This window comes from Elephas maximus, chromosome X (genome assembly GCF_024166365.1).
Source record: "Elephas maximus indicus isolate mEleMax1 chromosome X, mEleMax1 primary haplotype, whole genome shotgun sequence".
Classification (NCBI taxonomy): domain Eukaryota; kingdom Metazoa; phylum Chordata; class Mammalia; order Proboscidea; family Elephantidae; genus Elephas; species Elephas maximus.
In genome coordinates, this window is record NC_064846.1 from 22,799,069 (window position 1) to 23,952,501 (window position 1,153,433).

Genomic DNA, 1,153,433 nt, shown 5'->3' on the forward strand with positions numbered 1-1,153,433 from the left:
GAGAAACCACACAGACTTTACTCATTGCTGTACCAAGTGGTGCCAAGTCCTGAGTTCCACATGGTGCTGATGTGAAGCTGGAGTGGGTCAGTTGTAACCCAGGCTGGCAACTACATTTCCTCTCCTTTCTCTTCTTTTTCTGGTAAAGGTGCAGAAGAAGAGGGAAAGGGCCAAAAGGTAAAGAGAGCAAGAGGGAGAGGAACAGGCAAGTGTTGCGTGGTTCCTGCACAGGTGCAACCCTCTGTTGGCCGTGGTTCTCTGGAGGGAGAACAGACATGTCGTAGCAGTGTGAGCAATGAAACCGTGGCTTCATTGTCATGTCTCCTGGCTGCCTGTGTAAGGAAGTCTAGGTGAGTGATGGTTGCATCATCGCTCCAGATCTTTCTAGTGTTCTAGCTCTCTGATAGGACCTCCAGTCGCCTCTTTTGAGACCCTGACTCATGGTGACCCCATATGTATCAGAGTAGAACTGTGCCCCATGGGGTTTTTAATAGCTGAGTTTTGGGAAGTAGATCACCAGGTCTTTTTTCCCAGCCACCTCTGAATGGACTCCAACCTCCAACCTTTTGGCTAGTAGCCCAGTGCATTAACTGTTTGCAGCTCCCAGGGACAACCTCTGTATTAGCACAGTTTTAAAAAAAAAAGCGTGGCAACCCCATGTGTGTCAGAGAAGAACTGTGCTCCATAGGGTATTCTCCCCCCTCCCCACGGATACATAGGGTTTTCAATGACTGAGTTTTCAGAAGTGTATTGTTGCCAGCCCCTTCTTCCTAGATGTCCCTGGGTGGATTTGAACCCCCAACCTTTCCTTGAGTAGCTGAGTGCTTAACCATTTGCACCACCCAGGAACTCCAGAGACAAAACAAGGCCTTGGAATTTTGATGAAACCTCTCTCTAGCAATTGGTATTCCTCCTCAGACCCACCTGAAAACACTGCTCTCTCTAAAGGAGATAGAAAGTGCAGGGATCTGCAAAGTAAACAGTCCCACCTTCCTTCTGGGGACGGGAGCACTGTTCATACAGAATGCACACCACCTCGAGGACGTCCGGCTCATCGACAGTATCACTAACATTCCGTTTTAGCTGATCACAGCTTCAGGATTGTGTCTCTAGGCAGCTCCCTGTGTTGCTGTGTCACCACGTCATCCTTCTGCTCTTTGCTCCCTTTCTGGAGATGCCAGCTCAGATTTCGGTATGTGCTTCACTCCTGCAGGGGTTGGGAATCATGGCAGTCTTCTTTTGACCCCTTTCATTTATTTTTATCTTGAGCTTAAATAACTCTGCTGAAAAACAAACAAATAAATAAAGACTCAGAATGTAATGCACATTCAGTTCTATTGGTGTCGCTCCAGGTTCACTTCTGATTTTGGCTGATGTACAGACGGGGTTCTGGGAGGGCGGTAATCAATGTGTACAGACTGTTTCACTTAACATTATCGTATATACACATTTCCATAGATCAACAGAATCTACATACTTGTCATCTTTAATGGCCACCAAGAGTCCCGCCACGGAACGGCAGCATTGTAGAAGATACTGCATTTGCACATTTTCCTACTTATGGGTAGCACTTTAAAATGTACTAGCTGCCAAGAGAGCTCTGCTTAACTCTGGCCACAAATCAATAACGAGACACAACGTGAATTCAGTTACATCGGAACTGAGCCTCACCAGGTTGGATTTCATTAGTATATATTGTTATGGGGTCGTCTATTCTCTGCTGGATTAGGCCCCTGACGTTTCCAGGCTCCAGTTATTATTCACTCAGCCGAGCATAGAAGACATGAATTTAAACAAGCCTTAGCTGTTTTGGACAGTGTCTCAGCAGCAGCAGGGAGAAGTCCATGTAGGCATCAGGGCCTATGGCGGACAGCAGCGAGCACACAGTGCTGTGTCCGTAGTTGTCCTGGTAGCCAGGGTCAGCCCCAGGCTGAAGTAGCAGGCACGAGGCAGGGACAACGTGGCAGGCACAGGCCCAGTGCAGTGATGGGGGCTGCCCAGCATGTATGTCCAGAACTGGGTGTCACTGGAGGAGGGCCTGGGCCCCGACCAGCCATCGTACAGACAAGTAACGACAGAAGAGACACGCTCAGCATTGGCAGCGGGAAGTAGAGGTCATGGGCTGGCAGACAGATGTAGAGCTTTCTCCCTCGGAGACCTGGAGGGAAGGGTTACTCATCAAACCTGACCCCCCACCCATCCAGGTCCCAGAAGACCATTCAGAAACTGTTGCAGCAGTACATCAACAGGGAACTGCCAAAAATTCAAGCCAAATTCAGAAGACAACATGGAACCAGGGATATCATTGCTGATGTCAGATAGATATTGGCTGAAAGCAGTGCATACCAGAAACATGTTTATCTGTGTTTTATTGACTATGCAAAGGCATTTGACTGTGTGGATCATAACAAATTATGGATTACATTTCAAAGAATGAGAATTCCAGGACACTTAATTGTGCTCATGAGGAACCTGTACATAGATCAGGAGGTAGTCGTTCGTACAGAACAAGGGGATACTGATTGGTTTAAAGTCAGGAAAGTTGTGCGTCAGGGTTGTATCCTTTCACCATACCTATTCAATCTGTATGTTGAGCAAATAATCCGAGAAGCTGGACTATATGAAGAAGAACAGGGCATCAGGATTGGAGGAAGACTCATTAACAACCTGCGTTATGCAGATGACACAACCTAGCTTGCTGAAAGTGAAGACGACTTGAAGCACTTACTGATGAAGATCAAAGACCACACACAGCCTTCAGTATGGATTGCACCTCAACATAAAGAAAACAAAAATCCTCACAACTGGACCAATAAGCAGCATCATGATACAGGGAGAAAAGATAGAATTTGTCAAGGATTTAATTTTACTTGGATCCACAATCAACACCAATGGAAGCAGCAGTCAAGAAATCAGAAGATGCATTACATTGGGCAAATCTGCTGCAAAGGACCTCTTTAAAGTGTTAAAAAACAAAGATGTCACTTTGAGGACTAAGGTGAGCCTGACCCTAGCCATGGCATTTTCAATCACCTCATATGCATGTGAAAGCTAGACAGTGAATAAGGAAGACTGAAGAAGAATTGATGCCTTTGAATTATGGTGTGGGTGAAGAATATTGAATATATCACGGATTGCCCGAAGAGTGAACAAATCCGTTTTGGAAGAAGTACAGCTAGAATGCTCCTTAGAAGAGAAGGTTGGCAAGACTTTGTCTCATGTACTTTGAATATGTTATCACGAGGGACCAATCCTTGGAGAAGAACATCGTGCTTGGTAAAGTACAGGGTCAGCAAAAAAGAGGAGGACCCTCAACGAGATGGATTGACAACAGTGGCTGCAATGATGGGCTCATGCATAACAATGATTGTGAGCGTGGTGCAGGATGGGGCAGTGTTTCATTCTGTTGTGCATAGGGTTGCTATGAGTTGGAACCAACTTGAGGGCACCTAACAACCACAACAATAAGCTGTTTTGGAAGAGTCCCCGTGTGGTGCAAATGGTTAAGCACTGGACTACTAGCTGAAAGGTTGGTGGTTCAAATCCGCTTAGAACTACCTTAAAAGTAAGCCCTGACAATCTCCTTCCAAAAGGTCACAGCCTTGAAAACCCTGTGGAGCACAGTTCTACTCTACACGGGGGATAGCCATGAGTCAGAATCGACTCGAAGGCAACTAACAACAACAAGCTATTTTGGACACTGGTTCTAAGCGAGCTTGATTCTCATTCATCCTCATGACCCCCCTGCTCTCCTGGGTTCCTCTGCTTGGAGCATCTACATTTATACCACAGGGAACGAGGTCTATGTGATTTTCCTTGAAGCGGCCATGCCTTTCCCATTTCCTAGGTGTTGTGCTCTGACAAAGCTCTCTGACCCATAGCACTGTGAAATGACCACGTTACAAGTTGGTGAGATACCACAGTACTTTAGTCTTCTCGTTACTGTTTATTCTAAAGAGTGTCAAGAATACTTTGCTACTTTTTTTTATCACGGTGCTTTTTAGTTGAAACAAGCAATTTTCCTTTCCAGAATCTATTTGTTTTGTGTCTCTTGCCAGTTGGAGTTGGTACTGGGTTCATTTCCTTCTTAGTGCAGGGTAAGTATATGGTCTGCTACTGGGGACAGACTGAAAAAAAAACCCATACCTGTTCCCATCGAGTTGATTCTAACTCACAGTGACCCTATAGGACAGAGTAGTGCTGCTCCATATGATTTCCAAGGAGTGGCCTGTGGATTCGAACTGGTGACCTTTTGGTTAGCAGAAGAACACTTAACCATTGCATCACCAGGGCTCCTAGAGATAGACTACCACTGCCGTTGAGTTGATTCCGACTCGTAGTGACCCTATAGGTAGCCCCATAGAGTTTCCAAGGAGCACTTGGTGGGTTTGAACTGCCGACCTTTTGGTTAGCAGCCATAGCACTTAACCACTACGCCACCAGGGTTCCGGAGATAGACTAGTCCCCTGGATATTGTCATTTGAGGCTGTTCAAAGCCTTTCAACTTATCTACCTGTTTCAGCTGAATTCAACTTTGGGACCTCACTTACACTTTGTGTCTGTGACAGATTCTAGTCCAGTAGTAGTATCTCTACCATCTGGAAATAACCAGGAGAAAGGTCTTATTGTTTGCAAGATAGGTCAGATGGATGAGAGAGGCCACTGATGTGTTCGTTCAGAGGGAACTGTTAGTAGCCGGGGGCTGCACATTGTCCATGCTGCCTGAGTGATTCGCTTCAAAGCAGTGGAAGTCATTAAGGACAACACAGTATCCCCTGTGTTGAGAGTGGCTCCCGTGGACGCTCGGCCCACAGTCATCTCTGGCAACTTTCTTTACACCTGGTACCTTCAGAGAGCCAGGAGACTTAATGCCCAGTCCCAAGATGAAGCTCCCAACTGACTGTCAACAGGACAGTTGGTTCTATCTGCAGAAATGGGGATGGGCTTCTCCAGGCTCATACATCTGACAGCCTCTTGTAACAACTGGCTCACACAAGTTACTGGGCTGGAGTTAGTGATGCATTCTTTGGGCAAGCTACGATCAAGTGAACTGGTCTACATGAAAACTAAGCCCGTGACCTTGACCTCCTCTTAACCTATAGTCCAAGCAGCCTAGCTAACCAGTTCCTGCTTACAAGCCATTCCTGCAGCTGGAAAAACAATTCATGCCCATTTCCTACTGATAACAGGATGCAATAAACCAGTACAGTAGGTGGTCCAGGAAATTGGTCTTTGCAAGTCTGAAGAGGCAGTAACTAAGGCGGAAGTCCTTTGAATATTTAAGAAACTCTATTTGTCAAGCATAGGAACCTTGCACTAACCAGGTTGCATCCTTCCTTTGCTCATTGATTTATGAATTCATTAATTTAGTAATTCACCGATTTATTCATTTACCAAATATTTATTAAGTACCTTCTGTGTGCCAGGTATTACAGTAGACTTAGAGGCTATAGAAATAAATAAATAAGACAGCTTCTCTTCTGGAGGTCCTTAAGAGGTCCTTACATGTACATTAATACAACCATTGCTAATAGTGGTAATATAATTACTAATTATTGTTTTTGTTGTTTTAGGATTATAGTGTAATAAATACTAAAACCAAGGCATACGCATGTACTATGGGATCACAGATGAAGATGTGACTAATTCAGTCTTGGGGTGGAGTTGGGGTGGTCAGGGAGGATGTCACAGACTTGGTGTTGAAGGTTGAGTAGGAGTTCACTAAACACAAAAGGAAGAATTGCTGCAGTAAAAGAACTGAACAGAAGATTTCAAAGGGCGGCTCAAGAAGACAAAGTAAAGTATTATAATGTCATGTGCAAAGAGCTGGAGATGGAAAACCAAAAGGGAGGGACGCTCTCAGCATTTCTCAAGCTGAAGAACTGAAGAAAAAATTCAAGTCTCGAGTCTCAATAGTGAAGGATTCTATGGGGAAAATATTAAACGATGCAGAAAGCATCAAAAGACGATGGAAGGAATACACAGAGTCATTATACCAAAAAAAATTAGTTGATGTTCAACCATTTCAAGAGGTGGCATATGCTCAGGAACCAATGGTACTGAAGGAAGAAGTCCAAGCTGCTCTGAAGGCATTGGCGAAAAACAAGGCTCCAGAAATTGATGGAATATCAATTGAGATGTTTTAACAAACAGATGCAGCGCTGGAGGTGCTCACTTGTCTATGCCAAGAAATATGGAAGACAGGTTCCTGGCCAACTGACTGGAAGCAACCCATATTTATCCCTATTCCCAAGAAAGGTGATCCAACCAAATGTGGAAATTATAGAACAATATCATTAATATCACACACAATCAAAATTCTGCTGAAGATCATTCAAAAGCGGCTGCAGCAGTATATCGACAGGGAACTGCCAGAAATTCAGGCCAGTTTCAGAAGACGACGTGGAACCAGGGATATCATTGCTGATGTCAGATGGATCCTGGCTGAAAGCAGAGAATACCAGAGGGATGTTTACCTGTGTTTTATTGACTATGCAAAGGCATTCGACTGTGTGGATCATAACAAATTATGGATAACATTGGGAAGAATGGGAATTCCAGAACACTTAATTGTGCTTATGAGGAACCTTTACATAGATCAAGAGGCAGTTGTTCAGACAGAACAAGGGGATACTGATTGGTTTAAAGTCAGGAAAGGTGTGTGTCAGGGTTGTATTCTTTCACCATACCTATTCAGTCTGTATGCTGAGCAAATAATCGGAGAAGATGGACTATATGAAGAAGAATGGGGCATCAGGATTGGAGGAAGACTCGTTAACAACCTGTGTTATGCAGATGACACAACCTTGCTTGCTGAAAGTGAAGAGGACTTGAAGCACTTACTAATGAAGATCAAAGACCACAGCCTTCAGTATGGATTACACCTCAACGTAAAGAAAACAGAAACCCTCACAACTGGACCAATAAGCAACATCATGATAAAGGGAGAAAAGATTGAAGTTGTCAAGGATTTCATTTTACTCTGATCCACAATCAACAGCCATGGAAGCAGCAGTCAAGAAATCAAAACATGCATTGCATTGGGTAAATCTGCTGCAAAGGACCTCTTTAAAGTGTTGAAGAGCAAAGATGTCACCTTGAAGACTAAGACTAAGGTGTGCCTGACCCAAGCCATGATATTTTCAATCGCCTCATATGCATGTGAAAGCTGTACAATGAATAAGATAGACTGAAGAAGAATTGATGCCTTTGAATTGTGGTGTTGGTGAAGAATATTGAATATACCAGGGACTGCCAAAAGGACGAACTAATCTGTCTTAGGAGAAGTACAACCAGAAATTTCCTTAGAAGCAAGGATGGCGAGACTGTGTCTCACATACTTTGGACATGTTGTCAGGAGGGATCAGTCCCTGGAAAAGGACATCATGCTTGGCAGAGTACAGGGTCAGCGGAAAAGAGGAAGACCCTCAATGAGGTGGATTGACATAGTGGCTGCAACAATGAGCTCAAGGATAACATCGATTGTAAGGATGGCGCAGGACCGGGCAGTGTTTTGTTCTGTTGTGCATAGGGTCACTATGAGTCGGAACTGACTCGATGGCACCTAACAACAACAACAAAGAAAATAGGCTCGTATTTTTTTCCTAACTTTTGTACCTATGTTCATTCACTCACTCATTTATTTAACATTTACTAAGTATACTGGTTTTTTTAAGTATACCCTATGTGCTGTGCACTATTCTAAGGAGCCCTCGTGGTGCAATAGATAAGTGCTCAGCTGCTGGCCCGAAAGGTTGCTGGTTCAAACCCATCCAGTGGCTCCACAGGAGGAAGACCTGGCAATCTGCTCCTGTAAAGATTCCAGTCTAGGAAACCCAAACGGGGCATTTCTACTCTGTCCTGTAGGACTGCTATGAGTCAGAATGGACTTGATGGCACACAACAACAGAAACATGTACTATTCCAGGCACTGAGGATTTAAAAAAAAACAGACCTGCTGCCAGTTGAGTCAGTTCAGACTCATGGCAACCCTAAAGGACAGAGTAGAACTGCGCTGCAGGGTTTCCGAGATTGTAATCTTTACCAAAGCAGACTGCCGCACCTTTCTCCCAAGGCACTGAGGATACACCTCTAAAAAAACAGATAAAAATCCCTGCCTTCCTGGAGCCTATCTTCTATTAACTAAGGAGACAGATAATACATTAAAGAAATTAGTGAAATATGTAGTACAGCAGATGATAAGTTATCTGGAAAAAAATAAACTAGTAAAGGGTCAGCAAAAAGAGGGAGACCCTCAACCAGTTGGTTGACACAGTGGCTGCAACAATGGGCTCAAGCGTAACAATGATTGTAAGGATGGCGCAGGGCCAGACAGTGTTTAGTTCTGTTTTACACGGGGTTGCTATGAGTCGGAACTGACTCGATGGTACCTAACAACAACAACAAGTTAAGGGACATAGGGTGTGGGGTGTTCTCACTTAAATAGAGTAGTAGAGAAAGGCCTTGCTGAGAAGGGAGCATTTGAGGTGAGGGGACGAGTCATCAGGCTATAAGGAGAAGAATGTTCCAGGTTGGTCCATGTGAGGAGAGTAGAGTGGGAGGAACAGCAGCAGGAAATGAAGTCAGAGAGGTAACAGAAGGGCAAACCGTGCAGGACCTCGTAAAATATACTAAATTATCTGGCTGTCACTCTGACATAAGAAGCCACTGGAAGCAATAAAATCATGGATGCTGGTTGTAAATTTTGCTCTCAGACTCTTGGGAAACCCCATCAATGAAACAAACATGAACATTTTCCAACAGAAACAATAAAATGTATTTTGAAAAGCTTTTTTGCAGTAAAGGAGTTGGAGAGTTACTTAAAAAAAAAAACCACTTATAACCTTAAAACATTAGGAGATTTTTATTAAGGTCATTATTTGAGAAGCTTTCCATCTGTAACTCAGCATTTCCTGTTATTATGACTTATTCCTGACTTGAATGCTCCCTGTACTGCACCTTCTCCCACAGGTAGAAAAGTCTGTGTGTGAGATTACCAATGCCAAGTATACCACTAGCTCGTTGTGCTAAAGGAAAGGGCAGAGAGTAGAATGACGTCCCAGGGAATGTGTTGGGGGATCTCGAGAGAGAAGACACTTGCAGAAGAATCTCTGAAGCTCTTTCTGAACCTCTGGAAAATACCCATGAAGGGAATTGAAATAAATAGTTCAATGAGTTGGACAATTACAAGATCCCATCCTTGTAGACTGTTACTGCTTAAAATTGAATGACACATTAAACTAACATGGATTTCAACATGCTTTCTTGTTTTTTAACTGAGAAGGGAAAATATAGTTTAAGTATTTGCATCTGGTCCTCCCTAAAAATACTAGAGAGTTCACAGAACTGGCAGCTCTCTTCTGGGTATTTCTCCAAATGGCCACTGAGTGGCAGTCCAGGTAAAATGATCATAAAACACAACGTTGCTGAATACTTATTTATTAATTGGAACTAACAGAATGCTGAGGGTGAAAACGTTTTCTGCCCCCAAATGCTGCAGCCCTCTGAGTCCTGCTGTGGACCCGCTGGAGACAACGCCAGGGTCGTTTGTCAGTGGCCTGCCATTAGCGAGGGCCACACATCTTTCACGGCCCCTTCGGGGACTGTGTGAGGGTGTTTTAAGCAGGTCTGTGTGTATGTATATGTGTGTGTCATGAACATTAATCTGCAGGTGCTATTCAAATGACATCCCCAGAGTTTCCTGTTTAGTTGCATAATGTACTCTTTAAATAGAACTAAACCAGTTTGGGAATACAGCCCCACTCAGCAATTTGGTGGGATATTAGTGAGAAAGAAGGGAAAGAAATAGTTCTGCCAGAATTTAATAGTGGGATGGAAATAACAAAGGCCCAGAGATGGCAGGGAGGGGCCTGCAATGGAAGCTATTGAAATGTACTGCTACTTACTTCCAGAAATCAAGGCAAATCCTTATTTCATCAGCCTTGTACACTGGCTAGCCCCTGGTACACCACGAAAATTGCTGTATCCTAGTGTTTTATCTCTGAATGCCACTCAGATGCAAGCATTCCCAGAGGTTCAAACCTTGGCCTTTTTCTTTTCTTCTATAGTTTCTCTCGGAAGCTTTTGTTGGCTCTTTATTATGGAAAAGACTCCCAACTCCAGCCCTGGCCTACCTGCTAGAAGATATCTCAACTGGATGCCTCACAAACACCTCAACCAATATAAGCCCTAAACCCAACTCAATTTCCCTATTTCTTAGTTGATGACATACATTCCTATTTGGTACTTGACCAAGGCTAGAAACCACACAGTCATCTTTGTGCCCTCCCTCTAATTCTCTTCTCCCTCCGGGTCTTGTGCTTACCACCATGTAATGGGACCCCAAGGAACCCTGGTGGCGCAATCCTTAAGCACTTGGCTGCTAACTGAATGGTTGGCACTTTGAACCCATTCAGCGTCTCCGTGGGAGAAAAGACCTGGCTATTTGCTCTTGTAAAGATTAGAGCATAGAAAACCCTATGGGGCAGTCTACTCTGTCACATTGGGTCACTATGAGTTGCAAATCAACTCAATGGCACCCAACAACAACAAACTCTATCTATTCTGTTACTGAAATAAGTCCAAAATCCACCTTCTCCATTCAGTCCTCACTTCCACCTTATCTCTCATCTAAACTGTGCAAAGCGCTCTTAAAAGTAAATTTTAACCACTCATTTCTCCCCTCCTCCATCTATTCTTCGCTCTACCACCAGTTAGCACTTTGGATGAGAGAAGCAATAGTATGATTGTACATTAATGGGAATAATCCAGTTGTTGCTGTTAGTTGCCATCGAGTCAGCTCCAACTCATGGCAACCTTATGTATAACACAACAGAACATTTCCTGGTCCTGCACCATTTTCATGATCATTGGTATGCTCGAGCCTATTGTTACAGCTGTTGTGTCAATCCATCTCATGGAGGCTTTCCCTTGTTTTCACTAACCTCTCTTTTTCTAGTGTCTTTTTGTAGTGATTGGTCTTTCATGATGATGTGTCCAAAGTAAGCAAGACATAGTCCGGCCAGCCTTGCTTCTAAGGAGCATTCTGGTTATATTTCTTCTAAGACTAATTTGTTCGTTCTTCTGGCAGTCCATGGTAAATTCAATATTCCTCACCAATACCAAAGTTTGAACACATCAATTCTTCTGTCTTCTTTTTTCATTGTCTAACTTTAGAGATGGGGAAATGATGATGCAGGAGAGAATGTCTGGTGTAATGACCTGGTGGAAGCAGCAATCAAGAAATCAAAAGACATATTCCATCGGGCAAATCTGCTGCAAAGGACCTCTTTAAAGTGTTGAAGAGCAAAGATGTCACCTTGAAGACTAAGGTGCATCTGACCCAAGCCATGACATTTTCAATCACCTTATATTCATGTGAAAGGTGGACAATGAATAAGGAAGACCAAAGAAAAATTGACGCCTTTGAATTGTGCTGTTGGTGAAGAATATTGAATATACCATGGACTGCCAAAAGAACTAAGAAATCTGCCTTGGAAGAAGTACAACCAGAATGCTCCTTAGAAGCAAGGATGGTGAGATTGCTTCTCACATACTTTGTACATATTATCAGGAGGTATCAGTCCCTGGAGAAGGACATCAGGCTTGGCAGAGTACAGGGTCAGCAGAAAAGAGGAAGACCCTCAAGGAGATGGATTGACACAGTGGCTGCAGCAATGGGCTCAAGCATAACAATGATTGTAAGGATGGTGCAGTGTTTCATTCTGTGGTACATGGGGTCGCTGTGAGTCGGAACTGACTCAACGGCACATAACAACAACAACAAATGATCTGGTGTGGTTGAGATGGGAGAGGATCTAGTACACATGTATGCTAACATACAAGAGTGACCTTAGGAACGTAGACAGCTCCTCTATAGTTACAGGAGGGAAGGTAGAGAATACAGGTACAAATGCAGGCAGAGTTGTAGATTCAGTGGTGCTAGCCTGCAGAAGTTCTCTTTTAACTGCTTTTATTTTCTCAGTGCAAGAGGAAGCAAGGTCATCAATCACCTGAGAGTGAGAATGGTGAGGACAAGAAGCAGGTTTGATAAAGGAAGAGAAGGTATGTTGTATGGACTGAATGGTATCCACCCCCCAGAAAGTATGGAATAGAATCCTAACCCCTACACCTGTGGGTGTAAACTGATCTAATGTAATGTTATGACCTTCTATAATACAATCTAATATAATGTAATCAATCAGTTGAGGTCATACCAGTGTAGGGTGGCTCCTAAACCTAATCATTTCTGAGTGATAAAAAGAGCAGAATTGACTCAGACACGCATGTACAAACGAGGATAGACATATGAGGATCACCAAGGAATCAAGCAATAAGCAAGACTACATAAAAGGAAGGAATCCATGGGGCCAAGACCCTGATTTGGACTTTTTGTCTCCAGAACTATGAGACAGTACATTTCTTGTGGTATTTCTGTTACAGTAGCACTGGGTGACTGAGACAGTGTGAAATCATTGTATAGGAAAGCAGGAGAGTGGCTGGCCTGGGGAAAGAGAGCATGATGCTGGCAGCACCAAGGGCCCACTGGAAGTTTGTAGTCTTGGAGGTAAAGCAAGAACTGCCAGCATAGTTTGGTGCTTTTCTCCAGCCACACGGAGCTGCACAGCTACAGGCCCAGCACTGCTGAAGAGGTGGATTTAACCAGATTGGGAGTTTGCCAGGTGGGTATGACATTAGAAGAAGGAGACAAGAGAATTGAGGCTGTATTCAAGGGAGCGACCATAATGATGTCGTCGTTGTTGTTGTTGGGTGCCACTGAATTGGTTTCGACTCCTAGTGACCCAATGTACAACAGAACGAAACACTACCTGGTCCTGTGCCATGCTCACAATTGTTGCTCTGCTTGAGCTCATTGTTGCAGCCACTGTGTCAATCCATCTTGTTGAGGGTCTTCCTCTTTTTCGATGACCCTCCACCAACCATGATGTCCTTCTCCAGGGACCGGCCCCCCCGATTACATGTCCAAAGTATGTGAGATAAAGTTTCGCCATCCTCGCTTCTAAGGAGAATTCTGGCTCTACTTCTTCCAGGACAGATTTGTTCATTCTTTTGGCAGTCCATGGGATATTGAATATTCTTTGCCAACACGACAATTCAAAGGCATCAATTATTCTTCTATCTTCCTTATTCATTGTCCAGCTTTCACATACATATGAGGTAGCTGAAAACACCATGGCTTTGGTCAGGCACATCTTAATCTTCAAGGAGACATATTTGCTATTCGACAATTTAAACAGGTCTTTTACTGCAGATTTTGCCCACTGCAATGTGTCTTTTGATTTCCTGACTGCTGCTTCCATGCAGGTTGATTATGGATCCAAGTAAAATGAAATCCTTGACATCTTCAATCTTTTCTCCATTTATCATGATGTTGCTCATTAGTCCAGTTGTGAGGATATTTGTTTTCTTTATGTTGAGGTGCAATCCATACTGAAAGCTGTGGTCTTTGATCTTCATTAGTAAGTGCTTCAAGTCCTCTTCACTTTCAGCAAGCAAGGTTGTGTCATCTGCATAACGCAGGTTGTCAATGAATCTTTCTCCAATCCTGATGCCCTGTTCTTCTTCATACAGCCCAACTTCTCAGATTATTTGCTCAGCATACAGATTGAATAGATATGGTGAAAGAATACAACCCTGACACACACCTTTCCTGATTTTAAACCAATCCGTATCCCCTTGTTCTCTCTAAACAACTGCCTCTTGATCTATGTAAAGGTTCCTCATGAGCACAATTAAGTGTTCTGGAATTCCCATTCTTCCCAATGTTATCCATAATTTGTTATGATCCACACAGTTGAATGCCTTTGCATAGTCCATAAAACACAGGTGAACATCCTTCTGGTATTCTCTGCTTTCAGCCAGGATCCATCTGACATCAGCAATGATATCCCTGGTTCCACGTCGTCTTCTGAAACCAGCCTGAATTTCTGGCAGTTCCCTGTTGATATACTGCTGCAGCCACTTTTGAATGATCTTCAGCAAAATTTTGCTTGTGTGTGATATTAATGATATTGTTCTATAATTTCCACATTTGGTTGGATCACCTTTCTTGGGAATAGGCATAAATATGGATCTCTTCCAATCAGTTGGCCAGGAAGCTGTCTTCCAAATTTCTTGGCACAGACGAGTGAGCACCTCCAGCGCTGCATCTGTTTGTTGAAACATCTCAATTGATATTCCATCAATTCCTGAAGCCTTGTTTTTCGCCAATGCCTTCAGAGCAGCTTGGACTTCTTCCTTCAGTACCATCGGTTCCTGATCATATGCCACCTCTTGAAATGGTTGAACATCGACTAATTCTTTTTGGTATAATGACTCTGTGTATTCATTCCATCTTCTTTTGATGCTTCCTGTGTCCTTTAATATTTTCCCCATAGAATCCTTAGATATTGCAACTCGAGGCTTGAATTTTTTCTTCAGTTTTTTCAGTTTGAGAAATGCCAAACGTGTTCTTTCTTTTTGGTTTTCTATCTTCAGATCTTTGTACATGTCATCGTAATACTTTACTTTGTCTTCTGGAGCTGCCCTTTGAAATCTTCCATTCAGCTCTTTTACTTCATCACTTCTTCCTTTTGCTTTAGTTGCTCAACGTTCAAGAGCAAGTTTCAGAGTCTATCATGACATCCATTTAGGTCTTTTCTGTCTTTCCTGTCTTTTTAATGACCTCTTGCTTTCTTCACCTCTTGCTTTCATTCCACAACTTGTCTGGTCTTCGGTCGTTAGTGTTCAACGTGTCAAATGCGTTCTTGAGATTATCTCTAAATTCAGGTGGAATATACTTTGGCTCTGGTAGACTTGTTCTAATTTTCTTCAGTTTCAACTTGAACTTGCATAAGAGCAATTGATGGTCTATTGTGCAGTCAGACCCCGGCCTTGTTCTGACTGATGATACTGAGTTTTTCCATTGTCTCTTTCCACAGATGTAGTCAATTTGATTCCTGTGTATTACATCTGGTAAGGTCCACGTGTATAGTTACCGTTTATGTTGTTGAAAAAAGGTATTTGCAATGAAGAAGTTGTTGGTCTTGTAAAATTCTATCATGTAATCTCGGGCATCATTTCTATCACTAAGGGTATATTTTCCAACTACCAATCCTTCTTCATTTCCAACTTTCACATTCCAATCACCAGTAAAATATCAGTACATCCTGATTGCCATGTTCAGTCAATTTGAGACTACAGAAGTTGGTAAAAATCTCCAATATTTTCATGTTTGTCCTTAGTGGTTGGTGCGTAAATTGGAATAATAGTTGTATTAACTGGTCTTCCTCGTAGGCATATGGATATTACCCTATCGCTGACAGCGTTGTACTTCAGGACAGATCTTGAAATGTTCTTTTCAACGAAGAATGCAACGCCATTCCTCTTCAATTTGCCATTCCTGGCGTAGTAGACCATATGATTGTCTGATTCAAAATGAGCAATACCACTCCATTTCAGCTCACTAATGCTCAGGGTATCAATGTTTATGCGTTCCATTTCATTTTTGATGATTTCCAGTTTTCCGAGATTCATACTGCAGACATTCCATGTGCCAATGAATAATGGATGTTTTTTAAAAAAAAAAAAGCAAACTTCTAGTGCTGGCAATGGAATTCAGCAAAAATGAAAGGCGTTCATGAAGGTAATGCTGATTCTAGATGTTCTAGATGTTTCTACAACACAGACGCTTTATGAGGGAAATCATGTACTACAGTGATATTTGGGAACTTGGGGATTCCTAAGGGAATGCCCAGGGCCTCCTATATAGCTATACAGAAGAAATCCAAGTCTGCATATTTTTTCTCAAACTCTTTTGCTCTGGAATAGGCAAAACAAATACATGTGTACACCTCCCTCCTTCATAATCTCCCGCCCCCCACTGGTACTGTTTGCAAATAAAGTACAACACCAAACATTTGCTTCATGTAAAGAAAAATAAAAACCACAATAGTTGGCTCTCCTTGTAACAGTAGGCTTCCTTCTCAGGGAGTTTAGGATAAAACTAGCAATTTTGGTGTCTCGTCAAGCTTGTTAAAATAGGATTCTACCTGTACAGGCAAAATCTCACAAAGGCCAAAGAAAGATTTAGGTCAGATGGAGGAAGACTTTAATTATTAGCTGTGCGCATTTTCAGTTCTAAAAGCCCTTTGTGAAATCCCCAGGCTGCCTGGCCCAGGTAACTACTCTATTATTGAAGTGAGTTGGAGAGGACCTCTTCAGGGAGAAATTATAATTGGAAGTGTCATTTATCCTAAACTTCTATCCTAAAAGACAAGATCCTAGGCACAAAGCCAAGAACCCCATATATTTAGAATATTTTAAACCATTCGAACAAGGAAGTGTGCCTTGGCTTAAAGTTTAATGTTCACGGTTCTCTTGAGACAACATTTTTTAAAAGGAGAGCAAATAATAGGTACTTAACTTTATTTTAATGATATCTTTGTGGAAGTCTCTAAGGCCCCTTCCAGCCCTAAAATCCTATAATGCTAAGTCTGATGAAATCATTTTAAAGGGGCTCACTTCAAGAGACAGCGACAAATGAGCTGCCTGGGGGGGGGTGGTTTTAATGATCCATTGATCTGGGTTGTGAGACCTATAAGACCACATCTTGAATTTTGGGTCAAAGTTACTAAAAACAAAATTTACTCTCAACCCAGAAAACCTCTCCGCAAAAATAAAAGAGGAAGACAAATTTTATTCTTGAATAAGCATTAAACCAGAATGTGATGCATCACAGGCTACCTGCTAAGAGATTTCAAAGACTGGAAGGACTCTGACCCTTTGTATAGTCAAGTTGATACAACCATACATTCATGTTTAAGATCAAACTGCTAATTTTCTAGTATCTTTATGGCAGGATATCTGAAGTTATGTTAATCTCCATCCAGGAAACAGGAAAGTAGGGGAGGATCACCTAAAGTTACATTTCAAAGAGATAGCTGCCAGATCTTTGAGGAGACCTCTTAGATTTACACACTTTTCAGAGGGACACAGAAAGAATTTACAATGATGAGTTATTTAAAGTGAACTCCAAAAGAATGGGGGAGAAGGAAAGCCCCCTCCCTTATTTTCAGTAGTGAGAATTAAAACCTCTTATTTTTCATTTGTATTTTAACTTGTACCACCACAGGGTCTATCAGGAAGTTCAAAACCAAAACCAAACCATTGCCATCAAGTCAATTCCACCTCCTGGTGACTCCATGTGTGTCCTAGTAGAACTACGCTCCATAGGGCTTTTAGTGGCTGATTCTTTGGAAGTAGATAGTCAGGCCTTTCTTCCAAGTCAACTCTAGGTGGACTCAAACCTCCATCCTTCTGGTTAGCAACCAAGCATGTTAGCCATTTGTACCACCCAGTAACTCCATCAGGAAGCTAGGCCTATAGAATTTTATTGAAGTAAGCCCCTTGTTGACAGACGACTTAAGAAGAGTTGAAATTGGGGGCTGTTGCATTAGTTTTTGTGAGCGGTCATAATGATGAACTGTAGAATCACAGATCTTCAAAAGGTTGACAAGACTACTGGGACCACCTATTCTAGTGTTTTACATTTTTTTTTTTAAGCCATGGGACCCTTTCTTGAAACATGTTAGTTTGTTTGCATTGGGGATGCAGATCCTGGAGACTTAGGCCTCTGCAGAACACAATTTGAAAAAACATTGACCTACTCCAATATTCTCATTCAAGGGATAGGCTCACCAAGGCCCAGAGAGGGAAAGGATGTTGGTCAACGTTACACAGTGAATCTGTGCTGCAGCCCAACAGTCTCCTTTGACTCACGGCTTCTCCTGGTTCTGTCACAGATAGTTTAGTTCTTAAACAATCAGGCCCAAGGCCTGTGTGCATTTGATGATCAGATCTGAACTATTTTCATGTATCTTTTCGTCTTTATTTCATTTGGGGAAGTCTGAATTCCATGGGTTATTTGACCTGGACTCTAGCTTTTTAATGGTCTCTCCAACCATGTAAAATCCAATATTGAAGGACAGAGTCAAGAAGCAATATGAATGAGTTCACTGCTCTTTTTTTTCTGAAGTTCATAATCACTGAACTTCAGGGAAAAGAGAAGACCTCATTGTGAACCTAATGAAAGCAAATTAAGACAAATAAGAAAGGACTGTGTGTTCCATGAGGGCAAGGATATTGCCTGTTAGCTCACTACTCTATTCCCAGCACTTAGTACAATGCCTAACAGACTAGTAAGTGTTCAATTAGTTTTTTTAGAATGAGTGATGACAAACACCTGACCTTGATGGTTTCTGGAATAGGAAAAGGCTCACTTATTCCCCAAGACTATATGAATAATGAGCATGCACCTCGTGTGTCTCACCTTGTGTCAGATACTGGCTGGGGCACAGGGGGTGGAGCTCCAAATGTACAAAACATGATTCTCGCCTTCAAAGAACTTACCGTAGGCATTGAAATAATTTGAAAAGCCATTAGTGAGTACCCAAGAAACAAGTTGTTGTGTTGTTAGGTGCCGTCTAGTTGATTTTGACTCATAGTGACCCCATGTGATAGAGTAGAACTGCCCCATAGGGTTTTCTTGGCTATAATTTTTTTTTCAAAATGGAGTTTATTTTAGATCTGGGTCAGCCATCTTATGCCTGCCAAGTACCTCGGTGTTGGGGTCTGCATACATCACCTAGGAGTGGAATTGCTGGGTCACATGGTAGTTCTATTCTTAGTTTTTTGAGGAGCCACCACACTGTTTTCCACAACAACTGCACCATTTTGCATTTCCACCAGCAATGAATAAAAGTTCCAATTTCCCTACATCCTCACCAACATTTGTTATTTTCTGTTTTTTTTTTTAAACCTTACCGATCCTAGTGGGAGTGAAATGGTATCTCATTGTGGTTTTGATTCATATCTCTCTAATGGCTAATGATGCTGAGCGTCTTTTCATGTGTTTGGTGGTGGCCATTTGAATGTCCTTTTTGGTGAAATGTCTATTCAAGTCCTTTGCCCATTTTATGATTGGGTTATTTGTCTTTTTGTTGTTAAGTTGGTAAAGGTTTATATATATTTTGGTTATTAGATTCTTGTCAGATATATGGTTTCCAAAGATATTCTCCTAGTTGGTAACTTGTGTTTTAACTTTTTTGGTAAAGTCTTTTTTTTTTAATTAATTTTTATTGTGCATTAAGTGAAAGTTTACAAATCAGGTCAGTCTCATACAAAAATTTACATACACCTTGCTATACACTAATTGCTCTCCCCCTAATGAGACAGCACAGTCCTTCCCTCCACTCTCTCTCCTCACGTCCATTCGGGCAGCTTCTGGCCCCCTCTGCCTTCTCATTTCTCCTCCAGTCAGGAGATGCCAACATAGTCTCATATGCCTACTTGAGCCAAAAAGTTCGTTCTTCACTGGTATCATTTTCCAACCCATATTTCAGTCCAATCCCTGTCTGAAGAGTTGGCTTTGGGAATGGTTCCTGTCTTGGGCTAACAGAAGGTCTGGGGACCATGGCCTCCGGGGTCCTTCTAGTCCCAGTCTGACCGTTAAGTCTGGTCTTTTTATGAGAATTTGAGGTCTGCATCCCACTGCTCTCCTGGTCCCTCAGGGGTTCTCTGTTGTGTTCCCTGTCAGGGCAGTCATCAGTTGTGGCAGGACACTACCTAGTTCTTCTGGTCTCAGGCTGATGTAGTCTCTGGTTTATGTGGTCCTTTCTGTCTCTTAGGCTCATAATTACCTTGTGTCTTTGGTGTTCTTCATTCCTTCTTGCTCCAGGTGGGTTGAGGCCAATTGATGCATCTTAGATTGCCGCTTGCTAGTGTTTAAGATCCCAGATGTCACTCTCCGGAGTGGGATTTGGTTGTAATTTTTATGGGGCCAGATCACAAGGTCTTTCCCCTGCAGAGCCACTGGGTGGATTCAAACTGCCAACCTTTCACTTAGCAGTCAAGTGCTTAGCTGTTGCACCACCCAGGGCTCCTTAAGAAACAAATATGATGCAATAAAAGCAAACTGGCATTATTAGAAGGGCTAGGGTATAAAGGTGTGTGAGTAGAATGGAGAAGAGACTGCAGAGGGAGGTTTCCTGGAAGACATCTGTTTGAGGCAGACTCTTGAAAAGACTCAATGGCCAAGAGGACAATGTTCTGAGTTGAGGGTCCAGACTGGGAAAAGGTGGTGAGGTGGAAAGGAGCATGCTTTGTTCAAGGAGCAGTGAAGGGAATCATGTGATAGGAGGCATGAGATCCTTCTGGGAGAGAATGAGCGATCAGCTTAGAGAGGCACAGTGATGGCACCTAAGGCAAGCTGTAACTCCAGGCCTAAGGAGCTTGGGCTTGACCTGATTGGCAGTACAAAACTTATATATTTTTATGCAGGGAGTGCCATAATAAAAAACAGAGCTCAAGATTAAATTCACTGGGATAGCTAGTAGAGGGTAAACCTGGAGTCCAGGATTCCAATCATTTGGGTGAGAGGAGATGTGGTGCCCTAGGTCTGGTTTCCTAGAAGCACAGCCTTGTGCAAGAGATTTACTGAGGAGGTACACTCAGAAGAGACCTAGAAATTAATGAGGATATCAGGATAGGGCAAGCGAAGAAGCTAGGCAAAGACATGGGTTGAGGGAAAGTCTAGTCTCAGTCTGATCCCATAGGGAGCTCTGGAAGGTGAATTGTACCAGAGTTTGTCTGAGGATGGTATTCATTCAGCTGGAGACAAGAGGGCTAGACTGTTATTCCTTCACATGTCAGTCGTTGGCCTTAGGCTACTCCCCATGGGAAGCACAGTGGCTCCCACTGGCTAAAAGCAATAGTCTAGAAAAGGGTGCAGGTGTGAACTGCTAGCAGCCAACATTCACAGCAGCTAAGGGGTGAATGCTCTAACCTGCTAAAAGGGATCTAGACAGGACACCTTCCGCACCTGTTACAGGTGGAAACCATAAGCTTGATACCAAACAATAGCCAATAAGAAAAGACCAACCAGGGAGCTGCTTCTTTTTCAAAGATGTATGTAGTGAAAGAAATTAACTCTTCACTTTTGATTGCATTTAATCTGAGGACGGTATTCATTCAGCTGGCAACCATTTACTGAGCAGGACTTTGACAAGTTTCTGGGAACAAAAAGAGGAATAAGACATAGAACACAGACCCTGCCCTGAAGGAGCTCATATCCTAGTGAGGGATGTTGTTGTTCTTAAAGTGCCATGGGCGTTGACTCTGACTCATAGCGACCCTATGTATAACAGAAGGAAGTGTTGCCCAGTCCTGCACCATTCTCACCATCTTTGCTAGGTTTGAGCCCACTGTTGATACAGACAGGTAAATAGGCCATTATAAGGCACAATGATTAGTGGTACAGAGAAGCGTACAATGAGAGTGAGAACTCTGATTGCAGTGAGGAGCATACATTGTAGGGAGCAGAATAGGAACTGGGTAGGTCAGTGGGAAGTTGTTGACGCTAGCCATGAAATGCAGCTGAAACTAGTAGCAGCCATGGGGCTGCAGAGAAGTAGACAGATTTAAGACATTAAGGAGGAAGACTCCTCAGGACTTGGTGATGAATTTGCTTTGGAGAGAGGAGGTGTAGTCAGAAGAAGAGAGAGGAATTAGAAATCACTTATTCCTGGCAATTGAACGTAGTTGTGCTATTTGCTGAGAAAATGGCCACAGGAGGAGGAGGAGGAGAAACTTGGTGGGAGAGGATAATTTCAGTTTTGGACTTATGAGTTTGAGGTCCACTTGAAATATCCAAGAAGAAATGTATGGAGCTCAGAAGAGAAAACTGAGCTGGAGATCTCAATTAGAAATCACCAGCATAGAGATGGCAGTAAAACCAGGAGAATGTGTGAGATGGCTCAGGGCAATATGCGGTGTGACAAGACAGAGGTGTAAACACAGGATCCTGGAACACTGACATTGGAGAAATGGGCTGAGGAAGAGAAGTCAGCAAAGAAGACTGAAGAGTCTACCATGAAGGTGAAGAAAAACCAGGTGGGTGTGATGTAAGAAAAGCCAAAAGAAAGAGTGGTGGACAAAACACCACAGAGGGGGGTCAAATGAGGTCAAGACTAAAACATGTCTATTGAGTTTAGAAGGAATGAGGTCTTTGGTGACCTTGGAAAGAGCAACATAATGGAGGTGAAGTGATGAAGCCTGAATGAGGCGGGTTAAGAAGTGAATAAGGAGGCCTGGTGGTTCAATGGTTAAGCACTTATCTGCTAACCAAAAGGTTGGCGCTTAGAACCCACCCAGTGGCTCCACGGGAGAAAGAACTTGGAAATCTGCTTCTGTAAAGATTACAGCCTAGGAAACCCTATGGGGCAGTTCTACTTTGTCACATGGGGTCCCTATGAGTCAAAAATAGACTCAACAGCACCTAACAACAAGTGAATGAGGCTTTTTACATTTTTAATCCAATAAGCGTAGAAAATAACTTAATTGGTTTCCTTTAATTTATTGGTATAATAAATTAGCTGATATTTAATGTGTAGCTTTGCCTCTTTGGGATTATGCAAATCTAATTACAGAAACTGTAATTATATAATATTGTATACAGTTTTCCTTTCTCTTCTAAAAACGCAGCATTAACTTTTTATTGGTTGTAAACGTCCATTCCTTTTCTTCTGCATTCAAGAAGAGAGTCAGTAAATAACCTTGGTGGCACAAGGGTTAAGCACTCGGCTGCTAACTGAAAGGTCAGCGGTTTGCACGCACCAGCTGTTCCATGGGAGAAAAGACCTGGCGATCTGCTCCTGTAAAGATTATGGCCTTGGAAACCCTGTGGGGTAGTTCTACTCTATTAGGTAGGGTCGCTATAAGTCAGAATTGACTGGACACCTGATAGCAACAGCAATCAACTGACCTGATGGAAGGGTAGGGTGATAAACTGGGAGAAAAATCAAGACGCTCATATGAGAGGTTTCCATGTAACTCACACCCAGTGTCCCCTACGAACATCTTACATTTGGTATAATTAATGAGCCAATATTGACACATTATTAACTCCAGTCCATAGTTTATTTAGATTTCCTTCAGAATCATGGAGGATGCTTCTTAAAAAAATCTAGATATATAGGCTGTACTACAAGCACTTCTGATATAGGAGGTTTGGGTGGAACTTAGGAATCTATATGTGAAAGTTCTCTGGGTCATTCTTAGGCAAAACCAGGTTTGGGAACAACTGGGAGAGGGAATTCAAGCCTCAGATAGGGAGTTTGGACTAACTGTGAGCCCTGAAGCTCAGTGTGATCCATGGGCCAGCAATATCAGGTTCACCTGGAAGCTATTAAGGAGCAAGCCTCTCAAGCCCCACCCCAGCCCTACTGAATTTGAATCCGCATTTTATTAAGATTCTCAGATGATTGTATGCACTTTTAAGTTTGAGAAGCACTGGATGCCATGATTTTTGAGATCCCTTCTAACCCTGAGAGACTAGGAATCCATGATCTCTTGTCGTTGCATCTGGTAATTGTGTTACTTCATGGTAATTAACTAGAAACTCTCCGTGTTACTGGATAAGTATTTCCTATGGCCATAGTTGAACTTTCAAATACAGACATTGAATGAACATTTTCTAGGGAAACGAACACAACCCTGCTAAGTCCAAGGGGTGCTAGGCTTACTTTGGCATCCTTGGGTGGTATAAACGGTTAACACGTTTGGCTGCTAACTGAAGGGTTGGCAGTTTGAGCCTACCTAGAGGCACCTCAGAAGAAAAGCCTGGTGATCTACTTCTGAAAAATCAGCTATTGAAAATGCTATAGAGCAGTTCTACTTTGACACACATGGGGGTGCTATAAATTGGACTAGACTAAACAGCAAGTGGTGGTGGCGGTACGCTTGCTTTAACTGGCCATTTAAGGCCCAGAGTGCTACCCTAGGAATGGGGCCAACCGGGACTCCCTACAATAGTGGTTCTCAAACGTGAGCCTGAGTCACAGTCACCCAGTTGTTGTGTGCCATTGAGTTGATTCGGGCTTACAGTGAACGTATATGACAAAGTAGAACCGCCCCATAGAGTTTCCAAGTCTGTAATCTTTACAGGAGCAGATAGCCTGGTCTTTTCTCCCACACAGCAGCAGGTGGGTTCGAACCGCCGACCTTTTGGTTAGCAGCTTAGCTCTTAACTGTTGTGCCATCAGGGCTCCTGGGGAAAGTCTTGGGACCTGGAAATTCATTTTCTAGTCCTATGTTAAATGATTATTCAAGCTTGTTATTTCTCATATCTCTGTCTTTGTTGTTGTGTGCCATCGAGTCGATACTGACTCAGCAACCCCGTGTGACAGAGTAGAACTGCCCTATAGGGTTTCCTAGGCTTTATGGGTGTCTGTGGCCTGTGGATGTGAAGGGCTAGGTATGTCTGTCCTGGGATTTGAGGAGTCCTGCGCAATGAGTGTGACCTGTGCTGGTTTTCTGGCTTCCCCAGATGAACTGTAATATTCAACAGAACCACCTACTCCTGCACAATATCCTGAGCCTTCAAACACTAGCCAAAAGATTGGTGGTTTGAACCCACCCAGAGGGACCTTGGAAGATGGACCTGGTGATCTGCTTCTGAAAGGTCACAGACAGAAAAACCCTATGGAGTGCAGTTCTACTCTGACACACGTGGGGTTGCCATAAGTCGAATCTGGTTCACAGCAACTAACGACACATGTGTATAGAGTGCTCTCAAAGGGAGTTATTAAATCCACTTATAATCATAGGTGAACTTGGCCTTTATTACATACTACCCTTTTGAAAGCCACACAATCGGAAATGCCCCTCGTCTTTTTTGACTCATTGGTTTCACAGCCCCCAGCCTTCTCTTTTCAACAGTAGTCTGAATTCTGAAATAAGGCTTTTGCATTGGAGGAAAGCTGCCTTTCTGTGATCTTCTTGCAGAAATAGGCCAATCTCTAGGAGCATCTCTCTGCAATATGTCTTTGAATTTCTCAATTTCCCTGAGCATGTTTCTTTCCCCAATGTCTTAACTGAAGTGAGTTTTTCATATCAGCTCTTTTCTGCCTTCATCTGCTCAAGGCTTGTGGCTTTGCCTCTGCTTCAGCTGGTTCTATTCAAGCCCTTCAAGGTGAAACTGGAATGCAAGGATTGAATTGTGTTCCTCCAAAGTATGTGTCCACTTGGCTAGGCCATGATTCACACTATTGTGTGCTTGTCCTCCATTTTGTGATTTGATGTAATTGTCCTATGTGTTGTAAATCCTAATCTCTGCCTCTGTAATATTAGGCTATGTTAAAGAGGCTCAGTTAGGGTGGAATGCAACACCCTTACTCAGGTCACAGCCCTGATTTGATGGAAGGGGAGTTCCCCTGGGGTGTGGCCTGCATTGCCTTTTATCTTGTTGTTGTTGCTAGGCGCCATTCAGCCGGTTCCCACTCATACCAACCCTAAGCACAACAGAACAAACAGTGCTTGGTCCTGCGCCATCCTCACAATTGTTGCTATGCTTGAGCCCATTGTTGCAGCCACTGTGTCAATCCATCTTGTTGATGGTCTTCCTCTTTTTCATTGACCTTCTACTTTACCAAGCATGATGCCCTTCTCCGGGGGCTGATCTGTCCTGATAACATGTCCAAAGTATGTGAGACATAGTCTCACCATCCTTGCTTCTAAGAAGCATTCTGGTTGTACTTCTTCCAAGCCGATTTGTTCATTCTTTTGGTTGTCCAAGGTATATTCGATATTGTCCGCCAATGCCATGATTCAAAGGCATCAATTCTTCCTTGGGCTTCTTTATTAATTGTGTACCTTTCACATGCACATGAGGTGATTGCAAATACCATGGCTTGGGTCAGGCATACCTTAGTCCTCAAAGTGACATCGTTGCTTTTCAACACTTTAAAGAGGTGTTTTGCAGCAGATTTGCCTAATGGAATACATCATTTGATTTCTTGACTGCTGTTTCCATGGGTGTTCATTGTGGCCCCAAGCAAAATGAAATCCTTGACAACCTCAATCTTTTCTTCATTTATCATGATGTTCCTTATTGGTCCAGTTGTGAGGATTTTTGTTTTCTTTATATTGAGGTGCAATCCACACTGAAGGCTGTGGTCTTTGATCTTCATTAGTAAGTGCTTCAAGTCCTCTTCACTTTCAGCAAGCAAGGTTGTGTCATCTGCATAACGCAGGTTGTTCATGAGTCTTCTTCCAATCCTGATGCCACTTTCTTCTTCATATAATCCAGCTTCTTGGATTATTAGATCATCATACAGATTGAATAGGAATGGTGAAAGGGTACGACCCTGACACACGCCTTTCCTAACTTTAAACCATGCAGTATCACCTTGTTGTGTACAAATGACTGCCTCTAGATCCATGTACAGATTCCTCATGAGCACAATTAAATGTTCCGGAGTTTCCATTCTCTGCAATGTTATTCATAATTTGTTCTGATCCACACAGTCGAATGCCTTTGCACAGTCAATAAAACACAGGCAAACATCTTTCTGGTATTCTTTGCTTTCAGCCAGGATCCATCTGACATCAGCAATGATATCCCTTGTCCCACATCCTCTCCTAAATCCAGTTTGAGTCTCTGGCAGTTTCCTGTCAATATACTGCTGCAGCCGCTTTTGAATAAGCTTCAGCAAAATTTTGCTTACGTGTGATGTTATTGATATTGTTGCATAATTTCCACATTCAGTTGGATCACTTTTCTTTGGAATAGGCATAAATATGGATCTCTTCCAGTCTGTTGGCCGGGCAGCAGTCTTCCAAATCTCTTGGCATAGACAGGTGACCACTTCCAGCACTGCATCCATGTGTTGAAACATCTCAGTTGATACTCTGCCAATTCCTGGAGCCTTGTTTTTCACCAATGCCTTCAGTGCAGCTTGGACTTCTTCCTTCAGTACCGTTGGTTCCTGATCATATGCTACCTCCTGAAATGGTTGAAAGTCGACCAATATTTTTGGTATACTGGCTCTGTGTATTCCTTCCATCGTCTTTTGATGCTTCCTGCATCATTTAATATTTTCCCTATAGAATCCTTCAGTACTTCAACTTGAGGCTTAAATTTTTTCTTCAGTTCCTTCAGCCTGAGAAATGCTGAACATGTTCTTCCCTTTTGGTTTTCTACCTCCGGGTCTTTCCACATGTCATTATAATACTTTGTCTTCTCGAGCCACCCTTTAAAATCTTCTGTTCAGCTCTTTTACTTCATCATTTTTTCCTTTTGCTTTAGCTACTTGTCGTTCAAGAGCAAGTTTCAGAGTCTCTTCTGACATTCATTTAGTATTTCTCGTCTGTCTTTTTAATGACCTCTTGCATTCTTCATGTATGATGTCTTTGATGTCATTCCACAACTCGTCTGGTCTTCCGTCATTAGTGTTCAACGAGTCAAAACTATTCTTGAGGTGGTGTCTAAATTCAGGTGGGATATACTCAAGGTCATACTTTGGTTCTTGTGGACTTGTCCTAATTTTCTTCAGTTTCTACTTGAACTTGCATATGAGCAGTTGATGGTCTGTTCTGTAGTCGGCCCTGGCCTTGTTCTGATTGATGATATTGAGCTTTTCCATTGTCTCTTTCCACAAATATAGTCGATTTGATTCCTGTGTATTCCATCTGGCTAGGTCCATGTGTATAGTCGCCGTTTATATTGTTGAAAAAAGGTATTTACAATGAAGAAGTCATTGGTTTTATAAAATTCTATCATGCAAGCTGAGGCATCATTTCTATCACCAAGACCATATTTTCCAACTACTGATCCTTCTTATTTGTGTCCAACTTTTGCATTCCAATCACCAGTAACTATCAATGCATCCTCATTACATGTTCGATCAATTTCAGACTGCCAAAGTTGGTAATAATGTTCAATTTCTTCATCTTTGGCTTTAGTGGTTGGTGTGTAAATTTAAATAACAGTCATAGTAACTGGTTTTCCTTGTAGATGTATGGATATTATCCTAGCACTGATAGTGTTGTATCCTGAGGTACCTTTTATCTTCAAGAGATAAAAGGAGAGAGAAATGAACAGAGAGATAGGGACCTCATGCCACCAAGAAAGAAGTGCCAGGAGTGGAGCACCTCCTTTGGACTGGGGGTCTCTATGCTGAGAAGCTTCTAAACCAGGGGAGATTGATGACAAGGATCTTGCCTCAGAACTAACACAGAAAGCCTTCCCTTAGAACTGGCACCCTGAATTCAGACTTATAGCCTCCTAGACTGTAAGAAAATAAATTTCTGTTAAAGTCATCCACTTGTGGTATTTCTGTTACAGCAGAGCTAGATAACTACGACACTGGGCAAGTAACTTTGCTCGTCAGTCCTTGAAAAGGCCAGGTTTGCAAATGATGGGTGCATATTGTTATATACAAAGTTGATGATTTAGTGATTCTGAAAGCACAGAGAGGTGTTTTTTGATTGTTTTGAGGTCTGGAGCAGGGTAAATGAAGGATATTACTCTAATAAGGATCTTGTTTTAATTAAAGGGCATATGAGTTATCTTTTGCTGTGTAAGAAACTACCCTAAAATTAGTGGCTTAAAACAATTCAGCACAAATACTACTCAGCCCTAAAGAGAAATGAAGTCTGGATGCCTTACCACGCAAGGATAAACCTTGAAAATATCATGCTGAGCAAAATTAGTTGCAAAATTTCAATATATTTCAATGAGTAAATATATAGAAAACAAAGATGATTAGTGGTTACAATGGGTGGAAGGGAGGGGAGAAGGGGGAGTTTTTGCTTGGGGGGCACTGAGTTTAAGTTAATGGTGGTAGAATCATTTGGAAAAGGATAGTAAGAATGTTTCCACAACTTGAAGAATGAAATCAACATCACTGAATTGTACGTGTAGAATGAGATGGCATATGTTTTGTTATGTATATTTTCACCACAATTTTTAAAAAATTTAGCTCAATTTCCTGAGTTGGTCATTTGGGCTGGGCTCAGCCGGTGTTCCTCTTCAGGGCTTTGAACGGTTCCTTCCAGTTGAAACCCCTGCTAAGAATGTGCATTTCTAACAAGTTCCCAGGAAGTTATACATAAGAATCTCCTGGGGATCCCATTAAACTGTAGATTCTGACTCAGTATATCTGGGGTGGAAATACAAATTCGCAGCAGGAGTTCTAAATGAAAGAAACCAGTTCAAAGCCCTGGTTCTCCTGGCCTTGGCTGGACTTCCTCTTACAATTGTTGTCAGCTGCCAGGTCAGGCTACCATGACAAGCCTCAGCTGAAATGGCCTGTCTCCCACGGTCTTTCATCCTCAAGGAGACTCATCTTGGCTTGTTCAACATGGCAGCTGGGCAGGGTTTCAAGAGAAGGAGACATATGCAGGGTCTCTTGAGGCCTAGGCTCTGAACTGGCACACTGTCACTTCTACGATATTCTATCGACCAGAGCAGATCACAAGTCCAGCCCAGATTCAAGGAGAGCAAAAATAGACATCACCTCTTAGTGGGAGGAGCTGAAAAGTCACCTTGCAAAGGACATGGGTAGAGGAAGGAGAGAAAGATTATGGCCATTTCTGCAACTGACTACAAAAAGTCACCTCAGGTGTCTGGAACATGCTGGTCTTTCTTGCTGGAACTCTCTTTTCTTCACTCTTCCCATGACTGGCTCCTTCTTATATTTCAAATCTCAGCTTAGTTATCACCTTTTCAGAGGGATCTTCCTAGCACCCTGCCCTACTATTCTCAGTCAAAATCCCTGATTTTCTTCGTTCATAGTGCTTATCTCATTTTGTAATTGTTTTATTTACATTTTTTAAAATTTCTATCACCCCACTAGGGAGCCCTGGTGGCACAGTGGTTAACCACTTGGCTGCTAACTGAATGGTCGGCAGTTCAAACCCACCAGCCACTACATGGGGTGAAAGATGTGGCAGTCAGCTTCCATAAAGATTACAGCCTCAGAAACCCTATGGGGCAGCTCTACTCTGTCCTAAAGGGTCGCTATGAGTCGGAATCGACCTGACGGCAATGGGTTTGGTTTTTTTGATATCACATCACTAAAGAGTTAAAGCGTTCAGCTGCTAAGTGAAAGGTTGGCAGTTTGAACCCACCAGCAGCTCCATGGGAGAAAAGACCTGGCAATCTGTTCCCATAAAAATTACACCCTAGAAAACCCTATCGGGCAGTTCTACTCTGTCACATGGAGTCGCTCTGAGTAGAAATTGACTCAACAGCACACAGCAACAACATCACACCACTAGAACGAAAGTTCTGTAAAGTCAGGGAACGAGTTTGTCTTTTTTTTAAATTTTTACCATTGTATTAATAGTATTGAGCATAGTGCTTGATGCAGTTCACCCTCAATAAACATGTGTAACGAATGAACTGAATGAAACTTTTTTTACCAATTCTACCAGTAAATCTTACCATGCCTTTGAATCTTATCCTGAAATTATGAACAACATAAAACTTCACATTTTCAAAATCTAACACCAACTCCATCACAAGCATGGGCAATAGTTCTTCTATGAATAAATCTTACAGGATAGTGAAGACATTATCATAGGTAATACCTGGATTCGTTCATCCTGAATGAGAAAAGGATTGTACTTGGCATCCTAGCCCTTACACCCACTAGAGAATTAGCTTTCCAAGTGTAGTGAATGGTCTAAGTATTCATACAAAAGTCTTAAAAGTATCTATGTAGTGATGAACATAAAGAAACCAAACCCATTGCTGTCACGTCAATTCTGACTCGTAGTGACCCTATAGGAACCACCCCATAGGGTTTCCAATGAACAGATGGTGGATTCGAACTGCTGACATTTTGCATCCAAACTGCTGAGCTTTTGGTTAACAACCATAGCACTTAACAACTGTGCCACCAGGGCTCCAGGTGATGGACACAGAGAACAACTTCAAGACCTTACCAAAGGTGTAGCTGTCCTTACTGCAACTTATGGAAGATGACCTGCAAATAAGTAACTTTGTCAACCTGAAAAGTGTGATGTACTCGATCTTAGACATAGCAGATAAGATTTTGGACATGAGATCTGAACCACAGATAATGAAATTTTTTTTAGATGTGCTCCCAGACATGCAGACTGTTAGGGTAAGTGCAACTTGGCCAGACACGGTCTATTGACTTGTGTAATCTTTGGCAGTTGGAATCCACCAGGCACTCCTTGGAAGCTCTGTGGGGCAGTTCTACTCTGTCCTATAGGGTCGCTATGAGTTGGAATTGACTAGACAGCAACAGACTTGGTTTTTGGTTTTGGATGATAGTATAGGGAGCCCTGGTAGTGCAACTCTTAAGTGCTCAGCTGCAGACCTAAAAATCGGAGGTTCAAACCCACCCAGTGGTTCCTCGGGAGAAAAGACCTGGCAATCTGCTCCCATAAAGATTACAGCCTAGCAAACCCTAAGGGCAGCTCTACTCTGTCATACAGGGTTGCTGTGAGTCGGAATCAACTGGAAGACACACAACAACTGTGATGGTATATGTTGGGACTTTGGGTCTAGTAGCTGTAAATACAGTGAAGCAAAATAAAGTCATGTGTCAACTGTCATGATAAGTTCTGTGAAATAGGACATCATGTGATTTGGGCATTGTGAGAACACCATATTATGTAAGGCAGTCCCTGGGTTATGTGCCCAGCCGCACCTGCTGTTCTACCCACCTGAAGAGCAGGAGTAGCCCAGGCTGGCAATCAAGTGATCTGAGTATCCAAAGCATGCCAGTACAATCTCTCAGGGTACCAGAGAACAGAGATATTGGGTGAACATTGAAAAAACAAAACAAAAACCAGTTGCTGTCAAGCCAATTCCAACTCAAGGCGACCTCATTATGCGACAGTAACACTGTGCTCCACAGGATTTTCAGTAGCTGTGATTTCTCGGAAGTAGATTGCTAGGCCTTTCTTCTGAGGTGCCTCTGGGTAGATTCAAGCCACCAACCTTTTAGTTAGTAGCTGAGAGCTTAACTGTGCCACCCAGGGACTCCTGAGTGAACATTAGAGGACTATAAAGGAGAGAAAGTGAGAATACTAATTGCTACTGATTTAGCATTCTGAGTTCCTGATGTTCATGATGTCACACATGTCTGTAACTATAATTTCCCCCAGAATATTGAAGAATATGTCCATAGATTAGGGCATACTGGAAAAGCAGGCAGGATTGAAGTATCATTTACCCTTATGACTAGACTGGAAGATTGCCAGTGAAGTTTTGAAAAGAGCAAATCAGAATGTCTTAGAGGATCTTGATTTAATTGCCAAGAGGTGGAAGTTATATAAACAAACTAAAATAAGTAGGAAAAAAGAGGAAAATCCAAGGAATTTTACTGATGTCTATATTATAATGTGGTACCAGGCCATTGGAGGATTCAAGATTTCTTTTAAAATATATAATATTTTAAGACATATATGGAAGTATTGGAAGCATACTAGCGGTTGAAGAGGCTTGACCTATTCTTAAAATAATACTATCTAAAAATATAGAATTCAGTACTGTGCACTTTATTTAATAAAATCAAAATATATAAAAGAGACTATGAAAATAGTAAACCCGTTGCTGTCAAGTTGATTCTGACTCATGGCAACTTGTAGGAACCCAATCGGTGGCATCTAACAATGTAAATAATAAATATGGTGTGTTGGTTAAACACTAAAGTTTCATTTATATGCCTGTCATACCCATCTGGGTGTCCTTGAAAAGACTGGGTGGGAGACAATGATGTTGTGTTTCTTGCTTTAAAATAGTTGTACTGAATTGAAGCAAATTTGTCATTGAGTTTGTCCCCATTTGGGCCAGACCAGGATCCAAGAGAGCTGAGACTAGGGCAAGGTAAGGGAGGCCAAGTTGTGCAAGTGCAGGATTGGATTCTGTCTTTAGGTACAATTTTGACATTTTGCTCATTATTGATTTTTTCATTACTTTTTATTTTTAGAAAATATTACACTCTGATATTTATCTTGATTATTGAGGCTTATGATGCCCCTTAGATTTTACTCCCTAGGCAAGAGCCTCACCGGTGCACCCTAGTTTGGCCCTGTTTCAGCCTTTCATGTTATCAAATGTTGTTGTTAGGTGCCTTCCAGTCAATTTTCAACTTATAGTGACCCCATGCATTATAGAGTAGAACTGCTCCATAGGGTTTTCTTGGCTGTAATCTTTAGCGGAAGGGCTCAACGGGTCTTTCTCCTGCAGAGCCACTGGGTGGGTTTGGACCACTAACTTTTTAGTCAGCAGCCAAGGGCTTAACCATTGAGCCACCAGGGCTCCTTTATCAAACTTTAGTCACCTTTCTACTCCATGGCACAATATATTTCGCTTTGATTCTGAGCTCACTTCAAAGCATTATATTCTACAGAAGTTACAAAAAAAAAAGGGGGGGAGGGGGAGGTGCAGAGGTAGGTAAGAACAAAGCTCTCCAGTCCAGTAGCATTCAGTTGTTAGTTGAAGAGGAGTCAGTAGATGAAATGGTGTGTGAACAGCATGTTCTGCAAAATGCTTCTATGTCCAGTGCCCATGGATGGGGGAGGTTCAGCTACACAATGAATGTTATGAATGGGTCTGAGACTAGTGTTCCCACTCGACTAAGATTATCATTCAGTGTTCCCACAGTTGTTTTTTTTTTTTTAGTTATTTCTGTCCTCCCACCATTAAAACAATTTTAAATTGGCTGCCTCCCAGAGCTGGAGGTCTTTTCTAGAGATTATCTCCAGCCCCTCATTTGACAGACAAAAGAGCTGAAGCCCAAAACAGAGGAGAAATGTATTTTATAACGTAAAGCTGGAACAGCAACCCAGGTCTCCTGATTTCCAGGCCAACATCTACACTGCACTGCCTCTGTTTGGCTGAACATCTTTCTAAATTCAATTTACATACTTTTTAAAAACTTGGAAAATAATCGAGGAAGTTACATTTCCTTTTGTTTTTCATGTTTGGGAAGCAGTACAGTGAGAAGTCCCTGGGTGGTGCAAACGATTAACACAAGCAGCCACTAACCAAAAGGTTGGAGGTTTGAGTCCACTCAGAGGTGCCTCGGAAGAAAAGCCTGGTGATCTACTTCTGAAAACTCATCCATTGAAAGCCCTATGGAGCACAGTTCTACTCTGACACACATGGTGTCACCAGGAGTCAGAGTCAACTTGATGGCAACTATAGAGTGAGATAGTCAAGAGCCACAGGCCTTGGAATGAAGCACACCTGGGTTCTCTTCCAAGCTCTGATCTTTACGAGCTGTGTGCCCTTGGCCTACTCTTCAAGACTCTGAGCTTCCATTCTTTCATTTTTTAACAATGTAATAAAAGACTTATCTCATGGCGATGGTTGTGAGGGTTTAGTGAGTTCCTGCATGCAAAGTGCTATGAACTTGCTCAATAAATCATATCATTATTATCATAAGCTAGGCTACATCTCTGCCAGTTGGAGGGCTATTCAGAGGCTCTTGTGCTGGGATGGCACTTAGTCTATGAGAGCAGCTTTTCAGCCCCTCTCAAAGCTCCCTGGTACCCTGAAACTGGTACCTTCTGGCTCTTCCTCTCCAAGTCCACATACCTTGTTCACTGCTGGCACAACCATTTTAAAGTCCTACACAGCCTAGTTTAATAGAAAGAACCAGAACATCTCTTTTTCAAACCCCTGTCTCTCCCACCTCTACCACCTCAAGGCCCCCACCCTAATATCTGCTTCTCTTTGTCCTAGGTACTCCTAGCAAAATGTAATTGGGGCTTCCAGAGCCTCAGGCTTTTCCCTGTGAAAAGAACTAGAGAGGTGATTTTCACTCTTGAGCATCACATTTCACCCTTCTCCCTTTACCTCCAATACTAAGGCCTCAGAATCAATCCCAATCTTTCTCTCCCTCCCTCCTCCTCCTTCTTTCTCTCATTTGAAGATGAAGGGTAGGAGCCAAGTATTTGATATGCAAATACCCACTCTTTCTAGATATTCTCACACAAAGGCAAAGAAACACTATATGGGGAATCACCTTTTTGAAGGGCTTTTTTTTTTTATTGTGTTGAAAATACACACACCAAGACATTTCCCAGCACAACAACTTCCACATTACAATTTAATGATATTAATTACAATTTTTTCTGTTGTGCCACACATTTTCCGAAGTATTCCACCACCCTTAACATAAACTTTGTGCCCACCCAAACAAAAACTTCCCCTTTCTCCCTCCCTCCTGCCCCTGGTAACCATTAATATACTTTGGTTTCTATTTATTTGTTTATTTCATTACAAAGACTTTTAAGCTTCCCAAAACAAAACAAAATTTCTAAACCGGAAAACACAGCAGACATAGTAGAGAATAACTGGTTAGAAAAGAAGGTAGGGAATAAGGCAGCAGGCCTTAACGAGACCCACTGCATTCTGGTAGTACCTGGGCTGAGGAAGGAAAAGATAGAAAGGGAATGGAAACAAAATGCTAATTTGACTGCTATAAAATAAAGATAGATAAGGAGCCACTGTAGTGAGAACTGTAAGGACAGCAGAGACAATGGGGTGTTTCACATCTATCCCAAGGCACTTTATCCTCACAACCACCCCAAGAGGTAAGTCTTTTATGATCCCATAGAAAAATGAAATAGAAGCTCAGAGGCTTGAAGAGTTGGCCAAGGACAAACCGCTCGTAAAGGTCAGAGCCTGGAAGAGAACCTGAGTGTGCCTTATTCTGAGGCCTGTGGCTCTTGACTTTCTCACTCTATTGTTGCCATGGAGTTGACACCGACTCATGACGAACCCATGCGTGTCAGAGTAGAACAGATGCTCCACAGGGTTTTCAATGGATGAGTTTTCAGAACTAGATCCCTGCTTACCTGGGCTTCCAAGAAGCTTTGAAGGGTTGGAGGTTTTCTTTTTTCTCCAAGATTGGAGGTGGTTCTCTTCCTCTCAAGGAGCCCTGGTGGCACACTGGTTAAATGCTTAGCTTCGAACCAAAAGATTAATGGTTGAACAGACCGAGCGGCTCCATGGGTTATCTGCTATAAAAATTATAGCCTAGAAAACCCTATGGGGCTGTTCTACTCTATCTAACATGGGATCACTATGAGTTGGAATCCGCTGGACGGCACCCAACAGCAACAAGTCTTGCTCTCTGCTTCTAAATGTCTCTCTGTCTTTGTCTGCCTCTCTGCCCTCAGACCTACATTGTTGTGGTCTGTGTCTGCATTTCCAGTGTGAATTTAGCTTGCAGGCAGCCATGCCATATTACACAAGCCTACTTGTTCTTCCTACCTTTGCTGGAGGGGAGCAAGTTGGGGTAGGGGGAGTGCTCAGAGAGATTTTCTTTGTCGCGTGTCTCAACTGTCCATCTGGCTTCAGTTGAACGCTGAAACTATGCATCTCCAGTGCGTGACACCGTGTAAAACAGCAGTGGGTTGACTTCAGAGAGCTATGTGCTGTTCTCGGTGGGCTTTGGAGGCATGCAGAGAAAATAGCAAGATGCATGCAAGGCCACATGCAAGACTGGGGGTGTTAAGAGGGTCTGAAAAAGCAGGAGCAGCACAGCTGGAGTACAAATTCTGTCAGGAATGTGGCTGTGACATCAACAAGAGAGCCATGTTCCCAAATTCTCGTTAAAAGACCAGACTTAATGATCTGACTGAGACTAGAAGAATCCCGGTGATCATGGTCCCCAAACCTCCTGTTGGCCCAGGACAGGAACCATTCCCGAAGACAACTCATCAGACATGAAAGGGACTGGATAATGGGTTGGAGAGAGATGCCGATGAAGAGTGAGCTACTTGTATCAGGTGGACACTTGAGACTGTGTTGGCATCTCCTGTCTGGAGGGGAGATGGGAGGGTAGAGAGGGTTAGACACTGGCAAAACGGTCACGAAAGGAGAGACTGGAAGGAGGGAGTGGGCTGACTCATTAGGGGGAGAGTAAATGGGAGTATGTAGCAAGGTGTATATGGGTTTTTGTGTGAGAGACTGACTTGATTTGTAAACTTTCACTTAAAGCACAATAAAAATTATTCAGAAAAAAAAAAGAGAGAAAGCCATGCTGTAGACTGCTTTTCTGGCCGGCAAAGAGTCTAGCAAGGTATATTATAATATGCCAGTAGTTTTTTAAAGAAGATTCTAATTCCTCCTTGCTCTCCATAGCGTACAGAGCAAGGCCCAAAGGAGAATCTCCATTCAGCAGAAGCCCCTCATTACAATGTCTCCTTCTACGTGGTTCCATTAGTTCCCATTGTCTATATCCATGGAAATCAGATAGATCAAAAGCACTCATGGCTGTGTAAATACCAGGTAACTTCTTCCCAGGCATTTCTTTTGCTCTTGACTTAATGAAAAGCCCAGGGTGGTACAAATCGTTTGCACACAACTACTAACTGAAAGGTTGATGGTTCAAATCCACCCAGCAGAACCATTGAAGAAAGGCCTGGTGATTTGCTTCCCTAAAGATTGCAGCCAAGAAAACCCTATGGAGCACCTCCATTGTGTAACACGTGAGAATTGTCATGAGTCAGAATTGACTCCACAGCAACAGGCTTGGTTCTGGTTTGGTTGACTTGAGGGAGGGCTCACTCCTGTTAGTAATTGTTAGCAAAGACAGCCTTTTGGAGAACCCCACCATGCTCGCTGTGGCTGTCTTGATCCCTGGCTTTCTCTGCAATTTTATCCACTGATTGTTTTGCTTTCATAAAGCTGCACTAGGAAGTTTACATTTTTGAATGAGTCTAGGTGTTAGTTTGGGTTTAAAGGCTCCTGCAGTGTGCTCTCATTGGGATAGCAGGAATAGCAGAAGATGGGCGCTTCCCAAGGTGTTGATTGCGCTGATGGTGCCTTTCCAAGATCTGGCTGTCAGGAATAGCAGGCCAAAGGGTGTACTGTGTTTTTACGCAAATAACACACATCTTCTACGTTTGTCAACTGTAACCCACCCCACCCCCCACTGCTGCTATGCCAATTTTTTTACACGTTGCTGTAAAAAAATTAGCATAGCGTGCTTATGAAAATACCTGGGGGGCGGGGGGGGGCCCTGGTGGAGGAGGGCAGATTGGCAAACAAACGTAGAAGGTGTTCATTATTTGCATAAAAATACCGCACATCTAGAAATCCTTCAACACCTGACTGAACTGATTTCCAGCAATGGGATCTAACACCATGACTGTCATCAAGAATCACAAATTTCAGGTTATGTTTTCCTCCGAGCTCATTGCTTGTTGTTGGGTGTTGTAGAGTCGGTTCTGACTCACAGTGACCCCCTGTGACAGAGTGGAACTGCCCCCATAGAGTTTCCTAGGCTGTCATCTTTACGGAAGCATATTGCCAGGTGTATCTCCCTCCCGCAGAGCTGCTGGGTGGGTTCCAACCGCCATCCTTTTGGTTAGCAGCCAACTGCTTAACCATTGCACCATCAGGACTCCTAGTGGACACCAAAATAGCTCAGCAGACTGCTCTTCCCACCGACCCCCCCCCCCTTATTCTGTGTTTTGTTCTAGAGGAGGAAGTGGCAGTTAATTTATGTTTATACTTTTCAGTTATATGGCTGAAGAGGACTGGACCTATATCTCAGAGTGAATGTGATAAATAATGTTAAACGCATGTGAAGTCTCTGTAGTTTTTCTCACCAGGATATTAGTTCCTTAAAATGATGGGAAATCGGTTTCCTACTTCACTCCAGTGGATCTTGACCCTTAACATAGGAAACCAGAAATTGCTTTCTCCCTCCCCTCTCTTCTTTTCATCAATATCCTCCCTTTCTCACCCCTCCTTATTTTTTTGTTATTTTTCTTTTACTTTTCTCATCATATATAATTTTTTACTGATGTAAAATTCACATAACATTAACCATTAGCTGCTTTAAAGTGTACAATTCAGTGGCATTTAGTATATTTACAATATTGTGCCTTTATCATCGCTATCTCGTTTCAAAACCTCTTCATCACCCCAAAAGGAAACCCCATACCCATTAGCAGTCACTTCCCATCTCCTCCTACCCCTGATAACCACTAAAAACCTTAGGTCTGTATACATTTGCCTGTTCACATTTGCCTGTTCTAGATATTTCATATAAGTGGGATAATACAATCTTTGTCCTTTTGTGGCTGACTTATTTCACTCAGCATAATGTTTTCAAGGTTCACCCATGTTGTGGCATGTATCAGGACTCATTTATCTCCCTTGTATGTATGGAACACATTTTGTTTATCCATTCATCTGCTGGCAGACATTTAGGCTGTTTCCATGTTTTGGCTCTTGTCAATAGTGCTGCAGTGAACGTTGGTATCTTAGTCATCCAGTGCTGCTATAACAGAAATACGACAAGTGGGTGGCTTTAACAAAGAGAAGTTTATTCTCTCACAGTAAAGTAGGCTAAAAGTCCAAATTCAGGGTGTCAGCTCCAGGGGTATGCTTTCTCTCTCTCTCGGCCTTCTCATCAATCTTCCCTTGGACTAGGAGCTTCTCTGTGCAGGGATCCTGGGTCCAAAGGACACGCTCTGCTCCTGGCACTGCTTTCTTGGTGGTATGAGGTCCCCAACTCTCTGCTCACTTCCCTTTCCTTTTATCTCTTGTAAGATAAAAGGTGGTGCAGGCCACATACCAGGGAAACTGCCTTTACATTGGATCAGGGATGTGGTCTGAGCAAGGGTGCTACATCCCACCCTAATCCTCTTTAGCCACAAGCAGAGATTATGATTTATAACACATAGGAAAATCACAAAATGGAGGACAACTACCCATGGCCTAACCAAGTTGACACGTATTTTGGGGGGACACAATTCAATCCATTACAATTGGTGTACAAGTATCTGTGCTCTTGCTTTCAATTCTTCTGAGTATATACCTAGGAATGGAATTGCGGATCATATAGTGATTCTATGTTTAGCTTTCTGAGGAACCACCAAACTCTCCTCATATATATGTATTTTTTTTTCTTGCTGCATTTTTCTCATTTCTTCTGGTCTGTCTTCCTTCATTCTCTCTCTTTTTCTTCCTTATTTTCTTTGTATCACCTCTCCTTTTTTCACCTCCCATTCTCCTCTTATCCCCTCTACTCTCTGTCTGTTATTTCCTTTTCCTTTTCTTCTCTTATTCTCTGCATTCGTCTATCTCTTTAAATTTAGGAAGCTTATAAAAGAATCCTATTGGGCTACTGTTGAGAAGCAGATTGCCAGGTCTTTCTCCCACAGAGCTGCTGGGTGGGTTCAAACTGCCAACCTCTTGGTTAGCAGCCGAGTGCTTAACTGTTGCATCACCAGGGCTCCTTAAAGGAATCCTGAGGGTGTAAAATAATCACTGAACTAACACCTTTGTATCCACCGGTAGGAGAAAGGCTGCCTAGGTGTTACGCTTCCTTCTAAGTGGTAGGAGGTACAAATAATTGGTCTTTTACTTTGGAGGGCTTATTCTGGCATATCACAAACTATTGGGCATCTGAAAATGTCAATGATGTGGCAAGTTCTCTGAATTTTCATTGTGTTTATCTCCTATCCTCTGGGTATCAATGTGTTTTATGAAGGCCTCCAATGGACTTGCCACTTTTTGCTTATCTGATCCAATTAACATGATGTCATTACAATAGTGGACCAGTGTGATGGAATTTCCAGGTGGTCTAGATACCTTTGGACAGTATTAAGACAGAGGGCTTGAAAGTTAATATAGCTTTGGAACAAGACCTTAAGTGCATGCTATTGTCTTGTCAATTCCATATGTGAACTGTCTTTGATAATCCTTGCTAATAAAACCCATTGCCATCAAGTCAATTCCAACTCATAGCAACCCTAAAGGACAGAGTAGAACTGCCCCATAGGGTTTCCAAGGAGTGCCTGGTGGATTTGAACTGCCGACCTTTTGGTTAGCAGCTGTAGCTCTCAACCACTACAGCCACCAGGGTTTCCAATCCTTGCTAATAGGGATGGAAAATAATGTAATCTTCAGATCTCAATGATCCCATACCATATGCCTGAGGCTGTGTTAATTTGCTCTAGCAAAGATACCATATCTGGCCTAGCAGCTAAAACTTGGTTGAGTTTACAGTAGTGTACTGCCATTTTCTAGCATCTGTCTGGTGTTCGTAGGGTCCATCTGGTGAATTAAATGGGAATATGATGGGGACAACCACCCCCACATCATTTAGGTATCTAAGGGTGTCACTGATCTTTGTAATTCATCCGAAGATATGATAGTATTTTAATTGACCATCTTGACAGGGTTACAGGGCAGGTTCAGTAGTGCATGTTGACTTATATGGTAGTGGTCTCTTCATCATCTTCAAGTCAGGGGTGGGGGGAGCACTAACTTTTTGCAGGGCAGAGTGGGCCACTTTGCAGCCCAGTGGGTTGAGAGGAATCTGAGGAGTCAAGATTTTTGAGTGAATTAATCCAGATGCCACCAGCCCAAGTCTATGGGTCCTGCTCTTTCCTAATTAGGGCCTCAACCTCAGCATATCAGACCTGCTGGGGTTGAGGACTCAACCTTCTCTGGAGATTTGCAACTCTTATAATTAAGTCTTGGACCTGATATTTAGCTGGCTTTCATATTACATGAAGTGCAACATAAAGTTCTAGACACCTTAATATGAGTTATTTTAATTATATCATCTTTCACCCTAGCAACATGATAAAGAATGGCATGAGAATACCAAACTTAAGACTGATAGAAGGGTGGAACTCAATGTAAGGATGTGGATAAAGAAAGAGGAGGCAATAGGAGAGCATGGGTGGACAGAAAGTACCCAGAAGAAAAACTTTAGCAACTTGGCAATTTTTGTTCTGTTGTAGTGTTAGACTCCATCTGCAGCTGTGTACTAACAAGCTAGGCTGTCACAAAGACCCAGCCTTGATGGGTGAAGAAACACCAATCTGCAGCCCTGTCAGGGGCCCTGTGGGAGATCAAGCTTTGTTTACTGAGCCAAGGAACCCATACCTGTCCTGCTAGAATTCTTAGCCTGAAGGCGGGAGTGAGCTCTAAGTACAGTAAGTTGTCCCTGATTCTGGTGCTGTCTTAACAAGTCATTTACTTTGGGTTGGATTTTGTTTTTATTTTCATAAATAATCACTCTCACTCTCTGGAGAAAGCAAATCTGGACACTATTATGGACAAACGAGTATCTTGAAATACTTTCTTGAAACTGCCCACCAGAAAGAAAACATCCAAGGTGGTAAGCCTCTCACTAGATTACAGAGGTAACGTGGAGGCCACCATGAGCTCTAAAACCAACAGGTGATCAAGTGGCCTTATTGTCTGACCCCTGATGGGAGTAAGTACAGGTAGCAAAAAGAATTTGTTAATCTCATGTTCTTTTTTGTTCTAATCAAGAAGAACATGATATACTCACTCAAACATTTATCGTGTCCATTCCTACTACTACTGCCCCAGCTCAACTATTCTTCAGCCTTCTCCTGGACCACTACCAAAAATGAAAAAAAAAGTTGCCATCAAGTTGATTCTGACTCATGACAGCCCTCTATGTGTGGCAGAGTAGAACTAAACTCCATAGGGTTCTCATGGCTGTGACCTTTTGGAAGCAGACTGCCAGCGCTTTCTTCCAAGGCGCCTGTGAGTGGGTTCAAACTGCCAACCTTTTAGTTAGCAGCCAAATGCTTAACCATTTGCACCACCCAGGGACACCAAGACCACTAAAACAGTCTCCTAATTGGTCTTCCGGTCACCAGTCTCATTCTCTTTGAATTTTTCTTCCCAACTGCCCCATATAAATATTTCTGTACCACAAATGTCATTTTGAGTTATGCCACATCAGCAAATGAAGGTCCTGAAAGCTTGACTCCATTCACATCGTTAAGGTCAACTCTACTTTGAGGAGGCAGCTCTTCCCCAGTTGTCTTTCGAGTGCCTTCCAACCTGGGGGCCTCATCTTCCAGCACTATATCAGACAGTGTTCCGCTGCTATTCATAAAGTTTTCACTGGTCAATTTTTTTCAGAAGTAGATCACCAGGTCCTTCTTCCTAGTCTGTCTTAGTGTGGAAGCTCTGCGGAGACCTGTCCACCAAGGGTGACCCTGTTGGTATTTGAAATACTGGTGGCGAAGCTTCAGTATCACAGCAACATACAAGCCCCCACAGTACGACAAACTGACGACGCTATGGCTGGACTTCATGTCACATACTTTGGACTTGATATCCAGGAGGGACCAGTACCTGGAGAAGGACATCATGCTTGTAAAGTAGAGGGTCAGCAAAAAAGCTGAAGACCCTTGATGAGATGGGTTGACACGGTGGCTGCAACACTAGGCTCAAGCATAACAATTTTGAGGATGGCACAGGGCTGGGCAGTGTTTTGTTCTGTTGTACATGGGGTCACTATGAGTCAGAACTGACTCAAGGGCACCTTATACAACAACATACCACAAACCAGCCCAGGTCCTGCCCTTCCTTAAATCACTTCAGTAGCTACTAATTGCCTACAGGATAAAACTTGTTAACGTGTCATACAAGGCTCTCTAAGTTTTGGCCCTACCCATGGCTAGCACTTGTATTGAACAAATACTATGTACTGGCAGCATGCTAGCTGCTTTTCCAAAACGAAAAACCCATTGCCATCGAGTGGATTGTGACCCTATAGGACAGAGTAGAACTGCCCCATAGGGTTTCCAAGAAGCAGTTGGTGGATTCGAACTGCTGACCTCTTGGTTAGCAGCTGATCTCTTAACCACTGCACCACTGGTATCATTTATTTTAATCCTTATGACAATCCTAGGAAATGAGTACAATTATTACTGCCATTTTACAGATGAGGGAATTGAGTCATAGAATCCTTAATCTCCTTGTCCAATGTAACAGACCTGGGAATTGGCAGAATTGATACTTGAACCCAGATTTCTCCAATGCCAAAGCCCATAGCCATAACCCCACACTATACTTTCTGTCCTTCTAGCTTCATTTCCTGCTATTGCTGCTCCCACTTTACTCTCTAGAAACACCACTTGTTTATTCTACACCCTGTGCATCATGTCTTTGCTCACACTGTAATATAAGCAGCCTTTGGTCTTTTCTCTTGATCTTGAAATTCTTACAACCCGAAACCATTGTCTTACTTACCTTTTATTTATTGCTATGTGACAGTATTACCCCAAAGTTAACATCTTTAAAGAGCACACGTTTGTTATGTTACAGTTTCTACAGATCAGGAATCAGGGCACAGCTAAGCTGGTTCCTCTGCTCAGGGTCACACAAAGCTGCAATCAAGGTGTTGACTGGGGCTGGCATCTCATCTGTGGCTCGACTGGGGAAAGTTCTGCTTCCAAGATCATGTGGTTGTTGGCAGGATTCAGTTCCCTGTAGGCTTTCAGACTGAGGGCCACAGTTTCTTTGTTTTCTTTTTTTTATGGTAGTGAAAATATGCTTAACAAAACATACACTATCTCAACAGTTTTTACATGTGCAATTTAGTGGCATTGATTACATTTTTCAAATTATGCAACCATTCTCGCTATCCTTTTCCAAATCATTCCACCACCATTGACATAAACTCAATGCCCTCTAAGCAAAAATTCCTCCTTTCCCCCTCTCACCCCTGGTAACCACTAATAAGCTTTGGTTTCTATATATGTGCTTATTTCATACAAGTGAGATCATACAACATTTGTCCTTCTGTGACTGACTTATGTCACTCAGCATGATGTTTTCTAGGTTCATCCATGTTGTAGCATACATCAGGACTTCAATTCTCCTGATGGCTGAACAGTATTCCATTGTGTGTGTAGACCACATCTTGTTAATCCATTCATCTGTTGATGGACATTTCAGTTGTTTCCATCTTTTGGCTATTGTGAAAAGTGCTGCAATAAACATTGGTATACAGGTTTTTGTTTGTGTTTCTTCCTTCACTTCTTCTGGGGGGTGCGGGGGGTGGGGCAAAGTTTCTTGCTGGGTGTCACTAGAGACTTCCCTCAGCTTCCTCTCCATATGGCAGCTCACAAAATGGCAACTTGCTTCTTCAAATCCGGCAAGCCACAGGTTCCACCACCAATCAAGGGGAGGGAATCACACAAAGTTGTGAATATCAGGAGATGGGGAGCATGGAGGTCCACATAGAGCCTGTCCACCACAGTATCTTACCACCTAGACTTAGAGCTAGAGACTTGGTGGCACAACAGTTAAGTGCTTAGCTACTAACCAAAAGGTTGGTGATTTGAATCCACCCAGCAGCTCCACAAGAGAAAGACCTGACAATCTGCCCCCACAAAGATTAGCCTAGAAAACCACATGAGGCAGTTCTGCTCCATCACATGGGATCACTATGAGTCCAAATGGACTCGACAGCACACACCAACAGACTTAGTAGCTACCAGTTTCTTGGAGTTGTGCATTATGTCCATCTTTTACTAAGTAAACATTTGCTGGCTGGGAGAACAAATAAACCACGGATAGACCAGCTTAGGAATGAAATATAATGGTGTAGCATTATAGAAAGAATTTTAACACAGGAACCCAGAGTTTTCTGTCTGGGTCTGAGTTTCTTTATCTGTAAAAGGAGTGGGATAAACCAGCTCATCTCTAACATCCCTTCCAGCTTTTAAATCTGGAAATTCTAGAGCTTCTGTTTCTTTGCATTTTCATCTATCCCTAACTTCTTCATGACATAATAATAGCTAGTGCTTACATAGCACTTACTATGTACCAGGCAGTGTCTAAATGCTTTATATGTTTTAAGTAATCAAATTCTCATAACAACCCTATGGGGTTGCACCTATTATTTTCCCCATGGATGGATGAGGTAACTGAGACTGGAGAGTGAAGTAACATCAGCTTGGGCCCAGAATGCATGCACTAACCCCTGTGTAGTACTGTCCCTCTTTTTAGAGGGAAGGAGGGAGAAGAAACAAATTTCCAAGGATTGGCTGGTTATATTGAGGATTTCCTTCAGTTTCAAGGTTGAAATTTGGGGTTTAAGCACCGTGAGCCTGGGGAAAGGAAGACCAGACATTTATTACAGGTGCCAGAGGAGGAAAAGGGAATTGGTGGACCCAAAGCTCAGCACAGCCAGCAAGGAGCAGTGTGGGTTGGCGGGGAGCATACCGAAGGGCAATAACAGGGAATTAGAGGACTCAGCGTGGAATCCCCTCTCTCTCCTGCCCCAGGCAGTGATTGGCAGGCACCATCTCCCTTTCTTTCATTCTTTCTCTGCCTTGCTTGAACAAAGCCCCTTCTTTGTTGGGAATTTTCAAGTAGGAAGATAAGTAGGTAAGAGTCAGGCTGGTTTGGATGGTGGGAGGGAGTTTGGGTGAGAAAGGCAGTAAAGCAGAACCTACTCAAGAATGACAATTTCTTATTCATTAAATTATCAACTCCCTGACAGAACAGGCTGTGTCAAAGTCAATCCTTATTAGGCCTGAACTCCACTGGCATAGTCCTGACTCTGTGCTCTATAAGTCATTCTTTTATCTCTATGGCAGAATCCCATATCAAAGAGCAAGGTGCATTCTGACTTTTTATTACTTTCCTGTGAAGCAGTGGTTTCCGGTGCAGGGAAAGGTAGAGGGCTCAATCATTCATTGTGATCTCTCAACCCCTTTCTAGATTAAATAGAAAGCCAGAATCAGGGCAAGCTGCCTACTTTGTCCCACCGTTAGAGACAACAGTTCAACTTTTATGAAGTGGAATCAACAATTTAATGGTGAGAAATAAAAATTTATGTCCTTAATGATCACCTTGGAGAGAATGAAAATTCTGTCAACCTCCTTGACCTAGTCTGCAGACACAAAAGGGGGTGCGTAGACTGGCAATGCATTCAGGCAGCAACCTGCGGTGCGGGGGCCAGGGGAGGGCAGAGCGTGGGCTCTGAGGCTCTGGGGCCACCCTCTGTGTACTTAGTTAGCAACGGCACCTGGGCGAATTAGCTGTGGGAGGCAAGGTAAGTTGTTGCAGTGTTTCTGAACCCGCTGCCTGTTTTTTTTTTTTTTTTCCCTTGCCTGAAAATAACTCACAGAGGTTTAAATTTAATGGGGGAAAAGAAAGTCCTTCTGTTTGGATGAATCATTAAACTGCTACTTGGAATCTTGGAAGGAAATTTGTTTACTGCTGGATGTTGTTCCTTTGAGGGGGGCCCCTGAGTTCCAGAAGATTTTCATAATAATGAATTCAGAAATTCCAGCCTGCCATCATGGCTAAGTAACATAATGGCCAGGAGCGTGGACTCAAGCTAGACTGTCTGGGTTCAAATTTGTTTGCTCCCACCCACTAGCTGTGCAACCATGGGCAGGTCACTTGACTTTTCTGTGCCTCAGTTTTCTCATCTGTACAATGGGGAAAATAATAGAACCTATACCAGGGAGTTGCTAATGAGGGATTAAATGAGTTAAAATTAGTAAAGTGCTTAGAATAGTGCCTGACACGTTGTAAGTATTAACCTGTTGCTGCCGAGTCAATTCTGACTCATATCGACTCTATAGGACAGAGTAGAACTACCCCATAGGGTTTCCAAGACTGTAATCTTCACAGAAGCAGACTGCCACATCTTTCTCTTGCAGAGCAGCTGCTGGGTTTGAACAGCCAACCTGTCAGTTTGTAGCTTAGTGGTTCACCACTGCATCACCAGGGCTCCTTATAGTAAGCATTATGTGAGAGTAAAATAAATAAAGTAATATTTATTCACTGCCTATTAGGCCTTATAATATAGATTTTTCCCTTTTGATTCATATTTTCCCTTTTGATTCACACAACTACCCTGAAAAGTAGGTCTTTCCATTTATTGATATGGAAATCAAATATCAGAGAGGTTACATGACTTCTCTAAGGTCACGCAGGTTGTATGTTTTAGGACCAAGATTCAAAATCAAATGTGCCAGATTCCACAATGAAGACTCCTTCCATCACATCCCAAAAACTTTCCCTTTGTAGCTCCACGGGTCTTGGCTGTCCACCCTTCTTGAAGGAGGTGGACCTTGACCAAACATCTTCTACCAGCCTTTCTAGCTCTCCTTGAGCAGTGTCTGCAGGGGCCTCCATCTGCCACATATCTGGGTACAGGTAGTCCCTGGTTTTGTTACTTCTCATTTTAGAGAGATGTTTGTGGAAAGCTAGAAACGTTCTCAAGCCCATAATACCAGAAAATAAACCAAGCCCATTGCCATCAAGTTGATTCTGACTCACAGCAACCCTATAGGACAGAGTAGAACTGCCCCATGGGGTTTCCAAGGCTGTAAATCTTTATAGAAGCAGACCACCACGTCTTTCTCCCATGGAGTGGCTGGAGTGTTTGAACTGCCTACCTTCGGGTTAGTAGCCGAATACTTAACCACTGTGCCACCAGGGCTCCCATGGAGCCCTGAGTAGGCACACATAAATGAATCTATATCATCCCTTTTCCCATAAAAGAACTTGGGTAGTTGAGTCTGGTCTAACTTCTGCTTAGGGAAACCGTATTGACTTTCTCAAGCTGGTGACATTTAATTACCTATTGCCACTGAATCGATTCTGACTCACAGTGACCCTATAGGACAAGGTAGAGCAGCTGCCGCATAGGGTTTCCAAGGCTGTAAATCTTTACAGAAGTAGTCTGCCACCTTTCTCCTGCAAAGCAGCTGGTGGATTCAAACCACTGACCTTTCTGTTAGCCACCAAGCACCGAACCACTGGCCACCAGGGCTCCTCAACATTAATTACAGGCTCATCACAGCTGTTTACAGATTTTGTTAGTTGGCCTGGTACTCAGCAGCCTGTATAATCTGATCTGCTGCTTCCCAATCCTTATTTTCACTGTGGGCCTATTAAACCAAAAACCAAACCCATTGCCCTTGAGTCAATTCCAACTCATAGCGATTTACTGGCCCTAAAAAATAAGCAAACAAGAAAAATCACACAGGTTGCCATTGAGTTGATTCCAACTCACGGCGACCCCATGTGTTTCCGGAGTAGAACTGTGACCCACAGGGTTTTGAATGACAATGATCTTTTGGAAACAGATCGCCAAGACTTTCTTCTAAGGTGCTTCTGGGTGGCTTCAAACTGCCAACCTTTTTGTTATTATTGGAGTGCTTAACTATTTGCCCCACCCAGGGACACCTTAGACATCAGCAACTGGGACCCCTTCCCTGGGCCCTGTGCTTTGGAGAACCCTTCTCTGGCTCCCCTCATGCTAAACCTCTCCCAACAGGACAAGGATTCTGTGGGGCCAAGAAAATGTGCCTATCTGAGGCCCATGCTCCTATTCTAGATCATTCTCTGAGTACCCAGGACCATGATTCTGTCTTGCCTAAATGGTCATGAACCCTCTTTAAAATCCTATGTAGGCTGTGTCCCTGGGTTCATGCTCCTAAGGGCAGATCATACTGAGTTACGAGAGTGTGAGCACCATCAGGGGTGGGAAATGACCAAGGGGAAACTCTTTGCAGGGTAGGGGAATGTGGACTGAGTTTGGATATGTGGGTGAGGTGTACTCGGGTATGTTTTTTTCTTTTTTAATAATTTTTATTGTGCTTTAAGTGAAAGTTTACAAATCAAGTCATTCTCTCACACAAAAAAATTATATACACCTTGCTACATACTCCCAATTGCTCTCCCCCTAATGAGACAGCCCCTCCCTCCCTCCACTCTCTCTTTTCCTGTCCATTTCGCCAGCTTCTAACCCCCTCTACCCTCTCATCTCTCCTTGAGGGAGGAGATGCCAACATAGTCTCAAGTGTCCTCCTGATCCAAGAAGCTCACTCCTTACCAGCATCCCTCTCCAACCCATTATCCAGTCCTATCCCTGTCTGAACAGTTGGCCTTAGGAAAGGTTCCTGTCCTGGGCCAACAGAAGGTCTGGGGGCCATGACCACCAGGGTCCATCTAGTCTCAGTCAGACCATTAAGTCTGGTCTTATGAGGATTTGGGGTCTGCATCCCACTGCTCTCCTACTCCCTCAGGGGTTCTCTGTTGTGTTCCCTGTCAGGGCAGTCATCAGTTGTAGCCGGGCACCATCTGGTTCTTCTGGTCTCAGGATGATGTAGTCACTGGTTCATGTGGCCCTTTCTGTCTCTTGGGCTCGTAATCACCTTGTGTCCTTGGTGTTCTTCATTCTCCTTTAATCCAGGTGGGTTGAGACCAGTAGATGCATCTTAGATGGCTACTCTCCCACGTGTCTGTCAGTGTGTCATACTGTGGGGCCTTGTGTGTTGCTGTGATGCTGGAAGCTATGCCACTGGTATTCAGATACCAGCAGGGTCACCCACGGAGGACAGGTTTCAGCTGAGCTTCCAGACTAAGACAGACTAGGAAGAAGGACCCGGCAGTCTACTTCTGAAAAGCATTAGCCAGTGAAAACCTTATGAATAAAAGCGGAACATTGTCTGATATACTGCTGGAAGATGAGCCCCCCAGGTTGGAAGGCACTCAAAAGATGACTGGGGAAGAGCTGCTTCCTCAAAGTAGAGTGGACCTTAATGATGTGGATGGAGTAAAGCTTTCGGGACCTTCATTTGCTGATGTGGCACCACTCAAAATGAGAAGAAACAGCTGCAAATGTCCATTAATAATCGGAACCTGAAATGTACGAAGTATGAATCTAGGAAAATTAGAAATCATCAAAAATGAAATGGAAGGCATAAACATCGATATCCTAGGCATTAGTGAGCTGAAATGGACTGGTGTTGGCCATTTTGAATTGGACAATCATATCGTCTACTATGCTGGGAATGACAACTCGAAGAGGAATGGTGTTGCATTCATCGTCAAAAAGAACATTTCGAGATCTATCCTGAAGTACAACACTGTCAGTGATAGGATAATACCCATACGCCTACAAGGAAGACCAGTTAATACGACTATTATACAAATTTACACACCAACCACTAGGGCCAAAGATGAAGAAATAGAAGATTTTTATCACCTGCTGTAGGCTAAAATTGATCGAACATGCAATCAAGATGCATTGATAATTACTGGCGATTAGAATGCGAAAGTTGGAAACAAAGAAGAAGGATCAGTAGTTGGAAAATATGGCCTTGATGATAGGAACAATGCCGGAAAACAAATGATAGATTTTTGCAACACCAACGACTTCTTCATTGCCAATACCTTCTTTCACCAACATAAACGGCAACTATACACATGGACCTTGCCAGATAGAACACACAGAAATCAAACTGACTACATCTGTGGAAAGAGAAGATGGAAAAGCTCAAGACCATCAGTCAGAACAAGGCCAGGGGCCGACTGTGCAACAGACCATCAATTGCTCATATGCAAGTTCAAGCTGAAACTGAAGAAAATCAGAGCAAGTCCACAAGAGCCAAAATATGACCTTGAGTATATCCCACCTGAATTTAGAGACCACCTCAAGAATAGATTTGATGCAATGAACACTAGTGACCAAAGACCAGATGAGTTGCGTAAGGACATCATACGTGAAGAAAGCAAGAGGTCACTGAAAAGACAGGAAAGAGAGAAAAGACCAAGATGGATGTCAGAGGAGACTCTGAAACTTGCTCTTGAGCGTCGAGCAGCTAAAGCAAAAGGAAGAATTGATGAAGTAAAAGAACTGAACAGAAGATTTCAAAGGGCCTCTCGAGAAGACAAAATAAAGTATTATAATGACGTATGCAAAGGGCTGGAGATGGAAAACCAAAAGGGAAGGACACGCTCGGCATTTCTCAAGCTGAAAGAACTGAAGAAAAAATTCAAGCCTCGAGTTGCAATAGTAAAGGATTCCATGGGGAAAATATTAAATGATGCAGGAAGCATCAAAAGAAGATGGAAGGAATACACAGACTCATTATACCAAAAAGGATTAGTCCATATTCACACATTTCAAGAGGTGGCATATAATCAGGAACTGATGGTACTGAAGGGAGAAGTCCAAGCTGCTCTGAAGGCATTGGTGAAAAACGAGGCTCCAGGAATTGATGGGATATCCATTGAGATGTTTCAACAAACGGATGTAGCGCTGGAGGTGCTCACTCATCTATGCCAAGAAATATGGAAGACAGCTTCCTGGCCAATTGATTATAAGAGTCCATATTTATGCCTATTCCCAAAAAAGGTGATCCAACCAAATGTGGAAATTATAGAACAATATCATTAATATCACACGTAAGCAAAATTCTGCTGAAGATCATTCAAAAACGGCTGCAGCAGTATATCGACAGGGAACTGCCAGAAATTCAGGCCGGTTTCAGAAGAGGACGTGGAACCAGGGATATCATTGCTCATGTCAAATGGATCCTGGCTGAAAGCAGAGGATACCAGAAGGATATTTACATGTGTTTTATTGACTATGCAAAGGCATTTGACTGTGTGGATCATAACAAACTATGGATAACACTGCGAAGAATGGGAATTCCAGAACACTTAATTGTGCTCATGAGGAACCTTTACATAGATCAAGAGGCAGCTGTTCGGACAGAACAAGAGAATACTGAGTGGTTTAAAGTCAGGAAAGGTGTGCGCCAAAGTTGTATTCTTTCACCATACCTATTCAATCTGTATGCTGAGCAAATAATCCGAGAAGATGGACTATATGAAGAAGAACGGTGCATCAAGATTGGAGGAAGACTCATTAACAACCTGCGTTATGCAGATGACACAACCTTGCTTGCTGAAAGTGAAGAAGGCTTGAAGCACTTACTAAGATTACACCTCAACATAAAGAAAACAAAAATCCTCACAACTGGACCAATGAGCAACATCATGATAAAGGAAGAAAAGATTGAATTTGTCAAGGATTTCATTTTACTTGGACCCACAATCAACAGCCATGGAAGCAGCAGTCAAGAAATCAAAAGACGCATTGCATTGGGCAAATCTGCTGCAAAGGACCGCTTCAAAGTGTTGAAGAGCAAAGATGTCACCCTGAAGACTAAGGTGCGCCTGACTCAAGCCATGGTATTTTCAATCGCCTCATATGCATGTGAAAGCTGGACAATGAATAAGGAAGACTGAAGAAGATTTGACGCCTTTGAATTGTGGTGTTGGCGAAGAATATTGAATATACAAGGGACTGCCAAAAGGAAGAACAAATCTTTCTTAGAAGAGGTACAACCAGAATGCTCCTTAGAAGCAAGGATGGCGAGAGTGCGTCTTACATACTTTGGACATGTTGTCAGGAAGGATCAGTCCCTGGAGAAGGACATCATGCTTCGCAGAGTACAGGGTCAGCGGAAAAGAGGAAGACCCTCAACAAGGTGGAGTGACACAGTGGCTGCAACAATGAGCTCAAGCATAACAACGGTTGTAAGGATGGCGCAGGACCGGGCAGTGTTTTGTTCTGTTGTGCATAGGGTCACTATGAGTCGGAACCAACTCGACGGCACCTAACAACAACAACAGATGGCTGCTTGCTAGCGTTTAAGACCCCAGACGCCACTCTTCAAAGTGGGATGCAGAATGTTTTCTTAATAGATTTTATTATGCCAATTGACTTAGATGTCCCCTGAAACCATGGTCCCCAGATCCCTGCCCCTGCTACCCTGGCCTTCAAAGCATTCAGTTTATTCAGGAAACTTCTTTGCTTCTGGTTTAGTCCAATTGTGCTGACCTCCCCGTTTTGTGTGCCGTCTCTCCCTTCATCTAAAGTAGTTCTTATGTACTATCTAATTAGTGAATGCCCCTTTCCTACCTTCCCTCCCTCCCCCCTCCTGTAACCATCAAAGAATATTTTCTTCTCTGTTTAAGCTATTTCTCAAGTTCTTATAATAGTGGTCGTATACAATATTTGTCCTTTTGCAACTGACTAATTTCACTCAGCATAATGCCTTCCAGGTTCCTTCATGTTATGAAATGTTTCACAGATTCATCACTGTTCTTTATCGATGCGTAGTATTCCATTGTGTGAAAATACCATAATTTATTTATCCATTCATCCATTGATGGGCACCTTGGTTGCTTCCATCTTTTTGCTATTGTAAACAGTGCTGCAGTGAACATGGGAGTGCACATATCTGTTTGTGTAAAGGCTCTTATTTCTCTAGGATATATTCCAGGGAGTGGGATTGCTGGATCATATGGTAGTTCTATTTCTAGCTTTTTAAGGACGCGCCAAATCTATTTCCAAAGTGGTTGTACCATTTTACATTCCCACCAGCAGTGTATAAGTGTTCCAATCTCTCCACAGCCTGTCCAACATTTATTATTTTGTGTTTTTTGGATTAATGCCAACCGTGTTGGAGTGAGAAGAAATCTCTTTGTAGTTTTGATTTGCATTTCTCTAATGGCTAATGATCGTGAACATTTCCTCATATATCTGTTAGCTACCTGAATGTCTTCTTTAGTGAAGTATCTGTTCATATCTTTTGCCCATTTTTTAACTGGGTTATTTATCCTTTTGTAGTTGAGTTTTTGCAGTATCATGTAGAATTTAGAGATCAGGTGCTGATCGGAAATGTCATAGCTAAAAATTTTTTCCCAGTCTGTAGGTAATCTTTTACTCTTTTGGTGAAGTCTTTGGATGAGCATAAGTGTTTGATTTTTAGGAGCTCCCAGTTATCTAGTTTTTATTCTGCATTGTTAATAATGTTTTGTATACTGTTTATGCCATGTATTAGGGCTCCTAACATTGTCCCTATTTTTCCTTCCATGATCTTTATCATTTTAGATTTTATATTTAGGTCTTTCATCCATTTTGAGCTCGTTTTTGTACATGGAGTGAGATATGGGTCTTGTTTCATTTTTTTGCAGATGGATATCCAGTTATGCCAGCACCGTTTGTTAAAAAGACTGTCTTTTCCTCATTTAACTGTTTTGGGGCCTTTGTCAAATATCAACTGCTCATATGTGGATTGATTTATGTTTGGATTCTGAATTCTGTTCCATAGGTCTATGTATCTGTTGTACCAGTACCAGGCCGTTTTGACTACTGTGGCGGTATAATAGGTTCTAAAATCAGGTAGAGTAAGGCCTCCCACTTTGTTCTTCTTTTTCAGTAATGCTTCACTCTTGCCCTTCCATATGAAGTTGGTGATTTGTTTCTCCATGTCATTAAAGAATGTCGTTGGGATTTGGATCAGAATTGCATTAAATATGTAGATCGCTTTTGGTAGAATAGACAGTTTTATAATGTTAAGTCTTCCTCTCCATGAGCAAGGTATGTTTTTTCACTTACGTAGGTCTCTTTTGGTTTCTCGCAGAAGTGTATTGTACTTTTCTTTGTATAAGTCTCTCACATCTCTGGTAGGATTTATTCCTAAGTATTTTATCTTCTTGGGGGCTACTGTAAATGGTATTGATTTGGTGATTTCCTCTTTGATGTTCTTTTTGTTGATGTAGAGGAATCCAACTGATTTTTGTATGTTTATCTTGTATCCTGATTCTCTGCTGACCTCTTCTATTAGTTTCAGTAGTTTTCTTGAGGATTCCTTAGGGTTTTCTGTGTATAAAATCATGTCATCTGCAAATAGAGATAATTTTACTTCTTTCTTGCCAATCTGGATGCACTTTATTTCTTTATCTAGCCTAATTGCTTTGGCTAGGACCTCCAGCACAATGTTGAAAAAGAGTGGTGATAAAGGGCATCCTTGTCTGGTTCCGATATCAAGGGAAATGCTTTCAGACTCCATTTAGGATGATGTTGGCTGTTGGCTTTGTATAGATGCCCTTTACTACGTTGAGGAATTTTACTTCTATTCCTATTTTGCTGAGAGTTTTTATCATGAATGGGTGTTGGACTTTGTCAAATGCCTTTTCTGCATCAATTGATGAAATCATGTGATTCTTGTCCATAATGTAATATGATGGATTAGGTTAATTGTTTTTCTAATGTTGAACCATCCCTGCATACCTGGTATGAATCCCACTTGGTCATGGTGAATTATTTTTTTGATATGTTGTTGAATTCTCTTGGCTAGAATTTTGTTGAGGATTTTTGCATCTAAGTTCATGAGGGATATAGGTCTGAAAATTTTCTTTTTTTTTTTTGCGGTGTCTTTACCTGGTTTTAGTATCAGGGATATGGTAGTTTCAAAGAATGAGTTTGGTAGTATTCTGTCCTTTTCTATTCTCTGAATACCTTTAGTAGTAGTGGTGTTAACTCTTCTCTGAAAGCTTGGTAGAACTCTGCAGTGAAGCTGTCTAGGCGAGGGCTTTTTTTGCTGGGAGTTTTTTGATTACCTTTTCAATCTCTTCTTTTGTTATGGGTCTATTTAGTTGTTCTACCTCTGTGTTAGTTTAGGTAGGTAGTGTATTTCTAGGAATTTATCTATTTCTTCTAGGTTTTCAAATTTGTTAGAGTAGAATTTTTCATAGTAATCTGATATGATTCTTTTAATTTCGGTTGGGTCTGTTGTAACATCACCCATCTCATTTCTTATTCAGGCTATTTGCTTCCTCTCCTGCTTTTCTTTTGTCAGTTTGGCCAGTGGCTTATCAATTTTGTTGATTTTTTGAAAGAGCCAGCTTTTGATCTTGCTAATTCTTTCAATTGTTTTTCTGTTTTCTATTTCATTGAGTTCTGCTCTAATTTTTATTATTTGTTTTCTTCTGGTGCCTGAGGGTTTCTTTTGTTGTTCTTTTTCTATTTGTTCAAGTTGTAGGGATAATTCTTTGATTTTGGCCCTTTCTTCTATTTGGATGTGTGCATTTATTGATATAAATTGACCTCTGAGCACTGCTTTCGCTGTGTCCCAAAGGTTCTGAGAGGAAGTGTTTTCATTCTCATGGGATGCTAGGAATTTCTTTATTCTATTTTTTTTTATCCTTAACGTCTTCTATAATCCAGTCTTTTTTGAGCAGGGTATTGTTCAGTTTCCAAGTGTCTGATTTTTTTTCCCCTGCTTTTTCTGTTATTGATTTCTGCTTTTATGGCCTTATGGTCAGGGAAGATTCTTTGTAATATTTCAATGTTTTGGATCCTCCTAAGGCTTGCTTTATGACCTAATATGTGTTCAATTCTAGAGAATGTTCCATGTGCACTAGAAAAGAAAGTGTACTTTGTTGCTGTTGGGTGGTGTGTTCTGTATATGTCTATGAGGTCAAGTTGGTTGATTGTGTCATTTAGACCTTCTGTGTCTTTATTGAGCTTCTTTCTGGATGTCCTGTCTTTCACTGAAAGTGGTGTGTTGAAGTCTCCTACTATTATCGTGGAGCTGTCTATCTCACTTTTCAATGCTGTTAGAGTTTGTTTTATGTATCTTACAGCTCTGTCATTGGGTGCATAAATATTTAATATGGTTATATCTTCTTGGTATATTGTCCCTTTAATCATTATATAGTGTCCTTCCTTATCCTTTCTGATGGATTTAACTTTAAAGTCTATTTTGTCAGAAATAATTTTGCCACTCCTGTTCTTTTTTGATTGTTGTTTGCTTGATATATTTTTTTCCATCCTTTGAGTTTTAGGTTGTTTGTGTCTTTACTAAGTCTAAGGTGTGTCTCTTGTAGGCAGCATATAGACGAATCGTGTTTTTTAATCCATTCTGCCACTCTCTGTCTCTTTACTGGTGCATTTAGTCCATTTATATTCAGCATAATTATGGATAGGTATGAATTTAGTGCTATCATTTTGAGGTCTTCTTTTGTCTGTTGTTGACCATTTCTTTTTTCCACTTCATTTTATGTGCTGAGTATATTATTTTTACATATTGGCCTTTCCTCATATTCGTTGTTGATTTTGTTTCTGCTGAGTCTATTTTTTTCTTGTGTTTTATTTTGATCAGTAGGATAGTTTGTCTCCTTTGTGGTTACCTTACTATTTACCCTTATTTTTCTAAATTTAAACCTAACTTTTAATTCTTTGTATCGCTGTATCTTCCTCTGCATTTGGAAGATCTATTACCTTTCTTAGACCCTCTTTATTGTTTTTATGTTGTCTTCTTTTATATATAATAACATCACTGTTACCCTGCTTTGAGCTTTTTTTTTTTTAATCTTGCTTTGTTTTTGTGATTTCCCTGTCTGAGTTGACTTCTGATTGCTCTGCCCAGTGTTCTAGTCTTGGGTTGATACCTGATATTATTGATTTTCTAACCAAAGAACTCCCTTTAGTATTTCTTGTAGTTTTGGTTTGGTTTTTACAAATTCCCTAAACTTCTACCTATCTGGAAATGCCCTTAATTCACCTTCATGTTTAAGGAACAGTTTTGCTGGATAGATGACTCTTGGCTAGCAATTTTTTTCCATCAATTTTTTATATAAGTCATCCCATTGCCTTCTTGCCTGCATGGTTTCTGCTGAGTAGTCCAAGCTTATTTGTAAGCTCGCCTTTGTAGGTGACTTTTCACTTATCCCTAGCTGCTCTTAAAATTCTTTATCTTTGGTATTCGTAAGTTTGAGTATAATATGTCTTTGGTGACTTTCTTTTAAGAACTACCTTATGTGGAGTTCGATGAGCATCTTGGATAGATATCTTCTCATTTTTCACAATATCAGGCAAGTTTTCTGTCAACAAATCTTCAACAATTCTCTCTGTATTTTTGTTATCCCTCCCTGTTCTGGTACTCTAATCACTCGTAGGTTATTTCTTTTGATTGAGTCCCACATGATTCTTAATTTTCTTCATTATTTTTAATTCTTTTATGTGATTTTTCTTCAGATATATGGGTGCCAAGTCGTTTATCTTCAAGTTCACCAGTTCTGCCTTCCACTTCCTCAATTCTGCTCCTCTGACTTTCTACTGAGTTGTCTAATTATATAATTTATTGTTAATCTTCTAAATTTCTGATTGTTGCCTGTGTATGGATTTTTCCAGCTTATTAAATTTTTCATTGTGTTCCTGAATAATCTTTCTAATTTGGATTTTTCCAGCTTATTAAATTTTTCATTGTGTTCCTGAATAATCTTGCTAATTTCTTCAATTGCTTTATCTCTGTGTTCCTTAGCTTGTTCTGCATATTGCCTCATTTCCTTCCTGATGTCTTGAAGGGTTCCATATATTAATCTTTTTTATTCTACCTCTTGTAATTCCAGGAATCCACTTTCATCTGGAAGATATCTGGATTCTTTGTTTTGAGAGCTCGTTGAGGTGATCAGGGTCTGTTTCTTTATGTGACTCGATATTGACTGTTGTCTCTGAGCCATCTATAAGTTATTGTATTAGTTTATGCTTACTTACTGTATTGTAGCTTCTTGCCTTATTTTGTTTTGATACGCCCAAATAGGTTGCTTGAGTGAACTAGCTTGATTATTTTTGCCTTTGGAACCCTGACATCCTGTCCCCAGCTTGCTAGAACTGTTATCAGGTGTATCGGTCTAGGAGTCCATTCACTTTTCTTGTATGAATTTGGCTCAGGTGGCCAGGTAGCTGAACATCAAGTGTGTGGTACAGGCTCTGTTCTACAGGCTTGTAGGGGCAGGGGTGATTGGTGTAGGCACCGTTATCTTGTTGCAGCAGGGGCTCATACTCTGAACAAGGTAGGGGGCTGAGAATTGTCCCCCACATGTCTCTGAGGAAAACACATCCCTGTTCCCTAGAGTGTGCAGGTGGGTGGGTTCTGCAGACGGACCATGGGCACCCGATGTTTTTAGTTGTAAGGACTGGGAGGTACCAGTTATCCTTGGACCCCTGTCATAGGTGGCTGGGTGACCTGAGTCCTTAGGCCCCTGATGTGGGTAGGTGAGGACCCTGTTTAACAGGCAAAGCAGTGTCAAACATCAACCACCCACTTGTCCACCACACAGCTGAGACAGTTGGAGTCTGCCAACAAGGGCCTAGTTTCCTGAAATAGGCCCACACAGGTTCATGCAGAAGGGAAAGGTGCTCAAAGTCCATGGACCATTTATGCCTGGCTAGGAGCCTCTTCTGTCCTGAGCTCCCCTGGTTAGTGGAGCTGGCAACTTATCTTTTCCCCCAAATGCAAATTTTTTCCTTCTCCAAGGCCAGGAGGATGGCTCTAGGTGCTCAACAGAGCCTATCTCAGGCCCAGGGAATTCAGCCACTGAAGCCGGCTTGGGGTGGAGGGGGCAGTAAAATATACACAAGTACTTAGCTTTTGCCGAAATCACCATTATTCTCTGGTTCTAGAGGTGTGAGTAGGCTGTGTGGCTGGCTGCTTCTCCCTGAGGAAACTGTAGCCGAACGCTAGTACCAGCCTGACGCCGCAGCTCCATGAATGGTGCCTGAGGGCTCCCCGTGATTCAGGTCCGGTAATTCCTCTCTGCTTCTGAACCATCTCCTTCTCCCCCTGCCCCTCTGTTCAGTTTCTAAGCTTGCCTTTGATGCTCAGGGCTCCTAGCTCGTCATAAATATACTCATTTCACTTGTTTTTTTTTGGTCTTTGTTGTAAAGAGGGCTCGTCGGAAGCGTCTATTCCACCATCTTGGCTCCACCTCCCCTCAGGTATGTTTATAAGAGCCCTAGAGGTGGAGGAGAAACCTGGGGATAGAAAAATGAGGTGGGTAAGCTGAGGCTGGGCTTTTCCATTTGTATTTTTGCTTTGGGCCTGGAAGATGTCAGGGGCAGGCCTGCTGTGAGCAATATAGTAGCCCACTGGTAGTTAGCAAGGAGTTGTGCAGTGCTTCTCAAACTTTAATGTACAAGGGAAGTGCCTGCTAACCTTGTTAAAATGCAGATTCTGATTCAGTAGGTCTGGGGCAGGGCCTGAGATTCTGTATTTCTAAAGAAGTTCCCTGGCAATGCTGTCACTACATGTTTATGGGCCACACTTTTGAGTAGCAAGGGTATAGTGGACATGGAAAGGGTTTTGGAATTGGATATACTTGAATTTTAAGACCTGATCCACCTATTTAATAGCTGTGAATACTTGGACAAATAAACCTAATCTTTCTGGACCTTAGTTTCTTCATCTGGAGAATGGAGGAAAAAAAATCTAGAAGTGCTGTGAAAAGTAAATGAAGTGGTGAATGTAAAATTTCCATAAAAGGTCCCATATTGGATGAATTCTTTCATATGAAATGTCCAGAATAAGGGAAGCTACAGAGACAGAAAGCAGATTAGTGGTTGTCCAGGGCTGGGAGGAGAGGTGAATGGGGACTGACTGCTTAATAGGTATGGGGTTTCCATTTGGAATGATGAAAATATCCTAGAATTAGAAAGTGGTGATGGTTGCACAACACTGTGAATGTACTAAATGGAAGTGATACTAAATTTCATGTTATGTGTTGTTGTTGTTGTTAGGTGCTGTCGAGTAGGCTCCGAGTCATAGCGACCCTATGCACAACAGAACAAAACACTGCCCGGTCCTGAGCCATCCTTACAATCCTTGTTATGCTTGAGCTCATTGTTGCAGCCACTGTGTCAATCCACCTCATTGAGGGTCTTCCTCTTTTCCGCTGACCCTGTACTCTGCCAAGCATGATGTCCTTCTCCAGGGACTGATCCCTCCTAACAACATGTCCAAAGTATGTAAGACGCAGTCTCGCCATCCTTATTTCCAAGGAGCATTCTGGTTGTACTTCTTCCAAGACAGATTTCCTCGTTCTTCTGGCAGTCCATGGTATATCCAATATTCATCGCCAACACCACAATTCAAAGGCATCAAGTCTTCTTCGGTCTTCCTTATTCATTGTCCAGCTTTCACATGCCTATGATGTGATGGAAGATACCATGGCTTGGGTCAGGCGCACGTTAGTATTCAAGGTGACATCTTTGCTCTTCAACACTTTAAAGAGGTCCTTTGCAGCAGATTTACCCAATGCAATGTCTCTTGATTTCTTGACAGCTGCTTCCATGGCTGTTGATTGTGGGTCCAAGTAAAATGAAATCCTTGACAGCTTCAATCTTTTCTCCGTTTATCATGATGTTGCTCATTGGTCCAGTTGTGAGGATTTTTGTTTTCTTTATGTTGAGGTGCAATCCATGCCAAAGGCTGTGGTCTTTGATCTTCATTAGTAAGTGCTACAAGTCCTCTTCACTTTCAGCAAGCAAGGTTGTGTCATCTGCATAACCCAGGTTATTAGTGAGTCTTCCTCCACTCCTGAAGCCCCGTTCTTCTTCATATAGTCCAGCTTCTCAGACTATTTGCTCAGCAGACAGCTTGAATAGGTATGGTGAAAGAATACAACTTTGGCGCACACCTTTCCTGACTTTAAACCACTCAGTATCCCCTTGTTCTGTCCGAACAGCTGCCTCTTGATCTATGTAAAGGTTCCTCATGAGCACAATTAAGTGTTCTGGAATTCCCATTCTTCGCAGTGTTATCCATAGTTTGTTATGATCCACACAGTCAAATGCCTTTGCATAGTCAATAAAACACATGTAAACATCCTTCTGGTATCCTCTGCTTTCAGCCAGGATCCATTTGACATGAGCAATGATATCCCTGGTTCCACGTCCTCTTCTGAAACCGGCCTGAATTTCTGGCAGTTCCCTGTCGATATACTGCTGCAGCCGTTTTTGAATGATCTTCAGCAGAATTTTGCTTGCGTGTGATATTAATGATATTGTTCTATAATTTCCACATTTGGTTGGATCACCTTTCTTGGGAATAGGCAAAAATATGGATCTCTTCCAATCAGTTGGCCAGGAAGCTGTCTTCCAAATTTCTTGGCATAGATGAGTGAGCACCTCCAGCGCTGCATCTGTTTGTTGAAACATCTCAGTGGATATCCCATCAATTCCTGGAGCCTTGTTTTTCACCAATGCCTTCAGAGCAGCTTGGACTTCTTCCTTCAGTACCATCGGTTCCTGATTATATGCCACCTCTTGAAATGTGTGAATATGGACTAATCCTTTTTGGTATAATGAGTCTGTGTATTCCTTCCATCTTCTTTTGATGCTTCCTGCATCATTTAATATTTTCCCCATGGAATCCTTTACTATTGCAACTCGAGGCTTGAATTTTTTCTTCAGTTCTTTCAGCTTGAGAAATGCCGAGCGTGTCCTTCCCTTTTGGTTTTCCATCTCCAGCCCTTTGCATACGTCATTGTAATACTTTATTTTGTCTTCTCGAGAGGCCCTTTGAAATCTTCTGTTCAGTTCTTTTACTTCATCAATTCTTCCTTTTGCTTTAGCTGCTCGACGCTCAAGAGCAAGTTTCAGAGTCTCCTCTGACATCCATCTTGGTCTTTTCTCTCTTTCCTGTCTTTTCAGTGACCTCTTGCTTTCTTCACGTATGATGTCCTTACGCAACTCATCTGGTCTTTGGTCACTAGTGTTCATTGCATCAAATCTATTCTTGAGGTGGTCTCTAAATTCAGGTGGGATATACTCAAGGTCATATTTTGGCTCTTGTGGACTTGCTCTGATTTTCTTCAGTTTCAGCTTGAACTTGCATATGAGCAATTGATGGTCTGTTCCACAGTCAGCCTGTGGCCTTGTTCTGACCAATGATATTGAGCTTTTCCATCTTCTCTTTCCACAGATGTAATCAGTTTGATTTCTGTGTGTTCTATCTGGCGAGGTCCATGTGTATAAATATAGTTGCCGTTTATGTTGGTGAAAGAAGGTATTTGCAATGAAGAAGTCGTTGGTCTTGCAAAATTCTGTCATTCGATCTTCAGCATTGTTTCTATCACCAAGGCCATATTTTCCAACTACTGATCCTTCTTTTTTTTTTCCAAGTTTTGCATTAAAATCACCAGTAATTATCAATGCGTCTTGATTGCATGTTCGATCAATTTCAGCCTACAGCAGGTGATAAAAATCTTCTATTTCTTCATCTTTGGCCCTAGTGGCTGGTGGGTAAATTTGAATAACAGTCATATTAGCTGGTCTTCCTTGTAGGTGTATGAATATTATCCTATCACTGACAGTGTTGTACTTCAGGATAGATCGTGAAACATTCTTTTTGACCATGAATGCAACACCATTCCTCTTCGAGTTGTCATTCCCAGCATAGTAGACGATATGATTGTCCAATTCAAAATGGCCAATACCAGTACATTTTAGTTCACTAATGCCTAGGTTATCGATGTTTATGCCTTCCATTTCATTTTTGATGATTTCTAATTTTCCTAGATTCATACTTCGTACCTTCCAGGTTCTGATTATTAATGGACGTTTGCAGCTGTTTCTTCTCATTTTGAGTGGTGCCACATCAGCAAATGAAGGTCCCGAAAGCTTTACTCCATCCACATCATTAAGGTCCACTCTACTTTGAGGAAGCAGCTCTTCCCCAGTCATCTTTTGAGTGCCTTCCAACCTGGGGGGCTCATCTTCCAGCACTATATCAGACAATGTTGCGCTGCTATTCATAAGGTTTTCACTGGCTAATGCTTTTCAGAAGTAGACTGCCGGGTCCTTCTTCCTAGTCTGTCTTAGTCTGGAAGCTCAGCTGAAACCTGTCCTCCGTGGGTGACCCTGCCAGTATCTGAATACCAGTGGCATAGCTTCCAGCATCACAGCAACATGCAAGCCCCCACAATACGACAAACAGACACGTGGGGGATGTTATGTGTATTTTACCACAATTAAAAAAGGAAAATGTGTGGCTTTTTGTGCCATGACTTTGGATGCTGTAATTGGTCTTCCTTAGCTTGGGACCAAAATGTTGCTTCCTGTTCCACATTTGGAATATGAGAAATATGAGGTCTATCCAAGGAACATACATACATGAATCCTAACATGAATGGCATGTGTGAGATGCCATTCTTCATTTATTCATCCAAAAGTTATTGCCTGCCATGTTTGCCTCAAGCATAGCACTCTTATAAAATATTATTTATACGAATGTAAACCGACAACAGTTAATCTAAAGCACACATGAGAAATTTAAGTGCAGAGAGCCTAAATTAATGTGATGGAACAGTGCGAGTAGAGATAGTGAGAATGGTGACAGGAGATGAAGTATGTAACCAATGTTGTTGAACTGCTCATGTAGAAACTGTGAATGGATATATGTTTGGCTGTGTATATTGCCACCAAAAATAAATAAAATGTTATATTTTAAAAAGTTATTGTCTCCCACCAGTGCCAGTCACTGTCTTTAAATACCAAACTGGTTCTTCTCTCAGGGCTGAAGTGCTCATTTGGTGTGAAAAATCCAAATCTTCAACATGCTGTACTAAGACTGGTTATTTCCTTTCTTGTTCCACCATTGTGGGAGGTCTCAGGCCATACAGCCATTAGTTTGAACATACACTTACGTAAATGTAATCCAGCGTCTTGCTGAATTGCAGTAAGAATGTCCACTTTATGCCCAACTCTTATGGTTGGAAGGTGCTGTTGAGTCTATTTTTCGACTCATAGTGACCCCATGTAACAGAGTAGAACTGGCCCATAAGGTTTTCTAGGCTGCAATCTTTACTGGAGCAGATTGCTGGTCTTTCTCTCATGGATCTGGGTGGGTTCGAACCACCAACCTTTCGGTTAGCAGCCCAGCACTTAACCATTGTGCCACCAGGGTTCCCTTTTATGCCCAACTAGAAATTATCATTTGTCCCTGACTCTGTGACCACCTTCTCCTTAGCAACGGAATCTACCTGTTGAATGCTTTAATTCTGTCTCCAGCCACTGAGCTGCACGAAGGGAAATGAAAATACTATTTTAGACCTACCCTAAATGAAAACCTTCCCTTGGAAAACACAATCCTCATCTTTAATTATTGTTCACTTTACTGTAATTGGGTGGGGAAGTATCTGATCAGACATAGCCAGACTTTTCAATCGCTGTTAAATAGTTGTGAATAAGAGAACATTTGTTTTTGGGGCTAAGGAGCAAATGTTCATTTGAGTTTGTAAGATTTCATTGTTGCAGAGAAATAATTAGAAAACTGCATCTGGAAAGTAAAGGATCTGTAATGAAAAGGCATTTGAATACTGACCTACTCAGTGCAAGTCTGTGCTCCACTGTTTCTTTACTCAGCCTGCCTCTCTGACCCATTTCTCGTTTCTCTAAAGGACCATTTCCCTTTTCCCCAAACACCGTGCTCAAAGAATAGAGAAAGCAAGCCTGTGATGCAGGCTGCTGCATCCTGATCTCACTGAAGCTACAATTCATTATTTTCTTCCTGCACTTATTCAAGAAACCATTGTTCATTGCTCTTTCATCATTCTGTGACTAGAACAATTTGTATGTGTCCCTTGTACATTGGCCAGATAATGAAATTATCATTTGTTCATCTCCACACTATTTTACACTTATTCTTCACAGTCTAATTCACTCTGGAAGGTCATTTTATCATTCTCTAACAAGAGGGATCTTGGAGGCATCTGGACAATGGGGACAGTTATTTTTTAATTTGACAAATATTTACTGAGCATCAACTGTGTTGCAGGCATTCTTCTAGGCACTGAGAAAACAAACAAGAAATCCCTGTCTTCATGAAGCTGACGAGCTAGAGAGGGGAGCCAGGCAATAAACTAGTAAAGAAATAAAATATGGGGTATGTAACAGGGTGAAAAGTGTATAGAAGAAGTTAAATCTAAGAAATGGGAAAAGGAGTGCTGAGTGGGAGGTGCGTGCAATTTTAAATAGGGTATTGCAGAATGCCTCACTAATAAGATGAGATTTGTGCAAAAATGTTAAGGAGATGAGGGGAGGGATTAAGCCATGTGGATACCTGGGAAAGAGCATTCTGGGCAGGGAGAATAGCAAGTGCAAAGGCCCTGAGACAGGAGTGTGCCTGGGTATGTCTGAGGTACAGCAAAGATGCCATGTGTCCAGAATGGAGTAAGATAGAGGAAGAGGAGTGGCAGAGATGAAGTTACAGAGAAAATGTGAAGCGGGTATCATTTAGGCTCTTATTAAAAAAAAAAAAAAAAAAGACAAAACAAACCCATTGCCATCAAGTCAATTCCGACTCACAGTGACCCTACAAGACAGACCAGAACTGCCCCATAGGGTTTCTAAGGAGTGCCTGGTAGAGTCGAACTGCCAACCTTTTGGTTATCAGCTGAATGCTTAACCACTAGCCCATGGTAAAGGGCTTTGTGTTTTTTTTATTATTATTTTTTTAAAATAATTTTTATTAAGCTTTAAGTGAGCATTTACACATCAAGTCAGTCTGTTACATACAAGCTTCTATACACCTTACTTCATACTCCCACTTACTATCTCCCTAATGAGTCAGCCCTTCCAATCTCTCCTTTCGTGACAATTTTGCCAGTTTCTAACCCTCTCTACCCTCCTATCTCCCCTCCAGACAGGAGATGCCAACACAGTCTCAAGTGTCCACCTGATACAAGTAGCTCACTCTTCATCAGCGTCTTTCTCCTACCCATTGTCCAGTCCCTTCCATGTCTGATGAGTTGTCTTCGGGAATGGTTCCTGTCCTGGGCCAACAGAAGGTTTGGGGACCATGACCGCCGGGATTCCTCTAGTCTCAGTCAGACCATTAAGTCTGGTCTTTTTATGAGAATTTGGGGTCTGCATCCCACTGATCTCCTGCTCCCTCAGGGGTTCTCTGTTGTGCTCCCTGTCAGGGCACTCATCGGTTGTGGCCGGGCACCATCTAGTTCTTCTGGTCTCAGGATGATGTAAGTCTCTGGTTCATGTGGCCCTTTCTGTCTCTTGGGCTCATAGTTATCGTGTGACCTTGGTGTTCTTCATTCTCCTTTGATCCAGGTGGGTTGAGACCAATTGATGCATCTTAGATGGCCGCTTGTTAGCATTTAAGACCCCAGACGCCACATTTCAAAGTGGGATGCAGAATGTTTTCATAATAGAATTATTTTGCCAATTGACTTAGAAGTCCCCTTAAGCCGTAGTCCCCAAACCCCCGCCCTTGCTCTGCTGACCTTTGAAGCATTCAGTTTATCCCGGAAACTTCTTTGCTTTTGGTCCAGTCCAATTGAGCTGACCTTCCGTGTATTGAGTATTGTCCTTCCCTTCACCTAAAGTAGTTCTTATCTACTAACTAATCAGTAAATAACCCTCTCCCACCCTCCCTCCCTCCCCACCTCGTAACCACAAAAGAATGTGTTCTTCTCAGTTTTTACTATTTCTCAATCTTATAATAGTGGTCTTATACAATATTTGTCCTTTTGCCTCTGACTAATTTCACTCAGCATAATGCCTTCCAGGTTCCTCCATGTTATGAAATGTTTCACTGATTCGTCACTGTTCTTTATCAATGGGTAGTATTCCATTGTGTGAATATACCACAATTTATTTAACCATTCATCTATTGATGGACACCTTGGTTGCTTCCAGCTTTTTGCTATTGTCAACAGAGCTGCCATAAACATGGGTGTGCATATATCTGTTCGTGAGAAGGCAATTATTTCTCTAGGGAATATTCCGAGGAGTGGGATTTTTGGGTTGTATGGTAGTTCTATTTCTAACTTTTTAAGAAAACGCCAGATAGATTTCCAAAGTGGTTGTACCATTTTACATTCCCACCAGCAGTGTATAAGAGTTCCAATCTCTCCGCAGCCTCTCCAACATTTCTTATTTTGTGTTTTTTGGATTAATGCCAGCCTTGTTGGAGTGAGATGGAATCTCACCGTAGTTTTAATTTGCATTTCTCTAATGGCTAATGATCGAGAGCATTTTCTCATGTATCTGTTAGCTGCCTGAATGTCTTCTTTAGTGAAGTGCGTGTTCATATCCTTTGCCCACTTCTTGATTGGGTTGTTTGTCTTTTTGTGGTTGAGTTTTAACAGAATCCTATAGATTTTAGAGATCAGGCGCTGGTCGGAGATATCATAGCTGAAAATTCTTTCCCAGTCTGTAGGTGGTCTTTTTACTCTTTTGGTGAAGTCTTTAGATGAGCATAGGTGTTTGATTTTTAGGAGCTCCCAGTTATCTGGTTTCTCTTCGTCATTTTTGGTAATGTTTTGTATTCTGTTTATGCCTTGTATTAGGGCTCCTAACGTTGTCCCTATTTTTTCTTCCATGATCTTTATCGTTTTAGTCTTTATGTTTAGGTCTTTGATCCACTTGGAGTTAGTTTTTGTGCATGGTGTGAGGTATGGGTCCTGTTTCATTTTTTTGCAAATGGATATCCAGTTATGCCAGCACCATTTGTTAAAAAGACTATCTTTTCCCCAATTAACTGACACTGGGCCTTTGTCAAATATCAGCTGCTCGTATGTGGATGGATTTATATCTGGGTTCTCAATTCTGTTCCATTGGTCTATGTGCCTGTTGTTGTACCAGTACCAGGCTGTTTTGACTACTGTGGCTGTATAATAGGTTCTAAAATCAGGTAGAGTGAGGCCTCCCACTTTCTTCTTTTTCAGTAATGCTTTGCTTATCCGGGGCTTCTTTCCCTTCCATATGAAGTTGGTGATTTGTTTCTCCATCACATTAAAAAATGTCATTGGAATTTGGATTGGAAGTGCATTGTATGTATAGATGGCTTTTGGTAGAATAGACATTTTTACTATGTTAAGTCTTCCTATCCATGAGCAAGGTATGTTTTTCCACTTAAGTAGGTCCTTTTTAGTTTCTTGCAGTAGTACTTTGTAGTTTTCTTTATATAGGTCTTTTACATCTTTGGTAAGATTTATTCCTAAGTATTTTATCTTCTTGGGGTCTACTGTGATTGGTATTGATTTGGTTATTTCCTCTTCGATGTTCTTTTTGTTGATGTAGAGGAATCCAAGTGATTTTTGTATGTTTATCTTATTTTTTTTTATCTTATAACCTGAGACTCTGCCAAACTCTTCTATTAGTTTCAGTAGTTTTCTGGAGGATTCCTCAGGGTTTTCTGTGTATAAGATCATGTCATCTGCAAATAGAGATAATTTTACTTCCTCCTTGCCAATCTGGATGCCCTTTATTTCTTTGTCTAGCCTAATTGCTCTGGCTAGGACCTCCAGCACAGTGTTGAATAAGAGTGGTGATAAAGGGCATCCTTGTCTGGTTCCCGTTCTCAAGGGAAACGCTTTCAGACTCTCTCCATTTAGAGTGATGTTGGCCGTTGGCTTTGTATAAAAAAAGGAATTTTCCTTCAATTCCTATTTTGCTGAGAGTTTTTATCATAAATGGGTGTTAGACCTTTTCAAATGCCTTTTCTGCATCAATTGATAAGATCATGTGGTTTTTGTCTTTTGTTTTACTTATGTGGTGGATTACATTAACGGTTTTTCTAATATTAAACCAGCCTTGCATAAAGAAAAAAGTACCTGGTATAAATCCCACTTGGTCGTGGTGAATTATGTTTTTGATATGTTGTTGAATTCTATTGGCTAGAATTTTGCTGAGGATTTTTGCATCTATGTTCATGAGGGATATAGGTCTGTAATTTTCTTTTTTTGTGATGTCTTTATCTGGTTTTGGTATCAGGGATATGATGGCTTCATAGAATGAGTTAGGCGGTATTCCGTCATTTTCTATGCTTTGAAATACCTTTAGTAGTAGTGGTGTTAAATCTTCTCTGAAAGTTTGGTAGAACTCTGCAGTAAAGCCATCTGGGCCAGGGCTTTTTTTTGTTGGGAGTTTTTTGATTACCGTTTCAATCTCTTTTTTTGTTATGGGTCTATTTAGTTGTTCTACTTCTGATTGTGTTAATTTAGGTAGGTAGTGTCTTTCTAGGAATTCATCCATTGCTTCTAGGTTTGCAAATTTGTTAGAGTACAATTTTTCGTGATAATCTGATATGATTCTTTTAATTTCAGTTGGGTCTGCTGTGATGTGGCCCATCTCGTTTCTTATTCAGGTTATTTGTTTCCTTTCCTGTATTTCTTTAGTCAGACTGGCAAATGGTTTATCAATTTTGTTAATTTTTTCAAAGAACCAGCTTTTGGCTTTGTAATTCTTTCAATTGTTTTTCTGTTCTCTAATTCATTTAGTTCAGCTCTAATTTTTATTATTTGTTTTCTTCTGGTGCCTGATGGATTCTTTTGTTGCTCACTTTCTATTTGTTCAAGTTGTAGGGACAGTTCTCTGATTTTGGCTCTTTCTTCTTTTTGTATGTGTGCATTTATTGATATAAATTGACCTCTGAGCACTGCTTTTGCTGTGTCCCAGAGGTTTTGATAGGAAGTATTTTCATTCTCGTTGCATTCTATGAATTTCTTTATTCCCTCCTTAATGTCTTCTATAACCCAGTCTTTTTTCAGGAGGGTATTGTTCATTTTCCAAGTATTTGATTTCTTTTCCCTAATTTTTCTGTTTTTGATTTCGACTTTTATGGCCTTGTGGTCTGAGAAGATGCTTTGTAATATTTCAGTGTTTTGGATCCTGCAAAGGTTTGTTTTATGACCTAATATGTGGTCTATTCTAGAGAATGTTCCATGTGTGCTAGAAAAAAAAGTATACTTTGCAGTAGTTGGGTGGAGTGTTCTGTATAAGTCAATGAGGTCAAGTTGGTTGATTGTAGCAATCAGGTCTTCCCTGTGTCTGTTGAGCTCTTTACTGGATGTCCTGTCCTTCTCCGAAAGTGGTGTGTTGAAGTCTCCTACTATAATTGTGGAGGTGTCTATCTCACTTTTCAGTTCTGTTAAAGTTTGTTTCATGTATCTTGCAGACCTGTCCTTGGGTGCATAAATATTTAATATGGTTATATCTTCCTGATCAATTGTCCCTTTTATCGTTACATAGTGTCCTTCTTTATTCTTTGTGGTGGGTTTAACTTTAAAGTCTATTTTGTCAGAAATTAATATTGCTACTCCTGCTCTTTTTTGCTTATTGTTTGCTTGATATATTTTTTTCCATCCTTTGAGTTTTAGTTTGTTTGTGTCTCTAAGTCTAAGGTGTGTCTCTTGTAGGCAGCATATAGACGGATCGTGTTTCTTTATCCAGTCTGAGACTCTCTGTCTCTTTATTGGTGTGTTTAGTCCATTTACGTTCAGCGTAATTATAGATAAGTATGTGTTTAGTGCTGTCATTTTGATGCCTTTTTATGTGTGTTGTTGACAATTTCAGTTTTCCACTTACTTTTTTGTGCTGAAACGTTTTTCTTTGTAAATTGTGTGTTCCTCATTTTCATAGTATTTGACTTTATGTTTGCTGAGTCGTTATGTTTTTCTTGGTTTTTATTTTGAGTTATGGAGTTGTTATACCTCTTTGTGGTTACCTTAATATTTACCCCTATTTTTCTAAGTAAAAACCTAACTTGTATTGTCCTATATCACCTTGTATCCCTCTCCATATGGCAGTTGTGTGCCACCTATATTTAGTCCCTCTTTTTGATTATTGTGATCTTTTACATATTGACTTCAATGATTCCCTGTTTTGAGCTTTTTTTTTTTTAATGAATCTTAATTTGTTTTTGTGATTTCCCTATTTGAGTTGATATCAGGATGCTCTGTTCTGTGACCTTGTGTTGTGCTGGTATCTGATATTATTGGTTTTCTAACCAATTTCCATTAGTATTTCTTGTAGCCTTGGTTTGGTTTTTGCAAATTCTGTAAGCTTGTGTTTATCTGTAAATGTTTTAATTTCACCTTCATATTTCAGAGAGAGTTTTGCTGGATATATGATCCTTGGCTGGCAGTTTTTCTCCTTCAGTGCTCCATATATGTCATCCCATTGCCTTCTTGCCTGCATGGTTTCTGCTGAGTAGTCTGAACTTACTCTTATTGTTTCTCCTTTGTAGGAGAGCTTTCTTTTATCCCTGGCTGCTTTTAAAATTTTCTCTTTATCTTTGGTTTGGGCAAGTTTGATGATAATATGTCTTGGTGATTTTCTATTTGGATCAATCTTAAGTGGGCTTCGATGAGCATCTTGGATAGATATCCTTTTGTCTTTCTTGATGTCAGGGAAGTTTTCTGCCAACAGATCTTCAACTATTCTCTCTGTGTTTTCTGTTATCCCTCCCTGTTCTGGGGCTCCAATCACACGCAAGTTATTCTTCTTGATAGAGTCCCACATGATTCTTAGGGTTTCTTCATTTTTTTTAATTCTTTTATCTGATTTTTTTCAGCTATATTGGTGTCAATTCCGTGGCCCTGCAGATCTCCCAGTCTGCATTCTAATTGCTCGAATCTGCTCCTCTGACTTCCTATTGTGTTGTCTAATTCTGTAATTTTATTGTTAATCTTTTGGATTTCTGAATGCTGTCTCTCTATGGATTCTTGCAACTTATTAATTTTTCCACTATGTTTTTGGTTAATCTTTTTGAGTCCTTCAACTGCTTTATCAGTGTGTTCCTTGGCTTTTTCTGTAGATTGCCTTATTTCATTTCTGAGGTCATCCCTGATGTCTTGAAGCATTCTGTAAATTAGTTTTTTATATTCTGTATCTGGCAATTCCACGATTGTATCTTCATTTGGGAAAGATTTTGATTCTTTAGTTTGGGGACTTGTAGAAGCAATCATGGTCTGCTTGTTTATGTGGTTTGATATTGACTGCTGTCTCCAAGCCATCACTACGATATTGTAGTGATTTATTCTATATTTGCTCACTGAGTCTTATCTTATTTTGTTTTCTTTCAATATACGGAGATGGGCTACTAGATTGTGCTGTCTTGATTGTTGTAGCCCTTTTGTCACTTATGTCCCATTACCAGCTGGCTTGGGCTGTTACCAGATATATAAGCCTGAGTCCATTCAGTATTCTTGACTAGAATCTGATTTTGGGTCATCAAGTGTGTGGTGCAGACTGTCACCTATCCACCTAGAGAAGTAGTGGTGGTAGTTGTGTGCACCAGATTGTAGTAGCAGCAGGGGTTCACACTCCAGGGAGGGCACGATGCTGACAGGCTTCCCCCAAGTGTCAGTGAGGTAGGTGTGTCTCTATTCCTAAAGCACCTTGGTGGGTGGGCTCTGCAGCTGTACCTTAGGCCCCCAATGCAAGTACCTCTACAGATTGGTAGGTGTCACCCTCCTTAGACCCGTAAGGCAGGAGGCTAGGTGGTCTGGGGGGAGCTTCAGCCCTCAGTTCCGTGTTGTGGGTCAGTGAGGGCTCTGTTGAATATGCAGAGATATCAGACCTGGGAAACTTGTCTTTCCAGTAATCCGCTAAAACAATTACAGTCAGATCCCTATCAGAAATGCCTTTGCATTATAATAGCCACCTTGTTCCCTGTAGGGATGAAAGCCCAAGACTGTGGATCACATATGCTTGGCTGGAGCTGGTTCTGTGTTTTCAGTCCAATTAGCGGAGGATTTTTGGTCCCTGGGTTTTTTGTAGCTGCTTCTCTCAGGCCAGGAGAATGGGTTAGGAAAAGACCAAAAAGAAAGAAAGAAAGAAAAACTGCAATGTAGTTCACTCTCTGGCTCAGGAAATTCCAGTGTTAATAAAGCCGCCTGGGAAGGGGAGGGGAGGGGAGGGTTCAGATAAACAGGAGAGAGTAGCACCCCGGAATATAGCCGAAGTTACTTATCTTGCTTGGGATGAGTGTTTTATCTGAGATTGCTGAGGGGCGCATTGACTGTGTGTGCTGGCTGCGTAAAGCTTGCTCCCGAGGATAAGGCCCACGTCCCGTGCTTGCCCTGTCTCAGAAGCCATGGTTAGTTCCTCCGCTCCCAGTCCAAAGCCCCACGCCAAGGTTCCCTGGCTGGGACGCTGCACTCCTGGCTCCAAAACCATTCGCTGCCTCCCAGTGTCTTCTCCTCCTGTCAGCCGCGTCGCTGCACTGCCTGCGTGCACTGGCTGGGCTTCCCCTGAGGTCAATTCTGGGGGCTAGGGCTGCATCCCATGTTTGTGCCGTCTCAGGATGCTGTGCTCAGCTCCCTTTCGCCGAGTCCAAAGCCCGGCACCACGGTTTCCTGACTGGGACGCTGGCTCCAGGCTCCGAAAACAGTCGCTGCTTCCCCGTGGTTGTTCGTTCTCAGTCTCTGTCACTCAGGTCAACTCTTTAGATCTGTGTTTGATGGTCAGGGTTCGTAGATTGTCATGTATGTGATCGATTCACTTGTTTTTCCAAGTCTTTGTTGCAAGAGGGATCTGAGGTAGTGTCTACCTAGTCAGCCATCTTGGCCCCCCCCTCGGCTTTGTGTTTTATGATGAGTGAGAAGGGAAGCCATTGGAGGATTTAAGCCAAAGACTGATATAATCTTACATTTGAACAGAATCACTTTGCTTGCTGTACTAAGAACTGACTACAAGGGAGTAAGGCTAGAAGCAGGAAGACTAATTAGGAGTCTACTACAATAATCTAAGTGAGAGATGATGGTGGTTTGGACGAAGGAGGTAGCAGTGGGTATGGTGAGAAATGATGGGATTCTGAATTTATTTTATACATAGAACCTGGAGGATTTGCCAACAGATTGGATGAAGGGTGTGAGGGAAAGAGGAGTCAAGAATGGGTCCAAGATTTTGACTTGAGCAGTTGGAAGTATGGGGTTTCTGTTTACTAAGATTAGGCACCGTGTGTCTGTCAGATTGTCCTAGTATGGTGGCTTGTGCATTGTTTTGATACTGGAAGCTATATCATTGATATTTCAAATGTCAGCAGGGTCATCCTTGGTGGACAGGTTTCAATGGAGCTTCCAGACTAAGACAGACTAGGAAGAAGGACCTGGCAGTCTATTTCTGAAAAAATTGGCCAGTGAAAATTTTATGAATAACAGTGGAACATTGCCTGACACAGTGCTGGGAGATGAGCCCCACAGGTTGGAAGGTACTCAAAATGCAACTGGGAAGAGCTGCCTCCTCAAAGTAGAGGTGACCTTAATGACATGGATGGAGTCAAGCTTTTGGGACCTTCATTTGCTGTGGTGTGGCACAACTCAAAATGAGAAGAAACAGCTGCAAACATCCATTAGTAATTGGAATGTGGAATGTATGATGCATGAACCTAGGAAAATCGGAAGTCATCAAAAATGAAATGGAATGCATAAACATCAATATCCTAAGCTTTAGTGAGCTGACACAGGCTGGTATTTGCCATTTTGAATCAGATAATCATATGGTCTACTATGCCAGGAATGACAAATTGAAGAGGAATGGCATTGCACTCATTGTCAAAAAGAACATTTCAAGATCTGTCCTGAAGTAGAACACTGTCAGTGATAGGATAACATCTGTACACTTACAAGGATGATCAGTTAATATGATTATTATTCAAATTTACACACCAACCACTAACACCAAAGATGAAGAAATTGAAGATCTTTACCAACTTTTGCAGTGTGAAATTGATCAAACATGCAATCAAGATGCATTGATAATTACTAGACATTGGAATTCCAAAGCTGGAAACAAAGAAGAAGGATCGGTAGTTGGAAAATATGGCCATGGTGACAGAAATGATGCCAGAGATCTCATGATACAATTTTGCAACACCAATGACTTCTTCATTGAAAATGCCTTTTTCACCAACGCAAACAACCAATACACACGTGGACCTTGCCAGATGGAATACACAGGATTCAAATCGGCTACATCTGTGGAAAGAGATGATAGAAAAGATCAATATCACCAGTCAGAACAAGGCCAGGGACTGATTTTGGAACAGACTATCAATTGCTCAATTGCAAGTTTGAGTTGAGGTTGAAGAAAATTAGAACAGGTCCAAGAGAGCTAAAGTACAACCTTGAGTATATCCCACCTGAATTTAGAGACCACCTCAAGAATAGATTTGACGAGTTGAACACTAGTGACCAAAGATCAGCCGAGTTGTGGAATGACATCAAGGACACCATACGTGAAGAAAGTAAGAGGTTATTAAAGACAGGAAAGAAAGAAAAGACCAAAGGGGATGTCAGAAGAGACTCTGAATATTGCTCTGGAACGTTGAGTAGCTAAAGCCAAAGGAAGAAATGATGAAGTAAAAGAGCTGAACAGAATATTTCAAAGTGTGGTTCAAGAAGACAAAGTATTATAATGACATGTGCAAAGACCTGGAGATAGAAAACCAAAAGGGAAGAACACACTTAGCATTTCTTGAGCTGAAAGAACTGGAGAAAAAATTCAAGCCTGGAGTTGTAATAGTGAAGGATTCTACAGGAAAAATGGAGCCCTGGTGTTGTAGTGGTTAAGAGCTCAGGCGCTAACCAAAAAGCCAGCAGTTCAAATTCACCAGATGCTCGTTGGAAACCCTACAGTGCAGTTCTACTCTGTCCTATAGGGTTGCTATCAGTTGGAACCGACTCAACCACATCTAACAACAACAACAACACAGGGAAAATAGTAAATGAAGCAGGAAGCATCAAAAGAAGATGGAAGGGATACACAGTCACTGTACCAAAAAGAATTGGTCGACATGTTCAGGCATGTCAGGAGGTAGCATATGATCAAGAACTGATGGTACTGAAGGAAGAGGTCCTGAAGGCATTGGTGAAAAACAAGCCTCTAGGAATTGATGGAATACCAACTGAAATATTTCAACAAATGGATGCAGTGGTGGAAGCACTCATTTGTCTATGCCAAGAAATTTGGAAGACAGCTACCTGGCCAACCTCAATCTTTTCTCCATTTATCATGATGCCACTTATTGGCTTAGTTGTGAAGATTTTTGTTTTCTTTATGTTGAGGTGCAATCCATACTGAAGGCTGTGGTCTTTGATCTTCACCAGTAAGTGCTTCAAATCCTCTTCACTTTCAAAAAGCAAGGTTGTGTCATCTGCATATTGAAGGTTGTTTATGTTCAAGAGTTTCATTTTATTTGCACTCACAATGAACACCCATGGAAGCAGCAGTGAAGAAATCAAATGATGCATTGCATTGGGCAAATCTGGTGCAAAAGACCTCTTTAAAGTGTTAAAAAGCAAAGATGCCACCATAAGGACTAAGGTGCATTTAAAGGCATGATATTTCAATTGCCTCATGCATGTGAAAGCTGGCCAACAAATAAGTAAGACCAAAGAAATGATGCCTTTGAATCATGGTGTTGGATTGCCAAAAGAGGGAACAAATCTGTCTTGGAAGTACAGCCAGAATGCTCCTTAGAGGCAAGGATGGCGAGACTTTGTCTCATGTACTTTAGACATGTTATCAGGAAGGACCAATCCCTGGAGAAGGACATCATACTTGGTAAAGTAGAGGGTCAGCGAAAAAGAGGAAGATCTTCAGCAAGGTGGATTGACACAGTGGCTGCAATGATGAGCTTAAGCATAACAACAATTGTGGGGATGGTGCAGGACCGGGCAGTGTTTCAGTCTGTTGTACATAGGGTCCCTGTGAGTCAGAACCGACTCAACGACACCTAACAACGATAACAGAGATTAGACATTATCTAATACAACTCCTTTTTTGGTGAAAGGATGAGGAGTTTCTTTTTTGGCAGGTTAAGCTTGAGACTTAACATGTATTAGATTCCCAAGAAGAGATATCTAGTAGGAAGCTGATTATATATGTCTGCTTGTATGGGAGAGTTCAGGGCTGGGGATAGAAAATACGGAGTCATCACCGTATGTTGCTGTTGTTAGTTGCTGTTGAGTTGATTTTGACTCATGGCAACCCCATGTGTACAGGTGAGAACTACTCCATAGAGTTTTCAAGGCTGAGTTTTGGAAGCTGATCACTAGGCCTTATTTCCAAGGTGCCTCTGAGTGGGTTTGAACTGCGAACCTTTAGCTAGTAGTCAAATGCTTAACGCTTTGTGCCACTCAGGGATACTCATTGTACAGTTGGTATTTAAGCCATGAGAGCAGATGAGATCACTAGAGGGATAGGGGTACATGGAGAGGAGACCCAAGACCTGAGCCTTGGGCATTTCAATGTAAGGGAGAAGCAGGAACCAGCAAAGGGCACTAAAAAGATGCAGCTGGTTGCAGCTGTTTCAGTGTTGCCACCCACAAATGGACAAAAGTGTACATGACTGGAAGATTCTGTTACTTGGCAAATTTAACTGATGCTGTAACAAAAACCCTTCAGTGGAAGGGAAAGGAAGAAAAGGAAGCAAAGTGGCTTTTTATAGTTAAAACACTAGTACTACAGAACCTTTGAATTCAAAGGGGCTTTTAGACATCATCTAGCCCAACTCCTTCAATGTATAAGTGGGGACCAAAACCAACCAAACCCAGTGCCGTTGAGTCGATTCCAACTCATAGCGACTCTGTAGGAGAGAGTAGGACTGCCCCATAGTTTCCAAGAAGTGCCTGGTGGATTTCAACTGCCGACCCTTTGGTTAACAGCTGTAGCACTTAACCACTACACCACCAGGGTTTCCTAGAAGTGGGGAAACTAAGGTCAAAGTCACAAGGCTGCTAAATGCAGAGCTGGAAGTCAGGCTCATGCTCTTCCCAGAGTACTAAGGGCGAGAGTGTTGTAGTAGATGCAAACTGGGAGGAGAAAACGAAGATTTCCCCCCCAGTGTCAGGAGTTGAGGTAAATAAATTATTATGACATCAAGGAGGAAGATGACCAGTTGGTGTTTCCATTTCCTTTTTATAAATCTGTTTCTAATCAGTTAATTAAAAAGACATATGTTTTGGCCTCCAGGTAGCACGTTATTATGTAAAGGCAGGCTTAGCTGTTACTTAGAAAAGGTCAGAGCCTGCATTTTAATACTGTAGTGAGCTACTATTTCCCTTAGAGGCTTTTTAATCACTCGTTCATTGAAATCTTACGATGCTAAGTGGTTTCTAGGTCAAAAGATTAGATGTCATCGTTTGCTAAGAAATTGCTCATGAATGACAATGTCAATTTATTCTTGGTCTTTTGACAGTTGTTGAGGGAGATGGGTCAGGCCATCTGCCTCCAAGAGAATGAATTTTTCTTAGCAAGTCCAAGCAGGCATCTTACCTAACACATAGCGAAATAACCTGAACAGTGTTCTCACTGCCTACACCCTCCTTTAGAGTAGCACATGATCACAGAATAGGAAAAGAGCTTTAATGTTCCGGAATAGAGTTTTGGCTTAGGTAGCACTTAGAGGTCCAGAGCTGAACAGAGCTCTTAAGCGCAGAAGGATCGGTATGAATCCAATCTCCAAAATGCAGGTTGGATTGATCCAGTCCTCATATTCCCAGCCCTATAGCACTTTCTGCCTCTCTCTGACCCTAGCCGCTTGTAGCTAGGTTACAGCTCACAAGTTAAAAGGTCAGCCTCCTTCAGACTGCCAAATAGGCAGACACCAGCTACAAGTTTGGGGAGTCCACACAACACTCCAACCTTCTGATCTGCTGGCTCATCCTGCCCCTTTGGGCTTGATGATTCCCTGGAGTGACTCAGGATTCACGAATAGTATACTATACATACAACAGCAGATTTGTTATAGCCCAAAAGGATACAAATGAAGAGATACATGCAGCGTGGTCTGGGAGGGTTCCCAACCGGAAGCTTCCATGTCCCAAGGGACACATTATTCTCATGAGAGTGGATGTTCTTGTCAACCAGGAAGCTCTATGAATCTCCTAGGTGAGTCTGACCAGGCTCCACTTGCCAGCAGAAATTCTCAGGTGTGGCCTTAAAATCCCAGACTAAGGCACCCCAGTTATTTCAATGATTTTGTCTCTGTAAGAAAGGACAAAGACTACCTTACTTAGGGTAAAACTAGATCCTTTACCCCTCTGGCTCTAATTTGATTTTTGCCTTCTTCCCACATATTGCTGACATAGCCATGAGTAGTCCTGAATAATTCTGAGACTGTTGTGAAGTAGTGAAATTTTCCCTTTTCATGGTATCAGATTGTACTAACCATCTGCTTCATTCCTATCTCCCAGAGAAGCCTGAATTCTCCAGGGGATTACTTCTCTGAAATCCTTGTCAGAACTAGGGCAGAGCTGAGCCTCTGCTGGCCAGGGGTCATCTAATCAAGTGTGACAGACGCTGGATTGGGCCAGGTGAGGGCAGCAAAGGGCTGATCATGGAGCATGATTTGTGTCCCACATCAACTAATCAGCCCAGAAGGCAGATGAAAAGAGGTGCATGCCTGATCCAAGGTTTTTACTAGGAAGACCAAAGTCACCAGAGTTAGGTGAGGTGGGCAGGATGTGGGGGCTGTTCCCGAGAGAAATGAAGGCAACTCAGGGGTACAAGCAAGGAAGAAACTGTAAGTACATGGGAGCCAAACTAAGCCAAGAGAGCAGATGAGATTACTACATAAAAAATAAAAAAAAATTCATGGGTAAGAGTAAGTACAGAATAGGCTCGAGACCTGAGTCCTGGGCACGCCAATGTTTAGAAGGAAGAGAGAAATGGCTCTAGTGTCCCTGTGAGTCGGAATCAACTCGACGGCAACAGGTAGGGTAGTAGGTAGTAGCAAGGAGCCATAAAAAGGAGCAGCTAGTTGCAGGAATATAAATTATATAAACATATATAATTTATATATTTGTATATATACACACACAGATGTATGTATACGTGTGTATAGGAAATGCTGGTGGTGTAGTGCTTAAGAGCTCAGCTGCTAACCAAAAGGTCGGCATTTTGAATCCACTAGCTGCTCCTTGGAAATTCTATGGGGCAGCTCTACTCTGTCCTATAGGGTTGCTCTGAATTGGAATCGACTCCATGGCAACAGGTTTTATACATGTATATATATATAAAAAAACAAACCAACTGCCATCGAGTCGATTCCAAGTCATAGCGACCCCATAGGGTTTCCAAGGCTGTAAATCTTTGCGGAAGTGGACTCTTTGCGGAAGTGGACTGCCACATCTTCTTTCTCCCACTGAGCATCTGGTGGTTTCGAACTGCCTTTTGGTTAGCAGTCGATCACTTTAACCACTGTGCCACCAGGGCTCCTTAATATATATATACACACACACACATAATTATATATTTAGTGTCATAAGTTGTATATTCTATAACACTAAATTATAAATTATTGTAAAATATATAATTTAACGTATGTATGTTTTTTTATGTTTATGTATATATATATACATAAAAAGGAGTCCTGGTGGTGCAGTGGTTAAAGGACTTTACTGCTAGCTGAAAGGTTTGCAGTTCGAAATCACCAGCGGCCCCATGGGAGAACAATGTGGCAGTTGGCTTCCCTAGAGATTTACAACGTTGGAAACCATATGGGGCAGTTCTACCAGAGAGGTGTTTACCTGTGTTTTATTGACTATGTGACGGCATTCAAAGGTTGGAGATTCCAGTCCACCCAGATGTGGCTGGGAAGAAAATCCTGGTGGTCTACTTCCGAGAAATCAGCTATTTAAAACCCTATGGGGCACACACTTTCCTGCCACACATATGGTGTCGCCATGAGCGAGAATCAACTCGACAGCAGCAGCTAGCGGTTTTGTGTAGACATGTGTATGTGTACAACCCTATGCATATATAAGTACGTATGTCGTATGCATGTATATTTATACACATTACATAATACATATTTATAATCCTAAAAAGGCTCAGAATGTATGTATTATTATTCATATTTTTAGCTGAGGAAACTGAAATCCAGAAAGCTTAAGTAATTTTCCCAAAGTCTCACAGTAAATGGTTAAGCTGAGACACAAACTCACAACTTTCAACCATCTTAAAGTATGTCATTCGGTGGCTTTTATTACATCCGCAATGTTGTGCAATGATCACCAGCATCTAATTCCAGAGCATTCTCATCCCTCCAAAGGAAATCCCGTCCCTGTGAAGCACTTATTCCCCATTCGCCCATCGCCTGACTCCCAGCAACCGTCAACCTGCTTTCTGTCCCTGTGGATTCTGGTATTCTCCATATTCCATAGAAATGGAATCATACAGTATGCGTTCCCTTGTGTTTGGCTTTTTTCACTCAGCATCACGTTATCAAGGTTCATCCGTGGTATAGCGTGTAGCAGAATTTCATCTCTCTTTACGGCTGAGCAATACTCCGTTTTATGGATGTCCCACACTGTGTTCATCCGTTCACCGGTTGATGGACATTTAGTTTCTTATACATTGTGACTGTTACGAATAATGCTTCTGCGAACATTTGTGTACACATTTTTCTGTCAACATACGGTTTTAATTCTCTCAGATATTTACCTAGGAGTGGAATCACTGGGTTTTATGGTAACTCTATGTTTAGCATTTTAAGGAACGGCCAAATGCTTTTCCAAGTGGCTACGCCATTTTACCCTCCGACCAGCAACGTGTCAGGTTTCTCCACATCCTTGTCAACACTTGTGACTCTCTTTCTGACTGTCTGTCTTTGTGAACCTTGCCATCCTAGTGTGTGTGAAGTGGCATCTCACTGGGCTTTTGATTTCCATTACCCTAATGACTAATAACATTGGACATCTTTTTGCATGCTTACTATCCATTGGTATATCTTCTTTGGAGAAATTTCTTTTCAGGTCTTTTGCCCATTTTTTAATTGGGTTGTCTGTCTTTTTGTTGACTAATAAGAGTTCCTTGTATATTATGAATAGTAGACTCTTTTCAGATATATGATTTACAAATGTATTCTCCAATTCTGTAGATTCTCTTTTGATTTTTAAAAAATTTTTATTGTGCTTGAAGTGAAACTTTACAAGTCAGTCTCTCATATAAAAATTTATATACGCCTTGCTATATACTAATTGCTCTCCCCCTAATGAGACAACCCACGCCTTCCCTCCATTCTCTCTTTTTGTGTTCATTCTGCCAACTTCTGACCCCCTCTGCCCTCTCATCTCCCCTCCAGATAGGAGATGCCAACATAGTCTCAAGGGTATACTTGATCCAAGAAGCTCATTCCTCACCAGCATCTTTTTCTATCCCATTGTCCAGTCCAATCCCTGTCTGAAGAGTTGGCTTTGGGAATAGTTCTCATCTTGAGCTAACAGAACGTCTGGGGACCATGACCTCCGGGATCCTTTTATTCTCAGTCTGACCATTAAGTCTGGTCTTTTTACAAGAATTTGAGGTCTGCATCCCACTGCTCTCCTGCTCCCTCAAGGGTTCTCTGTTGTGTTCCCTGTCGGGGCAGTCATTGGTTGTGGGCACGTACCATCTAGTCCTTCTGGTCTCAGGCAGATGTAGTCTCTGGTTTATGCGGTCCTTTCTGTCTCCTGGGCTTGTAATTACCTTGTGTCCTTGGTGTTCTTCATTATCATTTGCTCCAGGTGCGTTGACACCAATTGATGCATCTTAGATGGCTGCTTGCTAGCGTTTAAGACCCCAGACACCACTCTCCAAAGTGGGATGCAGAATGTTTTCTTAATAGATTTTATTATGCCAATTCACTTAGATGTCCCCCAAAACCATGGTCCCCAAACCGCCGCCCATGCAATGCTGGCCTTTGAAGCATTCAGTTTATTCAGGAAACTTCTTTGCTTTTAGTTTAGTTCAGTTGTGCTGACCTCTCCTGTAGTGTGTTGTCCTTTCCGTCACCTAAAGTAGTTCTTATCGACTATCTAATTATTCAATAGCGCTCTCTCTCCCTCCCTCTCCCCTCTTGTGACCATCAAAGAGTAGTTTCTTCTCTGTTTAAACTATTTCTCGAGTTCTTATAAAAGTGGTCTTATACAATATTTGTCGTTTTGCAACTGACTAATTTCACTCAGCATAATGCCTTCCAGATTCCTCCATGTTAGGAAATGTTTCACAGATTGATTACTGTTCTTTATCGATGTGTAGTATTCCACTGTGTGAATATACCATAATTTATTTATCCATTCATCCGTCGATAGGCACCTTGGTTGCTTTCCATCTTTTTGCTATTGTAAACAGTGCTGCAGTGAACATGGGAGTGCATATATCTGTTCACGTGAAGGCTCTTATTTCTCTGGGATATATTCCAAGGAGTGGGATTGCTGGATCGTATGGTAGTTCTATTTCAATCTTTTTAATGAAACGGCAAATTGATTTCCAAAGTGGTTGTACCATTTTACATTCCCACCAGCAGTGTATAAAGTGTTCCAGTCTCTCCACAGCCTGTCCAACATTTATTATTTCCTGTTCTTTGGATTAATGGCAGCCTTGTTCGAGTGACATGGAATCACATTGTACTTTTCATGCGCATTTCTCTAAATGCTAATGATCATGAGCATTTCCTTATATATCTGTTAGCTACCTGAATGTCATCTTTAGTGAAGTGCCTGTTCATATCCTTTGCCCATTTTTTTAATTAACTTTTATTAAGCTTCAAGTGAACGTTTACAAATCCAATCAGTCTGTCACATATAAGTTTATATACATCTTACTCCCTACTCCCACTTGCTCTCCCCCTATTGAGTCAGCCCTTTCAGTCTCTCCTTTCGTGACAATTTTGCCAGCTTCCCTCTCTCTCTATCCTCCCATCCCCCTTCCAGTCAAGAGTTGCCAACACACTCTCAAGTGTCCCCCTGATTTAATTAGCTCACTCTTCATCAGCATCTCTCTCCCCCCCGCTGACCAGTCCCTTTCATGTCTGATGAGTTGTCTTCGGGAATGGTTCCTGTCCTGTGCCAACAGAAGGTCTGGGGAGCATGGCCGCCGGGATTCCTCTAGTCTCAGTCAGACCATTAAGTCTGGTCTTTTTATGAGAATTTGGGGTCTGCATCCCACTGATCTCCTGCTCCCTCAGGAGTTCTCTGTTGTGCTCCCTGTCAGGGCAGACATCGATTGTGGCCGGGCACCAACTAGTTCTGGTCTCAGGATGATGTAGGTCTCTGGTTCATGTGGCCCTTTCTGTCTCTTGGGCTCTTAGTTGCCGTGTGGGCTTGGCGTTCTTCATTTTCCTTTGCTCCAGGTGGGTTGAGACCAATTGATGCATCTTAGATGGCCGCTTGTTAGCATTTAAGACCTCAGATGCCACATTTCAAAGTGGGATGCAGAATGTTTTCATAATAGAATTATTTTGCCAATTGACTTAGAAGTCCCCTCAAACCATGTTCCCCAGACCCCCGCCCCTGCTCTGCTGACCTTTGAAGCATTCATTTTATCCCGGAAACTTCTTTGCTTTTAGTCCAGTCCAATTGAGCTGACCTTCCATGTATTGAGTGTTGTCTTTCCCTTCACCCAAAGCAGTTCTTATCTACTGATTAATCAATAAAAAAACCTCTCCCTCCCTCCCTCCCTCCCTCCCTCCCCCCTTCGTAACCCAAAAGTATGTGTTCTTCTCAGTTTATACTATTTCTCAAGATCTTATAATAGTGGTCTTATACAATATTTGTCCTTTTGCCTCTGACTCATTTCGCTCAGCATAATGCCTTCCAGGTTCCTCCATGTTATGAAATGTTTCACAGATTCGTCACTGTTCTTTATTGATGCGTAGTATTCCATTGTGTGAATATACCACAATTTATTTAACCATTCATCTGTTGATGGACACCTTGGTTGCTTCCAGCTTTTTGCTATTGTCAACAGAGCTGCAATAACCATGGGTGTGCACATATCTGTTTGTGTGAAGGCTCTTATTTCTCTAGGGTATATTCTGAGGAGTGGGATTTCTGGGTTGTATGGTAGTTCTATTTCTAACTGTTTAAGATAACACCAGATAGATTTCCAAAGTGGTTCTACCATTTTACATTCCCACCAGCAGTGTATAAGAGTTCCAATCTCTCCGCAGCCTCTCCAACATTTATTCTTTTGTGTTTTTTGGATTAATGCCAGCCTTATTGGAGTGAGATGGAATCTCATCATTGTTTTAATTTGCATTTCTCTCATGGCTAATGATCAAGAGCATTTTCTCATGTATCTGTTAGCTGCCTGAATGTCTTTTTTAGTGAAGTGTGTGTTCATGTCCTTTGCCCACTTCTTGATTGGGTTGTTTGTCTTTTTGTGGTTGAGCTTTGACAGAATCATATAGATTTTAGAGATCAGGTGCTGGTCGGAGATGTCATAGCTGAAAATTCTTTCCCAGTCTGTAGGTGGTCTTTTTACTATTTGGGTGAAGTCTTTAGATGAGCATAGGTGTTTGATTTTTAGGAGCTCCCAGTTATCTGGTTTCTCTTCGTCATTTTTGGTGATGTTTTGTATTCTGTTTATGCCTTGTATTGGGGCTCCTAAGGTTGTCCTTATTTTTTCTTCCATGATCTTTATCGTTTTAGTCTTTATGTTTAGGTCTTTGATCCACTTGGAGTTAGTTTTTGTGCACGGTGTGAGGTATGGGTCCTGTTTCCTTTTTTTGCAAATGGATATCCAGTTATGCCAGCACCATTTGTTAAAAAGACTATCTTTTCCCCAATTAACTGACACTGGGCCTTTGTCAAATATCAGCTGCTCATATGTGGATGGATTTATATCTGGCTTCTCAATTCTGTTCCACTGGTCTATGTGTCTGTTGTTGTACCAGTACCAGGCTGTTTTGACTACTGTGGCTGTATAATAGGTTCTGAAATCAGGTAGAGTGAGGCCTCCCACTTTCTTCTTCTTTTTCGGTAATGCTTTACTTATCCAAGGCTTCTTTCCCTTCCATATGAAGTTGGTGATTTGTTTCTCCATCACATTAAAAAATGACATTGGAATTTGGATCGGAAGTGCATTGTATGTATAGATGGCTTTTGGTAGAATAGACATTTTTACTATGTTAAGTCTTCCTATCCATGAGCAAGGTATGTTTGTCCACTTAAGTAGGTCTCTTTAGGTTTCTTGCAGTAGTGTCTTGTAGTTTTCTTTGTATAGGTCTTTTACACCTCTGGTAAGATTTATTCCTAAGTATTTAGGAATAAATATTTATCTTCTTGGGGGCTACTGTGAATGGTATTGATTTGGTGATTTCCTCTTCGATGTTCTTTTTGTTGATGTAGAGGAATCCAAGTGATTTTCGTATGTTTATCTTATAACCTGAGACTCTGCCAAACTCTTCTATTAGTTTCAGTAGTTTTCTGGAGGATTCCTTAGGGTTTTCTGTGTATAAGATCATGTCATCTGCAAATAGAGATAATTTGACTTCCTCCTTGCCAATCCGGATGCCCTTTATTTCTTTGTCTAGCCTAATTGCTCTGCCTATGACTTCTAGCACAATGTTGAATAAGAGCGGTGATAAAGGGCATCCTTGTCTGGTTCCTGTTCTCAAGGGAAATGCTTTCAGGCTCTCTCCATTTAGAGTGATGTTGGCCATTGGCTTTGTATAAAAGATGCCCTTTATTATGTTGAGGAATTTTCCTTCAATTCCTATTTTGCTGAGAGTTTTTATCATAAATGGGTGTTGGACTTTGTTAAATGCCTTTTCTGCATCAATTGGTAAGATCATGTGGTTTTTGTCTTCTGTTTTATTTATATGGTGGATTACATTAATGGTTTTTCTAATATTAAACCAGCCTTGCATACCTGGTATAAATCCCACTTGGTCGTGGTGAATTATTTTTTTGATATGGTGTTGAATTCTATTGTCTAGAATTTTGTTGAGGATTTTTGCATCCATGTTCATGAGGGATATAGGTCTGTAATTTTCTTTTTTTGTGATGTCTTTACCTGGTTTTGGTATCAGGGAGATGGTGGCTTCATAGAATGATTTAGGTAGTATTCCGTCATTTTCTATGCTTTGAAATACCTTTACCAACTGATTTTTGTATGTTTGTCTTGTACCCTGATACTCTGCTGACCTCTTCTATCAGTTTCAGTACTTTTCTTGAGGATTCCTTAGGATTTTCTGTGTATAAGATCAAGTCACCTGCAAACAGAGATATGTTTACTTCTTCCTTGCCAATTTGGATGCCCTTTATTTCTTTATCTAGTCTAATTGCTCTGGCTAGGACCTCCAGCACAATGTTGAGTAAGAGCAGTGATAAAGGGCATCCTTATCTGATTCCCGATCTCAGTGGGAATGTTTTCAGGCTCTCTCCATTCAGGGTGATGTTGGCTGTTGGCTTTGTATAAATGCCCTTTATTATGTTGAGGAATTTTACTTCTATTCCTATTTTGCTGAGAGTTTTTAATCCTGAATGGGTGTTCAGCTTTGTCAAATGCCTTTTCAGCATCAATTGATGAAATTGTGTGATTCTTGTCTTTTGTTTTATTTATATAATGGATTACATTAATTGTTTTTCTAATGTTGAACCATCCCTGCATACGCGGTATGAATCCCACTTGGTCATGGTGAATTATTTTTTTGATATGTTGTTGAATTCTCTTGGCTAGAATTTTGTTGAGATTTTTGCATCTAAGTTCATGAGGGATATAGGTCTGTAATTTTCTTTTTTTTGTGGTGTCTTTACCTGGTTTTAGTATCAGGGATATGGCAGTTTCAAAGAATGAGTTTGGTAGTATTCTATCCTTTTCTATGCTCTGAAATACCTTTAGTAGTAGTGGTGTTAACTCTTTGAAAGTTTAGTAAAACTCTGCAGTGAAGCCATCCTGGCCAGGGCTTTTTTTTTGTTGGGAGTGTTTTGATTACCTTTTCAATCTCTTCTTTTGTTATGGGTCTGTTCAGTTGTTCTACCTCTGTTTGTGTTAGTTTAGGTAGGTAGTGTGTTTCTAGGAATTCATCCATTTCTTCTAGGTTTTCAAATTTGTTAGAATTTTTCATAGTAATCTGATATGATTCTTTTCGTTTCAGTTGGGTCTGTTGTAATATCACCCATCTCATTTCTTATTCGGGTTATTTGCTTTCTCTCCTGTTTTTCTTTTGTCAGTTTGGCCAGTGGTTTATCAATTTTAGTGAGTTTTTCAAAAAACCAGCTTTTGGTCTTGCTAATTCTTTTAATTGTTTTTCTGTTTTCTATTTCATTTAGTTCAGCTCTAATTTTTATAATTTGTTTTCTTCTGGTGCCTGTGGGTTTCTTTTGTTGCTCCCTTTCTATTTGTTCAAGTTGTAGGGATAAGTCTTTGATTTTGGCCCTTTCTTCATTTTGGATGTGTGCATTTATTGATATAAATTGGCCTGTGAGTACTGCTTTTGCTGTGTCCCAAAGGTTTTGACAGGAAGTGTTTTATTCTCATTGGATTCTCTGAATTTCTTTATTCCATCCTTAATGTCTTCTATAATCCAGTCTTTTTTGAGCAGGGTATTGTTCAGTTTCCAAGTGTTTGATTTCTTTTCCCTGCTTTTCCTGTTATTGATTTCCACTTTTAGGGCCTTATGGTGAGAGAACATGCTTTGTAATATTTCAATGTTTTGGATTCTGCTAAGGCTTGCTTTATGACCTAATATGTGGTCTATTCTAGAGAATGTTCCATGTGCACTAGAAAAGAAAGTATACTTGGTTGCTTTTGGTTGGACTGTTTTGTATAGGTCTATGAGGTCAAGTTGGTTGATTGTGGCATTTAGATCTTCCGTGTCTTTATTGAGCTTCTTTCTGGATATCCTGTCCTTCACCGAAAGTGGTGTGTTGAAGCCTCCTACTATTATTGTGGAGCTGTCTATCTCTCTTTTCAATGCTGATAAAACCCGTTGTTGAGTTTTTTTTTATTATCTTGCAGCCCTGTCATTGGGTGCATAAATATTTAATATGGTTGTATCTTCTTCATTATATAATGTCCTTCCTTATCCTTTCTGATGGATTTAACTTTAAAGTCTATTTTGTCAGAAATTAATGTTGCCACTCCTGTTCTTTTTTGATTGCTGTTCGCTTGATTTTTTTTTTTATCCTTTGAGCTTCAGTTTGTTTTTTTCTCTAAGTCTAAGGTGTTTCTCTTGTAGGCAGCATATAGATGGATCGTGTTTCTTTAATCCATTCTGCCACTCTCTGTCTCTTTATTGGTGCATTTAGTCCATTTACATTCAGCTTAAATATGGATAGGTATGAATTTAGTGCTATCATTGTAATGTCTTTTTTTGTGTGCTGTCAACAGTATCTTTTTGCCACTTAATTTTTTGTGCTGAGTAGTTTATCTTTATATATTGTCTTTTCCTCATATCTGTTGTTGATTTTGTTTCTGCTGAGTCTCTTATTTTTTTCTTATATTTTATTTTGATGTGTAGGATAGTTTGTCTCCTTTGTGGTTACCTTATTTTTTACCCCTATTTTTCTAAATTTAAACTTTTATTTCTTTGTGTTGCCTTGTCTTCCCTCCATATGGAAGATGTATGTCTATATTCCTTAGTCCCTCTTTATTGTTTTAACGTTGTCTTCTTTTACGTAATGACATCGCTGTTTCTGTGTTTTGAGCATTTTTTTATCTTGATTTATTTTTGTGATTTCCCTGTCTTCTGATTGCTGTGTCCCATGTTCTAGTCTTGGGTTGATACCTGATATTATTGATTTTCTATCCAAAGAACTCCCTTTAGTATTTCTTGTAGTTTTGGTTTGGTTTTTACGAATCCCCTAACCTTTTACCTGTTAATGTCCTAATTTCACTTTCATATTTGAGAGACAGTTTTGCTGGGTATATGATTCTTGGCTGGCAATTTTTTTTTCCTTCAGTGCTTTATATAAGTTATCCAATTGACTTCTTGCCAGCATGGTTTTTGCCGAGTAGTCGGAGCTTATTCTTATTGACTCTCTTTTGTAGGTGACTTTTCATTTATCCCTCGCTGCTCTTAAAATTCTCTGTTTCTCTTTGGTTTTGGCAAGTTCGATTATGTCTTGTTGACTGTCTTTTAAAATCTACCTTATGTGGAGTTTCATGAGCATCTTGGATAGATATCTTCTCATCTTTCACGATATCAGGGAAGTTTTCTGCCAACAAATCTTCAACAATTTTCTCTGTATTTTCTGTTATCCCTCCCTGTTCTGGTATTCCAATCACTCGTAGGTTATTTCTCTTGATAGAGTCCCACATGGTTCTTAAGGTTTCTTCATTATTTTTAATTCCTTTTTCTGATTTTTCTTCAAATATATTGGTGCCAGGTGCTTTATCTTCAAGTTCAGAAATTCTGCCTTCCACTTGCTCAATTCTGCTCCTCTGATGTTCTATTGAGTTGTTTAATTCTGTACTTTTATGTTAATCTTCTGAATTTCTGAGTGTTGTCTGTCTATGGGTTTTTCCAGCTTATTAAATTTTTCCTTATGTTCTTGAATAACATTTTTAATTTCTTCATCTCCTTTATCTGTGTGTTCCTTGGCTTGTTCTGCATATTGCCTCATTTCCTTTCCGATGTCTTGAAGGGTTCTGTATATTAATCTTTTGTATTCTGCATCCGATAATTCCAGGAAGGCACTTTCATCTAGAAGATCCCTTGATTCTTTGTTCTGAGAGCTTGTTGAGGTGATCATGGTCTGTTTCTTCATGTGACTTGATATTGACTGTTTTCTCTGAGCCATCTATGTTACTGTATTAGCTCATTTTATGTTTGCTTACTGTATCGTAGCTTCTTGCTTTGTTTTGTTTTGATATGCCCAAATGGGCTGCCTGAGTGAGCTAGCTTGATTATTTTTGCCTTTGGAGCTCTGACATCCTGTCCCCAGATGGCTAGAGCTGTTATCAGGTGTATCAGTCTAGGAGTCCACTTGCTTTTCTTGTATGAATTCAGCTCAGGTGTCCAGGTAGCTAATCATCAAGTGTGTGGTACAGGCTCTGTCCTACAGTCTTAGAGGGGCAGAGGTGATTGGTTTAGGTACCGGTATGTGGTTGCAGCAGGGGGTCATGCTTTGAACAAGGCAGGGGCTTGAGAATCATCCCCCAAGTGACTCTGAGGAAGGTACATTCCTCTTTCCTAGGGTGTACAGGTGGGTGGGTTCTGCAGACTGACCATGGGCACCCACAGTGTTTGGTTGTAAGGACTAGGAGGTACCAGTTATCCTTGGATCCCTGTCACAGGTAGCTGGGTGACCCGAGTGGTGCCACCAGTCATTAGGCCCCTAATGTGGGCAGGTGAGGACCCTGTTTAATAGGCAAAGCAGCATCAAACATCAAACACCCACTTCTCCACCAAACCACTAAAACAGTTGTAGTCTGTCAACAAGGGCCTGTTCTCCTGAAATAGGCTCACACAATTCCATGCAGGGGAGAAAGGTGTTCAAAGTCCGTGGACCGTTTATGCCTGGACAGGAGCCGCTCCTATCCTGAGGTTCCCAGGTTAGTGGAGGTGGCAAATTATCTTTTCCCCTAAATGCGAATTTATTCCTTCTCCATGGCCAGGAGGATGGCTCTAAGTGCTCAACAGAGCCTATCTCAGTCCCAGGGAAATCAACGGCCGCTGAAGCCGGCTTGGGGGCTGGGGGGCATGGTAAAATATACTCAAATACTTAGCTTGCCAAGAGGGCTGTTCTTCTCTGGTTCCGGAGGTATGAGTAGGCTGTGTGGCTGGCTGCTTCTCCCTGAGGAAACTGTGGCTGAACGCTGTATCAGCCCACCACAGCCACTCCCAGGAATGGTGCCTGAGGGCACCCAGCGATTCAGGTCTGGTAACTCCTCTCTGCTTCTGAACTGTCTCTTCCTCTCCCTGCCACTTAGTTCATTTTCTAACTTAGCCTTTGATGTTCAGGGCTCTTAGCTTGTCATAAATATACTCGTTTCACTTGTTTCTTTGGTTTTTGTTGTAAGAGGGCTCACTGGGAGCATCTATCTATTCCGCTATCTTGGTCCTGCCTCCTGATTTTCTTGATAATGTCCTTTGATGCACAAAATTTTAAATTGTGATGAAATTCAATATATGTATTTTTTCTTTTGTTACATGACCATTGCCAAACCCAAGGCCATGAAGAATTACCTCTATGTTTTCTTATATACCAGTTGCCATCAAGTTGATTCCGACTCATGGGAACCACATGTGTGTCAGGGTAGAACTGTACAGGATTTTCAGTGGCTGATTTTTGGGAAGTAGATTGCCAGGCCTTTCTTCTGAAGCACCTCTGGGTGGAATCAAATCACCAACATTTTGGTTAGCAATTGGATGCATTAACCATTTGTACCACCCAGGGACTCCATGTTATCTTCTATCCTCCCGTAATTCCTGCTTTCTGGTATCCACAACTTTGTGTAATTCCATCCCACTTGTGGGCAGATGAAAGCCATGACTTGCTTCTAGCCAACACACCATGGCAAAGGTGAAGGAATTTTGCAACTGTAATTAAGGTCCCTAATCAGTTGAGTTTGAGATAATAAAACAGGAGATTATACAGAGTGTGTCTGACTTAGGAATTCAATGAGCCCTTGAAAAGAGGGTCCAGACCTTCCCTGAAATAAGAGATTTAAGCAACAGAGTGATTCTCCTGCTGACCTTGAGGAAACAAGTTGCCATGAATTCTGCAGCTGCAAGGAAATGAATTCTGCCAAAAATCACAGGAGCTTGGAAGAGGACTCCAAACGTCATAACCTAGGGCTGAGGATAATACCCAAGAAGGACAAAATTGAAAAGGAGGCTCCCTCCTCAAGTCTGAGATTCAGATTTCATTGGAGAAAGTGTGATTGTAGCCCACTGAATGGTGGAAAAGTTTACTGGGATGCCTGGGCAAGAGTTGGTCCATAGTCACCAGGCAAGAAGGAAACAACTCTTCAATGAACACATGAGCCACAGGGCATGCACACACAACAAATTGGGACACTGTTGTGGGCATAAAGCCTGGAGCATGTGGTGTTCATGTAGAGAGGGCCGTAGGAACAACCCTCAGTGATACAGGAGACCAGGGGCTAGAGGGTAGATGCACAAAGAAAGTTGGGGTGCCACCGTGGGTGCAAAGCCTGGAGCACATGGTGTCCAGTCAGGACAGTAGGGATGCACAAAGGTGGTCACTAGTCTTCTGGTCCTAGACCAGGGCTGCATGGTCACTGAGTAATTATGTGTTTTGGATGCGAAACTAAGGCAGGTTACCACTGGATGTTGCCATACCCCAAACTGCTGACTCTCAGCAAGAGCAGGAGGTGAGAGAGAGAATACTAAGGAACGCTGGAAGCACGACGAGAAGCTTCTTTCCTTCTGCAATGTCCCTCCACCACCCTCTACTGATAAAGCTTAACATCGCGTGCTTCTTAAAGAAGAAATGCTGAGTCCAGCCAATATTGATTTTTCTCATATCTCTTGGATGCTCTGTTAATTTTTTTTTCACTTTTATCTATTTATATTTCAGTTTGGATAGTTTTTTATTGGCCTATCTTTCCATTTACTGATTATTTCCTTTGCTGTATTGAGTTTATTGATGAGCCTGTGAAAGGCATTCTTCATCTCTGTTACCTTGTTTTTCATTACTAGGATCTCTTTTTTGTGTTTTCTTATAGTTTCCATCTCACTGAATATTCCCCATCTGTTCATGCGTGTTGTCCCCCTTTTCAACTAGAAACTTTAAGATATTGATCATTGTTATTTTAAATTCCTTTCTGATCGTTCTAACATCTGGTTAATATCTGAGTCTGGTTCTACTGATTGCTTTGCTTCTTGACAGCGTGTTGTGTTGTTGTTTTGTTTGTTTGTACCTCTTGAAAATTTTGGTTATAAGCTAGAAATCTTTTTTTAAGGTAGATGAGACCGAGGTAAATAATATTTACACTTGGAAACATGCACATTCTTTTTCTGCTAGTACTTAATGTGGGAAGTTGAATCAATCTAATGAGATGCTGAGCTGAATATTGGGTTTTGTTGTTACCCTCAGTGCACCACAGCTTCAAATTTCTCTAGTACTACCTTGTGCTTTCTTTGGAGGTTAGGTTGCTGTAGGGTTTTCCTATTTCTGTTCCACCCTCAGATTGAGGGTTTCGCTATATACCTGTGCTTCAAAGAGGTTCCCTCTCCACAATCTTGCTCCTCTTTCAGCAGTAGACTGCTGTTACTGGTTACTCAGTAACTCTTGGCGTAGTTGTGGGGGCTAGGGGAGTTCTCTGTTGTCCTTGTCCCTCTTCAGTCTTACACAAGCCCTATGTCCCTGGATCTCTGGTGTTCTGCCTTTCTCCCAAGGATTGTTATTGTTGTGTGCTGTTGAGTGGATTCTGATTCATAAAAATAGTGACCGTATAAGACAGTGTAGAACTGCCCCATAGAGAGGGTTTTCTAGGTTGTAATCTTTTTTTTCCAATTAAAAAAGATTTTTATTATGCTATAGGTGAAAGTTTACACCTCAAATTAGTTTCTCATTCAAAAATTTATACACATATTGTTTTGCGACATTGGTTGCAATCCCCACAATGTGACAGTACTCTTCCCCTTTCCACCCTGAGTTTCCTGTGTCCATTTGTTCAGTTCCTGTCCCTTCCTGCCTTTTTGTTTTGCTTTTGGGCAGGAGTTGCCCATTTGGTCATGTATATTTGGCAGAACTAAGAAATCCATTCCTCTCATGTGTCATTGTTTTATAGGCTTGTCTAATCTTTGTCTGAAAAGTGAGCTTTGGGAGGTGGTTTTAGTTCTGAGTTAGCAGAGTGTCCGGAGGCCATAGGCTCAGGGGTTCCTCCAGCGTCTGTCAGACCAGTAAGTTTGGTGGGTTTTTTTTTGTGTGTGTGTGAATTTGAATTTTGTTCTACATTTTTCTCCTGCTCTGTCCAAGACTCTCTGTTGTGATCCCTTGTCAGAGTCGTCAGTGGTGGTAGCTGAGCACCATCTAGTTCTTCTGTGCTCAGGCTGGTGGAGGCTGTGGTTCATGTGATCCTTTAGTCCTTTGGGCTAATATTTTCCTTGTGTCTTTGGTTTTCTTCATTCTCCTTTGCTCTGGACAGGATGGGACCAATAGATGTATCTTAGATGGCTGCTCAAAAGCTTTTAAGACTCAGACGCTACTCACCAAAGTAGAATGTAGAACATTTTATGAACTATGTTATGCCAATTGACCTAAATGTCCCCTAAGACGATGGTCCTCAGCCCCTTGAGGTGTTTGGATGTGTCCAGGAAAGAGTTTCCTAGGTTGTAATCTTTACAGAAGCAGATTGCCAGTTCCTTTGTCCCACAAAGCCGCTGGTGGGTTTGAACCGCTGATGTTTCAGTTAGCAGCTGAACACTTAACCAGTGCGCCACCAGGGCTCCTCTCCCGCGGATAGGGGACTTGTAATGGTCTGGACTCTGAATAGTTTCTTGCCTGTCCTCTGTGGGTAGCTTTATTTTTTGTTCCCCTCACCCAGCACCAATGGGCCTTTACCTGTGCCATGAGGACAATAGGATGTGCTGCATTTTCCCCAGTGCCTTAAGGGTTTTGTGGCTGATGCTCACCTCTGATAGGTCTGTACCCCCTCACCGTGCCCCCAATATTTATAGTGACAGTCTGGCGAGGTCCAGTAGAAGAGCCTGACCCACTACCCATTGCCATCGAGTCAATTTCTACTCATAGCAACCCTATAGGACAGAATAGAACTGTCCTATAGAACATAGGGTTTCCTAGGCTGTAGTCTTTATGGAAGCCAACTGCCCCCATCTTTCTCCTGGGGAGCAGCTAGTGGGTTTGAACCACCAACCTTTCGGTTCACAGCCGGGCACTTAACCGTTGAGCCACCAGGGCTCCCTTAAGAGTCTGACAGCGCGTGAGAATTCCTCCTTCGTGTGTGCCTTCCAGAGAGTCTATTCCCATGCTACTCCACACACTCGACCTTTCACAATTCGTCAAAAATTGTAGCTGAATTCTTACTACCAGCTTGTATGACACCTGGCATCTCTTCCTCCCATGCTCTGCCCCCATAAAAGTGAGTACTCACAGCCAAACTTTCCTTGGATTGCCTGTTTCTACTTAGATCCAGGCTGCTTGCCAGCTTTCTGATGCATTCAAGAAAAGTTATGATTTTGTACATTCTCCAGAGTTTTCTTGCCGTTAGTTGGGGACGATGCTTTTTCCTGTTTTCTACATCTTAAGTGGAAGCCTCTGCTTTTAATGTTATAGATGTCAAATGTTTTACATCTATATAAATTCAAAACACTGCCGGACAACGTTATACCCGTTGCCTTATACAATTACATGTTTAAAAAAAACACTTTGGAGAAAAAAAACTCTTTCATATTGATTCAGATAGTTACTATTTCTTTTGCTCTTCATTTGTTCCAGAATCTCCAAGTCTCCCTCTTTTATCAATGTCCTTGATCCAGAGAACAAAGTTAGTATTTTTCGTAGAACAGATTCGCTGGCAACAAATTGTTTTTGTTTTCCTTCATCTCAAAATGTCTTTATTTTACCACATTCCTGGTCTCCAAGATATCCTCATCACCCCCTGACCCGCAGTAGCTTCTTTACCTGGTTCATCTGGCCAGGAAGATGGTGGGATGTTTGCACCCTGAATATGTGGCTCTGTAACTGGGGCCTACCATTAGAGAAGAGCTACGAGAGATTAAAAAGAAAGAAAAGAAAACATGGCTGTGCAGGTTGCTTCTCCAATTTTTGATTCCCTGCTACAATCTGCCTCCTTTATTTGTTCATCATTGTCTAGTAGTTTTTTTTTTTTAATTCAGAATTTATTATTGAAATCAGCAAGGAGGGATGCAGGCCCTCCTGCTGGGAGGAATCTAATACTGCTTTTGCAGAAGTGGAATCTCCTTGTATAATTTTTTTTAGGTAAAATTTACGTATAATGCAATACAGTAATGGTAAGTATCTTTTATTAAGTTTTGGCATATCCATGCAGCAGTGTAACCAAAAGACAAATAACAATATAAAACACTGCCATCACCCCAGTAAGTCCTGACATATTTCTTTCTAGTCAATCTCTACTCTCACTCCCCCAGATAACCCAGTTCTGATTTTTCTTTAACACCATAGTTTGGTTTTTCCTGTCCTAGAATTTCATCTGAATATAATTGTGATGGAAATTGATGGTTGGTTCTGTTTTTTACCACTTCAATGTACCATAAAGCAGGGTAAAAAGAGAAGCTTATTTTCTTACGAATATATGTTTGTCTGAGTTAAAAAATATCTTAAGGGCAATAGTTAAATGATATGCATTTATTAATATATTTGACTTTTCACAAAAGAAATTTGATCAAATATCAAAAATTCCTGAAAGATATTTTGTTAAACCAGAAAAGCTGCAAGCTTCCCAGGAATCTCTTATACTTTACTCGCTTAAAACAGTTATTCATTCTTTTACACAAAAATTGATTCTGTACTATTTTTATTTTTACAAAATTTGTCTGGAAACCTGGTAAGTAATTCTCTACTGTTAGATAATTCAAAAATTTTTTGATGCAAAAATATGCACACATATTTAATTGTTAAGTATAATTTATACAGATATGTTAATTTTAGAATCTATCAATTATTATATATTATATTTAATTTTAGAGGTTTTTTTTAGGTTGCACAAGTGGTTTCCAACCAGCTGCTAACCTAAAGGTTGATGGATGAACCCACTCAGTAGTGCTGTGGAAGAAAGTCCTGGCACTCTGCTTCCATAAAGATTACAGCCAAGAAAACTCTATGAGCACACAGGGTTGTAACACTTGGGGTTGTCATGATTCAGAATCGACTGGTTTAATGGGTTTCTATTTAATCTTATTAAATATTGTATTAATTAACAAGAAATATATTTTAAATTTATGCTAAACTTTTTAAAATATATATTTTAAATTTATATTAAACTTTTTTTACAAGAAATATATTTTAAATTTATACTAAATATGGCATCTGAAGAGGCAAATGGCATGAAGAAACATGCATGTGAAAATGGATAAAAATTATAAGGGACAGTGACAAGTTTGGCTAGAGAAACACAACATTGCAGCTACTGAAAATTATTAGATCTCTAACATTACATCATTAGAACAGAATTACCATCAAAATCAGAGTGGACTGAAGAATCTCCTTTGAACTGTGAGGAAACAAAAGGAAGGGAAATTTGAGAAACTATTGAATATGAGTATGAGCAAGAAAGTAAAAAGATGCCGTTTGAAATAAATGTTTTAAATTCTCTGTCATGACCTCCATCATAATAAGGTAAAAATTATTTTAATAGAACAGGGACCCAAACAAAGAACAAGTTGCAGATTTTAGAAATCTATTTCACATGATGGCCAAAGATTTTCAAAATAATTTTTTTAATATTATAATCGAGAGTTGATACATTGTGAGTGAATCATTGAATCCAAAAAATAGTGTCTTTATTTTCTTTTCCATCCTATTTTTTTGTAGCAATACAACAGAATCAAATATTCGCAAATCAAATAAAGGTTTCAGAGATTGTAGAAATTTAAAGAGAATTTGTGATCACAAAACTTCCATGTTTTATTGTGATGCTTTCTAAAATAAATGTGTTTAAAAATTATTCAAACTAGTAAATTAATGAATTTTAAAATTTTAGTCATTCTGGTGGGTATTGGTGGGTATACAGTGCTATGTCATTACGGTTTTAATAAGCATTTTCCTGATGATTAGTGAATTGGGCATTTTTTCATATGCCTACTGGCCATTTGCATACCTTCTTTGAGAATTGTCTGTTAAAATTTTTGTCCATTTTTAACTGGGTTATTAACTGGGTTAATTGTGTTGAAATGCACACACCAAAACTTAGCCAATTAAACAATTTCTACATGCAAAACTCAGTGACATTGATTACACTCTTCATATTGAGCAATCATTATCACTATTTTTTCCTGAGTTATTCCAATTGGGTTGTTTTTATTATTGAGTTTTAAAAGTTCATTATATATTCTGGTTACATGTTCTTTGTCAGCATGTTTTCCAAATAGTTTGTTTTTTTTTTTTTACTAATTTGTACCTTGTATTTTCATGTTCTGATGGTGTCTTTCAAAGGGCAAAAGTTTTTTTTTTTAGTTTGATAAAGCCCAATTTATCATTATTTTCTTTTATGGTTTATGACTTTTGCATTTATCTATGCACTCCAGGAAAAAAATCTACCTATATTTTTTCCACATGAAAGTCTAATTATAACAGCAGCATTTCTTGAAAAGACTATTCTTTCCTCATTTAATTATCTTGGCACCTATGTTTAAAAAAAAAATCAATTGACTTTATATATGTGGCTCTATTTCAGGATTCTTTTTTTGTCCTACTGATCTGTATGTATCATTATGCCAATACCACAATATTTTGATCACTATAAGATTACGGTAAGTCTTGCAATCAAGTACTGTAAACCTTCCAAGTTGTTCTTTTCCAGATTGCTTTGGCTATACTAGGTCCCTTGCATTTACAAATAAATTTATAATCATTATGTTGATTTCTCCAAAAAAATTCACATGGGATTTTGATTGGGAATTGGGAGATGGGTAGCATCTTAAAATACTGAGCTTTCCAATCAATGAAGCTGGTGTATCTCTCTACTTAGGTCTGTTTTAATTTCTCGTGGCAATGTTTTGTTTTTGTTTTCAGTGTAGAGATCTTCTGCATCTCTATTAAATTCATACCTAAGTAACAGTAGTTAAGAGCTTGGCTGCTAACCTAAAGGTCAGCAGTTTGAATGCACTGCAGCTCCTTGGAAACCCTAGGGGGTAGTTCTACTCTGTCCTATAGGGTCGCTATGAGTCAGATCTACTGGATAGCAATGGGTTTTATTGTAAATAATACTGATTTTTAAATTTCATTTTCTATTTGTTCCTTACTGGTATATAGAAATACAATTTTTATATTGTGCTAGTATCCCACATCTTTGCTAGCTTCATTTATTGGTTCTAGTAGCTGTTCTGTTTGTTTACTTTTGGATACCTTAGTATCCAAAATGCTATTGGCCATTTTGAATCAGAAAATCATACGGTCTACTATGCCGGGAATGACAATTGAAGAGGAATGGGGTTGCATTCATTGTCAAAAAGAATATTTCAAGATCTATCCTGAAGTACATTGCTGTCAGTGTTAAGATAATATCCATACACTGACAAAGAAGACCAGTTAATATGACCATTATTCAAACTTACGCACCAACCACTAAGGCCAAAGACAAAGAAGCTGAAAATTTTTTTCAATTTCTGCAGTCTGATATTGATCAAACATGCAATCAAGATGCATTGATAATTACTGGTGATTGAAATTTGAAAGTTGGAAACAAAGAAGAATGATCAGCAGTTGGAAAATATGGCCTTGGTGATAGAAACGATGCCACAGATTGCATGATAAAATTTCGCAAGACTATTTCTTCATTGCAAATACCTTTTTTCAACGATGTAAACAGCAACTATATACGTGAACCTTGCCAGATGGAATACACAGCAATCAAATGGACTACATCTATGGAGAGAGACAATGGAAAAGCTCAATATCATCACTCAGAACAAGGCCCGGGGCCAACTACGGAACAGATCATCAGTTGCTCATATATAAGCTCACATTGAAACTGAAGAAAATTAGAACAAGTCCACGAGAGCCAAAGTATGACCTTGAGTATATCCCACCTGAATTTAGAGAACATCTCAAGAATAGATTTGACATGTTGAACACTGATGACCAAAGACCAGAGGAGTTGTGGAATGACATTAAGAACATCTTACATGAAGAAAGCAAGAGGTCACTAAAAAGACAGGAGAGAAAGAAAAGACCAAAACGGATGTCAGAAGAGACTCTGAAATTTGCTCTTCAATGTCCAGTAGCTAAAGCCAAAGGAAAAAATGATAAAGTAAAAGAGCTGAACAGAAGATTTCAAAGGGCAGCTGGAGAAGACAAAGTGAAGTATTATAATGAATTGTGCAAAGACCTGAGTTAGAAAACCAAAAGGGAAGAACATCCTCGGCATTTCTCAAGTTAAAAGACCTAAAGAAAAAATCCAAGCCTTGAGTTGCAATAATGAAGGATTATATGGTGAAGATACAGAACGATGCAGGAAGCATCAAAAGAAGATGGAAGGAAGACAAAGAGTCACTGTACCAAAAAGAATTGGTCGACATTCAATGATTTGAGGCGGTAGCATATGATCAGGAACCGATAGTACTGTAGGAAGGAGTCCAAGCAGCACTGAAGACACTGGTGAAAAACGAGTCTCCAGGAATTGATGGAATACCAACTGAGATGTTTCAACGAATGGATGCAGCGCTGGAAGTGCTCATTCATCTATGCCAAGAAATTTGGAAGATAGCTACCTGGCCAACTGACTGGAAGAGATCCATATTTATGCCTATTCCCAAGAAAGGTGAGCCAGCCAAATGCGGAAATTATCGAACAATATCATTAATATCACACGCAAGTAAAATTTTGCTGAAGATTATTCAAAAGTGGCTGAAGCAGTACATTGACAGGGAACTGCCAGAAATTCAAGCCAAATTCAGAAGAGAATGTGGAACTAGGGATATCATTGCTGATGTTAGATGGATCCTGGCTGAAAGCAGAGAATACCCAAAAGATGTTTATCTGTGTTTTATTGACTGTGCAAAGGCATTCGACTGTGTGGATCATAACAAATTATGGATAACATTGCAAAGAATGGGAATTCCAGAACACTCAATTGTGCTCATGTGGAACCTGTACATAGACCAAGCGACAGTTGTTTGAACAGAACAAGGGAATACTGTGTGGTTTAAAGTCAGGAAAGGTGTATGTCAGGGTTGTATCCTTTCACTATACTTATTCAATCTGTACGCTAAGCAAATGATTTGAGAAGCGGGACTAAGTGAAGAAGAACGCAGTATCAGGTTTGGAGGAAGACTCATTAACAGCCTGCATTCTGCAGATGACACAACCTTGCTTGCTGAAAGTGAAGAAGACTTTAAGCACTTACTGATGAAGATGAAAGACCACAGCCTTCAGTATGGATTACACCTCAACATAAAGAAAACAAAAATCCTCCCAACTGGACCAATGAGCAACATCATGATAAACGGAGAAAAGATCGAAGTTGTCAAGGATTTAATTTTACTTAGATCCACAATCAATGCCCATGGAAGCAGCAGTCAAAACATCAAGTGGTGTATTGCATTCGTCAAATTTGCTGCAAAAGACCTCTTTAAAGTGTTAAAAAGTGAAGTTGTCACTTTGAGGACTAAGGTGCACCTGACCTAAGCCATGGTGTTTCCAGTTGCCTCATATGCATGCGAAAGCTAGACAATGAATAAGGAAGACTGAAGAAGAATTGATGCCTTTGAATTATGCTGTTGGGCAAGAATATTGAACATACCGTGCACTGCCAGAAGAATGAACAAATCTGTCTTGGAAGAAGTACAGCCAGAACGCTCCTTAGAAACGAGGATAAAGAGACTTTGTCTCACATGCTTTGGACATGTTGTCAGAAAGGATCAGTCCGTGGAGAAGGGCATCATGCTTGGTAAAGTAGAGGGTCAGCGAAAAACGGGAAGACCCTCAATGAGATGGATTGATAACAGTGGCTGCAACTATCAGCTCAAGCATAACGACGATTGTGAGGATGGCGCAGGACCAGGCAGTGTTTCCTTCTGTTGTACCTAGGGTTGCTATGAGTCAGAGCCAACTGGATGGCAGTTAACAACAACAAGTATTTTCTAGGTATGTGATCACATCCTTCTTTTCTAATCTGTATGTCTCTTCCACCTTTTTTCTTTTTTCCCTTATTGGTCTATGGTTCTATGTCCAAGTGGCGAGAGTGGGCATCCTTATCTCCTTTCTAACTTGGGGGGGGGATATTTAACATTTTATAATAAATTATGATATCAGCTATAGGTATTTCATAGGTGCCCTTTATCAGACTGAAGAGGTTATTTTCTATTTCTAGGTTTTTTTTTTACACATGTGTAAATACTTTATTTATGTGTTCTTGTCAAATTTTTCATCTATGTGATTAATGAAATCATTCTAAAATCTAGGTTGTTTTTGGACAAGGAGGTGAAAACTGAGTGAAGTAGCTGATCCTGTCAAGCAAATTATTGTTTCAATCTTTGACAGATATACTCATATTAGTGTTAAAATATAACGTGGAGGTTCTGTAAAATAATCTAGAAATTATTCCAAGTCAGGAGGCATGGAAATGTTCCAATTTTTTTCATCCTGTCTGTATGATTTTGAGTAAGTCATTGGTTTTCTTTGAATATATATATATTTTTTTAATAATTTTTATTGAGCTTTAAGTGAACGTTTAAAAATCAAGTCAGTCTGTCACATGTAAGCTTATATACACCTTACTCCATACTCCCACTTACTCTCCCCCTAATGAGTCAGCCCTTCCAGTCTCTCCTTTTGTGACAATTTTGCCAGCTTCCAACCCTCTATACCCTCTCATCTCCCCTCCAGACAAGAGATGCCAACACAGTCCCAAGTGTCCACCTGATACAAGTAGCTCACTCTTCATCAGCATCTCTCTCCTACCCACTGTCCAGTCCCTTCCATGTCTGATGAGTTGTCTTCGGGAATGGTTCCTGTCCTGGGCCAACAGAAGGTTTGGGGACCATGACTGCCGGGATTCCTCTAGTCTCAGTCAGACCATTAAGTCTGGTCTTTTTATGAGAATTTGGGGTCTGCATCCCACTGATCTCCTGCCCCCTCAGGGGTTCCCTATTGTGCTCCCTGTCAGGGCAGTCATCGGTTGTGGCCGGGCACCATCTAGTTCTTCTGGTCTCAAGATGATGTAAGTCTCTGGTTCATGTGGCCCTTTCTGTCTCTTGGGCTCATAGTTATCGTGTGACCTTGGTGTTCTTCATTCTCCTTTGATCCAGGTGGGTTGAGACCAATTCATGCATCTTAGATGGGCGCTCATTAGCATTTAAGACCCCAGACGCAACAGTTCAAAGTGGGATGCAGAATGTTTTCATAATAGAATTATTTTGCCAATTGACTTAGAAGTCCCCTTAAGCCATAGTCTCCAAACCCCCGCCCTTGCTCCGCTGACCTTTGAAGCATTCATTTTATCCTGGAAACTTCTTTGCTTTTGGTCCAGTCCAGTTGAGCTGACCTTCCATGTATTCAGTATTGTCCTTCCCTTCACCAAATTTTTTTTTCACCTAAAGTAGTTCTTATCTACTAACTAATCAGTAAATAACCCTCTCCCACCCTCCCTCCCTCCCCCCTTCGTAACCACAAAAGTATGTGTTCTTCTCAGTTTATACTATTTCTCAAGATCTTATAATAGTGGTCTTATACAATATTTGTCCTTTTGCCTCTGACTAATTTCACTCAGCATAATGCCTTCCAGGTTCCTCCATGTCATGAAATGTTTCACAGATTCGTCACTGTTCTTTATCGATGCGTAGTATTCCATTGTGTGAATATACCACAATTTATTTAACCATTCATCCGTTGATGGACACCTTGGTTGCTTCCAGCTTTTTGCTATTGTCAACAGAGCTGCCATAAACATGGGTGTGCATATATCTGTTCCTGAGAAGGCAATTACTTCTCTAGGGTATATTCTGAGGAGTGGGATTTCTGGGTTGTATGGTAGTTCTATTTCTAACTTTTTAAGAAAACGCCAGATAGATTTCCAAAGTGGTTGTACCATTTTACATTCTCACCAGCAGTATATAAGAGTTCCAATCTCTCCGCAGCCTCTTCAACATTTCTTATTTTGTGTTTTTTGGATTAATGCCAGCCTTGTTGGGGTGAGATGGAATCTCATGGTAGTCTTAATTTGCATTTCTCTAATGGCTAATGATTGAGAGCATTTTCTCATGTATCTGTTAGCTGCCTGAATGTGTTCTTTAGTGAAGTGCGTGTTCATATCCTTTGCCCACTTCTTGATTGGGTTGTTTGTCTTTTTGTGGTTGAGTTTTAACAGAATCCTATAGATTTTAGAGATCAGGTGCTGGTCTGAGATGTCATAGCTGAAAATTCTTTCCCAGTCTGTAGGTGGTCTTTTTACTCTTTTGGTGAAGTCTTTAGATGAGCATAGGTGTTTGATTTTTAGGAGCTCCCAATTATCTGGTTTCTCTTCGTCATTTTTGGTAATGTTTTGTATTCTGTTTATGCCTTGTATTGGGGCTCCTAACGTTGTCCCTATTTTTTCTTCCATGATCTTTATCGTTTTAGTCTTTATGTTTAGGTCTTTGATCCACTTGGACTTAGTTTCTGTGCAAGGTGTAAGGTATGGGTCCTGTTTCATTTTTTTGCAAATGGATATCCAGTTATGCCAGCACCATTTGTTAAAAAGACTCTTTTCCCCCAATTAACTGACACTGGGCCTTTGTCAAATATCAGCTGCTCATATGTGGATGGATTTATATCTGGGTTCTCAATTCTGTTCCATTGGTCTATGTGCCTGTTGTTGTACCAGTACCAGGCTGTTTTGACTACTGTGGCTGTATAATAGGTTCTAAAATCAGGTAGAGTGAGGCCTCCCAATTTCTTCTTCTTTTCCAGTAATGCTTTACTTATCCGAGTCTCCTTTCCCTTCCATATGAAGTTGGTGATTTGTTTCTCCATCACCTTAAAAAATGACATTGGAATTTGGATCGGAAGTGCATTGTATGTATAGATGGCTTTTGGTAGAATAGACATTTTTACTATGTTAAGTCTTCCTATCCATGAGCAAGGTATGTTTTTCCACTTAAGTAGGTCCTTTTTAGTTTCTTGCACTAGTATTTTGTAGTTTTCTTTGTATAGGTCTTTTACAACTTTGGTAAGATTTATTCCTAAATATTTTATCTTCTTGGGTGCTACTGTGAATGGTATTGATTTGGTGATTTCCTCTTTGATGTTCTTTTTATTGATGTAGAGGAATCCAAGTGATTTTTGTATGTTTATCTTAGAACCTGAGACTCTGCCAAACTCTTCTATTAGTTTCAGTAGTTTTCTGTAGGATTCCTTAGGGTTTTCTGTGTATAAGATTATGTCATCTGCAAATAGAGATAATTTGACTTCCTCCTTGCCAATCCGGATGCCCTTTCTTTCTTTGTCTAGCCTAATTGCTCTGGCTAGGACCTCTAGCACAATGTTGATAAGAGCTGTGATAAAGGGCATCCTTGTCTGGTTCCCGTTCTCAAGGGCAATGCTTTCAGGCTCTCTCCATTTAGAGTGATGTTGGCCATTGGCTTTATAGACATGCCCTTTATTATGTTGAGGAATTTTCCTTCAATTCCTATTTTGGTGAGAGTTTTTATCATAAATGGGTGTTGGACTTTGTCAAATGCCTTTTCTGCATCAATTGGTAAGATCATGTGGTTTTTGTCTTCTGTTTTATTTATATGGTGGATTACATTAATGGTTTTTCTAATATTAAACCAGCCTTGCATACCTGGTATAAATCCCACTTGGTCGTGGTGGATTATTTTTTTGATATGTTGTTGAATTCTACTGGCTAGAATTTTGTTGAGGATTTTTGCATCTATGTTCATGAGGGATATAGGTCTGTAATTTTCTTTTTTTGTGATGTCTTTACCTGGTTTTGGTATCAGGTATATGGTGGCTTCATAGAATGAGTTAGGCAGAATTCCGCCATTTTCTATGCTTTGAAATACCTTTAGTAGTAGTGGTGTTAACTCTTCTCTGAAAGTTTCGTAGAAATCTGCAGTAAAGCCGTCGGTGCCAGGGCTTTTTTTGGGGGGGGGGAGTTTTTTGATTACCGTTTCAATCCTTTTTTTTGTTATGGGTCTATTTAGTTGTTCTACTTCTGATTGTGTTAGTTTAGGTAGGTAGTGTTTTTCTAGGAATTCATCCATTTCTTCTAGGTTTGCAAATTTGTTAGAGTACAATTTTTCGTAATAATCCGATATGATTCTTTTAATTTCAGTTGGGTCTGTTGTGATGTGGCCCATCTTGTTTCTTATTTGGGTTATTTGTTTCCTTTCCTGTATTTCTTTAGTTAGTCTGGCCAATGGTTTATCAATTTTGCTAATTTTTTCAAAGAACCAGCTTTTGGCTTTGTTAATTCTTTCAATTGTTTTTCTGTTCTCTAATTCTTTTAGTTCAGCTCTAATTTTTATTTTTTGTTTTCTTCTGGTGCCTGATGGATTCTTTTGTTGCTCACTTTCTATTTGTTCAAGTTGTAGGGACAGTTCTCTGATTTTGGCTCTTTCTTCTTTTTGTATGTGTGCATTTATTGATATAAATTGGCCTCTGAGCACTGCTTTTGCTGTGTCCCAGAGGTTTTGATTGGAAGTGTTTTCATTCTTGTTGCATTCTATGAATTTCTTTATTCCCTCCTTAACGTCTTCTATAACCCAGTCTTTTTTCAGCAGGGTGTTGTTCAGTTTCCAAGTATTTGATTTCTTTTCCCTAATTTTTCTGTTATTGATTTCTACTTTCATGGCCTTGTGGTCTGAGAAGATGCTTTGTAATATTTCAGTGTTTTGGATTCTGCAAAGGTTTGTTTTATGACCTAATATGTGGTCAATTCTAGAGAATGTTCCATGTGCGCTAGAAAAAAAATGTATACTTTGCAGCAGTTGGGTGGAGTGTCCTGTATAAGTCAATGAGGTCAAGTTGGTTGATTGTAGCCATTAGGTCTTCCGTGTCTGTATTGAGCTTCTTAGTGGATGTCCTGTCCTTCTCCGAAAGTGGTGTGTTGAAGTCTCCTACTATAATTGTGGAGGTGAGCTTCTTAGTGGATGTCCTGTCCTTCTCCGAAAGTGGTGTGTTGAAGTCTCCTACTATAATTGTGGAGGTGTCTATCTCACTTTTCAGTTCTGTTAAAGTTTGTTTTATGTATCTTGCAGCCCTGTCACTGGGTGCATAAATATTTAATATGGTTATATCTTCCTGGTCAATTGTCCCTTTAATCAATATGTAGTGTCCTTCTTTATCCTTTGTGGTGGATTTAACTTTGAAGTCTATTTTGTCAGAAATTAATATTGCTACTCCTGCTCTTTTTGCTTATTGTTTGCTTGATATATTTTTTTCCATCCTTTGAGTTTTTGTTTGTGTCTCTAAGTCTAAGGTGTGTCTCTTGTAGGCAGCATATAGACGGATCGTGTTTCTTTATACAGTCTGAGACTCTCTTTCTCTTTATTGGTGTGTTTAGTCCATTTACATTCAGCGTAATTATAGATAAGTATGTGTTTAGTGCTGTCATTTTGATGCCTTTTTATGTGTGTTGTTGACAATTTCCTTTTTCCACTTACTTTTTTGTGCTGAAACGTTTTTCTTTGTAAATTATGTGTTCCTCATTTTCATAGTATTTGACTTTATGTTTGCTGAGTCACTATGTTTTTCTTGGTTTTTATTTTGAGTTATGGAGTTGTTATACCTCTTTGTGGTTACCTTAATATTTACCCCTATTTTTCTAAGTAAAAACCTAACTTGTATTGTCCTATATTGCCTTGTATCCCTCTCCATATGGCAGTTCTATGCCACCTGTATTTAGTCCCTCTTTTTGATTATTGTGATCTTTTACATATTGACTTCAATGATTCCCTGTTATGAGCATTTTTTTCTTTTTAATATTAATCTCAATTTGTTTTTGTGATTTCCCTATTTGAGTTGATATCAAGATGTTCTATTCTGTGACCTTGTGTTGTGCTGGTATCTGATATTATTGGTTTTCTGACCAAACAATTTCCTTTAGTATTTCTTGTAGCTTTGGTTTGGTTTTTGCAAATTCTCTAAGCTTGTGTTTATCTGTAAATATCTTAATTTTGCCTTCATATTTCAGAGAGAGTTTTGCTGGATATATGATCCTTGGCTGGCAGTTTTTCTCCTTCAGTGCTCTATATATGTCATCCCATTGCCTTCTTGCCTGCATGGTTTCTGCTGAGTAGTCTGAACTTATTCTTATTGATTCTCCCTTGTAGGAGACCTTTCTTTGATCCCTGGCTGCTTTTAAAATTTTCTCTTTATCTTTGGTTTTGGCCAGTTTGATGATAATATATCTTGATGTTTTTCTTTTTGGATCAATCTTAAATGGGGTTCAATGAGCATCTTGGATAGATATCCTTTCGTCTTTCATGATGTCAGGGAAGTTTTCTGCCAACAGATCTTCAACTATTCTCTCTGTGTTTTCTGTTATCCCTCCCTGTTCTGGGACTCCAATCACACACAAGTTATTCTTCTTGATAGAGTCCCACATGATTCTTAGGGTTTCTTCATTTTTTTAAATTCTTTTATCTGATGTTTTTTCAGCTATATTGGTGTCAATTCCGTGGTCGTCCAGATCTCCTACTCTGCATTCCAATTGCTCAAGTCTGCTCCTCTGATTTCTAATTGCGTTGTCTAATTTTATCTTTAATCTTTTGGGTTTCTGAATGCTGTCTCTCTATGGATTCTTGCAACTTATTAATTTTTCCACTATATTCTTGAATAATCTTTTTGAGTCCTTCAACTGCTTTATCAGTGTGTTCCTTGGCTTTTTCTGTAGATTGCCTTATTTCATTTCTGAGGTCATCCCTGATGTCTTGAAGCATTCTGTAAATTAGTTTTTTATATTCTGTATCTGGCAATTCCACGATTGTATCTTCATTTGGGAAAGATTTTGATTCTTTAGTTTGGGGAGTTGTAGAAGCAATCATGGTCTGCTTGCTTATGTGGTTTGATATTGACTGCTGTCTCCGAGCCATCACTAAGATATTGTAGTGATTTATTCTATATTTGGTCACTGAGTCTTATCTTATTTTGTTTTCTTTCAATATACGTAGATGGGCTACTAGATTGTGCTGTCTTGATTGTTGCAGCCCTTGAATCACTTATGTCCTATTACCAGCTGGTTTGGGCTGTTATCAGATATATAAGCCTGAGTCCATTCACTATTCTTGAGTAGAATCTGATTTTGGGTCATCAGGTGTGTGGTGCAGACTGTCACCTATCCACCTAGAGAAGTAGTTGTGATAGTTGTGTGCACCAGATTCTAGTAGCAGCAGGGTTTCACACTCCAGGGGGGGTAGGATGCTGACAGGCTTCCCCCAAGTGCCAGTGAGGTAGGTGTGTCTCTATTCCCAAAGTACTTTGGTGGGTGGGCTCTGCAGCTGTACCTTAGGCCCCCAATGCAAGTACCTCTACAGATTGGTAGGTGTCACCCTCCTTAGACCCCTAAGGCAGGAGGCTAGGTGGTCTAGGGGGAGCTTCAGCCCTCAGTTCCCTGTTGTGGGTCAGTGAGGGCTCTGTTGAATATGCAGAGATATCAGACCTGGGAAACTTGTCTTTCCGGTAATCCGCTAAAACAATTACAGTCAGATCCCTATCAGAATTGTCTTTGCATTTTAATAGCCACCTTGTTCCCTGTATGGATGAAAGCCCAAGACTGTAGATCACATATGCTTGGCTGGAGCTGGTTCTGTGTTTTCAGTCCAATTAGGGGAGGATTTTTGGTCCCCGGGTTTTTTGTAGCTGCTTCTCTCAGGCCAGGAGAATGGGTTAGGAAAAGACCAAAAATAAAAAAGAAAGAAAGAAAGAAAAACCCGCGGCGCAGTTCACTCTCTGGCTCAGGAAATTCCAATGTTAATAAAGCCGCCTGGGAAGGAGAGGGGAGGGTTCAGATAAATAGGAGAGAGTAGCACCCTGGAATATAGACAAAGTTACTTATCTTGCTTGGGATGACTGTGTTATCTGAGGTTCCCGAAGGGCGTGTCGACTGTGTGCGCTGGCTGGATAGATATTGCCCCCGAGGGTCAGGCCCGCGTCCGTGCTTGTGCTGTCTCAGAAGCCATGGTTAGTTCCTCCGCTCCCAGTCCAAAGCGCCGCGCCAAGGTTCCCTGGCTGGGATGCCGCACTCCTGGCTCCAAAACCAGTCGCTGCCTCCCAGTGACTTCTCCTGTCAGCCGCGTCACTGGCTGCCTGCGTGCACTGGCTGGGCTTCCCCCGAGGTTACTTCTAGGGGCTAGGGCTGTGCCCCGTGTTTGTGCCGTCTCAGGATGCTGTGCTCAGCTCCCCTATGCCCAGTCCAAAGCCCGGCGCCAAGGTTTCCTGACTGGGACGCTGGCTCCAGGCTCCAAAAACAGTCGCTGCTTCCCCGTGGTTGTTCGTTCTCAGTCTCTGTCACTCAGATCAACTCTTTAGATCTGTGTTTGATGGTCAGGGTTTGTAGATTGTCATGTATGTGATCGATTCACTTGTTTTTCCGAGTCTTTGTTGCAGGAGGGATCTGAGGTAGCTTCTACCTTGTCCGCTATCTTGGCCCCGCCTATTCCTAGGTTTTTAAGAATTATTTTTCATGAATGGATACTGAATTTTCTCATACTTTTTTTCTGCATCAATTGAAATTATCATATCATTTTTCTCCTTATTTTGTTATTGTCATGAGTTACATTGATTGCTTTTAAACCATTAAACTTATCTTGCATTCATGGGATAAACCAGTGATATATTATCTTTTTTATGGTGCTGAATTAGTTTTCTTAATTCACTGTTAAGGATATATGTGTGTGTGTGTGTCTGTTGGGTGGTGCAAGCGGTCAACTTGCTAACTGAAATGTTGGAGGTTTGGATCCATGCAGAGGTGCTTAGGAAGAAAGGGCCTGGTTATCTGCTTCTGAAAAATCAGCCACTGAAAACCCTGTGGAGCACAACTCTACACTGACACACAAGGGTCCGAAGTAAATCAGAATGGACTTGCCGACAACTGGTTTTATATATACGTATATAAGTGTGTGTGTGTGTATATATATACACACACACACACACACACACACACACACACACACATATGGACCCCTGGTGGCACAGTGGTTAAGAGCTTGGCTGCAAACCAAAAGGCTGGCAATTTGAATCCACCAGCTACTCCTTGGAAACCCCATGGGATAGTTCTGAGTCAGGATCGACTCAACGGGAACGGTGTTGTTGGTTTTTATAATTTTATATGTATATGCTGTTGTTAGGTGTTGTCGAGTTGATTTCAACTCATAGTGACCCCATGTGACAGAGTAGAATTGCCGTATAGAGTTTTCTAGGCTGTAATCTTTATGTGAGCAGATCACTAGGTCTTCCTCCCGCAGAGCCACTGGGTGGGTTAGAATTGCCAACCTTTCATTTAGCAGCTGAGCATTTAACCATTGCGCCACCAGGATCCTTATATGTATATATAATATATAATACATAATACATAATATATAAAAAAAAGATATGTAGGTAATATAATGAAAACCAAACCCTTTACCATCAATTCGATTCAGACTCAGCGACCCTACAGGACAGAGTAGAACTGCCCCATAGGGTTTCTAAGGAGCACCTGGTGGATTTGAAATGCCGACCTTTGGCTTAGCAGCCAAACTCTTAACTGCTACATCAGCAGGGTTTCCGTATATAATATATGTGCATATAACATATATGTAGTATATGTACTATATATAATAGAGTGCACAAACATGTATGTATTACGTGTTATAGATATTCAGAAGAGGTATTGGGCTATAATTTTCTTATAAGTCTTTGTCAGGATTTTGTATTAAGCTAATACATAAACCAAGTTCAGGAGTGTTGCCTCCTCTTTCTTTACTGAACCAGTTTACATTAAGATTAGTGTTCTTTCTTTCTTAAATGTTTGATAGAATTCTCAGGTGCAATCATTTGGGTCTGGAGTCTTCTCTGTGGGAAGGTTTCAGGTAACAAATTCATTTTTTCCAGTAGATACACAGAAGTGGCGTTCCTCACCTTGTATTCTTTCTTGTTCAGGATTATCTTCTCGTTTTCCAGCTGCTGTGGTTGCCTGAAATACTAATCTCCAATTCCAGTTTGACTAACCTCTGTAGCCACTATGACTATACATTTCAACCTGAGTTTTTGTCACCCTGAATGATGCAGACTCAGGCCTTCCCTCAGGTTAAAAATCTTTTAAAAATAGGCAACTCACATAATTTCATTCCCTTCTTATAAATATCAGTGCCCCTACAGTGTGTTCATGGGTTTAATTACTCTCTAGGGCTTTTAAAAGGCTTCCCTGGATGGCAAGTGGTTTATGATCAACTGCTAACCTAAGGTTGGTGGTTCAAACCCACGTAGTGGTGCTGCAGAAGAAAGGCCTGGTGAATTGTTTCTGTAAAAATTACAACCAAGAAAACCCTAGGAAGCAGTTCTACTCTGTAACACATGTGGTTGCCATGAGTCATAATTGACTGGACAGCAGTGGGTTTGATTTTGGTTTCTAGAGCTTTTGATTTAGTTCTTGACTTTTATGTTGGCAAGAATTTATACTTGTTATCTGCGAGAAGTTTGGTTTGTTCAAAGTTACTTGGACATTACTGGAAACAGAACCTATTTTCAGCATTAAAATATTCCAAATTACCTTTTTGCTAGTTTTTATATTACATTTTGTGATTGCCAATATCCAGTGTGTAAAAACAAAAATGATTTTTGTATTACTATATTTCTCTTATAGCCCCCAAAGCTACAGAACTCCTATATTTAAAGTAGATTAATTATAGATTATCTTGATTCTTCTATAGAGACAATCATGGTGTCTGCAATTAATGACAAAATTGTCTCCTTATTTCAAATACTTGTCCTTTTTTTAATCAATTCCCTAGCTACCATCTCCAATATAATGTTGGATCTTGGTAGTTACAGCAGTTATCTTTATTTTATTCCTGTTTTTAGTGAGATTGCTCAAAATTTTTTGTCATTGAATGCAGTGTTTTTCAAAGGCTTTATTACATATCCCTCATCAGTTTAAAGAAGTTATTATCTATTTCTAGCTTGCTAAGGCTAGGAGCCATGGTGGCACAGTGGTTAAGAGCTCCGCTGCTAACAGGAATAGCTGGTAGATTCAAACTGCCAACCTTTTGGTTTGCAGCCTAGCTCTTAACCACTGTGCTACCAGGACTCTACACACACACACACACACACACACACACACAAAACCAGTTGCCAGGGAGTCAATTCTGACTTACAGATTTGTTCGTTCTTTTGGCAGTCCATGCATGGTATATTCAATGTTCTTCGCCGACGCTACAATTCAAATGGTCAAGTTAAGGGACCAAAACAACAAGATAATATAAATTCCAGAGTCTAGCAACTGCTGGACATTGCCTGGGTAGCACAGTCTGCACTCTTACACTAACCTAAAGGTTGTCGGTTAAAGTTCACCCAGGGGTGCTGCTGAAGAAAGGCCTGGCAATCTGCTTCTATAAAGATTACAGCCAAGAAAATCCTGTGGGAGCAATTCTACTCTGCAACACATGGGTTTGGTATGAGTCAGAATCAACCCGAATGGAATAGGTTATTTGTTGTTGTTGTCATTAGCAACAGTTAGAAGCCACTGCTGCCACTAGACATAAAGGTGCAATGGAAGGGAGCAGTGTTATTAGAATGGGCAACATATGTAGTTATGGAAGATGGGCTTCCTGCAGGAAATTTTACCCTAGGTAGGACAATACAGACACTGCAATGATCTCTTTCTTGTCCTGCTCACAAGTTTCTCAAGAGTTTCTCCCTGTGGCTGAACACAACCAGAGACAGAGGGCAAGGCAGTCCGTAGGGGGCAGCCCTCCAGGTTATAGAACCAGGTAGAGAAAGTAAAGAACAGCTCTGGTGGGTAAATGCCGCATATGTAGCTCAATGCCTTTATGAACTGGATTTAGGATAGATTTTACAAAGTTGAGCTATGCTTCTATTAATTGGATAAACTCTACCTGGTTAATATGATGATGTATTTAATTTGCTAATGTTTTATTCAGTTTTTTCAGCTTGAGAAGAATTGATGCCTTTGACTTATGGTGTTGGCGAAGAATATTGAATATATCATGAACTGTCAGAAGAACAAACAAATCTATCTTGGAAGAAGTACAGCCAGAATGCTCCTTAGAAGTGAGAATGGCAAGACTTCGTCTCACGTACTTTGGACGTGTTATCCTGGGACCAGTCCCTGGAGAAGGACATCGTGCTTGGTAAAGTAGAAGGTCAGTGAAAAAGAGGAAGACCCTCAAGGAGATGGGCTGACGCAGTGGCTGCAACCATGGGCTCAAACATATAGAAGCAGATTGCCAGGCCTTTCTTCAGCAGCACCTCTGGGTGAGTATGAACTGACAACCTTTTGGTTAGTGTAAGAGTGCAAACCATTTGTGCTACCCAGGGACCTTCCAACAGTTGTGAGGATGGTGCAGGACCAGGCAGTGTTTTGTTCTGTTGTACATAGGGTTGCTATGAGTCGGAACCAACTCAACAGCACCTAACGACAACCACAACAATATTTTATGATTTTAGCATCAAATATTTATAATTAGTTTGTCCTGTAATATACTTCATTTTGCTTTAGGGTTGCCAAGTTGGCTTTCCAATTTTAGTGTGCATTTAGCCTGTTCTGACCAATCAGGGTACAGGTATAGGTTACTCTCTTGTTAGTTTACGCTGCCTTTCCAGAATTTCTGCAACCTCCAAGAAGTGCAAAACTTTCAAGTGCAAGCCTTGCATCCTTCCCACCTCGTGCAGCCCAGTGCTAACTGCCCCCAGTGCCTCCAACACTCCCCTGCACCTCAGCACCGATGTTCCCCCATGTCTCCCATGACAAGCCAGCATTCCTCAGTCCTCTCTCTTACTCACTCAACCCCCCAGCCTCTTCCCCGCGTTTTATGACATACCCTCCACCCAATTATGCATGCTCAGTTAGTTCCTCATTCGGTGCATCTGGTTGTCAGTTGCTGCTGCCCCCGCATACATATCTTAGATTAATATGCTATGTGCAATTGTTAGTGGGGGTATTGGGGGTCACAATTTTCTCCAGATCCTTGCTCTGACATCATCTCTATTCCTTCTTCCCAAACATAGTTGCTGAAGGGGGCTAAATTCTCTGCCACAACCAACCTGATTCCAAAGGCAAAATGGAGGGACGAACTTTCTAGATGGAGATAATGAAAGGCAAAAAAAATTGAAAAGTGCGGCTGGGAGTTGTTCGAATTCATTGCTGGAACCAATCAGGGAGTCTGGCATGAGTTACTTTGTTGTCGATTTATCCCACAATTCCTGCACACCACAGATCAAGTGCAAAGATGCCAAGTGCAAACCTTAGGACCCTCCCACCACTTCTAGGCCAATAAGGAGCAAACACCTGGAAATACGGGCAGGTTTTCTAGGAGGGAGTAGACATTACGCCTGTCAATCATGTTAGCCCAAACCAGTCAGGAACTTTTGAAGGCGGGGCCATAAACTTGCTATAAAAGGAGCTCATCTCCCCGTGTTTAGGCCTTTTTATCCTGGGTGTGCGGGGGGTTTTCCGTTCAGGGTTCACTCAGAAATGGGGGAACAAGAGGGCTGTTGTCTTATGTAATCCTGAAGTTGTAAGTTTACTACTTAACTATCATAATAGTTGGCTATTTGCTGTGTGATTTTTATGAATGGATATACTCCGTATAGGATGTAGTATAATGTTTCTGGAGGACTTTGGGTTTACGGCAGTGTGCGTACCTTAGCCGAATTTGGGTGTGGTGATTTATTTTACATTGTGATGGCTCTTTAATATTGTTTTATTTATTTGAATATTGGCCTTGGTCCCCTTTTTCATGTGGTCTTAAGATTTTTGAGGTGTTTTTGACTCAAAACTGTGCCATAGTAGTTAAGAGCTACGGTCGGTAACTAAAAGGTCGGCAATTAGAATTTACCAAGCGCTCCTTGGAAACCCTATGGGGCAGTTCTACTCAGTCCTATAAGGTCGCTGTGAGTAGGAATCAACTCGATGGCAGCGGGTATGGCTTGGTTTTTTTCTTTTAACCACAAACAGAGCAAATCGGTGGAGCTGTTGGCTGAGCAGGTGCACGACAGCATTGGGTGCCAGGTAGTGGATTTGGCCTTTTTGAAATCTTTGGGGCTCTTGCTGTTGTGCACTTGTTTGAATCTTGGCCATAGCTCTTAATTTCTGTTATTTTCAACCCGAGAAGGAGAAAATTAACACTGAAGGGAGGCGTATGGGATTAGCACTGTTAAAAGAGGTAAATTTCTTTTGAGTGCAGTTTCGACTTCCATTTTACAGCATGACTATATTCAATATTTTTTGTGTAGTTAAATCCTGGCATAAGGTATCTTTACACACTGACTTAAAAGGGGGAAAAAAGTTTACTGGTATTTTTAACTTGAAAATGAAGAAATGGGTGCTCTGGGCAATTGCAGGGCTTGTTGCTGACGCCTTAAGTCGCCTCCAGCCTCCCTTGTCCAGTTCGGTATTTGTATGCAACAAACTTTTCACATCATTGTATTCGAGCCTGCTCCTAACATTTTTTATGCATTTGTTTTTTTTTAAGTTTGGTCTTACTTGCACAAACACTGTAAAATGCCCCTTACGTGCTCTCATCAGCCAAGATTAGACTCAATTTGGCATTTTATTTTAGGTTGCATTATTTAGTGTGGGTCCTGATCTTTTTCATGAGCTTTGTGCAAAAAAAAAAAAAAAGTTTTGTTACCTGCAGCTCATGTATCAGGAAATCAGTTTCCTAATTGGAAGAAACTTGGGTGTTGATTTCAATGTCAAAAAGCGCAAATTGACCATCAGACTGGCCCAGTGCTTAGCCAAAGCCGGTCACTGATCGTCTTTAGGGTTTCATTTCCCCAGTTGCCTGGTGAACCTCACATTATTGTATTGAATTTTGTCCTGATCTTTTTCATGCTTTTACTTTGAAAAGTACACAAGGGGTATGTTCAATTTAAAAGTCGGGAATTAATGGTCAGAATGCGCGGGCTTTGTACTTTGAGGCAGTGAAATGTCCTTGCAAGTCATGTTGCATAGTGTTGAATTCTTTTACAGTATAATTGTATATTTCACATTATGAGTCTCTTTTTTAGCCTCAGTCCTCCTTTATAGGTATTCTTCCATAGAAGAAATGATTTCTGGTAACTTCTATTAAAAACCGTTAGGATGGGCGTGTTCTGGAGCTAGGCTGGCTGGCACAGAAAAGTCGAGAACGTGGCCCCACCCTTGGCTCCACCCTTGGCCCCACCCTTGGCCCCACCCTTGGCTCCACCCTTGGCTCCTAGCGGCTCTGGCCCCCACTCCTGGGGCCGTGCTCCTCCTCCCCGAGCTGCGTCCGTCCATCTTAATGCTTCAAGTGCACGCATGCTGGCGTCCATTTTGTTATATATTTGTCTCCCTTTTGTGGAACCTGAGGTACTTTCAAAGGGAGAATTAAGGAAAAGTCTTCTCTTTTTCAAACCTGATTATAAGTTACTGAGAGTAGCCTGGTACTTGCTTTGAGGTAAAATACAAATACTTCCTTTTATAGGGGGACTGGTTGAATTTTTGTCCGTTTTTTATAATAACTTGGATTAAGTATGTTGCCTGATACCTACATGATTCACTGACGTTTTTATGGGTAGAACATAGGCGTTCTCCAAATACTATCTTTAGAAACCAGAAAGATAGGTTGCCGATACCTGAAGGATTGAAAGCTGCATATGTCCTTGCTATTAAGAGGCACAAAGGATTTAGGAATTAGGGATTTGTACTAACTTTACAAATTGTGACTTTTCAGGGCAGAGCCCTAGAACTTGAACAATTTATAATTGGAATTTTGGTGCCAGCCTCAGGCTTGAAGTCACTTTGACTGCATCCCATTTGCCCATACAATCCTAGAGTAAAAAACCCAGACCCAGTGCCATCAAGGAGTAATAACATGTCAATTAAGAACAAATTCACAAAATCTATAGTATCAATTGTCAGTCCCCCCCCCCCCCCGTTATTTTCTGGAAGATCTATGCACATTGTCTGATGGTAGTAATGTTTAGTGTTCGGAAATTTTTATGAAATTAAGTGACACTTTTCTTTCTGGTGTCTCCTATTTTCTAACGTGGTATGTTACTAATTACTGGTACTAATATGTTAAGAAATGCTGTTGTACAACCTGGTGACTTAGCCTCCCATTTCTAAGGTTTATTACCCATAGTCCTGCATGAGTTCTTAGCCATGGTACTGAATAAACTGACTTCTTTCAGATCCCCCCTTTCTAGAAATTAAGGGATTTCGCCTACCAGCATATTTCCCTTATGATGTTTGCTTGAGGCATGATGAACATGAACTGTGGTTCATTTTGAAGGGGAATTCAGGCCTCTGATGTAGCTGACTTCTCTGATCCTGTGGTTGGATTCCGGCAGTCCTCGTCTCAAATTGGAGCCCTGGTGGCACAGTAGTTAAGCACTCAGCTGCTAATGGAAAGGTCAGCGGTTGGAACTCGCCAGCAGCTCCACAAGAGAAAGATGTGGCAGCCTGCTTCGTGAAGATTACAACCTCACATTATCTTTCACGTTTTGGCCTGCCTCACACAGGGTGCATGATTGGGTCCTGGTCTCACCAAGCATATTTGGAAGCTCCCCTAAAAGAGAGAAAGGAAGTTTGCCCCAGCCGCTCAGTTTATATGATAACTGCACTTCCATTTTTCTTGTAGTGGTTCTAGACCATCCACCCACAGGCAAGTCACCTTTTGTACAATCACCGTATCCTTTAGGACCTGTGATGGGAAAAGGCGAGCACTGCTCAATCTATGGCCTGTAAAGTGACCAGAGTGGAATCAGAACCAGTTTTTAAGACCAGCCAGCCAATTAGGGACATCCTTACGTTGTGTGAGGTGACAGGTGTTTTGAATAGGGCTGCCCCCTCCACCACACTGCTGTCCTTAAAGATGATATTGAAACTCCTTCCTGAAGTCTCCAAGAGATAGGATCTACCAACAGTGGCAGGAGCTCTCCCTCCTCACTGCTAATTAACTTCGTATTACAGCCTTTATTTCTAAAACCGATTAATTAGGCAGGGACATCTTTTTCCAGTCCTTATTTGTTTAGCTCTTGTACACTATGGGGCCGCTGTTTCAGAGACTTTCGACATTATTGTACTGTTCTGATTTAAAATAAGCCTGACCTTGATTATTCAACACAAATGTTTTGATCTTTTTTTTTCTTTGTTTTTGAAATGTCTTACAGTAGCAGTTGGATGGGCTGAACTGGATTCTAGAAAACATCAGGAGTCTAGGGTTGGTGGCAGTGCTGCCCAGGTGCCTTTGATCCAGGGCTGAGAACCTGGATGTGAAGGTAATTTTAAAGCCAGGTCCGTCTATGAAAAAGGGAATGATGGGACCCAGAGACCGAGTGGGGGCAGGGAATGGCAGTCGGCCCCCACAGAGGTGGGGTGGGAATTTATTTGGTGTGGGTCCTGATGGCATAGGGCAACCATCAAAGTGATAATGTAGGTCAGTGCGCCTTCAAATTTTCACCCTTCTATCCATTTTTGGTCATTCCCTCGGCTTTGCCAAAATTATTGGGACCAAACACCATATTTAATACATAATGAAACTCCAGTCTCTGAGTCTGAAAGACACTTGGCTCCCTTTCACCCTAAGGCAATAATCTGGCAGCTCAACTGGTTTCATCATATTATTTCAGTGCTTTGTGCCACTGTTAAAATTTGCCAGTGAATTCTGGTGTTGGAAGCTGGGGGCAAAGTTTTGGGATTTGTATGTTAAAGCTCCCCAAGTTCTTTGTTGCCTGTCCCAGTACAGAAAAGAAGTACAGTAGGATGAATGGATTGGGGTGAGTTCACCGTGACAGAAAAGTGCTGACATCTCTTGGGTTACATCGAATGCTTCTCTACAATAAACGCTCTCTCTCTTGTCCCTGTCCAGGTCCCAGTTTGTTCAATACAATAGACAAACGACAAGGCTTGATCGGTAAGCATTTTGCGTTTTTTTCTGTCGGGAAAAAAAAGAATTTTGATTAAAAAACACTCTGTAATATGCTCTTATATTCTTTAAAAATAACTTCAAATTACAATTGTAATATGTGCTTAAAGAGAAAGTCTAGAGATTATAAAAAATGGTATCCCAGTAAATGTGTAACAAATGGCTCTCCAAAATAAAAAACAAAAAAATCCTGATTTGTAGCACTTGCTAATTTCTGGGGTGTAAATATTTCCACCATTGTCAATTTCGAGCTACCAATGTAACATCATTGAACTCAAATTTGGGAAGAGATTCACAGTATTGGCTCATGAGCCAGCATCTGTACAGCATGAAGTGGATTTTAAAATCACTGAAAATCCAACTATTTAGAGTTAGACCACTGCTGACATTTTGGACTTCCTTTGAAAGTATTTTCTGTGATACTGATACTGGTTTTGACTATTTTTTTTTTCTTAAACAATTTTTACACGCATAATTCAGTGGCATTGATTATATTTTTCTGGTTGTACAACCATTGTTGCTATTCTTTTCCAAAGTATTCCACCACTCTTGACACAAATTCAAATGTTCCCTAAGCAAAAACACCCCCTTTTCCCCTCCTTCCCATCCCTGGTAATTAATATTTTTTGGTTTCTGTGTATTTGATTAAGGAGTCCTGCTGGTGCTGAGGTTAAGTACTTAGCTGCTAAACGTGAGGTCAGGGGTTTGAACCCACAAGCTGCTCCACAGAAGAAAGATGTGGCAGTTTGCTTCTGTAAAGATTACAGCCTTTGAAAAACCCTATGAGGCAGTTCTACTCTGTCCAGTAGGGTCACTATGAGTCAGAATCGATTCAAAGGCAGCGGTTTATGGGCTGTGTATTTGCTTATTTATTATAAGTGAGATCATACAGTATTTTGTCCTTTTGTGACTGACATTTTGCTCAGCATAATGTTTTCAAGGGTCATCCATGTTGTGACATGCATCAGGACGTCATTCCTCTTTATGGTTGAGTAATTGAGTATTACAGGAGCCCTTGTGGTGCAGTGGTTAAAAGGATCGGGTGCTAACTGAAAGGTTAGCTGGTTCGAACCCACCATGTGTTCCCTGGGAGAAAGCTGTGGCAGTCTGCTTCCGAAAAGATAAGAGCCTTGGAAACCCCATGGGGCAGTTCTACTCTGTGCTGTTGGGTTGCTGTGAGTCAAAATCAACTTGATGACAATGGGTTTGGTTTTTGGAATTGACTTGGTTTTTTAGCAGGTACATTTAGAAATTGATAAATTTTCCCATATGGACATTATCCCCATGCAGCGATCCTATACTGAAATATTATGTACATACTTAGCAAACGCATCATGGTACAGTGAATTTATGTAAAACATCCTGTCCTCCTAAATTTCATTTAGTTTGTTGGTTGTTGAGAGTATACACAGCAAAACAAACACCTTTCCAACAGCTTCTACATGTATAATTCAGCAACATTGATTACATCCTCAGAGTTGTGCAGCCATTCTCACCCTCCTTTGCTGAGTTGTTCTCCTTCATTAACATAAACTCAGTGCTGCTAAGTTCCCTATCTGATCTTTCGAGTTGCTGTTGTCTATTTGATCCAATATAGATAGATCTTAAAAGAGCAAAATGCTCAAGGGAGACCTTTTTTTTTTTTTTTAACTAGTTAAGCTAAACTATTGTTTAGGAATACTTCAGGGGATATTTATGTTAAAGATTTTAAGTTTTGTTAAACCTAATGCTCTGAAAACCATAGTACAGTGTGACATTTTAAAAGCTGTATGGGTTGATACAGATTTATTTTCTGTATGACTTCAATAACAGCGGATCTAGGAGTAGTAAAAAGACGCTGGTGTTACAGGAAGATTTGCAGTTCTCTTGTGTGGCTGGATGCAGGCTAATTGTATCTTTGGCCTGTAGAAAGGTAAACAGAAGTGAGAGAAGGGGATCTCTTTGTCCTATTCATATTTGCATCCCAGTGCCTGGAATTGCTTCTAGGAACAAACTGACCCTAGTAAAGGACTTCTGAGGCTAGATGAGGTGTCAGAAGAAACAAGAGGCACTGTATTTTGTCTGTATAGATATACAATTCAAGATGTTGTGTGCAGGGCCTAGAAGGAGCTGATGAGGTTGTCACTCCCTCACTAGAATCCCTAGATGGCTCTGCTGTACTACCGTATAAGGTTTCTGGAGATCCATGAATGCCACAGGACAGCCTAGTGGCTGCTGGATATCTAAAGAGCAGACCTATTGGCTCTCTCTAGAACTGTTTTCTCAGAATCAAAATGGAGGCTCTGCTGCCCTTCCTTGGGTCCTTCTCACATCTCTGTTGGCTGTGATTGATACCTGGAAAAGGACTTCACTAGAAGTGAAGAGATGCTTGCTAGAACCATGGTGGGACAGGAACTGAGAGATAAGCAGGACCCTTCTTAGTGTACAAAGGGATGTGTGTAACCTGCCACTCAGTGTGACTTCTGTAAATGTGATTTTTACCCAACAGATGCAGTTTATTGTTTTCATTGTTTGCACCGGGGCCCAGAAGTGCCTGCCTTTCTGAGGATCTTTGTGGAGGTAAGGGTATGTGAGAGTCACAGAAGAGAAGCCTTGTAGAAAACACTGTTTTGATGTACAAAACAAACAAAATGTCTGCTGGTGAAGATTTTCACAGCTTTTGTGAGTGTTAATTAGAAGCCTTGGCTGTGAAGAGGGGTCTGTTTAAATATGTACTTAAAGAAAATGGGTCTTATCAACTAAAGCCATGGCTGGCACGCAACCACCAAGAAACCCCAAACCCAACAAACCACCTGTACCTTGAATTTTGGGTCAAAATAAAGTCACCCCCACATGCATAGTTAGTATAAGTGTAGATAATTTGGCTACTTAAACCCAATAGAAATTTTTATTCCTCCAATAAGCAGAAAGGATCTGGTGGTATAGTGGTTAAGTGTTTGTCTGCTAACCAAAAAGTCGGTAGCCGAATCCACCAGCCACTTCCTGGAAACCCTATGGGGCAGTTCTAGCCTGTCCTGTAGGGTCACTATGAGTTGGTATTGAGTCAATAGCAACAGTTTTTTAGTAAGCAAAAAAACACTTTACAGCTACATATTGTCAGCGTCTCTCATTTTCTGCTATTCCATAAATCTGCCCTTCATGCATACATGTAGTTAGGTGGAAATGTCAAGGGACCACGGGATGTTTATGAACTTCCGTACAAATACACATTCACGAAACTGGTTATTGGTATTCCAGAGGAGCTGCTAATGACTTCTTTTCCATTTGAATCTGCTCCTCGCCCCCTCCCCATCACCTTGAACTTTTGCTTGAGTCTAGGAATCAATTTTGTCTAATTTCCAAATGTTGCTGGTCGGTAGTTTGGCTGGATCCATTATACATGTACTTAGAGTAGAAGGTAACTTGCTGCATCTTAATGATAGAAATACCATCTGTACCCTGAAAGCTTGCATTCTCCCTCCCTACTCCTTTGTTTTGTCATTTCTTAGCAGAAGGAAGGGATGAAATGACCTCTTAGTGAAATGAAGGCTTCTCCTATAATATTGTGTAGTCTTGTATAAACTCTGCTCATCACACGTAGGCATTTTTTGGGACTCATATTTTTCATGCCATTGTCATAAATCAAAAGTGGTCCAGAAAAGGCTGTCCCTTGGTCACTGACTGTCCGACTGTGGGACTGACATGCACTCCTGTGGTCCTTGTGTGCAGAACTCTTCAGGGTAGAGATTAGCTGGCTACTCACTGGGTGTGCAAACCCGCCAGGAAACAGAAGTCTGTTTTGTTTTTATTTTTATCAAACTAATACATGAATGGAGTTTAAAGAAGCAACTAGTTCTGTGTGGTTTATTCATAAAAAACAGTAGTTCCTTAGCCAGCAACCATTCCTCCATTGCCAGCTCACCATGGCTGGCAAGTGCAATACCGTGTGATGTTGCAGTTGTAAAAATAGCTGGTGGTGAAAAAACGCACAGAAAAAAGATGAGAGAACTAGAAGAATTTGAGGTATGGTTACCCGCTTTGGTTGTATTTCTAAAGGTAGGAGAAGTAACAGAGGTAAGAGTCTCAGAAAGGAGTCTGTAGACTCAGGCGGGAAGAGGGAGGTGACCTGTGGCTCTCTAGCGTAAAGCAGGGGCCTTGGGTTTGAAAGATGTGGTGGACAATGTGTGTTCAAGGGAGTATCTCCTGTCTCTGCTCCTCATTGTGCTTCAACATATCTCCAAAGGGATAAACAATCTAATGGACAATGCCAGTCTGGGAGCTTAATTACCCTGGCCTGATACATAATCAGAATTCATGGAAGAACATACAGTACTAGGCAAAGTGATCATATTTGCAGGGTCTACCTCTCCGATGGGAATTCAGCTTCAGGATACAGACTTACAAAGGATACATCTAGCACTGTTGCCATGGATTTAAAAAGAAAAAAAAACTTCCCATGTGTCTTCCCACCGTTTCCCTCAAGTTTTGATTCAACTACTAATGAATAATACTTTAAGGCTTTAAATTTCAATACTCTTGAAGGCAATCTCAGTTTGAAATGCTTCATTTAAATGTGTATTCCATATATGGTATCTTTTAAACACTTGGCCAAAGAACTGGTAGCTCCATGCTCTCAACACTACCATATTTCTTGGTCTGTTATTAAAGTGACAGACCGACTGAGTGCTCTCGATACACGGGGAAGGGAAAGATGGTAAGTAGCATTCACATCATCTTTTTATTATTCAGAGCTCAAGGGAAAAAAAGCCTTTTTATTTGCAAAAATACAGAAGAGATTTGTACTCTCCAGCAAGTATTTTTAAAGAAAATTGTGAAAACATAACGTAAGAAAACTTGCCAACTCAACAATTTCTACGGGTACAATTTGGTGATAACCGATTACATTCTTCCAGTTGTGCAAGCAATCTCACTGTTTTTTTTTTCTAAATTATCCCACCTCCGTTAACATAACTCAATGACCCCTAAGCAGAAACTCCCACTCACCCACCCCTGGTGAGTACTCATACTTGGTTTCTGTATATTTACTTATTTCGTATAAGAGAGATCATAAAGTATTTCTCCTTTTGTGACTGCCTTATTTCACTCTCCGTGATGCTTTCCAGGTTCACCCATGTTGTGGTCCACAGCAAGTTTTATAATACTAATTTCTTTGTCGTAGTTTCTCAGCCTAGAAAAATAATAGCTTGAAGTCTTCAGTGTGTACCACCTTCCTGAGTCCACAGAAGGCCAGAGGGAGAAAGGCCAAATTACGCAGTAGGAAAAGGAGTGAAGGGAAGGTGTGTGAGCTGGGGTGTTCTTTAGGGCAAGCCAAAGCCAATCCATATGTAGGAGGCCACCACCTGAAAAAGGAGCCCAGGTGGCACAACGGTTATGCACTTGGCTACTAATCAAAAGGTTGGCGGTTCAAACCCAGCTGGGCATTCTAAGGAAAAAAGACCCGACTATCTGCTCCCGTAAAGACTACATAGAAAACTCTATGCAACAGTTCTGCTCTCTCACATGGGTTCACTATGAATTAGAATCAACTCCACAGCACCCATCAACCACCAGCACCTGAAAATCTTTTACTTCTCAGAAATTAGTTTTATTTATTTGATTAATTTCCTTCCAAACACTTTGAGCTCAGTGGAAACGAGTAATTTGGAATTGGATAGAATTGTCTTTATTTATAACGGTGATGTGGAGAGAGCATCTAAGAATTGGAGAGAATGAACGGTCGTCAGTGCAACGCTCCAAATGTGTGTGAGGGAGAAGCAGATACCAGTGCTCATTTCTGAGTAGATGAAAGAGTACTACCGTCTTGTGGAGTTGAGAAATTGGTGATGGGGGCAGCTGTTTACTTCCTTTTTCCTGATAAATTCTGTAACTCTGAGCTGGTATAGTCTGCTGCCCCTGCATCCTCTTGGGGATTTTTCTTAATGCTTGTGAAAAATGGCTTTGGGGATAGGTGACCTCTCAACCCTCTCATTAGTTTTAGGGAGTTACCTGGAACAGACATCAGAGAACAATCTCTTGAAAATGATGTTCAGACATATTCCTCAAGACACTGTTTTCCCTATTCCTTGTCTTTCTGCTATTACTTAATCTGCTGTCGTGGGCATGCCTATAATTCGTTTCCCTCTTGTGGTCTCTCATGGTTTTCAGGAGGCTCACAGCTGAATTTCTAAATGCTAACTCCTTACATTGGTCACCTTTTTTGTTTTACGTATGCCTTCTTTTCTTTGATTTCCCCTTGTTTTCTGGCTCAGACCTTTGTTTTCTGAATATATTCTTGTTTGTGGAGTCTTAACCGTAATGATGGAAACCCTGGTGGCGTAGTGGTTAAAAGCTACGGCTGCTATCCAAAAGGTCAACAGTTTGAATCCACCAGGAGCTCCTTGGACACCCTGTGGGGCAGTTCTACTCTGTCATATAGGGTTGCTGTGAGTTGGAATCGACTCGATGGCAACGGGTTTTGGACTGTAATGATACTTGAATAATTGATGTGTTTTGTGTCTACCAAAAAAATCCGTAATTTGGCTAAATCCTGTCTTTTCCCTGGACACCGTCAGGCTTGGGTATCCCCTGTCCTTGTCCTTACTGGCTCCCCTTTATCATGTCTCATCTTTGATGGGCTTTTCCTTAGGGTTCTAATTCCATACATTTCTCTGTCATGTTCCCTCAGGAACCATGCAATTCCTATATGTCCAATGACAGTAACTGTCACTGCAAAATCAGTAAGGCTGTATTTAATGCTGATATTACTGAGTATTCCTTCTCATCCATCTAGGTTTTTTGTTTTAATTTTGAAGTTTCTTAATTGCTATTTCGGTCTAGTTTATCTGTAGCTTTACAATGTACTTCTTAATTATTTCCTGTTTCTTGGCTCTTTAGCGGGGCCATAATTCTACTTTGGAGCCCTGGTAGAGCAGTGGTTAAGAGCTATAGTTGCTATAACCAAAAGGTTGGCAGTTCAAATCTGCTTCCTGGAAACCCTATGGGGCAGCTCTCTGTCCCGTAGGGTTGCTGTTAGTCGGAATTAACTTGATGGCAACAGGTTTGGACTTGGTTTTGGTTTAACTCCACTTTGATGTCTGAGTTCTTGTCTCTTTTCCTTTGTTGGCTTCTTGCACCCTGGTCACCCTTCGTGATCCTGAATATCCCTCCTTATCTAGTACACTCTGGAATTCTGAAGTGAATAGAGACTGGGGTGCATTTCTATGTGTCCTTCCTGGTCTTCAGATGCTCATCTTTTTATCTACACAGACTGGCCTTTAAGATCTCATACTTAATATCTGAAGAACTCTTACTTCTGGGTTAATCTGTTTTCTTCTATAGATTTAAAAAAAAAAAACTCTCACTGCTCATGTTCTTTGGTAGGTTACTTAATTTCTCCACAGTTTAGTTTCCTTGCGTATAAAATGGAGATAATCTCTCTCCCAGCTTCTTAAAGGGGCTATTCTGAGGGCAGAATGAGATTAAGAGTTTTATTAAATGTTGGGTCCTCAATATTACCACCAAAGTAATTTGTTGCTAAGGCAAAATGGAGTTTATACTTAGTGCAGTGAGGAAGAGTACTACCTTGTTTTTTAGTAGCATCTCAGGGGTGGGGACAACCAAAGTGGGGCTGTTAATGAGATTTTCGGATCTGGTTTAAAGCTGCTCTCTTGCCTGCAGAAGCTTGGTATTAAGATTGGATAAAGATGGTGATTTAATAGCTAAGCGTTCGTGGAACCAACAAGGGGAGGAATTTGAGACAAGAGCTTTGATTTTGATCCTGTATCCTGAAATCTCTGCTGGTCATTTGAGTTTTTTTCCTAGAAGCTTCTGGAATGAACAACAGTTTTTTAAAACTCTTCTCTTTCCAGGCAAGAGTTGACTGGAATAATAAAGCCAAGTGGATGACTACAGTAGAGTAGGACAGTTAATAGTAGTGAAGACAGCCTAGAGTATAATCCCGTTAGTGTAGACAGTGAGTCATGAGGGTGTAGATGCTTGTAGTTCTCAATATGCAAAGCATTTTGCAAATGATGATTACTGTATGTCTGGTGGTGGTGGTATTTAATAACCTAGCTTGAAAAATTCAAGCGCGTACCAGCTACATAATTTTTCTCCACTCTTCTGGAAACTGACTAAGTCAGGAGACTTAATGGATGGCATGTCCAGAGATGTTTTCGTTCAGATTAATCCTTAAAAGTGAGATAAAATATTTTGGGCAGGTATAGTCCCATATGTTCACAGAGGCAGCCTTCTCCTTCGTATATCTGAAAATGAAATCTTGGTAGCTCTTTCCTTTTAGGCTTTCATCCTGGCTTTTATGCTGGTTTCCCAAGTTAGCTCTAGCTACACAGTATATAGGCTATATTTTTGAAAACTCACTGTTCCATAAACTGGGGAATTGGTTGCTTAGCCTGGGGATTACTGTAGTTGAAATATCATAGAATTATGTTTAAAATTGAGCTAAAAGTTAAAATTTGGCACTCTGAAAAAAAATAGCTCCAAAGTCCAGTATCTCTAGGATACACACATATTATTGTTGTGTCCTATGGAGTCGACTCGTACTCATAGCAACTCTACATAACAAATTAGAACTGCCTCATAAGGTTTCCCAGGCTGTAATCTTGACTGGATCAGATCGCCAGGTCTTTTTTCCTGTGGATCCACCAGTGGGTTCAAACCATTGACCTTTTGGGACCTTTAGGTTAGCAGCTGAGTGCTTAACCATCGTGCCAGTAGGGATTCTTACAAATCAAGTCCAAGTCGATATTACCAATTAATCTTTTAATAATCAGGTATGATTTCCTCCTAATGGTTCTGGCATCGTATGAAATAAATGAACACAGGATAAAACATTGTCCTTTGGCAAATGTTATGGCTTCTTAGTAACCTAAAGCTTGTGTATTAGTTCATTAACTTTGAAGGACTCTTGGGTGTTGGGGGGCGGGTAGGAGTGGCTGCAGGAAGCCATTCCCAGTATTTAGTATTGGTTACTATTCCAGATGGATGCCTGAATTAGTTATCCTTTGATTTGTAAGAAATTACCCCTAAGTTTAGTAGCTTCAAAAAATAAACATTTGTTATTTCAAAGTTTCTGTGGGTCCGGAATATGGATGTAGCTTTTCTGGGTGCTGGCTCCGGGTCTCATGACAGTGTGATCAAGGTGTTGGCTGGTGCTACATTTATATCAAGGCTCAGCTGGAGAAAGCTCTGCTTCCAAGCTCAATCATGTGGCCCTTGGAAGGCCCCAGAGCATTGCTGGCTATGGCTAAAGGCATCAGCTTATTGCTACATGGGCACCTAACTCATAACATGGCAGCTGGTTTCTTTCAGAAGGAGTGTGCAAGAGCAAGACAAGATGCCCAAAATGGAAGCCATAGTCTCTTGGTAACCCAGTCTCAGAAGTTGATAATACCATCACATCTGTTGTGTTCTCTGTTAGAAGTTAGTCAAAAAGTCCAGCCCACCCTCAAAGGGAGTGGATTATGAAAGTGTGAGTATCAAGAAGTGGGCATTACTGTGGGCCAGCCATCTTAGAGGCCGCTGACCACAATAACTGACTTAGTCCTACAGTTACTTCAAGGGCTCAGCAGTCTGCAGTGCTGTCTTCGTTGTAAGTCTTGGGAACTTGAGTTAGCCTTTATGTATGAGTCTACCACCGTTGGGGAAGAGAGAAATTTATAGAATCACGAAGCCATTTTATGTTCACGTTAGAAGGACTAGAGCTATATCACCTTGTTTAATGCACTCCAGCATCTAGAGCACCAAGAAATGATTTGATTGTTTTACCCATGGATTTCATGTTTGGTAAGGTTGTATGATCAAATAAACTATTATTAAATGCTAATTTGGTTTCTCATCCTGTAGAAATTTTACACCTTAGAGACTATCAATAAGTGCTTCTGATAACCTGTGTTAATCCACTGAACTGAAAAATTTTGCTTTTCTACCTTTCCTTGTGGCTGTATTCATGTTATGCAATCTGTGTATCTTAAACTACCAGATTTGGGCAATATAAATCTACCTAGTCATACTGGGGAGCCCTGGTAGCTCAGTGGTTAAGTGTTTGGCTGCTAACCAAAAGGTTGGCACTTCAAATCCACCAGCCGTTGCTTGGAAACGCTGGGGGGCAGTTCTACTCTGTCCTGTAGGGTCGCTGTGAGTCAGAATTAACTCCATGGCAATGGGTTAGTCATGCTGGGGGTCTCTAGTGCAAAAGGGTTAATGCACTCAGCTGATAAACAAAAGGTTGGAGGGTTGAGTCCACTCGGCGGTGCCTCAGAAGAAAAGCCTGGCAGTCTCCTTACTAAAAACCAGCCATTGAAAAACTTCATGGAGCACAGTTATACTCTCAGACACGTAGGGTTGCCATGAGCCAGACATGATTCAATTGCAACTTTTTTTTTAAACTCTGCCTGTTGATTTCACAGAATTCAGTAAGTTGATATAACTCAAAAAAAAAAAAAGAAGGGGAGAGTGACATGGATAAAAGGTACTCAGATGGTCTTGATTGTGTATTATGATTTAAAAAAATGCCATCCACTATGGGATTTTGTCCTTGTCTCATTTCCTCTTCTACAGCTAAGGGGCCATGGATTCAGGAACAGTGCTTACAAGGTAACAGCTGCTTGTCTCAGTTCTGTTCAGTGCTGGTGACCTGACAGACTTGGCTGATACTTTTTCTGTTTCCTATTCCCTCCCAAGACTCTGGGCCTCCTTTGTGCTCACCAACTATTTTCCAGATACATACCAAATACTTTTTCCATCTCGGAGCTTGTGCGCTTGGTGTTTTCTCTGCCTGGAATTCTGTCTAAGCCATCCCTGGCCTGCTGCTATCTGACCATCTATAGTCTTATTTCAGTGCACTATTTGCACACTGGAGTACAAACCTGGACCATGATGAAACAGACCGAGAAGGGGCCTCAGAGGCCGCATAGTAATTTTCCTCTCATTTGGTAGACAGAACCAGTGAAGATCAGAGAGGGGAAAGGATTTGCTCAGCATACAAAGAGTGTATCCCATACCTAAAATTTACTCAGGGCAAGGCCAGATATTGCAGAGAATGTGGGAAAAAAACGTGGCAAAAGAATGATCTTTTCCCCAGGAATCTTACCTAGTTAGGCAAAACTAACTTAGGATCAAGTAACCTGTATAACGAGTTGAGGGAAAGGAAACATTCCAGTTCAGGTAGAAACATCTTAGAAATCCCTAATGGGGGGTGGTGCGACTTGCGCTGGTGGTTAAAGGATAGAGCAAGAGGAGACATCCATGGGTGGGGGGATACTCAGGAGAAGGGGAAGGTGTGAGGGAAGGGGACAGAAGTGGGAGGGAACAGATAGGCCTGTAGTCTTCAAAGGTGATTTGCTGGCTGCCATGTGCTGCTGCCACCAGACTTGCATCTTTCCCAGCCCTGGTGCAACTTGGCCCTGAATAGGCAGAGGTTTTGTGGGATTATTGTGTCTGTGACACTAGCTATTAGTCACACTCAGCCATAAGACCTGGTAATATAATGATGTTCTATTCTTTCCTCTGTCTTGATAAGGTCCCAGAAGTACTGAAAGTATGATCAGAAAATTAATTTCTTTGCATTTAGACAAGAAGGAAAAGGACAGGGAATAATTGTGTTGAGGCTATAAATCATCAGAATTGTTTAGAACCACTTTGTTTGAAGAGTCGGGCTGAATTCTGCATTAAACTTTGCTACTCCTTCCCAGAGGAAGTGAGAGATGCCTAGCCAGTGCACGTTAATGTTGTTCAAAGCTAGCTGCACGCACACACACGTGCATACAGTTATAAGATGATTTTACAAAGTCAGAAGTGGGCTGGCTGTTTGGTCGTTGCTTTCCAGAATATGCAGACGTAACTAGCTGTGACTTATTTTATTGCAAAAATGTACGTAACGAAACACATACCAGCTCAACTACTTGTATATGTACAATGCAGTGACACTGATAATATTCAAGTTGTGCAGCCATTCTAACTGCTTTTCCAGACCATTCCACCACCATTAACATCAGTGCCCCCGAAGCAAAAACTCTCCTACATTGCCAGCTACTTTTCTATCCAAATTTCTCAGAGGAGTTTTTCTTAGAAACCTTTTGATGTGCGGTTGGAGTCTTCAGCAGAGTATTCGATGAACTATTCCAGTGCACTCTGGAAATAAACCTAGTACCTGGAGGTTAAGGAGACATATTCATGTACAGAAAGAGGGATTGCATCTACTGCTGGAAAATGTACACACAGGAACCCACTGTCCTATTGAATTTGTGATAAGATCTGTTAGGTCGTATTCGTGGTCTTCCTGATACTCTTCACTAAGAGTAAGTCCACAGTCTTAGAATCTCAGAGCCAGGAAGGCCCTTGGAGATCTCCCACTGTGTAAGTGAAGAGATGAAAAGTTGGATAAAGATCACACAGATCGTGATGCCCGTTCCTGGCCTGTTGTCATTATTTCCATTCCCCTGTGTACCTTTCCTCTGAAAAACGCAACTCACCTTTCAGGGATGTCCATTGTTAAACAGAGGCAATCAGTTAGCCCCCTTTGCAGATGGAGGAATGGAACCACAGTAACCTTAAATGATTTGTCTACAGCTACAAGGCCAGAAACGGCACTAGGTCATGAGTCCACGTCACCATGCTCTAGACATGGCTCTGCTTGAAAACCACGTCCCTGTTCAGGAAGAAGTGTCGTGTAATTAGATGGTTCATGTTCTCATCACTTAAACAGATAGGTATTGCATGTGACTTTCAGCCATTAGAAAGGCTTTGCCATCCTTCCTGAACCCAAAGTTTTGGATATCTTATATGCCCGGTTGTCCAGCTCTAGGTTAGGGTTAGAGTTCAGGCCCGAGGTAGGTTGGGAAGGGGAGAGTGATGCAAATGTGTGTACGTGCTTTGATAGGGGTTTAGCCTTCCAGCAGCTTCTGAGCATGTAATAACTTGTTTTATAAGCATATAATTATAAGGTAGCAGTGACTGCTAAGAATGCGGTTTGGATCTGAATCTGACGCTTTCTGTCAGGACTTAGAAGTGTTAGTAGAAAGCCTAGAGACAAGGGAGCCTGTTTCTCAGGCACATGTTTTCTGTGAAGTTGGGGGACTCATTGGGCAACATGGCAGATAAATAGGACCATAGATGCCCTTGGAGAAAAGTATATATATTTAGATTCTATGGAGCAGCTTTGGAAAACTATCGTTCCTTTGTTCATTGACTCAACAAACAAGTATAAATGAGAGCTAAGTCCAAAGCCAGTGTTAGCTCTGTGGATGGGCTCTCAGTTTCCTATTTAGAAATAGTTTCCAATCTCAGCTTTCCCACTGAAAGCTACAATTAGCGTGAATGTTGTCCTACACTGCTTGCCATACTGCTTGCAGTAAAACATCACCCTCGTTAATTGCAATTTCTTTTACAGTCTTACCATTTGAATTATTTGTCCTAGTTTTGAAGGGATTTTATGCAAATCAACCACGTAATAAGTACTTGTAGTACTTCCTCAACAAACTATATCCCAAATCATTTTATAAAGTAATGTGAAAACAATCAAACCAAGTAGGTTGTCTGTCTTCCTTACTGATTGCTAACTCAGGCCAGTCTGTATTCACAAGCTCTCAAGAATGTTCTGAGAGGGTTTCCTGAAGATGGTGGGAGGTTAGCCCAGGTGACCTGTAAGGTGTCTTCCAGCTCTTGAGTATATGATTCTGTCAGTGGCTAAATTTCTGGTAGATAGATAGAAACCATCTGCAAATGATATTTAAAGGGCTTTGAATTTTTTTTTAAGAGCTGATAAAGACCAACATGCTTCTCGCCAAAGAGCACAACCTACCTTCTTGTTTATTGGCAGCCATTATTCGTTTGTTACACAATTTGAAATGATAGAATTATGTTCAACTTCACAGTGCCATTCCTTTAAAAAAAAATTTTTTTCTTTACATGCCTGCCATTCACAGAGGGCTATTATACTTAACCCTTGTATTGTTAAAAGGCAAAAGTGGACAAGAACGTCACCAAGGTCCTGTATCTGTGGATGTATCCAGTTGAAATGCCTGAGTGGAGAGCTAAAGGAGCGGATAGTTGCCTGTCTGTGAGGAATGCTCTTCTCCATCCAGTATTCACATGTGTGTACACACACACACACACACACACACACACACACACACACACACACACACACACACACACACACACACACACACACACACACACACACACACACACACACACACACCAGGTTTATCGGGCTCTCTTTGTAGGGTAAAACGTACGTTTACAGGTTTTCAGTTTTCAGGGGGTTCAGGGAGTACCCCTGGGACTCCGGTGTGTTCTTGTTGTTAGGTGCTGTCAAGTCAGTTCCGACTCTTAGCAACCCTATGTACCACAGAATGAAACTGCCTGGTCGTGGGCCATCCTCACGATCATTGTTATGCTTGAGCCCATTGTTGCAGCCCCTGTGTCAATACATCTCATTGAGGGTCTTCCTCTTTTCACTGACCCTCTAACAAGCCTGATGTCCTCCTTCAGGGACTCATCCCTCCTGATCACATGTCCATAGCATGCGAGACAAGTCTCGCCATCCTCATTTCTAAGGAGAATGTACTTCTCCCAAGACAGACTTTATCGTTTTTCTGGCAGTCTGTGGTATATTCAGTGTTACCCAGGCTAAAAATTCCTGTTAGTGTTAGCTAAGCAGGTATTTTTTGGTCACAAAACATTTGACTGTCTACCATGTACTCTGGTTGGCACAGGACTGGGCAGTGTTTTTTTCTGTCATATGTAAGTTCACCTTGATTCTGAGATGACATGAAGGCAGCTGACGACAACAATAACCATGTGTTGGTCCTGTGGCACCTTTGCGTGGGTTTGAACCACCAACCTTTAGGTAAGTAGCCCAGTGCAGATCTTTTGCACCATTCAGGGACCTTAAATCTAGTGCCAGTTCTCCACTAATCAGCTAAGTGACCTTGAGACCATCTTTTTCCCAGCCTGGATTTAAGCTTCATATAATGTAAAAATTGGAGCCTTGGTGGCACAATGGTTAAGACCTTAGCTGCTGACCAAAAGGTTGGCAGTTCAGATCCACCAGTCACACCTTGGAAACCCTCTGGAGCAGTTCTGCTCTGTCCTATAGGGATGCTGTGAGTAGGAATAGACTTGACTGCAAAGGATTTGGTTTGTTAGTTTATAATGTAAAATTAGAGTGCCCTAATGAGGTGATCCTCACAGTCCCTTGTAGTGCTTTATGTCCTCAGCCCTGTCTAGGCGCTGAAGGGAATGAACTGTCCAAGCCATCCGTAAGGTAGTACAGCGACCAGAACCAGGCACAAGAAAGAAGCAAAGGGAACAAAAGCTCCTGTTTAGATGATCACAGGTCCAATGGTACTGTGGCCACCAAGTTTGCCTCTGTGTGTGATACTTGGGTGTTTTGTATTAGAATAATAACGAAACCTTACTTTATTCTCTGAAATGAATGCGGGGTTGTTTTACTTCGGTTGCTTTTCAACTTTCTTTTGAAAAAGTGCATCTTTTTCAATTAAGTATTGAAATCAGTTGAATTGCTGTTGTCAGACTGAGGTGGTACCGGATGTGACCAAGATGTGAGTGGAGTTTCACGCAAAGCCTTTGAAGTAAATCACATGTAGTATGTTGACGTTATTACAGGCTCCGCTAAAAACATTTCCAAGGCTCTTAGTAAACATGTCCCTAGGCTGCTTGTATCTGTATTTATTCAGCCTTTGGATATTAATTTGCTCACGTTGGAGTATGTTTTAGTTTTTATCCAGTGTGATTTAATTTTACAGTCAAGCTTGATATAATGGAGACTTCAGACTTGTACCAGGATGTCCAAATAAGTTCATTAATTCTGTGAGATTTTCCCCCTAACAAGTAAAAATTTATCACTATGGAATAATGACATCTTAAACCTATTAAATTGAAAATATCTTTACACCCACCCTGAAGCTTAAACTTGTCAGCCAATATAATAATCAAATGCCACCGAAACACAATTTTCTGAGAGGAAAAAATTAGCTGGTTTTAATATGTCTGGAAGATAAATCAGGCCATCAGCATTCTGTCCCTCATATGAGAAATTTACATAACTCACATTAAACACATGAGATCAACTGGAAAATTAATTAAATGTTAGACAGGGGGAAGGATTATATGAGAAGAGCAATAAAGACTTGGTATGCCAGGAATGTTGCCGTGGAACATACCCTCAAGCCCTGGGAGAAGTTGTAGACCAATAGAGGGTGTGATGGGGTGAGTAGGTTCCCTGCAGTTCTTATGAGTAAAGAGGGGGAGCCCAAGGTATCCAGATTCTTAGCAGGTGAGCAGCAGGCCCAGCATAGGCCAGCACAGTGGAGAAGAGAACATATGCCGTAAGGTTGACTTTATTTCTTTTTTATTTAAATGAAAAATATTTTAATTAAAAAATACAATATCCTTTAAAATTAAAACATGGATGGATAGGTTTGTGATGAAGAGCGACCATCTTCTTCCCCATGTTTCTCTATCCTTCCCACTTTTCCTATGTTTCTGTTTGTAGATCTTAATGGCTATTTATGTATGTATACTGTCTTTATAGCCGTTGTTTACAATTTTACTTTTTGAGATCGTCGATTGTGTTCTTGCTCCAATATCTCATCTTCCCTCTTGTCTCTTTACCAAAAATTGGTATCACTACCGATTTCGCTGCTAGTTGCCTCTTCAGCTTCAGCTGCTATACGTTACCCTCCATCTGTTGCATCAAGACTCCTTGCCCTGCTTGAGAGATTCATTTATTTTGCACTTCTGTCTAGTCTCTCGTGAGGCAGTAGTGGTACAGTGGTAGAATTCTTGCCTTCTGTGAGAGAGACTTGGGTTCCCTACCTGGCCAGTGCACCTCATGTGCAGCCCCAAGTCCTTTGTCAGTAGAAGCTTATGTGTTGCTCTGATGCTTGAACAGGTTTCAGCAAAGCTTCCAGACTAACACTAACTAGGAAGAAAGGCCTGGTGATCTACTTCAGAAAATCGGGCAGCGAAAACCTCGTGGAGCACAATGGTCTGATCCCATTGTGCGTGGAGTTCCCCGTGAGTCAGGGGCAGTCTCAACAGCAGTTGAGATCATCATCTGTTATTCCTGTAACTTCTCTCTCACTTTCAAATTCTGCCCTTTGTTAGCTGTACATTTGCTTTGACATTATCAAGATTGTTAGGAACACTCTCTATACTTCCACTCACGTTGCTGGGGCCGAGCATTAGATAGTCTCCTAAGGAAAGTGTGTGAGAGGCAAAGTTTCCAAATTGTTGAATATTTCAAAATATATTTATCCTGACCTCATTTGATTGATATTTGATATAGAGTTCTAGGTGAAAGACCATGAACTCTGCTTGGTTATTCTATCTCTTTGCTTCTTTTATTACTCAGGTATTGGGTCTGTGGGATAGATTCTGTAATATTTCCTGATAACACATATCTATGACCTTTTGCTCCACATTCTCTTAAAAACCCCTTAAGACTCTGAACCTCATGTTTTATTGGACACCCTTTTCTAGGCTATAGTAGACTCCCCTCCACCTGCTCCACCCCCTCCCCCCAGACTCTTCTAGATCCTAGTTTTATTCTTAATCCAGGATCTGGACTATATGAAGAACACGGAGCATCAGGATTGGAGGGAGACTCATTAACAAACTGTTATGCAGATGGCACAACCTTTCTTGCTGAAAGTGAAGAGGACTTGAAGCACTTACTGATGAAGATCAAAGACCACACAGCCTTCAGTATGGATTACACGTCAACATAAAGAAAACAGAACTCCTCACCACTGAACCAATAAGCAACATTATGATAAATGGAGAAAAGATTGAGCGTGTCAAGGATTTCATTTTACTTGGATCCACAATCAACACCCGTGGAAGCAGCAGTCAAGAAATGAAAAGATGCATCGCATTGGGCAAATCTGCGAAAGACCTCTTTGAAGTGTTAAAAAGCAAAGATGTCACTTTGAAGACTAAGGTGCACCTGACCCAAGCCATGGTATTTTCAGTCGCCTCATATGCATGTGAAAACTGGATGATGAATAAGGAAGACCAAAGAAGAATTGACGTCTTTGAATTATGGTGTTGGTGAAGACTATTGAATATACCATGGACTGCCAGAAGAACGAACAAATCTGTCTTGGAAGAAGTGCAGCCAGAATGCTCCTTAGAAGCAAGGATGGCGAGACTGTGTCTTACATACTTTGGACATGTTGTCAGGAGGGATTGGTCCGTGGAGAAGGACATCATGCTTGGTCAAGTAGAAGGTCAGCGAAAAAGAGGAAGACACTCAACGACTTGAATTAACACGGTGCCTGCAACAATGGGCTCAAGCATAACAATGATTGTGAGGATGGCCCAGGGACCTGGCAGTGTTTTGTTGTGTTGTACGTAGGGTTGCTGTAAGTCGGAACTGACTCCATGGCACCTGAGAACAATAGCATTCTTGATAGTCCCTCTCATGGATTGAATTATGTCCTCCCAAAAATGTGTGCATCTTCTGGGCTGGGCCACGATTCCCAGTATTGTGTGATTTTCGTATATGTTGTAAGTCCTGCCCCTAGGATATTAATGAGGGAGAACGGGCAGCAGTTGTGTTAGTGAGGCAGGACTCAGTCTGCAAGATTGGGTTGTGCCTTGAGGCAATCTCTTGAGATATAAAAGAGAGAAGCAAGCAGAGAGACATGGGGACCTCATACCACCAAGAAAGAAGCACCAAGGGCAGAGTGCGTCCTTTGGACTCGGGATCCCTGCGTGAAGAAGCTCCTAGTCCAGGGGAACATTGATGAGAAGGCTGTCAGAGTGTCTTTCCCCGGAGCTGATGCTCTGAATTTGGTCTTTTAGCCTACTTTACTGTAAGGAAATAAATTTCTGTTTATTAAAGCCATCAACTTGCAATATTTCTGTTATAGCAGCACTAGATGACTAAGACGGTCCCTTTGTGACTCCATTGATGGTGAGAGTAGACACAGATGTCACTTTTCTAATTTTCAAGTTTATTCTTCAATAAATAGGAAATGCACCTTCCCCTTCTCTCTCTGCCCTCCCCCATAACTTCTCATGAGGATTCACCGTCTCTGTCCTTTGGTGTGTCATTAGACAGCAGAAGACACCAATTACAGCCTTTCTTCTTTATGAAAACTGCTGCTCATGATTCCAAGCTTGGGCTTTGAATAGAATTTATTTTGTGAACTTTTGCCACAGCTGATTTCTACACCATTTCTTCTGGAATATGGGTAAATAAAAATAGCACAAGGCATTAAAAAAAAATGTCCCAAGTAACAAATAGGGGAAGAGAGATAGGTTACTTGTGTAAGAGTCTCCCTATCCAGAAAATTATAAATTTAAAAACCTAAACAGTAAGCACGGTTTTCATGAGTTGCTAATTAGCCTGTTCTTAATAGGCAGAATGCCCCGAAGTACTGCCTGAATAATCTAAATAGTTTTTCTTTTAATATATTCCAACAAGTCATTTTATTTAAACTCTACACGTTACTCCTTAAAATGTATACATCGCTTATGTCACGTACATTCTTAAGAATTTCCTTGTTCTAACGCTGTGTTAGGAACCCTTGGTGGTACGGTGGTTAAGTGCTCAGCTGCTAACCTAAAGTTCTGTGGTTCAAACCCACCAGTTGCTCCATGGAAGAAAGATGTGGCAGTCTGCTTCCTTAAGGATTAAAAAAAAAAAAAAATTTTTTTTCTTTTTTTAAGGATTATAGCCTTGAAAATTATGGTGCAGTTCACCTTTGTCCTGTAGGGTCACTGTGAGTCAGAATCGACTCATCCGCAATGGGTTTGGTTTTTCGGGCAGGGTTTTAATGTTGTGTTCTCGGCCCTAAAAAAAAAAAATTTTTTTTTAAGACTTATGTTGGCTGATAGGCTCATCCAAGCAAGATTCCACTTGCTACAAGATCCCTGACACACTTAACCTACCAGCTTCTCCTGCCTGGTAACCCACCAAATCCTTCTGACTAAATAGTACATATTGTCAGTTAGTGGGTACAGGCAGTGGGTCAATGGAAAGATATTTTACTCCATTACAAAATTTTTCTCAAGACGTATAAAGCAAGACTGAGGAAGAGGTGAGCCTTCTGTTCTTAGAAGATCCTAGATTTTGGAACTAGAAGGCCCTGTTTCTCTTAAGAACTGTTTCCACTATTTTTATCATCAGTTCTTCACATAAGCAGACCTTACTAGGGCAAAAGTTTCACATAGTGTTGTAGCTACCTAACCTGTGCAAGCTCCTGCCGACTGTAACTTCGGAAGTAACGGATGGGAGCATGTCTTTCATGCTTAAAAATGATGGAGGGAAATAGGACTCTAAGCACACATTCCTGTATGTTCTGCATCATTGGAGCATTCATGAAAAGATTCTCAGAGAAAGGAACGGGTTGTGCTGTATTGGATATAAGAAGCGGAGAGGGAGCTCTAGAGGACAGTATCTTAGGATTTAGGAAACCATCAACCACAAATGCCCAGTCAATTTAGAGTTTCCTTGTACAGTTGTGTTTTTAACGAGTCAATGTTGTTAACAGAGCAGATTTTGTTGTATTTAATATTTAGAAAGCACATCCCAATCATTTATTTTTACTACATTCTGAGGCTGAATCTTTAAACCATCTGAGAGGTGTTACGATCAACTTTGTGTAAGGTTTGAACACAGCTTGCCTTTAAGATCACCCCAGTGCATTTACTAGTGAATATTTTCATGAATTACCTCAACTTTTCAAAGTCTTTTTTTGTAAAAATACGTGTAACGTAACATTTCCCAATCTAACAGTTTTCAGATGTACAGTTTAGTGACATCAGTTGCATGAATCACGTTGAATAGACATCACCGATATCTGTTAATAAATTTGCTGTCACCATACACAGAAACTCAGTGATCGATGCAACTTTTAAAGCAACATTCGTTTTTACTCTAACCATAGATGCAGTAATAGTTGGTATATAATACGTTCAAGCATTCGAAGCAATTATAAAAGTATCTTTACTATTCAAGAAGAAAAAAGTAACATTAGGCAAATAACATTAAAGTAAAATGTTCATATTGTGGAGAATAATAGTTTCTTTCTTATCATTGGTTTTATTTCCAAGCATGGCCTGAATCTGGTCTGTTCTCAAACTTCCTTGTTCTGACAATACTCTGCAGAACAATACATTTCGACAGAGGGGAACTATAAGGGGCACTGGGAATTACTAGGATGCTTGTGTGTCACACTGTTTCCTGCCACAATAGAAGTGTTTCAAGCTCTTGGAAAAATGCTTGGATGAAACTCAAAATTTTACTATCCTACACTAAATCGTCATTTCACTGCCATATTGCATCCCATTGTGATTAATTCCTGCTTCTTTTTTTTTCTTGTCATGGATTGAATTATGTGCCCCCAAAATGTGTGTGTCAACTTGGTTAGCCCATGATTCCCAGTATTGTGTGGTTGTCCTCCATTTCGTGATTGTAATTTTATGTTAAAGAGGATTAGGATGGGATTGTAACACCACCCTTACCCAGGTCACATCCCTGATGGAATGTAACGGGAGTTTCCCTGGGGGGTGGCCTGCACCACTTTTTATCTCTCAAAGAGATTCAAGGAAAAGAAAGCAAGCAGAGAAGGGGGGGCTATATACCACCAAGAAACCAGTGCTGGCAACAGAGCTCATCCTTTGGACCTGGGGTTCCTGTGTGAAGAAGTTTCTAGTCTAGGGGAAGATTGATGACAAGGACATTCTCCCAGAGCCGACAGAGAGAAAGCCTTCTGGAGCTGACATCCCAAGTTTGGACTTCTGTCCTATTAGACTGTGGGAAAATAATTTTTTCTGTGTTAAAGCCATCATCCACTTGCGGTATGTCTGTTATAACAGCACTAGATAACTAAGAGAAATTTGGTACCAAGAGTGGGGTGTTACTTTAACAAATACCTAGAATGTAGAAGCAGTTTTGAAACGGAATGGATAGAAGATGGGGAGCAGCAGCAGAACTAGGAGGCTACCGCCAAACAATGCTGGAATCAATCCATGGAGCGAGAGAGCTGAGTCCCTTTGCACAAGAGGCTTTACTGATGGAGTGGAGTTCTCTGGATACTTACCGGTAGAGCTAGGCTTGCCAACTCAGGGAGCAAGAATGCTTGCGTGTTTTCCAGCCGAAGTTTACTGGTAGAGTGGGGTGCCTCCAGGCACTGATACGTGGAGCTACAGAGCTTTGGAATACTTGTCTTAGCAGGGTAGATGGGGGTGTGAGCCCCAAAGGTCCAGAGACCAAGGAACCAGAAGCTGAAAAGAGAGACGAGGAACAGAGGAAGCTAAGCTGCCTCAGTCTCAAAAGGTATGGCCTCAACCTCTGGGGGTTTCAAAGTGTGGAGCCATGGCCTCTGGTGTTTCTAAGGGTGGAGTTGCCACTCAGATGAACTAGGAGAATGGTGCCTGCAAAGCCGAGGAAGCAGAGTTGCTGTCACAGTGGGCCTGGAATGCGGAGCTAAAGCCCAGAGCCCAGGGGCCTCCACTCAGAATCCACACAGTGTGGCCAATACCTAAAGTATGGAGGGCAGGGCCATAGTGTAAATTCTCTGAGAGAAAGAGGATTATTTGCAAAACCTTGAGAGCTAACATAACGTGTTCTGCTGACTTGCTTGGTGCCTGTTATGCCTTCTGTCCCTCTAGTGTCTCCCATCTGTAATGGAAATATCTAGCTTGTGCCTGCCTGTTCTTCCATTGTACTTTGGAAGCAGGTAACTTGTTTTCTAGATTTCACAGATGAAGAGGAATTTCTGGACTTTGGACTGGGAACCGGTTAAATACTTTCGCTATGATACGATGAGGTGAACGTGTCTTACGTGCAGCAAGGACGTGAAATTTTGGAGGCCAAAGGGTGGAATGTCATGAATTGTTTTCCTCAAAAATATGCATCAACTTGGGTAGGCCATGATTCCCAGTATTGTGTGGTTGTCCTCCATTTTGTGATTGTAATTTTCTGTTAAAGAGGATTAGGGTGAGATTGTAACACCCTTACTAAGGTTACATCCCTGTTTTAGTGTCAGAGGAGTTTCCCTGGAGTGTGGGTTGCACCACCTTTTATCTTAAAAGAGATAAAAGGAAAAAGAAGGTAGCAGAGAGGGGGGGACCTTATGCCAACAAGAGACTAGCACCAGACTCATCCTTTGGACCTGGGGTTCTTGCTTGGAGATATTCCCAGTCCAGGGGAAGACTGATGATGAGGAACTTCCCCCAGAGCCAACAGAAAGAGAAAGCCCTCCCCTGGAGCTTACGCCCTGAACTTGGACTTCTAGCCTGCTAGACTGTGAGAATATAAATTTGTTTGCGAAAACCATCTACTTGTGGTATATCCGTTACAGCAACACTAGGTAACTGAATTTTGTACCAAGAGTGGGGTGCTGCTCTAAGAGATACCTAAAACGTGGAAGCGGTTTTGAAACTGAATGGATAGAGGACCGGCAATGCCAAAGAAGCGGTAGTGGCAGAACCAGGAGAACATCACCAGACGGCGCTGGAGCTGACCCATGGGGCAAGAGAGCTGAGTGCCTTTGCACAGGAGGCTTCCTGGTGGAGTGCGGTACCTCCAGGCACTTATTGGTGGAGCTACAGAGCTTTGGAACACTTGTGCCAGCAGGGCAGATGAGGGCGTGAGCTATGAGGGCCCAGAGGCCAAGGAACCAGGAAGCAGAAGCTGAAAAGAGAGACAAGGAACATGGGAAGCTGAGCTGCCTCAATCTCAAAAGTTATAGCCTTGACCTCTGGGGGTTTCAAAGCATTGAGTCATGGTCTCAGGTGTTTCTAAGGGTGGAGTTGGTACTCAGATGAACTAGGAGGATGGCGCCTGTGATGCCGAGGGAGCAGAGTTGCTGTTCCAGTGGGTCTGGAATGTGGAGCTAAAGCCCAGAGCTGAGGGGCCTCTATTCAGAATCCACAGTGGTGGCCAGTACCTAGAGTCAGGAGGGCAGGGCCATAGCGTAAATTCCCTCAGAGAACAGAGGGATTATTTGCAGAACCTTGAGAGCTAATGTAATGTGTTCTGCTGACTTGCTTGGTGTCTGTCATGCCTTTTTTTATCTCCAGGTTCTTCCATTTGTAATGGAAATGTCTAGTGTGTGCCTATTCGGCCATTGTACTTTGGGAAAAGATAATTTGTATTCTAGAATTTACAGTTGAAGAGGAATTTTTAGATTTTGGGCTTGGTGTTGGTTAAATACTTTTGCTCTGATACGATGGGGTGAATATATCTTATATGTAGCAAGGATATGAGTTTTGGGGGGCCAAAGGGTGGAATGTCAAGAATTGAACCATGTTCTTAAAAAATAATGTGTGAACTAGGTTAGGCCATGATTCCCAGTATTGTGTGTTTGTCCTCCATTTTGTGATTGTAATTTATTGTTAAGGAATATTATGGTGAGATGTAACACCCTTATTACTAAGCTCACATCTCTGATCCAGTGTAAAGGTAGTTTCCCTGGAGTGTTTCCTGCACCACCTTTTTTCTTACAAAAAAAGCAAGCAGCGAGGGGAGATCTTATACCACTATGAAAGCAGCACCAGGCTTGTCCTTTGGACCCGGGGTTCCTGCTTGGATAAACGCCTAGTCCAGGGGAAGATTGATGGCAAGGATCTTACCCCAGAGCCAAAAGAGAGAGAAGAGGCCTTCCCCTGGAGCTGATGCCCTGAATTTGGACTTCTAGCCTACTAGACTGTGAGAGAAAAAAATTCTCTTTGTTAAAACTATCCACTTCCGGTGTATCTGTTACAGCAACACTATATAACTATGACTTTGGTATCGAGAGTGGGGTGGTGCTGTAACAAATACCTAAAATGTAGAAGCAGTTTTGAAACAATGGATAGAACCAGGAGACCAGCACCAAACAGTGCTGGAGCCGACCCATGGAGCAAGCGAACTGAGTGCCTTTGCACAGGCTTCCTGGTGGAGTGAGGTGCCTCCAGGCACTGATTGGTGGAGCTGCAGAGCTTTGCAACACTTGTCCTAGCAGGGTAGATGTGGGCGTGAGCCCTGAGGGCCCAGAGGACAAGGAAGCAGATGCTGAAGAGAGACAGGGAACACAGGACGCCGAGCTGCCTCAGTCTCAAAAGGCATAGCCTCGACCTCTCCGAGTTTCAGAGTGTGGAGCCATGGCCTCTGGTGTTTCTGAGGGTGGAGTTGCCATTCAGATGAACTAGGAAGAATGGTGCCCGTAAAGCCGAGGGAGCAGAGCTGCCGTCCCAGTGAGCCTGGAATGCGGAGCAGCTAAAGCCCAGAGCCGAGGGGCCTCTACTCAGAACCGGGAGAGGTGGCCAGTACATGGAGTCTGGAGGGTAGGGCCATAGTGTAAATGGTCTCAGAGAACAGAGGATTATTTGTAAAACTGAGAACTAATGTAATGTGTCCTGCTGACTTGCTTGCTGCCTGTTTCTCCTTCTTTCCCTACAGTTTTTCCCATTTGTAATGGAAATGTCTAGCTTGTGCCTATTCTGCCATTGTACCTTGGGAAGTGGGTAACTTGTATTCTAGATTTTACAGATGAAGGTGAATTTTTGGATTTTGGACTTGGAGTTAAGATTTTTACTGTGATACAATCGGGTGAATATGTTTTGTATGTTTGAAGGGTGTGATTTTTGGGGGGCCAATGGGTGAAATGTCATGGATTGAATTATGTCCTTCAAAAATACGTGTCAATTTGGTTAGGCCATTATTTCCAGTATTGTGTGGTTGTCCTCCATTTTGTGATTGTAATTTTCTGTTAAAGAGGATTAGGTTGGGATTGTTACACCCTTACTAAGGTCACATACCTGATCCAGTGTAAACGGAGTTTCCTTGGAGTGTGGCCTGTACCACCTTTTACCGTAGAAGAGATAAATGGAAAAGAAAGCAAGCAGCAAGGGGGAAGCTCATACTACCAAGAAAGCAGTGCCAGGAAGAGAGCTTGTCCTTTGGACCCGGGGTTCCTGTGTGGAGAAGCTCCTAATCCAGGGAAAGATTGATAACAAGGACCTTCCCCCAGAGCCGACAGAGAGAGAAAGCCTTCCCTTGGAGCCGACGTCCTAAGTTTAGACTTCTGCTAGACTTTGAGAAAATAAATTTTGCCTTTTTAAAGGCATCCACTTGTGGCATTACTGTTTTAGCAGTACTAGATAACTAAGACAGCCCCTTTCAGCCATTCAGTGAGGATCCCTGGTGGTACAGTAATTAAGCGCTCAGTTGCTCACCTAAAGCTCTGTGGTTCAAACCCACCAGCCTTTCCCCGGGAAAAAAGATCTGGTGATGTGCTTCCGTAAGGAATACAGGTTACAAAACCCTGTGGGGCGGTTATGTTGTATCCTAGAGGGCTGCCGTAAGTTGGAATCCACTGGACAGCAATGTGCTTTGCCTTTCAGCATTGAACAACTGGAATTGGCAGGATGCTGGGTTGCAGGGAAGGAGTGGGCAATGGCTGCCATCTGACTTCTGTGCTTTCCCGTTATTCTCCTGTACAGAATGCATTTCAGAAGAGCAGAATGATAGGTTATTAGGAATTATTTGGACTTCTCCACTACCAAGGGCCTCGTTCTTGCATTTTACATCTTGGATCAGTCTTTGCTTTTTAACAATTTTTTAATGGTTGATGTGTGTGCTTTGAAGGAAGAGGCAAAAGCCCAGTGGAGGGTAATCAAGAGGAGATGCCATAAGCTTTCGTTGCAGGAAATCCTTTGCTAGGCCCTGGACCTATTCATGCAGTTTCCTGGGATTTTGCAAGCTTCGATGGCACTCAGTGGTAGTCCTCGCAGAACTTTGTTTTAGTGGAGAGAACTTGCAGAAACTATCTTAGTGGACAGTTTTCCAACTATGACTTTCCCTTGGAGCATAGGGAGCCTCCAAATCTAGGACAGATGGATTATTATTTTTTTGTATTGTCAACTTTGTCACCAGGTTTTGGTTCTGTGAATGGCGGCAACAGTAACAATAAAAATTAGCATTTGATGAGTGCTTAGTATCTGCCAATCAAAGTACAAATAACATTAAATTTCTAAAGCCACCTGATGAAATAAATAGTAAATCTCCTTGTATAAGGGAGAGATAAGGATATTGGGGCTTATAGTGGTTCAGTTCTTGCTCACCCGGGTGGGCTTGGATTCAACCCCAGGCAGTTGGATGTTAGAACAGATGTTCTTAACTGCTAGGTGTGTCGTGTTGTCTTCTGCCACAGTAAAATGATAGGGAGGGACACAACTTTAATGTCTTAAGAGTGCCTGAATGATTGGTCTTATATTTCAGGCAGACCTGCGCTGCAAGAATCGTTTAGAAGTTCTTCAGGGAGAACGAAGACAATTTACCTGTGAAAAAGCAGATCTACGTTAAATAAGGAAGAGTATCCGAGAAAGAATAAACAGAACATAAATCTTTTCATAATTCGTAATTGACCTAACAGGTAATAGTTTGTTCATATACTAATAACAACAGTGTGTGGGGGTGATGATAGCGTACGGGTAAGTGAAATGGATAGTAGAAATATTATAAAGGAAGGAAGAGATTGGGAATCATTTGTTAAAAAGTACCTGGATTACCTGTGACGTGGTGTGGTTATTTGAAGGTGGAATCAGACTGGTTTTAAATGTATATTGTCAGCTCTAGAGGAACCGCTAGATTTTTTAAAAATAAAAGCAATATACTAAAAGAGGAGGTAAAATGGAATCATGCAAAATGTACAATTAAAACAGTAAAAAGAACTGTTGTTGTTTAGTCGATTCTGACTCATAGCGACCCTATAAGACAGAATAGAGCTCTGCCCCATAGGGTTTCCAAGGCTGTAATCTTTACAAAAGCAGATTGCCACATCTTTTGCCCGTGGAGTGGCTGGCAGGTTCCAACCGCCGACCTTTCTGTTAGCAACCAGGCCCTTAACCGCTGCATAACCAAGGATTCTTACTGAAGCCATAGAAGGCTTTAAACAGGTAGAAAAAAAGTGCAATAATAGGAAACGGATACCAACATAGTAGACATTAATCCAGCTTACCAGTAGTTGCTTTAAACGTGGATGTTTTAAGTATACCAATTAAAAGATTGTCATCATTGATTAAAAAAAAAAACACTATGTTGTCTACAGGAAGCCCACTTTAAAGAATCTCAGGTAGTTACAAGTAAAGGGATGGAGAAAAGTGCGAGTAGGAATCAAAGGAAAGCTGGAGTAACTATAGTATTTTCAGATAGAACAAACAACAAAACAAGGAAAATGACCAGGGATAAAGACCCTCAGTGCATATAATAATAAAGAGATCAATTCTCCAAGAAGAAATTAAAATTGCACCTAACATCCCACCCCCAAAACATATAGCCTCAAAATATTTGAGGCAAAAACTGAAAAATTATGCAAATAGTATATACCCTCTAGGTTGTAGGTACTGTCTGGTTGGATTTCAATTTATAGTGACCCCATGTTGACAGTAGAATTGCTTGCCCTATAGGGTTTTTTGAGGTATAATCTTTTAAAAAAAAAAAACAGTTTTAGTATGCTTTAGGTGAAAGTTGACAACTCAAGTTAGTTTCAAATTAAAAAATGCATACGCATCTTGAGACATCAGTGGCATTGCCCACAATGTGACAGTACTCTCCTCCTCTTCCTTTCCACCCGGGGTTCCCCTTTTCCATTCATCCAGTTTTCCTTTCCATTTCTGCTTTCTAGTCTTGCTTTTGGGCAGGAGTTGCACGTTTGGCCTCATACTTGATTGAACTAAGAAGCACATTTCCTCACATGTGTTATTTTTTGTTTCATAGGCCTATCTAATCTTTGGCTGGAAGGTGAACTTAGGGAGTGACATCAGTACTGAGTTAAAAGGGTGTCCAAGGGTCGTAGTCTCAGTGTTTTTCCAGTCTGTCAGACCAGTAAGTCTGGTCTTTTTTTGTGTGTGTGTGTGTGAGTTTGAATTTTGTTCTACGTTTTTCTCCTGTCTGGGTCTCTATTGTGGCCCTTGTCAGAATGGGTGGTGGTGGTAGCCACGCTGTCTAGTGATGGAAGGCTGTGGCTCATGGGGTCTATTAGTCCTCGGGGGCTATTATTTTCCTTGTGTCTTTGGTTTCCCACCCCCCCGCCCTTTGCTCTGGACAGGGTGAGACCAGTAGATGTATCTTAGATGGATGTTCAGAAGCTTTTAAGACTCTAGACACTACTCACCAATGTAGGATGTAGTACATTGTCTGCATGAACTATGTTATGCGACTTTATGTCCCCCAAGACCATCGTCCTCAGCTCTCAGCCCCAGCAACTCGGCCCCTCAAGGTGTTTGGATGTATCTAGGAAATTCTATGACTTTTCCTTAGTCAGGTTGTTCTGAGTTCCCCTATATTCCGTATTGCCTTTCCCTTCACCAAAGTTGATACCTGTCTACTGTCTAGTGATTTACCTTCCCCGTCCCTCTTCACCCTCGTAACCATCAAAGAATTTTTTTCCTGTGTGTAAACCTTTTCTTTGGTGTTAATAATAGTGATGTCATGCAATATTTGTCCTTTTGTGATTGACTTATTTCAGTCAACATAACACCCTTCAGATTCATCCATGTTGTGAAAAGTTTTGCAGATGCATCATAGGGCGTAATGTTTATGGAAAGAGCTCACCAGGTCTTTCTCTTGTGGAGCTGCTGGGTGGGTTTGAACCTCCAACCTCTGGGTTAACAGCTGAGCACTTAACCATTGTATCACGTGAGCTCCTTAATGCATCATTATTGGTTCGTTAATTCTAACGAATGTACCATACAAATGTAAGATGCTCACAGGAGGAAAAGGTGTATGTGGAATATATGGGAACTCTACAGTTTTTCTGTAAGTCTAAAACATCTAGAACAATAGTCTATATAAAAGAGCAGTTCAGAATGGATTATGATTAGGGGCGTGCTGAAGGATACGGCTTCTATGTAGGTGGTAGAAAGTGCATTCAAAGACTGAGCTTACAAAAGTTTTCGAGGTTAGGGAAAGGCGATGATCAGCCTGCTATGGCTGCAGTGCATAGTGGGACAAAGAATTTAGAGAGCTGAGCTTAGCCAGGCCTGAGAATGTCTTTGGGGCCCATATTTAATTGACACTTGCCAATCTCAGCAACTCTGTTGAATTAATACAAGTATTGGTAAGAACTGAGGGTAAATTTCTCAAGATTGGACAAACTTCACATTTACCTTTGATTTTTCCCTTAACGGAAACGGGACGTGGTAGTCAGTAAAAGGCATAAAGATGGAAAATGTTGGTAAGGATAATATCGGCTAATAGTCACCACATGTCTACCAGTTTGTTGTACCGTGGCGGCTTGTATGCTGCTGTAATAAGGGAAGTTTTGCCACCGGTATTTCAAATACCAGCAGGGTCATTCTTGGTGAACAGGTTTCAGCTGATTTTCCAGAATAAGACAGTCCAGGAAGGTCCTGGCAGTCTACTTCCAAAACAGTTGTCCAGGGAAAATTTTATGAATAGCAGGAGAATGTTGTCTGATATAATGCTGGAAGATGAGCCCCTAAGATTGGAAGGCACTCAAAATGTGACTGGGGAAGAGGTGCCTCTTCAAAGTAGAGTCGACCTGAATGACATGGATGGAGTGAAGCTTCCGGGACCTTCATTTGCTGATGTGGCAGGACTCAAAATGAGAAGAAACAGTTGCAAACATCCATTAATAATCAGAACCTGGAATGTACGAAGTATGAACCTAGGAAAATTGGAAATCGTCAAAAAGGAAATGGAACACATAAACATCGATATCCTAGGCATTAGTGAGCTGAAATGGACTGTTATTGGCCATTTTGAATCGGAAAATCATACAGTCTACTATGCTGGGAATGACAACTCGAAGAGGAGTGGTGTTGCATTCATCGTCAAAAAGAACGTTTCAAAATCTATCCTGAAGTACAGTGCTGTCAGAGGTACGATAATATCCATACACGTACAAGGAAGACCAGTTAATACGACTATTATTCACATTTACACCCAGCAACCAGTAATGCCAAAGATGAGGAAATGGAAGATTTTTTTTCAATAGTCACCGTGCCTCTATTGTTATTTTCAAAGTCCTGCTTTGTGCCAGGGCCTTCTCAGCACATCCTGTGTACAAAAAAAGTAAAAGCAAATCACTTTTGAGTGGTCTCTGGGTCACTGGGCTGCTGGCCTACCTCCTAAACAAAAAGTCAGACCATTTGTCCTTGAGTTGATTCTGACTCTCATAGTGACCCTGTAGGACAGTTAGAACTGCCCCACAGGTTTTTCTGACTCATAGTGATCCTGTAGGACAGAGAAGAACTGCCCCACAGGTGTTCCTAGGCTGTAATTTTTACAGAAGCAGGCTACTACGTTTTTCCTCCCTCAGAGTGGCTGTTGGGTTTGAATGGCTGACCTTTTGGTTAGCAGCTTAGTGCTTAACCATTTCGTTACCAGCGTTCCTGTTGTACCTCCTGTCAAAGAGAAATCCCTTAATTGTTGCTTCTTAGGAATCTCTAACTCTTGAAGACCCTGAATTTCAGAAAGCCAATTCATGAGTCAGAAAAGAGTGAGAGGGTGGGAAATGTCATAGGATCCAGGCAGGAGGAGAAAAAGGGCCCAAACCAATCATCATGTCTTCTTTATAGGGAGCAAGAGATTGTGGGAGAGAAAAGGTAGAAAATGGGTGTGCCCAGATATTTGAGAGGGAAGGCTGAAGTGTTCACAGTTTGATGGCACCTGAACTGCTACTGCCAAGATGACTTAGTTCATGTCTTAAAATAAAATATTGCTGTCAAGTACTGAGTACTAATACCTGTTTTGCACCGATAATGGCTTCAATTGATAATTAGCCATGGGGCTCATTCCCATGTAGAACGAGAGATCTGACTGGGAAAAAGTAATGATCCTGGCAATCTCACAAGGCATCACTTCCATCCTTCTTTCTCTAGTCATCGAGATTCAGTGGGGTCAAGAGCTGCAGAACATTGCGTACGAGTGTAAAGCACAGATTAAGAAATGCCCTGTGTGGAAGCTTTGCGTTTACAATGGTTTAATGGGCAATTTTGATTCTCTTCTTGTTTTAATAGCAGAAAGGCATTTAACATAATACTTCAGCTCCACTGGTGCCTCTAATCTGGGTCTGCAGATGGAGGTTTGCATTTGTTGCGTGTGATTTACATCACCTGACACCTAATGTAACGACTTTTACTGCAAGGGCCATTGCTGAGATGGTGTGGTTCCAATATGTCACTGACAGCTCTGGGTGTTGGGGTACCCCGTTCAATCAGTGAACTGGTGCTCTGCTTAAGGGATTACGTTCTTAACCCCCACCCTTACCAACTGCTATATATCACTTCCAGCTCAGTGAAAGCAGTATTTTTCTCATAACCCTCTTCTAGTAAATGCAAACTTGTCTGGGGAAGCAGTCAGTGAAACATTAGGGTTTTTTGTTTGTTTCAAGTATTCATGAGTATATTTTCTTGGAAATTTCTAATGCCTTCTTTTTAGGATGTCATTAGTACCTGAGCTCTCTACTAACCAGCGAATGCACTTCAGGATGATCTGTGAAGCTGGAATTCCAGCCATCTGTATGTGAGCAGCAGCCATCGCTGTGGTTGTTTCCTAGGATGGTAACAGATGTTTTAGCTGGTAAATAAAAAAAAAACCTGTCATTTTCCGATCAACACTGCACTTCACTGACGGTACCTAAGAACCACTTAATTCTGTGGCTTAGGCGGAAATGATAGCCGTTTGGGGTAACAGAATGTGGGGCTGGAATTTCGAGGGCAAGATTCAGTATGATCCTTTAGGTTGTGTCAGTAGGCATTATTATGCTAAGTAACTAATCCAAATGGATGGTCTTTAATTTTCAAGTCCCTTGGATTTTGAGTGACAGATAAAAGAATGAGGTTCATTATGGGCAGTGAGAAGAAAAACGTACATCAAAAACTTGGAAAAGAACAGAATCTTAAAACCAGCTAAGCCCATAATGCATTCCAGTGAATTGTTAAGATGCTATTCTCACGTTAAGAAGTTGTCTGCTTTCCTATAAAGGTCTCCAAGAGTATTTTCGGTTGGCCATTAAGTCAGAGTAAGGCAAACCAGACAGCAATTGTGACTTGAATGCTTAGTCCTGTAAAACGATTCTGTGATTCATTTCAGTTTCCGTGTGGAAGTTGATGGTGCCTCACCTCAGTGCTGTTTGCATCATTAAAAAGCAGGAGGGAAAATGTATAGTGAGTGGAAGACAGGAAGGTAAAGGTAATTGATGCTCTGAAACCAATGACATTCCCACCCTGGAAGCGGTGTGTATATTTAAAGAATCAAATGCTGTCTAGAAAACTGTGAAGGAGCCCTGGTGGTGCAGTGGTTAAGAGCTCAGCTGCTAACCGAAAGGTCAGCAGTTTGAACCTACCAGCAGCTCTGTGGGAGAAGAATGTGGCAGTCTGCTTCTGTAAAGATTTACAGGTTTGGAATCCCTATGGAGCAGTTCTCTGTCCTGTAGGGTTGCTATGAGTTGGAATCAACTCAACTGCAACAGGGTTAGAGGATTCTCGAGGAGTCTCTTCTTGTGATTCTCTGGAAGGCTTTCAATCTCCTGCCTGCGTCTAGGCTGTGGAGCGCCTGGAAACGATTCAGACTCTTAACTCCACACTCAAAAAGAAATCAAGATAAAGCAGGACGTTATCGAACTTATCCAGGACAGTTTACTTATTGAAAGAAATACCCTCATGACCCAAACACTCCCTTCCAGCCCAACCCACTCCTTGTGCGTTCTGACCTCTGTACAGCTCTCTATGCCTGGAATGCTTCCCCTTCTCCTGCTTAATGAGTGAAAAGGCTTGGCCCAGATTCCAAGGTATGCTGGTAAGAAGACAGGTCTGGGCTTCATAGGAGGTTTGGGTTCTAGTCTTGGCACAGTTACTTTACCCGTGCGAACTGAATTTCCATATGTGACAAAGTTGATTGTGTGGCTAGACGATCATTCATGTTCCTTCCAGCATAAAGGATTCTTAAGTCTGCTTTTAAGCAACCTCAGAGAGGCCCCTGCTGAGTGGTTCCTTGGAATGTGGAAGGTGACAGGATTTACTTACATCTAGAAAAAAGCACTGACAAGACTTCTGAATTTTCACGTTAAAAATCAATCCTACTTACTCTTTGCTTCTCTCAGGTAATAGGAATCTGTTTTATGTCAGCAATAGGAAATATTAGTTCTACACTTTTTTTCCAAGGAGCTCTGGTGTCATAGGGGTTAAGTGCTCAGCTGCTAGCTGGTAACTGCAAAAGGTTGGCGTTAGTTGGAACCTACCCACCAGTCCATGGGAGTAAGATGTGGCTGTCTCCTTCTGTAAAGATTACAGCTTTGGAAACCCTATGGGGCAGTTCCACTTCTTGTTATTCGGTTGCTGTGTCAGAATCTACTCGATGGCAGTGGGTTTCTTTTTTCTGGACACTTTTTCTTTGCATATTTTTTAAGAAGAAATGAGAACATACTACATTCATGGTTAATACCCTGATTTGTTAATATTATACTCATGTCATGAGCTACTTAACCCAGTGCCATCAAGTCGATTCCGACTCACAGCAGCTGTAGGACAGAGTAGAACTGCCCCATATGGTTTCCAGGTAGTGGCTGGTGGATTCAGACTGCTGACTGTTTTGGTTAGCAACCTGAGCTCTTAACCACTGTGCAGCCATCAGGGCTCCCGGGCTGCATAAAGCAACTATGTTTTCTTTTGGTTAAAAAACGGTTTATTATGTTTATAACGTGAGAGTTTACACAGCAAACTAGGTTCTCATTTAACACTTTTTACACATATTATTCAGTGATAACTGGTTATATTTTTCACAATGTGTCGTCATTCTCATTCATGCCATCTAGTTGCACCATTTCCAGTACTGTAGTTTCCTTTCTCATCTTTGGTTTAGAGTATTTGTGACTATTTGGTTTCTAGTAGCCATATTTTCTTAAGGGAGGTATTATATCACATGGTGTATTGGGATCACTTTCAATTGAAAAAAAAAATTATTGAAGATGTCTTTTATTAGGTAAACAATCTCAGTAGACTCCTGCTGTTGTCTTTGACAGCTGTGTCGTATGTCCTCCACACTCTAGAAATGGTTCTGAAAAGAGATGTGGATGGGAGGTGCAACCAACCTTACAGTATTTGCTATGAAGAGGTCAATCTATCACAATAGATTTTACAGAATTGATGTTTTATGTTTTTTGTTTTCTGTTTGTTTGTTTTTAGCTTTTATTGTACTTGAAGTGAGAGTCTACCAATCAGGTCAGTCTCTCATACAAAAACCTATACACACCTTGCTATATACTCCTAGCTGCTTTCCCCCTAATGAGATAGCATACTCCTTCCCTCCAGTCTCTATTTTTGTGTCCATTCGGCCAGCTCCTATCCCCCTCTGCCTTCTCATCTCCCCTCCAGACAGGAGCTGCCCACATAGTCTCATGTGTCTACTTGATCCAAGAAGCTCACTGCTCACCAGTATCATTTTTCATCCCATAGTCGAGTCCAATCCCTGTCTGAAGAGTTGGCTTTGGGAACAATTCCTGCTTTGGGCTAACAGAAGGTCTGGGGAACATGAGCTCCAGGGTCCTTCTACTCAGAACTGATGATAATTTTTACAATCACTTTATTTTATACATTATGGTGTCTAGTAGGAGCCCTGGTGGCACAGTGCTTAAGAGCTTGGCAGCTAACCAAAGGGTCAGCGGTTTGAATCTACCAGGCACTCTTTGGAAACCCTATGGGCAGTTGTTCTTTGCCCTGTAGGGTCACTATGAGTCAGAATCGACTGGATGATAATGGGTTTGGTTTGGTTTTGGCGTGTTGTCCAGTATCGTAAGTATTAGCTATGTGTAGCTATTTAAATAATATTTTAAAAAATTTAGGTCCTCTGACTCACTAAATGAAAACTTTGTCATCGAGTCAATTCCAGGTGCCACATAGGGTTTCCAGAGAAGTAATTTTTATGATAGTAGACTGCTACATTTTTCTTCTGTGCAGTGACTGATGGGATCAAACCGACCTTTCGTTAAGCAGCCTTTGGGTTGGCAGCTGAGTGCTTAACCACTCCACCATCAGGGCTCCTTTCAGTCTCACTAGCCACATTCAAATAGTGACTACCATATTGAACATTGTAAACGTAGAACACTGCCATCACTGCAGAAAGTTTGGATTAAAATAGGGTTAGTGAAGGGGCAGAGTTTGTTCTCAGAGCTGGCTAGTAGTGAAGCAGAGACTAGACACCTAATCTTCTGACATTCAAATAAATATTCTTTTAAGTAGATATGGCGTTCTGCGTATTTCTGTCATCTTAATATCAGTGTGTCTCATTTTCAGTGAATTTTAGCTTTACTTTGTTCAATGTTCTAGTGTTTATGAGTGGCTGAAAACACTGACATGGGTAGCCTGTGGTGTTCTCATTCGTAATACATGGAGTCGCTTCATGTTACAGTATAGCGGGGTTCTAAAAGACCATAAAGAAGTTGGTCGAGACTTAAGTAAAAATTGTGAGAATGAAGAAACATGTTTTATTTTTAATTCTGTGTTTTAGTTTCTGTGGTGTCTAAAAGGCATTGTCCTCTTAAGAAATCAGATGATAAAATCAAGTACTTAAGAGGCTTTCATGGGTAAATCAGGAGTAACTAGACGCACAAAATGTTGCATCATCTTTAAGAAGTATTTTAGACTCTTAACCTGCAGAAGGGCTAGAATGGAAGAACAGTGGACATGCTAAATTGTTGGAAAGACTAACAAGAAATAGGTCGGTATGACCTGGATTCTATGTAATAAAAGCCAGAATTAGTTGCCATCGAGTCAGTTCAGACTCATGGTGACCCCCATGTGTTTCAGAACTGTGCTCCGTAGGGATTTCAGTGGATAGTTTTTTGCACGTTGATTGCCAGGCCTTTCTTCTGAGACACCCCTGGATGGACTTGTACCTCCAATATTTTGGTTACTGTCTTAGTTTTGGAAACCCCGGTGGAGTAGTGATTAAGTGCTACAGCTGCTAACCAAATGGTTGGCAGTTCAGTTCCACCAGGTGCTCCTTGGAAACTCTACAGGGCAGTTCTACTCTGTCCTGTAGGATCAGGATTGCTTTGAGTTGAAATCGACTCCCTGGCAATGAGTTTTTTGTTTGTTTGTTTGTTTTGGTCTTAGTTATCTTGTGCTGCTTTAACAGAAATACCACAAGTGGACGGCTTTAACAAGGAGAAATTTATTTTCTCCCAGTCTAGTAGGCTACAAGTCCAAATTCAGGGCATCAGTTCCAGGGGAAGGCCTTCAGTCTCCGTTGGCTCTGGAGAACAGTCCTTGTCTTCAATCTTCCCCTGGCCGAGGAGCTTCTCAGGCGCAGGACTCTGGGCCCAAAGGACGTGCTTTGCTCCCGGTGCTGCTTTCCTGGTGGTATGAGCTCCGCCACTCTCGGCTTGCTTCCTTTTGTTTTTATCTTTTGTAAGATAAAAGGTGGTGCAGGCCACACTCCAAGGAAACTCCCTTTACACTGGATCAGGGAGGTGACCTGAGTGAGGGTGGTGTTACAATCCCACCCTCATCCTCTTAACGTAAAATTACAATCATAAAATGGAGGACAGCCACACAATACTAGGAATCATGGCCTAACCCAAGTTGATACATACATCTTTGGGGGACACAGTTCAGTCCATGACAGTTCACCCTTTGTACCACTCAGGAACTGTCTTTCTAATTATTTAGCTTTATATAAATGAAAACACCTGGTTTAAAGTGTATGTAAATAGCCTGGGTGATGGAGGGAAAACAAAGGGCATTACTTTAGAAAAATAGGGAGTGTTAGAAGTATTAGACAAGAGTATTCCATATATGTAAATTTTAAAAAATCATTTATTTAACTGGTTATTCCACACAATGCTAAATGAAAAACAGTAAACTGATTGTTTTATTATCTGTCTGAAAGTGTCTGAGTACATTCATCTAGTTTATCGCTGCCGTTCTTGATTTGTTGATACAAACCAAGTTGATTTGCTTGTGCTGCCTCAATTAGACATCATTAATGACCTGTAGCTATTGCCAGAGAAGAAAATCAGTATCTGAGAAGATTAAAATCTCCTGCTTGTACCTGGTCTTCCTTTCTAACCACCTTTATATCGAGAAAATCACAACACTGAAAACCAAATACTTGGTGGCAACAGACTCAAACACATTTTTTAGGACATATCCAGTATTCTTGAACATCGTTCTCATGTTTTTCATACTAAAGAAGTCTAGCCTTTCCCATAACTCATTCCCTTGTTTCACTCTGTCTCTGTGTAGGTCCTTTCAATAGAGAAGTTAAGTAATCACTTGGACATGTATTGTTGCCGGCGGCTCTATGCATTTAATTAAATAAGGTTCTTGACTCTCACTGGTCAAGAACGAACAGGTAAGGCACAGAGAACTCTCCACACAAGCAAAGCTTTATTAAAAGAGGCTTGCAAGCGGAGACGAGGAGGGCCTAGGCAACGCTTATCCCTGTCTCCCAGAACAAAGGATTTGCATGGGTTTTTAAAGGTTTTTGGAGGAGAAAAGGTTTATGTTTACTTATAGGTATAGGCGGGGTTTTCCAAGAGGTGGCCCATCTGGCTGGAGATATGTTACCTAGTGTGCACATGCAGCAGCTTTCTAAGATGGCTTCAAGATGGCTCCTGTCCCGGAGGCCTCTGGGATTCGTAGCAGGACTTATTATGGGGTGTCGGGCCTGTACAGTCTCTTGCTCTCCGAAGGGCTGCAGCCCCTCACTGCCCCTGGTGGAAGGTCAGAAAGTCGTCACAGGTGGTTGTTCTGCACATGTCCCTGGGGCTGGTTTCATCCAGCTGCTTCTGAAAGACAACTTTAAGGAAGTTTTCAGGCTGTTTTCTCATACCCTGCCCCATTGTTCCGTGGAATGGCTTCGTTTCTGCCCCCTGGCCCATTTCCTGTTTCTCTGTTAATTTATGTAAATTGCAGATTTGTGGGCCCCTCTTTTCCCTGTCTTACTATGAGTTGAGAAGATCTTGGTTCCTTCTGGAGATGTGTTTTAATTGAATTGTTTTCACATCTCCAAGAAGACACAAATGGACAACCTTTACCCTGTCTTGGAAAAGTTCTCCAAAGGTCGTTAGTTGGAGAATCTGAGTTCAGGTCCTAGCTAAAACAGTGGTGTGTGGTTTGACAAAATCTGCATTGTATTGAAAGAGTATAAGGGAATTAGCTTTGTACCCCTGAGCAAGTCATTTATTGATAACAGGGCTTATTTTTCTTCTTTGGAAATAAGGAGCTTGGCTAAATTCTTTATGGTTGCAGATTTCATGATTCTGTATTGGAAATATCCTGCCTCAGTGTTTGGAAATCGTTAAATGTGTCACCCCTGAGCACAAATAAGAAGTACACTGGAAATTGCTGAAAACACTGCAGTAGTAAATGCCCAATACAACTCATTGTCCCTTTCAGGGAAAAAATTGCAAGTTCTCAAGGAAATTCTCGTGAATTCTGATCCTTGTCAGAAAGCACAGGTAAATCAATGTATATTGATTGATTTGCCGTCATGAGCCTATTTTTCTTTCCTCCTTTCTGTCTCTATACCTATATGGTGAGTGACATATCCAGTAAAACCCTGCAGTTACCCAGCAACTCCTCAGAGAAGCAAGCAAAGGTGGCTCACCAAATTCCAGAGGTATTTTGCTTGTCAAGCGGAAAAAAGTTCATTCTAAAAAAAGGAAAGCAATTGTTACAGTAGAGAGTTGGCTTTCAGTTTTCAACGACTGTAGAGTGTGCTTGCTCTGTCACATGTGCTATCATGTGTCCAGTCAAAGGGTTGTAAAATTAAAAGGTATAAAGGGGTCATTATGCAAATAGTGAAAAAAAATGTAGTCAAATCCAAATCCCTTTCAAAGGCTTTAAAGTTAATCCCCAAAGTAAGAATTTTTTTTTACAAGTATACAAACTAATTCCATCCTTTCAATCCATGATTTAGTTTATTTCACACTTATCTAATGGGTATATATTGAACGGTGACTCCCTAAAATGTCCAGAGAGCAACCTGTTGCCAGGACAATGTTGAGTTTATTGCTTACCATTTTAAGGCTGGTGAGACCTTTAGTTTGAGAGAGCTTGATAGCTTTTTAGGAGGGGAAGGGGAAGACCCAGGATACTGAGACTAAGGTCTAGCTTAAAGGGGAGGGGTCATGATTAGGTTTGGGTAAAGATCATGACATAATCTTCAGAACTGGTGGGCCTGGCAAAATGGAGATTTTAAGGCAAGAGGTTCAAAAACTTCTAGTTAATGCCTTTTATTGAAGATTTCCTTGAATGAACAATAAAGCTGTGTGTAACTTTTATCTCCCTGGGCAATAGTCTCATGGAATAGTAAAGTCCTGTTGATGAATATAGTGGAATAGTAGAATCATGTTAATGTAGACAGTAAGCTGTGTGCAGGCAGACAATTTTTGTTCTCAGGCACATATGTACTGGGAGTATATGCTCTGCTGCCCTCCAGGTGTTTACATTTTAAAGTTCACAGAGGTGAGAAGCAAAAATTGAAGGAAGAGAGGGATACCCTTAGGTCGGGAGAATGATAGATTCATGGAGGAAGTAACATTTGAGGTATACCTGATCACTGGATAATGTTTAGATAGTGTGGTTGGTAGCCTACTGTTTAATGCTAAAAGTTACTATTGGTTCGCTAGTTGTGACTTGCATTCTTCCTTAGGGTTTGAGGCAAGTAAAGACATTATTATTTTGCCATAGTACTGTAGAAGGAAAATGGAAGCAGAGTCATTGAGGGAGATACGGTGCTCTATGTGTGAAGGCTCTTGGGTCCTCTGCAACAATATGTCATGTTTCTTTTTTTGTTCTTTTTATAAATGAAGCTCAGAACTTGGGGTAGAGCTCAGTGATGAGCTCTTTGCCTTGTTATTGAGTATGGCCTCCATTAGCACTGTGTAAACATCACTTAAATGTTAGAGAAATACAAGGGTGATGTGGTTTGTTGGACTCTTAGGGACTTTGTTCAGGGATTCAAGTCTGAAGCAGCTTCTCGTTTTCTCATCTGAGCTTCAGAGTTATCAGTTCCTTTTTCTTCCAAGATGGCAGAGCTCAAAGCCAGAACCCTGTTTCTGTTAAGCAGTGGGTTAGCCACTCCAGGAGGCAGGAACTTAAAAGCTCGAAATAGGTATGGGATTGAAAAAACTATTCACAGTGGAAGCACTGATCGACTTTGATTCTTGCAGAGCTTGTATCTTCTCCCTCCCCCAAACTCTTCTCTCTGTCTCACACATACTTTTTTTTTTTTTAAATGACCACAAAGAGGTAAAAGATCTGCTGTGTAGGATGAGGGATCACTTAAGTTGGGAGATGAATGAGACTCAACTCTGTTTAGGTGTTAGACATATGATGTGAGGCTTGGGGAATCCAGTTTTAAGGGTATTTCTGTTTAACAGAAATAAATGAACAAATTAGGGCAACTTTGCATTCCACCTCTTCAGGGAACTGAACCTCTACAGACGATAGATTGGTGTTTTGAAGCCATTTGGGGGATTTTCATCCTAGCACATGCGGCATTGAATATGTTATCAAGTTCATTTTCCAAATAAGTGGCCATGTAAAGTTCCCTCAGAGCTCTTAACTAGGCCTAGGTCACGTTTACCCTTAATCAAGTTGAATATGCATTGAGGTATTGCTGCCCTCATATAGGGTCGCTATGAGTCAGAATCGACTCGACGGCAATGGGTTTGGTTTGGTTATGTTGGAAAGGAGGATGTTACAGCTCCCCCTGGTGTTGTGTGAGGCCATAAATACTCACAGTTAATCCATAGCAGTAGAATTCATTCTAAAAGTATCTCCTGAAGGTTTTTTTGGGGTCTCCTTTTTTAGGACCATGCTATAAAGGCAAGCACGAAAGGATCCTTGCAAGACCACACCAAAATATTCCAGTGATGGCTTCTATCATATTTAGTGTGTTAAAAAAGGAAATCGCCCTCTACTCTGAAGCAAGAGCTTACCCTTTCCAATGTTCTCAAACATTCTTGAACTAAACCATGCCCAGCAGTACTTATTAATTTCTTGTAGGTTCCTGTCCACTCTCTCGATAAACAGAGGGGATTAGATCATTAGACCTGTACCAGTGGGGTTATATATGTTCTCGGGATGCTTTTGGCCCAGCAGTGTACCCAAGAGCCTGTTTCCTATAGGGTTACTTTTTCTCTGAGATAGTTCCTTTGGGGTGGTGTTCGTCATAAGGTTATCTTCCACATGGAATTGTGTACCATTTTCTCTCCCAGTAGAAGAAGTGGAAATTGTTTTCACTATTGCCCTGCCATGGGGGTAACTTCATTTTGTATCATGACTTCTCAGCTTGAGTTAGGCACTAGTTTCTCTGCCTCTGTATCTCCAGAGTAAACATGTTATGCTTTCCCAAGCCACTCTCAAACTGTACTACATGAGCTGGGCCTACATGTTTCTGCTTCTCAGTAAGTATCCAGCCAGCTTCAGAGATGCAGTCTACTATTTTTTTTTTTTTTTGCAGTTATCCGATAAGTGGTTTTCTCATTTGGCTTGGACATGGGAAAACCAGTTGTTGTCAAGTCGATTCCCACTCAGGGTGACCTGACGTGTGTAGAACTGCACTATGTCAGGTTTTCAAGGCTGTGACCTTTCGGCAGTGGATCAGGAGACCTGTATTCCTAGATGCCCCTAGGTGGGCTCAAACCACCAACCTTTGCGCCAATAGTTGAGTGCTTACCATTTGCGCCACTCAGGGACTACAGCTTGGATGTGGGAGTGGGGAAATACCACAGCGCTCCCCATTAATGGATTTCCTTCCTGAAAATCATCATTCATATCTCTTGAAGGTAATCAGTATTGTCAATTGTGAAGCTATGAGGAAAATACCCTTGGCCACATGTTTAGCAATTCTTGTATTATGTGCTGCTTGTTTTACCACGTTTATACTTCTGCCAATATCATGAGACAAGCAGAAAAGTCCCTTTTTATAAGTGTTGCCAGATTATAGAAGTAGAAGGTGGTGATTGTCAATAGATTTACACAGTTTTGCAATTAGATCTGCAGGACAAACACCTTAGTAGAAGCTAATTGCTTCATGAAGATGTGCTTGCATTTTACATTTCTTAAATATTGGCCTTTATATGTTTAGTCACCTGTCTTATCTAAATTGACCTTTACATTATAGTCAGCTTGATGTTCCAACCCATTTAGTTGTACCCTTTCCTGCCCTGCCAGCCCTTATTTGAAACTTCGAACATAGTTTTCATTGGGAAACTTCAAATTATTGCTTTTTTTCCCCCAAAGGGAGCTTTTTTGAAACTTAATTTTTTTTGTGTGCTTTAGGTGAAAGTTTACAGAGCAAATTAGTTTCCCGTTTGATAGTTTGTACATAAAGTGTTCCATGACATTGTGTGTATTCCCCTCAATGTGTCAGCACTCTCCACATTTCTGCCCTGGGTTCCCTGTGTCCTTCCGGCCTGATTTTCCATCCCTTTCTGTCTTCCCATCTCTGCTTTTGGAATATTTTGTCATTTTCATCTCATATAATTGATTGTTCTAAGGAGCATACTCCTCCTGGATGTGGTTGTTTATTTTACAGACCTCTCTGTTATTTGGCTGGAAGGTGGTCTCTGGGAATGGCTTCCATTCCATGTCAGAAGGGTGTCTTAGGACCATAGTCTCAGAGGTTCCTCCAGTCTTTGTCAGACCTGTGAATCTGATCCTTTTTATGAATTTGATTTTTTTCTACATTTTGCTCCCGCTTTGTCCGGGACCCTCTCCTGTGATCCCAGTCAGAGTGATGGGTAGTGGTAGCCAAACACCATCTAGTTCTGGTCTTGTAGTCATGGAGGCTGTGGTTCATGTGGTCCCTTAGTCCTTTGGACTAAACTGCTCCCTTAAATCTTTGGTTTTCTTCACTCTCCCTTGCTCTGGATGATAAGAAACCAATAGTTGTATCATAGATGGTTGCTCACAAGCTTTTAAGACCCTAGACGCCACTCACCAAAGTAGAATGTAGAACATTGTCTTTATGAAATATGTTGTGCAAATTGATGTAAATGTCCCCCAAGTCTATAGTCCTTAGCCTTTGCACCTAGGAACTTTGTCCTGCAAGGTGTTTGGTTATGTCTAAGAAGTTTCCATGACTGTGCCCCTTGTGTGCTATATTGTCTATATTAACATACACACAGCACCCACAGTTATATATGTAGAAATTTTCACAACCAAACTTATATATGCAATAGGGTGTCTTCCCTTTCATCTCTTTAGCAGATCTGCCTACCTATGTTTGTTGATACCATCGTTCAGGATTGTCTGTGTTACGGTAATTACCATAATTGCCATTTATGCTTGTGTTCTTCGCAGTGTCTTCCTATGCCTTGGTCATGCTGACTTCCCTCATATTTTATATTGCCTTTCCCTTCACCAGTATTAACACATGTCTTCCATCTAGTTGATTCTGCCTCCTTCCCTCTCCCATCCATGGTAACCATCAAAAAAAAAAATCTTTTTCTGTGTATAAGCATTTTCTTGTATATTTCAAATAGTGGTCTGATACAATATTTGTCCTTTTGCAGTTGACTTAAATCACTTAAGATGTTAGAGGCCATGGTGTCGGTTCCGACTCATAGCAACCCTGTGCACAACAGAACGAAACACTGCCCGGTCCTGAGCCATCCTTACAATCGGTACGCTTGAGCCCATTGTTGCAGCCACTGTGTCAGTCCACCTCGTTGAGGGTCTTCCTCTTTTCTGCGAACCCTGTACTCTGCCAAGCATGATGTCCTTCTCCAGGGACTAATCCCTCCTGACAACATGTCCAAAGTATGTAAGATGTAGTCTCGCCATCCTTGCTTCTAAGGAGCATTCTGGTTGTACCTCTTCTAAGGCAGATTTGTTCGTTCTCCAAATTCACCCACGTTGTGAGATGTTTCACTGATTCTTTGTTGTTCTTTATCATTTAGAAGTATTCCATTGTATGTATGTACCACAGTTTATCTCTTCATCCATTGATGGGCATCTTTTTGCTATTGTGAATAAGGCTGCAATGAACATGGGTGTGCATATGTCTATTTGTGTCATCGCTCTTATTTCTTTAGGGATATATACTTAGGAATGGAATTACTGGATCATACACTATTTCTAGCTTTTTAAGGAAGTGCCATGCCATTTTCCATAGTGCTTGTACCATTTTACATTCCCACCAGCAGTGTATAATCGTTCCAGTCTCCCCCCAACTTTGGCAGCATTTCTTTTTTTGAATGATGACCAGTAATATCAGGGTGAGATGGTAATCTCATGGTAGTATTCCCAAGAAAGGTGATCCAGTCGCATGTGGAAATTACCAAACAATATCGATATCACATGCAAGTAAAATTTTGCCGAGGATCATTCAAGAGTGGCTACAACAGTATATCAACAGAGAGCTGCCAGAAATTCAAGCTGGATTTAGAAGGGAACATGGAACCAGATATATCATTGCTGATGTCAAATGGATCCTGGCTGAAAGCAAAAGAATACCAGAAAGATTTTTACCTGTGTTATATTAACTACGTAAAGGCATTTGTGTGGATCATAACAAATTATGGGAAACATTGCAAAGGACGGGAATTCTAGGACACATAATTGTGCTTATAAGAAATGTGTACATAGATCAAGAGGCAATTGTTTGAACAGAACGAGGGGATACCACATGGTTTAAAGTCAGGAAAGGCTTGCATCAGGGTTATATCCTTTTACCATAACTATTCAGTCTGTATGCTGAGAGATAGTCAAAGAAACTGTACTATATGAAGAAGATGGGGCTTCAGGGTTAGAGGAAGGCTCATTAACAACCTGCATTATGCAGGTTACACAACCTTGCTTTCTGAAAGCGAAGAGTGCTTGAAGCACTTACTGATGAAGATCAAAGACCACAGCCTTCAGTATGGATTACACCTCAACGTAAAGAAAACAGAAATCCTCAAAACTGAACCAATAAGCAACATCATAATAAATAAAAGATTGAAGTTGTCTAGGATTTCGTTTTACTTGGATCCACAATCAGCACCCATGGAAGCAGCAGTCAAGTGATCCAAAGACACATTGCATTGGAGAAATCTGCTGTAAAAGACCTCTTTAAAGTGTTGAAAAGCAAAGGTGTCACCCTGAAGATTAAGGTGTGCCTGATCCATGCCATGATGTTTTTTATCACCTCATACCCATACAAAAACTGGATGATGAATAAGGAAGATAGAAGAAATAATGCCTTTGAATTGTGGTGTTGGTGAAGAATATTGAATGTATCACGGACTGCCAAAAGAACAAATCTGTCTAGGAAGAAGTACAATGAGAATGCTCCTTTAGAAGCAAGGTAGGCAAGACTACACATACTTTGGACTTGTTGTCAGGAGGGGTCTGTCCCTGGAGAAGGACATCGTGCTTGGCAAACTGTAGGGTCAGCGAAAGAGAGGAAGATCCTCAAGGAGATGGATTGACACAGTGGCTGCAACAGTGGGCTCAAACATAAAAACAGTTGTGAGGATGGCACTGGACCAGAGACAGTGTTTCGTTCTGTTGTACATTGGTTTGATATGAGTCAGAACCGACTTGATGGCACCTAACAACAACAGCTAATGATTGGAGCATTTCTTCACGTGTTTGTTAGCCACTTGAAAGTCTTATTTAGTGAAATGTTTATTCATATCCTTTGCCTATTTTTTAGCTGGATTTCCTGTGTTTTTGTTGTGGAGGTGTTGAGGTTTTCTATGAATTTTACAGATTAGTCCCTTGTTGGATATGTCCTAGCCAATAATTTTTCCCCAGCCTGTAGGTTCTTTTACTCTTTTAGAGAAGTTTTTTGATGAGCACAGGAGTTTACTTTTTTGGAGGTTCTGTTTATCTTTTTTTTTTATGTAGTTCGTCTTCTGCTGTTTTGTGCATTTTTAGTTGTGTATAGTATTCTGTTTATGCCATATATTAAGGCCTATAACTTCCCTATTTTTTCTTCCGTTGTCTTTATCCTTTTAGGGTTTATATGTGGGCCTTTGATCCATTTTGATTTTGGTTTTGTGTATGGTGTGAGGTATGGGTGGTACTGTTTCATTTTTCTAGAGATGGACATCAAGTTTTGGCTAGCACCATTTGTAAAAAAAAAGGGAGACTGGCTCTTCTCCCCTATAATGGACTTTGGCCCTTTGTTGAAGATCTGCTGTCCATAGGTGTGTGGGTTTACGTCTGGATTCTCAATTGTGTTGCATTGGTTTGTGTTCCTATTATTGTGCTATCGCTAACTCTGGAAAGAACTCCTACTTGTCCAGATTTCTTGTTTATGATTTCTCTAGTCAAAGGAACGCTTCACTCCGAACACAGGAAACAAAATTCATCGTTCTCTGATAGCTATCAACCTAGCCGTCGAGTCACATAGAATAGCGATACAAGGTAGCTCAGGCTAAGTGACAGACTGCTAGAAAGTGATAGCTGTGTGAATCCTGAGGCAGGAAAAGTTAAACCAGGTAATCTTCTGAATGAAGAGAGACTCTGACGGTATTAAAATGAAGGGTCGAATTAAACAATAGAAAGGAAATTACTAGAGAATTACAGGCTGAGAGGAAATGCTGGTGCGAGAAACTCAGATGGCAGAAAACACATAGACTCTTTAGGTAACTTTAACTGAATTTTCAGGAGCCCTGGTGGCACAACAGGTTACGTTCTCAGGTGCTAATGGAAAGATAATGGCGGTTTGAACCCATTAATGGCTGTGTGGTAGAAAAACCTGGCAATCTGCTTCCATAAAGATAACCAAGAAAACCCTTTGGGGCAGTTTTACTCTGTCATGTAGCATCTTTATACATTGAAATCCACTCGACTGCAATGAATAACTAAATTTTACTCATCTTAACACAGTTTCCCTTGTACTATCATTGTATATTCATCTTACACCTCTGAGGTAGGAATTTTTACTGCTTCATGTTTGCATCTTGTTCATAGTTGACTAGGAATCAAATATTTTGATGAGTAAGTAAATGGATGCAATATTATTTATTGGTGAATAAAGGGCTACAGGATATTTGAGGATTGTAATAAGAGAAAAGGAGGGGGCAGTCACTAACTAGATATAGTAGACAAGTGTTAACTTCGGTGAAGGGAAAGACAACATACAATATAGGGAAAGTTAGTACAACTTGACCAAGGCAAAGTCATAGATGTTTCCTAGACACATGGAAACACTTTGGGGTATCGATTTATTGGAGCTGAGAACTGGGACTATGATCTGGGGGTCACCTATGTCAATTGGCATAACATAGTTTATGAAGAAAATGTTCTACATTCTACTTTGATGAGCAGCATCTTCCATCTTAAAAGTTTGGAAGCTGCCATTTAAGTTAAATCTCTTGGCCCCATCCCATCCAGAGCAAAGGAGAATGAAGAAAAGCAAACACAAAGTATTAGTCCAAAGGATTAATGAACCACAGCCTCTACCAGCCTGAGCCCAAATGAACTGTGTGGTGTCTGAACACAAACCCTGACCACTCTGATGGGGATCATAATAGAGGGTCAAATTCACACACATAAAAAAACACCAAACTTACTGGACCCATTTATTGGAGTTGAGGGCTGGGGACCATGATCTGGGGGAAATCTATCTCAATTGGCATAACATAGTTTATAAAAAATATGTTCTGCATTCTACTTTGATGAGTAGTGTCTTGAGTCTTAAAAGCCTGTGAGCAGCCATCTAGGATACTCCACTTCTCTCACCTCTTCAGGAGCAAGGGAGAATAAAGAAAACTAAAGATGGTGCCCCGCTACCATTGACTGCTCTGACAGGGATCACAATAGTCTTGGACAGAGTCTGAGAAAGATATAGAGCAAAATTCAGATTCACAAAAAAAGACCATACCAGACTTACTGGTCCTACAGAGCCTGGAGGAACCCCTAGAACTATGGCCCTTGGACACAGTGCTAACTCAGAACTGAAGCCACTCCCAAAGTCCACTTCTCAGCCAAGGATTAGACAGGCTTGTAAAACAAATAATAACACATATGAGGAACATGTTTCTTAGTTCAATCAAGTATGGGAGACCAAATGGGCAACACCTGCCCAAACGCAAAGAGGAGAAGGCGAGAAGGGAAAGGTAAACTGGAGTAATGAACACAGGCAACCCAAGGTGAAAAAGGAAAGAGGATGCTGACGCATTGTGGGGATTGCAACCAATGTCACAAAACAAATTGTGTGAAAGTTTTTGAATGAGAAACTAAAGAATGCTGTAAACTTTACCTAAAGCATGCATGCCCACATACACATACACACAAAGAATAGAAGAAAAAAAGGAATTAATTTTCAGGAAACTCTTAATTGATCGTGATTTCAGTGTAACACACAATGATGAAATATTTACGTTTTGGAAAATCTGTGCATTATGTTTTCCTAATCAACTAGCATATAATCAGTTTAAAAGAATGAAGAAAAAATTGCCAAAGTTTGAATAGTTCATGGGAACCATTTGCTAGCCTTGAGAACTTTTGCCATTTTGGCCAGGGCCTCCTGTGGAGAGATTTATGTGCATGGTATATCAAGAGGCAAAATAATGGCATTTCTCTACTATGCAATGACTTGAACATTTGCTGAGTACAGCAAGGCACCTTTAAACCAGAGAAAGGAGCCAAGGGTCTGCCAAGATCCAGACCTTTTGAAAAGCCATGTGTACTGAAGCTGAAACCAAACATAAAGACAGGATTTAATTGCTGTAGAGGCAGTGCTCTTCTTGGCATGTTGACCTTTAACCCAGACTTGGGAAGGGGAGGGTCAGCCCTCAGCATCGGATCAAGCCTGTCTCTAACCCTGTCCACATATCCCTACCTTTCAACTCTCCACTTCCAGCTTTGGCCATGGGGAGAATAAATAGAAGAACAGAAAGGAAGGTGGGAGGAGAATAGAAGGAATTCTGCAAGCAGTTGACAAATGCTTAGAACAGGGGTCGCTATGAGTCGAAATCAATTTGAGGGCAGCGGATAGAAGCAGGGGGCAGAAGCATAGCCATTGAAGTGAGAGCTGATGTTCTACCCCACCCCCCATTATTTCATGATCTGTAGACCTTTTCATTCGTTTCTGTGCTCTTCTCTACACCTTCAGCTACCTTTCTCCTCTTACTTGATAAATTATCAATGTAAAGTTTCCAGCCAGTTAAATTCAAAGCCATGCCTATTACACACTTGCACCATAGCAGCTGGCAGCTGAATGTGGCTGGAGAAAAGTACAAATGGCTGATGGGTCTCACTGTAAATTCAAAACCACTAGCCTTAAGTAGGCCCTTGGTGCTACCCAGCAATGTTACTAGTTCTAATTTTCCCTTTTTTTGTATGTGAAAACCTACATAAGAAATTTTACACTATTTCAAAACTTTTTACATGTCCAGTTGAGTGACATTGGTTACAGTCATCAAGGTGTGCCACCATTCTTGCTATCTTTTTCCAGATTATTTCACCACCATTAAACTCAATTTACTTGCTGTTTTCTGAAACTATTTCGCATCTTCTTTGTCCTCAAAGCACTTAACAGTTCTCTACACTGGCCTCTTTTGTGTTTCTCATGTGTCAAGAACCATTCCACCTGAAGGTTTGGTAAATAACTCTTTGTCTTGCTTGGAGCACTCTGCATTTAGATATTTGCTTTCTCACTTCCTTCAGGACCCTGCTACAATGTCCTCACTATCAGCCAGGCCCTCCCTGAGCACCCATAAGGTAAAAAGTACATTTCCACCACCCTGATCTCCTAGCTGTTTTCTTTACCAGTTACTACCATCAGGTATTACATATATTTCATGTGGGTATGTTTTCTATTCCTCTGCTAAAATTAGTTTTATGAAAGCATGGAGTTTGTATTTCTTTTTTATTCTTCTATATCTGGAATTTAATATTATCCTTTATAGTACTTTATAATATTTGTTTAATGATTGGAATGAATAGGTGAATACACATTGGCTTTTGAGAATTTCCTCTTTGAATTTGCCAAATACAGCATATTCATCTTTTCCCCTCCCCCCCGCCCTGAATTTTTTTAGTATGATGACTGTAGTTTCCAAACCCAGATTCAATGCCTGTCTTCTACTTATTGGAGAAAATCTTTTTTATTTGGTCAGTCTTGGGAAATCCAGTGTGCTTATTAAGTATATGGAGGTAGTGGTGGTTCAGTGGTAGATTTCTAGTCTTCCATGTGGGAGACCTGGGTTCTTTTCCTTGCTCATAACACCTCAAGTGCAGCTACCACCCATCTGTCACTGGAGGCTTGTGGGTTACTGTAATACTGAGCAGACTTCAGTGGAGCTTCCAGACTTGAGAGGGACTAGGAAGAAAGGCCTAGTGTTAGCCAATGAAAGTACTATGGAGCACAAAGGTCTGATCTCATTCTGTATTGGGTTTCAGGTCACCATAACCTAGAGGCTGACTTGAAGGCAGCTGACGGTAGCATAGATCATAGTCTCATAGAAAGAAGTCCTCAAAGGCAGCTTAGATGATCACTTTTCAGTTAATTTAATGGACCCTGGCAGTGGAATTGGCTTGTCCAAGGTCACTAAGCTATGTTTGGTTTAAAATCAATGTGATTTGAGGTTGATTTGCTTTTCAAAGCTCTTCCAGAAATTGCTGGAAATTGCCACTGGGCTGTAATTCCCTCCAAACATTGTGAAACAGGTGGTTATCTGTCTTCTTAAAGCTTCATCCATTTAACCAGAATACTTGAAAGAAAATAATTCTTCCATTGAGCTTGCTTCTTGTTATACTCTTTTCTAATGGACGCTTTGGGAGTGAGAAATGCACATTAACATTTGAAAGGTGTACACATTTGTTTTCAAGTTTTTCTTGCTCTGGAAATAAATCATGAATAGTGGGAGATAGAAATGCAGGTAAATACTCCAAAAGTAGTACAAGTTCTCACTAAATTGTTGTGACGTAGAGTTAAAAATACGGGCTGTGGGGTTTTTGGCCTTGCTGGCATTCTTTGCAAGGGCCAGTTTTTTTCTTTCCCTAAATTTTACTCATTTTGCTGTTGAGCATATACGTAGCAAAACATAGAACTCACCAGTTTCTGCACATGCCAGTCAGTGACACAGATTATGTAACCTTTGAGTTGTGTAACCGTTCTCATCCTCTTTCCAAGTTATTCCCTCCATCATTAACATAAACTCACCGCCCCCTAAGGTGGTTCCTGTTTTATCTTTCAAGTTGCTGTTGTCAGTTTGATCCTATATAGGTAGTTCTTAAAAGAGCACAATAGTCAAGGCAGGCTTTTTTTTTTTTTTTTTTTTTACTAGTTAAAGCTAAATGGATGTTCAGTTTTATGATGACTTCAGGGAATATTTTTGTTTAAGGATTAAAGATACTCTCGACAATAGTTTCAGGGGTTCATCTACCCTCTATGGCTCCAGAAAGTGTTGAGTCCATGAGAATTTGAAATGCTGGTCTACATTTTCCCCCTTTTGATTAGAAGTCATATATGGAATGTTTGATCAGAATGTTCAGTAATGTTAGCCAGGCACCATTCAGTTCTTCTTGTCTCGTGGCAAAGAAGGGAGTTGTTCACGGAGACAGTTAATGACACATCACATATCCTCTTTGTATTCCTGTCTTCTCTGTCCTCTGTTATTCCAGGTGAGTAGAGACCAATTTGTTGAGGTTTGGGTGGCCGCTTGCAAGATTTTAAGTTCCCAGGCACTTTGCAACAAACTACGAGGTAGAACACAAGTTATTAGTCCACTTAACTGGGATGTCCCGTGAAACCATGATCCTAAATCTCCAAACCAAGGAACCAAATCCCATGAGGTTTTTGGTGTTATCACAAGCAGCCTCAGTAGCTAAGAATTTTTTTTGTTGTTCTTGTTGTAATTGTATCATACAACCTGTCCAATTAAACTTTTTACAGGTGTACAGCTTACTGACAGCAATTACAATAATCATCTGTGCAGCCCTACCCTTAATCAATGTAATCTTTCTATCACCATTAACCGCTTTTTTTTCTGAATCACTTTTTTTCTCCTCCCTCCTGTCCCTGGTCACAACTAATAAACCTTGGTCTCTATTCTTTTGCCTTTTCTTGCCTTTTTATATAAGTGAGGTCATACAATATTTGTCCTTCCATTTTTGGCTTATCTCACTCAACATAATGTCTTCAGGCCCCATCCATAGTGTAGCATGTATTAAGACTTCATTTCTACTACTGGCAGAGTAGTGTTCTATTGTATGTATGTACCACATTTTATTTATCCATTCATACCCTGATGGGTATTTAGGTTGTTCTCACTTTTCAGCTGTTGTGAATAGTGCTGCAGTGAACATTGGTGTACAAGTCTCTCTTTGAGTCTCTGCTTTCAAGGCTTTTAGGAGTATACCTGGAAGTGGACTTGCTGGGCCATAGGGTAGTTATAGTTTTAGTTTTTTGAGGAACCACTGCAGTGTTGTGCACAAAGTGTGCACCGTTTTTCAGTCCCATGAGCCCTGGATTAGTGGTTCCAATTTCCCCACGTCTTCGCTAACATTTTTTTTTCCAATGTTACCCATTTTATGTAGCTACTATATAGGACAGAGCAGCAGAACTGCCCGATAGGGTTTCCAAAGAGTCTGGTGGACTCTAACTGCCGACCTTTTGGTTAGCAGCCAAGCTATTAACCATTGTGCCACCAAGGCATCATAAAGTGGGAGTAAAATGGCATTTCATTGTGGTTTTAATTTGTATCTCTCTGGTAACTAATGGAAACCCTGGTGGCGTAGTGGTTAAGTGCTAAGGCTGTTAACCAAGAGGTCGGCAGTTCGAATCTGCCAGGCGCTCCTTGAAAACTCTTATTGGGCACTTCTGCTCTGTCCTATGGGGTTGCTATGGGTTGGAGTTGACCCTACCGCAGTGGGTTTAGTTTTGGTTGGTAGCTAATAATGTTAAGCACCTTTTGATGTGGTTGGTGTCCATTCGAATGTCTATTCAAGTCCTTTTCCCATTTTATAATTGGGTTATTTGTCTTTTAGTTTTTAAATTGTTTTATATATATTTCAGTTTTAGATTCTTGCTGGTTATATGGTTTCTGAAGATATTCTACCAGTTGATAGTTTGCCTTTTCGTTTCTTTTATAAAGTCTTTTGATGAATGAATGTTTTTAATTTTTGAGATCCCACTTATTTGTCTTTTGCTGTTCGTTCTTTTTTTATTATTAGATAGTCCATTGTTGCACCTGATTGTTGTTCTAAGAGTTTCCTGGTTTTATTTTTCACATTTAGGTCTTTAACCTATTTTGAATTTGCTTTTTTTTTGTACCGTGTGAGGCATGGATCATATTTCACTTTTCTGCATGTGGAAATCCAGTTTTCCCAGCATCATTTATTGAAGAGACTCTTCTTTCCCCATCAAATGGAATTAGCACCCTTGTCAAAAATCAGTTAACCATAGATGTGTGGGTTTATTTCTGGACTCTCAATTCTATTTCATTGGTCTATGTGTGTCTGTTGTTATACTAGTACCAGGCTGTTTTGATTACTGTAGCTATATAGTATGTTTTAAAATGAGGAAGTGAAGTCTTCTGACTTTGTTCTTCTCTTTTAACATGGTTTTAGCTATCCAGGGCCTCTTGCCATTCCATATAAAGTTGAGGATTATTTTTTCTATTTTTCTTTTCACAATTTTCTGTTTATCCTTACTTCTTGAGAGCTTAAGTATGGTATGTCTTGGTGTAGATCTTTGTGGGTTTATTCTGCTTGAGGTTTTTTGAGCTTCTTGGATTTGTAGATTTTGTCATTATTGAAATATTCTTTCTATCCCTTTCTCTCATCTCCTTCCGGAATTCCCATGATGTGTATGGTACGTCTCTTGTTGTTGTCATCCCATAATTCCATTAAACTGTGCTGAGCCTTCTTGAGCCTTACTTCTTGTTGCCCTTCAGTGTCTATAATTCTGTCTTATCCTGTAATTTGCTGATTTTTCTGCCTGATTAAATCTGTTGATAAGTCCTTCTGTTGTAGTTTCTCATTTCACTCATTGTCCCTTTCATTTGCAATATCTTTTTAGATCGTTTTATTCTTGCATTATTTTCCTTATTTCTTTTAGCTCTTTTTCTGTCTTTTCCCTTAGTTGTTTAATTACACTTAATGATGTTGTCTTCTTGCATTTTTTCCCCTTATTTGGTAATTCCTACATTTGCTTTTGAGGATACCTGATGGTGAATGATTTGAAGCGCTTGGCTAACTGGAAGGTTGGTGGTTTGAATCCACCAGCTACTCCACATGAGAAAGCTGTGGCAGTCTGCTTCGGTAAAGATTCACAGTCTCAGAAACCCTGTGGGGGTAGTTCTGCCATGCCGTATAGCGTCTCTGTGAGTTGGAACGGACTTTTGTGCAGTGGGTTTGGTTTGGGTTAGATGTGATTTTGCTCCTTTTGTTGGGTTCATTTACATGGGTTATTGTTTCTCTGTTCTTTGTGCATCTTGTGGGTTTTCTTGTTGTGGAATTGGAATTTTCGAGGGTGTTAAGTTTCTTAGTTTTCCCCAGTATTTGGTGTTTTTTGTCCACGGTACCTTCTGCAAGAAACTCTTAGGTGGGCAGAGCCTTCAGCCTTTGCTTATTGTTTTCTCCTCCTCAGTGTGATAGTTTCTTTTCCCTCCCTGGTTTAATTGGTATTTGAATGTTCCAGATTTTATTTTTCAACTCTCAGTCTCTCCCATACACACCAGAGAACCTGCTGTGGTCAGTTTGTCCTCCTGCAAGCACCGCCACTTTGGTGAGATGCCATGTACTAATCAGTCTGTCCCCAGTGGGCACCATCTTCTTTTTCTGGTTATTAATCCCTTCCCTTCTCTGTTTTTGCAACCATGTTTTTAGTCAGAAAACCCATACCTAGTGATTCCCCTTTGTGGATGGGTGTTGCTCTCTGGTTTTGCCCAGGGTTTCCTTCCCTGCTCTGTGGGGACTGCATATATCTGAGCTGGTATTCAGGTGAAGCACAGGCTGGCTTTCCTCTGTTTCAGGAGGAGGAGAGGCTTGCACTCCCTGAAAGGATCTCTGGGAGATCTGTCTCGTTAGTTTCAGAGCCCCAGTAACCCTGTGGTAGGAGGGGGCTGTCTCTACTTAGGTAGCATACCTCTTGATTCCACTATAAGGAACCTTCTGTAATAGTCCAGCAGCTGATAGTTACTGGTTGGGTGGGGATAGTTATACACCAAAGGGGCCCCCAGGGAGATCTGGCTAGTTGCTTCAGAATCTGCCCAGTAGTGTGTTGGCTGTGGCTTTAGCCTCCACTCAGGATGCCTGCTTCCTGGCACACAGCAGCCTTATTCAGCAGCCCTCAGCACCTAATGTAAGGGGGGAGTAGACAGGTCAAAAATGATCCCCAGGAGGTCTGTGCTGTTGGTTTCAGAGGTCCGAGTTTTGGGGTACACAGGGAACCAGGTAGAGTGCTCATTATGGGAGCTGATTGCATTACGGGAACCTTCTGTAGCAATTTGCAACAGCATGGCAACCAACAATTAGCAGGTGGAGTTTGTCATGTCAGATCCCCATGGAGGTCTGCGTTGTTGCTATTGGAGTCACCCTGGTAGATTGTTGGCTGTGAGTTGCAGCGTCCACTCTACACTCCTGCTTCCTAATGCACGAAGACCTCGCTCAGCAGTCCATAGCGCCAACTGGAAGTGGGGGCAGACTAACCCTAACCAATCCCCAGGAATGCTTGTCCTTTTGGTTTCAGGGGCCAGAACCATGGGTTATACAGGGAGGCGGGTACAGTGCTGACTGTGGGAGCAGACTCTACTTAAGGGCCCTTGTGTAGCAATTCACAGCAGGCTTGCAGGTGACAGTGTGTGGGTTGGCAGGGGTGGGGGACTGTCACACTCCAAACAGACCTACAGGAAGGTCTGCTTTGTTACTATCAGAGCCCTCCCTAGAACATGTTGGGTGTGAGGGTAGCCTTCACTAAAGATGCCTGATTCTTAGCACACAGCAGCCTGTAAGCAGTCCCCAGCCCTGACTGGAAGGGGGAGCAGACAGACCAGAACTGAATCCTGGGAAGATCTGTCCTGTTGATTTCGGAGACCTGAGCTATGGGTTGCGCAGGGAGGCAGGTAGAGTGTTGACTGTGAGGCAGACTCCACTGCTTGGGCTTTTTGTAGCAGTTTGCAGTAGTCTTGCAACCACCAGCAGTGTCCAGGAAGGGGTGGTGCTGGCATACTCCAAATGGACCCCTGGGAAGGTCTGCATTGTTGATATTGGGACAGAAGCTTGAGGTTCTGCCTCTTTGTACAGGCAAAGGCTATGGTGATTAGGAAAGAGGCTCTTTTTCTGAGGCCACTACCACAGTTCATAGTAATCTGTGGACTGTGTGGCTGGGGGAGGGGCAGGGACACTAGGAGGAGCAATTTTCCTACCAAATGTGACTTGTTTGTTGATTCTTCCCTGTCTACAGTTCCTCACTGCTTTCCTCTGCTCCCAGATTCCAAGTCCCTCAAAGCTCAGTACCGTTTATTTTTTATATTTTTTCTTGTATTTGTGGGGGAGGGTCAGAATGATGGTTTGGCTGTGCTGCCACCTTCCCGGCTAAGGGTCTGTTTGTTTATTCTGCAAAGCGTGAGGCTAAGACAGACATTTTGTGGAATTAAGGTAGAGCCCGAGAAACCTTGCTCCGGTAGAAACCTGTCTTTTACAAAACACTGCTCACATCTTAGGTGTGTGTCGTCAAACCTCATAAAATGACAATGAAATGATATTTTCCAGATCCTTTGTCCCCACCAGAAGGAAACCCCTTTAAGATTATAATATTGACACAATGTGTGGCATTTAAACCGTTTAGATGCAGTGAATGCTCACCTCTCTTTTTCCCTAATAGCACTGGGAATAATACCAAGCATAGAGGAGACACTGGGCAAATCATATTAGGCAGCATAGAGTAGATGCTCAGCAAGTATCTTAGCGACCAGGTAGATAAATCATTGTAGTGTGAATTAGTAAACTCAGGATAACACTGACGTTTCCAGTAAGGATTTTTTTATCCTGTGGCTAGCCCAGTGTATTGTCCTGTAGGTGATCAGTCACATTTAATGGATTGAGTTGGTAGGTAAAATGAAAGGAAAGCACTTTGGTTTCAGTAACTTTAGAATGTAGTTGTCATTTATGAGTTTTGAATCTGGTGTTAGAAAAATCCCTTGGGCGGGGGTAGTGAGGGAGAAGAAATATCACTGCTACTGAGATTTATATTAGGTTGCATTAGGATACTCACAAAGCGCTCTTCAGTAGATCTTGGAGAAGTGTCATAAACTTTAGGTTAAAATTATCTAAAGATGAGTAATGAAAGCAAGCTCCAAGTGTCTGGAGTGAAGAGACAGAATCAAGAAAGGGAATGAGCTTTGAGAATGGTCTAGGAAAGTTAATAGTTGTCAGAGCCCTTAGGTATACATGAGCAAGGTGGTTAATTCTCACTTTCCCCGCTTAGTAAAGTACAAAGAAGTCTCCTTTATTCTGGAATGAAATGTAAGCAGGTTTAGCAGTGAGGAAGGAAGGATGGATAAAGACATTGTTTTGGAAAACATGTCTCTCAGCTGCTTAGCCAACATAAAGAGACTCAAATACAGAGGGCACAGAGTAAATGCCAAAGAGGGTCTTATTTCAGATACCATTTTTAAGAATAGATGACCATTTTTCACAATTCTTAAAATACTTTTGTTGTGAATATACCAGTTCAACAATTTCTAAATGTACAATTTAGTGATATTCATTACATTTTCAAGTTGTGCAACCGTTCTCACCCTGTTTTCCCAAATTATGCCTCCTCCATTAACAAAGTCACTACACCATAAGTTTTCTGTCTAATCTTTTTAGTTACTGTTTTCAATTTGAAGCCATATAGCTAGTTCTTAAAAGAGCACAATGCTCAAGGCAGACCTCGTTTGCTGTTCAGCCTAAATTATTGTTTGGTTTTAAGAAGACTTCAGGGGGAAATTTTTTTTTATTGTAGTTTGGGCGAAAGTTTACAGAACAAACTAGCTTCTCATTACACAGTTAGTACACATATTGTTTTATGACCTTGATTAACAACCCCATAACTTGTCAGCACTCTGATTTTTTTATCTTGGGTTCCCTGTTACCAGCTTTCCTGTCTTTTCCTGTCTTCTAGTCCTTACACCTGGACTGGTGTGCCCCTTCAGTCTCATTTTGTTTTATGGGCCTGTCCAGTATTTGGCTGCAGGAGGAGCCTCAGGAGTGACTTCATTACTGAGCTGAAGGGGTGTCTGGGGGCCATAGTCTCAGGGTTTCTCCAGTCTCTGTCAGGCCAGCAAGTCTGGTCTTTCTTTTTGAGTTAGAATTTTGGTCTACATTTTTCTCCATCTCTGTCTGGGACTCTCTATTGTGATCCCTGTCAGAGCAGTCAGTGGTAGTAACTGGGCACCATCTAGTTGTACTAGACTCAGACTGGTAGAGGCTGTGGTAGTTGTGGTCCATTTAGTCCTTTGGCCTAATCTTTCCCTTGTGTCTTTGGTTTTGGGGCAGCATTTTTGATTGAAGTTTCAAGGTTTAACCCTTTCATGAATTTTTGGGGGGGTTGGGAGAATTTTTTGGTGATGCGATGTTTTTTCACCAATGCAATGGATGCTGAATTATTGTTGGTGGTAGTTGTTTATTATTTGAACAAATGGGGTGCCAATTGCCAGTGGATCATATCAGACCCATGTTCCATGAAGCATATTACACATGGAAGACATATCGGTCCCATGGTGCATCACATTTCCTGGTTACACCTGAGCCATGAAATATCTTACTCAGCTTTCCAAAAATACATACGAAATAACTAAATAAACATTGCAGTTGTTGCACATAGTTGTTATCAGTTTGATTTAGAGTGGGCCATATCCGTACCAAGCTCCATGAAACACCACACACAAGGGACATATCAGTCCCATGACCCCAGAAGCACATCACAAACTGTTTCCACTCCAAAAATAACTCATTTTCTTGAATACTTCCGAATGTCGGTAACCGAACCTTCCCATTAACACTAAAGAAATAGTGAGCACACTTGCAAACCTTATCTCACTGTGCAGAAGCCAAAAGACACAAAAGTTTCACACAGTCACTCCTCCAGGAAGCAACTCCTCATACAAATGGCTCTCAGCACTGAAATCTCACGTAGACCAACTTCCTTATTTTTTTGGCGGTTGCACAAGCATCTGCCTCAACAGCAGAATATACTGAAATGTCCCAAATGTCTGCCGATAAACCTTCAGGAGTAGAAAATATAATACTAGCGTATATATCCCATGGTCCATTAAAGGGCTAAAGATTATCTCAGAGCAGTTGTTTCAGGGGTATCCCACCCTCCATGGCTTCAAAAAGTCTAGATTTAATGAGAATTGAAATTCCATTCCCTGGTTTTCCCCTTTTGATCAGGATTTTTCAATTAACTCTTTGATGAAAATGTTTAGAAACGTAGCTGGGCGCCATCTAGTTCTTCTGGTCTCATGGCAAAGGAGGCAGTTGTTCATGGAGGCAATTCCCAACACATTCCGTGTCCTCCTCCTATTTCTGACTCTCCTCCTTTCTCTCTAGTTCCAGGTGGATAGAAATCAGTTGTTGTACTTTGGATGGCAGTTTGGGATTTCAAAATTTTTAAATGCAGACTGGAAGTGGTTGAAATAAGAAGAAACAATTAAGATTTTGTCCTTCGTGGAGAGGAAATAGTTTAAATTTTTACATAGCATCCTACAGTAGGACGGTGAACTATAAATAATTCAGGAAACTTGAATTTGCTGTTATGCTTGAATGTTTTTATGGCTCCATTTCCACCATGATAAATACAATCACTCTCACTTGAATGCACGTGCACTTTTTTATATGGATGGGTGGAATTCCTACTTCATTGAGCATAGGTTGATAGATAAAGTTCTGTAGAAAACACAAATTTCATTAATTTATGCTCTACCAGTTTTGCATTTTTGGTCATTTCAACAGGGACCGAGCAAGAGTTTCCTTCAGTATTACCTCTAAAGACAGGGCTTGAGGAGCAAGTTAATAGCATAGAGTATTCAGGAGGTATCTGATACAAACATTTGTAGTGCTGATAACCTGTTCATTAATTGAGACTGATTCACCACAGATTGACTTGACATTGTCTAAATTCTGGGTGATTGTGTACAGCTAATCCTTCCCTATTGGTTCTGAGTACAGGTTATGGAGTTTGCACAGGTTATGGGAGCCCTTTGGCCAGAGCTGGCTGCGGGAGCCTCTAGCCTGTATTTGGTGGGTAGGAAACTGTTGTTATTTATACTTTTTTATATCAGTGAGCCAGATACCCTAGCATTGACCATGGTGTCAGTGGGATGCTAGATTCTAACATAACTTCTTCAGAGTCACCAGGCACAAGAGGGGGTAAACATTGCGCAGAGGCGATTTTAAGGCCATAATCTTAATGATCTCTGATAATTCATAGCCTAGGGGTTTGGACTGGGCTAAATGGTCAATATGTCAGGAGCATCAGTAGACATTTGTTTTCCATGTACCATTTAGTGACAGTGGTTACATTCTTCGAGTTGTGCAACCATTCTCATCTTCCTTTTCCGAGTTGTTCCTCTCGCATTAACATAAGACGTTTGTCTTTTTGAACGTATTTTACAGTGCTTGCTATCAATGGCCTTATACTGTTGACCACTGGAACCAAAAACAAACAAAGACTCAAACCAGTTGCTGTCAGCCGATTCTGACTCACAGTGGTCCCATGTGTTGTAGTTAGTATTCAAGTCTATGTATGACCTTTTGGGAGTAGATCGTCAGGCGTTCGAGTTGTGCAACCATTCTTATTTTTCTTTTATGAGTTGTTCCTTCCCGTTAACATAGGACCACCTCTGAGTGTGTTGTCTCTGCTGACCTTTTCGTTTAGTAGTTGAGCTACTCACCTTTTTTGCACTACCCAGCGACTCCACTAAAAAGAGCCATTTTATTTTAGGGAGAAACATTCATTACCAGCAGGACTGCATCTTGGTTGTTGGAGAGTGGTGTATCTGACATCTAACTTATTCTCACCTTAGAACATTTAGAGCTTTGGGAATGGTTACCGTGTTACTTGGTCCTCAAGAGTTTATACTTGCCTTGTACCCATCACGCCTTCAATGAGTGTTCACATAAGATGTTTGAGACATTTTTTGGAAAGCTGGGGCATTTGGCTGGGAGTTTTTGTATTCTGAGGTAGGTTGACTAGCAGAGGTGCCCATAATGGGGCTATTTTATTCACCTTTTCTATCATATTCTTGGAGGGTAGGGTGATGATTTCGGTTCTACCTTAACTGCTAACATCTAGGCTCTGGTTGTCTCATTGCATCAGGCTGATGGGTTTCCTCACATCCTGACAGAGCTTCTTCTGTTCCCCTACATCAATGACTTGCTGTCTCCTTTTACTCACTTTCTGCTAGAGTTGTTTTAAGGACACCACAGGATACCAGGCAGAATCTGCAGAGATGTCTACTAGCTCATCCCAAAGCAGGAAGTGTGTACTTAGAAAGTGTTTATGCAAAGAATTGGGATTTCAGATTCATTCATCACTTTGTGAGTGAGACCAATTGCAACATGCTAAGGTACCTTCTGAAACCCTGTGTGGTGCAAACATGCTAAGTGAAAGGTTGGAGGTTTGAGTCTGCCCAGAGGTGCCTTGGAATACAGGCCTGGCAATCTACTTCTTAAAAATCAGCCACCTCACGGAGCTCTACTCTTGACACACGTGGGGTTGCCATGAGTCAGAATCTACTCAATCTAGATTTCTGTGTATCAAGGGCTATTAATCTGTTTTTGTGTTGAGGGCCATGTTGTGCCTACCACTGTGTTAATCACTTACTGAGCTTAACCAGGGGGACATTTTGTGACAGTAGGATTAGCATTTTATGTGCAAACTCTTGAAACATTGCTATTCAGTAAGCTTTTCAGATGTGTACTGAAAGTCTTCCAAGTGTTTCATGCTTTCAGTTGAAGTGGGGAAATGAGAATGGAATCTGGTATTGGGGTGGAAGGGAGATTTATTTTATGGGAGTACAGTTTTGAGTTTTATCCAAGCATTTCTCTGATAAATAACTTTTCTTGATTTTTACAACAGTGGCTTTGCCTTAGGAATCAAGACTACACCTTCTTGTGATCACGGACAGCTATCAAAAGGCTTTAATGTCATCAGTAAAGAGCTGGATATCCAGAACTTGAAGAGACTCTGATATAAAACCAACACTGGAAAAACAAGATCATTGAAGATAGGTGTCTAAAGAACTGTTTATTTGGCATTATCTTCAGAGGTGAACTTTAAAAAAAAATTGGGACTTAAAGATTGTCAGTAATTCAGACTGGTGTGTTTTATTTGTAACAGAAAGATGACTTCTCTACTAGTACCTGGTTTTGTCCAAATTTGGAGCAAGAAGACTGGGATGACTAAGTCAAAAGAAGCATTCATTGAAATAGTGGAAGGAAAAAAGAAAGATAAATTGGTGATCCATTTTAGCGCTGAAGAAGTTATAAAGGCGTTTCAGCTAACTAATAATATTAGAAACATCGTCTTTAGATTCTTTGGAGGAAACCAAAATCACTTCCATGTAACTTTCCAAAACAATAGCTTCTTGTTTATTGACAGATTGTCCTACAGCGATGCCGAACAGTTGAAGATGTTCCTGGACAAGCATCAAAACAAGTTTCAACCATCCATGGAACTTGTTAGAGACGGGGGTATCTTTTCCGGAGCAATAACACAAAAGGAAATCGAAACTACATTTCACAGTGTTTCTAAGAAGACACATACTGGATCCTTGGAGACAGCTAAAGGAAGTGCAGCAGCTATCCTTCAGAATTTGCCTTCATTTACATCAATATCATCAACACATTCCCTTACAGGGTTATTAGAAAGTGGACATAAGAAGAGCAAAAGAAAATCATCTCGTCCAGAAAGCAATGAAGACTTCTTGAAAAAGGATAACTCTGTATTTGACAAGAAATCCATTGCATATCCCTTGAGGTATATAAGCCACACTCAGGAGAAACCAGTGGATTTAAAAGGGTTAAAAGATAAGAGGAAAGTTAAATTTGGAACGTCATTTGAGACCAGGCCTACTGGAAACTGTCACTTGCACAGTGTTCGTTTTATGAAGGCATTGTCTCGCAAAAGCCTTCTCACATTTTTGTTCGAACCCAAGTACAACCACGATGGCCTAGAAGAATGGGAGGAGCATGAACTGTCCTTTGACTTCTTCCCAGACAAACAATTGCAAGGCTTCCCCAATTTGGGAAACACTTGTTATATGAATGCAGTTTTACAGACCCTATTTTCAATTCCATCATTTGGTGATGATTTACTCTATCAGAGCATCCCATGGGGTAAAGTTCCCTTCAGTGGTCTTATCTTGTGCCTGGCACAGCTGCTTGTTTTGAGAAACTTGTATAACATAAGAGTCAAGGAGAAACTACTACTAAATATTAAGAGAGCTATTGCAGCGGTTGCGAAGATCTTCTCTGAAAATATCCAGAATGATGCTCATGAGTTTTTAGGCCACTGTTTAGATCAGATGAAAGAGAATATGAAAACATTACAAGCAGTTTGGGAGAGTAAATGTGAATTTGAGAAAAGAAATTCACCTCAACAGGCTTTTGCTGATAGTGCTGCTAGTAAAGTGCTTATTTGTCCTGTCACTACAAATTTCGAGTTTGAGTTGAAGTGCTCTATTACTTGCAAAGCCTGTGGTCAGGTTGTTCTCAAGACAGAACCGAGTAATTATCTCTCTATCAACCTTCCCCAAGGAACAAAAGGGGTCCCAATGTCTCTTCAGTCCTCTTTAGATCTTTTCTTTGAAGCAGAAGAACTTGAGTATAGGTGTGGGAAGTGTGAGCACGAACGTTCACTTGCGACACACATATTTAGTAGGCTACCCAGGGTCCTTATTGTTCATCTGAAACGCTATGGCTTTAGCGGTTCTTTGCCTTTAGGAAAGGATGAACAGAATGTAATTGTTCCCACGTACTTAAACTTGTCTTCTCATTGCAATGAAAGCACCAAACCACCTCTTCCCCTGGGAAGCTATGTCTATACTGAGAATTCTCAAGCTGAAAAAGTCTCTGAAAAAATGAATTCTGGAACCATCAGCCCAGTGATGCCTTCGACAAAGTTGGCCTCAGAATCTAAAGATCCCTTGACTCTCTGCCTTGGATCAGACAAGGAGGCTGAGACACAAAAATGCCAGGGAGTCTTTAAAGGGTTAAGCAGAGAACAGCAGGATAAAAACCCAGGAAAAGATTCTAAGCTCAATATAACAGAATCAGAATTGGTAAGCTCAAGATTACGAGCAGTCAGTGAAAAGGAGCTGCTAGCAAGAGCCTCAGTGACGTATGAGGAAGACCTCTCCCTTTCTCTGATCCGTAAAGATGGAAATAAAACCATCAGCAGCCTAGGTGCAGGTCTTTCCCAAGTTCATTTTCAACGTGTGTCTGAAAATCCAGAGCTTACAAAATACAAGAAACCCAACATGTTTTCAGAGTTAGATTCTGACTGTGCCAGAATTCCAGAAGGATTCCAAAAAGTGGTTGTACAGCCCGGCAGTTGTGATGGGGTGAAGCTCTGTGGGCATTTTTCTGAGCAGGCATGGTCTCCAAGCCCTCAGAAACCAGCCCAGGGGCACACAGATAATCTTAGAAGACATACAGAATTAAGTCTGCAAGAGGCTAAAGTGAAATTACTGGGTGCACTGGGTTCCTGTAAGAACTCTGGAAACACAGACATTTTAGATAGGAAGAACAAAGAAGCTGAAGCTGAAGAACAAGAAAAAGCTCAGAAGATAGATCCTCATGCCTATCGCCTCATCAGCATTATCAGCCATCTTGGAAGTAGCCTTCATTCAGGCCATTATGTCAGCCATATCTATGACTTTGAGAGGCAGCTCTGGTTCACCTTCAGTGATTTGCAGGTAACAATTATGAAAGAGACCCAGAGGAAAGGCGGGGAGAGGCTTTCCACAGGGTACATCTTCTTTTACATGCACAATGAGATCTTTGAAGAGCTTTCAAGAAGGGAAGAGAACTCCGAGCTTCACAGCACAAATGCAGGGGAGAACTGTCAGGAGGGGTGACAAACAGACTTTTAGTTACACAGATCTGTTTGACTGACTCTATGCAAGAAAAACTGTGAGCTCTATCCAGAGATGAAGAGGCAATTAGCCCAGGATGAAAGTTCATACAGAAACACTTATAAATGAATCTCTGTTCTAATCTGCCACAGACGTATCAATCATATATCGTCAGGCTGATGAGCACCCTTCTCCCTTACCAAAGTAGAGTAGTGCTGTCCATATTCTAATACAGTGGTTTTAAAAGTCCGTTCCTCCAACCAGCAGCATCAGTATCACCAGGAAACTCATTAAAATCACAAAAAACGCACTGCTGTCGAGTTGATTCAGACTCAATAGTGACCTTATAGGATAGAGTAGAACTGCCTGATAGAGTGCCCGGTGGATTCGAGCTGCCAACCTCTTGGTGTTAGCAGCCAATTAACCACTATGCCACCAAGGTTTCTAGATACTCATTAGAAATGCAGATGCTTAGGTCTCACCCCAGTGCTACTATAAATTGCAAACTCCAGGGCTGGAGCCCAACATTATCTAATGTAGATTCTGATGCTCAATAACGTTGGAGAACCATTGCTGTAGTGTGTAGAGTATTTGCTTATGTATGTTTGAATTGCTTGTTTTGGTAAAGTGTTTGGTCACGTTTATTGTGTTTCTTCTATTCGTGTAGGTCTTTTAAATATACAAAAGCCAAAGCACACAAAATCTCTCTCTGATGAAAATACTCAGAGTTCGGTGGAGAAGAAAAAAAAAAGTTTCTGGGGTCTTGGCAAAAAAAAAAAACAAAACAGTAAATGAGGCTGGTAACTTTTGAATCCTCTTGGGCCTGTGTAGATAGGTCTGAATCCCAGTTCAGGTTCCAGACTGGGTGCTGGAACCCCTCCTTTTCCTCAATGCTAAAGGGGTCACATGCTGTCAAGCTTTGGCTGCCTAACTTTCTGAGGAAGGAGAAGTTAATTTGCCCTCAAAAGAACAGTTCTTTTCCTGTTTATCTGCTAGAAAGGCATTGGCTGTTAGTGATTTCAGCCCATTTTGTTGTTTTTATTTTGCCAAAGCAGTACTGGTATTGCCTTAATGGAGCGTTGTTTACCAGAATTTTATCTGGCACTCCTTGGACAAACTACATTCAACTTGAGAAAACTAATTCCGGATTTTAAAAAATTTTCTGGCCCTTAGAGCATAGTGACCTTGTTCTTTTAAGGAGTAAACAGTACATGCCTTAAGTGGACTTCTAAGATTTGAAAGTCTTACTTGTTATTAATGTCAACAAACTTACAGAGAAATTGTCTGCTCCAGGTTAAAAGACTTACGAATCCTGGGGTGCATACATATTTGGTTGGATCTCCATGCTCTTCAGGCTTAACACTGTACCTGAGGTTTAGCGTGTGTCATCTTTGTAACATTGAGTTGTCCTGCTTTCATAGCAGGAAACCTGTTGGCGCCTTGCACCTTTGTTTGACTGAATAAGTTGTATAAGAAAGTTTTTTGAAAAATTTTTTTTGGAATTTCAGTACTTTAATAACTTGGATAAGCTGGCTTTGTGTATGAAGTATGGTGTTAGTGTTGCTGTCTCAATCCGAAAGCTTGTTGATTCTCTTAATCCCAGGAATGTAGTGATGTAGGGAAGTAAAGTAATGGCCTCTAAGGGGAAACCTAGGCTGTAAACTCCACAGGAGATTACAGCCTAGGAAACCATATGGGGCAGTTGTACTCTGTCCTCTAGGGTCACTATGAGTGAAAATCCACTTGACAGCACCCAATAACAACAAGGGAAGATCAGATTTCAAAGCTTGGGAATTCTACCGGAACATACTGCATCCAGAAGGAGGTCTGATGGGGACCTGAAAATTGTTGAGGCAACTGGCAAAGCATCTTGGAGTGAAGCCATCACTCTTGTGGAAGAAGGTATTATAGACTCAACAATGAAGGATTTATTCAATTCGTACAGTTTCTCAACAGCTGGCATGGTTAAAGGATAAGGCTAGAGTTGCATTTAGAGGAGGGGAAGGAGCAGTTTGGTCTCCTACTTTTCTGCTTTAGAACAGTTACAGTTTTAGATTTAGAGTTGTATGCTCTCCAAAGAGTTGGAGTAGTCAAAGCTGAGCCCAGTCATACAGGAGTCAGAAAAATTGTTGAGTGAAGACACAGTTGTTTTTGACAAGGAGTATGAAGAAGCAAGTATGTTAAGGGATATAGAAAGTTCTGGTTTGAGGTACAGAGGATTATACATCCAGGACATGATATTCCTCATCACATAGCACGTCCAAATGCAGGTCAAATGGGAAGGTGAAGATGTAGGAGTGTCCACGGAAGGGTGGGATCCTGGGTGGAATCCATCGTTGCCCTGTGAAGAAATTCTGAGCATATAAATGACTGGTTGTATACAATTTACATGGTATGTTACATTGTTTATTTCAAATAAAAAACTCAAAAATGTTTTCATTGACTCTGTGGGTGTTATTATGGATGTAAATTGGTTTTCTAATTTATGGGTCAGGTGTCCAGGTGACTTTGGTCAAAAATGTCTTTCAACATTTAGTGTATTAATTTTCCACTTCTCTTGTAACCAATTACCAGAAATTCAGTGGTTAAAAAAACTTACTATCTAATAGTTGTGGATATCAAAGTCCAAAGTACATATCACTGGGTTAATACCAAGCTGTAGGTAGTGGTACATCCCTTTTAGGGGATAATCTATTGCTTCAGCTTCTAGAGGCCACCCACATTCCCTGAATCATAGCCCTATTTTCAAAGCCACCAGTGTTGACCCAAGTCCTTAACATTACCATCTCCCTGGTTCTCCTCCTCCTGCCTCCCCAACACTACAAGGACCTTTGTGATCACAGTGGGCCCACCCAATAATAATAATTTTCCAGGAAAATCTCTGTTTTAAGGTCAGCTGATCAGCAATCTCAATTCCATCTTCAACCCTAATTCGACTTTCTCTGATAACAATATATTCATAAGTTCTGAGGATAACCGAGTTGTGGTGCCATAGTGGTTAAGAGCTTGGCTACTAACAAAAAGTTTGGCAGTTGGAATCCACCAGCTGCTCCTTGAAGACCCGATGGGGCAGTTCTACTCTGTCTTAAAGGGCAGCTATGAGTCAAAATCAACTCAAGGGCCATGTTTTTTTTTAAGCATTAGGTCAAGGGCATCTCTGAGGGAATGGTGTGGGGGGACACCCTGCCTACCACACATGCACACAAGATTTTTATCAGGTGCTACAATCTGAAACTGATCGAACATGCAATCAAGATGCATTGATAATTACTGGCAATTGGAATGCGAAAGTTGGAAACGAAGAAGGGTCAGTAGTTGGAAAATATGGCCTTGGTAATGGAAACAATTGCAGAGATCGAATGATAGAATTTTGCAAGACCAATGACTTTTTCATTGCAAATACCTTCCTTCACCAACATAAACAGTGACTATACACATGGACCTCACCAGATGGAACACACAAATCAAATTGATGACATCTGTGGAAAAAGACGATGGAAAAGCTCAACATTATCAGAACAAGGCCAGGGGCCGACTGTGGGACAGACCATCAATTGCTCATATGCAAGTTGAGGCTGAAACTGAAGAAAATCAGAGCAAGTCCACGAGACCCAAAATATGACCTTGAGTATATCCCACCTGAATTTAGAGACCATCTCAAGAATAGATTTGATGCATTGAAAACTAGTGACCAAAGACCAGATGAGTTGTGGAATAACATCCAGGACATCATACATGAAGAAAGCAAGAGGTCATTGAAATGACAGGAAAGAAAGAAAAGACCAGGATGGATGTCAGACAAGACTCTGAAACTTGGTCTCACACGTCGAGCAACTAAAGCAAAAGGAAGAATTGATGAAGTAAAAGAACTGAACAGAAGATTTCAAAGGGCCTCTCGAGACGACAAAGTATTAGAATGACATGTGCAAAGAGCTGGAGATGGAAAACCACAAGGGAAGAAAACGATGGGTGCTTCTCAAGCTGAGAGACCTGAAGAAAAACTTAAAGCCTCGAGTTGCAATAGTGAGGGATTCCATGGGGAAAATATTAAACGACACAGGAAGCATCAAAAGAAGATAGAAGGAATACACAGAATCATTATACCAAAAAGAATTAGTCGGTGTTCAACCAGTTCAAGAGGTGGCATATGATCAGGAACCGATGGTACTGAAGGAAGAAGTCCAAGCTGCTCTGAAGGCATTGGTGAAAACAAGGCTCCAGGAATTGATGGAATATCAGTTGAGATGTTTCAACAAACAGATGCAACGCTGGAGGTGCTCACTCATCTATGCCAAGAAATACGGAAGACAGCTTCTTGGCCAACTGACTGGAAGAGATCCATATTTATGCCTATTCCCAAGAAAGGTCATCCAACGGAAATGTGGAAATTATACAACAATATCGTTAATATCACACACAAGCAAAATTTTGCTGAAGATGATTCAAAAACGGCTGCACCAGTATATCGACAGGGAACTGCCAGGAATTTAGGCCGGTTTCAGGAGAGGACGCGGAACCAGGGATATCATTGCTGATGTCAGATGGATCCTGGCTGAAACTAGAGAATGCCAGAAAGATGTTTACTACCTGTGTTTTATTGACTAAGCAAAGGCATTTGACTGTGTGGATCATAACAAACTATGGATAACATTGTGAAGAATGGGAATTCCAGAACACTTAATTGTGCTCTTGAGGAACCTTTACATAGATCAAGAGGCAGTTGTTCGGACAGAACAAGGGGATACTGATTGGTTTAAAGTCAGGAAAGGTGTGCATCAGGGTTGTATTCTTTCACCATACCTATTCAATCTGTCTGCTGAACAAATAATCCAAGATGGTGGACTATATGAAGAAGAACAGGGCATCAGGATTGGAGAAAGACTCATTAACAACCTGCATTATGCAGATGACACATCCTTGCTTGCTGAAAGTGAAGAGGACTTGAAGCACTTATTAATGAAGATCAAAGACCACAACCTTCAGTATGGATTACACCTCAACATAAAACAAAAATCCTCACAACTGGACCAATGAGCAACATCATGATAAACGGAGAAAAGATTGAAGTTGTCAAGGAGTTTATTTTACTTGGGTCCACAATCAACAGCCATGGAAGCAGCAGTCAAAAAACAAAATGACGTATTGGGCAAATCTTCTGCAAAAGACCTCTTTAAAGTGTTGAAAAGCAAAGATGTCATTACTTTGAGGACTAAGGTGCACCTGACCCAAGCCTTTGGTGTTTTCAGTCACCTCATATTCATGCGAAAGCTGGACAATGAATAAAGAAGACCAAAGACAATTGATGCCTTTGAATTATGGTGTTGATGAAGAATATTGAATATACCATGGACTGCCAGAAGAAACAACAAATCTGTCTTGGGAGAAGTACAACCAGGATGCTCCTTAGAAGCAAGGATGGCGAGACTGCGTGTTACATGTTTTGGACATGTCATCAGGAGGGATCAGTCTCTGAAGAAGGACATCATGGTTGGTAAAGTAGAAGGTCCGTGAAAATGAAGAGGGCCCTCAAGGAGATGGACTGACAAAGTGGCTGCAACAGTGGGCTCAAATGTGGCAACAATTGTAAGGATGGTGCAAGACTAGGCAGTGTTTAGTTCTGTTACGCACAGCATCTACAACAACAACATTTAAAACATGTTTTTGGCGGGGGGGACAGAATTCAATCCATAACACCTTCCTCCTGCCTGTTGGTTCAGTGGCAGACGAAGGACAAAATTTCCAGGTGGCAGTCTCAAACTTCTTACTCAGTGGAGCCATCATTGTTGTGGCCCCTGGTGAAAGCATTCTCCCCTTAAGAAGCAATGTCTCCAAACTAGCAGAGCTCAAAAGTGCTGGAATGAGAAACAAAAATTTAGCATCTGGGCTATTAAATACAACAGTGAGAGGAGCCACTCCCACTTCCACCCTTGATTGCTGGATCTATGTATTCTGTGTATGGGGGAGATAGTACTATATAATGTTCTCTGACATAAAGCACCATCTTCATCCTTTAGGACAGAATCCCATCCTATCAGTGTTTTCTTCCAATTGGTGAGGTTAGTGAGTATTTAGGAAGCCATTCCACCTTTCAATTAGGCTAGCTACCTCCGGGTTATGGAATATGTCATGAGACCAGTTATTTCCATGGCAATGAGACCATTGCTGCACTTCCTTTGCTGTGAGATGAACTCCGTGATGAAATACAAGGCTGTGTGGAATACCATGATGGTGGGCAAGGCTTTCTGTGAATCCATGGATGGTGGTACTGGCAGACACATCGTAGGAAGGGAAGACAAACTCATTTCCAAAATATGTATTTATTTCAGAGAGGACAAATCTTGCACCCTCCATGATGGAACAGTTCAGTTTGGTCAGCCTGTCTCCAGGTGGCTGGCTGGTCCTCCCAGAGAATGGTGCCATAGCTGGCGTTCAGTCCTAGTCTCTGCTGTCAGCAGATTAGATACTCAGCAGTAGCTGTAGCCAGGTCAGCCTTCATGAAGGCACGTCAATATTGTTGTGCCCTTGCAGAGCCTCCATTCCTGCCACCGCAGCCACTTTGTTCTTGAGCCCATTGAGCAAGCACTCGGGGCTGGAGAAAGAAACTGACACCTACAGAGTGCATGATTTTGTCCAGCTGATGTCTTCACAGCCTGTGCCCGTTGTGAACCGTCTGTCCACGTACTTCTTCCCCAAACTTCCTCGGATCCATACGTTTGACCCAGTGTGCGGCTGCCGCAAACAGAAGAGGCCCTTGCTCCTGCGGTGTCACTCTAGTGCCCTCTACTGGTAACACTCGACATTGTGCTCACTCTAACGGAGAAATGGCTTAAGGGTATTTTATCCGCTCTTTGCAGAGCATGGCTTGATGGATGAATTTGGAGCTAAGGGGCAATGCATTGATAACTGGCACAGCCTCGTAGCTTCAACATTATCAGGACTCTGCCTATTTGGATTAAGATTCTGTGTGAATGTTGAGCTAGTACATTTCTGAGCCTCAGTTTTCTGACCCTTGGAAAAAAGCTCAAAGGGCATATATTCCCCAACCTTGGATACATCTATAATGTGAAGGGCTTCATATCTGTATGTTTTCAGCAACATGCTCCCCAAATACTTGAAAGTGAATAGATCCCTTCAGAATCTTGCCTCAAATCCTTAATCCCTCTTTCTCCTGCCCAGAGAACACTTCATTTAGAAATTTAAAAACAAGTTATACATTCATTGTGCAGTCGTGGATGCTTCTGAAAGCGGATTAGGGTCGCTCCTTTTCAAGCTTAAGGCTTTAAGGTTCTACTGAGGAAAAAAGACATGAGGGGTTTTTATCCTAACGCCTCCCTCCCCCCAGCCCCTTCCCTTCTAGCCTTTTCGGTGCAGAGAAGGTTGAATGGTTTGCATTAGGAAAGAATAGCTGATGGTGATGAAAGTGCCAGCAGCTGGCCTGATGCCACAATTACTATACTGATGATTTTACTACTGCCACCCTGGCACCCGCCAGCTGCTCTAGGAACACAGGCCGCTGTCCCCAGCACCACGGCAGGGCTGAGGAATGGGGATAGTGGCCCCTTGTCACATGTGGCTCACCTACAGAAGATTAGTTGTCTGTGCCTTCGTCAAGTGCTCCCCTGGTTGATTCAAGTGTCTGATTAGGTTGCAGAGTTTTAAAACAGTTAGTTGCAAGTGCTCTTTTCAGTGCCACGGTTGCTTTGGTGGAGGAACGAACCTCTGGAGCTTCCTTCTCCATCATTTTGTGTGGCGTCACCCCTTTGTGCAGTTTTGAGGCAGTTTTCTACTCTGCAGAGTCAAAAATGCAAGCCCATTGTTCTTCAGCCCCTCTGTCTGCAGCAGCTTCGCTCATGGGCACCATTACGTAATAGGCCCCTTTTGTTTTGGATTAACTCCTTCCTTCTCTCACAGTTCACCTTCACGTCTACTTTTTACCTCATTCAGTCTCTAAAGCCTCTCCATTTATTAGCACCTTCAATTCAATGCCTTTTCTCCAAATACCACATTCTCAGATGGCCTTTTATTCTCTTTTGCTCCTCTCTCCTCTATCATGAAAACATTCTTTTTCTCAGAAGACCAGTTTTTGCCAAGTAGTGATAGCAATTAAATTTTCCAGGTGAATCCTTCACACACTGCAGCTTAGCTGTCCTCTCACTGGTGGCATGTTGGGTATGGGGTGAGGAGGTTGGGAATTGGGTTCTGAAATCACTCCTGACTCTGGTAGGAATAAGGCATCTTTCATTTTGTCAGCTCAGCCACCTGGGTTTTGCTCTAATGTCCCTAGTGAGGTTGATTTTTCCTTGGGAGATCATATCAGTAATCCTGAGGGAGAAGTTGGAGATCAGCAGAGAGAACCACAAGTGGGGAATGAGAAGCCTGTGAAGCCAAGACGCTGCTTTTGCAATCATTATGACCCTTACTGAATATGATTATCTTCTCTATAGGATTTTCACCTTCCTCATTGAGAAGCTTCTCATTTTCTTTTTGCCCTTTTCATGTTACAAATAATTATCTGTAAGTGCCACTGAAATGCCTATCTGAGTTGTTATTTTAAAATTGAGAACTACCAAGTCTAAGGAATAAATGTGACAATTGATAATACCTTTCACATGCTGTCTTTTTTTTTTTTATTAACTTCTATTGAGCTTCAAGTGAACGTTTACCAATCAAGTCAAACTGTCACATATAAGTTTATATACACACCTTACTCCTTACTGCCAGTTGTTCTCCCCCTAATGAGTCAGCCCTTCCAGTCTCTCCTTTCGTGACGATTTTGCCAGTTTCTAACCCTCTCTACCCTCCCATCTCCCCTCCAGACAGGAGACACCAACACAGTCTCAAGTGTCCACCTGGTACAAGTAGCTCACTCTTTGTCACCATCTCTCTCCAACCCATTGTCCACTCCCTTCCATGTCTGATGAGTTGTCTTCGGGGATGGTTCCTGTCCTGGGGCAACAGAAGGTTTAGGGACCATGACCACCGGGATTCCTCTAGTCTCAGTCAGACCATTAAGTCTGGTCTTTTTATGAGAATTTGGGGTCTGCATCCCACTGATCTCCTGCTCCCTCAGGGGTTCTCTGTTGTGCTCCCTGTCAGGGCAGTCATCGGTTGTAGCCGGGCACCATCTAGTTCTTCTGGTCTCAGGATGATGTAAGTCTCTGGTTCATGTGCCCCTTTCTGTCTCTTGGGCTCATAGTTATCGTGTGACCTTGGTGTTCTTCATTCTCCTTTGATCCAGGTGGGTTGAGACCAACTGATGCATCTTAGATGGCCACTTGTTAGCATTTAAGACCCCAGATGCCACATTTCAAAGTGGGATGCAGAATGTTTTCATAATAGAATTATTTTGCCAGTTGATTTAGAAGTCCCCTTAAGCCGTAGTCACCAAACCCCTGCCCTTGCTCCTCTGACCTTTGAAGCATTCATTTTATCCCGGAAACTACTTTGCTTTTGGTCCAGTCCAGTTGAGCTGACCTTCCATGTATTGAGTATTGTCCTTCCCTTCACCTAAAGCAGTTCTTATCTACTAACCAGTAAAAAAAAAAAACCCTCTCCCACCCTCCCTCCCTTCCCGCCTTATAACCACAAAAGTATGTGTTCTTCTCAGTTTATACTATTTCTCAAGATCTTATGATAGTGGTCTTATACAATATTTGTCCTTTTGCCTCTGACTAATTTCGCTCAGCATAATGCCTTCCAGGTTCCTCCATGTTATGAAATGTTTCACCAATTCGTCACTGTTCTTTATCAATGCGTAGTATTCCATTGTGTGAGTATACCACAATTTATTTAACCATTCATACGTAGATGGACACCTTGGTTGCTTCCAGCTTTTTGGTATTGTAAACAGAGCTGCAATAAACATGGGTGTGCATGTATCTGTTCGTGAGAAGGCAATTACTTCTCTAGGGTATATTCCGAGGAGTGGGATTTCTGGGTTGTATGGGAGTTCTATTTCTAACTGTTTAAGATAACGCCAGATAGATTTCCAAAGTGGTTGTACCATTTTACATTCCCACCAGCAGTGTATAAGAGTTCCAGTCTCTCCGCAGCCCCTCCAACATTTCTTATTTTGTGTTTTTTGGATTAATGCCAGCCTTGTTGGAGTGAGATGGAATCTCATCGTAGATTTAATTTGCGTTTCTCTAATGGCTAACGATCGAGAGCATTTTCTCGTGTATCTGTTAGCTGCCTGAATATCTTCTTTAGTGAAGTGCGTGTTCATATCCTTTGCCCACTTCTTGATTGGGTTGTTTGTCTTTTTGTGGTTGAGTTTTGACAGAATCATATAGATTTTAGAGATCAGGCGCTGGTCTGAGATGTCATAGCTGAAAATTCTTTCCCAATCTGTAGCTGGTCTTTTTACTGTTTTGGTGAAGTCTTTAGATGAGCATAGGTGTTTGATTTTTAGGAGCTCCCAGTTATCTGGTTTCTCTTCGTCATTTTTGGTGATGTTTTGTATTCTGTTTATGCCTTGTATTAGGGCCCCTAAGGTTGTCCCTATTTTTTCTTCCATGATCTTTATGGTTTTAGTCTTTATGTTTAGGTCTTTGATCCACTTGGAGTTAGTTTTTGTGCATGGTGTGAGGTATGGGTCCTGTTTCATTTTTTTGCAAATGGATATCCAGTTATGCCAGCACCATTTGTTAAAAAGACTATCTTTTCCCCGATTAACTGACACTGGGCCTTTGTCAAATATCAGCTGCTCATATGTGGATGGATTTATATCTGGGTTCTCAATTCTGTTCCATTGGTCTATGTGCCTGTTGTTGTACCAGTACCAGGCTGTTTTGACTACTGTGGCTGTGTAATAGGTTCTAAAATCAGGTAGAGTGAGGCCTCCCACTTTCTTCTTCTTTTTCGGTAATGCTTTACTTATCCAAGGCTTCTTTCCCTTCCATATGAAGTTGGTGATTTGTTTCTCCATCACATTGAAAAATGACATTGGAATTTGGATCGGAAGTGCATTGTATGTATAGATGGCTTTTGGTAGAATAGACATTTTTATAATATTAAGTCTTTCTATCCATGAGCAAGGTATGTTTTTCCACTTAAGTAGGTCCCTTTTAGTTTCTTGCAGTAGTACTTTGTAGTTTTCTTTGTATAGGTCTTTTACATCTTTGGTAAGATTTATTCCTAAGTATTTTATCTTCTTGGGGGCTACTGTGAATGGTATTGATTTGGTGATTTCCTCTTCGGTGTTCTTTTTGTTGATGTAGAGGAATCCAAGTGATTTTTGTATGTTTATTTTATAACCTGAGACTCTTCCAAACTCTTCTATTAGTTTCAGTAGTTTCTGGAGGATTCCTTAGGGTTTTCTGTGTATAAGATCATGTCATCTGCAAATAGAGATAATTTGACTTCCTCCTTGCCAATCCGGATGCCCTTTCTTTCTTTGTCTAGCCTAATTGCTCTGGCTAGGACCTGTAGCACAATGCTGAATAAGAGCGGTGAAAAAGGGCATCCTTGTCTGGTTCCCGTTCTCAAGGGGAATGCTTTCAGGCTCTCTCCATTTAGAGTGACGTTGGCTGTTGGCTTTGTATAGATGCCCTTTATTATGTTGAGGAATTTTCCTTCAATTCCTATTTTGCTGAGAGTTTTTAACATGAATGGGTGTTGGACCTTGTCAAATGCCTTTTCTGCATCAATTGATAAGATCATGTGGTTTTTGTCTTTTGTTTTATTTATATGGTGGGTTACATTAATGGTTTTTCTAATATTAAACCAGCCTTGCATACCTGGTATAAATCCCACTTGGTCGTGGTGGATTAATTTTTTGATACATTGTTGAATGCTATTGTCTAGAATTTTGTTGAGGATTTTTGCATGTATGTTCATGAGGGATATACGTCTGTAATTTTCTTTTTTTGTGATGTCTTTACCTGGTTTTGGTATCAGGGAAATGGTGGCTTCATAGAATGAGTTAGGTGGTATTCCATCATTTTCTATGCTTTGAAATACCTTTAGTAGTACTGGTGTTAACTCTTCTCTGAAAGTTTGGTAGAACTCTGCAGTAAAGCCATCCGGGCCAGGGCTTCTTTTTGTTGGGAGTTTTTTGATTACCATTTCAATCTCTTTTTTTGTTATGGGTCTATTTAGTTGTTCTACTTCTGATTGTGTTAGTTTAGGTAGGTAGTGTTTTTCCAGGAATTCATCCATTTCTTCTAGGTTTGCAAATTTGTTAGAGTACAATTTTTTGTGATAATCTGATATGATTCTTTTAATTTCAGTTGGGTCTGTTCTGATGTGGTCCTTCTCGTTTCTTATTCGGGTTATTTGTTTCCTTTCCTGTATTTCTTTAGTCAGTCTGGCCAATGGTTTATCAATTTTGTTAATTTTTTCAAAGAACCAGCTTTTGGCTTTGTTAATTCTTTCAATTGTTTTTCTGTTCTCTAATTCATTTAGTTCAGCTCTAATTTTTATTATTTGTTTTCTTCTGGTGCCTGATGGATTCTTTTGTTGCTCACTTTCTATTTGTTCAATTTGTAGGGACAATTCTCTGATTTTGGCTCTTCTTTTTGTATGTGTGCATTTATCGATATAAATTGGCCTCTGAGCACTGCTTTTGCTGTGTCCCAGAGATTTTGATAGGAAGTATTTTCATTCTCGTTACATTCTATGAATTTCCTTATTCCCTCCTTAATGTCTTCTATAACCCAGTCTTTTTTCAGCAGGGTATTGTTCAGTTTCCAAGTATTTCATTTCTTTTCCCTAATTTTTGTGTTATTGATTTCCACTTTTATGGCCTTGTGGTCTGAGAAGATGCTTTGTAATATTTCAATGTTTTGGATTCTGCATAGGTTTGTTTTATGACCTAATATGTGGTCTATTCTAGAGAATGTTCCATGTGTGCTAGAAAAAAAAGTATACTTTGCAGCAGTTGGGTGGAGAGTTCTGTATAAGTCAATGAGGTCAAGTTCGTTGATTGTTCTAATTAGGTCTTCCGTGTCTCTATTGAGCTTCTTACTGGATGTCCGAAAGTGGTGTGTTGAAGTCTCCTACTATAATTGTGGAGGTGTCTATCTCACTTTTCAGTTCTGTTAAAATTTGGTTTATGTATCTTGCAGCCCTGTCATTGGGTGCATAAATATTTAATATGGTTATATCTTCCTGGTCAATTGACCCTTTTATCATTATGTAGTGTCCTTCTTTATCCTTTGTGGTGGATTTAAGTTTAAAGTCTATTTTGTCAGAAATTAATATTGCTACTCCTGCTCTTTTTTGCTTGTTTGCTTGATATATTTTTTTCCATCCTTTGAGTTTTAGTTTGTTTGCGTCTCTAAGCCTAAGGTGTGTCTCTTGTAGGCAGCATATAGACGGATCATGTTTCTTTATCCAGTCTGAGACTCTCTGTCTCTTTATTGGTGCGTTTAGTCCATTTAACATTCAGGGTAATTATAGATAAGTATGTGTTTAGTGCTGTCATTTTGATGCCTTTTTATGTGTGTTGTTGACAATTTCCTTTTTCCACTTACTTTTTTGTGCTGAGAAGTTTTTCTTTGTAAATTGTGTGTTCCTCATTTTCATAGTATTTGACTTTATGTTTGCTGAGTCGTTATGTTTTTCTTGGTTTTTATTTTGAGTTATGGAGTTGTTATACCTCTTTGTGGTTACCTTAATATTTACCCCTATTTTTCTAAGTAAAAACCTAACTTGTATTGTCCTATATTGCCTTGTATCCTGCTCCATATGGCAGTTCTATGCCACCTGTCTTTAGTCCCTCTTTTTGATTATTGTGATCTTTTACATATTGACTTCAATGATTCCCTGTTTTGAGCTTTGTTTTTTTTAATTAATCTTAATTTGTTTTTGTGATTTCCCTATTTGTGTTGATATCAGGATGTTCTGTTCTGTGACCTTGTGTTGTGCTGGTATCTGATATTATTGGTTTTCTGACCAAACAATTTCCTTTAGTAGTTCTCGTAGCTTTGGTTTGGTTTTTGCAAATTCTCTAAGCTTGTGTTTATCTGTAAATATCTTAATTTTGCCTTCATATTTCAGAGAGAGTTTTGCTGGATATATGATCCTTGGCTGGCAGTTTTTCTCTTTCAGTGCTCTATATATGTCATCCCATTGCCTTCTTGCCTGCATGGTTTCTGGTGAGTAGTCTGAACTTATTCTTATTGATTCTCCCTTGTAGGAGACCTTTCTTTGATCCCTGGCTGCTTTTAAAATTTTCTCTTTATCTTTGGTTTTGGCCAGTTTGATGATAATATATCTTGGTGTTTTTCTTTTTGGATCAATCTTAAATGGGGTTCGATGAGCATCTTGGATAGATATCCTTTCGTCTTTCATGATGTCAGGGAAGTTTTCTGTCAGGAGATCTTCAACTATTTTCTCTGTGTTTTCTGTCCTCCCTCCCTGTTCTGGGCCTCCAATCACATGCAAGTTATCCTTCTTGATAGAGTCCCACATGATTCTTAGGGTTTCTTCATTTTTTTTAATTCTTTTATCTGATTTTTTTTCAGCTATGTTGGTGTTAATTCCCTGGTCCTCCAGATTTCCCACTGTGCATTCTAATTGCTCGAGTCTGCTCCTCTGACTTCCTATTGCGTTGTCTAATTCTGTAATTTTATTGTTAATCTTTTGGATTTCTACATGCTGTCTCTCTATGGATTCTTGCAACTTATTAATTTTTCCACTATGTTCTTGAATAATCTTTTTGAGTTCTTCAACTGTTTTATCAGTGTGTTCCTTGTCTTTTTCTGCAGTTTGCCTTATTTCATTTGTGGTGTCTTGAAGCATTCTGTAAATTAGTTTTTTATATTCTGCATCTGGCAATTCCAGGATTGTATCTTTATTTGGGAAGGATTTTGATTCTTTAATTTGGGGAGTTGTAGAAGCAATCATGGTCTGCTTCTTTATGTGATTTGATATCGACTGCTGTCTCCAAGCCATCACTAAGATATTGTAGTGATTTATTCTATATTTGCTCACTGAGTCTTATCTTGTTTTGTTTTCTTTCAATATACGTGGATGGGCTACTAGATTGTGCTGTCTTGCTTGTTGTAGCCCTTGACTTACTTATGACCTATTACCAGCTGGTTTGGGCTGTTACCAGATATATATGCCTGAGTCCATTCACTATTCTTGAGTAGAATCTGATTTTGGGTCATTAAGTGTGTGATGCACCCTATCACCTATCCACCTTGGGAAGTAGTGGTGATAGTTGTGCGCACCAGATTCTAGTAGCAGCTGGGGTTCTCACTCCGGGGGGGGCAGGATGCTGACAGGCTTCCCCCAAGTGTCAGTGACGTTGGTGTGTCTCTATTCCTAAAGCACCTTGGTGGGTGGGCTCTGCAGCTGTACCTTAGGCCCCCAATGCAAGTACGTCTACAGATTGGTAGGTGTCACCCTCCTTAGACCCCTAAGGCAGGAGGCTAGGTGGTCTGGGGGGAGCTTCAGCCCTCAGTTCCCTGTTGTGGGTCAGTGAGGGCTCTGTTGAATACGTAGAGATATCAGACCTGGGAAACTTGTCTTTCCAGTAAATCCGCTAAAAAAAAATGCAGTCAGATCCCTATCAGACAGAAATGCCTTTGCATTATAATAGCCACCTTGTTCCCTGTAGGCATGAAAGCCCGAGACTGTGGATCACATATGCTTGGCTGGAGCTGGTTCTGTGTTTTTAGTCCAATTAGGGAAGGATTTTTGGTCCCTGGGTTTTTTGTGGTTGCTTCTCTCAGGCCAGAAGAATGGGTTAGGAAAAGACCAAAAAAAAAAAAATGGAGAAGAAAAACTGCAGAGCAGTTCTCCCTCTGGCTCAGGAAATTCCAATGTTAATGAAGCCGCCTGGGAAGGGGAGGGGAGGGTTGAGAAAAACAGGATAGAGTAGCACCCCGGAATATAGACAAAGTTACTTATCTTGCTTGGGATGACTATTTTATCTGAGATTCCTGAGGGGCGTGTCGCCTATGTGTGCTGGCTGGGTAGAGATTGCCCCCGAGGGTCAGGCCCGCTGAAGCCGTGGTCAGTTCCTCCGCTGCCAGTCCAAAGCCCAGCGTCAAGGTTCCCCGGCTGGGATGCTGCAGTCCCGGCTCCCAAACCAGTCGCTGCCTCCTGGGGACTTCTCCTCCCACCAGCCACGTCGCCGCGCTGCCCACGTAGACTGGCTGGGTCCCCTCCCGGGGTCAGATCAGGGGGGTAGGGCTGCGTCCCGTGTTTGCACTGTCACAGGATGTGGTGCTCAGCTTCCCTGCGCCCAATCCAAAGCCCCACGCCAAGGTTCCCCGGCTGGGACACTGTACTCCCGGCTCCAAAACCAGTCGCTGCCTCCTGGTGACTTCTCCTCCCACCATCTGTGTCGCCGCACCGCCCACGCTGACTGGCTGGGCCCCCTCCCGAGGTCAGTTCAGGGGGGTAGGGCTGCACCCCATGTTTGTGCCATCACAGGATGTTGTGTTCATCTCCCCTGTGCCCAATCCTAAGCCCAGTGCCAAGGTTACCTGACTGGGACGCTGGCTCCAGGCTCCGAAAACAGTCTCTGCTTCCCCATAGTTGTTCGTTCTCCATCTCTGTCACTCAGGTCAACTCTTTAAATCTGTGTTTGTTGGTCAGGGTTCGTAGATTGTCATGTATGTGATCGATTCACTTGTTTTTCCAGTCTTTGTTGCAAGAGGGATCCCAGGTAGCGTCTACCTAGTCAGCCATCTTGGCCCCCATCTGTCTTGGTGTTTTTGTTGTTGTTAAGGGTGCAATTTCTGTAAAGAAGGAGAACAAGCCATGGTGTTTGTTTTAATTATAAAAGATTACCCATTTCTTTTTATAAGTCGGGGACCAACAGCCGCTGAGAAAAACCTGCTTTGTGTCTGTGGCATTGCCCCAAACCAGTTGGGGTTGCAGCGTGGAGAGTCATCAAAGATTTTCATTTCCATTAGGGGCAAGTCCTGAAGCTGCCTTACCTTGAACAAACTATTTCATTTCTGAGCCTCAGTTTCCCAGTTTGTAAAACACACAAAAATAATTTCTTTATCACTGAGTGATTTGGAAGATTAAATGAGATAACCTGTGCAAAAATGCTACATAACCTCTTAAAGTATTAAACAAGGTGGCACCTGTAATGGGATTACTTGGTGGTTATGAAATCAATTTTAAGAGGCAGGTTAAATCACACTAAACATTTCCTTCCCAAGTTGTTGATATCTTCGAATTCTAAAGCTTTTGGTCCCTGGGGAAATTCAGGTGTCAAAATTAAGATTTGACAGGTTGGTAAGCAGTTACCAACTCTAAAAGCTCATGCTCTTCCCATCTCCCTTCTCCTTCCCATCTCTCTTCCCTGTGGCACACCCACCCCTTCTTCCAAGACCATTTCTGTGTCAGAGTCTAGACAGTTTCTGCGTCAATTGCTTGAGCCTGGCTTCCTGGGAAATCTAGATGGGACATATCCAGTGGTGTGCTGGAGCCAGAGTGTAGTGGTGTGAGATGATTGTGAACATTCCTTCCCAAATCCACATTTAGTGACACCTGTGGATAGCTTTTGAAGGTGGCCATGGATATTGGCAGACACTATCAATCGGGTGTTTTCTTTTTAGAGATTGGTTTGTTAAACATTTATCAGCATACCACTGTACATCTCCCTTCTTTCCGGTTCTCATCTGCTGAGAGAGACATTGACTCTAATGCTGAAGCAGGTAGGAGTGAAGTTGGCTGCACGTATTCGCAAGTCAACAATGGTGTAAACCCATCTGCCTCATAGCAAGTATTACTGGAGATTGTCCTGTTTGTGCTACCTTGGCTCAACTATCCACAAGGAGCTACACTTTGGCAGTTGTTCGGCTCCTCCTTCCTTAGCATGCTGGCCCGTGTTTCCTCCCTGTAACCCAGGTATCGCACTCCCAGACAACACATTTTGCACAGAATCGGGTCACATGGCTACTGATACTCTGGAAAATTATATGTAGGTTTTCAGCCTCTGTGGTAGAGAAAAGCAAGAGAAGGCTCATGGGATTTTTTTGGGGGGGAGCCATTCTGCAGTCTCATCCCCCCCCAAATTCTCTTATGGTTCTTTGTCCCCCGAAGTCAGTATGATTCAGTCAGTACGAGGAACAAGTTAAAACACAAAATGGGTGAATGCTATTACTTTGTTTCCTCTAGAAACGTGGTGGTCCCAAGCTGGTTCCACAGAACATACCTGGATTTCCTCCAGTGCTCCAAGTGTAAGCTGCTCCTGGCTCCACCATATGTTGTTAGTCACAAGATTTTGTTTCAGGTCTGTGACTGGAGATGTGGGTCATTGTGGAGGCCATCACAGAGCCACAACAGTTGTCTGTGCTAGTATCCACATGCTTTTATAACCCTCGAAGGAGCCCTGGTGGCACAGTGGTTAAGCACCCGGCTGCTAACCAAAAGGGCGGTGGTTTGAACCCACCAGCCGCTGCCTGGGAGAAAGATGTGGCAGTCTACTTCTATAAAGATTCACAGCCTTGGAAACCCTATGGGGCAGTTGTACTCTGTCCTATAGGGTCAGAATTGACTCGATGGCAAAGGATTTTTATTTGGGGTGGTTATATTAGGGGAGGGTTATTCAATAAGCAAGGTAAGCACAGTGCTTACCTTGCTTACCAGATCATCTGTAGTGAACAATTTCACTACAGATTAGTAAGCCTGCACAAGTAAGCCCGTGCTTACCTTGCTTACTGGGTCACCCACCCATGTCAGGGACTGTCAATTCAAAAAGAGGCTTTGATTCTATAGGAAGGTGCTGTTGGGTTTTGAGAGAGACCGATGCCAGCCATACGTAGAAGCAGAATCTTTTATGTGATGAAAAAATGTGACCACTGTTCACTACCGATGATCTGGTAAGCAAGATAAGCACTGTGCTTACCTTGCTTATTGGATAATCTGCCCCTGGGTTATATGCTCCTTGGTCTGGGGTCACTTCTCACACATCAAATGCCCTTTGATCCCAGCATCTGCTGTCCAGGCTAGGTAGTGGTGAGTCTGAAAATTGGCCATTCTCCAGAGCCTGTGACTCCTTCTCCACGAGCCTACTCCCCAAAGTACAATGTACAATGTGGGGTTTGGTTTCCTGTTTTGCATAGAAAAGCAAGCTTGATAAGGCACCTTGTGTTCATGGTGGTCTGTGTTTGAGGTTGCTTTCTGTTACAGATTGAATTGTGTCTTCTGAAATTTGTGTTGGAATCTTAACCCTTACCTGTGGACATAATATTTGTCATGGTAATAGGGCCATGTCAATGTAGGTTGTGTCCTAGAAGGAGCAGCCTAGACACAGAGACAAGAGAGCACAAATGGGGGAAGGTGGATGACATGTGAATATCACCAAGGAACCAAAGAACACCGGGACTATAGATTCTGGAAGAGACCAGGATCTTCCCCGAGAGCCAACAGAGGGAGAGCTGTCCTCTAGAGCCAGTTGCCCTGAATTCAGACCTTTAGCCTCCTGAACTGTGAGAAAATAAAATTCTGTTCTTTAAAACCACCCCCTTGTGGTATTTCTGTTGCAGCAGCACTAGCAAACTAGACACTCTCTCCAAGGCAGATTACATTTCACAAACTCGTCCTGGAAATGTTCAAACACGTGAAAGTTGAAAAATAAATACAAAAATTGCATCATGTATCTACAACAATTATCAATCCATGGTCAGTCGTGTGTAATCTCTGCCCCCTTGCTTTGTTAAAGAAGGAACTGGATCCTTTATGAATGACTTTCATTAAATATGCAATTTCCAGCCTGCTTGGGGCAGAGATGTTTTCCCCTTTTGTGGGGGCAGGGTGGGTGCAGGTACAGAAAGAAGAAAGGTGACAGGTTTTGACTATAATATTTTATAGAGAGCCTTGTTCTTTCTTTATGTCACACATATTTGTTATCTTGATTGTAAACTCCTTAAGAGCTTAGCTTATTCACGCTGTATCTTCAGCTTTGCAAGAAAGTTTGGTAATTTTTCTGAAACTCCAGGCCCGTGACATTCCTTATCTATTCCATTTTTCTATGGTATCAGCCTTGTATGGAGCCCTGGTGGTGCAGTGGTTAAGAGCTCAGCTGCTAATCAAAAGGTCAGCAGTTCAAATCCACCAGCCATTCCTTGGAAACACAATGGGGTGGTTCTACTCTATAGAGGTTGGCTATGAGTCAGAATCGACTTGATAGCAATGGGTTTGGTTTGGTTAGCCTTTTTTATACATAGTTTGTTGCTTTGTGCTGTGTGCAACTCATAGCCAACCTATAGGACAGAGTAGAACCGCCCCATAAGGTTTCCAAGGAGCACCTGGTGGATTCGAACTGCCAATCTTTTGGTTAGCAGCTGAGCTCCTAACCACTGCACCACCAGGGCTCCATACATAGTTTAGTCTCCTTTATCTATTATGTTTTTTTTTTGTTGTTGTTGTTGTTAGATACCGTCAAGTCGATTTTCGACTCATAGCAACCCCATGTGACAGGGTAGAACTGCCTCATGGGGTTTTCTAAGCTGTAATCTTTACAGGAGCAGATCACTAGGTCTTTTCTTCCTTGGAGCAGCTGAGTGGAGCAGCTGGATGGGTTTGAACTACCAACCTTTAGTTAACAGCCAAGAACTTAACTGTTGCACCACCAGGGCTCCTTATCTGTTTGTTATATACCAGTGTTTCAAAATGGTGTTAATTTACAGGCTTCAATATTGGAAAATAAATTGCAAATTTGGGAACCTTATTTATAATTCTAACTCTGTGTTCTGTCTATTAGACTATCCTAGGTTCTAGTATCTGGTAATAAGTTGTCTTCTTTATTAAAAACAACAACAACAAGAAACAAAAAATCAAGACATTGTTAGTGGTGTTTTTCCAGATGAAATGAATGGATTAAATCAGCTTTTACCTTATTACACGGTTTATTTTGGAACAGTAAATGGGGGTCATAAGACCCCAAGAACTGGGAGTCTTCTGGAACAATTTAATGACGTGGTTTCCTTTGAGATAAAGCAGCTTGGGCCAAAGTTACTTTGTTCTCTCTGACCGAATCCGTACCTGGAGGCTGTGCTGATGACGTGCAGCACTTGCCTGTCTTACAGGCAGCTTGTGATAAAGTCAGCTAGTGGTAAAGTGAAGCATCTCATGCTACTGAGCGTTAGCATCATAGTTCATATTTTACAAAGTGCTTTTTCATTATTTATTCCTCAAGATCTACGTATGAGATCTCCTAGCTGTCTGATCTCCCATATTGTGGCTGAAATATGGCCAACCTATGTTCATAAATGCTTCAAGAAGCTGAAATGAATATAGGTACTTGCTGACATATAAACGCCCAGCATTCAAAATGGTCAGCCTATCCTGCCCTTGGGAATGGGGAGGCAGCTCCCCCAGAGAGTGGAAAATAATTCCATGTTTCTGTGGGAGCAGTACTCTCTGGGACAAGAGAAGAGGGGAGAGAGGGCAGGTGATTATGCTCTTATTCTGCCCAAAAGAGAATTCAAATTTGCATAAAAACATTTTTATACCTAGAGCTTCTGTGCTCAGACCAGTTCACAAATGTCTGTGTAACCCGCGATGTGCTTCTGCTTGCATTTCAGTTAGGGTCTATCATGGCTTTTGTGATTTGGTTTGAATATGATGCACTTTGGAGCCCCTGGGTGGTACAAAAGGTTAAGCGCTGGACTACTAAATGAAAAGTTGGCAGTTCGAATCCACCCAGAGGCACCTGGGAAAAAAGTGATCTACTTCCAAAAGGTCACAGTCTTGAACACCTTGTAGAGCACAGTTCTACTCTGAAACACATGGAGTCACCACGAGTCAGAGTCAGCTGGATGGGAACTGCTTTTTTTATAATACATTTTTGACAATATTGGAGCCATGCGATCATTTACCTGTAAAAATTGCCCACGTGATCGAAGGGCATTTTGGCATGGTTGCAGCATGCATGCATGGGAGAGTTATCTGTTTGGGAGTAGCTCCCTTTTCCTTTTTCTAGAACTGCCTATACTGATACTTAGTCACATTCTCCTCCCTAGGTGTTTCCAGAATAGGGTAGCCTAGGTACAGTCTGATGCGGTGACACAGTGAGAAGTGGGTGACCTCCATCTAGTGCATGGCTGCCAGAGTGATCATGAATATGACATAGAATTTTACTTAGAGCCTGTTTGTGCTTGGTATGCAGCTAGGTGCCATCTCAACAGAGCTAGGTTGCCATGGCTTCAGACTGCTTGTAGCGTGTGCAGTGTATGCCTTCTAGCAGTCTGGTACTTTCCACTAGTTGGTTGCTTACAGACCGGTGCAGCAAAACTGAAACTTCAAGCTAAAACAAGGAAGGAAGATAGACACCTGTTTACACTACATATGTACGTGTGTGTGCATGTCTGTGTGTGTGTGCGTGTGTGTATTCCACTGGCTTAGTAATACTCCATTGTGTGTATATACCACGTTTTGCTTATCCATTCTCTGGTGATGGACATTTAAGTTGTTTCCACCTTTTGGCTGTTGTGAAAAGTGCTGCAATGAACATTGGTGTACATGTGTCTGTTTGAGTCCCTGCTTTCTAGTCTCTTGGGTATATACCTAGGAGTGGAATTACTGGGTCATATGGTAGTTGGAATTGACTAGAGGGCATTGGGTTTTTTTTTTTTTTTATGGTAGTTCTATGTTTAACTTTTGAGGAATTACCAAACTGCTTTCCACAGTGGCTCCATCATTTTATGGGACTGAAGGAGTTTTTAAATATTATTATTATTATCTTATTGATTAACAAGAGTTTTTTAAATAAAAATGATGAGGAGAAATCAACTTTATTTTTGCCATCTAAATCCAAACACCTTTAAGGTTTTGGTGTATTTTCATTTAGTCTTCCCTTTGCCGAGTGGTATTTAAATATATATTTTATGTATGTATCTTCAAATTCTACTGTGTATGCAATTTGTCTTTCTGTGTTTTTCTACTCAACCTAGCACAGTGTTCCATATGTTATTACTGCAGTTTGTAACCTGCATTTTTTATTTCTTAAAAAAAAAAAACCTTTTTTTTATTATAAAAAATGATCTGTTTCTTACTGAAGAGTATCGAATTTTGGAAAGGCACAAAAAAGAGAGTAAAGAATTAATTCTAACTTCGCCATCCAGGCAAAACCACTTTAAGGCTTTTTTTTTTTTAAGACACTTGAAAAATATTTTGATATACTTCCTTTTAGTCTTGTTTTCTCTACACATAAGCACATTTTTCTTTGGACAGAATTGGGATAATAGTGTAAATACAATATTTTGATCATGCCTCTTTTCACTTAAAATATCGTAAACATTTCCCTATGTCATTAAAACGCCATTTTTCTGTAATTCATTTTTTATTGTGCTAAATATATATGTAACAAAACATGTGCATTTCAGCACTCTTCAGTGACATTAATTATGTCTATCATGTTGTTTAACTACCGCCATTACCTGATCCCAGATATTTCCATCACCCTTAACAGAAAAAAAAGAAGCTCAAAAAAAAAGCAAATGAACAAACCAACCCATTGCCGTGGAGTTGATTCCGACTTATAGTGACCCTATAGGACAGAGTAGAACTGCCTCATAGGGTTTCCAAGGAGTGGCTGGTGAATTCAAACTGCTGACCTTTTGGTTAGCAGCCAAGCTCTTAACCGCTGCGCCACCAGGGCTCCAGAAGCTCAGTGTCCCCCTAAACAATGACTCCTCCTCTCCCTGTCTGTCCTGCCCACCTCTGGTAATCAATAATAAACATTGGTTTTTATAGACTTGCCTGTTCCAGATTTCATATAAGTGGAATCATACAATATTTGCCTTTTTGTGACTGACTTATTTCACTCAGCATAATGCTTTCAAGGTTCATACATGTTGTAGCATGTATCGGGACTTCATTTCTCCTTGTGGCTGAGTAATATTCCATTGTATATATGTACTATATTTTATTTATCCATTCATCTGTTAATTGACGTTTAGTCTGTTTTCACCTTTTGGCTATTGTTAATAGTACTGCAATGAACATGGATATACAAGTATCTGTTGTATTCCTGCTTTCAATTCTTTTGTGTATGAGTGGATTGCTGGGTCATACGGTCTATGTTTAACTTTTTGAGGAACTGCCAAACTGTTTTCCACAGCAGCTGTATCATTTTACAATCCCACCAGCTATGGATGCGGGTTCTAATTTCTGCACATCCTCGCCAACACCTGTTGTTTGCCATTCTTTAAATCATAGCCATCTTGGTGGGTATAAAGTGATATCTCATTGTGATTGGGATTTGCATTTCCCTAATGGTGCTCCTTGGAAACTCTATGGGGCAGTTCGACTCTGCCCTATAGGGTCGCTATGAGTCAGAATCGACTCGACGGCACTGGGTTTGGGTTTTTTTTTTTAAATGACTGATAATGCTGAGCATCTTTTCATGTGCTTGTTGGCTATTTGTACTTCTTCTGTGAAATGTCTATTCAAGTCCATTGCCCATTTTTGATTGGGTTGTTTGTCTTTTTCGTTGCTGTTGTTAAGTTGTAGGAGTTCCTTATACATTTTAGATATTAAACCTTATCAGATATATAACCCAAAACCAAACCAGTTGGTGTTGAGTCAATTCCTACTCATGGAAACCCCATGTGTTTCAGAGTAGAACTGTGCTCCACAGTTTTTCATGGCTGTGACCATTTGAAAGCAGATCACCAGGCATTTCTTCTGAGGCACCTCTAGGTGGGTCCAAAATGTCTACCTTTAAGTTAGTAACCCAGCACTTAACTATTTGCTCCACCTGTGGACTTCTTTCTCAGACATATGGTTCCTAAAAATATTCTCCCAATCTGTATTTGTCTCTTTACTTTGTTGGTAAAGTCCTTTGATGAATCAAAAAAAATTTTTTTGATGAGGTCCAATTTATCTGTTTTATCTTTTGTGGTTTGTGCTTTTGGTGTCATATCTAAGAATCTGTTGTTAAAAACTGGGTACTGAAGCATTACCTGTGTGTTTTCTTCTAAGAGTTTTATGGTTTAATTTCTTACATTTAGGTCTTTGATCTATTTTGAGTTAATTTTTATATATGATATAAGATAATGGGTTCAGGTCCATTCTTTTGTCTGTGGAAATCCAAGGAAGTGAAAGATTTGTACACTGAATGGTATAAACATTACTGAAAGAAATTAAAGAAGCCCTTATGGATTGGAAGACCTAATATTGTTGAGATGTCAATACTACGTGAAGCAATCGATTGATTCAATGCAACACCCAGCAAAATTCCAAAAGCATTCTTTGCAGAAATGGAAAAGTCAGTCCTCAGAAATTTATACAGAATCGTGAAGGACTCCGAATAGCCAAAGCTATCTTGAAAAAAGAGGAACAAAGTAGGAGGATTTATGCTTCCTATCTCAAAACACATTACAAAGCAGTCTGGTACTGGTCTAATGATAGACTTATAGAGCAATGAAATAGAATTGAGAATCCAGAGAAATAAACCCATACATCTATGGCCAGCTGACTTTCGACAAGTGTACTAAGTTCATCAAATGGGGAAAAAAATCTCTTTAATACACCATTTTAATCGCTGCGTGATATTATATAGAAGTACCATCATTTAACACATTATCTAATTTTGAACTTTTCATTTCTTTCCAGTTTTTCATTTTTTAAGTACTGTTTTGATAAGCAGTTTTCCCAAGTTTCACAAGTTATTACCTGTATTCATTTCCTAAGGCTGCCATAACAAAGTCCCACAAGTGGGTGTCTTTAAACAACAGAAATTTTTCTCTAACAGTTCTGGAGGCTAGGTAGGGCCATGTTCTCTCCGAAGTCTCTAGGGAAAGATCCTTTTAATTACATGATCTCTAAGCTTTTTTTAGCTCTTGTTATTGTGTGCAGTCGAGTTCATTCCAACTCATAGAGACCCTATAGAACAGTAGAACTGTCCCATTGAGTTTTCTAGGTTGTAATCTTTATAGGAGCATATCGCTAAGTCTTTTCCCCATGGGGCAGCTGGTGGGTTCAAACTGCCAACCTTTCGGTTAGCAGCTGAGCCCTTAACCACTGTGCCACCAGGGCTCCTCTTTAACTCTTAGGTTTTGGGAATTAAAATGGAGAAAGCTTCAGAAGTCACAGTCAAAATCAACTTGCTAATATTCCTTTATTATGTTTTGACTATCAGAATCAGCTTAAGAGGGTTTCTTAAAAGGCGAAGCGCGGGTGAAATAAGTGGATTAACTTACCGTGTCGTGTGAAGTCATTTCATTTTCATTTTTTCTGCACTCTCAGGTTAGGGAATGAACAGTAATCAGTGCGAAAACTTCCAATATAACAAAGATAAGTTGTCATTTACTCAAATTCCAATGTCTTTGTAAAACTTTCATCTGTCTTACTTATCCTCTGTAGCTACCTTCCATAAAACCATTTTAAATAGAATGCACAAAAAGCCGGTTCTTTAACTGTATGCTAGGTATGCATTACCCATGAAATGCCCAGGGAAAGTACAGGAGGCCTGGGAAATGGGAAGTGGTTTAACATGACAGTCTTTGGAGCCCCAGGAAATCCTGGTGGCATAGCGGTTGAGTGCTATGGCTGCTAACCAAAATGTTGGCAGTTTGAATCTCCTTGGGAACTTTATGGGGTAGTTCAAGTCTGTCCTATAGGGTTGCTATGAGTCGGAATTGACTTGACAGCAACAGGTTTGGTTTGGTTTTTTGGTTTGGGAGCCCCACCAAACACCAGCCCTTCTTCTATAAGAAGGTTGACCCCTTTCCCTGGTTTCCTATTACAGAGCGCTTCCTAGGGCCATTTTTGCCTCTAAACCCAAGAAAGCATGCACAGTATTTAATCCAGTGTCTCCCAAACCCAGCTGTGCCTCCAAATTACCTGGGGTAGGTGGTGTGTTTGTGTGTAAAAATACAGATCCCCATGATTTACATGTAGGGCCTGTAAATCAAATCAGCATTTGCAACAGGCTTTCTAGATGATTCTGATCCAACAGGTCCATGGACCAGCACTTGGCAGCCATTGACAAGCTACAAATTTTGCAGATGAGGAAAGTGAGGCCAAGAAAGCCCAAAGGGACTTGCGCAAGTCACAGCTGTGAAGACTAAAACAACTCTTTGTTTCCTCCAATTTGACAATGAATAAGGCAGTGGCAATGCCCCTGAGTTAGTGGCGCAAGGGGTTTGTGCTCCAGTGTTAATGTAAAGGTTGGTTATTTGAACCCGCCCAGTGGCGCTGCAGAAGGAAAGCCTGGCAATCTGGCTCTGGAAAGATTACAGCCTTGAAAGCCCTGTGGAGGCCTTAGGGGGCAGTGAGTTCATGTTAATGGGGTAGGAACAATTCGGAAAAAGAGGGTGAGAATGGTTGCGCAACTCCAAGAATTTAATCAATGTCACTGAATCGTGCGTGTAGAAACTGTTGAATTGGTGTATGTTCTGCTGTGTATATTCTCCACAACAACAAAAAACCTATGGAGCAGTTCTACTCTGTAACACGTGGGGTCAGCATGAGTTAGAATTTGTATGCTACAGTCAATCCTTGAGTGTGAAGGTTCAAACAGAAACACAGCCTTCCTGGAGGGACAAAACTAGAGAAAGTTCCGAGTGGGGGTGGTGGAAGAAGAATCAAAGTGTTTAACATTTCACTTTAACCCCATCTGAACTATTTTTTCCCCATGAATTGTGCTCATTTGGATGACTGGCCTAAATTCCATTTTGGCCAGCTTCCCGCTTTGAATTTCAGAGGTAGTCTGTGGCTTACCATGGTGTTCCATTCTGATGACTCTGTTGGGTAAGTCGATTCTGACATAAATTGAATACCTCTTTTTTTTTTTTTTTTAGTTTTCTTTATTATTGGCTTTTATTATCAGTATCTTTATAAATCCAATTTTTATTTTGTCTTTGGGGGTTGGAGACATTACATATAAACTTACAGATATATTTTAATAGATACATACACACATAAAAAATATACAAATCATAAAAATTTACTCTGGCGATGAAGAAGGGTTGGATGATGTGGGCATTTTGTCAGTTGCGGTTATAACTCCACTTGTGGAAGGTTCTGAATTATCCCTGGAATTGGGGATGACATTTCTAGTCAGAAAATTAGTGACAGTTGTCTGTATGACCCTTTACTTTTTTCTTCATATATTTTGCAGTAACACCTCACTGCTTCCCAAATCTGCCTATTGACTTTAGCAAAGTGAAAAGCGTTTGGTTCAAGCAACTGAAGCCTGTGATTTAGTTTAGAAAATGAAATCTATAGGGCAGTGTTTGAACAGTAAAGTATAAAATTGAATATCTGCGAGTAAACATCTGAAAATGATAACATCAGCGAATTATGCGCGGCAGCATTGTATAGAGTACATACTGCTAATGACAAGATGTACAAAACGAATGTAAGTGGTTCGTTGTAACTGAAATACATCATAAGTCGGGGGCTACCTGTAGAACTTTTTGACAGTAATTATTTGGCATTATTCAAAATCAATGGAATATTTATTAAGACGACATGATGACTCGTTGCAACGTGGTTCCTGGATTGCATCCTGGAACAGGAAAAAGAAAACGTTAGTGTAAAAACCAATGACAACTGAATAAAGTCTGTAGTTTAATAGTAGTGTACCAATGTTAATTTCTTAGTTTTGACAAAGGTATCAGGGTTATAGAAGTTGTTAGTTAACATTAGGCGTAACTGGGTGAATGGTATACAAGAACTCTGTACTATCTTTCCACATCCCTGGGCGGCACAAATACTTCACGCTCAACTACTAACCTACAGGCTGGTGGTTCAAACCCACCCAGTGGCACCACAGATGAACGTCCTGACTATCTGCTTCCATAAAGGTTACAGCCAAGAAAACCCTTTGGAGTAGTTCTCCTCTGTAACAAATGGCGTCGCCATGAGTCAGAATTTACTCAATGGCAATGGGTTTGGTTTTGGCTTGGTATTATCTTTACAACTCCTCTGTAAACCTAAATTATTCTAAAATAAAAAGTTTATTAAAAAAAAAAAGTCCTAAATAGGAACAAACCGGAGCAGTTCAATGATGCAAAGACAAATTGCTAAGGAAGTACTGATTCCCTGCATTTCCTTTAGGGAGCTGGTACTATTGTTGCTGTTGTTACTTGCCTTCACGCTTCTTCCTACTCATGGTGACCTTATGTGTAACAGAACAAAATGTTGTCCATTTCTGCACCGTCTCCATGATCGTTGGTGTGCTCGAGCCCACTGTCGAGGCTATTGATCCATCTTATTGAAGAGTTTCCCTCATTTTCATGAACCGTCTACTTTATGAAACATGATGTCCTTTTCTAGCCATTGGTCTTTCCTGATGATGTGCCCAAAGTAAGCAAGATAAAGTCTCACGATCCTCACTCCTAAGGAGCCTTCTGTTGTATTTCTTCTGAGATGGATAAGTTCATTTTTCTGACTTCTTGGTTTGTGTGAGAAAGTTACTTAGGAGAAAAAGCCTGTTAAATCCCAGAAGATAACCTGGCTGAGTGGTGAAAGAGAAAAAACCAAAACAAAACCTGTTGCCATCGAGTCGATTCTGACTCATAGCGACCCTATAGGACAGAGCAGAACTGCCCCACAGAGTTTCCAAGGAGCACCTGGTAGATTCAAACTGCCACCATTTTGGTTAGCAGCCGTAGCACTTAACCACTACTCCACCGGGGTTTCCGGTGAAAGAGAGGGGTGCTCGATTTTAGGGAGAGTCAAATTGTGGTTTTCTTCTTTGACAGCACATTTTGTTTGTGCAATTTTCTTTGAGGTAATTGTTTCCCACGTAAATAATTAACAAAGACTGGAATCACCTTATAATGGTGGATGTATGCAGTAGGCTTAAGTGCATAAACAGCTTAACCTGAAAGACAATTGTACTACTCATATGCGTTCTGCAGCAGCAAATACAATATAAAAAATAAGTTGTAAACAGTAATCTCATTCTCATTGTTCTGGTTTGACCTACCTAGAGGAGGTGCCTGCATTCCATGCTGTAGGATGTGAGGGGACTCAAAAGGCTTTCAAGATCAAGCCTGCCTCCCAACTTCCTGCTAAAGTACCAGGAGTATCTTCATCGTTCATTCCTTCATTCAATAAACATTTACTGTGTATGTTAATAACGGCTAACACCCAGGGGAACAATTATTACGGGCCAGTTTATTTGCATGGATTCTCTTTATTCTCAAAACCATCACATGAGGTAATGATTAGTTGTTATCTTTGATTCAACCCGACTCAGAGGGTTAAGAAACTTGCCCAAGGTCTCACAGGAAGTATGTGGCAGAGCTGGACGTTGAGCTCAGTTCTATCTGATTCTCTGTGAACCATAATAGTAAAATACCTAGCACTCTAGTGAACCATGTCACAGGGGCAGAGGGCAAAGGGCCAGAGAGGGAAGGTTATTCGTGCATCAGTGGAAGAGGGGAGAAAGGGGCCACACAGTTGACTTGTGTCATACATTTAAGAGTCAGCCACAGAGACGTGGTCATCTAAGTCGTGGGAAAGGAAGTCATCTCTGAGGGGGAGAACAGTAAAGCTGATGGCAAAATCTTGAAGATACCCACATATAGGTGGCAGGAGACAGAGAAGTAGTTTGTTAAGAGACATAAGTGGTGGCCAGGAGAGGTAGGTAGATGTCTGGAACACTAAGTGAGGAGAGAATTTCAAGAACTCGTCAGGTGCTTCAGAAAGGTCAGGTGTGATGGAGAACTCAGAAGAAACAGTGGCATTTTAATACTGAGATGTTTGTCCATTGAACACAAGCCAATACGTTGGTGGCATCAAATTCAGACTCAGACAATGAAAGAGTCAGGGAGGGGAGAGGAAGCAGAAGGGGCAAGTACAGGGCATGATTCCCATAAGTTTGATGGGGGTTATAAGGAGTGAGGAAAGACAGTGCAATTTAGAAGACGTTTTGGAAGCCAAGAATCTCTGAGAGGTGGAGGATCTACTGTTGACTGACAGAATGACGATATGCAAAAAGCAAGATTGTTGACGCGGCAAGAACCAGAGCAAATGAGACGGCAAGGACAAAGGGCATAGTGAGTAGACAGAGGAGCAAGCAGTTGCTCCAGTTGGGGTTGGGAGCATTTGTGGAAAGGTACGTCAAATAGAGCTGTTTGTTCATCCTTGAGAGACCATTCCTTTCCCTTGCTCTTGTGGGCTCCCTTCTCTCTCCCAGTTTCTGCATAAGACAGGTGGGCTCAGAATTGCCTCAAGGTCTGGGGTAGAGTGGACTCTACACAGCAGGGGGCAGAATGAGGACATTGTCCACCTGAAGCCTGTGGCAGAGGATGGGGGCAGAGACAAATGTCCCCTCTGTCTCCATTTGGGCCCTATTTCAGGTCCAAAACCAAAACCAAACCCAGTGCATTCGAGTATTTCAGGTCAGTGGGCATGATTTTACCAAGGGCCTCTGCTTTTACCAACACCACAACATTGCATTATCCCACTGATCATTAGATTACTTTCTCTAACATCATAATCACAATTGTATATCCATATATATGTCACCATTCACTTACAGTAATCAGTTTTAATGACATTCACTACAGTTTCTTTCATAAATCGTGTGCTTTTATGGGATAATGGAGGAGAAACATCTAATTTTCATCTAAGACAAATGAAAAGTGAGTGCACGTGTTCTTTAAATGTATTTTTGGTGACTTCCAATGTCCATTACTTAAAGGGAAAAGAATGCCTCTTGACTTCTCTTTTAGAACTAAATGAGGCAAAAGTACAGTGGGTTTTGAATACCAAAGCATTAGCCCTAATGTACTGTGAACAAATAGTAAACATAAGTCACCCTTAGTAGGCTTTGCACAGTCTCAATGGAATGGAAATCAATGGCTGTGAGCAGCATGTGTGATATCTTCCCAAAGTCCTAAGGAGGAAAATCTTAACACCCTGCCCTCTTTACAGGTGGTTGTTGTTGTGTGCTGTGTGCTATGAGTCAATTCTGACTCATAGAGCCTCTATAGGACAGAGTAGAACTGTCTCATAGGGTTTCCTAGGCTCTCATCTTTGTGGGAGTAGCTTACCAGGTCTTTCTCACAAACAGCCACCGATGGGTTCGAACTGTCCAACTTTTGGTTAATAGCTGAGCGCTTTAACCACTGTGCCTCCAGGCCCCAGAGTGGAATCAAATTTTGAGCCTCCTATTTTGTGTGCACAAAATAGAATAGCAATTTCTTTCATCCAACAACCATATATTAAATTCCTACATGCGCCAGGCAATTTACGGAGATGAATACAACATATTCGCTGTGCTTGAGAAGATGGCATCTCCTAGCTGAAGAGGCAGGTGCCTATACAAGTTCATTTGCTAGATAGTGCTTTGTTGTTGCTAGGTGCCATGGAGTTAGTTCTGACTCACAGTGACCCTGTATGCAACAGAACGAAACACTTCCCAGTCCTGCACCATCCTCATAATACTTGCCATGCTTGAACCCGTTGCTGTAGCCACTGTGTCAATCCATCTCATTGACAGTCTTCCTCTTTTTTGCTGACCTTTTTCTTTACCAAGCATGACGTCCTTCTCCAGGCACTGGTCCCTCCTGATAACATATACAGAGTACATGAGACAAAGTCTCGCCATCCTGCTTCTAAGGAGCATTCTGGCTGTACTTCTTCCAAGACAGATTTGTTCGTTCTTTCGGCAGTCCGTGGTATATTCAATATTCTTCGCCACCACCATAATTCAATGGCATCAATTCTTCTTCGGTCTTCCTTATTTCTTGTCCAGCTTTCACATGCATATGAGCTCATTGAAAACACCATGGCTTGGGTCAGGCGCACCGTAATCTTCAGGGTGACATCTTTGCTTTTCAACACTTTAAAGATGTCCTTTGCAGCAGATTTACCCAATGCAATGGGTCTTTTGATTTCTTGAGTGCTGCGTCCATGGCTGTTGATTGTGGATCCAAGTAAAATTAAATCTTTGACAACTTCAATCTTTTCTCCATTTATAATGATGTTGTTTATTGGTCCAGCTGTGAAGAGTTTTGTTTTCTTTATGCTGAGGTGTAATCCATACTGAAGGCTGTGGTCTTTGACCTCCATTAGTGTTTCAAGCCCCCTTCACTGTCAACAAGCAAGGTTTTGTCATCTGCATAACACAGGTTGTTAATGAGTTTTCCTCCAATCCTGATGCCCCATTCTTCTTCATATAGTCCAGCTTCTCAGATTATTTGCTCAGCATACAGATTGAATAAGTATGGTGAAAGGATACAACCCTGACGCACACCTTTCCTGACTTTAAACCAATCAGTATCCCCTTGTTCTGTCTGAACAACTCCCTCTTGATCTATATAAAGGTTCCTCATGAGCACAATTAAGTGTTCTGGAATTCCCACTCTTTGCAATGTTATCCATAGTTTGTTATGATCCACACAGTCAAATGCCTTTGCATAGTCAATAAAACACAGGTAAACATCTTTCTCGTATTCTCTGCTTTCAGCCAAGGTCCCTCTGACATCAGCAATGTTAACCCTTGTTCCAAGTCCTCTTCTGAATCTGGCTTGAATTTCTGGCAGTTCCCTGTCGATATACTGCTGCAACTGTTGCACATCCTAGTTGAAGAGGCAGACGTGATACAAGCTCATTTGCTAGATAACACTAAGATCGAGGATAAAGACAATTACAAGGTGCAGTGAGAACACTGACAGGAGGGTGATGGTAGTATTTGAGGTGGTTCTGTACTGATAGCCCTATGGAGCAGTTCTACTCTGCAACACATGGGGTTGCCATGAGTCGGAATTGCCTCCGTGGCAACTGACTTGGAATCTTTTTCCTATACTGATAAATTGGAATCCCTGGGGAAAAAAAGAAGAAGGACTTCTTGCCAGTCTTTCCCCATCTATAGACTGTTCTACTCACTGCCCTTGGAGTTAACTTTCTCCAAAACTCAGCCCAAACTCAGCATGGTGTAGAAGGTGCTTTAAAATCTGGGACCCTTGGGTTGCGCACTCCATGCACCAGCCACAGTGAACTCCTCTCAGTATTTTCAGAACACACCCTTTCACAGTTTCTTTCCTTTGCATTTACTATTCTCATTGCCTGCAATGCTCATCTCCCTGTTTCCAGCCTGCCAAGGTAACCCTTGTCGATCTAGGACTCAGAGCAAGAGAGAGCACCTTAGCAGCAACCCTTGGAGCTCTATGGAGCTACCATCATTTTCCCCTTGGTGGAGACACAGGTTGGTGAGCCCACTAAGGGTGGACCACTCTCTGTTTTCTAACTGATCTGATGGGAAATAGTCCTGCCGGCCAGGTCTTCTCCATGAAGCGGTGGCTCCTAAACGTGTTCTGACTTCCATCTGTGGCAATTCTGAACCCCTTTATTTTCAGCCTTCCAAAGCCAACCCCTATGGGAAACTGAGGCAGAATGACTGTTTCCTCTGCTTTTATCACAGGTTAGGCAGATTATAACTTTCTGTTAAAATTGCCCCATCCATTTCAGCTTTCTTTCTAGGTGCCCATTATGTCCTCCTCAGGGTTTGCTGCAGTAGCATTCAGCAAAATAAGTTAATTATTATGGCGTTGATATGATGGACGTGGAACAATAAGACTGGAGTGAAGTTTTTTGAAGGTTTATTGTTCTCTTTGTAATAGGCTTTACAGCATTTAAGAATTAGAAAGTGATGGTTCCCACAATTGGATGAATTACGTAAGTGTGAATGTCAACATCAGACATCATTTACAAGAGACATAGGGAATCATTTTCTGTTTTTAAATGTCAAAATCATTTCTGATCTATCAGATAATAACTTTTCAACTTTCTTTTCACAAATACAGTACAATGTGAGCGCTACTGAAGTCATAATTAATTTCACAGCAATGAAACCATGGGAAACCAAAGAACCTTTATTATAAGATAGAACTGGAAAATCTGAATAAGACACCACTTCCCCCCCACCAAGAACCACAAGATCAATGGATGACTGATGGTGCTGTAGCAAACAGCTGAACCATACATCTACTACATAATCTTGACTTTGGATGAGCGCCAGATGGCAATGAAGTAGGTCTTAAGTGACCACCAAGGGCTCAACTGGGATGCCTAGTAAAAAACATGGGTGCTTTCAATTAAATGTCAAAGACAATTACACGGAAAGCATCAGTGAGCTTCAGAAGTAGGGCAGAAAGATTCCATTTCACTGACCTAACACTTCACTATGGAACTTCCTGTCTTTTGGAGTTTCGACAGAAACTTGGTTGTTCCAGGAAAGCATGACATTCCACATTCATGAAAAGGCACAATAAAAAAGGCTTTGGAGTAAATGTCACTTTCCAAATCCTGTGTGGGTGACTTAAGGCCATGGAAGTGTGAAATAGCACGATTCTTCAGTTTTTGATCTCTCACCCAGAACTGTCTGTTGAAATCCTCCAACCTGGCATCATTCTTATGGTAAAAATAAAATAAGCCGAGAATTAACTGAAAAATAGACAAACCCATACTTGGCCATTTTCACTGGATCCGTTTTCCCCCTCTCCCCAGTCCCACCTATCATTGATTATTGATGAAATGCCTAGGGGCTGTGACAATCTCAGCCTTCAGCCTTTGGGCATCATATAAACGATTGGGTTCTCCTGGTGACTTGGAGGACCCTGGCTGCTTGCCCTCTGGATTCATTTTAAAAGAGTTAGATAAGACACAGAAAAATCTCTGTTCACAGTTAGACAGGCCAAGGCAGCTTTGAAAGAGTCTATATGCTTAAGTGAGGCCTGGCAGTTTTTCTACTACCCTCAGAAAAAAAACCAAGAAGGTGGTTCAGATCATGACCAGCCCAGGGTCAGTCAAGTCAAACTTGAGAAGAAGGGACAATGTCCTTGTAGTCCCTCTGCCCATCCTTTAGGGACCCCATCATTTCCCTTCTGTGTCCTAGGCCTGAATACTCTGCATTACCACCTTAAGTGATAGGGCCATATTTCCCAAACCCTTTCAGGGAATACCAGATCTATGTGATATTAATAGGTATCTTGTAAGCAAAGTACTCCTTGACAAGCAGGTTTGGGAAACTCTTTACACCGTGCTATATCTTCTTTTTTATATCGCCTTTTTTTATGGTAGATAATGGTAGATGTACAATGCCCATCAGCGCCAAAGACTCGAAGAAGTCCTGCAATTACAGATACCTGTTTCTTTTATTTAAGTCACGTTTTCCTACATTTATTTAACCATAGAGCCCTTCCTTTCATGGAATAGCTGACAATGGATTGTGAAACTACTGTTCCACAGAGTTCAGCTACAGAGTAAGATGAACTTCCCAAAGGACGTGCGAGCATTTTGATACCACTTAGACATTTTGTGGGGATTGGCACCTTCTAGAAGATTTGTGATTTCTTCACTCAGCTGTGAAGAAATGTAAATTTATTTCTCTATAACTGATCTCAACCTTCTTGTGAGCCCCCGTTTCCACAGAAATTACAAAATGATGCCTCTTTAAGATGACTCAGTCTCTTCTGGTTTAAAACTTAATCTCATTTGGGTAATTGATTACTCATTTGGTTCTGCATTTCAACTCAGTCCATTCAAAGTTCAATATTCCTACCAGGGCTGCTCTCAACTCTCAAGAATTCTCTTCCCCCCCTCCTTCCCCTTCTCCTCCCTTTTTCTTTCTCCTCCTCCTCCTCTCCCTATCTCCTTCTCTTTTTCTGTCCTCCTCCTTCACTCTCCCCTCCCCTCCCCTTTCCTGCTCCTCTCTTTCTTTTCCCCCTTCTTTTCCTCCTCTTCACCTCTCAAGGGCTGTGCAATTCTGGAGGAATCAGAGCCCCGCTATGCAGGTAGCCCGTCTGCCACATTGCATGCCAGAGCCGAGTGTGTCATTTTGAGACTACTGTATCCTTCAGAAGCGTGCGGGGGAGTCACGTTCCTTGGGTTTTTGGCATCAACCTTTCTCTCATCTCCCACCTCGCCTTCTCACGAGCCTCTCTTTAAACTGTTTTCTAGCATTTTATCCACTTGAGCTTGTTCTGCCCTTATGGCTCTGGCAGACTGCTCTCTGCTGCCCCCACTTGGTCAAACTGGCCAGGACCTCGGAAAATTTCTTACTCCCCGCCCCCCAAAAAAAACCAAACCCGTTGCCCTGGAGTGGATTCCGACTCATAGCGATCCTATAGGACAGAGTAGAACTGCCCCATAAGGTTTCCAAGGAACACCAAGTGTGTGTAATTACTTGGGCAATCTCCACTGGGAAAACACTTAGCCATGCCTGTGGTTTCAGAAGGCATTGGGGTGGTGGTTCACCCCTGTGGGCGTGTAATTACATGACTTTATTTCCGGAACTCCAGAAAAGGCCTTGAAATGGAGAAAATTCTACTGTTGGATGCCCAAGATGTTACACTCAGAAAGCAATCCTTTTTAAGTGAAGACTCTAATCCCTGTGCAAATGTGCGTGGGCTAAAGAGGATTATCACTCACATACACATTAGTACTGAAGAAGATCTGAGGATGGGCTTTGGTAGAACAAAAGGAGGAGAACGGAGGGTACTAATCCCATGAGTAGGGGCAGTAGGGAAGTAGATCCACTCAGGAGGTGCTGAGTGCGGTGGAGTGAGCAAGTGAACATAAACTTCTGACTCGCCACTTTTGCACAGGTTCATCTGGCCCTGGGTTGTCGAGTTGTAAGCATGTTGTGATGGTATCATAAGCACTTCCTGCTCTGTTCCTTTAAGTTATCCCTGGCAACGAGGAACAGTGGGAAGGACGAGAGGCAGCTGCTTAACAGCCAGGTCTCACTGTTTTGCTGAGAACAGAGGGGAGGGAGTGTAAACTCATCTATACTGACCACTCAGTTACCAGGGATGTCCACAGGATATCACCATTAGCTCCTGAGGAGTGGAAATAACCATTTAAGCAGAGCCAGGGCACGCTGAGAGAGAAGGGAAACTAATTCAGAAGTTAGTGAGAGCCAGCCCAAAATCATAAAGCAAGCTCACTTAGCAACCCCGTCCGCTTCTTTATTATCTCCCTTTCAACAGATGTGAAAACTGAGAATTAGGGTAAATGACTCTTCCAAGATCCCACAGCTAGTTTATGGGAGAGCTGAGTTTGAGTTCTCTTCTGTCAGGGGAAAGCCACACACAATTCTTATACCACCATGTCATGAAAAAGGGAAGAGAGGGATACCAGCCTTTGCTTGGGCATATCTGTAAGTGGATGTCAGATATTAAACTACAGGTTTATATATATATATATATATTTCAAGGTCTCTGGGTGGCGCAAACAGTTTGCACTCAACTAACCTAAACTTTGGACATGTTATCACGAGGGATCAGTCCCTGGAGAAGGACATCATGCTTGGTAAAGTACAGGGTAAGCAAAAAAAAAAAAAGGAAGACCCTCAACGAGATGGATTGACACAGTGGCTACAACAATGGGCTCAGGCATAACAGCAATTGTGAGGATGGTGCAGGAGCAGGTAGTGTTTCGTTCTGTAGTACATAACGTTGCTATGAGTCGGAACTGACTCCACGGCACCTGACAACAACAGCAACAGCTTAAAGGTTGGCAGCTTGAACACACCCAGAGGTGCTACAGAAGAAAGGTCTGGCAATCTGCTTCCAGAAAGATTATAGACAAGAAAACACTATGGACTAGTTCTACTCTGTAAGACATGGGGATGCAATGATTTGGAATGGACTTGACAGCAACTGGATTGGTTTGTTTATATATATATATATATATATAAAATCAGGAACCGATGGTACTGAAGGAAGAAGTCTAACCTGCACTGAAGGCATTGGCAAAAGGAAGTGACGGAATATCAGTTGAGGTGTTGCAACTAACAGATGCAATGCCGGAAATGCTCACTCGTCTATGCCATGAAATTTGGAAGATAGCTATCTGGCCAACCGACTACAAGAGATCCATATTGATGCCTATTCCCAAGCAAGGTGATCCAACCGAATGTGGAAATTATAGAACAATATCATTAATATCACACGCAAGCAAAATTTTGCTGAAGATCATTTAAAAACAGCTGCAGCAGTATATGGACACGGAACTGCCAGAAATTCAGGCCAGTTTCAGAAGAGGACACGGAACCAGGGATATCATTGCTGATGTCAGATGGATCCAGGCTGAAAGCAGAGAATATCAGAAAGATGTTTACCTGAGTTTTATTGACTATGCTAAGGCATTCGACAGTGGGGATCATAATAAATTGTGGATAACATTGTGAAGAATGGAAATTCCAGAACACTTAATTGTGCTCGTGAGGAACCTGTACATAGATCAAGAGGCAGTCATTTGAACAGAACAAGGGGATACTGCGTGGTTTAAAGTCAGGCAAGGTGTGCGTCAGGGTTGTGTCCTTTCACCATACCTATTCAATCTGTATGTTGAGCAAATAATCTGAGAAGCTGGACTATATGAAGAAGAACGGGGCATCAGGATTGGAGGAAGACTCATTAACAACCTGCATTATGCAGATGACACAACCTTGCTTGCTGAAAGTGAAGAGGACTTGAAGCACTTACTAACGAAGATCAAAGACCACAGCCTTCAGTATGGATTGCACCTCAACATAAAGAAAACAAAAATCCTCACAACTGGACCAATGAGCAACATCATGATAAACGGAGAAAAGATTGAAGTTGTCAAGGATTTCATTTTACTTGGATCCAGGATCAACAGCCATGGAAGCAGCAGTCAAGAAATCAAAAGACGCATTGCATTGGGCAAATCTGCTGCGAAGGACCTCTTGAAAGTGTTGAACAGCAAAGATGTCACCTTGAAGACTAAGGTGCTCCTGACCCAAGCCATGGTATTTTCAATCACATCATATGCATGTGAAAGCTGGACAATGAATAAGGAAGACCTAAGAAGAATTGATGCCTTTGAATTGTGGTGTTGGTGAAGAACATTGAATATACCATGGACAGCCAAAAGAACAAACAAATCTGTCTTGGAAGAAGTACAACCAGAATGATCTTAGAAGAAAAGATGGCAAGACTACATCTTATGTGCTTTGGACGTGTTACCGGGGGGATCAGTCCCTGGAGAAGGACATCATGCTTGTTCAAGTAGAAGGTCAGCAAAAAAGAGGAAGATCCTGAACGATCTGAATTGACAGAGTGGCTGCAACATTTGGCTCAAGCATAGCAACAATTGTGAGGATGGCGCAGGACCCGGCAGCGTTTCGTTCTGTTGTGCATAGGGTCACTATGAGTCGGAACTGACTTGATGACACCTAACAACTAGACTCGATGGCAACCTAACAGCAACAACAAATATATGTATATATTCCCAGAGGAACTCAAATGAAAAGGTGAACAACTTATGTTAATGGCGGTGAAATAATTTTGAAAAGGATAGTGAGAATGGTTGCACAACTTAAAGAATGTAATCAATGCCACTGAATTATACATGTAGAAATTTCTCAATTGGTGTAAGCTTTGCTGTGCATATTCTCACCACAATAAATAAAAAGTTAAAAAAAAAAAGTTAAACACCGTGGGATTGAGTGTCCCATTCCTCCTTGGCAGTTGCCAATAAGGAAGAAAAATAATAATAATAAAGGAAAGAAAAAGAAAGAAACCAGGGCAACCAAAAGACATACATTTCTGGAAAGCCTAAAAGATACAAATGATATTCTAAATTGGAATTTATCTTAATGAACAAGGCTCAACCAATGGAAAGTGACAGATGGGATGAAGTTCAACTTTCCTTCCTGTTTCTTTGTATGAAAGACAACCAACTTTTTGATCATTTTTTGCTCAGGTGTAATATTCTGCTGCATAAAGAAGATTGAACACTGAATACCACATTAATATGTTATTGGCATCTTTCTTTTCTCATATCCTACATGTTGATTATAAAACCATCCAGGGAGACTGATAGCTGTAATATATTACAGTTTCTCAACTTCAATTTAATTTCATAACAGTAGGGTACAGCCAGATATTCTCTGCTCCAAGAAGTTTCTCAAAATAGGTAATATTCTTTTCTTTTGCTCTTTTGAAACCCCAGGTCTGGTTATTTTATTTATTGGCTAACCTATCTAGACTTTATTTCCTTATGGTCCATGACCTGCTTCAGTAATTACCACCACCTCTGAAATGTCCAATCCTCCAGCAGGTAGATTGAATGCCTTTCTGCATGTGCCCCCTGGGTGAGCTGCACAAAGCATAGTATGAGCAGGAGAACTGTGTGTAAGATATGAAATCCATGTCTCCACAATTCTCATTTCACATCCAAAGTCCCAGCTTGTTTATTCAAATGGCCAACAAACACATGGAAAGATGCTCAGCATCAATAGTCATCAGGGAAATGCAAATCAGAACCACAATGAGATTCCACTTCACCCCCATTAAGATGGCTATGATCCAAAAAAATGGAAAGTAACAAGTGTTGGTGATGATGTGGAGGAATTGGAACCCTCGTGCCCTGCTGGTGAGAATGGAAAATGGTGCAGTCACTGCAGAAAAGAGTTTAGTGGTTCATCAATAACCTAAACATGTAATTGCTCTCTCATCCGGTATTTCTGCTTTACTGTACCTAAGAGAAGAAAAAACATGTATTTTTTTTAACTTGTACATGAACGTTCATAGGAGCATTATTCATAAGAGACAAAATTGGAGACAACTCAAATGTTCATCAACTGATGAAGGGATAAAAGAAATGTAGTAGATGCATGAATTGCAATATCATTCAGCCTTAATAAAGAATAAACTATTGGTATAGCCTACAACATGAATAAACCTTGAAAACGTTATGCTGAGTGAAAGAAGACAAACACAAAAGGACAAATATTATATGATTCCATTTATTTAACATATCTGTTGTTTTTATGGAAACCCTGGTGGCGCAGTGGTTAAGTGCTACGGCTGTTAACCAAGAGGTCGGCAGTTTGAATCCACCAGGCGCTCTTTGGAAACTCTACGGGGCAGTTTTATTCTGTCCTATAGGGCCACTATGAGTCGGAATCAACTCGACAGCAGTGGTTTGCTTTTTTGGTTGTTGTTAGGTGCCATCAAGTCAATTTCAACTCAGAGCAACCCCACACGAGAGAATAGAGCTGCTCCATAGGATTTTCTTGGCTGTAATCTTTACAAAAGCAGATTGCCTGGTCTTTCTTGAAGCTGCTGGGTTTGAGGCACTGACCTTTCGGTTAGCAGCTAAGTACTTAATTGTTGTGCCACCAGGGCTCTTTCATATAGGTAAATTAAATAGATTAGAGGTTACCAGGGGTCGTGGGAAGGGAGAATGGGGAGTTATTGCTTAATGGATACAGAGTTTCTGTTTGGGGAAGAAAAAGTTTTGGAAATAGCAGTGATGATTGCAAAACATTGTGAATGTAATTAATGCCACTGAAATATATGCTTCAAAGCGGTTAAAATGGAAAATTTATAAGAATTTTATCACAATCATTTTTTTTAAAGTCCCAGCTTGACTCAGTGGGCCAATGTAGACACAGCTCATACCAATGACCAGATGAAGGCACAAGCCAAGGTGATGTTCTGTGACAACAAGGACGCTAATTGAACCTGTCCAAAAACATGCCATCCTCTCCTCCAGCCCAAGCTCCCCTACCTGAACAGAGCTGGTAAAAGTACTCTGACTTTTCTTCTTCGTCCCTTGGAGGAAGGGGTTATGAAGAAAGAGAGATGGCACACTGCTCTTTCACCTGTGGATCTCAGGATCCCTCTAGCTGCCACCACCAAAGAATCAAAGTGGGTCCCACAGTTCCCAGTCCCAGAGATGTGCTGTCCAATACAGTAGCCACTACCCACATAATATAGCATTTAAATTTAAATTACTTAAAATTAATTCAATTAAAATTATTTAAAATTTAAACTGAATTCAAATTCAGTTCCTCAATCACAATAGCCACGTTTCAGGTGTCCAGTAGGCACATGTGGCTATCATATTGGAAAGTGCAGATAAAGAATAGTTCCATCATTGTATAATGTTCTATGGCACAATGCTGCTCAAAACCCCAGCTCACCCCAATCTTCAGGAAGAGAAGAATTTTGATGAGTTACAGGGAGAAGGGACACCATTCTAGGAGAAAGGATGTGCAAGGACAAATGTCCCGTGTTTTGGTATGGTATAATGCTCTATGAAGAAAGCAGCTTTAAATCTCTGGTTCTCTGCAGGAGTCTCAATTTTATAGGAAAGTGCGGAAAGAATTTAATGTATCCTAAAAGATGTCTAATACGACCAGGTAAGCAAAATAAGGAGCCCTGGTGGCAGAATGGTTAAGCACTCAGCTGCTAACTGAAAGGTTGGCAGTTTGAACCCCACCTCCTCCCCAGTGGCTCTGTGGGAAAAAGATCTAGTGATCTGTTCCTGTAAAGACTACAGCCTAGAAAACCCTCTGGGGCAGTTCTACCGTGTCATACGGGGTCACTAACCCAGAACCCAGTGCCGTCGACTCATAGCGACCCTATAGGACAGAGTAGAACTGCCCCATAGAGTTTCCAAGGAGCGCCTGGTGGATTTTAACTGCTGACCCTTGGGTTAGCAGCCGTAGCATTTAACCACTATGCCACCAGGGTTTCCCATGGGGTCACTATTAGTTGGAAATTGACTTGATGGCACACAACAACAACGAAGTAAAATAAAAAATGAGGTAGAGGGAGCAGGACAAAGGAGTTTCAACAGATATAACTGCATAATTAAATATTTTCCCACGTTAAATTCAGAAAACTCTTATTTTCAGACAGTATCCTAACTGAGGTAGAAAATGTGGTCACTGTATGACAATTAACTTAATTTATCACCACCACTAATAATAATACAATATTCATACATTGGGTTAATATTTTTTTATTCAACAGATACATTTAAGCCCCAGCTATATACCAGACACTCTTCTGGGCACTTGAGATATAGCAAGAGACTAACAAAGACCCCTGTCATACAGAAGTTTATGGCCTAGTGACTAGAAATAGAAAACAAACAATAGACATCATTGACTAGTAAATATATGGACTATTTGGAAGTAATAAGTCCCATGAACCCCCACATGTCTGTCAGCTTGTCATACTGTGTGGGGCTTTGTGTGTTGCTTTGATACTGGAAGCTATGCCACAGGTATTCAGATATCAGCAGGGTCACTCATGGAGGACAGGTTTCTGCTGAGCTTCCAGACTAAGATAGACTAGGAAGAAGGACTGGGTAGTCTACTTCTGAAAAGAATTAGCCAGTGAAAACCTTATGAATAGCAGCAGAACATTGTCTGATATACTGCTGGAAGATGAACCCCCCAGGTTGGAAGGCACTCAAAAGATGACTGAGAAAGAGCTGCCTCCTCAAAGTAGAGTCAACCTTAATGACGTGGATGAAGTCAAGTTTTCGGGACCTTTGTTTGCTGATGTGGCAGGACTCAAAATGAGACGAAACAGCTGCAAACATCCATTGATAATAGGAACCTGGAATGTACGAAGTATGAATCTAGGAAAATTGGAAATCATCAAAAAAGAAATGGAACTCATAAACATCAATATCCTAGGCATTAGTGAGCTGAAATGGACTGGTATTGGCCATTTTGAATTGGACAATCATATAGTCTACTATGCCGGATATGACAACTTGAAGAGTAATGGTGTGGCATTCATCATTAAAAAGAACATTTCGAGATCTATTCTGAGGTACAATGCTGTCAGTGATAGGATAATATCCATACGCCTACAAGGAAGACCAGTTAATACGACTATTATTCGAACTTATGCACCAACCACGAAGGCCAAAGATGAGGAAATTGAAGATTTTTATCAGCTTCCGCAGTCTGAAATTCATCAAACATGCAGTCAGGATGCATTGATAATTGCTGGTGATTGGAATACGAAAGTTGGAAACAAAGAAGAAGGATCGGTAGTCGGAAAATATGGCCTTGGTGATAGAAACACTGCCGGAGATTGAATGATAGAATTTTGCAAGACCAACGACTTCTTCATTGCAAATACCTTTTTTCACCAATGTAAACTGCAACTATACACATGGACATTGCCAGATGGAATACACAGGAATCAAACCGACTACATCTGTGGAAGGAGATGACGGAAAAGCTCAATATCATCAGTCAGAACAAGGCCAGGGGCTGACTGTGGAACAGACCATCAGTTGCTCATATGCAAGTTCAAGTTGAAACTGAAGAAAATCGGAGCAAGTCCACGAGAGTCAAAATACGACCTTGAGTATATCCCACCTGAATTTAGAGAACATCTCAAGAATAGATTCGACGCATTGAACACTAATGACCGAAGACCAGATGAGTTGTGGAATGACATCAAGGACATCATACATGAAGAAAGCAAGAGGTCATTAAAAAGATAGGAAAGAAAGAAAAGACCAAAATCATTGTCAGAAGAGACTCTGAAACTTGCTCCTGAACATCCAGTAGCTAAAGCTAATGAAAGAAATGATGAAGTAAAAGAGCTGAACAGAAGATTTCAAAATACAGCTAAAGAAGGCAAAATAAAGCATTATAATGAGATGTGCAAAGACCTGGAGTGACAAAAACAAAAGGGAAGAACATGCTCAGCATTTCTCAACCCGAAAGAAGTGAAAAAAATTCAAGCCTTGAGTTGCAATAATGAAAGATTCTATGGGGAAAATATTAAAAGATGCAGGAAACATCAAAAGAAGATAGAATGAATACACAGAGTCAGTATACCAAAAAGAATTAGTCAATGTTCAAATATTTCAAGAGGTGGCATATGATCAGGAACCGATGGTACTGAAGGAAGAAGTCCAAGCTGCTCTGAAGACATTGGTGAAAAACAAGGCTCCAGGAATTGACGGAATATCAATTGAGATGTTTCAACAAACAGATGCAGCGCTGGAGGTGCTCACGTGTCTATGCTAAGAAATATAGAAGACAGCTTCCTGGCCAACTGACTGGAAGAGATCTATATTTATGCCTATTCCCAAGAAAGGTGATCCAACCGAATGTGGAAATTATAGAACAATATCATTAATATCACACGCAAGCAAAATTTTGCTGAAGATCATTGAAAAACGGCTGCAGCAGTATATTGACAGGGAACTGCCAGAAATTCAGGCCGGTTTCAGAAGAGGATGTGGAACCAGGAATATCATTGCTGTTGTCAGATGGATCCTGGCTGAAAGCAGAGAATACCAGAAGGATGTTTAGCTGTGTTTTATTGACTATGCAAAGGCATTCGACTGTGTAGATCATAACAAATTATGGATAACATTTTGAAGAATGGGAATTCTAGAACAATTATGATGCTCATGAGGAACTTGTACACAGATCAAGAAGCAGTTGTTCGGACAGAACAAGGGGGTACCGATTGGTTTAAAGTCAGGAAAGGTGTGCATCTGGGTTGAATCCTTTCACCACACCACAGCCTTCAGTATGGATTACACCTCAACATAAAAAAAAAAAAAAATAAAGGAAACAAAAATCCTCACAACTGGACCAATAAGCCACATCGTGATAAACGGAGAAAGGATTGAAGTTGTCAAGGATTTCATTTTACTTGGATCCACAATCAACAGCCATGGAAGCAGCAGTCAAGAAATCAGAAGATGCATTGCATTGGGCAAATATGCTGCAAAGGACCTCTTTAAAGTGTAGGAAAACAAAGATGTCCCCTTGAGGACTAAGGTGCACTTGACCCAAGCCATGGTATTTTCAATCGCATTATATGCATGTGAAAGCTGGACAATGAATAAGGAAGAGCAAAGAAGAATTGATGCCTTTGAATTGTGGTGTTGGCGAAGAACATTGAATATACCGTGGACTGCCAAAAGAATGAACAAACCTGTCTTAGAAGAAGTACAACCAGAATGCTCCTTAGAAGCAAGGATGGCAAGACTTTGTCTCATGTACTTTGGGCGTGTTATCAGGAGGGATCAGTCCCTGTGGAAAGACATCATACTAGGTAAAGTACAGGGTGAGGCAAGAGAAGAAGACCCTGAAGGAGATGGATTGACACCGTGGCTGCAACAATGGGCTCAAGAATAACAATGATTGTAAGGATGGCACAGCACTGGGCAGTGTTTCGTTCTGTGGTACATAGGGTTGTTATAAGTTGGAACTGACTCAACGGCACCTAACAACAATGGCAAGTCCCATGAAAAAAATAGAACAGAGTTAGGGACATCTGAAGTACAGGGTGATAATGTTAGTAGTGGGGCAGACAGGTGGTAAGACAGCAGCCAAGTGCTTCTGAATCCTCCTTAACCTGTTACTCTTGAATCTATTCTGACTCATGACAACCCAATCTGCGTCAGAGTAGAACTATGCTCCATAAGGTTTGGCTGATTTTTTGGAAGTACATTGTCAGGCCTTTCTTACTAGGCTCCTCTGAGTGAATTCCAACTTCTAACCTTTTGAGTAGTAGCTGAACGTGTTAACTGTTTCCACAGCCCAGGGACTTCTGGATCCTCCTTAAAAAACAAAAACAAACAAGCAGGCATTCCAGTCGATTTTGACTTATAGCGATCCTATAGGACAGAGTAGAACTGCCCCATAGGGTTTCCTAGGCTGTAATCTTTACTTGGATCCACGAACAATGCCCATGGAAGCAGCAGTCAAGAAATCAAATACTGAATATACCATGGACTGCCAGAGGAACGAACAAATCTGTATTGGAGGAAATACAGCCAGAATGCTCCTTAGAAGCAAGGTTGAGGAGACTATGTCTCACATACTTTGGACATGTTACCAGGAGAGATAAGTCCCTGGAGAAGGACATCATGCTTGGTAAAGTAGAGGGTCAGTGAAGAGATGAATTGACACAATGGCTGCAACAATGGGCTCAAATATAGCAAAAATTTTGAGGATGGTACAGGACCGGGCATCGTTTTTTTTCTGTTATAGATAGGGTCGGTATGAGTTGGAACAGACTGGACAGCACCTAAGAACAACAATCTTCACAGAAGCAGATTTCCGCATCTTTCTCCCATGCAGCAGCTGGTGGTTTCGAACCACCAACCTTTTAGTTAGCAGCCGAGCACACTTAACCACTGCACCACCAGGGCATCTTGGATCCTCCTTACACGGGGTAAAACACTTATTTTATAGGTGTAAGAAATAAATCCAGATTGGCCAAAATTTACACACACACACATTAACCTGTGTCGATAAGGATGGGGCAAACGCGGTACTCTCATACGATATCTATTGCCCTTGGTCACAGCATTTCTGCTTCCAGATTTCTGAATCAGTCAGGATAGGCTGGGTTATGTTGTGGTAACAAAAAAGGTTGATTTCTTGTTCACCAAAAGATCTGTTCATAGGAGCACTATTCATATAGCCCAACACTTGAAACTAAGGCAATGCCCAACAATAGTAGAATGAATGAATAAAATGTGGTGTGTTCACAAAATGGAATACTTCACAGCAATCAGAATGAATGAACTCTACATCCTCACATTATGGATAACTCACATAGTATTGAATGAAAGAAGCCAGACATAAAAGAATATATATTGTATGTGGTAGGCAGAATTCTTAGATGCTCCTCTAAGATTTCTGGACTCTGGTATACACATACCTTCTCCCAGCTATTCAGTCAAACACTAATCTAAGTACTGCTGTAAAGAAGTTTAGCAGATATAATTAAAATCTCAAATCAGCTGACCTTAAGATAGGGAGATTTATATGGTTGGGCTTGACCTATCCATGTGGGTTCTTTAAAGGCAAAACATGTTCTTCGCCTGGTTACAGAAGAGAAAGTCAAAGAGTTGAAGGACAAGGGAGATTTGACATGCGAGAAGTTTTATTGGCCTGGCTTGAAGGTGGAGGAGGCCATGTGGCCTCTCGGAGCTGAGCGTGATACTTGTTTGACAACCAGCAAGAAAACAGTGTCCTTGGTACTACAACCAGGAAAAAAAAAAGAATTTCGCCAACAACCAGTAAGCTTGGAAGAGGACCCCAAGTCCAGGTGAGATCACAGACCTGGCCGACACCTTCATTTCATCCCTGTTACCAAACCCATTGGTATCGAGTCAATTCCGACTCATAGTGACCCTACAGGACAGAGTAAAACTGCCCCAGAGGATTTCCAAGGAGCACCTGGTAAATTCAAACTGCCAACATTTTGGTTAACAGCTGAGCTCTTAACCACTGAGCCACCAGGGCTCCTCAGCCCTGTCATACCCTGAGAAAAGAATCCAGCCATGCCGTGCCTGGGTTTTTGACCTACAGAAACTGTAAGACTATAAATTTGTGTTGATTTAGGCTGTGGAGGTTGTGGTAGTTTGTTGCCCAGCAATATATAACTAATACACGGTATAATTTGATTTATATAAAATACAAAATCAGGTAAAATGAATCTATGCTGATGTATGTCAGAATTGTGGTCACTGTTTGGGAGTTTATTGACTGAAAGGGGCCCAAGGGAGGCTTTTGGGTGATAGTAGTATTTTTTGGTGAGTGCTGATTACATCTGTGTTCAGGGTTTATCATGTGGATTCGGCTTGCTCTCTCAATATGATCCCCACCATGTATTAATAACCTTGGTTCAAGCACCGTAGACATGGAAAATGAAATTCAATCCCTGCCCAGGAGATTCTAGTTCTCAAGATATAAGGGCCAAGCCATCCATTGAGTTGCAAAAGACTTACAATAGAGGCAGCTGACTGGAGCCTGGACTTGACTTGGAATTCACTGAATACCGGGGACTATGCCTGAAGCCTGACCTGCGGCCTGCTTTGCAAAGGCTCTGGAGGTTATGGAAAGAAAAGACCAAGGGCCTGTGCAATGGATTTCAGAAGTGGGAAGGACAGGAGAAGGATTTGCTCAGAGCACCCTGTTTCTTTGGCTTTTGGGGAGTTTTTTTTTTTTTTTGGTGAAAATATACACAATAAAACACACACCCATTCAACATGTTTTCCATATACAGTTCATTGGCAGTGGTTACATACTTTACATTGTGTCACCATTCTCTCTATCTCTACCCGTATTATTTCACTACCCTTATTTTAGACTCTCTGCCTCTTAAAGTTCTCATCTGTGTTTCAGAGCTGCTGTTGTCCATTTAATCTCGCATAGGTAATTCTTTAAAAGAGTGCAATAATCAAGGTGAGCATTCTTTATTAAATGAGCTAAATTGTTGTTTAGTTTAAAGATGACTTTATGGGTTGGTTTCATTCAAGGCTTAAAAGTTGTTTCTGGGCAATAGATCTGGGGGTTCCTCCAGTCTCAATGGATCCAGTAAGTCTGGCGTCCAATAAGAATTTGAAGTTCTGCTGCACATTTTTTCCTCCTTTTGATCAAGATCCAAGTATTGGGTCCATGATCAAAATGTTCATTGAGGAGGTCTTATGTTCATTTACATGAAGAATGGTCTTTCAACACACAATACAGGGGAGATCAGCACAACTGGACTAAACGAAAAGCAAAGAAGTTTCCTGAATAAACTGAATGCTTCGAAGGCCAGCGTAGCAGGGGCAGGGGTTTGGGGACCATGGTTTCAGGGGACATCTAAGTCAACTGGCATAATAAAATCTATCAAGAAAACATTCTGCATCCCACTTTGAAGAGTGGCATCTGGGGTCTTAAACGCTAGCAAGCAGCCATCTAAGATGCATCAATGAGTCTCAACCCACCTGGATCAAAGGAGAATGAAGAACACCAAGGACACAAGGTAATTACGAGTCCAAGAGACAGAAGGGGCCACATGACCCAGAGACTACATCATCCTGAGACCAGAAGAACTAGATGGTGCCTGGCTACAACTGATGATTGCCCTGACAGGGAACACAACAGAGAACCCCTGAGGGATCAGGAGAGCAGTGGGATGCAGACCCCAAATTTTCATAAAAAGACCAGACTTAATGGTCTGACTGAGACTAGAAGGACCCTGGTGGTCATCGCCCCCAGACCCTCTGTTGGCCCAAGACAGGAACCATTCCCAAAGCCAACTCTTCAGACATGGATTGGACTGGACAATGGGTTGGAGAGGGATGCTGGTGAGGAGTGAGCTTCTGGGATCAGGTGGACACTTGAGACTATGTTGACATCTCCTGCCTGAGGGGAGATGAGAGGGTGGAGGGGGTTAGAAGCTGGTGAAATGGACACGAAAAGACACAGTGGAGGGAGGGAGCAGGCTGTCTCATTAGGGGGAGAGTAATTGGGAGTGTGTAGCAAGGTGTATATAAATTTTTGTGTGAGAGACTGACTTGATTTGTAAACTTCCACTTAAAGCACAATAAAAATTACATATATATATATATATATAAAAGAATGGTCTTTAAATCTTCCTAAGAGAAGTCATTTCAGACTAGTTTCAGGTGGATTTAGGGGAGAGGCAATCCAGCCTGAATCTCCTACCACAGTCTATTATCCGAGTATCAGACTACCAACTCTAGTGTATGTTAGAGGACAAAGGAGGTTTGGAGAATAAAATAACATCTTTATAGAGAATTGTTCATATCATGCTAATTCTTCCTCATTGTTTGGTAAAATCGGACTATGTCAGCTATACCAAACATAAAATGTCTCCCTTTAGGATGTTTGTTATGGATTGAGTCGTGTCCCCCCAAAATGTGGTTGTCCACCATTTTTTGATCTGATGTGATTTTCCTATGTGTTGTAAATCCTAACCCCTATGATATTAATGAGGCAGGATTAGAGGCAGTTATATTAATGAGGCAGGATTCAATCTACAGAATTAGGTTGTATCTTGAGTCAATCTCTTTTGAGATAGATACAAAAAGAGAGACTCGAGCGGAGAGGCCTCATACGACCAAGAAAGAAGCACTGGGAGTGGAGCGCATCCTCTGGACCCAGGGTCCCTGTGCTGAGAAGCTCCTAGACCAGGGTAAGATTGATGACAAGGACATTCCCCCAGAACTGACAGAGACAGAAAGCCTTCCCCAGGAGCTTCTAGCCTCCTAAACTGTGAGAGAATAAACTTCTGTTTGTTAAAACCATCCACTTGTGGTATTTCTGTTATAATAGCACTAGATAACTAAGACACATGTCATAGTATGCACATCTAATGTGGATGATAAATCATATCTAGCCATGTTTCCACGTTGTGGCCAACGAAGAAACCAGCCTGTCCTGCATTCTCGACCCATGATCATATTAGTGTATTGTTGTTGTTGTTAGTTTGCTACCTCTGCGGCATCTTAGCACCTCAACTGGCCTAAGATTTGTCCTTGATAAGAGAGCCAGAAGCCATTCATTTAGTAATTCATTATCTGGCTCTCTTCCAGAAGACTCTGAAACACCCAATGTCAGTTTCTGCTTTGACTTGCTACGGAACTGCTGGCAAGATCTAGAACTGTGGAAACATTTCAGGTGAAATGCCGAGTACCTTTTATTTTACTTAAATGCCCTCTATCCTCCTGCCTCTTCTCCTTGTGAAAAGCAGCTTATTGACTTGCTCTAAAAAATCAACTATTTGTTTTTCAACTGGGTTGTGGATGTTGACACAGACTGTACTGTGCTTGTGAGACCAGACACTGTTCTTCTGATGAAAGACCCCACAATGTCATGCTCTCAGCACAGACTGAGGGTGGGATTTGCAGTTGGGGAGAGCAAGGACACTTTTTATACCACCTCATGGACGAGGAAGGGACTGGATGTGCTGAGCACAACAAGGAAAGGCAGTCAAAACAGTTTCTGTCAAAAAAAGTTCCTCTTTCTGGGACCAAGACAAAAAAAGGGAAGTTGGCCCACTGTGGACAGTCCTGAGTTTTCACTGCACTAGAGCCAGTGTCACAGATTAGTCACTTGCTGCTCTCGAGTTCATGCGTGTTAGCTGTATTTCCTTATAGCAATGATAAGTTCTTGGAGAATGTGGGCCAGTCTCTGGTGAAGATATTGGGGCACCCGATATGATGTAGTTAGTGAAAGAAAACAACATTTTTAGTCATAAATTGGCAAGTAAGGGGAAAACTAACATCTCTTGGGTACCTACTCTGTGCCATGTTCTTTGTGAGGTAACCTGGGCATCACCTGATATCGGCATATGTGCTTTGTGGGGCTTGAGCATTCATCAGTGGCAACCCTGTACAAACTGAGTGTCCCTGGCCAGGTTCTTTCAGCCCTCAGAGGCTCTGTTTCCTCATACATGTAGTGAGGCCCATATCAGCGGCTTCACAAGGTTGTTATGAAGGTCCAGTCAATGTCCGTGAAAGTATTTGGTAAGTTGTGAAGCCCTAGACCAAATATTGTTGTTATTGGGCACTATGGGGAACTTTAAAAGTGAGGAAACCGAGGTACTAGCCTTCAAACTTTAGTAGAATGGACAAAGTTACTTGTGGCACTTCCCTACCCCTCCAAAAGAAAAACAAAACAAGTGTCAGATAATGTGGGTGATGTTCCACAGCTGTATATCTATTGTCTAGTCCGTGCTATCTCAATCTCTGCTTCCCTCTACTAAAATTCAGGCTCTGGACCTTTGCCAACTATCCCCTCAGTGCTCTCTGAGCATGTGCACAACTTACACGTGCACGCACACACACCACACACACACACACACGCATACACACACCCCATGATCTTCCTCTGCCCTGCTCTCATGCCTAGGATGAGGACTTCCTGAATCTCTTGATAGTCCATCTTGCGCTAGGACGTCGCATACTCTCCAGCCCATGCCCAGGAACCCTGGAGCTGGAAGATGACCATGGGGCCTCAGAGTCAGTACAGCCTGTGGCGTCAGACAGATCTGGGTTCAAGACTCTGTTCTACTACTTCTTAGTTGTATGGCTATAATTCTGGACCTCAGTTTACTCATCTGTAAAATAAGTACAACAGAAGTAACTCCTTCACTGGTTTGCTTGCAACCTTCATTGAGATAGTGCATATCAAGTTGCTTAGGAAAGTACCTGAGCATAACAGATGTTTAGTATGGGAGCTGGTATTGGCATTATTTGCTAATGCCTCACCATGGCCAGCCATCCCTGATTACCATGCAGATTGTTGGGTTTGCCCCTTGATAATGTATCAAGTCCCCACCCTCAGTTACATTCCTAACACTTCATTCAGCCCCACCAACCAACCATATTTTGTCTCTTCTCATTGATGGTTTCAATATCATCTTCTGCTTCATCTAAATCTTCCACGAGATGATACCCATTAAGGTGACTTTCTTTAGTATAGAAGATGAATGTTCAAAGTGCCTTTTACCAAGTTCATTTCCCTTCGCTCCTTTAATGTTGTAGCTTTCTGCATTTTAATGCCTTTGGTGAAATGTGGATTTTGAAAACAGGTACAAAAAAGAAAATCCTTTCCCAGGTTTTGCAATAAAGCCCAGTTACGGACTCTAGTCACCTCTAGTCTTGCTCTCTGTTATTAAAAATTAATTTTCATTTAGTTTCTGACATGTATGGTTTCTCTAATTTTCTCTTTTCCTCGGTTATTCTTATAAGATATACCTATCCCCTTCAAGTCCATTTGCCTGACAAAGAAATCCTTTTCCTGGGAGCAACTTTGACCTAGAGGCCTGCTTCCTCCAAATCCTTCTTGTAGATCTGAGATGTTATTTTTGGCTCCTGTATTTTATTATTCAAAGCTAGAGCAAACTCCCAGGGAGACCAGTCAGGTGATGGGCGATGGGTGTGTTCCTCTCTTGCTGAGATCCCAGAGTAAGAAAACAAATGGGAGACTGTGGGCCAGGCAAGGCCATTCTTGTCTTCATTATTATCATTATTGAAACCTACATAGGGCTTTTGTGTCAGCTGGAGGTCAGCTCTCCACCCGACTTTTCCCCAGCCTTTCAGTTTTGACTTTACCAAGTGTCATGGATTGAGTTGTGTCCCCACAGAATATCTGTCAACTTGGCTAGGTCATGATTCCCAGTATTGTGTGATTGTCTACCATTTTGTCATCTGATGTAATTTCCCTATGTGTTGTAAATCCTATCACTGCGATGTAATGAGATGGATTAGCGGCAGTTATATTGATGAGATCTCTAAGATTACATAGTGTCTTAAGCCAATCTCTTCTGAGAGATAAAAGAGAGAAGTGAGCAGAGAGACAGGGGGACCTCATACCACCAAGAAACCAGTGCCTGGAGAAGAGTGCATCCTTTGGACCTGAGGTTCCTGAGCTGAGATGCTCCCAGACAAAGGGAAGATTGATGACAAAGACCTTCCTCCAGAGCCGATAGAGAGAGAAAGCCTTCCCCTGGAGCTGATGCCCTGAATTTGGACTTGTAACCCACTGGACTGGGAGAGAATACATGTCTCTTTGTCAGTGCCATCCACTTGTGGTATTTCTGTTATAGCAGCACTAGGTGACCACTGAAAGCAGTAAAAGCCCAGAAGGCTGATTTTTCAAGTTTTTGACTTACCCATACGATCTGAGAAAGTTTGCTCCTCATTTAAGTCTTTCTTCTGCTTTTCTGCCTCAGCTACTAGTGTCTTCTTGGTGGTAGTTTTTTTCTGACACAATGGCCAGAGAGAGCCCTTCTTGTCACTAGCTATAATGGCTTAGATCACAGCAAGCTCCTGCTGGGAAGGGCCTTCAGGGTCATCTAATACAAAGGCTTATTTGACCAAGGTCAGCAACTAAATCCCAAAGACATCAAGTGACTATCCCAGGGTCACACAGTGAGCTGAGGCAGAATTGGGACTCAGGGATGGATTTTTTGGCACCAAGCTTGGTGCTCTTGTGATTTATGCCACTGTGGGCTGGTGCTGCCAACCCAGGGCTCAGCTGCTGGAAGGGCTGGCCCAGCTCTGGCTCATGCAGGTGAATGAGAAACTGATCTTGTTTTTTCAAACTGACTGCTCTGGCTTGGCCAGCTGCTCAAATCAAAACCCCTCTGGCCAGATCAACCATTAACTTTTGAAGTGAATGGAGCTGAAAATTACTGTTAAGAGTTTAGAGCAGGGCTGGCCCTATAAGGTCTCCTCTACACTTACTGACAGCTCGCTTAGACCCTCCACCTCAGCTCCCTCAAGCGTCTTCCCCACTGCCCTGTTGCCCATGTTTCACGGTATGGTATCCCATCGAAGGGATCATTCATGAGGGTTAAGCATTACCCTCTTGCTTTTCTCTCGTTGATGCCTCTTGGGAGGGGTCATGTATACATGTCCCACTCCTCAATGGGACTGAGTGGGTCAGAGGCTTTCTGCTTCTATGGGACACCAGCCAGGAGAGTGATGGAAAGGCACAGAGAGAGGGTGAGAAAAGAGAGCAGACAAAGAAATGGGATGGGAGCCAAAGCCAGCCTAGGTCACAATTAGGCCCACAGCCAGCCACCTGTCATTAAATATGTGTATGTTACTGTTGTGGAAAATATAACGGAGAGCTCAAAACCAAAGACATTCCGAGTTATAAAGGAAGAGAAATGAACATTTACTGAAGGTCTCTTTTTCCAGGAACTAGGCTAAGTGCTCTCAGCAGTTTATCTTAGTTAACTCACATGACAACTCAGTGAGGTTGTTATCATTAGTCCCATTTTCATGGATGAGAAAACTGAGGCTCTGAGAGAACTCAGGGGGCTCTGATTAAAACTCAGAGTGACCTGCTCTCTGAACCTTTGCTCTCTCCTCTTTACGAAAGCTCATTTGAGATTGGATTCCTCTTTACAAAACCCCTAAAACCAGTTTTTTTGGAGGCACCTGGTCAGGCTGTTTTATAAGAGGGGAAACTCAGAGAAGTGAAGGAACTGTCCTGGGAGCAGTGTCTGGCCTGTTGCCTATGGTTGCCTATGGTTGCCAGGCCTCGACTTAAACTGTAGCTTTAAAATCCCTGCACGAACTGCCATTTCCATTCACTGTCAGCGAGAAGGGGGAATTTTCTTGTAAGGGTGAGGTCAGAACCCCTCATCAGGAGAAGGATGGTCATTGGTCTGCATGTTCAGAGTGAGGGGTCTACTATGAACCCCATTCTAGCTTATCTTGCCTTTGCAGCATCCATGTGTTTAGCATACACATCACCCTAGCATTATCTTCCTCTTTGAATTCTTTGAGGCCCATGAATATCTATGTTTTGTAAGGCTAGACAAATAAAGACTCAGTGTTTTGTGGGGGGAATAGATGACTGTTGTGAGTGATGTATACAGAACACACCCAACCTGTTTATGATGTGAAAGCTTGAATTTTAGAACTGTGTTTTCATTTAGTACCACTGTTCATACAGTTTGGAGCGACGCTTGAAAACAGGAACGAAATGACTCAATAGTTTGCATGCCTTCAATCTTTGTGACAAAATTGCCTATTATTGAGAGTAGGAACATTTTTTAAAAAATGAGAGACAGCTGGAAAGACAGGGTTGAGGAGAACGCTCAGTCAGGCTAAGGGGGAGAGCATACTTAGTGTTTTATGCTCTCTTTAAAGAGTGCCAGCACTTTTTCTGATATTTGGCTGCCACTGTATCTGTTCTGATTTGAACAGGGGGCATTGTCACCCCTGTAATGTAGGCTCTGGGTGGCATAAACAGTTTGCTTTCGACTAGTAACCTAAAGGTTGGTGGTTTACACCCACCCAGTGGCACCACAGGGGGAAAGCCTAGAGATCTGCTTCTGTAAAGATTACAGCCAAGAAAACCCCATGGAGCAGTTCTAAGCGGGAACACGTGGAGTTGCCATGAATCAGAATTGACTTGAATTTTTTTTTTGGAATGTAGGTCCAGAATAAGTCCAACTGCTGATTGTCTGGTAGGATCAAATGATATGAATGTTACATAAAGTATCGTGGACTAGACCTAAGATTTTCTCCCTGGGATGAAGACCTGAGTGTTTGGGCAGCACTTCGGCCCTTAAGGAAGACAAGAAAGAAAACACTTGGCTTAGAATGTTAGATCAGGAAAGTGCCCTTTGGATCACAACATGGACTTCACCATTTTACAAATAGGGAGCCTGAGCCCGAGCGTGAGGAAGTGGCTTCCTCACAGTCATACATTGTCTAGTTAGTAACAGAGCCAAGACAAGAACCTGGGTCTCTGTCCCCCTGCCAAGGCCAGTGCTCTTTCAACTACCTCCCCCTGTCATCTCAAGATGACAACAGCCAAATGCATATCTGGAAATGCACTGCTTACTATGCAAGCCAAGCTGACCTTTATGCTCCCAGAATCATCAACCTTTTGTGGAAACCGTGGAAGGATGGTTCCGGAAAAATGATGGAAAATCATACCACACTGTGGAGACAGCCAGAAACCCTGTTCAGACTGCAGAGTCCTCCTCACCTTGCAAGTACCGAATCCCAAATATACACGCAGGAAGCTCAGGCTGGTCTAAGAAATAAGGAGTGGGAAAACCAAAGACCTGCCAACTCAGCCAGTTCTGTTCCTTTTTTGTACCCCACTCCTGTTATCCCCCAAAAGGGCCAAATTCTGCAGCATCAGGGCCTTTGTTGATCGATTCCTGGGAGGAACCAGTTACTGGGAGCTGGGCCCAGCCCCGTACTGCAAGAGGCCTTCGGAACAGCCAGCCAAAGCCTAGGCCTGGCCCTGAGAGAACAGGCCCTCCGGGCACATGTAGGAACAATTCCCTATTTCTTCAGGGAGCCTCTTCACCCCAGGAAGGATCCTCTGAGACTTGTGGGAGCCCCAATCCCCCCAAAGATAGCCTCCACCATGAGATAAATTAACTCCACCGTGAGAGAGTCAGGTCTTTGTTCCCGACAACATGAGGGAGGTTGCAGAAGGGTTTTTAAATGCAAACGTCCTCCAGTGAGCTGTTGCATATATATCTGCAGTTGAGTGTTAGTGACATAATCTCAGACACTGGACTTTACAGCTCTACCTGTCCTCTTTTACTCTCCAGCTACCGGCCTGACAGCCCCTTTCTCTGAAAGTCAGACTCTGTGTGTATGTGCACACGCGCTGTTCCTTTTCACCACCTTAAATGAGTAAATCCGGATTTTTCCTTTTTCTTTGTATCTCCCCCCAGGCACTTGTCCTACTTCCAATCCACTAATCCCTTTTAGAGTAGAAACTCCAGAGTTAGTTGCTGGCGGCTTGAATATTTCTGGTTCCAGAAATATTTTCCTAGGGACCCACTGAATGCTATTAGAATGGTAGTATAATTGGAGTGAGATTTGAATACTGCATCACAAAGAGAGCCACCTACTGGGGTGGCTAAGGAGGACTGTGCTGGTGGCCAAGGAGAAGGCAGGCATAGCAGCCTGGCTCAACTCTTGGCCCCTCCCCCCATGGCTTCCCAGTCCCCTAGATCACCCCCCTCATCTACCCTCAGGGGGAGGAGGCTGTGTCTCACAAGCGTGGGGGCACCAGGGGAGCTCTCTGGGAAGCTGCAGGGTCTGTCTTGTATGTTGCTGCATATGGCTCCTTAGCCCAAGTTTGTTCGTCAGCATGTCCCCCTGGAGCCTAGGACAGGCAATGTCTGGAGTGCCTGAAATGCAGGATTCCAAAGAAGCCCGCTGTCCCTTACAGCTGCAGCTGGACAGAGGGCCCCTCACTGTCCCAGGAGAGTTGGGGGCACAGGAAGTGCAGCCAGGGCTGGGAAGTGTGAGGGAAGTAAGGGCAGGGGCACAGCTGTGAAGTCACCTGAGAAGGGGCCTTTCCTTACTTGGTCTGTAGCTACTTTGGTACATTAGAGCTTGACCCAGCAGGTAAACCAAAACCCATTGCTGTCGAGTCGATTCCAACTCATAGTGACCCTATAAGACAGAGTAGAACTGCCCCATAGAGTTTCTGAAGAGCACCTGGTGGATTCGGACTGCCATTCTTTTGGGTTGGCAGCCTAGCACTTAACCACTACTCCACCAGGGTTTCCAGCAGGTAAACACAGCCTCCCGATTGGAGTTGCCCAAAGGTTTCTATATTTCATCTTTTCAGTGTCCCTGATGGTCAGCACAGAGGACATTAGTTGTCTTATTTTACAGAAGAAGAAAATACGGCTCAGGCGGGGCTAGTGATTTTCCAAGGGCCACCCAGCAAGGAAGCGGCAGATTTCTCAGGACTCCCAGACCAGAGAGAACAAAAGAGGGGACGGGAGGTGGAGGAGGGCTCAGAGAGGGAAAAATGCTCCCTGGGAAACACTGGGAGATGACCCCACCCCAGAACTCTGCTCACATCCCCTCCCCTCGCCCCCCTCCCCCGCACCAATTGCGCTGCTCTGAAACACCCCTACGACTTCCGCAGCAGTGGGATTGGTGGGAATGCAAGCCCACTGGCTGAAACCCAGTGCCCTGACGCACAGCAAGCTCTGCCTGGTCAATCAATCAGATCAGCCCGAGTTCCGGGTTCCCTGGGCCGTGTTCTAAAGGGACAGCCCTTCTTCCCGCCTTAATCCCTACAAAAAACAGCCTTTGGACACCAGTTGTTTCAGGATAATCTGCATCTCTTTATTTGCAAAAGACCTGTTAAGTGCCAGGAAATGGGTGGATGGGACCTGGTTTCCTGAGTTCAAACCCTGAGGCTCTGCTTTGTGACCATGGGCACCTCCCCCCCCCCTCAGGGCCTCCGTTTCCTCATTTGTCACCTCACCCTGCAGTAGATGGTCCCACTCTGATGTAAGGTTTAGTCATGACTCCATTCATTCAATAAACCTTAGGTGAGTGAAGCCCTCCTGCCGGCACGGGGTTTGCTGCATGCGTTCAGCAAGAAACGGAGGTAGAGAGAGTCTGTGCTCTGAAAAAGCTCAGATTCACGTTCTGTAAAAAAATTTTTTGGTCATGCTTTCTCCTTCCTGCTGGCTTACCTTTTCAGAAAATCCCCCCGCTTCCGCTGGGGAATGGAAAGAAGTAAAGAGAGAGGGGAAAGGTCCAGTTTGCACCTTGCTATTTTTTTATTTAGGGGAGGTTGAAATGACAAGCCCAAGTGGAGTGATGTACTCGCAGGAGTGACCTCCGTTTCCCAAGACAGGAGGAAACGCCAAGTCCTCGCCTGTGAAGTGGCTGAAGCTCTTGGACGTGAGACCATTATTACATAAATTCAGGCTCGCTCCTGATCCTTAGTACCCTGAGTTGCCTGAAGGGGGGAATGGCACTGCCTGCGTGTGCAGCCCCGGAGCTCGGGCCGCCGCTGCAACCGGAGTGAGGAGCGCCCGCCCGCACCACCTGTCCCCGCCGGCATTCCAGAGTGGAGGCCGAGTTGGCAGCGAGCCGGCCCGGCTCGGCCGCCGCCTCAGTCCTCGCGGGCCCTCCTAGGGGTGTGTCTGGCGGATTCAACTCCCGGCCGCTCCTGGACGAGCCCCGAAACGCGTCTTCCTCCCTGGCGGGAGCCGCGCGCACCCCGCTCTTCGCGCTGCTGCCCCGAGGCCGCCGCAGGCGGATGCACGACCTCAGGCGACGCTGGGACCTGGGCTCCCTCTGCCGGGCCCTGCTCACTCGGGGCCTGGCCGCCCTGGGCCACTCGCTGAAGCACGTGCTCGGTGCAATCTTCTCCAAGATCTTCGGTCCCCTGGCCAGGTACGTTCTCTGCGACCGCGGCGCTAGCTATCCCGGGCCGGGGAGCGCAGGGACCGCGCGAGGCGAGGCGGTAGCGGCAAGAGAAGGGAAGGACGCAAAGTTCCTGCGGCCCACGGCGGCCGGGCTCTGGCTCCCGAGGGGCGCGGCGCGCATTTGGCCACGCCACGGTTCTCTCGCTGCCGATCCGCCGGCAGCGGCGCGAAGCGTCTCCGCTGGCAAGTCGGCCTGCCGGCGGGCTCCTTCCCCAAAGACTCAGAACGCCCGGCTCCGCGCGCACTCGAGGCGGTCTCTAGGGTGGACAACGGGGCGCGGGCCAGTGGAGGACTTGGGGGCGCGTGGGAAGGGAGCCGGCGAGGCAGGCAAACGGAGCGCGTGCCCACGGCTCTGGGGCAGAGCCCGGAGAGACCCCGGTGGGGGAGCGGGATGGGAATGGGAGCCACGGTGCCAGCGGGAGGGGAGCGAGACGCGCGGGAGCCCGGCCCCAGGGCCCGAGTTGTGGAGCGGGGCGGCGGGGGCCAACGGGGTCCCGCGGGTCCAAAGCCCCGCGCAGGGGCTCCGGGTGCTACGGTGGGGGAGGGGCGGGCGGCCCGCGGGAAGGAGTCGGGGGGGGGTGTACGGCAGAAGCCGCAGCGCTGAGCCTGTCGGGAAGGAAAAAAGCGGGCCGGCCGGCCGCCGCCGCCGCAGCCGCCGCCGCCGCCGCGGAGGGCTCGGTGCGGAGAGGGGAGAGGGTCGCGACAGCAGTGCCGCGAGCGGGGGCGGTGCGGGTGCGCAGCGGCGCGGCCAGAGCTGCGGGACTGACGTAACGAGCTTGGGTTTCCCCTAGCGTCGGGAACATGGATGAGAAATCCAACAAGCTGCTGCTGGCTTTGGTGATGCTCTTCCTCTTTGCGGTGATCGTCCTCCAGTACGTGTGCCCCGGCACAGAATGCCAGCTCCTCCGCCTGCAGGCGTTCAGCTCCCCGGTGCCGGATCCGTACCGCTCGGAGGATGAGAGCTCCGCCAGGTTCGTGCCCCGCTACAATTTCAGCCGCGGCGACCTCCTGCGCAAGGTAGACTTCGACATCAAGGGCGATGACCTGATAGTGTTCCTGCACATCCAGAAAACCGGGGGCACCACATTCGGCCGCCACCTGGTGCGCAACATACAACTGGAGCAGCCGTGCGAGTGCCGCGTGGGCCAGAAGAAATGCACTTGCCACCGGCCGGGTAAGCGGGAGACCTGGCTTTTCTCCAGGTTCTCCACGGGCTGGAGCTGCGGGCTGCACGCCGACTGGACCGAGCTCACCAGCTGTGTGCCGGCCGTGGTGGACCGCAAGCGCGACGCCAAGCTGAGACCGGCCAGGTAAGTGTGCGCCCGCGCCCGCGCCCGAGGGCGGCCCGAGGGTGGGGAGGTGCGCCCAGCCAGCGGGGACGCAGGGTGCTCTGGTGGCCTTAGGGAACTTGTCGGCTGCGGCCCGTGTCGGCCCGTCGGCCAGTGGGAATGCGCTCTGGGGACGCGGAGCCCTGGCACCGCACGCAGAGCCTGCCCTGGAGCGCTCTCCGTGCCGCGCTTCCAGTGCCTCCTCTGTCCCCTCCTCTCTCTCCCTCTCTGTTCTGCACCCCGGCACCGAAGTCTCCTGTCCTTGCTGTCGGCCTCCTTCTCGCTCCTGCATCCCTCTCCCCCCTCCGTTTCTTGCTTTCGTTCCCTCTTGCTTGCTTTTCCTGTAGCGCTCCCGATCTTGACCGGGCCCGGCGACTTGCTGTTTCCTTCTTCCTCCTCCCTTTCCTTCTCCTGCTTTTCTTCTTGCTCTTTCCCTATTACCTTTTCTGTTTCTCTCTCCCCGCCTGACTTTTCTCGCCTCTCCTCTCCCTTTCATCTTCTAGGTTGACTCTCCTGGGGCGAGTGGGTGTCCCTCTGCCGCTATTCTTTCCTCCTTCCTCTTCCATTTCCCTCTGCCTTTTGTCCTTTTGCTCTTTTCATTTTATACTTTCTGGCTTGACCCTTCCGGGGAGAGTGGGTGTTCCCCTGCCACTGTTTGGAGACACCTCGGGCGAGCTGGTGGTGCCTAGCCGGCGCCTCTCTACAGGCTGCACAAGAGGCCTCCGCGGCGCTTGGCGGGGCTGGATGGCACCCCGCGGGCCAAGGGGCAGGCTGAGCAGACTACATGTGTGATGGGGACGCTGCCCCGGACGCCATGTGGGGTTCTGTCGTGAGGAGCCTCACTTGATTTACAAAAGCCTGTGGCCAAGCGCGGCGTGCCGCCAGCCCAGCTGCCGGGAACCAGAGGCTGACGCGGAAAGGGGCTGATTTATGAAGAGCCGGTAGCCAGTTGTTTTTGAATTGAGATTTTCCTCCCTTCACCCGCAGTGCCCGGTTGCTTGAGGCCATAGAGTGCAGTAGGGGAGGCGGGGCGGAGGGCGGAGTTGGGGTGCAGTTGCTCCAGCTAGGGCTCCGGTTTCACCAGTCTCCCTAAAACAAATCTGGGCGGGGGCGGGGAGTCCCAGGAGTGGAAATAGTGAATCTAATTGCCAGGGAATCGCTGGAATGGGGCCTCTGAGCAGGCAGGCCGCGCTCCCTGTCTCCCTGTCGGGTGACATCAGGGGCTGCCGCTGGGACTACCTGCCCGGATCCCCTCCCGCCCCCGCATGGAGGGTACTCGGTGTCTGGACAAGGCAGCATTTGTTGGCTTGTGGCTCTTAGTCGCAAAAGCCAGTGAGGCTTCTTCTGTCCAGTCGCAGGCGAGCGGAGTCCTCCGACTTTGTGGTCGTTACCATTGAGATTTAGAGGAACTATTATCACAACCGAAGGAGCCCACGTGGTGCAGTGGTTAAGCGCTCGGCTGCTAACCAAAAGGTCAGCAACTCGAACCCACGAGCCTCTCCATGGGAGAAAGATGTGGCAATCTGCTTCTGTAAAGATCACAGTCTTGAAAACCCTGTGGGGCAGTTCTACTCTGTTCTATAGGGTCGCTATGAGTCGGAATCGACTCCGCGGCAATGGGTTTGGTTTCCGGTATTATCACACCCAACCTCCCCTCCTCACTTTACCTCCCTCTGTTTATAGTAGTGGTCCTTCTGGAATGCTGCAGTTCTGGCAGCGTCTGTTCAACTTTGACTTCCTTTCCAGCTCTAACAGCTTTTTTTGTTTGTTTGTTTGTTTTTTCCCATCCCAAGAGAACCTGGCCCCAAGAAGGTGGCCACCCCAATCCACTGGTAGAATTGTGTGAGTCGTTGTTACAGCAAGGTTCTGGTGTTTAAGAAGCTCCTAGACAATTTGACTATATTGAAAATAGTCTTTCTTGCTGTTGGAGCTTGTAGGTGTAGTGAAGGGTGGTGATAAAAAAAAAAAAAAAAGAAAGAAAAAAAAATGTCTTTTGGACCAAATTAGGATCCCATAGCCGTGACTGTGGCAGAGAAGTAAAAACAGGCCTTGGCCCCCAGAGACGTTGTGGCTGTGTCTGGAGTCCCACAGGGCACATGTGCTTTTACAATTTCTTTTGAACACGTAGGTCGGGTGTAATGTGGTCTATAAACACATATTATTAACTTGGTCTCTGTTATCTGTTTGGTGGCTCCTGTCCTCTGGTGCATTTCTTCAGACTCTTTCTGTAGGATAACCACCAAAACCCATCAAAATGAAGGTTCCGGCCTTTTGGATTCTCTCAAATTGTGCCAAATGATTTGAAATGAGATGGGATTTCCTTGGTCATAAAAAGGGTGATACCACAGTGCCATCTAGTCTTATCAAAGAAGAACCACTTAAAAAAAAAATCAGAGTCACTGGGTATTTGTGAAAAGGAAATCAAATTTGCCAGAGAAACACATTTTTACCCCAAAGGCATCTTTTTATTTCATTAATTCCTGCTCACCTCCAGAAAGCTTCATCTCTAAAAATGGTGATAGCCTGAGGGTTCCAGAATGTTGACAAGTCCCTGCTGGCAGGACCGGTTCTGTGGGTTCTGATGATCTGTACGAGCAAAGGTGTGAGAGTGTGTGTGTATGTGAGTGTGTGTGTGCGCGTGTGTGTGCAAATTTAGAAACCATGGCAGCTGTGCTGGCAGTGATACATGAGGGTGAGGGTCTGGTCCCAGGAGATGAATCAACCGTGTGAAGCAGCCACTCCATGCCAGCTGGTGGTCTCTGTGCTCTGCTGATCTGAGGGGAACAGCAGCTCTGTCTGCTTGGCCTGGGAGTCCAGACACCTGGACCTTAGTTCCAGGCCAGCCATGAACCAGCTGTGTGACCTTGGACCAGAGCCTGACTGGAGAGTGCTCTCTAATGTATGATGAGTTTTGTATCCTTTATCTCTGCGCATTTCTCTGTGAACTTGTACTATCCTGGGGAGGAGGACAGGGTAGGCCTGAGTATCCCCATTTATCAGATGAGAATGAGGCTCAAAGAGACTGAAGGACTTTCTCAAGGTCGTTGAGCTCTTTAGTGGCATAGCAGGAATCTGATTCCAAAGTGTCTGACTCCACACTCTTTGCCCTGTTGGCTGCACCTTGAGGGTGTGAAAACACAATGAGGTAATTAATACATGTTAGTATTTATTGCAAGGTGAGCACTCAATGAATGTTAGCTGATCTTGTTATCACCTGCGTTGTCTCCATCATCAGTCATTTTATACATGGGAGGTCTGATGGGGGATGTTGTCAGATTCTTTGGGTGAAGAGCAGATTTTTTCTACATCTGTGAGGCTTTATGCTTACCAGGAGTAGCTCCGGTGGCCAGAGTGCGAGGGGGCCTCTTGTCACCATGTTGGAAATCCTTGCAAAACTGGGCAGGAAGGGAGGAGAATGAGGCCTGGTGGATAAGGGGTAGGAGAAGGCCTCAGCGGCGCCAGGTACCACCCCCTGACTCATAGCCACCTATCCGCATGTGGGGAGGGGGCATGACAGGCGGTCATGGCAGCCAGCCAAGACCCTGAATCCTGCTCTCAGAGCTACATTTGAGATACTGCCCTGCCTCGGCTGATGGTCGAGCGCTTGGGTGATATATACTGCTGAGTAGAAATGCATATAAAGCACATTTCCTGGAGAGGACAAAGAGAGTGTGCTTGGCTGACAAAAGGCTGAGTTGTTTTTTAAGAATAGCATTTCTTTAAATGAATTAGAAATTGTATTTCATGTGTCTTTCTGCCAATATGTTGTTGGGGCTCAGAGCGGGGTTCTGCTCTTTTTGGAATTTCTAGAGGCCATTTTTGAAAATGTATCAAAGCATTGTTGCTCAGCAGCTATAAAAACTTCCAAATTCTGCAGGCTTTTCTCAGGCCAGAGTCTCTGAAGCCAAGTCTACTGCGCAACTTGTACCGTAGGAAGAATTCAGACCTGGGCCCAAAGAAAGTGCATTGGCCTCATCTTCACTATGTACCGTGCTGGCTGCCACACACAGGGATTGGAGTGTGCGTGGGGGCTCATGGTTCCAGGACTGTACAAGTCATAAAACTTTTCCATTGACAGAATATCATCATCATATTCATGTTACATCCCAGATTTTTAGCATCTCTAAATTTTTCATCAGCCATACTGAAGAGTAATTAATTATCATCTAAAATCCAGTAGGATATTACTAATGTGGAAGGGCTAAAACGTATCAAGATGGAGAGAAGCTTGCTTGCTTTCTTTTTAAATGGTGGGTCTCTTTTGAAAGAGGTATGTCTTATGTCTTACTCTCTCTCCCCAAAAAATCTATTGGCATCGATTCCTACTCACAGAGACACCATAGGACAGAGTAGAACTGCCCCATAGGGTTTCCAAGGAGCTGCTACTGGATTCAAACTGCTGACCTTTTGGTTAGCAGTTGAGCTCTTAACCACTAAGAGTGAGATAGTGCATGTGCCTGATCATGCCTCACACTCACACGCCAACCCACCCACCACTTCCCTTTTTTGATTTTGCTGGGACACAGGATGATGTGGCAGGCTTGTGGCCCAGGGTGCAAGAGGCAGCAAGTGGATGGCCTGTTACAGCCAGCAGTGCTGCCCTTGTGGTCTTTCGGGCCCTAGGTTGGTTGGGCTCTCACTGGGGTAGCTTTGCATGGCTAATGATGTATTTCTACAGCCTTTTTTGATGGGAGTTGTTATACTCTCCCACCTGTTTTGCAAGAGGAGAGAGGCATCATCATGATAATATACATAGGATTTTTTTTTTTTTTTAGCACATTTGGCATTGCTGCCTGGATGGCAAGTATGTTGTCGGAGTCCCAACAGAGCTCTAAGTTCTCAAGGTAATGCAAGAGGCTACTAGAATTAGTGTTTCTTAATAGTAATTTTAAAGAGCCCTGGTGGTGCCGTGGCTAAGTGCTTGGCTGTGAACCATAAGGTCAGTGTTTCTAACCTATCAACTGCCCCTTGGGAGAAAGAAGTGGCAGTCTGCTTCTGTAAAGATTTACAGCCTTGGAAACCCTCTGGGGCAGTTCTACTCTGTCCCGTGGGGTCGCTATGAGTCGGAATTGACTCTACAGCAATGGCTTTGATTTGGTTTTGTAATAATAATTTTAGATTAGCGCTGTTATGTGACAATTAAAAAGTCAGAGTTTGTTTTTGACGGAGATCCGTAGTCAATTTCAGTAGTATGCAACAACGTTAGAAGAATAGCTCTCCCTTCCTTCATTCCTTTATGAAACAAGATTGTGTGAACTTCCCATTATATTCCAGGGAAGACACATCTTTCTTCCTTTCAGGGAGCTTATAGTAGAACAGGAAACTCTGGCGGCATAGTGGTTAAGGGCTACGGCTGCTAACCAAAAGGTCGGCAGTTCGAATCTACCAGGGGCTCCTTGGAAACCCTATGAGGCAGTTCTGCTCTGTCCTCTAGGGTCGCTATGAGTCGGAATCGACTCCACAGCAATGGGTTTTTGCGGGGGGTAGTATAGTCAGCTGGTGGGGGAGGAGTGTGTGATTCGGACAATTCCTTCCCCATGTCTGGCACTATGTGTCCAATTATGTAAAATGAGAGACTTAGATAAGATACTTTCTAAGTCTCTTGTCCTTCTAAAGCATGACAAACAGGTCAGAAAAGAGGGAGATATACTCAGGAAGGCCTCTGGGAATAAATGGATTCTAAAAGAAAGACAGCATTGAGGATGGGTGTGGCATCCTCATGCCATAGTGTGGTCCATCAGCCTCTCCTAGCCTGGTCTGGCCAGAACTGAGAAGGTTCATGCTTGGGAAGGGTTGAGGAGGCCGCTAGAGTGGGACACAATTGAGGAGGGTTTTGGAGTGACAATGACACGGTTGAACACCAGTGAGTATTAGTAGCCCTTGGATGGAAGAGAGGTAAGCAACACAAAGGTAAAAGGAAGGCTGGAGCCCAGTTAATGGTACTTCCAGATTTTTGGTCTGGAGTAGAGGTGGTACCATTGACCAAATGGGGAGGTTGAGAAGGGGATCTAGTTTGGTCTGGAGGCTAAGGAGCTGTGACTACTAGCCCATGTTGTCTGGAACTACAGGGTGGTGGGGACTGGGGCTCAGGGACAGATTAAGGCTTAGTTGCATAGTGGAAGTCTATGAACCCCATTAACCTGAATTCATAATTGGTGTTATTATTTAACTGATAGCTGCAATTTACATGTGGGGCTCTTAGCCAAGGAAAAAGATGTTTGAATAAAGGAAAAGATCGACAGTTACGATCACATAAAAATGACGAATGTTTATCCGTCAAAAAAGAGCAAAAATGAAAAGGCACACCTCAAACCGGTGAAAATATCCACAACAAATACGGCAGACAAAGCCTGACATCTTTCCTGTATAAAGAAGTCCCATGAATTAATTAGGAAAACAAAGAACGTGAACAGATAGTTTACAACAGGGAAACACAACTAGTTTACGGGCATGGAAAACCATCATATACAAACTTAAACAGTAATGACTTACCTTTTTTGCCTATCTAATTAACACGATTTAAAAAAAAATACATCACCACCACCACCACCAAACAAAAAAATAGTACCCAGTGCTGCCAAATGTAGTATAATGATGACTGTAATGAAGAAGTGCGAATTTGAATTTGAACGACCCTTTTGGAAATAAATAAGATAACAGAAATTGAGAGCCTTAAGCATATTTATATCTTTAACCCATAATTTCCTCCCTGGGTGTTTACTTAAAAACATTATCCTATAAATGCATTTAATTAATTAAACAGACATTTATTATTGGTTATGCACTAGGCACTGTGCTCGTGCTGGGGACACTGTGAACAACCAGAAAGAGTGATCCTTACCGTTGCGGAGCTTAATATGTAGCAGGAGAGTGAGCGGCATGAAACATGATTGATTACTTTAAATGGTAAGAAGTGCCACAGGGGAAAAGTACAGGGCACTATGAGGATGTATACTAGGAGACTAACTGGGGTTATTTGGAAGAGCAATGCATTGGAAATAACCTGAATGTTCATACAGGGGAGAATGGTTCAAGGAATCTCAATACATCCACTTGAGGGATTATTACAGAGCCATTAAAAAGCCCTTTTATGGAGTATAAGCAAAAAAATGGAGTATAGGGTATGAAAAATTGCTAGTGCTTGAATGCTAAGGGGAAGAGAAAATTGTGGAGCAAGTATGACTATAATAACTATGTTAAAAAAAAAACAAACAAAACAGAGATGAATGAACTTTTCACAACCCCCGCTCCCATTTAAGCACAAGAGGAAGACTGGAAGGAGAAATACCAGGATATTAATAGATCTATGGTTAATTAACCTAAAAAAAAAAAAGGCAATGTTGCCATGTTGCCCTCAAGTGAATTTCAACTCATGGTGACCCCATGTGTTGCAGAGTAGAGCTGCTCCACAGCGTTTTCTTGACTGCAGTCTTTACGGAAGCAGATCTCCAGGCCTTCCATCTGAGGTGCTGCTGGGTGGATGCGAACTGCCAACCTTCACGTTAGTAGTTGAGTGCAAGCCATTTGTGCCACCCACAGACCTAACTGATCTAATAGTGATTTATTTTCTTTTTCTGCTTTTCTGAAGGTTTTGAATTTATTTTATGAGTACATACTACTTTCATAATAAAAGCAAACATTTAATACTTTAAAACATGATGTTTCACTGTGGCTGTGAGAAATTACACTTGTGTTTACTTTTTGGTTCTTGAAGACGATGGCTGGTTGTTTCATGAGCCTCTTGATATCCTGGAAGCCCTTAACGAGGCAAGCAGCACCAGTCAAATAAGCCCTCAGACTGAAAGGCAAAGGTGACGAGTCATGGAATCAGCAGTAGGTTTTTCAGGTGATGGGCTGTTGTCATATCTCCGCCAAAGCCATGAGGCTCTTACACCCGTTCAGTACAGGGACATTGGAGTGCATCGTTAGTGTTTCTTCTCCGTTTAAAAATTAAATGAGACATGAAATTAATAGTGGTTCACAGTTGGAAATAAAAGGGGACGAAATTAGTCCAGTGAAACCTGTCTATCAGTCCTGGTGTTCCTCAGGGGCTCCCAGATGGTTTCAATCCACCAGCTGTGTAGGAACATAGTTAGTGAAAAGGAGCGCGTGCAGGCGTACTCCTAAAAAAAAAAATTTTTTTTTTTTTTTTTTTACTCCTAGCCAAGAGCAAACAGGGGTGGCCTGCGCAAAACAGGCAGCAGGCCTGACAACAATTGGCTCCAGTCAGCCTCTTTTCTGTTCCTCTTTGATTTGCTTTTAGTGGATTCTACTGGGGGTGGAGGGGTGGGGGTTGATGTCTGCATGGATTTGCTTATTGCAGAAGGTTGTTTATTCTCGACTTGGGATAGGGAACAAAAGGGAATTTGTCAGCAAATGTGAAGAGAAGCAGTGAAAAATCTGAGAGCCAAAGAGAATCCTGGCCACTGAATGATTTTGATAATTTTAACTGGATAATTTGTTTTGATAATTATTAATGCAGAAAAATTAGCATAGGCCTGTTTTGCCTAAAAAGACCAAATCTCCTCCTCTGTTCTTTTCTGCTCCGTATCAACAAGCATGGATAATTCCTGTATTTTTTGAGTCATTGCGAAGATACTATTTGGTGTTCTTTTTGATTTAGCATTATCTTGCATGTGCCGTTCCGGGGATTGGTCATCTCACATTTATAATTTGGAGTGCTTACATAATATTCTCACTGATTGATACACTGTGGTTCATTTCACCATCCTCTGATTATTAGGTATTTAGTCGCATCCAGGTTTTTACTATTATAGGCTGCTTGGTACAAATAGCCTACTTATCTTTCCTTTTGAGTTTGTTTTTTTCTTTTTGTGATATATTCCCAGAAGTGGGATGCCGTTCAAAAAGTACGATGGCCTTGAACAGTATATTGCCAGGTTGTTCTCTGGAAAGACTGAAAATTCACGATGCCGTCAGTAGCACATACTTGGACCTGTTTCTCTTCGGCCGTATCAACCTTGGGTTTTATTGGTTTTGATTGTTTAATGTATTTGAGGACGTTTCTTGGAAAAATTTAAATATTCATGAAACAGTGTATTTTTTTTAATACCTATTTTCTATTGTATTTTCCTATCGTGAATGGTTTGTTCATTTCCATGCAGAGGACATGGGCACTGAAACTTTTGGAAAATCCTGTACAACTAAGTAAGGGGTCAGGACACAAAGGCATTTGATTCACAGCCTTGCAAAGCTCCTGTGTTCCACCTTAGCTTTGGTTCTGATTTAACTGTTTCTGTGCTTGGCCACCAGAATCACCGTTTGGCTGTCTGTTCAGCTTCGATGTTAATGGCTAATCACTGCCCAATTGATAAGGGCAATCTGAATTTTATGTTAAGAGGACTGAAACAACTGGACCGTCCGCTTGTTTATTGTGGTTATGTACATGGAGCCAAAGCTACTGCACTTTTTGCAATATTCTGAGTTTCACTGAAGACAAAGCATTCAGTAGGTTTAGTTTCGCAGGACATCTTTTTGCTACTATGTCATTCTAACGAATTAGTAGACAAATAATAGAATATAACCCTTTGTGTATATTTGATATTATGAATTTTAAGACTTTTTTGCTGGGTACCTTGACTTTGGTCAAGTTTACCGCAATATTTATAAAACATAAGAGGGGTTCTCCCAAATGATTACACCTATTATAGGAATATCCTGGTTGACTAAGTCCCTGGGCAACTACAGATTCCAGTCAATTGGAATGATGCTAAACTCTGAAGTTACAGGTGGAAGCCAGGGAGAGGATATCTTGACCAGACCTCCCTCACCCCAGGTTTTGCCTTCTTATCTGAAGCTTTCAGAAAAAAATAATTTAGCATCGAAAACCATCAGGGGTTGATCTGGGGGAGGGGAACATGTTTTGTATCTGAGTGGTTTTCTGTCATTGCCTAAGCACATATGAGGCGTATTTTCTGCATGAGATTTTGATATCCAGTGCCTACCCTTTCCCCGGTTTATTTTGCTCAGACAGAGCAGCCACTGAAGACAGCCTGGATTTGGGGTCTTCATAAACCTCTAAGCGCACAAAGGAAACCCTGGTGGCGTAGTGGCTAAATGCTACGGCTGCTAACCAAGAGGTCGGCAGTTCGAATCTGCCAGGTGCTCCTTGGAAACTCTGTGGGGCAGTTCTACTCTGTCCTATAGGGTCGCCATGAGTCCGAATCGACTTGATGGTAAGGGGTTTGGCCTTTAAGTGCTCAAATGCTAGAGCTGATGATGTGGCTATAATAGTGAAGTCTTGGGTTGGTAAAGGGCTATAGTTCTAAACATCTCTAACTGAGCTCGGATCCTGGAGAGAAGTGGAGCCCACTCTGCTGGGGCAGCCTCACCGGGAGGAGTATTACCCTTGGTTAACCACAAATTAAGTGAATTAGAACAGTTCATCCCCCTCACCTATTCTGGATGGCTGACCTTATTGTTCAAACTCCATTGAAACTACCCCAGAGGTACAAGTTATTTTGACAGTATGAAGAACATGTTTCACAGTTGAAAATCTAATATCGATATTCCCTGACAAATAAAATGAGGTATTTTGTCATTGAGTTTAGAAAAAAAAGTATGGATGGGAATTTCCCCATCCGTTAAATCATAATGGATAATACACTTAATGGTATACACCATCTAAAACGACGTCCTCAAAGCTTAGAGATACATTTGTCTAAACTATGGTGAAATATTTATTGGCAAAAGAGCTTTTATAATTTTGCTAGGTATTGAACTTGGCAGATTATTCAGTTGGTCTTATTGCATTCCATTTGTTATTTCTGCCATTTTGCCTCTAAAAACAGTGTTGAAGACTTTGACACATTTCAGAGCATTACACTAAATAAATCTGTCTTGCACATTCCGCTGTGCTTTTTCTGGAATATTATAAATATTCAAATATAGGCACACATGCAGATTCAAAATAAAATCCAATACATGCAAGTTCTGCATAAATTCCACATTTATAACTTAGCAATAGTTTTGAACTAGTTATACTATGATACAAAGATATCAAATCGGAGCTCATGGGAATTACCAATAAATATATTTTTCTGATTAAACTGTGGGCGCTTTTTCAGTCACAATTTAAGCTTCAATTCTGGGTTATATTATAAGAGAATAATTTGCCCTTCATTTACTCTGAATTGTCAAGACTCCTGTTCTTCCTCGATGTAAATGTCTGCAAAAAGGACTTACTCAGTTTGACTGCTTTTTAAATTTTACTAGCAGAGATGCCCTAGTGAGCCTAAGAGAATTGGTCTGTTTCTTGTGAAGAGTTTAGCTCTAATGAATCACTTCCATGCACTTTTCTGAAGGAATACAGAGCAATTGAAATGTGCACTGCATTGATTTACAGCAAATGGATTAGGCCTGTGTGCACCATTCCTTGCATTAATTGACTTTCTCCGGTAACTGTACTAATAAAGACAAATCTTCAGTGTAGTATCAGCTCCAGTTCAATCATGGAGCTCATTGGGCTTTTGCTAACTTCCTACAGAAGAGAGGATGCAGGCAAAGAGTATTCAGAAATTGATTACGGTGACCAAGTTAGAGCCAGGCAATCCAGAGAAACTTTTAAAAGGCCCATCGATCATGGCAGCTAACTCCTCAGTTACTACAATAAATAGAAATTGACCAAACTCACCAGTTAAAAGATACAGATTATCACAATGCATGAAGATACAAAATCCAGCTATAGGCTATGTGTAAGAGACAAAGCTCAAACATAAGGACACAGAAAGGTTAGAAATGGATATACTATGCAAACACTAGCTAGGGGAAACTGATGTAGCTAAATTAATATCAGACAATAGGTTTTAAGGCAAAAAGCATTATTGGGGATAAACAGAATCACTGAATAGTGATAAAAAGTTCGGTTAATGAGGAGAAAATAATTCTAAACCGGTATACGCTTAATATCATAGTTTTGAAATTTATAAAGCAAAAGTTGACAGCTATGAGAGGAAATTATGAAATCTTAACTCCTTCAGCAATTAATAGATAAAATAGACAATAATAATAATAATACAGAAGTTCCGAAAGACATGATTAACAAGCCTTATCTAATGTGTGTGTGTGTCCCAGTCATTAAGTGCTGGGCTGCTAACCGAAAGGTCAGAGGTTTGAGCCCACCAGCTGCTCCTTGAGAAAAAGATGTGGCAGTCTGCTTCCATAAAGATCACAGCCTCGAAAACCTTAAGAGGCAGTTCTACTCTGTTCTATAGGGTCACCATGAGTTGGAATTGACTCAACGGCAATGGGTTTGTTTTTTGGTGTATATATATCACACACAGGAAGGATAGAAATGGTTATACTACGCAAACACTCACCAGAGGAAACTCATGTATCTAAGTATATATATATATATATATACACACACACACACACACACACACACACACACACACATATTGTTCTTAGGTGGTATCGAGTCAGTTCAAACTCATAGCAATCCTATGTACAACAGAATGAAACATTGCCCAGACCTGCGCCGTCCTTACAATCATTGTTGCAGCCACCGTGTCAATCTGTCTCATTGTGTGTCTATATATATATATATCCCATACTCGTGCCATTGACATAACGGATTTTCTCATTGAATCCTCAGAACAATCCTCCAAGGTATATGTTTGAAAAACCCATTTAAAGATGAGAAAACGGAGCATTGGAGAAGTTACATGACCCACCCAAACCTATCCATCCAGTCAGTATTGAAACTGACATTTACAACCAATCAGGCCCCCTGGCCTGTCTGGTATATGTTATTATTCACTAAATTCCCAGACAACTCTCCAGGCGCCTTTATCTTTTTTGCGTGTCCGTGTGTGTGTGTGTGTGTGTGTGTGTGTGTGTGTGTCTATACAGGCTAACTGGAATGGTAAACTGAAGTGACTATCTGGATATATCAGCATCCAACATGTTAACTGATTTTTTTAAAGCACCTTTTTCAAAAAAAGTTGAATTCACTCTTCAGAAGTGAACTTCATAGCTCTTTTTGCTCTCTTAAATAAAGATTTGGATAGCCAAGTTATTTCCAATGCTTTCAACACACATTTAAGCAGAATAATGTTTTAGGGGACATTAAAAAAAAAAAAAAAAGATACCTGTTAGCAGGAAGATTTGGTTTCTCTGAGATAAGGAAAATTAGGACCTTAACTGTATTTTAATTTTTACCTTATGTGGTCTTAAAATATGTGCCCACACTAGAGAACATTTGTAAGGGGCCACACATCTTCCTCCTTCAGGAATTTTGGAGATTGTCTCACTGACAGTGCCAGTTGTACTTCTTTGGCCCGTTGTGGCCTGTTTCTTGGATAAATGACTCTTGTTTTTCATAGCATTTGGTCTGTGTAGACACAGTCTTTAGAAAGGAGTGAGCTAGGGCAGCTCTTGTAATCTGGGAGTACAAGAAGCCAGGGAAATAAAGACACTGTCTCTCAAAACCAAGTGACGGGACCTGAGAAAACGAATCCAGGAGCCCGTTTAGTGAGTCCTCTTATCCCAGGGGCTCATCATGCAGGTAATAAAAATGTATTTTGTTACTGAAAAAAACAAGTGAGGGTAGCGAATCCCCACAGAAGTGACCATCCTCTCCCCTTTGGAAGAGACAGCTTTAGAAAAGTGTCATTAAAAAAATTAGCATGGGCCTACCTGTGCAAAGAGCTGGAGATGGAAAACCAAAAGGGAAAAACATGCTGGGCGTTTCTCAAGCTGAAAGAACTGAAGAAAAAATTCAAGCCTCCAGTTGCAATAGTGAAGGATTCTATGGGGAAAATATTAAACGACGCAGGAAGCATCAGAAGAAGATGGAAGGAATACACAGAGTCATTATACCAAAAAGAATTAGTCGATGTTCAACCATTTCAAGAGGTGGCATATGATCAGGAACCGATGGTACTGAAGGAAGATGTCCAACCTGCTCTGAAGGCATTGGCTAAAAACAAGGCTCCAGGAATTGATGGAATATCAATTGAGATGTTTCAACAAACAGATGCAGCGCTGGAGGTACTCACTCGTCTATGCGAAGAAATGTGGAAGACAGCTTCCTGGCCAAATGACTGGAAGAGATCCATATTTATGCCTATTCCCAAGAAAGGTGATCCAACTGAATGTGGAAATTATAGAACAATATCAGTAATATCACACGCAAGCAAAATTTTGCTGAAGATCATTCAAAAACAGCTGCAGCAGTATATCGACAGGGAACTGCCAGAAATTCAGGCTGGCTTCAGGAGAGGATGTGCAACCAGGGATATCATTGCTGATGTCAGATGGCTCCTGGCTGAAAGCAGAGAATACCAGAAGGATGTTTACCTGTGTTTTATTGACCATGCAAAGGCATTTGACTGTGTGTATCATAACAAATTGTGGATAATGTTGTGTAGAATGGGAATTCCAGAACACTTAATTGTGCTCATGAGGAACCTGTACATAGATCAAGAGGCAGTTGTTTGAACAAAGGGAATACTGAGTGTTTTAAAGTCAGGAAAGGTGTGCATCAGGGTTGTATTCTTTCACCATACATATTCAATCTGTATGCTGGGTAAATCATCTGAGAAGCTGGACTATGCGAAGAAGAACGGGGCATCAGGATTGGAGGAAGGCTCATTAACAACCTGCGTTATGCAGATGACACAACCTTGCTTGCTGAAAGTGAAGAAGACTTGAAGCACTTAGTGATGAAGATCAAAGACCACAGCCTTCAGTATGGATTGCACCTCAACATAAAGAAAACAAAAATCCTCACAACTGGAGCAATGAGCAACATCATGATAAACGGAGAAAAGATGGAAGTTGTCAAGGATTTCATTTTACTTGGATCCACAATCAACAGCCATGGAAGCAGCAGTCAAGAAATCAAAAGACGCATTGCATTGGGTAAATCTGCTGCAAAGGACCTCTTCAAAGTGTTGAAGAGCAAAGATGTCACCCCGAAGACTAAGGTGCGCCTGACCCAAGCCATGGTATTTTCAATCGCGTCATATGCATGTGAAAGCTGGGCAATGAATAAGGAAGACCGAAGAAGAGTTGATGCCTTTGAATTGTGGTGTTGGAGAAGAATATTGAATATACCATGGACTGCCAAAAGGACGAGCAGATCTGTCGTAGAGAAAGTACAACCAGAATGCTCCTTAGAAGCAAGTATGGCGAGACGGCGTCTTACATACTTCGGACATGTTGTCAGGAGGGATCAGCCTCTGGAGAAGGACATCATGCTTGGCAAAGCACAGGGTCAGCGGAAAAGAGGAAGACCCTCAACGAGGTGGACTGACACAGTGGCTGCAGCATTGAGCTCAAGCATAACAACGGTTGTGAGGATGGCACAGGACCGGGCAGTGTCTTCTTCTGTTGTGCATAGGGTCGCTAGGAGTCGGAACGGACTCGACGGCACCTAACAACAGCAACAAGAACACCTGCCTGACATTATTGGGGGGGCGGAGACTATAAAGAAATTAGGTTGAGGGCATAGAAGAATGGCAAAAAGATTCCTGTCTTAGTTGCTGTAAGAGAAATATCACAAGCGGGTGGCTTTAAGGAAGAAAAATTTATTTTCTCACAGTTTAGGAGACTAGAAGTCCAGTCTAGAGTGTGGCTGTAGGGAGAGGTCCTCCTTTGTCTATTTCAGCTTCTGAAAGTAGTGCACAGTCCTTGGAGTTCCGGGCTTGTGGATCCATCTGCCTCCATCTTCAAGGTAGCGTTTGTCTTCCCCCGGTATGTGCTTGCTTCTCTCTGTGTCTTTGTTGTTAGTTGCTGTGCAGTTGATTCCGACTCATGGTGACCCCATGTGTGCAGACTAGAACTGCCCCATGGAGTTTTCAAGGCTGTGACCTTTCAGAAGCAGATCCCCAAGCCTGTCTTCCGAGTTGGCCCTGGGTGGGTTTGAATTGCCAACCTTTTTTCCTAGTAGTCAAATGCTGAATTGTTTATTCCACCCAGAACTCCTTTCTGTGAGTAGGCTGCTCTTTTTATTATTCAGAGGTGATTAAGTTCAGGACACACCCTACACTGATCTGGCCTCACTAAAGTAACAAAGAATTCCAATTCCCAAATGAGATTACACCCACAGATATAGGGGTCAGGACTCCAACACATATTTTTCGGGGACATAATTCAACCCGTAACAATTCCCAATACAACCGGGAGACCTCATTTTGTACCGCTTCTATCCACTGGGTCCCTGGATGGCATAAACGGTTTGCACTTGACTACTAACCTAAAGGTTGTCATTCGAAGCAACCCAGTGGTGCCTCAGAAGAAAGGCCTGGCGATCTGCTTCCATAGAGATTGCAGCCAAGAAAACCCAATGGAGCAGTTACATTCTGTAAACATGGAGTCACCATGAGTCGGAATTGACTCGAAGGCAATGGCTTCTGTTCTGTCCACTGATGGCCACCTCAGCAGATGCCTTATGATTGAGACTTGGCTAAGTGGAAGATTAACTGGCTGAACATCTTAAAGATTGATAGAGTTTTCCAGTATATTTGCCAAGATATGCTAAAAAAAAAAAGATATGCTACGCAAGGCAAATACATTCATTCTTTTTGTGTTTGGCTTTGTCAGGAGTGGTACGGCATGTTCTAAGAGCATAATAGGCCAGCTCCAACTCATCTAAGCGATATTGACATGAAGCATACTGGGATGAATGATGTGTGGTAGGTTACTTACGAATAATTACTTCAATCAAATTTTGAATGGACACATAGAAATGATTTTACCCAGGAACACGCTGTAAAATTTTAATGAAAGAAAATTAGACTAAGAGGAGAATATGGACTTGAAGCATTGTGATTTTTCAAAATTTTTGCATTGGTGGAGAAATTGTGTGTGTGTCGCCTTGTAGCTGAGAATCCATTCTTAGCATCACCCTCAGGTTCTTTAGAGCGACTTGGAAGCAAAACAACAAAAAAAAGAAAAGCGAGATCATTTTAACGTTGTTGCTGGGTGCTGTCGAGTCGATTCCAACTCATAGGGACCCTGTGTTTTAGTGTTAGTATAGCATTTTACAATCCTCTGGCAGCTTTTGTATTTATTGCCGCATGGGTGTCCATTAAATCTGCATCTTCCTCTCATTTATATGTTTGTGAAGTTATAAAGACATAGACATGTGCACACAAAATAATTCAGCAAGTGATGTGTGTTGACAATGTTTGGTGATTAATGCCAATTAGAGGGGGTAAGAAAGAAGAACCTTGCTTTTCTAATCCAGCTGCTCCTGTGCTTTTTGGTTTATGCACTTAAGGACGGCATCCATTTAAAGTGCCAGCATTTGCATACATCTTGCTTTGAGTGAAACATCTATTTCTTCCAAATGGCCTTGACAAATTATTAGTGAAGGGCCTAGAGACCTGCATGTCATGAGATCCATTAGGATGAGTCTGAACTCACTTCTTGGTTTCCAGCAGTTCCTCCTCCTGTACAGGAGGGGGTCTGCTTTTAACCTGATGGCAGCTACAGGTATGCAGCTCAGCTAGACTGTTTAATGCAGCCTGATAAGCTCAGCTCAACCCGGGGCGGGTAGCGGGGAGGGGATATACTGTGTTGCAGGCCCTTCTCCTAGCCCCCTTGTAGGAAAGTGCCACGGAATTTCCAAAATCCAGGTGAATGTTAAATAAAAGGCTGTAGGCACACATCCCTTATGCATACAGGGTTGGTACGCATGAAAGTTAGCAGTTCTATGGACAAACTCTCCTTTTTAAAAATTGGATTGAATTGGAAACAGCAGAATCGCAATCCACCCTGCCGCCTCGCCAAATGTCAGGTTTGTTTGGCTCTTTTTTTTTTTTTTTAATAATTTTTATTGTGCTTTAAGTGAAAATTTACAAGTCAAGTCAGTCTGTCGCATACAAGCTTATATGTACCTTACTCCATACTCCCACTTACTCTCCCCCTAATGAGTCAGCGCTTCCAGTCTCTCCTTTCGTGACAATTTTGCCAGTTTCTAACCCTCTCTACCCTCCCATCTCCCCTCCAGACAGGAGACACCAACACAGTCTCAAGTGTCCACCTGATACAAGTAGCTCACTCTTCATCAGCATCTCTCTCCAACCCATTGTCCAGTCCCTTCCATGTCTGATGAGTTGTCTTTGGGAATGGTTCCTGTCCTGGGCCAACAGAAGGTTTGGGGACCATGACCGCCGGGATTCCTCTAGTCTCAATCAGACCATTAAGTCTGGTCTTTTTATGAGAATTTGGGGTCTGCATCCCACTGATCTCCTGCTCCCTCAGGGGTTCCCTATTGTGCTCCCTGTCAGGGCAGTCATGGGTTGTGGCCGGGCACCATCTAGTTCTTCTGGTCTCAGGATGATGTAAGTCTCTGGTTCAGGTGGCCCTTTCTGTCTCTTGGGCTCATAGTTATCGTGTGACCTTGGTGTTCTTCATTCTCCTTTGATCCAGGTGGGTTGAGACCAATTGATGCATCTTAGATGGCCGCTTGTTAGCATTTAAGACCCCAGACGCCACATTTCAAAGTGGGATGCAGAATGTTTTCATAATAGAATTATTTTGCCAATTGACTTAGAAGTCCCAGGGCTTTGTTTTGTTGGGAGTTTTTTGATTACCTTTTCAATCTCTTTTTTTGTTATGGGTCTATTTAGTTGTTCTACTTCTGATTGTGTTAATTTAGGTAGGTAGTGTTTTTCTAGGAATTCATCCATTTCTTCTAGATTTGCAAATTTGTTAGAGTACAATTTTTCATAATAATCTGATATGATTCTTTTAATTTCAGTTGGGTCTGTTGTGATATGGCCCATGTCGTTTCTTATTTGGATTATTTGTTTCCTTGCCTGTATTTCTTTAGTCAGTCTGGCCAATGGTTTATGAATTTTGTTAATTTTTTCAAAGAACCAGCTTTTGGCTTTGTTAGTTCTTTCAATTGTTTTTCTGTTCTCTAATTCATTTAGTTCTGCTCTAATTTTTATTATTTGTTTTCTTCTGGTACCTGATGGATTCTTTTGTTGCTCACTTTCTATTTGTTCAAGTTGTAGGGACAGTTCTCTGATTTTGGCTCTTTCTTCTTTTTGTATATGTGCATTTATTGATGTAAATTGACCTCTGAGCACTGCTTTTGCTGTGTCCCAGAGGTTTTGATAGGAAGTGTTTTCATTCTTGTTGCATTCTATGAATTTCTTTATTCCTTCCTTAATGTCTTCTATAACCCAGTCTTTTTTCAGCAGGGTATTGTTCAGTTTCCAAGTACTTGATTTATTTTCCCTAATTTTTCTGTTATTGATTTCCACTTTTATGGCCTTGTGGTCTGAGAAGATGCTTTGTAATATTTCGATGTTTTGGATTCTGCAAAGGTTTGTTTTATGACGTAATATATGGTCTATTCTAGAGACTGTTCCATGTGCGCTAGAAAAAAAAAAGTATACTTTGCAGCTGTTGGGTGGAGTGTTCTGTATAAGTCTATGAGGTCAAGTTGGTTGATTGTAGCAATTAGGTCTTCTGTGTCTCTATTGAGCTTCTTACTGGATGTCCTGTCCTTCTCCGAAACTGGTGTGTTGAAGTCTCCTACTATAATTGTGGAGGTGTCTCTCTCACTTTTCAGTTCTGTTAAAGTTTGTTTCATGTATCTTGCAGCCCTGTCATTGGGTGCATAAATATTTAATATGGTTATATCTTCCTGGTCAAATGTCCCTTTAATCTTTATGTAGTGCCCTTCTTTATCCTTTGTGCTGGATTTAACTTTAAAGTCTATTTTGTCAGAAATTAATATTGCTACTCCTGCTCTCTTTTACTTATTGTTTGCTTGATATATTTTTTTCCATCCTTTGAGTTTTAGTTTGTTTGTGTCTCTAAGTCTAAGGTGTGTCTGTTGTAGGCAGCATATAGATGGATCGTTGTTTGGCTTTTAAACCACGATGATGTAACTGCTATTCATCATAGGAAGGTTAGGGTTCCAGTGTCCAGGGACTGGACAGGGGGTTTCAGGTTGTGACCTTTGGCTGGGAATGTCTTCCCTAGAGAATGTCACAGAGGTCAGGTTTCCAGGCAGACATCACCCCAGCCCGGGACCACAAAACCCAGTTCTGCTTTGCTGGGGTCTGACTTCAGGGCTTAGCACTTTCTTGTTAATGGAAGGGAGCTCTCGTATGCAGTGAACCTGGCGCAAAGCCCAAGGTGTGCACAGCTATATCATTTGGCTGTTTCGCACAAGAAACCCGGAAGGAAGGAAATAAATGGCCCTCAAAAGTTCAAGCAGGTAGACATACTCAGATGGTAGGAGTTTGAGTTGAAATGGCAGAAGCTAAGATTAGTCCTGAGAAAGCAAAATTCCAATGGGAAAGCATGGGTTGAAGCAATCTGGTTTAAAGGGGGAATCACGAAAAGGTAAGTGATTGCTAGGATTAAATGGCAGGTTGCCTCTTAGTGACTCTGCCCTCCCCTCCCAGATGTAGCAAATGTTCTGACTGCGCTTGCCATGGCTGAAGAAGCTTTGAGGACCCTTAGTGCACTGATTTTGGCAGCAGAGTAGAACTGTCCCATAGAGTTTTCTGGGATGTAGTCTTTACGGGAGCAGATTGCCAGGTCTTTCTCCTGCAGAGCTGCTGAGTGGGTTCGAACCTCCAACCATTAGGTTAGCAGCCGAGCACTTAACAGATGTACCACCAGAGCTCCTTCTTCAGGACTCCGGGGGAGGCAATGGCCCCAGGTAAACAGCAGCAGCTTTAGCGGTGAGAAGTTCAGGCTTTCAGCTTGGACTGCTGGGTCACCAAGGTTCAGGTGGATCCGGAGTGAGAGCTGGTTTGGGGTGCCTCCTGTCATTCCACACAATTCCCTCAGGATTCATCCAGGCCGTTGAGTGTATCAATAGTCTGTTCTTTTTTATTCCTGAGTAGTGTTCCATGGGATGTATGGGCCACAGCTTGTTTAACCATTCACCTGTTGAACATCTGGGCTGATTCCAGTTTTGGGCTGTTATGAATAAAGCTGCTATGAACAGTCTTGAACAGGCTTTTGTATGATGTTAAGTTTTCATTTCTCGGGGATAAATGCCCAGGAGCACAATTGCTGGGTCTTAAGGTAGTTGCATGCTTAGTATATTTTAAGAAATTATCGAACAGTTTTCCGGTGTGTTTGTACCACTTTTCATTCTCAACAGTAGTGTATGAGTGACCCAGTTTATTTGCATCCTTGCCAGTATTTGATGTTGCCACTACTTTTTAATTTTTATTTTGATTGGTGTGTAGTGATACTCAGTTGTGGTTTTAATTGACTTCTCCCTGATGCTTGGTGATGTTGAAAATCTTTTCATGTGTTTATATGCCACCTGTGCATCCACTTTGGGAGCCTTGATTGTGCAGTGGTTAAGCACTTGACTGCTGACCTAAAGATTGGGAGTTCGAACCCACCAGCTGCTCCATGGGAGAAAGATTTGGCAATCTGCTTCCATAAAGATTCACAGCCTAGGAAACCCTATGGGGCAAGTCTACTTTGTTCTAAGAATTCTTTGCCAAGCCCTTGATCTTGAAGATTTTCTTGTTTTTTTTTTTAAATAAAAGTTTTATACTTTTGAGTTTTAAGTTTAAGTCTATGATCCATTTTTAGTGTGTTTTTATTGAAATAAAATTCATATACCATAATACCATAATATTCACCCTTTAATATAGTTGCTAATGGGAGGAATTGGAATGGAAGGAGGGCAAGTAGATAAGTGGGAATAACTAGTAATGAAATGCCCGTAATTACATAAACCAAAACAGGGCTCCTGCAAGAAGCAGTTGAAAGTGTGACATCAGTTCAACCCATTTTACCTTTAGGCATGAAAATCATAGCGAATTTGAAGTCTTACTTTGATTTGGATCATCTAGTGGTGATGAAAATTGAAAAAATACAATTTTAAGTAAACCATGAGACTCTCTTTTTCTCACTCCAACTGTGATGGCTAGGGTTGTGTGTCAAGCTGGCTGGGCCGTGAATCTCAGTGGTTTGGCAGTATGTAATGATGTAGCTTGGCAGTTATGTAATGATGTACTTATCCTTCATTTTGTGATTCAGTGTGATCACCTCCATGATGTGACCTGATGTGATCAGCCAACCAGTTGTAAGGGAAGTTTCCTTGGGGGTGTGGCCTGCACCCAATATGTGTGGGCATTGTGGCAAAGCTCTCTGGCTTTTGCTCTCTGTCTGTGAATCCTGCATCTGGCTCCTTGTCATCTGACCTCTGGTTCTTGGGACTTGAGCCAGCAACCTACCATCTTACCTGCCCAATCTTGGGTTGATCAGCCCTTGCAGCCACTTGACTCAGGAGAAGCCTCCAGCCTGATGCCTGACTGACTGACTTGGAACTTGTCAGCCTCTACAGCTGACCAGCTACATGGCTTGGCCTGGCCAGGAGTGTGATGCTACGGAGCTCTGTCCCTCAACCTTGGATGAGCTGTCTTGGAGACGGGCATGTCCAGAGCCAGACATGCCCCTGGACCTGAACCAGAAACAGGCCTGGGCTTGGGCCCTTGATAACTTTGATGTGCTGAGCCACCACTCTTATGATGGCCCTCAGTTCTGCCGGGATGTGAGGTACAGTGCATGTGGGCTCCTGTGCTCGGCGTTACTGGGGCATGGAGACGTTGCCAAAGTTGAGAGGGGCCAAAGACGCTGCAGAGACCTGCTTGCCCTGGAGCCGATGCTTGAAACCGAGAAGGAGCTACAGTTACCTCCAAAAGAAGTGGATGCTACCGACAATGAAACCAAATGGGGACTGAACCAACCAGGAGATGCCAGTGGAGGTGGACAGACACAAACCCAGAGTGGCTCGGGGTGCCCTGGCCTCCACTGGAAGCTGCTGAAAACCAAGCCTGAACCTCAGGAGAAAGCCCAAGAACTCCTCATTAATTGTCCTAGCCTTTTTCAAGGCTCACAGCACCACCCCATTCAACCTATGCCCTGGAGGGAGCCTGAGACACCCCTATGGGGCCCTCATACTGTCCCGGTGGTCTGCTCTGCTGTGATGCATCCTGCAACCTAGGAGTCCTGAAGTCTCTGCATGGAGAGCATTCCTCACGTTGTTCTTCTTCCTCTCCTGAAGGTCTTAGCGGTTTTTAAGTTAGACAACTACTTCATAATATCAATGATATGCTAAGGAACCTTTGTTTTAGATAGAATTGTCATGGTTCTTGTCTTATTGAAATAGTATACAATGATTAAAGCTTTTTTTCTTAATTAAAAAAGTGAATTCAGTAGTTTTTAACATATTCACAAAGTCATGCAACCACCACCACTATCAAATTCCAGAATATTTTCATCACCCCACAATATAACCCCATACTCATTAGCAGTCACTCCCCTTGCCCCTCCCTCAGCCCCTGGCAATCACTAATCTACTTTTTGTCTCAGTGGATTTGCCTACTCATACAATATGTGGCCTTTTATGTCTGACTCCTTTCACTTAGCATAATTTTTAAAATAATTTTTATTGTGCTTTAAGTGAAAGATTACAAAACAAGTCAGTCTCTCACACAAAAACCCGTATACACCTTGCTAAAAAAAAAAAAAGTCATATACACCTTGCTACACACTCCCAATTACTCTTCCCCTAGTGAGACAGCCCGCTCCCTCCCTCCACTCTGTCTTTTCGTGTCCATTTCACCAGCTTCTAACCCCCTCTACCCTCTCATCTCCCCTCCAGGCAGGAGATGCCAACATAGTCTCAAGTGTCCACCTGATCCAAGAAGCTCAGTCCTCACCAGCATCCCTCTCCAACCCATTGTCCAGTCCAATCCATGTCTGAAGAGTTGGCTTCGGGAATGGTTCCTGTCCTGGGACAACAGAAGGTCTGGGGGGCATAACCACCGGGGTCCTTCTAGTCTCAGTCAGACCATTAAGTCTGGTCTTTATACGAGAATTTGGGGACTGCATCCCACTGCTCTCCTGCTCCCTCAGGGGTTCTCTGTTGTGCTCCCTGTCAGGGCAGTCATTGGTTGTAGCCGGGCACCATCTAGTTCTTCTGGTCTCAGGATGATGTAGTCTCTGGGTCATGTGGCCCTTTCTGTCTCTTGGGCTCCTAATCGCCTTGTGTCCTTGGTGTTCTTCATTCTCCTTTGTCCAGGTGGGGTGAGACCAATTGATGCATCTTAGATGGCCGCTTGCTAGCGTTTAAGACCCCAGATGCCACTCTTCAAAGTGGGATGCAGAATGTTTTCTTAATAGGTTTTATTATGCCAATTGACTTAGATGTCCCCTGAAACCATGGTCCCCAGACCCCTGTCCCTGCGACGCTGGCCTTCGAAGCATTCAGTTTATTCAGGAAACTTCTTTGCTTTTGGTTTAGTCCAATTGTGCTGACCTCCCTTGTATTGTCTGCTGTCTTTCACCTATAGTAGTTATTATTTACTATCTATAGTGAATGCCCCTCTCCCACCGTCCCTCCCTCCCCCCCCCCTCTCGTAACCACAAAAGAATGTTTTCTTATTAGTTTAAACTATTTCTCAAGTTCTTATGCTAGTGGTCTTATACAATATTTGTCCTTTTGCAACTGACTAATTTCACTCAGCATAATGCCTTCCAGGTTCCTCCATGTTATGAGATGTTTCACAGATTCATCACTGTTCTATATTGATATCCACTGTGTAAATACACCAGAATTTATTTATCCATTCATCCGTTGATGGGCACCTTGGTTGCTTCCATCTTTTTTAGCATAATGTTTTTAAGGTTCATCCGTGCTGTTGCATTTATCAATACTTCATCCCTTTTCATTGTCAAATAATATTTTTTGTATGAATGCACCACATTTGTTTATCCATTCATCAGTGTATAGACGTGGGTGTTTCTATGTTTTTGGCTATTATGAACAGTGCCGTTGTGAACATTTGAGTGGAAGTTTTTGTTTGAACACCTGTTTTCAATTCTTTTGGGTATACCTATGAGTGGAATTGCTGGGTCATATGCTAACTCTATGTTTAGCCTTTTGAAGAACTGCCAAAACACTGGCAAAGCAACTGCAGCATTTTACATTCTCATCAGCTATTTATGACAGTTCCAGTTTCTCTACATCCTTGCCAACAAATGGTATTTTCCATTTTTCGTTTTTGTTTTTATCCATTCTACCCTACCCGTTGCCATCAAGTTGATTCCGACTCATAGCGACCTTATAGGACAGAGTAGAACTGCCCCATAGGGTTTCCAAGGAGCGGCTGGGCTGTCGGATTCAAACTGTCGACCTTTTTGGTTATTAGCAGCTGAGCCCTTAACCACTGTGCCATCAGGGCCCCATTCTGTTAGGTGTGAAATGATAGCTCATTGTGGTTTTGATTTGCATTTCCCTAATGATTAATGATGTTGAGCATCTTCTCATGTGCTTATTGGCCATTTGTTTGTATTCATATCTTTTGCATATTTTTAATGAGGTGATTTGTCTTTCTATTTTGAGTTGAAATAATTTTTTCATATATTCTGGATACTAGACCCTTCTCAGATATATAATTTGCAAACATTTCTTCCCATTATCTGTTGTCTTTTTACTTTCTTGATGGTGTCATTTGAAGTTCAAAAATTTAATTTTGATTAAAGCCAGTTTATCGATTCTTTAGTTCTGTTGTTTGTGCTTTTGGTGTCTTAAGCTAAGAAACCATTACCTAATCCAAGGCCACAAAGATTTACACCTCTTTTCTTCCAAGAGTTTTAAAGTTTTAACTCTAATATTTAGACCTTTGATGCTTTTTGAATAAATTTTTTATATATGGTGTGAGGTAGGGTCCCAACTTCATGTTTTTTTGCAGGTGGTTATCTGGTTGTCGCAGGATCATTTTTTGGAAAGAAAATTCTTCACCCATGAATTGTCTTGGTACTCATGTAGAAATAAACTCACTGTAAATGTGAGTATTTATTCTGGACTCTCAGTTCTATTCCATTGATCTATATGTCTATCCTTATGTGAGTACTACACAGTCTTGATTACTGTAGGTTTTATTAAGTTTTAAAATCAGGAAGTATCTTAGTTATCTAGTGATGCTATTACAGAAATACCACAAATATGTGGGTGGCTTTAAGAAAAATACTTATGTTCTCACAGTTTAGGAGGCTTGAAGTCCGAATTCAGGGTGCCTGCTCTAGGGAAAGTCTTCTTTCTGTTGGCTGTTGGGGGGAAGGTCCTTGTCTCTTTTTATCTTCTGTTCCTTGGCTCCTTGGTGATCTTGTGGCATGGCATCTGTCTCCCCCATCTCTGCTTGCTTAATCTGCTTCTTTTATAGCTCAAAAGAGATTGACTCAAGACACATCTTACACTAATACCACCTCATTAACATAATAAGAAAACCCATTCCCAAATGAGATTATAACCACAGGTATGGGGGTTAGGATTTAGAACACATATTTTTGGGGGCCAGAGTTCAACCCATAACAGGAAGCATCAGTCTTCTAACTTTGTTCTTTTTAAAAAATGTTTTGGCTATTCCAGATCCCTGACATTTCCATATGAATTTTAGAATCAGCTTATCAATTTCTGCAAAAAAGAAAAAAAAAGCTGGGATTTTGATAAGGATTGCATTGAATCTGTAGATCAGTTAGGGGAATATTTCTGTCTTAGCAATATTAAGCCTCCGATCTAAGAATATGGGATGTCTTTCCATTTATTTAGGTCTTCTTTAATTTCTTTGAATACTTGGCAGTTCTCAGTGTAGAAGTCTTACATTTCTTTTGTTAAATTTATTTCTTAGTAGTGTATTCTTTTAAATGTTATTGCAAATAGGTTTTTTAAATTTCATTTTTGGCATGTTCATTGCTACTGTATAGAAATAAAAAAAATATATACAGTTGATCTTTTCCCCCAACAATTTCTACAGGTAGAATTCAATGACATTGATTACTTTCTTCAATGTAACTGTGCACCCATTCTTATTATCCTTTTCCAAATTATTTCACCAGCATTAACATAAACTCCCTGCCCCCTAAGCAAAAGCTTCCCCTTGCCCCCTCCTTCCACCCCTGGTAACCACTAGTGGCACAGTGGCTAAAGCGCTCAGCTTCAGATCGAAAGGTTGGTGGTTCAAACTTACCACCTTGCTCTGTGGGAGAAAAATGTGGCAATTTGCTTCTGTAAAGATTACAGCCTTGGAACCCCTATGGGGCAGTTCTACTCTGTCCTATAGGGTCGCTATGAGTTGGAACGACTCAAGGGCAATTTTTTTTTCAGGGGAGGGGGTTTACATATTTGCTTATTTCATATAAGTGAGATCATACAGTATTTGTCCTTTTGCAACTAATTCTGTTCAGCATAATGTTTTCAAGGTTCATCCATGTTGTGGCATGCATCAGGACTTCATTTGTCTTTCTGGCTGAATATGTATATATCACAGTTTTTTTTATCCATTCACCCATTGATGGACATTTTAGTGGTTTCCCCCTTTGGCTATTGTGAATAGTGCTGTAAGGAACATTGGTGTACATGTGTCTGTTCATGTCACAGCTTTCAGGTCTCTTGGGTATATAAGAGTGGAATACCTGGGTCATATGGTAATTCTATGTTCAGAGTTTTGAGGAGCCACCCAACTGTTTTCCACTGTGGCTGTACTATTTTACATTCCCTCCAGCAATAGATGGGGGTTCCAGTTTCTTTAGGACCTCACCAACACCTACTGTTTTCTGTTGTTTTGATCATTGCCATTCTAATAGGGGTTATGGAGGTAGTATCTCATTGTGGTTTTGAGTTGAGTTGGAATCTACTTGAAGGCAGTGGGTTTGGTTTTGGTTTTTAATAGCTAATGACGTTCGAAAAAAATTTTTTTTTTTAATGACATTGAGCATCTTTTTTGGTGAAATATCTCTTCAAGTCCTTTGCCCGTTTTTTGATTGGGTTGTTAGTCTTTTTGTTGTTAAGTTGTAGAAGTATTTTATATATTTTGGATATTAAATCCTTATCAGATATATGATTCCCCCAAATTTTCTCCCAATCTGTAGGTCGTCTTTCACTTTTTTGATAAAGGCTTTGGTGAGCAAAAGTATTTAATTTGTGTGAGGTCCCATTTATCTGTTTTGTCTTTTGCTGCTCATGCTTTTGTTATCATATCTGATAATGCATCATTTAAAAACTAGGTCCCATAGCTTTGCCCATATATTTTCTTCTGAGAATTTTATGGTGTTCATTTTCACATTAAGTCCTTAATCCATTTTGAATTGGCTTTTGTGTATGGTGTGAGGCATGGATCCTGATTCATTCTTCTCATGTGGAAATCCAATTTTCCCAGCATCATTTGTTGAAGAGACTCTTCCTTCCCCATTGTATGGATTTACTTCTGAACTCTCTGTTCTCTTCTGTTGGTCTATATGTCTATTATTATACCAGTACCAGGCTGTTTTAATTAGTGTAACTTTGTAGTATGTTTTGAAATCAGAAAATGTGAGTTGTCTTACTTTATTCTTATTCTTCCAAATTGCTTTATGTATTTGGGGTCCTTTGCCCTTCATTATAAATTCGAGGATCGGCTTTTCCATTTCTGCAAAGAAGGCTGTTGGAATTTTGATGAGGATTGTATTGAATTTATAGATTGTTTTGGGTAGTATTGACATCTTAACTATACTAAGCCTTCTAATTCATGAACACGAGATGTCGTTCCATTTATTTGAGTCTTTTTAAAAATTTAGTAATGTTTTATAGTTTTCTGTGTACAAGTCTTTCACCTTCCTGGTTAAATTTATTCCTAGTATTTTAATCTTTTAGGCACTGTTGTAAATGGTAATGTGTCCTTAATTTCCTTTTTAGCTTGTTCGTTGCTGATGTATAGAAACCTGACTGATTTTTGTGTGTTGACCTTGTACTGCCTCTTTACTGAATTCATTTATTAGTTATAAGAGCTCTCTTGTGGGATCTTCAGGGTTTTCAATAGATTCGTGTCATCTGTAAAAAGGAATAGTTTCACTTCCACCTTCCTGATTTGAATACTTTCTTCTTTTTTTTTTTTTTTCCTTGCCTAATTGCTCTGGATAGAACTTCAGAACAGTGTTGAATAGCAGTGGTTAGAATGAGCATCCTTGTCTCATTTCTGATCTTAAAGAGAAAGCCCTCAGTCTTTCTTCATTGAATATGATGTTAACTATGGGTTTTTCATATATGACCTTTATTATATTGAGGAATTTCCTTTCTAGTCCTATCTTGTTATGCTTTTTTTTTTTTTTTTAACATGAAAGGGTGTTGAAGTTTGTCAAATGCTTTTTCTGCGTTGATTGAGATAATCATGTGGTTCTTTACCTTTATTCTATTAGTGTGGTATATAATGTCATGTGATTTTCTAATATTGAACCACCCTTGCATTCCTAGGATAAATCCCACTTGATTATGGTGTATAACCCTTTAATATGATTTTGGATTCAATTTGCTAGCATTTTGTTGAAAATTTTTGCAATTATGTTCATTAGGGATATTGGTCTGTAGTTTTCTTTTCTTGTGGTGTCTTTTCTGGCTTTGGTATCTGGGTAATTTTCACCTCACAGGATGAGTTAGGAAGTGTTCCCTCCTCTTCTAATTTTTAAGAACATTTAAGTGGGATTGAAGTCACTTCTATAAATATTTGGTAGAATTCCCCAGAGAAGCCGTCTGGACCAGGACTATTATTTTTGTTGGGAACTTCTTGATTACTGCTTCAGTCTATTAATTTGTTATGGGCCTGTCAACATCCACCGTTTCTTCTTGAGTCAATGTAGGGAGCTTGTGTTTCAAGAATAAAGTTTATTTTTTTAAATAATTTTTAAATTTCAAGGTAACTAAGGATTGATTATATCCAATTTTATACCCCAAGCTTATAGGCACACACTTGATTGATGACTCACTCACTGTTTCAAATATGCATATGTAAAACCTAAAATGTGTCAACTGCTGTGATTTTATAGCTATTGTTGCTCTTCTCTTTAACTTTAAATGTTTTAATGGTCTCAAACCATTTATATTACCTGATTTTTACATATATTAGCCAAAGCTTGGTATTATTAGTGGTCTTAATGAGTCCCATAAATATTCCTGTTTTCTAACCTGAGAAGGATTTATTGGGAATAGACAAAGCTCAGCTATTGTGCCTTACCTACAGAATTTGAGGTATTGTTACTTGCTTTTAATCATGTGAGACAGCTGAAGAACAAGGCTTTTCCCAATGATACATTTTAACTGGGGAATAGTTATTATAAGAAGTCTTGTCATTGCAAGATATTCAATCTAGTGTTGGATGCTAAAGGGAGAGTTTACATTTTTGCAGAAATCCAGACACTGCAAGTATTTTATGGAGCGCTGTGGACATTTCCTGATGCCTGGTAATTTTTTTTTTTTTTTTTATTGTGTGACTGTCATGAATTATGTCCCCCCAAAAATGTGTGTATCAACTTGGCTGGGCCATGATTCCCAGTATCGTGTGATTTTCCTATCTGTTGTAAATCCTGCCTCTATGATATTAATGGGACAGGATGAACAGCAGTTGTGTTAGTGAGGCAGGACTCAATTTACAAGACTGGATTGTGTCTTGAGGCAAACTCTTTTGAGACATAAAAGAGAGAAGCAAGCTGAGAGACGGGGGAACTCATACCACCAAGAAAGCAGTGCTGGGAGCAGACCGCGTTCTTTGGACCCAGATTCCCCGCGTGGAGAAGCTCCTAGTCCCGGGGAAGAGAGAGAAAACTTTCCCCTGGAGCTGACACCTTGAATTTGGAGTTTTAGCTTACTTTACTGTGAGGAAATAAACTTCTCTTTGTTAAAGCCATCCATCCACTTGTGGTATTTCTGTTATAGTGGCACAAGATGACCAAGACAGTGTCTAAGTAATGTATTTACAAATAATGGATGGCACTGTCCCTTGGAGTAAGGGTACCCAGGTTCCATTCCAAGCTCAGCTGCATTACTCTGGGCAAAGCCCCTCAAGTGCTCTCTGTTTATTCTCCTTAATGGCAAAAATGGAAATGAATACCTGCCATCACTGAACTCATGGAAATTCTGGACTGATAATAGGTTATGCCTTAAAAGCATTTGGAGCTCTATTGACACATACGCTGTTCTCAAATTAAGTAGAGTCTATGGTTTTGCAGGTATAAATATATTGCCAAGAAATGAGTCACTGGGGGAGCAATACCCACAGGGCAAATAACAGGGGTTAAAAACAACAGTAAATAAACAGAGATGGAAAAGAGGACATTAAAGAAAATGAAGAGGAAAGTGTTGATCTGCTAACAGAAGTGAATCACTGAAATGGTGCACATCTTTGGACAAGACCATGGCCCTGTGACTCCAGTGACTTTTGCTCACTTCTTGGCAATGAGTTGAAATTGAATGGGGTGGAATAACTGGAAGGAACCAGCATCAGTACCTGTGAACAGAGAAAAGCCCTTTTGGTCAAGCCAGGGTGCTGCTCCCATATCTGCCCAGTGAGTTTTTTTTTTTTTAAAGAATGTTTGTTTTTAAAACAAAGCTGCTGCTGTCTGTCTACAGCTTGCTGACTTTAATTTTTTAGAATTTGCCTTACCAAATGTGACCTCTCTAAGGCCAGGAACTGTGTCTTTCATGCTTGTCTTCCCATGTCTTTGTCCATTAATATGTGTTGAATAAGCAAAATAATAACTTTCGAGTACCATAGATTTAACCTGCCAAAAGCCAAACCAAATTTTCTATTAGTGCCTGGCACCATAGTCAGCCTTTCTAGGAACATGAATATTCTCAAAATCAGCACTTCTCAAATCTTAATGTACACATGAATCACCTGAGGATCTTGTTAAAATGAAAACTCTGATTCAGTGGCTTTTTGGGATAGGTGCTAAGAGTTTGCATTTTTAACAGTCTCCCAGTCGAGGCTGATGTTGCTGGTCTGTGGACTACACTTTGAGTAGCAAGGGTCTAGACCCTGCCCTTGGCCTCACCTCTAAAATCCATCACCAAGTCTTGCTGACTATCTCTTCTGTCCCAACTCTGACCACTCTGCTCCATTTTTCTTGCCACCACTTCAGCTAAAGCCTTCCGCATTTCTTGCATGTATTATTGCAGTGGAAACCCTGGTGGGTAGTGGCTAAGTGCTATGGCTGCTAACCAAGAGGTCGGCAGTTCAAATCCACCAGGCGCTCCTTGGAAACTCTATGGTGCAATTCTACTCTGTCCTATAGGGTCGCTATGAGTCAGAATTGACTCGACGGCAGTGGGTTTTGGGTTGTTATTGCAGTAGCCTTTTATCTAGTCTTCCTGGCTCTTTTCTGTCCACTCTAGTCTCTACACTGCAACCAAGGTAAACCAAAACCAAACCCGTTGCTGTCGAGTTGATTCCAACTCATAGCGACCTATAGGACAGAGTAGAACTGCCTCATAGAGTTTCCGAGGAGCATCTGGTGAATTCGAACTGCCGACCTTTTGGTAGCAGTTAACCACTAACTGCCGACCTTTTGGTAGCAGTTAACCACTAACTGCCGACCTTTTGGTAGCAGTTAACCACTACGCCGCCATGGTTTCCACAGCCAAGGTGATATTTTTCAAATACATCCCTGGTCATGCCAGTCCCTCGTTCAGAGACCTTCAATGCAGGATAAAGCAACTGCCCCTCTGTGACTAGATTGCCTTTATATTGGTTCAGAGCAGAGTCACGGACACAATGTGTGGCCAAAGGACCTAAAAATGCTGGTGGACCAGTATTAGGGGCCAACCCATGCGGACAGGGCTGCCTACAGATGTTATTCCATCTACTCATTCGTCTATCCAGCTCTCCAGCCATCCACCCTTCCACCCACCCACGCACCCACCCACCCAGCCAGCCAGCCACCCATCCACCTATCTACCTATCTACCCATCCACCCACCTACCCATCCATCCGTCCGTCCATCTGTCCACCCACCCGTCCACCCATCCATCCCTCTGTCCATCCAGCCAGTAAGCCAGCTGGCCAGGTGACCAGGCATTCAACTTGCTGTGACTGTTTAGTTCCAGGACCAGACAGTCAAATAAGCTTTTTCATGTCATTTCTAGTAAAATCTCAATAACCTGATATTCTTTCTTTAAGATTCTCTGGCAGACGAGTTGCATCACTGTTGTCTAATGAAAATATTAGCTAGTCTGGGCTCAGTCAGTCCCAGATCCTTTTTCATTTGAATTACTGAGAATTTTAGTGTACACTGAGCAATAATTTGTTACAATTTCTATTCCTGAAAAGTCATTATGCAATTTCGTTTTCCTTTCAGATTTCTCTGACTGGGCTTTCAGCTGGAGTGTGGTAGATGGAGGGTGTGTGCACATTTTCATTGTGATGTAAGCCTCGCTGATACTGAATAGAATGGAGCTGGGCTTGCAGCAGTTCCTGGGGTGGTTGTTGCTGCAGCCAAGGGGCATGCTTCCAGGAATGGAACTGTGTTTGGGCTTGAACAAAGGCACATGCTCTGCTTGCTGAGACTTACTGTACCTGGACTAGCTGGACTGTAGGAGATGGACGGAAGAGGTCTTTGGGTGGATAGAGAAAGTGGGTGATCTATCTCCCTGCTCACTTTCCACTCTTCAGCCATCCCATTCCCCACCGCCAACCCCACCCCCATCCAGGAGCTCCCACCGCTGGAGTGCGGCTGCATTCAGGGAAGATTGCTGAGCTCTGTTGACATTTGGTAGAGTTCAGTTTGCTTCCCCTTTTAACTTAGTAACTCATTGCAGGGGTTGTTCTTTGTTCATCTTTCCAGGGTTTTCCGCATGTTAACTAATGCTTACATTTGGCTCTCTCTAGAGAAAAGTGCTGGGAGGATCAATCAAATGAGAGCTTAAAGGGTAAATCAGGTTTTCAAATGTGTTCAGGCAGCTTCAATTCACTTCAGTTGAGAAGAAAGACAGAAATTTGCCCAGTAAAGTGCATCCCTTACAGCAGAGCAATCACACCTTGGCTGGCTGTTTTGCAGCCTGAATATCCTGTTCTGCTTAGATTTCAAATGGCCCCTTAAAGCTCCAGAGTGAGGGGGGAAATGAGTTGCATTTGACCTGATGGAATTTGCTAATGGAAGATCAAAGTTGTCAAAACTGTACTTTCCAATATATTCTTGGAGATTGTGGGGGGAGGGAAGGAAAGGGAAGCTGCACAGATATCCCTTTTCAATAATTGCAGATTTTCTTTAGTTTTCAGCTTCTAGAAATAAGCTCAAGAAACAACTGACATGAAACCTATCTATATTTCAAGAAAAATTCCAGAGAGTCTTCCTTAGGCCTTTAGAACTCAGTATTGTTTTTCCCTGTCTTCTTAGAAATTCCCAAACAGGATGTTTTATCTTGGAAATCAACTCATTCACAGCAGAGAGTTTAAAAAACCAAAAACCAAAAGAAAAACCATTGGGTATAGCAAATTTGAAAACCATATCTCATCTTTTATCCTCTATTATTACATTAAACTATGGTAGTGCTTTTAGGATGAAGTGAATACACCTTCTCCTCACTTATTGACTATCTCATTATCCGACATTTCACATTTGCAATAGTAAAAATCTACTCTCCGACTATTTTGTGCATTAACGATGTACGTCTGGCAGTGATGAAGGCCAAGGTGAGAACTGAGAGTATAGCTGGCTGTGATGGTTAAGGTTATGTGTCAACTTGGCTGGGCCACGATTCTCATTGGTGTGGCAGTTATGTAATGATGTAGTCATCCTCCATTTTGTGATCTAATGTGGTCATCCTCCATTTTTGCACAATGCAGATTTTGCATAACGACTGGTCTTTGGAGCCTAACCATGTTGATAAGTGAGGAGAGGGTGTAGTATAACCACTTGCATTAAGAGATTAGCCACAGCCATAACATAGTGATGTTTGGGTATTGTTACTAGTCCTGTGGAGATGGAATCAGTTAGCAGTTAACTATGGGGGATTGGTCAGAGATGCCCCTCCGCCATTATATACATCTCCTAAAAGGCTCTCTGCCACTACCACACCAAGGGGCTCCTGTTGTTGTTGTTGTTAGTTGCCATAGAGTCAGCTCCCACTCATGGCAACCCCGTGTATAACAGAAGTCCTGTGCCATCTTCAGGATTTTTGTGTACTTTTTTTTTTTAGTCTATTGCAGCAGCCACTGTGTATTTTGAGTGCCTTCCAACCTGAGGGGCTCATCTTCCCACGCCATATCAGAAAATGTCCCGCTGCTATGCTATTCGTTAGGTTTTCTTTGGCCAATATTTTTAGAAGCAGATCACTAGGTCCTTCTTCCTAGTCTGTCTTAGTCTGGAATCTCTGTTGAAACCTGTCCACCATGAGTATTTGAAATATCAGTGGCATAACTTCCAGTATCACAGCAACACGCATTCCATCTACCATAGTATATGATAAACTGACAAATGGTTGGTGCTCTTAGGGAGTAACAACTCATTTCCGTGATATTTAAAGAAATCATAATTGGGAAGGTAATTTTGTAAAACATTCAACATCATCCAGTATGGGTTATCCTTTCATTATCTGATTTTCTGAACAGTTCCCTGCTGTTGGCAGAAACATTAAGGACTGATTGCAGTGGGGGCCTAGGGTCATTCTGAAGGTGGGAGCAGGAGAGTTAGCAAGTCTTCCTTATTCTGAGGTGCCCTGTCATTTCCTGTAGAACAGGAACCATTAAGCTGAGGGTGACTATTGGGCTGGCTGTCAGTGGGCTGCGGAGAGCTCTTTTCAGAGCAAATAGAGCTATCAGCAGGGCTTCACTGAAGACCTGTAAGAGAGATCATATCTTACCCGATCACACTCCAAGAAGGAGCCAGAGGGCGCCAAATGAACTGCATTCCTTAAGGCTTTCTTTTGGGGAAGGAGTAGGGGAAAAAGCCCTCCATCTTGAAACTTATGCCTCTTCGTGGGCTGTGTAGAAACCCAGCTGCTCTCAGATCTAAGTTTCCTAGCCTTTCGTCCACCTATGGCCATCAGAAAGACAAGCCTGGGACCCTGGCAAGCCTGCCTCTCAGGGTCAATGGGCCTTGGCAGAATCATGCTGCCAGAGCAGTGTCTATGTATCTCTTTTCTAGACTAAACAGTCTGGACAATTTCAGAGCTCCCGTTAATTTCAAAGGGCAGATACAGACCAAAGGAATTAAACCCTCCACACTTGGCCGAGAAAGCGGTGTGGAAATTACTGCTCAAATAAGCCCCTGGTTACAGTGAACCTGATCCCAAGCAGGGCTAAGGTTGCTTTGAGGCTCCATTTCCATGGCTGATTTTTTGGACAGAGATCACCGGGCCTTTCTTCCAAGGCACCTCTGGGGGTACTTGAACCTCCAATCTTTTGGTTAGCAGCCAAGAGCGTTAACCGTTTGCACCACCCAGGGACTCCATCTGAGCTCTAGTTACCCCATTTTCCCAGGGCTGGGCAGGCCCAAGACTTTGCTAAAGCTTTTCTCATCTTAATGCTGAAACAAATTCCCTGTCCTGTAGCACACACTGGCACGGCTCCATTTAATCAATAGTAGCTCAAAATGAGAGGTTCACTTTTGGAGAAGTCACCTTGGGAGGATGCACAGCCTTTCCAACCTTGTAGAGGTGGCTCCAACCTTTTGGGAATGGCTCCTTGAAAATTACCTTCAAAACTGGTCCTTTGAACTACACAAACAATATCTTTCCATATGGTCACTCATTGAATATGCTTGGACAGAACCTTGGCAGCATTTCTAAGAGTTACTTAAGGTATTCAAACCATAGAATCTCACACCTACAGTGGCCCTTAGAGAACTTCTAGACCAGTGGTTTTCTGTGTACCTACAACCCAGGTGCTTAGAGAAGGGACATCAAGGTCCGGAAGGCTCCGAAGCACCGTATATCATTGGCACCAAGATACCTTTAGTTGTGGTTTACAACATCAGTCTACTATCTGTACTTCAGGAATATTAAAAGACTGTACATAATCATTCTAAGACCCATCCTTGTTTTAGATACAAATTAAGGATAAATACAGCCCATCTTAAAATCAAGGAAATACGGTGTTTCCTGCTAAACAGTGAAAGTTGACACAGTTGGAAGGACATTATTTCTTTGCTCTGATTGTATGTTGGGCTCATGGCTATGGTTGCATGTGACAGAGATATGCCCTTACTGACTTTGCAGATTGATCTAATCCCGCTTGTTCCTTCTGCAGAAGTCCAGGGAAGAGCTCGTATAGTTAGTTAGCAGCAGGGGTGGAGCTAGAACTCAGGCTTCCTGGTCTGCCAGTCAGGTTCTCTTCGCAGTGTCATAGTGCCTCTTGTCCATAGCCATATTTCATCTCCAATAAGCAAACCTTGGAGCCCTGGTGGTACAGTGGTTAAGAGCTATGGCCGTTAACCAAAGGGTCAGCAGTTCGAATCTACCCCCTGCTCCTTGGAAACCCTGTGGGGTAGTTCTGCTCTGTCCTCTAGGGTTGCTATGACTTGGAATCAACTCAACGGCAGCGGGTTTGGTTTTTGTTTTCTTTTTAAGCTTGCATGCAGGAAATATAAACTCATTAAAAATTAGCAACAAGAAGACATTTTACATTACCACAGCCTTTTGCAAGTTACTGAGACACTTCATATAACCCTCTCCTCCTTCCACCTTTACTACAGCTTGTAGGGGAGGATACAGTTATTATTACTATCCCTCCATTCTACCTATAAGGAAACAGATTCAGAGAAGATAAGTCACTGGCTCAGAGTCATTCAGACAGTGAGTGACTTAACTGAGACCACCTTCCATGGGTCCCCGCTTATTCAGTGTTGTTACACGGCAAAACAAAACATGAATCTTAAGTCTGTAGAAAAGAGGAGCTTGCAGGAACACCATCTGAGCATTGAGTACAGCTCCTCTACACCAGGGAGGTTGAGTCGCCGATGTCCCAGAAACCCCCATTCACTGGGTAATTTCACCTACAAGTTGTTGCCATAGCCTGAGCCCTGAGGACAGCATTACACGGAGCCTTGGGTGTTTCTAGTAACTGGGACTGCTAATGTTCAACCACGGGCTAAAGGCCAATGGCAGTGCTCCCTACAATCCCAGTGAGAGTGCCAAACCAAGGAGCTGCCGGGGCTGGCCCAAAAGGCAAGTAGGTTGCCTGCCCAATGGCTAAGGTGGGGATTAGCTGTTGCTTTTGTTACTTGTCTCCAGGTCAGGCTAGTACCTCAAGGATTCCTTTCACTTTGCGGCTTTCTGCTGCAGTTTCCCTCTTTTAAAAGACATCTTTCCTTTTAAATTAATTTTTATTGTGCTTTAAGTGAAAGTTTACAAATCAAGTCAGTCTCTCATGCAAAAATTTATATACACCTTGCTATATACTCCTAGTTGCTCTCCCCCTAATGAGACAGCAGCACACTCCTTCCCTCCACTCTATTTTCGTGTCCATTCGGCCAGCTTCTGGCCCCCTCTGCCCTCTCATCTCCCCTCCAGACAGGAGCTGCCCACATAGTCTCATGTGTCTGCTTGATCCAAGGAGCTCACTCTTCACCAGTATCATTTTCTATCCCATAGTCCAGTCTAATCCCTGTCTGAAGAGTTGGCTTTGGGAATGGTTTCTGTCTTGGGCTAACAGAAGGTCTGGGGACCATGACCTCCGGGGTCCTTCTAGTCTCAGTCAAGACATCTTTCCTTTTAAAAATTTAATAAGACAATGTTACTTTTCCAAAGTTTGAAATGGTTGATCATTTTTGAGCTGGTGTAGAAATGTTTATAAATGTTAACCCTTGACAATAAGTAATGGGAAAAACAAAAACTCTTCTCAGTTTTTTTTTTTTGTTTAAGTCACTCTTTTTTTTTTTTCTTTTTAAATTGTGGTGAAAATATACAGAACAAAACATATGCCATCTCAATAATTTTTACATGTATAATTCCGTAATGAGCACATAATGTACTTTTCATTTTATAATTAAAAAAATTAAAAGGCAAAGAAACAAAAAGACCATAGTAAAAATTTTTTCAGTTCATGTAATTTAATGGAGCCCTTTCGGAATTGACTTGACGGCAATGGGTTTGGTTTTGGTTGGTTTGGTGGCTCAGTGGTTAAGCGTTCGGGTGCAAACCAAAAGGTCGGCAGTTCGAATCGACCAGCCACTCCTTGGTGACCCTATGGGGAAGTTCTACTCTGTCCTATAGAGCTGTTACGTGTCGGAATCAACTTGATGGCAATGGGGTTTTTTTTTTTTTTGATGCATAATTCGGTGACATTGATTACATTCCTGAAGTTGTACATCGCCACCATTAACACAAACTTAACGCCTCCTAAGCATAAACCCTCCTCCTTTTCCCCTCTCTTCTACCCCTTTTAAGCACTAATAATCTTTCATTTCTATATATATTTGCTTAATTCATATAAGTGAGATCATACAGTATTTATCTTTTTCTGACTAATTTTGTTCAGCATAATGTTTTCTGGAAACCCTGGTGGCGTAGTGGTTAAGTGCTACGGCTGCTAACCAGATGGTCGGCAGTTCGAATCCACCAGGTGCTCCCTGGAAACTCTATGGGGCAGTTCTACTCTGTCCTATAGGGTTGCTATGAGTTGGAATCGACTTGATGGCACTGGGTTTTTTAATAATGTTTTCTAGGTTCACCCAGGCATTGGAATGCGCCAGAACTTCATCGTTCTTTCTGGCTGAGTAGTAATCCCATTGGGTGTATAGACCACATTTTGTTTATCCATTCATATGTTGATGGACATTTTGGTTGTTCCACCTTTGTGGCTATTGTGAAAAGTACTGCACCTGCCCACTTGTTTTGTCCTTTCTGTGAGTGGAGCTGGTGCCAGCTCTGGTTTTGGGAGTGCAAGGACAGCTCAGCAGTCCTTTGGATGTCCATTGAGATTCAGAAGGCAAAGACTTGGTCATACCAAGAAACTGGACTCTCTCCACACTGGCCAGAGGCTCTTCGGTGTTGGAAAATGGTTATGTCACTCCCCTGAGTTTCAGTTTTGTGATGAATAAAAAGCTCCTAACTGTAGAGCTGGCAAGCTGGCAAGCTCCATCGTGTTAATTTCGGGGGGGGGGGGGGGAGGAAAAAAGGCCAAACACACAATTGTAAGTAAACCATTCTGCAAACAAGCTTAGGGTTTTAAGTCCCACTTGGCGGTTATGCTGCGATTTTATAGGCTGCGATTTCTCCCAGTTCTGAACACAGACAGGCTTCAGAGCCAGCAGTTACAACAAGATTTGGTGCTAGCTGGATGAGGGCCCTTCTTCCCCTTGCTCACCAGTAGATGATCAGGGTGGTAACTGTCAGTAAATTCCATAACTCTGTGGCCAGTTTTCAGCATTTATATTTGGATTGTTAAAATGATCATACCTGCAGAAAGCACAGTGCCCGGGAAGTAAATGTCACAATGGCACTTTAATCATTTTCTCCCTTTGGGAGAGAAGATTGGAGGAAACACAGGTCTGCTTGTTTTTATGGAAGCAAAAAATTTGCATTTTGTCAAAGTTAAGATGTTTAGTCAGTGAGTTTTTTTTTTAATTCAATTGAAATAATTCCGTAGTGACTTCATAAGCAAAAATTTAAAAGAGTGGGTACAGGGAAAACATTTCAGAGAAGGCCATGTGAGGCCTGAGGGAGGGGACAGGCAGAGAAAGAAGAGAATAATCAGCCCCTATTCGCCAGGACATTATATAAGCATGTTTGATTTGGTTTTGTTGTTGTTAGATGCCATGGAGTTGATTCTGATGCCTAGTGACCCCATGTGAGAGAGTAGAACTGCCCCATAGGGTTTCCTAGACTGTAATGTTTATGGGAGCAGATCACCAGGTATTTCTCCACCGGGTGGGTTCAAACTGCTAACCTTCAGTTAGCAGCTGAGTGCTTCATTGCTGCACCACCAACAGGTTTTTTTATGGGTAATGTAATTCCAAACCCAGATCAGAGACTACTGGGTCATTTTTATAGATATATTCTCAGATCCTAGTACAGGGCCTGGCATAGCCTTGGGGCTGGGTTGGGGCCCAGGCATAGGGTTGGCATAGTGCTGGTTGACTGAGCGGGGAGGAATGAGTCTTGGAGGGTGTCACCCAGGGTAATGAAAACTGGCAGTTCATATAGGAAAGGCAGGAAAGAGAGGCAGGAGGAGAAGCAGGATAGAGTCCTGTCTAAAGCCTTGGGTCGAGAGATTCCAGAAAAGGTCAATGATCATCACATGGTGGAAGAGCACAAAGATGAACATTTGGATGTGGCAAGAAAGTTCCAAGAGAGATGTTAGTTGAATTCTGGGCCACAAACCACAGATGTTAGTAAGGGCCCCTGGCTCTTTTGCTGGTTCTAAAAAAAACACCCTTCCAGCCTCATTTACAGTTAAGGCACTACAGCCTGCACTTATTATTATTATTTAAAGAATTTTTATTGTGCTTTAAGTGAAAGTTTACAAATCAAGTAAGTCTCACACAAAAACCCATATACACCTTGCTACCCAGTACCCAGTGCCGCCGTCGAGTCGTACACCCTGCTACACACTCCCAATTACTCTCCCCCTAGTGAGACACCCCACTCCCTCCCTCCACTCTGTCTTTTTCTGTCCATTTTGCCAGCTTCTAACCCCCTCTACCCTCTCATCTCCCCTCCAGGCAGGAGATGCCAACATAGTCTCAAGTGTCCATATGATCCAAGAAGCTCACTCCTCACCAGCATCCCTCTCCAACTCATTGTGCAGTCCAATCCATGTCTGAAGAGTTGGCTTTGGGAATGGTTCCTGTCCTGGGCCAACAGAAGGTCTGGGGGCCATGACCACCGGAGTCCTTCTAGTCTCAGTCAGACCATTTAGTCTGGTCTTCATACGAGAACTTGGGGACTGCATCCCACTGCTCTCCTGCTCCATCAGGGATTCTCAGTTGTGTTCCCTGTCAGGGCAATCATCGGTTGTAGCCGGGCACCATCTAGTTCTTCTGGTCTCAGGATGATGTAGTCTCTGGGTCATGTGGCCCTTTCTGTCTCTTGGGCTCCTAATCGCCTTGTGTCCTTGGTGTTCTTCATTCTCCCTTGATCCAGGTGGGTTGAGACCAATTGATGCATCTTAGATGACCTCTTGCTAGCGTTTCAAACCCCAGACGCCACTCTCCAAAGTGGGATGCAGAATGTTTTCTTATAGATTTTATCATGCCAGTTGGCTTAGATGTCCCCTGAAACCATGGTCCCCAAACCCCCGTCCGCTGGCCTTCCAAGCGTTCAGTTTACTCAGCCTGCATTTATTAAAACTGCATTGTTTTGAGTTGTACTGAGTAGTGTTTCAGAGAAGGATGGGATGCATCGAGTGGTCCCAAGAAATCCTAACCTGGGACCAACAACAGGACAGCTGTACACTTTGAATAGACTGTGGGATGGAACTTGTTAATTGCCTTCAGTCAAGTGGAACTGCTCCATAGGGCTTTCAAGGCTGTGATGTTTTGGATGCAAATTGCCAGGCCTTTCTTTTGAGGTGCCTCTGGGTGGGTTCAAACCACCGACATTTCAGCTAGTAGTGGACGGCTTAATCATTGGTGCCACCCAGGCACTCCTTGGGAAGGAACTGGCCATTGAAAAACTGGGGGAAGTCCTGGCTGAGAGTACAGCAGTTGCTTAGGCCTTGAGGTTGATTCTCCCTAGTGACTGTTGATGAGGCCTTTGCTTTAGCTCTTTTTGGACAATTCTTTGACAGACCCATTGCAGCCTGGAGCCCTCCAGTGGGCAAACGTTACTTTGCCGGCGTATCTGTCTACCTCAAGAGTAAAGCTTGTCTGTTTGCCTGCTGAGTTTTTGGTAAGAGCAGGATAGATCAATGGAGCATAAGAGGGGGCCAGACTGGTGGGAAGGGTGTGAGTTACAAACGGCCTTCTAAATGCCTGTGAGACTAAGTTACTCATAAAATATACTAACAAATATGTTCCCTCTAAGACTTAATGTGTGTCATGCTAGGGGATTCCTAGAAGTATTTTTCTTGTGTTCATCAGAAGCTTGTATTTACTGAGGCAACTGGATCAAAGGCAAGGAATTACTGGCTGCTGGAAACATAAATCCATCCCTTTGTGGGCTAGGCTAAAAAAAAAAAAAGGGACAAGGCAATCCAAAGCCAGTGTTTGGCCTCCTGCTCTTGAACTCACTTGCCTTTGACTTTGAAAGTCTTACTTTCCTGCTTTATGTGTGATATATATAAAATGTTCATACTTCTCCTTTCTAACACAATTTTAATTTCACCAATGGGATCAGTGAAGTCATTAACAAAGTCCAAATCTCAGTAGTACTGCTCATCAAGGTGTACGTTGTTACTGGTTCTTTCAAGGAACACAACTGAGAAAAGATAATGGAGCCCAAATCTAGGTTCCTTGCTTCCTCCTTTTTTTTTTCTCTTGGTGATCATGCTTTCCAAGGCTACATTCTTTGATATTCAATACTGATATTCTTGTTTACCAGTTCTGTATGGTGAACATTGATATTCAGTGTTGACCATACAGAACTGGTAAACAAGAATTGGTTATGAAATTATTTGCTCCTGCTACAAAGTAGAAAGCATTTTACGAAAATCAAATCCTTAGATTTGTTTAGATCTGAAAGTTATTGTTTACCTGAAATTCCAAGAACTGTAGGTGACAGTCAAAATTCATAGCAACCAGTTTTCACAAGACTTAGAAAGAAAAGAACAAAATTCTCTAATTATGAGACCCAGAACCAAATTCGAAGGCTTTCAGTATTCCAGGGTGACAAATGGTGGCGTGAGAGTGAATGTATTAGGGACGCATGTTCATCATATTCTGTCCAATTAAGAATGGCATTTAGACTGTGGGTGGGTGTGTCTGATATGCTCATTTACTACCACCTTTTTGTGGCTGTTTAAGTGATGACCATTCCTGGTGGTGGGGAAATTATAATGCATGAAATACTACCTCCCTATGGACCTTGCAGGAGCCCTGGTGGCACAGTGGTTAAGCACTTGGCTGCTAATAGAAAGGTTGGTGATTCAAACCGACCAGCTGCTCCATGGAAGAAAGATGTCGCAGTCTGCTTCCTTAAAGATTATATAGCCTTGGAAATTCTGTGGGGTAGTTAGGGAGGGTCATTATGAGTCAGAATCGACTGGAGGGCAACGGGTTTGGTTTTACCGGTTAAGGACCTTACTACAAGACAGAGGTGGTGGTGTTGTTAGGTGCCATCGAGTCGCCTCCGACTCATAGTGACCCTATGCACAAGGGAATGAAACGCTGCCGGGTCCTGCGCCATCCTCACAATCGTTGTTATGCTTGAGCCCGCAGTTGCAGCCACTGTGTCAATCCACCTCGTTGAGGGTCTTCCTCTTTTCCGCTGACCCTCTACTCTGCCAAGCATAATGTCCTTCTCCAGGGACCGATCCCTCCTGACAACATGTCCAAAGTATGTAAGACGCAGTCTCGCCATACGTGCCTCTAAGGAGCATTCTGGTTGTACTTCTTCCAAGACAGATTCGTTTGTTCTTTTGGCAGTCCATGGTATATTCAAAATTCTTCGCCAACACCACAATTCAAAGGCGTCCACTCTTCTTCGGTCTTCCTTATTCATTGTCCAGCTTTCACATGCATATGATACGACTGAAAATACCATGGCTTCGGTCAGGCGCACCTTAGTCTTCAGGGCGACATCTTTGCTGTTCAACACTTTGTAGAGGTCCTTTGCAGCACATTTGCCCAATGCAATGCGTCTTTTGATTTCTTGACTGCTGCTTCCATGGCTGTTGATTGTGGATCCAAGTAAAATGAAATCCTCGACAACTTCCAACTTTTGTCCGCTTATCATGATGTTGCTCACTGGTCCAGTTGTGAGGATTTTTGTTTTCTTTATGTTGAGGTGTAATCCATACTGAAGGCTGTGGTCTCTCATCTTCATTAGTAAGTGGTTCAAGTCCTCTTCACTTTCAGCAAGCAAGGTTGTGTCATCTGCATAACGCAGGTTGTTAACGATTCTTCCTCCAATCCTAATGCCCCGTTCTTCTTCATATAGTCCAGCTTCTCGGATTATTTGTTCAGCATACAGATTAAATAGGCAAGGCGAAAGAATACAACCCTGACGCAGACCTCTCCTGACTTTAAACCAATCAGTATCCCCTTGTTCTGTCCGAACAACTGCCTCTTGATCTATGTAAAGGTTCCTCATGAGCACAATTAAGTGTTCTGGTATTCCCATTCCTCGCAGTGTTATCCATAGTTTGTTATGATCCACACAGTCAAATGCCTTTGCATAGTCAACAAAACACAGGTAAACATCCTTCTGGTATTCTCTGCTTTCAGCCAGGATCCATCTGACATCAGCAATGATATCCCTGGTTCCACGTCCTGTTCTGAAACCGGCCTGAACTTCTGGCATTTCCCTGTCGATATACTGCTGCAGCCGTTTTTCAATGATCTTCAGCAGAATTTTGCTTGCATGTGGTATTAATGCTATTGTTCTATAATTTCCACATTCAGTTGGATCACCTTTCTTGGGAATAGGCATAAGTATGGATTTCTTCCAATCAGTTGGCCAGGAAGCTGTCTTCCATATTTCTTGGCATAGACAAGTGAGCACCTCCAGCACTGCATCTGTTTGTTGAAACATCTCAATTGATATCCCATCAATTCCTGGAGCCTTGTTTTTCGCCAGTGCCTTCAGAGCAGCTTGGACTTCTTCCTTCAGTACCATCGGTTCCTGATCATATGCCACCTCTTGAAATGGTTGAACATCGACTAATTGTTTTTGGTATAATGACTCTGTGTATTCCTTCCATCTTCTTTTGACGCTTCCTGCATCAGTTAATATGTTCCCCGTGGAATCCTTCACTCTTGCAACTCGAGGCTTGGATTTTTTCCTCAGTTCGTTCAGCTTCAGAAACACCGAGCGTGTTCCTCCGTTTTGGTTTTCTGTCTCCAGCTCTTTGCATACGTCATTATAACACTTGGTTTTGTCTTTTCGAGCTGCCCTTTGAAATCTTCTGTTTAGGTCTTTTACTTCATCAATTCTTCCTTTTGCTTTAGCTTCTTGACGCTCAAGAGCAAGTTTCAGAGTCTCCTCTGATATCCACCTTGGTCTTTTTTTTCTTTCCTGTCTTTTCAGTGACCTCTCGCTTTCTTCATGGATGATGTTCTTGATGTCATTCCACAACTCGTCTGGTCTTCGGTCACTAGTGTTCAATGCTTCAAATCTATTGTTTACATGGTCTGTAAATTCAGGTGGGATATACGCAAGGTCATATCTTGGCTGTCGTGGACTTGCTCTGATTGTCTTTAGTTTCAGCTTGACCTGGCATACAAGCAATTGGTGGTCTGTTCCACAGTCGGCCCCTGGCCTTGTTCTGACTGATGTTATTGAGCTTTTCCATCGTCTTTTTCCACAGATGTAGTCAATTTGATTTTTGTATTTTCCATCTGGCGAGGTCCATGTGTATAGTCGCCGTGTAGGTTGGTTAAAGAAGGTATTTGCAATGAAGAAGTCGTTGGTCTTGCAAAATTCTATCATCCGGTCTCCAGCATTGTTTCTATCACCAAGGCCATATTTTCCGACTACTGATCCTTCTGCTTTGTTTCCAACTTTCGCATTCCAGTCGCCAGCAATTATCAATGCATCCTGATTGCATGTTCGATCAATTTCAGACTGCAGCAGTTGATAAAAATCTTCTATTTCTTCATCTTTGGCCCTAGTGGTTGGTGCGTAAATTTGAATAATAGTCATATTAACTGGTCTTCCTTGTAGGCGTATGGATATTATCCTATCACTGACAGGGTTGTACTTCAGGATAGATCTTGAAACATTGTTTTTGACGATGAATGCAACACCATTCCTCTTCATGTTGTCTCTCCCAGCATAGTAGACTGTATGATTGTCTGATTCAATATGGCCTGTACCAGTCCATTTCAGCTCACTAATGCCTAGGATATCCATGTTTATGCGTTCCATTTCATTTTTGACGATTTCCAATTTTCCCAGATTCATACTTCGTACATTCCAGGTTCCGATTATTAATGGATCTTTGCAGTTGTTTCTTCTTATTTTGAGTGGTGCCTCATCACCAGATGAAGGTCCTGAAAGGTTTACTCCATCCATGTCATTAAGGTCAACTCTGCTTTGAGGAGGCAGCTCTTCCCCAGTCATCTTTTGAGTGCCTTCCAACCTGGGGGGCTCACTTTCCAGCACTGTATCAGACAATGTTCTGCTGCTAGTCATAAGGTTTTCACTGGCTAATGCTTTTCAGACGTAGACTGCTGGGTCCACCTTCCTAGTCTGTCTTAGTCTGGAAGCTCAGCTGAAACCTGTCCTCCGTGGGTGACCCTGCTGATATCTGAATACGGTGGCAAAGCTTCCAGCGTCACACAAGTCCCCACAGTACGACAAACTGACAGACACGTGGTTGCGAGAACAGTGTTGTTGCTGCTGTAATGCTCCTTATACAAAGATTAAATCACAAGATGAAGTAATGTACATTTTTGCCTTTGAAAAGTGGTTGGAAGAAAGCCAGGAGTTAAGCTATTGCAAAGTGAAATATAATGTTCCTAAAAAAAAAAAGAGAGAGAGAGAAGATATTGTAAACTTAAAATCATTACTAAACTGACCATCTGGGTTATGTATTAAGCCCCAGCAGACAATTTGTTACGGACTGAGGAATGACTTCACAAGGTCTGCCCCTCTCCCCCTACCTTCCTCAACCTCAGGAAAGCATTCTGTTTTCATTAGTGTAGTTAGCAAAAGATTGGCCATAACTTCAGTTGTATTTTTTTTTAAAGTTCAAATCAATAGTTCACAGGAAAGGCACTGTGTTTGCTTACCACTTTGCACGTAGCCTTGCTGTATACTGTTGCATTGCTAACATCACGTTGCCGTCGAGTCAATTCGGACTCATAGCGATCCTATAAGACAGAGTAGAACTGCCCCATAGGGTTTCCAAGGAGTGGCTGGTTTATTTGAACTGCTGAACATTTTTTTTTTTTTTGGTTAGCAGCTGATCTCTTAACCACTACGCTACCAGGGCTCTGAATTCCACGTTAGCTGTGGCAAATACACCAATGTGTAGCCACTGGGTCACGAGATAAATCAAATCAATGCAGAATCTGCAAACTTTAGGTTAGAAGGCACTCAAGATGATCAAGATGGCACGGGATTGGGCAATATTTCGTTCTGTTGTACATGGGGTTGCCACGAGTCAGAACTAAGCTGACAACAACTAACAGCATGTAAATCACATAGCCTAGTGCCTGGCAGGTAGGAAATATTTTACCCATTCCCGTTGCCATCAAGTCGATTCTGACTCATAGCGACCCTGTAGGACAGAGTAGAACTGTCCCATAGGGTTTCTAAGGCTGTCATCTTTACGGGGAAACCCTGGTGGTATAGTGGTTAAGAGCTAGTGCTGCTAACCAAAAGGCCTACAGTTCGAATCCATGAGGCAGTCCTTGGAAACTCTTTGGGGGAGTTCTACTCTGTCCTGTAGGCTTGCTATGAGTAGGAATCTACTCGAGGGCAATTTTTTAAAAATCTTTCCGGGAGCAGATTGCCACATCTGTCTCCCACAAAGTGGCTGGTGGGTTCAAACCTTTTGGTCAGCTGCCAAGAGCTTAACCACTGCACCACCAGGGCTTTTGATAAATGCTAACTGTTATCGTTACTCTCTAGGCGGAAAACAATATGTCCTCTTTAACAGGATCAGTAGACTGCTGCTTATGAAGCTGAACTCTTTAAATTGTTGGTGGATGTCTTAGCCATTAAGTGCTGCCATAACAGAAATACCACAAGTGGATGGCTTTAACAAAGAGAAATTAATTTTCTCACAGTCTAGTAGGTTACAAGTCTAAATTCAGGGCGTCGGCTCCAGGGGAAGGCTTTCTCTCTGTGTCGGCCCGAGAGGAAGGTCCTTGTGTTGCGTCAGTCTCCTGGTGGTCTGGGAGCTTCTCAGTGCAGGAACCTCAGGTCCAAAAGACGAGCTCTGCTCCCGGCACTGCTTTCTTGGTGGTATGAGGTCCCCCTGTCTCTCTGCTTGCTTCTCTCTTTTATGTCTCAAGAGATCGCCTCAAGACACGATCCAGTTCTGTAGGTTGAGTCCTGCCTCACTAACACAACTGCCACCCATCCTCCCTCATTAACTATATTTTTTGGGGAACATAATTCTACGCCTGACAGGGGAGAAATGAAAAATCTTTGTGTTACTTATGATAGTCTCTTTTTCCACCCTTCACCTACGTACTTCCACCGTGATGATGCTTCTCATGCCATTTTGCTACCCTCCTAGATTGATGACTTGCGTTCAGCTCCATTCACCTACCCACTAGCAAGGTCACACATTTGATCTTATACTTTTGTATGTGACTCCATTTTAAGACTTCAGCCTCTGACGACCTTCATCTCCGACCACATCCAGCTCTTCCTTTCACTGTTTCTGAATCTGTTCTTGGTACCCTTGGGCTCCTTGGCCTTCATGCCCCACCCCTTGACCCAGCATGGCAGCTCACCCCCAGCCCCATGGATTCAAGTTCTCCTTCTCTCTTCTGGCCCACATTGTCAGCCATGTCAATAAATGTCTCATTGCTCTAAAATCCCTCACCACATTAATCTCATGTCATTTTTGATCCGATTCACAGCCTGTTTGCTGTCCGTGTACCAGGTGTTACTGGAGTAAGTCACAAAATGATGCCCACTGGCTCCACAACATAGAATGTTTTCTGATCTTAGCTGGGCCCTCCATACTGTTTGAATGCACTTGCCAGCTGCTAAGAGGCAGGGTGGCACAGCTGTTAACAGTCCAGGAACTGGCATCTAATGAAACCTAGGTTCAAATCCTGGAAAATGTACCTATCTTCCTACACTTCAGGTTTTCTCATGTGAAAATTGGGAATGATGGCAGTCCTCACCTCAGAGGGTTGTTTGTGAAGATTGAATTGGATCATGTTTGGAAAGCACTGAGGACAGTGACTAGCACATATAGTGTCAGTAAGTTCTATCTATCTCTGTTTTTTTTTAAAACAGCTTTATTGAGGTATATAGTGTAAAATTCACACATTGCAATTGTGCGGTTCAGTGCTTTTAGCAAATATATAGAGCTGTGTGACAATCACCACAATTCAGTTTTACATTTTCATTATTCCACAAAATTCCCTTGTGTCTGTTTATAATCAGTTCCTACCCCTGGCCACAAACAACCACTGATACTCTCTCTATTCTTGTCTTTTCTGGACATTTCATACAAATGAAATCATATAGCATGTAGTCTTTGTATCTGACGTCTTGTACACAGCATTTTGTATCAATAAATGCACACATACAAAAAGAAGAGAGAGCCAAAATCAGAGAACTGTCCCTACAACTTGAACAAATAGAAAGTGAGCAACAAAAGAATCCATCAGGACCAGAAGAAAGCAAATAATAAAAATTGGAGCTGAACTAAATGAATTAGAGAACAGAAAAACAATTGAAAGAATTAACAAAGCCAAAAGCTGGTTCTTTGAAAAAATTAACAAAATTGATAAACCATTGGCCAGACTGACTAAAACAAATAACCCGAATAAGAAACGAGATGGGCCACATCACAACAGATCCAACTGAAATTAAAAGAATCATATCAGATTATTATGAAAAATTGTACCCTAACAAATTCGCAAACCTAGAAGAAATGGATGAATTCCCTAATATAAGGCATAAACAGAATACAAAACATTACCAAAAATGACCAAGAGAAACCCGATAACTGGGAGCTCCTAAAAATCAAACACCTATGCTCATCTAAAGACTTCACCAAAAGAGTAAAAAGACCACCTACAGACTGGGAAAGAATATTCAGCTATGACATCTCAGACCAGCGCCTGATCTCTAAAATCTACATGATTCTGTCAAAACTCAACCACAAAAAGACAAACAACCCAATCAAGAAGTGGGCAAAGGATATGAACACGTACTTCACTAAAGAAGACATTCAGGCAGCTAACAGATACATGAGAAAATGCTCTTGATCATTAGCCATTAGAGAAATGCAAATTAAAACTACGATGAGATTCCATCTCACTCCAAGAAGGAGTCTGTTATTTTTTACTATAATTTGAGTTCTGCACCCCACTTTTCTCCTGCTCCGTCAGGGACACTGTTGTCTTCCCTGTCAGGGCAGTCATTGGTGGTAGCCGGGCACCATCTAGTTCTTCCAGTCTCAGGTTGAGGGAGTCTCTGGTTGATGTGGCCCTTTCTGTCTCTTGGGCTCATATTTTCCTTGTGTCTTTGGTGTTCTTCATTCTCCTTTGCTCCAGGTGGGTTGGAACCAATTGATGCGTCTTAGATGGCCGGTTGCTAGCTTTTAAGCCTCCAAACGCCACTCTCCAAAGTGGAATGCAGAACATTTTCTTAATAAACTTTGTTATGCCAGTTGACCTAGATGTTCCCTGAAACCATGGTCCCCAGACCCGCACCCCTGCTACTCTGTCCCTCAAAATGTTTGCTCGTATTCAGAAAACTTCTTAGCTTTTGGTTTAGTCCAGTTGTGCTGACTTCCCCTGTATTGTGTGTTGCCCTTCCCTTCACCTAAGATAATTTTGTCTACTATAGTGGTTAAGTGCTATGGCTGCTAACCAAAAGGTCGGCAGTTCGAATCCACCAGGCGCTCCTTGGAAGCTTTATGGGGCAGTTCTACTCTGTCCTATGGGGCTGCTATGAGTCTGAACTGACTTGACGCAACGGGTTTGGTTTTTTTTTGTTTTAATCAAGTTAGTGAATTCCCCTCTCCCTCCCTACCCTCGTAACCATGAAAGAATGTTTTTTCTGTGTTTAAATCTTTTCTTGAGTTCTTATAATAGTGGTCTCATACAATATTTGTCTTTTTTTGACTGACTAATTGCTCTCAGCATAATGCCTTCCAGATTCATCCACGTTATGAGATGTTTTTCAGATTTATCGTTGTTCTTTATCCTTGCGTAGTATTCCATTGTGTGAATATACCATAATTTGTTTATCCATTCGTCCATTGATGGGCATCTAGGTTGTTTCCATCTTTTTGCTGTTGTGAACAATGCTGCAATGAACGTGGGTGTGCATATATCTATTCATGTGATGGCTTTTACTTCACTAGGGTATATTCCAAGGAGTGGGACTGGTAGATCGTACAGTACTTCTATTTTTAGTCATTTCAGGACACGCCAAGTCGATTTCCAAAGTGGGTGTTCCATTGTACATTTCCACCAGCAGTGTATAAGTAAGTGTTCCATTCTCTCCACAACCTCACCAACATTTATTATTTTGTGTTTTTTGGATTAATACTAGCCTTGTTGGGGTGAGATGATATGTCATTGTAGTTTTGATTTGCATTTCTTTAATGACGAATGATCGTGAGCCTTTCGTCATGTATCTGTTAGCCACCTGAATGTCTTCTTTGATGAAGTGCCTGTTCATATCCTTTGCCCGGTTTTTAATTGGGTTATTTTGTCTTTGCGTTGTTAAGGTTTTGCAGTATCCTGTGGATTTTAGAGATTAAACGCTGATCGGATATGTCATAGCCAAAGAGTTTTTCCATTCTGTAGGCTGCCTTTTTATTCTTTTGGTGAAGTCTTTGGATGAGCATAAGTGTATGACTTTTAGGAGCTCTCATTTATCTAGTTTCTCTTCTGGTGTTTGTGCATTGTTACTAATGTTTTGTATTCTGTTTATGCCATGCATTAGGGCTCCTAGTGTTGTCCCTATTTTTCCTTCTGTGATCTTTATTGGTTTAGATTTTATATTTAGGTCTTTGATCCATTTTGAGTTCGTTTTTGTGCATGGTGTGAGGTATGGGTCTTGTTTCATCTTTTTTTGCAGATGGCTATCCAGTTATGCCAGAACCGTCTGTTGGAGAGACTGTCTTTTCCCCATTCAACAGACTTTGGGCCTTTGTCCACATGTGACTGATTTTATTTTCGAAATTTATTTTGCACGCTTCTCCAACACTCCAGAGCTCATTCTTTACAACTCCTCACCTAGATTCCTTAGTCCTTTCCCTGTGCCCAGATCAGATGTGTTCGTTCTCTCCTCTGTAGCATTTTGTACTATTATGATGGTACTTAGGGTCTATTCTTTGGAGTAGTTATTTGTGTCTTAGTTGTACTTTCTTTATGACCACCTGGAGACAAGAATGATTTCTTACTCATTCTTAGATCCTCAGAACTGGCTGGAATAAGATGAGATCATAGAGGTAAAAAACATTCAGTAAATCAATAAAAAATACATCTGCATATTTGGGTTTGGTTTTGATTTTCAGAATTTATTCTCTCCCTCCCTCCCTGCATTCCTCTCCCTTCCTCCTTATCTTTCTTCTTGCCAATATGTTTAACTCTCTCTCTCTTTCGTTCTCTTCTTCTGTCACTACCAACTTCATGCATAAAAATGATTCCTAGTTACATCCTTGATATGTGTTAGGTATTCAAAAAATTGTCGGTTAAGTAGAAGCTGTGTTGAATTGTCAACAGTCTCTAAACCTTTTTACCACCTTGATTTTAATGGGGGTGGGGGAAGGTAGCAAGATGCAGAAGGAGAAAGGAAGGCATGAAGGTATCCTTGAGAGAGAGAGAAATTGATCAGTGAATAAATACTTAGTCAGAATTTCTGATGTAGTGGGAAGTCCGGGAGACGTTTTGATCAGCCTTGGAGTATCCCAGCAGAGACTGGGCACCAGTCACTTAGCAATCATTTTGCAGAGGGGCTCCTGTGTTTGGTGCCGGGTTGGAGTCAAGTGCCCTGAAATTGACTTCAGTGTGCCTTTTAGAAAGCCCTGGTGGCACAGTGCTTAAGAGCTTGACTGCTAACCAAGAGGTCGACAGTTCGAATCCACCAGACACTCCTTGGAAACCCTGTGGGGCAGTTCTACTCTGTCCTGTACGGTCGCTATGAGTCAGAATTGACTTGACAGCAACGGGTTTAGTTTTCTTTTTGTTGTTGTTGTTCAAATGGGCAAGGAGAAGCAGTGGAGAAGTGCCAGGAGAGCTGTAGTCAACCTTGTAGGTGCCTCAGCTCCAAAGGAGGAGCAGAGAATCTCATGGCCCCAGGTCTTTGGCTTCAACTTGTATTTCCAGTGTCCAGAACAGAACATTGTACTACGAAGACGTTCAATTGGTCAGGAGTGGATCAGAATAAATTGAGTTGAAGACTGAGTTGACCTCCAATCTCTAAGGTTCCTTCTAACCTGAAAATTTGGGTTTCTCTGATTTCAACCATGACAGGTCCATCTAAGCCTCCCTGAGGGAAACCTTGTGCTCTCTTTGTTTTAACTCCTCTTTGTGGTTGACTAGTATAGGTTTTCAGTCAAGTCCTGGGAGGGTGTCAATTTCCTGTTGTACTTCCCAGGATGTGATAGGATTTCAAACAAGACTCAAAGAATACCTTTCCAGGAGTTGAGATATAGCCCCATTTTCTGCACATACAATGGTCTGAAAATATGTTACTGTTCAGAGCAAACATTCTTCTTTATGATGAACAGAATTTCTTCATGGGGTGGCTGTTGGGTGAGGGGGGGTGGGGGGTGGCACATTTCAAACCTCAGTTTGCAGGACTCCAGTTACAGGGTAGAATCCCTCTTGAGGTTAGTGCGTGCAGTATCAGCTACTTTGCAAGTGGTTTAAGTCAGGACCATGGAACTCATCATTCAGCTCAGGGAGCGGAGGTTGAAGGCCCTTGCAACTGTGCGTTTTGCATTCCAATTTGCTAATTAAACATAGATGTTAATTCTTTAAATGCTTGTAATTAGCAATTCGTGCTTTGTATTGGTTTTTGTCAAGCAATCTGCTTGGGGAACTAGAAACAACTGGGGTATTGCTGGCTTTGCTGAAGTTTATTTAATTTCTTTTTATGACATTCTTCATCTTGGAAATGGGATTTTCAAATATTGCTTTCCCAGGCATCATTACTGATTTGCTGGTTTTTATTTCAGGGCTGGAACTGGCTCAGGGTGCTGGGGAAGCATTTTGTGGTGCTGTGTATTAAAGTTATAACATCGAAGAAAATTGTCTGATTGTATGTGGTGTCTAGGAAGTGGTACCTTATTGAAAATGTTTCAGATTTTGACAATGTGATAGGTTTATTATCCTTGATTTATACTCCCAATGATCTTATTTTCTTTAAATTAATATTTTGTGCAATCTTTGAGATTCTTTTTAGCTTTCTAGTGTCATTTAGAAGCATTTCAGTGGCATTTGCTATCATTCACCGTCTTCAGACATTAAAAACAAAAACACTCCTTGTGTAGTACAAAGTCTCTTTTTGTTTTAAAATTCACATCGTACAGGAACCAAACCAACTGCTACAGCTTAGGTAGCAGCAGTAATTTTACAGAGGCCCATTATTTGGAGGAGTGCATCTTGCTAGATATTTTATATCTTCTCTCTCAAGTCGCCATTTTGTTCCTTCTTCTTTTAAACATTTTTATTCATGCAGTTCTCTTCTCTTGCAGTTAAGTCGTTCAGCTTCTTCTACTGGATTTTCGGGTCCACCTCCTCCATGAAGCCTCTCCCCCCCACATACACCCCTGCAACTTTTCAAATTGATGACTTTGCATGGGCTTCACTAATGCCTTTCTTATGCCTTTTGCCTAGGTGTGGCTTTCTGTAGGACTCAATGAGTTCCTGGCCATTGCCCCCACTAGATGGAAGCAAGTATGCAGTTTGAATGTGATTTCCACAGTGTCTTGCACGCTTGGTGCATTCGTGTTTACTGCATGAACAGCCTTCTCTATTATATCAAGCTGATCCTTTTGGGGAGTGTTGAGTCAAACGGCCGGTGTGAAATAGCCTCTGACCATAAGTGGACAGAGCAAAGAGCCTGAAGTAGGACTTTCAGTTACTTCACTTTTCGGTGTCTCAGTTTCCTCATTTTACGTATCGAAGTATTAACAATAGCCAAATTACATAATTTTCAAAGGTGCTGTGAGGATTAGACGAGTGTAAGTGCAAACACATAGTAGTTGGGTTCTACTTTTAGAGCCTCAACTTTCCTCATCTGTAAAATCAAGTGTTAACACCTCCCTTCCTTTACTGGGTTATTATGAGGATTAGGTAACAAATAAGTGGAAGTAAAGGTCCCTGGGTAGAGCAAATGGTTGGCACTTGTCTACTAACCCAGAGGTTGGCAGTTCAAACCCACCCAGTGGCACCATGGAAGAAAGGCCTGGCAATCTGCCTCCATAAAGATTACAGCCAAGAAAACCCTATGGAGTTTTCTGGGGTCCCCTGAGTCTGAATTGATTCAACAGCAACGGTTTTTTTTTTTTCTTTCCGTTATTGGATTATTTTGAGGATTAAGTAGCATAACATATGTGGAAGTGCTTAACAAATAGTAGGTGCTCAGTAAGTGTTGCCTGGATATGAATTCTCCTCTGTGGGCTGTTTTGTGGTGGGGCCTGTGGGCTGTTTTGTGGTGGGGCCTTCCTAGTCCTTGGGGAATGCCTGTGAAGTCAGGCAGCTTAAACCTGGCAACACTTTTTTTTTTTTTTAAGCCTTGCTAGTTCCAACGTCCCAGCTCTAAAATGCAAAATAATTAAACCTGCTAGTCAGTGTTTCCAGGTCTTTGAATGGCAGCCAATAAAAAGGGCTAAATATTATCCTTTTAGAATTCATGTTCTTGATATGAAGGAAATATCATATTTACTTACACATATTCCTGCCTCGGATTTTGAGGAAAAAAAAAAAAAAACTCAAGAAAAATGTTTTCCTCTCTAAATTTCCCACTTGAAGGTGTTGTCTATATTGAAACAGCAATAGCAGCTGCCAGCAAAGGAGCTTGAGTGTCGCTTGCCAAGGTAAACTAAGGGTTAAAATCGAAGCATAATGGGGCCCCAGCTGGTGGGCTGAAAGGGGGTGAATTCCTTAGCAGTCATTCATTCCTCTGCCCCCTCCGCTGCCTCTCACCTTCCGCCCACCTTAAAGGAGAAGGTGTTCAGGGCTTTTGTGCTCGCCGCCCTCCCCCACCCCTCGATTCTCTACCGACGACGAGCGTACTTCCTAGAACCGCTCCACCTGTGACTGATCTTTCTTGCATGGGCCCAAAGGCAGTTAAAAAAAAAAAAAGACAACCCTAAATGTAAACGCCCCCACCCCATGTCAATTACTTGAAAATAAGCTCTGTTTTTCTGTCTCCACATCACAAATCACCTCACTTCAAGCTCTACCACTGAAAGCGCTCTTGAAGGAGAAAGGAAGGTGAGAGGATCCAGAGTCTAACGAACTGATTAGCCCTGAAGGCTGTGTAACTGGGAAAGGGTCTCAGAAAACAAAATGCCTGTGTAAAACTAAGTGTCCCCCACCCCACCTCCCAAGCAGAGTTTTTGTGATCTTGCAAGTTTGCTGGATATTAACACAAAACATCTACTTCTCCTTCAGGCTTTGGCCTTGAGTGTGTTTTTCTATAGAGGTGTTAACATCCTTGTTTCTAGCAGCTCCCGAAAATGAATTCATTCAAGGTCTCCTTTGTCATTCACCAAGGGCTAGGATGTGGGCCCCCAGGGGAGGAGCTTTTCTGAAAGGCCTGTGCTAATTGCAAGCTAACTAGAATGCTCAGGCATCTTGGGTGGTGCTGACAGAGACGGAGAGCCATAAAGGAAGCAGTTGGCTGGGATACTTACCTTTTTTTCCCTCACACTCCTGCCGGCCAGCCTTTGCTGATCTCCCAACCTTATAAGAAGTTGATCCTCAGCAATCTTCATCCAGTAAAAAAAAGACTCCTGCAAACAGAGAGAATTTTACTGAAGATGGGGCTGTGTTCAGTGGAGCCAGCGGGAGGACTTTGAAGACCACTCGTTAGCTCTCAAACGGGACCGGGCTTTCAGGTACCAGGGTACCATATCCAGAGAGTCAGACTCTAACCTGGGGCCCTCAAACCGCTTACATAGTTGAACCTTGAACTGTTAAATGTAAATCTTATGTTTAAAATCACTTTGACCTCTTCCCCACTCTTCTCCTAGGGATGTATTAGCACCCTGTGGTCCTACTATGACAGTAACCTTGGCAGTAAATGCCACATGCTGCAAACAGAGTCTCCAAACTGAACTCCTACCTCAACCACCTCCCCCGCCCTGGGCTTTCGCACCCCCTGCAGTGTGATTCATGTTTTTTGTTAGAGGGTGGCCAATAGCTTTCTTGTCACTGGGAAGCAGATTTCATTTCCTCCGCTGCCTCTCTGGGATCCATGGCCCTCTCTGAGATGGCAGAGGCACAGAGATCATCCCCAATTCTTTGCTGCCCATGTTCTCCCATGGGCCCCCTTCCAGAGAGCGGGGTGGGGGAGAGCCTCTCCCATGTGGTGAACCAGCCAGCCAAGTCCAGGGGGGGCCTTTGGCAGTCACCTTGGCCCGGATATGGTACTGGGCCAAAGCTGAGCTGGGAGTTGGGTTTTCCATTCTCACATAGCCGGTTTGAGGGGGTGGAAGCCCGCGTGGGGTCTGAGGACTCTCTTCAGAAGTATTTGGTTTGAACCTTTCCAGAGCTTCCATCAGCACCTCTGGCATCCTGGGCTATATGTATGAAGGTCTTTGCCAGGCAAGTCTCTTTAGCTTCCCCTTTATTTCAAAAAGAAATAAAGTTGCATTGTTGGTTCTGCTTATTGATTCAAATTCTCCCTTTTTGCAGGGGCATCTCTAGGAGAAATTCTTATGGATCACTTGTTTGTCTAAAAGTACACACAGCTAATTCCCAAGGCCAGAACAAGAGTGCTGGCCAAGTGCCCTCTCTGATCTAGGGCAAGTCTGAGCTATAGGGTTATCGACAAATCTGGCAGAGGGCAGGGTACAAAGCAGTGTGTGGGCTGCTCTCAGAAAGTAGCAGGGAGTTGTACAAGCCTGTCAGGGGCAGAAAAGAGATGTCTTATCAGTGAGGAGATGCTTTGTCTGCTGGTAGGACAGTGAAGCTTTGGCTTCATTTCCCAGGAGCCTGCATTGAGTGCTGCTCACAATTTTACCCTAGGCCCTGGCCAGCCTTCTCCTTTTCAGGTCTCACATCAAGTTCAGGTTCCTGATCATTCAGTAGATCATACCCCTGTTGATGCTTTTCTTTTTTAACTGATGGCTGCTCATTAAGAGTCCCTGGGTGGTACAAATGGTTAAGCACCCAGGCTGCCAACCAAAGGCTGGCTGTTCGAATCCACCTATAGGGCGTCTACTTCTGAAATGTCACAGCCATTGAATACCCTGCGGAGTGCAGTTCTACTCTGATACACATGGGGTCACCATGAGTCAGGGTCGACTGGATGGCAGCTTATTTGTTTGTCTGCTTTTGATTCATGTCTTTAAAGGCATTCATTTATTTACTCACTCCCTTGTTCATTCAGCCATGTGTTTTGAAATCAAGTCTGTGGGGGAATTCAGAGATAAATAAGACACAGATCTACTAGATTGTGAGATTCTTACAGTCAGGGAGTGCATATTTCATTTATGCATACGTACATAGTTTCCAGAAGAATGAATGGATGCTTCAGGCAAGTGCAGTTTAATGAAATTTGCCACCAAGGCTTCTATTTCTCAGGCCAGATGTCGATATTTTACTGTCTTTTCATAACCAGAGGTCTGAGGCAAGGTCACATTGCTGGGAATGAGAGCTCTGGACTAGTATGATACTAAGATAGATTGTGATGAGTTGTCTTCGGGAATGGTTCCTGTCCTGGGCCAACAGAAGGTTTAGGGACCATGACCGCCGGGATTCCTCTAGTCTCAGTCAGACCATTAAGTCTGGTCTTTTTATGAGAATTTGGGGTCTGCATCCCACTGCTCTCCTACTCCCTTAGGGGTTCTTTGTTGTGTTCCCTGTCCGGGCAGTCATCGGTTGTAGCCAGGCACCATCTAGTTCTTCTGCTCTCAGGCTGATGGAATTTCTGGTTTATGGGGCCCTTTCTGTCTCTTGGGCTCATAATTACCTTGTGTCTTTGGTGTTCTTCATTCTCCTTTGCTCCAAGTGATTTGAGATCCATTGATGCATCTTAGATGGCCGCTTGCTAGTGTTTAAGACCCCAGATGCCACTCTCCAAAGTGGGATGCAGAATATTTTCTTAATGTATTTTATCGTGCCAATTGACCTAGATACCCCCTGAAACTATGGTCCTCAAACCCCCACCCCTACTACACCGGCCTTTGAAGCGTTCCTTCACGAAACCTCTTTGCTTTTCGCTTAGTCCAGTTGTGCTGACCTCTCCTATATTGTGCATTGTCTCTCTCTTTACCTAAAATAATTCTTGTCTACTTTATCTAATTAGTGAATATGCCTCTCCCTCCCTCCCTCCCCACTCTTATAACCTCCTCTTGCCAGCAAGTTTTTATACTGGAAAAAGGGCTATATGGTGTATATGTGAAGATTTTTATTTATGGAGTTAGCCATAATTAAAAAATCAAACCTGTTCCATCAAGTCGATTCCGACCCTAATAAAAAAAAAAAAAAAATAGCGACACAAAAAACCAAAAACCCCCAGCGAGGTGCCCTTGAGTCGACTCTGACTTACATTGACCCCGTGTGTGTCAAAGTAGCACTGCGCTCCAGAGAGTTTTCAATGACTGATTTTTCTTAAGTAGATTGCCAGGACTTTCTTCTGAGGCACCTCTGGGTGGACTGAAAACGCCAACCTTTTGGTTGGTAATCAAGCGCTTTAATCATTTGCGCCACCCAGGGAAAGAAAGGGAAGCAATATAAAATGCCCAATGATACATATACTCCGTAGAATGTTAACCATCTGTTAAAATGATAATTACGATGACTATGTCAGAGCATGAAAAATGTTCATAATGGCAAATAAAAAAAGGAAAATTGTGTCCAGCGTACAATTCTAGCCATGTCAAAAGATAGGTACGCATACGGACCCAGACCAGAAGGGAGTGCAGGAAAAAGAAAACAGTTGGTTTATTAGGGTCATGGGATTGTGGGTGATTTATTTTTATTTACTGTCATTCCATTTTGGCAATAAAGAAGAAAGAGAAATGAAAACACGAACAAGTAGCCACAGAAATGAATTATTTTCATAAAACGGTTTTTCTTGTTGAAAACGGCACACTACTCTCCCTTTGCCCACAAACCCCTACTCATATTGATTAGCAGCAAGTGATCGGACATAACCCCACCTAAGGTCAGCCCTAGCCAACAGAAGCAAGTACTGCTTTATGCAAAGAGATTTATTCCCTGATGGTTGGCAGAAGAAAAGATGCACAAAGAGTACGTGGGCAGGTTGCAGCAGAGGTAGTGGAACGGCAAGAGGTAGAATGTGCTGTGGCGAATCAAACCGCATATTGTGAACATGAAATACCAGAAGAAAATACAAATGCACTGGGCCTGGAAAAGGCCCTGCTGAAGAACTAGAAACAAATCAACTACGGACTGATAATATGCCACTCATAAGCTCAGATCTGCCCATTACCAGGGAGACCATCATTCAAGCCAGATTTTGCAGACCGTGTTCTAGGTGGATTTCCCTTAGGGGAAAAAACCCAACAAACTCTTCTCCACATACACAGATGCCTCAGACAGAGCTACTGTTGCAATGCATATGGGCAATGCAGTAAATGGGTAATGAACAGGAAGGAGGTGGTTGGTTTCTCCAGACTCACATTCATTGGTGAACTCTGACCCTAAACCAGACAACCAGAGGTGCCTATGCTAGAAGGAACTGTCTCTCCCTCCCTCCCTGCTTTTCTCTCCTTTTTCCTCTAAGCACTCCATGCTTTATCCTTTAGCCTGCATCTCTGGACTTTATAACTTCACACACCAAGTTGATTCCAACTTACAGCAGCCCTACAGGACTGAGTAGAACTGCCCCATACGGTTTCCAAGGCTGTTATGTCATCTGCAAATAGAGATAATTTTACTTACTCCTTGCCAATCCGGATGCCCCTTATTTCTTTGTCTAGCCTAATTGCTCTGGCTAGGACCTCTAGCACAATGTTGAATAAGAGTGGTGATAAAGGGCATCCTTGTCTGGCTCCCGTTCTCAAGGGAAATGCTTTCAGGCTTTCTCCATTTAGAGTGATGTTGGCTGTTGGCTTTGGCTTTGTATAGATGCCCTTTATTATGTTGAGGAATTTTCCTGCAATTCCTATTTTGCTGAGAGTTTTTATCGTGAATGGTTGTTGGACTTTGTCAAATGCCTTTTCTGCATCAATTGATAAGATCATGTGGTTTTTGTCTTTTGTTTTATTTATATGGTGGATTACATTAATGGTTTTTCTAGTATTGAACCAACCTTGCATTTAAAAAAAAAAAAACAGGACTTCTGCTTTTCCCTACCTTTCCTACTTTGACTGCTTCCATTAAAGTGTTAATAAATTTGTCATGATCTTTGTCTATAGCAAGTTCTTTCTGGTATTTCAAGTCCTGTTATGACAGCTCAACTACAAATGTACTTTTTTGTTTGTTTTTTAATTTTTATTAAAAAAAATTTTTTTTAAAGTTTACAAATCAAGTCAGTCTCTCATACAAAAATTTATACACACCTTGCTATATACTCCTAGTTTCTCTCCCCCTAATGAGACAGCACACTCCTTCTCTCCACCCTGCATTTCCATGTCCATTCAGCCAGCTTCTGTCCTCCTTGGCCTTCACATCTCCCCTCCAGACAGGAGCTGCCCACATAGTCTCATGTGTCACTTGATCCAAGAAGGTCACTGTTCACCAGTATCTGCAAATGTACTTTTATTGACCTATAGTTCTGCTGTGGCTTTGGGGCTGGTTTGGTTTTCTTTCCAAGGAGAGAACTACATGCGGTGGCTTGATTGAGGAGGTGCGCAAAAAGGAGCCCTGGTGGTGCAAAGGTTAAGCGCTCAGCTGCTAATCGAAAAGTTGGTGGTTTGAATCTACCCATAAGCTCTGAGAGAGAAAGAACTGGCGATCTGCCTCTACAAAGATTACAGACTAGAAAACCCTATGGGGCACTTCTACTCTGTCACATGGGGTCACTGTGAGCCAAAAATAGACTCTACAGCACCTAACAACACAAAAGGGAGGGAGTATATATGTTTGAAGGGCCATTTCCCATCTGGCAAGAAGAAGCACAACAAATCCTAATGGGAGGTGGCTTTAGACTCTGTAAAAGGAACCAGTTGCCTTTGGGGTGACTTCAATTCATGGTGACCCCATGTGTGTCAGAGTAGAACTGTGTTCCACAGGGGTTTTAATAGCCTTTTTTTTTTCCCAGAAGTAGATTACCAGGCTTTTCTTCCGAGGTGCCTCTGCATGGACTTGAACCTATAACATTCCAATCAGATTAGGGTATTCGCTAGAGAGTCAAACAAACAAACCCAAACCAGTTGCTGTCAAATCGATTCTGAGTCCTGGTGACTCCAAGTGTTGCAGAATAGGACTGCTCTCCATAGGGGTTTCAAGGCTGTGACCTTTCCGGACCAGATTGTTAGGCCTTTCTTCCAAGTCACTAGAGGATAATTCTTCTCATTTTGCTATCAGAAATTCCTTGACCGTGCAGTTCATAGCTGAGTCTCTCTTCATAAAATCCTTTGCAAGGCTGACATCTACACCACTCTTTTGCACTCTGTTTGGTAGGTAGTTAGCCTTTTATGTGTATATCTTGTTTACCTCAAATAGACAATAAGCTCCTGGAGTCAGATGCCATGCCATGTACTCTTGGAATTCCCCATATGACAGTGTGCAATGCATTCCTTTTGAATGGAATTTAATTGATCTGTCCTTGTTCCCTCCCTTCTTTCGTCCCTTTTTCCTTTAACAAATATTTATTTTTCTTAAGAATTCATGTATTTGTGTATCCCTGGGTAGCACAAACAGTTAAGTGCTTGGCTGCTAACTGAAAAGTTGGCAGTTCGCACCCACTCAGAGGCACCTCGGAAGTAAGGCCTGGCTGCTTCCAAAAGGTCATAGCCTTGAAAATGCTATGGAGTAGTTCCACTCTGCACACGTGGGGTTGCCGTAACTTGGAATTGATTCGACGGCAACTAGTGACAACAACAATGTATGTATTATCTATCTATCTATCTAATGAACAAAACAAAAGTCCCCCTGCCTTCTTGGAGCTTACTCTTCTTGTCCAGATCTGCCATTTACTAGCTGCATGTGGCTTCAACCAAATCACCTCCCTCTCTGAGACTAAGTCTTTCTTCCTGTGTACACTGAAGATTTCTCAAATGTTCCCATCTTTTCTTCCTATTGTTTTTTACTTCAACTATCCTTTCCACCTGTCTTGATCATCTCATTATTTCCCCACAACTCAAAACATTGAGCACTGTAAGGAAAATAATTAGCATGCCTTTTTTCTTAATGGCTCATATTTGGGCACTTGTGTGTCCATGTTTGCCTAGCTCATTCTTCTTTTTTTCCAACATGGGCTTGTTTCGCCAAAAGACATTGTCTGTCTGTTTTATCGCCACCTTGAGTGCCCAGCTCACAATGAGGTTTTATTCAGTTTTTCAAGTATTGCACAGATTTTCTCCCATTACAGCATAGACCTTCTTTTGTTTATTTCCTTTAGTCATCTGTCCTGAGAGCGGCTCCCAGAGTTATAGCCCGGGATGCTCCAGCTGCAGGAGATGGCCTGTTTAACCATGATAAATCCTTGCGAGAAAATTGGATCTTTTTTCTTCGATAATTTTATTTGTTTAAACCTTGACTGCTTATAGTAAGTATCCTCTCGAAGGTAATTTCATTTCCAAACAATTTGGTATCTGATTTTGATGCAGCTTGAGTGTTTATTTTGGGGATATCATTTTTCTTTTATAATGAGTTTCCCACAATAGCTTTGTTTTGGTGTTTTTACATTTTCTCTTTGCTTGGCTACCAGCAGGATCATAGTTGGCTTTCCTGGAGGAATATTAGTTTACTAATGGTAATGAGCTCTTAAGCAACTTCTTTGTTGGCAGTAGCACTGGATCTTTACTGAAAAGAAGAAAAAGTAGGGCTTTTCAAAAAAAAAAGGTGTTTATTAAAAAAAAAAAATCAAAACAAAACATCTCTTAAGGAAAGATGATAGATTTACTCGTGTACTTTTTTTTTTTTTCTTAACTCCGGTGTGATTTTTATGGTATTTGCAGTCCAGTGATAATTCTCGTATTATTTAGGTTTCAGTTTCAAGATCCCAAGCTAAGATTGGCATTACCGTATTGTCTAAGCAAGGCAACTAAATGTGTTCTTTTAGGAATACATACTAGTTGAGGCTTAGTTATTAAGTAGGATTGGTCTAGGGAGATGGCAGTTCTAGTTTCAATCCATTATTTCACCACCCATATCAAGTTTGAACTTACATGAAGCTCTAATAATGGCCTGTCTTTGGCTGTTATTTCCAAGATATTGTGAGCGTTGTAAATAGTGTTAAGAAAATCACTGACCAACTCAGGGAACCACAAATTAGTTGGCTGGCATGGAAAAAACGCTTTGTTTCACAAAGTCACTTCTTTCCATGAGTACGGAACAGTGAATCATTTTAAACTCCTGCCACCAAATTCCAAATGGTGGCTGGTTTGGGTGGGTCTCGATTTGGGCTGGGTCAATTCGCAGAGTCTGGAAACAGCGGGTTGAAGTCAGTCCATCAACTTCTCAATTTTCTAGTTAGTAAACGGCAGGGAACTCTTTACTATTATTAATATTAATTAAAAAAAATCATTTGTTTCACTTGAATACATCATTCCCTCTTCGGTCTAACAGCCCCACTAGTTTTTGTATGTTGACACAGCCATTTGCTCATTAAAAAAAAAAAAAAAAAACCCATTGCTGTCAAGTTGATTCCAACTCATAGTGACCCTATAGTGCCATTTTAGTCACTTGGTCACTAAACAAATATTTATGGCGTGGCTACTATTTTCCAGATACTACATTAGGCACTTTGGGGATATGTTGGTGAATAAAACAGACGTGGTCTCTCTCTGCTTTCATGAAATTTACGATCTAGTCTCCTTAAGCAAGTCATTTCCATTCTCTGAGCCTTGATTTTATCATCTTAAAATGGGCATAAATGCCTACCTTGAAGGATTGTTGTTACAATTAAACAAGATCATGCATGTAAAGCACTAGCATGACGTTTGATACACAGGACATGGTAGAACCTCAATAAATTGTAGCTCTTATAATCATTGTGAATGCTGGAGAGCCCCAGTACTGGTAAATGGAATAAAGTGCTATTGAAAACCTCCTGGGTGAAGATTCACTGCATGGAATATGTGAGAATATTTGAAGGCTACAAGGGTTGACCTTTTTCCAGGTAGGCATTGTAGAACTCCATTCAAATACATTTGAATGAGAGAGCAAAGTACATTAAGCGTGGCATCTCTGAAGCTAAGCAGGGGAAATTTAAAGATGGCTGTTTCCTCTGTCCTATAGGGTTGCTATGAGTTGGAATCAACTCGACGGCACTGAGTTGAGTTTCTGTTTCCTCTAGCATTTGGGAAATTATCAAAAAGGCCAGACGGAATGAAAGGTTCACTTCTCAGCTTCCAGAAGTGAGGGAGGGACTAGGTGGGGTAGAGTGATTGGAAATCTGTTCCTCTGTGTTAGAACATGTCAAAACAATCCTGTTAATTTTAGTCAGTTGAAGCTAGAATAAATGGTAAAGATTTGTAAGGGCGTAGCAAAGCAACATTCTTTTTTTCCACAAGGAGCACTTTCAGGTGGGTCTTTTTGAAGAGGTTCTGTAATGCAAAGTCTTGCTACAGTTTTTTTATGAAGACACTGAGGAGTAGAGACTTATCCAAGGTTCCACAGTTTGTAAGAGGCAGTCTTGTGTTACTCTACAGCACTTGGCCATGGCAATGACTTTTGGCTCTTTCACTTACATTGGCAGGAATGGATTCGTATCAAAATCCTTTAAGACAGATGAGAAGTAATTAAGTCCAAGTTGCCTGAAACAAGATATCCATCTCTAAAGAGATGGATGGGTGATTGTAGGGCCAGGAAGATGGCAGTCCTGAAAAACAACTCGTGAGAGGATAGTGTTTCAACTATCGACCGAGAGAAAGCAGTGAGAATTGCAGCCTCCAAAATGCTCTTAAACCAGTCTGCTGACCATCTTTCCAAATGGAGATTGTGCTTAGATGATTTCCGGGTACTTGCACTTTTGATGAGGAGCCCTGGTGGCTCAGTGGGTAAGCGCTCGGCTATGCTCCGGAAAGTGGGTGGTTCAAACCCATCAGCTGCTCTGAGGCAGAAAGATGTGGCAGTCTGCTTCTGTAAAGATTTGCAGCCGTGGAAACCCTGTGGAGGCAATTCTACTCTGTCGTACATGGTCGCTATGAGTCAGACTCGACTCCATGGCAATGGGTTTAGTTTTGGTTTTGGTACTTTTGATGAGGGACCCTGGTGGTGCAGTGGTTAAGTGTTTGGGTGCTAACTGAAAGGTTGGTGGTTTGAACCCACCAGCCGCTCCGTGGGGAAAAGATGTGGCAGTCTGCTTCTGTGAAGATTACAGTCCTGGAAACCCTATGGGGCAGTTCTATGCTGTGCTGTATGGCCGCTATGAGTCGGAATTGATTCGATGGCAATGAGTTTGGTTTTTTTAGTTGGGTGCTTTTGATCTGCCTCAGTCCCTAAGTGGCTCTTGAGCTCAAACTTCATGGCTACGGCTCACAACGCCTTTCCCCAAGGGACGCAGTTCACTTAAAATCACAACGTAACCTTTCAGAAGAGTTGCTGTGTCTGGGTAACAGTGGGTCTGCCTCTTGATTATTTAGAGTCTGATTATCCTTACTGGAGAGCCTTCTGCCTCGTTTTACTTCTTGCTGTCTGCGTGCCTACCTTTGGCCTTTGTAAGCTCCAGATTTGGAGTTTGTATAGAATTGGAAGGGGAGGTCTGAATGGAATCCATTTTACATTTTATCTTACAGTTTCTACATGTGGAACAGATAAATGAGGAAGGGGCTGACCCTCTTGGCTATGATGTGTTGGGAGATTGTGGATTTCAATTATCCATGCTCATGTTGTCCCCCAGGACCACAAATTATAGGCAGTGAGCTATAAATGAAAGACTAAATAAATCTCCAATTGAAGTTACCTAGTATCGCCAGGATTGCAGGCAAGAGCACAGACAGGTGGCAGAGCCTGGGCCGATTGGCTGTGTGTTGACCTCCCATTCAGAACCCCTCTCCCAAATCAGAACCCTGACACTTAAGAGACTGAACTGGCTGTGGCATCCATTTATCCATTTCATAGAATGGCTAGAGGTAACTACAGGGCTACAATCTGAATCCCATACTGGGATTGGGTCCCCAGGCTCCTTAATTGATGACAGAATAGGGGAAGACTTTGACACGTACAGGTTCATTAGAGACAGCTGTATGGATTTATACCAATGAGGTCACCCTTGAAAACTTGATGAATTTCTGTGGGTAGCTAGCAATGCAAATAGGCCAGAATGAAGCTTTAGATTTAATCTGTATCTGCTTCAAGAATGTTTTGATATAGTACTTCCTGGCCCAAATCCTGATTGAGAAGGTAGGTTGAGTAAGGTATTGCTATTGTCTTTCTGAAACTGATTAGAAATAGGGCTGGAAATCAGAAGCTGGTAAGAGGAGCGTACAGTGATTTATAAAGGTACCCACACACAAAAAAACAAAAACCCAGTGCCGTCGAATCGAAAGGTAGACCCCAATAAATAGAATTTTCTATTATATTATAAATAAGGACAAAGTCATGTATTTATACAACATATTTTATCGTACATAATGTTAAAACTTCTCTTTGGTTACTCCTACCCCTTGCTACTGACACCCCTGAAGTTTTTTGGGGTGCTAGTATGGGAAAATAGTGTCAAATATGTGAAAATTTCCAAGAGTGCCTTTTTCAATAATGCATGTAGATTAGTGTTTTGCAAACTTTTTTTTCCCTTCACTATCTTCCCTATAAGGAGACAATGAAATTAAACTCTCCCTAACAAGAAAATTAAATACTGAGGAATATGATTTGGGGGGGTAGGATTAGACTTTGGAGGGCTACAAAGCACTGTAGTATCTAAGACTTTTGTTGCCTTCTCTCAGAACCAATTTGCAACTCTTTGTGGGTGATGTCACTCTTGTTGAGGTGCATGATGCAGATTTGTGAAACCAGGCAATTTCTGTGGCAATGTTAAAATTGCCCTGGTTATGGATATTGCTTCATTTAATCCTCACGACAGCCCTCAAGTTGAGAGGGTGACTGTCCCAAATTCATGCTGTGGCCAACTAGGGCTTGAACCCAGGTCTTTCTGATGTCAGAGCTTATGATATTTCTAACATTTATTCTTTTTAAAGGGGCATCGCAAGGTGTGTCTGTGTAGGAAGGATATAAAGGTGGGTGTTTATTTCTAAAGTTGATTTTGAAGTCTCTGGATTACATTTTGGCTACCCTCAGGGAGAATACAAAAGAGGAATTTGATTAAAACTAAATCTTCTCTCCCTTTATGGTTTGGTGTGTGTTCCTTAATAGCATATGGAAATCACCTTGGCTTCTTGGTAACATTTACACAATAAAGGTGCTTAGACCTAGGAACTCAATGGCCTGCACACAGTGGCTGAGGCTAATGACATTCATTCTTAACCCGGACTTTACAGATCGTATTTTTTTTTATGCTAATCTCCACCTAGATTAATGGCTCTAAATTGTTACCAAAAATAGACTTCCAAGTGGAGCTTGAAAAAGGACAATAGATGCCAGAGAATGTTAGGCAAGTAGAAGAACAATAGTCATTTGCACAGGATTGGCAAAGAAAGGGGGAAAAAATAAAATGATTTTCAACATGCAGCGCCTGAGAAGTAGCTATGCACATAAAAGCAAGCCAGGATGCTCTGACCTGGCTCTGGGCAGAGAATATACATCAGGTTGTAGTCCACTGGAGTGTATGTGGTGTGTGCCTCTGTTGTGTGTATGTGTATGTGGAAAGTCATCTGAACTTTAGCCTTTATATTTTGAGTAAATTATGTCCATACATTTGCGTGTTTACACTTCCCACCTGTCTTCAAACAGATGTTTTCTCTTTCACTTTCCCCCAACGCCTTCTCTTTCCCCAATTGGCAGTGGTACAAGTAAACCAAATTAGGACAACTTGGTCCCAGAGTAACTAGTAACTGCTTGCTAGGGTCTGCCCTTGTTTTAGAGGTGGAGAAGTTGAGGTCTGGAGAAGTCACACAAACTGGAGCTCAGATTGCCTGACTTGAAATAGTATGTCACATTGTCCGTCAGCCATCATTGTTCCTGGCTCTTTGATTCGTAGAGAGAGAGTGCAAGAATTTGTTGGCAGCTTCATCTGGTGGCCAGAGACCAAGTCTGGAGCAGAGGTAGACTTTAAAGAGGTAAACCAAAAAGTGGGGAAAGCTGGCTTACCAGAGCATGTCATTCTTTACATAATAATACATTGGTTAGAAAATGGATTAAAATGAAGATCTTTCTAGGAAAATGGTTTAAAAATAACTTTTTAGGGAACGTTATAAAACCACTCACTGTGCCTTGCCCCAAACACAAAATCCCACTGAAATTTGACATTTGTCTTCTTGGATGCAAAAAGTCTTCACGTAGGAACTGGGGAGGCATTCTAGTGGGTGGAGAGAGCCTTCAGCTAGAAGGTGCTGGACCTTGGCTCCTCCTGTTCCTTCCATGGACAAGCTGTGTGACCTTAGTCAAGTCAGATCACCTTGCTGGACTTTGATGTCATCATCTGTAAAATAAGATGGAACCCGGCGATTCCTAAAACACCTTCCAGTTCTGAGAGTCTTTACTAGTAGGAAGACAAATGATTTATAGTCTTGCAATGTTTAGATGGTTTAACACTGCTGTTTTCAAGCTTCTGTGTATCACTCCCAAGGTGTCCTGATTTATGATAGGCAGTTTTGTATACCAAGTTCATTTCATAGATGACAACGTAGCCTTGGTTGACGGGAGGTAGAGAAAATAAATATACATATCACGCCTTGTTATTTGTGTGTTAGATACAGTGGACGTGCTGGCATTTGTGGTGTCACCACGTGAGTCATTTATAAAGTCAGGTGCCCCGCTGAAACATTTCCACCTTCCCCAGATGGTTTACTTTATTGAATTCTTGGGTTCTGCAGAGGATGAATGCTGAAAGGTATTCTTTTTCCCATGCTAATATTTGCAGTACACTAAGTTTCCCATACGTAGGAGTGATTGTCTGATATCGTTAGCATAACCTCTATCATCTCATGTAGGCTTCTGTGATTAAAATGATTTTGATTTGAAAAGTCAGTTGTGTTTGGCTGGCAAGCTCCGGACGTGATTTTTTTTCCATATCCAGCTCTTTGTCTGCTCCCTGGAAGCCTTGCAGTACGGTTTGTATAGTTGGAGTACCTTCTGCTTCTTGCACCCAGGGTTTTAACTGTGCCTTCGCGTTGCCAACGAGAGGACTGGAGAGTTAATACGTGGTGTTGCCTCAAGGGATAAAAGCCTAAATTATTTTTTGCAATCAAGAATCACCAGAAGGAATTTATTATAAATTATAACGGCAAGAAAAGCAGACGCTAAAAAGAGATTTTTATCTTGGTTTGCTCCTTTGTCTCAGTGACTTGCTGAGCTTTATGTCTTTAATGAAGAAAGAAAAAGAAGACCTCCAAACCATGTGCTTGAATCTTATCTAGTTACCAAGCTTCCCCCCACGCACGCTCTTTTTAGCCTGACTGGCTCAAGGACAAGACGATTTCTCTTTTTTCCCCATTTAATATATGCTGTATGGGAACCTGGACACATTTGAATGTGTGAGCATTCAGCTACATTCATCTGTACTGTTTAGAAAGCCGCGAGTATTCTGTGAGCACACATCTTTCTAATCGCCGTTGGCCCTTCTATCGTTTGCTTGTGACTGATTTTGCTGTTGTGGGAAGGTTGGTGTCTAAGGAGGATGCTGTTTTCAGAGTCAGAAACCTCCATATTCTTATTCGAATGCTGTTGGCTCTCAGTGACAGATTTCAGTACGGATGCTCATGGGGTCTGCATAGAATTTTCTTTATAGTCCCAGTGAGTGATTACAAGCTGTCTATCCTGCCCCCCTCACCTGTGCTGGGGAGTGAAGAGACCTCCCTTTTGTCATCCCTAAGAGCCCATAGCACACATCTATGAAAATGGCCCAGTGACAGCCAGATAAATGTATGCTGAGTGCCACTGAGGCCAGGTGCCAGGAAAGTAGAAAGTACCATCCTATGGAAGAGAGCCAGGAATGGGAAAGAAGAATACTACTCCTTGAACAGAAAGAATCTGGCATTTTCAGCAGGAAGGAGTTTTCTTTGCGGTTCCATTTGAGTAGGTGTTGGGCATGTGCTGATGCCAAACAGTGTACTATGACAGGTGCGCCACTATCGAGCTACCCTGGATGGGGCACATCTCAGGGCATCGAGGCACTGCTGGGGGAGGCAGGTAGGAGGCTCATGGACTTCATGTTTCCCTGATCAGACATGCCCTATTCCTTTTAGAAGTACCGTGAGAACAGGTGATCTTCATGATCCCCTGGTAAACACTGGGGACTGGGGAAGGTAGGCGTTCTCAGTCTGTATGCTTTTGTGTACTGCCTTCTTAGCCTGCTCTGGAAAAAGGACAGTGTTGGCAGCATTCTCTTTGCATTATCGTTAGAATCGCAGGGCTTGAAGAGCTCTTAAAAGTCATCTACTCCACCCACCCACCCCCATCTGATGTACCAGCTGCTTCTACAACCAAGTTGTCATCCCTGCCTATGCCTGAGGCTTTCAGAGACAGGGGCCTTGGAGCCCATTCCATACAGCTAGTTGAAATCTACTTCCTTAATCCTCTCATCTATGGGTGCTAGATGGGTTTCCTGGCACCACACAGAACCAGTCAAATTGTTCTTCAGTATGTCAGCCCTTCAAAGCTTTGAGTGACATCATTCCACTCCCACCCTCCTTCTAGCCTTCTACAGCTCAGGTTCTTTCAAACCCATTGCTGTTGAGTTCTAACCCATAGTGACCCTGTAGGACAGAGTAGAACTGCCCCATAAGGTTTCCAAGGAATGCCTAAAAAAAAACCCCAGTGCCGTTGAGTCAAGTCTGACTCATAGCGACCCAGTGGATTTGAACTGTCGACATTTTGGTTAACAGCCAAGTTCTTAACCACTGCGCCACCAGAGCTCCTTTTACTTTATATATATATATATATATATATATATATATAAAACCCAAACCCGTTGCCGTCAAGTTGATTCTGACTCATAGCAACTCTAAAGGACAAAGTAGAACTGCCCCATAGGGTTTCCAAGGAGCGCCTGGTGAACTCGAACTACCAACCTTTTGGTTAGCAGCCATAGCTCTTAACCGCTACGCCACCAGGGCTCCTTTTACTTTATACTACCTAGGCCCCGGTGCCGTCGAGTTGATTCCGACTCACAGTGGCCCCAGAGGACAGAGTAGAACTGCCCTGCCCATAGGGTTTCCAAGGAGTGCCTGGCAGATTCAAAGTGCTGCTTAACCACTGCGCCACTAGGGCTCCTTTTACTTTATACCGCCTAGACCCCAGTGCCGTCGAGTTGATTCCGACTCACAGCGACCCCAGAGGACAGAGTAGAACTGCCCCATAGGGTTTCCAAGGAGCGCCTGGCAGGTTCAAACCGCTGCTTAACCACTACGCTGATTACTCTCAAAGAAACAAAGGAACAAACAAGAAAACCTAACCCATTGCCATCGAGTCAATTCTGACTCATGGTGAGCCCGTGTTACAGATCAGAACTGAGCTCCACAGGGTTTTATTGGCTGTAATCTTTTTTTTAATTGCGCTTTAAGTGAAAGTTTACGAATCAAGTCAGTCTCCCATACAAAAATTTATATACACCTTGCTGCTATATACTCCTAATTGCTCTCCCCCTAATGAGATGGCACGCTCCTTCCCTCCACTCTCTCTTTTTGTGTCCATTTGGTCAGCTTCTGGCCCCCTCTGCCCTCTCATCTCCCCTCCAGACAGGAGATGTCTTGGCTGTAATCTTTAAGGAGTCCTGCTGGTGTAGTGGTTAAGAGTTCGACTGCTAACCGTCAGCCACTCCTTGGAAACCCTCTGGGGCAGTTCTGGTCTGTCCTATCTGGTCGCTATGGATCAGAACCGACTTGACGGCACCTAACCACGGCAACAATATGGAAGCAAGTTGCTAGGCCTTTCTTCCGCAGCATTGCTGGGTGGGTATGAGCCACCAGCCTTTCCGTTAATAGCTGAATACAAACTGTTTACACCACGCAGGGACCTTAGGGTACCCCTAGACTTTCTGAACAGACAACTGATGTGATCTAGAATGGAATTTTTGTCCACCCCCACCCAATCAGATTAGCAAGAGAGAGTTTAGCTAAGCACAATTGCTCTGCCGATGGAGTCTCCAAATGCCACATCAGCAGGAGGAAAAGTATTGACCCCCATAGAGCCTGAGGGAAAAAAGACCAAGGATGACTAGATTGCTGCTTGGTGAAATCCATTGACTCCAAGTGCTCTTAGTTTCACATGCCTAGACGAGATGGAGAAACCACTGCTAATGCATGGCAGATCCTGCTGTCTCTGATGTGATCTGTTTGAAGGGAAACGTTCTTGCCTCTATTTTGATTTCTGCGTCAGGCTAAGCAGTGCTCCATTTGCTAGCTCAAGGACCACATTGTCCCCACTGTTGATCAAGATCATTAGCGGCTCTCATTTCAGTGTTCAGTTATATTGTATTCTATAAACAGATCACATGAGAAGAGCTTGGTATAAGGATCCTACTAAGGAGTTCTGATGTCATGGTGATTGGACATCACTAGAGAACAAGATCTCCTATTTGGGGTGAAATTATCAGATAATGGAAATGTTTGGCTTCTGGGGGCCAAATGTGCAATATTTGATACCAAGGATCAGAGCAGGGGTCTCCAGACTACAGGCTACAAGCCCCATTTGTCTTGTGTCCTGTCTTTCTATGGCATGTGGTTTTTACATGTTTTTAATGGTTAAAAAAAATCCAGATCAGATTATTTTGTGAATCGTGAACATGATGCGAAATACTGATTTCAGTGCCTGTAAATAGTTACCTACAATTGCTAACCAAAGGGTTGGCAGTTCGAATCCGCCAGGTGCTCCTCGGAAACTCTGTGGGGCAGTTCTACTCTGTCCTATAGGGTCGCTATGAGTCGGAATCGACTCGATGGCACTGGGTTTGGTTTGGTCTGGTTTTAAATAGTTACCACGGCACAGCCATGCTTGTTTTCGTGCTGTCTATTGCTGCTTTCTTGATAGAAAAGCACAGTTGAGTATTTGCAGCAGAGACCATATGGCCCGCAAAGTCTAAACTATTTACTGTCTGCTGGGTGGCATGAATGGTTATGCCCTCGTCTACTAGCCGAAAGGTTGGCAGTTCGAACCCACCCAGAGACACCTCAGAAGAAAGGCCTGACCATCTGCTTCCAAAAGGACACACCCTTGAAATCCCTGTGGGGCAGTTTGAAGGCCTGTTTTCAGAATGCTCACTGAAGTTGCCAGGCTGGGGCTCTTTGGGTTCTTTTTGTGCAGACTTAATAGTCTGTCAATCCAGAGTTGTACAATAACTTCTAATTTTTATGGGCTTTGTCAAGGATTGCCTCCCCCTTCTGAGTAGACCCGAGGCTTGTTCAATTATTCACATTCACCCAAAAGAAATATTCTATACTTCCTACATGCCAGACAGACAGCGCTAAATGTGTGGGGCCTTTTCCTGCATGTCGAATTTACGGGGGCTTCTTCCTCAATTTTCTTGCAATTAACCTGATGTTAAAGTATGTTGTTTTGTTTTGACTTATGACCGTTGTCTCTTTCCTATACATAGGTATGTTATAAAGCAAAGTTTAAAAGGTCAGCTGCATACATACGTATATATATATATGTACGGAAACCTTCGACGGCACTGAGTTTTTTTTTTTACGGAAACCTTGCTGGTGCAGTGGTTAAGAGCTACAGCTGCCAACCAAAAGGTCGGCATTTCTAATCCACCAGGCGCTCCTTGGAAACCCTATGGGGCAGTTCTGCTCTGTCCTGTAGGGTCGCTATGAGTTGAATCGACTCGACGGCAACGGGTTTGGTTTGTTTTGGTTTTATACGTGTGTACACACACACACACACAATTTATATATTACTTATATCACTATGTTGTTGTTAGGTGCCTTCAAGTGGATTCTGACTCATAGCGACCCATATGACAGAGTAGAACTGTCCCATAGGCTGTAATCTTTATGGGAGCAGGTCACCAGATCTTTTCTCCCACGGAGCCCCTGGGCGGGTTAGAACCACAGACCTTTGGGTTACCAGCCAAATGCTTAATGGTCGCACCACCAGGGCTCCTTACATATATCACTGTACATAATAGTTACGTAAGTAAAATTGTATATATATTTCTGTAAAATTTGTAATTCTGTTTTGGCGAGAACCTTGACTATAAGCCCCAGAGAGACTATCATAACGCTCAGAACATTATAGTTTAGCAGTTTATTTAGGATATCAAGACTAGTTTATTCTCTTCTGTATCCTCAGCGTCAAGTGCCGTGCTCAGCACTGAGTAGATGCCTGTTAAGTACTTATTCGGTTGAACTAAATTGCCTTTAATTGAGTGAATGCCCTTGAGATTTCTTCATCTATATAATTTTTATCCTTAGGATGAGATTAATCAGTGATTGAGATACATCTTTTAAATATTTCTTGGCAGTTTCACAAATAGCATCAAGTGCGTGTTTATGCTAGCCTGGCATCAGGTAAGTGGGTGTTGATTCCACTTACGAAGTCCCTGCAGTTTTGACAGGGGGTCAGGGGAGTAAAGAGTGGTCACTGGGGAGTCAGTGCATTAGCCAGGGCTCACCCCTCTGGCAGCTGCCCTGGCTGAGCACCCCGTTCAGATACGGTGCTGAAGGCAGAGGCAGTAGTGGTGCTAAGAGAAATGCCAGGGGAAGAGGAGGAAGGGATTATGAGCTAGAGAAGGCAGAGCTTTCTGAAATTTAGATTTAGAGTTTGGGTTCAGAACTTAACATACCCAGGAAGATGAGAAACACTGTTTTCATTTGTTCCTGCAGATCCGGACCCAGAGGACAGGAGAATCATGGAAGGTCCAGGGTGGAGTAGACTTTAACCAGTTGTTGTTGGGTCGATTCCAACTCATGGTGACCCCATATGTGTCGAGAGTAGACCTGTGCTCCACAGGGTTTTCAGTGGCTGAGTTCTTGGAAGTAGATCGCCAGGCATTTGTTTTGAGGTGCCTCTGAGTGGACGCGAACCACTAACTTTTCGATTATCATGTTGATCATTTGCACCATCCAGGGACTCCAGAAGAGACTTAGAGACCCTGTTTTTTCGGTCCTCTAGAGTAGGCGTTCTTCTTAACCTGCGTTAGTCTGTGGATTCCCTGGAAAAGTTATGTGTCTATGCATTTTTCTGGAGAAGGGGTCCAGAGCTTTCATTATTTTCTAGGAGGAGTCCAAACCTGTTGCCACTGAGTCAGTTCCAACTCATGATGAACCCATGTGTTACAGAGTAGAATTGCTCCATAGAATGTGCTTGGCTGTAATTTTTACAGAAGCGGATTGTCAGGCTTTTCTTCCATGGTGCCCCTCGATGGGTTCAAACTGCCAACCTTGAAGTTAGTGGATGAGCACAAACCATTTCTGCCACCCAGGGACCTAGGAGAAATACAGGACCTCCCCCATAAAAAGGTTAAAAGCCAATTTACTAGAAGACATGTAGCTTCTCCACAGGAATTCTGATAAACAGTTATTGAAGTATCTCATTTAAACCTTTCAGTAATGGTGAATGTATGGCTTCATGAGGCTGGACTGCTGGAATTGTTCCTCACATCGAGTGGAAATTTCTCTCTCTACAATTTTCCGCAAGTTCATTTTAATAGTTTGGTTTCTGCCCTCTAAAGTAACTGAAAATAAGTTTCACCCCTCTGCCACATCACATATTCCTTTATGTAAGCACACAGCTTTTTATGCCTTTTTCAAGGCAACTTCCCCAGGCAAAGAGCCTTTCCAAACTTTTCATGTAGATCCATGGCTTATAGCCTCTTCGCCATGTTGTTTGTTTCTGTATAGCTTATCATTGTCCCTCACAAGATCATGGCAACTCCAACTGTATATAGATAGCATTCCAAGGGTATTCTGACCAGCATATCAGAACGCTGTCATCATCCCGTTGTTCTAGATAATAAATGTCTATTTTCATGACATTATCCAGACCCTCAACAAGATGCATTGACACGGTGGCTGCAACAATGGGCTGAAGCATAGCAATGATTGTGAGGATGACGCAGGACCGGGCAGTGTTTCCTTCTGTTGTACGTAGGGTCTCTATGAGTTGGAACCTACTCGATGGCGCCTAAGAGCAACAATTAGTTTTTCTGATAGCCACTTCATACAGCTGACTCAGAATGTTGATTTGACTACATCTTCTCCCACCTGTGGTTGTAGGTTTGACTTTTGGATCTTTTTACACCCACGCTCTTAGATTAAAAAAGGCCTCACACTGAGGCCCACGTTGGGGCAGTTACACCCACATATGTAAGTAAGTTTTCCTTTAGGAATTTAAAAAATGCTCATTTTACCTGTATTATTCTTTTTGCTTTGCAACTACGAAAAGAAATCCTGATGTTTTCAGAGCGATCACTAAAACCCACATAATGGTACAATGCATAGGAACCATGCTCAGACATCGAAATGCGTAAGTGACTTGCTTATTAGATGATCAATTATTTACTTTTGGAAGTGTTTCTAACGTTTGTATTTGAAAGCTCTGGAAGGTCCCCGGGTGGTGCAAACAGTTTGCACTCAACTACTAACCTAAAGTTTGATGGTCTGAACCCACTCAGCAGTGCCATGGAAGACAGGGCGGACAATCTGCTTCCGTAAAGTTTACAGCCAAGAAAACCCTATGGAGCATAGTTCTACTCATGGGGTCTCCATGAGTTGGAATTGACTCAACGGTAATGGGTTTGGTTTGTTGTGCAAAACATCAGTTCAGGTAGCATCCAGCGCTTTTCATGCATATAATAATTATGAAGAATTTATTTGTGGCAGAAAATGGTCACTTGTCATTTATAAGATGAGGAAAGTAGTGTGAGCCAAGCAGGAGAGATACCTTCTGTATACCAAACAAAACCAAACCTGTTGCCCTCGAGTCGATTCTGACTCACAGCGACCCTATAGGACAGAGTAGAACTGCCCCATAGAGTTTCCAAGGAGCGCCTGGTGGATTTGAACTGCCAGCCTTTTGGTTAGCAGCCATAGCTCTTAACCACTACCCCACCAGGGTTCCCACCTCCTGTATAGAGATGCCAAAAGGGGTGACTGCCATTAGGGGCTGCTTGGAAATGGAACTGATGAAAGAAGCACCCTGTGTGGAGTACGTGTACAAAGAACTGTAAGTCAAAAGCAATAGCTTCCTTGTGTAAATAAATGTGTGGTGGCTCTGCTCCCTGGAGAAATTGAATGGTTTCTTAATGTGATTTTATATATATATATATATATATATATATATATATATATATATATATATATATATACACACTGCTGTTAAATCAGTAGTTAAAAATCCAGATATTTGTAAGGGAGCTAGACATTTCACTCTGGTCCCAAGCCTATAATGAATTACAGGTAAACACTGAGCAGGTTTGATCATCCCAGGAATGACAGAACCCTCACGCAGTAACAGTGGAACCAGGGTCTGAATGCTGCAGAAGCTGTTCCCACTGGATGCACTGATTTCCAGTGAGCATATTCGACTGTGTGTGTTGTTACAAGGAGGCCCCCCCCCACCCCTGCCTTCATCCACAGAGCAATCCTAGCCTGCACCAGGTCGGGGGAAAGTGAGGAGAGCATGCCGGCCTCGCAACTCTTTTTTCTCTCTGCCCTTCTCTCTCGGGAATAAAAAAAGGAAAAGATTTTTCCTGATAGTTTGGCAAAACATTTCATTAGTGGTGGTAATGAAAAGCCATTATGATAGCACAATGCCTGTGTATTATGAGTTAGCCTCACATATTTAAGGATACTTGCTCGCAAGCTGTTTAGTGAATAGGGACCAATCCAGTGAATGTGAGAAATAAATAAACAAAGACTGCTGGGTGAAAATGAATGTGCTGAAGTCAGGCTGCATATAATTGCTATGAAACCAAAATTCAGCAGAGGTGGTCCCCACGGAGAGGCGGGAAAACCTTGTCAGGAGAGCCTTGTCGGGAGAGTGTTAGGCATCCCGAGCCCTGCATGCAATCTGCTCAAAGCTGAGGCAGGCCGCTGTGAAGTAGTAGGAAGAGTTGACAAGTTCAGTCAAAACTGGTTGATATACCGGAGTGGCCAAATTTCTCAAGTGCCCCCCCACCCCCCGCTTCACATAGACAGAGCCCTGGTGGCACAGTGTACGGCTGCTAACCAAAAGGTTGGCAGTTCAGATCCACCAGCCGCTCCTTGGAAACCCTGTGGGGCAGTTCTGCTCTGTCCTGTATGGTGGCAATGAGTAAAAATCGACTCAATGACACCAGTTTTTTTTCTCACGTAGGCAAGACCTCTCAATTCATTGGGTTGAATTTTTCTAATTTTTAATTGTTTGTGTTTGGTATCATGCTTTCATAATCTGTTTCCTCCTTACTCGATTTTGTCTCATCTTCAATCTTCTTAGACTTTAAGAGATACACTTACTTCATCTCTCTTTTACCCATCATCTGATGGGTGTGTCAGCTGTGCCCTTCGGTTTCACCAAACTCTTTCTATGAAAGCACTTGGGAAAAATTAACCTATTATAGCGGGCCCCCAGTGGCAGAACGAACGGTTAAGTGCTTGGCTGCTAACTGAAAGGTTGATAGTTAGAACATACACAGTGGCTCCATGGGGCAGGTAGTTCTCCTGTGTCACGTGGGGTCACTGTGAGTTGGATTGGACTCTATGGCACCCAACAGCAACAACATAGATTATGAAAGTAGGTACCTGACTGGTGCAAATAGGTTGTGCTAGTTTCATTACCTAAAGGTTGGCGGTTTGAACCCAGCCAGTGGTGCCATGGAAGAAAGGCCTAGCCATCTCCTTCTATAAAGATTACAGCCAAGATAACCCTATGCAATAGCTCTACTCTTTAAAACATGGGCTCTTTATATAAGAGTGCTAGGTAATTATTTCAATGACAACCGAGAGACTATCGAAACATGAAATTTGGTGAGTATATGAGATCATGTGATTTCATTTCTCTCATTTGTTCAGGGCTTTCTCACCATTTATAACTAGAAGCTAAGAGCAACTTTGTTGTTCTTTTAAAAAAAATCTCTAAGTGCTGTAAGCCTACCACTTTCTACTGACCCACTGCAGTTTTAAAATTGCTTTGGGATTTTGATGACCCATCCCTGTGAAGTTCATAAAAAACAAACACGGTATACATTACATATGAGAGAGAAAGAAAATGTTCAACATAACCACTTACAACGTTAAGGACGGGAAGCATGAACCTTGATTTAAGGATAAGTGCTAATATTTATGCATCTTTAAGTCTACATGTATATATTAGTATTAATTTCAGCTCCCAGCCATGGCCAGGTAAGGAGACCAATAGCTGTAGAAAGAATGAAGTGGAAAGAGGAAAATGGAGGAAGGGAAGAAGAGTAAACGAGTATTTCGTGAGCATCTAAAATGTGTCAGGCACTGTGCTTAGCATTTTCACACACACACTTTCATTTACTCATTATTTTTGCAGGGTAGAAGCTTTAAAACCCTGATAATATTAATAAAACGTGTGTCAGAAACTTTTTTTCTAAGTGAGAGGGGGAAGAAGAAGGAGTAGGAGGAGGAGGCAATGGAGGGGAGGGAAGAAGGAGAAGGCGGGAGGGAAACACAAAGCCTACCTCATTTCAAAATGCCTGAAGGTGACTTTAGGAACCTGCATTTATCTCATTAGTCCTACCACCACTAAATCTAGCTGGGTCTGGGAGCATACTACAGAATAAGAACTAAAAAAGACTTGTTTCACAGTCAGTTCACAGCTCTTCAGCTGCTTTTATTAGCCCTGCAGAGGCTCTGTTCTAAAGCTTGCAGTTGGAAGCTCCTTTTTACCCGTCTGTGCTGGGGCCAGAGCATCATAAGCTTGAACAATTCTTGTTTGCTATAGGAAGCAAGTTTACTGGTGGTGGGAGGTGGGGTGTTCTGTGCTCTTGACTTGCCACCTATAACTGCAATTTGCAGCTGTTGTTGTTAGGTGCCGTCGAGTCCATTCCGACTCATAGTGACCATTCCTCTTCGAGTTGTCATTCCCAGCGTAGTAGACTATATGATTGTCCAATTCAAAATGGCCAATACCAGTCCATTTCAGTTTGGTAATGCCTAAGATATCGATGTTTATGCGTTCCATTTCATTTTTGACGATTTCTAATTTTCCTAGATTCATACTTCTACATTCCAAGTTCCGATTATTAATGGATGTTTGCAGCTGTTTCTTCTCATTTTGAGTCGTGCCACATCAGTGAATGAAGGCCCTGAAAGCTTTGCTCCATCCATGTCATTAAGGTCAACTCTACTTTGAGGAGGCAGCTCTTCCCCAGTAATCTTTTGAGTGCCTTCCACCCTGGGGGGCTCACCTCCCGGCACTATGTCAGACAGTGTTCTGCTGCTATTCATAAGGTTTTCACTGGCTAATGCTTTTCAGACGTAGACTGCCGGGTCCTTCTTCCTAGCCTGTCTTAGTCTGGAAGCTCAGCTGAAACCTGTCGTCCATGAGTGACACCTTTGGGGACAGAACTGATGACTCTCCCTGGCATTAAAAGGGTGGGGAGGGCGGGGGGAGAAGGAGTGTGTTGGGGAGCTTTGCTATAGATTCACTAGAATCTGGTGAAATGTGGAAAGCACTTGTTCACAGAAGAGTCAGATGGCTAAAGAATCTATGATAATTAAAACGATATTTTTGTGTAAGTGTGGCAGAATACAGCCATGAAAACACAATTCCTGCAAACTATGCTGCATTAGACCCAATAGCCACTTGACGACTGCTGCTGTGTCCGTGCCATAACGAAACCAGTGCTTTTGTGAGGGGTTAAAAAAAAAAAAAAAAAAAAAGATATTATGTCTATTTGCATACTCATGTTTATTGTTCACTGCAAAGCCATTAATTAAACAATGAAATCTTACTGGATAGGGCTGGATGAAATAATACACCGAGTGCAGCAAACAGTTTTCAAGATGAGAGGACAATTCTGGGAAGTGGGTTCAAGTGAAGAACTTGCTGGGCTCCCATTGGGCACCTGTACTCCCAGTGCTAGAAGTGGGTAGAACAGTTGGACTGAGAGGTTATATCTGAGTTTTCTTTTTGCAAATGCTACTTTCTAAAGGATGATTTGCCTGGATACATAAGAGAAATGTTAATGGAGGGAGACAAGAAGGACTGTTCCAGGTGAGTTAGCCACAGGGGACCCCATGTGAGTCAGGAATTTAGGGTTATTGCCTGGAACGCGATTACAGGGAAACTGAGCTTTCTGCGTTTTGTTAGCAGGCTGTGGCCAGTGGGGCAGCATCAGCCCCACAGTGGCAAGGAGTCAATCTTCCAAGAAGTCACGGGGCTCTTTTTGATGAATCAGGTAGGCAGCTGAATGGCATGTATGTACGCACATGCAGGCCTTTGCTGTGTTCCTGGACAATAGTTTTTCCCGCATTTCCTGGAGGAACTACTGGAATCACAAATCACAATTTGTGGCTTGCTCTGGGTAATGAGTCATTGGAAGGAATTTCATTTGGTGGATTTAAAGAGAGTTAGTGTTGATCTATGAAGCCAGATGATCTAAGAAATTGAAGTAGTAACAAGTAAATTGCTTTTCTCTTGTACTGCAAAATGCTTCCTAGGCGTTCTTGGCTTTTCTTTTTAAAATGGATTTATAATACCATTTCTCTCCACCTAAAGGCTCAAGTAAGCCTCTTTGCTCTGATGAATCCTAAATGGCTCCTCATTTCCCACAAACAGATTGTCCAATGGAATTTTTTAAATATTTTCTTTTAGACAGTGGTAGCTAGAATTTTTAATTTTCTAGGAAACATAAATGAATATATATTTCCATTTTGAGGCTTTATTTCTTCTGTCTTCTCTCATGAAAAAACGTTGTACAACCCACTTCAAACTTCTTAGTTGTATAATCAAGGTAGCGTAAGGTTACTATCCGTTGGAACTGACTTGATGACAATGAAGAACATAATCAACCCACACTTATCTGTCTTTGTTTGTTCATCTGGCAAGCGATAGGGTGGGCTTAGGATGGGCCAGGCAGTGTGCTAGTTGCTAGAGGGAATATGGAGAATGAGCCCAGCTGCTTCCTTCATGCAACTTACAGGTCTTTGGGCAGGATGGACACTTAGAGGAAAGGAGAGTTTGTCTGCCTGGGAGAGTGGCTTCAAAATGGCCCTGTGTGTCTTCAAGAGCTGCCTTTCCAGCCTTCTCTTGTGGACACACACCCTCTCTGCCAGCAGTCCTCACATCAGTCATGGTTAGAGACAGATCGCAAGTGACACAAGACAAAGGTCAGCATATTAACTGTCTTAACTTCATGGAAACTCCACAGAAGTGCAGCCAATTTGATTTGAGCACCTTGAGGGCAGGGACTGGGTGACTCAATGTTTATAACTCCAGAACCCAGCACAAAGTGTTGAAAAAGGTTGATGTTCAATAAGTATTTCAAGCTGCTGGGGAAAAAAAGTGCTATGAGAATGTGGAAGAAGGGACAGCTATCTCCAGCTAGGAGATAGAGTTTTGCAGAAGAATGTGTAGAATTAGTAAGATCAAGAATTTGGAAGGGTACTCTTGCCACTGCAATATGTGATGCACTGAAACACGGGAGCAAAATGATTATGCTGTTGTGAGCTGCTGTAGAATCGGCCCCCAACTCGTGGTGACCCAATGCGTGATGGAAGGAAATGCTGCCTGGTCCTGTGCCAACCCCATGATCGGTTGTGAACCAGACCATTTTCACTGGCTGATTTTCAGAAGTAGATCGCCAGGCCTTTCTTCCTAGTCTGTCATAGTCTGGAAGCTCTGTTGAAACCTATTGAGCATCATAGCAACACCCAAGCCTCCACTGACAGACGGGCGGTGGCTGGGCATGAGTTGCATTGGCCGGGTATTGAACCCGTGTCTCCTGCAAGAATTCTACCATGGAACCAATAACATGGATTAAATTCATACAGATACAATTAGAGGATGCCCAGGAAGATGTGTAGCTGAAGAGTGATCATTGGGTATTGGTTAAGCAAGTAGCTGCCATTATGGGGTTGGTGTCAGAGGAGGGGGTGGGAGGTTCTGCAGGATGCCTTGTAGGTAATTGGCGTTCCTTCTTCCTGTCTTTCCTGATGCTGCTCATCCATGCAGCTTTACATCTCTCCTGTATTTTCTACCACTGCCTTTGTAAGAAAGACATAAGGTGAACAAACTGCTTATTAAGGGAGGACAATGGAAGCCCCATTTTAAAAAAGGTTAAGATGTACTCCAAAGTGTCAGCGCATCCCGGGAATCATTAAGAGCACACAGAATGCACAGCCTGGTATTTTCCAAAGGCCACACTAACCTTTTCAAGCGTGGAGCAGGCTAAAAGGAATGGATTTCTTCACCATTTGATGAGAGAAGAAATCTTTTAAATGCTTATTTTTATTTGCTTGCTGAGAATCATCTCTGTGGAGCTCAGCGCGGGGAAATGAATCCTGAACATTTTAGCAGCTCACTTAAAATGCCATTAGAAAGCACTTGGGTTATTAAAAGCTGAAAACAAAGGACGAGGAGCCCTCTGGCGCTAATAACACCTAAAGAGAAAGGCAAGAGCCACCTATGCCCTCATGTTTGCCAAAAATGTCTTGGAATTTAAACTCTTCATTGTTACGAAGGGAAGCTTAAGTTTTGCCAAACCTTTTTCTTTCCCCTTAAGTACACCCACTTTTCCATGTAATTGGCTCAACGCTGCTATTTGCATAATTGTCATATTTTTCTGCTTCCCAAGAGGTCTGTTAAGCGTAAAGGTGAACTACAAAGCTTTGACAAAGTGCACATTTATGTGCGATGTGCAGTTCTCAAATTGTGAGTTTATCTTATATCTGGAAACCAAGTATTCCAAATGCATGGCTCCCCGAGATTGCCTGAACCTGCTTTTCTTTAACGTGGCCAAAGAGCCAGCTCCTGAGCTTTGGGTCTTCAAATAAGGATGTCGCCATGGGGCCCTGACTTTATCAGTGACCTAAAGTAAAGGCATTGTCCTTTAAGCTTTGCTTTAATAAGATCTTTTAGGTGGAGGCAGGGATTTAATCAAAGCTGGACCATTGAATAGTTCTGAGGCCTTGGACAAATCATTTAACCTCTCAAAGCCTTGGCTCGTTTAACTGTCAAATGGGGATAACCTTAAGGCACTGAGATACTGGGAAGCATGTCATCCAGGGCTTGGCACACACTAGGTATTCTAATAAACGCATCCTCTTCTTTGGTAGCCAGTGGCTTTAAGTGAATCAAAAAGCTTGAACTTTGGCACGGGGTTGACTTGGATTTGACTCCTGCTTCTGCCTGTTTTTTGAGGGGCGAGGGGGGTTATGCGACCTTGAGTAGATGACTTAGCTTTGGAGACTCAGTTTCTTTATATGCCAGATGGGAATAGATAATAGAAATGTGTACCTCCAAGTTTGTGTTAATGAGGATTAAATGAGATAGTGCATGTAAAATGCCTAGCCTCAGCCCAGGAACAATGTAAATACTCAGTGAACGTTCCCAGTTCCAGTCCTAGCCGCCTTCCAGTCAGTTCAGACCCACAGTAAGCCCATGTGTGTCAGAGAAGAACCGTGCTCCATACGGTTTTCAAGTGGCTGATTTTTCAGAAGTAAATCACCAGGCCTTTCTTCCCAGGCACCTCTGGGTGAACTCAAACCTCCAGCCTTTCTGTTAGCAGCCAAGCACAGTAACCATTTACACCACCTGAGGACCAATGAATGTTACCTACAGTTATTATTATGTCCTCAAACGCAGTCATTGGCAGGTTGGGATACCGCAGATAGTGACCCGAAAACTCATGTTCCCTCTGGATTTGCTGTGCTTTGGCTCGTCACTTTTCCAATTCGGGGAGGGTGGAATGTGCTGTCCCTCTTCCTGTGGGTGCCCCTGGAAGCCTCCTTCTGAGTGGGGTGGGGCCTATATTCTCACACATTTCCTGATTGCTGGGTGCTTCTAGCAGCAGCCCGAGGGCATCAGATTGCACTGGAGGAGGGAGGAACAGTCTTCAGGGTGTGATAGTGATCGGATCAGGAAGATAACAGGACATCAGGCATCCGGCATATGACAGCTTGTCACCCGGGTCACTTTTGAACCCTCGTTTTCCATTGACAAGGTTAGCCACTCCATGCCAATGATTCCATAGGCCGATTTCTGCCTGAGCACTAAACCCTGACAAAAACAAAGAGGGAGAAATATAGGTTGGCAGGAAGGCTGGTGTGGCCCTAATGGCAGAGCTGGCGTTTGCATTCGTATGAATGAATTTCTCATCAATTGTCACCTGCATAACGCAGGTTGTTAATGAGCCTTCCTCCAATCCTGATGCCCTGTTCTTCTTCATATGGTCCACCTTCTCGGATTATTTGCTCAGCATACCGATTGAATAGGTATGGTGAAAGGATACAACCCTGGTGCACACCTTTCCTGACTTTAAACCACGCAGTATCCCCTTACTCTGTCTGAACAACTGCCTCTTGGTCTCTGTACAGGTTCCTCATGAGCACAATTAGGTGTCCTGGAATTCCCGTTCTTTGCAATGGTATCCATAATTTGTTACGATCCACACAGTCAAATGCCTTTGCATAGTCAATAAAACACAGGTAAACATCTTTGTGGTATTCTCTGCTTTCAGCCGAGATCTGTCTGATATCAGCAGTGATATCCCTCATTCCACGTTCTTCTCTGAATCCAGCCTGAATTTCTGGCAGTTCCCTATCGATGTACTGCTGCAACTGCTTTTGAATGATCTTCAGCAAAATTTGACTTGTGTGTGATAGTAATGATGTTACTCGATAATTTCCGCGTTCTGTTGGATCACCTTTCTTTGGAAGCATAATGTGCCCCAAATTTACATGTCTTGATTTTAAATCCTTTTCATTAAAATTTAAGCAGTAATTGTATTAGCTTTTATCAAAACATTCAGAAAAGCGATCTTGAAATGACGAGTACTTAAGTACTGGTGGGAGATAAACTTTTTCAAGTGAATAATTTGAAAAAACCTAATCTTTCCATTGAAGCTTAATTCTGAAGCTAATGACTCCCTTGCTGTTTTTCTCTGCCATGATAACCCTTATTATAATCCTTTGTCTCCTATAATTTTGTCGTCTTCTTCGGCCCACCTAGAGCATAAAACTTTCAGTAGCTCTGTAACTTGTTCAGTTAAATAACTCAAGTGCTAAAAACTGCAGAGAGATGAGAATGTGCAGAGTGATCATATTTATGTCCCACCAGACCCTTTTCAGCATTACTGCCATGCTTTTCATACTGACAGGCCAGGAACAGCTGCCTTGCTCTACTTTGGTGTCCAACTCAGCTGTTTCATATTCATCCTGTTGCTTTAAGCATCTGTTGACAGGTGGGAAAGCTCACTGTGAAGGCAAGCATTGTTGCCTTGGGTGGCTTCTGCCTAAGACAGGCCTGACCCCTTTGTTTGCCCCGGAACAGAGCGTGTACGTACAGCTGTTGGGTGCATTTTAGGAGATGAGAACCATTTCCGAAGCAGCTCCGTTCTGAGAACCGAGGGGCAGTGCCCAGAATGTGGTTTGACAGGGCCTGTGTGCTGTGGAATGTCTGTAAGTAGCTGCGGCTTACTGAGGAGAAAGAAGCCTGCTTGTTGTTAGTCCTCCTTGCCTCAGAAAGAGCCTTCCTCTTTAATACTCTCTTTGGCTCCCATTTGTACTAGAGAACCTGGCAACTGAAAGGCTCTTTTTTGGAGCCCTTCATTTTACAGTGAAAACCTACTGCCATTGAGTCGATTCAGACCCATAACTAACAGCCCCATAGGGTTTCCAAGGCTGTAATCTTTACGGAAGCAGACTGCCACATCTTTCTCCCTCAGAGCGGCTGATGGGTTCCAACTGCCTTTCAGTTAGCAGCCGAGCAGGTAACAACTGTGACACGAAGGCTCCTTATTTTACAGATGAGGGAACCAATACCTGGGTTAGTTTAATGACTTGCTTTAGGCCACAAAGTCTGTCAGTAGCATTTAGTCTGCCTATTATATACAGTGAGGGAAACCCTGGTGGCATAGTGGTTAAGTGCTACAGCTGCTAACCAAAAGGTTGGCAGTTTGAATCCACGAGACGCCCCTTGGAAACCCTATGGAGTAGTTCTACTCTGTGACACATGGGGCCGCCATGAGTCGCAGTCATCTTGATGGCAGCAGGTTTGTTTGTTTGTTTGTTTTTTTAACGAAGCATATTGAAATTATAGATACATTTAGGTTGTAATGAGGACAGACCATAGTTCACAAGACTTATAATTAGGCCTGAGAGATCTAAATAAAGAAAAATTCTAGAAAAATGAAAGTCCTGAGACAATTTCTTGAGACATAATGTTCTTGGAAATTTAAAACATAAAACAAACCCCATTGTCCTCCTTGGTAACCCACCAGCTCCTCTTGTGTTCTGCCAGTGTAACCATTCCCATGCAGTGGCGGAAAGGTGTGTGTAGATTAATGGAATTGATGTATTTGCTGGGGACTTTCATTTATGGAGTAAAATGCTCTGGGAATCCCTGCATTGGGTGTAAAAACTTGGGCCTGGGGACATCACTAACGACTTTTCAAGAGCAGTTCTTTACAGAGCCCAAGTCTTCAATCTTGTAACTGGACCATCAACCCCAGTGACAGCCCACTTTGAAGGAGGCCTCAAAAAGACAAGGTTCAGGCTCTTTCTAATGGCTTTAGCTAATGGAAAACCTGGAGGGAAAAAGTAGAATCATCCTCAAACTTCATACAGGTAGAAAGAAGATCTCTAGGAGTTCTGAGAAGTGACAGGAATTTCATATTTTGGGTTTGAAATGCAAGAAGTTGCAGGGGATGATGAAAAGCACTTGAGAAATGGTTGACTTTATGATAGGCCGTGGAAAAAAAAAATGTGAGTCTCAACTTGCTTGCCTCGGGCTCACTCACCTAGAAGGATAATCAAGGCTAGAGGCACACAGCAACAACACACAGCAGATCAAAATTTCTTAAGGAATAGCAGGAATCTGAAGAACCAAATCAAACCCACTGTCATCAAGTTGATTCTAACTCATGGCGACCCCATGTGTTAGAGAGTAGAACTGTTCCATAGGATTTTCTTTGCTTTAATCTTAACAGAAGGAGTTCATCAGGCTTTTCTTTGACGGAGCCTCTGGGTGGGTTTGAACCACCAACCCTTAGGTTAGTAGTCAGGCACAAACTGTTCGTGGCACCCAGGGAACTTATTGGGAGGACAAACTTGGGCCTTTGAAGCTTTACCTCTACAGTTATTTCCCCTTTCCAGGCACTGGGTATCTGGTCCCATACCCATCCTAGTGGGGGTCTCTGTGCTTCCTAGTACCGGCTAAGGGATCCAACCCAAAACCAAACCAAACTCATTGCCATTGAGTCTATTCCAACTCATAGCAACCCTATGGAACAGAGTAGAACTGCCCCACAGGGTTTCCAAGGCTGTAATCTTTATGGAAACAGACTGCCACATTTTTCTCCCACAGAGCGGCTGGTGAGTTCCAACTGCCAACCTTTTGGTTAGCAGACAAGTGCTTTAACCACTGTGACACCAGGGCTCCTTAAGCGATTCAGAGACCCTTTCAAATTTGAGTTTTCATCATTGCCTCTTTCTCTAAATTTGATGACTATATGTAAAAGGTTTTGGAAAATATTTAAAGCATGGCACAAATGTAAGCCAAATCACATAGAGTGTGGTATTACTTTGGGAATTATAATTTTGTTAAGCTAATGCTCATCTCTTTGGCTTGACATCAGAGAGTCTGGTGCAGTTGTTAAGGGCATGATCATCCTGCGACCACTTAAAAAAATAATTTAACTACTTTATCTAGGAAACACAGACAGTGGATGTGTTGTGCACATGTACAAAGTGATCCTAAAACAACCTTAGGGCAGTGCCTCGTAAAAGAAAACACCTGAAATTCCATCATCATGACATAGACGTTGGCATCATTTTGTAGTACTTTCTGTCTTCTATGCTTGTTTTTGTCAGGACAAATTATAATGCCCCAGACAAATTATTGGATCTTGATTTTTTAACCTGACGTATTCATGGAACATAACCTTGTCACAAGCATGCAAGTTCGTCTATTCATTTATTTGTTTGACCAACATTATACTATGATGACCATAGTCCTGCATGTAGTTTTTCTCATGTTTCAGATTATTTCCTTAGTATATAAAAAAAAAAAGACACCTGGAAATGGGATTACTGACTCAAAGGTTTAAACCTATTTTAAGGCTCATGATATATGGTGGCAAATTGCTTCCAAAAGGGCTGTGCCAGTTGACATAGCTGGCATCAGCAAGGTATTGACTCTTTCTCTGAGCAGGCACATAGTACAGTTAATCGTTTAAAAAAATACTTTTAAAATGAGGGTTAATGTACGTATAGTAAAGCATCCAAATTTTCTGCACCTACTTTGGTGAATTGTTACATATATAACTGTTATCGTCAAACCATCTCTGACCTGTGGCAACCGTGCTCCATAGGGATTTCAATGGCTGATTTATCAGAAGTAGATCGCCAGGCCTGTCTTCTGAGGTGCCTCTGGGTGGGCTCGAGCCTCCAACCTTTTGGTTAGCAGCTGAGTGTGCTAACCATTTGCACCACCCAGGGACTCCTCCTACATATGTCGTTGTTAGGTGCCGTCAAGTTGGTTCTGACTCCTAGTGACCCTATGTACAACAGAAAGAAACACTGCCTGGTCCTGCTTCATCCTCTATCGTTGGTAGGCTTGAGCCCATTGTTGCAGCCACTGTGTCAATCCATCTTGTTGAGGGTCTTCCTTTTTTTTGTTGTCCCTCTACTTTACCAAGCATGTCTTTCTCCAGGAACTGATCCCTCCTGACAACATGTCCAAAGTATGTGAGATGTAGTCTCGCCACCCTTGCTTCTAAGGAGCATTCTGGTTGCACTTCTTCTAAGGCAGACTTCTTCGTTCTTTTGGCAGTCCATGGTATATTCAATATTCTTCACCAACACCACAATTCAAAGGCGTCCATTCTTCTTTAGTTTTCCTTATTTGTTATCCAGCTTTCACATGCATATGATGCGATTGAAAATACCATGGCTTGGGTCAGGCGCATATTAGTCCTTTAAGTGATATCTTTCTTTTTCAACGTTTTAAAATATGATGTGATTGAAAATACCATGGCTTGGGTCAGGCGCATATTAGTCCTTTAAGTGATATCTTTCTTTTTCAACGTTTTAAAGAGGTCTTTTGCTGCAGATTTGCCCCTCATACATATATAAACCCAAAAAACCAAACCCGTTGCCATTGAGTCAATTCCGACTCATAGCGATCCTATAGGACAGAGAGCGGCCCCATAAAGTTTCCTTACATATATATATATATAAAAAAAAATTTTTTTATACCCATGTAAATACTACCTAGATTAAGATATAGACTATTTTCATCACATTCAGAAGGTTCCCTCATGCCTCAGTCAGTATTGCCCCCAGAGATAATCACTGTTCTGAAAGTCCTTCATTTTGGATTGGTTTCTTAAAGAAAGTTTTTCTTCTCATCTGAGTGGTTTGAAGGGTAGGCTCTGAGGGAAGACCTCCATGGCTTTGGGGCTTCCCAGACTTCTGCCATCTCATATTAGCAGCCCTGAGGAGATCTACCTGGCCTTTATTTCATTCTTACCCAGATGCCTGTACTGAGTGTAGTTTCTTCCTTGCTCAGATTGTCTTGGGATCACATTGCAACTGTGCGCAACATACTCACTACTTGAAAGAAAAAAAAAGTAGTGAGTATGTTACGCACAGTTGCAATGTGGCAGTGCGTTTGTTAATTCTTGAAAGAAAAAAAAATTAAGAAACGCACTGCCACCTGTTCTGAACCATGTGAGGTAGCAGGTAGGGGTGGCAAGGAAGGTGTGTTAAACAGATATAAAGCAGGAATGATGCCGATTTAAAAAAAAAAATGCTGCTGGCTGTCTTCTTTCTAAATATGAGTTAAAACAGAGGGTGTGAAGTGCTTGGTTGGCAGATCTTGCAATACTTTGCCAGGGCAAAATTGCATTTTACCCTGCGGTCCTTAAGAAGTAGATTTAAAATGGAACTCCCAGAAGCGGAGCCAAGATGGCAGAATACACAGACGCTTCTGTGGAGCCCTCTTTACAACAAAGACGTGAAAAACACGTGAAACGAGTATATTTGTGAAAAGCTGGGAGCCCTGAGCATCAAAGGCAAGCTTAGACAATGAGCTGAGGGGCAGGAGAAGGAAGAGACCTTGGAGAGGAGTTGCCGGACCTGAATCACGGGAAGCCCTCAAGCACCATTCCCTGAACGGCAGCAGTGGGCCGGTCCTAGCGTTGGGCTGCAGTTTCCTCAGGGAGAAGCAGCCAGCCACACAGCCCACTCACACCTCCGGAACCTGAGCAGAAGGGCACTCTCAGCAAAAGCTAAGTACTTGCATGTATTTTACTGCGCTCTCCCCAAACCCCCAACCCAGCTTCAGTGGCTGAATCCCTAGACCTTGGTGAGCACCTGGAGCCGTTCTCCTGGCCTTGGAGAAGGAAAAAATTTCCAACTGGGGGGAAAAGATACTTTGCTAGCTCCATTAACTGGGGGAGCTCAGGACAGAAGTGGTTCCTGTCCAGGCATAAACCGTCCGTGGACCTTGAGCACCTTTCCCTTCTGCATGAACCTGTGTGGGCCTATTTTGGAAGAATAGGCCCTGGTTGGCAAACTCCAACCATTTCAGCGGTGAAGTGGAGAGGTGGATGTTTGACGTTTGACATTGCTTTGCCTATTAAACAAGGTCCTCACCTACCCACAACAGGGTCCTAAGGACTGGTGGCTCCACTTGGGTTGCCCAGCCACTTGCGACAGGGGCCCAGGGATAACTGGTACCTCCCAGTCCTTACAGCAAAATCTTTGGGTGCCCATGGTCCCTCTGCAGAGCCCACCCACCAGCATGCTCTAGGGAACAGAGGTGCGTTTTCCTCAGAGACACTTGTGGGTCGGTTCTCAGCCCCCTGCCTTGTTCAGAGTGTGACCCCTGCTGCAATCAGATACGGGTATATATGCCAATCACCCTTGCTCCTCTAAGACTGTAGGACAGAGCCTGTATCACACACTTGATATCAGCTACATGGAAACCTGAGCTGAATTCATACAAGAAAACTGAATGGACTCCTAGACTGATGTACCTGATAACAGCTTTAGCCAGCTGGGGACAGGACACCAGAGCTCCAAAGGCAAAAATAATCGAGCTAGCTCACTCAAGCAACCCATAGGGGTATACCAAAACAAAACAAAGCAAGCAGCTACGACACAGTAAGCAAGCATGAACGAATACAATAACTTATAGATGGTTCGGAGACAACAGTCAATATCACGTCACATAAAGAAACAGGCCATGATCACCTCAACAGGCTAGCAAAACAAAGAATCCAGGGATTCAGTTAATTGGGGAAAAGACAGCCTTTTTAACAAATGGTGCTGGCATAACTGTATATCCATCTGCAAAAAAAAAGAAACAAGACCCATACCTCACTCCATGCACAAAAACTAACTCAAAATAGATCAAAGACCTAAATATAAAATCTAAAACGATAAAGATCATGTTAGAAAAAATAGGGACAACGTTAGGAGCCCTAATACATGGCATAAACAGTATAGAAAACATTATAAAGAACGTAGAAGAAAAACTAGATAACTCGGAGCTCCTAAAAATCAAACACTTATGCTCATCTAAAGACTTCACCAAAAGAGTAAAATGATTACCCCCAGGCTGGGAAAAAGTTTTTAGCTATGACATTTCTGATCATCGCTTGATCTGTAAAATCTACATGATACTACAAAAAGACAAATAACCCAATTAAAAAATGGGCAAAAGATATGATAGAGACTTCACTAAAGAAGACATTCAGGTAGCTAACAGATACATGAGGATAATGTTCAGGATCATTAGCCATTAGAGAAATGTAGATCAAAACTACAATGAGATTTCATCTCACCCCAACAAGGCTGGCATTAATCCAAAAAACACAGAATAGTAAATGTTGAAGAGGCTGTGGAGAAATGGGAACACTTCTACACTGCTGGTGGGAATGTCAAATGGTACAACCACTTAACAGTGGTTAAGTGCTAAGCTACTAAACAGAAGGTCGGAAGTTCGAACCCACCAGCCGCCCCTCGGGAGAAAGATGTGGCAGTCTGCTTCTGTAAAGATTATGGCCTAGGAAACCCTATGGGGTAGTTCTGCTCTGTCCTGCAGGGCTGCTATAAGTTGGATTCGACTTGGTGGCAACAGGCATGGTTTTGGTTTTACAGAGGTGGTGGGCACTGAACACTCAACAATTCCTAGGCTTGAATAATGCTGTGGCCAAGAAGAGAGTCTGGTTAGGGAAGGCAGCTTCTATAGCTGCACTCTGCATAAAGGTACACATGATCTTTCTGAATGGACCCAGAGCTCCTGAGTGATTCTTGATCAATGGAAGCTCCTTAGTTCCCCAGTGGCTGTCTTAAAATCAATATCATTATCCAACACTCATCGTTCAGTTTTTTCCTTTTTCACCCTAGCCACTCTCATGCATAAACCATTTGGGCATATTTTATGTTCGTATTTCACCAGGGAGCTTTCAGGTTCTTTAAGTAATAACAAAAACACATCAAGCAGGAAAGAGATGGCCTGACCCTAGCACATTCTTTTACCAAGTACTCTATAGATAGGTCCCCATCTGGCATATGCATCAGGAGTGCCCAAGCTCTCCGAGGCCCAGTGAAGAGCTCACAACTAGGGTGCTACGTTCAAACAGACATGAAATTCGAACAGTGGTAAAATAATTAGTGCATCTAAAATTATCAACCCTGGAGGGGAGATAAGAAGGCAGAGGGGGACAGAAGCTGGCTGAATGGACATGGAAATAGAGGGTGGAGAGAAGCAGTGTGCTGTCTCAGGGGGAGAGCAGTTAGGAGTATACAGCAAAAAAAAAAAAAAGCAAGGTGCAGATAAATTTTTTATGAGAGACTGACTTGCTTTGTAAACTTTCACTTAAAATACAATAAAAATTAGAAAAAAATAGAGGTAAAATTATCAACCCCCTTACATATTTTTTCACATATTTTATATTTTTAAAGGGCCACAGAAGTGCAATATTATAGAAATAGAATGCAAGCTACCTATACCATTTAAAAATTTTTAGTAGCTACATCTCTGTCCCTGTTGCCAATGAGTTGTTTCAGACTCATAGTGAAGCCCTATAGGGCAGAGTGGAGCTACCCCATCAGGTTTATAAGGCTGTGATCTTTATGGAAGCCGACTGCCACATCTTTGACCCCACCAGCCTCGCAAGGGAGAAACTGCTGACCTTGGGTTTAGCAGCCGAGCACTTAACCACTGCACCACCAGGACTCTTTGTAGGTACATTAAAAAAAAAAAAACCCAGTGCCGTGGAGTCAATTCTGACTCATAGAGACCCACCCTACAGGACAGAGTAGAACTGCCCCTTTAAAAAAAAAAAAAAAATTTTTTTTTTTTAGCTACAATAAAAAGAAACACGGTAGATCAATTGAATAATGTTCTATTTAACCTAATATATCCAAAATATTATTTCAACATATGATTAATATAAAAGATATTAGTGAGATATTTTACATTCTTTTTGGTACCAAATCTTCAAATTCCAGTGCATAATTTATACTTAACAGCACATCTCATTTTGGGCTAGCCATATTTCAAATGCTCAACAATCATATGTAGCTTCTGCTATAAAATGAGTTTTTGTTAAGTAGCCTTTATGCTCTTAGAGATTTTGATACAATCAGAAGTCCTTCAAATGGAAGAAAACATGTTGACCTTGCCGAATATAATAAAATCGCACCTCTGATCATAAATGCAGAAAATCATTTATACTCACCTTTTGGAAAATGACTTTGTGCGTTAAAGCTGTGGTACATTCATAGATTGGTCCATGCTGACTATTCCATTTCTAAATTTCTCATGCAGGGACAAGATGGATCTCAGTTTATCTCATGCAGGGACAAGATGGATCTCAGTTTATCAAATGTTTAAGTTCCCTTTAAGCAGGAAGAGCACTTTCGTAGAGGAATGTTCCTACAGTGGGTGGCCATCCTGTGAGATTTGCATGTTAAAAAGAACAGCAGTTCCTGGTGGCAACAGGTGGAAAAGGATAGCGATCATGGCTGCACTACATGAAGAATGTAATCCGTGTCGCTGAAACATAAAAAATCAGTGTCACCGAAACATACAGGAAATTGTGGAATGGAGTATATAGTGTTTTGTATATTTTCACTACAAACAAACCAAAAACCTCCAATTAATTCCGTATCTGCCTTTTTGGAATTTGAGAGGCATGTTAGCTTTGAGAAGTCTCGCAGCTTTGAAACTTTGACTTTAACCCAGTATTAATCAAACCCATGGGCTTACAGAACCATTATTTCAAGAGTTTAGCTGCTAACCAAAATGTGGGCAGTTTGAATCCACCAGCTCCTTTTTGGAAACTCTATGGGGCAGTTCGACTCTATCCTATGGGGTCGCTATGAGTTAGAATCGACTTGTCAGCAGTCCGTTCTTTTTATCCCATAGACCTAGTAGTGTCTGGCCAAACACACATTGGGCTTTGGTGCCCTACAGTGATTATCCCCTCCCCCATAAAGGCTAAATGCCTGACTTGACTACAGCTCTTTCACTACCCCCCCACCCCCACCAGGGCCTTTCATATGGGACTCAAGCAGGAAGTAAGAAAGAGAAAGCAGAGGAAGTTATTTTACCAAAGGGCCTCTGAGGGAAGCACCCTCCCCGCGTGTGGTTGATAAACATTTTCCTTCTCTTAAGGGAAAATCATGCACAGAAACAAGCACATATAATTTACCAAGCTGTAATATGCCATAAATAACAAGCCTACTAAATAATGAATTAACCCAACTGCTGATTCATAGGTAAATGTCTCTTGTAAAGCAGCATTTTTATAGATTTTACAGCTTAGTTAATATCCACTCATATTTCATTAGGATAGTTCAGGTGAAGTATTGGGGTAATAATCTGAATGTATTTGAAAGTGATAGAGCACACATCAGGAGCCCAGGCAGAGCTGGGGAGCTGCCAGGAACCCTTCTTTTCAGCCAGAACACAAGGGCGCTTGCACTGGGCCGTACCCTTCTCCTTCCATGGTCTCTCTCTGTCCAGCTCCTCAAGTGCAAGCTTTAGGTGCTGAGAGGGACGCAGCTGTGAAATCAGAGAGGGTGTCCTCTCTGAGACCATGGCAGGGATGAAGGTAGAGATAACCCTGGACTAGTGGAGGGAAAGGAGTCTGAAATCACTTTGGCCTACTGGACAGAGCCAGCTCCTCTGAGATATCATGTCATAGTGGTTAAGGACAGACTCTAGAGCAGAATTTTGGGTATATGACTCTTTACCATTTATTAACTTTGTGACCTTGGGAAGGTCATTTCAACTCTCTGTGGCCCAGTTCCCTCATCGATAAAACAGGGACCCCCCTCATTGGCTGCTATGAAGATAAAATGAATTTCTATAGTTAAGTGTCAGAACATTGCTTGGCATACAGTAAGAGCTGTTATGGTCATTATAACTTGACTCATTTAGACCCTTCATCCTGGCTTTCTCCAGCCCCGCCGTTGGACTCCGAGAACCTAGCTCCTGGGGGAGGGGCAGTTGGAGGGCCTAGGTGGGAGGCCACTCATATGCCTCCCAGTGGGAAGCCGGAACTATAATTTAACTGTTGCTATTGTTGTTGTTAGCTGCTGCTCAGCTGCCCCCCCCCCCAACACCGGAGGACCCCATGCACAATGGAATGAAATTCTGCCCTGTCCTGCATCATCACCATAATGGCTGGAGATCAGATCATTGTGATCCATAGGGTTTCCACTGGCGGATTTTTTCAAAGATCACTAGAGCTTTCTTCCTAATCTGTCTTAGCCTGGAAACTCCACTGAAATCTGTTTAACACTGTAGCAACATGCAAGCCTTCACTGACAGGTGGTGAATTGGCCAAGAATCCCACCTGGTTCTCCCACATGGGAGGCAAGAATTCTACCACTGAACAACTGGTGACCTTATATGATTTCATTAGAGTCAGAGAAAAAATGCTTTCAACTAACTTTCAGTTATTTAGAGTAAGAGCTGTTCCTTTACTTACAGCAGTACCTGTCTTTATAATTGAGGGATTTTTTTCCGGAGAGGAGTGACAAGCATTCTCAGTCAAATCCCTTCGAAAAGAAGGAGACCCGAATTTTGCAATCAAACCTTAATATGTTACTGAGAACTGATTTCACAAAAAGATGCTACCCTTCCCTACTTGCAGTGGTACTGAGTGCCCTGGCATAAAGCCAGTATGGGGGTAGAAACAAGACATCCTTATTGTTCTGGTTCCCCACAGGGATGGAGTTGGAGGAAGCGCCCTGCCCGGTATGACTGCAAAACAATACTGTGGAACCCTACCATCAGCCTAATGGCTGCTCCATTATGATGGAATGGAAGAGCCGCTCAGGCCTTTTGCCACCGTCTGGCTGATTATGGGCCGGTGATCTTGCCCCCAACCCCCAACTATTCGTATCAATTACCAGAGCAGGCATCCATGCTTACACAGCATCAGAGATTTCACTCACTATATCCCAATCGACTCAAAAGCACTGGGTTGAGTATAGTGATTCTTGTCAGCAGCCATCTGAAGCCCCCTTTGCCCTTACTTCCTTGGATCACTCTGCCATTTCTTTGCTTGCTAGTCTTTTGGTTTGTTCTTCAGCCTTTTCTCTGTTCCCGTATCCTACATGTCCCATGGACTTCCTCAGATGCACATGAGGAAGGTCACTTTTCCAATCTTCTTTTCTCTATCCTCTGGCTTCAAAAATCTATAAAGATCATTTCTGGGTCCTGTGACTGTTCCCTCCTCCCAACCACATACCCTAGGTATAGGGTACACCTACAGCAGTGCCCAGCTTTCTGCACTTTCAGGTGGGGGTGTTCACCTTGACTTGGGCCCTGTCTTTTGAGACCTTTCACCTGTCTGTCTGTTTTGTATAAAGCCAATAACAAGCGAGAAGGGGGCCTCTGGACTGACAGAGGTGAACTCTCTCAACGTTTTTTTTTTTCTTAAATGCCTGGCACTAAGAGGCGTAGGCGGCTTACCTTTAATAGACCTCAGGCTGGAGAGACTTGAAGCGCCTTCTAGGGTGGCTGGGCTGCCCAGTAAAAAAAAAAGCTTCTGAAAAAGAGCAAAATGCTGGTGCCTTGTCTCCGTCTCCCTTTGGCTTTGGAATGAAAGGCTTTGCAGCTCACTTTTAACATTTGGCCCACCCCCCTCCTCAGCCCCACCCCCTCAAAGCAGAAAGAAATACGTGGCCTAACAGTCACCTTGATAAAGCTTTTTCTTTTCTCTACTTCTCAAAAAAATTAAATTAAAAATAAAAACAAAAACAAAAACCTAAAGGAATAAAAACAGTTGCTAAGCTACTGGGTGGGCTCTGTCAGTGTGTTTTGTTGCCATTCCGGCATTAAGGACTCATGTTATCGTATATTCAGCAGCTTAAACTAAAGAATAGAGGAAAAAGGGTGCTGGACAGGGCTCTTTTATAAGTTCTGTTATTTGTCTCAGGTCAAGTGCTTACCTATGGAAATACAGGTGACTTGGAGCATGTCAACTAAAATTCTGTCTCCAGGTAGGAAAATGGGAGGGAGAATTCAGTCCCAATTCTTACACTGGTTCAAAGGGACTGATGATTTCGGGCCTTGCCTTTTTTTTTTGGTCATTTATTTCAGAAAGGTTGACTCTTTGAGTTTTCTAAGCGTTGTCTTTTGCATACATCACATGCAGTTGGTACTACTGATGGGGCCTAGTCTCCAACTGGCCCTGGTGAGCTCCTATCTGAATGTTCCAGAAAGCCTACAAAACCCGTCTGTCTCTACCCTTAGCCCAGAGTACAGTATTGTTTTGTATTTTGTCTTTTGCCTCCATCATTTGCTTTCCAAAGCTGGGCGAATCCCAGGCTAAGCAAGTCCTCATTTAACCATATTCAATTAACCCCTAAATTCAGCATGTTTGGCACCTGTCAGTCCTATCTACTGTGTGCAGACACCAACCACCAATTGATACTGAGGAAAGCTTCCCTTCTCCAAGTCCAAAGGCATTACCACTGAGAATGATGCAAAGAGAGGATATTTTCCAATACCGCTTCACAACACTGTCTGAAATGTTCAGAATGGTCTAATCTACTCACTGCACATTGGTTCTCAGTGTGGGGACCATGGGAGCATTACTGACTTTAGACTCGTTTTCATCAACTAGCTCATTATGTGTAGACTTGGGCTTAGAAAAGAAATCTTATAAAAATTAATGCAGCCTGGGACACCCTTTGTGGAGGATATATTGAAAATACATCTTAAATAAAAACCCAGGAAATTGTCCCTTCTCTCTTTCCTTGTCAGGGTCCTCAACAAAATTCTATAGCCCATTCAGTGGCATATTTACCTAAGCAACTTACCTGCTGGATGTGCTGGGGGTTGCCTGACAGTGCCTTTCTCTGTTGATTTGCATGACAAAGGATGTGCTGAGGTATTCAGCAGTTGGATGCTTTGGAAAGAAACTCCTAATTGCTCACACCTACCTGTTTGTTTTTTTGTTTTTAATAATTTTTATTGTGCTTTAAGTGAAAGTTTACAAATCAAGTCAGTCTGTCACACATGAGCTTATATACACCTTACTCCATACTCCCACTTACTCTCCCCCTAATGGTCAGCCCACTCCCTCCTTCCAGTCTCTCCTTTCCTGATGATTTTGCCAGTTTCTAACACTCTCCACCCTCCCATCTCCCCTCCAGACAGGAGATGCCAAAACAGTCTCAAGTGTCCACCTGATACAAGTACCTCACTTGTATCACTTCTACCAGAAGGTTTGGGGACCATGACCGCCGGGATTCCTCTAGTCTCGTTCAGACCATTAAGTCTGGTCTTTTTATGAGAGTCTGGGGTCTGCATCCCACTATTCTCCTGCTCCCTCAGGGGTTCTCTGTTGTGCTCCCTGTCAGGGCAGTCATCAGTTGTGCCCGGGCACCATCTACTTCTTCTGGTAACAAGATGATTTAAGTCTCTGGTTCATGTGGCCTTTTCGGTCTCTTGGGCTCATAGTTATCGTGTGACCTTGGTGTTCTTCATTCTCCTTTGATCCAGGTGGGTTGAGACCAACTGATGCATCTTAGATGGCCGCTTGTTAGCATTTAAGACCCCAGACGCCACATTTCAAAGTGGGATGCAGAATGTTTTCATAATAGAATTATTTTGCCAATTGACTTCGAAGTCCCCTTAAGCCATAGTCCCCAAACCCCCGCCCTTGCTCCTCTGACCTTTGAAGCATTCAGTTTATCGCGGAAACTTCTTTGCTTTTGGTCCAGTCCAGTTGAGCTGACCTTCCCTGTATTGAGTATTCTCCTTCCCTTCACCTAAAGTAGTTCTTATCTAGTGTCTAATCAGTAAATAACCCTCTCCCACCCTCCCTCGCTCCCCTACTCATAACCACAAAAGTATGTTTCTTCTCAGTTTATACTATTTCTCAAGATCTTATAATAGTGGTCTTATACAATATTTGTCCTTTTGCCTCTAATTTCGCTCAGCATAATGCCTTCCAGGTTCCTCCATGTTATGAAATGTTTCACAGATTCGTCACTGTTCTTTATCGATGCATAGTATTCTATTGTGTGAATATACCACAATTTATTGAACCATTCATCTGTTGATGGACACCTTGGTTGCTTCCAGCTTTTTGCTATTGTCAACAGAGCTGCAATAAACGTGGGTGTGCATATATTTGTTCGTGAGAAGGCTCTTATTTCTCTAGAGTATATTCCGAGGAGTGGGATTTCTGGGTTGTATGGTAGTTCTTTTTTTAACATTTTAAAAAAATGCCAGATAGATATCCAAAGTGGTTGTACCATTTTACATTCCCACCAGCAGTGTATAAGCGTTCCAATCTCTCCGCAGCCCCTCCAACATTTATTATTTTGCCTTATTTGGATTAATGCCAGCCTTGTTGGAGTGAGATGGAACCTCATCATAGTTTTAATTTCCATTTCTCTAATGGCTAACGCTCCTGAGCATTTTCTCAGGTATCTGTTAGGTGCCTGAATATCTTCTTTAGTGAAGTGCGTGTTCATATCCTTTGCCCACTTTTTTTTTCATCCGTTTTTCTTCTTTTTTTGAAATATCACATAAATACAGAGCATTGGATAAGGCAGATATTCATATTTTGAATAATAATGAAGTACACACCTTGTAACCACCACTCAAGCTAAGAAGCAGCACATTTCCAACACCCTAGAAGTAACCTTGCCCCGTTCCCTTCTCCAAAATAAACGTTCCCTCTCCACCAGAGTTAAGCAGTATCCTAACTTTTGTGAAAATAATTTCATAGTTTATCCATCCCTATAGAATACAGTTTTGCTTGTTTTGTCAATTCTATGTGAATTAAAAAATTGTTACACTGTGTATTCTTTCATGTCTTAAGTCTTTCATTCAGCATTATCTTTATGAGATTTACCCCAGCTAAAAAAAAAAAATATTTTTTTTTTCCTATGAAGTTTGTTTATATGTACTGGTGTATGCTAATGTGCTAACCCATTCGCTCTGAGTCAATTCTGACTCATAGTGACCCTATAAAACAGAGTGGAATTGCCCCATAGGGTTTCCAAGGCTTGAATATCTACAGGAGCAAATTGCCAGGTCTTTCTACCACCGAGCGGCTGGTGGGTTTGAACCACCAACGTTTACATTAGCAGCTGGGTGATTAACCACTGTGCCAGCAGGGCTCCTACTGATATACTCTATGATGTATATTAATTGCTGTTATACCAATATATTACATGAATAGACCCAATTTATGTATCCATTCTACTCAAGATGGATATTCAGGTTGTTTCCTATTTTTTTTTTTAAATAATCTTTATTGAACTTTAAGTGAAGGTTTACAAATCAAGCTAGTCGGTCACATGTAAGCTTATCTACACCTTACTCCATACTCCCACTTACTCTCCCCCTAATGAGTCAGCCCTTCCAGTCTCTCCTTTCGTGACTATTTTGCCAGTTTCTAACCCTCTCTACCCTCCTATCTCCCCTGCAGACAGGAGATGCCAAGACAGTCTCAAGTGTCCACCTGATACAAGTAGCTCACTCTTCGTCACCATCTCTCTCCAACCCATTATCCAGTCCCTTCCATGTCTGATGAGTTGTCTTTGGGAACGGTTCCTGTCCTGGGCCAACAGAAGGTCTGGGGACCATGACCGCCAGGATTCCTCTAGTCTCAGTCAGACCATTAAGTCTGGTCTTTTTATGAGAATTCGGGGTCTGCATCCCACTGTTCTCCTGCTCCCTCAGGGGTTCTCTGTTGTGCTCCCTGTCAGGGCAGTCATGGGTTGTGGCCGGGCACCATCTAGTTCTTCTGGTCTCAGGATGATGTAAGTCTCTGGTTCCTGTGGCCCTTTCTGTCTCTTGGGCTCATAGTTATCGTGTGACCTTGGTGTTCTTCATTCTCCTTTTTTTTTTTTTAGGAAAAAATGATCTTTTTATCAAATGAATTTAAATACATCTTCCCTCACATCAATACATTTCAAGATGTCTAATTTTTGTAAAAGAATGTAGGTATTACGTGAAAATGCATTATCAAACAGTCTTTGCACCCCCAGATTCTTTATTTCCTGGGTTGCTCTTACCCTCTACCCTTATGTTATAATTGTCATCAGTATTACATCTACAAATATGGACAACACCAGACGATGTTGTAATTTTTGCTTTCAACAACCATACATATTGTAAAGAATTTGAGGGAGAAAGTATTCTCTTTACCCAGTAGTTACCATTGCTGTTGTTCTTCCTTCATTCCTATAGTGTCCCTCTGGTATAATTTCTCTTCAGCCAGAAGAACTTCCTTTAGCACTTCTTTTTGAGCAAGTCTGCAAGTGACAAATTCTGTTTTTTCCATCATGTGATATAGATATATGGATATAGAATTCTGCGTTAATATTTCTTTTCTTTCATCTCTTTCAAGATGCTGTTCCACTGCCTTCTGGTCTCCATGGTTTCAGATGAAAAATCAGCAATCATTCAAATGGTTGTTCACCTATATATAATGTGTCATTTTTTTTTTTCTGGCTGCTTTTGAGTTTTTTTTTTTTTAAATAAATCTTTGATGTTCAACAGCTTGATGTATCGGGGTATGGTTTTCTTTGCATTTATTCTGTTTTGGGTTCCCTGAGCTGCTTGAATCTGTGGATTTCTGTTTTTCACCACCTTAGGGAAGTTTTGTCCATTATGTCCTCAAATATTCTTTTTTTTCTTTTTGTTAACTTTTATTGAGCTTCAAGTGAACGTTTACAAATCCAATCAGTCTGTCACATATAAGTTTACATACATCTTACTCCGTACTCCCACTTGCTCTCCCCCTAATGAGTCAGCCCTTTCAGTCTCTCCTTTCGTGACAATTTTGCCAGCTTCCCTCTCTCTCTATCCTCCCATCCCTCCTCCAGACAAGAGATGCTAACACAATCTCAAGTGTCCACCTGATATAATTAGCTCACTCTTCATCAGCATCTCTCTCCCGCCCACTGACCAGTCCCTTTCATGTCTGATGAGTTGTCTTCAGGGACGGTTCCTGTCCGGTGCCAACAGAAGGTCTGGGGACCATGGCCGCCGGGATTCCTCTAGTCTCAGTCAGACCATTAAGTCTGGTCTTTTTATGGGAATTCGGGGTCTGCATCCCACTGTTCTCCTGCTCCCTCAGGGGTTCTCTGTTGTGCTCCCTGTCAGGGCAGTCATGGGTTGTGGCCGGGCACCATCTAGTTCTTCTGGTCTCAGGATGATGTAAGTCTCTGGTTCCTGTGGCCCTTTCTGTCTCTTGGGCTCATAGTTATCGTGTTACCTTGGTGTTCTTCATTCTCCTTTTGATCCAGGTGGGTTGAGACCAACTGGTGCATCTTAGGTGGCCGCTTCTTAGCATTGAAGACCCCAGACGCCACATTTCAAAGTGGGATGCAGAATGTTTTCATAATAGAATTATTTTGCCAATTGATCTAGAAGTCCCCTTAAGCCGTAGTCCCCAAACCCCTGCCCTTGCTCCTCTGACCTTTGAAGCATTCATTTTATCCCAGAAACTTCTTTCTTTTGGTCCAGTCCAGTTGAGCTGACCTTCCCTGTATTGAGTATTGTCCTTCCCTTCACCTAAAGTAGTTCTTATCTACTAACTAAATCGGTAAATAACCCTCTCCCACCCTCCCTCCCTCCCCGCCTCGTAACCACAAAAGTATGTGTTCTTCTCAGTTTATACTATTTCTCAAGATCTTATAATAGTGGTGGTCTTATACAATATTTGTCCTTTTGCCTCTGACCAATTTCATTCAGCATAATGCCTTCCAGGTTCCTCCATGTCATGAAATGTTTCACCGATTCGTCACTGTTCTTTATCGATGCATAGTATTCCATTGTATGAATATACTGCAATTTATTTAACCATTCATCTGTTGATGGACACCTTGGTTGCTTCCAGCTTAATACATCAGCAAACGTTTAATGAATGAATAAATGAATGAGTAGATTTTTTCATTTGCTGATAACTTACTCCTGGTCTTAGAGAAAAGAGAGTAGAATAGGGCAAGGTATACGAAAAAAAAAAAAACAACAAAAAACCAGTTGCCCTCGAGCCGATTCTGACTCATGGCAACGCCATGTGTGTCAGAGTGGAACTATGCTCCATAGGATTTTCAATTGCTGATTTTTCAGAAGCAAATCGCCAGGTCTTTTCTTTGAGGTACCTCTGGGTGGGTTCAAACAGCGAACCTCTTGGTTAATAGCGAAGCCCTTAACCGTTTGTGCCTGCGCCACCTAGGGACTCCTAAAAAACAAAAATCAATTGCCTTCGAGTGTGTTCCTAGTAGGCTAGAATACAAGTGCCCCATAGGGTTTCCAAGGAGCGGCTGGTGGATTCAAGCTGCCTGCCTTTTTTTGTCAGCAGCCAAACTCTTAACCACTGTGACATCAGGGCTCCTCCCCACGCCCAGTGCCGTCGAGTCGATTCCGACTCATAGCGACCCTAAAAAATAGCAACCCCATCCACCCATAAATCCTTGGGATCTGGCAGAAGCAGAGTCCCATGGGAGATCTTCAAGCTACCGATCCATCGTCACCAAGCTGGCCTGTCACCTCCTCTGTATCTCTTCCTGACTGCCCCCCTCAGCTATTACATAGAATTCATGGCTTTGCCTAGTGTGCTGCTGTAACATTTCATACACATCTTTATTAGAACGCTTCTCATGAGTGTGTGTTCTTTTGAGTCTGTCTGTCCCATGAAATCAGAAGTTCTTCACCGAAGTCTATGGGCTTTGGGAAATCCACAGCCCAAACCCAGTGCCGTCGAGTCGATTCCGACTGAAATCCATAATGACCTTAAAATTAAGTGGAAATGTTTCTGTATGTAGTCTGAGGAAATGGGCCAGAGTTTTCATCAGGTTCTTGAAGAAGTTCATGACACAAAGAGAGTTAATAAGTTTCATATATACCCAAAGTACATACAGCGGCACTTACTGTGTGCTTGGCACATGGTGCTTTATTTACAGGAAGGTAACGGAACTTCATTTATTCTCACCACAGCCACATGAAACCAAAATGAAACCCACTGCTGTTGAATCGATTCTGACTCATGGCAACCGCATGTATTACAGAGTAGAGCTGCTCCTTAGGGTTTTCTTGGCTGTAATCTTTATGGAAGCAGATTGCCGGGCCTTCCTTCCATGGCACCACCGGGTGGGTTCGAACTAGCAACCTTTAGCTTAGTGTTGGAGCACCCAAACCCCCTGCTGTCGAGTCAATTCCGACTCATAGCGACCCTATAGGACAGAGTAGAATTGCCCCATAGAGTTTCCAAGGAGTGCCTGGCGGATTTGAACTGCTGATCTTTTGGTTAGCAGCTGTAGCTCTTAACCACTAAGCCACCAGGGTTTCCGTCGAGCACGCAGGGACCTTAAATATGATTATCATGCCCAGAAAGGGAAGCTGAAACTGAGAGGTTAAACAACTTGCTCAAAGTTAGGAAACTAGTAAGTGACAGTGCTGCGATTTGAAGTCAGGCACTGTGGCTCCTCTGTCTTGGCTTCTAACCACTGTGCTCTCCTGACTGTTGACTGGAAGCTGGTCTTCAGTTGTTTGTATATTGCCTAGCACAGTGTCTGGCACATAGTGGGTGTGTATTGATATTTGTTGAATTGAATTAATTTGCATCCTGCCTGCTCTGCATAGATTTTGTCTTGGGAATCATTCTCAAAGGTCTGAGACACGTGGTAGGGACTACATAAATCTTGGCTGGATGAATAAAGAAGGTCAACATGGGCAAAAGAGAACTTTGCCTCGAGACGGGTGGACTGTCACTGTGTTTCTGGGATGGAGCCTTCTTGAAAATCAGCATAATGGGCCATGATTGTGATGAGTGCATAGTGAATTGGCGAGCTGGTGAGTAACAAGGTAGAGCAGCGTGCGTTTTTAACCACCTCAATTACATGTTCCAAGGTTTAACTCTGTGGCCTCCACTGTTGGCCTAATTTTACTTGCTGTGATCTTCTTTTACTTTTCATTTTCTTCTCTAATCACTGCCAACTAGAGCCCTGAGTCCACGCTAGTTCTGTTGCCTGCCTCTCAGACTAATGGGCCTCTTTGTACTGAGGCACAGAACCCAGCTGGCGGCTGAACTTCCTAGGGCCCGGAAGCTTCATTCCTCTCCGTGGGCAGTAAACTCCAAAGTTATCAGCTTTGGAGTTGGATTTTCTCAAGTACAGTAGCTTAACATTTGATTTTAAAGTTGCTGGTTTTTTTTCTTCCTTTTCTCCTAAATTCATCAGATGCATGAGCTAATTATAAGCCAGCAGATATTTTAAGAAAACTGCCCTCCAGTAGTGACCCTTGTGCAAACTGTGCAGACTGTTTTCTCAGTGATTAATATGCTTCTTTTATTTCTTTTGAGGTGGAAAACAGTTGTTGACAATGACTCCCTACCCATTTGGTTCAAGTAACTGATTTTGCACCTGAAGTACTAATTAGTGTAGTGACACCATCTTTCCCTCTTAGGTCTCTCACTTGAAGAACTCTAAGTCATTTATCACCTTGGAATCTTGGGGACTAGTTTAATCTGTTTGTGGGCAGCAGAACAGTGAGCACTGTGATCAGAAACATAGTTAAACCTCTTTAATTGCGTCTTTATTAATTCCAAAGGTAATAATTCAGACAGTGTGAAGAATGAATTTAATATATCAATGACAAGAGGAAAGTAAGTTGGCAAGGGGGTTATTTAAACTGCCAAATAGAACACAGTTTTAGAAGTTCCAGTTTGCATGCAAAGGCCTGGTAGATACGTACAAACCATTCCATTAATAGAAGCCATCTGAGGGTTAAAAGTCATTTAATCCAACTATTCATCACTCAAAACACATTTCTTGAGCAATGCAATATGCTAGACCCTGGGATACATCTTTTTTTGTAAGCAGCAGGCTGTATTGGGATATAATTCACATGACATCAGTTCACCCATTTAAAGTGAACTACTCAGTGGTTTTGGTATATTCACAGACTTGTGTATCTGTCATCACCATCAATATTAGAACATTTCCAGCACCCCAAAAAGAAACTCTGGGCCCTTTAACTGTTACCCTCAATTCTCCTGTCTCCCTTCAGCCCTAGGCAACCACTATGGGGAAAAGAAGATTGACTAAAATACAGGACCTCCCTTTGGGGATTCACAAGCTATTGAAAGAGACATCAGGCAATAAATTGCGCCTCCAATAGCATCATAGAGTGTTGATGCTGAGGGAGACCAAGAAGATCATTGGCTATAATCTTCTCATTGGACAAATGGGGAAACTGAGGCCCAGAGAGGGGATATGAATTGCATAAATATACACAGTGAGCATAGCCAAGAACTCATGTATTCTGCCATCTTAGCCTGCTGCAATGTTAATGACAGTACAAACTTTTGGCAACGTTGTTGTTGTTATTAGTTACCATCAAGTGGATTCCGACTCATGGTGACCCCATGTGTGCAGAGGAAAACTGCACACCATAGGGTTTTCAAAGCTGATCACCAGTCCTGTCTTCTAAGGTGCCACTGAAAAAAAGAACAAAAAACAAACCCACTGCCATCGAGTCGATTCCACCTCATAGCAACCTTATAGGACAGAGTAGAACTGCCCAAGGAGTGGCTGGTGGATTCAAACTGCCCACCTTTTGGTTAGTGGCCACTAGGGCTTCTGAGGTGCCCTTGGGTGCGTTCAAAATGCCAGCCTTCTGACTAGTCATCGAATGCTCAGCCATTTGTACCACCCAGGGGCTTTCATGAAGGTCCCTGAGCCTCAGTGACCTCATTTGTTGAATAGAAATGATAATTGTACCCACCTCACAGGACTGTGGGGAAGATTAACTTACCTAATATATATAAAGTGATTGGCACAGAATAAGCACTACATAAGTTTTTGTTAAGATTATTTTTATTACCTAGCTCTGGAATACAGAAATACATATCCCATTAGACTCTAAAGATTGCTTTTCATATTTGTTCTTCAGTTTTTAAATCTTGATGATCCTGTACGGAGATTTTATTGTTTGGTCCAATATATATTTTTGAGTGTTAGGTGCTAGGGATAAAAAAAAAAAGGTATCACAAGATAGTCCCCACTCTTAAGGGGTTCACAGTCAAGCAAAGAAGGCAGGTGAACAAATAATGTAGCCATAAATCATGGCCTGCCGGGGGAACTACCCATTGGAGTAACCGTGAAGCCTGGAGGGTACTGGAGAAGCTTCATGGAGGCAGTGGCATTTGATCTGGGTTTTGAAATATGAATCGGATTTCATCAGACTGAATGGATGAGGGATGACATTCCAGGCCAGGATAACAGCGGAAGCAGAGGAAAGAAAGTATAGTGCCATCGTTGCAGAATGGCTAAGTGTTTTATGTGTCCAGAACATGGTTTTGAGAGATGTCATAGGTGAGCCTGAGAATGTACATTGGGGCTGTACTGTGTAGGAAAAGGAAAGAGAATTGATATTTATTAAACCATCTACTAGGCTCCTGGGTGGTGCAAATGATTTGTGCTTGGCTCGTAACCGAAAGCTTGGTGATTCAAACTCATATCATCTAGCAGCACCGTGGAAGAAAGACCTGGAAATCTGCTTCCATAAAGTTGCAACCAAGAAAACTCAGTGGAGCAGTTCTACTCTGTAACGTGGGGTCGCCATGAGTTGGAATCGACTCGATGACATAAGACAACAACAACAATATACCAGGTTCTATATAAAATAAAAAAATAAAATAAAATAAAAAAATTTTTTTTTTTTTAAATAAAATACCAAGTACTGAACACAGTAACTGTCTGGGTTATGAACTTCCTTCAGACTTACTGACAACTGGTATTTGCCCTTTAATGTTATGTAGATTTTCCCTCAATATGAAACAATTGACCCAACCCCTATTAGCAACAAATTCTTCATCACGGTCACCTTCACTTGCTGTAAAAGCTTTTAAATCACTGAAAAGTCTTCCAACGCTGGTGGCCCAATGGTTAAGAGCTCAGCTGCTAACCAAAAAGTCATCAGTTCTAATCCACCAGCTGCTCCTTGGAAACCCTATGGGGCGGTTCTACTCTGTCCTATAGGGTCACTATGAGTCGGAATCCACTGAATAGCAATAGGTTTGGTTTTTTCTTTGGTTTTTTCTTTGGTTTTACAGTAAGGCTAAATAAGAACCGTATGCACCTGTTCCAACTTATCCACAAATTCCATTAAAAAACACACTTAGGAATGGATCTCATTCATAACGGGGGTCTGCCTGTATGCAGAAGATAACTCACTTGATTCTCACAAGCATCTTAAGGAAGCAGGTGCAGAGAGGTGGAATAAATGGATCGATGTCACACCCACCAAAATGTAGACTCTAGATTCCAACTGTGGCTCCACCCTAACGCCCATGTTCTTCCTGTCCACATATCCTATCAACCCTTACACTTGTGTATGGGTTTGGACGTTATGGGAAATGGGGAGCTTTGAATCTTCTTTAACATGGAGCAAACATGTTGTTATGGTAGTTTATTTACTTATTCTTTCACTTATTTGTTCATATAGTTAGATGCTTTCTCTGGGGCTAGTAGAGAGGGTTACTTAGGTAGAGGAGGAGCCAGAGACAAATCAATTATGAGGCATTTGAAGCAGGGAAAAGGTAGTGAGGATATGGATTAAGGCCATGGCAAAGAAAAGGAGGGGACACATAGAGAGGTTGACTAGACAGGATATGACCAATCGGATGTGGCCAGGGCAGGGGGAAAAACAGAGTCGATGATGAAGGATGATGAAGCCATTGTTTCCCAGCCTGTCTGTTGAGGAGGATCATAATGCCGGTCACTTAGCTGGGACAGGTGGGAAGAGGCATGGCCTTGGAGATGGAAGGAAAGTGAGTGCAGTTTTCTTCCATTTGAACTTTCTCCGAGTCTTCCAAGTGGAAATGGCCAGTCAGCAGACGGATATGTGGGTCTGAAGCTCAGGGCTATCAACAACAGAACCCTGAGGGATATCTAAATATGTCATCTGGCCAGGAGGAATGACGCAAACAACAGGAAGCAAAAGGAAGCAGTTGGAGGAGTAGCAAGAAAACGCAGAGCAAGTGAAAGAACACATCGATCATGGGAGAAGGACATCTAACAACAGTGACAGCTGTCTAAGAAGGACCCTGGGTGGTTCAAATGGTTTCTGCTTGACTACAAACCTCACACCCATGTGTCTGTCAGTTTGTCTTTCTGTGGGGGGCTTGGGTGTTACTGTGATGCTGGAAGCTATACCACTGGTATTCAAATACCAGTAGGGTCACCCATGGAGAACAGGTTGCAGCTGAGCTTCCAGACTAAGACAGACTAGGAAGAAGGACTCAGTGCTCTACTTCTGAAAAGTATTAACCAGTGAAAACCTTATGAATAGCAGTGGAACGTTGTCTGGCACAGTGCCAGAAGATGAGCCCCTCAGGTTGGAAGGCACTCAAAAGATGACTGGGGAAGAGCTGCCTCCTCAAAGTAGAGTCGACCTTAATGACGTGGATGGAGTCAAGCTTTCTTGTTGACGTGGCACAACTCAAAATGAGAAGAAACAGCTGCAAACATCCATTAATAACTGGAACCTGGAATGTACAAAGTGTGAATCTTGGAAAATTGGAAATCACCAAAAATGAAATGGGACACATAAAGATCGATGGATATCCTAGGCACTAGTGAGCTGAAATGGACTGGTATTAGTCATTTCGAATTGGACAATCATGTGGTCTACTATGCCAGGAATGACAAATTGAAGAGACACTGAAGTACAGTGCTTTCAGAGATAGGATAATATCCATATGCCTACAAGGAAGACCAGTTAATACAATTATTATTCAAATTTATGCACCAACCGCTAAGGCCAAAGTTGAGGAAATTGCAGATTTTTACCAACTTCTGCAGTCTGAAATTGATTAAACATGCCATCAGGATGCACTGATAATTACTGGTGATTGGAATGCAAATGATGGAACCGAAGAAGAAGGATCTGTAGTTGGAAAACAAGGCCTTGGTGATAGAAACTATGCCAGAGATCACACAATTGAATTTTATATCATTGCAAATACCTTTTTCAACAACATAAATTTAGACTATACTCATGGACCTCACCAGATGGAATACACAGGAATCAGATCAATTGATCAAACACACAATCAGGGTGCACTGGTAATTACTGGAGATTGGAACGCGAAAGTTGGTAACGAAGAAGGATCAGCAGTTGGAAAATACGGCCTTGGTGACAGAAACAATGCCAGAGATCAAATGATAGAATTTTGCAAGACCAATGACTTCTTCACTGCAAATAACTTTTTTCACCAACTGTATACATGGGCCTCACCAGGTGGAATACATAGGAATCATATTCACTACATCTGTGGAAAGACACAATGGAAAAGCTTAATATCATCAGTCAGAACAAGACCAGGGGCCGACTGCAAATCAGACCATCAGTTACTCATAAGCAAGTTCAAGTTGAAACTAAAGGAAATTAGAACAAGTCCAAGGGAGCCAAAGTACGACCTTGAGTATATCCCACCTGAATTTAGACACCATCTCAAGTATAGATTTGACACATTGAACACTAATGACCGAAGACCAGACGAGTTGTGGAATGACATCGAGGACAGTATCCGGGAAGAAAGCAAGAGGTCATTAAAAAGACAGGAGAGAAAGAAAAGACCTAAATGGATGTCAGAAGAGACTCTGAAACTTGCTCTTGAAGGTCGAGTAGCTAAAGCAAAAGGAAAAAATGAAGTAAAAGAGCTGAACAGAAGATTTCAAAGGACAGCTCAAGAAGACAATATTATGATGACACATGCAAATACCTGGAGATAGAAAACCAAAAGGGAACAGCATGCTCAGCATTTCTCAAATTGAAAGAACTGAAGGAAGTAGTCAAGCCTCGAGTTGCAATAGCAACTGATTCTACAGGGAAAATATTAAACAACACAGGAAGCATCAAAAGAAGATGGAAGGAATACACAGAGTCGCTATACCAAAAAGAATTAGTCAATGTTCAACCATTTCAGGGTGTAACATATGATCAGGAACCGATGGTACTGAAGGAAGAAGTCCAAGCTGCACTGAAGGCATTGGTGAAACACAAGGCTCCGGGAATTGACAGAATATCAATTGAGATGGTTCAACAAACGAATGCAACACTGGAAGTGCTCACTCACCTATGCCAAGAAATTTGGAAGACAGCTACCTGGCCAGCTGACTGGAAGAGGTCCATATTTATGCCTGTTCCCAAGAAAGGTGATCCAACTGAATGTGGAAATTATCGAACAATAATATCATTAATATCACATGCAAGCAAAATTTTGATGAAAGTCATTCAAAAGCGGCTACGACAGGACATTGACAGGGAATTACCAGAAATTCAAGACAAATTTAGAAGAGGACATGGAACCAGAGATATCCTTGCTCATGTCAGATGAATCTTGGCTGAAAGCAGAGAATACCAGGAAGATGTTTACCTGTGTTTTACTGACTATGCAAAGGCATTTGACTGTGTGAGTCATAACAAATTATGGATAACTTTGTGAAGAATGGGAATTCCGGACCACTTAATTGTGCTCATGAGTAATCTGTACATGGATCAAGAGGTAGTCATTCAAAGGGAACAAAGGGACACTGCATGGCTTAGAGTCAAGAAGGGTGTGCATCAGGGTTGTATCCTCTCACCATAGTTATTCAATCTCTATGCTGAGCAAATAATCTGAGAAGCTGGACTATATGAAGAACAAGGCATCAGGATTGGAGGAATACTCAGTAACAGCCTGTGTTATCAGATGACACAACCTTGCTTGCCAAGACTGAAGAGAACTTGAAGTGCTTACAGATGAAGATGAAAGATCACAGCCTTGAGTATGGATTGCACCTCAACATTAAGAAAACAAAAATCCTCACAACTGGACCAATAAGCAACATCATCATAAACGGGGAAAAGATTGAGATTGCCAAGGATTTCATTTTACTTGGATCCATAATCGACACCCACGGAAGCAGCAGTCAAGAAATCAAAAGATGCATTGCATTGGGCAAATCTACTGCAAAAGACCTTTGTGAAGTGTTGAAGAGCAAAGATATCAGCTTGAAGACTAAGGTGCGCCTGATCCAAATGATGATGTTTTCAGTCGCATCACATGCCTGTGAATGCCGGACAATGAATAAGGAAGACCAAAGAAGAATTGAGGCCTTTGAATTGTGGTGCTGGGGAAGAATATTGAATATATCATGGACTGCCAAAAGAACGAACAAATCTGTTTTGGAAGAAGTACAGCCAGAAATGCTCCTTAGAAGCAAGGATGACGAGACTGCATCTCACATACTTTGGACATGTTATCAGGAGCTATCAGTACCTGGAGAAGGACATAATGCTTGGTAGAGGGTCAGTAAAAAAGAGGAAGGCCCTCAGTGAGATGCCTTGACACAGTGGCTGCAGCAATGGGCTCAAGCATAGCAACAATTGTGAGGATTGTGAGGATGGCACAGGGGACTGGGCAGTGTTTCGTTCTGTTGTGCATAGGGTCGCTATGAGTTGGAACTGACTCAAGGCACCTAAAAATAACAATGACAACACTAACCTAAAGGTTAGCAGTTTGAATCCACCCAGCGGTGCCACAGAAAAAAGGTTTGGCAAAAATGCTTCCGTAAAGATTACAGCCAAGAAAGCCCTATGGAGCAGTTCTATCCCATAACACGTGCGATACCCGTGAGTTGGAATCAACTGAATGACCGTGGTATAGGGATGGGTAGTTATCTAAGAAACCTTGCTCCTATTACACCATACAGTATCATTATGAGGCTGCCCTTTTACCTTGAGTTGGATCTCTTGAGTTGTTCACAGAGTAGTGGCTTTGCCCACCTCTGCCAGATAGCATACCTTGTGTAAGAGCTACCTCCCAGCAGAACTTGGTTCTGGTTTATGTGTGTAATACCATAATACCAGCTGACTCATCACTTTCTTTCTCACTCGTGTACACAGTCAAATTTGAATGTGCATGAGAATCAGTCACTTGGAGAACTTATTAAAAATGTGGATGCCTACTATAACATAGACAATCCTGCAACAATGGTATTAACAAACAATAATCTACAAATGGATAGATAGATTAGGTGGATGGATGGATGGATAGAAGGAAGGAAGGAAAGAAGGGAGGGAGGGAGGAAGGGAGATAGATGAGGGAGGGGGTAAGGGAGCACACCTACTGGCAGATAGAGATTTGGTGATGGACATTTCTACGTACATGACTTAGGTACTCCTCATATATTAATATAGACAATAGAGCACACAAGTGGCACACTCAGAGAAACCTCTTAGACGTAACTAAACACCTCAAGGGATGATGTTCCCAGGCTCAAAGGCAAAGGATCATAGACATCTATATCAATTGACACAACATAGTTCTTAAAGACAATGTTCTACATCCTATTTTGGTGAGTAGTGTCTGGGGTCTTAAAAGCTTGTGAGTGGCCATCTAAGATACAACTATCGGTATCTTCTAGTCTGGAGCAAAGGAGAGTGCAAAAAAAAAAAAAACTAAGGACTCAAGGGGGCAATTAATCCAGAAGACTAATGGACCACATGAACCACAGCCTACACAACCCCGAGACAAGATGAACTAGATGGTGCCCAGCTACCACTAGGGACCTCTCTGATTGGGATTACAACAGAGGGTCCCAGACAGAGCTGGAGAAAAATGTAGAACAAAAGATGGAATTCACAAAGAAGACTAGACTTAACTGGTCTGACAGACACTATAGGAACCCTTGAGACTATGGCCCCTGGACACCGTTCTGAGAACTGAAATCACTCCCAAAGTTCACCTTTCAGCCAAAGATTAGGCAGGCCTATAAAACAAACGATAACACACATGAGGAACGTGCTTCTTAGATCAATCAAGTATACAACACCTGCCTCAAAACAAAGATGAGAAGGTGGAAAGGGACAGGAAAACTGGGCAAATGGAATCGAGAACATGGGGTGGAAAGGGAATTGGGGAAAGTGCTGACACAATGTGGGAATTGCAACCAATGTCGTGAAGCAGTTTGTGTATAAATTTTTGGAATGAGAAACTAATTTGCTCTGTAAACTTTCTCCTAAAGCATAATAATAATAATAAAAAGCAGATGCACAGAACTGCCTCTTCCACCAAACTAATTCAGTTGGTTTATCAGTTAGTTTTCGCTGTATAATAAAGCACCCCAAAACTTAGTGACTTAACATAGAAGCTTCACAGACACATCCAACTGCCCTGAGCGACCAAGCTACTAGGCTGAGGGCTGGGAACCACGGTCTTGGGGGACATCTAGCTCAAATGGCATAACATAGTCTATAAAGAGAATGTTCTGTATCTGACTATGGTACGTAGCGACCAGGGTCTTAAAAGCCTGCAAGCAGCCGTCTAAGATACATCTACTTTTCCCATCTCAGCTGGAGCAAAGGGGAATGAAGAAGACCGAAGACACAAGGGGAAGATTAGTCCAAAAGACTAGGGAATCACAACTACCACAACCTCCACCAGACAGAGCCCAGAAGAAATAGATGGTGCCCAGTTACTACCACTGACTGCTCTGTCAGGGATCATAACAGAGGGTCCCAGAAAGAGTAGGAGAATAATGTAGAAAAAACTCACATTCACACACACACACAAAAAAGACCAGGCTTGCTGGTCTGACAGAGACTGGAGAAACCCGGAGAGTATGGCCCCTGGACACCCTTTTAACTTAGTACCGAAGTCACCCCTGAGATTCACCCTTAAGACAAAGATTAGACAGGTCTATAGGGCCAGCGGTAACATACGTGAGGCATGTGCTTCATACATAGTTCCATCATGTATACGAGGCTAATGGGCACACCAGCAAGGACGAGAAGGCAGGAAGGGATAGGAAAACTAGATGAACGGAAACAGGGAACCTGGGATAGAGAAGGGGAGAGTGTTGACACCCAGCTGGTTGGCAACCAGTTTCACAAAACAACTTGTATATTAACTGTTTAATGAGAAAGTAATTTGTTCTGTAAACTGTCATCTAAATTACACACACACACACAAAACCTTAGTGCCTTAAAACAACCATTTTTTATTTCTCATGAGCCCATGGGTCAGTTGGGTGGTTCTCTTGACCCGGCCCAGGATTATTCTGCTATAATCATTTGGACGGTCAGCTGGCAGTTGGTCTTTCTAGTATGGCTCCTGTTGGTTGGTTGCATCCTCTAGAAAACTAGCTCAGGCTTGTTCTCATGGTGTAGTGTAGGTCTAAGCAAGCAAGCCCATTGGAACTACACATGTGCTTTTCAAGTCTCTGCTTGTGGCCAGTTATACCAACATCCCATTCGCCACCGGAAGCCACATGATTGAGTCCAGCTTCAGAGTGGGAGTGGTTTACAAAGTTACAGGCAAAGGGCAAGACTATGGAAAGGCCATTAATTGGGGCCACTAATGCAATTAGGAAACCCTGGTGGCACAGTGGTTAGGTGCTACGGCTGCTAACCAAAGGGTCGGCAGTTTGAATCTGCCAGGCGCTCCTTGGAAACTCTGTGGGGCAGTTCTACTCTGTCCTATAGGGTCGCCATGAGTCGGAATCGACTCAATGGCACTGGGTTTTTTTGTTTTTAATGCAATTAATGTACTACAGTAGGTTTAAGTCAAATCTGGGAATGTGCATATTTAACAAGTATCCCAAAGTGATTCTGATGCATGTGATCCATGGATAACATTTTCAGAAATATTAGTCTAGTGTTTCTTGGCACCAGGATTGGAACTACCGTCATTGGTAGTTTCAGGAAGCTGGGGGTGGTGAGTGGGGGAGCAGCTGTCCTTTTCTTTAGTCCAGTTTATGATCAGGCCCCTGGTCTTTGCAAGGCAGAAGCTTAAGCTACAGCTGTTTTCCAGACAATCACATCTAGTCATTTACTTGTTACAAAGAACAGTCCATTTGGGTTAAAGTTGATGAAGCATTCTGTTTCAATGCAGGTCCAAAAGGCATTGTTGGTTTGTTTTGTTTTGCTGATTATAATATGTATTTCTGTCCTGGGGAAACTCATAGTAATGTAAATGAAGCATCCAGGTGGTTTATAGGATCATAAAGTTGAGAATGTTGCTTGTACAGGACCTTTCTTAGACTAATAATCCAAGGAAAGAAACTATGATCCGGACAGAAAAGACGCCATAGAAGAAATTCCAGTCATTTAGCCAATTGTATGAGGTTTTTGTTCCTCAGGCCATTAGTCAAAATGTGAGATTAGAGACATAGTTGATGATATCTGCCCACAATGCAGGTTCGAGTGATGCTCAAGTTAGGTGACAGCAGGAATCATGTCATGTGTATCCCCACAGTGCCTGTCACAGAGTCGGTGCTTAAAACTTATTTGTTGAATGAATCTCAGCAGAACCCCTGGGATTCACTCCCTGGGATTTTGACTGAGTAGTGAGGTCAGTGTTCCTCACAATGTGGTCCCTGAGCCATCTGCTTCACAGTCACCTATGGAATTTGTTTAAAAAGCTAATGTCCCCTCCGCTACTAAACTCTGATCTCTATATATTTGCCTATTGTAGCTGCTTTGTATTAGTGAGGTCACACAACATTTGTCCTTTTGTCATTGACTTATTTGACTCCTCATAATGTTTCCAAGGTTCATTCATGTGGCTGGCATGTATCAGGACTTCATTTCTCTTAATGGCATGGTTACTGTTCTGGAAGCTTTGAATTTCAGTTTAAGGGGATGGAAAATTTGGCAAATGCTATTGGTGATAGTTGCACAACATGATGAATGCCGTTGATCTGACGGAACTGTATATGTGAGAGATATTGAATTGGCAAATGTTGTGTTATCTATATTTTTACAATAATAATAATAAAAAGCTGATGCCTGGGTCCTGCCTTCCACTTCCTGCGTTTGATGGATGAGAAATCCTACTTTACACGTTTATGAAATCCGTGAATAGATGTTGTTCTGTGCCTTCAAGGCGATATTTGACTCATAACGTTACCCCCTGTTGTCAGAGTAGAACTTTCCTGTAGGGTTTTTTTTTTTTTTTTAATAATTTTTATTGTGTTTTAAGTGAAAATGTAGAAATCAAGTCAGCCTCTCACACAAAAACCCATATACACCTTCTTACACACTCCCAATTACTCTCCCCCTAATGAGGCAGCCTGCTCTCTCCCTCCACTCTCTTTTTTCGTGTCCATTTCACCAGCTTCTAACTCCCTCCACCCTCTCATCTCCCCTCCAGGCAGGAGATGCCAACATACTCTCAAGTGTCCACCTGATCCAAGAAGCTCACTCCTCACCAGCATCCCTGTCCAACCCATTGTTCAGTCCAATCCATGTCTGAAGAGTTGGCTTCGGGAATGGTTCCTGTCCTGGGCCAACAGAGGGTCTGGAGGCGATGACCACTAGGGTCCTTCTAGTCTCAGTCAGACCATTAAGTCTGGTCTTATGAGAATTTGGGGTCTGCATCCCACTGTTCTCCTGCTCCCTCAGGGGTTCTCTGTTGTGTTCCCTGTCAGGGCAGTCATTGGTTGTAGCCGGGCACCATCTAGTTCTTCTTGTCTCAGGATGATGTAGTCTCTGGGTCATGTGGCCCTTTCTGTCTCTTGGGCTCATAGTTATCGTTTGACCTCAGTGTTCTTCATTCTCCTTTGATCCAGGTGGGTTGAGACCAATTGATGCATCTTAGATGGCCACTTGCTAGCATTTAAGACCCCAGACACCACTCTTCAAAGTGGGATGCAGAATGTTTTCTTAATAGATTTTATTATGCCAAGTGACTTAGATGTCCCCTGAAACCATGGTCCCCAGACCCCTGCCCCTGCTACGCTGGCCTTCGAAGGATTCAGTTTATTCAGGGAACTTCTTTGCTTTTGGTTTAGTCCAATTGTGCTCACCTCCCCTGTACCGTGTGCTGTCTTTCCCTTCACCTAAAGTAGTTCTTATCTCCTATCTAATTAGTGAATGTCCCTCCCTCCCCCCTCTTGTAACCACAAAAGAATGTTTTCTTCTCAAACTATTTCTCAAGTTCTTATAATAGTGGTCTTATACAATATTTGTCCTTTTTTAAAAAAATAACTTTTATCATGCTCTAAGTGAAAGTTTATAAATCAAGTCAGTCACATATAAACTTATATACACCTTACTACATACTCCCATTTACTCTCCCCCTAATGAGTCAGCCTGCTCCCTCCTTCCAGTCTCTCCTTTCATGACCGTTTTGCCAGTTTATAACCTTCTCTACCCTCCCATCTCCCCTCCAGATAGGAGATGCCAACACAGTCTCAAGTGTCCACCTGGCACAAGTAGCTCACTCTTCATCAGCATCTCTCTCTTACCCATTGTCCAGTCCCTTCCATGTCTGATGAGTTGTCTTCAGGAATGGTTCCTGTCCTGGGCCAACAGAAGGTTTGGGGACCATGACCACCGGGATTCTTCTAGTCTCAATCTGACCATTAAGTCTGGTCTTTTTATGAGAATTTGGGGGTCTGCATCCCACTGTTCTTCTGCTCCCTCAGGGGTTCTCTGTTGTGTTCCTTGTCAGGGCAGTCATGGGTTATGGCCGGGCACCATCTAGTTCTTCTGGTCTCAGGATGATGTAAGTCTCTGGTTCCTGTGGCCCTTTCTGTCTCTTGGGCTCATAGTTATCGTGTGACCTTGGTGTTCTTCATTCTCCTTTGATCCAGGTGGGTTGAGACCAATTGATGCATCTTAGATGGCCGCTTGTTAGCATTTAAGACCCCAGACGCCACACTTCAAAGTGGGATGCAGAATGTTTTCATAATAGAGTTTATTATGCCAATTGACTTAGAAGTCCCCTTAAGCCATAGTCCCCAAACCCCCGCCCTTGCTCCTCTGACCCTCGAAGCATTCAGTTTATCCTGGAAACTTCTTTGCTTTGGGTCCGGTCCAGTTGAGCTGACCTTCCCTGTATTGAGTATTGTTCTTCCCTTTACCTAAAGTAGTTCTTATCTAGTGTCTAATCAGTAAATAACCCTCTCCCACCCTCCCTCCCTCCCCACTCTATTAACCACAAAAGAATGTGTTCTTCTCAGTTTATACTATTTCTCAAGATCTTATAATAGTGGCCTTATACAATACTTGTCCTTTTGCATCTGACTAATTCCTCCATGTTATGAAATGTTTCACAGATTCGTCACTGTTCTTTATCAATGCGTAGTATTCCATTGTGTGAATATACCATAATTTATTTAACCATTCATCCGTTGATGGACACCTTGGTTGCTTCCAGCTTTTTGCTATTGTAAACAATGCTGCCATAAACATGGGTTCGCATATATCTGTTTGTGTAAAGGCTCTTTATTTCTCTAGGGTATATTCCCAGGAGTGCGATTTCATGGTTGTATGGTAGTTCTATTTCTAACTTTTTAAGAAAACGCCAGATAGAATTATTTGTCCTTTTGCAACTGACTAATTTCACTCAGCACAATGCCTTCCAGGTTCCTCCATGTTATGAAATGTTTCACAGATTCCTCACTGTTCTTTATCAGTGCCTTGTATTCCATTGTGTGAATATAGCATAATTTATTTATCTATTCATCCGTTGTCGGGCACCTTGGTTGCTTCCATGTTTTTGCTGTTGTAAACAATGCTGCCATAAACATGGGTGTGCATATATCTGTTCGAGCAAAAGCTCTTATTTTTCTAGGATATATTCCAAGGAGTGGAATTGCTGCATCCTATGGTAGTTGTATTTCTAGCTTTTTAGACCCAAAACAAATGCATCAATTCTGCCCAGCATGACTCCTCTTTTAGGCTGGGGAGCTTTGTGCAGCCACTTAAGAGCATTCAGGAGCCTTCCCTCTAGGAGCAGATGGCCAAATGCTGATGCCGAGTGTCTCCCAGCAAAAGCACTCTCTGCCATGCCCTTCACCTTCCTCTCACAGAAGCCTTTTAGCTCTGATGCTGCTCTGTTCTGCGGCCCAGCATCCTGTGCCTTCAGTCTCTTTCCTCAGTTCCTTTTGCATTGCCGGCACTTCAGCCCAAAATCATGCCTTGTGACTTTACTATTCCTAGTGTGCTTGCTTCTCACAGTGAGGAATCTATCAGCTCTTTCTTGAATCGTTTCTTTTGTGTCTTTTGAGGTGTTAACATTTCCAGTTTTGCCACCATCAGCAAATTTTGCCTGCCCTGACAAGAGCCTGATAAAGAGCGACAGAAATTGAGTAAAGTCCTAGCAGGACTCGGTAAGCATGAGCCCTGTCGCTGGGCACGCCCTTCTCCCCACTCAGCTCTCTTCAGCTCTGCTCATCTGGCTCCCTTTCTCCTAGGCTACCTTTATTATTTTTTCTCCATCAGCTATGAAGAGAATCAAGCATTTTAAATGCTTTCTTGACAACTTAACAGAAATCAAGTTTCAATTCCTTAGATTTTAATTGAACCGTGGCCATCATAGGCCCACTAGTTCATTTACCTGATGTTATTTTCATATTAGTGTCATTGTATTCACTCCTTTCTGAGGCAGGATTTCACACTCTTGGTGTAGTTTAAATAGTACGGAGTTGGCAGCCTTATTCTATAGAATGTTTGGTAGTGCTAAGGAGCGTATGCCTTGGAGTAAGTTCTATGTGGTTCAGCCTTGCTTCTACTACTTAGTAACCATTAAGCTTTGGGCAAGTCATTTCATCTTACTTGTGTCTCAGTTCCCTCATCTGTAAAATGGGGGCAGCAATAGTCTCAGCCTCACAGCTGTGAAGATTACATAAAAGACTCTGTGTGAATTGCTTACCATAGTCCCTGGAACATATCATGGACTCAGATATCATCATCATTATTTCTTCACCCCCTCAGATAGGATTAGCAGAGGGGTCTACACATTGTTCCTCTAGTTCAAAGGTGGCAAACCATCACCCACAGGCCATATCCAGCTTGCTGCTTGTTTTTATAAGGCCTGTAAGTTAAGAATGGTTTTTCCGCTTTTAAATAGTTGGGAAGAAATCAAAACAGGAGTACTATTTCATGGCATGGAAAAATTACATGAAGTTCATACTTCAGTGTCCATAAATAAAAGTTTATTGGAACATAGCCATACCCATTCCTTTACCTATTGTCAGTGGACGCTTTTGCTCTACAATAGCAGAGTTGAGTATTTGGGACAGAGGTCATACACCCCGCAAAGCCTAAATATTTAGTCATACCAGCCCCCCACTCTAGGGCATTTAGCTGTCTCTGTGGAATATTATGGGCATGGATAGCTCAGAACTTACTTTCAGAATGTGATCTCCACCATCCCAAAACTCCGTGTGTGTGTATTTGTGTGTGGAGAGTGATTTACAAGGGAAGAAATCATGCAAGTCCATGTAGGACAAATGAGACAAGATTTTTGTGCCTTTTTAAGCTAAGTGTTGACTTTGCGCCTTTGAGAGATCAAGGAGAACTTAAATGTAGTGGCTGCATTGGTTAGATGAATTTAGAGTTTCTCTTGTTTTCTTTCCTCCATCAAAACCTTCTCTGCAAGGAGTAAATGATTAATTTTTCTTTGTAAGATGGATTTAATTGCTCTTATTAGGCGTACCTTGATTCTAAGGAGTTGACTCTGAATATGGTACACTGAGGCAAATTCTCATCTCAACAAATACCACCGTAGCACCCTTTTCTCCCTAAGAAGGCAATTTCTGTAGAGAAGCATAAAATTTTAGAATGTTAACATTGGAAAGAGTCTTAGAGATCTACAGGGATGATATTCGTATTAATTTCACTCTGCTGATGCAGATACAATATCCTGTTTCAAGGCAAAATATTGTATAAATGAACAAGTCCTAGTCCATTTGATCTATTCAGCCAAGATGTCCTTTAGTGGGTGTTTATGCACTGGAACTAGATTTCAGTATCTGGAAGATATTAAATTTCATATGCTGTACAAAATGAAGTTACTGAGACACACAGACATAATAATACCCAATTTTGAATGGTAGGGGTCGGGTGGGATAGGAATGTTTCCAGTTTAGGGGGTAGAGGCTGTAGAGTTCTGGTTCTCAGATCCATCCTCCTCCTGGCCTGTGGCCTTAATGAAACACCTCTTCAGTAGGAATGAGTTATTCATGGGGCCGGGAGGGGGCAAGTGAGAAGGGAAGGTCTGGCCTTCCAGGGGAAGGTGTGGGCTTGGCAGAGCTATGCAGACATACCAATCTGGGCTTCTCTGTTATGGCGGAGCCCTAGACTGGAAAGACTGTAGGTGGGAGAAGGGACCCTGGACTGCCCCAGAGGGGAAGGAGGGAGACAGAGAGGCAGGAGAGGAGCGAGCTCTTGGGCCAGATTGTATGGGGAATATCTCGGAACCTTTGACTTCTCTATCCTCTGTCTCCCTTCCTTCACTTTGGGCTCTCACACTGGGACTAGTGTTAAGAGAAGATGTACTTTTTAAAAAAAATTCTTATTGTGCTTTAAGAGAAAGTTTACAAACCAAGTTAGTCTCTCATACAAAAACTTATATACAATCCATTTGCAAAAGAATGAAACAGGACCCATACCTCACACCATGCACAAAAACTAACTCCAAGTGGATCAAAGACCTAAACATAAAGACTAAAACGATAAAGATCATGGAAGAAAAAATAGGGACAACCCTAGGAGCCCTAATACAGGGCATAAACAGAATACAAAACATTACCAAAAATGATGAAGAGAAACCAGATAACTGGGAGCTCCTAAAAATCAAACACCTATGCTCATCTAAAGACTTCACCAAAAGAGTAAAAAGACCACCTACAGACTGGGAAAGAATATTCAGCTATGACATCTCAGACAAGCGCCTGATCTCTAAAATCTACATGATTCTGTCAAAACTCAACCACAAAAAGAAACAACCCAATCAAGAAGTGGGCAAAGGATATGAACACACATTTCACTAAAGAAGATATTCAGGCAGCCAACAGACACATGAGAAAATGCTCCCGATCATTAGCCATTAGAGAAATGCAAATTAAAACTACGATGAGATTCCATCTCACACCAACTAGACTGGCATTAATCCAAAAAACACAAAATAATAAATGTTGGAGAGGCTGCGGAGAGATTGGAACTCTCATACACTGCTGGTGGGATTGTAAAATGGTACAACCACTTTGGAAATCCATCTGGCGTTATCTTAAACAGTTAGAAATAGAACTACCATACAACCCAGAAATCCCACTCCTCGGAATATACCCTAGAGATACAAGAGCCTTCACACAAACAGATATATGCACACCCATGTTTATTGCAGCTCTGTTTACAATAGCAAAAAGCTGGAAGCAACCAAGGTGTCCGTCAACGGATGAATGGGTAAATAAATTGTGGTATATTCACACAATGGAATACTATGCATCGATAAACAACAGTGACGAATCTCTGAAACACTTCATAACATGGAGGAATCTGGAAGGCATTATGCTGAGCGAAATCAGTCAGAGGCAAAAGGACAAATATTGTATAAGACCACTATTATAAGATCTTGAGAAATAGGAAAAAAGGAGAAGAACACATACTTTTGTGGTTACAAAGGGGGGAGGGAGGGAGGGAGGGAGAGGGTTTTTTATTGATCAATCAGTAGATAAGAACTGCTTTGGGTGAAGGAAAAGACAACACTCAATACAAGGAAGGTCAGCCCAATTGGACTGGACTAAAAGCAGAGAGGTTTCCGGGATAAAATGAAAGCTTCAAAGGTCAGCGGAGCAGGGGCTGGGGTCTGGGGAACATGGTTTGAGGGGACTTCTAAGTCAATGGGCAATATAATTCGATTATGAAAACATTCTGCATCCCACTTTGAATTGTGGCGTCTGGTGTCCTAAATGCCAACAAGCGGCCATCTAAGATACATCAATTGGTCTCAACCCACCTGGAGCAAAGGCAAAGGAAGAACACCAAGGTCACACGACAACTAAGAACCCAAGAGACAGAAGGGGCCACATGAACCAGAGACCTACATTATCCTGAGACCAGAAGAACTAGTTGGTGCCCGGCCACAATCGATGTCTGCCCTGTCAGGGAACACAAGAGACAACTCCTGAGGGAGCAGGAGACCAATGGGATACAGACCCCAAATTCTCATAAAAAGACCATACTTAATGGTATGACTGCGACTAGAGGAATCCCGGAGACAATGCTCCCCAGACCTTCTGATGGCACAGGACAGGAACCATCCCCGAAGACAACTCATCAGGCATGAAAAGGACTGGTCAGCGGAGGGGAGAGAGATGCTGATGAAGAGTGAGCTAATTAAATCAGGTGGACACTGGAGAGTGTGTTGGCAACTCTTGACTGAAGGGGGGGGTGGGAAGATAGAGAGAGAGGGAAGATGGCAAAATTGGCACGAAACAAGAGACTGAAAGGGCTGACTCAATAGGGGGAGAGCAAGTGGGAGAAAGGAGTAAGATGTATGTAAACTTACATGTGACAGACTGATTGGAATGGTAAATGTTCACTTGAAGCTTAATAAAAATTAATAAATAAAAAAACTTATATACACCTTGTTATATACTCCTAGTTGCTCTCCCTCTAATGAGACAGTACACTCCTTCCCTCCACTCTCTATTTTTGTGTCCATTCGGCCAACTTCTGACCCCCTTTGTAGACAGGAGCTGACTACATAGTCTCATGTGTCTACTTGATCCAAGAAGCTCTTCACTGGTAGCATTTTCTGTCCCATAGTCCAGTCTAATCCCTGTCTGAAGAGTTCGCTTTGGGAATGGTTCCTGTCTTGGGCTAATGGAAGGTCTGGGGACCATGACCTCTGGGTTCCTTCTAGTCTCAGTCAGACCATTAAGTCTGGTCTTTTTATGAGAATTTGAGGTCTGCATCCCACTGATCTCCTGCTCCCTCAGGGGTTCTCTGTTGTATTCCCTGTCAGGGCAGTCATCGATTGTAGCCGGGCACCATCTAGTTCTTCTGGTCTCAGGCTGATGTAGTCTCTGGTTGATGTGGCCCTTTCTGTCTCTTGGGCTCATAATTACCTTGTGTCTTTTGTATTTTTCATTTTCCTTTGTCCAGGTGGGTTGAGACTCATTGTTGTGTCTTAGATGGCTGCTTGCTAGCGTTTAAGACCCCAGATGCCACTCTCCAAAGTGGGATGCAGAATTTTTTCTTAATAGATTTTATTATGCCAATTGACTTAGATGTCCCCTGAAACCATGGTTCCCAAACCCCTGCCCCTGCTACTCTGGCCTTCAGTGCGTTGTTTATTCAGGAAACTTCTTTGCTTTTGGTTTAGTCCAGTTGTGCTGACCTCTCCTGTATTTTGTGTTGTCTTTTTTTTTTTTACCTTCACTATAATAGTTCTTATCTACTATCTAATTAGTGAAAACCTCTCTCCCTCCCTCCGTCCCCGCTCTTGTAACCATCAAAGAATATCTTCTCTGTTTAAACTATTTTTTGAGTTCTTATAACAGTGGTCTCATACAATATTTGTCCTTTTGCAACTGACTAATTTTACTCAGCATAATGCCTTCCAGATTCCTCCATGTTATGAAATGTTTTACGGATTCGTCACCGTTCTTTATTGATGCATAGTATTCCATTGTGTGAATAAGAAGTACTTTTTAACATTCGATTTCCCCATGGTGTGCTCCATGTTTCTTTGTACAACCAGCAGGCTGAGTTGACAAAGACACATGAAGGCCAACAGCAGCCATGTGTGTATAGAACTGGCACTTCACGTTCATCGATATGCAGTCCTCACACCCTGATGTTTCGTATCTTATCCTTCTCTGCGGTGCTGATTCCAATCCGTTTTGCCCTTTGGTCCTCTTTCCCTTTCTTTTTGGCCCATAGGAGCCGCATTGAACATCCGTGAGCAGCAACCATCAGTAGTAAAGTATATCACGATTTCCTCTTTGTGCGCTGCAGTGGTGGCTTTCCATCTGGATGAGGTTTGGGTACAGCGTAAAGTAGACATCTGGCTATCTCATCAAGCTGGTTTAAAGGGGATTCATTCTGAGTGTTCAAACTACCTCTCTAATATGAGAACAACAAAGCCAATGACCTTTGGCTTATGAAAGAATTAAGCAGGAGAACAGAAGTGGGCACAGCTAGAGATGTTCGCACCATGTAATATAAAGACCTGTGGACCTCAGCTCCTTCCCCCAGGATGAAGCCAAGAAGAGCTCTGGGGTTTCCAGTCTCTGGTATATTCGTTAACTTTTGCCTGATGGTGGGTGGTGTCCAGGCGTCCCCTTGCCTGTTCATTGCAAGGTTTTGAGTGGTGGATGGTGGGAATGGACCAGGCCAACACAGAGGGAATGTTGGCACTGTCACTGAGCGGACATGTTGGTAAGTCTCTTAGAATTGTTCAGCCTCCCAAGCTCAGGGAAGACGCCTGAGTAAGAAAACCACATGTCAACAATCCTTTTGCCATATTTATCCACTGGAGTCATACTTTTATAACACGCGTAGTCTTAAAAGTGTAAGTAAAGCCAGTTATTTTAGTTCACTATTGATTTTCATATATAAGTTACCAATATAGTTTTGTTTTAATAATAAAAATAATGGCCTGGAATTTTATGCCTGGCCATGGTGGTTATGCAGTCGGACAGTGAGAGCCCCCTGCTGTTAGGCTGTCTCTTTGCACAAGGAAGCATGTGTTAAAGTCATGCCAGCTTATTAATAAAAGCTACCATTTTTGAGTACCGTCATGTGTCACTTAACATCCATGATACACTGTGTGAAAGAGGACATTATATGATTTGGATGTTATGCCAACACTGTATTATATACAGGCAGTCCCCAGGTTATGAACATCTGATGTTCATATAACTTATAGTCCTGTAAAGCCTATTATATTAAAAACTATAGACATATATGTGGTTGGACATTGCCACAATGGACGTTATGTGGCACATGAATGTACTTATTTTGTGTGCCAGACATTGTACAAAATGTTTACAAACATTATCTCATTTAATGTCTGTGATAATTCTATGAGGTAGATTATTTTTATACACATGTTGCTGTTAGTACCATTGAGTCGATTCCAACTCATAGCGACCCCAGGTGAGTAGAACTGCCCCATAGGGTTTTCTTGGCTGTAATCTTTATTGGAGCAGATCACCAGGTCTTTCTCCTGTAGAGTTGCTGGGTGGATTTGAACCACCCACCACTTAGCAGCCGAGCGCTTAACCATTGTGCCACCAGGGCTTCTATATACATGTTACTTTCAGGTGATCATTTATACGCATGTGGGATGTGTATAAACAGGAAACTGAGACTCAGGGAACCACTGGCCCAAAAGCCACAGCTGGTAAACAGACTGTGGAATTCCAAGGCAGATCTAAAAAAAAAAAGTTGCCATGGAGTCAATTCCAACTCCTGGTGACCCCATGTGTGTCATAGTAGAACTGTGCTGTATAGGGTTTTTAATGGCTGATTTTTTGGAAGCAGATCGCCAGACCTTTCTTCCAAGGTGCCTCTGGGTGGATCCAAACCTCCAATCTTTCAGTTAACAAACGAGTGCATGAACTGTTTGTACCACACAGGGATTCCAAGGCAGATCTGCCTGACTTCATATGCCATATACTTCTCACCATGTACATGAGTTTCTGTAGGGCACTTTTATTGGAGGGGTGTCCATTAGGCAATATCTCTCAGTCTCGGACAGCTATTTTACCAGAGTAGGAGCAGGAAACTAGGAAAGCAGGTCCAATGGAGCTGCTTCCCGAGAGACTAGGAGAACTGAAGAGAGGAAGTCCTAGCTTGTAGAGGGGCAATGAAGGGAAAAATAAGGAAAGAAGCTGGCTGCTTAGCTAGCCAGATAGAGATAGCCTCAGGCCTCGAAGCAGGTGGGCAGAGCATCCGTAAATGGGCAGAGCTGGCTCAGAACTGTTCCATGGCCTGTCATGATTTCCTTCAAGTGTCTCTTTTATCTGGATTCCTTCCTACAGCTGCATGCAGTCAAGTGGCTTCGGTGCACAAGGCAGCTGACCACCTTCCTGAGGAAGAAGGGGGTGGGGCGGGAGGTTCAGCTCATTCTTGAGGCTGTATCCTCTAGGGAGACGCTGTAGCTTGATGGCTACAGGGAAGGCGAGTTGGAACACTGCTCCACCCTGCCCCCTGGTGGACCCTCCTCCACCACCACCTCCCTACCCCCACTCCACCCCCTCCTGATCTCACCCTCCTCAGTCCTAGTTCTGGTCATACTTAAGGTAGCTCTGAGTAGCTTTGAAGCCACTCTTCGTGTATCTTGGAGACTGGAAAACGACGACAGCTCAGTTTAGTGTTCGTGTGCGCAGAACACTAGGCACAGGGGCTAAGGGGCATTCATGGTCCTCGGCTGTTTCCTTGGGCTTGCCATCAAAGTGAGTTTTCACCTGTTACTACTGTCCTTTGAAATATTTAATTAGCTCCTCAGAAGTTTAGCAACATGTCTTCTTACATGGGGAACTAGATGGTCTCCTCTGTTTTTTGAACCTGAAAGTTGATTTTGGAATGAAGGGTTGTTTTCCCAGGCAAGTGTTACTACTTTACAGTTTCCTCCTCATCTCTGAAACCAGAGAGAAGGCAGGTGGCTGGGCCGCATGAGCAGACCTCACCCTTCAAGGACAGAGAAAAGATGCATCCAATTTCCCTTTTCAGTCAAAGACGACTGACAACAAAGTTAGGATGCAACCCTACTGAGATATGTTACCACCATTGTGCTGTGTGTTTTTAGGCGAAAACAATAAGCAGATTCCAGGAATGACCGACATTACTTCTACATCGCCAACGTTTCGTTTTTCTCTTCTCACTTGGTTAGTTTTCCATTAACTGTAAGTGGCATCGGTCTGATCGTTTTCTTCAGTTCCTTGTAATGGCTTCACTCATCATCACCACCATTCAGCACACCTCCATTAAAGAGTTAATTTCTCTAATTACGTGTTATGTAGGTATTTGGTGTTACAAACCATGTTTAATTGTCTTCATTGACAATAAAAAAGTAGCAATTAAAACCTATAAACCCCTTAAGCCTCTAGAAAAGATCCACTTTACAGCTTAGCACTAATATTTACCCTAGAGAGGAAAACATCTGTATTTTTCTGGTGTATCACTTTTGTTGTCAGTAAAAACAAAAGCCACATGTTTAATTGGATCCTTTAGGTATCCGTTAAAAACAAATAAGAGTGCGATTCGTAGCTTGCCAGAATGACAAGAACATCCTAGACACATCTTTTGTTTCGAATCCTTTGTGGAGGCAGGCACACATTTTATATTTCCCTTCCGACTACCATGCTGTGAGCTTACCAAATGGTACACAATCAAGCGCAGGCCACAGAAGTCCTCTGGGGGGATAGAGACCCACAGTATGCAAGGGACCAGAGAGAGAGCCACCGAAAGCTCTTTTCCGGTGTTGGGCAAAGGGAGGAAGGAAACAGGATCAGCCACCTGGCACCGAAATCCTGCTAGCCTGGGGGCCTGGGCTGTTGGAAATTTGCTATGCAGTCTTCCAGAGGACAAGCCTGCCAAGTCCTCTTTTTTCAATAAAAAATGTTAATACTTCTTTCCATACTTTACCTCATAATCAATATTCAATTTTCAAGGCAGTGAAACTAATCAAAGAATATAAAATGCATGTAGCCCAAGAGAAGGGAGGTAGCATTCGCGAGCTGCAAATGGAGTTGAGGGAGAAAAGAGAACATTTGTAACCACGGGATGTTTTCCCTTTGGGTTGATTCCTGTGGCATGGGCTGCTGAGTTTATCCCTTCAAACACCAGAATCAGAAATCTGGAAAAACACTGGGTTAGAAACCAGCCAGGTTTCTTGCGAAGGCTCTTTTCTCTGTGGTGTTGGGATGCTCTGAGTGATGAGATTGGGCGCGTGATCCCTCTGGAGTCCATACTTGCAGACCAAGGTGTGATGAAGCTGTCCTGTACTAAGAGGCGGGCTGTGGGGTAGCAGTCAGCATAGAAGATGGTGGGAGGGAGGCACTTTAGAGCACTGCTCTGGCATAGTCTGGACTCTTAAGAACTAGTTTTCTCTCCCACCCGATGTCACCTTCATCTCTATTGTGCCCTTTCGGTTTAATCTTTGCAAGCAGGTAAGGAGAACAATGTGTCTTGTGAGATGTCTAAAAGAGAAGCAGAGTAATAGTGTGAATTTATTGAGATCTTTTAGAATGTACCATGGGATAATCTCACACACATCTCATTTAATTTTCCCCACAATGCTATGCGAATGACAATGATATTATCCCCACATTATAGATGGAGAAGGTGAGGCTCAGAGAGGTTAACTTAGCATACCAAGGTCACAAAACTAGTCAGTGGCAGAAGCAGATTCAACAGGTCAAAGGTGAAAGAGGACATGGTGTTTTATAGGGAGATAAACATTGAAACAGTTGGCGATGAAATAAAGCAACCCATTTATCAGGGTTTAGGGGTTTACATGGGACAACACTGTCCTACTCCACAGCACCTCCCCTGTCTAATGAGTGATATTTTCAAACAGAGGTGTATTTCTGGAAACATCGTAATTCTTCCAGATTTGAAACACCAGCTTCTTTGAAGGGACTTCTTCCAAAAAAACCCACAGCTGTCAAGTCGATTCTGACTCGTAGTGATCCTATAGGACAGAGTAAAACTGCCCCCCAGGGTTTCCAAGGAGAGGAGCGGCTGGTGGATTCGAACTGCTGACCTTTTGGTTAGCAGCCAAGCTCTTAACCACTGCATCACCAGGGCCCCGAAGGGACTTGTTGGACCTAGAAATTCACCTCTAGCTAGTGGTGCTGATCTTCCTCTTAAGGATCCTACCCTTGGATCCAAGTCACTGTTGCCAGGAAAGAACCAAGACGGTGCCTTGCTTTTCTGATCAGCCACTAAAAAACATAACCTATTGCTGTCAAGTTGATTCTGACTCAGGGCAGCCCCATGTGTTATCGGGTAGAGCTACTCCATTTGCACCACCCAGGGACCTGACGGGTCACTAGAAAGATTCAAAGATCGTTAAGCTCAAGGACAGAAATTGGTCATTATCCAGAGCCTGGCGGAATGAATGGTGGCTTGCAAAACTTTGTGAAGTGGAAAGATGCTATTCTAATAATTCATTTAACAAACATTTACTGAGTCTGGGTCAGCCCTCTTGTTAAGCTCTGGGGTACAGAGATGAGAAGATCCTGGCCCTTGAGATCACTGTCACCTACGGGAGAAAAGAAGTGAACAGATAATTGTGAAACCCTAGATAAATGCTATGATGCAGGTTCTGCGGGTACTTGGTACATTGAGGCTGAATAATGGCAGCTCTCATAGAAGATTCTGAGGCTTGTCCGCATGGGACTTGACATCAGTTGAAAGCCAAATGCTTGTCTTCTAAAATGATTTTCTTTCAACGACAGCAGCTTTTTATTATGCTAACTCAAAAGATGTATTCTGTAGAGGTTTCCTGAACCTCGTTTCCCCTCTTTAAAATAACTATATGTTTTGACATGCTTCAGGGGATACTTTTTATAAAGCAGCACAGATAGGACAATATTGAAATACATCAGTGTGCTGTGAGGCCTGACTCAGTAATAACACAAACAACTGTACCTTAAAACATAGAAGGAAAAGCAAAATGCTAAAAATCATTAAGTACGAAGAGGCAGGGTGGTATAGTGGAACAAGTGATGACTTAGTGATAACAGGGAGACAAAAAGTGATGTCAGGAAGACAAAAGGTTCACTGCTGGCTATCCTGCTGCGTGACCCCAGTAGGTCCCTGCTCATCTCTGGACCTGGTCTGTAGAATGGCTGGGAGGTGTTGGATTAAATTATCGGTCTCTGAGTTCCTTTTTCAAGTTGCTAAAATCTCGGACTTCTCTGGTAATACTGCATCATTCTGAATTCCATACCGTAGTGTGCCATAGGTGCCCCTTCGGCTTCCTTCTTTGCATCTGCTGGGCAGTACCTCCTGGGAGCACCCAGCATTGGGATGTACGGGGTGTACTGAAGGGAAAAGCAGCTCTCCCTTGTGAATGGAACTTTCCCTTCTCACTTTTCCAAACTGGCTGTCTTCCAGAACCTTCCCTCTAGATGGCCAACTAGAATTCTATACTCGGATCAGCTCCTCTTTCAGAAGAACAAACGAGAACTTGCCTGTTCTTCCCCATTTCTTGCCTGTTCTTCCCCATTTCTTCGTCTCTTAATGCACACACCCCACCACCATCAATAGAGAGAAAGAATTGGGCCCCAAACCCCATTTTCACTCAGGATCTCAAAGTGACAGCTATACTTTTACACAGTTAGGTATTGAATGGAATTCTATTCTCCTTATCCAGTCTCAGACAGGGGAAAGAGCCCAGAATTCCAGTCATGATGGTGTTCTTGGCAATCTTCAGTTAGTCAGTGTAAAGGCTTCAGTTTTCATCTAACTTGGAAAATGGAAGGGGCTTAGTATTATGGCTTCCATCCCTGTGACTTTGCTTTGAGCTTAATAGGCTTTTTTCTTCAATTATGGACCTCTCTTCATCCACCAAGTGCCCACTGTAAACAAGGAGAACGGATATGACAGATTAATTGAACCTTCATGTGTTTTTAGCATTGGTGGGCCACGAACTTCTTGGGCTTGGAGTTACTTTTATTCCTTTGAATTCAGCTCAGTACCCTCTTTCACTTGGGGGTACATTTACATCCCCAGAATCCATTAGTTAGGAACAAGCAGGTGAGCTGCTCACCGGGCGCTGAAGTTTTCTGGCTCAACGAACATAATGCAGTGTGTTTGCAAATTCACCCCTTCATCTCTGCCCTACGTTTTCTTTTCCTTTCCTTGTTTTTTAGCACTTCAGGTTTACATTAAGCTTTCAGCTCTTTAATGTAGGCTGAAAAAAAAAAGAGGAAGAAAGTGTGGCAGAGAATCACACCCTCCTCCCCGACAAAATAGGAGCTAATTGACTCCAAGGGATCCTTTCATCTCTTGTCCCTTTCAGAGAGCTTGACAGGTCTATTGACTTTGCTCCATAGTTGGAGGCTGCATCTGTAGACTTATTGCCATACGGGCGAGGGGGTGTTTGGAGGGTGGTTGTCAGAGCCTAGTGCTCCACTTGCCATGGAAGGCCTACTGACTTTAATAGTGACCATCTGGCCCGACACCTGAGAAGATGTCTCAGCTAATGCCCATTTCATGAATGGACCTCTATTTATTTCAAAGTCACACTGCTGTTCAAACGTGAGCAGTGCATTTTATGTGCCAGGCACTGAAAGTACAAATGAAAGTCCTTTAGAAAACACTCCCATTAAATTTACCAGTTTGTGGGTGATTGGTACTTTTCCTACAATCAGTGCGCAGCCATTCCATTTTATTGAAAGCATACGGTATGTACTTAGAGTGGCCCCTAGGCCAAACCTAGTAGTAGTGCCATCAAGGAGAGCAGAAATTAAAAAGGGGGAAATGATGTCCAGGTGGCAGGAGGAATTCAGTATGTGGGCTGGGAATTATTTGTCATTAACAAGTTTTTATAAGGCGAGCAAACATGAGTTAGATGAGGTTTGCTGGTCCAGAGGCAGCCAGTGTCTGCCTAGGTGAGGGGAAACTTGGAAAGGATTCTGAGAACTGTGGCTCATGCTTGACCCAAACCCCCTCCTGTCCTCTATCTTCCCCCTGAACACGCTCAATGCTTTAAGAATTTATTTTAAATAATACCTGCCAATGGTCAGAAAATGGTCAGGCATGGTGTGAAGAGTTTTTCTCACGTCGTTTCTCATCATTCTCACATGGATCCTGTGAGGTACATGCTATTATCCTCATGTTACAGATGAGGAAACTGAGGCCCAAAGGTTAAGCTGATTGAGGCCACACAACTAGGAAGTCTCAGAGCTGAGATTTGTTTCCAGGTCTCTCTGACTTTGAGGCCCTTGCTCTTAGCTGCACCACTTTACTATTTGGAAGTCCAGCAAGCAAGGAAAGGCACTGGTAAGCTTGATCAAAGGATCGCAGCTTCAATGAGGAAGGGCTTTGAACTTGGCTATGGGGGACAGGTATGGGAATGGTCGTGGACCCTGTGCAGCCAGCAAGACCTGGCTACACAGCTCTTGCCATCAGTGAGAACACAGGTCTCTCGCACACATTCCTCCACATTCATACAGCCCCTAGTAGCACAGTCCAGGAGGGGTAGGAGGAATGCAAGGGGTAGCTTTAAGACACCTTCGGAAAGGCATCATCATCATCCCCTTTCCTCCCAATTTCAGTGGAGGGAAAGGGTGGGCCCACCTAGGGAGAGGAGGGGGAACACCCTAAAGACAGATTCATCTTTCTCCCAGTTTAACTACCTTTCCCTTCATCCCTCTATGAATTCCACTGCCTGCAGGTTTTTTTTTTTTAAAAAAAAAAGAGGCTATCAAACAAGGACTTCCATCTGCAGGTGTGCTTCCAGGACAAACGAGGACAGGGCGCCCCTTCTCAAATGGCTCCCAACACATTGAGGCAATGGAAAGGACCTTGAGCTGAGTGTTAGAAGATCTGAGATCAAGCCCAGCTTGCCATCTTTGAGCCATGGGACTATGGGCAAGTCACTTAACTACAACTTCTACATCTGTACGATGGAAACCATAATTCTTTCTTATTATGCATTGCTGGGTTGTTGTAAAGATTAAGTGAGGAGATGTATGTAAAAGTGTTTCAAAAAGTTGAAAACTCCACATAAATGTAAGTGATGATGAGATGTTTCCGAAAGGGTGGCGTGATTTTTTATATGAGAGAAAGTTGGCGCTCTCCTCCCCCTCTGGTGGATAAGGTTCTTTGTCCTTAAGGCACATTCCCAGAGCAGAAGGGAGCCTTCAGCCAAGCCCAAGTGCTACATTTCTGATATGAGAGCAAGTTTGAGATTTAAATTAACCTTGTCTCTCAAGACAAAGCTTTGCATCTATTTTGCATTCAAATTTATTTATTTAGAGACAAAATTGTGCATTCTTTAATTCTACTCACAGCATATGCAAGCAGATCAAATGAGGTGCTGATCCAGCAAAACAGCAAGTAGCCTTTTGCTTCCTTGAAATTGCTAATTTTACAAATGGCAAAGTGTTGAAACGTGGCATGGAATATCTGTTTTACCAGAATCTGGCAACATGGGCACATATGGTCTTGTCAAGAATAAATCAAACACAATTCCAGGATTATAATTAATTAGTTGAAATTCCAAAAGGAATAGTTTAACATGAACAAAGTCAGATTTCGATGGCTTTTTCTTAGTTTTCGCTCGGGCTCCTTCCTTGGCGTGTTATAGGAAATGTAGCTACTTTGATTTCATGCACTGAGAAATGTTTAATTGTAAAACCTCAAACATCTTCACCCAGGATCTAATTGTATTGGATTTGATACCTGTATACTGTTCTTAGTGTGATGTATTTCATGGAATGAACAGGATCAGGCACACAGATCACGCCAGATGTCCCTATGTAAACTATGTAAACTTCTGACCAACTTCCTAGCAGGCCAACCAAGATGAAGGAGGAAGATGGGAATTAATATGCATGGAAACTCTCTCAAGCTCTCTCTCTCTCCATATTCTTTCTACCTAAAGACAGGGACCATAGCTCATTCTTATCTATAACCCCAACATCTAGCATAGGGCCTAGCATATAAAGAGTCGATTTGGGGATATGCAACCTATCTCCAGGAAACATTTCCAGGGATTCCCCTGGAGTTGTTTTGAATCTTATTTTGAGTCCAAGGTGATAAGTCAGCATCTAAACCTTAAAAACACATGTCAGAATATCATCTTCTAGGGTTTGGATTTAAAAAGCCTAGGACAGACCATTAACGTCTTTAATTTCTCAAAGTTTCCCCATATGACCCTCATAGACTGCTGGTGGGAATATAAAATGGCACAGCCGCTTTGGAAAACAGTCTGGCATTCCTCAAAAAGTTAAACACAGAGTAACCATTTGACCCAGCAATTCCGCTCCTACGTATATATCCAAGAGAGATGAAGACGTATGTCCACAGAAAAACTTACGCGTGAATGTTCATAGCAGCATTACTCATAATAGCCAAAAAGTGGAAACAACTCAAATGTCCATCAGCTGATGAATGGATAGAAAACAGTTGGGTATATCTGTTATACGTAAAGTCGCTATGAGTCGGAGCTGACTCCATGGCAGCTAACGACAATATCCATTCAATAGAACATTATCCAGCAAGAAAAATTAAGTACTGATACATATTACAAGTGGATGAACCTTGAAAACATTATATTAAGTGAAAGAAGTCAGTCCTGATAGATCACATATGAATGTATTTACATGAAATGTTCAGAACAGGCAAATCTACAGAGACAGAAAGTAGATTAATAGTTGCCTATGGGTTTTTTATGGGAGGAGAGTGACTGCTAATAGGTATGAGGTTTCTTTTTGGGGTATTGAAAATATTCTTAAATTGATTGCAGTGATATTCACAACTGTGTGAATATATTAAATGCACTGAATTGTACACTTCAAATGGGTGAATTATATGGTATGTGAATTATATCTCAATAAAGCTCTTAAAAGAGAAAAAGCTTTCCCAGATGATTCTGATGCATACTTCTAGTTCGGAAGCCTCAACTAGGTAGATAGATCCCAACCTCCGTTTTGGCTCCTAACCCTTTTGTCTTCTCAGATCTTAGGACCTCCAGATTCCTCCCAGCCCGACTTGCTGCTCCCTAGCTCAGTTCTATGACCCAGAACAAAGACCTCTCTGGAAGAGGATTGATGCCATGGTGAAAGAGAGGGAGCAAGAAGGTTGTTTCAAGCTGTGTCTACCCATAAAGCCCTCCTTGGGTAGGCATTCTACCATAAGGGTCAGCACTTAATTATTCCCACCCTTGTGTTTTCCCAGGGCTTTGCAAAGCCTAAATCAGGTTTTGCAAAGCCTAAATCGGGTTGTGAGTTTGAAATGGCTGCGTAAAATGCAGTAATTCTGTTAACAAAGTCAGCTGCAACAAAATAATTTTTCTATTTCATAGAGGAAATTATAACTTTCAAGAAAAATGAGAGCATTTTTCTAAACCTAGTTTAACGCAACAAACTTAAAACATTGAGCTATACACGTTTCGTTGTCTCCTATTTCTGCTTATTTAAAGAAAGGAAAAGAAAAACTTTCTTGCTCGTTCAATCTTAAGACAACTTCCAATTTCTTACTTGAAAAGGAACCAGTCCAAAGCAAGGAAATATTATTTTGACAACTGAAAAAGAAAATACTATTTTTATCAACTGGGTGGGGATTTCAAACCATCTTTGGTGGATATAAACACCTTCTGTTAAAAAATTGTCAATAAGCACATACTTCTAGGAAGCTCACGTTGTGATTGAAATTATGAAAAAGATGCTAGAGGCCTGTGCCAGAAAGCCAGTGTGTCTTTAATTCAACTAAAAAGTATTTATTCAGCAGCTAAAAATTCACTGGGGTACCAAGAATTTAGATTTTGTCAAAATAGATCATGGTCTACTTATAACATTTTTCCTAGGTTGGTTCCCTGAATATATTATCAAAAAATACTATATCATTAGAAGTGATAGTCCCCATTCCTTATCTTTGAACTTTAAAGTATCTTAATATAAGCTTTTCTTTGTTAGAATATTTTTTTAATCATTTAATCAAAATAAAAAAAATCAATATACATTTTAAAGTTTGTCAGCCACCCTTTCAATGCCTCCCCCCAGGTACCCAGGGAACAGTGCTGTATTTCCCAGAACCCAGTGAAAAGTATTTAGAGAAACATATTTATTGTCTTAATTCCATTTTGGTTGCAAAGAATTATTGTTTTACAATCAGCATCAAAAAGATCTAAATAGTGAGTGAGACTTCAAGGATAATTTCAAATACCTGGTAAATAGTTTCCTGTCCCAAAGGGGAGGAATGCATTGAATGAGTGAAGGGATGAATGAATGAATGAGAAGGTAGAGGAATGTATGACATGCATTCATTCAGCAAATACTTCTGAGTACAGAACTCAATTTCAGGAGTGAAAAATGCTATAAATGGAGAAGAATCAAGTGCTATGAGAATACACATATCAGGGACTTCTGACCTAGCCTGGGATGTCATATTTAAGCTGAGACCTGAAGGTGAGTAGGATCTAGGAGGGGCCAAGCTGAGGAGAGGGTCCAGATAAAGGCAACAGGTCAGCCCAAGAAGGGAGGACAAAAGGAATAAGAAAGTAATCGAAATAATAAGGAAAAAAGAAAGACAAGAATGACAAGGATTAAAGGATCATCCTGAGGATGGTAGGACAGCAGGGAGGAGAGCCAGCAAGCTGGGGGCTGGTGGGGGACAGCTGAGTAACTCCTGAGCAGATTTGAGGTACTAACCCTTTGTAATCTGGAAAGGTCGGTTAACCAGAATGCCTTACTCCTCAACTATGCCACATATCCAGATTTTTACTGGAAAAGCAAGCAAGCTGGCCCTGGCCATTCTGAGCACAAGCTGCTGCTTCTACTTCATCTGACCACGGTCTTGACGTCAGATAAACAGCACAGTTATTGAGCTGGAAGGGAGTTTAGGAGTCATTTAATCAACCCTTCATTTTACTGCTAAAAAAACAGAGTATTGATAGCTAAAACTTACACAGCAGTGCCCATGTGCCAGTCCCGGTTCTAGTTGTTTAATACATACTAAGTCATTTAATTCTCAGAACAGCGTTATGAGGTAGAAATTGTTACGGTCGCCATCTTACAAATGAAGGAACTGAGGCACAGAGAGGTTAAGTGACTTGCCTATGGTCACACAACACCTTAGTGGCCCCAGAGACACTGGACATAATCACTGAGCTGTGCCACCTCACTGCTTTGTATCTCTCAAAATCATACAGCTAGTTAGCATCAGATCCAGGAATGAAGCCCAGATCTGCTGCCTCCCATGGCAGTACCCTTTCTTCTTTGCTTGTCAGAACTATGGTGCTCCTTTAGTTGGGCATCAATTGAACAAATGACGTTATAATCCCACCGTAATTGCAAGGATGAAAACAAGCTCTTCAGTCTTCCTGTCTCCACTTTTCCAATGGTTCTACCTCAGGAGGGTAGCACTCAGCCTACTTCTGGGGTCGGGCTGCCCGAAATTCTGCCCTCCATCATGGCCTTGCCATTTGAGCAGTGAGTGTCTTGGACCTGACAGAAGAGGTTTTGCTCTTCAGTTCAATTCAACAGTCACGTTAGAAACCATCCCTCAAATGTCCAACGAAGTTAACGTGTCCCTTTGTGAGTGATTTAAAGGTAAATGGGCTGCATTATAGGGTGATGTGCTCAATAGGAGATCGAGGTATGAAAAGCAATGCTAGAGATTAGATTTCAAGGGCGTTGGGTAAACCTGCTGTCGGGATTTCCAGGGAAGATTTGATTGGGAAGAAAAATGCATCTTTGCTTCATCATTTCAAAGCAATTTCATGTGTCAGTTCTCGACACGTCTGTCATCTGAACACCTGAGGGCCACAGTTGGGTCTCAGCATCAGCCTGAGGTCTTGTGTAATGGAGCCTCCATGCGAGGGCGCTCAGGGAGTTATGTAGAAAGCTACACGATACCACTTGACTTTGATAGAACATTTAATCATCTTCTTTTACCTCAATTAAGTTGAAAAGACTCAAACGCAGCTTTTAAATTGTAAAGTGTAACTAAACGAGAAGGCTTATATCAAATATTGGAAGGCTCAGAGAGAGCCCACAAATGTCTTGGCAGTGACTATTACAACTGGGGCCTGCAATCGAGAGGGACTCAGGGGTCCAGAACTGTGGATAAGGATGTTGGCTTCTCTGAACTAAACCAGGGAGGGGGTGGAGTGGGATGGAAAAGGACAGATACCAGAGAGCCTTCTCAAGAGGGTGTCTGGCGCCTGGTGGGTGGTTGAGTCTACTATGTAAAGATTTCAAATACCATCTGGGCATTTCCTTAGGACCTTGTTTGACGGTTTGTGGGCTTTTTCTTGATGTGGTGCCAGGCGAACCCGATGTTGTTTCCTTCAGTGGTGTGGTTGGTGTTTGCTGAGGAAAAAGGAGAAGGGGATTCTCGTTTATTCCAGACTCATTGTTTGCTAGGCACTGTGCTTGGGTGCTTTACATGTACTAGAGCAGAGTTGTCAACCCTGGCTGCAAGTTCAGATCACTTGGGGACCTTTACAAACATATGCTAAGATTTGAATTCGTTTGATCTGGGGGAGGGGTTCTTGGCATTTGTATTTTTAAAAGCTCCGGGGGTGATTAGCGTGTGCAGCCAAGGTGTAAAACCGCTGACTTAAGAGTGTCTCATTGAAAAAGAATTATTTTCAGGAGTGGGGTCCTCCGTCTCTGCTCACTCGTCCTCTTCCAGCTTAGGGGTAGAATCACACTCTTCCTTGTGACAAGAATGAGAAGTGTGTATGGTTCCCTAAATGCTCAGAAGGCGAGTGCCAGATTCCTTCAGCACTTTAGATCAGTGGATTGAATTGCTTCTCTTTCCCTATTCTGTTTCCAACTAGTGTTTTCTAGCTTTCCAGAAGAGTATTTTTAGCAACCTTGGCCTTCCTTATTTAGGTATACCTTCGAAGGAATTTCTTACCTTTATCGTGTGGAGGGGAAGCTTTCATTCAGGAGGCCCCAAGCTAAGAAGCCTTTGCCTTCCATTCAAGGCTTCATTCCCAGGCATCTACCCAACGATACAGGCCTTCTGCACTTCCTGGAGAGGATTTCCAAAGGCAGAGCTGTTGGGGCCTGAGGGAGGGTTCCTGGAGAGCAACAGTTCCAGACTGAAATTCCCTGGCTCAGTGTCTCCCTGGGAGCTCCCTCAGGTGGCCCAGGTGTACACCCACTGCCCCAGTGAAAGAAAGCTATTGCCAGGAAGTTTGCTGTGCCAGGGACCTCAGGGCCCAGTTTCGATGTGCGGAGGTGACGACGAAGGGAAAGTTCTGGCCGCTTCAGATGGCAGGTGAATGACCTTAGCAAACAAGGTCTGGGGCTTTGGAGAGAAGAGTCAGCACGTCCCTGTGCAGGTTGCAGCTTCCTGACAAAGAGAAAATTGCCAGAGAGATTTCCAGACACCCATCACACACATCTGTATCAAGATTTTGAGTTTGCCAAGCACTACAGGCATTAGCTCATTATCTCTGTGAATTCGGAAGTGAGACTGAACACCTGTGGAGAACCTTCTATGTGACAAGCTGCAGGCTAAGTCTTTCACCCATATGCTATGCTAATAAATACTTTAATCCTTACAGTACCCCATGAGGTGCTCATGTTTACTATCTCCATTTTGTAGATTTGGAAACTGAGGCTCGGATTGTCGGCTTGAGGCCACACAACCTGGAAAAGAGTTTTGGATCACCTGACACATAGTCAGAGTCAGCTACCTCTGGGAAACACAGATTAGCTCTCAGCCCTCTTTTACACCACCTGTCACGACCCCCTCCTCCCTCATGTCTTCTTTCCAGGATAAACATCTCCTGTTTCTTCAGATTATTTCTTCTAAATACTGCCTACGTATTTCCTCTCCATCATCTCACCTTTCTTTCTTCCTTGGTCCCCTGAAATTTGGCCATCTAGCCTCATGTCTCCAATGAAACTCCCCTCCCTTAGGTCATCAGTGACCAGATTGTCAAAACCCATCCTTACCAGCCCTAATCCAACCTCTTCATACCTTTTAGCACTAATGCTGACTATGCTTTTGAACTTGGTGATCTTATCCATTCCCTTTGATGTGCATCTATAAGCTGGCAACTTTCAAATGTACCTCTGCAGCCCTGACCTCTCTCCTGAGCTTCAGACCCAGCCAATTCAACTGCCCACTGGACATCTTCATTTGGAATATCCCACAGGTACCTCAAACAGTGATTAAGCGCTATGGCTGCTAACCAAAAGGTCAGCAGTTCGAGTCCACCAGCCACTCCTTGGAAATCCTATGGGGCAGTTCTATTCTGCCCTGTGGGGCTGCTATGAGTTAGAATTGACTCGACGGCAACGGTTATGGTTCAGGCACCTCAAACCATGATCTAAATGTTCTGTATTGGTAGCCAGGCACCACCCAGTTCTTCTGGTCTCGTGGTAAACCCAGGCTCCTTCTTTAGTTGAGCATCCCTTACCTAGATTTTTACAAGACCTTCCTAATGTGTCTCTCTGACTCTGCTTCACCGTACCAGTCTGTCTTCCACACTACTGACAGGGACCTCTCAAGATTCTATTTAAACCGCTCAACAGCTTTTTGAACCTTTGTTTCCAAAATATATTACAGTCTATCCTAGTTTTATGGGATGCTCTGTGAAAAATGGGACTATGGTCAAGTAACTTTGGGAAACCCTGCATACTATTCTTTTATTGTCTTGGAGATTCAAAATGCGTATTAAATGTTCTGAGAAGTCCTTCAGTTAAAAACATGTCTAACTTTGTATAGTTCAGCATCTCAAATAGATTTCATCCCAGAATCACCCACATACACTCATATTTTAAAGAATAGGGCCCACTAACATCCTTTTGCAGAACACTCTTTGAAACCACAGGATGAATACACTGCTCATTGGTATGGCATACAAGGCCATTCTTCATCTAACCCTTGCTCACCCGTCTAGCCACCCCTTTTTAAAATTCTCACTACTCTCACCATTCTTGAGAATACCCTTGCATACCTCAGTGTTTTTGTGCTTGCTTTTTCTTTGGCCTGAAAAGCCATTCCCCTCTTCTCACCATCTCTATCAACCTTCAACTCATCCTTGGAGACCCAGCCCAGTTGTCTTCTCTATTAAGCTTTCTCGTATTGCCTCCAAGGGAGAGTTTGCTCACCCCTGCTTTTTTTTCCCTTCTGTTCTTTGTATTGCGTTGGGCAAATCTGTTGCAAGAGACCTCTTTAAAATGTTAAAAAGCAAAGATATCACTTTGAGGACTAAGGTGCACCTGACCTAAACCATCGTATTTTCAGTCGCCTCATGTGCATGCGAAACCTGGACAATGAATAAGGAAGACCAAAGAAACATTGCTGCCTTTGAATTATGGTATTAGTGAAGAATATTGAACATACCATGGGCTGCCCGAAGGAGGGTAAATCCATCTTTAGGGCAGGGAGGGAGATTACAGCCACGCATAAGAGCTCTCGATGGGAGAAGGGCTGGCCAGAAGGAGACTGAGAAAGGCCAGTAAAGCTTGGCTGCTGTGCAGGTCAGCGATGGGTTCAGCGCGTGTGTACTCCATGCACCTGACCTTACGTGGTCAGGCTGGGTTCTGCTGCCTTCCCTGTATGGTAGCTTCCTCCACTCCTTTAAGAGAACTACAGCTGATGGATGTGGGAGACCATCTCGGGAAGGGAAGCAGGTGAAAGTGGGTGGCTGATGGGGAATAGAGCTTACAGCCAGGGCCTCTGGAGTCAGACAGCCTGGGTTGGAATTGTGACTCTGCCCCTTGCTAGCTGTGTGATTTTGGGTCACCCACTACCCATCTAAGCCTCTGTTTCCTCATCTGTAAGCCGGAGATAGTAACTGAGTATCTAAATGGTTTGTACTCAACTTCTAACCTAAAGGTTGGCAGTTTGAACCCACCCAGTGGTGCTGTGGAAGAAAGGCCTGGTGATCTGCTTTCCAAAACATTACAGCCAAGAAAACCCTATGGAGCTGTTCTAATCTGTAGCACATGGGGTCACCATGAGTTGGGGGTCAGCTCAGAGGCAACTTTTTTTTTTTTTTTGGCCTACTTCATAGGGTTATTGGGAGGAATAAGGGAATTTCTCCATGTAAAGTGCTTAGCCCAGCCCAGGCACATAGTAAAGGCTCAAGAAATGCCAGTTATTGTAATCATTATCACGCTTGCTGAGATGGGGCGAGACGAGTGTGAAGGATCAGAGAGGGCTTGCTGAAACAATCCCAGGCTTCATACCAAATGAATCTTTCCCAAATTGACTTCTGCAAATATTGCATTTGCCGCCATTAATTAAAAGAATCTTTGCTCTCTTCTCTTTCAAGTTTGTTTTGTGGCTCAGTTCATAACGAGCTTTTAAAAAGACTGTAGAGGTTTTGATCCAATTGAAAAGCATCTTCTAAGATAGCCACATCTGACAGTTCTACTGTACTCCTTTGGGTTTTTTACTTGAAATGATTGCACTGTGGTATTCGTATCTAGTGAAAATTATGAGTTTTCACTAATTCTTAGATTAGACGAGGCTTTACTGCCGGTTCGAATGCACATTTAATCTACTTGCAAGTAGCTTCATTTTACTAGATGGTCCTCGTGGGTTTGGGAACAGGATGTAAAGTATCGTCAGTGAGGTATGCAGCAGGTTTTAAAGGACGGGAGTCTTTTGTTTTCAAAATGGATTGAACTTCTGCTGAATTGCAGCCTCTGGCCAGACAAACACAGTCCTTATCCCAGCCTGAGCTTGACTTAGGCCTCCTTTCCCTGCTGGCAGTATGGGTACCCCCTTGCTTCGCCCTGTGCTGCTGGGCTAGGTGGCCGCTGCCCAGTTACACACCCACACAGCAGTTCTCTCTGCCTCATCTCTCCATTCTAGGATATTCTCTTATACTTGTTTTAATCATTTTGTGAAACAGGTTTTGAAGCACCTTTTGAAGAAAGGTCAGTGCTTTGATGGCTTTTCTGGAAGTACAAAGTGTTCTGATAACTGTCAGTCAAGTGTCAAGAAGCCCCTGGAGAAAAAGAAAAGGCTACTCCAGCATCCTTAAGATAACTTTTCAAAGAGATTTAGGGCTTTACGTTCAGCTCTACAGCACCACCACCCCTTATTCTAAATTCTTGTTATTTGGTGCCATCGAGTCAATTCTGACCCGTAGCGACCCCAGGTGACAGAGTAAAACTGCCCGCTAGGGTTTTCTAAGCTGTAATCTTTATGGAAGGAGCCCTGGTGGTGAAATGGCTAAGCACTACGCTGCTAATATTAAAGGTCAGGGTTTGAACCTACCAGCCACTCATCGAGGGAAATCTGCTTCCATAAAGGTTACAGACTTGAAAACCCTATGGGGAAGTTCTACTGTGTCCTATAGGGTCGCTACGAGTTGGAATTGACTCAACGACACACAGTAACAACAGTCTTTATGGGAGCAGATCATCAGATCTTTTCTTCTGCAGAGCCACTGCGTGGGTTTGAATCGCCAACCTTTTGGTTAGCAGCCGAACGCTTAACTGTTGCCCCACCAGGGCTCCTTACTTCCAAATTAGTTGAAGGTAAATACATGTATCTCTCAATCCTGTGTCGGATAAACATTTCTTATAGCTAATGTACTAGGTCTGCGTTGAATTTATAATTCAGTGGAGTTGTATTTTGCACGTTGAATGCATACATAAAACATCGTATCCGGTGTCCATTGTGTGCCTGAAGGATTTAGAGAACAATATTAATTTATTATAGAATCTATATTACAATTTATTTATCCATGCCTTTATGGCACATGCATAATTACATCTGTGATACAGTTGATGCCTGTAGAGTCGCTACGAGTCAGAATTGACTTGACGGCAATGGGTTTTTCAGTGGATTTAATCTCTGGCAATCAGTGCAGAATTGTTTCTATGGGAAAATATATGCTGTGCCAGGGACATGGCTTCTGGCATGTCCTGGCTTCCAAAGATTGCATTGCACTGAAACCTAAGAACTGAGCCTAGCCCAGTGTCTGCTACACAGTAGGAGTCCATTCAATGTCTGTTGAATTCCTGAACTAATTGTCTACATTCTGCTCAGCCACAACTGAGTGGGAAATGAAACACTGAGATATTTATTCGCTCTAGTACCATCATAACTGACAATTTTGGACAAGTCATTTAACTGCTTGCTGTCTCCATTTCTTTACTAAGAGCCATCCATCTCATAAAAAGCTTAAGAAAGGAGGCGGGGCCAAGATGGTGGACTAGGTGGGCACTACTGCGGATCCCTCTTGCAACAAAGACTCGGAAAAACAAGTGAATCGATCACATACATAACAATCTACGAACCCTGAACAACAAACACAGATTTAGAGACGGAGAACGAACAAATATGGGGAGGCAGCGAGTGTTTTCAGAGCCTGGAGCCAGCGTACCAGTCAGGTGACGTTCGGCACCCGATTTGGGGCAGAGCCCAGGGGGGCAGACGGCACAAACAAGGGGCCCAGCCCTGGCCCCCGAACTCATTCCGGGAGGGGGCCCAGCCAGTTCGCGAGGGCAGCATGGCGACGCAGCCGGTGGGAGAAGTCCCCGGAGGCAGTGACTGGTCTTGGAGCGGGGAGAGCAGCGTTCCAGCCGGGGAGCTGTCTGGCGGGGATTTTGGCGGGGCGCGGGCACGGCATAAGCGCGGAGAGCAGCTCCACCCCCCTGAACTGACCCCGGGGGGGGGGCCGATCCGGATCGCGCAGGCGGCGTGGCGACGCAGCCCGTGGGAGAAGTCCCCAGGAGGCAGTGACGGGTCTTAGAGCAGGGAGAGTGGCGTCCCACCCTGGGGAACCGTCCCGCTGGAATTTTGACTGGGCGCAGGCACGGCATAGGTGCGGCGAGCTGCTCCATCCCCCTGAACTAGCCCCGGGGGGGGCCCAGCCGGTTCGCGCAGGCGGCGTGGTGACGCGGCTGGCAGGACGGGGAGTCCCCAGGAGGCAGCGACTGATTTTGGAGTCGGGAGTGCACCATCCCAGTAGGGGAACCTTGACGCTGGACATGGGGCTGGCAGCGGAGGATGTGACTGTGACTCCAGCGGGCCAGACCCCCCCGGGGGCAATCTCCACACAGCCAGCACACATAGGCGACGCGCCCCGCGGAAATCTCAGATATAATAGTCATTCCAAGCAAGACAAGCAACTCTGGCTATATTCTGAGGTGCTACTCTCCTATCTCTCTGATCCCTCCCCCACCCTCCCCAGGCGGCTTCATTAACATCCGAATAGCCTGAGCCAGAGGGAGAACTCTGATAGGGATCTGACTGCATTTTTTTTTTAGCGGATTTTCTGTAAAAACTAGTTTCCCAGTGATGGCTCGGAGACAGCAGTCCATATCAAACCACATAAAGAAACAGATCATGACAGCTTCTCCAACCCCCCAAACAAAAGAATCAAAATCTTTCCCAAATGAAGATACAATCCTGGAATTATAAGATACAGAATATAAAAAACTAATTTACAGAATGCTTCAAGACATCACAAATGAAATAAGGCAAACTGCAGAAAAAGCCAAGGAACACACTGATAAAACTGTTGAAGAACTCAAAAAGATTATTCAAGAACATAGTGGAAAAATTAATAAGTTGCAAGAATCCATAGAGAGACAGCATGTAGAAATCCAAAAGATTAAAAATAAAATTACGGAATTAGACAACGCAATAGAAAGTCAGAGGAGCAGACTCGAGCAATTAGAATGCAGACTGGGACATCTGGAGGACCAGGGAATCAACATCAACATAGCTGAAAAAAAATCAGATAAAAGAATTAAAAAAAATGAAGAAACCCTAAGAATCATGTGGGACTCTATCAAGAAGGATAACTTGCATGTGATTGGAGGCCCAGAACAGGGAGGGGGGACAGAAAACACAGAGAAAATAGTTGAAGATCTCCTGACACAAAACTTCCCTGACATCATGAAAGACGAAAGGATATCTATCCAAGATGCTCATCGAACCCCATTTAAGATTGATCCAAAAAGAAAAACACCAAGACATATTATCATCAAACTCGCCAAAACCAAAGATAAAGAGAAAATTTTAAAAGCAGCCAGGGAGAAAAGAAAGGTTTCCTTCAAGGGAGAATCAATAAGAATAAGTTCAGACTACTCAGCAGAAATCATGCAGGCAAGAAGGGAATGGAACGACATATACAGAGCACTGAAGGAGAAAAACTGCCAACCAAGGATCATATATCCAGCAAAACTCTCTCTCAAATATGAAGGAGAAATTAAGATATTTACAGATAAACACAAGTTTAGAGAATTTGCAAAAACCAAACCAAAGCTACAAGAAATACTAAAGGATATTGTTTGGTCAGAAAACCAATAATATCAGATACCAGCACAATACAAGGTCACAAAACAGAACGTCCTGTGTCCTGATATCAACTCAAATAGGGAAATCACAAAAACAAATTAAGATTAATTAAAAAAAACAAAGCTCAAAACAGGGAATCATTGAAGTCAATATGTAAAAGAGCACAATAATCAAAAAGAGGGACTAAATACAGGTGGCATAGAACTGCCATATGGAGAGGGATACAAGGTGATATACGACAATACAAGTTAGGTTTTTACTTAGAAAAATAGGGGTAAATAATAAGGTAACCGCAAAAAGGTATAACAACTCCATAACTCAAGATAAAAGCTAAGAAAAACGTAACGACTCAGCTAACATAAAGTCAAACACTATGAAAATGAGGATCTCACAATTTACTAAGAAAAACGTCTCAGCACAAAAAAGTATGTGGAAAAATGAAATTGCCAACAACACACATGAAAAGGCATCAAAATGACAGCACTAAAAACTTATTTATCTATAATTACGCTGAATGTAAATGGACTAAATGCACCAATAAAGAGACAGAGAGTCACGGACTGGATAAAGAAACACGATCCATCTATATGCTGCCTACAAGAGACACACCTTAGACTTAGAGACACAAACAAACTAAAACTCAAAGGATGGAAAAAAATATATCAAGCAAACAATAAGCAAAAAAGATGAGGAGTAGCAATATTAATTTCTGAAAAAATAGACTTTAGACTTAAATCCGCCACAAAGGATAGAGAAGGACACTATATAATGATAAAAGGGACAGTTGATCAGGAAGACATAACCATATTAAATATTTATGCACCCAATGACAGAGCTGCAAGATACATAAATCAAATTTTAACAGAATTGAAAACTGAGATAGACACCTCCACAATTATAGTAGGAGACTTCAACACACCACTTTCGGAGAAGGACAGGACATCCAGTAAGAAGCTCAATAGAGTCACGGAAGACCTACTTACAACAATCAACCAACTTGACCTCATTGACTTATACAGAAATCTCCACCCAACTGCTGCAAAATATACTTTTTTTTCTAGTGCACATGGAACATTCTCTAGAATAGATCACATATTGGGTCATAAAACAAATGTTTGCAGAATCCAAAACATCAAAATATTACAAAGCATCTTCTCAGACCACAAGACAATGAAGCTAGAAATCAATAACAGAAAAACTAGGGAAAAGAAATCAAATACTTGGAAAATGAACAATACCCTCCTGAAAAAAGACTGGGTTATAGAAGACATCAAGGAGGGAATAAGGAAATTCATAGAATGCAACGAGAATGAAAATACTTCCTATCAAAACCTCTGGGACACAGCAAAAGCAGTGCTCAGAGGCCAATTTATATCGATAAATGCACACATACAAAAAGAAGAAAGAGCCAAAAGCAGAGAACTGTCCCGACAACTTGAACAAATAGAAAGTGAGCAACAAAAGAATCCATCAGACACCAGAAGAAAACAAATAATAAAAATTAGAGCTGAACTAAATGAATTAGAGAACAGAAAAACAATTGAAAGAATTAACAAAGCCAAAAGCTGGTTCTTTGAAAAAATTAACAAAATTGATAAACCATTGGCTAGACTGACTAAAGAAATACAGGAAAGGAAACAAATAACCCGAATAAGAAACGAGAAGGACCACATCACAACACAGCCAAATGAAATTAAAAGAATCATTTCAGATTACTGCAAAAAATCGTACTCTAACAAATTTTAAAACCTAGAAGAAATGAATGAATTCTTGGAAAAACACTACCTACCTAAACTAACACATTCAGAAGTAGAACAACTAAATAGACCCATAACAAAAAAAGAGATTGAAACGGTAATCAAAAACTTCCAACAAAAAAAAGCCCTGGCCCGGACGGATTCACTGCAGAGTTCTACCAAACTTTCAGAGAAGAGTTAACACCACTACTTCTGAAGGTATTTCAAAGCATAGAAAATGACGGAACACTACCCAACTCATTCTATGAAGCCATCATCTCCCTGATACCAAAACCAGGTAAAGACATTACAAAAGAAGAAAATTATAGACCTATATCCCTCATGAACATAGATGCAAAAATCCTCAACAAAATTCTAGCCAATAGAATCCAACAACACATCAAAAAATAGTTCACCCTGATCAAGTGGGATTTATACGAGGTATGCAAGGCTGGTTTAATATCAGAAAAACCATTAATGTAATCCATCACATAAATACAACAAAAGATAAAAACCACATGATCTTATCAATAGATGCAGAAAAGGCATTTGACAAAGTTCAACACCCATTTATGATCAAAACTCTAACCAAAATAGGAATTGAAGGAAAATTCCTCAACATAATAAAGGGCATCTATGCAAAGCCAACAGCCAACATCACTCTAAATGGAGAGAACCTGAAAGCATTTCCCTTGAGAACGGGAACCAGACAAGGATGCCCTTTATCACTGCTCTTATTCAACATCGTACTTGAAGTCCTAGCCAGGGCAATTAGGCTAGACAAAGAAATAAAGGGTATCCGGATTGACAAGGAGGAAGTAAAGTTATCACTATTTGCAGATGACATGATCTTATACACAGAAAACCCTAAGGAATCCTCCAGAAAACTACTGAAACTAATAGAAGAGTTTGGCAGAGTCTCAGGTTATAAAATAAACATACAAAAATCACTTGGATTCCTCTACATCAATAAAAAGAACACCGAAGAGGAAATAACCAAATCAATACCATTCACAGTAGCCCCCAAGAAGATAAAATACTTAGGAATAAATCTTACCAAGGATGTAAAAGACCTATACAAAGAAAACTATAAAACTCTGCTACAAGAAATTCAAAAGGTCATACTTAAGTGGAAAAACATACCCTGCTCATGGATAGGAAGACTTAACATAGTAAAAATATCTATTCTACCAAAAGCCATCTATACATATAACGCACTTCCAATCCAAATACCAATGTCATATTTTAAGGGGATAGAGAAACAAATCACTAATTTCATATGGAAGGGAAAGAAGCCCCGGATAAGCAAAGCATTACTGAAAAAGAAGAAGAAAGTGGGAGGCCTCACTCTACCTGATTTCAGAACCTATTATACAGCTACAGTAGTCAAAACAGCCTGGTACTGATACAACAACAGGCACATAGACCAATGGAACAGAATTGAGAACCCAGATATAAATCCATCCACGTATGAGCAGCTGATATTTGACAAAGGACCAGTGTCAGTCAATTGCAGAAATGATAGTCTTTTTAACAAATAGTGCTGGCATAACTGGATATCCATTTGCAAAAGAATGAAACAGGACCCATACCTCACACCATGCACAAAAACTAACTCCAAGTGGATCAAAGACCTAAACATAAAGACTAAAACGGTAAAGATCATGGAAGAAAAAATAGGGACAACCCTAGGAGCCCTAATACAAGGCATAAACAGAATACAAAACATTACCAAAAATGATGAAGAGAAACAGATAACTGGGAGCTCCTAAAAATCAAACACCTATGCTCATCTAAAGACTTCACCAAAAGAGTAAAAAGACCACCTACAGACTGGGAAAGAATTTTCAGCTATGACATCTCAGACCAGCGCCTGATCTCTAAAATCTACATGATTCTGTTAAAACTCAACCACAAAAAGACAAACAACCCAATCAAGAAGTGGGCAAAGGATATGAATACACATTTCACTAAAGAAGATATTCAGGCAGCCAACAGATACATGAGAAAATGCTCTCGATCATTAGCCATTAGAGAAATGCAAATTAAAAGTATGATGAGATTCCATCTCACCCCAACAAGGCTGGCATTAATCCAAAAAACACAAAATAATAAATGTTGGAGAGGCTGCGGAGAGATTAGAACTCTTATACACTGCTGGTGGGAATGTAAAATGGTACAACCACTTTGGAAATCTATCTGGCGTTATCTTAAACAGTTAGAAATAGAACTACCATACAACCCAGAAATCCCACTCCTCGGAATATACCCTAGAGATACAAGAGCCTTCACACAAACAGATATATGTACACCCATGTTTATTGCAGCTCTGTTTACAATAGCAAAAAGCTGGAAGCAACCAAGGTGTCCACCAACGGATGAATGGGTAAATAAATTGTGGTATATTCACACAATGGAATACTACCCATCGATAAAGAACAGTGACGAATCTGTGAAACATTTTATAACATGGAGGAACCTGGAAGGCATCATGCTGAGCGAAATGAGTCGGAGGCAAAAGGACAAATATTGTATAAGACCACTATTATAAGATCTTGAGAAATAGTAAAAACTGAGAAGAACACATACTTTTGTGGTTACGAAGGGGGGAGGGAGGGAGGGAGGGAGGGAGAGGTTTTTTTATTGATTAATCAGTAGATGACTGCTTTGGGTGAAGGGAAAGACAACACTCAATACATGGAAGGTCAGCTCAATTGGACTGGACCAAAAGCAAAGAAGTTTCCGGGATAAAATGAATGCTTCAAAGGTCAGCGGAGCAGGGGCGGGCGTCTGGGGAACATGGTTTGAGGGGACTTCTAAGTCAGTTGGCAAAATAATTCTATTATGAAAACATTCTGCATCCCACTTTGAAATGTGGCGTCCGGGGTCTTAAATGCTAACAAGCGCCCATCTAAGATGCATCAATTGGTCTCAACCCACCTGGAGCAAAGGAAAATGAAGAACAGCAAGGTCACAGGACAACTAAGAGCCCAAGAAACAGAAAGGGCCACATGAACCAGAGACCTACATCATCCTGAGACCAGAAGAACTAGTTGGTGCCTGGCCACAATCGATGACTGCCCTGACAGGGAGCACAACAGAGAACTCCTGAGGGAACAGGAGATCAGTGGGATGCAGACCTCAAATTCTCATAAAAAGACCATACTTAGTGGTCTGACTGAGAATAGAGGAATCCCGGCGGCCATGCTCCCCAGACCTTCTGTCGGCACAGGACACGAACCATCCCCGAAGACAACTCATCAGACATGAAAGGGACTGGTCAGCGGGTGGGAGAGAGATGCTGATGAAGAGTGAGCTAATTATATCAGGTGGACACTTGAGAGTGTGTTGGCAACTCTTGTCTGGAGGGGGGATGAGAGGATAGAGAGAGAGGGAAACTCGCAAAATTGTCACGAAAGGAGAGACTGAAAGGGCTGACTCAATAGGGGAAGAGCAAGTGGGAGTACGGAGTAAGATGTATGTAAACTTATATGTGACAGACTGATTGGATTTGTAAACGTTCACTTGAAGCTTAATAAAAGTTAATAAAAACAAATTAAAACAAAAAAAAAGCTTAAGAAAGGACATTGAACATTAGCGTAAGGAACATTCTTTAAAAGTGATATTTAAAAGCCATTAGATCAAAGTAGCATAATACCAAGCCTGTCATTTGAGCTTAATTTTTCTTCTTCTTACTCAGTCTTATACATGGTGACATGTAATCAACAAACATTACATTTATTGAGGAATGCCGTCATATGTACTCAGAACTGTGCTAGGCACTGTGAAGGACAACGTCCCTGGGCAGACAGCTTCCAATCCAGCTGAGGGGACAACACTTGTCGGAACTGACTCGACAGCACCTAACAACAACTCCTAGCGACCCTTCGCACAACAGAAAGAAATACTGCCCGGTCCTGAGCCATCCTTACAATCGTTCTTATGCTTGAGCTCATCGTTGCAGCCACCTGTGTCAATCGACCTCGTTGAGGGTCTTCCTCTTTTCTGCTGACCCTGTACTCTGCCAAGCATGATGTCCTTCGCCAGAGACCAACCCCTCCTGACAACTTGTCCAAAGTATGTAAGACACAGTCTCGCCATCCTGGCCTCTAAGGGGCATTCTGTTTGTACTTATTCTAAGAAAATCTTGTTCGTTCTTTTGGCAGTCCGTGATGTATTCAATATTCTCCGCCAACCCCACAATTCAAAGGCGCCAATTCTTCTTTGGTATTCCTCATTCATTGTCCAGCTTTCACATGCATATGATGTGATTGAAAATACCGTGGCTTGGATCAGGCCCACCTTAGTCTTCAAGGTGACGTCTTTGCACTTCCACACTTTAAAGAGGTCCTTTGCAGCAGATTTACCCAATGCAATGCGTCTTTTGACTTCTTGACTGCTGGTTCCATGGCTGTTGATTGTGGATCCAAGTAAAATGAAATCCTTGACAACTTCAATCTTTTCTCCATTTATCATGATGTTGCTCACTGGTCCAGTTGTGAGGATTTTTGTTTTCTTTATGTTGATGTGCAATCCATACTGAAGGCTGTTGTCTTTGATCTTCATTAGTAAATGCTTCAAGTCCTCTTCACTTTCAGCAAGCAAGGTTGTGTCATCTGCATAACGCAGGTTGTTAATGAGTCTTCCTCCAATCCTGATGCCCTGTTCTTCTTCATATAGTCCCCCTTCTCGGATTATTTGCTCAGCATACAGATTGAATAGGTATGGTGAAACAATACAACCCTGATGTACACCTTTCCTGACTTTAAACCAATCAGTATCCCCTTGTTCTGTCTGAACAACTGCCTCTTGATTTATGTAAAGGTTCCTCATGACTACAATTAAGTTTTCTGGAATTCCCATTCTTCCCAATGTTATCCATAATTTCTTATGATCCACACAGTTGAGTGCCTTTGCATAGTCAATAAAACACGGGTAAACACTCTTCTGGTATTCTCTGCTTCCAGCCAGGATCCATCTGACATCAGCAGTGATATCCCTGGTTCCACATCCTCTTCTGAAACCAGCCTGAATTTCTGGCAGTTTCCTGTTGATATACTGCTGCAGCCGTTTGTGAATGATCTTCAGCAAAATTATTATTGCATGTGATAATAATGATATTGTTCTATAATTTCCACTTTTGGTTGGATCACCTTTCTTGGGAATAGGCATAAATATGGATCTCTTCCAGTCAGTTGGCCAGGAAGCTGACTTCCATATTTCTTGGCCTGGATGAGTGAGCACCTCCAGCGCTGCCTCTCTTTGTTGAAACAGCTCAACTGATATTCCATTAACTCCTGTAGCCTTGTTTTTTGCCAATGCCTTCAGAGCAGCTTGGACTTCTTCTTTCAGTACCATCCGTTCCTGATCATATACTACCTCTTGAAATGGTTGAATGTCAGCTAATTGTTTATGGTATAATGACTCTGTATTCCTTCCATCTTCTTTTGATGCTTCCTGCGTTGTTTAATATTTTCCCCACAGAATCCTTCACTATTGGAACTTGAGGCCTGAATGTTTTGTTCACTTCTTTCAGCTGGGAAACGCCGAGCGTGTTCTTCCCTTTTGGTTTTCCCTCTCCAGCTCTTTGCACATGTCATCATAATACTTTGTCTTCTCGAGACGCCCTTTTAAATCTGTTCAGCTCTTTTACTTCATCAATTCTTCCTTTTGCTTTAGCTGCTCGACGCTCAGGAGCAAGTTTCAGAGTTTCCTCTGACATCCATCTTGGTCTTTTCTTTCTTTCCTGTGTTTTCAATGACCTCTTGCTTTCTTCATGTATGATGTCCTTGTTGTCATTCCACAACTTGTCTGGTCTTCGGTCACTAGTGTTCAATGCGTCAAATCTATTCTTGAGATGGTCTCTAAATTCAGGTGGGATATACTCAAGGTCATATTTTGGCTCTCGTGGTCTTGCTCTGATTTCCTTCAGTTTCAGCTTGAACTTGCATATGAGCAATTGATGACCTGTTCCACAGTCGGCCCCTCACCTTGTTCCGACTGCTGATATTGAGCTTTTCCATCATGTTTTTCCACAGAGGAAATCCTGGTGGAGTAGTGGTTAAGTGCTAGTGCTGCTAACCAAAGGGTCGGCAGTTCAAATCCACCAGGTGCTCCTTGGAAACTCCATGGGGCAGTTCTACTCTGTCCTATAATATTGCTATGATTCGTAATCGACTCAACGGCACTGTTTTTTTTTTTTTTTGTTGTTGTTGTTCTTTCCACAGATGTAGTCATTTTGATCTCTGTGTGTTCCATCTGGTGAGGTCCGTGTGTATAGTCGCCATTTATGTTGGTGAAATAAGGTATTTGCAATGAGGAAGTCGTTGGTCTTGCAAAATTCTATCATCCGAACTCCGGCATTGTTTCTGTCACCAAGGCCATTTTTTCCAACTACTGATCCTTCTTCTTTGTTTCCAACTTTCGTATTCCAATCGCCAGTAATTATCAATGCATCTTGATTGCACGTTAGATCAATTTCAGACTGCAGCAGCTGATAAAAATCTTCTATTTCTTCACCTTTGGCCTTGGTGCTTGGTGTGTAAATTTGAATAATAGTCGTATTAACTGGTCTTCCTTGTAGGCGTATGGATATTATACTATCACTGACATACTTGTACTTCAGGATAGATCTTAAAATGTTCTTTTTGACGATGAATGCAACGCCATTCCTCTTCAAGTTGTCATTTCCAACATAGTAGACTATATGACTGTCTGATTCATAATGGCCAATACCAGTCCATTTCAGCTCACTAATGCCTAGGATATCTATGTTTATGCATTCCATTTCATTTTTGATGATTTCCAGTTTTCCTAGATTCATACTTCATGCATTCCAGGTTCTGATTATTAATGGATGTTTGCAGCTGTTTCTTCTCATTTTGAGTCATGCTACATCAGCAAATGAAGGTCCCGAAAGCTTGACTCCATCCACATCATTAAGGTCGACTCTACTTTGAGGAGGCAGCTCTTCCCCAGTCATCTTTTGAGAGCCTTCCACCCTGGGGGGCTCATCTTCCGGCACTACATCAGACAGTGTTCCGCTGTTATTCATAAGGTTTTCACTGGCTAATGCTTTTCAGAAGTACACTTCCAGGTCCTTCTTTCTAGTCTGTCTTAGTCTGGAAGCTCAGCTGAAACTTGTCCTCCATGGGTGACCCTGCTGGTATCTGAATAGCAGTGGCATAGCTTCCAGCATCGCAGCAACACGCAAGCACCTGCAGTATGACAAACTGACAGACACGTAGGGGAGACAGCACTTACACATGTGTAAATCAGGGTTTCTCACTATGGGCCTTGCCATTTTGCAGCCATTTGGTTTGTTCCAGGTACTCAAATAAGAAGTCCCTGCATTCTGTGCAATCATGTTGCTACCCTGAGGTTTCATATACTTGCATTTAACTGTTGGTTACATAGAAGTGGTCTTTCAGACTCATCCCTAAGTTATTAAAATGCAAAAGCACAATGATATACTTTATGAACAGTCTACATGCCATAAAGTTGTTGATCTTATGAAAGAGAACACTATACATTTTGAGAAAAATTAACTACAAAGGAAAAGTTTTCTTCAGGTGCACTGAACATGGGTATGCACATGAGGTGGGTGGTTAATCAAATAATGTGCTACCATATTATTGGAAGAGAGCTAGTGTAGGCAAAATTGAGAAAATTCTGGAAGAAAGATGAGAGAGGTAAAATACGTCTGAAAAGAGAACTGTTAAGAATATGGATTTTAGCCCTTTTTTTTTTTTTTTTTAGTTAATCTAAAAGACCTAATGAAGTATATTAATGTGAAGAACAAGGCAATTACTTCCAAAGACAAATCTGTAGCATCTACAACTTTTGATCTTCAAAACTGAGGCAAAGAGAGAGGAGGAAAAAAAATTCTGCCGAGCCCACGCTATGACGTCGATGATCTGTTGTCCTGGGCTCATAAAACCAAGAGGTGCTATGGCTGTATTCGGAATCTGTGCTCTCTATTTCGACTGGGTTTAACCCTCTCTCTTTATAACAGTGAAGGATGAAATGAGGGCACAGCCTCCTCCTGTCCATCCTCCCTTCAATTCATCTCACACACCACAGTCAACTTCACTTCCCAAATACCTCTTATATCCCACATTACTCTTGTGTCTGAAATCTAGTGGTGCCAACCCATTAGTCTGGCATTGAAGTTTCCCATGCAGAGCAAGGCTTGTATGGGCTGGAAAGTTGTAGAAAGTTTTCTGGAGGACATATCACTTATACTGGACCTTGAGGAGTAACAGGGAGAGAAAGAGTGGGCATTTTGCGTAGTATGAGAAAAAAAGTAGCATGGTGTCTGTAAGGAAACGCTGGGCGCCCTATCCAGCTGGTGCAGAGAAGCGGTGTATTTAGGGAAAGAGAGGAAGCTAAGGTTGGATGGGCAAGATGGCCATGGCTCTGAAGGTAGGGCCTTGGAAAACAGACCACTCAGTGTTGTTGGAATTGTTAGCCATTGCAATTTATCCAAGAGCAACAGCTGCTAACCAAAAGGTTAGCAGTTTGAATCCAACAGCTGCTTCTTGGAAACTCTCTGGGACAGTTCTAACTCTGTCCTATACGGTTGCTATGACTCAGAGTGGACTCCATGACAGTGGGTTTGGTTTTTTGGGTGGTTCATAGAGCTGATATGAGCCATGAAGAAAATTGTACTTTGACAAGGACACTCCTTTTAAAAAGAAGCAGTTCTAGAGAGTTCTATAACCCAAGTTTAAGTAAAATTATGAGCTATGATTCCTGTAGCTGTAACTCATGCTGATCAGCTTATTGAAGGTGCCGAAAAACCAAACTCAACTTCAGTTGCCCGTGCCTTTCATGACTCAATTTATGCCTTTTGCCTTTCCCCAAGAAGATGACGTGTCCGTGCATGAGGAGCTGGGACTTAGCTTCATAGCAGTTTTGAGCAACTCTCTATAAAAGCTATTGTTTCTGGAAGCAGGACTATTTGTACTATACTAAAAATAAATGGGGCAGAGAACAGAAAAGTGCAAATAGCACTCATTTGGAAATGAACAAATAGGGTCTGGAGCTCTTCTCTGAAACCCCAAAATCATCTACCAGGAGTTTGTCCAAACCTAATGTAACACGCATCTGCCAGATCGTGTAACGCTGGGTTATTAGAATGTCAGCCTCATGAGGGCAGGGACTTTGTATATTGTGTTTATTTCTGTCTCCTCAGCTCCAAGAATAGTGTCTCTCACAGTAGATGCTCATCACTTCCCCCTTTGAATAATGTGTTGTTGAATGAATGAGTTTTCAGCTTTTGACATAGATGCTATTTGAATAATTCTCTTTAGTTTCAGCCTGTCCATTTAATATTGAGTTTTTTAAAATAACAGTTTTATTCAGATATAATTCACATAACATACAATTCACCCTTTAAAGGGTACAATTCAGTGGTTTTTAGTATATTCATAGAGCTGTGCATCTATCACCACTATCTAATTTTAGAACATTTTCAGCACCCTCCAATTGAGAACCCATACCCATTAGCAGTCATTCCCCATTCCCACCCTGCCTCTAGCCTCTGGCAACCGCTACTATATTCTCTGTCTCGATGGATTTGCGGATCCTGGATATTTCCTATAAATGGAATCTATTAGTTTGTGGACATTTAAGTTGTTTTCACTTTTTAGCCATTATGACTAATGCTGCTATGAATATTCATGAACAAGTTTTTGTCTGGATGTGTGTTTTCATTCCTCTTGGAGAGAAATTGGAGTGGAATTGCTGGGTCATATGGTTATTCAATGTTTTACTTTTTAAGGAACTACCAGACTGCTTTCCAAAGCTGCTTCACCATTTTACAACCCTACCAGCAATATATGAGGGTTCCAATTTTTCTACGTACTCACCAACACTTGTTATTGTCTGTCTTTTCGATTATAGCCATCTTAATGGTTTAACATTGAGTTTTGACTATAAGTATATGGTATAAATATACCTATGGAAAACAAATGTGAAAGGTTTAAACTGGTATTTCTTTGCCTCAGAAATGGTGTTGCCGGGTACAAGACCTTTTTTGCATCTTTTGGTTTGGGATGGTGGTATATTTCCTCACAGAGAAAATGAAAAAGAGGATTGGTGATCTCTTAAACCAGATTTTAGCCCTTTTGTGATTCAGAGTGTGGTGGTCATGACAAAACACACATTGGTCCTTGGGATGGCATGGAAAATTCTAGAACTATATATCATTTTACAATATCTGTGCAGAAACCCCTTCTGTGCCAGTGCATTACATTTGAAATGGCATTTTGTGTGTGCTCAACTTTTACACAGATCTTGAGAAAATGAAATTGAATTTTATGCCCCTTTAATTTGATTTGAGTCCCTGACCAGGCCATTTCTTTATAATAATGACAAGAATGTATCCAATATATGACTTTCATCTTATAGTAATCACCACCATTTACCATTTATAGACCATGTAGTTTAGGACACCATAAGTCACATTTCATGCTAATCACTGTTCTGAAAATAAATGGACACTGGGTATTGTACACATACAAGAGCAATGATGGGGAAAGAGAAAATCAAGTGTTACGTCACATCAAAGAAGAGATCAAAATGAAGACCTCAAATATATGCCAGAGGGTCTCATAAATTACAAATTGTGAACTCCCCCCAAACTTGATTTTTAGGCAAGGAAAATATCTTGAAGTCTCGTTGTAAAAGCTACTTCAGAGATGATTTGGTATGACAGTATTTTCCCTGAGGCTTTGCCTGTTTTAACACGCCAAAGGCTTACCGTGTGAGCTGGGTTCCATGGGGCCCAAGCCCTTTCAAGCATCCAGCTTATACTTTGAGATCTGAGCCTTTCTTGAGGGACAAGAAGCCCATTTTTGTGATCTGCTTCACGTTTCCTTCTTTGGGGACTAACTTAAGGATTAAAACTTGTCTTCCTTTCTGAAGTTAAATGTAGAACACAAAGAAGGGGCTTCAACAGCTGCTTCTTGTCAGTCTATAGAAAAAAAAAAGTCTTCTAAACTGGAAAATAGCCCCAAGTCCTCCAGATAGTTCTTATGTTTCTCACTCATATTTTCCCTCCCACTAACAGGTTTGGCTCTCCCCCCTTTTCTGTAAAGTCTTCCTTTTTAAATACTAAAAATAATACATTGTTTATTAGAAAACAAAGTGAACAATCCTGAAAATATAAAAAATAAAATCACCAGCAGTTTCACTACCCACAGAGCACCATTTTGGATTACTTCCTTATAATCTTTGTTTACTTACATTCATTCATTCCACAAATATTTACTGAGCACCTACAATGTGCCATGCACTGTGTTAGAGTATAAACTGTACATGTAAAACCCATTGCCTGGTGCCTGGCTACTACCACTGACTGCTGTGACAGGGATCACAGTAGAGGGTCCTGGACAGAGCTGGAGAAAAATGTAGAGCAAAATTCTAACTCAAAAAGAAAGATCAGACTTGCTGGCCTGACAGAGACTGGAGAAACCCCAAGAGTATGGCCCCCAGACACCTTTTTAGCTAGTAATGAAGTCACTCCTGACGTTCCCCCTTCAGCCAAAGATTAGACAGGCCCATAAAACAAAATGAGATTAAAGGGGCACACCAGCCCTGGGGCAGGAACTGGAAGGCAAGAGGGCACAGGAAAACTAGTAATGGGCAACCCAAGGTTGAGAGGGAAGAGTGTTGACATATCATGGGGTTGTTAACCAATGTGTCATAAAACAAAATGTGTACTAACTGTTTAATGAGAAACTAGTTGTTTTGTAAACCTTCATCTAAAGTACAATTTAAAAAAATCTTAGAAACGGAGGCGGGGCCAAGATGTTGCCTAGGTGGACGCTACCGCGGATCCCTCTTGCAACAAAGACTCGGAAAAACAAGTGAATCGATCACATACATAACAATCTACGAACTCTGAACAACAAACACAGACTTAGAGATGGAAAACGAACAAATACGGGCAGACAGCGACGGTTTTCAGAACTAGGAGCCAGCGTACCAGCTGATTACCTGGAAAATCTAGTTTCCCAGTGATGGCTCGGAGACAGCAGTCCATATCAAACCACATAAAGAAACAGACCATGACAGCTTCTCCAACCCCCCAAACAAAAGAATCAAAATCTTTCCCAAATGAAGATATAATCCTGGAATTATCAGATACAGAATATAAAAAACTAATTTACAGAATGCTTCAAGACATCACAAATGAAATAAGGCAAACTGCAGAAAAAGCCAAGGAACACACTGATAAAACTGTTGAAGAACTCAAAAAGATTATTCAAGAACATAGTGGAAAAATTAATAAGTTGCAAGAATCCATAGAGAGACAGCATGTAGAAATCCAAAAGATTAACAATAAAATTACAGAATTAGACAACGCAATAGAAAGTCAGAGGAGCAGACTCGAGCAATTAGAATGCAGACTGGGACATCTGGAGGACCAGGGAATCAACACCAACATAGCTGAAAAAAAATCAGATAAAAGAATTTAAAAAAATGAAGAAACCCTAAGAATCATGTGGGACTCTATCAAGAAGGATAACTTGCATGTGATTGGAGGCCCAGAACAGGGCGGGGGGACAGAAAACACAGAGAAAATAGTTGAAGAACTCCTGACACAAAACTTCCCTGACATCATGAAAGACGAAAGGATATCTATCCAAGATGCTCATCGAACCCCATTTAAGATTGATCCAAAAAGAAAAACACCAAGACATATTATCATCAAACTTGCCAAAACCAAAGACAAACAGAAAATTTTAAAAGCAGCCAGGGAGAAGAGAAAGGTTTCCTTCAAGGGAGAATCAATAAGAATAAGTTCAGACTACTCAGCAGAAACCATGCAGGCAAGAAGGGAATGGGACGACGTATACAGAGCACTGAAGGAGAAAAACTGCCAACCAAGGATCATATATCCAGCAAAACTCTCTCTGAAATATGAAGGAGAAATTAAGATATTTACAGATAAACACAAGTTTAGAGAATTTGCAAAAACTAAACCAAGACTGCAAGAAATGCTAAAGGAGATTGTTTGGCCTGATGACCAATAATATCAGGTACCAGCACAATACAAGGTCACAAAACAGAACGTCCTGATATCAATGCAACTCAAATAGGGAAAGCACAAAAACAAAGTAAGATTAATTCTAAAAAATAAATAAATAAACAAAATAATACACATAACAGGGAATCATGGAAATCAATAGATAAATGATCACAATAATCAAAAAGAGGGACTAAATATAGGAGGCATTGAACTGCCAGATGGAGAGTGATACAAGGCGATATAGAACGATACAAGTTAGGTTTTTACTTAGAAAAATAGGGGTAAATAATAAGGTAACCACAAAAAGGAATATCAATTTCATAACTCAAAAAAAAAGCCACGAAAAACGTAACGACTCAACAAACATAAAGTTAAACATTATGAAAATGAGGATCTCACAAGCTACTAAGAAAAACGTCGCAGCACAAAAAAGCATGTGGAAAAATGAAATGGCCAACAACACACATGAAAAGGCATCAAAATGACAGCACTAAAAACTTATTTATCTATAATTACGCTGAATGTAAATGGACTAAATGCACCAATAAAGAGAGAGTCACGGACTGGATAAAGAAACACGATCCATCTATATGCTGCCTACAAGAGACGCACCTTAGACTTAGAGACACAAACAAACTAAAACTCAAAGGATGGAAAAAAATATATCAAGCAAATAATAAGCAAAAAGGAAGAGGAGTAGCAATATTAATTTCTGACAAAATAGACTTTAGACTTAAATCCGCCACAAAGGATAAAGAAGGACACTATACAATGATAAAAGGGACAATTGATGAGGGAGACATAACCATATTAAATATTTACGCACCCAATGACAGGGCTGCAAGATACATAAATCAAATTTTAACAGAATTGAAAAGTGAGATAGACACCTCCACAATTATAGTAGGAGACTTCAACACACCACTTTCGGAGAAGGACAGGACATCCAGTAAGAAGCTGAATAGAGACACGGAAGACCTACTTACAACAATCAACCAACTTGACCTCATTGACCTATACAGAACTCTCCACCCAACTGCTGCAAAATATACTTTTTTTTCTAGTGCACATGGAACATTCTCTAGAATAGACCACATATTAGGTCATAAAACAAACCTCTACAGAGCCCAAAACATCGAAATATTACAAAGCATCTTCTCAGACCACAAGGCAATGAAGCTAGAAATCAATAACAGAAAAACTAGGGAAAAGAAATCAAATACTTGGAAAATGAACAATACCCTCCTGAAAAAAGACTGGGTTATAGAAGACATCAAGGAGGGAATAAGGAAATTCTTAGAAAGCAATGAGAATGAAAATACTTCCTATCAAAACCTCTGGGACACAGCAAAAGCAGTGCTCAGAGGCCAATTTATATCGATAAATGCACACATACAAAAAGAAGAAAGAGCCAAAATCAGAGAACTGTCCCAACAACTTGAACAAATAGAAAGTGAGCAACAAAAGAACCCATCAGGCACCAGAAGAAAACAAATAATAAAAATTAGAGCTGAACTAAATGAATTAGAGAACAGAAAAACAATTGAAAGAATTAACAAAGCCAAAAGCTGGTTCTTTGAAAAAATTAACAAAACTGATAAACCATTGGCTAGACTGACTAAAGAAATACAGGAAAGGAAACAAATAACCCGAATAAGAAACGAGAAGGACCACATCACAACACAGCCAAATGAAATTAAAAGAATCATTTCAGATTACTGCGAAAAATTGTACTCTAACAAATTTGAAGACCTAGAAGAAATGGATAAATTCTTGCAAAAATACTACCTACCTAAACTAACACATTCAGAAGTAGAACAACTAAATAGACCCATAACAAAAAAAGAGATTGAAACGGTAATCAAAAAACTTCCAACAAAAAAAAGCCCTGGCCCAGACGGCTTCACTGCAGAGTTCTACCAAACCTTCAGAGAAGACTTAACACCATTATTACTGAAGGTATTTCAAAACATAGAAAAAGATGGAATACTACCCAACTCATTCTATGAAGCTACCATCTCCCTGATACGAAAACCAGGTAAAGACATTACAAAAAAAGAAAATTTTAGACTTATATCCCTCATGAACATAGATGCAAAAATCCTCAACAAAATTCTAGCCAATAGAATCCAACAACACATCAAAAAAATAATTCACCCTGATCAAGTGGTATTTATACCAGGTATGCAAGGCTGGTTTAATATCCGAAAAACCATTAATGTAATCCATCACATAAATAAAACAAAAGATAAAAACCACATGATCTTATCAATAGATGCAGAAAAGGCATTTGACAAAGTCCAACACCCATTTATGATCAAAACTCTTACCAAAATAGGAATTGAAGGAAAATTCCTCAACATAATAAAGGGCATCTATGCAAAGCCAACAGCCAATATCACTCTAAATGGAGAGAACCTAAAAGCATTTCCCTTGAGAACGGGAACCAGACAAGGATGCCCTTTATCACTGCTCTTATTCAACATCGTACTTGAAGTCCTAGCCAGGGCAATTAGGCTAGACAAAGAAATAAAGGGTATCCAGATTGGCAAGGAGGAAGTAAAGCTATCACTATTTGCAGATGACATGATCGTATACATGGAAAACCCTAAGGAATCCTCCAGAAAACTACTGAAACTAATAGAAGAGTTTGGAAGAGTCTCTGGTTATAAAATAAACATACAAAAATCACTTGGATTCATCTACATCAACAAAAAGAACACCGAAGAGGAAATAACCAAATCAATACCATTCACAGTAGCCCCCAAGAAGATAAAATACTTAGGAATAAATCTTACCAAGGATGTAAAAGACCTATACAAAGAAAACTATAAAACTCTGCTACAAGAAATTCAAAAGGACATACTTAAGTGGAAAAACATACCCTGCTCATGGATAGGAAGACTTAACATAGTAAAAATATCTATTCTACCAAAAGCCATCTATACATATAACGCACTTCCAATCCAAATACCAATGTCATATTTTAAGGGGATAGAGAAACAAATCACTAATTTCATATGGAAGGGAAAGAAGCCCCGGATAAGCAAAGCATTACTGAAAAAGAAGAAGAAAGTGGGAGGCCTCACTCTACCTGATTTCAGAACCTATTATACAGCCACAGTAGTCAAAACAGCCTGGTACTGGTACAACAACAGGCACATAGACCAATGGAACAGAATTGAGAACCCAGATATAAATCCATCCATGTATGAGCAGCTGATATTTGACAAAGGACCAGTGTCAGTCAATTGGGGAAATGATAGCCTTTTTAAGAAATGGTGCTGGCATAACTGGATATCCATTTGCAAAAGAATGAAACAGGACCCATACCTCACACCATGCACAAAAACTAACTCCAAGTGGATCAAAGACCTAAACATAAAGACTAAAACGATAAAGATCATGGAAGAAAAAATAGGGACAACCCTAGGAGCCCTAATACAGGGCATAAACAGAATACAAAACATTACCAAAAATGATGAAGAGAAGCCAGATAACTGGGAGCTCCTAAAAATCAAACACCTATGCTCATCTAAAGACTTCACCAAAAGAGTAAAAAGACCACCTACAGACTGGGAAAGAATATTCAGCTATGACATCTCAGACCAGCGCCTGATCTCTAAAATCTACATGATTCTGTCAAAACTCAACCACAAAAAGACAAACAACCCAATCAAGAAGTGGGCAAAGGATATGAACACACATTTCACTAAAGAAGATACTCAGGCAGCCAACAGATACATGAGAAAATGCTCCCGATCATTATCCATTAGAGAAATGCAAATTAAAACTACGATGAGATTCCATCTCACACCAACTAGACTGGCATTAATCCAAAAAACACAAAGTAATAAATGTTGGAGAGGCTGCGGAGAGATTGGAACTCTCATACACTGCTGGTGGGATTGTAAAATGGTACAACCACTTTGGAAATCCATCTGGCGTTACCTTAAACAGTTAGAAATAGAACTACCATACAACCCAGAAATCCCACTCCTCGGAATATACCCTAGAGATACAAGAGCCTTCACACAAACAGATATATGCACACCCATGTTCATTGCAACTCTGTTTACAATAGCAAAAAGCTGGAAGCAACCAAGATGTCCGTCAACGGATGAATGGGTAAATAAATTGTGGTATATTCACACAGTGGAATACTACGCATCGATAAAGAACAGTGACGAATCTCTGAAACATTTCATAACGTGGAGGAATCTGGAAGGCATTATGCTGAGCGAAATGAGTCAGAGGCAAAAGGACAAATATTGTATAAGACCACTATTATAAGATCTTGAGAAATAGAAAAAACTGAGAAGAACACATACTTTTGTGGTTACAAAGGGGGGAGGGAGGGAGGGAGGGAGAGGGCTTTTTATTGATCAATCAGTAGATAAGAACTGCTTTGGGTGAAGGGAAAGACAACACTCAATACAAGGAAGATCAGCCCAATTGGACTGGACTAAAAGCAAAGAGGTTTCTGGGATAAAATGAAAGCTTCAAAGGTCAGCGGAGCAGGGGCTGGGGTCTGGGGAACTTGGTTTGAGTGGACTTCTAAGTCAATGGGCAATATAATTCGATTATGAAAACATTCTGCATCCCACTTTGAATTGTGGCGCCTGGGGTCTTAAATGCCAAGAAACGGCCATCTAAGATACATCAATTGGTCTCAACCCAGCTGGAGCAAAGTCAAAGGAAGAACACCAAGTTCACACGACAACTAAGAACTCAAGAGACAGAAAGGGCCACATGAACCAGAGACCTACATTATCCTGAGACCAGAAGAACTAGTTGGTACCCGGCCACAATCGATGTCTGCCCTGTCAGGGAGCACAACAGACAACTCCTAAGGGAGCAGGAGACCAATGGGAATCAGACCCCAAATTCTCATAAAAGGACCATACCTAATGGTATGACTGTGACTAGAGGAATCCCAGAGACAATGCTCCCCAGACCTTCTGATGGCACAGGACAGGAACCATCCCCGAAGACAACTCATCAGGCATGAAAAGGACTGGTCAGTGGGGCGGAGAGAGATGCTGATGAAGAATGAGCTAATTAAATCAGGTGGACACTGGAGAGTGTGTAGGCAACTCTTGACTGGAGGGGGGATGGGAAGATAGAGAGGGAAGATGGTAAAATTGGCACGAAAGGAGAGACTGAAAGGGCTGACTCAATAGGGGGAGAGCAAGTGGGAGAAGGGAGTAAGATATATGTAAACCTACACGTGACAGACTGATTGGAATGGTAAATAATCACTTGAAGCTTAATAAAAATTAATTAAAAAAAAATCTGAAAAACTATTTTGCCATCAAATGAATTTTGACTTATAGCAACCGTATAGGACAGAGTAGAACTGCCCCCATAGGGTTTCCAAAGAGCAGCTGGTGGATTTGAACTGCTGACCTTTTAGTTAGTAGCTATAGCTCTTAACCAGTGCACCACCAGGGCTCCTAAAACTGTACATATACATGATCCTAGTTTTCTCTGTAATAAGTGTGTTTACAGTGTTTGTGTAACATCTCTGTCCTCTGCTAGAGGCTATTCTCCAGAACCACCTTATTCAACAGACATCATGTCATTAAATATTCTTCAAAATTATTAGTTTTGATGGCAGCATAATATTCCACTTCATGGTTCTACCATCATTTCCTATTTCCCTATTGTTGGCCATTTAAGATAATTTCAATGTTTTTGCTACTATAATGAAAACAGTTGTGAACATCGTGTCAAAGGGTATACTCATTTTTATGGCTTTGCTTACAACAGCCAAACTGCCCCCTAGAAAGACTAGACCAATCTAAGCACCTACCAGTACTGTAAGTATATTTCTCATTTGTACTTAAAGGGAGTTACCAAATGGCAGACCTAAGGAACTGGAAGATTCACATAGCCCATCGTTTGCCTTCAAGAAGAGTCAAAATGACACACACTACCACTAGAGTGGAAGCCAGTGTGTTTAAGAGAATTCAAAAACACCAGGAAGAGCTCTCTCAATTTCGTAGCACAGGAATTTTTGACCAGGAATAGGCAGTGGTGCCTATTTAATACGTTTGTAAATTATCCGGAGTCTTGGGTGGTGCAAACAGTTAAGGGCTCAACCACTAACCGAAAGGTAGGCAATTGGAACTCACTCAGAGGCACCTTAAAAGACAGGCCTTGGGTGTCTGCGTACAAAAAGTCACAGCCTTCAAACTCCTCTGGAGCAGTTCTACTGTGCACGCATGGGTTCTTTTTTCCTAGTGTTAGTCTGGAAGTTGTTGAAACCTGTTCAGTATCATAGCAACATGCAAGCCTCCAGTGACAGAAGGGTGGTAGCTGTGCATGAGGTATATTAGCTGAGGATTGAACCCAGATCTTCATCATGGGAGGTGAAAATTCTACCACTGAACCTCTACTGTCCCCACACATAACACAGTAGCACTCAGGAAATGATAGCTACCAATTCTTTGGTTATATTTTTCCTATCTTCCAAAGATTTTGTGGGGATTAAATGAAATGATACATGAAAAACATTTTGTACTACGACCTCAAATGAAGATGGTGATGATGATAATAATGACAACTCTTTTGATGAAGAACAAGAAAATATATCATAAGGGAGTTGTGCCAGTCGTAAAAGAGCATCAAAATGGTAGCCATCCCTGTCTCAGAGAAGATGGGACTTGGCACATATTTTGCAGAAGACAGTGTTGGCTCTCCCAGTCCTGTGACACCAAGACTAAGGAAGATCAGTTGCTCAAAGCCTCTGCAGATTCTGATCTACTCAGCCGTTGGTCCCCTCTGCCCTTTGCACCCACCTCAATCAAGGCACCCTGATCCATTTTGTATTGGTGGAATTGTGAGAGGTTGCCTATTCTTGGCCTTGATTTATTTGCCAGGCCAAAGCTTCTTAAGAGTGGGTGGTATTTGTCTCTTGTGCCGTCTCTGAAGAATGATTCCTGTAGTTTGCAGTTAGACAGGACATTCAAGAGCTTTAAGTGTCCGGTAAGAGAAGTCAGAGGCTGGAGAAGCTGCAGTGGTTGCCTTGAAATGCAACTGTTGAACCCGCTTTCCCGCCCTGAGCCACTTGCCTGTTATGGGGAGGAAGCTGGTCTATTTTGGTGATGTGTGCTAACTTCTCCCCTCCTGGAGCCCACACATTCAGTTCCCCCAGGTTTAAAAAAGAATAAGGACGAATTAACCGTTCTTCCAAGGTACTAATGCCGCAGGCCCTCTTGAAATAAAACCTTTGCTGAATGGAAAATATGATTGTGTTCCTGCTTTTAAATGTTACTTGTTTACCTATGCCGTCGAGTCGGTTCCGACTCATAGCGACCCTACAGGACAGGGTAGAAGTGCCCCCATAGAGTTTCCAAGGAGCGCCTGGCGGATTTGAACTGCCGACCTCTTGGTTAGCAGCCGTAGCACTTAACCACTACGCCACCAGGGTTTCGTGTTGCTTATAAAAAAAAAAAAGCACATGGTAATTCGTGGTGGGTAAAAGATGTTCTTTGTCTGATGGGTTTCATTGCAGCACCACAGAGTCCCCTGAAGATTGCAAAGCTATTCGATTACTACGCATTTATAGAGCTCACCCGGAGGAAGGAGAATTAGTGTCTAGTAATACCTTCCTGCCTGCCAGTTTTACCTCGCTGATTCAACCTTTGGAACTGATGTAGTCAATGGATCAGCGCATTATTCAAAGGGGGGAAAGTTATTACAGAAGGGGGTTGATGATTCATACAGACACTATTTAGGACTTTTAATCACATGAAAGAAGCACATTTGAATGTTGCTTATGCCTGGAATTTTGATGTAAAGTAAAATATTAAGGAGTACTAGGAGAAGCCCAGGGCTTGGATTTATGTTTTCAGACATTTCATCTGAGGGAGAAAACTCAGAAATTTCTAGAATAAGGATCCATTAAAACCAAATCACACCAATGGGCAAGCCCAATGAAAGTGAGAGAGATGAGAGTCATGAAGCTGAAGTGCTGGGCCTTTTCTCCCATGGTCAGTGATCTGGGCTTGTATACCTCAGTTGTTGAGCAAGTGAATATGTCTGAGGCTCATTTTCCTCATCCTTCAAATGGGTTAGTAGTATTTGCCAAGGTGTTTGTGAGGATCATGATTTGTAAGGATTTTGTCTGCTTTTATTTTCTTTATAGCACTTACCAGTGTGTGCGTGTTGGAATGTTTTAAATTATTTCTCTCTGCACACTAGAATGTAAGTTCCATGGAGATGGTGGGTCTGATAAAGTATTTGGTATCTTTTACCAGGCAGGTCCCACTCACCCTGAGGGTTGACCTCAGTGGAGCCCAGGGTAGGCATGAATGCCTTGGGTCATCACCAAAGCCTTCTGCGTAGAGAGGGAGATCTCTCGTTTCCAGGAGAGTCTGGCTGGGTCTGCTCAGTTAAGTAGAAACACTACAACATCGTGGTTAAAAGCACAGGCTTTGTGTTCAGCCAGGTATGGGTCTGAATCTCAGCTCTCCTGCTTATTAGCTGTATAATCTTGGGCCAGTTACTTAACCTCTTTGTGCTTCCGTTTCCTCAAAGGAGAGCGGTGAGTGTTAAATGAGATGGAGTACTGATAGCGCAGAGGCTTCGGAAAGGGCAGCTGCAAGAGTGGCAGCGGCAGCAGCAGCATTGCCCCTTGAGGACACAAGGCCTTTGTTATCCAAAATCCACTGGAGCAATAGCTTCATTGGTGCTCTTTTTGGGGAGGCCGCATGTCTGGTTCCTGGCCTTTTCTGTCTGCCTGGAACCCGGCTGACCTTGCACTGACGGCTGCAGAACCTTTGTAATCAGGCCTTTGAGGTTAGACTTAGAGTTCCAGTCCTGGTCTGTCATTTTCCAACTGTGTGACACTGGGCAAGTTAAGTCACTTAACCTCTCAGAGCCTCATTGTTCTCACCAGTAAAATGGTAATAAAATAATTATTTACTGCATCGGTGGTTGAGAAAATGAAATGGAACAGTCCCTGTCATAGTACTTCGCCCAGTCACTGGAACATGCTACATGCCCGAGAAAGGTATCTTCTGAGACATGGAAGCAAGATTTCGTTGCATGCGGTGTCATATTTTAGAATTGAGTGCATTTCATTGTATTTAAATCATGTGAGAATTGGTGATAAGTACGGGGCAACCACATCACCACAGAATGGTTTTGAACTGCTCATTTTCCAGCCGATACGGATAAAGAGGAGTTTCTTTATAGCTCCATTAAGTCTATGTATTCATAATATAAAGAGAATGGACTAGATTCTTGCTACTCAAAGTGTGGTCTGTTGATCTGCCACGTGAGAAATGCAAAGTCTCAGGCCGCACTGAATCAGAACCTGAATTTTAACAAGATTCCCAGGCTGTTGTCTTCTAATCCCAGGATGTCATTGCTACAGTGTTCTTCTTTGGTTTATTCTCACTTGTTGTTTGCTGTCAAGTTTATTCTGACTCAGGGCGACCCCATGTGTTACAGAGTAGAACTGCTCCATAGGGTTTTTTTTTTTGGCTGTAATCTTTACAGAGACAGTTCACCAGGCTGCTGAGCGGGTTGGAACGGCCAACCTTCAGGCTAGCAGCCGATCGCAAACCACTTGCAGCACCCTGGCTCCTCGTTCTTTCCTAGGGCACTCTTTTTTTTCTTCCAATTCAACAATTTCTACAGGCACAATTCAGTGACATTGATTACTTTCTTCGTGTTGTCCCACCATTATCACTATCCTTTTCCAAATTATTCCACCAATGTTAACATAAACTCAGTGCCCCCTAGGCAAACTTCCACCTTTCCCCCTTCCTCCCATCCCTGGTAACCACTAATAATCTTTGGATTCTATATATTTGCTAATTTCATATAAGTGAAATCAAACACTATTTGTCCTCTTGCAGCTGACTTACTTCACTCAGCGTGATGTTTTCAAGGTTCATCCATGTTGTGGCATGCGTTAGGACTTCATTTCTCTTTGTGGCTGAGTAATATTCCATTGTGTATATATACCATATTTTGTTTATCCATTGATCTCTGGGTGGACATTTCGGTTGTTTCCACCTTTTAGCTATTGTGAAAAATGCTGCAGTGAACATTGGTGTGCAAGTCTCTATTTGTGTTCCTTCCTTCACTTCTGGGTGTATACTTAGGATTGGGAATGCTGGGTCATATGGTAATTCTGTGTTAAATTTTTTGAGGAACCCTGTGGTTTTCCATAGTGGCTCTACCATTTTGCAACACTCACCAGCAATTGATGAGAGTTCCACTTTCTCCACAACCTCACCGTGTTGGTTGTTGGTTCTTGGGTTTTTTTTTTTTTTACCATTGCCCTCTTAATGGGGGGTGAGGTGGTATCTCATCATCCTTAGGGCACTCTTCTTTGATGGCCACAGTGCTCTGTTTTTTTGAGTAGCATGTGCTACATCATATTACCCTTCTTTTCCAAGAAAAGAGTGACCCCTAGTGTTCTGGGTCAAATGGCCTGCTTAGTGGGAAGGCCAGGACTAGACTGCAGAGGACCCCAGGATTCCAGTTTCTGGCACTGCCCTCCATAGCCACTGCCTGTTAAACCTGATCTGCACTCTAGTGTCTGCCATCCACTTATCGCTTCTTTTTTCCCCCAAATCCCAGCTGGCCAGCCTTTTAGGGCTGCCTTTTTTCTCAGTTATGTCATCAGGGCAAAATCTAAACGACTTAGTAAATTAGTGATGAAACAAATTTATTTACCAATAATATTGATTGCTCTATATGTGTTTTTGAAATCCCTGTACGATTACCCCAGCTTTCTCGGTGCAAATGAATGCTCTAATGCAGTGCTTTTCACACTGTAATTGCTTTCGTTTCACCTGGGGGTCTTGTTTAAAATACAGATCCCTGGGCCCCACACCAAGAAATTCTGGCTCCTGGGTTTGGGCTGGGGCTTAGGCTTGGGTCCTTTAACAAGCTCTCCAAGTGATCCTAAGGCCGATAGTATGCAGACCACTCTTTGAGTCTGACTACTTGGCTTCAAATCCAGGCTCTGCCTGCAGCTCACTGAAAGTCCTTGAGCCTTATGTTCCTTGACTTTGAAAAGGGAATAATGAAACCTACCAGTCAACATAAGAATGCGATGAGGATTACACGAGATAATGTGAAGCACTTAGCATAGTGCTGAATCCACCATTAGTACTCAAGAAATGTTAGCTAGTATGATTTTGAAATCTGGGATGTGGTTTTCTGGTTGTTAAATGGTAATTAGTATTAAAGGAAGATTCTCCCCGCGTTAACACGCATGCATCTCCAAATAAATTGAATCACCCTTTAAAGCTGAGTGCTAACATTCCCTTGTCCTTGAGGTGTTTCTGATCTTCCTCCAAAATGGAATAATTTTTCCTTTCATAGCTCTCCCGTTTGTGCCTCCCGGAGAAGACATTGTGTTCTGCAACAAATTCTAGGATGGAGTTCGCGTGTTTCTTTCACTAGCTTACAAGTTCCTTAAGGACAGGCAAGCTGTGGTAGCCATCCTCGCTACCCCTCACTGCACACAGCTATACCTCCTACACAATGCTTAAGTTCATACACAGTGATACTCAAAACTGGAAACCCTGCTTGGCATAAGTGGTTAAGCACTCAGCTACTATTTGAAAGGTTGGTGGTTCGAACCCACCCAGAGGCACCTCAGAACCAAGGCTTGGCGATCTGCTTCTGAAAAGTCACAGCCATGGCAAACCCTATATTAGAGCACAGTTCTACTCTGCAACAAAGAGGGTCACCATGAGTTGTAGTCAACTCGATGCCAATGAGTAGGAATCGACTCAACACCAACTGGTTGGTTGGTTGGATACTCAAAATTGCATTTGGTATATTGACCTGAAGTTCTTGAAGTGTGGCACTTGACCGGAAAGATTCCAGACCAGAACTTCTCTACTCTTTCAGGCTTCAGCAAGTGGGAGGTAACAGATTAAAATGGAGGGATGTTGGGTTTTTTCTGGCTTGTTTCTTCTGCAGTAGGATTGGAAGGAAATCCCCACTCCCCCCACCCCAAAAAAGTGAGATTTGGAGGAATACCACCAACAATTAGTGCCTCTGTTTTTTAAAATCATAATCAGATGGAGCACATTTTCTCAAACTGTGTTTTTCGTTCTTAGAAGTAGGAAAAAAATCGTTGTAAGTGGGTGTCCATGAACTTGGTGGATGGGGGCAACTCAGCTTGGCCTGGCCTGGGTGCGGTTTCTACATGGGCACTCAACGGACAATTAAATGAGGGACAATTCCCTTTAGGACACAGGAGACAGGATGCTGGTTAAATTTTCCACTTTTCAGCTTGTTGCTTGAGGATTTATAGATAATGTGCGACTCCAGATTCTACACTTCACGGAAAAGGGCTTCAGTCCCTGAGAAATGCAGTGAAAATGTTACATCATAAGCTCATTGACTACCAATGCTGAAGGGGTTTTAGCAGTCATCTAGAAAAAGAAGCTGGACGCACACACCATTGTTCTTTTAGTGTTTTTGCAAAAACATCAGCAGTTGTTGAAATGCTTTCATTTGCTTGTCTCCTGCATTATGTCCCATTCCAAAATGATTAGCATTTCTTGGATCCAAACCTCAGCTCTGTTACTGAAAGAGCACAATGCGCAAGCAACTAGAACTTTACAAAGTGATCTATAACCTTGTGGAAGAATGGGGAGAGAGAAGAGGTAGAATGTGATTGTTTCAAGAACTTGGGGTGGAAGTCATTTCAGACACTTAATAAGCACTTTGAACCTGGCCCGGGATTGCCACTTACAAATACATGGTTGAATGAAACATAGCACACCACCCCCACCCCCACCCCCGCCCCCGCCCCGCGCCTCAAGGAGCTCAGAATCCAGTAGCACTAGAATGATCATTGAACCTGAACATTCAGTTTGGCTTTAAATTCAAGCAAGGACAATAAGCAAAACGCGGTGGGTTTTTCTGGTACTCGTTGATAAATGAAGTTGTATCTGTTCTTCAGAAGAGGTAAGCTTCTTTATAATGCTGAATAATTGGGATAAATTATTATTTTATATCAATAATAGCTAGTATTCCTTGTTAAACACTTTGCCTATATTATCTCTTTTAATCCTCACAAATATCCATATGATATATGTATAATTACCCCATCGTACAGTTGAGGAAGTGAAGGTGAGAAGGAACGGTGAGAGGTGGACCCATATGTAATATAAAGGGTGATATCTTCCATGGCTCATAGTGACCCCATGTGACAGAGGAGAACTGCCCCATAGAGCCTCCTAGGCTCTAATCTTTATGGAAGCAGATCGCCAGGTCTTTCTCCTGAAGAGCTGCTGGGTGAGTTTTGATCACCAACCTTTTGGTTAGTAGCCAAGCGTGGGTTCAGTATGAGTTGAAATCAACTTGACAGCACCTAACAACAACAACATCTACAGTGAAGTTTTTGGAGAGGACTTGGACCTGGTTTTCATCAGGCCAAAGCACACATCACTCTTCTGTTTCTGACTTCACAGTCATTCTGCAGGAAGTAGCCACGAATATACTGTTCTCCAAAGGCAGTAACTGCAGCCATTCTCCTTGGGTATTGCCAATCGGGACTTGAAGAAGCAATAATTCTCCTCACATGGACCAATTACTGAAAAACTGCCTCTGTAGAGCAACAGCATGAGCCAGAACAGGGACTTGGTTATCTGCCTGTGCCCACGGGATAGTAGAGATGCTGGTGAAAGAATGATTGCCAGGGAAATGGCAGGGCTTGGAATCCAGGCTTTCAGGGTCAGAGGCTGTAATGCCCACTTCCAGGATTGGCTTCCTGGGATGCCCTGGTGCTTGGTAGCCCTGTGCTGAGGTGGGCTCGTGGGGTTTTGTGCTCAGTGGGATCCCATTGGCGGCCTCTTCCCTCCTGCAGCAGCAGCAGACCTATTGACTTCTGGGCAGCTATTTCCCAGGGCCCCTTTCAGTCCCTGGAAGCCAGAAGTTCTTTTCACTCTGGGAGTTTGCAGATGGAGCTGTACCAAGGAGAACAGATGTACTTTTCCTGTGGAGTGCTTTAATCTAGTGAACTGTGCTCTCACAGGTAAAGGGTAATTTGGCTGTTTTTCCTATATCTTTCTGAAAGTTTCTGGGGTCAGTTAGCCAAGGCTCTTCAGGCTTCTCTGCTCCAAAGCAGAAGTAAAAGTCCTTTTCTTTATTTCTTGCATGAGATGGAAGAGTCAAGAAGAAAATGTTAACCCCTCCCACCCCCATATCTCATCCCAGGCAATAAAGGCCTTCTTTTTAGTTAAGCTGATTTAAGTACAAACCCCATCACCCCAAATGGAATAGTTGTGAGTCTTGTTAGTTATCAGAGTTTTCTTGAGCTTTATTTCTTACCTACGGAAAATTTTGGTAAAAAAGCATAGTGCCTTTGGCCTGTGTCTCAGATTCCCCATTACCTCCAATAAACACACTTATAAGGCGCCCTCATGGTGCAATCGTTAAGCGCTCAGCTGCTAATCGAAAGGTTGATGGTTTGAAGCCACCCAGCGGTTCCTTGGGAGAAAAGGTCTGGTGATCTGCTCCCAGAAAGATTATAGGCTAGAAAACCCTACAGGAAAGTTTTACTCTGTTGCATGGGGTTGCTATGAGTCGGAATCGACTCGACAGCACACAACAAGCGCACTCATAAGTGAGGGATGGTTAGGTATCAAGGGCAAGTGTGTGTGTATGTTGAGGGCAGTGTGGGAGGGTGGGCATTTACCAACCCTGCCTCCCCCCGCTGGACTGAATAGTTTTCTAGACTGAATCATTCTCGCTCTCTCCCCTTTCCTTTTTGCTAACAACTTTCTTCCTTTTGCAGACACACTCCCCCTACCTGTACCCTACATTTCTGCATTTGGTTGCCAGTGCTACTGTCTTCCTAACTAGTTCTGCCTTTTCTGGTGTGTGCCATTTCCGGGAGCTCCCCTTAAAACCTCAGTTTTCATTCAAAGCAATCAAGCTTTTATGGACAGAGAATTTTTTTCCTCTTGTGTGCGAACTGACTGGTTATATAGCCCTCAGCTGTCGCTTATTAGCTGTGTGACCTTGAACATATCACTTAATTTCTCTGAGCCTCAGTTTCCTCAGTGAATAATAAATAGAACTTACCTCATAGGATGGTTGGGTGAAGTTCCAGTGAAATAAGCCCTGTAACTAGGCACAGTTCCTGGTCCGTTGTTGTTAGCTGCCATCAAGTGGGCGCCCTGACTCCTGGAGACCCCATGCCCAGTGGAACGAAACGCTGCCTGGTCCTGTGCCATCCCCATGGGCAGTTCTGAATGGGACCACTGTGAGCCATAGGATTTTCATTGGCTGAGTTTTGGGAGTAAATAGCCAGACCTTTCTTCCTAGTCCATACCCGTTGCCGTCTAGTTGATTTGGACTCATAGCAACCCTATAGGACAGAGTAGAAATGTCCCATAGGGTTCCCAAGGCTGTAGTATAATCTTTACGGAAGCAGACTGCCACATCTTTCTCCCATGGAGCAGCTGGTGGATTTGAACCACCAACCTTTTGGTTAAACAACTGAGCACTTAACCAATTCATCACCAGGGCTCCATTCCTAGTCCGTTGTTGTTGTTGCTAGGTGCTTTCGAGCTGATTCTGACTCATAGCAACCCTATGGACAACAGAATAAAATAGTACCCAATCCTGCACCCATCTCATGATCATTGTTATGCTTGAGTCCATTGTTGCAGCCACTGTGTCAATCTGTCTCATTGAGGGTCTTCCTCTTTTTTGCTGACTCACTATTTAGCCAACCACAATGTCCTTTTTTAGGGACTGGTTCCTCCTGATAATATATCCAAAGTATGTGAGAGAAAGTCTTGCTTCTAAGGAGCATTCTGGTCGTACTTCTTCCAAGACAGACCTATTCATTCTTCTGGCAGTCCATGGTATATTCAATATTCTTCACCAACACCATTAAAAAAAAAACAAAAAAACGAAACCCGTTGCAGTCAAGTTGATTCTGACTCATAGCGGCCCTATAGTACAGAGTAGAACTGCCCCATGTGGTTCCAAGGAGCACGTGGTGGATTTGAACTGCCACCCTTTTGGTTAGCAGCTATAGCACTTAACCACTATGCCACCAGGGTTTCCACCAACGGCATAAATCAAAAAACAAAGAAACCCGTTGTTGTCGAGTCGATTCCGACTCATAGCAACCCTATAGGACAGAGTAGAATTGCCCCACAGAGTTTCCAAGGAGCGCCTGGATTCAAACTGCCGACCTTTTGGTTAGCAGCTATAGGTCTTATCCACTACGCCACCAGGTTGTCTACCAACACCATAACCTTAAAAAAAAAAAAAAAAACCTAAACCCAGTGCCGTCGAGTTGATCCTGACTCATACCAACACCATAGTAATCGATAAATGCTGGCTTAGCTGTTTCTGTTATTTAGGATTTTGCATCTTCTCGGTTCTGTTCCTTTGCTGCTCAGCACTAAGAACAAACTTCTCCATCACCAAATTATTTCTTGTTATTGTTTTTAAAAATTTATCATGGTGAAATTCACATCGCATAACATTAACTATTTTAGAGGGTACAGTTCAGTGGCATTTAGTACATTCGCAATGCTGTGCGACTACCACCTCTGCCTAAAACATTTTCCTCATCCCAAAAGGAAAGCCCATACCCATTAAGTAGTCATTCCTCATCCCCTCCCAGCCAGTTTTGTTTTTAAATTTCTGTCTTTCAGGTCATAAGCCATTCCAGAAATAGGAGGGAGCTGAATTCTGGATAGTGAAGTGTTCCCAAATGTCAATCAGAAATTCATTCCTAAATAGAAGAAATATACTGTGACATCCTGGGGCTGCCTTATCAGGGAAGGAAGTGAAAAATCAGAACTTACATACTCTTATAAACCCTGGTGGCGTAGCGGCTAAGTGCTGTGGCTGCTAACCAAATGGTCGGCAGTTCAAGTCTGCCAGGCGCTCCTAGGAAACCCTATTTTATTTTCATATACTCTGACTGGCCAACACAGAGATTGCCCCTCTGATCTTGTCCGCCACATTTCACATTATTTTCTTTGTCTTGTGGCCTGAAAGAGAAAAGGGGCTTGAAACTCTGAGTAAGAGGAGGGATAAATTTTCTAAAGCCCCTGTAAACAAATGAGGAAAAAGCTGGAGAAGAAGGTTAACAGGTCAGCCTCTTTGCATTTCATTTTCATCCTGCCACATTCCAGGAGAGGCATTTTTGTCTTTGGGAGGTATATTCCAGATAACCCTCAGGGAAAATGTGACCGTTTGAAGTTTCTGGTTGTCTGTTTCTGCAGCTGCTGAGCTACTTACAGCACCAGGGTCCGAGGGGCTCAGCTCATCAGCACTCAGGTGCAGCCTCTCTGGCCAGCTGTTTGGGCGGGGGGATAGATTTATAGGCTTCCTGTACAAGACTGTCAGAGCCCTGGTGCACAGTGGTTAAGAGCTGTGGCTGCTAACCAAAAGGTTGGCAGTTCGAATCCACCAGCTGCTCCTTGGAGACCCTATGAGGCAGTTCTACTCTGTCCTATAGGGTAGCTATGAGTTGGAATTGACTCAATGGCAACAGATTTTTACGGGGATACCATACTGTGTGAGGAGGAGATAAGGCTGAAGAGTCCACTGCAAATGATGAAGGAGGAAAACTCTAGTTGGCTCCACACTCAAGGAAGAATTTCGGAAAAGGGCAAATAGTACAGGGGTTGTATTGGTGAAACTTCTGTGGGATCTGGTAAATGTGTGGGGTGGCCTGCCTGAGAAGGCTCCTGTTGCCCCTGTTTGCTGTAGTTAATGTGAGGCAGGTTTTCTGCTTGTGTGGAGTTCGGGGCTTCCAGTCAGACCTCTTTGGTCACTATGTTGTCTCTGAAAGAACAACCTCTTCTTAGGAAACCATGTAACTGCCCTGGGCAGCTCTGCCTTGTTTATTTAATTGTGTTAAAAATATACATAATAAAACTTTTGCCAGTTCAACAATTTTTACACCTGTTGCCTTAGTTTTTAAGACCAGAACTCGAAGTGGGGAAGACCAGCGCACTTTGGCAGTCTGATGCCTGCTGAATGGAGTTGCTGGCCTCAACTGTAGAAGCAGACCTATGTCTGTAATGTAAATGTGCTCCCTCTGCTGTGTCTTGCTCTAAGTCAGTTGATTTCACACTTCAGCCTGTACTAGTTTTCACCGGAGGTGCTTGTTCAAAATTCAGATTCCTGGGCCTCACCCCTCCTGAATCAGAATCACTGGTGAGACCAGGGAAACAACTCTTGAGCAAGCTCCCTCAAGTGATTCTGATATAATTTGTCTTTGAACTAAATTTGGAGAAACTCTGCTCTTGGGAGTCTTGTGGGAGGGGGAGAGGAGTCAGAAAAATGTGATTATTCACGGAAACTGTAACAGGAAGTTACCATGAGAATGGGGTGACCTTGAGGTAGATCGAGCTTTACACTCATTTTTGTTTATGTTCAGTTCCTACTATGAGCGTTTTAAGTATGCGGCCATAATGTTTGAGATTAAAAACACACTAAGTGAAGTTGTAGGACTAGTTTTATTTTGAAAGTTTTGAAGTCAAACATGATGAGGTTAAATGTGAATAGTATTCTTGAATACTCTTCTTTGGGTTTTAATAACTAGGAATATCCAAATGTTTCATGCCCAGGCAATTGTGTTTTCTGATGTTTGGGTCAAACTGGGAAAGAACCAATTTGGCCTCCACATCACAGGGTAGGAGACTCAGTGGATCGCACTAAATTAGCCCTTTCTGTTCCTGGAGGAAAGTGTTTAATAAAATCCAGACTACACACCAGAAGTGGAAGTATTTTTTTTTTAATTAATTTTTATTAAGCTTCAAGTGAACATTTACCATTCCAATCAGTCTGTCACATGTAAGTTTACATACATCTTACTCCCTTCTCCCACTTGCTCTCCCCCTATTGAGTCAGCCCTTTCAGTCTCTCCTTTCGTGACAATTTTGCCATCTTCCCTCTCTCTCTATCTTCCCATCCCCCCTCCAGTCAAGAGTTGCCAACACACTCTCCAGTGTCCCCCTGATTTAATTAGCTCACTCTTCATCAGCATCTCTCTCCCTGCTGCTGACCAGTCCTTTTCATGCCTGATGAGTTGTCTTCGGGGATGGTTCCTGTCCTGTGCCATCAGAAGGTCTGGGGAGCATTGTCTCCGGGATTCCTCTAGTCGCAGTCATACCATTAAGTATGGTCTTTTTATGAGAATTTGGGGTCTGTATCCCATTGGTCTCCTGCTCCCTCAGGAGTTGTCTGTTGTGCTCCCTGACAGGGCAGACATCGATTGTGGCCGGGCACCAACTAGTTCTTCTGGTCTCAGGATAATGTAGGTCTCTGGTTCATGTGGCCCTTTCTGTCTCTTGGGTTCTTAGTTGTCGTGTGACCTTGGTGTTCTTCCTTTGCCTTTGCTCCAGGTGGGTTGAGACCAATTGATGTATCTTAGATGGCCGCTTGTTGGCATTTAGGACCCCAGACGCCACATTTCAAAGTGGGATGCAGAATGTTTTCATAATAGAATTGTTTTGCCCATTGACTTAGAAGTCCGCTCAAACCATGTTCCCCAGACCCCAGACCCCAGCCCCTGCTCCGCTGACCTTTGAAGCTTTCATTTTATCCCGGAAACCTCTCTGCTTTTAGTCCAGTCCAATTGGGCTGACCTTCCTTGTATTGAGTGTTGTCTTTCCCTTCACCCAAAGCAGTTCTTATCTACTGATTGATCAATAAAAAAACCCTCTCCCTCCCTCCCTCCCTCCCCCCTTTGTAACCACAAAAGTATGTGTTCTTCTTCGTTTTTTCTATTTCTCAAGATCTTATAATAGTGGTCTTATACAATATTTGTCCTTTTGCCTCTGACTCATTTCGCTCAGCGTAATGCCTTCCAGATTCCTCCATGTTATGAAATGTTTCAGAGATTCGTCACTGTTCTTTATCGATGCGTAGTATTCCATTGTGTGAATATACCACAATTTATTTACCCATTCATCCGTTGACGGACACCTTGGTTGCTTCCAGCTTTTTGCTATTGTAAACAGAGCTGCAATAAACATGGGTGTACATATATCTGTTTGTGTGAAGGCTCTTGTATCTCTAGGGTATATTCCCAGGAGTGGGATTTCTGGATTGTATGGTAGTTCTATTTCTAACTGTTTAAGATAAAGCCAGATAGATTTCCAAAGTGGTTGTACCATTTTACAATCCCACCAGCAGTGTATGAGAGTTCCAATCTTTCCGCAGACTCTCCAACATTTATTATTTTGCGTTTTTTGGATTAATGCCAGTCTAGTTGGTGTGAGATGGAATCTCATCGTAGTTTTAATTTGCATTTCTCTAATGGCTAATGATCGGGAGCATTTTCTCATGTGTCTGTTGGCTGCCTGAATATCTTCTTTAGTGAAATGTGTGTTCATATCCTTTGCCCACTTCTTGATTGGGTTGTTTGTCTTTTTGTGGTTGAGTTTTGACAGAATCATGTAGATTTTAGAGATCAGGCGCTGGTCTGAGATGTCATAGCTGAATATTCTTTCCCAGTCTGTAGGTGGTCTTTTTACTCTTTTGGTGAAGTCTTTAGATGAGCATAGGTGTTTGATTTTTAGGAGCTCCCAGTTATCTGGTTTCTCTTCATCATTTTTGGTAATGTTTTGTATTCCGTTTATGCCCTGTATTAGGGCTCCTAGGGTTGTCCCTATTTTTTCTTCCATGATCTTTATCGTTTTAGCCTTTATGTTTAGGTCTTTGATCCACTTGGAGTTAGTTTTTGTGCATGGTGTGAGGTATGGGTCCTGTTTCATTCTTTTGCAAATGGATATCCAGTTATGCCAGCACCATTTCTTAAAAAGGCTATCATTTCCCCAATTGACTGACACTGGTCCTTTGTCAAATATCAGCTGCTCATACATGGATGGATTTATATCTGGGTTCTCAATTCTGTTCCATTGGTTTATGTGCCTGTTGTTGTACCAGTACCAGGCTGTTTTGACTACTGTAGCTGTATAATAGGTTCTGAAAACAGGTAGAGTGAGGCCTCCCACTTTCTTCTTCTTTTTCAGTAATGCTTTGCTTATCCGGGGCTTCTTTCCCTTCCATATGAAATTAGTGATTTGTTTCTCTATCCCCTTAAAATATGACATTGGTATTTGGATTGGAAGTGCGCTATATGTATAGATGGCTTTTGGTAGAATAGACATTTTTACTATGTTAAGTCTTCCTATCCATGAGCAGGGTATGTTTTTCCACTTAAGTGTGTCCTTTTGAATTTCTTGTAGCAGAGTTTTATAGTTTTCTTTGTATAGGTCTTTTACATCCTTGGTAAGATTTATTCCTAAGTATTTTATCTTCTTGGGGGCTACTGTGAATGGTATTGATTTGGTTATTTCCTCTTCGATGTTCTTTTTGTTGATGTAGATGAATCCAAGTGATTTTTGTATGTTTATTTTATAATCAGAGACTCTTCCAAACTCTTCTATTAGTTTCAGTAGTTTTCTGGAGGATTCCTTAGGATTTTCCATGTATACGATCATGTCATCTGCAAATAGTGATAGCTTTACCTCCTCCTTGCCAATCTGGATACCCTTTATTTCTTTGTCTAGCCTAATTGCCCTGGCTAGGACTTCAAGTACGATGTTGAATAAGAGCGGTGATAAAGGGCATCCTTGTCTGGTTCCCGTTCTCAAGGGAAATGCTTTCAGGTTCTCTCCATTTAGAGTGATATTGGCTGTTGGCTTTGCATAGATGCCCTTTATTATGTTGAGGAATTTTCCTTCAATTCCTATTTTGGTAAGAGTTTTGATCATAAATGGGTGTTGGACTTTGTCAAATGCCTTTTCTGCATCTATTGATAAGATCATGTGGTTTTTATCTTTTGTTTTATTTATGTGATGGATTACATTAATGGTTTTTCGGATATTAAACCAGCCTTGCATACCTGGTATAAATCCCACTTGATCAGGGTGAATTATTTTTTTGATGTGTTGTTGGATTCTATTGGCTAGAATTTTGTTGAGGATTTTTGCATCTATGTTCATGAGGGATATAGGTCTATAATTTTCTTTTTTTGTAATGTCTTTACCTGTTTTTGGTATCAGGGAGATGGTGGCTTCATAGAATGAGTTGGGTAGTATTCCGTCATTTTCTATGCTTTGAAATACCTTCAGTAGTAATGGTGTTAAGTCTTCTCTGAAGGTTTGGTAGAACTCTGCAGTGAAGCCGTCTGGGCCAGGGCTTTTTTTTGTTGGAAGTTTTTTGATTACCGTTTCAATCTCTTTTTTTGTTATGGGTCTATTTAGTTGTTCTACTTCTGAATGTGTTAGTTTAGGTAGGTAGTATTTTTCCAAGAATTTATCCATTTCTTCTAGGTTTTGAAATTTGTTAGAGTACAATTTTTCGTAGTAATCTGAAATGATTCTTTTAATTTCATTTGGCTGTGTTGTGATGTGGTCCTTCTCGTTTCTTATTCGGGTTATTTGTTTCCTTTCCTGTTTTTCTTTAGTCAGTCTGGCCAATGGTTTATCAATTTTGTTAATTTTTTTCAAAGAACCAGCTTTTGGCTTTGTTAATTCTTTCAATTGTTTTTCTGTTCTCTAATTCATTTAGTTCAGCTCTAATTTTTATTATTTGTTTTCTTCTGGTGCCTGATGGGTTCTTTTGTTGCTCACTTTCTATTTGTTCAAGTTGTCGGGACAGTTCTCTGCTTTTGGCTCTTTCTTCTTTTTGTATGTGTGCATTTATTGATATAAATTGGCCTCTGAGCACTGCTTTTGCTGTGTCCCAGAGGTTTTGATAGGAAGTATTTTCATTCTCGTTGCTTTCTAAGAATTTCCTTATTCCCTCCTTGATGTCTTCTATAACCCAGTCTTTTTTCAGGAGGGTATTGTTCATTTTCCAAGTATTTGATTTCTTTTCCCTAGTTTTTCTGTTATTGATTTCTAGCTTCATTGCCTTGTGGTCTGAGAAGATGCTTTGTAATATTTCGATGTTTTGGATTCTGCAAAGGTTTGTTTTATGACCTAATATGTGGTCTATTCTAGAGAATGTTCCATGTGCACTAGAGAAAAAAGTATATTTTGCAGCAGTTGGGTGGAGATTTCTGTATAGGTCAATGAGGTCAAGTTGGTTGATTGTTGTAAGTAGGTCTTCCGTGACTCTATTGAGCTTTTTACTGGATGTCCTGTCCTTCTCCGAAAGTGGTGTGTTGATGTCTTCTACTATAAATGTGGAGGTGTCCATCTCACTTTTCAGTTCTGTTAAAATTTGATTTATGTATCTTGCAGCCCTGTCATTGGGTGCGTAAATATTTAATATGGTTATGTCTTCCTGATCAATTGTCCCTTTTATCATTATATAGTGTCCTTCTTTATCCTTTGTGGCGGATTTAAGTCTAAAGTCTATTTTGTCAGAAATTAATATTGCTACTCCTCTTCTTTTTTGCTTATTATTTGCTTGATATATTTTTTTCCATCCTTTGAGTTTTAGTTTGTGTCTCTAAGTCTAAGGTGTGTCTCTTGTAGGCAGCATATAGATGGTTCGTGTTTCTTTATCCAGTCTGTGACTCTCTGTCTCTTTATTGGTGCATTTAGTCCATTTACATTCAGCGTAATTATAAATAAGTTTTTAGTGCTGTCATTTTGATGCCTTTTCATGTGAGTTGTTGGCCATTTCATTTTTCCACATACTTTTTTGTGCTGAGACGTTTTTCTTAGTAGCTTGTGAGATCCTCATTTTCATAATGGTTAACTTTATGTTAGTTGAGTCGTTACGTGTTTCTTGGCTTTTTTTTTGAGTTATGGAATTGATATTCCTTTTTGTGGTTACCTTATTATTTACCCCTATTTTTCTAAGTAAAAACCTAACTTGTATCGTTCTATATCGCCTTGTATCACTCTCCATCTGGCAGTTCAATGCCTCCTATATTTAATCCCTCTTTTTGATTATTGTGATCATTTATCTATTGATTTCCATGATTCCCTGTTATGTGTATTATTTTGTTTATTTATTTTTTAGAATTAATCTTACTTTGTTTGTTTTTGTGCTTTCCCTACTTGAGTTGCATTGATATCAGGACGTTCTGTTTTGTGACCTTGTATTGTGCTGGTACCTGATATTATTGGTCATCAGACCAAACAATCTCCTTTAGCATTTCTTGCAGTCTTGGTTTAGTTTTTGCAAATTCTCTAAACTTGTGTTTATCTGTAAATATCTTAATTTCTCCTTCATATTTCAGAGAGAGTTTTGCTGGATATATGATCCTTGGTTGGCAGTTTTTCTCCTTCAGTGCTCTGTATACGTCGTCCCATTCCCTTTTTGCCTGCATGGTTTCTGCTGAGTAGTCTGAACTTATTCTTATTGATTCTCCCTTGAAGGAAACCTTTCTCTTCTCCCTGGCTGCTTTTAAAATTTTCTGTTTGTCTTTGGTTTTGGCAAGTTTGATGATAATATGTCTTGGTGTTTTTCTTTTTGGATCAATCTTAAATGGGGTTCGATGAGCATCTTGGATAGATATCCTTTCGTCTTTCATGATGTCAGGGAAGTTTTGTGTCAGGAGTTCTTCAACTATTTTCTCTGTGTTTTCTGTCCCCCCGCCCTGTTCTGGGACTCCAATCACATGCAAGTTATCCTTCTTGATAGAGTCCCACATGATTCTTAGGGTTTCTTCATTTTTTTAAATTCTTTTATCTGATTTTTTTTCAGGTATGTTGGTGTTGATTCCCTGGTCCTCCAGAAGTCCCAGTCTACATTCTAATTGCTCGAGTCTGCTCCTCTGACTTCCTATTGTGTTGTCTAATTCTGTAATTTTATTGTTAATCTTTTGGATTTCTACATGCTGTCTCTCTATGGATTCTTGCAACTTATTAATTTTTCCACTATGTTCTTGAATAATCTTTTTGAGTTCTTCAACAGTTTTATCAGTGTGTTCCTTGGCTTTTTCTGCAGTTAGCCTAATTTCATTTGTGATGTCTTGAAGCATTCTGTAAATTAGTTTTTTATATTCTGTATCTGATAATTCCAGGATTGTATCTTCATTTGGGAAAGATTTTGATTCTTTTGTTTGGAGGGTTGGAGAAGCTGTCATATTCTGTTTTTTTATGTGGTTTGATATGGACTGCTGTCTCCGAGCCATCACTGGGAAAGTAGTTTTTCCAGGTAATGAGCTAAAAAAAAATGCAGTCAGGTCCCTATCTGAATTATCCCTCTGGTTCAGGGTATTCGGATGTTAATGGAGCCGCCTGGGGAGGGTGGGGGAGGGAGCAGAGAGCTAGGAGTGTAGCACCTCAGAATATAGAGCTGATCCCCGCGTTCACGCTCCGCCGGCGTCTGCCAAAATCCCGGCGGGACGGCTCCCTGGCTGGGATGCTGCTCTCCCTCCTCCAAGACTGGTCACCTCCTCTCGGGGACTTCTCCCTCTGGCCCGCCGCTCCGCTCGCACGAACTGGGTGGGCGTCCCCCTCACGAATAGCTGGGCCCGCCCCCGGGGTCTATTCAGGGGAACAAGCTCACGCCCCGTCCGCGCCTGCCAACATCCCAGCGGGACGCGGCTCCCCGGCTGGGATGCTGCTCTCCCCGCTCTGAGAGCACTCACTTCCTCCCGGGGACATCTCCCTCAGGTGTGCTGCACCGCTCGCGTGAACTGGGTGGGCGTCATCCGCACGAACGGCTGGGCCCGCCCCCGAGGTCGCTTTAGGGAAATATAGCTGATCCCCACGCTTGTGCCACGCGCGCTTCCCGCCAAACTCCCGGCGGGATGGCTCCCTGGCTGGGACGCTGCTCTCCCCGCTCCAAGATCAGTCACTGCCTCCCGGGTGCTTCTCCCACCGGCTGCGCCGCTACGCTGCCCACGCCAACTGGCTAGGCTCTCTCCCGGGATGAGTTCAGGGGGTAGGGCTGGGCCCCTTGTTTGTGCCGTCTGCCCCCCTGGGCTCTGCCCCAGATCGGGCTCCGAAGGTCACCTGCCTGGTACGCTGGCTCCTGGTTCTGAAAACGATCGCTGTCTCCCTGTATTTGTTCGTTCTCCGTCTCTAAGTATGTGTTTGTTGTTTAGAGTTCGTAGATTGTTATGTATGTGATCAATTCACTTGTTTTTCCGAGTCTTTGTTGCAAGAGGGATCCGCGGTAGTGTCCACCTAGTCCGCCATCTTTACCCCGGAAGTATTTTTTATACTGCTGCAGTTAGAGGGATTCCTAGAAATGAACCCAAAATACACTGGTTACATCTTTCTTAAAAGACAAATATTTCACACAAAGGGGAAGAATTCCTGAGCAGCCCGTCTTATTTTGGTGCCTGGCGTGTATTTATCTTAAAAAGACTTTCAGAAGTATCAGAAAATACTAAGAAAAAAAAAAACCCCAAACCAAACAAGTTGCAGAGTCAGTTCCAACTCATGGTGAACCCATGTGTGTCAGGGTAGAACTGTGCCCCGTAGGGTTTCCAATGGTTGATTCTTCAGAAGTAGATCGACAGGGCTTTCTTCCAAGGTGCCTCGGGATGGACTTGAACTGCCAAGATAAGCTAAATCATCCCTTCTGGAAACTGGATCTTTAGCTAACATTTCACTTAAGGAAAAGGGATGTAGGCGAGAGAGCTCTCATGCATGTGAGCAAGCAGCCCCCACCTGGGGCCCCCTCCCGTTCCTCCCTGTTTCTCTCTCCAGGATGTCCTTACCTCTTTCTGTAGTCTCACTACACCCACACAGAATCCAGCATCTGCCCACGGGCCGCAAACCATGCTCCAGCTCTGCTCCCTGGCAGAGAGAAGTTTCCGGAGGTGATTAAGTGAGCCTTCCAGACTGCCTTGGTGCCAAAAATCAAAGGCTTGTCCAATGACTCCATACTTGAGATGGGTTTCTGAAATCCTATAGCAACTCCATAGAAGTCTCTCCTCTCTGCTGGCTGCTTCTCAAATATGCTGGCCTTTCTACTTTGGGAAGCTGCTTTGCTGGTAACACATCTGACGTGAGTTAAGACATCTTCCTTCTTCACCATCAGTTTCCTGTTCCTAAGGATGAGTTAGACAATCAGTCCTAAATAGCCCCAGCTATTTGGGCTTCCCAGGGGGATGCTCCTTGCAAGTGGTTTTCCCCTTTGGTAATTGCGGTGGTCTCTAATGAGGCTGCCAGCTTTTTCTGTAATAGACAATGCTAGATTGCACATCTCTATCTTGATAGCACCTTTTGCCCCAAGGATTTCAAGCAGTTTTCTGAGATTACTCTTGAGAGCCTTGGACCCAATGGCATTTTCCTTATTGTGGATGGAAAAAAAAAATCCTTTCCTATTTTCCCCACGGATCTGGCCTAGATCTTCTCCTGCTCAGGGGAACTCTGTGTGTTTAGGGAAATGGCTCTTTGACTCTGAAAAGACACACACACACAGGAGGCACAAGGGGATGAGAGAGCAAGAGTGTGAGAGAAGGAGCAATGTGGGGGGGTGGGGAGAAAGGTAAGGAGACAGCAAGGTTACAATCATCTGGGAGAAGAAGACAGCCAGAGAGTGTGGGGGAGATAGAGAAGAAGTGCGGGGGGAGAGCGAGGGCTTGTGCAAGAGCCAGAGCACACTCAGGAGTGGGAGCTCAATGAGAAAAGAGAGCACTAAAGAGAACAAAAATAGGAATGGGGCAAGAGCCACAGAGCAAGATAGAGATCAGAAGATAGGGAGATAGGGAGAGGGAAATGGCACACTCAAGGTGCAAATGAGTGAATGAGAGTGGTCATCTGGTATCTGTGGTCTGATTAAGAGAAAGTTGAGAATGAGGAGCCACCCCCCTCCCAACTTGCTCAGTCCGTGCAAGAGAAAGAGAAGCTGTTCAAGGCACAGACTTAGTTCAGCGTCCCTGGAAGCCCAGGGGAAATTCTGGGAACTCCTGACACATACCCTCGGAATCAATACCACAGAACCACTTTAAAGACCCGGATCCCAATTGGAGCCACACATATACCTCCCTCCTGCTTCAATATTATTTGACATTTTAAAACAAATCTCATTATTAAAAACAAAGGCAAGCACAGTCATTTTAGAATACGCTTTTTTCAAACCACCTCCCCATCCACAGACTGGCATTGGGTGGCTTAACTCAGTGGTTCCTAAACATAAGAACTGTCATCATGGGCTCCTTGTTCAAGTGTCAAGTTCCTGGACCCCTCTCCCAGGAAGCCTAGTTCAGGACCGGGCTGAGGCCTGGGAATCTGTAGGTATAATATTCAGCTCCTCTTGGTGATTCTGATACCTAGGCAGATGTCGGCCTTCGACTGCATTCTTTCTTAGGACGAAGTCACAAGTTCAGTTTGGGCACTAACCCTGAACCAGATTGCTCTCTAACAGGGCCCAGACTAAGGTGAGGAGAGTGAGGCACTCACCTTGGGTACAAAACTCAAGGGGATGCCAAAAAATTTCAGTCATCAGGATAAATAATATTTAAAGCAATATTTTTTAAACATCAAAATTAATGCAAAAAAATCCATGGTGAACAAAATATCAAACCTTTAAATAAAGATAAGGTCCAACTCTGTGCTTCTATGACTGCTTCACTTACCTCACCCTAATCTTGGCCCTGGTTCCAATAAAACATTATTTACAAAAACAAGCAAGCAGCCTGCAGGCTGTAGATTGCTGATTAGATTTTTAAAAATTGCATTAAAACATTATTTATCCACCTATCACCCAGATCTTGGTTTCTCATACAATTTTCCAATAAAAGGAACCAGTGGCTGATTTTAAGATTGGGGCAAGAAATATACAAGATGAACTTGGAGCATATTGTAATGCCAGAAAGTAAGGAAGGGCTATAAAAAAAAAAAAAAACAAACCCAAAAACCTACGTCAGGGTATATGTCAACAGAAGCCAACTGAGATAGTTCCCAATGGCCAAAGCTGGAAAATTTGAGCTACAAAGTCAATAAAGTAGTATTGGGTTATAACCGAAAGTATAAAATAAATATCCATGAGTCCATTCTGATATAAATAAGTGATTTAATAAACTCATAAACTGGGGAGAAGAAACAACTCTCCCATGCAGGAGAATTCCAAATAATTTGTGTAGATGCTCTGCCATATTGAGGGAGGAAGAGAATTTGACAAACACTAGCTCAGCCAGGTGATCAAGGTGATGAGTCATATTGATAGTATGTACCTTCCATAGGATGTGATAAGAATTGCACTTTACCACAATGGTCTTCCTCCCAAAGACATATAACACCAGTCTAATAAGGATTAAAAAAAATAATAAAAACAGGCAAATTCCATTAGAGAGGTATTTTGCAAAATACTTGACCAGTCCTCCTCAAAACTGTCAAGGTCATAAAAATAAGGAGAGTCAAGGCAGGGAGGGATAGAAGCTGGATGAATGGACACACAGGGAATCTGGGGTGGAAAGGGGAAGAGTGCTGTCATATTCTGGGGATTGCAACCAACGGGAAACCCTGGTGGCGTAGTGGTTAAGTGCTACAGCTGCTAACCAAAGGGTCGGCAGTTCAAATCCACCAGGCGCTCCTTGGAAACTCCATGGGGCAACTCTACTCTGTCCTATAGGGTCGCTATGAGTCAGAATCGACTTGACGGCACAGGGTTTGGTTTGGGTTTGGTTTTGCAACCAATGTCACAAACAATGTGTGTATAAATTTTTGAGTGAGAAACTAACTTGAGTTGTAAACTTGCACCTAAAACACAATAAAATTAAACAAACAAATAAACAAACAAACAAAAAAACCAAGGAGAGTCTGAGAAGCTCAAGCGAAGAGGAATCTAAGGAGATGTAACAACTAAATGTGCCCTGGTATCCTGGGTGGGATTCTGGCGCAGGAAACAATAAAAACTCAGTGTGTTGTTGTTGTTAGGTGCCCTCTAGTGGCTTCTGACTCATAACTCAGTGCCGTCGAAGCGACCTTATATGTACAACAGAACGAAACACTGCCCAGTCCTGTGCCATCCTCACAATCAGCTATGCTTGAGCCCATTGTTGCAGTCACTGTGTCAATCCATCTTGTTGAGGGTCTTCTTCTTTTTTGCTTACCCTCTATTTTACCTAGCATGATATCTTTCTCCAGGGACTGATCCCTCCTGACAACATGTTCAAAGTATGTGAGATGTAGTCTTGCCATCCTTGCTTCTAAGGAGCATTCTGGCTGCACTTCTTCCAAGACAGAATTCTTCTTTCTTTTGGCAATATTCTTCGCCAATACCACAATTCAAAGGTACCAATTTTCCTTTGGTCTTCCTTTATTCATTGTCCAGCTTTCACATGCATATGATGTGATTGAAAATACCATGGCTTGGGTCAGGTGCACCTTAGTCCTCAAAGTGACATTGTGTCTTTTCAACACTTAAAGAGCTCTTTTTCAGCTGATTTGCCCAATGCAATGCGTCTCTTGATTTCTTGACTGCTGCTTCCATGACTGTTGATTGTGGATCCAAGTAAAACGAAATCCTTGACAACCTCAGTCTTTTCTCCATTTATCATGATGCAGCTTATTGGTCCAGTCGTGAGGATTTTTGTTTTCTTTATGTTGAGGCGTAATCCATACTGAAGGCTCTGGTCTTTGATCTTCATCAGTAAGTACTTCAAGTCCTCTTCACGTTCAGCAGGCAAGGTTGTGTCAGCTCTATAACGCAGGTTGTTAATGAGACTTCCTCCAATCCTGATGCCCTGTTCTTCTTCATATAGTCCAGCTTCTCGGATTATTTGTTCAGCATACAGATTGAATAGATATGGTTAAAGAATACAACCCTGACGCACACCTTTCCTGACTTTAAACCTTCAGTATCCCCTTGTTCTGTCTGAACAACTGCCTCTCGATCTACGTAAAGGTTCCTCATGAGCACAATTAAGTGTTCTGGAGTTCCCATTCTCTGCAATGTTATCCATAATTTGTTATGATCCACACGGTCGAATACCTTAGCATAGTCAGTAAAACGCAGGTAAACATCTTCCTAGTATTCTCTGTTTTCAGCCAGGATCTATCTGAGACTTTAGCAATGATACCTCAGCTTCCACATTCTCTTCTAAACCCAGCTTGAATTTCTGGCAGTTCCCTGTCGATATACAGCTTTAGCCATTTTTGAATGATCTTCAGGAAAATATTGCTTGCATGTGATATTAATGATATTGTTCAATAATTTCCTCATTTGGTTGTATCACCGTTCTTGGGAATCGGCATAAATATGGATCTCTTCCAGTCAGTTGGCCAGGAAGCTGTCTTCCAAGTTTCTTGGCATAGATGAGTGAGCACTTCCAGCGCTGTGTCTGTTTGTTGAAACATCTCAACTGGTATTCTGTCAATTCCCAGAGCCTTGTTTTTCGCCAATGCCTTCAGAGCAGCTTGGACTTCTTCCTTCAGTACCATCGGCTCCTGATCATATGTTACCCCTCAAAATGGTTGAATGTTGACCAATTCTTTTTGGTATAGTGACTCTGTGTATTCCTTCCATCTTCTTTTGATGCTTCCCAAGTCGTTTAATATTTTCTCCATAGAATCCTTCAGTATTGCAACTCGAGGTTTGAATTTTTTCTTCAGTTCTGTCACCTTGAGAAATGCTGAGCATGTTCTTCCCTTTTGATTTTCTATCTCCAGGTCTTTGCATGTGTCATCATAATACTTTGTCTTCTGGTGCTGCCCTTTGAAATCTTCTGTTCAGCTCTTTTACTTCATCATTTTTTCCTTTCAGTTTAGCTACTCGACGTTCAAAAGCAAGTTTCAGAATCTCTTCTGACATCCATTTAGATCTTTTCTTTCTCTCCTGTCTTTTTAATGACCTCTTGCTTTCTTCATGTATGATGCCCTTGATGTCATTCCACAACTTGTCTGCGTTTTGTTCATTAATGTTCGATTCATTAAATCTATACTTCATATGGTCTATAAATTCAGGTGGGATAAATTCAAGGTCGTACTTTGGCTCTTTTGAACTTGTTCTAGTTTTCTTCAGTTTCATCTTGAACTTGTGTATGAGTAATTGATGGTCTGATCTGTAGTCGGACCCTGGCCTTGTTCTGACTGTTGATATTGAGCTTTTCCATTGTGTCTTTCCACAGATGTAGTGAATATGATTCCTATGTATTCCACCTGGTGAGGTCCATGTATACAGTTGACATTTATGTTGATGAAAAAAGTTATTTGCAGTGAAGAAGTCATTGGTCTTGCAAAATTCTATCATCTGATCTCTGGCATTGTTTCTGTCACCAAGGCCGTATTTTCCAACTGCTGATCCTTCTTCTTTGTTACCAACTTTCGCATTCCAGTCTCCAGTAATTACCAGTGCATCCTGATTGTGTGTTTGATCAATTTCAGACTGCAGAAGTTGGTAAAAATCTTCAATTTCTTCATCTTTGGGCTTAGTGTTTGGTGCATAAGTTTTAATAATAGTCCTATTAACTGGTCTTCCTTGTAGGAGTATGAATATTATCTTCTCACTGACAGCGTTGTACTTCAGGGTAGATCTTGAAATGTTGTTTTTGACGATGAATGCAATGCCATTCCTCTTCACGTTATCATTCCTGGCATAATAGACCAAACGATTGTCTGATTCAAAATGTCCAATACCAGTACACTTCAACTCACTAATGCGGTAGGGTATCAATGTTTATTCATTCTATTCCATTTTTTTACAATTTTCCCAGACTCATACTTTGTACATTTCAGCTTCCAATTATTACTGAATGTTTCTTTTCATTTTGAGTCCTGCCACATCAGCAAATGAAGGTCCCGAAAGCTTGACTCCATCCACGTCATTAAGGTTGACTCTAGTTTGAGGAGGCAGCTCTTCCCCAGTCATCTTTTGAGTGCCTTCCAACCTGGGGGGCTCATCTTCCAGCACTATATCAGACAATGTTCACCTGCTATTCCTAAGGTGTTCACTGGCGACTGCTTTTCAGAAATAGACTGCCGGGTCCTTCTTCCTAGTCTGTCTTAGTCTGGAAGCTCAGCTGAAACCCGTCCTCCATGGGTGACCCTGCTGGTATCTGAATACCGGTGGCATAGCTTCCAGCATCACAGCAACACGCAAGCCCCCACAGTACGACAAACTGACAGACATCATACATGAAGAAAGCAAGAGGTCATTGAAAACACAGGAAAGAAAGAAAAGACCAAGATGGATGTCAGAGGAGACTCTGAAACTTGCTTTTGAGTGTCGAGCAGCTAAAGCAAAAGGAAGAATTGATGAAGTAAAAGAACCGAACAGAGGATTTCAAAAGGCCTCTCGAGAAGACAAAGGAAAGTAATATAATGACATGTGCAAAGAGCTGGAGATGGAAAACCAAAAGGGAAGAACGTGCTGGGCATTTCTCAAGATGAAAGAACTGAAGAAAAAATTCAAGCCTCGAGTTTTCAATAGTGAAGAATTCCATGGGGAAAATATTAAATGACGCAGGAAGCATCAAAGAAGATGGAAGGAATACACAGAGTCATTATACCAAAAAGAATTAGTTGATATTCAACCATTTCAAGAGGTGGCATATGATCAGGAACTGATGGTACTGAAGGAAGAAGTCCAAGCTCCTGTGAAGGCATTGGCAAAAAATAAGGCTCCAGGAATTGATGGAATATCGATTGAGATGTTTCAACAAACAGATGCACCGCTGGAAGTGCTCACTCGCCTATGCCAAGAAATGTGGAAGACAGCTTCCTGGCCAACTGACTGGAAGAGATCTATATTTATGCCTATTCCCAAGAAAGGTGATCCAACCGAATGTGGAAATTATAGAACAATATCATTAATATCACACACAAGTAAAATTCTGCTGAAGATCATTCAAAAACGGCTGCAGTAGTATATCGACAGGGAACTGCCAGAAATTGAGGCTGGTTTCAGAAGAGGATGTGGAATCAGGGATATTATTGCTGATGTCAGATGTCTCCTGGGTGAAAGCAGAGAATACCAGAAGAATATTTATTGACTATGTGTTTTATTGTGTTTGACTGTGTTTTATTGAGTATGAAAGGCATTTGACTGTGTGGGTCATAACAAACTATGGATAACACTGCCAAGAATGGGAATTCCAGAACACTTAATTGTGCTCATGAGGAACCTTTATGTAGATCAAGAGGCAGTTGTTCTGACAGAACAAGGGGATACTGATTGGTTTAAAGTCAGGAAAGATGTGCGCCGGGGTTGTATTCTTTCACCATACCTATTTAATCTGTATGCTGAACAAATAATCCGAGAAGCTGGACTATATGAAGAAGAATGGGGCATCAGGTTTGGAGGAAGACTTATTAACAACCTGCATTATGCAGATGACACAACCTTGTTTGCTGAAAGTGAAGAGGACTTGAAGCACTTACTAATGAAGATCAAAGACCACAGCCTTCAGTATGGTCTGCACCTCAACATAAAGAAAGCAAAAATCCTCACAACTGGACCGGTGAGCAACATCGTGATCAGCGGAGAAAAGATTGAAGTTGTCAAGAATTTCGTTTTACTTGGATCCACAATCAACAGCCATGGAAGCAGCAGTCAAGAAGTCGAAAGATGCACTGCGTTGCGTAAATCTGCTGCAAAGGATGTCTTCAGAGTTTTGAAGAGCAAAGATGTCACCCTGAATACTAAGGTGCGCCTGTCCCCAGACATGGTATTTTCAATTGCATCGTATGCATGTGAAAGCTGGACAATGAATAAGGAAGACTGAAGAAGAGTCGACGCCTTTGAATTGTGGTGCTGGCGAGGAATATTGAATATACCATAGACTGCCAAAAGGACGAACAAATCTGTCTTGGAAGAAGTGTGGCCAGAATGCTCCTTAGTGGCAAGGATTGTGAGAGTGCGTCTTACATACTTTGGACATGTTGTTAGGAGGGATCAGTCTCTGGAGAAGGACATCATGCTTGGCAGAGTATAGGGTCAGCGGAAAAGAGGAAGACCCTCAGTGAGGTGGATTGACACAGTGGCTGCAACAATGAGCTCAAGCACAGAAAGGATTGTAACGATGTCGCAGGACTGGGCAGTTTTTCGTTCTGTTGTGCATAGGGTTGCTATGAGTTGGAACCGACTCAAAGACACCTAACAACAAGAACAACACTGAGTGTTTTAGTGCCTTCTTAAATTTTACACCTGAATGAAGTCACAGTCACTCACCCTGGTCCTGGCCCTGCTCTCTAAACGGGGAACAAATAACACCTTATTCCTAGTGGTAAGTTTCCTATGAGAGAACCACTCGTGCTGCCCTCGTGGCCTGCATTTTCTTTTTTTGTATATAAATAAAGCCATAGCACTCTATACCCACAGCCTTCTGCTCAGAGTAAGCTGAATTAGAGTCCTGGGCCTCTGGCTGCAGCCTAGTGCACACTTCCCAACGTCACAGCCAGACAGATCTCTGAACAGGAGAGTCAGTGGTTGGAAGCCTAAGCCACAGAAACCGAGTGTGGGGTCCCTGGGTGGGGGGATCTGTTACAGCACTCAGATGCTCACTGAAAGGTCGGTGGTTTCAGTCCACCCAGAGGCACCTGGGAAGACAGGCTTGGTAATCTATTATTGAAAACTGAACCACTGAAAACGCTGTGGAGTACAGTTCTGCTCTGACACACATGGGTCAACTTGACGGCAGCTGGTTTTTTTTTTTTTTTTTTTTTTGTCCAAGTAAGGCTGCCATTCTGTGTCTGGCCAACCAGAGCTTCTCCCGTGGCGGTTTTATTTCCTTAAAGTCAAGCCGTCCTCGCCAAGAGCACTGACCTTCTTTGCTGCCTGGGCCTGTCTCCCAGGTAGAGCTCTGGGGGCTTGGGCTTTTGTTCTAGAAGGTGACAGGACCAAAGTAGGTTACTTCATTCCCATTGCTCTCTTTTCTCCTTTCCCTCTTTTCACATCGATACTGTTAACAGAGGGCAGGTATCCTTTTAAGCCATCATATCACAGATGTAGCCGTCTCCTCCGCCCCCTACCCGTGTTCCTAGGAGTGGAGAGGCTGCCAGCCTATGGCAGGAAGCTGGATAGAGAGATGGTGCTTTCTCTTTATTCCCTCAGGTGAAACCACATGATGAGAGCACAATATTGAGCTGACTTGCGCTTTTCCGGCCTCTGACTTGACTTTGGTGGAAAGGTTTGTTTCGAGGGGAATTGGGATCTGGAAGTCAGTGACTGTGACACTAGCTCACAGAGTGTGCCATCTCATCTCTGACGGGCATCTCTGTAAGACGAGCCTTCAAAACGGATTTGATTCCCTTCGGAGTAAGTGGCTGAGTCTGGTGTCTGTTCTTGAACAGCACTGCCACTTTGGGTTTAGCAGGGGAAGTGCTAGAAAGCAAATGCCAGAGACTTCATCCGGTTTCATGTGTAAGAGTCTTGGCTCCAGCTTCAGACAAACTTGGGTTTGGATCTCAGCTCGAGCATTTCTTAATTGTGTGGCCTATGCACGTCACCTAGCCAAGCAGAACCTGTTTCCTCATCTGCATAATGGGGGTGCTAGTAAAGTTGGCTGTGAGATTACACAAGCCAACACTCATCAAACACAGCCCAATGCCTGGCACAGGAAAAGGGCCTCAGGAATGGGAAGCACTACCATGGAAATTCTGCTGTTTGGGGCAGGGCGGAGGGTGCTTCCACTATAGTACAGACCCAGGAATTACTCTGGAGACATGTTACAGGAGGCCTGCCAGCTTTGCAGGAGTGTTTCTTTCATGCTGATTAAGAAGTGGGAAGTGGCTCAGGCAGAAAAGATTGCTCTTGGGAGAATCCTGGAAGAGACAGCATGGAAAATAATGGGTTTCCGAAGTGGTGTCCCACAGGCCTGGGGTTTCATGCCCTTCCTGTTCGAGGCCCTTGGGAAGGAGGGAGGGCTCCTTGGTCAAGAAGGTGTTTCCAGAAGAGAGCAACCTTAGAGGCTTGTTTCTCCTTTCTCCTGTGTCTGGTCAGGATGCATATTGAATTCGTTGCCTCCGGAATGTGCCATGTCCCCTGTCTGGCTTTGCACTCAGGTCCCTGGGAGCCAGGGCAGCCCTGAGAAGGGGCAGCCTCGCGCGTCTGCCTTCCCAGGTGCAGTCCTGAGAACGCACGCGTGAAGTTTAGTTTTCATAACAATCATAACTCGAGAGGCCTGCTCTTTCCCTTTTTTGATTGTGCAGCTGAAGACTAGATGACCTCATTGAAAAGTGGGGGAGAGAGGGGGGTGAGAAGCAGCTGTTGCCACAGGAAACTAGGCCCCCCTTTGGGGGGCACACAGCTCCTAAAGGTTCTTTGGGGTGGGATGGATCCAGAATAGCAGCTGTCCTCTACCCAGATCTTTCTTTGTGTACCCAGAGGTTGGGCTGAGCTGTGGGTGACTAGACTGTGGATTAAGAAGCCATGTAGGGAGTTTCCAAAACAAATTCTTGGCCTGTGAACTCTCCAACTAGTTTGCTCTACAGGAGGGCCTCATGTGTCTGCAGCTTGCCTCCTCTCCCCTTTTGGATTAGTGTCTGTGTGCCCTGGACATCATCTTCTGGTCAACTTTCTGTTACTACCACTGTCTGGATGGATGGAGCTGGTGGCCAGGGTCTTAAGGATCTGAGTAGCCAAGATCATGCAGTCTGGCACTTGTGGCTCACTATATACAGGTAATCCCTGACTTACAGTGTATTCAACCACACTTACAAGTGTTTTTTTCTTTTTTTGTACATCTTACTGTTAGTACTATGTACTGCATACAATGTTGCAGCATGTAATTTGCTGATGTTGTCGTTCTCTTGCCAACTCCCAAAAACAAATACAGATCAGATTTATAAAGATACTGATAAAAAAAGGCAATAAGCATGGAAAAAAAATGAAGTATTCGACTTACGTCAGAACTGACTTACGACGAAGTCATCAGAATGAAACCCCATCATAATTCGGGGACTACCTGTATACTCCCGATTGAATAAAAATTCAAGAAATATGTATTAAGCCTTCAAGCCCAGGGCTGAACACTTAAGCCAAAGGCTTAGTGTGCTAATGGTATCATTTTAGGTACCAGCTGCAGGCTGGGGATGGTGGTGCGGGGTAGAGATTTGGGGACGGGAATTTTCGTGGGTCTCTGTTAAGTCACAGCATTTCAAGAGCTCCTTTTTCTTCTGCAGATAGTTTAGACTTGTCTGCGAGACTGCACATATATGTGCCTGTTATGCTACCCAGTTCTCAAATTCTTCGCCCATTACACCACAGAAGTAAAGTACTGGAGCCAAAGAAACCCCAAACAGATGTCTGTAGATAAAAACAAACCTAGTAGCACTACTGTACAGCTCACATATTGTTGTACTTTTAAAAATAGATTGTTGTGGCTTTAGGTTTACTTGCTCACTCTTTACCCTTTTTCTTGGTGGTTTGATACCAGGCAAAGTGGCGTGCAGTGTTTCTGTTGGGGTTTTTTTTTTTTTTTGGTTGATTGGCATCTTTCATTTCTAAAAACAAACAAAACACCTACTCCAGAAGTTCAAGTCCATCAACATTTATTGGGCACCTACCAGGTTCACGGTCCTGTTCCAGGCAGTGGAATCAGAAGAGGGTGTTCCAAGTGCACATGCTCAAATTGGGCCATGGCCAGTCCGGAGGTAAGCCCTGGTCCCCACAGATTGTGCTGGGAGGCTGGCTGGGAAAAGGCTGTTGGCTCCTGGTGTTTCACAGGGAACTTTAAGAAGGGAGCTGGGGAGTGTGGCCTCCTAAGCCCCCCACCCTGGTTAATTTGCTTTCTTTCTGAAACATGCTGACCGGTAACCAAATGGGCCCAGCTCATGTTCAAAGCTGCGTGCTGAAACTTCATTAGCTCTTTTCAAAGCCCTTTTCCTCTTGGTATAGAGGTTCCTCTTAACACTGCCAGTTTCCTTGAAAGGTTTGTCAGCTGCTCCTGATAGAATCACTTCAAATTAAAATGCTTCGTTCCAGGGGTTATTTTATTTACAGCCAAGCAACTGTAACTAGTGGCACTCCCCTCACCAGGCTGCAGCAACTATAGATCTTTGATACTGCTGAATGAATCTGCTGAGAGTTCCAGTTTGCTTTTATCCAAGTGAATCACCCGATTCAAAATAAATGCACCCGGGCCACCTTCCTCTTTTCCCCATCCCTGCCCCCCGCCATCATGCTGACCCCCATAGGCATGTAGCTCACAGTGCCAGGGCTGTCTGCCTAGCACAAGTGTATCACAGTGGTCCACCTTAACCAACTAGTGTTTATGCTGGATTGTGAAATATCTTGTGAGGTAACCAGTAAGCCAGTTGCCATAGAATGTGTTCTGAGTTATGGCGATCCCATGGGTGTCAGAGTAGAACTGTGCCCCAGAGGGTTTTCAATGGCTGTGATCTTTAGGAAGTAGATTGCCAGGCCTTTCTTCTGAGGTGCCTCTGAGTGGGTTTGAACCGCCAACCGTTTGCTTAGAAGTCCAGTGCTTATCTGTCTGCACCACCCAAGGACTCCGAGTTTAACTCTACCAGTCTCATGTGGCCAGAATATGTACCTTTCTAAGCCCTGAAGACAAGTTGTTTGTGGGGCCATGTTTCATTTGTGGAGCCATCAAATTTTATAGCTCTCCAAGACAGTTTTATGACTTCACTGCTGAAGGCTGCATTCACCCCTATTCAGTTCAAGTTCCCAAAACTTTTATAGAGTGAGCCCAGGGCTAAGTGTCCCCATACCAGTTGTAGCCCCTGTCCTCAAGAAGCTCACATTCTCTCCGAGGTGACAGGCAGGTCACCAACTGGCTCTAACGTAATGTAAGAAGAGCCATGATAGCGGCAAGAACAAAGTGTGCCTTGAGAACCCAAAGGAAGGAAGGATTACTTCTGTTTGGGAGGGGAGAGGGTCAGGAAGGGCTGCTCAGAGGAGGTGATATTTGAGCCGGATCAGATGGAAAAGTTATTCCAAGCAGGGAGAATCATGTGGGCAAAGGCATGCATGCATTTGGTGGTTTTGGGGGACCTCGAATTGTCCTAGGTGGCTAACAGATGAGAGGCCTCTCATGGACAGCAGTTTTCAGAGGAATGGATTAAATAAAGAACATTCTGGCTGTGAAAAGGTTCTTCCCAACTGAGCTGCATTAGGCCCCAGCCCTGTCCTGGTCAGCAGTTGTAGATGGGCAAGTATGAGTAATTATGTACAGCTCTTCTTGGGCACCAGAGGTTGGTATGTGGTCACCTTCCCTTAAATGGTGGCAACAGTGGTGGCTGCCAAGGCCGGCGGCTTTGTGGGAGAGAGGAATTAAATCTGAGAAGATTTATTTTGGTCCCATTACCAGCGGTTCTTTTCTGACGGAGGTTTAACAAGAGGCAAACTCCTAACGAACTCCTCGGTATCCTGAAGTGTTCAGGGTTGGCTTGAAACTCCAAAGAAGATGAAAAGAAAGAAAGAAATCAAAGGGCCCTTCAAAAGAAAAGAGGCAGACAGTAATGGCTACAGGATTTGGAAACGCTTTTTTCCTGATTGGCAGGTTGGAATTGTGGCTTAGCTCTGTTGAAGGGTAGTTCCCCTTTAATGCTCTCATTGATACTAGACTCCCTGTTCTCACAGAGAGAGCTATGTTGAAGAAGAAAGAAAATATTTGATGTCGCATTCGCGGGCTTGCTGACTGGCCCATGCATTGTAGCAGAGAAGCGGCGGCTTTATTGTGAAAAATGTCAACTCTTTTTCTTAAACCAGAGAAAATTGTGTAGGGTTTTTGTCACTAATGGCGTGCCTTTCACGTGGCTTTCTTTTCCAAATCTTACATGCTTGCTGTTCCTTCATCGTAGTGAGGAGAGCATCAGCCTCCGGTCCAAACAGTGTGGAGCCTGGAGAACCAGCATCCTCTGGTGGTCTTGGCAGCCACGGAGAGATGACAGGCGATTATGCTGACTGACTTCGTTTGTGTTTTTAGCCCATACCTCTCTAACTTGGGGTAATCAAGGAAACCCAGAGCTTCAGTGCTGGCAGGGGCCTTGGAGAACACTGAGTCCAGCCCCTCCTTGTACAGATGGGGAAACTGAAGCCCAGAGGGAGGAAGGGACTCACTCATGGTCACATAGCTCATTAAGGCAGAGCCAGGATTAGAACTCAGCATTCTTTCTCCTAGTCCTCTTTGCACCAACCACAGGTTATAACTCCTCTCACATAAGCAGGTAGGTGGTGGTGGTGGTCAGCTGCCGTGGAGTCAGCCCCCAGCTCATGGCAACCCCACGCACAAGCAAACGAAATGCTGCCTAGTCCTGCGCCATCCCTGTGATCAGCTGCAGATGGATGGTTGTAATCCACAGGATTTTCACTGGCTGATTTTCAGGAGTAGTTCTCCAGGCCTGTCTTCCTAGTCCATCTTAGTCTGGAAGGTCTGCTAAAACCTGCTCAGCATCATGGCAACACACAAGCCCCCACTGACGGATGGGTGATCATTGTGCATGAGGTGCATCGGCCGGGCATCAAACCCAGGTCTTCGGGGCAGGAAAGTGCTTTAGTTACTGCCCATAAATTGTTATGGAGTGAAGGGATGTGCCTATTTGCTGCCCACCCCATCCTCCCTTCATATATGCCTTCTGAGTAGCAAACCAATGAACATCCTCAGCTACAGAGGAGATTCAAGTGTACAAAGTCATGTTACAGACCTAAGCCTTCCTTTGGCATAGGTTTTCTCCTTAAACCACCAATGTGGATTTTGAAATAGGAATACCATTAAGCATCACCTCCTCCAGGAAGCATTCCCTGATTTCCAGTGACATCCTTATCACACTGGATGTCATTGGTCACACATATACTTCCCTCGCTGGACTCTGTACTCCTTGAGGACAAGGACTATATCCTCTCCATGTTCCCAGTACATAGCACAGGGTCTGGCCCAAAGCAGACAACAAAAGTTTCTTAAATGAAGGAGGGCTCAGATTTCCATGATAACAAAGGTTGACTCTGTTTCCTCAACAAGTTTTTAAAAAACCAGCCACTCCAGGGAGAGAAATAGGACATCCAAATCAACTCTTTGTTACTTGCTGGGCATGATACTTCCTGGGATTCAGCTAGCTGAAGCCCTGAATAGCTTTTCTCTGTGGTGGTATGTTGGCCACGGGCACACTGGTACAATCCTACAGTTTTTTTTGATACCTGTGACTACAGACTTCAGGAAACGGGGTGTAGCTTGTTCAATAGATTTTAGTTATACTAAAGGGCCACGGAGACCCTGGGTGGTGCAAACTGTTAATACGCTCGGTTGCTAGCCAAACAGTTGGAGGTTTGAGTCCATACAGAGGCACCTCAGAAGAAGGGCCTGGCAACCCACGTCCAAAAAATCAACCACTGAAAACCCTTTGGGGCACAGTTCTATTCTGACACGTATGGCGTCGCCATAAGTTGGAATTGACTCAGTGGCACCTGGGGGAAGAGAAAAGGTCCATGACTGAATTCTCTTGTCTTGCACCTGAACGTTACAGAGGGGGAGAGACATCTTCCAAGGCCAAGGTGGTGGGATCAAGGTGGGAGGGGGGTGCTGTGAGGTGGTCAGAGGTTGGAATATGTTTTGCCTCTTAACAAAATGAAGCTTGGTGTTTGTTTACTCTCCGGCCTTATAGCTAGTAGTCCATGTTTGCATTTAATGGTATTCCTGTTTCAAAATCCATGTACCTCTGTCCATTTCCAAATTTTTCCAGATGGTAGTGGTGATGGTTGCATAACATGATGGAAGTACTTAATGTCACCACTGAGTTGTACATGTAAAAAGTGTGGAAATGGCAAATGTTTTATGTAAAATCGATGGCAGTGGGTTTTTTTTTTTTTAAGTATGCGTATATATACCCCCAAAAACCAAATCTTTAGGGAAGCAGACTGTCACATCTTTCTTCCATGGAGCTGCTGATGGTTTCAAACTGCCAACCTTTCGACTGGAAATCAAGATATATATAAAATATATGTTGTTGTGTGCCATTGAGTCAGCTCCGACTCCTAGTGACCCCATGTAACAGAGTAAAACTGCCCCATTGGGTTTTCTTGGCTGTAATGTTTTTGGAAGCAGATGGCCAAGTCTTTTCTCCCACAGAGCTGCTAGGTGGGTTCAAACCGTCAGCCTTTTTGGTTAGCAGCCAAGTGCTTAACCTTTACACTACCAGGTCTTTGTGTCTCTTGGAAGCCCCGGTGGCGTAGTGGTCAAGTGTTACAGCCGCTAACCAAAAGGCCAGCAGTTTCGAATCCATCACACACTCCTTGGAAACCCTACGGGGCAGTTCTACTCTGTCCTATAGGGTCGCTATGAGTCGGAATTGACTCGACAGCAGTGGGGTTTTTTTTTTTTTTTAATGTATATATATTCACCACCCAAAATTAATTTTTTAAAAAGCCACAACATCCTTGCTGGATTCTTAGTCTTTGGAGGCAATATCAGCCATTTTGGCTTAGACTCATTTGCCCTTGAAAATGGGCAAAGCATCTTCTTCTTGCACTCCAGCTAAGGCTGTAGTAGGCAGGGACAGCTGATGGTAGACTGTAAGAGATGACTGGCTTGCTTTCAGATTCTTACTCGTCTGTGTCAGTTGTTCTCAATACTTACTGCACGTTTGAAACATTTTATACAAAACTGGAACTTTACCAAAGATTTTAGGTCAGAAAAAATAAAAACCTGATACTAGAGTTAATAGGAAAAAAAAAAAAAAAGTTGATGCTGAGGCCTCATCCAGGCCAATTACGTCAGAATCTCTTGGGTCAGGCCTAACCGTCGGGATTTTTCAAAGCACTCATGATGACCCCAGTGTACACTCAGAGCTGAGAACCACTGGTCAAAGTAGAAGGTGACAGTGTGTTCACTCCGCCTTCTCAGTTGCTTTCTTGTTGTTGTATGCCATGCAGCCGATTCCGACTTACGGTGACCCTGTAGGACAGAATAGAGCTACACTATAGGGTTTCCAAGGCTGTAATTTTGACAGAAGCAGACTGTCACGTCTTTCTCCCTCGGAGCGGCTGGTGGCTTTGAACCACTGACCTTTCAGTTAGCAGCCCAGCTCTGGGGGGTTCTAAAAGCAGGGGGACCTTTAAAGCATAACTGTCAGGATTTCCCCCAACTCTGTGAAGGTTTGAGACACAACATATTTTGAGAGAGACACAAATTCTGCTCTTACCTGGAACTTAGCTTCAGTTCCCATTGTGTCTGAGTGGACATCAGGCATGGAGCTGGAGGTTGGGGGCAAGGGTAGGAAGCATCCCGTGAGGCAATTCTCTTCCCTCCATGCCTTCTCTACTAGCATACCAGCCACTAATGCTTTTGCCTTTGACCTCACTGGTCAGTCAGAACATCTGATTCTTCTTTATTACCCCATTTTGCATGTACTTTTTAAAAAATTGCATCCAAAGTGTGTTCAGAACGGTAGGGTCAAAGCAGTTTTATGGTGAGGTTGAAGTAACTATAAAGTGTAAATGAGGGAATGTTTGTTGTCTGCCTTAGAGCTCTGCATTCGTTTCTTTGGTCCAAAGGTGCGGCTGGCACATAGTGGAAGCAAATCATTGGCTTTGGAGCTATTGAGGTTTGGGTTTAGAGAGAGTTCCTACTGGGGGTGGGGGCTCTGTTTTCATGGCCTTGAGTCATCCCTTCAGTGTAGCCTGTGCAGTCAGACAGGTCAGTGGAGTGAAAAAAACAATGCAGCCAACTGACTGATGGACTGATTGGTTAGCCGATTGACTAGGCTAATGGAGTCACTCAGGAAGGCTGAGCCAACTGAGGCTGAAAGTTTCTGCTTAGCAATCATTGGAGCCCAATTGGCTCAAGCCATTGGAACCAGATTTGATAAAGGCATCAAGTGCACTGGCGCAACATGAGGCTGGATGAATTTTGTCCGTCATCATACGGCACTCTTCAAATTCTCGAATCCTCCTAGCTCATTTCCCCCAAGTTTCCTCTGGAGGAAGGAGAGAGGAAAGCACAGGCCACACGAGTCAGACTCTGCAGCTGTGCTAACTTAAACGAGTGTCTTGACTTCTCTGATGGTTTCTTCCTCTATCCATCCACCACCACCAGTTGCCCTTGAGTTGACTCTGACTAAAGGTGACCCCACATGGGTCAGAGTAGAACTCTGCTCCATGGGGTTTTTGGAGGGGAACTTTGGGGGGTTACATCAAGGCTTTGGGCATGTTACCAGAGGGGACCAGTCCCTGGAGAAGGACATCGTGCTTGGTAGAGGGTCAGCGAAAAATAGGGAGAAGCTCAAGGAGATGGACTGACACAGTGGCTGCAACAATGGGCTCAAACACAGCAATAATTGTGAGGATGGTGCAGGACCAGGCAGTGTTTCGTTCTGTTGTACATAGGGTTGTTATGAACTGGAACAAACTCTACGGCACCTAAAACAACAACATATTGAGGCTAGATGAGAACATACAATGGCTCGCTCAAATTTGGGACAATCCTTGATTTTTTTTTTTTTTGGATGGCCTTCTCGTATGAAACAGACTCTATAAGTGATCAGCTGTGTGGCAGCCTGCATGGGGGGTACAATATAATAGGAGGAGCTCCCTGCACACCGCTTCCTCACCATTCAGACCTTAGGGTCTGGAACCCATTTGCTGCTATTCAACTGACTCTGTGACTTTGGCAAGCCATTGCCTGTCTATGGGCCTCAGTTTCCGGAAGGGGTTGAATTCAAAGGTTTCCTCCAGATTTGACCTTTGACTGGTCTAGTGACTTCAAGAGAAATAGCTGAATCCTTGGGTGATCTTCTTTCTCAAGCTTGGGCCTTTAAAAAGAAACAAAACTACATTGTGGCTGATGGCCACAGTTTGGAAGAGCAGATTCCATCTTCAGATTATGTCCTGTGATAGGTGCCCCAGATGTTCACTCTTTCTCAGATCTAGTTAGGTCCAGGGACCGGCTGGCTGCACAAGGACCATTCCGTCTGTCTTGGTCATCTGGTGCTGCTATAACAGAAATACCACAAGTGAATGGCATTAACAAAGAGAAATTTATTCTCTCACAGTCCAGTAGGCCAGAAGTCCGAATTCAGGGCGTCAGCTCCAGGGGAAGGCTGTCTCTCATTGTCAGCTCTGAGGGAAGGTCCTTGTCATCAGTCTTCTCCTGGTCAAGGAGCTTCTCAGCTTCTCGTTGCAGGAACCCTTTCCATTGTCTGTTCCTAGGAACTTTGACCCTGCTTTTCTGAACAGTCCCACCAGCATAGCCAGCCAGGTTTGGGCAAGTTCATAGCCCTTACAGTGCAACAGGGGAGCATTGGTGGTTCAGTGGTAGAATTCTCACCCTCCACTTGGAAGACCTGGGTTTCATTCTTGGCCTATATACCTTGTGTTCAGCCACCAGCCATCTGTCAGTGGAGACTGGTGTGTTGCTATCATGCTGAACAGGTTTCAGCAGAGCTTCCAGACTAAAATGGACTAGGAAGAAAGGCCTGGCAATCTACTTCCAAAAATCAGCCATTGACAACCCTATGCATTATAACAATCCAGTCAGCATCCAATAATGGGGGTGCCGCAGGACTGGGCACCATTTCACTCCATTGTGCATGGGGTTGCCATGAATCGGTGGCAGCTAACAACACAGTGCAGCAGCATCCCCACTCCTGCAGCTCGGGAGAAGCACAGTACGTACTGACACTAACAAGCCCAAAATAGGTAATTTTGCTTTGTCAAGCACAAAGAAGTAAATCAAATGATACCCAAAATAAAGCAGAGGAAAGAAGGAACAAAGTACAAAGAAATGCACTCTCCCTTCTCCAACCCTCTTCAGCTAATTTCGACAAAGTCTTGTGGTCTATGATTCAAAATTTTCACTTTTCATCTTCGTGCACACCAGCGATCCATGTACCCGCTGCTGTCTAAAGGCCAACTGTATTTAACTGTAAGCTGCCTTGATGCACCTATCTCTTGGTTTCAGCAGCTGCTTCCTCAGTTTCCCTAGCCTTGAAAATGATTAACTTTTTGCCTAACCAGTAGACGGTTGCCATCTAGCGGTACACATTGGGAACTGCATGGCTTTTTTTTTTTTTTTTTTTTTAATTACTGTCTTCTATTTTTTTCCCCTTGCTAAAGGCGGACTCCATCCATCCCTGCAACCTTATTTAAGGGATTAGCCATGCCCTTTCTTCTCTTTTTTCTTAGTCTTTTGTTGGTTTTGTTGCTCATTAGCTCTTGTACAAGAAGCAGAGCTGGGGAAGCAGAGGCAGTGAAACACAAATCACTGACTCATGTCAGTCCTTCCCCCGCCCTCCCCGGCTGTTGGCAGTGGTTTGCTGGGAGAGAAGCTCTAGGAGCTTCCATGGGTTGGGCTCATTCAGAACACTCCTGTTTCCCTTTGGCATTGATGGCTCACAACTGATTACATCTGCAGAGCAGTGTGAACTGTGTGTCCTAAAAAATACAAAGGGCAAGTCACAGTGGATTACCCACCTAAATGCAAATAAACAAAAGGCAAAAAAAAATCAACTGTGGGTAGTAATCAATGAAGTGTAAATGAAAACTTATAATGGAAATAATTTGTACATGTAAAATTGACTGAGAATTGTTCAAGCCAAATTCCCAGGGTCAAAGAGGACTCAGTGAAATGTTTGATGTAGTGCTGGTAAGAGTCATAAATGACTCACAGCCTTTCTGGAGAACAAACACGTTCGTCATGTGGATCAAGAGATTGACCCTATAGCTTTACTACTAGAAATTTCACCCGAAGGAATAATCAGACACAAATATTTATCTGTTATGTCTTCATTGAAACATTGTTTATAATAGAAAAAAAAATTACAAGACTCTAAATGTCTAAGCAATGTTACTTAATTTAAAGTATAACCATAGACTAGAATACTATTTATCTATTTATTGAGAATTATGTTCTTAGCGATTATTTAAGGATGTAAAGTTATAGGAAAATGCTTATGACATAGTATTAAAAAAATACTCTCACATGCCCCCCCCATTTTGTAAAATATTCCAGTTTTGAAAAAAATCATAAAATGCATAGGAAAACATGACTGGAAGTAAACTTAAAAACTTATTGTGTGAATAATGATTATCTCCAAGAAGCAGGATTATTGATGATTTATGTTTTCTTCTTTATACTTTTCTGTGTTCCCCAAATTTTTGACAGTATGTATTAATTTTATAATCAGAAAAAAAATGTTAGAAATTTAAAAAACATGGCTAGGAGCATGATAGCTCAACTCAAACACATGGTCAACACTAGGAAAATAATGATAAGCCTGTACATTCCCGACTCACAGAGAATTAAAGTTTAAAAGGACCTTGGTGTCCATTGAGTCTCAACCCTACCAGTGCCACTGAAATCCGCTTAGTAACTTCTGGCACACATATTCGGGCCAAAACAACAACAAAAAACAAACCCGCTGCTGTGAAGTTGATTCTGCCTCACGGCGACCCCATGTGTGTCAGAGTAGAAAACTGTGCTCCATAGGGATTTCATGGCTGGGACCTTTCAGAAGCTGACTGCCAAGGCTTTTGTCCGTGGTGCCGCTGGGGTGGGTTTGAACTGTCAGCCTTTAGTTTTGTGATCAGGCTCAAACCACTTGCCCCAAATGCTTTGCTTAAGAAATTTGCTGCCTCTGACAGCTGTTCCTTCAAAGTATAACAATACTGATAATCGCTTACTTACATCTAGTGCTTTCTAGTCTGTGAAGCTTTTAAAGGTACCTTTTTTTCTCAGAACACCTCTGGGAGGCAGGCAGGGCAAGTATAATTATTTGCATTTTCCACAGGTGGATCTGGAGCTGAAGTGACTCCCAATGGCAAAGTGACTGGTGGCTACCCATTGCCGTCAAGTCGATCCCGACTCATAGCGACCCTACAGGACAGAGTAGAGCTGCCCCATACAGTTTCCAAGAGGCACCTGGTGGATTCAAACTGCCAACCTTTTGGTTAGCAGCCGTAGCTCTTAACCACTACGTTACTAGGGTTTCCGACTGGTAGCTAGTCAGTAGCAAAGGCAGTACTGAAATCCAGGTATCTGACTCCCAGTCTGGGGCTCAGTCCATCCTTTGACAGTGTTCACTGTCTAGTTTCAAACAAGTACCTCCTTTTATTGGCCTTCTCTACCCTCCCCCCTCCTCATGGCACCTCATGCCTTGTCTCTTGGGCCCCAGAAGATGTGCTTGGGCATAGGGCTACCTGCTAGCTAAGGGCCAGAGTGGAGCAAACGTGGAAAGAGTTCGAGGAGAATGACGAAAACAATGATTCCCCTTTTCTATGAATCCTGGCGGTCTCCACTCAGGAACCTGCAACGTTGTTTTCATAAACTGCTGGTTGTTCAATAAGGCAGAAAATAGCCAGCGTGAGATAGTTATTTGCCTACAAAATCATTTTTGCCACAGAGCTCCAACGTCATAGCAGTTACTGCATTTCGTTTAGCTTCTTAAGAGATGTGATACAGTAGATTAACTGTTGATATCAAAATGGAGAGGTTCCCTTAAAGCTTCCAGCAATCTTGTTCCATTCTTTTCCCACAGCTCTGGTTAGTTAAACTGGTGTTTAGGCTGAATTTATTATGGAAGATAGACTTGGAGGGCCAACAAAAAAGCAACAGGCAGGAAGACAACTTTCTTTGATCTTGGGAGAATATCTGTGAGTTGGCCAAAGTTCCTGTTGGGATCCAAGCAGAAATTCAGTTCGTGGTGGGTTATCTCTGTACACAAATGGTACCCATCCCATCCCAGAGGCTGTGAAGATATAAGGAAGTGTAAGGAAGACACAGTGAAGTTTTAAGTCTAGCGGAAGAGGCAAGACAAAGGCACAAGAAGGGAAGTACAAGCCAGAAAAGGCAGTATAGACTGAGTGTTCTGCGTGCCCTGAGAGTTCCAAGAAGGAGGTGACTCACTGAGGGCTGCCGACGCAGGTCAGAAACTGCTTTGGCCTAGTCCCAAGGATTGCTGGAGAGCAAAACCAGCTCAGTGGGTTTGAGAACAGGATAGGCACTGGTAGCGGAAGCCAAGGTAGTGAGGTTCTGATCAAACCCTGCTGGCATCTTGCTTGGTGCAGAGGTGCCTACTTCCAGGAACTCAATCTCAGAACTCAGCAGGAGGCTCCACCAGCCACCCGCCCATGCCTAATCTGCCAGCTGCTACAGCTGGCGCTTCTGTGCCCTGAGTCTGCGGCCCTGTCTCTTACCCTAGGGAGTCAGAGCATATTAGAGCCAGATAAGTGCCCCAACAGCTGTACTTGCCCCCTCCACTGGTTTGAGTTTTCCCAGAATTGACCTGAGGGACACAGTGTAGTGATTCAGAGAAACCATTGGTTGATTCAGTTAGAAAGTTAGTTCAACTGGTCTTCAGGCTGAATTAATTGTGGAAGATAGTCTTGGAGGGCCAGGCCCGTGACCATCTCTCTCCACTATCTTCCTAAGGTGGGAGGAGAGGAGGGGAAAAGGAGGGTCCCAGTGGAAAACATGGAGACAAGAGAGCCTTGTGCATGTTTGCTGCCACTCTGCTGCTGTCGGCCCACTCCTTGCTCACCCTTAGACCCCCGTTAACCCCAGCCCTGCTTAGCAAGTTGTCACAACAACACACTTATCTTCTTAAGAATGCTAGAACCAGCTCTCAAGCAGATGTGAAGATAAGTAATGGGCCAAGTCATTTACACAAGAAATGACTCTTATGCTTAAACATGGATATAGAGACTAGCTTTTCAGCTGTTTTTCACTCTTCCTTAGTTTGTCCAGAAACCCTGGTGGCATAGTGGTTAAGAGCCACAGCTGCTGACTAAAAGGTCGGCAGTTCAAGTCCACCAGGCGCTACTTGGAAACTCTGTGGGGCAGTTCTACTCTGTCCTATAGGGTCGCTATGAGTCAAAATCGACTCTACGGGAACAGGTTTTTTTTTTTGTTTGTTTGTCCGGGTTCCTGGAGCCCAGGTTGAAGGTTTCTTTTGCTTGGCGCCCCAGAGAAAAAATAGTTGCCATCAAGTTAATTCCAACTCATGATGACCCCATGTGTATCAGAGTAAAACTGTACTTTGTAGGGTTTTCAATGGCTGATTTTTTTGAAAGTTGGTCTCCAGGCCTTTCTTCTGAGGTCCCTCTGGGTAGATTTGAACCTCTAACTTTTCCTTCAGCAGCCAAGTGCATTAACCTTTTGTTCCACCCAAGCTATTTGACATTGGGCAAGTGACACCTCCCTTCTGGGCCTCAGCGTCTCGATCTATAAATGAGAGTGTTGAGCCAGATGACTCCATGGTAACTTCCAGCTCAAGTATCTATTCTGTGAGCTGGGTTTGCCCTCTTTTGACTCAAAACTGGAGTTGCTTTCCTGGGATGCCTCGAAGTCTCATCTCCTACCGATATTCTTACAGATTCTACTCTTTTTTTATCTTTTTTTGTCCCCTACCAATCTGGATACCTGGATCTTCTTTGTCCCTTTCACAAAGTAGGTCTTCTGTGTTGAGGTTTCTTTCAGGAAGGACAAGGAGGAATCTAGAATTTATCTAAAATGCTCAGGCCCATCATCATTCTTGCATCCCGAGCTTGTCTGATCAGTCGTTCCTTTATGTGTTCACTTGTTCATGCTCTCATTCAGCCATATCAGCGGAGTACTTACTTTGTGTCTAGTGTTGTTCGGGGTAATCCACATGCATAAGAAGACACAACTCGATCAGTTTTTGTTGTTTGTTTATGCCTATATTTTCTTATACTTTATTCTTTTGTGTGTATGTGGTGAAAATATACACAATCAAACATACAGCAGTTCAGCCATTTCCACCTGTATGAAACAATTCATTGACGCTGATTATGCTCTTCAAGGTATACAATCATTCTACAACATGATCAGTTTTGTGACAAATCACGCCGTCATTTTGAGTTGTCACCTTGCTGGGGTCTGCACTAATACATACCACCTCTGTTAGTATATTAACTTCTTAGGGCTGCCTTAACAAAGTGCCACAAATTGCTTGGCTTATTTAAAAAAAAAAAAAAAAGAACATTGCTTTTGAGTCATTCTAACTTATAGCGACCCTATAAGACAGAGTAGAACTGTCCCATAGGGTGGCTTATAAGAACAGAAATTTCTTGTTCTGGAGGCTAGGAGTCCAAATTCAGGGTGCTGGTGTTCTCTCTGAAGTCTCTAGGAGGAAGATCCTTTCTTGTCTCTCCTGGCTTCTGGTAGCCCCAGGTGTTTTTTGGCATCCTTTGGCTTGTAGATGCACCTTCACGTGGCTGTCTTCTTCCTGTGTGTCTCTCTGTTTCTCTTATCCTCTCTGGTAAGGACACCACTCAGACTGGATTAGGACCCACCCTACTCCAGTATGACATCATGTTAACTAATAACATCTCCAAAGACCCTATTTCCAAACGAGATCATGTTCACAAGTACCAGAGGTTAGGACTTCAGCATATCTTCTTGGGGGGCATAACCCAATCCATAACAGTCAAGGTCATCTATCTGTATTTAATAGTGTTGCAAATGATCAATTCATAGGCTAAGCAATCTAGAATAGGGCTTACTTAAAGGATGTTAAACCTAAAAAAAAAAGAGAGAGAGAGAGGAAGTGTGCAAATCAACTAATAGAAGCTGTATGTGTGTGTGTTTTATTCCCATGATGGTATGTCACACAGTGTTTCTCACTTGGGAGACTTTAGAGCATCAAACCTAGTATTAACAGGGCTATTGTTATGTTCTGGACTGAACAAGTTTAACTTGGAGTCAAACACTCTCAAAGATATTCTAGTCTAATTCCTACCACCTTACGGGATTTTACAGCAAGGTAAACTGAGGCCATGTGTGACCTTCACTATGGTATCTGCTTGCTCAGAATATAGTTGAAGGGCAGTGAAATCCTTGCTTTAGGGAGATGGTGATTGGTATCTAACCATGAATTTTTAGGAGAAGCCACAGGGCCCACGCTCTCCAGCCACAAACCATTCCTTCCCTACTGTTTCCTCAGGCCCAACCCAAGCCATATCCCGTCTCCATGGCCTTCCATAGAAAGCATAAATGGAGGAAGCCTCAGGACCAGGCTTCATTTTTTAGCTCTGACGTTTGGTGCCAGGAACTCCCCTCATGTGGCTGTATTTCATGTTGCTTGCTTGCTCAGACCTTTACAACTGCCTGACCCCACAGGCCTGATTAACTACCTGAATTCCTTGTCACTAGCTGATTTCTGGTATCGAATCAACTCAGTGGCACATCAACTTTGACCTTCTAGATGCTTGACCTCTTGCCATCTGATTTCTGATACCCGAGACATGGGTCTTACCTATGGGAACCTACTTCTCAGCCTGCCTTACCTTTCTGCTGCCTTGATGCCATCCCCCACCGGTGTAACAATGGCCATTCTGGGCACGTACAAGCCTTCTTCCTGGGAAGCTGGAGCACGCAATGACAGCTGCTTATGAGGGGTGACTCTGTTGACAACTGATTCAGGACATTGACAAGATCTTATTAGTTTTTGCTCTTGTGTTTACATCTTTCGAGTATGTTTGGAAAATCAAGAAAACCATACAATTTGGTCTCCCAAATTGAAATGATAATGACATTGCTTTTTTATTTAGTTAGTTTTTATTGTTCTCATCTTTTCCCTGGCCTTTTTCCACCATTGCCCCCACCTCCACCTCCCCACCAACTTTCTTCCTGGAAAAGACATGATCCATTGTAGCTACGCTGATCTCAGCTCACATACTGTATCTTTCCAGGACTTTCTGTCAGTGCCTTTTCTAGTCTCATTTATAGATGATACAGCTAATAATGGTATCCAGGCCTGTGCAGATTTGGTTGAAAGAGTCAAGAGAAGATTACATGACATGTTCCTTTCATCAAAATTGCCCTTTGACTTGTAGCCGCTTTTGCTGCTGCCTCTCTGCCTTTCCGGAAACCCATTGCTTTGCATATAAAGAGACAGGAGACCCATTGCTTTGCATAAGAAGAGATGGCCTTTAGGGCTGTGGTGATTCAAACTAGTCAGTTAGTCAGTCCTGTGTGGTTCAGTCCAGTGGAAGAACATTGAGTGCCTACTGCATCCAGGACATCCAGAGAAAAGTGGGGCTTTGAGCTTGCCTTGGGAGCCCATGTGTGGAGAAGACATGTCTGCAGAGAGGGGAAAGGGCTCTGAGCATTCAAAAGCAGGGGTGACGCACCATCTCTGACCACCTCACTGTACCTCCCATTTTGAAATCTTGTCTACCCTTAGATTGATTGACATGCCACTATTTTTTGTCTCTCTCTCTCTCTTTTTTTTTTTTTGCCCCCCTTTGTTGCCAGGTCTTCACTTTTCTACCCTCTAACTGAGATTTCTCAGAGGACCAGTCCTCTGCTCATGGCTTTTCTTTCTCTCTACATTCATTTTTAGATCTCATAGATGATCTGTGCTATGAGGAGAGCTTTCAGTGTCTCCAGCCCAGACCTGTGTCCCAAGATCTAGTTCAAAGGCCTCATGTATATTCCTATAGGCATGTGTTGCTTGCCTTCCAATCCTATCAAGCTAAAACCAGATTCATCATTATACCCTCCCTTGTTATGAGTTGGACTCTACTTGATGGCAACAGTTTTTTTGTTTTGGTTTGCTTAACCCGTTTGTTAATGACAATGCCATTTTTTTTCCCAAGATAGAAACCTCAACATCATCTTGGATTATTCTATCACCAGCATCATTCCCCCATCTGCATATATAATCAGTTTGCAAGTTATATCGATTCTATTGGGGTCAAAGGGTTTTAGAGCTGGCCATAACCCTAAAGTTTGTCTAGTGTGGGCTTTTCTTCTAAAATAAGAAAACCGAGGCTCAGAGAGTCAAGAAGAGGGTTAGTAGTAAGGCTGAGGCTAGAACTGAAAATTTCTAGGTTATTGCTTTCTTAACAGCACGCTACCCTACAGCATAGGGAATGTTCATAGGCTCAAATCCCCACTCAGCTCGGCCATTTGCTAGCCTTCACCTTGGATCTCTGTGCCTCATCTGTAAAATGGAGATAATAATACCTTATTTTGAGGTATTGTTAGGAATACATGCGAAAATACCGTAAAGCACTTAGCGTTAGCCAGAGGTAGTTCCAGATCCACTGCTAGTACCCTTCTAGAATTTTCCATGCCCTGACTATTAAATGTTCAGTCTTTCTAATATGGAAACTTTAGATTTTAACATCTTTTCCTGCTTTGAATCCTATTAGCCCAATCATTTAAGGGATTCAAATCGAATCAAAGTTTTAACACATTTTGAAAAAGAGTTTTTGAAAATGTTAATACCTCTGATTAAAGAAGATAAAACAGTGAACCCATTAGTAACTGCTCGTCAGTAACTTGCAGAACTCTGCTTTGTTAACCTTGAGAGGCCAAAGAAAGAGACCCTGAACCAGTCTAGACATATCCCCTATTAGCAAGAGTGGGCCGATTGTAGGGATGGAGGGAATAGCGTCATCCTGTTTAACAACTGGTTCTGTATTTCACTTAACAATATATCTTGGTCATGTATTGTTCCCCAATGAGCCCTAGTATATATGCAGATTTCCTGGGGGAACCCTCAGAGACTAGAAAACACATAGGAAGAGTGGATTTCTGGGACTAGGGAGGTGTCAGAAGGAGTGGGAGTGAGCTTGGAGTTATTGAGAAAGGGGCTGGGAACAGCTGACATCTTTCTGAGTGTGGAGAGGAGAGAGAGAGGAAAGCCAGAGGGAGAAAAAAAAAAAAAGAGGGAGAAGGTTGCCTAAAAACGCATGCATCTAATTTTCCTGCTGTGATTGCTTAGCTTAAAGGACTCCAAACCGGCTTTCTAAGACAAATCTATGTCATTTAAAATCCGCCGTACCAGTTGCCATCCAGTCGGTTCCGACTCAGGGCAACCCCACGTGTGTCAGAGTAGAACTGTGCTTCACAGGGTTTTCAGTGGCTGACTTTTTGGAAGTTGATTTGGAAGTTGATTGCCAGAACTTTCTTCTCTGGTGGCTCTGGATGGACTCAAACCTCCAACCTTTGGTTAGCAGCCAAGAGATTAAAATCACCTCTAGAGATAGCCTTTTTATGTCTAGTTACCTTATCCTGTCAGAGACTGAAAGAGATATCCCTATATAGATAAGGAAACTGAGGCCCCAAGAGCAGAGGAAACACAGGCAGTCCCTGACTTAACCATGGGGTTCTGTTATGACAATTTCTTCATCGTAAATTGGTTCCGACATAGTCAATTTTTTTTTTAGTTTTCATTGTCATTGCTTTTTTTTTTAATTAACTTTTATTAAGCTTCAAGTGAACATTTACAATTCCAATCAGTCTGTCCCATGTAAGTTTACATACATCTTACTCCCTTCTCCCACTTGCTCTCCCCCTATTGAGTCAGCCCTTTCAGTCTCTCATTTCGTGCCATTTTTGCCGTCTTCCCTCTCTCTCTATCTTCCCATCCCCCCTCCAGTCAAGAGTTGCCAACACACTCTCCAGTGTCCACCTGATTTAATTAGCTCACTCTTCATCAGCATCTCCACCCCCCCCCCCCCCCCCCGCTGCCCAGTCCTTTTCATGTCTGACGAGTTGTCTTCGGGGATGGTTCATTGCTTTTTATTATCAGTATCTTTATAAATTTGGTCTTTGAACATCTTCAAGTGAACATCTGAGAACGATAACAATGTCAAATTAACGTGTTGCAACATATAGTACATATTACTAAATGATAAGATGTACAAAAAAAGGTCATAAGTCCGATTCGTCATAACTCGAATATGTTATAAGCATGTCATCTCAATTTTTCAATCCAAAATGACATACTGAGCACTAACCAACTGGCCTATTTGTATGTGGAGAGGGCATGGATGAATCATTTCTATTATCATATTCACACCTAAAGAAGTTAAAGTGCCTGTGCATTTAAGAGGAAACCCTGGTGAGTGTAGTGGTTAAGTTCTACAGCTACTAACCAAAAGGTTGGCAGTTCGAATCCACCGGGCGCTCCTTGGAAGCTCTATGGGGCAGTTCTACTCTGTCCTATCAGGTCGCTATGAGTCAGAATCGACTCAATGGCACTGGTTTTTTTTTTTTGGTGCATTTAAGACAAAGGGAACCAAAAACTTGGTTCTTCTCTTTTAGAGGGTGGCTAATCTGGAGTTGCAAGCCTACTTCGGCTGACCTTTTTAGCCTTGATAAAGGCAACCTTGATTCATGATGCATGTGCCTGGACCTTTGAAACCAATAAATGGTTTGTTCATTGAACATGCAAACAAATTACTTTCCAAGGGCTGAAATTCAAACTGACATTAAGCTCCAAGAACATCTATATTTAATTATACATAAAGGCCAGAAAACAATTTGTAACCTGAAAATAGTGAAATTAAAAAAGAGAAGTCCCACCTATGCAAATAATTTATTCCATTGCAACCCTACCCTTTAGCTTTGCCGTCATTTGTCTATATTAGCAGTGCTGGCTTCACCAATATTTCCAGGGCGGCCCTGAAATATGAGCTTGGATTGGAAATAAGCAGTCAGAGCAGCTCCCAGGGCAGGCTGTGCTATAGAACAGGGCAGTTTGCTGGCTTCTAACAAAGTTCGCTTTTTGGTAGGAGGAATAATAATGAAATACACTCTACGGTAATGTTGTTTTCTCAGGATGAGATTTAGGGGTCAAAATGTGGTAGGAGGAACACAAGCAAGAAAGCACAGAGATCTGGGTTCTAATTCTGACCTGGCGAAATTCCCTTCTCCACTCTGGCTCTCAGCTTCCTCAGCTATAAAGTGAGAGGCTTGGACCCGATGACCAAGTTGGAAGAAGAGGTGGAGAGTGTGAAATGAAAAGCATGAATCAAATGAAAGTAGCATGGTTATTTTTTATGACTCGCCCACCACGGCCCCCCCCCCACCTATCGCATGTGCGCATGTCCCAGCTTTCCTCCCGCGATCGGGCACAGCCTGGTGTTGTGGAAAGAGCCTTGGACTCGGGGTCAGGACACCCAGATTCTCCTCCTGGCTCTTTCTTTAACTCTGTGTCCTTACCACTGCCAGTTGCTATGGAGTTGACCCTGACTCATGGCGCCCCCACGTGTGTCAGAGTAGAACTGTGCTCCATAGGGTTTCCCGTGGCTGATTTTTTAGGTCACCAGCCCTTTCTTCTGAGGCTTCTGTGGATGGACTCAAACTTCCAACCTTTCGGTTAGCAGCCAAGTGTGTTAACCGTTTGCACCACCCAGGGACTCCTGTGCATCCTGAGACTACACTCTTTTCCCTCTCTGTCTGTCAGTTTCCTCATTTGCAAAGTGAGGGAGTTGGCTTCTCACTGCGTTTGTACCAGGAGTGTAAATCCCAATTCCCTCTGTGGCAGGGCCCTGCAGGCTTGTGTGGTTTCAGGCAGGGCTTTGAATCGGTTCATTCGGCTCGAACCCCTACTGAAAATGTGCATTTCACCAATATTTGAATCAGAATCTACATTTTAACGAGATCCCCAGATGGTTCCTATGTATAATAAATTTTGAGAGCCACTGTGGGGCAGTTCTACTCTGTCCTATAGTGTCGCTATGAATCGGAATTTGCATGAGTCGGACTCAACAGCACTGGGTTTTAGCAGGCAGAGCAGAGGCGCACCCAAGTGACGAGCTTCCCAGGGAATTCCGATTGTGTGGTTTAGCACCCCGGCTAGCCAGTCTCCGTGGGCCCTCTCTGCTCTGACGTTCTGGGAGTTGGGTGAGACTGTAGGCGTGTGTCCTTTTCAGGCACTGTGTGCCCCGCCCCCTACCCCGACAGTATTTCCAGCTCGCCCCTCCCCAGCAGAGTCTTTCAAAGGATGGGAGGTGTGCCGAGGGCAGGACGCAGAAAGGCAGGAGTCAGCACGCGACAAGCTGTCAAGATGCTGCTCTTAACTTGCTGGTTGTTGCCCATGTGGGCCTCTCTTGAGCTATCCAGGAGACTGATTAAATTAATTGATTCCTGGGGTTTGAATAATCCCTTCCCTGGTGCGTTGCAGCTGCTTATCAAGATGTGCCCAGGAAGCTGGTGCCAAGTTGAATTCTTTGGATCAAGAAGGCTGGAGTGGCTTGATTTAGAGATGAGTGTTGCTGGCTTTTCTCTCTGTGTTGCTTTAGTGAACGGGAGCGTTAGAGACCAAATGCGCTTACGGAGTGGAAACCAGGAGGTGCTGGTAGAGGCTCCATCTGGATTTTAAAAGGGGGAGGTGCTTAGCACAGAGACAAACACAGAGGGCAGAGCTCAGGGCACAAAGGGTTAAGCACTCGACTACTAGCCGAAAGGCTGCTGATTGGAACCCACCCAGAGGCACCTCGGAAGGCAGGCCTGGCAATCTGCGTACAAAAGGTCACAGCCTTGAAAATCCTATGGAGCGGTTCTACTCTGTACACATGGGGTCGCCATGAGTCGGAATCGACTGACGGCAACTAACAACAACAACGAATTGTTATTTTAGTGGCAGACCTGCAGGCAGAAGGACCAGCGTGTAACCCCAGCTTGGTTCTTAACTTGCAAATCCATAACCTTCTCCTGTCCTAAGTTTCCTGTCTCTAAAATGAGGCGGCTGCACTCAACCAGTTATTTTCAAACTGGGATCCTCAGGGTTCTGAGAGCTTCCCAGGGGCATGGAAGGTGAGGCAGGAGGCTAAGCAGGCAGAACTCAGACCTTCTAATCCACTACCTAGGGTGTCAGGGTTTCGCACGACTCCTTTTACATCATATTCTATGTCAGTGGTTCCCAAACTTTTTTGATCTGAGGATCCCTTTATATGGTTAAAAATTATCAAGGGCCCAAAAAGGCTTTTATGTGGGTTGTATCTATAGATATTCACCACATTAGAATTTAAAATTGGAAAAAAAAATGTGTTCATTTACATAGTAATAAACTTGTTACATGTTAACATAAATAACATACTTTATGAAAAATAACTCTATTTTCCAAAACAAAAAAAAATAGTGAGAAGAGTGGCATTGTTTTATATTTTGCAAATCTCTTTGATATCTGGCTTTGTAGAAGACATTCAGATTCTCATTTTGGCTTCTGCATTCGATCTAGTGCAATACTTTGTTTTGGTTGAAATATCTGCAGAGAACCCATCCTCACACAGATGTGTAGTCAGAAAATGGAGGACCTCATGGACCCCCTGAATGGGTCTTGAGGACCCTCAGTGTCTCTATCAATGGAGCTCCCTGACGTTGTGCACCCATGGGTAGCAGCTCTGCTTTCACCCCACCCCCTCCATTCTGTCCCCTCTTCATTTACAGCAGCTGAGATTTTATGTGTGTTATATCATGGACTGCCAAAAGAATGAACTAATCACTCTTAGAAGAAATATAACTAGAATGGTCCTTATAGAAGCAAGGGTGGTAAGACTTAGGCTCGCTTACTGTGGACATGTCATCAGTAAACGCCAATCACTTTTAGAAAAGGGCATCATGATTGGTAAAGTATATGGCCAACGAAAACTAGGGGAACCCTCAATGAGACAGATTGACACAATAGCCTCAACAATGGACTCAAACATACCAATGATCATGAGGATGGTACAGGATTGGGCAGCGTTTCCTTCTGTTATACATAAGGTCGCCACGAGTCAGAGCCGACTCAATGGCAACTAGCAGTACTGATATATAGCAGAGTTCTTGTAAGATTTAGTTTGAAAAGAGGGCACTGCTTCTAAAAGTGTTTGAAATCTACCCACCTAAATCTTAGGTTACTGAAGATCTGAGCATTTGGGAGCTGCTTGGGATCATTGGGGTCCCTTCCCCAGGCCTCCTTTCCCCTAAGGGCCCTTATAGCTCCCAAACTCTCAGGCCTTGAGGAGGCAGTTTGGGGACCATGTCTCGGCTCTTTCCAGACAGTGGCATGTCATCTTGAAAGTGACAGTCTCAGCTCAGAAAAATGGCATCAGAATAGCTTTAAAGATTTAATGCCACTTCAGAATGGTGCCGACCTGCCTAGGGATGATATAGTCTGGAGGAAGTGTGAAATCAGTGTTTGCTGAGCTCTCTGATCACTGGGGGAGAGACCTGCCAGAAGGGCAAGTTTCAGTGATATACTTACACCTTGTCATCTTCAGAGCTAGACATCCATCATGATTATTTATTTCCTAGATTTATGTCTAACCGTTATTCCAAGGGACAGTAGACAGTGCCGAATACCAAGGAAGCTCTGTGCGCGCCCAACCCGTTGACACTTCTTCCAATTTCTCAGGTAATGGAGAAGGCTGTGCTGTTCTTTCCCTTACTGCCAGAATCATTATTGATTTAATGTCATTCTTTTCATAAAATCGCCTCTTGGGGCTTGCTGGGCTTGGCCCTTTTTTTGCAGAGAATGTTCTCCTCCTGGTCCTCTGCTGAGCCTGATGCTGTGAATGTCATTGATGTGGGTCAGGGGATACTTCTTCAGCGATCCTGTTGACTGTCCCCTTTAGGCTATGAGCATGTGCAGAGGCACTCCAGGCACTGTGGAGGAGGGAAGGCAGGGCCCCTTTCTGTCCTTATTTCCTATGCTTCTCAAACAAGCCTAGGCATTAAGAGGCCCAACCTCACATGCAGAGCATTATGGTCAAACATTTGGGCTAATTGGAGGTCTCCAATTTAATGGAACTCTTTTCTGGGAGTAAGAAAGAAAACTGAATCCCTGGGAGGAATTGGAACCCTTGCACATTGCTCATGAGAATATATAATGGTGCACCCACTGTGGTAAACAGTTTGGTGGTTCCCCACAAAATTAATTATAAAATTACTGGATGGCCAAGCAATCCCACTCCTAGGTATATGCCCAAAAGAATTGAAAACAGGTGTTCAAACAAAAACCTGTACATGACTGTTTATAGCAGCACTATTCAGCGTAGCCAAAAGGTGCAGACAACCCAAATGCCCGCCAACAGATGGGTGGATAAATAAAAGGTGGTATATCCATACAGCTTTGTCCCTGGGTGGTGCAAATGGGTTGTGTTTGACTGCTAACCAAAAGGTTGGTGGTTCAAACCCACCCAGCGGTGCGCTGGAAGAAAGGCCTGGTGATGATCTTCTTTCATAAAGATTACAGCCAAGAAAACCTTATGGAGTGCAGTTGCACTCTGTAACTCATGGGGCTGCCATGAATCAGAATCGATTCGATGGCAATGGGTTGGGTTTTTGTTTGTTTGTTTTTTGTTTAGATTTGTATAGTGGAATATTATCCAGTCATAAAAAGGAATGAAGTACATGCTACCGTGTGGATGAACCTCAAAAACATTATGCTAAGTGAAGGAAGCCAAACACAAAAGGCCACAAATTTTATGATTTCTTTATGGGAAATATCTAGAATAGTACCGTCCATAGAGACAGAAAGCAGATTGGTTGTTGCCGGGGCTGCGAGGGGGGAGGAATAGGGAGTGACTGATTAATGGGTGCAACGTTTCCTTTTGAGGTGATGAAAATATTTGTAACTAGATTGAGGTGATTGCACAGCATCGTCAATGTACTAAATGCCACTGAAGTGTATACTTTAAAATGCTTAATTTTATGTTAATGTGAATTTCACCTTGATTTAAAAAAAAACATGAAAGTAAAACCACAACTGAATTTCTAGCTGCTGCCCCCCCTTGAGCTAGTTCCTCTCCTGAATGTCTATGGGATCGGAACCTGACCCTGGGTTGTGCAAGCCTCTCGAGTGGGTAAATGGGCTCAACAGAACTTGTGGGTAGGTACCTTCAGTAGCTAGGTCATGTGGAGGCTACGCAATCTGATGCACCTACCCTCGCTGTGAGCTTGAGGAAGGCAGGAACCAGGTCTTGATCACCCTTGAATTCTGGAGCACTGGTTAAGTACTTGGCTGCTAACCAAAAGGTCGGAGGTTCAAACCCACCAGCAGCTCTGCGGGAGAAAGATGTGGCAGTTTCCTTCCATAAAGATTGCAGCCTTGGAAACCCTATGGGGGCAGTTCTACTCTGTCCTGTAGGCTCTCCATGAGTTGGAATTGACTTGATGGCAGCGGGTTTGGTTTTTTTCTTTTTTGGAAGCACCACTGTTGGCACATGGAATGCACTCCATAGATGTTTGTTGAACAAACAAGTGAATGCGCTTGTTGCTACTCTCTAGAATGTAAGCTTCTTGAGGGCGCTGGCACCCCCTTCCCCATCTCTACATCCCCGCACAGTGCCTAGTAGCAGGTCTGCCACAGCAGGTGCTTAGGACAGATCTGTGGACTTGTCTAGTGGGTAGGGATGAGTTAGTTTAGATGCATTTCACTTTTTTAAAAAAATGTGGATAAACGTCAGAAGAGTAAAGAATAACATTTGAATCAAAGACAGATATGCGCTGGCTTTGGGAGAGACCCGCATCCCACATCTAAAATAACTGCCCAGATGTATTTAAAGGGTTCCTTTAGAGAAACCTTTCACCCGGGCGTCCCTTACAGCAACAACTCATGTGGGTTTCCAGACTATTACCTACCTGATGAGGAGCTGGGGGCAGAGTAGCTTAAAGCTGGAGTGTGAAGGGCAGCTGCCAACTGCTGGACGGTTGGTGGTTGATTAGAATGGAAGTTGGTGGGAAACCAGGATTCTGTTTCCACTGGTGATTTCCCTAGTGCCTGTAGGATATGCACTGCCTACCCTCCCACCTGAGTTTGGATTAGGAAGCAATTCAGCAAGGCCAACTTGGACTAAGCAGTGCGTAAGTTTTCCTCCTACTGCTGGGGCCTGTCACCACTCTTCCAGTGCCCATCAGCATTCTTGATGGAAGAGGTGATTGGCTGCTGCTACAAGACTGTCATGGTGGGGCTGAGTGGGGCTCCCAGGAGTGGTATGTACGGAGACAACCACCGCCTTGTGCAGACTTCAGCTGGATCCCCTTGTCTTTAGACACCAAGGATCTCCATGGCATCATCTCACTGGATTGACATGATCAAAAAAACAAAACAAAACAGTTACCATTGAGTCAGTTCTAACTCATAGCAACCTGATGTGTGTCAGAGTAGAACTGTGCATCATTGAGTTTTCAATGGCTGAGTTTTTTAGAAGTAGATTGCCAGGCCATTCTTTGAGGCACCTCTGGGTGGATTCGAACCTCTAATCTTTCAGTTAGCAGCCGAACATGTTAGTCATTTGCACCACCGAGGGACTCCCATGCCATGATCAGTGCCTTCTTATTTCCTAGGAGAAAAACCTCAGCCACCTAAGATGGCACCACCAGCTCCTTACAAAGCCCTCTGGGGTTATGAGGGAATTGATGGCTTCCCATTTACCTTTGGCCCTGAGGCTGAGGGCAATCCAAAGGTGCTCATGGCACCCCAAGAACCCCTTAACCAGACAGCGGCCTAGGTTTTCTTTGATCTGGATTTGCAGATGAGGACTCACCCCATTTCCACTATAATCGCAAAAGATGAACGCACTACAATTTGCCTGCAACTTGGAAGGGCCTCCTTTCTATTTGGGAGATGGCCACAGAGAGATTAGGAGTACAAAATATAGCTAGGGTGAAACACACATGAGCTTTGGAGTCAGGCCAACCTTCCAGCCCCATTCTCTCCAATCAACTGCAATGACCTTGAGTAAGCCACTTCATTTCTCTGAGCCTCAGTTTCCTCACATGTAAAATGAGATTGGAAAACCATTTTAGAGGGTTATTGTGAGACTTAAGCAACAAAGCCTAGTCCTCTTGCCTGGATCCCTGCTGCTATCTCCCAACTCGCTTTTTTATCCACATCCCTCTAGCATCGGCTGCCACATTCATTTCCCTATAGAGGACCCTGGTGCTTAAAAGAGTGCTAAAGTGGAAGTCTTGAGGTCTAGGAGTTGGCTGTGGCCCTGCTAGGAACTAATTGTGTGACCCTGGATAAATCCCTTTCTCTCTCAAGGCCTGTAAAATGCAGAGAGGATAGGTTTTTAAGCTAGGTCAAGGTCAAATTGTGAACAGCCTGGCTCACCATGCTAGAGGATGGACTTGACCATTAAGGTAACACAAGTCTTTCTCAAGGCAACAGTTTACCTCTTTCCACTGTAATTACATGGGCCTTCTTAGAAGGAGGCACATACCCTTGTCCTTGGTCATCTTGCCTCAGACTTTCTGGATTTTGCTTATTTCTAGTTTAATTGTACTTTCCTATAGATAGGAAATACAGGTATAATAGCAAGAAGCACCCCCCGCAGCTCCACAGAGACACCTGATCTGCCTGCCAACTTCCCTTCCCCCCCCAGGCTCCTTGCCCCTCCACTGCAGCCTGATTTATGTCCTAGGGGAGTCACATCACCATGATGAAGATTTACACCAGGTTTTCATCTTCAAATGAGGTAGTACCTCTGTTCCTTGTGTATTCAAGAGCTTGGCAGTCCTAGCCTGTGAGTTTATCCTGGAATTCAAAATAAAAAGTAGTCTTAGGAGGAGCTTGAAGCTTTACAAGGAAGTGTTTGCAGGCATGCTGCAGCTTGGTACAGTAACTAGGGTTCAATGCCTAGCTCTCAGTGGAGGGGAGATATGCCCAGACAGACTCTATACCACGATCCTTCCCACATTATTGCCTCATGAAGGCATGACACACGACGCAATGAGGAAGTCACAAGATTCAGAGTCAGAAATTTTTAAATATTCCCCTCTCAGCACCTTCATTTACTAGCTGTGTGACCTTCAGCAAGTTATCCTCTGAGCTGCATTTGACCTTACCTGTCAGGTAAGAATGAGAAGATGCTGCTTACCTCACAGGGTTGCTATGAGGTTAAAACAAACTATAAGTCGTACAGCTTATTTGGTAATGTGCTTGGGTACTGGCATCCCACAGCTCTGGATTTGAATCCACCTCTACCACTCATTAGTTATGTGAGTTCCTCTGAGCCCCAGTTTTCTCATCTATATAATAAGTATAGAGTTTTGTTCAGGATGAAATGAGAAAATGCCTATAAAGTGCTTAGCCTGGTTCTTGGCATATAGGAAGTACTCATCAAATGTTAGCTAATGGTATGATCCATTCATGAGAAAAAGACATCATGGTTGACAAAGTAGAGTGTCGTGGAGAAGGTGAGGGAGGCCCTCAGCGAGATGGATTGACGCAGTGGCCAAAACAATGGACATACCAACGATCATGAAGATGGTGCAGGACTGGGTAACTTTTCATTTTGTTGTACATAAGGTCACCATGAGTTGGAGCTGACTAGATGGCAACTAAGAACAACGATGGTGTGTTTATTATTGTTTGTCATTTAGATCTAATATCCAATTACTCTAGAAGAAGATACGCTGAGTACTTCTCTGCATGTTTTGACAATCTTGTCCCAGGCTTTGTGCTCTTGGGGTAGAAGTACATGGGGGTATTTTGGGGATCTGGTTTTTGAACTTCAGGATAAGACACCAAACTGAAAAGCATGCAATAAAAGGAGACATGATTTTTCATGGAAACAAAGGTTTGCCCTAAGAATAGTGCTACATTTTCACAGTGAAAGGTGGCCAAAGCCCGTAGAACTGTTGAACTGGTCATGATTTTTCAAAAGCAGCATGTCCAGCATTAGCAGCAAGTAAATCTAATTGTGAAGATTACACCTGCCAAGCAGAAATAACTGTTTAGCCTGGGTTCTCAAGCGCAGCCCTGGACATTTGGATTTGTCTCATTGAAAAAAAATTTTTTTAATGATAGCAACACAGATGTTTCACCGAGATTAGCAAGATCTATATGGCAAGAGCAACAGTGGTTTACAAAGTCTTCATTTCTGATGTTGACAATGAAGTCTATTATCCAGATGTTTCATTTACTTGACTTCAGACTCTAAGATCTTTGGAAACACCTGGACAATGGGTGGCATTTTTTTTAATAAAAATTTTTTGTTATATTAAATTCAGCAGGTTTTATTGGCCACCTGGTTTATGCCCTGCGTTAGGTATTATTGGAGATCGCAGTTCTGTTAAGAAAAATGAAGCAACCAAAGAAAGTTTGAAGCAACCAAAGAAAGGTGGAAGATCTGGGGTTTGAACACAGGTCTGTCGACTCCAAAGCCTGTGCTCGTTCCACTCAAGCATATTGCCTCTTTGTATACCCACCATTTCACCCTTTGTTTGGGACTGCCTTGAGGGGGCCTTTCAGACCACATCCAGTGGTTGCCACCATGCTCTGCCTTCGGCAGAGACCTAAGCTCCTGGCGGAAAGCAGGCAACATATGTCCAGGGACTATTCCATATGTCTCTACCGTCTGACCCCATTCATGACTTTGCTGAACATTTCTTGAGAAGGATGTCCATCATTATTTTAGCACTGGCCAGATCATTACTTGTTAGGAACTTTGTCATGATCTGTGCTTTAAGCATGTTAATATGTGAGTGAAGCAGTTATAGCTCCTGTTGGCAGTTTGCCGTGTGTTGTGTCAGCATAAAATATTTGAGATTTACTAGAGTAGCAGTATCTTGTGAAGCTGAATGTAACGGGTGCAGTGGAAGCCTTCCTGGCCGATTTGAACCAGTGCTAAAGTAGCATTCAGTGTGGGCCTTTCCTACCCTACAATCTGAAACATGGAGGCAAAAGGGCACAAAATAAACTACATACACACACTTCATATTTATATTTATATTGTGAGTAAAACTTTTCAGGCCCTTATATCTATATATGTATCTTTGCTGTTGAGTTGACTCCGATTCATGGACACCCCATGTGCGTGTCAGAGTAGAACTGTTTTCAATGGCTGTAATCTTACAGAAAGGAGACCTGGTGATGCAATGGTTAAGTGCTCGGCTGCTAATCGAACAGTTGGTGGTTGGAACTCAGCAGCCAGTCTGTGGGAGAAAGATGTGGTGGTCTGCTTCTGTAAAGACCACAGCCCTGGAAAACTTTTGGGGGTTGTTATGAATTGGAATCCACTTGATGGCAACCAATTTTATTTATTTATTTTGGTAATTTTATAGAAGCAGATCACCAGGCCTTTCTTCCATGGTGCTGTTGGGTAGATTTGAATTGCCAACCTTTCAGTTCATTGTTGTTGCTGTTAGGTGCCATCGAGTTGATTCCTACTCATGGCGACCCCGTGTGACAGAGTAGAACATCCCCATAGGGTTTTCTAGGCTGTCATCTTTATTGTAGCAGAACACCAGGTCTTTTCTAATCACCAACTTCTCGGTTAGCAGCTGAACACTTAACCATTGAACTGCAATGGCCAATTTTTCCGGTTAGTAGCCGAGTGTAAACTGTTGGCCCCAACCAGAGACAACCTAGAATTCCTAAGGGTTTCTGAACAGTTCTTTCTTCAAAGGAAAGGAAAAGTGTATATATATATATATATATATATATATATATATGATATATATTTTTTTTAAAGAAAGAAAAATTTGATTACATATATACATATAATTTGATTATATATATACTATATATATTTGGTTAGGACAGAGTGTAACCGCCCCATAGAATTTCCAAGGAGCCCCTGGTGGATTCGAATTGCCGACCTTTTGGTTAGCAACTGTAGCTCTTAACCACTATGCCACCAGGGTTTCCTACTTGATTTTATATATATATATATATATATAATCAAATTGAGAAAATGCATGGCTGGTACCTACCATACACATACAGTTGTTTGCATTTGGGGAAATTTAAACACACGAAAATCAATGTCAGCGTTCCCTTGATGGAATGCTGTCTGTGTCTGATACCTTAGTTTAATTACTCCAACAGGACCTTTGAATCGTAAGTGGCGATGCTTCTCAAGAGGGAGAACAAACCAGATTTTCTTTTATGGCCCTTGATTTTTTGTTTTGTTTTGGTTTTGTTTGTTCAATGGCAACATACCCCTTGCAGTGCTTTCTCAAAGACTTAAGTTGTCAAGTGGGTGTTGTAGAAATGCTTTCAGAAAGAATAAACCCTGCCATAGTAGAGGACAACTTATAGCCAAACCCATTTCCCACAGAAAGGGGACTCCTTGTCCATAGATTCTGAATTAGATCAGCACTAGAGGGCACTCTTATAATGCCAAAATGGGAGAATTTGACTGAAATCTGATGGCCGTGGGGGAGGGAGGGCAGTTATAGATCACAGAGGAACAGCTTAGAGAAGACCTCTCCACCTGAGAACTGACTGGCTGGCCCACAGATAAGCAGGCACTTTTTGCAAAGGGCTCTTCTGTAATCTTCCTCATCAGACCCTTTTGGTTTCCAAAATGTGATTGGGGCTTTGGCGATACATGCTCCAGGTATTAAGCATTATTTCTCAACATGAAAGGGGTCTGAGAATCGCTGACTGTTACCACGTGATGTAGTAAAAGTGCATTTAGGCAGAAAACAAAACAGGAGAGGAAGGCTTAGGAGAATGTGTTTATAATTTAGCAGCTACTGGAAAAGAAGAATTTCAAATCCTTGGGGGTCCTTTATGGTTGTTTTCCCAGACTCTTGCAGTCCTTCCTCTTTGAGTTGTTCCAAAAGGTTGTGTGATTGTGTCTGGGAGAGCAATTGGCTGCTTGCCTGTTGCCCCTGGGCAGGCTCTGGTGGACACAGGGTGGGGAGGGTGCCTTCAAGGAAAGGGATCAATAAACTTGGGTCGTTGTATGGGCTCTGCACTGATGTGCTCTGTGATCTTCGGCGAGGCCCTGCCCCCTTGGGGCCTCAAGGGTAGGAAAGGGTTGTGACGCTAACCAGTTGCCACTGAGTCAGCTCTGACTCATGGTGACCCTGTGTGTATCAGAGTAAAACTGGGCTCTGTAGAGCTTTCAATGACTGATTTTTCAGAAGATCTCCTGGCATGTCTTCCAAGGTGCCTCTGGGTACACTCTAACTGCCAACCTTTTGGTTAGCAGCCTAGCATCTTAACCATTTGTACCACCAAGGGACTCTGGGGGTAACGCTAAAGGGTCTCTAAGATATCACTAAAAAACACCTCCCAGCCCGCAGAGTCTATAATTGATGATTGCAGAAAGAGCTTTCAATAGCACTTGCTTTTTTTTTTTATAGCAGCCACTTGAGTCCTGAATCCAACAAGGTATAGTAAGCACCTCCGGACAGAAGGTACTCCATGCTATCAATAGAGACAACACAGGAAGGATTTGCCAGCCCAGAGAGACTGACCTGCTCATATTAGTCACTCTTTTAGGTTTAACCCTGGTGGCGTAGTGGTTAAGTGCTATGGCTGCTAACTAAGAGGTCGGTAGTTTGAATCCGCCAGGTGCTCCTTGGAAACTCTATGGGGCAGTTCTACTCTGTCCTGTAAGGTCGCTATGAGTCGGAATCGACTTGACAGCAGTGGGCTTGGGTTTTTTGTTTTTTAGGTTTAAGGCCCAATCTAAATACAACCACAGAGAGTTACCGCACCAAGCCACCCATCAGTTGTTGTTAGCATCTCTCAAGTCAGCCCCCACTCATGGTGACTCCATGCACCACGGAACAAAATGCTGCCAGGTCATGCTCCATCCCCATGATAGGTTGCAGATCAGCCCGTTGTGATCCATAAGGTTTTCATTGACTAATTTTCAGAAATAGATCACCAGGCCTTTCTTCCTAGTCTTAGTCTGGAAGTTCCACTGAAACCTGTTCAGCATTATAGCAACACACAAGCTTCCGCTGACAAATGGGTGGTGGCTACGCATGTGGCACATTGTCTGGGAATCGAACCCAGGTATCGCACATGAGAGGCGAGAATTTTACCGCTGAACCACCACCAGTAACTGGTTTATTACTTCCAAGTGATGTGACTCCTATCTGGAGCTTTAGGTGCTGGACAAAATCTCAGGACTGATCACGTGCATTTCCCTGAGGAGCCAGTAGGGTGGGGGCTGGGGACCTCATGGGAATGATGGGCCACAGAAGACAAACTTGCCTACCCTGCCTTTGGCCCCAGAGGGCTCTTAGAGCAATGCAGGAGCTTTTCTCTCTAGGCCTTTGCTTATAAGAACCCAGGCTATACTTCATGGGAATGTTCTTGACGGAGTGAAATTCATTATAATCTCTTAAAATATCGTAGTGAATAGAGACCTTTGGGAGGGCACCTAATCCAACACCCTCACTGTGTATTTAGGGAAACAGAGCCATCTTCCCCATTTGGGGAAGGGCTTGCCAGTTAGTGGCAGAGTTGGGATGAGGCCCTCGATCTTTTAACTTTCAATCCAGGCCTCTTTCCATTAGCTTGTGCTGTCTTTGTCTCTCTCCACCCACATTGACTCCAGGGACTAAGACATCAGTGGCTGTTAACCAGAGGGCTTTTGACATAACTATATATTGTGTCACTTGTTGTTAGGTGCCGTCAAGTCGGTTCTGATTAATGATTCACAGCGACCCTATGTACAACAGAATGAAACACTGTCTGTTCCTGTGTCACCCTCACAATCATTGCTACGCTTGAGCCCATTGTTGCAGCCACTGTGTCGGTCCATCTCCTCTTTTTCATTGACCCTCTGCTTTACAAAGCATGATGGTTTTCTCCAGGGATTGGTCCCTCCTGATAACATGTCCAAAGTATGTGAGATGCAGTCTCGCCATCCTTGCTTCCAAGGAGCATTCTGGCCGTACTTCGTCCAAGACAGATTTTTTTTCATTCTTTTGGCAGTCCATAGTATATTCAGTATTCTTTGCCAGTACCATAATTCAAAGACATCGATTCTTCTTTGGTCTTCCTTATTCATTGTCCAGCTCTCGCATGAATATGAGGCAATTGAAAACACCATGGCCTGGGTCAGGCACACCTTAGTCCTCAAGGTGGCATCTTAGGTGGTATAAATGGAGAGGTGTGGGGACAAATATTTATCAAAAATATCTCCCTTCTAATTGTCATAGTACTGGAGACTGAACCATAGAAGGTCATTCCTTTAGGTCTTAGAAGTCCTGTAGTCTGAGGATGCCTTTGCCCAAAGATGAGGATAGGATTGAAATCCTTGTCAGTTGGCAGGAAAAGGATAGAAGGGTGGGTCTGGAACTCAGGTTCGGTATCTTGTGGAGTGGGGCAACTATGAAAGCAGCTGTCAGAACAAATTCAAGGGACTTCACAGCTGTGCCAAAGACTGTCCCTCATAAGGTTAAAACAATTCCTTAAAGAATAAAAGTTAGAAAGGATTTTCTGGATTCCAGTATTCTCAGATAGATCATAAAGATCGTCCTCTCATGGAATATGCACGATTTCTGGTGGGCTTGCCATGGAACAAGGAAGAAAGCAGAGCCGTCAAACATAGATGTTGGGGGACACCCCTCCTCCATATCAATAAATGCAGATGCTTTCCATGCAGGTGTCTTTGAGTACTAGCTTTGAGTAGCGGGTTCAGTTCCCAGGGTACCAAGATGGTTCAGCAACAGGGGTCTGAGAGTCCTGGGCCAGGCTTGTCACAGACTCACTAACGTGGACAATTTTCTTACGAGTCTTCCCTAGATTTAAAAAAAAAAATCATGCATAAAATGTACGGAGTACTAACTCTGCTACAAGCTTTACATGCATGATCTTGTCTAGCCTCACAACCAACTTGAGAGGCACACATTGGCCTGCCCACACTCATTATTTAGAGTTGGCTTCTGTTCTGATTGGTCAGCGCCTGTGCTATACTGGTTGTTCAGTATGTTGAATACCATCCCTGCTGTAGGCACTCTCCTTGTCGCTATTTTGTAGATGAAGAAATCAAGGCCAAGAAGTTAAGGAACCTTTGCAGCATCACTTGGTTAGTAAATGAAAGAGCATGGACTAGAGCCCGGGTCTGTGAGACTCCTGGGCTTTTCCCATGATCCCATACCATCTCTTATTTCTGTGCATAGGCAAGAGGTGGAGGCCAAACATTTTAACACTTTGCCAGTAAAGAAGACATGTAGCTTTTGTCTGGCTCCTCCATTATCTTCCACCAGTTTGAATTAGACTCATTGGTCTGGGGCTTTGGAGGCATGGGTTGTTGTTGTTGTTGGGTGATGTCAAGTTAATTCTGATTCATAGTGACCCCGTGTGACAGAGTAGAACTGTCCTATAGGGTTTTCTTGGCTATAATCTTTACGGGAGCAGATCACTAGGTCTTTCTCCTACAGAGCTGCTGGATGGGTTTAAACTGCCAACATTTTGGTTAGCAGCCGAGCACTTAGCCATTGTGCTACCAGAACAAAAACAAACAAACGAACAAACAAACATTTGTCAAGTCGATTCCGACTCATAGCGACCCTAGGGGACAGAGTAGAACTGCCCCATATGGTTTCCAAGGAGCACCTGGTGGATTCGAATTGCCGACCTTTTGGTTAGCAGCAGTAGCACTTAACCGCTGAACCACTATACCACCAGACCCCGTCCCATTTAGGGAGACCAGATTTAGCATGCAGAATGGTAAGCTTTTTCACCAGGATTTATTGTATTTGACCTTCAGAGACCAAATGAGGGATGTGGCTTGAGATACAAAAGGAGGTGATGCGTTATTGAGCAGCAACGTACCAGGCCAGACCAAGATGAAGGTGGAAGGGCATCCTAAGCGGGGAGGAGGTGAAGAAATCAAAGGCATAGCAGCTCTTACTGTGGGAGTTGGAGAGAGAGTGAGCAAACTAGTCGAGTGTCAGAAATCAGAGAGGTTGAGTGGGCCATTTGCTTGGCAGCTCTGGAACAGTGGTAGGTAATTGGTTCCCACGGAGTGTATTATCTGCCACAGATTTGCAATCAGAAACACTGTTGGTGCATGTTTTTTTTTAATTGGCTTTTACAAAAGCTCAGCATCTCTAGCCTTTATCTGGGAGTGTGTGGCTGTGGAAGCCTCTGCTGCTGGACAGCCATCACCACCATCCCAGGCTCCTGGCAGATGAAGAAGCTGCAGGAGCAGAAATAGAAACTGGGGGTCAGTTGTTCATCAATTAGATTTCCTTTGTTATTCTCAATTAAGTTTCCTTGTATAACTTTGCCATCATAAAGAAGAAGCCAATCTATATTTCAAATAAACAAAGTTGTTTCCCTGGACAGAATGGTATTCAGCTGCCTTGCACCATGGCCATGGGTATTGTTTTGGCCACGCTCTCATTGACTCATCAGCTCAGAACACCAGGCTCCAGGCTCTCTGAACTGCCAATGGCACGTTGTACTGAGAAAACAACTAGAGATCTGTGTACTTTTAAAGAACTTGGCACCAAAATGAAAGGCAAAGCTATTAGAGAATTACAGAATGTTGGAACTGGAGGGATTTTTAGAAACCACCTTGTCAAACTCCTTCATTTTATACAGCTCCCTGAGAGAGTAGGCAAGGAAATTTGCCCAAGATCAAATGAGTCATTGGTACAACCAGGATTAGAAACCAGGGATCCTGATTTCTAGGCAAGGCTTCTCGTATTTTTGTACCACACTTTTTTTTTAAGGTCTTAATTTGGGTCCTTAATATCAAAGTGAATAACTTCGCTATTTCTGGAGCCCTAAGCAGCAATCCTGAGAATATAAATGTCAGGGGGTTGGGAAAGTAGCAGGCGGTGTAATCGTTTGAGGTTCCCAAGAGTCCCCAGCTGGCATTTTGGGGTTCCCAAATTGCCCCCAAATTCTTATTACTCCAACAGCACATGTGTGTTTCCTTCATTTTCATCTTCTCCTTTCTGTGCTAATTTGACATTGAGACAGTAACTGTCATTTGGGGGATATTTAGTCACATCTTCTCAAACCTGGGCCCAGAGTAAGACTATTCCTACTTCTTCTTCCTAAGCCAGTGTCTGGATCATGTGTGTGATAACCACAGCTCCTGGCTCCTACCACGTGCTGTTGTTATCCAAGGATGTGGCTTGCTAAGGGAAGATGAATCCAATCTGAGTGTCACCTAGGCCAGCAGTTACAAAACACCACAGCCATCAATGAGACAAAACTGTCAGGGTGAGGGCCTGAAGGATTATGAAACTACCACTTGCAGACTTCTTGTTTTTACAGCTTTTCAGGGTGCAAGCACATGGAGTTCAATGGGCAGTAAAGGGCCCCGCTGAAAAGAAACTTGCCTCCTACAGCATTTTGGGTGGAGGGCTTTATACAAGAACCCCAAAAAAGAACCCAAACCATTGCCGTAGAGTTGATTCCGATTCATAGCAACCCTGTAGGACAGAGTAGAACTGCCCCATAGGGTTTCCAAGGTTTCCTTTTGGTTAGCAGCCAACCTTTCAACCACTGTGCCACCAGGGCCCCTAAACGCATTAAAAAACCCATTTCCGTCGTGTCAATTCCAACTCATAGCAACTTTATAGGACAGAGTAGAATTGACCCATAGGGTTTCCAAGGAGTGCCTGGTGGATTTGAACTGTTGATCTTTTGGTTAACAGTGGTAGCTCTTAACCACTGCGCCACCAGGGTTTCCTACACGAGGACAAACCATGAATTTATAATGTCCCTTCCAATTGGAAAGAGAATTCTCTCTTAGAAATGTTGAACCTGATGCCATTATGTTCTCCATACATAAATAAAAACATAAGTAAAATGGGGCGGGGGGGGGGGACTCTTTCCTAGAGTTAATGGCATTCCGTGTATTTCTGTGGAACTCTTTCAGGCAGATGATCTAAAAACAATTCCACACCATTGTAAGCTCCATGAAGGCAGAGATTTTTGCCTGTGTTATTCACTACCGTATCCCTAGTACTTACAACAATGCCTGGCACAGAATAGATAATAAATCTTTGTTGAATGTAAAACATCATGATTACAGGGTCTTTTTAAAAGATGCCATTTAAGAATCTTTCAGAATGTGTGTGTGTACACATATGTATAAAATGCTTTCTTAAAATTAATTTGTTGTTTCTAATCGGTATGCCTCTCCTTTTTTTTTATCCTTTTCCCACGGCCTTTGGTCCACTTCTAATGAACATCAACCATTTTAATTGATGCTCCTGTAACATCTGCACGGATCATCACTGAACATCCCACCTCTGGCAATCTAAACTCCCAGGTAAGGCAATGAGCTCCCAAAAGTCTTCTCAGTGCAATCACTGGAAAGACTTTAATAGGCAGTTGAGAAGTTTACCTAGAAATAAAAAGCAATCTCAAGAGACAATAGTTCTCCCAATTAAAGTTAAATTGGGTCCAGTCTCCATCTAAATCAATTATGCACATACTTATATTATTTGAGGATTTATATCAGAGTTTGGGGAAGTGTTCCGTATTTGGCTTTAGAATTTTCTGGTCCTGAGAATCAGTATATGGCTTTATGTTTTTTTCTTTCTTTTCTTTTCCTTCGAAGTTGCGTTATTTTTTGTGCATGAGGATGAGTGCAGTAAAAGGGCCCTTGCCCCTCTTCACCGTGCAGGGACTGTAGGTCACAGGGGAGGTCAGTACACTCTAGATTACTTCTTTCTTGCTGCCGCAGTGGAAGAACAGCATATTGGGCCCCAGATGGTAAGTCCGCTAGTGGGAGCATATTGTCTAAGAGTTCTGATGTCAGGGCTCACCAAGTACATCACTTTTGGTTTTCCTAACGCTTGCTCCCCCAGCAGTATTAACAACTCACAGAATCAGGCAGGGGGCACTTAACCACCCCAGGAACTGATGATAGCTGATTCTTACATTGCTTCTTAAACGATGCAAGTGTTCTGCCGCCAGCCATGTGATTAAAAGACTCTCTTAACTCACCTCAAAAGCCTCCAGACTTATGTGATGTAAAGAAACATTTCTTTCAAGGAAATGCACAGCCCAGATAACCTGCTTTGAGCATAAAGGCATTATTACATTGTAATATCCCTTGTTCTGGCTTAATGTAAAACAGAAAGCTAACCGAGCCCATTTGAATCCTCAAATTAACAACTGACCCTGGCCAACGTCACAGTCCCTTGTTAATATCAGAAACTCATGTAGTACAATTAGTGTTTTGTGACTCCGAAGACATATATTATGAAAACACAGCTAAGTAAGTTTTTTTGATTGGAGAGATGCTGCTTACTTGAGTCCAGGTGGAAGAGACAGACGTTGTGTGTGCTTTGAATTTTCATGTTTTTGAAGAGCTTCAGCAAAGCCTTAATTGTTCTTTTCTTTTTTTGTTTTTCTTGTTTCCTTTTGTGATTTGTGTTTCCTGTAGTCCTGATAATATGAAAAATCCCTGTGAATTCCTTCTGGTTCCTTCCAGTCAGACATTTTCATTTCAGTGGTGCCATAGGGTTTGGTTTCTTTTGGCTTTTGTTTTATTGGCTTTTGTTTTTTGCTGAGTTCATCATTGTTATTTGTGAAAGGGAATGGAATTAACATGACTGAGTGGTAGACCTCTCATTCCCAGAACATATCCATGCAGAGATCTGGCTTTGGGTGCTTCCTGCCCGTTTCTGCCCTCTGCCTCAGAATCTCCTCAACTACTTGAGGGGAGCTAATGGGGAACAAAGTGGGGGAGCCATCCATGAACTCTCTCTTTGCATGTTGGGAGACTGACAAAATAGGCTAGCGAAGCAAAATGGAAAACTTGTATTACTTTAACTCGTCTCTTCCAAGCTCTTGCTAGCGACTGGTTTTACTGTTCCTTCAACAGGTGGAGGATTTTTCAGATTCTAGATGCGGCACGGTAAGTGACAATGCATTTTTAGTTTAACTGAACTCAAATCACCTAGGGTAAAAAGGCCGTGCAATTACCTATCAGTTAAATTTCAATGCAATGAATGGTTAGATTTTGGGCTTGGAAAAATTATTTCCAGAAACAGCTGGAAACCACCCAGGCCTATATAGTCTCAGGTCGGAAAGTTGACCTAGTTCCAAAGTGGGATGAGCGTTCAGGGCCAGCACCCCAGACAGCTGGGCCATAGCTCATTGGCTCCTGTTTCTCTTTTTGCTGAAATGGGATGACACAGTAGAGTGTGCTGTTAAGAAGACCCCACTGTAGACCAAGTGTTCTTCATGGAGCTTGAGGAACACCTGCCTGTCACTAGGCTGCATGATAGCTTAGAGAACAGCTAGGTCAGCATTTCTTTGGAAGGAAATCGATTATTTGAAAACATCAGGGCTTTTAAAGTATGTAAATATGTAGACTTGCAAAGTAGATGAATCCCACAGGCCAGGGGCCTTTATGACATGAACCCTGCAGCAGGGCAAATCTAATCATATGCCCCAAAAGTTCATAACTGTGAGGAGGGGGTGGTCCTGAGAATGCTCCAAGATGGTGCCCTTGCAGGCAATGACTGTTGCCACCAGGTGTACCATCATATTGCCATTAGTGCTGAAGAGGTGAGTGAGAATCATAAGCCATTTTGTCAGTGTGTGCTCTAGTTGCATGAAAATTGGCTTGACACATTGTTTTCTAAAGGTCATGATGTTCACCAGTACTGTCTTTGGCCTGTTGTAGGCTTCTTGGCTCCAGGAATATTTACTAGTGGCTCTTCTTTTCTTCCTACCCATCTGCATCCTATCCTATGCTCTCAGGCCAAATAGATTAGTGAGATCAAAGGCTGTAGCCTTGGGCATTCCTCTCCAAGGACAGATTCTCATTAAAATCGAAAAGATGGGGCATCTAAAAGATGATTTTTAGATGGTTGGTTTTCAGTAGCTGAGCTTTCTATTCTCGTTAGGGACCCAGGGGATTTATTTGGCGTTTGAGAATAGTAGATTCAGTGTTTAATTTCATAGCCACATTAGAATTCTTTTAGATAAATGTGTAGACACATATAAACACTGAATCACACAATGTTAGTATCAAGAGAACATTTAAGTATCATAGGTGGGATGTGACATGGTGGCAAGAGTACTAGGTTCTGCTACTAACTAGTGGGATGACTTTGATCAAGTCCCATTTCTGCCCTGAGCCCAGATTTCCTTATCTGTAAAATAAAATAGAGTGGATAATTGTTAAGATGCTTATTATCCCTATAAGGCAGGTCCTTGGGTAGTGTGAAGGGTTTGTGCTTTACTACTAACCTGAAGGTTGGCAGTTCAAAGCCACCTAGTGGCTCCATGGAAGAAAGGCCTGGTATTCTGCTTCCGTAAAGATTACAGCCAAGAAAACCCTATGGGACACGGTTCTACTCTGTAACACGTGGGGTCAATAGGGGTTGGAATCGACTTGACGACAACAGGTTTTTTTTTCTTTTTCTTTTTTTTGGTTTTTATTATCTTTATAATTCCTTTTATGGGGGAAATGTTAAAAATTTTGTTTTGTTTTTGCTTTTCAAATTTGCTGCATGATAGCACCATCTCTCTGTAACAGTTTTGCTATGTAACAAAACAAATCTTGACACAGTCTTTATTTTTCTAATGGTGCTGATCAATTTGACCAGAAGTTGTTATAGGAGTAATGTAGACCTGATCTTAGTGAGAAGGGAAGAAAGAAATCCAGATGGTACAGATGGGAAAGAAGCAGCTTTGGTAAATGTCGATGGGGCCATTTTTAAATTCTGGTGGACTGAATGATGTATGAAAACTATGTGCAAGACTAGCAAAATTTTCAACCACTAGTAAAATAATAAAACAACAATCCATTTGATAATCCCCATTGTACATGCAGTTTCATAAATACATAAGATTATGATTATCTCTGTCTCATAGTTAGCAATTTACATAAGTGTTTGCTATTATTTAGCTGTCTGAATGTATTTTTGTGATCCAGAAAAAGAAGGGGACAATCAGTGGAAGCCATCCCAAATGCCTAGTATTGTTGCTATGCACATGCACAGTTAACAACAATGCTAATTGTTTCAGACCAGAACCTCATTTGTTGTTCTATAGACAGAAAGAACATTAATTGCCAGAGTGTCTGTCACTCTCTCTCTCTCTTTTTCCTATAGCTAGCCCTATCATAAGGTCTGCAGTTGGTTGTAAGCAAGTTAATTTGGTTGAATTTGCAGTGTATCATTTTGTGATGGCGTTTCCAAGCTTCTGTTTAAGCTAGCAATCAATGTCTTGAACAGCCAAAGACTATTTTTATGGTATTATAACTGTAGGCCTCTATATATTTAAGGCATAAAAGGAGGCTGATATGCCAACCAGTTCTGCTGCTGCATTTACATTCTACTCCATATTGCAAATCTTTAAAATTATTGGCATTAGGGCTGCATATGAGAACCCTAGAAAGTCAAGGCTGGAGGGGGCCTTTAAGATCAGCCTGTCAAATTCCCTCAGTTTTCCAGATGAATTTGATTGTCATGTAATGTGAACGTCAGTAACAACCACCAAATCAATGATACCACACCTTTTTTTTTTTTTTTTTAACTTCCAAACCATTGGGAGCTACTATAGTAAATACATTTGAATTATAACTCGTTGTTTTGGAATCATGGCTTCAGTGAGTTTTCTGAAGTGCTGAAGCAGAATTCTTTAAATATGCCTTCGTGGGGTTTACCAAAATACAGCCATGATGTTGATGGTATAGGTGTGAAAGGAGATGTTCTAGGCAAAGCACCTTGCAATAGGAGACTGTTAGTCATCTAGTGCTACTATAACAGAAATATCACAAGTGGACGGCTTTAACAAACAGAAATTTATTCTTTCACAGCCCAGTAGGCTAGAAGTCCAAATTCAGGGCGTCAGCTCCAGGGGAAGGCTTTCCCTCTCTGTCAGCTCTGGAGGAAGGTCCTTGTCATCAATCATCCCTTGGTCTAGGAGCTTCTTAGTGCAGGAACCTCAGGTCCAAAGGATTCACTCTACTCCTGGCAATGCTTTCTCGGTGGTATGAGGTTCTCTGTGTCTCTCTGTTCATTTCTCTCTTTTATATCTCAAAAGAGATTGGCTTAAGACACTACCTAATCTTGTAGACCTCATCAATATAACTGCTGCTAATCCATCTTATTACATCATAGTGATAGGATTTACAACACATAGGAAAATAACACAAAATGGTGGACAATCACACAATATTGAGAATCATGGCCCAGCTAGGTTGACAGATATTTTGCGGGGAGGGGGGGGACACAATTCAACCTATGACAGAGACCCTCAGCCAATATCTCTTCCCTTCACGCATGGATTACCTGACTAACAATAGCATAGTGGAAGTATTGTGCAGTGACTGAGAGTATAGGCTTTCAATGTCGAAGGACCTCAGGTCCAATCCTAGTGCCACCGCTTTCTAGCTGTGTGACCTTGGGCAATTTATTGAACCTCTACAGGCCTCAGTTCCTTCACATGTCAAACGTTGTAGAGGCCTTTCCGAGTTGTTGCGAGGATTAAAATGAGATCATGCATGTGAAGGGCTTAGCACGTAGTGAATAGTCAATAAAACGGTAGTGACTATTCCCATCATTGTCTTGAGCACCTAGTACCAGCCTCATTCCATACTAGTATTAATCTTATAGTTTGAGTACATACATATGCACCAGTACACATCCATGTGTGGGGCATGCAGAGTCATCACAACTACTTTCCCAAAGGTTATCTGTGACCACCATGTTTCAAAGTCTGATGGCTTCTTCTCTGGCCTCAGTCTTTTTTTTTTTTTAATTTATTTTGTTGTTGTCGAGAATATACGCAGCAAAATGTACACCAATTCAACCGTTTCTGCATGTACAATTCAGTGACATTGATTACATTCTTCAAGGTGTGCAACCATTCTTACCCTCCTTTTCTGAGTTTTTCCTCCTCTGTTGACATAAATTCACAGCCAGATTCTTAAACCAGCATAATGCTCAGGGCAGACATTTTTTACTAGGTTAGCTAAACTATTGGCTGGTTTTAAGAAGACTTCACGGGATATTTTTGGTTTAAACTTTAAAGATTATCTCAGGGCAATAGTTTCAGGGGTTCATCCAGCCCTCATGGCTCCAGAAAGTCTGGAGTCCCAGAGAATTTGAAATTGGCCTCAGTCTTCTTGATCTCTTTGGACATTCTAGCACTTTTGTGCATCTTCTTGCTTGAAAGCGTTCCCTCTCTCGGCTTCCATTTTACTCCTGATTTATCTTGGTTTACCTTCTGTCTTTCCAACACTCCTTAGGTCTTCCTTATTGGAATCTCATTCCCCATACACACACACACCCACACCCACACACACACTCACACACACCCTTTCCCTCTCCTTCTCCCCTTTAAATGGAAGAATTCCCAAGGTCCTGTCATTGATCTGCTTCTCTTCTCTTGCTATATCCACTCCCTGGGTAACTTCATCTCCTCACATAGCTTCACCTTTCACCTCCACACTAATGACTCCCAAATTGACCTCTCCAATCCTTAACTCATTCCGGATCTCCAGGCTAACTCCAATTTCCACTTGCCTGCTGAGAATCTCCAGGGCAGGATATCCTAGGAGGCTGCAAGTGTAGTCTGGCTTTTGTCATCCTGCCTCAGGAATGCAGATGGGGGAATTTAGCTTCAGAAGTTTCAGGAGTTGAAAACCAGGAAGAAGTGCTGGGTATTAGTCTGAACAGAAGTAAAAGTGGTTTGGAAAGTGGTTCAAAATGGGCTTTCCAGGGAAAGTGTGACAGGTAAATTATGCATTTCTGTTGTCATGAACTAACTGGACATTTAAATTGGCAACTGAAGCTTTAAAAGGCATATGCTTTCTAGGGAAAAGGGAACAGCTTTCCTAATGAAAATTGAGTTCAATTTTTAGGTGCTGGATGATTGGCGTGTTTGAGGAAATACTAATTAAAGTCATCTTTCTTGGGACGATTACTGTGGTCAAACTTGTTTCAGGGTCTTGTTATACAAACATACATGCCAAGGGGAGTGGATAATGTATTCAACTTGAACAATGACCATGTGGGCAAATACTGATGCAATTTTGGGAGCACATGCATACATAGACACATACGCACATGCTGGATCAGGCATGCCTGAGACTTTGAAAGTGTGCAGATAATTTTATCAGGGTGTAGATAGGTCTTTTAAAAAGTTCATTCTGCAAATATTTACTGAACATCTACTAGATGCCAGGTTCTCTGTGGAGCAGTGGAGCTGTGAATATGGCACATATAGGGTCTCTGTCCTCAAATAGCACATTTTTCTTTAGTTATATGCAGACACACTGAGAATTTAATTTGGTGTAGAAATATCTGCAGCATGTGAAAAACTCGTCAGTGACTATAACCTTGCTGACAATCTTAACGACCAAAGAGGAACTTAAAGGAAATAAGACAGTGCTAAAAATGGGAAAATGATGTACATAAATTTGAGTTAGGAGTAGATCACTTCCTTTAAATTTAGTAAATATTGAATTACATTTCAGTTTGGCTTGTCAGTGTTTCAGGCTGGAGTAAGAATGATTATGTCTAACCCTAAAACTTAATTAGAGCAAAGAGATAGCCGAATCTTGGTCAATGTGTGCCTATCATTAGGAGAAGTTTTTGTAAACATGTTATTCCTATGGAAACTATAGCCCTAGGGCTGATGATATCTTTAGCACAGAGAACAATGTCTCTTTTGCAGAAGGGTGAGCCCATTTTCCACCTTCCCAAAATGAAATATAGTCACTCCTAGTTGAGTTACTACCATATGGAGTATCCAAAACCCATTTCCCCTCCAAATCAGACTAGCCTAATTCCGGGAAAGTTTCTTGCCTTCATGGGTACACCCTATCCTCACCTTTTAGAAATGTAAAGTGGCTCTTTGAGAGTCTTAATCCCAAGTGTTCTTAGTCCCAGCTATCAAAGTCCCCTTCAGGGTTACTCTTACGTCCCAAGTATCCCTCATTGCATGTGTAATCCTGGAGACCTACCTTGATGCCCCAGAGCTCCTGCTGTGCGTATGCCACCTTCCCCAATGCCAGCACCCACATCAGGACCCTCTAACACAACACCTATCATCATAATGATGCACATATTGACTAATGTCTGATACCCTTCACCCTGAGTTAGAGACATTGATGTTCCTTCTGTTTTCTTATTTTAATCTTTCCTGAGGAATAATTCACATAAAATACAATTTACCAATTTTAAGTGGACATTATGATAATTTTTCCCCTGTTCACCTCAGCTCCCTACCCCCTGGTAACCACCAATCTTCTTTTGTCTTGATGCATTTATCTACTCCAAATAGTTCACATAAGTGGGATCATAAAATATTTGTTCCTTTTGTGTCTGACTTGTATCACTCAGCATAATGTGTTCAAGGTTCGTCCATGTGGTAGAATGGATTAGAACTTCTTTTCTCTTTATAGCTGAATAATACCCCATTACGTGTTGGTTTTACTTCTCTTTTTATGATTGCAAGTAGGAATAATAAAAGCATCCTTGAATTTAGAATCCATATCCTTTCCTATACTTGTCAGTGCGGTCTTGAACGTATCAACCATAGTCTAACTTCTTTTACTTTAGGCAGATTCACTCATTTGATATTTATCTATTGAGCACTTACTATGTTCCAGGCACTGTTCCTATAGTGTTGAAGGTGTGTTTGTGAGGGAGAATGAAAATAAACAAGTACACAAATAAATGAACAAACCAGTCTCAGAGAGTGTTAAGTGCTATGAAGAAAATAGAACAGATGGGATAGAGAATGATTGGATTGGTGGGGGTGGGGGTGGGGGGAGAGGTGATCTATATAGTCACCTCCGAGGAGGTGATGTGTGCTTTTTACTTTTGTTGATGTTGTACAGACTTCACTAACACTTTGTGTGAGCCCTTTAGTTTCCTTTATTTCCTGCTTTCCTAGATCCAGTACCAACTTGAATCTTGCTGGTTTCAGTCAGCCTATCAGTAGGACTACTGGACCTTAGCTAACCCTGAAGCATAACCCAGTGTACCCACCCGCCTTATGAAACTTCTGTTCCTTACTTTTCTTATCCTTCTCAGCATTAGAATCCAGCAGGTTCACCATCTTCCTTGTAAAAGAATACAAATGGATCTGCTTGTCCCTTAAGGATATTTCACTTGATTACTTAAAGCATTTTTGTCACTCAACGCAAATTACATGTTGAAAGAAAAGTACAAGCTTTAAAGGTTAGTAATTGTGGTGGCATTTGGCTTTGCCTACTTTTATAAAGGAAAGAGCCCTAAATTGGGAGTCAGAATACCTGGCTCCCACTTGTAACTAAACTCATTTCCTCCTCTCTCTCAGCCTCGGTTTCTTCATTTATAAAACCAGTGTTTAAACTCAATGGTCCTTAAGGTTCTTTCTAGCTCTGAAGTGGAACAAGTAGTTGTTTTCAAAGACATGGGCCAAACTTTCTTCCTAACATTTTGCTTAACTTTGTAAAGTAGATGTGTGGGAACATTTTTCTGTGTGTCAGAACTGCTTAGATTAAGCATAAGTTTTCCGGCGAAAGCCAGTTTTACAATTTTTGTAAATGTCACAAGAAGTTAAAACGTTGTTTCTTGTTTTAACCTCCACCAGCTAGGGCCACAATTCAGCACCGCAGATGCCATCGTTAACTTCTTAAATGCAAATATCTGAAAGTTCACTGTCTTTTTAGCTTGGCCATAAGGAATCTTCAGACAGAACCAAATAGCACTAGCCTTAAGAAAGGCCTTCTAAGTTACTCTCAAAAGTTGCCTGCCAGTGAGTTAGGTGCTAAAAGGAGCATGCTAACTCTTAGAAGGATTTTTCCAGCCATTATTGCGTTATCCTCTCAGCACCTCTTTGAAGCCCAGTTAGGGACTGAGGTAGATGCTAGAAAGCTGGCATTCCCCAGCTTTCCCCACATCTTACTACATCTGCCACACGGAGCTTTGTGGGAGAAGATGGCAAAACAGAAAGAACAGGTTTGGAGAAGGTGGAACAGAAAGAAAGTTGCCAACATCTGAAGCACCCTTGGGCCTCCCCTCTTAAATTTCTATGCTGCTGTCACTTACGATTTCATTTATTATTCAACTACCTGGCTATGTTCTAAACACAAGAATCAGCTCCGTGACTACATTTTAGGAAGACAGTCTTTCAAAAATCCAGGGAAAAGCCGGACATGATTCTGTGGTAAGGCACTCTGAAGGAGAAGAGCCAAGAGGGTTTGGAAACTCTCAAAAACGCCACTCTGATTTGTAGCCACAATTGATCTTGATGTAGAAGAGTGAGCCTTATGAACAGAATTGAGGAAGACAGCCCAGGGAGTTCCCCCAAGGCTCTAATTTAAAAGGGCCGGTATGTTTTGCAGGTGAGGAAACACATACCCACCAAGACAGTGACTTATCTAAGCACACGTGGCCAGTTAGTGGCAGACCCAGGACAAGAACCCAGGTCAGCTGAATCCTGACCAGTACCTTGATTTGTAATTACCTATACACTTGTTGGTTGCTTCTTTGCTTGCTTATGCTTCTTAATTTTTGGTGCTGCTTCTGTTGAGAGCACTTATTTTCGTTACTCTCAAAGAACTTCATCAACAAAGGTGGGCAAAATCCCTTAGGAATAGGTAAAGCACATTTTGTTTTGGAGGGTATGGAGCCAGCTGAGTGGCAAAAATAGCTAGGTACTTGGCTACTAACTGAAAGGTTGGCTGTTCAAATCCACCCAGAGGCACCTTGGAAGAAAGGCCTGGCAATCTATTTCCAAAAGGTCACAGCCATTGAAAAGCTCTATGGAGTGCATTTCTACTCTGAAACACATGGAGTCACCATGAGTTGGAATCAACTCAATGGCAACTGGTTGGGGCCAGCTAACAGAAAGTACAAGGTTCCATAGAGGAAAAAGTGGCTGGATTGAAAATACAACCTAAATCTCAAGACTCAGTTGAAGTAAATAAAGAAAGAGAGGATTGTGGCTATCCACAGTTAAATGTATAAATCACCTCTTTAATAAAAAAAAAAAAAAAATTTTTTTTCCTCTTTAATACTCATTCTTAATTACAACTGTAGCCCTTTCTCCATCAAAAGATTTAAATGTCTTTTATTTTAGGCTCTCAGTACTTTGAATCTTTTTCCGGGCATATTTGTGGCCTCTGCCTTTTTCTATTTCACTATTCTCAATGGCTTTTGTCTGTAATATTTCCCTGTAGTTTGGCCTCACTGTCTTGTCCAGAACATTTGTAGTACAACTGTATATCATAGCAGATCTTATGTGCACATAAAATGGAGAACACTGTTTCACAACTTAGAAATTGCTAGATTATTTCTGTTCCCCTTCTGGAGTTGAAATATTTTCCTACTTGGCAAATGGCCCTTCTTCAAAATCCTAAAATTGCACCTAGGAAAAAAATGACTGTCAGCGTGGCACCATGGGGCTTCCTGACCCTTCACTTTCATTGGCTTACTGTCCAATTTGCTTCATTGATTTTCCAGACAGCTCAGCATTGCCTCATCAGCCAGACACTGGAATTATAAGGGGGCTTCATCAAGGCCTTGTGTGGTTTGAAAACTTTTCAACTTTCATAATTTTGGCCATGGGTATGCTAGAAACCATCTGTAAATGGCATTTGGCGGCACATTGGTCTTTCATCTCACAGCTTCTGCAATTTCCGACTTGATTTCAGCTCGCCACAGGGCACAGTTTACCTTTTCTTCTCTGGGAGCTCTCGTTCATTTGTCAGGAGACCGAAAAGAAGCTGCTCATGTATAGCCGTGGAATGTCAGAGTCATCCTAAACTGGCATAAATGGGCCTTTAAGTGCCCTGTACTGATTGTTTCTATATTAAAATGTAAATGCACATGTGACTTTATGAGAAGCCCGTGCATCGTCTTTCTCCCATTTTTTCATCTGAATTGACTTGACAATGTCAGAGATGATGCAAGAGGCAAAATAAAGAGTTCCTCAAATCTGTTACAGCTTGTTTGCATGAAAAGGAATAAAAGCAACTGGGAAGAAATAAATATTATGCGGTGCTTCAGGCAGCAGCCATTTTCTAACTCACAAACACCTTTTAGACACGAGCTGATCTTCTGAGCCTGTGCTGGGGAGAGTGGTCATTGTGACATTCTTTTGCTCAAATGACCTTACCTTACTAATGAGTGAGAATTAATTTCTAGTTACATAGGAGGCACAGAAGTGTTCTAAAATTCATAAGGGGCAAAATAAACTGAGAGAGCCTCAAACAAGTAATTAGTTACCATTATAAATGCTGGCATCTTAGATGAGAAAATTAAATAGGATAGGCTAGGAGTTCTGTAATGCAGATGCTCCGAAAGCCACACAATGGCATATCATTGAAGAGCCTGTGATTTGCGACTTAGTGATTGTGAAATCTCCCGTCAAGCCATCCCCCAGGAGAGTTCCATACTTCCCCATTTTATTCCTCTGTATATGAGCACCTTCACTGTCTCTTTTACAATGCTAGTAAAATATTTATAAATAAGATAAAAGTCTTGGAGTTGATTTTAATTTCAGCCCGCATGAACTTGGAGTTGAAGTGTGAGTATCTGAATATTGCCTTCCTAATCTGAGTGCAAACTGGAAGCAGGATAACTAGGGGAAGGTCCTCTTTCTCAGCCTTCTGTCGCACAATAATCTCAGGCACAAGATCTCTGATTTCTTTTTCTCATGGAAGAGGGGTTTCCCATCTTGGCTTGGGGTCCTCTTGCTCAGTTCTTTTCATAGCCTTCAGTTATAGTGGGTTGGCACTGAGTCATATTGAGACAGAGGGAAAGAGGCAGTGGCCTTCAGTAGGTATGGGGAAACGAAGACAAGGCCTTTAATTTGGGGATTATCTAGTCTGTGGTAGAGGACTTACTATCAATTGATTAATTCACTCAGTCATTCCAGATGTTTTTATTGAGCACCTGTCATGAACTTGGCACTTTTCTTAATACTAGAGATAAGACAGTTGGATAAGACAGTTAACGTTCCTGCTTTCAGGAAGCTTACATTCTAGTGATGGATATAGACAATCTCAAGCAAGTCAATAAAACATGTCCAAATTCCAATCCAAGTTCCAACAACATTTCTTAATGAGATGGAGAAACAAATCACCAACTTCATATGAAAGGGAGAGAGGCCCCAGATAAGTAAAGCATTACTGAAAAAGAAGCACAAGGTGGGAGGACTCACTCTACCTGATTTTAGAACTTATTATACTGCCACAGTAGTCAAAACAGCCTGGTACTGGTACAACAACAGACACATAGACCAGTGGAACAGAATTGAGAACCCAGATATAAATCCATCCACGTATGAGCAGCTGATATTTGACAAAGGACCAGTGTCAGTTAATTGGGGAAAAGATAGTCTTTTTAACAAATGGTGCTGGCATAACTGGATATTCACTTGCAAAAAAATGAAACAGGACCCATACCTCACACCATGCACAAAAACTAACTCAAAATGGATCAAAGACCTAAATATAAAATCTAAAACGATAAAGATCATGGAAGAAAAAATAGGGACAATGCTAGGAGCCCTAATACATGGCATAAGCAGTATATAAAACATTACTAACAATGCAGAAGAGAAACTAGATAACTGGGAGCTCCTAAAAATCAAACACCTATGCTCATCCAAAGACTTCACCAAAAGAGTAAAAAGACTACCTACAGACTGGGAGAAAGTTTTTAGCTATGACATTTCCGACCAGCGCCTGATCTCTAAAATCTACATGATACTGCAAAAAGTCAACTACAAAAAGACAACCCAGTTGACAAATGGGCAAAAGCTATGAACAGGCACTGCACTGAAGAAGACATTCAGGTAGCTAACAGATATACGAGGAAATGCTCACGATCATTAGCTCCTCCCTTTCAGAAACATTGATCTGCTCAATGGATGTTGACTTGAGCAACTATTCCTTGCCAGACACTGACAGGCACCGGGGGGTACGGAGGTAAATAAGGTAGAGATCCTGCCTTTATGGAACTCACAGTTGAATTAGGGAGACAGAAATATACATTGTTCTGTAATATCGTGCATGATAATATAAAAGTACACACTTTGGCTCAAAGAGCAGACACTAGGTTGAGGTTGTTGGGTCAGAAGCTACTGGGGCAACTCTTCTATGAGTTGCTATAGGAAGTGGTGGAGCAGATGCGTTCATTTTCTTTACCTCAAATATCAATCTCTTTGCAGCCCTGGCTTGATTCACATGAATACATATTAAATGCCTTGCCAATTTTTAAAGGCAGGTAGAATGATGAGATACAACTTCAAAGTAGCTTTTATGGGGAATATTCTATAGTTTCTTCTTGAATGAAGAACCAGACTGGGTCAGAATAACTCTCATCTGACCTGTTGTAAGAAGCTGGCCTTAATTTTCTTTTCTTTCTTTCCTTCGTCTTTTTGCAATGTGAGCTCCATTTCTAGCTGCAACTGCAGCTGAGCCAAAAGTACCGATTTTGTCCTGCTTGCATAAGACACTAAGTAGGCACTGAACAGAGGGTTAAGATAGCCCTGTTTTCTGGGAGTTTATAATCTAAAACAGACAACAAACTGGAAAGACTATCCATCTCACCTGATGTGCTTATTTCCCTCCTCATATCAAGCCAAATAAAACAAAGTGGCAAGGTGCATTCTACAGGATTTGCGAAATTCCTTAGAGAGTATTCTCTCTCTTTTTGTGACATGTCAAGTTGAAATCATTTTGAATGTAATATACAATAGATTGCACAGTTATTTTTAAAGGTGGAGATGAGAAAGCAAGCAATATTCTTTTTCTTACTATTAATATGTTAATTGGAAGGTATGGATCAAATTAAAAGTGAATTCTTGATTTGCCATGGGAAGATATGTGCAGTATTTCAAATACACGAAGGAGCCCTGGTGGCGCAGTGGTTAAGCGCTCAGCTGCTAACCAGAGGTCGGTGGTTCAAACCCCACAGAAGCTCTGTGGGATAAAGATGTGGCAGTCTGCTTCGGTAAAGATTTACAGCTTTGGAAACCCTATGGGGCAGTTCTGTCCTGTCATACGGGGCCGCTATGAGTCAGAATCAACTCGATGGCAATGGGTTTCAGTTTTTTTGTGTGTGCGTTTGTTTTATTTCAAATGCTGTAAGGTCAGGATCAACTTGGGGGTAGAAGAGGTATCATGAAAATTAATTTTAAAAAGTAGCCTTGAGGTATTTCTTAGTTGTTATAAAAATATATATTTATATTTTTTATCATCCCATTGGTGGGAGGGACATCTGTGGAGAAATAAAGGTGCTTGATGTGACCTTCTTAGGAAAAGAAGATATTACCCAAAGATGATCAAAGCTTGGAGCTGAGGCAGTGCAGTAAAATAATAGGGATCTACAAAGTATTTAAAGAGCCTGGCTTGTGCAACTTTTAAGCACTTGGCTGCCAACAGAAATGTCAGTTTGAATCCACCCAGCAGCTCTGTGGGAGAAACATGTGGTGATCTGCTAACATATAAAGACTACAGCTTAGAATGCCCTATGGGGCAGTTCTACTCTGTGGGACAGGTCACTATGAGTCGGGGACTGACTTGATGGCACCCAAAACAACTAAGTATTTATGTTATAGGGATATATACACTTGTGAGAAAATGGTGAAAAAGCACATGTACCAAAGCAATATGAATTTCCCAGAGCACGTGTGCACACACCTGTGTGTGTGTGTGTGTGTGCGTGTGTGGAAGAGAAAGAGAGACAAAGACAGAGAGAGGAGCGAAAATGCAAAGATAAAGCAAAAGAAAGAGACAAAGTAGCAAGAGACTGAGCCAGAGATGGACAGAGACCAAGAACCGAAAATCAGCCAACCTGGCATTACTTGGCCATTAAGATTCACTGTGAGACCTTAGTTAAGTCACGCCTTTCTGCGGCTTGGTTTCTCCATCTGTAAAATAAAGGAGTGTACTAGAAGCTGACTCAAAGAGTTTACCAACTCTCAAGTTTTACTACTGAGTGGTAGGTAAGTTAAAGGCAGGCAGACGGGTAGGTAGGAAATAGATAGGCAAGCAAGCATGCAGACAGACGGACAGACCAACAGGCAGCTCGCATGGTAGCTTAACGAAAATAGGACGAGACCTAAATCATGGTGGGCCAGTAAACCATGAATCAGAAAGAGCCTCAGTCAGATCCAGCCAATCTTCTCATCACTTTTGATATTGCTGTGGTGACCTGAGGATTTGGCAGCTTTCCTTTGTCTGGCACTTGCCCAGCTTTTTGGGCCACCGCTGAGTCTCTTTGTGACTGGCTTGGCTGACTCTCTTTCCTCCATATGCTCAGAAGAGTAGTTGTATAAAAAAAAAAAGGACCTGTAAATGACCTCCCATGCCCCAAATGGTAGGAGAACTCAGCTGTCAGGCTTTGTGCTTCTGCACATTATTCCAGGTGCCCCAGTAGAACCTCCTGTCAGAGGGAGAGGTTGAGAGAGTGCCTACTCTTTTAAGTCTTAACACTTGAGGATGAGGAAACTAATTACCTACCATGCATGTTCGTGCCCAGCTTTCTGTCTGGGTACCTCTGTGTGTTTGTAAAGCTCTGTGGATAATTTCAAACACACTGTTTTCCTCAGGCTTATAAATTGTACCACTTTTGAACTTTAGTGAGTCTTGTTTGCAAGGTCAGGAAGCTGATGGGAGTAATTAGTACTTGTCAAGCTCCCAGCCAGAGAGTGACTTTTGTAAAGAGTGAACAATCTACCCAGTGGACAAAGGGAGTGCAGCAAAAAAGATGAAGCCTCACAGACAGGTTTTAGTGTCTGGTTTATTTCACTTTCATTGGTTTGGGCCAGAAACACAACACTATAATTTTCTACCTTTGACTGCTTACAATTTACCAGCCCCTCCAAAAAAAAAAAAAACCCTACAAGTTTAGCCTGAAGGCATGTCGGCGGTAGTAGTTCCCCCTTCAGGCAAATTTGATTAGGAGTTGGTCTCTGGAGAAACTTCTGTGGCATCTAGGACACCATTTTGAATACATCTAGATCTTCATATTCTAATGCTAGCACATGCTCAGAAGGACCGGTAAACGATCTCTAATGCTCCAATTAGTAATACATGTCAAGAGGGTATATGAAAAGTAACTCCATCAAGTGTGTTTCCTCAGTGAAATATGGCTTATTAGGATAATAGAACCCATATAGCACCCATCGCTATAGTACATTCTAGAACCCCCACCTTTCCAGAACAAGTTACCCCTGAGAACAAAGACCAGCAGGAGCATGGTATGTTGAGGAGAGGATGGTGAAGAAGCCAGCTCTGGCTGCAGTGAAGCTGGCTCTTACACCAAATGGCTGATAGTGTTGGTTGAATCACGCGGACTCTGCACGGAGAGTGCACTGAAAGGTGGGCAGGCCGAGAGCTTTGGCTTCCACGTGCATCTCCAGCCTGACTATGCCCCTGGATTCCACATTCATATGACCAGCATCCCACTGCACATTTCCATTGGGATTTTGATTGGCATCTCAAGCTTCATGTGCCTGACTTTTCCTCTCAACAACAACAACAACAAAAAACAAAACCCATTGCCATTGAGTTGATCCTGACTAGTAGCAACCCTATAGCATTTCCAAGGAGTGGCTGGTGGATTCAAACTGCCGATCTTATTTTTGGTTAGCACCCAAGCTCTTAACCAGTGCACCACGACGGCTTCTTCCTCCCAACAAGCTCCTGACTTTTCCTACCAACATGTTCCTCTCACTGTTTTTCATATCTTATCAGATGGCAACTCTGCCCTTCCATTTGCTCAGATCAAAATCCACGGTATATCTTTCACACTTCTTTTTCTCTCCCAGCCCACATCACATTCATTATACCCAATTTCTATGTATTTTGCCTTCATGATGTATCTGCAATCTGACCATCTCTCAACACCAGTGCCTCTGCCACCCTTGGCCAAGCTGCCATCATTTCTTACCCGGGCTACTGTCATAGCCTCCTGGCTGGCTCCCCAGCTTCCACCATTGGCCCCCTACAGTCTTTTCACCATATGGTAACCACAGTGATGGTCCTTATAAAATATTAATTCAGGTCTTGCCACTCCTCTCTCCAACACCCTGCTGTGGCTCCCTGTCCCACTCAGAATACAAGACGGAGACCACCAACGACCTGCCCAGTCTGGCCCCTGTTCTCCCTCTGCCCTTATATCTTATGACGCTGCCCCATCCCAGTTCTTCATGAATCATACCAGTCTCCTTGTCTCTCCTCAGGTACATCAGGCCCACTGCTCCCTCACAGTCTTTAGACTTGCTTCTCTATGCCTGGAAAGCTCTTCACCTAGATATCTGCAAGGCTCAGTCCTTAAATTCCATCAGGTCTTTCCTCAAATGTCACAGGAATAAGATTGCCAAAGGGTCTGGTTCTTGAAAAGAGGTCATGGATGACCTCTAAGTGAGGAGTTGAAGTCACAGAGTGGAAGAGGAGCCAGGGTGCTTTTCTAACCATCTGTATTCCTTACTGGAGTCCCTGAGTGGTGTAAAACGGTTAAGTGCTTGGCTCGTCACCAAAAAGGGTGGAGGTTCAAGTCCACCCAGAGGCACCTTGGAAGAAAGACCTGGCAGTCTACTTCCAAAAAAGCCAGCCGCTGAAAACACATGGGGTCACCATGAGTAGGAATTGACTTAATGGCAGCTGGTTTTTCAGTATCCTTTACTAGGATGTGTGCTGTTAGAATTTGGTGCTGTTGTCTCTCTTGTTCATCTGTGTGTCTCCACGCACAATGCTTGGCCTCTGGTAGGTACTCAGTGCATGTTTCTAGAATGAAGGCACGTGTCTTATTTTTAAACAGTTGGTTATGTTCAAACACACTGAGATTGCTGAACATTCTGGTTGCTGTCTGTTTTCCTCAGGGAACACGATTGGAAACGAAGTGTGCATATGCATTGCAGATCCATTCCCTGAGTCCTTACATGTGACACAGCACAGAGCGCGTGATCCATAGGTTTTCCGTGCACACCGGGTTGGGAGAGAGAGGGGAGGCTGAGACCATCCTAGGTCTCTTAGGGAGATAATAAAGCTCAATCTCTGCTTGTGTATTATAACCAGCTCACTTCACTTGTAAATCCCCCTTTTAACACTGGAAGGTTTGTTGAAATTCAAAAGCTATCCATGAGGTCAAGCAAAATCTTCATAACTTTAGGGACGGTCAGAGAGTTAACATTGAGCTGGTGATGAAAAACTAAAATTTGAATTGGGCTCCACCTTGATCTCCTTTATCTCCCTTCCTTCATTTCACAGGGGTGCTCAAGTTCAAAACCCAAGCATAGGATTGGCTTTTCTTCTCCTATACTGTTCTCTCAGGCTCTGCCCTCAGAGCTCTTTCCCTAGATGCCTGCTAGAGAAGTATGGCTTGCCTTGAAACTCTTCATCCCTACATCCTGTTGACACCAACAGTAAATCTTGGTTTCCTTTGCAGAAGTGGCCTTCATACCATTCTCAGACAGCAGGAAAGTCACTTGTGCAGCATGGGCTTACAGTGTCCTCCAAGCCAATGGCTAGGAACATTTTGGCAGGAGTCTGCTCCCATTTCTAGTATCAATCTTAAACCAGCTCTACCTGAAAATGACAAGAGTTTATAGACTTCATACCCTCTCTTTCCTGAAAGTGATTGTGACTCGTAGCCTATTATCCAAGTCATTCTCCATGGTCTGCCCTGCTCTGCCATCTACCATGCTTATCATGTGAGTGTGGCCAAGAACAGGTAGACAATCTGTGGTCCTTAAACGTCATAGCATACTCATACAAAAGAGAATTTTTCTATGACTCCCTCTGCTGTAAATCAAATGCATACTTAACTGTTAAATGTCATCCAGACTCATTCATCCATTTATTCAACAAACATGGCTGAGTGCCACTCAGCCTGGGTGGAAAGGAGATGAAGGGAAATGCAGAGATGAAACATGGTCCACACCCTCAAAAAGCTCACGATCCACAGAAGGTGGAAATAGAGATACACATGTAGACAGAACTTATTTTTTTTTAATAATTTTTATTGAGCTTTAAGTGAAAGTTTACAAATCAAGTCAGTCTGTCACATGTAAGCTTATATACACCTTACTCCATACTCCCACTTACTCTCACCCTAATGAGGCAGCGCTTCCAGTCTCTCCTTTCATGACAATTTTGTCAGTTTCTAACCCTCTTTACCCTCCTATCTCCCCTCCAGACAGGAGATGCCAACAAGTCTCAAGTGTCCACCTGATTACAAGTAGCTTGATCTTCATCAGCATCTCTCTCCAACCCATTGTCCAGTCCCTTCCATGTCTGATGAGTTGTCTTCGGGAATGCTTCCTGTCCTGGGCCAACAGAAGGTTTGGGGACCATGACCGCCGGGATTCCTCTAGTCTCAGTCAGACCATTAAGTCTGGTCTTTTTATGAGAATTTTCGGTCTACATCCCACTGTTCTCCTGCTCCCTCAGGGGTGCTCTGTTGTGCTCCCTGTCAGGGCAGTCATGGGTTGTGGCCGGGCACCATCTAGTTCTTCTGGTCTCAGGATGATGTAAGTCTCTGGTTCATGTGGCCCTTTCTGTCTCTTGGGCTCATAGTTATCGTGTGACCTTGGTGTTCTTCATTCTCCTTTGATCCAGGTGGGTTGAGACCAACTGGTGCATCTTAGATGGCCGCTTGTTAGAATTTAAGATCCCAGACGCCACATTTCAAAGTGGGATGCAGAATGTTTTCATAATAGAATTATTTTGCCAATTGACATAGAAGTCCCCTTGAGCCATAGTCCCCAAACCCCCACCCTTGCTCCGCTGACCTTTGAAGCATTCAGTTTATCCCAGAAACTTCTTTGCTTTTGGTTCAGTCCAGTTGAGCTGACCTTCCTTGTATTGAGTATTGTCCTTCCCTTCATCTAAAGTAGTTCTTATCTACTAACTAATCAGCAAATAAGCCTCTCCCACCCTCCCTCCCTCCCCCCCAACTACAAAAGTATGTGTTCTTCTCAGTTTGTACTATTTCTCAAGATCTTATAATAGTGGTCTTATACAATATTTGTCCTTTTGCCTCTGACTAATTTCGCTCAGCATAATGCCTTCCAGGTTCCTCCAGGTTATGAAATGTTTCACAGATTGGTCACTGTTCTTTATCGATGGGTAGTATTCCATTGTGTGAATATATCACAAATTATTTAACCATTCATCCCTTGATGGACACCATGGTTGCTTCCAGCTTTTGCTATTGAAAACAGAGCTGCAATAAACATGGGTGTGCATACATCTGTTTGTGTGAAGGCTCTTATTTCTCTAGGGTATATTCCGAGTGGGATTTCTGGGTTGTATGCTAGTTCTATTTCTAACTTTTTAAGAAAACACCAGATAGATTTCCAAAGTGGTTGTACCATTTTACATTCCCACCAGCAGTGTATAAGAGTTCCAATCTCTCCACAGCCTCTCCAACATTTATTCTTTTGTGTTTTTTGGACTAATGCCAGCCTCGTTGGAGTGAGATGGAATCTCATCATAGTTTTAATTTGCATTTCTCTAATGGCTAATGATCGAGAGCATTTTCTCATATATCTGTTAGCTGCCTGAATATCTTCTTTTGTGAAGTGTGTGTTCATATCCTTTGCCCACTTCTTGATTGGGTTGTTTGTCTTTTTGTGGTTGAGTTTTAACAGAATCATATAGATTTTAGAGATCAGGTGCTGGTCGGAGATGTCATAGCTGAAAATTCTTTCCCAGTCTGTAGGTGGTCTTTTTACTCTTTTGGTGAAGTCTTTAGATGAGCATAGGTGTTTGATTTTTAGGAGCTCCCAGTTATCTGGTTTCTCTTCATCATTTTTGGTAATGTTTTGTATTCTGTTTATGCCCTGTATTAGGGTTGTCCCTATTTTTTCTTCCATGATCTTTATCGTTTTAGTCTTTATGTTTAGGTCTTTGATCCACTTGGAGTTAGTTTTTGTGCATGGTGTGAGGTATGGGTCCTGTTTCCTTTTTTTGCAAATGGATATCCAGTTATGCCAGCACCATTTGTTAAAAAGACTATCTTTTCCCCAATTAACTGACACTGGGCCTTAGTCAAATATCAGCTGCTCATACGTGGATGGATTTATATCTGGGTTCTCAATTCTGTTCCATTGGTCTATGTGCCTGTTGTTGTACCAGTACCAGGCTGTTTTGACTACTGTGGCTGTATAATAGGTTCTAAAATCAGGTAGAGTGAGGCCTCCCACTTTCTTCTTCTTTTTCAGTCATGCTTTACTTATCCGAGGCTTCTTTCCCTTCCATATGAAGTCAGTGATTTGTTTCTCCATCACATTAAAAAATGTCATTGGAATTTGGATCCGAAGTGCATGATATGTATAGATGGCTTTTGGTAGAATAGACATTTTTGCTATGTTAAGTCTTCCTATCCATGAGCAAGGTATGTTTTTCCACTTAAGTAGGTCCCTTTTAGTTTCTTGCAGTAGTACTTTGTAGTTTTCTTTGTATAGGTCTTTTACATCTTTGGTAAGATTTATTCCTAAGTATTTTATCTTCTTGGGGGCTACTGTGAATGGTATTGATTTGGTGATTTCCTCTTCGATGTTCTTTTTGTTGATGTAGAGGAATCCAAGTGATTTTTGTATGTTTATCTTATAACCTGAGACTGCCAATGTCTTCTATTAGTTTCAGTAGTTTTCTGGAGGATTCCTTAGGGTTTTCTGTGTATAAGATCATGTCATCTGCAAATAGAGATAATTTTACTTACTCCTTGCCAATCCGGATGCCCTTTATTTCTTTGTCTAGCCTAATTGCTCTAGCTAGGACCTCTAGCACAATGTTGAATAAGAGTGGTGATAAAGGGCATCCTTGTCTGGTTCCGGTTCTCAAGGGAAATGCTTTCAGGCTCTCTCCATTTAGAGTGATGTTGGCGTGTGGCTTTGTATAGATTCCCTTTATTATGTTGAGGAATTTTCCTTCAATTCCTATTTTGCTGAGAGTTTTTATCATGAATGGGTGTTGGACTTTGTCGAGTGCCTTTTCTGCATCAATTGATAAGATCATGTGGTTTTTGTCTTTTGTTTTATTTATGTGGTGGATTACATTAATGGTTTTTCTAAGATTAAACCAGCCTTGCATACCTGGTATAAATCCCACTTGGTTGTGGTGGATTATTTTTTTGATATGTTGTTGAATTCTATTGGCTAGAATTTTGTTGAAGATTTTTGCATCTATGTTCGGGAGGGATATAGGTCTGTAATTTTCTTTTTTTGTGATGTCTTTACCTTGTTTTGGTATCAGGGATATGGTGGCTTCATAGAATGAGTTAGGTAGTATTCCGTCATTTTGTATGCTTTGAAATACCTTTAGTAGTACTGGTGTTAACTCTTCTCTGAAAGTTTGGTAGAAGTCTGCAATGAAGCCTTCCGGGCCAGGGCTTTTTTTTGTTGGGAGTTTTTTGATTACCGTTTCAATCTCTTTTTTTGGTATGGGTCTATTTAGTTGTTCTACTTCAGATTGTGTTAGTTTAGGTAGGTAGTGTTTTTCTAGGAATTCATCCATTTCTTCTAGGTTTGCAAATTTGTTAGAGTACAATTTTTCGTAATAATCTGATATGATTCTTTTAATGTCAGTTGGGTCTGTTGTGATGTGGCCCTTCTCGTTTCTTATTCAGGTTATTTGTTTCCTTTCCTGTATTTCTTTAGTCAGTCTGGCCAATAGTTTATCAATTTTGTTAACTTTTTTAAAGAATCAGCTTTTGACTTTGTTAATTCTTTCAATTGTTTTTCTGTTCTCTAATTTATTTAGTTCAGCTCTAATTTTTATTATTTGTTTTCTTCTGGTGTCTGATGGATTCTTTTGTTGCTCACTTTCTATTTGTTCAAGTTGTAGGGACAGTTCTCTGATTTTGGCTCTTTCTTCTTTTTGTATATGTGCATTTATCGATATAAATTGACCTCTGAGCACTGCTTTTGCTGTGTCCCAGAGGTTTTGATAGGAAGTGTTTTCATTCTCGTTGCATTCTATGGATTTCTTTATTCCCTCCTTAATGTCTTCTATAACCCAGTCTTTTTTCAGCAGGGTATTGTTCAGTTTCCGCGTGTTTGATTTCTTTTCCCTAATTTTTCTGTTATTGATTTCCACTTTTATGGCCTGATGGTCTGAGAAGATGCTTTGTAATATTTCGATGTTTTGGATTCTGCAAATGTTTGTTTTATGACCTAATATGTGGTCTATTCTAGAGAATGTTCCATGTGCGCTAGAAAAAAAAGTATACATTGCAGCAGTTGGGTGGAGTGTTCTGTATAAGTCTATGAGGTCAAGTTGGTTGATTGTAGCAATTACGTCTTCCGTGTCTCTATTGAGCTTCTTACTGGATATCCTGTCCTTCTCCGAAACTGGTGTGTTGAAGTCACCTACTATAATTGTGGAGGTGTCTATCTCACTTTTCAGTTCTGTTAAAGTTTGTTTTATGTATCTTGCAGCCCTGTCATTGGGTGCATAAATATTCAATATGGTTATATCTTCCTGGTCAATTGTCCCTTTAATCATTATGTAGTGTCCTTCTTTATCCTTTGTGGTGGATTTAACTTTGAAGTCTATTTTGTTAGAAATTAGTATTGCTACCCCTGCTCTTTTTTGCTTATTGTTTGCTTGATATATTTTTTTTCAATCCTTTGAGTTTTAGTTTGTTTGTGTCTCTAAGTCTAAGGTGTGTCTCTTGTAGGCAACAAATAGATGGATTGTGTTTCTTTATCCAGTCTGAGACTCTCTGTCTCTTTATTGGTGCGTTTAGTCCATTTACATTCAGCGTAGTTATAGATAAGTATGTGTTTAGTGTTGTCATTTTGGTGCCTTTTTATGTGTGTTGTTGACAGTTTCATTTTTCCACTTACTTTCTTGTGCTGAGACATTTTTCTTTGTAAATTGTGTGTTCCTCATTTTCATAGTAGTTGACTTTATGTTTGCTGAGGCATTATGTTTTTCTTGGTTTTTATTTGGAGTTATGGAGGTGTTATACCTCTTCGTGGTTACCTTAATATCTACCCCTATTTTTCTAAGTAAATACCTAACTTGTATTGTCCTATATTACCTTGTATCCTGCTCCATATGGCAGTCCTATGCCACCTGTATTTAGTCCCTCTTTTTGATTATTGTGATCTTTTACATATTGACTTCAATGATTCCCTGTTTTGAGCGTTTTTTTTCTTTTTTAAAAAATTAATCTTAATTTGTTTTTGTGATTTCCCTATTTGAGTTGATATCAGGATGTTCTGTTCTGTGACCTTGTGTTGTGCTGGTATCAATATTATTGGTTTTCTGACCAAATAATTTCCTTTAGTATTTCTTGTAGCTGTGGTTTGGTTTTTGCAAATTCTCTAAGCTTGTGTTTATCTGTAAATGTTTTAATTTCGCCTTCATATTTGAGAGAGAGTTTTGCTGGACATATGATCCTTGGCTGGCAGTTTTTCTCCTTCAGTGCTCTATATATGTCATCCCATTGCCTTCTTGAATGCAGAGTTTCTGCTGAGTAGTTTGAACTTATTGATTCTCCTTTGTAGGAGACCTTTCTTTTATCCTTGGCTCCTTTTAAAATTTTCTCTTTATCTCTGGTTTTGGCAAATTTGATGATAATATGTCTTGGTGAGATTTTCTTTTTGGATCGATCGTAAATGGGGTTCGATGAGCATCTTGGGTAGATATTCTTTCATCTTTCATGATGTCAGGGAAGTTTTCTGCCAACAGATCTTCAACTACTCTCTCTGTTTTTTCTGTTATCCCTCCCTGTTCTGGGACTCCAATCACACACAAGTTATTCTTCTTGATAGAGTCCCACATGATTCTTAGGGTTTCTTCATTTTTTTTAATTCTTTTATCTGATTTTTTTTTCAGCTATATTGGTGTCAATTCCCTTGTCCTCCAGATCTCCCACCCTGCATTCCAGTTGCTCCGTTCTGCTCCTCTGACTTCCTATTGCGTTGTCTAATTCTGTAATTTTATTGTTAATCTTTTGGATTTCTGAATGCTATCTCTCTATGGATTCTTGCAACTTATTAATTTTTCCACTATGTTCTTGAATAATCTTTTTGAGTTCTTCAACTGTTTTATCAGTGTGTTCCTTGGCTGTTTCTGTAGATTGCCTTATTTCATTTCTGAGGTCATCCCTGATGTCTTGAAGCATTCTGTAAATTAGTTTTTTATATTCTGCATCTAGAAATTCCAGGATTGTATCTTCATTTGGGAAAGATTTTGATTCTTTAGTTTGGGGAATTGTCAAGCAGTCATGGTCTGCTTCTTTATGTGGTTTGATACCGACTGCTGTCGCCGAGCCATCACTAAGATATTGTAGTGATTTATCCTATATTTGCTCACTGAGTCTTGTTTTGTTTTCTTTCAATATACGTAGATGGGCTACTAGATTGCGCTGTCTTGATTGTTGTAGCCCTTGAATCACTTATGTCCTATTACCAGCTGGTTTGGGCTGTTACCAGATATATAAGCCTAAGAGTCCATTCACTATTCTTGAGTAGAATCCGATTTTGGGTCATCAAGTGTGTGGTGCAGACTGTCACCTATCCACCTAGAGAAGTAGTGGTGATAGTTGTGTGCACCAGATTCTAGTAGCAGCAGGGGTTCACACTCCAGGGGGTGGGCAGGATGCTTACAGGCTTCCCCCAAGTGCCAGTGAGGTAGGTGTGTCTCTGTTCCTAAAGCACTTTGGTGGGTGGGCTCTGCAGCTGTACCTTAGGCCCCCAATGCAAGTACCTCTACAGATTGGTAGGTGTCACCCTCCTTAGACCCCTAAGGCAGGAGGCTAGGTGGTCTGGGGGGAGCTTCAGCCCTCAGTTCCCTGTTGTGGGTCAGTGAGGGCTCTGTTGAATATGCAGAGATACCAGACCTGGGAAAATTGTCTTTCCAGTAATCCGCTAAAACAATTATAGTCAGATACCTATCAGAAATGTCTTTGCATTATAATAGCCACCTTGTTCCCCTTGTAGGGATGAAAGCCCAAGACTGTGGATCACATATGCTTGGTTGGAGCTGGTTCTGTGTTTTTAGTCCAATTAGGGAAGGATTTTTGGTCCCTGGGTTTTTTGTTGCGGCTTCTTTCAGGCCAGGAGAATGGGTTAGGAAAAGATCAAAAAAAAAAAAGAAAAGAAAGAAAGAAAAACCATGGCGCAGTTCACTCTCTGGCTCTGGAAATTCCAATGTTAATGAAGCCTCTTGGGAAGGGGAGGGGAGTGTTCAGATAAATAGGATAGAGTAGCACCCGGAATATAGACAAAGTTACTTATCTTGCTTGGGATGACTGTTTTATCTGAGATTCCTGAGGGGCACGTTGACTGTGTGTGCAGGCTGAGTAGAGATTGCCCCCGAGGGTCAAGCCCACATCCTGTGCTTGTGCTGTCTCTGAAGCCGCAGTTAGTTCCTCCGCTCCCAGTCCAAAGGCCAGCGCCAAGGTTCCCCAGCTGGGACGTCGCACTCCAGGCTCCAAAACCAGTTGCTGCCTCCCGGTGACTTCTCCTCCTGTCAGCCCCGTTGCTGCGCTGCCTGCGTGCACTGTCTTGGCTTCCCCCGAGGTTACTTCTGGGGGCTAGGGCTGCGTCCTATGTTTGTGCCATCTCAGGATGCCATGCTCAGCTCCCCTGTGCCCAGTCCAAAGCCCGGCACCAAGGTTTCCTGACTGGGACGCTGGCTCCAGGCTCCGAAAACAGTTGCTGCTTCCCCGTGGTTTTTCGTTCTCAGTCTCTGTCACTCAGGTCAACTCTTTAGATCTGTGTTTGATGGTAAGGGTTCGTAGATTGTCATGTATGTGATCAATTCATTTGTTTTTCCGAGTCTTTGTTGCAAGAGGGATCTGAGGTAGCGTCTACCTAGTCAGCCATCTTGGCCCCACCTAGACAGACCTTTTGATTCAATGTGATATAATCACGTCTGAACAAAGTAAAGCCAACATGAAAGAATTGTTGCTTCCTGGGACTCCAGAGAAGACTACACAACAGAAAAGGCAACTGAAGGTTTTAAAGAAGCAGAAGTTTGCCATTAGGAGAAGATGGGGAAAGATAATCCAAGCAGGGGAAACAGTGTTCACTGCAAAGGCACAGAGACAAGGACAAGTGTGAAGTATTTGGGAAGGGCAATGGTTTAATGTGAGAGGATGTTTAAGGCTGGGTTCGATCATGAAGGGTCTTGGAAGCCATGCTAAAGTTTAGACCTGATTTAGTAGTCAATAAGGAGCCATCTAGGTCCATAGATGGTGCAAATCATTTGTGCTTGTCTACTAACCTAAATCTTGGTGGTTTGAACCCACCCAGCAGCGCCTCGGAAGAAAAGCCTGGCAATCTGCTTCCTTAAAGATTATAGCCAAGGAAACTCTGTGGAGCAGTTCTACTCTGAAACACATGGGGTCACCATGAGTTGGAATCGACTTGATGGCAATGGGTTTGTTGTTGTTGTTGTTTTTAAGGAGCCATCTAAGGTTATCAAGTAGGGAAGGAATAAGACAGCTGGTCCCTCCCTCCAAAAGATAATAGTGGCAGAAATTTGGAGGGTAGAAGGGAAGGGGTTGATGCTGTGATGGTTACTACCATACCCTCACCATCACCACACTGAGAAACAACTATTAATGGGAAAGGGGGGCACAGTTCTAGTCCAGTGGGCTGTGTTGCCTGGGCAGAAGAGCTGCAATCCTTTCTCTTGCCCTGGTCCCTCATAGGCTTTGGTGGGACCAAAAAAAAAAAACAAAACCAAACCCAGCTCTGTCGAGTCGATTCCGACTCATAGCGACTCTATAGGACAGAGTAGAACTGCCCCATAGAGTTTCCAAGGAGCGCCTGGTGGATTCGAACTGTCGACCCTTTGGTTAGCAGCCATAGCACTTAACCACTACACCACCAGTGGGACAAGAGCTACTTATTCCTGGGCACAAAAGCTCAGTAGGAGACCTTTTATAATTATGCCTCGAATTATTTCATTATTGGAACTTGTGTTTGATCTCTGAATTTGAGCTGGATTAAGAAATCAAGTAATCAACCATTTGAAATTGTAACCCTAAATTGTTTTATAAACAACCAGCTTCCCCTGCTTCCCCTACCCCATGTAACAAACTTGAAAACAGATGGTTTTCCTGCCCCCGCCCCCATGTTTTTTTCGCCAGTGCTTTTGAGTTTTGCACAAGTGGGAGAGCAGTGCTTGCCAGCCACAATGCCCTTTTCATCCTTACATATGGCTCACTCGTGTTGTGCCTGGTCAGACTAAGACAGGGCAACCAGGCAGTGTGGATCTGTTAAAAATATGCATCTTATTAAGATTCGCCTAGTAAGGTGAAGAGGTTCACTTTTACTACAAGAATTGAGGAGAAACTGCCCGGATTCAAGATGAAGAGTTGTTATGAAGAAAACCCTCAGAAGCTGTTGTATTTTGGGTGATTTGTTGAAAGTATCCTTTGTCCTGAAGGGTTTTAGTTGAGGCCAGAGGCATTGAAATACAACGGTCCAGAGAGATGTATTTCTGTAAAACAACCTTAGGGCTTATTGACTTGTTCTTGTCTGGGACTATACTGTGCTTAACCTTCTAGATGTGTAATAAATAGTCATAAATTAAAAGTAAGAGCTAAATTTCATTTTGGAAAGACTGTATCAGCAACTGAGGCAATAATGGTTGCATAAAGCAACTGACTGTGCAAGAGAAGTGTAACTATGACCTACTTTGCTCACATAATGCCTAGGGACAACCAGACAGAGCCGCTTTTTTTGCTTGATCGTTTCTATGATGTTTCGAGGTAGTGCCTTAAGTTGCTCAGCAGTTTCACTTTTCTCCCTTGTTTACATTACAGCTCAAAACACTTACAAAGCATAACATGCAAGCGTCCTTAGGGATCGGTCCAAAGTCTGCCATTTTATGAAATGAGGGGCAAAGGCTTACAGAAGTTAGGTGACTTACCCTTTATCCTCAGCTAGTCATCAGCAGGAAACCGTGGTGGCGTAGTGGTTAAGTGCTACGGCTGCTAACCAAGAGGTTGGCAGTTCGAATCCACCAGGTGCTCCTTGGAAACTCTATGGGACAGTTCTACTCTGTCCTATAGGGTCGCTATGAGTCGGAATCAACTCGAAGGCACTGGGTTTGGGTTTTTTTGGGGTTTTAGTCATCAGCAGGAGCAGAGATATAATCATGTCTGTAAGCCAGGTATTTTGCTTTTATTAGGTGAGCTTAGTCTTTCGCCCGTCCCTTGGGAATAACTCTTGTGACTAGCCCACTAATAACACTGGCCCTTTTACAGAAGTTCACTTTGACAAGGATGCATGCATCCTTGGCCCTTGGTGTGATAATACCAACAGCTATAGCTAACACTTGTAGCGCTTTATGGTTTGCAAGGTGCTATTCACCGTAACATCTTGAGTGTGACTGGCAGTGTTGTCAATGGCTTTATTGGTGACATTTTAAATGATGGCTAGCTGTAGACTCAGATCCCTTCTCTGAAGAGTTTGAATCCTTTTCTTGAAGAGGACTGAGGAAGGTTTTATTTTTACGTTCTCATCATTTCCTAAAGGATTTGTGAATGGAAATTTTAAAATAGTCTGCGTGTGAAACACAATTATCTCAGAATTAGAATGGACGGATGGATGTGTGGTGAGCAGTTCTATGAGATAAGTCAGTGGAAGATTCTAGATCAGGAACACTGAAAAGAAACTGTGGTTACTGAAAAAACAGAAGGAAGAGAGAAGGGAGAAAAGTGAAGGGAAGAGGCTGAGGCCAAATGAAGAAGGGAAGAGAAACCTCTGTATGAGGTTGGGACTAAAAAAAGTTATGTCTTTTCCCTTAATGCATACATTCACTGAGGTAAATAGCTGATTATTTGAACATAAAATACTTGAATCTCCCAAAGCTTCAACTACTTTCTGCCTGGAAGTTAGTGCCTTGGAAAACTGAGGATTCTTTGTTTCCTAGGGAGGTTGCTGATTTAATGCTCTAATTTCAGAATCAGCAAATCACCACCTCTGGGCCAAATCCAGGCTGCTGCATGTTTTTATATGGCCTGTGAGCTAACAATGGTTTTTACCTTTTTAATGGTTGAAAGAAATTAAGGAGCACAATATTTTGTGACACTTCGAAATTTTATGAAATTCAAATTTCAATTTCTGTAAATAAAGTTTTGTTGGAATACCAATGCAGTTGCCATTAAGTCTGACTCATGGTGACCCCATGTATTTCAGAGTAGAACTGCACTTCATAGGGTTTTCAATGGTCGTGACCTTTTACAAGTAGTTTGCCAGGCTTTTTTTTCTGAGGCACCTCTGGTTAGATTCAAATCTCCAACCCTTCAGTTAGCAGCTGAGTGCTTAACCATTTGCACTGCTCAGGGGCCCCTTTTGTTGGAACACAGCTACACTCATTTGCTTACATATAGCTGCTTTCATGTGGCGACATGGAAGAAAGGCCTGGTGATCTGCTTCCGTAAAGATTACAGCCAAGAAAACCCTTCGGAGCAGTTCCACTCTGTAACACATGGCGTCTCCATGAGTCGGAATCAACTCCACAGTACTGGAAATGGGGCTTCCGTGCAACAATAGCAGGGTCTGCAAATCAGAAAACATTTACTATTTGACCCTTTCACAATAAAAAGTTGTCAGCCCCCACTTTAAATGGAAGTAGCTTCAGGATCTGAAAGCGTTAAAACAACTTTCTCTGGGGCCCAGCTCTTAACCAGGGAGGAGCTTAGACTATGGTTCAGTATAACTTAATTCACTGACTTGCACTCTTAACCACAGTAGTTTTAGAGTCAAATTAGAAAAATGGAACCTTATGCTTACCATCTAACTATGAATTGTATTCTGTAGGGGTATGTCAGGTGTTTAATTTTCTAAAAATGTAATATGAAGTTTCCCGATAACTCCAAATGAGATTAGGAGGAAATTTTATCATTTGCCCTTTGCAATGACCTGCTTCATATAACCAGCAGCAAGCAATTTGGGGGCTGCAGGCTGTTGGAGGACACATTTTTTATTGATTAGCTGAACTTTAAGCCTGAATGGTTAAGTCAGCAATTTGACTTAAAAAAAAAAAAAAAAGCTGTAGATTCTAATACCTGTACAGCAGCAGCTTTGCTGTTGGGCAGCTTGTGGGCACAGGCAGTTATTTGTTAGTACCAGTTTCTGGCTAATTACTTAACAATTCGTTGTGGCATCTCCCACCAAAACGCCCTACCAGGCCGGACTTTCCAAGGGCAGCTTTGAATAATAGAATTCAGGCAGGAATCTAAATGCTCACCCAAATCTTCGCTCTGGATCTCTTGTCACTAAGGTGAGGGGAGGTCGTTCCTGGCTTGGGACAGAGGCCCAGGACATAAATGCAGGGGTGGAGGATGAGCCCTGGAAGGCAGGAAGGGTATATTTTGTACGTGAGGACATCTGCTCTCGTCATTTCTCAGCCATGTCTCGTGCAGTTTAAAGACATATTTTACATTGCTTAGCTGTCATTTAAGCCCATACAGAGAAGGCAGTTCTCTGCATCTTTCCTGAGTACCTGTATTAGCTGCAGGTTAGATCTCAGTGAGAGAGATGGACTCTGTGCCCAGATGAGATTTATTCTGCTAGCTAAGGGGGCCAAGGACCTCTCAGCTTCACATTTCCATCATAGCCTCTTTGAACTAGATTACTTTAATGAGCACTGTAACTGGTAATTTTCCCATTTAGCTTCTTATATTTCTAATCAATAGTTTCATACAACTGCAACCTTCTATTTCCAATTACGTTTTATTTTGGAGATGCTTGCCATTTTTCATGAGTTTCTTTAACTCTCTTGCTTTTGACTCTTGTGCAGTGTTGGAGAAAGTGTCCCTCCACCCCACCCCCAGGCTTTTCTGCTCTGCTAAAATCATTGAAGCCAGCTTGGATTTTTATTTCTGGAACCTTCTCTGATAGGGCCGAATTAAGTCATGTGAGGGCCCTAAACACTGATAATCTGTGGTGCCCCCTCCTCTGCTTACATGTATATATATATACATATGTGTTTGTGTTAGCTATCCATGATGTAACTTCTTTGTAAATGTGACTGTAATATTAGCAATTGAATACAAAAGTGGCGTATGCCATTTTAGCGGAATGAGATGAACTGGATCATAAAATTTTTAGTGGATGCGGGGAACTAACATTTTTACTGTATACCACATTTTCTACCAAAAGAATATTCCGCATATTATACAACAAAGAAATGAGTCAATGAACTTAGTTGTTTCAACAATCAATGTAAATTCTGTTGCTTTCTCACACACAGAAAAAATCGATTTTCACAAATTTTGTTTTAAATGGCTCATACTTCAGTTTTGATGCTTGTTTCTTAATAAGTGCTATACAGGCAGTCCCAGGTTACGAATGAAATCCATTCCTAACTCTGTCTTTAACTCTTTAAGTTGAATTTGTAGGTAAATCGGAACAGGTGCATACGGTTATTTCAGTTGGAATCGACTCAACAGCAACGGGTTTGGTTCAGGTTCTTAGTGTAAGAAAAGCCTCGAAGTTTTTCAATGATTTAAAAGCTGTATGTGCAGCAAGTAAAGGTAATTGTGATGAAGACTTCGTTGTGAGTAGGGGTTGGTTCAGTCATTTCAAAGTGAGGGCAAATTTACACAACGTTAAAGGGCAAGTACGAGTTGTCCGTAACTCGGTGTTCGTAACCCAGGGACTGCCTGCAATTATAAATAAACAAATAAAAAGTTGTCATAAAAGAAAGTCTTAATGATCAAGAAACAAATATTACAACAAATTACTATATTTTGTTTTTAGATAGATCTTTCATCTCTAACATGCTATAATTTAAAAAATTTTCTATTCTTTGCTCTTACAAATTCTTCTATGATTTCATCACATTTAAGGTGCCAAACAATACTTCCATACATAATAAGGATAATAAATCAAGTCTTTCTTGAATCATTGTTGTGAGCTCACTTTCCTTGTGTCCTCTCTGCTTGGCATCTATGGGTCTTTGCTCTGGACAACTGGTGCCCCTGTTTTGTTGATGCCCTAAGCTCGTGCTTACCTTGCTTATTGGGTAATCCATCCCTGTTCTCCAAAATCAAAACAAAGCTTTCTTCTAGTAATGCGGGGTCTGGCTACAAGACTGACGATTTGTGAGGATTATCAGAAATGTTGGCGGATGTTTTCTGTTTGGGTAGGTTACAGACAAAGCAGCTTTTGCTGTGGTTTCTCGTACGGTCACCGGTATAAATTCCGAAGTGTTTCACCTGCATACTTCAGAAACAGCCATTTAGCTGACAACCTTGAATGATTTCTAGTCAGCCCTTCCTTATCCCAAAGGAGTGTCACTTATGATGAAATTCATTCAGAGAAGTATTGATTTGGCAGCCATCACACTCCATTGACTAACTGCTCCCCCTTCCCCAACAGCAGAGCAAGTGTCCTTCATATTGCCTCTAGGTATGATTGTTTATTCAGCAAGGGCCTTCATTAAGCCAAGCAAGACTATAAGGTAATGAGGCTGCTGCCTTAACAAACATAGAGCTTATACAGCCCTATGAGCCCTGGATCCCAGGCTCTCATTTTCCATCACTCTGCCTTTTCCCAAGCCAACAAAACCAAACCCACTGCCATTGAGTCCATAGCGACCCTGTAGGACAGAGTAGAACTGCCCCATAGGGTTTCCAAGGAGAGCCTGGTGGATTCAAACTACCGAACTTTTGGTTAGCAGCCATAGCTCTCGGAGGGTACATCACAACCCCTTCTTTCCCCCCTCCCCCAGCTGCTGAGTGCCCCAAAAGACGTGTCCTCAACTCCTATTCCAGATGGCCCAGAAAGGGAAATGAAAGTGGTTAGACCGCATCTAGGCAACAGGGCAAGAAGCCCAAGAGTGGCACAATAGGAGAACTTCTAAATACAGTGAGCAAGAAAGAGGACTTCCACTGGTGTGTAAGGGACACATAAAGCCAGAGGGGGGAGGTGTGAACAGATTATTTCCTTTATTTCTCCTAAACATGCAATGACAGCTTCAAGGGCAAAGAAGAAGGCTCATTTGAGTGTCCTAGGATTTGCTACTACAATTCAATTACTTCTTTGAGAGTACCAAAAATCAGTTGCCATAGAGGCGATTCCAACTCATAGTGACCCCGTGTGTGTCAGAGTAGAACTGTGTTCCATAGGGTTTTCTGTGGCTGGTTTTTTTTAAAATAATTTTTATTGTGCTTTAAGTGAAAGTTTACAAATCAAGTCAGTCTGTCACATGTAAGCTTATATACAACTTACTACATACTCCCATTTACTCTCCCCCTAATGAGTCAACCCGCTTCCAGTCTCTCCTTTCGTGATCCTTTTGCCAGTTTCTAACCCCCTCTACCCTCCCATCCCCCCTCCAGACAGGAGATGGCAACACAGTCTCAAGTGTCCACCTGATACAAGTAGCTCACTCTTCATCAGCATCTCTCTCCAGCCCATTGTCCAGTCCCTTCCGTGTCTGATGAGTTGTCTTCGGGAATGGTTCCTGTCCTGGGCCAAAAGAAGGTTTGGGGACCATGACCGCTGGGATTCTTCTAGTCTCAGTCAGATCATTAAGTGTGGTCTTTTTATGAGAATTTGGGGTCTGCATCCCACTGTTCTCCTGCTCCCTCAGGAGTTCTCTGTTGTGTTCCCTGTCAGGGCAGTCATCGGTTGTGGCCAGGCACCATCTAGTTCTTCTGGTCTCAGGATGATGTAGTTTCTGGGTCATGTGGCCCTTTCTGTCTCTTGGGCTCATAGTTACCGTGTGACCTTGGTGTTCTTCATTCTCCTTTGATCCAGGTGGGTTGAGACCAATTGATGCATCTTAGATGGCCGCTTGTTAGCATTTAAGACCCCAGACGCCACACTTCAAAGTGGGATGCAGAATGTTATAGTAATAGAGTTTATTATGCCAATTGACTTAGAAGTCCCCTTAAGCCATAGTCCCCAAACCCCCGCCCTTGCTCCCCTGACCTTCGAAGCATTCAGTTTATCCCGGAAACTTCTTTGCTTTTGGTCCAGTCCAGTTGAGCTGACCTTCTCTGTATTGAGTATTGTCCTTCCCTTCACCTAAAGTAGTTCTTATCTCCCAACTAATCAGTAAATAAGCCTCTCCCACCCTCCCTCCCTCCCCCCTCTCATGACCACAAAAGAATGTGTTCTTCTCAGTTTATACTATTTCTCAAGAACTTATAATAGTGGTCTTATACAGTATTTGTCCTTTTGCATCTGACTAATTTCACTCAGCATAATGCCTTCCAGGTTCCTCCATGTTATGAAATGTTTCACAGATTCGTCACTGTTCTTTATCGATGCACAGTATTCCATTGTGTGAATGTACATAATTTATTTAACCATTCATCTGTTGATGGACACCTTGGTTGCTTCCAGCTTTTTGCTATTGTAAACAGTGCTGCAATAAACATCGGTGTGCATATATCTGTTAGTGTAAAGGCTCTTATTTCTCAGAGTATATTCCAAGGAGTGGGATTTCTGGTAGTTCTATTTCTAACTTTTTAAGAAAATGCCAGATAGATTCCCAAAGTGGTTGTACCATTTTACATTCCCACCAGCAGTGTATAAGAGTTCCAATCTCTCCGCAGCCCCTCCAACATTTATTATTTTGTGTTTTTTGGATTAATGCCAGCCTTGTTGGAGTGAGATGGAATCTCATCGTAGTTTTAATTTGCATTTCTTTAATGGCTAATGATCGAGAGCATTTTCTGATGTGTCTGTTAGCCGCCTGAATATCTTCTTTAGTGAAGTGCGTGTTCATATCCTTTGCCCACTTTTTGATTGGGTTGTTTGTCTTTTTGTGGTTGAGTTTTAACAGAATCATATAGATTTTAGAGATCAGGCGCTGGTCGGAGATGTCGTAGCTGAAAATTCTTTGCCAATCTGTAGGTGGTCTTTTTACTCTTTTGGTGAAGTCTTTAGATGAGCATAGGTGTTTGATTTTTAGGAGCTCCCAGTTATCTGGTTTCTCTTCATCATTTTTGGTAATGTTTTGTATTCTGTTTATGCCCTGTATTAGGGCTCCTAGGGTTGTCCCTATTTTTTCTTCCATGATCTTTATCGTTTTAGTCTTTATGATTAGGTCTTTGATCCACTTGGAGTTAGTTTTTGTGCATGGTGTGAGGTATGGGTCCTGTTTCATTCTTTTGCAAATGGATATCCAGTTATGCCAGCACCATTTGTTAAAAAGACTATCTTTTCCCCAATTAACTGACACTGGGCCTTTGTCAAATATCAGCTGCTCATACGTGGATGGATTTATATCTGGGTTCTCAATTCTGTTCTACTGGTCTATGTGCCTGTTGTTGTACCAGTACCAGGCTGTTTTGACTACTGTGGCTGTATAATAGGTTCTAAAATCAGGTAGGGTGAGGCCTCCCACTTTCTTCTTCTTTTTCAGTAATGCTTTACTTATCCGAGGCTTCTTTCCCTTCCATATGAAGTTGGTGATTTGTTTCTCCATCACTTTAAAAAATGTCATTGGAATTTGGATCGGAAGTGCATTGTATGTATAGATGGCTTTTGGTAGAATAGACATTTTTACTGTTAAGTCTTCCTTACCATGAGCAAGGTATGTTTTTCCACTTATGTAGGTCCCTTTTAGTTTCTTGCAGTAGTACTTTGTAGTTTTCTTTGTATAGGTCTACATCTTTGGTAAGATTTATTCCTAAGTATTTTATCTTCTTGGGGGCTACTGTGAATGGTATTGATTTGGTGATTTCCTCTTCGATGTTCTTTTTGTTGATGTAGAGGAATCCAAGTGATTTTTGTATGTTTATCTTATAACCTGAGACTCTGCCAAAGTCTTCTATTAGTTTCAGTAGTTTTCTGGAGGATTCCTTAGGGTTTTCTGTGTATAAGATCATGTCATCTGCAAATAGAGATAATTTTAATTCTTCCTTGCCAATCCGGATGCCCTTTATTTCTTTGTCTAGCCTAATTGCTCTAGGTAGGACCTCTAGCACAATGTTGAATAGGAGTGGTGATAAAGGGCATCCTTGTCTGGTTCCCGTTCTCGAGGGAAATGCTTTCAGGCTCTCTCCATTTAGAGTGATGTTGGCGTGTGGCTTTGTACAGATGCCCTTTATTATGTTGAGGAATTTTCCTTCAATTCCTATTTTGCTGAGAGTTTTTATCATTTATGGGTGTTGGACTTTGTCGAGTGCCTTTTCTGCATCAATTGATAAGATCATGTGGTTTTTGTCTTTTGTTTTATTTATGTGGTAATTACATTAATGGTTTTTCTAATATTAAACCAACCTTGCATACCTGGTATAAATCCCACTTGGTCGTGGTGGATTATTTTTTGATATGTTGTTGAATTCTATTGGCTAGAATTTTGTTGAAGATTTTTGCATCTATGTTCAGGAGGGATATAGGTCTGTAATTTTCTTTTTTTGTGGTTTCGGTATCAGGGGTATGGTGGCTTCACAGAATGAGTTAGGTAGTATTCCATCATTTTCTATGGTTTGAAATACCTTTAGTAGTAGTAGTGTTAACTCTTCTCTGAAAGTTTGGTAGAAGTCTGCAGTGAAGCCTTCTGGGCCAGGGCTTTTTTTTGTTGGGAGTTTTTTGATTACCGCTTCAATCTCTTTTTTTGTTATGGGTCTATTTAGTTGTTCTACTTCTGATGATGTTAGTTTAGGTAGGTACTGTTTTTCTAGGAATTCATCCATTTCTTCTAGGTTTGCAAATTTCTTAGAGTACAATTTTTCATAGTAATCTGATATGATTCTTTTAATTTCAGTTGGGTCTGTTGTGATATGGCCCATCTCATCTCTTATTCAGGTTATTTGTTTCCTTTCCTGTATTTCTTTAGTCAGTCTGGCCAATGGTTTATCAATTTTGTTAATTTTTTCAAAGAACCAGCTTTTGACTTTGTTAATTCTTTCAACTGTTTTTCTGTTCTCTATTTCACTTTTTGTTTAATTTAATTTTTTATTTCACTTAGTTCAGCTCTAATTTTTATTATTTGTTTTCTTCTGGTGTCTGATGGATTCTTTTGTTGCTCACTTTCTATTTGTTCAAGTTGTAGGGACAGTTCTCTGATTTTGGCTCTTTCTTCTTTTTGTATGTGTGCATTTATCGATATAAATTGGCCTCTGAGCACTGCTTTTGCCGTGTCCCAGAGGTTTTGATAGGAAGTGTTTCCATTCTCGTTGCATTCTATGGATTTCTTTATTCCCTCCTTAATGTCTTCTATAACCCAGTCTTTTTTCAGCAGGGTATTGTTCAGTTTCCACGTATTTGATTTCTTTTCCCTAATTTTTCTGTTATTGATTTCCACTTTTATGGCCTGATGGTCTGAGATGATGCTTTGTAATATTTCGATGTTTTGGATTCTGCAAAGGTTTGTTTTATGACCTAATATGTGGTCTATTCTAGAGAATGTTCCATGTGCGCTAGAAAAAAAAGTATACATTGCAGCAGTTGGGTGGAGTGTTCTGTATAAGTCTATGAGGTCAAGTTGGTTGATTGTAGCCATTAGGTCTTCCGTGTCTCTATTGAGCTTCTTACTGGATATCCTGTCCTTCTCTGAAACTGGTGTGTTGAAGTCTCCTACTATAATTGTGGAGGTGTCTATCTCACTTTTCAGTTCTGTTAGTTTGTTTTATGTATCTTGCAGCCCTGTCATTGGGTGCATAAATATTTAGTATGGTTATATCTTCCTGGTCAATTGTCCCTTTAATCATTATGTAGTGTCCTTCTTTATCCTTTGTGGTGGATTTAACTTTAAAGTCTATTTTGTCAGAAATTAGTAGTGCTACCCCTGCTCTTTTTTGCCTATTGTTTGCTTGATATATTTTTTTCCATCCTTTGAGTTTTAGTTTGTTTGTGTCTCTAAGTCTAAGGTGTGTCTCTTGTAGGCAGCAAATAGACGGATCGTGTTTCTTTATCGAGTCTGAGACTCTCTGTCTCTTTATTGGTGCGTTTAGTCCATTTACATTTAGCGTAATTATAGAGAAGTATGTGTTTAGTGTTGTCATTTTGATGCCTTTTTATGTGTGTTGTTGACAATTTCGTTTTTCCACTTACTTTCTTGTGCTGAGACGTTTTTCTTTGTAAATTGTGTGTTCCTCATTTTCATAGTATTTGACGTTATGTTTGCTGCGTCGTTATGTTTTTCTTGGTTTTTATTTGGAGTTATGGAGTTGTTATATCTCTTTGTGGTTAATATTTACCCTGATTTTTGTAAGTAAAAACCTAACTTGTATCGTCCTATATCGCCTTGTTTTCCTCTCCATATGGCAGTTCTATGCCTCCTGTATTTAGTCCCTCTTTTCGATTATTGTGATCTTTTACATAATGACTTCAATGATTCTGTTTTGAGCATTTTTTTCTTTTTAAAATTAATCTCAATTTGTTTTTGTGATTTCCTTATTTGAGTTGATATCAGGTTGTTCTGTTCTGTGATCTTGTATTGTGTTGTTATCTGATGTTATTGATTTTCTGACCAAACAATTTCCTTTAGTATTTCTTGTAGCTTTGGTTTGGTTTTTGCAAATTCTCTAAGCTTGTGTTTATCTGTAAATGTTTTAATTTCGCCTTCATATTTGAGAGGGAGTTTTGCTGGATAAATGATCCTTGGCTGGCTGCTTTTCTCCTTCAGTGCTCTGTATATGTCATCCCATTGCCTTCTTGCCTGCATGGTTTCTGCTGAGTAGTCTGAACTTATTCTTATTGATTCTCCTTTGTAGGAGACCTTTCTTTTATCCCTGGCTGCTTTTAAAATTTTCTCTTTATCTTTGGTTTGGGCAAGTTTGATGATAATATGTCTTGGTGATTTTCTTTTTGGATCAGTCTTATATGGGGTTCGATGAGCATCTTGGATAGCTATCCTTTTGTCTTTCATGATGTCAGGGAAGTTTTCTGTCAGCAGATCTTCAACTACTCTCTCTGTATTTTCTGTTATCCCTCCTTGTTCTGGAACATGAATCACACGCAAGTTATTCTTCTTGATAGAGTCCCACATGATTCTTAGGGTTTCTTCATTTTTTTTTCTTTTATCTGATTTTTCTTCAGCTATATTGGTGTCAATTGCTTTATCCTCCAACTGCCCCACTCTGCATTCCAGTTGCTCCGTTCTGCTCCTCTGACTTCCTATTGTGTTGTCTAATTCTGTAATTTTACTGTTATAATCTTTTGGATTTCTGAATGCTGTCTCTCTATGGATTCTTGTAGCTTATTAATCGGTGGCTGGTTTTTTGGGAGTAGATCACCAGGTCTTTCTTCTGAGGGCCTCTGAGTGGACTTGAACCTTTTATCTTTTGGTTAGCAGCCAAGCACATTAACCATTTGCATCACCCAGTGACGATTCTTTGAGAGTTACTGTTTTTAGGTGCTGTTGAGTTGGTTTAGACTCATTGTGACCCTATACACAACAGACTGTAACACTGCCTGGTAGTATGCCGTCCTCACAATCGCTGCTATATGTGAGTCCATCGTTGCAGCCACTGTGTCAGTCCATCTTGTTGAGGGTCTTTCTCTTTTTCACTGACCCTCTGCCAAGCATGATGTCCTTCTCCAGGGACTGGTCACTCCTGATAAAATGTCAAAGTGTGTGAGACAAAGTGTCCCCATCCTCGCTTCTCAGGAGCACTCTGGCTGTACTTCTTCCAAGAGAGATTTGTTTGTTCTTCTGGCAGTCCGTGGTATATTCAACATTCTTCGCCAACACCACAATTCAAAGGCATCAATTCTTCTTTGATCTTCCTTATTCCAGTCCAGCTTTCACACACATATGAGGTGATTGAAAGCACCAAGGCTTGGGTCAGGAGCACCTTAGTCCTTAAAGTGACATCTTTGCTTTTTAACGCTTGAAAGAGGTCTTTTGCCACAGATTTGCCCAGTGCAATGCGTTGTTTGATTTCTTGACTGCTGCTTCCATGGCTGTTGATTGTGGATCCAAGTAAAATGAAATCCTTGACAACTTTAATCTTTTCCCTGTTTATAATGATGTTGCTCATTGGTCCAGTTGTGAGGATTTTTGCTTTCTGTATGTTGAGGTGTAATCTGTATTGAAGGCTGTGGTCTTTGATCTTCATCAGTAAGTGCCTCAAGTCCTTTTCGCTTTCAGCAAGCAAGGTTGTATCTTCTGCATATCGCAGGTTGTTAATGAGTCTTCCTGCAATCCTGGTGTCACATTCTTCTTCATATAGTCCAGCTTCTCAGATTATTTGCTCAGCATACAGATTGAATAAGTATGGTGAAGGGGATACAGCCCTGCGGCACACCTTCCCTGATTTTAAACTGTGCAGTATCCCCTTTCTGTTCAAACAACTGCCTCTTGGTCTATGTACAAGTTCTGCATAAGAACAATTAAGTGTTCTGTAATTCCCAGGGTAGGGAGCACTTAATAGTTACCTTTGAAGCACAAGAGCTTTGCCCATAGCAGGTGGTAAGTGAGTTGTTGTTGAACCAACTGTAGATTAGAACTGTGAACTTGTACAGTAAGGCCTATACTGGTATAATGAGCATAAAACCAGAATCATTGCCACATATTAATTATACAGATAAATTAATGTTATTATATTCTGCCATTTCCTATTTATCAGCACTAGTACTCTATGAAATCAGGTGGCAAGAGCACGTTATTTTTACCCCCATTTTTCATTTGTGTGAACTAAGGCATACCAATCAATTGCGGAACTCATGTGGTTTAGAACAAGAGTACCCCAGTTTTCCAACTCTGCATGTGGCGCTCCTCAACTCCTATTCCAGATGAAATCAGGAGGTAACATCGATCTCAGGTGCTGCTTGCAAAAGTCTAATTAGTACCTCTTACTCCCTCCTGAGATACTTCTTTTGACTCCATAAACAAGCAGAGCCAAGCAACTGACGTCAGAATGCCAGAGTGAATTATCGGGCTTGTGTCAACCTAGGCGGGGATGAAAAATCACCTCAGTGAACTTAATCCAGGAGAAATCAAAGGGCCAAAGTTTTAATTAGTGAAGGTTGTGATTTACATTTGCAATCAGCATCCTGAGACTGCATTCATTTTTAAACTCCTGCACTCTCCTGGTTGTTGTCTGACACTGGTTAAAATAACCTTATGTTTAATGGACCTTTGAAGGCACTGACGTATGAATCCATTTCCTGACCTGTCAACAGAGCCATTTCCATTAGAGAAGTCAGTGGAAGATCATATGTTGAGAGGAGGTAAAAAAAAAAGGGGGGGGGTGGCATTTCAGCTTGGTACTTGGTTCTTTCACCTTTATCCACTGAGAAAACTCAGAAGAAGTTATCTAGAATGACTGGTACTAGGATTCATTTCTAACTAAAGCCAGAATGAGTCCAAAGCACTATAATGAATGAAAGAATGGAACAGATTTATTTTTAACAAACATAGCCGAACTGACATATGGAAAAGGATGCTGATTTCCTCAACATATTTAGCCTTTCATTGCTGCTTTGGTTACTCCATTCAGCAGCTGTAGCATATTCTCTTGACCGTGCTCAGTGGGAACACATCTTTGTCCTTGAGGGTGGATTGGATTATTGGGATCAGTCAGGTGTCATCAGCAGGTGATTAGAATGTACTAATTGGATGATCAGACTGGGTCGTATGGTTGGGGCCAAAAGTGAGGTGTGGCTACACAGACATGAGTGATATTTCTCACATGTCTCATAACTGTTTGTGAAGGCAGCTCTCAGAGAAGAGCTCTGGAAATGTGGACACTGGCAGCATCCTAGGAATCTGTCTGCAACTTCCCCAAGTGACAACTCTTTAAGGAGGCCAGCATGCAATGTGTATCATATAGGCCCTGGTAGGCTTGCCAAAGATTTGTTTCATGACTCTGTTACACCTCCTACATGGGCCCCTTACTTGCCAAGTTACCCTGAGCATGGTTCTCCTTCCAGCAATCTGGATGGAACAAGCATCTTTGATGAGCGCACATTTACAAAAGTCTAATTAATACCTCTTGCTTGCTAATGAGTTATTCATTTTGACTCTGTAGACAAGCAGGGCCAAATACGTGATGTCCTAATTCCCTAAGTGAATTATTGAGCTTGTGACAACCTGGTCTGAAATAAAAAATCACCCCAGCATACTTAATAAAGAAGCAATCAAAGGGCCAAAATATTCACTAATGTGGGTTGTAATTTGTTAGGGCCTTGAAAGTGGGAGTTTCTTTGTTTGCCTTGGTGGTTTTTTTGGTCTTCTCTTTGTGTAGGGTTGCTATGAGTCAGAATCGACTTGACGGCACTGGGTTTGGTTTTCTTTGATTGCAGGTGAATATGCCTTTGGGGAGAGATATCTATTTCCTTATGCTGTTCCTTGGTAACCTATGGGCAAGAGAAGGTGGGTTCTGAGTCTGCAAGGAGCAGCAAATCATTGGATTTGCAGTTCAGGTGCCCTGAGGAACGCCCTCCTGAGGAATTGGTGAAAGGCATAGAAGGAGAATTGCGGATAGTGGGAGCAGACTGGAATAAAAAAGAACTGGCGCTAGAGTTTGCTGAGAGAGCAGTGCCCCAGGAGTCCTAAGCAAAGAGTTAGAAAGAGGCCCAAGGGGAATGGGGAGATGTGCTTCTCTTCTCACCCTAGTTCCCAAAAGGATGTAGACAGCAGATCCAACTGCGGATTTGGAGGCAGGATCCAGACAGACGAGCTGGGCAAGGGAGGGGGCTGCCAAGGAAAGTCCCCAACCTTCTATAACAAGACAACTCAATGGGAACAATTATCCCTGGTGCCCAGTGAGTGGGCGGGCGGGTGAACAGCTTGCTCTAAGGCCCATGTTCATGTTCATGCATCCAGGTTTTCTCCCCTCTTTCCCAGAATCAGGTTAGTGCCTGAGAAAGACTGTACCTGCGCACATTAACTTGGCTGCCTACATAATTCTGTCATTGCCTTACCTTCTAATATGGTTGCCTCCACTGTGATTAAAAGTTAAACATGGGCGAATTTTATTGTATGGACGTTAACCCCAATCAACTTGACTTAAAACGAAGAAAAACTACATAAGATAGTGTCGTGTGGAGAATGCTCCTACATCTCCTGTAAAATTGGTGCTTCTTAGACTTGAGTACCAGAAAGCAAACCAGAAAGTTTGACTCCCCTGACAAAATCATACCCTTCCTTTTTAGCAAAACCTGAGCATGCTATATTACCCAGCATGTTTCCCTTATGGCCTTGGTTGCTAGGAAACTCCAAGCTAACTCTAGCCCTCAATTCCAGTAATCCTGCTGTCCATGATTTTGAAGATGTCACTCTTCCTGTTTCAAATCTTTCTATTGACCTTGTTCTCCCCTAGGGTCATATTATATGTATACTTTAGGGTCATATTATATGTATACTTTAGGATAAGCTGCCTCAAATTAGGGGGAGTAGGTGAGTTATAAATTATGAAAAATATTGCTCTGGACCAGCCTGAGATGGTCTCACACCAACCTTAGTTCTCCCAAGCCCAAGCTATTCACTGTGACCTGGGCTCCTTTGAATAAACTGGGTTTCTGTTAGTCACAGCCCTCATTTTCATGAAGATTTTCTCCTATATAAACCTTCAATCATAATTTCTCTGTGCCCTGAAATGTCAGGAAAAGTTGGGCGGGTTGGGGGGAGGGACAAGGAGCAGCATGTACCTCCCTGTTTTGTTTTGTTTTTTTCCCTTATCTCTGGAGTCAGTTGTATAAAACTGACAAAAAGGAAATTTCCAGTTAAGCCGGAACCTTCCAGCATGGGGATTGCTGACCTGTGGCAGTGTTTTAGTTTGCGCCTTACTTGACTCTCAGCTTGTGACCATTACTTGACAGAATTTCCAATTGATTCAGTTCTATCTGCCCAGTTTTTTGAAGGGACCAATCTGTTCCAGAGGGATGTTGTCCAGAAAACTGTAGGCTCTGTACTATGCCCAGAAACAAAAATTGGATGGGCCAGGGCCCGTGCCTGCAAGCTGTTGGCTCCCTACAGCCCGTAGTCTCCCATAGGCCATGGATAACATTTCTCTAGAACCATGGGGAGTTGGACAGTGTGCCTTGACAAGGTCTGGCTGAGATTTGACATCCTGAAAAGCAGGCAGTAAAGGACATGTCCCCTTTATGGAGACAAAATGTCTACCCAGGCCTTAAGGGATGAGTAGAGCAAGAGCCTCTAAGAAGGATTTCAAATAAGAAATAATAACAAACTTTCTGGAAGTGAGAGGATCACACTTTCCCCCGGGATTCTTTTTTTTGAGTTACTGGAACTTTGATGCTAAGGCTGCTCTCCCGCAAGCCTTAGACAAGCTGAGAATGTTGAAAATAACTTTAATAAACTGTGCTAAAAAAAAAAAACATAATTGGCATAGAGTAGACTGGGTCACAGAATCCCTGTTTCCAAGAATCCCAGGTAAAGCATTGAACAGCTTTTTAAAGCACGTTTTCTTTGCCCTCAAGCCACAAAGAATTTAGACAGCTGTCTGGATGCCTCGCCTCACAATTCTGGGTTTCTCTGAGATAAATACCGTTTAGTTTCCATTTAAGTGTCAACTTTGCTTTCCCTAGTTGGAGTCTCCTGTGCTACTTCTAGGGCCCTCCATTTCCAGATCCAATCTGAAGGACTCTTCTACTTCCCAAAAGTATGACAATTGACTGAACTTCTTGAGCACCAATGATGGTTCTAGCCATTCACAGCCTAAGTCATCTGCTTCTTTCATATAAACATAGACTCATTTTTTATACCTCATCACTGAGATGTCCTGACCCATATGCCCCCATTGGGAGGGGCCTAGTAATCCTTTAATATGGTTTATGGCATCCCTTAATGGACGGTGTCAATAATAGAGTGAAGAAGCTAATTTTTTTGTAATCCTCCAGAAACGTAGCTTTTTTTTCTTTCACTTTAGATGAGGTTTACAGAACAAACTCGTTACTCATTAAACAGTTAGTACACATATTGTTTTATGACATTGGTTAACAACCCCACGACACGTCAACATTCTCCCTTTTCAACCTTGGGTTCCCTATTACCAGCTTTCCTGTGCCCTCCTGCCTTCTAGTCCTTGTCCTTAGGCTGGTGTGCCCCTTTAGCCTCCTTTTGTTCTATGGGCCTGTCTAATCTTTGGCTGAAGGGTGAACCTCAGGAGTGACTTCATTACTGAGCTAAAAGGGTGTCCTGGGGCATAGTCTCAGGGTTTCTCTAGTCTCTGTCAGACCAGCAAGTCTGGTCTTTTTTTTTTTTTTTTAGTTAGAATTTTTTTCTTCATTTTTCTCCAGCTCTGTCTGGAACCACCTATTGTTGATCTCTGTCAGAACAGTCAGTGGTGGTAGCTGGGCACCATCTAGTTGTGCTGGACTCAGACTGGTGGAGGCTGTGGCAGATGTGGTCCATTAGTCCTTTGGACTAATCTTTCCCTTATGTCTTTGGTTTTCTTCATTCATCCTTGCTCCCAAAGGGGTGAGACCAGTGGAGTATCCTAGATGACTGCTCACAGGCTTTTAAGATCCCAGATGCTACTCACCAAAGTAGAATGTAGAACATTTTCTTCATAAACTATGTTATGCCAGTTAAACTAGATGTTCCCTGAGACCATGGTCCCTACAGCCCTCAGCCCAGCAGTTTGGTCCCTTAAGGAGTTTGGATTTGAAGACACTCATTTTCTCACAAAGGTTGAGGAATGTACATAAGGGATAGGGCAGGCTCTTCCCATAGTAGGATCTGCTTCCGACTAGTAGTGAAGACATTCTCCACAAGGACGTTGTTGTTTACTTCATTTAGACTTTTGCTTTAATAAGCTTCATGTCTGACTTTCATGTTTTTACCTACTGTAGTTCTCTACCTCTCCACTTCTCTATATTCCCTAAGCCCAGAACTGTCCCAGACAGCGTGATCTTGCATTGTGATTGCAGTGTTTGCTGTAAAGAAATGGATGCACACCCAGTTTGTTACAGGTTTAAAGTATTTATTAAATAGGAAGTTGATAGTTTGGTGGCTGGGAAGACCCAGAGGACTGTTGTTTCAAAGCACAGAACCTATATTACAAAGAAGTGTCAGAGATAATGTCATGGCTCTCGGGAAGCCCAGACCTTCCCAAGTGCAAAACTAATGGGCCTTGACATAAGGCTGACTCGAGTTCTAATTATTCCAGAGCCAAGATGTTCTCGAATTTTTCAAGCCAAGGGGAGAGCAATAAGGCCCAGTTATGCTTTTGCACACAATAGAGGAAGCAAACAACAGGAACAGTAATCAAAAGCAGATGAGTTGTTTCTTTGGGAGATTATAGCCATATTTGCATAAACTTTAGTATAGTTGCTGTGTCTAGCTTAAGCACTACAACATAGTTTCTTGTTTTATTGGCTTTTGTTGCAATAAATAAGGCCAGACTGGAAAAAAAAATATATCTAAAGCTTGTTGTTGTTGTTGGTAGGTGCCATCGAGTCAGTACCCACTCATAGCGACCCTATGTACCACAGAACGAAACACTGCCTGGACCTGCACCATCCTTACAGTGATTGTTATGCTTGAGCCCATCGTTGCAGCCACTGTGTCAATTCATCTCCTTGAGGGTCTTCCTCTTTTCCGCTGACCGTCTACTTTACCAAGCATGTTGGCCTCCTCCAGGGACTAATCCTTCCTGACAAAATGTCCAAAGTATGTAACATGCAGTCTCGCCATCCTTGCTTCTAAGGAGCATTCTGCTTGTACTTCTTCCAAGACAGATTTATTCGTCTTTTTAGCAATCCATGGTATATTCAATATTGTTCTCCAACACCACAATTCAGAGACGTCCATTCTTCTTTGGTCTTCTTTATTCACTGTCCAGCTTTCGCATGCATATGATGTGATTGAAAATATCATGGCTTGGGTCAGGTGCACCTTAGTCTTCAAGGTGACATTTTTACTGTTCAACACTTTAAAGAGCTCTTTTGCAGCAGATTTGCCCAATGCAATACATCTTTTGATTTCTTGATTGCTGCTTCCATGGCTGTTGATTTTGGATCCAAGTAAAATGCAGTCTTTGACAACGTCAATCTTTTCTCCGTTTTTCATGACGTTGCTTATTGGTCCAGTTGTGAGAATTTTTGTTTTCTTTATATTGAGGTGCAATCCATACTGAAGGCTGTCGTCTTTGGTCTTCATCAATAAGTGCTTCAACTCCTCTTCACTTTCAGCAAGCAAGGTTGTGTCATCTGCATAATGCAGGTTGTTAATGAGTCTTCCTCCAATCCTGATGCCCGATTCTTCTTCATATAGCCCAGCTTCTTGAATTATTTGCTCAGCATACAGATTGAATAGATATGGTGAAAGGATACAACCCTGATGCACACCTTTCCTGAATTTAAACCACACAGTATCTCCTTATTCTGTCTGAACGACTGCCTCTTGATCTATGTACAGATTCCTCATGAGCACAGTTGAGTGTTCTGGAATCCCATTCTCTGCAATGTTATCCATAATTCATTATGATCCACACAGCCAAAGGCCTTTGCAAAGTCAATAAAACACGGGTAAACATCCTTCTGGTATTCTCTGCTTTCAGCCAGGATCAGTCTGACATCAGCAGTGATATCCCTGGTCCCACGTCCTCTTCTGAATCCAGGCTGAACTTCTGGCAGTTCCCTGTGGATGTACTGCTGCAGCCACTTTTGAATGATCTTCAGCAAAATTTTGCTTGCATGTGATATTAATGATATCGTTCAATAATTTCCACATTCAGTTGGATCGCCTTTCTTGGGAATAGGCACAAATGTGGATTTCTTTTATTATAAAGCTTATAAATATGAATTGGTTTGACACAAGATGCTTCCTTCACCGTACTTCAGAGCATCCTGGCCAGGAGTTGATGAGAACAGTTTGCATGTGATCAAGAATGCTGCTTCTCTATCAAATGCCCTTGGCATTATATAGGACAGCATGACCAATGAAATACCATAACTAATCACAAAAATGCAGTAGGAGAAAGCAGCATGTAGTGGTTGGAGAACCAAGACAAAAAACTGTCTTGTATTCAACAGATGATTCTCTTGTGATTGAAATACTCATGCCCTCAGGTCCAGTTTCTCCTTTGGCCTGCATGACATTGCTTTCTCCTCTCTGGCTTGCCCTTCTTAATTTTCTTCCCAGGCTCTTATCTTCTCACCCTACACACTCTCCTTGGGTAACCTTTTCTGCTGTAAGGGTTTCAACTACCACCGTCATGCCAAAGACTCACAAATCTCTCGAGGCTCTTCTTCAGTTGGGATCTCTATATCCAGCTAAGCTCTGCATCCACGTATCAATTGTCAACCAAACATCTTCATCTGGAGGTCCCACAGACACCCAAAACTCAACATCATCATCCATGTCACCCAACCCCCCACCCCACTACTTATTCTCTTACTATTTATTTTGGCAAATGATGCCACTATGTGTTCATGCTGTCTTATCTTTGATCCCAACCTTCCTGCCTTGTTCTGTATTCAATGGGTCTCTAAGGAACCTACCATTTCCACCTTTTTATATGTCTTTCCCTAGTCTGGGGTGGGGTAAATTTACTAAAGACCCTCAATCTCTGGCTCAGCTAAGTGTCTTGGGTTTGATTACAATGTTATTAAAAACTCATGTAAGTAGAAAGAAGTTTATTGTTATAAATTATACAAGGCCTAGCATTTAGCAGTGATTAGTGTTTTTTTTTTTTTTAGTGTGTGATATGAACATGATGTGCTTTGTTTCCATGGAGTCTAGGGATTTTAAACCCTCTATGACCATGCACACTAAAATAATGCTCAGTTTTCTAAATTGTAACACATCAGAGAGAAGCTGACCATTGAGTTTCATTTGGAAAAGAAAATTGAAAGTAGTCTACACAGCTCATACCACACCAAACCTGTTTCTGTCGAGTCGATTCTGACTCATAGTGACCCTACAGGACAGAGTAGAGCTGCCCTATAGGGTTTCCAAGGAGTGCCTGGTAGATTTGAACTGCTGACCTTTTGGTTAGCAGCTGAACTCTTAACCACTATGCCACCAGGGTTTCCATACAGCTCATAGAACAGATAATAATTGCAAAAGAGACTGTACTTAGAACTAACATGCATTCCAACAAATATGTGATGCCTGAATGTGTGATACCTGAGCAATTTAAAATTAAAATATTTTTAAGCTTTAACTGCCCCTCTAAATATAAATGAAAAGAAAGGTATAAAAAAAACCTTTGGTTTAGAGGCTTAGTGCTGTTAAGAGCCACCTTGGAGCGTGGTTTAGGGAACTTGTCTTTCCTTACCACCCCAGAAAACATTTTTCAGCACCTTGTTAACATGGCCCTTCTATATGATTTCTAAGGAGCCAGCTGCACTTAGAAATCCTGGATACATTTGCCCCTTAGAAAGCATTTAAGATGCTGAGTTCAGCAACAAGGAGGTATTTGAATGTTCTTGGCTTTGGATGCCAATACGCAGCTAGCAAATTGGTGCCCTGAAGCCCTAGTTTGAGGTCAGAGGCCTTTGTTGGGCAGGACCAACCCTGCCTAGATGACCCAACTTGCCAGAGATCCTCCACCTAGAGACAGAATTTTACCCCAGCTCAGCCCCAGCAGTGCCCAGGCTCTTTCCACAACCCTGGAGTTGCCTCCAGTTAGACAACTCCATTCTCCAAAGTCCTGACTCCCACTGGTTTTACTCTATTTGAACTTCATCTAGAGCTCAGAAGTGTTGGCGCAATAGGCTGTCACCTTTTGTAGGCATACAGTGTGATCTGATATAAATTATTTGAACTGAAACCAAGCGACACAACACAGTTAATAAACCTCTTACCTAATAGAACACAGCTCTACTGTCCAACACATGGGATCGCCATGAGTTGCAATTGACTTGATGGTAAGAGATTTGGGTTGAGTTTTTTAATCTGTATCTGTCAGTCAATTCACTTCAGCAAACATGTTAGAAGCCAAACTTATCAGGTATGGCTGTCAGTCAACTGGTATTGAAAACCCTCTATATGACAAATGTTATTAGAGACTTTGTGAGTGGATACAAATAGTATTTGTTCTTATCCTCAAAGAAGCTAATGTGTAATGTGCAGGCAGCGTGGACATTCTTGAAAATCCCAGAAGAACATAGTAGAAAGTAAAAGCAGTTACTGTGATTCTTTACCAAGGAGAAGGAAATGAATAAACAGTTTCCCCCATAACACCCTTGGTTCAAATCTTTTCCTCATAATACAGCGAGAATCTCACTTTGAAGTAATTGACTTCTCTTTTTTCTGTGTGCTAATTCCTACCACAATAGTTGGCTCCTTTGGTTTTTCCTAAAAAGTTCACTGAGACTTTCTGGCCTACTCTGGGGACTCCCTAATGTATAATGTTCACCAACTAGACTCCAGTTGTGAATTTTTAATTATGCCAGATCATTTTCAGTAAATAGGACTTCAGGCTCAATTAAGGCCGTCAGATCCAATTTTTGTCTCACCTGCTGTTGAGCTCCACTCTGTGGTGTTTGCAGTAATTGCCACTTCCTCAGGAAAGAGGAGCTTCTCCAGAGATGAATGTTGGCAGTCCTTTGCGTCCCCATCTCTCCTGCCTCAGGAGCAGCATAGTGGGGACACTTCCTCTGGCAGATTCTGAGTGTGGTTTTTGGAAAGTAGGGACAATGGATAGGTAACAATGGTTGTTATCTCTGTTTCTTGTGAGACAGCGTGGTCCCCAGAACAGCATCACCTGGAAGCTTATTAGAAGTATAAATCCCCAGGCCCCACCATAGACCAATTGCATCAGAAACCCTGGTAGTGCATCCCAGCAGTCTGTGGTGTAACGAGCTGTCCAGGTAATCCTGATGTAAGATTAAGTCTGAGAGCCCCTGCATAGTGGTTAAGAGCTTTGCTGCTAACCAAACGGTCGGCAATTTGAATCCACCAGCTGCTTCTTGGAAACCCTGTGGGGCAGTTCTCCCCTGTCCTATAGGGTTCCTATGGGTCGAAATTGACTCGATGGCAGTGGGTTGTTTTTTGTTTCTGTTGCAAGATAACTAACAGGTTCACAGCAAGAGTAAGCATAAAGAACCAGTTGCCGTTGATTCGGTTTCAACTCTTGGTGACCCCATGTGTGTCAGAATAGAACTGTGCTCCATAGGGTTTTCAGTGGCGGAGTTTTCAGAAGTAGATCACCAGGCCTTTCTTCTAAGGCACCTCTGGGCTTACTCGAACCACCAACCTTTTGGTTAAGAGCCGAGCACATTAACCATTTGCACCACCATAATTTCGTTCTATTTTGTGTACATTCTCATAGCCCAGAGTTTATTTTTTGATTTATGATTTTTTCATAGAAACTGAGAATCGTCATTTTCATAATACTAACTCTGCTTTACTCTGCCTTCCCTGATTCCCCCAGGCAGTGGCTGTTGTGCCTGTTTTATTTCCCTAGCACTTTTTCGTACTCACTTTGTCTCATTTGGTACATTATGTTGTATTCCGTCTGTTAACGTACTTGACTCCTCCACTAGCCTTTGGGCCACTTGGGGGCAGGGACCTTGTCACACTCATCATTGTATCCCCAAGGCCCAACATGACGAAGGGCTCACAGTAAATGTGAGTGAATGTTGAATGTTGAATGAATATATCAGCTAACGTTTTTTAATTTTCAAAATTATGCTATGGCCTTAAGAAGTAGGACTGGCAGATGAGGAAACTGAGACCCAGAGGCGTGAAGGGATTCAGTGGGTAAGCACAGAGCCCACAGAGTGCGTAAGGCTAAAGCTCAAAGTTTACATCAAAGTTTGGATAGATCATGGCCACAGGTCCCTAAACATGCCATAGTGAACTAAGCTCAACTCAAGAAGCCTGGGATGTTTTGGCTCTTCAAGGACAAAACCTTTGATTTGTTCCCAGGCAGGCTGCCCTCAGCCTCAACTGTGGTGATGTTATTAGCTGTGACAGCCTCGTACCAGCTAGGATGATATGAGAGTTAGTGAGGCATCGGAAAAAGGAAGGGACTCATGTAGGAAAAATAGGAGTAGAATTTAGCACTCTTGGAGGTACAGTTCCTAACATTTGGTGGTGGTTGTTGTTAGGTGCCGTCGAGTTGATTCTGACTCATAGTGACCCCATGTGACAGAATAGAACTGCCACATAGGGTTTTCTATGCTGTAATCTTTATGGAAGCAGATCGCCAGGTCTTTCTCCCACAGAGTCACTGGGTGGGTTTGAACCGCCAACCTTTCAGTTAGCAGCCAAGCGTTTAACATTTGCACCACCAAGGCTCCTTAACATTTGGTCAGTCTTTGGTAAATGGGAACAAGAAAGAAATGATGTGAGCTGCAACTGAAGCCATGGTTTAGAGCTCAATTTTGTGCATCTGCCAGGCTGGCCTCCTTACATCAGCATGGAACAGCATGGAATATACTTTGTGAGTGAATAAAGGTAATAGGTTGGCATTGATTGCCACCCACTTCTTGGCACTCATCTCACCTTGTCATCTTGTAAGCCATCCGGCCTGGCTAGAGAAATGGGGGGAGGTGGCTATGGGCCTGAGATGAAGATAGCCACTGGTCTGCGCAAGGATCGAGGCCTACAGTTTTCTTCGTTCCCACCTTAGCGTTGAACTGTCTACAACTGAATTTTACTTGGACCACTGGAATATAAAACTTCGTAACACATTCCCCATACACTTGGGTGGAAGTAAACTGATTCTGGCATCTGCTGCCCTGAAAATGTCTGCTCGTTAATCATGATGGGTGGCTGTCCCGTCAGGCCTCACTGCTTATCTCGTAGCTTTGACTACCACTTTGGAGCAAAGACCGTACATCTGACCCTGTCTTTTTTCTTGAGTTCCAGTGCCATCTCTCTAATTGCCTGCTGGACACTGTCCATCAACACCCCAACTCAGTATGCTCCAAACCACATTTATCATCTTCTCCTCTACTCCACATCCCTAGCCCAACTAATCTGTCTCTGTCACTGGCACCCCTGTTTTCCCAGTCATCCAGCTTCAACACCTTCTCAGTATCTTTCATTTAGACTTTATTCGCATTCTCCAGATGCAATCGATCCCCACATTCTTTCAGATTTCCTTTGGATATGCCACACATGGTTTCCTTCTTTTCATGCCTGTAACTACCATTCCATCCCATACTCTCATCATATTTCTCAATCGCCCCAAACCATCCAACAACCGAACTAGGAGTTTTTGTTCCCTCAACCCCCATCTGATGGAGGAACCCAGCGCTAGGTGTGAATGCAATCATTATAAAATACTAGCACCATTTCATTTACTGGTGTCCTCTGATAGTCTATAATTTCAGTCCAAGCTTTTGATAAAGACGTAAGTGAATAGCCAGCTAGAACGAGAAAATAATATAATTTAGGAACTGACTCATTTTTCTTCCTTGATCCCAATGAGGCATTCAGGGATGTGACTGCCACTCCATGGGCAGAAGCAGCATGTGACAAGAGGTGAAGAGAGCAAAATAGCAACAATAATCAATGAGCGCATCGCTCCAGTCCCTGGTGCCCTGTGGTGAGCTGTTAGAGTGAAAAGTTAATGGAAGGGGAGAGGGCCAGCTAATGCGAGTGTGCCCCATCTGCCTTTTCTAAGAGCTGTGCAATTACCAAGTAATTGTGAGCTTATCTGTGGATGGTTTACCTGATCAGTTTCATTCCTTCTGTTTTATGGATGAGATTCCAAAGGCGGCACCAAGTTAAATGCCTTACTGACAGCCCGGATTAGAAGTCAGGATGCTTTGAACTTACAAAGTTGCAACTGAAAGATCATAGTTATACTGGGTTTCATTGCAATGAAGGTGAGCTTTTTGCCTTCTCTTCTAACAAACCTCAGTCATTCTTCATAATTAAGCAAAGGGAAACTAGGAAGGGAAGCTAAGAGAAAGCACATCATAGTGAACTGAGCTTTCTTTGCTGGAAGATTAAACAGAAATGTAAATAAGAGGCATGGGGCGCTTACAGTGTAGGGTCTGGACTCCTGTGTAAACACTTTGGGATAGAGAAAAATGAAATGAGTTTGGAGCAAAGAAAGAAAACCACTCAGGACCTAACCTAGCAAGACAGAAAAATGAAATAAAGAAGTCTCATCAGCTCTAATTAAAGGAAATCAATATTTGAAGAGCTGTCTTGCTGAGGAACAGAGCAAGAGGAAAAATGCTTCAGAAATGTGAGCTTCTTGGAAAATAGAAAAGCAGGCTTTCCTGGGGAAAAGGTCATGATTTCAAAGCCTTTCCAAAGATGACCACTTGGTGGATATGTTGTAGAGGGGACTCAGTCACCCGTTGGCGACCTCAGCTCAGTGAACTTTAAGATCCCTTCTTTCCCCGATAAGGTCTGTACATTTAAGTGTATTTCCAGATCCTGGGAACTTTGAGGAGCTCAGGGCCATCTCCAGGGAACGAAGAACAGCTGCCATTCCCACAAGAAGAGACTTGAAACAGCTCCTTACATTTAGCAATAACTTGAGTTTCAGCTCACTTATCACTTACAGGAACACCCCTTGGAAAACAGCAAGAGCTATGCAAACACAACTGATTTACTATTGGTATCCGGAGGCACATGCAACCCTCCAAGAAAGCTTGCTTGAGAATCTTTTCTGAGCTCCCCTATCTAGTGTGATCCACGTGATGATCGACCTTCAGTAACTAGAATCCAATTCTCCTGGACCATTCTTCTTCAGGAACAGAAAATATGTGACATGTGTATCACCACTTCCCTCTGTCACACCGGTGGCAGACATTGATAGTCAGCCACCGCACTCCTTTCAAATGCAGCCTTTTCATTTATTTGTTCAGCAAATATTTGTTGAGCACCCACTTAAGCTAGTTGGAGAGGCATATAAACAATAAAATATAAACAGCACTAAAAGCACCACATGCTAAGTGCCAGGTAAAAGATCGGTAGAAAGCAATATTATATCCCAACCCTCTCTTCAAAAATGCAATTTCCTTTCCCTGGAACCCTGAAAATTAACAATTAAAAAATTTTTATCGTGTTTTAGGTGAACGTTTGCACAACAAATTAGATTCCCATTCACCAATTCATACACAAGTTGTTCGTGATGTTGGTTATAATTCTCGCAGTGGGTCAGTGTTCTCACCATTCCCACCCCACCTGCCCCGTTTCCGTCCATCCAGTTTCCCTGCCCCTCTTTGCCATCTCGTCTTTGCTTTTAGGTAAATGTTGACCATTTGGTCTCGTATAGTTGATCGTTCTAAGGAGGACATTCCTCACTGGTGTTATTGTTTATTTTATAGGCCAATTTATTATTTGGCTGAAAGGTGACCATTCTTTTTGTTCTGTTTCCATTAATCTAGCTTCTCTGCTTCTCCTTAGCTTCTCATCTTTGTTTTAGGGTAAATGTTGACCATTTGGTCTCATATGGTTGGTTAATTTAAGGGAGCACAGTAATCATGGGTGTTATTATTTATTTTATAAGCCTGTCTCTCTCTTGTGTTGATGAAAGTTGACCACTGGGAGTGGCTTCAGTTCCATATTAAAAGCATATCTTAGGGCAATAGTCTCAGGGGTTCCTCTAGTCTCTGTCAATCCAGTAAGCCTGGTCTTTTTTATGAGTTTTGAGTTTTGTTCTACATTTTTCTCCCATTCAAACCGGGACCTTCTATTGTGTCCCTGATCAGAATGATCTGTAATGGTAGCTGGGCACCATGTAGTTCTTCTGCTCTCAGGCTAGAAGAGGCTGTGGTTCGTGTGGGCCATTAGTCCTGTGGACTAATTTCTTCCTTGAGTCTTCGGTTTCCTTCATTCTCCTTTGCTCCAAATGGGAAGAGACTAGTAATTATATCTTAGGAAAATTAACTTTTAAAGTTCCAGAGCTGTCGTACATACAAACCAAACCCTTTGCCGTCTAGTCGATTCTGACTCATAGCAAGCAAGAAAACTATCTTTTGTAGGGTCGAAGATGAATTACTTCCAGAGAAAATTTACAAAGTAGTATAGGAAGTGCAGAAGTATCTGTATGCCACCCAGCAGGAAAGTGAGTTAGTTGAGTGCGTTAAACCACTAGGTTCTTCTCCCTCAAGTACCTCTCTGACCTAAGAGAAAGATCCAGATTGGAGTGGACCTGATTGCCATTTTGGTTTAAGTACACGTGATGCCATTTCAGCATCAAATTCTTCAATCAAAAACACTCTGAAAATGCTGAATAGTCAGGTTAGTCACAGTTTTCCCACCTGAGTACAACGTGCATGATACTGCCTGTTTTTTTTTGTTTTGTTGTTGGAGACATTGCTGGATCTGGTGGAAAATGGCCTCCTTGATAGATGGAGATGGACAGCAGACCAGGCAGACAGAAAGGAAGCTGGCCCCCATGAACTTTTCCTAGCAGGAACTCACCTGGAATTGTTTTCATACGCCTTTGTTGAGGCTTTGTTGTGAGGCGCTGGAGGGAGGAAATAATCTCATCCACAGAAAAGGATAGCTACTCAGGATAGTAGACTTATGTGGGGTGCTGCTGGGTTAGGTTAGTAGTCAACCGCAAACCATTTGCACTACCCAAGGACCTTGGTCTAGAGACGGATCAAAATAATGACAACTGTGTACGCGGATAGGTTTATTTCAGATAAATAGATTAGGAACTAGCTCCAATCCAAGGCATCCCCTCCAATCTTATATACTCCAAATTACCGTCTATATATTTTAGGAGCCAGCAAGGCTTATTCCTGTATGTCCTTCGGATCGCTGGCTGCTTCAGCGGCCAGGGTTCTTGGTAGCAGCTTAATCTCTGGGCCCTGATCTATGTCTTCCCAGCTCTTCAAGGCACCCAGATGTCTGCAACGGCAGCATTTTCTCTTTATATCTCACGGGGGCAATTCTGGAAAACTCAGCTTCTTTGCTATCACTGCTTTACATCTCCTCTGTCTCCAGGTTCTGGAATTATAATATCTTGTCCAGGCTTTTCTAGCCAGCCTGGATCTTTGGAGAAGAAGAGCAATGACTCTGTACTTCAATGAGATTTGGTAAACCTTTCTGTGCAGCCAAACCCATCCTTTGCTGTCAAGTCAATTCCAACTCAAGGCGACCCCATGTGTTACAAAGTAGTACTGCTTTCTTGGCTGTAATCTTTATGGAAACACCACCAGGTTTTCTTCCGTGGTGCTGCTGGGTGGGTTTGAACTACCAACAGAGGCAAACTATTTGCACCACACAGGGACCTTCCTGTATACAACAGTCCTTAGTATATCTACAAAATTAAACTTCTAAGATCCAAGCAAGGAGCCCTGGTGTCACACTGGTGAAGTGTCTGAGTGCTAACTGAGAGGTTGGCAGTCTGAACCGACCCAGTAGCTCTGTGGGAGAAAGACCTGGCAATCTGTTCCCATAAAGATTACAGCCGAGAAAAACCCATAGGGCAGTCCTACTCTGTCACATGGGGTCGTTATGAGTCAAAGGTAACTCGATGGCACCTCATAACAACAACAGGATCCAAGCCTGCCGCAAGGTCTACTTCCCCCTTTCTTCCCCATTTCAGATGCATTTTGTCGCTGTGAATGGATCTGTTATTTCCATAGAACAAACGTTTTTGAGTTGACTACTTTCCCCTTAGTCTTGGTGCCACACCTTCTCATGTGGTTTTTCCCTGAGAATTTTTTGCCTTTATTCCCCTCCGATCTGCACTTGTGGGATTTGGCGATAGATCTGAGGGGTCCTTATTCCTATCTTTTAAAGGCTGACTGCTCCAGGAGTGCCCTTACCCCGCAGGGCAGCAGCAAATAATACTAAGGCCGCCACTGCCAGCTGACAGCTTTCCGGGATGTCCTATGGTGCTCTGCATTGTGCTTAAACACAGTCACTGGTAATGAAGGTTACAATGGGCCCTCTTGCTCGAGGCACAGAGATGGGATGGGAATTCCGCAGTGCGAATGAGTGTTCTTTTATTCAAAAGATCATGGATGCCTGGGGTTAGTGACTCAGCGAGTCTTGAATGACTACCTACTCCCAGCCCAGCCTTGTTCAAGATAAACATCAAATGATCCCTTGTTTCAGAATGCTTCCGACAGTTTCCCACCGCATACGATTTGAAGCACAGTGGCTAAGAGCTGGGCTGCTAACCAAAAGGCTGGCAGTTCAAATCCACCAGCCCCTGCTTGGAAATGCTATGGGGCGGTTCTACTCGGTGCTATAGGGTCGCTGTGAGTCCGGGTTGACTCAACGGCAACGGTTTTTTTTTTTTTTTAAACGATTTGAAGAGGAAAACTCAGTGGCCAGTGGCCAGTGCGTGGAAGTGAGGAAGTTGAGACCTGCTTGTATTTTTGCAACACATAGCATATTGTGTCCTCTGCCTCAGGCTCTGGGCTCTGCTAAACCAGTTGCCATCAAGTCGACGCTGACTCATGGTGACCACATGTGTGTCAGAGTAAAATTGCACTCCATAGGGCTTTCAGTGGCTGATTTTTTTGAAAGTAGATCGCCAAGCCTTTCTTCTGAGGTGCCTCTGGGTGGATTTGAACCTCTGACCTTTTGGTTAGTAGCCCAGCATGCTGTTTGTAGCACCCTAGGATATCGTCTATGTTAAGCATAGTTTAAAAACCAAACAAAAAAAAACTAGTTGCCATTGAGTAGATTCTGACTCATGGTGATCCCATGTATGCTAGAGTAGAACTGAGCTCCACAGGATTTTCAATGGCTGATTTTTTAGAAATAGATTGCCAGGTTTTTCTTCCAGGCACTTCTGAGTAGACTCAAATTTCCAACCTTCCTGTTAGCAACCGAATGTGTTAACCATTTGCACTACCCAGGGACTACCTGGGCTCTGCTAAAACCCCCAATATTACTGTATTGATCTCCTGCAAGATACAGTTCTGAATTCTTCTGAGTTACAGTCTTTTGTCCAATGGTCCAGTGTTGTCACCTAGTTTCTGGGCTGCTTCTGGATGAGGAGGGAGCTGGGGTGGTCTCAGGTATGGCTAAGGAGTTCTTTGCCAGGAAGTCATAATGGAAGAGCTGAGGCAGCATGGGTGAGCTCTTGAGTCACCACTCACCAGATAGCCACATTCTGGTGGGTCTGTGAGCAGCACAGAGAAATGGTCCCAGCACTGTGTCCTGACAGGCTTCTGACCCCTCCAGCATAGGATGTGTGCCCACTCTGTTGAGAGCGACCCACCCGGCAGGTAGCTTCTGCCTCAGGATCAGAGCTCACCTTGGTGTCTCCCACTTCGAAGAGCTGCTTGTTGAGCCTCCTGGACACTAAATCCTACCTGAAGGCTTTTCCTGACGAGCTCTTATATGTGCCCACACACATCTTTATTACCTTTGCAGTCAACAAGAACCCATGATTAGCTCTTGTTCCAATCCCATCCATGTAGCCATTTGAAGCTGATGGGTCCAGGGCAGAATATCTTTTGTGCCTCTACCTGCACCCCCACCCCACATATAAATACAGGTACTTGCACACACTTATTTCTGAGGTCCTTAGAAGATTCATAAATATCTGGAAAAGCTCTTTGACATTCTCGGAGACCAGGCTCTATGCCATTGGTGGGCTCTATTATAGACATTGAAAGCCAGGATCTGCATTTATCTTTCTTACCTTCACTCTGTATAAAAGGTTATGCTGACGTAGATCTTACTAACAAAAAAAACCTCTCTGATGAAATCAGGATAAATAATTCCACACATCATCAAGTGGAGAGAAAGGCTTTGAATTGGTTTCCATGGAAATCTGAAGATGAAGTAAAGTAATAATTTCAAGGCAGAACAGCTGAATGGTAAAATAGTTTGATAAAGGAAATAGAATAAAGTAATCAAGAAGGTTCCTTTTTTTGTTTACCTTCAGGTGATTAATTTGTCTGCGTGAGATTAAGCAGACCTTCCTTGTGATTTATTTCGTAATTGTTTCCAAGGTTTGACATAAACTGTGGAGTTATTGAAGGTGGAGATTTAAATTCAATTACTCCTGAAGCAGGTGGTGCTTCTCCTGAAAGAATATCTGAATTCATGGGCTTCCCATGCTAACATTATGAGTGAAAATTATTAATTCATCTGATGGTATCTGCCAAAGACTTTTAGAAGTCATTTGGTATGCTTCACTTAAAGTTGGCAGCTTCAGAACTGAACTTGTAATACAGAGGATCCAGTGGCTGGAAAGAAAAGATTTCATGTTAAAGACTAGTAATTTTTATGGAATTTCTTTTTACTAGAGCCTCCCGTGAGGCCTGGGCTGTGGCGCTATCATGAATGGAATCTACTAGCCCATGCTGTGAATACCAAAAAGATAGTCTTCTTTGAACTTGACCAATGGTTCCCACTCTCTTCACCTTTGATGGGCATCACTGGATAAGACCATGCTTTATTTTGACCAGCAAAAGAGAGAGAGAGAGAGAGACCTTGAAATTCTTTCAATGATGTGACTAATTGCTTTTTGTCTCTGTGGTTGTTGCTGTGTATGTGTTTCTATTCTCTCTGTGGGTATAGTAAGGATAGACGGGGTTCTCCAAACACTAATCCAGGCGTCAACTCTCCATCATCCACAAAGGCCCGGAACACATCTAAGAGTGGGAAGTAAGTGAAAAGTGCCCCCGTGCATCTGACATAGTTGTTGCAAAGCCATGTGCTGTCCTCATTGTGTCATTCATGCACATTCATTCAGCGAAGATTTGCCAGCTACCTTCTGTGTGCCTCATGCTGGGCTGATCACTGGGCAATGGAAAGGAGTAAGGCATGTGTCTGTCATATTGGGTGCATGTGGGACTGGAGAAAGGGGGAAGGGAGATGAGTTTGGAAAGATAGCTGGCTGTGAATGGCAAGGACTTATGGCAATGCAAGATTGGGACTAAGAGTTGCAAAAAAATTAGAGAAAGGAACAGCAGCAGTAGTGATTCATCATGTTATGATTGGCACAGTCCATGAACATGGATCTTCGAGCCATACATTGAGATTTAGTAGTTAAGAAGAACCTGGAAAGTCATTCCATGAATTTCCTGGTTTAAACGTATTTAAAACTTAACTATATCACGGATTTACATAATATGTGTGTTCTTTTCCTAGTAACTAGCATGTGCCATGTCCTACATAAAACTCTCCTGTGTGGTATTGCCAAACCGTGTATTAGCTGAATATTTGTGATGTTCGATCTACCTCCTTGGGCTTATTCCAGATGACAACATTGACTGATCTCTCCCTTTGGATTCAGCAGAGCATGGCAATCTGAGGCAGTGTGCTTCCATGTAGATGACATACCTCCAAGTAGGCACTTCCCCTTCGAAGTGGCTGCAGCTCTTTGGTGAATGAACTCAGGTTCTCTGTAAGGTCTCTCTTCTAGGGGTGTGGGGCATGGAGACAGGCAGAAACACAGCCCCGAAGAGCACACAGCCTGCATCTTGTAGAAGATGACAGATGCCTTCATCATGCTAACAGCTCTAATCTAGCAATAAGATATGTCACTACAAGAGCTTGGCTTTGCAATGAAAGGTGAATTTGTAATGGTCATATATTTTATGTATTCAGCATTGGACTGTAAATGCTGCACTTTGAATATGATCTTATATTCAATTCCCAACATGAAAGATCTATTGGCTGCCTTTTTTTCCTTCTTCTGAATGCCATTTTGGGTTTGCATATAAAGTTGAATGTGGCCTATCTTGGAGAATATAAAAAGTAGTGGTGAACATATAAGACTAAATCTCTGAGCAGTTAGAACTCGTTTCAGTTATTTATCACTGAGTACCACAATCAAAATGCTGTCTAAATTATGAAGGAAGGGAGTTGATGCACACATCCTCAAGCAGCTGAATGTTTCCAAATTAGTCCCAATTCATCGTCAGCGCACACTCTCAGTTAGCAGCGATGGCATTGGAGGATCACATTTAACTCCCTGTTTGCAGAAATAACAGGCCGCGTCTGGGCACCTTGTACACGCCTGTCACACTGACAACTGCAGGGTGCAATCTCCATTTATCAGACCCTGACGTCTAATTGTGGATATTTGCAATTTCCGGTTGCATTTTGAAAGGGATGCAGTTTTGTTTCTTTGGGCTTTGCAGAAACCTAGTCTCTTCCCTCTTGAGGGAAAAATCGCACTGTGATCCACAAAAGGAGCAGTTGGTAGAATTTGAGTTATGATAACATAGAGAATGCATGTACCCCTAATACTATACCCAGGTTGTTAACAATAGGGGGCCTTAATAAATGCATTCTTAAGTAGATGAACCTGATTATATCTCACACTTCTTATATGTGGATGCATTGTCAACCTCTGCCATGGCGAGGGCCTCCCCCCCGTGCACTTTCCGAGCTGAGTCTCTCTTATTTGCCATGCTTAGTGATTCACACATTGAGCTACCCAGTGCCGTCGAGTCAATTCCGACTCATAGCGACTCTATAGAATAGAGTAGAACTGCTCCATAGAGTTTCCAGGGAGCGCCTGGAGGATTCGAACTGCCCACCTTTTGGTTAGGAGCCATAGCACTTAATCAGTACACCACCAGGGTTGAGCTAGTTCTTTTTAATATTTTTTTTGGTTGATTATTATTGAAAAAAAATTGTTCTCCTCTAATATCCTCTTCATGGGTATGTAGGCCGGGTCCCCTTCCACTGGGCCCCTCCTCTTATTTATCCTCCATAGTCTTCCGGAAGATTTTTTTTCTCTGCACATTTTCTCCTTCACAGGATGTCTGTGTCAACAAGAGCAGTACTGACCTTCCATCGGTGTGGTGAGCCCATTAGGGGCATTTTCACACTTTCTAGAACAGTGCCTATCAACATTTAGGCACTTTTTTAAAATTATATTTCAGGGAGAGTTATTTACAGTTCCTGCAATGTTGTCTGTTTCCTTGGTTTGGGTAGGTCAGTGGCGGTGGTGGGATAGGTATCTCTCTGCCCCCCCCGGCTTTTCCCTATGGTGCATTTTTTCACAACACCAGCATGGAGGGCGGTGTTCTGCTGCTTCTTCTGATGCTATTGGCCTAGCGATAGTAGGATGTGGAGCCATTATAGAGAGTTTCTCTATGTTATTTTGAGGCCAGATACAGGCTGGGAGGTAGAAGGAGTATTCTTTTTTTCTCTGAAAAGAAATTGGGCGTTCTTGTTTCTAAAGAAACAAAAAATGCAAAAGTCAGGCTGCATCAAGTATACATCAGGACTAGAAATAATAACAACTAACCGTGTTAAGTGAGTGCTTTATGGGCCAACCTCTGTAGTGAGCACGTAATGCATTTTGTGTCATTAATCCTCATCCACCCTATAGTCATGAAATAGACACGATTATTATAATTTCTGTTTTACAAATGAGGAAACTAAGGGCCCGAGAGGATATAGTATACTTATATGGGGTCTCCAAATGAACAATACTGGTAAAAAAAAACCTTCTTTACCACCATCACAACCACCACCACTACCACCACCAACAATAATAATAGCTCGATATGTTGAGCATCTACTTTGTGCCATTTTACTTGACCTTGGGCTATATAGACAAATATAATATGCAACAGCTGCCCCCAAGGAACTCATAGTCTTAGTAGGGGAGACAGAAGTCAGAGGAGAGAAATGCAAGTCCATCACTAAAGTGGGCAGAATCCTCTCTATGTTGGTCAGAACCAGTTGGAGTTTTGGATAAGATCAAAGCTAAAACAGAATAACCAATTCCGCCTTTTCCCACTTGCAGTCCATTTGGGGGCCAGCTGAGATGCAGGGTAGCATGCCAAGGAGTTTACGAGACCTACAGCCTGCAAAGTTGTGTCAGTTCTGCTTGCTCTGTTTCATTGCCTAAATCTGAAGCTGGGCAACCCTCTGTTTCAGGGAGGAACAGATGGAATGGGGTATGTCTGAGCAACAGAGCCAGACTACCCTGGCAATGACTTTCAGGGAGGAAGGAGCAGTTTCTTCCATGCCAACAGTGAGGCAAATTGACAAGACAGAAAGGAAAAAAAAAGATCAGTGCAGAGATCAGGATGCATGGGTTCTGCAAAGATTGACCCAGGACCCACTAGACCAGGCAACTGCATTTAACCTCACGCATGGGCACAGAGGTTAAGAGCTTGGCTGCTAACCAAAAGGTAGGCAGTTTGAATTTACCAGCTGCTCCTTGGAAACCCTATGGGGCAGTTCTACTTTGTTCTATAGAGTTGCTATGAGTCGGAATCGACTCGACAGCAACAGGCTCAGGTTTTAGGGTTCCCATTGGTAATGTGATTTTATTATCCTGTCCAGCACAGTAGGCCACAGTCAATCCATTTGCTCACCCATTGTATTGCCCCCAGAAAGCACTTAAACTGTCAAGACTGAGCATGTGTGGTAGCCAGCCACAAGGGCCCTTCGCAAGTTTTCAGTTTTGTATCAGAACACTTTTATGCTTTGCATGAGACCAACCGTTTTGCTGAGCAGATAAGGCCACTAAGACTCAGGAAGAGGAAGTCACTTTCCCAGACTCATGGACTGAGTTAGTAGCAGAGGTCAACCTAGAATCCTAGCCTTTTCATACCTTGTCCAATGCTCTTTCCATTAGAGTATATGCTACAGTTCTTCTCCCAAACAGCAAGATACTTCAGCTCATTGCACCAAAGGAAACTTGGAGCCAGGTCTCTGGATGGCCCACCAAGTGCACTGCCTTCCATGTCAAACGATGCCTGTGGGGCTGGCTTCTGTGTAGGCACTGCAGTAATGGAGACTTCAGAGAAACTTGAATCTTTCCATGTCTTAAAAATTTAGCAGTAATGGTCATGAAGGGAAAAAGCAAGCCCTTCACTTTTTCCCTAAAATAATGTGGTTCTGGTATTGTTTGGCCAGCCACCCTTTCTCTACTTTATCATTGAGCTATCTGCAGCCTTTAACACACCTCTTCATCAAGGGAGCAATAAAAAGAACTTGTAGATCACAACAGCCGTTCTCGGTCACATTAGCCAACCAGCACGAACAGTCACATATGCACACACGTACATACACATAGGCATACGCATACGCCTGCAACCTTCAGAAGCATCGATTTAAACATTCAATTGCAACTAGTTACAGTTGAGGATGGTAATCAGTCACTCCTCTCAGCCCGAAATGTTTTTCACATAGGCTCAGGCTAAGGAGTGACAAGGACCAAGTCCAATTTTCAAATACCAGTGAAGGCCATGAATATTAAAGGCCTGGGGCATAGCACCCAAGCACAGTGACTGCTAAATGATACCATGAACATAGAATGAAGCACCATAAATATTGGCTTAAATGAATCAAGGCGGGGGGAGGGAAGGGGTGGTAAGATAGAGAAAAAGGAGTACAGAAAGATGAGAAAGTCAAACCTTGCTTGCTTCCCAAATCTACCTGGGACCTATCCTGATGGCAGATGCCACTGGAAGACTGGCTGTAACCTCTCTTGGCCAAAAATGCCTCATTGCAAACAGGCATGTTGATCTGTTCAGCAGTCTCTGGATGGGTACAGTCACGAGCACATGGCCTCACAAATAAACTAAACATAGCGGCGCCCCTTTGGTTTTGGTTGGCAGGAACCCAATGAAAGACTTTCCTGCTTTCAAAAGCAGAGGCAGAATCATGTTTGTTGTGTATGAACTCAGCATGGTGCAGTTTTATGATCACGTTCAGCTGTTTATGTGTTCATCATTGGAGTCAGAGCCCTGCCTATTGTATCATGATTGTGTTGTTTCCTCTAATTTAGAGCCATGTAGTTCTTCTAAGACAGTAGGCTGTGACTGCCGCTAAACTAACTGGTATTGCTTCCGTGTGTGTGAATGTGTGTGTGCTTGCATTTCAAAATGATTGTATGCTATTGAACATAGGAATCAAATGGCCAAGCATTCGAATATTCAAATAGTTGCTGTAGTTTTATGTAATGACAGTGTCAATAGTGTCTTATTTAGTTATTAGACTAAATCTAACAGCATAAGGAGGCAGTGGTGGTTCAGTGTTAGAATTCTCGCATTCCATGCAGAGGACCCAGGTTCGATTCCCGGGCAGTGCACCTCAAGTGTGGCCACCACCACCCATCTATCATTGGAGGCTTGCGTGTTGTTATGATGCTAAACAAGTTTCAGCAGAGTGTTCAGACTAAGACAGACTAGGAAGAAAGGCCTGACAATCTACTGCCAAAAATCAGCCAGTGAAAACCTATGGATCACAACGGTCCTATCTTCAACCCATCATGGGGATGGCACAGAACTGGGGCAGTCTTTAGTTCCATTGTGCATGGGGTCGCCATGAATTGGACAGCAGCTAACAACACCAACAATACCGTAAAGGCTTGTGATAAGCCAAAGGATTAAACTGAGTGATTTGGCAGGGATGGGGGCAGGGCACAGTTGCTCCTGTGCGGGGGGAGAATTCTAAGAACATAAACTGATGTCAAAGTGTATTCCTAAAGAAAAAACGACTTTTAATAGAATATGCCTGGGACCAGTTCGCTTGTGGCCTAATTGCCTTTTCCTTCCATATTGTCCAGGATAGTGTGGGATCTTTGGTCAAGACAGAAAATATCAAATCTATCCAGTAAAGAGAATTCATTAATAAGGCAGGAAAGTAGCCCAAGACGTTTGAAAAAAACTTTCAATAACAAGGGGCAAATAATATAGGCTTGACATGCTTTGGGGTTTAATCTTTTTACCCAGCTGCAGCACAGGGCTCTTCAAAGATCTCTTTAAATAAATTAATCATGCAGCCTTGTGTGTATTTGAAAGAACATCCACTTTGGAGTCAGCTAGACCTGGATTTGAATCCTGCCTCTGTCACTTAACCAACTTTGTGCCCACCTCATTGGCCTGTTGTGAGGATTAAATGGCATCATCCAAGTAAGGCTCTCATAGTGCCTGGCACATGGCAAGTGCTCAATGAATGTCGGCCAGTAACTAGGCTTGCTTCAACTGCCAACATTTTGCAGCTGCAGACAGTGTGGCCTGGCCAGCAAAACTCTGACCAAATGGGAGCTCTGGGTGGCTCAGCTTGTCCAGTTATCTGCTTTGCCAGCTCCTGAAAGGGAAAGCAGAAGCTGCAGTAGCACTGGCACTCTATGGATAATGCCCACAAGAAAGATGAGACAAGAAGTTCGTGGCAGATCCAGGGAGAGACAGTTGTTGTTAGGTGCTATCAAGTTGGCTCCAACTCATAGGAACCCTGTGTACAACAGAATGAAACACTGCCCAGTCCTGCACCATCCTCATGATCTTTGTTATGCTTGAGTCCATTGTTGTAGCCACTGTGTCAATCCATCCCCTTGAGTGGCTGCCTTTTTTTCCCTGACCCTCGACTTTACCAAGCATGATGTCCTTCCCCAGGGACTGGTCCCTCCTGATCACATGTCCAAAGTATGTGAGATGAAGTCTCACCATCTTTGCTTCTAAGGAGCATTCTGGCTGTACTTCTGAAGAGACAGTACAGACACAGAAACATCTCCTGGCGGGTACTCATGTATCTCTGTGATGGGTAGGATGGAGAGGAGGTCAGCCTACAATCCTGCTTTCTCATACCTCGTCCAGTGCCCTTTGCACTAGAGCTTGTGCTACAGTTCTTCTCCCAGACAACGAGATACTTCAGTTCATCACACCAAAGGAGACTTGGAGCCAGGTCTCGGGATGCTCCTCAAATTTGTGACTGTCCATGCAGGTCACTCAGGTTTGACAGCTTAGTGGAGAAGCATGTTCAGCTCATGGAGTCTTGGAAAGCAGGAGATATTTTTCTCCCTTCCCAGCTGCCATACATAAGCATGGAGCCAACATGCTGCTCTTTAGAACAGGAGTCCTCAATAACTCCTCTTTTCCTCTGTGACATACATGGTTGAGAGCTCTCGTATGCATGGCAGTACACTCAAATAAATGGTGGTTAATAAAAGCATTTATTATGTGAAGTCCTGTTCTAATTGCTTTACATGTAATAACTCATTTAAATAAATCAAATATGTCCTTAAATGTGACTTTTCAGTGAGGTCTCCCCCATAACTTTATTTAAATTAAAAAATTTCCTGCCCCTCCCATACTCCTTATCCCCCTCCCTCTCCTTCTTTCCCCCTTATGACATATTCCCTTTGAAAATATATTTTTCTTATTCATTTAATGACTGTAAAGACAGGGAATTTTGCCTATTTTGTTCCCTGGTGTAACCCCTGTGTCTAAAACAGTACCTGGTACTTACCAAGCATTCATTAAAATTTGCTGAATGGATGAAGAATTTAATCCTGAAAGAAACCCTATGAAGTAAGCACTCTCAGTATCCTCTTTCTACAATGAAGAAGCACACACAGGGAGATTAAGTAACTTTCCCAGGGCAGTGCTGGGATTCTAAAGCAGTGGCTGGGCTCCAAAGTTTACCTTCATAACCATTAGACTCTACTGCCTCTTTTGGAAAACCTAGGAACAGAGAGAGACAGACAGACAGAGAGAGACTGATCATTTCTCATTTGGGAGAAATGGAGGAGTCCTCCAAACCTGTTTACCATCACTCTTGCTTGCATTTGAATAGGCTTTCTTGAGTGGAAGAGCCAGGGGTGGACTTCCAGCCAGCACCAGCCTCCACTGACAGAAGTGGTGGCTGTGCGGGAGGTGTAATAGCCGGGACTTGAACCTGGGTCTTCTGCCTGGAAGGTGAGAACTCTACCACTGAACTTCTAAACTAAGGCAGTTGAGAAATGAATATTTGGGGAAGCACCAGGCATGCAGCTGAGCAAGGGCATGATGGTCTGTGGGAGAACAGGGACAACCAGAGCAAGAGGCTTTACCTAATAATAGCTGGTTTAAACATTACAGTAGGCCTGTAGAGCAGTTTATTATTAGCTCTTTTTACTGACAAGGAATGAGGTGACATTGAAACATTGACTTATTCGAGGTCTCTTAGTAAGTAGGTGATAGGTCGAGGACTCAGACCATTTCTGGGCTTGTCTCATGAGACTAAGCTCATTTATTTACTCATCCATTCCTTTTGGAGACACCCTTTGTGCTTAGGGACTATGTTAGACCTAGAGCTGGAATATTGGTCCTTGCTATTGGAAGCCTTAGTAAGGAGGAATAGTGTTGGCGGGGTAGAAGCTTCTGCGGGGGGCTTGAGGGTGGTGAAATCTCACCTGTTCCTTAGTATTTCAGCCTGAAGTTCAGGGTGGTCTTGCTTGAGATGCCACCTCCAGCACCTGGCTCTGGCACCTTCATTCCTGGGTGTGTGTTGTGTAAGCCTGAGGAAGGGGGTGGGGGTGGGGGTGGGGGTGGGGGTGGGTGGGTGGGAAGGACCGAAATAAAACTACATTATTGGTCAATGGCTATTACTTCACATTACAAAAGATGCTTTGGCTTCTCAGGATGGTTGCTTGCTAAAGTTTAAACAAAAAAGACAAATGAGGCAGTACTCAGCTCACTGATGAGTAAACTATAAATTTTGCCTGGAAAATGCTGGCGGTGCTATAAAATTCAGGCCACCATCTGTTAGCGCTCGCTTGAAGTAGCATTTGTACTGGATAATTAAGATGTCACATGCATTTGAAGCACAAATCATGAGTGCACGGGTGCCTAGCATCTTTGGAAAGATGGTGGTTGGTGAAGATGGTTGGAGAAGAGCATCGTGTTACTTGAACGGTATGTTTATATAATATCATAGGAACTGATGTTTTGGGTCACTAGAGTGGGGTTGGTGGAGGAGGAGATGGAGACAACTGAGAAAACTGCTTGCTTGAATTAATTGGGTATATTAATGAAAGTGATCAATTGGCTAGCCCTGTACAGTCTGACAAGGAGCCCTGGTGGTGCAATGGTTAAACGCTAGGCTGCTAACCCAAGGTCTGCCATTCGAACCCACCTGCAGCTCCACCGGAGAAAGACCTGGCGATCTGCTCCCCTAAAGATTACAGCATGGGAAATCCTGTGGGGGCAGTTCTACTCTGTCCCATAGGGTCGCTGTGAGCTGGTATTGACTCAATGGCACACAACACCACCACAGAGGAAGGGCGTGGCAAGTGCACTGCAATGGCTCTATGAGCTCAGCCGGCTTCTTTCTCTTTTACACTTGATCTTAGCCAAAAGGCTGAGAAGCGATAATTAGACCTCATTTAGCGTTTCTTCTTCTGCTAGAAGCCAAAGTGAAAATGGGGACTGGTGATTGGCACAGATTCCCCATCAGGAGGCATTTGCAGAGCACGGTGGTGGAGGAAGGAGGGAGAGTAAGCCTTTCCTCTTGGTACTCCTATTGCCAATCACAAAAGCCCTGCCCATTGTAGACATTAAGTAATGAATGGTAACACTGACTCTCATTTTATAAGAAAGAAAAAGAAAAAAGAGCCATCCACAATACTATGCATTTGTTGCTTCCTTGCTACTGAGTGGGTGATAGAGACCCAGATACTCAGGCAAAGAAATCCACAGTTCCCAGACTTTATGTGTTTACCAGGAAAAAGCTGGGTATATCTAAGTTGTTAGCTGCTGTGAAGTCAGCTTCCAACTTATGGCGACCCCACGTACAATGAGATCAGACCACTGTGGTCCATAGGGTTTTCATTGGCTGATTTTTGGAAGTAGATCGACAGCCCTTTCCTCCTAGTCTGTCTTAGTCTGGAAGCTCCACTGAAACGTGTTCAGCACCATAGAGACATACAAGCCTCCAATGACAGATGGATGGTGGCTGTGCGGGAGGTGTAATAGCCGGGAATTGAACCTGGGTCTCCTGCATGGAAGACGAGAATTCTACCACTGAACTTCTAAAGAAAGGCAGTCGAGAAATGAATATTTGGGGAAGCACCAGACACGTGGCTGGGCAAGGGCATGATGGTCTGTGGGAGAACAGGGACGACCAGAGCAGACTTGGTCTGAAGATGGCCAGAGGACATTCTCAGGGACAAGATATATAGCCTGTCAACCCTGCTTAGATGAAAACGCACTTTTCCCCAAAGTTCCTGAAAACGGCTAGAAAGGGTACACACAAGACTAGCTTTTTTTTTTTTGCAAGGCCTTCAGAACATTATATTACTTGTTTTCACACCCTTCAGGTGATCCCAGGAGAAGTGACAAGAACGATTATCTGCATTTCACAGAAGGAGAGGGAGCAGTCCTGGGAGAGAAATGTGGGTGGGTAGTGGCAGCATAGGAAGACTGAAGAAGAATTGATGCCTTTGAATTGTGGTCTTGGCGAAGAATATTGAATATATCATGGACTTCCAGAAGAACAAACAAGTCTGTCTTGGAAGAAGTTCAGCCAGAATGCTACATTGGAAGCAAGCATGGTGAGACTTTGCCTCACATACTTTGGGCATGTTATCAGGAGGGATCAGTCCCTGGAGAGGGACATCATGCTTGGTAAAGAAGAGGGGCAGTGAAAAAGAGGAAGACCCTCAACAAGATGGATTGACACAGTGGCTGCAACAATGGGCTCAAGCATAGCAATGATTGTCAGGATGGCACAGGACTGGGCAATGTTTTGTTCTGTTGTACATAGGGTCGCTATGAGTCAGAATCGACTTGACAGCACCTAACAACAGCAGTGACAGCATACTATTTTCTGACAAAGATCACAATTGAAGCAGGTGGCCTGGTGCCTACTGCGAAGGCACAGAATATCTTGATCACCCTTGATGGTTCCATAGGCACGAATGGAGGAAAGGAAGGTAAACATGCAGCAACTGGGGAGAGAGCATCTCATTAAAGTCCATGGAGCATACGTCTCCTACCCAACAATGATGAGAAAGAGAAACACCCTTGAGGGCCACTGGAAAGCAAGCCCAGTATTCCTGGTTCTGTCAATTATGATCTTAGATGCCAAAAAGCAAAACACTTTAGACTCCAAGGCCTGGAGACTTGCTACCCTGGTTCAGCTCTATAGCACACTAAGAGCCTCTCTCTGCTGAAGGCCCACGGATATCCACCCCAAAGAGAAGCTAGTCCATGGCTTCTGGGCCATTGATACAGTCTCCTTGAACCCAAGTCCTGGAGTTGTTTTCAGGATAAACGAGATAATGCATGCATTTAAAGCACTTAGAACAGATCCTGGTTCATAGGAAGCAATCAATAAATATTATTTCTAGTTATTTTAAAATTTCTAATCTTCATTATATTTGGCAGATCTTTACCACCTTTGTTGAAAATGACTTGTGTAAATCTGTACATTCTCTACCTGTGTGTGTAAGGTATGCTTTTTTTGATCAGCTATCCTATAATTATTTGACTCAGATTTTAGAGTGGTCTGCTCCTGGGCCCTATGGAGTAGGGAAAGTAACAGAATTTAGAATTAAATGGGCCCTGGTTTCTATCTTGGCTCTGCCACTTATTATCTGTGTGGCTTTGGGCAAGATGTATCATATCTCTGAGCCTTAGTTTCCTCATGTGTAATTTATAGATATATTCCCTGCCTCATAGTATTGTCAGTGAAATTAAATGAGATAATGAATCAGAAGGCTCTTTTCAAACTATGAAATACTATACAAGTAATATTGTTTGTTTATTATTATTAGGAATTTCAGACTTACCAGATTTGCCTCTTATAAATCCCCCAGTTCACTCTGAGCGTTACAGGTGGTGGCTAAACATAGATCTGTCAGGCTGCATGTTGTCGTTGGTGTGCTGTTGAGTCAATTCCGACTCATAGCGACCCCACATGCCAGAGTAGAACTGCCCCATAGCGTTTCCCAGGCTGTAATCTTTTGGGGAGCAGATCGCCAGGTCTTTTCTCCTGCAGACTCACCAACCTTTCGGTTAGCAGACCAGTGTTTATAATCTATGCTCTGTGCAGTCCTTGGGTTCAGAGACAGGACCTTAGTACCAGTTGCCTTCAAGTTGAGTCTGACTTGTGGTGACCCCACGTGGTTAGTAGTCAGGCAGTTAACTGTTTGCCCCACCCAGGGACTCCTGCCAGGATTTCAGGGCCTGCTGTAAGTGGGGGTTGTGGAGAGTCTAAAGTGGTAAACAGATGGGGGTCTAGGCCCTCACTCCACCTCTTCCTAAGCAACCCCATTTTTGGGGGGAGGGGGATCATATTGACCAGTAATAATTGTTAAAAAACGTGGTGAAATACATATAGCATCAAGCTTACAAATGGGACCATTTTAAAGTGTGCAGTTCGGTGGCATTAAGTACATTCCTGATGTTGTGCAGCCACCACCTCTGTCTAGTTCCCAAACATTTTCATCACCCCAAAGGGTGAATGACTCCATTTGAATTTATTTTATATATTGGGAGCTGCCTCGATTTCTTTTTGAAAAGCCCTGCTGCTCAGACTGAGTCTGGTAACTAGTGGTGTAGACCTAGCCTGAGAAGACTCCAGGAGCAGAGTATGTGATGGCAGCCATTAGCCACCATGGCCCAGCTCCCCAGTGACAGGCAAAGCAGCCCTGGCTATGGGGCAAGCCTACAGTTCCTTCTGTCACTTCTGCAAGCCCTTCCCCGCCCTCCCCCGCCCTCCCCCCCCAAAAAAAAAACGGAGAAGAAGGAAGAAAAGCTGCCCTTCGTATGGCCAAATTGCTCCAAAAAGCTGAAAGGCACCAGACTGACAAGTGATTGATCACTGAGATTACAGCTTAAACCCAGGCTGAACCTGAAACACTGGGAGAAATGAAACAAACAAAATACCACTGGTTTTCAGTAATGCTCCCCAACTGGCTTCTGATCTGAAGACCAAATGAACACACACTATTTCCACTCCATTTCCTTAAACTGGCCTCTGTGCTAGCCTGTAATGAAATCTGTAGGAGAAGAAAAGACCATTAACTCGGGGAGAAGATTATTTTAGTTGCTTAAGCCATCCTCTTCCAGAAGATAGTCAGGCGAGTGTTTAGGCCAAAGTCTGCATTGTTCATTTAAATGCCAACATTAGAAGGCCTGTGGGTGGGTGTTTCTAATATTTATTCATTGTCGGTATTTTATATAATCCCATAAACAATTTTGTTATACTTTTAAATCTCTCTCTTTTATAGTATGCTCACTGACTCATTCAGCCTTTTCACCAGCTGTATAGCCCCAACTCTTCCCTTGGTGATACTGGCCTCCTCCTTGTCTTCCAAATGCCTTTTTTTTTCATACCATTGTACCTATCTTGAATGACCTCCATTCTTCAACTATACCAAAACCCAACTTGTTGCCGTGGAGTTGATTCCAGGTCATGGTGACCCCATGTGTTCCTGTGTGCATCCAAGTTTATTGGAAAGAGTTCAGACTTTTGAAGTAGATAGGCATGGGTTTATATGCCAGCTCTTGCACCTCGGACAGCTACTGAACTTTGAGCCTCAGTCTCCTCATCTGTAAAGTGGAGATAGTGACTGAGCTTCCCTAGGAGAGATTCTTTGATGATTCAGGGAGATAACTTACGCAAATCTTCTGGTATAATATTGGTGCTCCGTAAATGGATTTATTGATATTATTACTCATATTTCAAAACAATGAATAGGCTACCTCCTCCTTCATGTCTTCCCTGATGTAGACTCAAGCCATCCCTCCCTCATCTGAACAACATCCATTTAGCATTTTTTTTAATATGCAGCATTCATTTGTTCATTATTTCATTCAGCATTTAGTATGTGATGCGCACAGTGGCAGATGCTGGGGTGGGGTAGGTGTTGACAGAAGTGAGAGAAGGAGGGGAGAAGGTGAAGATAGTGAGGCTAAAGCAAGGACAAGTTCACTCCCCAGCTCTTAAGGATCTTATTTTCTAATAGAGAAGATGCTCATATACACAAATAACTAGAATGCAAGGAACGAAGTGGTGTGTTTTGTGAGGAAGGTGCAGCTGAAGACGGGATGGGAGATGTGTGGATGCTGGGCAATGAAAGAACAAGTTCTGGGAATGTCAGCTCTGGGCTTTCTTGGTAATGTCCCCTCTGTTTGCTTGTCTCTCCAGCTACGTAACGTACGTCATGGCTATGGCTCCTTAAAGAAGAGCAGGCATAAGGTTTTCATCTTCCACAGAGCCTCTCAGAGTACATAATGGCCCCTCAGTGTATGCATGGATGGGCAACACATCCGCAAAGGGCCTATAGCACACAGAATACAGTGTCTTCAGTGCACCCTGCAGAAGACCATCTATTCTCTCATTTCTTCTTCTAGAAAGGGCAGGAAAATGAAGGCACTGTAACTCTAAATGTGAACAGATTAACATGATGTCTCCCTATTTTAAAAATAAATAAATATTAAATAAGTAAATGCATACCTACCTACATAACCAAAACCAAAATCAAACCCAGTGCTGTTGAGTAGATTCCGGCTCACAGCGACCCTATAGGACAGAGTAGAACTGCCCCCATAGAGTTTCCAAGCAGCGCCTGGCAGATTCGAACTGCCCACCCTTTGGTTAGCAGCCGTAGCACTTAACCACTACGCCAGCAGAGTTTCCCCTACCTACATACATTAAAAAAAAAAAATACATACATACATATATAAAAATAATCCTTCTCCTTGGACTTTAAAAGGTCCTTGGGCTCTTTTCTAAACCCAGAGCATTGTGTTGGTGGTGTTAGTATTGAAAAGAATAGAGGACCCACTGCATTCCCCTGAGCCCTTGATATTACAGACAGGGGTAGGGAGCACCTCCAGGATGTTTTTCTCCAACAGGCCTCTCTATTTTAACCCTCTGCTTTTCCCTGCCTCTCCAAACTGAAAAAAGGAAAAACCAAACCCGTTGCCGTCGAGTCGATTTTGACTCATGGCGACCCCATGTGTTACAGAGTAGAACTGCTCGAGAGGGTTTTTTTGGCTGTAATCTTTATGGAAACAAATTGCCAGGCCTTTCTCCTACGGTGCCACTGGGTAGGTTTGAACTGCCAACCTTGCGGTACCCAAGGACTTCTTTCCAAATTAGTCTCTGGGAAATTGGGATCATTATTACTTTTGAGGAACAGCCCTGGTGTCACAGTGGTTAAAGAGCTTGGTCACTAACCAAAAACGTTGGCAGTTGGAATTCACCGGCTGCTCTTGGAAACCCTAGGGAGCAGTTCTACTCTGTCTTATGGGGTAGCTATGAGTCGGAATTGACTATACAGCAACAGGTGTTTTTTTTTTTTTTCAGTTGGGGATGCAGGTTTAGTGCTTTTGATGGGTATTAGAACCATCTTCCCTAGCCTGGTTTCAGCCCTAGCAGGCTGCTACAAGGCCTGTTGGAAGTCAAAGGCCCTACCCCATCTCAGCACACAAGTCCCCTCCCCCGATCAACTTCCTCCCCGCTGCCCACATGGTGGCCCTTTCATTACACGAGCACCTCTACTGGCTTTTTTTTTTTTTTAATCCCAGCAGTAACTCAATGTAGACCAAGTTGTTTATTCAGTAGTGGCCTATCCCTTTAAGGCAGATTCCAATGACTTGGAATTTGTCCTAATTGACACCGGGCTGGGGACCAGCAGTTGCCATGGAGTCGATTCCGACTCATAGGGACCCTATAGGACAAAGCAGAATTGCCCCATAGGGTTTCCAAGGAGCACCTGCTGGATTGGAACTGCTGACCTTTTTTGGTTAGCAGCCGAACGCTTAACCACTGCACCACCAGGGCTCTGGTCACCGGCAGTGGTGGTGGCAGAAAAACAAAAACAAAAAAACCCCAAAAACCTGGGAGTTGAAAGGCTGGACTTCTAGCCCCAGACCTGCTCCTGACTCGCTCTGCCACCTTGAGAACGTCACTGAGCCTCTCTGAACCTCTGTTCCTTCTGCTGACTAAAGCAGAAACAAGAGCTAGACAACCCCCCATCCCTGCACTCCACATAGAGAATGGAGCTAGGAATGCATTGTTAAGGGTGGTGGGCTGGGAAGATGAGTTGTAAAAAGGGGAAAAAAGGAATTCCTATCTCCCAAGCTAGTGTTCGTAATGACCTATTAAGAACACATTGAAAAGAAATGTCCTAATTCTGTAGTCCTCTACCCAGGACAGCAGGCCACTTCAGTCAGAGTGTGTTTTGGATAGGCCCATAAGCAAACCCCTTTCGGTGAAACCGAGAGCTGCGCTGCAGAACACAGAAGAGTGGAGTTGTCTCTTAATTTAAAAATGGTCACTTCACCGTTGCCAAACTTCATTACCACTCCCAAGAGCTAAAGCTTTCAGATTAATGATGCTCATCCCAAAGAAAAGGCAGAAACTGTTAAAAGGAAAAGAAAAAAACAAACCTGGCCAGCACATGCTATTTACTATTCTGTATTCTTTGAGAATTAATGTCAATAATACTGTTGCAACATTTTTCAAAATAAAGGATAGAGTTTTCTAATTGTCTGGGAAAAAAATTCGAGTCTGAATCCCCAGAGAAGAAGCCTGAGTTTAAATCATTAACACCACAAATCTCTGATAATTGTGGAGTGTTTGTAAGTGCCTTAATCAGGATGGTATGTCTGAGTGGCTCGTTTTAATTTGATCACACTGATTAAGTTTCTGCAGCTAATATATGTTGCATTTCCAATTCAATTAAATGAGAATCTCCTGCCATTACTAGATATGACCAAAATGCCTTGATGGGTGAAGACTAGACTTGGTATTTTCAATTGCTACTGACTTCCTGCTTATATAATCTTCCTATTAAATGAAATCGATGAAAGCACAAATTAAATTCCACAAACTTTAGGGAGTAAATATGTTTGCCCCATACTTTGGGTTGTATTTTCACCTGGAGGTGTGAACCCTATTAGTTGGAACTCATTGATTACCTTTAGTGATAAATTTTTCTGGGCTTGCTCCCCTCATATACCAATTCCTAGAACAGTCTGTCGTGTTCGAAGGCGAGGTAAATGTGGGTGATGAATTGGCCCTCTCTCTTATTATGTATGTATTATAGTTGTGCCTCTTTCGGCTGTAGATAAGAGCTATCTTATGTAAATGCAATTGCTTTGTAAATGTAAATGCCTATTGGGTCATCGATCACTCCAGTGATGGAGGAAACAGAACAATAGGGGGAGGTGTGAAAGAGACTGTCTAGGGACAGAAATGAAGAAAATTGCTAAGTGGGGACCAGATTGAATCGATGGAGCTGGAGAGCTTTGTGGAGGGGGCTGGGGTGGAAAGAGCAGCCAGGAAGCTACAGGGAGAGCGGTGTGGGAGCTGGCCCTTAGCTTGCACCTGCAGAGCCCTCCAAAGGCCTTGCTTTCTGGAAGGCCTGGGTACTGGCCACTGAAAGACAAATAAACCCTCTTCTGTCGAGTCAGAATACGCCTAGTCAATGTAGGTTTGGAGCAGAAGGGGCTGACGAGAAAAGTCAGACTTAATTGTTAAGTAGGGCCAGGGCCGGAGTCCCCAGGAAGCACAAAGAGTTAAGTGCACGACTATTAGTCAAAAGGTTGGCAGTTTGAACCCACCCACCCAGAGGTGCTTTGGAAGACAGGTCTGGCAATCTGCTTCTGAAAGCTCACAGTCTTGAAAACCCTATGGAGCGGTTCTAACCTGACACATGGGGTCGGCATGAGTCAGGGTCAACTGGACGGCAGCTAACAACAACAAGGACCAGGGCTGCAGGTGCCTGTCTTATACTTGTCCACATTAGGTTTGGAATCTCCCAAATCCTTCCCCCTTTCAACAACTCACAGTCACCTGCCTCCCTCTGGTGGAAGAGAGTACTAAAAAGATCCAATACTGCTAGTTCCTAAGCCCTAGCAGTCCCCTGGAGCCCTGGTGGTGCAGTGATTTAGAGCTCAGCTGCTAACCAAAAGGTCCTTGGAAACCCTATGGGGCGGTCCTACTTTGTCCTGTAGAGTGGCTATGAGCAGGAATTTTTTTTTTTAAGCAGTCCGCTGAATTCCTTGGTATCAAGAGGCAGGCAGGCCCAGCAGTGAACACGGGAGCTGTCTGAATGAGAAAAAAAAAAAAAGAAAAAATCTCTTTTTTTTTCTAAGGCCCCAGAATTTTCTTACAATATGTTAGGGCCTTTTTATGGGTTCTGGATTTCAAAACTTGCTGTAAGCCAAATGTGTGACTCACAGAGTAATAAAGCCCTCTAAATCAATTTGTAAGACATCTTGAAGATAAACAAGGGGGAAAGGCTTTCTATTTTTGCCTTGCATTTTTTAAAAATATCCCGCCTACTTCCAAAGAGGATTTGAGGTGACTTCCCAAAGGCTTTCTTACTCATGCCTAGAAATGTTTGAGAGCGAGCTCTAAAAGTTGAGTCCATGTGTATCATATAAATAGAGAAGAATGATTATATAAAAACATGAATATATCAGGGATCTCTAGTGTTATAAAATAGGTAAACTCTGGGGGAGTTATTAAGTAAGTGAAGTATTTTGGGCACTTACTTCACTTGGGTGTTACTTCTGTTCTTTCTTCTAGCATTGGCATTCTCCAATTCTCCCAAGCAAAACTTAACCTACTGTGTATCCCATACCTCAAAGGATCTTTATTTGCTTTCTAATAAGGTAGGTACTAATAGATATGAAATAGTGATTACAAGCTCGTGCCTCCCCCTAAAAAAAGCAATCCGAGAAGCTGACTATATGAGGAAGAACAAGTATCAGAGTTGGAGGAAGATTCATTAACAAACAACCTGTGTTATACAGATGATACAACCTTGCTTACTGCAAGTGAAGAGGACCTGAAGCACTTACTGATGAAGATGAAAGACGACAGCCTTCACTATGGATTATACCTCAACATAAAGAAAACAAAAATCCCCACAACTGGACCAATAAGCAACATCATGATAGACGGAGAAAAGATTGAAATTGTCAAGGATTTCATTTTCCTTGGATCCACAACCAACACCCGTGGAAGCAGCAGTCAAGAAATCAAAAGACACATTGCATTGGGCAAATTTGGTGCAAAAGACCTCTTTAAAGTATTAAAAAAAAAAGGTGCCCCTGACCCAAACCATGGTGTTTTCAATTGCCTCATATGCATACAAAAACTGGACAATGAATAAGGAAGACGTAGAAGAATTGACCCCTTTGAATTGTGGCGTTGGTGAAGAATACTGAATATACCAAGGACTGCCAGAAGAACAAACAAATTTGTCTTGGAAGAAATACAGCCAGAATGCTCCTTAGAAGCAAGGATAGCAAGACTTTGTTTCACTTAATTTGGACATGTTATCAGGGGGGATCGGAAACCCTGGTGGTGTGGTGATTAAGTGCTATGGCTGCTGACCAGAGGGTCAGCAGTTCAAATCTGCCAGGCGCTCCTTGGAAACTCTATGGGGCAGTTCTACTCTGTCCTATATAGGGTCGCTATGAGTCAGAATTGACTTGACGGCAGTGGGTTTGGCTTTTTTTTTTTTTGGATCAGGCGGGATCAGTCCCTGGAGAAGGACATCATGCTAGCTAAAGTAGAGGGTCAGCGAAAAAGAGGAAGCCCTTAAAGAGGTGGATTGACACAGTGGCTGCAACAATCAGCTCAAGCATAACAATAATCACGTGGATGGCACAGGACAGTGAGGTGTTTCATTCTATTGTACAGAGGGTCACTATGAATCAAAACCGATTTGACAGCACCTAACAAACAACAACAACAGTGATTATAAGAGGCTTAATATGTCAGTTGGCCTGATGTTCAAAGCATTTCCTGTAATGGCAGAGAGATCTAGGGCCAGAGATTATGCTGCAGGAGTCCATCCCAGCCCACAAAAAGTATATACTGTAGTTACAGACACAAGTAATAGCATATGGAAGAATTCAGGGAAACAAGACAGGTACTGACTCAAAGTGCACTTGAGGCTCAGAGAAGAAGAGCAAGGCCATCTCAGTGGCGTCCAACAAGGGGTCAGGGAAGGCTACTAGAGGAGGTGAAAGCCCCTGGGTACAGGGTTAGGGTGCACAGAAAGGAGGAGGGGGAGCATCTCCATCTGCCTTTCCCCTCAGTCTTCCTCTCTTAGAGTCCTCCACAGCCCCACCTCAGGCCAGTTATATACCACCTCTTTCCTGCTTTCTCCTCCCTCCCTGCACTTTTCTTGAGTCTTCCTTCATCCTTTCCTGACTCCCTGCCTCTCCTTCCTCCCCCTCCATCTTCTCCATCCCTCCAGCCTCTCCTTCCCCTCCTTCTGTTACTCTGATGAGTCTTCTTCACTTCCCTGTCTCTTGGGTTTACTTCAGTCAGTTGCCAGATAAGGGCCAGAGGGGAGCTATGGGACCCCAGGAACCCTGAATATGAATACTCCCAAAGCTGGAGCCTGGTGGGGGGCAAGTGGATCCTCAACACCCCTTGGAGAAGTCACTTGACCTCTAGCTCCTCTGTTGGAGGGCCTGGATGCTCCTAGGTAGGCATGATCTTTGGCCAAACTGTACCTTTGGCACCCATCTCCCCCCATCCTTTGACTCCAGCCTTATCCTTCTAGCATCTGTGTAACCACTGTTAGGAAGTGAATTCAGTTAAGTCATTGGGTGCCAAAAAACTAACATGGGCCAGGAAGAGAGTGAAGTTTTACCAAAAACCTCTGGAGAACAAGAATGCCTTCTTCCTACAGGGATGGGACACTTGAGGAAGTATGTAGGTAGCAAGTCCAACATGAGAGGACTTAAAAAAAAATTGGACTTTATATATATATATATGTATTTTTTTTTAGGCAAGGCATTATAGCATAGAGGTTAAGAGCATGAGATTTGCAGCCACCCTGTTGAGGGTTTGAATCTCAGCTCTACCTTTTACTAGCTGTGTGACTTTGGGAAATTTGCTCAACCTTTCTGTGCCTTAGTTTTTTCATCTGTAAAATGAGGGTGATAATACTAGCACCTGCCTCACAGGGTGGTTGTAGTAATTAAATGAGCTACTACATGTTAATCACTTGGAATCATAGTACAGGATCAATGAGCACTTGCTATTATTATTATTTGAGTTTGAGTACATGCAGGACTTCTCTCAAGCCTTTAAAGACCGCCTGAGTCGTATGAATCAGACTTCCCCACACAGTTTTTGCAGAATGCTTTTCTCAGTGCTTGAAGAAGCTGACCCACAGTCAGGTTGGGGCCACTCTAACCTATTTCCAATGTCAAGGGCTGTGGTGCCTGCCCCTTGCCCCCAGGAACCACACAGTCTGCATGTGTATCTTCCATAGGATGCAATGCATGTGGACCCGTGAAAACTGCCCATAACCTGGCCAAGGCTGACCCTGAACGCACAGGTCCCTCTACATGGCCATAAAGATCACCCATACCCTCCAGCAACTGGGTAGCCCCAGCAACTTGGGCTTCTGATGCCATTTAACGCTGAAAATTGCACCCAGAAAGAGACAAAGAAATGCTTGTGTGTAAAAATATACTGAGCAAATTGAAATCGTAGGCAGATCTAGAACAGTCTAATTTCCTTTGATAAGCCTTCAGCTTCTGGTCCTACCTGATCTATACCTGTACCTTTTCTGGCTGGTTCACAACTCCACAATGCAGTGGAATTCTCGAACTCATTTTCCTAGATTCCCTTCCATGGCTTTAACCTGGTGGCATGGGAAAGCATAGTTCCAGCTTCCAGCCCAGCACCGAGTCAGACATGAGTTAGACCATGGCTTTGTCTTAAACCCAAGTCTTGGTTTGGTCAGAGGAGGTGTCCTTGTGAATGGCAAACAACTAAATAGCTCAGTCATTATGGTCCTGCAGCCCTGGGAGGGGGTGTTCTGAGCCGTTTTCTTAAAAGATCCTGAAACGTGTGTGGGGTAACACATATTTTATCATAGTTATTCTGGCTCCACGAGTGCAATGAAAATGTTAGCCTTGGCATATCAATCGTGTTTTACAGATGACTGTAATTTCCCGAATGTCAAAACTCCAAATTTTTCTACTAAGCAAACTTTTCAGTGGCAAAACAGATTGCCTCCATAATGTATCACTGTGGGCTGGAAAAACGAAATCTTTATGCACTGTATTATGAATCAATGAGGCATTGAGATTCTTGGAAGGGTGAGTGGACTCTGGGAAATGAAAAACTGCCACTATTCCATCTCTGCAAACCACTGCTCGTGGAGTGGAGGCTTCGGCAGCAATCAGCATGTGGGCCACAGAAATAGTAGATTGGAGCTGAAACCAGTTCCCATCTTTCCCTGCATTTTGACCGGGTAAATGGTGCTGTAAATACAGTGTGAGTCTGGGCATTTAACAAACCCTTGTCCAAGAACCGCCTAACGCGACTCCTTTTGCTTCTGGTATAATGGCTCTGTTGGATTACTGATAGAGGGAGGCTGAAAAGACTGCAAATTTCATTAACAGAAAAATACTATTAGCAGTGAATAATTGTGGAATGTGTGCCAGGTGCGCTGTACTATGCTAAGCACTCTACGTGGGTCATATCATTGAAAATTCACAACTCTGTGAAGTGGGTGCTCACAGATAAGGAAACCAAAAGTTAGAGAGGTTAAGTAACTCACCCAAGGGCACACAACCAGTAAGCGGCAGAGCTGAGGCTTGCTTCCAGAACTTCCCCACTAGAGAGACAGAGCTCTTAACTACAAAGCATTTATCAGTGGCTGTATTTCAAGACTCTGGGCTAGCTAGGTCGATGGGCAGAGGGGAGAGGAGATAGAAAGATGCTTGCAACCTTAAAGGGAAGAAGACACAAGACATGAATACCCACATCACACGCACACACAAAAAAAACCCCGTTGCTATCGAGTCAATTCCGACTCATAATGACCCTATAGGACAGAGTAGAACTGCCCCATAGGGTTTCCAAGGAGCAGCTGCTGGATTTGAACTGCCGACCTTTTTGGTTAGCAGCCCAGCTCTTAACCACTGCGCAACCAGGGCTCCACCCATATCACAGAAGTCGGATATTCAGGGCCCTCTAAGGGAAATCTAGGGGCCCTGGTGGTGCAATGGCTAAGTGCTTAGCTGCTCACCTAAAAGTTGTCAGTTGAACCCACATAGTGGCTCCGTGGTAGAAAGACCTTGAGATCTTCTCCCATAAAAATGACAGCCTAGGAAACCCTATGGGGCAGTTCTACATTGTCATATAGGGTCACTATGAGTTGGAATCTACTCGAGGGCACCTAACAACATCAGCAACAAGGGAAGTCCAGACAACTCATTCTGGAGGTTTAGAGGAAGGCATGGCTGCTCCAGCTGGAGGCATCAGGAGGAAGAAGGCCTTGAGAAGACAGTGCTATGGATAGTCAGAGAGAGAGGAGCAGGCAGTGTTGTGACTGGTGGGAACAGCATAAGGAAAGGAAGAGACAAAAGCATGGGGCCGCAGTGCAAGGCCCAAAGAGTAGCTTGGTTTGCTCAGGGTGTGGGAGCCAATGTGCAGGGGAGTGGTGATAGGCTGGAAGATAAGCCTGGAATAATAACTTAGTGGAGAATTGTGGACATTATTCAACTACAAACCAGTCCGCTGATGTTCTCTGCAAAGCCTTGTGCTTTGCCACTTATATCTTTCCTGCCACAATTTAATTTTCGCCCAGAGATTCCTGACAAGTCCTTACTAAAACCCAAGCCCATTGCTATCAAGTTGACTTTGACTTATAGCAATCCCATGTGTGTCAGAACAGAACTGCACTCTGAATTTTTGGATGTAGTTTGCCAGGCCTTTTTTCTGAGGCACCTCTACGTGGGTTCGAACTGCCAACCTTTTGGTTAGTAGCTGAGCACTTAACCATTTGTGCCACCCAAATGGGTCCTGACAGGCCCTTTTGTTGTTGTTGTGTGCCATCGAGTTGAATCCAACTCATAGAGGCTCTGTAGGACTGAGTAGAACTGCCCATAGGGTTTCCAAGGCTGTAATCTTTATGGGAGCATATCACCAGGTCTTTCATCCTGCAGAGCCGCTGGTGGGTTCTAACTGCTGACCTTTCGGTTGGCAGCTGAATACTTAACCATTGCACCACCAGGGCTCCTTGACAGGTCCTTAGCCCGCGGAAAATTCTAAGGTAGCCAAATTTGCCTTTGGTGTCTCCAGCTTTCCTTCCTTCTCAGCCTCCTTTTCCTTGCCCAAAACTCAGTGCCTATCTCTATGCATGCCCTGTGTCCTCCCTTGCCACAGGTTCTGATTTTTTTTTTAATTTTTATTGTGCTTTCAGTGAAAGTTTACAAATCAAGTCAGCCTCTCATACAGAAATTTATATACACCTTGCAACTAGGAGTATATAAAAGAAAAATGGGTTTTCTTTTATATACTCCTAGTTGCTCTCCCTCTAATGAGATAGCACACTCCTCTCCACTCTCTATTTTCATGTCCATTCGGCCAGCTTCTGACCCCCTCTGCCCTCTCATCTCCCCTCCAGACAGGAGGTGCCAACATAGTCTCATGTGTCTATTTGAACCAAGAAGCTCATTCCTCACCAGTATCATTTTCTATCCCATAGTCCAGTCCAATCCCTGTCTGAAGAGTTGGCTTGGGGAATGGTTCCTGTCTTGGGCTAACAGAAGGTCTGGGGACCATGACTTACAGAGTCCTTCTAGTCTCAGTCAGACCATTAAGTCTGGTCTTTTTATGAGAATTTGAGGTCTGCATCCCACTGCTCACCTGTTCCATCAGGGATTCTCTGTTGTGTTCCCTGTCAGGGCAGTCATCAGTTATAGCTGGGCACCATCTAGTTCTTCTGGTCTCAGGCTGATGTAGTCTGGTTTATGTGGCCCGTTCTGTTTCTTGGGCTCATAATTACCTTGTGTCCTTGGTGTTCTTCATTCTCCTTTGCTCCAGGTGGGTTGAGACCGATTGATGCATCTTAGATGGCCGCTTGCAAGCATTGAAGATCCCTGACATTACTCTCCAAAGTGGGATGCAGAATATTTTCTTAATAGACTATTATGCCAATTGACTTAGATGTCACCTGAAACCATGGTCCCCAAACTCCCTCCCCTGCTATGCTGGCCTTCAAAGTGTTCGGTTTATTCAGGAAACTTCTTTGCTTTTGGTTTAGTCCAGTTGTGCTGACCTGTCCTATATTGTGTGTTGTCTTTCCCTTCACCTAAAATAGTTCTTGTCTACTATCTTCTCCCTCCTTCCTTCTCCAGTCTCATAACCATCAAAGAATATTTTCATCCCTGTTTGAACTATTTTTCGAGGTCTTATAATAGTAGTGGCCTCATACACTATTTGTCCTTTTGCAACTAATTTCACTCAGCATAATGCCTTCCAGATTCCTCCATGTTATGAAATGTTTCACAGATTCATCATTGTTCTTTATCGATGCGTGGTATTCCATTGGAAACCCTGGTGGCATAGTGGTTAAGTGCTACGGCTGCTAACCAAGAGGTTGGCAGTTCAAATCCGCTAGGTGCTCCTTGGAAACTCTATGGGGCAGTTCTACTCTGTCCTATAGGGTCACTAGGAGTCGGAATCGACTCAATGGCAACGGATTTGGAGTATGCCATTGTGTGAATATGCCGTAATTTATTTATCCATTCATCCGTTGATGGGCACCTTGGTTGCTTCCATCTTTTTGCTGTTGTAAACAATGCTGCAGTGAACATGGGTGCTTTTTAAGGAAGCGCCAAATAGATTTTCAAAGTGGTTGTACCATTTTACATTCCCCCCAGCAGTGTATAAGTGTTCCAGTCTCTCCACAACCTCTCCAACATTTATTATTTTCTGTTTTTTGGATTAATGCCAGCCTTGTTGGAGTGAGATGGAATCTCATTGCAGTTTTGATTTGCATTTCTCTAATGGCTAATGATCGTGAGCATTTCCTCATGTATCTGTTAGAGGTTCTGATTTTAAACTCATAGGAGGGATATCTTGGAGCCCTGGTGGCACAGTGGTTAAGAGCTGCTAACCAAAAGGTCTGCGGTTTGAATCCACCAGCCTCTCCTTGCAAACTCTATGGGGCAGTTCTATGCTGTCTTATAGGGTCACTATGAGTTGGAATCGACTCAACTGCAATGGGTTTGGTTTGGTTTTGGTTAGCAGTGATAACTTAGAAGTCATCTAATCCCTCTGCCCATCATCATTTAAATGACTGATAAGTCTTAATGGATTCTACCCCCCGTCCGTATCTTCAGATCCTTAAACCAAAATAATAAATCATAGATAGTGGTTTCCTGGCCAACTCGGGTATATGTGTGTGTATGCGCTCTCAGCACCCCTGAAATCATGCCACCCCACATGCCTGGCCCTGGTTGCACATTCTTTTAGGGAGTTGCAGAAAGCTCTGCACTGCCTCACACAAAATTCCTTCCATTTTAAAATAAAATGAGCAACGTGGCCTTGGGTAGCAAGACAAGTCCAGGCAAGACATAGTGAGACGTGTGTTGAAGACACACACGACTTGCTCACTTCCTAGCTGTGTGACCTTTCGTCTCTCTGTGCATGAATGTCTGCATCCCAGAAATGGACTTGGCCTGTCTATCTCACAAACACATTGTGAGGATCGGATAAAAGAGAGAGAGACTGACTCTGGCTTTGTTAAAAAATCTTTGCCATAGAGAACTTTTCAGAAGGAGAGAAGAAAGGGTGGAATAGGGTGTTAAAACCTCAAAAAGGTTTGGCATCATCACTCTTTAAACCATGAAAACTAACAGAGAAATAGAAATATTTCTAATTATTTAGGACCCTTAAAGGTGACTCACTTGTCACCTGAATTGTGATTGGTACATGGAAATGCAGCAACACCGGCCTTTCCAAAATGTACCTGCCCATATTTCAGCTGTCAACACATTCTTTCAGCCATGGAGAAGGTAAAGGTCGATGTGTCCTCCCCACTCACATTTCTAGTAACACCTTGGCTCATGAATGTTAAATTGAAGGAGTTGGGTAGGGAAACAACAGGACTTCCACAGTAGCCCTGGGGAAATCAAATCTTGTTTTAACTTAGTGCGTTCATGACTGATTCATGATTCTGGAAAAAAAAAAAGTTTGATCAAAACTGTCACCAAGTGGCCTCATTTGAAATTCCTGCACTTGGTTTGAGCGGAAAGAAGCAGGCTTCCTAGTGATGACTACTGAAGCAGCCTTTCACCTGAGCGCAGTAGCTAGTCATCTACAGGTCTTGACTTCCGGGCCTAAGCAACGCCTCTGCCCCATAGTATTTGCCCTACTGTTGCCTGAAATTCTACTGTTAAGTGAAGAGGGATCAGCATCACCCATTAGGAGATGCCTCTACACAAGTCCTTCTGGTGGTGGTGCTAAGCACGTGACACCTTGGCGAAATTTCTTTTTCTAGTGCTTACCTTCTAGAGCTAAGTGTTTGAGTAGCCAAAGTCTGGGAAAGCCCAGTGAGGAAAGGCTGAAGGAAGGAGGAGGTATAGGACAAGGAATGCAGAAGGTCAGAGGGCAAGGTCTTCTGGTCACCCCAAAAGACTATTGCCGTCGGGTCGATTACAACTCATAGTGACCCTATAGGACAGACTGGAACTGTCCCATAGGGTTTCCAAGGTTCTAAATCTTTGGGGAAGCCAACTACCACATCTTTCTCCTGTGGAGCTGCTGGTGGGTTCGAACCATTGACCTTTTGGTTAGCAGCTGAGCGTTTCACCACTGTGCCACCAGGGCTCCTTTTCCTCACAGCCATCAAGGACAAAAGAAAGAGTAAGAGTGGAATTTACGGACTCAGTGGGGAAGTGTTTAGGGAAAGAGGGCTTCTTCATTGTTCCAGGTTATAGTATGTGTGCACCGTCTCTCCTGGTTGGGGAAATGCCAATGCTGGGGCCCATGGAGCTGCAACAAGTCAGAGGCAGGGTAATGTTGGGGGTAAGGGGCCTTGTGTGGCTTGAGGGATAATGCCCTTGGCTTCTGACTGGTAGTGAATAAGCTAAGAGGAGGAGTTGATGTACAGCGGGGAAGGAGAAGGCCCAAAGGAAACATCTTGAGTAATTCCAAGGCCTCATAGTAGATGTTCCATCAATTTACTCACCAGTGAGGTGCTGGGCCCTGTGCTGAGGGATCTGAGGGATGCCACTTGGTCCTCAAGGAGCACACAGCCTAGTTGGCAGGACAAGACAAGAGAGACGGACTGTACAGATATCCATTAGGGACTTAATGTGCAACAGAGAGTAGTGGGAAAAGCACTGAATTGGGAGTTAGGAGACCTGGGTTTTGGCCCTAGACGCACTACTGACTAGCTGTATATTCTTGGGCAAGTCGCGTCCTCTCTTTGAGGCTCATTTCCTCATCTGTAAAATGGAAATTCTATTTCTTGTCCTGTATACCTCACCGGATTGTGTGAAGGACTAAGGATAAAACCCCTTGGAATTTCTGATTGTCTTTAAAACAGTTGCTGTCGAGTCAACTCCAACTCATGGCAACCCCATGTGTGTCCGAGTAGAACTGTGTTCCATGGGGTTTTCAATGGCTGTTTTTTTTTTTTTTTAAGTAGAATGCCCAGCTTTTCTTCTGAGGCACTTCCGGATAGACTCAAACCACGAACCTTTCAGTTAGCAGCTGAGTGTATTGACCGTTTGCACCATTCTGATTGTAATTAACCCACCTTTATTCCTTCCATTCTTCACTCCTCCCTTCCTGATATCAATGGATCTTCTTCAGATGACCTTTCTGAAAAACCATTGTGGGAGGGGGGATGTCATTTAGAGTAATCATCTGTGATCTTAAATCCAACTCATTGTGGTCACTGTCTCTGAGCATCAGCCTCAGTTCCAGAGAGAAAAGGCAAGCGAGAGGACAGCTGTGTAGGTGTGCTCGTACAGCACATCAGTGAATCTGACTTCCCATTGACATGTCTTCAGAGTGAATGATTAATGGAAGAGTCTGAGGATGGTGCTTCCCTCCAGCATTTGCCTTAAGTTGGAAAGTCAGCTCCAGACATCTCTCTTAGGCTGTGCATTGACCTTTAGTCCTTCTTTATGGGTTTCAAGTCGAGCAGTGGAGAATAAATGAGCTTCTACCAAACAGAGAGGCTGCCTTCTGCTGAAGCTAATTCCAGTTTGTGGGTAACCTTGGACATGATATTTGGAAAACTGAGCAAGGACCTTGGTGTTGTTGTGGGTAAAGAAATTGGACCAGGTGACTTCTGAGGGACCTGCCAACCCTACTATTCTGTGCAAGTATGGGTCTGTTGCCATCAACTGTGGGTGGTCTCCATTAGTCCCCTTCACAGGAGTCTTGCCTTTCAGCACATGGGCTGGTTTCCACACGTGGGACATGGTTCTCACCCATCTAGAGAGCAACTGAGAACTTGATCTATGCATGGAGTGAGGTAGGGAGAACTCCCAGGCACCTCATCTGTAAACCACTCCCCACCTGACTTAGGAGATGGCTTTGCCCTTTTTCAGTCACATAGAGTCACGTTTTTCACACAATGGTGCTTGTAAATTGTCATTCTTTTTTTTTATTTTAAGTTTCTCTCCTGTCGAAAAGTGTGCGATATTTATGCTTTCACCAAACATGGAACCGTGACTTCTATTTCGTAACACATACAGCTGATTTCATATACTATAGGTTTTCCCATCCTGTCCCATTTTGGACCAAACCACCAAGGACAGCTACCAAAATGTCTTTTCTCTAGGATTCAGGACATCACAGTGTTATGTTAAATGGTGACCTGGAGGATGGGGGAGTGTGACTGGGGAGGCCACTTGCCTCTCTGGCTCCCCAGTGCTACACCATTGACTCCAGGGCAGCACCCCTTTTTGCCTTAAAGGGGAAACACTGTTGTCCAAACTCTCTGATCTACAGCATGAAAAAGAAACCTGTGACACAGAGAACTTAATAGAACCCTTGTAATCTGTAGCACCAACGTAAACCTCCAAAATAAATCCTTGGGTTCAGGCAGGATCGTTATGTCGTCATTGTCCCTCCCTGTACTCCCTTCAGATTCTTTTGTAGGTAGGGAGGTGGAGTTGGCTAATTTTTTTCATTCCCAGTGTTATCATTGGAAAGAAACAAGGCTGTGCCTGTTGCTGCATATAGTGCCTATTTCCACACCCATGCAGCGCAGCCATCCATGGTATTCAGTAATTGTGCCTTTTGTGGCCCGAATACCTAAAGAAAAATCTCTCCCAGGGGAAAGAAAGCATGACCCTGCCAGCCCTCGAAATTCTGAATGGCTCTAGTTCTTTACACTTTAAATGGTTCACGGGGTCTGCTTCCCCCACAAAAGCCAGGGTTTGCACTTCATCTCTCTCAGCACCTTAAACCAATATTAGAGCTCATTAAAATCAACCCAGGCTCAAGAGGGGCAGTCTTCATTTAGGGGGAAAAATGTCCCCTGTGCTGTTCTGGAAAATAGCACAATGCTGAGAACAGGCATGTCCTGACTGGGTTTCCACTAATGATTTCTCCAAAGCACACTCAGGGACCTGACTCACAGCAGGCCCAGGTGAACGGTGGGATGCTGCAGCCTGCTCGGAATGGCCTCAAGTAATAGTTCTTGACCACCTACCATGTGAAAGGAAATCCTGGTGGCATAGTGGTTAAGACTTGGCAGCTAACCGAAAGGTTGGCAGTTCGAATCTACCAGGTGCTCCATGGAAGCTCTATGGGCCAGTTCTATGCTGTCCTACAGGGCCACTATGAGTCGAAATCGAAGTGATGGTAACGAGTTTGGTTTGGTTTACCATGTGAAAAGACCCCGTTACTTGACTCCTTGTCTTTGTGTAGGTCCCTGAAGAAATGATTCCACGTGTCTCTGGATTTCTCACAATCCGGAGATGGCAAGCTAGCTGGCTATCTGGTTTCCTCATCTGTGGAATGGGAAACTTGGGCTAAAAGGATACTTTGCCTCCTCCTTGTGCATGCTTGTTCCTGAATTGACTGTCAGGAAGCTTCTAGTTTTCTTACCTCCTGGTTGAAAACTGAATATGCAGTGTTTTGTAATGGATGTGTTGGCCAGTAAAGCAGAAGAAAAGGAGCCATGGATCCCCATGACAAGAAGTATTAGGGATATCCACCTAAACAGCAAGACATTAACCATTATCACCCCAGTGGTGGCACTTAGAAATTTCCTCAGCTTCCTCTGATCCCCTAGCAGTTGGAGCTTACCATTCCTCACCTCTATCCACTCGTGTTGTGTTAAGGGTTGGGGAAAGGAAGAGAACCAACCCCTACCCCTCAGGGGATAGCAGTTTGACAGGGAGATGCCACAAAGAAACAGTAAGCTGAGAAGTACAATGTGGCTAGGGAGGGAAGTATGGAAGGGAAGTCCGGGAGCCTGGGTTTGTTAATTAATGGCAGAATGGGTCTCCGTGCGATTGTGATTTGGGAAGATCATATCCCTTCATGGGGCCCTACCTACCTCATCTACACACTGAAGGGGTTTTTTAAACTAAATATTACTACCTCGAAAACATACTGAATATCAAGGAACCAAGATGCACAAAATAATTTTAGAATGCAAAAATTTTTGGGGGGGTGCGGGGGAATGGGAAGTGTGTAAGCTACAAATATTTCCATGATGCCAAACAATTAAGTGAACTCTGGGTAAGGGCTGCTGACTAGGGGTCATAAAGCTTGGAGTTTCATATCTTGTTAAGAACTAAGCTTTCTCACTGTTTGAAAAAGTCCTTAGATTTATGTACTTTGGAGCCTATTGGGCTTTGGGAAGAAGGACAGCTAGAGTTCTTAAAAAAAAAAAAAAAAAAGAAGAAGAAGAAAGAAAGAAGTAAATATCACCAGGACTTATTGTGTGAAAAATTCCACCTTGGGTTGAATTTACAGACATTAGAAATCTTCTTTTCTTCCTTTTCAACTAAGAAAAAAAATCATTTTCTTGCCTTATAAAGAATGAAGAGAATGGCATAGAAAAACATCCTGCTGTTTAACAAAAGCTAATTTTGCTCCATTGAATGGTTTGCTACAGTGCACACAGACAGGTTAAGCTTCGGTTAACCAGAGAAAAAAATGTCAATTAATTAAGGTATTAATTAAAGTGTTGCTTTATATACACAGAATCATTCTTTTGGTTGAGGTATGAAGAACAGGACTGGATAGCTGGTTTGGTGGGTGAAAGAACTTTGGTGTTGGTGTTTTGTCGAGTAGATGCTGTACCTACCATGGGCATGCCGGGCTGAGTCTAGTCACTACCTTGCAAGAACCAATCAAAATCTTGGTTGTCTTACTGATCGGTGGGATCCCAAGGGTTGATCCTGCTCCCTATCTCTTGTGGATTGCCCAACAGAGCTTGGCTGAGTCATAGCCCACAGCATCAGCTTGAAAGGGGAAAGGGAGAAGTGTCAGGGGCCAGATCATTTAGGTCTTTCCAGTGTGGTAAAGGGTCGGTATGAGTGGGAACCTACTCAACGGTAGCTGACAACAATAGTGTGGTAAAGACCAATGAAATCCTTGACTCATTCACTGACTCATTCAAGTCAAATCCTTGATTTGATTCATTCACTTATGCACTTTGTAACTACTCTATGTGAATATGATGGCTCATACTTCTTACTAGATACTCCAGAAGGAACCCTGGTTGCCCAGTGGTTAAGCACTTGGCTACTAACAGAAAGGTTAACGGTTCGGAACCACCCAGCGGCTCTTCAGGAGAAAGACCTGGCAATCTGCTTCCGTAAAGATTACAGCCTAGAAAACCCTATGGGGCAGTTTTACTCTGTCCTATAGGATCACTGAATACCCTAATGGCGTAGTGGTTAAGTGCTATGGCTGTTAACCAAAAGGTTGGCAGTTTGAATCCACCAGCTGCTCCTTGGAAACCCTGGGGGGCAGTTCTACTCTGTCCTATGGGGTCGCAATGAGTCGGGGTCGACTTGACAGCAACGGATTTTTGTTGTTGTTGTTGTTGTTATAGGATCACTATGAGTCAGAATCGACTCGATGGGCATACTACAGGTAAGCCACCAGACTGTTGTGCAAAATGTACCTAAAACAACACATCTAAAAGAGTGTCCACCAGACTTCTATGAGACTGCTGCCATTGATGATCACAGCATTTATGAAACTCCTCTTTGGGGACTGCCAGTATATGAGCCACACAAAAAAATCACTTAAAATGGCAACTTCAGGGCTCAAAGGATCCAATCCCATTGGAGGCATATTTGCCTTTGATTCAATTAATCATACTTTTATTTAGTCTGTGTGCACATATTAATGTTCTTTGATCTGAAAGCCATTCTCCTTGCTTTGACCTAGTCATTTCTATGTAATAGAAAGATCCATGCAGTTGATTTAGACATTATTCACTGAGGAAGGAGACTAGACCTTCAGCATTCATGACTCAATGTCATATACAACCCCTAGTCTGCCGAATTTACTTAGAACCTCCAACCTCAGATCTTATTTTTCTACCTCTTACTATTACTCCAAGAACAGAATGTGCAAAGGCTGAACTTAAAAAAAAAAAAATACAAAACTAAACTACAGGTGTAATAAAATGTTCACTCCTATTGATTTGGGCTAAGGATTTGTTTCCTTTCTTAAATTAACTTTTTATTGATCACTGCTATGACCTTAACTTGTACAGTTTTGTTGGCCTTTTTCCTTAAAAAAATGGCTCTGATATTTATTTCTCTTTTGAGTAGTATGGGAAAAACCTTATTGTGACCTTTCGTGAGCCAGTGACCTCAAAAGAAAGTAAATATTTACAGCACGATCCTCATGACTTTGTTCAGGTGAAGTTCTCTGGACAGCAGTGGGCATCCCCAGGGCTTCTCCAAGGAGTACAGGCAGGGGCTTGGGCAGGATATTGGGCACTGATTTGGTTTGCCCAGTGTGGGCACCTCCTGGGATCTCAAACCAAATTTTGGTCTCTGAGACCAAGTGCCTAGAACAGTGATTCTCAAACCCGAGCATGCACAGGCATCAGAATCCCCCTGAAGGGCTTGTTAAAACACTGATTGCCAGCCCCAAAGTCTGAATTTCTGATACATCACACACACACAGGTGAGCCTGGAATTTGCATTCCTAACAAGTTCCTAAGGATGCCGATGCTGCTAGCTCTGGGAGCACACTTTGAGAACCACTTCTTCAGGTTGTTCCTAGAGACAGAAGACCTGGGCTTGTGTCCCAGCAGTAGGATGGAAAGAATCCAAGTTCTGGAGATAGAACCAGATTCAAATCTGTGCACCCCTACTTACTTGTTGCCTGCCCCTTGGGCCAAGTCTTATCTCTCTGAGCCTCAGTTTCTTCATCCTCAGAATGGGAATGATAACGTCTGCTTCCTGGGGTTGTTGGGAGTTAATGTACACGTGCCAGGCACAAAGAGCCCCCAGCCCCAGGAGCAGTAGTATGGCAGCTCCTGGCTATGCAGTCAGTGTAAGGAAGCGCCCTCTCTCAGCAGTCAAATGTTTCTGCATCATGGGAGTTCCTGAATTCTTTCAGGCCTGGTTTATTGAGCTATTCTAGTTAATTAACAGATACAAAGACAGGGTCTCCTAAAAATATAGGCCTTCAGCTCAACGACCTTCCTCGCACTTAGATTAATTCCTGAGGGCTATTGGCAATGTGTGACTTGTGAGCATGTCCTCACCTCTCTCAGGGCCTTGATTTCCCTGTCTGTAAAAAGGAAGGGGTTGAACTAAATGATTTGCTATCTCAGAGGTTTCTTCTTGCTCTGACAAGTCTATGATTGTTTGACTTAGAACTCAGGGCATTTATTTCAGGATAGTCTGTTGAAATAAAAACGAAAACAAAAAAAAAGGCCCTTGGTTTTATCCATTTATTTATTTTTAATGTCCTTAAACTTCCCAGCCCTCTTTAACACTGGGCAACTGCACAAGAATTCAGACAACAGGAAGCATAGCTAGACAGCCTTAAAATGCTCCACCATAGGGATAGAAATGGTTTGTCTGTTATTTAATAGTGACATCTAGTGGCTTTTCCTTATAGAAGACTAAAAAAAAAAAAAAAAGCAACCTAAAAAACCAAACCCATTGCCATCGAGTCAATTCCGACTCATAGCGACCGTATAAAAATAAGGGTAAAACCACCCCATAAAGTTTCCAAGGAGCATCTGGTGAATATAAACTGCTGATATTTTGGTGAGCAGCTGTAGCACTTAACTGCTACACCACTAGGGTTTCCTATAGAAGATTAAGTTGTGCATTTTCCTGTTGAGTCATCCTAAGTTCAGCTGATTCTATTGCAAACATTCACTCAACAATCATCGCTTACTTTATGTCAAACATCATGCCAGGCCCTGAGGGGCTTATAGCAATAAATGATACATGGGCCCTGTGCTCCCAGAGCTCACGATCCAATGGGGGAGGCAGACGACAGTCACAGCGTGTTGTAATGAATGCCCCAATGGGAGACTGCCAGGGCAATGGGAGCAGAGGAGGGATGCTTAACTCTGCCAGGTAGGTCAAGGAAAGTTTCATGGAAGAGGCACTCTTTCAGTAGAGTTGTGAAGGAGTTTGCCAACTAACCTACAAAGATCAGGTAGAAGTCATTCAAAAACAGTGGGCCCACCAGCTGGAAAGGCAGGGGGCCTGCAGGACCATTGCCTACGACCAATTTGGAAAATGAAGAGTACTTCTGTATACCTGGAGCATAGAGTGTAGAGCAGGGTTTCTCTGCTTGGCACGGTGGACATTTGAGGCCGGATAATTCTTTGTTGTGGAAGGCTGCCCTGTGGATTGTCTGATATTTAGCAGCATTCCTGGCTTCTACCTGCAAGAGGCCAATAGTACCCCTCCCTAGTTGTGACAACCAAAAATGTCTCCAGATATTGCCACATGTCCCCTGGGGGGCAAAATCGCTCCTGCTGTAGAGGGAGCTTGCTAGAGGTAAGGCTGGAGACAGAGGTGGTGACTGGGCCCAACAGAGTTATGTCCAGCATGTGGAGAAGTTTGGCCTTTGTTCATAGTTGATAGGGAGCCATTGAGAGATCTTAACTAGAGAACGACAGGTGAGATATGTGCCATGGGAAGGTGTGGAGGGGCAGGGAGGCCGGCTGTGAACCTGCTGCAGTGATCCAGTAGAGAAGTGACGAGGGCCTGAACCTACACATTGGTGGAAAGGATGGCAAGTTAGTAAGAGCTGGAGTCAACAGGGCTTGGGAAATGTTCAGATGTCTGTGGTGAGAAGAGAGAAGTCAAGGATGACCCCTGGGCTTCTTGCTTGCACAACTCTTGGTTGCGATAGTTGTTTCCACAAGTGCTTATTAGTGACAGAAAAAAGTTGGCCTAGACTTGTAGAGGGCAGCAAACCTTTCACTGTATTATACCTCTAAAGGCCCTGTGGGCATACAGAGACATCAAAACAGTGAGTCATTAAATTTACCCAGGTAACTGGTGGACTGTCATGACTCCAATTTAAAGATACGACATCTGGTCATCTTAATTAAGTGCCAGTTTGGTCACGAGCTAGTTCTGTTTAATTACCACTAACTGAAACAGGCTGAGATGTGAGTATGATTTTCCTGCTGCTGAGTTTGGCTCAGTTATTTAAAATGAAATCAGTCCAATCAGCAGCACCCTTCAGTTTTGTGTCAACCTGAAGGAGGTTTCCAGAAGCTACTACAGCCCTACTGTCACCTGCATCTTGCTCTGTTTTGATCCTTGCCTGGATATGGGCATTGCCAACAGAACAAGAAGGTATAGTGGAGATATTGGGGGATAGAATCAGAATCCAGATGTGTTGTGACAGGCTTAGACTTACTCTAACTAGAAGAAATTAAACAGGGCCACAAAAACAACGGCATCAGTCCAGGGCAAAGTGGTTTTGATTTCAAAATAGCACATGTGTGAAAGAATAGAGGATTTTAGTTGACTGTGTATGACCGATGTGGCCTGGCTGCCAAAAAGGCTGATGCGATCTGAGGCCACATTAAAAGAAATGGTGTCTAGAATGAGGGAGGTGATAGACTGCCTGCCCCCTTCTTGTCAGAAGTTACTTGTCAGACCATGGCTGAAGGGCCATGTTCAATAAAGTAGAATACATTCAGAGGCAAACAGCAGTGTAGAGATTAGTCAAAAAACATTTAACACAAAGAAGAGAAGCCTGGGGAGGGGGCATAAATGTTGTTTTCAAATATCTGCAGCCATGCATGTGGCTCCCCTGAAGTAGACCCACATGATCTAGAAGTACCGCTTGCCGCTGATACTGCTGACAACTCCCATAGCTTTACCTTAAGCCCACACGGCTCTCTGAGTGCTAGATCTGCCCACTCCACTCCCTACCAGCCGTCTCCACTTGGATGTCCCACGGGCACCTCAAACCTTCCCCCAGAAACCTGGGAGGCATACTTAGCCCTTCCTCCTCCCTCTCCCCTACATTCATTTTACCACCAAATCTTGTTAATTCTACCTCCCAAATCTTTCTCTGGAGTCCCTGTGTGGTGCAGTTAAACACTCAGCTGCTAACCAAAATGTTTGGAGGCTTGAGTCTGCCCAGAGGCACCTAAGAGAAAAGGCCTGGCAGTCTACTTCTGAAAAATCAGCCATTGAAAACCCTGTGGAGGCAACAGAGGAAAAAGGGGAGTCAGGAAGAGGAGGAGGAAACGGAATATGTGGCTAGTTGTGTACATAAACAACCGCCTCCTTTGCCGTGAGACTGGAAGAACTGGATGGAGACCGGCTACCATTACTGAACACTTTGATCAAAGATTCTATGTAAGAATCCTGATCAAAACGGAGAGAATGTGAAACAGAATTTCAAATTCTAAACGGACTCCGGACTTTCTGGAGCCATGGAGGCTGAATGAACTCCTAAAACTATATTGCTCTGAGATCATCTTTAAACCTTAAACCAAAAATATCCCCTGAAATGTTCTTAAAACCAAACAATAGTTTAGCTTAACTAGTAAAAAAAAAAAAAAAAAAAGTCTGCCTTGAGCATTATGCTCTTTTAAGAACTGTCTCTACGGGATCAAACTGACAACACCAACTCTAAAGATTAGACGGGAATCTTAGGGGGCGATGAGTTTATGTTAACGGGGGTGGAACAACTCAGAGAGGAAGGGTCAGAACAGCAGCACCATTTGAAGAATGTAGTCAATGTCACTGAATCGTACATGTAGAAATGGTTGAATTGGTACATGTTTTACTGTGTGTGTTCTCAACAATGACAACGACATAAATAAAATTTAAAAAAGAAAGAGAAAACCCTGTGGAGCACAGTTCTACTATGACACACATGGAGTCATCCTGAGTCAGAATTGACTCAGCAGCAACTCCAAAAACCAAAACCAAACCCTTTGCCGTCGAGTCCATTCCGACTCACAGCGACCCTGTAGGTCAGAGTAGAACTGCCCCATAGAGTTTCCAAGGAGCGCCTGGTGGATTCGAACTGCCGACCTTTTGGTTAGCAGCTGTAGCTCTTAGCCACTACGCCACCAGGGTTTCCCAGCAGCAACTAGTTTTTAAGAAATATTTCTCTAGTCTGCCACTTCTTCCTCTTTTGTCTCACCTTCTGTAATAGCCTCTTAACTCATTTTCTACAACTCCATCTCCACGCACGGTACAAGGTGATCTTTCTAAGGCACAGATCTCATCATGTCACTCCCCTGCTTAAAACCGGTCAACGACCTCCCTGTTGCCTACAGAATAGTCTAAATTCTTTAATATGGCGTCTGAGACCTTCCACGACCAAGCCTGGCTCGCTGTCGATCCTCAGTCCCTGCCACTGCCCCATTACTCCCCAGTCAGACTTATTCAAAGTGCTTCCCCCACACACAGCAGGCTAGTGCGTGCCTCTGTGCCTTTGCTCATACTGATCCTTCTGCCTCAGACTCCTTTCCTCTCTTCTTGCCTAGTTCTTACTTGTTTTTCAAGTTAAAGCACTAGGACCGCTTCCTGTATCTTTAGTCTAGGCTTGGAATTGCTACCAGGGGCTTTCTTTTCACCCTGTACTTGCTCCAATCATTAATTAAACATTATATGGAAATACTCTCCTTAGGTTCCCAGGTCTTATCCCTGTCTGTGAACCCAGTGCCTGACTCAGTGCCTGGCACACACTAGTTGTTGAGAGTAAGCAAGGCTTGCATTGAACTGATCATTGGCAGAGGGCCACCCATGTCTCTGTGCCTACTTGCCTCCCCAACCACTTTCCTATCAGGTTGTGCTTTCGCATCCTCCATTGTTCTGGGTAGGAAGGTCACTTCTCTGACATTTTCCTAGCAACTCTCCTCTCAGAATCATGGGCATCCTGGATCCTTTGTCCGACCAAACCTCCAAGATGTTATCCGCCCACCACCAAGGCACAATGCAATTCAGAAGGCCACTGGACCCTCCTGGAGGCCTACCCTTCACCATCTCTTCCTTTTCACCCATGGAATCATTTTTTCAAGCAGCATCAAGTGATTCCAGTTAAGGCATTGTGGGTCCCCAGGACTATATTCCCTGAAAGAAAAGGGCAATTACTGAGTCCTCAGAGCAGCTGTCATCTTGATACCTAGGGTAGCTGTGTGTGTGTGTGCATGCATGCATGCGTGGTACCTGTTGCCGTTGAGTTGATTCCAACTCGTGGTGACCCCAGGTGTTAGAGTAGAACTGTGCTCCATAGCGTTTTCATGACTGTAATCTTTATGAAAGCAGATTGCCAGGTCTTTCTTCTGGGGCACCACTAGGTGGGTTTGAACTGCTAACCTTTAGGTTAGTGGTAGACTGCAAACTGTTTGCAGCACCCAGGGGCATGTGTGTGCAGGCCCCTCTAACTTCTCCATTGCAGTGACAGTCCTTACAGTGTAGAGACTGTGGCTGCCCACATCAAACCACCCTCAACATATGGGTGCTACAAGCCCTTTAGATTGAAGATGTACTGGATTCACACATCCCTAATACTAGAGACTCTCTGAAGGTCTGTCTCTGCCTCTCGGTGTTGCCTCTTCTTTCTCTCTCTCTCCATATGGGAGTGGTGCTTACAAAACCCTGATCCTGACCGTGGCTGGCCCTGCTGCTTGGGGTCTGTCTGCTCTGAAAGACAAGGATGAGTTTGTAGGAAGGACAGCCTCAGACTTACACTGTGGTGCAGTCTAGGACTTACCAGAAGATGTCACTGTAGGCTTAAACCAGGAGAACAAGTTAGGTGAGGACTGCCAGTTAAGCGTGAAGGTGACTCCATAGTGGGGTTTTTAAACACCCAGCACTCCCATTACAATGCATGCCCGGAAAAACTGGTTGAAAGGTTAATCCAAATGTGTCACTGGACTTAATAAATTTCTTTTTTCCCAAATGATCAGTCTAATTGCCACTAAACTACACCTCAGGCCTACCATAAAGGCTTCAAAAATATTTACTAAATGAATGAATGAATACCAAAACTGGGAGTGGAAGGAGGGAGCCCATTGGTCTAATAGCTATCTTTGTTGACAAGGTCTATCAGGGAACAAAAATTGCTACTCTTTGGTGATGGGTTTTTACAGAGATGAATATTAGTGACACCAGCAAGGTCAGGTCTTAGAAAAGGAGTTAGATAGTGAAGGTGGCCTTGGACCTTTTCTATCCTTAGTTCCAGAGGCTTCTTCTGTGCCCAATGCTTGTTTACTCCAAAAAACTTATAAGACAGTTAAAAAAAAATCCTTCGTGTGATTTTTTTCAAAGCACTTGAAAGATTACGTAGTTTTTATATAATGAGGCATGACCTTCCCAGTCCCCAACTGCCTCTTTCCTGCTCCCCAGAATAGTTCATTAAATAGGCAATTAAAGCAGTTATTGAGATTCTGCTCTGTGCCAGGTATAAAAGCCAAGGTGCAAAGCCGGAATTGATGGGATGAACGTTCTAGAAGAATAGGACAAAGCCCGTGTCCTGTAAAAAAGAGTTTAAGAGAAAATACAAACAAGCGATTACAATTCAATATCAAAAGTTTTAACAAAGGCCAAGCATGGAAATGCCGTGGTGACATGGAGGAAGAAATGACAGCTGGCAGCAAGGGGTGGGGGTAAATTGTTTAAAGAAGCAATGGCACTTGAACCAGAACTTGAAGGATGAGTAGAATTTGCCAGTCAAAGAAGAGGGAAGGCCATACCAGGCGAAGGGAACACCATGCATAGAATAGAAGCATTTCTTTCCCAGGATGCCTGAGTTGCTGGAAGCCCAAGACTGGGAGAAATGTTTCCTCAAAGGACCCCAGCCAACAGACTCAGCCAGTTAAGTAGGTTTTTCTGGCTTCACATGCATGTATCCAGAACCACCACGCTCTCAGATGGTATCTTAGTTTCCTGGGGCTGCCGTAGCAAAATACCACAAAGTGGGTGGCTTTAAAGAGAAGGAATTTATTGTCTCATGGTTCTGGGGGCCGGGAGACTGAGATCAGGGTGTCAGCCAGGTTGATTCTTTCTGAGGCTCTGAGGGAGAATCTGTTCCATGCCTCTCTCATAGCTTCTGGTAGCTCCACGCATTCCTTGGCTTGCAGCTACAGTTTACAAGGCATCCTTCCTCTGGCTCCCTGTGTCTGTGTATAATCTCCTCTTTTATAAGGACACCATATAGAATTAGAACCCACTCTGCTCCAGCATGACTTCATGTTAACCTAACTGATAACATCTTTCTTCAAAGACCCTATTTTCAAACAAACTCATGTAGACAAGCACCAGAGGTTAGGATTACAACATATCATTTTGGGGGGAGGCATAATTCAATCCATAACATGGCAATGAATAAAATTCAGAAAAGCTGCAAGCCACTCCTCAACTTACCTTTGTTGAAGAAACTAAATGCTAATATTTAATGATTATTGTTGTTTTCCTTTCCCAATATGGTTTTCCATGACTTCATCCTTCATGCACTGTACCTGAGTGGAAACTCGTTTCTTACTAAAAACACAACTCCAGGGTTGTTTCTCCCCTTGAATGTGCCTGATCGCATCATAGATCTCAATGTATCTGGTGTGTGTGTGTGACTCTGTGTGTGGAGGCGTGGTTTAAATGTTTACTGGTCCACTGCTTGGGTACCAGAGTTTCTCAGTTTGCAGCTCAAAAGAAAAGATAGCTGCACAACAAAACATCCACATTTGCCGATACCCGGGTGTCCTTTCAGTGGGTAAAGAAAAGGAGCATTTTGGAGGTGATAGAGTTAACTTTCCTATGCTAGGAATATTCTCATGTGAGTGAAGGCTGAAAACTAAGGTAGTAGCTTACATAGATGCCATTGGCAGCTACCATGTCTATTTCAGTCAGTGACTAACCACGATGTTTATTTCTGGAGGCCCTGGGCTGCCCTGCCTATCTTTACATTCCACTCCCATAACGTAGGAGCTATGATGTTACTCCAGCAGCCAGAATCAAAAGCTTCATAGTAGGCACGCCGTCATCTGAGTTTTTGTTTTTTAATAAGATATCTAGATTAGACCGGGTATTGGAAAAAATGCTTTTATATATTTAGTAAGAAAGATTAGAATTTGAACTCATTTTATCAAGTCCATATCACTTCAATAAATCACTTGCTTCACTGAGTCTCCATTTCATGATTGGTTGATGGGAGTTTAGGGGTGGGGAGTGTGAAATAAAATGGTGGCCTACTTCCCTGATGAGGTCATTAGGAGGATTTTGTCATTGGTTGAAGGGGGAGGACAAGATACTTCCGTTACCTGCAGTATCAGTAAATTGGGTGAAAGAAATAGCTATCTGGCGGGACTAGTGGGACAGAGAGAGGGGGCCTCAGTGCGATTCACAGGACAAATGCCACGAGATACCCATCATCCTCTGCTTGCCTTCCCTACTGGTCGGTGAGCATCACATATGCCATGCACCTCCCTGACTCCACCTAGGTCACCCATATCCCTGACTATTGGTCTTTGTGCTTCTTCCATAGGAACTTCCACTATATCACCATCCTCCGAGACCCAGTGTCCCGCTACCTGAGTGAGTGGAGGCATGTCCAGAGAGGAGCAACATGGAAAGCATCCTTGCATGTCTGCGATGGAAGGCCCCCAACCTCTGAGGAGCTGCCCAGCTGCTACACTGGTGATGACTGGTCTGGCTGTCACCTGAAGGAGTTCATGGACTGTCCCTATAATCTAGCCAACAACCGCCAAGTGCGCATGCTCTCTGACTTGACCCTGGTAGGCTGTTACAACCTCTCTGTCATGCCTGAAAAGCAAAGAAACAAGGTCCTTCTGGAAAGCGCCAAATCAAATCTGAAGCACATGGCGTTCTTCGGCCTCACTGAGTTTCAGCGGAAGACCCAGTATCTGTTTGAGAAAACCTTCAACATGAACTTCATCTCACCATTTACCCAATATAATACCACTAGAGCCTCTAGTGTAGAGATCAATGAGAAAATTCAAAAGCGTATTGAGGGACTGAATTTTCTGGATATGGAATTATACAGCTATGCAAAAGATCTCTTTTTGCAGAGGTATCAGTTTATGAGGCAGAAGGAACACCAGGAAGCCAGGCGGAAGCGCCAGGAACAACGCAAGTTTCTGAAGGGAAGGTTCCTTCAGACCCATTTCCAGAGTCAGGGTCAGAGCCAGAATCAGAGTCAGAATCCAAATCCGAATCCCACTCAGAATCTGACTCAGAATCTGCCTCAGAATCTGCCTCAGAATCTGCCTCAGAATCTGCCTCAGAATCTGACTCAGAATCTGACTCAGAATCTGACTCAGAATCTGACTCAGAGCTCGAATCAGAAGGAGAGCCAGAAGGAGAACCGGGAAAGCCAGAAGCAGAACCCAGGTCAAGAGCAGAGCGATGGCAACACCAGCAATGGTACCAATGACTACATAGGCAGTGTAGAGAAATGGCGTTAAATGGCTCAGACAGGCTTTTGCCCACTTCTCCCAAAGCGCCAGTAAAAATATGGCAAATCTCAAAAGATGAGAGTGTCCAAACACATCCTGCTTCCTTAATTTGGGAAGTTAAAAAGTTATGTTGCCTTTACAGTTGCCTTTCAATTAAATGTTATACTGCGCGCGGGTAAAACAAATCTCAATATGTAATTAAATTGTCTTCTTTTGGTTTTGGGGACTATTTATGAAATCCAAAACCTAAACCAGACTCACCAGAAATTGCTGTTTAGATATTTTGAGAAGTTCTTAAATTAGTTACGGAGACAAAATGAAAACATAAAATGTTACCAGTTAATTTATGGCTGAGAAATGGACTTTAAATGATCCATAATGCACTGTTAAAACCCAATCATAGAAGCAAACAGTTTTTCCAGGGGTGAGCATGAACAGAAGCATAAAATAAATTAAATACAAAACCTTTTGTTTTCTTCTGATTTGTGACGAGGAATCTATTTAAATAGAATAACTGCTAATGGCAAATTTTACCAAACTGTAAAAAATAGAAAATTTCTCCCCCACATAAGGGTGATTTTATGTAAAAATATTGGCCTTTCAAGTAGAACAGAACTCATATCTTGTTATTTAAGAGATGTTTAAAATTTTGAACTTTTTCTACCTTCTGCTGTTTAAAGGTTTTAAACAGGGTGTCTCCCATATTAAACAAAATATTCCCCCCCCCAAATAGAATATCAGTGTTAAGATCTAATTTCCAGACACTTTTGGGGCACTGTAATTTCAACAACTCTGAAATCTTTTTGGCGCTGCTTCTCATTCATTTTAAGGCTTCTCCGATTTGTGCTCATTCCAAATTAACCCATTTATAGAATCTTTCTTCATCATCTAAATGGTGTGTTGCTGAATTTATCGTGGTATATAATCCTGGATTAAAGTCAGGAATTTCTTTCTATAGAATTGTCTTATCAATGTTTGTGTAGTGAGGTCCTTATCAAGAAACTCTTGAACAGGAGAATGTGTCCTAAAAGATTGTTGAATTCATTCTTGATCAGATAGAATTGAACCTGAATGTGAACTGTTATTTACTTTTTGTACATCTTTATTGTGATACTTCCAGATGGACTGGCTATTTCTAGGCCATTGGTTCTTTTTCATGTTGACAGATGGTAGGCAATTCCAAGAGCAAAAATGGTAGAAGCAGCGGTAGGATAGCCAGAGTTCTTCAGGAACACCAAAAGCTGTACCTCAGTATTTTGGGTTAAGCCTTCTACCAGATTTTGTTTGAAGGAAGGACGAATGGAAAGAATGTTCTGCCTTGAGGTTAAGTAGCAGGAGCGTATGAACTGAGCAGAGTGATTTGGTGTAGTGTAAGTCTATGCAAAAACCCTTTTAAGTTATCAGTTATGACTTGAGCAAGGTAAAAAATGATATGTAGTTTATTGTGCTATCTAGCATCCTGATTTTGGACAGTTTCCATTTTGTAGGTTTTGCTACACTTTTGTAAGGACTTACACTGACCCCTTGGCTATCAAGCAAACAGGGCGACTGAAAGTGGCATTTCTGTTTTCAGGAAAGAAGCGCTTAGAGGTGTGACCATGAAGTCACATCTTGTACAGTCTGCTCATTCGCATGATCTAGTTTCATCTGTAATAATATGGCCACAAACTGGACAAAAAGCTGAGCATTTAGATTTAAAAATGGATTTCCTTGACTCCAAGCTTGTAGCAGTAGATCTAAATTTTGTTCAGTCTGATAGTATTGCAGTCCTGGGAATTTTGAGAATTGAAAAACTGGAAGGAAATTAAAAAAAAAAAATCAAACATACCTTGAAGTCAAGGTGTTTTCAAGTGAAATATTTTGTGTACAGTGTGTTTTTACAAATAAAGATTCTGTATATCATTATGGTATTTCGATTTTGTTTAGTTTTAATTGAAAATGTTTGTTCTTAAAATGGAGAGATACTGTTGGAAAGCAGGACGAAGCCCGAGCCAGTGGAAACGCTTGTTCCGGAAAAAGTATTTTGTGTTATTGCTGTGGTGTGCATGGTTTGCAGAGATTAAGTGCATTTTCTCTGTCTATACTGATTATTGTATATAGGGGATGTTATAAATATGCATTTTTGTCATCATCATGTAAATCCCATGGTTTCAACTGTAAACATCTGTCCAATGGTGTAGCTTTACAAATCCTTCACTGATTTTGTGTAACTTAACAATAGATATGAAATAAAGTTTAAATTACAGGCTCTGCGTAATTTCATGATTTCAAGGTTTGCAGCCACTAGACTTTGTGACATCCCAGACAAGCACAAAATTCTCTTTTTCAAGTTTTCTTTTTTCTCTTGGCAGCCAGACATGGAAATGGGACAGCCTATTCTAATCCTCCACACTAGAATGGCCTTGTTGTTGTGTGCCTTCAAGCGGATTCTGGCTCATAGTGACCCTACAGGACAGAGTAGAACTGTTTCTTAGACTGTAATCTTTATGGGAGTAGGTCTTTTCTCCCGTGGAGCCACTGGTGAGTTCCAACCACCAATCTTCCAGTTAGCATCTGAGTGCTTAACCATTGTGCCACTAGGACTCCTAAAATGGCCTTAGTTTTGGGTATTTCTTTGTGGGAGTCATGCTCTTTCCTCTTTTGAGTAAAGCGAAGTTGTCAATGAAAGACAGAGCTTGCTATGCAAACGTGTGTATGTTTTAATTAGCAAATTAAATACTTGCATATCTAGGAGCATGTAGAAAGGCAAAATAGTGTTCATTTCCTATCTGTCACCTCTACCCACAGCGTGGAAGATAAAGATAAGCATTAAAGTATTGGCTTTTAAAGTCATTAACACAACTTGCTCTAATTATATTCAATGTACATATTTTTTCAAGCACACTCTTGTGGTTATGACTCTGGAAAGGAAAGATTAGTCCTTGCTCTTTTTCGAAGGGAACTTAGATTCCAGTTCCAAGAGACCAGAGGGAAGGAAGCCACAAATTTGGGGACGGAGGTTAACTATACTAAGCCTGTAAACTATTGGTACATATGAGATTTTACCCATCAAGTACTTATTGAGCAATGATTGGGTGGCCGAAGGTCTTGATGTATAAAGGTCTCGGGCCCCTTAAGACCAATGTGGGAGCCAAGATTTTGAAATATTTAGCAAATAAAGGTTGCATTCCTTCTCCCTAAAAACCAGTTGCTATGGAGTTGATTCCTGCTCATGGTGACCCCATGTGTGTCAGAGTAGAACGGTGCTCCATAAAGTTTTCAATGGCTGGTTTTTTGGAAGTAGATGGCCAGGTCTTTCTTCCCAGGTGCCTCTGGGAGGACTCCAATCTCCAACTTTTCGATTAGTTGCCAAGTGTGTTTATACCACCCAGGGACTTTTCCTTCTCCCTGTTGTTGGGTGCCATCAAGTCGATTTTGACTCATAGAGACCCCATGTGTGACAGAGTAGAACTGGCCGATAGAGTTTTCTTGGCTGTAATAAGCAGATCACCAGGTCTTTCTCTCATGGAGCTGCTAGATGGATTCGAACCGTCAACCTTTCAGTTAGCAGCCAAGCACTTAACCACTGTGCCACCAGGGTTCCTTTTTTATTTCTCTTTAGAGCACTCCCACTGAAGTGGGGAAAAGGTAGAAGACCTGCACGTTGCTTCAGGATACAGTGTCAGGGTTGGCTGCTAAGGAAATGGGCTATTGAGGTAGCCCAGAGAAGAGCTGCAATGACGAAATAATCATTTGGGCCAATGCCTGAGGACTTGAGTAGGATTCTCAATAGTAGTTATAAGCAAATAAGAGCAGGGCTACCTTTGGTGGTAGGAGATGGTCTAAAAGCTGTCACACTTGGAGGGAAGGCGTCTTCCATGGGGCTTGAAAAGTAGCATTAAAGGACCACGAGACAGGCTCAGGACAGTTGCAATCTCACCATGCCTGAGATTTCAGGTGAGAAAGCAAGTAGCCAAGAACTGCAGGATAGTCTAGGTTGGTTGTGTTCAAGCCCCAGCTTTCTTACACTGTTCTAAAGACGTTGCTGACGCTTGAAAATTGGGAAGGTGGACTTTGGAATAGGATTAACACTTTCAGTGTAAGTGGCCATCTGCAGTGGTTGGGAATGCCTTCTCTCTTGCCTTCACCAGGGATTAAATTAAGCAAACAAGCAAAAACTGGATGTTTTGTAGAAAATGCTAACAAGAAACACTGTATGCTGACTCCAAATGTAACCCCACCTGGGACTGTGGAATAAAGCAATTATAGTTTATCAAAAATGAACCCTGGTGGTGCAACAGTTGAGTGCTTGGCTGCTAACAAAAAGGTTGGCGGTTCAAACTCACCCAGCAGCTCTGTGAGAGAAAGACCTGGCCATCTGCTTCTGTAAAGCTGACAGCCTAGAAAACCTTATGAGGCAGTTCTACTCTGTCACACGGGGTCACTATTAGCCTAAATTGACTCAACAGCACCTAACAACAAGAAGTCTCTCAAATAGTAAGAATGAGGTGACGTGATGGTTTTGAATGTCAGAGGAATTGGATTGACACCTCAAAATCTCCAAAGTAAATTTATAACATACCGCTCAGCACTCAGACCTTCATAAACGTGTGGAGCCCTCAGAACATCAGGAGAAAATGATCTTGAAAACACAGCAAATCTGCTGTTTCTCAGTGCAAATTGCCCTGCTCTGAGCAGCTAGAGCAGGGGTGCACAAACTCTGGCCCTGGGGCCAAAAGCAGCCCTCTCTCTGTTTTTGTAAATAAAGTTTTATTGGAACACAGCCATACCCATTTGTTTACATATTTTTCTGGGATTGCTTTCACGCTATAGTGGCAGAGTTGAGTATTTATGACAAAGACCACGTGGCCCAAAAAGCCTAAAATATTTTGTATTTGGCCCTTTAGAGAGAAAGTTGGCAAACCCCCAAGCTAGAGAGCTAATCGAAATTTCCCAAACAGTAAACACTTGAAATAGTTTATTATGACCCAAGAATCTGAGTGAATAGACGGGTGCAACTCAAACAACCTACTTCCCAATAACACAACACAACACGAACAACATTTATTGAGCACCTCTGCATGCAAGTCACTGTATTAAGCCTGATGGCAAAGGAGAACCTGATCTTTTTTCTCAGAAACGGGGAAATCAAAACCAAAATCTGTGGCCGCAAATGTAGCTAAAATCTCAATTAGCTTTTCAGTAGTCTTAGGTACTTGACGTCCACCAGTTTCATGGTGCGTGTGTGAGTGTGTGTGATCACATGCCTGTAAAAAATGAAAATATAGAAGTATGTAAAGTAAAAAAGGTACCTACACAACTCCCACTCCCCAAGAAAAACCGAGGTAATCATGTGATTTCCTTCAAACGTCTTTGTTCTATTTACATTCAAATACAATCTCTCTCTCCACACACACACACATACACAACCCCCATGCATATATAACATCTACAACAAAAATGACACTATATTGTTACTTAGTTTTTTTTTTTTAGCTCACCAGTGTATCGTGGTTTTCCTGCTAAACAGAAATAGAGTGGATGGTTTACCCAATGTCTCCCAAATGATGTCTGTTATAGGTTGAGAGTGTAAACTCTGAATCCGGACTGTATGGGTTTGAATCCCAGCTCCACTACTTGCCAGCTGTGTGACCTTGGGGAAGTCACTTAACCTCTCTGTGCCTCAGTTTCCTCACCTGTAAATGGAGATAGTAATGGTACCAGTCTTAGAGGGAGGTTATGAGGATTAAATGGGCCAATATTTTTAAGGACTTAGAACAGTGCCTGGCGCAGAATAACTCTTATGTGTGTTAGATAGTATTCTCATTATTATTGTTGTTAGCATGAAGGCTAGATGACTACTGAATGCTTATGTCTTCAGCAGCTAAGGACAGACTCTGAGATCAAGAATTGAAAACACTGGCAAGATAATAAGCAAAATATAGTATATGTCCTATTGTGACTAAATTAAACTTCTAAAAAGATTAAGTGAGCCACGGATACTCTTTGCAACAATGAAAATATATAATCTGATGTCCTTTGTTGATTTGGGACCTACTTTACCGTGCTTAGAGCCCTGGTGGCACAGTGGTTAAGAGGTACAGCTGCTAACCAAAAGGTCAGCAGTTTGAATCCACCAGCCGCTCCTTGGAAACCCTGTGGGGCAGTTCTACTGTGTCCTATAGGGTAACTATGAGTCAGAATCAACTTGACAGCAACGGTTTTTTTTTTTTAATTACGCTTGGAGCCCTGGTGGCACAGTGGTTAAGAGCTACAGCTGCTAACCAAAAGGTTGGTAGTTCGAATCCACCAGCTGCTCATCGGAAACTCAGTGGGGCAGTTCTACTCTGTCCTATAGGGTTGCTATGAGTCAGAATCCACTCAACTCCAATGGGTCTTGGTTTGGTTATCACATTTAGACAAGGATGACTCACTTCCAGCCACCGCCCCCCACCCCTGGCCCCGCCACATGCACCTCTCCTCCCAGCCTTGCCAGAAAGTGGACCTGTCTGCAGAGGAGATCCGAGAGGACTCCAGTGGGCTAGCTGCCTCCCTGGTGGGGCTGGCATGGTGCTGGAATTTCCATTCTCCCAGTCTCTACTTTGAGTGAGAGCAGCATGTCCAGAAGACCCTATTAAAATGCATATATGCCACCCAACAGGGAGGGGGGAGAGTAACTCATTAAAAGTTAGCACGTATTTGTTTATCAGATTAGCAGTCACGAAAGGCCCTCGGGGAAGGGGACACACAGCTCTAGTAAATTCAGTTATCCCACTTCAGTTTAAAAAAAGAAAAGCAACAGAAAGGTTTGCTTATATTGCATTTGAATTTTTTAAATTTTGGTCTTGTTGCCTTAAGGGCAGGATAAGGTTCAATAATCCTCATCAAATCTCATTAAGTTGTATAAATACTATTTTACTAAAAAAACTACACCTGGTTAAATCTTGTGACTTCAATAATCTCGGCAAGATTTAATGACTCCTAGCTGGGCCTAAGAAAAGTTTAACAGTTTTTGTGACTTAAAAATGCTTAACTGAATTTCATGTGACTTATGAGGACCTGGTTGTGTAGTGGTTAAGTGCCATGGCTGCTAACCAAAAGGTCTGCAGTTCAAATCCACCAGGCGCTCCAGTCCTACTCTGTTTTATAGGGTCGCTATGAGTCGGAATCGATTCAACGGCAATGGTTTTTTTTTTTGGTTTATGAGGACCTGAGAGGAATTGTCAAGTCTTAAAAGAGGGTGCTATTTCATAGCTAAGGACCCCTGGTGACACAACAGTTAAGGTTAAGTTCTTGGCTGTTAACTGAAAGGTTTCTTGAGAGAAAGACCTGGCCATCTACTTCCACAAAGATTGTTGTCTGCCATCGAACTAATTTCCGAACTGTAGTGACACTATAGGACAGAGTAGAACTGCCCCATAGGGTTTCCAAGGAGCGCCTAGTAGATTCCACTTGCTGACCTTTTGGTTAGCAGCCATAGCTCTTAACCACTATGCCACCAGGGCTCCAACATTGACTAGTCAAGATAAATGGAATTTATCAAGAATGAACTTCGCCTAACAAGCACTAACAGGCATCGGTACTTCTCAAACTTTCCGACCCTTCCCAGTGACTGTTCCAGTTGAAAACTGGCTTTCATCCAAACTCCCAGGAGCTTTCCAGGGCAGTCTTCGCTTTGATTTCCTAGCACTCCTAGTCAGGCCTCTACGTGGCTCACCGAAATGGCCATAATAGCTTCTTTCCTATCTTCCTGTCTTCAGCCTATTTCTTGACCACTAGGCTCAGCTTCCGAAAACTATTTCTCGATACCTGAGCTGTGGACTTGGGGCCTCAGAATTCCCTTTGTTGTGTTAGTTTAAAAATGCACGTGTCTTGGGCCCCTCTACAGTCGCAGTCGCTCTGAATCAGAATCTGGGGGCTATGAAGTGAGAGACTCTGCCTTTTCAGTGACATGCCAAGTGATTCTATGATGCTCACAAAAGCTGGGGAACTGCTGTCCTAAAGCATAGCTCTGATCAGAGCACTGCCATCCCCAGACAGCTTTGGAGCTATCCACTGCCTGCAGACCAAAGCACATCCCCCTGAGCTCAATGCACAAAGTTCTCTACAACCTAGGTCCCTGGGTGGCACAAGCGATTTGCAATCGGCTGCCAACCTAAAGGTTGGTGGGTCAAATCCACCCAGTGGAGTCACGGCAGAAAAGCCTGGTGATCTGCTTCTGTAAAGACTGCTGTTGCATGCCATCAAGTTGATTTTTATTCGTTGAGACCCCGTGTGACAGAGTAGAACTGCCCCATAGGGTTTCCTAAGCTATAATTTTTATGGAAGAAGATCACTAAGTCTTTCTCCCACGGAGTCACTGGGTGGGTTCGAACCGCTAGCCTTTCAGTTAGCAGCCAAGCACTTAACCATTGTACCATCAAGTCTCCTTTTCGTAAAGATTACAGCTAGGAAAACCCTATGGAGTAGTTCTACTCTGTAACACATGGGGTCACCATGAGCTGGAATCGGCTCAACAGCAATAAGATTGTTTTTTTTGTTTGGTCTGTACAACCTCATCACCACTCTTGTTCCAGGCTCACCATTGAATATCACCCTACATGAACCTTCTTTTCAAGCGAAAGTGCTTTACTCCTTGTCCCAGGCATGGACCTTCCAAAATGAATTTGACTGGGAGTTCATCAGGTATCATGGCTATACAAAATCTTAAGTAGGCTGATTAACATCTTAACAGAGTTTCAAAGAACTCTGATAAGTCTTGGCAGGTCAACAGGAAGTGGCAACCAATTGCAGCAAGCAAGTAGAGCAGGTGAGACTTCCCACCCCTGAATGCTCCCCATACACAGCAGAAGAAACCAAGCCCAGGTAGACACAGTCCAAACTGGTGGAGCCTCCGTGAGGTATGAAGATTTGTGGGTCACGTGGGTCATATTGTCAGCTCTTCTGTCATTCCCTGCTTGATTCTAATACCCGGGGCCTCTGCAATCGATGGGTATAAGACTGCAGACCAGTCCCAGCCTCTGAAGCAAGCTCATCCTGAGTCTGGAGGCGTTTACTTAACCAGATTCAGCTTCCTGACCCTGTGTCCAGCTTCTGGGAACTTGATTTCTGTTTGTCGCCCATTCATTTGACAAGTCTACACAGAGTGCTTTACTGGGATGCTAGCCCAGTGCAGCAGGAAGCTGTGCGAGAAGGTCAGAGGATGACTTAGCAAGAAGGTGATTTGTCACGAAGTTGTACCCCTGTGCCCCATTCCTGGGGCCAACAGCCCTGCTCTAAACCCCCGTGAGTGAGGCCCTAGTAGAGTTGCCTGCCTTGTTGACCTCCTGCTCACGGGGTCCCTATTGCTGACCTGTTTGTTAAACTAGCTGCTTCTTCTGAGTGGCCCTTCCTGGTTCCAGGGACTTGCCCACATGAAGCTTGGCTCTTGGTGGTAGAGTTTTAGACCAATAGTTCTGTGCTTTGCTTGCTGCCAATATAATTCTTGGTTCAACCCTAGGGTTTTAGAAATTATTTTTCATGTTTAAAAGAATAGTTTTGGTCTCAGGTCTGAGTTGGGCCCTCTGCACTTTATATACTACATTTCTTGTTAAAGACCATCGTTTGAGCATCAGCCTATACACTGTACTTTTGTAAACAGAAGAGGTGGTCTCCGCACCTGATGGTGAAATGCATTAGGAGAAACAAAAATTCTTTTGAAATCATCAGAATCATTCTTTTCAGTTTCTCTCAGCTCAAACACCACCAGGCAAGCCCATGTTACTTTTCTACCCCTCTTCCACTATTTTACAGGTTTATCTTGAGGCTCAAAGAGGGCAAGTGACTAGCCTAAGGTCACACAGGGAATTAGTGGCAGAGCTGCGACTCAACTTCAGGTGTCTTTGAGTCTGGGGTGCACAGCAGTTGCCTGTTTTAATAAAGATTTTCAGCCTTTTCCTTTTATTTTTCTCTTGCACTCTCTCTGTTTCATTGCCCATTGGCTTTCAACCTAAAAAAAGAACCTTTTCTGGGATTCCGACTACTACGGTGTAGTGGTCAAGAGTTCAGTCTCTGGAGTCAGACTCCCCGAGTTCACATAAACCTGGCTCTACTTATTAGCTGTGTGACCTGGGGAAAGTGACTTCATCTCTCTGGGCCTTACTTTGCTCTTTGCTAAAATTTGCTGTTATTGTTAGTGGCCTTTAAGTCGATTCCAACTCGTGACGACCCTGTGTGGTATAAATAGTTAAGCTCTGTAATACTAACTGAAAGATTGGCAGTTCGAACCCACCCAGAGTCTTCTTGGAAGACAGTCCTGGCAATCTGCTCCTGAAAGGTCACAGCTTTGAAAATCCTATGGAGTACAGTTTGACTCTGCACACACGGGGACTGCAGTTTTACTCTGTATACACGGGGTCGCCATGAATTATCCCATAGAGTTGTGGTAATGACTAAATACGTCAAAACATGCAAAGCACTTTAGATGAGAGTTCTGGTGCTTAGCAATTTGTTTGGACAGATACAGGCAAACATTTCTAGCACTAAAGCAGTTGCTAATTATTTTTGACTCATTCAATAGAATTTTATGGAACAACTATACTGTTTTCCTTAGTAACATTTTACCTTCTTTTTTTTCACATTCATTGTATTCTGATAAAGTTACCAATAATTAAATTCACTCTAACTAAAAGGAAACACTTTCATCTAAGATTTGTGCGGAAACTAGATTTCTGTATTTTTTTTTTTTTTTTTACTTTATATCTTTCTACCACTCTCTCCTCAGGGATTCCAGTGCTGTGTTTTATATATAGTGGGCATTTCGCTGAACATAGTAACATCTGCCTGAAGTTGGCAGATTCCCCTCCCTTTTTTTTTGATGAGTAAGAACAATGCCAGTGTTTATTCTCAACAATACCAGGAGTTAGTATTTAGCAGGTGCGCTTTGTGTACACAGCTCTGTACTGGGAATTCCTGGTGTGTTGAATACAGCATAGGTGATATATACACCAACCACATGCTCTGCATTTTCCATGACTGTCGTGATTTTTATTGTTCAATTCCATTGTCAGAGAGCCCTGGTGGCACAGTGGTTAAGTGTTTGGCTGCTAACCAAAAGGTCAGCAGTTCAAATCCACAAGCTGCTCCTTGGAAACCCTATGGGCCAGTTTTGTTGTATCCTATAAAAAAATTTTTTTTTTTTTATAGGGTGGCTATGAGTTGGAATCCACTTGATGGCAATGGGTTTGGCTTTTTGATTTGGCTGTGAGTCAGAATCAACTCCACTGCAACGGGTTTGGTTGGTTTTTTTTTTTTTTTTGGTTTGTCCCATTGTCAGTCTATATGTTTCTGTTTTTGTTCTAAAAAATATGGCTGCTTTTGGTATTAGTATTAAATGTAAATATTATTTTATGCATTTAATTTTAATGCCTGATAGTGTATAATCAACAAAGTGGTATCTTTTTTTGTAGATAAAGCACATTCAGTAAATATCTTTGAGCCTCATTCCAAATTCTCCAGTCTGGCATTCAAGGCCCTTCACGACCTGGACCCTGCTGACTTGCCCGTCTCATTTCTCAACATTTTCCCCTCTTGCTCCAGGCACCAACCAAGAGAAGCTAGTTGAGTTCTCCCACCATGACATCATCTCTCCTTTCACCTCCAGGCATTTTTCACATGCTGTTCTTTTTGCCCTATATGCTATTCCTTATCCTTCTCACTCTCCCCTTCTGTATTATGATGACATGCTCCCCCACCCAATAATACACACCTACCCTCCCACCCACCCCTCCAACACCCCCCCCCACACACACACATATACACGCTTAGGAGAGTTCATCCCTCCTCTTCCTTCAGGAATCAGCTCAGATGACACTATGTCTGGAAAGTCTTCCCCAGCCATCCCCAGGCTGGATTTAGTTACTTCTCCTTTGTGTGCCCCTCACAGCATATGTTAACCCCCATCCCAGAACAGGAAATTGCCTTTTGTATGACTGGCTGTGATCTAGTCCTCTTTGACTTATACATACTTTAGAAAACTTGAGAGCGGCAGGTGTGTCTCTGGGAGGTGAAGAGTTGGGCTGTCTCTGGTCATTTCTAATACGGTTGCCTGGTTGTTTCTTCCCTTCTCCCCTAGACTGTGAGCTCCAGGAAGGCAGGGATGTGGCCTGTCCCAGTCATCTTCATAGTTTCAGCACCTTGCACTGTCCCTTGGTATTCACTCATTCATTTCTTCATTCTTTCAACAAATATTTACTAGGCACCTAAGTTACTGCATTCCAGGGCCTGTGCTCATGCTGCACACGCAGATGTGAATAAACAAGATATAATGCTTACTCTCATGGAGCTGTAGTCTTCATGTGGTGCAAACCATTAAAGCACTTGGTTAAAGCAACTGGAAAGTTGGAGGTGCAAGTCCATCCAGAGGTGCCTGGGAAGAAAAGCTTGGCAATCTACTTTTGAAAAATCAGTCATTGAAAACCCTTTGGAGCACAATTCTATTCTGACACACATAGGGTTGCCATGAGTTGGAGGAAGTATATGAACTTTTTTTTTTCTCATGGAGCTTACAGTGTAGCACTGGAGACCGACAGGAATCAAAACATCTCACAAGTCCATTATAATGGCAAACCATGCTAAGTGCCATAAAGGAAACGGATAGAGGAAAGTGATAAAGGGCAACAGAGGGGACATAGTTAAGATGATCAAAGAAGGCTTTTCTGGGGAGGTGACATTTAAACTGAGACATGAAGGATGAGAAAGAGCTGGCCTTGCAGAGAGGTACAGTGTTATGGGAAACCACCAAAAACAAAAAACAAAAACAAACCCAAACCCATTGCCATTGAGTTGATTCCAACTCATAGCCACCCTATAGTTATGGGAAAGAGGAGGCATATTTTAGATACTCAATACATGTTTTTTAAACAATGAATTAGTGAATGAATGATGAACATTTAAAGGAATTCTGTGGCAAAGGCTTTTCTCATGAAAAGTCGCTTGTAATAGGAATCATCACACCCCCGATCTCCATATTCTCTGATTTTGGATTTTCTTTTACAGGCAGCCGTGGACTTTCAGTGGTATAACTTCAGTCCTTCAGCTGGTAGTCCCTGAGATGATGGCAGGTGCTTTCTGCTAGGAGTACCCTAACTCAGTCATCCACTCAGCCCACTTCCTGACTGGCTCCAATGCACGTGACCCAACCACCTGGCCCCTGGCCTTGGGCAGCCTCCCAATCTGACAACTCCTCTTCACAGCTCTTTCATCAACAAATAGCCTTTTATGTGACTGGTTAGGATGTCAGTCCTATCTGATTTATATATACTTTGGAAAACTTGAAAGCAGAAGGCATTTCCTCAGAGATGAAGAAGTAGGGTGTTTGTGGTCATTTCTATCACAGTGAGATATCAGATCCTTGATCAGGAAGATAACCTGACAACACTTTGAACCTCTCTTACAAAACTTATCACATCCCGCCTTGAGTTTTATTTTTTGTCCGCATGCCTTATTCTCCTTGCTGAACTGTCAATGTATCCCTTGGGATAAGATTGTGCTTTGTAGACTTTTCTGTCTCCCATTAGTGACTCCCCCAAAAGCTTTTCTTGGGTCTTCTTTGTGTGCAGCCCAGGGTTCCATCGAAGAAGCAGAACCACAAGGATATCTATCAGTAAAGAGATTTGTTTTAGGGATCTGACATTGTACAATTGTGGGAACTGGTTAAGCAGTCTCTGTAAGGTTGTTGTTTTCACACCTTATGCTGAAGCTTAAAGTCCATAGGTCAGGCAGTTGGGATGACCGACGTAAAATAAGGAAGAGCAAGGAAACACTGGAACCCATAAGCATAAGACGGAGCCCATGAGGATGAACTGAAACCCATGTCAGTGCTTGTTGTCTTGACCTTGATGTCACGGGTGTCCTGCAGAAGCTGGGAGACTTTGTCACAGAGCTAAATGCACACACCTGGCCCAGGAGTTGGAGAAAGTGGAGCAGTTGTAGGCCAGCCTCACACCAACAAGGTGAGCCAGCAAATAATCAGCAGTATGTGTGAGCTACAAAATGAAAGCTACTTCCCTTCCGCCCTCCAAATCTCCCCACAAGAATCTCTCTTATGGCCCCTCTCACCGAAACATACATGGTAGGGAGTTCTGGGAAACAGTTCAGTCTAGCCAAGTCAACACATTACAAAGTCAATATGATAGTCTTGACTTAGCCCTTACTCTTTTGAGTCTCCAAGCTATCAAATGCCGTTTATTCCTCTGTAGTAGAAAATGGTGACCTGTTTTCGTCAGCTCTAAGTGTGTCATAACTGCCTGTTTGACTAAATAAGCCTCAGGGTACCTTGACACAAAGGTTGTTACTCCTTTAAATATGTCACGTTGTTGCATTCTTTCAGAGACATGCCGTTTTACTGACTTAATAAGGTAATTTTTTTCTGCAGTGTTTAAGACTATTTTTGGGAGGGGTGTTTGTTTATTCGTTGCTTTTGTTTTAAATGAGAGCCTTTCTTTGGGTCAAGAGGCCCTGGTGGCACAGTGGTTAAGCACTCAGCTGCTAATCCAGCTGCTCTGCAGGAGAAAGATGTGGCAGTCTGCTCCAGAAAAGTTTACAGCCTTGGAAACCCTATAGGGCAGTTCTACTCTGTCCTAGAGGGTTGTTATGAGTCAAAATCGACTCAATGGCAACGGGTTAGGTTTGTTTTGTTTTTTTCCTTGGGTCATTTTTACTGAGGAAGGAAAATGTATATGACTACCTGTACCTCTTAATACCTCTTCTGGGGATATATAGTATCACAGGGGAGTTGTTCCAAAAAAAAAAAAAAAATCACACCTAAACCTGCTATTTGGAGTAGACGATGTCTTTTCAAGAAATTATGGGTGCTATGGAGATCGAAGGGAATAACTTTGTGGAAATTTTTTCTGGAAGTCTCTTTACCTGATTTCCAGGATTTCTGATGAGCTGTTAGAATTTGAGGTATTGAGGCAATCCCAATAGGGTGTGTGCGCGCACACACACACACACGCAATGAAAGAAAGAGAAAGAAAAACACAGTGGGCAAGACTTACTAGCGTAACCTTTCCTTTCCAGTTTGGTGGCTGAAAAGAGAATAAGGGAGGACAAAATGGTGATGGACCCCTTGCAAGGTTTCAGCAGAGGATCTTGGCTGGCTGCCTCCTAGCAGGAAATGTGCAGTTCACAGGCATGGCCACAAGATGGTGCCGTGACTGTACATATGATGTGCACTTCGGCGGGGAAACCAAAGGCCCTCTAACTCTTTAATGTTCTTACTTTTCCATGTGGGGCCTAAGCATTTGGAGGATAGCAAATGTGGAAAGAGGCCAGGGCATTTGGGTGTTTAATCAAATATTATCCTAAGTGTTTGAGAATGAAGAAAACCTGTTTACACCCATACTTGGCTCTGAAATCCTGGTGATGGGTACCGGGTATGCCGTCTGTAAATCTGTCAGCTAATTATGAGCTCTTTGCTTTGTCAGTTATACAGCAAGCCAATAAACAGTGACACAAATTGGCAGTTCTTACGCGACAGACTCTGTTGCCGTTGGACATGCTCGGTGGGCTGTTGGGTGGAACGGGACACGGATTTTTTTTTTTTCTCCTACCACAGACTTTTCTCTTGAGGCCTGGATTATGAGGTTCATTTACTTTATGCCATTTCAGTCGTGTAGAAGGTGGTGAAAAAATAGCGATGTAAGATGGTTAAAGAGCCTCTGGGTGGCTCTCAACTACTAGCGGAAAGGCTGGTGGTTTGAACCCACCCGAAGGCACCTCAGAAGAAGGTTGGCAATCTGTCTCTCAAAGGTCACAGCCTTGAAAGCCCTATACAGCAATTCTACTCTGTACACATGGGTCATCATCATGAGTTGGAATCAACTCGAAGGCAAGTAACAACAACAACAACAAAGCTGGTTTAAGAGTCTCAATGTTGCTGCCTTATCTGCTTTGGGCTTAACAAAGGTAGGTGGGTTCATGTTGTTGTTAAGTGCCGTGAAGTTGGCTCAGACTCACAGCGACCTTATATATAACAGAAGAAAACGTTGCTCAGTCCCGTGCCATTGTCACAATAGTAGGTATGTTTGAGCCCATTGTTGCAGTGTCAATGCATATCGTTGAGGGCCTTCCCCTTTCTCCCAGACCATAGTATCTGTTAACAGCATGATTCCTAAAGGTGGTCATGTGACCTGTAGAGCTTGGCTAAAATTTCCCAAAATAATAGGATTTCAAAGTGATTGCAAACTATCTTTAAATCCATTAGAAAGGAATGCACAGCTCAACAGATAAAGCCTGGTAAGGAAGAGCAGAAGTGTGTGTGTGTGTGTGTGTGTGTGTGTGTAAATATACAGAGACAGGCCTGGAAGGACATACTCCAAACTGGTAATACTAATGAGCTCTAGCTTTAGCTGTCCTGTGGAGGGGATTTAGATTGGCAGCATGAAGGAGCACTACCATATTTTGCTTTATACATTTCTCTATATAATGTATTTTTAATAATGATCAGGTATTAACGTTTTATGGAATGTAAAAATAAATTTATTTTAAAGGATATTACTAGGATTAGAAAAGTTACAATTCTTCTTCTCAAAGCTTCGCAGGTGCCCAAATAATCCTCAATAACAAACCAAAAAGCTAAGACCTACATGAGATGGAGATTAACAACTGTGGGCTCCTAATACCCCTTAATTTTGTTCTTTTCAGGCCCACACCACTCACTTTCATTACATGTTCTTTCCTGGCTGTCATCTGGCAGTAGCTCTCCGAGGGACAAACCGTGTGAAGGGCTGGGGTGGAGAACAAGAGGGGTGGCTAGAAAATCGTGTTTTTCTTTCCTTTAGCCTCCTTTGTTGCCTTAACTAGTTGAAGAATGTTTTCCTCTTTACCTTCCATGTTCTTTCTCATCTTAGAGCTTTCCCAATAACACTAATACACACTCATACACTTTCCAGTACTTGTCATTAGGGTTTCCTGATCTGGCTGGATTGGGACTTTGGAACACTCCAATTTTCTTTCCAGGGTTCTAGGAAATTCTTACATCAGCCAACTCTACTTGTTGCTCTCTCCTTCCTTCCCAGGGACTAATAATGACATAATCCCTCCCATTGCTATTGTTGGTTGCCATCCTATGATTCTGACTTGTGGCAGCCGCATGTGTGTGGAGTAGATCTGCTCCGCAGGGTTTTCCAGGCTGTGACCTTCTGGAAGTAGATCGCCACGCCTGTCTTCCGAGGAGCCTCTGGGTGGTTTCGAACCACCAACCTTTTGGCTAGTAGTCGAGCGCTTAACAGTTTGTTGCACCAAGTGCCCCCACACTTCCCTCACAACTACCTGAGGCCTTCTATCATGGTTTTTGGCTTGTTGAAAACATTTGCCTTTCTCTCCTACGTTTTCTTTAATGCTCCTGATTTTGGAGTATTCTGTATGTTCTTACACCATGGTAGCACCCATCAAAGCTCCATCCATCTTCAACTCTTTAACTATTTACCCTCACAGAGAAATTGCCACTATCAATGATATCCATTTTAGCGGATTACTTCACCTTCTTTGCTGAGCAGTCGCCTTGAACAGACTCCTAGGGGATATTTGGCAATTTGTGGCCAACAGGCGTATGGATTGCTAGTCACACATCACCATCAGACTCTGACCTGAAGTTATATTTGTAAATGACTTGTCAGCCTTCTCCATTAGCTCCCCTGATCTGTATATCTATAATGAACTCTTACTCTGAAATCCCAATCATTTATTTGCACTCCCACCTTAACTCTCTATGACCTGCTTTTTGTCTTCTCCTAGAAGGTGGTGTGTGTCATAGACAAGTGTCTTATCGTCCTCTGCTCATCTAGTCTATACTCTTCTAAATGCATTTTCTTTTACTCTTGGAGGTGGAGGATAAAATTAGCTGCCATCTATCAGGTAATTTCTTATCCCTGGGTTAAAAACCTTCTTCACTCTATTTTTCCTATAGTTAACAGGCATACTTTCTCTTCCAGGCCCTAAAGTATTGATGAGAAGATTAAATAATGGCAACCTCAGGTCAGTTCCTGGAGAAATACAACACAGTGTGCTTCCCCGCCTCTGGTTCTTATTGAACGATCAAAAACGATTTTGTCAATATCATCCTCTAGCACCAATTGTATATGGTCTGCACCATATTTTTCAAGCTAGTTAATGAGTAGGTCATGGCTGGGAGCAGAAGCAAAAGGCTTTCTAAGGTCAACACATATTATGTTGTTTGCTACCCCAAATCCATTAGGTTTTTCATCTGTTACCAACAAAAAATCAGATTGAGTCAGCATGATTTTTTTCTTCATAATGTAGTGTTGGTTGTTACTTGGCACTCTGTGCTGTCCTTACCTTTCTGTTTATTTTTATCGGGGAAAATGATGTTTTATAACGTCAGGGTCCTATATCTGTCCTGTGAACAAGATTAGATTTATTTAACCTTTAAGTTCTATGTTGGTATTTCACCCTTTTTTAAAAGATAAATGGAGCACTTGTCCTTTTTCTGGCCTCCAGAAGCTCTGGCTTCCAAGAACTTCCAAGGATGGTACAGTAATTCTTCAAAGACTCTAGATGACTCTTTAAAGATTTTAGGGTGAAAGTCTTAAGAAACTGTCGTTTTGAATGCATGCAGATTGCTCAGTGTCGATTCTATGCACACGGGGAGTTAGGCAGCCCGTGTTGCCTGCAACAGTGTGTTTATGTGTGTAGAAGCACAACTGTGTGTATGTGTGTGTGCACTCGAGGTTTCTTTAATGTTTAATGTCATGTTTTCAATTACCTTCCCACACAATGAAATCACCACAAGATTTCCTCTTCCTTCTATGCAATACGTAATATTTTCCTATACAGCTGTTGCTAGCAGGCTCTTATTCCTTGCTTTGACTCTCTCCGTTTTATTTTTAAATGTAGCTGTTTCAAAATTTTCTGGGCAGGAAAAAGGTATTGAGAAATAAAGACACTTCCTAAATGTTCACCTAGGTCGATTTGGCACAATCCACTTCTGCCAAGGACTGCTGTTGTTAGCTCCTGAGAGGAGTGCTGGGGAAGGGGGATAATGCCTGGGAGAGTCCTCATCTAATTTCACAGTGGGGCTCAGCATCTGGAGTTTAGATGACTAATTTCCAGCCACGCAAACTCCATGTCTTTCCATAGTACAAGTCTTTTAAAATAAATGTGTAAGAGGAACCTGTTCTCTGGCCTTTGCTGTTTCGACTTCCCCTTCCTTTATATCACGATTCTCTTTTCATTAATGTAATAAGTCCAGTAAAAATGAAAGAAGTGATTTTGTGGGTGCAGGCTTACCATCCACCAGATCCTCATATCTGGGCATTCAGACAAAATCTCTGGTGGGAAATTTTTTTCTATTCATCTTTGTTTTCTATGTGAAATAGAGGGGAAAGACAGCAATACTATTACTGCCCATCATGTCCTTTTTGTTGTTAGCTGCCGGCAAGTTGACTTTGACTCATGGCCACCTTATGTATAACAGAAAAAAATGTTGCCCAGTCCTGTGCCATCCTTACAATTGCCAGCATGTTCAAGTCCATCGTTGCGGCTATTGTGTCAATACATCTCACGGAGGGTCAGTCTTCCTTACCCTCTTTAGCCTCCTACTTCACCAAACACGATGTCCTCCTCCAGCAACCGATCTCTCCTCACGACATGTCCAAAGCAAATGACTCACACAATGCTCTGTTGTGATCTGTGGGGTTTTCATTGGCTGTTTTTCAGAGATAGATAGCCAAGCCTTTCTTCCTAGTCTGTCTTAGTCTGCAATATCTGCTGAAACCTATTCGCCATGGGTAACCTTGCCGGTATTTGAAATACTGGTGGCAGAGCTCCGTCATCATAGCAGCACACAAGCACCACAGTACAACAAACTGACAGATGGGTGGTGTACTACCAATAATACCTAACTTTTATTGAGCGCTCATTATAAGCCAGACTTTGTGCTAAGCTGTTTCGTGCAATTAATCCTTGTTGTATACATGGATTAAATGGAAGTTCAGAGAAGTGAAGTGACTTGCCCAAAGTCATAGGGGTACACAGTGGCACAGTTGGCCACTATTTATGCCACTTTTTAGTAGAACAAGTGTTAGAAAGTTCTAAGGTTTTGAAGTAAATTTTTTTTGACATTTTATTACCCATGAAATCAGCATGCATCTGACAATTGCTAGCATTTTTGATTCTGTTAAATACAGTATTTTAAATAAACAGTATTGTATCTTTTATAAAAGAAATAGCTGCTCGTATTAGACAATTCAGAGAAAAATTCACACCCAAGTCCCACCCTTTTGTCATAATTTCCCACCAATCATTCTTATACACAATGTCTCTTATGGTTTATTTGTTTTACATGGTTGTGAGAATATTCTACATACAATTTTGCACACTTTGAAAATTTATCTTTGTAATATAAACATTTTCTCTGCTGTTATTTTTTAAAGGCTACATGGTAAGTGATTGAACGCAGTGGATAGTTAGCCTTTTCCATGTTGTTTAGCATTTAAGCTGTTTCTGTTTTCATTATTTAAATATCATTGTGCATAAAGCTTTTCTGTATCTTGAATGATTTCCTTGGAGATTTCACAGAAATGAAACTACTGGATTGAGGAATGTGAACCTCTTTCAAATTCTCGGTGTATGTTGCCAGGATTCCTTTCAGAGCTGGTTGTACCAATCGACAATCTCAGGGCATGATAGAGGGATGTCAAGCAACACATTCTTCCATAGCTGCTGGAAGCTGTGCCTGAAGGTTCACTATTAGATTCATTCGTAGAATCATAGAAGGTTAAACCTGGAAGGGATGCTAGAAATCGTACATCATAACCTTTCTTTGTATAGACAGTGAGATGCAGAGAGGTTGTGATTTATGCAAGTTCTCCTAAGGAGTTAGAGGAAGAGCCAGGAATTGAAATTGGGACACTAGGTTCCCAGTTCCTTTTTTTTCCCCACTACTTTTTCACATACTCTGATCCTTGAATCGTGTCTCCTTTTCCACTCTGTGAGGATCCCATAGGTTATTGACAGAAGGAAACGCCTAAGACAGACATAGATGACTAATGGTGAAGTGCCTGGCCCTGGTAAGGGAAATATTTGGGGCACAGAGATTTTCTTGGTCATGTCCAATTGTACCATGTCAACTGCTACCACCTCTGCCAACACACAAGGCTTACTGTATTCAGAAATAGCTCTGAGAGAAGCTCAGCTCTGCCCTTCAGACATCAGGTAATCATTTGGCTCTTTTCATGGGCTCCTTGTGAGGGAATCTAAGAAATGGAAAACAGAATCCTGCCTTCAAGGACCTAACAATGGAGTGGAAAAGGCAAGAATTGCATTCATGAAAAAAATTAAAGAGATGTTAGAGTGTGTACTACAACTAACTCGGGCTTTAAGAAAAGTTTAGCTTGGTGAGGGTATGTGGAAAAGCCTCTCTACAGGAGTGGAGTAGAACAAGTCTTTAAGAGATAGGCAGGAAGTGAATGGAGGATATACCATAAATGTGGAGGACAAAGCTAGAGGCCATAATTCAGAGAATACGGGTGGCATATTATGAGGATCTAACCATAGTCAAGGAGATATTTAGGTTGGAGAGTAGGGCTAAAGGACCCTAGAGATAGTTGAGAACATCTGGTCCATTTTCCTCATTGACTCGGTAATAATAACAACAGCATACATTTATATTGCACTTCCCAGGTTAGTACTGTTCTAGGTTCTTCACAGATATTAGATCACTTAATCTGTATAACAACTTTACAATCATTATTCCCACTTTACAGATGGGGAAACTGAGACATGGGGAGATTAAATAACTTACCTGGATCACAGAGCTAGTAAGTGGTGGCACAGTATTTGAACCCAGACATCGGACAACAGAGCACATGCTTTCAGTACCAACACTGTGCTGCCTCACATGCAAGTGAGAAAACTGAGGCCCAAGAAAAGGGAAATAATTTACCTGCTTGAGATAAAAAAAAAAATTTTTTTTTTTGAGATCACCCAGCAAGTTCATTCCAGAGTTGGGATTAGAACCCAAGTTTCTTGATGTCCAAATTAGTGAATTTCCTTCACTTACTATACCTTGAACCATTTGGCCCATTCAAGTAGCAATGTGGAATCAAAGTGCTGGCAGGTAATCAACCAGAATGTTATTGTTGTTAGGAGTCATCAAGTTGGTTCTGACTCATAGCTACCCCATAGGACAGAGTAGAACTGCCCCATAGGGTTTCCAAGGAGCAGCTGGTGGTTTTGAACTGCCGACCTTTTGGTTAGCAGCCAAGATCTTAACCATTGTGCAACCAGGGCATACATCCCTCCTATTAAAGCGAAGAGGGCCCCTCTGTTACCCAAGGCTTCCTCATTCCTCCGTGAGAATCTGAATACAGTACCTGGGGCTAGGAGGTGTTCCCCTGGCCGTGGCTAGAAAGGCAGCATGGCTTCAGAGGTGGCACTGGCTGAATTACTCGCTGCCACCACTCTCCTACTCCACCCCCGCTATCCTATGAAATTAGACTTTTCCTTATTGCCACATGATAGCTGGGGCATGCTTCCAAAAACGAATGAGCAATAGCTTCTATTGCTTCATAATCTCCTTCCTAGACAGCTCCCTGTTTTTTGAGTCTATAATGATACCGAGGAATAGGGGCAGGGAAGCTGGAAGAAAAAGAAAAGAAGTGGGGAGCATTTCTGAAGATTCAGGAGACAAGTGACTCAGACTTCTGAAATGTTTTTGATAAATCAGCAGATATTTTAATGATTTATGTCCCCTGTTCTCAAGCTTCCTTACCCGAGCTGCTACAACAGCGTCTTTCCTAACTGGCCTCCCTACCTCCAGTCTTGATCACCCTCTAATTCAATACTGGTGCCAGAGAGATCTTTCTACAATATAGAACCAATCAAGTCACTTCCCTACCACAAGTGCTTTCAAAGTTCTCCATTCACCCAGGATAAAATCTAAGCATCTTAACATGGCCTCCCTCTAGCCTAGTTTTCCTGCACTTCCCAGGCACATCCTAGCCCCACTGAACGGTCAATATTTCCCCAAACTTATCATGGTTTTTTATGTCTCTGGGGAATGGAATGGGCTTTGGAGTCAGCACACCAGGGCTCCAGTTCTAACTTTATCACTTACACAGCTCTGTTGAATCTCTGAAAGCCTCAGTTTCTTCATTTGTAAAATGGTCATAATAATGCCTCCTTTACAGGGTTGTGTGGGGATTTTAAATAACATAGAAAGCATCTAACATAGGACACATCACATAGAAGGTTCTCAAGAGATGATGAGGAAGATGTACATGAATGTTCATAGCAGCATTATTCATAACAACCAAAAAGTAGAAACCACCCAAATGTCCATCAACAGATGAAAGGAGAAACAAAGTGTGTTATATACATACCCAGCCCCCCAAAACCAAACCCACTGCCATCGAGTCAATTCCGACTCATAGTGACCCTGTAGAACAGAGTAGAGCTGCCCTCACAGGGTTTTCAAGGCTGTAATCTTTACAGAAGCACACTGCCACATCTTTCTCCCATGGAGTGCCTGGTGGATTAAACCATCGACCTTTTGGTTAGCAGTCAAGCACTTTAACTGCTGCGCCACCAGGACTCCTTATATACATACAACGGAATGTTATTCAGCTATAAACAGAAATGAAGCTCTAATACACGCTACAGCATGGATGGACCCTGAAGACATTACACTGGGTGAAAGAAGCCAGACACAAAAGCATAAATAGTGTATAATTCCCTTTATATGAAATATCCAGAGTAGGCAAATACATAGAGACAGAAAGCAGATTAGTGGTTGCCAAGGGGGCAGGAGAAGAGAGGACTTCAGAGTGACTGCTTAACAAGTACAGAGTGTTCTTCTGGGGAATGAAAAGTTTTCCAACTAGCGAGAGAGGTGGTGGTTGCGCAACAAGGAATGAGTGTGGTAAATACCACTGAATCTTTCACTTTTAAGTGGTCAGTTACATGTTACATGAATTTCACCTCAATCAAAAAAAAGTTTTGAAGCCACTAGGCTCAACAAAGATTTATAGATTTTTCTAGTGCAGAGCTTCTCAGAACTTCTAATGTACTCATGTGGACTATGAGCCTCCCCAAAGGCTGTGTAATATGCAAATAGCATAAACTTAATTGACCTGTATGGCAAACCCCTATGTTTTTTATTTCTTTGTTTTGTTTTTTTTCTGACTCCTTTTACCATCATGTGGAACTAGTGGCCTCTGAACGTACTTTGGGAAATATTGATCTTCTCCAACCCTCCTCATTTTATAGTTTGGGAAACCGAGTTTCACGGAGTTTGTTACTGTTATGCTGTTGTTAGGTGTCATCGAGTCAATTTCGACTCATAGTGACCCCATGGGGCAGAACAGTACGGTCCCCATAGGTTTTTCTAGGCTGTAATCTTTACGGAAGCAGATCACCAGGTCTCTCTCCCATGGAGCTGCTGGGTAAGCTCAAACCACCAGCCTCTGGTTAGCAAGCCGAGAGCTTAACCGTTGTGCCACTAGGGAGCCTTCATAGAGTTTATGCATTGTTATATTTAATATCTTAGATTTGTGTCCACCTATGAGGTGTGACTGTAAAGTAATATGATTATAACCTTATGAGCATAGAAATACAGCTTATGAGCATAGAAATACAGCTTAGAGATGAGCGTAAAAACAAAATAAAAGATTCACATTCCATGACTTGGTATTCTGAAAAGGAAGATATTTCCAAAGCATTGGGAAGGTCTCAGAAGTAAAACACATTTGTTGTGGAAAATTAACAGCCACAGAGACACATGGAGAAATTTTTTTTTTAAAGAACAGTTAAGTATAACCCCGGTTAATATTTTTATGTTTATCTCTTCCTAGATTTTTTTCTATGCATAGATAATTTTTGTTTAGCAAAATGGGAATGGTACTGTAATTATAGGCATTGTAACCTATTTTTCTTAAATTAACAATAATCTTGAATACCTTTCCATGCCATCAAATATTCCTCCACAACATAATTTCTCACACTTGTCAAAAATGTAATTCTGACTGTACCACCACAAATGATCTTGATAAGAAAAAATAGGGGGAGGCACCCACAAGAAACTAATGTGTTCGTGTGTGGAGCCCTTGGGTGAGGTCAGCTTTGAAAAGAGACACACTCCAAACCTGGCAGGACAGGATTCTGAGCATTGTTTATCTGTGTCACCTGCCTATTCAATCAATTTATCTTCTAGATATTTTTCCACCCCATTGGCTGTGGTGGCCATGATAATATATGTGGCGCCCATGATAAAGAGAATCGCAGATCTCCAACGACAGGCAATATAATTGACCAAGGGCTCCATCTACTGTGCTCTGAGATCCCCAGCTACGTATGACTTCTCTCCTTCCCTTCATGGGGTCAAACTTGCCTTGTGGTCTAAGACACTCCCAGCCTGTTTGGTTCCCTCCCTGTCTCTCAATATCACCACCGCCACTCCTTGCAATAATTAAAATAAGAACTAACATTTATGGAACACTTAATTTGAGCCAGGCACCATGCCAAGCACTATGCATGGATTCTATTTGCTTCTCATAGCTACTCTACAAGGTAGGTCCCTTTCCCCCAGAGACATTTAGTGTTTGCTGAAGGTCACAGAACTAATTGATAGCAAAATTTATAATCAAATCAATCTCATTTCACAACTTGTGCTCTTAACTGCAATGAGCATACCTGGAACACACTCACGACAGCTCTTCCTGCCAGTGATAGGTCAAGGTCAAGTCCTCAGGCTTTACTCAGTCAACCTGCTAGCTCAATTGTGACCTTCCTTTCCCAGCCTGATTATGCCCTGAATCTCACTCCAGGGCTGTCAGTGGTGCTGGACTGGGGTGGACTTGGGTAAGGGGTTGGATCTAAATTCCCGTGCAGAGAAGTTTGTGACTAAGAAGACAGTAGCTGTGTGCTCTAATCTCGATGAGCCAGCTGGTGGAGGAGCTGGGATTAGAGGATGGCCTGTCCATTTTCCTTTTTACATTTGGGGAAGACATGCTCATGAATGATCTAATTGAGCAATCATGGACTGCAAGGGCAAAAAGTAAACAGAAATTATTTAGGCAGGGCTTCCCCCCCTCCATTTCTCTCAAAAGTCCAGGCTGATTTTACCCAGACACTGTCCTCATTTGTTCTGTTAATACCATTTCATGGCATCATCACAGTCTTAATTGCTGCCATTCCTCCTGTGGCAGATGAAGTATCTATTCTTTGACGACCTGTGAGATACATGAGAATTAGCAAAATAGCACCACCGCCACCCTGATGGCAGCTGCCCCAGCACTCAGGCACAGGCCAAGCATCATTTCAGTCAATTAGGAAACTGCTGAGTGTCTCTCCAGTCACTCAGTCCACGCTGATGATGGGTACTTGTTAGTTCAGTATTAGCACCATGGCTGCAACTGATGGCTGTGTCAGGGCTCACTGCCGCTCTGTCCCTTTCAGGAGTGCGGTCACTAAGCTGGCCTTGCTTCAGGGAATCCCCTTCTGATGACATTGAAGTCAAAGGGGCTGCTGGCTGGATCTCCACCCCAGTAGCAATAAACAAGATGGGTCAAGCCCCATCAGCTTTCTAGCTGAGAGGCTCTGCCACATGCATTCAAGTGGAAAAAGACACTGAGTCCCAGACTGGGCTGGAGTCCAAGGCATTTCTAGGGAGTGAGAATCTTTGGGCAATTATCATTATTTTATAAATAATTTATTATTATTTATATACATAATTATTATTATGTACTTGTAACTGGGCTAAGTGTTGAAGGGAGGAGGTAGAGAGAGAGGGAGGAAATTCATCATCACAATGATCATCATTATAACCAGTACTTGCCATGGTTTTGTTGATTCTTTCTATTGTTTTTCTATTCTCTATTTCATCTCTAATTTTCATTATTTCCTTTCTTCTGGTGGCTGTGGGCTCTTTTGCTCTTCTCATTTTATTTGTTCGAGTGGTAGGGCTTACGTTTTGATTTTGGCCCATCTTTCTTTCTTGATGTGTGCGTTTGTTGCTATAAATTGACCTCTGAGCACTTCCTTTGTTGTATCCCAAAGGTTTTGGTGTGATGTGTTTTCATTCTCATTTAATTCTAGGAATTTTTTCTATTCCCTTCTTGATTTCTTCTGTTACCCAGTTGTTTTTAAGCAAGGTGTTATTCAGTTTCCATATATTTGATTTTTTTCCTTGCTCTTCATATTATTGATTTTTGTTTTTATGTTGTAATGATCAGAGAGAATGCTTCGTATTATTTTGATGCTTTGGATTTTATGGAGAGTTGCTTCATGGTCTAAAATGTGGTCTATTCTGGAGAATGTTCTATGTGCATTGGAAAACAATGTATACTTTACCGCTGTTGGGTAGAGTGTTCTGTGTATGTCTCTGAGATCAAGTTGGTTGATTGTGGCCTTAAGATATTCTGTATCCTTGCTGAGTTTCTTTCTAGATGTGCTGTCCTTTACCAAGAGAGGTGTGTTGGAGCCTCCTACCACTATTGTGGAACTGTCAATTTCTCTTGTCAGTGCTGTTAGTGTTTGTTTCATGTATTTTGGAGCCCTGTCATTGGGTGTGTAGATGTTTATTATGGTTAAGTCCTCTTGGTGGATTGTCCCTTTAATCATTACATAATGTTCTTCCTTGTCTTTTATGGTTAATTTTGCCTTAAAGTCTATTTTATCTGAAATTAACTTTGCCGCTCCTGCCCTTTTTTGGTTACGGTTTGCTTGATATATTTTTTCTCATCCATTGATTTTTAATATATTTATGTCTCTGTGTCTAAGGTGTGTCTCTTGCAGACAGCATATTGATAGGTCGTGCTTTTTTTTATCCATTCTGCCACTCTCTGTCTCTTTACGGGTGCACTTAAAGCCATTTACATTCAGTGTGATTATCGATAGCTGTGAGTTTATTGCTGTCATATTGTGGTGTTTTTTGTTTTCTTTTTTGTGGTGCTGACGTTTTCTTTGTTCCTCTTACTTGCCTGTGTTAAGTTCATTTTGTTTGTAGATTTTCTTCTTCTCCTTTTTTGTTATTTATAGACTTTGGTTTTCTTCTTTTTTATTCTGATGAGTAAAGTAGGTCTGTTTACTTTCTTTGTGGTTACCTTGAAACTTACCCTTATCTTCCTAAGTTTGAACCAGTCTTTTATGACTTGATATCACCTTGACTTCCTCTGAGAGAGGTATTTATTGTTAGTCACTGTTAGTTGTTGCTAGTTGCCATTGAGTCGGCTCTACCTCATGGCAACCTCATGCACAAAAGAACAAAATGTCACCTGGGCCTACTCTATCTTCATGATTGTTTGCATACTGGAGTCCATATTATTGTGTACTTTCTATTTGTTCCATCTCTCCTGTTTCTATTGGTACCAACTGTTCTGTGTTTCCTTCCTCATTATTTTGGGTGGATTTAATATATGTTATCATTCCATTTCCCCCTCTACTAATTTGGAAGTTATACACTCTGTTTCTATCCTTTTAATGGTTATTTTTGAAATGGCAGCGTGCACGGTTAACTTATCAATGCATATTTCGATCCATATTTTTACTGTGCCTGTGGACAATTCTTAGACCTTATAACACTAACTCCTTTTCCCTTCTCCTGATTTATATAGTTCCTATGTTTAGTTCTATCCTGTTCTTTCAACTCCAAAAACATTATATAATCTGTATTAGACCCCCGCCCCCCCCCCCCGACCTTAGAAGGCCCTGAGCTAACATTCTGTCACCCAGGGGCAGATTATCCAATAAGCAAGGTAAGCACGGTGCTTACCAGGTCATCCGTAGTGAATAATTTCACATTTTTTCACCACATCAAAGATTCTGCTTCTAGGTATGGCTGGCATCTGTCTCTGTCCAAACTCTCCAGTCCCTTCCTACAGAATCAAAGCCTCTTTTCAAATTTATAGTCCCTGACAAGGGCAGATGACTCAATAAGCAAGGTAAGCACGGGCTTACTTGTACTTACTTACTAATCTGTAGTGAACAAATTCCCATGGGTTAAACTACATCCCTGTGCTCACCTTGCTTATTGGATAATCTGCTCCTGCTGTCACCCATACCCCAGGAAGCCATAAAAATTCAAATTGAGATTGCCCAGGCTCAATAAATGCCCTTAGCTCAGTACTATTAATGCTCAGCTACCTCTCTGAGCGCTGCCCTTCACTTGTTTTTTGGCCTGGTAACTACTCTTTGATGCCCTTAAGATGTTTTGAATATTTCATTCAACATTTTTACTTAAAGAAAAATTATTATTGAGGCAGGAGGATCAGTCAAGATACCTTTCCTTCCAGATGGCTAGAAACAAAAGTTGACTTTGTCTTTATTTATAAAATTTCCTTTTAGTCTCTTTTGTAAACTTTTGAGCATAACTGATTCAACCACCTTTTTGTTGTTTCTTTCTTTCCCAACTCTTGAGAGAGTTTATCTTAGGAAAGTTTCTTTTCGTCTCCTTCTATACTCATCTCATTTGTGTGTCAAAAAAAAAATGACCCCAATCATGTTTAAAATGTGTGAGAGTAATGCTAGTGATGCACTTGAATCAAGGGGAACTTCATACATTATGATATGAAATTATACAAAGAACTAGTGCCCTAATCTACTAAAGTCCTTGAAACTGCCCAAAGACCCCTTTAGTATCTCAACAAAAGTACCTGTCTACCTTTCTCATCCTTCTCTAATTAAACCTGCTTTTCCTTAAGTACTACCAGCTTTCAACAGAGGTAAAAAACGTCTCTCAATTTCATTTGTTCCTAGTTTATTGCAAGAATGTAGTTTTACTCTGCGGTTCTACTGAAAACTCAGTGTTTTAGTTGAATTTTGGTTAACTCCAGTAGGCTATTTTTAAATAATTGGAGACTTCCCACAAAATATAAAATATTTTGTATATTTTGATATACCAGTCAGGGGACTTACAAATGAACCCCAGGATGATCTAAGGTTTATTTTATTTTATTGTGGTGAAATTATACATGACAAAACATATGCCATCTCAATAATTTCTACATATACAATTCAGTAGCATTGATTACATTGCTCAAGTAGGATAATGTGTTTTTGAAATAGAGTCCATTTGTAATTAACTTTTTAAAATTTAGTAAAATAATATTATAACCACATTGAAGGACATTTTAGGAGAAAGTGTTTTCAACTTCTACCAACTAAATATAACCGCTTTCGTTTCCCCTCATTTCCTTCCAAACTTTATTTATATATTTACATAACTTAGTAGTGATCATGGTAGATATACAATGCTGCATTCTCCTTTTGGAACCTGTTATTGTATGCTATCGAGTCAGTTTCTACTCATAGTGAACCTATAAGACAGAGTAGAACTCTCCCATAGGGTTTCCAAGGCTGTAATCTTTTTTTTTTTAACATAGTCATTTTATTTTATAAAATATAAATAAAATTTCCAGGACTATTGACATGAATTTTAGTCCCTTCTTCCAGACAAAGAAAAGAATTTATCCTAATATCCTAATATGAAATATTCAACAGTTTCTTTAGTGAGGGCAGGAAAAATCTAGACAAAACTTCCCAGCCTTTTTTCCCCTTTAGCTCTGCCATTTGTGCAGACGAAGTTGAGCAAACAAGATTCACCTGATCCCTCTCCCCTGAGCACAATATAATCAATAGGAACTCCAATGTTTAATGGACAGAAAAGGATTCCAAATAGCATATGGTATGAAAGAGCCGTTCACTATTATCTCAACAGAATGAATACCGTGAGAAATGATACACTGCAGAACAGTAAATGCAGGGCTTATGTCACCTTTCCAAGCAAACCAGGTAGCTACCAAACTCCCGTGTAAGATGGCTTTCTCCTCAGTAAGTAGTGTTCATTAAGATAAATGAATAGTTTTTAGAACATTTAGCATAGAACTATATTTATATGCAGCCGTCCTAGAGAACATATGTAGCACTGTATACCAAGTGGATAAAGTAAAAAAGTAAACAATAGAAGAAAAAAAGAAAGAAAAAGAAAAGCTAGTTCTCTGTATTTCCTGGGAAATTCTACATGGTACAACTATTAGAAAACCAGGCAGTGGTGTAGAAAGAGTGATGTGGGAATGAATAAATAATATTATGCCAGGAATTAGGAGCTGGACTCTTATTTTAATAAGGAAATAAAGCCTTTATAAACATGGAAAATGGACGGAGGAGGAAAATATGAACACTCCCTTTTTGGGAAATATCAAATCATGTTCTCTTTTATGTTTTTTTCCCCCCAAGACCAAAAAAAAAAAAAAAAACCCCAACTCATAGCGACCCTATAGGACAGAGTAGAACTGCCCCACAGAGTTTCCAAGGAGTGCCTGGCAGATTCGAACTGCCGACCCTTTGGTTAGCAGCCGTAGCACTTAACCACTACGCCACCAGGGTTTCCTTCCCCCTAAAAGAGATCCAAAAAAAGACCATTAAAGGGTTAATGAATTATTTTTTTATGACGGATTATGACTATAATAGAACACATACTTGTTTTGTGTCTAGTCCTAATTTCAAATCTAAGGCTGTAATCTTTATGGAAGCAGACTACCACATCTTTCTGCCAAGGAGTGGCTGATAGGTTCAAACTGCAGAACTTTCAGTTAGCAGGCCCGTGCTTAACCACTGTGCCACCAGGGCTCCTTTAGAACCTACTAGTGTTTCATAAATACTCCTTCCCTTTGCCACACAATTTCTTGCCTATCATTTTCAATGGTTGCCTACAATTTCATCAAGCTGATATGCTATAATTTGCTAAATAATTTCCCTATTGTTGGATTTTTAAGCTATTTCAATATTCTTCCCATCATACTATTACAAACATGTTTCTGCATATGTCCTTTTTCTTCTTTTGAATTACTGCCTTAGGAGAAATTTCCAGAAGTAAGTTTAGTGGGTCTGGGGCTAGTAACATTTTATGGTTTTTGGTACAAAGTGAGCCCTAAAAATATTGTAGGAATGTATAATGACATCAGTAGCTGATGGATATGCCTACATTCTTTGACAACAATCTAAAAATTGTTTTTCTTTGTTTTTTCCTAGTTGACTAATATGTATAAATGGTTCATTTACTCAACATACTTTTATTTAACTCTTAATGAGTTGGGCATTGTGCCAGGTGCTGTGGACATTAACAGTAATAAAATACGGGCACCATCTTTGAGGAATTCACAATCTAGTGGGGTAGATAAGAGAATATGGTAAGTGCTATAACAGCCACCTATATACATTTCCATAGAAACACAAATGAGGGGTGGATTAAATATACGAGCTTACTTCTGTTTTTGTGGATCATAGGCAGACATGTTTAGAGGTTGCTTCTTATGGAATATGTAGGAATTTCTGAAACCAAGAAGGGGCACTACATTTTGTTTTTTGTTTTAATCTATATTCTTTTCTTTTTCACATTCATTCTCAGGGTGTGTTTGCTTTTTGTAATTTCTCTTATATGATTTAGCTGTTTGCTTTATTGTATTTTGAAATAGAATTAATAGTGGTATTTGTAGCAACTTAGTGTCACAACAAAGCAAATCAAACAAAGATAATAATGTCACACTAACCATTTGCTGGAAGAAAAAAGAGAAAGGATCATTATGCTGAGTTGAGACGTGAAGGCATTTGGAGGAGAGGATGATTGCCTATCTCTGCAAGAAAGGTGATCCTCCCTGGTTAACTCCCAAGACAGGAAGAGCCATTTTGATAATGACTTTCAAGAAAAGACATGTATAGTTTCTTCATGAATCCATAGTTCAGTTGTACTACTTGGTTTTAAAAATCGTTTTATAATTCACACCTGCTTGAAATGTGGCAGAGTGTTCCAAAGCTCTGGGCCAAATTTCATGGAATTCAGCATGGATAAATGATAAGCAGTATAATGTAGTAGAAAGGGCATGGACTTTGGAGTCAGACAAGCCTGTGTTCAAGTCCTGGCTTGACCATTTACAAGCTGTGTTACCTCGTTCATGTTTCTTATCCTCTCATTTGTTAAGTGGGGGCTAATCACACCTGCAGGAGTCCCTGGGTTGTGCATACAGTGTGCACTCAACTATTAACCTAAAGACTGGCTGTTCGAACCCACCCAGTAGCACCACAGAAGAAATACCTGGGTATCTACTTCTGAAAAACAACAGCCTTGAAAACCCTGTGGAGCACAGTTCTACTCTGACACACATGGGGTCACCATGAATCCAAACTGACTCAATGGCAACTGCAACTGGTTTGGTTTTGGTAATCATACCTACACCCTAAAGATAGTGTTAGGTCAAGTTAGATAATATGTATAAAGCAATTAGCTCAGCACATAGAACATAGTAGATATTCATTAAATCCCCAGTCTTTTCCTTCTTGTTGTAACTGGGTTGGGAAGGCAAGACACTATTCTAGGAAGGACTAGTACTGTTTCCTCTTGTTGATTGTAACATGAATTAACTAAAGAATCCTAGCAAGGAGACCCCCCCTCCACTACACACATACCACAAAAATGGGGAAAGTTGTGTTATGAATCCATGAATAACCTGGTAAATAGATAATGGAGGGCGACTCTAAAACACTTTTTGGGCAAGGAGAGTGTTAGGGTGCCATTCCCATACGTTTGCATGTTGAATAAATCCAGAGGCCACCTTAGTGTCTTTTGCTTTCCATCAACCGATAAATATCATGTCTTAAGTGTGTGCTTCAGTAATGTCATCTCTCCATTTACAAATGGAACAGAAGCTCAGGAGTATTGAAAATCAGGGTTGCAAGGACTAGACCTTCAGGTTCTCAAGCCCAAGCTTCTGATTTTCCAGAGAAGGGTATGGATGTCATCGTTGGCATTACCCCTTCTACTTAGTGGAGTTTGGAGTCAGAGAGAAAAAAAATGGACTTTCTTACTATCTAGTCTGTTTCCATTAGATCAGTGGTCACCAACCCTTGGAACCACAAAGAGATTGAGAATTTGTTGGAAGCACCATGGGGCACTTGGAAAATGGGCTGAGAACAATCTCTGGGTAAGTTTTGGAGTGGTTGTTACCAGGCGGGGATGAGTCCTTTTTGTTTTGAGTCTCTCGAGTGAAGAGGCCACTTTGCATCACTCTCTTAGCTGCAGTGAGACCACCATTACTTTTCATTAAATAGGTACTATTTGGAGCAATCCACTTCCTCATCATTAAGGACCATTAGTAGCTACTCTTTGTCACACATAAACCCTAATGGAGCTCTATCAAGGGCTTTACTAAAGATTTGCTAATTTTCAAAGCGAAAATTAGTAATACTGGCAGCAGAATTTAGATTTCCCTCTAAAGCTCTTCTAAATATCCCCCTGTTCGCCTCTGCCCTAGAAAACAAAGCAGCCTCACAGTAATTATCGCGAGGCTTTAGCAGGAAGAACCTCTGGGTCCCTTCCCCTGTGGCTGCAGTTAGGTCTTTTGTCACAGGGGAGGACACTGATCTCTCCATTGGAAGACAGAAAACCTTTTCTGACTTCTCTGGTCTTTCTGGCTCCAAGCCCGTCCCATTTGAAAGCCAGCTCATTTAGTGGGGCCAGAAGGCAACAGAACAGTCTACCTTTATGCCAAGTGAATACCAACTCTTATCTGTCCCAATATTTCCATAGGAAGAGATTTCCCTAGGACAATTCAGAAACTCAATTGTAAAATGAATGGATTTGGGGGTGGCTGTGACAACAATTGTTTTTATTTCCTGATGGCAAATCTGCTTAATGGGGGTAGAGGAGTCCTAGTTAGCAGGCATGGCAGAGAGATAAGGTGGCCTACCTAGATGACATCTAGGTAAAATTCGGGAGCATTTTCTCCCTACCTCCACTTGAGATCCATTCCTTTGGGTTAATTAACATCCTCTCTCAAATTGGAAATTCCCCTAGATTTTGCAAAGCTTGGTGTAAATTGGGTTGAATAGATTATTCTGAAAGTTCCAGCACAGGCATGGGTGTTATTGCTTGGCTGGAGATTCAGAGATAAGTAGGACCAAAGAGTAAGAAACTAGAGGAAATAAGAGCAAAAAAAGCTTTAAATTGCCAAGCGTATTTTTTTTTTTCCCCACTAATAAGCCTGTAGAAAAATGTACTTTATTGCTGGTCATCTTGCCTATAATCAATTTTGTTTTTGGTTTTGACATGACAAATAACAAGCCAGTGAGCGAGTGACTTTAGGTAGATCCTGTTTCCTTTGCTGGGTTCAGGATTAAGAGAAAATCCTGAGACTGTTCTTTGGTATATTCTCAAAAGCACGTAGACATTAAACTCGTCAAGAGGCAAGCCACTCTGTGTTTGCCAGAAGACAATTCCACTTGCAAATGCTTTTTAATTAACAGAGGCTTTGTATCAGCTTTCCTATGTGCTCAGCTAGAGCTCCCGTGTCTGGGCAGGTGCATCCTGTTGTGTATTACAGAACAACAAAGGGGCATGCAAGGGCAGGGACGCTTCAGACAATTCTTTCAAAATGAGCATGCTTCCCTGCTCCCTGGGTCCTGCTGCTTCTATTGCTCCTTCTGCTGCATTGTCCAAAGAGCTTTCCTTTAAGAAAACTGGAGCTCCCGTTGTTTGATTGATTCTTCCCTTCAACAAACATTTACTGAAAACCCACTCTGGGCACTGTGCTAGGCCCTACGTATACAGTGTTGAACAAGGAGGACTCACCGTCTGAGATGGAAGACAGTCATTCATCAAAGCTTCATGGCAAAGTCAGGTGAACATCTTAATGCCGGAAGTCCTGGGAAGTTTTTTCACAAAGATCGACCACCCCTTTCCCCCAGTAGTGCCTCTTTCATTGTCTTTCTGAGTCTGCCTCTCAGATAAAAATGAATTACCCCACTCTGTGTTGTCATGGAATCATAGAGAGGATGCCACTGCCAATCCTACCCAACACTTTGATGTGATACGGAGTTCTACCAAAGCCAAGAACTGGCAGCATCATAGAACCCAGAGTCAGACTATTGGTAAACATGTTTTATACAGCACACAGGCAACTGGACTTGGCACATGGGGCCAGACTGGGATAACAGTCTTCCTAGTTCTGCATTTTACCTATTTGTCCTTATCAGAAGACTCATCAAAGTCCCATATCTAGGGCCAATCCTGGCCTAGCAGGAGGAGAAGGAGAGGTGAGGGAGAGAGTGAGTGATTAAACATAAGGATCATAGAATTTCAGAGCTGGTAAGGTCCTCTATGCCCTTGATACTCATAGTATGGTTCACGGACCAGTAACATCAACATTGCCTGGGAGCTTATGGGAAATGCAGAACCTCAGGCTTTACCCCAGACCTACTGAACCTGCATCTGCATTTTAACAAGATCCCCAGGTGATTTATAAGCACATTAAAGTTTGAGAAACACTGCGCTAGATCAGTGATTTTCAACATTTTCCCCCTGACACCCACACATTGGACAATACTGTGCAGCACACATTTCCCTAACTATGGCAAGGTTGTGAACACTTCCATACCATTCAGTACAAATCATAGGAGAACGCTGCAATAACCAATGCCACATCCCAGTTTAGAAGAACTGATCTACCTTAGCCCTGCCATGCTATAGATGAGTAAATTGTCTAGGTCCCATACTGTAAGCTCAGAGCAGAGCTGGAGCCAAGAATCCAGGTCTTCAGCTGTCTTTTGGATCAGCCTCGAGTCAGGGGCTTCCTGCTCTTCCCTTATGATCCAACTCCTCGGGGGCTGTGTTTTTGTCACTTGTGTCCCAGGTTCAAGGTGCCAGCCACTGATATCTACAGCCAACTAGCATGACTGCTTATCCACTTAAATTAAAACAGCTTGGTAATCTTTATCTCTGTTGGTCACAGCAAAGCATTTGCCTTCCTGTGGCACCCTTTCGTCTATAAAGACCATTCTCTTCTTCCCTTGACCTCCCAGTTACCTTGCATAGAGCTCTTGACCTCTGGGCTTTACCTTGACCTCTGTGAAGAGCACAAACACTGCCTAGTAGTTTTCTTTGAACTAGCTGTGTGCATTCATATCACCATGTGATCATTCCCCATAAAGCAGAGTCTACAGTGAGGCCCCCATGTTTAGACTTTTTCTACCTGGGCTCTGGGCTCTGAGTCCTGATTTTTCTGTTTAGTCTCATCTAACCTCCATCTGACATCACTAAGGTTAGATCCTGACCCCCATTCTTTATTATTTTTTTTTCAAAGAGTGTGCAAACTACAGTGGCAAGGAGAAGAGAGTCTGGAAAACAAAGATGGAAAGAATCTTCAAATTAGCAAGGGGTGGGTAGAAATTAAAAAGAAAAGATTTCCTTTTCCAAAGAGGAAAATAAGAGGGCCTCTTTCTTATGTTAAGGGTGTAATTCAATATCATCCAGACTAATTTAGTATTGAAAGACTAGATTCTCCAAGGTCAGCATTTAAAAAAGAAAAGACTGTGGGTAGATGAAATCTTCATTCCAAGGCAATATATTTCCTCTCAAGCCTTCATATTTTTGTTATTAATGAGGAATGTGTCCTTGAACCCCATATTTTTGTTATTAATGAGGAATGTGTCCTCGAACCCAACTCTAAGAAAAAACGCAAAGTCCTTGGACTGCCTCATTTATCACTTGGGAACCAAGGTCTGCTTCAGGCAACATGAAAAATAGGTGAAGCTGATCTATAACATCCTCCTCCTATAGTCACTTATTTTGGGGCTCTTGCCCCTTTTGGTAAGGTACCTTTTTGGCTTGGTTCTCATTGCTGTCATCCTAACTACTCTCTTCCCTAGCAAAGAAAAGGTCATCTGCTAGAAATATCCAATGCTATGTAACCCATTGCTAGAGTATCTGTACAGAAAAAGAACCATGGAGAGAACAAAATGTAGCCCAAAGGAATGATTGCTCAGTGGAATTTGAGACATTAAAGATGGAGGAAGTCTATTGACAATGGGGTCTTCAGGTGCCCTTCAGATTCCATCAATAGCTGCTTGTCTGCTTCTCTCATAGATAAGGTCAACTCAGAGGAGAATGACACTTGCCCCTTCCTTGCTTCATAAGGGGATTAGTAAGGGTAAAATTAGGCCAGAGATTTTAAAGTGCTTTTGACACAAATCAGATCAGAGCTTTGATTTTCTTAATCTAATCCAGCCACTGCCTTGGGGTCAATTTCTGCCTCAATCTCTCCATCTTCCAAAATGAGAATACATACTCTTGAACTTCTTTTGCAAGGCTGCTGGGTGTTTATTGTAATGCCCATTGGATCAAAAGATGTGTGAGTCGATTACCTTAATGGGACCAATGGCATGGCAGAAGGAACAAGTGATTGTTTTCAGCCTTCATTTCAAATTGGTCTTGAGCTAAGCAATGCCCAGGCAGGTGAACATTTGGTACCTTGGAACCACTCACCAGAGAATTGAATACTTCTGTGTTTGATGGCTTAAGGAAGGAAATAATTCCACTTTATTTTTAGAACAGACCCCAAGCCATTTACTTTGTTTCTTTTCTCAAAGCTAAGCCAAATGCCTTCAGAGGACAAAGGGAGTGACTCCATTGTACTGTTTCTGAAGGTGTGGTCTTCTGGCCGGCTGCATCAGAAGCACGTGCTTGTTACAAATGTAGAGTCCTGGCCCTGGCATCTCATCAAACCCAGCGATTCAGGATCTTTTGGGATGGCACAGAGGAAGCCATATTTTAAGCAAAGATGGCTCTCAGTGATACTAACATGTGTGACCTACAATAACACAGCACTTGAATCCCACAAATATTACTGTAGGGCAGTGGTTCTCAACCCTAGTTTCACATTAGAATCACCTGTCTAAGTGTATTAGAATCTGTAGTCTAGGTCCCTGGATGGCGCAAATGGTTTGCACTCTACTACTAACTTAAAGGTTGGTGGTTTCAACCCAACCCAACAGCTCCACAGAAGCCAAGATTATAGCCAAGAAAATCCTATGGATCAGTTCTATTCTGCAACATATGGGGCCACTATGAGTCAGAATTGAGTCTACGGCAATGGATTTAGTTTCGGTTTTTGGAATGTTAGTAAGAAACACCTATGGCTAGTCCCACCCCAGACCAATTAAATAAGACTTTTCAGGGGATGAGGCTCTGGCATCTCCATTTATGAAGCTCTTCTGCTGACTTTAAGTGTACAGTCAGGGTTGAGAATCTCTGATGTAGGGCCATAATTGTGCCCACCCCACCGCACACTCCAGGGCACTCACAGCAGAGGTTCCCTGACTCCCAGCTTTGCTCGAACTTCTTTTCTGCTGATCCATTAAAGGTCAGAAGAATCTACAGAGCACCAACTGTGTGGTCTGTATATATTGAGGAAATCAGCAGTAAGCACAACAGAAATAGATTCTGCCCTCAAGGAGCCCACAGTCTAGTGGGAGAGACAGACCCAAAGGCAAAAGGTGAGAAACATTAATCCCTCTTGCTTCTCCCTGTAGATCATGTGTTGTAGAAATGAGCCAAAGATGGCCTCTGTGAATTGGTCCCGGTTGTTTACCTCTTCATAGAAAGTAGAGGCCCCCCTTGACACCCCCCCCCCCACAAAAAAGCTTCCTAGGCCCAATTCGTATATATCTAATTATTTTTAAAAGAGTCCTAATAAGCGTATTGTTAACCACTTAGAGGCTGCCTGCTTTACAGACACCGCAACAACCAACGTCTGCTAGCCGTGTTGTTAGGTGTAGTCAAGTTGGTTTCGAGTCATAGCAACCCTATGTACAACAAAACGAAACACTGCGTGGTCCTGTGCTGTCCTCACAATCATTGCTGTTTGAGCCTATTGTTGTAGCCACTGTGTCATTCCATCTCACTGAGGGTCTTCCTCTTTTTTGCTGACCCTGTGCTTTACCAAGCATGATGTCCTACTCCAGGGACTGGTCCTACCTGATAACATCCAAAGTATGTGAGATGAAGTTTTTTACCATCCTCACTTCCAAAAAAAAAAAAAATTTTTTTTTTTTCACTTCCAAGGAGCACTCTGGCTGTATTTCTTCCAAGACAGGCTTGTTCGTTCCACTGGCAGTCCTTGGTATATTCAATATTCTTCACTAACACCATAATTCAAAGGCATCAATACTTCTTCACTCTTCCTTATTCAATGTCCAGCTTTCACATGCATGGGTCAGGCACACCTTAGTCCTCAAAGTGACATCTTTGCTTTTTAACGCTTGAAAGAGGGCTTTTGCAGCAGATTTGCCCAAAGCAATGCATCATTTGATTTCTTGACTGCTGCTTCCATGGGTGTTGATTGTGGATCCAAGTAAAATGAAATCCCTGACAACTTCAATCTTTTCTCTCTTTATCATGATTTTGCTTATTGGTCCAGTTGTGAGGATTTTTATTTTCTTTATGTTGAGGCATAATCCATACCGAAGGCTGTAGTCTTAGATCTTCATCAGTAAGTGCTTCAAACACTCTTAGCTTTCAGCAAGCAAGGTTATGTTGTCTGCATAACACAGGTTGTTAATGAGACTTCCTCCAGTCCTGATGTTGCCTTCTTCTTTGTATAGTTCAGCTTCTCGAATTATTTACCCAGCATACAGATTGAATAAGTATGGTGAAAGGATACAACCCTGACATACACCTTTCCTGATTTAAAAGCTTGCAGTATCCACTCGTTCTGTTTGAAAGACTGCCTCTTGGTCTACCTACAGGTTCCACATGAGCACAATTAAGTGTTCTGGAATTTCCATTCTTTGTTGTCCATAATTTGTCATGATCCACAAAGTTGAATGCCTTTGCATAGTCCATAAAACACAGGTAAACATCTTTCTGGTATTCTCTACTTTCAGCCAAGGCCCATGTGACATCAGCAATGATATCCCTCATTCCACGTCCTCTTCTGAATCTGGCTTGGATTTCTGGCAGTTCCCTGTCAATACTGATGCAACCGTTTTTGAATCATCATCAGCGAGATTTTACTTGTGTGTGATGTTAATGATATTGTTCAATAATTTCTGCATTCTGTTGGATCGCCTTTTTTTGGAATGGGGACAAACATAGATTTCTTTCAATCAGTTGGCCAGGTAGGTGCCTTGCAAATTTCTTGGCATAGATGAGCGAGCCCTTCCAGTGTTGCACCCGTTTGTTGAAACATCTCAATTAGTGTTCAGTCAATTCCTGGAGCCTTGTTTTTGCCGATGCCTTTAGTGCAGCTTGGACATCTTCCTTTAGTACCATTGGTTCTTGACCATATGCTACCTCATGAAATGGTTGAACATCGACCAATTCTTTTTGGTACAGTGACTCTGCGTATACCTTCCATCTTCTTTTTTTTTAAATTAATTTTTATTGTGCTTTAAGTGAAAGTTCACAAATCAAGTCAGTCTCTCATACAAAAATTTATACACACTTTGCTATACACTCCTAATTGCTCTCCCTCTAATGAGACAGCACACTCCTTCCCTCCACTCTCTCTCCTCATGTCCATTTGGGCAGCATATGACCCTCTCTGCTCTCTTATCTCCCCTCCAGGCAGGAGATGCCAACACAGTCTCATGTATCTACTTGATCCAAATGTCACCAGTACCATTTCCCATCCCATATTCCAGTCCAATCCCTGTCTGAAGAGTTGGCCCCGGGATGGTTCCTATCTTGGGCTAACAGAAGGTCTGGGGACCATGACCTCTGGGGTCCTTCTAGTCCCAGACTGACCATTAAGTTTGGTCTTTTTATGAGAATTTGGGGTCTGCATCTGACTGCTCTCCTGCTCCATCAGGGGTTCTCTGTTGTGTTCCCTGTCAGGGCAGTCATCGGTTGTGGCTGGGCACCATCTAGTTCTTCCGGTCTCAGCCTGATGTAGTCTCTGGTTTTTGTGGTCCTTTCTGTCTCTTAGGCTCATAGTTACCTTGTATCTTTGGTGTTCTTCATTCTTCCTTGCTCCAGGTGGGTTGAGACCAATTGATGCATCTTAGATGACCGCTTGCTAGCGTTTAAGACCCCAAGTGCCACTCTCCAAAGTGGGAATGTTTTCTTAATAGATTTTATTATGCCAATTGACTTAGATGTCCCCTGAATCCATGGTCCCTAAGCCCCCAACCCCGCTTCACTGGCCTTCGAAGTGTTCAGTTTATTCAGGAAACTTCTTCGCTTTTGGTTTAGTCCAGCTGTGTTGACCCCTCCTGTATTGTGTGTTGTCTTTCCCTTCACGTAAAATAAAACTTATCTACTATCTAATTAGTGAAAACCCCTCTCCCTTCCTACCTCCCACCCACCTCTGGTAACCATCAAAGAATATTTTCTTCTCTGTTTAAACTATTTCCCAAGTTCTTATAGTAGTGGTCTTATGCAATATTTGTCCTTTTGCAACTGACTAATTTCACTCAGCATAATGTCTTTCAGATTTCTCCATGTTATGAAATGTTTCATGGATTCATCATTGTTCTTTATTGATGCGTAGTATTCCATTGTGTGAATATACCATAATTTATTTATTCATTCATCCATTAACGGACACCTTGGTTGCTTCCAACTTTTTGCTATGGAAACAGCGCTGCAATGAACATGAATGTGCATATATCTGTTCGTGTAAAGGCTCTTATTTCTCTAGGATATATTCCAAGGAGTGAGATTGATGAATCGTAATTCTAGTATTTCTATTTCTAGTCTTTTAAGGAAGTGCCAAATCAATTTCCAAAGTGGTTGTACCATTTTACATTCCCACCAGCAGTGTATAAGTGTTCCAGTCTCTCCACAAACTCTCCGACAATGATTACTTTGTGTTTTTTTGGATTAATACCAGCCTTGTTGGAGTGAGATGGAATCTCATTGTAGTTTTGATTTGCATTTCTCTAATGGCTAATGATCCTGAGCATTTCCTCATGTATCTGTTAGCAGCCTGAATGTCTTCTTTAGTGAAGTGCCTGTTCATATCCTTTGCCCATTTTTTAATTAGGTCATTTGTCTTTTTGTAGTTGAGTTTTTGCAGTATCATGTAGATTTTAGAGATCAGGCACTGACGGGAAATGTCATAGCTAAAAACTTTTTCCCAGTCTGTAGGTAGTCTTTTTACTCTTTTGGTGAAGTCTTTGGATGAGCATAGGGGTTTGATTTTTAGGAGCTCACAGTTATCTAGTTTCTCTTCTGCATTGTTAGTACTGTTTTGTATACTGTTTATGCCATGTATTAGGGCTCCTAGCATTGTCTCTATTTTTTCTTCCACGATCTTTATCGTTTTAGATTTTATATTTAGGTTTTTGATCCATTTTGAGTTCATTTTTGTGCATGGTGTGAGGTATGGTCTTGTTTCATTTTTTTTTTTTTTTTTGCAGATGGATATCCAGTTACCCCAGCACTATTTGTTAAAAAGACTGTCTTTTCCCCAATTAACTGAATTTGGGCCTTTGTCAAATATCACCTGCTCATATGTGGATGGATTTATGTCTAGATTCTCAATTCTGTTCCATTGGTCTATGTATCTGTTGTTGTACTAGTACCAGGCTGTTTTGACTACTGTGGTGGTATAATAGGTTCTAAAATCAGGTAGTGTGAGGCCTCCCACTTTGTTCTTCTTTTTCAGTAATGCTTTACTTATCCAGGGTCTCTTGGCCTTCCACATGAAGTTGGTGATTTGCTTCTCCATTTCATTAAAAAATGTCATTGGAATTTGGATCGGAATTGCATTGTATCTATAGATGGCTTTTGGTAGAATATGCATTTTTACAATGTTGAGTCTTTCTATCCATGAGCAAGGTATGTTTTTCCACTTATGTAGGTCTCTTGTGGTTTCTTGCAGAAGTGTATTGTACTTTTGTTTTTATAGGTATTTTACATCTCTGGTAAGATTTATTCCTAAGTATTTTATCTTCTTGGGGGTTACTGTAAATGGTATTCATTTGGTGATTTCCTCCTCGATGTTCTTTTGTTGGTGTAGAGGAATCCAGCTGATTTTTGTATGTTTATCTTCTATCCTGATAATCTGCTGAACTCTTCTATTAGTTTCAGTAGCTTTCTTGAGGACTCTTTAGGGCTTTCTGGTATAAGATCCTGTCATCTGCAAATAGAGATACTTTGATTTCTTCCTTACCAATGTGGATGCCCTTTATTTCTTTATTGAGCCTAATTGCTCTGGCTAGAACCTCCAGCACAATGTTGAATAAGAGTGGTGATAAAGGGCATCCTTGTCTGGTTCCCGATCTCAAGGGGAATGCTTTCAGACTCTCTCCATTTAGGATGATGTTGGCTGTTGGCTTTGTATAAATGCCCTTTATTATGTTGAGGAATTTTCCTTCTATTCTGATTTTGATGGGAGTTTTTATCATGAATGGGTGTTGAACTTTGTCAAATGCCTTTTCTGCATCAATTGATAAAATCGTGTGATTCTTGTCTTTTGTTTTATTTATATGATGGGTTACATTAATTGTTTTCCTAATGTTGACCCATCCCTGCATGCCTGGTATGAATCCCACTTGGTCATGGTGAATTATTTTTTTGATGTGTTGTTGAATTCTATTGGCTAGAATTTTGTTGGGGATTTTTGCATCTACGTTCATGAAGGATATAGGTTTGTAAATCTCTTTTTTTGTGATGTCTTTACCTGGTTTTGCTATCAGGGATATGCTGACTTCATAGAATGTGTTTGGGAGTATTCCATCCTTTTCTATGCTCTGAAATACCTTTAGTAGTACTGGTGTTAACTCTTCTCTGAATGTTTGGTAGAACTCTGCAATGAAGCCATCATGGCCAGGGCTTTTTTTTGTTGGGAGTTTTTTGATTACCTTTTCAATCTCTTCTTTTCTTATGGGTCTATTTAGTTGTTCTACCTCTGTTTGTGTTAGTTTGGGTAGGTAGTGTGTTTCTAGGAATTCATCCGTTTTTTCTAGGTTTTCAAATTTGTTAGAGTACAATTTTTTGTAACAATCTGATATGATTCTTTTAATTTCAGTTGGGTCTGTTGTGATATCGCCCATCTCATTTCTTATTTGGGTTATTTGCGTCCTCTCCTGTTTTTCTTTTGTCAGCCTGGCCAGTGGTTTATCGGTTTTGTTAATTTTTTCAAAGAACCAGCTTTTGGTCTTGTTAATTCTTTCAATTGTTTTCCTGTTCTCTAATTCATTTAATTCTGGTCTAATTTTTATTATTTGCTTTCTTCTGGTGACCGAGGGTTTCTTTTGTTGTTCTCTTTCTATTTGTTCAAGTTGTAGGTATAATTCTTTGATTTGGGGCCTTTCCTCTTTTTGGATGTGTGCACTTATTGATATAAATTGACCTCTGAGCACTGCTTTCCTGTGCCCCAAAGGTCCTGATAGGAAGTTTTTTCAATCTCACTGGATTTTATGAATTTCTTTATTCCATCGTTAACATCTTCTATAACCCAGTCTTTTTTGAGCAAGGTATTGTTCAGTTTCCATGTATTTGATTTCTTTTCCTTGCTTTTTCTGTTATTGATTTCTAGTTTTATGGCCTTATGGTCTGAGAAGGTGCTTTGTAATATTTTGATGTTTTGGATTCTGCCAAGGCTTGCTTTATGACCCAATATGTGGTCTATTCTAGAGAATGTTCCATGTGCACTAGAAAAGAAAGCATACTTGGTTGCTGTTGGGTGGAGTGTTCTGTATATGTCTATGAGGTCAAGTTGGTTGATTGTGGCATTTAGATCTTCTGTGTCTTTATTAGCTTCTTATTGGATGTCCTGTCCTTCACTGAAAGTGGTGTGTTGAAGTCTCCTACTATAATTGTGGTGTTGTCTATCTCAGTTTTCAGTGCCATTAGAGTTCGTTTTCTGTATCTTGCAGCCCTGTCATTGGGTGCATAAATATTTAATATGGTTATATCCTCCCTGATGTATCATCCCTTTAATCATTATATAGTGTCCTTCCTTATCCTTTGTGGTGGATTTAACTTTAAAGTCTATTTTTTCAGAAACTAATATTGCCACTCCTGTTCTTTTTTGATTGTTGTATGCTTGATATATTTTTTCCATCCTTTGAGTTTTAGTTTGTTTGTGTCTCTAAGTCTAAGGTGCATCTCTTGTAGGCAGCATATAGTTCGATCATGTTTTTTTTTTCCATTCTGCTGCTCTCTGCCTCTTTATTGGTGCATTTAGTCCATTTACATTCAGCGTAATTACAGATACGTATGAGTTTATGAGTTTAGTGCTGTCATTTTGATGCCTTTTTTTGTGTGTTGTTGACAGTTCATTTTTCCACTTACTTGTTTTCGCTGAGAAGTTTTATTTTGTAAATTGCGTGTTTCTGTTTCATTGTAGTTGAATTTGTTTTTGCTGAATCTTTACGTTTATCTTGGCTTTTATTTTGAAGTGTGGGATTGTTAGTCTTCTTTGTGATTACCTTAATATTTACTCCTATTTTTCTAAGCATAATCCTAACTTGTATCTCCCTATATTGCCTTGATTTCTTCTCCATATGGAAGATCTATGCGTACTTTATCTAGTCCCCCTTTATTAATTATTGTCATCTTTTATATGATGACATCACTGATTCCCTGTTTGAGCATTTTTTTTTAAATCTTATTTTATTTTTGTGATTTACCTGTCTGAGTTGATATCTGGATGCTCTGTTCTGTGTCCTAGTGTTGTGTTGATATCTGATATTATTGATTTTCTAACCAGGGAGTTCCCTTTAGTATTTCTTGTAGTTTTGGTTTGGTTTTGCAAATTCCCTAAGCTTGTGTTTGTCTGTAAATTACTTATTTTAGCCTTCATATTTGAGAGACAGTTTTGCTGGATATATGATCCCTGGCTGGCAATTTTTCTCCTTCAGTGCCATTGCCTTCTTGCCTGCATGGTTTCTGCTGATTAGTCCAAACTTATTCTTATTGATTGCCCTTTGTAGGTGACTTTTTGCTTATCCCTGGCTGCTCTTAAAATTTCCTCTTTATCTTTGGTTTTGGCCAGTTTGATGATGATATGTCTTGGTGACTTTATTTGGGGATCTACTTTGTATGGGGTTCGATAAGCATCTTGGATAGATATCCTTTCATCTTTCACGATGTTGGGGAAGTTTTCTGCCAGCAAATCTTCAACTATTCTCTCTGTATTTTCTGTTATCCCTCCCTGTTCTGATATTCCAATCTCTCGCAAGTTATTTTTCTTGATAGAGTCCAACATGATTCTTAGGGTTTCTTCATTTTTTTTAATTCTTTTATGTGATTTTTCTTAAAATATATTGGTGCCAAGTGACTTATCCTCCATCTCCCCAATTCTACATTCCAGTTCCTCACTTCTGCTCCTCTGATTTCCTATCGAGTTGTTTAATTCTGTAATTTTATCATTAATCTTTTGAATTTCTGAGTGCTGTCTCATTATGGATTCTTGCAGCTTATTAAAATTTTCATTAATTTCTTCAACTGCTTTATCTGTGTGTTGCTTGGCTTTTTTTGTATATTGCCTGACCTTGTTCCTGATGTCTTGAAGGGTTCTGTATATTAATCTTTTGTATTCTGCATCTGGCAACTCCCGGAATACATCTTCATCCAGGAGAGTCCTTGATTCTCTGCTTTGGGAGTTTGTTGAATCAATCATGGTCTGCTTCTTTTTCTGTTTTGATATCAACTGCTGTCTCCCATTCATCTATAATTATTGTAATAATTTATTTTATGTTTGCTCGTTGTGTCCTATCCTCTTGCTTTGTTTTGTTTCAGTATACCCACATAGGCTACTAGAATGTGCTAACTTGATTATTGGAGTCTTTGAAGCACTAATGTCTTGTTACCAGATGGTTAGAACTGTTACCAGGTATATAAGCCTAGGAGTCCATTCACTATTCTTGTATAGATTCAGCTCAGGTGTCCTGATAGTCAGTTACCTATTGTGTGGTGTAAGCTCTCACCTACTGTCTTAGAGGAGTGGTGGTGATGGTTGTATGCTCTGGTTTCTGGTAGCGGCAGGGGGTCACAATCTGAGGAGGGCATGGTGCTGACAGCTTCCCCCAAGTGTCACTCTTCTCTGGTGGGTGGGCTCTGTAGCTGTACCTTAGGCACCCAATGCTTATACATGTAAAGACTGCTGGGTACCATTATCATCAGACCTCTTTCATGGGTGGCTAGGTGGCATGGATGGAGCCTCAACCCTCAGGTCCCTGTTGTGGGTAGGTGAAGGCTCTGTTTAATAGGCAGAGAGGTATCAGACCTCCAAAACCTGCCTTTCCACTGCACTGCTGAAACAATTGCATTCAAACCTCTAACAGATTTGCCATAGCGTTGTAACAGCGACCTGGTTCCATGTAGGGGTGAAAGCTAAAGTCTGTAGGTCACTTATGCCTGGACTGGAGCTGCTTCTGCTCTGAGCTTTCAGTTTAGGGGAGTTGGGAAAGTATTTTTTCCCCTTTTGTTAGTTTGCTCCTTCTCCCAGGCCAGGAGAATGGCTCAGAGAGAGTGCAGCATGTTCTATCTCAGGCCCAGGGAATTCAGCTGCTAATGAAGCTGACTGGGATTGGGGGTGAGGGATCAGATAGACAGGAGAGAGTACTTTCAGGAGAAGGAGATATTAGATCCATGCAGTAAGTTAGACAAAATCCTTATCTTGTGTTGAGAAGTACTGTTTCATTTCAGATTCCAGAGGTGTGTGTAGCCTGTGTGCCCTGGCTGGGTCCCTGCCGAGATTGCCCCAGGAGTTTAGGGCTGTGTCCTGCACTTGCTTTCTTCAGCTGAAGCAGCTTTTTTCCTAAACCCCACAGCCAGACCCATGGCCGTCACACTAGGGGGTCAGGGTACCGGCACTTCATTTTCCTTTTTTCACTGAAGCAGCTGCTTCCTGAACTCTGTGGCCAGCCATGCTGTAGACATGCCACTGGGTCAGGAGTGCACCACTTTGCTTGCCTTCTTTTGCTAAATCTGCCATGTCTCAGGAAACTACCATCAGCCCCACTGCATTCGAGCTAAAGAATGGCGCCAAGGCATGGCACGGGCTCCGCAACTCATTGCTGCTTCTGCACTGTCTCTCGCTCCCCTGTCACTCAGATCGATTCCTTAGTTCTGTGTTTGATGCTCAGGGTTCGTAGATTGTCATATATGTAATCGATTCACTTGTTTTTTGGGGTCTTTGTTGCAAGAGGATTCAGTGGAAGCTTCTGACTAGTTAACCATCTTGACCCCGCCCATTCCATCTTCTTTTGATGTTCCTGATTTATTCAATATTTTGCCCATAGAATCCTTTGATGCTGCAGTTCAACACCTGAATTTTTTTCTTCAGTTCTTTCAGCTTGAGAAACGTCGAGCTTTTTTTTTTTTTTTCTGTTTTGGTTTCTAACTCCAGGTCTTTGCACATTTCATTATAAAACTTTGTCTTCTTGAGCTGCCCTTTGAAATCTGTTCAACTCTTTTACTTCATCATTTCTTTCTTTTACTTTAGCTGCTGGACGTTCAAGAGCAAGTTTCAGAGTCTCTTCTGACATCCATTTTGGTCTTTTCTTTCTTTGCTCTCTTTTTAATGACCTCTTGCTTTCTTCATATATGATGTCCTTGATATCCCACAGCTCATCTGGTCTTGGGTCAACAGTGTTCAGTGCACCAAATCTATCCCTGAGTTGGTCATACTTTGGCTCTCATGAACTTGTTTTAATTTTCTTCTTCTTCAGCTTGTACTTGCATATGAGTAACTGATGCTCTGTTCCATGTTGACCTCTGGCCTTGTTCTGACTTATTATATTGAGCTTCAACATAGTCTCTTTTCATATATGTTGTTGATTTGATTCCTGTGTATTCCATCTGGCAAGGTGCATGTGTATAGTCACTGTTTATGTTGTTGAAAAAAGATATTTGCAATAAATAAGTCATTGGTCTTACAAAATTCTATCATGTGATCTCCATTGTTGTTTCTATTACCAAAGCCATATTTTCCAACCACAAATCTTTCTGTGTTTCCAACTTTCACGTTGCAATCACCAGTAATCATTAACGCATCTTGATTACATGTTTGATCAATTTCAGACTTCAAAAGTTGGTAAAAATCTTCAATTTCTTCATCTTTGGGCTTAGTGTTTGCAAAAATTTGAATATTAGTCTTCCTTGTAGGCATATGGATATTATCCAATCACTGACAGTGTTGTACTTCAGGGTAGATCTTGAAATGTTCTTTATGATGATGAATTTAAGCCGTTCCTGTTCATTTTGTCATTCCCGGCATAGTAGACCATGTGTGATAGTTTGATTCAAAATGGCCAATACCAGTCCATTTTCAACTCATTTTTTTTTTTTATTAATGCCTAGGGTATTGATCTTTTTGTGTTCCATTTCATTTTTGATGACTTCCAATTTTCCTAGATTCGTACTTCGTATCTTTCAGGTTCTGATTATTAATGGATGTTTGCAGCTGTTTCCTTTCATTTTGAGTTGTGTCACATCAGCAAATGAAGGTTTTGAAAGCTTTACTCTGCCCATGTCATTAAGGTCAACTCTGCTTTGAGGAGGTAGCTCTTCCTGTATTTGAGTGCCTTCCAACCTGAGCGGTTCATCTTCCCACACTATATCAGACAATGTTCTGCTGCTATTCATAAGGTTTTCACTGGCTAAATTTTTCAGAAGTAGATTGCCAGGTTCTTCTTCCTAGTCTGTCTTAGTCTGGAAGCTCCATTGAAAACTGTCCACATGGGTGACCCTGCTGGTGTTTGAAATACCAGTGGCATAGCTTCCAGCATCATAGCAACACTCAAGCCACAACAGTAGGATAAACTGACAGACAAGTGGTGGGTATCCATAAAAAGAAAAGTAAAAATTTATTTATTTTTTTACTTTTCTTTTTATGTATCCATAGATAAGATGAAACCCTGTAGTTATAAAGACCCCAAATTGCTGTTGCCTTCAGAATTCTCTGACCCAGAGGCTCCCCACCTTGCTGTAGGAGGACCTCTCAATGGCACATGTAAGCCTCCCCCTTCTTTCCTTGGGTTTCATACTCTCTTCCCTTCTGGTAGTTCCCTGTGTCCTTGCTTCTGGAAGACCTTCTGTTGTGTGAGACCTTTTCCTGCATGTGGCTGTCAAGGTGTTGGCCTCAATCAATATGTTGTTGTGCGAAATTGCTATCTTGTGGTCTTATCTTGTTCCTTGACCAGCCCCAAATTCCTTCAAACTCATTATCCTTCTCTGGTCCCTACGAATAAAGGCCTTGTTCTCCTACACTCCAGAGAATTGCTTCGTCATGAAGATTCTTTGCTTTACCCTTGCCCTTTCTCCTTGCTCAAAACATCGTTAAAAACGTCTGATTTTGATAGTTTCTAGAGGGCAAGGTAGTTCTTCAGATATTTTGGACCTTTGTGAGTTTCTTCCCAGGCCCCGAAGGTTCTCTCAAGTATGAGTTGCAAACTGTTAAGTCTCACCCCTTATGCACTTGGTGGCCTGTGAATATTGTAGCATAATGGTAGTGGATTGGTGAGTCCTCACTCACAGGGTTACAGAATGAGCTACTCTTTCCTCTTCCAAAAACATGCCTTCTCTGAATCCAGTGCCTAAGAAATGCTCTTTCTTAAAATCATTTTTTTAATTCTATCTGGAGATGACAGAGCTTTTAGAAAGTTATTCCAGTTCATGTTAATGTATGGAATAAGGTGGAATCTACCCCCCCTCTTACACAAAAGGACTTAATTAAAGTTACAAATTTGCTGTCAAGTCATATAAAAACATCTGATGCAGAACACAAGGCCCGGCCATTAGACAGCTCGAAGTATCAAAACGTAGTGCCTTTAAACTGGCAGCATAGTTAGAAAAATGTTAGCTTTTGCTTCATTCCCTTCCTGTAATAATTTACTTCTCATAATTCATCAGTTGGTAAATTATCTACATATTTTTATGTCATGCCAAACATAATACCAATATATTCTTTTCATACAAAGGGAGACATTTTCTGGAATTGTGATCTTTTTTAATCTGACTTCAATGGAGCCAGAAATGAACCTTTCCTATTTCATTTTCCATATCCATATGCTGTCCATCTTAACCTGTTCTGGTATACCTTTCTGAAATCTAGTTTTGTTAGAAAAGAAAAAAATATATATATTTTATCAGCCCCGCCCCACAAAATGTTTGCCTGCAATAGATAATTTAGGCTCGTAGCTTCTCATTAGGTCCCTGGATAGTGCAAAGGGTTTGTGCTTGAGTACTAACCTAAAGGTTGGCAGTTCAAACCCACCCAGCAGTGCTGCAGAAGAAAGGCCTAGCAATCTGCTTCCGTAAAGATTACAGCCAAACACAAAACAAACAAACAAGCAAAAAACCTATGGAGCAGTTTTACTGTGTAATGGGTTTGCCAAGAGTCAGGTTTAGTTTGGTTTTAGCTTCTCATTTAACATTAAAGCACATTTCGTTTATTTATACCCATTTAGAGAATGGTTACAGGTTTAATTAAAAGCAATTTGAAATTCATCAACTATTTGAGAGGGGGAAAGTGGCATTAATGCTTGATTGCAGAAGTAATGGTAGGCTGTCACAACTGATCTAGGCATAGTTATAAACTGTGCAAAAGGACACTTGGGATGAGCTGGCACTCAGGAATATGAAGGAAATTAATTAACCTATTTGAGGATAACCAGTGAGGAACTTATTCTGATGATTCTCTGAACATAAGGCAGAGGGATTATTATTGTTGTTTACAAATATGTAATGACAAGGATTACCTTTCTGCTTTCATTTACCTAATTAGTTATACCACCATACATGGTAAGCAACAGTGGTGAAGTTGTTCAGGAGCAAAATAAACATTGTAAATTCCAAGACTGAAAAACCAAACCAATCTCAGCGCCTTCAAGTTGATTCCAACTCATGGCGACTCCATGTGTTACAGAGTAGAGCTGTGTCCACAGGGTTTTCTTAACTGTAATCTTTATGGAAGCAGATCGCCAGGCTTTCTTCTGCGGTGCTGCTGGGTGGGTATGAACCACCAAACTTTAGGTTAGCAGTTGAGTGAAAACCATTTGTGCCACCAGGGACCTAATTCCAAGATAGTAGTTATAAACAGAATATGCCAATGAGATTTTTTTTACCTCTATTGAGACATAATATACATACAATATAGTTCACCCTTTGAAGTATACAATTCAATGGTTTTCAGTATATTCACTGAGTTATAACACCATTGCATCTATCTAATTTTAGAACATTTTCATCACCCCTAAAGGAGAATTCATACCCATTAAGCAGTCACCCCCCATCCTCCTGTCCCCCCAGTCCCGGGCAACCACTAATCTAATTTCTGTTTCTATAGATTTGCTTATTCTGGACATTTCGTATAAATGGAATCATACAATATGTGGTCCTTTGTGACTGGCTTCTTTCACTTGTCATAATGTTTTCAAGGTTCATATGTGTTGTAACACATATCAGTATTTTATTGCTTTTTATGACTCAATAATATTTCTCTATATAGATACACCATTTTGTTTATTCATTCATCAGTTGACGGACATTTTGGTTGTTTTTACTTTTTGGCTACTATGAATGGTGCTGCTTTGAACATTTGTGTACAAGTTTTTATGTGGATATATGTTTTCATTTCTCTTGGGTATATACCTAGGAGTGGACTTGCTGGATTGTATGGTACTCTATACTTATTTGGCCAGTGATTTTTTAAGCCATGATTTTTAACATTTTTTTTTACATTTAATAGAATTTAAAGAGATTGTAAATGAATATGCTACATAGGCTTAATTGAGTCTAATTTTTTTCCTGGTACCATTTGTGAAGTTGGATTTAAAACTCAAATTTCATCCAAAAACATGAACCATTTAATTTGACTCTGAAGGAGATGGTTAGTCATATATGTACATTTTAATATTTCATGCAGATACAAGGTCTGGAAAACAAGACCATTATCTGCTTGATAATGCTCATGTTAATTTCTACAGTTCCCTGGATGTTTTTCCCTTAAGGTAAATTTGCCTGGAGAGGAAGGAAGGAAAAAAAAATGGCTTTCCCTTTTGGCAGGTAAACAGTCTGCTATTTTCCTTGTTGTTATGGACACAGGTGTGACAATACAGGAGCTGGGGTCCCTACTAAAAGGTAGTCAAGTCAGATTCAAGTGGTATGAAATCAAAGCCATGGTAGCAGAGGAGGATTTGGAAATCATAGGTAAAACTGGGCCAACTTTGAGGCTTATCACTCTGCAATGACAATTTTGGTGGATAACATCCAGGAAATAGCAATAGCTTATTTACTGGTGCATTTCTATGTGCCTGGCACTGTGCTAAGTGCTTTACATGCATCATTAAACTCATTTCACAAACGGGGAAATTAAGGACTGGTGGTTAAGTAACGTGCTCAAGGTAACACATATAAGGAGTAAAATTCAAAACCCAATTCTGTCTGAATCTAGAGCCCACACTCAACTATCTAAGCTCTACTGTAACAAGACCATAACTTCACAGCTAGATCACTTCTAAGTCCTCTAGTCTCCCAACCAAGAGCTTTAGCCTCTTGAGAATTGTTTTTTCTTCCACACATTCTGGTACTCCTGATTACCAAGTGGCAATGAAAGTAGTTGGTCTCAAAATAGCCCTACTATTTATCAGAGGTACCGTATAAACAGCCTAGAAAGGGACAGCATTCTGTTCCTCTGGCTACCTGGATTTTTTGGTAAAGGAAGAAGAGGAAGAGGAAAAGAGAGCCTTCCAATATTTTTCCCACCTACATTTCCATTCTCATTTCCAGCAAGTCCCTCTTTCACACATTTTGCTATGGCAATACCCAATGGTTGTAGACCTTTGCACACACCGTGCTGTTTCTCACCCAGGGCTTCCAACCTATTTGTTCTAGTTTGAATCCCTGTTGAGAATCTGCATTTCCACTCCCAGAGATACTGAATCAGAATCTACAGTTTAACAAGACCTCCAGGTGATTCTTTTGTATAATAAATTTGAGAACCACTGCTCTACTAGTGGTTCTCAGAACTGATCCCTAACCAGCAGCGTTAGCATTGCCTGGGAACTTGTTAGAAATGCAAATTCTCAGCAGGGGTTTGAACCAGAACGAACTGGTTCAAAGCCCTGTTCTCACCTCTGGTCTTTGCTGGGGTTGCTTCCACTATGTGAAATGTCTTTCTCCCCCCCCCCTTCATCTGGAAAAGCTCCCAATTAACCATAAAGGTGTATCACTTCTTTCAGGAAGCTTCCCCTAGTCCTTCTTCTGTTCCTTCATGGTAGTCTATGCACAGCTTTATATTGTTGGAGTTTTCACATTGTCTCTTAATTGCCTGTTTCTGGGTCTCCTTGTCTTAATTGTGACCTCCTTAAGAGTGAGTACTTTATTGCATTTTTCTTTGTAGTCTCATTACCTAGCACAGTGACAGCACAAACACGGAGGGTTCAGTTGATGTTTTTTGAATGAGTACGTGAATGAATAAATGAAATAATATTTGCAGCATCTATTAAAGGCCAGACCCTTTACAAATATTAGTTCATTTAGTTCTTAAAACAAACCTGGAAGGTAGGTAGCAATATGTTGATGGTAATAGGTGAAAAAAGTACAGATCACTCAGCTAGTGGTAATCCTGGAATTTAAACCCAGGCCTGAATAACTCAAAAGGCCTGCCCTGTCCACGTGCCCTTACTGCCTCCTACAATAGAACACTGGCTCCACATTTCAACTATCTGTTTTCTGGCACCATACGCTGTGGAAATGGCCCCCAAGTTCCAACATTTCCATGTACAAGTTGCATCTCTCATATGGTTTCTCATCCTCAGAAGCAGCACAAAATACCTCTTTTATGCAGCATACCGTGATTTTTATATGTTACTATTGTGAATATGGTCACAGAAGCTGCCTAGAAGTCAAGACCTGACCCTTTATGAAGCTCTATCATCGAGTGCTTTAGACTGAGATTGGTCACCTCATTGTGCCATTTTTCTCTACATGTTAAAGGCAAGCAAAAATGACTTTCTACTTCTTATAAGCATGGAAAAACAAGGTCTAAAGACCTTAGCAAAATATAACAAATGAAATTCAAGAGAGATGCCATTACTGTTAACACTTTATAGGATTAGTCATAGGTACAGAATTTACTTTTCATTAATTCACACAGACTCTAATTTCATCATCCAGTTGATGAGCAAGGGCTCCTGAAAAGGCCCAGAGGCTTTTAGAAGCTATAACATCTTGTACACCCCCCCCTTTCTGATGTCCCTGAACATCTTCGCCTGATGCTATGAAGCAGTAATGGAACTTGTTTGTGATCTCTGAAGCCTCACTGGATACCCCCAAATTGGTTCTAAATAGTTCACTTTGATGTACATCATGGCATTCACTACGCACAGACCTCATTCTTTTCTGATCTAAACAAGGTATCATCTCAGGCTACCTTCATTTATTATAAGCAATGAAGCTATGTTCCTCTAATTTACTAAGGGCACTTGCCTTCCTTTTTCCTCCTCAGACTGTGCTCAGGGCAAAAACATAAGTGGCAGAGTTGGAATTGAATGCCTTGTCTGACCCCGAAGCCTATGTCCTTTCCACTACATTAAGCTGCCTTCCAAGTCCAAAATTCGTTGTCGTCCACACAAACCATGAGTCCCCCAAGTTAAAACATGTCAGTGTGCAAACTACCTCTTCCTGTGATCCCTTCATTCTACAAAGAAACAGGAAATATCCACCATGCTTCTCTTTAACAGGAAGATTTTGTTATGCCATTCAGAATTAGGTTTGTTCTGCTAGCCATGGCAGTCAGATATTGATATTAATCATTTTAAGTTTTCTTGAGGACTCTTCTAGGATTATTGCATAGGATACTTCATCTAGCTTGTCACATAGATGACTTCCTGCCCAACTGTCAATGTATCTTTTTCTAAGGATAGGAATGCTAACACTTTATTCCCATCTTCAGACATCTGCAACTGTGCTGTGCTATCATACTTGATCTGGTTTTATCCAGCCTTGGCTGTGTTTTCCTGCATTAGAGCAGGAAGTTCACTTTCTTTTGATTTTTTAGTCTATATGTAGTTCTCTACTCCCTACCTGAAGTCCCTGGGAAGTGCAAATAGTTAACATGCTTGACTGCTAACTGAAAGGTTGGAGGCTACAGTCCACCCAGAGGTGCCTGGCGATTGACTTCTGAAAACCCTGTGGAGCATAGTTCTACTCTGACACACACACGACTAGGAAGAGACTCTAGTCTAGCTACTGGGTTTATTATTATTATTGACTACCTAGAACCAGATAAGTCTGTATTCGGGTAAAAAGCTTTGCATTATAGGCATAGGATGGGGACAGTTGTTGAGGAAAAAGGAGGAGGAGTTTCAACATTCCATTCTCCCAAATGATGGGGAAAATGACGTGATGCTTATAAATATCACAGAACTGTCAAAAATACATGGAATCAAATGGCCAACAGACACATGAAAAGATGCTCAACATCATTAGCTATCAAAGAAGTGCAAAGCAAAACAATAATTAGATACCATTTCACTCCCACTAGGGTGGCCAAGATTAAAATAAAATAGGAAATAACAAGTGTTACAGGGGATGTGGAGAAATTGGACCCCACATCCATTGCTGGTGGGAATGCAAAATGGTACAGCTGTTGTGGAAAACAGTCTAGCTGTTTTCCTCAAAAAACTAGAGGTAGAGCTGCCATATGACCAACAATTCCACTCCTAGGTATATACCCTAGGGATCTAACGGAAGTGGCATAAACCGACATATGTACAACTATGTTCTTTGCAGCACTATTCAGAATAGCAGAAAGCTGGATACAACTAAGTGCTCATCAAGGGATGAATAAATCAAACTCCTTGACATCGAGTCAATTCCAACTCATAGAGACACATTAGGGCAGAGTAGAACTACCCCATAGGATTTCCAAGGAGTAACTGGTAGATTTGAACTGCCAACCTTTTGATTAGCAGCTGAGCTCTTAACCACTGCACCACTAGGGATCCTAAGGGATAAATAAAAAAAAATACATACAATGGAATACTACTCAGTGATTAAAAAAAAAATGAGTTCCCAAAACATTTTGGAACATAGATGAACCTGAAGGACATCATGTTGAGGAAAATAAGCCAATCATGAAAACACAAATATTGCATGTTCTCCCTTTTATGAAATGACATGAATAAGTAAATATACAGAAGCTAAATTTCACTAGTGGTTACCAGGGATGGGGTGTGGGGCAATTCACTCTCTAGATAGTCCCACCAAAACCAAACCCACTGCCGCTGAGTTGATTCCGACTCATAGTGACCTTATAGGACAGAGTAGAACTGCCCTATAGGGCTTCCAAGGAGCACCTGGTGGATTTGAACTGCTGACCTCTTGGTTAGCAGCTGCAGCACTTAACCACTACTCCACGAGGGTTTCCCTCTAGATGGTAGATACTAGTTATTTTTGGTGATGGGAAAGGTAAAACCGAACGAGGGAGAAATGCACACAGATTGATGAAGGTAAATGATGTCACTAAAAAGTAAGAAAAAAGGACCTTTTGGTAATTGCTATGGTATATACAATTTTTTGAAACAACAGCAAAAACATCCTAAAATATATGTGCAGGTATATATGTACATATGTATGCATATATGTGTATAACTCATTGCCGTCGAGTCGATTCTGACTCATAGCGACCCTATAGGAGAGTAGAATTGCCCCACAGAGTTTCCGAGGAGTGCCTGGTGGATTCAAACTGTTGACCTTTTGGTTAGCAGCTGTAGCACTTAACCACTGCACCACTAGGGTTTCCATATATGTGTATAGGTATGTATATTTGTGTGTGTGTATTTTTTGGGTTATATATGTATATATATGTATATACATGTACATATATATATATATATATGCTGCTTCCATGGCTGTTGACTGTGGATCCAAGTAAAATGAAATTCATGACAACTTCAATCTTTTCTCCGTTTATTGTGATGTTGCTCATTGGTCCAGTTGTGAGGATTTTTGTTTTCTTTATGTTGAAGTGTAATCCATACTAAAGGCTGTGGATATATATGTATATACATAGGCAAATGTATATGTGTCTCTGCAACTGTACGCACATATATTCGTATATATAATAAAGCACATAGGGAACACAGTAATGGATACCTCTTAGACATAACCAAACAGCTTGCAGGATTGGATTTCTGGGTTTGAAGGATTACGACCATAGTTTCATGGGGCATGTCTGTCAATTGGCATGATATAGTTCATAAAGTTACGTTGTACATCCTAGTTTGGTGGGTAGTGTCTGGGGTCTTAAAAGCTTGAGAGTGGCCATCTAAGATACAACTATAGGTATTTACTCATCTGGAGTGAAAGAGAAATAATGAAACCAAAGACTAAAGGAAGAAACCCGTCTACAGGAACCACAGTCTGATCTACCCCAAGACAAGAAGAACTAGATGGTGCCCAGCTACCACTACCAACTGTTCTAATTAGGGCCAAAATAGATGGACTCTGGTAGAATGGGAGAGAATTATGGAAGAGAACCTCAAATTCTTAAGAAAAAAAAAAAACAGACCTACTGAACTGGTTAACTCTGGAGGACTCCCTGACTGAGACTATGGCCCTGAAATACTCTTCAGACCTTGAACTGAAACTAACCTCTGAGGTTACCATGTAGCTAAATAACAAGTTGGCTCACAAAATAGTGAATATCACCCATAAGCACTGTGCTCCTTTTAAAAATTCACCTATATGTGACCAAATGGTCCAACAATTACTTTAAAACAAAGACTAGAATGTTTAAGGGGCAGGGAAACTAGATTAATGGAATGGAACAACAAGAATGGAAATAATGAGAATGTTCACACATTGGGAAGAATGTGACCAACATTATTGAATAGCTTGTGTAGAAATTGTTGAATGGGATTCTAAACTACTGTGTAAACCTTCACCAAAAATACAATATTATTATTTTTTTAAAAGGGTCATGAAACTCAAGGGAAGACTGAAAAACTCACATATTGGAGGAGACTAAGGAGATGTCACAACAAAATAAAATGTGGGAACCTGGGTTGGATACTGGACCCAAAAAAGGATATTAGTAGGAAACTGATGAAATTAAAATAATGTCTGTAGTAGCTTAGTGAATAGCAGCATAACAATGTTAACTTTCTAGTTTCAATAACTGTACCATGATTACAATGGTTTGGCAGCTCCGACCAACCCAGTGATGTTGCCGAAGAAAGCCCTGACGATCTGCTTCCATAAAGACTACAGCCAAAAAAAATCCCTTTGGAGCAGGTCTACTCTGTCACATGGGGGTCACTGTGAGTCAAATTGACTCAGTGGCAAAGGGCAGGGACAGATTACCCAATAAGCAAGATAAGCACGTGCTTAGGGCATCAACAAAACAGGGCACCAGTTGTACAAAGCAAAGACCCATAGATGCCAAGCAGACATGACACAAGGAAAAGCAAGCGCCACAGTGGAACAGAAACTGGCAGGGCACGAAATGAAATTGATACCAGCTTCAGTGCCTGAGAATATGCTGGCTGGAAATAAAATTCACACAGAGTCACAAGGGCACCCATGTGCAGGGTTGTGTAAGCTATGAGGTCCGTACCACTTCAACACCTTCATTGACATACGCCAATTTTACATTCAATTGCTAATATTATAGTCACATTTAAAAAGAAGTTGCATCATGGATAGCTAAGACACACACACACACACACATATATAGATACACGCATGTATATAACTCACATATCCTGTTTGAATGCGTGAGTAAACAGAGGGGAGGGCTCCACAGATTATCAATGTTTAGGGCCCTCACATGCCTTAATCTGGCTTTGGCAACGGGCTTGATTTTTTTGTTTTATGTACGATGTTAACATTAAAGGAAGCTGGATGAAGGGTATACAGGAGACCTATGTACTAATTTTGCAACTTTTCTGTGTCTAAAATTATATCAAAATAAAAATCTGTTTTTGAAAAAAAAAAAAGTACGCAGAACAAGCTATATACAGCGTGGTATTCTTCCCATCTACTAATTGATTCAACAAATATTTGAGTGTCTAATATGTGTCAGGTTCTATTCTAGGTGCTGGAAATACATTAGTGAGCAAAAAATAGCAGAGATTCCTGCTCCCATGAGCTTATATTCTGGCAGGGAGGACAGAAAATAACATAAACATATCTAAAAGAAGTAAATTATATCACATGTTAGAAGGTTATAAGTGCTATAGAAATTTTAACAAAAGGCAGAGTAGAGTTAAGGGGAACAGTAGTGCTGGGTGGGTTGGGCAGGTTGCTCTATGGAACAAGATGGTCAGTAGACCTTATTGATAAAGTGACATTTGAGCAAAGACCTGAAAGGATGGAAGAGTTAGGCACCCAGATATCTAGGGAAAGAAGGTTCCAGGGAGAAGGAAGAGCCAGGAACAGTGCAAAATATGTCAAATTTCCATCAAGATAGACAAACAAGGTAATTGGGGTCTTTGTCCCCATTTACATATATATATATTTTTAATATATTTATATATATTTTTTATGCCTATATTTAAAATTCCAAAGATTTTAGTTTGTTCCTAAAACTGCCATCTAAAAGGCTCAGTCTCTCTTATCTTAAAATGACACCTAGGTAGAAACGAATAGGTTTTTTCAGCAGACATGCCCGTGGTCAAGGGTGTTGACTACTCAAATTCTTCTTGTAGCTGTTGATGGAACCAGTTTAAATCAGATTTTTCAGCCCATGAGGATCTTCCCTACCTCTGTCATGACTGAGCCTCTTATGTTATCAGAGAGTTGATCTCAGTTTTATTTTTCTCATTCTCTGAAACAGGTATAGCAAGCTTAGAGATGGTTGCTAGGAATTCCAGATGAATGCAAAATTGAGAAACCACCCTTCTTAGTTCTGTGTCATACTTTCCGGACAGTTTTCCTCAGGCTAACATATCTGCTTCTGCAATCTATCACACCACTCCTTCAGCTTTGGGAGCACTAATTGCTAGTTGTCTTCTGCTTGCCTCTGGGGGTGAATCCCTCCCCTATCCCCTCTCCCAGGTTCTTACCCTATCTCCCCTGCACTCTCATTCTCTTAGCCCCGACTGTGTGTGTTCCTCTATGTCATCACCACATCTCTGCTTTCCCTGGATCCAGTCTTCCAACCTGCTACAGAGTCTCAACTTGAGAACGCTGTCCCACCTACTCTCACACTCTTCCCCCAAATGAGCCACTCCATTGGGATTCCCTCTCCATATTGTGCATATGCTCTTTCATCACCAATATTATTCTCTTTTTATTCCTTTCACTAGTCTGTCCTAACTGAAATGGAGCTTTCCACAGATACGATGACATCTCCCAGACTATTTATCTAACACAACTATTCTGCTTTTACTAGTGTGGTGTGTGGGAGTGTGCGTGTGGGAGTGCGCACGTGCTCCTGTGTAGAGGAAGAGGAAGTTTTGGATTAGCTCTGATTCTGTTTTGGATTTGGATTTTATATTATTTGTTTTGTTTTGAGATATAATTCACATATCAAAATTCATCCCTTTAAAGAATACAATTTCAGGTGTTTTTTTTTTTAATATATTCACAGAGTGAGCCACCACTAATATCCAGTTTCAGGACATTTTCATCACCCCAAATGGAAGCCCCATACCAATTAAGTAGTTTCTCCCCATTCCTCCCTCCCCCCAGCCCCTGACAACCACTAATCTGCTTTCTGTCTATGGATTTGCCTATTCTGGATATTTCATATAAATGGAATCACACAATATGTGGCCTTTTGTGGCTAGCTTTTCTGACTTACCATAGAGTTTTCAAGGTTCATCCATGTTGTAGTATTTATCAGTATTTCATTCCTTTTTTTTTGTTTGTATAACATTCCCCTATACAGATATATCACATTTTGTTTATCCATTCACTAGTTGATGGGCATTTTGGTTGTTTTTACTTTTTCACTATTGCAAATAGTGCTGGCATAAACATTTGTGTAGAAGTTTTTGTTTAAATACATGTTTTCAGTTGTTTTGTGTATATACCTAGAAGTGGAAGTGTTGGGTCATATAGCAATTCTATGTTCAACTTTCTGAGGAACTACCAAACAGATTTTCACAGAGGCTGCAACATTTTTCATCCCCACCAGTAACATATGAAGATTTTAATCTCTCCACATACTTGCCTGCACTTGTTATTGTCTGTCTTTTTGAAGATAGTCATTTTAGTTAGAGTGAAGTGGTATCTCATTGCAGTTTTGATTTATTGGTCCCTTTTTTTTTTTTTTAGTGACTTGACTAGTGCTACCACTCATCCGTCAGTTTCACGTCCTATGGTGGCTTCCGTGTTGCTGTGATGCTGGAAGCTATGCCACTGGCGTTTCAAATAAGGGCAGGGTCCCCCATGGTGGACAGGTTTCAGTGGAGCTTCCAGACTAAGACAGATTAGGAAGTAGGACCTGGTGATCTACTTCTTAAAAATTGGCCAGTGAAAATCTTATGAATAGCAGTGGAACATTGTCTGATATATTACAGTGTTTTGACAACTGAAGATGCCTAAAGTGTGCCTAAGGTGTGCCTGACCCAAGCCATGGTCTTTTCAATCATCTCAAATGCATATGAAAGCTAGACAATGAATAAAGAAACCGAAGAGGATTGATGCCTTTGAATTATGGCATTGGTGAAGAATACTGAATATACCATGGATGGCCAGAAGAACAAACAAGTCTGTTTTGGAAGAAATACAGCCAGAATGCTCCTTAGAAGCAAGGATGGCGAGACTTCATCTCATGTACTTTGGACATGTTATCAGGCAGGACCAGTGCCTGGAGAAGGACATCATGCTTGGTAAAGTAGAGGGTTAAGGAAAAAGAGGAAGATTGTCAATGAGATGTATTGACACAGTGGCTGCAACGATGGGCTCAAACAAAGCAACAAGTGTGAGAATGTTTTGTTCTGTTGTACATAAGGTTGCTATGAGTTGGAATCAATTTGATGGCACCTGACAACAAAAAAAAAGAAAAAAGAAAAAAAATTTTCTTTTTTTTTTAACAACGAGAAGTGACTAGTGATGTTGAGCATGTTTTCATGTGCTTATTGGTCATTTGAATCTCTTTGGGAAAATGTCTAGTCAAATAATTTGCCCATTTTTTAAATTGGATTATTTATCTTTTTCTTACTGAGTTATAACATTTTTGGGTATATTCTGGATGCCAGTCTATAATCAGATATATTATTTATAAATATTTTCTCCCATCCTGTGAGTTGTCATTTCACTTTTTTGACGGTGTCCTTTGAAGCACTAAAGTTTTTTTATGATGTCTGATTTATCTATTTCTTCTTTGTTGCTTTTGTTTTTCATGTCATATATGAATCCATTGCCTTATTTTAGGTCACAAAGATTTACACCTCTTTTCTTCTAAGCATTTTATAATTTTAGCTCTTATATTTAGGCATTTGATTTAGTTTGAGTTAATTTTTGTAGGAGTTCAACTTCGTTCTTCTGCGCGTAGATCTTCAGTTGTTCCAGCACCATTTGTTAAAAAGACTACTCTTCCCCCATTGAATTGTCTTGGTACCCCCGTCAAAAATCAACTAACTGTAAATGCTAAGGGTTAATTTTTGGATCTCAATTAAATTTCCTCTTTGTTATACGTTCTGAAATCAGAAAGTGTGAATCCTCCAACTTTGTTTTTGGTTTTCAAGATTGTTTTGGCTATTCTAGATCCCTTGAATGAATTTTAGGATCAGCTTGTCAATTTCTGGGGTAAAAAGGCAGCTGGGATTTTGGTAGGGATTGTATTCCCTGACTTTATTTTCCTATTCTGTCCCCATGAATATCAGCATTTCCAAAAGTTCTGTCCTATGGCTTTCCATTTTTCTCTTTTTATATTCATTTTCTCTAAGAACGTATGCATCCCTACTACCTCAACTATCCTCTATATGTAAAACACTTGCAATTCTTTCTCCTCACACCCACTGTCCCTTCTGTGCTCAAGCCTATGTGTCCAACTGTGTGCTAGACATTTCTATTTAGATGCTTAATGGATGCCCCAAAACACACATGTTGAAAACACAGCACATCAATATTTGCTCCACTCATACACTTTCCCATTTTTATCAATGGCACCACCACCCTGTAGGTTTTACTGACCCGAAACAATTCTTTCCCTTAGCCTTCCTAACTACTGTGCCACCAAGCCCTGTTGTTTCCAAATCTTCCATTGAAATAATGGTCACCTCTGTGTATCCTTTATTTCAATTACTACCATCATCATTTACATTCAAGTCCTTGTTGTAATATGCTTGAATTAATCAACTCATCTTCTAATTAGTTCCCTTGCTATGTTGTTGTTATGTGTCCTCAAGTCAGTTTTTTTACTTATGGCAACCCAGTGTGACAGAGTAGAACTGCCCCAAAGGGTTTTCTAGGCTGTAGTCTTACAGGAGGAAACCCTGGTGGCTAGTGTTTAAGTGCCACGCTGCTAACCAAAGGGTCGGGAGTTCAAATCTGCCAGGCGCTCCTTGGAAACTCTATGGGGCAGTTCTACTCTGTCCTATAGGGTCGCTATGAGTCAGAGTCGACTTGACGGCACTGGGTTTGGTTTGTTTTTTGGTTTAGTCTTACAGGAGCAGATCACCAGGTCTTTTCTCCTGCAGAGCCGCTACCCACCCACTGCCGTCGAGTCGATTCCGACTCATAGCGACCCTATAGGACAGAGTAGAACTGCCCCATAGAGTTTCCAAGGAGCGCCTGGTGCTAGGTAGGTTCAAACGTTTGGTTAGCAGCCAGGCACTTAACCTTTTCACCACCAGGACTCCTCGCTATAGTTTCTCCGATATCCTTGTGCTTCCTGCACAAATCCACCAGGTGTTATTTTTTTACACTGACTTGACCGTGTCACTTCCCTGCTCAAAAAACTTCAAGGACTCTCTATTGGATAAAGTACAAACTTTTGGGGATGCAGTTTGAAGATCCTGTACTTTCTAGACCCACCTACAGCACTTTGTTCACACATCCCTTAGAGCCCAAATTATGTTGTCAGGTAATTATCCATTCATGTGCCTGTATCCTGCACTGAACTGTGAGTTCCTAGAGACCAGGAATAGCATTGTATTTATTTTGTAGCCCAAGGCCTAGCTCATACTGGTTGTTCAACACACAGAAGTTACCTTGAATAAAATTGTGCTTTTGGATCATAGAAGTTACACGGAGAGTGTGGAAGGTGGTTGGGTGTTCGCTATGGAACTTGTCCTTTGTAGTGGTGGTGCCCTTCTTTCTCACTTTTCTTCCTTTCTCAAATTGATACCAAACATTAGATTGCAGTATTTCATTTTACTGTTTTGGGCTTTCCTACCCTGCCTGGCTCTGGCACATCCGGTTGTTCCTCACTTGACCCCATAAATGTTCCCTCACCAAGCGAGATTGCCAGAGAGTGGTCAGGATATTCTGACCAGCAGTCTGTAGGACACTCTGATTGTCCACATCCATGAATGGCTCTCTGGAAGCCACATTCACACTCTACGTTTCACTAAACATTGACTAGCATGACCATCTGCAAGCCTGAAAGTATTGATGGCATCACAGCCTGGATGTTGCTATTGAATTTGAACTAATTTTTAAGGTTCAGTCATGGTAAAGAACTAAATCTGTATATTTAATAGCCAAGTGAAAGAAAAGTTCTAAGATAATTTTTTTTAAAAATCCAGTCTTGAGAATTTCCAATGATTTTGCAACAGGCACTCTTTATAGTAACTAGTTTAAATCTCCATATTACTGCAAATGAATCTAAAAGTGATAATGAAAAGATGGCAACAATAACACTCTCTCCCATGTACTTTGACAAAGGCTGTAAAATGTAATTATAGGTGGGCCCTAATCTATGAAAATCTGATATAATAAACTCTGAATTGATGAAATAGATAAATCAGAAAGGACAATCATTTGTATTAAAGGAGGATTCGTCACTTACACTAGAAAGTTGCTGATCTCAAACTTTTCTGTGCTTTGCCAGCATCTTTACCCACGTGGTGTCACCATGAGTAGGAATCAACCCGATGGCAACTAACGGCAACAATCCCTTAAAATTATTAAAGTGAAATACTGGGTAAGACCTCTGATTCTTGTGAGTCTTCATCGACACCCCATACTTTATGTTAGCTCAAGGTTATATTAAAAGTTTTGCTATTAATAAGTAATGTTTCATTTAACAATCTTTAAAAAAACGAACAAATGAAAATCTGCATTTGTTTCCATCTTTTTCAGAACAAGCCTATAGATAAGGTGAGACTTCTGGTACGATCGTGTTTATCTCTTTAGTCCTAACAACAACATGGACGTATTTTGATTTAACAGATGAAGAAAATGAGGCTAGAGAAGTCAAATGATTTGAGTAAGGACACAGGGAGACAAACCTAGGTCTATCTGACTCCAATATCTAGGTTTTTCTCTTCTGTGACAGTTGTTGTATGCCATCGAGTGGATTCTGACTCATAGCAACCCTATAAGACAGAGTCAAACTACCTCATAGGGTTTTCTAGGTTGTAATCTTTATGGGAACAGATCACCAGGTCTTTTCTCCCGCGGAGCCACTGGTGGGTTTGAATCATTGACCTTTCGGTTAGCAGTTGAGCACTTAACCGTTGTGCCACCAGGGCTCCTTCTTCTCTGACTACTCCTGTCTTATTGTGGGCTCCTTTTCCTCTACCTATCCTTTATATAATGATATTCCTTCCATTTCTATCCTGAACCCTTGTCTCTTTACATTCTATAACTCTCCCCTAGGAAATGGTCATCTTTCCCAAGGAATAAAAAAAAAAATCAAACCCATTGCCATCGAGTCAATTTCTACTCATAGCGACCCTATAGGACAGAGTAGAACTGCCCCACAGGGTTTCCAAAGCACGCCTGGTGGATTTGAACTGCCGACCCCTTGGCCAGCAGCCATAGCTCTTAACCGTTACACCACCAATAGAATTAGTTACCAGTTATATACTGAGGACTACCACCTCAATGACTACAGCTTAGACCTTCCACCTAAGTCCCAGCCCCATGTGGTCAACTGCCAAACTGCATATATCTCCATTTGAATGTCCTGTTGGCACCTCACCTCAAACTCTACATGTCTCAAACTGAACTTATCACCTTTTGCCCACACCAGACCTGCTCCTTCTCCTGCGCTTCCTGCCTCAGTGAATGCTGCCACCATCCACCCAGTTGCCTGAGCCAGAAACCAAGGAGTCTTATTGGGCACCCTCTTGTCCTTCACCCCTCAATCCTATTGATTGTCTCTCTTAATATCTTTCTTCACTTAGATCTATTCCCCAGTGCATCCTCTCTTACTTGGACCACTGTGGCACCCAGGTAATTGGTCCTCCTACATCTGCTCTTGTCTCCCCACCACCTCCAATTTCTTTGCCACATAGTCAGTTATTTCAGCATATCATTTTCCTGCTTTTAACCCTTAAATGGTGTCCCATCACCCTAAAGATAAAGCCCAAACTCCAAAGACTGGTATGCCTTTCCCAACCCCCTGGGGCAAACCTTCCTGTGTGCTCCCCCAGAATCCTGTGATTAGTTACCCTGCTGAGACACTCTCAACTTGGATTGAAATTTGCTAGTTTGCTTGTCTTGCTCCTTGACAAGGCTGAAGACTGGTATTTGTGTTGTGTTCCCAGGACCCAGTCCAGTCCTATTAAATGCTTTGTTGAATGAAGTAACTCATACAATTGTCTATACTTATGTATTTCTCTTTGTAATACTCGTTTGGATTAAATAGTCCTTGGGTACCCATTAGTGGCAAAGTCTGAGGAGGCAAATGATTGATGGTCTTGAATTGTTTAGTCACTAGTGATTGGGCCAGGAAACAGAAGAAAGATGCTTTGCTTTCAAGAGTTGAGGGATCAACTCTTGGGCCCCTACTGCCAGTTCAGAGCGTTTAGTGGATGTGGGGAGTTGTATAGTTAGTACTTTCTGGAATCTTTTGGGTTCTACATGAACACAGATTATAAATGCCTCCTTGCTGAATTAGCATAACTGAGTAGTGAAAATCTCTCCTAGCCCTCTTCACTTCAGCTTCCCCTGCAAAAATGTCAAATATACCAAATAAGTAAGAAATCATTTGGCAAAAAACAAGAATAGAATGAAAAAAAATCCATGAACAAACCTGTATGAGAAATGTGGGAATTTTCCACTCCTCATCTATAAAAAACAGTTAACATCCAGTTACATAACTCAAGTTGTAGAAAATTGAAACTTTCCCCCTAGGGCTGTATTATGACCATGCCAATGAAAGCATATGGTTGGGACATGCCAATGTGAGGAAACCACAAGTGACAAATTATATCAGTTCCAGTGATGGAGACTGCATTAGCTTGTCACTAAATAGAAAGCGTCAAGGTAGAGTGTATGTGGGTGTATTTTCAAACACAGAACTAAATGAAAATTAAATCAATTATCAGAATAATTTGAGCCCCAGTTCCCCAAGGTTTGCTTCAATTAGATAATTGGTGCAATTAGGTGAAAGGTTTTGGGGTAGATTTTTCGGGCCTGAATTATCTCAAATTACTTTAATTCTCCACTTCACTTTGATTATGTAGACCTAGCTCATGCTTGAGTGTAAATTTAAGTTACAGTTATGCTGTTAGTTCAGGAAATTCCTTGCTATATGGGCATTTTTTTCTCCCATCAAATGTGTTCTGCACACTAGGTTTAGAAACCAAGTTCAATTACAAACCACCGCTTTATAGAATAAAAGTGTAGGACTTTCTACTTAACACATAATGGGAAACAATGACTGGAAAGGAGTACTTTAATGAAACTCTCTGCTCAGTAGTAAGCACTGCTGCCTCTAATACTTCCTTTTTTGTTGTTGAATCGGCTAAGCTTGAGGAAAAAAAAAGTTGACTCAAGGCAAATAATACTTTATGTAGACTTGGCCTTAACTGAAATTATTTTAAATGGTTAAAAACTTACTGTATCGTAGTGGAAACACCTTGATTATCCTCAGGTCAAATTCTTAGCAATTTCAACCAACTTCGTTGTTGTTAGTTGCTGTCAAGTTGACTGACTTAGGCTGGGTTCTCTAGAGAAGCAAAACCAGGAAAGTGTATAAATATGTATATATTCTTGTTGTTCGGTGCCATCAAGTCAGTTCCGACTCATAGCCACCCTATATAAAACAGAACTAAACACTGCCTGATCCTGCACCATCCTCACAATCCTTGTTATGCTTTAGCCCATTGTTGCAGCCACTGTGTCAATTCATCTCGTCAAGGGTCTTCTTCTCTTTTGCTGACCCTCTACTTTACCAAGCATGATGTCCTTCTTCAGGGAATGATCCCTCCTGATAACATGTCCAAAGTATGTGAAACGTAGTCTCACCATCCTTGCTTCCAAGGAGCATTCCGGTTGTACTTCTTCCAAGTCAGATTTGTTCCTTCTTTTGGCAGTCCGTGGTATATTCAATATTCTTTGCCAACACCATAATTCAAAGGTGTCAATTTTTCTTCGATCTTCCTTATTCATTGTCTAGTTTTCGCATGCATGTGAGGTGACTGAAAACACTACAGCTTCTGTGAAATGCACCTTAGTCTTCAAGGTGACATCTTTGCTTTTTAACAGTTAAAGATGTCTTTTGCAGCAGATTTGCCCAATGCAATGTGTCATTTGACTACTTTTTTTATTTTTATTGTGCTTTAAGTGAAAGTTTATAAATGAAGTCAGTCTCTCACACAAAAATTTATATACACTTTGCTATGTACTCCTAGTTGCTCTCCCCCTAATGAGAGCACACTCCTTCTCTCCACTCCCTATTTTCATGTCCATTAGGCCAGCTTCTGACCCCCCTACCCTCCCATTTTTCCTCCAGACAGGAGCTGCCCACAGTCTCATGTCTCGACTTGATGCAAGGAGCTCGCGCTTCACCAGTATAATTTTATATCCCATTGTCCAGTCCAGTCCAAACCCTGTCTAAAGAGTTGGATTTGGGAATGATTCCTGTCTTGGGCTAACAGAAGGTCTGGGGACCATGACCTCTAGGGTTCTTCCAGTCTCAGTCAGACCATTAAGTCTGGTCATCTTACAGGAATTTGAGGTCTGCATCCCACTGCTCTCCTGCTCCCTCAGGGGTTCTCTGTTGTGTTCCCTGCCAGGGCAGTCATCGGTTGCAGCCGGACACCATCTAGTTCTTCTTGTCTCAGGCTGACGTAGTCTCCAATTTATGTGGCACTTTCTGTCTCTTGGGCTCATAATTACCTTGTGTCTTCAGTGTTCTTCATTCTCCTTTGCTCCAGGTGGGTTGAGACAAATTGATGCATCTTAGATGGCCGCTTGCTAGCGTTTAAGATCCCAGGCGCCACTCCACAAAGTGGGATGAAGAATACTTTCTTAATAGGTTTTATTATGGCAATTGACCTAGATGTCCCCTGAAACCATGGTCCCCAAACCCCTGCCCCTCCTACACTGGCCTTCGAAACATTCAGTTTATTCAGGAAACTTCTTTACTTTCGGTTTAGCCCAGTTGTGCTGACCTCTCCTGTATTGTGTGTTGTCTTTCCCTTCACCTAAAATAGTTCTTGTCTACCATCTAATTAGTGAAAACCTCTCTCCCTCCCTCCCTCCTTTTTCCCTCCCTCCCCCCTCTCGTAACCATCAAATAATATTTTCTTCTCTGTTTAAACTATTTTTTGAGCTCCTATAATAGTGGTCTCATACAATATTTGTCCTTTTGCAACTGACTAATTTCACTCAGCATAAGGCCTTCCAGATTCCCCCGTGTTAAGAAATGTTTCACCGATTCATCGTTGTTCTTTATCGATGTGTAGTATTCCATTGTGTGAATATATCATAATTTATTATTCCATTCATCCATTGATGGGCACCTTGGTTGCTTCCATCTTTTTGCTATTGTAAACAGTGCTGCAATGAACATGGGTGTGCATATATCTGTTTGTGTAAAGGCTCTTATTTCTCTGGGATATATTCCAAGGAGTGGGATTGATGGATTGTATGGTAGTTGTATTTCTAGTTTTTTTTTTAATTTTTATTTTTCTTTAAGAGAAAGTTTACTAAACAAGCAGGACTCTCATACAAAAATTTATAAACACCTCGCTATATACTCCTAATTGCTCTCCCCCAATGAGACAGCACACTCTTTCCCTCCTCTATTTCTTTTCGTGTCCATTCGGCTAGCTTCTCATCCTCTCTACCCTCTCATCTCCCCTTCAGACAGGAGATGCCAACATAGTCTCATGTGTCTACTTGATCCAAGAAGCTCATTCTTCACCAGTATCATTGTCTATCCCGTAGTCTAGTCAATCCCTGTCTGAGGAGTTAGCTTTAGGAATGGTTCCTGTCTTGGGCTAACAGAAGGTCTGGGGAACATGACCTCTGGGGTCATTCTAGTCTCAGTCAGACCATTAAGTCTGGTCTTTTTATGAGAGTTTGGGGTCTGCATCCCACTGCTCTCCTGCTCCCTCAGGGGTTCTCTGTTGTGTTCCCTGTCAGGGCAGTCACTGGTTGTGGCCAGGCACCATCTAGTTTTTCTATCTCAGGCTGATGTAGTCTCTGGTTGTTGGGGCCCTTTCTGTATATTGGGCTCATAATTGCCTTGTGTCTTTGGTGTTCTTCATTCTCCTTTGCTCCAGGTCGGTTGAGACCAAGTGATGCATCTTAGATGGCCACTTGCTAGCGTTTAAGGCCCCAGATGCCACTCTCCAAAGTGGGATACAGAATGTTTCCTTAATAGATTTTATTATGGCAATTGACTTAGAAGTCCCTTGAAACTATGGTCCCCAAACCCCCACCCCGGCTACGCTGGCCTTCGAAACATTCAGTTTATTCAGGAAATTTCTTTGCTTTTGGTTTAGTCCAGTTGTGTTGACCTCTCCTGTATTGCGTGTTGTCTTTCCCTTCACCTACAGTAGTTCTTATCTACTATCTAATTAGTGAAATCCCCTCTCCCTCTCTCCTTCCCTCCCCTCTCTCATAACCATCAAAGAATATTCTCTTCTCTGTTTAAACTATTTCTCGAGTTCTTATGATAGTGGTCTTACACAATATTTGTCCTTTTGCAGCTGACTAATTTCACTCAGCATAATGCCTTCCAGATTTCTCCATGTTATGAAATGTTTCACAGATCCATCACTGTTCTCGATGAGTAGTATTCCATTGTCTGAATATACCATAATTTATTTAGCCATTCATTCATTGATGGGCACCTTGGTTGCTTCCATATTTTTGCTATTGCAAACAGTGCTGCTAAAGGTTCTTATTTCTCTAGCATATATTCCAAGCAGTGGGATTGCTATATCATATGATAGGTCTATTTCTAGCTTTTTAAGGAAGCACCAAATCGATTTCCAAAGTGGTAGTACCATTTTTACATTCCTACCAGCAGTGTATAAGTGTTCCAGCCTCTCCACAACCTCTCCAACATTTATTATTTTGTGTATTTTGGATTAATGCCAGCCTTGTTCGAGTGAGATGGAATCTCATTCTAGTTTTGATTTGCGTTTCTCTAATGGCTAATGATCGTGAACATTTCCTCATGTATCTGTTAGCTACCTGAATGTCTTCTTTAGTGAAGTGCCTGTTCATATCCTTTGCCCATTTTTAAATTGGGTTATTTGTCCTTTTGTAGTTGAATTTTTGCAGTATCATGTAGTTTTTAGAGATCAGATGCTGATTGGAAATGTCATAGCTAAAAACTTTTTCCCAGGCTGCGGGTAATCTTTTTACTCTTTTGATGAAGTCTTTGGATGAGCATAGGTGTTTGATTTTTAGAGCTCCCACCAATGACATTTTTTAATGAGATGGAGAAACAACTAACCAACTTTATATGGAAGGGAAAAAGGCCCCAGATAAGTAAAGCATGACTGAAAAGGAAGAATAAAGTGGGAGGCCTCACACTACCTGATTTTAGAACCTATTATACCGCCACGGTAGTCAAAACAGCCTGGTACTAGTACAACAACAGATACATAGACCAATGGAACAGAATTGAGAATCTAGACATAAATCCATCCATATATGAGCAGCCAATATTTGGCAAAGGCCCAAAGTCAGTTAAATGGGAAAAGACAGTCTCTTTAACAAATGGTGCTGGTGTAACTGGATACCCATGTGCAAAAAAATGAAACAACACCCATACCTCACACCATGCACAAAAACAAACTCAAAACTGATCAAATACCTAAATATGAAATCTAAAATGATAAAGACCATGGAAGAAAAAATAGGGACACCGCTAGCAGCCCTAATACATGGCATAAACAGTATACAAAACATTACTAACAGTGGTTTTTGAGCAGGGGATTGTTCAGTTTCCAAGTGTTTGATTTCTTTTCCCTGCTTTTTCTGTTATTCATTTCTACTTTTATGGCCTTTTGGTCAGAGGAGATGCTTTGTAATATTTTGATGTTTTGGATTCTGCTAAGGCTTGCTTTATGACCTAATATGTGGTCTATTCTCGAGAATGTTCCATGTGCACTAGAAAAGAAAGTATGCTTGGCTGCTGTTGGGTGGAGTGTTCTGTATATGTCTATGAGGTCAAGTTGTTTGATTGTGGCATTTAGATCTTCTGTGTCTTTATTGAGCTTCTTTCTGGATGTTTTGTCCTTCACCAAAAGTGGTGTGTTGAAGTCGCATACTATAATTGTGGAGCTGCCTATCTCACTCTTCAATACCATTAGAGTTTGTTTTATGTATCTTGCAGCCCTGTTGTTGGGTGCATAAATATTTAATATGGTTTTATTCTCCTGGTATGTTGTCCCTTTTATCATTATATAGTGTCCTTCCTTATCCTTTGTGGTGGATTTGACTTTAAAGTCTATTTTGTTAGAAATTAATATTGCCACTCCTGCTCTTTTTTGATTGTTGTTTGCTTTATATATTTTTTTCTATCCTTTGAGGCTTAGTTTGTTTGTGTCTCTAAGTCTAAGGTATGTCTCTTGTAGGCACCATATAGACGGATCATGTTTTTTTATCCATTCTGTCACACTCTGTCTCTTTATTGGTGCATTTAGGCCATTTACATTCAGCATAATTATGGGTAGGTATGAGTTTTTTTTATTTTATGAGTTTAGTGCTGAGCTGAATCCATACACGAACAGTGAATGGACTCCTAAGCTCATACACCTTATAACAGCTCTCACCAATTCTGCGTTCCACTTGCTCAAATCTGCTCCTCTGACTTTCTATTGAATTGTCTACTTCTGTAATTTTATTGTTAATCTTCTATATTTGTGATTGCTGTCTCTCTTTGGATTCTTGCAGCTTATTAAATTTTTCATTATGTTCGTGAATAACCTTTTTAATTTCTTCAACTGCTTTATCTCTGTGTTCCCTGGCTTCTTCTGCGTACTGCCTTATCTCCTTCATGATCTCATTCCTAATGTCTTGAAGAGTTCTGTATATTAATCTTTTGTATTCCGCTTCTGATAATTCCAGGAAGCCCCCTTCATCCATAAGATCCCTGGATTCTTTGTTTTGAGAGCTTGTTGAAGCGATCATGTCCTGCTTCTTTATGTGGCTTGATACTGACTGTTGTCTCTGGGCCATCTATAAGTTATTGTATTAGTTTATTTTATGTTTGCTTACTGTATCCTAGCTTCTTGCTTTGTTTTGTTTTGATATGTCCAAATAGGTTGCTTGAGTGAGCTAGCTTGATTATTTTTGCCTTTGAAGCTCTGACATCCTGTCATCAGATGGCTAGAGCTGTTATCAGGTGTATGAGCCTAGGTCCATTCACTTTTCTTTTATGGGTTCAGCTCAGGTGTCCAGGTAGCTGGTCATCAAGTGTGTGGTACAGGCTCTGTCCTACAGTCTTAGAGGGGTAGAGATGATTGGTTTATGTACAGGTATCTGGTTGCAGCAGGGGGTCACGCTCTGAACAAAGAAGGGAGCTGACAAATGTCTTCCAAATGTCCGTGAGGAAAGCACATCCTTGTTCCCTAGAGTGCACAGGTGGGTGGGTTCTGCAGGCAGACCCTGGGCACCCAGTGCTTTTGGTTCTAAGGACTGAGAAGTACCAGTTATCCTCGGACCCCTGTCGTGGTTCACTTGGTGACCTGAGTGGAGCCACCAGACCTTAGGCCCCTGATGTGGGTAGGTGAGGACCCTGTTTATTAGGCAAAACGGTGTCAGATATCAAACACCCACTGCACAGCTGAAACAGTTGCAGTCTGCCAACAAGGGCCTATTCTTCTGAAAGAAGCCTACACAGGTCCATGCAGGGGGCAAAGGTATTCAATGTCCACAGACCTTTCATGCCTGGACAGGAGCCACTTCTGTCCTGAGCTCCCCAGATTAGTGGAGCTGACAGGTTATCTTTTTGCCTAATTTTGCATTTATTACTTCTCCAAGGCCAGGAGAATGGCTCAGAGCACTCAGCTGGACCTATCTCAGGCCCAGGGAAATCAACAGCCAGTGAAGCTGGCTTGGGGGCTGGGGGTGCGGTAAAATATATGCAAGTTCTTAGCTTTTGCCGAGAGCACCGTTCTCTGGTTCCAGAGGTATGACTAGGCTGTGCATCTGGCTGTTTCTCCCTGAGGAAACAGGGGCCTAAAGCTACCACCAGGCTGCCGCTATCACTCCCGGGATTTGTGCCTGAGGGTTCCCAGCGATTCAGGTCCGGCAATTCCTCTCCACTTCTGAACCATCTCTCCCTCCCTCTGCTGCTCAATCTGTTTTCTAACTTTGCCTTTGATGTTCAGGGCTCCTAGCTTGTCATAAATATAATCATTTCACTTGTTTTTTCGGGCCTTTGTTGTAAGAGGGATCACCAGAAGCATGTGACTACTCCGCCATCTTGGCCCCACTTCCTTGTTTGACTTCTTGACTGCTGCTTCCATGGGTGTTGATTGTGGATTCAAGTGAAATGAAATCCTTGGCAACTTCAATCTTTTCTCCGTTTATCATGATGTTGCTTATCGGTCCAGCTGTGAGGATTTTTGTTTTCTTTATGTTGAGGTGTAATCCATAGTGAAGGCTGATGCCCCATTCTTCTTCATATAGTCTAGCTTCTCAGATTATGTGCTCAGCATACAGATTGAATAAGCTTGGTGAAAGGATACAACCTTGATACAAACCTTTCCTGACTTTAAACCATGAAGCATTCCCTTGTTCTGTTAGAACAAATGCCTCTTGATCTAAGTACAAGTTCCTCATGAGCACAATTAAGTATTCTGGAATTCCCATCCTTGGCAACGTTATCCATAATTTGTTAGAATCCACACAATCGAGTGCCTTTGCATAGTCAATAAAACACAGGTAAACATCTTTCTGGGGTTCTCTGCTTTTAGCCAGGATCCATCTGATATCAGTATTGACATCCCTCATTCCATGTCCTCTTCTGAATCGAACTTGAATTTCTGGCTATTCCCTGTTCACATGCTGCTGCAAGCATTTTTGAATGATCTTCAGCAAAATTTTACTTACATGTGTTATTAATTATATTGTTCAATAATTTCTGCATTCTGTTGGATCACCTTTCTTGGGAATAGGCATAAACATAGATTTCCTCCAGTTGGTTGGTCAGGTAGCTGTCTTCCAAATTTCTTGGCATAGACTAGTGAGCGCTTCCAGTGGTGCATCCATTTGTTGAAACATCTCAATTGATATTCCATCAATTCCTGGAGCCTTGTTTTTTGCCAATGCCTTCAGCACAGCTTGGACTTCTTCCTTTAGTACCATCATTTCCTAATCTTATACTACCTCCTGAAATGGTTGAGCGTGGACAAATTCCTTTCTGTGTAGTGACTCTGTGTATTCCTTCCATCTTCTTTTGATGCTTCCTGCATCGTTTGATATTTTCCCCATAGAATTCTTCAATACTGCAACTTGAGGCTTGAATTTTTCTCTTTAGTTTTTTCGGCTTGAGAAATGCGAGCATGTTCTTCCCTTTTGGTTTTCTAACTCCATGCCTTTGCACATGATATTGTAATGCTTTATTTTGTCTTGACAGAGCCGCCCTTTGAAATCTTCTGTTCAGCTCTTTTACTTTATCATTTCTTCCATTTACTTTAGGTACTCGATGCTCAGGAGCAAGTTTCAGAGTCTCTTCTGACATCCGTTTTGGTCTTTTCTTTCTTTCCTGTCTTTTTAATGACCTCTTGCTTTCTTCATATATAATGTCCTTGATGTCGTTTCACAACTTGTCTGATCTTCTGTAATTAGTGTTCAATGCATCAAATCTATTATTGAGATGGTCTCTAAATTTAGGTGGGATATACTCAAGGTTGTACTTTGGCTCTCGTGGATTTATTCTAATTTTCTTCAGCTTCAACTTGAACTTGCCTATGAGCGTTTCATGGTCTGTTCCACAGTCGACCCTTGGCCTTGTCCTGACTGATGATATTTAGCTTTTCCATCATCTCTTTCCACAGATGTAGTTGATTTGATTCCTGTGTATTCCATCTGGTGAGGTCCATGTGTATGTTGCTGTTTATGTTGTTGAAAAAATGTATTTGCAATGAATAAGTCGTTGGTCTTGGAAAATTCTATCATGCAATCTCCTGCATTGTTTCTATCACCAAGACCATATTTTCCAAATACCAATCCTTCTTCGTTTCCAACTTTTGTGTTCCAAACATCAGTAATTATCAAAATATCCTGATTGCATGTTTGATCAATTTCAGACTGCAGCAGCTGATAAAAATCTTCTATTTCTTCATCTTTGGCATTAGTGTTTAGTGAGTATATTTGAATAATGGTCGTATTAACTATGGTTTTCCTTGTAGGTATATGGATATTATCCTATCACTGACAGCATTGTACTTCAGGATAGACCTTGAAATTTTCTTTTTGACAACTAACACGATGCCACTCTCCTTCAATTCGTCATTCTTGGCATAGTAGACCATATGATTGTCAGATTCAAAATGGCCAGTACCAGTCCACTTCAGCTCACTAATGCTTAAGATATCGATATTTATCCATTCCTTTTCATTTTTGAGGATTTCCTATTTTCCTAGATTCATAGTTTGTACATTACAGGTTCCAATTATTAATGGATGTTTGCAGCTGTTTCTTCTCATTTTGAGTCATGCCACATCAGCAAACAAAAGGTCCAGAAAGCTTGACTCCATCCAAGTCATTAAGGTCAATTTTACTTTGAGGAGGCAGCTCTTCCCCAGTTATCCTCTGAGTAATTTCCAACCTGAGGGGCTCATCTTCTGGCAGTATATCAGGCAATGTTCTTTTACTATTCATAAGGTTTTCACTGGCTAATTCTTTTCAGAAGTAGATCACCAGGTCCTCCTTCTTTCAGGTCCAGCAATGTGGCTCCATCACTTTTCTCAATAGGAATACAATCACCAGCAAGTTGCAAATCATTTGGCTAGGTAAAATTTATTATCTGTCAAAGTTTTCTCTGACTTTAGTTAGTAATCAAGAAAAGGAGACTAAGAGTTAAATGCCAGTGACCAATAAGAAAAAATGTGATCTAGTGTGCTATGTGATTCTGAAAACTCAGCTGAGCCTGCGAACAACGACCAAACTGCTCAGCCCTTAAAAAAAAGTGATCAGAGATATTTTCAATCTATACTCAAGTCCCTTATTAACACTTTTGAGGTTGTTTCTTGGCAAATGCACCACAACACAATGGTGTTATGTTAGGTGCTGTCTAGTCAGTTCTGACTCATAGTGACCCTACATACATACAACAGAAGGCAACACTGCCCAGTCCTGCACCATCCTCACCATCATTGCTATGTTTGAGCCCATTGTTGGCAGCCACTGTGTCTGTCCCTTTCATTGAGGGTTTTCTTCAACATGTTACTATCTTTTATTTATGCAGAAGATGACTGTATATAAAATTATTTTGCCTTTAATGACTTTAAACATCGTGTCATTACTTAGCCCATTTATGGAGCCCACATAAAGAATGAGCACTGAGCTGGGAGTCACGAAGCCTGTGTTCTAGCCTTGGCCCTATTTCTTTCTTGCTTGCTGTGTGTCCTTGGGCAAGTCAGCCTTATTTTCTTTATCTGCAAAATGAAGAGGTTGCCTATGTGAGATTAAGGTTTCTCTCAGTTTTAACAGTCTGTATTTCAAGTTCACTGACACAGTTACCAGTTTACTTCTTCACAGAAGCTGCCTACAGGGAGAATCTGGCAGGTCTTGCCATGCACGTTAAGTGGAGTAAGCACACACCGATATTGGTTGTGTATTTCATGCCCAAATGTGACTTTATAGGTGGTACACAAGTTTCCCTATCTATTAAAGGATGACTGATTGATTGTTATTGAGTTTGACAGTCCTACCCAAAGTAAGCTAAGGAAATTCCCAAAAGGCTTGGCTCTCCTTTTGCTTTAAAAGTGCATAAAGTACTGGCTGCACCCTGTGTCACCGGGCATATGTCTGACTGACTTAAGAAGAGCCATAATATGAATTTTGGATAGAATCTGGAGAGTAATATTAAGCTGAACAAACCTAATACTTAAAAAAAAAACTAAAATTGAAAAATTTCATGATGTTGAATTTTTTTGTTTGTTTGTTTATATAGATGAAGAAATATACATTGAGAAGAGACTCCGGGAGTCTAGAGTTCCTATTAAAATGAACAAAAATAGGATAAGAAGTTTGACACACTTGATTATTTCATATGGAAAATGACTGTGGGTGGTAGGCTTAAGGAATGGCCAGGGACCACAAAAGGCTACGAAAGTGAGGTTGTATGTCTCTATCTCCATTACTTTTCCAATTCCTCCATATTTGCACTTCCTACTAGGCACAATAATTCAAGATGAAATGTCTATAATTAGTTCACAAATCAAAGAGCAATTCTAAGGTATTAAAAATAATGTCAGATCGTTAGCTTTATAAATTAAAGGCTTACATAATAATATCTAATTTGGCTCTTTATAAATTTAAACTAGCAGTTTCACGACCCCAGAATATGTGACCTTCAAAAAATTAATCACTCTAAAAGAACTCTGGGCTATAGAATGTAGGTCATGTTATTTTCATGTCTGCTGCTGACCAGTACATTGAGAACATTGTTTTTGTTGCAGGGCCAAACCCAGGATTATGAGGATGTCTCTAGCAAAGCCTGGGTCTCTCTGTATCTGGAGAAGGAGAGAAAGAGAGAAAACTATAGTCATAAAAAAAAAAAGTCATATGCCAGCTAAATCAGGCCAAAATGTGCTGATCCCTAAACTATGCTGAAGTGGAAGACAAAATGGATTTGAATCGATATTTCATGTCTCAGAAAACTGCCTAACTTCTTGATTCCTTAGTATTCACTTATATAGTTGGTGACAGGATGGGCCTACACATTTAGCAGCTTTCTGTATTATATCTAGATCAAGAATCATGCTTATCCTATTTAGTCTTCGCAACAACTCTACGAGGTATGTACTATTATTCCTATTTTACAGATGAAAAAACTGAGGGTCACTTAGGTTACCTTGTCCAGGATCAATCAACTGAGTAAGATAGCCAGAATTTGTAACCTAGGTCTGTTGAGTTCTTGCTAGTAATCACCTTCTCTTTACTTCCACTGCAGGACTTGATCGTTAGCTTATGGTAGAAACTTTTAAAACATGACTTTTATAAAGATTTACAGAGTATCTCCTGAATGTGAAGGAAATGTATGTATCAATGTAATAGATCCTTACAGTACTCAGAAGTATGGGCTAACCAAGGAGGGGAAGAGGCAGTTCAGGTATACAGGAATATTCTTTATCATCTTGAACAATGTTCTATGAAACAACAGTGCTTTTTCACTTGGATTTAGGCATGTGCACATTACTTTGCACACAGTAGGTGAGCAGTTAATATTTCACGAATGAATAAAATACACTTACTTCAAAAGCCTTCTTCATTTAACCCAAGAAGACCGAGAACTTTCAACTGGGGATGATGCTAAAGGTTGACGTTAATAGAGAGTATGCTATGAGCCAGGCACTGTGCTAAGTGCTTTTTTCCCTGCATTATGTCATTTAATTTTTACCATCACCATGTGTAGTTAGTAGCACTATTATACCCATTGCACAGATGGAGCAACTGAGGCTCAAACACTTAAAGTGTATTGTCAAAGGTGTAACACCCAGAAAGTGGTAGAGCCGGGATTCCAATCTGAATCATACTCTAAAGACTTTACTGTCAGCACAAGCACCTTCTAAAAAAGTTGGAAAAGTCAGAACCCATACAAAATCTTTTCAAAGAGTCAGGATATCAGGCATTTTCAGGATTCATTCATTGAGCAAACAAGATATTTGTTAAATAACAGTTGCTACTTGTCTTAGGTAACAGTAACTCTAGATAACACCAGTAAAGATCCTTGCCCTCCTCTTGACTTTCCTGATAGTCGGAAAACCTCTGCATAAGTTACTCTTTCACTGTACCCTTTCCTGGTAATGAAGCATGCCAGTTAAGTCCTGAAATACTTTGCATGGTACAAAAATCACGTCTCCCATTGCCCACAAAACACAACAAGACAAAATTTGATGGGTCTCATTGCCAGCCAGGTTAAATGCTAACGGCACAGCCTAGAGTTAAAGAGCCTGCACAATCTGACCTCATCATCCTTTCTAGTCATATGACCCCTATACCTCCTCTCCACCCACCCTCCAGGATCCTGTTGTTCCCTGTAGATGTCGAAAAGAATATCCACAATGATTTGAGATGGCTATTAAAATACTTCTCTCTTTCCCAATTACGTATCTTTGTGAGGCCAAATTTTCTTCATATACTTCAACTAATGAAACACTTCATGACACACTGAATGCCGAAGCAGATCTGAGGACCCAGCTTTCTTCTATTTAGCCAGTTGTTAAAGAGATTTGAAAAACATAAAACAATGCCACGCTTCCCATTATTTTGTTTTTGTTTTGGAAAATATAGCTAGTTTTTACTAAAAGTGTTATTTATGTCAACATGTAATGGGTCTATTATTGGTTTTAAATGAATAAATATCTATCTATTTTTTAAAATCTCTAAGCTTTAAATTCTAATACAGTAAATATCAATACATATAACTCATAGCATCCAAGGATTTTTGGAGTCTTCAATAATTTTTAAGAGTGTTAAAGAGGCTTTGAGACCAAAAAGTTTGAAAATCACTATCTTGGAAAGAAGACCAAACTTTTTACTATGGCCTGTAAAACTCCTCGTGATCTCGCTTCAGCTTCTCTCTCCAGGCTTGCTGGAGCACAGTGGCTTTCTTTTAGTCCTCAAACTTCCATGCTTCCACCTGCCCAGGAGCTATGCACAAGTTAATCCATTTGCCTCTAACTGCCTGTCTCCTTCATCGCTCCAGCCTTCTCCTGACAGACACTTACTCAACCTTCAGATTTCAAATATGTATTCGGTTTTCATTGCTGCTAACATAAGTGCCAGTAATCAAGCAGCTTAAAACAATGTACATTGATTATCTCACAGTTCTGTAAATCAGAAGTACAGGTGCTTCAACCAATTTCTCTGCTCTAGGTCTCACAAGGCCAAAATCAAAGCGTCGGCAGGGCTGGCTGTACTCCTTTTGGGAGGCTCTAAGGGAAAATCCAGGCTCATTCAGGCTGCTGGCAATATTCATTTCTATGTGGTTGTAGGATTGAGGTCTCCGTTTCCTTGCTGGCAACTGGTCAGGATCATTTTCAGCTTTTAGAGGCCACCCACATTTCTCGCTGCATGGCCCCCTCCATTGTCAAGCCAAAAATGGTGTGTCAAGTCCCCCTTGTATTTCAAATCTCTTCCACTTCTTCTACCCCATTTCTTTTCCCTCCAGTAGGGGACAGTTCTCTTCTTTTAAAGGCTAATGTAATTATATTGGGCCTACCTGGATAATCAAAGATAATCTCCTTGTATTAGTATCAAATCAAATCTACTACATCTGTGGAAAGAGATGATGGAGACACTCAGTATAATCAGTAAGTACAAGGTCAGGGGCCTACTGTGAAACAGACCACAATTGCTCTTATGCAAGTTTCAAAATTGGTGTTAATGAAGAAACAATCATATAACTAGGTTGAAAATTGGTTTCAACCAGGATATATATCCTTCCAAGCCAGGGTCTTGGAGGATGAGCTAGCCCAAATGAACAAGTAGTGGCAAAGCCGGATAGGTTTGGGGTAGGCAATGAGAAAACAATGGTTGAAAGCAGGTTCTGACCCTTACCTATGTTGAAGAGTGTCCATTGCTAATAAGTAATCCCACTTATTTGGTGAAGAGCCCTGGTGGTACAATGGTTAAGCACCTGGCTGCTAACCAAAAGGTCAGCGGTTCACTCACCAGCCACTCAGGGAGAGAAAAGACCTGGCGATCTGCTCCCATAAACATTACAGCCTAGGAAACCCTATGGGGGAAGTTCTACTCTGTCATATAGGGTCCCCCCATGAGTCAAAATCAACTTGACAGCACACAACAGCAACAGCAACAACCAGCATTATGCAGTCCCTGGGTGACACCAACAGTTAAGTGCTCAACTACTAGCTGAAAAGTTGGTGGTTTAAGCCCACCCAGAGGAGCCTTAGAAGACAGGCCTGGTGATCCACTTCCGAAAGGTCACAGCCTTGAAAACCCCATGGAGCTGTTCTACTCTCCACACATGGGGTGGCCATGAATCGGAATTGATTCGACAGCAACTACCAACAACGACAAGCATTGTAGTATCTAAAAGGGAGTCACTGGTCATCACAAATGTGCCTTTCATTTGTTAAAAAAACTATATACTGAACATCTTCTATGTAACAGGCACTGTGCCAGACACTGAAGAAACAGCAGTAAAGAAGTCAGGCATACTTTCTGTTCTCATGGAATTTTCATTCTGGTTGGGGAGAAGGAACAATCCCAGTTAAACAATAACATAAATATGTAATTCCAAATGGTGGTAAGTGTTCTTTTACTTAGGGTAAAGGCTATGCTGCTGTAACAAAGAGACCCCATAAATCACAGCTTCAATAAGATGTTTATTTCATGCTCATGTAATAATCTCGAGGTGAGAAGTTCTGGTTTGTGAAATAGCTCTGTTCATGAGGGAGGTTGTTCGGAGAACCATATTTCTTCCATCTTGCTATTCCATCATCTCTCAAGACCAGCATAATTGAAGCTGGGTCACTGGCATGTTTGCATTCTGGCTCCCGGGAAGGGGAGAAAAGAGGAAATCTTTTATTTATTAAAACAATTTTAAGCAAGTGAAGGAGAAGATGCACGTATCACTTCTGCTCGCACTCAATGGGAAAGAATTCAGTCACATGACCAGATATTCTCCTTGATGTAAAGAGTTCTAATGTTATTAGTCACAGGCACAAGTTTGTCTTCCTTTCCCTAAGGTACCTGGTCCAATGATTTAATGTAATCATTGAGGTTTCAAGATAATGGCTGTGACTTTTTTTTTTAATCCTCAAAAGAAGTAACATTCACTAATGTTTACAAGCTATTTTTCCCAATACAGTGCCCTAAAAATCAGCATAGTTCTCACAAAATCCTTGAATATCTGCTAATTTAAAAGAAAGAAAGAGAAAAAAGAAAGGAAGGAAGGAAGGATGGGAAAAAGAAAGAAAGACAGAAAGAAAGCTTGGAGAACACATAAACTTATATTGCTGGAAACCTCAGTACCTTCCGCTTCAGTTACCAGAGCAAATGAGAAGTACAATTACATCAAATCTGTGGATAGGGTGAAGTATTTAAACTCTTAGTTTAATACAAATTTAAGTTTATAAATATAAATTTACCTGGCACTAGGGTAGGGTAGGTTTGATTCTTTCATTCCTTTATTCCTTCCTTCCTTCATTCTACAACTATTTACTGATTGATTTGTCTATGCATAGTACTATGTAAGATGCTGTGGAGGATACAAGGAAATTTAATGAAAGGCTAATTCCTGTTAATGTTCTGAAAAAAAGTCATTAAATGCACTTGTGGAAACAGGAGACACACAAATTTAATTAAAGTTTGTCAGGCTTAGGGTTATTCATGCTTCAGAGGACCTAGTTCTCTGAAGTCCAGATTATGTGACACTCTTATGAAACATTAGTTGCTGGGACACCAAAAAAAAAAAAAAAGCTTCACAAATGTCAGAAAATTACAAAGTAGTGCTTGTAGAATTCACTGTATTTGAATAAAGCCCCACCATTTTGAATTTGAATTATATACCCTGGCTACCTATCAAATACTAGACTTATTTTTGTTGAATGTTGCTCAAACTTTCAGACAGTGCACATTATGTATGTATTCACCCATCCTACGATGTGCCAGGCAGCATCCTTGGTATTGGGGATATAGCAGTGATCAGAAGTGACAAAAAATTCCTGTTCTCTTGGAGCTTACCTCCTAGCAGGGAGTGATAAACAATAAATCAAATAAATAAATGATTTCTCAGATAAGGATGTGTCATGCTATTATGAACAAAATTGGTGTGCTCCTTCTCAGGGTAGGGGAAGAAAGGTGTGAACCTCCACATATTAGCTCTTTTTGCCCATCACCCTGGAAAAAGGTAGAATGAAAATTATAATGGTTTCATTTTTCTCACTTTGCTCTCATCTTTACCGTTAACAGATTCTCTACCCAATAACCAACACCCCTATTTGAGGGGTGTTTTCATAGATTCGAGATTCAAAGGAATATAACCCAAGTGTCCCAGATTCCACTAACCCAACTCTACTGAGATCGCATCATTAGTATTTAAATCTTGCCAGCTTAACCAGATCTCACCTATTTGTCTATATAATTAATACAGTTTTTGACAGATACATCACATTCTTCTGAGAATTCCCATAGGTGCTGACAGTTGTTGACAAAGGAATTCTGATTGTCAATAATCATATCAGCTATCACAGCTTAGCATTCACAGATGCAGGTCCCAAATGGCTCCATCAGCCTTCTCCTCTGAGACTCGAACTGTGCCATAATCACTGGCATCACTATCTCTCCTAGACATTGGTGGAGCTGGAAATCTACTATACTTGATACTGGCGATGCTGAAATATAATGTGGTACCCTGATGATGGGGATCCATATCACTGTTTTTGCAAAGTGAGAGCAGTCTCCCCATTATTAACATCAGTTTGAGAGGCTGCCCACAACAAAGTTCCCTCCCCTAGGGCATGCATATTTGTCAGGGTGGTATCCTGAATCACTCTTCTTCTCTAAGACAGATTCTTTTTGGGAATATGCTCAACATTATAGATTCCTTATTATTTTATACTAACATCTCTCTTGGGATCTCTTACTTCTCCTGCAATTTGGCCTAAATTAGGGACATCCCAGTCCATGACATTACCCAAGCAGTAGACATATGTTAAGTTAGTTTCTTCCAGTAAAGCTCTTCAGCCCTTGTAGTGAAAACGTGTTGTTTTTGGATTTTGGCTGCTCAGCATGTTGATTTCCTTCTAGAGAATTATCTCTTCCTATGGGGTCACTAGGAGTCAGAATCGACTCGACGGTAGTGGGCTTGGGCTTGGGCATAATCTGTTATCTTGGAGTACCTTTGCCCAAGAGGTAGGCATATAACACAAGTTAAGTCAATTGGACTCTCCCAAGAATACTAATCTTGAGAGGAAAGACTCAGGGGTGGGAAAAATGGCTAGAGTTCAGCTATTTCAATGGAAGCACCCTTACAAGCCTGTTGAGCAGTTCCTGATTCCTACCTCTGAAGCTGCTTATTTGTTTCTTTTTTTTTTTTTTGGGAAGGTTGGTTCTCCATTGGTACTACGAGCTATTTTATATCTCTCCAATAGATTAATTTTCTACCTACATTATCCAGAGTTGGTTTCTGTTGTTTGCAGTCAGGGAACCCTAACCAATACAGTTCAATTGTAAATCAGTTAATTCAAATAAATATATGACAGCAAGGATGCCTCCTGTTTCTATGCACCAGAAACATTCCAGCCACAATGCCTTCCCAATGAAAACACCGTGCTACTAAATCTCAGAGCCTGAAGATCACTTAAAAGCATTGTAATCCAAACCCTTAATTTCATAGATAAACTAAGGCCTATAGAAAGGAAGAGATTTACCTAAAGTTGGTCGTTCATTCTACAAACACTAAGAGTCTATTGGGCACAAGGCACTGTTGAAAGTGCTGAGGGCATAGGTGTTAAAAAATGAGATGAAAAATTGTTGTTAGGGAGCTCAAAGTTTTCTGTAGCACATAAGTCATGTATTAAGTCATTGACAATTCATGGTTCCAAGTGCGAAGTATCAAAGAAGAGGCACGGGTAAAGTACCCTAGGAGCTTTGCCATGGTAGGAAAGGTTTTAGTTGGATGCGCCAATTGAGCTGGCAGTGGAAGGATGAATTGGAAATGAAGGGAAGGGTCATCCAGGCAAAATATAAGCAAAGGCATGTACTAGGAATGGGGCAAGGTGTGTGAGAGGGAAAGACGAGTAATCCAGTTGGATTGTCATCAAAGGTGCATGAAGCAGAGTAGTATGAAACACGGTTGGATAAAGTGGGTTGAGGTCAATAAAAAGGGGTCTTGAATGTCAGCCTAACAAGTATGGTTAGTGAATAAAATCAGTAGGGACATGGAAGTTTTTTGAAACTTGAGGATGAACTAGCAAAATGAAATTGCAAATAAAGAGAAGAGGATCAATAACAGAGATTTTCAGAAGGTAGAATTGAGGAGTAGAATGTGTAGGATAAGAGAGATGGAGGAATGATAGAAGATTCTGGGTAACTAGAAGGGTGAGCCATTCAAGGAGAGAACAATCACAGAAGGACAAACAGTTTGTAGGGAGAAGATGTTGAGTTCACTTTGGGATGTTCTGCAGTTGAGGTGCTAGTGAGACATGGAACCGAGGGACTAGTGCATGACAAAAAGGACAGGGGTAGAGATTTTAGAACCATCTTCTTGCAAATGATATTTGAAGACATGAGATTGGTGAGTTCATTCATGAACAAAAGAAAAGCCAAGGACAGAGTCTCCAAGGAAGGGGAGGGAGGGAACAAAGTCAGAGACAGAGAGAGGGCCTATAGCCAGAAGTGGCAAAGCCTGGACTTTGGTTCTGTATTCTACACTCCATACTGCTGCCAGAATTGCTTTTCTAAAATACAAATATGATTGTGCCATTCCCCTGTGTGAAATCCTTTAATGGCGATGTTGGTAAAGGTGTGGTCTGAAGATAACATGGATCAGAAGCACCAGAGTGTTGTGAAAAAGGTGAAGTCCCAAGCCCATCTCAGTGATCATGATTTCTATCCTTAAGGAACCCCTGTTTTTCAAGCAATGGAAGGAAAAAAGAAGATTCATAAAGAAGCCTGAGGAAGAGTATTAAAAAAGAGGAAAACTTATTGTTTCTCAAAGTGTGGTCTAATTTTATCAGAATGACCTGAAGGACCTGTCAAAATGCAGATTCCTGGGCTCCACCCGTTATTTACCAAATCAAACTCTCTCTGGAGGTGGGGCCTAGGAAATAGGCATTTTAAACAGTGATTCTGGTTTTGAAAGCCTGACCACCTCAGGCAGCCGCAAAAAATAGGCATCTGTGTTGGAAAAGAGTGAACAGGTTCTTGGTTCAGTTCGTGGTCCGAGAAGTAGGGTTGGAAAGTAAGCCAAGGTCCCTATCGAAAGGGCAAGATACAAACTGGGGAGATACCAAAAAATCACAGCTGAGGATCAGGAACTAGCAGAAACAGCCATGGCATTTTTAATCTTGTGGCCATTTTAAACAGGCCATTGGCTGCCCTCTGGCTGTTGCCCTGAAGCCCCTTAAAGACATTGCCTAGCAACCAAGATAAGGTCCCATCTCACTTCAAGATTCTCCATCGTTGAACCCTAGTTTTCCATTGATGATGATGCTTTTTATTTTCTTCACAACACATGATGAGCACTTAGAGTGCTAAAAGAGCAGTAGGGGGCACTGGCTATGATTCTAAGGTTAGAAAGTATAAGATAAAACCAAGAACGCTGCTAAATTGAAATGGCAAGTCAGCTTCTAGGACACAATCTTATGAGAGAAAGGAAACTGGGGTGCAAGGGGAGTGTGACGGCAGGCACCTGTGGAAAGAAATCCATTAAATATAGAATGTTGTTTATGGACATGTTCAATTTCAGCTGGGAATCTCCTGATTACAAAGCCCCATGTGACATTTCCTTCAAAGCCTAAACAAGTGCACCAAGGCCGGTGTTTCAGTAAATGCTAGTGTCCCAGGGCCTGTGGAATTGTTGGCAACACAGCAACAGGATGTGGGGAAACCAGAGGTTTAGGTGGAGAGGAGTCCAGGAAAACAACGGGAGGGTTAGCAACTCTCCCAGATGCTTCTGGATAGGAAGTCCCATGACCAGTTCCACCAAGCTTTTTTTGACAAGTAAAGGCTCTGTCTTCCTATATCTCCAAAGCATCATGCAGTCAGGAGGGGCCAAATCCTTCCCATCAAGAGAAGTAATGACTATGTTCTGTGGCGGGGTGGCAGAGGGATTTCAAGGACATTTTTCTTACATTGTTCAGGAAGTGTGTTGAAGTTTAATAAAGAAACACCCTTCACAAAGGGGAATGGATCACAAGTTTTCCTGGACTCCCACTGGTTCCTCATCCTGCTATCCTTGTCAGTGTCCAGCACTGGCTACATAAATCAGGGGTGGGAAACTTTTTCTTCTGACGCTGACCCACAGGGGGAAAAACACTTCAAGTTCGCATAAGTAAAAAGCAGCTCTTTTCTCTCCCAAGAGGAACAAATATAGAATTTTCTAGTCATCTGGTTTTTAAATTAAAAAGTTTCATTATACTTATGGATGATCTCCCCCCTCCACACACACACAAAAAAAACCTTGCTCTATTTACAGCCAATTAATGGAAGGTGGGGAAAGAAGGATAGAGGGAACAGAGCTGGTACCAGAATAAGGTCTGGCTGAGAAAGAAAAAACCAAACCTGTTGTTGTTGAGTAGATTCAGATGCATGGCGACCTCATGTATTACAGAGTAGAACTGAGTGTCATAGGGTTTTCTTAATTGCAGTCTTTCTAGAAGCAAATCGCTGGGCCTTTCTTTCTTTCTTGGTGATGCAGTGTGGATTTGAACTGTCAGCCTTTTGGTTTGCAGTCCAGGGCAAACTCTTTACACCACCCAAGGACCTTGGGTGAGAAAGAAAAAGGGACAAATATTCACGTGGTAAAAAAGGCATGAGATAAAAAGACAGGGTTGGAGATTGGCGGGGAGGACAGGAAAGGGGCTTCCCTGAGTGTCTTGGTGTGGCCCCTGGCCTTTGAAAAGTTAATGAGCATTTTAGCAGTTTGAAAAACATCTACCAAATGTAAACTCTCTTTTCTGCATTATAAAATCACATTTCTGCCTTTATTTTCAATTTCCAAAGCTGTTTTTTTTTTTTCTCTCAGAAGATCAGAAAGGTTTTGCACGTGTGAAGAAGAATGAGTTAACTGTTGCTTTTGGAATCTTAGAGATTAAAAAAAAAATGTACTAGCTATTCCAAAAGTCTTACTACTGTGAAAATAAATTGCCTAGTTACCTTAGTGGAGCCCTGGTAGTACCATGTTAAGAGCTATGGCTGCTAACCAAAAGATCAGCAGTTCAAATCCACTAGGCACTCCTTGGAAGCCCTATGGGGCAGTTCTACTCTGCCCTATAGGGTCACTATGAGTCGGGGTCAACTCAACAGCAACGGGTTTAGTTACCTCAGTATTTTTTTTCCCTCTGTTTTCATTTGTTTGCTTGTTTCGTTTTCTTTCTTACTGGTTACTTGTGTAAAAACAGTGCGAATCAAAATTGAAATAAAACTCACTATAATCACATTTAAGATCAGGTAGGCATTTTCATGACTGGATTCCATGAACTAAAAATCTTTGCTCTGATAAGACATCACTAGATTAGTGATGTTTATGAACACTCAACAGTCTAGAGGTGGGTTAGCGTCTCCTTGGTACCACACCTGCCATTTAGGTCACTGCTGTATCAGTGTCATCTGTCAGTGTAGCATACGTCTCTGCACTTCAACTCTCCTCAGGATTACAGAATTGAGAAACAAACTAAATAGATGCGATTCAACCAGGTGTTGCTCCTCTTTTCATCTCTTCTCATCTCTGTACTCTGCCCTTCCCTTTTCTTTCTTTTTTGAAACTATCTACTAAAAATAGCAATATGAAGAGCCATCATATGAATAGACATATGCACACACATGTTCATTGCAGCATTATTCACAATGGCAAAAAGATGGGAACAATCTAAATGCCCATCAACAGAAGAATGGATAAATAAACTATGGTACATACACACAATGGAATACCACGCAATGATAAAGAACAAGGATGAATCCGTGAAACATCTCACAATGTGGATAAATCTGGAGGGCATTAAGCTGAGTGAAATAAGTCAGTCACAAAAGGACAAATATTGTAAGAGACCACTATTATGAGAACTCAAGAAAAGGTTTACACACAGAAAAAAGCATTCTTTGATGGCTATGAGGGTGGGGAGGGTGAGGGAGGGAAAATCACTAACTAGATAGCAGACAAGTGTCAACCTCAGTGAAGGGAAGGACAACACATAATATAGGGGAAGTCAGCACAACAGACCAAAGCTAAAGCTAAGAAGTTGTTTAGATATATCCAAATACTTGAGGGACCAAGTAGCTGGGGCTGAGACCCGGGGACCATAGTCTCAGGGGACACCTAGGTCAACTGGAGTAACAAATTTTATAATGAAAATGTTCTACATCTCACTGAGACCAGAAGACTAGATGGTGCTTAGCTACCACCAATGACCACCCTGACAGGGATCACAACAGAGAGTCCCAGACAGAGCAAGAGAAAAATGTAGAACAGAATTCAAATTCACGTAAAAAGACCAGACTTACTGGTTTGACAGAAACTGGAAGAACTCCTGAAACTATGAACCCCAGGACACTCTGCTAACCCAGAACTGAAACCATTCTTGAAGCCCACTTTTCAGACAAAGAGTATACGAAAAGAAAACAAAAAATAACACACGTGAGGAATGTGCTTCTCGGTTCAATCAAATATACTAGACCAAATGGGAAACATCCACCCAAAAGCAAAGATGAGAAGGCAGGGAAGGACAGGAGCTGGATGAGTGGACACAGGGAACCCGGGGTGGAAAGGAAGAACATGCTGTCACATTGTGGGGATTGCAACCAATGTCCCAAAATGGTATGTGCATAAATTTTTGAATGAAAAATTAACTTGAACTGTAAACTTTCATCCAAAGCACAATAAAAAATAAATAAAAACAATAATATGGCTATTATCTTTAGGAGGTAAATAAATGTAAAAATGTAACAAGGAACATGACTTTGAAGATACAAAATATGTAGGTAAAAAACGATATCTTTTCTTTAATCTTAAACATTGAACTCATTCTACCCTGGATTCCCTTTCTTGGCTAAGCCATAGCTTCTTTACACTCATCTTGATCTTCCACTCAGTACAGCTGTAGTTCTACCATTGCTAATCTAATCCCTGGTTTTCCTATTCACATAAAGGAGAAACTTTGCCTGATTTCTCCTTCTCCTGGAGCAATAAAGCCTGAGAAATACCCACTTTATTTCACTTAGGACATCATTGCTTTTATTGCCAGCTTACTCTATTCATCTCATGGGGCTACTGTGTACACATTCAGGGCCCTCTGATTCTATGCTGCCATGATATTCCCTCTTAACTCCACTCCATAACCAAAGAGTTACAGAAAATTTTAGAGAAAGACCTGCTTTACTAGTCTGCAATGCTTGAAAAATGTAAAACCTTGTTCTGTTACCAGAAAATATGTAAGGCTTACAAGATCTTATCTTTTTATTTTCACTTTCCAAGCTTTTAAATTATTTGAACACACCAAAATATTTTTACAACATAGTTTCTAGTTAACGCCCTCACAATGGGTATATATAATTGTGCCTATCAGTGCTTGTCCCATTGGTGGAGTGGAATTAAGTTAAAACTTGCATTTGACATTTGTCCTGCAATTTTGGTCATCCATTGTGTCTTTCAATCCTTTGCCTTTATTCTGCTGCTCCTTAACAACACATATTGCTACGGCAACTGTGGCGACCTCTCTAAATAGTCCAACTGAACACCCACTAAAACCCATCTTTGCATCCTCTAAGTGGTATCAGATGAACCTGTACAGGCAGGAACTCTTCCACAGTACTAATATTGGTTTCCACTCAGAGAAGAGTCAATATTTGCAGAAGTCAAATCTCTCATTTAGCCTAAAACTTAATGTGAACATCATAAATACCTGTGCTTTAAAAGAGAGTTTCTAAGACTGGGAGCAAGAACATCATATTCATCTCAGTTAGAGAAATAAAGGGGAGCCTTCTCTAGTCTTTTATCCCAACCCCATCCTGTCCAAGCCCATCCCATTCTTCAACCCAGTGTATTTCTCCAAAAGGACAGAATAATTTGCTGTCTCCCTCAAACTCCATTTTTGCAAAGGAGAAATGAAGAACACTTTTCAAACAGTTGTCTGAACTACATGCCAATAGACATGTAGTTGCCTACATTCCCATGAATTTCTGAGTTGCAGATGCTTTGAGATGGAATTTGAATTTTTTCTTGCTCTTTAATTGACCAAACCAAAACCAAACCATGGCCATCGAGTCAATTCTGACTCATAGTGACCCTGTAGACAGAGTAGAGCTGCCCCACAGGGTTTCCAAGGAGAGGCTGGTGGATTTGAACTGCCGACCTTTTGGTTAGCAGCTGAGCTCTTAACCACTGTGCCACCAGGGCTCCTTTAATTGACCAGGAAGGTTAATTCCCTATTAATGAACATTTGGGTTTTTCCCAGGGTTTGGCTATACAAACAAAGCTCTTATGACGATTCTTATACAATTTTTTGTATCAAAATATCCTTTCACTTCTCTTCAGAAATAATAATATCTAGGACTGGAATGGCTCAATCACAAGGTAAGTACGAATTTAACTTTTCAAGCAACTGTCAAACCATTTTCCAAAGTAGTTGTACCATTTTAAGTTCCCACCAGAGCTTTGGGAGAGTTCCAGTTCTTCCACATCCTTGCTAACACTTGGCATGGTCAGGCTTTTTTTTTTTTAATAATTTTTATTGTGCTTTAAATGAAAGTTAATAAATCAAGTCAGTCTCTCACACAAAAACCCATATACACCTTGCTACACACTCCCAATTACTGTCTCCCTAAGGGGACAGCCCGCTCTCTCCCTCCATTCTCTCTTTTCGTGTCCTTTTCGCCAGCTTCTAACCCCCTCCACGCTCTCATCTCCCCTCCAGGCCGGAGATGCCAACATAGTATCAAGTGTCCACCTGATCCCAGAAGCTCACTCCTCACCAGTATTCCTCTCCAACCCATAGTCCAGTCCAATCCATGTCTGAAGAGTTGGCTTCGGGAATGGTTCCTGTCCTGGGCCAACAGAAGGTCTGGGGGCCGTGACCACTGGGGTCCTTCTAGTCTCAGTCAGACCATTAAGTCTGGAAGAGGACCGTTTTTAAAAAAATAATTTTTATTGTGCTTTAAGTGAAAGTTTACAAATCAAGTCAGTCTCTCACACAAAAACCCATATACACCTTGTTACACACTCCCAATTACTCTCCCCCTAATGAGGCAGCCCGCTCTCTCCCTCCACTCTCCTTTTCGTGTCCATTTCGCCAGCTTCTAACCCCCTCCACCCTCTCATCTCCCCTCCAGGCAGGAGGTGCCAACATAGTGTCAAGTGTCCACCTGATCCAAGAAGCTCACTCCTCACCAGCATCCCTCTCCAACCCATTTTCCAGTCCAATCCATGTGGTCAGACTTTTTAATTGTAGCTGTCCTAGTGGATATGAGGTGGTATCTTATCGTGGTCTTAATTTGCATTTCCCTAATGGATAATGAGGAAACCCTGGTAGCATAGTGGTTAAGTGCTACAGCTGCTAATCAAAAGTCAGCAGTTCGAATCCACCAGGCACTCCTTGGAAACTCTATGGGGCAGTTCTACTCTGTCCTGTAGGGTCACTATGAGTTGGAATTGACTCAATGGCAACAGGTTTAAAGAATAATGAAATCATGCATCTTTTCATGTGCTTATTTCCTATGTGTATATCCTTTTTGGTAAAGTGTTCAAATATTTTGTTCATTTTTTTAACTGGCTTGTTTGTTTTGTTATTTAGTTTTGATAGTTTCTTACATATTCTGGTTACAGGTCTTTTATCCGAATCCTAGTTCCTATAATTGGCCCCTGCTGTTCACCTCTGCAATATATACCGTGTATGAATATTTTCTCTGAGTCTATGACTTGTCTTTTCATTCTCTTCACAGTGTCTTTTGAAAACAAGTTTTTATTTTTTGTTAAGGCCAATTTATTACTTTTTTCTTTTATGGATTGTGCTTTTGGCACTGTAAGAAATCTTTGCCTACTTAAAAATTTTAAGGTTTTTATTTATAAATAATTTTTAACATACAGAAATGTTACAAGCATAAGAATAGTGAAATGAATACCTGTATATGCTTTCTAGTTTCACCTCTTGCTAACATTTTACTTCATTTGCTTGATCATTTACTTCTCTCTCTCTTTCTGATCCATTTGAGGGTATGTTACACGTATCATGTAACTTACATATATCATACGCCTTTACCCTTAAATACTTCAGTGCATGTTTTGTGAGATTTAAGTGATCCTCGTCATAAATTTACATTAATATAATACTTTTATCTAATCTACCATCCGTATGGAGCCCTGGTGGCCCAGTGATCGAGTGTTCGTCTGCTAACCAAAGGGTCAGCAGTTCAAATCCACCAACCGCTCCCTGGAAACCCTGTGTGGCAGTTCTCCTCTGTCCTCTAGGGTTGCTATGAGTCGGAACTGACTTGATAGCAATGGTTTCTTACCATTTATATATGCATATTGAATTTTTTTTCAGTTGCCCTAATAATGTCCTTTGTAGCATTTCTCCCTGCCAAAACAGGATGTAGTTTAGGGTCAGGTATTGCATTTAGTTGTCACATTTCTTTAGCCTCCTTTAATCTGGAACATTTCTCAACCTTTTTCTTTTTTTATGACATCGGCATTTCTGACATTTCTTCTTAGGGGAGTTGTCTGATGTTGCTTCATGATAAGTTTCAGGTTATGCATTCTAGGCTGGAATACTGCATAGGTGATGTTATGACCATCCCAGGGTACCATATCTGGAGGCACATGTTTATCTGCCTCTAGTTAGTGATGATAATTTTGCTCTCCTAGCCAAATAGCAGTCAAGAGTCCTACACTGTATAATTACTATTTTTCACCTCTGCAACTGATAAGCAGTTTGTGGGGAGACACATTAATTCCATGCAAGTATCCTACCCTTCATCAAAATTTTCACCAAGATTTAGCATTCATTGATGATTCTAATTTTATCCAGTCTTTACTATAATGGTTGCGATATACTGACTTTTGATCTCCAGTACTTCCTCCATATTTACCAGTCAGCATTCAGCATTTAACTGTAAGCAAGAGCTTTTCCTTCTCATTAGCCCTGGTGGCACAGTGGCTAATCACTCGGCTGCTAACTGAAGGGTTGGCAGTTCCAACCCACCAGTGGCTAGTTGGGAGAAAGATGCAGCAGTCTGCTACCATAAAGAATACAGCTTTGGAAACCCTATGGAGCACTTCTACTCTGTCCTATAGAGTCACTAGGAGTTGGAAGCAACTCGATGGCAGTGGGTTTGGTTTTGTTTTGGTTTAGTCATTTATTTAAGGAACCCTGGTAGTGCAACGTTTAAGTACTTGGCTGCCAACTTAAGGGTGATGGTTCGAACTCACCCAGTGGCTCCACAAGAGAAAGACCTGGTGAACTGCTCCCAAAAAGATTTAAAAAAACCCTATTGGGCAGTTCTACTCTCACATGGGGTCGCTGTGAGTCAGAATCAACTCAATGGCACACAACATTTATTTTTATTGATATGAGCTCATGATTTTCTCTCTTTTCCCCCCAATGGTTTATAATTATTTCTTAGTTATTTTGATGCTAAAATTGTCCTGGATTTGGGCAGTGGGAGATCCTCCAAGCTAGCTCTCATGTCCTTGTAACATGCCCCCATTATTTTTTGAACACTACATTGCTTCCTAATACAAGATGACTGAGGCTCATCTGGTACCTGCTATGCCCTAGCCCTGGAATCAGCCATTTCTTTGTGTTAGTCTAGTTCCCGTTGGTGGAGAATCGTGTTAGAGTCCAAGATCTAGGCTCAGCTTTTTAAAAATTGCCAGTATTTATTATCTTACACATCTTAGTTTACAGATGTTAAGTCTAAAGTAACTGCTTGGAGAGTTACTAACCTAATCTGGTGACATATGTATTTACAACAAACCATATTTTATTCTTGTCAGAGGCCCTCTGAAATAATATAATTAGCCTCAATTGACCTCAGTGTTGCTGGCACACTGAATCTGAGAAAGCAGAGCTTCAAGTGCACTTTGTGATCAGCTACTCTATCACCTCATTTTATAAATGGTGCAACTGAGACCCAGACAAGGTAAGAGTCTTGTTAAGATCATAAAATCAGCCAAATGGCCAATATCATCTGACTCCTGTTGCTATTTTCATGACACCATGTTACCTGCTGCATTTTCCTTCACGGAAAAAAAATCATAAAAATTAAAAAAAATCAAAATTAGAAAAAGGAAAACTTCTTCAAATTCTAATAGCTACACACTTAAGTTCTAGTCTAGGAGTAGCCATCCACTGAGGGGTCAGTATTGAGTATGTTGTCTTTAATAACTTTATTGATGATTTCAAAGAGAAGGAGCCTTTAGAACATATAAGTTCAGATCTAGGGTTTTAATTAGCTAACCCCCACAGCAACCCGTCAAGTGCTTTTGCCTCCATTTACCAAACAAGGAATGGAACCCCAAGGAGCTTGCAAAACTAGTCCAAGAACAACAAGTGGAATGACAATAAATAGCACTTGAGGTGAGACCTGGGGTCTCTAAATCCTAGTTCCTGTAACTGGCCCCCTGTTGCTCACCTCTGCAACATGAGGGTGGGGCTCAGAGGCTATCTCTGGAATGACCTGAATGTATTGGCTCAGGGAGAAGCAAGAGGCCTGGAGAAATGAAGGACAGCCCCAAGTGACTGCCTTTCTTTGGCTGTCTCTGATGTCTGAAGCTGGTAAGGGGCCTAAAACGGAGGAGCTATGAACTGCTGCAACATTAGCTTGTGGAATGAAAAGGTCAAGTCTGTGAGGTCTCCTTTGCTGGAAGTGTTTAGGATAGGTTACATAACCCTCTCTGGAGTTGCTTAAGTGAAATTTACCTGGGGCTACAGAGCTCCTGGGGAGTGCGGGTGGTATGGGTTTGGCAAGGTTGCCTAGACTTACATGCCCAATAAATGTTCTCTGGAGGTTGAATTTAATACATATCTCACCTATGCTAGTCTCCTATTTTTCAAATGTATCCAGATGTTGTTGTGATTGATATACAATTGTTACTGAATCTATAGTAGTTTTTTTTTTGCCATTGTACAATTTCTCATTCAATGGATAGCAAAGGTCCAAATACTATTAAGAAAAAAAAACCAAACCTGTTGCCGTCGAGTTGATTCCAACTCACAGCGATCCTAAAGGACAGAGTAGAATTGCCCCATAGGGTTTCCAAGGAATGGTTGGTGGATTCGTACTGCTGACCTTTTGGTTAGCAGCCGTAGCTCTTAACCACTGCACTACCAGGGTTTTCAAATACTGTTATGGAGGATCCATAACTTTTCTCATGCTCATGCTCTGAAAGGCCAGTGTCCTCAGGACTGTACAATTACCAAAGTTTCCTGTGCAAAAAAGGACATCTTCTCGTTCCTAAACACATTTCTGGAGAGTTCCACAGAATCTACTTCTGTCCCTGAAATAGCAAATTAATTGTTCAGGACTCTTCAGGACCAGAAAGATGGAACAAATTAGAGAGTTTCAGAAAGTGCAAGAGCGTGATTAAATAAGAGATAGATTACTGAAGACTTCTTATAAGGAAAATTGAAGTGGACATGAGTTTGTATAAGCACCAGCAGGGGGATAAACAGGGAAAGGATGATAGCATCATGATTACCTGGGAGATGTAAATGGCATGAATACAGAAGTATTATTTTGCTGCATAGGAGATGTCGCTCTGAGATTAAAGAACAGGAAGTTTGCATTTCCCATAGGTACTTGCGATTTCACAGTGATCATGACACAATGAAATTCAGATTGGAAAAGCAAAGAAATAAATTTATTGTGTATTCAAGTTTTGGAAACGGAAACCATGGAAAAACTGTGGATGTCAAGGAAAAAAAACTGAAGAGAAGAGTTTATAGATTCAATAACTTAGAGGATGTCTGAAGACTGTTTAAAAGCAACGTATTGGAAGCTCAGAACAAATGTATGCCAGAGTTCAAAATTACCACATGCTTGGAAAAGAAACTCTTGCATGGCTTGAAGGGATGTGAGAGACTGTCTACGTTTTTCAGTTTGTTTTTATGTGTGTATATATGTAAAATATATGTAACAAAACATTTGCCATTTCAACCCCTTTCATGTGTACAATTGAGGGACATTAATTACATTCACCATGTTGTGCAACCATCACCAATATTCATTTCCAATTTTTTTTATCACCCTTAACAGAAACTCAATGCCCCTTAAGGAATACCTTCCCATTTCCCCTTCCCACCTGCCCCTGCTGTTGTTAGTTGCCTTCCAATGAGCGACCCAACGTGTCCAGAGTAAAACCTCTCCGAAGTGTTTTCAAGGCTGTGACCTTTTGGAAGCAGACGGCTAGGCCTGTCTTTGGAGGCACCTCTGGGTGGATCTGAACTGCCAGGCTGTTGGCTAGTAGTCCAGTGCTTAACGGTTTGCACCACTCAGGTACTCCACCTGCCCCTAGTAATCACTAATAAACTTTGGTCTCTATACATTTGTCTATTCTAGATATTTCATATAAGTGGGATCATACAATATTTGTCCTTTCGTGTCGGGCTTACTTCACTCAGAATACTGTTTTCAAGGTTCCTCCATGTCATAGCATGCATTAGGACTTCATTTCTCTTTATGGCAGGGTAATAGTCCATTGTACAGATATATCACATTTTGTTTATCCATTCTTCTGTTGATGGACATATGGGTTTTTTCTACCTTTTGGCTATTGTGAATAGTGCTATGATGAACATTGGTGTAGAAGTACCTGTTTGAGTTACTGCTTTCAAGTCTTTTGGGTATATATCTAGAAGTGGAATTCCTCGGTCATATGGTAATTCTATGTTGAACTTTTGGGTAATCACCAAACTGTCTTCCACAGCGGCTGCACTATTTCACAATTCCACTATCAATGGATGAGTCTTCCAATTTCTCCACATCCTCGGTGATACTTTTTTCCCCCATTTTTCTGATCATTGCCATCCAAGTGAGGGTGAAGTGGTATCTCACTGTGGTTTTCATTTGCATTTCCCTAATGACTACCGATGTTGAACAACTTTTCATGTGCTCACTGGCCATTAGTATGCCTTCGTTGGTGAAATGTCTATTCAAGTCCTATGCCCATTTTTTTTTTTTAGTTGGGTTGTTTGTCTTTTTGTTGTTGAGTTGTAATGACTAGGTTTCTTACCTGTATTTTTTAATTTGGGACTTAATCCATTTTTATAAGCAAACTCAACTATCTTATAGAGGATCAACTGTTTAAAAATGGCTTTTTCCCCTTTCAAGAAAGCAAGCCAAAAACAAAACAAACAACCAAAAAAACCCACTACCATCACCAAAATGAAACAAATAAGCAAAACAACCCTAAGCCCGCACTTGAGTATTCTATCACCAAACAGCAGTAGATCCTCTGATCACTTGTTAAACTATGAGGCCTATGGTTAGGCTTTGTCTGGGAAAGAGAGGGGGTTTTATGCTCAAATCGTATAGATTCATAAATAAAAATTTTCTGTAAATTCTTATCATCAGAGTTATCATATAAGTCTACTTTCAAAACAGTTGGATAATAATAGCCTAGGTAGAATTCAGGTCATTTTGGCAATCACTTCCTTCTACACCAGGGGTTGCCAAGTCTGGCCAAGTATCAGACTCCTCTAGGACTCTTTGAAAAAATGTGGATCCCTGATTCCCACCCAGATCTACTAAATAAGAAACTCCAGGTTTGGGAACCACTGCCTCAGTCTTATCCACAGGCTCTGACTAGAATGTACTGTAAGTCATTCAGTTATTCTCTTTTGTTTTCTTGGAGTCTACAGCCCTTCCATGAAGTTTATTTTCACCCTTTAGGATTTTTTTTTTTTTTTTAGGATTACTCAATATCCAAGAGCTTCTGGCTTTTTCTTTATGAGTCACAGATATAAAATTGTTAATTCACTATGGCTATGATTTGTCCCTGGGGGCTCTTCCTTGTTAGCTCTTCATCAATCTGGGCTTTCTCTTCCAAGCCCACTGCCCATTGCTCTCCACAGCCATCCTTGACTAGTTTCGTTATAACCCCCAATACAGTGCCCTCTGTTCCCTTCTCTGAATCAGATCCTCTTTGGTTCTCAAGGTGGCAATTAGTTAAGCTGATAAATTATTCACTGAAATGTGTCTACAGGTCACCCTTCTGCTCTCAAGTGACATGTTCCTTTTGGCAGAGGTTTTTGGAGCCTTTGTCTTCAGAATTTCTCTCTCTCTTTCTTAAAACCAGCACCATTTTTTTTGGCTCATCTGAGAATTATGTCCTAGGATAGATGAGAAAGGGAGGAGAGAAAGATTTAATATCTTTCTCATTATGCTTTAAATAATCAAATCCCTGGCCTACACTCATCCGTACCCAGCTACAGATGTTCTCTAAATTGTCACATGTTTGTCATCTCTTCACTCTCCCTTAAATGTTCCCAAACTAACAGGACATTAAATGAGAAAATGCCTCTCCATCAAATTTGCTTATTTTACTATTTGTCTCCCTCAACATAGCATCTTTCTGATAATCTGTAATGTGCAATCAATTTCATAACCCTGGAAAGGTTGTTCATTGGTCATTTACATGATTAAAGAATGGAGAAAATGAGACATTTCAAAGAACAGAGGTGTTTTAATAACCACCAATTTGAATCTCTTCTTGCCATCTACCCCCTACTGACATAATATAGCAAATTTTGCTATCTTCACCTTCTCTCTGAAAGGCGATTTCAGATTTTTCCCTGTGCAATGTACTATTTTATTTATTAAGGATGCCAGGAATATGCCAGGCCATTAAGCCCTATGGGAATCCCTATTGTGGCTGAAACAGGAAGATCACCATGGATACATCTCTACTTCACTGTATGATTGGCAACAGCTGTTGAACCAAGCTTGGGAGCCCTCCCATTCTGCTTATCAGACAAATTGCATTAGGTAAAATCACAAATGCCACATCTCACTTAATGCCATGCGAATAAGTTATACTTTGCCTGAAAGTAGTCAACAGTTTCCAGAATCTCCCATACCTATTTGAAATTCCCTGACCTTCTGTGACTGTCCTTACTATCAGTTTGATAGATGGAAATCCTCTGTAATCGACATCCACCCCCCAAATCACCCCAAGTCCTAAACATCCCTATTAGCAAGAAGGTGGGGGAATCAACTTCGGAGAGCAGCTTAGAGTCCTTGCTTCCTTGATATTATAAAACATAAATATGTGGCTTCTGCCAAATATGCAATAAGCCTTATAGGTGTGCCTGATGTATTGTGACCCACTTGCTGTCCACGAATATGGTGAACCTTGCAGAATCTAAACTGAGTTGACAGCCACCAAAGAATCAAAAGGCACTGAATGCTCTGGAAGAGTTTGGTAGGCAATTAACATGTATAACATGCACAGGGAGCTCCAGCCCCAGGCTGATTTATTTTTAGGCCTCACTACTTTTGTTGTGCTTTGTATTCCACACAGCCTGAGCTCCACTCCAAGCAAGAGTTTCTTCTGTTGGTAAGGAGAAAAACGGTACTGGGTAGTAGAAAGTGACGAAGCTCATCTCAGAAATACCAAATGAATAAGACCATATTTCAGATTAAAGATTAACGCTTAACTGCCAAAGGATTCCAGGCTCAGGCTTGATGCAAAGGTGGAGTCTGGATTTTTTGCCATAAAGTCAATGAAAGGCAATAGAGACCAGTTCTTCTCATAGCTGTATCCCCACTGAAGGTCTTTCTTGAGAGCATGATTGAGTAGAGTTATGGATTGAATTGTGTCCCCCCAAAATGTGTGTCAACTTGGCTAGTCCATGATTCCCAGTATTGTGTGATTGTCCACCATTTTGTCATCTGATGTGATTTTCCTATGTGTTGTAAATCTTACCTCTATGTTTATGAGGTGGGATGAGCAGCAGTTATGTTAATAAGGCAGGACTCAATCTACAAGATTAGGTGGAGTCTTAAGCCAATCTCTTTTGAGATATAAAAGAGAGAAGCAAGCAAAGAGACATGGGGACCTCATGTGCTCTGCTCAAAGCAGCACTGTGAGCAGAGCACATCCTTTGGACCTGAGGTTCCTGCATGGAGAATATTCTAGACCAAGTGAAGATTGATGACAAGGACCTTCCTCCAGAACCGCCAGAGAAAGAAAGCCTTCCCTTAGAGCTGGCACTCTGAATTTGGTCTTCTAGCCTCCTAGACTGTGAGCGAATAAATTTCTCTTTGTTAAAGCTATCCACTTGTGGTATTTCTGTTACAGCAGCACTAGATAACTAAGATGATGCTCTAAACCCTGGTACCTGCCAATGTAACCTTATTTGGAAATACGGCCTTTGCAGATGTAGTTAGTTAACATGAGGTCATACTGGAGTAGGGTGGGCCCTTCTCCAATATGACTGGTGTACTTATAAGAAGAGACACAGAGACAGAGAGACATACAAGGAAGCTGGCCATGTAAAGACGGAGACAGAGATTGGAGTTATGCTACCACAAGTCAAGAAGTGCCTGGGGCTACCTGAAGCAAGAAAAGACAAAGAAGCATCGTCCCCTAGAGCCTTTGGAGAGAGCATAGCCCTGCCATCACATTGACTTTTAGCCTCTAGAACTGTGGCACAATAATTCTGTTATTATAAGCCAAGCAGTTTTTGGTACTTTGTTACAGCAGCCTGAGAAAATTAATACAGGTAGCTTACCTGTGCACCTTAAAACAAATTCCAGATTGCCATCTATGTGTATAACTTTGTACTAGGCACTTCTATAAATAAGACCTAATAAAAAGAGCTAAGACTATTAAATAATGGGACAGTGTTTGTGGAGATAGCCAAAAGAATAGAGAAGTAATAACTAAAATAAAAATATAAACAAACAAATCTACAAAAGAAAAGGTCAAGGAAGAAAACACATTAGCAGGAAAATCAAGAATACTCCCGTTTTCTCTATAAACAATGCAATCAGAGTTCCCTCTGAGTGAATACAACAATGCTGAGAAACCTGAGAATTTCAAGAGCTCCTAATGAGAAAACACAACCTGGAAAAGACATTCAACTAAGCCAATTTGTTGTAGAAAAACTTTAGCAAATCCTCAGTCCAGTTACTGAATAATCGACAAACATCGACTCAAAGCTTTGGGCTGTAACAACCAGAACAAAAGAAACTATGTGTGGAGATAGGATTGGCATGAAAAGGAAGTCGTAGGTTAAAAGTGAGAGAAGTAGCTCTAAGCTTCAAGTTGAAAAACCATAATCATAAACAAAGGAAGGGTTGTCTGTATTTCTTAATTAGAAAAAGAAACAGAAAAAAACATATATGCACTCTAATAGCAAACTGTTTAGCACAAATCTTGCACTGGGAGGAAAAGAAGCCCCAATGAATAAACACCTACTGAGTGGGAGCTTTATCATCAAAGCTCAGTGCACGCCCAAGGGACATTTTAGCAAACTTTTTAAACGCAAGGATCAAAGACAAAATCCAAAAGGAAGCAAAACATAGAGGACTCTTACAATACCAAAATAAGCATATTGCTCTATTTCAAGATATAGCATAAGAAACATTAAGAAAGGGACAGGAGATGAAAGAGGCAACTGAAATCCAAGTTGTTGCACAATCTTGAAGAACTTGTAAGTTTTCCTTTTTGACTGTGGACTCAACACAACAGTGATACTTTATCTACAAAGTTTCCCACACTGGCATGTATAATTTTTTAAACCTAGGAACACGGCCAGCTTTATGGGCATGTGACCTTCACGGTCACACAGGGCCCCATGCTTAGTAAGGCATCGTGCTTGGTTTAATGTTCTGCTGTTGCTGTATTGAAATTTATAACAATTTTTAGCAAGTTAACATACATTTTTATTGTTCACTGGGCCCTGCAAATTATGTACCCTGTCCTTGCTAGGGAGATCAAACCCAACGAATTTTGGAAAGTGGGAAAAATAGGAGCCAAGGAGAAAAACATGGCCTGATAAAGACAAAACTAATAGAAAGTTGCCATTATTATTATGTTCTAGCTTCTGTAACACTTACGATAATACTGATCCATGAATTGGAAAAAATCATTCCAGATTAAGAAACTTACTTTTTGACTTCCTCATTTCCTTCACTGTTAGGAGGCTTTTTTTTTTAGGTGAATTTATTTTTGTTTGTGATTTACATTTTGAAATCTAGTTTCTAATATTTTTGGTACCGAAAATAAGTTTATAACCAAAGAAACATCAATTCTTTTATTAAGTAATATTTGAGGATTTAGAATCTGGGAATGGGAATGGTTGAAGTCATCATAGGATAATTAAAGAATTTCTAAAGGAAAACCTGATGTGATTGTGTTACAAAAAATACACAGAAAATTGTCCTCTTAGCCATTACTGAATTACAAATAGTTTAAACATCAACTTACTGCTTCAGGTCGCTCAAAAGCAAGCCTCCATTCTAATTGCTTAAAAGTTCCCGTTTCAGAGGCAGAGCCAAGAGTAGTCAGACACTTCCTGTGGTCCCTCTTACAACAAAGACCTGAAAAACAAGTGAATCGATTATACATTACAATGTAGGAGCCCTGAACATCAAAGGCAAAGTTAAGGAATTGGACTGAGCAGCAGGGGGAAGGAGAGACAGTTTAGAAGCAGTGAGGAGTTGCCAGGCCTGACCCAGTGAAAGCTGGCACCCTGCAGGCTGGATTGGCTGGTGTGCATGGTGAGGCAAGCAGTGGTGTTCAGGACACGTTTTCCACATCGGGAGAAACTGAACAGCAGAGAGTCTACTCAAGGCTCCAGAACCAGTGAGAAGTGGCACTCAATTGACAAAAGTATATGTGTCTAACCTACCACACAGATCAAAGCATACCTCCTATGGGAAGAAACTTTCTCCCACTTACCTGCCTCCTCCCCGCTCTGTACCAGGTCCCGGGCCAGCTTCAGTGATTGTTGTGTCCCCTGGGCTGGAAATAGGACCCCTCATATGCCCTGAGCCATTGTCCTGGCCTTGGAGAGGGAACAAATTAACAAATAGGAAAAAAAAAATCTGCCAGCTCGTCTAAGCCAGGAACTCAGGGCAGGCACAGCTCCTTCGCCTAGGCACAATCATAAGGGGTCCATGGGCTTTGAATGCCTTTTGTCCCTGCATAGACCTGTGTGGGCCCATTTCAACAGCATACACCCTCATTAGCACAGTACAATAGGGTATATATCTGAAGCCTATTTTCATCTGTATCAGCTATAAGGGGGAGTGGCAGATTGGTGACATTTGACACTGCTCTGTGCATTAAGCAGGGTCCTCACATATGCACATCAGGGGCCTGAGGACTGGTGGCTCCACCCACTCCACCTAGCTATCCCCGATAGGGGTTCAAGAACAAGTGGTGCCTCCCAGTCCTTGCAGCCAATAGCATAGGGTGGCCATAGTCCAGCTGCAAAACCCACCCACCTAGGTGTCCTAGGGAACAGGGACATGCTTTCATCACAGGCACTCAGGGGCAGCTGTCAACCCTTGCCTTGCTCAGCATGTAACCCCTTACTGCAGCCAGAAACCTATGCTTACACCAATCTCCACTGCCCATCTAGGACTGTAGGTGAAAGCCTGCATCACGCACTTGGTGACTGACTACCTGGACACCTGAGTTGAAATCATAAAAGAAAAGTAAATGGACTCCTGGGATCACATATCTAGTAACAGATCTAACTACCTGGTGACAGGACATTAAAACTTCAAAGTTGCCAATAATCAAACTGGCTCAGATGAGCAGCCTTTCTGAGCATATCAAAACAAAACAAAACCAGAAGCTAGGACACAATAAGAAAACATTAAATAAATAAATATAATAACTTACTGATGGCTCAGAGACAACAGACAATATCAAATCACATAAAGAGGCAGACCATGACAGCTTCAGCAAGTGCCCAAAACAAAGCATCGAGAAACCTTCCAGTGGAAGAGAATTTCTTGGAATTATCCAAGGTAGAATTCAAAAGATTAATATACAGAGCTCTTCAAGAGATGAGGAAGGAGATCAGATGAAAGTCAGGACAAGCCAAGGAACACAAAGGCAAAGCAATAGAGGAACTTAAGAAGGTTGTACAAGAGCATAATGACAAATTTAAGAGGCTGCAAGAATCCATAGAGAAACAGCAAACAGAAATCCAGAAGATTAACAGTAAATTTTCACAATTAGAGAACTCAGTAGAAAGTCTTAGGAGCAAAATTGAGGCGATGGAAGTCAGAATTAGTGAGATTAAAGGTAAAGGACTTGACACCAACTTATTTGAGGAAAAATCAGAAAAAAAAATTTAAAAAATGAAGAAAGTCTAAGAATTATGTGGGACTCTATCAAGAGGAATAACCTATGAGTGACTGGAGTACCAAAACGGGGGAGGGGGGAAGGGGATAACAGAAAATATGGAGAGAATTGCTTTTGTTGGCAGAAAACTTCCCTGATATCATGACAGATGAGAAGATACCTATCCAAGATACTCATTGAACCCCACACAAGGAAGATCCCAAAAGAAAGTCACCAAGACATACTATAATCAAACTAGCCAAAACCAAAGATGAAGAGAGAGTATTAAGAGCCACTAGGGATAAACAACAAGTCATCCACAAAGGAGAGTCAATAAGACTAAGCTTGGACTAAAAAAATTTTTTTTTTGACTACTCAGCAAAAATCATGCAGGCAAGAAGGCAGTGGGATGACATATATATGAAGCTTTGAAGGAAAAAAAATTGCCAGCCAAGAATTATATATCCAGCAAAACTGTCTCTCAAATATGATGGCAAAAGTAGGGCATTTCCAGACAAACAGAAGTTTAGGGAATTTGCAAAAACCAAACCAAAATTACAAGGAACACTAAAGGAAGTCCTCCGGTTAGAAAACCAATAACATCACAAAACGACCCAAGACTAGAACACAGGACAGAGCAACCAGATATCAACCCAGATAGGGAAGACACAAAAATAAATCAAAGATAAAACACTGAAAATAGGAAAACAGAAACTTCAGTATGTAAAAGATGATAACATTAAAACCAAAAAGGACTAAAAAATGTAGTCATAGATCTTTCATATGGAGAGAAAGTCAAGGCAATATAAAGAAATAAAAGATTGGTTTAAACTTAGAAAAATAGGGGTAGATATTAAGGTAACCACAAAGGAAACTACCAATCCTACACATCAAAATAAAAAACAAGAAAAACATGAAGTCTCAGCAAACACCAAAGCAACAATGAAAAAGATGAAAAGAAAATGCATAATTAAAAAGACTCAGCACAGAAAAAAAAGTGGAAAAAAGAAACTGTCAACAACACAAAAAACACTAAACTCTAACCTATCGATAATTACGCTGAATGTAAATGGACTAAATGCACCAGTAAGAGAGAGAAAGTGGCAGAAAGGATAAAAAAAAAAAGAAAAAACAAGATCCATCTATATGCTGCCAAGAGACACATTTTAGACTTAAAGGCACAAACGAACTAAAACACAAAGAATGTAAAAAAAAAAATATATCAAGCAAACAACAATCAAAAAAAGAGCAGGAGTGGCAATATATATTTTTTAATTTTTATTGTACTTTAAGTGAAAGTTTACAAATCAAGTCAGTCTCTCATATAAAAATTTATACACACCTTGCTATATACTACTGATTGCTCTCCCCCTAATGAGACAGTACACTACTTCCCTTCGCTCTCTCTTTTCTAGTCTATTCAGCCAGCTTCCCACCCCCTCTGCCCTCCCATCTTCCCTCCAGATAGGAGATGTCAACATAGTCTCATGTATCTACGAGATGTCAACATAGTCTCATGTATCTACTTGAGCCAAGAAGCTCACTCTTAACCGCTATCATTTTCTATCCCATTGTCCAGTCCAATCCCTGTCTGAAGAATTGGCTTTGGGAATGGTTCCTGTCTTGGGCTAACAGAAGGTCTCGGGACCATGACCACCTGCGTCCTTCTAGTCTGAGTCAGACCATTAAGTCTGGCCTTTTTATGAGAATTTGGGGTCTGTATCCCACTGCTCTCCTGCTCCCTCAGGGGTTCTCTGTTGTGTTCCCTGTCAGAGCAGTCATTGGTTGTAGCCAGCCACCATCTAGTTCTTCTGGTCTCAGGCTGATGTAGTCTCTGTTTTATGTGGCCCTTTCTGCTTCTTGGGCTCATAATTACCTTGTATCTTTGGTGTTCTTCATTCTCCTTTGTTCCAGCTGGGTTAAGACCCATTGATGTATCTTAGATGGCCATTTGCTAGCGTTTAAGACCCCAGACGCCACTCTCTAAAGTGGGATGCAGAATGTTTTCTTAATAGATTTTTTTATGCCAGTTAATTTAGATGTCCCCTGAAACCATGGTGCCCAAAACCCTGCCCCTGCTACACTGACCTTCGAAGTGTTCAGTTTATTCAGAAGACTTCTTTGCTTTTGGGTTAGGCCAGTTGTGCTGACATCTCCTGTATTGCGTGTTTTCTTTCCCTTCACTTAAAATAGTTCTTATCTACTATCTAATTAGCGAAAACAACTCTCCCTCCCTCACTCCCTCCCCCCTCTCATAACCATCAAAGAATATTTTCTTCTCTGAGGAGTGGCAATATTAATCCCTGACAAAATAGACTTTAAATTAAAATCCACTACAAAGGATAAGGAAGGACACTGTATAATGATTAAAGGGTCAATATAGCAGGAGGACATAACCATTTTAAATGTTTACGCACCCAACAACAGGGCTCTGAAATACATACAACAAACTCTAACAGCATTGAAAAGAGAGAGAGACAGCTCCACAATACTAGTTGGAGACTTCAACACACCACTTTTGGTGAAGGACAGAACATCCAGACAAAAGCTCAAAAAAAGACGTAGAAGATCTAAATGCACAATCAACCAACTTGATCTCTTGGACATATACAGAACACTCCACCCAACAGCAGCCAAGTATACTTTCTTTTCCAATGCACATGGAACATTCTCCAGAATAGACCACATATTAGGCCGTAAAGCAAACTTTAACAGAATCCAAAGCATCAAAATATTACAAAGCATCTTTTCTGACCATAAAGCCATAAAAGCAGAAATCAATAACAGAAAAAGCAGGGAAAAGAAATCAAACACTCGGAAACTGAACAATATGCTGCTCAAAAAAGACTGGATTATAGAAGACATTAAAGATGAAATAAAGAAATTCATAGAATCCAATGAGAATGAAAACAGGTCCTATCAGAACCTTTGGGACACAGCGAAAGCAGTGCTCAGAGGTCAATTTATAGCAATAAATGCACACATTCCCAAAAGAAGGAAGGGCCAAAATTAAAATATTAACCCTACAACTTGAACAAATAGAAAGAGAGCAGCAAAAAAAGCCCTCAGCATGAGAAGAAAGCAAATAATAAAAATTAGAGCAGAATGAAATGAAATAGAGAATAGAAAAACAATTGAAAGAGTTAATAAGACCAAAAGCTGGTTCTTTGAAAAGACCAGCAAAATTGATAAACCACTGGCAAAACTGACAAAAGAAAAATAGGAGAGCAAATAAATAACCTGAATAAGAAATGAGATGGGCTATACCACAACAGACCCAACTGAAATTAAAAGAATCATGACAGAATACTACAAAAAATGTATTCTAACAAATTTGAAAACCTAGAGGAAATGGATAGATTTCTACAAACAAAGTACCTACATAAACTAACAAACAGAGGTGTTGTTGTTGTTGTTGTTGTTGTTAGGTGCTGTCGAGTTGCTTCCGACTCATAGCGACCCTGTGTACCACAGAACAAAACACTGCTGGTCTTGTGCCATGCCCACAATCGTTATTCTTGAGCCCACCGTTGCAGCCACTATGTCAATCCATCTCGTTGAGAGTCTTCCTCTTTTTCGTTGACCCTCTACTTTACCAAGCATGATGTTCTTCTCTAGGGACTGATCCTTCCTGACAACATGTCCAAAGTATGTCAGACACAGTCTCGCCATCCTTGTTTCTAAGGAGCATTCTGGTTGTAATTCTTCCAAAACATATTTGTTCATTCTTTTGGCAGTCCATGGTATGTTCTATATTCTTCGCTGACACCACAATTGAAAGACATCAGTTCTTCTTTGATCTTCTTTATTCATTGTCCAGATTTCACATGCATAGGATGAGATTGAAAATACCATGATTTGGGTGAGGCTCACCTTAATCTTCAGGGTGCCATCTTTGCTTTTCAACTCTTTAAAGAGGTCTTTTGCAGCAGATTTGCCCAATGCAATGTGTCTTTTGATTTCTTGACTGCTGCTTCCATGGCCGTTGATTGTGGATCCAAGTAAAATGAAATCCTTGCCCCGTTTATCATGATGTTGCTTATTGATCCAGTTGTGAGGATTTTTGTTTTCTTTATACTGAGGTGTAATCCATACGGAAGGCTATGGTCTTTGATCTTCATCAGTAAGTGCTTCAAGTCCTCTTCACTTTCAGCAAGCAAGGTTGTGTGATTTGCATAACCCAGGTTGTTAATGAGTCTTCCTCCAATCCTGATGCACCATTCTTCTTCATATATTCCATCTTCTTGGATTATTTACTCAGCATACAGACTGAATAGGCCTGGTGAAAGGATATAACCCCGATGCACACCTTTCCTGACTTTAAACCAGGCAGTATCTCCTTGTTCTGTTCGAACAACTGCCTCGTGATCCATATACAGATTCTTCATGAGCACAATTAAGTGTTCGGGAATTCCCATTCTTCGCAATGTTACCCATAATTTTTTATGATTCACACAGTCTAATGCCTCATGTTTTCACCTTTGTTGTCACACTTCTTGAAAAGTCTGTACTCATTGCATATACACCGCCACATCGTCAATTCATTCCACAAGGCACTGCGATGTACTATTCCTCTCACACTGAAATGCTTCTCACCAAGTCATCAACTCTCTTCCCTCCTTTTTAAAATATGAATCAAAGGGACCTATTTAGCCTGATTTTGCTTGACATCTCTGGAATATTTGGCATTACTGACCTTACCTGCCTACGTGAAATTTCCTCTTTCCCTCTTTTGTGTGGTATAACCCTCTCCTGGTTTTTCTCTCTATCCTCTCCTACTTGATCACCCATGTGGGTTCCTCTTAAATATTGATGTGCTTCAAGTTTCTGCTCTGTGCTCTCTCCTATTCTCACTGTGTACCATTATTTTTTTCGAAGTGCAGCTCTGGGAACAATTGAGTCACCGTGACCACAGGTGCTCAGTAAACATGCAAATTTCTCATCCCATTTGCCATCTCAGAATCTCTCAGCGCCCTGAAATCTGCATTTTACCCAGCACCCTAAGTGATCCAGATGTACTTTGAAAGATCTGATCTTCCATGCTGAGAATCAATATCCTATGTACACATTATCCCCTGGGCAGAGTTAATCTTTCCCATGGCTTCAGTTACCAGCTATATACTGGGTGTGGAGGCTGGTAAGTTTCTAGATAGCATACAAGAAAGGTGGGAGCACTTCATTGAGATGGCTTCTATTTTCTCTCTGAAGCAGGAATTGAGGTCATATTCTGAGAATGAAGGCTTAAGTTTGGAGTGGAAAAGAGAGAAACAGCAGACAGGGAAAATACAGGAGGTTTGCTGCATAGTGTGTGTCTTGGTTTTCTAGTGCTGCCATAACAGAAATACCACAAGTGGATGGCTTTAACAAAGAGAAATTTATTCTCTCACAGTCCAGTAGGTTACAAGTCTAAATTCAGGGTCTCAGCTCCAGGGGAAGGCTTTCTCTCTTTGTCAGCTCTGGAGGAAAGTCCTTGTCCTCAATCTTCCCCTGATCAAGGAGCTTCTCAGGTGCAGGGACCCCAGGTCCAAAGGATACACTCTGCTCCTGGTGCTGCTTTCTTGGTGGTATGAGGTCCCCCACCCTTTGCTTGCTTCTCTTTTCTTTTATCTCTTGAGAAATAAAAAGTGGTGCAGGCCACACACCAGGGAAACTCCCTTTACATTGGATAGGGGAGGTGACCTGAGTAAGGGTGTTGTTAAAATCCCACCTTAATCCTCTTAACATAAAATTACAATCACAAAGTGGAGGGCAACCACACATGGCCTCACCAAGTTGATACACAGATTTTTAGGGGGACATAATTCAATCCATGACAGTGTGGAAGCTACAGTTCAGATTGAAAATCAGGAAAGTATCACGTAACTCATCTGGTGGTTGGGAGATTTTTTTTTTAGTAGCCCTTGTGTAGAGGTAGAGATTAATCAAGAAATTGCTTTTGTCAGGAAGTACAAATAAAAAATGTTTCAAGGAGTTAAGGATACTAACAAGAATAATGGAAGCTCTGGATGAAGGAATCTAGGCTACATAGAAGAGAAGTTAATAATGAGGAGAAGTTATAGAGGTCTTGATGTGCCCAAAGTACAGATGTAATAAAGAGAAACAAAATGAAAGAGTTGGAAGAATGGGTGGTTATTGATAGAGTATGACGTCTGACTTTAAGGTTCCATAGATGAAACAGTTCTTGGTAATGACAAAGTCCATGGTGTTGCCATGTCAGTGAGTTGCTGAACACTGAAGAATGGAAAGGCCAGAGTGTTAGAAGTGTTGTCCTTTGTCGACACTGGAGTCTCCAGAGATGATGGCGGCAGGGCTTGGAATGGAGAGGAAGACTGTGAACCAAAGTCTCCAGTGAAATGAGGGAGAATGATTAAGAGATTGGTAGATGGCAATAGAAGGGATCAAGTCTCTTGTTGACTCAGGAAATTGGACTTTTAAGGGCCAAATTCCTATTGTGCTAGCCAAGGTTTTTCATATTCTGGCTTCAACCTAAATTTTTACCATAATTGCACTCTACATACTTTCATAAAACCTCTGTTCAAGTCCCAAGAGGCTACTTATGATTCCCTAAACAAATGAGACATCCTGTATCATCATTTCCTCAGCCGTCCTCTGAACTTCCATAGTACTTTACTGGAGCCACACCTACAGTTTAGGGCTTTTATTAGTTATTTGCATACATACCTTCTCCCTTTCCAGTGTATTTGATTCCAGGGATGATGTTATATACATCCTTGTAATACCTGTCTTAGCACCTGGTACAGTGTCTTTCACATAGTAAGCAATTGAAAAATATTTAAATATTTGTTGAATATTAATAAAGTTGTAAACTTATAACTGGAATATGTTTGGGCCAATTCTAGAACTGCTAAGTAAGTTAAGCAAAGATATATGTTTATTCCTTCATCTAAAAAAAGGAATTTATGTTTTATGGCTGCAAAACTGTGCAAACTAAACAATGGCATCAGAAGAATCTATGCTAAGTCTGGTTCAATAAGATATGAGAGTTTTTGAAAAGAGGCAAATGGTCATAACAGATTAAGACATTCTTGCAATTCCAAGTACAATAGTGATTTCCTAGAATGTTGGCTTCCCTTTAAAAAATGTTATCGACAAGACTGTTTGAAGGTAATCTATATCCTATGAATACATCAAAGAATAATGTAAACAGGATGATATGACATAAAATAAAATGAGACACAAATATCCTCTGTATTATGTTCACTGCACATCATGGTGCCTAATGCTGCCACAATTGTTAAGGTATGTGAAGCAGCTAGGAATTTATATTTCATCTTTTACTAAGAATATAATGCACACACATATACTTTTAATGAAAATATCAGCATCTGGTAATTTTAAGATGAATTCATTCTTATTGGAAATCTAAACTTGTGGAAATAAAAAAACCCAGCTATATTCTCCTTTAGGATTTTTCCTTTCATTCTAGAGGAATCCAGTAATTTATTCAGGAACATTCTCCTTTCTCTCAGAGCAGTTCTGAAGACACACATGCAGGTCAAATCCAATGACAACGAAATCAGAGAGTCTGATCTTTTTATTGTCAACTGTTTGGGTTTTGGGTTGCCTGGAATCAGTCGGCTATGAGCTAGAGCCTTGAAATCGTTCTATTATGGAGGTTTTGTTATAGAGGTAACAATTTGCTAGAGATGGCCTTTAACATGGAGGTTAGTGTTCTCTCTCCCAGAATAGATGCTTTAGCTCCTGCCAAGACTATTAGAGGACCTTGGAACATGATAAGGAAGAGGTGTGGAGGTAGCAAAGTGCCATTTGAGAATTTAAGAGGGAAGTACAGCTTGTAGGATGCTAGAGTTATAAAGGCTACAATTATCATTAGATGAATTAAAGTGTTGAAACCAGGCATTTGATTATATTTAAAGTCAAATATAAATTCCAGATGCAGCCCATCTTGGGTGTTCCTAACCTGTATGGTATCTTTCACATCTGGAGTCAGAAATCATTTAATAACATTTTGTTGAAAATACACCAGGAGTATCGTCTTGGGAATAACTAATTCAAAGGAGCCCTGAAAGCATCCCACAACTAACTCCTTTGCCTATAACAGAGTTGATACCTGCTCTGAAAGAGTATTCTTCAGAAAGATCTGATGACATCACTGCGTGTGGAAGAAGCAGCTATAGGAAAATGGCTGCCACCAAGGCCTAATCAGGGAACTCTTTTTTTTTAAATTGTGTTTTAAGTGAAAGTTTACAACTCAAGTCAGTTTCTCATGCAAAAACTTATACACACATTGTTGTGACCCTAGTTGCACTCCTTAAAATGTGACAGCACACTCCTCTCCATCCTGTATTTCCCGTGTCCATCCAACCAGCAGCTCCTGTCCCCCTCTGCCTTCTCATCTCGCCTCCAGACAGGAGCTGCCCACATAGTCTCATGTGTCCACTTGAGCTAAGAAGTACACTCCTCACCAGTATCATTTTCTGTCTTATACTCCAGTCTATGTCTGAGGAGTTGGCTTCGGAAACGGTTTCTGTTCTGGGCTAACAGAGAGTCCCGGGTGCCATGTCTTCTGGAGTCCCTCCAGTATCAGTCAGACCATTAAGTCTGGTGTTTTTACTAGAATTTAAGGTCTGCATCCCACTTTTCCCCTGATCCATCGGGGATTCTCTGTTGTATTCCCTGTTAGGGCAGTCATTGGTGGTAGCTGGGGACCATCCAGTTCTTCCAGTCTCAGGCTGATGGAGTCTCCGGTTTATGTGGCCCTTTCTGTCTCTTGGGGTCATAATTACCTTGTGTCTTTGGTGTTCTTCATTCTCCTTTGCTCCAGGTGGGTTAAGACCAATTGCTGCATCTTAAATGGCCGATTGCTAGCTTTTAAGACCCCAGACGTGGGATGCAGAACATTTTCTTAATATACTTCATTATGCCAACTGACCTAGATGTCCCCTGAAGCCGTGATCCCCAGACCTCTGCCCCGCTACTCTGTCCCTCGAAGTGTTTCATTGTATTCAGAAAACTTCTTAGCTTTTGGTTTAGTCCAGTTGTGCTGACTTCCCCTGTATTGTGTGTTGCCCTTCCCTTCACCTAAGATAATTCTTGTCTATTATCTAGTTAGTGAATACCCCTCTCCCTCCCTCTGTACCCTCGTAACCATCAAAGAATGTTTTCGTCTGTGTTTAACCTTTTCTTGAGTTCTTATAAAAGTGGTCTCATACAATATTTGTCCTTTTGCGACTAACTTCATTCAGCATAATGCCTTCCAGATTCCTCCATGTTATGACATATTTCACGGATTCATCGTTGTTTTTATTGTTCTGTAGTATTCCATTGTGTGAATATACCATAATTTGTTTATCCATTCATCTGTTGATGGGCACCTTGGTTACTTCCAAATTTTTGCTATTGTAAACAGAGCTGCAATGAACATGGGTGCGCAAATATCTATCCATGTGAGGGCTCTTATTTCTCTAGCATATATTCCAAGGAGTGGGATTGCTGGATCCTACGGTAGTTTTGTTTCAAGCTTTTTAAGGAAGTCCCAAATCGGTTTCCAAAGGCATCCTTATCTGGTTCCCATTCTCAAGGGGAATGCTTTCACACTCTCTCCATTTAGGATGATGTTGCCTGTTGGCTTTGTATAAATGCCCTTTATTATGTTGAGGAATTTCCCTCTATTTTGATGAGAGTTTTTATCCTGAATGGGTGTTAGACTTTGTGAAATGCCTTTTTTGTATCAAATGATAAGATTATGTGGTTCTTGTCTTTTATTTTATTTATGTGATGTATTACATTGATTGTTTTTCTGATGTCAAACCATTCCTCCATACCTGATACAAATCCCACTTGGTCATGATGAATTATTTTTTTTATGTTGTTGAATTCTATTGGCTAGAATTTTGTTGAGGATTTTTGCATCTAAGTTCATGAGGGATAAACCAAAAACCAAACCAAACCCAGTGCCATCGAGTCGATTCCGACTCATTGCGACCCTATAGGACAGAGTAGAACTGCCCCATAGAGTTTCCAAGGAGTGCCTGGTGGATTCGAACCTCTGATCCTTTGGTTAGTAGCCGTAGCACTTAACTACTACACCACCTGGGTTTCCTCATGAGGGATATTCGTCTGTAATTTTCTTTTTTTTGTGGTGTCGTTACCTGGTTTTGGTATCAGGGTTATGCTGGCTTCATAGAATGAGTTTGGGAGTATTCTGTCCTTTTCTATGCTCTGAAATAGCTTTAGTAGTAGTGGTGTTAACTCTGCTCTGAAAGTTTGGTAGAATTCTCAAGTGAAACCTTCCAGGCCAGGGCTTTTTTGGGGGGAATTTTTTAATTACCTTTCCTTTTGTTATAGGTTTATTTAGTTGGTCTATATATCTGTTTGTGTTAGTGTAGGTAGGTCATGTGCTTTACGGTCAGAAAAGATGCTTTGTAATATTTTGATGCTTTCATGTGTAGGATTTTTAGTTTCCTTTGTGGTTACCTTAATATTTACCCCTATTTTTCTAAGTTTAAACCAAACTTTTATTACTTTATATTGCCTTGATTTCCTCTCCATATGGAAGATCTATAAATACTTTATTTTTTAGTTCATTTTTGTTGATTTAATGTTGTCATCTTTTACACGATAATGTCTCTATTTCCCTGATTTGAGCATTTTAGTTTTATTTTTGTGATTTCCTAATCTGGGTTGATATCTGGTTGCTTTGTCCTGTGTTCTAGTCTTGGGCTGTTATCTGATATTATTGATTTTCTAACCAGAAGACTCCTTTTAGTATTTCTTGTAATTTTGGTTTGGTTTTTGCAAATTCCCTAAACTTCTGTTTATCTGGAAATGTCCTAATTTCGCCTTCATCTTTGAGAGACAGTTTTGCTGGATATATAATACTTGGCTGGCAATTTTTTTCCTTCAAGGCTTTATATATGTCATCCCACTGCCTTCTTGCCTGCATGGTTTCTGCTGAGTAGTCTGAGCTTAGTCTTACTGACTCTGCTTTGTACGTGACTTTTCGTTTATCTCCACCCACTCTTAAAACTATCTTAGGTTTTGGCAAGTTTGATTATAATATGTCTTGGTGACTTTCTTTTGGGATCTACCTTGTGTGGGGTTTGATGAGCATCTTGGATAGATATCTTCTCATCTTTCATGATATCAGGGAAGTTTTCTGCCAAGAAAAACAATTCTCTCTGTATTTTCTGTTATCCCCCTGTTCTGGTACTCCAATCACTTGTAGGTAGTTTCTATGGATAGAGTCCCACATAATTTTTAAGATTTCTTCATTTTTTAAAATTCTTTTATCTGATTTTTCCTCAAATATGTTGGTGTCAAGTGCTTTATCTTTATCTTCAATTCTGCTCCTATGACTTTCTATTGAGTTGTCTACTTGTGAACATTTTTTGTTAATCTTCTGGAATTCTGTTTGCTGTCTCTCTATGGATTCTTGCAGCCTCCTAAACTTGTCATTAAGGTCTTCTCTAATCTTAAGTTCCTTAAATGCTATGCTGTGCGGTCCTTGGCTTGTTCTGCATTTTGCCTGATCTCCGTACTGAACTCTTGAAGAGTTCCGTATATTAATCTTTTGTATTCAACCTCTGGTGGTTCCAGGAAGTTACCTTCATCCAGACAATTTCTTGATTCTTTGTTTTGGGAGCTTGATGAAGCCATCATGGTCTGCTTTTTTTTTTTTAATTTTTACTGTGCTTTAAGTGAAAATTTACAAATCAAGTCAGTCTCTCACACAAAAACTTATATACACCTTGCTACATATTCCCAACTGCTCTCCCCCTAATGAGACAGCCTGCTCCCTCCCTCCACTCTCTCTTTTCGTGTCCATTTCACCAGCTTCTAACCCCCTCTAACCTCTCATCTCCCCTCCAGGCAGGAGATGACAACATAGTCTCAAGTGTCCACCTAATCCAAGAAGGTCACTCCTCACCAGCATTCCTCTCCATATCATTGTCCTGTCCAATCCCTGTCTAAAGAGTTGGATTTGGGAATGGTTCCTGTCCTGGGCCAACAGAAAGTCTGGGGACCATGACCTCCAGTGTCCTTCAGTCAGGCCATTAAGTCTGGTCTTTATACAAGAATTTGGGGTCTGCATCCTACTGCTCTCCTGCTCCCTTAGGGGTTCTCTGCTGTGTTCCCTGTCAGGGCAGTCATCAGTTGTAGCCGGGCACCATCTAGTTCTTCTGATCTCAGGCTGATGTAGTCTCTGGTTTATGTGGCCCTTTCTGTCTCTTGGGCTCTTAATTACTTTGTGTCCTTGGTGTTCTTCATTCTCCTCTGGTCCAGGTGGGTTGAGACCAATTGATGCATCTTAGATGGCCACTTGCTAGCATTTAAGACCCCAGATGCCACTTTCCAAAATGAGATGCAGAATGTTTTCTTAATAGATTTTATTATGCCAATTGACTTAGATGTCCCCTGAAACCACGGTCCCCAAGCCCTGCCCCTGCTACACTGGCCTTCGAAGAATTCAGTTTAATCAGGAAACTTCTTTGCTTTCGGTTTAGTCCAGTTGTTCTGACCTCTCCTGTATTGTGTGTCTTTTCCGTCACCTAAAGTAGTTCTTATCTACTATCTAATTAGTGAATACCCATCTCCCTCCCTCCCCCTTCTCGTAACTATCAAAGACTCTTTTCTGTTTAAACTATTTCTCAAGTTCTAATAATAGTGGTCTTATACAATATTCGTCCTTTTGCAACTGACTAATTTCACTCAGCATAATGCCTACCAGATTCCTCTATGTCATGAAATGTTTCACAGATTAATCACTGTTCTTATCGATGTGTAGTATTCCATTGAGTGAATATACCATAATTTATTAATCCATTCATCCATTGATGGGCACCTTGGTTGCTTCCAACTTTTTGTTATTGTAAACAGTGCTGCAATGAACATGGGTATGCATATATCTGTTTGTATAAAGGTTCTTATTTCTCTAGGACATATTCCAAGGAGTGGGACCGCTGGATTGTATGGTACTTCTATTTCTAGTTTTTTAAGGAAGTGCTAAATCAATTTCCAAAGTGGTTGTACCATTTTACATTCCCACCAGCAGTATATAAGTGTTCCAGTCTCTCCACAACCTCTCCAACATTTATTATTTTCTGTTTTTTGGATTAATGCCAGCCTTGTTGGAGTGAGATGGAATCTCATTGTAGTTTTGATTTCCATTTGTCTAATGGCTAATGATCGTGGGCATTTCCTCATGTATCTGTTAGCTACCTGAATGTCTTCTTTAGTGAAGTGTGTGTTCATATCTTTTGCTCATTTATTAATTCGATTATTTGTCTTTTTGCAGTTGAGTTTTTGCAGTAGCATGTAGATTTTACAGATCAGATGCTGATTGGAAATGTCACCGCTAAAAACTTTTTCCTAGTCTGTAGGTAATCTTTTTACTCTTTTGGTGAAGTTTTTAGATGCGCATAGGTGTTTGATTTTTAGGAGCTCCCAGTTATCCAGTTTCTATTCTGCTTGGTTAGTAATGTTTTGTACACTGTTTACGCCATGTATTAGGGATCCTAACATTGTCCCTATTTTTTCTTGCATGATCTTTATCGTCTTATATTTTATATTTAGGTTTTTGATCCATTTTGAGCTCTTTTTTGTGCATGGTATGAGGTGTGGGTCTTGTTTCATTTTTTTGCAGATGGAAATCCAGTTATGCCAGCACCATTTGTTAAAAAGACTGTCTTTTCCCCAATTAACTGACGCTGGGCCTTTGTCAAATATCAGCTGCTCATATGTGGATGGATTTATGTCTAGGTTCTCAATTCTGTTCCATTGGTCTATGTGCCTGTTGTTGTACCAGTACCAGGCTGTTTTGACTACTGTGGCAGTATAATAGGTTCTAAAATCAGGTAGATTGAGGCCTCCCACTTTGTTCTTCTTTTTCAGTAATGCTTTACTTATCTGGGGCCTCTTTCCCTTCCATATGAAATTGGTGATTTGTTTCCCCATTTCATTAAAAAGACTTCGTTGGAATTTGGATTGTAATTGCATTAAATCTATAGATTGGTTTTGGTAGAATAGACATTTTAATAATGTTAAGTCTTCCTATCCGCAAGCAAGGTACGTTTTCCAACTTATGAAGGCCTTTTGTGGTTTCTTGAAGAAGTGTTTTGTAGTTTTCTTTGTATAAGTCTTTTACATCTCTGGTAAGATTTATTCTTAAGTATTTTATCTTCTTCGGGGCTACTGTAAATGGTATTGATTTGGTGATTTCCTCTTCGATGTTCTTTTTGTTGATGTAGAGGAATCCAAGTGATTTTTGTATGTTTATCTTGTATCCTGATACTTAGCTGAACTCTTCTATTAGTTTCTGTAGTTTTCTTGAGGATTCCTTAGGGTTTTCTGTGTATAAGATCATGTCATCTGCAAATAGAGATACTTTTGCTTCTGACTTGCCAATCTGGATGTGCTTTATTTCTTTATCTAGCTTAATTGCTCTGGCTAGGACCTCCAGCACAATGTTGAATAAGAGTGGTGATAAACGGCATCCTTGTCCAGTTCCTGATCTCAAAAGGAATGCTTTCAGACTCTCTCCATTTAGAATGATGTTGGCTGTGGGCTTTGTATAAATGCTCTTTACTATGTTGTGGAGTTTTCCTTCTATTCCTATTTTGCTGAGAGTTTTTATTATGAATGGGTGTTGAACTTTGTCAAATGCCTTTTCTGCATCAATTGATAAAATCGTGGGATTCTTGTCTTTTGTTTTATTGATATGATGGATTGCATTAATTGTTTTTCTAATGTTGAACTATCCCTGCATACCTGGTATGAATCCTACTTAGTCATGGTGAGTTATTTGATCTGTTGTTGAATTCTATTGGCTAGAATTTTGATGAGGATTTTTGCGTCTAAGTTCATGAAGGATATAGGTCTGCAATTTTCTTTTTTTGTGGTGTCTTTTTTTTTTTTTTTTTACCTGGTTTTGGTATCAGGGATATGGTGGCTTCATAAAATGAGTTTGGGAGTATTCTGTCCTTTTCTTTGCTCTGAAATACCTTAGGAGTAGTGCTGTTAACTCTTCTCTGAAAGTTTGATCGAACACTGCAGTGAAGCCGTCCGGGTGAGTGCTTTTTTTTGTTGGGAGTTTTTTGATTATCTTTTCAATCCCTTCTTTTGTTATGCGTCTATTTAGTTGTTCTACCTCTGTGTTAGTTTAGGAAGGTAGTGTGTTTCTAGGAATTCATCCATTTCTTCTAGGTTTTCAAATTTGTTAGAGTACAATTTTTCATGGTGATCTGATACGATTCATTTCATTTCAGTTGTGTCTGTTGTAATATCACCCATCTCGTTTCTTATTTGAGTTGTTTGCTTCCTTTCCTGTTTTTCTTTTGTCACTTTGGCCAGTGGTTTATCAATTTTGTTGATTTTTTCAAAGAACCAGCTTTTGGTCTTGTTCATTCTTCAAATTGTTTTTCTGTTTTCTTTTTCATTTAGTTCTGTTCTAATTTTTATTATTTGTTTTCTTTTGGTGCCTGACGGTTTCTTTTGTTGCACTCTTGTATTTGTTCAAGCTGTAGGGATAATTCTTTGATTTTGGCCCTTTCTTCTTGTTGTATGTGTGCATTGATTGATATAAATTGACCTCTGAGCACTGCTTCAGCTATGTCCCAAAGGATCAGATAGGAAGTGTTTTCATTCTCATTGGATTCTATGAATTTCTTTATTCCATCCTTAATGTCTTCTATAATCCAGTGTTTTTTGAGCAGTGTATTGTTCAGTTTCCAAGTGTTTGATTTCTTTTCCTTGCTTTTTCTGTTATTGATTTCCACATTTATGGCCTTATGGTCAGAGAAGTTGCTTTGTAATATTTCAATGTTTTGGATTCTGCTAAGGCTTGCTTTATGACCTAACATGTGGTCTATTCTAGAGAATGTTCCATGTGTGCTGGAAAAGAAAGTATACTTGGCTGCTGTTCAGTGGAGTGTTCTGTATATATCTATGAGGTCAAGTTGGTTTGTTGTGGCATTTAGATCTTCCATGTCTTTCCTGTGCTTCTTTCCGAATATACTCTCCATCAAAAGTGTTGTGTTGAACTCTCCTACTATTATTGTGGAGCTGTCTATCTCACTGTTCAATGTTGATAGAGTTTGCTTTATGTATCTTGCAGCCCTATCATTGGGTGCATAAATATTTAATATGCTTATATCTTCTTGGTATATTTTCCCTTTAATCATTATATAATGTCCTTTGTTATCCTTTAAAATGAATTTAACTTTAAAACTTATTTTGTCAGAAATTAATATTGCTTACTCCTGCTATTTTTCAAGTATTGTTTGCTTGATATGTTTTTATCCCATCCTTTGAGTTTTAGTTTGTTTGTGTCTCTAAGTTTAAGGTGTGTCTCTTGTAGGGAGCATATAGACGGATCGTGTTTTTTAATCCATTCTGCCACTGTCTGTCTTTTTATTAGTGCATTTAGTCCATTTACATTCAGTGTAATTATGGATAACTATGAATTTTTTTTTATGAATTTAGTGCTATTATTTTGATGTCTTCTTTTGTGTGTTGTTGACTGGTTCTTTTTCCCACTTAACTTTTATGTGCTGAGTAGATTGTCTTTATGTATTGTCCATTCCTCTTTCTCATTGTTGTTGATTTTGTTTCTGCTGAGTCTCTAATTTTTTCTCGTATTTTATTTTGATGTGTAGGATAGTTTGTCTCCTTTGTGGTTACCTTATTATTTACCCCTATTTTTCTGAATTTAAACTAACTTTTATTTCTTTGTATCACCTTGTCTTCCTCTCCATATGGAAGATCTATGACTACATTTCTTAAAAAAAAAAAAAAAGTCCCCTTTTATTGTCTTAATGTTGTCTTCTTTTACGTAATAACATCGCTGTTTCCCTGCTTTGAGTGTTGTTTTATCTTGATTTATTTTTGTGATTTCCCTGTCTGGGTTGACTTCTGATTGCTCTGCCCAGTGTTCTAGTATTAGGTTGATACCTGATATTATTGATTTTCTAACCAAAGAACTCCCTTTAGTATCTCTTGTAGTTTCTTTCAGTTTGGTTTTTACAAATTCCCTAAACTTCTGTTTATCTGGAACTGTCCTTATTTCCCTTCATATTTGAAAGACAGTTTCACCGGATATAAGATTCTTGGCTGGCAATTTTTTTTCCTTCATTTTTTTATATAAGTCATCCCATTGCCTTCTTGCCTGCATGGTTTCTTCCAAGTAGTCCGAGCTTATTCTTATTGGCTCTCCTTTGTAGATGACTTTTCATTTATTCCTAGCTGCTCTTAAAATTCTCTCTTTAACTTTGGTTTTGGCAAGATTGGTTATAATATATCCTGGTGACTTTCTTTGAAAATCTCCCTTATGTGGAGTTTGATGAGCATCTTGGATAGATATCTTCTCATCTTTCATGATATCAGGGAAGTTTTCTGCTAACAAATCATCAATTCTCTCTGTATTTTCTGTTATCCCTCCCTGTTCTGGTACTCCAATTACTCATAGGTTATTGCTCTTGATAGAGTCCCACATGATTCTTAGGGTTTCTTCATTTTTCTAAATTCTTTTATCTGATTTTTCTGCAGATATATTAGTGCCAAGTGCTTTATCCTCAAGTTCAGAAATTCTGCCTTCTACTTGCTCAATTCTGCTCCTCTGACCTTCTATTGAGTTGTCTACTTCTGTTATTTTATTGTTAATCTTCTGAATTTCTGATTGCTCTCTATGGAATTTTTTCAGTTTATTAAATATTTCATTATGTTCCTGAATAATCTTTTTAATTTCTTCAACTGCTTTATCTATGTGTTCCTTGGCTTGTTCTGCATATTGCCTCATTTCATTCCTGATGTCTTGATGGGTTCTGTATATTATTCTTTTGTATTCTGCCTCTGGGAATTCCAGGAATGGACTTTCATCTAGAAGATCCCTGGATTCTTTGTTTTGAGAGCTTGTTGAGGTGATCATGGTCTGTTTCTTTATGTGACTTGATATTGACTGTTGTCTCCGAGTCATCTATAAGTTGTTGTATTAGTTTATTTTATGTTTGCTTACTGTGTTGTAGCTTCTTACTTTGTTTTGTTTTGATGTGCCCAAATGGGTTGCTTGAGTGAGCTAGCTTGATTAATTTCACCTTTAGAGCTCTGACTTCCTGTCATCAGATGGCTAGAGCTGTTATCGGGTATATCAGTCTAGGAGTCCATTCAGTTTTCTTGTATGAATTCTGCTCAGGTGTCCAGGTAGCTGATCATCAAGTGTGGTACAGGCTCTGTTCTATAGTCTTAGAGGGGCAGCGTTGATTGGTGTAGGTACAGGTATCTGGTTGCAGCAGGGGTTCACAGTCTGAACAATGCAGGAGGCTGAGAATCGCCCCCCCCCCCCGTGTATCTCTGAGGAAAGTGTGTTCCTGTTCTGTAGATCGTACAGGTGGGTGGGTTTTGCAGATGGCCCATGGGCACCCAATGTTTTTGGTTGTAAGGACTAGGAGTTACCAGTTATCCTTGGACCCCTGTCGCAGGTGGCTGGTTGACCTGAGTGGAGCCACCAGTGCATAGGCCCCTGATGTGGGTAGGTGAGGACCTTGTTTAATAGGCAAAGCAATGTCAAATATCAAACACCCGTCTCTCTGCCACACAGCTGAAACAGTTGCAGTCTGCCAACGAGGACTTATTCTCTTGAAATAGGCCCACACAGGTCCATGCAGAGGGGAAGTGTACTCAAAGTCCACGGACCATTTATATGTGGACAGGAGCAGTTTCTTTCCCGAGCTCCCCCAGTTAGTGGAGCTGGCAAATTATCTTTTCCCCCAATTGCAAATTTATTACTTCTCCAAGGGCAGGAGGATGGCTCTAGATGCTCAACAGGGCCTATCTCTGGCCCAGAGAAATCAGCCGCTGAAGCTGGCTTGGGGGTGGGGGGGGCGCGGTAAAATATATGCAAGTACTTTGCTTTTCCCAAGAGCACCGTTCTTCTCTGGTTCCGGAGGTGTGCATAGGCTGTGTGGCTGGCAGCTTCTCCATGGGGAAACTTGGGCTGAATGCTAGTACCAGCCCACCACAGCTGCTTCCGTAAATGGTGCCTGAGAGCTCCCCGCGATTCAGGCTCTGTAACTTCTCTCCACTTCTGAACCATCTCTTCTACCCCCTGCCCCTCAGTTCGTTTTCTAAGCTTGCCTCTGGTGTTCAGGGCTCCTAGCCTGTCATAAATATATATGTTTCACTTGTTTTTTCAGGTGTTTGTTGCAAGAGGGCTAGCTGGAAGCGTCTGTCTATTCTGCCATCTTGGGTCTGCCTCCATGGCCTGCCTTTTTATGTGATTTGATTCTGACTGTTGTCTCCGAGCCATCAATAAGTTATCGTATTTATATGTTTTATGTTTCCTTACTGTGTCCTAGCTCCTTGTTTTGTTTTGATATGGCCACATAGGCTTCTTTTGTGAGCTAGTTTGATTATTGGCACCTTTGAAGCTCTAACGTTCTGTCCTCAGGTAGTTAGAGCTCTTACTAGGTTTATAAGCCCAGGAGTCTGTTTACTTTTCTTTTATGGATTCAGCTCAGGTGTCCAGGCAGTCAGTCGGTCACCAAGAGTGTGGTGAAGGCTCTCACCTACAGTCTTAGACAAGCAGCAGTGTTTGGTGTAGGCACAGGTATCTGGCTGCATTAGGGGTCATGCTCTGATCAAGGCTGGGCACTGAGTACTGCCCCGAGTGTCGGCGAGGAAAGCATGTCCTTGTTCCCTAGGGCACCTATGTGGATGGGTTTTGCAGCTGGACTGTGGGCACCCAGTGATGTGGGCTGTAAGGACTAGGAGGCACCATGTATCCTTGGACCCCTGTTCAGGGTGGCTAGGTGGCATGGGTGAAGCCACCAGTCCTCAGGCCCCTGATGTGGGTAGGTGAGGACCCTGCTTAATAGGTAGAGCAGTGTCAAATGTCATGAACTTCCCTCTCTACCATATAGCTGAAAGAGTTGAAGCTAGTCTTCAGGTATATACCCTGTTGTACTGTGCTAATGAGGGTCTAAACTGCTGAAATGGGCCTACACATGTCTATGCAGGGGTGAAAGGCATTCAAAGTCCATGAACCACTTATGCCTGTGCCTAGGGAAAGGAATCGTTTCTACCCTGAGTTCCAAGCTTAGGGGAGCTGGCAGATTATTTTTCCCCCATTTGTCAATTTGTTCCTTCTCCAAGGCTGGGAGCATGGCTCAGGGTACGCAACAGGTCCTGTTTCCAGCCCAGGGAAAGGAGCTATCACTGAAGCCAGCTTGGGACCCGGTGGAGAGCAGCGAGGGGTCAGTTAAATGCAAGAGAGTGTTTTCATAGGGTTGTTTTTTGTTTCATCTGGTAGATTAGATGCAAGTACTTATCCTTCACCAAGAACACCACTTTTCACTGATTCTGGAGGCGTGATTGAACTCTCCACCACTCGGTCTCTCCCAATGTGGAAAATGCATCCCGAATGCCGCTGCTTGCGTCACCGTACTTGTGCCAACAGATCTGGCCTGTGGGGTGCTGGTTCCCATCAGATCAGATCTGGCAACCCCTCGCTGCTTCTGAATGGCCTCTCCATTCCCCTGCTGCTCAGCCTGATTTCTCAACTTTGCCTTTGATGTTCAGGGCTCCTGGATTGTCATATATAATCAATTCACTTGTTTCTTTGGGTCTTTGTTGTAAGAGGGGTCACCAGAAGTGTCTGATTACTCCACCATCTTGGCTCCCCTGGGGACTCCTTTTTTAAAATTATAATAAATAACACCGAAGTTCTCACACTGAAGGGTAGCTGATAACTGTGAGTTGTGGAAAGGAGACATTGGGCAAGTAATTTATCCTTGGTGGCACTGCGATTAAGTGCTCGACTGCTAACCAAAAATTTGGTGGTTCAAATCCACCAGTGGCTCTGTGGGATGAAGATGTGTTAATCTGCTTCTGTAAAGATTATAGCCTTGGGAACCTTACAGGGCAGTTCTACTCTGTCCTACAGGGTCATTATGAGTCAAAATCCACTGGTCAGCAACGGGTTATACATAACAAAACATTTGTGCTTTCACTCATTTTTATATGTACAATTCAGTAACATTAATTACATTCACCATGTGCAACCATCACCACTATCCATTTCCAATTTTTTTAACCACTGTTAACAGAAACTCAGTACCTGTCCTAGTCTGGGTTCTCTAGAGGAGCAAAACTAGTGAAATTTATATACAGATATATATAGAGAGATCTACTTCAAGGAAATGGCTCATGAAACTGTGAGGAAATAGCTCACTCAATCCATGGGTCCGATGACAGGCTGACAGGCTGATAGCCTCCACTGGCTAAGGTGCTTGCAGGGGCTGGTGAATCCAAAATCTGCAGGCCAGGCAACAGGCTGGAGGCCCCTGCTGGCTTACATTCCAGGAACCCGGTTCAGATGCCAAGAAGGCTGCAGGGTTGGAAAAAGAGTGAGTTTTTTTTTCATGGATGCAGGCCACACCTCCAAGGAAACTCCTTTTCCAACTGATTGCTGTTCACATCAGATCACAAAAAGGGAAGTGATACAAAGTATCTGCCAAACCTCTCAGAATTATATAGCCTAGCCAAGTTGACACCCCAGTACCCCTGAGCAATGATCCCCATTTCCCCACCCTGCCCTGTCTTGGTAACCACTAATAAACTTTGGTCTCTATGTGTTTACCAATTCTAGATATTTCACATAAGTGAGAATATACAATATTTGCCCTTTTGTGTCTGACTTACTTCATTTTCATTCAGCATAATATTTTCAAGGTTCATCCATACAGTAGCATTTATCAGAAATTCACTTCACTTTATGGCTGAATAGTATTCCTTTGAATGGGCGTACTACATTTTGTTTATCCATTCGTACGTTGATGGGACACTTGGGTTGTATCCACTTTTGGGGTACTGTGAATAATGTTGCAATGAACATTGGTGTACAAGCCTCTGAGTTCTTGCTTTTACATTTTTGGGGTATATTCCTAGGAATGGCAAATACCTAAGAGCTAAGCTGGCTGGCACATTGACTGTAGCCTTGTGAAACCTGAAGCAGAGAAAGCCTCAAGGCCTCCTGTGCTTCAGACCTACACAACTATGGGGTAATAAATTTGCATTGTTTTAAGCTGCTAAATTTGTGAGAATTTGTGTGGCCACAATAGAAAACTAACAATGGTGTTATGGGAATTTAGAGGAAGGAAAGATGACCCAATGGAAGTAGCATTTGAAGTGGGCCTTATGGTTGGAGGTAGTAATGGTGGTGGGTCAGTCCATGCAGAGCGAAAAACATGAGGAAAAGAATGTAGGAAATCATGGGACATGTGGAAGGAATACTTGACTAATACACTTTGCTCAAGTAAAGGAGAGTTGTATGAAGTAAGGCTGGAAAGCTGGGTTGGTACCAGATCATGAAGAGCCTCAAATTCCTGAAACAAAATAATTTGAGTTTTATTCTGAAGGCAGTAGAATACCATGGAAGGTTTCTGAGCAAAGAAATTACATGATTCAATTTACAGTTTGGGTCCATGAATCTGTCATGGGTGTGAAAGATCTGTATTTGCCTATTTTGAAGACATTGTCCATTTTGTTATCCTGTGTTTCTCTTATAGAATGACTTTGGGATAAATTATTCCTTGAATTTGGTGCTAAGAAAAAGTTTATCTCTGCAGATGAACCTGTACACTTTCATTTTTCAGATAATGTGAATTATACATTTCAACTACTTTCTCTTCTTACCTCAGATGTCAGGAGTCTCCTTTAAACACTCGTACAAAAAAAATAACTCATACCAAGTGAAGCAACATCTTTAAAGTACTGGAAAAAACTCTCAAGGTAGAATTCTATATCCAACGAAAATATCTTTCAAAACAGAAGATGAAATAAAGACATTCTCAGACATAAACAAGCTGAAAGAATCCCTCACCAGTAGACTTGTGTTATAAGAAATATTAAAGAAAATCCTTTGAGCAGAAATAAAATGACACCAGATGGAAATATGGATCTAAACAAAGGAATGAAGAGTACCAGAAATAGTAGCTACAAAGATTAATATATAATATTCTTTCTTATTATTTATATCTTTTTAAAATAAAATGTACTGTTTAAACAAAAATAATAACAATGTATGTGGTGTTTATAACATACGTGTAAGTAAAATAGGCCTACCCTTGTCGGCACAAATGATTAAGCACTGGGCTACTAACTCAAAGGTTGGTGGTTCAAACCCACCCAGAGGTGCCTCAGAAGACAGGTCTGATGATCTGCTCCCAAAAAGTCACAGCCTTGAAAACTCTATTGAGCAGTTCTACACTGTACACATTGGGTCACCATGAGTAGGAATTGACTAGATGGCAACTAACGACAACATAAGTAAAATATATTATAACAATAGAACAAAGGTTGGAGTGAAGAAATGAAAGTATATATGTCTGCGAAGTTCTTAAACTATATAAAAGATGCATACTGTAATGCTAAACCAACTACTAAAATAACAAAGCAAAAAAGTGTGGCTAATAAGCCAAGAATAGAAATAAAACAGAATCACAAATAATACTCAATTAATCCTAAAGAAGGTAGAAGAAAAAATTAACAAAGAACAGATGTAGAAGAACAAAAAATTGCAAGACAACAAAATTAAACTCAACCAAATGAATAATTACATTATATGTAAATGATCTAAATACCTCAATTAAAAGGCAAGATCGCTAAATTGAATTAAAAAAGCAAGGCCTGACTATGCCGTGTACAAGAACTGCACTTTTAATATAAAGATGCAAATAGGATAAAAGTAAAAAAGATGGGAAAAATATATACCATGCTAGCACTAATAGAAAGAAAGCAGGAATGGCTATATTAATATCAGGAAACATATGTTTCAGAGAAGAGAATTATTACTAAGGTAAAGACGGTTATATCATTTTGATAAAGGGGTCAATGCATCAAGATGATATGAGAACACTAAACATATATGCATCTAATAACAGCTTCAAAACACATAAAGCAAAAACAGATAAAACTGCAAGGAGAAATTAGAAAATCCACAATTGTAGTCATATATTTGAATACTTCTCTTTCAATAATTGATAGAACAAATAGAAGATCAGTGAGATTAAAGAAGACTAGAACAACACTAGCAATGACATTGATTTAAATGTCATTTATAGAATACTCCAACTACAGCAGATTACCTATTCTTCTCAAGTGAACACGGAACATTTACAAAAATAGAGGATTTTCTGGATGATAATACAAGTTTCAATAAACCTAGAAGTATTTGAGTCGTACACAGTATGTCACCTGACTAGGATGAAATTAAATTAGAAATAGTAACAGAACTATGTCTGGAAAATCCCTAAACATCTGGAAAATAATAATACATTTTTAAATAACCCATGTATCAAAGAACAAATTAAAAGGAGAATTAGAAATTACTTTGAACTGAATGAAAATTAAAACAGTGTATCAAAATCTGTGGGATTCCACTAAAGCAGTACTTACGGGAAAACTTATTTCACTAAAAGAAGGAAAGTCTCAAATCTATGACCTCAGATTCTACCTTAACAAACAGGAAAAGGGGGGGAAATTAAAGCAAAGTTAGCTAAAGATAGGAAATAATAAAGATCAGCATATCGATCGATGAAACTGAAAAACAAAGAAAATGAATTCAATCAAAAACTGGTTCTTTAAGAAAAAAAACCCATTGCCGTGGAGTTAAGAAGATAAGTAAAATTGATAAATATCTAGCCAGACTGATCAAGAAAAAAAGAGAGAAGGCAGAAATTATAAATATCAGTAATGAGAGAAATGACATCACTGCAGATACTACAGATATTAAAATGATAATAAGGATATATTATGAACAATTTTACATCAATAAATTTGACAGGTGTGATGAAATAAGCAAATTTCTTGAAACACACGAACTATCAAAGCTCATCCAAGGATAAACAGATAACCTAAATAGCCCTACATGTATAAAATAAATTGAATTTGTAGTTTAAATCTTCGCACACACACACACACACACACACACACACACAAACTCCAGGCTAAGACGGCTTCACTTATGAATTATATTAAATATTTCAGAAAGAAATAATACCAATTACACACAAACTCTTCTAGAAAGTTGAAGAGAAAGAAATAGTTCTCAACTCATTCTATTAGGCCAGCATTACCCTGATTCCAAAACCAAAAGCATTACAAGAAAAGAAAGCCACAGACCAATATCCCTCATGAACATAGAAGCAAAAATTACTTACTAAACTTTAGCAAAGTGAATCCAGCAATATATCAAAAGGACAATGTATCATGACTAAGTGGGATTTATTCCAGAATGCTACGTTGGTTTGAAATCAGAAAATCAGTCAATGTAATTCATGATATTAAAAACACAAAAAGAAGGACTATATGATCATTGCAATGTTGTTGTTGTTAGGTGCCATCGAGTCGGTTCTGACTCATAGTGACCCTATGCACAACAGAACGAAACACTGCCCGGTCCTGTGCCATCCTTACAGTCGTTGTTATGCTTGAGTTCATTGTTACAGCCACTGTGTCATTCCACCTCGTTGAGGGTCTTTCTCTTTTCCGCTGACCCTGTACTCTGCCAAGCATGATGTCCTTCTCCAGGGACTGATCCCTCCTGACAACATGTCCAAAGTATGTAAGACGCAGTCTTGCCATCCTTGCTTCTAAGGAGCATTCTGGTTGTACTTCTTCCAAGACAGATCTGTTCGTTCTTTTGGCAGTCCATGGTATAGTCAATATTCTTCGCCAACACCACAATTCAAAGGTGTCAATTCTTCTTCGGCCTTCCTTCTTCATTGTCCAGCTTTCACGTGCATATGATGCAATTGAAAATACCATGGCTTGGGTCAGGCGCACCTTAGTCTTCAGGGTGACATCTTTGCTCTTCAACACTTTAAGGCGGTCCTTTGCAGCAGATTTACCCGATGCAATGTGTCTTTTGATTTTTTTTTTTTATTAACTTTTATTGAGCTTCAAGTGAACGTTTACAAATGAAGTCAGACTGTCACATATAAGTTTATATACATCTTACTCCGTGCTCCCACTTGCTCTCCCCCTAATGAGTCAGCCCTTCCAGTCTCTCCTTTCGTGACAATTTTGCCAGCTTCCAACTCTCTCTATGCTCCCATCCCCCCTCCAGACAGGAGATGCCAACACAGTCTCAAGTGACCACTTGATATAATTAGCTCACTCTTCATCAGCATCTCTCACCTACCTACTGTCCAGCCCCTTTCATGTCTGATGAGTTGTCTTCAGGGATGGTTCCTGTCCTGTGCCAACAGAAGGTTTGGGGACCATGACCGCCGGGATTCCTCTAGTCTCAGTCAGACCATTAAGTATGGTCTTTTTATGCGAATTTGGGGTCTGCATCCCACTGATCTCCTGCTCCCTCAGGGGTTCTCTGTTGCGCTCCCTGTCAGGGTCTTTTGATTTCTTGACTGCTGCTTCCATGGCTGTTGATTGTGGATCCAAGTAAAATGAAATCCTTGACAATTTCAATCTTTTCTCCGTTTATCATGATGTTGCTCATTGGTCCAGTTGTGAGGATTTTTGTTTTCTTTATGTTGAGGTGCAATCCATACCGAAGGCTGTGGTCTTTGATCTTAATTAGTGTTTCAAGTCCTCTGTACTTTCAGCAAGCAAGGTTGGGTCATCTGCACAACGCAGGTTGTTAATGAATCTTCCTCCAATCCTGATGCCCCGTTCTTCTTCATACAGTCCAGCTTCTCCTACTATTTGCTCAGCATTCAGTGTCTGTCAGTTTGTTGTACTGTGGGGGCTTGCGTGTTGCTGTGATCATTGCAATATACACAGTAAAAGCATTTGTCAAAATCCAACATCCATTCCTGAAAGATATTTTGAGCAAACTGGTAGAAGGGAACTTCCCCGACTTGATGAAGAGCATATACCAAAAACCTACCGCTATGGTTAGAGACTGAATGCTTTTCCCCCTCGGATCAAGCAAAAGTCATGCATGTATACCCTCATCACTTCTATTCAACATTGTGCTGGAAGTTATATTCAGTGCAAAGGGCAAGAAAAAGACATAAAATACACACAGATGGGAAGGGAAGAAAACAAACTTTCTTTGCAAATGTTATGATCATTTATAAAGAAAATGTAATGGTTCACAAAAGCTACTGATAAGTAAGATTAGTAAGGTTGTGGGGTACAGAATCAATATTTATTTAAAACAATTGTCTTTCCATATACTATTAACGAATAATACAAAGTTGAAATTAAAAAAAACATTTACAATAGATAAAAAATACACAATACTTAGGATGTATCTGACACAAAGTACAAAACATTGCTGAGAGAAATTAAAGAAAACTTAGATACATGGAGAGATACGCTATATTATGAGTTGGAAGACTTAATTGTGTTAAGATGTCAAATTTTTCAAAGCTGATCTATGGATTCAACGCAAATCCAATCAAAAGCACAGCAGGCTTTCTGTAGATTTTGACAAGCTGGTTTAACATTTACATGAAAGTGCACAGGACCTAGAATAACCAAAATAACTTTGAGAAAAGAAACAAAGGTGAAGGGCTAACACTACCTGTTTTGAAGTCTTAATACAAAACAACTACAATTAAAACAACAAGGTATTGGTGTAATGATAAACAAATAGATCAATGGAACAGAATAGAGTCCAGAAATAGACCAACAGATACATGCTCAACTAATTTTTTTTAAATTGTGTTTTAGATGAAGGTTGACAGAGCAAATTAGTTTCCTGTTCAATAGTTTATACACAAATTGTTCCATGACATATGTTGCACTCCCCACAATGTGTCAGCACTCTCCCCATTACCACCCTGAGTTCCCCATTTCCATTCGTCTGGTTTTCCTGTCCCTTCATGCCTTCTCATCTTTGCTTTGGGGCATTAAGTTGTCCTTTTGGATGATTGTTCTAATGAGCAATTTCCTCACAAGTGTTATTGTTTATTTACAGGCCTGTCTATTATTTGGCTGAAAGGTGATCTCTGGCAATGGCTTCAGTTACGTTGTGACAATTGACCTGGATGTCCCCAGGACTATGTTCTTTAGCCTTCAAGCCCAGAAACTCAGTCCCATGAGGTGTTTGGTTATGTCTAGGTTGTTTCCATGACTGTGCCCCCTGTGTGCTCTATTATGTATTAATATATATGCAGCATGTATGAACAGCTATGTGGAAATAGCCACAGCCAAACCTGTATACGCACGTGGGTGTACTCCCATACGCCTTTCCACACCTATTCAGCATACATATCCACTTATGTAAAAAAAAAAATAGTGCTATCCAGTCGTTTCCGACTCATAGTGACCCTATGCAATGCCCCATAGGGTTTCCGAGGAGCGCCTGGCAGACTTGAACTGCAGACCATTTGGTTAGCAGCCATAGCACTTAGCCGCTATGCCACCAGGGTTTCCTCCTATGTATTCACTCATAAATTATTGCTTGTTATTACTGTTGTTTCAAGATTGTGTAGGTTATAGTATTTACCTTCACTGTCTCTTATTCGTGTGTACCTCTCACTGTCTTCCCCTGCCTTGTTATGTTATGCTGACTCCCTCAACATTGTGTACTGCCCTTCCCTTCACCAAAGTTAACAAGAGTCTACTCTCTAGTTAGTGGTTCTACCTCCCTCACCCTTCTATCCCTGTTGTTGTTGTTGATAGGTGCCATTCAGTTGGTTCCAACTCACAGCAACCCTATGTACAACAAAAAGAAACACTGCCTGGTCTTGAGCCATCCTTACAATCCTTGGTAGGCTTGAGCCCATTGTTGCAGCCACTGTGTCAATCCATCTTGTTGAGGGTCTTCTTCTTTTTCCCTGACCCTCTACTTTACCAAGCATGATGTCCTTCTCCAAGGACTGATCTCTCCTGATAATACGTCCAAAGTATGTAAAACACAGTCTTGCCATTCTTGCTTCCAAGAAGCATTCTGGTTGTACTTCTTCCAAGACAGATTTGTTTGTTCTTTTGGCAGCCCATGGTATACTCAATATTCTTCGCCAGCACTGCAATTCAAAGGTGACAATTCTTCCATCTTCCTTACTCATTGCCCAGCTTTCACACGCATATGAGACGATTGAAAACACCATGGCTTGGGTCAGGTGCACCTTAGTCTTCAAGGTGACATCTTTGTTTTTCAGCACTTCAAAGAGGTCCTTTGCAACAGATTTGTCCAGTGCAATGTGTCTTTTGATTTCTTGACTGCTGCTTCCATGGTGTTGATTGTGGATCCAAGTAAAATGAAATCCTTGACTTCAGTCTTTTCTACATTTATCATGATGTTGCTTGTTGGTCCAGTTGTGAGAATTTTCATTTGTTTTATGCTGAGGTGTAATCCATACTGAAGGCTGTGGTCTTTGATCTTCATTAGTAAGTGCTTCAAGTCCTCTTCACTTTCAGCAAGCAAGGTTGTGTCATCTGCATAACGCAGGTTGTTCATGAGTCTTCCTCCAATCCTGATGCCCCGTTCTTCATATAATCCAGCTTCTCGGATTATTTGCTCAGCATACAGATTGAATAGGCATGGTGAAAAGATACAAGCGTGATGCACACCTTTCCTGACTTTTAACCATGCAGTATCTCCTTGTTCTGTTTGAATGACTGTCTCTCGACCTATGTACAGGTTACTCTTGAGCACAATTAAGTGTTCTGGAATACCCATTCTTCTCTTCATGATGTTATCCATAATTTGTTATGATCCACACCGTTGAATGCCTTTGCATAGTCAATAAAACACAGGTAAACATCCTTCTGGTATTTTCTGCTTTCAGCCAGGATCCATCTGATATCGGTAATGACATCCCTTGTTCCACGATGACCTCTTCTGAATCTGGCTTGAATTTCTGGCAGTTCCCTGTCGATATACTGCTGCAGCTGCTTTTGAATGATCTTCAGCAAAATTTTACTTCCATGTGATATTAATGACATTGTTCGATAATTTACGCATTTGGTTGGATCACCTTTCTTGGGAATAGGCATAAATATGGATCTCTTCCCATCGGTTGACCAGCTAGCTGTCTTCCAAATTTCTTGGCATAGATGAGCGAGCACTTCCAGTGCTGTATCGGTTTGTTGAAACATCTCAACTGGCATTCCATCAATTCTTGGAGCCTTGTTTATCACCAATGCCTTCAGTGCAGCTTGAATTTTTTCTTCAGTTCTTTCTGCTTGAGAAATGCCGAGCGTGTTCTTCATTTTTGGTTTTCTATCTCTAGGTCTTTGCACATGCCATTATAATACTTTAAAAAAGTATCCTATCCCTGATAACTGTCAAAAAATGTTTCCTTCTGTGTGTAAGCCTTTTCTTAACTGTTTATAATAGTGTCCTCATACAATATTTGTCCTTTTGTGATCAACTTATTTCAATCAGCATAATGCCTTCTAGATTCATCCGTGTTATGAGATATTTAGCGGATTCATCATTATTCTTTATCCCATTATTCCATATTATTCCATTGTGTATATCATATTTTGTTTATACATTCATCCATTGATGGGCACTTAGATTGTTTCCATCTTTTTGCTATTGTGAATAATGCTGCAATGAACATGGGTGTGCATATGTCTATTGTTGTCACGGCTCTTATTTCTCTACCATATATACCTAGGAGTGGGATTGCTGGATCATATGGTATTTCTATTTCTAGCTTTTTAAGGAAGCGCCATACCATTTTCCATAGTGGTCGTTCCATTTTACATTCCCACCAGTAGTGTTTAAGAGTTCCAGTGTCTGCACAGCCTTGCCAACATTTGTTTTCTGTTTTTTTTTAATCAGTGCCATTATTGGTACCTCATTGTAGTTTTGATTTGCATCTCTGTAACAGTTCATGATCGTGAGCATTTCTTCATATGTCCGTTAGCCACCTGAATGTCTTCTTTGGTAAAGTGTCTGTTCATGTCCTTTGCCTATTTTTTCATTGGGTTGTTTGTCTTTTTGTTGTTGAGGTGTTGAAGTTTTCTATGAATTTTAGAGATTAGACCCTTGTTGAATATGTTGTAGCTAAAGATTTTTTCCCAGTCTGTAGGTTCTCTTTCTACTCTTTTGATGAAGTCTTTTGATGAGCATAAGTGTTTAATTTTTAGGCGATTCCAGTTATCTAGTTTATCTTCTGCTATTTGTGCATTTCAAGCTATGCTTGGTATTCCATTTATGCTACATATTAGGGCCCTTAGCATTTTTCCTATTTTTTCTTCCAAGATCTTTATAGTTTTAGGTTTTATATTTAGGTCTTTGATCTATGTTGTTAGTTTTTGTGTATGGTGTGAGGTATGGATCTTGTTTCATTTTCCTGCAAATGGATTTCCAGTTTTGCCAGCTCTGTTTGTTAAAGAGACTTCCTCTTCCCCATTATTAAACTTCGACACTTCGTCAAAGATCAGCTGTCTGTAGGCGGATGGATTTACTTCTGGGCTCTCAATTCTTTTCCACTGTTTTTTTTTTTTATGTGTCTGTCACTGAACCAGTACTAGCCTATTTTGACTACCATAGCTCTATAGGAGGTTCTCAGATCACGGAGTGTGAGGCCTCCTACTTTGTTCTTCTTCAATAATGTTTTACTTATCTAGGGCCTCTTTGCATATAAATTTGGTGATTAGTTTTTCCATTTCAATAAAGAATGTTGTTGGAATTTGGATTGGGATTGCAGTATTTTTGCAGATCACTTTGGGTACTACTGACATTTTCACAATGTTAAGTCTTCCTATCCATGGGCATGGCATGTTTTTCCATTTATGTAGGTTTCTTTTGGTTTCCTGCAGTAGTGTTTTGTGGTTTTCTTTGTATAAGTCTTTTCCATCTCTAGTTAAATTTATTTCTATTTTATCTTTTTGAGGAGTGTCCTAGGCTGGGTTCTCCAGAGAAGTAAAACCACTGAAGTGTGTGTGTGTGTGTGTGTGTGTGTGTGTGGAGAGAGAGAAAGAGAGAGAGAGAGAGATTTATATCAAAGAAATGGCTCACGTGGTTGTAGAAGCTGGAAAGTTCCATGTCCGTGGGTCAGGCTGGAGGCTTCTCCTGACTCACATAGCTGCAGAGGCTGGTGAACCCAAGATCAGCAGGTCAGACAGCAGGCCTCTGGTTCACAGGCTGTGGAGGCTGACAAATCCCAAGATTGGCAGGTAACGTGGCAGGCTGCTGGCTCACAGGCTGCAGAGGCTGACAAATCCCAATATCAGCAGGTAAGCTGCTAGCTCAAGTCCCAAGAACCAGAGGTCAGATGCAGGATCCAGAACAAGCAAAAGTCAGTGAGCTTTGCCAGAAAATCCACATATATTGGATGCATGCCACACCCCCAAGGAAACTCCCTTTCAACTGATTGGTTGCTCATCCCAAAACCCAGTGCCCTCATAGCAGACCTCATTATGGAGGTGATTACATTATATCAGATCTCATTACGGAGGTGATTACATCATTGCATAGTTGCCAAACTACATCATAACTACCAAACCACTGAGAATCTTGGCCCGGCCAAGTTGACACACAACCTTAACCATCATAAGGACTATTGCCAATGGTGCTGTTTTTCTGGTTTCCTTTTCAGAGTTCTCTTTGTTGGTATAGAGGAATCCAACTGATTTTGTATGTTGATCTTGGACCCTTCCACTTTGCTGAATTCTTAGATTAGTTCCAGTAGCTTTCTTGTGGATTCTCTGGAATTTTCTACGTATATGATCATATAACCTGCAAACAGGGGTAGTTTTACTTCTTCCTTACCAATTTGTATGCCCTTTATTTTCATTTCTTGCCTTATTGCTCTAGCTAGGACTTCCAGTACAATATTAAATAAGAGTCGCGATAAAGTGCATCCTTGTCTGGTTCCCATTCTCATGGGGAATGTTTTCAGTCTATCTCTGTTGAGAATAATGTTGGCTGTTGGTTTTGCATATAAGCCCTTAATTATGTTGAGGAATTTCCCTTCCGTTCCTATTTTCCTGAGAGTTTTTATCAAGAATCAGTGTTGGACTTTATCGAATGCCTTTACTGCATCGATTGAGATGACCAGGTGATTCTCATTCTTTGTTTTGTTTATATGGTAGATTATATTGATTGATTTTCTAATGTTCAACCATCCTTGCATACCTGGTATGAATCCCACTTGGTCATGTTGTATTATTTTTCTGGTATGATGTTGTATTCTATTGGCTAGAATTTTGTTGAGAATTTTTGCATCTATATTTATTCATGAGGGATATTGGTCCACAATTTTCTTTTTTGCTGGTGTCTTTGCTTGGTTTTGGTATCAGGGTTATGCTAGCTTCATAGAATGAATTTGGGAGTATCCCTTCCTCTTCTATGTTCTGGAATAGTTTAAGTAGTATTGGTGTCAACTCTTCTCTGAATGTTTTTAGACTTCTCCATCGATGCTATCTGGTCCAGGGCTTTTTTGTGTGTGTGTGTGAGGAATTTTTTATGACCCCTTCGATTTCTTCTTTTGTTATGGGTCTGTTCAGATTTTGTACCTCAGTTTGTGTTAGTTTAGGTAGGTAGTGTGTTTCTAGAAATTTGTCCAGTTCTTCTAGGTTTTCAAATTTGCTGGAGTATAATTTTTCATAATATTCTGTTATGATCCTTTTTATTTCAGTTGGTTTTATTGTAATGTCATCCATCTCATTTCTTATTTGAGTTATTTACATCTGCTCCTTTTGTCAATTTGGCCAGTAATTTATCAATTTTATTAACCTTTCCAAAGAACCAACTTCTAGTCTTGTTGATTCTTCTTATTGTTTTTCTGTTTTCTGCTGTAATCTTTATTATTTTCTTTCTTCTGGTGGCTGTGAGCTTACTTTGCTGTTCTCTTTCTGTTTGATCAAGTTGTATAGTGAGGGTTTTTATTTTGGCCCTTTCTTCTTTTTAGATGTGTGCATTTATTGCTATAAATTGACCTTTGGGCCCTGCTTTTGCTGTGTCCCAAAGGCTTTGGTATGTTGTGTGTTCATTCTCGTTTGATTCTAAGAACTTTTTATTTCATTTTTAATTTCTTCTGTTTCCTGGTGGTTTTTAACCAAGGTGTTATTCAGTTTCCAGGTATTTGATTTTTTTTCCTTCTTCTTCTTGTTATTGATTTCAAATTTTATAGTTTTATTTTTGAGATTTTTTTTTTTGTCTTGGTTGGGATCTGTAAGAAGATGCTTCGTATTATTTCAATATTTTTAAATTTGTCGCGGCTTGCTTTGTGGCCTAGAATATGGTCTGTTCTGGAGAGTGATCCATGTACGTTGGAGAAGAATCTGTCCTGTGCTGCTGTTGGGTGGAGTGTTCTATATATGTTTATGAGGTCAAGTTGCATGATTGTGATGTTTAGATCTTCTTTCTAGTTGTTCTGTCCTTCCTCTAAAGTGGTGTGTTAAAGTCTCCTACTATTATTGTGGAATTATCTATTTCTTTTTTTCAATTTTGCCAGAGTTTGTATTATGTATTTTGGAGCTCTGTGTACTCTCTGAAATCCTGGTAGCACAGTGGTTAAGAGCTACAGCTGCTAACCAAAAGGTCAGCAGTTTGAATTCACTAGCCACTCCTTGGAAACCCTATGGGGCAGTTCGAGTCTGTCCTATAGGGTTGGTATGAGTTACTCTGTTTCTCTTGACTGGAGCATTTAACCCCGTTAACATTCACTGTGATTAGCAATAGGTATGAATTTACCACTATCATTTGGTTGTGCTGTTTTTGTGTGTGTGGTGTTGAGAGTTTCTTTGTTCCACTTACTCTTCTGTACTGAGTTCTTTTTGTTTATGGATTTTCTTTTCATATCCTTCATTGTTGTTGATTTTGTGTTTGCTGAGTTTTTGTGATTTTCTTTCTTTTTTTATTTTGATGAGTAGGTTTATTAATTTTCTTTGTGGTTACCTTGAAATTTACCTGTATCTTCCTAAGTTTAAAACAGCCTGTTATATCCTGATATTGGTTAAGAGCTTGGCTGCTAACCAAAAGGTCGTCAGTCCGAATCCACCAGTTGCTCCATGGAAACCCTATGGGGCAATCCTACTCTGTCCTATAGGGTTGCTACAAGTCAGAACTGACTCAGTGGCAATGGGTTTTTGGTTTCCTCTCTATATGGAAGTTCTGTAGAAGCACCATTTATTCCATCTTTTTATTTTGAAGTTGTCATCATTTCCAGATTGATGTCTCTGGTTCCCTGTTCTCAGTATCGTAGTTTTATTTTTGAGATTTCTTTGTCTCGGTTGGGATCTGGGTGACACTGACATGTGTCTTAATCTCAGGTTGTTGTCTGATGATTTTGGTTCTCTGTTCAGAGGACTTCCTTTAATATTTCTTGTCAGGTTGGTCTGGTTTTTACAAATTCCCTTAATTTCTGTTTTTCTGGAAATGTCTCAGTTTCGCCATCGTATTTGACAGACAGTTTTGCTGGATATACAATTTTTAGTTTGTAACTTTTTTCTAACCAGGGTTTTATATATGTCATCCCATTGCCTTCTTGCCTACATGGTTTCTGCTGAGGAATCAGGCCTTAGTCTTATTGGTTTCCCTTTGTAGGTGACAATTTATTTTTCCTGAGTTGCTCTCAGGTTTTCTTCACCTTTGGTTTTGGAAAATTTGATTATGATATGTCTTGGTGAATTTCTTTTGGGGTCTCTCCTGTATGGGGTTCACTGAGCTTCTAGGATGGATATTTTCTCATATTTCATGATACTAGGGAAGTTTTCTGCCAGCAAATATTCAAAAATTTTCTCTCTGCTTTTTTTTTTCCTACCCCTGTCCTGGAATTCCTATCATTTGTGTAAATTATTCCTTTTGATACCGTCCCACATAACTCTTAGACTTTCTTCATTTTTCTTCATTCTTTTTCCTGAATGTTCCTCAAACAAAATAGTATCAAGGAATTTGTCCTCTATTTCACTGATTCTGCCTTCCATTGATTCAATTCTACTCCTATGTCCTTCCATTGAGTTATGTATTTCTGAGATTTCATTGTTAATCTTCTGGATTTCTAGTTGCTGTTTTCGTATGGTTTCTAATCGTCTATTTCACCATTTTGTTCTTGTATTGTTTTCCTGAATTCTTCTAGAATTTGTCTGTGTTTTCCTTGATCTCTTTCTTGATCTCTTGGATGATCCTATATATAAGTCATTTGAATCTTTTATCAGGTAGTTCCATTACTATTTCTTCCTTAGGGAAGTTTTCTGGCCCTTTATTTTCGTCACTTCATTGAGCCATCTTGTCCTGCTTCTTTATGTAATTTGATATTGACTGTTGTCTCTGAGGCATTAAGATATTATTATAGTTATTGATTATGTGTTTGTTTGCTTAGTCCTGATTTCTTGTTTTGTTTTGTTTTGATGTTTCTGGGTGAGTGGGGCAGGTGTGATATGCTGGTCAGTAGTCTGACAGTTCTGGGGACTGAACACCTGTTTCCAGATAGGTGGGGCCATGGCTGGGAGTGTAAGCACAGGTCTCTATGCACTGGCTGTGTGGGGAAGATGAGGGTTGTCTGGGCAGGAGTTGGCTGTTATTGGTACAGTGGTGCAGGATTGGGCAGTGGTGCTTGTGGAGCGGATGGTGGGGCAGGTGTGGTGGGTGTGGTAGGCAAGCGGGGGGCACAGTCATCACTGCTCTCAGGGTGTGGGGAGGGAGTGTGCGGCAGGCCGAAGTGCATGTGTTTGCACACTCGCCACCGCTGGCTGGGTTGGGGGGGTAAGTGGTGGGTGTGCACACATATGGGTGCTCGCCAGGTTTGGGGGGGTGGATGGTGGATGGGTGTGCTTGCAGTCACCCAGTCACCTCCATTCACCAGGTGGGAAGAGTGTGAGTGATGGGTGGCCACACACTGGCATGCAACTGCCATCATTTGCTGGTTGGGGGAAGGAATCGTTGGCAGGTGGGCACACTCAGAATGCATCTTGCAGTTACCACCACCCACCGGGTCGGGGGCAGGGAGCTAGGGACAGGGGCTAGGGAGCAGGTAGGGGCATACTCAGTCATGTGGTTGCTGATGCTTACTGGTTTGGGGGGAGTGGGTGTCAGGCAAGCATGCATATGGTCACACAACATCATTGCTTACCACCTTGAGGGGTGGGGAGTGGGTGGTAGACGTGCACACAGTTGCATGATTGCAGCCACTTGCACGGGTGAGTGCATGGGAGTATGCTTACTACTACTCTTCATGTGGGTAGGGTGGGTGTTGGATGGGGCTAGGTTAGGGTCAGGGCTTGTATTATGGTCTCTGGTTGAACAGGGTGGCAGGGGGTATAGGATCCTCTGCTCTTCCAATAAGGAGAGTGGGAGGAGGGGGAGTGCAGCCCGTTCGGCTAGCAAACGCAGGTGCCTGCGCACTTCCTGTCCACTGTAGTCAGCAGCCACTCCCTGGCTCTGACCAAGTGCAAGGCAGGGGGCTGCCTGGTGTCCTGTTGGGTGAAGGACTTCCTGCCTATACTCCATGATCCATTGCCTTGTGCATGTTACCCACCCTGGACGTTAGGGACCACCACTCGTGAGTATACCTGACTCTGGATTCTGGCTCCCTCCCTACTCTGTGGATGGTAGGATCCCTGGAATTTTTGCCCTCCTTTCTGTGTTTTCTTTCCTTAGATTCAGATCATGATTTGCTCAGCTTGCTTCTCCTCAGATGTGCTTATATATTTTCTCTGTCTTTTATGGGTATGCTGTGAAGTTACCTTCCTGTGCTCCTCACCCAGGGTCACTGCTGGCTTTGTCTCAAGATGGCCACATTGAGCCAGGATGGCTGGCAAAGCCCCTTGCTACATTTCATTCCTTTTTCTTCCAGTCAGTGCTCAATTCAATTCTTTATCCATTCTTTTTGATGTTCAGGGTTCCAGGATTGTTATCTGCATCTGTTTCACTTGGTTTCTCAGATTTTTAGTGTAGAGGGATGGTATAGTGTTTCTGACTAGTCTGCCATCTTGGCTCCTCCACTCAACTAATTTTTGACAGAGATACAACGGCAATTAATTCAGTGGGAAAAGGATAGACTTTTCATCAAATGGTGCTGGAACAATTGGATACCCATATGCAAAGAATATGAACTCTTACCCATATTTTGCACCACACACAAACATTAATTCAAAATAGATCACTGACTTAAATGTAATATAAAACTAAAACTTCTACCAGGAGAAAATATTTGTGACCTTGAGTTAGTCAAAGATTTCTTTGGATATGACACCAGAAATACAAGCCATAAAATAACAAAGAGATAACTCAGACTTCGTCAAAATTTAAAACTTCTGCTCTTGAACAGACACTGTTGAGAAATAAAATACAAACCACAGAATGGGAGAAAATAATTGTAAGTCAAATATTTGCCAAGGGACTTGTATCCAGAACACATAAAGAAGTCTCAAACTTAATACAAAGAAAACAACCCAATTAAAAAATGGGCAAATAGGATATAAAGATGGCAACTAAGCCATGAAAAGATGTTCCACATCATTAGCCACTAGGGAAATGCAAATTCAACTCTGTTGTGATAATACTGGAAAATATGGATAAAAGGCAAAGGAAAAGAAGGAATTGAGAGAAGGAGAAAAGAGGACAGTGTAGGAAAGGAAAAGAAATCACAGAGAATAGGAGAAAGAGGTGGGTGGGGTAAGAAGAGAGGATGTAGGAGATGGAAGCAAGAGAACAAAAAACCCTCATCAGCACATGATCAGTCTTGGCCTGGCAACATATATTAGAGATAGAATGGGGTAGGACCGGAGTTGCACTATCTTCTTTGCTCCCTTGTCTCCCTACTGGGATTCCACTGCAGGCCAATGGGCAGATCTCTGCAAGATTCTCAAAAGCTATGATTTTAGAGTTAGCTGCCTCTTGGATATAGTATTAATCAATTTATGTTGAACAGTCATTTGCACTTGTTATTTTGTAAGAGGAAATCAATTTGAATATACATAAGGTATCAAATGCCTTCATTCTGTTAGACAAAAAGCTAGATAAGCCCCTTGCTTGAATCAACAATTGGGAATGAAATCTCACACGTATGTAACTCTAGTTAATTACATTTTTTTCCTTTCCTCTTAAAGGCACAGGACACAATATCTTCTCAGGAAAGACACTCCCCATTAGGGAGAAAAGGGAGCAGTGGTCTCTCACGAAGCTGAAGATAGGAGTCCAAAATACTCCTCCTTCCATTTGTTTTAGTACGATTACTTATTTGGGAATTTAGAATGGATTTTCAGAGTTTTTTCCTCCTCCAGTAGGGCAAATGTCAGCCAAAATCTTTCATCATTGGCCAGCAAATTATCACAATGTGCTTGGTTGATGCTGAGCTCTGTCGTAAATGGTTTCTTTAGCTGTTCCCTTTAGGGGCCTATATTACATTAAACAGATACTTTTAAAGTAACAAGCAATTAGCCTTGGGAATAAAAGATTTAACACAAACGGAATGTATTCTATACTCACACACATCATTTTAATAGGCAAACAGCTCCAAATGATGTCAGTGGCCATTTCTTGCCCCGGTTTAGAACACATTCACCTGTCCAATAGAAGGCCCAGGGCTGGGGTCGCTCTTGGCATGTGGGTCCTTCCCAAGGTCCAGTTCAGATAGAAGTGGTGCTTCAGCATCCTGTGTGCCCAGAAACACTGCCCTTGCTTCCCAGCTGAGCTCCTCATCAGTTGGCTTCCCTAGGAGTGGCTGTTTTCACTGTCTTCCCAGGTGCAGAGACATAGCTGCTCTCACACTGACCCTGGCCTCAAAGAAGTCCTGGGGGTTGAGCCTGGTAAGTACCCTCTCTTTCCTGTTCCCCTCCCATGGATGTCACTCCAGTGTTGCTGTAGGAAGGTTCTAAACTGATCAGCCTGGACTCTACTCCTCATCCCTGAAAACCCACTCCTAATCTCTCCAGAGAAGTCTCAAGGGTCACTCTGTGTCTGCTGCAACTGCTCCAGTAGCCTCCCTTTCAGTGGCCTCTGCTCTACTCTGTTGGCATGATGCCATGGAGGCAGATGTGTGTTCTGCTGGGATGGAGAGCAGAACACTCCCAGGAATGACTGGGAGACATTCCAGTTGAGCCAGGCTGCCACTGTCAGTGGCAACGCTCAGGAGGAGCGGTCTACCCCGCTGTTTGCTCATTCAGGAGTCTTTGCCTAGGCTATTTGGGTGAAGAATGTAGCTTTAAGGGTAATAAAAATCCATTTGTATGCTTCTTAGCCCATATCATTATGCAAGAGACAGCTTAGTAATTGAGAGCACCAATTTTGAAACTGGTCCATCTTTGTCTACAACTCTGACCTCAAGCAAGTCACTTAACCTCTCTGTGCCTCAATATCCTCATCTATAAAATAAGGATAATAATCATAACTACTTCACAGGGTTGTTGTAAGCATTAACTGAACTAATATATAGCACTTAGAACACAGACTGGACATTTTAACGTTATAAGCACTATGTAATTATTGGTTGTTTTTATGACCCTTGGTGATTTGTCATGACCTCTGTATAAATGTTCAAGGTCACATTCAGAGACCTTCTCCAAAGCACAGGCGCACACACACACACACACACACACACACACACACTTTTAATTCACTCTCAGCAGACTCTGCAGTTCATACCAGTTTCATGACCAAACTCTGAGATTGAGAAACAAAATGTCATCCTAAAACCAAACAACTATTTTGTCAGTTCCTGATAGACATTAACCAGTTCACCTTGGCTGAAGAAAACTGCAATGCATTTCTCTTTTAATGGAAGGAGATGAATCCAGCCCAATCATAACGCACTTAAACTGGACAGATTTATTGGATTGCTTACGTTTTGGGAGATATGAATCTTTAAAAACACATAAAACAATTGCCCTTTGAACTCCAGACTAATAATGTGGTGAATTACTTCACTATTTCTAGATGCTCTGGTAGCTGAGATTAATGGGACAGTCACACAAATGGGCAAGAAACTAGATGGAAGTAGAAACCCCAAATTCACAAGGTAGGACAAAACGACGAGATAAACACACTTTATCTCCAAGGCATTTCTGCTTTTTTAGTGTTATGTAAATTACTAAATTTTATATTATGTAAAGCACAATATTATTTGATGTACTCAGAATGTGCATCAATTGAACAACACAAAATCCAAAAGAGATACCATCAGGGAACAAGAAGCTAAGCAACAATCTGCAGAAAAGGAGCAGTGAGCAAAATCTTGGTAACCAACTTGTCATTTGCTGCAATCATACTAAAGATGCCTTTGAGCCTCTCTTATGTGCTAGGCTCTGTACCCACATGACTATGTTGATTCCTCACAACACTCTGTACAGTATTATTATACCCATTTTGCAGATATGGAAACTGAGGTTCAGAAAAGTTGTTCAACATGCCTGAGAACACCCAACGAGGATGCAGCCATGCTGTGGTCTGAAACGGAGTTTAATGTCGAAGCCTGGATTCTTTTTACTGCACTATGCCACCGGTTCAAAAGTTATGCTTGGTAAACCAAAACTCACTGCAAAGACTTAAAACTGTGTGTGCTTTCTCAGTAGAATAATTGTTCTGGAAATTTCACCATTGCCCAAGGACGCCTACAGTATATGCAAGGGGTGGGATGGTAGCTATAGTGGGGAGAGGAAGAATCAGCAAAGTTGAAAGAAATAACATCAAGGACACGGTACAGATCACTTGACAACACATTATGAAACCAATTTTGAAATCGAGTTGTTAGATCTATCCCATAATTTTTACCCTTTACATGGATTCTATCTACTCAGCTATGGCACAAGCAGAAATGTAAACCACTGGCTCACTGTAATACTGGAAACAGCACTGGATTTTGAGTCTGGCCCCAGCCCCATCACTGCTATAGGCAATTCAGAATTTCTTTTAGTTTTAGTTTCTTCCTCTGTAAAAAACAAGGTGGGATGTACAACCGAACACCTCATGGGATTTGGTTCCATGGTTTGGAGGTTTAGGGTCATGGTTTCATGGAATATCCTAGTTAATTGGCCTAATAAAGTGTCAAGCACTTCTGTTCTACCTCCTAGTTTGTTGCATAGTACCTGGGGTCTTAAAACCTTGCAAGAAGTCTTCTAAGGCAAAACAATTGGTCTCTATTCATCTGGAGCAATAGAACAAGAAGGAGAGTCAAGAATAGGAGAAAGGTATGGAATGTGTGGCTAATTGCCTCCATGAACAACTGCCTCCTTTGCCATTAGACCAGAACTGGATGGTGCCCAGTTAGGACTACTGAACATTTTGATCAAAAGATTCTATAGAATCAAAAGGGGGAAAACGCAGAACCAAATTTAAATTCCCATGGAATCTAGAACTTCTGGAACCATGGAGGCTGGATAAACCCTTGAAACTATTGCTATGAGATAATCTTTAAAACCTGAAACCAAAAATACCCCCAAATGTCTTCTTAAAGCCAAACAATAGTTTAGCTAAATTAGTAAAACATGTCTTTTATGCTCATTTAAGAACTATGTATATGGCATCAATCTGACAACAGCAACTTGAAAAGATTAAATAGGAGCCTTAGGGAGCAGTGAGATTATGTTAATAGGGGATGAATAACTCAGAAAAGGAGGGTAAGAATTGGTGTACAACTTGAATGTAATCCATGTCTCTGAATTGTACATGTAGGAACTGTAGGATTAGTGTATGTTTTACTGCATATATTCTGAACAACAACAAAAAATAAAACAAACAAGGTGGGGGGACAGGTCTTCTGAAATGAGGGAGTAAAGAGCTCAGTTGACCCTCTCGCCAGAAAAACAATAATTGAACTGATGAAGATTATATAACACAATCATTTAAAGTCTCTGGATATTGTCCTAAGTGCATAAAGCAAATGGAGAAACATTCATTCAAGAAAATTTACTAAATCTTGTAAGGACAGCCAAAGACTTTCCCACCCTTCCAAGCTCCATGTTATGGATGCTTTAACCTGGGCATGTGCAACCAAGAAGACAGAGGCTCCCTCTCTCCATAGCTCTCAGTCTATGGATATAGATTCACCCCAGAAAAAGCAATTTTCCAGAGTTTCTCCTCTCCCCCGGGCCAGCAACAACAACAGCAGCATCTTGGAACTTGTTAGAAACGCAAATTATTGAGCCTCACCCCGGAACTAATGAATCAGAGACTCTGAGGGTGAAGCTGATTCAGATGCATCCCAAAGTTTGAGAACAACTGCTATGTAGAAATAAAAAGAAATGAACTACAAATACAAATAGCAATTTGGATAAATCACATATAATAATTAAGCAGAGGTGGGGCCAAGATGGCAGAGTAGTCAGGTGCTTCCGATGAACCCTCTTACAGCAAAGACCCAAAAAACAAGTGAAGCGATTACATTTATGACAAGCTAGAAGCCCTGAACATCAAACACAAAGTTAGAAAATGGACTGAGCAGCAGGGGGAGGGAGAGACAGTTCAGAGGTGGAGAGGAGTTGCCTGACCTGAATCACTGGGAAACCTCATGCTGTGGTGGGCTGATGGAAGTATTTGGCTGCAGTTTCCTCAGGGAGAAAAAGTCAGCTGTACAGCCTACTCACCCCTCCAGAACCAGAGAAGAATGGCACTCTGAGCAAAAGCTAAGGACTTGCAGCTTCAGTGGCTGTTGATTTCCTTGGACCTTAGATAGGTTCTGTTGTACATCCTGAGCCATTCTCCCATACTTGGGGAAGGAATATATTTGCATTTTGGGAAAACATAATCTGCCAGCTCCACTAAACTGGGGAGCTCAGGACTGAGGTGGCTCCTGTCTAGGCATAAATGGCCCATGGACTTTGAACACCTTTCCCCGCTGCATGGACCTGTGTGGGCCTATTTCAGAAGAATAGGCCCTTGTTGGCAGACTGCAACTGTTTCAGCTGTGCAGTGGAGAGGTGGGTGTTTGATGTTTGACACCGCTTTGCCTATTAAACAGGGTCCTCACCTACCCACATCAGAGGCCTAAGGTCTGGTGGCTCCACTCAGGTCACCCAGCCACCCATGACAGGGGTCCAAGGATAACTGGTATCTCCCAGTCCTTACAACCAAAAGCGCTGAGTGCCCAAGGTCCGTCTGCAGAACCCACCCACCTGTGCACTCTAGGGAACAGGGATGCGCTTTCCTCACAGACACTCAGGGGATGGTTTTCAGCCCCCTGCCTTGTTCAGAGCATGACCCCCTGGTGCAAGCAGATACCGGCACCTACACCAATCACCCCTGCCCCTCTAAGACTGTAGGACAGAGCCTGTATCACACACTTGATGACCAACTGCCTGGACACCTGAGCTGAATCCATACATGAAAAGTGAATGAACTCCTAAGCTCATATACCTGGTAACAGCTCTACCCATCTGGTGACAGGACCTTAGAGATTCAAAGGTGAAAATAATCAAGATAGCTCACTCGAACAACCCATTTGGACAAATCAAAACAGAACAAAGCAAGAAGCTAGGATATAGTAAGCAAACATAAAATAAACTAACACAATAACTTAGAGATCGCACGGAGGCAGCAGACAATATCAAATCACATAAAGAAGCAGACCATGATTGCTTCAACAAGCTCTCAAAACATAGACTCAAGGGATCTTCTGGATGAAGGTGCCTCCTTGGAGATGCCGGATGCAGAATACAAGAGATTAATGTACAGAACTATTCAAGACATCAGGAATGAGATCAGGAAGAAGATCAGGGAATACGCAGAACAAGCCAAGAAACATACAGACAAAACAGTTGAAGAAATTAAAAAGGTTATTCAAGAATATAATGAAAAATTTAATAAGCTGCAAGAAGCCATAGAGAGACAGCAATCAGAAATTCAGAAAATTAACAATAAAAATACAGAATTAGACAACTCAAAAGACAGTCAGAGGAGCAGAATTGAGCAAGTGGAAGGCAGAATTTCTGAACTTGAGGATAAAGCACTTGGCACTAATATATTTAAAGAAAAATCAGATAAAAGAATTTTAAAAAATGAAGCAACCTTAAGAATCATGTGGGACTCTATCAAGAGATATAACCTACGAGTGATTGGAGTACCAGAACAGGGAGGGATAACAGAAAATACAGAGAGAATTGCTGAAGATTTGTTGGCAAAAACTTCCCTGATATTGTGAAAGATGAGATGCTCATCAAACTCCACATAAGGTAGATCTTAAAAGAAAGTCACCAAGATATACTATAATCCAACTGGCCAAAACCGAAGATAAAGACAGAATTTTAAGAGCAGCTAGGGATAAACAAAAAGTCACCTACAAAGGAGAGTCAGTAAGAATAAGCTCGGACTACTCAGCAGAAACCATGCAGGCAAGAAGGCAATGGGATGACTTATATAAAGCATTGAAGGAAAAAAATTGCCAGCCAAGAATCATGTATCCAGCAATACTGTTTCTCACATATGAAGGAAAATAAAGACATTTCCAGATAAACAGAAGTTTAGGGAATTTCTAAAAACCAAACCAAAACTACAAGAAATACTAAAGGGAGTTCTCTGGTTAGAAAATAAATAATATCAGGTATCAACCCAAGACTAGAACACTGGACAGAGCAATCAGATGCCAACCCAGATAGGGAAATCGCAAAAATAAATCAAGATAAAAAACACTCAAAAGAGGGAAACAGTGATGTCATTAATAAAAGAAGAAAACATTAAAACAATAAAGAGGGACTAAGAAATGTAGTCATAGATCTTACATATGGAGAGGAAGACAAGGTGATATAAAGAAATAAGAATTAGGTTTAAACTTGGAAAAATAGGGGTAAATATTAAGGTAACCACAAAGGAGACTAACAATCCTACTTATCAAAATAAAATACAAGAAAAAAATAGAGACCCAGCAGAAACAAAATTGACTACAATGAATAGGAGGAAAAGACAATATAGAAACATGAAGTACTCAGCACAAAAAACTAAAGGGAAAAAAGAAACAGTCAACAACACACAAAAAAAGTAATCAAAATGACAGCACTAAACTCATACCTATCCATAATCATGCTGAATGTAAATGGAATAAATGCACCAATATAGAAACAGAGAGTGGCAGAATGGATTAAAAAAAAAAAGATCTGTCTCTATGCTGCCTACAAGAGACACACCTTAGACTTAGAGACACAAACTAAAACTGTAAAGATGGAAAAAAATATATCAAGCAAACAACAATCAAAAAAGAGCAGGAGTGGCAATATTAATTTCTGAAAGAATAGATTTTAAAGTTAAATCCACCACAAAGGATAAGGAAGGACACTATATAATGATTAAAGGGACAATATAAAACAAAAAAATGTAATCATATTAAATATATATGCACCCAATGACCGGGCTGCAAGATACATAAAACAAACTCTAACAGCATTGAAAAGTGAGCTAGACAGCGCCACAATTAAAGTAGGAAACTTCAACACACCACTTTCCGTGAAGGACAGAACATCCAGAAAGAAGCTCAGTAAAGACACAGAAGATCTAGGTGACACAATCAACCAACTTGACCTCATAGACATATACAGGACACTCCACCCAACAGCATCCAAGTATACTTTCTTTCCAATGCGCATGGAACATTCTCTAGAACAGAATACATATTAGGTCACAAAGCATACCTCAGCAGAATCCAAAATATCGAAATATTACAAAGCATCTTCTCTGACCATAAGGCCATAAAAATAGAAATCAATAACAGAAAAAGCAGGGAAAAGAAATCAAACACTTGGAAACTGAACGATACCCTAGTCAAAAATGACTGGGTTATAGAAGAAATCAAGGATGCAATAAAGAAATTCATAGAATTCAATGAGAATGAAAACACTTCCTATCAGAACCTTTGGGACACAGCGAAAGCAGTGCTCAGAGGCCAATTTATAGCAATAAATGCACACACACAAAAAGATGGGCCAAAATCAAAGAATTGTCCCTACAATTTGAACAAATAGAAAGAGCAATAAAAGAAACCCTCAGGCACCAGAAGAAAGCAAATAATAAAAATGACAGCAGAATTAAATAAAATGGAGAACAGAAAAAAAAATTGAAAGGGTTAACAAGACCAAAGGCTGGTTCTGTGAAAAAAATTAACAAAATTGATAAACCACTGGCCAAATTGACAAAAGAAAAACAGGAAAGGAAGCAAATAACCCGAATAAGAAATGAGATGGGTGATATTACAACAGACCCAAATGAAATTAAAAGAATCATATCATTTACTACAAAAAATTGTACTCCAACAAATTTGAAAACCTAGAAGAAACAGATGAATTCCTAGAAACACACTACTTACCTAAACTAACACAGAGACAGAACAACTAAATAAACTCATAAAAAAGAAGAGATTGAAAAGGTAATTAAAAAACTCCCAACTAAAAAAAGCCCTGGCCCAGACGGTATCACTGCAGAGTTCTACCAAACTTTCAGAGAAGAGTTAACACCACTACTACTAAAGGTATTTCAGAGCATGGAAAAGGACAGAATACTCCCAAATTCACTCTATGAAGTCAGCATATCCCTAATACCAAAACCAGGTAATGACACCACAAAAAAAAGAAAATTAGAGACCTATATCCCTCATGAACTTAGATGCAAAAATCCTCAACAAAATTCTAGCCAATAGAATTCAACAACAGAACAAAAAAATAATTCACCATGACCAAGTGGGATTCATACCAGGTATGCAGGGATAGTTCAACATTAGAAAAACAATTAATGTAATCCATCATATAAATAAAACAAAATACAATAATGACATGATCTTATCAATTGATGCAGAAAAGGCATTTGACAAAGTTCAACACCCATTCATGATAAAAACTCTCAGCAAAATAGGAATAGAAGGAAAATTCCTCAACATAATAAAGGGTATTTATACAAAGCTGAGAGCCAACATCATCCTAAATGGAGAGAGTCTGAAAGCATTCTCCTTGAGATCGGGAACCAGACAAGGATGCCCTTTGTCACCATTTTTGTTCAACATTGTGCTGGAGGTCCTAGCTGGAGCAATTAGGCTCAATAAAGAAATAAAGGGCATCCAGATTGATAAGGAAGAAGTAAAAGTATCTCTATTTGCAGATGACATAATATTATACACAGAAAACCTGAAGGAATCCTCAAGAAAACTACTGAAACTAATAAAGAGTTCAGCAGATTATCAGGATACAAGATAAACATACAAAAATCAGTTGGATTCCTTGACACCAACAAAAAGAACATCGAAGAGGAAATCACCAAATCAATACCTTTTACAGTAGCCCCCAAGAAGATAAAATACTTAGGAATAAATCTTGCCAGAGACGTAAAAGGCCTATACAAAGAAAACTACAAGACACTACTGCAGGAAACCAAAAGAGACCTACGTAAGTGGAAAAACATACCTTGCTCATGGATAGGACGATTTAACATTGTAAAAACATCTATTGTACCAAAAGCCATCTATAGATACAACACAATTCTGATCCAAATTCCAACGACATTTTTCAATGAGATGGAGAATAAAATCACCAAATTCATACGGTAGAGAAAGAGGCCCCGGATAAGTAAAACATTACTGAAAAAGAAGAACAAAGTGGGAGGCCTCACACTTCCTGATTAAAAACCTATTATACCGCCACAGTAGTCAAAACAGCCTGGTACTGGTACAACAACAGATACATAGACCAATGGAACAGAATTGAGAATCCGGACATAAATCCATCCACATATGAGATGTTGATATTTATCAAAGCCCCCAAAACCGTTAAATGGGGAAAAGACAGTCTTTTAAACAAATGGTGCTGGCATAACTAGATATCTGTCTGCAAAAAAATGAAACAAAACCCACACCTCACGCCATGCACAAAAACGAACTCAAAATGGATCAAAGGCCTAAACATAAAATCTAAAACGATAAAGATCATGGAAGAAAAAATAGGGACAATGTTAGAAGCTCTAATACATGGCATAAACAGTATACAAAAAATTACTAACAATGCAAAAACACCAGAAGAGAAACTAGATAACTGTGAGCTCCTAAAAATCAAACACCTATGTTCATCCAAAAAAAAAAAAAAAAAGACTTCACCAAAAGAGTAAAAAGATTCTCTACAGACTGGGAAAAAGTTCTTGGCCATGACATTTCCGATCAGCATCTGATCTCAAAAATCTACATGATAGTGCAAAAACTCAACCACAAAAAGACAAATAACCCAGTTAAAAAATGGGCAAAGGATATGAACAGGCACTTCACTAAAGAAGACATTCAGGTAGCTAACAGATACATGAGGAAATGTTCACGATCATTAGCCATTAGAGAAATGCAAATCAAAACTACAATGAGATTCCATCTCATTTCAACAAGGCTGGCATTAATCTAAAAAATGCAAAATAATAAATATTGGAGAGGTTGTTGAGAGACTGGAACACACTGCTGGTGAGAACATAAAATGGTATAACCACTTTGGAAATCAATTTGGTGCTTCCTTAAAAAGCTAGAAATAGAACTACCATACGACCCGGCAATCCCACTCCTTGGAATATATCCTACAGAAATAAGGGCCTTTACACGAACACATATATGCACACCCATGTTTATTGCAGCACTGTTTACAATAGCAAAAAGATGGAAGTAACCAAGGTGCCCATCAACGGATGAATGGATAAATATGGTATATTCACACAATGGAATACTATGCAGCAATAAAGAAAAGTGATGAATCTGAAACATTTCATAACATGGAGAAACCTGGAAGGCATTACGCTGAGTGAAATTAGTCAGTTGCAAAAGACAAATATTGTATAAGACCACTATTATAAGGTCTTGAGAAATAGTTTAAACTGCGAAGAATACACTGTTTTGTGGTTACAAGAGGGGGGAGGGAGGGGGGTGGGAGAGGGATATTTACTAAATAGGTAGTAGACAAGAACTACTTTGGGTGAAGGGAAGGACAACATTCAACATAGTGGAGGTCAGCACAACTGGACTAAACCAGAGCAAAGAAGTTTCCTGAATAAACTGAATGCTTCTAAGGTCAGCGAAGCAGAGGCAGGGGTTTGGGGACCATGGTTTCAGGGGACATCTAAGTCAGTTGGCATAATAAAATCTATTAAGAAAACATTCTGCATCCCACTTTGAAGAGTGGCGTCTGGGGTCTTAAATGCTAGCAAGCAGCCATCCAATATGCACCAATGAGTCTCGACCCACCTGGATCAAAGGAGAATGAAGATCACCAAGAACACAAGATAATAAGGAGCCCAAGAGACAGAAAGGGGTACATGAACCAGAGACTACATCATCCTGAGACCAGAAGAACTAGATGGTGCCTGGTCACAACCGATGACTGCCCTAAGAAGGAACACAACAGAAAACCCCTGAGGGGGCAGGAGAGCAGGGGGATGCAGACCCCAAATTCTCATAAAAAGACCAGACTTAATGGCCTGAATGAGACTGGAAGGACCCCGGTGATCAAGGCCCCCAGACCTTCTGTTGACCGACTACAGGAACCATCCCCAAAGTCAGCTCATCAGACACGGATTGGACTGGACAATGGGTTGGAGAGGGATGCTGATGAGGCGTGAGTTACTTGGTTCGGGTGGACACTTGAGACAATGTTGGCATCTCCTGCCTGGAGTGGAGATGGAAGGGTAGAGGTGCTTAGAAGCTGGCAAAATGGTCACGAAAAGAGAGAATGGAAGAAGGGAGCGGGCTGTCTCATGGGGGGGAATGTAATTGCGAATATGTAGCAAGTTGTCTATAAGTTTTTACGTGAGAGACTGACTTGATTTGTAAACTTTCACTTAAAGCACAATAAAAATTATTTTAAAAAATTACAATGAGATTCCATCTCACTTCAACAAGGCTGGCATTAATCTAAAAACTCAAAATAATAAATGTTGGAGAGGTTGTTGAGAGACTGGTGGGAATGCAAAATGGTACAACCACTTTGGAAATCAATTTCGTGCTTCCTTAAACAGCTAGAAATAGAACTACCCTACTATCCAGCAATCCCACTCCTTGGAATATATCCTAGAGAAATAAGACCTTTTACAAGACCAGATATATGCACACCCATGTTCATTGCAGCATTGTTTACAATAGCAAAAAGATGGGAGCAACCAAGGTGCCCATCAAGGGATGAATGGATATATTCACACAACGGAATACTGGGCATCAATAAAGAACAGTGTTGAATCCGTGAAACATTTCATAACATAGAGGAATCTGGTAGGCATTATGCTGAGTGAAATTAGTCAGTTGCAAAAGGACAAATATTGTATGAGACCACTATTGTAAGAACTCGAAAAATAGTTTTAACGGAGAAGAAAATATTCTTTGATGGTTACAAGAGTGCGGAGGGAGAGGGGTTTTCACTGATTAGGTAGTAGGTAAGAACTATTTTATGTGAAGTGAAAGAGGTCAGCACTACGGGACTAAACCAAAATCAAAGAAATTTCCTGAATAAACTGAACGCTTTGAAGGCCAGTGTAGCAGGGGTGGGCATTTGGGGACCATGGTTTCAGGACACTTCTAAGTCAATTGGCATAATAAAATCTATTAAGAAAACATTCTGCATCCCACTTTGGAGAGTGGGGTCTGGGCTCTTCAGTGCTAGCAAGCCATCATCTAAGATGCATCAATTTGTCTCAACCCACCTGGAGCAAAAGAGAATGAAGAACACGAAAGACACAGGGTAACTATGAGCCCAAGAGACAGAAAGGGACACATCAGCCCGAGACCAGAAGAACTGGATGGTGCCCGGCTATAACCGATGACTACCCTGATGGGCAACACAACAGAGAACCCCTGAGGGAGTAGGAGAGCAGTGGGATGCAGACCTCAAATTCTCATAAAAAGACCAGACTTAATGGTGTGACTGAGACTAGAAGGACCCCGGAGGTCATGGTCCCCAGATCTTCTGTTAGCCCAAGACAGGAACCATTCCCAAAGCCAACTCTTCAGACAGGGATTGGACTGGACTATGCGATAGAAAATGATACTGGTGAAGAGTGAGCTTCTTGGATCAAGTAGACACATGAAACTATGTGGGCAGCTCCAGTCTGGAGAAAAGATGAGAGGGCAGAGGGGGTCAGAAGCTGGCCGAATGGACAGGAAAATAGAGAGTAGAGGGAAGAAGTGTGCTGTCTCATTAGGGGGAGAGCAACTAGGAGTATATAGCAAGATGTATGTAAGTTTTTGTATGAGAGACTGACTTCGTTTGTAAACTTTCGCTTAAAGCACAATAAAAATTTTAAAAAAGAACAAAACAGTACCAAAAATGACGAAGAGAAACCAGAGAACTGGGAGCTCCTAAAAATCAAACACCTATGCTCATCTAAAGACTTCACCAAAAGAGCAAAAAGACCACCTACAGATTGGGAAAGAATTTTCAGCTATGACATCTCCGACCAGCACCTGATCTCTAAAATCTATATGATTCTGTTAAAACTCAACCACAAAAAGACAAACAACCCAATCAAGAAGTGGGCAGAGGATATGAACACACACTTCACTAAAAAAGATATTCAGGCAGCTAACAGATACATGAGAAAATGCTCTCGATCATTAGCCATTAGAGAAATGCAAATTAAAACTACGATGAGATTCCATCTCACTCCAACAAGGCTGTCATTAATCCAAAAAACACAAAAGAATAAATGTTGGAGAGGCTGCGGAGAGATTGGAACTCTTATACACTGCTGGTGGGAATGTAAAGTGGTACAACCACTTTGGAAATCTATCTGGCGTTATCTTAAACAGTTAGAAATAGAACTACCATACAACCGAGAAATCCCACTCCTCGGAATATACCCTAGAGAAATAAGAGCCTTCACACGAACAGATACATGCACACCCATGTTTACTGCAGCTCTGATTACAATAGCAAAAAGCTGGAAGCAACCAAGGTGTCCATCAGCGGATGAAGGGTTAAATAAATTGTGGTATATTCACACAATGGAATACTATGCATCGATAAAGAACAGTGACGAATCTGTGAAAGATTTCATAACATGAAGGAACCTGGAAGGCATTATGCTGAGCGAAATGAGACAGAGGCAAAAGGACAAATATTGTATAAGACCATTATTATAAGATCTTGAGAAATAGTATAAACTGAGAAGAACACATACTTTTGTGGTTACGAGAGGGGGGAGGGAGGGAGGGTGGGAGAGGGTTATTTACTGATTAGTTAGCAGATAAGAACTACTTTAGGTGAAGGGAAGAACAATACTCAATACACGGAAGGTCAGCTCAACTGGACTGGACCAAAAGCAAAGAAGTTTCCGGGATAAAATGAATGCTTCAAAGGTCAGCGGAGCAAGGGCAGGGTTTTGGGGACTATGGCTTAAGGGGACTTCTAAGTCAATTGGCAAAATAATTCTACTATGAAAACATTCTGCATCCCACTTTGAAATGTGGCATCTGGGGTCTTAAATGCTAACAAGCAGCCATCTAAGATGCATCAATTGGTCTCAACCCACCTGGATCAAAGGAGAATGAAGAACACCAAGGTCACATGATAACTACGAGCCCAAGAGACAGAAAGAACCAGAGACTTACATCATCCTGAGACCAGAAGAACTAGATGGTGCCTGGCCACAACCGATGACTGCCTTGACAGGGAGCATAACAGAGAACCCCTGAGGGAGCAGGAGATCAGTGGGATGCAGACCCCAAATTCTCATAAAAAGACCAGCCTTAATGGTCTGACTGAGACTAGAGGAATCCCAGCGGTCATGGTCCCCAAACCTTCTGTTGGCTCAGGACAGGAAGCATTCCTGAAGACAACTCATCAGACATGGAAGGGACTGGACAATGGGTTGGAGAGAGATGCTGACGAAGAGTGAGCTACTTGTATCAGATGGACACTTGAGACTGTGTTGGCATCTCCTGTCTGGAGGGGAGATAGGAGGGTAGAGAGGGTTAGAAACTGGCAAAATTGTCACGAAAGGAGAGACTGGAAGGGCTGACTCATTAGGGGGAGAGTAAGTGGGAGTATGGAGTAAGGTGTATATAAGCTTACATGTGACAGACTGACTTGATTTGTAAATGTTCACTTAAAGCTCAATAAAAATTATTTTTAAAAAAATTTTTAAAAGAATAAAGATGCCCAAAGAAGAATTAATGCATTTGAATTATGGTGTTGGTGACGAATATTGAATAAACCATGGACTGACAGAAGAACAAACAAATCTGTCTTGGAAGTACAGCCAGAATGTTCCTTAGAATCAAGCATGGTGAGATTTCGTCATGCTTACTTTGGACATGTTATCAGGCGGGACCCGTCCTTGGAGAAGGACGTCATGCTTGGTAAAGCAAAGGTCAGCAAAAGAGGAAGACCCTCAACGAGTTGGATTGACACAGTGGCTGCAACAACGGACTCAAACATATCAATGATTGTGAATGGCAAATGACTGGGCAGTTTTTCACTCTGTTGTACATAGGTTCACTATGAGTAGAAACTGACTCGATGGAAGCTGACAATAACAACAATAATACATACATGTGTATATATATAAGTTTATGTACAGGTTGTATACCACACAATTTACAAACAATAACAAAATATTTAATACTCTTTCTTGTAAAAAAATTAAGCAAAAGGAAGACACAAAATAGCATGTATTGTATGATTCCACTTACATAAAGTATCAAAACAGACAAAACTAATATATTGTTTTAGAAGTCATGAGAGTTTTTACCTTTGAGTGGAGGGGAAGGACTGGAAATGGGCGTGAGGTAGGCTTCTGGGGTGGCAGAGATGTTGTTTCTTGATCTAGATGTGTTCAGTTTGTGAAAAGCGTATTTTTGTACACTTATAATTTGTGCAGTTATCAAAAGAAAAAAGTTAGCTAAATATTTTGAATAAGTGACAGACCAGCATCTGAACCCAGGTCCACCTGCTTCCAGGGACAACATTCTGAGTGATCAATATCTTTTTTCCTACCCTTTTCATTTTATGCTGGTTACTTGTTTCAAGAGTCACAATGAAAATATGGGCACCACACTTCCTGATTTCCTAAAAGAGAAACGATTAAAACCCCAGGGTTTCATGACTGCCTTAGAAGAGCAATAGCGGATTTGTTCGTTACTTATAGCCATGATTGCCTCATATATTTGCCAGTTCATCCACTGAAGGAGCAATCTATTTTGAGAAGAGCTAAGTTGTAGATTTCTGAGGCCAGCATTTGGGGGCAAACATTAATTCATATTTTAGAGTTTTAGGTAAGTCATAAATTTAACTGTCATGGAATGTCTCATAAACTCCAATAGCTCTTATCTATCTACCATCACCTTTTCAGAAATTTTAATGTTTAACCATACAAAACTGAGAAAATGATTGAAATAATAATAGTCTAGTTCTAACCAAAGAAAGCAAAATGAAAGGCATAATAGAAGCAAATTATTTCTAGATTCCCCCTAACTCACTTTCAGAGCCCTATTTTAATAGTTTGTCCAGAGGCGGGACTAAGAGTATCAGTTTTGCTCGAGGCAGGCTGCCTAGTAGGTCAGTCTCTCAAATGACTGACCAAAGGCTGGTCATTTTCAGGAATAGGATGGGAAACAAAACAGAAAACGTTATGTCCCATCTCATATATAAAATCATCATTCTGTCACACATGGATCACTATGTGCAGGTCTGAGAAAGATTCAGAAAAGGACAAGGAAATGAGAGTTTCCTCATAGTTTTACATAAGAGGAAGTAGTAAAATTATGTACAAAAAAAGGCCCCTTCAACATGGAAAGGAAAAGAGGGTATAAAAAAAATTCTATAAAACTAAGAATGGTACCGTGTTGAGGGTCACCATGAAATTGTCACCAAATCCTGGAATATTAACGATCTAATGCCTCTTCTTGAAACCTAGAAAACACGGTTTTAGGATACATAATTTTTTTGTCTTTAGTTTGTCGGCATATTGTCCAAATACCATATTCAAAAATATTTGAGTTGGTTTTTTTTCCCCCTTTGCAGTGTGTTTATGTTATTCATTTTGAAATAAGATTAAGTTCGTTTGTTTCTATTTGTATTCTATTTTAGGGTTCCCCCCAATCCATGTTGATTTTCTTTTTCCTTTTTTTTTCGATTATGTGAAACATTAAAATGGTTTCAAAAGTTAGAAATGTTTGATACCAAGTAGAGCACTTTTACACCCACTCCATTCCTGTCTATCTTTTCCACCATGTTTCCGTCCATGTGCTAAAGGTAACCGCTCTCATTAGTTCTAGTTTCTTCTTTGTGTTGTGTTTGCATAAATGAGAAGATGCATGTATGTTTTCTTATTCCCCTTTTTTTCTTAAATAAAATGTAAATACTGCATATGTTGTTTTTTAACCTAATAATATATATTGGAAATGACTCCATTTTAGTTCATGGAGATCTTCCTTAGTCTTTTTTTTTTTTTAATACTTCATAATATTCCACTGTGTGGATGTACCATAGTTTATTCAACCACTACAATATTTTGCAATTACAAACAATGCTGCAACGAATAACCTTATACACAAGTATTTTTGTAGTGGTGAAGGTGTATCTTTAGGGTAAAGTCCTAAAAGTGGAATTGCTACGTTAAAAAACAAAGGCATATATAGCTTTGTTAGCCATTGCCAAAATCCTCTCCGTAAGAGTTGCACCAATTTGCATTCCCACCAGCAATACATGACAGTGGCTGTTTACTCATAACTTCACCAAGAGAGTCAGCCTTTAGTTTGTACATGAGAAATGGTATCTCAGTATAGTTTTACTCTGCGTTTATCTCATACGGAAAATTGCGCATCTATTCATATGTTTAAGGGCCACTAAAATATGTTTAAATTGTTTCTCGATACCATTTGCCCATTTTTCTATTGGGTGCTTGGTCTTTTCCTAAATTTTTAAGATTTCTTTATATTTTAGGGATATTAGCCCTTTCTCTCATTATATATGTTGCAAATATTTTTCCCAGTTTTTCAATTGCTTTTTTGATCCTGTTCATGGCAATTTTTTCCATGCAAAAGTGGGTTTTGTTTTGAGTTATGTGGTCAAATTTACCAATCTTTTATTGCCTTGTATCTTGAGCCATATAGCTAGAAAGCCATTCCCAACATCCAAGTTAAAGAAGAATTCACTCATGTTTTGTTCTAGTACTTGTTTGCCTTCATTGTTTGCATTTAGATCTCTAATCCATGTAGAATTTATCCTATGTACAGTTAGAGAATGAATCTAGTTTCGTGTTTTCCTAAATGACTAATCAATTTTCTCAGTACCATTTATTAAAAATTCCACCTTTCTCGATAGGAACTTACCTTATCTTCATTACATTGATGAGGGGACAGAGGCTTAGAAAAGTTAAGTAACTTACCCAATGTTACCCAACTAATAAATGGCATCAGAGATGGCCCTCTCTGAGGAGGTGACATTTAAATTAAAACCTGGCAGGTGGGAAGGATACAGCTAGTGTTCCATTTTCATCCCCTTGTTTTTTTACTGTGTTTTTTGTTATTTTATTAGTGGTTTCCCTGAGGGTTATAATTGATATCTTAACATAGAACATTCTGTCGTTGTTAGGTGCCGTCGAGTCGGTCCCAGCTCATAGCGACCCTATAGGATAGAGTAGAACTGCCCTACGGGGTTTTCAGGGAGTGGCTGGTGGATTGAAACTGCCAACCTTTTGGTTAGCTGCCAAGCTCTTAACCACTACGCCGCCAGGGCTCCATATAACATTCCAGTTCATATTAATATTGATTAATTTCAATAGTATAAAAAACTTTCTCCTATGTAGCTTTGTTCTCTCCAACCTGTCTTATGCTCTTATTGTCATACAAATTATACCTTTATACATTTTGTGATCAACAACACATATTATAATTATTGCTTTGTGCAATTTTCTTTTAAATCATATCAGAGAAGAAAAGAATTACAATAAAAAAATGCATTTATACTACGTTTTACGTTTACCTAATTTAGTTAACTTTACCAGTCCTCTTCATTTCTTCAGGTGGATTCCAGTCACTGTCTAGTGTCTTTTCATTTTAGCCTGAAGGAGTTCCTTTAGTATTTCTTGTAGAGCAGTTCTACTAATGATAAACATTCAGTACTTGTTTATCTGGAGATGTTTTAATTTTAATTTCTCTATTTAAAAAAAATTATTGTGCTTTAGGTGAAAGTTTACAGCTCAAGTTAGTTTCTCATTCAAAAATGTATACACATATTGTTTTGTGACATTAGTTGCAATCCCCGCAATGTGTCAGCTTTCTCCCCCTTCCCACCCTGGGATCCCTGTGTCCATTCATACAGTTTTCCTGTCCCTTTCTGCCTTCTCATCTTGCTTTTGGGCATGAGTTGCCCATTTGATCTCATGTATTTGAATTAAGTAGCATGTTCCTCACGTGTGTTATTGTTTGTTTTCTAAGTCTGTCTAATCTTTGTCTGAAAAATGGGCTTCAAGAGTGGCGTCAGTTCTGAGTTAGCAAGGTGTCTGGGGGCCATAGTTTCGGGAGCTCCCCCAGTCTCTGTCAGATCAGCAAGTCTGGTTTTTTTCTGTGAATTTGAACTTTGTTCTACATTTTTCTTCTGGTCTGTCCAAGACTCTCTATTGTGATCCCTGTCAGAGCAGTCGGTGGCAGTAGCCAGCCACCATCCAGTTCCTCTGGGCTCAGACTGGTGGAGACTGTGGTTCATGTGGTCCTTTAGTCTTTTGGGCTAATATCTTCCTTGTGTCTTTGGTTTCTTCATTCTCCTTTGCTCTGGATGGAATGGGACCAATAGATGTATCTTAGAGGGCTGCTTGCAAGCTTTTAAGACCCCACGTGCTATGCACCTAAGTAGGATGTAGAACATTTTCTTTATGAACTATGTTATACCAACTGACCTAGATGTACTTCTCCTTCATTTTTAAAGGTTATTTTTTGCCAGATTTATGATTCCTCATTGACTCAAAATTAAGTTTCTGTTTATTTCTTTTGTCCACTTGTGGGTCATGTTTTTTGTTTTTTGCGTATCTTATAATGTTTTGTTAAAAACTGGACATTTCAAATAACATAATGTGGCAACTTTAGAAACAAGATTCTTTCCCTTCCTTAGGGTTTGTTGTTGTTGTTTGTTTGTTTCATGACTTTTCTGAAATAATTCTGTAAAGTCTGTATTCTTTGCTGTGTGTGGCCACTGAAGTCTCTGTTCAGTTAGCTTAGTGCTCAGATAATGATTGGACAGAGATTTCCTTAAGTGTCTGGAAACAATAAGCCTCCCAGTCTTTGCCAAGAGGATCTGTGGGCATGTTGGGGCATGCCTTCAACATTCTGCCAGATAGTTTATAACTATGCTTAGCCTTCACTTCTTGCTTGTGCAGAGTTTCAGTGTCAGCAGAGGTGGAGTTAAGGTCTTTTTAGGTCTTTCCTGATCATAAGCACACCTCATGCCCTTCTAGATTCCCAGGAATATGTCAAAATTTTCAGAAGTCCCTATAGACATCTCAGTTCTGAGCTTTTCCTTTTAAGCTTTTTGTTTTGCCTATTGTTACTCAGACTGTTATCCACCATCTCTGGCACCCAAAAAGCCAATCAATTGCATCTAATTCTTTTCAACAAAATGCCCATGAGAAAAGGCATTTTGCATTAGGTGAATTCTTTGTCAGGTCTAATATAAACAGCCTTGTAAGTGAAGTCTTCCAGAAACCACTAGACAGTTCAAATAATGATAATTCTCTAGGAATGAGGCTTTGAAGGTGCTCCAACCCCACTCTGCCAACTCCAATGGCTGTCTGGGTGCTGGTTTGCATGATATTGGTTTCTTAGGCTACCATGTAGCTGGCAACTGGATGCAGCACTGAGGTGCTCACTCATCTATGCCAGGAAATATGAAAGACAGCTTCCTGGCCAACTGACTGGAAGATATCAATATTTATGCCTACTCCCGAGAAAGGTGATCCAACCAAATGCAGAAATTATAGAACAATATCATTAATACCACACACTAAAGATCATTCAAAAATGGCGGCAGCAGTATATTGACAGGGAACTGCCAGAAATTCAGGCCAGTTTCAGAAGAGGACATGGAACCAGGGATATCATTGCTGATGTCAGATGGATCCTGGCTGAAAGCAGAAAATACCAGAAGAATGTTTACCTGTGTTTTATTGACTGTGCAAAAGCATTCGACTGTGTGGATCATAACAAATTATGGATAACATTGGGAAGAATGGGAATTCCAGAACACTTAATTGTGTTTATAAGGAACCTTTACATAGATCAAGAGGCAGTTGTTCGGACAGAACAAGGGGATACTGATTGGTTTAAAGTCAGGAAAGGTGTGCTTCAGGGTTGTATTCTTTCACCATACCTATTCAATCTGTTTATTCAATCTGTATGCTGAGCAAATAATAGGAGAGGCTGTACTGTATGAAGAAGAACGGGGCATCAGGAATGGAGAAAGACTCATTAACAACCTGCCTTAGGCAGATGACACAACATCAATTGCTGAAAGTGAAAAGGACTTGAAGCATTTACTAATGAAGATCAAAAACCACAGCCTTCAGTATGGATTGTACCTCAACATAAAACAAAAATCCTCACAAACGGACCAATGAGCAACATCATGATAAACGGAGAAAAGATTGAAGTTGTCAAGGATTTCATTTTACTCGGATCCACAATCAACAGCCATGGAAGCAGCAGTCAAGAAATCAAAAGACTCATTGCATTGGGCAAATCTGCTGCAAAGGACCTCTTTAGTGTTGAAAAGTAAAGATGTCACCTTGAAGACTAATGTGCACCTGACCCAAGCCATGGTATTTTCAATTGCATCATATGCATGTGAAAGCTGGATAATGAATAAGGAAGACCGAAGAAGAATTGACACCTTTGAATTGTGGTGTTGGTGAAGAATGAACAAATCTGTCTTGGAAGAAGTACAACCAGAATGCTCCTTAGAAGCAAGGATGGCGAGACTGGGCCTTACATACTTTGGACATGTTATCAGGAGGGATCAGTCCCTGGAGAAGGACATCATGCTTGACAGAGTACAGGGTCAGCAGAAAAGAGGAAGGCCCTCAACGAGGTGGATTGACACGGTGGCTGCAACAATGGGCTCAAACATAACGATTGTAAGGATGGCACAGGACCGGGCAACGTTTCGTTCTGTTGTGCACAGGGTCGCTATGAGTCGGAACTGACTCGAGGGCATCTAACAAGAACAACAACATGGAGCTGAAGAAGAGAAGATGGGAAGAAAAAAAAAAAAAAGAGGACAAGTAAAAATACCACAAAGCTCAAAGTCCTTACTGAGATTCAAACATTTTTCTTGAATAAACACTTCCTGTATTGCTGCAAGCATTTTGTTAATTTCCAGAGTTCTGAAAAAGATTATTTTGATAATTTTTTCCAGTTTTTTTGTTGCTTTTAGGGAGGAGAGAATTTTTGGAGGTCATCATTTTTACTAACATCATTCTTTGACTTCTTTTTAAAAGGTATTTTCAAATTTTCATAAGCATCGGGTTTGTTATGAACTTTAATTAAATTTTAGTATAATTAAAAGTTAATGACTTCTGTTACCGATTTCTGCCTTTATTGCACTATGATCTGAGAACATACTTTATATAATAAATTCATTTTACCATTTGATGGGTGTTTTCTTCTAAAATGCAATTTTAGAATTAGAAGTATAGTTATTTAAGCTGAGGCGGAAGACCGTTTATTTTATTCCTTGCTGAAAATATTCTTACATATTTGAACTAGCTTTCATGACCTACTCTGTACATAGACACTAATGAATGTAATAGAAAATTTCGATGCTGGTTGAGGGTTTTGCAGTGTTCAAGGGTCGTCATTCAAATATGGGCTCTGATGTCAAACTGACATTTATTCAAATTCCAAACTATTATGACTAGCTATGTAACCTTGGACAAGTGACTTAACTTCTTTAAACTTCAGTTTTCTCACCTGTAAAGTTAAAACATGTTGTAGTTGTTATCATTAGGGTAGGTTCAGACTCATAGTGACCCTACCTACAACAGAACAAAACACTGCCCAGTCCTGTGCCATCCTCACAATCGTTGCTATGTTTGAGCCCATTGTTGCAGCCACTGTGTCAGTCCATCTCGTTGAGGGTCTTCCTCTTTTTCACTGTCCCTCTACCAAGCAAGATGTGCTACTCCAGGGACTGGTCCCTCCTGATGACATATCCAAAGTACCTGAGATGAAATCTTGACGCCCCTGCTTATAAGGAGCACTGTGGCTGTACTTCTTGCAAGATAGATTTGTTCTTTCTTCTGGCAGCCCATGGTATATTCAAGATTCAAGATTATACCATAATTCAAAGGCATCAATTCTTCTTCAGTCTTCCTTATTCATTGTCCAGCTTCCACATGCATATGAAACAATTGAAAATACCATGAGCTTTGGTCAGGTGCACCTTAGTCCTCAAAATGACATCTGTACTTTGCAACACTTTAAAGAGGTCTTTCCCAGCAGATTTGCCCAATGCAATACATCCTTTGATTTACTGACTGCTGCTTCAATTGGTGTAGATTGCGAATTCAAGCAAAAGGACCTCCTGACAACTTCAGTCTTTTCAGTTGAAACACCTTAGTTGTCATTCTGTGAGTTCCTGGAGCCTTGTGTTTCACCGATGCCTTTAGTGCAGCTTGGACTTCTTCCTTCACTAGCATTGGTTCATTATTGTATGCTACCTTCTGAAATCATTGGACATCGATCAATTATTTTTGGTAGAGTGACTCTGTGTATTCCTTCCATCTTCTTTGGATGCTTCTTGCGATGTTCGATATTTCGTTCATTGTTATTGTTGTTGTTAGGTGCCATTGAGTCGATTCCGACTCATAGTGAACATATGCACAACAGAACAAAACACTTCCCAGTCCTGCACCATACTCACAATCGTTGTTACGCTTGAGCCCATTGTTGAGGCACTGTCAATCCATCTTACTAAGGGTCGTCCTCTCCTTCACTGACCCTCTACCTTACCAAGAGTAATGCCCTTCTCCTGGGACTGATAACATGTCCAAAGTATGTGAGACGTAGTCTCGTCATCCTTGCCTCCAAGGAGCATTCTGGTTGTACTTCTTCCAAGACAGATTTGTTCGTTCTCTTGGCAGTCCACGGTATATTCAATATTCTTCACCAACACCACAATTCGAAGTTGTCAATTCTTCTTCGGTCTTCCTTATTCATTGTCCAGCTTTCATGTGCATATGTGGTGATTGAAAACACCATGGCTTGGGTCAGGCGGACATTAGTCTTCAAGGTGACATCTTTGCTTTTCAACACTTGAAAGAGGGGTTTTTGCAGCAGATTTGTCCAATGCAATGCATGTTTTGATTTCATGACTGCTGCTTCCATGGGTGTTGATTGTGGATCCGAGTAAAATGAAATCCTTAACAACTTCAGTCTTTTCTCTGTTTATCATGATGTTGTTTATTGGTCCAGTTGTGAGGACTTTTGTTTTGTTTATATCGAGGGTTAATCCATACTGAAGGCTGTGGTCTTTGATCTTCATCAGTAAGTGCTTCAAGTTCTTTTCACTTTCAGCAAGCAAGGTTGTGTCATCTGCATAAGGCAGGTTGTTAATGAGTCTTCCTCCAATCCTGATGCCCTGTTCTTCTTCACATAGTCCAGCTTCTCGGATTATTTGCTCAGCATACAGATTGAATAGGTATGGTGAAACGATACAACCCTGATGCACACCTTTCTTGACTTTAAACCAATCATTATCCCCTTGTTCTGTCAGAACAACTGCCTCTTGACCTATGTACAGGTTCCTCATGAGCACAATTAAGTGATCTGGAATTCCCATTCTTCCCAATGTTATCCATAATTTGTTATGATCCACACAGTCAAATGCCTTTGCATAGTCAATAAAACCCAGGTAAACATCTTTCTGGTATTCTCAGCTTTCAGCCAAGATCCACCTGATGTCAGTAATGATATTCCTGGTTCTGTGTCCTCTTCTGAATCTGGCTTGAATTTCTGGCCATTCTCTATGTACTGCTGCAGCCGCTTTTGAATGATCTTCAGCAAAATTTTACTTCCGTGTGATATTAATGATATTGTTCTATAATTTCCACATTTGTTTGGATCACCTTTTTTGGGAATAATCATAAACATGGATCTCTTCCAGTTGGTTGGCCAGGTACCTGTCTTCCAAATTTCTTGGCATAGATGAGTGAGCACTCCCAGCGCTGTATCCATTTGTTGAAACATCTCAACCGGTATTCTGTCAATTCCTTGAGCCTTGTTTTTCACCAATGCCTTCAGTGCAGCTTGGACTTCTTTCTTCAGTACCATCTATTCCTATCATATACTACCTCCTGAACTGGTTGAACATTGACCAATTCTTTTTGGTATAGTGACTCTGTGTATTCCTTCCATCTTTTTTTTTTTATGCTTCCTGCATTGTTTAATATATTCCCAGTAGAATCCTTCAATATTGCAACTGGAGGCTTGAATTTTTTCTTCAGTTCTTTCTGGTTGAGAAATGCTGGGTATGTTCTTCCCTTTTGCTTTTCTATCTCCAGGTCTTTGCATATGTCATTGTATGTCTTCTTGAGCAGTGCTTTGAAATCTTCTGTTCAGCTCTTTTACTTAATCATTTCTTCCTTTTACTTTAGCTGCTTGATGTTCAAGAGCAAGTTTCAGAGTCTCTTCTGACATCCACTTTTGTCTTTTCTTTCTTTCCTGTCTTTTTAATGATCTCTTACTTTCTTTATGTATGATGTCCTTGATGTCTGGTCTTTGATCATTAGTGTTCAACACGTCAAACCTATTCTTGAGACTGTCTCTAAATTCAGGTGGTATATACTCAAGATCATATTTTGGCCTTCGTGGACCCGTTTTAATTTTCTTCAGCTTCAACCTGAACTTGCATATGAGCAATTGATGGTCTTTTCTGTAGTCGGCCCCTGGTCTTGTTCTGACTGATGATATTGACCTTTTCCATCATCTCTTTCCACAGATGTAGTCGATTTGATTTCTGTGTATTCCATTTGGCTAAGTCCATGTATATAGTCTCCGTTTATGTCAATAAACATATTACATTTCTTAAAGGTTATTGACAGAATTAATTGAAACGATAATTGTCCAGAATGGCTGGAACAGTGGATATGTGAAGGCTAAATCTAAAAATACAGACACATGGGAAGCACCTCACAAACCTTGATTCCTTTCCCTCTTTCTTTATATAGTTATCATACAAAGATTGTAGAAAGTAGGACTTAACGTGAAACTAGGACACCTTCCCCTCCAGAAAATTTAATAGTATATGATAACTAAATTATCTGAGTTACACATTGTTGTCATTTGCTTCTCTCTGAGTAAAAGTTAATGACATCAGCATTTCAGCAACTTGAAAGCTTTAGTTGGTTTAGTTCCAGTTAACTGAGTCTTTACCTTTGATAACTGAAAGTTGACTTTAACTACAGGAAGTACCTCGTTATCCTCTAACTACATAATTTTTAAAGGAAAAGTATTAAGGTTAGTCACTGACTCAAGGGTCCGTGGGAAATTTTGTATTTGACTCTTTATTTTAAGGGCCTTGAGTAGCATCAAGAATTATATTTCTGAAAAAGAAACTCATCCAGTTAAATTTTGTTCCAGTGAACTGTAATTAAGCTTCTCTATTCATTCATTTAGCTTTCCTTGGTTAAATGTGCTTTGTGTTAAAATACCACCATAAGAAGAATAAAAAATCTTAAGTCACTTTGTAGTAACTAGGCACCATTAATAGGTAGTAAGAATTTCCCATTCATTGTCCTTAAATGTGGTCCTGTCTTCAAGGGTTTAACCATTTCTTGATAGCATCATTTGGCATTAAGATTGGAAAAATGAATCATTAGTAAAATTCAAGCCACCACATTCCACTTTTAATCTGTTTCTACTCTCTTAATCTATTTAAGCTCAACCGTTCATTCCTTTCGGTTCCCTCATCTTCAACTCTTCCTCATGTTTCCCTTCTACATACAAGACAGAAATACAATAATACTGATTTTATGTTATATGTAGATATGTATAAATACTTCTACTTATACACATATACATACATCTTACCTTTGAACGCACACTTCAAGGTCTCCAGGATGTACCCATGCATCTCATTTATTACAACAGCTTTTTGAAGTTAGTGTTTTTATCACCATTGTTACCTTCAGAAAGAGGAAATCTAGATTTTTTTCCCCAATTTACGTTTTCTCATACAAAAATTTATGTACACCTTGCTATATACTCCTAGTTGCTCTCCCCCTAATGAGACAGCATACTCCTTCCCTCCAATCTCTATTTTCATGTACATTCAGCCAGCTTCTGACCACTTCTGCCCTCTCATCTCCCCTCCAGACAGGAGCTGCCAACATAGTCTCATGTGTCTACTTGATTCAAGAAGCTCACTCTTCACCAGTATCATTTTCTATCGCATAGTCCAGTCCAATCCCTCTCTGAAGAGTTGGCTTTGGGAATGGTTCCTGTCTTGGGCTAACAGAAGGTCTGGGGACCATGACCTCCGGGGTCCTTCTAGTCTCAGTCAGACCATTAAGTCTTGTCTTTTTATGAGAATTTGAGGTCTGCATCTCACTGCTCACCTGTTCCATCAGGGATTCTCTGTTGTGTTCCCTGTCAGGGCAATCATCAGTTGTAGCCAGGCACCATCTAGTTCTGGTCTCAGGCTGATGTAGTCTCTGGTTTATGTGGTCCTTTCTGTCTCTTGGGCTCATAATTACCTTGTGTCTTTGGTGTTCTTCATTCTCCTTTGCTCCAGGTGGGTTGAGACCAATTGATGCATCTTAAATGGCTGCTTGCTAGCATTTAAGACCCCAGATGCCACTCTCCAAAGTGGGATGCAGAATGTTTTCTTAATAGATTTTATCATGCCAATTGGCTTAGACGTCCTCTGAAACCGTGGTCCCCAAACCCACACACCTGCTACGCTGACCTTCGAAGCATTCAGTTTATTCAGGAAACTTCTTTCTTTTGGTTTAGTCCAGTTGTGCTGACCTCTCCTGTATTGCGTGTTCTCTTACCCTTCACCTAAAACAGTTCTTATCTACTAATTAGTGAATACCCCTCTCCCTCCCTCCCCATTCTCGTAACCATCAAAGAATATTTTGTTTTCTGTTTAAACTATTTTTCGAGTTCTTATAATAGTGGTCTCATACAATATTTATCCTTTTGCAACTAACTAATTTCACTGAGCATAATGCCTTCCAGGTTCCTCCATGTTATGAAATGTTTCACAGATTCATCATTGTTATTGATGCGTAGTATTCCATTGTGTGAATATACCATAATTTATTTATCCATTCATCCATTGATGGGCACCTTGGTTGCTTCCAACTTTTTGCTATTGTAAACAGTGCTGCAATGAACATGGGTGTGCATATGTCTGTTCATGTAAAGGCTCTTATTTCTCTAGCATATATTCCAAGGAGTGGGATTGCTGGGTCATATGGCAGTTCTATTTCTAGCTTTTTAAGGAAGCACCAAATCTATTTCCAAAGTGGTTGTACTATTTAATATTCCCACCAGCAGTCTATAAATGTTCCAATCTATCCACCACCTCTCCAACATTGATTATTTTGTTTTTTTTTGGATTAATGCCAGCCTTGTTGGAGTGAGATGGAATCTCATTGTAGTTTTGATTTGTACTTCATTAAAAAATTTTTTTTTAATGACTAATGATCATGAGCATTTCCTCATGTATCTGTTAGCAGCCTGAGTGTCTTCTTTAGAGAAGTGTCTGTTCATATCCTTTGCCCATTTTTTTTATTAACTTTTATTGAGCTTCAAGTGAACGTTTACAAATCAAGTCAAACTGTCACATATAAGTTTATATACACCTTACTCCGTACTCCCACTTGCTGTCCCCCTAATGAGTCAGCCCTTCCAGTCTCTCGTGACAATTTTGCCAGCTTCCAACTCTCTCTATCCTCCCATCCCCCCTCCAGACAGGAGATGCCAACACAGTCTCAAGTGTCCACCTGATACAAATAGCTCACTCTTCATCAGCATCTCTCTCCTACCCACTGTCCAGTCCCTTTCATGTCTGATGAGTTGTCTTCGGGAACGGTTCCTGTCCTGGGCCAACAGAAGGTTTGGGGACCATGACCACCGGGATTCCTCTAGTCTCAGTCAGACCATTAAGTATGGTCTTTTTGTGAGAATTTGGGGTCTGCATCCCACTGATCTCCTGCTCCCTCAGGGGTTCCTTTGCCCATTTTTTAATTGGGTTATTTGTCTTTTCGTAGTTTACTTTTTGCAGTATCATGTAGATTTCAGAGATCAGACGCTGATTGGAAATGTCGTAGCTAAAAACTTTTTCCCAGTCTGTAGGTAATCTTTGTACTCTTTTGGTGAAGTCTTTGGATGAGCATAGGTGTTTGATTTTTAGGAGCTCCCAGTTATCTAGTTTCTCTTCTGCATTATTAATAATGTTTTGTATACTGTTTTGTGCCATGTATTAGGGCTCCTAGCATTGTCTCTATTTTTTCTTCCATGATCTTTATCCTTTTAGATTTTATATTTAGGCTTTTGATCCATTTTGAGTTAGTTTTTGTGCATGGTATGAGGTATAGGTCTTGTTTCATTTTTTGGCAAATGGATATCCAGTTATGCCACCACCATTTGTTAAAGAGACTGTCTTTTCCCCATTTAACTGACTTTGGGCCTTGTCTCAAATATCAGCTGCTCATATGTGGATGGATTATGTGTGGATTCTCAATTCTGTTCCATTGGTCTATGTATCTGTTGTTGTACCAGTACCAGGCTGTATTGACTACTGTGGCGGTATAATAAGTTCTAAAATCAGATAGAGTGAGGCCTCATGCTTTGTTTTTCTTTTTCAGTAATGCTTTACTTTTTTTTTTTCTTACTTATCCAGGGCCTCTTTCCCTTCCATATGATGTTGGTGATTTGTTTCTCCACTTCATTAAAAAATGCCATTGGAATTAGAATCAGAATTGCATTGTATCTATAGATCACTTTTGGTAGAATAGACATTTTTACAATGTTTAATCTTCCTAGCCATGAGCAAGGTATGTTTTTCCACTTATGTAGGTCTCTTTTGGTTTCTTGCAGTAGTGTCTTACAGTTTTCTTGATATAGGTCTTTTACGTTTCTGGTAAGATTTATTCCTAAGTATTTTACCTTCTTGGAGGCTACTATAAATGGTATGAATTTGGTGATTTCCTCTTCGATGTTCTTTTTGTTGGTGTAGACGAATCCAACTGATTTTTGTACGTTTATCTTGTATCCTGATAATCTGCTGAACTCTTCTATTAGTTTTAGTAGTTTTCCTGAGGACTCTTCAGGGCTTTCTGTGTATAAGATCATGTCATCTACAATAGAGATACTTTTACTTCTTTCTTATCAATCTGGATGCCCTTTATTTCTTTACCTAGCCTAATTGCTCTGGCTAGGACCTCCAGTACAATGTTGAATAAAAGTGGTGATAAAGGGCATCCTTGTCTTTTTCCCGTTGTCAAGGGGAAAGCTTTCAGACTCTCTCCATTTAGGATGATGTTGGCTGTTGGCTTTGTATAAATGCCCTTTATTATGTTGAGGACTTTTCCTTCTATTCCTATTTTGCTGAGAGTTTTTATCATGAATGGGTGTTGAACTTTGTCAAATGCCTTTTCTGCATCAGTTGATAAGATTATGTGGTTTTTGTCTTTTGTTTTATTTATATGATGGATTACATTAATTGCTTTTCTAATTCATACCTGGTATGAATCCCGCTTGGTCATGGAGAATTATTTTTTTGTTCTGTTGTTGAATTCTATTGGCTAGAATTTTGTTGAGGATTTTTGCATCTAAGTTCATGAGGAATAAAAAAAAAAACATTGCCGTCGAGTCCATTCTGACTAATAGCGACCCTATAGGACAGAGTAGAACTGCACCATAGGGTTTCCAAGGAGTGCCTGGTGGATTTGAAATGCCGACCTTTTGGTTAACAGCCATAGCACTTAACCACTATGCCACCAGGGTTTCCATGAGGGATATATGGTTCTGTAATTTTCTGTTTTTGTCGTGTCTTTACCCGGTTTTGGTATCAGGGGTACGCTGGCTTCATAGAATGAGTTTGGGAGTATTCCATCCTTTTCCATGCTCTGAAATACCTTTAGTAGTAGTGCTGTTAACTCCTCTCTGAAAGTTTGATCGAACTGTGCAGTGAAGCCGTCCAGGCCAGGGCTTTTTTTTGTTGGGAGTTTTTCAATTACCTTTTCAATCTCTTCTTTTGTTATGGGTCTATTTAGTTGTTCTACCTCTGATTGTGCTAGTTTAGGTAGGTAGTGTGTTTCTCAGAATTCGTCCATTTCTTCTAGGTTTTCAAATTTGTTAGAGTACAATTTTTCATAGTAATCTGATATGATTCTTTTAATTTCAGTTGGGTCTGTTGTAATAGCACCCATCTCATTTCTTATTTAGGTTATTTGCTTTCTCTTCTGTTTTTCCTTTGTCATATTGGCCAATAGTTTATCAATTTTGTTAATTTTTTCAAAAAAACCAGCTTTTGGTCTTGTTAACTCTTTCAATTGTTTTTCTGTTTTCTATTTCATTTAGTTCTGCTCTAATTTTTATCATTTGTTTTCTTCTAGTACCTGAGGTTTCTTTCATTGCTCTCTTTCTATTTGTTCAAGTTGTAGGGATAATTCTTTGATTTTTGGCCATTTTTTCTCTTGGTATGTGTGCTTTTATTGATATAAATTGACCTCTGAGCCCTGCTTTTGCTGTGTCCCAAAGGTTCTGATAGGAAGTGTTTTCATTCTCATTGGATTCTATGAATTTCTTTATTCCATCCTTAATGTCTTCTATGACCCAGTCTTTTTTGAACAGGGTATTGTTCAGTTTCCAAGTATTTGATTTCTTTTCCCTGATTTTTCTGTTATTGATTTCCACTTTCATGGCCTTGTGTCTGAGAAGATAATTTGTAATATTTCGATGTTTTGGATTCTGCTAAGGCTTGCTTTATGACCTAATATGTGGTCTATTCTCGAGAATGTTCCATGTGCACTAGAAAAGAAAGTATACTTGGCTGCTGTTGGATGGAGTGTTCTGTATATGTCTATGAGGTCAAGTTGTTTGATTGTGGCATTTAGATCTTCCGTGTCTTTATTGAGCTTCTTTCTGGATGTTTTGTCCTTCACCAAAAGAGGTGTGTTGAAGTCTCCTATTATAATTTTGGAGCTGTCTATCTCAGTTTTCAGTGCCATTAGAGTTTGTTTTATGTATCTTGCAGCTCTGTTGTTGGGTGCATAAATATTTAATATGGTTATATCCTCCTGGTATATTGTCCTTTTAATCATTATATAGTGTCCTTCCTTATCCTTTGTGGTGGATTTAACTTCAAAGCGTATTTTGTCAGAAATTAATATTGCCACTCCTGAGAAGAGGCTACTTTTGAAAGACAAAGTTCATTTGGATGTTTTAAGTGCTGGAAGATTTGTTGGAACAAAGTAGTGTCATTGCTTTTGAGGCAGGCAGGGGTCATTACAGGGTTGAAGACCAAGGTGTTTCCTGAGGATTTAAGTATAATTTTGCTTCCACTGTCCTCGACTTCTATAAAATAAAGCCTTCAGCCACTCAGCAGGAGTCACCTATTTTGAAAACGTTTGGCCTGCCTACTTAAATAATACTTGACCCCTTCCTTAAACCAAAAAAAACCCAAACCCAGTGCCGTTTAGTCGATTCCGACTCATAGTGACCCTGTAGAACAGAGTAGAACTGCCCCATAGAGTTTCCAAGGAGCGCCTGGTGGATTTGAACTGCCGACCCTTTGGTTAGCAGCCATAGCACTTAACCACTATGCCACCAGGGTTTCCGACCCCTTCCTTAGGTGGCGAAAAAGGTTTGTCCTTGCCTACTAACCTAGAGGTTAGTGGTTTGAACTTACTCAACGGCACTACAGAAGAAAGGCCAGGTGATTTGGTTCGGTAAAGATTACAGCCAAGAAAATCCTATGAAGCAGTTCTACTCTGTAACACATGTGGTTTCCATGAGTCAGAATCTACTCAACAGTAATATTTTTTTGTTTTGTTTTTTTCAGTGCCCTCAATAGCCGTTATCCTAGGACCAAAATGAAGACTCATTTGAAAGCTCTGCTGATGTAGGGAACATCTTGGTGAAGAGAATTGTCTCTATTGATTGGATTGGGGAATCTCAAAAGTTAGGTAACTTACTTCAAATCTGCCAAGTATAAAGAGCCTAGTTGCTTATGGATTGCACTGCACTGATAGGAATGTTGATTCAATGCAGGACTGAGAAACAAATGCAATCAATGGCACTCAACATCCTTTTAATTTTGGGTGACCACAGTGTTAAAGGACTTTAAACAAGGACGCAGTAACAGAATCATGCTGCAAAATACTTAACAAGATTCAAGAGAAATCATAATTGGAAGTATTAAGGAGTAGTCACAGTTCTGTTGTAGGTTTTTTCTTCATCATGGGGATACAACCACCTCTTGGTAGCGAGGCACGCAGCCCACTTGCACACAGACAGTGCATAGCAGGTGTGGAAAGAAGAGAAAGAGGGGGGATCTTTCAATCCCTTCCAAGACTTGGGCCACGAGATTTTTATATTCCTATGAAGAGATTGGAGCCCTGGTGGCCCACTGGTTAAGTGCTTGGCTGCTAACCAAAAGGTTATGGTTCAAACCCACCAGCCACTCCTTGGGAGAAAGATATGGCCATCTGCTTCTGTAAAGATTACAGCCTTGGAAACCCTATGAGGCAGTTCTACTCTGTCGTATCAGCTCTCTACGAGCCAGAATTGACTCGACAGCAATGGGTTGGTTTTTTGATGAAGAGATCCTAGTGTTTCTCCTTTTAATGCTTTGTTTGAGAAGGCCATGGAACTGGAAATTGACCCAGGGCTTAGTTAGGGTTGGTGGAAGCTACAGAGCCAGCCTTGAGGTTTTTCCATTGTATTGCGTAGTGGCATAATCAGGGGTTTCTATCCTTTGACCATTATGCAGTAAAGGAGCACACAAGTACTCCTTTAAGATTGTCCACTTGTGATTAGAGTTTTCTGCTGTGGCATATGATTCCTTTAGAACCACAGAGTCCCAATGGACCGCAACTACCACAGTCTCCTCCAGAGTGAGTCTAGCACAACTAGATGGTGCTCTGGCTACCACTGACTGCTCTGACAGGGATCCTAATAGAGGATCCCAGACAGAGCTAGAGAAATATGTAGAACAAAATTCTGACTCACAAAAAAGACTGGACTTACTGGCCTGACAAATCCTGGAGAAACTTTGGAAATATGGCCCCTGGACACCCTTTTAACTCAGTAATGAAGTCACTCCCGAGGTTCACCCTTCATCCAAAGATTAGACAGGCTCATAAAACAGAACGAGACTAAATGGGCACACCAACCCAGGGGCAAAGACAAGAAGGCAGGAGAGGAAAGTAAAGCTGGTAGCAGGGAACCCAAGGTGAAGAAGGGAGAGTGTTGACATGTCGCGGGGTTGGTAACCAGTGTCACAAAACAATATGTGCATTAATTGTTTAATGAGAAACTAATTTCCTCTGTAAACCTTCATCTAAAGTACAATAATAATAATAATAAACACAGATTCCCACAGAGGGATGATGTTGGCCAGAGAGGGCCACCCTTAACGTACATTTTGACTTTTACTGGCCAAGGCTGGACTGCTCTTTTCTTTGATCTAAGTCTTAGTCGTTCATTGCATATTGTTATGAACCATCAGTTAAATTCCACAGCCTTTCTTCATACTCTTGTCTTTGGTCTGCCTTTCTAGGTCTCAAAAACGATTGTTTCATAGAAACAGTATTAAGAGAAACTAATAGTCCTTCTATATTTTCATATTTCTCTCCTTCTCAGCCCCATTCTCTCTCTCTTTTTAAGTAAAAGCGCCTGTCTCATATTTGTGAATGTTAGAACTCTTTAAATTTCACATAAGGCCAGAAGTAAAAAAAACAAAAACAAAAGAACACCCTTGATAAATGCATTAAAAGCCAAAAACCAAACCCATTGTCACCGAGTTGATTCTGACTCATAGCGACCCTATTTGACAGAGTAGAACTGCCCATAGGGTTTCCACGGTGGATTTGAACTGCCAATCTTTTTGTCAGCAGCCAAGCTCTTAACCACTGCTCCATATTACAGTCACACTCCCATTTAACTGTCACCCAATCAATCAAGTGGCAGAAGTTGCAGTTCCAGGTAAAATCTGGGGAAACCTACTCTGCCCAGGAGGCCTTCACTCAAAAGCTGGTTGCCTAAGCCTTCAGATACAGAGCGAAAGATGCTGAAGGTGCTCAGCAATGCTTCATAAATACTAATCAATCCTTGTGGAATAGAGGGGAATCTGTGGCTTGGGTCTGCAGCTCATAGCACAATATCGGTTTTTGTGCATCTAGCGGAAAGAGTGTAGGTTAATACAAGGGTTGCATTTACCAAGGAAATACTGTATGATACACGGGCTGTTTTAAGGCGCTAGAAGCTATTTGTTTTAGACTATTCGTTTAGGCTGGTGAAGAAACCCAAATTTCAATTTCTTCTCTTTGACTTAGAAAAGAGGAAAGTTGGCTTCAGCCCATAGGATTAAGGAAACAAAGATGGGAAAAAATTGGGGAAGGCAATATACAGAATATGAGATTTAAGCCACTCACCTATAATGTTTCAAGTCCTTCTGAATCATTCTGTTATCTGTTCTTAAACTTATGCACAATTTGGTTTTAGTCAGGGTGGTGGATATTGATTCAGCCTGTTGTTGAGAGCTCGCAGAAGATATCTAGTCCAACCTTTTTCACTCATGCACTCATTTATTCTTCTACTCATTCATTTATTCATCAAACATGATTTGAGTGCTGACTACATTCAAGATGACAGTGACACAAATATAAGTACGGTACAGTTCCTGCTCTGAAAGAGTTCACAGGCCAGTGGGGGAGCCCGAGATGTAATAGACAGAGTGGAAAGTGCAAGGATTGAGTTGTGACCAGTGTACAGTGGGGAAACAAAGCAGGGGATGATCACTTTTGCCAAGGTAAGTTAAAAAAATAATAATTCACAGAGCAGGTGACACCATGACTGATGAAGAAAGTGAGGCCTGGAGAGAGGAAGTGAGCTGCCTAAGGTTTGGGTGTCCAGAATTGGACACCACCTACTATTGCCATAATGGCCTTTAGGGTCATACTTCAGCACAACAATAACAGGTCAGACTTGCCCCCATAAATACCTAAGGAAACCTGAAATATTTACTCAAAGAACACAGAAGCAAAATCACATTTTTCTGTGGAACATAAGATGTTAGAAAGATTCAGTGCTCTCTCCGCCCTTTTCCCTACCCCCAGGCTTATTTTGCTCAGCCAAAGTCTCCCAAGAGAGCCTCTGATTGGAGTGTTCATGAGCCTCTTTCCAAGTGAGCTGACACCGGGACTAATAGTCTGTCTTCAAGAGTGAAGTCTTGGGGTTGGTAAAGGGCTGCATTTCTTAACCTCCATAAAAAAAAAAAAGGAGAGTTCAAATCAGCTAGCACAAGTGTTGTTCTTGTCTGGGAGATAAGAGGAGTCCACTATGCTGGGGCAACCTCACCAGGGAGCAGTTTTATTGCAAAAAGGGTTGAGACTCTCTCCTCCGCCATTAACCTGAACACCTCATTCCCCAAACATGCCACCTTCCTGAAATGCTACTAAAGTTCAAGAGGATTCTTCAATAAGCCTTAATAAGAGAAATTTTATTTGACAAGGCTTGAACATTAATAAAAACAACAAACCCAATTTGGTAATCTGTATTTACCATTATCTGGAAACCCTGGTGGCGTAGTGGTTAAGTGCTACAGCTGCTAACTAAAAAGGTCGGCAGTTCAAGTCCACCAGGCGCTACTTGGAAACTCTATGGAGCAGTTCTACTCTGTCCTATAGGGTCAGTATGAGTTGGACTCGATGGAAATTTTTTTTTTTAAATAACAATAAAGACAAAGGTAAGACATTATTTGTCTCATCCCTTTCCTCAAACATTCTGAGTATATTTGTGGAATAGGCCCATATACCTTTGAAAGATATCTATGTCAGAAGGAGTAATATGGTGGATAATTTATCTAAGAATACGAAATAAATTGGTAGTCGTGGCGATGGAGAAAATCATGTTGTTGCTGTTAGCTGCCATCGAATCATCCCCAGCACATGGCAAGCCCTTGCACAACAGAATGAAATCCTACTAGGTCCTGCACCATGCCCATAATTCGTTGCAAATCTGACCCTTGTGATGCCTGGAGTTTTCATTGGATGATTTTTAGAAGTAGATAACTAGGCCTTTCTTTCTAGTCTGTCTTTGTCTGGAAACAGTTGAAACCTATTCAGCATCATGTTCTTGTTAGGTGCCATCAAGTCAGTTCCAATTCATAGCGACCCTACATACAACAGAATGAAACACTGTTGGGTCCTGTGCCTTCCTCACAAGCTTTGCTATGTTTGAGTCCACTAATACAGCCACAGTGTCAATCCATCTCATTGAGGGTCTTCCTCTTTTTTGAGGCCCTCTACTTTACCATGCATGACATCTGTTATGGATTGAATCGCATCCCCCAAAAATGTGTACAAACATGGGTAGGCCGCGATTTCCAGTTTTGTGTGATTATATACCATTTTGGTATCTGATGTGATTTTCCTATATGTTGTGGATCCTACCTCTATGATGTTAATGATGTGGGATTAGGGGCAGTTACGTTAATGAGTCAGGACTCAATCTACAGATTAGGCTGTATTTTAAGCCAATGTGTTTTGAGATATAAAAGACAAAAGCAAGCAGAGAGACAGGGGGACCTTACACTATCAAGAAACGAGGCTGGAAAAATAGCTCGTCCTTTGGACCTGGGGTCCCTGCGCTGAGAAGCTCCTTAACCAGGGAAGATTGATGAAAACACCTTCCCCTAGACTGGACAGAGAAAGCCTTTCCCTGGAGCTGGCGCCTTGAAGTCAGACTTCTAGCCTCCTAGACTATGAAAGAATAAATCTCTCTTTGTTAAAGCCATCCACTTGTGGGATTTCTCTTAGAGCAGCACTAGATAAGTAAGACAATGTCCTTTTCCAGGGACTGATCCCTTCTGATAACATGTCCAAAGTACACAAGACGAAGCCTCGCCATCCTTACTTCTATGGAAAATTCAGGCTGTACTTCTTCCAAAACAGATTTGTTCATTCTTCTGGCAGTCCATGGTACATTCAGTATTCTTCACCAACACCATAACTCAAAGGCATCAAATCTTCTTCGGCCTTACTTATTCATTATCCAGCTTTTGCATGCATATGAGGTGATTGCAAATACCATGGTTTGGGTCAGGCACACCTTAGGCCTTAAGGTGACATTTTTGCTTTTTAACATTTAAAAGAGTTCTTTTGCAGCAGATTTGCCCAATGCAATGTTTCATTTGATTTCTTGACTGTTGCTTCCATGGGTGTTGATTGTGGATTCAAATAAATGAAATGCTTGACAATGTCAGTCTTTTCTCCCCTTATCATTATATTGCTTATTGGTCCAGTTGTGAGGATTTTGGTTTTATTTATGTTAAGGTGTAATCCACGCTGAAGGCTGTAGTCTTTTACCTGTATCAGTAAGTGCTTCAAGTCCTCTTCACTTTTAGCAAGCAAGTCATGTCATCTGCATAACGCAGGTTGTTAATCATTCTTCCTGCAATCCTGATGCCACATTCTTCATACAGTCCAGCTTCTTGGATTACTTGCTTAGCATACAGATTGAATAAGTATAGTGAAAGTATACAACCCTGACGCACAGCTTTCCTGATTTTAAATCATGCAGTATCCCCTTGTTCTGTTCAAATGACTGCCTCTTGGTCTATGTACAGTTTCCTCATGAGCAAATTAAGTGTTTTGGCATTCCCATTCTCCACAATGTTATCCATAATTTGTTATGATCCACACAGTCGAATGCCTTCGCATAGTCAATAAAAATAGGTAAACATCTTTCTGGAATTCTCTGCTTTCAGCCAAGATTCCTCTGACATCAGCAACGATATCTCTCATTCCGTGTCCTCTTCTGAATCTTGCTTGCTTGAATTTCTGGCAGTTCCCAGTCAATGTACTGCTGCAGCCATTTTTGTATTATCATCAGCATAATTTTACTTGCATGTGATATTAGTGATACTGTTTGATAATTTCCACATTTCTTTGGATCACTTTTCTTTGAAATAAACACATATATGGATCTCTTCCAGTCGTTTGGCCAGGTAGCTGTCTTCCAAAGTTCTTGGCATAAATGAGTGAATGCTTCCAGCGTAGCATCCATTTGTTGAAACATCTCAATTGATATTCCGTCAATTCCTGGAGCCTCGTCTTTTGCCAATGCCTCCAGTGCAGGTTGGACTTCTTCCTTCAGTACCATTGGTTCTTGATATACGCTACCTCCTGAAATGGTTGGATGTCTGTCTACCAATTCTTTTTGGTACAATGACTCTGTGTATTCCTTCCATCTTCTTTTGATGCTTCCTGTGTCATTCAATTTTTTGCCCATAGAATCCTTCCATATCGGAACTTGAGGCTTGACTTTTTCCTTCAGTTCTTGCAGCTTGAGAAATGCTGAGTGTGTTCTTCCCTTTTGGTTTTCTAGCTCTAGGTCTTTGCACGTTTCATCATAACACTTTACTTTGTCTTATCAAACCACCCTTTGAAATCTTCTATTTAACTTTTTTACTTCATCGTTTCTTCCTTTTGCTTTAGCTACTCTACCTTTAAGAGCAAGCTTCAGAGTCTCTTCTGACATCCATTTTGGTCTTTTTCTTTTCTATCTTTTTAATGACCTTTTGCTTTCTTCATATGATGTCCTTGATGTCATCCCACAAATCATCTTGTCTTTGGTCATTAGTGTTCAATGCATGAAATCTATTCTTGAGATGGTCTCTAAATTCAGGTGAGATAAAATCAAAGTTGTCCATCACTCTTCTGTCAGTTTGTGGTGGCTTTTGTGTTGCTGTGATGCTGGAAACTATGCCACCAGTATTTCAAATACCAGCATTGTCACTTGTGGTGGACAGGCTTCAACAGAGCTTCCAGACTAAGATAGACTGGAAAGAAAGACCTGCCAATCTACTTCTGAAAAAAATTGGCCAGTGAAAACGTATGGATAGCAGCGGAACATTTTCTGATATAGTGCCAGAAGAGGAGCTCCTCAGGTTGGAAGGCACTCAAAATATGACTGGGGAAGAGCTGATTCCTTGAAATAGAGTTGACCTTGAAAATGTGGATGGAGTAAAGATTTTGGGATCTTCATTTGCTGATGTGACACAACTCAAAATGAGAAGAAACTGCTGTAAACATCCGTTAATGATTGGAATATGGAATGTACAAAGTATAAATCAAGGAAAATTTGAAGTGGTCAAAAATGAAATGGAATGTTTGAAAATCAATATCCTAGGCATTAGTGACCTGAAATGGACTAGTATTGGCCATGTTGAATCAGACAATCATATGGTCTATTATGCTGGAAGTTACAAATTGAAGAGGAACGGCATCACGTTCTTTGTCAAAAAGAGTATTTCAAGATCTATCCTGAAATGCAATGCTGTCAGCGATAGGATAGAGCCCTTGTGGGGCAGTGGTTAAGAGTTTGGGTGCTAACCAAAAGGTCGGCAGTTTGAATCTACCAGCTGCTCCTTGGAAACCCTATGAGGCAGTTTTACTCTGTCCTATAGGGTCCAAGTGAGTCTGAATTGACTCAACAGCAGTGGGTTTGGTTTTGGTTTATAGGGAATACCAGTTATTATGACTATTATTTAAATTTATGCACCAACCACTAATGCCAAAGATGAAGAAATTGAATATTTTTACCAACTTCTGTAGTCTGAAAATGATCAAACATGCAATCAATATGCACTGGTAATTACTGGTGATTGGAATATGAAAGTTGGAAACAAAGAAGAAGAATCAGTAGTTGGAAAATATGGCCTTGGTGTTAGAAAGGATGCTGGAGATAGCATAATAGACTTTTGCAAGACTAGCCACTTATTCACTGAAAATAATTTTTTTCAACAACATAAATGGCAGCTATACAGATGGATCTCACCAGATGGAGTAAACAGGAATCACACCAACTTCATCTGTGGAAAGAGATCACGAAGAAGCTCAACACCATCAGTCAGAACAAGGCCAGGGGCCAACTGTGGAAGAGACCATTATTTGCTCATGTTCAAGTTCAAGTTGAAGTTGAAAAATTCAGCATCATAGCAACACCCAACCCTCCAGGGACAGATGGGTGGTGGCTGCACACGAGGTGCATTGGCCTGGATGGTTCAATTCTTGCATAGAGGGCATGAGTTCTACCACTGAACCAATGGAGGCAATGATACAGACTCTCAAATCAGGATTTAACTTCTTTTGGGTCACAATTAAAAAGTAAGTGTGTGCATGCATGTGTGCTTTTGTGTATGTGTGTGTGTGTGCACGCGCATGTGCATGCACACATATAAATATGCAAACGAATATATGCCAGGTGTCTATATTATGTAGCTAGCCAACAAGAGGAATATTGTAATACAAAAATCCCTTTTTTGGATTGTGTCACTTTAATGGGAATGCTAGCTGCACAAAATGAAAGAAAATTACAATAATGTTTATTAGCATTTTCTCAGGTTATTTTTATTTATTTGGAAAACACTTATGTAGGGCTTCCTGTGTGCTTACAGTGCTCTAAAAGTTGTAGTCATTTATTCCTCGCAACCATCTTTTGAGGTAGATGCTATTATCCCCATTTTATAGTTATTGAGCAGAATTTTTGTAAACTCAAATTTACTAAAAAAGAGTAGAAACACTTGTATGCTTATCTCCCATCATTAGTGAAACAGAATGCAACCATTTTTTCTTCCAATAAAAATGATTAGGAAAAAAGAATGATTAGGACAAATCGCCAATTTCCATTTTTCTGGGAAACCAAGGCTTATGATATGTCCGTGATCTTAATCTACCTCCCCTTCCTCCTCCCGCCCCCCCATCAAAGAAAGATATTATTATTGGCTTATTGGAAAAACACAGTAACTACACTGTATCACAGACTATGTTTCAGGAACAAAGTGGACTTGGAGGTCCCTTACCATGATATATCGGATCTGAAAGTTAGTTACAGTTCTCCTTCCCAAGACTTCCGCTGCCTTTTTGGCTAATTTTAGTTGTGTGAGGGAGGAAGACTGAAGCATCCAATCACCAAGACAGACAGTGCAGACATGCAGTGCCAGGCTCATGCCGGAACTAGTGATCACACTTCTGTAGAACCTTGCAACACATCTTGTAATCCCAGCTGGGCCTCCCCTGAGCAGAGACAGCAATTATGTGTAGTGGTTTTCAGATGTAAACAAATGTTCATGGGGGACTGACTTATAATCAGCCAAGCCATTTCATGTATGGCTTCAATCAAATGGGAATGAAGGGCTCTAATAGGGGAAATCAAGCACATTCATTTGTTGTCTCAGCAAGTGTTTTTAGAATTTAAGGTACATTTCTCTTTTCCTTTAGAGATATGACTGTACGGTATATTTAAGGCTCAGAAAGCACTTTAGAAAGACAATGCACCTTAAAAAAAATCTCTACAGCTCCTTTTGTACTTAGCTCAAGTATACCAGCGTGCATATGCCCACTGTTATGGATTGAATTGTGTCCCCCCAAAATACGTGTTGTGAATTCTAGCCTCTATGCCTGTGGTTATAATCCCTCTTGGGAATCGGCTCTCTTTGTTATGCTAATGGACAGGATTAATGTGGGGTGTATCTTGAGTCAATCTCTTTTGAGATATAAACCCATTGCCGTCAAATCAATTCTGACTCATAGTGACTCCACCTGACAGAGTAGAACTGCCCCCTAGAGTTTCCAGGGAGCGCCTGATGGACTCAAACTGCCAACCTTTTGGTTAGCAGCCATAACTCTTAACCACTACGCCACCAGGGTTTCCTCTTCTGAGATATAAAAGAGATTAAACAAGCAAGGGAGCAGAGGAGAGATGAGGTAAGATAGATGCCAAGATACATGGAAATCTTCAAGGAACCAGGAAATCAACCCAAAGAATCAAGGACTTACTTCCGGAGCTGACAGAGAGAGAAAGCCTTCCCCTAGTGCTGGTGCTCTGATTTTGGACTTCTAGCCTCCTAAACTGTGAGAAAATAAATTTCTGTTTGTTAAAGTGCTCCACTTGTGGCATTTCTGTTATAACAGCACTAGATAACTAAAAGACCCATTTTCCATTACTATTATTTCTTCTGACTCAGTGCCATATGCTTGAAAGAGTATCATAGAAAATTACGTTTACAAGAACTTTGGTGGTACCATACTGCTATTCTTCCTCTCATCTTCCTCTTCTCTCTCTCACTATACTTCAGCAAATGCTTCAAAATGATTGTTGAGAGAATCATTTTTAAAAATCTAGAAAAAAAAAGCTGAAATTTTATATAGAATCAATTCGAAACGAGAATGTCATTTCTTTCAGTCATTGGATAGTGTGAAACCAAAACTGTGACAATGGATGGACAGATGTGGAGAATGTGGGCTACATAAAACCAAGGAATTCCAAGCCACTTGATTGGGACAAGTATGCTTCTCCCATCCAAAACTGTGTAAGACCATTCACTCCACTGAAGAGCGATGGGCAGGATCTCAATATAAAAAACAGAGGAGATGTTAGGCACTTTGGGAAACAAGATAATGCACAGGAAAATTGCACATTTCAAATCATTAGGCAAGTAGTCTGAGATTATACGGAGTTCTCAGGGAAAGTTTCCTGGGGGATTGGGGACTTATACTGGTCTTTGAAGAGAAGTAAGATTCAGGCTCCATGTAGGAGGTAGGGATTGTGTTAGAACTGAAGGAGAGGATTTGAACCTGGCCTCAAGTCCTGCCTCCCCCCTTTTTTGTACTAGCTGCATAACCTTGGACACATTCATTTTATTTATTTAACAAGGACTTATATAGTGCTCCCTATGTAACAGGCACTGTTTTAAGTGCTTCATAAATATTAACTCATTTAATCTTTATGAGAATTCTATAAAGTAGGCATTATTATTATCCCCATTTTTTACCAAGGAAGAAACTGAGGCACAGAGAGTTTAAGTAACTTGCCCAAGACCATGCAGCTAGTGAGTAGCAGAGCCAGTATTCAAACCTAGGCAGTTTGGCTCTAAGTCAATGGACTTTTATACACTACACCACACTGCAAATTCCTCAGGTTTTCTGATTATCAATTTTCCTATTTCTTAAAAAATACTTTTGCTGTGAGGATAAAATGAGATGAGGTCAGTGAAAATATCTGGCACGAAAAAGGCACTCAAGAAAGGCAGTTTCTTTTTTCCATTCCCCCTTACTTGGAAACTTAGCCTTTCCTGCTTCTTGGAATCAATCCTGCCTTGCTACTTTCTTGAATGTGTACTGCCTCTCTGCTTGTAGTTTCTAACCCTGCTTGATTCTAGAGTGCCCATCACGATACTCCATCTGCTATTTGAGTAGCTTTCTTAGAACATCTTATGTTCCTGGCCAATTCTGGCCCCCTATAAGTGCCTGCCTCACCCGAAGGAGCAGGTCAATATAACCCCTCCTAGTTTTTTTTTTTAGTTAGTCTGTAGTTCCGCCACACATTAGTCAGTTTGCATGTTACTATGATGCTGGAAGCTATGCCACCGATATTTCAAATACCAGTAGGGTCACCCATGTACACAGGTTTCAACGGAGCTTCCAGTCTAAGACAGACTAGGAACAAAGGCTTGGATATCTATTTCAAAAATTTAACCAATGAAAACCCTATGGATCACAAAAAAACACTGTCTGATATAATGCTGGAAGAAGTCACTCAAAATACACAGTGGCCACAACAATGGACTTGAGCCTACCAACAACCATGAAGATGGTGCAGGACTGTTCTGCTGTACATGGGGTCACCATGAGTCAGAGCCAACTCCACAGCAATTAACAACACATCCGTAGTTACTGAGTCATGCCTAGTTGTGTTCAAGGCACGACATCCCTAGAGCAACTGGAGACTTCTGTTCACCATAAGCACTTATTCACTCAGCAGGCACTTCATAAGTACCCGCTAACTGTGAACCTGGCCCAATGATGGGTTATGTACAGTACACAAAAGAGGAGGGGGAGGCAAAATAGAATAAAGGGAGTAGGGAAGGCAGTATGGGTATGGGAGATCTATGCTCTATCCAGGGGACCACGCAGATCCTGGCTGTGCCTGGTTTTAGTCCCCAGTGGTCCTCAGGCTGTCTATAGATGCCCTTTCCCTATTTCCACCCCGCCTCCCAGCACCATTTATCCATCCTTTATCTACTGGCCTCAGGGTGCAGCTTCCAGAAGCTAAGTAATCTGATAAAAGTAATCTCTGCTAAAGTGCTCATTCAGCTAACAGGTTAATGTGTTATCCTTCCTGTGTAATTTGTTCATTTTGAGAGGGGTTTTTTGAAGACATTAAGGCATGATGGCAGGAAATTTCAGTCCTCATTGCAGCCTGGAGAGGAAGTGAGTGCCTCACACAACCAGGCTTTCAGGATTAGCCCCAGTCTAGTTTCTGTGGTCATTTGCAAAGTTTCCTCGGTGCCAAAGCCACTGTCTTATGACTTTAAATATGTCCCCCACAAGTTTTGGATCAAAGATAAAATGCATAATTCTCCTTTTTGTATCTGTACCCAGGAAAAAATGTCTCATGATCAAAAGGGAAGCTGAGGAATGGACTGTTTGTACATGATCTGGTAGGTGGCATTCTGAGTGTTTTACATACATGATCTCACTTAATTCTTACCACAAACCCCATGGGGTAGGTCTTATCATCACCCCCAGTTTACAAATAAAGAGCTGAGGCACAGAGAGGGTAAGTAACTTATTCAAGGCCACAATGCTAGTAAATGAACCCAGGCAATGTGGTTGTAGGGTCTGTGCCTTTAACCGCTATACTATACCAATCAGTGTCTCAGGTTCAAGTTCCCCTTTCCTGCATAGCATCAGAAGATAGACCAGACACAGTAAACTGCTCATAGAGACTCGCCATCGTGGCATGCACTCTCATTCCATGTCTAGGCTACTGCAGTCATACCTCCTTTTGGCAGGGCAGAGACAAGCTTCTGATCTGGTACTGACTCGGCACACAAGAGCCTAAGGCACCCTCTTCCTTGTCATGCTGCACAAGGTTGACAAAGAAGTGCCTCTCAAGCCCTCCCCCCCTCACTCCACTCACCCCCAAAGAGGAACAAATGCTCAGACCTGGTGGCTGCTCAGAAGGTTTTGAAAACGAACAGTTGAAGTGTCACTAATCCTATTTTCTAAAAGCAAAACAAAGATTCACTAAATTAACCCTCTCATATAGTCAAGCCAGTCTCTTCTCTGTCCCCAATATGCCCTCTGAATTCTTGCCTGGAAGCCAATGTGCCTCCAAATCTGCAACACCCTCGCCTTCTCACACCGATGGAGCACTTACTGTGTGCCAAACACTGTTTAAAAAACCCATTGCCGTTGAGTCGATTCCGACTCATAGTGACCCTATAGGACAGAATAGAACTGCTCCATAGAGTTTCCAAGGAGCACCTGGTGGATTTGAACTGCCAACCTTTTGGTTAGCAGCAGTAGCACTTAACCACTAAGCCACCAGGGTTTCCAAACACTGTTAAGAGCTTTCAAAACCTCACCATATTGAATCCTACCATATATACTACAAGAAATATGCTAGTGTTATCTTCATTTTATTTATGAGGATATTGAGAGAGACTAAGGAACTTGCCCGAAATCACTATACTACCAATGCATATTTTTTTTTTTAGCTTATCACTCATATTCTGCATTTGTGCGTTACCATCCAGTTTCACTTCGGGTTTCAAGATTAAGGGTACCCATTCATACTGAACCAAAACCAAACCCATTGGCCCTCGAGTCAATTTCGACTCATACAGAACTTATAGGACAGAGTAGAACTGCCTCATACAGTTTCCAAGGCTGTAAACCTTTACAAAAGCAGACTGCCACATCTTTCTCCCACGGAGCGGCTGGTGGATAAGAACCGCCGAACTTTCAGTTGCAGCCAAGCAGTTAACCACTGCACGACCAGAGCTCTTCATTCATACTGAAGTACCACAATATTATGAGTGTAAAATTCAAGAGATGGTAATTATTGTGTCACCATGTTGCATGAGGGTTAGAGCATGTTGTAGCATGACTAAAAGTCATATATTTGAAAACTCAGTAATTAGAATAGCAAGGGTGTCCTATACTTGCAAATGGAAATCTTTGATGTTTATGTTCAGCTTTTTTTTTTGTATGATAAATCTAATGGAATTATGTTATAGAATGTTTTCCACTTGACATAGTTTAGGGCCTTGCAGAAGTTTTCAATTTGGCCTTGGCCATGCATAAATAATTAAAAGACAATTCAAGTTGGGTGCCTTGTTTTTAAGAATTTAAACATAATGAATTCAGCTCACTCGCTTAAACAGAACTGAAGTTTTATTCAACAGATAAATAAAAAGAAATACATCAAATAAAATGCATTTCTGTTGCATATTTTAACCATTCCAATAATGGAGGATAATAAGTACAACCAGAATGCTCCTTAGAAGCAAGAATGGTGAGACTACGTCTTACATATTTTTGACATGTTATCAGGAGGGATCAGTCCCTGGAGAAGGACGTCATGCTTAGTGAAGTACGGGGTCAGCGGAAAAGAGGAAGACTCTTGATGAGATGGATTGACACAGTGGCTGCAACGGTGGGCTCAAGCATAACAATGACTATGAGCTTGGTGCAGGACCGGGCAGTGTTTCATTCTGCAGTGCATAGGGTCACTATGGGTCGGAACCAACTCCATACCACCAAACAACAATAAGGAAGGCACAAAAAGAGCTAAGGAGAAGAAAGGGGGCAAAAAAGTGGAGGAAAGTGGGGGCAAAATAAAAGAGGAAAAGAAAGATAACTGGAATAGGGAGAAATGGAGAAAAAGACAAAAGACCAGAGAAATATTAGTAGAAGGAAAAGAACAAATGTTGACAGATGCGGGGCAAGAGAAGAAGAAATGAAAGAAGGCGAGAGAAATAGAAGTGCTTTGTTTGAAATAGAGGCCTATTTCTCATGTAAAAATATTCATTTTTCTAATTTATGGGGACTTATTTTCTTTTTCTTTTCTTTTTTTTTTATTAGACATTTTGTGAAAATAAGAAAATAACAAAAACCAAAATCGTTGGGCTCTCCTGATCATTATCCTCTAGAATACACATAGATGCAAAGTGAAGAAAATAATTTTGCATTTTAACCTTTTATTAATGTTTTTCCTATACCATTTTCGGAGCCCTGGTGGCGGGTGGCACAGTAGTTAAGAGCTTGGCTGCTAACCAAAAGGTCAGCAGTTCAAATCCACCAGCTGCTCCTTGGAAACGCTGTGGGACAGTTCTACTCTGTCCTAGAGGGTCACTATGAGTAGGAATCTACCAGACGGCAACAGGTTTTATACCATTTTCTGTCTTTCTACAGTGTTCAAATAATTCCGTTGCCTCATTCCTCTATTGTTGGATATCCAGGCTGTTTTAAGGCTTTTGATATTCAAACTAAGGTGTCTTTTTCCCTTCTGTTGAGTTATCACCTTAGGATTGGGATCCCTGAGACAAGGGCTATGAACGTTTTTGTGATTCTTGACACAGTTTGTAATGCCATCAGCAACTTGAATGATTCCTAAATCTCCTACAGCCTGCATAGTATTGGATTTTGTAAAATGCCTTTATTTTTGGCAATTTAACCCTTTGGTGACTCGATTATTTTTTGCTTTGAATTTTTTGTTAATACCCCATGCATGTGTCAGTTTGTCGTATCATGGTGGCTTGTGTGTTGCTGCGATGCTGGAAGCTATGCCACGGGTATTTAAATACCAGCAGGGTCAACCATAGCAGACAGGTTTCAGCTGAGTTTCCAGACTAAGACAAACTAGGAAGTTCCAAACTAAGACAAACCCAGTGGTCTACTTCTGAAAATAATTAGCCACAGAAAACCTTATGAATAGCAGCAGAACATTGTCTGATATAGTGCTGGAAGATGAACCCCCAGGTTGGAAGACACTCAAAATACTACTGCAGAAGAGCTGCCTCCTAATAGTAGAGTTGACTGTAATGATGTGGATGGAGACAAGATTTTTGGACCTTCATTTGCTGATGTGGAATGACTCAAAAGGAGAATAAACAGCTGTAAACATCCATTAATGATTAGAATGCGGAATGTACCAACTATGAATCTAGGAAAACTGGAAATCATCAAAAAGGAAATGGAACACATAAACATCAATGTCCTAGGCATTAGTAAGCTGAAACAGACTGGTATTTGGCCGTTTTGAATTGGACAATCATATGGTCTACTATGCTAGGAATGATAACTTGAAGAGGAATGGCTTTGCATTCATTGTCAAAAAGAACATTTCAAGATCTATCCTGAAATACAATGCTGTCAGTGATAGGACAACAACCATATGCCTACAAGGAAGACCAGTTAATATGGCTATTATTCAAATTTATGCACCAATAACTAAGGCCAAAGATGAAGAAATCGAAGATTTTTACCAATTTCTGCAGCCTGAAATTGATCAAACATGTGATCAGGATGGATTGATAATTACTGGTGGTTGGAACGTGAAAGTTGGAAACAAAGATGAAGGATCAGTAGCTGGAAAATATGACCTTGGTGATAGAAACCATGCCAGAGATTGCACAATAGCATTTTACAAGATAAACAACTTCTTCCTTGCAAATACCTTTTATCATCAACATAAATGGTGACTATACACACGGACCTTTTGCTTTAGCTGTTTGATGCTCAAGAGCAAGTTTCAGAGTCTCCTCTGACATCCATCTTGGTCTTTTCTTTCTTTCCTTTCTTTTCAGTGACCTCTTGCTTTCTTCATGGATAATGTCCTCGATGTCATCCCACAACTCGTCTGGTCTTCGGTCATTAGTGTCCAATGCATCAAATCTATTCTTGAGATGGTCTCTAAATTCAGGTGGGATATACTCGAGGTCATATTTTGGCTCTCGTGGACTTGCTCTGATTTTCTTCAGTTTCAGCTTGAACTTGCATATGAGCAATTGATGGTCTGTTCCACAGTCGGCCCCTGGCCTTGTTCTGACTGATGATATTGAGCTTTTCCATCATCTCTTTCCACAGATGTAGTCAATTTGATTTCTGTGTGTTCCATCTGGTGAGGTCCATGTGTATAGTTGCCGTTTATGTTGGTGAAAGAAGGTATTGGCAATGAAGAAGTCATTGGTCTTGCAAAATTCTATCATTCGATCTCTGGCATTGTTTCTATCACCAAGGCCATATTTTCCAACTACTGGTCCTTCTTCTTTGTTTCCAACTTTCACATTCCAATCACCAGTAATTATCAATGCACCTTGATTGCATGTTCGATCAATTTCAGACTGCAGCAGCTGATAAAAATCTTCTATTTCTTCATCTTTGGCCCTAGAGTTTGGTGCGTAAATTTGAATAATAGTCGTATTAACTGGTCTTCCTTGTAGGCATATGGATATTATCCTATCACTGACAGCGTTGTACTTCGGGATAGATCTTGAAGCGTTCTTTTTGACGATGAATGCAACACCATTCCTCTTCGAGTTGTCATTCCCAGCATAGTAGACTCTATGATTGTCTGATTCAAAATGGCCAATACCAGTCCATTTCAGCGCACTAATGCCTCAGATATTGATGTTTATGCGTTCCATTTCATTTTTGATGATTTCCAATTTTCCTAGAGTCATAAAAAAATCATACTTCGTACATTTCAGGTTCTGATTATTAACGGATGTTTGCAGCTGTTTCTTCTCATTTTGAGTCGTGCCATATCAGCAAATGAAGGTTGCAAAAGCTTTACTCCATCCACGTCATTAAGGTCAACTCTACTTTGAGGCGGCAACTCTTCCCCAGTCATCTTTTGAGTACCTTCCAACCTGGGGGGCTCATCTTCCAGCACTATATCAGACAATGTTCTGGTGCTATTCATAAGGTTTTCACTGGCTAATGCTTTTCAGAAGTAGACTGCCGGGTCCTTCTTCCTAGTCTGGATGCTCAGCTAAAACCTGTCTCCCATGGGTGATCCTGCTGGTATCTGAATACCGGTGGCATAGCTTCCAGCATCACAGCAACACGCAAGCAAAAGGAAAAACAGATGAAGTAAAAGAACTGAACAGAAGATTTCAAAGGGCCTCTCGAGAAGACAAAGTAAAGTATTATAATGACATGTGCAAAGAGCTGGAGATGGAAAACCAAAAGGGAAGAACACGCTCGGCATTTCTCAAGCTGAAAGAACTGAAGAAAAAATTCAAGCCTCAAGTTGCAATAGTGAAGGATTCTATGGGGAAAATATTAAACGATGCAGGAAGCATCAAAAGAAGATGGAAGGAATACACAGAGTCATTATACCAAAAAGAATTAGTGGATAGTCAACCATTTCAAGAGATGGCATGTGATCAGTAACTGATGGTACTAAAGGAAGAAGTCCAAGCTGCTCTGAAGGCATTGGTGAAAACAAGGCTACAGGAATTGATGGAATATCAATTGAGATGTTTCAACAAACAGATGCAACGCTGGAGGTGCTCACTCATCTATGCCAAGAAATATGGGAGACAGCTTCCTGGCCAACTGACTGGAAGAGATCTATACTTATGCCTATTCCCAAGAAAGGTGATCCAACCGAATGTGGAAATTATAGAACAATATCATCAATATCACACGCAAGCAAAATTCTGCTGAAGATCGTTCAAAAAGGGCTGCAGCAGTGTATCAACAGGGAACCGCCAGAAATTCAGGCTGGTTTCAGAAGAGGATGTGGAACCAGGGATATCATTGCTGATGTCAGATGGATCCTGGATGAAAGCAGAGAATACCAGAAGGATGTTTACCTGTGTTTTATTGACTATGCAAGGCCACTTGACTGTATGAATCATAACAAATTATGGATAATATTCAGAAGAATGGGAATTCCAGAACACTTAATTGTGCACATGAGGAACCTTTACATAGATCAAGAGGCAGTTGTTTGAACAGAACAAGGGGATACTGCATGATTTAAAGTCAAGAAAGGTGTGTGTCATGGTTGAATCCTTTCACCATACCTGTTCAATCTGTATGCTGAGCCAATAATCTGAGAAGCTGTATTCGATGAAGAATGGAACATCAAGATTAGAGGAAGACTCATTAACAACCTGCGTTATGCAGATTACACAACCTTGCTTGCTGGAAGTGAAGAGAATTTGAAGCTCTTACTGATGAAAATCAAAGATCTCAGCCTTCAGTATGGATTACATCTCAACGTAAAGAAAACAAAAATCCTCACAACTGGACCAATAAGCAACATAGTGATAAACAAAGAAAACATTGATGTTGTCAAGGGTTTCATTTTACTTGGATCCACAATCAACAACCATGGAAGCAGCAGTCAAGAAATCAAAAGACGGGAGGCAGGGCCAAGATGGGGCAGTAAGCAGACACTTCCAGTGGTCCCTCTTACAACAAAGACCTGAAAAAACAAGTGAACTGGCTATATATGACTATCTACCAGCCCTGAACATAAAAGGCAAATTTGAGGAATTGGACTGAGGGGCAGGTGGAGGGAGAGATGGTTCAGAAGCAGCAAGGAGGTGCCAGACCCCACAGGTCAGATCCACTAGCATGAGCATGGTGAGACAAGCAGTGGCATTTAGGACACGGTTTCCACATTGGGAGAGACTGAGTGGCGGAGAGTCCACTCACACCTCCTGAATCACTGAAAAGTGATGCGCAATTAGCAAAAGATAAGAACTTGGATCTAATCTACCGTGCTGAACAAAAGGCATCCCTTTGGGAAAAACTTCCTCCCATTTACCTGATTTCTCCTCGCTCTGCACAGGTTCCAAGTCAGCTTCGGTGATAGGCAGTTTCCCTCTACTGGAATTAGGACCTGTCACAGGCCCTGAGCCATTCTCCCGGCCTTGGAGAAGGAACAAATTAACAAACACGGAAAAAATAAACTGCCACCTCCCCTAAGCCGGGAACTCAGGGCAGAAACAACTCCTTTGCCTAGGCACAGACATACGGGGTCCATGAAATTTGCATGAATTTCACCCCTGCATACACCTATGTGGGCCATTTCAACAGAATAGGCCCTCATTAGCATAGTACAACAGGGTAGATACCTGAAGTGTAACTTCAGCTGTTTCAGCTGTATGGTGGAGAGGCAATTTTGTGACATTTGACACCACTCTGCCTAATAAGAAGGTTCCTCACCTATGCACATCATGGAACTGAAGACTGGTGGCTCCGCCCACATCACATAGCTACCCTTGACGGGAGTCCAAGGATAAGCAGTGCCTCCCAGTCCTTACAGCCAATAGCACTGAATGCCCATAGTCAGGCTGCAAAACCCACGAACCTACTCACTCTAGGGATCAGAGAAAAAAAGAAGAAATAAAGAGACAGATTCATTGCATTGGGCAAATCTGCTGCAAAAGATCTCTTTAAAGCATTGAAAAGCAAAGATGTCACCTTGAAGACTAAGGTGTTCCTGACCCAAGTCATGGTGTTTTCAACTGCCATCATATGCATGTGAAAGGAGGAATCATTCCCTGGAGAAGGACATCATGCTTGGTAAAGTAGGGGTCAGCGAAAAAGAGGAAGACACTCAGCAAGATGGATTGACACAGTGGTTGCAACAATGGGCTCAAGCATAACAATGATTGGGAGGATGGCGCAGGACCGGGCAGTGTTTTGTTCTATCGTACATGGGGTGGCTATGAGTAGGAACCGACTCGATGGCACCTAACAACAACAACCACCATGTGTTTTTATTAATGGAAGTATGCTGAATCATTGAGTATGTCTGAATTTTGGTAGGTAGTATGAAATTTTTTTTTCTTACCCCCTCCTTTTTTTTTTTCTCCCACAAGCCTACCCTAGCGTTTAGTGGTACATGTGAAGTACCACTAATTATACCCTAGAGTCCCTACCAGGCCCTGTAGGCACATATGTGTAACAAATAAAATTTTTCAAAATTTCTACTTTTCCTACCAAAAATTCAGACAACTCATACAATACCCTGTAAAAACAGTAATTTGTAGTGCGCACCCATTTCTTCACATTCAAACAGTCATAAAGGCTCCTACCTTGCAGCAGCACTCAACATCAATGGTACAGCACCTTCCCAATAAATCCCAGAGGCTGAAAGAGTTCACGGTCACTACATGCGTCATGGGTCATGAAAGGATTTTAATAAGTATCAAGTTGTAACTAATTAGTCGATACTTTTTTTAATTAGTATATGTTATAGAATGTTTGCCACTTCTCATAGTTTAGGGCCTCGAAGAAGCTTTTGATTTGGCCTTGGCCGTGCATAAATACTTAAAAAAATTATTTATTATTATTTAAACAATTTTTTAAATTCAAGACATGGTAATTATTGTGTCACAGTGTTGCATGGGGGCATTACTAATTAGTAGATACTAACTAGTCAATGCTAAGTAGTCAATACCAATTATTTGAATGGGTTCTGACTCATAGCGGCTCTATGTACAACAGAACAAAACACTTCCTTATTCATCAGCCAGCTTTTGCATGCATACAAGGCAACTGAAAGTACCATGGCTTGGGTCAGGCACACCTCAGTCCTCAAAGTGTCATGTTTGCTTTTTAACACTTTGTAGTTCTTGTTAGGCGCCTTCAAGTCAGTTCCGACTCATATCGACCATATGCACAACAGAATGAAACACTGTCCTGCACCATCCTCACAATTGTTACTATGTTTGAGCCCACTGTTGCAGCCACTGTGTAAATCCATCTCTCTGAGGGTCTTCCTCTTTTTCGATGACGCTCTATTTTACCAAGTCTGATGTCCTTTTCCAGGAACTGGTTCCTCTTGATAACATGTCCAAAGTACACAAGAGGAAGTCTCGCCATCCTCCCTTCTAAAGAGAATTCAGGTGGTACTTCTTCCAAGACAGATGTGCTCCTTCTTCTGGCAGCCCATGGTATATTCAAGATTCTTCAAGAACACCATAATTCAAAGGCATCAATTCTTCTTTGAAAAAAACACCTATTGCCATTGAGTCCAATCTGACTCATAGCGACCCTATAGAACAGAGTAGAGCCGCCCCATAGAGTTTTCAAGGAGCGTCCGGTGGATTCAAACTGTCGACCTTTTTGTTAGCAGCGGTAGCAACCACTACCCCACCAGGATTTCCTCTTTGGTCTTCCTTATTCATTGTCCAGCTTTTGCATGCGTATGAAAAATGAGGCAGCTGAAAATACCATGGCTTGGGCCAGGTGCACCTTAGGCCTCAAGGTGACATCTTTGCTTTTTAACACTTTAAAGAGGTCTTTCGCAGCACATTTGCCCATTGCGATTTGTCCTTTGATTTCTTTTTTTTTTTAATTTGTATTGTGCTTTAAGTGAAAGTTTACAAATCAAGTCAGTCTCTCATACAAAAATTTATATACACGTTGCTATATACTCCTAGATGTTCTCCCCCTAATGAAACAGCACACTCCTTCCCTCCACACTCTATTTTCATGTCCATTCCGCCAGCTTCTGACCCCCTCTGCCCTCTCATCTCCCTTCCAGATAGGAGATGCCAACATAGTCTCAAGTGTCCACTTGATCCAAGAAGCTCATTCTTTACCAGCATGTTTTTCTATGCCATTGTCCAGTCCAATCCCTGTCTGAAGAGATGGCTTTGGGAACGGTTCCTGTCTTGGGCTAACAGAAGTTCTGGGGGCCGTGACCTCCAGGGTCCTTCGAGTCTCAGGTAGACCATCTTTTTATGAGAATTTGGGGCCTGCACCCCACTGCTCTCCTGCTCCCTCAGGGGATCTCTGTTGTGGTCCCTCTCAGGGCAGTCATCGGTTGTAGCCAGGCACCACCTAGTTATTCTGGTCTCGGGCTGATGTAGTCTCTGGTTTGTTGTTGTTGTTAGGTGCCTTCGAGTCGGTTCCGACTCATAGCGACCCTATGCACAACAGAACCAAACACTGCCCGGTCCTGAGCCATCCTTACAATTGTTGTTATGCTTGAGCTCACTGTCGCAGCCACTGTGTCAACCCACATCATTGAGGGCCTTCCGCTTTTCCGCTGACCCTGTACTCTGCCTAGCATGATGTCCTTCTCCAGGGACTGATCCCTCCTGACAACATGTCCAAAGTATGTAAGATGCAGTCTTGCCATCCTTGCTTCTAAGGAGCGTTCTGGTTGTAATTCTTCTAACACAGATTTGTTTGTTCTTTTGGCAGTCCACGGTATATTCAATATTCTTTGCCAACACCACAATTCAAAGGCAACAATTCTTCGGTCTTCCTTCTTCATTGTACACCTTTCACATGCATATGATGCGATTGAAAACACCATGGCCTGGGTCAGGTGCACCGTAGTCTCTGAGGTGACATCTTCCCTCTTCAGCACTTTAAAGAGGTCCTTTGCAGCAGATTTACCCAATGCGATGCGTCTTTTCATTCCTTGACTGCTGCTTCCATAGCTGTTGATTGTGGATCCAAGGAAAATGAAATCCTTGACAACATCAGGCTTTTCTCCGTTTATCATGATGTTGCTCATTGCTCCAGTTGTGAGGATTTTTGTTTTCTTTACGTTGAGGTGTAATCCATACTAAGGCTGTGGTCTTTGATCTTCAATAGTAAGTGCTTCAAGTCCTCTTCACTTTCAGCAAGCAAGGTTGTGTCATCTGCATAACGCAGGTTGTTAATGAGTCTTCCTCCAATCCTGATGCCCTGTTCTTCTTCATATAGTCCAGCTTCTCGGATTATTTGCTCAGCATACAGATTGAATAGGTATGCTGAAAGAATACAATCCTGGCACACACCTTTTCTGACTTTAAACCAATCAGTATCCTCTTGTTCTGTCCGAACAACTGCCTCATGAGCACAATTAAGTGTTCTGGAATTCCCATTCTTCGCAATCTTATCCATAATTTGTTATGATCCACACAGTCGAATGCCTTTGCATGGTCAATAAAACACAGGTAGACATCCGTCTGGTATTCTCTGCTTTCATCCAGGATCCATCTGACATCAGCTATGATATCCCTGGTTCCACATCCTCTTCTGAAACCAGCCTGAATTTCTGGCAGTTCCCTGTCGATATACTGCTGCAGCCCTTTTTGAACGATCTTCAGCAGAATTTTGCTTGTGTGTGATATTGATGATATTGTTCTATAATTTCCACATTCGGTTGGATCACCTTTCTTGGGAATAGGCATAAATACGAATCTCTTCCAGTCAGTTGGCCAGAAAGCTGTCTTCCATATTTCTTGGCATAGACGAGTGAGCACCTCCAGTGCTGCATCTGTTTGTTGAAACATCTCAATTGATATTCCATCAATTCCTGGAGCCTTGTTTTCGCCAATGCCTTCAGAGCAGCTTGGACTATCTTCCTTCAGTACCATTGGTTCCTGATCATGTGCCATCTCTTGAAATGGTTGAACATCGACTATTTTTTTTGGTATAATGACTCTGTGTATTCCTTCCATCTTCTTTTGATGCTTCCTGCATCGTTTAATATTTTCCCCATAGAATCCTTCACTATTGCAACTTGAGGCTTGAATTTTTGCTTCAGTTCTTTCAGATTGAGAAACACCGAGCATGTCCTTCCCTTTTGGTTTTCTATCTCCAGCTCTTTGCAGATGTGATTGTCTTCTCGAGACTCCCTTTGAATTTTTCTGTTCAGTTCTTTTACTTCATCAGTTCTTCCTGTCTCTGGTTTACGTGGCCCTTTCTGTCTCTTGGGCTCATAATTACCTTGTGGCCTTGGTGTTCGTGATTCTCCTTTGCTCCAGGTGGGTTGAGGCCAAGTGATGCATCTTAAATGGCCGCTTGCTAGGGTTTAAGACCCCAGATGCCATTCTCCAAAGTGGGATGTAGAATGTTTTCTTAATAGATTTTATTATGCCAATTGACTTAGATGTCCTCTGAAACCATGGTCCCCAAACCCCCACCCCTGCTACACTGGCCTTCGAAGCATTCATTTTATTCAGGAAACTTCTTTGCTTTTGGTTTAGTCCAGTTGTGCTGACCTCTCCTGTATTGTGTGTTGTCTTTCCCTTCACCTAAAATAGTTCTTATCTACTAATTAGTGAATACCCCTCTCCCTCCCTCCGTCCCTCCCCCCTCTCATAACCATCAAAGAGTATGTTCTTCCCCGTTTAAACTCTTTCTCAGGTTCTTGTAATAGTGTTCTTATACAATATTTGTCCTTTTGCAACTGACTAATTTCACTCAGCATAATGCCTTCCAGATTCCTCCATGTTATGAAATGTTTCACAGATTCATCATTGTTCTTTATCGATGTGTACTATTCCATTGTGTGAATATACCATAATTTATTTATCCATTCATCCATTGATGGGCACCTTGGTTCCTTCCATCTTTTTGCAATTGTAAGCAGTGCTGCAATGAACATGGGTGTGCATATATCTGTTCATGTAAAGGTTCTTAATTCTCTAGGATATATTCCAAGGAGTGGGATTGGTGTATCGTATGGTAGTTCTATTTCTCTTTTTAATGAATTGCCAAATGGATTTCCAAAGTGGTTGTACCATTTTACATTCCTACCAGTAGTGTATAAGTGTTCCAGTCCACAACCTCTCCAACATGTATTATTTTGTGTTTTTTTTTTTTTGGATTAATGCCATCCTTGTTGGAGTAAGATGGAATCTCATTGTAGTTTTTTGATTTGCATTTCTCTCATGGCTAATGATCATGAGCATTTCCTCATGTATCTGTTAGCAGCCTGAATGTCTTCTTTAGTGAAGTGCCTGTTCATATCTTTTGCCCATTTTTAATTGGGTTATTTGCCTTTTTGTAGTTGAGCTTTTGCAGTATCATGTAGATTTTAGAGATCAGATGCTGATCAGAAATATCAGCACTAAAAACTTTTTCCCAGTCTGTAGGTAATCTTTTTACTCTTTTGGTGAAGGCTTTGGATGAGCATAGGTGTTTGATTTTTAGGAGCTCACAGTTATCTAGTTTTTCTTCTGCATTGCTAGTAATATTTTGTATAGTGTTTATGCCATGTATTAGGGCTCCTAGCATTGTCCCTATTTTTTTTCCCATGATCTTTATCCTTATCGATTTTATATTTAGGTCTTTGATCCCTTTTGAGCTCATTTTTGTGCATGGAGTGAGGTATGGGTCTTGTTTCATTTATTTGCAGATGGATATCCAGTTATGCCAGCACTGTTTGTTAAAAAGACTGTCTTTTCCCCATTTAACTGATTTGGGGCCTTTGTCAAATATCAGCTGCTCACACATAGATGGATTTATGTGTGGATTCTCAATGCTGTTCCATTGGTCTACATATCTGTTGTTATACCACTACCAGGCTGTTTTGACTACAGTGGCGGTACAATAGGTTCTGAAGCAGGTAGAGTGAGGCCTCCCACTTTTTTGTTCTTTTTCCGTAATGATTTACTCACGCCTTTTGATTTCTTGACTGCTGCTTCTGTGGGTGCTGATTGTGAATCCAGGTGACATGAAATCCTTGACAATGTCAATCTTTTCTTGTTTATCATTATGTTGTTTATTGGTTCAGTTGTGAGGATTTTTGTTTTCTTTATGTTGAGGTGTAATCCATACTGAAGGCTGTAGTCTTTGATATTCATCAGTAAGTGTTTCAAGGCCTCTTCGCTTTTGAAAGCAAGGTTGTGTCATCTGCATATCTCAGGTTGTTAATGAGTCTTTCTCCAATTCCGATGCCACATTCTTCTCATATAGTCTAGCTCCTTGGATTATTTGCTCAGCATACAGATTGAATAAGTAGGGTGAAAGCATACAACCCTGATGCACACCTTTCCTGACTTTAAACCACGCAGTATCCCCTTGTTCTCTTCTAACGACTACCTCTTGGTCTATGTACAGGTTCGTCTCGAGCACAATTAGGGGTTCTGGCATTTCCATTCTTTGCAATGTTATCCATAAATTGTTGTGATTGTCACAGTCGAATGTCTTTGCAGTCAATAAAACACAGGTAAACATCTTTCTGTTATTCTCTGATTTCAACCAAGGTACATCTGACATCAGCAAGGACGTACCTCATTCCACGTCCTCTTTTGAATCCGACTTGAATTTCTGGCAGTTCCCAGTTGATGTACTGCTGCAACTGTTTTTGAGTTATCTTCAGCATAATTTTATTTGCATGTGATGTTAACGATATTGTTCAATAATTACTCCATTCTGTTGGGTCACCTTTCTTTGGAATAGGCACAAATACGAATCTATTCCAGTTGATTGGCAGGTAACTGTCTTCCAAATTTCTTGGCATACACGAGTGAGCACTTCCAGCCTTTGACCCAGTTGTTGAAACATCTCAGCTGGTATTCCGTTAGTTTCTGGAGCCTTGTTTTTTCCGATGGCTTCAGTGCAGCTTGAACTCTTTTTTTTCCAGCACCATTGGTTCTTGATCATATACTACTTCCTGAAATAGTTGAACATTGAACCAATATTTTTGATACAGTGACTGCATTCTTTCCCTCTTCTTTTGATGCTTCCTGCGTTGTTCAATATTTTGCCCATAGAATCCTTCAGTATTGCAACTCCAGGCTTGAATTTTTTCTTCAGTTCTTTCTGCTTGAGAAATGCCAAGTGTATTCTTCCCTTTTGGTTTTTTAACTCCAGGTCTTTGCACATTTCATTATAATACTTTACTTTGTCTTCTTGAGCTGCCCTTTGAAGTCTTCTGCCCTGTTACACAATCATTTCTTCTGTTCACTTTAGCTACTCTGTGTTCAGGAGAAAGTTTCAGAGTCTCTCCCAACATCCATTTTGGTCTTTTCTTTCTTTTCTGTCTTTTTAATAACCTTTTGCTTTCTTTATGTATGGTAACCTTGATGTTATCCCATAACTGGTCTGGTCTTTGGTCATTAGTGTTCATTGCATCAAATCTATTCTTCAGATGGTCTCTAAATTCAAGTGGGATATACTCAAGGTAGTACTTTGGCTCACATGGACTTGTTTTAATTTTGCTCAGGTTCAGCTTGAACTTGCATATGAGCAATTGACAGTCTGTTCTGAAGTCGACCCCTGGCCTTGTTCTGACAGATGATATTGAGCTTCTCCATCATCTCTTTCCACAGACATAGTTGATTTGATTCCTGTGTATTCCATTTTGCCAGGTCCAAGTTTATATTTATCATTTATGTTGTGAAAATAGGTGTTACATTTCAATAAGTCATTGGTCTTTCAAAATTCTATCATGCTGTCTCTAGCATCCTTTCTATCACCAAGGCCATATTTTCCAACTACCAATCCTTCTTCTTTGTTTCCTACTTTTGAATTCCAGTCACCCATAATTATCAATGCATCTTGATTGCATGTTTGATCAATTTCAGACTGCAAATGTTGGTAAAGATCTTCAATTTCTTTATCTTTGGCATTAGTGGTTCATTTGTAAATTTCAGTAATAGTGGAAGTAGCTGGTCTTCCTTGTAGGCATATGAATATTATTCTATCACTGACACCATTATATTTTAATACAGATTTTGAAATGTTCTTTTTGATGATGAATGAGATGCCTTTCCTCTTCAATTTGTCATTTCCAGCATTGTAGGCCATATGATTTTCCAATTTAAAATGGCCAATACCAGGCCGTTTCAGCTCACTAATGCCTAAAATATCAATCTTCAAGCATGCCATTTCATTAAAAAAATTTTTTTTATTGTTCGTTGGGTGAAAGTTTACAAAACAAATTAGTTTCACATTCAGTAATTTGCACATAAAGTGTTCTATGACATTGGTTTCATTCCCCAAAATGTGTCAGTACTCTCCCCATTTCCTCCCTGGGTTCCCAGATTCCTTTCCTCTAGATTTTCTACCCCTTCCTGTCTTCTCATCTCTGCTTTTGGGCAAGAGTTGTCCTTTTGATCTTGTATAATTCATCGTTCTAAATGGCACATTCCTTTCAGTGTTATTGTTTATTTTATGGGCCTGACGGGGCCCTGGCAGTGCAATGCTTAAGAGCTCGGCTGCTAACCAAATGGTCAGCAGCTTGAATTCACCAGCTGCTCCTTGGAAACCTTAGGGGTCAGTTTTCCTCTGTCCTATAGGGTCTCTCTGAGTCAGAATCAACTTGACGGAAATGGGGTATTTTTGGTTTTATGGGCCTGTCTATGGTTTGGCTGAAAGGTGGTCTCTGGCAATGGCTTCAGTTCAAGTTCAGAGGGGTGTCTTAGGGCCATAGTCTCAGGGATTCCTCCAGTCTCTGTCAGACCAATAAGTCTGGTCTTTTTTGTGAATTTGATCAGTTGTTCTACAGTTTTTCTCCTGCTCTGTCCGGGACCTTGTGTTGTGATCCCAGTCAGAGGTCAGTAGTTGTAGTAATGTACCATCTAATTCTTCTGGTCTTGGGGTTATGTAGGCTGTGGTTCATGTGGTCCATTAGTCCTTTGGACTAATTGCTCCCTTGACTCTTTGGTTTCCTTCCCTCTCCTTTCCTCTGGGTGGTAAGAGACTAATAGTTGTCTGCTCTCCATTTCATCTTTGATAACTTCCAATTTTCCTTGATTCATACTTTGTAAATTCCAGGTTCTGATTATCAATGGATGCTTACAGCTGTTTCTTCTCATTTTGAGTCATGCCACATCAGCAAATGAAGATCCTGGAAGTTTGACTCCACCCACGTCATTAAGGTCCACACTACTTTGAGGTGGCAGCTCTTCCTCAGTCATCTTTTGAGTGCTCCCAACCTGAGGGGCTCATCTTCTGGCACTATATCAGACAATGTTCTGCTGCTATTCACAAGGTTTCCCTGGCCAATTTTTTTCAGAAGTAGATCGCTAGGCCCCTCTTCCCAGTCTGTCCTAGTCTGGAAGCCCTACTGAAACTTGTCCACCATGCGGAGGCAAGTTTACCAGTAAGCAAGGTATGCACAGGCTTACAGTAAACAAGGTAAGCATGAGCTTAATTGTGTTTAGTTACTAATCTGTAGTGCACATTTTCACATGGGTTTCACCACATCTTTGATGTGGTGTAAAACAGGTGAAGTTGTGCTCTACAGATTAGTAAGGAAGCATAAGTAAGCCAGTACTCATCTTGTTTATTGGATAATCTGTCCCTGCCACCATAGGTGTACCTGCTGGTGCTTGAAACACCAGTGACATAGCTTTCAGCATCACAGCAACACAGTAGCCACCACAGTACAACCTGACAGATGAGTGGTGGTTAATCCCCACAGCTGAGTTAAATAGTCTGTTCCTTCTAGTTCTTTTGGTATTTCTTTATTTAACTTTTTAGTTCATGTAGAAAGAATCATGGTGTATGATAAGAGATAAAGGCTTATTTTAATTTCTTTCTATATTAATGACCCCAGGTAAATTTATTAACTGAGTGTTTTTTCCATTGTTTTGTTATGATTTGTTCATCGAGCATTCAATTCTTTTACCTACTAGCGTGTTTTCCTGGCCTCACTATCTTATTTACTAGCGTATATTTCTGATTTGCACCAGAATTCTTTCATTTTAACTATCGTTGGTAGTTGCCATCCATTCAACTCTGACTCAGGATGACCCTATGTATAACAGAATGACACTTTGCCCAGTCCTGTGCCATCCTTACAATATTTGGTATGTTTGAGCCCATTGTTGCAGCCACCACATCAGTTCATCTCATGAAGGATTCCCCTTGTTTTTGCTGACCCTTTACTCATGTTAACTTAGAACACATTCTAATATTTGAGAGTCCTTTTAGAATTTTGTTTCTCTTGGAGAGTTATGTATAATTGTTACTCCAAGTTAATTTTAGGGATAAAATATATATTCATAAGAATTGTCAACATCTATAAATCTTCACACTATTAGTCTTCCCATTCAGAATCATGGTATTACTTTTCATTTATTCCAATTTGTGTTTATTTCTGCCAGTTAGGTTTCATATTATTATTTCTTTGTCTCACAACTGTTGTGTGTGTTGACTTATTTTATATTTTAATGTTATATGTATTAAATTGTATTTGTATTAAATTTTTCTCCTTTTTGTTGGTTATCAGTAGGTATATTATTGGCTTTCAAAGACTACTTATCTTGTGTTTTATGACTTTTTGGTGAACTCTAGTTATCTTTAATCTCTCTTAGTTAATTCTGTGGATTTTCTAGGTATATAATGTCATTTAAAAATCTTCTATTTTTATTTCTTCCTTACCAAAATTTACTTTTAATTTATTTTCTTACTTCATTCATGAACAAGAATTTCTCATAAACACTAAACATATAAATTATTTAAAGCTCCTTTGTTTTGTTCTAGTTTTTATACAAATTGACTTTATTTTTTCATTTGGTAGGAGATCAAGTCTTTGTTTTTTGAATATACACTCTTTATCATGTCAAAACGGTAGTTCACTATTCCTATATTAAAAGACACGTTAACCAGAAATAGTTGGATTTTAATAATAAGTGCAGAATGTCTTTTTTGACATTTACTGGAATGATCATATATTTTTCAATAATACTGATACTTTGTATTTAAATCATCTTTATATTCCTGGGATAAATAATAGTTGATTAAGGCTTAAAATTAGTTTAATACATTTCTGTATTTTATTGGTAGCATTTTGTTTAAAATGTTCACATCAAGAAAGGCAGTGTGATATACTAGAAGGAGTAAGTTCAAAACCAACTGGACCGTATAATATCTTTATTCAGGGTGGTTTAGTAGTTAAAAAATAGACCCTAACATCAGAGAGAACCGATTTGAATACTCCTCTGCCACTTAATAGCTTTGTTACTTTGTTACTCTGGACAAGCCTCACTTCCCTTATTTGTAACATGGGGACATAATAACACTTTACAGGGATTGTTTGTTGTGAGGATTTAATAAGATATTCTGTGAGAGTGGTTCCATATGAAATGGTTGCTGTTATAACTATCTTGCTCCTCAGTGAGAACAGTCCATGCTTTTATTTTTTACATATTCTTACCTTCTTCGTATCAATTTTACCTGCATCATTCTTACCATGTTTCCCTCAGAGGATAATTTTAAGAAATATACCATAATTTTCAATACTCAAGGATAACTTGTATAATATATTTTTCAAAGGCTTGGAGAAAAAAATCCTCTGATAAATACATCAGGTCCAGGTGTGTTTTGGAAGAAGCAGTTTTTAAAAATATTTTCCCTGTGTTCTTCTGTATTTATTAGATGTCCAGAGAAGTCTGACAATTTTTTCTATGTGAAAAAAAAAACCCAAGTTTCAGAATTTTTCCATGTAACCTGAGAATTGTTGATCAATTTATTACCCATGCTTAAAACCATTTTGGCATTCAACTAGTTACTGGATTGCCTTATCTTGCCTTCTTAAAGAAATACAACCTGCATCATTTTACAATGGAGTTACCTTGGAAGCCAACATTCATTTGATTGTCCAAATCTTTTTGACAACCAGATTCTGCCTTTTTTTTCTGTTCATTTAGTTGAGACTTTGTGTGAACTTCCAATCCTGGAACTCCCAACTTTGAATAAAAAAGCTTTTTAGGTATGAATAAATATTCAGCCACCCTTAACTCACCAGAAGTGTCTTCTATACGGAATGACCACAACTGGTTTGTAGCCTGTGAAACCATAGCTAGAACATAGCAGTAACAAGTGCTTGGAATACTTCCAATACTTGGAAATAGGCTGGAAAGGTGAATTCCACAGATTCAAACCAGGAAGAAGATTCTTCACCCTTTGTCCACAGCATGGCCCTGCGCATATGCCCAACGGTATATGCTGGTTGTCTTTCAAAAGATTATTAAATAAGTTATGTGTCTTAGCAGACGAGTAAAAGGATGGTTCTGATAGAATACACTGAAAAATTAAAAATCCCTCGTGCATCACTCCAACAAGGCTGGCATTAATCCAAAAAACACAAAATAATAAATGGTGGAGAGGTTGTGGAGAGACTGGAACACTTATACACTGCTGGTGGGAATGTAAAATGGTACAACCACTTTGGAAATCAATTTCATGCTTCTTTAAAAAGCTAGAAATAGAACTACCTTACGGTCCAGCAATCCCACTCCTTGGAATATATTCTAGAGAAGTAAGAGCCTTTACATGAATAGATATATGCACACCCATGTTTACTGCAGCACTGTTTACAATAGCAAAAAGATGGAAGCAAACAAGGTGCCCATGAATGGATGAATGGATAAATAAATTATGGTATATTCACACAATGGAATAGTACACATCGATAAAGAACAATGATGAATCTGTGAAACATTTCATAACATGGAGGAATCTGGAAGGCATTATGCTGAGTGAAATTAGTCAGTTGCAAAAGGACAAATATTCTTTGAGACCACTATTATAAGAACTCAAAAAGTAGTTTAAACAGAGAAGAAAATATTCTTTGATGGTTATGAGAGTGGGGAGGGAGAGAGGGAGAGGGGTATTCACTAATTAGATAGTAGATAAGAACTATTTTAGGTGAAGGGAAAGACAACACACAATACAGGAGAGGTCAGCACAACTGGACTAAACCAAAAGCAAAGAAGTTTCCTGAATAAACCGAACACTTTGAAGACCAGCACAGGAGAGGCAGGGGTTTGGAGACCATGGTTTCAGGGGACATCTAAGTCAACCGGCATAATAAAACCTGTTAAGAAAACATTCTGCATCCCACTTTGGAGAGTGGCATCTGGGGCCTTAAACGCTAGCAAGTGGCCGTCTAAGATGCATCAATTGGTCTCAACCCACCTGGAGCAAAGGAGAATGAAGAACACCAAAGACACAAGGTAATTATGAGCCCAAGAGACAGAAAGGACCACGTAAACCAGAGACTACATCAGCCTGAGACCAGAATAACTAGTTGGTGTCTGGCTACAACTGATGACTGTTCTGAAAGGGAACACAACAGAGAACCCCTGAAGGAGCAGGACAGCAGTGGGATGCAGACCCCAAATTCTCTTAAAAAGACTAGACTTAATGGTCTGACTGAGACTAGAAAGACCCTGGTGGTCATGGTCCCCAGACCTTCTGTTAGCCCAAGACAGGAACCATTGCCAAAGCCAAGTCTTCAGACAGGGATTGGACTGGACAATGGGTTGGAGAGGGATGCTGGTGAGGAGGGAGCTGCTTGGATCTGGTGGACACTTGAGACTATGTTGGCATGTCCTGCCTGGAGGGGAGATGAGAGGGTGGAGGGGGTTAGAAGCAGGTGAAATGGACACGAAAAGAGAGAGTGGAGGGAGAGAGTGGGCTGTCTCGTTAGAGGGAGAGCAACTAGGAGTATATAGCAGCAAGGTGTATATAAATTTTTGTATGAGAGACTGACTTGATTTGTAAACTTTCACTTAAAGCACAATAAAAATTAAAAAAAAAAAGCCACAGTGCACTGCTACATGAGAGAGTTTAACTTTTCACCTATCCAGCATCTTTAAAAACACAGCAACATCTATTTGGTTGTGGATCACAATAATCCTTTTGTTGCTAAGCCGTTACATAACTTTAGAATTCTTTCCTGCATCGGTCAAAGCTAATTACATTTATTGGAAGAACATGTTACTTGAGAGGCTGCTACATCCTCACCCAGGGTCTTAGTCTTACATTTTTAGGTGTGAGTCTATTCAAGCATGAAGACAGAGCACAGGAATCCTGTTCCCTAAAAAAAAAAAAAAGTATGTTTAAATGTTTGCTTACATCCTTTGATTTGACTGATGGGAGGAGAGGGATAGGACCGAAATATTAAATCCAAGTGTTAGAAGACACTGACTTTTGAAGATTCACCAGAAATAGTGGCTTTGAAACTATCCCAAAACGCAGTGGGGGAACAGGTGTAGGTATTCAGCCACTGTAATGTATGTACATGCATTACTTTAAGAACTCATCTCGTGTACCAGTCAATACACAACTGTATTTTTCCTGGGTCATGCCTCCAATCATGCCTAAGAGGGAAGAACAGAAGATAAAATGTGGGCTAGCTCTAACCACTCTAAGAAAGTGGAAAGTAATTCAAAGGTGAGTCCACCTGACAGAGCAAATGGGCCCTTTCAAAATGCTTGATGGGAGGAAACAGCAATTTCCTACCACCTTTGAAGACACTCCCTGGTGACTTGGTGTCGGGAGAATTTGCCTAGATTCATTTGTGGGGGTCATAACACCCTGGATAAAAAGAGAACAGTTTACCAGGCTAAAATGTGGTTATAAGGTTGCTCTTGCCTCCCTATAAAGAGGTGAAGATAATGAAGTCTTATTTACAATTTTAACTGACCAGAAATTTTCAGCACGAGACAACACTCAAATTATATATCCAAAGGACTAGCAAAATGACGTATTTATGACTGTAAATTAATGATGAAACCATTTTCTCAGCAATTCAATAACAATAAAATGGAGCCAGCCGGTATGGGATTAGGGAAATCTTTAGTGTTCCACAGAAGTGGCTTGCAATGGTGGATGGAGGTAAGAGAACCAGTGTTGACCCAAGTTATAGTTAGTATAAAGACTCCTTTGTTGACTGGCTGTGATAACAGTTCCTCATTTGTTCGATCATTGGGTATAAAGTTATATAATTCAAAAAATAAATAAATAAAGTTATATAATTCAGCCTTGCCCTTCTCTGCAGCCTACTGTGGTAGACAACACCTACTTTTAGTTGTGGTAGTTCCTGGACTGCCAAAGCCCCTTTCTACAAGTGAGACAAATTTGACTTTTAGAGTCGTACAGGTAATTTGGCAAGTTTGAAGGGAGGTAGGAAGGGGTAGTTAAGAATTAGTCTTTTTTCCTTTATTTCCAATATCTAGAAACTTCTGCCCTCTGTTTGACTATGCCACAATTCTACCTATTATCACAAAGTATCAGACACAGCCCCGGCACATCGTCCCGATGACTTTCACAATTCTTGCAAAATGCCATTGGGGGTTTTCTCAATATGAAGGGTAGTCTGTGCCCAGTTTTCTCCTCCCAACCATTATGATCCTGCTCCTATTATCTTGCATTGAACAGAGATTGATTTCTTGCCTAAAATTAGCTGGAGAATTGTATTCGGATCAGTTCAGCAGAATTAAAAAGCATAATTAGCTTGAGAATTCACTCCACTCCTGGACCTAACTGCTGCTTAAATATCTCCCGCAACGTTTTTGCAGAGCAGGTAGCACTCTACCCTCCGGTGAAGCAGTTCACGGCAGGAAAGCTGTGTATGAATTGCTATGAGCTTATCAGCGACGTTTCTGCATATGCATGTGTTACCAAGTACAATTGTCCTGGTAAAATTAAATAAAAAGCACGCATTTATTATTGTGGGGCTCCAATTAAGGGCCAGCTGGTGTTCCTATTACACGTGCATTAAATTAAAACTTGTAATTTAGCTGTCCAGATGCACTCTTTTTAATCAAAATACAAAATTCCATTTGTTTTGTCCATTTCCCATTCAACAGTATCCGGAACCATATCTCAAGACTGCTATCGTTCTAACTCCATTGCACTGATCAACACTTCTCTCTAAAGTTATTCGAGGAAAATCAACGATAGGGGAATTTATAGAAGAGAGAGGACCCAGGAAAGCAGCTGGTGAGTTTTTTTTTTTTTTCGTCCTGCAGTGAGTCGATGTATTTACAAAGGCCGCGTTCGAAATTACCGATGTCACCTCACCTGTATCTGAAGTGAGTAGAATCGTGCAGCTTTGAACCTTACTGCATGTCTCTTTGGCACTTCAGTTCCTGAAGCCGCAGAAACTTTGCTGCCTCTCCGTCCCCTACCCTCCCCGGGGATGTGTGCCTACTCGCTTTTCTCTTTTGTAAAACCTGAATATTATGATCTGCTTCCCCCACCCCTCCTTAATAATGAAACGACAAAGGGCAGCTGCAGCAGAGGCTGGGCCACCCGCTTTGGGGGCGAGGCGCCACACCCCCTGAGAATAAAGCCCGCGCTGCGCTCTCTTAGCCCCGTGCCCAATGAACAAACCACACAAAGACGAATTTTGAGACCCAACAGCGCCCGACAGGAGGAAAGTGCCCACACTCGGGAGCGGGATTCGGAGCGCGACTTTTTGGCGCTCTTTGGGAGCAGCGAGAGGGAGGTAGCGGCCAGAGAGTCGCCGGGCGGGCACGGGCGCCGGGGCAGCACCCGCCCGAGTCCGGCTGGAGCGGCGCGCCCGAGCCAGGTGAGGTCGGCGGTGCGGGCGCGCCGCGTACCTGGCCGGGCAGGGTGCGGCCCAGTGGCCCGGGAGTGGCCGTTTGGCCGGCCGAACCCCCTCGCGGTGGCCCGGCGCCCGGGGTCTGCGCTCTCGGCGAGGGGCCAACTCGTGGAGGGCAGTGGCCCGAGGTGCGGGCGCGGCTCTGGCTTGGCTAGCGGGGTTGGGCCGGCGTTGCCAAGGCAGCGGCTGGCCGGCTGGAGCCCCACGTCCGCCGGCCCGCCCGGGAACCGGCGGGGAGCTCCGAGTGGACTGAACCAAGAGCACCGGGGGGGGGGGGGCGGCCCGGTCCCCTCCCGCCCCGCCGGTCGGCCCGCAGCAGGGAAGGCCCCCCCGGGGAGTCGCGCCCAGAAAACCTTCTTTCCTGGGGCCCAGAGGAGGCTGGCAAAATCGGGTGGGGGAGGAGGGGCAGAGGGAGCGGGAGGGAGTGTCGCCTGGGTAAGCAGTCCGCGTGTGTGTCCCTCGGCTTGACATTTGCTACCCCACAGCGGCCGCCTTGAAGTCCAGGCGTACTTCCCAGCCCTGAAGTTCTGTAGGTGGGGCGGGCTCTAATTTGCTGAGATCTAATGATTGCAGGAGCCTCGCTTTAAAATGGCGGCATTCAGTAGACACCCCTGCTAGAGGCGCGCCCAGCACCGGGGCCACCCCGCGCAGAACTGCTTTTGCTTCTGCCGCTAACAGATGGCATGTGCCGCTGCTGCTGTCCCTGCCGCCTCCGCCGAGAGCAGGGCCCCTTAGCCTCTGGGTTTGCGCTAGCAGCACAAGGTAAGGCTGGAGGTGGCTTGGAATTTGTGAGAGTGGCTGCCTTTCTGGGAAGCCCGCCGAAAGAAAAAGCCTTTTAAACTTTATTTTTTCAAAATGGCAAATGGAAGGAAAAGTGAGCGTTCAACTTACTTTGTTGCGATTCTAAGGCTTTGGTCTTTCTTCTTCCTCCTCCCTCTTCTTCTTTTCCCTTCTTTTTCTTTCTCTCTCTTTTAAAATAATTTAGAAGAACTTATTGCATGGCATCTCATCGCCAAATGCTTTTAACAATCACTTTCCGTGTTTTCCTGCAATATCCTGAGCAACGCCACAGCTTCCTTGCAGAACCATCTCTCTTCCCGCTCCGGTTCAACACATTTGGGCAGCTTGCTTTTACTGCCGGGCTCTGGAAGGCATGAGGGTACTTTAGATTTTAGGAGATTATTAAAAAGGAAGTTTTAGTTTTGAACACTCACACAACCGGCTTTTATGGTAAGAAAACAAAATTGAATCAAGACGTGTAATGAAAGTTGACATTTGCGTGGTTAACTTGTGAAGCTTTCTGATTGCCGTAGTAGACCTACTGTGTGTTTTTCTGACCTCTGTCGAGCGGGTTTTTGGGTCTGTTGAGTGGTATATATAGACACAGCGGTGAGGGTGAGTGCATTGTGTTGCTCTAAGGAGAATAGTATGTTTTTGAGGAGTCCTTTTCTTGTAGATGTTAAATCGCTAATGTTTGTAAATTGGGCACGGATCCCCACAGCCTCTCCATGTGCGTGTGCAGAGTTCACGGGCAAACATCAATAAAAACAAAACTGTTGCAAGATTTAATGTTGAAATGATTGCTGATTTTTCACTTTGCTGGCTCTCTGGTTTAATCAATAAGTCTTTGGGTGATTACTGATAGAATGGTTGGAAAACAGACTGTTGACTAGACATCAGGGCTTAACGCAATTCATCCGAGTTTTATTTGTTTTTTGCTGATGAAGGGCATATTGACACTGAGGCTTACCAGAGGTCTCAGATGTTTTTGACTATATTCACATTTTCTCTTTGGCCTGAGCAAATCTAGTCCTTAATGTTCAAAAAAAATAAATTAAGTTAAAAAATTTTTCTGATGCATTTTTCCTAGCTTTTGGGGGATGCTTGGCATTTATCAAAACTTCCCTAAACATAGCCTAAACCATCTTTTGCCCAAGCCCAGCTGATATTTTTCTAACCCTTTCACTTCTTACCTCTCCCAGACTTGGCTGGCTGACTCTCCTGCTTCTGAAGTTAGCAAGTGTCTGGGGAAGGGGGGAAAAACATTGTTTTGCACCTCTTAAGGCACAGTGCAGTTTTCCTGGCCAGGCACTGTAGTCTACCTAGAAACAAAGAAGCGAAACTGCTGACAATTTATGTAATCAAATTTGGTGTTCATTTTTTCAGATTATTGTTAATTGAGAGAAATGCGTGGGGCGATTCATTTCTTCACATCCAAAAGGAGAGTTTGTGCAGGGAGAGCAATAGCTACATCTCCCATTTTTAGGGATTCCATACTTAGATCTCAGCTCCATAACCTTTCCTTCCTGATGTGGTGCCGTGCTGCTGAATGACTTCAGACCAAATGCATCCTCTTTGAAAACGTGAAAATACTAAACCTTAAGGCCAGAATGTTGTTGTTAGGTGCCATCAAGTCGGTTCCAACTCGTAGCCACCCTGTGCACAACAGAATGAAACACTGCCAGGTCCTGTACCATCCTCACAATTGTTGCTATGCTTGAGCCCATTGTTGCAGCCACTGTGTCAGTCCATCTCGTTGAGGGTCTTCCTCTTTTTTTGTTGACCCTCTACCAAGCATGATGTCCTTCTCCAGGGACTGGTTCCTCCAGATAACATGTCCAAAGTACATGAGATGAAGTCTGGCCATCTTCCCTTCTTAGAAAAATTCTGGCTGTACCTATTCATTCTTCTGGCAGTCCATGATGTATTCAAGATTCTTTGCCAATATCACAATTCAAAGACATCAATTCTTTGAACAAGGGCTTCCTTATTCATTGTCCAGCTTTCACATGAGGCAGTTGAAAATACCGAGGCTTGGGTCAGGCATACCTTAGTCCTCAAGGTGACACCTTTGCTTTTCAACACTTTAAAGGGTCAGAATAGACAAGCTAAACTTGCATCAGAGACATTGGGGGGAAATTTTGCCAGTGAATATTCTGCTACCTCATAGGGCAATGGGATGGGAGACCTTGTATGAAAACATTAAAAGTGAAGGAGTTTGTCAGAAAAAAAAATATTTTGAGAGAGAATTGATATAGTGTAGGGCTAGAGGTGGTAACTGTGTGCTTTCCTCTACTTCTAAGAGCTGCTTCATTTCTCTAATTTCCTTTGCTGTTTAAGCACTCAGTGATTCCTCGGGCTATTATAAAGTACCTTTTTTTCCTCAATTGACCACTCCAGGAATTTCACAGCAGTTGATTTTTAAGGGGGATTAAACCTATGATTATGAGATGGTATTTGGTATTCCCTTGCATCTACCCCTACCTAAACAATGTTTTGCACAAAGTAGATGCCTAATAAATGTTGAATGAAAAAAAAGGGGGGGGGAGTACTTTGTAAACTCATAGAGCAGCAGATTTTGTGCACAGCTTTTAGTTTAAATAAGAGGCACTTTTGTGCACTAGGAAGAACCTAAAAATTTAAAATAGAATGTCTCCCTAATTGCCTGTGCTCCATTTGACTTAATGGGTTTTTTGCCTCTCATTGTACTTCCAGGCACTTGTGTAATTCACTTTTTTTGACCAGTAGGAGTATTATTATTTGTGCAGCTCTACAATATAAAAAAGCAATTGTAGCTGCTTGGGTGGGGGGCTTGGGTAAGGTTTTGTCTTTTGAGTGCCTGCAGAAGGAGCCTTGGTGGTGCAATGGTTAAGCGCTTGGCTGCTAATCGAAAGGTTGGTGGTCCAAACTCACCAGCCGCTCCGCGCAAAAAAGGTATAGCAAGTTTGCTTCCATAAAGATTTACAGCCTTAGAAACCCTATGGGGCAGTTCTACTCTGTCCTATAGGGTCGCTATGAGTTGGAATTGACTGGACGGCAGTGGGCTCGGTTTGGGTTTGGACAGTACTGCAGGTGCAGAACGGTGGCAGTCCCTGGGCTGTTGTGCACATGTTGACAATATAGTCTGAAGTACAGTTTTTGTTCTCCACCCGGCTGTCTTTATTTGTGTGTATGTGTGTAGGGGGAGGGCCCTAGAGTGATGGAGATTTTCATTCCTAAAATTTTACACGTACCCTACTTATAGTAGAATGAATTCAGGAAGGTGGCAGGATGTTTCCCTTTTGAAATAAATAATGTTGCATGAGAGGACTGCAAACATAGGAGGCCTAACAGACAAAGAATATGCAGGGATTAGGGGCATAGCAGACAAGAGTAAATTAAGGTACATGTTTGACACGTAATTCGATCCCGTAATTAAAGTTAGATAATAGTCGCTGGCATGTTAAGACTATCAAGTGTCTGAAAGTACATCCAGGCTACACTCATCTTTACTTCATCAAGGTTCTTTTATGCAGTTAAGGTTTTTTATAACCATGTCTAGTAGATTGAACTGGTGGCTTCTCCGCCCTTATAAACGTACGTGATATCCAGAAAATAGAAATCACAAGTTGTGTTGCTTTGTGGAATTTTTCTGGCCTTCCATAGGTGTGATACAGTTTTCACTTCAAAAAAATAAAAGGAAACCTGTGCCTCAGATAAAATGAAGTGGACATTTTTTCTCTCAGAGAATTAACTGTGTCTGGGGGCAAGTAGCTTAATTGCAACCAATCAACAAAAATTATGACCAAAAAGAAAATAGATGTGCATTAACGTGAGTCCTTAGATGTTAAGGAAACCAGATGGTTCCCTGGCATCCTCTTCTTCCTGAATAGTTATATACTGCCTCCAGACAGCCAAATGACAATATTGGAAAGATGACTTTGAGATTGAGCATAAATAAGGTATCAGTTAAGTTATCAAGTGTTAATGACATGCATGTGACCTCAAAGGTATCAGAAAATATTTTTTTCACATCATTCTAGTAAAGAGACAATATAAATATATTTAATTTTACTTGGTATTAAATTGATTGACAGTGTTTTTAAAAAATATTGATGGGAAATATAATCTAAGAAGAGAGACCTTACTCATTTTTATTTGAAAAACAAAGGTACTCCCAAGTTGTCTGGGCACGTACATAGAAACACACACATGCACACATGTGAAAATTAATGGCTGATGTAGAATAATTTATACAGCCACACACTGATTTGTCCCTGAAAAATTATAGACAACTGTTTTCCTTTACAGCTTTCCTCCAATTCTAAGAAGGAAAGAAAAAAAAAAGGATCACAATAAAGTATAGTAAATATTTAACATAAGAGCCAGGGCTCTGGATATTCAAATCCAGGCAGTTAAATTGCAGAAAAAGGCTACATTGCTCAGAATGCAAGGGGAAGCAAGAACGAAGGGAGGCTTGATTTCAATATAATATTATGTATAGATATATTCTCCCTCTGTATGTATGTGGTGCTTTTCCAGGAGCGCAAACATAGTAATCCCAGAATTCTTTATCACAGCCATGAGAACAAAGTGGTAAGAAAAATAAATAAATAAATAAAAGGGCCTGATTAGAGATTTAGGAATCAATTAGGCACACTTTTTAAAATATTATGTCCACTCGCAAGTCCTACTTCCATAAGCATTAGGTTGGCTAATGAGTAGAAGGAATGATTCGTTTCCAATTTTAGGCAGGGGTTTTTCAGATGCCTGCACAGTGAATGAATTTTGAGAGCCCAGAAAGAAAGGATATCCAGTTGAGAAAAGCAGGCAGAAGAATAATATAGGGGGCTGGCACTAGAGACTTCCCACAGGCTATTTGATCTCATTCGGCCATGGGAGCATCCCAGGGACCAACAGTTCGCTGCATCTTGTTTTCAATTTTGGATCATTCAAATTGGCTTAAAATGGGCCCCATCAGATTCTTCAAATCCTGAGCTTCTAGGCATTGCCTGAAACTGGTGTGGAAATTTGAGAAAAGTTTCTTCAGGCTTATTCAGGTTTTCCTGAATCTAAGAGTGACTGCTTATTAGGCAGGTTCCTGAGTCTCCTGATCTCATATCCCCAGTGCCTGGCACATAGTGGGTTCAGAGTAAAAGTAGAGCCTTTCTGACTTGTGCGTGCATTTTGTGAACACTTCCTGTGACTTAGGTAGCATTAACTCTATTTTTTTTCCCGCACACCAAAAAAATCAACAACAAACGGACTGAACATTAGGATGAGTGCCCTGCTGGAGGCCACTGAAGCAACTCCCTACCAAGTCAAGGGAACTGCCAGGAATGGCAGGCTTTGGGCTCAGACCTCGAGGAGTGGCCTGAAAACCATTTGCTATTTTTCTGTCACCTGTAGTTGCATTTAGTATACCTCCCCCACATTCCAGAGAAACCAGTCCTCAACACAGAATTACGTAGAAAGAGTTCCTTAAACCATTTCACCAGGTAAAAAAGGAAACAAAATAAGAAATACCATGACTCAGATACCTTGTGCCATGTATAGTTTAGAAAGTGATGCAGCCACTGGCGAAAGTCAAAAGGGACAGTGGGCGCGGTCTCATTTTCAGTCAGACACTGCCCATTTAGGGGTTGAATTTGCATAGGTTTTTATTTACCAAGATATAGGTATGAATAGTTCCCCTTTTTACTGTATCCAGAAAGCAAAATCCACACAGTAGAAGAGACAAGAGCTGCCATTGCAGATCCACCACAGTCATCTTTTGTGCCCAGAGGACCATCCGTCTTTAGGTACAGCTTTTGCTGTGGCAGTGTGAAGAAAGCCAAATAAGGAGGTGTGCTGGGGGTGGGGGTGAGGTGGCTTGTTAGCAAAAACCAAGCAAATAAACAAAAAAGCGAAAAAGTAAAAGAACCAGAGAGCTCACGTTTCACCTCTTCTTTTGTAGTCTTCTACCTTGACATGGAAAACAAAACAAAACCAAACAAAAGCACCTTGTGCAATATTAGCTTGGGCATATATCCCACAGTATAATTCCTCAGTTGCTTGCTTTACAAAGTGAGCAAATTATGTTGTCACACAATATTAAGGTGCTCGCTTTATTAAGATTGGATTCATATATAGTGGCTTTTCTGAGTTCCATTTAAAAATAGAGAGCTGGAGCACTCACCAAGACCCATGGTACAGTGCTGGGAATCGTTTTTCTCCTCAGCGTCCAAGTCAAGAGTGTGCATTGGCCTCTGAAAAGTAGGTGCTGTCTCGTTAAAGGGCACGTTGCTGTTTCTCAAAATTCTTGCTGTCTGTGATCAATGAGGAACACAAAGAAGGAGGGTGTATTTCTTCTCAGAAGTGATTGTGAGAAAAATCTCAACTTCCAACTCGTGTATGTCAGCATTTTTCCTAAGTAATTGGACAGCACGAAGAGAAACCTTATTAACATACCCAAAAGTGTGAAGTGAAGAATTGCACACGTCGTGGGTCACGTTTTCTGTCTGAGGGCTTCAGCGGTGGCAACAGGGTGCGGGCCCATGTAATGGGATCTGTTTCAGGATGGCCTGTAGCAGGCTCAGCCACAGACAGAGGCCATGTCAACAATCGCTCTGCAGTCTTCCCTGGCTGGACTCCAATTGACACGCTCCTCAAGGGAGGGAGGCCTTGTTTGAGAAAGACCTTGGATTTTGGCGGGACTTTTGACTGACTGACTAGCTGCCCCTCTACCACTCAGTAACCCTCTCATTTGGACATAGTGAGAGCTTCAGTGTAGCAATAATATGAGGGCAAAGTGCTTTTACTTTCTGACTGTGAAACACTCTCTTCAGAGCTCTTTTGTGATTGAGAAGTTGACAGGCTGGAAAAATGTGGGTTAGAGCTTGGCATTTCTCAGTGCTTGAAAAAGACACAATTACCTTTGTGTTTTGTGAGGAATGTGATTTTTTTTAAAGGGATCTAAGATATGATTTTTTTAAAAGGGATCTAAGATGTGATTTACTTTGAGAGTTCTCTTGCATGCACATACTTTGAAGTTGCAGTAGTTATACTGTGGGAGAGAGAAAGAGCGAGTGCGAGAGAGAGGCCAACTCTTAGAAGCTTTTGCTCAGGATATTGTAGTCTTTAGTTCTATCACTTACTTAATCAGGTGCATGAAAATGGTGGTTCTGAACATTGATCCTGAATGAACAGGGAACAGCTTACTATCTAAAGTCCGATTCTAAACGCTGTTGCTAACATGCTCCGTCATTCCTGTATTTGTTAAAATGACATAGTTAAAGTGACTGGGTGTGTGACCTGTACTAAAGAAATTCTTTTTGTAAAAGTTACAGTTTTCACTTTCAAGCCCAGATCATATAATAGCCCTCCCGATTGCCTTCATACCTAAAGAAATCTCCATAATATTTTTAGCCAGATAAGAAAATAGTTCAGACAGAGGCACTCAGGAACGGTGACAAGCAATGACAGGAAATGCTGTTGCACTGGTCTCCTTCAAACTCAGTGAGGCCACAGCTGGCTGATTTGCTTTTAACTTCCTGTTTGGGGGCTATTTGGGTCAAAAGTAGCAGTGTTTTTCCATATCGAGATATTTTGCTTTATTCTGGAAGTCCATAATAAATCTATCACTAGACTGCATGTTTTGTATATTTTATGGACTGTATCATGTGGTTTGAGTTTAATGTGGAAGGCAGTGCTTTTACAATCAACATTTTCCCCCTACACGTGCAGCTTTGGGGTCTAGTATTGCAGGAGCCTTAGAAAGTTTATGGCTCTATTTACACAATAGTGATTGCTGAGGAGGGCATTTCCTGCCAGTTAATGACTGGTTGGAAGGGCCAACAGTCCAAATCCAGGGAGAGAGGACCATTCATTTAATGCCATGAAGGGACCAGGCTGCCCAGGTCGCTTTTATCATGAAGTAGTGAGGAGAAAGTGAAACCATATTCTGCCATTTGAAGAGGCCAAAGCAGCGTGGGCAGAGCTAGGTATGGATGTGGTGCCTTGTTTGGTATGAAGAACTGAGCTTCTCTTCATGACACAGACCAGCTCACACTTTCCCATGCCACAGGTTGTCAAATCAGGACTTGGCAGGAAGGTCGTTTCCTTTAGGCTGATGGCCCAGTGAAGAGAGATCAAATAAAGATGAGGGTCTTGAACTTGCCAAGTATTAACTTCCTGAAAATGCTCTACCTAGAGGTCATTACAGCTACTTTTAAAATCTTTAAGATCAAATGATTGACTTTTCTAACTGATTGAATAACTGATCATGACTAAAAGAACATGTGGACACTAATGTGGGAATGGAAAGAACAACCTCTTCAAGGTGAGTTCAGCAGGACACAGGTATTCTATTTTTAATGTAGTGAGTGGAAACCCTGGTGGCGTAGTGGTTAAGTGCTACGGCTGCTAACCAAAGGGTCAGCAGTTCAGATCCTCCAGGCACTCCTTGGAAACTCTGTGGGGTAGTTCTACCCTGTCCTATAGGGTCGGTATGAGTCAGAATTGACTCAACAGCACTGGCTTTTTGGAATGTAGTGAGTTGCAACCTACCCGACGGCACCTAACAACAACAATGTAATAAAGCTAAATAATATGCACGAAGAATTCTTTGCCTTTTGTGGAAGTACCTTTGAAGGCTGTAATATTAACCATTTAACCCAAGACATTCCCAGGAAACAGTTTTGTCCCCAGTTATAATTCTTGCCTGCTATAAAGGAGCTGAGGTGTGAAGAATTTGGCATTGATTTAGAGCAAAAACAGAATAAGACGGAGATTGGGTTCACATCCAGGAATTCCTGACTTCCTGGCCTGCGTTTTACTCCCTTAGCTTCCTAAGCCTTCAATTTGCCAAAATGTTAAAAGTTTATGAAAGATAAACATCTGTTCTGAGGTCTTTTAGTAGGTTCCCCTTCACAAAGGAGGTTGCGTAATCCACCTTCCACCCCCTGCTCCAGAACTTGGCTTGGTCCTTTACCTTGAAATTTTCATTTCTTTCATATCTTCCAGATTTGATGGGAGGTGGCAGGGGTGAGGTGAACCTCTAAAATACAAGCAATCGCTGAAGGCAGATACCTGGGTTTCTTCATGGGATTGAGTAAATCTGTCACACACAGAACAAACCAAATATTACATTTCATTTTTAGGTCTGGCAAATGTCACTATATGCTTTTTAAATATTCAGTAATCCAGGGATTACTGGTCATTACCAGTTGACAAAAGCTAAAGGGTTTTCTGAAGTTTAAAACACCCTACAAAGGAGCTGTACACTATTACGGTTGTTAGATGGTGTCTTGAGCAGATTTATCAACATAAAAGTGACGGAATGAACTAAAGTAGATATGTTTCAAAACATGATTTGATTTTTTGAACATTTTAGGCTGCACTAAAATTTTGCTAGTTCAGATTAAAGACATTATTCTGGCTTATAAAATATTTTGAACTAATAGCAGAGAAAGATCTTCTAAGTAGATGTCTCATTGCCGTGAATAATAAGACTCACTTCCAATTAGTGACATAGCTGCATATAAATAATAATCCAAAAACCTTAGAAGTAGCTTGTTATAAGAAGTTCAATACCCCTGCCAGCTTATTGACATTATTATTTTGTTTAGCAAACCCTTTCTTTAGGTGATCTAAAAATATATTTCAAGCTGCTTTGGATTCAGTTACTACAGCCTGGACTAGCGGCACTGAAATTAATGAAGAAGGTTTTCCGTACTATATTTGGGACTAACATCATTGCCTAGTGATTTTAGGAAAGCCTATCTGTTCCTTCTTTTTAGGTTTTCAAATGGTGGGCAAGACTCATTAATGCATAGTGAAATCAATTTAGTAGAATAGACAACAAGAAAATACCAGAAAGTATCTTGTAGTAAGGTTAAGCATTTTAGGTGAGACTGTTATTTCAGATCTATGCACATATGTACTGAGTTAGAATGTAGACTGTATTTCTTACTGTTTGTTGCTGTCAAAAAAGGTTTAAAAGTCAGTATTTTAGCAGATGTTATTTCAAACTGGGTCAAAAATGTTTTTTCCTCTTTTTGGAGGGGAAGGTGGTCAAGGGAGGCTGAGGGCTCTGGTGCTGACATACTGAGGGATGTTGGTTAAGTACCTTGACAGTTATGTATCTGTTTTTCACACTGCGAAGTGAGACATATTGCTATAGGCATGCTATAAAGTTTAATGTCTAAGGCATTTCGTAATTCTGAGGAGAGAAATTGATGTAAGTATTATGCATTTATCAAGTAGTAGAACTAAAACACAAGACACAGAAAATAAAACTAGCTAGGAACAGAAACCAAAAAAGTCTTTAAAAAAAATCTAAAAATCTTGGGATAGTCGCATATGAAATTCTTCAAGTGACAAAAAAATTGGGACAAAAAATTAAATATAGAAAAAAAAAAAACCCGGCTTGTTTTAGGATGAGTTCAATGCAAGTTAAAAGAAGCTCAAAAATTGCTTTTGATTAAAAAAAAAAAATTGAAAACGTTCATATCAAGAGAGAATGAGTGTGAAACAAGAAAATAAGGTGATTCATAAATAAATCTAAGTGTGCGCATTTGCCATATATTGGAAGAAAACCTGCAGTGAACAAAGGCACACATTAAAATGAATTTAAAAATTGTACATGGGGACAGAAACTGAAAGTCTGTGAAATACACCTATGATATTAATGTGAATGATTATGCAATTAAAGAAGACAATAGCCACATGGCCTTTCCAATCTTTTTTTTTTTGACTGAATTTTTTTTATTATTATAATGGTAAATACACACCTCCAAGCATTTTTTGTACGGATGGGAATTAAGCCAAGCAGTAGTAAAAAGACTGACTCATAAGACCAGATATAAGATTAAGTAATGAGGAAAAGTCTGTTAGGAGTTTGGAAACATCCTTAGAAGTCTGGATAGTTTATATGCATTCCTTTGAATTAAATAATTGTGGTGGGGGAAGAGAAATATTGCCTTCTGAGGTACTATTGGAAACCCCGGTGGCATAGTGGTTAAGTGTTACAGCTGCTAACAAAAGGGTTGGCAGTTCGAATCCACCAGGTGCTCCTTGGAAACTCTATGGGGCAGTTCTACTCTGTCCTATAGGGTCGCTGTGAGTCAGAATCGACTTGATGGCAGTGGGTTTTTTGGGGGGAGGTACTATTGCATCTCCAGTAGAATCAAAAGGATCTTGTCCCCCACCACACTCCCGGATCCCTCCCAGCATCTTTAAATCCCTTTCTGCTGTGGACTTGTTTACTTCATTCCCAAAGGTCTTTTCCTGTGGACATTCTTTAGAGCCTTAAAGCACTGCTGCTTTCCCAATTCTGAGGAATTGAAGTACAATGAGACTTTTAATCATAGATATTGAAATGTTCAACTTAAGTTACTGCTTTGAAAATAAAATGCTATCGCAGCTGTAATGAGTTGGTAGCTAAACTCTGTGACTGTAAATGTGCTTTTATCTCCCTCCTCACATTCAAAGCTTGTAAGAATAGAAAAAGGCTTATGCATCTGATGGTGGCGTAATTAGCCACTGCTTTATGAAATGAGATGTAAAACAAATTAAGCATCATAATAAAAAATTACGCCATCATCAAACAAATGTGACAGACATTACTCCATTCATGATGATACAAACTCAAAAGTGTCGATGGGTGAAAGTGCATACACCTCCAGACCCTGGGAGTGACAGGTTTGAACTATTTCTGATTCTGTTTGTTACAGCTGTTTAGAAAGCAATAATTGTATGAAGACCAGAGGATACCTTGGCATATGGCATCTGCTTTACCGTAAACAATGATTACAGAGTAACATAGAGTAGGTTGAATAAGGTGTGGGTGGGTTGAGTGTGAGTTATTTAGAATTTTCAGCTACAGCAAGCATGTGGTTGGTTATGTGTTTTAGGAAAACAAAATTAGTCATTGATTTGGGGTGTCAGCTACTTCTTTCACTTTAGCCTTCTGGTTTTTTTGTTGTGGAATACTTGGCAACTTAATGCCAATAAGCAAAAACTATGTGGGAAGGGGTGTTAAAGCCAAGTTATCATTCATTTCATACAGCGTTCTAGCTTTTCTCAGTCTGTTTGGAAAATATTATGAGACCTTATGTAACACACCTTTCAAATTACATTTGAACCTTTAAGGTATACACAGAACTCAAGGCCTTTGACAGGTGAGTTTATGTTGTTTGCCATGAGTGGAAATTTTCCTCAGGAAGCAATGAGACTGTGGGGGCAAACTCTCTTCTAGAAAGGGAGGAGTGAAGAACAAAGGAAAGAAAGAGATGCAGGATTTGCTAGTCATTTGCTTTGATAATCCCTTATACCATGTTATGGATTGAATTATGTCCCTCCAAAATGTGTGTCCACTTAACTAGGCCATAATTCCCGGTATTATATAATTGTCCACCATTTTGTCATCTAATGTGATTTTGCTATGTGTTGTAAATCCTACCTCTATGATGTTAATGAAGTAGAATTAGAGGCAGTCAGGTTAATGAAGCAGCATACAATCTACAAAATTAGGTTGTATTTTGAGTGAATCTCTTTTGAGATATAAAACAGAGAACAGAGCAAAGAGGAGAGGGACGTCCTATCACCAAGAATGAAGAACCAGCAAGAGAGAGTATCCTTTGGACCTGGGGTCCCTGTGCTGAGAAGCTCCTAGGCCAGGGGAGGATTGATGATAAGGACCTTCCCCCAGTGCCGACAGAGAGAGAAAGCCTTCCCCTGGGGCCACCAACCTAAAATAGGACTTTTAGCCTCCTAGACTGTGAGAGAATAAATTTTTCTTTGTTAAAGCCATCCGCTTGTGATATTTCTGTTATAGCAGCATTAGATGACTAAGACATACCACATTTCTCATTTTCCTGCAATGATTGACTGTAAAACAAAAGCCTGACCATCTCAGTTCCAGGAGAGGAGCTCTGGCTGATATTGTTCCTTATGTTGGATAATGTTTAAACAAACAAATGACCCTCTTGAAATGGCAAGTTTGTTTGTTTTTAAGTGTAAATAAATTGGGTTTCTTTGGATCCCTATGCAAGGAATCTTTCGAAGCATACACCCTGACTTCTGAAACTTCATGCTTTTAGCTTTCTAGAGCAGGACCCACTTAGGGAATAGGAAGTCAGAAAACAAAATCGACAACCATTTCTTCTGTGTTGTTAAGGATCCCTTTCTGGTTTGCTTGGTGTAAATAACCCATTGCTGTCTAGTTGATTCTGACTTATGGTAATCCCATGTGTTACAGAGTAGAAATTGCGTTTTCTTGGCTGGAATCTTTACGGAAGCAGATCACTGACCTTTCTTCTGCAGTGTTTCTGGATTGGTTCAAATCGTCAGCCTTTAGGTCAGTAGTTGAGCACAAGCCATTTGCGCCACCCAGGGATCTTCTTTGGTATAAATAGTGGTGTAGAATTTAACCACATAAGATGTTTGGAACTAGAGATCTCCCTTAATACTTCCTTATGCTGGCAGGCCCAGGCAGGGGTCACGTCAGCTCTTGCAGCTCTCGGGTGGCAAGAGAACTAGTGTTTACAATCACCTTCACCTCCAGGAATGTATTATACTTTTAAATCAGTCTTAATATCTGTAGGCAGAGGTTATGTATAGGAGTAAAATTTGAACCCCCATTTTCACATGCAATAAAAACATTCTATAATAGGTGTTTATTCAGAGTCAACTAACATTTATTGAACAATTATTGTGTGCCAGATGCTCTGCTAGGTGCTTTCATTTTGGTATAACAAGATTTCCGTTAGTTATAAAATACACTTGTTTCTAGCCAGGCAAGTACTCTCTTTGGCATCTAATAGGTATCAGGCTAAATATCCCATCTTCAAGTCTTTGCTCAGCTTTTGTATACAACCCCCCAAAACAAAACAAAACAAACCACAAACACAATAATTTCTTTGCTGTCTGGTTACATTCTCTTGATAATTTAGGGACCATCTTGTGGCCCATGGCTTCCCTCTTTCAGCAATTAAGACATTTCTTCCCATACAAGTCAAAGCCAATACCTATCCTGATCTCCTGTCTCCTACCTATCCTGATAGAACAGCAGGCTGGTTCAGCTATCTGATGGTGTTGCGATAGGATAGGGAATACTAGAAGAAAAGGCTTGAGAGGCAGATGAAGAGTGTGGAGTAAGGAGTTTGAAATGATGTTGAGCGAGAGTGCTGGTGAAACAGCCATGCAGAAAAATCTAGCACAAAGTTGTCTTATACGTGTCCAGAGTACAGAGAAAATAACAGGGTGAGACCTTGGGAGATAATCCCTCACCCCTAGGTGTGGCCAAGACAGCCCAAGGAGAGCAGGTAAGGAGGAATCTTTTTTTGTGTCACAGAAGCAGAGGGTCAAGAAATTTCTAGAAGAGAGGGGCTATCGACAAATACCACAGGGATTATATAAATTGATGCCACTGGTTTTTGGCATTTTAAGAAGACATTTGTTATCTGTGAGAGGTCAGAAGCCAGTTTATAGTGGGTTATGGAGTAAATGAAAAGTTGAAATGAAAGTTGTGATGATCACTCTTGAGAAACTTGATGACGAAGGCTGAAGAACGTTGTGGTAACTTCACAAGGAAATAGGATCAAGGGAGGAAAGATATTGTTGGTGTTATTTTAAGGGTAGTAGGAGTGACTCGGATATGCTTAGAGGCTGATGAGAAGGAGGCAGTGGTAAAAGACTTTGATCTTTGATCCTACTTTGACTCACCAAATGTAGAACATAAGAACTGTCTGTAAATAAAAAAAAAAAAATTTTTTTTTTTTTTTTTTTTTTTACCACAAGCTTAATCCTGTATCTTAAGGGCAAAATGAAGAAACAGGACCCAAAATTCTGGCTCACTAGAGTTTGGAAGGGATTATTTAATCACACTGTACAAATAACACTGTGCATATTGACAGAGATGCTGGGTAAGCAGGACCTAGAGTAGGCACTCAAAATATATTTGCCTATTTACAGGTCCAGATTCAGTTCCCACCCTCTCCATTTTCTCTTCTAGGAGAACTTTTTTTTTTTTTCCTTCTCTCTGAGAGGTTGATGATTATTGGTACAAAATATCTAACTTGAATCTTGAATTTTATCTCTAGGTTGATTTCTAGTCAAAGAGAAAGTGTTGCTGCTTTGAGATTCTGTAAATTCCTTTTTACTGTAAAGAGGGAAATGATGCAAATTTTGTTGCATGTTGAAAAACTTATATCTTTGAAGTTAATTCAGAGGTACTAATTATCTCAAGCAGCATTTCCCAAACTGTTTATTTTGCCACATGTTGGAGGGGGGCTATGTTTCTTAAGTGGAATGCCTAGGAATTGATAGTTGAAACCAATACCACATTCTAAGGATTAAATTGCGTTAAAGCTGCATCCCCCAATATGTGTTTGTGTGTGCGTGTGTTTAATTTCAGCTTTTTAGAACGTTGCCTTTCAACTTTTTTGTGCAAACATTACTGGTTGATAAGAATTTATAAATACTTTGTCAATAAGAATCTACACAGTTTAAAGACCTCTTCATGCCAAGAGAACTCACTGCACAAATTCCACAGTAATTTGTATTAAAAGACCACCCAACACACACACACGCACACCTCAGGGAAAATATTTGTTAAATGTTAAATTTTCTAAAATGACTATGGGAATTTTGCTTTTAATTTATGATTTCTAGTTAAATTTTTTTCCTTACCATTTTATACTGGAGAAAGTAGATTTCCATAGTATCCTAAATACACAGAAAACCAGATGGTTTTACATTTAACCCTTTCATGACCCAATTATTTTTTCCTTTTAATTTTTTGTTGATACTGTGTGTTTTCAGTAATGGAGGACATGCCGAATCATTGATTTTGGTAGGCAGTATGGTTTTTGTTTTATGCCTCATTCCACATATTGTGCCCTTAGAATCCAGGGGTACATATGTGTACTGAATGAAAATTTTCAAAATTTTCCTACCAAAAATTCAATGATTCAGTACCACCTTATACAATACCCTGTAAAAATATTAATTTGTGACACGTTCCTGTTTTTTCTGTTTCAAACTGTTATATAGGGCCCTGCCTGCTGGTAGCTTATAGTGTCAGTGGGACAGTAGCTTCCCGATGAACCCCAGAGGTACAAAAAGTAAGTGGTAGCTATAAATATTGCTGGTCCTAAACGGGCTAAGTTATTGGGGATATCCTTTTACTTTCTTAAAGTAAAAAGATTAAGCAGATCCAAACTCTGAAATAATAGCATGTGTTGGCTTATTATTATTGAACGGTACAGGAAACATCAAAAGAAGACTGAAGGAATACACAGAGTCAATATACCAAAAAGAACTGGGCGATGTTCTACCATATCAGGAGGTAGCATATGATCAAGAACTGATGGTACTGAAGGAAGAAGTCTAAGCTGCACTGAAGGCATTGGTGAAAAACAATGCTTCAGGAATTGCTGGAATACCAATTGAGCTGGAAGTGCTCACTTGTCTATGCCAAGAAAACTGAAAGACAGCTACCTAGGCAACTGATTGGAAGAGATCCATATTTGTGCCCATTCCAAAAAAAGGTGATCCAAAAGAATGTGGAAATTGTTGAACAATATAATATAGGAGCCCTGGTGGCACAGTGGCTAAAGAGCTTGACTGCTAGCCAGAAGGTCGGCATTTCAAATCCACCAGCCACTCCTTGGAAACCCTATGGGGCCATTCTACTTTGTCCTATAAGGTTGCTCTAGTAAAGTTTTTCTGAAGATCATTCAAAAACAATTGCAGCAGTACCTCAACAGGGAACTGCCAGAAATTCAAGCCAGATTCAGAAGAGGACGTGGAACAAGGGATATCACTGCTGATGTCAGAGGAATCCTGGCTGAAAGCAGAGAATACCAGAAAGATGTTTACCTGTGTTTTATTGACTATGCAAAGGCATTCGACTGTGTGGAGCATAACAAATTATGGATAACACTGCGAAGAATGGGAACTCCAGAACACTTAAGTGTGCTCATGCAGAGCCTGTACATAGACCCAGAGACAGTCATTCAGACAGAACAAGGGGATACTTTGTGGTTTAAAATCAGGCAATGTGTGCATCAGGGTTGTATCCTTTCACCATACTTATTCAACCTGTATGCTGAGCAAATAATCCAAAAAGCTGCACTACATGAAGGAGAACACGGCATCAGGATTAGAGGAATACTCATTAACAACCTGCAATATGCAGATGAAAAAACCTTGCTTGCTGAAAACAAAGAGGACTTGAAGTACTTACTGATGAAGATCAAAGATTACTACAGACTTCAATATGGATTACACAGCATAAAGGAAACAAAAATCCTTACAACAGGACCAATAAGCAACATCATGATAAACAGAGAAAAGATTGAAGTTGTCAAAGATTTAATTTTACTTGGATCCACAATCAACACCCGTGGAAGCAGCAGTCAGGAAATCAAAAGATGCATTGCATTGGGCAAATCTGCTGCAAAGGACCTCTTCAAAGTGTTGAAGAGCAAAGATGTCACCTTGAAGACTAAGGTGCGCCTGACTGAAGCCGTGGCATTTTCAATCACATCATATGCATGTGAAAGCTGGACAATAAATAAGGAAGAGCGAAGAAAAGTTGACGCCTTTGAATGATGGTGTTGGCGAAGAATATTGAATATACCATGGACTGCCAAAAGAACAAACAAATCTGTCTTGGAAGATGTACAGCCAGAATGCTCCCTAGAAGCGAGGGTGGCGAGACTTTGTCTCACGTACTTTGGACATGTTATCAGAAGGGACCAGTCCCTGGAGAGGGACATCAGGCTTGGTAAAGTACAAGGTCAGTGAAAAAGGAAGACCCTCAATGAGATGGATTGACATAGTGGCTGCAACAGTGAGCTCAAATATAGCAAAGATTGTGAGGATGGTGCAGGACTGGACAGTGTTTCATTCTATTGTACATAGGGTTGCTATGAGTTGGATCTGACTTGACAACACCTAAAAACAACAACAACAACATGAGCTTATTAAGCCTGTGATCAAAAATTCGCAACTGTTTGCTTGATAATTGAAAAGATTGCAAAGGAAGGCAAGTTCAAATGGTTGATTTAAATTAATGCTATTGTTTTTGAGGGAATCAAAAAACTTGGTATTCAAGTTGGGAACTCTATGCATCTCATCTATTTTATTTAACCTAATAACTCGTCAGCGGCCTTGTTCCACGTTACCAGTTAACTACACCTCATAGGGTCTCAACTCCCCTTTTAGGGCCTGCTCTCTGGTGTATCATTTTGATTCATTATTGGATTCAGTAAAGAAAATGAATTTGCCAATAGATCCCTTTTGGGTTTGATTACTATCAATAATAAGACATTCTTAGAGTCCTTTTGCTCAGTGAAATTTTATTTTTTAACAAGTCTCACACATTGATATTAAAGAAACTGAAATAGCTAATATATAGAAAAATCTTTTTTTTTCTAAAAGTCTTTACTATGTTATATTTTATTTTGGATGGAGGGGGGTTGATTAATATTGTAATAAATACCGAAGAAATGACAACTTATTTGTTGAGCTTAAAGTGGAAAAATTCTAGCTAGAAAGACAGAATTAAGTAATGAGAGAGTATTTCCAAACATAACCCTCTTAAAATGGCTTTTCAGTAAAAGCTTTTGCCTCCTCCTCTGCTCAGCTCCGTTAAGTTGAGAGTAGCATTCACTTTAGAATGCCAAGTACCTTGTGTTTGTCAAAGCTAGGGAAGCCTGGGTTTGTAGGACTTGCTGTCTTTGAGAGGAGGTCTTCAGATTCAAATTCTTGTCTCAGAAGGTAAGCTTACATTTGGACCTTTAACCTCAGTTCCTGGTACATCAATGTTCCTGTATACCCATGTTGACATCCAAAGGTCTATATCCTTTTTTTCTGGCAGGAATTTCATCCTTCCAATTTGTGACTTGACAGTTGTAGCCTTCCATGTGAAGAGCAGTTGGCCAAAAAAAGGGGAGGTGGCGGTGAGGGGGGCAATTTATCTGGCTCTAGTCAACAAGCTACACAAATTAATATGGAAAAAAAAAAAGCAAATCTCCAAATATACATGAGAAAAGGTCAGATATACTGGTAGTGACTTTTGCGCTTGACCTTTACAGAGTGTCAACCATGGCATCCTTCCAAAGCTGTCCTTGCCCAGGCAATCACTATACCCATTAACTTTGGGAGATTGCTTTAGCAGCAAAGTATATTAGATATTTTATCTTCTTTTTGTTTGAAAAACATAAAGACCTTGTATTTATTATGCGTTTATAATAGGGCATCCTACTTCCTAAGTGGCCCCTCAACACATATGCTGCACACATACCCAGTTTATATACAGCAGAGATTGTAGCAGAGTTCTATAGGAGAGACTGCGGTTGTATTATAGATATGTAGTAGCTGTGAATCTTCTTCAATTACATCTTCTGGTGTAATACCCGACCTGAAATAAACCAGGTAGTCATATCTTTTTACACATGTTGTTGTTCCTGTGTGCCATCGAGTTGATTCCAACTCATAGCCATTCTATAGGACAGAGTGGAACTGCCCCATAGGGTTTCTTTATGGGAGCAGATTGCCAAGTCTTTTCTCTCATGGAGCCACTTGGTGGGTTCCAACTACATACCTTTTGGTTAGCAGCTGAACGCTTAACCATTGAGCCACCAGGGCTCCTTGTTTAACTTATCCCTAATAAAAATATTTTTTAATAAAAATATAAATAAAATATACCTAATATATTTTCTATTAATATGTAGTATATAAAATATGTAAATTTGTTGTTAATTTTGTAAATATTACATTTGTAAATACTCATTGATATTTATGAATAAATACAAATATTAATAAAATATTAGAAATTAAAAAGATTAAACTATATTTGTATTAAAAAAAAATAGAAAACAGAAAATACAGGAAAATACCAGTAGTCAGCTTTTACTTTCAGAGCCGATCTAGCTCTTGAATAATCCAATAAGGACAAAAAAAGGAATATTAAGATAATATGAAGAGTGACAGGAAGAGGTGATGTAATTTTGTATTCTTTTCTAATAGTAAACCCATTGCTGTCAAGTCAATTTCAACAACCCCGTAGGGTTTCCAAGGAGTGGCTGGTGGATTTGAACTGCCAACCTTTTGGTGAGCAGCCGTAGCTCTTAACCACTATGCCACTAGGGCTGCTTTCTAATAGTAACAGCTACTATTTTTAAAGCACTTACTATGTACTATGTGCTGCATTAAGTATTTTCCACTCATCACCTCATGGAATCCTCACAGCAACCCAGCGAGTTTGGTCGTATTATTTGTCCCCTTTTTACAGATGGGGAACCTGAGGCTCAGAGAGATTAAGTAGCTTGCCGAAAGACACTCTTGCTAGTAAACAGCAGTGTCAAGACTTGAACTTACCCTTCTAACTCCAAAGCCTGTGCTTATAATCCCTGTTTTCTCGGTGGCTATTTTATGGTCTTACAAAAAAGAGCTTTGCCTGGGAACTTGAATTTGCTACCTATGTCTTTCATTATGTATTAGCCATCTAGGATTGAGGCCCGGATAATGATAGTGCTGCTTGAATGAAGTAAACATCTGGAATGGCCAGATGCTGCTGGCTCTACAATTCACTTCCAATTTATAGAACCATAACCTTTTAAAACTGAAGAGGAGAAATCATTATTCAATTAACAGTACACTTGTGCAATACACAATATTGTCTACACAATATTGTCTAACAGCAACCCTAAATGTTTCTGACTTTTAAAAGGTATATTATGGTGGGATTTACTATTATTGAATAGCTATAGTTCCTGATATTTTTATAGAATCTTTTGTTTAGGTGATTTTCCTGTAAACTGTTGAAGGCATGGAGCTTTTCCAGAAACATTTAAAATCCCAGGTTGGCTTTTCCCTGCTATTTGACTCCCTGGGGCTGTTCCATTCCACCCTCCTTTCCAGCTCACTTTCAGCTTTTTTTTTTTTTTTTTGCATTTTAGTGTTCATTCAGCATACCTTTACTGACCACATGCTGTGAGTCAGCCATGTTCCTAGGTGCTGAGGATATAACACTGAGCAAGTTTTAGGGTAAGGTAAGTCACCTAGACTTTTTTCTCTCTAAAAATTTGGCATCACAAACATCATCTTAATTACCCCAAATGCTCTTCTTTTTCCTAATCATGCTTATTTTAAAATTGTACTCACTTATTCATATTAGCCCAAAAGTGGAAACAACCCAAATATCCATCAACAGATGAATGAACAAAATGTGGTGTATTCATATAATGGAATATTATTCATCCATAAAGAGAAATGAAGTTCTGATACATGATACAATATAGGTGAACCTTGAAAACATGCTGAGTGAAAGGAGCCAGATATGAAAGGCTACATAAGGTATGATTCCATTTTTATGAAATGGCCAGAATAGGCAACTCCATAGAGGAGTAGATTAGTGCTTACCTAGGGCTGGGGGGAGGAGTTGGAGGGGGGGCCCTAGTGGCACAGTGATTAAGCATGCAGCTGCTAACCAAAAGGTGGGCAGTTTGAATCCACCAGCCATTTCTTGGAAACTCTATGGAGCATTCTAATCTGTCCTATGGGGTCTCTATGAGTCAAAATCGACTCAACAGCAATGAGTTTGTTTTTTGTTTTGTTTTAGGGCTGGAGGTAATAGGGAAAATGAGGAGTGATCACCAAAGGATGCAGAGTTTCTTTTGGTGGGGATGAAGGTGTTCTAAAATGGATTGTGGTGATGGATGCACATCTCTGTAAATATCTAAAAATCACCGAATTGTACATTTTAAAAGGGAAAATGTTATGTGAATTATATCCCAATAAAGCAGTTATTTAAAAATTCACTGACTTCAATATGATGAAAGTTACATTATATATATTTTAAGAACAACAAAAGTAAAGTAACAGCTAAATTGAGAGCATTGTTGGTGTATTTTTCAAAAAGGGCAGTGGATTGGAGCAGCTTTGAAGTTCCAGTTATTCTGTGACCTTTCTAGGGAAAGTTCATTCCTTACATGAAGACCTCCACTGACTACCTCTGTTTTTACGGGTTCCTCCCTTACTGGCCTCATTATATACTGGGCACTTTGCTATGTTACCTGATGCACCAACCAAGTCCTTGATCTCTCAGCACCTAGCACAATGTCTTGCGTGTAGCAGATGTCACTACTTCCATCGGTTTAGGAAGTATTTGTTGAGAACTTATTATATATAAGCTATTGAGTCAGATACTGGCCGTAGTAAGACCTGCCTTCAAGGAGCTCAGAGTTAGGCAGACACCTAAGCAGAAGTTCCAGTAAAATGTGACAAGTGCTGAGATACAGATGGACAGACATGTTTGAGGGAATGCCAAAACCCTGAGTATAGTTCTGTGTCTAGATCGAGTCCATTTGCACATCTGATTTGCACATCCCACCTGGCCCATTCTCCCCTACATTTGAACATATCCAGTAACAAGGAACTCATCCTCTATCAAGAAGTTAAAATGCATTTTACGTATCTACTAAATGCTCATGTGTTTTGACATCTAATCGATAAATACAATACAATTATGTATTTCATTTGAAAGTAAAACTGAAGTAGAGCTGTTAGTATTTCTTGGCATCTCCAGAAATCATATTATATGTTAATAGAACTTCGAATAAAATCTGACAATTTTATAGAAAGTGCTTGGATTCCCTATCTACTGAAATCCCTGGTCATGAGCCTACAAATTTGAGGCCATCTTTGTGGACTTTTTTGCCACTGGAGGATTTACAGAGTAGGGATTGACAGCAAGGACTCTGAAGTCAGGCTGCCTGAGTTTGATCCTGGCTCTGCTACTCATTGGCTGCATGACCTTGAACCAATTTACTTAATCTCTCTGTGCGTCAGTTCCTCATCTGCAAAACGGGAAAAATAATGGTATCTGCTTCACAGGATTGTTGTGACAGTGCTAAGAACAGTGTCTGGCACATAGGAAACACAGCCCACATATTTTCAGTTCTACTTTTTCGATTCAACTAAAATTCCATGCTTTATTAATCTGCTCTTCATCAGTCATACCCTGTCACATTTAAATCTCATTCCAGTCATTGGAGACTGATGTGAAGTTTTCTCTTCTTATGTGGAGTCTATAGTCCTTCGAGTCTTTTCACACCAAAAGCCAAGTGGGTTCTCTAGTATCTCTGCTCGGAAATGGGAGGCCAAGTGTGACATTCCATTCTGCTCCTATTGGTTAGCCTGATAAAAACATCTCTGTACCTAACACATTATTGATGGCAAGGGATCAGTATTTTTAGAATGCTTGATATGTAGTTAAAAATCCCCAAGAAATAAAGCATTTACACTTCTTGACCTTATCAATGTCATTCTCTTTGGCAGCCTTGTGATTTGCCTCATCCTGTAGCACCATTGGCTGCATCAAGCCTGATGTCCAGGGGCCACAATTTAGTGGTGACTTTCAGTCTTCTATTGCTAATAAATGTTTTTGGCAGTGTATAGTTCTCCTTGGCCATTCTAAGTTGGCCAAGTTGAGTTCTTCGAAGTCGTTTAGAATAATGCCAAATTAACATTGATTACCGTTTTGCCTTAGTGCAGATTACTGTTAACCTTTCATCTTTCTGTATTGTTCCACACCCATTATTTCCAGAACAGTGATGATACGTTAACCATTTTCAGGATTAAGCACAGGCGACAAGAGTTGAAAATGACCCAAAGGAGAAAGGGAGACAATTTGGCACAGAAAACAGAAGCCTGGTGGGGGACAAGATGCTGGTGTAATCTGGCTCAGTCCAGGGTCCAGGGGAGGTCCATTCTGTTCTTTCAACCTGTATGGACCAAGTTGTTAAAATGTCCCCATCACTGTATTTAGGTTACAGTTTCATCTTTGTCATTAAATGTAAACATATTAATGTGCCCACTGAGAAAACTTCCTCAGCAGCAATAAGGTAATGGGTTAATTATAGCTTTCACACGTAAGGTCATTAGTAATTTTTAATCAGATGAAGTTCCTTTAAATAAAGTGCTTAAGCAGTTCAGTTGGGTTTAGTTAGAAATTTACCAACAAATAGTCCTGATAACCTACTGTAATCATCTCTAAAAATCACAATGTGTGCAGTGACAAACTCTCCAGAGCCTTTTCTAAGATAAATAAGCAGAAGCAGCAATAACCAGTTCCCTTGTATTTATAAATTATTGGCATGCCTTTTAGCCATTTAGACTTAGGAGGGCTCTGCTTCTCTCTAGGAATCCAAACTATGCTTTCTCCTAGTTGGCTCCCTGGAAAACGTAAGCCTCCCTCCCGCTCATTGATTCAAGTCCAACCAACCTCTTGTACATTCCTTCACATTGTGTATATAAACATGTTGAGGGGCTCAAATGTGGGATGCATGCCCAAGCACCTAGCACAGAGTTGCAGTGTGATAGGTAGGAGGCATCGGTATAGCTGATTAGAATACTTAGTTAAAAAAACAACTCTGATTCATGGCAACCGCATGTGTTACAGCGTAGAACTGCTCTATAGGGTTTTCAAGGCTGTGACCTTTCAGAGACAGATCACCAGGCCTTTCTTCCAAGGTGTCTCTGGGTAGATTCAAACTGCCACCCTTTCAGTTGGTTGCCAGCCTTTCAGTTGTTTGCACCACCCAGGGACAGGTTGGTAAATAGGTGCTGCCCAGAGTGCCTTTTCCACTGCTTACTCCCTGGACATCCTCATGATTCTACAACAAAATTGGCAAGGCCTGGCAGAGCAGCATCAGTCCTGACTGGTGTGTACTTGCACTATCAGGGTTGTTTAATATTTTGAATATCATCCCTAGCTCATAGCCTATTGTGAGGTCCACCCCTGTCCTTGTCATCCACCCATGGGAGCTCTATGACTGTCACAATCCTTTCATGGACTGTTTTCCCCTGACTGCATCCTCAATGTCAGCTAAACTTCTGCAACAGGAATTGGGATACTACTTCCAGACCTCAACTTCTAGCAGACATTGAAGGTCTCGTGAAGGCGAGGTCCTAAAACTTTTACAATAGCCAGGACCTAAAGGCCAGGCACTAGTGCTTTTGAACTGTACTCATTAGGGAAGCCCCCAAGGCCGCCTTGGAGAGCCCTCCAGAACCCATGTCTCTTGTTTTTTAACACACAAATCGAACATGTTCGTTGATTCAACATCTTACAGGGAACATTTGGCCACTCCATTTTATTTAATTGAATGTGGTTTTGCTAACCGCAGAAAATTTAAAGGGTGTGTTGGTGGGGAAGTTAGTAGAGGAGGCAGGGGCCCACTGAAGTGATAGCCGATAGAGAGCTGCCAGTGAGAGAGAGGACAGAAAAACTATAAAAAAGTTGATATGAAAATTCCAAACACACAGGCATCTGAAGCCATTTAACAAAGTGCCCACAATACCCTTCAAGGCATTACTAATGGTTCTTTCAAATGATGACCCAGAATTACCAGAGAAAAAAAAAAGAAGTAACCTTTTTCTCCACTGTCCTATCTCTAAGGTAGCAACAAAATTTTAAAAACATTTCAAGAAGATTTCTATCCAGATTGATTAAAAGAGACAAATGGTAATTTTTTGAAATTTTATTTTTATTGATCCCCTCATTGCCTCCCAATCTTCCAAATAAATGAGGTGTTACCCGTGTGAACTTTTTTTTTGGACCCGTGTGAACTTAGGGACTTTTGTAGTATCTGATGGGCCAGCAATATTGTCTGAATAGAAGATTATTTCAGTCCAAGAATTGTGTTGACTGTAACTGTGTTTGCCATGGTAGTGATACCGCTTTTAAATAAAGAAGAATATTTGTGCTCATTACATTGTGAATAGTACAAAAATGTGTGTGGTTATTCCCTAAATGACATTTCCATTTATATACCATTTTATTCCCCTCCAAAAAAATTTTTTTTTATAACACAGGCATGGTATTGTCGGCATTCACATCCACACAATACTTGAAAATCCTCATACGATAAGAGAAATGTTAACTGCTTTCAGTGACTCATAGCGACCCTATAGGATCGCTATGAGTTGGGATCGAATCGACGGCACTGGGTTTGGTTTTTTGGTTTTGGCTTTCAGTGAAAACCCTTCCAAGCTTATACAGAATATTTGTGGGGGGAAATAATATAGAGTATTAATATCCTGTATCCCTTTTTTAAAAGAAAAATGTTTGGATATTTACTAATACTGTTAATAATAGTATAAGGGAGCCAGTTGAAGAGTCTAAAATGAACTGATGTCACCATTGAAAAGTTGTATGTGCAACTTTTCATAAATATGCATTTGTATTTCAGGAGGAAATTATTTCCTCAATATCATATATGCCCCAGAGTACTTGTGCATTATTTAGAAATAGAAATGTAGACTAAAAAAAGAATAAAAATGAAAAACACAATTTTTTTTTGGAGATTCAGTTTACTGGTGTAAGTTTTTTTCAAATATCAATAACATTTCTCTTATCATATGAGGATTTTCAAGTATTGTGTGGATGTGAATGCCAACAATACCATGCCTGTGTTATAGAGGGGAATAAAATGGTATACAAATGGAAATGTCATTTAGGGAATAACCACACACATTTTTGTACTATTCACAATGTAATGAGCACAAATATTCTTCTTTATTTAAAAGCGGTATCACTACCATGGCAAAATTAATACATACTAGACGATGTGCCCTAAATAGAGTTTTCTATGAGTTACTAGACACTTTTGGATAGGCTCCATGTTAGAAGCCAGTGTTTATGTTAACATATACTTTTGAAAGCCTACTATGTGCTCAACACTAACAAATGCATTTTAGTTCTCTTCTGTCTGCGTTGCTTCCTTGCCCTTTTCTTCCTTAATCCTGCTTTAGCATTGAAGCTTGCATCTACTTTTAGAAAATGCCATTTCTGTTGCTTCACATGGTTTTTGAAGCATTCTCTTCTTACCTCTGCTTAGCATAACAAATGCATTTGGATAGCAAATACAATAGGACTTTTTTGAGTGTGTAATTTCATCTTAGCTGATACAAAACCATTCCACTCATCATTTATGGTCCTCCTGATTTTTCTATTTGCATGAACAACCTAGTAAAGAAATACTATATGGAATTAGTGTTTTTCTAGGGTTCTAAGTCTCATTTCTGAGTTTCCACTACATGTGAAAATTGAAAGTCCCTCCATTCTTTACTATTATTTTATCAACCTTTGCAATTGTGATGAAAAAACTTTTTTGATTTTAGCTTAGCACTGTAAGATATATGTCATTTTGAATTTACATCGTAGAAGCATGTTTTTTCTTCTGACTGGTGGCTGCCTATATATTTCCTCAAACACAGTGAAATACCAATTAAATAAAACCCAACTTCTGAAACCCACAGTCAACAAGAGTTTTATTGTGTTTGGTCATTTGGAAAAAATAAAATATATATTTACCAGAGATTAAGTATAAGAAAAAATTATACCTGAGTTGTGGCCTGAGACTAAATCATGTCAAAGCCAAACCCCAACATCTTCTATTAACCTTAATAAGAATTGATGTCCAGGAATGCTGACTTAAGGCAACATAATATCTTCAGTAATGAGAGAAAGATTCAATTATGTTTACTATATGCTGTTTACTAAGGCAAAAAAAAAGAGGACTGGTAGTTTGAAAGATGTCTACCAAGCAAGATTTAAGAAAAAAAAATCACCTAGTATGTTCATTAAATGAATCTACTTTATATGATCTGATGATTCCTGGTAATAATATGCTTTTTCCTTTCATAAATCTGGTAAAGAAATATTTCTTCTCATATATCCATCTTCTGTGTTCTTTATCTCATGCCATATTATTCATCACTTAAAAAATTGAAACCAACAATTTTTAGATACAGTGATGGCTTAACCTTTGTTAAATTTGGTGTATAATATGCATCATGTTTGCATATTTGATTAATAATGAGGAATCTACTCATTTTCTAAGTCTATTTGATTAATGATGGGAAATACACTCATTTTCTCAGTCATACTCATTGATAGGAATTGCTATGCAGTTGATTCAGGTGTTAACAATCTGTATATATTTTAAATACCACCAAAATGAACAAAAATCATTGTAAAGGCATAGCTTTAGTTATTTTGGTGACAATTGCAATGACATGGGATACATATTTCTTCTTAAATCGCATTCGTGAAGCTAGCCTTATGCAGACTATGCCTGCAATTCTGCTAGCTGCCACCAGGTGGTGCTAGGTTGTAAATTGTAACCATCAGCGCTTCCCCATGTGTGGATAACAGTGAGTATAGGATTATAGTACACAACAGGGTCAATTTTTTTTCTGATAAAAATTCATTCTTTATTAAAATGGTCAATATAGACTTTCAATCAGATATTAATTATATAGATTGATACATACTTTTTAATAATATTTGAAGGAATGAAAATGCATAAACATAATATGGTAGAGTATCTTTCTCCCACCAAACTTTGTTATTAATCACTTCATATGCTTTCTTTGGTTTCTTCTTTAAGGAGAAGCTTTCTCTTTTTATTAAAATACTTTGTGTATTAAGAAGCTCTGGGCCAGGCTGGATGAACCCCTGAATCTATTGCCCTGAGATCACCTACTAAACCTTAAACCAAAATATTCCCTGAAGTCTTCTTTAAACAAAACAACCGTTTAGCTTAACTAGTAAAAAATGTCTGCCTTAAGCATTGTCCTCTTTTAAAGAATTATCTATATCATTGCTATGAGCCAGAATCAACTTGACGGCAACAAGTTTATATGGGATCAAATTGATAACAGCAACTGGAAAGGTTAGATAGGAAGCTTAGGGGGCAGTAAGTTTATGATAATGGGAGAGAAACAATTTGGAAAAGGAAGGTGAGAGTGGTTGCAAAACTTGAAGAATGTAATCAGTGTCACTGAATTGTACATGTAGAAATTGTTGAATTGCAAAAGTTCTGCATGTATTTTCCACAATAAAAACAGAAATAAATATATTTCTAAAAAAAAAAATAAGCTTGGGCCATATGTTTACATACAACTTCCTGCAGGCTTTCTGCTTGTAAGCTTTCTCTTTTACTGCCCTAGTTGATGGTTTTGTTGCTAGTTCTAATTGCGCTAAAAGACTGAATGTCTGATTTCTTCAGGTCTCAGGTGAAGCGTTAGTCCCTGGCACTTTCTATATAGGAAAGAACTGTGCCATGTACTCAGTATAATGTCTCACTAGGTTTAGCTTTGTTTTGGTTAACAGAAGTAATATTGTGCCCCCCTCCCAACACACACACACACACACACTGATTTCCAACAGTATAATATACACATGTAGCTATGTGCCTGTATCTTTCTCTGTTCTCTGGAAAACCCTGGGGTGGTCTCTCTTCTACCAGCTAGCTGCCAGCTTCCATAACTCATTCTAATTCCTGCTTTTTTCTGGACTTTGATGCATACATGGGTATAAAAGCTAATTTGCATCAAATAGTAAAGATTATCTATTAACTTCACTAGCAGGTTTCCAGGAGTTTTACAGTTTGTTTTGTAAAAGGAGGCCATTACTCTATTTCTTCTGAACTTTTGAAAGCCTTTATTTCAACTTCCCATACAAATAAACAGAATAGTTTTTAAGTAGCAGCATAGTGGCTTCAGTTCTTATGATCATATATCTTCTCATGCCATGAAAATTAAGAGTTAAACTGTGGGGAGAGAGAGACGTTGATTTTAAAACTTTCTCCAAGGTGTAGAACAAAGTATTCAACTCTGGTGGTCAGAACTGAGCTCTAGTGCTGGCTGTGTCACTAGCTTTCATTGTAACTGTGACCAAGTCATTTATCCTTTATAGTCCTGTTGTCTAAAAAAATGAGGGAGTTGGCCTCTAGGTCATCACCACCCAGGTGACTCAAGGTCTAATTAAAGCAAAAATGTGAGGGAATGCATCTTAGATTCAAGTCAGCTTGAATTCCTCCCTGAACAACTCAACTACCAATAAAACCACAGAGTCTTGTGCATAATAGAAATGCGTAAGTTTGTCCTTTTTCTTTTTGCTTCATTTCCTGGACATGCTGGTCTCAATGTAGTGCTTTGCATATGGAAGAAACTGGTAGATATAAGACTTTCCTATTTGTGTTAAAGGAAAACAAGTGGTTATTTCTTTCATTCACATAGACAAAATCATTGTGATTTACAAGAAATATTACCTTTGGGTAAGAGAGACTATTCTAAAAGGGCACAGCTCCTTATTTTGTATTTCTAGGAGTTCGTGGTTATAATCCATACTCAAAACCCACTGCCATGGAGTCAAATCTGACTCATAGGGACCCTATAGGACAGGATAGAACTGCCCCACAGGGTTTCCAAGGCTGTAACCTTTACAGAAACAGGCTGCTACACCTTTCTCCCATGGAGCAGCTAGTGAGTTTGAACTATGAACCTTTTGGTTAGCAGCCACGTACTTAACCACTGAGCCACCAGGGCTTCTTTGTGGGTATAAAACAGGTAAATTGAGAAACTAATTGTATGCCACCTCTAATAGTTTTGGGATGTGAGATTATCTCCCCAACTGGATCATCAGCTCCTTGAGGGAAGAGACTGTCTTATTTCATTTTGTGTCACCAAAAGACCAAGTGCAGTGCTATGCACATGGCACACAAGTTAATAAAGCACATCCTCTCTGATACTATATATAAAAAAAAAGCTACTGATTCATGACATATCAGGCTTGCATGATGATTTTGAGGTTTCTAGTTCAATTTTTGGGGGGGGGGGTTTGTAGTCCAATTTCCCATCCACTGTGATAGAAATCTAGTAAAAGGGAGGGCACTTCACTGTGTTGAGCTAAAATGTGCCTCTCTATAAATCTCTACGGGTTCTAAGTCAGAGAATAGAGTCCCTGAGTGGTGCAAATGGTTAAGGCACTCAGCTGCTAACCGAAGGTTGGCAGTTTGAGGCCACCTAGAGGTGCCTTCTGGTATTCTCTGCTTTCATCCAGGATCCATCTGACATCAGCTATGATATCCCTGGTTCCACATCCTCTCCTGAAGCCAGCCTGAATTTCTGGCAGTTCCCTGTCGATATACTGCTGCAGCTGTTTTTGAATGATCTTCAGCAAAATTTTGCTTGTGTGTGATATTAATGATATTGTTCTATAATTTCCATATTCAGTTGGATCACCTTTCTTGGGAATAGGCATAAATATGGATCTCTTCCAGTCAGCTGGCCAGGAAGCTGTCTTCCATATTTCTTGGCATAGACGAGTGAGCACCTCCAGTGCTGCATCTGTTTGTTGAAACACCTCAACTGATATTCCATGAATTCCTGGAGACTTGTTTTTCGCCAATGCCTTCAGAGCAGCTTGGACTTCTTCCTTCAGTACCATCGGGTCCTGATCATATGCCACCTCTTGAAATGGTTGAACGTTGACTAATTCTTTTTATATAATGACTCCGTGTATTCCTTCCATCTTCTTTTGATGCTTCCTGCGTCGTTTAATATTTTCCCCATAGAATCCTTCACTATTGCAACTTGAGGCTTGAATTTTTTCTTCAGTTCTTTCAGCTTGAGAAATGCCAAGCGTGTTCTTCCCTTTTGATTTTCCATCTCCAGCTCTTTGCACATGTCATAATACTTTACTTTGTCTTCTCGAGATGCCCTTCGAAATCTTCTGTTCAGTTCTTTTACTTCATCAGTTCTTCCTTTTGCTTTAGCTGCTCAGCGTTCGAGAGCAAGTTTCAGAATCTCCTCTGACATCCATCTGGGTCTTTTCTTTCTTTCCTGTCTTTTCAGTGACCTCTTGCTTTCTTCATGGATCACGTCCTTGATGTCATTCCACAACTCGTCTGGTCTGCGGTCACTAGTGTTCAATGCGTCAAATCTATTCTTGAGATGGACTCTAAATTCAGGTGGGATATACTCAAGGTCATATTTTGGTTCTTGTGGACTTGCTCTGATTTTCTTCAGTTTCACCTTCAACTTGCATATGAGCAATTGATGGTCTGTTCCACAGCCGGCCCCTGGCCTTCTTCTGACTGATGATATTGAGCTTTTCCTTTGCCTCTTTCCACAGATGTAGTCAATTTGATTTCTGTGTGTTCCATCTGGTGAGGTCCATGTGTACAGTCGCCGTTTATGTTGGTGAAAGAAGGTATTTGCAATGAATTTTGGTCTTGCAAAATTCTATCACTCGTTCTCTGGCATTGTTTCTATCACCAAGGCCATATTTTCCAACTACTGATCCTTCTTCTTTGTTTCCAACTTTCCCATTCCAATCGCCAGTAATTATCAATGCATCTTGATTGCATGTTTGATCAATTTCAGACTGCAGTAGCTGATGAAAGTCTTCTATTTATTCATCTTTGGCCCTAGTGGTTGGTGCGTAAATTTGAATAATAGCCATATTAACTGGTCTTCCTTGTAGGCTTATGGGTATTATCTTATCACTGACAGCGTTGTACTTCAGGATAGATCTTGAAATGTTCTTTTAGACGATGAATGCAACACCATTCCTCTTCAAGTTGTCATTCCTAGCATAGTACACTATATGATTGTCCAATTCAAAATGGCCAATACCAGTCCATTTCAGCTCACTAATGCCTAGGATATCGATGTTTATGCGTTCCATTTCATTTTTGACGATTTCCAATTTTCCTAGATTTATACTTCATACGTTCCAGGTTCCGATTATTAATGGATGTTTGCTGAAAGCAGAGAATACTAGAAGGATGTTTACCTGTGTTTTATTGACTATGTAAAGCCATTCGACTGTGTGGATCATAACAAATTATGGATAACATTGTGAAGAATGGGAATTCCAGAACACTTCATTGTGCTCATGAGGAACCTTTACATAGATCAAGAGGCAGTTGTTTGGACAGAACAAGAGGATACTGATTGGTTTAAAGTCAGGAAAGGTGTGCGTCAGGGTTGTATTCGTTCACCACACCTATTCAATCTGTATGCTGAGCAAATAATCCGAGAAGCTGGACTATATGAAGAAGAACCAGGCATCAGGATTGGAGGAAGACTCATTAACAACCTGCGTTATGCAAATGATACAACCTTGCTTGCTGAAAGTGAAGAGGTCTTGAAGCACTTACTAATGAAGATCAAAGACCACAGCTTTCATTATGGATTGCACCTCAAGATAAAGAAAACAAATATGCTCACAACTGGACCAATGAGCAACATCATGATAAACGGAGAAAAGATTGAAGATGTCAAAGATTTCATTTTCCTTGGATCCAGAATCAACAGCCATGGAAGCAGCAGTCAAGAAATCAAAAGACGCATTGCATTGGGTAAATCTGCTGCAAAGGACCTCTTTAAAGTGTTGAAGAGCAAAGATGTCACCTTGAAGACTAAGGTGCACCTGACTCGAGCCATGTTATCTTCAATTGCATCGTATGCACGTGAAAGCTGGACAATGAATAAGGAAGACCGAAGAAGAATTGACACCTTTGAATTGTGGTGTTGGCAAAGAATATTGAATATACCATGGACGGCCAAAAGAAGAAACTAATCTGTCTTGGAAGAATTAAAACCAGAATGCTCCTTAGAAGCAAGGATGGCAAGACTGCGTCTTACATACTTTGGACATGTTGTCAGGAGGGATCAGTCCCTGGAGAAGGACATCATGCTTGGCAGAGTACAGCGTCAGCGGAAAAGATGAAGACCCTCAACGAGGTGGATTGACACAGTGGCTGCAACAATGAGCTCAAGCATAACAACGATTGTGAGGATGGCTCAGGACCGGGCAGTGTTTGGTTCTGTTGTGCATAGGGTCGCTATGAGTCAGAACTGACTCGACGGCACCTAACAACAACAACAGAGGTGCCTTGGAAGAAAGGCCTGATGATCTACTTCCCAAAAAATCAGCCATTGAAAACCCTACGGAGCACAGTTCTTTTCTGACACACATGGGGCTGTTATGAGTCAGCGTTGACTTACTGTCAACTGTCTGGTTATAACTCTATAGCTTTCACCTGTAGATCCTTCTGGAGAAATGGAAAACAAGTAAATTGCTTGCCTTTATTTCTTCCCCTTCAGCTCAGTTCATCGTTAGAGTAAATACATAGGGAAACATTTTTTTTTATTATTCATTGTAAATTAATGGATGGGGGTTTGCCAGATTCCTATTTCCATATTGAACAAAATGAATTCAGGCAATTTATTTCAGAAGCACTTAATTAGCACTAACTTAATGCCAGGCATTGTTCCAAGTGCTTTGTAAATATTAAGTCACTTCAACCTACAAAATAACCCTGTGAGCTAGATACTATTATTGGCACCATTTTACAGATGAGGAAAATAAAGAACAGATCTTTTAGATAATTTGTCCAAGGTCTTTCAACTAGTAGGTGAGAGCTGGGATTATGAACCAGGCCTTCTGGCTCCAGAGTCTTATTCTTGACCACTATGCTATGGTGGATATTTTTCCTGGGTGTTAAAAAAAAAAAAGGCAGGGACGTTTAATTTTTTTCCTTTCTTTCTTTCTTTCTCTACTGCAGTGTTGCACAGCCGCTAATAGTTTCCAATTTTTTTATGGGACTTTATTTTTTTAAGTGAATTTTTCTTTTTAAAGATCTGGAAAGGTTCTGCTTTCAATTATTCTTTGCTTGATTGTGCCATCTTGAAGCACTACACCTTTATGTTGACTATATAAAACTTTGCCCATTTAATTAACTGATGTTGCTAATACCTGGGCAAGTTTTCCTCTAGTCTCTGAGGATGCTGTTACATCAGCTGTGTATTTTGTCCTTCGGGGCAGCTCTCTACTCTTTCCATCTAGGTTCTTTGCACTCTCCCACACTGACTATATTTCAATGTTCTCTTTGGCTGAAGTCAAGCCTAAAACACCAAATAAATCCTGCAATTTGCCCACTTATTTATTTATTTTTCTTCTTCTTTAAACTCCCGACAACCTAGCTACCATGTCAAATACCAGTTCTATATCACTAGCTGATATCTTAGATTTTTTGAGTGCCTACCTCATGCCAGGTGCTGTAACATCTGTTGTATAACTTAATCTTACAGGGAAACTGAGATGCTGAGGTTAAATATATTGACCAAGGTTTAAATCCAGGTCTCATTGTATACACTACATACAAAAAAAAGCCATACCCGTTGCCATCCAGTCAATTCCGACTCATAGTGACCCTGTAGGACAGAGGAGAACTGCCCCATAGTGTTTCCAAGGAACGCCTGGTGAATTCGAACTGCTGACCTTTGGGTTAGCAGCCATAGTTCTTAACCACTACACCACCAGGGTTTCCATACACTACACATCATCTAACATTTCACAACTTTTCTGGGCCTTAGTTTCCTCATCTGTAAAATAAAGTTAAAAAAAAATTTGAACTGAGAGACTACTAAGTGTCAGGCACCATGTTAGATCCTGCTCTGAAGGGGTTTACAGAAATAGATGCACAACTCTGATATAATGGGCTCATGATGGAGAGGGTCTGATCAAAGTGCTTTGAGAACCCAGTGATTCCTTCTACGTGGTGGGGTTGAGAGGCTGGTCCTAGAAGAATGAGTAGGATTTTTCCAAATAAGAAAGGGAGAGAGTATTTCATAGTTCTATGAGACCTTAAAACATATACTTTAAAAGCAAATTCATGTTGTACTCATTTTTGATAAACAAGTTTATTAAATGTGTGGCATCAGAATTACAGTTTGTTAGATTATTAAGGTCCATGAGACCAGGAGCCTTGTCTGTTTTGGTCACAGCTGTACCCCCAATGCCTAGCACAAAATATTCAATACATATTTGGAGAATGAATGCAGGGAAAAAAATTGGTTTTTGTAAATATACAGACTCTTTACATTAAAAAAAATTTTTTTTCTTTTTTTTTTTTTTAACATTACTGACAATTGAAGTCTTTTTAAATGAGTAACTACACTGTGATGCACACTACCACCTTTATTCTTCAGATAATATTCAGCTCTTTTAGCATTTACTGAGAACCTAGGTACTGTGCTGGGAGAAGTAATAGTGAATGTGGTGCTTACAGTTCTAGCAATGTTTAATGCAGATACGTGTTGTTCTTGAATGCAGTCATTAGATTTCGGGCAGTTTTGAAAAAAGTGGTGGGGAAGGAAGCCATATTGTAGTGCATGCAGGAGTGATTGGGGTGAAGAAGAAGAGATATCAGGTAGAGAATATTCCAGAAATGAAGGCTTTTGAAAATAAAATGTAGACACGAGAGGGTGTGACTTATCCATCTTCATAACCTTGACATTTTGTTATGTGGCCCCAAGTTAATCCTTGATAAATGTTTGTTCAGTGAATAAACTTATGAAAGAGAAATTACAGTTAGCTGCTATCAATATAGGGAGCCCTGGTGGTGCAGTGGTTAAGCACTTGCCTGCAACCAAAAGGTTGGTGATTCGAACCCACTAGCTGCTCCGTGAGAGAAAGATGTGGCAGTCTGCTTCTGTAAAGATTACAGCTTTGGAAACCCTATGGGGCAGTTCTACTCTGTCCTATAGAGCTGCTATGAGTTGGAATCGACTTGATGGCAATGGGTTTGGTTTGGTTTTTGGTTTACTATTTTTTTTTTTATCAGTATAGAAGTCCCTGGTGGGCACAAATGGTTAAGCTCTTGACTACTAGCCTACAGGTTGGTGATTCGAACCTGCCCAGGGACGTCTTGGAAGACAGGTTTGGTGATCTGCTTCCAAAAGATTACAGGCAAGAAAACTCTGTGGAGTGCAGTTCTTCTCTGTGCACATGGGGCAGCCATGAGTCTGAATCGACTTGACAGCTAACAACAACAACTATCAATATGCATCCAATAATTGGATATGTGCTATATACCCTAAATGATTTAGAGTCTTTCATTTACCTGGCTGATAGTAATGTGCTACAGTTGATCTTTCAGGATTCCTTCCAACTCTAGAATTCTCAAAGTCTTTATCCTTTGCTGAAAGAGTCTTAATTTGACTTTTGACAAACCTGATTACCTGAGCTGTGTTGTGTTAGTGATTACTAATGTGAAAACTATTTTGTTGCTTGAGGCTTGAGTGTTTTTAGTGGAACAGGTGTTTAGTGGTACATGTGATTGATAATACCTTCCATATTTGGACCCTGGGGATTTTAGGCTCAGCTTATGTCAGTGTGAATTGAAGAACTACATATTATGCTGAGAACCTTTATGATCTTTGTGGGGTTATACTGTTATTTAAAATAGAATCAAGGCATTTTGGTCTCCTTCATCTATATATTGAATTACATGGCTGTCAAATTTAATCATTTAAATCACTTAAACTGGTAATACTTGGTGATACGGGTAATATAAGGTTAGCCTTAATTTCCTCATCACCCTGTAATGTCTACTCACATGATTTTAAATTGCTAAACACAACATGGTAACTAGAGTATAGGATTTCATCAGCTTTCATGGACATTCTGTTCACCTCAGTGTAATGCTTCCATTAACCTACTATTTAAGCCACCAGTCCACTTTTTTTTTTGGCCTAGCCGTATAAGTTGTCTTTTGAGTTGATGCTTGGTGTACAGACTTCCTTGCTGGTTTGATTTCAACATTTCCCTTGAGTGTATTTCCCTCAGATCTTATCCTGAAACTCCCATGTGGGGAAAAGGTCAGCAGTTCGAATCCACCAGCCTTTCCTTGGAAATTCTATGGGGCAGTTCTACTCTGTCCTATAGGGTCGTTATGAGTCGGAATCGACTCGATGGCAATGGGTTTGGTTTCTTGTTATGATTTGCTTAGTCCGGAGTTTGATAGAATGAGCTTGCAAGATAGCCATAGGGGGAGTTGAGTTTTTGAAGATATTGGGTACCATGTTGTAGTATATAGCTTCACAAGGTTGGTATAATTTATAAAATCTTGGTTCAAAGTTTTCAGTCTGATTTGGATAGCCATTTTTTGTAGAGAATTTTTATTATTGGAGGAAGGATTTCCTGTGCCCAAAGGCTTTCATGCTTCCCTTCTACCAGCTGGATGCCAGATTTCTGGGCCACATGTTCTCTTGAATCGGTGATTTTAAACCCAATGTGTCAAGCATTTTCTAACTTAATTGCCACACATGCCTGAGAAGATATATCTAAAAAAAGTGCAAGTAGTTCAGGATCCTCTGACTTCCATGGATAGGCAGTAGTAGGCTTTCCTATTGTAACTGCAGGAAACTTGGAAGAAAATGGAGAATCTGGAGATTTTTTTGATTGGTGTCCATGATTCCCTTATTATGATTTCTGAGAATTTTAAATACAGAAAAATTCAATGTGACTGTTTGATGACAAGCGTAGGATTGAGATTTGTGAGAGGTGAATTTTCTTTTTAAATTAAAATTTAAATTAATTAATTTAAATTTTAATTAAAAAAATTTTTAAATTAGGCTTTAACATTGCATCTTAATAGTGTCTACTTCATAGGAGATTGTTGATGACTTCGTGAGATAATGAATATAAAATGTTTAGCACAGTGCCTGGCACAGAGTAAGAGCTCCATAAATGTCAACCATCATTAACACCTTGGAATGCCAATTATTTAATGACCAAGATACTGGCTTTAGAATACACCATAAAAGCAAATTTATCCTCCTCACTGTGTTTTAGTGGTTATTTTATGAATCGTAAACTCACTCTTGGAGTTCTTATTTAATAAAATTTCCTGTATCACACTTGATTAAAAATTGATGTCTTATATGAAGCCCATTTATCCTGACCCGAGGTTAACAGGGGAAATAGGCTGTCATGGGTAGAAACAGGATAAGAGCAGCCAAAACCAGAAACTTATTTAACAGGAGGAATATGCTAGATCATATAAATTTTGGCTGGCAATGGATTATTGCCAGGATTGTGGTTATAAACAGGTAAGCTGAGTCTGATTATAAAAGGTTTTAGAAAGTAGAGAGAATCAAGCAGAGCATGGTAGAAAAGCAAAGTCCAAAATTTAAATAACCTACAGTAGACAGACCATTGGGATAAAACCATGTGTTCAAAGAGGGTGGTCGTCTCTGAAAGCTGCGTTGAAATTAAGGGAAGACACAGATTCATAGGGGTCAGTAAGTCCCTATAGCAACAGAGGCAAGAGGCTGTCTTTCCTGAGGGATTCTAAGCTACAGAGGGTACCCTTCTGGTTTTCAGTAGTGTGTACAATGCCTCTATAGCCAGGAATTAAGCTCCAACATGGATATGAGTTGTCAATGAAAGAAACAAAATGAACCACGTCAATTGAATTCAACTTTTGGAAATCCACCTACCCATTCTGGTCACAGATTGCTAAAATATCAGCAATGATGAAATTGGATCATGAGCTCTTCATGTGTACACTAACAATTTCAGGTATTTTAGCCAAGTAGATGAACCTTTCTGGGCCTCTGTTCAAGGGCGAAGTAATCAATAGATTGCTCTGTCCATCAGCGGTTTGGATAACTCTGTCAGCTCATTTAGAGTTATTTGGAGTATTTTGATATTTGATGTGCACTTGATTTTCTACTCCTCACCCCTTTTTAAATCTGAAGTCTGGATTTAAATTACACACCTTGCGAAAGTAGGCATATAAATCATTTCCCCATTTATTGAGACAAATTAGAACTGAAATTGTTAGATTTTATAGAATTGTTCTTAGTGAAGATGAGTATTACATTTTGGGGCCAGGTGTTACTTTTTATTTCTGGGGTATAATTAAGCCATTCTTCTTTCTAGATCCCCTCTACTTTGGGGGTTTTATAACCTTTCCATTGAGCATTGTTGAGAGTGGAGATAGAAGAGAACTATGTATTCTATCCAGAACCCTGGTGGCACAGTGGTCAAGAGCTTGGCTGCTAACCAAAAAGGTTGGCCGTTCAAATCCACCAGCTGCTCCTTGGAAACCCTATGGGGCAGTTCTACTCTGCCCTATAGGGTCACTATGAGTCAGAATCGACTTGACAACGATGGGTATGTATTCTCCCGGGGCTCAGAAGGTGACTTTATGATGACTGTATTGTGGCTACATGCCCTTTTTTAGTGTTAGCCCAGGGCATTGAGCACTTGTCTAAAATGCAATTAAAAGATGTTAAAAAGCCAGCCGATTTTATATTTCCTCTTAATTTTCATATAAAGAAAAGCCTGGGATTTCTAGTCCAGTATAAGTCACATTGGAATAGCAAGAGAAAAATGAAATTCTAAATCTAGAGGCCTTTAAGAAAGGCTAATCTCAGACCTGTGTGAAGATTGGGACATGAAGAATTTGAGACTCTGTCCTGCCTGCTCTCCCAACTCTTCACTGCTAACGCTTTACTAAAGCAGTCAGCTTTCCAATTAACTCCAGGCAATTGGTTTATAGCTATACATTTCAGTCATGTAAGAATGTGAAATAATGTTTCTAGCAGCAATAACTTTAGATAAAAGGGGAGAGCTCTTATGTTCACTTTCCTAGAAAACTCCCTTTGGTCTACCAGGTTTGGCACTGATTTATTAAACTACTTGGCCCTTGAAATCAAGGTACATTTGGAACTCTGCCAATATTTTTAGCCACAAAGTTTTTTTCTCTGTCCTTTCACTCATTTTCTAAGTGCTCTGAATAAGGAGTGGTTGCTTATTATTGAGATTGAGAATCTGAATTCATTGGCTATAATGCCAATGATGAATTCAGGTAAGGAGCCCTCACTGGATGCCTACTAGGTACAGTGATGAATCCTTTTACATCATTAAATCACTGAGATGCTACCTACGTTTACCTCTGACAAACAGTCATCCTTATATGACTCATAAGTTTGACGAAAGAGTTACCTGGGCTGTTTATAAGTATTTAAAGGATAAATTAACAATTAGCCATTATTTTACATTATTATTTTGTAATTTGTGTGTGTATGTTGATGTATATTGTGTATGTATGTGGGAGAGGGGGAATGAACAGTGATGTTCAACCAAATCTTATCAATGAGTAAACTGGCCCCTAAAATTCAATTCAATGACCACTTTGGGAAGAGCATGAACACTTTCAAGCCACTGGGGTGCTGGTTAAAGCCCTGTAGCAGGAATTTACAGGATGCTGTTATAGCCAAAAAGAGCCCCAGTAGCACAATGCTTAAGTGCTTGGCTGATAATAGAAAGGTCAGTGGTTTGAATCCACGTGCCACTCCCTGGGAGAAAAGACCTGGTGACCTGCTCCCGTAAAGATGACAGCCTTGGAAACTCTATGAGGCAGTTTTACTTTGTCCTGTAGGATAGGTATGAGTCAGAATTAACTCGAGGGCACATAACAACATTGTAGCCAAAAAGGTTACTGTCTAAACTGGCCTCCTGACGTGAATTTATTCTGTAGCAAAGTTTAACCGAAAAACATCCTAGTTAAAATTTTGACTATGTTTTTAAAAGAAATATCTATTATAGAGATTAAGATTGGAAAGTATTTGAGTCAGTTCAGGAAATAGGAATGCAATTATGTATCCTCAATGACTGGAGTCAATAAATAGCAAACTGCAAATAAGAAGCTGCCCTTTTTGTTTCCCTACCCACTTTTGTTGCTGCCATTCTGGCTTCCCAGAGCCTGTGAACTGGAGAGAAACTCTCTGACCTTTAGCCACTTCCACTTCATCTTTTGTTCTTCTAGAGTATGTTGGACACACAGACTTTGCTCTGATTGTGTATTATGGGCCCCTTAAACAAAACAATCTTCTAAGGGCAGGTCATTGTTAACATACTACTTTTATGGCCTCTAAGTTTCTACTCTGTTTAAGATCTTTGAGAGAAGCTCTTATTTCTATAACAAATAGACACTTCCTTGGGTCACTTTCAAGGTCCTTCAGAAACCACCTATACATTATTTCTCTTTGTTCCCCAATATGAACCATCCCATACCTCCTTACTCATACCCTTCTGAGCTTCTTGCCCTCATTCCTGCTGTTCTTCTTTCCAGGAATGTTCTCTGCCCCTCCTCCTTCACTTAGGCCCTTCTTATTTTTTTTTTTTTTTTACTGCCTAGCTCCACTTCCTTCTTGAAAACTCCCTTGACTACTCCAACCAAAAAACCAAACCAAACTCATTGCCATCAAGTCAATTTTGACTCATAGCGACCCTATAGGCGAGAGCAGAACTGCCCTATAGGGTTCCCAAGGAGCAGCTGGTGGTTTCAAACTGTCGACCTTTTTGGTAAGCAGCCAAGTTCCTAACCACTATACCACTAGGGCCCCATGACCTTAGTGAGGTTCTCTTTTCACAATTCTCATAGCATTTGTTGTTAACGCTACTGAATTTTGCCCTTAATTGTCTTGCATTGTTGGCTTTAATTTCAGATATATTGCTCTTACTTCCCCAATTAGATTAGAGGTTTCTTGAGTACAAAGACAATGTCTTAAAATTCTTCTGAGTCCTCAGAAGCACCTACACAGGCCTGTGCACCTAAAATAATGCTTGAGCCATAGTAGTTGCTCAATAAATATTTGCTGAATTAAACCATCAACAAAGTCACCCTGCATGTATTAAATGCAATAAATCTTGTGATGTGTTTTATATTTCAGTTATGCCAAATGCTTGAACATTATAGACTTGAATTGCTGAATATGTTAAGTTCCTGTTGTCTTCAAATTTGAATCTACTTTTTGGTGAATGAAGATCTTGTAATGTTACTGGGACTCCTGTCCCATGCACACAAGCAAACACTGAGCCAGTGTTGTTTAGTAACAATCATATTTAGGGCCTTTGGTAGTATGGCAGATTTTAATTTTTTTTCCTCACTGGATTTAGCTTAAAATATTTAAATGGCATTTATTAGCAAGCTATCAGAATTTAGTATATTATTAAAAAATACATACTTTTAAAAAAGATGAGCTCCTTTTGACAAACAAAACCAGTCACATACATTGCTAAAGCTATGTTTGAAGGAGACACTGTAGTGCCTGTGGGTTATTTATTTATTTATTTTATGACCATCTGTGTGAACTGAGGTGGGCTGTTTAATTGCTTTATGAAATGGAATAACTTTACCTGCTTTTTGAAAGGGTATATTAGATTTATTATCTCAGGTGTATTGTGAAAAAAATGTGTGAATCTTTTCTTTAACTTAATGAAAAAGCTCTGTGCATAGGCAAAATATTCTTATTTTTATAGCCATTTATTTTTCTGACAGAAAACTGGGATTTCCATAAGATGCTATGAAATCATGGTTTCCATCTGCCCTACTGAGAACCTCTCACGCACCTTAAAGAACGTGTGTTGGTGGACCACTAACCAAAACATAAGGGAAATAGAACTTGAAGCAAATTCGAAGACTTGAAAGCTTTTTAAATCTTGTCAGCCCGCCAATTCAAGCTGTGTGTGGCAGGTGTGTCATATGTTCGTAGAGCCAAAATAAATGGCCACAAGAAATTCAGAGGTAATACAGATGTAAGGAAAGCTTAAACTGCAAAGAAAGAAAACATTGTTCAGGAGGTTGATAAATGCATTCAAAGGAATACCTCTTCAGATGCTGGCTTAGGTGCCAAATAGTATCTTTGTGATCTTCTGGACCAGGCATTGGCAGCGTTTCTATGTGTGGTGGCTTGTGGAGGGAAGGGAAAAGAAAGGAGAAGGAAGGAGACAAGGAAAGTATAGGAAAAGTGAGGCAAAAGTAGCTGCTGGCAGTAGCCTTGCAAACAGCTCTGAAGCAAGTTACAGTTTCCACTAGTCAGTAGAAAATATTTCTTCTTTTCTCTTACCTTCAAGATAACTCTAACACCTGTTGCCAGCAAATTGATTCCGACTCATAGTGACCCTATAGGACAGGGTAGAACCACCCCATAGGGCTTCCAAGGAGCAGCTGGTGGATTCAAACTGCCGACCTCTTGGTTAGGAGCCGAGCTCTTAACCACTGTGCCAGGGCTCCAAAACCAAACAAAGTAACCCTTTGTGGTCAAGTCGATTCTGACTCATAGTAACCCTGTAACTTCCATCAAAAAAGTAATAACCCTTAAAAAAAAAATCTACTTTTTCAAAAAGAGTTCCCTTAGTAACAAATCTAGTGTGTATGTAATTTTAAAATAAAAATGTTTTTATTTTCCTTACTTGAAATATTACCTAGGATTCTTATAGCTAAGCATCAATTAAAAGTCAAAATTAATTATTTTTTTTCCAAGGAAAAGTACTTAAGGAATGTTTCTTTCTATGGCCCAAAATGAAATCACCTCTCCACCATCACCAGTTTCGTTACACCCATTGTTGGACAAATACATTCCAATGATTAACCTACTAGGCAATGATATGGATAGAAATCATTTGAGTATCCCACATTTTTACTCTAAATCCCGGATGAGATATTGCTGCTGCCAAATGAGGAAGAATCTTTCTATGTGATAGTGTTTGGGTGTGTGCTTGAGTACACTTTTTAAGTCAAAGGACTTGGTGTACATCCATTGGGAATTAGACCTTTGTTGGAGTCAGAACACCTAGTGTCTGCTTCCAGCCCCACAAAAACTCTCCATAATTGTTTCACTTCTATGCCTTCAGAGTCTTCTCTATTTAAATGAGCATAAGAAGTCCCACAAGAGCAGGAACCTTATTAGATGTGTTCAGTGTCTAGAACAGTGCTAGGCACATAGTATGTGCTGGATAAATATTGGTCCAACCCAACACAGGTATGTTATAAAGGTAATGATACAACAGGCATGAACATGCTTTTGAGAAGGAACCATAAATAAGTACTATACAAAAATGACTGGCTTTTCTTGGTTCAGATTCCTAAGGGAGATAAGAAATGCCCTCTAACACATTTCTCTGTCAGGATCTAAGCATGGAATTTGGAGTCAGAGGATCTTGCCTGGAGTTTTGGCTCTCTACCACTTAAGGCTTTGTGTCATCAAACAAGCAATTTAGCCTCCGTGAGCTTGATTTGGAAACCCTGGTGGCATAGTGGTTAAGTGCTACAGCTACTAACCAAAAGGTTGGTGGTTTGAATCCACCAGGCGCTCCTTGGAAACTCTATGGGGCAATTCTACTCTGTCTTATAGGGTCGCTGTGAGTTGGAACAGACTCGACGGCAACGGGTTTGGTTTTTCTTTTGGTTTGAGCTTCATTTCTTTCATCAGTATTTTTGGGTAATTCCTATGCCATTCCTACTTTAGAGTATTTTGTAGAACTCCAAATATCAATGAAATAGTGTAAACATTATATAAGTACAAATGTACTAAGAAATAGTGACTTTTCATATTCATTTTCTTTCTTTTATATTGTTGTTAGTTGTCTTTGAGTCTGAGCTGACTCATGGCAACCTTACGTATAACAGAACAAGAAGTTGCCCAGTCCTGTGCATCTTCATGATGGCTGTTATGTTTGAGTCCATTGTTGAGGCTATTGTGTCAATCCATATCATTGAGAGTTTCCCTCATTTTGCTGGCCCTCTACTTTATCAAACATGATGTAGTTTTCTAGCAATTGGTCTTTGTGATGATGTGTCCAAAGTAAGTCTTGCCATCCTTGCTTCTGTTGTTGTTGTTAGGTGCCATCAAGTCGGTTCCAACTCATAGCAACCCCATGTACAACACAACAAAACACTGCCCGGCCCTACACCATCCTCATAATCATTGCTATGTTTAAGCCCGTTGTTGCAGCCATTGTGTCAGTCCATCTTGTTGAGGGTCTTCCTCTTTGTACCTGACCTTCTACTTTACCAAGCATGTTGTCCTTCCCTAGGGACTGGTTCCTCTTGATAACATGTCCAAAGTGCATGAGACAAAGTCTTGCCATTCTTGCTTCTAAGGAGCATTCTGGCAGTACTTCTTCCAAGAGAGATTTGTTCGTTCTTCTGACAGTCCATTGTGTATTCAATATTCTTCACTTCTAAGGTACAAAAGGAGTTCTGGTGGTGCAGTGCTTAGCAGCTCAGCTGCTAACCAAAAAGGTTTGCAGTTTGAATACAACTGCCACTCCTTGGAAATCCTATGGAGCAGTTCTATTCTGTCCTGTAGGGTCGCTATGAGTCGGAATTGACTGGACGGCAATGGGTTTGGTTTTTAAGATTAAAAAAATTATACATTAAAATCCCATACGGTTTCCAAGGCTGTAATCTTCACAGAAGCAGTCTGCCACATGTTTCTCCCATCGAGTAGCTGGTGGGTTCAAACCGCTAACCTTTCAAAGGTTAGCAGTCAACCACTTAACCACTGCATTACTGCATTAAACCCAAACCCACTGCCATCCAGTTGATTCCGACTCACAGTGACCCTATAGGACAGAGTAGAACTGCCCCATAGGGTTTCTAAGGCTGTAAATCTTTACAGAAGCAGACCGCCACATCTTTCTCCCACTGGTGGGTTTGAATGATCGACCTTTCGGTAATCATCCAAGTGCTTTAACCACTGCACTACCGGGACTACTGCTACTAAGACTATAAATTATAAAAAGCTAAATTGTATTCCTAATACTCAAGTCTAAGGTAGCAAAGATAAAACTGTGTTGTCCCCAAAACAGAGTTGATCTTCTTAAAAATACAGGAAAAAAAAGAAAGCACTCCGTGTCTTTTCTACCTTGTCAGTCCAGTTGCAAAAAATAGTTCCAGTCTGAAGACATGTGCTGGCTAGAAATGCTTTGAGCAATTGTCCAGGGTTCCATAAGATGTTACAGGCCAGAAAAAGAAGAAAATTCCTTCTTCTCCCATCCCTGGTTTTACATAAAACATGTTGCCAAAGACCAATTCCTGTTTCCATTTTTCATTTAGAAAAGTTCAAAATTCTAATTTATTATTTATCATCTGTTTCTGTACTTGATAAAAACTAGTGCCATCATAGACCTCTGTAAAAAAAAAAAAAAAATCTTTCCCCAAACCCTCACTGTTTATGTTCTGAGCAAATGCTCAACCCTTATCTATATTCCTTTTTTGGTTATTTTTCTTTCAAATGTGTTCAGGCAGCCTATAGAATTTAGTTGTAGAATTGAGTTTGAATATATCTTTAAATATAAACTTGCAGACTCCCAGAGCATAAATGTAACCATTGTCCTTTACTGCTTCTTCAGAGTGTTTTCCATAATACACTAAATCAGTTCCAGTATGGAAACTAATTTACTCTTCAACTTCTGCTTAGTAACGCTACTTAGAAGAGTTTGTGTCTAAGAAGAGTCTTAAGGAGCTTGAGGCAGCCAGTCCCATCAGGCTGCTGCTTTTTTTCTTTTTTGGTTTTCATATCTCTTTAGTTTTTTTCTCTCTCTCTTTTTTATAACCAGTTTATAGAGATATGATTCACATACCATACAATCTACCCATTTCAAGTATACAATGCAATAGTTTTTAGTATATTAAAAAGTTGTGCAACCATCACCACAATCAATTTTCAAACATTTTCATCACCCCAACAAGAAAACCTATACCCTTTAGCAGTCACCACCAATCCCTCCATCCCCCACCCCGCCCCCAGCCCTAAGCAACCACTAATCTGCTCTGTTTCTATGCATTTGCCTATCCTGGGTATTTCATATAAATGGAATCATATAATATGTGGCCTTTTGTGTCAGGCTTCTTTCACTTAGCATAATGTTTCAGGGTTCATCATGTGGTAGCATGTATCAAGCACTTCATTAGTCTATATAGCTGAATAATACTCCATTGTATGCATATGCCACGTTTTGTTTGTCCACTCATCAATTAATGGGCATTTGGGTTGTTTCCACTTTTTGACTATTAATAAAAAATGCTGAGATGAACATTCGTATACAAGTTTTTGTGTGAACACATGTTTTCACTTCTCTTGAATGCATACCTTGTAGTGGAATTGCTGGGTCAAATGGTAACTCTGTGTTTGAACGTTTGAGAAACTGCCGGACTGTTTTCCCAAACAGCTGCACCATTTTTGTTTATACCTGCAGTGTATGAGGGTTCTAATTTTTCCATATCCTTGCCAACACCTGTTATTCTCTCTCTTTTTGATGATAACCATCCTAGTGGGTAAGAAGTAGTATCTCACCGTGGTTGTCATTTTTCTTATCAGGCTTTTTAGAGATGTGTATTTTTTAAATATTTTTCTGGAGGTCATATTTCTGACAACCTTAACCCTGCAGGACACAGTCCCACATGAAATGGAATGCAGGAGCATTCCAGAACAGTAAGAGAAGTCATAGAACTTCTGCAGGAAAGCCACACATTTTGCCCTTTAGGCTCCACATTCAACAGGTTGCTAACTCTTATTCAGTATTCATTTCTTATCATGATTGGCTCTTAGGTTTTCCAGAAGGGATCTGGATAGTCCACTATAGCAGATATTGTGACAGTAGAAGTGACAATGAACAGGCTGCCACTGAAGGAGAAAAACTATACTACTTTCCAGACATTGATGACCCCAAGTTTTCAACCAGAGGCGAAATTATATTCAGTGTTTTTTTATTTGTTTGTTTTATAATGCAAAGCTATATATAATACATATATTTTAGAAAGATCTCTACAAATAATGGCTAAATCAAAAACATGTTTTGCTCTTGAATGGAAAGATAAGCTTGCTTGAATTTTCTAGACACTTAATTTCCCAATGGTATCTGAAAATTCAAATGATATTGAGTTTCTTTTTGAATGCAAAACGGACCAGCAGAATTCAGATTCTGCAAAGTTACTGAAATTATTGTCTAAAAATTCAACGAAATGTTTTCAACAACTTTTGTTCTGCTTTCATGACACAGTTAAGAATTAGTTAATTTGTTTGACAATCAGAGCTGAGTTTATTTTTTGCTGTGGAAAATCCCTGTTATTTCAGTATGCGTTCGTGGCTTCTTGCCAGTCAATTAACCTTTCATATAACTTCTCTGCTGAGTTGCTTGAAATTGTTGCTGAATGACACGGGGTTAAACTGCAAATCTTAAAGGTAAACAATATTTAAAGTGTTACTGAACAGCGCTTTCTGTCTCACTTCATGTACATTGAAACCTACTTCTGAGTTGTTCAAATTTCTCTTTGTAGAGACTAAAAGGGCATACATAGAAGAAAAGTCCAGTATCTTTTCAAAGGCATTTTTTCTGTTTGTCTGAAGCACATTTTACATTTCCTTCCTCCACCCTACCTCACATACAGTGCATCGCCAGCTAGTTGTATCAGGACGGTTTCATGTGATCATCAACAATTACATTTCAAGCACACACGCGGAATTACCTCTCAGAACAATTTATAATCTGTTTTCTGGATTTTGAGAGCAGATAATCAAGCCTTCAATAAGACCATAGTAAAAAACAAAACAAAACAAAAACCATTGCCATCAAGTTGATTCTGACTCATGGCAACCCCATGTGTGCAGAGTTGAACAGCTCCATAGGACTTTCAAGGCCGTGACCTTTTGGAAACAGATTGCCAGGCCTGTCTTCCAAGTTGCTAGTGAAGTCAGTTTAAAGGCAAGTCTTTGGTAGCCTTTAAAAACTAGAGACACACAAGTGGATCATAAATGCATAAGAGACTGTCACATCAGGCTGTGGCATTCTCTGTGCAGTGGACCCCAAAGTGAAATTTCTGCCCCAAACAGATCAAAATAAAACTATCTTTTTTTTCCTCTTAATTGGGTTGTTGCCCAATCTTGTACTGCAACAGTAAATCTAAGTGGTTACTTCCTTTTACTATGCACAGTTCTGCATTGGGAAATGCCGTTTTTATTGACAATAGCTGACTGTACTATGTTGCATTCTCTGTATCTAGCTGCTTCCTGTTTTAAATAGGACATGGTAACTTCTTTTTCAAAGTTAGAGCTTAAAACAGAAGCATGGTATTATTTTAGCTAATTTTACAAACTTTTTTTTTTTCTTGCAGGTTTCTGAAAAGTGCCTTTTCTGAAAACTGCTGCTTGAATTCTGCTCCAGAGCTGCCTCTCTGTAATCCCCTCTCCCTACCACATCTCCATCAAAACACAAACAAACTTGGTGGGTTTGTAAGTTCACTGTCAGTATCTTGTATAGGCTTTTTATTTGATTCTCAATTATTTTCCCTCCCCTTGATTTTGTAGGACAGCTTTTATTTTGTTTTACTTTTTGTGCAAACAGTTGCAACACCCTTACCAATATTAATCTTTAAAGCCAAGAAATGGGGCGGGGGGGAGACTTTTCTCCCCGTGATCTGAGACTGTTCTACAAATTAAAGGGCAGCCAGCAGCATATGTCTTTCGCAAAAATAATTGAAAACAGAAACTGGAAAGCTCAGAATTCTTTTGAAAGTCTGCCAGTTATTTGAAGTAACTTCAGTAGAGGAACAAACTACAACACTCAGTATCTTAACCTTTACCATTGCCTTTTTAGGAGTTGGTCTCTAATTTAATTTTTAATTATTCTGATACGATTTTTATTTTCTGACTGGCTTTTTGTTTGACTAGGTTGGATTTTACTTAAATGAAAGCCTAAGTGCTGGCAAATTGACATTGTACCAAAGGAACCTGTTCTCTTGTCGTATTTAGTGTGAATTAACTTTTCTCACCTTTTAACAATCAGCAGTGACATGTCCCAAAATGGGTGCACGTGAGTTGAATTTTCCTTTCAGAAGAGTGTGCACTTCATTTTAATTTTCCTTTCAGTATGACGGCTATCAATGTTACCATGATTCGTGATACCAAGTGGCTGACTTTAGAAGTCTGTAGAGAATTTCAGAGAGGAACTTGCTCTCGAGCTGATGCTGATTGCAAGTTTGCCCATCCACCAAGAGTTTGCCATGTGGAAAATGGTCGTGTGGTAGCCTGTTTTGATTCTCTGAAGGTGAGTCCCATCTGAATGCACATAATGTTTAATTTAAATTTGTTTATTTCTATCTTTTTTGAAATATGATGTGCTTTGGTGGTGCAGTGGTTAAGAGCTTGGCTGCTAATCAAAAAGGTGGCAGTTCATATCCACCAGCTGCTCCTTGAAAACCCTATGGGGCAGTTCTGCTCTGTCCTAGAGGGTCGCTATGAGTCGGAATCAACTCGACGGCAATGGGTTTGGGTTTTGTTTTTGGTGCTTTGAAATGAGTAAAATTCATAATACCATGAAACTGTTAAGTGTTGTTTGTTTTTTAAGACCAGATGTAGACTTTGTGTTTACAAAACTAAGCCAGTCATAAGCTCACCCTACCAAAGCCAACTTATCAGATAGATACACTTAAAGAATAAAAATTCAAGAGTTTTTGTAGGTGTGAGGTACTTCAGCCTTACCTTGGTTTATTTTTATTTTTGTATAAGTTTTTGGATTCTGAGGACAGTGATCGTAATCCCCATATAATGTAGAGAAGCTCTTAATTAGCTTATCATTCGTGCTATCAAAATGCGCTTGAGAGGGACCAGCCAGTTTTCAGAAAATGGAGCCCGGAGGGATTATCAACTGAGAATATCACTATCCAGGAGGAAATTGGTGGCATTTTGAGGTTCCTTAATCAAAGCATATTTTGAACCTTTAACTTAAACATATTGCTGCAAATCTAAGCTCACATACTATTCTTTGTGGATAGCATATTGACCAATTTCAGGTTTGTGAGCACATTTTGTAAGGAAAGTCCTATTCCCAAGGTCATCAAACCTGAATATTATGTACTAGAGTATAAACAAGGTATGAGGGCAAATGAGGTATTATGTAGAATAGAACATATATGATTGCAGAACAAGCAAATGCACTGATTTTCGTGTTTTATTCATAATTATCCTTAAATGAAGGATAAATATGTACAAATTAAAGCATAGAATAAAAAATGGTAATAGATTCCTGGTTTAATTAATAAGATTTGCTACCATGCATTAGAGCTTTTCTCCCCAAAATAGATCAAAATGAATTAAGCTTAACAAGAACCCTTTCAATTTCTTGTCATTGTTTTACCCTCATCATGATCAGTTTTACCTCATTAACGTTTTTATTTATGGCTGCATTGATTAATAGAGACATATTCCTTCATGTGATCATTTCTTCAGAAAACATTTTATAGAGTGATAGACTATTTAAGTAGCTACTTTCTCTTATCTCTCGGTTACTAGTTTTTTGTTGCAGACCAGTCAAATTCAAGAATGGACACTTAGCATAAAAGTAAAGGTAATTCCTACCTTTGAAAATGTCTGAATTGCTCTTACTTGCAGCAGATGTGACTAAAGAGAAAATGTTTTCTTCATTTTTGTATCATTAAAATTGCATTTGTAATTATTTTGTGTATTATTTAAATCTACTGCTGCAGGACTGGGGAGTGTCTTGAAGTAGAAAAGAGCACTGGGCTAGTTGGGAAAAGAAAAGGAAGTGTCTTTCATCCAATCCATACAGTGGGTCAGGCGGTGTACTAGGCACTTTACGTGTGTTGTTTTGGAAGATCTGAGGTGCAGTCCCAGCCCCACTACTGTACCTGACCTTGGGCTACTTAATCTCGCAAAACTTGAGTTACTTTATCTCTAACAGATGGATAATATCTTCTTTACCTAACTTCGATTATTATGGGGACTCAAATGAAAAACCATGTGCCACTACAAAAGTGAATTAAATGAAAGATTGTCATCTTACTATTAAGTAAGATGCTTGCATTTGGAATTCTTCAAAAAGAGTCTATTTAAAACTACAAATGCATATTCCAAAAGGACATGTCAAATCCAATTGCCCTGGCTGTGATATTAGTTCTTCAAGCTAAGTATCACTGTTTTTATGGTTTACTCTTTGATATTGAGTTCCTTGCAGGCCTTGCAAGCTCTCTTAGAATGAGGAAGGAGATGTGTGATCTTCCTAATCACTGATATACTTCAAGTCATTTCTCCCATTTAAAGGCAAAAGAGAGCCACAATACAAACATTTTGAAGAAAAATAATATGGAAGGTGATCGTTAAGAAAATGTGTACTGCACTACCACTAAAGCTGGAAAAATGTTTAATTCAGAGACTAACTAGATAATGCCCAATGACTATTAATAAATCACTTAACTATTTAAATAAGCTGTCTACTCACTGTGTCCAATGTTTTCAAAATAATTTCCCCATTATGTTAATATCTTGATGACCAGTCATACAGCATAAAGATGCTTTACATAGTCTTTACATTCACAAATTTTAATGAAAACCTTAATATTTTCAACTATATAAAGCCCTTCAAACAATTAATTTGTTATTTAGATAACATATTCATCAGAGTCCCACGTCTGCCAAAAGCTTTATAGTTCTTTTATATTATTCCTTATCCATGATATGCATAAAAGCTGTACTAAGTTCAGGGTGTGTATGTGGATTGTACTAATATTATGTCTGTAATACACAAATAACATACCTCAATGGTTATTGCAGTATTTGCTACTCCCCTTGAGTCTGTACAATGGAAAGACTTTGAAATTCATCTGAGGACTGTGTTTCTTCTTTCATGAGTAGTTAAATAACTGCAGGAATCATTTGATGAGTTTTGGGCATCTGTTTTTGTTTAGTTTGTAAGGATTCCATTAGCACTAGGTACTCTACCAGATGCCAGTTCTTTGTCTTCCTAATAGATAGAAGAGATACAATGTCCTATATGAAAGGAAACAACAAATGTCCTATACTCACATCATAATGAGGGGGTGTTATGAGACTAAGAAGGGCAAGCTGGATGGCCGATAGTGCATTGTGCTGAAGTGCTGTGCCCATCCTTTCATGAATGTTGAGTGTCCAGTCATGAATGCCACACCATCTTCAGAGAGAAATCTGGTAATTCATAGAAAGTGCTCCCCACAGATCAATTTCTGGCTGTAAAGAAGAGTCTTATGTCATGTTCGCATACAACTTGTTTTTTTGTTTTTTTACTCAATTGCCTCATCTGCTTGGCACAATTCATGTTCAAAGGTTTTTTACAAGTATTGCTTAACCCAATTTTATGCCAATTTCTTGATATTGCAGTTTGCCATTGATCTAGGCTGGTGTTTTTAGTGAATGTCCCTTGGATTTAACAGAAGATCATCATATTAAAAACCAAATCAATCTTTGTAACGGTATTCATAGCCAAGATTATTATCTTCATGTTATTCTGCTTCAGCAATGTTGTGATGTCTTGACCCTCCCCCTTCAGACTTGAAGCAGTATGATAACAACCACCTCTTATCCAGGAGGGATATAAATGTTATGAATATTTCATTATAAAAAAAAATGAAGCCCAAGCTGCTCTGAAGGCATTGGTGAAAAAGAAGGCTCCAGGAATTGATGGAATATCAAATGAGATGTTTCAACAAACGGATGCAGCGCTGGAGGTGCTCACTCATCTATGCCAAGAAATATGGAACACAGCTTCCTGGCCAACTGACTGGAAGAGATCCATATTTATGCCTATTCCCAAGAAAGGTGATCCAACCAAATGTGGAAATTATAGAACAATATCATTAATATCACATGCAAGCAAAATTCTGCTGAAGATCATTCAAAAAGGGCTGCAGCAGTATATCAACAGGGAACTGCTAGAAATTCAGGCTGGTTTCAGGAGAGGACGTGGAACCAGGGATATCATTGCTGGTGTCAGATGGATCCTGGCTGAAAGCAGAGAATACCAGAAGGATGTTTACCTGTGTTTTATTGACTATGCAAAGGCATTCGACTGTGTGGATCACAACAAATTATGGATAATATTGCAAAGAATGGGAATTCCAGAACACTTAATTGTGCTCATGAGGAACCTTTACATAGATCAAGAGGCAGTTGTTCAGACAGAACAAGGAGATACTGCATGGTTTAGAGTCAGGAGAGGTGTGCATCAGGGTTGCATTCTTTTACCATACCTATTCAATCTGTATGCTGAACAAATAATCCGAGAAGCTGGACTCTATGAAGAAGAACGGGGCATCAGGATTGGAGGAAGACTCATTAACAACCTGCGTTATGCAGATGACACAGCCTTGCTTGCTGAAAGTGAAGAGGACTTGAAGCACTTACTAATGAAGATCAAAGACCACAGCCTTCAGTATGGATTGCACCTCAACTTAAAGAAAACAAAAATGCTCACAACTGGACCAATGAGCAACATCATGATAAACGGAGAAAAGATTGAAGATGTCAAAGATTTCATTTTCCTTGCATCCAGAATCAACAGCCATGGAAGCAGCAGTCAAGAAATCAAAAGACGCATTGCATTGGGTAAATCTGCTGCAAAGGACCTCTTTAAAGTGTTGAAGATCAAAGATGTCACCTTGAAGACTAAGGTGCACCTGACCCAAGCCATGGTATTCTCAATCTCATCATATGTATGTGAAAGCTGGACAATGAATAAGGAAGACCGAAGAATTGATGCCTTTGAATTGTGGTGTTGGCGAAGAATATTGAATATACCATGGACTGCCAAAAGAACGAACAAATCTGTCTTGGAAGAGGTACAACCCGAATGCTCCTTAGAAGCAAGGATGGCGAGACTGCGTCATACATACTTTGGACATGTTGTCAGGAGGGATCAGTCTCTGGAGAAGGATATCATGCTTGGCAGAGTACAGGGTCAGTGGAAAAGAGGAAGACCCTCAAAGAGGTGGATTGACACAGTGGCTGCAACAATGGGCTCAAGCATAACAATGATTGTAAGGATGGCTCAGGACCGGGCAGTGTTTCGTTCTGTTGTGCATAGGGTCGCTATGAGTCAGAACCAATTCGACGGCACCTAACAACAACAACAACAACATTTCAGTATAACAGGTCAAGACCCACAACATCTGCCCACTCAACTCAGCACTTTGTGTAGTTTTGTGACAAGAATTTCGTGGCAAAGACCTTGGCAGCAGGCATAGTCAGAGGATAGTCATGGCAACCCATGTATGTTCCTAGAAGATAGGAAGTGGGTGAGGAAGGCACATAAAACAACCCTACATTGTGTCTTCATGCCTTCCTACATTACATATGATCAGAGACATAATAATATTTTGACAAGCAAAACCTGTTGTATAGGTATATGAATGTGAATCCATTCTTGGAGATCAAATTGGCCAGAGTTACCAGTATGTTCCGTACTAGTATCACTAGTCACAGGTTTTCACTAGTTTAAAATTGGACTTTTTTTTTTGACTGAGTATTTACCTCATCCCTGTTTGCTAAGAGAAAATTTATCAGGAGCAGAAAACTCCTAGCAGCATAATCCCTGGGGTAGCTGAATTATGCAAGACTTAGCACCATTTATAAGCTCCGTAAGAGAGGTCTGCCTACAGTATTAAGACACATAAACAGCACCTGTCGTCATGAGACTAAAGGAAAATAACATCTAACTTAAGGATATTTATCTTCTGTAATACTCTCCTTAAAAAGGATGTATCTTTAACTGGTAAAAGTCAATACTATTTTGGATATTTGAAAAAACCACTTGTGACAGAAAAATGGAATTACAATCAATAGCCAAATAAATATATGCTGATAGCTCAGTCATACCTTTTAACTTTTTATTTTGAAATAAATTTAAACTTGCAAAAAAGTTGAGAAAATAGTTCAGGGAATTCCTGTATCCTCTGCACCCCAACCCAACCCAACCCACTGCTGTTGAGTGGATTCCGACTCATAGCGACCCTATAGGATAGAGTAGAACTGCCCCATAAGGTTCTCAAGGCTGTAATCTTTACAGAAGCAGCCTACCACATCTGTCTCCCACCCCCTGCACCCAGTTTTCCCTGATGTTAACAATTTGTATACCATGGCACAAAAATCAAGGATTTTGGCTGTAGAGGGAAAACCATTCAACTCAAAACTGCTACTATTTTACAGATGAGGAAACTCGAGGTCCAGTGAAGGAGAGTCAACTTGTCCAAGGTCACATAAGCAGTTATCAAAAGAACCTAATGACTCCAGTCTAGTGTTCCTTCAATCGTTTCATTCTTTATATATATATATATATATATATAATTTTTATTGTGCTTTAAGTGAAAGTTTACAAATCAAGTCAGTCTCTCACACAAAAACCCGTATACACCTTGCTACACACTCCCAATTACTCTCCCCCTAATGAGACAGCCCACTCTCTCCCTCCACTCTCTCTTTGCTAAACTCTACTTTTATGCTTTCCCTCAAAGTCTATGTGATCAGGAGAAGCCAGATTTTACAAAATAAAAATATAGTAGAAACGTTTTTTGTAGAGTGTAGAAGACAGAGTGAGTGTGCTTTTTTTTTTTTTCTTTTTAGGCCAAGTTATCTAAGTTTGTGCTACCAAGTGATACTGTCGTTGTGTTGTTAGGTGCCATCGAGTTGATTTTCAACTCATAGTGACCCCACGGACAGAGTAGAACTGCCCCACAGGGTTTCTTAGGCAGTAATGTTTACGGGTCGCTACGAGTTGGAACTGACTCCATGGCAATGGGTTTGGGTTTTTTGGCTTAATCTTTATGGGAGCAGATCATAAAGTTTTTCTCCCTCGGAGCCACTGGGTAGCATTGAACTGCTAACCTTTCGGTAAGCAGCCAAGTGCTTAACCATTGAGCCATGAGGGCTTCTTTAAGTGGTACTAAGTTTAGCTCTCTTGTTCATCCTCCTCCCCAAACCATGCGCTTCTGAGAATTGGTGGGTACAACTGTGACTGTGAATCACATACATACATCTTCACTACATACAGCTCTTTAATGTCTGGTTCAATTACAATGCCCTGGCCAGCTAGGGAGGTACCTGCCACAGGCCAGCTGAAAATACTGCAGGAGCAGTTTAGCCTTACAATGGGCTAAATTTTTTTCAGAATTATTTAAAATATTGTTGTGCGTATGAGAGTATAGCCCTGAGATAATTTCTTTGTCTACATCACAGCCTGGAAACCCTGGTGGCGTAGTGGCTAAGTGCTACAGCTGCTAACCAAAGGCTCGGCAGTTCAAATCCGCCAGGTGCTCCTTGGAAACTCTATGGGGGCAGTTATACTTTGTCCTACAGGGTCGCTATGAGTCAGAATCGACTCGACGGCATTGGGTCTGGGTTTTACATCACAGCCAAAGTTGCAATTGGCCACCTGGTAGAAAGGGCTTGGGATATGGCTAGGGATGTGTCTTCAGCTACAGTTTGATGATACCATTAAGATTGACCCTTTGCCACAGGAACCCTGTTTTGTGTGAGAGATTTGCAAATCTGAAGTTAGAGACCTGTAAACTCTTGTTTCGAAGCAACTCTTACATGTTAGTTAGGGAAATATGCACCTGATCCTAAAAATATATATTTATACACCTGATCCTACCTGGTCGTTAAATAATTCTCTCCATGTTTTTTCTTTCTTTTTTTTACCATAGCTGTATGAAATCATTACAAGTATCGTCTTTTTCTCTATTTCACATTTTTGTGAAATGTGGGTAGAAGGTGCTTCTGTGCATCTGGAAATAGCAATTATTTCTTCTAGGAACATGACTTTATTCATAGAGCATCATTTACTTGCTGCCCTTTTTGCCCTTACGGATCCACTTTCTGTTTGTACCATTCCCGAGGTTGCCCTGTTTTCCTCTATATAGTCGCAGCCTGTTGCTTGATTGTTGACCTATGGGGTTATATATTCCAGAGGAATCTTAGCTGTCTATTCTTAGCTTATTATCTCTAAATAATCTTTCCATTTTCTCCTGTATTTCTTCCACTATGTAATCAGTCCTCAGTATCTTAAATTTGTGTTTATTGTTGTGGCTGTTCTCTAATCCAGATTTGCAATCCTGCTTGGATTTTCAATATTTTTATTTCTGAGCCTTCAATTTTCAGTCAGGGTCAAGTTTTACTGCTAGATGTAATTAGACGTTTAATTCATACTTTTTTTTCTTTCTTGAGTGTATCTTTCTTGATAATGTTTTCTTAAGTCAGTAAATGATTCTATTTGTTTTTCAACCTTTTGTTTTCTAAATGGCCTCCACTATTTGGCCTTAACCATATTATCTCTAGAATTAAATTACTTTTTCAGTCTCTTGTTTCTGATGCATTTGTACAGTATTGTTTAATGTTATGTCATTTACTTCAGTAAGTATGACTATTTGTTGGGTGCTATTGAGTCGATTTTTATTGAGTCGATTCTGACTCATAGTGACCTTTCGGGGCAGACTCGAACTGGCCCATAGGGTTTCTTAGCTGAAATCTTTACAGGAGCACATCTTTCTCCCACATAGTGGCTGGTGAGTTTGAACTGCTGACCTTTCGTTTAGCAGCAGAGCGCTTAACTGTTGCACCACCAGGGCTTCATATCAGTCAGATATGACTATAGGATACAAATGTTCAAAATATTTTTGTTGTTATAACTTGCTTATAGGCATTTAAATATATTCTTCGAACTGTTTTCTTTTTAATTTTATTATGGTAAAATATATATAAAACTTGCAATTTTAACCACTTTAAGTGTGCAATTCAGAGGCATTAATTATGTTCACAGTGTTGAGAAACCGTCACCAATATCTATTTCCAAAAGTTTTCCATCCCCCTAAACAGAAACTCAGTAGCGCATAAGCAATAACTCCTCAGATCCCCTCCCTCCAGCCGGAAGTAACCACAGATCTGCTTTTGTCTCTATGCATTTGTTTGTTCTAGATACTTCATATAAGTGAGGTCATATAATATTCGTCCTTTAGTGTCTGACTTATTTCAGTAGCATAATGTTTTCAAGGTTTATCCACGTTGTAGCAACGTATCAGAGCTTCATTTCTTTTTGTGGCTGAATGATATTCCATTGTGTCTATGTACCACATTTTGTTTACCCATTCATCTGCTGATGGACGCTTGGGTGGTTTTCACTTTTTGGTTACTGTCAATTCTGCAAGGAACGCTGGCGTACAAGCATGTGTTTGAGTCTCTCCTTTCAATTATTTTGGGTATATACCTAGGAGTAGAATTGCTGGGTCTTATAGGAGTTCTGTGTTTAACTTTTTGAGGAACTGCCAAAGTGTTTTTCACAGTGGCTATACCATTTTCTATTTCTGCCAGCCATGAATGAGGGTTTCAGTTTCTCCACATCCTTCTTAACAAATCCTATTATTTTCCATTTTTCTAATAATAGCCATTCTAGTGGGGGTGAAGTGATATCTCATTGTGGTTTTAATTTTCATTTTCCTAATGACGTTTAGTGTCTTTTCATGTGCTTGTTGGCCCTTGGTATATCTTCTTTGGAGAAACGTCTACTCGAGTCATTTGCCCATTTTTTAAGTGGGTCGTTTGTCTTTTTGTTGTTGAATTGTAGGAGTTCTCTATATATTCTCAATATTAAACCTTTATCAGATATATAATTTGCAAATATTTTCTCCCATTCTGTGGGTTGTCTCTTCATTTTCTTAGTAAAGTCATTTGATATACAGAACTTTTTAATTTTGATAAAGACCAGTTTATTTTTTTTCTTTTGTTGCTTGTGCTTTTGGTGTCACATCAAAGAATGCATTGCCCAAAACAAGGTCCCGAAGATTTACCCCATGTTTTCTTCTAAGAATTTTATGGTTTTAGTTCTTATATTTAGGTCATTGAACTGTTCTGAGTTAATTCTCATATAGAGTGTAAGGTAGGGACCCAACTCATTTTTTTTTTTGCATGTGGTGATCCAGTTGTCCTAGCACCATTTGTTGAAGAGGCTATTCTTTCTCCATTGGATGGACTTGACATCCTTGTCAAAAATCAGTTGTCCAAAAATGTATAGGTTTATTTCTGGACTCTCAGTTCTATACCATTGGCCTGTATGTCTATCCTTATATCTGTACTACAGTATGTGTTGATTGAAATTGGGCACTCTGAGTTCTCCTCCTTTGTTCTTCTTTTTCAAGATTGTTCTGGCTGTTCTGGCCTCTTTGCAATTCCATAGGAATTTGAGGATCAGCTTTATGGTTTCTGCAAAAAAGGCTGTTGGAATTTTTATAAGGATTAAACTACTTTTTAATATCATAAATGGACATTTTCTTCTGTTGAAACTTGAACTTTTATTTACCCACTGGAAATTGATAGAAAGGTAATTAGCCTTTTGTTCCTACCTGTTCACGTGGGTAGACTGTAGACAGTGAAGGCAGTTTCCTCACTGTGCAAAGTAGCTATAAGTTTGAAAATATAGAGTCCATGATAGAGACCAGATGAAACCCCGAGACTATTGCCCTAAGATATCCTTTTAACCTGAAACTGAAGGAAGAGGGGAGTACTGACACATTCAGGGGTTTGCAACCAGTGTCACGAAACAAGCTGTGTATAAATTGTTGAATGGGAAACTAATTTGCTTGTAAACCTTCACCTAAACAACAATAAAGTGTTCAAAAAAAAAAAAAAAAAGGAGGCAAGGAGGGGCGGGGAAGCTAGATAAATGGAGACAGAGCAAACATAATATAAATAAAGAGAATGCTGACACATTGTAAAAATTGTAACCAATGTCACAGAATAATTTGTACAAAAATTGTAAACTTTCACCTCCCGTTACCAAACCCGTTGCCCTTGAGTTGATTCATTAGCGACCTTACAGGACAGAGTAGAACTGCCCCATAGGGTTTCCAAGGAGTGGTTGGTGGATTCGAACTGCCGACCTTTTGGTTGGCAGCCAAGCTCTTAAACCACTGCGCCACCAGGGCTCCAACTTTCACCTAAAAGACAATAAAATATTCAAAAAATATAGAGCCCACAGGAATATAACTTTTTTAAATATGAAAAATTCCCTGAATCAGTACATACATAGCATGTCGGCAATGATTGCTAGCTAACTAAAAAAAAAATAGTAGTAAAGTTCTAGTTTCTGTCTTTAGCGTGGGGAAATGCAAACCTTTTTTTTTTTTGTGACTAAATTCTTCACCCAGCTTTTATCTGTCTCTAGGTACATTGAGTAAGCAGCATGGTGTTGTCTGTTACCCAATTCCAAATACTTTTTGAAGACTACATTTTTTAAAGGTCACATTCTTTTGAGATCACATTGTCATGTTGTCTTACAGCCTTTGTTCATCCTCCTATCTGTGAAAGATAGTAACGCTGAGGTAACAATTTGGAATTTTTAACATCTTCAAGAACGCTGTCCTTTTGTTTTAAAGACTTGACAAATACATATCCCAGAAATTGTTTTCGTGTTGTTAATGTTTATGCTTACCATGTTCTCCACTTGGGTAAACAAATTTTTTTCAACTTTTATAAAAACAATCTCTAGATTTTTTTGGAGTTTCCTGGTTCTTTTCACTTTACCTACTGGTCAGGCAAGCATTCCGTATAGAAACAAATTAAAACGTCAAGAGAAATTTCAAAAAACGATGTCAGTCTTTATTCTGGCAGTACCTCAATGGAGTAAAGATTTCATTTTGGAATATTTTCTCATTTTTCACCTTAAAGGTAGTCTGGATGAATGCCTCTTTCTTGGGTGAACTACAGATGTAACCATTAAAATATTTGAAACTAAGCATGGTATCAGCAAGTGGCATAAGCATAGAAAATGCTGCCTTGTAATAGCAACTCTAACAGGGGCTCCTTGTGTGGCCTTGAGCAAGTCATGGGACTCCTACTACCTCTGTTTCTCTTCATACAAAAAGCAAGCAGCAGCATTCTATTTGTAGGACTATTGGTTATGGTTTACTCCAAGGATTCTATAAATGTTAAAAAAAAAAAAATTAGAGGTCGGTTAATACTGAAAGTCCTGTTAAATCCATTAAGAGTTCTATATACATTCAAGTCCCTAAAGAAATTATTCATTCAAAAAACATTTACTGAAACCTATACTTGTTAGGTGTTGGACTCAGTGCTATATAGAATACAAAATTATACAGGAGGTAGCCTCTGCCTGACCTGTTAGTATGAGGCAGTTTGTGTCATGTGCCATAAGCCAGGCACAGACTAACCACTAAAAGAGTCTAAGGGGAGGGGAGAAGGGCAGGGTTTACATCTGACTGGTGGCACAGTGGTTAAGTGCTTGGCTGCTAACCAAAAGGTCAGTGATTGGAACCCACCAGCTGCTCTGTGGAAGGAAGATGTGACAGTCCATTTCCATAAAGATTACAGCCTTGGAAACCCTATGGGTCAGTTCTACTCAGCCCTATAGGGTCGTTATGAGTCGGAATCGACTCCACAGAAGTGGGTTTGGTTTGGTGATGGTTAAAGATGCAGTTATGAGGAAGGGACTCTTTGAGGCATTTCTTGAAGGAAGGATAGGACAATATTCCAGGCAAAGGGGATAATCTGAGCAAAGACAGAGATGGAAACTGTGGTATGTGTGTGGAGAGTTGAGTGTTAAGTCAGATTGACTGAAGTATAGAATTTGTGTGGTATAGGAGCCACCTTGAATGTCAGAGAGGAGTTTGGACTTATTTTGTAGCTCTGAGGAATCTGACAATTTCTAAACAGAGCAACGACATCATCAGCCTACACAAGATGCCTTGGTAGAGCAAAAGACACTGGTGAGAAGGAGAACCTCTTAGGAAGCTGTTGAATAATTAAAGGCATGAAATGATAAAGATTTGACTTAGATGGTGACGATAGGAAAGGAAAGCCAGTGAAGGGGCTGAGGTTCAGGCAAAACCAGCAGGGTTAAATAAGAGGAGGTTGATATTCTGCACCAACCTACTACTGTTGTGCTCACCTTAATATCATCAGATTTCGTTGACCTTTAAGAGGAGGTCGGCCATACATTTTTTTTTCCACATTCAATGCTGTCTTGTGTACCACTATATCTTTCGTGCCTAGCACCTATACTAAAAAGCAAACTAGTTTCCGTTGAGTTGACTCTGACTCATGGTGACCCCATAGGGTTTTCAAGGCTGTGACATTTGGAAGTAGATTACCAGGCCTTTCTTCCAAGGTGCCTCTGGGTGGATTTGAACAGCCAACCTTTCAGTTAACACCTATTAGGAGCTTGGAAAATATTTGTTGAATAAAAGATGAACTTGCTGAACTACTTTGAGCAAGGGAGAATAAATATGGACTCAACTGCAAGCTGCCCAGCCATTTCTCCAATTGCATCTGTACTTCCACCCGCAGTTCAGTTTTTATTTAAATATGGATGAAAATTTTATAAACTCATGTACCAACTTCCCTCACACTTACAGATTGCTGATATTTGCAAAATTAATTCTATTTCTTAGCATTATAGAAATTTCTTTGGCCAAATGTTGGATGTTCTCCAAATGTTGCATTTTGAGTGCTTTTACCTTATATATGGATTTTTTTTTTAATTCACCATGACCACTGTTAAATATTATTTTAAAATAGTTAGTGTGATAATCTGGTAATATCTAAGCATGATTTTTTGTTTTAAAATGTTTGAAATTGAGTTTTACAGCAGATGGCCAGCTTGTAAATCAATGTAGTCTTAGAAGCCTGATTAGTCCTAATAAGGTAATTTTGAGTCATGTTCAAGGTTATAGTCTGTGGAAAAGGGTTTTTCATAAAAGGTAACTGCATAGTTCAATAAAAGAAAAATGTACTTAAAATTTGAACAATAACTATTGCTCAAAATATACCACGATATTTTGAAAGTCCAAAGAGTATGAGCATAGAAAAGTGAAGAAAAATTCAAATAGGGAGAGTCCATTCATTGAAGCTTTTAAATAAACTTAAAAAGAGTCCCCAATAACTAGAATTTAGTTCAAGCAATTTATTTTTAAAAGAAATGAGAAAATAATAAGAAAGTAATTTTGAGAGAGAATTTTAAAAAGATCTGTAGGCTATGGGCTGTACCCTAGGGTTTATGCATAGTCAGCCCAATCTCTTAGACCTTCTCCAGCTTCTTCTTCATTCCTAGACAGTGATTGCTGCTTTTCCGAACGGACAATCCTGAGGCCTTGGGAAAATCCTCAGTCATTAAGATGTGATTCAGGTGGGGGCAACTGACTATGCTTTTGAAAACAGGAGGGGTGACTGGAACATTTTAGAAAAGCATTTCAGTAAAGAAGGAAACTTGAAATGATTTTAAGTATTTAGCAGCATTCAGTGGTACCATTCACATTTGCAGATGAGAGTCACAATTGTGACTTGTGTATGTTAATAGGCAACTGACAGCCAAAACTGAACCAAGACTCCCACTTTTTCTAGATTCTCCAGGCCTCACTCTAAGGACATAGGATGTTTACAACACCATTTAAGTATTAGTAACAAAGCATATTTAATCATATTTCACTTATTTCTATTTTTCCTATTTTCCTACTAGTGAAATGCCTAAGAGAAGATGACATTGCTTCTGAGTCAAAGATTGAAAGAAAGAAACAAACAAAAGGAAGAAAGATTAGGAGACATCTATTAAGAAGGCTTTTCACTTTGAAATACTTTCACTTGGATAGTAATGTATTTAAAACAAAACGAGAATAAAGTAGTATGCTAATGAAAGAGGTGATAGAGACCCTCCCCCGCAAAAGAGCATTATCTGTGCCATTTTATCATACGTTTTCCATTATAAACTCCTGCTTTCCATGAAGCAAAAATGAAAAGCCGTGATTAGTTATGGCTTAGAGAAGTCTCATTTTCACAACCAACTTGCTCTTCCTCCTCCTCCTCAGTAGCACCACCATCTTGGATTTCTTCCACATTGTTCACAACCTCCAACAGGTGTCCTTTAGTCTCCCCCCACCCCCTGCCCCTGCAACCAGCAACATTGCTCACATTTCTGCAGTTGTGTGAGAGAGAAAACATGTATACTCCTTGTGGGCAGGTTCCATGTCTTATCCTTCTTTGTATCTTCCATAGTATCCAGCGCAGTCCTTTTTTGCATGAGAGGTGCTTATTACCCAGTGTTCTTTCTTTTATCAGGCAGTAAGAACAATGCAGTTTTAATACATTTTCCCATTCACTATGATTCTGGAAAGCTCAGAGCTGCCTTATGGGTCCAGCTGCAGCAATTAGCCTAAGTCTAGATTTTTTAAGTTTTTGATATAATTATTTGTATCATCCCACCTTCCCCGTTAACACCACTCTTGCTCTTTAGGCTTAGTATGACGATCCTACTGGAAATGTATTTTTTTGTAAGTCATTTTCAAACCTTTTTGGAAGAACGTAGTTATGTAACTAGTGAGAGAGCAAGCAAGAAAGGGAGCAGGGGGAGGGGCCAATTCTAAGTCTCTGAATTTCTTCTTTACAGCTTATTAAGCTATCTGAGTGTTTCTCATTTACACATGTTCTTGTAGGCATTGGGGGCCTGAGTTTCAAATAGGCTTCCTGTGATGCTCAGAAGTAAACTAAATGCAGCAGAAGCTACTCTTAACACAGAAAAGAAAGAGTAGCAAATACTTGGAACTCCTGAGACAGGTGTTTATTTCCTTCACGATGAAAAAAAAGGAGTGTTCTAGAAGATGTATCTTTCCCTTACTGCCTCACTGCAGGGTATAACCAATGAACTTTGTATTTGAAACTTGCTTTGAGGTTTGGGAATCTATTGATACTTCAGCTTTTCATTATCTGTGCTGAAATGCTGTGGTCAGTATTGGTTTGTTTACTTATTTTAGGTGAAAACCATTTTTTCTCCTTTCAGCTTGTCTTTTTCCAGATATCTTTTGCGGGGACGGGGAGGATGAGGAGAAGGGACATTGCTTTCAAATGAGTGTGGTTTCTGTGGTTAGTAAAGGTCTGAATTTATTGGAGAGCTAAAGGGAACTTATTGGAAAATCCTTTATTTGCTTGTATTTGGACACACAGCAACATTTAGAAAAACAGTCTGGGAAAGTTTGCAGAGCAAATGTAAGCAACATGTAACCCAGAGCTCTCATATGCTTACCTTTATACCTAATAGCCCTGCTTTGGAAGCAGAAAGTGAAGGCATTTCCTAAGGATAGTAGGATAGAATTTTGAGAAGCCCAATCCCTCTTCTTCATGACCTGGACTGTTAAAATCCCTTCAATATGACCTTTCTGAAACTGAATTAATAAGAAACCTATCCCAAAACCCGTTGCCATCTAGTCGATTCCAACTCATAGCGACCCTATAGGACAGAGTAGAACTGCCACGTAGGGTTTCCAAGGCTAGAATCTTTTTGTATTATTATTTTATTTTTTGTATTGTACTTTAGATGAAGATTTACAGAACAAAACTAGCTTCTCGTTAAACAATGAGTACACATATTGTTTTGTGACATTGGTTGTCAACACTCTCCCCTTCTCGACCTTGGGTTCCCTATTACCAGCCTTCCTGTCCCCTCCTGCCTTCTCGTACTTGCCCCTGGGCTGGTGTGCCTATTTAGTCTCATTTTGTTTTATGGAACTGTCTAATCTTTGGCTGAAGGGTGAACCTCAGGAGTGACTTTAGTACTGAGTTAAAAGAGTGTCCAGGGGCCATACTCTTGAGGTTTCTCTAGTCTCTGTCAGACCAGTAGGTCTGGTCTTTTTGTGTGTGTGTGTGTGTGGGTTAGAATTTTGTTCTGCATTTTTCTCCAGCTCTGTCTGGGACCTCTACTGTGATCCTTGTCAGAGAAGTCAGTGGTGGTAGCCGGGCACCATCTAGTTGTGCTGGACTCAGTCTGATGGAGGCTGTAGTATTTGTGGTCTGTTAGTCCTTTGGACTAATCTTTGTCTTGTGTCTTTGGTTTTCTTCCTTCTTCCTTATTCCAGACAGGGTGAGACCAGTGGTGTATCTTAGATGGCCGCTCACAAGCTTTTAAGGCCCAGATGCCTCTCACCAAAGTAGAATGTAGAACATTTTCTTTATAAACTGTGTTCTGTCAGTTGAGCTAGATGTTCCCAAAGACCATGGTCCCCAGAGCCCTCAGCCCAGTAATTTGATCCCTCAGGGAGTTTGGATGTGTCTATGAAGCTTCCATAACCTTGCCAAGGCTGTAAGCTTTATGGAAGCAGACTGCCACTCTCCCAGCAAGCAGCTGGTGGGTTCTAATGGCCAACCTTTCGATTAACAGCCAAGTGCTTAACCACCGTGCTACCAGGGTGCCTTGAATTAATAAAAAAAAAATGCTTAACGAATGGCTAACTCCATTGTTGGAGAGGACAACATTTCCTTAGAGCAAAGGTTCTCAAAGTGTAGTCTAAGAACTAGCAGCATTAACATCATCTGGGAATTTAACAGGAATGCAAATTCTCAGGCTCCACTCACACCTACTGAATCAGAAACTCTGGGGGTGGGCCCCAGCAATTTGTTTTAACAAGCCTTCCAAGAGATTCTGATGCACACAAAAGTTGAAGAACCTTCGGCTTACAGAAAGCTCTAACATTTCAAAAGGGTACCAACTAAGGGTGGTGTTTCTAAGTTTCAGAATTCTCAGCACTCTAAGTATTGCTTCCCCAATGCTTTTTCTTTCCTTGACACTTTTTCTCAAATGACTTATTTCTTGGGTTATTGTATATATTCACATCTGGTGGAAGCAAAATGGCATCTGTTCTGGAAGACTTATTTGTTTGGGGAAGCTTATTATATTTCTTCCTCAAGGAGCATCACAATGCTTATTGGGTTAGTAAAGGCTCTGAGTGGTCCTGCAGAAAAGAAACCAGCTTAGTTCTGTTTAACCCAACATTCCTCAAAATTATTTGGCCACAGAACTCTATGTCTATGGGGCATATAGAAACCTCTCCTGGAACATTACAAGACACATGGTTAGGAAAGAATCGCCTTGATGTCTAAATGTGTGAAACCAGAAAGAAAAATAGTGTTTGGGTTATTTGTCCTTTATAATCCTTAAGAGAGAATAGTGACACTTTTCTCTACCCTATATTGTAGTTGTTGCAACTCTGCCACAAGTAGACGATCGAAAGTTTATAGGCAGCAAATCTGAGGACAAAATGGGCTAAAAACCACTATTACTTCGTCAAACATCTTTCACATTTATATGCATCAATCTTGGCCACCAAGAGGGTAGCCTATTGAGATGAAAAATTAGAAAAATGAAAAGTTGCCTCAAATATTTGCAATTTTATAATGAGATTCACTTTTACTACTTCACCAATTTATATAAATAATAGTCACTGTCACTTTGTTATAATTAATCACTTGTTAGTATTTTAAGCACCATTAACATCTACTCTTATGGTGTATTATTTATTTTGCTTTATCCTTCTGACTTACTAGAAAAAAATGACTTGCCTGATTTCTTTTGATCATTTTATTATGTATTATAAATAAAATATAACAGTAATTGTGGCAAAGTTAGACCAAGAAAAAAAAAAAACCAGAGTGCGATGCGCTATGTGTTTTCATATAATTGAAATGATTTTGAATGTTTTATTCACTATGATTCTAAACATTTTAGTTATGTTAAATCTTAAACTAAGAAGCTTGTGATGGTAGAAGAGTGTCTCTTGATTAGATAAACTAGCATCCTACGTAGGCACTGTCTTACTGCCAGTTGAAAAGAAAAGGGAGCGATAATTCTTCTCTTTTCAGTTATTTGCAAAGATAAGATTAAAGCCTGGATCTGTTTCTTTATCCCTTGCCCATTACCTACCAAGCACTAAGCTGTGGGAGCAGCAGCAGTTTAATAATAATGTCCAGTTGTAATAAAAAGGGTGTCCTTGGTTTTTTAACATTGTATATAAATTCCCTCCCTATGCACATGATAACTTGTATTACTCATATAATCATGAATTACTCTTATGGGGAGGGCAAAGTAATGAAAAGTAGTTTGTGATCTCCCAGATTTCACAGTAAAAGTTTTAGTTTTACTGTAAAGAACTAATAAAAACAAGTATAATATCTTTTTACATTTTATACTGATTTTACTTCAAAGTATGCTGAATTTCACCTTTTCCTTTTATTATTTCAAAGTACCTATAAAGTAAGTCAATTAGTTAGGTGCCATCAAGTCAGTTTTGACTCACAGTGACCCCTTGTAACCGAGTAGACCTGCCAGGTCTTTCTCCCACAGAGCTGCTGGGTGGGTTTGAACCACCAACCTTTCGGTTAGCAGCCAAGTGCTTAACTGTAGTGCCACCAGGGCTTCCTATAAATTAAATAGGGACAGGAATTATTTCTAGGGAAATGGAAGAATAGAATTGGAAAATAATTTACCCATATCCTAAAGGTAACTAGAATCCAGGGCATTTGAATTCTAGCCTACCACTCCTTCTGATAAAATACTACATTCGTATTAAAATTTAAATTTATTCTTTTCTTTGTCTAGGAACAATTGAATTAGTAGTCAGTGTATGAATAGCCTGTGACATGGTTCTAAACACGATTCATGTCAATAGTGGATTTATTTGTTATCATTATTATTTTCCCTCTCATACTGTCTTTAAAAGTATAAGTACATTTTTAGGCTCTATGTGCTCAATCGTCTAGTCACAATGTCTTGATTTAGTGTTTACACTATCTGGGGCAAATGCATAGAGAGGAAAGTTTATTGACGGTTCCCAGGGGCCGGAGAGTGGGAGGAATGGGGAGTTATTGCTTACGGGGTACTGAGTTTCTGTTTAACCAAACCCATTGCCATCGAGTCAATTCTGACTCATGGCAACCCCATGTGTCAGAGTAGAGCTGTGCTCCATAGGGTTTCAATGGCTGATTTTTTTCAGAAGTAGATGGCCAGGCCTTTCTTTTGAAGTGCTTCTGAGTGGACTGGAACCTTCAACCTTTCAGTTAGCAGCCAAAGGTTAACAGTTTGCATCACCCAGAGGCTCTGGGTTTCTGTTCAGGAGGATGAAAAACATTTGGAAATGAATAGTGGTGATGGTTCACAACATAGTGAATGTAATTAACGTCAGTGAATTGTACACTTAAAAATGGTTGCAATGGCAAATGATTTGTTATAGATATTTTACCACATTAAAAAAAAAAAAGCTGATTTGGGAAGTACAATTGAGAGATTTTTTTCAATTAATTAACTCTTTTCTTTATTTTTCTTTGTTTTGTATTTGGAGGTAGGCATCTTTTGGCATTGGTGATATTTCAACTTCTTCTCTGCAAGGGTATGAGACATTTCTGGCTGAGGGATTGACATATTTGAAAACATGAAACTTTCACTTGTCACTTTATGTTCTTTAAACTAACTCCTCCTCTAGTTACATTGTTTGTGGGCGGCCTGACTTTAGTCCTTTAAATACCAGGAAGAGTTTCATCATCATCAAATATTAACTGCGCCCTAAAAGCAGGAGGTGAACTCAACAACGTTGTTGTACTCACTGGATCAGACTGGGAGAGGAGCGTTTTAAAACACACATACTTTACAAAAATGATCTCAGCAGTTTCATGTAGAACTTTGTCAGTTCTGTTCATATCGCCTCTAAAACAATTTTTGGATGAAACTTAATATACTTGGTAGATATTCAGGCCAGGCAGACGAAGTCTTTATTTTTAAAAGAGAAAAACTTTTGTGCCAAAGAAATTGCTTGTTTTCATGTCTGTAGAACAAAAACAAACAGTACGTTGGCCTAATTTTCAGATGCTTTTTAAATGAGTCACTTGACTAAAAATGCCACTTTATTTAAATACACAGTACATTTGGCATTTGGAGTTTTCTCTAGGGAATTGTCTGATTCTCTAAAATGCCTACAGTTTTAATAACAAGTTAGCAGAAAGACTTGAATAAGACTTTTGATGATAAAAATATGTTATCACTAATAAAATGTAGACTTAGTCCATGCCTCAAAGTATTTTAATGTCAGTCCCTGTCATCTAGTAAAACTTTTTGCTTGGAACTTGCATGTTTGGCATTATTCTAGTAGTAGGGTAAGAGTCTGTGGGGAATGCTTGTTTTAATGTGGATGTATATGGCTGTATTTGGGGTTTAAAATGTGACTTTACACTTAGGAATTTTGCAAGACCCTGTAAGTAACAATTTCCATATCGTGATTTTAAATTTCTTTATCTGAAAGAAAACGTATCTTTAGCAAATCAAGGACTGACTGATTTTCATCTCTGTGCTCCAGTTCCAAAATGCAGTGGTAAATCAATAACTATATCTGCCTTTTATATAACCTTTGGGTGGAGGGCTATGTGGTTATTATATGCATAATTATTTAATTTATTCTAAGTAGCATATTGAGCCCCTTAAAGATAAATTGTTTAAACATAAACAATAATCAGTGCCTTTCTCACCTTATACTCTCTTTAGATGTTTGTAAGATATTTATCTACATTTAATCCTACTTTGAAACTGTCTTTTTACTTAGAGACAGGAAATTTAATTTTGCCAAGTAAAAACCTTAAGGTTCAAGTTTAGTGCAAAACTAAGACCCTTAGGAATTGAGACGTTTGCCAAAATACCTTCCTACTTCTCAAGTTTTAGTACAGTTAAAACTCACTTGAGACCCTTAAATCATGAGAAACCTAAAGTAACTGGCATGGTTTCAAGGGACAGAAGTCACAGTGTAGGAAAGCCAGTTGGAGCGAGAAAGCTTGAAGCTCTTATTTCAGAAGTTGCCTAACTAAAGCATTCAAACAAAAGAAGACAGCCACAGAAGCCATTTGGAAAGAACTGACATCACTTACAGCTTTGGAAGAGGGAATTGAGAGGGTGATTATGGGATCTTACTTTGTAGCCATCATAGGAAAAACCTCTACCTTGTTCGTTTTGGGGAGACCAAGTATAAGCAAAAATGTTAAATGTCATTTCAATGGAAGGTCCAGTTCTTTGGGGTTAATTAGAACATTTTTCTATTTAAGGGAGAAACAAAAATCAAAGTGTAAAGGAAAACTAACTTGACCTCTAAAATGCCATGTGCCTTGGTTTGAGCTTTAGTTTGTTAATCTGTAGGATGAGGGAGCTGGGTTAGATCGATATTTTAATAAGGGGAAGAGAGGTGTTAATAAGTGGTTGATGAAGAAAAGGGGAGGTAATTTCTGTGATTAACAATGTTGGGTAAACAAAAGTAAGCAGGTTTGTCTATGTAGGACATATGAGAATCTTTACTGTGCTTTTCCCGTATTGGCAGTCTCCAAGAGAGGAATCTAGTGGGCCATTTCTTTAAACTATTTGACCAGCGAACCCTGATTTTGAGAATCTTCCCTTGGAAATAGTGGTCTGTGGTACACACTCTGGCAACTGCTGGACCAGATGATCTCTAAGAGCCTTTCCAGCTTTACCGTTTAATGTTTTTTTGACACGTTGTCTATAAACAATTAAGCATCTCCATTGTAGTACAATTTCATTCTTTCTGAGCCTACTAATTCAGACTCGTGGATGATCCAATAAAAGTGTCTATATTTTTAATGAGCACAGATGTAATTTCAGGACTGTGTTGAAATTTAATTGATTCCTAAGTGTTCATGATGACCACTTTTGTGAAATATTTATTCTGGAATGTGGGCTATTATGAATTGCCATTTTTCCTGAATACATTATTTTGTTCATTAGAATTAACTATGCTCCTCCACTTCCCCCTCTCTTTTAGTGTTGACTGAAAAAAGATAGCTATGCAAATAATGGCTGTTTATCTGTGTGCTTTGAATAGGTACCTGCATAGATTTTATGTCTGCATGTAGGAACATGATGCTTAAGCAGTCATTTTCCTGGGTTTAAATGGATGCCTTTTGCTTGAATTTGAGTATTCCGTAGACTGGGCTGAAAATAAAAAAAAGGAAGTTAACCTACTTTCTCCCCCTGCCACCCCCAAACACACACATATACACTCTCATGTACACACAAATAAAAACCTTAAAAACAGTAAAAGCCTGATCTTTGTGTAATATATTTCATATGTTCAAAAAAACTGTTGTCTATTTTAGGAGTCAGGAGTTAGGCTGGCCCTGGCCATGCACCGTGCCCCTCTTCACCGTAACCTAAAGGGGGAGCTCCGACAGGCCTCAAGGTCATTCAAACATACAGTTGCGCCACTGTGGCAGGAAAAGTGGAGTGGAGTGCTGATAGGATATCAAGCCCTGTGGAGCTTTTGGTGGGAGGAGCCATGGAAACAAAAATTGCTTTCTCCAACAGGCTACTTCCTTGAATTCCTTGTTGCTGGTCAGGTAAGCTTGGAATGCTCTGGGCAACTGAAAGCCTAGAAGAGCCTGGGCTTATTCCATGGAGGGGGCTGCTTAGGACTTCAAGCTAGAGGGGCTAAAGGGGTTTTTGGGAATTTGACTCTATTTAGCTTCTTCTGCCAGGGTAGAAGAACAGGTAGGCATAGTGTTGCCAAATAAAATATTGTATCGGGCATACTTACACTAAATATATATATATATATATATAGTTTATCTGATATTCAAACTTAATTGGATGTCTTGTATTTTATTTGCTAAATCTGGCCATCCTAATAGGAAGGATTCTACTTAGCAGCCCTAGCCCAGGAGAAGGGGTGCAAGCAGCTGGTGTCATCTTTGTCCTGGCTTCTGTATTGCTGTGGTAGGTGACTGGATGGGGTGTGTGCCTGACAAAGGGAAGCAAGGGAACCCTAAGTGCAAGAGATGGGACTGACTGTGGGCCAGAGAGACACACTGTTTCATATTGTCTCACAATGAAGACTTCGTAGTGGCTTTTGAAGTCGTGTAGTTTTGTGTATGTTTTTATGCATGCTTTATTTCCTGGGGTAGCAAATTGAATGTCATTACGTTTCCTTTCCTTTTTTTCCTGTATTTTAATGACCTTTTATGTTGGCAGGCATCAACTGCTCTGTAGAGAGCTTGTGTGAATACTTAGCACCATGGATGCCTTCTGACTTTTGGCAACTTGGTACCAATGTGCTTCCTTGTGTCTTTGAGCTTTAATTTGATTGTAGTTTGCTGTAAACAGAAATAATTTATTCTTAAAGAACTTAAAATTGGCCAGTCATTTAGTTAATATTTTTCTAAAGTGATTAAAGGTGTACTGTTAGACCAAGGGGAGAAATTTGAGGGAAGTGGGGCAGAAAGGAGATTTGGGATAGTGGGGAGGCAGGATTGGTTTCGCTGTTAACAGCAATTATATCTTTTGTGTTATTTGCCCTTCTAAAAATTTCCAAGGAAAATTTCAAGCTCATGATTATTTGAAATAAATGTTTAATGTGAACGAAGCTGGACATGGTTCATGAAGTAAATAGAGAGCATTTTTCTTGTGAGAAGTCAGTATATACAGTAGAGACCCACAAGAAGGCCCAAAGCTGTGATTATCACTAAGCCATGTATTCCAACTTTGGCCATGTAGCTTCAGTGAATATGACTTACAGCTTACTCAGAGAAATGCAGGATGGGAGTGAGGCATGTGGAAAGGGCAGTTTATTCTAAGCTGACCACGGAAGTACAGGAGCACCCTTGGGCAGGCCCAGATTCTGAGCAGATATGGATCTGCTGCAGGTTCGCTTACTGAGCTCAGTAGGCCTCTGTATCCTGGGGGCTGTTGTAGCTAGAGACTCCTGGAGTTAGGCCAGGATTTGCGTTTGTGTCCCCCTTGGTCTCCTGCCTCTTCCAGTTCAGTTATACTAAATGGGCAGGATTTTTCAGCCATGCTGGTCACATACAGTTTAGGGTATGTATTCATAGCAAGAAAGACAAGCAAAAGGATGTTATGAATTAGCTATTTTTTTTTTTACCTGAGTAGAATAACAGTTCATTTGGAACAGACAGGCATGAACAGCCTCAGTCATGTGTTGACTATTGTTCTCTTCTTGGAGGGAGAACAAAGACGAACTTACGAATGGAAATAGCAAGAGAAGCAATTAGGCTTCTAAGGCAGCCTTAATGTTATGCCCTATAAAATTATTCTTACAGGGTTCATTCATTCAACAAACTTTTATGGAGTGTCTATTGTTTACCAAGGAGTCCTGGTGGTTCAGTGTGGTGGTTATGTGTTCGGCTACTAACCAAAAGGTCAGCAGTTTGAACCCACCAGCCACTCTGTGGGAGAAAGATGTGGCAATCAGCTTCCATAAAGATTACAGCCTTGGAAACCCTAAGGGGCAACTCTACTCTGTCCTACAGGCTTGCTAGGAGTCAAAATCGACTCAACTGCAGTAGGCTTGGTTTTGGTTTTTACTGTTCACTAGGCACGGAGCCAGCCCTGGGGATACAAAGATGAGGATGACATAGTCCTGCCTTTAGATAGGCTCAAAGTCTAGTAGGGGAGACAGGCATGCCAACTATTCATCGATGTACACAGAGATAAGTGCTATGATAAAACTGAGTACAAGGTGCAGTTGGGGCACAAAGGAGGGAGAGAAACAGCAGTGGAGAGATGGGCTCAGGAAAATATTGACAAAGGGAGAGTTATTTGAACTGCAACTCCATATTGTGTAGTGGGAGCCTGGAAATTTGGCTTCTGTCCTTACTGAGCTGCTTGTGAATTAGGACAAGCCACCTCCCTTCTTTGGTCTTCACTTTCTTTCTCTGCAAGATAAAGGTGCACGAGATGTTCTTAAAATCCGGCCCAGAGGTAAAACGATACAATTCTGGGAATCAAATTATCTTAGTGGGCTGTTTCAGAATAACAGTGTGATCACTGAGCCTAGCCCTCCCTTTATCTTTGGAGGTCACAATTTGAAAGCTCTCTTGAGGCAGATAGACAGGAAAATTTTTCTGCCCTCCCCCCAGATTCTCTTCTATTCATACTCGGTGCCTGGTTTGCACCAAAGTTATTGCCCTGTACACCAGATGTGTCAAGAAAGCAGAGTTCCAAGAGCATAAGGAGGTGGGTGCAGTACTAATTGCTGTGGGCCTGGAGGATACAGGTCCTTTTAGGTGGCTGGCCCTCTCCATGGGGGGCTAGGTCCGTCTCATTAGTTTTGGCTTCAATATATTCAGGAAATGGTGCATTAAAGACCTTTTCCCCCGCAGATTTCTTACTTGCATCCCATATTTAAATTAAAAGTTATGTGTAAGATTTTAAGATGCCCTGTGTGCCTAAATATCAATATTTCATAGATGGTAAAATGTTTGGAGAAGCAAATGGGGCAGATTATATCCATTTTTATCAAATACTGAATTCTAAGAGGAAGAAAGTGGGAAATTTGCCATGAGTAACCTGACATCTGGCTAATACTCAGTTTATGTTAATGTTGACTCACTTTTAGCTTTTCCAGGTTTTTCCTAACTTTTAATAGATCTACGATGACTGTGGAGCCCTGGTGGCTCAGTGGTTAAGAGCTTGGCTGCTAACCAAAAGGTCGGCAGTTCAATTCCTTAGAAACCCTATGGGACAGTTCTGCTCTGTCCTATAGGGTCACTATAGCATCACTATGAGTCGGAATTGACATGACAGCAACAGGTTTGGTTTTGGGGGGTTTATGATGGTTGTAGGAGCCAGGCAACCTAGCACATATGATGTATAATTCTAAAATCACCATTACTATCTCTGAGAAGCCACGTCTACACACGTAAGTGTATTATAGCAGGACAGTATCATCAATAGGATGATTGTTCCAACATTTTTCCCCATAGAACAAATCGTCCATTCGGTGCCTTTATTTAACATTTAACTTTTAACTCTTGGTAGTTTTTTTTAGTTTAGCAGAGCAATAAGATTGCTTTTTTGAAGAAGTGATCCAGCTATAATTGTATTTGAGAGAAGGTATTTTGGGGTGTTTTTTTTCCCCCTGTAATTCCAAATGTACTTGAAGAAGGGAATCATTCTCCAAACAGCTGTTTTCGGTTAAGATACTGTGACTGACAAAGGGTAATTTTCAGCTTCCTAGGGTCCCTTTCTTATTTTGATGGATGGTAGAGCTTTCTTGAACTGAAAAAAAAAAGTACATTTCTCAGGCTTTTTCTACCACTGAGTGAATGAGAGTCTTGTACCTGACAGACTCTCACTCTCATAACCCCCAAGACTTAGGTGGGATTTGCATCTCTACAATGCGACTTTCTCTCTCAGTCAAAGGCTTTGTATTCATTTGTGAAAAGCCTGAAGGTAGGAAAAAGGAAATAGATTAAATTTGGAGGTTTTGTAAATGCTCTGCAACTTTTTCCATTGCCTGTCATCAACTTTTTGATGCAGATGTATTTTGGAAATTTCATTGGCCATTTTCTTCCCTTGCTACTTTTTGGGTGCATTTTCAAAGACGGTAAGACTGAGAAGGGGGAGCAGGAAGATTCATAGGTGTAGTAGCACTTATTTCTGCAGAGAATCACTTTTCTCTTGAGTCACTTTGCTATTTTCATAACTCAGTAAAACAGTGAAAGACCAGATAAGAATGATTTTATTTTTCTAAGGCCAAATGGAAATGAAAAAAGAGGGAAAGTTGAGGAGAACATAAATGATCTTGCCCTTTAATCTCTTCAATGCTTCTTTTAATTTTGTGTGTGTATGTGTATGTCTACATATCTATACATATGTCTCTATATATGTGGAGTATGTATATATGGAGCCCTCGTGGTGCAGTGGTTAAGGGCTCAGCTGCTAACCAAAAGGTCGACAGTTTGAATCCACCAGCTGTTCTTTGGAAACCCTATGGGGCAATTCTACTGTGTCCTGTAGTGTTGCTATGAGTTGAAATCGACTGGACAGCAGTGAGTTTGGCTTGGGTTTTAGAGAGAGAGAGGCAAAGTGTCCTGGTGGTACAATGTAAGCGCTGGGCTGCTAATATAAAGGGTGGCTGTTCAAACCCATCCAGTGGCTTCGTGGGAGAATGACCTGGCAATATACTCTCGTAAATGATTACAGCCTAGAAAACCCTATGGGGCTGTTCTACTCTGTCACATGGGGTCACTATGAGTTGGAATGAACTTGATGGCACTGAATAAAAATATAGAGAGACCGATTTATACATTTTGACTAGTCTTGACTGCTATTTTTAGGATGTAGCCTGTCATAGGTGGAACATTTGTTTATGACATGGTCCAATACTTTGCACTGAGCACATGACAACTCTGAGTCTGTGGGTCTAGACTGGAAGATGGGGAGCTGGGACACCCATTGGCTTGACTTGGGAAACCTGAGGATAGGGTAATTTGCTCCCAACCAAGATACCTTCTGGGCTGCTATAGACCCGGTGTGATAGATATCCTGTGGCCCACTCGGAGTGCTTAGCTGGCCCACGGAAAACATTGGAACCTTTCTAGTTTGTAGTCATTGGTTTTCCAAAGGACAAAAATAATAGGTGATAACTTACTCTTCCCTCCTACACCCATCCCATCCGTATATGCTTTACCAAAGCTTTAATCTTTAATGCTTTTAAGCAAATGTTAACTAATGTCAGAAACAAAGTTTGTCCCCCACAAGCTCCAATTAAAGCATTTTGGCCTATAAGTTTGGGTGTCATGAAGAATAAATGCTATATAGAGGAGATTTATTATCACCAGGTGTTGTGCATATAAATACGTCATCCTGAGTTCTAAAGTCATTTTACAAAAACTTCAGGGACTTGTTTTCTTTTGGAACATTTTGTTCCACAGATAATATAGGTATTAAATTACTTGGCCTCCTCATCTATTGTTTGGATAGAAAATGTATATTTTTTTTCTTTTCTAAACTTTCTTTAACATAAGTAACCATTTCTATTAAGGTAGCCTTTCTATGCCTTTGCATTGCTCTAGAATTAAATTATGGATTCTGTCTCTCAAAATAGGGTGCTTTATGAATCAAGTAAAACCTCATAACTAAGATGAATAAATTTCTTTAAATCTCATGCTGCCTCATATTCCATACTTTAATTTTATAGTATAATTTATGTAATTCATAAAGCGTTATTCTCATTTCTTTTCTGTCTCAGTGAACTGTTTTTGCTTTGTAAAGGTGTCATTAGTTTCCCAAGAAAAAAATCAAGAAAACTTACTATATGTAAAGAAAAGTGGTATAAAAGCACAAAGGCATGTAATAATTCTTTGTAGATTAGCAGGAAATGTGCCACATACACCGTGTTCCCTCCCTCCCTCTCCTCCTTCCTCACTCCCTCTTTGATTGCCTTCAGTAAATGATACTGAAGCCTTACATTGTAACAAATGGTGAAATATATTATCCTTTTTCTTTTTTTGTTGTTTTTTACCTGATCACTGTTGTTTGGGATTGCTGAATATGAAGGTAAATCATCATTTATACAGCTTTTTTTGGAGGGAGGGTGTTAGCAACGGACAAATTGTCAACCTTTGAATAGCCTGTGTAAATGTTGATGACTGTGTATGCTAATTGTCTCTGATACAGATAACAAGGAGAGCTGTGGCTTTGCAATCTAAGGGCAAACCTGCTCAGCAGCTGCCTGATTTCTTCTCAGTATAGCTATGTAACTGCCCCAAAGCAGGGAATTAGGGCAATGGCTGTGAATCTGAGCATGCAGGAAGACAAAAAATAAAGTAGTTAAAGGAGAAGGAAGGTCTGAGTAAGTTATTTAGACCTGGTTGAGTTCAGTCTAAGATGCTCTTGGGTTGCAGTGGTTAAGCTCTGGGCTGCTAACCAAAAGGTCGGTGGTTCTATCCCACCAGTCGCTCCGTGGGAGAAAGATATGGCAGTCTGCTTCTGTTACAGAAAAAAAAAAAAAAAAAATTTTTTTTCTGTAAGGATTTACAGCCTTGGAAATCCTATGGAGCAGCTCTGCTCTTGGTCACTATGAGTCAGAATCGATTTGACGGCAACGGGTAGGTTGAGTCTGCATTTGGTAGAGTCTGTTGGTCTAGACTGAAAGGTGGGGGACTGGGATACCGTTGGATTGATTTGGGAAACCTCAGGGTAATTTGCTCCAAATGCAGGCTCTCCAAATGCAGCTGCAATTGGTGATAACGGACTGAAATTCAGGAGAGACATCAGAGGTAGAGATAGAGATTTAAGATCTGAGCAATTGCAGTGATGGATGAAACTTTGGAGGAACCTCATATTTTCGGGGGTAGAGAGATTAGAGGAGAGCAGAGGATTTAGGACTGAGCCTTGGGGAAATCTTTAATGTTAGGGTGTGGGAGGAGGAAGAGAAACCCCAAAGTATAAACTAGCATGCTTGGCTGTGGAAGTCACCAAGTGCCACTGCCTGCCCAGGGTGATTAGTCCTGAGCCAGTTACACTGGGTGAAGGGTGGAGAATCTAGGGACTATGAAATCCTTGTGACTGTCTCTGCCTTGGGGTGCAGGTCATAGCAGGCATCAAAAGAGGCTTATGGTTTCTCTTAAGGAGCATGAGCACATTAGTGAGGGAAAGACCCCCTACGATTGTGATTTTTTAGCACCTATAAGGATTCTTACAGTCCTTATAAAAAACCCATTGCCGTCAAGTAGATTCAGACTCATAGTGACCCTATAAGACAGAGTAGAGCTGCCCCATAGGGCTCCCAAGGGATGACTGGTGGATTCGAACTGCCAGTCTTTTGGTTAGCAGCTGAGCTCTTAACCACTGTGCCACCAGGGCTCCTTATAGGTGCCAAAATTATATGGCCATTCCTGGGGTACTTTCATGACTCTAGGAGGGTTCAGTTAATACAGTTCTCAACTTGTACTACCAATAAATTCTTCCTTTTTCCAGCATTTGCAGATAGATATAAAGGTACATTGAAACTAAGATATTATTTGATTTTGTAAATCATTTTAATTTGACTAGAAAAGAATTTGATCAATGGGAGAAACAAAAGGACAAGCCTGACAGAAAACAATAGTGTATCCTTTAATTTCTCATGCTAAGTTTTAAATTATACTCAGCTTCTTGTCAGGGAAGGAGGGAAGGTGAAACACTAGAGCTACCTTTGTCCCAGATCTAATATTTAAAAGAGCAGTTGCAATGTATCTGGTTTGGCATTCTGTGTAACTCTATAAAAATTTTGAAGGACATACCTTGATTCTCATGAAATTATAGAGATGATAACCAAATATGGAGAAATGATTTTGCAAACCGTTTAGGAACCGTGAGTAAGGAAAATGTATACCACGTGTTGAATGAAAACACTTGGCGAACTGACTCCGTTTTCTCCTGGGACTTCAAGTGGCCTAGCAACTTGCACTCTTGGGTCCCCCTCCCCCCAAAAATAGAAAGGAGTTGCCTTCTTTTCTCCACTCCTCCCCGCCCAAAATCTTATGCATTGTGAGACATCTTTACATCTGCTGGAAAAATAATTGCTTGCAGTTCTCCTTGTTTTTTAAACCCAAATGAGAGAATCATCTGCTCCGTATAGTGTTCATGAGATAAACACAGTGATAGATCATATGACAATGTGATAAACCCCAAGTCCAAGTACATCCATTGCTATAATATAGTAAACACCGTAATCAGCAGCCATGTCAGCATGTAGAGAACATCAAAGTCATGTTTGATTCCACAAGACTGATATATTATCCAGTCTGGAAATGCCTTAATAATCAACAAAGCATTCAAATAGCTGAGACTCCAAAATACTTTTTGGTCTCAATTGTCCAAGTGACCTAAGGCCATTGCCTCTGGAATGTAAAGAACAATGGCTCCCAATTATAGGGATTTACTATTTGATTAACAGTATATCAGTGGATTTCAGGATGGGTCTTACATTGGATGGATTCAGGAAAAAGAGGTTGAAGCCTAAATTGCCCAGAATAATGAAGCCTAAAATTTATATGATATATTTGTGTCTGTATTAAACATTTTCCTTCTATTTTCTTGATTACTTTTATATGTAGATCTAAATTATAAATCCTGTTTAATTTAAACATGCATAATCATGTTGGAAAAATGTTATTTAAATCTGGAATGTTATGATACTATACTATTTCAAATTCATATATTATCTAAATATAATTTGATGCCTATCGAAGTAGAGCAGAACAGAGTAGCTAAGAGAGCGGGTTTCAGAAGCAGACTGAATGAGTTTCAGTTCCTGTTTTGTCACTTTTTAGCTGTGCGACTGTAGGCAAGTCACTTAGCCTCTCTTAGTCTCGGTTTCCTCTTCTGGTATGATGATGAAACTAATTGTTTCATGTAAAGCACTTATCGTAGTACCTGGCACATGCCAAGAACTCAGTAGATATGCTCATATTCTTGTCTTGGCCATGCCAGATTTTTAGAAATACTAAATGCAAATGCATTGCAACTCTTCATTTTTAGGGTCGGTGTACTAGAGAGAACTGCAAGTACCTTCACCCTCCTGCACACTTAAAAACGCAGCTGGAAATTAATGGACGGAACAATCTGATTCAACAGAAGACTGCCGCAGCCATGTTCGCCCAGCAGATGCAGTTTATGCTCCAAAACGCTCACATGTCGTCACCTGTAAGTCACAGCTATGTCTTTGAAAAATTGTGTATGTGTCCTCTTTAAAAAAAAAAAGAAGAATATATATTTACATTGGAATAACCTCACCTCACAGGGCCTTTAAGAAGTCAGTTATAATGGGAGTTAAGACACAAGCTAATATGTTCTCATATGGATGCGACAGAGCTGAGCATGTGAAGGGAACAATCAGGCGTGGTGGATTGAAAATTTGGGTTGCATTTATGCATGAATTCAGTTTATAGAAGAACATCCATAAGGGAGCAGGGGTATTTATGATAAGGAGGAGGTTTGATGACCATTAAATGCAAACTTTTAAATTCTGGGATATTAATTCGAGCAAATTTCCTTGTTCTTTAATGGTGGTTTTGTTGTTTTGGTTGCTTTGTATTTTGAAATAATTTGTGATTTACAGAAAAGTGGCAAAGATTATACAGAGAGTTCACAGGAGGGGTGTACCCCTCACCCAGTTTCCCCCATTGTTAACATCTTATATTAACATTGAATGTTTGTCAAAACTAAAAAACTAACATTCACACAGCACCATTAATTAAACTCCAGACTTTACTCAAACTTCACCAGTTTTTCCATTAATGTTCCTCTTTTGGTTCCGTGTCCAATCCAGGATGCCATCGGGCATTTCGTTGTCCTGTCTCTCCTGTTTCCTCTGATCTGTGACCACTTCTCGGTGTTTCCCTGGCTCCCATGACCTTGACAGTCTTGAGAAATACTAGACAGGTACTTGATGGTGGTTTTAACCTAGCCACAGAGTTTCCCCTTTGCAGAAATAAACAAGATTATAGTGCCATTCTAGACCAGAGTCTAGTATTTTGTGGACCAGTAACTTTGAACGTATCCTTTAAAAAGTAATTGGTGATGGAAGAATTTGGGAACAGATAAGGGTGATGGTTGAACTACATGATGGGCATAATGTCACTGAACTGTTCATGGGAAAATTGTTGGAACATCAAATGTTTTGTTACATATGTCTTTATCACAATAAAAAAGTAATTAAGCTATATGTGTTCATTTTTCAAGTATTCATATAATTTAAGAAAAGATCTGTTGGTAATTCATCTTGTCCTGATACCTTAAAATAAAAAGTTGCATTTTGATCTTAGACTTTTCAGGGAAAATTGAAGACTGTCCCCTTTCTACTATAGTTCTTCCAGGTCTCAAATTTAGCTTAGTGGGGTCTTGTTCTAATTCCAGCTAGCGGGTTGCCATTAAACTGTTAAAAAAATTTTTTTTTTAAGATACACTGGAAAGGGCTATGCTGTCTTTATTTTTTACCCATTTCATCACTGACTATGTAATAAACATACTGAAAACTGAAAGATGTATATAGTACTCAGATACAATGAAAATGTGGAAGTAGAACAATCTGCTCTCTGCAAAGCCTAGCTCATGATAAAGTTGATTCTCAGAATTCAGGGAGATCTGGGTAGATATGGATAGATGAGTACAAAAATACATGAACCACTCAAATTTTATAGCATGATACTTTTTCCAGAAGGTCTAGACAAATTTAAGTAAAATAAGTAGATTTTTTGTCCTGTACCACTAGTTTGCCAAATATAATTGCTTTGGAACTCGGTGCTTATTAATTATGCTGATAAATGAGTCCCAGAAGATCACCAGTGAGCTCCTCAAAGCTCTCCTTGACCCTCAGTAATACTTCACATAATTGAACTCCTTCTTGAGACTCTTGGCTTGCACACACTGCAAAATTTCAGTCCCTCCCTACTTCTAACGGGGCTAGGGAAGGGAAGGCATTCTATATACTGGGGATAGTATGAACGCAGCCGCAGAGAAATGAACATGCTGGATGAGTTTGGAAACGTGAATAGACAGGGAATAAAGCAAGGGAGGTTTTCACTTACCAGTAGGACTCTCACCCTCTCATAGGCTGCCCCAATTTCAGATTGAACAAAGAATAGGAGCCAGATTTTATTATCGAACACCTGAGCCCGGCATTTCCTATCAATCTGGAGCGTATGTCTTTTCATAGGTCAAGAGGTAACATCAGGTCACCAATCAAATGCCCTGTTTCAGAGAGCAAGGCCAAGGGTAAAGAGGGAAGTCAGATGATTTATCTTCTATTCAGCTTCTGGTAGAGTTCACAGTATTCCAAATCTCAACAATTCATGTACTATTGAGCATGCTGGCTTACACTGGACAATAAGGAGTGGGCATTTCCCCTAATATTATTATTTTTTTAATTCATTTTATTGTGGTAATATATATCCCCCATTACTGTCGAATAAATTCCAACTCATGGTAACCCCGTAGGACAGAGTAGAACCATCCCATAGGGTTTCTAAGACTGCAAACCTTTATGGAAGCAGACTGCCACATCTTTCTCCTGCAATATATATACAGTGAAACCTGTGAAAGCTGCAGCTCGACAGGCCTGCCTTGTTTTTCTGGGTCTCACAAGTTTTCCATCTTTGACAGGGTACAGTCTTACTACTTTTCTGTCCTCTCAATTAGTGTAAAATATTTGAATTTTCCCCCTCTGATGGGTTTCTGCCTTACACAGATTCTGGCTTTCACACGTGTGTGTGTGTGTGTGTGTATAAATAACCCACTGCCGACAACTGGATTCTGACCCATAGTGACCCTATACGACAGGGTTGCACTGCCACACAGGGTTTCCAAGGAGCAGCTGGTGTATTCCAACTGCTGACCTTCCATGTAGTGGTTAAAACCTTGGCTGCTAACCAAAAGGTTGGTGGTTTGAATCTGCTGGCTGCTCCTTGGAAACCTTATGGGGCAGTTCTACTCCATCCTATAGGATCACTATGAGTTGAAATCCACTCAACAGCGATGGGTGATGTATATACATACGTGTGTGTGTGTGTGTGTGCGTGTGTGTGTGTATAAACATTTTCCATTCTAACCATTTTTACATATATATTTCAGTAATATTAATTATATTCATCATGTTGTGTAACCATCACCACTACCTAGTTCCAATTGTTTTTTTATCACCCTTAACAGAAACTCAGTACTCCATAAGCAATACCTTCATGTTTCACGCCCCCCACCTGCCACTGGTAACCACTAATAAACTTCGGTCTCTGCATTTGCCTATACTAGGTATTTCATATAAGTGGGACTATACTATGATTGTTCTTTTATGTCCGATTTATTTCACTGAACATAATGATTTCAAGGTTTATCTATGTCATAGCATGTAGCAAAACTTCATTTCTCTTTATGGCTGAGTAATATTCCATTGTATAGCTGTAATATATTTTGTTTATCCATTCATCTGGTGATGGACACTTGAGTTTTCTCCACCTTTTGGATATCGTGAATAATGCTGCAATGAATATTGGTGTACAGGTATCTGTTTGGGAGTGACTTTTTAGAAAAATCCAGTAAGGGATCCATTGAGTTTTCTAGCCTCTTGTGCCTTATAATTTGACTCTCCATGCTTTCTATAATAGAATACATTTCCCTTTTTTTCTTCAATAAGAGTAATTTCAGATTTCAGAAGACAACATGACTCACAGGACTACAAATTATTTTATAGCATATCAGAAGATACAAGTCATTACTTAGAAGACCCCAGAGAATAATTGAAAATTACTTATCTACCTTGTTGATAATTTAACGATAGCTGTTGTGATGTGATAAACTAAGAGAAGTTTAATTTTGGCAGTTATTATGTGCACAAAAATCTAATCCTGAGGTGGTCGATATGCCCCTCTTTGGTGGTCCGGGAAGCTGCTTTGTAGGCGCATTTTAATTGAGCTAGTTTGAGCAATTTTAAATGGCATTTACCAGTCCGACTTGGAAAAAATGTTCTTTATTATGGATCCTGATATTACTACAGAAGTAACATATAATTTTACTTAATTTCTCTGGTACCTACTTCACCCCGAACAACTCTATCCTTCTTAGTCCTCCCCCCTCCCCAAATCAGATTCTTGTCCTTAGAATAGACAAGCTTTTATTTCGATTCTAGTCTTGGTGTTTGTATGGTTGTACATTATACCTATTTGTTATCACTGGCCTGAAGTTCAGGCCTTTCCACAAAGTGTACTGTGATTTGTTTCTAGGATACCAAAAGAGTACATCTGCTTTTCCAAAATGAATATCGTTTGCTTATTATAAGCCCCCAGGTAAAGGCAATGTCAGCCTAAATGGGATGGTAGCTAGAGAACAGATTCTGTTCAGTATCACTGAACAATGAATAAAAGCCACACCTAGTTAATGTGAGTGAAATGCTTGCTGGAGCAGGTAAGTTTGTTCACTGTATTTAACAGGTCTGAACTGACATTTGCTAGTATAAAATTCCACCTCGGAATACATTTGTTAGCTTTATTAGGGAAGTTTAGCAAGTGAGACAAAGGGTGTTATTTTTCAGTGCCATTAGAGAGAGAGAGAGAGAGTATCTGATGTTCACAGCAAAAAATTAGACGTTTAAGAATTCCCCTTGGCATAATCAGGAGGCAAACATGGGCATTGTAGACTAATGTTAGGAAAAGTAGACACACTGTATTACTCTCAAGCAAAGCTAATGTTTTAAAATTTCAGTTGCACTATTAGGAATAAAAAAAGGCAGAAAAGATTCACTGTTGGATGTGATATATGTATTTATGTATGTATAAAGTAGATATGAGGGAGCCCTGGTGGCTCAATGGCTATGTGCTTGGCTGCTAACTGAGAGGCTCACACCCACCAGTGGTTTGGTGGGAGAAAAGACCTGGCAATCTGCTCCCATTAAGATTTCAGCCTCAGAAACCCTATGGGGCAGTTCTGCTCTGTAACAATGGTGTCACTATGAGTCAGAAGGGATTGAACAACACCCAACAACAACAATAAAGTGGGTATGATATTTTAAGGCTATTAAAACTATTTTTGATTTAGACATTTTGCATATCTTGGCCTGTCCATACTTGGCAATTCATTTAGTTTCTCTCTTTTGAATGTAGTGATTCACGTGGAAGCAGATTCTGACACACAGGTGAACTTGACTCTGTTGAGTGTATTCACCTGGTGATTTATGTAGAGGTTTGTTGGTTCAGCACATTTGAGGTTCCATTGGAGTGTGCCAGGTCCTCTGGTTCTGCTGTGTGCTTTTCATGGCTTGCATTCCTGTGGCCGAGTTGTGGAATTCCAGACCACAGAGGCCATAAACATGGATTCCACTCCAGGCTTCCCCTTTATCTCAGCTTGAATTATCTGGTGTCTGTCTGGACTCCTCCATATCTTTTTACATCATTTTTGTAATTCTGTTTACCAGAATTACTCACAAACAGGCTTGTATGTTTATCTGACATTTATATAGTAAGGAATGAAGGTGATATACCACTTCAGAACCAACAGAATAATATAAATAGGAAGCTGAATAGATAGGAGGAAGGGAGATATACCAATTAATATTTTCAAAACTCCAGTTTTTTTTTTTTAATGTAGTATCTTAGTTATCTAGTAACAGAAATAGCACAAGTGGGTGGCTTTAATGACCAGAAATTTATTTTCTAACAGTCCAGTAAACTGAAAGTCCAAATCCAGAGCAACGGCTCTGTCTGCTCTGGGGGAAAATCCTTGTCTCTTTCAGCTTCTTTTCCTTGCTTCCTTGGTGATCTCCATGTAGCATCACTATTTCTCCATTTGTACTTTCTTGTTTCTGTACTTGATCTTCTCCTTTTATATCTGGAAAGTGATTGGCTTAAGACATACCCTAAACTGATATGGCCTCATGAACATAGTAAAGAAAGCCCTATTCGGTATGGGATTACATCCACAAGTACTGGGGCTAGGTTTATAACACATATTTTCGGGGGACACAGTTCAGTCAGAACATGTAAGTTCTTCTTTAATTAAATAAGAGCTTGTTGTTAGGTGCCGTCGAGTCAGTTCTGACTCATAGCAACCCTATGTACAACAGAACAAAACACTACCCAGTCCTGTGCCATCCTCGCAATCGTTGCTATGCTCGAGCCCATTGTTGCAGCCACTGTGTCAGTCCATCTCGTTGAGGGTCTTTCTCTTTTTCACTCACCCTGTACTTTACCAAGCATGATGTCCTTCTCTAAGGACTGGTGTCTTCTGATTACATGTCCAAAATACGTGAGACGTAGCCTTGCGATCCTCACTCCTAAGGAACCTTCTGGCTGTACTTCTTACAAGACGGATTTGTTCATTCTTCTGGCAGTCCATGGTATATTCAGTATTCTTCGCCAACACCATAATTCAAAGGCATCAATTCTTCGGTCTTCCTTAATTACTGTCCAGCTTTCGCACACATATGAGGCGATTGAAAACACCATGGCTTGGCTCAGGTGCACCTTAGTCCTAAAACTGGCATTTTTGCTCTTTAACACTTTAAAGAGGTCTTTTGCAGCAGATTTGCCCAATACAATACATCATCAGTAAGAAATATAAGGTATTATATTGCTCTGTGATATTTTGGACTAGAGCAGTTTGAAGTGACTAGAAGTAAGAAAATTGATGAAAGAAGGAAAAAATAAAGCAATTAGAAAATATTTATTTACTTTTTAATTTTTGAAACTACTTAAAATAAGTAGTTTATACTAAGATTTAGTAGTTGAAAACCAAAAAATAATATTCTTCCCTCACAAAGATATATTCTACATTTTGCATACCATATCAGTTACATAAACTAATGTATTTATGATTTATGCTAGCCCTCTCTTGTCACAGCTCTTTTATTAAAAAATATGGTGAAAAAGATGGACAAGAGATTTTATAGATTCAATGGAAAAGGAAACTATGTCCATATACTGGATTAGCAGCCTCGCGATCTGTATTGAAATTGCAATGTATTTTAATTAAGGTTGTGCAGGGTAACTGTGGCCAAGGCATGTGGCCACTCTGTTTCTCAATTTACCTACTCGCAGAATGATAAATGGTGATATTTAGGTCTTTCGTCTGGATGCAGTGACATTAAATTAACGTTTTGTAGAGTGATTTCTGCAAAATGTTGAAGTCAGTAGATGAAGGCATTACATAAGTTTAAGGTTAGTGCCCTTACTATGATTTTTGAATGTCATTAGCATGTGAAGTTCCACATTGACTGAGGGTGACCAAATCATATCACTAAATGTCTGGAGTGCTGCCAGCTATGAGCAGAAAATTTCATCTGGATTTTACTACATTTTCTAAAAGATCATACAAGATTTTATTTTAAGATACAGAAACTCAAGCCTAACACTATTCATTTGTTCAACGTATCTTGTCCCCAGAGGTTGACACGCCTTGAGGCTAATGAAGTTTCAGGGCCCCTCATATGCATGGACTCCTTCCAAGCCCTGGGACGGGCCTTAGCAATGTGTTCACAATGTGTTTGTGAAATTGGCAAAATGTGTTTGTGTATTCTTCTTAACACTCCCCGCTACCCCCCGCAATGACTACGCCTTGTGCCTCATAAATCCTAGATCCACTCTTGATCACAACTATGGGTCCAGTCAATGTAGAGGAGTTATTTAGGTCCTTTTCTGAGGCTGTGTTATGTCACGTAGCTTAAAGCAAATTAAAGCAGGTCGGCAGTGGGTTTGCTGCCTTGCCCCAACCCTGTTAATATGCAGTAATCTGGTTTTTTTCCACGAGTTAAATGAAAATGCTATACTTCTACAGCCAAACAGAGGTCACTTGTACATATTTTCTACAGTGTACAGTTTCTTTGCTGTAACAAATCTAAACATTCTCCCTTTATCCTCACTCATAAATTCCCATGGGATAGATTAAGCATAATCTCTTCTTGGCCCATTTTGTGTCTCCTCCGGGACTGGTTAGCTCAGTTGGTTACAGCCTGGTGCTAAGGAGACCATGTGGGCCTGTTAGCTCCCCTGTTCAATAGCCACAGTCTACACTACAGCCAGCTACCTCACAAGTGCCTAGTGTGAAGGGTAAGTGAAACGAAGGCAGGGAGTTGGCAGGGCTCTGTGAAAATCTTTTTCTCCCGTTGAGGAAAAACAAAACAACAAACAACACATACTTGACAACCTCATTTATAAAAGATGACTTTTTCTGTAATCAAAACCATCCCCATGAAATATTATTCAGCCATTAAACAGATGAAGCAGTGATACACTCTATTACAGGGATGACCCTTGAAAACATTATGCTGAGTGAAAGAAGCCAGATACAAAAGGCCACATACTATATGATTCCATTTATAGGAAATGTCCAGAATAGGTAAATCCATATAAGCAGAAAACAGATTAGTGGTTGCCAGGGGCTGGGAAAAGGAGCCCTGATGGAGCAAATGTTAAGCACTTGGCTACTAACCAAAAGGTCAGCGATCTGAACCCACCAGCAGCTCCGTGGGAGAGAAGACCTGGCAATCTGCTCCCTTAAAGATTATTGCCTGGTCAGGGGACATCTAGCTCAATTGGCAGAACATAGTTTATTAAGAAAATGTTCTACATTCTACTTTGGTGAGTAGCATCTGGGGTCTTAAAAGCTTGTGAGTGGCCATCTAAGACACTCCACTGGCCTCACCCTGTCTGGAGCAAGGAAGAATGAAGAAAACTAAAGATACAAGGGAAAGATTAGTCTAAATGACTAATGGACCACAACTACCACAGCCTCCACCAGACTGAGTCCAGCACAACTAGATGATGCCTGGCTACCAACACCAACTGCTATGACAGGGATCACAATAGAGGGTCCCAGACAGAGCTGGAGAAAAAATGTAGAACAAAATTCTAACTCACACACACACACACACACACACACACACACACACACACACACACACACAAACCAGACTTACTGGTCCAATGGAGACTGGAGAAACACCAAAAGCATGGCCCCCAGACACCCTTATAGCTCAGTAATGAAGTCACTCCTGAGGTTCGCCCTTCAGCCAAAGATTAAACAGGCCCATAAAACAGAATGAGACTAAATGAGTACACCAGCCCAGGACAAGGACAAGAAGGCAGAAGAGGACAGGAAAGCTGGTAATAGGGATCCAAGGCTGAGAAGGGGAGAGTGTTGACATGTTGTGGGGTTGGTGACCAATGTCACAAAACAATGTGTGTACTAATTGTTGAATGAGAATCTAGTTCTGTAAACCTTCATCTAAAGTACAATTAAAAAAAAAAAAAGATTACAGCCTAGTAAACTCTATGGGGCAGTTCTACTCTTTCCTATAACATCACAATGAGTTGGAATTGACTTTATGACACACAACAATAACAGTGGGCTGGGAAGAGGGGGGATTGGGGAACAACTCCTTAATAGGTACAGAATTTTATTTTAGGGTGATAAAAATGTTTTGGAACTAGATAGACGTGGTGATTGCACAACATTGTGAATGTACTAAATGCCACTGAATTATTCGTTTTAAAATGGTGAGTTTTATGTGAATTTCATCTCAATAAAAATTAGTTAATAATTTTTTAAGCCCCTTGCTGAGGTTCATATAGTTGAGGAATTTGTCTCTGAGATTTCCACTGGGGGACCTACTGTAAAAACCTATAGTTGCTCATGCCCTACAACTGATTATCTTACAGAGGTCCCCAAACATTGATAATTTGTCTTAATTTTAATTATTAACCTTAGCCTAATCTCGTCTAGTCTCTTCAATCATTTTGTGGTTACTTAGTCACAATTAGCAATTCGCTAATTCCCTGTAACCACGTATTTTGTAATAAGAAGATACATATTTTGGTCTGTAGTCTCATGGCTTATTTCTTTTCAGAACTCTTCTGATACTGATAATTTAGCCATTCCAATTTAAAATTATATATATATACACACACACACACATACATAGGAAACCCTAGTGGCGTAGTAGTTAAGTGCTACAGCTGCTAACCAAGAGGTCGGCAGTTCAAATCTGCCAGGCGCTCCTTGGAAACTCTATGGAGCAGTTCTCCTCTGTCCTGTAGGGTTGCTATGAGTTGGAATTGACTCGACGGCAGTGGGTTTTTTGGGTTTTATATATACATATGTACACACACATACACACATATGTATAACCTTGTTATTTTCATACTGTTTGTTCTAGCATTTCACATATATATCAAAAGGCAGATTGAGAGTGGCCATCTGCCTAATGTCTTCCTCCAAGAGAGGAAGACTGATGAATTTATTTGACCTGTCTGCCACTCCTTTTGATCCTTGAGTCTTCCTTTCACACCATGACTTTTGAATCGGATTTTTTCTATCCTATATCCTTAAAATGAATCAATGGCTTAGGAATCCCTTTTCATTTAATTCAGTAAATTATTTATTCAGCATCTACTCTGTGCTAGGCCTTTAAGAAGGACAGAGGTGGATATAAAGATGAACTAAAAAACAGTCTCTACCATCCAGGAACTTAAGATATAATAATGTTTTTTTTTTAATAGTAAAATGTGCAGTAAATGTTTTTGTGACTTCTTTAATTTCTGATTTTGTTACCTGATCCTCTATATTTTTATAGCTTCTAGCTTTTCTTTTTTTTTTTTTCCTCTGTAGCTATCCTTCTATTTAGCCATGCAAGGTTTTGGTTTGTTGTTGTTTTGGTGGTGGGTGATTGTTGAGCCGCAATTTTTAACCCTTAGCACTCATTTACCCTATGCTTGCATTGAGATGTCTATAAATAGTCTCCAGGCTTCCTGTGAGCTCTTTACTTTTCTCAGTCCCTCCTATTTTACCCCCAAAGGCTACATTTGTTGGGCTTTGTTAAAGCACTTTGTTAAATTTGGGTAACCACTTGATTTTTTAAAAATAGTTGTCCTTTTCTAATGAGATAGTGAGTTTAATTGAGTTGTGATTTTTATTACATGGTAGTCAGTTTCTGTTCACCTCAGAAGCAAAGTCAAAATTGCCTTTCATATGAACCCAAAACTGCCTATCTAAGGAAGAAGTCATTTGCTCTCTTTGAACACACCCAGAGACGCCTCGGAAAACAGGCCTGGTGATCTACTTCTCAAAGGTCACAGCCTTGAAAACCCTATGGAGCAGTTCTACTCTGCACACATGGGATCACCATGAGCCAGACCCAACCTATGGCAACTAACAACAAGAATAATCTAGTGTTATACTAATCTGTGCTTAGGCACTCCACTATAACTCCTGGCCTGCTATTGCAGCTTCTCCTCTCAACAAATATGTGTAGATCTAAATCATGGTTTGTGCTCTCTTGCATGCTATGCTTTATGTCTCTTATATCCACAATAATCGATTGGTCTTTCCTCTACCTTCAATGCTTCCTCTTACTTGGAGACCTCTGTGATTAATAGGGTCAGGAAAGCTAGGTCTAGGTGATGGCAATTATTTCCTTTCGACCCTTGAACTTGCTTGTTTTTTTTCTTAGCTCTCTCTAGGGCCACAGTGACTTATTCATTAACAAGTATATTAGTACATAAACACCACTATCGGCTTGTGTCTGTTTATAAAGCTAACTCTCAATTATTGAGGGACCAATTAACTAGTGTGGAGGTTGTGTGGGCCTCCTGCCATCTACCTTTTGGCCACCTTACTCCCCACAGAATATCACCAAAGAGTGTGGAGATGACCAAGCAAAAGCTGTGAAACAAAGATTATTCATTTTCGGTATGTGTGAGTAGTTAATAAAGTCTGATGGAAACTAAAATTATACAACTCAATGCATTTTGAGATTATGTAAGGGTTGACAGAAACATGATGATAATGAAAAGGGCTTCCTTTCATACTATATAAATGCTTGCAAATAAGCAGTAAAAGGAAGGTATTATGGGTGCCAGTAAAAGTTAAGAGTGCTATTTATCTTGTATTAAAATTGAGTCAACAAATCTCTACCAAATGTTTACTTATCCTGTAAAAGAAAAAGTTTAGTTGTCCATCCCTAGTCAGGAGCTCAGAGATGGAAGGCCCTTATCTTAGATATCTAGTGCTGCTATAACAGAAATACCATAAGTGGATGGCTTTAACAAAGAGAAATTCATTTCCTCACAGTAAAGTAGGCTAAACGTCCAAATTCAGGGTGTCAGCTCCAGGGGAAGGCTTACTGTCTCTCTCTGTTGGCTCTGAGGGAAGGTCCTTGTCTCTTCAGCCTCTGATTCCTGGTTCCTTGGAGATATCCATGTGGCTTGTCATCTGTCTTCCCCCATCTCTGCTTGTTCCTTTTATATATTGTAAAAGATTGATGCAAGACACACCCTATACTAATCCAGCCTCATTAACACAACGAACGACTCATTCCCAAATGGGATTATAACCACAGGTATAGAGATAAGGATTTACAACACATATTTTAGGGAACACAATTCAATCCATAGCAGCCCTAATCATTACATTGACTTCAAGCTAGAATTTAGCCTAAGCGATTTAAAGTATTTAAGTTACCACAATTGTAACTGACTTGGATATTATTAAAACCAAAATGGTTGTCGTTGGGTCAATTCCCACTCATGGTGACCCCATGTGTGTCAGAGTAGAACTGTGTTCCATTGGGCTTTCAATGGCTGATTTTTCAGAAGCAGATCACCAGACCTTTCTTCTAAGGCACCTCTGGGTGGACTCAAACCTCCAACATTTCAGATAGCAACTAAGTGCATTAACTGTTGGTACCACCCAGGGACTCTGATATTATTGAGGTAACTACAAATAGGTTTAATTGTGCTCATGAGGAACCTGTACATAGATCAAGAGACAGTCATTTGAACAGAACAAGGGGATACTATGTGGTTTAAAGTCAGGAAAGGTGTGTTTCCTGTATGCTGAGCGAATAATCCGAGAAGGTGGACTGTATGAAGAAGAACAGGGCATCAGGATTGGAGGAAGACTCATTAACAACCTGCGTTATGCAGATGACACAACCTTGCTTGCTGAAAGTGAAGAGAACTTGAAGCACTTACTAATGAAGATCAAAGACCACAGCCTTCACTATGGATTACACTTCACCATAAAGGAATCAAAGATCCTCACAACTGGGCCAGTGAGCAACATCATAATAAATGGAGAAAAGATTGAAGTTGCCAAGGATTTCATTTTACTTGGATCCTCAATCAACAGCCATGGAAGCAGCAGTCAAGAAATCAAAAGACGCATTGCATTGGGTAAATCTGCTGCAAAGGACCTCTTTAAAGTGTTGAAGAGCAAAGATGTCACTTTGAGGACTAAAGTGCACCAGACCCAAGCCATGGTGTTTTCAGTCACCTCATATGCATGCAAAACTGGACAATAAGTAAGGAAGACCAAAGAAGAATTGATGCCTTCGAATTATGGTATTGGCGAAGAATAGTGACTATACCGTGGACTGCCAGAGGAAGGAACAAATCTGTCTTGGAAAAAGTACAGCCAGAATGCTTCTTAGAAGGGAGGATGGCAAGACTTCATCTTACATACTTTAGACATGTTATCAAGAGGGGCCAGTCCTTGGAGAAGGACATCATGCTGGTAAAGTAGAGGGTCAGCAAAAAAGAGGAAGCGCCTCAATGAGATGCATTGACACAGTGGCTGCAACAATGGGCTTGAACATAGCAACGACTGAGGGGATGGTGCAAGTCCAGGCAGTGTTTTGTTCCGTTTTTATATACGGTCGCTATGAATTGGAACCGACTCGACGTCACCTAACAACAACGACAAATACATCTAGGTTGTTTTGGAGACAAAAAGATTGATTTTATCATAACTTTTCATTTTTATTTCTTTAAACTAGCTTGAGGAATAACTTGTCTTAAGTAGTAAGTCATTGTTCCTAAAAAGTTGGGTGTGAACTAGACATATTTATTTGAGGCATAGTTTTTCATTGAGTTGTATTATTATTCAAAGGTGCGTCAGAATCCTTTAAGACCAATAAGTGGTATAGGCTCAAATTTTACCTTTTTGAGATTCTAACTAGTGCCCCCCCATTCTTAGTCATTGAGTATTTATTGTTCTATAAACCAATAGCTAAAAACTCTATTTTAATAACTATTTAAAAGAATACTTTAGTGAATACCTTAGTACTGATTTATAAGGCTAAACTTTTTCAACTTTTGGAATGTTGCCACAAGCATTAAATTCATATCAGTCAGATTGGATATAACTAGTACTTTACTCGAGAAATTAATGGAACACTTTATCTTTTGATATCCTCTAGAGTGGTGGTCAGTAAACTTTTCTATGAATGGCCAGATAGTAAATATTTTAGACTTTCCAGACCAAGAGACAAAATTGGGAAATTTGTGCAGATGTTTACATAACAAGACAGAAACAAATTTCCGCAATTTTTGTAATATAGGACTATTAATGAGCAGAATGGAATATACTTATAGACATGAATATGAAATCCATTTCATTTTCATGTGTTATAAAATATTATTTTTCTTTTAATTCTTTTAACCATGTAAAAATATAAAGACCATTCCTAATGTTGCTGCTTATACAAAAACAGGCAGTGAGCTGGGTTTGTCCCAGGTAGTTTTCTGACCCTTGCTCTAGAAGACAGCTCCTTAACCAGTCATCTGTAAACCCACACGAGACATGAGTTTCATGCTGCCTTTGAACTTAATGAGATCACAGGCAAAGTTTTGTGCATCCATGATTTTTTCTGTGGACAGGGTCTGCACATTTCATATGATTCAGAAAAGTCCAGGCCTCGATTGGAAAGAATAAGAACCACTGTTCTAAAGACATTTTGTTAATTTTAGGAGATATTTCTTGAGTGTCTGCTAGTACCCAGGCACTAGTGCAAGTCACTGGGAACTCATGGGAATTTTGGCCCTATGAACTGATATTTCTACAGGCAAGACACGGAGAAAAATGAAAGCCATGCCTTTGGTTCTAGGAGGAAATGCCTTATTCATAGTTTCAATTATTTAGTAAATAATTTAGGTTTGAGAGAATATCTGGAACATATTTAAGTGTCCAGAACAGTTCAGGCCATAAATAAAAATCAGATTCAACCTACTAGGGATCTCTTTAAAATAAAAATCACCCCACAGTTAGGTTCATGTTAGTGCAATTAAAACTAAGGGCTGCAAAGTAGGTACAGACAGTTTAAGTTGCTTTATTAAAGCTGAACGTGTAAGCTTGCAGGCTGCTTGATTTAACTGGTGACTGTTAGCCAAAGCTAAGCCCTTGAATGTTCAAATTCACGAAATGGAGTAGTTACCCTGGGGCAGAGGTGGTGGTGAGAAAACAGAAATGTCCACTGGAAGATGAATAAGAAGCTCAAGAGTTCCTGCCTATGCTCCAGGGTTGGGAAGGGAAGAACTTACTTCTTCTCAATAAACAGTTATAGAGTGAAATTTATACTTAAAATGGTTATAAAAGGTACAATACTAATCTTAAAACCTGAGATGGTACTGTAAAGTTTGTAGTGAAATCTTTAAAATTTTAAACATTTTTAGCAATCCCCTTGCATTTTTTCTTTTGTTGCTTGTTGCCTTCAAGTTGATTCTGACTCATGGCACATTTTTTTATACTGGTTAAACTGTTGCTGTCCAGCTGATTCCGACTCATAGCGACCCTATAGGACAGAGTAGAACTGTAATCTTTTTGGGAGCAGACTGCCACATCTTTCTCCTGGGAGTGGCTGGTGGATTCAAACCACCAACCTTTCGGTTAGCAGCTGAGCGCTTAACTGCTGTACCACCAGAGCTCACATTTTTTATATAGACTGTTAATTAGTTTACAGCTTTTCTGATATACATGGAGCATATAACAAACCTAAGCAGGTTGAAATGTATTCCAAAGACAGCAGAAGTTCACCAGGAAAATTTCCCTGGTGAGTCACCCCCCCCCCAAAAAAAAAGGGCAAAATTATGGAAGGTTTGAGCTACTGTAGAGTCTCTGGCTGGCACAATTAAGTGCTTGGTTACAAACTGAAAGATCGGTGGTTTGAATCCACCCAGAGGTGCTTCAGGAGAAAGGCCTGGAAATCTACTTCTGAAAGATTACAGCGTTTGAAAGCCCTGTGGAGCACAGTTCTACTCTGAAACACATGGGGTCGTCATGAGTCAGAATCAACTCAACAGCAACTAGTTTGGTGTTTGATTTGGAACTACTGTGAACAGAAAGCGTCACTATATGAATTAGACTTAAATATTCTTAACTGATGGGATTGATAAGCAATTAACAACTTTTTTCTTTTAATCTGGAAACTCCTCCCACCCCTGGGTCTTTCTTTCACTTCAATGGTTAAAAGATTTAATAATGGCCCTTCTCAGTTGTATAAAAGGCAAAATCAAAAAGTATCCAGGAGAATGGGATGGTGACGTCAAGTGAGAAATTTACTGTGAAAGTCAGAGAGAAAAAGCAAAAAGTAAAACAAAGAGTACTGTTGTGTGGTTTAGATATGGAGTTAAAGCCATCAACGATTCTTGCTGATTTTGAGATGAACATGAAATGTTGAATTTATAAAGTCTGCTGTACTGCTGAAGCATGCCTAGGTAGCTGTTTCTCAAGAGATTTTTATCTCATTATATATTTAAAAAATCACATCAACTAATTTCTGGGGCTTCACATGTCATTCAGTGAGATGTATGACATGTCCCTGTAGCCTTGACCATCATAATGCTTAGTAAGGCTGGGTTAGCCCTTGACTGTTTATCCTCAAACCTTAAGGCACCTCCACTTTGGCCACCATGCCTTCTCTACCCATCCTACTGAGTCTTACCAGTTCTAGATTTTTCCTTTGGGACCAGGCTCTTTCTGTCCTTCCCAATGTACCAGTTAGCTAATTCGACAAACTCCTCTAAACTAGTGTGCTAATTAGGTGAGCACTAGAGGGCCTTTCGTTTCCAAGTAGAGTGTACTTTATAATGGGGGCTTCCTGGAGCATGCTGTGCTGTGAGAATATCAAGTCAGTCTAGGGGATAGGGTGGTGAATATGTATTGCCCCTCACTTCATCCCCCACAGCCTCCTATTCTACCTGTATTTAGAGCTGTTCCTATTAACGCAATTAAGCAGAAGGAGTGGGCACAATTTGGCAATGCAACAGATCCATTATATTTTTGGTAAAAGAAATGAAAAGAAAACAAGAAAGAACACATGCTATTAGAAATACACAGTTAGACACCACCAGCTACACAGCAATGTACTCATCACCTTATAGAGTCACCGTTAAAAATGTTTTACATTTAATCACTATTTACTATTAATTCATTAACATGTTTAAATTTAATATCAAAATTTATTGGTGATTCTCAGTCATTCAGTAAGTATTGGGTACTTACTGAATGGGGAGACAAGGGAAGTATCAAAGGAATTATAACCACCTTGAGAAGGAAAGACGCCTACGGATGGAATGAACTGGAAAACAGCACAGTAAAGTGATAAATTATGTAGTTACAGATAATAAAGGCAATACATATATCAAACTCTTTGAGACCAGGACCTTGAAAAATAGAAAACCAGTAATAACCTTTTGCATTTCTAAGGCTTTTCTGCATAAGTTATGCTCTAGTTTATGTTCCTTATAATCCTGTTATCTTATCTCTTCCTGCCTAGAAGGGATCCTTATAGCATTTCTGGGGCCTCCCTTCGAACTGTGGGTATCATCTGGCTCCCTAGATAAAGGCAAGGCTAGACAAGTCAGATTAGTTTGTGAAACAAGACCTCTAATTAAAAATAATAATAAAATGTAAGTATGATGACTGTAACAATCTCATTTGAGGTAGATGACAAGAAATCATTAAGTGCTCACTTTTTTTTTTTAATCTATTCCTTTCTCCTTCAACTCCTTGCTGTCTACAATAATTGGCAGTGGACCAAGATGAAAAGTAAGGCCATATTTTGGCAGGGCAGGTAGGAAACTGTGGTTTGACAGGCAGCCTTAGAACCAAGTAGTACTGATAGGGAAGGGGAGTGAGGTGGTTGGAAGGAAGGGGTCTTTCAAGACTACCCGAAGTCTGCCTGCACAGGCCATGCCTGATAAGGAGACATGGGAGATTTCCCCTTTGTGTGATATTGCTGGTGACATGGTTTTTAGATTAAAAAAAAAGAAGAAGAAAGGGCAAGAGAAAACATATCTGGAACAGACTTCATCAATGAGATTTCATTTTGGCTAAGTCAGGACTGTTAAAATAATGTGGCACATTTTATCAGCTTACTAATAAATTTGTTACTTAAAGATGTGTTATTTTCAAAGCAACTCCTATGTGGGAATATGAGGCTAAAAATTAATCAGAAGAAATAATAGCAGTTTTGATATGGCTTAGGTTTTTTCTGAACAAATGCTGCCTTGTGTATTAATAGGAAGAATCTATTTTTCTCTAACACTTTTCCCCCCTCTCTTTTAAACATGCAGAATTCTTTTCCTGTGACTCCATCACTTGCAGCTAATCCTGCCATGCCTTTCAGTCCTTACTTACCTCATCCTGGGATGGGCATGTTTCCTGCCGAACTGTTACCAAATGCACCTGTTCTGATTTCTGGAAACCCACCTTTCACATTGCCAGGAGCCGCTGGTCCAAAACTGATGCGTTCTGATAAACTGGAGGTATGTGTATAGAAATATATCAATACTTACAGGATCATCACAAATATTAACCGTATGCGTAAAGCATCATTATCAGAGGCCAATGTTATGAATGTTTTCAATAAGCACACATGGGTGTTTAGTTGATGAAGTATAGTCTCAGACAAATGTCAGTATACTAGTGCAATTATGTGTTGCTTCAGTTGTCCGGTAAGTCATACAATGTCTTCATGTGTACCTCTTTTGCTATGACTCAGGAAGTTTGGGTGGGAATGCTGGTTGGACCCAGGTTTCAGTTTTGCAGCATGGGATTGCTATTTTTGTTCATCAGTCTCTATTAGCTGGAGTGATCAAACTGAACAAAAGTAGATAAATCTAACGCTGTATGAGTGCAGAATGTAAATCTATATGAATGCAGAATGTAAATGAGCCTCATAGTGTCTAACTTCCTTTCTCCATTTTAAAAACGATGTACCGGATAATAAGTATCCCTTGATTCCTAAGAAAAGAAACTCTAAATGAAATTTCAGATAGCTTTTTGCTTTATTGAAGTCCTCCAGTCTTCTTTCAATTGTCTTTCTTCATAAATTGAAATAAATAACTGGTTGATTTCTTACAATGTCAGCTCCATTGGCAGTCCCTTAAATACCTGGTGATGTATCATAATGGAATCTAATTGTACATGTAACTCAATCATGGTTCACAAGTCTGCTGTGTGAGACCATCAGCGCATGGCTGGGTGATAAAGACTCATCTTGGACCTTAAAAAAATAACCCCTGCTGCAAATGTAGCTAACCACCCTTTAGGCTGGGCATTAAATGGAGGATTAAAAGAAGTGTTTTTCAATATCTTTAAGTACTTTTATTTCACTGTTACGAAAACAGACCACTTTCATTTGGGGAGGATGGCCTTTTTTTTTTTTTTTCCCTAAGAATAGAAATTCTACGTTTATAGCTCATAGCATATGTGGCTACACAATATTACATTCACTGGCAAAATAAAAGTGAATTGCCTGCCAGCCATCAATGTGATGGTGCTTTTTCTTTCTTCTTCTTTAAGGTCTGCCGAGAATTTCAGCGTGGAAACTGTACCCGTGGTGAGAACGATTGCCGCTATGCGCACCCGACTGATGTTTCCATGATTGAAGCAAGCGATAACACCGTGACAATCTGCATGGATTACATCAAAGGTCGGTGCTCCCGGGAGAAATGCAAGTACTTTCATCCTCCTGCGCACTTGCAAGCCAAACTGAAGGCCGCTCATCACCAGATGAACCATTCAGGTGCTGCCGCCATGGTAAGGACAGTTCCAACTTGTGGACTCTTTGTCTAATATCCTGTAACCATCATCTTGGATAGTCATGAGTGAGCCTTAAAAGAAACAATCAAGTTTATAAGCTGGAAAATGGAAAACCTATCAGTCTGAATTTTTGTTAAAACTAAGGTTTTCTGAAGTTAATTAGTTAAAAGCTTTACTAATGATTTTAACCTACTGTGTGCTCTTTCAAAGGAGCCCTGGTGGCGCAGTGGTTAAGTGCTTGGCTGCTAATCAAAAGGTCGACAGTTTCAACCCACCAGCCGCTGTGTGGGAGAAAGATGAGGCAGTCTGTTTCCATAAAGACTTACAGCCTTGGGAGCCCTGTGGGGCAGTTCTGCTCCGTCCGGTAGGGTTGCTGTGAGTCGGAGTCGACTCGATGGCCTGGGATTTGGTTTGGTGAATGCACTCTTTCTCCCATTTTAAGAAAGAGAGTAAACTATATGATTTAAACAATAAATTATTTTGGAGTTTTTTTTTTTTATAGTCTAACCCAGGGACATAAAAGAGACGGAAAACTGCTTCTCTGTTTTGTGAGCTTCCTTCATGGGCACTTAGAAAGTAACATCTTTAATGCCTTTCAAAAACCAAGGACTTGAAAGATGGGATGTAAACCCAAAAACCCATTGCCATCGAGTCGATTCTGACTCATAGTGACCCTAAAGGACAGAGTAGAATTGCCCTATAGAGTTTCCAAGGAGTGCCTGGTGGCTTTGAACTGCCGACCTTTTGGTTAGCAGTTGTAGCAGTTAACCACTGCGCCACCAGGGTTTCAGTGGGTTCTAATTTCCCAAAGTCTGAGGTTCTCTTTCCTTTCTGTAGGGGTGGTGCTTCCAAGGACAAAGGCAGCAGCCTGCCAAGGTTGCGGGGAGGGAGAGGATAAAATTTCCACATGGTTGGGAAAAGAAAGCGGTATTGCCGCAGCAAGCCTGCTTAGGGGGAATATTGGCTCTACTTAACACTGACAGGTAGGAGGTAGGAAAAATATTTCTATAACACTACAGTGTGTTAGGTTGAGAAATAAGAATTATGATTACTTAATAGTTTGTCACAGACATCAATTATTTCGATATACTGCTCTATATTTATTTCTTTTACGGCCTGGTTCTTCACTCATGTAATAGCAGGAAATATTGTCAAATAAGGAACAAAACTCTGAGGAAACCTCACGTTCCCTGGCTGTGGAAAAAGCACCTACATGCCCTGGAAGTCCAAGAAACGCAGTGTTGAGCTAAATTTCCTCACATATATTTATAGTTCGAGTCTCATGACAGAGACCTTACCATTCCACAAGAGAGAGACTTTTATTTTCAAGCATCCCTATTTGTTAAGAACTTTTTTCTCATACTGAGTCGAATTCTATCTTGTTGTAACTGGAACTTCATAAAAGAAATCAGTCCTTATTCCATATGAGAGTAACTCTCCTGTCTTTTCAGGAAGCTAAACACCCCAAATTTCTCCAGCCTTTTTTCATAGTTTCAAGGACACAGTGACAGTTTTGGACTTGCTATACTTTCTCAATACCCCTGCTCTCTCTTAACTTATCCCATTACTTCAGGAAGTATCTAAGCACCATAGTAGAACAAACTTATTATCTCCCTTATCCTGGATTCTTTTCTCAATCCAAAGAGTGAAAAATGTTTAAAAAAAAAAAAAAGATTTCACCACATTTTTTTTTGTCTTAAATTCTTTTGAATGGGGAATTTTAAGCTATGAAAATAACAAGGTATCCAAAATATTCTATGCAGAACTTCAGCCTCTGATTTTTTGATTACTTAAGTTGGTGGCATAGAGTTCAGAATCAGTATGGACCTATTAACGAAGAAGAATGCAGTTGGCCCCACAAAAATAAAAGTTCTCATCCACATGGGATGTAGAAGAAATGGCTTCCTTGTGCCACTGTGCACCTGTAACTGTCCTTGGGCATGGAGTCTTCGTATGTGTGGGCCCATTTCTGATGATTTGGGAATCTTTAGTCAAAAACATATGTTATAAGTCAGCCCCAAGTTTCCATTTAGAGAGCTAAATGTTATGTAGTAGGCCTTTGGTTGGTACTTGTGAATGTCAATATAACATTTCTTTCTGAGGAACTGATCAAAGTAGGGGCTTAGTGGTAAGGTCCAATTCGCACATAGGAATTATAAACAAAGGAGGCTGAGTCGTATTTAGTTCATTGCCAGTCTTTGGCAAGTTTGTGAGCTTGTGATGAGGCTGTTGAGGCCCTGCCCAGTGTTGATAAGCAAAATACTTAATATTTGTACAGGCACCACCCAGCCAGAACTGGGTACTGACTTATCAGAATGGACGCTAGAATAAACAAACAGAACTACCTTACCAGGGTCTAACAGGCGAATATTCATCTAGGCCCTGCCTTAACTTGTAGTTTGCTTGGCAACACAACTTTGGTTCTGATGATCAAACTATGCTCATTTCTAGAGAAAGGAAACACCTTCACTTCACTAATACAAAAGGGAAATCTTCTTAATAACCAGATACACAGTCTCCTGTCTTGCTCAGTTAAAATCTTAGGCAAAACCATTTTCCCTCAATGGTGATCGAGGTGTTAGAACCTATAAATTACATTTTATAATTTAGAGGTTTTGTCGTGACCTTTGCCATCTGGGCCTTGTTTATAATTTGGAAATTATGTATCCCTAAAGCTTAAGCTTACTTTAGAGTAAGCCCTGGTGGCTTAGTGGTTAAGAGCTCAGCTGCTAACCAAAAGGTCGGCAGTTCAAATCCACCAGCTGCTCCTTGGAAACCCTATGGGCAAGTCTACTCTTTCTTGTAGGGTCGCTATGAGTGGGAACTGACTCAATGGCACCTAACAACAGCAACAACAAAGCTTATTTGGGACCCTGCTGGCACAGTGGTTTAGTGTTTGGCTGCTAACCAAAAGGTCAGCAGTTCGAATCTACCAGCCACTCCTTGAAAACACTTCAGGGCAGTTCTACCCTGTCCTGTGGGGTCGCTATGAGTCTGAATCGACTCAACGGTGAGGGGTGACGCTTATGTAAGAGCCATGGTGGCACAGTGGTTAAAGCACTCAGCTGCTAACTGAAAGGTCGGCAGTTGGTACCCACCAGCCACTCCAGGGGAGAAAGATGTGGCAGTCTGCTTCTGAAAAGATTTACAGCCTTGGAAACCCTATAGGGTAGTTCTACTCTGTCCTATTGGGTCACTATGAGTTGGAATCAACTCGATAACAGTGGATTTAGTTTGGTGGAAAGCTTACTTGGTATGCTTGATTGCACTTTCCTGGCATTCTTACTTGAACTTAGGAGAAATAAAAAGCACAACTGTCACATTGTGGACACTGACATAGAGTTCCCAGAAGAAATAGAGATGACATACATCCGGGCGTTTGTTATCTACAAGAATAAGGAGATCATGGCATGCCTCTTTTTGGCACGTGGAAGGCTCGTTACTCAGCATAAGTTTTCCTCAAGAATTTGGTGCATACCGAGTTGTGTTGCTGGGACATGTTGTTTAAGTAATGTGTAATTTGCTGAGGAAAAAAATAATGTTAAACTTCTCCAATGAATCTGGTCCAGGGGCAAGTTTGATTGTGTATTATAAGCACTGTGGGATTTTGAAAGAACTGTAGACATGAAAGGAGGGTTTGAAAATGCTAATAGCTTTTAAAATTAAACCTTACAAGGACTTAACAAAGCAAATTATACATACCAGAATGCACAGCAAGCCTCTATAACTGAGAATTGCATACATTTTGCTAGTTATCTATTATACCTGGGCAGAGTAGGCGGTGGTGAGGAATGACTCATTTGCTTTCTCCTTACATGTTGGTTTGGAAACATACAGTTAGAGGGTTTGAAGCTGAAGTCCTTGTATAAATTAAATTTTGTTTTATGAGGCTATATTATCTGCCAGGCGCTCCTCGGAAACTCTGTGGGGCAGTTCTACTCTGTCCTATAGGGTCGCTATGAGTCGGAATCGACTCGACAGCACTGGGTTTGGTTTGGTTTTGTCAGCCTCTGATCTACTAACATCTGTTTTTATCACCTGTATACCATTTATCTCCTAGACCCACATGCAGTGTTTTAACTGGCAGAAATCGGTTTCCTGCTACACATGTTGCTTCTGCTAATCTCATTTTAATCGATTAATAGAAGAACATCCCTGAGAGGTTAATTTTAAACAATTAAATCCTGCAGCAACTTTCTGTCACATCCTGCCCAAACAAGGTGGTCCTTTTTTATTTGCCTAAATTAGTGAAGTTGCAAAGCTCTATTTTCCCTTGTATTTTTATTTTCTGAGGCTTTATTTGCTCTGTTTGGGGCTAACAACTCATCTAGTGATCCGCTTAATCTCTTTGTTGGTTACCTGGCTGTGGCCGCCACTGCTTATTGAATGTCTTGCTCAAATGGAAACCCTTCCAGGTAGCCATATGTTATGTAACTGGTGCTTGCTTGGTTTGAGTACATTTTTTACTTTCTCTGGTACTGTTTTTTAATCCATCCCTCCCCCACAGGCCCTACAGCCTGGTGCACTTCAACTGATACCAAAGAGACCAGCACTTGAAAAGACCAATGGTGTCACCCCAGTCTTTAACCCCAGTGTTTTCCACTGCCAACAGGCTATGGCTAACCTGCAGCTCCCGCAACCGGCATTTATCCCTGCAGGTGAGAACAGGGCTCTGGGCACTGTGAGTTTAGTGATGTTGGGAATGTATACAAGGTAAAGCAGCTTCCAGAGAGCATTTATGGGAAGACTGTCAACAGATATTTTGATTAGAAATAAAACAAAGCGGTTATACTTGATCTGCTAGTATATAGAGCAACTTGTTTTTATATGATCCCTGAAAATGAATGGTTTGAAATCAAACGAGGAAAGAGTGCCAATATTTTGCATTTTTAGCATTTCTTATTTTTTACTTCTTGTGACTGGTTCACTTGGTTCTGTCTCAAACTAATTCTTTGACTCTTAGGTATCACTATTAGAGACAATGGTCTGCCATCAAAAAAATCACTTCCCAACTTCAGCACTGCAAAAATATGTAACCTATATATCTTTGATATACCAAAAGTAGTTATAATAAAACTATCCTTAAATTTATATTATATTATAGTTTAATATGAGAAGCCTGGGTGGCCCAAGTGGTTTGCGATTAGCTGCTAACCCAAAGGTTGGCAGTTTGAACCCACCCACTGGCACTGTGGAAAAAAGGCCTGGCAATCTGCTTCTGTAACGATTATAGCAGGAAAATCCTATGGAGCAGTTCTTATACTCTGTAACGCATGGGGTCGTCATGAGTCGGGGCCGATTAAATGGCAGTTAACAACAACAACAACATAGTATAATATAGTATATTATTGGCTATAAAACAGGTAGTTTTAGCCTCTTAACTTAATATCAGAAATTCAGCAAATTAATTTTTTCCCAACATTTTGTAGCATATTTTTATGTTACCACCCATATTCAACTATATTTTATAGCATAATAATTTTGCAACAATGGGTTCAAACATGCAATGATTGCGAGGATGGCATAGGACCGGGCAGTGTTTCATTCTGTTGTACACAGGGTTGCTGTGAGTTAGCTGAACCTAACAGCAACAAGTTTTGCACCAAATTGAATAGAAAATTTTAAGCTAGAAAAATTTACAAATAAATATATATGGGGAAATAGTTTTCTACTAGTGGTTCAGTACTTTGAGAATGAGCATATAGTCTTCTAGAAATAATTTGAAAATGCCAACTACCAGGAGTACAGGGAGTATTTTTTTTCCAGAATAATAAATGCTGTAGTTTGGAAACTATTATTGAATGAAAATGGTATATTCTTTAAAATTAATTTAGTAAGTCTTTTCAATTACATAAACATATTAAGCACATGTTATTGTATACCTCAATTTGAAAAGAAAACCATTGGGTAATTAATAAATTAATCAGTTAATTCATTTTGAAAGAAGCCATGCAAAACAAAACAAAACAAGTCTTTTGTCTCATTACTGACCACAACAGTTGTTCATGGTATCATTTAAAATAACACAATTCTTACACATATATGTAGTAGTTTCTGAGGAAAAAAGAGAATGGAATTCATTAACACTTTTTTACACCACTTATGAAAAGTAACTATTGATATGTAACAAATAAGATTTTTTCCCCTAACCTAAGGGAAAAAGCATAATGTTCACAGACAAAATAAATATGGGTTTAGGTATTTTTTATTTCTGGCACTTTTTAATTCAAAAATGGTGATCATTCCACCTTGGCTGATTCCAATTTGTCTGGTAGCTAGCTAATGAATTCAGTAGGCCAGGAAGGCCAGCCAAGGTTGCTGAATGTGATTATGTATAAAACTTATGTTATTTGTTCTGGGTTTTCTCAATTGTGTAGTCACTTTGTTTGGAAGTTGGACTTTTTCGCTAGGTTTGACCTATTTAAATTAAAGTCTCAATTTATAAGCAAAAATGTCAGATGAGCCCATTTCCCCTTAATTAATGGCAAGATAAAAACCCGTCTGGCTGATAGCCCCCTCTTAATGAAAAGCCTATTTGCCATATGTTCATAGTCAAGCCCTTGGTTACAGTGAAGTAGGGGAGGCAGCATTAATAGATTAATGCCCTAAATAGAAATATTGGCAACAGATACAGACCCTGGTATATATTTTGAAAGTAATATGTGTAATAAATTAAGAAATTTCCCTCTTCTGATAAAAATCACTAAGCTTGTATTGGTCCAAAGGTTTTAATGTTAGCATGGTAGTTCCTTTGAAGAAGTGTAAAAGATCGTTTGTAAACCTAAGAATCCAAGAATTACTTTGATTACCTGGGTATGTGATCTTAAAGCTAAGCTATAATCATAAGCATGGGAGATTACTGGGTTTGCATGTGCTGATTACTTAATATTGCAAAGAAAATATCTTTCTAGTTAAAATTATTTCTATCAGTAAAGCTTTAATAATGAAATAATCTCTTTTCTTTACTTTCCACGCTTTTCTGCATGATGTACAGGGCCAATACTGTGCATGGCACCCACTTCAAGTATTGGTAGGTTTTTCAACACAAGTTCTCAACTTTTCCTAATCTGAAAAAAAAAAAAGTGTTGTTCTGCTGTGACTGTGAAAGAGTTGAGTGACTGAATGACGTGGCTGTACGTTTTTTTTGAGTCTTTAAAGGTTTAATATGGTGCTGTCTGTTTCATGTCTTTGTGGAATCAAAACAGTAGTTTCGCGAGCTTTAGTTGGTTGCCACTGTAGCCAAGCACTGACCCTGCTATTTCTTTATTTCCACCCTAAAAATATCAACTGAAATATTTTCAAGTATTTCCTTACCTAATCAAAATGGACAATTAAATGTTCTGAGATTTACAGCCATTATTTAAAAATTATAAAATATTTCAAATGTATAATTTATGAAGTAAAACAAAACAATTCCTCCCCAAAAAGGTTATCCATAAGACCTAAACCATTCAATACTCAGATGTTGAGAAAGAAAGTTGAGCAAAGCTAGAGAATTCTATACTGTTCTGTGAGTCTAGAATGAAGCACCTTTCTGCACAGAACCTAGGCACAACAAAATTTCATAATGACTCTTGGGAGTTATGTGGTTTTTAATAACCAGTCATACTCAGATTCTTTAATTAGCCACCAAAACAATATGTTAGCTATCTCTAAGGTGTTTTCTACATCACTAATAGTGAAGATGATAAGAAAGTGACTCAAGAGAACACTTGGGGGGAGTTCATAGCTTTTATGGTTCTCATGTGTGGTCACCAGGAACAGATCAGGAGAAAATAGCTCTGATGTTCATGCAGGGAGAAAAGACCCCATCCATCCCAGCCATCACATTTCAATCCAGCTCCCCCCATCCTTTTTGAGAGTTTGCAGCAGCTTGACCTCCATCCCATAGGTGGGCTAGATAGTAGATGCAGAGCCCAACAGAGACTAACAGGTTTATCAGGATAGAATGAAGAATCAAAATGACAACCACACAGTAGTAGCACTCACTAACATAGCAGGGGCTGAACCTTAGCAATGGAGGTAAAAAAAAAAAAAAGGCCTCTCTTATTGAGGGATTGGCTGTCCCTTGTCCAAATGAATAACATTTCCATGGCTACTAATAGGAGCGGTATGTGCATATGATTAGAAGAGCAGGCTTCCGCAAGCTTGTGAAATGTGTCTGCTTTCCCACTTTGTGCCTGTTTTCTCCAGGATGTTCCCCTGTCCTTTCATCCTTAGTGCTCAGCTTAGGAATGCAATCTGCATGCTTCAGTAGTGCTGCTTCCTGCCCGATTGCTGCACTCGCAAAGGAAAAACAGGAATGGTTCTAGAATTGACGTGTGAGACAATAAGGGATGGTTATAGATAATGGAGGAGCCCTGGTGGCACAGTGGTTAAGCATTTGGCTGCTAACCAAAAAGTTAGCAGTTCAAATCCACCAGCTGCTCCTTGGAACTCTATGGGGCAGTTCTACTCTGTCTATAGGGTCTCTATGAGCGGGAATCAACTGGATGGCAGCGGGTTTTGTTTTCTTTTGTTTTGTTTTTTTAATAGGTAATGGATAACTAGAGATAAGAACATAACGAGAGATAAGAACAAGGGATAACTACAGAGTTTCTGCTAAGCATCATTTGGGCCACAGCTTTGGTTCTATGGCATTACATATGTTGGTTTTCCTCTCCAGCCCATTTGCTTTCTCTGTAGATTTCAGAAAATCTGAATTTGAAAGATGCAAACATGATAAATTATTATATATGCGTGCTCTCCATTCACACATCAGTCCTTTGGTTTACTTTCCAAAGTGAGCTAGAAACTAGAAAAGCTTTCTGCGGCAAACAGAAAGCATCCTGAAAGAGATGTTGCAGCTGTTAGGCCTTACAGCTGTGATATCTGCTGTGAAGACGAAATTTCGTTGGCTATTTACTGTGAGAGGAGCCCTGGTATCGCAGTGGTTAAAGCACTTGGCTGCTAACCGAAAGGTCAGCGGTTTGGAACCCACCTGATCTGTGGGAGAAAGATGTGGCAGTCTGCTTCCTTTAAGATTTACAGCCTTTGAAACCCTCTAGGGCTGTTCTACTCTGTCCTCTAGGGTCGTTATGAGTCCGAATCAACTTGACGGCAGTGGGTTTGGTTTATTTACTATGAAGTGATCCTTGTATTTGATTGATAAATAGCCAAAGTTTCCAAGGAGTTTGCCGGAGGTGTACTTAAAACCCTGCATGCATTGTCCACTGCATTCTTAATATCTGTTCCCCTACCACATACCCACCAATCCAACTACCATTTTTTTTTTGCACACTAAACAGGTAGGTGTTCATATAGCTATCCCTTTGTACCTGCAAGTCTAATGACAGCCTCACGTCCATAAGTCAGTGAACCCAAACACCAATTCACAAGGTAACTGCCAGACTTATTCCAGTTTGAATGTGCAACCCAGTTACTTGTCCGCTTAACTAGCTATTCACATGGATACTTGGTTTAATCAGATTTTTTCATATGCACCCATCGTAACCCCTTCTGAAAATTTAGGCTTTTTATACTGTGGTTAAAATATATATATATATATATATATATATATATAACACAACATTTGCCAATTCCACATGTTTTACAAGTACAATTCAGTGACAGCAATTACGTTAATCGTGATGTGCAACAATCACCAGTATCCGTTGCCAAATTTTCCATCACCATTAACTGACGCGCACTGCTTCCCAAACAATGACTTCCCCTTTCCCCTCCCCCACACTCACCCCTGGTAACCGCTAATAAACTTTGATCTCTATACATTTGACTGTTCTAGGTATTTCATATAAGTGGGATCATATGATATTTGTCCCTTTTTGATTGACTTACTTCACTCAACGTAATGCTTTCAAGGTTCATCCATGTTGTAGGATTGAGTCAACTACGTTATGATTCTGCTCAAAGACTTAACTAAATGTTGAGAATGGTTTTGTTTTCATTAATGGTAACTATAATTGGCTTTTCCCCTTTTCTCTTTTTAAATTCTTCCGCCTTCCATGTTATGTTGCTTTGCACTGACTGTGATTGCATGTTGCACCCTGGTGTACCCATCATGATGATGTCATGTGGCTTGTTGCTGTGATACCTACCATGCCCCATTCGATCGTATATGTCATGGTTGCATAAATGCTCCATCCTCCCGTGTATTCTTCCATGGTGTCCTACTGAAAGTGCCCATGATGCACGGTGCTACACCTACCACTGTGTCTGCAGCAACAACACCTGCCACCAGCGTCCCCTTCGTTGCAACAACCACAGGCAATCAGGTTTGGCCATTTATTTCACCTGTTCAGACCTAGATAGCTACGATGTATGTAAGGCACAGTATATGCTTTGGGGATTGGTGAGAGACATTGGTTCATATCCTTCAGTATTTCTTAAGCAATTGTCACATTTAGAAGTTTTATTTTGTGTGTATTCTAGAATGCTGTGTGTGATTCGTTACTCATCTTGAGATTCATCAGCAGAGTTTCACTCATTTTTAATCAGTTACCAGATGTTGTTCTTGGTATGCTATATATCAATACAATTGTGACTGTCACACCAATCCTTAAATGTATATACAGGTACTAAGTATATCGTAAGTGCTTCCTTATTGGTCAAGAGGTGAATTTGTTTTAGTTTACTACCATTTTTGGTTATTGTGTCTGAAATCCCACTTGGTACTATCATCACCTTTACCTTCCAATCCACTGGAAAGAAAGCAAGCTATTACATTTCTTTCCAAGGCACAGATATCCATATCATTGCCCAGTGATTACATAAGAAATTCCTTCCCATGCTGACATTAGATGTGCTTGTGTTGTTTTGATTTTCATTTGCTTTAGGTATTTTCAGGCATAGTCACAGTGCAAATTATAAGATTTGGGAGAGACTCGAATTTTTAAGGAGATACGTACAATAATTATCGTGTACTGTTACGGCCATTTGTGCCTTATTAAAGTGGCGACCATACTTGCAGACTGCAAGTTGCACTGCTCTTTAATTTACATATCAAGTGTGGTAGCCATGTATCATACAAGAGAATTAATTCATTGGAACAAACCACATTCTAAGTTAACTCTTTGTGGAAATGGTTGATATGTCTAATTTTTTTCTGTGACATTGAGTATGGTTATTGACTACCATGTCCAAGCAGTGAACAAAATTAGCCGAATTATATGAAGAAACTATTTTAATCTGAAATCTTTTTTACTACTATAGATACCCCAATTATCAATAGATGAACTGAATAGCAGCATGTTTGTTTCACAGATGTAGAAGTTACCAGTAGAACAGTAAGTTTCTTTAAGTATTAATAGAAATAATATTTATTGGTTATATCTTTTATTTACATAATTGCGTTTGCTAAAGACTTTGGTAAATATTTTCATTAATAGACGCAGCTTGACTTAAGCATTCTAAATTGTTCAAACTGAAACTTGGGGAGCAAATACGCAGTTTTTATATGAAAATGACAGCTGGTACTGTATTTTCCCAATGAGCTAACCAATTCTGAAATGTTTTCCTGTTATTTAAAGAGGTGTGGTTTGCTAGTCAAAGGCACAGATCATTTTTGAATTTTAATTCTTTAACACTTTTGTAGCTTCATGTTTTTTAATTGAAGTAAAGCAAGCTGTTTTGTCAGGATGTGACTGAGACGATTATCTTAAAAAAAAAGTAAACAATATGCTTCTCCTTATGACGTGATAAGAAATAGTTCTTTTACAGTCTGCTGTTTTGTGTTGCTTCCCATGTAAGTCTATCAAAATTTCTCCAGCTGTTTTCAGTGACATAATTTAGTGATTTAATCATTATTTTCATTCAAATCATCTTTATTTTTGTTGTTGTTGTTGGATTTTTTTCACTTTCACCCTTGATCTCCTCTTTGCCTGGTCTAGAGCCTATTGTGGCACACACTTGATTTGAACAATTGCTTGTTTGGAACAAATGGCTTTTGAAGCCACCTAAGGTGCCAAGGTATCTAATTAATGATAGGGACTTATTAATCAAGCGGACCAATTCTAAATTGCACACATTAGTTACTGAAAGGTTGAAGTTCACAAACCTGGAGTGTTTCATTTGGTTGAAGGAGACACCAGTTTTTTTCTCCTTATGGCTTAGTACCCCAGATCCCAGCTAGCACTTCTTTCCCATTGAGGACTCACAGGCCTCCTCAATCGTAAGGAATGTTTTAAAAAGATATCCTTGAGTATGTGGAAGAAATAACCAAACTAAACCAAACCCGTTGCTGTCGGTTCTGACTCTTAGCAACCCTATAGGACAGAGTAGAACTGCCCCATAGGGTTTCCAAGGAGTGGCTGGTGGATTCGAGCTGCCGACCTCTTAGTTAGCAGCCGAGCTCTTAACCACTAAGCCAAGTAGCTGTATACTGGAATATTTTTCAGGGGTGCCACTTGGGATAGTGGCAACTTGAGAATAGCACTAAACATGAGAACGTAGATTTAGCAAACACTTGTCCAATTCTAGTGGGCTGCTTTACATCAAGGCAAATGAAAGCTGTCAAATATAATCAACTTTCCAACAGAACATGTTTGGGAATAGTGATTCCTTTTTGCTTGATGCCATTTGAAAATTTAGATGTATTTGGCAGAATGTGTAACAGACTTTGAAAATTTCTGCAAAGTTCAAAAATATAATTTTGCACAATACTACATACAGGTAATCCCTGACTTGTGATAGGGTCCCATTCTGACGACTCCATCGTAAGTCGGCTCTGATGTAAGTCAAACACCTTTTTTTTTTTTTAGTTTCCATTATGATTGCCTTTTATTATCAGTATCTTTATAAATCCGGAAACCCTGGCAGCATACTGGTTAAGAGCTACGGCTGCTAACCAAAAGGTCAGCAGTTCAAGTCCACTAGGTGCTCCTTGGAATCCCAATGGGGCAGTTCTACTCTCTCCTATAGGGTCACTATGAGTCAGAATCGACTCGATGGCAATAGGTTTGTTTTTGTTTTAATAAATCCAATCTTTGTCTTTAGGAGTTAGAAACATTAAGTATGTAAACTTACAGATATATTTTAATGCATGCATACATACATAAAAATACACAAATCATAAAAAAGGAAGTCATAAGTGCAGTACATCATAACTCGAATATGTTGTAAGTCAGGGACTACCTGTACTTAGATTTCACACTTAGGCTATTTGTGCATAGCTCCAAAACATTCAGATAAAAAGCTTAAAGTTCAGTTCATATTTGCATATTTCAAAACACTTGATATCAAACATGCTTTCTCAATATATACTTGTTGAAGGGAGTGGATGGATGGTAAATGTTCATCAAAATATTTTGGCATTGTGTAGATAATACCTTAAAACTATTGAGTGTGTCTCTGTTAACTTAGGGGAATTCTACAAATCGGTGCTCAGTGAGAACCATAGACTATCATAGGCTTATGGTTCTTCAGTGATCATTTCCAACAGCCTCATTTTTGCAGATATAGAATCTGAGATTTGTGTGGGGAATATCTTGGCATTTTTCACACACAGAACTGGGACAAGAACCACAGTATCCTGGCTCCTGTTTCAATAACCCTTCGATTTTTCTCACTTTCTTTTTTTTTTTTTCCATTTCAGTTGAAATTCTGAACAGCAGAGTTATGGAGTATCAGAATCTCTCCATGAGAAGCTCCATATGGCCTTTCTATATATATTTTCGTACGTCCTCTTCTACCAACTCAACAATAAGTGTGGTGCAGTCAATATATTAAGCAAAACAAACATACCAACCAAATTAAAAAAAAATCAAGCATTAAAAATCAATAGAGATGTTAAAAGAAAACACGACTAGAAAACTACCATCTATCTTATTTGAATATCAGGTAGAACGTGGCCATTAAATTTTGAAACGTGTTATGTTACCCTTTGTCATTTTCCAACAACCACTGTGCCGAGTGCATCTCCACAGTGGACTGTTGTTGGTTTACTGTACATTCTTTGTGGAGAAATATTTGTCTGATTTTGAAGTGTTACAGTTTTGTTTACATGGTAGTCTATTGGGTTGATTTAGAATGTATCGAATGTATCCAATACCATTTTCCCCATTGTTGTGTTGATTTGTACTGTGTTAGGTTTTTACATTCTATCTAGTATGTTACCGTGTATGTGGGGTGTTTGATTTTAACTAAAATATTTTTAGTGGGAAACAGAAACATGTTCTTGAAAAAAATATGACAGGTTAATGTTAATATGCTCTCTCTCTTTAGGATATTTCTGTAGGTTTCTTGGGGCAGACATTTAAAAGGTCTCACTTTCTGAGTGTGTTCAAACCTGTTCACAAACATGCATGTATATAATTGTTCCTGCAGATCTGACTTTGCAACATAAGATCACATTACTAGATTTGTTTTGCAAGAGAAGTACTTACCTGCACAAAACAAGGACATTCTTAAAACATTAACCCCTAATTTCACTCCTTTTAAATAGCTCCCTGGTAAACAAGAATTTATTTAAATCAATTTCTCAACATTTATACTAAAATTCTGTGAAAGGCCCATTGCATTTTTTTGTGTGTGTGTGGCTCGAGGGTTCTATCTCCTTGGCTGAGTGTCTAAAACTGAGCCATTTGAAATCCTGAAGAGAAAAACTGGTACTTGGAGGCTTTAAAGGTATGCTAATTACAAGTTATAAATTAAACAGGGAGATGGGAGAATGGAGATAGTTTTACATATTGGAGGAAGTACGGAAAACCATTGCAATGTAACCTTTTACACAGTGCCATTTCCTCAGTGCAAATGGCTCATCCTTTTTAGACTACTCTTTGAATAATAAGAGGCAATCTAGCAAAAGTCAGTGGGGTGGAAGAGAATTGGTTCCAAATGAGGCCTTTCCTCTCCAAATGGACAATCTTCTCTATTGATCACAGAGGTAGCTTGAGTACAGGTTCAGAGAAATGATTAGGAGGTAGGGAGACATTGTAAAATGATTCTTTTATGTATTCAAAACTTCTGGGAAGGATGTCCGCAGTTATCTTTAGCTTCAGTACAACTGAGTTTCCAGTTCTGGTAAACTTATTGGGGAAGGAGCAAATGCCTGTTATATATGGCAAACTTTATTAACATCAGAGTCTCCCCAAGCATAACCAAGCCTCTTTTTGTTTGTTTGTTTGTGTTTGTTTGTCTTTATATGTGTTTGAATATTAGAATAGAGAGGCTTCTAGCACCCTTTGGATGAGACGGAGTGGCTACACTCCACAGAGCTGAGCTGAACTCACACTACTAATAGTTACAGAATAATTTTACAACCAAGTAAAGTAGTAATTAGTCAGTTCCGGTGATATTTGGCATTCCTCCTCCATTCAACTCAGTTATTAAAGTTACTATTGTTATACAGTGGAAACATATATTTTACAACATAGATTTAGTATTTTCTACTAAATATATATATTCTCTCACTGAAAAGTATAAAATCATCAAACTTGATAGGTTTGTTTTCTCCTTTATAAAAATGATAATCACAGAAAACAATCTGATTTATAGTATCTTAAGCCAGTTAGTAGTATTCAAATCACAGAACAATGGAGACCTTTTTCATAGTTGATGAAACTGAGGCCCAGGGCACGTGACTTGTCCAAGACTACCTAGCTAGTAGGTGACAGTCAGAACCAGGGATATCTCCTGACTCTCTGTTGCTCCTCCTTTTCACTTCGCACTTCAGAACATTTGAGACTCCATCCCAAAGCACATCAATTTGGCTCAGAATATAAAAAAGCAAAATTAGCCCTCTGATAGTTGATATCCTCTTAATCTTAATCATCAATGTGAATCATGATCAAAAGTGATTTCTAAGTGGTCTTGCTTGTATCGAGCCAGTGTCATCCAGTAACAGTATTGCCTGTAGTTGGAGGACTAAGAGGTGTCTGGACCTTTACCTGTTGATTCTTTGAACCACTTAATTTCTATTTCCCCAAATCTTAACACTGTTAGAGAAGAAAGTAGAGTATACCTTTTATAAATTACTTGCGTATGGAACTGAGTTTTATATAACCTGTGCCAGTGCCTCTCCAGAAGGGCAGATCTGATCACATGAAGCCAGGAAGGATACACCTGAGCTGGTGCCGATGTGTTCCTTAACGGAGATGGGATGTTTTCAATGCAAAATGAATTTTTGTGTAGTCTGAGGTTTTTGGTGCAACGTCCTGTTTCATTTAACTTGTGAAACTTCTGGCAAAGATGTGCATAGATCTTAAACCTAGAGTACAGCTGCGTTCATATTGCCTTAAGCACTGGAAAACATGAATAATGACTTATTTTTTAGTAAGAGGTTCAGTGAGGGATAGTCAGGGTAGTTGTATTTTTGGTGCCGCAATTTTTTTGTTGTTGGCATATTTAAAGAAGTTTTATAAATACATTTAAGAAAGAAAGAAAGCTCAAAGCACTAAAGTTTTGATCAAATTCAGAAGAGTTTTGACAAAAATGCAATTTTAAGATAGCATGCACTCTTTAAACCAGTTGTGCAATGACTTACTCAAAGGATCTTTACTCAAGAAAAGTAGATAAGTCATTAGACTATAAATGTCCAGTTAAAAAGACAAGTCACAAAACTAATCACTCAGTGACTCTAAACAATAATTTACTTGATGAATTGTATATATAAAATTCTAATCACTTTTGATTTTTAACATTTTATAAACTTTCTCTTTTTCATGGGCCTCTATTTTTAGTTATCCCAAATTAGTGTTTTTGTCCAGTTCTCTCAGCCTATTCTAAAAAATGCAGGAATGATGGAACTTGGTTCAAACAGGACATGTATACAGAGAAAGTAATCTACAAGTTATCATTTAAGAGGATTTTGTAGTATCAGTTAAGAGAAAGAAACACTGTGTGTCCATCATATAAGTATATTTTGAAGAGGGATTAAAATTAAATGGATTCATAAAATTGCTATTTAAATACAGTATTTCCCTTTTGCTGTTGGAGCTTGATTTCACCACCGGCTCTTGTATTTCATTTCACTTTTCTAAATTAGAATCTTTAATTTGTAGTTAGTGGTGATGTGGAGAATCCTCTTCTCCCTCCTCCATCAATCTTCTCCATCCATGTTTGAGCATGTGAAAGCACTTTGACCTTGCCATAAGTGTTGTTCTACACCACTAGGCTGTGTTCACTAATGGGCAGCTTCAGCTCACTGGCTCTCCAATTGGGGAAAAGCAAGTACCTCCTTCCTGCCATCAGCAGGAACAGAATAAAATTAATCTTTACATTTGAATCTGCAGTTAATGGCATGGTCGGTAAGCAGAGTGATGTCTGAATAAGCAAGAACATCGACATTACATTTTATTAAATAAGAGAGAAGGCCCCTGTGCTACTTGGAATGTTATTTGGATCTCCCAGCCCCCTTTGGAGAGTGTAGTTGAGGATGACCTTGGATAAAATGCAGCCAGAAGTTTTCTGAATTCTTTTAGGCTGTAGGGTATACTGTGATGCACAGACTGATTAGAAACTGGACTCCTCATTCTTTTTATCCCTTGCACATTTCACACACATTGAAATAGAGATAGGTAAAATTTATGAGGGAAATCTAATTTCCCAATCCTGTTGAATAGATTTAGGAAAATAGTGGCCTAATTTTACCAGTACCTGTTGAAGGCCATAGAATAAACAGTAGGTAAAAGCGAATAACAACTTTTTGCAAATATAGTCGCTAGCCTAATCAAACTGTAAATATAACTACAAATATACATTCTGAGCACCAGCTCACTCATTGGTGCCACGTTTTCATTTTTCTTATTATTAGTTTTTAAGGTTTTTATTGTATTCCTTTTTTTATATATCACTAAGTAACTAATGAATTTTAATTTTGAAGGAGAGTTAGTTAGAGTAAGTTGAAGTTTTTACTACGTGTATTCAACCTGCCTAGTTATGTTCTAAACTGACACTGAAGCATGGCAAGGTATAGACTAAAGTCCATAAATATTCTTTACAGTTCACAGTTTAAGAACAAATTTAACTTTATATACAAATAATAATTAATTGTTAACTAATTATATTTAGTCGTTGCTTTGGCAACAAAACTACAACATGGCTACCTTTAGGCACATTTTTGGTGTGTGCGTGAAAATTTTACTTGTAAACTATACGTGGTTTGTGACAGTATGAGCTTGTAGAAGATACAGCTCAAAACTCTCGACACAGATACATTTGAATATTCTTTTTTAAATCCCAAAGTCTCATGTGAAAGCTGAATTTGTGTCCTTGTGTGACTTTTTGGTCAAAAAGTTTACTACACATGGATTCTAGAGTCAGGTTTTATAGCTTATAGAATTTGTTGTGTGGGTAGGGTTATTCCACAGTATTTAGACTTAAAACACAATCGTTGCATTTATAGTACATTACCTGACCTTTATTCACACATTTATTTCTTCAAAGTTACCCTATTCAAGTGGCATAACCGTAGCTGCATAAATTCTGTTTTCTGGAATTACGTATTTACACAAATATATCTAAATGAGGATTGAAGCATAGTTTGAAATAATTCATATTTGTAAGACCATACTTCAAGATACTGTGGAATGACCCCTTAACAGTGTTTAAGAGACATATGCTGCAGTTAACTGATTGTCTCAGTTAGGGTGCGAATGTGTGAGACACACCTATTTTGCACTTATGTACATAGTCCATGAAAGCAATTCTTGGAGCTTTGTTGAATTTAAGAAGTCTGTGATAGTAATGGAAAAGTTAGTAAGACAGAGTTCTTTCTAAGGCTGTGAGAAGAAGGGATTTTTTGCTATAAGACTTAACAAAAGTATGATGCTGCTTTGCTGTTGTGGAGGCTGTCTAGTTTGCTACAGCTCACCAAAAGAGAAGACTTGTAACAGGTCAACTTCAGCTTACAGCACTGAACAAGAGTAACAGTACTTCATCATTTAGCAAGACCACTAGCAAAGATTGTTTGCTCTTTTAATTAATCTCCCCTGTAAATACACACACACACACCCACACACACACACACACACCCAGGCAGGTTTCTGGCTGAGGTTTTCTTTTTTCAGTGGTTACAAGCAGTGAAATACACTATAAATTGCAAGACAAATATTCCCATTAGAATAGAACCAGATTTCATCTTTCACAGAAATTTATCAATGTATTATATCAATTAATGTGTATATCAAGTCATATGTATCTAAGTGACAATCAAATTGTTAATGATGACCATGATTCCTCCTTTCAGAACCAGAACACAAAACCAAATTGGGAACCATTGAAAGATTTCACTCAACAGTTAAGTATGGCCAGCATGGGGGCATTTCACTCCCTTCAACCAAGGAAAAAAGGCTCCTGTCATAAATTTATAAATGGCTTTACTTGCATTATTTACATTATACCTGTTCAGTTGGGGCTGTTTTCTGACTTACAGATTGCAAAGTACTTCACTGTGCCACTTCAGCCTCCCACTGTTTGGCTTTAACTAACCAGGAGAAAAGCAGCCAAAAACTTAGATAAAATAAGAGCTAGAAGAGAATGTTTCAATCAGATCATCTCTATCAATTTTTGTTCTCACACCACCTACAGATGGCCACTTAACTTTCCTGTGGCCCCTAGGGAATGAGACCTAGAAAAGGTCAAGGTTCAGAAGGTCAAAGAATTGATCACTATCACTACAGGTACTTTGAGTCCTTCATATCTTGGGGCATGTTGCTCTTGCCCTGCAGAAGGAGCCCATCCTGGGATGGGGGGAGTTGGTATTTAATTGCTACCCATTTTGGCAGCCCTTACTATAGAAACAGGAAAATAAACCAAAGCCGGAAAGCAATCCAAGCCTTACAGTTGTCCAATCGCTCAGGGCCAGTTGGCTAGAAAGTTCTTTCTGTTGTTGTTGTTGTTTCCTCAACCATGATCACTTAGAGTCAGCCATACAACAGTCTGACCATCTGACCAGCATTCCTCTTCATATAAAATTTAAGCATTCATTCCTTCTGTAGTTAGGAACTTCACCATGAGCCTTATTGCCAACATATTCTCCCAATATAACCCATGTTCTTGTGTTGACATTTCCCTGTGAACCCGTAAGCCACAGAATATATTTTCATAAGGTTGATAGAGATATCAAAAGATTTTAAGGAAGATTCATCTATGAAATCGTTGGTATGAACCTAGAAGCATCACAAAAGATATTGAATGAATTGGTAGCATGGTGTGTATGCTGATAGCCACTGGGTCATTTTCTCTGGAGCTTAGTACACTCAGTGACTGTGTTTATATAAGTAAAACAGATTAGAGAAGGAAGTATAATTAATTGAAAAATGTGTATAACTGAGGCCAAAAAGGAACTCTATTATTAATTCCAAAAAAAGGGTTTAATCTGACTAATTCGTATAGCGTCCAGCCCCTCCACTTGTCCTTGCCTATAATAGAATCGTCCATTAATACTCAAAAGTAGGCTTTTTCCAGAGAAATTGTATCTTTAAATAGAACCCATCCTCAATTATGGTGCACATAAAAGAAGGAAAAAATCACTATGAAATAAGTCACAGTTCTTTGCAGATATTGCAAAAATCTTTGCTAGTCATCTTCTATATCATATCATTTAATTACAAAAGATACCTCTGTAGGAAGACCTAAAGGTAACCCAACATTTAATCAGTGCTTTTTTTTCTTCCAAAACACACATCTAAAGATTTATCTGTCATAGAACTGCATGGTTTCAAAGCTTTATTTCCATATTCAGATGCTATTTGTTAGTGATGGAAACCAAATTATTTCGTTGCTATGCCTTTTGTGTCTAGCAGTGGAGAGGATGACCTGACCATCAGCTATTGGATTCTTGGGTTTGCATTTTCAAAACAAATTTTCCTACTATTATTGCTTCTGCTTTAATTATTAAAAAAAAAAAGAACCATTTGTTAACCTGCCCCCAGATTATAATCATTTAAATTAAGACTTAAAAAAAAAAAAGATACTGCTAAATGTACTCTTTTTATTTAAAGGGCAAACTTTAAAAAATGTTGAATTTAAAAATACCTGTAGATAAGAAAAGGAGCTCTGGTGGCACAATGGTTAAAGCACTCGGCTGCGCACTAAAAGGTCAGCAGTTTGAACCCACCAGCAACTCTGTGGAAGACCTGGCAATCTGCTCCCATAAAGATTACAGCCTTAGAAACCCTATAGAGCAGTTCTACTCTGTCATGTGGGGTCGCTATGAGTCAGAATCGACTTGACAGCACACAACAATAGATAAGAATATTATTAGCCTTGTACAACAATTATAGATTTAAATAATGACCAGAATAGTTCATAAGTATAAACTGTTCCTGTAATATTTTGCCTCCAAAATGCAATAGCTCATTCCCTCAACTGCTATGCTATCAATAGGGCAGATGCTTCAATTTTGCTTTGCTGTTTTTTTTTTTTTTTTTTTTTTGCCAAGCTATAGTGCTGTAGTGCTTGTTTCGTGTTTAGAAGTGTGCATTATGCACCTCATTTTAGTATGCTACATCTGCGTTGCTCATTTTTTGTTCTTTTAATAAAATGTGTAAATTTCTTTGTTATGTCTTTTTTTTTATGAATCCATATTCGCACATTAGGAGTTTACTTATGATCTATTCATGTTCTATTATATTAACTCTAATCTTTAGAAATACAAATTTCAAATTGTGACTTGGGTCAATATTATCTTTCATACACAGAATACATTTCTTTCCAAATATACCTTCAGTATTTTGAATTATATAGACAATGTGTCCATTTTATTGGCTGTGTGATTCCTATAATATTGAAGTTATTAACACAAGAAAAACACTTGTATTTTAGTAAAAAGAAACTTAAAATTTGGGGATAATACTTACTGGTGTCTCTTGTGCCTCAGAAATTCTAAAGCATATTCTAAGATACATTATTAGAAGTTTGTCTTTTCCATTCATTTCTCTTCTATATCTTCAATGGAACATATGAAATCAGTGCTGTTCATTTCATTCTTTTCAAGATGGGCATCAGTGGTTTCATAACAATGAGATGTATGCATTTTTCCAATAAAACATTTTCTCTCACTTAAAATTGGTTATCTCCAAAAAATATCACAAGAGTGAAAGGATGGTCATTTTTATTCTTTAAGAAAGCAAAACATAAGTTGGTAATACTTGATTCTGTCAGATTTCTGAATACTTCAAAAACACTAATCTACGACTTCTCCACACTGACCACCCGTTCTATAGTCAGGCTCACAGAACTGAGGTGAAGAGTTTGGATCAGAGGTTGTGGCAGAGTGAAGTATTATTCATGTGTCTCTAATAGTGAAAAGGGCCAAGGAAGAAGGTGGATCTTTGTCCAGTATCAGCTGAATCATATAGAGCCACTAGCTCTCTCGCCCCCTTTGCCCTGCTTTACTATTCTAAAAGTGTGGTTCCCACCATGGCATTTCAAATTTGAGCCCTTTGATGTGTTGTATATGTTTCTGTGAGTTTGTGATAATCTCAGCACTAAAACCAGTTCAGTATATAGACACTTACAGGAGGCCTTTGGCCTCTTCAGAATTCAGTTTATGTATTTCTCTTTGAAGCTGCTGAATGATAAGGCATCCATGACCATCATCAAAATGGAGTCTTGGAGTTTCTATTGGCCAGAAGAAAGTTGACCCATAGGCAAAAATTTGTCTTGGGTAACTTTCAGCCTCTTTTTTCAGCATCCTTCCAAGCCCCTCCTTTTCGCATCCCTTGTGGTGGCCTCTGGCCTTCAAGTCCCGTGGCTGTACCTTTTCAGACATGCTTCTCCATGTAGATCTGGATTTTTTCCTTTAGAACTTTCCTGTTGGGCATCTCAGGATAGAGAGAGCAGCCTTAGCTAAGAACTAAGGGACAAATCACACTTAGGTGTTCAAGACTGGCAGTACTTAATGTGCTACCCCTCCTGGGAATGTCTATTTAAAAAGACATGACTCTCCAATGGTTGAATATCAGATAACTGCACACGTTGTTGTATGCTGTTGAGTCAACTTCGACTCATAGAGACCCTATACGACAGAGTAGAACTTCCCCATGGGGATTCCTAGGCTGTAATCTTTACAGAAGCAGATCACCAGGTCTTTTCTACCATGGAGCCACTCGTGGGTTTGAACTGCCAACCTTTTGGTTAGCAGCCAAGCACTTAACCATTGTGCCACCAGGGCTCCTTACACATTGATGAGGGTGATATAAGTTACTGATGTAATCTTCTAGACACTGAATCATAGCACTCAGACAGCGATCAAATTCCTATGGATAAAAGTGGTCTAGTCATTTACCACCTGAAGAAGACCAAAAAAGAAGAATATTGTGATTTTGTAATTGTCAGGAAAGTTCCAATATAGTAATGAACCTAAAATAATGACTAGATAGTGAACATTCCAGAATTCCATGGAGTGTAATCCACTTACATAGTCAGACTTACAAAAAATGGCATCTATAGAGAGCCCTGGTGGCATAGTGGTTAAGCACTCAGCTGCTAATCAAAAAGTTTGAACCTACCCAATGCCTGTACAGGAGAAAGACCTGGCAGTCTACTTCTGTAAAGATTTCAGCTTAGAAAACCATATGGGGGCAGCTCTATTGTGTCACATGGGGTTGCTATGAGTTGAAAATCGTACTCGATGGCACCCAACAACTTCATAGAGAGCATGACACAGTGACAAGCCTGATACATGAATATATTTCTAGGGTAGACTAATGCCTGTACCTTCTAATATCCAACAGATGGCCACACAGATCCTAGTTTTGACATTCCTGTACTATAAATGCTCATTTATCTAAGCCCTCCCAGTTTTTCCCCCCCCTTTCAGTGCCTGAACTTATACTTCTCTCTTAGGCAGAAGGATAGTGGGAGGTTTGGGGAGGAAAAGCCAAGAACTCCAAGCAGAGTACCTTGGACAGAAAGGGCATCCACCAGGTCATAAGGATTAGGTTTGTGAGAGGAACAAAAGGCGTGATTCCTGTCCTTACGGGCAGATGCCTAAAGCAAAAGCATTGCACTCTGAAGTGGATGCAGAAATCAGTATCAGAATGGAGTTCCAGTCAGAGTAGCCCAGCGTTTTACATGGAAACAGAGTGCAGTCCCAAGGCAGGCAGGGCTCCAAATACTATGTGCAACAGATGCAAGAAAAGTCGTAGGTTTTCCTCATGAGAGAGAGGGAGGTGTCTCCCCACAAGTGATGCAATGCACTGAATGCATATACAGGTGCAGAAAGAGAGAATGGTGCAAAATCGTAGAGTAACAGCAACGACAGCATCTGTTAAAGCAGATAGCCCGTTCATTAAAAAGTGGACCTGAGGAAATGCAGAAGGAATCTGAGGAGTCTCTGCAGTCAAAATACTTCTAGAGACCGTTTGGCTACAGAAGATGACGATCAACCCATTGAGGATCAGTATAGGTCTCAAGAAGAGGGTGGGGAAGGATGGGATCCGGACTGAAACTTTGCATTGAGCCTTATGACCTGAAGCATTGAACAATTATTCGTTGGGTAAATTGGCAGTTAAGAGAGAATCATATCTGTGTTAACTATCTATCTATATATATTGTAAGTGTTTCTTGGTGTGCCTTTGTTAACTAATAAATGTGTGTGTAGTTCATTCAATGTGTTTTGGTTTGGTTCTTCTCAATTTCCATTTACAAAATCCCAAGTTAAGGAAATCAATTTACAGATTATTATACGGAACACACATGAACCCAGGCAATCAGTGGTCACAATATGGGGCTCTAGGTAGGGGCTGCCCATAAATTAGGGATTTGTGCTAACAGTCACACCCCATGTTCACACTTGGTGTCCAGGACCTCACTGATGTCAAATACTCCAAGCGTTTACCATTAACTGAGCACCCGCCAATGGTGCTAATAAGCAACTCTAATAAGTAGCTCCTTTTTCATGAGGAGTTAGTCTAGAGATGGTCTAGATCTTAAAGATGCTTGGGGCTGCAGGAGTCATTGGGATGAACTTGTGGGGCTAGAGGAGCACCCAGACCACCCAGGAAAAATGGCCAAGGAGTGTCATACATGCAGCCACACTCCCTGTAAGTGTCCTCGCCTCTCTACATCCTGGAGAATGTTCCTATGGTAAAAGATACAGCTCCAAAAACTGTTAGTGAGGACCCTGAGGAAGCCAGTCCAAGAATAACTTTTGAGTGATAACAATCTTTAAAGAAAAACCTTAAATAATATTTTTAAGTTATTATTATATACACATCCAGTGCTGTGATTCAATCCTTCTCCCTTCCAATCTATTCTCCATGCTACTCCCGAAGTCATTTTTCTAAAGTCCGAAATGGATGATGTCACTTCCCTGACTAAAAATCTTCCATAGCCTCTCAGTGACTACTGGATAAAGTCTAGACTTGCCCTGTAGCATCAACTTTGCCATCTGCCTTGTATAACCTGTATGCTCCAGACAAACCAAACTACTCTCCGTTTTCCAGATACACATCATAGTTTCCCAGATCTCTGTGCCTGTGCATGTTTTTCTCTCCACTTAGAACACCTTCCCCTCTTCTCCCTACTCCTCCCTTGTAAACTCATCTTTCAAAGTATATAAACTATGAACTCTTCCTGAAGGTCTTCTCTGGCCTTACCAGATACCACTCAGCTAATATTTATTTAATGTTTACCACGTGATCTTAAAGCTCAGTACCTACCTCCCCTACAATGCTTACAACATTGTCTATTTGCCACCTCCATTAAAGTGGACTTCTCAAGGACAAAAACCAGGTCTCATTCATCTTGCTATCCTTCATCATGCCTAAAACAGTAGCCACACAGTAAATCACAATAAAAGATTGTTGGAGAAATAGCTAACAAGTCAGGGCACTTTTACCGTAAAGAAGAGAAACTCATTCAAGTAAAAGGAATTTACTTAATGATACAGGAAATTTTCATGAAGTCCAATTGCAAGAGAAACAACTGGGCCCCATGAAACCAGAAAGTTATTAGGTAGTTTCTCATCTCCTATTCATTTCATTCCATTCTAGTCTCTCTCTGCGGGACAGCTGTCTCTACTTACTTATCAGCACACGAGTGACTGATCAGGGGTACCCAGAATGGTTGCCTCAATCTAAGCATCGACCTCAGGGGTAAGCTGCACCTGAATCACCCGGAGGGCTTGTGAAAAACAGATCACTGACATCCTGTTCCAGTTTCTGATTCAGTAGATGTGGGATGAGGCCCAATAATTTGCATTTCTAACAAGATCCCAGAGATGCTGATGCTGCTGGCCTAGGGACTACACTTTGAAGACCATTAGCCTGTATAACCTTCAAGGTTGGTTCCCTACAACTAGTTAACTTAGTCACTGGGCCCCAATACCTGATTGTCATGAAAGAGAACTGATTGTCCCAACTTGAGTCAGATGTTTATCCCTGTTACATTCAGTTGCAGCCAAGAGGTTGAGTCACATGTACATGTGAAAGGTGGACTCTTTGAGGCTGTGAACTGGAAAACTTTTTAAAGAAAGTGAACCAGAAGATGGCTGTCTAGTACAATCACTACCATGGCGGCTTTTCAAGACATAAGAATTTCCGCATTGAATCAGATCCTTGGTCCATGCAACTCAATTCTCCAACAAGCCAACAGAGCCTATAATAGCATAATAGCCATCTTTTGGGCATCTCCAGCCAGTTGTCTCAAAGTACATCAAATCTTTATATCCAGTCCTGAGCTCATAATCTTCGTTCTCAAATATGCTGTTCACCCAGTTATCCAAGCCAAAAACCTGGGAATCACCTTTGACTCCTCTTCCCCCCAGGCCCTACATCTAATTTATTAAGTCTTATCAATTCTATCTCCCAATTATTTTCTCTACCCCAACTATGCCTGGTTAGTTGAACTTGACACCCTACCTCCATTGTTGTTTTCCTTCAATCCATCCTTCACATGACTTTCAGAGTGATCTAAAAGAACTTCCCCAACCGTAGCTCTTGGGACAGCTGTGTTGGGCCTAGAGCAGCTAAAGCCTGGACCTGTTGTCTCCAACAGCAGTCAGCTGCAAGTCTACTCACTCCAGAGTGTGATAAAAAATTATTTATGTATTCACTACGCATCGATAAAGAACAGTGACGAATCTCTGAAACATTTCATAACATGGAGGAACCTGGAAGGCATTATGCTGAGCGAAATTAGTCAGAGGCAAAAGGACAAATATTGTATAAGACCACTATTATAAGATCTTGAGAAATAGTAAACCTGAGAAGAACACATACTTTTGTGGTTACGAGGGGGGGAGGGAGGGAGGGTGGGAGAGGGTTTTTTATTGATTAATCAGTAGATAAGAACTGCTTTAGGTGAAGTGAAAGACAACACTCAATACATGGAAGGTCACCTCAATTGGACTGGACCAAAAGCAAAGAAGTTTCCGGAATAAAATGAATACTTCAAAGGTCAGCGGAGCAAGCGCGGGGGTCTGGGGAACATGGTTTGCGGGGACTTCTAAGTCAATTGGCAAAATAATTCTATTATGAAAACATTCTGCATCCCACTTTGAAATGTGGCGTCTGGGGTCTTAAGTGCTAACAAGCGGCCATCTAAGATGCAGCAATTGGTCTCAACCCACCTGGAGCAAAGGAAAATGAAGAACACCAAGGCCACACGACAACTAAGAGCCCAAGAGACAGAAAGGGCCACATGAACCAGAGACCTACATTATCCTGAGACCAGAAGGACTAGTTGGTGCCCGGCCACAATCGATGACTGCCCTGACAGGGAGCACAGCAGAGGACCCCTGAGGGAGCAGGAGATCAGTGGGATACAGACCCCAAATTCTCATAAAAAGACCAAACTTAATGGTCTGACTGAGACTGGAGGAATCCCGGCGGCCATGCTCCCCAGACCTTCTGTTGGCACAGGACAGGAACCATCCCCGAAGACAACTCATCAGAAATGAAAGGGACTGGTCAGCGGGTGGGATAGAGACGCTGATGAAGAGTGAGCTAATTATATCAGGTGGACACTTGAGAGTGTGTTGGCAACTCTTGTCTGGAGGGGGGATGGGAGGATAGAGAGAGAGGGAAGCAGGCAAATTTGTCAAGAAAGGAGAGACTGAAAGGGCTGACTCAAGAAGGGGAGAGCAAGTGGGAGTAGGGAGTGAGATGTATGTAAACTTATATGTGACAGACTGATTGGATTTGTAAACGTTCACTTGAAGCTTAATAAAAGTTATTAAAAAAAAAAAAGAAAGAAAGCAATGGGACACAAGTAGGCAAATCTAAATAAAAAAAAATTATTTATGTATTCTATGGTGTGTTGTGAAAAAAAATTGGGATGCACTTATCCAGAACACAAGTCTATGTAACTCCTCTGCTTAAAACATTTCAGTGACTCCCCACAGCTCTCAGGATACAGACGAAATACACCTAACCATGGCCTATAACATCGTGCATGATTTATTTATTCCCTTTCTACCTCTCCAGTCTCATCTCTTGCCACTCCCTGCCTTGGACTCCCTACCTCAACAGGACACACCCGGCTGTTTCATGCCTGTAAGCCATTGCTGGTGGTTTCCTTTCTTCCTGAAATGTCCACACTCTTCATTTCTGCCTGGCTAGCATCCTTTGTGTTTCTATTAAAGCATCATACCAGTTGCCGTCAAGTCAATTCTGACTCATGACAAGCCCATGTGTGTCAGGGTAGAACTGTGCTCCATAGGGTTTTCAATGGCTGATTTTTTCCAGAGGTAGATCACCAGGCCTTTCTTCTGAGGCACTTCTGGTGGACTCAAACCGCCAAACTTTCACTTAGGCTCATTAATGATTTCGCCACCCAGGGACTCCTTAAGTACCAGGAAAAGTCTATGACTGTTCCCTACTCCCATTACTGTACTCTGAAACTCCTGTAATACCATGAGCATACCACTGTCATTGGACTTACCACACTGTATTAGAGTGTTTTCTGCTTCTCCTACTAGCCTGTAAGTTTATGAGGACAGGGTATATGTCTTACCTTATTCCCAAACAGGGCCACATTGACAGGTATAGGGGTTAGGATTTCAACATATCTTTGAAAGGACACAACTCAACCCATAACAGTATCAGTGTTTATACACATCTTTTTGTGCTTTAATGGAAAAGGCAAGACCATGCAGGATTCTCATCTGATTATAGCTTTCAGCCTGAAGCTAGAATCTCTGGGTGTTACACAGTCCTCTCCATAAAATCTGGTCTTGTGGCTTACAAACTAAAACGTAAGGGGTATTCCCCTAACATAACCAGTATAAACTGTTGCAGTTGGAACAGGATATCTGCAATAAATGCCCCATTTAGAAAATGTATAAAAGGGAAACACAAAGCAGTCATTTGTCCAACCTTATATCAAATTCTGCTATACAGGGATGACAAGGATTTCCTGCTCTCACAGTGGAGTAAGTTCCTTGGAGAGCTTAGCAGTTCCTGGTTCCTCTCTCTGAAGCAATCTCCCTTGTCCATTTTTCTTCATCTGTTCTCAGGTGATGTCTTAGGCTTGGTTCTCTAGAGAAGCAAAACCAGTAAAGCCTATAAATATGTATATATAGAGAGATTTATATCAAGGAAATGGCTCACGCGGTTGTAGAAGCTGGAATGTCCCAAGTCTGTGGGTCAGGATAGAGGCTTCTCCTGATTCACATAGTCGCAGAGGCTGGTGAACCCAAGACTGGCAGGTTGGAGAGCAGGGCTGTTGCTCACAGGCTGTGAAGATCAACGAATCCCAAGATCGGCAGACAAGACCACAGGTAAGCTGCTAGCTCAAGTCCCAAGAATCAGAGGTCAGATGAACAGGAGCCAGCTGTAGGATCCACAGTGAGCAAAAGCCCCCCCCCCGAGCCCTGCCAGAATGCCCGCCCACACTCAATGCAGACCACACATCCAAGGAAACTACCCCTCAACCGATTGGCTACTCAGAGGAGATCCCATCATGGGGGTGGTCACACGTCAAATCCTAATAGGGAAATGACCACATCGCACGGCTGCCAAGACACTGAGAATCACAGCCCAGCCAAGTGTCAAGAATCTTAACCATCACAGAGGGAATCCTTCTTGTCCATTCATGACCACATTTGAGGTGGGCACTGGGGAGAATATCTCAGAGGCTGTACAGATTCACAGTATTTCCTATTGATGGGTTTGGACACCTTGAGATTGCTTTAGAGGTTGAGCAGCCAGAGTATGTTGTTGGCTTTGGCAATAGGGTTCCCTCAAAAATGTAAACATGTTTCCCACAGGACCTGAATGACACTGTAAACCAACTAGACTTAACATATATATATAGAACACTCTACATGACAAAAGCACAATATATATCCTACTTCTGTGCACATGGATCATTCTCCAGGAGAGACCACATGTTAGGTCACAAAGCAAGTCTCAGTAAATTTAAAAAGATTAAAATCATACAAAGTATTTTCTATGACCATGATGGAGCAAAGCTAGAAACCAATAACAAAAAAAAAAAGGAAAATATATAAACATATGGAAATTAAACAACACTCTATTAAGCTATCAATGGGTCAAGGAAAAAAATCAAAAGAGAAATCTCAAATTTCTTAGTATCAAGTGAAAGCGAAAGTACAACATACCAAAACTTATGTGATGCAGTGAAGGCAGCACCCAAAGGGAAGCATACAGCAATAAATGCCTACATAAACAAAGACGAAAGATCTCAAATCAACAGCCTAACATGACAACTTCAGGAACTAGAAAGAGAAGAGCAAACAAAGCCTAAACCTACTAGAAGAAAGGAAATAAAAAAGACCAAAGCAGAAATAAATGAAATCAAAAACAGAAAAAACAATAGAGAGAATAAACAAAACCAGTAGTTGTTCGAAAAGATCAATAAAACTTACAAAACTTGAGCTAGACTGACAAAGGAAAAAAGAGAAAAGATGTAAATAAGAAATGAAATAAGAAGTGAAAGAGGAGATATTACAACTGACTCAATAGAAATAAAGAGAATTATGACAGAATATTATGAACAACTGTACGGCAACAAACTGGATAACCTAGATGAAATGGACAAATTCTTAGAAGCACACATCCTACTGAAACTGACTTGACAGGAAATAGTCTCAACAGACCCATAAAAGTGAAGAGATTGAATAAGTGATCAAAAACTTCCCAACCAAAAAAAAAAAAAAGTCCTGGACCAGATGGCTTCATTGGGAACTCTACCAAACATTTAGAGAATAATTGACACTAATCCTGTTTAAACTCTTCCAAAAGATAGAGAAGGAAGAAATACTCCCTAATTCATGCTATGAAGCAAAAATAACCCTGAGTCTTAAATGCTAACAAGCGGCCATCTAAGATGCATCAATTGGTCTCAACCCACCTGGATCAAAGGAGAATGAAGAACACCAAGGTCACACGATAACTATGAGCCCAAGAGACAGAAAGGGCCGGCCACATGAACCAGAGACTTACATCATCCTGAGACCAGAAGAACTAGTTGGTGCCTGGCCACAACCGATGACTGCCCTGACAGGGAGCACAACAGAGAACCCCTGAGGGAGCAGGAGATCAGTGGGATGCAGACCCCAAATTCTCATAAAAAGACCAGACTTAATGGTCTGACTGAGACTAGAGGAATCCCAGCGGTCATGGTCCCCAAACCTTCTGTTGGCCCAGGACAGGAACCATTCCCGAAGACAGCTCATCAGACATGGAAGGGACTGGACAATGGGTAGGAGAGAGATGCTGATGAAGAGTGAGCTATTTGTATCAGGTCGACACTTGAGACTGTGTTGGCATCTCCTGTCTGGAGGGGGGATGGGAGGGTAGAGAGGGTTGGAAGCTGGCAAAATTGTCACGAAAGGAGAGACTGGAAGGGCTGACTCATTAGGGGGAGAGAAAGTGGGAGTATGGAGTAAGGTGTATATAAACTTACATGTGACAGACTGACTTGATTTGTAAACATTCACTTGAAGCTCAATAAAAATTTTTAAAAAATTAAAAAATAACCCTGATACCCAAACCAGACAATGACACCACAGGAAAAGAAAACTACAGGCCAATATCCCTTATGAATATAGATGCAACAATTTTCAACAAAATCCTAGCAAACAGTACAACAGCATATTAAAAGAGTCATACATCATGAACAAGTGGGATTTATTCCAGGAAGGCAGGGATGGTTCAACATTAGAAAATCAACCAACTTAATATACCACATCATTAGAACAAAGGAAAAGAATCACATGATCATCTCTATGGATGCAGGAAAAGCATTTGACAATATTCAACACTCTTTCTTGATGAAAACCCTCAAGAAGATTGGAATAAACGGGAAGTTCCTCAATATGATTCATGAAATAAATGAAAAGCCAACAGCCAACCTCACACTTAATAGAGAAAGATTGTGAGCTTTCCCCCTTGAAATTGAGAACAAGAGTGCCCAGTCTCACCCCTTCTATTCCAGATTGGAAAAGAAAAAGTAAAATTATCTCTATTCACAGATGACATGATCCTATGTGTATATATAAAGTCCCAAAGAGTCTGCAAGAAAACTTTTAGAGCTAATAGGGAAATTTAGCAAAGTTGCAAGGTACAAGGTCAACAAACAAAAATCGGTTGAGTTTCTATACACCATCAATGAGAACTCTGAAAGAGAAATTAGGGAAATGATTCTGTTTACAGTAGCATCTAAGAGAATAAAATACCTAGGAATAAATTTAACCAGGAATGTGAAGGACTTATACAATAAAAATTATAAAACACTGCTGAAAGATATTAAAGAAGACTGAAATAAATGAAAGATGTTCATGTCCATGTATTAGAAGACTTAATATTGTTAAGACGTCAATACTGCCCACTGAATCACAGATTCAATGGAATCTCAATCAAAATTCCAACAGCCTTCATACAGAAATGGAAAAACTAATTATCTATTTTATATGGAATGGCAAGAAGCCCCAAATACCTAAAGCAATGTTGAAAGAGAAGAGCAAAATAGGAGGAATTACACTTCCTGATCTTAAAAAAAGATCTTATATAGCTACAATAATCAAAACAGCCTGATACTGTATAACAATAGACACATAGACCAACGGAATAGAATTGAGAGTCCAGAAATAAACCCACACATCTGTGGTCAACTGATTTTTGACAAGGGTGCTAAGTCCATTCCATGGGGAAAGAAGAATCTCTTCAATAAACGGTGTTGGGAAAATTGGATTTTCACGTGCAAAAATTGAAAGAGGATCCATACCACACACTATACACAAAAACAAATTCAAAATGGATTAAGAACCTAAATGTGAAAAGTAAAACCAGAAAATTCTTAGAAGAAAACACAGGGGCAATGCTGTCAGAGCTAGTTTTTAATAAAGGATTATCTAATATAGTAAAAGCACAAGCAGCAAAAGACAAAATAAATGAATGAGACTTGATAAAAACTTAAAACATTAAAAAATTTTTTTATTGTGCTTTAAGTGAAAGTTTACTAATCAAGTCAGTCTCTCACGCAAAAACTTATATACACCTTGATACATATTCCCAATTGCTCTCCCCCTAATGAGACAGCCTGCTCCCTCCCTCTACTCTCTTAGTGTTCATTTCACCAGCTTCTAACCCCCTCTACCCTCTCATCTCCCATCCAGGCAGGAGATGTTAACATAATCTCAAGTGCCCACCTGATCCAAGAAGCTCACTCTTCACCAGCATCCCTCTCCATCCCATTGTCCAGTCCACTCCCTGTCTGAAGAGTTGGCTTAGGGAGCGGTTCCAGTCCTGGGCCAACTGTAGGCCTGGGGGCCATGACCACCGGGGTCCTTCTAGTCTCAGTCAGACCATTAACTCTGGTCTTTTTACGAGAATTTGAGGTCTGCATCCCATTGTTCTCCTGCTCCCTCAGGGGTTCTCTGTTGTGTTCCCTGTCAGGGCAGTCATCAGTTGTAGCCGGGCACCAGCTGATGTAGTCTCTGGTTTATGTGGCCTTTTCTGTCTCTTGGGCTCATAATTACCTTGTCTCTTTGGTGTTCTTCATTTTCCTTTGATCCAGGTGGGTTGAGACCAATTGATGCATTTAGGTGGCCACTTGCTAGTGTTTAAGACCCCAGATGCCACTCTTCAAAGTGGGATGCAGAATGTTTTCATAATAGAGTTTATCATGCCAATTGACTTAGATGTCCCCTGAAACCGTGGTCCCCAAACCCCCGCCCCTGCTATGCTGACCTTCAAAACATTCAATTGATTCCAGAAACTTCTTTGCTATTGGTTTAGTGCTGTTGTGCTGACCTCCCCTGTATTGTGTGTTGTCTTTCCCATCACCTAAAGTAGTTCTTATCTACTATCTAATTAGTGAATAACCCTCTCCCACCCCCCCTCCCTCCCCCTTTTTGTAACCACAAAAGAATGTTTTCTTCTCAGTTTAAACTATTTCCCAAGTTCTTATAATAGTGGTCTTATACAATATTTGTCCTTTTACAACTGACCAATTTCACTCAGCATAATCCCTTCCAGGTTCCTCCACGTTATGAAATGTTTCACAAATTCCTCACTGTTCTTTATCGATGTGTAGTATTCCATTGTGAGACTATACCATCATTTATTTACCCATTCATCTGTTGATGGGCACCTTGGTTGCTTCCATCTTTTTGCTATTGTAAACAGAGCTGCAATGAACATGGGTGTGCATATATCTGTTCGTGTAAAGGCTCTTATTTCTCTAGGATATATTCCAAGGAGTGGGATTGCTGGATCCTATGCTGTTTATATTTCTAGCTTTTTAAGGAAGCGCCAAATCGATTTCCAAAGTGGTTGTACCCATTTTAAATTCCCACCAGCAGTGTGTAAGTGTTCCAAACTCTCCACAGCCTCTCCAACATTTATTATTTTGTGTTTTTTGGGTTAATGCCAGCCTTGTTGGAATGAGATGGAATCTCATGGTAGTTTTGATTTGCATTTCTCTAATGGTTAAATGATTGTGAGTATTTCCTCATGTATCTGTTAGCTACCTGAATGTCTTCTTTAGTGAAGTGTCTGTTCATATCTTTTGCCCATTTTTAATTGGTTGTTTGTCGTTTTGTAGTTGAGTTTTTGTAGTATCATGTAGATTTTAGAGATCAAAAATTTTAAACTTTTGTCCATCAAAAAAAAAAAAAAAAAAAACGGAAAGACGAGCTACCAACTGGGAGAGTATCTTTGGAAACCATATAATGAATAAGAATCTAATAACCAAAATATATATAAAGCTTCCACAACAACAAAAAGACAAATAACCCAATCATAAAAAGGGCAAATGAATAGACATTTCCCCACAGAGGACATTCAAATGGCCACCAAACACATGAGATGATGCTCAATGTCATTAGCCGTAAGAGAGATGCAAATCAAAACCACAAAGAGGCACCATTTCACTGCCACTACAATGGCAAAGATTAAAAACTAAAACAATCAACAAATGTTGGCGAGCATGTGGGGAAATTGGAACCCTTATCCATTGCTGGTGAAAATGAGAAACGATACATCATCCGTTGTGGAAAAACATTGCAGTAGTTCTTAAAAAAAAAAAAAGAACTACCATAACAAAAAACCAAACCCGTTACCATAGAGTCGATTCCAACTCACAGCGACCCTATAGGACAAGCAGAACTGCCCCATAGGGTTTCCAAGGAGTGGCTGGTGGATTCAAGATTTTGACCTTTTGATTAGCAGCCTGAACCCTTAACTACTGTGCCAACAGAGTTCCAGAACTACCATGTGACCCAGCAGTTTCACTTCTAGGACTATACCCAAGGGACGTGAAAGCAGTGATATGAACAGACGTATGAACACCAATGTTAATTGCAGCATCATTCACCATAGCCAAAATGTGGAAACAACCTAAATGTTTGACGAATGAATGGATAAACAAAATGTGGTACATGATACAATGGAATACTACTCAGCCAGAAAGAGAAATGAAGTTTTGGTACATGCTGTAATATGGATGACATTATGAACTGAAGACATTATGCTAAGTGAAATAAGTCAATCATAAAAAGAATGACCTCACTTAACATAAAAAGACAAATGTATAGAGACCAAAGTTTCTTAGTGGTTACCAACCAAACCCATTGTCACCTAGTACTGAGTTTTAGGTTTATGGTGACGGAAAAATTGCATTGTTTAAGGGTAGGGTTGCACAACCGATTAACGTAATTGCTGTCAATAATTTGTACGCCTGTAAAAAGTTGAATTGGCAGATATTGTGTGATAAATATATTGACAACAATGACAACAAAAAAGGAGTTGCTGCTGAGGCTGCTTCTGTACAACCAAACACCTCATGGGTTTTTGTTCCTTGGTTTGGAAGTTTATGGTCATGGTTTCATTGGCCATCACACTTAATTGGCCTAATACCATGTTCATTGCTTCTGTTTTACCTCCTAGTTCCTTGTGTAGTGCCTGGGTTCTTAAAACCTTGAAAGCAGCCATCCAACGTGAAACAATTGCTTTCTACTGACCTGGAACAACAGAGGAAGAAGAGTCAGGAATAAGACAAAAAAATGGAAAGTATAGCTGATTGCCTCCATGAACAACTGCCTCTTTTGCCTTGAGACCAGAAGAACTAGATAGTGTCTAGCTACTATTACTGAACGTTTTGATCAAATATTCTATACAGGACTGGATTAAGGTATGTGAGGGTCCTAAACACTGATAATCTATGGTACGCCCTCCTCTGCTTACTTATGCGTTTGAATGGGATATGTGATTTATATATAGACTTGTGTGTGTGTGTGTGTGTGCGTGTGTGTCTTAGCTATCCATGATGTAAAGTCTTTTTAAATGCAGCTACAATATTAGTGATTGAATGCAAAAGTGACAATATGTCATTTTAGCAGAATGAGATGAACCGGGTTATGAAATTATTAGTGGATTCAGGGTACTAAGATTTTTGCTATCTACCACATTTTCTACAAAAATGATATTCCATATAGTCTACAAAAAAGAAAATGAGTCGGTGAACTTAGTTGTTTCAATAATCAATGTAAAATTCTGTTGATCTCCCACAATGAAAAAATTGGCTTTCCCAATTTTGCTTTAAACAACTTTGATGCTTGCTTTGTAATATATGCTATAATTATAAACGAACAAATGAAAAGATGTCATGAAAGAAAACGTAATGATCTGAAAACAAACATTGCAACAAATTACTATATTTTATTTTTAGATAGATTTTTCATCTCTAACATGTTATGATTAAAAACATTTCTATTCTTTGCTCTTACAAATTCTTCAATGCTTTCATCATAATTAAGCTGCCAAACAATATCTACTTCCATACATAATGAGGATAATGAATCTAGTGTTTCTCGAATCATCGTTGTACGCTGAGGATTTTTGAGTCTCTTTAGGAACGAAAATTGGCATTCTGTTGTGCAGTTTGTGATCATTAAAGTTACGAATATGCGTAAGACAATTTCAGCATTGGGAAATATGCATTGTATTTTATCTTCTATTATGCCTACATGAGTAAAATTTCTCTTTTCCTGAATCTGTGAACTTAGTTCTCAAGTAAAAATGAAATTCTCCCACTTCTCCATAAAAGTTTGTATTTAAGTCATTGGGATAAAAAAATGGTATAAGCCTGCACTAATTTCTTGGATGCCTTCGTGCATTTTTCAGCAGGTATACTCACATTATACTCACATTGTTTAAGAAGGAAAATGCATTTGAAAGAACTTCGTACACTTTTGTCCTTCTTTTTATACAAGATTCAAGTGTGTCAATGATGATGTAGTGTATGGTTACTTGAAATTGCCTCTGGCACTCACTGATACTCCTGGGGCACTTCTGTCATTTACTTGTTTCATTCTAAAGCTTATGCAATGGTGAACTGCTTGATAATCAGTATTTGGAAGTATTTGTTTTGTTGTGTTTTCCAAAATTTCAAAATCCTCTTTTAAATTGTGTAAAACCCTGTTAACGACTAGCAGAGATCTGTGCGTGTCTTTAAATCTACTTCTGAACCTTGGAGAGCTTGACTTGTCCAATAAATATACTGCAATATATTATTCCACATAACCAACATAAATATATATTCTAGTGCTTGCATTTTATTGGCAATGTTTTCAGCTTCTATTTTAGTATCTCCTGTCTGGACTTCAGCAGTATTTTATAAGACATTTAGAATCTGAGTGTACGATTCCAGGATTGCACTTGTTGCTACAGCGTGCACTTCCCTTACGTATATTAGAAAGAGCGTTGCCTAAATATGTTTTAAGAACTACCCATCGTGAGCAGAGGCAGCAAAATATATGTACAGTAACTTAACGGTAGAAAAAAAGTCAACTGCTTCTGGACAACAATCTACTGCGCTATTAAGATGAAGTGAATGTGCAGATCATGGTATGAAAATGGAATTTTCTTTACCTTCTAAAATTTTCTGTTATATGCCTTTATAACGCCCTGACATATTGGCAGCATTGTCATAGGACTGGCCTCTGCACTTTGAAAAACCAATTTTGCAAACTTCAAAGAAATAGTGAAGCACTTGATTTGCAATTTCTACACAAGTGTGACTTTTTAAACTAGTAAATATGCCAAATCCCTCAACAGGTTTTCCATCTGTTGGAGATATGTGTCTTAAAACAATACTTAGCTGATCTGTATGAGAAAGATCAGGGGTGCAACCTACAGACAAACTGAAATATCAAGCTATAATTTTTTCACTGAAAATAGTTTATCGTACTACTTCACTTAATAAGTTTATTAATTCTTCACATATTGTTTTAGACATATGCAATGGGTTGTCCGTTTCTGTATTATATATTTTGAGATGTGACCTACTAAAACTGGATCAAACTGAGGAACAAGTCCAAGTAAACACCAAAAATTTTCATTTTGTGGGGACCCAAACACTTCACTTCGTCCTTGAAAAGATAGTCCATGTTCAGTGATGGTTATGACAACAACAACACTTTGCAAATCTGCTCTCCAATACTGACATTTTTCATTTGTGTTTCTAGCTTATGAATTCAGTGGAAATCATGTCCTCAATTTAAATACGATAACATACAATCTCTATGAATTGAACTGTTTTCATGTTTGTTAATCATATTCAAGTTGTGCCAATTACTAAATCCATCCATAACAAATCGAGAATTAAATGATTTTTTTGTTGTTGTTAGGTGCTTTCAAATCACTTCCAACTCATAGCGACCCTATGCACAACAGAAAGAAACATTACCTGGTCCTGTGCCATCCTCACAATTGTGGCTATGCTTGAACCCATTGTTGCAACCACTGTGTCAATCCATCTCGTTGAGGGTCTTCCTCTTTTTCGCTGACCCTTCATTTTACCAAGCATTATGTCCTTCTCCATGGACTGAACCCTCCTGATAACATGTCCAAAGTATGTGAGATATAGTCTCCCCATCCTTGCTTCTAAGGAGTATTCTGGTTGTGCTTCTTTTGAGACAGATTTGTTCGTTCTTTTGGGAGTTCATGGTATATTCAATATTCTTTGCCAATACCACAATTCAAAAGCGTCAATTCTTCTTCGGTCTTCCTTATTCATTGTCCAGCTTTTACATGCACGTGGGGTGATTGAAAGCACGATGGCTTGGGTCAGGCAACCTGACATCCTTGCTTTTCAACACTTTAAAGAGGCCTTTTGCAGCAGATTTGCCAATGCAATGTGTCTTGATTTCTTGACTGCTGTTTCCTTGGGTGTTGACTGTGGATCCAAGTAAAATCAAATCCTTGACAATCTCAATCTTTTCTCAGTTTGTCATGATGTTGCGTATTGGTCTAGTTCTGAGGATTTTTGTCTTCTTTATGTTGAGGTGCAATCCATAGTGAAGGCTGTGGTCTTTGATCTTCATCAGCAAGTACTTCTAGTCCTCTTCACTTTCAGCAAGCAAGGTTGTGTCATCTGCATAATACAGGATGTTAATGAGTCTTTTTCCAATCCTGATACCTCATTCTTCTTCATATAGTCCAACTTCTTGGATTATTTGCTCAGCATACAGATTGAATGGGTATGGTGAAAGATACAAGCCTGACGCACAAATTTCCTGACTTTAAACCACACCGTATCCCCTTGTTCTGTTTGAAAGACTTCCTCTTGGTCTAGGATGGGTTCCTCATGAGCACAATTAAGTGTTCTGGAATTCCCATTCTTCGCAATGTTATCCGTAATTTGTTATGATCCACACAGTCGAATGCCTTAGCATAGTCAATAAAACTCAGGTAAACATCTTTCTGATATTCTCTGCTTTCAGCCAGGATCCATCTGACATTAGCAATGACATCCCTCGTTCCACATCCTCTTCTGAATCCAACTTGAATTTCTGGCAGTTTCCTATTGATATACTGCTGCAGCCGCCTTTGAACGATCTTCAGCCAAATTTTGCTTGCATGTGATATTGTTCAGTAATTTCTGCCTTTGGTGGGATCACCTTTCTTGGGAATGGGCATAAATATGGATCTCTTCCAGTTGGTTGGCCAGGTAGCTGTCTTCCAAATTCCTTGGCATAGACGAGTGAGCACTACCAGCTCTGCATCTGTTTGTTGAAACATCTCAATTGATATCCCACCAATTCCTGGAGCCTTGTTTTTTGCCAATGCCTTCAGTGCACCTTGGATTTCTTTCTTCAGTACCATTGGCTCTCAGCAGGAGACAGAACACAAGGTAACAAGCAATGCATATTTTCCAAGCCCCCATCCTCTCCCCGCTGCTCTACCTCCGAGCTTCCTGGCTGGCTGCAGTGGCTCGGCCAGCTAGGAAGTGCAGTGTCCCTGCTGCTTGGATTCACTCCACCCACGTTGCAGGTTGGTGGACAGGGAGTACAGGAAAGCACTTCACAGAGCTCCCAGCAGGAGATAGAGCACCCAGTAACGAGCGATATATGCTTTCCTAACCCCCACTCTTTTCCCCCTCCCCCTTTGGCCTCCTCTGCTTCCTGCCAGCCACAGTCTCTTTGCTAGGAGGCAACTGCTTCCACCCAGGCAGCTTGGATTTGCCCCACCCACACTGGCCAGGTCCCTGAGCTGCTGTTGCTTCTTTCCATCTCTTTTGGTTTCTTCTGTGCCTCGCACCACCTCCCTCTCCTTTCTAACACCTGGCTCTGTGTGCTATCTTTGCTACTTCTTGAAAGGCTGTGAAGCCCCACTTAACTGGGGGACCACTCTCCTTTTTTTTCCTTCTCTTTTTCCCTTTCTGTCTTTCTTCAGTTCTCTTCTGTCTATACGTACCTTCTTTTCCTGTCTCCTGAATACCTGGTGCTGTGTGACATCAATACCCCCTCTAGCCAGGCTACACTGCACAGCCTGGGATACTTCCGTGGTCTTTGAGGCTGCACCAGTTGGGCATCTGGGGGCTTTTCTTTTTCTCTTTTCCAAATTTTTGCCTAGTTTTTTTTTCTTTTTCCTTTTTGCTTTTCTCCATTTCATGGCTTATCTGTTCACTCCAATGGCAAGCTCGCTTTGCACTCTGTATTTTTTCCCTTGTTTGTTTATTCTTGGCTCCTGATTCTCTCTCCTTTCTCTTTCCCATACCAATATTAGCTCCATATACCACAACCTCCTCCCTCTTTCCTGCATACCTGCACCGTTTGCTGAACATCACACCTTCAAGCAACATAGTCATGGCCTACCAGAACCTACTCGGCACTGATTCCTGGCCTGCCCTTTCAGTCCTAGTACATGCCACAAACAACCCATCCAGCCCCTCCCTTTCAGATAGAGCTGCCCTGCTGCACCACAGCTGAGTAACTGACCCTGCCCATTGGACAAGGAGGTGAAAAGTATGAGGAATGCAGACAAGCAAACAAAAAAGAATGCACAGCCTGCCCACTCAAACATAACCAAATAAAAGAAAAAAACAGGATGAAACAAATCTACAATCAAGAAATGAAAAAAAAAACTATTAAATGTCCTGAAGACAGTAGACAATACCAAAACATATTAAAAAAAAAAAAAATGGAAGAGTATGGTTCCAGTAGGGGTCCAAAATAAAACACCAGATGACTTTCCGATAAAAGGCCCTAGGAATACCTGACAGGGAATTCAAATCTGTAATATTCAGAGCTATCCAAGAGTTAAAGCAAAAAGCAGCCAAAAATGAGGAAAAGTAGACAAATTTAGGGAAAAAGCAGACAAATTCATGGAAAATACAGACCAAAAAAAAAATGGAAGAATTCGGGAAAATAATACAGGAACAAAATGCCAAAATAAATTCATAACTAGAAATTATATATAAACAACAATTAGAAACCCAAAAGATAAACAAGATTCCAGAAATGGGCAGTGTCATAGAAGGGCTGAGGAGTAGGTTTGAAATGATGGATGACAGGATCAGTGAAATTGGGAAGACAAACATTTGGATACAACTCTGTTTGAGGAAAATCAGAAAAAAAGAAAAATGAGGAAACCCTGAGAATTATGTGGGATACAATCCAAAGCAAAAATTTGCTAGTGATCAGAGTTCCAGAACAGGGAGAGAAAACGGAAAACACAGAGAGGATCATTGAAGAATTGCTAAGAGAAAACTTCCCTAATATCACGTATGATGAAAAGCTGACCATCCAAGAAGCTCAACAAACCCCATATAGGTTAAACCCCCAAAGAAAAACACTAAGGTATAACATAACCACACTCGCTAAAACCAAAGACAAAGAAAAAATCCTGTGAGCAGCTGGAGAAAAACAAAAAGTCACATACAGAGGAGAAACAATAAGACTAAGCTCTGATTCTTGGGAGAAACCATACAGGCAAGAAGGCAATGGGATGACGTATATAAAACCTTGAAAGAAAAAAATTGCCAACCATGAATTATATATCCCGCAAAACTTTCATCCAAATATGGTGGTGAAATTAGGGCACTTCCAGATAAACAGAAATTAAGGGAATATGTAAAAACCAAACCACACATAAAAGAATTATTAAAGGGAGTCCTTAAGTCTGAGAACAAAGAACATCAGACCACAGCCTGAATCTAGGACACAAGATTGTACCAGCTAGATAATAACGAAGAAAATGAACTCCCAAGGACTATTCAAAACTAAAAGAATTGCAACAGGGTACCAGAGGGGCTAATCTGTAAATGACAACAACCTCAGAACAATAAAAGAGGAAATCAATGTTGTACATATAGAACTTTCTAATGGAGAGGAAGGCAAGGCGATACCAAGTAATAATAGACTGGTTCAAACCTAGGAAGATAAAGGTAAATTTGAAGGTAACCACAAAGAAAGTTAACAAACCTACTCATCAAAATAAAGTAAAAAAACATAAAGTCTCTATAAAAACAAAAGAAATCCAGAAACAGAAGGGACACAGCACAGAAGAGGAAGAGGAACAAAGAAAATATTAGCACCAAAGGAAAAAAAAAAAAAAACAACCTACAAAATGACGGAAATACACTCACACCTATCAATAATTACACTGAATGTAAATGGCCTGAATGCACCCATAAAGAGACACAGACTGACAGAATGGATTAAAAAAAAAAAAAAACAGGATTCATCAATATGCTGTCTACAAGAGACACACGTTAGAAACAAAAACGTAAATTTATTAAAAATCAAAGGATGGAAAAAAATATATTAAGGAAATAACTACCAAAAAGATCAGGAGTGGCAATACTTATCTCAGATAAAACAGACTTTAAACCAAAATCCAACATAAAAGACAAAGAAGGGTACTATATAATGATTAAAGGCAAGAGACATCATGAAGACTTAACCATAATAAACATCTATGCACCCAGCAATAGGGCTCCAAAACACATAAAAGGAACTCTAACAGCACTGAAAAGAGGAATTGACAGTTCCACAATAATAGTAGGACATGTCAACACACCACTCTCGGTAGGGGACAGAACATCTAGAAAGAAACTAGACAAAGATACAGAACAGCTAAAGAGCCCAATTAGCCAACTTGACCTCATAGACATATATAGAACACTCCACCCAACAGCTGCAAAGTACACATTTTTTTCCAATGCATATGGAACATTTTCCAGAATAGGCCACATCTTAGGCCACAGAGAAACCCTCAACAAAATAAAAACGTTTAGATAATACAAAGTATCTTCTCTGACCACAATGGCATCCAAGTATAAACTAACAACAGGAAGAGTAAGGAAAAAAAAATCAATTACATGGAAACCGAATAACACGCTGCTTAAAAACCACTGGGTAATAGAAGAAATTAAAGATGGAATCAAAAAATTCCTAGACTCAAACAAGAATGAAAACACATCATACCAAAACCTTTGGGACACAGCAAAGGCAGTCCTCAGAGGTCAATTGATAGCAATAGAAGCACACATCAAAAAAAGGACAAAATCAAAACATTAGCTATACAACTTGAACAAATAAAAAGAGAACAGCAAAAGAAGCCCACAGCCACTAGAAGAAAGGAAATAGTAAAGATCAGAGCTGAAGTAAGTGAAATACGGAATGGAAAAATGATAGAAAGGATCAACAAAACCAAAAGTTGGCTCTTTGAAAGAATCAACAAAACTGACAAACTACTGGCCAAATTGATAAAAGAAAAACAGGAGAGACCGCAAATAACCCAAATAAGAAATAAAATGAGGAGCATTGCAATAGATCTAACTGAAATAAAAAGGATCATAACAGAGTTTCATGAAAAACTATATGCAAACAAATTTGAAAAACCTAGAGGAAATGGACAAATTTCTGGAAACACACTAGCTACCCAAACTAACACCAAATGATGTTGAAAATCTGAACAGATCCATAGCAAGAGAACAGATTGAAAAAAAAAAAAAAAAAGCTCCCAATATAAAAAAGCCCCGGCCCAGATGGCTTTACTGGAGAATTCTACCAAACATTCAGAGATGAGATTACACTGCTACTACTCAAACTATTTCAGAACAAAGAAAATTAAGTGATACTTCCAAATTCATTCTATGAAACCAGCATAACCCTGATACCAAAACCAAGCAAAGACACCACGAAAAAAGAAAATTACAAACCAATATCTCTCATGAATATAGATGCAAAAATTCTCAACAAAATTTTAGCCAATAGAATTCAGCAGCATATCAGAAAAATAATACACCATGATCAAGTAGGATTCATACGAGGTATGCAAGAATGGTTCAACATTAGAAAATCAATCAACATAATCCACTACATAAATAAAACGAAAGAAAAGGATCACATGATCACCTCAATTGATACAGAAAAGGCATTCAACAAAGTTCAACACCCATTCCTGATAAGAACTCTCAATAAAATAGGTATAGAAGGAAAATTTCTCAACATAATAATGGGCATGTATGCAAATCAATAGCCAATATCATTCTTAATGGTCAGAGGTTGAAAATATTCCCCTTGAGAACAGGAACAAGACAAGGATACCCTTTATCATCACTCCTATTTAACATCATGTTGGAAGTCCTAACTAGAGGAATAAGGCAAGAAACAGAAATAAAGGGCATTCAAATTGGTAATGAAGAAGTTAAACTCTCCCTATTTGTGGCTGATATGATACTATGCACAGAAAGCCCAAAAGACTCAATGAGAAAAATACTGGAACTAATAGAAAGATTCAGCAGATTGGCAGGATGCAAAATAAGCATACAAGAATCAGTTGGATTCCTATACACCAATAAAGAGAACGATGAAAAGGAAATCAGGAAAACAATACCATTTATAATAGTCCCTCAAAAAATAAAATACTTGGGACTAAATCTAACCAGGGATGTAAAAGACCAATACAAAGAAAACTACAAAACACTACTGCAAGAAACTGAAAGAGACTGACATAAATGGAAAAACATACCATGCTCATGGATAGGTAGACTCAGCATTGTGAAAATGACAGTTCTACCCAAAGTGATTTACAAAAACACTGAAATACCAATCCAAATACCAACAACTTTTTTTAAAGAGATGGAAAAACTTACCATTAACTTTATATGGAAAGGGATGAAGCCATGGATGAGTAAAGCACTATTGAGGAAGAATAAAGTAGGAGGACTTGCATTGCCTGACCTCAGAACTAACTATACAGCTATGGTAGTCAAAACAGCCTGGTACTGGTACAACAACAGACACATTGACCAATGGAACAGAATTGAGAACCCAGGTATAAATCTATCCACCTACGGTCACCTGATCTTCAACAAGGGACCAAAGTCCATCAAATGGGGAAAACACAGTCTTTTTTTAACAAATGATGCTGGTAAAACTGGATATCCACCTGTAATAAAATGAAACATTACCTATACCTCACACCAAACAAAAAGCTAATTCAAAATGGTTCAAAGCCCTAAACATAAAACCAAATACTATAAAGACCATAGAAGAAAAAAAGAGGATCAATGCTAGAGACCCTAATACATGGCATTAACAGGATACAAACAACCACCAACAACACACAAGCTCCAGAGGATAAGCTAGATAACCGGGATCTTCTAAAAATTAAAAACTTATGCTCATCAAAAGACTTCACCAAAAGAGTAAAAAGAGAACCTACAGACTGGGAAAAAAATCAGACAAAGGTATAATCTCTAAAATCTACAAGAAAATCCAACACCTCTACAACAAAAAGGCAAATAATCCAATTAAAAAATGGGCAAAGGAAATGAACAGACACTTCACCAAAGAAGACATTCAAGTGGCCAAAAGATACATGAGGAAATGCTCACGATCTCTAGCCATTAAATAAAAAAATCAAAACCACAATGAGATATTATCTCACCCTGGCATTATTGGCACGAATCAGTAAAACAGGATAAAACAAATGTTGGACAGGCTGGGGGGAGATCAGAACTTTTCTGCACTGCTGGTGGGAATGCAAAATGATAAAACAAATTTGGAAAATGATATGGCTCTTCCTTAGCTAGAAATAGAAATACCATATGATCCAGTAATCCCACTCCTAGGAATATATCCTAGAGAAATAAGAGTCATCACACGAATAGATATATGCACACCCATTATCACTGCAGCATTGTTCACAATAGCAAAAAAGATGGAAACAACCTAGATGCCCAACAGCAGATGAATGGATAAACAACCTGGGATACATACACACAGTGGGGTATTAAGCAATGATACAGAACAATGATGAATCTGTGAAGCATCTCATAATATGGATGCATCTGGAGGGCATTATGCTGAGTGAGATAAGTCAATCACAAAAGGACAAATATTGTATTAGATCAGTACTGTAAAAACTCATGAAAAGGTTTACATACAAAAAGAAACACTATTTGATGGTTATGAGGAAGGGGAGGGGTGGGGATGGAAAACACTTAACAGACAATAACCCAACCCAGTGCCCTGTAGTCGATTCCGACTCATAGCGACCCTATAGGACGGAGTAGAACTGCCCCATTGAGTTTCCAAGGAGCGCTAATAGATAAGTGGAAACTTTCGTGAAGGGCAAGACAGTACACGATACTGGGAAAACCAGCACAACCTGTAAAAATCAAGGTCATGGTACCTCCACAGACACATAAAAACTCCCTGAAGGACCGAATTGCTGGGCTGAGGGCTGTGGGGACCATGATCTCGGGGAACATCTAGCTCATTTGGCATATAATGAATATGTTCTACATTCTACTTTGGTGAGTATCGTCTGGGGTCTTAAAAGCCTGTGAGTGGCTATTTAATTTACTCCACTGGTCTCAACCCTTTGGGAGCAAGGAAGAATGAAGAAAACTAAAGATACAAGGGAAAGATTAGTCCAAAGGACTAATGGACCACATCTACCACGACCTCCACCAGACAGAGACCAGGACAACTAGATGGTGCCAGGCTACCACCACTGATTGTTCTGACTGGGATCACAATAGAAGGTCCCGGACAGAGCTGGAGAAAAATGTAGAACAAAATTCTAACTCAGAAAGAAAGCCCAGACTTGTTGGTCTGACAGACTGGAGAAACCCTGAGAGTATGGACCCCGGACGCCCTTTCAGCTCAGTTTGAGGTCACTCCTGAGGTTCACCATTCAGCCAAAGATTGAACAGGCCCATGGAACAAAACAAGACTAAAGGGGTGCACAAGCCCTGGAGCAGGGACTGGAAGGTAGGAGGGAACAGGAAAGCTGGTAATAGGGATCCCAGGGTTGAGCACGAAGAATGTTGACATGTCGTGGGTCTGTTAACCAATGCCATAGAACACTGTGTGTACAGTTTGATGAGAAACTACTTTGTTCTACAAACCTTCATCTAAAGTGCAATTAAAAAAAAAGATTTACGACTGAATGATTTGCAAACAAAACAATGTAAGGATCTGACTGATGGAGAATACAGTAGCCACTCCCTCTTATAATTTTCACCATTAGCTTTGGATCCTAGAAATACATTCTGGCTACAGATCCTTGTTTGTTTACCATCCAGAAATTTTCAACACCAGTTTTCAAATGGTTCACTGTGATGTCGACAGTCACTTGGCCCTCTTTAGATCCAATAATTTACATCATTAGAATAAATATTATTCCACAAAGCAGGATCTGTATTTCTTTTACTTATGGTGTCTGCAGATGAAACAATATCAGAATCCAAAATAGTTTCACTCTCTACACTATTATTAATTATTTTACAACAGCAAGGAATGGATGCAGAATTCAGAACAAAATCTGTTATATTCATATTGCTATTAGTAATTTCAGCACTAATGGTACTAGTACAACAATTTGCATCCATTAAACTCAAGTGTTCAACGGAAGAATTTTCTTCTGCTTCATTCTGTTTTAAAAAGGAAGTTAATTTTGGAATTGTCTTTAGGGATTCACAAACTCTTTTCTTTCTATATTCTGCTTGCTTCTGTTTTTGTGATTCACTTAGTTGTTGCTGTTTCATTTTACCTGGATTTTTTTAATACAATTATGTCACTTTTAAATTTGGTTCTACCATAGCAAAAAATTTGAATAATTGAAAATAAATAAAATTGGGCAGGGCCAAGATGGCATAATACACAGATACTTCCAGCGAGCCCTCGTACAACCAAGACCAAAAAAAAAAAAAAGTGAAATGAGTATATTTATGACAAGCTAGGAGCCCTGAACATCGAAGTCAAGGTGAGAAAAACGAACTGAGGGACAGGGGGAGGAAGATACGGTTCAGAAGCGGAGAGGAGTTAACAGACCTGAATCGCCAGGAGCCCTTAAGCACCATTCCAAGGAGCAGCTGCAGCAGGCGGGTACTAGTGTTCGGCTGCAGTTTCCTCAGGGAGAAGAAGCCAGCCACACAGCTTACTCGCACCTCTGGAACCAGAGAAGAATGCAGCTCTCAGCAAAAACTAAGTACTCGCGTATATTTTACAATTCCACTCCACCCCCAAGCTAGCTTCAGCGGCTGTTGATTTCCCTGGGCCTGAGACAGGCCTTGTTGAGTGCCTAGAGCCATCCTCCCAGCCTTGGAGAAGGAACAAATTTGCAATTGGGGGAAAAGACAATTTGCCAGCTCCACTAACCAGGGGATCTCAGTACAGAAGCAGCTCCTGTCCAGGCATAAACGGTCCATGAACTTTGAGTACCTTTCCCATCTGCATGGACTTGTGTGGGCCTATTTCAGGAGAATAGGCCCTTGTTGGCAGACTACAACTGTTTCAGCAGTGCAGTGGAAAGGTGGATGTTTGATGTTTGGCCTTTTGAACACGGTCCTCACCTACCCACATCAGGCGCCTAAGGAATGGTGGCTCCACTCAGGTCACACAGCCACCTGCAACATGGGTCCAAGGATAACTGGTACCTCCCACTCCTTACAAACAAAAACATTGGGTTCCCATAGTCCGTCTGCAGAACCCACCCACTTGTACCCTCTGGAGAAGAGGGACATGCTTTCATTCAGAGACACATGGGAGCCAATTCTCAGCCCCCCTCCTTGTTCAGAGCATGACCCCCTGCTCCAATCAGATACCAGTACCTACACCAATCACCTCTGCCCCTCTAAGACTGTAGGACAAAACCTTTACCACACACTTGATGATCAGCTACCTGGACACCTGAGCTGAATTTGTACAAGAAAAGTGAATGGACTCCTACACTGATATACCTGATAACACCTCTAGCCATCTGGTAACACCACGTCAGAGCTCAAAAGCAAAAATAATCAAGCTAGCTCACTCAACCAACCCATTTGGGCATATCAAAACAAAACAAAGCAAGAATCTCTGATACAGTAAGCAAACAAAATAAACTAATACAATAACTTGTAAATGGCTCAGAGACAACAGCGAATTTCAAGTCACATAAAGAAACAGACCATGATCACCTCAACAAGCTCTCAAAACAAAGAATCAAGGGATCTTCTAGATGAAAGTGCCTTCCTGGAATTACTGGCTTCAGGAATGGTTCCTGTCCTGGGCCAACAGAAGGTCTGGGGGCCATGACCACCAGGGTCCTTCCAGTCTCAGTCAGACCATTAAGTCTGGTCTTGCAAGAATTTGGGGTCCGCATCCCACTGCTCTCCTGCTCCCTCAGGGGTTCTCTGTTGTGTTCCCTGTCAGGGCAGTCATTAATATACAGAACGCTTCAAGACATTGGGAAGGAAATGAGGCAATATGCAGAACAAGCCAAGGAACACATAGATAAAGCAGTTGAAGAAATTAAAAAGGTTATTCAGGAACATAATGAAAAATTTAATAAGCTGGAAAAATCCATAGATAGACAGCAATCAGAAATTCAGAACATTAACAATAAAATCACAGAATTAGAAAACTCAATAGAAAGTCAGAGGAGCAGAATTGAGCAAGTGGAATGCAGAATTTCTAAACTTGAAGATAAAGCACTTGGCACCAATATATTTGAAGAAAAATCAGATAAAAGTATTTTTAAAAATGAAGAAGACTTAAGAATCATGTGGGACTCTATCAAGAGAAATAAGCTACGAGTGATTGGAGTACCAGAACAGGGAGGGATACGAGAAAATACAGAGAGAATTGTTGAAGATTTGTTAGCAGAAAGCTTCCCTGATATCGTGAAAGATGATAAGATATCTATCCAAGATGCTCATCGAACTCCACATAAGGTAGATTTTAAAACAAAGTCACCAAGACATATTATAATCAAGCTTGCCAAAACCAAAGATAAAGAGAGGATTTTAAGAGCAGCTAGGGATAAACGAAAAGTCACCTACAAACGAGAGTCAATAAGAATAAACTTGGACTACTTGGCAGAAACCATGCAGGCAAGAAGGCAATGGGATGACTTATATAAAAAATTGAAGAAAAAAACTGCCAACCAAGAATTATATATCCAGCAAAACTGTCTCTCAAATATGAAGGTGAAATTAGGACATTTCCAGATAATCAGAAGTTTAGGGAATTCATAAAAAAAAAAAAAAAAACCCAAAACTACAAGAAATACTAAAAGGAGTTCTTTGGTTAGAAAATCAATAATATCAGGTATCAACCCAAGACTAGTACACCTGGCAGAGCGATCAGATGTCAACCCAGACAGGGAAATCACAAAAATAAATCAAGATAAAAAAACACTCAAAACAGCAATGTTGTTATGTAAAAGAAGACAACATCAAAACAATAAAGAGGGATTAACAAAAGTAGTTATAGATCTTCCATATGGAGAGGAAGACAAGGTGATACAAAGCAATAAAAGTTAGGTTTAAATTTAGAAAAATAGGGGTAAATAATAAGGTAACCACAAAGGAGACAAACTATCCTATATATCAAAATAAAATACAAGAAAAAAATAGACTCAACAGAAACAAAATCAACAACAACAAATATGAGGAAAAGAATATATAAAAATAATCTACTGAGCAGAAAAAATTAAGTGGGAAAAAGAAACTGTCAACAACACACAAAAAAGACATCAAAATGATAGCACTAAATTCATACAATCCATAGTTACGCTGAATGTAAACGGACAAAATGCACCAATAGAGAGACAGAGAGTGACAGAATGGATTAAAAAACAAGATCCATCTATATGCTGCCTACAAGAGACACACCTTAGACTTAGAGACACAAACTAAAACTTGAAGGTCGGAAAAAAAAATACACCAAGCAAACAGCAATCAAAACAGAGCAGGAATGGCAATATTAATTTCTGACAGAATAGACTTTAAAGTTAAATCCACCACAAAGGAAAAGGAAGGACACTATAAATGATTAAAGGGACTATACACCAGCAGGATATAACCATATGAAATATTTATGCACCCAATGACAGGGCTGCAAGATACATAAAACAAACTCTAACAGCATGGAAAATTGAGATAGACAGCACCACAATTATCCTAGGAGACTTCAACACACCACTTTCTGTGAAGGACAGAACATCCAGAAAGAAGCTCAATAAAGACACGGAAGATCTAAATGCCACAATCAAACAACGTGACTTCATAGACATATACAGAACACTCCACCCAACAGCATCCAAGTAAACTTTCCTTTTTAGTGCACATGGAACATTCTCGAGAATAGACCACATATTAGGTCATAAAGCAAGCCTTAGCAGAATCCAAAACAATGAAATATTACAAAGCATCTTCGCTGACCATAAGGCCATAAAAGTGAAAATCAATAACAGAAAAATCAGGGAAAAGAAATCAAACACTTGGAAACTGAACAACACCCTGCTCAAAAAAGACTGGATTATAGAAGGCATTAAGGGCGGAATAAAGAAATTCCTAGAATCCAATGAGAATGAAAACACTTCGTATCAGAACTTTTGGGAAACAGCGAAACCAGTGCTTAGAGGTCAATTTATAGCAATAAATGCACACATACAACAAGAAGAAAGGGCCAAAATCAAAGAATTATCCGTACAACTTGAATAGAAAGAGAGCAAAAAAAGAAACCCTCAGGCACCAGAAGAAAACAAATGACAAAAATTAGAGCAGAACTAAATGAAATAGAAATCAGAAAAACACGGGAAAGAATTAATAAGACCAAAAGCTGGTTCTTTTAAAAAATCAACAAAATGGATAAACATTGGCCAAACTGACATAAGAAAAACAGGAGAGGAAGCAAATAACCTGAATAAGAAATGAGATGGGCGATACCACAACAGACCCAACTGAAATTGAAACTATCATAACAGATTACTATGAAAAATTGTACTCTAACAAATTTGAAAACCTAGAAGACATGGGTGAATTCCTAGAAACACACTACCTACCTAAACTAACACAAACAGAGGTAGAACAACTAAATAGACCCATAACAAAAGAAGAGATTGAAAAGATAATCAAAATACTCGCAACAAAAAAAAGCTCTGCCCGGACGGCTTCACTGCAGAGTTCTACCAAACTTTCAGAGAAGAGTTAACACCACTACTACTAAAGGTATTTGAGAGCGTAGAAAAGGACAGAATACTCCCAAACTCATTCTATGAAGCCAACATATCCCTGATACTGAAACCAGGTAAAGACACCACAAAACAAGAAAATTACAGACCTACATCCCTCATGAATGTAGACGCAAAAATCCTCAACAAAATTCTAGCCAATAGAATTCAACAACGTATCAAAAAAATAATTCACCATGACCAAGTGGGATTCATACCAGGTATGCTGGGATGGCTCAACATTTAGAAAAACAATTAATGTAATGCACCACATAAATAAAACAAAAGACAAGAATCACATGATTTTATCAATTGATGCAGAAAAGGCATTCGACAAAGTTCAACACCCATTCATGATAAAAACTCTTAGCAAAATAGGAATAGAAGGAAAATTCCTCAACATAATGAAGGGCATTTATACAAAGCCTATAGCCAACATCACCCTAAATGGAGAGAGAATGAAAGCATTTCCCTTGAGATCAGGAACCAGACAGGGATGCCTTTTATCACCACTCTTATTCAACATTGTGTTGGAGGCCCTATCCAGAGCAATTAGGCTAGATAAAGAAATAAAGCCCATCCAGATTGGCAAGGAAGAAGTAAAAGCATCTCTATTTGCAGATGATGTGATATTCTACACAGAAAACCCTGAGGAATCCTCAAGAAAACTACTGACACTGCTAGAAGAGTTCAGCAGAGTATCGGGATACAAGATAAACATACAAAAATCAGTTGGATTCCTCTACACCAACAAAAAGAACATCGATGAGGAAATCATCAAATCAATACCATTTACAGTAGGCCCCAAGAAGATAAAATACTTAGGAATAAATCTTACCAGAGATGTAAAAGGCCTGTACAAGGAAAACTACAAAACACTTCTGCAAGAACCCAAAAAAGACCTACATAAGTAGAAAAACATACCTTGCTCGTGGATAGGAAGACTTAACATCGTAAAAATGTCTATTGTACCAAAACCGATCTACAGATTTAAGGCAATTCCGACCCAAATTCCAACAACAGTGTTTAATGAGATGGAGAAACACATCACCAACTTTATATGGAAGGGAAAGAGGCCCCGGATAAGTAAAGCATTTCTGAAAAAGAAGGACAAAGTGGGAGGCCCTACTCTACCTGATTTTAGAACCTATTATACCGCCACAGTAGTCAAAACAGCCTGGTACTGGTACAACGACAGATACTTAGACAAATGGAACAGAATTGAGAATCCAGACATAAATCCATCCATATAAGAGCAGTTGGTATTTGACAAAAAATGGTGCTGGCAGAACTGGATATCCATCTGCAAAAAAGTGAAATAAGACCCATACCTCAGTCCATGCACAAAAACAAGCTCAAAATGGATCAAAGGCCTAAATATAAAATTTAAAACGATAAAGATCATGGAAGAAAAAATAGGGACAACACTAGGAGCCCTAATACATGGCATAAACAGTATACCAAACAGTATAAAGAATGTAGAAGAAAAACTAGATAACTGGGAGCTCCTAAAAATCAAACACCCATGCTGATCCAAAGACTTTACCAAAAGAGTAAAAAGATTACCCACAGGCTGGAAAAAGTTTTTAGCTATGACTTTTCTGATCAGCGCCTGATCTCTAAAATCTACATGATACTGGAAAAACTCAACATGAAGAAGACAAATAACCCAATTAAAAAATGGGCAAAAGATATGAACAGACACTTCACTAAAGAAGACATTCAGGTAGCTAACAGATACATAAGGAAATGCTCATGATCATTAGCCATTAGAGAAATGCAAATCAAAACTACAATGAAATTTCATCTCACTCCAAGAAGGCTGGCATTAATCCAAAAAACACAAAATAATAAATGTTGGAGAGGTCTGTGGAAAGATTGGAACACTTATACACTGCTGGTGGGAATGTAAGATGATACAACCACTTTGGAAATTGATTTGGTGCTTCCTTAAAAGAAAAGAAAAAAAAAATTTCTTTTTTTTTAAAAAGCTAGAAATAGAACTACCATGCAATCCAGCAATCCCACTCCTTGGAATATATCCTAGAGAAATAAGAGCCTTTACATGAACAGATATATGCACACCCATGTTCACTGCAGCACTGTTTACAATAGCAAAAAAATGGAAGCAACCAAGGTGCCCATCAACAGATGAAAGGATAAATAAATGATGGTATATTCTCACAATGGAATACTATGCATCAATAAAGAACAGTGATGAACCTGTGAAACATTTCATAACATGGAGGAACCTGGAAGGCTTTATGCTGAGTGAAATTAGTCAGTTGTAAAAGGACAAATATTGTATAAGACCACTATTATAAGAACTAGAAATAGTTTAAACAGAAAGGGAAATATTCTGTGATGGGTACGAGAGGGGAAAGGGAGGTAGGGTGGGAGAGGGGCATTCACTAATTAGATAGTAGATAGGAGCTACTTTAGGTGAAGGGAAAGACAACACACAATACAGGGGAGGTCAGCACAACTGGACTAAACCAAAGGCAAAGAAGTTTCCTGAATAAACTGAATGCTTCAAAGGCCAGCGTAGCAGGTGTGTGGGTTTGGGGATCACGGTTTCAGGGGAGATCTAAGTCAATTGGCATAATAAAATCTATTAAGAAAACATTCTGCATCCCACTTTGAAGAGTGGCGTCTGGGGTCTTAAACCCTAGCAAGCGGCCATCTAAGATGCATCAGTTGGTCTCAACTCTCCTGGATCAAAGAAGAATGAAGAACACCAAGGACACAAGGTAATTACAGAAAGGGCCATATAAACCAGAGACTCCATCAGCCTGAGACCGGAAGAACTAGATGGTGCCTGGCTACAGCCAATGACTGTCATGATAGGGAACACAACAGAGAACCTCTGAGGGAGCAGGAGAGCAGTGGGATGCAGATCCCAAATTCTCATAAAAAGACCAGACTTAATGGTCTGACTGAGACTAGAAGAACCCCGGTGGTCATGGCCCCCAGACTTTCTGTTAGCCAAGGACAGGAACCATTCCCAAAGCCTCTTCAGACAGAGATTGGACTGGACAATGGGATAGAAAAAGATGCTGGTGAAGAATGACCTTGGATCAAGTAGACACTTGATACTATGTTGGCATATGCTACCTGGAGGGGAGATGAGAGGGCAGAGGGGGTTAGAAGCTGGCAGAATGGACAGGAAAAGAGAGAGTGGAGGGAAGGAACTGGCTGTCTCATTGGGGGAGAGCAATTAGGAGTATATAGCGAGGTGTATATAAATTTTTGTACGAGAGACTGACTTGATTTGTAAACTTTCACTTAAAGCACAATAAAAATTTTAAAAAAGAAAATAAATAAAATTTATATTGAAATTTGGATGTTGACACAAAAATTTATATTTGAACATTATATATGAACATTATTAAGTTAAAAAAATTAATTTGGAACATGTAATTTTGTTCTTCAACTCTGAGATAGTCAAAAGAAATAGTATTTACAAGTCAGTCAGAAATAATTTCATTAGTTTGTCGTAAGATGTTTGTTGGCTTGTCCTTCACAGATCTCCACAAGTGTTTTTCATCTTTCAATAATACTTGTTAAAAAGTTGCACACTCACTTTCCATCCTGTGATGCTGTGTCTTCACAGTTCATTGGACTACTGTTAATACCTGATGGGGTAAGAGCGATCACAAAGAGCATGGTACAAATACAAGAGTATGCACGATCTGAACACATGTTTTGGTTTCTTTGCCCAAGACCAGATCTGTCATGAATCATGTGATTATAGTGCTGCTGTTGTGTTCTTATGTGATCCAAGGGAGAGACTGAAGGTGAAATGAAAAGTAAAATAAAACTGCTATCACATACAAAATTTATAAAATGATATCAATTTCATTTAGTGCCCTGCCAGTTCCCTTCCACTGCGGTGCTCACTTTTCCTTGTGTCCTATCTACCTGGCATCTATGGGTCCTTGCATTGGACAACTGGTGCCCCCGTTTTGTTGATGCCCTAAGCATGTGCTTTGCTTATGTTGCTTATTGGGTAACCTGTCCCTGATTCTATAGAAGAATCCTGATCAAAAGGGGAATAATGTCAGAACAGAATTTCAAATTCTCATGGACTCCAGACTTTCTGGAGCCATAGAGGCTGGATGAACCCCTGAAACTCTTGCCCTGAGATACGCTTTAAACCTTACACCAAAAATATTCCCTGATGTCTTCTTAAAAATAGTTTAGTTTAACTAGTGAAAAACACCAGCCTTGAGCATTGTGCTCTTTTAAGATCTATCTATATTGCATCAACTTGAAATATTAGGAAACTAAGGGGGCAGTGAGTTTATGTTACTGGGGGAGAAATAATTCAGAAAAAGGGTGAGAAAGTTGTACAACTGGAAGAATGTAATCAATGTCACTAAATTTTACATGTAGAGATTGTTGAATTGGTATATGTTCTGTTGCGTATATTCTCAACAATAACAAGAAAAATAAAATAAATTATTTGTTGTTCTTGTTGTTAGGAGCTGTTGAGTTGGTTCCAACTCATAGCGACCCTATGCACAACAGAACGAAACACTGCCCGGTCCTGCACCATCCTTACAATCGTTGTTATGCTTGAGCCCATAGTTGTAACCACGGTGTCGATCCACCTCGTTGAGGGTCTTCCTCTTTTCCGTTGACCCTGTACTCTGCCAAGCATGATATCCATCTCCAGAGACTGATCCCTCCTGACAACATGTCCAAAGTATGTAAGACGCAGTCTTGCCATCCTTGCTTCTAAGGAGCATTCTGGTTGTACTTCTTCCAAGACAGATTTGTTCGTTCTTCTGGCAGTCCATGGTATATTCGATATTCTTCACCAGCAACACAATTCAAAGGCATCAATTCTTCTTTGGTCTTCCTTATCCATTTTCCAGCTGTCATGTGCATATGACGTGATTGAAAGTACCATGGCTTGGGCCAGGCGCACCTTAGTCTTCAAGGTGACATCTTTGTTCTTCAACACTTTAAAGAGGTCCTTTGCAGCAGATTTACCCAATGCAATGCATCTTTTGATTTCTCGACTGCTGCTTCCATGGCTGTTGATTCTGGATCCAAGGAAAATGAAATCCTTGACAACTTCAATCTTTTCTCCGTTTATCATGATGTTGCTCACTGGTCCAGTTGTGAGCATTTTTGTTTTCTTTATGTGGAGGTGCAATCCATACTGAGGCTGTGGTCTTTGATCTTCATTAGTAAATGCTTCAAGTCCTCTTCGATTTCAGCAAGCAAGGTTGTGTCATCTGCATAATGCAGGTTGTTAATGAGTCTTCCTCCGATCCTGATGCCCCGTTCTTCTTCATATAGTACAGCTTTTAGGATTATTTGCGCAGCATACAGATTGAATAGGTATGGTGAAAGAATACAACCCTGACCCACACCTTTCCTGAAAACTTTAATCTACCCAGTAGCCCCTTGTTCTGTCTGAACAACTGCTTCTTGATCAATGTAAAGTTTCCTCATTAGCACAATTAAGTGTTCTGGAATTCCCATTCTTTGCAATGTTATCCGTAATTTGTTATGATCACAGTCAAATGCCTTTGCATAGTCAATAAAACACAGGTAAATATACTTCTGGTATTCTCTGCTTTCAGCCAGGATCCATCTGACATCAGCAATGATATATCTCTGGTTCAACGTCCTCTTCTGAAACCAGCCTGAATTTCTGGCAGTTCCCTGTCGATATACTGCTGCAGCCCTTTTTGAATGATATTCAGCAAAATTTTGCTTGTGTGTGATGTTAATGATATTGTTCTATAATTTCCACATTCGGTTGGATCACCTTTCTTGGGAATAGGCATAAATATGGATCTCTTCCAGGCAGTTGGCTAGAAAGCTGTCTTCCATATTTCTTGGCATAGACAAGTGAGCACCTCCAGCACTACATCCGTTTGTTGAAACATCTCAGTTGATATTCCCTCAATTCCTGGAGCCTTGTTTTTCACCAATGCCTTCAGAGCAGCTTGGACTTCTTCCTTCAGTACCATCGGTTCCTGATCATATGCCACCTCTTGAAATGGTTGAACATCGACTAATTCTTTTTGGTGTAGTGACTCTATGTATTCCTTCCATCTTCTTCTGATGCTTCCTGTGTAGTTTAATATTTTCCCCATAGAATCCTTCACTATTGGAACTCGAGGCTTGAATTTTTTCTTCAGTTCTTTCAGCTTGAGAAACACTGAGCATGTTCTTCCCTTTTGATTTTCCATCTCCAGCTCTTTGCACGTGTCATTATAATACTTTGTCTTCTCGAGACGCCCTTTGAAATCTTCTGTTCAGTTCTTTTACTTCATCAATTCTTCCTTTTGCTTTAGCTGCTCGACACTCGATAGCAAGTTTCAGAGTCTCCTCTGACACCCATCTTGGTCTTTTCTTTCTTTCCCGTCTTTTCAATGACCTCCTGCTTTCTTCATGTATGATGTCCTTGATGTCATTGCACAACTCTTCCAGTCTTCGGTCTCTAGTCTTCAATGCATCAAATCTATTCTTCAGATGGTCTCTAAATTCAGGTGGGATATACTCAAGGTCATATTTTGGCTCTCATGGACTTGCTCTGACTTTCTTCAGTTTCAGCTTGAACTTGCATAGGAGCAATTGATGGTCTGTTCCACAGTCGGCCCCTGGCCTTGTTCTGGCTGATGATATTGAGCTTTTCCGTTGTCTCTTTCCACAGATGTAGTTGATTTGATTTCTTTGTGTTCCACCTGGCGAGGTCCATGTGTATACTCGCCGTTTATGTTGGTGAAAGAAGGTATTTGCAATGAAGAAGTCGTTGGTCTTGCAAAATTCTATCATTCGATCTTCGGCATTGTTTCTATCACCAAGGCCATATTGTCCAACTACTGATCCTTCTTCTTTGTTTCCAACTTTCGAATTAAAATCACCAGTAATTGGAGGTGGAGCCAAGATGGTGGAATAGAGAGACTCTTCCGGCGAGCCCTCTTTACAACAAAGACCTGAAAAAACAAGTGAAACGAGTATATGTGTGACAAGCTGGGAGCCCTGAGCATCAAAGGCAAGCTTAGACAACGAACTGAGGGGAAGGGGAAGGAAGAGACCATTCAGAAGCAGAGAAGAGTTACCAGAACTGAATCACGGGGAGCCCTCAGCATTCCCGGAGTGGCGGCAGCAGTGGCGGTGGGGTGGTACTAGCGTTCGGGCACAGTTTCCTCAGGGAGAAGCAGCAGCCACACAGCCCACTCACACCCCTGGAACCTGAGGAGAACAGCGCTCTCGGCAAAAGCTAAGTACTTGTGTATATTTTACTGCACCCCCCCACCCCCGCCAAGACGGCTTCAATGGCTGAATCCCTGGGCCTGAGATAAACTCTGGTGAGCACCTAGAGCCATCCTCCTGGCCTTGGGAAAGGAAAAAATTTGCAATTGGGAGGAAAAGATAATTTGCTAGCTCCATTAACTTGGGGGAGCTCAGGACAGAGTGGCTCCTGTCCAGGTATAAACCGTCATTGGACCTTGAGCACCATTCCCATCTGCATGGACCTGTGTGGGCCTATTCGGGAGGATAGGCCCTTGTTGGCAAACTCCAACCATTTCAGCTGTGCGGTGGAGAGGTGGGTGTTTGACGTTTGACATTGCTTTGCCTATTAAACAAGGTCCTCACCTACCCACATCAGGCACCTAAGGACTGGTAGCTCCACTCAGGTCACCCAGCCACCTGCGACAGGGGTCCAAAGATAACTGGTACCTCCCAGTCCTTACAACCAAAAACTTTGGGTGCCCATGGTCCCTCTCCAGAACCCACCCACCAGCACACTCTAGGGAACAGAAATGCATTTTCCTCAGAGACACATGGGGGTCAGTTCTGAGCCCCCTGCCTTGTTCAGAGTGTGACTATCTGCTGCAATCAGATACTGGTATATATGCCAATCACCCCTGCCCCTCTAAGACTGTAGAACAGAGCCTGTACCACACACTTGATGACCAGTTACCTGGAAACCTGAGCTGAATTCATATAAGAAAACTGAATGGACTCCTAGACTGATATGCCTGATAACAGCTGTAGCCAGCTGGGGACAGGACACCAGAGCTCCAAAGGTGAAAATAATCAAGCTAGCTCACTCAAGCAAACCATAGGGGTATACCAAAACAAAACAAAGCAAGCAGCTACGACACAGTAAACAAGCATAAACTAATACAATAACTTATAGATGGCTTGGAGACAAGTCACATAAAGAAACAGACCATGATCACCTCAACAGGCTATCAAAACAAAGAATCCAGGGATCTTCTAGATGAAAGTGCATTTCTGGAATTACCAGATGCAGAATACAAAAGTTTACTATACAGAACCCTTCAAAACATCAGGAAGGAAATAAGGCAATACACAGAACAAGCCAAGGAACACACAGATAAAGCAACTGAAGAAATTAGAAAGATTATTCAGGAACATAATGAAAATTTTAAAAAGCTGGGAAAATCCATAGACAGACAGCAATCAGAAATTCAGAAGATTAACAGTAAAATTACATTCATAACATGGAGCAACCTGGAAGGCATTATGCTGAGTGAAATTAGTCAGTTGCAAAAGGACAAGTACCGTATAAGACCACTATTATAAGAACTTGAGAAATGGTTCAAACTGAGAAAGAAAACATTCTTTTGTGGTTACGAGACGGGGGAGGGAGGGAGGGTGGAAGAAGGGTATTCACTAATTAGATAGTAGATAAGAACTACTTTAGGTGAAGGGAAACAGAGCACACAATACAGGCGAGGTCAGCACAATTGGCCTAAACCAAAAGCAAAGAAGTTTCCTGAATGAACTGAATGCTTCAAAGGCCAGCGTAGCAGGGGCAGGGGTCTGGGGACCATGGTTTCAGGGGACATCTAAGTCAATTGGCATAATAAAATCTATTAACAAAACATTCTGCATCCCACTTTGAAGAGTGGCATCTGGGGTCTTAAATGCTAGTAAGCAGCCACCTAAGATGCATCAATTGGTCTCAACCCACCTGGATCAAAGGAAAATGAAGAACAACAAGGACACAAGGTGATTATGAGCCCAAGAGACAGAAAGGGCCACATGAACCAGCGACTACATCATCCTGAGACCAGAAGAACTAGATGGTGCCCGGCTATAACCGATGACTGCCCTGACAGGCAACACAACAGAGAACCCCTGAGGGAGCAGGAGAGCAGTGGGATGCAGATTCCAAATTCTCATAAGACCAGACTTAATGGTCTGACTGAGACTGGAATGACCCCAGTGGTCATGGCCCCCAGACCTTCTGTTGGCCCAGGACAGGAACCATTCCCGAAGCCAACTCTTCAGACATGGATTGGACTGGACAATGGGTTGGGGAGGGATGCTGGTGAGGAGTGAGCTTCTTGGATCAGGTGGACACTTGAAACTATGTTGGCATCTCCTGCCTGGAAGGAGGATGAGAGGGTGGAGGGGGTTAGAAGCCAATGAAAGGGACATGAAAAGAGAAAGTGGAGGGAGAGAGCAGGCTTTCTCATTAGGCGGAGAGTAATTGAGAGTGTGTAGCAAGGTGTATATGGGTTTTTGTGTGAGAGACTGACTTGATTTGTAAACTTTCACTTAAAGCACAATAAAAATTATTTTAAAAAAATCACCAGAATTATCAATGTGTCTTGATTGCATGTTTGATCAATTTCAGACTGCAGCAGCTGATAAAAATCTTTTATTTCTTCATCTTTGGCCTTGGTGGTTGTTGTGTATATTTGAACAATAGTCGTATTAACTGGTCTTCCTTGTAGGCATATGGATATTATCCTATCACTGACAGCGTTGTACTTCAGAATAGATCTTGAAATGTTCTTTTTGATGATGAATGCAACACCATTCCTCTTCAAGTTGTCATTCCCAGCATAGTAGACTATATGATTGTCTGATTCAGAATGGCCAATACCAGTCCATTTCAGCGCACTAATGCCTAGGATACCGATGTTTATGTGTTCCATTTCATTTTTGATGATTTCCAATTTTCCTAGATTCATACTTCATACATTCCACATCATCATTATTAATGGATCTTTGCAGGTGTTTCTTCACATTTTGAGTTGCGCCACATCGGCAAATGAAGGTCCCGAAAGCTTTACTCCATCCACGTCATTAAGGTCGACTCTACTTTGAGGAGGTAGCTCTTCCTCAGCCACCTTTTGAGTGCCTTCCAACCTGGGGGGCTTATCTTCCAGCACTATACCAGACAATGTTCCACTGCTATTCAGAGGGTTTTCACTGGCTAATGCTTTTCAGAAGTAGACTGCTGGGTCCTTCTTCCTAGTCTGTCTTAGTCTGGAAGCTCAGCTGAAACCTGTCCTCCATGGGTGACCCCGCTGGTATCAGAATACCGGTGGCATAGCTTCCAGGATCACAGCAACACAAGCCCCCACAGTACAACAAACTGACAGACATGAGGGGGGAAATAAATTATTAAACAAACAAAAAGCATAAGCATGTTTCTAATAAATTCCATGTGCAAGTAACCACGGCAAAATATCTTGAAAAGACAGCCTTTAAGTGTGAACTGTCCCTTGTTTATCTCCTGGTCTCTGAACTCTACCCACCCTCCTAGCCCTAAAATAAACTTGATTAAAGAGACACCACTCATAACCAGGTCATTGCCAGTGGGTTTTGTCCCTTGGCCTGGCAGAGATCTATTAACAGGAACTACTTAAAAAACATGTGGACCACCAATTGGATCTTCAGGTGTTCTTAGCCACTTGTACCAGTTTCAGTTTTGAGATACAGAAGCAGTTGATTTTTTCAATCCTGTAAGGCTTCCTATTATGGGACAATCAGTCAGTTTATTTCACATACCATAGACAGAAAGCAGTTATCTTAGCAATGCTGTATTTCTTCCCGTACCGGCTTGCAGGCTGCCTCAGTTCTAGTTTGAGTTAATTTCTCTCTTGTAGAATTTTGAGGGAAGTAACTAGTAAATGCCAACATCCTGATTTTTTTCCTTGTAATTTCTCCTAACACTACAGCCATTTCTCCTTGAACGTCTGCATCATTCTTTGTTCAGAGCTGCATTCTTTTTTTCTCTGTGTTTTCTGCTGGCCTAGCCAACACTTGAGTTAACATTCTCAGTTTAATCAAAAGCATCAGAACTCACCAGAATACCTGAGTCCCAAATTCATATTCCCTAGGGAGAGAATGGAGCTCTGGTGGCACAGTGGTTAAGATCTATGGTGAGCTACAGCTGCTAACCAAAAGGTCGGCTGTTCGAATCTACCAGCTACTCCTTGGAAACCCTATGGGGCAGTTCTACTCTGTCTTATAAGTTTGCTATGAGTCGGAATCTACTTGACAGTAATGAATTTTTTTTTAGGGAGAGAATATTATTGACTCAGTTTGGCCAGTTGTCCATCCATGAGCAAATCAGCTGTGGCCAGGTGGCCATGTGTACTAAAAACATGACTAACAAGGATTTCCCCTGCAGTTTAGGGATGGTATTTCCAAATAGATTCCTTCTGGGGACTTTGAGAGAGGAACAGTTCCATGCCACTTTCCTAGTTTCTGGTTGTTGTCGTTAGGTGCCACTGAGTCACTTCTGACTCATAGTGACCCTATGTACAGCAGAACGAAACACTGCCTGGTCCTGTGCCATTCTCACAACTGTTGTTATGCTTAAGCCCAGTTTCTGGCGGCTACCAGCAATTCTTGGCATTCCTTTGCTGCTTATAGATACATCTGCCTCCATAGTCACATAACATCTTTCTTCCTCTTGTCTGTTCTTCCCTTTTATAAGACACCACTCAGAATGGATTAGGACTAGAACTCACCTTACTCTGGTGTGACATAACTGGTAATGTCTTCAAAGAAAGAACTTATTTCCCTAAAGAAAGCCACAAAGCCACATTTACAGGTACAAGATTTAGGACTTCAACATATCTTTGGGGGAACACAATTCAATCCATAATAGGAGGTAAGGGACTTACTCATGTAAGTATCTGGGAGAAGAGTGCTCCAGGCAAAGAGAAGAGCCAGAAAAGAGGCCTCAGGATGGTAGAATGCCTGTAAGTTCAAGGTAACAACGGTGCCGGTATGGCTGTAGCAGAGCAAGGAGATGAGAGTGTCAAAAAATGAGGTCAGAGACATAATGAGGAGCCATACGGTGTAGTGTCTTCAAGGCCATTGTGAGGACACTGGCTTTTGCTTTTCCTCTTTAGTTTGGTCTACCTTGTTCTTTTGGTTTTCCTTAATTTTACTTTTAGTTGAAGTGTGACCTATATACCAAATAGTGCACAAGTCGTATATGTACAGTTCAATAAATGTCACAAAGTGAACACTCATATAACCACCACCCAACTCAAGAAATAGAAGATTACCCACACCCCAGAAGCCACCCTCATGTCCCCTCCCATTCATTACTCCCTCCCTCCTGTTCAATATACTGGTATTTGAAATCATATATTGGGCTTGCCAGTGTTTAATCTTTATATACAGTATGTATTCTGCTGTGTCTGGGATTTCTTTGCTTGATATTATATTTAAGAAATTCGGAGGCGGGGCCAAGATGGCGGACTAGGTGGATGCTACCGCGGATCCCTCTTGCAACAAAGACTCGGAAAAACAAGTGAATTGATCACATACATAACAATCTACGAACGCTGAACAACAAACACAGATTTAGAGACGGAGAACGAACAAATACAGGGAGGCAGAGATTGTTTTCAGAGCCTGGAGCCAGCGTACCAGTCAGTGGATTTTCTGGAAAAACTAGTTTCCCAGTGATGGCTTGGAGACAGCAGTCCATATCAAACCACATAAAGAAGCAGACCATGACAGCTTCTCCAACCCCCCAAACAAAAGAATCAAAATCTTTCCCAAATGAAGATACAATCCTGGAATTATCAGATACAGAATATAAAAAACTAATTTACAGAATGCTTCAAGACATCACAAACGAAGTAAGGCAAACTGCAGAAAAAGCCAAGGAACACACCGATAAAACTGTTGAAGAACTCAAAAAGATTATTCAAGAACATAGTGGAAAAATTAATAAGTTGCAAGAATCCATAGAGAGACAGCATTCAGAAATCCAAAAGATTAACAATAAAATTACAGAATTAGACAACGCAATAGGTAGTCAGAGGAGCAGACTCGAGCAATTAGAATGCAGACTGGGACATCTGGAGGACCGGGGAATCAACACCAACATAGCTGAAAAAAAATGAGATAAAAGAATTAAAAAAAAAGAAGAAACCCTAAGAATCATGTGGGACTCTATCAAGAAGGATAACTTGCAGGTGATTGGAGTCCCAGAACAGGGAGGGGGGACAGAAAACACAGAGAAAATAGTTGAAGAACTCCTGACACAAAATTTCCCTGATATCATGAAAGACGAAAGGATATCTATCCAAGATGCTCATCGAACCCCATTTAAGACTGATCCAAAAAGAAAAACACCAAGACATATTATCATCAAACTCGCCAAAACCAAAGATAAACAGAAAACTTTAAAAGCAGCCAGGGAGAAAAGAAAGGTTTCCTTTAAGGGAGAATCAATAAGAATAAGTTCAGACTACTCAGCAGAAACCATGCAGGCAAGAAGGGAATGGGACGACATATACAGAGCACTGGAGGAGAAAAACTGCCAACCAAGGATCATATATCCAGCAAAACTCTCTCTGAAATATGAAGGTGAAATTAAGATATTTACAGATAAACACAAGCTTAGAGAATTTGCAAAAACCAAACCAAAGCTACAAGAAATACTAAAGGATATTGTTTGGTCAGAAAACCAGTAATATCAGATACCAGCACAATACAAGGTCACAAAACAGAATGTCCTGATATCAACTCAAATAGGGAAATCACAAAAACAAACAAATTAAGATTAATTAAAAATAAATAAATAACAATACACATAACAGGGAATCATTGAAGTCAATATGTAAAAGATCACAATAATCAAAAAGAGGGACTAAATACAGGAGGCATTGAACTGCCAGATGGAGAGTGATACAAGGCGATATAGAACAATACAAGTTAGGTTTTTACTTAGAAAAATAGGGGTAAATAATAAGGTAACCACAAAAAGGTATAACAACTCCATAACTCAAGATAAAAGCCAAAAAAAAGTAACGACTCAACTAACATAAAGTCAAATACTATGAAAATGAGGATCTCACAATTTACTAAGAAAAACGTCTCAGCACAAAAAAGTATGTGGAAAAATGAAATTGTCAACAACACACATGAAAAGGCATCAAAATGACAACACTAAAAACTTATTTATCTATAATTACGCTGAATGTAAATGGACGAAATGCACCAATAAAGAGACAGAGAGTCACGGACTGGATAAAGAAACACGTTCCATCTATATGCTGCCTACAAGAGACACACCTTAGACTTAGAGACACAAACAAACTAAAACTCAAAGGATGGAAAAAAATATATCAAGCAAACAATAAGCAAAAAAGAAGAGGAGTAGCAATATTAATTTCTGACAAAATAGACTTTAGACTTAAATCCACCACAAAGGATAAAGAAGGACACTATATAATGATAAAAGGGACAATTGATCAGGAAGACATAACCGTATTAAATATTTATGCACCCAATGACAGGGCTGCAAGATACATAGATCAAATTTTAACAGAATTGAAAAGTGAGATAGACACCTCCAAAATTATAGTAGGAGACTTCAACACACCACTTTCGGAGGACAGGACATCCAGTAAGAAGCTCAATAGAGACACGGAAGACCTACTTACAACCATCAACCAACTTGACCTCATTGACTTATACAGAACTCTCCACCCAACTGCTGCAAAGTACGCTTTTTTTTCTAGCGCACATGGAACATTCTCTAGAATAGACCACAAATTAGGTCATAAAACAAACCTTTGCAGAGTCCAAAACATCGAAATATTACAAAGCATCTTCTCAGACCACAAAGCAATAAAAGTAGAAATCAATAACAGAAAAACTAGGGAAAAGAAATCAAATACTTGGAAAATGAACAATACCCTCCTGAAAAAAGACTGCGTTATAGAAGACATTAAGGAGGGAATAAGGAAATTCATAGAATGCAACGAGAATGAAAATACTTCCTATCAAAACCTCTGGGAGACAGCAAAAGCAGTGCTCAGAGGCCAATTTATATCGATAAATGCACACATACAAAAAGAAGAAGGAGCCAAAATCAGAGAACTGTCCCTACAACTTGCCACGTGCTGGACACCAAGAATAGGGAGTAAACAAGAGTGGCAATTAATATTTGCTAAAGGAAGGAAGGAAGCCAGGCAAATGGAGTAGGAAGCTTAGACTGCAGATTCATATACATTTATGGATGCCTACTGTCATAACTGGACCTCTTTTGAAGGTATGTGATTTCACTCCTATGGGCTTGCCTCAGCTTGTTTTAAAGCCACCTTCCTTAGAATCGTCATCTAACACTGACCCTCCCCACCCTGAAGTTAGAGAGGGGGCAGCTTCCAAAAGTGATAGAAGGCTGCCATTAGGTTGGAAGGAAATGTAAAGGTGAGTAGTGGGTTCTTGTGGCTTCTCTTTGGGCTTATGCACATCCCAACCACCTAGCTGATCAGCTGGTGCTAACACCTGGGAGAGATCAACGTGACTGAAAAAATTTCCCCAAACTTCTTAGAAAATTTTTAAAGCATGGGACATGGAAAATCCACTCCGAGGACCCAATTTTTGGGTAGTTCAGTAGTCCTGGTCGATAGTGCCGTGTTCTCATCTTGTGCCAGAAGTAAAAGATTCTAGGTTGGGAGGTCAGATATTTTGTCTGAAAGCATGAAAAGGCATGCCCAACACCATTATAGCTTTCCTAGTGCTTAAGTGTTGTCCACCCAAATGAGTCCATCAGAGCTATTAGGTGTAGGACTGAAGTAATAATACATGAAGCAGGACAAGCTGAGGCCACATGTTCTGAGGGACCAAGTGGAGATACCAAAGGATAGGCTACAGAGCAAAGGCAGAATCAAAGCTAGGCCAAGGTCAGAGATACCAGGTACAATCAGTGTTAAACAAATAAAATAAAATCTAAGGAAAAAGGGTGCTATGATCATTACACAAGGAATCCAGGCAAGAAAAAGAATCATAAACTGTTAGTTCATGATCTCATCTCTTTGCTGTTCTTATAGATAGGAATTATAGAGAAATTATTTAATATTTAGTGACTTTTTTATCTTTCTGCTTAGGATCTTTATTAAGATCACCTCATGAATGGTAGAGAATTTTTCAAGACATGCATCAGTGAAGCTCCTCCTACATGAGATTATGACTAAATCCTCCATAACACTTTATGTGCATAAACTTAAATGGTTGTCAAGGTCAATCAGTGTGCAAATGCCTGGGCTTACAATCAGCCCTGACCCTTTCACATTCACCATGCTAACTTCTGCTTCAATGCCTTCACCTCTGCTAGCCCCAACTCAACTCCTCTTTAAAAATCTGAGTCATATGTTTCCTTCATGACCCTGTTCATTGCACAACGATAATCATGACCTGGAAGTACAGCCCTTCAAAGCCTACTCACTCATCTTGTAAGTCAGAAAACTGAATTCCACAGAAAGAAAGTAACTTACCTTTTGGTCCTGAAACCTAGGCCTCCTGATTCCTATCCTGGTACACTTGTTGCCACTGCACAAACCAGTTTGAGAGATGCCAATAATATCCCTTTACTCTTCTGACTTGAAGCACTTACTAATAAAGACCAGAGACCACAGCCTTCAGTATGGATTGCACCTCAATATAAAGAAAATAAAAATCCTCACAACTGGACCAATAAGCATCATCATGATAAGTGGAGAAAAGATTGACATTGTCAAGGATTTCATTTTATTTGGATCCACAATCAACAGCCATGGAAGCAGTAGTCAAGAAATCAAAAGATGAATTGCACTGGGTAAACCTGCTGCAAAGGACCTCTTTAAAGTGTTGAAGAACAAAGATGTCACCCTGAAGACTAAGGTGCACCTTCCCAAGCCATGGTATTTTCAATCGCATCATATGCATGTGAAAGCTGGACAATGAATAAGGAAGACCGAAGAAGAGTTGACGCCTTTGAATTGTGGTGTTGGTGAAGAATATTGAATATACCATGGATTGCCAAAAGAACGAACAAATCTCTCTTAGAAGAAGTGCAACCAGAATGCTCCTTAGAAGCAAAGATGGCGAGACTGCGTCTTACATACTTTGGACATGTTGTCAGGAGGGATCAGTCTCTGCAGAAGGACACCATGCTTAGCAAAGTACAAGGTCAGGGGAAAAGAGGAAGACCCTCGACGAGGTGGATTGACACAATGGCTGCAATAATGAGCTCAAGCATAACAACGATTGTAAGGATGGCCCAGGACGGGGCGGTGTTTAGTTCTGTGATACATAAAGTCGCTAGGAGTTGGAACCGACTCGATGGCACCTAACAACAATAACAACAACTCATCTGCATTTGCAAACATTTGAAAAATAGATACTGAACTCAGAGATCAAAATATCTTTATTGCTTTTAAGGCTGGATTGGAGAATGTGGCCTGGATCTGTGGCTACAGAATATGATAAAATAATGCTTGTTATCTACAGGTTGAATGCATCAGCAATAAGAATCTATCCCTGGTGTTTCAGAAGCTATGATGTATCTGGGAGAGGCCAAAAGAGCAGAAAAGCATGAAGTCCACGTCTCCCTGGCCCTCAGGAAAGTAGGCTGAGACTATAAATACCCCTTTGTATCTCTTCAACCTGAACTCAATGACCTCTATGAAGAGACGGTAAAATAATCAGGGTATGGGATCAGCACGTAGAGGGCAGCTAATCTTGCCAAAATTGTCCTTTGCCATATTTTTAATCTAGGATTTTGGTCCCTTAGGCTCTGCACTGTAAACCAGGGGTAGAGTATGCAAGGTACCACCTGTGGTCCTCTTGAATTTAAGAAATGATTGTGGGCCCAAATTCAAGACTGGGGAAGAGTGGTGAATATTAGGACCAGGAAACCTTTTTTCAATGTATGAAAAACACTCAACTTTGAACCAGCTACTGCCACTTGAACCTGGTAGAGCCTATCTCTGAACTAGGACTCCTATCAGAGCTAGTTCTAAGATGGTTTAAAAAGAAATGAACAAAAATAGAAAGATAGGAAAGGATGAGCCTCAGAGTAAGCCTTTGTCTTGGTTCACTTCTACTGCCTTTAGTGCTATTTGGCATTTGGGAATCTGATTCCATCATTCCTTCCTTCCATCATTTCATCATTGATTAATTCATTCAGGAAACATTCCTGTAGATACCTCTATGCTAGGAAGCTGAATTCAGGGTGGATATTGAGGTTAAAGGATTGTTCTCAAGGTTATCTACTAAAAAGGGGGATCTTGGGCGAACTGTGAAAGCTTTACCAGGACTATAAAAGTGTTATGGGGGAGAGGCTAAAACATGGTTCATTGTGGGGACCTAACTTGAAAACCTACATTAGAAATTCAGGGATGTCAGAGACATCTAAAGGGACTTCTGTTTGAAAGGGGCTACATGGCAGAAATAGGGAAGGGGAGTTTGAGACCGAGGAGTAACTCATAAAAAAACTTTCAGCAAGAACCCAGGGAGGAGGAAGGAATGATTTCCTTGGAAATCAGGTCGTTCACTGTGGGGTGGGAAAGTCAAAACCTCTTGGATTGTGGTTCCAGGGCAGGCAGGCTAGATGGAATACTCCCAAAACAGCACGGAGAGGTGCAACTAAAATGTCCCCTGAGATGGTCCACAGTGAACTTGTCCTAAGTTTCTCAAAGAAGATCACAAAGTAGAAAGGTTCTCTTGAGGGCTGAGGTGAACAGGAAAAGATTAGAAGTTGTAGTCTCTTGGATGTTAGACAATCCTTATTTGGCCAACAAATCTGAAATCAGTAGGGGAAAATAATTGTCCTCTAACTTTGGAAGTGGCTAAGCAAAACCTTGAAAGTGAAACCAGAGCACAGAGGTAGTGACCAGCAGAGCAACAGCAAAACTACAGAGAGTGGCAATTCATGCCAAGAAAGTGTCCCTTGGATTGTAAGGGAAAATGAAAGGCCTAGGACAAGGTTGTAGTTTTAGTAACCAAAATCAGTGGAGCTCAATGCCAAATATCACTGAACTTGTTTTAAAGCCTGTGAATATTCCTGAATCTAGATTAACATGAGGAAGCATGTCTTATTTACACTAACTTACTATGAGTCTGTACATTATACGTTGGATCTTGGCTGAAAACAGAGAATACCAGAAACCTGTGGTTTATTTACTATTGTGGTGAAATTAATTATTTTTGTGTGTGGCCTTTCTAGCCATGGTCTTGTAACTCCCACCCAGGTGATTGGGCAGGACTGAATGGTAGGGTAGTTGTGGCCTACCAAGGGGATTGGGCAGTTTTGCCTTAAAAGAAAGCCAATTCCAGAGCAGAGAGAAGGAACCTACCATCACCAAGGAAGAATCGCCAGGAGCGGACAGCACGTCCTTTGGACCTGGGATTCCTGCATTGAGAGGATCCTGGAAGCAGGAGAATGAGAGAGAGAGAGAGAGAGCTGTAACCCTGAAGATGGTGAAAAGCAGGGGCAGGAGAGACCTGGCAGAAGGAGATGACCTGACTGGCTTCCTGGTCCAAGCAGAGAGAAAGCTGAGTGCCTTTGAACAGAGCCTGAGGGCCAGGAAGAGGCATTGCTGTGAGCATGACTGGGAAGAGGCTATCCTGATGGAAGAACTGTATCCTGGGTGTTCTTGAGCCTGAATCATAACTGTTACTGTCTGTGAGTTCTGTGTGGCCAATGCAATGAATTATTGGACACAGCAGAAAAGTAAAGAGTGCTGTGGAAGGGATGGTTGATGTCAGAATTGGTAAAGATGGCAGAAAGAGGAGGCACATCTGACCCCCACCTCATAGGAATCAGCCTTGGGCTGTTAGTCTTGGTTCTCCTTCCCCCTTGTGAAGTTAGAGGAGGTCAGACACTGCCCCCATGCCATTTTTACAACTGTACAAAGGCATCCAACTATGTGGATCATAACAAATAGTGAAAAACATTGCAAAGAATGGAAATCCCAGAACACTTAATTGTGCTCGTGAGAAGCCTATACATAGATCAAGGGGCAATAGTTCGAACAGAACAAGGGGATACTTGGTGCTTTAAAGTCAGAAAAGGTGTGTGTCAAGGTTGTATCCTTTCACCATACATATTCAATCTGTATGCTGAAAAATAATCTGAGAAGCTGGACTATATGAAGAAAAGCAGGGCATCAGGATTGGAGGAAGACCCATTAACAACCTGTGATACGCAGATGACACAACCTTCCCTGCTGAAAGTGAAGAGGACTTGAAGTACTTACTGATGAAGATCAAAGACTACTACAGTCTTCAGTATGGATTACACGTGAACATAAAGAAAACAAAAATTCTCACAACTGGACCAATGAGCAACATCCTGATAAATGGAGAAAAGACTGAAGTTGTCAAGAATTTCATTTTACTTGGATTTACAACCAACACCCATGGAAGCAGCAGTCAAGAAATCAAACAACGACATATTGCATTGGGCAAATCTGCTGCAAAAGACCTCTTTAAAGTGTTAAAAAGCAAAGATGTCACTTTGAGGAATAAGGTGCACCTGACCCAAGCCATGGTATTTTCAGTTGCCTTATATGCATGTGAAAGCTGGACAATGAATAAGGAAGACTGAAGAAGAATTGATGCCTTTGAATTATGGTGTCGGTGAAAAACATTGAATATACCATGGACTGCCAGAAGAACAAACAAGTCTCTCTTGGAATAGCTATAGCCAGAGTGCTCCTTGGAAGCTAGGATGGTGAGGTACTTCAGGACATGTTAGCAGGAGGGACTAGTCACTGAAGAAGGACATCATGCTTGGTAGAAGAGAGCGTCTGCAAAAAATAGGAAGATCCTCGATGAGATGGATTGACACAGTGGCCACAACAATGGACTCAAGCATAGCAGAGATTGTGGGAATGGTACGGGATGGGTCAGAGTTTCATCCTGTTGTACATGGGATCACTATGAATCGGAGCTACTTGATGACACCTAACAATGACAATTATACATCCTAGGTTTTTTTGTGGGTTAATACAAAGTCACATCATTCACACAACACATCTACGTATTATTTTTTGGCATACAACATTTGAAATTTTTCTGTTATTTTAATCCGTTTCTCCCTTGAGGTCTCAATAGTTGTGAACCAGGTTTATTGAAAACTTTATTTGAATTGGCCCCATGGAAGCTCTGTGGCAAGGCTTCCAAAATCCATTTTTCAGGGGCCTCCAATAGGATAGAAGGGAAATGGAGTTATCATTATTCCTGGCTTTATGACTCCTTAGTTCTTTTTGACCCACTTTTGTTCTGAGAAAAGTATGAAGTAGAAAGAAATATTTTATAAGCCCTTAAAAATTTGAATGTAATGGAGTCTTTCAAAAATAAAAGGCTATTCCACACACACACAAAAAAGTTACTGTTCTAGGAAACTGAAGCTGAAACCATATTGAGTGTGGGAAAAGAAATGGGGGAATTTCAGAACCAAGGTATTGTTCCATGGGTTTTGCTCTTGGAAGAAAACAGTAAAAGGGACTCAATTTGCAATGACCCTCTTTTTTAAATTTTCTTGAAGGAGTCTTACTGTTAAGTCTGGTGAGTGAACACTTGCCAGTCAGTACAGCATTTTTATGCAAATAACATGCACCTTCTACATTTGTCAACCGTGCCCTCTCCCCCGTGAGGTGTTTTCATAAGTGCCACTATGCCAGTTGTTTTTACATGTTGCTGTAAAAAAAATTTAGCATAACACACTTATGAAAATACTTCATGGTACAGAGGGCACAGCTGGCAAACAAACATAGTAAAAAAAAATTTTTTTTTGTAGGTATGTGTTATTTCCATAAAAATACAGCATATACACAAAATTGAAGGCAATAAAGTTTTTAGGTGCTTAGGGTCCACAGCCAAGCGAATATACCCCCACACCATGTATCTACCTGCCTGTGAGCTATGAGCAAATACCAAACAGGGCCCACCAATTTTTTTTTTTTTATCACCCTGATCCTATCTCCCCCTGATATCAACTCTCATCCTTCATATTGCCACTGGACTTATGGACTTTTCCATTAGTACACAACTTGATTTTCTTGTTTGATGCTTCTTGTGCTACTTCAGATAGGATACTCTAACTCTAGCTTGGGTTCCCCAGAAACCAACTCCCCAAACTAGCTACATTTGGCTGATCTCTGCTCCCCTTCAGGTATACAAGGAGGAGAATGCAGTAGGGTTCAGAAACCCAGCTGCTCAGGAGTCATAGGAACTGAGACTAGCAAGTAAATGTAGCAAGCATGAAAACTGTTGACCCAATTCACTATCCCGTTAAACCTCCAACCCAAAGGAGCATTTAGTAAAATGAAAAAATAATTAAGAGTAGGCAAGAGACCGTCACCCACTTGCTCCTGCTAAAGCCCAGGGCTGCTTCATCCATCCACCACCATTGTAGTCTGGGTCATTTGGTCTTGGTAAGTGAAGAGGAGTCAGGCCGCTGTTCATCCTAATGTGTCCACAGGGTGCTGCTGTAGAGTGCAGAAAGGTAGGCCTTCTCGCCCTTTCCTGTCGTCTTTGTCATCAGTAATCCTATCAAAGGACCTGGGTTTCACCATGACGGAAGCAAAAAGCCCACTTTTTCAGAGAAGGGCTTTTATATGTTTACAAGCAATCTGTTGCTGTATGTGTCACTGGTGGTGCATTTTAAGGATAGAAAATATTGCAATCATGTTGATGGCAATAATTTTATTTGCTTTTCTCCCTCCTTGGATTTTGAACATGAACCAAATATATCTTCTGAGTAGGAGAAAATTGTAATGATGCTGTTGAGAGCAAATTTTACTTCTATGGTAACTATAAAAGCACATTGATAGATTTTTTTTAAATGTAGTGCTAACATAAGGATTGAATTTTAGCGCTATGACTAAAACCCAGGAAAACAAATTTAATAAAAACGTGGCTATCAGCAGTTTTATATATCATGATATAGGGTCTAGTGAACAGGACAGACCAAAGGTTTCTGACTTTAAATGATAGTGGAACACAAAGATTAAGCAGTGACACTTCAAATGTCTGGGGGCTTAGGGAAAGGTTAAAGACACAATGGATAATCTCTTTTTTTATTGTGCTTTGAACGAAAGTTTATAGCTCAAGTTAGTTTCTCATACGAAAATTTATATATCCTAGTTCCTATCCCTAAAACGTGACAGCACACTCCTCCTTTCCATTCCAGATTTCCCTTGTCCATTCAACCAGCTCCTCTCATTTTCTGCCTTCTCATCTTGCCTCCAGACATGAACTGTCTCATGTATCTACTTGAACTAAGAAACATACTTTTCACAAGTATCATTTTCAGTCTTATAGTCCAGGCTAAACTTTGTATGAAGAGTTGGCTTCAGGGATAGTTTTAGTTCTGGGTTAACAGAGAGTCTGGGGTCCATGTCTTCTGGGTTTCCTCCAGTCTCAGTCTGACCATTAAGCCTGGTCTTTTTACTAGAATTTGAATTCTGCACCCCACTTTTCTCCTATTCCGTCAGGGACTCTATGTTGTGTTCCCTGTCAGGGCAGTCATTGGTGGTAGCCCGCCACCATCTAGTTCTTCCGATCTCAGGCTGTTGGAGTCTCTGGCTTATGTGGCCATTTCTGTCTCTTGGGCTCATATTTTCCTTCTCTCTTTGGTGTTCTTCATTCTCCTTTGCTCCAGGTGGGTCAGGACCATTTGATGCATCTTAGATGGCTGCTCACTAGGGGCTAGTGACCCAAGACACCACTCACCAAAGTGGGATGCAGAACATTTTCTTAATAAATTTTGTCATGCCAATTGACCTAGATGTCCCCTGAAACCATGGTCCCCAGACCCCAACCCTGCTACTCTGTCCCTCGAAGTGTTTGGTTATATTCAAGAAACTTCTTAGCTTTTGATTTAGTCCAGTTGTGTGGACTTCCCCTGTATTGTGTGTTGTCCTTCCCTTCACCTAAGATAATTCTTCACTACCATCTACTTAGTGAATACCACTCTCGCTCCCTCCCCACCCTTGTAACCATCAGTGAATGTTTTCTTCTGTGTTTAAACCTTTTCTTGAGTTCTTATAATACTTGTCTCATACAATATTTGTCCTTTCTCAACTGACTAATTTCACTTAGCATAATGCCATTCAGATTCATCCACGTTATAATATGTTTTGCTGATTTATCGCTGTTCTTTATGATTGCATAGTATTCCATTGTATGAATATACTGTAATTTGTTTATTCATTCCTCCATTGATGGGCACCTAGGCTGTTTCCATCTTTTTGCTATTGTGAACAGTGCTGCAATGAACATGGGTGTGCATATATCTGTTGGTGTAAAGGCTCTTTTATCTCTAGGATATATTCCAAGGAGTGGGATTGCTGGATCGTATGATACTTCTATTTCTAGCTTTTTAAGGAAGTGCCAAATCGATTTCCAAAGTGGTCGTGCCACTTTATATTCCCACCAGCAGTGTATGAGTGTTCCAGTCTCTCCACAACCTCTCCAACATTTATTATTTTGTGTTTTTTGGATTAACGCCAGCCTTGTTGGGGTGAGATGGTATCTCATTGTAGTTTTGATTTGCATTGCTCTAATGGCTAATGATTGTGAGTATTTCCTCATGTATCTGTCAGCCGACTGAATGTCTTCTTTAGTGAAGTGCCTGACCATATCCTTTGCCCATTTTTAATTGGGTTGTCTTTTTGTTGATTTTTTTCAGTATCATGTAGATTTTAGAGATCAGACACTGATCAGATTTGTTGTAGCCAAAAACTTTTTCCCAGTCTATAGGTAGTCTTTTTATTTTTTTGTGAAGTCTTTGGATGAGAGTAAGTGTTTAATTTTTAGGAGCTCCCAGTTATCTAGTTTGTCTTCTGCTGTTTATTCATTATTAGTAATGTTTTATATACTGTTTATGCCATGTATTAGGGATCCTAGCATTGTCCCTATTTTTTCTTCCATGATCCTTATCATTTTAGATTTTATATTTAGGTCTTTGATCCATTTTGAGTTAGTTTTTATGCATGGTATGTGGTATGGGTCTTGTTTCACTTTTTGGCAGATGGATATCCAGTTATGCCAGCACCGTTTGTTAAAGAGACTGTCTTTTCCCCATTTAACGGACTTTGGGCCTTTGTCAAATATCAGCTGCTCATAAAAAAATTTTTTTTTTTTTTTTGCTCATAGGCGGGTAAATTTACATCTGGATTCTCAATTCTGTTCCACTGGTCTATGTATTGGTTGTTGTACTAGTACCGGGCTGTTTTGACTACTGTGGAGGTATAATAGGTTCTAAAATCAGGTAGTGTGAGGCCTCCCACTTTGTTCTTTTTCGTTAATGCTTTACTTATCCAGGGCCTCTTCCCTTCCCATATAAAGTTAGTGATTTGTTTCTCCATCTCATTAAAAGATGTCTTTGGAATTTGGTTCGGGATTTCATTGTATCTGTAGATCACCTTTGATAGAATTGACATTTTCAAAGTGTTGAGTCTTCTTATCCATAAGCAAGGTATGTTTTTCCACTTATGCAGGTCTCTTTCGGTTTCTTGCAGTAGTATCTTGTAGTTTTCTTTGTATAGGCCTTTTACATCTCTGGTTGGATTTATTCCTAAGTATTTTGTCTTCTTGGGGCTATTGTAAATGGTGTTGATTTGGTGATTTCCTCTATGACGTTCTCTTTGTTGGTGTAGAGGAAACCCAACTGATTTTCGAATGTTTGTTTTGTACTCTGAAACTTTGCTGAAATCTTCTATTAATTCCAGTGGTTTTCTTGTGGATTCTTTGGGGTTTTCTGTGCATGGTCATATCATCTGCAAATAGACAGACTTTTCCTCCTTCCTTACCAGTCTGGATGTCCTTTATTTCTTTTTCTAGCCTAATTACTCTGGCTAGGACCTCCAGCACAGTGTTCAATAAGAGTGATGATAAAGGACATCCTTGTCTGGTTCCCGTTCTCAGGGAGGAATGCTTTCACACTCTCTTCATTTAGAATGATGTTGGCTGTTGGCTTTGTATAAATGCCCTTTATTATGTTGAGGAATTTTCCTTCTATTCCTATTTGGCTGAGAGTTTTTTTTATCATGAATGTGTGTTGAACTTTGTCAAGTGCCTTTTCATATGGTTCTTGTCTTTTGTTTATATGATGGATTACATTGATTGTTTTTCTGATGTTGAACCTTCCTTGCATATCTGATATGAATCCCACTTGGTCGTGGTGAATTATTTTTTTGATATGTTGTTGAAATCAATTGGCTAGAATTTTGTTGAGGATTTTTGCATCTATGTTCATGAGGGATATTTGTCTGTAATTTCCTTTTTTGTGGTGTCATTACTTCATTTTGGTATTAGGGTTAGACTGGCTTCACAGAATGAGTTTGGGAGTAGTCCGTATTTTTCTATGCTCTGAAATACCTTTAGTATTAGGGGCATTAACTCTTCTCTGAACGTTTGCTAAAATTCTCCAGTGAAGCCGTCAGGGCCAGGGCTTTTTTTTTGGGAGTTTTTTGATTACCTTTTCAACCCCTTCTTTTCTTTTAGGTTTACTTTGTTGTTCTACCTCTTAGAACTAAGGCCACAGATGAAGAAATTGAATATTTTATTAGCTTCTGTAGTTTAAAATTGATCAAACATGAATCATGGTGCATTGATAATTCCTGGAGATTGGGATGGAAAAGTTGAAAACAAAGAAGAAGTATCCTCTTGGTGATAGAAACAATGCCAGAGATTGCATGACAGGATTTTGCAAGACCAATGACTTCTTCATTGCAAATACCTTTTATCACCAACATAAACGGTTGACTATACACATGGACCTCACCAGATGGAATACACAGGAATCAAATCGACTACACCTGTGAAAAAGGTGATAGAGAAGCTCAATATCATCAATTAGAACAAGGCCGGGGCCAACTGGAACAGAACATAAATTGCTCATATGCAAGTTCAAGTTGAAACTGAAGAAAATTAGAACAAGTCCATGAGAGCCAAAGTACGACCTTGTGCATATCCCACCTGAAGTTAGAGACCAGAATAGATTTGACGAGTTTAACACCAATGTCCGAAGACCAGACGAGTTGTGGAATGACATCAAGAACATCATACATGAGAAAAGAAAGAGGTCATAAAAAGACAGAGAGAAAGAAAAACTTAAATAGATGTCCGAAGAGACTCTGAAACTTGCCCTTGAACATCGAGTTCAAAAGCAAAAGGAAAAAAAATGATGAAGTAAAAGAGCTGCACAGAATATTTCAAAGGGTAGCTCGAGGAGACAAAGTAAAGTATTATGATGACATGTGCAAAGACCTGGAGATAGAAAACCAAAAGGGAAGAACATGCTGGACATTAATCAAGCTGAAAGAACTGAAGAAAAAATTGAACCCTTGAGTTACAATATTGAAGGATTCCACGGAGAAAATATTAAATGATGTGGGAAGCATCAAAAGAAAATGGAAGGAGTACACAGAGTCATTACACCAAAAACAACTGGTTGACTTTCAACCATTTCAGGAGGTAGCATATGATCAGAAACTGATGGTATTGAAGGAAGAAGTCTAAGCTGAACTTAAGGCACTGATGACAAACAAAGCTCCAGGAATTGAGGGAATACCATTTGAGATGTTTCAACAAACAGATGCATTGCTGGAAGTGCTCACTCGTCTATGCCATCTGACTGGAAGAGGTCCATATTTATGCCTGTTCCCAAAAAAGGTGATCCAACCGATTGGAAATTATAGAACAATATTTATCATTAATATCACAGGCAAGCAAAATTTTGTTGAAGGCCATTCAAAAGTACCAGCAGCAGTATATCCACAGGGAACCACCAGAAATTCAGGTCAGATTCAGAGAGAATTGGAGCCAGGGATATCATTGCTGGTGTCAGGTCGATCTTGGCTGAAAGCAGAGAATACCAGAAGGATGTTTACCTGGGTTTTATTGACTATGTGAAGGCATTCGACTGTGTGGATCATAACAAATTATGGATAACATTGCAAAGAATGGGAATTCCAGAACACTTAATTGTGCTCATAAGGAACTTTTACATAGATCAAGAGACAGTTGTTCAGACAGAACAAGGGGATACTGATTGGTTTAAAGTCAGGAAAGGTGTGCATCAGGGTTGTATTCTTTCACCATACCTATTCAGTCTGTATGCTGAGCAAATAATCCGAGAACCTGGATTCTATGAAGAAGAACGGGATATCAGGATTGGAGGAAGACTCACCAACAGCCTGCGTTATGCAGATGACACAACCTTGCTTGCTGAAAGCAAAAAGCGCTTGAAGCACTTACTGATGAAGATCAGAGACCACAGCCTTCAGTATGGATTCCACCCGAACATAAAACAAAAATGCTCAAAACTGGACCAATGAACATCATGATAAACGGAGAAAAGATAGAAGTCGTCAAGGATTTCATTTTACTTGGTGCCACAATCAACACCCATGGAAGCAGCAGTCATGAAATCAAAAGACACATTGCGTTGGGCAAATCTGCTGCAAAGGACCTCTTTAAAGTGCTGAAACACAGAGATGTCACCTTGAAGACTAAGCTGCGCCTGACCGAAGCCATGGTGTTTTAAATCACCTCATATGCATGTGAAAGCTGGACAATGAATAAGGAAGACCGAAGAACTGACACTTTTGAATTGTGGTGTTGGCGAAGAATACTGAATATACCATGGACTGCCAAAAGAACAAATCCGTCTTGGAAGAAGTACAACCAGAATGCTCCTTAGAAGCAAAGATGCTGAGACTATGTCTCACATACTTTAGACATGTCATCAGGAGGGATCAGTCCTTGGAGAAAGACATCATGCTTGGTAAATAGAGGGTCAGTGAAAAAGAGGAAGACCCTCATTGAGATGGATTGACACAGTGGCTGCAACAATGGGCTCAATCATAACTACTGAAAACATCACGCAGGACCAGGCAGTGTTTCATTCTGTGGTTCATAGAGTCGCTATGAGTCCAAACCAACTCAACAGCACCTGACAACAACAACAAACTCTGTGTTAGTTTAGGTAAGTTGTATGTTTCTAGAAATTTGTCCATTTCCTCTGGATTTTCAAATTTGTTAGAGTACAATTTTTCATTGTATTCTGTTATGATTCTTTTTATTTCAGTTGGGTCCATTGTGATATAGCCCATCTCATTTCTTATTCGGGTTATTTGCTTCCTCTCCTGTTTTTCTTTTGTCAGTTTGACCAGTAGTTTACTGATTTTGTTGATCTTTTCAAAGAAGCAGCTTTCGGTCTTGTTAATTCTTTCAATTGTTTTTCTGTTTTCTATTTCATTTAATTGTGCTCCAATTTTTATTATTTGTTTTCTTCTGGTGCCTGTGGGTTTCTTTTGTTGCTCTCTTTCTATTTGTTCAAGTTGTAGGGACAATTCTTTGATTTTGGCCCTTTCTTTTTTCTTTTTGGATGTGTGCATTTATTGATATAAATTGACCTCTGAGCACTGCTTTCGCTGTGTCCCAAAGGTTCTGATAGGAACTGTTTTCATTCTCATTGGATTCTATTAATTTCTTTATTTCATCTTTAATGTCTTCTATAATCCAGTCTTTTTTGAGCAGCGTTTCCAAGTGTTTGATTTCTTTTCCCAGCTTTTTCTGTTATTGATTTCTACTTTTATGGCCTTATGGTCAGAGAAGATGCTTTGTAGTATTTCAGTGTTTTGGATTCTGCTAAGGTTTGCTTTATGACCTAATATGTGGTCTATTCTAGAGAATGTATACTTGACTGCCGTTGGATGGAGTGTTCTGTGTATGTCCATAAGGTCAAGTTGGTTGATTGTGGCATTTAGATCTTCCTTGTCTTTATTGAGCTTCTTTCTGGATGTCCTGTCATTCTGGATGTCCTGGTGTGCTGAAGTCCTACTATAATTGTGGAGCTGTCTATCTCACTTTTCAATGCTGATAGAGTTTGTTTTATGTATCTTGCAGCCCTGTCACTGGATGCATAAATATTTAATATAGTTATTTCCTCCTGGTATATTGTCCCTTTAATCTTTATATAGTGTCCTTCCTTATCCTTTGTGGTGGATTTAACTTTAATGTCTGTTTTGTCAGAAATTAATATTGCCACTCCTGCTCTTTTTTGATTGTCGTTTGCTTGATATACTTTCTTCCATTCTTTGAGTTTTAGTTTGTTTGTGTCTCTAAGTCTTGTAAGCAGCATATAGATGGATCTTGTTTTTTAATCCATTCTGCCACTCTCTGTCTCTTTATTGGTGCATTTAGTCCATTTACATTCAGGGTAATTATGGAATTTAATGCTGTCATTTTGATGTCTTTTTTTTTATTAACATGATGTGCCAGGTATTTAGCATGCACCATCTCATTTTACCCTCACAACAATCCTGTGGAATGGATGATATTAGTATCCCTATTTTTGAATAGAGAGACAGAGTCTCAAAGAGTTTGAGTTACCCAAGGTCACCCAGCTAAGAGCCAGTGTCAGGATTTGAACTCAGGCAGTCTGACTCTTGAGTCACCAGGTAGTTTGATCTGTTACTAGGTATGTGATCCCAGGAGTCCATTTATTTTCTTGTATGAATTCTGTTCAGGTGTCCAGGTAGTTCGTCACCAAGTGTATGGTGTAGGCTCTCACCTGCAGTCCTAGACAGGCAAGGGTGATTGGAGTAGGAGCAGGTATTTGACTGCAGTATGGGGTCATGTGCTGAGCAGGGCAGGGGGCTGTCTACTGCCCCTCAGTATCTGGAAGGAAAGGGTGTCCCTGTTCCGTAGAGCACTTAGGTGGGTGGGTTTTGCAGCCAGACTATGGACACCCAATGCTGTTGACTGTAAGGACTCGGAGGCACCACTTATTCTTGGACCCCTGTCTCAGGTGGCTAGGTGGCATGGGTGGAGTCCTCAGGCCCGATGTGGGTAGGTGAGGACCCTGTTTAATGGGCAGAGTTGTGCCAAATGTCACATATCTGTCACTCCTCCTTATAGCAGATATAGATGACAATAAGCTTCAAGTATATACCCTGTTGTACTGTGCTGATGAGGGACCATACTGTTGAAATGGGTCCACACAGGTCTATGTAGGGGTTAAAAGCATTCAAAGTCTTTGGACCCATTATGCTTGTGCCTAAGCAAAGGGGCCGTGCCTGCCCTGAGTTCCTGGCTTAGGGAAACTGGTGGATTGTTTTTTCCATTTGTTAATTTGTTCCCTTTCAAAAGCTGACCCAGGACATGCGGCAATCGCCGAAGCCAGCCTGGGACCCAGTGCAGAGCAGGCAGGGGGCAGGTAAATGGAAGAGTGATTCTTCCCAAAGAGGGTGTTTTTTGATCCATACGGTAGGTTAGATGAATGTACTTATCTTTTGCTGATTGAGCACTGCTTTTCACTGGTTTTGGAAGCTTGAGTAGACTCTTTGCCACTCCATCTCTCCTGATGTGGAAAATGTGTCCTGAATGCCACTGTTTGCCTCACTGTGCACACCAGCCAATCCAGCCTGCAGGGTGCTGGCTACCGCCAGGTCAGGTCTAGCAATTGCTCACTGCTCCTGAACCATCTGTCCCTCCCCTTGAAGCTGAGTCTGATTCCTCAACTTTGCCTGTGTTGTTCAGGGCTCCTAGACTGCCATATATGATTGATTCACTTGTTTTTTTTTTTTTTTTGTAAGAGGGACCACAGGAAGTGTCTGACTACACTGCATCTTGGCCCCACCTCCTGGATAATCTCTTATTTGTACAGTCAGCAAGAGGAAATACATCAAACACACACTCTGGTAAGCAAGGGGAGAAGGATTAGGAAAAGAGAAATACTGCAATCATATCGGTTGGCAGGTGGAGGTAGGGGATACAGGGAGGAGAATTCTTTTTTTTTCTAATTTTTATTGTGCTTTAAAAATTTTTTTCTAAGTGAAAGTTTACAAGTCAAGTCAGTCTCTCATACAAAAATGTATACACATCTTGCTATATACTCCTAGTTGCTCTCCCCCTAATGAGACAGCACATCTCTTCTCTCCACCCTCTATTTTTGTGTCCATTCAGCCAGCTTCTGACCCCCTCTGCCTTCTCATCTTGCCTCCAGACAGGAGCTGCCCACATAGACTTATGTATCTACTTGATCCAAGAAGCTCACTCCTCACCAGTATCATTTTCTATCCTATAGTCCAGTCCAATCCCTGTCCAAAGAGTTGGCTTTAGGAATGGTTCCTGTCTTGGGCTAACAGAAGGTCTGGGGACCATACCATCTGGGGTCTTTCTAGTCTCAGTCAGACCATTAAGTCTGGTCTTTTTACAAGAATTTAAGGTCTGCATCCCACTGCTCTCCTGTTCTCTCAGGGGTTCTCAGTTGTGTTCCCTGTCAGGGCAGTCATCGGTTGTAGCTAGGCACCATCTAGTTCTTCTGGACTCAGGCTGATGTCGTCTCTGGTTAATGAGGCCCTTTCTTTCTCTTGGGCTTATAATTACCTTGTGTCTTTGGTGTTCTTCATTCTCCTTTGATCCAGGTAGGCTGAGACCAATTGGTGCATCTTAGATGGTCACTTCCTAGCGTTTACGACCCCAGATGCTGCTCTCCAAAGTGAGATGTAGAATGTTTTCTTAATAGATTTTATTATGCCAATTGCCTTAGATGTCCCCTGAAACCATGGTGCCCAAACCCCTCCCTTTGAAGTGTTCAGTTTATTCAGGAAACTTCTTTCCTTTTGGTTTAGTCTAGTTGTGATGACCTCTCCTGTATTGTGTGTTGTCTTTCCCTTCTTTTTTTTCTTTCTCTTCACCTAAAATAGTTCTTATCTACTATCTACTTAGTGGATACCCCTCTCCCTCCCTCCCTCCCCACTCTCGTAACCATCAAAGAATATTTTCTTCTCTGTTTAAACTACTTCTCCAGTTCTTACAATAGTGGTCTCATAGAATATTTGTCCTTTTGCAACTGACTAATTTCACTCAGCATAATGCCTTCCAGGTTCCTCCGTGTTATGAAATGTTTCACAGATTCATCAGTGTTCTTTATCGATGCGTAGTATTCTATTGTGTGAATATACCATAATTTATTTACCCATTCATCCATTGATGGGTACCTTGGTTGCTTCCATCTTTTTGCTATTGTAAACAATGCTGCAATGACCATGAGTGTGCATGTATCTGTTCTTGTAAAGGCTCTTATTTCTCTAGGATATATTCCAAGGAGTGGGATTGCTGGATCTTATGGTAGTTCTATTTCTAGCTTTTCAAGGAAATGCCAAATCAATTTCCAAAGTGGTTGTACCATTTTACATTCCTACCAGCAGTGTGTAAGTTTTCTCCACAGCCTCTCCAACATTTATTATTTTGTGTTTTTTGGGTTAATGCCAGCCTTGTTGGAGTGAGACGGAATCTCACTGTAGTTTGGATTTGCATTTCTCTAGTGCTTAATGATCGTGAGCATTTTCTCATGTATCTGTTAGCAGCCTGAATGTCTTCTTTAGTGAAGTCTGTGTTCATATCCTTTGCCCATTTTTTAATTGGGTTATTTTTCTTTTTGTTGTTGAGATTTTGCAGTACCATACAGATTTTAGAGATCAGATGCTGATCAGAAATGTCATAGCTGAAAACTTTTTCTCAGTCTGTAGGTAATCTTTTTACTCTTTTGGTGAAGTCTTTGGATGAGCACAGGTGTTTGATTTTTAGGAGCTCCCAGTTATCTAATTTCTCTTCTGGTGTTTGTACATTGTTAGTAATGTTTTGTATACTCTTTATGCCATGTATTAGGGCTGCTGTTTTTTCTTCCATGATCTGTATCGTTTTAGATTTTATATTTAGGTCTTGGATCCATTTTGAGCTCGGTTTTGTGCATGGTGTGAGGTATCAGTATTGTTTCATTTTTTTTTTTTTTGCAGGTGGATATACAGTTATGCCAGCACCATTTGTTAAAATAAAGAGACTGTCTTTTCCCCATTTAATGGACTTTGGGCCTTTGTCAAATATCAGTTGCTCATATGTGGATGGATTCATGTCTGGATTCTCAATTCTTTTCCATTGGTCCATGTACCTGTTACTGTACCAGTATTAGGCTGTTTTGACTACTGTGGCAGTATAATAAGTTCTAAAATCAGGTAATGTGAGGCCTCCCACTTTGTTCTTCTTTTTCATTAATGCTTTACTTATCTAGGGCCTCTTTCCCTTTCATATGAAGTTGGTGATTTGTTTCTCCATCTCATTAAAAAATGTCATTTGATTTTGGATTGGAATTGCATTGTATCTATAGATCGCTTTTGGTAGAATAGATATTTTTACAATGTTAAGTCTTCCTATCCACGAGCAAGGTAGGACTTACGTAGGTCAGGAGGAGAATTCTTAATGTAATGTTGTTAGCTTCCATTGAGTCAATTCCAAATCATGACAACCCCACGTGTGGAGAGTAGAACTGCACATAGGATTCTCAAGGCACTGACCTTTCAGAAGCAGATCGTCAGGCCTCTCTTCCAAGGTGCCACTGGGTGGGTTCAAACCACCAACCTTTCTGTTAGTAGTTGAACACTTAACCATTTGCACTACCCAAGAACTCTCTTAATGTAATAAAAAAAATAGGTGGGGTCAAATAGCATTAACAAAAAGAAAACGTAAAAATATTATCTAATTAAACCTCCACCAAGTAAATTTCAGAAATATTAAACTTTACAATAATTTATGGGATTCTGTATATGTACCAGGCCTGATTTCAGGTGATCTGTTTACCTACATTATCTCTCATTCTCATACAATCTCGGGAGGTATTTCCAATCTTATTTTAATATGTATAACGGTGAATTTTATGCACCAGCTCCACTAGGATATGGTGCCCAGTTATTTGGTCATATACTGCTCTAGGCCATTATGAAGTAATTAAATCAGTTGGCCTTAAGTAAAACAGATTACCCTTCATAATTTGGATGAGCCTCATTCGATCAGCTGAAGGTCTTATAAGAGCAAAAAGTAAGATTTCCCTAGAGTGTGTTCTGCCTTCAGACTATGGATAGGCAAAATATAAGACTCCCTCACTCTTTACTCTACCTGTCCTATGACCTATGGATTTTGGGACACAAGCCTGCAGAAATCTCCGGCCTGTCACCTGACCTATGAATTTTGGACTTGCTAGTCTACACAACTGTGTGATCCAGTTCCTTGAAATAAATCTATCTATTCGTTCATCTATCTATCTTATTTATCTTACTGATTCTGTTTCTCTAGAGAAACCTAAGACAGCATGCCACTTGACTACAGGTAAAATTGACTCCAACCTTCAAAGTCCACTACCCATGGAAGTCTGAAGTTTAACCCACTTTTTCAGTGACTCTTGTGGCTTCATCTGTACCCTGGGCTCCTGCTTCCCTTCACATTATTCTCACAGCTTTAATCCTCGTGTAAAATTCATCTTCTTGTTCAGTTTCCATGCACACTTGAACTCTCACTCAGACGTACAGGCCTCTTATACAAAATATGTGTGAGTATAGCAACTGTATTGAAAATCTGACTATCACAGGGATGGCTCTACATTTTGCACCACACCTTACTGGATCCTTTCATACCCTTCCTTCTGAGCTCATTCTTCACTTGCCTCTAGAGAGCCCTTGGGAATGCCACATTCTCATGCATTGTTTTAACTCCCACTGGCTCTAACACCCACACTTGCTTAACCAACTCCATCAAGGTGCTTAGCAGATAAAAGAGCACTCCATTTCAAAAGACATGCCCTTCCTAGAAGGTAGTTGTGATTACAAATTTCAAAATAAAAATCAAATTTGTCATAGATATAGATAAGGAAACCAAGATTCAGAAAGGTGATGTCACTTACCCAAGATTAAACAGCTGGAAAATGTCAGGGCCATGATGAGAAACAGGTCTGCTGAATCTAAAGCCTGGCTCTTTCCACTATACAAGAGAAATTTCTTCTCTTGGCTTGCAGGGAAAGTAAAAGCCTAGATTGCTTTACTCACTACCTTTTCCTCAATTTTTCCATCTGGCTATTGACTTTCAGGTTGGCCTCTCAGCTGTTCCGAACACATTTAGGTGAAAGTGCAAACACACTTACCTCGAGGAACCCCTGCAACAATCTGATGCCCCGAGATTCAATTCACACCCATTTTTCTGTCATTTTCTAGAGCACTGTTTCTCACTCAGGGATGATTTTGTCCCTCAGGGGATATATGTGGCCATAGCCGAACACATTTTTGGCTGTCACAACTGGGAGAATGCTATTGGCATCTAGTTGGTAAAGGCCAAGGATTCTGCTAAATATTCTACAATGCACAGGAGAGTCCAAGGAATTATCTGGCCCCAAATGTCCAATGTCAATTGTGAGAAATCTTGCACTAGAGAGTCCACTCAACTGCAGTGAGATATTTGTTGTCTGTTTTACATGGACTGTTTGTTTCAATTGCTGCTGCTGCTACCAACTGCCATTAAACCTTTTCAGGGTCTGCTGCCACCATGAAAATTCCAAACAGCGTTTTTTTTTCCTCTGAGAAGTGTTATTCCCAGGAATGCTGTCCAATGCACTGACTCTAGCTGGACTTCTTTGGTGTTCCTCAAAATGGTGGCACTAGGTTACCCACATCTGTATGAGAAATCTCTAGCCTTAAAAAAAAAAAAAAGCCTTAGGTTTCTATTATTTTTGTGATGCCTTAATGTAAAAAAAAATTTTTTTTTAATTTAATGTAAAGCCCTTTCTTATGTTGGGACATGTTGAGTATAAGGCTTCCTGTCTTCCATCTTGGATTTTGTACTCTGCTCTCCCAGAGAAATAAAATCCAGCTTCTAAAACTAACTTTCAGAATCATACTCCTTTCGTCTCCCTAGACATTTCTGTCTCAGCATTCCCAGCTGGATCTTTGGGTGCTGGGTCAAACGTTTAATCCTATTCATCTTCACCTCTCATGCCCCCTCCACTTTTGGAGCCTTAATTTGTTAGAAAAAACTATAAAAATGTTGGACCTCAACTAGGCAACATGCACATCCTTCTAGTGGTATGTATGTTACAGGGTGAGAAATATTTCAGTTAAGGGACCCAGAAGTGGCCTAAAGGAGAGAAGAAGCAACTAAGGCTCAAAGGAAGGAAATGCCTGTCTCAAACACACAGCTAATTTCTACAGAGTCACAGCCAGAACCCATATCTATGTACTTAAAGGCTACTAATTATTCCAGCACAGCAAAGTGTTTGTAGTCAAGGGGCCAAGATGATGGAGTAGTCAGACACCAGACACTTCCAGTGGTCCCTCTTGCAACAAAGACCCCCCCCCAAAAAAAAAACAAGTGAATCGATTATATATATGACAAACTAGGAACTCTGAACATCAAAGACAAAGTTAAGAAATTGGACTGAGTGACGGGGGAGGGAGAGATGGTGCAGCAGCAGTGAGGAGTTGCCAGACCTGACTTGACAGGAGCATCTCAGCCCCAATCCCCAGACGTGACCATGGCAGGGCTGCTGGTAGTCTTCAGGATGTGGTTGCTTCAGTGAAAGAAACCAAGCCAAGTGGCGCAGCCCTAATCCACTGGTGTGACCACGGCGGTGCCAAGCCAGTGCACAGAATCTACACACCCCTCCAGAATCTGAGATAAAATGGCACTTGCAGCACAAGATAAGCGATTTTGTCTAATTTATCACCTGGATCTAACAGCTCCTCCTTTTGAAAGAACTCTCTCCCATCTATCTGATTCCTCTTCCCTCTGCCCCAGCCAGCTTCAATGATAGTTGATTTCCCTGGGCCTGAGATGGGTCCCGCTATACTCCCTGAGCCATGTTCCCAGCCTTGGGAAGGAACAAATGAACAAATGGGGAAGAATACTCTGCCAGCTCCACTAATCTGGAAACTTCGAGCAGAAGTGGCTCCTGTCCAGGCACAAGTGGTCTACAGATTTTAATGTCTTTCACGTCTTCGTGGACCCAGGTGACCCCATTACATCAGACAGTATATGTCTATTATATTGCAAGGGTGAATGTGCTGGAGGTCTGATTGTAACTGTTTCAGCTATGCAGTGGAGAGGTGGGTTTTTGACATTTGATACCACTCTGCCTATTAAACAGGGTCCTCAAATATCCACTGCAAGGACCTGAGAACTGGTGGCTCCACCCATGCCACCTAGCTACCCAACACAGGGGCCCAAGGATAAAAGTATTGGGTACCTATGGTACAGATACACAGTCCACCCACCAGGGAACTCTAGAAAACAGGGACAAGCCCTCCTCACAGACACTTGGGGGAAGGTTGTCAGCCCCCAGCTTTCCTCAGAGTGTGACCCCCTGTTGCAACCAGAAACCTGTGCATAAACGAATCACCACTGCTCCTCTAAGATCGTAGGTAAGAGCCTGCATCACACACTAGGTGACCAACTACCTGGACACCTGAGCTGAATTTTTACAAGAATAGTGAATGGACTCCTAGGCTGATATATCCAGTAACAGCTCTAGCCATATGGTGACAGGATATTAGTGGTTCAAAGGCTCCAATAATCAAGATAGCTCACTCTTGTAGCCTATTCAGGCATTTCAAAACAAAACAAAGGAAGAACCTAGCGTAGAGTGAGCAACCATAAAATAAATTAATACAATAACTTATAGATGGCTAGGAGAAAACAGTCGATACAAAACCACATAAAGAAGCAGACCATGATCACTTCAACCAACTCCCAAAACAAAATTCAAGGAATCTTCTGGATGAAGAAGTCATGCTGGAATTACCAGATGCAGAATACAAAGATTAATGTACATAACTCTTCAAGACATCAGGAAGGAGATCAAGCAAAAAGCAGATCAAGCCAGGGAGCACACAGATTAAGCAGTCAAGGATATTAAGAAGGTACCTCAAGAACATAATGACAAATTTAATAGGCCAGAATAATCCAACAGAGATGGTAATCAGAAATTCAGAACATTAGCAACAAAATTTTAGAATTAGACAACTTAGTAGAAATTCAACGGAGCAGAACTGAGGAAATAGAAGTCAGAATTAACGAGATTGAAGAAAAAAACACTTGGCAACAATATACTTGAAGGAAAATCGATAAAAGAGTTTAAAAAAATGAAGAAACCCTAAGAATCATGTGGGACTCTATCAACAGAAATAACCTACAAGTGATCGGAGTACCAGAAGAGGTAGGGAGAACAGAAAATACAGAGAGAATTGTTGAAGATTTGTTGGCAGAAAACTTCCCTGATATCATAAAAGATGAGAAGATATCTATCCAAGATGTTCATCATACCCCATACAAGGTAGATTCCAAAAGAAAGTCACCAAGACATATTATAATCAAACGTGCCAAAACCAAAGATAAAAAGAAAATTTTAAGAGTGGCCAGGGATAAATGAAAAGACACCTACAAATAAGAGTCAATAAGAATAAGCTCAGACTACTCGGCAGAAGCCATGTAGGCAAGAAAGCAATGGGGTGACCTATATAAAGCGCTGAAAAAAAATTGCCAGCCAAGAATCATATATCCAGCAAAACTGTCTCTCAAATATGAAGATGAAATTAGGACATTTCCAGATAAACAGAAGTTTAGGGAATTTGCAAATACCAAACCAAAACTACAAGATATACTAAAGGAATTCTCTGGTTAGCAAATCAATAATATCAAACATCAACCCAAGACTAGAACATAGGACAGAGCAACTAGATATCAACTCAGATAGGGAAATCACAAAAAATAAATCATGATAAAAACACACTCAAAAGAGGGAAACAGCTATGTCATTATGTAAAAGATAACATTAAATCAATAAAATGGGACTAAATAAAGTAGACATAGATCTTTCATATGGAGAGGAAATCAAGAAAAAATAGAGAGATAAAAGTTAGGTTTAAACTTAGAAAAATAGGGGTAAATAATAAGGTAACCACAAAGGAGACTAACAATCCTACACATCAAAATAAAATACAAGAAAAACATAAAAACTCAGCAGAAACAAAATGAACAACAATGAAAAAGAGGAACACACAATTTACCAAAAAAAAAAAAACTACTCAGCACAAAAAATTAAAGGGAAAAAAGAAACAGTCAACAACACACACACAAAAAGACATCAAAATGACAGCACTAAACTCATACCTATCCGTAATTATGCTGAATGTAAATAGATTAATGCAACAATAAAGAGACAGAGAGTGGCAGAATGGATAAAAAAAAATCTGTCTATATGCTGCCTACAAGAGACACACCTTAGACTTAAAGACACAAACAAACTAAAACTCAAAGGATGGAAAAAAAAATACACAAAGCAAACAACAATCAAGAAAAGCAGAAGTGGCTAAACAAATTTCTGACAAAACAGACTTCAACACTAAATCTACGACAAAGGATAAGGAAGGATACTATATAATGATTAAAAGGACAATATACAAGGAGGATATTACCATATTAAAGATTTATGCACCCAATGACAGGCTTCAAGATAAATAAAACAAACTCTAACAGCATTGAAAAGTGAGATAGACAGCTCCACAATAATAGCAGGAGACTTCAACACACCACTTTCAGTGAAGGGCAGAACATTCAGAAAGAAGCTCAGTAAAGACACAGAAGAGCTAAATGCCTCAATCAACCAAATTGAACTTACAGACATATATAGAATACTCCATTCAACAGCAGCCAAGTATACTGCCTTTTTTAGTGCACACGGAAAATTCTCTAGAATAGACCACATATAAGGTCGTAAAGCAAGCCTTAGCAGAAGCCAAAACATTGAAATATTACAAAGCATCTTCCCTGACCATGAGGCCATAAAAGTGGAAATCAAATAACAGAAAAAGCAGGGAAAAGAAATCAAACACTTGGAAACTGAACAATACCCTGCTCAAAAACGACTGGGTTATAGAAGACATTAAGGATGGAATAAAGAAATTCATAGAATCCAATGAGAATGAAAACACTTCCTATCAGAACCTTTGGGACACATTGAAAGCAGTGTTCAGAGATCAATTTATAGCAATAAATGCACACATCCAAAAAGAAGAAAGGGCCCAAATCAAAGAATTATCCCTACGACTTGAACAAATAGAAAGTGAGCAACAAAAGAAACCCTCAGGCACCAGAAGAAAGCAAAAAAACAAAAATTAGAGCAGAATTAAATGAAATAGAGAACAGAAAAACAACTGAAAGAGTTAACAAGACCAAAAGCTGGTTCTTTGAAAAGATAAAATCAATAAACCATTGGCCAGACTGGCAAAAGAAAAACAGGAGAGGAAGCAAATAACCTGAGTAAGAAATGAGATGGCTGATATCACAACAGACCCAACTGAAATTAAAAGAATTATAAAAGAATACTATGAAAAATTGTACTCTAACAAGTTTGAAAACCTAGAAAATAGACAAATTTCTAGAAACACACTACCTACCTAAACTAACACAATCAGAGGTAGAACAACTAAATAAACCCATAACAAAAGAAGAGATTGAAAAGATAATTTAAAAACTCCCAACAAAAAAAAAGCCCTCCCTGATGGCTTCACTAGAGAATTCTACCAAAGTTTCAGAGAAGAGTTAACACCACTACTACTAAAGGTATTTTAGAGCATAGAAAAGGATGGTATACTCCCAAACTCATTCTATGAAGTCAGCATAACCCTGATACAAAATCCAGGTAAAGATACCACAAAAAAAGAAAATTACAGACAAATATCCCTCATGAACTTAGACTCAAAAATCCTCAACAAAATTCTAGCCAATAGAATTCAACAATATATCAAAAAAATAATTCACCATGACCAAGTGGGATTCACACCAGGTATGCAGGGATGGTTCAACATTAGAAAAACAATCAATGTAATCCATCACATAAACAAAACAAAAGACAAGAACCACATGATCTTATCAGTTGATGCAGAAAGCATTTGACAAAGTCCAACACCCATTCATGATAAAAACTCTCAGCAAAATCGGAAAAAAAGGAAAATTCCTCAGCATAATAAAGGGCATTTCTACAAAGCCAACGGTCAACATCATCCTAAATGGAGAGAATCTGAAAGCATTCCCCTTGAGATCAGGGACCAGACAAGGATGCCCTTTATCAATAAAGGGCATCCAAATTGGCGAAGAAAAAGTAAATGTATCTCTATTTGCAGATGACATGATCTTATATGCAGAAAAGCCTAAAGAATTCTCAAGAAAATACTGAAACTAATAGAAGAGCTCAGGATACAAGATAAACATGCATAAATTGGTTGGATTCCACTACATCAACAAAGAGAGCATCGAAGAGGAAATCACCAAATCAATACCATTTACAGTAGCCCCCAAGAAGATAAAATACTTAGGAATAAATCTAACCAGAGATGTAAAAGACCTATAGAAAGAAAACTACAAGATACTACTGCAAGAAACCAAAAGATACCTACATATGTTGAAGACTCAACATTGTAAAAATGCCTATTCTACCTACAGCGATCTATAGATACAATGCAATCCCGATCCAAATACCAGTGACATTTTTTAATGAGATGGAGAAACAAATCACCAACTTCATATGGAAGGGAAAGAGGTCCCTGATAAGTAAAGCATTATTGAAAAAGAAGAACAAAGAGGGAGGCCTCACATTACCTGATTTTAGAACCTATTATACCACTACAGTAGTCAAAACAGCCTGGTACCGATATAACAACAGATACATAGACTAATGGAACAGAATTGAGAATCCAGACATAAATCCATCCACAATTCAGCAGCTGATATTTGACAAAGGCCCAAATTCAGTTAAATGCAGAATAGACAGTCTTTTTAACAAATGGTGCTGACATAAGTGGATATCCAACTGCAAAAAAAAAAAAAAAAAGAAAAGAAACAAGACCGATACCTCACACCAAGCACAAAAACTAACTTGAAATGGATCAAAGACCTAAATATAAAATCTAAAACAATATATATCACGGAAGAAAAAATAGGGACAACACTAGGAGCCCTAATACATGGCATAAACAGTATACGAAACATCACTAACAATGCAGAAGAAAAACTAGATAACAGGGAGCTCCTAAAAATCAAACACCTGTGCTCATCCAAAGACTTCATCAAAAGAGTAAAAAGATTACCTACAGACTGAGAAAAAGTTTTCAGCTATGACATTTCCGATCAGCATCTGATCTCTAAAATCTGTATGGTACTGCAAAATCTCAACAACAGAAAGACAAATAACCCAATTAAAAAATGGGCAAAGGACTAGTTGGTGCCCGGCCACAATCGACAACTGCCCTGACAAAGAGCACAACAGAGAACCCCTGAGGGAGCAGGAGATCAGTGGGATGCAGACCCCAAATTCTCACAAAAAGACCATACTTAACGGTCTGACTGAGACTAGAGGAATCCCGGCGGTCATGGTCCCCAAACCTTCTTTTGGCCCAGGACAGGAACCATCCCCGAAGACAACTCATCAGACATGAAAGGGACTGGGCAGTGGGTAGGTGAGAGATGCTGATGAAGAGTGAGCTAATTATATCAAGTGGTCACTTGAGACTGTGTTGGCATCTCCTGTCTGGAGGGGGGATGGGAGGATAGAGAGAGTTGGAAGCTGGCAAAATTGTCACGAAAGGAGAGACTGGAAGGGCTGACTCATTAGGGGAAGAGCAAGTGGGAGCACGGAGTAAGATGTATATAAACTTATATGTGACAGTCTGACTTGATTTGTAAACGTTCACTTGAAGCTCAATAAAAGTTAATAAAAAAAAAAAGAAAACATTCTGCATTCCTCTTTGAAGAGTGGCATCTGGGGTCTTAAATGCTAGCAAGCAGCCATCTAAGATGCATCAATTGGTCTCAACCCACCTGGATCAAAGAAGAATGAAGAACAACAAGGACACAAGGTAATTACGAGCCCAAGAGACAGAAAGGGCCACATGAACCAGAGACTACATCAGCCTGAGACCAGAAGAGCTAGATGGTGCCCGGCTACAACCAATGACTGCCCTGACAGGGAACACAACACAGAACCCCTGAGGGAGCAGGAGAGCAGTGGAATGCAGACCCCAAATTCTCATAAAAAGACCAGACTTAATGGTCTGACTGAGACTGGAAGGACCCCAGTGGTCATGGCCCCCAGACCTTCTGTTGGCCCAGGGCAGGAACCATTCCCGAAGCCAACTTATCAGACATGGATTGGACTGGACAATGGGTTGGAGAGGGACGCTGGTGAGGAGTGAGCTTCTTGGATCAGATGGACACTTGAGACTATGTTGGTACCTCCTCCCTAGAGAGAAGATGAGAGGGTAGAGGGGGTTAGAAGCTGGCAAAATGGACACAAAAAGAGAGAGTGGAGGGAGAGAACGGGCTGTCTCATTAGGGGGAGAGTAATCCCCCAGCAAGGTGTATATAAGTTTTTACGTGAGAGACTGACTTATTTGTAAACTTTCACTTAAAAAAAAAAACTTTCACTTAAAGCACAATAAAAAAAAATGTATGGGAAATGGGGTCCTAAAAAAAAATGGGCAAAGGATACGAACAGAGACTTCACTAAAGAAGACATTCAGGTAGCTAACAGATACATGAGGAAATGCTCATGATCATTAGCCATTAGAGAAATGCAAACCAAAACTACAATGAGATTCCATCTCACTCCAACCAGGCTGGCATTAATCCAAAAAACACAAAACAATAAATGTTGTGGAGAGACTGGAACACTTATACTCTACTGGTGGGAATGTAAAATGGTACAACTACTTTGGAAATTGATTTGGCATTTCCTTGAAAAGCTAGAAATAGAACTACCATAAGATCCAGCAATCCCACTCCTTGGAATATATCCTAGAGAAATAAGAGCCTTTACACGAACAGATATATGCACACCCATGTTCATTGCAGCACCGTTTACAATAGCAAAAAGATGGAGAAAACCAAGGTGCCCATCAACAGATGAATGGATAAATAAATGATGGTATATTCACACAATGGAATACTACACATCAATAAACAACGGTGATGAATCTGTGAAACATTTCATAACATGGAGGAACCTGGAAGGCATTATGCTGAGCGAAATTAGTCAGTTGCAAAAGGACAAATATTTTATAAGACCACTATTATAAGAACTCTAGATAAAGTTTTAACACAGAAGAAAGTATTCTTTGATGGTTATGAAGGTGGGGAGCAAGGGAGGGGGATATTCACTAACTAGATAGTAGACAAATTTTATTTTAAGTGAAGATAAGGGCAACACACAGCACAAGGGAAGTCAGTACAACTAGATTAAACCAAAAACAAAGAAGTTTCCTGAATACAACCAAACACTTTGAAGGCCAGAGTAGCAGGGACGAGGGTCTAGGGATCGAAATGTGTTAAGAAAACATTCTGCATCCCACTTTGGAGAGTGGTGTCTGGTATCTCAAACGCTAGCAAGCGGCCATCTAAGATGCATCAATTGGTCTCAACCTGCCTGAAGCAAAGGAGAATGAAGAACACCAAAGACATATGGTAAAAATGAGCCCAAGAGACAGAAAGAGCTACATGAACCAGCGACTACATCACCCTGAGACCAGAAGAACTAGATGGTGCCTGGCCTGGCTACCACCGTTGACCGCCCTGACAGGGAATACAACAGAGAATTCCTGATGGAGCAGGAGAACAGTGGGATGCAGATCTCAAATTCTCCTAAAAAGACCAGGCTTAATGGTCTGACTGAGACTGGAGGGACCCTGACAGTCATGGTCCCCTGACCCTTTGTTGGCCCAAGCTTGGAACCATTCCTAAAGCCAACTCTTCAGACAGGGAATGGACTGGAATATAAGACAGACAATGATACTGGTGAGGAGTGAGCTTCTTCGCTCAAGTAGACTCTTGAGACTATGTGGGCAACTCCTGTCTGGTGGTGAGATGAGAAGGAAGAGGGGGACAGGAGCTGGTTGCATGGACGCGGGGAATACAGGGTAGAGAGGAGGCATATGCTATCTCCTTAGGAGGAGAGCAGCTAGGAGTACACAGCAAGGTGTGTATAACTTTTTGTATGAGAGACTGACTTGATGTGTAAACTTTCACCTAAAGCACAATAAAAAAAAGTGTAGTAATGCCAAAATTCTTATATATGTAGAATCATTCTCCAAACATTTTGAAGCACTGTCTATGATTTAAAAATACTTTCACACCCAATATGAGACATGATCATGACTAATGATCTTGCAAGTATTATTCTCCTCTCCCTGAGTGAGACTTGGAGAGGTGAAAGACTTGTAGATCTGAAAACAAAATCCAGGTCTCCTGAATCCCAGCACAGACAACTTTCTAGTGCAGCACACTGATCAGAGTGCTGGTTGCCCCTGAAGTGCCAACTGACAAGAATATTACACACACAATTAAGTCATGTCAGAACTCAAGCAAAAGACTCAGGCAAGCACTTGGATAATTAGGACGGAAACACAGGATTTCAAGTGAATTAGTGTGGATCATAACAAATTATGCATAACATTGCAAAGAATGAGAATTCCAGAACACTTAATTATGCTTGTGCAGAACCTGTACATAGACCAAGAGGCAGTTGTTGGAACAGTACAAGGGTATACTTTGTGGTTTAAAATCAGGAAAGGTGTGTGTCAGGAGTTTATGCTTTCACCATACTTATTCAATCTGTATGCTGAGCAAATAATCCAAGAAGTTGGGCTATATAAAGAACGCAGCATCAGGACTGGAGACTCATTAACAACCTGTGTTACACAGATGACACAACCTTTGCTTGCTGAAAGTAAAGAGAACTTGAAGCACTTACTGATGAAGATCAAAGACTATGGCCTTCAGTATGGATTATACCTCAACATAAAGAAAAAAAAAAAAAACCTCACAACTGGACCAATAAGCAACAGTGTGATAAACGGAGAAAATATTGACATTGCTAAGGATTTCATTTTACTTGAATCCATAGTCAGCACCTGTCCTGGTTTGAGTTATGTCCCGCCAAAAAATACGTGTATCAATTTGGCTGAGCCATGATTCCTGGTATTGTGTGAATTTTCCTATACGTTGTAAATCCTGCCTCTATGATGTTAATGAGGGAGGAAGGACAGCAGTTGTGTTAGTGCGGCAGAACTCATTCTACAAGATTGGATTGTGTCTTGAGGCAATCTCTTGAGATAAAAAAGAAAGAAGTGAGCAGAGGGACTGGGGGACCTCATACCACCAAGAAAGCAGTGCCAGGAGTACAGCCTGTACTTTGGACTGAGGTTTCCTGCGCAGGGAAGCTCCTAGTCTGGGGAAAATGGATGAGAAGGCCAAAAGAGAGAGAAAAAGCCTTCCACTGGAGCTTACACCCTAAATTTGGACTTTTGGCCTACTTTACTGTGACAAAATAAATTTCTCTTTATTAAAGCCGTCCACGTGTGGTATTTCTGTTATAGCAGCACTAGATGACTAAGATGGCACCCAAGGGAGCAGCAGTCAAGGAATCAAAAGACGTATTGCATTGGGTAAATCTGCTGCAAGAGACCTCTTTAAAGTGTTGAAAAGCAAAGATGTCACCTTGAGGACTAAGGTGCACCTGACCAAAGCCACGGTATTTTCAACCATCTCCTATGCATGTGAAAGCTGGACAAGAATAAGGAAGACTGAGGAAGAATTGATGATATTGAATTATGGTGTTGGTGGAGAATATTGAATATGTCACGGACTGCCAGAAGAATGAATAAATCTCTCTTGAAAGAAGTACAGCCAGAATGTTCCTCAGAAGCGACGATAGCGAGACTTTGTCTCACATACTGAGGACATCTAATTAGGAGAGCCCAGTCCCTGAAGAGGACATTAAACCCAAACCTACTGCCATCGAGTCAGTTCTGACTCATACCGACCCTGTAGGACAGAGTAGAACTGCCCCATAGAGTTTCCAAGGAGCGCCTGGCAGATTCGAACTGCCGACCTCTTGGTTAGCAGCCGTAGCACTTAACCACGATGCCACCAGGGTTTCCGAAGAAGGACTTTAGGCTTGGTAAAGTAAAGAGTCAGTGAAAAAGAGGAAGACCCTCAAAGAGATGAAATGACACAGTGGTAACAGCATGGGTTCAAACATAGCAAGGATTGTAAGGATGGTGCAGGACTGGGATGTGTTTCGTTCTTTTGTACATAGGGTTGCTATAAGTTGGAACTGATTGGATGGCACCTAACAACAACAATGATAGCCAGATTATCAGTCCTGTTCAAGTAATTAATTTTTACTTAAGACAGTATGCCTGCTTCAGAGCTTCCCTATAGACATGGTTCATAGATGTTTGTAGGGAAGCTCTGAGACCTTTGCAAAACTCTGCAGTAGCCAAGTGCAGATGCCATTTCTTAGCCACGTACAGGGGATCCTTCTTTCTGAAATGCTCAAAAAGAGCATACCTCTATGCCTCAGGGATCAGTGAGGCCCTAGTGGTATACCCTATGTAATAGGGCCCTAGTGGTATACCTCACCAAATAGGAGTTAAAATCTCCAAATCATTTTCTGACCATAGCTTCATCATAGAACAATAATCTATTCTAACATAACATCCCAAATATTTACTATGTGCTGTGTATTGTGCTTTGACTGGTGTGTGTACTGGGAGAAGGGGAGGCAATAAACAAGACACAGCCCCTGGGCTACAGGAGCTTACAGCCCAGTGGGGGCTGAGAGTAACGGTGTGGATCAAACTTACAGACAGTAGTAATACAAAGCAGAAAGTGCTAAGAGCACATGTTGTTCCTCCTACCTGGAACATTGTTTCCTCTCACCTCCCCCAGCTAGTATCACCCCTACTGAGAAATCTTTTGTATCTTAATTCCTCCAGTGGACTTCGTGTCCCTCCACTGTGTTCACACAGTACAGTTGGCATCTTTCTGCCACAACCTTATCACCACCTATGGCCTCCCTCCCTCAATAAAATGTAAGTTTTTAAAGAAGAAATACTTTGTATCTCTTGATCCTCAGATTTTTTCCAAGGCCTGGAAAACAGAAAGGGCTCCTTATATGTTTAGTATTTTAATGAAGGAATGCATACATGTGTTATAGAGGACAAAGGAAAGAGAGATTGCTTCTGACTGACCAGTGTTCAAAACGTAACAAGGAGATAATTTGCCTTGAAGAATGGATATAATTTGGACATGAGCAAAGGGACCAGAAAAAAATCAGGCCATAAGTGCACTTTGAAAATAGTATTTTGGAAAAAAATATAGTACTTTGAGAGGATTTCTGCTTCTGCCATGATGAAGTAATTGGTGCCACATTTGCCCTCCCACCGTAAACATCTAGAAAACTGGAAAAAATATGTAAAACACTGCTTTCAGGCATTGGACAGCAGGCAACAAAGGCCTGTGATTTATAAGAGAACAGTAAAATCAAGGTGAGTCCTACTTTCTTCATGGAGGCACTTTCTTGTCCACATTGCAAAGATAGACAATTAAAGCAGAGCATAGCAGACACACTGAGTTCAGGAGGCAGAGGGTGAAGTTAAGGGAAGATAAGGTGGGGTGAATTTGTTGGGTAGAGCAGAGAAGGGCAGGGAGCTATGCAAGAAAAGACTTTAAGAAATCTGCATAGGGGTAGCCCTGAGTCTGTTGCTTAATACTAGGCCACACACACCTTTGGTGAAATTCCATGTCGCCAGACAAAGGAAAACTACCAGGGTGCTGTAAGCTGAACAATTTATAGAGCTCACACAAGGAGAAGAGATATTTGAGTTCCAACCACGTAGAGGAGAGAAAATTTATTGAACACTCGGGGCATTTGGTAGAGACCCAAGGAGGGTCATATTTTAGTTGTTGTTGTTGTCAGGTACCATGAAGGAAAATCCCACTCACGGAAATTCTATGTACAAATGAACGAAACACTGCGTGGTCCTGTGCCATCCTCACAATCCTTGCTATGCTTAAACCCATAGTTGCAGCCACTGTGTCAACCCATCTTGTTGACGGTCTTCCTGTCCTTGGCTGACCCTCTACCCTACTAAGCATGATGCCCTTCTCCAGAGACTGGACCCTCCTGATAACATGTCCAAAGTATGTGAGACATAGTCTTGCCATCCTTGCTTCTAAGGAACATCCTGGTTGTACTTCCTACGAGACAGATTTGCTCATTCTTTTTGCAGTCTATGGTATATTCAATATTGTTCACCAACACCCCAATTCAAAGGCATCAGTTCTTCTTTGGTCTTCCTCATTCATCGTCCAGCTTTCACATGCATATGAGGCGATTGAAAACACCATGGCTTGGGTCAGGCGCACCTTAGTCTTCAAGGTGCCATCTTTGCTTTTCAACACTTTAAAGAGGTCTTTTGCAGCAGATTTGCCAATGCAATGCATCTTGGGATTTCTTGACTGCTGCCTCCTTGGGTTGTGATGTTGATTGTGGATCCAAGTAAAATGAAATCCTTGACAACTTCAATCTTTTCTCCATTTATCATGATGTTGCTTATTGGTCCAGCTGTGAGGGTTTTCGCTTTCTTTATGTTGAGATGTAATCCATACTGAAGGCTGTGGTCTTTGATCTTCATCAGTAAGTGCTTCAAATCCTCTTCACTTTCAGCAAGCAAGGTTGTGTCATCTGCATAATACAGGTTGTTAATGAGTCTTTCTCCAATCCTGACGCCTTGTTCTTGTTTCTCGGATTATTTGCTTAGCATACAGATTGAATAAGTGTGGTGAAAGGATACAACCCTGACACACACCGTTCCTGACTTTAAACCACACAGTATCCCCTTGTTGTGTTTGAACGACTGCCTGTTGATCTATGTACAGGTTCCTCATGAGCACAGTTAAGTGTCCTGAAATTCTCATTCTTCACAATATTAACCATAATTTGTTATAATCCACACAGTCAAATGCATTTGCATAGTCAGTAAAACACAGGTAAACATCTTTCTGGTATTCTCTGCTTTTAGCCAGGATCCATCTGACATCAGCAATGATATTCCTGGTTCCACATCCTCTTCTGAATCCGGCTTGAATTTCTGGCAATTCTCTGTTGATGCACTACTGCAGCTGGTTTTGAATGATCTTCAATAAAATTTTACTTGCACATGATATTAATGATATTGTTGGATAATTTCTACATTCGATGGGATCACCTCTTTTGGGGATAGGCATAAATATGGATCTCTTCCAGTCAGTTGGCCAAGTAGCTGTCTTCCAAATTTCTTGGCATAGACGAGTGAGCACTTCCAGCACTGCATCTGTTTGTTGAAACATCTCAGTTGGTATTCCATCAATTCCTGGAGCCTTGTTTTTCACCAATGCCTTCAGTGCAGCTTGGACTTCTTCCTTTACTACCACCGGTTCCTGACCATATGCTATGCTACCTCCTGAAATGGTTGATTGTTGACCAATTTTTTTTGGTATAGTGACTCTGTGTATTCTTTCCATCTTTTTTTTGATGCTTCTTGTGTTGTTTAATATTTTCCCCATAGAATCCTTCAGTTCTTTCAGCTTGAGAAATGCCAAGCATGTTCTTCCCTTTTGGTTTTCTATCTGAAGGTCTTGAAACATGTCATTATAATACTTCACTTTGTCTTCTTGAGGCGCACTTTGAAATCTTAATAGTGGGGCTAAACAAGCCCTGGAGTAAAGTTTACAAAACATTTGCCATGACAAAGCTTAAAAACAACACTCAAAAGGGTCATAATTAACTTCCAGTAACCTAACTGCCTTCCAGAACAAAGCCTAACATTCTTTAAAGGAAAACAATAAGATCACTCAAAAACATGCTATTTGCAATTAAAAAATTATTAGATATGCAAAGATGCAGAAAAATATAGCCCATAACTAGGAGAAAATCAGTCAATAGAAATAGAAGCAAAAATGACACAGCTGATGGAATTAGCAGAAAATAACTTTGAAACAGCTATTATAAACATGTCCAGAAATTTAAAGGAAAGTATGAATATAATGAGGGGGCATATGAAAGCTATAAAAAAGCAACTTCTAAATCTGAAAAATGTAATATCCAAAATGTAAAGCACAATATCTGAAATGGAAGTATACCTTTGAAAGTTTCATACTTTAATAGCAAATTATACACTGCAGAAGAAAAGGTCATTGACTTTGATGACACATCAATAGAGGCTAACTGCAATGAAGCCCAGAAAGAAAAATTAGCAGAAAAAAAAATAAGAACAGAGACATAGTGACCTGTGGGACAACATCAAACAATCTAACATATGTGTAATTAGAGTCCCTGAAGGAAATAACAGGCAAAGCTGGAAAAGATATTTAAAGAAATAATATCCAAAGTATGTTTTACAAATTTGATGAAAGTTATAAACCCACAGATGCAATAATCCCAGTGAACCTAATTAGGATAAATGCCAAAGGAAAAAAAAGAGATATAATAAAATTGCTGAAACCTCATGATAAAGAAAAACCTTCACAAGTAGCCAGAGAAGAAAAAGACATAACATACAGGTGAAAAAACATAAGAATGATTGCAGACTTCTCTTGTAGAAAGAATGCAAGCCAGAAGATAAGGGAACTTATCTTTAAAGTTCCAGTGAAAACATCCTTCAAGAATAAAGGCAAGATGAAGACTTTTTCCTGACAAACAAAAGATAAGATATTCCATGGCCAACACCTGCAATACAAGAAATATTAAAGGAAGTTCTTCAACCTAAAAGAAAAATGTATCAGTCGAGTTGGATCTACACAAAGGAATGAAGAGAACTACTGTTGTTTTTGTAGCTGTTGTTGTTGTTAAGTGTTTATTGAAACATCTCAGTTGATATTCTGTCAATTCCTGGAGTCTTGTTTTTCACCAATGCCTTCAGTACCATCAGTTCCTGATCATGTGCTACCTCCTGAAATGGATGATCATCGACCAGTTCTTTTTTGTATAGTGACTCTGTTTTCTTCCATCATGTGGAAGGAAGAACTACTGTATTTGTATGCAAATAATTTATAGCAATATGTGGGAGAGGATTGGTATGGTGGAGCTTGTGAGGGTGCCTTGCAGTAGGAGGGTGCAACCGGCAAACAAACGCAGAGGTTGCACATTAAACCCCCAGTGCCGTCAAAACAGAGAATAGAAAAACAATAGAAAGAATCCACAAAACCAAAAGTTGGTTCTTTGAAAGGATCAACAAGATCGACAAACCATTGGCCCAATTGACAAAAGAAAAACAGGAGAGGCCACAAATAACCCAGATAAAAATTGAAATAGGGGACATTGCAACAGACCCAACTGAAATAAAAAGGATCATAACAGAGTGCTATGAAAAACTATGCTCCAACAAATTTGAAAACCTAGAGGAAATGGACAAATTTCTAGAAACACACTACCTACCCAAACTAATACAAACTGAAATTGAAAATCTGAACAGACCCATAACAAGAAAGGAGACGGAAAAGGTAATAAGAAAAAACTCCCAACAACAACAAAAAAGCCCTGGCCCAGATAGCTTCACTGGAGAATTCTACCAAACATTCAGAGTTTACACTAGCACTACTCAAACTATTTCAGGATATAAAAAAGGAAGGGATAATTCTGAATTCACTCTATGAAGCCAGCATAACCCTGATACCAAAGCCAGGCAAAGACACCACAAAAAAAAGAAAATTACAGACCAATATCTCTCATGAATATAGATGTAAACATTCTCAACAAAATTCTAGCCAACAGAATTCAACATCATATTAAAAAAATAATTCACCACAACCAAGTGGGATTCATACCAGATATGCAAGGATGGTTCAAAATTAGAAAATCAATCAACATAATACACCACATAAATTAAAGAATCACATGATCATCTCAGTTGACACAGAAAAGGCATTCAAAAAAGTCCAACACTCATTCCTGATAAGAACTCTCAAAAAAATAAGTATAGAAGGGGAATTCCTCAACATAATAAAGGGCATCTATACAAAACCAACAGCCGACATCTTTCTTAACGGAGAGAGGATGAAAACTTTCCCCTTGAGAACAGGAATAAGACAAGGATGCCCTTCATCACCACTCCTATTTAACATTGTGCTGGAAGTCCTATCTAGAGCAATAAGGCAAGAAAAAGAAATAAAGGGCATCCAAATTTGTAAGGAAGAAGTAAGACTGTCTTTATTTGCAGAAGATATTATACTATACACAGAAAATGCAAAAGACTCCTTAAGAAAACTACTGGAACTAATAGAAAGATTCAACCAAGTGGCATGATACAAGATAAACATACAAAAATCAGTTGGATTCCTAAGCACCAATAAAGAGAACTATGAAAAAAAAATCAGGAAAACAATAATACCCATTGCCACTAAAAAAAAAAAAAAAATACATAGGAATAAATCTAATCAGGGATGTAAAAGACCTATATAAAGAAAACTACAAAACACTACTGCAAGAAACCAAAAGAGAACTGCATGAATGGAAAAACATACCGTGCTCATGAATAGGTTCACTCATCATCATTAAAATGTCAATTCTATTCAAAGCAATCTACAAATACAATGCAATCTCGGTTCAAATACCAATGGTATTCTTTAAAGAGATGGAAAAACTAATCACTAACTTTATATGGAAAGGGAAGAGGCCCCGGATAAATAACGCATTATTGAAGAAGAGTAAAGTAGGAGGACTTGCTGTACCTGACCTCAGAATTTACTGGTCAGCTACAGTAGTCAAAACAGCCTGGTACTGGTACGACAGACACATGGACCAATGGAACAGAATTGAGAACCCAGATGTAAATCCATCCATCTACGGTCATCTGATCTTCGACAAAGGCCCAAAGTCAATCAAATGGGGAAAAGACAGTCTTTTTAACAAATGGTGCTGGCAAAACTGGATATCCACCTGTAATAAAATGAAACAGGACCCATACCTCACACCAGACACAAAAACTAGTTCAAAATGGACCAAAGACCTAAATATAAAACCCAAAACTATGAAGATCATAAACCAAAAAACCAAACCCAGTGCCGTCGAGTCGATTCCAACTCATAGCGAACTGCCCCATAGAGTTTACAAGGAGTGCCTGGCGGATTCAAACTGCTGACCCTTTGGTTAGCAGTGATAGTACTTAACCACTATGCCACCAGGGTTTCCTATAAAAAAAAAAGATCATAGAAAAAAAAACAAAGTCAATACTAGAGGTCCTAATACACGGCGTAAACAGGATACAAACCATAGCTAACAATATACAAATACCAGAAGATAAGCTAGATAACTGGGATCTTCTAAAAAGTTAAACACGTATTCTCATCAAAAGAGGAAAAAGAGAATCTACAGAGTAGGAAAAAATTTTTGGCTACGACAAATTCGACAAAGTTTTAATCTCTAGAATCTACAGAAAATCCAACACCTCTACAAGAAAAAGACAAATAATCCAATTAAAAAATGGGCAAAGGAAATGAACAGACACTTCACCAAAGAAGTCTTTCAGGTGGCTAACAGACACAAGAGGAAATGCTGGAGATCATTAGCCATTAGAAAAATGCAAGTCAAAACCACAATGAGATACCATCTCACCCCAATAATATCGGCATGAATCAATTAAAAAAAAAAACAGAAAACAAATGTTGGAGAGCTTGTGAGGAAATTGGAACTCTTATGCATTGGTGGTGGGAATGTAAAATGGTACAACAATTTTGGAAAATGATGTGGCGCTTCCTTAAGAAGCTAGAAATAGAAATACCATACCAAAAAAAAACCCAAACCCACTGCCGTCGAATCGATTCTGACTCATGGAAATACCATATGATCCAGCAATTCCGCTCCTGGGGATATATCCTAAGAAATAAGAGCCATCACACGAATAAACATATGCACGCCATGTTCACTGCAGCATCGTTCACGATAGCAGAAAGATGAAAACAACCCTAGGTGCCCACCAACAGATGAATGGATAAACAAACAATGGTACATATGCACAAATGAATACTATGTAACGATAAAGAACAATGCTGAATCTGCAAAGCATCTCACAACATGGATAAATCTGGAGGACATTATGCTGAGTGAAATAAGTCAAACACAAAAGGACAAATATTGTATGATACCACTACTGTGAAAACTCAGGAAAAGGTTTACACAAAAAAAGAAACAATCTTCGATGGTTAAGATGGAGGGGGGCAGTGGGACAGGAAAACACTAGACAATAAATAAGTGGTAACTTTGGTGAGGGGTAAGACAGTACACAATACTGGGGAAACCAGCACAACTTGTACAAGGCAAGGTCATGGACGCTCCATAGACATTCAAACTCCCTGAGAGACCAAATTACTGGGCTGAGGGCTCTGGGGACCTTGGTCTCCAGGAACATCTAGCTCAATTGGCCTAACATATGTTATAAAGAAAATGTTCTACATTCTACTTTGGTAGCATCTGGGGTCTTAAAAGCCAGTGAGTGGCCATCTAAGACACTCTACTTGTCTCACCCCTTCAGGAGCAAGGGAAAATGCAGAAAACCAAAAACTCAAAGGAAAGATTAGTCTAAATGACTAATGGACCACAAGTCCTACAGCCTCCACCAGACTGAGTCCAGCACAACTAGATGGTGCCTGGCTACCACCACCGACTACTCTGACAGGGATCACAATGGACGGTCTTGGACAGAGCTGGAGATAAATGTAGAACAAAATTCTAACTCACACACACACACACAAAAAGTACAGACTTACTGGTCTGACGGAGACAGGAGAAACCCCGAGAGTATGGCCCCTGGGCACCCTTATAGCTCAGTAATGAAGTCACTCCTCAGGTTTACCCTTCAGCCAAAGATTAGACAGGATCTCAAAAGAAAACGAGACTAAATGGGCACACCAGCCCAAGGGCAAGGATGAGAAAGCAGGAGGGGACAGGAAAGCTGGTAATGGGGAACCCAAGGCTGAGACGGGTAAAGTGTTGATATGTCATGGGGTTGGCAACCCATGTCACAAAATAATATGTGTATTAATTGTTTAATGATGAACTAGTTTGCTCTGTAAACCTTCGTCTAAAGTACAATAAAAAATTTTAAAAATGTATAATTCAGTGATTTTTAGTATATGCACAGAGTTGTGAACCATTACCACAATTAATTTTAGAGCATTTTCATCACCCAAAAGGAAACCCCACACCCCTTAGCTGTCACCCCTCAGTTCCTCTGTCCCCTAACCCCCAAACTCTAATCTATTTTCTATCTCTATGGATTTGCAAAAGACACATTGCATTGGGCAAATCTGTTGCAAAGGACCTCTTTAAAGTGTTGAAAAGCAAAGACGTCACCTTGAAGACTAAGGTATGCCTGACCCAAGCCATGGTACTTTCAATCTTATCATATGTGTGTGAAAGCAGGACAGTGAATAAGGAAGACAAAAGAATTGATGCCTTCGAATTGTGGTGTTGGTGAAGAATATTGAATGTACCATAGACTGCCAAAAGAATGAACAAACCTGTCTTGGAACAAGTACAACCAAAATGCTCCTTAGAAGCAAGGATGGTGAGACTGCGTTTTAATTTGGTCGTGTTGTCAGGAGGGATCAGTCCCTGGAGAAGGACATCATGTATGGTAAAGTACAGAGTCAGTGGAAAAGAGGAAGACCCTCGATGAAATGGACTGACACAGTGGCTGCAACAACGGGCTCAAGCATAACAACAACTGTGAGCATGGCGCAGGACCGGGCAGTGTTTCGTTCTGTGGTACACAGGATCGCTATGGGTCAAAACCAACTGGACAGCACCTAACAACAACAACAAGGTAGATTTGCCTATTCTTGATATTTTATGTAAATGGAATCATACAATATTTGTCCTTTTGTGACTGACTTAATTCACTCAGCATAATGTTTTCAGTGTCCGTCCATGTTGTAGCATGCATAAGTACTTTACTTCTTTTTATGGTTGCATAATATTCCATTGCATGGGCATACTAAGTTTTTCTTAACCATTCCTTAGTTGATGGACATTTGGGTTGTTTCCATTTTTTGGCTATTATAAATAATGCCACTATGAACACGGGTATACAGGTTTTTGCATGAACATATTTAGTTCTCTAAATCTAGGAGTTGAATTTTCTTGGTCATATGGTAATTCTATGTTTAACTTTGTGAAGAACTTCCCAAATGTTTTCCACAGTGACTGCACCATTTTACATTCACACCAGTAATGTATGAGAGTTGCATTTGCTTCACATCCTTGTCAACACTTATTTTTTTCTGTTTGATTTTTTTGTTGCTCATTTGTGTTTGTTTTTTCTTGCTGGCTTTTTTTTTTTTTTAATAATAGTCAAGTTTTTGTTTTAATTTTAATGAAGCTCAATTTATCTGTTTTTTGTTTGTTCCTTATGCTTTTAGAATTACCCTAAGAAACTGTTGCCTTATCTAAGCTCAAACTAAACTCTTGATTTGTTCCTCATAATATTCTTCCTCCCACAGATATCCCCATCTCAGTCTATAGTACCAATGACCACCCAGTTGCTAAAGTCAGAAACCCAGAATTCATCCTTGATTCTTCTCTTCCCTCTCACCTTCCCCATTTAGTATATGAGGAAATACAGGTTTTGGAAATACATTCAAAATATTTCCAAATCTACTAACTTTTGCTCCACTGCTACCACCTTTGATGAAGGCACCATCTTTCCTCACTTAAATGACCACAATAACCTCTTATCTAGTCTTTCTGCTTACATTCTTGCTGTCCTCCAGTCTAGTCTCCACACAGAAGCCCAAGTGATCTTTTAAATATGTAAATTAAGTCACATCACCTCACAATGTAAAACCATTTAATGGCTTCCTGTAATACTCCCAGAATAAAATCCAAACGTCTTACCTTGGCCTACAAGACCCTATCCTGGTTACAGCCTAACTCTTCTACCTCTTTTCCTACCACCACCATCGCTCACTGCCCTTCAGTCACACTGACTTTCTTTTTGTCCCTCAGACATACCAAGGCTTGTTCCCACCTCAGGACCTTTACATTTGTTCTTTCCTCTTGCCTGGAAAGCTCTTCCCCAGATCGTCCCATTGTTGGATCCTTTTCGTAACTCAGATCCCCATTCAAATGTCTCATCTTAAAGGAGCCAAACTCTTGTTTTTAATTGAACAAACCTGATGATAATCTCTTAATTTTACACGTGTCTGCCTCCTTTAAACATCACTGAACTTTTTCCTGGTGAGTGAAATGGAAACTTGGAGAGGGGTCAGGAGCGCCAGAAGGCAGAGGGGCGTACAGATCACTGGGGAAGAATTTTGTAGACTTCCAGGGGTTTCTATCGGCCTGCTATGCTGGGAAGAAGTAGTATTGCTTTCCTCAAAATTCTCAGGGGAAACAAAAAATGAGAAAATGCCAACGAAATGGTGTGGGGGTAGGGCTGCACAGATGGTTGTGAAGGTTGAAGTTCAGATGCTAACAGGATTTCCTTCCGCTTTACGAACACTTCTGTTATTAACCACTTGCCTGCAACTGGCCCCAGCCTCGCTTTCCTGTGTCCATTCCCTGAGGACTACCGGGTTACTGGAGAAACAGGACAAGCCTAAATGACATACTGTTTATCTCTTGTCATTTCTCCAAGCCGACTTGGAGGGTACTTACTTAGAGACAAAGCTGGAAAAACAAGTTAGGCAGTTAAAACCAAGAGAAACCAAACCTGTTGCCGTCGAGTCAATTCCGACTCATAGCCCTCTTTGGAAACTCAATGGGGCAGTTCTACTCTTTTCTATAAGGTCACTACGAGTAGGCACTTAAGTGCTTGGCAAACTGAAAGGAAACTTGTACTTTCTCCTTGGCATATGATCTGAAAGATTTCTCCTCACTCCAAAGAAAACTTGACCTTTATATCCAAAAGGCATTTCCAAAGGCTTATTTCCAAGCTCTTGGAAAATTAAATAGAAAATCAAATGTGATAGACAGTATAGAACAACTTTTCAATGTTCTTTTCCATCTTCCTGTCTTGGGCCAAAGGCCTGTCCTGTCCTGGAGAATGCTTCTGTGGTCAGGGTCCATTGCCAGCTGTTGCTCTCTTCCTCAGCAATGGCTGGGTTTGGGCAAAGCTGCTTGGGCCTCTGTGCTAGAGCCTGCAGTCATCCAAACTTGGAACTTTACTTTTGGGCCACCAGGTGTGCAGATTAGAGCTCTCGGGCTGGACTGAGGCCAGGTAAACCAGGTTATCCCAGAATTTAAGATCCTCTTTGAAATTCAGTCAGGCATTAGAAAACGGCAGACTTCTTCAAACCTTCATGCTACCACCTAGCACCCTCCTCCTAGTCTGGAAGAAGAACAATGTTCCTAAAGACCTAATCTCAGCTGAAGAGGAAAACCGGATGTTGCCCTCGAACAGGAACTCAGTTTAAATTACTGGCATTGAAGTATCCTGCGGCTCAGGAAAAAAACCAGCTGAGTTGTGATACAAAAGGGGATGGTGACAAGAAAGGCTCGTGGGAGAGCTATTGCTCTGCCTAAAGATACTCAAATTCAAATCTCCTTTAATAGTCTGTGCTGGTCAAGTCAGCTAAGCTGGCAGGCTGCAGTCAGCCTCTAGGTCAGCAGTTTGCAACCTCTGACCGAAATCTGCAAATACCGAAACTAAGGCATTTTAAATGGTAAGCTAACAAACACTGGAGGAGACTGTGTAGTTCAGTGGCGATTCCCTATTACCTCTCAGTGCACACCATCTAGGTGGTCACTTCCTCACAAGGCTATTCCTCATGCCAGATAGTCCACAGCTCCTGAGAGGCATCCCTCAGGACCTAGCTCACAATGCAAATACCTTTCCTGCTGTAGGGAGAACTAGAAGCCCAAATTCTTCAGAAGTGAAGGGTGATCTCCTCTGCTGCTTGTTTAATTACATTCATGGAATGGATTGCATACTTGTCCTGACAAGAAATCCAGCAAGTAAAAATGCAACTGTTGGAAAATTAGACCCACCCAATGAGTACACCAGACACGTGAGCACATGCACTGGGAGGCAAGAGATAGTTTTCTGCTTCCAAAATGCCTAATGAGAACTTTCTTGTCACAGATAGCACCTGCTCTGGCCTCAGGAAACGTTGCATAGAATGTCAGGATTGCCAGGGCTCTCAGAGACTACGTGATCCAGCCTCTCATATTATAGATGGAAAAACTTGCAAAGAGGGCAAATGGCTTGTGCAAGATTAGATACAAATGGCAGAGCAAAAGTGTGCGTTCAATTTTGACTCTTTAAATGTCAAAGTTTTCAAGGTCCTTAGGCACACAGGCTACCCTTCCCTTCATTTTACAGGGTGGGTAATTGAGGCCCAGGAATTGAAAGAGATTTGTTCAAGGTCACACAAGTAAACAATGGCTCAGCTGGGCATTATAACCCAATCTCCTGAACTGCAAACAAATGCTCTTTCCTCTATATGATGCTACTTCATGGACTCTATGAGTCGGAATCAATTTGACAGCAGTGGGTCTGATTCGGTTTGATTTATTTAGGAGCAAAGAGAAGCTGCAAAGAAAGGCAATGGTCATTGGAATCGGTGATACCCAATCTCTTTGTTAAACTGTTCCCAGGGCTGTCTTGACGTCCCTAACCCAAAAGGAAGCCCTGAATCAGGTGAGTTGTTGTCAGCAGGGCTGAAACAACAGGCCTCTGAAGGCATTTCTCTATCTTTAATTTGCCTCTATGGTTCCACTGGTCTTCTGCTGGCTACCTTCCGGATGCAGATAGTTTGCAACTAGATGAACTACCTGGAACAAGTTCAAGAAAAGAGCACTGGCAGCATTAATGAAAGCACTATTAGAAGAGCTTCCTGAAGGTCGATTTCCGTATCTGGTTAAGATTAGTAACAGGAACTGGATTTTCCCTCTGTATTTTTTTTTTATTATTAGTTACTTAGGGCCGCCTTAACAAATTCCCACAAGCGTGGTGGCTTAAAACAACAGAAATTTATTCTCTCACAGTTCTGGAGGCTAAAAGTCAGAAATCTAGGTGTCAGTTGATTTGATCCCTTCTGGGGGTTTTGAGGGAGAATCTGTCCCATGCCTCTCCTCTAGGTTTTTTTTTTTTATTAACTTTCATTGAGCTTCAAGTGAACGTTTACAAGTCAGTCTGTCACACATAAGTTTATATACATCTTACTCCTTACTCCCACTTGCTCTCCCCCTAATGAGTCAGCCCTTCCAGTCTCTCCTTTCGTGACAATTTTGCCAGCTTCCAACTCTCTCTATCCTCCCATCCCCACTCCAGACAGGAGATGCCAACACACTCTCAAGTGTCCACCTGATATAATTAGCTCACTCTTCATCAGCATCTCTCTCCTACCCATTGTCCAGTCCCTTTCATGTCTGATGAGATGTCTTCGGGGATGGTTCATGTCCTGGGCCAACAGAAGGTTTGGGGACCATGACCGCCGGGATTCCTCTAGTCTCAGTCAGACCATTAAGTATGGTCTTTTTATGAGAATTTGGGGTCTGCATCCCACTGATCTCCTGCTCCCTCAGGGGTTCTCTATTGTGCTCCCTGTGAAGGCAGTCATCGATTGTGGCCGGGCACCAACTAGTTCTTCTGGTCTCAGGATGATGTAGGTCTCTGGTTCATGTGGCCCTTTCTGTCTCTTGGGCTCTTAGTTGTCGTGTGGCCTTGGTGTTCTTCATTTTCCTTTGCTCCAGGTGGGTTGAGACTAATTGATGCATCTTAGATGGCCGCTTGTTAGCATTTAAGACCCCAGACGCCACATTTCAAAGTGGGATGCAGAATGTTTTCATAATAGAATTATTTTGCCAATTGACTTAGAAGTCCCCTCAAACCATGTTCCCCAGACCTCCGCCCCTGCTCCGCTGACCTTTGAAGCATTCATTTTATCCCGGAAACTTCTTTGCTTTTGGTCCAGTCCAATTGAGCTGACCTTCCATGTATTGAGTGTTGTCTTTCCCTTCACCCAAAGCAGTTCTTTTCAGCTAATTAATCAATAAAAAAACCTCTCCCTCCCTCCCTCCCTCCCTCCCCCCTTCGTAACCACAAAAGTATGTGTTCTTCTCAGTTTTTACTATTTCTCAAGATCTTATAATAGTGGTCTTATACAATATTTGTCCTTTTGCCTCTGACTAATTTCGCACAGCATAATGCCTTCCAGGTTCCCCCATGTTATGAAATGTTTCACAGATTCGTCACTGTTCTTTATCGATGCGTAGTATTCCATTGTGTGAATATACCACAATTTATTTACCCATTCATCCGTTGATGGACACCTTGGTTGCTTCCAGCTTTTTGCTATTTCAAACAGAGCTGCAATAAACATGGGTGTGCATATATCTGTTTGTGTGAAGGCTCTTGTATCTCTAGGGTATATTCTGAGGAGTTGGATTTCTGGGTTGTATGGTAGTTCTATCTCTAACTGTTTAAGATAACGCCAGATAGATTTCCAAAGTGGTTGTACCATTTTACATTCCCAACAGCAGTGTATAAAATTTCCAATCTCTCCGCAGCCTCTCCAACATTTATTCTTTTGTGTTTTTTGGATTAATGCCAGCCTTGTTGGGGTGAGATGGAATCTCATCGTAGTTTTAATTTGCATTTGCCTAATGCCTAATGATCAAGAGCATTTTCTCATGTATCTGTTGGCTGCCTGAATATCTTCTTTAGTGAAATGTGTGTTCATATCCTTTGCCCACTTCTTGATTGGGTTGTTTGTCTTTTTGTGGTTGAGTTTTGACAGAATCATGTAGATTTTGGAGATCAGGTGCTGGTCTGAGATGTCATAGCTGAAAATTCTTTCCCAGTCTGTAGGTGGTCTTTTTACTCTTTTGGTGAAGTCCTTAGATGAGCATAGGTGTTTGATTTTTAGGAGCTCCCAATTATCTGGTTTCTCTTCATCATTTTTGGTAATGTTTTGTATTCTGTTTATGCCTTGTATTAGGGCTCCTAAGGTTGTCCCTATTTTTTCTTCCATGATCTTTATCGTTTTAGTCTTTATGTTTAGGTCTTTGATCCACTTGGAGTTAGTTTTTGTGCATGGTGTGAGGTATGGGTCCTGTTTCATTTTTTTGCAAATGGATATCCAGTTATGCCAGCACCATTTGTTAAAAAGACTATCTTTTCCCCAATTTACTGACACTGGTCCTTTGTCAAATATCAGCTGCTCATACGTGGATGGATTTATATCTGGGTTCTCAATTCTGTTCCATTGGTCTATGTGCCTGTTGTTGTACCAATACCAGGCTATTTTGACTACTGTGGCTGTATAATAGGTTCTGAAATCAGGTAGAGTGAGGCCTCCCACTTTCTTCTTCTTTTTCAGTAATGCTTTGCTTATCCGGGGTTTCTTTCCCTTCCATATGAAATTGGTGATTTGTTTCTCTATCCCCTTAAAATATGACATTGGAATTTGGATCGGAAGTGCGTTATATGTATAGATGGCTTTTGGTAGAATAGACATTTTTACTATGTTAAGTCTTCCTATCCATGAGCAAGGTATGTTTTTCCACTTAAGTATGTCCTTTTGAATTTCTTGTAGTAGAGCTTTGTAGTTTTCTTTGTATAGGTCTTTTACATCCTTGGTAAGATTTATTCCTAAGTATTTTATCTTCTTGGGGGCTACTGTGAATGGTATTGATTTGGTGATTTCCTCTCCGATGTTCTTTTTGTTGATGTAGAGGAATCCAGGTGATTTTTGTATGTTTATCTTATAACCCTGAGACTCTTCCAAACTCTTCTATTAGTTTCAGTAGTTTTCTGGAGGATTCCTTAGGGTTTTCTGTGTATAAGATCATGTTATCTGCAAATAGAGATAATTTTACTTCTTCCTTGCCAATCCGGATGCCCTTTATTTCTTTGTCTAGCCTAATTGCCCTGGCTAGGACTTCTAGCATGATGTTGAATAAGAGCGATGATAAAGGGTATCCTTGTCTGGTTCCCTTTCTCAAGGGAAATGCTTTCAGGTTCTCTCCATTTAGAGTGATGTTGGCTGTTGGCTTTGCATAGATGCCCTTTATTATGTTGAGGAATTTTCCTTCAATTCCAATTTTGGTGAGAGTTTTTATCATAAAAGGGTGTTGGGCTTTGCCAAATGCCTTTTCTGCATCAATTGATAAGATCATGTGGTTTTTGTCTTTTGTTTTATTTATGTGGTGGATTACATTAATGGTTTTTCTGATATTAAACCAGCCTTGCATACCTGGTATAAATCCCACTTGGTCGTGGTGGATTATTTTTTTGATGTGTTGTTGAATTCTATTGGCTAGAATTTTGTTGAGGATTTTTGCATCTGTGTTCATGAGGGATATAGGTCTGTAATTTTCTTTTTTTGTGATGTCTTTACCCGGTTTTGGTATCAGGGAGATGGTGGCTTCATAGAATGAGTTAGGTAGTATTCTGTCATTTTCTATGCTTTGAAATAACTTTAGTAGTAGTGGTGTTAACTCTTCTCTGAAAGTTTGGTAGAACTCTGCAGTGAAGCCGTCCGGGCCAGGGCTTTTTTTTTATTGGGAGTTTTTCGATTACCGTTTCAATCTCTTTTTTTGTTATGGGTCTATTTAGTTGTTCTACTTCTGATTATGTTAGTTTAGGTAGGTAGTGTTTCTTCTAGGTTTTGATGGCTACCAGAAATCTTTCGCATCACTTGGCTTGGGGCTGCAGCACTCCAGCCTCTGCCTCTGTCTTCACATGGCTTTCTCCTCTGTTTCTGTGAGTCTTCTTTTCTGTCTCTTATAAGGCCACCCATCAACGGATTTAGTGTCCACCCTAATCAAGGATGATCTCAACGTGAGATTCTTACTTTAATTATGTCTGTAAAGACCCGTTTTGAAAATAAAGTAAAATTCACAGGTACCAGGGGTTAAGCTTTGGGCAAATTTTTTTGGGAGGGACACAATTCAACCCACTGTACTCTCCCATCTAAACAAATCAGAAAAAAAAAATGAAACAACAATTTTCAAGACACTGGACATCAGACAATGAAGAAAAATAATCCTTGAAAGATGGGAAATAAATGAGGCGATCCCTATGATTGCCCCCAGCTTACTGCTTTGAGAGAGTTTCTAGGCCATAGGTCAGGAAGGGAGAACCCAGGCAGAGTCTGGCAGACTTCTTGAGTTGAGGAGACACAACTGAGAATCTGAGTAGACTAAGGAGTCTAGAGTTCTCAGGACAGAGTACTGGAGGGGAAAAAGCTCCATAGAGAGAAAACTCCAGAGGTCTATAGAGGGTTCCCCTAACGTATTTGGTTGAGTACTAAATAGTGCATGTGAAAAAATTACCTGATATTGGGGAAAGAACCACTCAAAGGGATTAGAAGTAACAGTGCTTGGTACTCATATAGGGCCAGGAATAGTGCCTGTCCCCAAACAGCTAGATTGGAAAACCTCATAATTCAGAAAAAGACTACCTAAAATATCCCAGGTCCACCTGGAAGAAGGGCATCAGGGACAGAATCACCAATTTCAATGTTGGGATCAGGGTCACCCCTATCTGTGACCGCCTGGTGATTATTTTCAGACAGAAGGTACTGAAAATACTCCAGGTCCCAAGAATGTAACTCTTGACTAGTATATAGTTTAGTATCAGTGCACCTATTTCCCTTGCTCCCCTCATTTTTTTAAATAATTTTATTTTACTTATTACTGTACTTTAGATGGTTTACAGAACAAATGAGCTTCTCACTAAACAGTTAGTACACATATTGTTTTGTGACATTGGTTACCAACCCCACGACATGTCAACACTCTCCTTTTCAACCTTGGGTTCCCTATTACCAGCTTTCCTGTCAGCCTCCTGCCTTCTAGTCCTTGCCCCTGGGCTGGTGTGCCCCTTTAGTCTCCTTTCATTTTATTGGTCTAATCTTTGGCTGAAGGGTGAACCTCAGGAGTGACTTCATTTTAAGGGTGTCTGGGGGCCATACTTTCGGGATTTCTCCAGTCTCTGTCAGACCAGTTAGTCTGGTCTTTTTTGTGTGAGTTAGAATTTTCTACATTTTTCTCCAGCTCTGTCTGGGACCTTCTATTGTGATCCCTGTCAGAGCAGTCAGTGGTGGTAGCCAGGCACCATCTAGTTGTGCTGGACTCAGTCTGATGGAGGCTGTGGTAGTTGTGATCCATTAGTCCTTTGGACTAATCTTTCCCTTGTGTCTTTAGTTTTCTTCATTCTCCCTTGCTCTCAATGGGGTGAGACCAGTGGAGTATCTTAATTGGCCACTCCCAAGCTTCTAAGACCTCAGGTGCAGCTCACCAAAGTAGAATGTAGAACAATACCTTTATAAACTATGTTATGCCAATTGAGCTAGACGTTCCCTGAGACCACGGTCCCCACAGCCCTCAGCCCAGTAATTCAGTCCCTCAGGGAGTTTGGATGGGTCTATGGCCTTGCTCCCTCATTTTGATTTGCACCCTATTTGCCTCACAGGTAAAGACATGGCACAATTGTTGTTAGTTGCCATAGAGTCAATTCTAACTCACGGCGACCCTGTGTACAATAGAATGAAACGTTGAATGAGATGGATTGAGATGGTGCCAATATAACTTCTTTATTTTTAATTATATTATTTTTTTCACCAATCTCAGATGCAACTAGCTATTTAATCGGTCTAAAAAATCCTCTCTGAGTCGGTCCCTTAGAATCAGTCTGCTCCCTGATTGGGAAGTTTCCTTTCCATTTTAATGCCTAGATATTTGGTCCTTTTGGTATTTAGGGCTAAACTGATTCATGGTGAAGGGCAATTGATTTTAGCAGTGGAACTATTTGTTTAAATGAATCCTTATGCAGAATTCAAAGAACGAACAAATCTGTCTTGGAAGAGGTACAGCCAGAATGCTCTTTAGAAGCAAGGATGGTGAGACTACGTCTCATATACTTTGGACACGTTATCAGGAGGGACCAACCCCTGAAGCAGGACATCATGCTTGGTAAAGTAGAGGGTCAGCAAAAAAAAAGGAAGACCCTCAATGAGATGGATTGACACAGTGGGTGCAACAATGGGCTCAAGCATAGCAATCATTGTGAGGATGGTGCAGGGCTGGGCAGAGTTTCGTTCTGTTGTACATAGGGTCGCTATGAGTCAGAACCAACCCAACAGCAACTAACAACAACAATAACATGCAAATTCCAATGTAGAAAACAGTAACAGCGGAGCTTCTTGGGTAAGAGGTTAAAGGGAATAGAACCTTTCCTTTGGTGAGACCTGAGGCATTTCCATGGATTCCAGGCACCATAAAGCCCATAGTTTAAAAGCCAGTGGTGAAAGGGAATGAGGAAACCTGGGGCTTCTTCCTGACTCTGCCTAAGGTGACTTTGCACCTCACACGCCTCATCTAGAAAAAGAAGACATTAAATCTTTGAGAACCTTTCCTTCCTCCTCCAAAACAAAATCTTTCAAGCTTTATAGCTGTCCAAACTATAAGATATACAAAAATAGAATTCTTTTCGTTAAGTCAAGTGTGGGGAACTGTGGCCTGTCTGCTCCCCAATGAGCCCTGCCCACAATGGCCTCTGAAGTGGCTCCAAAGCCCTAGATAATCTCTAAGACTCTTCCAAAGGAAGGGAATGTCATTTATTGAGCACCTACTATGTTCCAGGCCCTGGATCAAACAGAGGTCAAGAGGCAGGGCATGGCATGGGGAGGGGGTGGCAGCAAATGACATGAGTAAAGGCAGATGGTGGAGGCTGCTGCGATAGGGTGCCCTCTCTGCCAGGGTAGAAAGGCAGACCTCAACCCATATGGGGATATGAAGAGAGATTTGAGAAAGGGAGGGAGAGAGGCTAGCTTTGTTTGGCTTTGAAATATGACCAGCCAGGCTGCTTGGGCTGTGATGTACCCTTTACAATTCAAAAAGACTCTTGCCTGGATCGTTCCATGTTCAGGCTGCTTTTAAAGTGCCCTTTTATTTCAAGGTCTCTTTTGGAGTTTACATGAAGCCATGCTCACCTCCTATGGGTAATTGCTCAGCTATCAAGAGCTCTCCAACCCTTCTGAAAGGCCCCGTGACAAAAGAAGCTCTGAGATGCAAAGGCCAGGTGCTCAGACTCTCATGAGCTGGTACACAATGCAAACAAATCAGAAGGGGCTGAGAGTAAGAGAAGATCCAGGTCTCTCTTGATTGAGCCCAGAGGGGACAACTGTATGGCAGCAAGCCTCAGCATAATTTCTCAGTTTGAAAGTTCTTGTTCAGCTTTCGTAGGAAATCAAGCCTGACACTTAAGAGCCTGCACAATCTGGTCCCAGCCCACCACTCTAGTCACCTCTTCTCTTTGACCCTCACCCTCTGCTTAAGCCAGCCTAAACCTTGGTCCTTGAAAACTCCTTGAATTTCAGATCTCATTCACCTCATTCTCTACCTCTCCACCCCCACCCATTTCCGTTTCCCCTCAGAGCTCTCCTCAGAATCCCTGTGCCACTCACACCTACATTAGCATTTTTCTTTCACTGCCTTATCACACAAGGCATTAATTCTTTTTCATTACACATAAGTCTATCTTCCCAACTAGATTCTAAGTGCCTAGAGGACAGGTACCATGTCTTATACCTCTTGTCCCTCTCCCTAGGCATCTAGCAGTGATAACACAATTAGTGGATTAACAATGATCTGATTGTTTCGTTTTTTTTTTAATTTTTTTGTTGTGCATTATGTGAAAGTTTACAGAACAAATTAATTTCTCATTCGATAGTTTGTACATAAAGTGTTCCATAACATTGGTTTTATTCCCCACAATATGCCAGCACTCTCTCCATTTCTGTCCTAAATTCCGTTTCCTTTCCTTTGGATTTTCTGTCTCTTCCTGCCCTCTCATCTTTTGCTTTTGGGCAAATGCTGCCCTTTTATCCCTGTATAACTGATTGTTCTAAGGAGCATGTTCCTCTTGGGTGTTACTGTTTATTTTATGGGCTTGTCTATGGTTCGGCTAAAGAGTCGTATCCAGAAATGGCTTCAGTTCCATTTCAGAAGGGTGTCTTAGGGCCATAGTCTTGGGGGTTCCTCCAGGCTCTGTCAGACCAATACGTCTGGTCTTGTTTGTGAATTTGATTTTTTGTTCTACAATTTTTATCCCCCACTGTACAGGACCCTCTATTGTGATTGGAGTCAGAGTGGTCGGTAGTTGTAGCTGAGCACCATCTAGTTCTTCTGGTCTCAGGGTGATGTAGGCTGTGGTCTATGTGGCCCATCAGTCCTTTGGACTAATTGCTCCCCTGAGTCTTTGGTTTTCTTCACTCTCCTTTGCTCTGGATGGTAGAGACCAATGGATGTATCTCAGGTGGCCGCTTGAAAGCTTTTAAGATCCCAGACACTACTCGTCAAAGTAAGATGCAGAGCTTTATGAACTGTGTTGTGCCAAATGACATAGATGACCCCTGAATCTATGGCCCTTCACCTTTGAGTCTAGGAACTTCAGTCTGCAAGATGTTTGGTTATGTCTAAGAAGTTGCCCTGACTGTGGCCCTTGTGTGCTCTATATCAATATATAAGCAGCACCTACAGTTACGTATGTAGAAATATTCACCACCAAACCTGTATCTATCTGCAGGTGAGTGTGTTCCCTCACACCTTCCCACTCCTCTTGGCATATCTATCTTCCTACGTATCCATTTGTAAATTAAGTGTTTGTTAATACTATTGTTGCAGAATTGTCTATGCTATAGTAATTACCATTGTTGCCCTTTGTTCTTTCATTCTTCTCAGTATCCTCCCATGCCTTAGTCCTGTGTTGCTGACTTCTCCCATGTTGTGTATTGCCTTTTCCTTCACCAATGTTAATACATGTCTTCTGTCTATTTGGTAGTTTTCCCTCCCTCCCTCTCCTATCCCTGGTAATCATCAAAGAATATTTTTGTTTCTCTTTTCCTGTATGTAAACATTTTCTTGTTTCTTTACAATAGTGGTCTCATAGAATATTTGTGATTGACTTATTTCACTCAGCATAATGTCCTCCAAATTCATCCATGTTGTGAGATGTTTTGTGAATTCATCGTTATTCTTTATCGTTGTATAATATTCCATTGTGTTATGTACCAGTTTGTTAATCCATTCATCTCTTGATGGGCACTTAGGTTGTTTCCATCTTTTTGCTATTGTGAATAATTCTGCAATGAACATTGGTGTGCATATGTCTATTTGTGTCACAGCTCTTACTTCTTTAGGGTATATACCTAGGAGTGGGATTGCTGAATCATATAGTATTTCTATTTCTAGCTTTTTATAGAAGTACCATACTGTTTTCCAAAGTGGTTGCACCATTTTACATTCCCACCAACACTGTATAAGAGTTCCAATCTACTGCAGCCTCTCCAACATTTGTTATTTTCTGGTTTTATTTGTTTGTTTTCTTGCTTTTGATTCATGCCAGTAATGTTGGGGTGAGATGGTGTCTCACTGTAGTCTTGATCTGCATTTCCCTAATGGCTAATGATTGTAAGCATTTCCCCATGTATTTGTTATCCATCCAAATGTCCTCTTTGGTGAAGTGTCTGTTTATATCCTTTGCCCAGTCTTTTAATATAATTTTTATTGTGCTTTAAGTGAAAGTTTACAAATCAAGTCAGTCTCTCACACAAAAACCCATATACAATTTTCTGGGGGTTTTACACACTCCCAATTACTCTCTCCCTCCAAGCATTCTTTTTGTGTCCATTTCGCCAGCTTCTAACCCCCTCCACCCTCTCATCGCCCATTTTTTAATTGGATTGTTTTTCTTTTTGTTGTTAGGATGATGAAGTTTTCTGTAAATTTTAGAAATTAGACCCTGGTTGGATATGTTATAGCCAAAAAATTTTCCCAGTCTGTAGGTTCTCTTTTCGCTTTTTTGCAGAAGTCTTTTGATAAGCATAAGTGCTTAATTTTTAGGAGACTCCATTTATCTAATACATCTTCTGCTATTTGTGAATTTTCACTTATGTTTGATATTCTATCGTGTCATATTTTAGGACCTGTAGCATAGTCCCTATTTTGTCTTCCATGATATTTATAGTTTTAGGTTTTATATTTAGGTCTTTGGTCATTTTGAGTTAGTTTTTGTGTACGGTGTGAGGTACGGGTCCTCCATTTTTTTTTAACAAATGGACATGCATTTTTGCTATCACTATATGTTAAAGAGACTGTCTTTTCCCCCATTTAATGGATTTTGGCCCTTTGTCAAAGATCAGCTGTCTGTAGATGGATGGACCTGTGTCTGGGCTCTCAATTCTGTTCCATTGTTCTATGTGTCTGTCATTGTACCAGTATGAGGCTGTTTTGACTATCATGGCTGAATAGTAGTTTCTGAGTTCAGGTAGTATGAGGCCTCCTACTTTGCTCTTCTTCTTCAGTAATGCTTTTACTTATCTGGGGCCTCTTTCCTTTCCACGTAAAGTTGTTTATTCAGATTACTTTATTATTACAGGTATGACATGAGACTGACCCATAGGACTCTGCCTTGAATTCTTTGTTTGACCTTGAACAAGTCTCTGTGCCGTTCTATGCCTCAGTTTCCCCATCTCTAAATGATGGGGTTAGACTCAGTGAAGACTAAAAGCTCTTCAAGTATTGACAGCACATGATTCTACAAGGGCACACTCAAAGTGAAAAAGGAGTAGCAGATTAGGATAGCTAACCAGGCTGGGGAGGAGAGGGAAGTTAACCTCAACACCAAACCGAACAAGAAACAGCTGAAGAGAGCATAAAACGGGATCTAATGGAAGGTTTGTGGCTGGGAAATTCTGTGAGAATATGTTGCTGTTATTGTTGTTAGGTGCAATCAGGTCGGTTCCGACTCGTAGCAACCCTATATACCACAGAACGAAACACTGCCCAGTCCTGCGCCATCCTTACAATCCTTGTTATGCTTGAGCCCATTGTTGTAGTCACTGTGTCAATCCATCTCATTGAGGGTCTTCCTCTTTTCTGCTGACCCTCTACTTTAACAAGCATGATGTCCTTCTCCAGGGACTGATCCCTCCTGACAACATGTCCAAAGTATGTAAGACAAAGTCTCACCATTCTGCCTTCTAAGAAGCATTCTGTCTGTACCTCTTCCAAGACAGATTTGTTTGTTCTTTGGCACTCCGTAGTATATTCGGTATTCTTCGCCAGCACCACAGTTCAAAGGCGTCAATTCTTCTACAGTCTTCCTTATTCTTTGTCCAGCTTTCACATGCGTATGATGTGATTGAAAATACCATGGGTTGGGGTCAAGCGCACCTTAGTCTTCAAGGTGACATCTTTGCTTTTCATCACTTTAAAGAGGTCCTTTGCGGCAGATTTGCCCAATGCAATGCGTCTTTTGATTTCTTGACTGCTGCTTCCATGGCTGTTGATTGTGGATCCAAGTAAAATGAAATGCATGACGTCAATCTTTTCCCCATTTATCATGATGTTGCTTATTTGTCCAGTTGTAAGGATTTTTGTTTTCTTCATGTTGAGTTGTAATCCATACTGAAGGCTTTGTAGTCTTTGATCTTCATCAGTAAGATGAAGTCCTCTTCACTTTCAGCAAGCAAGGTTGTGTCATCTGCATAATGCAGGTTGTTAAGTCTTCCTCCAATCCTGATGCCCTGTTCTTCTTCATATAGACCAGCTTTTCAGATTATTTGCTCAGCGTAGAGATTGAAAAGGTATGGTGAAAGACTACAACCCTGATGCACACCTTTCCTGACTTTAAACCACGCAGTAGCCTCTTGTTCTGTTGAACAACTGCCTCTTGATCTATGTACAGGTTACTCATGAGCACAATAAAGTGTTCTGAAATTCCCATCCTTCGCAGTGTTATCCGTAATTTGTTATGATCCACACAGTCAAATGCCTTTCCATAGTCAATAAAATACAGGTAAACATAGTTCCGGTATTCTCTGCTTTCAGCCAGGATCCACCTGACATCAACAATGGTATCCCTCATCCCACATCCTCTTCTGAATCCGGCTGAATTTCTGGCAGTTCCCTGTTGATATACTGCTGCAGCCACTTTTGAATGATCTTCGCAAAATTTTGCTTGCATGTAATATTAATGATATTGTTCGATAATAACCATATTTGGTTGGATCACCTTTCTTGGGAATAGGCAAAAATCTGGATCTCTTCCAGTCAGTTGGCCAGGTAGCTGTCTTCCAAATTTCCTGGCATAGACAAGTGAGCACTTTGCAGTGTTGCATCCATTTGTTGAAACATCTCAATTGATATTCCATCAATTCCTGGAGCCTTGTTTTTCGCCAATGCCTTCAGTGCAGCTTGGACTTCATCCTTGAGTACCATCGGTTCCTCATCATAAGCTACCTCTTGAAATGGTTGAACATCGACTAATTCTTTTTGGTATAATGATTCTGTGTATTCCTTCTATCTTTTGATGCTTCCTGTATCATTTAATATTTTCCCCATAGAATCCTTTGCTACTGCAACTCGAGGCTTGAATTTTTTCTTCAGATCTTTCACCTTGAGAAATGCCAAACATGTTCTTCCGTTTTGGTTTTCTATCTCCAATTCTTTGCACGTGTCATTATAATATATTACTTTGTCTTCTTGAGTCCCCCTTTGGAAACTTCTGTTCTTTTATTTCATCATTTCTGCCTTTTGCTTTAGCTTCTCGATGTTCGAGAGCAAGTTGCAGAGTCTCCCCTAACATCCATCTTGCTCTTTGCTTTTTTCCCTGTCTTTTCAATGACCTCTTGCTTTCTTCATGTATGATGTCTTTGATGTCATTCCACAACTCATCTGGTCTTTGGTCATTAGTATTCAATGTATCAAATCTATTCTTTAGATGGTCTCTAAATTCAGGTGGGATATACTCCAGGTCATATTTTGGCTCTCCTGGACCTGCTCTGATTTTCTTCAACTTCAACTGAACTTGCATATGAGCAACTGATGGCCTGTTCCACAGTCAGCCCCTGGCCTTGTTCTGACTGATGATATTGAACTTTTCCATTGTCTCTCTCCGCAGATGTAGTTGATTTGATTCCTGTGTATTCCATCTGGCAAGGTCCATGTGTATAGTTGCCGTTTATGTTTGGTAAAAAAAGGTAGTAGCAATGAAGAAGTCGTTGGTCTTGCAAAATTCTATCCTTCGATCTTTGGCATTGTTTCTATCACCAAGGCCATATTTTCCAACTACCGATCCTTATTCTTTGTTTCCAACTTTGCATTCCAATCACCAGTAATTATCAAAACATCCTGATTGCATGTTCGATCAATTTCAGACTGCAGAAGCTGATAAAAATCTTCAGTTTCTTCATCTTTGGCCTTAGTGGTTGGTACATAAATTTGAATAATAGTCTATTAACTGGTCTTACTTGTAGGCGTATGGATATTATCCTATCACTTGATAACGTTGTACTTCAGGATAGATCTTGAAATGTTCTTTTTGATGATGAATGCAACACCATTCCTCCTCAAGTTGTCATTCCTGGCATAATAGACTATGTGATGGTCTGGTTCAAAACAGCCAGTATCAGTCCATTTCAGCTCACTAATGCTTAGGATATCAATGTTTATGCATTCCCCCACCCCCACATGTCTGTCAATTTGTTGTACTGTGGGGGCTTGTGTGTTGCTGTGATGCTGGAAGCTATGCCACTGGTATTCAGATGCCAGCAGGGTCTCCCATGGAGGACAGGTTTTAGCTGAGCTTCCAGACTAAGACAGACTAGGAAGAAGAACCCAGCAGTCTACTTCTGAAAAGAATTAACCAGTAAAAACCTTATGAATTGCAACGGAACATTGACTGATACAGTGCCGGAAGATGACCCCCCCAGGTTAGAAGGCACTCAAAAGATGACAGGGGAACAGCTGCCTCCTCAAAGTAGAGTTGACCTTAATGATATGGGTGGAGCAAAGGTTTCAGGACCTTCATTTGCTAATGTGGCATGACTGAAAATGGGAAGAAACAGCTGCAAACATCCATTAATAATCAGAGCCTGGAATGTGAGAATTTAAGTGGGGGAAATCACTCACCAAATTAGAGAACGAGCTCTTCAGGCCCTCAGTGTTTTACAAACATGAATTTCCTTCTGTGATGGACAAAGGGATGCAGCTAGGTCTAGTGTCTTCTGTTAATAATTGGTTGCAACAGCCAAAAAGCAGAATAACCAAGTGAAACTCCCCAGCACTGAGCAGTCAGACACTGATGAATGTCTAGGCCAGGTTAGCAAAGTTCCCAGACATTGCCATCTAGTGGCAATTCAGAGATATATTTGGGGCAACTTACCCGTGCATTCTCAGGTAGAGTTGCTAGCCTTTTAGACAAGCCTGGACTAATCCCAGGACAAAATATTGGGGCTGCGAAGAATGAAAAAGTCCCCTTAGATAAATCAGTAAAGAGGATCTTGTTAGAGAAACTAAAAGAGACAGAGAAAGACAAAGACAAGGCCAAAGCAAGTAAGACACAGACAGACAGACAGATATCCAGGATGCAAGGTGAACTTTTCATTGAAAATTGCAAGGTGGAGGGATTAACACAATCATAATTTTAAGGAGATGATGGTGGAATAAGCTTTTGGTATGCATTATGTGATTTCTTTCTCTTTCCCTCTCTTTCTTCGTTACCCGCACTCTTTTACCTAGTCTTTCTATGTTCCTCCCCGGATGACCACTCTTTCCCTAACTCCCCTAAAACAAACAACAACAAAAAACCCTACTTAGGGTCATAGGTACATATAAGAGACTATGGAGGACCAAATTTTGGTTTTGAAAAGGGTAACACCAAAGATGTGCCCTGGTTTCTGGACACATCTGTACCCAAATACTGTTTTCCTGTTACGTTTGTTGCTCACTCTTACTCCTGAGCTGCAGACCTACATCTTCAACTGCCTACTGGGCATTTCCATTTGGATGTCTCCATAGCTTTTCAAAATTATATTTTCCCAAAACTGAACTCATAATTGTCTTCCTTTTTCTTTTGTCCCATCTGTCCCCATCCTTTGTTTCTTTTTTCCTGTCTGGTCCTGTAATCCTCACAGTAATCCAGGCTCAGACTCCCTCTTTCTCTCACCAACAACATACTCTAATTCTCCCATCAGGTACCAAATACCAATCTTTGCTATTTGCCCAAACTAGTATCTCTTTTAACTGTTTCTTACTTTTCACTTCTACTTCCACTGTCCTAGATCTAGCCTTATAACCTCTCAACTGGACTATTGCAATGGCTTTGGTTTCAGCATTTGGTGTAGATGTTCAATTCATCCACTTTTCTTCATTTTTCTTGACAACAACCCAGTACCAGACCCCATCATCTTTCACCTGTGTTACTTTAGTAGCCTCTTAACTGGTGTCTCTGCTTCCAAAATTTCCCCATAAACGCCCTCCTCTATATATTAGCTAGATTGATCTTTCTATCCCGGAAACCCTTATATGTCATTTCCCTGCTTAAAACTTTTCCATAAGAATATAACTGAATGAGAACATCATCAAATCCTTTCCCAAAAAAGCCACTATACAGCTGGACAAGATTAATAAGAATAGCAAGCTTAGTGCTCTGGAGATCAACCAAAGGCATGCAACAATCTGAGAAGTATTTGTGCTTGAAAAACTACTGAACTTCAGGTAAGAACAATGGGAATCTGGCATTCTGACCTGGAGCTTCTCTCATTCCCCACCCAGGCAGCCATTGCAGAGGTTATGCCAGGGTGAAGCAGGCCATTAAGACTAGCATCTTCTCAACTGAGGTCAAAGGAGCAGTTGGCAATGCCCATGTCCAGTAGTGTTATTGGTACAAGTGACAATCAAGTGAAGAGGGACAGCAAATGAGGAGGGACAATGTCTTTACCAGCTGTCATGGATTGAATTGTGTCCCCCCAAAATATGTGTATCAATCTGGCTAGGTCATGATTCCCAGTATTGTCCACAATTTTGTCATCTGATGTGATTTTCCTATGTGTTATAAATCCTATCACTATGATGTTGATGAGATGGGATTAGTAGCAGTCACGTTAATGAGACAAGACTCAACCTACAAGATTGGGTTTTGCCTTGGGCCAATCTCTTTTGAGATATAAAAAAGAGAAATGAGCAGAGAGACATGGGGACCTCATACCACCAAGAAATAAGAGCCAGGGAATAGCAAGTCCTTTGGACTCAGGGGCCCTGTGCTGAGAAGCTCCTCAGCTGGAGAAGATTGATGACAAGGACCTTCCCCCAGAGCAGAGAGAGAAAGAAAGCCTTCTCTCCTGGAGCTGATACCCTGAATTCAGACTCCTAGCCTCCTAGACTGTGAGAGAATATATTTCTCTTTGTTAAAACCATCCACTTGTGATATTTCTTCTATAGCAACACTAGATAACTAAGACACTAGCCAAAGGAAGTATGGTTGGTGCAGGCATTTTTCTGGTTGAGGTCACATATGCAGCCAAGACCTGAGAGAGCCCATATCAGCCATACACTTCCGACTGACCTGGACATTACATACATGTATATGGGAGATGGGAAAGGGCTCAGAAGAAAGAAAAATTTGGACTAGACTTTAAAAACCCTAAAGATTTAATGTGCTCCCTTGTTCTCACACAGAGCCATTAGTAGGAAATGGCTATAGATGGTAGAGCACAATCATTGAGTAACTACTAACCTGGGCAGACACAAGAATGACCCTCAGGAAGCCAAGTTTAACAATAAAGAAAAGAATATTAATTAAATAAATAAATAAACAGGGAAAAAAAGAACAAAAACCTCCACAGGTGCAAACAAATGGGGAAGGCAGATTTCACAGATTTAGCCCAGGCAAGTCACTAAGCAAAGAAATAATCAAAACAAACGAAGCCAAGCAGCAACAAGAATCTTCAGGGGGAGAACATAAGAATCCATTGTTACTACGATATAATATCTAAAATGTCCAGTTATCAAGAAAAAGTTATGAGGCAAAAGAAACAAGCGAGTATAACTCAGAGCTGGGGAAAAAAATCAATAAAGGGAAACTGTCTCTGAGTGTTCCCAGATGTTGGATTTATCAATAAAGACTTCAAAGGATTATTATAAATGTGTTCAAAAGACTAAAGCACATTTAAAGAGCTAAGGGAAGTATGACAATGATCAACAAATAGAAACACTCAATAGGAGACATAAATCATAAAAAGAATCAAATAGAAATTCCTTGAGTTGAGAAGTACAATAACTGAAATGAAAAATTTACTAAAGGGACTCAATAGCAGATTCAAAATGGCTGCAGAAAAATCAGTCAGCTAGAAGATAAAATAATAGAAATTATTTAATCCGAAGAACAAAGAGAAAAACAACTGAAGAAAACAGAGCCTCAGAAACCTGTGGAGAAACATTAACTGCACCAGCGTATGTGTAATGGCGGTCCCAGAAGGAGATAAAAGAAAGGGGCAGAAAAGTATTTTAAGAAATGACTGAAAACTTCTCAAATTTAAAGAAAAACAATATACACATCCAAAGAGCTTGATGAACCCCAAGTAGGATAAATTTAAAGAGATCCACACATAGACATATCATAGTCAAATTGTTAAAAAACAAAGATAAAATCTTGAAAGGAGCAAGAGAAAAATGATTCAACACAAAAATGAATACAATTGGGGGGGCCAAGATGGCTGACTAAGTAGACGCTACCTCGGATCCCTCTTGCAACAAAGACTTGGAAAAACAAGTGAATCGATCACATACATGACAATCTACGAACCCAGAACAACAAACACAGATTTAAAGAGTTGACCTGAGTGACAGAGACGGAGAACGAACAACTACAGGGAAGTAGCAACTGTTTTCGGAGCCTGGAGCCAGCGTCCCAGTCAGGTAACCTTGGCGCCGGGCTTAGGACTGGGCCCAGGGGAGCTGAACACAACATCTTGTGACGGCGCAAACACGGGGCGCAGCCCTACCCCCCTGAACTGACCCCGGGAGGGGGCCCAGCCAGTCCGTGCCGGCGGCGTGGTGACATGGCTGGTGGGAGAAGTCCCCGGAAGGCAGTGACTGGTTTTGGAGCCGGGAGTACAGCGTCCCAGCCGGGGAACCTTGGCGCCGTGCTTTGGACTGGGCACAGGGGAGCTGAACACTGCATCTGGTCACGGCGCAAACAAGGGGCGCAGCCCTACTCCCCTGAACTAACCCCGGGAGGGGGCCCAGCCAGTCTGCGGGGGTGGCGTGGCGACACGGCTGGCGGGACGAGAAGTTCCCGGGAGGCAGCGACTGATTTTGGAGCCGGGAGTGCAGCGTCCCAGCAAGGGAACCTTGACACTGGGCTTTGGACTGGCAGAGGAGGATCTTCAGCGGGCCAGACCCTTGGGAGCAATCTCCACACAGCCAGCACACATAGGCGACACGCCCCTTGGGAATCTCAGATAAAATAGTCATCCCAAGCAAGATAAGCAACTTTGGCTATATTCCGGGGTGCTACTCTCTCCCATTTTTCTAAACCCTCCCCTCCCCTTCCCAGGTGGCTTCATTAACATTGGAATTTCCTGAGCCAGAGGGAGAAAGGCTCCTACTCCGCAGCTTTGCTTTTCCCTTTTTTTTTTCTGGTCTTTTCCTAACCCATTCTTCCTGCCTGAGAGAAGCAACCACAAAAAACCCAGGGACCAAAAATCCTTCCCTAATTGGACTAAAAACACAGAACCAGCTCCAGCCAAGCATATATGACCCAAATCTCGGGCTTTCATCTTTGCAGGGAACAAGGTGGCTGTTATAATGCAAAGGCAGTTCTGATAGGGATATGACTGCATTTTTTTTAAAGGATTTACTAGAAAAACAAGTTTCCCAGGTCTGATATCTCTGCTTATTCAACAGAGCCCTAACTGACCCACAACAGGGAACTGAGGGCTGAAGCTCCCCCCAGACCACCTAGCCTCTTGCCTTAGGGGTCTAAGGAGGGTGACACGTACCAATCAGTAGAGGTACTTGCATTGGGAGCCTAAGGTACAGCTGCACAACCCTCCCACCAAGGTGCTATAGGAATAGAGACACACCTACCTCATTGACACTTGAGGGAAGCCTGTCAGCATCCTGCCCCCCCCCCAGAGTGCAAACCCCAGCTGCTAATAGAATCTGGTGCACACAACTATCACCACTACTTCTCAAGGTGGATAGGTGTTAGGGTGCAGCACACTTGATGACCCAAAATCAGATTCTACTCAAGAATAGTGAATAGACTCAGGCTATATATGCAACAGCCCAAACCAGCTGGTAATAGGTCATAAGTAAGTCAAGGGCTACAACAACCAAGACAGCACAATCTAGTAGCCCATCCACGTATACTGAAAGAAAACAAAACAAGATAAGACTCAGTGAGCAATTATAGAATAAATCACTACTATATTTTTTTATATCTTAGTGATGGCTCGGAGACAGCAGTCGATATCAAACCACATAAAGAAGCAGACCATGACAGCTTCTACAACCCCCCAAACAAAAGAATCAAAATCTTTCCCAAATGAAGATACAATCCTGGAATTATCAGATACAGAATATAAAAAACTAATTTACAGAATGCTTCAAGACATCAGGGACAACCTCAGAAATGAAATAAGGCAAACTGCAGAAAAAGCCAAGGAACACACTGATAAAACAGTTGAAGAATTCAAAAAGATTATTCAAGAACATAGTGGAAAAATTAATAAGTTGCAAGAATCCATAGAGAGACAGCATGCAGAAATCCAAAAGTTTAACAATAAAATTACAGAATTAGACAACGCAATAGGAAGTCAGAGGAGCAGACTCGAGCAATTAGAATGCAGAGTGGGAAATCTGGAGGACCAGGGAATTAACACCAACATAGCTGAAAAAAAAATCAGATAAAAGAATTAAAAAAAATGAAGAAACCCTAAGAATCATGTGGGACTCTATCAAGAAGGATAACCTGCGTGTGATTGGAGTCCCAGAACAGGGAAGAAGGACAGAAAACACAGAGAAAATAGTTGAAGAACTCCTGACAGAAAACTTCCCTGACATCATGAAAGACGAAAGGATATCTATCCAAGATGCTCATCGAACCCCATTTAAGATTGATCCAAAAAGAAAAACACCAAGACATATTATCATCAAACTTGCCAAAACCACAGATAAAGAGAAAATTTTAAAAGCAGCCAGGGATAAAAGAAAGGTCTCCTTCAAGGGAGAATCAATAAGTTCAGACTACTCAGCAGAAACCATGCAGGCAAGAAGGCAATGGGATGACATATATAGAGCACTGAAGGAGAAAAACTGCCAGCCAAGGATCATATATCCAGCAAAACTCTCTCTGAAATATGAAGGCGAAATTAAGATATTTACAGATAAACACAAGCTTAGAGAATTTGCAAAAACCAAACCAAAGCTACAAGAAATACTAAAGGAAATTGTTTGGTCAGAAAACCAATAATATCAGATACCAGCACAACACAAGGTCATAGAACAGAACATCCTGATATCAACTCAAATACGGAAATCACAAACACAAATTAAGATTAATTAAAAAAAAATGCTCAAAACAGGGAATCATTGAAGTCAATATGTAAAAGATCACAATAATCAAAAAGAGGGACTAAATACACGTGGCATAGAACTGCCATATGGAGAGGGACACAAGGCGATATAGGACAATACAAGTTAGGTTTTTACTTAGAAAAATAGGGGTAAATATTAAGGTAACCACAAAGAGGTATAACAACTCCATAACTCCAAATAAAAACCAAGAAAAACGTAACGACTCAACAAACATAAAGTCAAATACTATGAAAATGAGGATCTCACAATTTACAAAGAAAAACGTCTCAGCACAAAAAAGTAAGTGGAAAAATGAAATTGTCAACAACACACATAAAAAGGCATCAAAATGACAACACTAAACACTTATCTATAATTACGCTGAGTGTAAATAGACTAAATGCACCAATAAAGACACAGAGAGTCTCGGACTGGATAAAGAAACACGATCCGTCTATATGCTGCCTACAAGAGATACACCTTAGACTGAGAGACACAAACAAACTAAAACTCAAAGGATGGGAAAAAATATATCAAGCAAACAAGCAAAAACGAAGAGGAGTAGCAATATTAATTTCTGACAAAATAGACTTTAAACTTAAATCCACCACAAAGGATAAAGAAGGACACTACATAATGATAAAAGGGACAATTGATCAGGAAGACATAACCATATTAAATATTTATGCACCCAATGACAGGGCTGCAAGATACATAAATCAAATTTTAACAGAATTGAAAAGTGAGATAGACACCTCCACAATTATAGTAGGAGACTCAACACGCCACTTTCGGAGAAGGACAGGACATCCAGTAAGAAGCTCAATAGAGACACGGAAGACCTAATTACAACAATCAACCAACTTGACCTCATTGACTTATACAGAACTCTCCACCCAACTGCTGCAAAGTATGCTTTTTTTTCTAGGGCACATGGAACATTCTCTAGAATAGACCACAAATTAGGTCATAAAACAAACCTTTGCAGAATCCAAAACATCGAGATATTACAAAGCATCTTCTCAGACCACAAGGCAATAAAAGCAGAAATCAATAACAGAAAAACTAGGGAAAAGAAATCAAATACTTGGAAACTGAACAATACCCTCCTGAAAAAAGACTGGGTTATAGAAGACATTAAGGAGGGAATAAGGAAATTCATAGAATGCAACGAGAATGAAAATACTTCCTATCAAAACATCTGGGAGACAGCAAAAGCAGTGCTCAGAGGTCAATTTATATCGATAAATGCACACATACAAAAAGAAGAAAGAGCCAAAATCAGAGAACTGTCCCTACAACTTGAACAAATAGAAAGTGAGCAACAAAAGAATCCATCAGGCACCAGAAGAAAACAAATAATAAAAATTAGAGCTGAACTAAATGAATTAGGGAACAGAAAAACAATTGAAAGAATTAACAAAGCCAAAAGCTGGTTCTTTGAAAAAATTTTAAAAAATTGATAAACCATTGGCTAGACTAACTAAAGAAATACAGGAAAGGAAACAAATAACCCGAATAAGAAACGAGAAGGGCCACATCACAACAGACCCACCTGAAATTAAAAGAATCATATCAGATTATTACGAAAAATTGTACTCTAACAAATTTGCAAACCTAGAAGAAATGGATGAATTCCTAGAAAAACACTACCTACCTAAACTAACACAATCAGAAGTAGAACAACTAAATAGACCCATAACAAAAAAAGAGATTGAAACGGTAATCAAAAAACTCCCAACAAAAAAAAGCCCTGGCCCGGATGGCTATACTGCAGAGTTCTACCAAACTTTCAGAGAAGAGATAACACCACTACTACTAAAGGTATTTCAAAGCATAGAAAATGACAGAATACTACCTAACTCATTCTATGAAGCCACCATCTCCCTGATACCAAAACCAGGTAAAGACATCACAAAAAAAGAAAATTACAGACCTATATCTCTCATGAACATAGATGCAAAAATCCTCAACAAAATTCTAGCCAATAGAGTTCAACAACATATCAAAAAAATAATCCACCACGACCAAGTGGGATTTATACCAGGTATGCAAGGCTGGTTTAATATTAGAAAAACCATTAATGTAATCCACCATATAAATAAAACAAAAGACAAAAACCACATGATCTTATCAATCGACTCACAAAAGGCATTTGACAAAGTCCAACACCCTTTTAATGTAAAAACTCTCACCAAAATAGGAGTTGAAGGAAAATTCCTCAACATAATAAAGGGCATCTATGCAAAGCCAACAGCCAACATCACTCTAAATGGAGAGAACCTGAAAGCATTTCCCTTGAGAACGGGAACCAGACAAGGATGCCCTTTATCACCGCTCTTATTCAACATTGTGCTAGAGGTCCTAGCCAGAGCAATTAGGCTAGACAAAGAAATAGAGGGCGTCCGGATTGGCAAAGAGGAAGTAAAATTATCTCTATTTGCAGATGACATGATCTTATACACAGAAAACCCTAAGGAATCCTCCAGAAAACTACTGAAACTAATAGAAGAGTTTGGAAGAGTCTCAGGTTATAAGATAAACATACAAAAATCACCTGGATTCCTCTACATCAACAAAAAGAACATCGGAGAGGAAATCACCAAATCAATACCATTCACAGTAACCCCCAAGAAGATAAAATACTTAGGAATAAATCTTACCAAGGATGTAAAAGACCTATACAAAGAAAACTACAAAGCTCTACTACAAGAAATTCAAAAGGACATACTTAAGTGGAAAAACATACCTTGCTCGTGGATAGGAAGACTTAACATAGTAAAAATGTCTATTCTACCAAAAGCCATCTATACATTTAACGCACTTCCGATCCAAATTCCAATGTCATTTTTTAAGGTGATAGAGAAACAAATCACCAACGTCATATGGAAGGGAAAGAAGCCTCGGATAAGCAAAGCATTACTGAAAAAGAAGAAGAAAGTGGGAGGCCTCACTCTACCTGATTTCAGAACCGATTATACAGCCACAGTAGTCAAAACAGCCTGGTACTGGTACAACAACAGACACATAGACCAGTGGAACAGAATTGAGAACCCAGATATAAATCCATCCACATATGAGCAGCTGATATTTGACAAAGGACCAGTGTCAGTTAATTGGGGAAAAGATAGTCTTTTTAACAAATGGTGCTGGCATAACTGGATATCCATTTGCAAAAAAATGAAACAGGACCCATACCTCACACCATGCACAAAAACTAACTCCAAGTGGATCAAAGACCTAAACATAAAGACTAAAACGATAAAGATCATGGAAGAAAAAATAGGGACAACCCTAGCAGCCCTAATACAAGGCATAAACAGAATACAAAACATTACCAAAAATGATGAAGAGAAACCAGATAATTGGGAGCTCCTAAAAATCAAACACCTATGCTCATCTAAGGACTTCACCAAAAGAGTAAAAAGACCACCTACAGACTGGGAAAGAATTTTCAGCTATGACATCTCCGACCAGCGCCTGATCTCTAAAATCTACATGATTCTGTCAAAACTCAACCACAAAAAGACAAACAACCCAATCAAGAAGTGGGCAAAGGATATGAACACACACTTCACTAAAGAGGATATTCAGGCAGCTAACAGATACATGAGAAAATGCTCTCGATCATTAGCCATTAGAGAAATGCAAATTAAAACTACGATGAGATTCCATCTCACTCCAACAAGGCTGGCATAAATCCAAAAAACACAAAAGAATAAATGTTGGAGAGGCTGCAGAGAGATTGGAAATTTTATACACTGCTGGTGGGAATGTAAAATGGTACAACCACTTTGGAAATCTATCTGGCGTTATCTTAAACAGAAATAGAACTACCATACAACCCAGAAATCCCACTCCTCAGAATATACCCTAGAGAAACAAGAGCCTTCACACAAACAGATATATGCACGCCCATGTTTATTGCAGCTCTGTTTGAAATAGCAAAAAGCTGGAAGCAACCAAGGTGTCCATCAACGGATGAATGGGTAAATAAATTGTGGTATATTCACACAATGGAATACTACGCGTCGATAAAGAACAGTGACGAATCTGTGAAACATTTCATAACATGGAGGAACCTGGAAGGCATTATGCTGAGCGAAATGAGTCAGAGGCAAAAGGACAAATATTGTATAAGACCACTATTATAAGATCTTGAGAAATAGTATAAACTGAGAAGAACACATACTTTTGTGGTTACGAGGTGGGGAGGGAGGGTGGGAGAGGGTTATTTACTGATTAGTTAGTAGATAAGAACTGCTTTAGGTGAAGGGAAGGACAATACTCAATACATGGAAGGTCAGCTCAACTGGACTGGACCAAAAGCAAAGAAGCTTCCGGGATAAACTGAATGCTTCAAAGGTCAGCGGAGCAAGGGCAGGGGTTTGAGGACCATGGTTTAAGGGGACTTCTAAGTCAATTGGCAAAATAATTCTATTATGAAAACATTCTGCATCCCACTTTGAAATGTGGCGTCTGGGGTCTTAAATGCTAACAAGCGGCCATCTAAGATGCATCAATTGGTCTCAACCCACCTGGATCAAATGAGAATGAAGAACACCAAGGTCACACGATAACTAAGAGCCCAAGAGACAGAAAGGGCCACATGAACCAGAGACCTACATCATCCTGAGACTAGAAGAACTAGTTGGTGCCCGGCCATAACTGATGACTGCCCTGACAGGGAGCACAACGGAGAACCCCTGAGGGAGCAGGAGATCAGTGGGATGCAGACCCCAAATTCTCACAAAAAAGACCATACTTAATGGTCTGACTGTGACTAGAGGAATCCCGGCGGTCATGGTCCCCTAACCTTCTGTTGGCCCAGGACAGGAACCATTCCCGAAGACAACTCATCAGACATGAAAGGGACTGGACAGTGAGTAGGACAGAGATGCTGATGAAGAGTGAGCTACTTGTATCAGGTGGACACTTGAGACTGTGTTGGCATCTCCTGTCTGGAGGGGGGATGGGAGGATAGAGAGAGTTGGAAGCTGGGAAAAATGTCACGAAAGGAGAGACTGGAAGGGCTGACTCATTAGGGGGAGAGCAAGTGGGAGTACGGAGTAAGGTGTATATAAACTTATATGTGACAGTTTGACTTGATTTGTAAACGTTCACTTGAAGCTCAATAAAAGTTAATAAAAAAAAAATAAGATGGAAGGAATACACAGAGTCACTGTACCAAAAAGAATTGGTCAATGTTCAACCATTTCAGGAGGTAGCATATGATCAAGAACTGAGGATACTGAAGGAAAAGGCCCAAGGTGCACTGAAGGCATTGGTGAAAAACAATCCTCCAGGAATTGACAAAATACCAATTGATTGAGATGTTCCAATAAACGGATGCAGTTCTCGAAGCACTCACTGCTCTACTACCGGGACAATTGACTGGAAGAGATCCATGTTTGTACCCATTCCAAAGAAAGGTGATCCAATGGAATGTGGAAATTATTGAACAATGTCATTAATATCATACACAAGTAAAATTTTGCTGAAGATCATTCAAAAAACGGCTGTAGCAGTATATTGACAGGGAACTGCCAGAAATTCAGGCCGGTTTCAGAAGAGGACGTGGAACCAGGGATATCACTGCTGATGTCAGATGGATCCTGGCTGAAAGCAGAGAATACAAGAAGGATGTTTACCTGTGTTTTATTGACTATGTGAAGGCATTCGACTGTGTGGATCATAACAAACTATGGATAACACTGCGAAGAATGGGAATTCCAGAACACTTAATTGTGCTCATGAAGAACCTTTACATAGATCAAGAGGCAGTTGTTCGGACAGAACAAGGGGATACTGATTGGTTTAAAGTCAGGAAAGGTGTGTGTCAGGGTTATATACTTTCACCATACCTATTCAATCTGTGGAAACCCTGGTGGCGTAGTGGTTAAGTGCTACGGCTGCTAACCAAAGGGTTCGCAGTTAGAATCTGCCAGGCACTCCTAGGAAACTCTATGGCACAGTTCTACTCTGTCCTATATGGTTGCTATGAGTCGGAATCGACTCGACGGCACTGGGTTTGGTATTCAATCTGTATGCTGAGCAAATAATCTGAGAAACAGGACTCTATGAAGAAGACTGGGGAATCTGGCTTGGAGGAAGACTCATTAACAACCTGCATTATGCAGATGACACAACCTTGCTTGCTGAAAGTGGAGAGGATTTGAAGCACTTGCTGATGAAGATCAAAGACCACAGCTTTCAGTAGGGATTATACCTCTACATAGAGAAAACTAAAATCCTCACATCTGGACCAATGAGCAACATCATGATAAATGGAGAAAAGATTGAAGTTGTCAAGGATTTCATTTTCCTTGGATCCACAATCAACAGCCATGGGAGCAGCAGTCAAGAAATCAAAAAACGCATTGCTTTGGGCAAATCAGCTGCAAGAGAACTCTTGAATCTGTTAAAAAACAAATATGTCACTTTGAGGAATAAGGTGCACCTGATCCAAGCCTTGGTGTTTTCAATCATCTTGTGCAAAATGGGCAAAGGATTTAAATAGACATTCTCCAAAGAAAATAAACAAATAGCCGACAAACACATGAAAAAAAACATGTTCAACATCATTAACTATTAGGGAAATGCAAATCAAAACCACAACGAAATACCACTTCACAGCCACTGGAATGGCTATGGAGCTCTGGTGGCACAGTAGTTTACTAGAAGGTTGGCAGCTCAAATCCACCAGCCGCTCCTTGGAACCACCGTGGGGAAGTTCTACTCTGTCGTATAGGGTCGCTATCAGTCAGAGTTGACTCATTGGCAACAGGTTTGGTTTGTTTTTTGAGGGGGGGGGTTGGCTATAATAATAATAAACGAGTAGTAACAAGTGTTGGTGAGGATGTGGAGAAATTGGAACCCTCGTACACAGCTGATAGGAAAGTAAAACAGTGCAGCCATTTTGGAAAACAGTCTAACAGTTTCTCATATGGTTATACACAGAATAACCATATGACTCAGCAGTTTCACCCCTAGGTATATATCCAAAATAAACTGAAGCAAATGTCCACACAAAAATTTGTACATGAACGTTCATAGCAGCTTTATTCTAATAGCCAAAAAGTGGAAGCAACCCAAGTGTCTATCAATTGAGCAATGGATTAAAAAACTTATGGCATACCCACTGAACAAAATGTTATACAGCAAAATTGCCCTATTCTCCATCTTAGAGAGAAAACATTCAGTCTTTTGCCATTAAGCATGATGTTAGCTGTGGTTTTTTCCTGGATGTTGAAGAGAAAATGTATCTATTTCACAATGTTGTCCAGGGGCAACTCTCATGAGGAGAGTTTCCATCAGTGGCCTGTTCATCATCTTTTAGTATCTAACTCAAAACAGTTGTTCCTTTGGCTGGCAAAACTCTGTTTGACAGTGGACACTTCTGATTAAATACACACAGTCAGGGACCTGTAACAACAACGTTGCTAGCAAGCCCTGCTTTTTCTGTCACCTCGCTGGCTTGGAGGACAGTTTTATCTCTCGTTCCCAGTGCCAGACAGAAGCTCGTCTGAAGCCACTCCTGTCTCAGCCTGGGTGTGGTTCTGATTAGAAGCCAAGCAGCTCACAAGTAAGTGAGGCTTTTGGGGGTGGGGGGAGGGGCAGTAATTCATCAGCAAAGAAATGCCCAAGGTAAAAATGGGGGGGGGTTGCCACTTCCCCATTTTGGCTGCTTTGCTTGAACTTGAGGGCCTTCCCAATTTCCAGGTTTGTCTGCAGAGCACTGCAAAGAAATGAGACAACATGCTCCACAGGGTCCACCAACATCTGCAGACAGGGTGGGACTGCTAACCAAAAGGTCAGCGGTTTGAGGGAGAAAGATATGGCAGTCTGCTTCCATAAAGATGTACAGCCTTGGAAACCCTATGGGTCAGTTCTGCTCTGTCCTACAGGGTCACCATGAGTTGGAATCGACTCTAAGGCAACAGATTTGGAGGGAACAAGAGAAGCTTATTCTTGTTCAAGCAATTTGGGGAAAAAGAAAATGCAGGAAAGAAAGTCCTTTTATTGGTGTCTTTACCTCACCTCTGTGCCCTGGATGGCACAAACACTTAAGTGCTCTACTACTAACTGAAAGATTGGTGGTTCAAGACCACCCAGAGGCACCTCAGAAGAAAGGCCTGGCAATCTACTTCTGAAAAATCAGCCACTGAAAACCCTATGAATCTCAGTTTTACTCTGAAACACATACGGTCGCCAAGAGTCAGAATCAACTCCACAGCAATGTTTTTTTTGCTTTTTGTCTTTTAACTTTGCCTCTAAAACCTGGGAAGCTCACCCATTGGTTATATTTTTGCCTCTTTAGATAAAAACACAAATATTTTATATGAGGCATTTAAAACAGTGATTAATTCAAATTATTCCATTGTTCCTCTCATCTGTATTCATAGTCATGATCCTCTGCCAGCGCCAGATATTTCTAGGAGTGGCTAGCTCAAAAGCTCACTCGACATCACTTGGTGGCGTTCCTTTCACTGATGATTAACAGAGGACACAAGGCCTGACTCACACCTTGGCCAGCGACTGCATTGATTAAGGCACCCTGTAAGAAATCATAGCTTCTCTCCCTAATGGGGCCAGCTTTGTGCATCCACAGCCCTCTAATAAGAGAAAGGATTCTCTTATCTGGCCTAGGGCTCCTCCCATGTCATCCAGGAAGGGGAAGGTCCCAACCTAAAAGCAGCAAGGAAATTGAGCTGGTAATGTGGAAGCAGAGAAACATACACTGGGCAGCAGATATGAAAGTTGGTACCAGGTCTGAAAGCACTGAATTACAAGCTGTGGTGTTCATCTTTTTGTGAGGATGCCTGTTCCCTTGTGTAATCAAGCAGCACCCTGCTTCTTAAATTTTAAAGTATAAGGAAATCAACTGGGGCTCTTGTGAAAATGCAGATTTGGATATGGTAAGTCTGGAAGACTCAAGATTAAATTACAAACAAACCCCCAGGTGATATTTAAGTGACTGGGCCTAGAAGCACACGTTGAGTACAAAGTTATAAAACATATTCCTCCCCAAAAAACCAAACCCATTGCCGTCAAGTTGATTCCGACTCATAGCAACCCTACAGGAAAAAGTAGAACTGCCTCATGAGGTTTCCAAGGAGCTCCTGTTGGATTCAAACTGTCGACCTTTTGGTTAGCAGCCGTAGCTCTTAACCACTATGCCGCCAGGGTTTCCATAAAACATGTTATGTATGGGCCTGCAAATAGGCCCTAAACCTCTAGTGTTGGCCGAGTTCTGTTGGCCATACAGAAATGACAAAGTCTGCTCTCCTGAAATTTTCAGTCTAGTAGCGAATGAGTCTTGTGTGCACATAATGAGATCAGTGCTACAAGGGAGGTAAAAAGGGCTGGGAGTGTCCAAAGGAAGGAATGGTCATATGAAGCTGGAAAAAGGAACTGCAAAAGCTTCAGAGAAGACAAAGTATTTAAGCTGGATCTTGAAGGAAAGTTCGGTTTGGGATATGTTGAGTTTGAAGGTCCTGTGGGACAGTCAATCAAAAAAAAAAAAAAACACACCCGCTGTCATCAATTCCGACCCATAGCAACACTATAGGACAGAGTAGAACTGCCCCGTAGGGTTTCCAAGAAGCTGCTGGTGGATTCGAACTACTGTTCTTTTGGTGAGCAGCCAAGCTCTTATAGGCAGATTTATACACCAATTGATTTTGGGAGCGAGGCCAGGGATCTAAGAATAGGAATTTGGGAATCATCTAAATTCCAAGGGCCAGGGATAAGAATTTGGGGGTCATCAGGATAGAAATGGTGGCTGAAGCCATGCAGTCTCATGGTTGATCCCAGTTCTCTCCTCTCTGCCTGCCCGTCATGCCTCCCAGGTAAACCTGACCCCTAAAGTCCTTCAGGGACAGACATTGCAATGAACTTGTTGATATACGGCAGTTAGGATTCTCCCATGACTGAGGAAAAGGAGGGCAGATTTTTTAGGTAATTTACAAAGAGAGATTTGGGGAATGTCTGAGAAATGATGGCATCTTAGCATTGATATGAAGCCTTTCATGGTGACTATCAAAAGAGACCCCCACTCCTCTGTCAGTTTGTCGTACTGTGATGGTTTGCGTGTTGCCGTGATGGGTGTTGTGTGTTGCCTCAGATGCATGTGAAAACTGGACAATGAATAAAGAAGACCGAAGAAGAATTGATGCCTTTGAATTATGGTGTTGGTAAAGAATATTGAATATACCATGGACTAACATTTGTCTTGGAGGAATTACAGCCAGAATGCTCCTTAGAATCAAGAATGGCGAGACTTCATTTCAGGTACTTTGGACATGTTATCAGGAGGGACCAATCCCTGGAGAAGGGCATCATCCTAGAGGGTCAGTGAAAAAGAGGAAGACCCTGAATGAGATGGACTGGCACAGTGGCTGCAACAACGGGCTCAAATATAGCAATGATTGTGAGGATGGCGCAGGACCAGGTAGTGTTGCAGGACCAGGTAGTGTTTTGTAGCTATGAGTTGGTGAAGTCAACTTGACAGCACCTAACAACAATATCAAAAGGGAACTGCTCTCATTTGAATATGTGAAGTCTGATATGATAGATCAGTTACAAAAAGAAGATTCAAGACTCTGGCATCAGATGGTACATCAAGACTCTTAAGAGTTTTGGGTCAGCAATCCTGGCTCAGCTCCCTATCATGTTCTTGACACATATATGGCTAGAGTATGCAAGCTAATTCTAGTATTAGTCAAAGCAAAGCCATAATTAGGAATACCTGCTGCCCCTGGAAAAAAATTTATAATACATTCCCAAAACAAATACAAATGACCTTTTCTCCAACGTTTTAGATTATTTACACCACTTTGCCCTTCTAGTAGCCTAGATAATTGAGTTGACTATATTTAAAAAATGAAGATGTTCATTTTTAATAAAACAATGCAAGAAAGGTTACCTTAGACAAGTGATCTTCTTGAATGATATCCGTATCAGCTACCTCCAATATGTACTTTGAAATTATTATAGCTGTAAATTAATATTTTCACAGGACCTGTTGAAGTGGAACTCTTGTCAAGGAAACAAAAATAAGTAAATACAGCTAGCAGCAATGTGTCTGCTAAATTTGCAGCAGAATGATGCCTGTGGAAAAATATGCAATCTGAACTCAATCTGATGCAAACCTCAGGATGACATCATGCATTCAGATGTGAGAATTTTTAAGTTGAACCAGGACTTGTAAGTGTGTGTGGTAGGGGTGTGTGAATATGGTTCTTTAAAGAGGCAATACCATTGAGCAATTATCAGCCTCTAAACAGGCAGGCACGTAGAGGGAGGAGGCCACCTATCTGGGTGATTGATTATGAGTCATTCAGAGAGCTTCCCCACCTGCTTTTTGATGCCAGAAATGCTGAGATCTGGGGCGGAAGACTTTCTTGCACAACTCAAGAGGAGACTTGGAATAATACCTTCTGGGAAGATACAGTACTGAGGCTTGGCTCACAGAGAAGTGTGGTGACCCAGGAGTAAAGTCTTTTCCATGGGGAGTTGAAGAGTTTCCAACAAGGAAAGCTGACTTTGTGGCTTACTATTCAATCCAGCAATTCCGGTCTTAGGTATTTGCCCAAATGAGTTGGAAACTTATCTCCACATAAAACCCTGTACACGACTTTTACTAGCAGATTTATTCATAGTTGCCCAAAATTGGAAGCAACCAAAATGCCCTTCAGTAGGTGAATGGGTACACAAACTGCAATACAATGAAGTACTATTCACCAATAAAAAGCAATGAGCTGTCAAACTATGAAAAGACATGGAGGAAACTTAAATGCATATTGCTGAGTGAAAGAAGCCAATCTGCAAAGGCTACATAGTGTATGATTCCAACTATGTGACATTCTGGAAAAGACAAATCTATAGAGACAGTAAAAAGATCAGTGACCTATACACCAATAAAGAGAATGATGAAAAGGAAATCAGAAAAACAATACCATTTACAATAAAAAAAAATAGCTCCTAAAAAAAAATAATATACTTGGGAATAAATCTAACCAGGGATGTAAAGGACCTATACAAAGAAAACTACAAAACGCTACTGCAAGAAACCAAAAGAAATCTGCATAAATGGAAAAACATACCATGCTCATGAATAGGTAGACTCAACACTGAAAAAGACAATTCTACCCAAACCAATTTACAAATACAATGCAATACCAATCCAAATACCAACAACATTCTTTAAAGAGATGGAAAAACTAACCATTAACTTTATATGGAAAGGGAAGAGGCCTCGGATAAGTAACACACTATTGAAGAAGAGGAAAGTAGGAAGGCTCGCCGTACCTGACCTCAGAATTTACTGTACAGCTACAGTAGTCAAAACAGCCTGGTGCTGTTACAGTGACAGATACATTGACCAATGCACAGAAGTGAGAACCCAGGTGTAAATCCATTCACCTATGGTCACCTGATCTTCAACAAGGGCCCAAAGTCCATCGAATGGGGAAAAGACAGTCTCTGTTAGCAAATGGTGCTGGCAAAACTGGATGTCCATCTGCAAAAAAATGAAACAGAACCCATACCTCACACCATATACAAAAACTAACTCAAAATGGATCAAAGACCTAAATATAAAGACAAAAACCATGATCCTAGAAGAAAAAATAGGATCAACGCTAAAGGCATCAACAGGATATAAACCACAATCAACAACATACAAGCTCCAACACACAAGCTAGATAACTGGGATCTTCTAAAAACTAAACACTTATGCTCATGAAAAGAGTTCACCAAAAGAGCAAAAAGAGAACCCACAGACTGGGAAAAAAAAATTGGCTATTACAGATCAGACAAAGGTCTAATCTCTAAAATCTACAAGAAAATCTAACACCTCTACAACAAAAAGACAAATAATCCAATTAAAAAATGGGCAAAGAAATGAACACATACTTCACCAAAGCAGACATTCAAGTGACCAACAGACACATGAGGAAATGGTCACAATCTCTAGGCATTAGAGAAATGCAAATCAAAACCACAATGAGATACCATCTCACCCCAGCATTACTGGCATGAGTCAAAAAAAAAAAAAAACAGGAAATAACAAACGTTGAAGAAGCCGTGGGGAGATCGGAACCCTTATGCACTGCTGGTGAGAATGCAAAATGATACAACCATTTTGGAAAACGATATGGTGCTTCCTTAGAAACCTAGAAATAGAAATATCATATGATCTAGCAATCTCACTCCTAGTAATATATCCTAGAGAAATAAGAGTTGTCACACAAATAGACATATGCACACCCATGTTCATTGCAGCATTGTTCACAATAGCAAAAAGATGGAAACAACCTAGATGCCCATCAACAAATGGGTGGATAACAAACCGTAGTACCTACACACAGTGGAGTATTACACAATGATAAAGAACAACGATGAATCTGTTAAGCATCTCATAACATGGATGAATCTGGAGGGCATTATGCTGAGTGAAATAAGTCAATCACAAAAGGACAAATATTGTATGAGACCACTACTGTAAAAACTCATGTAAAGCTTTACATACAAAAAGAAACAATCTTTGGTGGTTACAACGGAGGGGAGGGGTGGGGAGGGAAAAACGTTTAATAGACAATAGACAAGTGGTAACTTCGGTGCAGGGTAAGACAGTACACAATACTGGAGAAGCCAGCACAACCTGTAAAAGTCAAGGTCATGATAGCTCCGTAGACACATCCAAACTCCCTGAGGGACCGAATTGCTGGGCTAAGGGCTGTGGGGACCATGGTCTCAGGAAACATCTAGCTCAACTGGCACAACATATTTTACAAAGAAAATGTTCTACATTCTACTTTGGTGAGTAGCGCCTGGGGTCTTAAAAGTCTGTGAGTGGCCATCTAGGATACTCCACTGGCCTCAACCCTTTGGGAGCAAGGAAGAGTAAAGAAAACTAAAAAGATACAAGAGAAAGATTAGTCCAAAGGACTAATGGACCACAACTACCACAGCCTCCACCAGACTGAGTCCAGTACAACCAGATGGTGCCCAGCTACCACCACTGACTGCTCTGACAGGGATCACAATAGAGGGTCCCAGACAGAGCTGGAAAAAAATGCAGAACAAAATTCTAACTCAAAAAGAAAGACCAGACTTGCTGGCCTGTCAGAGACTGGAGAAACCTTGAGAGTATGGCCCCTGGACACCCCTTCAGCTCAGTAATGACATCAATCCTGAGGTCTACCCTTCAGCCAAAGATTGAACAGGCTCATGGAACAAAACAAGACTAAAGGGGCACATCAGCCCTGGAGCTGGGACTGGAAGGCAAGAGGGAACAGGAAAGCTGGTAAAAGGGAACCCAGGGTTGAGAAGGGAGAGTGTTGACATGCCGTGGGGTTGTTAACCAATGTCAGACAACAGTGTGTGTAGTAACTGTTTGAAGAGAAACCGGCTTGTTCTGCAAACCTTCATCTAAATTTCAATTAAAAAAAAGCAGAAAAAAAAATTTGAGACTGCAGAAAAAAAATCAGTGGTTGTCAGGAGTTTGGCAGTTAGGGGAAGGGATGAATGGGTGGAACACAGTAAAACTATTCTGTATGATACGCTAATGGTGGACACATGACCTTATGCATTTGTCAAAATCCATAGACTGTACAATACAAAGAGTGAACCCCGACGTAAACTATGGACTTTAGTTAATAAAAACGTATCAATTTTGATTCATTAATTATAACAAAAGTACCACCTGAATGCAAGATGTTAATAATAGGAGAAACAGTGTGCAGGAGGAAGGGGGGAAGAGGGATATATGGGAACTCTCAGTACTTTCAGCACATTTTTTTTGTAAGCCTAAAACAGCTCTAGAAAAAGAAACTTGTTGCCATCAAGTTAGTTCCAACTCATGGGGACCCCATGTGTTGCAGAGTGCAACTGTGTACAACTATAGTGCAACTATAGGGCTTTCTTGGCTGTAATCTTAACAGAAGGAGATTGCCAGGTCTTTCTTCCACAGTATGGCTGGGTGCGTTCAAACTGCCAACCTTTAGGTTAGTAGTTAAGCACAGTTTGTACCACCTAGGGACCTTTCTTTAAAACAAAGAAGAAAACAAAACTGATGTTAATGCTAACAAATGATGGGTTAACAGCTTCTATGTCATTAATTCTTTTAAATTTGCACACCGCATTCCTAACCACAACTGGCAAGAAAGAACAGGCTGTCTTAGTCACCTAGTGCTGTTATAACAGAAATACCACAAGTGGATGGCTTTAACAAAGAGAAGTTTATTCTCTTACATTCCAGTAGGCTAGAAGGTCTAATCCAGGGCACCAGCTCCAGGGGGGAAGGCTTTTACTCTCTGTCGGCTCTGGAGGAAGGTCCTTGTCATCAGTCTTCCCTCGGTCTGGGAGCATCTCAGTGCAGGAATCCTCAGGTCCAAAGGACGCACTCTGCTCCCAGTTCTTCTTTCTTGGTGGTGAGTTCCCCCTCTCTGCTTGTTTCCCTTTCCTTTTTGTCTCTTGAGAGATAAAAAGTGGTGCAAGCCACACCCCAGGGAAACTCTCTTTACATTGGATCAGGGATGTGACCTGGGTAAGGGTGTGTTACGATCCCACCCTAATCCTCTTTAAAATAAAATTACAATCGCAAAACAGAGGACAACCACACAATACTGGGAATCATGGCCTAACCAAGTCGACACATATTTTGGGGAGACACAATTCAATCCATGACATAGGATATATCAGAAAAACTTATCCTATTTTCCTCTATTATTTTTTAATTATATATTCTTTTTAAAATGATTCCTCTGGTGGTTATCTTAGAGAGTAAAACAAGCATCCTTGACTCATACAAATTATGACTTTTAACACTTCCCCAATAATGCTAGAAATTTAAAATCCTTTAACTGAATTTACACTTTGCATTATTATAGTCATGTATACATAGATCAAGAGTCAGTTGTTCAGACAGAACAGGGGATACTGAGTGGTTAAAGTCATGAAAGATGTGTGTCAGGGTTGTATCCTTTCACCATACCTATTCAATTTGTATGCTGAGCAAATAACCTGAGAAACTGGACTATATGAAGAAGAACAGGGCATCAGGATTGGAGGAAGACTCATCAACAACCTGAATTACGCAGATGACACAACCTTGCTTGTTGAAAGTGAAGAACACTTGAAGCACTTACTGATGAAGATCAAAGACCACAGCCTTCAGTATGGATTACATGTCAACATAAAGAAAACAAAAATCCTCACAACTGGACCAATGAGCAACATCACATGATAAATGGAGAAAAGATTGAAGTTGTCAAGGATTTCATTTTACTTGGATCCACAATCAACAGCCATGGAAGCAGCAGTCAAGAAATCAAAAGACACATTGCATTGGACAAATCTGCTGCAAAGGACCTCTTCAAAGTGTTGAAGAACAAAGATGTCACCCTGAAGACTAAGGTGCGCCTGACCCAAGCCACGGTATTTTCAATCACATCATATGCATGTGAAAGCTGGACAATGAATAAGGAAGACCGAAGAAGAACTGACACCTTTGAATTGTGGTGTTGGTGAAGAATATTGAATATACCATGGACTGCCAAAAGAACAAACAAATCTGTCTTGGAAGAAGTACAACCAGAATGCTTCTTAGAAGCAAGGATGGCGAGACTGTGTCTTACACACTTTGGACATGTTGTCAGGAGGGATCGGTCCCTGGAGAAGGACATCATGCTTGGTAAAGTACAGAGTCTGCTGAAAAGAGGAAGACCCTCAACCAGGTGGATTGACACAGTGGCTGCAACAATGGGCTCAAGGATAACAACGATTGTAAGGATGGCACAGGACCGGGCAGTGTTTCATTCTGTGGTACACAGAGTCGCTGTGAGTCGGAACTGACTCGATGGCACCTAATAACAAGTCATGTATTTTAAACCCCATAAAGCATAATTATTATTTTATGGAGTCAATATTCATTTATATTTACCACATTTTTACCCTTCCCTATGAACTTCTTTCTTGAATTTCCATGTTTCCATCAGGGATCATTTTCCATCTGCCTGAAGAGCTCTCTTTGATTTTTTTCTCAGTTTTTGTATGTCTGAAAATAATCTTTATTTCATCTACATTTTTGAAGAGTATTTTCACTGGGCATAGAATCTTAGGTTGGAAATTATTGTAATTCATCATTTTAAAGATGTCATTCTCCTCTTTTTTTGTTCATAATTTCTGTTAAGTCAGATGTCATTATTGATCTTTTGACGTTTATGTGTCTTCTCTGGATGCTTTTCAGATTTTCTCTTTATTTACACCAGTCTCATTAGGATGTGCCTTGGTGTATTTTCTTTGCATTTAGTTTTCTTGGGACTCACAGAGCCTCTTGAATCTGTGAGTTGATATCTTTCATGAGTTTTGGGAAATTTTAAGCTATTATCTCTTCATGCATTGCTTCTGCCCATTCTCTCTTTCCTCTGTCTTCCTTTAGGGACTCCAATTAGAAGTATACTCAGCCTGTTTTCGATGTCCCGTATGTTTCTTATGTTTATGTTCTATTCTTTTATTCTTTGTGTGCTTAACTTTAAATACTTTGGTATGTCTTCCAGTTTGCTAACTCTCACGCCCTTTGTGTATAATATTCTATAAAACACATATATTAAGTATTTTTTATTCTGTAATTTCGATTTATTTTAATAGATTTTAATTATCAGTGAAATTTCCTAATTTTCATCTCTTTACTCCATCTTTTCCTCTTTCTCTGAACATTTTAATTGTAGTTATTAGAAATTCCTTGTGTACTACCTGGATTACTTGTGGGTTTCTGTCTAGTGTCTGTTTTGTTTTTATCTCTAGATTTTCTGTTAGATGGTCTTGTCTCTCGAAATTCCTAGAAAATTTTGAGTGAATGCCAACCAATTGTGTATAAAAAACTATGCAGGCTCCAGATGATGTTATCTTTTCTCAGAGAATGCTCCCTTTTTTCTCAGGCAGATCAAGCAGGAACTGATCACCTTAACCAAATCAATGACTGAGCTTAATCAAGGACAGGCTTAATGTTGGTAAAGTTCTTTCCACTTTTCTTATGACCCTGCTTCTGGGGCCTAGGAAACCCTGGTGGCATAGTGGTTAAGTGCGACAGAGGCTAACCAGAAGGCCGGCAGTTTGAATCCACCAGGTGCTCCTTGGAAACTCTATGCGGCAGTTCTACTCTGTCCTGTCCTATAGGGTCGCTATGAGTACAAATCGACTTGACAGCAGTGAGTTTGGTTTTTTGGTTTTCTGGGGCATAACTCTCTAGAACCTTCAGCTGATAATCTTGTGTTTGTTCAGTGGGGCCTTCCCCCTAGCAGATCCTGAACCCTAATCCTTATCTACTTAGTACAGTGAGACTGCCAAAAACTGTACTATGTTTTTCAAGGCTTTCTGCTTAGCTAAGACGAAGAAGTCTTTTGCCATGCACTGTTTAAAAATGAACCAATCGTGATAAGGATAAAACTGGGTAGGTGTCAGATTCATTTCCTTTTCCCCTCCCTTTTCACTGAGATCTTAGGCCCTCAAATCAGCCCCCAATAACCACCAAAAGCTCTGTTTTTCCTGTGTCCCCCAGCAGTGGCTGCATGTCCAGGCAAAGCCCAGATTCCCAAGCTCTTACTATTCACACAGAATTTGTAAGTGTCCCAAGAGAAAAAGTGGCTCTTCTCTTAGTGGTTCAACTGCTTTGAAATGTTGGCCCCTCCAATGCCGATTGCCTCAGCAGCCTTCCAATGCCTGTAAACAAGTTTCAAAATTTTTTACACAGATTTTCTAGTTGTTCTTGGTGGATCCATTGGCTGCTGGAAGCAGGGCTCTGAACCAGCTCATTCTGATTCAAACCCCTGCTGAGAATTTGCATTTTAGAGAATTCATTACCGATTGACCAAGATCCCCAGGTGGTTCTTATGTTTAATAAATTTTGAGAACCACTGCTGTACTAGCGGTTCTCAGAATTGATCCTTAACCAGCAGCATTAGCGTCACCTGGGAGCTTGGTAAAAGTGCAAATTGGCATTTCTAACAAGTTCCAAGGAAGTTATACATAAGAATAATGCAAGGATCTTGTTAAACTGTAGATTCTGATTCAGACATCTGGGATGAAAATGCAAATTCTCAGCAGGGAACTTGTTAGAAATGCAAATTATCAGCAGGGGTTCGAACAGGACTGAACTGATTTCAAAAAAAAAAGATTTCAAGCCCTGCTCAAAGTGAAGTTGTTTCCTTGATCTCAATATTTTTCCCTAGATGGACTGAAGGGGCAGCCTGAGATCCATGGGCTCCTAGATTGGTCACAAAGTGGAACACAGGGGAGGAAGAAAGGTGGCACAGGCCTCTTTACTGTCTAGATACCACCATTCTCCACCCTAGCTTCACAAGGAGGCCTGCCTGAGGAAATACAGCTGCTAGTGGGATAAAGATTAACCCAGTCAGACTGGACCAAACAGTGAGTGTCCAGGCATTCTGAGGGGCCACTCCTTGAAGGAACTTTGGAGCAAAGTTCTCATCACTCATCCCTTTTACCTCCCAAGCTCAGCCACTCCCAATATTCCCACAGTCAGGAACCTTCCCAGGCTCCGGGCTAGGGTTGTCAGGTTTTCTTGAGGTTCTGATTGCGACATTGCTCTGGATGGCATCCAACTTGCCAGGTGTCTGGTTGGAGGCAATCAGAGAAGCCCTGACAGAGCAGACCCTGCTTACAGTTTTTGGTTGCTTGCTGGGAAGGTGATAAATTCTGTCTGAGAAGCCTGCCGCATTTGCTCTTCTGGTGTTTGCAGGTCAGAGGACAACGATTCTGACTTTCCTCACATGTTTCTTTTAGTACACATGATACTAAATGCCCACCTTCTGCCTTGAGTGTTAGGCAGTGGAAGGGGCTCGGTTCTGTGAATCATGAAGTGCACAGAGGTACCATGTTTGCAATTCCAGTCATCGAACAGAAAGGGCAGTGGGGGCCCTGCTTTGCCCCACTACTTCTCCACCCAATCTCACCTGGTATTTGAAATACTGGTGGCGTTGCTTCTGGCATCATAGCAACACAGAAGCCACTACCGGACCACAAACTAACAGGTGAGTGGTTGGAAACACAGACTCGTTTTTCCCTAGATGGACTGAAGGGGCAGTCTGACATTCATGGGCACCTGGATTGGTCACAAAGTTGAACACAGAAGGAGGAAAGGCGGCAGAGGCAATTGATAATTTGTTCCTGCCATTTTCTCTCTTTTCTTTCTGAAAATTCTTACTAGTTTGATAATAGATCAAATTGTTCTACTTTTCTCTTTACTCTCATATTGTCCACCAAAATGTAAGTTACACAAGGACAGGAATTTATTGTCAGGTTTTTTGCTGTTACTGTTGATATATTTCAAGGGGCTAGAAGAGTATCTGGCACATAATAGACATGCAAGAAATTTTGATGACTGAAAATCTATTGTTTTGTTCTATTTTCTATGAGATTTCACTCAACTTTATCTTCAAACCTCTTTACTGGAATTTTTTTGCTGTCATGTTTTTAGTTCTCAGGAACTCTTTTTTTGTTCTTTGATGATGCTTTATTTCATATACTCCTGTTGTTGTTGTAGTGATGCAACACCTCTTATTTCTTTGAGGATATTAATGATTGTTTCATAAACATTTTCTTCTTTGCTCTGCATTTGTTCCAATTTGTTTCCTTTTTGTCTGTTTCGGTCTCTATCTTTTAAACTGGCATTGTCCTTCAAATGACTGATGATCTTTGGCTGTCCATTCCTGTTTAAGAGTGAAGAATGAAAAAGCTCATTGGAAGTTACACTGCATACCCGGTGCCCTCGACTCGATTCCGACTTATAGCGACCCTATAGGACGGAGTAGAACTGCCCCATGGAGTTTCCAAGGAGCACCTGTTTTTTGTTCTTTGTTTTTTTTTTTACCTGGCGGATTCGAACTGCCGACCCTTTGGTTAGCAGCCATAGCACTTAACCACTACGCCACCAGGGTTTCCTACGCTGCATCCACCATTATTAAGCACTGCATAAGTGGGGCTTAGTAATGGTGGCCAGAACTGCCTACAATTTTCAAGCCTTTCCAGAATCCTCTAGGATGAATCTGCTTGCTTATTGTTCATATGCTCCTCTGACCCTTAAGTCTTTTTTAGCATTTATTTGCATCTCCACCTACTATCACCACCACAGTTTTCCTAAGCCCTACTGACTCAATTATTATTGGCTACCATTCCATCTTTTTTTTCACCTTTTCTCCCTCTCAACTACCTTTTCCTTTTTCAATCTTCCTTTCTCATTTTACCTCAGTATTTAATGAGCACCTGCTGTCAGGCACTGTGCTAGGTGCTACAGATACAAAGATGAATAAACCATGGTCCCTGCCCTCAAGACACTCACTATTTAGTGAGGAAGGCAGCTCTGCACACAGAGGACATTAATCCAATGTCATCTCCGCAATTATAAAAGAATGCATAGTGTGCTATGAAAGCACAGAAGAGGGATTTAAGTAAGCCTTCCCGGAAGCATGTTGTATGAGTGTTAAAGGATACTGTATTAGAGTGTTATGAGTGCTGTAACAAATTACCACAATTTTAGCACCTTAAAACAATACCCATTTATTATCTCTCAGTTTTGTGTGTCAGAAGTCCAGGTACAGCATGGCTTGCCAGGTTTCTCTCCTTAGAGTCTCCCAATGCCAAAACCAAGGTATCATCTGCTACATTCCTTTCTAGAGGCTCTGGGGATGAATCCACTTCCAACTTTTTCAGGCTATTGGCTAATTTTGCTACCTTGCAGTTGCAAGACTAAGGTCTCCATTTCCTTGCTGGCTCCCAGAGGGTGTCTTATCATGCTTTCTATATGGCCCCCCTCCAGCAACAGTGGGTCAAGTTCCTCTCATGCTTCAAATGTCTCCAACTTCTTCATCACATCTCTCTGACTTTAGCCAGAAAACAGTCTCTGCTTTTAAGGGCTCATATGATTAGAGTAGGTCCACCTGCATAATCCAGAATCATCTTCCCTATTTTAAGGTTCATAACCAAGTCCCTTTTGCCATATAATGTAGTACATTCACAGGGTCCAGGGATTAGGACATGGGTATCTTTGGAGGCCATTGTGCTTACAACAAATACCTTCAGGGAAAAAAGTATGAGAAAGCATATTCTGGACAAAAGTCTGGAGAGGTAAGAAAACACTGATTTCAGGAAACCTCAGGCAGTTTAATATGACTGGAAAATGCATCAAAATTATGTTGGAGATAGAATCAGGGGCCAGATAATAATGGACCTTCACTCTTCCAGCTCTAACATTCCCCTTAGTTTCTTCCCCTTCCCCCTTAGTTTATTTTGGATACATTATTTTGGAATGTTTTCTCTCAACTCTCCCATATGCCAGTTGAAACTATCTGTTCTCCCCATCTGCATTCATTCTGGCTGATCTTAGCCTCCATCATGGCCTGATTTCATGCCAACCTTCAGCCTTTTTCCCTTCACAGTCATCTCACTGCTCACTGTATTGGCAAGTAAGAATCTTTGCAACTGGAGCATTTGCCATCTGGATGGCCGTATGTAATCTCATAAATCCTGGTCTAATTTTCTCACAACACTGCTTGCATCATGTCACTATCCTGCTCAATGGATCCTGATGGCTTTTCTTTGCCTACAGAACCCAACCAAAACACTTAACCCTGCATTGCCAAGCCTGAGTCTACCCTACCATGCCAAACTTCTTACAAACTCCATCCAGGTGAGCCTGGCCTCTTCTCTACCTTCTGCCCACCATATTCATTCTATCCCTCATGCCCTTACTCTTTCTGTTTCTCCCCTTCAAGCAGAATGTTTCCTTCTCTCTTGCTTCTGCACATCCAAATTGTACCTAGCCTTTGAGACATAACACAAAACAATTGTCCTTCAGGAAGCTTTTCCCAAGATGCCAACTCCCCATTAATTATTCGTTCCCCTTCCTAAGTTCCCATAGCTTCTGGTATGTGTCTGTATCATGCAGTTTTACATTAAGTTATGTGCATTTCCAACCACCCATCTGTCAGTTGGTTGTACTATGGTGGTTTATGTGTTGCTATAATGCTGGAAGCTATGCCACCAGTATTTCAAATACCAGCAGGGTAACCCATGGTGGACAAGTTTCAGCAGAGCTTCCAGACAAATACGGACTAGGAAGAAAGGCATGGCAATCTACTTCTGAAAATTAGCCAGTGAAAGCCCTATGAATCACAACAGAACATTGCCCAATATAGTGCTGGAAGATGAGCCCCCTTTGTTAGAAGACACTCAATATATAGAGTGGCCACAACAATGGGCTCAAGCATCCCAACAATCCCAAAGATGGCGCAGGACCAGGCAGCATTTCATTCTATTGTACATGGGGGGGAGGGGGTTGCCATGAATCGGAATCATCTCAGTGTCAACTAATGACGAATGTGCATTTCACCTCTAAATACAAACCTGTCTTTACTTTAATGAGGCAAGTGTGAAAGTCTCATCTTTCCAACTGCACTATAAGCTACTTGAGGGCAGGTCCCATGTCCCATTAGATTTTGGATGAGATTTTTTTCAGCTTCTATCCAAATGTCAGACATTGTGTATGTAAGTTAGAGAAATATAAAAATGCATATTTATTTTTGTTATACCTATAAATCAAATAGCCATCTAAGCTGAAACTCAAGGAAAGAAATTTTCCCATAATGTCATTTTGAGGGGGAGGGACAGGATTATGAAATCTTTATCTCTGGCAGTAGAAATTTTTACCAAGTTTCCCTTTATATTTAAATCTATTTCCATGCCAGTGAATGTGTGTGCTTATGCTTCCCTTCTCTAGCTTCTCCCACAGGCCAGTTGTTTGTCACTTGGCCAAACATGGATGATTTATTGGAAGTGCTGTTTAATCTAATTCTTGCATAGTCTTCACCAAGCAATGATGAGAGGAGAGAACCACACTTTGGAGAAGCTGCCAAACTTTGTCCTAAGACATTTTGCAAATAAGATATTGGATTTATTGCAAAACTCATTCCAATAAACAGAAATATATAGTAAATTCAGTTCCAAATCACAAAGTCCATAAGGTCCTAACTAGAGGGTTTGGAGACTGAAAAATCCAAATCTTTCCTCAATTCTAAGCAGAAAACTATTTACTGGAAGTGCGGATAGTTGATAAGTTTGAGACATATGGTCCTATTCTCTCGCTCCAAACTGAGAATGGTAGTTTTAGCAGTAAATTGATAAAATCTAGCACTTGAAAGAATTTAATTAAATTTCCCCCATCTTCTGTGTAGACACCAGACAGAGTCTATCCTTCTGGTAAGGAGAGGTAATGGAATTCCCCTATGGCAAATGACTATTGCGCTAGACTAACTCTTGTTGAAAAGGTAGGGATGATGCTCATGCAAGATAGCCTGTAGTCAACAGGAGATAGACTCTCCAGTTTTGAGAGGGAAATATACCACAAAAGAACACTAGCATGTCAGCTGCTTAGTAGCACTCATTTTTATGAGCTCTAGTACTTTTTTTTTCTAGTACAATATAGACAGGCCCTGTTCTCAACAGACTGGTAAACAATACTGCAAATAGAGCCACAGAGTAGGCAGAAAACAATGGGAACATGGAAGGTGCAGACTTTAACTGAAAAATACTCCAGAACAATACTAATATTTAGGGGGCTAACGACTGCTTCTGAGCACTAGAAATTTGAATGGTTAATTGAATTTGTTTACGACTCTTGTTTTTTCCAACAAGAAAAGGAATTCACACAGAAAGCCTTTAACCAACTCAGATAAATACGCAATAGATAGTAATAACCCATTGCTGTTGAGTTGATTGCGACTCATAGTGACCCTGCAGGACAGAGTAGAACTGCCCCACAGGGTTTCCAAGACTGTAAATCTTTATGGAAGCCGACTGCCACAGCTTTCTACAGCAGAGTGGCTGTTGAGTTTGAACTGCCAACCTTTCAGCTAGCAGCCAAGCGTTTAACCACTGTGCCACCAGGGCACCTTATGGATAGTAATACACCACCTCAAATCTATTTGTGCTATTTTTACACGGAAAAAGACTTGTAAAAAAGGTTGGAAACAGAACTTTCTTGTAAATGCTGGTGCTTCTGACTTTGTATGGGTAGGATTTGAAGCTAATTCATGAAATGAAAGGAATATAGGTTAAAGCGTAGTTACAGTCCTGAATCTGGGCCAAGAGATGAAGAAGACAAAATGTGTCTCATCTTTTTTTTTTTTTTTTCCTATTCCCTTTCCCTTCCCATTTCAGTGTCTTCCTTTTCTACCCAAGATCCGGAGTTGTGGGCTGCTCCATCATGTCAGAAGGAAAATTAATCTGATAAAGTACTCCCTCTTTACTGGGATTTCATGTGTACCACCCCCTCCCCGCCTTCTTGCACACTGGCATTTTAAAAACAGAGTTTCCTTATCTGTCAATGTGTTTAACGGGTATTTTGGAACACCTACTGTGTTCCTGGAATTTTGCCAGGATGTAGATATTCAGTCATAAACAAACAAGAAAGGGCCCCTACCCACACAGAGATTACAAAATAGTAGGAAAGACAAATAATAAACAAGTAAACAACAAACAAATAAAATTGTGTCAAGTGCATTGAAGGAAATGAACAAGGAGTTGTGTGTGATGGAAGTAACAGGTGAAAGGAGCTTACTTTAGATAGACAGGAAAGCTTCTGTGATAAGGTACAAACCAGCTGAAGACATACATATTCCCTAACCCCTTATCCACAATTCCGAAATCCAAAACTCTCTGAAAACCAAAAGTTTCTTTTCATAAGCTATGAGAAATCCATGTGCTATGAGAAGCCACTTTGTGTGAGTATTCTTTTATTTCACAGAAAAAAAATCAACATGTGCACTATGGGATACTGCCCAATACCTTACTGGGAGTATTGGGTAATAATATAAAGTATACAGATGACATCATCTTCTCAAAAAAAAAATTTGAAATCTGAAACACATTTACTCCCAAGGGTTTTGTATAAGTGATGCTGGCCCATAAAAAATAATAAGAACCATAACAAGAATAATGTTGTTGTTAGTTGCTATCTAGTCAGCTTTGACTCATGGCAACCTTATGTATAACAGAGCAAAACGTTGCCAAATCCTGTGCCACCTTCATGATGGTTGGTATATTTGAGCCCATTGTTGCAGCTGAAAATAATAATAGCTAACATTTATATCCACCGCTTGTCTGTCAGTTTGTCATACTGCGCTGGCTTGTGTGTTGCTGTGGTACTGCAAGTTTTGCCACCAATATTTCAAACACTAGGAGGGTCACTCATGGTGGACAGGTTTCAGCAGAGCTTCCACACCAAGAAAGACTGGAAAGGAAGACATGGCAATCTACTTCTAAAAACAATTGGCCAGCGAGAACCTAATGAATAGCAGCAGAACAGTGTCTGATATAGTGCCAGAAGATGAGCCCCTCAGGTTGGAAGGCACTCAAAATACAGCTGGGGAACAGCTGCCTCCTCAAAGTAGACTTGACCTTAGTGACGTGAGTGGAGTCAGGTTTTGGCAACATTCATGTGCTGATGTTGCATGACTCAAAACGAGAAGAAACAGCTGTAAACATCCATTAATAAAAGGAACATGGATTGTATGAAGTATGAATCTAGGAAAATTGGAAGTAGTCAAAAATGGAATGAAACCCTTGAAGATCAATATGCTAGGAACTAATGAGCTGAAATGGACTGGTATCGGCCATTTGGAAGCAAACAATCATATGGTCTACTGTGCTAGGTGTCTTAGTCACCTAGGGCTGCCATAACAGAAGTACTACAGGTGGATGGCTTTAACAAAGAGAAATTTATTCCCTCTCAGTCAAGTAGGATAGAAGTCCAAATTCAGGGCATCAGCTCCAAGGGAAGGCTTTCTTCTCTCTGTCACCTCCAGAAGAAGGTCCTTGTCGTCTATCTTCCTGTGGTCTAGGAGCTTCTCCACGCAGAAACCTCTGGCCCAAAAGGTACACTCTGCTTCCAGCACTTCTTTCTTCATGGTATGAGATCCCCGTCTCTCTGCTTGCTTCTGTCTTTTATATCTCAAAAGAGATTGGCCTACGACACTATCTAATCTAATGGTAGACAATCATACAATACTGGGAATCATGACCTAGAAAGTTGACAGATATTTTTGGGGGCCGCAATTCAATTCATGACACTGGGAATAATAAACTGAAGAGGAATGGCATTGCATTCATCCTCTAAAAGAACATTTCAAGATCTATCCTGAAATACAATGCTGTTAGTGATAGGATAATATCCATATGGCAACAAGGAAGGCCAGATAGTATGACTACTGTTCAAATTTATACACCAACCACTAATGCCAAAGATGAAGAAACTGAAAAAATTTTACCAACTTCTGCAGGCTGAAATTGATCCAACATGCAATCAAAATGCATTGATAATTACTGGTGATTGGAATGTGAAAGGTGGAAACGAAGAAGAAGGATCAGTAGTTGGAAAATATGGCCTTAGTAATAGACATAATGCTGGGGATCACATGATAGAATTTTGCAAGACCAACGACTTCTTCATTGCAAATACCTTTTTTCAACAACATAAACGGTTTTTTTTTAATATACCTGTAGACCTCACTGGGTGGAATACACAGAAATCAAATTGAATGCATATGTGGAAAGAGACAGTGAAAAAGCTCAGTATCATCAGTCAGAATAAGGACAGAGGCCGACTGCAGAACAGACCATCAATTGTTCCTATTCAAGTTGAAGCTCAAGAAAATTAAAACAAGCCCATGAGAGCCAAAGTATGACCTTGAGTATATCCCACCTGAATTTATAGACTATCTCAGGAATAGATTTGATGCATTGAACACTAATAACTAAAGACCAGATGAGTTGTGGGATCACATCAAGGACATCATATAAGAAGAAAGCAAAAGGTCATTAAAAAGACAGGAAAGAGAGATGTTGATGAGGCATGAGCTACTTGTATCAGGTGGACACTTGAAACTATGTTGGCATCTCCTGTCTAGAGGGGAGATGGGAGGGTAGGGGGGTTAGAAACTGGCAAAATGGTCATGAAAGGAGAGACTGGAAGGAGGGAGCGGACTTAGTCATTAGGGGGAGAGTAAGTGGGAATATGTAGTAAGTTATATAAGTTTATATGTGAGAAACTGACTTGATTTGTAAACTTTCACTTAAAGCACAATAGAAATTATATATGAAAGAAAAGACCAAAATGGACAACAGAAGAGAGTCTGAAACTTCCTCTTGAACGTAGAGTAGCTAAAGCAAATGGAAGAAATTATGAAGTAAGAGAGCTGAAAAGATTTCAAAGTTCAGCTTGAGAAGACAGAGTAAAGTATTATAATGACATGTGCAAGCACTTAGAGTTAGAAAACCAAAAGGCAACAACACACTCAGCATTTCTCAAGCTGAAAGAACTGAATAAAAAGGTCAAGCCTCGCGTTGCATTATTGAAGGATTTTCTATGGGCAAAATATTGAATGACACAGGAGGCATCAAAACAAGATGAAAAGAATACGCAGAGTCACTGCATCAAAAAGAATTGGTTGAAAACTCTCATAAAAAGACCTGACTTAATGGTCTGACTGAGACTAGAAGGACCCCAGAGGTTATGGTCCCCAGACCTTCTGTTAGCCCAAGGCAAGAACCATTCCCAAAGCCAGGTCTTCAGACAGGGATTGGACTGGAGTATGGGATAGAAAATGACACTGGGGAAGAATGAGCTTCTTGGGTCAAGTAGACACATGAGACTATGTTGGCATCTCCTGTCTGAAGGGGAGATAAGAGGGTGGAGGGGGTCAGAAGCTGGCCGAATGGATACGAAAAGAGAGAGCGGAGGGCAGGAGGATGCTGTCTCATTAGGGAGGAGTAATCAGGAGTATATAAATTTTTGTATGAGAGTCCGACTTGATTTGCAAACTTTCACTTGAAGCACAATAAAAATTAAAAACAAAAACAAAGAATTGGTTGACATTCAAGCATTTCAGGAGGTAGCATATGATCAAGAACCGATGTTACTGAAGGAAGAAGTCCAAACTGCACTGAAGGCATTGGCAAAAAACAAGTCTCCAGGAACTGACGGAATACCCACTGAGATGTTTCAACAAAATGATGCAGCGCTGGAGATGCTCACTCATCTATGCCAAGAAATTTGTAAGGCAGCTACTTGGCCAACTGCCTGGAACAGATCCATATTTATGTCCATTCCAAAGAAACATGATCCAACCAAATGCAGAAATCATTGAACAATATCATTAATATCACACTTAAGTAAAATTTCGATGAACATAATTCAAAAACAGTTACGGCAGTACAACCACAGCGAACTGCCAGAAATTCAATCCAGATTCAGAAAAGGATGTGGAACCAGGGATATCATTGCTAATGACAGATGTATCTTGGCTGAAAGCAGGGAATACCCGAAAGATGTTTACCTGTGTTTTATTGACTATGCAAAGGCATTTGATTCTGTGGAACATGACAAATTATGGATAACATTGTGAAGAATGGGAATTCCAGAACTCTTAATTGTGCTCATCACGAGCCTATACTTAGACTAAGAGGTAGTTGTTCAAACAGAACAAGGGGATCCTGGGGGGTTTAAAATCAGGAAAGGTGTGCATCAGGGTTGTATCTCTCAATATACTTATTCAATCCGTATACTAAGAAAATAACCTGAGAAGCTAGAGTATATGAAGAAGAATGGGGCATCGGGACTGGAGGAAGACTCCTTAAGAACCTGTGATATGCAGATGACACAACCTTGCTTGCTGAAAGTGAAGAGGACTACAAGCACTTACTGATGAAGATCAAAGACCACAGCCTTCAGTATGGATTACACCTCAACATGAAGAAAACAAAAATCCTTACAACTGGACCAATAGGCAACATCATGATAAACAGAGAAAAGATTGAAGTTGTCAAGAATTTCATTTTACTTGGATCCACAATCAACAGCCATGGAAGCAGCAGTCAAGAAATCAAAACACGCATTGCATCAGGCAAATCTGCTGCAAAAGACCTCTTTAAAGTGTTGAAAAACAGAGATATAACCTTGAATTCTAAGGGGCACCTGACTCAAGCCATAGTGTTTTCAATCGCCTCATATGCATGTGAAAGCTGGACAATGAATAAGGAAGACTGAAGAATAATTGATGCCTTTGAGTTGTGATGTTGACGAAGAATGTTGAGTTTACCATGGACTGCTAGAAGGAACAAATCTGTCTTGGAAGAAGTACGACAAGAATGCTCCTTAGAAGCAAGGATGGTGAGAGTATGTCTCACATACTTTGGACATGTTATCAGGAGGGATCAGTCCGTGGAGAAGGACATCATACTTGGTAAAGTAGAAAAGTCAACGAAAAAGAAGAAGACCCCCAAGGGCACACAGTGGCTGCAACGATGGGCTCAAGCATAGAGAGGATTGAGAGGATGGCGCAGGACTGGACAGTGTTTCGTTCTGTTGTACGTAGGGTCACTATGAGTTGGAACTGACTCAATGGCACCTAACAAAAACAACACAACCGCGTGAGTCATTTCTTTGTTATAAATCTCTCTCTCTATATATAAACCCATTGCTGTCAAGTTGATTCCGACTCACGGCGACCCTATAGGACTGAGTAGAACTGCCCCACAGGGTTTCTAAGGAGTGCCTGGTGGATTCAAACTGCCGGCCTTTTGGTTAGCAGCTGTAGCACGCCGTAGTGTTTAACCACTATGCCCCCAGGGTTTATATATATATATATATACATATATACATACACACACATATATGTATATACAAAAATATATATATATAATGTATATACATATATGTGTATATATTTGTATGTATATACATATATATGTATATATGTGTGTGTGTGTGTATATATATATTTCACTGGTTTCCTTCTTTAAAGAACGGTAGCCTAAGACATTTAGTACCGAGAGTGATTCTAGTGAAACAAAATTATAAGAATGAGTTTTCTAAATTGGTTCTCAAGTCTGGTTAGTCTTAAAGATGCTGATGACTCTGCTTCCAGTAATAAAAAGTGTCTTAGTCATCTAGTGCTGCTATAACTGAAATGCCAGAAGTGGATGGCTTTAACAAACAGAAATTTATTCTCTCACAGTAAAGTAGGTTAAAACTCCAAAATCAGGGTGTCAGCTCTAGGGACAGCTTTCTCACTCTGTCTGCTCTGGAGGAAGATTCCTTGTACTCAAACTTCCCCTGGTCAAAGAGCTTCTCAGGCACAAGGACCCTAGGTCCAAAAGACATGGCCTGCTTCCAGTACTGCCTTCTTGGTAGTATGAGGTCCCCAGCTCTCTGCTTGCTTCACTTTCCTTTCCTTTTATCTCTTGAGAGACAAAAGGTGGTACAGGCCACACCCCAGGAAAACTCCCTTTACACTGGATCAGGGAGGGGACCTGAGTAAGGGTGGTGTCACAATCCCACCCTAATCCTCTTAACATAAAATTACAATCACAAAATGGAGGGCAACCACACAATACTGGAAATCATGGCCTAACCAAGTTGACATATATTTTGGGGGGAATACAATTCAATCCATGACAAGAGGGCACTGCTAGTCCATGGTGTGCAGTGGCAATAGAAATATGCAAATTATCACCACCAGTAGATCAAGTACTGGTGGGAGGCGAGGCTCTGGGTGATCGCATGTTTGATACCTTTCTAAAATCTTGTCAGAGGAAGAAGTATAAGGAAGCTGATTAGTTGGCCCCATTTTTGCTAGACAAAGTGGTGAAAGAGATAAGCTCAAGACTTGAGAGTCAAAGCTCAAGTGACACATAAACGATTTCAAAGTTGCCACTTGTGACCTGAAAGAAAGCCTTATTTCTTTTAGTAACAGCTGATATTGCTGCAGACCAGTCCCAGAGTCTTATCATAAGAGTTGCTGAATTACAATGTCAGTTGAATCCCCAACCTCGAATGGTGTCTGAAGTTAAAGTGAGGGCATTGATTGGGAAAAAATTAGATCCTGAAACTTGGGATGGGGACATATGGGCAGATAAGCAGGAAACTGGGGACACTGGACCCCTAAATTCTGTTGAATCACTCCTACCAACAAAACCATTAGTTCCTCCCCCATAAAGAAAAAAAAATATATGATGCCATTAATTCAGCTGTGTCTAAGAGCCTTTGTCAGATATCCCCTGGGGCGGCATTTGAGTCATCGCCTGGGGCATCCCCTGATGCAGATACCTTACACGATATTGCTGAATGTTCTCAGAACACATCTCCACCACACATTTTTGCTTCTAGACCTATAAACAGATTTAAATCCCGGCAAGCCCCAGAAGATGAAGCATGACCCAGAAAGAGGTGTACTATACTCCAAAAGAATTGCTTGGCTTTTCTAATATGTACAAACAGAAACCTGGGGAATATGTGTGGAAATGGCTATTAAGGATGTGGGATAATTGTACAAGGAACATAAAGTTAGATCAGTCTGAGTTTATGATATGGGCCCACTAAGCACAAATTCTTCATTCAGTGTTACAGCTCAAGGGTTTAGGATAGGATCTAATAGTTTATTTGGTGGGGTCACTGAAGCATGGATTACACGGTGGCCTACACTAAATCAAGTTGAAGTACCAGGCTTGCCTTGGTATACTGTAGAAGAAGGTATCTAAAGGCTTAGGGAAATAAGTATGTTAGAGTGGATTTATCAGGTTAGACCCACAGAACAACACATGGAGTGCCCAGAGAACACACCTTTTACCACAATAAAAAAAAACCCACAATGGTAAGAAGCAAATTTGTGAAGGGAGCCCCAGCATCCATGAAGAATACTGTTATTGCTATTTTATGTAAGTCAGAATAGACAGTGGAAGCTGTCTAACTGTATTAAGACAGCTAACTACAATGGAGCTGACTGGAGCCTGTGGTGGTAGGGGCCAAGTGGTGACACTCAATGGACAAAGACAAGGTGGGCGTAGTTACTGACATGGACAGTGAAGTCAAAGCAGTAATCAGGATAGTCTAACTTGTATGGACTTATGGCATTGGCTACTTAGTCATGGTGTCCTTAAGAGTGAAATAGATGGGAAATTTACTAAATATTTACTTGATCTGTACAAGTGGAATAATTCTAGGTCAAATGAACGGCAGTCTAATTTGAATTGCCAGAATAGAGAGTAACAGCCCTTCAATCAATTCCCAGGCTTGAGAGTCTACAGACCCACAATCCCTTGAATGAATGGAGGCCAGATCCCCTTGAGGAAGGAGCCCACTCTACTGCCAAAAATTTACACTGTTAATCTTTCTCAAAGTCTTCCCCAAAGGGATCTACAGCCTTTTACAAGAATGTCTGTTCACTGGGGAAAAGGAAATAATCAGTCTTTTTGGGGATTGTTGGATACAAGCTCTGCAGTGATACTAATTCCAAGAGACCCAAAATGTCGTTGTTGCCTGCAAGTCAAAGTGGGGGCATATGGAAGTCAGGTTATTAATGGAGTGTTAGCTCATGTCCATCTTACAGTGGGTCCAATGGGTCCCTGAACCCATCCTGTAGTGATTTCCCCAATTCCAGAATGCATAATTGGAATAGCAACTGGCAGAACCCATGCATTGAGTCCCTGACATGCAGAGTAAGGGCTATTATGGCAGAAATGGCTAAATGGAAGACATTAGAACTCCCCCTACCTAGGAAAATAGTAAACCAAAAGCAATACCACATCCCTGGAGGGATTGCAGAGATAACTTTAAGGATGCAGGGGTGGTGATTCCCACCACGTCCCTGTTCAACTCACCTATTTGGTCTGTGCAAAAAACAGATGAATCTCGGAGAATGACAGTGGATTACCAAAAATGTAACCAGGTAGTAACTCCAATTGCAGCTGCTGTTCCAGATGTGGCTTCATTGCTTGAGCAAATTAATATATCTCCTGGTACCTGGTATGCAGTTATTGACCTGGCTAATGCCTTTTTCTCCATACTTGTTTCAAAGGACCACCAGAAAGTTTGCCTTCAGCTGGGAAGGCCAGAAACACACCTTCACTGTCCTACCTCAGAGGTATATCAACTTTCCAGCCCTACGTCATAATTTAGTCTGCAGGGATCTTGATGACCTTCCCTTCCACAAGAAATCACACTCGTCCATTACATCGATGACGTCATGCTGATTGGACCTAGTAAGGAAGAAGTGTTAATAACTCTGGACTTATTGGTAAAAAAAAAAAATTGCATACTAGAGGGTAGGAAATTAATCTGACAAAAATTCAGGCACCTTCCAACTCAGTGAAATTTCTAGAGGTCCAGTGGTGTGGGGCATGTCAAGATATTCCTTCTAAAGTGAAGGATAAGTTATTATATCTGGCCCGTCCCACAACTAAAAAGGAGGCACAATGCCTGGTGGGCCTCTTTGGATTTGCGAGGCAACATATCCCTCATTTGGGTGTGTCACTCTGGCCTATTTATCAAATGACTTAAAAAGCTGCTAGTTTTCAATGGGGCCCAGAACATGAGAAGGCTCTGCAACAGGTTCAGGCTGCCATGCACTTGGGCCATATGATCTGGCTGATCCAATTGTTTCTGAAGCGTCAGTGGCACATAGAGATGCTGTTTGGAGTCTTTGGCAGACCCCTAGTGGTGAATCATAGGGCAGAACCGTAGGATTTAGGAGCAAAGCCCTACCATCCTCTCCAGATAACTACTCTCCTTTTGAGAAATAGCTTTTGGCTTGTTACTGGGCCTTACTAGAGACTGAACACTTAACCATGGGGCACCAAGTCACCATGTGGTGTGTCTTAGTTACCCAGTGCTGCTATAACGGAAATACAAGTGGATGGCTTTAACAAACACTCTCACAGTCTTGTAGGCTAGAAGTCCAAATTCAGGGCCTCAGCTCCAGGGGTGGCTTTCTCTCTCTGTCGGCTCTAGAGGAAGGTCCTTGCCATCAATCTTCTCTTGGTCTAGGAGGTTCTCTGTGCAAGAACCTCAGGTCCAAAGGATGCTCTCTGCTCCTGGCGCTACTTTCTTGGTGGTATGAAATCCCATGTCTCTCTGCTCACTTCTCTCTTTTATATCTCAAAAGAGATTGGCTTAAGACACAATTTAATCTTGTAGATCTCATCAGCATAACTGCCACTAACCCATCTCATTAACATCACAGAGATAGGATTTACAACACATAGGAAAATCATATCAGATGACAAAATGGTGGACAATCACACAATACTGGAAATCATGGCCTAGCCAAATTAATAAACATATTTCTGGGGGACATGATTCAACCCATGACACGGCCTGTGCTGCCCATTATGAACTGTGTGTAGTCTGACCCACAGAATCATAAAGTCAGACGTGCACAACAGCACTCCATCATTAAATGGAAGTGGTATATACGAGATCAGTCGTGAGTAGGACCTGAAGGTACAAGTCAGTTGCATGAGGAAGTGGCCCAAATGCCCATGGTCTCTACTTCTGTCACATTACCTTCCATCTCCCACTCTGCACCTCTGGTGTGTTAGTCATCTAGTGCTGCTATAACGGAGATACCACAAGTGGATGGCTTTAACAAAGAGAAATTTATTTCCTCACGGTACAGTAGGCTAAAAGTCCAAATTCAGGGTGTCGGCTCCTGGGGAAGTCTTTCTCTCTCTGTCCGCTCTGGAGGAAAGTCTTTGTCCTCAATCTTCCCCCGGTCGAGGAACTTCTCAGGATCAGGGACCCTGGGTCCAAAGGACGTGCTCTGCTCCTGGCACTGCTTTCTTGGCCGTATGAAGTCCCCAACTCTCTGCTTGCTTCCCTTTCCTTTTTATCTCTTGAGAGATAAAAGGTAGTACAGGCCACACCCCAGGGAAACTCCCCCTACATGGATCAGGAATTTGACCTGGGTAAGGGCGGTATTACAGTCCCAACCTAATCCTTTTAAGAAAAAATTACAATCACAAAATGGAGGACAACCACAGAATATTGGGAATCATGGCCTAACCAAGTTGATACACACATTTTGGGGGGACATAATTCAATCCACAACATATGGCCTCTTAAGGAGTTCCTTATGATCAGTTGACTGAGGAAGAGAAAACTCATGCCTGGGTTACAGGTGATTCTGTGTGATATGCAGACTTCACTTGAAAGTGGACAGTGGCAGCACTACAGCCCCTTTCTGGGACCTCCCTGAAGGACAGTGGTGAAGGGAAGTCCTCCCAATGGCAAAACTTCAAGCAGTGTACCTGGTTGTTCACTTCGCAATTGTATACTGATTCATGGGCTGTGGCCAATGGTTTGGCTGGATGGTCAGGGACTTGGAAGGAACATGATTGGAAAATTGAGACAAGGAAGTATGGGGAGGAGGTATGTGCACAGACCGCTCTGAATGAGCCAAAGAAGTGAAAATATTTGTGTCTCATGTGACTACCACCAAAGGGTGACCTCAGCAGAGGAGGACTTTAATGATCAAGAGGGTAGGATAATGCGTCTATGAAAATTTTGCCATTCTGAACAAAGTGGCCATGGTGGCAAGGATGGAGGTTATGTACGGGCTCAGCAACGTGGACTTCCACTCACCAAGGCTGACTTGGCTACAGCCACCGCTGAGTACCCAATCTGCCAGCAGCAGAGACCAACACTGTGGCCTTGACATGGAACCATTCCTCAAGGTAATCAGCCAGTAACCTGGTGGCAGGTTGATTACATTGGACTACTTCCATCATGGAAAGGGCAGCATTTTGTTCTTACTAGAATAGACACTTACTCTGGATACAGATTTACTTTCCCTGCACACAATGCTTTTGCCAAAACTACCATCCATGGACTTACGGAATGCCTTACCCATAGTCATGATATCCCACAGAGCATCACCTTGAATCAAGGGACTCACTTCACAGTAAATGAAGTACAGCAATTGGGCCTTGCTCATGAAATTCACTGGTCTTACCAAGTTCTCTGTCTTAGTCACCTAGTGCTGCTATAACAGAAATACCGCAAGTGAATGGTTTTAACAAAGAGAATTAATTTTCTCACAGTCTAGTAGGCTAGAAGTCTAAATTCAGGGCGTCAGCTCCAGGGGAAGGCTTTTTCTGTTGGTTCTGGAGGAAGGTCCTTGTCATCAATCTTTCTCTGGATCAGGAGATTCTTTGCACAGGAACCCAGGTCCAAAAGACTTGCTGTGCTCCCAGCACTGCTTTCTTGGTCGTATGAGGTCCTCTACCCTCTGCTTGCTTCCTGTTCCTTTATCTCTTGTAAGATAAAAGGTGGTGCGGGCCACACCCCAGGGAAACTCCCTTTAAATCGGATCAGGGATGTGACCTGAGCAAGGGTGTTACATCCCACCCTAATCCTCTTTAACTGCAGGCAGAGATTATGATTTATAACACATAGGAAAATCATAAAATGGAGGACAGCCACACGATACTGGGAATCATGGCCTAACCAAGTATTGACATGTATTTTGGGGGGACACAATTCAGTCCATGACATTCTCCTTCATCTTGAAGCAGCTGGCTTGGTAGAATGGTGGGATAGCCTTCTAAAGAGACTATTATGGCTCTAACTAGGTGGCAATCTCTTGTAGGGTTGGGGCAATGTTCCCCAGGAGACTGTATATGCTCTAAACAAGCATCCTATATATGATGCTGTTTCTGCCATAGCCAAGATTTATGGATCCAGGAATCAAGGGGTGGAAATGGGAGTGGCACCACTCACTATTACCCCTAATGACCCACTCACAAGATTTTTGCTTCCTGTCCTGGCAACTCTATGATCTATGGGTCTAGAGGTCTTAGTTCCAAAGGGAGGAATGATCCCACCTGGAGACACATCACTGATTCCATTGAACTGGAAGTTAAGAATGCCACCTGGCCACTTTGGGCTCCTTATGCCTCTGGATCAACAGGCAAAGAAGAGAGTTACCATATTGACTGGTGTCTTAGTTATCTAGTGTTGCTATAACAGAAATACCACAAGTGCATGGTTTTAACAAAGAGAAATTTATTCTCTCACAGTGTAGAAGGCTGGAAGTCCAAATTCAGGGTGCCAGCCCCAGGAAGGCTTTCTCTCTATGTCAGCTCTGGGGTAGGTCCTTGTCCTCAATCTTCCCCAGTCATGAAGCTTCTCAGCACAGGGACCCTGGGTCTAAAGGATACACTATTATCCTGGCTCTTGTCTCTTGGTGGTATGAGATCCCCCTGTCTCTCTGCTTGCTTCTCTCTTTTATATTTCAAAAGAGCTTGACTTAGGACACAACCTAATCTTGTAGATTGAGTTCTGCCTCATTAATCTTACTGTCTCTAATCCTGCCTCATTAACATCCAAAAGGTAGGATTTACAACACATAGGAAAATCACATCAGATGACAAAATGGTGGACAATCATACAATACTGGGAATCATGGCCTAACTAAGTTGATGCACATTTTTGGGTGATACGATTCAATCCATAGCATTCCACCTTTTGGCCCCCCAAAATTCATGTCCTTGCCACGTGAAAGACACATTTACCCCGTCATATCATAGTAAAAGTCTTAAGTCAACTCCAAGTCCAAAATCCAAAAATTCCTCTTCATCTGAGAAATCTAGAATACAAGTTATCTGCTTCCAAAGTACAATGGTGGAACAGGTGCAAGCTAGACATTTTCATTACAAATGGGAGAAATTGGAAGGAAAGAAGGCATAACAGGCACCAAGCAAGTGAGCAGAACACATTACATTAGTCCTAAAATCTTGAAAATAATCCTCTGTTCTCTGAGACCATTTAGTCTCCAGACCCTGGGCCACACTCTCCTGATTCTGGGTGGAGATCCCTCAGCCCTGGGCTTCAGCTCCACCATCCCAGGCCCACTGGCATGGCAATTCTGCTCCCTCTGGTCTGGGCGGCCCCATTCTCCTAGACCAAGTGGTGACTCCACCCTTTGAAACTCCAGAGGCCATTGCTCCACCTTTTGAGACCCTAGAGGTCATAACCTTACCCTTTGAGACTGTGTTCTTTGTCTGCTTCCTGTGTTCTTTGTCTCTCTCTTCAGCTTCTGCTTCTTGGTTCCCTGGCCTCTGGGCTCCTCGGGCCTCATCGTTACATCTGAGCTGCTGGGGCAAGTGTTTCAAATCTCTTTAGATTCACCAGTAAGTGCCTGGAGGCACCTTACTCTGCCAATAAACTTCAGCTGGAGGCACTCAGCTCTCTTGCTGTATGGGTCAGCAAGCCTAGCTCTACTGATAAGAGCCCAGAGACAACCCACTCCACCAGAAAGCCTCCTGCACAATGGCACTCAGCTCTCTCGCTCTATGGGTTGGCTCCAGCACTGTCTCTCTCTGGTCTCCTGGTTCTGCTGCTGCTTCTCATTGTCTGTGCAGTCTCCAGTGTAACAGCTCTCTTCATTTCCTTCTAAGTCCTCACCAGACTTGTCTTTGATGTCCATCATTCCACCAACAGTCTCTGCAAGGCAATCTAGGCTTTTACTGTTAGGTACTGTCTCAGGCATGTTGGGAATGTTGTCAGGAGGGATCAGTCCCTGGAGAAGGACATCATGCTTGGTAAAGTACAGGGCCAGTGGAAAAGAGGAAGACCCTCAGTGAGACGGATTGACACAGTGGCTGCAACAATGGGCTCAAGCATAACAATGATTGTAAGCATGGCACAGGACCGGGCAGTGTTTCATTATGTGGTACATAGGGTCGCTATGAGTAGGAACCAACTCAACGGCACCTAACAACAACAAAAACAACAACACTTGTCTTAGGGTGGGTTCTCTAGAGAAGCAAAACCGGTGAAGCATGTAAATACATATAGGGAGAGATTTATATCAAGGCAATGGATCACTTGGTTGTAGAGGCTGGAATGTCCCAAGTCCATGTCCGGATAGAGGCTTCTCCTGATTCACATAGCCACAGGGGCTGTCAAACCCAAGATCCGCAGGTCAGAGAGCAGGGCTCTTGCTCACAGGCTGCGAAGATTGACAAATTCCAAGACTGGACTTGGCTAGCTCAAGCCCCAAGAACTGGAGGTCAGATGAACAGGAGCCAGCTGCAGGATCCAGAGTGAGCAAAAGCCCACAGCCTTACCAGAATGTCCACTTATATTCAATGTGGCCACATGCTCAGGGAAACTCCCTTTCAACTGACTGGCTACTCACAGCAGATCTTATTATGGAGGTGATTGCATTATATCAAATCTCATCATGGAAGTGATTGAAAGATCATACGGCTGCCAAACCATTAAGAATTATGGCCCAGCCAAATTGACACACAACCTTAACCATCACAGCTCGTGTGATTGATCCTGATTACCAAGACGAAATCAGACTGATATTACATAATGGACGTAAAGAAGAGTATGTCTGGAATGCAGGAGATACTTCAGGGCGTCTCAGTACTAACATGCCCTGTGATTAAAGTCAATAGAAAATTATAGCAACCCAATAGCCTAGACCCTTCAGGAATGAAGGTTTGGGTCAGCCCACCAGGTAAAGAACCATGACCAGCTGAGGTGCTTGCTGAGGGTAAAGGGAATACAGAATGGGTGGTGGAAGAAGGTAGTTCTAAATACCAGCTATGACCACGTGACCGGTTGCAGAAAAGAGGACTGTAATTGTTATGAGTGTTTCTTCTTTGTACATGTGCGTCAAATTTTTTTTCTTCACTTATAAAATATAAGATGTAAATAGGGCTAGAGTGTTCGGTTGTACACGTTAATTGTATCATGTTAGCTGCAAGTATGACTTTATAATTGTCTTTAGAGATTATGTATGGTTTGAGATGTGTACAGGTGCCAAGTTGACAGGGGTGTACTGTGATGGTTAAGGTTGTGTGTCAACTTGGGTAGGCCATGATTCTTAGCGGCTTGACAGTTATGTAATGAGGTAATCACCTCCATGATGAGATCTGATATAATGTAATCTCCACCATGATGAGATCTGCCATGAGCAGCCAATCAGTTGAAAGGGAGTTTCCTTGGGGGTATGGCCTGCATCCAATATATATGGACTTTCTGGCAAAGCTTTTGAGCTTTTGCTCTGCTCTGGATCCTGCATTTAGCTTGTCATCATTGGAACTCCAGTTCTTGGAACTTGAGCCAGCAGGATACCATCTTACCTACCAATCTTGGATTCATCAGCCTTCTCAGCCCGTAAGTCAGAAACCTGCTGTCTGACCTGTTGATCTTGGGTTCGTCAGCCCCTGCAGCTACGTGAGCCAGGAGAAGCCTCCAGCCTGATGCTTGGTCCATGGACTTGGTACTTTCTAGCCTTTACAACAGTGTGAGCCATTTCCTTGATATAAATCTCTGTCTCTGTCTGTCTGTCTCTCTGTCTCTCTCCGTATATATATGAGTTTTGGAAACCCTATGGGGCAGTTCTACTCTGTCCTATAGAGGTGCTATGAGTCAAAATCAACTTGATGGCGATGGGTTTTTGCTTTTATATATAGTGAAAACCGTGAGAGCCGGAACTCGATGAGACTACCTAGTTTTTCTGGGTTTCTCAAGTTTTCTGCCTTTGACAGGGTGCAGTCTTTTCTATCACTCATTTTAGTGGAAAATATATGAGTTTTCCTTTTCTAGCATGTTTCTGCCTTACACAGGTTCCAGCTTTCACAGGTTTTACTGTATAAAGTACTTCAGTAAGTGCTGAACTTTATCTGGTTTAATCATCATTATTATCCCCATTTGACAGATGAGCAAACTGACACAGAGAGATTAAATAACTTGGCCAAGACTAATTCCTGCTCCATCATTTACAAGGTTGTAAGTGATGGAGCAGGAATTTGAACCCAGGTTGTCTAACTTCTCTACAATTGAATTTCAGGCATTAGTGAAGTGATGTGGAGATGAAATTCTTGGCTAGCAGGTCTTTCTGGCACCTGCTTACTCATTCTTCCTACATTTTAAGTTAGCCCTGATTAATGAAACATGCTGCATGATCTGCAGAACATACGCATAATAGCCACCTTTGCCCAGGATGGATAGAGGGCATTTTCCCCTAAGGAGAGCTCCTATCATGTTTCATCCTTTGTCAAAAATCTGCAGTGGTTCTCCATCGTCCAATGAATATAGTGCAAACTCCTTAATCTAGTTCTTGAAGCTGTCCCACCACTCCTTAGCACCTACTTAGTGCATCAGCCTTAATGGACTCCCCCAGTCTTCCTGAGCCTAACCTGAGCTTTCTTCCCTCATGGTTTTGTGTGTGCTGTTCCCACTACCTGAAAAGTCTTCTGTTCAACATCTTATCCTGCCAAATATCCTTCATGGCCCATGACAAGTACAGGCTCCTCTAAGAAGCCTTTCAATCTAGCTTCTCTCTTTCCCCTTTTCAGATCAGATGTGACCTTTGACACCCCATAATATAATGTTGAAACATCTTCTATAGCACTTACGGTCCAAGTCCCCACTGTTTCTCCCCTTCAATAAGTGACAGTGTTTGTTTAGAAATATCAGAATAGCTTTGGCCATAGCCAAAAACATCTGATCCATTCATTGCATACTCACTCGAAGTCTATCTTTTCTGTGCTGTAATTCAAGCCTGAGAACCAATCAGAAACCTCTGCCCCAGATTTCAGTGTGCCCCAGATGTTCCAGTAAATCATCTCCCCCTAGGCTGTTTGTTGACTGTGCACACGTCCACAACAGACTCGTACTCTGACATTTTGGTGACAATTGATTTCATACTGCATTTATTTCTCAGTAATTTGTGTCTTGCTACTGTGCAGTCTCACTCCATGTAATCTTTCAAAAAGCATGTGATCATGCCACTGCCCTGCTGGAAACCCGTCAAGGTTTGCTTTCATTCTCAAGATGCAGCCCAAATTCCTCCGGCTGGCAAAATAAGCCCCTCATCATCTGGCATCTGCCTAACTCCTTGAGCCTCATTGCTCACTATTCCCTATCCATGTGGCTACACTAATGCCACCCAGAACCACTTCCAGAGTCCCTCACTTACCAGGATCTTTACACATCTGTGTCTCAGTTCATGCTCTTCTCTCTGCCAGAGTTGCCTTTGCCTCCTTGTCTCTGTCTGCTTGGAGGACTTCTATCCAGAGTTTCGAACTGGTTTGTTCCGGTTCAAATTCCTGCTGAAAATTTGCATTTCCACCCCACATATGTTGTTGTTGCTGAACAGAACAAAATACTGCCTGGTCCTGCGCCATCCTCGCGATCATTGTTATGCTTGAGCCCCATTGTTGTAGCCACTGCGTCGATCTATCTTGTCGAGGGTTGTGATGGTTAAGACTGTGAGTCAGCTTGGCTGACCATGATTCTCAGTGTTTATATGTAATCACTCCCATGATTGAATCTGCTGTGAGTAGCCAATCAGTTGAAAGGGAGTTTCCTTGGAGTCGTAGCCTGCATACGAATATAAGCAGACATTCTGGCTTTTTTGCTCACCCTGGATCCAGCAGCTGCCTCCTGTTTGTCTGACCTCCAGCTCTTGGGACTTCAGCTACCAGCTTATCGGTAGACCTTAGGATTCGTTGATCTTCACAGCCTGAGAGCGGGAGCTCTGCTCTCTGACCTGTGGATCTTGGGTCCACCAGCCCTTGCGACTACATGAATTGAGAGAAGCCTCTATCCTGATCCACAGACTTGAGACATTCCAGCTTCTACAATTATGTGAGCCGTTTCCTTGATATAAATCTCTCTATATGTATATTTATACACTTTACTCGTTTTGCTTCTCTAGAGAACCCAGTCTAAGACGAGGGTTTTCCTCTTTTTCACTGGCCCTCTACTTTACCAAACATGATGTCCTTCTCCAAGGACTAATCCCTCCTGATGACATGTCCAAAGTATGTAAGACACAGTCTAGCCATCCTTGCTTCTAAGGAACATTCTGGGTGTACTTCTTCCAAGACAGATTTGCTCATTCTTTTGGCAGTCCATGGGATATTCAATAGTCTTCACCAACACCACAATTCAAAGGTATCAGTTCTTCTTCGGTCTCCCTTATTCCTTGTCCAGCTTTCACATGCATATGATGTGATTGAAAATACCAAGGCTTGGATCAGGTACCCCTTAGTCTTCAGGGTGACATCTCTACTTTTCAAAGTTTAAAGAGGTCTTTTGCAGCAGATTTGCCCAATGCAATGCTTCTTTTGATTTCCTGACCGCTGCGTCCATGGGTGTTGATATGCTGAATCAAAGTCTACAGTTAAACAAGATCCCCAGGTGATTCTTACAAATAATAAATTTTGAGAACCACTGGTCTGCTAGTGGAGCCCTGGTGGCACAGTGGTTAAGAGCTCAGCTGCTAACCACAGGGTCGGCAGTTCAAATCCACCAGCCACTCTTTGGAAACCCTATAGGGCAGTTCTACTCTGTCCTGTAGGGTTACTATGAGTCTGAATTGACCTGATGGCAACTGGCTTCATTTTTTAGTTTTTGGTCTACTAGTCATTTTCATGGAGCCCTGGTGTTGTAGTGGTTAAGAGTGTGGCTGCTAGCCAAAAGTTGGCAATTCGAATCTACCAGCTGCTCCTTGGAAACCCTTTGGGGCAATTCAGTTCTATTCTGTCCTATAGGATGTCTATGAGTCAGAATCACTCCATGCAATGGGTTTGGTTATCTTGGTTTAGTGGTTATTAGAACTGGTTCCTAACCAGCAGCATTAGCATTGCCTGGGAATTTGTTAGAAATGCAAATTCTCAGCAGGGGTTCAAACCGGAATAAACCAGTTTGAATCCCTGTTCACACCTTTCCTTTAGGATTCAAGGGACATCTCTTCCATGAAATTTTCTAGGTCCCCCCTGCGCAGCTCGATCTAACCACTGCTTACTTTGTGCTACCCACCCACAACTCTGTCCGAGTGTCCACCATCATACTTGTAAAATTTTAGCATGTTTTTATATGTTTGTTTCTCCCCTCTACTGTAAGTTCATTGAGAGCAGGAACATGCATTTTAACTCCCTGTATATTCCCAGCCCCTAACACGTGGACCAGCACAATAAATGTTTACCAAAAGAATAAACGATTTAGTTAAGTAACTAAAACAAATGTGTTGCTAAGGCAGTGTGCTTAAAAATGACTCTTCCATTCTTTCAATCATTTTATTGGCCAATCCCAGTCACCGTCTAGTTGATTTATTCTCAGAAATATAAGAACAATGTGTACCTCTATTTTGGTAGTTAGGGTTTTCTACGTCACGTTCCTTATTTTTATACATTTTACTTTTTCTCTAATAGAGTACCAATTTATTAAGGGCAGGAACTGAATGCTTCATTTTTGTGAATTGTACATAATAGGCACTCAAAAACATGAGGAGTTAATTCCTTTATTGTACATAGCTCTTTACAGTTGACAAAGGTCTTTCACGGTAACCCAATGAGTTATGCAAAGCAAGTATTATTCTCTCTAGCCTTCCTCTTGTTTTAATTAAAGACACTGATAGTCCGAATGCAGTAGAGCCTTGCCCACCTTCAAACATCTGGCAAGAGTCAGAACAGAAAGCCTGGGAGGGCCTCTACTTCTTGCTCTGAGATCTTCGACTCCTTCTCCTTGTTCTCCCAGAGTAGACCAATCAGCTTCTCTATGCAAAGGGTGCCTGTTTGGTCATGCTCAGAGAAGGCAAGATGTTTAGAGAAATGCCCTCACTGGGTTCATTGTTATTAATCACCTCATCGAACGCTTTTGGCGGTGAGTAGTAACAGCTGCCATGCTTAATTGTCAGAAAGAACTCTTTCAGGGCCTGCACTTTGGTAATGTATGACTCTTTTCTGTTTTCTGGAGTTAAAGCAAAGAAAGTAATCTCTCTTGGGCCAGTCCAGAGACTAGTTCAAATTACATCAGAATTCACATTGGATCAGTGTTTAGTCAATCACATAATCAATGTGGAAAAATAATACTGTGCATTTTATACCATGCATTAATCTTCTTCACTGTCTATTCAAATATGTTATTGCATTCAAACCATCCATTTAAGGTGGGGTAAGGTAGATATTTTTATTCCCAGATGAAAGATAAGAAAACAGGTTCAGAAAGATCAAGTAAATTACCCAGTGTTGGATAGTAACTATTATGTTGACTGTGAAATTTTTTTTAGAAATCTGGGGAGTATTTAAAAAGAACTCCATCAGGAGCCAAGATGAATGTGTGCTATAGGTCAAAAAGACTTGAAGCTCAATAAAACAAATCAACCATACAACCAAGAAGGGGAAACCCTTTCACAGCTAACTGGCAAATTTGAAAGGGGTGTTGTGGAGAAATTAGTATCAAATAAATGACAATTATTTGTGTTACGTTAGTCTCTGACAGGCAAGTATGGACACAATGGTATACTCTAGTTGGTTAAATGCTATTGCAACACCAAAAACAGACAGGAAATTGTACCAATGCTACATTGCCAACTACTATGCAAGAACCTCTCAAATACACTACAGAAGAGAAGAGGTTTCTTTTATGATCCTTGGGAAACTTGAAGATCCTGATTTTTATCGATATGTCACTTAACTTTTCTAAACCTCACTTTTGACATGTGTAAAATGGGGCAAACACTGCCTACTTTATACAGGGTTGTTGTAGGAGTTATCTCACTCAGCATATACCACATAATGGATGGCTGAGTGTAAGGGAGCTTCAATAAGTGTTACTTAAAATTTTTTTCCTTCAGAAGTGAAAGGTGTTACCTGGGCCGTAAATATAACAAGGATCAGTCAGGTATAATATGTAACTCTTAATAACATTGCTTGTATTTCTAATTAAACAAACCATGAAATCATAAGTATCCCGGATAAGTACTGTTGCCTTTCAGAAGTGTTCCCTTGGGAGACCATCTACTTATTCTTGCCGATGCTCAAAACATCTCTAGGAATAGGAATTGCCTTCAGAGCCAATTAAAAGGCCCTCAAGAAAACCAATCTTATTTTTTAATTGTTGCACTTCATTTTTAAGTCAAAATTTATGACCCAGCTCTATCACTTGTCTTATTCATTTGACTTGGTACTAAGTGATGCTTGGTTGTTCCCAAACACCTTGTCTGTTCTCCAATAACCTGTTCTATCTGAGTACATCTCAAACATGTGCCACAGGCTATAAGGGCAGTTAACAAATGTCTCTGAATAATCTTTCAAGGATATTACTTCAAAGAGACTACACACATGCCTAAGCTCTGATATTATTTGTGTTTGTTTTTAAAGCCATGTTATCACCTCATGTTAGCAGTGTATGGGTAGATATTTGGAGTACAATAAAGGGAGTTGAAGCTAAGACAAACATCGTAGCCTTGTTTCATTGTTGAAATTTTGTCACTGTTAACTTATATACTCTGTCTTTGCCTCAGTACTTGGTGCCTTCTTGAGCCCTGGTGGCAAATGTTTGCTAAATGTTTGTGGAACCATTCAACTCCTTGCTTTGATTTTTAAGAACACGGACAGTGTCTTATACAACTTGGCCTCTCACAAAGCACCTAGCATGTGCTTCGCACTGAGAAGAATCATAAATTCAGACTGCTAGAACTAGAAAGAACCTGTGATGGTTAATTTTCTGTGTCATCTTGGCTAGGCTATGGTGCCTATCTTAGTAGTCTAGTGCTGCTATAACAGAAATACCACAAGTGGATGGCTTTAAGAAAGAGAAATTTATTTTCTCACAATCTAGTAGGCTACAAGTCCAAATTCAGGGCGTCAGCTCCAGGGGAAGGCTCTCTCTCTGTCGGCTCTGGAGGGAGGTCCTTCTCATCAGTTCTTTCCTGGACTAGGAGCTTCTCCTCACAGGAACACCGGATCCAGTGGGCACGCTGTGCTCCCAGTGCTTCTTTCTTGGTGGTCTGAAGCCCCCCCCCCACTTCTCTTTCCTTTTATCTTTTGTAAGGTAAAAGGTGGTGCAGGCCACACTCCAAGGAAACTCCTTTTACATTGGATCAGGGATGTGACCTTAGTAAGGGTGTTACACTTCCACCCTAATCCTCTTTAACATAAAATTATAATCACAAAATGGAGGACAACCACACAATACTGGGAATCATGGCCTAACCAAGTTGACACATATTTTTGGGGGGACACAAGTCAATACATGACAGTGCCCAAATGTTTGGTTAAACCCTAAGCCAGATGCTGTTATGAAGTAGCTACATGCGATTAAATTAGTCGGTCTTAAGTAAAGCAGATTATCCTCCATCATGTGGGTGGGCCTCAACCAATCAATTGAAAGCCTTAAGAGCAAAAAGCGAGTTTTCCCTAGGGAGTATTCTGCCTCCAGACTATAAATAGAGACCTTACCAGAACTGCTCCATGCTCTTCCCTGCCACCTGACCTATGGATTTTGTGATATAAGACTGTAGGAATCAACAGTCCAAACTATGGATTTTGGATTTACTAGCCTCCACAATCTCACGGGTCAATTCCTTAAAATAAATTTCTCTCTCTCTCAATATATAATTGGTTCTGTTACTCTAGAGAACCCTGATTAAGATAGTGCCTTGTTGTTCTGGTTGTAAGGTGCCGTCGAGTCGGTTCCGACACATAGCGACCCTATGCACAACAGAACAAAACACCACCCATTCCTGAGCCATCCCTACAATCGTTGTTATGCTTGAGCTCATTGTTACAGCCGCTGTGTCAATCCACCTTGTTGAGAGTCTTCTTCTTTTCTGCTGACCCTGTACTCTGCCAAGCATGATGTCCTTCTCCAGGGACTGATCCCTCCTGACAACATGTCTAAAGTATGTAAGACGCAGTCTTGCCATCCTTGCTTCTAAGGAGCATTCTGGTTGTACTTCTTCCAAGACAGACTTGTTCATTCTTTTGGGAGTCCATGGTATATTCAATATTTTTTGCCAACACCACAATTCAAAGGCGTCAATTCTTCTTCAGTCTTCCTTATTCATAGTCCAGCTTTCACATGCATATGATGTGATTGAAAATGCCATGGCTTGGGTCAGGAGCACCTTAGTCTTCAAGGTGACATCTTTGTTCTTCAACACTTTAAAGAGGTCCTTTGCAGGAGATTTACCCAATGCAATGCGTCTTTTGATTTCTTGGCTGCTGCTTCCATGGCTGTTGATTCTGGATCCAAGTAAAATGAAATCCTTGACAACTTCAATCTTTTCTCCGTTTATCATGATGTTGCTCACTGGTCCAGTTGTGAGCATTTTTGTTTTCTTTATATTGAGGTGCAATCCATACTGAAGGCTGTGGTCTTTGATCTTCATTAGTAAGTGCTTCAAATCCTCTTCACTTTCAGCAAGCAAGGCTGTGTCATCTGCATAACGCAGGTTGCTAATGAGTCTTCCTCCAATCCTGATGCCCCGTTGTTCTTCATATACTCCAGCATACAGACTGAATAGGTATGGTGAAAGAATACAACCCTGACACACACCTTTCATGACTTTAAACCGCTAGTATCCCCTTGTTCTGTCTGAACAACTGCCTCTTGATCTGTGTAAGGTTCCTCATGAGCAGAATTAAGTGTTGTGGAATTCCCATTCTTCACTATGTTATCCATAATTTGTTATGATCCACACAGTCAAATGCCTTTGCATAGTCAAAACACATGGGTAAACATCCTTCTGGTATTATCTGCTTTCAGCCAGGATCCATCTGACATCAGCAATGATATCCCTGGTTCCACGTCCTCTTCTAAATCCAGCTTGAATTTCTGGCAGTTCCCTGTTGATATACTGCTGCAGCTGTTTTTGAATGATCTTCAGCAAAATTTTGCTTGTGTGTGATATTGATGATATTGTTCTATAATTTCCACATTCGGTTGGATAAGAGGATAAGATTGGGATTGTAACACTCTTACTAAGGTCACATCCCTGATCCGATGTAAAGGGAGTTTCCTGGAGGTGTGGACTGCACCATCTTTTATTTCTCAAGAGATAAAAAGAAAAGGGAAGCAAGCAGAGAGTTAGGGACCTCGTATCACCAAGAAAGCAGTGCTGGGAGCAGAATGCGTCCTTTGGACCTCAGGTTCCTTAGCTGAGAAGCTCCTTGACCAGGGGAAGATTGATGAGAATGACCCTCCTCCAGAGCCGACAGAGAGAGAAAGCCTTCACCCGCAGCTGAAGCCCTGAATTTGGACTTCTAACCTCCTGGACTTTGAGAGAATAAACTTCTCTTTGTTAAAGCCATCCACTTATGGTATTTCTGTTATAGCAGCACTAGATGACTAAGACAACTTCCAATTGACATCATTAATTAGTAAGGATTAGAGAGGAGAAATGGATAAGAGGTAGGAGAAAAGATTTAGAATCTACCTGTAAATTATAGGTAATGAAACCCAGTTCACATCCAAAAATCCCTTTCCTAATCTTTATTGGACATACAAATATCGAAAAAAAAAAAGACTTGCTTTTTCAAGCTTTATTCTCTTTATTTGCACATATTTCATTTTAATTTGCATATTCACAGAAAAGATGGAGAGGAAGAAAACAAGGGCTTTATTTGCTGTCAGGTACCTGGCACACTGAAGTGGCACTCATGTTACTTAATGAGTACGAATTTTCTTCCTTGCCCCCTTTCTTCCATTAGCTCCTTTGCTCTGGTGTTTTTATCTCACTTAATTTCCCTAGAATGTGATCTTGAAGTGTTGAAATATTCATCCCCCAAATTACAGTTTACAGAGCAATATCTGGCTGGAGGGCCAGCATAAAAAGGCGATAAACCTCATTTCAATCCATTATAAATATTTGTTGAATACCTCCTAGGTGCTGGGGATACAGGGCCTGGTACACAGTAGTGTACAATAAATATTTGTTGAGTTAATGAACAAACCAGACCAGTTACCTGCCATCAAGAAATTTACACACGAGTGGAGGAAACAGATAAATAAACAGGCAATTAAAATACAGTGTGGAACTACAGGGCACTATCTGAGCACAGGGGAGGAGCACCCAGAGGAGGCATCCTGAAAAAGCAGAGATCTACATAAGCTACACTCTAGGGGATGAGTAGTTAGCTGGGAGAGGTGGTGAGTACTGGGTGGGAGAAGTTAGAAAAAGGGAAAGGTACAGAGGCAAATTTTCTCATGGTATATGCAAAAAGTAATTTGGATGCGTGAGAGTGTTCCTGTTGAGGCGTTATAAAAGAAAAAAAGTTTCAAAGTCAGTTTAGAGTCAAATTAAGGAGATCCTGAAAGCCTAATTGAAGAATATGTGTTTTATCTTGGAGGCAATGGGACATTATCAGTTTAAAAAAATTGTTGTGGTAAAATATTGTCTTAGTTATCTAGTACTGCTATAACAGAAACACCACAAAGGTGGTGGCTTTAACAAAGAGAAAATTATTTTCTCACAGTTTAGGAGGCTAGAAGTCCTAATACAGGGTGCAGGCTCTTGGGAAAGACTTTCTTTCTCTGTCACCTCTATAGGAAGGTCCTTGTCTCTTTGAGCTTCTGCTCCTAGGTGATCTTCATGTGGCTTCCCCCATCTCTGCTCTGCTCGTTTATTTAATCTGTTTTATATCTCAAAAGAGATTGACTCAAGATACACCCTACAGTAATTCTGCCTCAATAACATAACAAAGGCATAACAAATGGGATTATACCCACAAGCATCCATTACCATTGAGTGCATCCTGACTCACAATGACCCTGTAGGACAGGGTAGAATTGCCCCATAGGGTTTTCAAGGAGCAGCTGGTATATTCTAACAGCTGACATTTTGGTTAGCAGCTGAGCTCTTAACCACTGTGCCACCAGTGCTCCAACCACAAGCATAGAGATTAGGGTTTACAGCACATATTTTGGGGGGACATAATTCAACCCATTACCAGTATGTATGACATAAAATTTGCCATCATAACCATTTTTAACTGTACAACTCATTGCCATTAATTGCATTCACAATGTTTACGCAACCTTCACCACTTTTTGTTTTCAAAATTTTTTCATCACCCCAAGCAGAAACTCTGTGCTCCTTAGGTAATAAGTCCCCATTCCCTCCTCCTCCCAGCCCCTCGTAACCACCAACCTACTTTTCTCTCTATTCATTTGCCTATTCTGGATATTTCACATAATAAGTGGGATCATACCATGTTTGTCCTTTTGTGCCTGACTTATTTCACTCAGCATAAAGTTCAAGGTTGTAGCATATATCAGAACATCATTTCTCCTTACGTCTGAATAATATCCCATTGTATGTATATGCCACATTTTGTCTATCCAGTCATCTGTTGATGGACACTTGGGTTGTTTCCATCTTTTGTATTAGTTCTTTTTCAGTAGGGCACTGACCAATGTATATAATGCAGTGTTTTGGAACAACAGAGTAGGAATCTTGAGTTGAACCAGAAGGGCAAATCTTAGATGTAGAGAGCGGAATTGGAAGGCTGATCGCAGTCTGGTGTGAGGTGATGAGGACCTGAACTAAGATGGTCTGAGGCTGAGGATGGAAAGAGGCTGTGGCAGACAAACGTAGGAGATATTCCAGAGGAAGAATCAACAGGACTTGGTATGTTGACTTAGCCTTAAAATTCCTTAAGCCATGGTGACCTTCCTCAGGTACAAAATCTCCATGAGGTCCACTTTGAGCAGCAGTCTCTCTTGCTGACATTTTCTCAGTGACAAGAAAGTGTGTTGGTTCTTCTTTTTGAAAAATCTGGAAAATGTTTTTTATTTTTATTGTTAGAAAAATGCTGAAAATACAGAAAAGTGGTGGTGGGGGGGAGGCAAATGCGTGTTTCTAATTTAATCTTTTGCTGACACCTAGTGCCGGAACTGTGTATATTCAGCTGGCTGCTCCAAATAAGAAAAATATTTTTTAAATTGCCATGAATTCTAAACGCAAAGTAACAATGCTCTATTTTATCAAACGATAATATCTACGTTATTTTTTTTTCCACTTAACTCCCCACATTTATACAGTTGCATTTTAGGGCATTTGGTCACCAGTCCTTTTAAAGGACTAAGAATACAATTTTGAGGCAATTTCTGTCTATTCTCATTTTTGGTTACCTGCTGGGGGAATTCCCAAGTAGGTCAGAGTTTCACCCTCTGTGAGTTTTTGAAGCACTTTTAACATAAATTCCCTTGGGAAGTTGCATAGAATGAGACTGGTGTCCACAATGTTTTCATAACCACACTTTACAACTATTTGAAAACTCCTCAGTTTCACATCAAGGGTTTATGCTAAAGGACAAAAGTCAAGCTTTGCATGTTGTTGCTGTTGTTAGGTGTCGCGAAGTCAGTTGCCACTCATAGCAACCCTGTAGGACAGAGTAGAATTGCCCCATAGGGTTTCCAAGGAGGAGCTGATGGACTCGAACTGCTGACCTTTTGGTTAGCAGCGGTAGCTCTTAACCACTGCGCCACCAGGGCTCCTTGCATGTAGTTATTATAAATTACCATTATAAGGAAGAATGAACTAGTAAATGGGGGAAGGGAGAATGACTTCTTATGGTATGCAAAAATTTTGAGAAGAAACAGGAATGATTTGCACACACACCAGAAAAAACAGGGTTTGAACTACTGTGTGGTAACTCGAACCACTTGGACAGTAGGAGCATTCAAGAGGATTAAATTTGTGTCTGGAGGGGTGATAGCTGCAGAGACAAAGCAAGAAATTAAATTTGCAAGGTTTGTAAAAATGGATGTACCAGTTCTCTGCTTGAATTGGTGTGTACTAGCTGTGCAACCTTGGGCAAATTACTTAACCTCCCTGAGCCTCTTCTTCATCATCTTGGAACCAGAGATGCCTCATGGGGTTGCTGCAAGGATTGAATTGTTCCACAGAATTCCTGACACATAGCAAGTGCCCAATAAGTAATAACTCCTGTCTTTAATTTTAAAAAGCTCATTGCTGTTTGAGTTGATTCCGAATCATGGTGACTTCATGTGTTTCAGAGTAGAACTGTGCTACAGAGGGTTTCCAATGGCTGATTTTTTGGAAATACATCTCCAGGCCTTTCTTGCAAGGTGCCTCTGGATGAACTCAAACCTCCAACCTTTCGGTTAGCAGCTGAGCACTAACCATTTACCACCCCCCCAAAAAAAAACCCATTGCCGTCAAGTTGATTACCACTCATAGCAACCCTATAGGACAAATTAGAACTCCCCCATAGGGTTTCCAAGGAGCACCTGGTGGCTTTGAACTTCCGACCTTTTGGTTAGCAGCCATGGCTCTTAACCACTACGCCACCAGCGTTTCCATTTACACCAAGGTAGTATTAAAAAGAATTAAGCTTATATACTTCCTCCTGCCTAGGATTGGAATGCAGCTTCAGTGCAAGAGAAGGAGGTTCCTTGTCGTAAATGCCCAGAGCACTGTAGAACGTGACTGTGACCACCTCAGCACCAGGTGCTCAGCCCCAAGGTCAAGTGGCCCCTGGAGGTCAGGGAGGGGTGTTCTCAGAGGGGATATGAAAGCAGTAGAAATAAACAGCCTTGTTCAAGGTCAGAGAGGCAGGAGAACAAAGTCTGAATTCTTTAACATTGTCCCAGTATCCATTCGCTGCCCAATGTTCTTGCTGTTAGGTGCCATCAAGTCAATTTCAACTCATAACAATCCCATGTAGAAGTGGCCCATAGGGTTTCCTAGGCTGTAATCTTTCTGGCAGCAGATCTCCAGGTCTTTCTCCCGTGGAGTGGCTGAAGGAGTCAAACCTCCAACCTCTCAGTTAGCAACCAAACACTTAACCTTTGTGCTACCAGGGCTGCTCTCTCCAAAGAAACAGAACTGCTTGCTGTGAAACACAGTGGGTTCAGATTGGCCTGAGTTTGAATTCAAGCTCTGTCACTGACAAGTTGTGTGACTTTGCACAAGTTACTTAACTTCTCTGAGTCTTAATCCCTTCATTTGTAAAATTGGAAAGAATAATAGTACCTAATTTGCAAGGTTAGTTACCTTAAGGTTAGGTGCCGACTTGACGGCAACAGGTTTGGTTTTTGTTTTTTAACTCTTAAGGCTATTGTAAGAATTAAATGAAAGAACTTTGCACACTGCCTGACATATAATCTGTAAGCAATAAAAAACCAAATCTGTTGCCATCCAGTCGATTCTGATTCATAGTGACCCTATAGACCAGAGTAGAACTGCCCCATAGGGTTTCCAAGGAGTGCCTGGTGGATTCAAACTGCCAAGCTTTTGGTTAGCAGCCATAGCTCTTAACCACTGCACCACCAGGGCTCCCTGTAATCAATAAATAATGATTTATTATTATACCATTAAATCTGCAAACTTGCTACCACATCAAATATGGCCTTGATATTTGAACTAGCGTAATGGTTTCAAATGAATCGTAATAACCTGAGAAGCATGTCCTCCATATCTTTAGCTTTCTAAAGTTCAAACCTGATCATAATCACTATTTGTTAAACACCTAACATATGCCAGGTATTTTAGGGTCGCTATAAGTCTTTTTTTTTATAAGTCAGAATAGAATTGACTGGACGGCAATGGGTTTTTTCTTACTTAATCTTCACAAGACCTGAATAAGGTAGACATTCTTTCTGCTTTACACAAGGGTCAGATTATCCAATAGGCAAGGAAAGCCTGGATTTCACGGCCTGTACTTTTGCTCAGTACAGTATACTGCCCAACCTTTGTAAAAACGCCTTCGGTGACTTTCTACAGCTTTCAGAGGAAAGTTCAAACCCCTACACAAGACTTTTTTTCTTTTTAACCTGGCCCTTAAAGGAGCCCTGGTAGCGTATCTGGTTAAGTGCTCGGCTGCTACAGAAAATTCAGTGGTTCGAACCCACCACTCTACGTGAGAGAAAGTCCTGGTGATCGGCCCGCTTGACATTGAGTCGATTCTGACTCATAGTGACCCTACAGGACAGAACAGAACTGCACCATGGGGTTTCCAAGGCTGTAATCTTAATGGAAGCAGACTGCCCCCAGAATGGCTGGTGGGTTCAGCCGATCTTTCAGTTAACAGCAGAGCACTTAACCACTGCGCAACCAGGAGTTCCTGTAAAGATCACAGCCTAAGAAACCCTATGGGGCAGTGCTCCTCTGCCCTATAGGGTTGCTATGAGTCAGAATCAGCTTGACAGCACACAAGAAGTCCCTACTAAGGTGCAGTAGTGGCTCGGCGGTAAAATTCTTACCTCACGGGCAGAAGACCCAGGTTCAATTCCCAGCCAATTCACTTCATGCACAGCCACCATCTGTCTGTGGAGGCTAGAGTGTTGCTATGATGCTGAACAGGTTTCAGCAGAGTTTCCACATTAAGATGAACTAGGAAAAAAGGCCTGGTGATATGCTTCCAAAAAGTCAGACAGTGAAAACCCTATAGATCACAAAGTTCCCATCCCCTTGGGCATGGGGTTGCCTTGAATCAGGTTACCATTAATCAGGGCAACTCAACTCGCCTCACCTACAGCCCAATGACCTCTTCCAAGATTGCAAGGCTAGGTGCTTTGTATGGGTCGTCTCATTTGTATATGGGAGCCCTATGAGTTAGATGCTGCTAGTATGCCCAACTTTACACATGAGGGAACAGAGGTCAGTCTAGCTGGCAAAGGGCAGTGTTAGTTAGGACTGAAGCCGAAGCCCAAATTCCTTCTATAACACTACCCTGCATTTATTAGTCCTGAAAACACCCTAAAGCAAAGAACAATAACTATAAAATACTAAAAATAGTACCAGCTAGGGTTAAGGTATAAAGAAACAGGTCCGGTCATATAGTGTTGGTGGGAATGTGAATTTGTGTAACCTTTCTGAAGGGCGATTTGGCAATACATACAAGAGGGATTTTAAATGCAAATATCCTTTCTTTCAATTACTGAATTAATAGAAATTCACCCTAAAGTAGTTGCGTATATATGTGCAAAGGTGTTCATTGTAAAGAACTACAAGCAACCAGTGTCCTTCAATAAGGAACTGGTTAATTTATTGTACAGCCAGTAAGACAAATTAAGTAAATCTATGTGTTCTGAAATGGAAAAATCACTAAGATACAGTAAGTAAACAAGATGAAGAATGGAATGTATAGTGTGATTACTTTTGTAGTAACTTTAAAAGATACATATAGAAGGCAGATTGATAAATATGTTGTTGTTGTTGTGTGCCATCTAGTTGGTTCCAACTCATAGGGAACCTAAAGGACAGAGCAGAACCGCCCCATAGCGTTTCTCAGGCTCTAACTCTTTACCGGAGAAGATCGCCAGGTCTGGCATATAGAAAAACTTAATTTTTTTCTTTCCTGAAAGAAAACACAAGGAGCTGTTAACAAAAATTACTTTTGGAAAGAGTAACTGAATTATTTTTATGCCATTTGGAGGTATTTGGGTTTTTTGTTTGTTTTCCTCCCTATGTTCTGAAAAAGGAAAACACGGTAACATTTTATTAAATCTTTTAAATACAAGAACAAATAGCTAGCATTTATTAAGGGTTCATAATGTGCGAGGGACTGTACTAAGCACGGTGCATAGAATACCTAACCATATTCTCACACTAAATCATTATCCCCATTTTAAAGGTCAGGAGTTTGAGGCTCAGACCCGTGAAGTGACTTGTTGGAGGTCACCCAGTGAGGAGGTGGGGAAGCTGCGATTTAAATCCCTGCCTGTCTCATTTTAGAGCTCTGGCTCTCAACTATGGGGTCCTGGTGGTGTGGTGGTTAAGAGCTCAGACTGCTAACCAAAAGGTCTGCAGTTCAAATCCACCAGCTGCTCCTTGGAAACCCTGTAGGGCAGTTCTACTCTGCCCTATAGGGTCACTATGAGTTGGAATCGAATCAAAGGCAATGGGTTTGGTTTTTTTGGTTTGGGCTCTCACCTGCCAGGTCATAGGCCTCTAATTAGTTTTTATACTTCCATTGCCTCATGAAAGTAAACTAACGAACAACCGGAGTCTAATGTATGTGAAAATACTTTTGTAAGTATAGAGATATTCGGGGAGGGAAGAGCAGGGGTAAGGAGTTTCTTTAAATTGGATAGACCCCTAGACAGTTAGGGTATTGTTTTTCGAGGAAGCGTCGATTAACAACTTTCTTTTGTTTCCTTTCTAAAATGTTATAAAAATTATATTTGTTGCCCTTTTTCCAATAAGACCTGATCACCGTTTAAAAGTTAAAATGTTATGCAGTCCTTCCATTAATACCACTCACCCGTAATTAACTACTTCGTTCAGATTCTAAGGGCCATATAATGATTGTGCACACACTCACACATTTTACATAAATGGTAGCAGGCATACATTTGTTCATTAACTTACTTTTTCAGCCTTACAATAGACCTTGGGTATCTTTTCATATTACCCACTGCAGTCGAGTCTATTCCGACTCATAGTGACCCTACAGGACAGAGTAGAACTGTCCCATAGAGTTTCCAAAGAGCACCTGGTGGATTTGAACTGCCGACCTAACAAATCTGCTTTTCTCTTTTTAATAGCTGTGTAGTACTTCATTTTGTGAATGTTCCTTTATATATTATTTATCTATTTTAATTTTAACGTGCTTTTAGATGGAAGTTTACAGTGCAAATTAGTTTCTCATTCAAAAGTTTATATACAAATTGTTTTGGGACATTGATTGCAATCCCCACAATGTGACAATACTCTCCCCCTTTCCACCCTGGCTTCCCCATGCCCATTCATCCTGTTTTCCTGTCCTTTCCTACCTTCTTATCTTGCTTTTCGGCGGGAGTTGCCCATTTGGTCTTCTATATTGGACTGAACTAAGAAGCATGCTCCTCACATGTGTTAGTGTTTGTTTTATAACCAAACCCAAAAACCAAACCCAGTGCCGTCGAGTCGATTCCGACTCATAGCGACCCTATAGGCCTGTCTAATCTTTGGCTGAAAGGTGAACTTTGGGAGTGACTTCAGTTCTGAGTTAGCAGAGTGTCTGGGGGCCGTAGTCTCAGGGGCTCCTCCAGTCTCTGTTAGACTGGTATGTCTGGTCTCTTTTTATGAATTTGAATTTTGTTCTACATTTTTCTCCTGCTCTGTCCAAGACTCTGTATTGTAATCCCTGTCAGAGCAGTCAGTGGCAGTATCTGGGCACTATCTAGTTCTTCCAGGTTCAGGCTGGTGGAGGTTGTGGTTCATGTGATCCTTTAATCTTTGGGATAGTTTTTTTCCTTTTGTCTTTGGTTTTCTTCATTCTCCTTTGCTCCAGTTGGGATGGCACCGATAGACATATCTTAGATGGCCACTTGAAAGCTTTTAAGATCCCAGACGCTATTCACCATAGTAAAATCTAGAACATTTTCTTTATGAACTATGTTGTGCCAATTGACCTGGATGTCTCCCAAGACCATGGTCCCAAGCCCTTAGCCCAGGCAACTCAGTCTCTCAAGGTGTTTGGATGTGTCTAGGAAGCTTCTATGGCTTTGCTTTAGTTAAGTTGTGCTGACTTTCCCTATATTGTGTGCTGTCTTTCTTTTCAGCAAAGTTAATACCTGTCTGCTATTTTTATCTAGTGATTTCCCCTTCATGCCCCTCCCCTCCCTCGTAACCATCAAAGAATTTTTTTTCTGTGTGTAAATCTTTTCTTGAGTTTTTATAATAGTGGCCTCAGTCGTTATTTGCCCTTTTGTGATTGATTTATTTCACTCAGTATAATGCCCTCCAGGTTCATCCTTGTTGTGAGATGTTTCACAGATTCATCATTGTTCTTTATCATTGCGTAGTATTCCATTGTGTGTATATACCACAGTTTGTTCATCCATCCATCTGTTGATGGGCACTTAGGTTGTTTCCAACTTTTTGCTATTGTGAACACGGGTGTGCATATGTCTATTCACGTGACGACTCTTATTTCTTTAGGATATATTCTTAGGAGTGGGATTGCTGGATCATATGGTATTTCTATTTCTAGTTTTCTAAGGAGGTGCCATATCATTTGCCATGGTGGTTGTAACATTTTACATCCCCACCAGCAGTGCATAAGCATCCCTATCTTCCCACAACCTCTCCAACATTTATTATTTTGTGTTTTTTGGATTAATGCTAGCCTTGTTGGAGTGAGATGGTATTTCATCATAGTTTTGATTTGCATTTCTCTAATGGTTAATGATCTTGGGCAATTTCTTCATTTGTCTGTTAGCCACCTTAGTGTCTTCTTTAGTGAAGTGTCTGTTTATATTCTTTGCCCATTTTTTTGATGGGATTATTTGTCTTGTTGTTGAGGTGTTGAAGTATTTTGTAGATTTTAGAGATTAGTCCCTTGTCAGATGTGTTGTAGCCAAAAAATTTTTTCCGAATCTGTAGGTTTTGTTTTTATTCTTTTGGTGAAGTCTTTTGATGAGCATAATTGTTTAATTTTGGGGAGCTCCCAATTATCAAGTTTATCTTCTGGTGTTTGTGCATTGTTGGCTATGGTTTGTATTACATTTGTGCCATGTATCAGGGCCACGGCACTGGGTACTGGGAACATTGTCCCTATTTTTTCTTCCATGATCTTTATTGTTTTAGGTTTTATATTTAGGTCTTTGATCCATTTTAAGTTAGTTTTTGTGTATGGTGAGAGGTAATAAATCCTGTTTCATTTTTTTTTTTTTTTTTTGCAAATGGACATCCAGTTATGCCAGCACCATTGTCTTTTCCCCATTTAATGGCTTTGGCCTTTTGTCATATTTCAGCTGACCGATGGATTTATGTCTGGGTTCTCAATTCTTTTCCACTGGTCTGTGTATCTGTTGTTGTATCAGTGCCACGCTGTTTTGACTACTGTGGTGGTACAATAGGTTCTAAGATCACGTATTGTGAGGCCTCCCACTTTGTTCTTCTTCTTCTATACTGCTTTACTTCTCTGGGTGTATGGTTTTTAAATCATCTATTGAATGGTTCGCACTCGACTACTAACCTAAAGGTTGGCGGTTTGAACGTGCCCAGTGACACCACAGAAGGGCCTGGCAACCTGCTTCCATAAAGATTACAGCCAGGAAAACCCTATGATGTGGTTCTACTCTGTAACACACGGGGTCACCATGAGTCAGAATCGACCTGATGGCAACTGGGTTTTTTTTTTTAATTGAAGGACATATACATTACTTGCAATTGTTTGCTTTCCTAGACAGTGCTGTAATGAGTGTCCTTCCTAGGGAAATTTAGAAGGCTCTTCAGGCTGACTGATTGTTGTCTACCCTGTAGTTGATGAGGGTGAACCAAAAGAACTCCGTACTAAGGGGAGGGATAAGGTTTGCTGTGTGGAGAAACAAAGAGCTGTCTCCAAAACACAGCCAACACATTCAGAAATAGAAGACCTGCCAACAGGTGGGATGGCCTGTTCTGGAGTTCCCTGTTTTGATAGTTTAGTATAGAGCAGAGACTTGCTATGATTACTCAACACTGGTTGGATCAGAAGAGGAATTTCCAGACTCAGTTACCAGCAGGGCTGCTGAAGGGCTGTAGATTTCACCAGACAGTCTGGAGACAGCTAGACAGGGAGATGGGCAGCAGAGCTCCAAATCAGGCAGCGGCACGTGTGGAAGGAGCAGTGACCTATGGGGAGACTCATAATTCATAGACCAGACTTCTTCCAGCAGAGGGCAGTGCCTCAGATATTAGGCAGGAGCAGGCCAGCTGGAACCAGAGCTGGGTACTTCACTGGAGAGATTGCACCAGCCTTGGACGGAGGAGAACTTGAACTAAACTGTCCTTTGATACTGTAAGTGACATTGGGGAATCCTCAGGGTAAACACAGTAGGACTTAACACTACTTGGATTTGCCTGTTTCCTAATGTTTAACAATTTGGGTTTGGTAATGAATCTCTTTTTATACAGTCTGGCAACCTGGGCTTGCAAGTAAGGGAATTTGGAGTTAATGTAACTAACTAGGCTGGCCATTGGCTTTCTCAAGTTCCTTCTGGGTGCATGCTTGAATCAAAACGAGTGTTACCCCTCAAATATCATCTACCTTTCTGGCCCTGGTGCCCTGTGATCTGACACAAAGTTTACAAATAGAAAACTAGCACAGTGAAAGGTATGTAAGAAGTAACGATTTTACCTAACAGTGGAAACTTAGTGTTTACACTAGAGTCATTCTTCGCTTTTGCATTTCAATGACTGTGACGAATGGCTATGAAAACAAACTTTAAAGTGCAAGAGCCAGGCATATCAATGGCTATGCTTGCAGATAAACAAAGATGAAAAAAGATTAGTCGGCAGGCCTAAATAATTTCCAATCAACTCCTCCCTGAGTATTAGTTACCTTTTCCGTTCCGTAGTAGTTACAATCAAAGAGACAGAGTACCACAAGTGTGTTTCTAATGCTGTTGTTTTCCAGTCTTGTGATAAGAAAAAGGAGTGACTTTGGTATTTACTGGTGGAGTCAAGGCAGATTTGTTAGATGATAAAAGTACTGTGTTTGTTTAATTATTTGCCAGGCACGGCTCAGTCACACTCCACGTATGAAATCAGAGCAAGAGCGAAACCTAAGCGGAGTTTGTAGGAATTTCTTAGCAAAATAGCAAGTGGAGAAATACAGCAAAGAAAATAAAGTTTCTGGGCTCTTTTATTTCCCCTGCAACGTCTAGTCCGGGGATGGGTGACGTTCTGCTGGTCGTCGTATTATTCGCTGGCGGTCGCCTCTGGCCGAGGGGCAGCTCAAGTTCCCAGGCCGGCCAGGGGCGGCTGGACGTGGAGGGCGGCACCAGCTGTCTAGGGGAGCGGGGCGGGCGAAAAGGGGCGCCGGAGGTGCTTGGGAGCGGCCCTTCGTCCTGGTCGCAGGCACTCTGCCACCCAGTCCCCAGCCGCTGGCCCGGCAGGGCGCGGCCCCAGCGCCGCCCGGCTCGCCCCTGAGAGGTGGGACTTTCCCCACCGGAAGTGATCGCGGCCAGTCTTGGGGAGCTGGGGCGCCTCAGCCAGTGTGTCAGGGAAACCCTTCCGGGTGTGCTCTGGGGGGGGTGGGGGTGGGGGGGGGTCGGTGAGAAAAAGCGGCGGCTTAGCCCGGAGTCCCTGCGGCCGCCGCCACCGGACGGCCCCCGCCCTTCCCTCGGCGGCAGCAGGAACGCCGGGGCGACCGTGACACCGAGGAGCCGGCCGCTAGCCATGGCCTTGGCGTGACGGAGCCTCCCGGGCGGGCGGGCGGGCGGGCGGGCGTGGACGGCAGGGTAAGCGACCGTGGCGTTGGCGGCGGCGTTGGCGGCGGCGGTCCGCTAGGGGTGGGTGGGCGCTGGGGGACGCCGACGGGGGTCAGGCGGGTAACGTGCGCTCCTCTACCCCCTCGCAGGCCGGACGACACCGCGGGAGCCGGAGCCCAGAGACCCGCCCGGGCGGCAGTGACAGGAGCGGCGGCCGCAGGCCCGGGCGGCTCGGCAGCGCCAGCAGGAAGCGGGGTCCCTGGGCCCCTTTGTGTGCAGGGCGGGGGAGGGGTGCCGGGCGGCCGCTTCCCACGGGGTCCCCTTTCGGCGCCCCCGCCCCGTCCCTTGCTGGGACGCCCCCTGCCTGGGCTCCAGCTCCTATAGGAAGGGCATTGCCCTCCCATCCCCACCCACCCCGACGTTGGGCTCTTCCCCTCCCCCGCCTTCAACTTCCTCTTCTTCCCCGTTGGGCCCTCGGCTGCGCTGCACTCTCCGCGCCAGTTCGCAGATTTCCGCCCACCTTCCGCATTGCCTCGCTGCAGCTAGCGGGGTGCTGTTTCCCCCCCTCTGGTAGGAGTTGGTGAAGGTGAGACTCATGAGGGAATACAAGGTAGTGGTGTTAGGGAGCGGAGGGGTTGGCAAATCTGCCCTGACTGTGCAGTTTGTCACCGGGACTTTCATTGAGAAATATGACCCCACCATTGAAGATTTCTACCGCAAAGAGATCGAAGTGGACTCTTCCCCGTCCGTGCTGGAAATTCTGGACACCGCAGGAACTGAGCAGTTTGCCTCCATGAGAGATCTCTACATCAAAAACGGCCAAGGTTTCATCCTGGTTTATAGTCTGGTTAATCAGCAGTCTTTTCAGGTAACCAAACTAAATCTTGTAATTTCTTAGAAGGGGGTGTGGTAATCCTATCTCGACTTCTGATAAGCTTGAACTGTAAGTTAATGACTGGGTTTTGCTTTTCAAAGTTAGACTTGGGCATTTTGGAGGTGACTGCTCGCAGGGATAAGTATCGGGTTGTTTCTATAGAAAGTACTGAAGTAACAACTGTCAACAAATATATTAAAGTTATTTTTCAGTCAAAGAAACGTGAAAAAAGAAATGTCAGTCTGCGTATATTTCACCTTTCAGAATATAACCTGAAGTTGCTTGTTTTCGATTCAACAAGTATCGATTAATGTGCTCAAAAAAACACATTATATTACAGATAATCTCGGGTAAATAGAACACATCGAAAAGCAAATTACTTGGCGCCCATTATCTGTTGCACAGATAAGACCTCTGCGTCTGCTTTTCCTCCTGCCCCCTCTCTGTGCTCACCCAAGTTTCTCAGTTAGGTTCGTAAATCTTAGTGCTGCAAGATAAAGAACCAGAGACCTGCCTTCTAGGCATTTTGCTTACTTACTTGGGTGTTTGGTACAAACGGAAGTTACTAATTGAAAAGACTAGTATCCAGAATTAATAACCAACACAACAGCAAGAATGACTCTCCTTTTCTGCAATTGGTCCAAATTGCTTCTGGAAACATTGACTATATTTATAGAAAATATGTGGATCTGAAAACACGGAACAAGTGCAGATTTCTCACCCTAGCTGGGTGGCCAAACTGGATGTGGTCCAATTTCGTAGGAAAATCTGTCCTGCCCTTCACTGGGAGACAGACTGAAGGGTTAACATTATTTTAAGAGATGCAATAAATGTTGTTGTTTATTCCTTGAAAATAAATAACCTCATATTGACCCATTGTATTGACCTTCATTGACTTAGGAAATAGAGATACGTGTATGTGTACGTGCGTGTGTTGCATTTAAAGGTATGCACTTAATGGTGTTTACTTAAGACACATTACGTGCTTTAGCCAATACAGTACAATTTGCTAATTTCACTGTCTTTAGTATTTTAAATTTAAAGTACTAGAGTGAACTTTTCCAGTAACCTAACTAATATAGCAACTTCAGATTTTTTAAAAAAATGTTAAGTTCTGTGTAAATGAATCAGAGCTATTACGACCAAACTAAAGTTCATTCTATGTAGGCTTAAATTCCAAAGCAATTGTATCATAAAAGCATTTTCCCCAGAAAGTACCAAAGTACTAAAGGTGCTATTTGACAGGCATTTTCTTTCAAAAGGATCCTCAGGAGATTTTTTATTCTATTAGCTGACTCTCTTGAGGCTGGAATTCTCTTGAAGGGTTTTTAATAAGATTTCCATTATATCCACTTCTCTTACAAACATAAATAGGGAGTGGAAAACTGTGCCATCGTTTCAACAGAGAGTTTAACTTTTTTGAGCCCACATGCCATAACTTTGGATTCTCAGCTGAATTTGTGTTTCACTTTTTTTGTAAGGTCACAGGGAAAAGAAGCTTAACCTGGAAGACTGAACTGATACCCAAATAACATTGTTGCAAATATTAAATAACTATTTTTTGTCCCTAAATTTTCACAGTCCTATTTTTTCCTTCATCCCACATGTGAATATTGTGTTTACTGTAGCTACCCAAATTGAACACATGGTTTATATTTAAGTCAAACCTTTTAAGTTATGAAAAATCAAAAACAATTTGTAATGTTAGGATTAAATCTATAATATTGTCTGAAATCAATCATTTTCCCTCCCAACGTTGATGCTACTAGGGAATTGATAAGGTTCTTTTTATTATGTGTCTCATTCACTGGTTTTTAAATGAGAAAATTCAATACACATGGACAAACATCCCAGTAGCAAAAGCAAAAATACGCAAAGAATAATGTGACTTCTTCCTACCCTGACTCCCTGTTCCTTGGCCTTCCCGGGAGTTGCTCACGGGAGTTGCTCACTGTTACGTAGTTTCTAGTGTACTTAGTTGTGTTTGGAGGTGTTGGATTTTATTGGGATTAAGGGTACCATTAAGTTTAAAATTAAACATTTCAGGTCTTTTTAGGTTTAGTCTTCTGGCATTCGAAAGTGTTGCTGTTCCCACCTAAAACACTTTGTCTCCAGCGCTCTTACTCAATGGCTAGGAACGCATACATGCTACAGTCCTGTGCTAGGATAACAGGTGTTACAAGGCGTGATGACACACAGGCAGGTTTAAGGAGATGGCCAAACAGCATATTTGGAGGACTTACTTTCTCAACTAGAATAGACTGGGAGAAAGAAATGATTATATTATTTTAAGGTTAATGTGCAACCTATATTTTCTATTATTCTTTACAGAAACCCAGCAGGTAGGGCCCGTAGAAGTGATCTAGTTCAATGGAGAAAATGACGTTTTCTCTCTTTGGGTGTGTGATTTTATTTTGGATTCAGTTTTATAAGACATCACTGAGGGAGATTTTTCTGTGATATTTTATTATTTCTGTTATAGTTATGCAAATAGCATAATTTTTTTTCTCTTTGATTGTTTGAATAGGATATCAAGCCAATGAGAGATCAGATTGTCAGAGTGAAGAGATACGAAAAAGTCCCACTAATCCTAGTAGGAAATAAAGTGGATCTGGAACCAGAAAGAGAGGTTATGTCTTCAGAAGGCAGAGCTCTGGCTCAAGAATGGGGCTGCCCTTTCATGGAGACATCGGCAAAAAGTAAATCAATGGTGGATGAACTTTTTGCTGAGATCGTCAGGCAAATGAACTATTCATCCCTGCCCGAGAAGCAAGATCAGTGTTGTACAACCTGCGTTGTCCAGTAAAAAAGATAACCTCAATCATGGCCATACCGAGCAGGTTAGTGGTTACTGGAATGCTGTGAGCCAAGTAGTGCTCTGTTTTTGATCAGATATAACAAAAAGATGGGTTAGTATTAATCAACATTTTCCTTAGCACAAAAGTCGTCAACACTCAATACAGAAAATGCCAAAACTCCATGTAAACAAAAGGAAGGCAAGGAATTGCCTCTATTCCCATCACCAAGATTGATCTTTTTCAAAGTGATTTGCTGTTCTTACCTCTCTGCTTTATCGATAACATTTCTTTGACTTAGTTAAATGATGGTACACCTTTCCCTGTCTTGTTGATTTACCATCCAAAATGCACAGGACAGCATTCAGTAATAATTTCAGAAGATGACTAGTTTTGTTTTCTAGGCTTTTATATCCTGGATTGGAGAGCTGCTGTAATTGAAATCTTCAATTTATTAATCACCCGAGTGTTTGATTTAACAGAATGCTTATTTAATCAAGTTCATCTGTGCCTCGCACTTGAGGGATTTAAGTGACCTCTGATAGTAATAACAAATTATACTGCCATGGTGCACCTTGAATATATGGCCCAAATGAGAATCTGGTTAAATTACCTGTGGTTCGTTAGAAGGGACCACCCCAAGCACAGGAAACATTTTTATTCATTTTAATAAATAACAGAGTTCACGAGAGCAAATAACAAAAACCTCAGACCTTTCATTGAGTTAAATAACTTCACAAAACTCTTAAGTGAATGAGTTTTTGAAAAAGCCAGGTTTTGTAAAACTTAACTGAGCATTGAAAATGAGATTCTTTGATTCATATCGTGATCTTTTAATCTCAATTGTAATTGGGCAGATAGTATCACGCAGCCAGTAACACTTAGATAAATAAGGTAAAACACCCAACAGCGTAGATGGCTGAGAAACGACAGCAAATGCCGGACTAACCTGACAATATCAGGAACAGAACTGATCTTTTTGAGCCAAAGTTGACTTCAAGTCTAGGAGGCAGTGTTGCAAATGGCAACAGACATTTCAGATTGCAGTGATGATTCCTAATCAAAGGCCTGGCTGTATATGTGCTCCCTGGAGAAACGACTAACAGTCCCTAATTTATCTTTGCAGACTCGGGTCTCCTGTCAGGTAGTGTCATCTTTGAAAATGAAGGGTGGCAACAGTGCTTTATTCAAAATGCTTTCACTCATCAGCCTTTTAGCATACCAGAATATGATGAAATCTCTTTTTGTTGTTGTTTTTTTAATGGCTAGCTGCATCTGTTGCCTCACAAAGCCACAGTTCAGGCTCTAGACTGGCATATATGTTGTTAACTGCATCGCATTTGTATAGCCCTTTTGAGGTAGAGACTGGTGTGTGTAGCTGATCGAGTCCCAAGTTCTTGCTTCCGTAATCTTGCTTCTTAAATTATAAGCCAGCTTCAAGTTTAAACAAGTTCGGTGGTGATTATATCATACCATTGTGTTCTATTTCTCTGAGACTTTTTAACTGCGCAGATGACAAAAGTGTACATGTTTAAGTCTTATCATCTTTATAAAAAAATTAACCAACTCCCACAAAATGTTCCCAGTTTTCTTTCCATCATTAGTGTACACAGCTATAGGAAGTGAACTGAATAAAACTGATCTCATCATGTAGAGGGCCAACTGTCTCAAATTGATAAATGGATAATTTCTAAAGCTTTTTTTTAACCTTTCTTTTTCCAAATTTCTGAGTTTATTCATAATCCATTTGGTTACCTACAGGAATGAGTACATAACTTTCTTTTTTTATCTTTATATTTTAAGTCAACTGTGCTTAAGTATTAGGAGGCCTGGTCGTGCAGTGGTTAAGCACTCGGCTGCTAACTGAAAGGTTGGCAGTTTGAACCCGCCAGCCACTCCGTGGGAGAAAGATGTGGCCGTCTGCTTCCATAGAGATTTACAGCCTTGGAGTCCCTATGTGGCAGTTCTATCCTGTCTCCTGGGGTCACCCTGAGTCAGAATTCTACCCAACGGCAGTGGGTTTGGTTTTGGTTTTTTTCTTGGTGCTGAAGTCTTACTTTTTTTTAAATGTAGAATCAGAAAATATTTTAATATCAATCATTGCTTATTTCTTTAGCAATGGGACAAATTGCCCGAGTTGTGTTTTATTTTTTGTAAGCAGAATACACAGATGAAAGTGTGGACCTTGAAATAAAATATCTAATCAGCTTGAATTTCTGATAATATTAAAGGGAATTCCCTGGCCAAGGTCTTTTAGAACAAAGCACACAATGCGCAGTTTCTTTTCTTCTCTTCCTGACATCAGTCAAATAAGATTGAACAGATGTGTATGGGAATCTGTAATCCGAGGCCAGTAAAGTTTGTAGTTGTGCTTGCTCACTATTTACCTAAAAATTAGGCCCATAGGATTTTGAATCCTGTAGCTTGAGCCATGGGGCTGTGCAGTCTTTACAGTTCCACATCTAGATTGAACCTCAAACTTTGACAGGTAAAGGTAATTTGAGAAATGATCTTCCTTAAAATTTAGAAGAGTGCCTTGTCCAAGTTAGAAATAATAAGACTCAACGAAGTCAGAAAGGCTGTGCTCATTAATTGGTAACTCATTGCTCTTAGTTGATAGGGAAAATTTATTAATGCTCGAAGAAGTCCTGATAATTCCTCACATTTATTTCTTACCACCCTTCAATTTGGGTCTCCATTCTTTTGCCCAACATCTGTTTATCTGCATGGCTCCCAGAATTGTTTCCTCACCTTTTACCCTGCCACTGCCAGTTATCTTAGTGTAAGTTTGGAAGCACGGCCAGATTCTTTCTGCCCTGCCCTCATGCCTGGTTTCCTTACTGACCTGAGGAGCCTGCCATCAAATGCTTTGAAGGACTTCTTTTACTGTGCATCAGCAGTATAATAAAAACCTAGGTCAGTGCTGTAGCCCTGTTTTGGCCGTATTAACTACATCATAGCTCATCGGTATTGGTGTCAATAATTGGCAGTTGGCTGTGTCAGCATACTGTTGTCGAGAAGAATTAATATTTTGTTAATAATCTAATAATATTATAAAAGAAATAAAACAGTGCTGTAGGGGTTTGGGGAGAGGAGAGACTACATCTGGTTAGAGCAGGGTTTCTCAACCTGGGCATCATTGGCATTTTGGACTAGATCATTCTTTGTTGTGGAGGGCTGTCCTGTGCCTTGTAGGATGTTTAGCAGCACTGGCCTCTTCCCACTAGATGCCAGTAGCACTGCCCACCCCCTCAGAGTGGTAGCATCCAAAGATATCTCCAGACATGCAAATATCTGCTGGGGGGGCAACATCGCCCCTGGATGAGAACCCTTGAGTTAATGGTATTGGGGACTCTAGCATTTGAGTCAGGCCTTGAGGAATGAGTAGGATTAGAGGGGTGGGGGTGGATTCCAAACAAAAGGAATACCAAGGAGGAGCAAACTAATATCCCAAAATATTCTGTTGAAAGGAAGGGAGGAAGTGCAGAAAACTTACCCCTTAAATGTGACAGTTTGGTACACTCTTTTGGCAAATAGAATTTTTTAAAGATTATTTTTCCAGGATTCCTATATCTCAGTCCAGCTATAAAAAAAGAAAACAGAAAACAGGAGTAAAAAGGATGTCCTTCACTACACTTTGAGGTCTTCTGTGAGATTTTATAGCATTTTTCTCAGTGTATTACGAAATGGATTCTCCGAACTAGAGTAAACGGTGCATAAGAGTACCAAACACCAGGCATCCAGCTGAAAGAACAAAGGTCATTATTTATGTCAGCCCCAGTTCATTATTGATGTCAGCCTGAAGAAATAGGGAGATTCTTGATTCAAGACTAGCACATCATTTCACGTGGCAGCAGAATGCCTGGGACATTAACAAAGGCTTCTGAAAGGCTTCACCATCTATGAATGTCATTTTAGTCTAGCTGGACTTACTGTTTCTAAACACAATGGAATTGATTAGCATTTTCAAGGTTTTTTTTTTTTAAATAAATAAAAATGTGGAGTCAGAATTGTTTCTAATCATTTTGTCCAGTGTTTACTTAGATAGGATATGCTGGGGATTTAGCGAATGTGAGGGGGGAGATCCTCAAACAAAATTACATCGTACTTTAAAATGCTGACATTTTCATATCCAAGTTAAATATTAATCATATCAGTAAAGGACTGGGGTGGAATTCGATTGCAAGAAGTTACAGTTTTGTTAGCTACCTCCTCTTTTTTGTGGTTGTTGTTCCCTGCCCTATTTTGCCTATCGGTTTTAGTAGGGAAGACAGCATATTTAAAATGCTCATCTGTCAGCCACTGCACATGGTGAGGCAAAGTGGAGCCTGTGGCATGGAGTCCTTGAGTGGAGCGGGAAGCATGCCCTGGGGTAGTGTGTACCATAAAGGTCTACAGTGGACCTGGGGAGAAAGAAGAGCAGAGCTGCTTTGCCTTTTCTGCCACCCCTCATTCTCTCAGACCTTCACTGACCCCCACCAGGTTCATGGTTTGGGACTGTTCAGAGCGAATTAGGTACCTAGTTAGATCTGCTCTGGGTGTGGATGTGCCCTGGTGATTAGAATGACTCTTTGTATATCTACTCCCTCTTTAATTGCTTCCTTTTAACCTCAAGATTAGGTTTTTATTGCAGAATGAAATGCATATGAGCCATTCAGTTTTACGCCATTACTTCTCTGGCTTAGAATGAGCCATCAGTAGAATTAACAAAAATTGCATCATGGAGTTGGAGCATTGCCACCGAGGAAGTGTTCTAGCCATACTACAGGAAAGATTCTCCTTGTGGGATTACTTTTCAGTGGAATTCTAAAATTCAGAAGATACTATCACTAAGAAAAACTTAAGTCCTGTCAACTGTTGGAAAAACTTAGCCTACCAAAAACATACTCCCAAATTCCTTTGATTAGCCACAGTCTTAGGAATATCAGATTCAGAAAAAGCAATTTAGAGTTGAGAGCAGCCATACTCTACCTGATCTAATTCAAAACCAGCAGTTGGGATATTATCAGTGGACATGGTCATACTGTTTAAAATCTCAGAATTGAGCTCATTAAACTGATTGACCCTTTTGGAGGCTTCGGAAAGCCTAGGACATGAGAAAAATAGCTTAGCCCTTCCCTTCTACCCTGGGTTCACCATAAACTTTTAGGGTACACGCTCTCCTTAAAGCGTGGTTCCACTTCTGTCAAGGATTCCACACCAGATGCTTTAGTGGGTGACAGGTGAGCCCTTTTAATGACCTAGTCGTCCCGTCCCCACCCCATAGGCTTCCTGACCATTATGCAAATTAGGATAGAGAAACAAGCAAGATGTTTAACAAAAACTACCTCTATCAACAGAATTTCAGCCTGGTGTTACACTCACATACCTGTTGCCATCGAGTCGATTCCGACTCATAGCGACCCTACAGGACAGAGTAGAACTGCCCCATAGAGTTTCCAAGGAGCACCTGGCAGATTCGAACTCCTGACCTTTTGGTTAGCAGCCGTAGCACTTAACCACTATGTCACCAGGGTTTCCTATACTCACATAACTAATATTTAACTGGGATATGAAGATGCCACATAAAAAAAAATGTGAAGGGAAATTCACTTAAAAAAACAAGTCCATAGGTTAAATCCTCAGCAGATCATATATCTAAAAACTGGCAAAAGACTATAGGCAAGTAAGAGTGCATATTTATATTTGCTTTACAGAGAGAGAGAATGCTAGTAAATTCCATTGTATTTAGAAATAGCAAAGCCAAGCGAGGCTAAAAAAGACATTCATAAACTGCTAAGCCTTTCCGGAGCCTTTGTTAATGTCCCAGGCATTCTGCTGCCATGTGAAATGATGTGCTAGTCTTGAATTAAGAATCTCCGTTTTTCTTCAGGCTGACATCAATAATGATCTTTGTTCTTTCAGTTCTGTGTTTGGTACTCTCATGTACCAATTTATTCCACTTGGGAGACCCTGTCCCATAATTTCCTGAGCAAATGATTTGAACTGTCCCCGCCTTTTTTTTTTTTTTTAATAATTCTCCCACAATAAAATCTTATTCACAAAAAGTGAAAACGTGAACCCAAACAGTTAAGCAAGAGTTTCAGTTGAAGGTTCCAGAATTAAGATTTGTTGGGTGTCTTGCTGGAAACTTGAGAGTGAAGACAAAATAACTTGTGTTCTGACTCGAAAGCAGCAAGCTATACGTTTGCAACGTGTGTCTGCATGTGATATCCTGGGACTTCGAAAGTGTACTAGTTTAACCAGCTGCCTTTACAACTTCTGGGATATATTTTAAATGAATGAGTGTTAGTGCACTGAACATTTTGCTGTCACAGTGTGGAGCAATAACGTTTACATTTCACTTTCCATGAAATTCGGATGTGAAAGAGACAGTCCCTTATGCTTAATGCAAGCTTTTGCTTCGGGATTTATTACTAAAGAGAATTATAATTTATTACTTTCTTGCAAAGTAGCCAGTATTAATACTTTGTTTAAAGATATGCCTAATATTAATACTGTTGAGTCTGACCCAGGGTTTATCTATATCTCTTGATTTCACTGGACTGTTGTCATCCTGTGGAATGTGAATTGACTAAATATTAACCAGGTTTTTGGGGGATGGAAACTGATGACTAGCACCTTTTATTTTGGGTAGATTATGGTCAGTGAGCTGGATTGTCTTGTTTATTTCGGCTAGAAATAAATCAGAACAACTTTACTTTCTCAATTTGATTTCAGGAAATATCTCAAAATATTAAACCATTGCGTATTACAAGTCTTCATTATTTAAGAGGCATAAACATATCTTAAACATATTTTAAAATTTCAAACTGTTCATAATTGTTTATTTTGAAAAATATGGATTAAAATTTATAGCAATCTTACCAATTCAGATTAATTGAGGGAAGTCTAGTCTGAATTACTGAAGTCTTCACAACGAACAGTATGTATATATAATGAAATAATGCTGTGTACAAGTAGGTACAGAAATTCACACTAAGCTAAAAAATATAAAGGTCCTTAGTCTGGATAGCAAAGACACAACCCTGATCCTCTAGAAATGTACAACATAGTTGAGAGATGTAAACAATACCTGACATTTGTGTGGCCCTTATACTTTATAAGGTATTTTCACATATTATGTGATATTTACAACAGTCTTAGAATTTTTTTTTTAGAAGGAAAGTCTTTTTATCCCCATTTTAATGATAAGGAAACTGAACTTTCCCAAGCTTACATAACACGTGTTCCCATTAACATTTTCCTTTAATGCAAAAAGAAGAAAAGTCTTAATTGGAAGAAAAATGTTTTCTTAATAGTTTCTAAAGAAGGCAAAATTTTGTTCCATTTTCCTAATACATTTAGGTGACAGGATTTCAGTAATAATAAGAGGAGGGGCTTTTTTTGAAAGGAATCATTTAATGACATAGCTGCTAATGAAATGTTTTCTTAGGTTCTTTGAACAGTAATAGAAATATAGCTGTAGATGAAATTAAAAGTATACATTTATAAACGTTGGTAGAATCCTTAGCATTATCTTCAATTGGTTTCACTTGACATTCTTTCATAGTTGTTGTTCTACTCTTTGTTTCTGGCTTTATTTAATTTTTTTTTAATCTTTTACGTTAAAAAGCAAGTCCTGTAAATGTAACCTCCTCTAGAAGCGACTGGTGACCTCAGCACAGGTAGAGAATGTTGCATCTGACTGACAGATACTCCCCTCCCAGCATTAACTAGAAGAGAGCAAATCTATCAGCTGTAAAGAGCAGAGACTGAGGAATCCCAAGCATAGAAGTTCCTGTGGTTGGGAGGATGTCCAAAAGGAGAGCAGAGCAGAGCAGAGTGGGAAATGTGAACTGCTGCTGTCACCAAGCCTTTAGCCCAAGCTGGGGCACCAAGTTAGGTGCTCAGTATCTAGGTCTAGAAGTGAATCATATTTTCTTATTTTAGATTTTAAAAAACTTGAATTTTGAAAAAGTCTAGCATATTGTTCAGTTAGCTCATAATTAATATGCATTTAATTCTAATGTCATTTCCAGTTAAAAATAAGAAAAGATCAAGTTCAAAGTAGAAGTAACGTTTGCCACAAGTTCTATGCTGTAGGATCTTTTAAACCATTAGGGACATTTTTGTTATTGTATAAAAGTATAATAGAAGTATAAAGTATAACAACATTATGAAAAACCAGAGTAGTTGCACACACGCGCGCACATCCGTGCACACTGTATGGTATTATATGTAAAGCATCATTACTATGTCTCTAATTTTTAGTGGCTTTTCAGGAATACACAAAATTACTTTTTTTCTTAAACTGATGGGGAACACAGGGAAATTCCACCCTAAATTCTTTATTCTGGTACCACTGTATGTAAATAGATCTGTTGGCAGTCATACTATTTTAAACTGTAATCCATGTTTCTATATTTTTATGGCATTTTTATCTTAATTGCAGATAAAACTCAGAGGAAATTTGCACATATGCTGCTTTGGAGAACTTTACAACCTGGGTTGCAGAACTGAGCCTTGGTAAACCTGTCTCTATTACAGCATGTTGCCATACATCTAATTAAGTGCATAAGGTCTTTGGCCTTCAAGATCCATCGACCTTAAACGGGAATGCTTAGCACGTTTACCATATGTTTAAACTCTGTTCTTTATCAATCAGTCCTTTTATAGCTTTTTAAGTTCTTATTGATGGCTAATATGCAAGATTAATTTTTAATATTTTAATTGATTTCTTTAATCAGTTTCTCAACTTGTATTTATTAAATACTCAAACTCAGTATTACCTACTCAATGCCTTTTAAAAGAAAAGTTATAATGGAGACAAAATTGAGCCTTAAACAAATGGTTACTTCTGTATATTACCTCGCACCAGTGCTTCATTCTATTTGTAAAATCTTTCTCTTTAAATGGTTGGTGAATACTTTGAGACTTTGTTTACGTGTGGCAGTGTTGTAAAAAGAAACTAAAGATCACATTTTGCCTGTATGGATGCAGTATCCCTTTTTGTCAAGCGTAGTTTGTGATGTGTTTTTGTAATTACCATGTACTAAGGATTACCATTGATATTTGAAATAGACTGTAGAGCATTTAGCTGAAGAGTTAAGCATTCAATTCCATTAGGTTTTCACATGTTTTAATCTCATTTACAGCATTGAATTGCAGCAGTAACATTTTCCTTTCTGTGAAGTTCTAAATTTAGTTATGACCTACTTAGCAATGCCTTTGAAAAGGGATATTGTATCCATGGTAAATTCATTGTATACCTAAACAGAGATAGCTCAGCTTTGCCTGTCAGGCTTGTAATTGACATCTAGTAGACCTCTGCACATGTAAATTGAATTCAAATAAAATCATATACACTTTCTAGTTCTTAATATTTGTCTTTCTGAATAATAGTTTAAAGCAATATTTGTTAACATTTTCTTGCACTATCACAATTGCTTTTTAGTAATTTCTCAAGAAGCATGTTCGTAGTAGAGACAAAATCTGTGTAACAGGAGGGAGAATAGCACCGTCTCTGGGCGTTTTTGTTTGTTTGTTTTTTTGCAAATGTGCTTCTAATAGCCATTGCCTTCCATGTTGTTTACCTAATCAGCACATTTTGTCTGAATACTTGAACATTTTAACAGTAACACAGGTATAGAAGCAGAAGGGAAACTTATAAAGAGTAGTCTTTTGGTTCAGTTTTAACATCATGACAACAGGCGCTTTTTCTAGCAATGATTTTAAAATTTTGTAAGTTTGACAGTATTTTGTTGTTGGGTTTCTCTTTGGTTTTAGTTGTGTGCTTTTAATTTGCAGAAGTTAGTAACTGCAGCTCACCTACTGCACCAAAGTTCTCGATTTTAGGAGCCCAGCTTTAGTTATTTGAACATGCTTCTAAATAAAACAAAATAAACAAAAAACCAAAACTATACTTTTGATCTATAATAATAGCTCAATAACTTTGTCAAGGAAAGCTCTAATATATGCAGTGATGGTTTATGGAAGGGTGTGGCAATTTTAAATTTGTATTGTGTGTGATGTTCCAATAAAATGATATCTACATTCATGTGATTTATTGGTCAGCATGACCATTAATTATTGAATAGAATCGATTAAACTTTAATTTCCTTTTTTTTAATCGTGTTGCATTTGATTCCTGATCAAATTCCCTTAAAGTAAAATCACGTTTTTCGATTTTGAATTTTATGGTGAGACTGTAACGGTGGAGACAATTGAAACATTGTTCCTTGTTAATAAACTGCTTGAAATGAGTACCCAATTTACGTTTGCACCTTCATACCAAACTTAAAACCAAACACTCAATTCAAAGTAGGTTAAGTGATTGTGGTTCATCATTATTAGCTTGTGTGAAATTATAAAGGAATCAAATAATTCATGATGATTTAAATTTTCTGCAGATTATTGATTTTTTTTAATACAGTATTTCTTTCCTATGGGTAGTTTTCTCTCTCACTCTCTCTCTTGCAAAAGACATTACACTGTTCATTGTCATTGACCTCAGCAGCAAATTTAACTTGAATTCGCTTAGGATGACAGGAATCAGGGGAAAGTGATTTAAAAGTGGTTTCTCCAGCACATTTTAAGAAAAGGGACCAAAAGTTATTTTAGCTTCCTCAGTAGATTGCATGTCAGGTTGCTTATTAGGATAATAAATCAATATTAAATGCAATATATGTCTTGTCTTTACTATGGCACCTTTTTAGGAGTTGTTCAAATCACTGCAGTAGGGCTCTGCAAATCAAATCCTGTAACCTGTTCATGGATCTGATGTACTGTAACTTTAGCAGTGAAAGGTAAAATCCGGAATAACAAGTACAAACATGGAACAATGACCTATACAAATTTGTAAAAGTACAGTTTTCCGATAGATTACATTCTTGTCATTTTGTAAGACAACCCTGCAGTCCACCTGTTTGTAACTTTTTTAATAAAATAGACATCTGTATTACTGAGGTTGTTTTTTTTTTTTTAACTTATTTGGTGTATTACTTCTTGTACTAGGTTTGCTAACTTCTAAATCTCTTTCGTGTAGCTGAAATCATTCGTTTTTATCAAAATGATAATGTGTATTACAGTACATGTTTAAAAAGAAGTTGAAAAATGTTCACTTGTTTCCATAGTCACAGTCCTGGCATATGTGGGGGTGGAGGGCAATGAGATATGTTCTAAAGTGTAGTAACATTTAGGGTATTTGCATAACTTATAAATAAATTAGAAGTTATAGATAATGGGTAGAAAAAGAATAATGTATATGACTTTTCCCATAAGCAGAAAGTGGCCCAATTGCAAATTCGTTGGCTGGGGATTATGTATGTGTAGGAGAGTCCAGGCAATATTAAGCGATATAATTGCATATTTAATGGATTAAGAACACCTAAGGAATCGACTCGACGGCAGTGGGTGGTGGGTAACACAATTAAGTTACCACTTCGTTTTACCAGTGGAAATTTTTGCTAATCACTTCAATCCACTGCTTAACTCAGTATTTTTAAATTATTCAACTGAACAGATTTTTTAACCAAAGTGTTTTAAAACCATGTCATAATCAGTCTTTGACTGGAAGTTGGACAGTCCTAGGAGTCAAAATGCATGTGGACTGGATGTTTTTTAAATTTTTGTAAATGAATGGTCAGGTTTACATACCTGTGTCATAACATATAGAAAATATTATTTAATTGTTTATTACCATTGATTATTGGTCTTTAGCTGGGCTCCAAACACCCCATATGTGCTGGTCCTAGATCCTGTCCTTGAAGCCCAAAAACCCTTTTCTACAGTGAAAGCACTTATGACTTCAGCCCCTTCCCGCCCCTTTCCACTGAAAGAGTAGTATGCCTTCATCCAGCAAGGTCAAATTTTTAACCAAGGGAATAACAGAGAAAGAATGAGAAGGTGAGAAGATGGAGCAGTGTGAGAGCTAAGGGGGACTAACCCGATAAGCCACATCAGCCTTAGACAGCAGTAGAGGACTCTGTCACAGGGAGATCACCTTCATCTCTTCTTCTCTGTCCTCTTCATGTTACTCTTATCCTGGAAGAAGATCTTCCAGGATATAGCATCTTGGGGTCAAGATACAAGTTGTGTGACTTATGGTTCAGATTTAAATCACCTACAGTTTTCAAATAGCTCCTGCTTTCATGTATATTTACTTCATTTAAACCTTACAGCTCTCTGGTGTTTTGGACTTTATTGTCCCCATTTTATAGTTAATGAAAACAAGGCTCAGAAAAGTTGTGACTGAAGTTCCTAAAGGCAACGTCGAATGATTAAAATGTGAAAGTTTCTCTTTTAGGGGGAGGGGCATTATTTACTGACATTTACTTAGCAGAAGGCCCAAGATTATTATGAAAACAACGCTAGAGAACATGATAGAAAAGCTTACATTAATGTGACAAATTAACATAATTCAATGCCAAAAGAAGACAAATATAGATAAAATATGTCTGATACTACCTTTGAGTTCAGAGTTCTGTTATTGGTTATTATCATTGTTTAAGAATGATTATCATTTCATTCCATATAAAACAATACTTCATTTACTTATCTATTTGATGAGGAAGAACCAAATATAAGTAAGGTTAGAAAGTTTTAAATTCTGATACAGCATTTAAATATTCACAGTAACATAAGCAAAGTACAGAATGGATCAAGACTGTTGACTCACAAGGAAAAGCAATAAGAGTGAGAAAAGAATAAAAATGTATTATGTCATAGATTAACACGAGTTGTCTCATATTCAAACTGAGCAGTCATCAGATTTTAATTTTTTTCTGGTGAAACCTTTAAATTGATTTTAAATACGTGGATAAACTTTACATATATTTGAACTTTGGCTAAATGTTAATAATACTGGTAAATTTAAAAAATTTATTGTGGTGAAACATCAAAAAAAATTACCACTTCAGCCATTTTTGCATGTAAAATTCAATGACAATTACATTCACCATGTTATGCAACATGCACCGTTATTCATTTCTAAATTTTTCATCACCCTTAAAAACTCTACCCTTTAAGCAATACTACACATTTCCTCTCCCCATCCACCCCCTGAAATGCTAATAAACTTTGGTCTCTATGCATTTGGCTCTTCTGGTTATTTCATATAAGTGGGATCACACAGTAGTTGGCCTTTTGTGTCTGACTTATTTCACTCAGCATAATGTTTTCAAAGTTAGTCCATGTAGCATGTATCATAACTTCCGATCTCTTTACGACAGGGTAACATTCCATTGTACGTATATACCACAATTGATCCATTCATCTGTCGATGGACGCTTGGGTTGTTTCCACCTTTTGGCTATTGTGTATAATGCTGCAATGAACATCGGTGTACAGGTACCTGAATCCCTGCTTCCAATTCTTTTGGGTGTATGCTTAGGAATGGAATTGCTGGAGCATATTGGTGATTCTGTTTAACTTTTTGAGGAACCACCAAAGTCTTTTCCACAGTGGCTGTACCATTTTACAATCCCATCAACAATGGATGAGGGAAGAAAGGTTTTTTCAGAGAAGTTTTAAAAGAAATTCATCATTGAATGGAGTCAATTGGATGCTATTAAATTTATAAAGCTTGTGGAAACAGAAGATAAAAGACACACAGCAAGAAATAGCTGTTTTAAGTCAGTGTGACAATCCATATGTTGCAAAAATACTAGAGGTCCCATTTAAAGGTAGCGTGTGTGTTATACTGCTAAGAGTTTATGTAAGACATAAGCTATTTTCATTATTTTTCATTATAGCTATTTTTCTTTCGAAAGGCAATGTCTTAAATCTGGATTTGGCAGTCTTTGGCCTCCAGGCAGAATCCAGCCCAGTTAGCAGTGCCAAAGAGCTGTAGTTAGATTTAGCAGCTGTATCCTGAATCCACTGTGGAGCTCAGCTGCACCCTTTTTCTACCCCTGAACTTAGTTTGAATGGAGGACCAGCAGTGCAGATGATCCCAGACACATCCTTTGTCAGGAAAAAGCCATGCTCCTGTGCTTAGGGGCATTATTCTCGGTGGGCCAGGCTACCCCACTCCCAAACTCAATGGGCTTGCCATTGTATTCCAATCTAAGTGTTTTCACCCATAGACTTTGAGTTTATTAAAGACAGGGACTTTGCTTAGTCACCTCTTCATCCTCTGTGCTTATCTGTGACTAGTGATTATGCAAAACAAAAACAAAAGCCCAAACCAGTTGCCTTCATTCTGATTCACAGAGACCCATGTGTTTCAGAGTAGAACTGTGCCCCATAGGGTTTTCAATGGCTGATGTTGTGGAAGTAGATTGCCAGGCCTTTCTTCTGAGGCACCTCTAGGTGAACTAAAATCTCCAACTTTGTAGTTAGTAGCAAGTGCTTACCCATTTGGCCCACTCAGGGACTCCAATGTATTTTATGGGTGCCTGTCTTAGTCATCTAGTGCTGCTATGACAAATGCCACAAGTGGATGGGTTTAACAAATCTATTTCTTCACAGTAAAGCAGCCTAAAAGTCCAAATTCAGGGTGTCAGCTCCAGGGGAAGGCTTTCACTCTCTGTCAGCCTTCTCATCAGTCTTCCACCAGGGACTAAGACCTTCTCCATGCAAGGACCTCGGGACCAAAGGACGCGCTCTGCTCCCAGCACTGTTTTCTTGGTGGTATGAGGTCCCCAACTCTCTGCTTGCTTCCGTTTCCTTTTATCTTTTTGAGATAAAAGGTGGTGCAGGCCACACCCCAGGGAAAACCCCTTTACCTTGGATCAGGGAGGTGACCTGAGTAAGGGTGGTGTTATAATCCCACCCTAATCCTCTCAACATAAAACTACAATCATAAAATGGAGGACAACCACACAATACTGGGAATCATGGCTAAACCAAGTCGATAAACACATTTTTTGGAGGGACATAATTCAATCATGACAGTGCACAACAAATATTTTGTGAAATTACATTCACAGAATCAGTAAGGCAAATTATTGTTTTCTCTTTAGAAAATGCTAACCCTACCATTTCCTACTGGTCTTTTATAGTATTTAGGTAGCATGGGAAATGCCTTTTCTCCCTCATCTTCCTTCACTGTCTATGGTATTGAGTTGTTTTTTGCTTGTTTGTTTTGCTTTTTGTTTGTTTTTAATAGAAATAGTTGTTTCTGAATTCACTTCCAAGGAAAATGTATACCGTAAAGAGATGATTCATGCAGGTCCACTGTGAATACAGACTGGAGGACTTTGAGTCTAAGATTAAATCCTCCAAGACTGTGGAGAAGAATGCAATCAAGAATGGGGTTTTCTTTGCCATACCTGGGTTTCCTATCTAGTAGATTCCAAAACTGACCTAGACCTGTCCCCACTCATTTGTAGGCAAGCCCTATTGGGACCCCAAAACTTCTGAAATATTTCTCCTTTAATGAAGCAATACTTCCAATTCTCCCAGCAAAACCTCAATTCATTCCCCACCTACACACTACAGCCAACCCCTCTGCCTTTTCTTCATCCCTGCCCCCATTCCCACATGACACCTACCAACTAACTTCTACCCCATGTAACTAAACTCCTATTCTGCCACCTGTCTTTTTTTCTCAATGAATCCTAGAAAGTTTTATGAATAATAAAGCTATTGGAAGTAAGATTTTTTACTCTGCCTCCTCCAAGCCCCAAGCCCCAGTCTCCAGGTTCTTTGACAGCAATAGTTGGAGACATTTTCAGGTTGGCCTCAAATCAACCTAAGGCTACCCCCAAAATGTCATGTATGTGCTTCCTTATCAGCGATCTACAGTCTGCCATGTAACCAGAGACTCCCACATGCCCCAGAAAGCCATCCAGGAATTGGCTCCTGAGGCTCTAGATACTTTCTCACCCATGCTGTAAGCCCCGGGGAATGCCCTGGACTTAGTAGTTTGAAGCTCCTACCAGCTGCTGTAAGCTTTAAAGGTTGTGTGTGTCTGTATGGTAGGGATGGGTGGAGTGGACTGGAGCCCATGCTGAACTTTTCTTGGAGCTTAAAAGTAGACAAGTGTCAAATCTACAACTGGGAAATATAAGGATCCCTGAGGGGTTTGACCCTTAAAAAAATTCTAGTTTGGGGATTCACTTTTACTCTATTTAATAGGAAGCCTCAGGTAACATGGATACGAATAGACAGAGTTTTCTTGGTATCCCTGTGGTCCCTCTTTGGACATATGTGTAGCTATCCTTAGAAACATCCAAGCTAAAGTGTAGACATTATGCCAGGCCTCAAGATATCTCAAAGAATGCTTCAGGTCCTTTACTCAAGTCCCAAATACACCGAAGTGGATAGAATGAATGACCATTTAAAGGGCAGACACAAACCTTTATTATTCTGCTTGTTTTCAAGCTGAGTCTATGGCAGGGGCTTGAGTTCCTGCTGACACAGAGATTGAGGATTAGCGCCAACTACTCACAGACCCTCAAAGCCCTCACTCTTAAAGCCGAGAAAAACCTGAGCTACCCAACCCTAGGCCCTTTGCTCTCTAGCTGGCTAAAAAGAATAGTTGCAGGGACCTAGGAATGGAAACCTAGCCCAATAAAGAATGACCTCCTTTTGACAATAAATAGTTGCCTGGTGAGGAAGATAACTATTCTAGATGAAAAAGGGACAAGAAGATCAGTGCCTTCATTTAACATTCTCTGAGCTTCTAAGGATGTGCCAGGCACTGTGTTGTGAGCTGAGTTTGTAAGAGGAATGCGCTATGGCCCCATCCTCTCGTGGAGCTTACATTCTAGCCGGGGAGACAGACTTGCAAGCAATAATTATGAGGTAATGTGATGTATGCGCTAATATCAGCATGTACCAGATGCCAGGGAGCCCAGTGAAGGGAAGGGATTTGTTCTTCCTGGGAGGGGGGAGGGGGAGTCAAGGAGAGGTCAGAGAAACTTTCCTTGTGAGTTGATTCTTGAAGGCTAAGGAGAAATTTGCAGTAAGGGCATTTCAGATAAACTTTGGGAGGGGAGAGTGAGAAAAGGCATGCAGCCTTGAATGTGCCTGGCTGGTTTGGGAAACCTAGAGTTAGCAGGGATAGCAAAAGGGGCCACTGGAATAAGAGTGGGGAGGAGAGATGAGAGGTGAGGCTAGAGAGCAGCAGGAATGTGAGGGTCTTGCATGCCAGGCTGAACATTGGAGGATTTCTCCTGGCTGTGGTGAGGAACCACTGGTAGGCTGCAGCAGGAGAACAGCAGGAGTAGATTGGAGCACTGATTGGAAGGGTTTTGCCTGCGGCAGAGATATCTGTTAGGAGACCACTACAACCATACAGATGAAAAAGAACAAGAGCCTCAATAGGGTCAAGTCTGGGAGAATGAAGAGATGGGCATAGATTAAAGTAGCCTGAGATATGAACTCAAGCCACAAATGTGATCAAATCATATTCTTGTGCTTAAAAATGACTGTCTAGATTCTACTGCATCAAGCAAGGGCTCTTACATTCCGCACTTGGCCTATGTCTCTAACCTCATCTTCTATACTTCCTCTCGTAAGTCTCATAAGTCTTCCATGGAGGAATTACAAACAAGTGTATCCGTTGTCTTTGACAAAGAATTCAGGTTCTGCTGTACTTGTTTATTTGCTATTAGGAAATAACACATAGCTCCAGTCGCAGAGACTCCAAGCCTTTTGGTGATTTCCTGGACAAACCCTATGCATTCCCACTTCCATGTCTTTGCATGAGCTATTCCCATCACGAGCAATACCCTCTCGCCAACCTCCTCCCTCTAGGGAACTCTTACTCATCCTTCATGACATAACTCATACCTCATCTCCATGGATCCTTCCCTGATTTCTCTCTCATTTCCCTTAGATAGAGATAGTCTCTCTCTCTCTGCCTGTCTCTGTCTTTCACACACCCTCTTCCTTCCCCCACCACTTCCTCCTTGAATAGTACCTGGCGAATACTTATCACGTGATTTCAAAACTGTCTGTTAACAAGCCTCCTCTCCCCACAAGGCAATTAGCTTCTCTTAGGAGAGAGAGAAGTGGATTCTTTTTCACCTAGCACACCATTGGACACATAGAAATGTTCAATAAATGCTCAGTGATTAAACGAATTTTAACAGTAGAACTGACAAGATTTGATGTGATTGTTGGTTGTGATGAAGAGGGGGAAGTAGAAAGTTTCTAGCTTGAGTAACTGAGTAGTCCAAAATAATCTAGTTTCTAAATAGGTTTCCTTGCTTCCACTCTTGAGCCACTCTAATCCTTCCTTTACAAAGCAGCCAGAGTGATATTTTACAAATGTAAATATAATCCGAATTCTCCCCAGTCTAAGGCGTCTCAATGGCTCTTTATCGCTGTCAGGTTTGGTGTAAACTTCTTCGCATGATCTCGCCCTTGCCAACTTGTTCAGCCCTGTTTCCCACCATAGCTGCCTTCATATCTTCCCCTTTAATACTGAATGACTTTTTATTTCCTTGCATATACTTTCATATCTTTGCTCATGCTTTTTGTTCCATCTGGAACCTCTTTCCTCTCCTTTTTTGCCTATCTCCTTACTCATGCTTTGAAATTGCTTGTCTGTCTGCTTTCTCTAGAAGGTGAGCTCTGAAAGGGAAAGGATTATGTCTCATTTACTAGTTATTTAGTACCTAGCACAAAGCAGATGATCCAATAGAGGTTTGTTGAACTGAACTCAACTGAGTGGACAGTGATACTGTTACAGCTATAGCATACAGCAGGAGGAGGTTGTTGGGGTAGGTGAGTGTGGGGGGATGATTTCACTCTGGGACATGTTCAACTGCACGTGCCTAAGGACATCAAGTGGGAAGGTAGGTTCTATGATGACCTCCAAAGTCAAGCCTCTCTCTTCTGCCCATTCATGGAGTGGCACTTTTAAAGCAGATTCAATCACTGTTTATATTTAAGGAGAGTGGATGTCAGCTTCCCAATTTATATCAATACCATATCCACACCCAACGTACAAAAGTCAGCCAAGTCCAATTTCTAGTCCTCTCTGCCTTTTGTTCTTTGCCTGATGGCAGTGATCAGAATGGTAGCATGAAGACTTGCCTTCTTCCATCAGCCTCAACTGAGGATTTAGCCAAAGTCAAGCAAAGCTAACATCACACTTTCTGATTCCCAACCCATAAAAATAGTACCTTTAAATTGTGCCCTCCCCTGACCAAGATGCTTCTTAGTCTATTACTGAGTGAATGGGCATTTTCCCATTTTTTATTTAGGTGTACCCATCAGCACCTAAGCATCTCTCATTGGTGTAAGCAAAATTAAGGGCTTCAGCTCCTTATTAAGTTTTCATGGAGGCATTAAAAACAAATATATCCATCGAATATATCCAAAGAATTCAGTTCTGATATGTTTATTTGTTATTAGAAAATGATACATAACAGTGCTACCAAACCAAATGTAGAAATCACTCACCCTTTAGAGGACAGTCACCCTATAGTATGCATCTGTACTGTCTAGCACAGGATTTCATCCTATTGTGTATTGTTCTCTATGTGTGTCTTATTAGGAGACTCAGTGATTTACATTATAGAAATATACCACAGACAAGACAAGGCACCTCCTCCTAAAAGGCCTCTTTTGACTCACAAAAGACAGAGCTTCCTTATACCTGCAATTTTGCATTTAGGCACATCAGGGCCTTCCTCCACATCTAAGCATCAGCACTTGCCACCATCAGGATCGAGAACAACCTTCACCACAGAGGGCTTGTTTCTCCTGTAGCTAATAAAGATCCTAAATTTGGTATATGAAGGAAAGGCCATTTCTCCCCCCGTCTTAGGTTCTTCTGGTATACTAAAACATGTAAATTAAAAATGATTTTTTTTCTAGTTCTGTCATACTCTGTGAAGGCATGTTAATTACCTTGTATCCCATCGTGATGAACTATTAAAATTAAACCATATGGCCTCGAGGTCAAATCAATCAATGTACTTCTGGAAAACAATTTACTGTTCACTCGTGTTTTCAAATTATTTGTAAAAAGAAGAGTAATAGGAAGTACAAGCATTAACCTTAGCATTTATGAAAATATACTACAAAACTATAGTAATTTAATCAGAGATTCTTACAACTGTAAGAAAAAGCAGACAAATCAATGAAACACAAGGATCATTCCAGAAAAGATCCCTTGTTGGTATAACAACTTAATATATTACAAGAAGGTATTAAAAGCCATGTGGGGAAGTGAAAAATTATGCAACAAATGATGCTGGGAAAGCTCATTAATTGAGTGGACAGTCTTTTAGAATTTAATTCCACAACTTACATCAATATAAATTCAAGGAAAATGTGATATGTGGGCAACTCCTGTCTGGTGGTGAGGTGAGACAGAAGAGGCAGACAGGAGCTGGTTGAATGGACACGGGGAATACATGGTAGAGAGGAGAAGTGTACTGTATCATTAGGAGGTGAGCAGCTGGGAGTGCATAGCAAGGTGACTTGATTTGTAAACTTTCACCTAAAAAATCCATTGCTGTCAAATCAATTCCAACTCATAGTGACCCTATAGAACAGAGTAGAACAGCCTCATAGGGTTCCCAAGGAGCGCCTGGCGGATTTGAACTGCCGACCTAGTGTTTAGCAGCTGTAGCACTTAACCACTATGCCACCTAAAGCACAATAAATAGATTAAAAAAAAAGGTTCCGTTTACAGTAGTTCAGGGAAAACCAAGATAGGAAAAAAGAAAAATGTGAAAAACTAAACCAAAAACTATGGATAAAAATAAGAGGACTAGTCATCAGATACCTCAATAAGGAAAATAGTTTTAAGTTTAAATGCAATGGAGGAAATAACCAAAGATAAGACTTTGAGATTTAATTAGATTAAAAAAAAAAAACCCTTGGAAAATAATTGTAACAAATATGCTAGACAAGGAGTTAATGGCTTTAATATATAAAAGAAACTCATACATATAAAGAAGAAAAATGTAAAACCTCAAAAGAAAATTGGAAAAGGAAAAAAGTAATAGAAAAAGCTATATAAATGGCTAGATATTTTTTTTTAAAATCAAGCTTAAAAAGAAAAAAAATTGTAAGTAAAACAAGTGAGACATATTTTAATTGTATATTTCAACTCTTTCTTAAAAAAAAACTCTACATAAGTTTCAGGAGACATCTAGGTCAATTGACACAACAAAGTTTATTAAGAAAATGTTCTGCATTCCATTTTGGTGAGTGGAGTCTAGGGTCTTAAAAGCTAGCAAGCGGTCATCTAAGATGCATCAATTTTTCCCAACCCACCTGGAACAAAGAAGAATGAAGAAAATCAAAGACACAAGGAAAATATTAGCCCAAGAGACAGAAAGGGCCATATAAACCAGAGACTCCATCAGCCTGAGACCAGAAGAACTAGATGGTGCCTGGCTACCACCAATGACTGCCCTGACAGGGAACACAACAGAGAGTCCCTGATGGAGCAGGAGAAAAGTAGGGTGTAGAATTCAAATTCTAGTAAAAAGACAAGACTTAATGGTCTGACTGAGACTGGAGAGACTCTAGAAGACATGACCCCTGGAGAACTGAAGCCATTCCCAAAGCCAACTCTTCAGGCAAAGATTAGACTGGACTCTAAGACATAAAATGATACTCATGAGGAGAATGCTTCTTAGCTAAAGTAGATAAAGTAGATACATGAGACTAAATGGGCAGCTCCTCTCTGGAGGGGAGATGAGAAGGCAGAAAGGGGCAGGAGCTGGTTGAATGGACAAGGGAAATCCAGGGTGGAAAGAAGGAGTGTGCTGTCACATTATAGGGAGAGCAACTAGGGTCACATAACAATGTGTGTATAAATTTTTCTATGATAAATTAACTTGAACTGTAAACTTTCACTTAAATCTCAATTTTAAAAAATTCAATAAATAACTCCATGTGATATTGTAATTTTATACAGTCAATGTTTCCTTATCCCCACATATTTATCATTTCCTTTGCACATCATGCCTTTTTGTAATTCAGACCTTCCATATACAATCATATTTCTTCTGCCTGAATGGAGTACATCCTTTAGAATTTCCTTTATTGTGGGTCTGCTGCTGGCAGAGACTCTGAGTGTTTGAAAGTTGTATTTCATCCTCATTATTGAAAGATAATTTCATTGGGTATAGAATTATAGGTTGACAGTTATTTTCTCTTAAAACGTTAATCACTTCAGGGTCTTCTGGGTTCCTATTGTTGCTGTTGAAAACTCAGCTATCAATCTGTCTCTCCTTCAATGATAATAAATTTTTAATCTGTTGTTAAACACATCTATTGAGTTTTTTATCACAATTATTGTTTTCTGGTTAATTTCCAAAAGTCCTATTTGGTTCTTTTTCATATCTACTAGATATTTTAATAGTTTTATCTTCACTGGAGATATTTTAAATCTTGTCTTTTATTTCTTTAAGCATATTAACCAGAGTTATTTTAAAATTTGTGTCTGATAATCTCAATCTCTAAAGTTTTTATAGAGCTGTTCTTGTCTATTGTTTCTGTTGGTTCCCACTCATGGTGTCTTGTTTCATTGTGTGTATAGTTATGTTTGGCTCTTGAATGATCATGGTCCTTGGAAAATTATTTGTGGCCTTGGATAAGGATGTGTTTCCCCAGGGAGGATTTATGTTTACTTATGCCAGGTGCCTGCGGGCACTACTTTCCTTGGATGACATTGGGCTAAATTCATGTTTTGAAGTTTTGTATTTTTGGGGCAATAAATGCACAGAAGAGATGAATTATGGTTACAACTTCTTGGATATGGTCACCCCCACCCCATACAGACACATACACACAGAAGCTGAGATAGCAACAACACAACATTCCTTACATTTTCCTGAGGATGTGTGTTTACTTCTGGTTCATCTTTATGCTGATGATGTAGCCCTTTGGGAAACTTGATTTATGGGGGCAATGGCTCCTAATTACACTCCTCACCTTGACCCTTAACTTTATATTCTATCTCCTGTGTCTGGAGAAGTCACAAAAAACAAAGCTCAAGTTGGACTACTTTGGCATAAGTCCTTGGGGCAAAATCAGCTTCAGTGTACAACTTCTCTGGTTTACTGCTTTCATTTAGATTTAGGTCTGATAATTTCTTACTATCTTATTACCTTTATGATTAGCTATATTATATATATGCCTATATAATGTGTATTTAAAACCCACATATACAAAAAAGGTATGTTATATATATATATGTCTATCTATAATTCATCAGTTTTTAATTGTTTGCTCGTTTGCAGAATCTGTTCAAATACCTAGACAGCCATATTATCTGAAACTAAATATATATTTTACTACTAGTGAAATTAACAAAAACCAGACCAAACCTTTGCCGTCCAGTCAGTTCTGACTCATAACAACCCTATAGGATAGAGTAGAACTGCCCTGTAGGGTTCCCAAGGCTATAAATCTTTACAGAAGCAGACTGCCACTTCTTTCTCCCACAGAGCGGCTAGTAGGTTCAAACTGCTGACCTTTCCGTTAACAGCCAAGCACCCCAATATTGCGCCACCAGGGCACCTTGAAATTAACAAAGATGTTTATAAAAAAGCTAATCCTCACTGTTAGCAAGCATGTGGTGAAAAGAGTACTCACACACTACTGATAGGATTGTGCATTGAATTTAAGTTGGTTCAGTTTTTAAAAAGGGCTTTTGGTAATATGTATCTGGAATCTTTTTTTTTTTTTCATTTTAAATAAAAGCGATTTATGGCAAAATGATCAACTTCAAACATGGTATGGTGAAGTATCATCATACTCATCTTCAAACATTATCAGCGCCTCGCCACTATCAATAGGTTGTTTTAATCTTATTTAAAGAAAACATGTAACTTATCTTCTTGGTGTCTGGAGTCCTTTCTTGGAACAGCCCCAACTGTCCAGGCCACGTAAGCCTACCATTCCACGGAACTTATGTTTCTTATGGCACCGTCTTGCCCATTTAGACCAGAATCTGTTCTTTCAAAACACTTTAGTTACATTTTGTGTTAGTCATCTAGTGCTGCTATAGCAGAAATACCACAAGTGGATGGCTTTAACAAAGAGACATTTATTCTCTCACAGTCCAGTAGCCTAGAAGTCTGAATTCAGGGTGCCAGCTCCAGGAGAAGGCTTTCTCTTTTTGTCAGCTCTGGAGGAAGGTCCTTGTTATCAGTCTTCCCTTGGTCTAGGAGCATCTCAGAGCAGGAACCTCAGGTCCAAAGAACAAGCTCTGCTCCTGCTGCTTTCTTGGTGTCATGAGGTCCCCCACTCTCTGCTTGTTTCCCTTTCCTTCTATCTCTTTTTTTTAAATAATTTTTATTGAGCTTTAAGTGAAGGTTTACAAATCAAGTCAGTCTGTCACATATAAGCGTATATACACCTTACTCCATACTCCCACTTACTCTCCTCCTATGTATCTGGAATCTTTTAAATGTTCATAATCTTGACTAAATAGTTGTACTTTCAAGAATATGTAGTAAAGTCACATGGGACTATGTGGGCAGCTCCTGTCTGTAGGTGAGATGAGAAGGCAGAAGTGGACAGGAGCTGGATGAATGGACATGGGGAATACAGGGTGGAGAGGAGGAGTGTGCTGTCTCATTGGGGGAGAGCAGCTAGGGTTACGTAGCAAGGTGTGTGTAAGTTTTCGTATGAGAGACTGACTTGTTTTGTAAAGTTTCTCTTAAAGCACAATAAGAAATATATAAAAAAAACTAAAAGTTTTTTTTATATATTACTTACATAGTAAAAATAATAGAAAATGCTCAGGAACATGTATATGTAAAGATATTTATTGTAATATTATTTATAATAGAAAAATGGTATATCATACAATAGGACATTATGAAACCATTTATCAACAAATATATTTTTATTAAATATATAAGGCCATGGGGAAATGCTCTTGATATAGGGTTAAGTGATAAAATCAGGCCACAAAACTGTGTTTAGCAGCGTCATTCTAATATGTATTATCTGTGTGTGTGTACATATACACTGAAATCAACAAACCCATTAACATTTTGATATATTTCCATGTATATAGCTGGGTGATAGGATTTTGACTAATTTTTATTTCATTCTTTATGACTTTTTTAATTTTCCATATTCTTCAAGCTAACATATATTTCTTTTATAATTGGAAAAAATTTGTTAAAGCAACACATTAGGAATGTTTGTGACTACTTGTAGCTATTGCTCAGTCTGCTCCTATAAAGATTTACGGCCTTGGAAACCCTATAGGGACAGTTCTACTCTGTCGTGGAGGGTCACTGAGTCGGAATTGACTTGACGACAGTATGTTTGGGTTTTTTTGGTTTGTGTCTTACTATACAATGAACTCACACAAATTTAAGAAAAGTCTTAAGACTCTAGCTGTAAAGAGATCCTTATGTTGCTGTCAATAGCACTTTGAGTCCTATGGACCTGAATTCAGTAGTCCAAGCAATAGTGAAGAAAACCCTTTGTACCTACCTCAAGGGATTTTCTTTTACTCCAAGGAAAACTACCCCTCCTCTTTGAGAGGCACAAAAGCTATGGCTACAAATCTTGGGCTCTATCCTTTATAAGAAAAGTAAACAGAAGCCCCTGGTAAATGCACTTGTGTGTGTGTGTGTGTGTGTGTGTGTGTGTGTGTGTGTGTGTTCTTGCCTCTTCTTTCAGCCCCTAAAGGATCCTATCAGCATAAATTTTTTTTTCCGGATGTTTTCAGGGAGAATCTCATATATGCTCATGAATAAGTCCACATAGATTTGTGTTTTCTTTTTCCTATTTTCCTGCTCCAGTTTATATTCTCTGGGTACTCTCCTGTCATTTAAGCACCACCATATTTTCTGGGCATAGCTGACACTTATGCTGTGTAATACTACATTTGGAAAGTACTCTGCCACATCCGCTGGATACCAGCTGCCACCACTAGCTTCTGCCACAGACTCTAGGGACCACGGCTACTTCTATTGGGTAATAACTTCTTGTAGTAGCTTCTGCTAAACCAGTTGTCAATGAGTCAATTCTGACTCTGGGTGATCCCATTTGTGTCAGAGTAAAACTGTGTTCCATAGAGTTTTCAATGACTGATACTTCAGAAGTAGATTGTCAGGTTTTTCTTCCATAGCACCTCTAGATGCTACCAAAATTAGTGCTGGACATCACTGTCTTATGCCCAGAGCAGCATTGACACCGTGGAGACTTGTAGTCAAAGCCATCATGTACAGCTGTGCAGTGTACACACTGTGCTAGAGATGCCTGGCTGAGGGGACAAGAGAGAGTCTGAAATCCAGCTTGTGTTCCCATGCCATGCAGTCTGCCTATGGGCTGAATTTTCCCCAGGGAATGGGGAGAACTCCTATTTCTAATTCACCTGCCCAGAGAGGATATTTTCCCCTCAGCAAGCTTTGGGGCTGCATAAAGTGGGTGTCATTTTCTAATTCCTACAAAGATACAGCATAGAATAGCTGCACCTCTGCCTATAGATGGTTAAGTATACGGTGTTTGGTATGATGTAGCAGAAAATGCTTCTGTCCTTTTTAGACTACATTCAAATGTAAGCAGTGTCTGCATCATTCACTGTTATAGCCCCAACACCTAAGGCCCAATATCTGGTATAGAGCAGGTGTTAGATAAATAGTTCTTGACTGAATAAATGAATAAATTAGTGGAGTCCCAAAGTAGTCATGCCTGTGCCCTAATGACAAAAATGCTTTTGTAAAACAGCTCTTTTTGTTTTTATTGATTACACCTTCCTGCATGTCCGTTAAGCTCAGACACTGAATCCATGGGGCTAGGCCTGGAGACAAATTCAAGTGACAACCGCTATGCTCTACTCAGAAATGCCCCTCCCCTCTAGTAAATAAAGTTTTCTTCCTAGGCTTTTTTTTTCCTAGGCCAAGTTTGTATACCTGACTCTTTCTTTCCCTGTGATAAATTATCTCCCAAGAGGCTCCTTAGTCCTTCAATACAAATATATTTCTGACCGGCCTGCCCCACCAGTTTCCCAGCCATGCCCAGACGTGTGAACACCAGCAACTGACACAGCTTAGGCTCAAGCTGAGACCCTCCCTATCCCCCAACTATACACACATACATACCCACATTTAATAGATTCATAATTATACACATGTACATACATGTTTATTCATGCAGATCTACACACTCACACATTTAAATCCACACGTATGTACTCGATCATACTTACATACAGTAAGCACTCATGTGTGCATTTACTTACACACATGCACATACAGAGGTATACACCCAGCACACCTTTCTAACACATTTCTCATTAGTTAGATCTAGTCCCTTGCCAAGGGTCTTGATTCCATTTCTTAGCTCTGTGACAGCTCTTCTCCTTTTGACTTAGCTCCCTAGGTCAAAATCATATGGAGTACTACCTAGCAGGGATGATTCTAATCCATTTCAGTATCCAAGGAGTTTATATCTCCAAGGCCATTGCCCTTCAAACTTGCATAGCCGTCCCCATCCAACCACCTCCAGGTATTGCCTGGGCTCTTTGCTTTCTTGTTTGAGCCTTAGTTAGGAACTTGTGATTAAATTTCAACAATATTACAGTTGAGGTAGATAGATCATACTAGACATCAGGATAAATCAACTAGTAAAGTGGTGTGAGGAAGATAAAGACAAAGTATAATGAGGTTTCTAAAAAGCCAGAAAGCACTGCTTGGGGAAGTTGGAGCAGAGGTCCTGGATGAAGCGTCATTTAAACGGAGCCTTGAAGGATGTAGAGGACTCAGACATGCAAGAATAGAGGCAGGAAATTCCAAGAGAAAGGAAGAATATTTGCAAAGGTCCAGGGATAGGAAAAATTGATATATATGGACAACTGTCTTAGTTCAGAGGTCTGCAGTGTAGTAAGCACAAAGGGGAAAAATCATCAGGGGTAAGATCATGGAAGGTCTTATGGCTTTGTTAAGAAGCTTGGTCTTTATCTTTAGGGAAATTGGGAGGCATAAAAGGGTTTTAAGTGAAGGAGTGACACTGGCTGCTACTGGAAGGCAGATTGAAAGGGGACATGGCTGAAAGCAGGGAGATTTGCTATCAAACTGTGATAGAGGCCAGATTAAAGATAGTGGTGGACTAGACTCAGAGAATGGAGCTGGAAAGAAATGGAAAATTTCAAAAGATGTTTATGAGGCAGGAAGTAGCAAGAGATAAGGCTAGAGAGTTAAGCAAAGGTAGGACTTTAAGAGCAAGCAAAACCATTGAAAGGTTTTAAGCCACTGAAATGTCTTTACAATGAGAAAAATACTGGATTAGTATTTTACGAAGATCACTCTGGCTTCAGTGTGGAGAATGAGTTGGAGGAGAGAGAGGGTGGAGGCAGGGAGATTAGTTAAAGAGGATGTTGCAATCATTTGGAGGCCTGGTCTAGGGCAGTGGCAGTGGAAATGCATATACATGGGTGGATTTGAGAGGCATATTACAGCACTAGAGTTGACAGAATTTGATGGCAAATATATTATGAAAGGCAAGGGAACACCAGTAGATCCCACCATAAGCCTGTGTTTGGTTTTCCATAAACCTTAAAGGCAAAAAGGAAACAATCACATCTCCTTAGTGAACAGTGACGCTGCAGTCTTACTCATGGGAGGAATGTGGGCTTTGTGATGGGGCCAAAAAAATTATTAAGAGCACAAAGGACATTTATTGAGTCTACGTTCAGATAATGCATTTGGCCCGATCCCTTCTACTCTCCTGATCACCTTCTCCCAGCAAGTACAGTGAGAACTGATATTTCTAATGCTGTCCTTGTGAGCCTTCAGGCAAAAAAGAAAAATAGTGATGGCAATAGCTTCCTTTAATAGAGTGCCAGCCTTGCTAAGTGCCAGACTCTACACATACTTTCATTTGTTTTCCTCACTAAATCTTCCCAACAAGCCCATGAGACAGGAATTATTATCCTCATTCTCCAGATGACAGAAATGAGGCTGAGGGAGACACAGCTGGGTCACCTAATGACATAGTCGTTTTGTTCCAGTCTGTCTAACTTCAAGTGTCACATTCCTTCTACTATTTCAGTGGTTCGCATCCTGGCTACACACTAAAAATCACAGTTTGGTGAATTTTCTTTTATTCTTTCTTTTGTTAACAGCTTTATTGATTATTACCATACGGTTCACCCGTTTATAGTGTATTCAATGGTATTTAGTATATTTACAGAATTTTTTTTTTTACAGAATAGTGCAACCATCACTACAGTCAATTTTAGAACATTGTAATCACTTCAAAAAGAAACTCAATATCTTTTAGCTATCAACCTCCCTATTCCCCCCGCATCAACTGCCCAGCACTAAGCAGCACATTGTTTCGGTTGTCCAGGATTAGATTCTGACTCATAGTAACCATATAGGGCAGGGTACAACTGCCCCATAGTATTTCCAAGGCTGTAAACATCACAGAAGCAGACTGACACATCTTTCTTCCATGGAACAAGGGTCTGGTGGGCTCAAACTGCCAACTTTTCAGTTAAGAGCTAAGTGCTTGACCACTGTGCACCAGGGCTCCTTCCTAAGCAACAACTAATCTACTTTTTGTGTCTATAGATTTCCATATTCTGGATATTTCATATGAATGGAATTGTATAATATGTGGACTTTTGTGACTGGCTTCTTTTACTCAGCATAATGTTTTCAAGATTCATCTAAGTCTTAGCATGTTTCAGAACTTCATTTCTTTTTATGGCCCAATAATTTTCCATTTGTATTTACTATATTTTGTTTATCCATTCATCTGCTGATAGACATTTGGGTTGTTTCCACCTTTTGGCTATTGTGAATAATGCTGCAATGAACATTGGTCTTCAAGTACCTGAATCCCTGCTTTCAAGTCTCTTCTGTGTATTCTTAGGAGTGGAATTGCTGTGTCATAAGGTAACTCTCATCTAATAGGGTCACTATGAGTGAGAATCAACTTGGTGGCAATGGGTTTTTGTTATGGTAACTCTATGACTGATGATATTGAGCTTCTCCATCATCACTTTCCACAGATGTACACGATTTGATTCCTGCATATTCCATCTGGCAAGGTCCACATGTATAGTCATCGTTCACTTGGTTGAAAAAAGGTGTTTCTAACGAATAGGTCATTGGTCTTGAAAAATTTTATCATGTGATCTCTAGCGTCATTTGTATCACCAAGGCCATCTTTTACAACACCTAATCCTTCTTCACTTCCAACCTTTGCATTCTGATAACCAGTAATTATCAATGCCTCTTGATTGCACGTTTGATCAATTTCAGACTGCAGAAGCTGGTAAAAATCTTCAATTTCTTCATCAAGGCCAGGGGCCGACTGTGGAACAGACCATCAATTGCTCGTGTGCAAGTTCAAGTTGAAACTGAAGAAAATTTGAACAAGTCCAGAAGAGCCAAAGTATAACCTTGAGTATATCTTACCTGAATTTAGAGACCATCTCAAGAATAGATTTGATACACTGAATACTAATAACTGAAGACCAGATGAGTTGTCGAATGACATCATACATAAAGAAAGCAAGAGGTCATTAAAAAGACAGGAAAGAAAGATAAGATCAAAATGGATGTCAGAAGAGACTCTGAAACTTGCTCTTGAAAATAGAGTGGCTGGAGAGAATGGAAGAAATAATGAAGTAAAAGAGCTGAACAAAAGATTTCAAAGGGCAGTTTGAGAAGACAAAATAAAGTAGTATAGTTAAATGTGCAAAGACCTGGAGTTATAAAGCCAAAAGGGAAGAACACACTTGGCATTTCTCAAGCTGAAAGAACTGAAGAAAGATGTCAAGCCTAGAGTTGCAATATCGAAGGATTCTATGGGCAACATATCGAACGATGCAGGAAGCATCAAAAGAAGATGGAAGAAATACACAGAGTCACTGTACCAAAAACAATTGGTTGATATTCAGCCATTTCAGGAGGGAGCATATAATCAAGAATTGATGATATTGAAGGAAGAAATTCCAGCTGAAATGAAGGCATTGGTGAAAAACAAGGCTCCAGGAATTGATGGAATATCAACTGAGATGTTTCAACAAATGAATGCAGCACTGGAAGTGCTCGCTTGTCTATGTCGAGAAACTTGGAAGACAGCTACCTGGCCAACCAACTGGAAGAGATCCATATTTGTGCCCATCCCAAAGAAAGGTGATCCAATAGAATGTGGAAAATATCAGACAAATCACTAATATCACATGAAAGTAAAATTTTGCTGAAGATCATTCAAAAACGATTGCAGCAGTACATTGACAGGGAATTGCAGGAATTCAAGCCAGATTCAGAAGAGGACATAGAATGAGGGCTATCATCGCTGATGTCAGATGGATCTTGGCTGAAAGCAGAGAATACCAGAAAGATGTTTACCTGTGTTTCATTGGCTATGCAAAGGCATTCAACTGTGTGGATCATAACAAATTATGGATAATATTGCAAAGAATGGGAATTCCAGGACACTTAATTGTGATCATGAGGAACTTGTACATAGACCAAGAGGCAGTTGTTTGAACAGAACAAGGGAATTCTCTGTGGCTTTTTTTTTTTAAAGTCAGGAAAGGTGTGCATCAGGGTTGTATCCTTTTACCATACTTATTCAATTTGTATGCTGAGCAAGTAATTCAAGAAGTTGGACTATATGAAGAAGAACGGGACATCAAGTTTGGAGGAAGATTCCCTAATAACCTGTGATATGCAGATGACGCAACTTTGCTTGCTGAAAGTGAAGAGGACCGGAAGCACTTACTGATGAAGATCAAAGACCACAGCCGTCAGTATGGATTACACCTCAACATAAAGAAAACTAAAATCCTCACAACTGGATCAATAAACAACATTTTAATAAATGGAGAAAAGATTGAAGTTGTTGAGGGTTTCATTTTGCGTGAATCCACAATCAACACCCATGGAAGCAGCAAAAGAAATCAAAAGACGCATTGCATCGGGCAAATTTACTGCAAAATGCCTCTTTAAAGTGTCTAAAAGCAAAGATGTCACTTTGAGGACTAAGTTGTGCCTGACCCAAGCCAGGGTATTTTCAGTTGCCTCATATGCATGCAGAGAAGCCCTGGTGGCATAGTGGATAAAGCTTTTGGCTACTGACCAAAAGGTTGGCAGTTTGAATCCACCAGATGCTCCTTGGAAGCCTTGTGGGGAAGTTCTACTCTGTCCTATATGGTTGCGATGAGTCAAAATCGACTCGACGTCAAAGAGTTTAGTTTTTGGTTGTATGCATAAAAATGTTGGGTAATGAATAAGGAGAACTGAAGAAGAACTGCTGCATTTGAATTATGGCATTGACGAAGAATATTGTATATACCACGGACCGGCAGAAGAACAAAAAAGCCTTGGAAGAAGTACAGACAGAATGCTCCTTAGAAGTGAAGATGGTGAGACTTCATTTCATGTACTTTGGATATGTTCTTGGGAGCGGCCAGTCCCTGGAGAAGGACATCATGCTTGGTAGAGTACAGGGTCAGCAAAAAAAGAGGAAGACCCTCAATGAGATGGATTGACACAGCGGCTGCAACAGTGGGCTCAAACATAGCAATGATTGTGAGGACAGCACACATCTGGACAGTGTTTGTTCTGTTGTACATAGGGTTGCCATGTGTTAGAACTGATTTGATGGTACCCAACAACAACAACAACAATGACATGGTAACTCTATATTTAGTAATTTGAGGACCTGCTGAACTGTGCTTCCTGGCGAATCTTTATGCTGTTCCTTTACCCCACCTATCCCACATTCTCTGGTCAAATGAATGATACTCTCAGAAGCTGGGCCTCATTTGATTCCAAGCTCTCTTCATCCCAGTAGATTCCAGTCTGCAACCTGCGTTGAGCACCACTGCGCTACACCAGGATCTTGAAGACATCTGATCGGTGGCAGAACTTATGTATGGTTATATATTTTTGAAGCATTATCAACTATGACATCTCAACAAGAAGCCCGTGGTGCTTCAGTATTTATCCCTTAGCTAAGCAAACCACTCTGGTGACCCCAGATTCTGGGGAGAGAAGACTTAACTAGTATTTTTAAGACCTGTAGCTCTCTTCTCTGTCCCCAAGGCTGATCTTTAGAGCAGGAAGACAAAGACAGCAAACATTGGACAAGATTTTAGATGTGCTGAGAAGGCATTGCTTCCACACACTACTTGTCACAGTTCTTGGAATGACACCACGAAAAAATTCCTTCTTTGGGGTCTGGAAAGATTATTGGTCTTCAAGAGCTCCTTAAGAAACCGCAAAGCTCCCTGGAAAAAAGGAAGTTGACAGGGAGGGAGAGGACCAGGTGGAGATATAACTTCTTTTTGGCAACGGGCAAAGGGAGGGGAAATCGGGAGGAGTGATTGCTTGCCTTCTTTCAGCCCCTTCTGCCCTAAGGCTGTTCCCACATTTCTGGAGAGTGAGATCTATTCTGACTGCTGGTAGTGGACATTGGGGGCAGGGCTGGGGTGTGGAGGTGGGGATGGATAAGAAGGGCCAAAAAGACACATCCTGGATTTTATCATTCCACCCAAGGAGAACCCCTCCCTGTTTGGCTCAATTTAGTGCCTGGAGATTTACAGCTGAAGATACTAAAAATATTTCCAGAAGTATGTTTACAGCAAAGCACATTGAATCAATTGCTATCGTGAATTCTCTGTCCAGTTTGTATTGCTTCCAGGCCTTTGCCCTGTTGACCCTTTCTCTCAATTTATTTCAAAAGAGGAAATGCCACACCTTTGAAAATTCAACCATTTCTTACATTCAACTCATGGTTTGTAGTTTAGATATGCACAAAATGCTTTCATATGCATTGGTTACAATTTTGACCCTTATGCAAACTTTGTGAGGTATTATTATCTTCAGTTACAGATAAGAAAACTGAGGCTTAGAGATGGTTAGGTGACTTGCCCAAAGACACACCACTAGTTTTAGGCAGAGAAGGAATTAGAACTTGGGTCTTCGGATTCCATGCTCTTTCTGTTCAACTGTGCCTCACTGAATATCCAATATGCCTTGAGAAGCATCTGTAAGTAGAAGAATCAACCCAAATTCATCTGTAAGTAGAAGAATCAACCCCAAAAATAATTTTGTGAGTATTTTTACCCCAAATTTCTCCAATCTCTGAACTCTTAACACGGATAAAGAGTAAAAAGCATCAGTAAATAACATTGGGAACCAACTGAGCTTGAATAACATAAATTTACAATGGGGCTAATCTTTACTGTTTTTTATTTGCTTGTTTTTTTTATTCTCCAGTATCAATTGTGCTTGGTAGAGAGTCAGGAAAAAATAGGAAGACTCACAGCAAGATGGATTGATACAGTGGCTACAACAATGGGCTCAAGCATAACGATTGTGAGGATGGCGCAGGACCAGGCAGAGTTTTGTTCTGTTCTACATAGGGTCGCTATGAGTTGGAACCAACTCAACAGCATATGAAAACCACAACAACAGTATCAATTTATGCAGTAGTTCTCAAACTTTTTTACGTCCTATGTCATTTTGGAAATGTGAGAAATACAGTGGATCATCTGTTCAAATAAGTGCACATACATACTTCCATGGAGACTTTTTTTTCATGGTATGGGAAGCAGCTATTTAATTTTTGTTTAAATGATCATAGTTCTGTAAACTTTTAGCTGGAAACCTGAACTCTGAGAACCACAGAGGCAGACATA

At 41.1% G+C, this 1,153,433-nt stretch overlaps 4 protein-coding genes and 1 long non-coding RNA gene across 24 annotated transcripts; 4 read left to right on the top strand and 1 right to left on the bottom strand.

The window, feature by feature from the left end:
- Positions 1 to 184,595: 184,595 nt before the first annotated feature.
- On the top strand, positions 184,596 to 194,064 carry USP26 (ubiquitin specific peptidase 26). Its single transcript, XM_049873038.1, has 2 exons — positions 184,596 to 187,273; positions 193,803 to 194,064. Exons 1-2 carry the CDS (start codon positions 184,596 to 184,598, stop codon positions 194,062 to 194,064), a joined length of 2,940 nt encoding a protein of 979 aa, XP_049728995.1.
- Positions 194,065 to 247,992: 53,928 nt separating this feature from the next.
- Positions 247,993 to 597,956, top strand: HS6ST2 (heparan sulfate 6-O-sulfotransferase 2). Its single transcript, XM_049872193.1, is given in 5 exon segments — positions 247,993 to 248,420; positions 249,244 to 249,762; positions 492,856 to 492,888; positions 553,216 to 553,302; positions 596,101 to 597,956. Coding segments are annotated over 5 exon segments (2,007 nt in total). The 3' UTR covers positions 597,041 to 597,956.
- LOC126069164 (uncharacterized) lies at positions 561,807 to 815,288 on the bottom strand. Of its 4 annotated transcripts, XR_007515857.1 has the most exons (6): positions 815,070 to 815,288; positions 811,592 to 811,646; positions 726,479 to 726,634; positions 703,402 to 703,514; positions 666,705 to 666,813; positions 561,807 to 561,892 (listed from the first exon to the last, which is right to left on the bottom strand). It is a non-coding gene; the product is annotated as an uncharacterized LOC126069164 (long non-coding RNA). The 4 variants fall into 4 exon arrangements; XR_007515856.1 differs by lacking the exon at positions 726,479 to 726,634; XR_007515859.1 differs by lacking the exons at positions 561,807 to 561,892; positions 666,705 to 666,813 and adding an exon at positions 687,075 to 687,741.
- MBNL3 (muscleblind like splicing regulator 3) lies at positions 813,623 to 938,634 on the top strand. 15 transcript variants are annotated; one of them, XM_049872176.1, is made up of 12 exons: positions 814,057 to 814,145; positions 835,889 to 835,981; positions 864,545 to 864,654; positions 865,299 to 865,476; positions 897,331 to 897,495; positions 915,684 to 915,875; positions 916,915 to 917,151; positions 921,662 to 921,812; positions 924,149 to 924,184; positions 927,334 to 927,428; positions 928,366 to 928,439; positions 930,746 to 938,634. In XM_049872176.1, exons 4-11 carry the CDS (start codon positions 865,300 to 865,302, stop codon positions 928,420 to 928,422), a joined length of 1,110 nt encoding a protein of 369 aa, XP_049728133.1. In that variant the 5' UTR covers positions 814,057 to 814,145; positions 835,889 to 835,981; positions 864,545 to 864,654; position 865,299; the 3' UTR covers positions 928,423 to 928,439; positions 930,746 to 938,634. The 15 variants fall into 15 exon arrangements, with proteins under 15 accessions (XP_049728138.1, XP_049728133.1, XP_049728136.1 ...); XM_049872174.1 differs by lacking the exon at positions 814,057 to 814,145 and adding an exon at positions 814,750 to 814,940; XM_049872178.1 differs by lacking the exon at positions 814,057 to 814,145 and adding an exon at positions 814,750 to 814,940 and having other exon boundaries at positions 835,889 to 835,976.
- Positions 938,635 to 1,113,725: 175,091 nt separating this feature from the next.
- Positions 1,113,726 to 1,128,251, top strand: RAP2C (RAP2C, member of RAS oncogene family). 3 transcript variants are annotated; one of them, XM_049872191.1, is made up of 5 exons: positions 1,113,727 to 1,113,816; positions 1,115,380 to 1,115,816; positions 1,115,938 to 1,116,098; positions 1,118,632 to 1,118,944; positions 1,127,334 to 1,128,251. In XM_049872191.1, the coding sequence occupies exons 3-4, from the start codon at positions 1,116,024 to 1,116,026 to the stop codon at positions 1,118,908 to 1,118,910; spliced, it is 354 nt and encodes a 117-aa protein (XP_049728148.1). In that variant the 5' UTR covers positions 1,113,727 to 1,113,816; positions 1,115,380 to 1,115,816; positions 1,115,938 to 1,116,023; the 3' UTR covers positions 1,118,911 to 1,118,944; positions 1,127,334 to 1,128,251. The 3 variants fall into 3 exon arrangements, with proteins under 3 accessions (XP_049728146.1, XP_049728148.1, XP_049728147.1); XM_049872189.1 differs by having other exon boundaries at positions 1,113,726 to 1,113,816; positions 1,115,380 to 1,116,098; XM_049872190.1 differs by lacking the exon at positions 1,113,727 to 1,113,816 and adding an exon at positions 1,115,245 to 1,115,260 and having other exon boundaries at positions 1,115,380 to 1,116,098.
- Positions 1,128,252 to 1,153,433: the final 25,182 nt, after the last annotated feature.

Excerpts from the sequence above, each read along its gene's own strand:
- USP26 (XM_049873038.1), top strand. The coding sequence starts at position 184,596 with ATGACTAAGTCAAAAGAAGCATTCATTGAAATAGTGGAAGGAAAAAAG. Across the intron at positions 187,274-193,802 it reads GGGGAGAACTGTCAGGAGGG|AGCCTCCATTCCTGCCACCG; the intron begins GTGACAAACAGA and ends GTGCCCTTGCAG.
- MBNL3 (XM_049872181.1), top strand. The coding sequence starts at position 865,300 with ATGACGGCTATCAATGTTACCATGATTCGTGATACCAAGTGGCTGACT. Across the intron at positions 915,876-916,914 it reads TGCGTTCTGATAAACTGGAG|GTCTGCCGAGAATTTCAGCG; the intron begins GTATGTGTATAG and ends TTCTTCTTTAAG. Across the intron at positions 917,152-921,661 it reads ATTCAGGTGCTGCCGCCATG|GCCCTACAGCCTGGTGCACT; the intron begins GTAAGGACAGTT and ends CCTCCCCCACAG.
- RAP2C (XM_049872189.1), top strand. The coding sequence starts at position 1,115,826 with ATGAGGGAATACAAGGTAGTGGTGTTAGGGAGCGGAGGGGTTGGCAAA. Across the intron at positions 1,116,099-1,118,631 it reads TTAATCAGCAGTCTTTTCAG|GATATCAAGCCAATGAGAGA; the intron begins GTAACCAAACTA and ends TTGTTTGAATAG.